Genomic DNA, 912,783 nt, shown 5'->3' with positions numbered 1-912,783 from the left:
GCTTACGCCTGTAATCCTAGCACTTTGGGAGGCCGAGGCGGCGGATCGCGAGGTCATGAGATCGAGACCATCTCGGCTAACACGGGGAATCCCCGACTCTGCTAAAATTGCAAAAAATTAACCGGGTGTGGTGGCAGGCTCCTGTAGTCCCAGCTACTCGGGAGGGTGAGGTAGGAGAATGGCGTGAACCCGGGAGGCGGAGCTTGCAGTGAGCCGAGGAAGCGCCACTGCAGTCCAGCTGGGGTGACAGAGCGAGATTCCAAAATAAATAAATAAATAAATAAATAAATAAATAAATAAATAAAATCTTAGCTAATCTTTCTTCATTAGTACTTCACAGAGTATGGGAAGAATACCTTAACAACTCTAAGCAAGGGGTGGGAGTTCTAAGATGGAGAGTAAAGTGTTGACAGTAGACATCACACAGTATACAACCAAGCATTTTTTGCCCCCTTCCTGCTTTAGGGTAAAGAAGGCATCATTTTTTCCCATTTCACAATTGAGAATGTTGAGACCCAGAAATGTTAGATAACTTACAAAGGTTATACAGCAAGAAGGAAATGAAAATAGTAGAGCCTGATTGTCTTACTTTCTATGTAGCACTCTTTCCCCGATGCCATGTTGATGGCACTGCCTAAAGTTTGTCTGTTTTGTGCTTTTGTCATTGTTTTGATATAAGGTGCAGTGGGTCAAGAGAACCACCATATTCAATTCGTGATATTCAATCTCTTTCTATTTTGTTTTTATGTGTGACTGCATGTGTATGTTCTTTTTTCTCCATACTGCATTTCATTTCCACTCTCTTCCCCAGTACAAACATTGTGTTTTAGGTATGTTTTTTATTTGAATCGTGTCCTTTCAAAGTATGAATTGCTTTCTGTTTATGAATTATAATTTATGTAAAATACATTCTGTTAGACATTTCATTTTTCATCCTGTTTTCTCACTAAGGCTTATTATTTGTTAGGGTACTTCCATATTGCTATACAGCTACTGTATGACTTCTCACTTCATGGTGTGTATATATTGAATCTCCATGAAAATTGGGAAAGGCAAATTCCAAACTATTTATTTCCTTGCCTGGCAGCCCCTTGGCTAGGTGCGCTTGTACAGGCACAAGCTATGCATCTGTACATATCTGCAATGAAGTCCATGGTTGTGTGTCCAGCAAATTTTGCCTCTTTCCCATTAATGGAAACTCAGGTTACTTCTAGCTCTCACCATTACCAATAGCACTGTAGTGAATAGCCTTGTATATGTGTCTTATGGACCTGTGTTAAAATTTCCCTGGGATAAATGCCAGTTGTAGAATTGCTATGTCAAAGGGTATGTATATACTTAATTTGACTAAGTAGTAACAGATGGATAGGCAGATTGCTGTTGCTGTCTACCCTACCACCAGTGGAGCACCAAGGCTCCTATGTCACCATGTCTACGTGGTTGGTTCCTTTTGTATTTCATATATTCTTGCCTTGTTTCTCTAGCTGTAGTGAAGGAAGGGACAGTTTTAAATGGCTCAGATTATAAATCCTAGGAATTATTAAACTATCAGTGAATATACTTGGCAGGTGAAAGTCAACCAACTTTCAAAGTGGTTCAAATTAATCATGTGTTTTGTGAGGTATAACTGTTGTTTAATTTGTGTTTTTAGAGTTAAACAATGTTCTCAATCAAACTCAAATTAGAGTTGTTTTGCTTTTATCTCTGGTTTGTTTCTTTCTTTCACCCAATCAAATATGATTTAATTTTACCATTATTTGCTTTTTAAACTAAGATAGAATTTAAATGTCAAAAATAACATGATGCTTCTAAACCTGTCAAATATGAATGTCATGGATCACGAGGATTTACTGGTATATTTTGGGAAGTTGGCATAATATAAATCGTGACACTCTTCTGATAGAATGTGTCATCACTTTAAACCCAGATGTCTGAATTTTACAGTAAAGGACTCTGAATAAGGAAAGTCTTCCCATTCATCTGATAATGTTCACATATATCTTAAGGAAGGGATAGTCAAATGTACATCATTTAATTGTGATCTTAGATATTTTAATATATTTATTTAATTTATTCTTTACTCATTTGCTTCTCAAATAGGACAAATGACAATAATCTAACTTCAGCCAGCTTCAGAAATTTCTGCAGTCATATTATCATGAAATATGTAATGCTCGTGAGTGACACTGCGTGGCCCACTCACTGTGTCATTGGGATTGCCCTTTCTCTAAGCTTGCATGATAAAATGTCATTCCAGGTGCAACTTAAGAGTCGTGCTCCTCTTGTCCTTTACAATAATGCTGGGTAAATAGCAGGAACTCAGTAAATCTGCACCAACTAACTGATAAGCAACTTTTCAAATATGAAATCTTCTATTCTTTGACTCTGTACAGAAACTGTTTTTCTTCACTTCTATATGGATACCAGATATTTATTGAATGTTTTGCCATATCTCAGTCTTGCATTTGCACGTCCACACACTACTTTTATGCCATCTGTTGTCTTGCTTTCCTCATTCAGCTGCTTATATAGGTGAAGAATAAAAACTGAGAATGATATATTAGCTGTATTCTCTCTTGTAACAGTTTATTATAACAGTCTATTTAGCTTTTATCCCTTCTGACACACACACAGAGACACACACACACAGAGTGAGAGAGAGAGAGGGAGAGAGAAAGGTAGACAAGGAGAAATAGAGAAAGAGAATCTAAATAAAGTATTCTCCCACTTTCTTCTCTTTTATAATTTTAGTAACCATTGTAGGATAGAGTTGGGGCCGGTCTGAGATGAAAACACAAATTGAGCAAAACAGCCATAAATTGTTTGTATAGAGTGAGCATCTCATTCCCAATTATTTGTTCAATGCTATGACATAAACTTTCCTGTGTTCTAAAGAATCAATGGCATTACATCCTCTTGACTGTGCTGTTGCTTACTTGACCATGGGTGTCCTGAAGTAGGTGACCATAAAATGTATTGTTGAAACTGGGGCAGGCTTTTGGCTTTGTTAATAATTTTCTTGACAAGAGTGGTGAGACAAGACATATGCTTATCTTGCCCTCAAGAAACATCAGAATGAGTAGCTTTTAAATTCACTGCCACCATGATGGCTTGAAGGATCAGAAAACCTCTTATACTTGATGCAGAAACATTGTTGAACACCTGTAAGGTGGCCAAGGTAGTGGAAAAAAACATACAACTAGGAGTAGTTAAACCTATATGATAGTCAACTAAGGAACAAAATGATGAGTCTAAGGCTAGGAGAAGTCAGTTGTATAATTCCTAATCCATATGAGACTGTACCTCGTCAAGCAAAACTTAGGAGTTTTAAAATGAAATTTTGGAAGAAATGAATCATTACAATAGCAATAACCATTTTTGTTACCATCCTGGTTTTCCTGATCTCTACATATTGGCATGCCCTGGATTCTGTCCTTCGTGTCTTAGATCTTCCCTTTCTATACTTACAGTCTTACAGTCTTAGAAAATCACTTTATCTATTGATGCTCTCAAATTTACATCTGTGCCTCAAAGCCTTCTACTCATATCCAAACTTGGATATACAACTTGCTACTCAACATCTCTAACAGGAAGTCAGTGGACATCTTCACATGTCCTAACCTGAACTCCTTCTGTCTACCGCAAAGCCTGTGACTTTCTATTTTTAATTGATAGCAACTTCATCTATGTTTGCTCAGGGTAAATGGTTTTGGTGTTGCCCTGGCTTCTCTCCTCTTTTCACACCTCATCCCTAATAAATCAGCTTTAACACCAAAATGCAGCTGGTCCTCGAACACCATGGAGGTTGAGGGGTCTGACAGCTCCCCACCACCATGCAGTTGAAAATTCATGTAAAGCTTTGGGGTCCCCCTCATTTTTTTTTTTTTTTGGTCAAGATGGAGTCTCACTCTGTCACCCAAGCTGGAGTGCAGTGGTGCGATCTCAGCTCACTGAAACCTCTGCCTCCCAGTTCAAGCGATTCTCGTGCCTCAGCCTCCTGAGTAGCCAGGGTTACAGGCACCCGCCACCATGCCCGGCTAATTTTTGTGTTTTTAGTAGAGACAGGGTTTTGCCATGTTGGCCAGGCTGGTCTCAAACTCCTGACCTCGGGTGATCCACCCACCTCGCTCTCCCAAAATGCTGGGATTACAGGCGTGAGCCACTGCGCCCAGGCTGAGTCCCCCAGAATTTAACTACTAATAGCCTACTCTTCACCAGAAGCCTTACCGATAACATTAACAATCTGTTAACATATTTTGTATATTATATGTATCACATACTGTAATTTTGAAATAAAGTATGTTAGAGAAAATAATGTTAAGAAAATCATAAGGAAGTACAAATATATGAAAGAGGATCATGATGGAAATCTTCATTATCTTCATTGTCATCTTCAAGTTGAGTAGGCTGAGGAGAAGGAACAGGGGAGTTGGCCTTCCTGTTTCACAGATGGCAGAGGCAGAAGAAAATTCATGTGTAAATGGACCCACACAGTTCAAACCTGTGTTGTTCAAGAGTCAGCTGTGTATCCGGAATTAGGCAATTTCTTTTTTTTTTTCTTTTTTTGACATGGAGTTTTGCTCTTGTTGCCCAGGCTGGAGTGCAATGGCACAATCTCGGCTCACCACAACCTCTGCCTCCTGGGTTCAAATGATTCTCCTGCCTCAGCCTCCCAAGTAGCTGGGATTACAGACATGCGCCACCACACCCGGCTCATTTTGTATTTTTAGTAGAGATGGGGTTTCTCTATGTTGGTCAGGCTGGTCTCAAACTTCCGACCTCAGGTGATCCGCCTGCCTCGGCCTCGCAAATTGTTGAGATTACAGGCGTGAGCCACTGCACCTGGCCAGAATTAGACAACTTCTAATCTCTGTTCCCTGTCTTCTTCATTGTTATGATCTCTTGGCTCAACTGCTGCTAGAGTTTCTCAAGCGGCCTGAAAATCAGCACTTTCTACCCATACTTCAAACTGCCTAGTCTTTGTATAGTAACCAGAATGTTCCTCTTTAAGCAAAGACCAGAATGTGTAATTGCTCTGTGCCTACTCTTACTCTTGCAATTGCTTGCATTACATTCCAAAGAAAAACTAGAATTTTTACAAGAGCTAGTAAGGCTTTTTATAACGTGGTCTCCTGTGTCCTCTCTAACCTTATTCATTATTCTCATCTGCAGTCAATTCACTTAAGCCACAAATGCTTCCCACATACATGTCTGTGCATGCCATGGGGCATGGACACTGCTTGTTCTTTCTCCTTTCCTCTGGAGGCTCTCCTTCCAAATATGACAGAATTAACTTTTTCGTCTTAGTCTTTACTTCGATATATTCTTCTCAGTGAGGCCAATTTAAAATTCAAGCCTAACTTCCCCCACCCCCAGCAGCTACCTAGTTCCACTATAATTTTCTTTGATCCATAACATTTATTATCCCCCAATATACTCTGTACTTGATTTATTTTTAATGTTTATATTACATTCCTCCAACAGGAATAGAAGCTCCATAAGGCCAGAGATCTTTGTCAGTTTTGCTCATAGATAATTCCCAAGTACCTAGGACAGTATCTACTAGATGCTTATAAATATTTGCAGAATGAATAGATAAAGTAGGAAGCCCAGTGTTGTCAAGAAAATGAATTACCCTCTGTGCATCTCAAGTTGTGCAAACTAATAGGATTAAATAAAATGGTTTCCATATGTCAACCAAGTGCACAAGTGTACATTTTGTGTCTTGTGGGGATCCTGATTCAGAAATCAAAATGAAAAAAAAAAAAAAGGAACAGAAAAGAGAGTGAGATGCTAAGAGGTATTTGACCTTGGCTTGTTATTTCATTGTTTTAAAAAATTATTTTTATGTCAATATATATGATAATCATAAGCCCTTCGGTTAAGGTCTTATGTGTTTGGGATGTAAAATGAATTATTTAGAAATAAACTGATAAGAAATTGAGGATGTGATTTTAAATATTCCAGGAAAAAAAATAAGTGAAAGGAATAAATCAAACAAAATTGGCAAATATTGCTAATTGTTGATGAGGGTGATAGGTGCATAGGAGTATATTGTAGTATTCTCATTATTTTTGTGCATGTTTGAAACATCCCATAATAAAAGAATTAAAATTGGTGACCTCTGAAGTCCCTCACTACTCAAAAAATCTAGAGCCATAATTTTATATCATTTGTATCAGATATTAAGAGGATCATTGGGATCCTCAAGATAATTCCACAGTTAACTAAAACATAAAGGAAGATGAAGAGAGAAAATCCAATATAATGTCGTTTATAAACTAAACCTTTAACTGTAAATGATATTAGTTGTTCTAAACTGTGGGTCTGTCTGAAGAATTTTACCCAAATTTCCATTCATTGTGAATAACTAAGGTAAGTAAATGGGTAAATTATGTCTGTACATTTAATCATTGCACAAATTATATTCCATAATACCATTAGCAGAATGGAGTACAAACTTTTTTCTAAATAAGTCCTTACTAAATAGATTTAACAGGAATAACTATGCAATTTGACTAAGCAACAAACTGCCATTTAAACTATATATTATTTTTAATATGTCATTAAAAATATAAATACTAAAGGCTGTCAAGATTTTGTTTTTTAAAGAAGGATTGGGCCAGCTGCGGTGGCTCGCGCCTGTAATCCCAGCACTTTGGGAGTCCGAGTCAGGTGAATCACCTGAGGTCAGGAGTTCGAGACCAGCCTGGCTAACATGGCGAAACCCCGTCTCTACTAAAAATACAAAAATATTAGCTGGGTGTGATGGTATAATCCCAGTTACTTGGGAGGCTAAGGCAGGAGAATTGCTTGAACCTGGGAGGTGGAGGTTGCAGTGAGCCGAGATGGCACCATTGCGTTCCAGCCTGGGCCACAGAGCGAGACTCTGTCTTAAAAAAATAAATAAATAATAAAAGGATTGTTATTTATTATTTATCTTTTATGTGTATGCATATTCATAGATTGGTGTAGATATAAATTGTGTAATATGGATATACAAGTAATGAGACACCATTACATGAATAAGTTCTGAGTCATGAGTCATTTGATGATAAAACATAGAGGAGAAACAGATGAGATCATGGATATAACTTGTTTGAAAATGGTCTCATCCCATAAAGTATAGAGAGGCAGAACATTATAAATAGGATAGTTAAGAAAAAATACATACGGGTTTTGACACAGGGCAAAATAGTCTTATTCATTATTGAAAATCTAGGAAAATGGTAATGAAAAACCATAATAATTGAGTAATTTAACCATGATTTCTTGAGGCTATGTCTTTTTTTATGACAAAACATTCTGATATAGATGATCAAAATTAGATCGTAGAAATCATAGAGACAGCAAACAGCATTTTTGTGTTCTGTGCTGTCATTTTGATATCTTGGCTTCAGACTTTTTTTAAATCATTATTTTGTTTATTACTTGCGTGTTATAAACTGACTCCCCTGGCCCCCAATCTCCTTTAAGTTTTAGAAGTTTGATTTTGTCCATTCTCCACTTAAACCACAGTAAAAACTATCTCCTGGCCCCTCCTTCCATCCTCAAAGATGGATTAAATCCTACATTCTCAAATGAACTCAAATGAGAATGATCACTTCCTTAAACATTAAGTCTTTCAACAAATAGCTTCAGATTTATGATCTTAATGAGCCTTTCAAGCATGTTTTGTTAGTCAACGAAATTGGACTTTATGCTTGTTTCTTTTTTTCTTTTTTTGTTTTGTTTTGGTTTGGTTTGGTTTGGTTTTTTGTTTGTTTGTTTGTTTGTTTTTTGAGACAGGATCTCACTCTGTCTCCCAGGTTGGAGTGCAGTGGAGCGATCACAGTTCACTGTAGCCTCAACCTACTGGGCTCAACTGATCCTCCCACCTCAACTTCCTGAGTATTTGGGATTACAGGCACGTGCCACCACGCCTGGCTAATTCTTTAAATTTTTGTTTTATAGACATGGAGTTTTGCCATGTTGCCTAGGCTGGTCTTGAATTCCTGGACTCGAGTGGTCCATTTACCTTGGCCTCCCAAAGTGCTGGGATTACAGGCATGAGACACCGTGTCTGGCCTGTTTCTTTGTATTTTCTACAGCAATAATTTTCAAACTTTTTTGATATATTGACACATATACAATACTGTAACACATGTGATACCTCCTGGAGTTTTGCAGCACTTTGCCTACAAACACCTGCAACTCAAAGAAAAATTCACTGAGCTAGCACTTACCCTTACCATATTCTCAGGTAAGAATCCAGCCTCATGGAGGATGGCAAGGGTTAAGAAGATTTCAAGGGAGATGGCTAAGGAAGCACAGTGTTGGCCTCTCACAACTTCATAGGTGCTCAAAGTAGACAATGAGATTCAACGAGTTAGAGCATGAGTTTTTAATATTCACAATATAGCAAATAGCAGGAACATTAGAATGATAGTACCATTTCCTCTGCCTCAGGTATTATCAGGTGACACGAGAGGCCAAAACGGTGACTACGCACACAGTGGGTTGTGCTACAACTGGGGAATACAAGGCCAAGGTCTCACCATGTAGTAAACGACTAACAAGACAGTCTCTTTTTCCTGGAGAGAAAAGCCTTATGGTAGTCACGCTGTGGTCACTTTTACCTAATTAATTGCCTACATGACTAGCTACAGAAACTGCTCAGTACCATGTTATCAAGGGATGATTAAGCCTTAGAATTTGTCACACTTAAAAAGGACAGGCAGGGTTGTTTATTGCCCATGATGGACTGCCCTTTTCAACAAACCTGTGATACATGATTGAATTGTTTATTTTACTCCACTTTGAGAAAATGCTAGTCTAGACCAAATCAATTGATTTCATGACCCAATGATAGATACAACTCACAGTTTGAAAATCACTGCCTTATGTTCCTGGTAAATGCCTTGCAGATTCGGATTCAAAAAGCCATTATGAAACACCAAATATTTGTCAGTTAGTGTGTTCAGTGCTCAGAAGACAGTGTTATAGCTGGTATAACAGAAAAATCATGGGCTTTGTAACAACTGGAGTTTAACTTCCCATTTTGCTATTTATTTAGTCACTATTTAGTATTTTGTTCTTTATCATCTTATTTTGTTCTTGTGAAGCCAAAATATGATACTCTTGGTAAGGCACCTTGTGCATTTCCAGGTAGATGCCAGATATTTATCTTAAGTAATCTGCTTTTCATGGATTCTTTGCAGTAAAATATACACATAAGTTTAAGAAAAAAATATTGAAGTGGCACTTTAAGAAATTGCATGAAAGTTGAAATTACTGACTGAACTCTTGAACTTAGAAAACACAAATCATCTACACTAAAATGTATGCATTTTTTATCTCTTTCCCTCTCTCTCTCTCTCTCTCTCTCTCTCACACACACACACACACACACACACACACACACACACTTACTTGTATTATACAGAAGCCAGTTAATGGGATGTAAAATAAACTTGAAGCCCAATGAAGCAAAGCCCAAAGGAAACGAAAGAAACAACAATCTGGATTCAAAAAATAAATTTGTGTTTCCTTATATCCTATAGGTAGCTTTGGAACTTTGTGTAATTGATATTACTTACTATTCATTAATTTTCTGGTTAAAATTCTTTAAAGACAAAGTCAATCAAAATGTTATGTTTGCTGTTTTTTCTACAGGAAAAAAATCTCATTTGTTTCCTCTACCTATAAAACACCATGACAATGTAGAATAAATATATAATTTACTTCATAGTTCAGGATTATACTGAAGTGTACATGAAACTATTTTCCAATGAAACTGCTTTGGTATGTCAAGTTTTTATATAAATATCAACCTGGACACATCTGGTATAATTTTTATTTTGTAGTGTTTGGCTTAACCAGTGCACTCTCTTTGTTACCATTTACAAATGACTATGCTAGCTATTTCTTCAGTCTATCGAGAAATATGGAAGCCTAAAATATTTTTTAAATAGCCATTTCCTCATATCTCCTAGGTAAGACATATCCAAAGCATGAGAAAAAAATAAAAGTTACCCTGTCTTTATGTTAAATCTTGTTGAGGAATATTTATAGCATCCCAGAGTTATAGCTATTTTGGGGTGACATTGCACCTGATGTTAAGCAATTATGTTCTGCTGCTATATCCTGTGTTTGTGGTCTTAATTATTAAAAACCAAGAAATATAAACCTAAAATTGTTGACTACTGCCTAAAGATAAAGATCATTATTAAAATACTGAGGGCAAGAACTTTCATTATTGAAACAATACTGTACAACTGTGGATTCACTTTTAAAAACTTGGTTTATTCATCTGTATTCAAGAACCAGAGTTAATATCAAACAAGGCAAAGAATATTGAAGCATATTAAGGAATGCTATGATTTAGCATTTGTAGTCATGTTAATGGCATCAGACTATAAAATTATAATATTCCCTCAGTTTAGCCACGTAAAAATAAATCACTTAATGAACAAAAGTACACATTTTAGCAATCTGGGATTTCATGTGGAAGAAATATTGATTTGCCACTGCATCTACATGTCAACTCACATACTTCTTGAGTAAAAGCTAGTATTTCTGAGAAGACATGAAATCACTTTGAACCTATTAAAATGGACAAGCGTGACAATCAGTTTGATGATATGAAATGCGGTCTTTTGGGCCAACCTTTTACAATTTATAATTTTCTGTTGTGTGATACATTTCAAATGGAAACAGTCCCATAACTCATTAGAGTCAGAACATACATTATAAATAATTTAATCCATACCCTTTGATTAATCCATAATTGGGAAGTAAGTGAAATGTCAGAAGTCTCCCAAGTAGTTATGGGTGAGCCAAGACTCAAATCTAGATATTTATTCTACTATACAAGTTAATGTCATTAAAATTATTGCTTTATTTATGTATTCACCCGAATATCCTCTAAGTGTTTTAAAGCACTTAAAATGTACCAGGCCCTGTGCTAGGACCTGGGGATAAAAATGGAAAGATATGGGTCTGTCATCTAGAGATATTGTTGTTTCACAAGGGATTGAACTAATAATATGAATAAGGAAAAGGATAAAGTATTATAATACAGTATGATAATCGTGCTAAAAGTCATCACAGAGTTCTGGGATTGTGCCCAGTACCCTTTGACTATTAGACAGGGGAGAGGTCTCACTTGAATTACATCCCTTCTTATCTTGACTGTTGCATCTTGAGAGATCTCGCCACTTCCAGTTTGACCTTCCTCCAATTGTTTCCTCCAAATTGCTACTGGGGTTGTCTTTCTAATATCTGAAATTTAATCAGAGCGTTCATCTGTATACGAACCATCAGAGTTTCTCCATCTCTTCAAAATGAAGTTCAAATTCATTATCTTATCACGAGACCTTTCATGATCTGGCTTTAGTCAATCACTCCAGCCTTACTTCCTGCTACTCTTTCAGAAGCCATCCTCCTATTCAAAAGCATAGATCTACTTATAGTCACCTCTAGGTCTGGGTCAAAGAGCTTGCGAGCATTGTTGCTCGAAGGCCACCATTACCTCAATGAAATCATCAGTATTCTAAGAAAAAAAAAAAAAAAGAAAAGAAAAGAAAAGAAAAGAAAAGAAAAGAAAAATTGGCAATATAGGAGTCCTGTGGGAGAAGTTAAAGTTTGTAGTAGTGAGTAAGATGATAGGGAGAGAGGAATTCTGGGCCGTTAGTAAATCAATGATAAGGTACACTTAGGGCTAAGAGTGCTTTTGTTTCCTAATAATTTTTGTGTAATTTAACAATTAAATTAATTGAAAAGCATGTTTGAATCTCACCTTACCAACTGCCCACCTGGTTGAAAATTAAATACCATTGAATCTTAAAGACAGGTTTTTCTTAGACCAATTTATATATTTTGTTGTTCATGTTATACATTTCAATTTGACATAATTAACCACAGTTAAAAACGTTCTCAAAGTAAAAGATATTTACATGTCTAACATATGTAAATAGCTTCAGAAATTATATGAAACATTAATACATTTTTGGAGACTCTTATCTTCCCCTTATTTTCCAAAGGATATGTTCTTGAAATAGAATACATGACAGAAATAGCATAGCTAGTTTATAGTTTTGAATAATGTTGAATACATTCTGTTCTGGAACATGTAATACGTGGCTGTAGTGAGGTAGCTCCTCTTGGTTGCAAAAGGGAATTGGGAACTGATTGTGGTTACGTGAAAATTGTAAATGTCAGATCTCAGTTTAATTGTGGTAGAAATATGTGGTAGATCATGCTAAATATTAAACAGCTGTGTAAATTTGGAAGAGCAGAAAATCTAACATGCTACAACAAATACATAGATCTTCTGATGTTCTTCTTTTTAAAAAGCTGTAAATTAAAATCCTGTATAGGAAAAATAAAGGTAAGATGCAGTGTACAAATCAGGGTTTCTCAACTCTGACTACACATTGCAATCACTCAGTGAGATTTCAAAATAAACTCATATCTGAGTCTCACTGCCAGTCATTCTGCATCAATTGGTCTGAGGTAATGGCTAGGCATTAGTATTGTTTTGTCTTTTCTTTTCTTTTTTTTAAGATGAAGTCTCACTCTGTCACACAGGCTGGAGTGCAGTGGTGCAATCTTGGCTCACTGACTCACTGCAACCTGCGCCTCCCGAGTTCAAGTGATTCTCCTGCCTCAGCCTACTGAGTAGCTGGTACTACAGGCACCGACCACCATGCCCAGCTAATTTTTGTATTTTTAGTAGAAACAGGGTTTCACCATGTTGGCCAGGCAGGTCTCCAACTCCTGGCCTTGTGATCTGCCCACCTTGGTCTCCCGAAGTACTGGGATTACAGGCATGAGCCACCACGCCCGGCCTGAGTATTAACGTTAAATAACGTGTATATCTGATTCTGCTGTGCAACCCGAGTTGAGAACTACTGGTTAACATAGATGAAAATAAGGTTCGTATATTTCAGTTATAAAAAATAAGGCAGAAAACTTATCCAATGTTATTTGAAGTTTTCCTTACATAGCTATCATGCAATGATGTAGTTAACAAAAATTATATTGCTTACCTGCAATTTTATGGTGAAACTGACCAAACACACCTTCTAAAGATAAATGAAATGAGGGTAAATCAGACAGAAGTGTATTTCACTGTCTTTTGTGATTGCACATCTACTTGACTAAAACTACTAATGCTCAGGAGAATGTATCAACCTTACAGTGCATTTTTATATGCCCCGTGAAGGTTTCATAAATAAGACATGACCGAAAGTAGGTAGGCGGAACATTTGTCTTGAAAATCCAAAATCCCTCAAGTAAGGGATCATATACTTACATATGTTACCGTCATTATGCCAAAGGAGCAATACACACACACACACACACACACACACACACACACACGACAGACTTCTCAACCTCTCTGAACTACAAAAGATGCTTTATAAAACCTTCACATCGGCCAGGCGCAGTGGATCATGCCTGTAATCCCAGCACTTTGGGAGGCCGAGGCGGGTGGATCACAAGGTCAGGAGTTCAAGACCAACCTGACCAACATGGTGAAATGTCATCTGTCCTAAAAATACAAAAATCAGCCGGGCCTGTAATCCCAGCTACTCAGGAGGCTGAGGCTGGAGAATCGCTTGAACCCAGGAGGCAGAGATTGCAGTGAGCCGAGATCTCGCCACTGCACTCCAGCCTGTGTGACAGAGTGAGAGAGCAAGGCTCCGTCCAAAAAACAAAAAACCTGCACATGGATATATTTCACCAACAAATATGAGCACAAACAAAGGAATGCAGCTGTCTTAAATAGCCTCCATCTATTTGGTGTAGATGTATTAACCACTATTTTTCCCTGGGGCAAGAAGACTAGACATGTTTCCAATAGAATATTCACCTCAAAGCATTCAGCTTTGCCACCATCAGGAATATTTGAAAGAATGTGCCACACAGCCACAAAAATTAGCACTCATTGTGAGGCCACAACCTTAGTTTAAGTCTCATTTTTGCCTAACTTCTATTAATATTGGCAATTTCATTGATAAAATTTTGATGCTTTTCCATCTTCCTAGCATTCTTGTGAGGATTCAAAATTAAGCTACCTGAAGGGAGAGGGTTTTGATTATTTTATTACCTGCTCCCAAGCCTCTGGAACAATATTTAGTACTTCATGTTAGGTCAGTATTTGTTCAATGAATAATTGGAACATAAGGACATCCGACTGACTACCTTGCACTTAGGAGTTGTTCTGAAAATTTTAGTTAGTATTATTGCTCCTTTATTTTATTCATTTCAAGAGATGCTTGCGTAATTTGAGTTGCCAGAAAAATGAGATGGGATACTAAGGCAGTTGAAATTGGTCCTTCAAAAAGATTGTCTGTTTCTATATTGCAATGATATCTGAAATCTGATGCTGAGATAAGAACCAAAAACGTATCAGGGGTGGAAGGATTTTGCCCTGAATGAGAGGAGGCCCCGTTGAAGATGGTTTCTTATAATATTTGGTCATCATATGCAGGGCTGGCATCTTCTAAAGTGTAGCAGTTTTAGACCTAGACTGAAAATCCATTATATGTGTCATGTTCCAGCGTCTTTCTAAACAAGACTTGGGTTGTCTCCTTTGGTTCCTGGTCACAAAACAGATAAAATAAAACCATTCCTCCTGTTACCCTGTTCAGAAACTCTGATAGCATTCTTGATATCTCCCATTCTCAATATATACCACTTTCCACCAAAATTGTTTATTCTCCTTGTCTCTACTCAGACACCTGCCCAACCCTACTCTATAATATTTTCTTTATGTTATAGCCAGAATGATATTTCATAAAGGTAAAGTTGATGAGTATCCTGAAGTTTAAAAAAAAAAAAAAAAGGTACATTCTCTTTGCCCTTGAGGTAATGTTAGCATACTTTAAAAGACTTATAAGGTTTTTCATCATTTGGTCCCTTTGGGCTCTATTGGAAAAATATGTATGCACACACATATACATATGTGTATCTATTTTCACTTATGTCTAGCTGAAATTTAGTATTTGCTTCAATTAAAAATGCTAGCCACAATAATTAGTGGCTATTGAAAGAAACTGTTACTTTATCACTTGACGTTACAAATATTTTCTTATTATATTACGGTTTTTGTAGATTTCTCCAATATTATTTGCGTTCATTGTCACTCCAAAATTAGGCCTGACACTACCTCCTGTCATGTAAGTGTCAATAAAGAACTACATATTACTATATTGCAAATTCATTTTTTTACCCCCCCCCCTTTTTTTTGTTTTGTTTTTTTTTTTTTGAGATGGAGTCTCAGTCTGTCGCCCAGTCTGGCGTGCAATGGCGCGATCTTGGCTGTCTTCAGTCTCCGCCTCCTAGGTTCAAGTGATTCTCCTGCCTTAGCCTCCTGAGTAGGTGGGGTGACAGGTGTGCACCACCATGCCCGGCTAATTTTTGTATTTTTAGTAGAGATGGGGTTTCATCATGTTGGTCAGGCTGGTTTCAAACTCCTGACCTCGTGATCCACCCTCTTTGTCCTCCCAAAGTGCTGGTATTACAGGTGTGAGCCACTGCACCCAACCTATTACGTTTTGATTGCCTTTCAGTATAACTGGTTTTCATCATAATTCAATGAAGTTTTATTTTGTGTGTATATAGACATTCCAAAAAGGGATCTATAATCACCAAATGCCAAAGGAGTCCATTGCTCTCTCCTGCACGCACACACAATGTTAAGATCCCCGGGATTATATTGTAATACCTTGCATATTATTGTTCACTTGTTTTCCGTGTACAATGTTTACACCATTAGAACAGGTTTTGTTTCAGAATGGTAACCTCCCAGATTGATTCAATAGGGACTAAATTAATATGCATTTAATTATATTGAAATGAAACAATGCGCTGAGATATGGACAGAATTTCAGATGGTGATTTTAAGAACACCTTTAGCATTTAGTGATGTGGTACTCTTTAAACTCATGCTATATTGTCAGGATTAACATTTCCAAAGTCACTAGGTTTTGATTTTAGACATTTACTTTCTGATTACCGACTCCAGGCATTTATTTTCGCCTATGTGTGCAAACATTCAGACCGGCTATGTGATGGAAAAGTGAAAAAAAGATGACTATTTTGTCCTGGCCTTCAAAATCTTATAGCTTTAGATCTTATTCTCCAAAAGTAGACAAAAGTTGCTTGAGTATTGGGTTGCACTTGTTTGTATAGTTTTTATTCAGATAAGAATAAAGAAGTGTCTTGTTCTCTCTTACTTTCTATCTATGCCTTTATAATGATAGTAATTATCATCGTCTCAGGCAACAGCTTCCCCAATGCCGTAATTTTGCCCATCATATAAAAAAATACATTTGTATATATCGTTGTATCATGTTTACTTTCCCTTTTTCATAACATTTCAAAAAGTATTATTCTGCTATGACATTTTTTGGGCTTAGTCATAGAACAAATGTGTGCTGTTAGGGAACTTTTAACTAAATGTCTTCGTTTTACTGTTTATTTATAACTAAGGAGCATTTTTAGTCTACTGTAAAGGCAAGTTGTTATCATATGCTAAACAACCTTAAAATGACTGAATATTAAAGTTAAAACTTTTTATGAGAAGATGAGAGACCCCTTTGTGATTTATTTTAAAATAATCATTGCATATGCCCTCATACAGTAAATCAGAATGGTTTGATTGTTGCCTGCATGACCAAAATCTATTCTCCCTCCTTTGTGGTTTGCCAACACAGTGACTTCAGCACCTAGTAGACACAGGTTGTGTAGTTGTAGTGATGCATCCTTAGTGTTATGCTCTCCATTACTGGCAGGACACATTGTTTCATGCTTGTCTTCTTTAAAGATCTGACTTAATTTTTCAATTGAAAACAGTAAGTGACAAATAGAGCATAGACTATTTTAGAACATACTCCGAGCACTTAAAGACAAAAAATACTCAGATAATTGGAATAAGAATATTTTTATTATGCCATTGAACTACGTGGTGCTTATCTAACATTTCCATGTTAGTCATCCATGCTTACTTATCTAACATCTTATGTTACACGTTCCAAGTCTGTTTTAACTTGACCTGTGCACTATTAAGTACCAGCAGAGAGTGATCAATGTTATTGTCCAAAGCAGTGCATCACAACCTTTATTGGGCACTGGAAACAGCTGAGTATCTTGTTAAACTGCAAATTCGGATTCAGACGTGAGACTGAGAGTCTTGTAAAAGAACAATTGAACAGATCGGTTAAACAGTTAAAGTAGACTTTATTGAGGACTATTGCAATAGGAGAAAGAATTTCATCTCAACTCTTCCACTGAAGCAAAAGGTGAAAGGATTTTTAAATGCTGGGGTGAGCTAATGGAAAAGTACTGGAGGACATAGGCAGGATAGAGAATGTGACTGGGCTGGTTATTATGATTAGGCCACCTGTGTTTGCTAATGGTCCCTTATCAAAGTTAGGCTCCTACCCTCCTATAGAGACTGGCAAGTAGGGCCCTGTCTTGCTTGATGATTACATTTCAAAGGGTTGTTGCCCAGGTCCTTGAAAAAGAATTTCCTGGGTTGTAGATTTACATCTGAAAGGGGCAGACAAGGAATTTACAACTGCAAATTTTCCAGAGTAATTGCTCTACAAAAAAGGAGATCATAGTCAGAAAGAAGCTTGTCTAAAGTTGGTGGGAACATTAAGGCCATTGGGGTCAGTCAGTAGTTCTACAAAGCTCCAGGTGGTGTCAGTGCCACTGGTCTGCAAACCACAGGTCTGCACTGTTACAGTGATAGGAAAGATTCCATACTGATGAGTCATGTTAACTTTTTTTCTAGCTTATATAGTGTATATAGAAGTGTGTATTTGAAGTGGTCAATACCATTGTCTGTCTAGATGGATAATAAAAGTTGTTGTGTAGAATATTTATAGCAATGATATCTATTCATACTTCAAGAGGCCTACTCACAACATCTGAGTCTCTCCTGATGAGATGAAATTTGGAATACGTTATGTCTCAGGGTTCAGAACACATTTGCTGTTTAACTTATTTCACTATGAGAAAAGTAGTGTTATAATGATGTTCCACTGTTGTATTTTGTTTTAATTATTCTTGTTAAGCCCCTAGCAAACAGGTTGCTTCATCATTTTTTTTTTCTTTTTCTTTCTTTTTTTTTTGAGATGGTGTTTTGCTCTTGGAGTGCAGTGGTGCAATCTCATCTCACTGCAACTTCCGCTTCCCGAGTTCAAGGAATTCTCCTGCCTCAGCCTCCCTAGTAGCTGGGATTACAGGTGCCCGCCACAGCATCTGGCTAATTTTTTGTATTTTTAGTAGAGACGGAGTTTCATCACTTTGGCCAGGCTTGTCTTGAACTCCTGACCTCAGGTGATGAGCCTCAGGCATGAGCCACTGCGCCTGGCCGAGTCACCCATTTTTACAGATGGAAAAAAAAAAAAAAAAAACTTAACAATTTTGATCAGTGACAGTGCAAAAAATGCAATTTAATACTACAAATACTTATTACCTGATAAAGTTAAGTTCTCAAATAATGAGATAAAATACAATGAATATGCCAGAACTGTAGAAAATCATTAAAGGCAGAATAATCACATTCCAGGGGCTTTTTTAAAAAATTGAATTCTCCAAAGGACATTATTGTAAACTAATATTCCTAATTGTATAGAAATGGAAGATTTCTTTTTTAAAGTTAGTCATAGGAGTTTCAAGACATTTGAATCACCTTCTTGGACACTGGCTTTTATCCTATTAAATTTAATATGGTAATTTAGAGTGTTTTTATTAGAATAATCAACATTCTAAAATGCAATCATTAACATATTTGGCATAGAAAATAGGTCTGATATGAACTAAAAAAACAAGCTTTAAAATTGCTAAAACTAACAGCGTATAATGGTAACGCAATCCAAAGGTCACAAAACCCAATGATTAATTAAAACTAAAGAATAACAAATCAATTAATTAGTAGTATTAAGAAAGCTTTGCCTCCTTTTCAAAAACAAAAAGCTAAAAAGACTGGTTGTAGAATGTTACTGTTTTTAAAGACCAGCTTTTCATGAACGCAGTTTTTAATCCTTTCAAAGCCTAATCTAAATTTAAGAATTCTAACAAAAAATTCCTAATATTTTAATTTGCAATCAGGAGAGGTTCAATCAGACTGACTTTTAATTTGACAGTCTCCTTTGTAACACATAGAGCTACTTCTTTGTTCTGCCTTGGTTAATAAAAGGGATGAGTTCCAATGAATTTTGATGCAAAGTAATAATCAACTGAATTCCATTTCCCATTGATTTTCATTGTAAACTTGTATCACTTTTTTGACATAAAATAAACATTACTCTCTGGAATGAATAATTTAATTTGAAATATTAATAAGAAATAAATGATGATGCAGAATATTGCTTAGTCCTTCATACATTTGCAGCTCTTTGCATCTACTGCTGCTTACTTCCTAGACAGAGAACCATTTCCTGTAATAATAACTAACACCCATGAAGGATTTCCTATCTTGAAATAGTTTCTATAACCTTTACATCTATTCGTCTTCATGATTACAGTGTTAAATGGGTACAATAGAGATTGTCAGCATCCCTATTTTACATAAATTGTAAGTGCCAGACTTTTGGTTTAAACCAGGTTGTCTGACTTCAAACTCTTCACTTAAAAAATATATTTTATTTTTATAGGTAATAATACATATACTGAAAATGTTTATAAAATAAATTTACAGTTAATGAACACTTTTATTACTAATGAAGCCAAATGCCTTTATTGCTATCCCTGATGTCAGAAGCTAGAACCTTGCAAGCCATTCCAGTAACTATCCATGTGCCTTCTTTTTTTTTTTTTTTTTTTTTTTTTTTGAGGCGGAGTCTCGCTTTGTCGCCCGGACTGGAGTGCAGTGGCCGGATCTCAGCTCACTGCAAGCTCCGCCTCCCGGGTTTACGCCATTCTCCTGCCTCAGCCTCCCAAGTAGCTGGGACTACAGGCGCCCGCCACCTCGCCCGGCTAGTTTTTGTATTTTAGTAGAGACGGGGTTTCACTGTGTTAGCCAGGATGGTCTCGATCTCCTGACCTCGTGATCCGCCCGTCTCGGCCTCCCAAAGTGCTGGGATTACAGGCTTGAGCCACCGCGCCCGGCCATCCATGTGCCTTCTTATAACCATCTCCGGACACACACGTACCCACACACACAACTATGACCATTATGATGATTTTATTTTTTGGAATGGCATCCTTACTTTTCTTCATAGTTTTGTCACTCAAATATGCATCCCTAAACACTGTAGTTTAGTATTGCCCAAGTGTGTGTGTGTGTGTGTGTGTGTGTGTGTGCATGTGTGTATGACGGAGTCTCACCCTGTCACCCAGGCTGGAGTGCAATGATGTGATCTCGGCTCACTGCAACCTCCACCTTCTGGATTCAAATGATTCTCCTATCTTAGCCTTCCGAGTGGCTGCGATTACAGGTGCCCGGCACCACGCCTTGATAAGTTTTGTATCTTTAGTAGAGACAAGGTTTCACCATGTTGGCCAGGCTGGTCTTGAACTCCTGACCTCATGATCCGCCTGCCTTGTCCTCCCAAAGTGCTAGCATTACAGGCGTGAGCCACCATGCCTGGCCAGTTTTGCCTAATTTTTAAAAATCTATTAAGCTTCTTTTAATGTATAGGTTTCTTCCTTTATCTTTTTCTTTTCTTTAAACTGTATATGTGTTGAGGAAGCTAGATAGTTTGTTCTGTAGTTTTCCATGGTCTGGCTTTTGCTGCCTGTGTTTTTGTGATGTAGTTTGATTTGCTTCACTATCATCCGCATTCCCTGTCTGCCTTATTGCCTTGCTGAGATCACCAAATTTCAAGGACTTCTTCCCTGCTCTGCTCCATGGCACGTCTCAGCCCACTCTGGATGTGCATGGTTGGCGGCCAATAGAGATGGGCTGCAATGACTGGCTTCTTTAGTAAGAGCTGTGAGGTTACATATATTCAGCTCTGGGTTTCTAAATGCCCATCCAAGAACAAGTTCCAGGGAAGACAGGGCATGCATGAGTTCGAGGCAGAATGAGAAAAATAAGCAACATATAATACATTTTTTCATAAAATTAAATTTCTCCTTTTCAAGAAGTGTTCTTTATTATATTTCAGTTAGCTACTGTTTCATTGGCATCATTTCCCTTTCATTGTTTGTATGTTTGTTTGATGAAACAAAAAATTAGAAACCCAATGTCAGTCTTTATTCTCTTTTTATTATGCTAATTTCCAAAATTGAAAAGTGTTGGAAACACTGCTTAGCCTTAAATTTTCTGCAGAAAATTACATTTTGAATTTTCATAAAAGAAATTATTGTTCTTAACCCATTCTGTATGGTAATTTTTAAAAACCTCTGTAAAGTGTACCTTGAGAAATAGTACCTGTGATTTGTCTAAGGTTTTGAATAACTATTCATTCTATCTCAAATGTATTTCCACCACTAAAATTGCTATACCACTTTATGGAAAGAAGAAAAGCAACTTTCCTTTTTTGTACAGGAAACTGGAAAGTTCATCTCATGGAAGGTGTGGAGAGAAAGGTGGCTATGTAATTCTCCTTTGGATATTTCTGGATCTGTTTCTCAATCAGATTGGTTCCGTTCACACTGCCTGCTGTCATGAAAGTTTATGCCTTGCATGCAATGCCAGCATAAATTTCTCAGCACAGAACAGCTCTGCTTGTTAAGGAAGCTGTTCTGAATTATCAAATATGTATTTTTTAATTAGCCACCCTTGCTTATGCTTTCAGAATATATATTAAAGTGATCTGGGGTATTTCATGTAAGTGTAAGAAAGACAATCCAAACTCCCTTTGTTTCCTGACTTAGCTTATTATATCTTCAGTACTTGCAAACCATGTGATACATGATCAGTCACAATACACTGCTATTTACTGAGCATCCATGGCCACTGGCTGACGTGGCATTGAATATAACATTGTATTGTTGCTCTAAGCCTTTTAGCCTTCGTGCTAAATGACTCAACCCATCACAAGAAATTTATAATGGACATATAACTCACCTAGTTATTCTGCATGAGATTGATTTGTTTTGAAGTTATTGGCTCTAATGTCTTTGAGAGGGTAGGTCTTCAGTTCAAATAAAGACAGCCTCATTTATGGATTTCAAAGCATGTCTATACACTGTAAGTCTGTATTAAAGAAATGGGATGAAGCCAGGTGTTAAAAATGAGAAAATATGTACAAAAGGATTTGAAGTTGACTGTATTATATAGAAGTATTAAATTCGGAGCTTTAGGGCATACTGAAGCTTCATATTGTTTGAAAGCTTATTTTGAGTTCTGTAGGAAAATGAGTACTGTTAATTAGGTGACGTGGTTGCAGCATTCTCAGGCGTCTGCTCCCCACAGTGTCAAAACCTTTGCCCAAGCCACTCACTTTATGTGACCCCTGTAGATGCTCTATCATTATGGTCCCTTTACCACCCCCCCCCAAAAAAAAAAATCGTTGTTGTCTCTCAGGCAACGAGGGCTTTTTGTCAGCATTTTTCATCTGCCCATCCCTTCCTACAATCTTTTATACTACTGAAAACTTGAAAGCCCACATCGCATATTCTCTCCTGGATCTCTAGGCCTACCAAAGTTTCTTTCTAAAACCATGAAATGACCACAAGCTAATCTGATGAATTGATTCATAATAAATTCTTAATAAGAAGTGACCTACAACTAGGTCATGTCATTCTTCAACCACCTATTTTATTTGATTACTGATCCCCCACAGGCAATCCACGTGACTGAAGCTGGAATTTAAATTTTCTGTGATGATGTCCCTAGAGCGTATATGTGAGACCTTTGGTAGCAGGAGTCTCTGAGATCTCGCCTCTAACTCATGGCATTCTGAAATAGACATAGGCAAAGCCCCAGGGACATTTTTAAGAGAGCTGTTGTAAATTATCTAGTATTATAAGTTAAGTCTGTCCCGAATTCATCAGAAAAAAATAGAATCTGCTGCTACAAGATATTAGGATTTCTGGTCTTAAGCAACAGTCTTGAATTTCACTACCTGGATTCTTCTCTTTGACTTCATCTTTGCAAATAGGATGGTTGAAGAGGATGGAGCCATTGAGAGGGTGGCTGCTCTGTGAAGTTGCTTTTGTTTATATTCGTACTGACCTGGCACAGTGTAGGTGGAGGCGATGCATGTTTTCTGACATTGGGCCAGTGATGTATGGCCTGACCTTCAAAATGAGGAACATCATCTCTGTGGGTGAGACTATAGCCGTGCAAATGCTTTTATCCCATATTGCTCAGCAGTTTGCAACTGGTTCTGATAAAAAGCACCCATCCCGCTGACTTCGCTGAAGCTTGTATATTCGTTTTAGTTTGAACATTTTGGCAAATTAAGGACTGAGTGAAACCGTAAAATTGATTTTATTTACAACAAAGCGTTGTGGTGTCTGTTGGTTGTTCTTACATCTCTTTCCTTTAGTCTTTGAGGTGTTTCTGTAGTTGGCTTATCTAACTTTACATTGAATTTGCATGCATTTCAGGATAGTACTTCCCCTGGGTTTCTTCTTAATTGATATTGGACATGGTCTGCATTCTCACACTTTGTGCATAAAGTTGGTAACTATACAGAGTCGTAGTTTACACCTACCCCAGGTGATTCTGATTCAGGAGATAGGCGATGGAAACCAAAACTACTACACGTTGTTAGTCAGTAGGTGACTCCTCCAATGTGAATCTACTGATCTCTGCTGTATACCATTCAAAGCCGTCATTTTCTAACTCTGCTAAATACTAAAGGTTCACAAGCCATACTTCTCATTTACCAGAAGGTTGTTCGAGTTTTTCTCCATTTGGTTCGATAGTGTTGCTATGGATGGCATTCATAGCAAATGATAAGATGGGCATAGTATACTTTGAATGAATTCTTAGTTTTCCTTGAAACAACAAGATAAAAAGTTAGAATTATAAGAGAGCCACCTAGTGGATAAGGATATAGGCCTGTTGCATCTTGTCTTAATGTCGGCTTTAAGGTTTTCTCAGGTTACAGATTTAAATATAAATGAAAGTAAGTGTAGATATATACTTTGAATATATTCCTGGAAATTTGATTTTATATTTACAATAAATATATGTTAAATGTTAGTGAATTTTGTTTTCGTTCTTTCTGGTTTAAAAAATATTTCTTATCATTTTATAAATAAGTCTATACTTTAAGTAGTTCTACTCCTTTTATGAAACATGGAGACAGGATGATAAGACATGATCTTGCCATAAAATAAAACACACATTATATTTGTAGGAACATAAAGATATGCTAGTAACTAAAACATATTTTTTAATGCCTACTATATGTTCCTGGGATTTGAATGTAAGAGAGATTTTAGGACTTAAATAGTAGTTTATGCAATTAGAGAATGCAGAAATAGTGTGAAAGAATTATAGTCTAGATACATTACTATTTTTTATATACTCTGCAAGTTTTTAACAGTTTGTAACAAATGCCTTGGGCAGATTAGGACATTGCCAAAAATCAACATCATGCTACTTACATTTAACAATCATCTGATAGTCATCTCTGAAATGAGCATCCTCCTGATTGCCTAACATGTTTCTTTTGTAATGTAATAAAGGTGAGTTACACATTTTAACAACAGTATTTGTGTGATATACCTAGAGAGAAGAAAAAAGATTGTAGGAGAGCAAGATACCCAAGATACTAATTTTTCCTGGCCCACGTTTTAATTTAAGTGTATTGTCAAAAGAGGCATTTTATTTTATTTTACTTTTTTTAGACAAGAGTCTTGCTCTGTTGCCCAAGCTGGAGTGCAGTGGCCCAATCTTGGCTCACTGCAACCTCCACCTCCTGGGTTCAAGTGATTCTCCTGCCTTGGCCTCCATTGTAGCCGGGATTACAGGCACCCGTCACCACCCTCAGCTAATTTTTCTATTTTTAACAGAGACAGGGTTTCACCATGTTGGCCAGGCTGGTCTTGAACTCCTGACCTCAAGTGATCCACCCGCCTCAGCCTCCCAAAGTGCTGAATTTACAGTTGTGAGCCACCATGCCTGGCCGAAAGTAGCATTTTAAAAGATCGATATTTTAAATTAAATTGAAGATACTCTATCACAACTTTACGTTCTTATGCCGGGTCATCCCTCCTTCCCCTGTACTCAAGCTCCTAGAAATCTCATCTATTTAAACCTGACTCTGCTATTCAAGTAACTTCCAGGTTTTCTTCCCATAGTGCTATATCTTTTCCTCTCTTCTCCAGGATCCTGCTGGACATCACTTCCTTATATTCTTCTGGCACCTCAATATGGCCCACATCAAATTAGTTATCTTTGCGCTGTTTTTGTATTGTGTATTTCAGTCAAAGGGGTTTACTTTTAATTTCTTAGGAGTAAAAGATTATAGTCTTATTTAATCTTTCTTTTTTATTTTCTCCTTCCCCCAATTTCCTGTTGATTCTACCTCTAAAACCTATCTGGCATCATTCATGAGGATACTTTGCAAAACAAGGATTATGAGATCAGGTCCTGTGGTAAGCAGGGAGCCAAAATAAGAACCCCAGAGTTTCTTGCCTCCCTGGTGTACACACCCAGTAAAATCCCCTTCCCTTGAGTGTGTATGAGACTATGAATATAATGGATACCACATCCCCGAGTAGGTTACTTTATACAGCAAAATGGAAGAGAAGTTTGTGTATATAATTTAGGCTGCAAATCAGTTGATTTTGAGCCAATCAAAGGAAGATTACTCTGGGTGGGCCTGACTTTATCAGGTGAAAGCCCCTAAACTAGGAACTGGGCCCTTCTCCTGCTGGAAATGAAGTCCTCCTTGACAGTGTAAGCAGCCATGTTGTAAGTGGGCCCATGAGAGGGCCATGTGGCCATGAATTTCAAGTGACCTCTAGGAGCAAAGAGTGGCTCTTGTCTGACAACTAGCAAGAACAGAGATCTATAACCACAAGGAAATGAATGCTGCCAACAACCACATGAGCTTGGAAGAGGACCCAAGCTCCATAAATAAATGCAGCCTGGCTGGCACCTCAATACTGCTTTGTGTGACTCAGCAGGGGACCCAGTTAAACCGCACTTGGACTCCTGACCCACAAAAACTGTGAAATAATAAACTCAGGTTGTTTTAAGCACTATTTTTTAATTTGTAATTTTCATGGATATGTAATAGTTGCACATATTTATAAAGTAAGCCACTAAATTTGTGTTTATTTGTTATGCAGCAATAAATAACAATATAGGTCCTCATTATCTTTTGCTTTGGATCAGTGCAGTAACCTTCAAACTAAGCTCTCTTAACTCATCCATCTCCATGAAATCCTACGTAACAGAGCCAAAGTCATCTTCCTTATCCTACATAAGACAGCCAAAGTAATCTTCCTTATAAACAGACTATGATGTAAACTCCATGAGATAGGGGATTTGTCTTGTTCAAAACTGTATCTCTAGAAGAACACTAACATTTATGCATGCTATAAATATTGACTGATGGACTGATGGAATAAATATCATCTGTCCTCCTACACATACATCAAAACCTTTGCTGGTCCCTTGCCTACAGAGACATCCTTCAGATACAAGAAGAGGAAAGATATATAATTAAATGCTTCAGCATATAGGTTCTAGAGTAAAACCTTGTGTTTAGATTTCAGCTCTAATATTTCCTAGCTTTGTGATTTCTTGGAATATGTATGACTTCACTAAGCTTCAGTTTTCCAATTTATAAAACATGAATAATTTTTACCACTCAAGACTGTATTGAATATTAATAAGACAATGCTTTTAACATATTTTCACAGTGCCTGGCCTATGCAATAGATCAACAAGTATTATTTATGATTATAACATTTAAGGCCCTTTACTATCTACCTTTCCCTCCTGTCCTCCAGCCTTATGAAGCTGCCACCCTTGTGTTTCCTGCCTTTGAAGCATGATGGAGAGTGAGATGCATGGATAATTTTAAAGTGTCCAGTTCTACCCATCCCCTGCTAAATGACCTTGAGCAAGTTTCTTCGCAGCCTCAGTATGGTTATCTGAGGAATGGGGCTAATTTTAATACATAGTTCTCAAGTTTGTATTGAGTCGATCTCTGCATTAGTCAGTCACATTGAACGATAACCAAATATTGGTCACTGACGTCACTTACTGCAGGGACAATATAATTGACGTCTTTCATAACACTATGAAAACCCATGGAAAACTTTTTATTTTCTTAGTATTAGAAATAGTTGTGTTGGTACTGAACAGTCAATGGTTGTTACCGTTTTTATCTGACCAGGCTTTTCTCTTTGAATTAACTTCTAATTGAGATAATCTGTGCTAGCTCTAGTTCAGACCTTGTTCACTGTCTCTGTGTATTTCCTTTTTTCTCCTTACAAATTTCTAATTTATGTTTTCCTGCTATATTTTGGTAAGTTACCTTAAATTCATTCTTAAAAAAATACAGGTATAATTAAGTATGTAAAAACTTTCCATGGTTGTTACATATGTAACTAGCAGTAATTCTGTGTCATTTGTGTGAGGGTATGTGTGTGTTTTAATGGTGAGAGTTAACAAATTATGTAAGAAACGCTGACATTGGAAAACTGATTTTTAAAAACAACTTGCAAAATTTCATCAAATGAGTCTCGTTTCTTGCATTGAATCGATTATAGAAGCAATTCATAAAAAAGGCAAATATAGTGATTCTTACATCACCCATTTAAAGTATCCCAAATGCTATAGCATAAGGAAGTACATGTGCTAGGCAGCCTTGAAGTTAATGAACTGATGTTGATGTTAAAACTGGTGCACTCTTTTCTCCTGGAGGTATGGCTGAATCTATGCCACAGCCAGGCACTCTTTCATCAGATTCCATTTGAAAGTCAATTGATGAATCAGCCCTGATGCCTCATTGAACATAATGTCGAGCAGCAAAGATTTCTGTACTCTATTGATGTGTTTAAGCAGTATCAAACAAGCACACACATCAGTGGAAATATCGGTGAAATCATTTGTCAACAATTTTATAAAGAACACAGTTGACTTCCTAATTTCTCCACTGTTTGGGTTGCTATAGTCTAATAAAACATGCTTCTGCATGGAGACATACTGATACTTCATGGAAAAGTAATCAGAAGTCTTAACTGAAATAAAATTATATTTGTCCCTGTTTAAAGATATTCAAACACTACTTCAGTTCACAGACTTAGAAGTGAATAACTTCTTTTTGACCTTATTGAATGAGGATGTGATTTATGTAACTAAAGTCACACTTACGTTGGATGGGGGACTGACCATGCTGTGAGATCTTTAGCAAGAAAATTAAGATCTCTTCTGGTTAGCTTCGAATGGCTATACTTTGTGCTAGCCATCACTGACTTGCACCTAAAAAGATAAACTGTAGGTGTAAGCAGCAAATATCAAGCCCTCTTAGGGCATATTCTTCCATTCCTTTTTTTTTTTTTGAGTCGGAGTCTTGCTCTGTTGCCCAGGCTGGAGTGCAGTGGTGCGATCTGGGCTCACTGCAAGCTCTGCCCCCAGGTTCACGCCATTCTCCTGCCTCAGCCTCCCGAGTAGCTGGGACTACAGGCTCCCGCCACCACGCCCGACTAATTTTTTCTATTTTTAGTAGAGACAGGGTTTCACTGTGTCAGCCAGGATGGTCTCGATCTCCTGACCTTATGATCTGCCCACCTCGGCCTCCCAAAGTGCTGGGATTACAGGTGTGGGCCACCGTGCCCGTCCCCATTCCTTCTTTTTCTTAATATTTTTCCATTTCAAGGTCACAACTGCAATACCTTATATATCCAATATTAGTAATGAGAACATCTGTTTTGCACTGATATTGTTAAACTGGCATTCGGTAAAATCAAACCATTCCTTGCATTAATGGGTGAGAACTTGCCTTTCACCTAGAGCCAAGTTCATTACAAATTCATGCTCACAGCCCAGAGAAAAACAAGTTTTTATGAGGTTTCAACAAGTAATATATCTGCATGATGGGTTGTTCCAAGAAACTAAGCAAATGAAAATGTCAGTTTGCAGAAACTGTCAAAACGAACATAACCTAATTTAGAATTGCTGCTTATTTAATAAACCACCAGTGGCCCTTCCAGATAGAGTCCTGCCAATCTTGCAAAGTACTCATTCATCTTGCATTTAAGTTTGTAGATACCCTAGGCTCTGCCAATGGGAAAAGGACATTAATTAGATACCGCAGTCAATCATTAAACAGCTGCAAGCATAGTTAGTGCCATTAGCTATGAAATGCTGTAAGCCTTCATATGAATATACATTGATAGGTCAGCATGGGACCCCAGTGTGTACGCAGTTATAAAACAGTGTGCATCGCTGTATGCTTTGCACATGGCACATCCTCACAACGTACATATCGATAAGTAGTTTTAATGTATATTCTGTGTGTTTGAATTGCATGTTACCCACTTAAGGTAGGTTCTTATTTGAGGCCCTTAGTGTTTGCATAGTAAGGGCCCTGAATGCTACTACTTTGCACAGTAACGTGTCTTTACAGACATTACCTCTGACTTCATGTTTTATGGTTGTTAGTTATTGTGAAACAAATAGGTCTGACTGCCACTGGGCAATGCTGCTTCAATAGAGTACACACATGAAGTGTATGACATTTGAAACTAGCAGAGGAGGAACTCTGAAGGAGGTAGGGCAGGGGATGACAAGAGTGTGGGAGGAGGAGAGGTGTAAGGATAGGTATTATGAATGAAAAAAATAATCATGCATTTTTAATTGTATAGAATAATTTGATTGCAAGTTTCAAAGACAAACTAAAAAAGAATGTAATCCATTCCCTGCATGTTGGCACAACAGAAATTTATGGGGAGACTGTGGAGGAAACGAAATGAGAACAGCTGAATGAAGTCAATCGCTGTGATGTGGAGCCTTCCTTATTGTTGAGAATGGAAAAGAGTGCAAACGCACAGTGCAATGGATTTGGCAGCAAGCTGTGTTTTCTCAGTATGCTAGATCTGTATTGCTCATGAGTATTGAGAAAGACCTACACACCTGCTTCTGTTATTCTCAAGCTGAATAATGATGACAGAGTTTATAAATGGCCTTTCTTTCCTCTCTGTTAATGTTTCCTCATATGTGGGAGAAGGTAGATTATCCGGCTATCTACATATCACCTGGAATTGTTACACCACGCAGTGAATGTTTAAGAAATGAGAGTGGATGGTTTTGGTTGATGGTTTTAGTTAGCTACAATGTTTTCAACATCTTTAATCATGTTATCCAGACTTCTTGTTGGTTCTTCCTTTATTACCTATTGATTATTGCAATTTTGGCTCCATATGCCTGTTACCTGGAGTCACATTGATACATTTTTGTCATCATGTGACATTGCTTTCCCTCAATCTCATATACCATTTCTAAATCTCATTCTTGCTTTACTGTTTACTCGATCACGTCCGAATCTGGGAATCACTCTCTCATCCAGCGTAATAGCAGCCCCTCACGTGGATCCTTTGCTTCTAACCTGCCTCGATTTATTTCTAGCCATTAGAGATCACCAAGACCCAATTTGGTCATCCATTATGTTTGGGAGGGCAGAAATATTATTTTAGTTATATATTCAGTGACTTACAATTGTTTATCACAAACTTAAAGTTCCCTGTAGTAAGCACTGGACCTGTTTCAGGTACATTGTCAATTGTAGAAGGTAGTTGTGGGCATGAACAAAATGTTAGAGATGTCAGAGGCTGATGTGGCTGTCTTTAGAGGTAGAGTCTTATTGGAATATGACCTAGAACTTTATTTTCAAAGCACAACAAAGAAATGGATAATCACTTCTTTTCCTTATCAATAATCTGTTATTATCTACTGAATTAGTATTGCAAATTGTCATTGAAAGAGGGTTTCAAGAAATGTGGTTTTAAACTATCTTTTTCATTTTTCTCTAGCTTTTAAAAAGCTTTCTTTAAAAAGATGACAACCTTTAAAAATAACTTTTAGATACCATATATGCCTTCCAATCTAAAAAAATGAAAATATTGATATTAAAACATTTTTCTCCATGGTCTGTGTTAAAATTTCCAGTCTGACTCATTCAATACTAATCTATGTGGAATTTACTTTGGGTAGTCTAATCGTTGTTGCAAAAAGTGCAATATATGTCTTCCTTGCCATAAGCACTGCTTTCTTATGTGATAGAAAACTGTTACAACTAAATTACATTACTTTAGAAAATATTTTTTAAATGGAGGTCTTTTTGAATACCATACCACATTCAATTTCCAGTTAATCAAATGGCAATTTGAAAATAAGTAGTGTGCATTAGATTTGTATTGCTGCAGTCACAAATTACCAAAGGCTTAGTTGCTTAAAACAAGATAATTTTATTATCATACTGACACAGGTCTTACTGATCAAGGTCTCAGCAGGACTGTGTTTTGTTCTGGAGGCTCTAGGAGAGAATCAATTTCCTTGCCTTTTTGCATCTTCTAGAGTAAGTTTGTGCAAACTGCGGCCTGTGGGCTGCGTGCAGCCCAGGATGGCTTTGAATATGGCTCAACACAAATTTGTAAACTTTCTTTAAAACATTGTGAGATTTAGCCGGGCGACGAGGCGGGCGCCTGTAGTCCCAGCTACTTGGGAGGCGGAGGCAGGAGAATGGCGTGAACCCGGGAGGCGGAGCTTGCAGTGAGCTGAGATCCGGCCACTGCACTCCAGCCTGGGCGAGAGAGCCAGACTCCGTCTCAAAAAAAACAAAACAAAACAAAAAAAAAACATTGTGAGATTTTTTTGTTTTGCAATTTTTTTATGTGTGGCCCAAGACAATTCTTCTTCCATTGTGACCAAGGGAAACCAAAAGATTGGACACCTGTGTTCTAGAGGCTTACCACATTCTCATGACTTATGGCACCTTTCTTCAATCATTAAGTCAGTAACATTACATCTTTCTGATCCTTCTTCAGTAGCCATATTTGCCTCTCTGATTCTTCTACTTCCTTCTTCCACTTAAGGATCGTTATTATTAAATTGGATCCACCTGGATAATCTATGCTTCTCTTCCTTTAAGGTCAGTTGATTAACAACATTAATTCCGTCTGAAACCTTATTGCCCCTTTACTGTGTAGCCTAAAATATTCACAGGTTTTGGGGATTAGGACATGGATCTCTTTGTGGGGGGGGCATTACTCTGCATACTACATAGTAGTATATAGGCACGTATTTTTTTTTTTTTTTTTTTTTTGAGACAAAATCTCACTCTATCGTCCAGGCTGGGGTGCAGTGGCATGATCTCCGCTCACTGCAACCTCCGTCTCTCAAGTTCAAGCGATTTTCCTGGTTCAGCCTCCCTAGTAGCTGTGATTATAGGCACACGCCACCATGCCTGGCTAATTTTTGTATTTTTAGTAGAGACGAGGGTTCATCATGTTGACCAGGCTGGTCTTGAACTCCTGACCTCAGGTGATCTGCCCTTCTCGGCCTCCCAAAGTGCTGGGATTACAGGCGTGAGCCACCTCACCTGGCCTTATAAATATACTTTTACCTAGGTTTGCACATGAAAACAAGCACCACTATTTTAGTTTATGGACGTTTTAATTTTCAACTTTGGCACTAAGTTTTTACTTATAAAATGAAAGGAAATCAACCTGATTACATGCTGTGTACTTTGAATCCATTTGAGGCCTACAAATTGTTTGTAAAAACAATTGCTTTTTTCCAACTGCTTTTTTTTTTTTTCCAACTGCATATATGATTTATGGAATTTGATTATAAGATCATGGAATTTTTCTCAACCAAAAGTAATGCTTTCTGACATTAATACATGAAGCACATTCCAGAATGATACTCCTGATTTTAAAAAGAGTAAAGGCAATTAATTGCTAACGTCTCCACACATTTTCCTGTGAGCCACTAACTATTGCTAATGTTTCCTTGACAAGTGAAGAAAGCAATTATTTTCTTAAATAGTCTGTCAAGTGGTACTATTTTCTTCAGGGCGAATTCTAAATTCCGAAATTCAGGGATTAAGAGCAAGCTCTCAATAACTCTCATTCAGAACTTATAGTGTCCATGAAACTTTATGTGCAGTACAGGAACATTTTACATTTCGGGGTTAAGAGTTGCAAGAGTTTGGATGATTCCTCTGCAAATTGAAACTAATAGAGTCATACAATACAGGACCATATTCTTAAGGCAAATATACCATATAATAAATGAAAGAAATGGATTTTGGTAACTCCCTTTCAGGCTGAACTAAAGTAAGCAGTTCTTCACACAAAGGCACCATGATATAGTGATAAAAATGGTGAGTTAGGATACAAGAAACTTGGTTTCTAGTCCTGGCTCTATCTCTAATTATTGCATCCTTTTAAACAAGTTAAAGGCTACCTTTTTGCCTCATTTCTCTCATTTAAAAAATGAGTTTAAGAGGAATTATCGCTGAAGTCCCGGATCATTCACAGCTTCTGTGATGTTATAATCCCAGTTTTACATGGCCACCACATGCCTCACATTATCTGTGGTGGCTCCTGGAAAAAAAGAGGGGGTGTGAGCAAAAAAAGGAAATACAGCAGGGAGATGTGATATGACAAAGATCTTGCTACCACAATTGTTGGAAACAGAAAGCTTACTCAATCGCTGAGAGCGAAAAAGGGCTCTTTTGCACATCTCCTTGCTACCTTACTGTTTTCTGAGTTCAGTTCCAATGGAAATGGTAAATGTGAAGGGGCCTTACAAAGAAATAGCATCAGGATGTTTTACTATAGTTCTGCCTTATTGTATATGGAATAGACTTGATACTAGAAAGTTGACAGCAAAGTGAAATTCTCTATGTAACATTTTTTTTCCCAACTGCTTTTTTAAAACGGAAACTGCACTCCCAGGGGAATACAAATGATCCCACAAGGTGCAGTAAAAGTCAGAGAATGCTATTGCAGTAGGGACAAGATGGCCCAGAGGCACTATCTACCCCAAACCCACATTTAACTGATGCAGACCTGCAAACAGAGAGGCTTCATGATTCACTCAAGGTCAAGAAGCCAGTTAGTTACAGAGTCAGAGTTGAGGCTGTGTTTACAGTTTCCCACCGGCAAGGTTCAACTTTTCCTACTTGAATTGCATATGATTACATACAGTGTTAAAAAGGATTTTTTCTGTTAACTGTTGACTATATTAACATCAGTCACTAATTTTAATAATAGTACTTAATTGATGCTTTGTATGTGCTAAACACTCTTATAGGTGTTTTACTCAATATAGTTTTATTAACTCATCTAATCATTCCAAGAATTCTGTGAGATAATTCTACACATACTCCTACTTTACAGGAGGGACACCCATGCCCCATTTAAAGATGACATTTGAACTTAGACACTTTGGCTCCAAATCCAGTGTTCCCAATTGTGCTATAATGCCTCTGAACTTAAATGGTATAAGAAAAATCAAACTACCAGGTTAGACCTCAATTATTTTATGATTACAGTCATATGAGATGAGCCACTTATTGTATGCATCTTTAGATACATAACATTTTATAACTTGAGGCTCATTCATTCAACATGTAGTGATTAAGCATCTGTTATATGTACAGGGATTTACCAGGTATTATAAGGGCTACCAAGGATAATGTAATTGAGAATGCTAGTATGCATGAAAAAAATGGTATAATTCAAAGTATAATGAATAGCATTAATAACAGTTCTTAGATATTACATATTTAATATGGGCCAGGCTTTGTGCTAGACACCTTGCATATATTATCTCATAATTTTCACTTCAGTCATTAAGCCAAGTCATATTTTTCCATTTTATAAATGATGAAACAAATGTGAATAGATAAGCGACTTACCCATACTTACAAAGGAAGTGACAGAATTGGTATTGAAATCTAGGTCTGTGTGAATAACAACCTCATGTTATTTCTACTACTCTGCTTTAAATTGAAAACTCCAGTCCTATCAAAAGAACACGCAAGGCTCCTCTCCAGGACCAGCTGGGAGGCTTACTGCTGAATGCATGGCCAGAATCCACTGTGGCTTCTTTTGGCACGGATCTTACATCTTCCTGGGCGGGGGGAGGGGAGGGGATCATCTCCCCATATATGGTAATGAGGAGAAATCCTGGAGTTCATCTCCAGTCTTTCTGTTTAGACTTTGCCCACCAGTGGAATTTAAGAGCAGAGTATTGCAAAGTATTTTAGGAATATGTTAAGAACCCTTCATTTTGAGTTCATGGTTGGATGCTTCAACATCCTTCTCACTGACCTAATTTTGAGTCCACATTCAAAACCGGCTGAAACCCCTTGAAAATAAATCCAACAGCTAGTATCTGGCTCCACAACCACTCACCTTGCTTGGCTTGCTTTCAAATTGCCCGGTAAAATTCACTGGCGCCAATCGCAAGTCCTCATGCTCTCTCTGTTCGTCACCTATTTGTTCAAGCACTCACGGGTCCTGCCGTGGTGTGGCCCTGCGTGGCATACTGTCACCCTCTCTCTGGGACCTGTGAGAATGAGAAATTTCATCCTCTCAAATCACTGTCTCTTTTTCTCGTGTGACTGGACCAACTTTCCCATACCTTAACCAACACCTACATTCTTAGAACAGATGGAATGAATGGAAGCGAAGATATGCAGCTTCCTGAACTTGTGATTCTAACTTCAAAAGTAATGATTACTTTTTTCTCTTTCCTGCTGCTTTTCTATTTTCTCTCTCATTTTTCTTACATCTTCTCTCTCATCTACCTCTGAGGATCCACTCTACGTAGGATCTGGAGCCTTACCTAATTCAGTCACTCATTTAGGGACTGTACTGAGTTTCTCCCCTTTCACCAAATAATGATGTAATTTCAGCTCTATGCCTTTTGAGTGACACTCACAGAAAGAGAAGGATTGTATCTCTACCTCTAAAGTGTCTTGAATTGTGAGTTTCCCTCCTCTCTTCTCTTCTGCTCTCCTCCCTTCCCTTTCCTCCCCTCCCGTTCCCTCTCCCGCAACATGTAAACATTTTGTAATTCCATGCGTGTCCCTGTTATCTGTTTGTTTCTAGTGTTAAGGTGACTTACAGCTTAGGGGTATAACTGTATATGTATTATATTCAGATGGAGACTTGTCAAGACAAATACAGTCTTCCTGACACTGATGCATGCAGTCAACACTGGAACAGAAAGTTGATAGCTGCATTAAAATTTTTGCAAATGGCTGCCATAGAAACCCATGCAAGAGTGACTTTGCGCTGAAATATGACATCTCAGGGATCTGTCTGGTGAATCTTTGACACAGAAAGAGAAATAAATTAGAAAGCAATTTTCCACAGAGCCTTTTAGATCCTTAAAACTTGAGTCTCAAAGAACTTGAACAAAGTAACTATTTAGAAAAAGAAAAGGCATTGGTTCTTGGCATTTTTAAATTCATTGAATAGATTCTCCTTAAATGTTAATAGCATTTTGATAGGAGAATTACTCTAATCAGAGCATTCAGCTCACCTCAGAAATGATTTAAAAATTTTATGTTATGCCTGTTAAACATTAAGCCTCTCATTTTCCATTCCCATATCAAAACTGGCATCACATTTCAGAAGTCAAGGTTTAACAGTCAGCAAATAAACATATTTGCAACACTGTTAAATGATAATTATTTTTGCATTTGATATGCAATTTTGTCGACAATTTATGTATTGAGGAATATGTATTTTATTGACTGAATATATGCAAGCAATAAAATTTCACTAACCAGACTCCATGGCCAATGAGTTGTCTGAGTGTTCCAATTTCAGAGGTTCCTCTAACCACTAGAACTTTCATCTTTTTTTTTTCAGTCTCTTTTTTTTATTATTATACTTTAAGTCTGGAATACATGTACAGAACATGCAGGTTTGTTACATAGGTATGCACGTGTCATGGTGGTTTCCTGCACCCATCCATCCGTCATCTATGTTAGGTATTCAGGCCCTGGTGTGTGATGTTCCCCTCCCTGTGTCCATGTATTCTCATACTTCACCTCCCACTTATAAGTGAGAACATGCGTGTTTGGTTTTCTGTTCCTGTGTTAGTTTGCTGTAAATGATCGTTTCCAGTTTCTTCCATGTCCCTGTAAAGAACATGATCTCATCCTTTTTTATGGCTGCATAGTATTTCATGGTGTATATGTGCCACATTTTCTTCATCAGGTCTATCATTGATGGGCATTTGGGCTGGTTCCAAGTCTTTGCTATTGTGTACAGTGTTGCAGTAAACATACATGTGCATGTGTCTTTATAGTAGAATGATTTATAATTCTTTGGGTATATACCCAGTAGTGGGATTGCTGCGTCAAATGATATTTCTGGTTGTAGATCCTTGAGGAATCACCACACTATCCTCCACAATGGTTGAACTAATTTGCACTCCCACCAACAATGTAAAGGCCTTCCTATTTCTCCACATCCTCTCCAGCATCTGTTGTTTCCTGACTTTTTAATGATCGCCATTCTAACTGGCGTGAGATAGTATCTCATTGTGGTTTTGATTTGCATTTCTCTAATGACCAGTGATGATAAGCTTTTTTTTCATATGTTTGTTGGCTGCATAAATGTCTTCTTTTGAGAAGTGTCTGTTCATATTCTTCACCCACTTTTTGATGAGATTGTTTGTTTTTCTCTTGTAAATTTTTTTAAGTTCTTCATAGATTCTGGATATTAGCCCTTTGTCAGATGGATACATTGCAAAATTTTTCTCCCATCCTGTATGTTGCCTTTCACTTTGATGATAGTTTCTTTTGCTGTGCAGAAGCTCTTTAGTTTAATTAGATCCCATTTGTCAATTTTGGCTTTTGTTGCCATTGCTTTTGGTGTTTTAATCATGAAGTCTTTGCCCGTGCCTATGTCCTGAATGGTATTGCCTAGGTTAGGGAACTTTCGTCTTTACTAGATGAATCAAACCTAGTTATCCTCAGATACCAAAATAAAAACACCTTCATATTCATTTTAGCCCTCATAGAATTCTTCAAATCATACTTTCTGTCTTAAAGTATAAAATAATTCAAATATAATTTTCTTTTCTCCTGATGATTCTGCACTGTAGTACTTTTGGGTGTTATTGTAATCTACTGGTGCTTTTGTGTAGATACAAGATACAAGTCGAGAATCAGACTTATTGTCATCTCTTTCTTTTTTTTTTCCAAAGGTAACCTTGTGCCAGATGACTTTATCAATCAATGCCTCAAGAAAAAAAGAGATGATTGCCAAGTGTCTAATTAGCCTTTTGCCAGGTCTCCCCCACCTCAGCAACCTATTTACCAACACGCAAACTTGATGCCCACTAACAGTGGAAAAGTCTTAGGCCTTTAGGGGTCACAGTGATGAGGTACAGGTGACTTTTACCCACCCCAGCCCTGATAGCTGATCTACCTCTCATCACCCTTCTAGTCGTGACTTTGAATTACCACCATGCTGCCTGGACAGCTGATGAGGGCATTTTCATAACAGCCAGTATGGCTACTCTGAAGGATTTCCATGGAATTTTTTCCCTCTTCTTTCAGTTTCCCTCCCTTTTACTTACTTCTATCTCCTGTTGCTACTACAAATTTTCTGTAAAAAGCTAGTTTATGTATAGATTACCAACCCGTCAGAGAATACTTTTGCTTTCAAGCGGGAAACCAAATCATCATAGTGTACTGGGTACTATTTTTTATGGGTTCTCTCTTCTATGTTATTAGTTTATTACTTGGATTCATGGGGATGCTTCATTCTCCCCAATAAGGTAAGGTTTCCAGCCCTCCTTTTGTAACCACAATTGTTTTGAAGTCTAGAGCTGTTCCCAAAGATTGAGAGTTCTGAAAGTTTGGCCTTGGGAAGTGGGTGTGGTGGGGGAGAGTAGTAGCTAAACTGGTGTGTATATATTTGTACTTATTGTTTGCTCAGCAGTAAACATATACTTAATTAATCTGACAAACTGTTTAATTTTAATGTAAGGTGAAACACAGGAAAAGACTCCTATCCCAAAGATGTGAAACAATAATTTGTTAGGGGAAACAGGAAAGAGTAACTCTACAACCAATGGTATATTCATATCTAATTTAAAGTCATATATTCTGTTTTATGTGGAGCACACAAATTAGCTTTGCAAGTTGGTCAGCTATGCCTAGATATTTACTGTGACATATATTTTTTAAAAAGCATATATGGCTGCCTTAAAATTAAAATCTGTATCACCAGGAACATTGGATATTAGAAATTATGAAACAATAGGTCTTATACAAAAGAGTTACATTTATTCATTTACTTACTGTTTTTTATTGGCTACATATGATTAAAAGAAAAATGTTAATATAATCCTATTATCTCAAAGACAAATGATTCTGTGCTCATCTGGGCATGGGACATGTAACACAGACATTAAAGACACTACAGAGCCATACTGAAATCACACGGACAGACAAATTAAAAAAAATTAAAAATAGGGTCAGTAGTGGCAAAAAGTAAGCTTGTTAAAAAACAGAATTGGCCGGGTGTGGTGGCTCATGCTTGTAATCCCAGCACTTTGGGAGGCTGAAGCGGACGGATCATGAGATCAGGAGTTCGAGACCAGCCTGGCCAGCAGTGAAACCCCGTCTCTAATAAAATTACAAAAATTAGCTGGGTGTGGTGGCGGACACCTATAATCCCAGCTACTCAGGAGGCTGAGGCAGGAGAATTGCTTGAACCCAGAAGGAAGAGGTTGCAGTGAGCCAAGATGGTGCCACTCCACTCCAGCCTGGGTGACAGAGCTAGACTCTGTCTCAAAAATAAATAAATTAATTAATTAATTAAAGTGAAGGCATGGAAAATACCCTCTTTGGAGTCTAATTTAGACATCATGGAAGGATAATTATTTGGTGATGGGGATGGCATGGAGATTAAAAACAGGAGAAGGAAAGCCCTATGCGGTTTGGCATTTTAGACATTTAGTGGAACATACTAGTTTCTTGACACTTTCTCTCCAACTTGGGGAGGATACTTTATATTGTAGATAATGTTGTGGAGAGGTAGAAGAACTATTGTGGAGTCTGAAGAAGTAACAAAGTTCTAGATGTTTCCAATTTGCTCTAAGTTAGCAAAAGAAAAAGACAAACACAAATAGGAAGTATTGGCCGTGCGTGGTGGCTCTCACTAGTAATCCCAGCACTTTGGGAGGCTGAAGCAGGCAGGTCGCTTGAGGTCCGTAGTTTAAGACCAGCCTGGCCAACATAGCAAAACCCCCTCCCTACTAAAAATACAAAAAATTTGCTGAGTGTGGTGGCGCACGCCTGTAGTCCCAGCTACTTGGAAGGCTGAGGCACGAGAATCACTTGAACCTGGGAGGCAGAGGCAGAGGCTGCAGTGAACCGAGATCATGCCACTGCACTACATCCTGGGCAACAGAGCGAGACACCATTTCAAAAACAAGAAAATAGAAAGTGTTAATGCAAGTTATATCACAAACAAGATAATATAAAAAGCTATTGCATGTCAGTAAGAAAAGTTCGGGAACTTTCCAGAATGCTCGGTGAGAGGTGGAGGAGCGGTAACTGCCTGAGCTGCGCACAGCTCCGTGCTCCTTTCCACTCCCTCAGACAGCGGCCTCAGCCAGCACCGGCAGTAGAAGATGGTGAAAGAAATAACTTACTATGATTTACTACGATGTTTTGGGGGTCAAACCCAATGCTACTCAGAAAGAATTGAAAAAGGCTTATAGGAAACTGGCCTTGAAGTACCATCCTGATAAGAATCCAAATGAAGGAGAGAAGTTCAAACAGATTTCTCAAGCTTATGAAGTTCTCTCTGATGCAAAGAAAAGGGAATTATATGACAAAGCAGGAGAACTGGCAATTAAAGAGGGTGGAGCAGGTGGCGGTTTTGGCTCCCCCATGGACATCTTTGATATGTTTTTTGGAGGAGGAGGAAGGATGCAGAGAGAAAGGAGAGGCAAAAATGTTGTACATCACCTCTCGGTAACCCTAGAAGACTTATATAATGGTGCAACAAGAAAACTGGCTCTGCAAAAGAATGTGATTTGTGACAAATGTGAAGGTAGAGAAGGTAAGAAAGGAGCAGTAGAGGGCTGTCCCAATTGCCGAGGTACTGGAATGCAAGTAAGAATTCATAAGATAGGACTTGGAATGGTTCAGCAAATTCAGTCTGTGTGCATGGAGTGCCAGGACCATGGGGAGTGGAGCAGTGCTAAAGATAGATGTAAAAGCTGCAACGGAAGGAAATAGTTCGAGAGAAGAAGATTCTAGAGGTTCATATTGACAAAGGCATGAAAGATGGCCAGAAGATAACTTTCCATGGTGAAGGAGACCAAGAACCAGGACTGGAGCCAGGCGGTATTATCATTATGTTAGATCAGAAGGACCATGCTGTTTTTACTGGACAAAGAGAAGACCTTTTCATGTGTATGGACATACAGCTGGTTGAAGCATTGTGTGACTTCCAGAAGCCAATATCCACTCTTGACAACCGAACCATAGTCATCACCTCTCATCCAGCTCAGATTGTCAAGCATGGAGATATCAAGTGTGCACTAAATGAAGGCATGTCAATTTATCGTAGACCACATGAAAAGGGTCGCCTAATCATTGAATTTAAGGAGAACTTCCTGAGAATGGCTTTCTGTCTCCCGATAAACTGTCTTTTTCTGGAAAAACTCCTACCCGAGAGGAAGGAAGTGGAAGAGACTGATGAGATGGATGAAGTAGAACTGGTGGACTTTGATCCAAATCAGGAAAGATGGCGCCGTTACAATGGAGAAGTATATGAGGATGATGAACATCATCGCAGAGGTGGTGTTCAGTGTCAGACCTCTTCGTGGGCCAGTGAATAACACTCACTGCTGGCATTTATTGTGCTATAGTGAATAAGTGAAGGACTGTAATCATAATATGCTCACTACTTGCTCTTGTTTTTAATATTCAACTGTAGTAGTGTTTTTAAAAGTTCAATGAAGAATAAACGCAAATATAAAAGCTCTGACTTTGCCCTGTATGTACGATGACTTCAGTGTGCAAGATCAAGTTTATTACCTGTAAAAACTACAAAGAAGTTCCCCTAGCATTTCTAGGCCAAACCTTGTAATTGACTTCAGCTATGTACGTGGACAAGCTTAGACTGAAATGCTAGGTATATGTATTGGCTTCAGTGTAGGACCCTTCATTGTTAATCTATGAAAGTAAAACTCTGTATTTAACTGGCAATGAGGAAAAAAAAATAGTAGAGAAGTATTGGACTGTATAGTTCTTTGTATTAAGTGGGATTCATTGTAATGCCTTTTGCATTCATTCTATTGCCTCAACTGTTACTTGAAGATGGCGTAATATATAATTTATCCTGTGGTATCAGTGATAAAAATGATACCTTTCTGTGGGAGGGTTTTATCATAATATACTGCTTCTTGAAGGCTTGCACTTCCAGAATTGTGTTTCCTTCTGCTGTGCCATTCATATATATATGTATATATCCATATATATCTTGACGAGTCCTGGTCATTTGCCCCCCTCCTTGTCTGTGTATCATGATAAGCCTGAGTAGTGACTTCAGAACTGGGTAATGTAGAAAGTAAAGTGAAAAGACCTTTACGTGTAGAAGTAATTTGCATGAATAATATAGGAAGATGTTCTTTAGGTATGTTACAGGATTACTTTAAACCATTTGACTTACGCTCCAAAGTAATGTTGGTAGTATAGCAAATTATGATGAATAGCTTTAATTGTATGTTTAAAAGTCTCATATGTTCACATGCTTAAATCGGTATCAGAATTTAAGCAATTCTTGAAAAAAAAATAAAAAATAAGAAAAGTTCAACTCAATGCAAAAACGCATATATGATATGAATAGACAGCTCATAGGAAAGGAAATTCAATTGACTTTGAAATATATGAAAATATATTCAACTTCATTTGTAATAAAATAAACATAAATTAACATTAAATATTTTACTCATCGGATTAGCAAAGTTAAAAATGGTGTAGAGAATTAGGTGTTCGTACACTGCTGATGGGAGTTTAATTGTTAGAGTCTAAATTCAGGTAAGTCAGCAAAACCTATCAAGAACAAAATGATGTATACTCTTTAGGCAATTCTCAAATTTATCTTGCAAACGTACTCATTCATGCCATCTCATACTCATTCATACACATTCATGTCATTGTGTATCTGTGTGTATGCAGCCATTGTGTTCTGAATTGCATAAGATTGGAAATATACATCAATGGAGGACTAGTCAAGAAAGTTATAGGTCATTCACACAAGAAAGAGACTATTCTATATCTATTAGTATGGAAAGAACTTAAAAAGGTATCATTAAATGAAATAGTAGAGGATTCGAAACAACGGGTATAGTATGTTATTTCTTGGGGGAAAGAATACACATATTTAGATAATGGAATATCCCTGGCCTGTTTATACTTGGGTTAGGCTAAGGGATTGTCTCTAGGCAGGGGAACTCCCTAGAGTCTGCTGGGGAAATTGCAGTGGGACAAAAATTTTAGTTTTCAATTACACAGTTTTATAGCTTTTACATTTTATATCTTATTTTATGGCCAACTCACAAGAATACTTAAAACTAAAGGGATTCGAGGAAATTATGAATTCTAATAATTTATTTTGTCTGTGACTATAACTGTGTATTGAGCTAGAATTATTTTTGTTGTATTAAGAATCTGGTAATAGTGAACATGAAACAGGAGAAAAAAATTTTCACAGATATTTTGACATCTAACTGAGATCATTTGATAGTTTTTCCCTGATTAGTATTCTTAAATGATTATGGAGAGGGTGTTGTGACGGAGAAATACAATAACCCATTACAGTATCTCGTTTACACCCCATTAACACTGACAGCACTCTATGTTACTTTATTTTCAATTTTTTTTCCTTCAGAGTCTCAGTTATTTAACCATTTTCCAATTACTAAGCAATATATGAATCTGACTCACATTCTGTATTCAGAACAATGAAGATCGAAATATGTATTTCTTATAGCAAGTATAGATTACAGTAGTGAAAAATGGGCTTCAGAGTATGAAAAAGTGGAGAGCAAGTCAAAATCTTATATGAATATGAGAGAACATTTTAGTTATAATTAGAAAGCCCCAGTGGCCTAATTTTCCTCATTAGTGCTGAGGTATATTTTTGAAAAGTATGTAGAAGTTAAGGTACCAATTGCCGAAACAGTGAAATAAAGAAACAGCGTAAGAAAGAAAGATAAATGAAATTCCCATGTATTACACAATTTCCATCAAAGTGTTTTTCTTTTTTTTTTTTTTTTTTTTTTTTTTTGAGACGGAGTCTCGCAGTCGCCCAGGCTGGAGTGCAGTGGCCGGATCTCAGCTCACTGCAAGCTCCGCTCCCGGGTTTACGCCATTCTCCTGCCTCAGCCTCCCGAGTAGCTGGGACTACAGGCGCCCGCCAACTCGCCCGGCTAGTTTTTTTCTATTTTTTAGTAGAGACGGGGTTTCGCCGTGTTAGCCAGGATGGTCTCGATCTCCTGACCTCGCGATCCACCCGTCTCGGCCTCCCAAAGTGCTGGGATTACAGGCTTGAGCCACCGCGCCCGGCCCAAAGTGTTTTTCTAATTGGTATTGTAAAATGTTATATAGGAAATTTTACACATCATCTATATATCTCTTTACTTGAAGTGTTAAAGTGATTTCCCATATAATAATTCAGAAAATTACGTATAACCTGACAAAACTTACTCTAGTTGTATGTAGAAACTGCCAATAACTGCTAATTATTCTCTTCAATGTACCCCAATCTATATCTTGTTTACTGGGAATAGCACATTCTTCTCTTTCTTTGGACTTTATTTCACTGGAAAAATGAAGTCCTAAAGGGAATAACAAAGAAAACTACAATTCAGAAATAGAAACAACAACAACAAAAAGTTTAGCTAAATAATTAAAGATATTTGATGAGCATCCTGGGGATATCAAAGTTAATGAATTTGAGTGAGTAAGATGGGCATTCATCTCTGATTCCCACCTTTCAGAAGAATGAAGAAAGCGTTAAACCATGAAACTATGGCTTGTGAAGAGTTCCGAGGGCCAGTTTACTGAATGCTGAGAATGTCAGTTTTTTAAGGCTTCTCATTACCTTTTAGCATTTGGAACCCAAAGTAGAGAATGATTGCTTCTGAAATAACAAGAGGTAATTTCCTCTTCCTTCAGATCTCTTCGCAAGTGTTCTCTCATTCCTTATGCTGCATGATATGTAAGATAAGATTTATTTTTCTTCATTGTATCATTAAAAATAAGAAGCTTTCTGCAAGGAAAAAGAAGGGTATTCAGATAAAAACAGGAGTTTACTTTGATACTTCCATGTAAACTCTGTTTGTATCAGCAATGGTGTCTTGGCTGTTGTCCAGCGGTTTAATTGGCTCTTGTTTGCCTAATCTCCTATAACAGATAATGTTATTACAGAATCATAGGACTCCAAAATTTCCCATCAGACAAAACAATCCTTTTAATGAGAATCACTTTGTTTTACCTGGCATTTGGCTTGGTTTGAGCCACCTCAATCCCATCCCACTTGTGAGCAATGCATTATTTTTCCTAACAACCATGCTAATTCTAAGCCAGGAAACATTTTTTTGGATCATTTCTTTTCTGGAATGATTCAAAATTCAGGAAAGTAAAATTGGGAAGGAATTTAAATTAACCTGAGATGGGAAGGAGACATAATTAAATTGGACTTTATTACCTCTGTTTTGCAACTAGGTTGATGTTAATTGGTATCTCGAAAGACAGAGCACTATAACATTTGCTGTTTTTGAATTTACATTAATTTATTCTGCAATAATACGTCAGTGTATGTAATTTGTCTAAATTCTGTATCTTTTATTTATCCATTTAGTAGTTCTTACATTCAACCAATATTTGGTGAGTGTATTTTGTGTTTAAGGCACTGTTCTAGGCACTGCTAATAGAGTAAATCAAAACAAACCAACAAACTCAAAATAAAGTCCTAACTGTAATGGAGCTTGTCGTTCAGGTAGTGAAAGCTGTTTTAAGAAAAATAATATATGGGGATAGCAGTAGACAGTGTATGCAGGGGTAGGTCAGTTATATTTATACATCTATACACACAAATACATATATGTATTCACATCCATATATATCTACATAGATATAGATTATAATGTTATAGGATGTCAAAAAAGAATCTCTTTTTGATAGGCTGACTTTTGAGAGAATTAAAAGGAAGAGAAGGGGCAAGACATGTAGCCATATGGACAAAAGGAAATGACAGGCAGCACACAGAAAGTTGCAAAAGCCTGAAGTAAAAGCATGTTTTGTGTTTAAGGGGCAACAAAGAGTGATGTGAGCTGAGGGAATATGCTAGAAGAGGAGGTGAGAGAGACAAAGTGGGAGTGGAAAAAGTTCAGTAGGACTTCAGTGACAAATATTTAGGAATGGATTTTGTTAAACAACATGTATACATTATCGTGGTTAAAGATGGAAGCAAATATAGTGTAGAGAAAGCTAACATGTTTCTGTGGTTGATCAATAGATTTCTCTATCAGTTTCCTACTAGCCAGGGCATAAAGGGTGATAAAGATGTTGTATGTCTGGTTAAATACACTTTTTAAAGCAAACAAGTATACCAATTATTTAGGGAAATTGAAACAGAATTACAAAACTATTGTTGCTCTTGCGTGTCTTCTTTGTTAGCCACACAAATGCCTCCTCTTTATTTTTATTTGTTGTTGTTTTGGTTCTTCAGTTTTTATTAAATAAATTTCCACACTTGAGACATTGTGTAATTTCATCTAGTTTTATACAAGGTTGTAGATGATACAATCTTACGTCATTTTAAAATTTTCCACTACGATACTGAAGTTTTTATCACTTGCCTTCATATATGAGTATGTTTTTATTTCAATCCCAAGATTCAAGTATACAAATCCAGTGCTTTCTCTTATAACCACTCTTTTATAAGTAATTTTATAAACTCTTACATTGGGAATAATGTAGTTTCTTATTGATTGAGTAAATGTTTTCTCATGTCTATAACAATTCAAGGTAAAATACACTACAATCCCCAGAAATAAACTATATTTTCTAGTATGAAAATCATTATTCTAGTAATTTTTAAAAATAATGTTTATTATTGTCTATTATCTGAGAGATACCTCTCATTACCTCTCTCAAAAATGACAAGAAAATGAAATAACATGTCTAAGATTATTATTACCTAATGTTTATAAAAATAGATAAACCCAAGAAACATATTGGAAAGTGTTAATTTTTTCAAAAGATGGATAAGAGAAAAATATCCCTTATAATGAAAATCAGTGATGCTAGATGATAAAGTGGTGAGATTTAAACAATTTTCTTGGCATTGTATTCTCAAATGGATAGTGAGTTAAGCAAATAGATTAAAAATAGTATAAAGTAATGGAATAGTAATATAAGCATGCTGAGTAGGAATAGTTAAGTTTTAGATAACAAAAGGCAGAAGACAAATTAAATCAAAATAATGTAGAGGCATGACAATGAAAGCTAAGTAGTCTATGGAAAATTGTTAAGAGGCCTGAATTAATTAATGATAATAATAGTAATAACTAACGTATATATGTTGTGACAGGAATCGATCAAAGTCTTTTACACAAGCTCCTCATTTAATTGGCACCACAACTCCTTTAGGTTGGTATTATTATCATTTCCATTTTACACATGATGAAACTGAGAGCACCTAGAGGATTAACGGGTTCCTACTACTCAAAGGCTTTGGGATATAAAGTGTTCAGTGATTAATGTGTTTGATAAAGTTGAGGATTTGGGGTACATCATTTTATATCAACTGTAGTAGTTGGACCCTGTCAGGAGACCAGGGAAGAGATTATTAGAAAACCCTTGAAAGAAACTAGGACCTTTATCAGGAACTAAAGGTGGAACTATAGATTTAGGTGGTGTAGATGCCTTAGGGGACCTGAAAAATGGCAAGCATTTAGGTGAAAGAGAAATAGGTGAGTAGCCCCAGTTGAATGTATAGTATCAATGAAAGTCACATTTAAAGATGTTTAGAGATAAAGCAAATGGACTTGTTATTTAGTGAGATTTAAAAGGTAAATCAGTAAGTTGAGAAAATCTCATCTAAAATGGGAAAATATAATTGAGCTTAGATTGGATATAAAAGGGCAGAAGTGGAGAGCTAGATCTATGTGTATTTATCCAGGGTTTGTTATGAGCACAGAGAAAATGTAGGAAATGAAATTCAACAACTGAAAAAGCAAAAATTTAAATGAATCTAAACAAAGAAAGGTGCTTATATTAGATATATTTTCTGGAGAAAGATATAGGTGTCCTCTCTTAGTAAAATAGCAACTAGAACAAATGCCACCATCTTTCAAATTTTAATATTTTCTTGCTACAATTTATGTTTATGATTTATACTTATGGATATGATAGTCTATTAAGAGGCATCTTTTTTTTTTTTTTTTTTTTTTTTTTTGAGACGGAGTCTCGCTCTGTCGCCCAGGCTGGAGTGCAGTGGCCGGATCTCAGCTCACTGCAAGCTCCGCCTCCCGGGTTTAAGCCATTCTCCTGCCTCAGCCTCCCGAGTAGCTGGGGCTACAGGCGCCCGCCACCTCGCCCGGCTAGTTTTTTTGTATTTTTTTTTAGTAGAGACGGGGTTTCACCGTGTTAGCCAGGAGGGTCTCGATCTCCTGACCTCGTGATCCGCCCGTCTCGGCCTCCCAAAGTGCTGGGATTACAGGCTTGAGCCACCGCGCCCGGCCTTAAGAGGCATCTTGTATGAAACAATTATATACATTGCAAAACAGAATACATATAAATGTTTCTGTGCATATGTTTAGATGGGTGTGTGTGTATGTGAGAGAGAGCAAAGAGGGGGAGGGAGAGAGAGGTAGGAGAGGAGAAGGGAGAGAGAGAGGCAGCAATTTCTAAGTATTTTTAAACATGGGGGATTATAAGATTATATTCATGGAGAAAAAGTCATGTTGCAGTTCAAGCTGTATGCATTCATACGGTGGACTACTACTATGATGAAACTGGCGAACAAGTCAAAACACTTGAGTGGAAGCAGAATAATCACACACAAGACAGATGAAATATTCCAAAGTTACCTTGAAATAAATATAAAATTGATGTTGGCAGTTTGACAGTGACAGGAGTCAGGAAATGATGCTGCTGTGAAACCACAAAAGAGGCAATTGATATTTTAATCTCAAATACCATGTCTGAGGAGAAAGCCTGAAACTAGGAATTGTTTGTAAAAGTGCATCTGTTGATAGATTTCTGATTTTGCTAGTGCTTTTCATTTTTATCCTCTTATGGAGAATAATAATAAAAGTAGTCATATTTTTAGTTTATATTGCTCTTTAATTTTTTCTTAAAATGAATTTGAATTTTTTAAAGACAAGAACATAATACGCTCTGAAATTGTGTCATTAGATTAAAAAAAATTATTGCAGATGTTTTTCTTGTTAGACCACTGCTTTTCTTAAGATGTGAAGTTGACCTTTTGAGCTTTTAGTAACTAAGGTGTGTGTGTGTGTGTGTGTGTGTGTGTGTGTGTGTGTGTGAGAGAGAGAGAGATAAATAACATTCATTATATTTGTTCTTCTAAAACTATTTTCTTCAGTTCTAGGTTTCCTAGTTTGGAGCAGAATTCTATCTTTTTCTTGTTTTATAACCTAGGAAGGGCATAACATTATTTTGAATATTTTTTCCCTCTTCTCCCTGACCCATGTAATCACCTAGCTGAATCAGGCCTCCCCAGAAACTGATTCCTGGTCGTTGAAGTATCTCATATGACCCCCATCCCACCTATTCCAATATTAACCCTATCAGATTTCTCAAATAAACTCTTACTTATTTTCATGGCCTCTAATCTCCTTAATTTTTTAATTTGAGATTCAGAGTGTGCATGTACAACTTTGTTTCATGGGTATATCGCATGATACTGAAGTTTGGCCTTCTAGTGATCCTGCTGCCCAAGTACTGAACATAGTACACAAACAGGTAGCTTTCTAACTTTTCCTTCCCTCCTATCTTTCCCCCTTTTGGAATCCTCAGTGTTTATTGTTCCTCTCTTTGTGTTCATGTGTACCCAATGCTTAGCTCCCACTTATAAGTGAGAACATGTGGTAATTGGTTTTCTATTCCTGCATTAATTCACTAGGATGATGGCCCCCAGCTGCATCCAGGTTGTTGCAAAGGACATGATTTTGTTATTTTTTGTGTGTGTGGCGATGTAGTATTCCATGGTGTATATGTACCACATTTTCTTTATCCAGTCCACTGTTGATGGGCACCTGGGCTGATTCCATGTCTGCTATCATGAACAGTGCTGCAATAAACATATGAGTGTAGGTGTATTTTTACTAGAATAATTTATTTTCCTTTGGGTATATACCCAGTAATGGGATTGCTGGGTTGAATAGTAGTTTTGTTTTTGGTTAATTGAGGTATCTCCAAACGGTTTTCACATCAGCTAAACTAATTTCCATTCCCAACACCAGTGTATAAGCATTCCCTTTTCTCTGCAACCTCGCCAACATTTGTCATTTTTTGACTTTTTAAAAATAGACATTCTGACTGACGTGAGATGGTATCTCGTTGTAGTTTTGATTTGCATCCCTCTGATGATCTAATCTCCTTTAAAAACTTCCTGCATCTTCCTGAAAATATCTATTGCTTGATTAATTAATTAGTTTATTTTTCCCTTCCTCTTTTCACAAAGGATTGCTGGCTGCTTATACTAAAACCACATATGATTACATAACGACAATATCAAGGACACAAATGATGCAAATTAATCATATAAAAGGGACAACAATGTTACTGTGACTATTTTTCTTACCATCATTTGAGCTTCCTAGCAGGGAATATAAAAGGCAAGACACAGTCTCCAATGAAGGACTCAACGTAAGATAGAAAGATATGTCAATTGCTGAATTTGTTAAATTTTATCCAGTCGGTTTATTCTAATGCCTCTGTTTTTTCAACTGTACAGTGAGGATCATGCCTACCTTGTAGAGCTAGTATAAGTAGTCTGATAGTTCAGTCACACATATTTCAGTGTGCTCTTCACATTTATCCACGGGTAGCTTCCTAGATCATGGTCAGTTTCACAGGACCTTATCTATATAAATGATGATGATGATGGTGATGATAATTGCGGTGATTACAGTTAACACTTATTGGTAACTTGTCAATGGGAAGTATGGGAAGTATTTTCTTGGTTTACCTCATTTAATCCTGAAAACAGCTCTATACAGTGGGTACTTTTAAAATTCTCATTTTGCATTGAGGAAACCTTAGGCTGAGTGACATGATGTCCACACATGTAATATGAATCTGCTATATGTTTATATATGATATGTTTGAATTCATAATGATAAATATGGGAGAATTACCCTGTTTTCTTACCTCTTCTCACTACTGCAACTTATTAATTGAATAAAATATGAAAGTAATAATTCAGAAGAGACAGAGAGTTACAGTTTTCAATGCTCATTATTTCAGTAAAATGTAAACAGCTCACAGAAATATTTGAAAAATAGTGAGCCAAACACATTCATTTCATTTTTCTTTGTTCTTCTTTTACAATAACAAGCTTAGTATGTCTCTGAAACTTTTTGCAATCTATCTGGTTATAATGTTAGCACCAATGTAGCCGTAAGTAATTTTTTTTTGCAATGTTTGCTCTGATGCACTACATCATTTGAGTGCATGGGAAGATATTAGCACCAATAAAAATATTAGTGCAACTGCTTTCAGTTCAAGAACCTGTACGTTGGAGTTGTTGCATTTATCTGTTTACATCTCTCTGTTCTGTACAAAAGCAGCATCTTAAACGATGTAGATAAATAATAGTGACATGTTATCTCCCTTTCTAAAGTCAAATTCCAGAAGGTAGGAAACATCCTTTCATGCTTACATTACCATGACAAACTGAAAGAGAGAAATCCCCAATGGATGGGACGAGCTGTGGGAGTTAGGAGATTAATGCTTGGATGCTTCCTCCAATTGATTTCTCCTATTGTATGTGTTAAAAATATATACCATATGTCTTGCAGCATGTTTTAATCCCATCAAAATGTCTCACACAATTCCTTACGGGATATGCTTTTTGCTGCCAAGTTTTCACTGCTAGAATGCTGACTTACTCTTCCTTTGCAGAGAGCTTCATGGTTTATTTTATGATAACATGTTGTTATAACTTCTCTGGTTGTAATTTTTATTAGGAGAATTAGTCCTGGGAGAATTGATTTTGAGAGTCATATACTTAATGGTGACAGAAAATGAGAGAAATATTTCCAAAAAGCAATGTAGCCTTCAGTTGTTTTAATAGAACAGAAATTCCTTTGACAACATTTGTGAAAGCCTTTATTATACCCAGCATTTAAATTCAGTCCTTGAACTGGGGTTTTCCCAGATCATTTGAAGGTCAATTTTGGAATAGTTCTTGTGTCCTATGACACTTTTCAATGATAGCACTTTACAGAGAGAAACAAATTTAAGGCAAAAAGTCTCTTTTAGTAATACTAAGTATACATGACTTATAGCAGGTGACAAAAAAAGCTGCATGTAATTGCCCTAGGGAGAATTTTCTTTGTGCCACATTGTTGCTTTCAAAAAAAAAAAAAAAATGCAAGAAACAAAATTTCACGTGTACCCCATAAATATACACAGATATAACGTATCAAACAATTTAAAAAATAGTGAATAACAAGGTGAACGATTGGGCAAAGAGGACAACTTGAACTAGTTTTCACTTCACATAAAAACAAGGTTAAAACTTTACACCAGGAATGAAGAACATGTTACGTTCAGGTTCCTCTGTGTGATGTTTTAGTTTGAAATCTCAATATCCATAAAGTTACCATTTGTTTTATACAACATTGTTCAGCTAAGTCACATAGAGTAGTACCCACTGTGGCCCCCAGGTATTTGATTTTCACCAATCAGGGATTACGACAAGATTTACTTAAGTACTGAAATATAATAAAACCAAAGTTGTTTTTTTTTTTAAGAAATTAAGTTGCTCCTAAATGTATTCACCCTGTTTCCAATCAAGCCTTCTAATTGTAATAACATTCCTCCACAGAGACTCTATTAGCATTTATGGGCTATATTAAGAAGAAATAATACACACACATGAGCGCAATTCCAGAGATGCCCTTTCGGTTTTGCTTTACTTATTGGAAGATATAACCTAAATAGATGTCAGGTGTGCAAATAGAATGTATTTTTTTGTTCCATAAAATCTGCTGGGCATGGTACAAATGCTGTCTTTTAAGCCCTTAATGGGACTTAATAAATGCAAGGATGCAAACTGAGGAGTTACTTGACATCGTAACACCATTGGCAGTATATTGATGGTAAATACGAAATAATTTGTTTCTCCCCTCCGCAACTCTAACCTCATAAGTTTCACACATATCAGACCTTAGCTTGTCTTTGTCAGACTCAAATTGGATTTCCTTTTCTATCATCTCTAGACTCAGACTTCTATGACCCTAATTTGGCAGCTCTTCAAGGGGTTTATCGTGTAAGCCTTTTCTATTTCTAACGAAAAACACAGCTCAAATCCTCTTCACATTAGTCAATACTGTTTGACGTTTCATGTTCCAAAAGATACCATACTTTCTTAACTCAATTTTTAGAATTATTTTTACTTTTCTATACAGAATAGCTAGTAAGTTTTAATTTTGAGTGAAAATAATTTGGTTTGAATAAAAAGTATGCATTAAAATTCTCCATAACTGGACTTCATAGTCAAATATAGGACAAAAATAATATAAACTATTTTATATACTATTAAATAAATTGGGCGTATCTTTAAGCCACTGTTATTTATAATTTAGGTGCTACTTCTACATTTAGGTATTTAGTATATACTCTTGTTGGACAGATTTTAACGGAGTTCAAATTTCTTCGGTGGTATTCTGTTTAGCTTAAAGAACTGTGTGTCACAAAAATCTGAAAAAAATATATAAGATTAATCATGATTTTTAAATTTAATTGATGCTGGATAAATACAATTAGAAACAATTTCAAAATTGTATTACTACTAGAAATTCTCATCTGATCTATATATGAAAATATAGTCAAATATTTAAGGTTGCCTATATTACAGAAGGAAATGGTAAACTGAGGTTGCAGCTTATGACATATAACCTACACATGGTATCATGGGTCATTTTGCTTGTTTCATTTCCCATTAGAGGAATTTTAATGAAGGAGGCCAGTAAAATATAAGTGTTGACGTGAAATACACTTACTGGGCCGTATAAAGGTGACAAGCTTACGTAGACTACCCCCCACCATTATTATATTTTTTAATTCTGTGAGTATGGAACTCCAGAAGACTGGAAACCATGGCCTTTATCTTTTTCCCATGACAGTTACTTATCCAGCATTTTCTTCAATAATTCTACAAGATGTAACTCTTGAGACATAAATCCTATTAGTTTGGTAGACAGTTATTATAGCAGTGGTTTTCCTTATTTTTCACCTCTTTGTCCCAATTCATTCTTATTAAGATTTCAATGTTGGGGATCATTTATTTTACCAAATGTTATAGAACACAGAGAAATTAAAAGCAAATGGCTAAAGCTGACATAAGGTGTCAAGAGCTAACTGAGGATAAAACTCTAGTTGTGCAGACTTTAGTCGCTGTATTAGTCTGTTCTCGTGGTGCAAAGACATACCCAAGACAGGGTAATTTATAAAGGAAAGAAGTTTAACGGACTCACAGTTCCACATGGCTGGGGAGGCCTCACAATCATAGCACAAGGCGAATGTGGAGCAAAGTCATGTCTTACATGGTGGCACACAAAACAGCTTGTGCTGGGGAACACCCATTTATAAAACCATCAGATCTCCCGAGACTTATTCACTACCATGAAAACAGTATGGGGGAAACCACCCCCATGATTCAGTTATTTCCACCTGGTCCCGCCCTTGATATGTGGGGATTGTTACAATTCAAGGTGAGATTTGAGTGGGGACACAGCCAAACCACACCAATCGCTTAGGTAAGCGTAAGTCAAATGGCTGGTGTTCCCTCAAAAGTGAGTGTGCTGCAAGAAGATATGTGTGATACATGTATGTGTGCATAAGCATAATCACAAGATTAATGGATTTTAATAAAAGATGAAAAAATAGTACCCAGAATACTCTATCACCCCAGTTTGCTTGATTGATCAACTGGCTTCCGGTGTCATAACTTTCATTCTCATCCCACTTATATAGTTAATTTTTATATTTGTAATAAAATGTATAGACAGTAAAAATAATATAGTAAATATATTATAATAAATATAGTATAACTAACTGAATAAATAAAATAATATTTTTATTTCCTTGCTTTTATAGATATTATCTCTAAGAAAATCATAGGGGAAAACTTTAAACTATTGTTGTTAGTCAGTCCCTTAATCATTAAAGTACCCTAAACTTTTTTTCCAATTTGAAGTCGACTTTCCTAGGTGTGATTTAATGGCTGCAACACATGTCACTGCATGATTCTCCACTGTTGCCTTTCAGATTGCTGTGATTTTTTTTTTTACAAAACTATAACCATGTACATGCAGATAACATCTTCAATGTTATCTGATAAATGAGATAAATTGTAGGCAAAAAAGTAAATAACCCTTGAAGGGTTATAAAGAGCTTGAAGCTCTTTTTAAATGTTTTTAATCTAAGTTTCCAAGAGACTTGGAATCAATTCCATGCCCTCGGCTAACTAAATTCTTAATCTTCCTTGGAGGCATGTTCTTCCTCCAGACCTCCTCAATTTAGTGAGTGGTACCAAAACCCACCCTCTTGCTCAACTCAAAAACCTGGCTGCCTCTTTCTCCCTCTCCCTTACCCCTGGTTTTTGCCATTCTACGCTATCATTATGTTTCGTTCCTTCTACTTCCTTGCAGTGGTTTCTATCACATTTAGAATAAAATCTACATTTTAAAAAAATATATAATCTGCATGCTGCCCACCCATCTAACAGATCACTAACTCTCAGGCACACAGAGCAGACAAACTCTCCTTGACATGCTGTTCATCTGTTTGGAATGTTCTTCTCGCACTTTCCGTGTCTGGTTTCTTTTTGTTCTTCAGGGGTCAATTTTAATGTTCCATTTGCGAGGCCTTCCTGGATGGCCTCAGTCTGAAGTGGCTATCCTTCACTTGCATAATAACTTTCCTTTCTTTGGTGCCTTTTTTTGCAATGTATAATATTATTTAATATGTTTGTTGGCTTACTTGTTTAAATATCTCTCTTTACAACTAGATACACCCATGAAGGTTGCTACTATGTCTGTTTTGTTTACCAGCATATATGCCATGCTAGTCATGTTGCCTGACACATTGGGTTATAGTGGATTGGATTGCTTGGGCTTTTGTCCTGGCTCTGAAATGTATTAACTGCTATCCTTGGGCACAAATGTAAGATGAGCATAATGATAATACCTACCATATAGGGTTTTTTAAAGAATAAATCAAATTATTCATATACAGTTATTAGCCTAGTGCCTGGCACAATATATGTTCTCAATACTTTGTAGTTACTGTTATTTTGTTCTAGTAGGCATTCTTGAAATATTTTTTGAATGAGTGAAATAATGAGTTTATTTTGTGATATAAATAAGGTAATTATTTTGTGTATGAGTAATTATCTTTGGTGTATGAGTATGCCATTTTTACCCCAATCTTTATTGCTTTGAGTATCATCCTTTAAGTTACTAATAGGCGGCTGGGCATGGTGGCTCACACCTGTAATCCCAGCACTTTGGGAGGCCGAGGTTGGCAGATGACCTGAGACTGGGAGTTTGAGACCAGCCTGACCAACATGGAGAACCCAAGTCTCTACTAAAAATACAAAATTAGCCGGGCATGGTGGTGCATGCCTGTAATCCCAGCTACTTGGGAGGCTGAAGCAGGAGAATCTCTTGAACCCGGGAGACGGAGGTTGTAGTGAGCTGAGATCGCGCCACTGAACTCCAGCCTGGACAACAAGAGCAAAACTCCGTCTCAAAAAAAAAAAAAAGAAAAAAGAAAGGAAAAGTTACTAATCGGCTAAAAATAAGAATAATGCTCATGTTTTTACTTCCATTCTGTTCGTTGTCAGAGGTGAAACCTTTTCCCATCTGCACAAATTTCTGGAAGACTAGAAATGTTTCTTCTTTCACTAATATTTTAACTGTGGAGGTATCTATTTCAAAATGTAAAATCCAATAGATAATCAGTGAGGAATATAACCTAGATTAACTTTTTTTTTTTTTTCAAAATAACCAAAGCACACTCAGTTTAAGTTTTATGTTAAAGTGAGCCATATGCTAGTTACCAAAATATTGGATGGCTATGCATATAATCCTTTGCTGATGAGTAATTTAGCATCAATTTAGAAATGTTATTTTTTTCTTCCAGAGGCTCGAAAGCATTACGGCAAGATTAGAGGTCGTTGTCCCTTCTTCTGTTATCAGTGGTCCCAAAATATGTGTTTATGTCACCATTAGAAACAAATTGTACCGTCTTTTAGTTATTGATTTGTTTGTACCTCCTATTAGAGAATGAGTTCACTAAGGGCAGACATTATGTTTTATACTTTATTGATTTGGAAAGCAGGCAATAAAGAAAGAATGAAGGACTGATTATTGGGCATTTGTTATTAATGATCTTAACTTATTATTTTCCTCCAAATGAAAATGTTTTAGTGAACATAAACTGGGAAAACAGCAAGAGCAATTCAGTTAATACTCAGTTAGGTTGAAGAGGTTGAAACAGAAAGTGTTTGTGTCAGTTGTTTTAACATAATTTCTAGTAAAGATACTGAAAGTATCCCTCATGATAATGAGAAAAATCCAGAACAAAAAGCTTGATTACTTCTACAATATTTGCCTGCTTTGTCTCTGACTGTGCTTAAGTATATCCAGGCATGCTGTGCAAAGTACAGAACTGTAATAAAATAATCCCTAGTCCAATCATGGGCTTATGTTACTAGGATAAGTCTAGTTTGTGGTTTCACCTGAAGTAAGAAAGCATTAAGGATTCTTATCACACCCAATCATCCATAGTAGGCTTGGGATAGAAAAGGCACTAGAGAAGGAAAGGATAAGATTTAGTCAAGGGAGTAAGTACTTGGTTTTATTAAAACTATGCTAGAATTGGCTCACCAGTATTAATTAAGGGCTTTTTTATTTGTAATCTCATTCATCATTCTCTCTCTTTCTCTCTCCCTCTCTTTCTCTCTCATAGAGCAATGTTAAACAATGTATTCTTCTTTTTTTATCGTTCTAGATTTCTAAATTTAAAATGTTCTGATATAGTGTAGCTCTCCAATTAGGGAGAAGTAGAAACATATGCTGCTCAGCTTTTCTAAAATCTTTTAAAGTAATCAATTAGCATATGGGTTAAGTTTACTTTAGATGGATACACACATGCACTATATATATTTTTTCTTTAGACATATTCAGGCAGTGGATAAAATTTCCTTTTTCTATCATTTGCTTATGGTATATTAATGCTGATAGTATTTTATGCTATTTTGTGTTGATGCTCTCAGCACAAATTGGCCCCAAAATAGTCTGTATTCAAGAGCATGTATTTTTTTCCTAAGCATACTGTGATTTGAATAGAAGCAGAAATGAGTGTTGCCTTCTTTTGTGAATTTCTGGGAGGGCATGCTTCCCTGCAGTCTCTGGAATGTGTGTTGACATTTTTTGTTCCATGATTTCCCATACATAACACACCCTTTTGATAGTGAAGCAGTGAGGGAAAGTTGCTAAGTTCCATCTGCAAAAAAGCATTATCAGAAGTGGAAGAAGGGAAGTGAAAAGAAAAGATTCAAAGTGTTTTGTTTTAGCTTCAGTAGATATTTTATAACAAGACTCCTAAAGAGTGTGAATGTAATATAGTTAACATAAAATTTATTTTATATAACTATATTAATTTATAATTTTCAAATATAAATTTGTTTTTCCTATATAAGCAATATAACATTGACCTAAAAATTGAAAAAATATAAACTCTCTTCTCAGAAACTGGGTTCTCAATTACTCTACATGTACCTATTTATAAAATACAAACCATCTAGATAATCACTGCACCACTATTTGTATCAAACTCTGTTTCTTAGCCATCCTAGAGTGCAATCAATATCATTGATCTTTTCGAAAAACCAGCTTTTAGTTTCATTAATTTTCTTTATTGTTTATTTCTTTTTCTTTGATTTTTTTGGTATTATTTTTGAGACCGAGTTTCGCTCTTGTTGCCCAGGCTGGAGTGCAGTGGTGCTATGTGGGCTCACCGCAACCTCCACCTCCCAGATTCAAGTGATTCTCATGCCCCAACTTCCTGAGTAGCTGGGATTACAGGCATGTCCCACCACATCCAGCTAATTTTTTGTATTTTAGAAAATACAGGATTTCACCATGTTGGTCAGGCTCGTCTCAACTCCTGGCCTCTGGTGATCCAGCTTCCTGGGCCTCCCAAAGTGCTGGGATTACAGTCATGAGTCATCACGCCTCGCCCTGTTTCTTTAATTTTTAGATAAAGATCTACCTTTAACTTATGAATATAATATATATGAATTTATCAATATTATGAATATAATGTGAATGTCATTGTTGTAGTGTGATAACTATTTTAATTCACCTTCTTGAAATAGATAACATTTGACTTTTGGTTAGATTTTAGATTTATCTGTTATTTTGAAATGTTCAGAAAAAGATAAAAGAGAAATCATGGAATCTTTTTTAAAATTGTTTTATTCCTGTGTTAATGTGTAGTTTTAAATATTTGGTTAACAGTGTGTACTAATGAAACATAATAGATACCAAAATGTTTTCATTAGGGACAAATGTTAATTATGCTGGAAGGAATCACCAATTATGACCTGAGAGGTTGAGATAATCCAGGCTGAGTAAGACAATACATGAGTAAGCTAGTCCCCCTCCCAACAGTAATCATCATTAATAGGAACTCACTGCATTTAGGGATATGAAATATGTGATGGGTTTGAAAATTACCAGAGTGGAGCCCAAATGGATATATAGATTTCAGTATCATTATATACTTGGAAATTGAGGAAATAGTGTAGAAAAATACAAACTGGAAAAAAATCTTATCAGGGCCACGGGTTTTGCATTTTGTTGTTGTTGTTTGTCAACTTATAAGCAGGTATGGAAAGAGTAGAATGAGCAGTGAATGGAGGAGAATGTAGTAATGTAGAAATGTAATTCATATAGCTTGTTTGGTGTGAAGTGGATACTCTCATGCACTGCCTAAAGATACATATGTTGGCATAAACTCTATAGAAGCAATGGGCAAAACATGATACCCTTTGACTGAGTAATCTCCCTTTTGGTATTCAAGCTGAAAACAATATCAGAAATTCAAACAAAATGTATATAAAATGAGATTAATCATGATGCTATATATTATAATGAAAGTTAGATAATATTAGGATGCATTTATGAAGTGAATATATATACAATTAACTTTTCCAAATAATATATAAAGAATAATATGCATTATGTCATATTAATGGAAAATGAAGAAAATGAAATCCTGCTTCTTATAATTATGAAAATATTTAATGAGGCTATTTTTCTTAGGTTCAAAGTTCAGAGCCAATTCAATTACTTTAAAAAGTGTTTTATTATAAGGATGCACAAGGTTCTAGTTCAAAACTTAAAAAGCAGTCAAGAATTAAGTTCTAGGGACTTGCTTTGACCTCTTGTTCTTTCCTTTATGGTCTCCTAATTTCTCTACTTTTTCTAAGCTTCTCTCTGCATACATCCTCACTCCTATCTCCCTAAGACTAGCTTTCTCTGCTTATTCATAGGTTCCCCCTTATCACTTTAGATTACATGCAGTCATCACAACTTCTTTGGCTCTAAGTCTACCTTAAGCCTTTTGTTTATACTCAGAAAGGAGGACTCTTATTGGGCTTGCTCATCTTTTCTTATGAAGCCAAGACATAGGTTACTTGCCTGCCTAGGAGTTAGCTGCCCTCGGTTAAGGGGCCATCATAGCACCAATCAGTCATGTCTGGTCTGACCATGGGGATGCATAAACAAACAAATGGTCTTACCTTTCCAACCTCTTCCTCTCTTCACTACCTACCCTAGGACCACAAACTCTTTGTTCTATCCAAGCCACTCTTTTCCAAATATGCCTAATCATTTCACCATTCACAGTGTTAACCTGCCTTTTCTCACTTCTTGAAATTTCCATCACAGAATGCATGATTAATCTCAAAGCCTCATCCCTTGCATGACCCTATGAAGGACTCTTTTACTTTCCTAGGAAAAGTTAACACTCTCATAGTGCTTTGTTTCTGATGGAATAAGTTCACTTCTGGCATTGTGTCTCCACTGTGAGAGTGATGTACATGAACTACTGAATGTAAAAAGCATGCCTTGATACCATTTTGTTGTACAGTTTATAAAAGAAAGCTATGATGCCATAGGGTTATTAACATTATATTGCTGAAGGTAATGGTAAAAACAATACACATATGTACACACAAAGACACACACATACACAGCACAGCCAAACTTGGCATTCTATCTTCCCCACACATGAGAACCATCAAAGTATCATTTCTGAGCTGTGTTGTTTTTCTCCTACTTGTGCCCTAATTCTAATAGTGGAAGAATTTTTTTTTTTAAAGTAAAGCTGTTATCTTTTAAACACTGGAATTAAAAGAAAAATTCCATTTTCTTCATGAGTCAGTTTTTTTCAGGGAATATTTTCAGCAAATGAACAAGCTCTGCATTCAATCCATGCTTTGTTTTAGTAGTTTCCTTGGGTGGACTAGTTTCACCAAATGCCATGTATAAATCGGTCACATAGAACAAGAATTTATATTTCCACAATTTTATTTGGAACTTTGAAGCTTCCATTATCTCACAGAACCCAGAAACTGAATTGAGGCTTTGTTACTAAGCCAGGTTGTAGCAACAGACTTCGGAGTCAGTAGCTCAATTTTCTACTTCTTTGCATCAAATTTTCTCTTGAAAATGATGCATGCAATACAGAGGAATGGCAGGGAGGAGCCTCTGTGAAGTGTTAAATATTTGGTTCACTGGGTCCTATCAGCAGGTGGGGCCTGTGGGGAGCTTGTTTATCCAGCAGAACAATCTCATTATGAGGACAGTGATGTAGAATAGTTTGCTTCATACCCCAAAACCACTCAAGGAAACAACTGAGTGAATGATATTTTTCCAGGCCCTGTATGATGCTATTATGACTTGCAATAACTGGCAGCATATTAAAACAGAAATCAGGGTCTACAGTTACTCTGTTGAATGAAGTTATGAAATTTCAAAGGTGTTGATTATTCAGTATTTTCCAATTTACAGAATAAAAGAATATGTGATTGACTATTTCATGGCATAGTAATGAAATGAAAGAGAATGAACAGGCTTGATTAATTTCAGAGTAAATGCTTATTTTTCATAATTGCATAATTCTCAAGTGGGTCTCTGTGTACGCCAGGGTGGCCTTTTCTGTCAAATACAAAGATAAGAACTTGGCATTGAAAATTAAGGAACAATAAAAAATAAATATGTGTGCATGTGTGTATATGTGTGCGTGCACATAGCCTTGTCATCACTAAGAACAACCCACCGCACAGCCTTGGTTAGCTTTGAAAATATCTATGAATACTATATTGAAAAAATAAATTAAGGTTTGGGACAAACGTCCCATCTTCCTCGTGACAATACGCTGGGAACAGCTGTAAGCTTAGAATAAAGTGGGGAACGCTGCTTAATGCGCTGTGCAGTAAGCTTATCCAATGTCTTAGCCCAGCTAGAGCAGTGCCTAGGATACAACAGGCACCTTGTAAATATCTGTTGAAATAGAAGATGAATCAGTGAACGAATCAATGAATGCTTCTGTCCAAAAGTAACACCATCTAAATGCTGTAAAATCATTCATCCTCCAAAATTTGAAATATTGTTGGTTGTATGAAAAATATTAAAGGAAAGGGACATGGTATGATCACTAAGTGTCCGAAGTCTTTTTTTTTTTTTTTTTTTTTTTTTTTTTTTTTTTTTTTTTTTTTTTTTTGAGGCAGAGTCTCGCTCTGTCGCCCGGACTGGAGTGCAGTGGCCGGATCTCAGCTCACTGCAAGCTCCGTCTCCCAGGTTTACGCCATTCTCCTGCCTCAGCCTCCCGAGTAGCTGGGACTACAGGCGCCTGCCACCTCGCCCGGCTAGTTTTTGTATTTTTAGTAGAGACGGGGTTTCACCGTGTTTGCCAGGATGGTCTCGATCTCCTGACCTCGTGATCCGCCCGTCTCGGCCTCCCAAAGTGCTGGGATTACAGGCTTGAGCCACCGCGCCCGGCCAGTGTCCGAAGTCTTAACCTTCAAAGGATGTATCAAGAAACCCAACTACAGCTTTTTGGTAGAAAGTAGCTAAAGAAAGGATTCTGAATTGGATGAACCATGAAAAGCAGTAATTTCCTCTTTAAAGGTATTTATAACTGTACAAAAAACATACTTTCACTCACTGAGAATTTAAACTTTTATTAAATATTAGTGATTTACTGCATTAAGTGTTATCCTGAGATAGCATCTGCTAGGCCAGAAAATTCCCCTAGTTTTGAGTTTAATCGCTGTTAATATGCAGACTATAAAGATAATCTCACTGGTAAACCAGTGATAAACCAGCACTTGATAATCTTTTAATTGCTAAGTAACACCGAGGCAGCTTACGTTTGGCTTTGGATTTACTAGATATTTATATTAACAACTGGCCTGTACAGCTTTTCACATAAGTACTTCACCTCAAATTTATCAGTCCTTTAAAATGTACATGAATTTATCCCACTCCCATAAGCTGCACTCTCAAAGATAGGGGAAAATAAAACCAAAAGCAACAAAGATTTAATCAATGTAATTATCTGCTGTTAAGCATAGGTTTCTACTTACCTTGATTATTTAAAGAATGCCTGAAATCATGCCAAAAATAAAAACTCTGGAAAGTAGAGTTTAAGTCAAGACAACCTTCTTTTTTTTTTTTTTTTCTGTGCTGCCATCATCTCTCACCGGAACTATTGCAGTGATCTTCTAATAGGTCTTCTTTTTCATGTGTTTCACCTACAATTTGTTGTCAACCAAGCAGACAGAGCCTATTCTTAACAGCTTTATTGAGGTATAATTGATATACAATTAATCACATATATTTAAAGTGAGCGATTTGTTATGTTTTGACATATATATAAACTCATGAAACTATCACCACAGTTAAGACTGTGAACACACCCATCGCACTAAGAGTTTCCTCATGGCCTTTTGTAATGCTCTCTCCCTTTCCTCGCTATCCCAGGCAACCACTGACTCGCTTTCTGCTACTGTAGCTTGCATTTTCTAGAGTTTTATATAATTGGAATCAAACAGTATGTACTCTGTTTTGTCTTTTTTCACTCAGTGTAATTATTTTGAGATTCATCCATGTTACATGCAAAAATAATTCATTCATTTTTGTTTTTGACTAGTATTTCATTATATGACTGCATTCACCATTTGTTTATTCACCTGCTGGTAAAATTTAGATTGTTTCCAATTTGGAGCTACTTTGAATAAGGCTGCTATGAACACTTGTGTGCAAGTGTGTAGACGTAGTGTTTTCTTTTCGTAGTCAAATACCTAGGAATGGAACAGCTAGATGAAGTTAGTCCATTTGTTCTTTTATGAATTTTGGTGTCTTATCCACGAAATCTTTGTCTAATCCAAAGTCACAAAGATTCTCTCCTGTCTTTTCTAAAAGATTTTATAGTTGTATGCTTTACATTTGGATCCATGATCCTTTTTAGGAAAATGTTTGTATATGGTAGAATGTGTGAATCAAAGTTTAGATTTTTTGAATATGGGTACCCAAATACTCCAGCACCATTTGTCTAAAAGAGTATCCTGTCTGCACTGAATTGCCTTTTTGCTTTGTTGAAAATCAGTGGCAAATACATGTGTGGATCTATTTCTGGACTCTCTAATTTTGTTACATTTATCTATTTGTCTATATCTTGATGACAAGACTTACTAGTTTGATTATGGTAACTTTATGATAAACCTTGAAATCAGGTAGCATAAAACTTCAAGCTTTGTTCTTTTAAAAAGTTATTTTGAATATAGCAGGTATTTAACATTTTTATGTGAATTTTAGAATTAGTGTGTTCATTTGATTGTCATTGTATTAAATCTGTATAACATTTTGGAGTGAATTGACTAATTTTTTTTTAAAAAAACTTCTGTTTTACATTCAGGGTTACATGTGCAGCTTTGTTACGTAGGTAAATTGTGTGTCATCCGGGTTTGCCATACAGGTTATTTCCTCACCAATGTAATAAACATAGTAGCTGATAGGTAGTTTTCAATGTTCACACTCCTCCCACCCTCCACCCTTAAGTAGGCCCTATTATCTGTTGTTTTGTTCTTTGTATCCATGTTTGCTTCATGTTTAGCTCCCATTTTATAAGTGAGATCAGGCAGTATTTGGTTTTCTGTTCCTGCAGTAGCTTGCTTAGGGTGATGACCTCCAGCTACATTGATGTTGCTGCAAAGGACATGATCTCACCCTTCTTTATAGCTGTGTAGTATTCCATGACATATATGTATCACATTTTCTTTATCCAGTCTACATTGGTGGTCATGTAGGTTGATTCCATGTCTTTGCTATTGTGAATTGTGCTGCGATGAACATATGCATACATGTGTCTTTATGATAGAATGATTTATATTCCTTTGGATATATACCCGATAATGGGATTGCTGGATCAAATGATAGTTCTACTTTAAATTCTTTGAGAAATCACCACACTACTTTCCACAGTACCTGAACTAATTTATCTTCCCACCAACTGTGTATAAGCATTCCCTTTTCTTTAAAACTTCGCCAGCATCTTTTATTTTTTAACTTTTAAATAATAACCATTCTGACTGGTGTGAAATAATATCTCACTGTGGTTTTGATTTGTATTTCTCTAAGGAATAGTAAAGTTGAGCATTTTTTCATGTGCTTGTTGACTGTGTGTATGTCTTCTTTTGAAAAGTGTCTGTTCACGTCCCTTGCCCAGTTTTGAATGGTGTGGTTTGTTTTTTGCTTTTTAATTTGTTTAAGTTCTTTATAGATTCTGGATATTAGACCTTTGTTGGATGCATAGTTTGCAAATATTTTCTCCCATTCTGTGCGTTGTCTGTTTACTCTGTTGATAGCTTAATTCTTGTTTTTTGTTTTTTATTTTATTTATTTATTTATTTATTTTTGTGGTTAAGAAGCTCTTTAGTTTAATTAGGTCCCATTTGTTTACTTTTGCTTTTGTTGCAATTGCTTTTGGTGTCCTTATTATGTAATCTTTGCTACGGTCTATTTCCAGAATGGAATGTCCCAGATTGTCTTCCAGTGTTTTTATACTTTTAGGCTTTACATTTAAGTCTTTAATTCATCTTGAGTTAATTTTTGTACATGGTGTAAGGAAGGGGTCCAGTCAGTATTCTGCATATTCAAACCTGTTATTTGAGTACCATTTATTGAATCGGGGGTCTTTTCCCCATTGCTTGTTTTTGTCAACTTTCTCAAAATCAGATGGTTGTAGGTATGTGGCATTATTTCTAGACTCTGTATTCAGTTCCATTGGTCTGTGTGTCTGTTTTTGTACTAGTGCCATGCTGTTTTGTTTCCTGTAGCCTTGTAGTCATGCTTTATTACTGATTCAACTTCAGAACTCACTAGTGTTCTGTTCTGTTATTGTTCTGTTCAAAAATATGATTTCTCCCTGGTTCAATCACTTATAAAGGCTTGGTTTGTCTGGATATGAAATTCTTGGTTAGAATTTTTTTTTTTTTAACAGTTCTGAATATAGGCCCCCAATCTCTTCTGGCTTGCAGGATTTTTGCTGAAACGATTGTTAGCCTCCTGGGATTCCTTTGTAGGTAACCTGCCCCTTCTCTCTAGCTGCCTTTAACATTTTTTCATTTATTTCAACCTTGGAGAATCTGATAACTATGTGTTTTGGGGATGGTCATCTTGTACAGTTTGTTGCAGAGGTTCTCTGCATTTCCTGAGCTTGAATGTTGGCCTCTCTAGCAAGGTTAGGGAAACTTTCATGGATGATGTCCTCAAATATGATTTTTCTTTCTGTCTTTCAGGGATGCCAGTGAGTCATAGATTTGGTCTCTTTACATAATTTCATATTTCTTGGACGTTTTGTTCATTCTTCTTTATTCTTTTTTCTTTATTTTTGTCTGATTGACTTAATTCAGATAACCAGTCTTCAGGCTCTTTGCTCAGCTTGGTCTATTGTGCTATTAATACTTATGATTGTATTATGAAATTCTTGAAGTGAGTTTTTTCAGCTCTATCTGATCAGTTTGGTTCTTTCTTAACACGTCCATTTTGCCTTCCAGCTCCTGTATCTTTTCATTGTATTCCTTAGATCCCTTGGTTTGGGTTTCAAGTTTCTCCTGAATCTCCATAATTTTAATTCCTATTTATATTCTGAATTATATGTCTCTCATTTCAGCCTAGTTGAAAACCATTGTTGGGGAACTAGTACAGTTGTTTGGAAGTAAGAAAACAGTTTGGCTTTTTGAGTTGCCAGAGATCTTGCACTGGTTCTTTCTCATCTGTGTGGGTTGATGTTCCTTCAGTCTTTGAAGTTGCGTCCTTTGGTTGGCGCTTTTCGCTTTTATCTTCTGTGATGCCAGTGGAGTTTGTTTGTGGTATAAGGTGGGTTCAGTCAACTGGCTTCTTTTCTGGAAGATTTTAGGGGGCCACGGCTCAACACAGCACTCCTGGACTGTGTGTTCTAAGTCTGAGGGACTTTTACAGGACCCCTGCCTTTGCTCTGTAGCCCCTTGAAGTTAAGAACTTGCTGTACTGGAGGGACCTAAGTGTTCCTTGGTCCACTGACCACAACACACTGATGGAGAGTGCCAGCCAAAGCGCTTTGTTGGGTGGTAGCAGTGGAATCTGCTCACTTGGGTGTGCCAGCAGCCACAGCAGGTGTAGTGGGGTGCACATTTTTCAACTGAGGAGGGGCACCAGTGGGGGCAGGGTTGCTGTCTTTTGTACTAGCATTTGCACTTGCAGTGGTGGGGGTGTGGCACTGGCAGAGGCAGGATTTCCTGTGCCCATGCACACATTCACACCAGTGTTAGCAGAAGCAGGATTGGTGGCATCCATGCATGCGTTCCCACTGGCAGTGGTGGCGGCTGGTAGAGGTGGGGTTGCCAGTGCCCATCAAGGGAATCGTGTATACTTGAATTTGTTAATCATTTCAGAATACATATATATCTTAAAACATCACACTGTATGCCTTTAATATATACAATTTTTATTTGTAAATTATACCTCAATAAATCTGGAAAAAGAAACACATGCAAAGTTACATAAATATCCCCATGATTTTTTCCTCAAGTTATCACCCCTTTTTTCTTACTTCAGTCTGAGAGTATTTATGAAAATGCTATGAAAATGAAGAAGTAGACCGGGCGCAGTGGCTCAGGCCTGTAATCCCAGCAGTTTGGGAGTCCGAGGCGGGCGGATCACAAGGTAAAGAGATCGAGATAATCCTGGCTAACACGGTAAAACCCCGACTCTACTAAAAAAATAGAAAAATTAGCCGGGCATGATGGCGGGCGCCTGTAGTCTCCCAGCTACTCGGGAGGCTGAGGCAGGAGAATGGCGTGAACCCGGGAGGCGGAGCTTGCAGTGAGCCAAGATCGCGCCACTGCACTCCAGCCTGGGCGACAGAACCAGACACCGTCTCAAAAAAAAAAAAAAAAAAAAAAGAAAATGAAGAAGTACTAAACAGATAACATGGATGGATATTATTATATGTATGACAAAAATGAGAAGGAAAGGTCCTGAAGAAGGTACACAGATACATTTTTGTAGTACCCAGAACACAATGCAGTATGTCAACAGATACCAATCATAATAGATATGTGATTACACATATGAATGTAGATTAATACCGAAAACAGTTGTATGTGAAGCTAATCTGTTTACAATATATATATATTTCATGAGACTTCTTCTGTGATAAAAATAGACTTGGCATCACTTAAAAAAATGGTTCTAACCTTTTAAAAGTTCTCAGATATTCACTTGGCGGAGCAGTACACAAACTGTGTGTTTCTAGTTTTCCTCTACAATCTCTGTAAGAAATTAATCAAACAGGCAATGAATCTGTATGATATTATTCATATGAAAGCATATGCATATTAAAATACACAACAGACTTCATTCTCATTTTCCTTAAACTTTTCTCTAATACCAGGGGCTTGAATGTCCAGCAGAGCTCACAATATGAAAAGGATACACGGCAGTGCTTTTGTTGCACATACCAGAAAGTACAAGCAATAACGTTCTGCTGTATAAACACCTGTAACGAAGGCAGAAAATGTGTAGTAAGCTAAGAAACAAGACTTTGACCCCAACAACACTAATCTCTCGCCTTGAATCTGTTTCTGCTCCTCATTTCCATTAATAGTGCCACAATCTTCTCTGTAATCCTGATTTGAAATCTCATAGTCGTCTTAGACTCCTCCTTCTCCTTCATCTCGCCCTTCTGTTCAATTTCAGCTTCCTGTTGATCAATATCAGCATCTTGTTGATTCTGACTCTACAGTTCTTCCACATTTCCTTGTCATATCTTTTGCCACTTTTTTTACTTCTATTTTAAGAATTTTCAGAGTTGTCTCCTTACTCCTAGCTATCCCCTTCCAATCCATCCTTGATATTGTCTTGAAAGTGATATTTCTAAAATGTAGATCAGATACTAACCCTTCCTTTGCAGACATTTACCACTGTCTACATTGGTTTTAGCAGTGGTTTTCAAAGTGTCATCCCTGGACCAGCAGCATCACCTGCTTTGTAGTAACTACTTCGCAGTAACGCAGATTCTTAGGGGCCCATTCCAGACCTTCTGAATCTGAAACTCTGACAGGCGAGCACAAAAGTCTGTGTTTTAAAAAGTCCTCCGGGTGATTCTGATACACACTAAAACTTGAAAACTACGGGGCTACAGAATTAAGTTCAAGTTTCTTAGCATGGTGTCACCAAACCTGTCTTTTCTGCACTTATTTTCACCTCCTTAAACTCTTCTGTACTCCTCACTGCTCCACTATTTCAGAATCTTACCATATACTGTCCTATTAACTGAGATATCCCATTCGCTTGCAATTTTCTCTTCCAAATTATCGGGTTTTGAACTAAGGCACATTTTGAATTTCATCTCTTTCTTAATTCCTTTTTGATCTTCCTAGTCATATTTCCTGCTCCATTAGTTCATCTGTGAAGTGGAAAATAGTTCTGGGTTTAGAGGTAAAACAAACTTCTTGCTTTGTGTTTCCTCAATAATGTTATCTTTGCTTTCAGAATGTCTTCGTTCTTTCTTGTGCTATACATGGTTTTTGACAAGTCTGTTCCCACTTATAGATGGTGTCTTCAAGGGTGGTGCTAGTCTCAGTAATCTTTGTCATAGAAGAGTGAGTTGCACATCATATGTGCTCTATAACGTGGACTCACACCAATATATGACTTGAACTTTATTGCATGATTATTTTATGTGTTCATTGCTGAAAACAATCCATTAGTCCATTTGGGATGTTATAAAATTAAAGACCTTTTGTAACTTACTATCTTGAAAAGGGTAATTGTGTTCTTCTGTCTGCTCTAAAACAAAAACAAAATAAAAACAAATCTGTGCCTTGAACCCTGTTACTTTCTCTTTAAAGGATCAACTTGCCAGCTGGGTGTCTTGCCATCTAACAAGCCTTCCCTGTGAGGCTCCTCTAAATTGGAAAAAGGATTAAATTTGATCAGTGTTTGTTTGGTCTGCTACTCATCATGTTGATATTTAATCCAGTGTCCAACAAGTGTCCCAAAGGAACAAAATGCCTGAAGCTGGCAATATTTTCTGACCTATCTGTCTGCACATATTCTTATCAGTTTTTACCCAAATGGAGGGTTTTCCGGGAGACATACATGAGCCATATAAATATTATAATAGTATGCTTAATTTATGTAAAACAGCAAACTCTGTTTAATGTATCAACAAGGATTTGAGTCCTGGCGTACACTCAGTTTTGTGAAATCAAATTATTCTGAGTTACAAAATTGTATCACATTGCAATATTATAAAGGAAAAATGCATACTGCTATATTTTAATTATTAGGGTTAAACATACCTACAAACAATAGTTGTAAGTGATTGTGTTAACACCAAAGGTGTACATTTTCAATACTCCTTTAAGTGAACAGTTATTTACTTAATCACTAATTTATTCAAGACACATTTATTGATTGCCTCTTATGCCCCAAATAGATACAGATATGGAAATAGCTCTAGATTTATAATTAGAGCTAAATGAGTTTTTTTTTCTTTTTTAGAGATGGAGTCTTGCTATGTTGCCCAGACTAGACTAGAACTCCTGGGCTCAAGCAATCCTCCCATATCAGCCTTTTGATTAGCTGGGACTACAGGCGCATGCTGCTGGGTCCTGTTTGAGATTTAGATACATAAATGATAGATACATAGATAGATAAACAGATAGCTAGGCAGAGATAGAAATAGAGATAAAGATAGAGAAAGATAGAGATAGACATAGAGATAGTGATAGAGATATGGTAAAGTCCCACTTTTCAGAGTCCCCACACTTCAGTGATCAATGAAATACATGTAAGCAAATAATGATTTAATATGATACATGCTAATGAAAGTATGTATTAACTAAAGAACATAGGGTAACTACATAATCAAAAGAGTGAAAAAAATATTTAAAGTCAAAGATGGACCATATGTACCAAGATGTTACCTATCTGAATCAATTTCTTATGCCAAGACTAATAAAAGAAAATAAGAATCCAGATTTTCTTGTAGCATGACGTGGATCTGTTTGTGTTTGCTCAAATAGCAGGGCTTTTTCTGCTTCTGTTCAGTGTGTGAATGGAAAGCAGAATATCCCCTGTGTTCCATGTACTATATGAGGTCCTTTCTCATGTCACTTCTAAACACTAAGAAAATTAAAAAACGAAGATCCAAACACAAGTCTGAAATTAAATTTACTTAATGCAAGGCAGGAATAACATGATCCCACACAGATGCATGGGACCTTCAGATTAATGGTTAAAGAATTGTTCAGGGCCGGGCGCGGTGGCTCAAGCCTGTAATTCCAGCACTTTGGGAGGCCGAGACGGGCGGATCACGAGGTCAGGAGATCGAGACCATCCTGGCTAACACAGTGAAACCCCGTCTCTACTGAAAAATACAAAAAACTAGCCGGGCGAGGTACTCAGGAGGCTGAGGCAGGAGAATGGCGTAAACCCGGGAGGCGGAGCTTGCAGTGAGCTGAGATCCGGCCACTGCACTCCAGCCTGGGCGACAGAGCGAGACTCCGTCTCAAACAAAAAAAAGAATTGTTCAGAGAAAATTAACCTAAAACATTCAGGATTTGTTCACATATAGACACATACAAGGAAGAGAAACCCTTATGAAGACTCTTTCTCAGGCCAAAGTCAAGTGTAGAGCTTTAAAAAGGCAAACTTAGAAGTTTGGGTTGGTTTGTTTGTCTCTCCAACAACAAGAGTTGCTGCTGAAAAGTGAGAGTCGTTCTCCCTAGTTTTTAATGATTATTCCAAGATACCTACCCAAGTAGACACAGGTGAGTATCCTTTTTTTTCTGAAATGCTTGGGACCAGAAGTGTTTTACATATCAGATCTTTTTCAAATTTTAGAATACTTGCATATACAGTATATAATGAGATATCTTGGGAATGGAACCCAAGTCTGAACATCAAATTGATTTATGTTTCATATATGCACATAGCCTGAAGGTAATTTTATATTTTCCTTGGTGATGCTAAATAAATTGTGTTCTGTGAACCTACATTTTGACTGTAACCCATCAAGTGAGGTCAGGTGTAGAGTTTTCCATTTGTGGCATCATGTTTGTCGGCACTCAAAAAGTTTTGAATTTTGGAGCATTTGGGCTTTCAGATTTTCTGATTAGGGATGTCCAACTTTACTTTAAAGTAACATAATTTATCCTTCTATAAATATAGTATTTCACTTTCATATTAGTATGCAACATGTTTATATTATTAGACTTTTTTTAAAGAATTCAAACTTCAAGTTTGTGACGATGAAAGTATTTTTAGCTCTTACATAGGTAGTAATAGTGACTTAATTTAAAATACTTTCTCTACTCTTTATTTTAATATATGACAATAGCCAATGTAGGTAGCTTTTCTTCATAGTATGTCGGTAGTGAAGGAATTACTTCTGAATCTTAATTCATTACTGTCTTCATATAAGCTCCCAGAACTTTTATGGCGGTAACAAAAATGATGAACATGGTACTTCTTACTACCCACTGCCCAATGTAACTTCATGGCTTCCTTCATAAACTCCCACTGGCTGTGAAAGAACGTGTACTGCAGAGATATGTTGAACTGGAGTATTTCCATAGAATCCTCCCATCAGGGAAGGAGAGTACCAATAGCAAACTTTCTGAGAGAGACTTATGGAAGGGTATTTTATTCCAAAAGGGAGAAAAACAGATTAAATACTACCAGTGTCTATAATTACCTGATGATAATTTTAAAAAACAGTAATAATAAAAGTTAGATAAATTACATACAATTAATGTGCAATGAAATCAACAGTGTCTAGAAATATGGTTTTGGAATGATTGTTTCCAAGCCAACAAAGCTTGTGTGGTGAAGTAAGAAAAAACTGAATGGATCAACAGCAATTCTGTTCATCAAGAGTTAGATTGTAAGTTATCACATACCCTTCTAAGATTTGAAATGTCTCACTACACAAGGTTAACAAATATACTTTGTGGGTGTATTTTTAAAGTCTTTATTCAGAAGGAGATACATACTGAAGTATTTGGGGATGAAATATCATTAGGTCTCTAATTTATTTTCACCTGGTTTAGAAACAATAATATAACATACAAGGTGTGAGAGAGAACACATGTGGAAATAAGGCAAAACGTTAACAAAGGAAAAAAGTGTATCTCCTTCATCACTTCTTTCATTTAGTGAAATGTTTTATTGTAATTGTTGAAGAGAGACATATTTCCGTCGTTCGTTTAAATGATTTTATGCAGACTAGGCACGGTGGCTCACACCTGTAATCCCAGCACTTCGGGAGGCCAAGGTGGACAGATCACGAGGTCAGGAGTTTGAGACCAGTCTGACCAACATGGTGAAAACGCGTATCTACTAAAAATACAAATATTAGCTGGGCGTGGTGACATGCAGTGTAGTCCCAGCTATTCAGGAGGCTGAGGCAGGAGAATCGCGTGAACCTGGGAGGCAGAGGTTGCAGTGAGCTGAGATCTTGCCATTGCACTCCAGCCTGGGTAATAGAGCAAGACTCCATCTGTGGAAAAAAAAAAAAAAAAACAGTGAGCCGAGATCCTGCTATTGCACTCCAGCCTGGGCGACAGAGCAAGACTCCGTCTCTGGGGGGGGAAAAAATTATTCAAATAATTTGAGTATGCCTTGAATTGTTCTTTATACTGTTTGCCATCTTTTCCCAGGAATTATTGAACCATTTTAACTTAAGTTTATTTTTGAACAGCATGCATTTAGTTTAATGGTAGTAAAACCTCCTAAGCCATAGATCCTCCATCTGTTTCCATATTGAAATGAACACCAAGTAATGTCATTTCTTCATTTTGCCTCTAACTTTTCTTTGGCACATGACATTGAACCGTATGAAACTTTTTTCCTGACTAATATTTAAGTATGGAATAAGAGTAATTTTCAGTAATATTTGTGATTTTCTTCCAGCGTTTTCTCAGAAAGCATATTCTGAAAGTATGTATTAATATCTGTATGCATTCTCAGCACAACTCTCTCTCTAGTCTCTTGATCTAATTTGTTACTAACTTTTTAAAACTTTCTAGACTAAATCTTTTTGCTTACCTTCAAGCATTTTGCTTTATACTACAAATCTTCTGAGACTCGAATAATTTTATCATACGGTTTATAGACTCCAACCTTGAAGGTATTTCAACCTTTTTCAATAGCAGTGATACCCTCCATGGCAGATAGTCAGTTATATTAACTTGATTCTATTGTAATTTACATAGTGGTGAAACAAAATAATTTTAAACTTACAATCAAAATTATAACTGTTTAAAAAATTACCACCTAGGATTCATTTTATGTAATGGGAAAATATACAAAACTGTTTCGATAAATATCATATGCAATTATATAACTTGGACATCTCTATGTAGTTTTTTCATCCTGTTTAACATGGTATGTCAGCTCTACAGTAGTCATTGACAGGTGTTATGACAATGACTCAGACATTGATGATGCCCACCAAGCTTGCAGCATATTTACTCTAGATAGTACCTCCATACAGCCCTTTTGTAAAAATTTTAAACCCAAATTTGGTAATTGAAATTAACTAAATCAAAGAAGGCTATGAAATTGACACATTTATTAATAAACAATATGTGACAGTAGGGAGAATTAATTCTAGGTTCAGATAAATCTGGGTGAGAACCCAGCACTCACCCTTATTAGCTGACATGGAGTTTCTTCAGCTGTATGACTTGGTAATTCAAGTGTTTATTTTGCTTATTTATTCAAGCATTCATTCATTTATTCATTTAGTAAATGTATCCTAAGCCGGTTAGCGGGCACAATTCTAGGCACTGTGGCTAAAAAGGGAAGTGAAAAGGACAACATCCCTGCTCTCAAGGGATTTACATTCAACTGGGGAGACAGAAAGCAAGGTAGATATATAATATAACATCAAATAGCAGTAGGTCTTGCGAAAAAAATATCAAGGCATACTGTGGATCAAGTGACCAGGATGGAAAGGCAAAAGGCCTCTCTGAGGAGGTGTTATTTGGCAAGAAAGAAAGAGAAAGCCATGCTGTTGGTTGGCGAAAAATGTTCCAGGCCGAGGGAAGAGCAAGTTCAAACGCCTCAGTTTATATTTCTGTGAATAGTAAATGAAAGTTTATAAACTCCTGACACATCGTTAAGTGCTTATTAGATGTTAGATATAATTTAAAGATAATAAATGTGGATAATTAATTCCACATGTTATTGTGTGTCTTCCTTGCTGTAATATACATCCTCCTTTTCATCTAGATCATTTTTCTTCTCTTGAATACTGTATTGTTTATCCTGTTCCCAGAGCTGTTAGATTGCCCTCTTTTTAATTTGTAGTGAGTTTAACCCTTCTTGCAATACTCAAATGTTATTGCTGTCAGAGGTCCTGTTTTCTCAGTCTTTGCCCTTTTGCTCAACATTTGTATACTCTGAGTAATGCCAAATTGATTTTCTTGCTAAGTGTTGGGCAACTGCCCTCTCTAAACAGTAAATTCACAACTTCTCCGTGATGATGATAATGTTGATGCCCTGTGGGAACCTGTTGTTTTGTATGTGTGTGCAGGGAGAGGGGTGATCTAAAAATGGTGTCAAGATGTCATTTGGAAGATAGTACCTACAGAAAACACAGAAAACCCAATCACACCTCACCCCCATCCTCCCCATTTCCCAACATGGTTTCTTGTGTACACTTCTCCGATTCTCCCAGAAGTCAGAGCAAAGTGACTGTTTACCTCTGTCTCTGGCTGTGAAAAAAACACTACCAGAGCTCAACTCACTTTTATTGATTTCTATATTGTTTGGCTGTAAAATGTTTATTCTCAATTGTATGAGTTTGGGTCCAGTCAGAGAAAAAACACAGTCATTTGAACAGTGAAAGTTTATAAAAATAATTATTAAATGTAACAGGGGATCATAGTAATGAAGGGATTGGCTATCGTAAAAGAAACATGTATTAGTTTGCTCAGGCTGCCATAACAAAATACTATAAGCTGAGTAGCTTAAACAAAAGATTTTTATTTCTCATGGTTCTGGTGACTGGGAAGTCCATGATCAAGGTACAGCCAATTTGGTTTCTGGCTTTCAAATGGCTACCTTCTTGCAGTGCGCTCACATGATCTCTTTTTTGTAATCACGATGGAGTGAAAGAGAAAGCTCTCTGGTGTCTCTTCTTATAAGGGCACTAATCCCATCAAGAGTCTCCTTCTCATGACGTTCCCCATCTAACCCTAATTACCTCCCAAAGAAAGGCCTCATCTCCACTTACTGTCATATTGAGGGTTAAGGCTTCAGCATATGGATTTTCAGGGGAGGGCACAAACATTCAGTCTATAGCAAAAAAAGAACCCTAAAGAATAGAGGAATGGATGCATTTAGCCCTGGGGCTGAGATAGCACACCTAAGAAAAAGTCCCTATGTTTTCATCCCCAGAGCAGAGATCCGCACTTTATTGGGAAGGTACAACCATCGCTTACCAAATGGCAGAAATCGCTAAGTTGCTATACTAGCAGAACTTGTCAGAAATCTGTCTTCTGCAAGTTAACAGAGACCCTTCCTCTAAGGTACCTGGGAAACATCGCCAAGCTGCTGGTTGCCAAGCACTGTTGGAGCCAGGTGCTGAAGAAGCCTTGCACACTGCAAGAGCCTGCCAAGTGAGCACACTGAAAATAGGAAGCAAATCCCTTTCTTCCTGAAATGTCTCGCCAGTGCCCTCTCTCCACCAAGCTTCAGTGCCAGCTAGTAAAGAAAAACATATCTCCAAGGCCCAGATCTATTTTTACCGAGCAGGCAGAAAGGTACATTTAGAACTAAGAGGCAATAGATCAATAACCAGCACATTGGTATAAACTAATAGTAAATAACAGCAGAAGCAGACTAAGTGAAGAATACATTGTTTTTTTAGCAGAGTCTACTACTTTGCAGGGCCATTCTCAGTTTGATTCATTGCTATGTGCTCTGTGCCTAGAATTAAACCTGACGCAATATGGATGCTCAGTAATATTTGTTGGATGAATGAATCATCTGATTGCTTATTTTTTTCCCTCTAATGTTTTTCCTCTCTTTCTCTCTCTCTTTTTTTTTACTATAGCTGATGGATGCACTGATTGGTCTATCGATATCAAGAAATATCAAGTTTTGGTGGGAGAGCCTGTTCGAATCAAATGTGCACTCTTTTATGGTTATATCAGAGCAAATTACTCCCTTGCCCAAAGTGCTGGACTCAGTTTGATGTGGTACAAAAGTTCTGGTCCTGGAGACTTTGAAGAGCCAATAGCCTTTGATGGAAGTAGAATGAGCAAAGAAGAAGACTCCATTTGGTTCCGGCCAACATTGCTACAGGACAGCGGTCTCTATGCCTGTGTCATCAGGTAGCCCTTTAATTATATTACTGCTGAATCAATGAAATCACAGGCTGCTTTCTCATACTTAAATTTTGCTGCTATCTCTTTTGCCTAAAGCCGTTGTCTCAATATTTGCATGTGTTGCTGCTTTCTAAAATTTAGAATCAAAATCATAAAAAGATGGGATTGGAATTTATATTAGACATTATTTCTAGCTTATGGAGAAAAGAGATACCATCTGGGTAGCTACTTATGTTACCAGGAATTACTAAAAACTATGAAATAAAATTTATAGAGGAAGTAAAATGGTGCAAATAAAATGTAAGCAAAGACTTGCAGAATGGATGCATAGTTTCTTGCTAAATGAGTTGTAACATTTTGTTATTGCCCTTCACAGACAGATAGAGCATGGATACTTCTGGTTCACACACATTTGCAAAGATGATTTAGGTAACGTGTGTATGTGCACAGGGAGAGGAAGAAAGCATTACCATGTTAGAGAATATGAAGATTGTGTTCCAGATTGTTTTGCTAACCAAAACTTCTAGATCAATACAAAAACGTTCCCAAGACTTTCAGGGCCTATACCAAAGTTAATAACATTCAGTTCCAAGGATACTCACCATACGTCTACACATCTTTGTCAGCTTCTAGAAGAGGCATATGCACTTTGTTTAATGATAATGCATTGAAGCAGTGTCCATGTAACACATTAGCAGTTAAAAACCTCAGTTTAAGCATTTAGCCCCCCATGGATTGTGTATCACACCCTTTGTGAATGGTCGTGTATGTCATTGGATGGTCGTGTATGTCATTGGACTATTAGAACATTAGCAAAGCTGGGTATGGTCATATAGAAGGTGTGTTTAAATCTATTTATTTGGCTTTCTGTATTTGGGCTTATTCAGAGAAATGAAGAAGAATCTAAAGTAGCTGATTCCCAAAGTCAGAGAAAGTCTCAGAATCACCTAGTATCTTTTTCAAATAAAAATTTACCACTTCTGAAATCCTGATCAGCAGCTGACACTCCTCTGTCATGAATATCATGCCTCCCTCTCACTGTCATCTGTAAGAATTACCTGTAAGCTGAGTCATGGCTACAGGTGTGCTAGGACATTGAAATAGGTCAAGTTGCATAAAAGTTAAACAGAAATGTATCTTTCTAACACTGACAACGTATTTTATGTTAATGTTGGAAAATATAAATGAGTATCAGTAAAGAGTTGTGTTTCGGGAAAATGCCTAATGGATTTTAAATGAACAAATACATCTGGCCAGGCGCGGTGGCTCATGCCTGTAATTCCAGAACTTTGGGAGACAGAGTAGGGCAGATCACTTGAGACCAGGAGTTAGAGACCAGCCTGGCCAACATAGCAAAACCCCATCTCTACTAAAAATCCAAAAAATTAGTGAGCCAAGATCACACCACTGTGCTCTAGCCTGGGCTACATTGTGAGACTCCATCTCAAAAATAAATAAACAAACAAATGCATCATTCCTTTGGCAACTCTTCTTCTTTCTCTTAGGGTTTACTAATCCTTTTATGATTAAACATAACTCTTAATAAAAGTAGAGGTTTTGTAGGGGTACAGATCAATAACTGTCATACTAGTACAGTTAAAGAATCCTGTTTGGACTAGCTGTTCCCATTTGACCAATAGTTATTAGATTGTAATTTCATATCTGCTATGTTTCTTTTAAATAATCATTATTTCTGATTGTTCATGCATGTGGTAAGGTGATTCTTCAAGATAAGCAAATGCGTGTCCTCATTTATCTGACATTAGAATTGAGTTGGATGTCCATAGTACAACACTACATTTCGTCACTCATTATTGATGGAAAAATAATGATGTTTTCACATAGTAGTCTGAATTTTGCAAACACTGAGGTTGCAATTGTCTGATGTATTTAAATATACACTGTGATCCAGTACTCTGAGAAATTACATTAACATGCCTCTGGAAGGGCTGGGTATGGTGGGTCGTGCCTGTAATTGCAGCACTTTGGGAGGCCGAGGTGGGTGGATCACCTGAGGTCAGGAGTTTGAGACCAGCCTGACCAACACGGAGACACCCCGTCTCTCCTAAAAATACAAAATTAGCCGGGTGTGGTGGCGCATGCCTGTAATCCCACCTACGCGGGAGGCTGAGGTAGGAGAATCGCTTGAACCTGCGAGGCAGAAGTTGCAGTAAGCCGAGATTGCGCCATTGCACTGGTAACAAGAGCAAAACTCTGTCTAAAAAAAAAAGAAATCCTCTGAATTTCCAGTTGCAATAATGAATGAAAGATTGAAAAGTTTCCAAAATGTTGACACTTGCCATATGTTCATATGTCTACGTTTTAATAAAAGGTGAAACTAAAAGACAAATACTTTAAACTTTATGTGTGTCAAGTGGCAATCTAGAGAGGGATAAACTGCAGGAAGAGACACTTCTGTCAGTGAAATTCAAATATGCCAATCGATTTGAAGCGAGTGTTGTTGCATCTTCCTTGTCCAATTTGGAAAGGGGTACTCAAAAGTCTTTATAAACAGCATTTGAAATAGCGTGGCTTGGTGTTGATGTGAGAGGAGCTCAGGGGCTGTCAGTTGAGTCACTGACATTTTGGCATATTGCTAGCTATCAGGCCACTAAACTGTCACCATTAGTTTTTAAATAATTCACTTGCAAAGAATTTTAGAGCCTTGAAAATGTTAGCATCCATTCTAAGTTCTAGTGTTTCTGATCAATATTCTGTGTATTAACTTGTCAATGAAATTTTTTATCAAGCTTTTCATATAAAACTAATTTCCATTTACACTTGAATATATGCAATGAAATGGCATACATAATGGAAACACATAAGTATACTATCATTATAATGAACAAGAACTTTATTATTTCCTTCTCTTAATATCTATTTTGGACAGAATAATACCACACAGTTCTTTACTCTATACTTCTTGACTCTTTACTCAGTTTACTCAAATTTATATTTTTCCTTTTTACATGAAAAAGTGAATGAAGGAAAGCTGTGTAACAATTTCTTTTGTCTTCTTTTATGGCCATATATAAAAACAAGCTTACTTTTAAAATAATAAAAATTTGGTGGCCAGATGTGGTGGCTCATACCTGTAACCCCAGCGCTTGGGGAGGCCGAGGCAGGTGAATTGTTTGAGGCCAGGAGTTCGAGACCAGCCTGCGTAACATAGACCTCGTGTCTACAAAAATAAAACTTTTTAAAAATTAGCCTGGTGTGGTGGTGTGCACCTGTAGTCCTAGCTACTCAGGAGGATAAGGTGGGAGGATTTCTTGAGCCCAGGAATTTGAGGCTGCAGTGAGCTATGATCACACCACTGCACTTCTGCCTGGGCAACAGAGCAAGGCCTTGTCTCTTAAAAATAAAATAAAATAAAATAATAGTTCCATATTCTTGACCTCCAACTTTTTAATTCTAATTCCCCTTTTCATAGTTATGCACTATTAGCAGTTTCATATGCAAAGCTAGCTGGTACATGTGGAAGCATTCCAGTGCCCCCCAAATGGTAGCATGCTAAGTTATTTAGCACCCTATTTTTAATTAAAATTTTATTTTTGAGATAATTGCAGGTTCATATTCAGTTGCAAGACATAACATAGATAGATCCCATACCCAGATTTACTCGGTGGTAGCATTTTGTGAAACTGTGGTACAGTATCATCATCGGGATATTGACATTGATACAGTCAAGACACAGCAATGCCATCACCTCAAGGGTCCCTCCTATTGTTCTTTTATAGCTACATCCATCTCTACCCAACTCCAGTCCCAAACCCCTGTCACCCACTAATCTATCCTTTATATTTATAGTTTTGTTCATTTATTAATGCAATATTAATGAAATCATACAGTATAGAACCTTATGGAATTGGATTTTTCACTCAGCATAATTCCTTTGAAATCCATCCAAGTGTTGTACATATCCATAGTTCATGCCTTTTTTTTTTTTTTTTTTTTTTTTGCTGTGTGGTATTCCATGGTATGAACTACCACAATATTTATTCAATTTTTGGTGAATATAAGTTTATGTTTCTGGAATACATGTACAAGAGTGAATATGGATTGAGTGGTAGTTTTATGCTTAGTTTTATAAGAACGTATCAAACTATTTTTCAAAGTAGCTGTACCATCTGATGCTCCCACCAGCAGTGTATGATTTCTCCACATCCTTGCAGCGTTTGCAGTTGTCACTACTTTTAATTGTAGCCATTCTGGTAGGCATATTGTGATAACTCACTGTGATCTTAATTTGCATTTTCCTAATGGCTAATCATGTGTTGATTTGCCATCTCTCTTCTCATCAGTAAAATGTCCATATTTTTGTACATTTTATAATGTAATTATTTATGTTCTCTTCATTGAAGTTTGAGAATTATTTGTATGTTCTAAATATTAATTCTTTTTGGAGATGTAGTTTGCCAATATTTTCTGATGGCCTGCAGGTTATCTTTTCATCCTTCTAACAGGGTCTTTTGCAAAGCAGAAGTTTTTAATTATGATAAGGTTCAATTTGTGAATTTTTCCAGTTATGGACCATGCTTTTGGTGTGAAGTCGAAAAATTCTGCCAAGTGCTAAGTCCTGAAGATTTTTCCTTGTTTTATTTTTTATTTTAAGATTTAAAAATTGTTAAAAATTCAGTTGCTTTACATTTTACATTAAGTCTGTAATTAATTTTGAATTAATTTTTTTTTTGAAAAAATGCTTATTTTCTTTTTATTTGTATGTATGCATTTATTTATTTTAAGTCTCGGGGTACCTGTGCAGGATGTGTAGATTTGTTACATAGGTAAACGTGTGCCATGGTGGTTTGCTGCCCCTAGCAACCCACCAACTAGGTATTAAGTCCAGCACGCATCGGCTATTTTTCCTGATGCTATCCCTCCCCCAGCCCACCTGCCCAGTGCCAGCAGGCCCCAGTATGTGTTCTTCCCCTCCCTGTGTTGATGTGTTCTCATCGTTCAGTTCCTACTTATAAGTGAGAATATGTGGAATTTGGTTTTCGGTTCCTGCGTTACTTTACTGAGGATACTGGCTTCCAGCTCCATCCATGTCCATGCAAAGGACATGAGCTCATTCTTCTTTATGGCAGCGTAGTATTCCATGGTGTATATGTACCACATTTTCTTTATCCAGTCTATCATTGATGGGCATTTGGGTTGATTCCATGTTTTTGCTATTGTGACTAGTGCTGCAATGAACATATTCATGCATTTATGTTTATAATAGAATGGTTTATATTCATTTGGGAATATGCCCAGTAATGGGATTGCTGCATCGAATGATGTTTCTGTTTCTTTATCTTTGAGGAATGGCCACACTGTCTGCCACAATGGTTGAGCTAATTTACATTCCTACCCACAGTGTAAAAGCATTCCTTTTTTTCTGCAACCTCGCCAGCATCTGTTGTTTCTTGACTTTTTAATAATCGCCATTCTGACTGGTGTGAGATGGTATCTCATTGTGGTTTTGATTTGCATTTCTCTAACGATCAGTAATGTTGAACCTTTTCTCCTATGTTTCTTGGGCACTTAAATGTCTTCTTTTGAGAAGTGTCTATTCATATCTTTTGACCACTTTTTAATGGAGTTTTTTTTCCTCATACGTTTGTTTAAGTTCCTTGTAGACTCGATATTAGACCTTTGTCAAATGGATAGATTGCAAAAATTTTCTCCCATTCCTTAGGTTGTCTGTTTGCTCTGATGATAGTTTCTTTTACTGTGCAAAATCTCTTTAGATCCCATTTGTCAATTTTTGCTTTTGTTGCAATTGCTTTTGGCATTTTCATCATGAAGTCTTAATTTTGAATTAATATTATTTCAGGACTGATGTTTACTTAGGTTAAGGCTTAGTTTTATGGGGATGGATATCCAATTGGCCCAGCACTGTTTATTGAAAAGGCTATGCTTCCTCCATTGAATACTTTTGCATCTTTATTCAAAATCCATTGAGCATATTTTTGTGGGTTAATTTCTATGTTATTTATTCCATACCTTTTTCTATCCCTCTGCCAATACCAATCTGTATTGATTAGTATAGCTATCTGGTGGCAAAAATATCAACTAGAGTGAGTTCTCCTACTTTATATGTCTTTTTAAAGATTGTGTTTAGCTATTGTAGGGCCTATTATTTTCTTTTTTTTTTTTTTGAGACGGAGTCTCGCTCTGCCGCCCAGGCTGGAGTGCTGTGGCCGGATCTCAGCTCACTGCAAGCTCCGCCTCCCGGGTTCACGCCATTCTCCTGCCTCAGCCTCCCGAGTAGCTGGGACTACAGGCGCCCACCACCTCGCCCGGCTAATTTTTTTTTTTTGTATTTTTTAGTAGAGACGGGGTTTCACCGTGTTAGCCAGGATGGTCTTGATCTCCTGACCTCGTGATCCGCCCGTCTCGGCCTCCCAAAGTGCTGGGATTACAGGCTTGAGCCACCGCGCCCGGCCGGGCCTATTATTTTCCATGTAAATTTTAGCATAACTTTGTCTATGTCCACAAAAATCCTTACTAGAATTTTTGATGGCAATTTCATTAAGCCTATGGATCAATTTGGGGAGAATTGATATCTTGACCATTTTGGGTCTCACTATCTGTGAAGACAATATGTGCCTCCATTTATTTAGGACTTCCTCCTTTGGTTTCTTTCATCAGCATACAAATCCTGCCAACATTTTGTTAAAATTTTAGCTAAGTATTTTATTTTCTTTGGAATGTTTGTAAATGATATCTTCTGTTTAATTTTGGTTTCAACGTGTACATTGTTACTATGTGAAAATGTGATTGATTTTTGTGTGTTAACATTTTAAAAACATATTTTTTTAAATGACATATTTGTAATGTGTTATATCTAGTATGTAGTTCATTTGCCCAAGTCTTGATTTTTCCTTTCAGGACTATGTAACTCTTTTTTCTCATTGAAAGAACATACTAAGTAAGCATCTATCAAAAAGTACTTAAAGAAAATCCATTTATTCACTCATTCTATACTAATGCTGGGTTTAATAAGATTTAAAGAAAAGCTTTTACTTTCAAGTAGTTTACCTAAGAGAAAATAAATGTGTAATAAATTGCTATAGATACTATGAAAATAGTTTAGAATTCAGTGGAATTCTGCCAAGATAGAGTAGCCCCGTTACTCTTAAGTCTTCCTTCTGACAACTAAAAAGTCTGTATGTGACGGCAAACAAGCACAAGAAGTCTCTGAAAGATGGAAGAAATACCTCTGAGAAAGACCTCAGAACTTGAAGAATGGCATGGCAACATGTCATGTTCTCACTATCCCGTCTGCTCTTCACAGATTAAGGCATGAATTCTTATCATTTTTTCACTTTGTTCCTTCATTTGAAATTCAATATTTTCGTTGCCTACCTGAATAATACATATTTATTTCTTGAAGAAAATCCAGTTTATGTTTACTTTCTTTCTATCTTTCCTATAATTGCTTCAAAAACAATTGTTTCTTCTACCTATTCTGGAGGGAAAGCATTCTAAAACTCAGTGCCTTGAAACAATAACCGTTTTATTTGCACATGATTCTGCAATGTGGGCTGGACTCAGCTAGGTGGTTCTTCCTGTGATCTTGCCTGTGGTCACTTGTGGCTGGAGTCCACTGCAATACAGGGTTTGCTGAGCCTGTTTCTCTATTATTTCTGAGGGCCTTTCTCTCCATGTACTTTTTCCATTTATCTTTCTATCAAGTGATTTTTTACAGGCAACTCAGAACGTATAACTACTTATCAAGCATCTCCTTGAGTCATGCTTACTGAGCCAAGTTTTGAGATAATACAGGAGAAGACTTCACAAGGACTTTGAGTTGCGGTTCATTGGTAGGGCCACCAAAGTAACAGTCTAAGAGTCAGCCTTTTGCCCCTTAATACTGTAATTCATGTCCTTATAAATGCAAAATATTTTGACCCCATTCCTAAAACATCCAAAGTCATATCTTTCTGTGGCATCAGGATTAGGTTAGAAGTCAATGATCTTATTATCCAAGTCAGCTCTGAGTGTGAATGAGGTTCTTCATGCTTAGTTCCCTGAATACAACTGCTCAGGTGTGGCTGCTCTTCACCCAAAACTCTGTGAACTAAAAAGTTATATAATTTGGCCCTCGCATAGCCAACATAAATCGTGAGACAGGGATAGCATAACTATACTAAATATCCCCATTTGAAATGGGGGCTGGGGATAGGAGATACAGAGCAGTCACTGGCCCATGACAATTCTAAAATTCAGCTGGATATATGGCACCAGTTTCTTTTTTATTTCCCCAAGGCGAGTAAATATACTTTATTTTTTATTTTTTTATTATACTTTAAGTTCTGGGATACATGAGTAGAATATTCAGGTTTGTTGCATAGGTATACATGTGCCACGGTGGTTTGCTGCACCCATCAACTTGTCATCTACATTAGGTATTTCTCCTAATGCTATCCCTCCCCTAGCCCCCTACCCCCCAACAGACCCCGGTGTGTGATGTTCCGCTCCATGTGTCCAGGTGTTCTTATTGTTCAACTCCCACTTCTTAATTAGGGCTCAGTTCTGCTTACTGGAAATGGTTCTCTGAGATTCTTGGGTCTGTGCTCTTCCTTTCCATATAAAATTAATGGCCCTAGCCTCTTTGCAATTTGAACTTTATCCCTTTTAGTGTAAGGTAGTATGGTTTATACTTCATACTTTATACTTCATAACATTAAAATGTTATGAAGCTTCCATGTGTAAAGTCGTAATCTACTTCATGAAGCAGAAGCCATACCCATAAATATCTTCAGGAAAGATGCCCCTCTACTTTGCTGTTCAAGTCAGGATGCTGGAGGACAATGCACCAAAGATTCTTAAATGAGTTTTGCCCTCCCAGCTAAGAATCTTAAAGTCTGCCTCATAGACTTTCTTAGCTTCTTTCTCTGGATGATGGAGTATGCATTGTATTCCAAACATATTACCACAGACGTTTTTTCCCCTAAGGATCAATATGAGCTGTTTGTCAACGAGAAAGCACTCAATACATATTTATTGAAAAAAATATTGAGTGACTGAGGTTAGTGTTCCTTAGAATACCTTGTGGAAAACACTGCTATAGACAAAATTACACAATTTTCTGATTCCTATCATTTTCCATGAGAAAATAAAATAATCATTTTTCTTATGACATCTCTTGTCTGAAACTAACACAAATTATGAATGGCTTGTCCTAAATCATAATTTCTGGTATTTCAGATGACAATTATCTGTCTTTGGACAGAATATACCTTTACTGTCACCTGGTGGAAATAAAAACTAATAAAATGTTAGATCTGATAGACCCACACAAGTAACTGCTACAACTGTAGTATAAACAATTTAAGTAATTTTTAAAAATCTGTATAATATAGTATACTTTTAATATTTATGATTTTTATGTAATTATTATCTAAAAATCAAGTCATTCTTGAATCAAAGGATATATAATGTCAGCATTATTTTAGAAAGCCTTAAACATTTATGCCCTAAGGAGTCTTCATAATTTGTTCAGAGCAATCAAAGTCCATATAAATGTTTTATATCCTACCCAGTAATTTTAATGATCATGTGCATATGTGTTCCAAGGATCTAGTGTAGTTTCACAATCTCGGTTTCCTAATTTTTAAACTCTCTCTCTTAATTGAAACCATAGTATACCCTTGAGAATATCAGCTATAATTTATAGATTATAAAAAATGCAATTAAACCTACATAATCCAGTCCTAAAAATAAATAAATAAATAAATAAAAGTCATATACAAGTGAAAGTCTTTAAAATAAGATTTCAAGTCCGGATGCAGAGTCTCTTATGGATAATATATTTAAATCGTAAAACTGCACATCAGGTACTTTCTGTAGTTCTTTTGGTAGAGACAAGTTTCTTGCCATAATAGGTTTCAATGAGATTTTTCAGTTGAATAACTCTGATGATTCTTGGAGATGGCATTGAAGTTTAAGCCATATTTCCATGTCTGAGACATGAAGGCATTTTCTAATGGATCAAACTATTTTTAACAGAGCAATAATTAGCCAAATTGCTATATTTCTGGGCTGTACTCTTTTCAAAAACAACACATTCAATTGATGGAAGTAAAAGCCAAGAACTGTGTGAATTGTCTATTTGATTTACCGATTTTTTTAACCATCTAGGAGATACATGTCTTCAACAAAACAGCCTTTTTTTTTTTTTTTTTACTAAGAAGGTGAAATAAATTCTGCTGGAGTGATGATAGGGTAGTTTCTTAGATCACTGGATTATGAAAAACTTTGTCTAATCTTACCAAGTCCTATAGGAGAGACAGGTTTGAGAACACTTTGAAATCAAGTGTGTCATGTTCAAGGCAGACAGAGACTTATGAATTTTCCTCAAAAAGTATCAAATTAATATGGAGTAGATAGGCTACTGAAAAAGATACATTTGTAAAACAATTAGGTACATAACGTCCAATTTGAGATTTTATGTAGTCTTTTTATTTTTTCCATTTTAGGTCAAATGATTCACTATAGGCCCTTTTCAACCATGAATATAACATGTATATTTATCATATTTCACGAACATTACTAAAAATCTAGGACATGACATAGTTGGTAATTATAATAAGGGAATTTTAAAAATTACAAACAACATATGCCAGGCAAACAAGTCACTTATAACCCAATAGGACTTTATTGGTGGCTACATGGGTTTATTACTGTAATTATTACTATTTGTTCTTTATTTGTAAAAAAAAAAAAAAAAAACTATTCTCCAAAAAAATAAAATGTTAACTGCTAATATTGATGCATTTAGTGAAGAGAAATTGAATAGGCTTCATAAAGTAGTAGCTGCTGATCAGCAAAATATGGGATAAGTGATAAAGTAATCACTTATTTGAGATCAGTGAAACAGAATAGGAAGTTAAGATTATTCAAGGGTCTTTCTAAATCTAATTTTGTGTATGGTCATAAAGTAAAAAAATGAATAAAAATTTCATTGAATGTAGAGAAGACAAAAAGGGGCTGGTTAAAGAGCCTGTGAAGGACTTGTGATTTGAGCAGTAGTTTGAAGACTAAACTCATGGGTAGGAAAGTGTAATTGGAAAGATTTCTGTTAGAAAGCTTTCAGGGGGACTACAACAAGAAAAATTAAATAATGAATGAAAACAGGAATTGGCAGACTTTTTCTATAAAGAGTAAAATTGTACACTTTGGGAGGCCGAGGTGGGCGGATCACGAGGTCAGGAGATCGAGACCATCCTGGCGAACACGGTAAAACCCCGTCTCTACTAAAAATATAAAAAATTAACTGGGCATGGTGGCAGGTGCCTGTTGTCCCAGCTACTCAGGAGGCTGAGGCTTAGGAGAATGGCGTGAACCCGGGAGTCAGAGCTTGCAGTGAGCGAGATCGCACCACTGCACTCCAGCCTGGGCAACAGAGTGAGACTCCGTCTCAAAAAAATAAATAAATAAAATAAAGTAAAATTGTAAAAAATTTTAGATTTTTCAAGCCATGTAGTCTCTATTACAACTACTCAACTATGTTGTGATAGGCAGGCAATATCCATACACCAGATATAAATGAGTGGACATGGCTGTGTTTCAATAAAACTTTATTTACAAAAACAGGTGGTGGGACAGATTTGGGCTGTGGGTCATAGTTTGCTGACCCCTGAACTAGAAAATGCCTTGCAAATGGCAAACAGGAATGCCAACAGTAGCAAGTGTTGTTATTAACAAAGAAAAAGCCATGATATATTCCTGATAAAGCAAGTAGATCAGTGTTGTTAGACAATTGGCTTTCTGTAGTTGATAGAAGGATGACTGTAAATAATGGTAAAAAATGCTAACCGCCAAGAAATATCTAGCAGGGAATGGAAAACTGAAAGCAGTTTTCCTGGAAGTACCTTACAGCAATTCTATGAAACTAGAGAAATTGGAAAATGGAAAACAGACAAGTAGTTTTTACAATAAATGAGGCATAAGGCAACGGGGGCCCTAACGTTTAGAGTATTAATGGTAGAAATGGCAAAGAAAATAAAACAGATTCAAGGTCATTTTTGGAAAAAAAAATCCATGAGAGATGACACTTGATTGGATATATTTTGAGCTTCATTGGATGTTGCTATGGGAAATAAGTAAAAGAGACAGCAAGAAGCCTATCTTAATGCTTTTCAATACAAACCTAAACATTTTTACCAAAACAACTCAAGCTCTGAGAAATAAAATTGCCTACACTTTAAGCTATTAGATGGGGAAACATGTAAATAAAGTTACCCCATCACTGGTCTCCCATAGAGCATTTCAATAAATAAAGGAAGGAGTTTGGGGATACTTTCTAGGTTATCTGATGGTCTGCTTATTAGTCTTTCCCTTAGATCATCTTAAGGGCAAAGGTGTAACTTTGCATCTTTGCATCCCTTGTTATATATATATGATCACTGAGATCTGAACAGAGTAAAATCTTTTGATTAGTTGTCACAGTTTGGGAGTGGCTTTGTGCATAACAAGAATCTTAGAAATAACAGTGGCTTAAACAGGAGAGAACTTTGTCAAGAAAAAGTCCAAATGCAAGCATTTCAGAGCGGATATATTGGCCGCCTAATTATCTAGGCCTCAGGATTCTGCCCTCTATAGGGTATAGTCTTCATCCTTATTTTCCCAAGATGAAACTCCGTCCATCATATCTATCCTATTATAAGCTCACAAAGCACATGATCCTTCCCACCTTTAACAACAAGTCCCAGAGATTACTTATGTCACTTCTACTTACATTCATAGGCCAGAACTTGTTCACTTAATTACACCAAGCTGCAGTGATGGCTTGGGTTTGTAGTTTTTGTTAGTAAAACCCATGTGCCTGATAAAAATACCACTATTTTTAAGGATTTTAAATTGATTTCCCCGAGAGAAAAGCCTAAGACAGGGATTCTTGTGCAAGTGAGCTATGAAGAGAGTGTTCTCAGAAAAAACCTGCAGGGAAGAAGCCATGCAGAGATGTGTTTTCAAGTCTAGCTTCAGCCTGTTCCCACAGGGAGCTGTGGTGCATAAATTGCATCAGAGTTTAATCCCACATTGAAGCAAGCCTGGAAGTCACAGGTATCTCTATCCAAGTGGTTCTTATCATACCAAGGTGATTATCAAGAAAAGGGTGCAGGTATGAGCCTTGACCAGCTAGTACCCACAGCAGCTAGAGGATGAGTACAACTGGTGAAGAAATTCTGGGTGGGATGCCAAAAGCATTTGCTACACTGAAGAAGGAGGACAGATATTGAGGGTAAATTAGTAGCCAGTTTTGTAAGAGCCAAAAGTATCCCTTCACACATACTGAGATGACTCAATATCCTATTTTTGTTTTGTACATGGTAAGTATTGTATCAGTATTTGTAGAATGAGTAATGTATATTTTTGGACAACTTTGTATTTTTTTTTTAATTTCCATAGCCATCCTTTACCATTTTTGAAAGTATTAAGACGTGTTAATACTCTAAATACCACCATACCTACCCCCAATACATACACAAGCATCCTGCCCTCAACAGCTATTTCCTCTACTCAGATTCTAAGTCACACTCACAACCAATTGTAGGATTACCTCACTGGCATTCTGAAGAATTAGTTGGCAAATTTCCTGCATTTTCAAATATTTTAAGTTGTGGTTTCCAGAAAAATTCTCATTGCCCTGGAAATAATAGCCAGCCAGCTATGATTAGAATACATATAACCTGCTTATATTCACCTTCTTTAAATCTTTGGTGAATAGTTATGGCTTTTCTCATCAGTTGACTCTGGCCTCTATTTATGTTGATTTTACAGTGACATTTCTGACTTTCAGGCAAGTATCCATTGAGTAACTGTTTTATTATACGGAATCTGAGGTTATAAAATAAAGACTTAAATGAGCATTTCACTGATTTCATTGTATCTCACAATGATAGATCTGGATCTATCAATTTTCTCTCATGAAGGTCATAAAAGACTGTTCTGTAAGAGCCATGACTATGGAGTGAACAAGTCACATTTGAAGTGTGGTCCAGTGGTTTCCGGAAAATGTTTTATATTGTTCCAAACCCAAAAAAGAAAGAAAGAAAGAATCAAGCATGATTTCAAAGCAATATCACATCAGGTTGGATTAGACTTCATATTACAGAAAAGTAGCTTAAGATAGTTTATTCTCTCACGTAAAGTAGTTATAAGGTAGGCATTCCTGGACTTTTATGATAATTTCAACGTTTTGCATGACTTAGGCTCCAAAGCGTTATGCTCTGCTATTCTCAGCATGTGGCTTCCATTCCCGGTGTCACTACGTGCTCCTAATACAACTGAAGAACTGAATTTTTAATGTTATTTAATTTTAAATAGCCACATGTGGATCTTAGTCTTTGTTTTGAGATAGTCATTACAAGCTGTTTGTGGCTACTGTTTTAGAATAGAAACTATTCTGGATAGCTCTTATTTAGCCTGGAATCATGTAACGTAAACATGGAAAAGATTTTAGATTTCACTGTAGGGGTTGCTTAGTTTTACAGGTAAACAACGGAGGAGGTCCAAAGAAGTTAAGTATTGACTTTCTAGAAATTCAAAGCGAATGTTTAGAAATACTGAAAATCAAGCTGGATCTTTTGATTCCTTAATCAGTGCACTCATAAAAAATATTAAGTATTTTGTAATTGAATTTGTTAATACTTCAGGTAGATCTTCCTTTATTGACTTCAAAAAAGTAAGATTTTAACACAATTATTTTTTCGATCCATTCATTTCCAATCTGTAATTCATTTGAAGAATGATTGCAGCAATCTGACTACAAATTTTTACCCCATCTACTCTAGATATTGAGGCTTAGGCTGTGTTTCTGTTCTTGACTCTATAAACCCATCTATTAAATGATAAGCTAACAATTAATTTACATTAAAACAAGACTACTATTTCTGTTACTGTAGAAGTTTCAGAATTAGTTGCATGTAAGTTAATGTAATTAAATTGGCTAGGAATATTTGATGTTGTATCTATTTACTTTATTCTATTAGATTATTAAGTACCTATTCTATAGCAGCCATTAGGCTAGCTGTTGGGAGCACAGCAGTGAATTAAACCACAGTAGAATTAAGCTAGAATAGAACACGTCTCTTCTGGAAGTTTATTCTAGAAAAGAGCCTTTCAAACAGTAATTACTTTTATCCTAACTTTTATGAAGTTCTGTCCCTCTAGAGAACCCTGACTAATACATTTGTTTTCTTTCATATTTGATGTGCATTGTCCAAAAAAACACATGTAAAGCCTATTTCATTAAATCATGTTATGTACTATGTATTCCACTTCGTTAATTCTCATCATATTCCATTTATACAATGTATAATTTTCTCTCTCCTATTAACAAATAACTAAAATTATTTAAATACACAAAAATAGATGTCACCTTTAAATAATAGGTTTTTATAAGTCATATAAGGTAAATGTGACACAAAAAGCTGGGAAACCCCTTTTCAGGGTTTCTCAAATTATAATCATATGTCTAATTAGATTTAAAAAGGTCACTAAGGTGCTAGTGAATAAAACAAACAGATTCCTATATCCTATCACTTACTATTGAATCAGAAATCTGCTGCATCAGCATGCATACCGATGATTCTTATCCACATTAAGTTTGTGAATTTATATCCAAGTGATAACGGTTACTATGATTTGGATGTTTGTTTACCCAAACCTCATCTTGAAATTTGATCCCAGAGTTGGAGGTCAGTTGTTAGTAATGTGAGTTTGAGTAATTCCTGTGTATCCTTCATGAAAAGATTAATAGCCTACGTCAGCAGTGAATGAGTTCTTGCTCTCTTAGTTTCCAGGAGAGCTGGTGCTTTGAAAGAGCCCTGCACATCCACCTTTTTTCTCTTACTTCTGCTCTCATCATGTGATCTCTGCTCTCATTTGCCTTCCAGTATAAGTGGAAGCAGCCTGAGTTCCTCAACAAAAGCAGATACTGGTGCCATGCTTTTTGTATAGCCTTGAAAACTGTAAAGTAAATAAACATCATTTCTTTACAAACTAGCTAGCCTCAAGTAGTTCTTTATAGCAACATGAAAAAATGGACTAAGACAATGATCCTTTTAAGAGAGTTATATCCCATACTAATTCAAAGTCAACATGGTGTTTTATATAATCTTGTTGTAATAGTCTCTTGATGGTGGACATCCAGCACCTAACACAGTGTCTAGCACATGTTGGAGTGTCAAGAGTTAATGATTGAAAGTGAATGGAAAAAAAGGTATATATCTCTTCCCAAAACATCAGGAGATTGAATATAAAGGACACATCTTCCTTCTAAAAATGTGACAGATGCACTCTACAGTTAAAGTTTGAGGGTTTTTTAAATGCAAACTATTTACCTCTTAGGTTAAATTGAATTTACAAATGGAATTATTGGTAGTGAAGATATAGCAGGGTGCCTTCCAGATTCCTCTGCTGTGATCTTCAAATGAATAAGCACTGCAGATTAGCCAACCTTCTGAAAAGTTCTTAATTACGGAAACCAATATTGTGCAGAATAACAGCCTGTGTGTTAACCTTGTTGACACAGTGTATAAATCTCATGTAGATAGCTTGTGCAAAAGAATAAAAGTGTTGCTCTAGTTTCTAAACTGGTGTTTCCAAGAAGTTATACTTCTAATGAAAATTGCTGCCATTGGATGTCTGTTCAAAGGCTTTGGCTTACAAAGTAGAGATTTGAAAATATCAAACTTGCTTGATCTCTGAATGTTGTTTTCATTAATTAGGTGAATATGACAGTTCTCTCTTTACCCTAATCGGCCCCCTGGAGGAAATAACATTTTTGTTTGTCTAAACAGTACTTAATGACTACTCTAAAATTAGAGTTTCAGACCTTTAACTCTAGAGTGCAAAGCTCTGAGTCCTTGACTCTGACGTTTATCATGAATATTAATTTCTGATCTTAAAGTCAAGCCATGAAATTTTTATATGTTATCATACATTTCCCTTGACAATTTTTGTAATTGCCACAATTTCCTCATCAGTAAGAGTTGTTTGTGGCTCCCGTGGTCTAAGGAGGCTATACATTTGGCAGCTTTGAATTCTCTCTTTTGTTTCAATGTGGAGCCATCTACTTGTTTACTCTGAGCAGTAACTAGATCTCAGATCTTAAAAGAACTATTGTTTTTGTTGGTGCCTTTACACAACAGAAGACTCAATATATTTTTTGTCATTACATGTTTTCATTGTTACCTTTGGGTTGACTTTCCTGTTAGGGGAGATTTATGTCCATCTTCAGATACTTTTCCTGCTAGTCACATAAAAATGTTATTTTCTGCCACATAGCTACCGTTTTCTTAAAATTGATTTATTAGTAGTGTTTGATTATCAAATATCAGACTGTAAATATTCACATTGTGTGTAAGTATCCAGCATTAACATTATTTAGACAATATTCATGGAGATTATATATATATATATAAACACACATACTTTTTAATAAATGTAATTCAACTGAAATGTTGTCTTCCATTTGTACTTTCAACAAAGATTTATTGAACATCGACTACACATCAGGCCTGGATGTTTTTCTGCACACAGGAATAAAAATAGACAAGACACAAATTGGCCTGAAGATGCCACAGTCAACCAGGAAAACAGACAGATTCATAAAAAATTATCTGTATGGCAAATGCTATTAGAAATATGGTGACAAAGAGCTATTGCAACCAGAGAGACTCAGGGATGGATACACAGAAGCTAGATCTCTGAGGCTACACGAGATAGATCTTTCTTCACAGAGAAATGGAAAGGGCATTTTATTTTATACAATAGGAGTGGCCAGCCATGGTGATTTAGGAAAAGAGCTTCAGAAGGGAAAAGCAGCAGATACATGTGGCTGGAGTGAAAAGTACAAAGTGGTGCATGGGAAGAAACAGAAGCTAGAAAGGAAACTTTTGGATAGATTTGGGAAGTACCCAAGAATAGAATCTCAGTTTCAGGTGTTTGATTTTTTTTTTTTTCTTAGGACCTGAAGACAGTGATCCAGGACGGCGTAAATGTCATAAAGAAAATTATTCTAGATATTCAGTCATTCAGACAATTATCTAATGATTCCTTTATGAGAGTTCTTTTTGGCCAGGTGATGACCAAGAGTCAAAGTCTCTGTTCTTAGGAATCTTACAGTCTTTCAAGAGAGAAAGCTAAGTCACTCAACATTTAATGTCTGATATGACAGAGGTTACAATAGAGAAAAGAACAGAGTGTAATGGACACATAGATGTGATGTGTAAATCAGAATAAAAATCAGTTAAGGCTTTTTGGAGATTTAAATATTGAGTTCTGATACAGAAGTAAAACTTAGTTCGATGAAACAAGGAGATGAAAAAGGAGATTTGGAGGAGATCCTAGGTGGTAAGATTTTATATGACTACAATCATTATATATCCTTCTAATTGTCCATGACTAGAGTACAGTTTCCATGACTTGGGTCATTTTCGGAGAAGTTGGAAAGGATCAGTTCATGGTCTTGTGTACAAAACAAAAGAGCTGAAACTTTACCCAAAAAGGTTCAGGGAGACAATGAAGAACTTTAATCAGATGGATGACAAAAATTGGATTTGAGTTTTGGGGAGGTCATTTAGCAGCAGTGTGTGGGGTTGTTGAATGGAGGGCTTGGAGAGCAGCATGTAACTACAGAGTTGTCTTAGATTGGACTCCTCTAGAATCAAACGCCAAGGAAACATCACCAGAGGAATGGGGAAGTAAGATGTAGCAGAGAAGGGAAGCCAATAAAGTATGTATTATAAAGCTGTTTTATCCCTTTCGGCAACTGGAAATTAGGTTCACTGGAAAACTCTGTGAGACAATGTAGACATACTCTCAGAGTTATACCCAAAGTGAGAGGAAACTGGGTTGTTTTTCTACCAGCTCCCTATCTGTTCCTGATGAGGGTTTCTTCTACTAGGAATCTTAGTTCTCTAGCATTTCTGGCTTGCCTTTCATGCAGACCAAGGTTGGTCTCAGGGCCAGACAAAAGCCATCAGGCTGAGGGTGTCAAGTATTTGTAAGAAGCAGCCTTCATACAGTAGGCGTTTAGGTGGGGCACTGACATAATCAGCTGACGAACTAACAAGGTGGGAGGTGTTGAGGGTCTGGACTTAGGTCATGATAGTGGTAATCCAGGGAATTTCAGGAGTGCTACTAGGCCATTGTTTTAATAAGATTTGACCATGTATTAAATGTTAGGGGTACATTATGATTGATGACTTTCCAGAGAGTAGACAGATGTAAAATGTGTGTGTTTAACAATGTAAAAGTTTTAGTATAAATGTGAAACCTATATTAAAGTCTCTTTATAATTGTATCTATTATAGAAAAGCATTATAATACAGCAGTATAAAAACTCTCTAACCAGAAGACCTAGAGTACTTCCTAGATCTAGATTTCTAACTGCATGAATCTTGGATGATACTCTTAATCTCTCAGAGCATCTCGAAAAAAATGGGAGTAAACATGAAAGAAGCTTTGCATATGTTACACAAACCAAAGTGTCAGTAAGCCTTGTACAAAATTTTAACTTTTAAATAGAAATTACATAAAGTATTTGGACCCTAAGACCTACCAAGTTGATTATTATTAATGAATGAGTAAATCTAGTCAATCAAAGACCTTTCATTTTCCCCACACCTATATTTGAACAGATGCCAGTTAGTGAGCAACTTTGTTTCTTATTATCCGTACTTCATACTGAATGCACTAATTTTTTCTCTATCAAAAAAACTGTCTTTGTTAAAACATTACAATTAACTAAATTACTTAACTCTAATGCCTATTTTGAGGGAATAATGTACTTGGAGGGAGAATGAAATGTGTAATTTTATTTCTGCCTCATTAAACCTCCTCTGTGTCTAGGCCAACAAGAGTTTCCTCCTCCTCCACAGGCAAACACCTATTGGACAGTTCATTGTGAGAAAATCCTCAGGTCATTGGAACTTGGTAGTGAGTTACATACCTGCCCGTCCCCTCCAGTATATGTACTAATTATCTTATGGAAAATAACAATTTTCTTGTTTTTTTTTCCCCTCAAGAAAGCCTTGAGTCTCATCTGGAAGTCAGATGAGTGTCAGATTTCTTACTTCTCTTTGCTTCAATGGCAACTCTTTTTTTTCTGATTCTAAATAAATAGATTGTGATACCTACATGAATATCCACAGGGCCAACACTGCCCCTTTATTACTCAGGAAGTGTTTATTTTTCAGCTTTCTCTTTCCTTTCTGGCCCTTTGAAATTCAAGCTTATTTAAGAATGAATTTTAATGAAATTGTTTTAAATACCTTTTAATCACGTTAGCAAACTTCTAGCAGAGCATTGAGTTTCTTCCTCAGATAATTCAAGTGTCTTTTCTAAAATATGTACTTAAAATGACTTTGAAAAAAGAGATGTATGATGTCCGGAATTTGTTGCAAAAGAATCAGGGTGTGGTTAGTGTGATGGGTAGGGATACAGATCAAATTAAATAAGCACTATGTTGATAAATGCTGAAGTTGGATGATGGTATATGGGAGTTGTGTAGTGTTTTCTACTTTTGCATATGTTTGAAATTTTCCCTGCACTTGAAAAGATTAGAGAAATTTCAAAATTAAAATGGTTCCCACTATTTTTGTAGCTTTTTTTTTTTTTTTTTTTTGACGAAGTTTCGCTCTTCTTGCCCAGGCTGGAGTGCAGTGGCACAGTCTCGGCCCACTGAAACCTCTGCCTCCTGGGTTCAGGTGATTCTCCTGCCTTAGCCTCCCGAGTAGCTGGGATTACAGGTGCCTGCCACTATGTCTGGCTAATTTTTGTATTTTTAATAGAGACAGAGTTTCACCATGTTGGCCAGGCTGGTCTTCAACTCCTAACCTTAGGTGATCTGCCCCTCTCGGTCTCCCAAAGTGCTGGGATTACAGGCGTGAGCCACCGTGTCCAGCTCTCGTAGCATTTTATCCCTTACATGATATAGGTTAGCTTTTGCTTTATAATAAACTATTCCAAAAGCCAGTAGGTTAAAACAATAAGCAAATTTTGATCATGAGTTTATAAATCAGCTGGACTTCCTTATGCATCTACTGTTAACTATGGGTGAATAGAAAGTACTATTTATTTTGCCTGGAATCTCTCACATGTTTTGTGGCTATTTATATATAGGCTAGTCTAGTATGGCCTCACTTGGTAAAACTGGATTCTCCTCTACATGGTCTGATCTTTCACAGAGTAGCTCATGTTTTTATTTTATTTTTGTCTAGAGAGGCCATGTTCCAAGAAGAATAATATAACAAATATAAGGATATGAAGCTTCCTGATGTTTAGGCTCAGAACTGGCATACCATGTAAAATTCAGATGTATTCTGTTGACCAAAAAAGTCACAAACGACCCCAGCTTCAAGGGTAGGAAAACAGACTACTTACTCTTGGGAGGAGTTACAAAATCACATTGCGCTGGGAGCATGGATACAAGGGATCATGATTGTGGCCCTCGATGCAGCCAGTCTATCATATAAGCATTTACTGCTTTTAAATCAATGACTACTCATATTCTGATAATTTAAAAATTTGTATTTCTAAGCCACAACTCACTCTCCAGCTTTAGCCTGCCTACTGTTCACCTACTCTTAGATTTTCCACAGACATCTCACATTCAAAGGCTTGAGTGTATTACTTCTTCCCTAAAACCTTCCATTCTTCAGGGCCTGTATGTGTACAACCAATGTCCTTACCATTTATCCATTCAACTATTCGTCCCCCTACCCATTATTTAATACAAGGAGTACTTATTGAATGTCTATGCTGCTCACTGTGCTAATCGTTGAAGAACCTAGGGTGAGCAAAAACACACACGACCATTGCCTTCATAGAACTCATAGAGAAATGGGCAAGAAAGCCAATGAGAAATCACACAAATAAATGTAAAATTGCAAAAATAACATCTGTTAAAGAGGAAAGATACATGATTGTATGTGAGATTATAACCAGGTGGTATTTACTTGATGATTTGAGAAATCAGGGGAGGCTTATCTGAGTTTGTGGTGATTTAATTGAGATCAAACTTTGATCTTGGTGTGTGGAGACATAAAACATAAACCTCAGTTAACCCGTGGTAGACATGTAGCTTGAGTGAGAAAATGAAACTTTATTATTTAAAAAGTCATGACAGTTTTGTAATCTATCCTGATGAACATTCATAGGGTTATGATGGGTTATTGTTATATATCTTGAGAACACCAAGGACAATGGCAGAGCTTGGAGTGAGAAGGAAATCCATAGACCTGACGGCAATCCTTCCTGGAATCAGAATAGACATGAAAATGCACGAGAGGGCAAAAGAGTTATAGAACCAACTGGTATGCATTTCAAAACAGCAGGATTGTGGAGAAGAGAGTGGATGAATTATTATTTAGGAGGTATAATAGGAAGGAAGAATATCAACCCCAGTCTCTAGCTCTGAAATGCAAAAAGTATGAGGAAGTAAATAAGCACCACCTGAGATAGCTGTAGAAGAAGCGATAATCACAGAGGAGAGCTAGGTTTTATTGGGTGAATACCAACAAGAGAAGGGGATGCTGAGGATTTAGAGCGGTTATATAAGTATGGAAATATTGTATCAAAGGGTACAGTGAAAGAATTTGAGCTATGAGATGTGTGTGTGGGCACAGAATATGAATAAATAAATGAATGAATGAATATCAGAGCATTATGGAAATGTTAATGCAGTAAAAGTGTATGTATATGAGTGTGTTGGAGAGGGGATACTTACAGTTTTGGCACTGATTTGTTAAACTAAGGATGACAGACATCTGAATTCAACCTTAATATCTCTTTGACGAAGATGACTCACTTGGTTGGGGGTGATGGGAAACCTAGAGGCAATAGAATCATATACTTTTGATGGTGGGTTGATAGTAAACCAGATCATCAGATCCTCAGTGTCCATTACGACTTATGAATCTCTCATTAATTCTCACATGTTTAATTCCCTCCAATCCAGCTGTGAGACAGTTTTATTCCTTTCTGCTTAGAAATTGATGTTTATGGGAAGCCGGGCATGATGGCTCACACCCATAATCCCAGCACTTTGGGAGGCCGAGGCAGGCAGATCACGAGGTCAGGAGATCGAGATCATCCTGGCCAACATGGTGAAACCCCATCTCTACTAAAAATACAAACATTAGCTGGGCGTGGTGGTGGGCGCCTGTAATCCCAGCTATTCGGGAGGCTGAGGCAGGAGAATGACTTGAACCCAGGAGTCAGAGGTTGCCCTGAGCCAAGATCACGCCACTGTGCTCCAGCCTGGTGAGAGAGCAAGACTCTGTCTCAAGAAAAAAAAAAAAAAAGAAATCGATATTTTTGGCCAGGTGCAGTGGCTCACGCCTATAATCCCAGCGCTTTGGGAGGCCGAGGTGGGTGGATCACAAGGTCAGGATTTCGAGTCCAGCCTATCCAATATGGTAAAACCCTGTCTCTACTAAAAATACAATAATTAGCTGGACGTTGTGGCGCATGCCTGTAGTCCCAGCTGCTTGGGAGGCTGAGGCAGAAGAATCGCTTAAACCCATGAGGCAGATATTGCAGTGAGCCGAGATCACGCCACTGCACTCCAGCCTGGGTGACAGAGTGAGACTCCGTCTCAAAAAAAAAAAAAAGAAATTAATATTTATAAAATATAAATGTGAACTTGTTATCCCCTGTTTAAAAATCTTTCAATGATTTTTCTAGCTTTCCAGATAATATGTAAATTTTGTTATAGCACAAAAGTGCTTTACCGTCTCTCCTGTAGCTGCTACTTTAGTGTCCCTTCAAGGTACTTTCCCCTCCTCATCTTTCATGTCAGCAACAGAACTATTTGAATTTTTTAAAGCTTTCTTGTTTCATGCTGTTGTACTGGTGTGTGTGCTATTCAATCTATCTGGAACCTCCATCCTAACCTCTTTATCTGGTTAACGCCTCTCCAAAGGAATTAATGACTGAATTAATGATGCCGCATATGTTTTTCTAATGTTCTTTTGAAGTAACTCAATTGAGTTTGAAGGTTTCAGAAACCCCTTGTCAAGTACTGATCAAGCAGCTTATTTCACTGCATATTTTTAAATTATTTTTCTGAAGTTTTGGAAGTCATAACTTTATTTCCTTTGAAAGTATTCAGTATTTATGAATAAAATTATGAAGATAATCATGTAAAAACAGCTTAATAAATTTAAATACATTTTAATAAAATGAGATGATGAAAAAAAGACAGGAGTTATGAAAAGCCATAACAGCAGAGAAAAAAAGAAACTACAGGAAGTGTGAATTGGAACTAAGATAGAACTATATATAGCATAAATGGGATATGTAAGAATGTAAAATATGTGTACTTGAAGAAACTGAACACAATTGCAAAAGTTTATTTTGATAAGTGGAAAACATTGTCATCATTTGTACATTTTTTCCCTTAATAGAAAACTTCTTAAATTATATCTAGGCACTCATTGCACTGAATATAAGATCCCCAATATTGTAAGAGACACAGTAATATCTGTACTAATAAACTATGACACAATGCTTTCTTATAGCAATCGTAAAAGATATACCCAATTTTGGAGATGGTAAAATACAAGCAAAATGCACATCTTAGAATTGATGAAATCTAGAATTCATGAAAAAAGTCAAGTAACTTAGTTATTGCATACGTGGTATTAGAAAACTGCCCAAGGAAATTTTTTAAATCTTTAGAAAGAAAATTATCAATACTGCTTGATCATATTGGATTTGTCTTTTTAGGAGGACACAAATATTCAGCCCTTAACACTCTCTGAGCCTGTTTTCATCAAGATTCTTTCAGTTGCAAGTGACAGAAAACCGAGATCAAGGAGTGATTAAGCATAGAAAGGGATTTTTTTGATTCACAAACTGAAAAGTCCAAGGATAGCCTGGCTTTTTAGGCATGTCTGGATTTAGATTAGAGGTTCACATGATGACAACTGAAACATTCTCTTTTTTTCCCACGTCTTTCCTTGGTGTTGGCTTTATTCTTAGGTAGGCAAAGATGACCCCTGTCTTCTCTAGTCTTCGATTCTACTGTCTTAGCCACTAGAGTCAGAAAAAGACATCATGCATTCCTAAATCTCCAACAAAAATCCCAAGTGTGGCTCTCATTGGCCTTATATGTCCATCCCTGAACCAATCACGGTGGCCAGTGTGATAGAATATTCAGATTGAACAGTTATCTGCATAAGAACCAGAGAGAATCAGTTCCACTTGAACTACATGGTAATAACAAAAGAAGGGGGAAAATGTTGGACAAGGAAACACAGTAGAGGAGCCCAATACTCACTAAATAGGATTAATTTCTTAAATCTGCAAAGTGGGAGAAGATACCAAACTTTTAGGACTGCTGTGAAATAGAGTTAATCAATATGTGTTAATATACTGAATTGCACTCATGTGACTCAATTATTTATTACATACCACATACCCCTATATTGCAAACTTCTAATTTCATAAGGATCTGCCCTTGACTTCACTGCTCCCTACTGTGGCCATTATACACCCGCCCTTTGTAGCCCACAATAGAAATGATCAGTAGAAAGCGTTGTCCAAGCGTCCTGGCTTTCCTCATGCAAGATATAAATTAATGAGACCTCAACAAGGATTAGTAACTCTTCCGAAGGGACATCTTCAGGGTCTCCCCAAAGGAGAAATCAATGCCCCCTCACTGATTTGAATGCAGAAGCCACTAGGGTCTCAGGAATTCCCCCCACTGAAATGCAAATTGACCTAGCAAGGGTTTTATCTTAAACACCAGCAAATGCTCAGTTATTACTTAGCACCTCGGCAGGGATTATCAAAAGTTGCAGTTTCATTGCCCCGTAGGACTTTAGTTAATATTGTATCTAACTTTGCAATCTTATTCTGTCTCTTTTGGTCAAAGCGATATTGCACCAGGCAGTTGTTTAAAATGGCAGGGAAAACTTTATTTAAAGCTATTGTAATATCAGTTAAGACTATTGCAAAAGGGGCAAGAGAGTATACTCCACTTTATTGAAACAAAAGACAGGAGAGGTTTTAAGCCTTAGGGTGAGCTAGAGGAAAAGCACTGGAAGATAGTTGGGGGAAGGTGGGTCAAGGTGATTGGGCTTATCAAAATTAGACTCCAACCCTCCCACAGAGACTGAGAGTTGAGGATGTTATCTTTCTTGATGATTGGATTTCAAAGAATGGCTTCCAGGTGCTTGAGAAAGACATTCCAGGGATGTAGAAGATTTACATCTCAAAGGGACAGAGAATACATTTAAAATGGAAAGTTTTCTAAAATAACTGCTCAGAAAAAAGGGTGGGGCTGGGCTCAGTGGCTCACACCTGTAATCCCAGCACTTTGGGAGGCCAAGGCTAGTGGATCACCTGAGGTCAGGAGTTTGAGACCAGCTTGGCCAATATGGCGAAAACCCATCTCCATTGAAAATACAAAAATTAGCCAGACATGGTGACGATCGCTTGTAACCCCAGCTACTCGGGAGGCTGAGGCAGGAGAATCACTTGAACACAGGAGGCGGAGGTTGCAATGAGCTGAGATCACGCCATTGCTCTCCAGCCTGGGCAACAGAGGGAGACTCTGTCAAAAAACGAAAAGGAAAGTCGGGGCTTATTAGGAAAGAATCCCAGTCTTTGGCTTTCTGTTTGGGCCAACTCTGTCATCCTTGTAATCCCTCTAAAGCTTTGGCATGTTCTCACACTATAATCATATGAAGTTCATGGCTTTACATTTATAAAAATTATATTTTGACTTCTTTTCTCTTATACTAGTTGGTAGAACAAGCAGAATCAAAGAAGCTGAAACCAGAAAACACAACATAGCAAAAGAGCAAAAAAAAGACATTAAGACACAAATTTTGAAAGGGCAAAAGAATCATTTTTGGAATCTGACTAATGAGACAGTATGGGGATGGCTAATGGGGTAGGAGAAGAATAATGGAAATAATGGTCTTTGGAATGTGAACATTAACATAATGGAGAGCAATGAATAATAGTGTGACAATGTTAAGTATTTTATGTCATTGTCCCAAGAGGTGCTCAGTTGAGAAATCACACACACACAAAATTTAATTATAAGAAAAATATGTGGTTACAAAATACTGGGAAAACTCAGAAGAGTCAGAGAATAAACCGTTTATTACCACCTCCTAAGTAGCTTTTAATCCTCTTTCTGAATTTTCTTTGTAAATTCAAAAGTTAAATTGAATTTTGCTTCAGACATAATGAAACTTGGAGCACTTGTTTCTGTATTGCCGGGAGAAATATTTACCTTGATCTATTTACATTCTTCTAGCCATTCTTATTTATTCAATTTTATAAACATCCTCTTCTTTGATGTTACTCTAAGTTTATTGTTTCATTGTCTGAGAAAATGAACTAAAAATCTTATCTCCATTTCCTAAATTGGTATTTTTTTTCCCCGTGAAATTTCTAGAACCATCCAGATGACTGGATTAAAATAAAGTATGGCAAATTACCTTTTAGAATGACTCTTCCCAATTAGAAATTGCCAAAAGTAGAGATCAAAGCAGTATACAATGGTTTTAAACTAGCTCATATAACATCTTCCATGAGGTAGTTATGTAAAGATTTTTGTTTTGATTACTTTTATCTTATAATTATTCTTACCAATTCCAACCATAAAAGATATTTTGTACATAATAGGTACTCAATAAATGAACATTACATTTGAAAAGCAATGACCTGCTTTATTTTCAGTCTAAATGGAATCATTATGAATTAAGCAGTAAAGAATATGGCAGAGTTGCATTACAATTTGCAGTCCAAAAATTACTGAGTAATCTCAGGAACAATGTACTCTACTAGGGCTTTCCAAAGATCGTTTTCAGGAATACTAGCCTGTCTATATGCTGCCGAAGCGAGCCGAAGCATATAGACAGGCTAGACAGCATATAGTCTATGCCGAAGCGAGCATAGACTAGCCTGTCTAGATCAGTGCAGTTAACATAACCCAATAGATCTTTGTGCTTGATGATGAAAATATTCTATATCTCTGCTGTTCAATACAATAGGCAATAGCTATATGTGGCTATCAAGCACCTGAGATGTGACTAGTGCAACTGTATAACAATTTTTTTCATAGAAATTAATGTAAATAGCCATAAGTTGCTAGTGGCTACAGTACTGGAGATCATAGCTGCACTTTGTTCCTCAAGAACAAATAAAACATTTTATTTTTCTTTAAAGAGCAAAATTTTGTCTAACCTAGCTTTTCCCAAATGTAGTTCATTGAGAAATTCCTCCTTCTGCTTTGAGAAGAACATTAGGGTACACTTTTCAAAAATTTTACGTCATTAATAAAAAGGAATTAGATGTTTAAGGCCATTTACACATGATTCCTTATTTTATTTGCTGATTCATTTATGTATCCACTCAAGTAACATCTAATGAGCTAGTGGCTTGGCATTGTTGAGATATAGTTTTGTTCATTGTTGAGTTATGTTCAATGGGATAGGCAGATTAATCAAGAGAGAAGTGCACACAATTCGGTAAGTTCTAAGAAACACAGAGGACTGTGGGAAAAAAGAGGTGGGCACAGAATCAAATTTGTCATGGGGAAACTTCCCAGAGGGAGAATGGAGGACGAGTAGGACATTGTCTGGTTAAAAGGAGGGCCCCAGCCAGGCGCGGTGGCTCATGCCTGTAATCCCTACACTTTGGGAGGCCGAGGAGGGTGGGTCAGCTGAGGTCAGGAGTTCGAGACCAGCCTGGCTAACATGATGAAACCCTGTCAGTACTTTAAAAATAATAATAATAAATACTTGCGTAGTGGTGTGTGCCTGTAATCCCAGCTACTCAGGGGGCTGAGGCAGGAGAATCACTTGAACCTGGGAGGCGGAGGTTGCAGTCAGCCGAGATCGCACCACTGCACTCCAGCCTGGGCAACAATTGCAAAACTCCGTCTTAAAAAAACGGGGGGGGCGGGGCACCTTTGTAGCTTTATTTCTCTTATTCCCCTTCCCAAGGTTTGACACTTAGTCTGTCTTATTCAAGCTAAGTCCTTCCATCACAACTATGCCTAGATCCTTGTGGGTTGCTTATTTATACCTTTAAACAAAAAGAAATTCGTCTGATTTTTACAGATTGATTTGAGAATTAGATGCTGTTAATAGTCTCTGTTTCCTTTTTGCCACCCCAACCACTTTTTCATCATTCTAACTTCTTCATACTCCAATATGCACCACAGAACAGAGGCTGATATGGTTTGGCTCTGTGTTCCCACCTAGATCTCATCTTGAATTGTACTCCCATAATACCCACATGTCGTGAGAGGGACCGGTGGAAGACAATGGAATCATGGGGGTGGTTTCTCCCATACTGTTCTGGTGGTAGTGATTAAGTCTGATGAGATCTGATGGTTCATAGGGGTTTCTGCTTTTGCTTCTTTCTTATTCTCTCTTGCCACCATGTAAGAACTGCCTTTCACCTTCTGCCATAATTGTGAGGCCTCCCCAGCCAGGTGGAACTGTGAGTCCATTAATCCTATTTTTCTTCCCGGTCTCAGGTATGTATTTATCAGCAGCATGAAGAAGGACTAATACAGAGGCCAATTCATGCTTTAAAGGTATGAAGGCTAATTATAGTCAAGAGATTAGAAGTCATAATATAATATGTTAACCACAGAGAGGTTTAAATTTTTCTGTATAATCTACAGTCTTCTCAAAATAGCCTTCAAAATTTTGACCTGAGAGCAGAAACAGGCCTTTCATGTTTTAATCCTCAAAAAAGCGCATACAAGACTGTGTGTGTGTGCGTGCACACACGCATTCTCACACTCATAGTCTGTCTTTTCTCAAGTTCACAACTGTCCAACTGATCTCTCTGTACGTTCCTTTCTATTTTAATCAAATCTCCGTAAAATAAATAAGGGATATTCTAAAATGTAAATCTCATTAAGCCCTCCCCAGATAATACTCTTCAAGAGTTTCCTCAATTTCCTTCAAAATACATTCTGTGGCCATTAGAGTATTTTAAAATTCCCTGTATAATCTAGTCCACGTTTATTCCTCCAACCTAAGAGCCAACAATTCTAGAACAGTGTCTAGCATGTATAAACACCAAGTAAGTGTTGGCTATTGTTTTAGGAAATCGTTCTCTGTCCAGGAAGGCTAAAAAGGTATCAAATCATAATATTAAGGAAGCAGTGCATAGTGCAGCAAATGCACAAAAGAGAAACAAGTCCCACAAATGTTACTGAAAGCTCACCATTCATGACAACACTAATCTCCTCCCCCAACTCTGCCCTCACCCTTCAGTCTTTGAGGCTTCAAAGGGTAAAGTTTATCCATTCATATCAAAACCTTCCTTTTTCACATATCAATGCACATTTAAAATAATCTTGTAGACACTGTTTTCTCCTTAAGAGTCTGAGAGTTAGGAAACAATTCTGTAAATATTAAAAACACAGGTATTGTAAGACCTATTGGAATCTTACAAACTAATTTTGTTTTACTAACCAAGACAGTGTAGGATAGTTACATGAACCCAGGTCTAGAAAGGAATTCATTCGTGATTGTGGGATTGAGTGCCAATAATTAGTGTAAATTGTTACTTTCTCAAAACAACCGCCATAATAGCCTGTTGACTAAGCAAAGGTGAGTTTCTTACATAGTGCAGTAATAAAAATCAACACTTGACTGGGTCTTAGGTCTCTTTGGTCTCTGAAGACAGAGGTTGAAGGTAGATTTTTTTTTTTTTTAATAGAGTTTTGGGGGAGTCTAGGTTCAAGTGGTTTAAAGAAGGTCTTTGAATGCAGAGATTTGATTGAAACTGGGCAAAATCCAAGATATAATAGACAAGAGTTGGTGGACCTAGTGAGTCCAGATTCTTAGAATAAGTCTTGATGAATAAATAGCTGTTGAATAAGGGAGTTCATCATATTAACAATCCATTGCCCCATGAAAGGGAGCTTTTTCTCCAAATAAACAACTTATTGTCTTAAGATGGAGCTACTTGATCACTGTGTAGTTCAGGTAAATGCAGTTTCAGGAATTTCCCGATGCTGTATATTAGTTTACAACATTATTTCCTGGGAAAATGTTTTGTGGTACAAAATGCAAAGTTATATTGTTGTAGGGGCCTTGATAATTAAGTTGAGTGACAACCTCTCTGAGTTTCCTCAGTTGTAAAATGGGGATACTAGTGGCACCTTTTACTTTTGGTTGTTTTGAGGATTTAGTGAAATAATGTGCATAAAGTCCTCAGCAGAATACCTGGCACTTAGTAAAAGTACAATGACTGTTAAATATCTTTTTCAACTACTTTTAAAGTAGTTACTCTTAAAGTATCGACTCATTTTTTCATCCACTCATTCTAAAACATCCACCAAAATATTATATGCCATGTTCTTTGCTGTGTGTTAGGAGCACAGGGAGGAAAGAACCATGTACTCAGTAACTTGTACTTACAGACGTGTTACCCTATTACTGGAGACTGTTTTGGTAAAAATAGGAATGACATGCCAAGGCAGCTCAGGGGATGCAGGAAAGTCTAAAAACCTGTCCTAATGAAGCGGATGCTTGACCTGGGCCTTAAAGGATGAATAATAATCCATTAGTCAGCCAAGGGGCCGATCATTCCAAGCTAAGGAAAAACTATGTACAAAGGCCAGGAACTATTAATTTCCATGCTGGGTTCCAGCTATAAAGGAGAAATCTGTGTGATTTCACATAAAAGTCAGATGGATCAGCAGAAGATGAGTTTGGATAACAAAAATAATAATTAATAGAATTCAATATATAATAAGAATATTCGGTGTTTATAACAAACGGGATAATTCCAACCAGAGGATTAAAGGTTTTTTTTCTATCAAGGTGTGGAGCTGGGGTCCTATCTTACACAGTTTAGTCATTCTCAAATATTTTTATACACCAGAAAAACATGGAAAGACTTAAAATTGTCTCCATCTTGTTCAAACCTTGCAAAGATTCCAATTTAATTGATCTGGGATGGAGCCTGGGAATCTATATTTTTGATTTTTGTGTGTGTTTTATTTGTTTAATGCTCTCCTAGTAATACTAATATATAAGTGGGACAGAAAGCTGCCTGCAGTAAGCAGTCACAACTCAATACCAGTAGTTAGAAGCCCAAAATGAATCATTTAAGCAATATTCTTTTTTTTTTTTTGAGACGGAGTCTCACTCTGCCCCCAGGCTGGAGTGCAGTGGCCGGATCTCAGCTCACTGCAAGCTCCGCCTTCCGGGTTCACGCCATTCTCCTGCCTCAGCCTCCCAAGTAGCTGGGACTACAGGCGCCCCGCTACGCCCGGCTAATTTTGTTGTATTTTTAGTAGAGATAGGGTTTCACTGTGTTAGCCAGGATGGTCTCGATCTCCTGACCTCGTGATCCGCCCACCTCGGCCTCCCAAAGTGCTGGGATTACAGGCGTGAGCCACCGCTCCCGGCTTAAGCAATATTCTTAAGGTCCACGTGCAAAATTCTGGAAACAAGGAGTCAATAGAAGTTATAGAAGGTAATTTTAGCATCAGTGAGAGGTTGAATTAGGACAGTGAGTTTTCAGTCATTTCTGCTTATCTGGGACTTGCTTTCTATGAAAGAAAAGGAAAGAGCATATTCAGATATTCCCAATGATAATGGAGTCATAGTCAGGCTAAGATAGTGGCCATGAGATGAGATGGACTCAAAAGACAGAAGTAGATCTTGGGATTAATTAGAGTATGGGATAGAGAAGAAGGAGAGAGCTCAAAGAACAATCCAAAGGTTGTTAGCTATAGGGGCAGGAGCAGTAGGTCTAGGATGTAGGTAAAGAACTAATTTGAAAGTGTTGACTATAGGCAGCTTTCCAATAAACCTTGGAATACTTGAGCCATTACTTCTTTCACAGCCCCAGGCACAACTGTGCGATTCCCTCACTTTCTGAAACATTTTAACAGTCTCTTCCTTTGTGTATGACCCCAGTGCCCTCAGGCCACTCCCTGACTGCTTTCTTGGTTTCAAAATATTTCCTCTGCTTTTCTAAGTATTGGTTTTAGAGTAGACTGAATTGAGAAATGTGCTATAGCGAGCATCCCAGAATCACAGAAAATGACCGTGGTTATGAACTATCACTGATGAACATTTTAGGCAAAAGTGGTCCGTTTTGAAGATGACCTCAAGGTCAGCCAAACTTCCCTTTTGCCTCATTGCCAAAGGTCCCGAGGAACATTATGAAAAATAAAGAATAAAGGCAGGTGGAAAGCCCAAGCATACGTATTTTTGTTTGTGATATTGAATTATAAAGTGAGAATTACTAGGCTGTGTTGATGGCGAAACGAGACTCTGTAAAATATTGTAAAGATCTTTATTCTGAGCCAGTATGAATGATCGACGCCTGGGGAACACTGTTTCAAGAGGTCCTGAGAAAGTATGCCTGTGGCAGTCAGATTACAGTTTGGTTTTACACATTTTACGAAGGCAGGAGTTTTAGGCAAAGACATAAATCAATATATGGAAGGTACACGTTGGTGAGGCCCAATAAGGTGAGTTATCTGGAAGCAGAGGCTCACAGGTCATAGGTGGATTCAGAGATTCTTTAATTTGTGATTGGTTAAAGAAGTAAAGGTTTGTCTAAAAATTTGGAGTCGGCAGGAAGGAATGTTTTAAGTTAAGGAAGGCTGTTAATCAATACACTGGGTCAGAGTAACCTGTAGGGGTGTGCGATTTACCCTTTGTCTGACATGGCCTTAGGTCCTGTTTATAATTTGGTATCTTAATGTCACAGAGTCAATTTTGTTAGTCTTTGCTCTCTATTTTACAATAACATTAATGCTGGTCAGTTGTGCCTAAACTCCAAAAGGGAGGGGGTATAAAAAAGTGTGTCTGGCCGGGCGCGGTGGCTCAAGCCTGTAATCCCAGCACTTTGGGAGGCCGAGGCGGGCGGATCACGAGGTCAGGAGATCGAGACCCTCCTGGCTAACACGGTGAAACCCCGTCTCTACTAAAAATACAAAAAACTAGCCGGGCGCGGTGGCGGGCGCCTGTAGTCCCAGCTACTCGGAGGCTGAGGCGGGAGAATGGCGGGAACCCGGAAGGCGGAGCTTGCAGTGAGCCGAGATTGCGCCACTGCATTCCAGCCTGGGCGACACAGCGAGACTCCGTCTCAAAAAAAAAAAAAAAAAAAAAAGGGGTGTCTGACCTCCCTTCTTGTCATTGCCAGGAATTGAGTTTTTAAGGTTTTTCTGGGGTCTCAGTGACTAAGAGAGGGTCTGTTCCATTTGTGATGGGCTAAGGATTTTATTTTTAGTTTACAGCAGGATCAATGATTGTGTTCCTAAGGAACCTAATTCTAGAAGTCCTTCAATTCTCCCCAAATATTTTGGGCCCTTGTGTCACAATTGCTGAAACCCTGACTCCAAATTTGGGAGAAGGATAACATCGCTGCCAGCTTTTTACTGGTATCAAGAAAAATGCCAGAAAATATGCAACATATGTTGCCATTTTGTCAAAAGCAGCAATGTTAACATGACAATGAAAGCAAGTTCGTTTTGGATTTCTTTTTAATCCCTGGAAGGTCAGAGGGCCAAAGTTTTCTAGTAATTCAGCTAGGAAATTAACCATCTTTGGCTTTTCTTACTATTTTAATTTATAATTATGATTTATAGATAAACGTTGGTTGGAAAGTATTTTTACACATAATGGCTTTTTTAGAATAGCATCTACAGATACATGACAGAAGGATAAAAATTGTAACTGTGACAGCAATTTCAATCAGAAATAAAAACCTTAAGGAGCTTCATAAAATTTACCAAAATTTATGCTTCTGATTTCATGGTATGCATTTGTTGATTTGTTTCTTCCCTGAGGGATTAGTAGTGAATATGTAAGTAAAAAAGGACATGATTACACATTAAATACAATATGTCTTCTGAGAAGGTGGAGAAATCTTTCAGCCTTAGTGGCATTCACGTTTGTGTGGCTCTGTATGTGGATGTGTGAATTTATTCGACAAAAATGATACCACTTCTATTTGCATGATATTGTAAAGATTTTTTCTTTCCCATATATTCTTTTTGGTCTCCTGATAATCCTGTGAGGTAACATTAATATATGTGATACACTTAATGAAACTCTTTGACGGGCAGCAACATATTTGAGAAAACAAGCTTGGGAAGTCAGCAATATTATCTTCATCTAAATAATGAGAAAAATGAATCTCAAATAGGGTAAGTGATCTACCAACCAGCACCCAGCTCTCCGAGATAGAACTGATCCCCAAAACTAAGTCTTGTTAACCCAGTACTGTGCTTGATTCATAGAAAATGTTCAAATATCTGAAATTTACTTCATAGTTTGTATAGGTACAGCATGCAACTCCCACAAGGAATTTTGGCTTTCTCTTTAAAATGTGGACTTTTATATGCCAAGAGAAATTTTCTTTGTGGCTGAATGTTTTTCAGGAAGAGATTACTCAACTAATTTGAACCATATTGACATATCTGTAATTTATGGAAAAGTGCAACATAATACAGGATTATAGAGGCTAGAGTCACGCTTGCTGAATACATATGCTGTGCATTATTTTGAAAGAAAGAAAACAGTTTAATACAAACTACGTGAATTTGACGAGGCACTTTCCCTTTATTTGCATTAGCATAAATCTGCCTATATCTGATAATTGTTGGTGGGCATGAAGTAAAAGGAAATTATCCCCTTTCTGTAGGTTGTGTGTAAAGAAATAAAGCAAAAGGGAATTAGTACAAAATAATAACAGTAATCTAAGCAGACATAGAGTTCAGTGTTTGTTTTATTTCACAGAAAGATGCCTGTGCAACTTGTACAGCAAATTGGTAGGCTAAAAGAATAACCTCATGTAAATGAAGAATGTAATTACCATTTTCACAGTTTTGGTACATGTTGGAAATGTCATTTCAATCAGGGCTAATCATAATATGACAGGAATAACTGTGATACCATAAGTGATAATGTTATGCTGCTCACTTTTTCTAAATTTGGTGGCAAAATATGCAAAGATAAAACTTTCAAAGAGCCAGTAAAACATGTTCAAGAATTTTCCCACTTTAAAAAATATTTTCAGGGAAATACTCATCATTATAGATCAACAATTATTTTGATAACTCAATTGTTTTTAAATTAACCCCGTTTTAGTATTTTGGTCATCTTTTATGGTCAATTATAAAAGAAAAGTATCCATTTTTAAGTGACAATAAATATTGATATTTTACTTTTTCCACATATACATTCCTATGTTCCATATGGCATATATGTATATTTACATATATTCCACATTTAATCTATATATATATTAGACACACAGATACACACATACATATTCTATCTATCTATCTATCTATCTATCTATCTATCTATCTATCTATCTTTCTATTATCTATAGTTGAGACAAGGTCTTACTCTGACAGCCAGGCTGGAGTGCAGTGGCAGGATCACAGCTCACAGCAGACTCCGTCTCCCAGGCTCAAATGATCCTCTCACCTCAGTCTCCCAAGTAGCTAGAACTACAGGTGTACCCCACTGCACCTAGATAATTTTTAAATTATTTTTATAGAGACAGGCTCTCACTGTGTTGCCCAAACTGTCCCCTAACTCCTGGGCTTAAGCAGTCCTCCTACCTCAGCCTCCCAAAGTGCTGGGATTACAGACATAAGTCACCATGCCTGGCCACATGTGATATTTTGTATGCATCTATCTGTCTATCTATCTATCTATCTATCTATCCATCCATCTATCCCTCAATCCCTCTATCGATCTAAAAATTTATAGTTTTCTAAATGTTGTCTCTCATTTTTTCCCCCCGTACATGGGCTTCTTATTAATAATAAATAAAGTAGTTAAAGACAACAAACTAAGAACTTCAGCATAAAGCTCAATGGCTGTTCCCATTCATTGTATTGTGAAGTTGATATAAATGCCATTTTGATGCTACCTCATTATCTGGGTCCTGATGAAGAAATAGATTAATGACAAATTCCTTTCATTATTAATTTTTGTGGTTCTCATAAAGTTCATGGCATTTTAAGTTAATTTTATTTTGTGTTACTTTTCTAATGCACTTCTTTATGGACAAGTCAACAAATGGTTTCTTAAAAGTACCTTTCTACTGGGAAGTTGCAATAAATACAAATAACTGTTGCTGTGTGGATACAGCCCCCAAAGGGAGACAGCTGGGGAGTCAGGAGAGTGCAGAAGAAAGGAAGACGTATGATTTGTATTTGTTCTTGTTCATAATTTTTGGTGTGAGTACAAAGTTTGACACAAGACATAATAAATGCATTGATTTTGAAAACTTTAAATAAAGGTTTCTTATTCTGTGGTTCAAGAACCACTGGAAATGTAGAGGTCATCCAAATGTCCTGATATTTGATGCAAATTTTTATTTCTATGTGCATATGTAGATTTGTATGGGGAGAGGATATACAGCATTATTCAGATTTTCCTCAACATATAAGACCAGCAAAGAGGTTCAGGAGCACTGCCTTATCTATTAATTATATTCAGGTCCAAATGGGAAAAAGACATTTCTAAGAAACAAGAATAAAATGCCTTAATCCATGAATTTACTTTTATTTATACAAGATATTACATAAAAGAATCTTAACCAAAGCATCTTTCAAAATAGTGTTATAAGAATGAATATTAGGCAGGGCACGGTTACTCATGCCTGTAATCCCAGCAATTTGGGAGGTTGAGGCAGGTGAATCACCTGAGGTCAGGAGTTTGAGACCAGCCTGGCCAACATGGCAAAACCCCGTTTTACTGAAAATACAAAAAAACTACCTGGGCGTGGTGTCATATGCCTCTAATCCCAGCTACTTGGGAGGCAGAGGCAGGAGAGTAGCTTAAAGCCGGGAGGCTGAGGTTTCAGTGAGCCAAGATCGTGCTGCTGCACTCCAGCCTGGGCGACAGAGTGAGACTCCATGTCAAAACCAAACCAAACAAAAAAGGAATGAATATTATAATATTATGTTATTTACTTAATTATAAGAATTAAAAATATATTTGGGCATATTTAGGGCCTCATAATATGCATAGAGGAAATTGATATGATCCATTTTATGTTGAGTAACTCATGATCATTATTATTATTAATATTACTGCTTATTACAAAAATTAGGAAAATTCCTATTCTTATAAAAATTAAGAGTTGAATATGTTGTTATGCCTAAACTACATAATGTCTGCAAAGGTTATGGTCTTATGGATGATGATTTTTCTCAAATATTAGTGTGAAAATAACAAGTTTCAAAGTTTTCCAAATAACTTAATGTAAAGGCAGAGGATTTTTAAGAGGTTTTGATTATACTCAGAGAGTGGAGAACTAAGTGATGGAAGGCCAAGATGAGTGGTGATCTGCATTTCTTTAACTATTATGTGCAGTTGCTGCCACAAAATAGTTTTATTCTTTCTAAAAGGTAGAGAGAGATTTCACCCACAGACGGAAAGCAAATGTCTTTCAAGAAGTGGTTTCAGAGGCTGTAGAGAAGCAGATTGGTTACTTGATTACTGAGAGGGCCATTAATAGGAGCTCATTTCTAGCTAAAGTGCTGACATCACTTTGAAGCCATTTACAATTGTTAAAAGGAAGCAACCCTTTAGTATAAATAACGAGCCTGCTACAGTGAAGTGCATTGGCAGATATTCATAACAGCAGATACAGGAGGAGCTGTAATTCATTATAATTACTGTTTTTCATATGTTTGAAAAATGCAAATATATGTATGTATGTGTGTGTATGTGTGTGTAGTCACACAGTGATATTTCCTTTTAGTACGTATAATTTAGAATTTTCAAAAGGAGATTTGCTCCATTTATGTAGTTAGATTACATCACGTGTCTACTTTTGGAGGGAGTGATAAATTGAGGTTGAGGCAAATATTCCCTAAGTTTGGATTTAACAACCCAGAATCCTCTAGGATGTCACTCTATACTTTATTTGGCAACTTTTCTATGTGCGTATTTTAGGGACACTTGCAGAAAAGGTATGTATGGACAAGACAAGATCCTTGCTTAGAAACAGAAAGAACAAATACGAGCAGAGACATAAATCAAGACATAAGCAATACAAATCAGTGCTAATTTTTTTTTTCATTAAATAAGGCTTTCTGATTCATGATCTAACCTTTAAAAGTAGTTTCTGAAGTATATTCTCTGTTGTGAAACTTCATTCTTATAATAAAAAATCATATTTTATGAAAAGAACCCTAATTTTCATTTATGCTATGAAAAAATAAACTAAATATGAGTTTTCACTATTAAAAAAGTAGCAGAAGCCAAGTTCATGGAGTTGCTTTTTCTACATATGTTTATTGCTTGTAGTCTTTCACAAGGATACATATATTCCAAGTTCAACATCTTTCTTTCTTTCTTTCTTCCTTTCTTTCCTTTCTTTTCTGTCTTTCTCTCTCTCTCTCTCTCTCTCTTTTTTTTTTTTTGATGGAGTTTCGCTCCTGTTGCCCAGGCCGGAGTGCAATGGCACCAACTCGGCTCACTGCAACCTCTGCATCCTGGGTTCAAGTGGTTCTCCTGTCTTAGCCTCCTATGTAGCTGGGATTACATGCATGCACCACCACGCCGGCTAATTTTGTATTTTTAGTAGAGACGGGGGTTTCTCCATGTTGGTCAGGCTGGTCTTGAACTCCCGACCTCAGGTGATCTGTCCGCCTCAGCCTCCCAAAGTGCTGGGATTACAGGCATGAGCCACCATACCCGGCTAAGTTCAACATATTTCATATTCAAAATATCTGTGTCACTTAGCTTTTGCTACGTAATAAAATACTCAAACCAAATGGCTTAAGACAATTAAGTTCACTGTACTGGTAGGTGTTTCTTCTGCTCTAGGATTGGCTCTCTCATGCATCTGTGGCTCAAGTATCGCTTTCCACAGTGTTTTAACCCTTCAAAGACTCAAGTTTTACATCCAAAACCAGAGTTCAAGAACAGGAACCTCATAACTGACTAAAAAATAAAAGTTATTCCTCAATGTTATTTGAACTCATCTCTCTTACTAACCTCCCAAAGGAGAATTCAAAACTGGCCTACTTTCCTCAAGCTCCCTATTCAATCCTTCTCAACCTTCCCCTCTCCTTAGCCAATATCCTACCTGATATGTTTTTAAACATTTTAGACCCTCAGATATGAGTGTTCTTGCCTTCCCTATACGCTAATGATAAATGTATTCATGAACCTCACGTTCTTCTCCCGGCTTTCTCAGAGAAGAGTCTCACCAGCCACTTAAGAGATACCTATTTCGGCCGGGCGCGGTGGCTCAAGCCTGTAATCCCAGCACTTTGGGAGGCCAAGATGGGCGGATCACGAGGTCAGGAGATCAAGTCCCTCCTGGCTAACCCGGTGAAACCCCATCTCTACTAAAATACAAAAAACTAGCCAGGCGAGGTGGCAGGCGCCTGTAGTCCCAGCTACTGGGAGGCTGAGCCAGGAGAATGGCGTGAACCCGGAGGCAGAGCTTGCAGTGAGCTGAGATCCGGCCACTGCACTCCAGCCTGGGCGACAGGGCAAGACTCCGTCTCAAAAAAAAAAAAAAAAAGAGATACCTATTTCACTTGCACCCTTGATTTTATCAATTCCTATTCTCTTTCAACTCTATGGTCATTTTCATCTTTTCTTCCCTACTGTAGAACTGCCATTTTATTTCTCTTCTTTTCTGAGCCGATCTTCTCGAGGGAGTAATCTAAATTCTCTATCTCCATGGCTGAATTTCCTACTTCATGCTAATCCACTATAATTCAGTCTTTATTTGTCATGGTGCAAAAGGTATTATTTTTATAGTCAATGGTGACTTTTATATTGGTAAATCTAGTGAACGTGTGCTAGTTCTTTTGTTTTTTTAACTATGTCTCTCTTCTGCACTTGACACTGTTCATTACTCTGTCTTACAAAGTCTCTACACACTTGCCTCATTATAGTATTCTCTGTTCTCTTTCCTTTGTGAGCACTGTCAACATCCTCCACAAGTTTCTCTTCCTGCAGTCACCTTTTAGATAGAGGTGCCACCATGCCTCTGTCCCAGTTCCTTTACTCTTCTCATCCTGCACATCCTCTTGCTGTCTTCATTCCATCCCCAACCCTTGCATCTCCATCAGATACTTCTCTGGAGTGGTTCCATAGGGATGCCAGATGCACTAGTTACCAACACATACTGAATATTATATTTATATAATATGTAATATCTATTATACATATGTGTGTGAATATATATATATATATATATATGTATGTATGTCCCCTTCTTCTTCAGCACAATATCCTGAAGAATCACATAGATTAGAAACAAAGGGGTCACTCTTGTTCCCCTACTTCCTCACTTTCCCATTCAATTAGTCATCAACACTTGCACATTTTGACAACTAAGAATTTTCTTTTGTTCCATCCCCTTTCACCCCATCACAGTCCCCTATGACCACCTCTTAGTTCAGCTATTTTGTACCTCTTGTTTACTGCCATAGCACACAACAGTTTCACATAACTTCACATTACACATACACTGTCATTCAAAAAAGGATAGCATTTTTGGATTTTGAAGCACGGCATACCTTTTAACGTGTCTATAAGATTTGTTTTCTCATGAGTTCTTATACAATCACATGTACTATTCTGCATTGCTGCTTCATACACTTGTGACTTATCTCATGTAGGAGTGGAAAGAGGGTGATCCCTTTCCTTCCCATCCTAAGGGTCACAGTTGACACTTCTATATAATAAGAGAGAAGCCATACCAATTTATTGTATCATAGTTTCATGTGACTTGGGAAGGAGCCTTCAGAATGATGACCCCAAGATACAGGAAAGACTACCTTTTTATGCTTACGTTCCATGAAGGATGGACAGCTGTGTAGAAAAAGAGTATGATCTAATACTAGTAAACCGAGTGGGAAAAGTCAGCTAAGGCCTGTCTGTCCAGATTCTTCTTGACCTCTCTGTGCAGCATTCCTTCCTCCTGGGTATGGTGCAGGAACTCTCTCTGGTATGGGGGGGTCTTTGACGTATTGTCAACAGGTACGTGAGAGAATTTCTTTATGGCCAGTTCTGACGCATAAAGGTAGGGGGTAAGTTATGATAATATTTTTAGGGTTTTTGGCTGGCCTTGAGGAAAAACATTTCTGATTTCTATGACCAGTTTTAGGGAAGAGGGCTTTTAATTTCGGTGACTATCCTCAGGGAAGAGTAAGGAGTGAAAGACAACAGGGCAGGAGGGCAGAATTTTGCTTCTGAAATTGCCTCTGAGACTTCACTTTGGGGTATTGCTTCCTGTGCCTCAATACAATCAATGCGATCAATGTTACGTTGTTGGTATCATTCGATGATATTTTAGATTTGTGAAACTCACTAGTTAGAACCAAGCTATTTACTCTACATTAAAACATTTTAATAGATAGAATATCTTACCATAGCTATTGTCAAAAAATTGTTATTATTGGGTTTAACATTTTTATATTTAGCTCTGTGTGGAATATCTTAATTATTTCTTGACTTTCTTCTCTCTCGGGTCACATCAGAAGTTATTCACTTGACAGATTTTAGATTAATATATTGATATTATGATCACCATGCATGTCCATTAAATATTTTGATATTGACACTTAAAAAGAATAAAGCATACATATATGTCTCAGTCATCCAGCTGATCCTTTCTAAGAAAGGGATGTGCATTTATTAATCATGTTTTTACCCACAGCACTTACTGTGACATTTGTCACATAGTAGGCACTATATATGTTTTTAAATTAATGAAGCTATCAAAGATCACCAAGCAATATAATTTCAGAGGACAGATGAAGGCTTTCACATCTTCATTTGTTCACACTCTATATGCTTCCTTATGCAGGTATTTCAAATTAATTGGCAAGAATTACTGCTCTCCTTTTCTCATACCTGTTTTGGATTCTAAACTTTGTTATTTTATTTTGCCATCTCTGTTCTTTCTACTTACTTGAAAATTTTAAAATCACACATTATCTAAAATCAGGCAGTGTTTTAGTTGGTTGATATATTTCACAAGAAACGATTCCACCATTATGTTCTTGGTGATTTAAATGCCTATTTGTCTACTTACTTGCACATTATTTGCAAGAATACCAATATCTCTTTGAAATCCTTATTTGTGAGTGTGTTAGTTCATTTGTGTTGCTCTAAAGGAATACCTGAGGCTGGATAATTTATAAGAAAAAAAGTTTATTTTGGCTCACAGTTCTGCAGGCTGTACAAGAAGCATGGTGCTGGCATCTCCTCCAAGTGAGGGCCTCAGGAAGCTTATGATAATGACAGAAGGTAAAGGGGGAGCCAGTGCATCACGTGGTAAGAGAGGAAGAAAGAGGGAGAAAGAGTGGGGAGGTGCCACACTTTTAAACTACCAGATCTCACATGAACTGAGAGTGAGGCCTCATTCATTATCCTGAGTACAGCACTTAGCTGTTCATGAGGGATCTGCTTCCATGACACAAACACCAATCACTAGGCCCCATCTCCAACATTAAAGATTATATTTCAGCATAAGATTTGGAGGGGACAAACATCCAAACGATCAGCAAGTATGTAATTACATAGAAACACCAAAGCTGTTCTTTCTGTTTTATTTGGTAGAGGTTAAGATAAGAGAATATGACAGTTTATTTCACTCAAGGCATTGTATTAATTCATTGACATTTTTCTTTGAACAAAGAGGGTCATGTGTATTCCTGCCTTATTCATGGTGAATTAGTTTGGATGTAATGGCACTTGTACAACCTGAGGTCTTACCAAGGATACTATCTCTCCAGTTCATTTGTATGTCTTTCCAAGGACTCTGAAACATTTTGTGCAAGGAGAAAGTTTCTTACTGAATTTGAACTTACATCAAATAGAGGCAAAGTACTTAGCAGCCACTCCACTTTCAGCATAGGAAAATTATATAATTTATCTTGTGCAGTGTATGCATTGTTCTATTTAGAATCTATGTTTACCTTGTAAATGTACTTTTAATAATACCTGAAAAAGTAATATTGAGAATGCATTGTTCTATGTCATAGCCCTCATTATTTCAGTAAATGAAAGAGCTGAAAAAGAGATAATCATTTATGTTTTAAATATCTGTACTGACTTATTTGAAGAATAATATAGCCACCATTTATTATACCTTGGAGGTAGTGATTTTGCAAACACTTTTTTCTTATTCGCACAATGACTGTGCAAACAAGTGGCCTGTTATTTTCATTGCCCAGTTGATGATTCAATGGTTATAGAATTTATGTGACTTCCTGTTGTCATATTGGAGCTGAAATCTATACCAGTTTTGCAGAACTTGAGAATTTATGTCCTTTCCTGTATAACAGTGGTTTTTGGTGTTTCCTTCTGCTTCCATATTTCCACATGGGCAACACATTCCCACTATTTTACACAATATTTCTTCAGAAAAAAGCAAGAACAGGTTGTATATAATCTGAACTGGCTGTCTTTTACATTCCCCTCTCAACCCTAGAGGTTGCAATACCCATGATCCTCTTGAGAGTTGCCACCCTATATAGCAGTAGTTGAATGCGGGCTCCAAATTAGAATCTCTAATACGCTGATTTAATTATTCTGGGTACTAAGATGCTGGTATTTTAAGAGCTCTCTAGGTGATTTAATATGCAGCCAGAGTTGAAAACCAAGGTTTCCCTTCTGTTGTATTTCATGAAATGAAAAAGACAAAATAAAAAAATGAAATTCAATTTATATTGTTTACTGTCAATGAAACATATCACATAACCTCCCAATTCTGAAATTACACCAGTCCTTCATATTTGAAATATATATTTTTAATAAATCTTTTAACTTTCAGGGCTCTTTCCTCCTAATTCTTTTCAGTTACTTTATTAGTTCTTTGACCTTGGGCAGCTTTCTCTTAGAGCTGATTTTCTTTTCTTCATTCTAATTTATAAATTAAACTCTTAGCTAGGCAATATTATTTATTACTTTTTTCAATAGGTGACCCTTATAAAATTTCATCTATTTTATTTCTGATATTTACATATTGGCCTAGTGGCCATACTAGATACTTAATATGCTATATATATTGTATACACATAAATAAAAATGTAAATACACACTATATATATTTATTTTTAGGGTAAATAAACTTTTTAAACTTCAGATTATGTAGCACTAACATACTCTCTGACGGTCCCAATATTAACATGGGTTTTAGGAGAAGGCAAACCTTTTTCTGCAAGGGACCAGAGAGTAATATTTTAGGCTTTGTAAAGCATATGGTCTCTTTTGCAACAATTCAGTATTTGTCACAACTATTTGACTCCACCACTGCAGTGCTAAAGCATCCATGGACAATATGTAAACAAATAGGTATGATTATGTTGCAATAAAACTGTATTTATGAATGCCAGCTGTAGGCTAGATTTGACCTGCAGTCTGTAGTTTGTTGAACCCTGCTTTTTATGATGATTGTGATCTTGATTTTGTTTTCCTTTTACATAGCAGGTGCTTCATAAGTCTTGATTTGTATTAGTATGTTTCCTACTTTTTTCATGCCACAACACAGCAGTTGTTCATAGGAATTTTGTTGCTTCTCCTAGGCTTTTCCATAATTGTTTTGTATTAACCAAAGTAATCTACTATATATGGAGAAATTTGCTATGTTATTCCTTTTGTGTAGGTTATGTGATCAGCTGCTCTAGGTTGATTATTTTAGCTCTATTGAAATCAGTTTGGTAGATCTAGGCTGCAGCAACAAGGTGAAATAAAGTTAGAACAATGGAAAGAGTGGTAAATGAAAGGATCAAGACCAATGAAAAGGCTTATATAAGAAGATATCCTAAAATATTAGAGTTATTAATGGCTCTCCCTATTATACACACTGTACCAATTAAAATAAGTTTAAGAGGCTTTAAAAGAGTAACACAGTTTTAAGATGGGTGGATATGGACATATTCTCCAATCCTCAGGTGACTACAAGTAAGAAATCCACTACTTGGAAAGAAAAGAAAGTAGACTGTAATGTAACAGGTAACAACTTCATGATATGAGTCATCTCAATGAGTAGTTTAGACTAAAAATACAAATAAATTAAAACAGAATATATATATATATATATATATAGAGAGAGAGAGAGAGAGGAGAGAGAGAGTTCATGAATGAATAATTGTCGAAAGTTGGTTTGAGATTTCAGTAATAACATCATGGAGGGCAGCTCTGTTCATTTTTCAAAATGCTCTATTCAAAGTAGTTATGTCTGTGATTCTATTTATACTGTGATGTTTTCTTAAATGTTTTGATTTCTCTTAAAGTTGTATGCTTTTCCTCTCATTCAAATTCAGATCACTGTAGTATGATTTACTATGAAAAGGTTAATAAAATGGGCTGATATTTCTCATATATGAGATAGCTTCAAATTATGATATAGAAAAGCTGTTACATTGATATAAAGCATTTTGTATTTTATCTGACATAGAAATTTCCAACTTAATCTGCTTAATATTTAGAGATCTTATATTATCAATGATTACTGTTTCAGCTTATTTTTACTTTATTCATGTTGTGAATATAGTACATGCTCATGATACAAGATTCTAAACACACACACATACACACACACACACACACACACACAAATGATACAGAGAAAAAGTAATCTCTTTTTTCTTCTGTCCCCATATATCCTGAATTCAACTAGTACTATGAGTCTCATCTAGAAACAGTTCATATATTACAAACATATTTAAATTCTTATGTAATCCCATTTGACCCAGCAATTCCACTCTTAGGTGTATACCCAAGAGAAATGAAAATACATGTTCACATAAAATCTTATGTATAAATGTTCATATCATTATTCATAATAGTCAAAACCGGAAACCATCCAAATATTCATCAGCTGATGAATGGATAAAACAAAACATGGCCTATCTTTACAATGGAGTACAATTAGGCAATATAAAATGAACGACTGGCTGGGGGCAGTGGCTCACCCCTGTAATCCCAGCACTTTGGGAGACTGAGGCGGGCAGGTTATCTGAGGTCAGGAGTTTGAGACCAGCCTGGCCAACAGGGAGAAACCCCGTCTCTACTAAAAATACAAAAATTAGCCGGGCGTGGTGGCACATGCCTGTAGACCCAGCTACTTGGGAGGCTGAGGCAGGAGAATCGCTTGAACCCAGGAGGCGAAGGTTGCAGTGAGCCAAGATCGCACCACTGCACTCCAGCCTGGGCAACAAGTGTGAAACTCCGTCTTAAAAAAAAAAAAAGAAAAGAACTCCTGATACATGTTACAATATAGTTGACCCTTGAAAATATTATGCTGAGCTAAAGATGACAGTTATTATTAAGAGACCACATATTATTTCATTTATGTGAAATGTTCAGAACAAGCAACTCTATAGAGAGAAAAATTAGTGTTGCAGGGTCCTGCCACTGCTGCTGCTGCTGCTGGTGGAGGGTGATGCAGGAAAGAGGAAAAGGGGAGTGACAGGTAATAGGTAAGGGGTTTCTTTTGGGGAGGGTGAAATGCTCTACAATTACGTGGTAGTGGTGGTTGGGCAACCCTGTAAATACACTAAAAACACTGAATTATACACTTTAAATGGATGAATGATATGGTTTATGAATTATATCTCATTAAAACTGTTTTAAAACATGTGTATGTGTTCAAGATGTTGAACCAGCAACATCTGTAACATACTCAAATGCAACTTCATTTTAGCTTCCAAGCATGGTCACTCTACCTCAAAGGTGTTAATTGAGTATTAGAATGACTAGTCCAAGGTAGTATCTAAAACTTTGAACTTAATTTAGTGTTAAATTGTGCCTCTCCTCCTCTTGAGGGCTGCTGCAGACAGGTGTATTACAACAGAAAAGACAGGCATGGCAGGCGGTATCTTTACATCCCTTCCTTGGACTTCTCTCCTACTTACACCTTGCCAGCCCATTCTGACTGTTCCAAGGTCAGAGCAGAATAAAAACAGAACGAGTTGATATAAAGTGTTTTCTGGGCCTCATGGCTGGTTCAGTTCTTTCTCTTTGTCTCACCCCTCCCAGCTCCACCTACCTCCCCTACAGTTTCCTTGACCCAGACAGGCCCAGTCTTTATCTGTGTGGAGCCTTCTTACTCTTTCCTTCTCTTCTGAAGATCTAGGCTTCACCTCCAGGTTCTTGTTGCTGAGGTTCTTCTACTCCCATAGGTGGCTACTGGTCAGAACCCAAGTCAATCCACTGTTGACTCTATTTTCTGTGTACTTTGCCGTTCGGGTGACCATATAAGTTATCATCCAAACTGAAATACATTTGTGAGTGAAAGGGGGTATTACTAATAATTTTGATGATTCCGGGAGTGGTGGCTCACGCCTGTAATCCCAGCACTTTGGGAGGCCGAGGTGGGCAGATCACCTGAGCTCAGGAGGTCAAGACCAGCCTGGCCAATATGGTGAAACCCCGTCTCTACTAAACATACAGAAATTAGTTGGTGACACACACCTGTAATCCCAGCTACTCGGAAGACTAAGGCAGGAGAATCACTTCAACCCAGAAGGTGGAGGTTGCAGTGAGCTGAGATTGCACCATTGCACTCCAGCCTGGGTGTGACAGAGCAAAACTCCGTCTCAAAAATTAAAAAAAAAAAAAATTTTTTTGATGAGACAGGCATAAAATGGGAGTGTTCTGAGCAAATGGGTCTTATAGATACCCACTGAATAGAAAATACTCACATATCCTTTGCCCCCAAAGGTTTGGAACACCACCTCAACTATTCTACTGTGGTTGTTGCTTTGCCTGTCTCAGGTGTGAGGTGAGCTCCATCCCTCCAGGTCACCCAACTGCAAAGAACACGTTCAATAGATTTCAAAGGAGTCTCATAGAAGACCCCTTCACTTGGCTGGAGATAACAGATGAGAATTCTCAGCTCTTTCCCAAGGAGATAGACAAAATATCTTGTCAAAGAAATATCTGCACAAAATCCTTCCTCTGCACTTTCCTAAACCATTTAAAATCTGAAAGTCACCAAGGAGTTCAAGAGTAAGGAACAGATGCTTACCCATTTCCTTTAAAAATCTCTATTTAGTGATTTGTAACTCACACTAGTATTTCGCATCTGTTGTAACATGGTGCCTAGTTCCAACTTCAATTTTACATCTTATTCTGTATATATTCTTTTTTTGTCCACACAAATGTGAGAGTTATTTTTGAAATATAATGTCAAAAGAGATGATTTGTCTTAGTGGTTCAGTGTGGCACAGGCTTTGAAATCAGAAAACCAGTGTTATTAGATTTTTCACTTCAGGAAAGTAACTTGACTTCTTGAAGCCTTAACTTCAACCCCAGTCAAATGAGGCTAATAACAGTACCTACCTCATGGAACTATTATCATAATGATAAGAAATCATATATGTAAAGAAATGAACACAATACTCAACTTGTGGTTTGGTGTGCAATAAGTTAACTATTATTACTATGATTGTTATTTTTAATATCTATATGAAACTAAATAATATGAAATGTCACAAATTAGTTTTCAAAATACACTTCTAAGGTCTTTAGAAGCAAACAATGGCATGGAGAATTCCCCAAAGCACTAAATCACAAAAATATTCACATAGATTTAAAGGGTAAACGTGGCTTATAGCAGGTACTCAACTAATATTGAGTGAATTAAATGAAACAACTCTTTATCTCTCAGGTACCGTTACAAAGAATACACTACCATTATTTATAATGTATTAGTCTCCTGAGTCTGTTGTAAAAAAATTACCACAAACTTGGTGACTTGAAACAACAGAAATGTATTCTGTCACGGATCTGGAGGCCACAATTCCAATATATGTTAGAACCACAGCTTATTAGAAGAAATAAGCAAGTCAGAATGCTTGACTGTATGTATCATTCTAAACTGATAGACTTGACCTGAGGCCTTTGGCCTCTTACGGAACAAAGGACAAGGACTTTGTGACAGCTATTGTTATGTTTTATTCTTTGCCTATATTTGAAAGCACATTTAAATGATTGATGTTGAATTTGTTAGAAGAGTGTCAGTCTTTAGCTTTTGGAAAAATGCCAGTTAATAAAAAGGATATATAGGTATCAAGTATCCTTGATTCTGTTGTATTTAAAAACAATTGTGTATGCAAATAGTTCCCAAAATATGTGATAACTACAGACTTTTTGGCTATTTATGGAAATATACCTCAAGTATAGCTGTTTTTTATAAGCCTGGCCATCATAGCCAATCACTGGGATTAAAATAATATATATCATACATATATATTTTATATACATAAATATACATATATAATACATATATACATATATATCTATACCTTATATACCTATATTATTCTACTTTTTGGTAGAAAAGGTGGTGTGCATGTGTGTGTGTATATATACACACACACAACTTTAATATATGTATATATACATATTTTGTATATATACATGTATATATACATATATTTTGTATATATACATGTATATATACATATATTTTGTATATATACATGTATATATACATATATTTTTATATATACATGTATATATACATATATTTTGTATATATACATGTATATATACATATATTTTGTATATATACATGTATATATACATATATTTTGTATATATACATGTATATATACATATATTTTGTATATATACATGTATATATACATATATTTTGTATATATACATGTATATATACATATATTGTATATATACATGTATATATACAATATTTTGTATATATACATGTATATATACATACTTTAATATATGTATACATATCTTTAATATATGTATATATACCTTTAATATATTACATATATATGCTACATATATATGCCGTTTTAGGGGTGTGTGTGTGCGCACGTGTGTGTGTATATATATATATATATATATATATACCTATACCTGATATACGTGTATCATTCTGCTTTTTGACCTTATCTTTGAATAACTCTGTCTTCTTTTGTTTTTAAAGATATTCTCAAGAATGTAAATAGTTCGAAAGGTAAAATACAAACTGTTTTAGGGTAGAAAAAAGTGTAATGCCTTTTCCTCAGGCATTGCAGGTGTTGTAGCCAGCACTCCTATGCCAAAATACATGAATAAGTTAAAAACATAACAAAATTAATCAAGGTTTCGTGTGACATGGAAGGCTTCGGAAACGAAGACCCGAAGACCCGGGGAAAACTCTGTATTGCTGTGCTTAAGTTCGATGAAGCATAGACAGGTGTGGAGAAATGTGATTAGGACAAAAGGGTATCTTCTAGTGTTGGCAGATTGAGGGGGGAAATCCAGCGAGGCATGTTTGTTCAGATTCTTCTGGCCTCTTTGTGTAGCATTCTTTCCTCCAGGTACAGGGCCAGACACCTGTCACATGTGGGGTTTCAGGGGAGAACAGAGAAGTTCAGAGAGTGGCATTACTTGGTTTTATGGCTTGCTTTGGGGAAGAGGAGTTCTAGTTTCTATGACTTACCTGAGAGGATGGGTGGGGAGGAATTCTGCTTTCTATGACACACTTTGGAGGAGAAAGGGAGCTGGAGACTGGAGGATGGGAGAAGGTCAGATAGACCTTGCTTCTAAGGTCCCCCCAGTCTCCTCCAAGTCCAAGTACTCAGCATACAAAGGCGCCATACTTTGGGGTATCGTGTTCTGAGTTCCAACATGGCAAACATGCCCTTTTATTATAAAATGGCTTTGGACATTTTACTGCATTACCTTAATAAATAACCAAGGAAATTTGCCAATGTTTATAAAATATATGTGTAAATAATTATATGCATTTTAATGTTTCTATCAAAATATAGACTAGTATAGATAGGTTTTGAGTTCATCAGTTCAACACTGTCAATCTTAAATTTTAAGCTGACTGTGGACTATTTATCTTAAAGCGTTGTCTAAGAGATAAAAGAGTATACATTTACAAGATTACTTTTTTTTTTTTTTTTTTTCCGAGACGGAGTCTCGCTCTGTAGCCCAGGCTGGAGTGCAGTGGCCGGATCTCAGCTCACTGCAAGCTCCGCCTCCCGGTTTACGCCATTCTCCTGCCTCAGCCTCCCCAGTAGCTGGGACTACAGGCGTCCGCCACCTCGCCCGGCTAGATTTTGTATTTTTTAGTAGAGACGGGGTTTCACTGTGTTAGCCAGGATGGTCTCGATCTCCTGACCTCGTGATCCGCCCGTCTCGGCCTCCCAAAGTGCTGGGATTACAGGCTTGAGTCACCGCGCCCGGCCTGTCTATTTCTTAACTGTTGATTTCCCTGAGTTTCTGTGGTAACCTTATTATCTGCAAGGCCCTATCTTTCTGGTGACTAAAATGGCACCTGGATACCTCAGACTTACATGATTCTTGGTGCCCTCCATTTTAGAAAGCTCCACATTTTTGTTTGGTCTGATTTTGATGATATGCTTTGATCACGTGCCCATGTTGGAATCAACCCTAGTGACCAAGGAGATATGTTACCCTGACTGGCCAGTCTTGAGTCATATGCCCACCACTAAGATAAAGAATATGTTCAGCCCACCTGAGCCACAAGTACTGAGAACTGTGATCTGTTCTCCAAGCTTATGCTGGGTAAATACACACACACACACACACACACACACACACACACTCAAATATCATACATTACTATGTTGATGACACTGTGATAAAAATTGCACAAGTCTTTTATAAGAAAGGCAACTTGACATACTGGAAAAATGTAGGAGCCAGATCATTTTCACTCCTGTATATTTGGCTATTTACTGTCATCAGCCAAGTTTTATAACCTTTCTAAGCATCAATTACTTCACTGTAAACTTGGGACAATATACAAGATAGTGATGAAAATTAATGATACATTATGTAAAGAACCTAACCTAGTACTTAGCACATAGTAGATAATCAATGTATATTACATGTACAATCACTCTTTGATAAAAGTACTTTAGGATTCAGAAAACGGGAATTGAAAAGTGGGGAAGGGGTATGAAATTTAAAGAAATACCATCTGTTCCCTTTATAAAAATTAAGAATTTTAAAGAACTATTCTAGATATGCAGTATTATTACAGTTAGTACAGAGAGTTTCTGTATACCCTACACTTAGTTTTCCCTGTTATTAAGAACTTGCAAATGTATGGTACATTTGTCATAATTAATGAGCCAATATATGTTATTAACTAAAGTCAATATTTTATTCAGCTTCCCTCAGTTTTTCCTTAGTATTCTTCTTCTGTTCTAGGATCTCATCCAGATAACCACATTACAGTTAATCATCATATACCAATAGGCTAACCTTGGCTGTCACAGTTTTTCAGATTTTCGTTATTTTTGAGGACCCTGACAGTTTTGAGGAGTACTCACCAGGTATTTTGTAGGATGTCCCTCAACTGGAATTTGTCTTTATATATATAGTTTTTCATCAGATGTTTCTGGGCAAAATATAAGGTCAGAGACTTGTCAATCACCTTCATCCCTGTAGCTTAGCTCATTATCTGTTGTGTAGTAGGTGCTGAATACATGTTTTTCCACCAACTGAAAGAATAGATATGATGGCAGAGATTACTGTTTATCTAGTCAATATTGTTTCTTCCCGTCTGCCTTACTGACAAAAATATACTTTAAAAATATATACTCAATTATTTGTTTATTGAGGTGAAATTTGTATAATATAAAATCAGTCATTTTAAAGTGAAACATTCAGTGACATTTAGAACATTCACAGTGCTATTCAACTACCATCTCTATCTAGTTCCAAAATATTTTCATCTACCCAGGAGAAAAAGCTCTACCTATTAAGCAGGTGTTCCCCATCTCTCCCACTTTCCCTGCCCCCAGCTCTTGGCAATTACCAATCTGCATTCTGTTTCTATAGATTTACCTAGTCTTTGTATTTAATATAAATGAATTCACACAAAAATGTGACTTTTTGTGTCTGGCTTATTTCACTTAGCATAATCGTTTTGTTGTTCATCCACATTCTGACGTGTATCAACACTTCTCACTTCTTCTGGTTTTTTTTTGTTTGTTTGTTTTGAGACAATCTTGCTCTGTCACCCAGGCTGGAGTGCAGTCCAGGTTCACACCATTCTCCTGCCTCAGCCTCCCGAGTAGCTGGGACTACAGGCGCCAACCACCACGCCCGGCTAATTTTTTTTGTATTTTTAGTAGAGACGGGGTTTCACTATGTTAGCCAGGATGGTCTCTATCTCCTGACCTCATGATCCACCCGCCTCGGCCTCCCAAAGTACTGGGATTATAGGCGTGAGCCACCGTGTCCGGCCCCCTCATTTCTTTTTTATAATAAAAGCGTAATTTTATTTGGAATAGCAATGACCCAATTTAAAACTACATTCCCTTTCCTTTGGTCATGTGGCGCTGATGCCACCAAGGATGTCTAGGAATCCCATAAGGTCTGTAGGCAATTTTCTTATAGAGAGCTGGTTTATCCTGTAGTACCCTGTTTGCTCTTTTCCCTTTTTCTTCTTCCTTTCTGAGATATAGGTATGATGAGAGCTGTAGATCTAAGCAACATAACACAAGGATGATGGAGTGAAAAGGTGAAGGAGCTGGAGTCTCCGAGGACAGCATGCAGCTGCCATACCAGCCCTGTAATCACTACTTTAGCCTTCATTCATGTGAAAGAGAAATGAACATCTAGTGCCCTTAAAAATATTAGTATAGCAATTCAGATTTTACTATGCATTAGAAATCCAGTGAACGGCCGGGCGCGGTGGCTCACGCCTGTAATCTCAGCACTTTGGGAGGCCGAGGCGGGCGGATCACGAGGTCAGGAGATGGAGACCATCCTGGCTAACATGGTGAAACCCCGTCTCTACTAAAAAATATAAAAAACTAGCCGGGCGACGTGGCGGGCGCCTGTAGTCCCAGCTACTCGGGAGGCTGAGGCAGGAGAATGGCGTAAACCCAGGAGGCGGAGCTTGCAGTGAGCTGAGATCTGGCCACTGCACTCCAGCCTGGGTGGCAGAGCGAGACTCCGTCTCAAAAAAAAAAAAAAAAAAAAATCCAGTGAACGCTAGATACATTTCCCGGCCAATGGGTTTATCATAATTCTGAATTAAACATATATGTAAGAGAATATTCAAATGTCTACTGAAATAAATGTTCTAATTATTATTGCCCTTGTCATCCTTAGCTTGCTATTCCTGTGTTCCTAGTATGGCAGAATGAAAAAGGCTAAAACGTTAGGTCTGAAATCGGAGGTTGCTGACCTATAAAATGAGTTGGACAACAATATACCATTATAAATCCATGTTAACACATGTCACCACCCCCTTCTGGAAAATAAATCCAAGATGTCTGTAGCACCTTTGGATCCCTGACGGAAAAGTCAGGCCCTTTGTGTTGCCTGCACATTCACTTAGGAGAGAATGAAGTGTGATATTTTGTGGAGTATATAATCTATTATTTTATTTTATTTATTTTTTATTTTATTTATTTATTTATTTATTTTTTGAGGCGGAGTCTCACTCTGTCGCCCGGGCTGGAGTGCAGTGGCCGGATCTCAGCTCACTGCAAGCTCCGCCTCCCGGGTTTACGCCATTCTCCTGCCTCAGCCTCCCGAGTAGCTGGGACTACAGGCGCCTGCCACCTCGCCTGGCTAGTTTTTTTGTATTTTTAGTAGAGAGGAGGTTTCACCGTGTTAGCCAGGATGGTCTCGATCTCCTGACCTCGTGATCCGCCCGTCTCGGCCTCCCAAAGTGCTGGGATTGCAGGCTTGAGCCACCGCGCCCGACCTATTATTTTATTAAAAGTATATGACAAATGGATACAGAGCTACCTACGTAGCATACTCATTTGCATATTAAAAATATAATCTTTATAGAAGACAGAATATGTACTTGAGCAAAACAGAGGGAACAATTTAATATTGGAATGGCTAATAGGTTGGAATAATGATGGCTAAACTTGAAAGTGAAGATCAAAAAGTTGAATGTGAAGAGCAATGAAAAGCCAGTGAGGATTTTAAAAATAATAGTGTAATTGGAGCAAAGGAGGAAAAACTTATTTTGGTAAAAGGAACATTTTCTATTATGTGAAGAAGGTAAACAAATGAGGAGACTGGAGCATGGAGTATGCTAATATGTGAATGAAAAAAGTGACTACATTGGGAACAATCTTAGGATTGAAAATAAGCTTAAAAATGAATAAATAACTGATGTACCATGATTGCTTTGCTTTGATTTTTTTTTTTTTTTTTTTTTCTTTTTGAGACAGAGTCTCCCTCTGTCGCCCAGGCTGGAGTGCAGTGGGACGATCTCGGCTTACTGTAACCTCTGTCCCCCGGGGTTCAAGAGATTCTCCTACCTCAGCCTCCTGAGTAGCTGAGACTCCAGGTGTGCCTGATACCACGTACGGCTAATTTTTGTATTTTTAGTAGAGACAGGGTTTCCACCATATTGGCCAGGCTGGTCTTGAACTCCTGACCTCGTGATCCACCCACCTCAGCCTCCCAAAGTGCTGGGGTTAAAGGAGTGAACCACTGCGCCCGGTCTTGTTTTGATTTTTTTTTTTTTTTTATTTTAGCTTCAGGAAAAACTTTCTGAGGCAAAAAAGTTAATTGAGACTTAAAACCAAGGACCAGAATAAGTCATTCATTTGAATATATTTATTGAGAATTTACTATATTCCAGGACTCTGCTAGGAATTGGAGATTAAATTGTGATTAAAAAATAAGGCTTTTACCCCCATTGATCTTAGGTTTTACTGAAGGAAAGACAGTAAACAGATAACAAGTAACTATTTAAAGGGACAGTTAATAGTGTCACATTTTTTCCAATTTTAGTTCCATTTAGCAGTAAAAACAGAATAAAATGAAGCTACATGTAATTGGGAGAGAGAGGTCAAGAATGTAACTTTTCTTGAAGATGAATCATTCAACAAGCACATTTATATCTGGTCATTAGGGATGTATTTGGGCAGCTTTGCCCTCACTGTCCTCAGTCACAAGAAAGGATGGACATGAGCAGGGGACCCTGTAGGAAAAGGCAGGCATACATGACAATATGAAGCATCACTTGGTTGATTTTCTAATTATTTATCAGTTTTTAAATTGTAAACGTGATTTAGACTTCAGGCTAGTATCACCTGAATTGTCTGATTCTGCTAACACGCAACTAAAAATGATGATGGTGATAATGTGTTTCTCTTTAAGTTCAAGTAAACATCATTAAAAGAAGCACAAAGCAAGTGAAATATGCATGGCAGAGAAGCACTATAATAAGGGACCATTGCTAGGTCACAGGTTCCAATGTTAACAGAGAATGAAGCTGTTTTCTTTTTTTCCGGAATAGAATTTCAAGTAGATGAAGACTGAAAAATCGTTCTTGGACAGTTCAGCCTCATTACTTCTGGAGATCTCTCTCATCAGTGCCTAGTGGAGATAATAATTCTCAAACTATCTGCAACAAGTATTAATTACTTGGGTAATAAAAACAGTATAATTGTTTATTTCTTCCCTGTATTTATTATATAAAATGAAAACAACTTTAACATTTTTTTTGGCTGTTAAAATACAAGCTCCTTGGAAAAACCTGGTAAATGAATAGTCAAATTATTAATAATGGTTTTCTCCCATGGTGAGATTGTAGGTACTTTTACTTTCTTCTATTTATTTTCCATATTTTTTTTTCCAATGAGTCTCACAGGGAGAAGCTGAGATGCTATAAGGGAAAAATTGGGGCTCATGAGCAAATAGGGCAAGGACCCAGAAGTGGTACAGGCCTGATGGTTCCCTGCTTTTTGTTTTAGCCCAGGTATCCCCCTTTCCTTGGGCTAATGTAGATGAGTCTTTTCCTTGCCCCCAAAGACCCTGCTAAAACTGGTGGGGCTACATTCTACAATTGTATTTATTGGTCACCTTTCCACAGAACCAAGCACATAGTAAAAACCAAAGAAATAAAATGCTTGATTTTTATTAAGTGTCTTATTTCCTGAAAGTACGAAATAACATTATGTGGTGGAGATATGGTTAAAAACAGTATGATCAATTTCAGGAGAAGGAAACACTCCATAAAGTACTAGTCAACTTGATGATATTCTATGAGAAATGATTGATTTGTATTTTTTTTACATTAGAAAGCTCATATATGTGTCTTTGTGTGTAATATTTATTTAAATAAAGGCTAAAGATTCCCAAAAACATTAGTTAGAAACTCTTCTTAATTAGGTTTTCACTTCTTGGCCCATATTAGTCTTTCTCTCTCTCACTTTCTCACACACGTACACACACACCACACACAATCTAGGTAGGAGAGCAAGGGAGGAATTCTGCATTAGGACATATAGAAAGTAGGTTAATACAAATGAATAAGATGCCAAGTACAGTTTGAAAATTGGCATTTATTAGCACACTCTGTATGAAGATATTTTCAAAGTTTTGCCATACATATGAAAATATTCCATTTTTATGCTCATGTTTTCATTATTCAATAGCATGCATTGCTTTCTGTTGTTTCCAAATGCAAGTTGTAAATCTCAGAAAATTTCACCGATGTGAGATTTCACTTAGTCTTTTATGGTTGGGTGGATCATTTTCCTTTCAACCAGAACAGTAATTCCATGTAAAAGAGTAAGAATAAATTGAAATAGAAAGCCATGTTGCTTGAAATTTAAAAAAAATAAATAAATTATTAATTAATAGTGGCTTTTTGGCCATACTCAAGTTCCTATTTTCATCTGTGAATTACATTTTAACATCATAAACATGAAATATGTTTTATGTTCACAGAAAAGGGAAATTTTCATCTAGGTATTCATTTTACATAGATATTTGCCTTGATTCACTTTCCTTTTATAAAGTATTTATAAATTCATATATTTTTAATTAGACAAGTAATACACAAATCCATTCCTATTATTTAAGAAAAGTAAAAAAATAAAACACACACAGGGAACATGTTAATCTCCCTTGGCCATTACTCACTCTAGTCTCCAACTTCTCCAGAGGTAACCATGTTTTTTTTATTTTTGTTTTTGTGTTTTTGAGATAGAGTCTTGCTCTGTCGCCCAGGCTGAAGTGCTGTGGTGCGATCTTTGCTCACTGCAACCTCCACCTCCCGGGTTCAAACGAGTCTCCTGCCTCAGTCTCCCAAGTAGCTGGGACTACAGGCACATGCCACCACGCCCAGCTAATTTTTATATTTTTAGTAGAGGCGGGGTTTCCCCATATTGGCCAGGATGGTCTCGAACTCCTGTCCTCGTGATCTGCCCACCTTGGCCTCCGAAAGTGTTGGAATTACAGGCATGAGCCACCATGCCTGGCCAACCATGTGTTAATACCGGGACACGACCAATCAGACATTTTTAATGGAAATTTGATGGATTGTTTTGTAGATCATCTTTTTAACTGACAGAGTATTTCACAGTTAAACTACACAAAAATTGCATTGAATCATTTTCTTATTGGTAGATATTCAGAATTATCCAAATGTTTCACCATTACAAATAATGCTTCAGTTATAATCCATGAATATGCCTCATTGTACACCTAAGCAAGTATTTCTCTGGGATAGCCACTAAGAAGAGAAACTGAGAGTCATAGGGTACAGTCATCATTAATTTTAATAGATAGTGCCAAATTGCCCTCCAAATGTCAGTACCAATTTATTTTCTCACCAGTGGGATATGAGAGTTCACAGCCCCTCTATCTCTTGGAAGCACTGAGAAGAGAAAATGCTATTGACATGTTGTTGTAATATGCATTTCTCTGATTTCTCGCAAGCTCCGGTTTTCATATTCTTAGTGTCTATTTTGTCTTCCTTCTCTTAGAAATGCCTGTCGATGGCCGGGCGCGGTGGCTCAAGCCTGTAATCCCAGCACTTTGGGAGGCCGAGACGGGCGGATCACGAGGTCAGGAGTTCGAGACCATCCTGGCGAACACGGTGAAACCCCCGTCTCTACTAAAAAATACAAAAAAAAAAACTAGCCGGGCGAGGTGGTGGCGCCTGTAGTCCCAGCTACTCGGGAGGCTGAGGCAGGAGAATGGCGTAAACCCGGAGGCGGAGCTTGCAGTGAGCTGAGATCGGCCACTGCACTCCAGCCTGGGCGACAGAGCGAGACTCCATTTCCAAAAAAAAAAAAAAAAAATGCCCGTCGATAACATTGTCCATTTTTTGTATTGGTTTGTTTTGTTTTTCATTGATTTATATATATATTTGTAAATTCTTCATTTTAATTTTGTTGGATTTTATATATTGCAGATATATTATAGTGTGTTATTTATCTTTGTACTCTGCTTAGGTTGTTCAAAATTCTTAAATGTTTACAGGTTAAATGTATCAATCTTTGTCTCATGTTTTTTCCCCTTGCTGTGTTATTTAAGGTCATACTCTAAACTCTGGTACATTTATAGCTTTTTAGTAAAAGCAACTTGATTTATAATCCATCTAACATTTATTTTGTGAATAGTCTATGATAGAAATTGATATATATATGAATACAAGTTTGTACAAACAGGTATAATATATGACAGTTTCTCTGAATTATTAAATCACCTTACAAATCAAACAACTATGGAATATTAACTTAATTACCTGGGTGATTAGCAAAATTTTATATTTCTTTTCCCTATACTTTTAAATATCTCCTCTAAAATAGGAAAGTTACTTTCTCTAGCTTTGAGTTATCACAAAAATATATTCCTTTTTGTTTTTTAAGGCCAGTCAGTTCTTCAATTTGAAGCCCAAAAGGCTCCAATGAGGAAAGGATTAATATCTTCTCTCTTTTGTGCTGATGTTAATATCCTCACTCAGGTGTAGTCAGTAATATAGTAATGCCTCTCTCCCTTATAAGGACCATTATGATTACATTGTGCTGATCTGGCTAAATCTGGATAATCTTCTCATCTAAGGATCCCTAATGTAATCACATCAACAATCTCCCATTTGCCATGTAAGGTAAAACATTCACAAATACTGGGGTTTAGCATATGGACATCTTTGGGAGGCCATTATTCTTCCCTCCACATTGTCAACCTCTGGTCCAACTCGCTTGTCATCAGTATAGGAGTGCCTGTGGAGACAGGTAGAGTGGTAGGAGTTGGGAGGATTCTTAATTGCCTTCAGCTGAGCTTGAACCTGTGCCCTTAGTGGAGCAGTTTCATTTAAAGGGGATGTGACTAAACAGGCACCATAAAATATACTTCTAGTATCATCCCTGAATTGAAAGAGTTTACATATAAAACTACATGATAAAATTAAATGAGTTACATTTTGTGAAGCAGGTAGAACAATGCCTGAGCAGTGTAGGCATTATATACGTATTTATGCTTGTTAAAATGAAACCCAAAAATAATTTCCACGAGGAAAGGAGTTTCAAGCAGACAATTAATTTGCGAATGTGATATATCCTCTTGATCCAGGGAGCTAATGGATTTTGTGAATTACATTCCTCAGGGTACACTAAATCCTCACTGTTGACTATCAAGAGAAAATACACCTTGACAGGTTTTTCCAGTGGTGGTGGTAATTATGTATGGATTATACACTTAATTGTCACATTTTTTAATGAGAATAACAGCTTAAAATCAAAAGTGAAAGGTATACACTGAAAAATGGCCGTTTAATTAGCCCATTCCATATTTATTGAACAACTACACTGTACCAGATTCTACAGAGCATCAATGATAAATAACAGTCCTTGTGCTCAAGCCTTTTGAAGTATAGTAGGGTGAATTTTTCTGGGTTTGCAAATATAGTCCCCCCCCGACCCCTTATTTCTAGGAGATAGGTTCTAAGACCTACCTTCCCCCGACCCTGTGGATGCCTGAAACCATGGATAGTACTGAACCTGATTGTGTCAAACGGAACATTTTTTTTATCATGCCTTCTACCCACAAATTTAATGCCTTTTCCATCTTAACTAAGAACTTATATACTGTGGCTGTAACTTTTGCAGTTTGAGGTGCAACTGCAAAACTAGCATGCATTTCTTTTTCTTCACAAGTTCTCAGATAGAAAATTTGTTCTTACTATAGATCTTAGCAAACAGTATATGGTGGTGATTTTTTTCTTTCTTTCTTTCTTTTTTTTTTTTTTTTTTAAGAGAGAGTGTCTCTCTCTATCACCCAGGCTGGAGTGCAGAAGCATGATCATGACTCTCACTCCTGGGCTCAACCAGTCCTCCCACCTTAGCTTCCCAAAGCGTTTGGGATTACAGGCGTGAGCCACCATGTCCCGCGCTTTACTTATTAAGTCGAGAATTTTCACCTTTTCACTTAAAGGAGCACTTTATGGCTTCTCTTTGGCATATCCAAATTGCCAGCATAACTATTCTTGCATTTTGGGGCCCTGATGAAGTAAAATAAAGGCTACTTGAACACCAGCACTGTAATACCAAGGCAGTTAATCTGATCACCGTGAGGGCTACTAAGTGGCTAATGGGCAGGTAGCATGTACAGTGAGAATACACTGGATAAAGGCATGATTCGTGTTTTGGGCAGGCCAGAGCTGGGCAGCATGAGATTTCATCACAATACTCAGAACAGTGTGCAATTGAAAACTTAACAATTGCTTATTTCTTGAATTGTCCGTTTAATATTGTTGGACCTCAGTTGACTGTGGGCAACTAAAACCACAGAAAGCAAAACTGCAGGTAAGGGGGACTAGTATGCTTATAATACAAAGTGAATTACATTATGGCCCAAAGAAAGAATTAAAACAAAGTGGTATAAAGTATTATAAATTAGAGTAATCACTCTTGTAAAGATGTCTTAGAGTAAGCAGGTAGTATTTGAAATGAGCTTTGACCATAAAGCTGAAAATGAGATGGGACACCCCAGGTAAGGGTTTAATGTTACCTAAGATAGAGAGAAAATCCAAACCTTTAAAATAAAACAGCTTGGCAGAATAGAGGATGTTGCACCTGTAATTGTAGTGAGAGAGAAAATGGAAGAGTTCAATGTAGCTTTTGGATCATATCCGGGTGTATGGAGGTTGTGCTTGATTCCATGGGAGGTAATGGTTTTTGAAGAGGGAAATGTGTCACCAAACTCACTTTTGAGAAAAATTGATCCATCTGTCATATATTAGATAAACAGAATGGAGGTGAGAACAGAAGGAGGGAGAACAGTTAACAACTCGTTAAAAGTGGCCTAAGTGACAAATAGTGAAGGCTTTGACTAAGATAGTAAGAATGAACTAGAAAGGAGAGTCTGGGTATGAGAGACATTGTGTTCAAGCAGAATCCACATGATTTAGCAACTGATTTAGGAAGGGAGAGAGGGGCCCATAATGACTGCTTTCCTACTTGGATGACTAGAATAATGTGGTTTCAGAATAGAAACAGGAAATTGGACAGATGATATATCCTTGTCTTTAACTGAATGGATTTAAGATGCTGGAAGAATTTTGAGGGTGACTGTTTCAAACAAGTATTTCAAAATGAGGTTGGACATTCCTGAGGGAGATAAAGGTATTTTGGAGTTTTAGTCTAAAACAATCTCAAAATGGAAGAGGGGAGACTTTGTAGCTCATTTTGTCCTATGGACTCATCTTACTTGAGTTTCACCCCTTTCCTTGTATCTGCCAAATGTTTTTCTATCTTGATTTGAACTTTGAGTCTATGGATGCCAAACCTGTGGCCCCCTGGAGGTTACCTCTAAATCACTGACATGAGGCAAATTGATTAGTAGGATAAATGGCATACAAATGTATTTAATTTGTATATATGGGAGCCTTCAGAATGAAGACCCAAAGACACAGGGGAAATTGTCCATTTTTCTGCTTAGATTCAACGAAGTATAGACAGCCATATAGAAATATGATTGGACAAAAATGGTATGATCTAGTGCTGATAGACTGAGTGGGGAAACCCAGCAAGGCCCATCTATCTAGATTCTTCTTGGTCTCTCTGTGCATGTATTTCTTCCTTGTGGGGGTATGGATCAGGACCCTCTCTGGAATGGGGTCTTAGAACCTATAGTCCAACAAGGTAAGTGAGATCATTTCTTTATGGCCAGTTTGTTCAGAGAGAGGACAGAGGGAAAGTTAGAGTAATATCTTTAAGTTTATGAGTGGCTTTGGGACAAAAGGGGTTCTGGCTTCTATGACCTGCCTTGGGGAAGAGAGATTCTAGTTTCTATGGCCAGCCTCCATGGAGAATGGGATGGAGAGATAGAAGGGCGGGAGGAGGTCAAAGAAAAACTTTTGCTTCTGAAGCTGTTTTTGAGGCTTTCATTTTGAGGCATTGTTTTCTGAGCCCCAACAAGTCTATGACATCCTGAGGCAGGCATTTCTGTTTGCACCATTCAGTTTGCAATTTCTTCTTTATTCTGAGTTCTCTAAAGTTCTTTCCCTTTGAACCTAGTTCTACATCTTGGGACCCTAGAGCATTTGCAGTTCTGTCTCACAAACGCTCTTCTGATGTTTTAAGAAAGCTATAAAGTCCCTCTGTAGCCTCCTCTTCCGATAATGCAGGGAGTGTAAATGGTGCTCAGAGGCAGTATAATATTTTCATGCCCTCTTTTGCTATGCTCCCTGCTAGAGTTTCTCCAGATATAAATAAATTCATAGAAAACTGAAAACAACTTGCAATGGTTCTAGGCTCAATTAATCTAACATTTGAAATTGAAATAAAAATCCTTCACAGACATCCATAGGGTTTCACTGTAGATAGATGCCTGAGGGCACATGTCCACCTCTGTCACCTCTCCTGCTTCCAATGCTTCTTTATTCTTTTATAGGCTAAACATCTCTACTTGGCATGATGGTCATGTGACAGTTTCCAGTCATATCACTGTCTTTGGTCTCAGTAGCATGGAGAAAAACAAGACCAGCCCTCCCTTGGTCTACATAATATGATTATATATATATAATATATATATATATATATATACTAAATCAGTTGTGTGTTTGGATACACACCCCGTCTGGCTCATAGACACACTGCCACCAATGCCTGTTAATCATCTGCAGCTGGCTGTGTAACCAAGTGGAAGTTCACCCTTCATTGCTATTATATTTCGCCTTACTATCCATCAGGTCCTCAGATAACATCGTTTTGTTCAATGTTGTTTCATTATAACACTGATGAGAAAAAAAAAATCAGTCCCCAGCCAGGACCACTGTCTATGTGGAATTTGCACTTCTCTGAATGTCTGAATGAGCTTTCTCTGGGTACTCTGGTTTCCTTCCATATCCAAGATCTGTGCATGTTCAGTTCATTGATGTGTCTGAGTGGTTCCAATCCGAGTGAGTGTGTGTGTGCGTGCGCACACCCAGCGATGGGCTGGCATCTTGGCCACAGTAGTTTTCTACATGGCACCCGGAGCTGCTGGGATAGGCTCCAACCACTTGTGACTCAGAACTGGTATAAGCAGGTAAATCATGATCTACTTATTTTATGAATCTTTCTTAAATGATGTATAGCTAGTATGTATTTCAATGTTTGATATTAGAAGTACGTTGGTCTTTAGAAGTTTTGTGATATTTTGTGACAAGAAGTATGTCACAAGAACTTAAATCTTGTTTATATCAATTAGCCTATGAGAAAATTGGTTGTGTATGAGGTTGTTGCACCTGAAGTCACAGTTTCCAAGAACCTATAGATGACATTAAGTGAGGACTTACTGTATTTGAACCTTATTCTAATCTGCACTATCATTTAGATCTCAAATTGATCATGTTTATCCGCTTGCCTTTCTCTCTTGCTAAGACCTTGTTGATGATGTAGAATGTTAAGAAACTTATATTTAGGATGGTATGCTTGACAAAACAGTATTTTTCCAGGTTGACATTAAGTTGTCAATGGTCTGATAAGGAATTTTGGGGGAACTTTATTGAAGTGATATAGATGTTAAAAGTGCTTTTTAAAATGAGATGACACTTGGTTTATTCTGAATTTATTTATATAAAATAACACCGTCTTACGTGTTGAGAACTTAGACTTTTGATTCAAAACAGCCAGCATCAAGTCCTGCTCTACCATTTAGAGTTTATTTGTCTTCCCTGAATCTGTTTCCTTAAGTGTTATATGAGGCTATTAATGCCTTCTTCCCAGGCTACTGTGAGGGTTTGAGGAGATGATGTGAATAAAACACTTAGTACCTTGTTTGGTATATAATAAGTGGCTGTTATTTATCTATGAAAGTCTGATTACACTTTAAAATATAACTTTATTCCCCCCGGGCGTGGTGGCTCAAGCCTGTAATCCCAGCACTTTGGGAGGCCGAGGTGGGCGGATCACCAGGTCAGGAGATCGAGATCATCCTGGCTAACATGGTGAAACCCTGTCTCTACTAAAAATACAAAAAAATTAGCCGGGTGTGGTGGCGGGTGCCTGTAGTCCCAGCTACTCGGGAGGCTGAGGCAGGAGAATGGCGTGAACCCAGGAGGCGGAGCTTGCAGTGAGTCGAGATCGCACCACTGCCCTCCAGCCTGGGGAACAGAGCAAGACTCCATCTCAAAACAAAAAACAAAAAACAAAAAACTTTATTTGCTTTGTGTTCATTTTCGTGTTGAAAGGTTTTCTTTCAATATGAAATTGGTATTTAATGGTATAATGAATACTTGGGAAGAAAGATCTAATGTATATGGTAAGCCTTCTGATGTTTTTTGCAAGAGTGGGTTTTGATTTGCCATACATTCTTTTCATTCATTACATAAGCAGCAATACTTATTGATTTTGAAGGTGATAAAGGACAAGGATGTAGTCTAGAAATCCATGAGCTTGGTGTTCTTAACTTTTGTGCTTTTATCCAATCTTTTATCATGACCTGTAACCTTCAGAATCCATCCCTTTTTATAAACAGTATTCCATTACCCATTTGTCCTAGCTTGCCTGGAGTCAAGAAGGATACTGGGAATATCCTGGGCACTCTTACTTCAATGACCCCTTACCCATTTGTTCTCAACAGCTGTTTTTAATGTTCCATTAAATCTCTCCCTTGAAGTTTTGATATTATTTATTATATTTTTCATTCCTGGAAGTTCAAATAATTTTGTTCAAAGCACGTAATCTTTGTAGACAGACATAGAAATATCTGCATAAGCTTTATGCTGATCTTTTATTTCTTTAACCTACTTGTTTTAAAATTGCTGGCTGATAACTCCAATATCCATAGTTTCACCACAGAGAGCAATAGCTACTCTCTGCTCTTTTATATGATTCTTGCTCTAGGTACTGTATTTCTTTTTGTGTTTAGTTGTTCTGTTTGGTTTCTATTTCAATGAGCTGATCAGTTTCCCTGGAACGTTATATGTGGGGATTCTCTGAGGCCTAGGTTGAAGGGAATTCTTGTAGAGAGGATTTCCATTAGCCTTGGCAGGTGCCTGAGGTATAACCATTCTGGGATCACTATAAATTAAATGAAATTCATAGCTTGAGGTTTTGGGGACTATCCAAGTAATAAGAATTTGTGCAGTAAATCTATCTAAGGATGTATAAGGGGTGGAGAGGGTCAAGTTTACTTATGTTTCATTATTTTTCCTGAGGATGTAGCCCTTAGCTTTACTAGGTAGAGGTTCTCTCTAATTTGAGATTTAACCAAGCCCTCTCCATCCCCATCTCTTTAGCCTCCTGCTACCATTAAACCTAGGCTCAGACTACTGGAATGGCCAGGGTCAGTAAATGTCCTCAGGAAAAATGTCTTCAGTGGGCCACTTAACCCTTTGAGCTCTGATTTTACTTAGATTTTGGGCACAGGAATTCCTATCTTGTAAACTATTTGATAACTTTGGAAAAAAAAAATAACCCAGTGTTGTTCCTTATTTTCAGTGGGAACGTTGCTCCAATTAACGTTGCTTGCCATATTAATAGAAGTAGAACTTCCTTGTTATTTCTTACTTAGGAGTTTTCTCAACCAGATTTTATATTTAACATTTCAAATTTCTTGGCATAATTCTCATTCTCTGACCCTGCTTACTTGCTACTGGCAGCTTTATTTTTAAACTCCACTTTAACTTTTCTTTTCTCCTTTGTATAATGTATCCTTCAACACCTTGAAATAGTTAACTCTCATGAGTGTAATAGGAAATTTACAAAAAACAATCTTTAAAAACCACCAGATTATTTGATTGTGTGATCCAGGAATGAATGCCTGTCTTAGAAGAAAGAGGGCAAATTGGGTGAAATAAAAGGTGTTAAGCAAGAAATTCTTGGGTGGAAAGAGAGTATTATTGAGATGATTGGCAAGACCACTTAGACTGTCAGATAATTAAATGAAGCCAAGAAGGTGTTATGGGAAATGAGCTGATTAAGACAGGTAAGACAGGAAGGAATGATGGAATAACTGGAGGAAAAGGAGCGCCTATTAATCTTGGGGAATTTTATCATGTATTCAGATTTTTAAAAAATCAATTAATGAACATTTGACTATAGACCATATAAATCAGGGCTGATTCATAGTTTTCCCTTTTCTTAAAACCAATTAGCAGATATTAGCTATAACAAAGGATCTTTTGACCTCTAAAGAATACCCTTGGTACATTTTCTCATCAAACTAATGCTTAGAACAATAGGGAAACAGGAAATTAATGAGACATCCGAAACTTTATGATTTCTTTTCTTCTGGAAATATTAGGGGGAAATCAAATAAAGCATACATTTTTTCATGTTATTTTTACATCAGACTTTTCCCCTAGTATTCTTTCTCGTTTGAAACATGTTAATGTACTACAAATGAAAGAGGATGAAACACTTGAACAGTTTTTGGATTGTAATATGTTTAAAAATAGATATAGTTCTCCATCTCTCATTTTCTATGTTTTTCCAGGTTTTTTTTTTTTTTTTTTTTTTAATTTGCTTAGCCACGATTCATTACTCATTGTTGTCCTCCTCTGTCCCTGGCATTATGGTAAGTGTTTTGCATATAGTTTCTCATGGAATCCTCAGAAAACCTATGAGGTTCGAATTATTATTGCCATTTTACTGGCAAAATTGAGACCCATAAAAATAAGCAAACAACTTTATTGTTCATAAAGGTTTACCTATATTTATTTTGATGTGAATTTTAATTGTTATCATCACATCAAGCCTATGATTTTGTCAGATATTGTTACTCATTTTTTTAATATACATGAGAACAAAGAAGCTCATAGGAGTGAAGTGAGTTGTCAAAGCTTCCAGTATAGTGATACAGATGGTGCTTTATCTCAAAGCTTCTACGTCACACTCTACTAATCTTCTACAATGCTACACTTATTTGAAAGATAAACATAGGATGGTGATGATGTTGAGGACAATGACTACTTTTAAAATGTTACAGTGCTTGAGATTTAGAAAACCATTACTATCCAACACTAGTTGTATTTGATGATCTAGATTCTCCTCTGCTCCTCATCGTTTAGTGTAGCCTACTTTAAACATGTTTAGCACACTTATGTTAGCCTACAGTTGGGCAAAATCGGTTGACACAAAACCTTTTTTATGATCTCATGTAATTTATTGAACATAGTACACTGTAGAGTACATTATCCATTTTTTATCCTTGTGATCGTGATAATGTGGCTAACTGGGAACTCTTGTCTCACTTCTGCTGTTCAGCATTCTGACAGAATATCACACCAAATATCACTAGCCCAGGAAAAGATCAAAATCCAAAGTTCCGAGTACTGTTTCTACTGAATGTGTAGTGTTTTGCCCATCCTAAAGTTGAAAAAATCACCAGTCAAACCGTCATAAGTCCAGGATTATTTGTTTATGTATCTTGTAGCGAAGGGAAAATTGAAAGGAAATAATGTTCTTTCTACCCTTCTACACTACTGGCTGGAGCCCCTGTAACAAAAGACAAATTAACAAGAGAAAAACAAACAGAAGTTACTAACATGTATATCTCATATATACACGGGGGATACCCAAGGAAATGAGTAAATCTCAAAGATAATGGCTTAGAAATTAGTCATAAATACCGTCTTCACCTAAAAACAAAGAAGAAGGGCATGGGGGAAACCACTTATGGGGGTGACCAGGAAAAGTACAGTAAACAAGAGTAAGGTTTTTTATGCAGATTTAAGCCATTTCTTTCTTCATTAATAAGACTCCAGTCTTCTTGGTACAGAGAGAAAGAGACACCCTTACAGATGAAAATTTCCATTGTAAATGTGACTTTACCTTACAAAAGGGTAACTTCTACTTTGTTTGCAGAGCTTCACATGTGCCTGCCATTTCTCAAAATAATTAGTTCAAAATAATCCTTATACTGAAGCGGCATATTTTGGGGCATCATATTCTGGTTTCCTACAATCTTAATATCAAATGCTATAGAAATAACCCAAAGGGTGGGCACGGTGTTTGAAAAGTTCTAGGAAGAACGTTACAAGTAGACTATATGACTACAAATGGCAATCTGTGTCCCAACAGTTTATTTAGCTTTATCAGATATATTTTCCTGAAGATACTTTTCTTTCTCATGTGCTCCACTGGTTACAACCCAGAAATATTTGTAGCATGAAGATATAACTTCCAAACAACAATCATTTCTTTTTTCTTGGGTGTCAGAAATATCTCCTTTGTAAATTCAGGTGTGATGATTAAAGTAAAAATGAGCGTGAGATAAACTGTTATGCTAATTGTCTAGAATTCTTTTTTAGTTTTTTATGTTAGATTAATTTAGGTGAGAAAGTATGGCATGGAGCCATAAAATCAGAAGAAAAAGGCCATATCTGTGAGTTATAAATAATTTCCATATTAAAAGGCAATGTTCATATAGTACATCTCTTCAATTTCTAAAATGTCTATAGTAATATTTTAAAATATTCACAGAAGAAGTTGAAGTATTATTGATAAGACTTTTGAAGACTATTTTGTTCATTAAGTAAACAGTAAAAAAAACCATTTTTCATTAGGTAAATTTTCAGGATTACTCAGAATAAGAATATTTACAGATATAAGGGAAAACTACCTCCAAAGGAGTTTAAAGAGATTATATTAAAATACATAGTTTGTTCCTGATGAGTAAAATTTTGTCCTGAGCTCATCTTAAATTATCTTTGAAATCATTAACTGTGTGTTCTGAAATTTTATTTTGGGTACAATTTGTTTGAGATGGTTGTTTATTTTATGTATATGTGTATTCATGCATTAATTCATTTGTTCATTCATATTTTTTAAATCTTCAGTTCCTTATCATCAATGGCCCAGGCTAGCCCTGTTTCTTCATTATATATGCATATGTATGTGTGTACACATGTGCGTATGTATATATGCCCTTATACCTACGATACTAATCCCTTTATTCTCCTACAATGTGGCAATCGTTTTAATGTACTCAACGTGTATCTTTTTATTTGGATGTGTTTTTGTAAAATTTGTGTTGTTGGTTCGTGTGTGTATCTTTTTATGTAAAATATGTTATATAATATATATTGTTTTCTACATCTCTACTAAGCACTGTTTTAAAGATCCATTTATATTATATACATACATATATGTATATATACATACATATATACACACATATATGTATATATACATGCATATATGTGCATACACATATATGTATATTTTGTGCATATATACACACATATGTGAGTATGTATGTGCGACACATACACACACACACACACACACACACTTCAATTTCTAAATGCTTCATGGTTCTCCATAGTGGGCATCTATTACATTTGACCCTATTCCCTCTCCCAATATGGATAATCATTTACCTCTACATCTACACAACCACAAATAATGCTACAATGAACATCCTCTCCTGTGTCCCCTTATAGATCCCTGTGAGAATTTCTCTGAGATATAGACGTGGGAGTGAAATGGCTGTGTTATAGGTAAACACCTATTTCTGTGCTTTCCAGAATTTTGCACCAGTCTGCACTCTCACTAGAAGTGCTTGAAGATTCCCACGATTGCTCATTTCCATCAATATTTGGCAATGAGTAGTTTTCTAGTTTTCACCTCAGAGAAATGTTTAAACTATTTTAAACACAAAGTTTTCAAGAGTATTCTAGTCACTATTACTCTGCTGATAAACCTTTATTATTATTCATCCACCAAACCAATCTCAAGAAAACCTTTACTACATGATAATTTGCTAGTTATGGTGTATGTATTGTAAAATAATAAACTTATTTTCTTAGAAAAATTCTTTCAGATATTTTATCAATACTGCTAGGATTTAGGATTGGTGGTAGTTTATCTTATATTTTATTTCTAATTTGCTCATAGCAAATTATATTCATGGTCAAAGAATATTTTGTCATAATTATTGTCCAAACAATGTTTAGGTTGCACATGGAATTTAAAAGTACTCTTCAGTGAGTAAATGACAAAATCCTGATTTTACTTAGAACACTTTTAATACCACAGTTCACTGTTCTATAAGTTATATTAGTGGGATAGCTCACATGCAGACTAAATGTAGAAATATAACTAGGCTTTGGAACTAACTCGTTTCGATTTTGCATTTATTTTAAAAACAAAAAAGAATATGATGACCACTGATATATATTTCCACTATTTTTCTTTTTCAAATCATACAATTAAGATAAAGATTCAGTACTTCCTCCAAATAAATAGCCCCATAATAGCAGAAATGTAATTACAACAGTTCTAAACCTGCTTTTGTCAACTATTGGCCTAACTTTATTAAATGTACCTAAAATGTAGGCTGCTAAGCAGCTGGAAAATAATATATTCGGTTTGTAGGGGGGAAAGACACAATACCTTTCCTCAGTGTCATAAGGGTCTTGGGTGACACTCCTATAACAAAAGACAGATTAACAAGAGAAAAGCATAACACATTTAATCAAAAATTTATGTGACACAGGGGACTTCAGAAATGAAAACCCCCAAACCCAGGGAAAATGATGTAATTGTGTGCTTATGGTTGATGAAGAGTGAATAGCTGTGAAGAAATGTGACCGAACAAAAGGGTATGATCTAGTGGTAATAGACCGTGGAGGGAAACCAAGCAAGGCCTGTCTGTTCAGATTCATTTTAACCCCTTTGTGTAGCATTCCCTCTTCTCAGGTATGGGGCAGGAACCCCCTCTGAAATGAGGGTCTTCAAGGTAAAAAGCAGGAGAGGGTGAGCTTTCTGGGTTTTATGGCTTGCTTTGGGGAAGAGGGGTTCTAGTTTCTATGACTTACCTTGGAGAAGGATTCTGTTTTTTTATAAATTGCTTCAGAGACAGAAGGAGGGATAGGAGACAAGAGGGCAGGAGGTCAGAGACAGAATTTGCTTCTTAAGCTGCTTCTGCAGCCTTCCAATCTCCTTTGGTTCAAACTAATCAGCATGCCAAAGCACTATTCTCTGGGGTATCATTTTTTGAGCCTCAGTAAGTAAAAGAAGAAGAAATCATGGGCAAGAAAATGTCATTGTCTGTATCTCTATCTCTTTCTCTATGCCCCCCCCCCTCTCTCTCTCTCTCTCACACACACACAGACACAGAGTAACAAATTCACAGAAATAATTGTAAAATTATTGTCAAGATATTTTACTTCAGTACTTAATTATTAATTGGGTACTTACCAAAAAGCATGAACATAAATACATATGTGTTATTTTATATATATTATTTATAATTGACAAATAATTGTATCTAGGTATGGTGCACAATATGATGTTTTAATGTATGTATACTTTATGACATGATTAAATCAAGCTAATTAGCATATCCATAAACTCTGCTACTTGTCATTTTTTCATGGTGAGAACATTGAAGATCTACTTTTTAAGCACGTTTGTAATATACATCAGGCTGCGCACGGTGGCTCACGCCTGTAATCCCAGCACTTCGGGAGGCCTAAGCAGGTGGATCATTTCAGGTCAGGAGTTCGAGACTAGCCTGGCCAACATATTGAAACCCCACCCCGTACTAAAAATACAAAAAATACAAAAATTAGCCAGGCACGATGGCACATGGCTGTAATCCCAGCTACTCATGCTGCTGAGACGGGAGGATCACTTCAGGCTGGGCGGCAGAGGTTGCAGTGAGCTGAGATCATGCATAACTGCACTCCAGCTTGGGCAACAGAGTGAGACTCCATCTGAAAAAAAATAAAAAAAATGTAATATACATCAAAGACCTTCAGTCTAATTAGGCAAACACACTCAAAAAGTTTATTTTAGCAAAGCGTGGTTTGTTTACTATAATAGGCTAGCATAAAGAAAATAAGTTCATTCAGATTTTTTCCTCTTAAACTTATCAATATATTTGACGTTTTTAGAACAAATTCCTTACTTTCATTATTTTAGCCACTACTGAGAAGTCAATCATGAAGTCACTCATAGTTTGTCTATTTAGGACCTTTCACCAATACTCATTCTCCTTAACTGGCTACACTAACCACCATCGCCCTTCCCAAAAATACAACAGATAATAGAATAAAACAATAGTTATAGCTCAATGACTTCAAAGTACTATCAGTCCGTCACTGTCAGTGATTTCTTACCTCTTGTGAGAGTAATTTCAAAAGCGTGCCATGTACTATTTGTCCTGTCAACTCATACTAGGATCATCTGCCAAGTATCTCAACATGAAGGCCTTGTACAATTACAGACATCTCCATTTGATTCCTCCTCTGAAATGTGTTAGTTACATATTTTTTGTGTGTATTTTGCCCATCATTCACTAATAATGGCTTACTCCAATTATATATAGCTATCCTCCCTTCTTTAACTAGTTAAATTTCTCAGAGGCTCTTCATAGGATCCCTCTCAACTATTCAAGGTCTCTTTCTGTGGTTTAAAGGCTTCTCGTAAATGCAGCCTATCTTCATTGGGTAAACTATAGGACTAGTTAGAGGATAGCAGTAAGGTGCATAATCCAGCTTTTTACCCCACAGGGATTCAGACTCATACTTGGGTACCTTCTGCCTGAATGTGATGGTGGCAGGTACTTTGTAATCACTGGGTTACTAAATTCTTCTCAATATTTCTAGGTAGCCATGTTATTATCATTCCTTTTCCACATAGATCCCTCAAGTACCAGAGCCAATATTCAAACCCAGGTCTGTGAGAACTCCAAATGCTATTCTCATCTCCATATATGGGGAGGTGGGAGGCTTACCAATTCTCTTGACATGCCAGGAGCCATCTTACCCTTTTTTTGGTCAATTTTGTTTCATTCTTGTTTTCTCTTGAGCTAATATTTATATGCCAATTATGTGCTAGGCATTGTGCTAAATAGATTAATTATTGCATTTCATTTTCATAATTTTACTGAGATGTGACTTTATAAATGAGCAAACTGGAACTTAATGAGTTTAAATAACTGACCCAAAATCAGGCAACTAATAAATGGTGGTGCTTGGATTTAAACCCAGTCTGCTTCACCTTCGCAGCCATACACTAAACCTGTAAGCACTCCCAGCAGGACACGTGGGTTTCCATGATTCAGGGTTTTGTAAATTGGTTAACTGTGTTTCTTAGGATCATGATAAACCTGCAGGTTTTGAGATTCAGTTTAATGATTTTTGACTATTAGGTCACACATGGAGTGGATTAGTTAGGAAATAATTATAGGAGTCCGAGTTAAAATAAAATTAAATCCAGATTGGTTACGACTCACACATTTCACTCTTTTATATTTTAGCTTCCTTTTTTTCCATAAATACCACACATTTAATAGTTTTAGCTTGTTATTTGGGTCAGAATACATTGTGTAACGCTGATTCTTCTGTTGTGTTTAGACAATTTGGTTGAATCAAGGATTTTAAAATTGGAGGTTACCAAGTTAAGCACTAAATTGAAGTCCAAAACCGTATCTGTTTTTTTCTCCCAGTACGTTAGACAATAACTAGCACATAGCAGTTGCTCAATAAATATTTATTTAGTGAATACATGGAATTACTATACATTTATTATTATTAATTTGTACATCAAATGATTTTTCATCTTTTCATTGAAAAGTATTTCCTCATTGAAGATATGCTCAAATTCTGATATATCTTTCTTCTTCTTTTTTTTTAATTTTTTTTGAGAGGGAGTCTCACTCTGTCACTCAGGCTGGAGTGCAGTGGTGTGATCTTGGCTCACTACAACCTTCGTCTCCTGGGTTCAAGCAATTCTCCTACCTCAGCCTCCTGAATAGCTGAGATTACAGGCACCCACCACCATGCCCAGCTAATTTTTACATTTTTAGTACAGACGAAGTTTCACCAAGTTCGCCAGGATGGTCTCAAACTCCTGACCTCAGGTGATCCACCTGCCTTGGCCTCCCAAAGTGCTGGGATTACAGGCGTGAGCCACTGCACCCAGCCATCTTTCTTCTTAAAAGAGTATCTTTCTAAAGTCCCTAAGCTCTTAAGGGTGCTATTAAATATATGTAAATAATGATTAATGAAAAATCTATTTAATTTTAAGATAGTGATACATGCCATTCCACAGAATGTGTTTTTTCTCAGCTTATAATAAAAAAAAAGTCTCTGAGTTGAAAAAGCATATTGTATCTGAAACCTAGCCAACCACAGCCGACATCCTCACTAAAGGTCAGCTGGTGTTGACTGATGCAGGATGGGTACAGATGGATTGACTGGAGAGTATAGAATCTAGCTCTGTGAGATTTTAATCTTCCTCAGACCACCTTAGATATGTTAGCATGTGAATAGGAGAGGTGCACCAAAAAATGGAAGAAATGTGTAAGTATTAATTTAAGCCTCTGCTTTACGACTTCCCATTGGCTCAAACCAGGTCACTTAGTGGGCTCATACCCAGAGTAAAGGTTACTTAGGCAAAAGGTGCAGATGCAGGCACAGATGGAGTCATTAACACAACCTATCTCGTAAGCTAAACTAATTGCATTTATTTCCATAAATTACATCTGGCATTTCTACTACAGTTTTTTGATTTTCTACTGAGAAGTTCATCCTAATAACTACCTTAAACACACACACACACACACACGACTTTAACTTTCTTCTTAGTTTCATTTCTGCTTGTATTGTACTTTGTGCTAATATAATTCATTAGCTAAAATATTCATTTTTGTAGAGACTGAGCAGAAGGATAGCATTCTTTTAAATAGAAATATCATACAGTATGGCCTTTGTGGTCAGTATAGAAGACAAATATCCACATGGCATTTATCAAATAAAATTGATGTATGTCGACATTTTATTTACACGCATATGTTGGAAGAAAGCCACATATTTTAAAAATAAAAATGAGCTGATTATTCTACAAACATTGCAGTTGCCTGTTATAATGCAATTGTGTGTTAAGTGTCACTCTTAAAGCAGTGGAGATGACATTTGCATATCAGCTTAATTGCTTTGGATTCAACATTGAAAGATGAGAGCCAAGAGAGCTTATTAAGCTGAAATGAGGGCAAGTGACAAAAAAGTGATATTATGTCAACACTACATCTGGAGGTCTGTTGTTACTTCCATTTTAAATTCTAATTGCAGTGTTTCTAAAAAATTATCATCAAATGCCATACAGTTTTGAAATAGAGTGCAAAAATTAAATTGGTTAATGTATCAATTGTGCTTGATAAATACAATTTGATTTGAAAGCCAAGCTAGGGTTTTCCCTACTTTGTTAAAAATTTATTTCTTCTTAATGTACTAGATTGTAAGGTTTTGAAAGCTTTTGAAAAACATTATGTCTCATTTACTGCTGTATCTTCAGGACTTTGACATAGTGTATCCTGTAATAGGTGCTCAGTAAATATTTGTGAATAAATGAGTCAATGCAAAGTATGGGAACACCTTCGTAGTTACTGTAAAACACTCTAAGTGAGTTCCTGGGTACTGCTGGTTTTGGTTGGTGCCTGAAAATGTATCCGCAGCTCCCTACCACTCAGAAGCACTGTGTGCTCACTGTTCTTCTTTGCTTGGGGGATATCATCAGTCATTATTAAATATAGAAATTCCTGCAATGATCTACTTTGAAGTAGGCTATGTGGGCTTTGGCATGTGTGAAGCAACTTGATTCGCAATTCTGAGGGTTTCCTGCAGGGGTGTTTGATTTGAGACTCCAGTCAGAAACCACTATTTGTTTGCTGTGACCACAGCATCAGAAAACTGATGACTCATCATTACCCAATGATAATGCAGACCTCTTTCATTTGCATTAGAGAATTTGCATCACTTCCAGGTATTCCCTATTGCTCAATGGAGTGATTTCATGTTTGCCAGATAGACTATATCGTATTAGATCATCTAAAACATAGCCTTTAAATTTGTATAAATTAACCCCTCCATTGCATTTATATTGGGAAGTTTATTTTATGGAATGTCTAAGCATCTTACAAACATTATCTTCTTAATCCTTATAACAACTGTGTGGAAAAAGTTCTATGAAATATCTTCATTTTGCAGACGAGAAAACTGAGGCATGGGAAGGTTAAGTGGCATACCAACAGTATATGGAAGAGCCAGGTTTTCAAATTAGACAGTTTGGTTCCAGAGGATGTGTTCTTAACCACCATGCTGTGAGTAAACAGGTGACTGAGATTCCCCTAAGGTCCCTGAAAATGAAGTATTTTGTATGCCACATCTATTGCATTGTTGTTGTCTTTAGCTTTTAATCATAGTACAAAAAAAAAGTAACATAAAATTTACCATCTTAACTTTTTATGTATAGAGTTTCAGTAGTGTTAAGTACATTCACATTACTTTGCAACAGATCTTTAGAACTTTATCTTGAGTTTTAAAAATTCTGTACCCATTGAACAACTTCTCATATCCCCTGTCATATCTATTTTTAAGTACTATCATCCCAAACATAGCACCTCAATCTGATGAGAAGCCATCATACTATTATCACCTCAAATAGTAATAAATAAAGGAGAATTCTTTTTATTTGCATAGATTAGTATATGCCCAGAATTCAAAATTTAGAAAAAATACAAATGCAGAAGAAATGGAATTGTATTAATCCGTTCTCACATTGCTATAAAGAAATGCCTGAGACCGAGTCACTTATAAAGAAAAGGGGTTTAATTGGCTCATGATTCTGCCGGCTGGACAGGAAGCGCATAGTAGCTTCTGCATTTTGGGAGGCCTCGGGAAACTTATAATCATGGCAGAAGGTGAAGGGAAAGCAGGCAAGTCTCATAGGCAGAGCAGAAGTGAGCAGGGGAGTGCCACACACTTTTAAACGACCAGATCTTGTGAGAACTCTGTCACTAGAACAGCACCAAGGGGATGGTGCTAACCATTCATGACGGACTAACCCCATGATCCAATCACCTCTCACCAGGCCCCACCTCCAACATTGGGGATTATAAGATGACATGAGATTTGAGTGGGGACAAATATCCAAGCCATATCAGGAGTGATTTGAAATAAAAAGAAATGTCATAGTGATTTGTCTTCCTCTTGTTTCTCAGTTTGGCTTTGCATATTTGCAGAAGAAAATTTTTCTGATATTGTTTATCTTAATGACCTGCTCCTAAATCATGACTTTAGAAATATATTTTTAGTTAAAAGCCAAGAAAACAAAAAAGTTACATTCAATTTTCTTGTTTCTTAGACACATAAGTATTATTTTATCTTCTGAATAAAAAGAAATTCTATTCAACCATTGATAAAAACAAAAAGTACAGTTGGCCCTCTGCCTTTACGAGTTTTGCATCCATGGATTCAATCAAGAACAGATTGAAAATATTTGGGACCAGGCATGGTGGCTCACGCCTGTAATCCCAGCACTTTGGAAGGCCGAGGTGAGCAGATCACTTGAGGCCAGGATTTCGAGACCAGCCTGTCCAACATGGTGAAACCCTGTCTCTACTAAAATACAAAAAAAAAAAAAAAAAAAAAATTAGCCGGGCATGATGGTGGGCACCTGTAATCCCAGCTATTCGGGAGGAGGGTGAGGCAGGAGAATTGCTTGAACCAGGAGGTGGATGTTGCAGTGAGCCAAGATTGTGCCACTGTACTCCATCCTGGGCTATAGAGCAAGACTCCATCTCAAAAAAAAAAAAAGAAAGAAAGAAAGAAAATATTTGGAAAAAAATTGTATATGTACTGAACACGTATAGATATTTTTCTTGTCTTTGTTCCCTAAACAAAACAGCATAACAACTATTTACACAGTTGGATTAGGTATTGTAAGTGCATACATTAGATTAGGTATTGTAAGTAATCTAGAAATTACTTAAAGTATACAGGAGGATGTGCATAAGTTATATGCAAATACTATGCCATTTTATATCAGGGACTGGAACATCTGTGGATTTCAGTGTCCACAGGAGGTCCTAGAACTAATTCCCCACAGATAACAGGGATGACTGTATAGACTTTTATATATGTATACATATTTAAATTCTGTCTAAACTTTAGATAGAATTTTCATCAGTCAGGTAAAAAGTACTAATTTCATATAAATGCACGCAAAATTATACAATCTATGTTGAAGAAAATAAAAAGGCCTGAGAAAGCCTTCAATTCTTAATTTTCTTTATGTTTACCATTTAATTCTCAAAAATAACCCTATAAAATTGTTTGAGATGTGATGTAATAAAGGATGCTAGGAAAAATAGACTTGTATGGGTGGTACTCAGGCAGAGAAGGTGAAAGGAGTTCTTGGGTGAGGGTCTTCATCAACACACAGAAGTGGGGGAGAGCATGACACATAGATAGCGCCAATAGTTACAAATGGTCACAGCCATAGATTTGTGAATATGGAAGTGGCAGGAGACAGGGAGGAGAGATAGGCCAAATCCGGATCAAGAAAGATTTCCTATAGGCAAATAAATTAATTTCAACTTGATTTCACATATTATAGAAGTGAAAGGAAGAGGCTAGGCACATTGGCTCATGCCTGTAATCCTTTGGGAAGCCAAGGAGGGTGGATTGCTTGAGGCCAGGTGTTTGAGACCAGCCTGGCCAACTTGGTGAAACCCCGTCTCTACTAACAACACAAAAAATTTAGCTGGGCATGGTGGTACGTGCTATTTGGGGGTTGAAGTAGGAGGATCGCTTGAGCCCGGGAGGTCAAGTCTGCAGTGAGCAAAGATCGTGCCACTGCACTCCAGTCTGGGTGACCAAGTAAGACCCTGTCTCAAAAAACAAATAAATAAATTAATTAAATAAAGGAAGAAACTAACAGGAAAAATACTTTTTTAAAAAAGAAAGAAATGGCTCGGTGCAGTGTCTCATGCCTTGTAATCCCAGCACTTTTGGAGGCCGAGGTGGGTGGATCACTCGAGGTCAGGAGTTCAAGACCAGCCTGACCAACAAGGTCATCTCTACTAAAAATACAAAAATTATCTGGGTGTGGTGATACACACCTAGAATCCCAGCTACTCGGGGGCTGAGGCAGGAGAATCGCTTAAACCCGAGAGGTGGAGGTTGCAGTGAGCCCAGACTGAGCCACTGCACTCCACACTCCAGCCTGGGTGACAGAGTAAGACTCTGTCTCAAAAAAAAAAATAAAAGAAAAAAAAGGAAATGCAAGGAAGGATATTAATTAATCAATCAAAGGATTGTGTCATAGCTAGAAATGACACAGATGAAATACTTTATCATAAATCCCTTTGCTAGTGTCAGGATGCATTCTGCTTCCAACTTCATAATATTCTTACCTTAGGTTGAGAGTTGATCAACTATTAAGAAGGAAGTCTGAGAATTTTTCTAAGGACCCCTTCTATGTCCATGAGTCAGAGTAGAAGTGGTTTGGGATAATCCCATGCTGATAGATTTTGTGTTTTTAAAAATTACTTGGTAATTATTTTGTCAATTATTCTAGCACCAATCATTAAAGGTTCTGACAGTCTCAAGGAATTGATCAATGAAATTTGCAAATGCTACAGAGAAGATGATTACCAGTCATCCACAGGCATGATTCAAATAGCAAATATCATTATGATAAAAACAAAATTCTCAACAAAAATAACTATTTAACAAGCACATTTTTTCTGATATTTTTGATAGGTCATTTTTTAAAGTCACCTTCGATTCCAGAAATTCAAGAAGATAACATTTTTGAGTAATATATATCTTTATACTTACATATAAAATATTTTTAAAGCATATATACACATGTATGAATTTATTCAATTTTTTTTAGGGGGAAAAGAGCTTGATCTAGTGATATAGTTTATTAACTCACTCTGTTATCAACATATGTTGTTTAGGAGCTGTGGAAATCATGTGTAATTAGCAAATATAATCAAAGTTATTTCATATCATAATTATTTATTCTTCCTCTGTAATTCCCTGTTGTAACTTGTTTGTTTAGTCAGTTCATCTAAACTTGTCATTTTTCATTCTTTGTCCACTATAAGCCAAGAAACTTTTACCTTTTCTCTCTCTTGATTATAATCTTGTCTGATGAGGACAAAATAATTGAGACAAGAACAGAGGAGCAAGATGAATGGCAGACAGCAGGTGCCTTCGTATATTATGAAGTGTTTGCAAAATAATAAGCACCACATGAATAATGCATTTGAAGAATATTGTCTGGCAAATAATATTAAGAGTCATATATCCAAATCATCCCACAATTACTGAGGAATGAAAAACAAAGTATCTAATGCCTCTGGTTTTGTCAGACACAGAGAGAATCACCATATAGAGCTTCTAGGTAGAGCAAAAGAGCTTCTATTTATTTATATTTATTTATTTTTATTTATTTATTTATTTATTTTTTTGAGATGAAGTTTCGCTGTCACCCATGCTGGAGTGCAGTGGTGAAATCTTGGCTCACTGCAACCTCTGCCTCCCGGGTTCAAGCAATTCTCCTGCCCCAGCCTCCCAAGTAGCTGGGACTACAGGCGCCCACCATCACGCCAGGCAAATTTTTGTATTTTTAGTAGACAGGGTTTCACCTTATTGGCCAGGCTGGTCTCGAACTCCTGACTTCGGGTGATCCGCCCACCTTGGCCACCCAAAGTGCTGGGATTACAGGCATGAACCACTATGCCCAGCACCATTTACTAATAGAGTACTAAAAATGTAAATATATATCTTTATACAAATGTATACATCTATATTTTATCCTATTGATATGTATTATTTATATATTCGTATTTACTACATATATGTGTGTATATATAATGCAGTTGGCACTCCATATCTGTGGGTTCTGCCATTGCAGATTCAACCAACTACATATGGAAAATATTAATAAAAAGGATGATTGTTTGCACTGAACATGTACAGTCTTTTTTCTTGTTATACTTCATGAAACAATACAGTGTAACAACTATTTACATAGGATTTATATTGTGTTAGGTATTGTAAGTAATCTAGAGATGATTTAAAGTACACTGGAGGATGTGTTTAGGTTATATGCAAAGACGGTGCTTTTTTTATATATATTTTATATGTTTGCATTCCTGGCAAGGTAAAATACTGACACAATTCAAAACATGAAGGAAAAACTCAGAAACGCTTTGATCTAATGCTTGTGTGTGTGTGTGTTTCTGTTTTGTTTTGTTTGGTTTTGTTTTGCTTTTTTGAGACAAGGTCCTGCTTTGCCCACCAGACTGGAGTGCAGTGGCGCAACCATGGCTCCCTGCAGCCTCCACCTCTCAGGCTCAAGCAATCTTCCCACCTAAGGCTGTTGAGTAGCTGGGACCACAGGTATCTGCCACCATGCTCAGCTAAGATGTTTTGTTTTGGGTTTTTGCTTGTTTGTTTGTTTTCCTTTTTTTTCTTTTCTTTTTTTTTTTTTTTTTTTGTAGAGACAGTGTCTCCCTAGGTTTTCCAGGCTGGTTTTGAACTCCTGGACTCAAGTGATCCTCCCACATTGGACTCCCAAAATGCTGGAATGACATGTGTGAGCCATCATACTCGGCCTCTGTGTGTGTGTGCTGAAAGAGAGAAAACGTAAAGTAAGACTCAGGATTTTAGAGTGGTTGATATTCCTCTCTTCATTTTGCCTTTTGACTGTCTTGCTATACGACCACTCCTTGGAGGTAGCTGAGCTGTTTGTGTTGCTAGTGTTGCTGCAGCCACTGGCTGCTGCAAGAATCTCAACTGTTCTATCTTCTGTTACTGCTGCTACTGCTGCTATTGAAAAGCAGAAGACAGTTGGGACCTCTGCTGAGGGAGGCTTTTTCAAATATTTTCTAGGCAAAACCAAACTGAGATATCATAGCTGCCTGAAGCTACACACAACTTCTGACTCCAGTGAGATTAATGAGAACAACTTTCTGAGTCCTTCAGGCCTGTTCTTGACTGCTTGAACCTGCAGAACCCTGTGGCCTTGGCTGTGGAGCACAAGAAGTTGTGTGTTGCTGAAAGCATTGTTGCAGAATCACCTGATAGAGTGGCAGAAACGGCGGCAGGTGCTGCTGGATGTTCAAAAACCAAGTGGAAGCTGGAGTAGAGTTAAGGGCTGAGACCTGAGGTACTTTTTAAAAAAATGCTAAACACACCTGCTTGAAAAGGTGCCTGCATTCTATTGGACTGGGTCGTGCATTTGGTAGCATACCTCCTGAGGACCGGGGGGCCACTCCCTTTGATTCTCAAAGGAAATGAGTTACTAGCAGTACAGCCCAGCATGAGGTTTGAACCTCTCCCCAAAGCCCAGGCTCCGCAGACTGGGCCCACTACATTGATGCCTATCTGGACGGTAGAGTTTGCCATTACCTGGGAGACTGGGATTGTTTTTGAGGAGTTGGAGGAGACCAGGCAATGTGGGGGAAACTGACCCCATGATTCAAGTATCTCCACCTGGCCCCACCCTTGACACGTGCAGATTATTATAATTCAAGGGGATTATTACAATTCAAGATTTGGGCGGGAACACAGCGAAATCATATCACTTACCTCAGGAGAAAGTGGACAATGAGACAGCTCCAGACCCTAATACAGAGAAGATGTAAAATATCTCTTGCAGCATTATTTCATTGAGCCTGTATTCACCTGTTGCTTTTTATAGGCTGATCATTTGAGAAATTCTCCCTACCTCAGACTCCTTGTCACGTGGTCCTTATTTATTCCCTGTCTCTCCTGAGTTTGGCTAGGCCATGTTGTACAGGTTGTTGTTTGTCCTTTTTTATGTAGAGTTTTAAAAATTTCTGATTCATGGTGTCTTTCCAACTTTGCAATGGCTTATTTAAGTATAACATCTATTTAAAAACAAAACATTAAAAGTTATGAGTGAATAAGAACCAGAAAAAATTTTTTCGTAAATTTCCTTTTAGAGTGTCAAATTACAATCTTTCCGTTTTGTGTTGTGTGTGGATGTTTATCTGTGTATTGCTTTTTGCACTGGTTTTATCTGCTTAATTAATACTCCGCTATTGGTTTTTTTTTTTGTTTTCCTCAGAACAGCAATAGAAGATAGGTTTTTCAAGTGGTAGGATAGGGAGATGACATAGCTTACTTACTTTCATAGTTCAAGACCAGCTTCTTTTGTTGCCATTAGGACATGAAGTTTTTTTTTTATTGTTACTGTTGTTATTGGTGGTGGTGGTGGTATTTTAAATAAATAGTACACTTTTCCACAAGCCTTGTCTTTCCTGATTCTTGATACTCTTGTGTCATTAGGATCCTTCAACTTTAGTCTGTTCTTTTTTTCCCTTAGCCATAAGTCTTCAAAGGATAGATTTCTTCTCAAAAGTGCTTCTCTATTCCTAAAAGGAGATGTTTACTTCTGATGCTAAATTCTTTTTATGCTCCTTTCTTCTGCTTGCCCACAACCAGTGCTCTAATCTACCTGGTTTCAATATTATCTCATTATTTCCCAATCCAGGATTGGCCTCAGTCACCTCCTACAAATTAATAAGAATAAGAAAAATACCTCAGGAGGAAAATTAGGTCAAAATAAAAATCATAAAACATATAATAATATATATATATATATATATATATATTTTTTTTTTTTTTTTTTTTTTTTGAGACGGAGTCTCGCTCTGTCGCCCGGGCTGGAGTGCAGTGGCCGGATCTCAGCTCACTGCAAGCTCCGCCTCCCGGTTTACGCCATTCTCCTGCCTCAGCCTCCCGAGTAGCTGGGACTACAGGCGCCCGCCACCTCGCCCGCTAGTTTTTTGTATTTTTTAGTAGAGACGGGGTTTCACCGTGTTAGCCAGGATGGATCTCCTGACCTCGTGATCCGCCCATCTCGGCCTCCCAAGTGCTGGGATTACAGGCTTGAGCCACCGCGCCCGGCCGTAAATAGTATTTACATATATGAAAAGATGCTCAACCTCACAATAATACATTGCAAGTTAAGACTAAAATAAAAGGCTATATTTTTGTATTTTCTTTTTCTCTTTTTCCTTGTATTATTATTTTTATTTGACACATATTAATTTCACGTATTTATCGGGTATAGTGTGATATTTCAAGACATGTATACAATGTGCAATGATCAAATCATGGTAATTAGCATATCTATCACCTCAAACATTTATCATTTCCTGTGTTGGCAACATTCAAAATCTGCTCTTCTAGCTATTTGGAAATATACAATAAATTATTTTTAGTTATACTCACTCTATAGTACAATAGATCACTAGAACTCATTTCTCATATCTAAATGTACTTTTTTTTTTGAGACAGTCTTACTCTATCGCCCAGGCTAGAGTGCAGCGGCGCAATCTTGGCTCACTGCAAACTCCACCTCCCAGGTTCAAGCGATTCTCCTGTCTCAGCCTCCCAAGTAGCTGGAATTACAGGCGCCTGACACTATGCCCAGCTAATTTTTGTATCTTTAGTAGAGACTGGGTTTCACCACAATGGCCAGGCTGGTCTCAAACTCCTGATTTCAGGCGATCCACCCGCCTCAGCCTCCCAAAGTGCTGGGATTGCAAGCATGAGCCACTGTGCCTGTCCGTAAATGTACTTTTTAAAAAACTAAACTTAGATACAGGGGGTACATGTGCATATTTATTACGTGGGTATATTGTGTGATGCTAAGATTTGAGGTATGGATCCCATCACCCAAGTAAGTGAGCATAGTACCCAATAGGTAGTTTTTCAAAGCACACCCTCTCCTTCCTTTTCCCTCGATTAATCCACAATGTCTGTTGTTCCCATGTTTATGTCCATGTGTGCTCAATATTTAGCTCCCACTTATATAAATGAGAACATTTGGTATTTGATTTTCTGTTTCTTGATTAGTTCACTTAGGATATTGGCCTCTAGCTGCATCCATGTTGCTACAAAAGACATGATTTCATTCTTTTTAATGGCTGCATAATATTCCATGGTGCATATGTACCCATTTTCTTTATCCAATCCACCACTGATGGGCACCTAGGTTGATTCCACATCTTTACTATTGTGAAGAGCATGGTGATGAACATATAAGTGCATGTCTCTTTTTGGTAGAATGATTTGTTTTCCTTTGGGTGTATACCAAATAATGAGATTGCTGGATTGAATGGTAGCTCTGTTTTATGTTCTTTGAGAAATCTCCAAGCTGCTTTCCACAGCAGCTAAACTAATTTACATTCCCACCAAAAGTGCGTAAGACTTCTCTTTTCTCCAGAGCCTCATCAACATGTTATTTTTTGACATTTTAATAACAGCCATTCTGACCGGAGTGAGGTGGTATTTCACTGTGGCTTTGATTTGCATTTCTCCAGTAATTAGTCCTGATGGGCATTTGTTCATGTTTGTTGGTTGTTTGTATGTCTTCCTTTGAGAAGTGTCTGTTCATATCCTTTGCCCATGTTTAATTGAGTTATTTGTTTTTTGCTTATTGATTTAAATTTCTTATAGATTCTGAATATTAGACTTTCATCAAATGCATAGTTGTAAATATTTTCTCATTCTCTAGGTTGTCTGTTTACTTTGTTGATAGTTTATGTTGCTGTGCAGAAGCTCTTTAATTAGGTCCCACTTGTCAATTTTTGGTTTGTTGTAATTGCTTTTCAAGACTTTGCCAAAAATTATTTGCCAATGCCCATGTTGAGAAGGCTGTTTCCTAGGTTTTCTTCTAGAATTTTCATAGTTTAAGGTCTTACATTTAAATATTTAATCCTTCTAGGTTTAATTTTTCCATATGGTGAAAGGTAAGGGTCCAGTTTCATTATTCTGCATATGACTAGCCAGTTATCCCAACACCATTTATTGAATAGGAAGTCCTTTCCCCATTGCTTTTGTTAGCCCCATCAAAGATCAGATTATTGTAGGTGTGCAGCACACATAGACCAATGGAAGAGAACAGAAAACTCAGAAATAAAATATAGTATTTTTATAGATTTCTCAAACAACTTACAGATTTCTCAAAGAACATAAAACAGAGCTACCATTCAATCCAGCAATCCCATTATTTGGTATACACCCAAAGGAAAATAAATCATTCTACCAAAAATACACAGGCACTTATATGTTCATCATCATGCTATTCACAATAGTAGAGACATAGAATGAACTTAGGTGTCCATCAATGGTGGATTGCATAAAGAAAAATGGGTACATATGCACCATGGAATACTATATTTTATTTCTGAGTTTTCTGTCCTATTCCATTGGTCTATGTGTATTTTTTTGTACTGATACATGCTGTTTTGGTTACTGTAGCCTTAGAGTATATTTCAAAGTCAGGTAGTGTGATGACTCTGTCTTTGTTCTTTTTACTTAAGATTGCTTTAGCTATTCAGTCTCTGTTTTGGCTCCACATGGATTTTAGAATAGTTTTTCTAATTCTGTGAAAAATGACACTTGTAGTTTGATAGAAATAGCATTGAGTATGTGAATTGCTTTGGGCAATATGGCTACTTTAACAATATTGATTCTTCCAGTTCATTAGCATGGAATGTTTTGCATTTATTTGTGTCATCTCTTAGTTCTTTCAGCAGTGTTTTTTAGTTCTTCTTATAGAGATCATTCACCACTTTGGTTAAATATATTCCTAGGTATTTTTTTGTTACTACTGTAAATGGGATTATGTTGTTTATCTGATTCCCATCTTGGATGTTATTGATGTATAGAAATGCTACTGAGTTTTGTTCATTGATTTTGTATCCTGAAACTTTACTGAAGTTGTTTATCAGTTCCAGGAGCCTTTTGGCTGAGTCTTTTGGATTTTCTAGGTATAGAATTATATCATTAGAAAAGAGAGAGAGTTTGAATTCTTATTTTCCTGTTTGGATGCCTTTTGCTTCTTTCTCTTGCCTGTTTACTCTGGTACTATATTGAATAGGAGTGGTCAGAATGGGTATCCTTGTCTTGTTACAGTTTTCATGGGGAATGGTACCATCTTTTGCCCATTCAGTGTGATGTTGGCTATAGGTTTGTCATAAATGGCTCTCATTACTTTGAGGTATGTTCCTTCAATGCCTAGTTCTTTATTGTTGTTGTTGTTTTAATCATGAATAGATTTTGGATTTATCAAAACCTTTTTCCAGTTCAGTGAGGTGATCATATGGTTTTTGTTTTTAATTATCTTTATGTGGTGAATTGCATTTATTGATTTTTGTATTTTGAAACACCTTGCATCCCAGGAACAAAGCAAACTTGATTATGGTGAGTTAACTTTTAAATTTTTCATTTTTTACAAAAGTTTTTAATGTTTTGTTGTGACGAGGTCTCTTTTTTTATTTTTAATTTTTTTGTTTTGACAAGGTCTCTTTGCTGCCCAGGCTGGTCTCAAACTCCTGGCCTCGGGTAGTGCTCCCTCCTCAGCCTCCCAAAGTCCTGTGATTAAAGGTTTGAGCCACAATGACTGACTGAGATAACTTTTTAATGTGCTGCTGGATACAGTTTGGTAGTATTTTGCTGAGAATTTTTGCATCTATTTTCATCAGTGATATAGGCCTGAAGTTTTCTTTTTTTGTCATGTCTCTGCCTCATTTTGGTAGCAGACTGATGCTACCTTCATAGAATGAGTTAGGGAGGAGACTTTCCTCCTTGACTTTTTGAAATAGTTCTAGTAAGATTGGTACCAGTTCTTCTTTCTATATCTGGTAAAATTTGACTATGAATCCATCTGATCCAGGACTTTTTCTGGTTGGTCGCTGTTTTTTGTTGTTTGTTTGTTTTCTGATTCAATTTCAGAAGTTGATATTTGTCTATTCAGAATTTTAATCTCTTCTTGATTCAGTCTTGGGAGATAGTGTGTTTTCAGGAATGTATCCATTTCCTCTAGATTTTCTAATTTGTTTGCATAGAGTCATTCATAGTAGTCTCTGAGGATCTTTTATATTTCTGTGGAGTTAGTTGTAATGTCATCTTTGTCATTTCTGATTGTACTTATTTGGGTCTTCTGTTTTTTTCTTTGTTAATTAAACTAGTGGGTCTATCGATCTTGTTTATTCTTTCGAAAAAGTAACTCAGTTTTATTGATCTATTGAATGTATTTTTGCATCTTAGTTTCATACAGTTTTCTCTAGTTTTGGTTATTTATTTTCTTCTGCTACTTTTAGGGTTGGTTTGTTCTTTTATTTCCTAGTTCATTTAGGTACAAAGTTAGATTGTTAATTTGAGATCTTTCTAACTTCTTGAAGGTGTTTATCACTATAAACTTTCCTCTTAACACCGCTTTAGCTGCATTCTGGAGATTTTGATAAGATATATCCCGATTTTCATTAATTTCAAAATATATTTTGGTTTCTGCCTTCATTTCAGTGTTCACCTAGGAATTATTCAGGGGTAGGTTGTTAATTTTTGTGTATTTGTATAGTTTTTTTTTTTAGAAAGTGTCTCACTCCGTTGATCAGGCTGGAGTGCAGTGGCATGATCATGGCTCACTGCAGCCTCGGTCTCCCCAGGCTCGGATGAACCTCACACACCAGCCACCCAAATAGCTGGAACTACAGGTGCACACCACCATTCCTGGCTAATTTTTTTGCATTTTTTTGTAGAGATGAGGTTTCACCATGTCACCCAGGCTGTTCTTGAACTCCTGGGCTCAACCATTCCACCCACTTTGGCCTCCGAAAGTGCTAGGATTATAGGTGTCAGCCACTGTGCCCTGCTTATTTGTGTAGTTTTGAGAGACCTTCTTCATACTGATTTCTATTTTTATTGTACTGTGGTCTGAGAGTGTGCTTGACATGATGTTGATGGTTTTGAATTTACTGAGACTTGCTTTATGACTAAGCATGTGGTTTGTCTTAGAATATGCTTCATGTATAGATGGGAAGAATGTATAGTCTATGGTTGTTGGATGGAGTGTTCTGTAGATGTCTATTAGGTTCAATTGGTTGAGTGTGAAGTATGAGCCTTGATGATCTGTTTATCAGTGTCAGTGGGTATTGACATCTCCTGCTGTCAGTGGGTATTGACATCTCCCATTATTATTGTGTAGTTATCTCAGTCTTTTTGTAGGTCAAAAAGAACATATTTTATGAATCTGGGTGCTCCAATGTTGGGTGCATGTATATTAAGGATAGTTACGGCTTCTTGTTGGAGTGTAACTGTTATCATTATGTAATGCCCTTCTTTGTTCTTCTTTATTGTTATTGGTTTAAAATCTGTTTTATCTAATATAAGAATGATGACTCCCACTCTCTTTTGTTTTCTGTTTGCATGGTAGCTCTTTCTCAATCCCTTTACTTTGAGTCTGTGGGTGTCATTATAGTAAAGATGGGTCTCCTGAAAACGGAAGATCATTGAGTCTTTTATTTGTATCCAGCTTGCCACTCCATGTCTTTTAAGTGGGACATTTAGCCTATTTACATTTGGGGTTAGTATTGATAGATGAGATTTTGATCCTGTCATCGTGTTGTTAGCTGGTTGTTATGTAGACCTGATTGCATAGTTGCTTTTTAGTGTCTGTGGGCTATGTACTTAAGTGTGTTTTTTGTGGTAGCAAGTGTTGTTCTTTCAATTTCATGTCTAGCAGTCCCTTAAGGACCTCTTATGAGGCATTGACCTTTGTGAATCTGATGACTATGTGCCTTGGGGATGGGGTCATCTTGTGTAGTATCTAGCCGGAGTTCCTTGTATTTCCTGAATTTGCATGTCAACTTCTCTAGTGAGATTAAGAAAATTTTTGTGAACGATATCCTCAAATATATTTTTAAGCTGCTTATTCTCTTTCCTTCTCTCTCAGGAATGCCATATGGGTCATAGATTTGGCCACTGCACATAATCCCCTATTTCTTTGAGGTGTTTTTTTTTCATTTTTATAATTGTTATTTTTTCTTTATTTTTGTCTGATTGGGTTGATTCAAAGAACAATTATTTGAGCTCTGAGATTCTTTTCTCAGTTTGGTCTATTCTGATAGTAATACTTCTGAGTTTATTATAAAATTCATCTAGTAATTTTTCAGCTCTAGAAGTTGAGTTTGATTTTTTCTTAAAACGGTTATTTTATCTTTCAGTTCTTGCATGATTTTACTTGATTCATTGGATTCCTTGGATTGGGTTTCAACTGTCTCCTGAATCTCAATGAGCTTCCTTGCCAGCCAGGTTCTGAATTTTATGTCTGTCATTTTAGTCATGTCAGACTGTTTAAGAAGCATTGCTGGGGAGCTGGTTGGCTCATTTGGAAGTAAGAGGATATTCTGGCTTTTTAAGTTGCCACAGTTATTGCACTGATTCTTTCTCATCTGGGAGGACTAGTGTTCTTCTGTCTGTGATGTAAGTTAGGTATAGTTGGTTGTCTTTGTTTCTAAGTGTTTTCTGAGGGTCAAGGCTCTGCATAGTGTCTTTATTTATGGCTCAATTCTTGCCTCTGGTTTGTTTCACAGGGGGATATATTCGCAAAATATTTTTGGTGCTGTAGTTTGGGCTGCAATTCTGTAGATGGTACATGGGAATAATGGTCAGTAGATAGGCTCTTACTCAGCTGTGCAGCTCCTGTGTATTTCCTTGCATTTGCAGTCACGCTCTGTGGTGTAGGGGGGAGAAGAGATAACTTCCTCACCAGGCCTGCTCCTGGGTCTTAGGAAACCCCTCTGATTACTTCCACCATGCTCACATTGATTTTGTTGGGTGTTCTGGGCCATGGGTCTCCCTTGGGCAGAGGCTATAACATGGAGATAGGCTACTGTCTTTCTAGACTGGCCATGCACAGGGAGGCATGCCTCGCTCCCATGCCCGTCCATGAACCCATGTGTTTCACCCCTTTCAGTGCTGTGAGAGTGCGCTCCTCCCCCACTAGAGTGTTGCATACAGATCTCAGCGTAGCATTCCTGAACTGTGTACCACAGCCCTGGGGCACCAGGACTGGCTCGCAGCTCCATCCTCTTGACGTTCAGGGTTGGGTTCTGGGTGCACTGGGAAATCTCAAGTGCTCCCAGGCTGCTGAGAACGTACTCAGGTGGAGCAAAGCATCCAGACTGGACAGCATAGGCTGTGCCATGTACATGTTCCTGTGTGGGGAAGGGGTGTACCCAGGCAGAGGCTCTGGGAAGGGCTTGTGGGTAGGAGAGCCTGCAAAGTAGGCATATCCTAGTCCTGCAGGAAAGCCAGCCCTCCTTTCTCCTGGCCTGGCAGTCAGTTGGGTCTAGAGATTCTCAGAGGAAAATGGGGAGCCCTGTGGGTTGGGCACCTACCTAAGGACATGCCCTGCTGGTGCTCTTCCACGCAGAAAGGCTCCTGGCTTTACACCGGCTGAAGCCTTATCTCTGCCTACTCTCTGGGTAGATTCCCCTGCCAGCTCAAATGTCTTTGGGGGACATGGAATCCCCTGTAGCTAGGATCCCAGAGGTTCACAGTGAGAGTGGGCAGTCCCACAGTTCCTTTACTCACCCCTTTCCCAGGAGCCATTTGGAGCCTAACACTAGCCGTAACGTTCAGGTACCCTGTACACAGTTCCCAGATTCCTCTCTCTTCAGCCTCAGTGCCTGCATCACATTTCCATCCACTCTTGGCATTTTTCTCTTCAAAGATATATTCAAATTACGTTGCTTTACTTAACATTTTGGTCCCTCTTGGTGGGAACAGTGCTTTCTAGCTGTGTCTAGTAAGCCATCTTGTCCCACTTCCTCACTGTATTTTTTTATCTGTTAACCATCCTTTGGCTATCCCTCTCCCTTCCCTACCCTTCCCTGCCTCTGGTCACCACTATTCTACTCTTTACTTCTATGAGATGTATTTTTTAGCTTCCAAATGTGAGTGAGACAGATACAAGTGGTATTTGTCTTTCTGTGCCTGACCTATTTCACTTAATGTACTCCAGGCTCATTCATGTTACCATGAATGACAGAATTTTGTTCTAAAAGACCATTCTTTTTTTTTTTTTTTTTCCTACTAGATTACTGAAGATCAGAACATTTCATAGCTTATCATGTTAGCTAATGGTGTGGGGAAACAGAAGCCCTGAAATGCTGTTGAGGGTTTATTTTATGTTATTTTGTTTGTTTGTTTTTGAGATGCAGTTTTGCTCTTGCTGCCCAGGCTGGAGTGCAATGACATGATCTCGGCTTACCACAACCTCTGCCTCCCGGGTTCAAGCGATTCTCCTGCCTCAGCCTCCCGAGTAGCTGGGATTACTGGCATGCGTCGCCATGCCCTGCTAATTTTGTATTTTTAGTAGAGACAGGTTTCCCCATGTTGGTGAGGCTAGTCTCGAACTCCTGACCTCAGGTGATCCACCCGCCTCAGCCTCCCAAAGTGCTGGGATTACAGGTGTGAGCCACTGCACCTAGCCATTGTTGAGGGCTTTTATTAGTCCAATTGCTATGGATAACAAAGAAACTAGGAATAGGATTTGCCTTCAGGTTTTTTAGGGTGGCTGGGCTGTGTAAATGGGAATTTCTCACCACTGGCCTATAGTCTCATTAAAAAATCTACTACTTTTTAAACCTTTTAAAAATAATTTGTACACCACCTGCACTCAGTGTTACTCATCAGTGGGGCAGCACTACTACAGTCCAAGTATCAGTTGGTAACATGAGAGCATTCAAGAGGAAATGGATAGCAAGGACAAAATCCTAGGAAAATTCTAGCATTTATAAAGAAAGAAGAGAATGAATAGAGGCACAGAACAATCAGGAATAGGCCTACTAATAAAATTTCAAGAAGAATGGGAGTAAATAGTATTAAATGCCATAGAGTGCTCAAGCCAGATAACTGTTGAGCCAGTGAAACTATTGAAACCATGTAATTGTTGAAAATTAGGTTTTTGATAGCTTTAGTAACAACATTTTCTGTGAAATAGTGGAGAAAAATCAGAACATAGTAGAAACACAGATGAGTCTGTGTTGAGAAAGTAAAGAGAGTAGCTTAGACTACCCTGAAGAGTTTTTATTAATGTTGAGAAAGAAGTAAGTTACAGGTTGAAATAGAGGACACACACATGCATACAAAAAAATGAATAGCTTTATGTAAAATCTCTCAATAACGCAATAATAGACCAGGTAAATACAGCATAAATAATGATGTCATCAATAATGTAATTTTGAAATTTTTGGAAATGACATAAGCTTTCATGGAGATTTTTATGTGATAAATGAAAAAGTAACATACCCAAAGCCACTATTCAAATTAATGAGTTGGCTGGGTGAGGTAGCACATCCCTGTAACCCCAGCACTTTGGGAGGTCAAGGTGGGAGGATCGCTGGATCCCTGGAATTAGAGACCAGCCTGAGCAACAGAGGGAGACCTCATCTCTACAAAAAATAAAATTAAAAAAAAATTAGCTGAACATGCTGGCATGCACCTGTAGTCCCAGCTACTTGGGACACTGAGGCAGGAGGATCTCTTGAGCCCAGGAGTTCAATAACAGTTTGGGTGACATGGAGAGACACCGTCTCCACAGAAAATAAAAACGCTTATCCAGATGTGGTGGCACATTCCTGCAGTCCCAACTACTCAGGAGACTGAGACAGGAGGATCACTTGAACCAGGAAGGTCGAGGCTGCAGTGACCATGATTGTGCCACTGCACTCCGGCCTGGGTGACAGAGCAAGACTGTTACAAAATATATATATATTTACTCACCTTATGTGCTTTGTACATTATAGACATAATAAATGGTAGATAATGACATCAGTAACTACAAAGTCAAATTATACAGTAATACTTAATATAATTTTGATTCCAAATAAATCCATATTAGTGAAAGAAAGCCAGAAGCATTGTAATAGCTTTTGTAAATTAGTCACCAAGGTAGTCAGTTACAGTTGTATTTAATAGACTAGTGAACAGAAGGGTTTTGAGAGTGGGCATGATTACAATGCTGTTGCATAAATTGGAGCTTTAGGAAAGCACTGAAGGAAATGATGTCTAGTTAATCATTGAGATATTCTTCACATGCATGTGATGAATAATTTCGGAAAACTTGACATTCAGATAAGACTGAATATAATTGGGTAAAACGGCAATAATACATACATGTTCTCTATTTTCTTGCTATTATCATAATGTACTTTTAAGGAAGAGGAGATATTTTAACTGAAAATTATGAACACAGTAAAGCCATTTCAATTCTTTGTTACACTTGTTTCCTATGGGAAGAACATGAGAAATAATCTTATAGTATTGACAGAAAAGGAGTTTTGACAGCTGACTGTTGCAAAACCTCCAGTGTCATTATTCCACTTCCCCTACGGCTAGGGAATCAGTGTTTTTCATATGACCCATATTTCTAAAAGTAGTGAATTTGAAAATGTCTGTTCCATGTACACAGTTGTTGACATCCACAGATATTTAGCTATCTAGTTCTAGAATCCCCTTGGTGTTTCATCCATCTGAAACTCAGAAAAAAGAGCAGAGCTAATAACAGATAAGCTCTCATTGCTGCTTTATTTATTTATTTATTCATTCATTCATTCACTCATTCATTCATGTATTTATGTATTTATCTCTGTACTGCTGCATGTAGGAATGCCTCCCACTTGATGCCTCGGTCAACTCCAGCTCTTTCAGGCAATACTATGAGACAAGATTAACTGAATTTCAAATGTATGAGACTTCACTCACAGAAAGGGTGTTCTATTCATACTGAATCTTTCTATAAAAATGAAAAAGTTGGATCTGGAGAACAGAAAAAGGAAGAGAGCTGCATTCACAGTAGGATAAGGAGATTAAATAGGAAGAGTTATGTGATTTGTCTCTTTTATGAGGTGCTGCTGAAAAGCAGATTAAGCTTTCTAAAAAGTGGTGACCTTGATATAAATTTCATATTTAGCCAGTGCTGATATATTTTGAATAATGAAGGGTATGTGCAACAACATTGAGCCTGAGAAGATTCAAGAAATGTAGTGAAGTTGACTATAATCTGAGTGGCTAATCCATTACTGCAAATAACAGTAACAGGAATAATACCTATTGTGTAGTAGTTTGTCCATTACAAAATACATTCACACCAGGATGCTATTTACTTCTCACAATAACTCTATGAGATTAAGTATCCTTAGAGTTCTATGATCTGGTGCTGAAGTTCAAGGAAGATGTTACTTGTTCATAGTCACACAACTTGCAAATAAATTCCTCTCCCTGTGAAAATATCCTCTTCTTATATTCATTGTCACATTTGGATAAAGATTGGACCCACTTGTGTTTTACTTCTAACACTTTTAATCATACCTCTAACATAACTCTATGGTATTACATTCTGACAACTGAAATGTAAAGTGTTTTATTTCTGTATTGTCTCTGTTGGCGTGAATCCTTAATATAATGTCATATTCTGAGCATGTTTATGTTTACAAAAAAATACAAGTCATTAGGCCATTTTCTTTTTCCAAAAATGACCGGTTATTGCCGAGTAAAGTTATTAGGTTGCTGGTATTCAAATCATTCGTTATTTTAATGAATAATGGGTAATTCAGATGAATGGCTTTCCATTCTAGCAAGAAATATCTGAAAATTGCATGGACTTGAACTGATATTAAAATTGTATATAAAGGAATGGAAAGGAAACCAACTGTGAAATGTGTCTAAATCATATAGAATAAAAAAGTTACCTCCCCCAAAAACCTAACTCTGCTTTTAAATTCTATTAATTCACAGTTTAATTCCGCTTTTTCCTTTTTTCCTGTTTTTGATTTTAGATGCATAAATAAGAGGCTTTAATCATAGAAAGGAAGCTGGAAAAGTACCTTAACTTATTACATTTACCATGTTTGAACAGTGTTATTTGTAATATTTGCAAATGTACAACTATATAATTTATCTTTTTCTTTTACCTCATGGGAGACCTCTAGGAATTTAGATATAATGTGGATTAAACACTTAGACTATTTGTTCCCTAAGCTACTGTATTGGCCAGGACCTAGTCAGTTAAAGCAAATTCATTCCAGATAGTTCAGTAGAAGAAATGTAACGTGGGAAACGGGATATCAGTATGCTAGAAGAGCTGAAATGACCCAGAGGTTAGCGACATTAGGAAACCACTAGCACCCCTATATATGAAGGGACAAAGAGAAGAAAGAAGTGGTTTTACCAGAACCCAGAAACTGAAAGGATAGATCCCCTCTTGTAAAAATGCATCACCAGCGCCATTTGTGAGGAGAAACTGGGAAATTGAGAAACTACGTATGGGATAAAGTGTTAAGGCAGATAAGACCCCCTCATGCAAGACTCTTACAATGTTATGGAGAAAATATATACCAATATAAAGAAAGAAGGCAAAGAAAAAACCAGTTAGTGATAACTGAGAGGATAACTATACATATAAAACTGAGTGTATAAAAAATATGAGATGTATTGTTCTTGTGGATTATTTTTCCATTAATTTAATTGTTAAATGTTGCATTGAAATATTATCTATCTTAACTATTGAGTTTATGGAACTCCCTCATTCAACTCCCGCTAGTTCCACCGGGGTAAGTCCGTGATGTTTCAAATGACGTTCAGCTATTTTGCTTCAGCAATGGGGTGGATGGTGTAGTATATGTCACAAATAAATGAAGTAACTTTTTAAGATTTCAAAAAGGCATAACAAATAGATATTTGAATATATAAATCTAGAGTTCAGAGCTGGAGATACAAATAAAGGAGACACAACATAGAAATGGAATTTAGAGTGAGAGGGTTAAATGAGATTACATAGAGGGCAATGAAATGAGATAATGCTTTAAATCTTTTTGAAATGATGGCTTAAATGAAATATAATTCATATATCGTTATATTTCACCCATTTAAAGTGTACCATTCTAATTTTTTTAAGTTGTAGTAAAATACCACACAATTGATCATTTGAATCATTTTTAATTATAAAACTAGTGGCAATGATTACATTCAGAATGTTGTGCAACCATCACCACTATCTATTTCCAAAATTACCCATCATCCAAGATAGAAATTCTTTACCCATGGGCGCGGTGGCTCACGCCTGTAATCCCAGCACTTTGGGAGGCCGAGGCGGGTGAATCACCTTAGGTCGGGAGTTCGAGACCAGCCTTACCAACATGGAGAAACCCCATCTCTACTAAAAATACAAAATTAGCCGGGCGTGGTGGCGGGCGCATGTAATCCCAGCTACTCGGAAGGCTGAGGCAGGAGAATCGCTTGAACCCGGGAGGCGGAGGTTGCAGCGAGCCAAGATCGTGCCATTTGCACTCCAGCCTGGGCGACAGAGCGAGACTCCGTCTCAAAAAAAAAAAAGAAATTCTTTACCCATGAAACACTAACTTCCCATTCCTTCCTCCCACCAGCTCCTGGTAACCTCTACTCTACTTTGTGTTTCTATGAATTTACTTATCCTAAGAACCTCAGATAAGTTTAATCATACAATCATACATATTTATCCTTTTGTGACTGACTGATTTCACTTAGCCTAATGTTCTCAGGTTTCATCCATGTTGTATCATGTATCAGAATGTCATTGCTTTTTAAGGCTGAATAACATTTCTATTATATATATATATATATATATATATATATATATACATGACACTTTTTAATCTTTTCATTTGTTGATGGACATTTGAATTGTTCCACCTTTTGGCTATTGCGAGTAATGCTGCTATGAATATTGGTGTACAAATATTTTTTTTCAGTTATTTTGTGTGTATACCTAGGAGAGGTATCGCTGGATATTCTATATTTAACATTTTGAGGAACTGCAAAACTGTTTTCTACAGTGGCTGCACGAGTTTACATTCTACCAGTAATACACAAGGTTTCTAATTTCTCCACTCCTTGCCAATACTTATTGTCTACCCCCCAACACACTTTAAAAAAAATTTTTTTTTTTTAATTATTATTTTTTGAGACAGAATCTCACTCTGTTGCCCAGGGTGGAGTGCAGTGGCATGATATTGGCTCACTGCAACTTCTGCCTCCCAGGTTCAAGTGATTCTTTGCCTCAGCCTCCTGAGTAGCTGGGATTACAGGCGCCCACCACCAGGCCTGGTTAATTTTTGTGTTTTTAGGAGAGACGGGGTTTCACTATCTTGGCCAGGCTGATCTTGAACTCCTGACCTCGTGATCCACCTGCCTTGGCCTCCCAAAGTGCTGGGGTTATAGGCGTGAGCCACCGTGCCTGGCCTACACTTTTTATTTTCTGATAATACCCATCCCAGTGTGTGTGAGGTGGTATTGAAAGGTAAAACTTTCTATACAATGTTTCCTCCTTCCCTAATTTGCCTCTTAGTAGGATATAAACTCCATAAAATCAAGTACCCTGTTTATTCACTGCTTTATCCCCGGCCAGGCCAGGATATAGCCATTGCTCAATAAATGTGTTGTGCTGATTGAGTGAAATTTTTTTTTTTTTCTTTTTTGAGACAAGATCTCAGTCTGTCACCCAGGCTGGAGTGCAGTGGTGTGATCTTGGCTCACTGCAACCTCTGCCTCCAAGGCTCAGGTGATCCTCCCACCTCAGCCTCCCAAGTATCTGGGACTACAGGCACACCACCACCACGTCTGGCTAATTTTTCTATTTTTTTGTAGAGGTGGCGTTTTGCCATGTTGCCCAGGCTGGTCTTGAACTCCTGGGCTCAAGCTATCTACCCACATGAGCCTCCCCAATTGCTGGGATTAGAGACGTGAACCACCCTGCCCAGCCGTGAATGAATTTTAAATGCTCAGTCAGTGAGAGTTGTATTCAATTCTTTAATAAATGATATCATGTATTTAGTCTTATATTACATTGCAAGGCCATTGGTGGGCTTAGTGCTTTCTTTTTGTTTTATTTTTTCTTATGAAACAACATCCTTTTTGAACTGGAAGTTCAAGGGATGACATGCTGCATATACATAGAATGAAATTATCTCAAACCATCACAGGGGAAGAGGAGGTGACAAGGGGATGAAGGAGTTGAAAAATATGAAATTAGGAAGTGGTGAAGAAAGTCAGGTAAAATCTCATGTGGCGCCTTCAAATTAGAGCATCAAGCAGGTGCTATGAACATGTAATTTGAGGGAAGTACTTGTGATTCTCTTCTTCAGGGAGCACTTCTGGCTTGCATTTTCATTTTCTCTAGACCTTTTACAGATGAAGAATATCTTTGTTTGGATAAACGGAGGCAAGATGGCGCAGTTCCGGGTTCTTCACCGTCAACTTTCCCGCGCCCGGGAGAGACATGGGTCGACTGCGCAGGCGCAACCCGACCTCCCACGGAGAAGAACCGGAACCCGCCTAGCCACGCCTACCACCCTGCCCCAACCCGCCTATGTGCCGCCCACTCCCGGGCCCGGGACATAAAAGCCGCTCCCGGCGGGCGCGCGGTGCGAACTTCCTCGGCCCCTCCTCGTATGCAGGACCCAGGAACCTCGTCCGAGAACGCCGGAGCAAACTTCCTTGGCCCCTCCTCCTACGCGGGACCCAGGAACCTCGTCCCAGAACGCCGGTGCGAACTTCCTTGGCCCCTCCTCGTGCGCGGGACCCAGGAACCTCGCCCGAGAAGGCCGGAGCGAACTTCCTCGGCCCTTCCTCGTAGGCGGGACCCGGGAACCTCGTCCGAGAACGCCGGAGCGACTTCGTTGGACTACAACGCCGGAGGCCGGTGAACCTCGCCCCTCCCTCACATTGGTTTGTAAATAAAGTTTTTTTTGCCTTGCCTACTTGCCTTTCCTCTGGCATTTGCTCTGGGGGTCGCATTAAAGCAAAGCAATCTTGTTTGTCCAGATGCAGATAGTCTGTTCTGTTCTATCTGTGTCTTCAGAATATGGACCCATTTCTAAATGTTCTGAGTTCAAAGATGTCACTTTTTATATGAAACTCTGATCATGAGTCTTGGTAAATATTATGAACACCTTAGAAAAAGCTGCCTTTGTAAAGCTTGGAGAACAAAAAGTGATATGCAACTTACCCAAATGTGACTCACACATTTATCTTCCCTATCCCTTGTCTTTCATATCAAGAATGTCTACTGTGGTTAGAAGAAGGCTTGTTGTGTGTAGGATGAAATAAGGAGAGCATCAGGTGATTGTATGTAGCTATTCAGTGCAGAGTATCTTTACAACTCTATTTTAATTTTTTGTGTTCATGGAAGACACATCTGTTTGCTGTATATGCTATCAAGTAATACGTGTTATTTATGGCTGGGCGCAGTGGCTCACGTCTGTAATCCCAGCACTCCGGGAGGCCAAGGTGGGTAGATCATTTAAGGTCAGGAGTTTGAGACCAGCCTAGCCAACGTGGTGAAACCCTGCCTCTACTAAAAATACAAAAATTAGCCAGGCATGGTGGCAGGCGCCTGTAGTCCCAGCTATTCGGGTGGCTGAGGCACGATAATTGCTTGAATGTAGGAGGTGGAGGTTACAGTGAGCCGAAATCATGCCACTGCACTCCAGCCTGGGCGAAAGAGCAAGACTGTGTCTGAAAAAAAAAAAAAAAAGAAAGAAAAAGAAGTATGTGTTATTTCAAAACTCAAGAAAATGAAAGGTGGCAAAAAACTTGTATGGTTGGGTTTAGGTGGGAGTTATTTAGAAAGGTTAAGCCAAAAAAAAAAAAAAAAAAAAGCAGTCAGAACTTTGTGGCTATTAGATAATAGTTCATTCATTTATTTATTTAATATATTATATATTGAGAGTACCTCCTAAATGCCTGGTACTGTACTAGGCACTTAAGGAGATCATTAGACCTTTGAAGTCTTTATCCTCAACAGGTCATCACTGAACAAATTCCTTTATTGAATTCCTATCCATGTGTCAACAGAAACTGAAATGTTCGGAAAAGGAGAAAGAGTTTAAGAGATTAACAAAGGAAATATTCCTGGTCCCTCAAAAAGTTAAACCATATGACCCAGCAATTCAAATTCTAGATATATACCCAAAAGAATGAAAAGCAGGGACTTAAATATCTGTACATGCATGTTCATAGCAGCATTATTCACAGTAGCTAAAATGTGAAAACAAACCCAAATGTCCAATAAGCTTATGATTGGATACATGGAATTTGGTGTATCACACAATGGGCTAATGTTCAGCCAAAAGAAAGGAATGAAGTACTGATGCATGCTATAGCATGGATGAACCTTGAAAACATGATGCTAAGTAAAAGAAGCCAGACAGAAAAGGCTACATTTATATGATGACATTTATATGAAATATCCAGAATAAGCAGATCCATAGAGACAGAAAGCAGATGGATGGTTTCCAGTTATTGTAGGGAGAGAAAAGAGAAGAGTAATTGCTAATGGGTACTAGGTTTTCTAGTTTTAGAACTAGATAGAGGTGAGCGTTTCAAAACATTATCAATGTATTAAATGCCACTTAATTATAAACTTCAAAATAGTTAATGGTTCATTTTATGTTGCATGAATTTTACCTCAGTTAAAAAAAAAAAGTGCCTCTAAGAATTCAAACAGCATACTTCCATATTTTACATATTATGAGAAGCATACATATTAATAGTAGGTGTAGCAAAATGAGGATAAATACTGTAATTAAAAATTGTGATTGTGGGCCGGGCACAGTGGCTTATGCCTGTAATCGCAGCATTTTGGGAGGCCGAGGTAGGTGGATCACGAAGTCAGGAGATGGAGACCATCTTGGCTAACATGGTGAAACCCCGTCTGTACTAAAAATACAAAAAATACAAAAAAAAAAAAAAATAGCCGGGCATAGTGGCGGGTGCCTATAGTCCTAGCTACTCAGGAGGCTGAGGCAGGAGAATGGTGTGAACCCGGGAGGCAGAGGTTGCAGTGAGCCTAGATCGCACACTGCACTCCAGCCTGGGCGACAGTTCAAAGAAGACTCCATCTTAAAAAAAATAAAAATAAAAAAAATTGTGATTGTTATGTAGAAAATAAAAATGTTAAAACGGGGGCCAGGCGCAGTGGCTCACGCCTGTAACCCCAGCACTTTGGGAGGCCGAGACGGGCGGATCACGAGGTCAGGAGATCGAGACCAGCCTGGCTAACACAGTGAAAGCCCGTCTCTACTAAAAATACAAAAAATTAGCTGGGCGTGGTGGCGGGCGCCTGTAGTCCCAGCTACTCAGGAGACTGAGGCAGGAGAATCTCCTGAACCGGGGAGGTGGAAGTAGCAGTGAGCCAAGCTTGCACCACTGCACTCCAGCCTGGGCTACAGAGCAAGACTCCGTCTCAAAAAAAAAAAAAAAAAGATTGAAACGGATACAGATCGAAGAAATCAGCCACCATAGGCCCCTGAAGAAATTGTTATGTAATGTGTGTAATCTTGAACCCATGTCCTGGGCCTCAGTTTCCCTCACTGACATGGTTTTTACTTCTTCTCCCTCTTATATTTTCCCTTACTCTTGGAATCTACAGAGGTGAAGTTTGAAAATGTTCATGCCCAAGAATTACTCAGACAAATACTGGACTAGAATTTTATATGCCTAGGCCTTCTCAAGTCTAATATTCCAGGAATAATAGGTTAGAAAAATAAAAATAGGAAAATTGTATTGATCACTTTTTACCAAAAAAGAGAAGACAATTATCTTGAATTTACAGGTAGCGAAACACTGTAGGTGGAGTTCAATTTACCAGTTCAACAAAATGTTTAAAAAAGAATTTCAAATGAGAAGGCAGTAAACTGGTGTTTTTAGGTTTTAAGCATCTGCTCGATGGTCTCATTCTAATCTTTTCACCAAGGGCTGATTTCAACCAGGGTTAAATCAATAGGTCCTCCAGAGCTCTTCTGAAAAGAAAAACTAATCCAAACAAATCTCTCATTTAGTGTCAGTAGCTACAAACATAGTGTGTTTAAGAAAGATAAGATATAAGAGAGGATCACATGCATAGCTTCAGGCATTACCATAAAGACTGACAGAACAATAAAAAAGGGGAAAAAATGGAATGCTTAAAGATTAGAGATAAACTATCAAAGTATGTTTAAGGTTTAAAAAGCTCTAAGATACTCCTTCCACAGTCTAACCTTGACACTTTTTCATTCCTAACACTTTAGGTTTACAACTAACGATTAGACACGATGGTCAAATTTCTGGTTGAGAAGCTGCCTTCAAGACAGTTCACTTCTGCTCAGGTCTGTGGTAACTGAACCTTCAGATCTGCTGCCACTCTGTGCTGCTTTTCAGTGCCAAAGGCTTATGACACTTGAAAAATATTATGTGCCTTCATTCTTACAAAAGGAAAGATCATGACTTGAAAAATGACCAACGAATGTTAGAGTAGACCATATCAAACACAGAGGCATAGAACAACTTAATCCTTTAAAAACGTTAATCACATCCCTGGCTTTGTTACACACTACTTCATGAAGTACGAAAAGATTGCCAAACATTATAAAAATGGTATTTCCTTTAGGGACTTGAGAATTAGCAGAATATACAGGTCATGTGTTTAGTGATCCTGTTAGAGGATACATTTTACAGTCATGCCACTGGTAATTCTGCTAGAGTAAGAGAGGGATACCAAACACTACACATTACCGTGCATAGGGCGTGTGATTACAGAATAATTGCAACTGTGCTATACTAAGGTTATCATATAACACGGTTTTTAATATCCTTTATCAGTAAATCAGTTATATGCAAAATTTCCCTTTCCACACATATTTTCCTTTTTTACCTTCTTCCTGTACTACCCAAATTTCTGCACTTTGATCTATAGTTATGCAATGTAGTCATCCTTTTAAAAATGAATTTTAAAATCTCTGATAACGACCAGGCACAGTGGCTCACACCTGTAATCCCAGCACTTTGGGAGGCTGAGGCAGGTAGATCAGCTGAGATCAGGAGTTTGAGACCAGCCTGACCAACATGGTGAAACCCTGTCTCTACAAAAAATACAAAAATTATCCTGGAGTGGTAGCATGTGCCTGTAATCCCAGCTACTCCGGAGGCTGAGGCTGGAAAATCGCTTGAACCCAGTAGGCGGAGGTTTCAGTGAGCTGAGATCGCACCATTGCACTCCAGCCTGGGCAACAAGAGCGAAATTCCATCTCCAAAAAAACAAAGAAAGTCTGATGGCTCCCATGCATATCAATTCTGAATTGTCTTCTATTTCAAAGTACAACAGTACTGAGAAACCTGTGGAGGAGTTCAGGGTGCTGTACTAACTTCTGGAATCTGAATGGAAGTAATTATTTTGAATTTATTTTTGTGTCTTATGTTGATTTCTTAATTGTGTTCAAAAATATTTGGGAATTCCCAATATTTTCACTGAATCAGATTTTTTTTTTTTCTTCTTTGTAAGGCGGGACTCAAGCCAGTGCTTCAGAAGTAAATATATATAGTATATATATACACACACACATACATATAGCTTTTATATAGTAGAAAAATATGAGAAACCATATTTTAAGGTCATTTGCTCCCTTATATCACTATCAGATTTGGGGGACTTTAAGGACCTAAATTTTCAAAAAAATCAAGTTAGATCATGGATTTTTTTGAAAACTTGTGTCATTAAAGTCCTGAAGAAAATTTGAAAATGTAAGCCCTTAATGTCCAGAAGACATTTATTTTAGAGTGTAAAATAAAGTAAAACCAAGGGTTAAGGGTAGGTAACTTTCTTTTATCTTAAACAATGGTATGTATATATCCATATATCTATGATCATCCTAGGTATATAGAGTCTATGTATGCTAACCCAGCACCAATTACCTCCCCTAGCATATAGAAGAGACCAGTGAATTAGAAGTTAGGAGATGTGAATTCTAACCTCATTTCTACCACTATTTAGATAATAGAATTCGAGAAATTCATTGACTTCTTTCAGCCTTGGATCCCTTTGCTGTAACGTTAAGACATTGAAATAAGTAACTTCATGTTAGTTGTTTCTACAATATGTTGTGTGTGTACCTGGTGTGGACCTCAGGGTCACCCTTGCCAGAGACAACTAGATCTTTATTTAAAAGTCTATACTAATATTCTTTCTTCACTAGAAGGGATAGTGGGGTATTGACTCTCAATTGTAAATAACTCTGTTTTCTCTGCCTGCATGCATGTCCTGTCTCTCTAGTCATTTTATAAACATTGAAACCAGCAATCATGACTTAAGTTTTTGCCTAGACTACAGCCCATCTGTTATAAACAGTAAAAGCTGAGTAAATATGCGCTAATGGTTTTACCATAAGTCCTTTAGGAGCATCCTCTTTACCCCATTTACCCCATTCCACGTTATTTCCCTGACAGCAGATAACCATAGCAGTCATGTCGCAAGTTTGATGATGGCGGAATGCACTCTTTGCTTTGAGAGTGTGTAAATTCCCCTCAGGGGTATCATATGTTTATTAATGTGTCACAAGTTGCTTGTTTCCTGTTAGCTCGTCTCAGTAAATGGACTGTAGCATTCGTTGGATACTACTTTATTTTTAGCTTTTTAAATCACCTCCTGATGAGCAGAAACAGTAAACAAGTATTAAACATCGAAAGTAATTTGAAAATAGTGCCATCCTGGAGAGTCTGGAGTTCCAGACATTACCAGACAGTTGTAAATCAGCACTCATCTCACAGAGCTGAAGAATAAAAGTTAGGAAAATAAGAATACCTAAGTGATGCTCATCTGGAGCCACTTTCTGAAGATTAGGGGACATTTGTATTTAAAGAAGAGAAAGAGGTGATGGCTGTGGTGGGGAGTCCATATTTACTTCAACTTTAGTCATTCTTATTCAACCCACTCATATATTTCAGATGAAAAGTATAAGGACTTATCTGGACTTTTAAGCTTCACACTAATTAGACACCAAAGAACTGAAGGCCTCATCATGGTACTATGTTCTGATTTGTTAAACAAACACTGTGTGACTGTACTGCAAAATGGAAATATAAAGTAACTGGGAATGAAGGAGGTGGTGCTGATAATAAGATCTAACACTTACTGAGTGTTCACTGGAAGATAGGCAATGTTCTAAGTTCTTTATGGGTTTTATTGTATTCGTTTTCCACAGCAGCCTATGGAGTCATTGGTATTACTTTCACCTTATCCTAATAAGGAAATGGAAGCCAAATGAGCCAAGTAACTTTCCCTAGTTTTCAAAAATAATGAGTGATAGAGCTTGAATGAGTGATTGAGATTGAACCCATGAGGTTGGGCTTTGGAGTCTTGCTCTTCACCTGACCCTGCCTCTCTCTCCCTCTCTCTCTGTATATGAATGTCTGGTATTCCACACAAAGAGATACAGTACAACAGGCAAACAAAAGTAATCAATAGTTTGAGGAGAAAGGAAATCTAAGACTCTTGTGTCTAAATGATTTACGTGGAAGTTTCAAAATTATAACGCACAGATTTACTTCTTTAAAAGGCTTTTCTGGTTGTTGTTTTTTTTTTTTTTTTTTTTTAATTTTGTGTTCTACAAATCTGTATTATTCCAAAAGCTAAGTATTTTCTTAAGGCACATTTGAATGTGCCCTAAAACAGTTAATAGGTTAATTTAGATAATTTTTTTTTTTTCTGAAAAAATGATCTTATAATGAGCCTGGAAGGAGCATGCTCCAGTCAGTGCTGGAGTAAAATTAATAAATAATGCATGAGCAGTATTGCTGGCAAATCCAAAGAGGGTATCTTTTTCACTTGGGTGTGAAGCTCAAGCTAAAATTTAACACACTCTTGTCTCTCAAAGCTGTTTCTTTTTCAGTGTTTTCTAGGCTGAAAGATTGATTCTACCTTTCATATACTCAACTGAGAAAAACTCTTGATCATCTTGGATGCCTCTCTCTTTCCTTTGCTTCCTCACTGTTATATTGATTCAGTGTCTTAAATATATTTTGAATGTGATCCCTCTTTTGTGTCCCAACGTGTGTTGCTTTCATTGAGGCTGCCATTTGTTTCTGAATGAATGCAGTTGCTTTCTAATTTGTCTCATTGCATTTATTCTTCCTTACAGTCAAACCCATTTTTCTCATTATAATCAGAAAATCCTTTCCAAGATCCAAAGTTCATCATTCCTCAGCATAAAGTTTAAACTCTTTTAAGTGGCTTATGTGACTTTCAGTCTTGCTTCTGTGCATCTATCCAGTCTCAAGTCCTTTATACTCCAGTCACTCCACATTATTTGCAATTACTTAAACACAGCAAGTTGTTTTATCATTCCAGGCTTTGTGCAAACCGTTACCTCAGATAACCCTTCTTAAAATTGCAAAAGTCTTATTCAGTCTCTAAGATAGTTCAAATATCATCATTTATGGAGCCTTCTTGTTTCTTTCTTTGATACCACTGTGGTAGTTCATAGCTCTTCATAGAAATTATCATATTGAATTTCAGCTGTTTATTTGCTTGTCTCTTTCCCTGGATTGTGAGGGCCTCAGGACAGGGAATATGTCTTCTTCTAGCAAAATTCCTGAAACACACACGCTCAGGACTTTTCTCAAACTTCTGACTAACTTTGTTTAATGGCTAATTATTTCACCCATTAAGTATCTTACATCTACTTGTAGACTAGGTATTATAGGAAGCTAGAGATGTCTACATTCAATAAAGAACCATCCAATTTTGTGGAAATATTCTTTGTTACCAGATATAAGCCTAATAGCCTACCTATCTTCTGGACATTCTCACTGTGTCATATTAGCATTAAACAAAAGCAATGATCTAAATAAGGGAGCTGCTTAAATGTCAAAGTGTTAGCTGAATAAGGAGGAGGACTTAGGAGATGTTGTGCATGATGCAAAGAGGAGCTAGTATCACTGAACACCTATGACAGGCCAGGCAGATTTCTATCCAGTATCCTTTTTCATGCTCAGACAGGTGCTGTCTCTCCACCCCACCTGAGACTCAAAGGAGTTAAATAAATTGCCCAGTGTTGTAGAGATGGTAAGCAGTGAGACCCACATACAGGAATTTGATGGCCAAGTACATGAATAAGCAGTTGGGCACTTATTTACCAAATGGGAAGTTCTAAAGCAAACTTTGAATTCAATATTTTATTCCTCTCTTTCTTCTCATTAGTCAACACCATGCCTGATACATTATCAGTGTTCATTGAATGCCCTGAGACTTAAACAACAAGTAGAAGTAGTGCAATTTACTGAAACAACTTCATTTGGTCCCAACCCTTCCAAAAAGTTTATAGCCTCACTTATTTCAAGTTATAAACTTGATTTATGTACCAGGAAGAAAAAAAGAGTTGCTTATTTAATGACTTGATTCTGTAGAATCTGTCTATCAGGATGGGGTTGTTCTTATGTAACACAGTAGAATGCTTTGCTCTGACAACCTGGACTCCAGGTCCCAACCCAAATAGATATGGGTCGATAAAGATAGTAACTTTGCAATACTTTTATCCAAGAATGTGTTCTGCCCAGACTCAGTAACTACTCTTCTTAGCAAGACAACTAATACTGTAAGAGTATGCAGCATTATTCCTGTACCTCGCTGTGATTAATAGGCCAGTTATAGTTTTCTACTTCTATTGAATTTGTTAATTTTAGCATAAGCCCAGGCTTGACTTTATTCTTGACCTAAATCTTCCTTTATTTTTTTTTCTAGGTACAAAATATCTATTAAACATTTTAAAACTGAACCTGAATGTAAAACAAAACTTTTTCTCTGGCAAATAAAAACAAATATACATGTAACCTTCACAAGACCAAGTATTGTTTAGTTGGGTAGCAAGAGAGAACCCTGTGGAATAAGTCAAGATACCATAAAATTAGTTAAACAATGAAGTTTTCGCTTCTCTTTTAAGTGAATTGAATACACTGCCTTGGCAGCACTTGCTTTTTGTTCACACCAGGTCACCATATTTATTCTGCTTTGTTACAGAAACTCCACTTACTGTATGAAAGTATCCATCTCGCTAACAGTTGGTGAAAATGACACTGGACTCTGCTATAATTCCAAGATGAAGTATTTTGAAAAAGCCGAACTTAGCAAAAGCAAGGAAATTTCGTGCCGTGACATAGAAGATTTTCTACTGCCAACCAGAGAACCTGAAATCCTTTGGTACAAGGTATGGACTGCGAGTGGTTCTATTTCCTATTAACAAATTAATTGTGCCTTATATACTGGGGTAAATTGGATAGAAAACTTAGATGGGCATGATATAGTTTAGCTTTGCCTTCCTAGAATAATACAGCAAGTTATACTAGTCATTAAGTGTTTTTTAACCAATGGCTTTAGTAAATTCTAGTCAATATTTGTATTGATAATCCACTGTAATAAGCTGTTTTGTTTATGTTTATATTTTATTTACATGGACAATATTTTCAAGTCTATTATGGTCTGGGTTGATAATTTCAGGAACTAAATTACCTTGAACCTTCTTTTCAGGTTTCTTCACATTAGTAATTCAAAATGTCCCCAGACAAAAGGAAAAAGGTTTGATTTTTTTTTTTCCAGGATAAAATCATATACTAGTTTTTCATGGAATATTCTGTTTAATGGACATAATTTTGTCCATATTCTAATCTTTTTCATGTAAAAACATAAACATTTTAAAGAAACAACATCTGAGGAAATTTTATGACACCAGAAATACAATATTAAAGTAACTTTCTTCTAAAACCAGATGAACTTTAAACTTCAACAGAATAATTGAACCTCTGAGTTTCCTATCACCATCATTGATGTTTACTGATATTCCAGATTTGAACATAATTTTAAGCTTATTTGTACCATAAAAGAACTTTTTGTTATTGAATGTACTCAAGAAATAAAGTATGGATGCTATGAACATTCCTGCAGAATATTTTATCCATAGTTTAAAGAATCCTTATGTAACATTTGCTTTGTCCAACTCACTGTAAGTAGGACTTTAGAAGCTGGGCCTCTTTGTAACTTGATCCACAAATGTCAGTACACAGAATGTGAGCCTTCATGACAGACTGAAGATGAATTCAAAAACTGTTAGAAATAAAACAAGAAGCAAACCTTTAACAATTTTAAAAAAGATTTTTCCAAAACAGCAATGCTCTTTCCTAAGTAAGACTTACTTTTGATTCTTGATCATGTGAAATTGTGGTTCAGAACATCAAGGGAACTGTTTTATACTTGTCCCTTGCTTGATTTTCAGTCCTAGACTATGTTAACGGAACTCAAATATTAGTCCCGCTGGTTTCTGTTACTGTGGAATGAATTTTCTTTTTCTCGTTTTTTAATTGTTGAGTATTTCTCATCCTTAACCACCCTCACATCTCAAACCACCCTGTGGTTTGCCTGATTTCCACAGGCATATTCTGAGGCAAGCCCTGATGATTGCTTCAAGGGGGAGTGGTATTAGGGGAGTTTGACCCAAGTCTCCAAATAAACCCTTTTTTTCCTTAGTAATCATATGTAACATCAGCTTCTAAATAGGCAGTTTGTTTGTTGTTCACTAATAAGTTTAAGAGTTGTGTGTCTTTTCTCACCTTTTGTAAAGAGCATCTTAAAATTTGCTGAAAGATGAGAGACTACACACACACAATTTAAAAAGTGGCTAGTCCTTTAGTCATATTGCCAATATTGCCACAGTAATTTTGACCTTAAGCTATGCAGACTAGGGAAGTGGTGGGTGGGGATGCAGTATATGTGGTATTTAAAAGTCATAAAATTTCAGATTATCTTTCCATACTCAAAGATTAGCCCCTATAGTCTAAATAGCAGAGATTTAAGGGCTACTTCTATAGTAGAATAGTATAAAACAATTAGTCTGGCTGAATATAGATGTCACACATTCAGTGGAAAATTTATGCAATCACAACGAGTCATACAACTAATATGGCATATGCAATGTATATTTTGGTCTGAAATAACTGGAAAATTGCCCCCAATTACCCAAAGGCATTGAGCCACATAAAATAATGTTCTGTAAAAATTTGATTTGGCAATACAACTTTTTAGAAATAATATTACCCCTGAAGAGTGTCAAATGTTTTAAAGCTATTTTATCCTCGTTCCATTGATTTCAAATCTGGCTAGAGGAAATTGACTTCTGTTTTGGCAAAAACAGAAATCTCCTGAGCCAACATCATTATAATTCAAAGCTTAATTCAGAGACCATAATTTGGTAAGTCTATCAACAATGAAAACAGATATTTTTGGAACTCTAAAGACCTTGCATATAAATGTTGATTGTGTCTTTCATGGGTTATAGCATGCACACACTATGAAGAGATTTAATTTTTACTAAATGCAAAACTAAAATGTTTCAAATATTGAAATAGAATTCAGGTACAATCATTGAACGGTGCCATCTTTTGTACAGCAAATTTTCTGCTTTCCAATAAAATAATATGGTTTGTATTTTATGTTATCAATTTCAATATGGTTGATTTCACAGTCATCAAATGTGAAATATTTGTTTCCAAAATGATGTCAGGGATAGTCTTAGCATACATCTCTATTCTTATGTCTAATAAATCAATACATATGTAGTTTAGATATACTAATCTCAGAAGTTAATTGACTTTTTAAAAAAATTATCTTCAGATTGAAGTATTCATTGGTTCAGAAATGTATAATGACCGGTACAACTTGCCATATTATTCTAGGAAGGCAAATTCTAGGAAGCAAATTGATTTCCCAGAGATTCTGAGAAGAAGTGAAATTCTTTAGCATTAGTTTCAAACTTTTTAGTCCCTTTAAAATGTAATTTTAGAATCTTCTGTTTTAGTCATTTAAAACTGTTCTATATTTTTCCATTACTATATGTACTACCAAAATTGTATGTTCTTCATATAGGAGTGCAGGACAAAAACATGGAGGCCAAGTATTGTATTCAAAAGAGATACGCTGCTTATAAGAGAAGTCAGAGAAGATGACATTGGAAATTATACCTGTGAATTAAAATATGGAGGTTTCGTTGTGAGAAGAACTACTGAATTAACTGTTACAGGTAATCACAGTCTTCAGTATTTCATTTGGAAGTGATAAAACTACTGTTTTAAGTTAGTTTTTATGCTATACATTGATTTTTTTTATCTATAAAGAAGTACATAATCAATTGCAAGTGGATTCCTATAGGTGAAAGTTATTCCTCCTTGCTTTTGAACCATCTTCCACTGAAGTCCATTCAAAGGCTAAAGAGAATATGTTTAGGGAGTTATAGAAATGTTAGCTTTTGGGCCAGGCGCGGTGGCTCACGCCTGTAATCCCAGCACTTTGAGAGGCCGAGGCAGGCGAATCACGAGGTCAGGGGTTCAAGACCAGCCTGGCCAACATGGTGAAACCCTGTGTCTACTAAAAATACAAAAATTAGCCAGGCATGGTGGCTGTAATCCCAGCTACTCGGGAGGCTGAGGCAGGAGAATCACTCGAACCTGGGAGGCAGAGGTTACAGCGAGCTGAGATCATGCCATTGCACTCCAGTCTAGGGGACAAGAGCAAGATGAAGTCTCAAAAAAAAAAAAAAAAAACCAAAAAAAGAGGAAATTTTAGCTTTTGAAAGTACTTGAAATAAAAATGAGTGTATGGTTTCCAAAAATTATGCTTATATTTTATAATGGTATCATTTTTGGAAACATTTTCTAGAGTAGCTAAATAGAATATATGAAATCTACCTCTGTCTTCCTGTCTTGCTCCAAATTAGAAAAGGCACTTTTCTCTTTTATTTATCACTCTATCAATCTGACATACGTGTCCTCATTTACTTGAAAATAGCATAACTTCAGGTGCAGTCACTGAATAATTATGTGAGACGTGGTGCATAGAGTCATTTTCATAGCTGGTTGCTAAGTTGGAAGGACATGAGGACAAGATTCAGAACACTACCTATAATCATGAATCTGCAACTCACTAGTCACGTAGGTTGGTGGAGTCTCCACAACCTGCAGCATATTAGTTTCCTCATGTATAAAATGGTGATGATAAAACGTGCTGTTCTTATTTCATAGGGTTTTTGCAAGGATCAAATGAAGTAAGGTAATATGAATGATATAAATTTGCAAAATGCAGAATTATATCCAAATGTGCATCATTTTTGTCACATAAAAATTGCATTCATGCATTTTTTTTCTTACAAGGTGGTTTCATGAGAAAAGTGGGGATAATAAGAACATTCAGAAGTTAAAAACATTATTCTCATATTCTTATTGAGAGATTCTTCTTGGTGACTTTTGTGTATGATCATACTTGTAAAACTTACATAGAAAAGCATAAAAAGGACATTAGCTGTTTTAAATTAAACAATTTTATTTGTTCATTGATCCACTTGAAATTAGTTTTCCCTGTATATGAAGAGTGTTTTGTGGAAGTCACCTACATCTTATAATAATTCATTTCTTTAAGGTATCTGGCTATACTTGAGTTTCTATACAATCAATTTTGAAATTTGTTTTTCATCTATTACTTAATTTTTTCCCTTTAATCGCTACTGAAGTAGATTTTTCAACCAGCAGTGTTGAGACAAAGGAACTTAAAAATATAAAGTAAAGCAGTCTACTCTGAATAGAAAATAGGATGCACTTCTAGTCTTTATTCTTCAGAGTAGAGAAGTCATCTTTAGTAAGCACTTCTTTCTCCTTTCTAGAAATGCTAGGATTCTAAACCACTACCTAGTGTGAGACAATTGGAGCACAATATCATGGATACTGAACATTGGGCTCCGAATGGTAAAACAGCTTGTATAAGACTATTTTATGGAACCCAAAATAGAACTCTTTATCTCCTAAATGTTTTCCAGGGCAACTGTACTTTCCTAAACTTCATTTGTCCAAAAATATCTTATTTTCTTTATATGAAAACAAACAATAATTAAGTGTTGATTTTCAAGAGGAAGATAGTTAAAGTTTTAATGAAAGTTTTCATTCCACTGATTATCATAAATACTTCTATCGTATGTAGCCTTACCTGAGACAATGATTTGGGCAAATAAATTATGAAACAGTTTTACTGGATGCGAAATTTTGGTTTAATGGAGAGCTACATGCCCTAGAATTAAGAACAGTATATACTAAAATGCATTTTAGGTATTAACACAACATGTCTGTTGGGAAGATATATTTGTGTATAACATTGTTTTAAATGGTGTGACACTCTAGCACATTTACTTTGGGGCCAAATTAAAGAGCATTTCTTAAAACCCAAATTATATCCCTCAGTTGAAGCAACAAACATGGGTAGTATCTGAGTAAGAAATCACTGTTTTTTATCTTAGTTTTCTGCACATCATTATCATATTCAATTTAATGAAAATATTATGGAAAAGACGATATTATTTGGATTTTGTGGAATGTATTAAATTAGTGGAATTTGAAGTTTGTTATAATGTCACTTAAAAAAAAAGGAGGAATTCTATATGTAAAAAGGAAATTTCTGGCTGAAGGAAGTGGCTAAATGTGCAGGCAATATCGTGAGCTTTTATGGGCGATCCTTCCCTTTTTGAAAATGTATATCCTTAGCTAAGTGAAGTACTGGTTCAACAAAACAGATCACAGTGAAAGGAGTTATAAACCTGTCCAGCACTTTTGGTATTTTAAACATCTTTTTGTTTTTCTTTGAGACAGAGTTTCACCCTTGTTGCCCAGGCTGGAGTGCAGTGGTGCAATCTCGGCTCACTGCAACCTCCGCCTCCCAGGTTCAAGAGATTCTCCTGCCTCAGCCTCCCGAGTAGCTGGGATTACAGGCCCATGCCACCACACCCAGCTAATTTTTGTATTTTTGGTAGAGACCAGGTTTAACCACTTTGACCAGCTGGTCTCAAAGTCCTGAAACATTTTCAATTTTTTTCTTTAAAGATGTTACAGCACCATCTCTAACCTCTATCATTTATTAGCCTTACCCACACTGAAGTTCTTACTCCAGATGTCCTCCCTCTGAACTCTTATTCATGGTTTTCTCCCTCTGGAAGGTTTTTTTTTCTTCTCCTTTGTCACATCCCTGATTCTTACCCTTTCTTCAAGGCACAGCTAAAATGTTATCCTCTTGTTGAGGCACATAGTCCATGCGTCCACAGCACTTTTAGCATCTCTGTTGGAGCACTTACCTCATTGCATCATAACTGTTTATTGACACTCCTGTATTTTCATAAGAATGTAAGCAACTTAGAGTCAAGGGCAATGTCTTTTATTTTTTAATAAGCATTTGATTTTAGAACAGTTTTAGATTTACAGAAAAAATATAGTAGACATCCCATATAGCCTGTATTCAGTTCCCCCTGTTATTCACATCTAATATTAATATGGTATATTTAGTAGAGTTAATGAACTGATTTTGGCACATTATTATTCAGTAAAGTCCATAGTTGATTTAGATTTCTATGCTTTTTACCTGATATCCTTGTTTCTGTTCCAGGATCCCATCCAGAATAGCACATAACATTTAGTTGTCATGTCTCCTTAAAATACTCTTGGTTGTGACTGTTTTACGTTTTTTTTTTTTTTTTTTTTTTTTTTGATGACCTTTACAATTTTGAGGAACATTTTATCAAATGTACTATATTTGGGATTTTTCTGAGATTTTTCATGATTAGACGAGATATGTCCTTGGAAGAAAAACCACAGAGGTAAAATCACACCATGTCATATCAGCCTGACTTATCACTGTTGATGTTGATCTTGATCACCTGAGGTAGTGTTAGGAAGGTTTTTTTCACTGTAAAGTTACTCCCTTCCTCATTTTTATACTGTAGTTTTTAGAAGGAACTTACTATATGCCATCCGTGCTAAAGGAGTGGGAGGTTATGTCCCACCTCTTTGAGAGCAGAATGTCCACATAATTTGTTTGGTATTCTGCTACATGAGATATGTGTCTCTTCTCCCACGTTTATCCACTTATTCAGTTGTTGCTCTATACCAGTTTGGACTTAGGGTTATTTTATACTTTGCTTTATAATCCAAATTACCTTATTTATTTTGTTGCTCAAATTATTACAGTTTTGGTCATTAAGAGCTCTTTTAGTTGCCTCCTTTGTCCCTGTGACATACTCATATTGGGGTGTTTGTGTGTGTGTGTGTGTGTGTGTGTGTGTGTGTGTGTATGTATGTTTGAGTACCTGCCTACTTTCTGGCCCTTTAAGATACTCTAAGCTCATCTTGTATATTTCCTGCCCCAGTCCCTAAATCAGATATATAGTTTTCAAAGATCCTATGTTGCTTTTTTTGGAGAATTATACCAGAAATGAATACCTTCATGTTGAAAGTACTCATTGCTACTGGGATATAGTTGTTTTGAAGCTCTTCTAATTGACAGAAAAAGGAAAAATACGTGTAGTAACACATACACATATACACATATCTATAGATATTTGTATGTGTAACCACCTGTGTTTATACTGAGTTAAACCGGAGTTCATACTGGTGTTTCCAACTCTAATTTATTATCATATGGATCATTTTACCCTCTTTTCCTACCTTATGTGTAACCTCCCAATCCAGTAGTTAGAAAACTGGTTCTCACCATCTGCCATTCTTTTACTTAATTGTTCACTTCCAATATAAATGTATAGTGAGATCACAATTTTTTAACCTGTGCCCATGTGGAAACAGCTTTATCAATTGGATTGTTTTGTGTTTATGTACAATTATTTTAGCATTTAGCCTTACAGACCTCACTCATTTCCAAATTTGCTAAGGTCAGCACCTTTCCCCTCACCTGCTTCAGTGAGGTTATCTCACATATTTGTAACATAGTTAGATTGTTTTATCATATTTTGTATTTCCCATGATCCTCAGACCTCCTGAATTATATTTAAAATTTGCGTACATTAAGGTTCTCTCTTTGTGCTGTGAAGTTCTGTGAGTTTAAACAAATGCATAGTGTCATGTATTCATAATTAAAAAGTAACAGAATAGTTTCACTGCCCTAAAAAAGACTCTATGCTTCATATGTTCAGCCCTTCTTTCTGCCTCCCGAATCCTTGGAAACTACTGATCTTTTCACCATAACTATAGTTTTGCTTTTTCCAGAATATCATATAATTGACATCATACAGTTTTTGGCCTTTTCAGACTGGCTTCTTTCACTTAGCAATATGCATTTCCTTCATTCTTTTCTGCCTTCCTTCCTTTTAATTGAGCATTTTATCTCTTCCATTTTTACATCAATTTTTCTTGTTTTTAGATATATATTTTAGTGATAGCCCTGGATATTCCAATTTTAAACTAATCTCAGTCCATCTTCAAAAAACACTATGTTGTACAGGTACCTTATTACAGAGTGCTCCCAGTTCCTCCCCCTATCCTTTATGACATTGCTCTCATTCATTTCACTTACCCATATTGTATAATCACCCAATATATTGTTACTGTTATTTTAAACAAAGTTATCTTTTACATCAATTTAGAATAAGAGAAATAAAATATTTTATTTTACCTTCATTTACTCCTTCTCTGGCACTCTTCTTTATGTAGATCCAAGTTTCTATCCCATACGCTTTTCTTCTGCCTGAAAAACTTCCTTTGACATTTCTTGTGATGAAGGTCCAGTGGTGATGATGTCCCTTAGTTTTTGTTTTTCAGAGAATGCCTTTATTTCTTTTTCCTCTTTGAAAAATAATTTTGCTGGATATAGAAATTATTATTATTATTATTTTTTGCTTTTGTTTTGTTTTGTTTCATTTTGTTTTGTTTTTGAGATGGAGTCTTGCTCTGTCGGCCAGGATGGAGTGCAGTGGTATGATCTCGGCTCACTGCAACCTCTGTCTCCTGAGTTCAAGCAATTATCTTGTCTCACCCTCCTGAGTAGCTGGGATTGCAGGCACGTGCTACCATGCCCAGCTAATTTTTGTATTCTTAGGAGAGACGGGGTTTCACCATGCTGTCCAGGATGTTCTTGATATCCTGACTTCGTGATCCACCCACCTCGGCCTCCCAATGTGCTGGGATTACAGGCGTAAGCCACTGCACCCAGCCTGGATATAGAATTTTTGACTGGTGCTTTTTTCCTTTTGTCACTTTCAATATTCCATTCCACTCTTTTATTACTTGCATGATTTTTGATGAGATGTTCACTCTGATACTTATCTCTGTGCCTCTATAGATATGTTATTTTCTCTGTGTTCTTTCAAGATTGTCTTTTTTTTTTCTGTAGATTGAATATGATATGCCTAGATATAGTGATTTTGTTATTTATCTTACTCAGAGTTTTTTGAGCTTCCCGGATTTCTAGTTTGATGTCTGTCAATTTTGAAAATTCCATAACCATTATTACTCAGATATTTCTTCTGCTCCATTCTTTTTTCTTCTGCTTTTGATATTCTGATTGTACATACATTACGCCATTTGAAATTATCTCACAGTTCTTGGATGTTCTTTTCTGTTTTTATCATTTATTTTTCTCTTTGCATGTCAGTTGATAAAGTTCTACTGATGTATTTTCAAGCTCACACATTTTTTCCTGAACTGGTGTCCAGTGTACTGATGAGACCATCAAAGGGCTTCTTCATTTCTGTTACAATGTTTGTTTTTTAAAAAATCTAGCATTTCCTTTTGATTCTTTTTAGCATTGCAATCTCTTTTCTTATATTACCCGTCTGTTCTATCATGTGATCTATTTTGTCCCATTAGAGCACTTACTATATTAAACATAGTCATTTTAAATTCCCTGTATGATAATTTTAACATCTGTGTCATATCTGAGTCTGGTTCTGATGATTGCTGATGCAATGTATTGCTTAATGGCTTCTGGTCCAAGTAAGTAATAGTGATCTCAGCTGTGACTCTCTGGGATTTATTTACCTGCTCTTCAAATTTTGGGGTGGTGGTTTGCCCTGAAACCTCAGTTCTCAAAATATTTTAGTTTTTAGGTTTTTTTTCCAGCTTTTTCTTGGTGTGGCAATGGAGTGACAGCTTCTGAGCTATTTACATGTAGAAGCCGAAACCAAAAATGGCAATGTCATTTTCAGTCTGGAGTTCCCGAACTCAATGAGAATCTAGCACAATGTCTCACCTATAGTTGTCACTCAGCAGATGTGCATTCTTGAGTGAATGAATTCACTGTGATTGACACAATCCAATTTAAATTAGTTGCTTTTAAAATGTGTTTATAATTGGCAAAATAATACTCTTGACACTTGAAAAGTAGAAAAAAATCGTGGAGGAATAATACCCTCCATCCAGGTCTCACACTCTGTTTTTATTAATATTTACGTTGATGCAAACATAATTGTGGTTTTAGCCATTACTTTGTGGATTTTTGCCATGGAAAGCAATGGCAAAAGCCGCCATTACATTTGCATAAATCTAATACTACCGAGTTTTACATAAACCTTTTCATTTTCTACGTTATATTGCTGATTTGTATTGAGATTTAAGTCAAATAACATCACTTTTCTTATGTTGTTAAGTCAAATGCCTACCTGTAGTTGAACGTTTAGGTATGAATACAGTGCTGACTATTCCTATAGAGATGATTATGTTCATTTTTAACACATCATCCCAGTGTATGAAGAGAGGTTTTATTCTTGATTCTGTCTTACACTAGAATAACTTCTCTTTCTTGACAAAATTCATTACAGTTTTTATTGGAAGATATGTCTGTTTTGAATGGAGACATTGTTTAAAATGTTATATGCAAAAGGCTCTGTATAAAGCTGTTTAATATGCTTTTATATTTTTTCTGGAATGTATTATTCACCTCTCTTTAGTTAGAGATTTTTCTCCTAATAAAAAATACAGAATTCAGTACATATTTTTACTTATTTCTTTTAATAATAACATATATAACCAAAAAGTGTATAAAATGTAAACACGTAGCTGCTTAGCATGCTATCAAAAGAACTCAACTAGGCAAAGAAGTAGAATACTATAGGCCCCACAGAAACCCCCATATGCCCTTCTGATTATAAACCTCTTCCTCTCCACTACTGGATAGGTACCTCATTATGTGACTTTGGGGGTATTTATTTTCTTGTGTTTTTAAAAGCTGTGTTAGCTGATAGTATATGACAAAGTGATAAGCTACATTTTGCCTGGTTTTGAAACTTATAAATTAGGACCCACATATTGTGTATTCTGTCCGGCTTCTTCAACTCCCAATCTTGTTTCAAATATGCATGTATGTTATTCCATTCATCTGCACTGTATGCATTATTTTGATGCTATGTTATTTCATTTTATGAAAATCTCAGTGTGTTGATAGACATCAGGGCTTGTTTTAATTTTTTGCTTATTTAAGTAATTTTGTTGTTAACCATCTTAGGTACGCACGTATATACACACAAACACTTACACATTTCCTTGAACATATAAGCAAGCATTTCTGTAGGATTTTTACCTAGGAAAGGATTTGCTTGTTAAACGTATGTATATTTTCAAATTGACTAACGATTGTTTAGGCTAATTTGGGTCATGGCCTGTCCTAACCGAATTGACTAAAGGGAGGAGAGGAGAAGTACTCCAAAGAAAGTTGGAGGTGCCAAAATCAGTGAAAATTATTCTAAGGAACATAAAAAGCCATTTTCCACTACTTCTACACATTATGATTTCTTAAAGATTATAAAATCTAATTTGATATGCATAAAATTTTGTTTTGGACTGTGTAACAATCTTCTGTACTTCCATACTGTTGAATAAAAATGTGAAAATATTCAAGTTTGTATTGATATACATTGCCATATCCTAGGGTTCCTTGCACTAAACTCTAATTCACATCCAGACTCTACCCTAGCCTTCTGTCAGATATATGTGGGAATGTGGGTATAGGGAAAACATCATATCCAGGAGTGGTCCATAAGCAATCTAGTGATTCCAAAATAAATTACATCAACTTGACTCATCATAAATGCTGACTATGTAGACAAAAAATACAAGTATTGGTAATGATACATATTTTTTGGCTTTGTTAGGTCTAAGAAAAAAAGAAATATACACTATATAGGTATTTTTTTAGATGTATTGATTACATTACATTATACTCACTTTTGCCCATTTAATGCTTATTTCCTCTTCAGGCCAAAATATTTTTCTATTATTTTTAAAAGAAGGATTTAAAACAAAGTAAGAACTATATTTCCATCATAAAGTTGGAAATGAGTCAGATCAGTTGAAACACCATTAATTTCTAAGGCCAGATCATAGAATTAAGTAATGGTAAGGGAATACCTTGTTAAAATGTTATGTCAGAAAAAAATTTTCCCAAGTAAATGTGAGAGTCAGCAAGCAGAGTGAGGAAGTGAAGAAAGGAAAACTGACTTGAAAAGAAGCAAAATGAAAGAGATGATTGCTACAAGGATGTGATAGTCTAGGTAGCATTTTTATACTTTATATAACTTTTTAACAGTTGATACAGCAGAATATTTAAACTACTTCCCGATCAACCACGGACTGCATTTATGCTCTCAAAAGATACATCTTCCTCCTCTTTTAATGGATGAGGAAGCTGAGGCAAAGAAAGGTTAAGTGGCTTTATCAAGGTCACAAAACATCATAGTGACAAATTTGGAAATAAAATTTAATTCCCTGAACTTCAGTCTATGATTTACTCCACTGGATAATTAATAGCAAGGCACTGTCGTGTTCATATTAGCTCTGCTGATCGCTATGAGAGATTTATATTTTAAGTTCAACGGAAACACATTAACTGAGACCTCTAATTCTTCTGCCATTGATGTAATTAAGCGGTGTATTGTGGTCTAGCCTGGGGGTGGAGTGATGGCTTCTTTTTTTTTCCTATTTCTTTCAAAAAAATGTCTATTTTTTTTCTCCTTTAAAAAAAACTGTTTTTGTTAAATTACTTCATGGATTAAAGTGTGCTTTCACTGACTACAGCTTAACAATAATTGATGAAATTGATAAAAGGGGCAGATCTTTCCAGACTTGACTTTGTACGTTTGCTAACATTCCAGGATCCATACCCGCAAAAACCATCATGTATATTATTTTTGATGAATTGATACATATTACAGTTGTAGCTGTTTTATAAGTAAATATCTACCATATTTTTGTAACTCACCTATCATTTAGATTAATTCACACTTTTGAATTAAAAGAGAAAAATGCTCATAAATATGGTGAAACTGAATTTAATCAACTTGGCTATCTAATGTTGATTTGGAGTTGAATCCCTAAAACAAAAGAGCTCTTTCATGAGTGATTACCAATAACTGTCCTGAAACAACTGACACCCATTGCCTTAATTTATTCTTTAATCTTAGTATACTAAATAGGTTGTTCAAAAATGTATGAATCAAATAAACATTTATTGTTAAGGTGCAGTAAGTTTGAATAAAAACATCTTTTTACTCTTGAGCAGAAAACGTATACATTTTAGAACATATTCATAGCAAGGTTGGAATGTGCCATTTCTGGCCATGGGGAAAACAAGACCTCATAAACATGAATGATTTCCATTAATATAAGAAAAGTTAAATATTAATAATTAGAATAGTTAACACCTACTGAGTATTTACCGTGTGCCAGTATCTGTTCTAAATTCTTATTTATAATGACTCATTTAATCCACATAACCTCAACTTACTCACCCTTAAAAATTTTTCCAGTGCTCGCCAGGCGCAGTGGCTTATGCCTGTAATCCCAGCACTTTGGGAGGCTGTGGCAGGCAGATCACAAGGTCAAGAGATCAAGACCATCCTGGTCAATGTGGTGAAACCCCGTCTCTACTAAAAATACAAAAATTAGGGGGATGTGGTAGTGTGTGCCTGTAGTCCCAGCTACTCAGGAGGATGAGGCAGGAGAATCGCTTGAAACTGGGAGGCAGAGGTTGCAGTGAGCCAAGATTGCGCCACTGCACTCTAGCCTGGGTAACAGAATGAGACTCTGTCTCAAAAAAAAAAAAAAAAAAAAATATTTTCCAGTGCTTGCCAAATACCTAATATTCTTATAGATTTCATAAATTGCACTTGAAAATAATTCATTATTTTATTCCCACTTCATATGGACTTTTGAATTAATAAAAGATGAACATCCATTTCTGGAAAATGTGGTCAACTAGACCTCCGTTTGCGGCTCTGAAGCAGCGAGAAAAACTAGATGAAATAAGGCCGGGCACGGTGGCTCAAGCCTGTAATCCCGGCACTTTGGGAGGCCTAGACGGGCGGATCACGAGGTCAGGAGATCGAGACCATCCTGGCTAATATGGTGAAACCCCGTCTCTACTAAAAAATACAAAAAAAAACTAGCCGGACGAGGTGGCGGGCGCCTGTAGTCCCAGCTACTCAGGAGGCTGAGGCGGGAGAATGGCGTAAACCCGGGAGGCGGAGCTTGCAGTGAGCTGAGATCCGGCCACTGCACTCCAGCCTGAGCAACAGAGCAAGACTTCATCTCAAAAAAAAAAAAAAAAAAACTAGATGAAATAAATAGAAATACCATTTTAAATGATTAGATGATTAGTTGAGCTTGCAAGAATGTTCTTAAAAAAATCTCTGGGTCTGATTTTTATTTAGCAATATTGAAGTACAAAAAAGTTACATAATTCAAATAATAATTTTATGAATATCAAATCACATTTTATAATCTTTAAGAAATCATTAAGTTTAGAAGTAGTAGTCATCTGCTGTTTATATTAGAGCCTAGAATATGTTTCACTTCTTTTAACACCTCCAATTTCCTTTGGAGTACCACTCCTCTCTTTCCTTCAGTCCTTTTGGTTAGTAGACCCTTGGTCAAAAAAGTCTCCAATTTGCTACTCAAGAAGAATTGACCAGTCTCCAGGAAGGGCTTCAACAGGGTCCTCCTGGTTCAAGACAGCATTTAAAAAATAAAAAGGGACCAGGCTCAGTGGTTCACACCTGTAATATGGGTGCTTTCGGAGGGTGAAGCAGGAGATTACTTGAGTTGAGACCAGCCCGTGCTAGATTCAGGTACTAGAATCCATAAATACAGGCTAGAAATTAGCTATGCCTAAAATGATGGGTGACATTTTAAAAAATCTGAAACAATACCAGTATTTGTGATGCCTGTGTGAGAGCATAAATATTAAGAAAGGCAATTGGTCAGCAGCACTTTCTGCCCCAGTTGTATATGCATTTTGATTTGATTCAATTTTCTCGCTGCCCTATTGCTGTTGTTGCCTGACATAGTTCATCAGCAAGAACTAGTCTTTAATTTTTTTGCTGATTTTCTTTGACAGCATTGAATTTCAAGTGTACTGAGAGTGTTTTCATTATAATAACCCTGCCAGTGTAATCCAACGAATTGCTTGCCTCTTAGAAATGACACAGTCATCCATTCTGTCCACCCCAGGTGTTAGAAGCTGTATTAGTTCTAGATTTTCAGTTAAACTCATTCTTATCTCATTGTTAAAGAAACAACTACTTTTTTTTTTTTTTTTTTTTTTTTACTGCTAACCATATGGCAGGTACTATACACAATTATTTATAGGCATTACTATCTGTATTTATCAAGGAGAAAATTCAAAGTACTTTTGGACACATATTTATACTTTTAAATACAAATCATTATCAATATTTCTAATGAAATTTCCTTCTTTATTTGCACTCTACTGCTTCAGATTTTCAAATTCTCTTATATTCATTCTAACGAACTCAATTTTGAGAGTGAAAAAGCTGTTCAATAAATACTCCTTAATAGAATTATTGGTTTATGGCTGGCATGGTGGCTCACATCTGTAATCCCAGAACTTTGGGAGGCTGAAGTGGGTGGATCATCTGAGGTCAGGAGTTCAGGACCAGCCTGGCCAACATGGCAAAACCCTGTCTCCACTAAAAATACAAAAGTTAGCCAGGCATGGTAGTGTGCACCGGTAGTCTTAGCTACTCGGGAGGCTGAGGCAGGAGAATTGCTTGAACCCGGGAGGCAGAAGTTGCAGTGAGCCGAGATCAAACCACTATGCTTCAGCCTGGGCAACAGAACAAGACTCCATCAAAAAAAAAAAAAAAAAAAAAAAATTCTTATTGAGTTAATTAGAGAAAAAGGTAAAACATCTACCAGGGTCTGTCCAATATAATAGCCACAAGCACCATGTTTCCACTGAGCAACTGAAATTTGGCTAGACTGGATTGAGATATTTTAAATGTAAAATATGTGCTAAGTATTTCAAATGTAAAATATGTGCTGGATTTTTAAGACTTAGTATGACAAAAATAATGCAAAATATCTCTTTAGCAATTTTTTATATTGATATGTTGAAGTGATAATATTTTGTTAAATAAGATATACTACAAAACTGATTATACCTCTTTTCACTTTTTTAAATGTAGCTGCTAGAAAATTTTTAGTTGTATATGTAGTTCGGCTTATATTTCTATTGCACAGAGCTGCTCTTGAAAGTGAAAGGTGATCTCAGCCTGGAGAAGTGTAAGGGAAACACACAAGACCAAGCATCTAAGGGTTGTCTTAGTTCCATTGGTGGAGCTGCCATGCCTGGGCTCAATGACCTTAACCAAGTTATCTGTCTTCATAAATGTTGTGTTAGTGTTGAGACTGTGAATAATCATCACTCACAGTGCTTTGGTGAGGGGTAAACGCAGATGCATCAAACCAGACTATAAAGGAATGTACAAATTGAAGTGGCTACTGCCATGATTTGGTTTGATTTTTGAATCTTTACCTTGGTGATCTGATTTGGCTATGTCCCCACCCAAATGTCATCTTAAATTGTAGCTCCCATAATTCCCACATCTTGTGGGATGGACCCTGTTAGAGGTAATGGAATCATGGGGGCCTGTCTTTCCCATGCTGTTCTCGGGATAGTGAATAAGTCTTATGAGATCTGATGGGTTTATAAAAGGGGAGTTCTGCTGCACGCGCTCTCTTGCCTGCTGCCATGTAAGACACCCCTTTGCTCTTCCTTCATCTTCTGCCATGATTTCCCAGCCATGTGGAACTGTGTGTGTATTAAACCTCTTTCCTTCATAAATTACTCAGTCTCAGGTATTTCTTTATTAGCAGCATGAGAACAGACTAATATACTTGGTTTGTTTCAGTTAATGTAATTTTAATATTTATAATCTTAATCTATTCTGTCAAATGTCACTGATTATCATCAATACAATTATTGACCAACATTCATTGACCACTAAGTAATGGTTTCTATGTGTGGAGAAAACTCAGAATATCTTATTTGTGTGCAAGCTACTAACAAATGCAGTTCAATGTCTTTAACTGGGGTAAATAATGAATATGTGCATTTACTACTTTGATAGATGATTATATATATTATATGTATATACATGCATACATACATATGTATGTGTGTGTATATATATAGTGTGTGTGTGTGCCCCTATGTTAATATATGTCTTATTGACTATTAAAATCACTTATTTGCATCCAAGAAATCAGGGGAACATTTTTCTGTAGTTTTTTTTTTTTTTTTTTTTGGCAATAATATTATTTTCTGTTTTACAAAACTGATTCCTTTTTGTGGTTAGCATTCCAAAGACCCATTTGAGCATGATTCCTCTCATATGAGGTACCTAGAATAGGCAAATTCATAGAGACAGAAAGTAAAATAGAGATTATTGGCCAGGCGCGGTGGCTCAAGCCTGTAATCCCAGCACTTTGGGAGGCCGAGACGGGCGGATCACGAGGTCAGGAGATCGAGACCATCCTGGCTAACACGGTGAAACTCCGTCTCTACTAAAAATACAAAAATTAGCCGGGTGAGGTGGCGGGCGCCTGTAGTCCCAGCTACTCGGAGGCTGAGGCAGGAGAATGGCGTAAACCGGGAGGCGGAGCTTGCAGTGAGCTGAGATCCGGCCACTGCACTCCAGTCCGGGCGACAGAGCGAGACTCCACCTCAAAAAAAAAAAAAAAAAAAAAAAAAAGATTATTAAGGGTTGGAGAACAGGGAAATGGGAAGTTATTGTTCAGTAGTTAGAGATTCAGTTTGGGATGATAAAAAAAAAAGATCAAGCAATGGATAAAGGTGATGGTAGCACAACATTGTAAATGTATTTAATGCCATTTATTGTACACTTAAAATTGGTTAAAATGGTAACTTTTTATCTTATATATCTTACCACACACTCAAAAAGGTCCATTTGAAAATAAATGGTTGTTCTTAATAGTTTGGAGAGTATTTTTAAAATTATTTGTCGAGTGCGATGGCTTGCACCTGTAAAGCCAGCACTTTGGGAGGCTGAGGTGAGAGGACCACTTGAGCCCAGGAGTTTAGGATCAGCCTGGGCAACATGGTGAAACCCTATCTCTACAAAAAAAATACAAAGAATTAGCTGGGCATGGTGGTGCACGTCTGTAGTTCCTGCTACTTGAGAGGCTGAGGTGGAAGAATTGCCTGAGCCCAAGAGGTCCAGGCTGTGGGAAAGAAACCCTCACTCAAAAAAGAAAAATATCATATCAAAGATTTTTTTCGTAAAGATCATCTTTTCTCTACTTCATGTTGGCTCTCTACTTTGACAGACATTGATTTTTCTGTAAAACTTACGAAGCTCAAACCATTATGTCGGCACTTTATATTAACTGCTTTTAGTTTTGACATCAGCAAAATTGACTGAAAACTCAATATTGCACCTATTTCAGTACAGAGTCTCTGGTGTGGAAGGATTAGCAAGATAAGCTAAAGAAACTTCTATTGCTCAACATTATCTTCTCAGTCTCATCAAATCAAAGATTGAAAATGTACTCTAGGATGATGTATTTCTGGTGAGATTAGATGACTACACATCTAAAAGTAAAAGTTTTAAGAGTAAAATATGACATAATAAGGATATAGAATCTTGAAGAAAGATTCCAACATATTTTATGACAATTAAGTCTCTAGGTAGCATTAATAAAGATGACTGTAACCTCAGGGCTAAAAGCATTTGGTTCATTATTCCATGCAAACTCGTTAAAATATAAAGACTAAACTTAGCATCTCGTGTCACCCCTAAAACCTGTTTAAAACTTACGTGATATTGAGTGAGATACATTTCTTTATGGTTTAATAAGTGAATTAGATGTCTTAGTGTGATGATGCCTATATCTACATGCACATAAATGTGTGTATACATAGATCTATATAATATGTATCTATAAATATGTATTTCTATTGGATAGACAATTATTAAACCATTTTTTTTTTTCTTTGAGACAGCGTCTTGCTCTGTCACCCAGGCTGGAGTGCAGTGGTGCAATCTTGGCTCAGTGCGACCTCCGCCTCCCGAGTTCAAGTGATTCTCCTGCCTCAGCCTCCCAGGTAGCTGGGATTACAGGCGCATGCCACCATGCCTGGCTAATTTTTTGTATTCTTAGTAGAGGCGGGATTTCACCGTTTTAGCCAGGATGGTCTCAAACTCCTGATACCGTGATCCACCTGCCTCGACCTCCCAAAGTGCTGGGATTACAGGCGTGAGCCACCACGCCCAGTCATTAAACCAATTTTATATACAGCACTTATAGTTTTAATTTTATTTTTGCCACTTAGTGTCAGAAATTTGTTACTTGGCATAAATAAAACCAAGTTGATTTCTTTAAGCAGTAGGTTCCCACTGGACTAAATAATGTTGTATCATGCCATTATTAATTTGAATAAATTTCTATTATATTATTTTTCAAAATGAACAACAATGCATAAAATCAACAATTGAGTCACTGCAATAGCAGTATAACCATGCTGTTCCTTCAACATGGGGGTTTTTGTTAACAAACTAAACTCTGACAGCTTAACGTATGCAAGATTAAGAAAGAAAATAAAACCACAAGCTAATTTCTTATTATACTTACTTTGTGTATTATACTTAATGAGGTATCAGATTTGTTTTTCTTCTTTCCTAGACACCAGATTATGAGGAACAGTGAGAGTTTAGGTAGGAATGTGGATAATGGTATGGTAATAACTAGAGATTTACAAAATAGGAAAGGTTAAAGGAACTGAGAATATTACTGTTACTTGGATTTTAAAAAACTCTGGGCGAGGCACGTTGGCTCATGCCAGTAATCCTAGCACTTTGGGAGGCCAAGGCAGGCAGATCACCTGAGGTCAGGAGTTCGAGACATGGTGAAACCTTGTTTCTACTAAAAATGCAAAAATTAGCTAGGTGTGGTGGCGCACACCTGTAGTCCCAGCTACTTGGGAAGCTGAGACACGAGAATCACTTGAACCTGGGGGGGCGGAGGTTGCAGTGAGCCAAAACTGCGCCAGTGCACTGCAGCCTGGGCGACAGAGTGAGACTCTGTCTCAAAACAAACAAACAGCAAAAAAACCTCAATGATGTGCCATAATAAGACGTTAAGTATTGGAAGTGTTCAGAGTAATGGAAGAGTAGCAAACAGTGACCACATTAAAAATACAGCAGGTAATGAGTTTCATGAGGATTTACAAGTTGTTTTTTTAAAAAATATTGATTAAATTTATAGCTCTATGATTTTAGCATTTAAGGATGGTTCCTGGAAAAAACAAACAAAAAACACTGCTCAATAATAGGAAAGACTTTTGGTGCTGTATTCTTTGGAGGTTTTAAAAATATGACAGAAACCCATTTAAGGCATGTTCAGGCATAGACAAATTGTAGGAAGGTCACTGAGACTCTGGTAATTTTTTTATTGTGTTAAAATTTTTATGACTCATTTTTCCTGATATGTTGTAGTTTACAAAATAGGGAGCAATTTAAAAAATCAAAACATTAGGTTTTGATATGACAGTTTAATAATTACATAAGGGAATTTAAAATAATGAATGTTATTTTTAAAGTGTTTGCACTATTTGAAAGAGCTTCTATTATTTTTACACTATGAAAAGGTTCACTAATTATATCCCAGGGTTAGTTTTCCCTTGTCTTTACCACAATATTGAAGGCTCTTTCTTGACGATAAAACCAAAAGGTAACTCTTAACTTGCAATTGATGTAGATATTTTGTAACATATATTTAGAAGAATTTCTAAAAACTATTTTTGAGAAAACTGCATGAAAATGGAGTTGGTGTTATTCGTGTCAAAATATATAACTTTTGCATCATAAGAGATTTAATGTTTTCATTTCTTAAAATGCTTGACCAAGGCTTTTAGTCATTATATTAGCATCTGTTGTTCCATCTGGAGGACCTAAAAATCCAGTGAATTGTAAATGGGCAGTTCAGTATGAATATGCAAATTAAAGACATTATGATTCTATGTAAGATGTAAAGAAGTAGCTTACTCTATGCCTTAATTAGAAGACCTTACTATATATTTCTTTATCGTTTGTTGCGTTGATCATCGGGTTCTACTCCAACACATCAACCAGGAATTTTGGTATATAAATGGCATCAAAGACTGTTTACAAATATCATAGACAATGTCTCAAGTGATAAGTGCAATATGTTTTTCAGGGAAGGAAAAAAATACAACTTTCGTGAATATTATTTTGAAAACAGAAATGCTGTATATAGTCACTACTGTCTTCTGATGTTAACAATTGAAATTTTGAAACTTTTAATGAGTACTTATTGTTAATGTTCCATTAGATAATTATGTTCTGTTTACATACTGTCATCATTTGAAGAACATATTTGCTTTATTCACCAAATCTTGACGCATACTCTACACATGAATTTAAATGCTACTATTTCTATTACCCGCCTCCAGAGTCTTCCAGTTTCTAATATTTACTTAAATATTTTGGCTTTCAAAATTTTAGCTATGATTACAAAGCATACACTGAGCTTTTATTTTAAAATCGTGGTTTGTGCTGTCAATTTAAGGATGAGAGAAGCACAGAGAAATGTGTTCTTTTTAAATAGTTATATATAAATACATATATACCTATATATGTACACACATATATATATATATATATATATATTTTGAGATGGAGTCTTGTCCTGTCATCCAGGCTGGAGTGCAGTGGTGCGATCTCAGCTCACTGCAACATCTGCCTCCTGGATTTCAAACGATTCTCCTGCCTCAGCCTCATGAGTAGCTGGGATTACAGGTGCACGCCACCAAGCTCCGCTAATTTTTGTATTTTTTTAGTAGAGATGGGGTTCGCCATGTTGGTCAGGCTGGACTAGAACTCCTGACCTCTTGACCTGCCCACCCTGGCCTCCCAAAGTGCTGGGATTACAGGTGTGAGCCACTGTGCCCAGCCAAAGAAGTAAAATATATTTTAAACCTTTAAAGGGAAGCTTGATTATCCATGTATCATGTTTCTGTGTATCAACTTTTATAAGTCCAGTACTCAAAATGTAACCTGAAAACACAATGTTTCCAATTAGATATTGTTGATATGGTGTAATTGAGCTAGTTAATGACGTAACTCTTTCAGAATATTAAGTCAATTATAGTTATCAGCACCAAACATGAAGGAAGTGAAGTAGAAGATATATGAAAAATAACCAGTAATATTAAAACAATATATTATGGGGGCAGCAAATAGGTAGTAAGCTATTTACTATTCATTAGTAGGTTATGACATTGCTAAAATTAAGTTAAAACAAAAGGCTGAATACAAATATAATGAAGGCCGGGCGCGGTGGCTCAAGCCTGTAATCTCAGCACTTTCGGAGGCCGAGATGGGCGGATCACGAGGTCAGGAGATCGAGACCATCCTGGCTAACACGGTGAAACCCCGTCTCTATAAAAAATACAAAAAAAACTAGCCGGGCGAGGTGGCGGGCGCCTGTAGTCCCACCTCCTCGGGAGGCTGAGGCAGGAGAATGGCGTGAACCCGGGAGGCGGAGCTTGCAGTGAGCTGAGATCCGGCCACTGCACTCCAACCTGGGAGACACAGCGAGACTCCCTCTCAAAAAAAAAGGCAAACAAACAAATATAATGAAGTAGTTTGGATGATGTTTTCTATTTGGGGTATATAATCAGATCATTTTATGTTAATCTAATTTGTCTTTGAGTTAAATAAACCCAATAGTGTTGACCTTCCTTTTCATGTGTCATTGTTTCAACACTGTCATTTGGTAAACATTTAGTAAGAAATAAAATTACACTCAGAGCAATAATTTTATACTTTTGCAAGCTATTTATAAAATCTAATTGTATAAATAAATGTGTTCTTTAGTTATAAGATCTGTATGTTGTTTATGATAAAGTTAAGAAGTTGGCCCGGCGCGTTGGCTCAAGCCTGTAATTGTGGGGAAAAGAAAGAGATCAGCCTGTTACTGTGTCTATATAGAAGGTAGTAGACATAAGAGACTCCATTTGGTTCTGTATTTGAGATGCTGTTAATCTGTGACCCTACCCCCAACCTTGTCCTTGCAAGAGACATGTGCTGTGGTGACTCAAGGCTTAATGGATATTGGGCTGTGCAGGATGTGTCTTTGTTAAACAAGTACCTGAAGGCAGCTTGCTGGTTAAAAATCCTGCCCGTCCCGGGCAATGGAACATCTCCGTGTAAAACCCATTGTGTGCTTTGTTTACTGAGCAAGGAGAAAACCGCCTTTAGGAATAAGGTGGGACTTGGTGGAGCAATACTGCTAAAAGGTTTATGGAGAGTTTGCATATGCATCTCAAGGCACAGCATTTTCCTTTAAATTCATTCATGTCACAGGGATTTTTGTTCATATGTCTTACTGCTGATTTCCTCCCTACAATGATCCTATTGCCCAGCCACTCCCTTATGTTTAAGATGGTAAAGATAATTATCAATAAATACTAAGGGAACTCAGAGACCGGTGCCCGTGTGGGTCCTCTGTAAGCTGAGCGCCGGTCCCCTGGACCCCGCTTTTCTTTCTCTATACTTTGTGTCTGTGTCTTATTTCTTTTCTCAAGTCTCGTTCCACCTAAACGAGAAACACCCACAGGTGTGGAGGGGCAGGCCACCCTTCATGTAATCCCAGCACTTTGGGAGGCCGAGGCGGGCGGATCACGAGGTCAGGAGATCGAGACCATCCTGGCTAACACGGTGAAACCCCGTCTCTACTAAAAAATACAAAAAAACTAGCCGGGCGAGGGGGCCGGCGCCTGTAGTCCCAGCTACTTGGGAGGCTGAGGCAGGAGAATGGCATGAACCCAGGAGGCGGAGCCTGCAGTGAGCTGAGATCCGGCCACTGCACTCCAGCCTGGGCAACAGAGCAAAACTCCATCTCAAAAAAAAAATAAATAAATAAGAAGTTATAGCTACTTCTGGTGCTATTCAAAATGAAGATTGGAAATAATACAGTGAAGCAGATCTTTAACCCAGATAGTTTGAAATGCACTCTTTGGATGGCAGATGAAGGACTGAAACAAAGGCAAGGCAGTTAGTTTGCAGAAAAGATATATGTAGGAGGTAAGACAAAATAATTAATTACATATACTTAATGACATATACTTCTCATTCAAATAATCTCTAGTCATTAATTCCAGGAAAATACTCAGATTTTTTTTTTTTTTTTTTTTTTGGAAGCAGAGTTTCGCTCTTGTCTCCCAGGCTGGAGTGCAATGGCATGATCTCAGCTCACTGCAACCTCCGCCTCCCAGGTTCAAGTGATTCTCCAGCCTCAGCCTCCCAAGTAGCTGGGATTACAGGTGCCCACCACCATGCCCATCTAATTTTTGTATTTTTAGTAGAGATGGGGTTTCACCATGTTGGCCAAGCTTGTCTCAAACTCCTGACCTCAGGCAATTCACCTGCCTCGGCCTCCTAAAATGCTGGGATTACAGGTGTGAGCCACCGCGCCGGGCCTACTCAGATAATTTGTAAAATGTGTGCTTTTTTTCTTTGTTTATAGCATTCAGAGTTCTAGAGCATAATACAGAGTATTTCAACAATGCTCAATTTATGGTGGTTAAATCTTCCACTCCAATGCAGTTGTTGCTCTGTGGTGTAAACATACCAAATGTACCTTCAATGGGAGTTTAAGATTTTTTTTTTTTTTTTTTTTTTTTTGAGACAGAGTCTCGCTCTGTCGCCCAGGCTGGGGTGCAGTGGCCGGATCTCAGCTCACTGCAAGCTCCGCCTCCCGGGTTTACGCCATTCTCCTGCCTCAGCCTCCCGAGTAGCTGGGACTACAGGCACCTGCCACCTCGCCTGGCTAGTTTTTTTGTATTTTTAGTAGAGACGGGTTTCACCGTGTTAGCCAGGATGGTCTCGATCTCCTGACCTCGTGATCCGCCCGTCTCGGCCTCCCAAAGTGCTGGGATTACAGCCTTGAGCCACCGCGCCCGGCCAAGATTTTTTTTTTTTTTGTATTTCTGTACTTTGGAAATAGTTTCTGGTGGGTGGGTGTGGCAGAGGAGGCTTTTATTGGTTAGTATAGAGCTGTTGCTGCAGAGCAACTGCTCAGCCAGGAATTCAGTTTCCCAGTCCCTCTTGCTTCTAGGTGGAACCATGTGACTAGTTCTTATCAATGAATGTAAAGGAAGGAACGTCATTTCTGAGCCATGTAATGAAGAAGTTGATATGCTTTTTTGCCTGTATCTCTTTCTCCATCATTACCAGATGCAGGACAATGCCAGCATTTTAAAAGATGGAAGCTGCCCAGGTCTCTAAATCACATAATGTGGGGTATTTGGTCACTGACCAGAGAGATTGTCACTGAATGACTTCAGGAGTGAAAAATGTGTCTCAGTTAGATTAAATCACTGAAATGGTGAGGTTTATTTGAATGGCAGCTAGCCTTACCCTAAATAGCAGTGTGAGGAAGTTTTACCAATGCAAAGTCATTTGAATAAAAGAGAAATTTATTGTAAAGTCACAAATGATCTAAAACTGAAACTGCTAAGCTGCACAGCTGCCACTTTCCTGTTCGAATGCTTCTTTCTACACGGTTTCTCCATCTGCTATGCACTTAACAGATCTCTGAATGTTCAGTCTATACATTTTTCTTTTTTTTTTCCTTTTTTTGAGACGGAGTCTCGCTCTGTTGCCCAGGCTGGAGTGCAGTGGTGCGATCTCGGCTCACTGCAAGCTCCGCCTCCCGAGTTCATGCCCTTCTCCTTCCTCAGCCTCCGGAATAGCTGGGACTACAGGCGCCTGCCACCAAGCCTGGCTAATTTTTTTGTATTTTTTCAGTAGAGACGGGGTTTCACCATGTTAGCCAGGATGGTCTCAATCTCCTGACCTCGTGATCCGCCTACCTCAGCCTCCCAAAGTGCTGGGATTACAGGCGTGAGCCACCGTGCCCAGCCATATACATTTTTCAATAGCCAAATCAAAAGCCCATCTCTTCTGGTCAACCTTCAGTCCTCTCTCCTAGATCTGGACAGTCCCATTTTCCTTAGTAGTCAGTTTGCTTTTTGACGCTTTTTTTTTTTTTCCCCTCCACAGTTATTTGGCCAATTGGATATATTCCTACTCTTTCACACTGGCCTCTAAGGCCCTGGAGCCACGACTTTGTCTTCAGCATTATTGAGCATATAGAGAAAAGATGATTAATAAGTACTTTTGAAATGTTTAATAAGCAAAAGCTGAGTTGTGAATATATGTTAGAAATATATGATATTGTAGATAGCTAAATGTGCTTTTAGTCTTTATCACAAACTTCTTAGTAATTATTTGAGAGTTTTCAGCATATTTATAAAAATAATTTAAAATGGAACTATTTTGTTGAATATCTTTGTATAGTCATTGTTCTTGAATTAGTAGATATTAATCCTAATGAGCTATAACAACTGTTCTCTCTTCAAAATAATTCTGATGATAGGGTTTTCTTTTTAAGTCAGCACAAAATTTATTCTTTATATAGGGTCAATTGAAGTGTTTTTAAAAGCATGCACAGCTCTGGTAATTCATTCATAAAACACAGGAAAATGTTTTAAAGTCAAAAGCTTCAAAAAGATTCACAATATCAAAAGCAGAAATTAGGATATTAAGGAAACTCGTGTTGTAGGACTTTCTCCTTAGTTCAGCTCGAAGCCAGGTTCTGTCACATGACCAGCAAAGATTAGGCTCTTAGACACAGTAGAAGGGTGGGAAAAACAGAATTTATTGGGCAAAAAGGAAAAAGGAAAAACAACACAGCAAAGTGAGATGGGGTCCTGCTAAGGGGCTCTCCACCTCACCAGCCGAATCCCAGGGTTACCACCCCGGAACAGGAGAGACCAGGCTCCTCCCCGCTGCAAAGGGCATGACCTTCCTACAGCTCCACACTCCCACAAGTACCCCCACCCCTGTTCTCCCAGTTTGCAGGTCAGTTGTAGGTTCTCCGAGAACCCCTGGCTTGGCTGTCTCACTTAGAAGACTGATGCTAACAAAATACATACACAGGAAAGATAAGAGACCAACAGAAAAAACTGGCAAAGAAGGCAGACGGGAAAGAGACTAAGCCATAAGAGAGACAGAAAAAAGAAATCTGTGGTCTGGGAAGGGCATATTTTCTAAGCATTATTGTGTAAAAGGGAGAAGCAACTCATTAAGCTGCCCTTTAACGTAGTATTATCCATAATTGTACAATACGAGAAAAAACTCAAATTCCCCAAAAATAATGCAGAGCGGGTTTATAAATCACGTGAGGCAGTGCCATAGAAAAGAGTCTGAATTCGAGTGGTGTGACTTCAGTTATGGTCCTGTTTCCACCCCGGCACAGGACTTGTGCAGATATTTTAATCCTTACTTGTATGTTTGGGAGCCAAGGTAAAGACCGCCTTCACCCTCTGAAGATACCCTTAAAAATCAACTCACAGAAAGTAGATTAATTGGAAAAAAAGACATACACATTTATTAACGGGTACATGAGGAGAACCAGGGTGATTACCCATCTTGCCAATGGAGTTCAGAAGCTTATGTGCCATCTTCAAACAAGTCATGGGATTGGAGAGAAGAGGAATTTTGGTGAGGGACAATAAAGTATTCTTGGGGAAAATAGAATCCATCTGGGAGCAGACTTAATTAAGTTGTAAATAGTTCTCTCTGGAATTTGAATGAGCCTAAGAGACAGCTTGGGTCTTATACAGAGGGGAAGAAACAACAGTTATCCTTTTTGGTGAGTTTGGACTTTAGACATATAAAAGAACTTGAGAGAAAAGCTTCGTCCTGACTTTGAGAGAGTCAGTTGTGGGCGGGGAGAGGGAGGGAATCGCAGAGGCTGTGAGACTGCTTTTTCCGTTCAGCTTGTTAAAGTACCATATTTGGGGTATCCGTTTTTGAACCCCATCATAGGCTACAGAACCCTACAGTTCCTTTCAGGGCTGAAACTTTCTAATACAGTAAAGTGTTCAAAAGTTGATGCCATTCTGATTTTAGCAAATCTCCCAAATGGTATGTCTCTTCATAATGTTAGATAAGGCAGAAAGCTATTCTTGAAAGAGCAAATCTCTGAAAGCTAATGATGCCTGGGTTGCAGTCTAAACTATCTTATTTTCTTTTTCTAAAATGCCAAGGGCAAGTTGACTTTTAGAGTTAATTTCTTTCACTTATATAAAATGGTAATGAGAGTTAAATTATATTTAGGCACCTAGTACAATACCTAGCCTGTAATAAACTCTCTGTAAATGCTTGTTTCCTCCCTCTGTTGCCTAAAACAACTACAAGATGAAAAACCTATGTCAACCAAAAACAAAATTCTAAGCCCCACAACCAACAGAATGGACCCCTCCTTTCGGCCAAGACCATTCTAAAGGAAACCTGAAATATTAGTTCAGGCCTTGATGGAAATGGGTGGTTGGATATGCCTCATTATACTTTCCTCCCTTTGATATTTAGGCTGACCAGCATTAGCCTTAAAACAGAGACCTGAAGACTGACAGAACAGACTCTTTAAGCCTGATAAGAAACATTTACAATTGATTCTCTCTAAAGCCTGCTACCTGGAGGCTTCATCTGCATAATAAGAACCTGGGTCTCTATAATCCCTTATCTTAACCCAGAAATTCTTCTATTGATTCCAAGTCTTTAAATAAATTCTTTCTGCCAATTGCTAATCACAAAATCTTTGAATCCACCTACTACCTGGAAGCACCCCCACAACACACACACAATGGCTTCAAGTTGTCCTGCCTTTCTGGACCAAACCAAAGTACATTTTCCATTTATCTATTTATGTCTTTTGTCTCCCTAAAACGTATAAAGCCAAGCTGTAGTCCAACCACCTTGGGCACATATTGTCAGGATGTCTTGAGGTTGTGTCATGGACATGTCCTCAACCTTGGCAAAAGAAACTTCCAAATTGATTGAGAAAAGTCTCAGATACTTTTTGGTTTACAACTGAAAACAATATAGGTTAGCTATACATCTGTTCTGGTGTCAATGCCAGAATAATTTGCCACAGTCGATTTTTATTACTGTGATTCAAACCATGATAAAATTATAACTTAAAAATTTTATAAGATAGATAAAAACAATTCAGTTAATATTCCCTGGTTAGTTTTAGTCATAATGATTATGTAAGTTGGGTGCTGTCAATTACATGAGCATCCCTTTAAAGCAGATGATAATTTGATGATGTTAATCATGATGATGATTACTAGCATTTATTGAATGTCTACTATATGTACCACTCTAAGCACCTTGCATATACTACCTAATTTAAACTGGCTCATAGATGACACAGTAGCTTAGAGTGTGCTATTTGTTGACTGTATTTTACCGTGTACTTCAATTTGACAGACAGTGTAGATGTACTAAATTCATTCTTCATTCACTTTACAAAAATTGACTGAGTTCTTATTGATGTGCTGTGCTGGACAGTGTGAAAAATCTAAGGGTGAATCAGGCAGAGACCTCTTCGATCAGATATTATTGAGCAGAAGAGGTAAATTATGCACACAATAGGGTGCAAGGTGAAAAGTGGCATGAGAGAAATGATCATAAAGGGTAGTGGGAATTCTGAGATGGTCATGAAAAGTTTCCTGCACAAGTGGAATTTGAATTTGTCCTCGAAAGAGTGAAATCTGGACTGGGAATGTCAATTTAAAAATAAAAATCCAGACTTTGTAAGGTGGGGAGACTATTGCAATTGTGAAGCTACTCTAACTATAAGATCTACAAGTCTTTCAAAGTTAGGCGAAAAGATTTTTCTTTCATAGGGAGAAGTAAACAAGGCTAAGAAAAAAAAAAAAAAACCAGATGTAGGGAAGTGGGATGAAAGGGAGTGGCAAGATGTGACAGCGGATCCCAGAATGTTTAACCCTAAGGCCAGTATAGTCTCTGGAAGGGGGCCATTAAGAGGGGTTGTATGCTGCTTCAGGCTAAGATGGTGCAAAGCTCGGGGATCTGGAGGAAGGACAGAATGTTAACCATCTTTCTTTAAGAAGCATTATGTTCTGATTGATCACTGGGGGCAAAACCGTTCATAATTATTTATGAGGCAAAGAATGGGAATTTTGAGTCTTTGTGTATGGCCCTGTCATAGACAAGCCAGGGGAACACCTGTGAAGCAGGGTGGTTCTGCGCAGTAAGCCATTTCCCAAAACACAAAAGGATGTGGGGATTTATTAAACTTCACCCTTTTCCAAGATCATTGGTCTTGGGTAAAGTCAACATTGTCAAGGGTATGGGAGGAAAACTCAGTGAGGACTTCTCAAAGAAAGAGATATTCATGGGAAGGTTTCATGTAGCTGGGATGTTGACATTATGAAGGAACGCAGTAATAAATGATGATGGCTACCCTTTTTGAACTGCCAAGTCCTTTTCTAAGGTTACAAACTATCAGTTCATTTAATCTTCATAGTCATCCAATGATACAGTTACAATTATTCTCCCCATTTTACAGACAAAGAATCTGAATCCCTCAGAGTTTAAGTAACTTGATGACACTCCTAGTAAGAAGTACAACAGGGACTCCAACTTATGAAGCCACTATAAGCCTGACAGAGCTGTTTCAGTCTCTCTTCATGACTTCAAACTTTCACTTTATACCAAAGGGAATGGAATAAAACTGCTTGGACAAGAGCAAGAAGACATGCGTCCATTTTTCACATTCCAAAATAATGAACTCCAACACATACATATAAGAGAAGCAGCTGGACATAGAAGAACTTAGAAAAACAGAAAGCCCAAGTTTGGATGTGGTGCACAAGAAACAAGAGCAGCCGATGGAGCTTGACAAAGCAGTGTGGCGATAACAGGAAAGGTTCTGAGGGCAGGGAACAGAGCAATGGAGCTAGTCAAGACAGAAGGGCCCACTGTGTCTGCTTTCTGTTTTTGTGAGAATGAGGATGGGGTGGAGATTCGGGTTAAATTTAACACTGTTATCTTTGTAGGCCCACGTTTCTGGGGTTCATATCTCTGTGAATGAGACTGTCACAGGTCTGTGAGGTATTTTGGGGATTTGGCAAATGCCTGCCTGATTAGCATTTTTTTTAAAAAAAACTATTATTATTTTGAGACAGGGTCTGGCTCTGTCGCCCAGGCTGGAGGCATGATCATGACTCACTGCTCCCTCCGCCTCCTGGGCTCAAGCAATCCACCCACCTCAGCATCCCAAGTAGCTGGGACTATAGTTGCATGCCACCACAACTAGCTATTTTTTTTGTAGAGACAGGGTTTTACCATGTTGCCCAGGCTAATCTCGAACTACTGGGCTCGTGTGATCCACTCGCCTCGGCCTCCCAAAGTACTGGGATTACAGGCATGAGCCACCGCGCCTGGCCTGGATTAGCTTTTAAGAGCAACCCTGAGCTACCCTGAAGACATCTCAACTAGTACAGTTTAGTCCTCCAGAGTTGAGGACAGTTGCCGAATCCAACACACATTCAACTCTCCTTCCCTTTACCAGCTACATTTGCATTTACTTCTATAAATCATAGCTATAATTGTTTTTCTTAATAATTATCTTAGATTCAATACACTCAGTCCAGTGATCCCAGGAATGCATAGTACATGATTCTAAATTTTATTGAAAATATTTATGACTTTGAAATGTAAAGAATTTAACTAAATTCATCTACTAGAAATCATATTTTGGGAAGAAACCCTGATTGCTGTAACCAACAGAGATTTTATTAGAAATGTAATGTAATAATAAAAGCAATTAACCTTTACTGAGGCCATCCTATGTCCCTGAACTGATGGTAGTTACTTTCACATCCTTTTTCATCCTCCCAGGAACCTATTAGTAGAAGATATGGTTTCTGTTTTACAAATGAACAAATTAAAGTTCTGAGAAGTTGATCTCGTTGACCAAGCAGTTGTTCTTTAGGCCTTAGAGCCAAGTTTTGAACTCAAACCTCTCTAACTTTAAAAGTCCTTTAAGCCATTCTACTTGGAATCAATTACTCACATTTTCAAGACTACTCAAGAGCAGCTATGCTACCTAATACCTGTGTAACGTTGGGAACAATATTTAACTACCCGTTGACTTAGTTTCTTCATCTGAAAAGTAAAGGCAATCAGAACTTCCTTAGAGGATTTTTGTGACGATTAAATGAATTAATACATGTAAACTATTTTAAAGTTATACAGAGCTACTATTTTATAAGTGTTAGCTATGATGATTGATGATTATGATGACAATGAAATTATACTCTCTCTTTCTCAAGTGAATAGCCATACTCAAAATGTCATTATGATTTGTATGCTAAACAAAAACTACAGAAAATTAGGAGTATTCTTTGCTCTTAATTAAATGTACATGTAAGTATCTTTAATCATAAATTTGGAAATCTCTTTTGTGCCTCCCATTATACTTCTTAGTCTCTAAAATAAAATTGGCATTTTATTTGAGACCACAGAATGGCAGTCTTGACATTGGATTTTTAAACCTTTTTTTTTAAAAAAAAAAAAAAAAAGATTTGCATATCATTTCCCTGGTATAAGGAATCTGGATCACCAAAATATTAAGAAACATTTTCTACTATTTCTCATTTGTGTGGAACATGGGGATGTTAACATTGTCTTGACTTATTTGCCTCGTATGTTGTTAGGTTCCAGGGAGCTTCAGCTGAGCTTAAGTGTTCCTGTGGGAAATATCTGGATCAAGGTATTTGAACCAGAGATCAAACAAATCAGTAAAGAAGTAACAGGCGTAAGACTGAAGTACAAAAACAAAGATGGTTCCCTATCACTAAGTATGGACAGCCCAGAGGTGTTACAAACCCCACTGGTTCTTCTTGCCTGCTGCACAGTAAAGCCAATACACTGAGACAGCAGTGTTGCAGTAGAGGATGAGTTTAATTCTCACAAAGCAGCTGAGCTGAAAGACAGTATGCATTTCTCAAATCGACCTCCACAAGAACTCAGAAACTAGGGTTTTTAATGATAATTGATGGACAGGGGCTAGGGAAGAAGTGCTGCTGATTGGCTGGGAATCGAACCATAGGGATGTTGAAACTGTCTTTGTGCACTGAATCAGTTTCTGGTTTGAGGTCGTCATAGGACTGGTCAGGTCAGTTCTTTGGTATGGGTCCCAGGTTCAGGTGGCATCAATTTGTCTGCCAGGATGCAAAATTGTCTGAAAATTATATCCAAGAACAGTCTTGGGAAGCAACTGGAGAAGTTATAAATCTTGTGACCTCTGGCCACTTGACTCCTGAGCAGTATATAATTATAGAAAACAAGCTAGGGAGCAAGGGTAGGTTATTGTTTAACTATGCTTACATCTTAGCAGAATTCATGCTCTTCCCATAAGTCTAAGCTTGTGGCCTTTCATTGGCTTTACAAAGGTGGTTTCAGTCTGAACAAGGAAGGCAAGAGACTGTTATCACCCTTGCTTTAAATTTAAACTGCAAATTAAATTCCTCCCATAGTTATCTGGGCCTACACCCAGGAATGAGCAAGGGCAGTTAGCTTGTGAGGTTAGAAGCACAATGGAGTCACCTATGTTCGATTTATTTCACTGTAATAATTTCACAAAGGCAGTTTCGGTCACAAGTATTTAAGAGCAGAGACAACCACCCAGGAATTCAAATCTAGATTGAAGTACAAGCTCTTTTAAAGTTTGCAGAGTTGGGGTGGGTCTTGGTGATGGTGGTAGTGCTCATTTATCTCAACAAAGGTTTTTAACAGCCATGGAAGTTGGTGACAAATTTATGCTCTAGTAAGTATGTGGTTTATAGATAAGGCAGGCTGAGTTTAAAGGTTTGCAGTAGGGATTGCACAGGATAGTGTGAAAATTGTATTGAAACTGATATTAAATATCTTAAATATAAAGCATTAAACTACATTAATCTAAAAGTTCCACTATGACTTTTATACGTTGTGGCTTCTGTCTGTTACTGCCTTGAAGTTGAGGAGAAAAGAGCAAGCAGTGGCCTCTTTGTGAGGTCCGTGCTGACTAGAACAATCGTCACACAAATTACTAGTTTATATTTGCTTTGTTAAACAAATAAACAAACAAAAAAACTTTCCTTTAGGAACAACAAAAATAAAATGAGTAAAAACTTTCTAAGACTATGTAAAGACAATACTGACTTTTTTTGTATTCCTGAAACAAAAAGAACTAAGATACAAATTATTCAATCCTAGACCTGAAGAAATTGTGTCCCATGGGCAAAGATTAAGGCATTTTTCTGCTGCCACCTGCTTTACACCATTCTCTGCCCTCTGAAACCAGATGCTTAAAAGCAATCAGTGACTCACTCTACATTACCCAAAGGATAAGTTCCCAAATCCTTAGTTGGTTTACCAAACCATCCATCAGTATCCCCCACTCATACCCCTTACCATCATCTATCTCTGTTTACCTTATTATACTTTAACTTCCCCAAATCGGACTTTCTTTAATGTATATTGAGGAATATTCCCTCTGCCCAGACTACGATCCAACCACACCATATACATTCACTTGATTAACTCCAACATATTCTTTGATTGTAATTTACAACTCCAAGGCGAAGTCTTCCCTTAACCCTCAAATTAAGTGGTTCCTCCTTTGTCCTTTCATAATGTCAGGGCACATTTGTTTCAAACACTTTTAGAGTGATATATTTAAAGAAGTGTTTCCAAAACTTCAACACACACAGGAATTACCTGGAGATCTTGTTAAAATGCAGATTCTGATTCAGAGTGATGCCAGTGCTGCTCCCTGTCCCCAGACTACAGAGTAAGTAGCAGTCTGTCTGTTCCACTAGACCTGAGAGTAGGATCCTCAAAGCCCCACTTATATTAGGGCCCCGAATGAACAGCTACTGGAGGAATTTAAGAAAACAATACACAATTGGCAACACAATTTAATTTTGGAATACAAGTGGTACTTACAAATAGCCATTTGAGAAGAACCTTGTTAACTTCCTTCCCTCCTTCTGTAGCTTGGTATTTTCACCTTTTCTTTCCTTCTTTTTGCCTCAGTGTTCACTCCTAAATACAACTGGTCTCTCAGTTCCCTCCTTAATCACTGATTCTTTTCGTACCCAGTAGTCAACCCTTGAGGTATTTTCAATGGTAGCACTTCAGAAAATGAAAAGCAAAGGGAGTCAGGATAGAGACATGAAGAAAAATAAACCCCTATTCTCTTCTTCAATAATCAGTGAGTTACTTTCTTCTTTCTCCAGATCTCACCTCTCTGACCCCATCAGACTATGTATTAAAGAATCACAAGTACATCTCTAGATTCCTCTTTAGTGTTGCATTGCTCAGAAATGCATTGTGTAGGTGGTCCTCAGAAATGGAAATGAACCTCGTATCAGTCATTCGTTTACACAGACTTGTCATATATAATTATAGTATATATATGTGTATGGGGTGTGTGTGTGTGTGTGTGTGTGTATATATATATATATATATATATATATTTTTAAATAGAGATGTGGTCTTGCTCTGTTGCCCAGGCTGCTCTGTTCTTGGACTTCTGGCCTCAAGCAGTCCTCCCTCCTCAGCCTCCCAAAGTGCTGGGATTACAGGCCTGAGCCACTGCACACAGTCAAGACTGGTCTTTTACCATCTAAGTAGAGACCTAATCTTGTTTTATGTCTCTATCTGTCTGTCTCTCTGTCCCCTGACATGTAGTCATTTTATTCCAAAGGTTGGTAGTTGCATGAACTGTAAAAATGGAAACATAAAAATAACAAACTTTCTGGGGTCCCTTTACTACCCATATTCCCATACCTTGTCTCACCTACTACAGGTAAACAGAATCTTGGAGAGCAAGTGCTGTGGAGTAGTCACTGCATCCAAGGTAGAGATTAGTAAAAATGGTTCATCGAAAAATAATTCTTCTATAAAGTGGACAGGCCTCTTCTCCATTAGGTTTAACTGTGTTTCTGACTGTGGATAGGAGAAAATGTGTCCTCAGATTTCCACCACAGGGTGATTCTACTATTAGTACATACAAATCTTTGTTAGACTTTCTGTTTCTTTATTGTTCAAAGGCACAATATAAAGAATAGGGGTAGTCTATATTTCAGTGTGAAATATATGGCACTTTATGTGTATATGTATGTGTGTGTGTATGTGTATGTTATGTATAGAAGATTGATATGGCCTATATCTACATAAATTACATGATAGATATATAATGTATGTGTGTATATGTCTAATGTGTACTTTTGATCTATATATTTGTATTTCGTATGTGTGTATGTATATATAAACCTATATTTTCATTCTTGTAATAAAATAATTAACATGAAAACAGATTCAGAAGAGAAACTCTTGGTAAATGTATAGGTTTGTCTATTAATAAGATGTTAGATAAGCTATAGATTTCATAGTAAAGATAACATCCCTCAAATACCAAGAGAATAGAATGATTATACTAGGGTGCAAATTCTAGCAAATTAAAAGAAATAACTGCATGATCCATGTTTCTAATTATCTGACAGAGTGTTTGCTGTTAATAACTTTTCTGGAAGCCACAAACACAGCAGTAGCACTCGATTATGATGCAGTCTACAATATAACACAATGCAGTTTTTCTGCTGCCTTCGAGATTACATAGGCAGCAGAGCCTACCATAATGAACTGTCCCGAAAACTCAAAGTGCTGTTTGCAGCAATTTTGCATTTGAGTATTCAGATTTTACAGTGTATGAAGTCTGACTTGAATGTGCTCTACCTCAGTAATTCTCATTTCAAAATATTCACGTTAAAAATATTCAAATCTTCCTTTTTTTGACTGAAGACCATGCTAATAAAAAAGCACATAGAATATTGCAAATAAATAGTCATAGTGAACTAAGAACTACATGGAACACCGAGATTCTTCAAGATATGCTAATAACTTTTTGTTGAGTAGATTTCTTGTGCTGCAATACACATGTTAATAAGTATTTCGTCCTCACACAAGGTGCTCGGTGATGAACACACTAGCCCAGAATTATCAGCATACATTTATTCGGTTATCCACTTGTAATCAAGAAAATATATTATTCATTTTCTCTTGATATTTTGGTTCATATTATCTAAGTATATGTTTATAGCGTTAATAATATTATAATTCACAAATGTGATGCATAAATAGAAGAGATTTCAAAGATTCTCAAAATCTCTGTAATTTTTTTCCCATTACCAACATCATTCCTTTTTGCTACTACATTTATCCTAATTAGAAAAAGTAGCAGACGGTTTGAAAGAAGAAAAAAGAAAAGGAAAAGTGAAGTCTTCCCAATAAGAAATATTATGTTAAATACTACCACATCAAATTATCATTAGTGGGAATTAGAAGAAGCCCCCTTAAATGTACATATAATGCTATTTTTTAAAGGCTTAAAATATTTTATTTCAAGTTTTGACAGTATCCTATGTTACTCTTTAAACATTTTAGAAACTTTTGCAACTCAGTTTGTTTCACATTAAATAAGAACTTAGCTGATCTCTTTTGCACTCACTGTGGGACATTGTATTAATTGTTAGCCATAGGACAACAATTAAAAAATAATTTCAGTAAACCCCATAACTTAGGTGACTCATTAATGAAAGCAGTTTACAGAAGTGCTTATTGACCAGTAAGCCTTAATGCTCCCCTCAGCTTGACTAACTTTAGAGAGATTCTTTCATGATTATTGGCCTCCGACCTCCCTTTGCTTAGAGCATTCACTTTAGAAAATGTGGATTGGTCAATTCTTTCTCTGCCCCTTTAAGGTGTAAATCTTCTTTCAGTCTCTTGCCAGTTTTACACCCCAGATATGTCTTTCCCAAAGATCTGGGAGCTAGCCCTTTGAAATGTAATCTTCGAGCAAGATAGTACCCCTATCTTTCAGGCTCTTTGGGACAGTAGGAGCCTAACTTAGATAGATAAGTGACAATCTGCACATATGGCTTCATCTCTTTGAGCAACTCTCCCTACACAAAGTCCTCTAGTAGTTTTCCACTAGCTCACTCCAACACTTAAAAATTATCCCACCTTTTGTACCAGTGGAATTGAGTTCTGTCTGTGTCACCTATTGCAAGTCTTGAATAAAATCTTTCTTGCCTGTTTAACTCTGTCTTGTGCAATTTTTCTATGATATATTTAGACTCCAAGTTGACTGTACAGAGTAAAGAAATGGATAAGTGGAGAGATGTTTAAAAAGGGTTTAAATGAATATTCTAAGATAGAGCAGTGCCTTATTTACCTGCCATCACTTGCTTTACCTTTTTAAACCTTAATTCTTCTCCCCCTACTTTTATCATTCATGATGGAAGTATTCCTAAAATGTAGTAGCAATCCTTCTGTTTCTTTCTCAAAATGAAGGTTTGCTTCTCAAATTGAAAATAGTTTTGTGTGTGTGATTAAACATAAATGTACATGTAGCAAATAAGACAATGCAAATCACAGATTAAAGCAGTGTTTTTCAACCTTTTAAAAATCATTACTGCCCCCTACGGAGCTTTTTCAGATACTTTTTCCTGCCTAATCTCCCCATGAGATTTGAATACCATGAATACATGACATGGTATGTCTGTTTATGTACTGCTGCCTTTTGGAGTGCCATAAACCATTACAGTATCTGAGATTTGTTTGCTCCCACCCAAGAACCAATTTTTGCACCATTAGGATAATATTGCCTCTTTGAAGATGCATGGTTTAAAGCACAAAAATCACTTAAAATCTCATACCACAGAAGTGACTACTGTTTGCCTTTAGACAAACATCCTTCCAGAGATCTTTCTAACCATATTTTATATGCTTTTTAAATTCGTTTTTGTGCTATAATAACATAATATGGAATGTTTCTATATTAATATAGACATCATCCCTTTCAAGTATATATAATTTATTTAACCAATTCCTGTGACATATATTCTTCCTTCTATTTTTATATTTTAAATAATGCTTTGATGAATATCATGTCATATCACATTTGTGCATTTGATGTGCTATCTTTAGAAATAATTTTTGAAAATGCAATTTCTGGATAGAGAGGCACATACGTTTAATTTGATTTTACAAAAATTTCCAAACTGTCTTCCCAAAAGATTTTACCAATATACATTCTCTCATATACTGCATGAGAATGCCTGTTTACAACATAGGGTATTATCAGTTTGTTTAATCTTTGCCAAACTTATAGACACAGAGTAAGTCTTCAGTATTGTTTTACGCTTTATTCTTTTATCCTTAATTTGGTGACTAGTTCATTGAGTTTTTAAGTAAGAATATTGGCTATTTGCATATTGAAAGATTTCCCCCATCTTGTAACTTTTTGTCATTTTTTCTTCTTTTTTTCTTTGCAGTCCTTATTAATGACCTGCCTAGAATACAATCATCATGTACAATAATGAATGCGTTTTACAGTTGTGCCTTTGGGAACTCTATAGGACTCTGTGCCTATTCATTTCACAAATTATTTTTGCTTTCTTCTGAACGGACTTCATATAAAAATAAAGATGATAACTATAGATACATTAATGCATGTAAGCTTTATAGAAAATATATTTTGATATAAAATATATATTATAATTTATGTGTAGGTATTTTTTTAAAATTTAAATAATTTCCAGTTTTTATTTATCATAAATAATTCTCTTTTATTTAAAAAAAAGCTCTAACATTCTAATGTATTCTTTTCATACTGAAATTTATAAACCTTCTCAGTTCCCTTCTCAATCACTTCAGCTCTATAGACTTTGAACTGACGTATTTATTTGATTTCTTTCATCTTTGTCTCTTTTGTAAAATGTCATTAGGCTGAGAAAAATATAATGAGTCCATGAAGAGATATTTTTTTAAAAAACAGATTTTATGGAAAGGTAAAAATCAAGGAGAAAACTCAGGAAAGTCTGAACACATCAGATTAATATGATCATTGCTCTCGTTCTAGTTAGACTCACTCCAAATATTTTAAAGTGCTGGTCACATAAGGTACTACTTCCTTTCATAGTCGTCACACTGTTTTTTCCCATCTACTGTGCACTTCTCCAAAACTGTTTATGAGATTTGTTATTGATACATCTTTATACTTTGCAAATGCCAACATCTTCCAAATATTTTCAATGTAATAATATATATTTGTAAAACAAATGAAGGCCAATAATTATGCTTTAGATTTGGGAACTTTTTGTTGAGAATCATTGATATAATTTGATAGTATTTCATTATACCTTACAGAGTATACTTAAAAATACTCATCAATTATTGTTTTAATTTATAGTTTAGGTTCACAAAGCATTCTTTAATCCAAATAGAATTCACATAATATAAAATACACTATTTTAGCCATTTTAAAATGTAAAGTTCAGTGGATTTTAGTATATTCAGTGTTGTGCAACCATTACCACTGTCTAATTCTAGAACATTTCTGTTACTCCAAAAATAAACCCCAAACCTTTGACTTCTGCCTCTTCTACCTCCTGCCCCATTTCCTGGCAACACCTAATCTGATTTCTGTCTGTGGAATTGCCTATTCTGAATATTTCATGTAAACAGAATTGTACAATAGATGATATTCTGTTACTAGCTTATGCAATAGCATGTTTTTAAGGTTCATACATACTGTAGCATGTATCAGCTCTCTGTCCTTTTCATGGCTAAATAATATTCCATTGTAAGGATGTTCCACATTTTGTTTAGACATTCATCACATTGATGAACACTTCCATTATTTCCACTTTTGGCTATTATGAATAATGCTCCCATGAATATTTGTGTACAAGTTGATAATGTGAACATGTTTTAAATTTACTTGGGTATATACGTAGGTGTGAAATTACTAAGTCATAAGGTAACTGTTTAACTTCTTGAGGAAGTGCCAAATTGTTTCCCCCAACAGTTGCACATTTTATATTCAAATACTGTAGTCCGTGTTTGTAGTGTCTGAAGTTTCCAGTTTCTCCACATTCTTATCAGCACTTCCTGTTTTCTGGGTTTTTCTGTTTGTTTGTTGTAGTGAATGTGCAGTGGTACCTCATTGTGGTTTTGTGCATTTGTTTTTAAATTGCTTGATTTATGAATGCATTTGTGATTTTATTAATAGAATTGCTAAGGTCAAAATTATTTAAACCATTTTCAAACATGGTATGTGTCTTGTGACATACTACAAAAAGTTGGCGATTGTTCTCTATTACATTTAAAAGAAAGAAAAAAACCTGCGGATAAAGTTCAGTCTCTGACTGTATGTATTAAACTGTAACCTAAGTCACTATTTACAGCAGAGTATTTCAACCTCTGAAGACCAAGCCTCACTAAATTTGCAAAAATAGTTTTTAAAAAATTGTACTAATACATTTCTATGTTAATGGAATGGTCACTTTTTTTTTTTTTTTTTTTTTCAGCCTACTATCTAAAGTACTCTGAAATGGGAAAAGGATCACGCTTTTATATAACTTTCTTGACCTGAACTTCCATTAGGGGAAAAACACAACTTCTGACTGAAAAATATATTTACATAATACCAATATATAAACCATTCTTTCAGCGTAAGCCAAACACATCTAAAAATTCCATTAACTCCATTGGACTGACAGTTATTGTATTAAATACATTTTCATGAACCATTTTGCTTCCCCGGAAGCAAGGCAACAAAAAAGATAAAACTAATTAAAACAATATAGGGGAAGAAGGAGAAGAAAAGTCACAGTCATGGTATATGTTTTAGATTTTTCTTACTGGTGAATAAAAATAACTCCTTTGATTTGGATTATATTATAGTAATTTTCATCACTTTTCAAAAATCTTGTTCAAAATTGTTTCGTTCGAGTAACAAAATGAGCCTCTTTCTATCATTTTCTTAGGAATTCTGCTACTGGGACATTTTGCAAAAGTTGCAAATGCAGCTTTGATTTTACTAAGTACCATGATTTTGCCTGCATTTTCAAGTACCTAGATAGAAGTTAGGGCTTAAATTGTATTTCTAAAGTTTTGAGGAGTTCTGAGAAAAAATGCAAAAGAATATAAACATCTTATAGTAATTCCCATTTTCCCCCGCCCCCTTTTTTTTTTTTTTTTCTTCCACTTATGTAGGAGACATAACCCAGGAGGTGATGGAGAGGAGCAAAAACGTTTCCTTTTCTTTAATCACTTGAGAAAGAGAGTCAATCTAGGGATAGCTAAAATGACTGGGTTCTGAGTGATGAAGACTTAAGATATTTGAGAATGAAATAAAAATTTTATGAAGTGACTGAAGGCAAAATCTCAGTTAAATAATTAACAAAGGAGAATATACAGAGTACTCTAACAGATCCTAAAGGAGATTTTAGAAAAGATATTACTTTATCATACTGTGGTATTTAAAGTTGCCTTCATGTTTGTCTATTTTTATAAAGTACATGTGTGTATGTTACAATTTTTTGGAGATTTTTGATCTCAATTCTTTATATCTTACATGACAGCAATTTGTACCATGTAATTTGGGCAGAAATTCCTCCAAGCAATAAGCAGAATTTTTTTTTCTTTGTCTTTAAATTATACTTTAAGTTCTGGGGTACATGTGCACAGCATGCAGGTTTGTTACATATGTATACATGTGCCATGTTGGTGTGCTGCACCCATTAACTCGTCCTTTACATTAGGTATATCTCCTAATGCTGTCCCCTCCCCCCTCCCCCCACCCCATGACAGGCCCCGGTGTGTGATGTTCCCTTTTCTGTGTCCACGTGTTCTCATTGTTCAGTTCCCACCTATGAGTGAGAAGATGCCGGGTTTGGTTTTCTGTTCTTGCGATAGTTTGCTCAGAATGAGGGTTTCCAGCTGCATCCATGTCCCTACAAAGGACACGAATTCATCCATTTTTATGGCTGCATAGTATTCCATGGTGTTCCACATTTTCTTAATCCAGTCTGTCATTGATGGACATTTGGGTTGGTTCCAAGTCTTTGCTATTGGGAATAGTGCCGCAGTAAACATACGTGTGCGTGCGTCTTTATAGCAGCATGATTTATAACCCTTGAGGTATATTCCCGGTAATGGGATGGCTGGATCAAATGGTATTTCTAGTTCTAGATCCTTGAGGAATCGCCACACTGTCTTCCACAATGGTTGAACTGGTTTACAGTCCCACCAACAGTGTAAAAGTTTTCCTGTTTATCCACATCCTCTCCAGCACCTGTTGTTTCCTGACTTTTTAATGATTGCCATTCTAACTGGTGTGAGATGGTATCTCATTGTGGTTTTGATTTGCATTTCTCTGATGGATAGTGATGATGAACATTTTTTCATGTGTCTGTTGGCTGCATAACTATCTTCTTTTGAGAAGTGTCTGTTCATATCCTTTGCCCACTTTTTGATGGGGTTGCTTTTTTCTTGTACATTTGTTCAAGTGCTTTGTAGGTTCTGGGTATTAGCCCTTTGTCAGATGAGTAGATTGCAAAAATGTTCTCCCATTCTGTAGATTGCCTGTTCACTCTGATGGTAGTTTCTTTTGCTGTGTACATGCTCTTTAGTTTAATTAGATCCCATGGTCAATTTTGGCTTTTGTTGCCATTGCTTTTGGTGTTCTAGACATGAAGTCCTTGCCCATGCCTATGTCCTGAATGGTATTGCTTAGGTTTTCTTCTAGGATTTTTATGGTTTTAGGTCTAGCATTTAAGTCTCTAATCCATCTTGAATTAATTTTTGTATAAGGTGTAAAGAAGGGATCCCGTTTCAGCTTTCTACTTATGGCTAGCCAATTTTCCCAGCACCATTTATTAAATAGGGAATCCTTTCCCCATTTCTTGTTTCTCTCAGGTTTGTTAAAGATCAGATGGTTGTAGATGTGTGGTATTATTTCTGAGGGCTGTGTTCTGTTTCATTGGTCTATATCTCTGTTTTGGTACCAGTACCGTGCTGTTTTGGTTACTATAGCCTTGTAGTATAGTTTGAAGTCAGGTAGCATGATGCCTCCAGCTTTGTTCTTTTGGCTTAGGATTGTCTTGGCAATGTGGGCTCTTTTTGGTTCCATATGAACTTTAAAGTAGTTTTTTCCAATTCTGTGAAAAAAGTCATTGGTAGCTTGATGGGGATGGCATTGAATCTCTAAATTACCTTGGGCTGTGTGGCCATTTTCATGATGTTGATTCTTCCTATCCGTGAGCATGGAATGTTCTTCCGTTCGTTTGTGTCCTCTTTTATTTCAGTGAGCTGTGGTTTGTAGTTCTCCTTGAGGAGTCCTTCACATCCCTTATAAGTTGAATTCCTAGGTATTGTATTCTCTTTGAAGCAATTGTGAATGGGAGTTCACTCATGATTTGGCTCTCTGTTTGTTATTGGTGTATAAGATTGCTTGTGATTTTTGCACACTGATTTTGTATCCTGAGAGTTTGCTAAAGTTGCTTATCAGCTTAAGGAGATTTTGGGCTGAGATGATGGGGTTTTCTAAGTATACAATCATGTCATCTGCAAACAGGGACAATTTGATTTCCTCTTTTCCTAATTGAATACCCTTGATTTCTTTCTCTTGCCTGATTGCCCTGGCCAGAACTTCCAGCACTGTGTTGAATAGGAGTGGTGAGAGAGGGCATCCCTGTCTTGTGCCAGTTTTCAAGGTGAATGCTTCCAGTTTTTGCCCATTCAGTATGACATTGGCTGTGGGTTTGTCATAAATAGCTCTTATTTTCAGATACGTTCCGTCAATACCGAATTTATTGAGAGTTTTTAGCATAAAGGGCTGTTGAATTTTGTCAAAAGCCTTTTCTGCATCTATTGAGATAATCATGTGGTTTTTGTCTTTGGTTCTGTTTATATGCTGGATTACATTTATTGATTTGCGTATATTGAACCAGCCTCGCATCCCAGGGATGAAGCCCACTTGATCATGGTGGATAAGCTTTTTGATGTGCTGCTGGATCCGGTTTGCCAGAATTTTATTGAGGATTTTTGCATCGATGTTCATTGGGGATATCCGTCTAAAATTCTCTTTTTTTGTTGTTGTGTCTCTGCTAGACTTTGGTATCAGGATGATGTTGGCCTCATAAAATGAGTTGAGGAGGATTCCCTCTTTTTCTATTGATTGGAATAGTTTCAGAAGGAATGATACCAGCTCCTCCTTGTACCTCTGGTAGAATTTGGCTGTGAATCTGTCTGGTCCTGGACTTTTTTTGGTTGGTAGGCTATTAATTGTTGCCTCAATTTCAGATCCTGTTATTGGTCTATTCAGGCATTCAACTTCTTCCTGGTTTAGTCCTGGGAGACTGTATGTGTCCAGAAATTTATCCATTTCTTCTAGGTTTTCTAGTTTATTTGCGTAGAAGGGTTTATAGTATTCTCTGATGGTAGTATGTATTTCTGTGAGGTCGGTGGTAATATCCCCTTTTTCTTTTTTTATTGCATCTATTTGATTCTTGTCTCTTTTCGTCTTTATTAGTCTTGCTAGCGGTCTATCGATTTTGTTGATCTTTTCAAAAAACGAGCTCCTGGATTCATTGATTTTTTGGAGGGTTTTTTGTGTCTCTATCTCCTTCAGTTCTGCTCTGATCTTAGTTATTTCTTGCCTTCAACAAGCAGAATATTTCACAGTGACATTTTAATACATGTATAAATATATTAAAATTTATCTCTACAAATGCAACATTTTAAAGTAAGATCAAATAACAAAATTATTTTATTTTTATTCTTTCTACATGAACAGAGAATGTTTTATTTCTGGGTCTTTTTATAAATGCTGAGATGCCTCTCCACCTCCAAATCAGAGTGTTTTAAATTTTACAATTCTATTATAGATTCAATCATTTGGGTAAGTTTAACAATACATAGCTATTAATAATTATTGCTGAGACTGAGGTACATTCAAATAGTGGAAAGCTAAGATAGTCCAATATATGTGAGCCTCTATTAGCACAGGACAGTCATGTTATCTGCAGATAGGGACAGTTTTATTTCTTCCTTTCCTAGCTACGTATCTTTTATTTCATTTTCTTGCCTTATTACACTGGCTAGATCTTTCAGTACTATGTTGAATAAGAGTAGTGAGAACAGACATGTTTGTCTTATTTCTGATTTTAAGGGGAAAACATTCAGACAATTTACTCTTTCACCATTAAATAGCATCTTAGGTGTAGATTTTTTATAGATGCTTATCATCACATTGAAGATGTGTCCCCCCATCCCTTTATATTTATTCTTCTAAGAAATCATGAATGGGTGCTAAATTTTATCACATTCTTTTCTGTATTAGTTGATAAGAATCATGCGATTTTTCTTCTTTAGTCTGTTAATATGGTGGATTTCGCTAATTTTCAAATATTGAACCAGCCTTCCATCCTACAAATAAACTCCACTTTGCTCTGGTGTATACTTCTTTTGTATATCACTTAATTTGACTTGTTAATCTTTTGTTAAAGATTTTTGTGTTTCTGTCAATGAGGGGTGTTTGACATCAGATTAATACTAGCTTCATAAAATTAATTGGAAGACATTCCATCTTCTCTTTTGGAGAGTAGAGGTAGTATAAGATTGATGCTAATTCTTTTTTAAATGTTTCATAGAATTTTCCACCAAAATCATCTGGACATGGATTTTTTTTTTTTTGGAGTAGTGTTTTCATCATTAATTCAGTTTCCTTGATGGTTATAGGGCCATTCAAATAATTAAATTCGTATTGAGTGAGTTGTCACAGTTCATGTTTCCTTGAAACATTTTTTGACTTATAGATTATTTACTAGTCGTTTATTGTCCAAATGTTTCGAGATTTTCCTGTTATCTTTTTATTACTGATTTCTAGCTTTACTCCATTGTGGCCAAAGAAAACACTTTGTATGATTTCAATTATTTTAAATCAATTGTGGTTTGTTTTATCCCCATCTAAGTGTATAATCCATGGGAACTTAAAAAGAATGGGTTTTCTGATGTCTTTGAGTGGATTTTTCTATAAATAATGATCAGATTCTGTTGATTTATGTTGTTGTACCCAGTCAGTAGATTTGGATGTCTAGTTCCTGAAGAATCTTGCCGTGTACACAGCTGGTACTTATGACGGGTTTGTTAAACTGTTTGGATCTGCCCTAGTATTACCATTATTCCTGTTACCTCATGTACCTCTCCTGTGTTCTGCTGAAATTTGCAGAAGAAAGGCAAGCAGCTTAGGCAGACTACAGTGATAGTGTTGCATCACTAACAACCCAAAATTAAAAAGTTTGCAATAACAGTCATTTATTTCATGGTCAAGCATCTGGAGTTTGGCTTGGTTTTAATTGATCTTGTCTGTGCTTACCTGTGCTCTACTGAATTCTCCTGGATTTTGGGTTTGGGGTTAGATTCAAATCTGTTCCATATATCTAAATTTTGGGATTCATGCTGAAGGAGCAATAGCTATCTAAATCGTGTTCTTTTCATGGGAAAGGATGTAAGCCTCAGGACAGCTGACAGAAACTTGGAATATCTCTTAAAGGCACAGTGTCACTTCTACCTGTATTCCATTGTCCAAAACCAGTCACAGTAAGTTCAAAGCTAGTGTGTTAGAGGTATATGCTCTGCCCATTCCAGTAGGAAACACTTTAAAATTGCATGGCAAAAGGCATGGATGTATAAGTCTATTACAAAGAGGGAGTGAAGAACTAGAAGCTGTCATTCAATTTTCCTTTGACTTTAAATCTTTAGGACTTTCTAGTCTACATAGGGATCAGGAAAATGAAAATTAACCCTCCACAGGAAAACTAATGTTCCACATGAAAATTCTTATTTGGATTGAAAACTATAAAGAATGTTTCCCTTGACATACAGTTATGTCTTATATATTATATTTTGGATAATTTGAAGAAATGATTTTAGTAAATCAATGACAAAATGCTTCAGAATATACTTTATAGTACATGAAAGGCAATGTATTTTCAAATCCAAGCTATATTCTCTGTTTTGTTTTGTTTTGTTTTGTTTTTGAACTATATGTAGGCATTTTGTTGACAGGACTTTTTGGGAATCCATTGCAAGCCTGCACAGCTACATTAAATATATGAATATAAAATAGGACTCAACTTCATCAATTTGACGTGTGTGTGTGAATGTGGTAAAACATTTGCATTTGTCATCAATTTTTGGGAATCTTTGAAAGACTTTTGTGAATCAAAAATCTATAAATTATTTGATATTTCAGGTAGAGATCATGGAATCCTATTAGATGATATATGTCCAGGGTTTTGCAGGTCACAACTTGAATTTTACTCAAAGAGCTATAATAGTCATTAAAAAAATAAGAGAAAAAAAGAACCTGGGGACAGAAATTTTAATTTAAATTCAGAGCAGGCATGTAGCACCTGATATTCCATGTATTCACAGAATGACAGAGAACCATCCTTACCTGCATGGAATGATGGCAGTGATTGTTTAGTGTCCATTCAAAATAGCAACGGGTTGCAGTTGAAGTAGTACTTTTAATCATATGGACACTTGTTCCCCAAGAAATTGATCTGGATCCACCAAAACATAAACACAGACTGTTGAGCACAGAAGGAGCCAGTAATGACTTTCAATCACTCCTTGTCACAATGGTTTGAATTCAAACCTATCATTCATAAGAGAGGAGCTACCTCATTAATAGTTTTCTAAGTTCAACATCAAGAAAAATGAGAAGCCATATTAAAAATTGTTTGTGTTTGCAAGCATTCATGAGAATGAGATTTGAAGCACAATTACCAAAACAAAATAAAAGCAGCTAACTTAGAATTCAATTAGAACCTTTCCAATAATTGTCAAATAAAAAAGAGCAAATTTCACTGAAGAAAATCAACAAAGGAAACCATTTAGAACATGCTTATTGCTGTTTGACTTTTGTCAGTTGAAAGAAAGGAAAATAGTTGAAATATTGGCAGTAAATAAATTTTAAAGTTACTTGTTTCTTCTAATTTTCTCTCCATTATTGACTTCTCATTTCTGGTATATGGCAATAAACAATCTGTAAAGAGCTCAGCACTGGATGCAATTAATGTATGCAGTATCTGCAGTTAAAACATTCTTCTTTACTGAAGTCTGTGTCATGATTCTCCTTTTTTCTCGTTTTCCTTCAATGTTGATTTGCCTCCTCTTACCTTTTTCCTTCTATTATTATCTACTTTTTACAACTGTAATAATGACCCTGCATATCCTTTACTGGCCTCTCTTTCAAGGAACCCATCCTGCACATATGCCCAGCTACCTACCAGACATGTTCATAGAATATGTCCATGTTGCCCTAACATCTCCACTCCTTTATTTTGTATCCTGTCTCCTATCCCCTTCCCTCTAAGTAACCAAAATCAACTCATTGTTTTTGATTTTCTGATTTGTTAATTCTGGCACTTAAGTCAAAATCACCATTGTCTTTGATTTTTGCCTGCAGACACTTCCATGTTGAATATGTTTGTGCAAACTTCTATCAGATAAATGTACCTGAAACACACTTCTCATTGTGTCATTTTACTCTTCCACATGAATGTAACCATTGTTGATGTATGCTGGGATGTGGAAATGTTTGGGAAGCACTGTTTAATGAATTAACATGATTCTTTCTTCACAAATATGTCCCTGTACTCACTGGTGCTAGTCTTGGAGATCTTGTGGGAAGAATAGCTCTTTCCTATACTGCACACTTCTTCTTTTCCTGTTGTGGTGGATATTTTCTCAACATTTTATCCTCAGGCAAATGATTCCACCTGCTTACTTATATCCATAAAATCCTCAAATTTCATAGTTAGCTGATGGCACCTTAGTTTATTTTGGTGTGAGAATGTAAAGACTCATTCTCTTATACAGTTTCTGCTATTTCAGTATGATTTCATTTGGGAAATAAAGTAAGATAAATAAATGTCCTTATTTCAGCATTTTATGTATTTTTAGCATCTTTATTTTGAAATAATTTTCAACTTAGAAGAGTTCACAAAATAAAACATAGAGTTCCTGTGTACTCTTTGTATACGTTCTCTAAATTTGAACTTACATAATGATAGTACAATTATTGAAACCAGAAAATGAACATTGATTTTATACTATAAACTAATTTACAGATTAGTTCTGGTTTGTACAGTGTAGTGTTGAACTGTTAGTATATTCACTACATTTATCCAAAGTTTTGTTTTTAGAGTCTGCATTGACAAAGCAAGGCTAAGCAAAAGGAACAAATCTGGAGGCATCACACTACCTGATTTCAAACTATACTATAAGGCCATAGTCACCAAAACAGCATGGTACTCGTACAAAAATAGGTACATAGACCAATGGAACAGAATAGAGAACCCAGAAATAAACCCAAATACTTAGAGCCAACTGATCTTTGACAAAGCAAACAGAAATACAAAGTGGAGAAAGGACACTGTTTTCAACAAATGGTGCTGGAATAATTGGGGGAAAGAGTGGGAGGGGGGTGAGGCATAGAAGGCTACAAATATGGTGCCGTGTATACTGCTCAGGTGATGGGTGCACCAAAATCTCACAAATCACCACTAAAGAATTTACTCATGTAACCAAATGCTACCTGTACCTCAGTAACTTATGGAAAAATAAAATAAAAACAAAACAAAAACACACAAAGTTTTGTTTTTACTTAATTTAAAACAAATTTTGTAGGCTGGGTGTGGCGGCTTATGCTTGTAATCCCAGCACTTTGAGAGGCTGAGGCAGGAAGATTGCTTAAGCCCAGTAGTTTGAAACCAGCTTGGGCAACACAGGGAGACTCTGTCTCTGTAGAAAATAAAAAAAACTAGCTGGGTGTGCTGGTCCATTTCTGTGGTCCCAGCCGCTCAGGAGGCTGAGGTGAGAGGATCACTTGGCCACAAGAGGTCAAGGCTGCAGTGAGCCATGATCATACCACTGTAGTCCAACCTGGGCATCACAGCAAGACCCTAACTATTTCAAAAAAAAAATAAGAAAGAAAAGAAAATAAATTTTGCACTTGAAAATAATTACTAATATTTATATTGATAAGTAAAATAATAAAATACACTAAAATATTTTTTCATTGTATTCTCATTTTCAAAAATTTTATCTTTTACTCATCTAATTATTATTCATCCTAGTTCACTATTTTCATTGTACGGAGCAATCCCCACCATTATACGATGAAACCCTAGCAAGTTTTTGTTCTTTGCAACCTAAAGACTAAGAATCCTTAGTAGAATCATGTATATGGAAACCCTTGCACAGGACCAAAGGTGTAATGTGTCTCATTCAGAGTGGAATTGGGGCCAAGAAATTTATTAGGAACTGAAGTGTGTGCTCTCACTTGCGCGTGCGCGCTCTCTCTCTCTCTCTTTTCCTCTCTCTCTCTCTCTGTGTGTGTGTCTCAATCTTAGTGCTCACAAATTATTTAATATTAACCTACTGACTACTGAACATGTTAATAATTTATTCAATACTCAGTAGTTTTCTCTTCTCTCTATATATCTCTTATTCAAAACTTTTTTCTCCCCTTACAAATGGCAACATTATTACCATCATAACCAAAGTAAGTCATCTTCCAGCTCTATTATTTGCCATAGCCTAGAAACTTCCCTTTGTGACTGTTCATAATGCAAAAGAGAAATTTCTGAACATTACTTGTTTTGGGAGGGCAGACCACTGATGCTGTGTCACTGGCTTTTATATCGATGCCTTCCATCCCTTATGTCAGGTTCTTACCTCTGACTAAACCAAACTAGCTATATCATTTAGTCTTTGCTACATAGCAACCATCTACCCCAAATATAGTAACCTACATAATAATCATTCATTTGCTTACAGTATGGTGGGGTCGTCAATTTGGGCTGGACTCAGTTAGAATGACTTATCTCCGCTCTACATCAGGTCAGCTTATGTGTCTGGAAATTCAAGTATCATGGCTGAGCTTCTCTTTTTATGTGTTCTCTTATCCTCAAGGAGCTTAGTCTAGGCTCATTCATATGTTGATGAAAGGGGTCCCAGAAACAGCAAGAGAGAGCAATCCCCAATACAGAAGTACCTTTCATGTCTCTCCTTGTGTTACTTTTGCCTGTGTCCCATTGACCAAAGCAAGCTACATGGGCAAGCTCAGATTCAAGGTATAGAGAAATAGATTTTACCTTATGTTAGAAGAAGTTGCAACAACACATTGAAAAGTGGCTCACACCTGTAATCCCAGCACTTTGGGAGGCTGAGGCGGACGGATCATTTGAGATCAGGAGTTCAAGACCAGCCTGGCCAATGTGGTGAAACCCCACCTCTACTAAAAATACAAAAATTAGCCAGGCATAGTGGTGCACGCCTGTAGTCCCAGCTACTTGGGAGTCAGAGGTGAGAGAATCACTTGAACCCAGGAGGCAGAGGTTGCAGCGAGCCTAGATCACACCATTGCACTGTAGCCTGGGCAACAGAGTGAGACTCCAGCTAAAAAAAAAAAAAAAAGAAAGAGAAGAAAAGAGACATGAATACAGAAATGGAAGAATTTGTGGCCTTTTGAAAAATCTGTCATTCTCGGCCAGGTATGGTGGCTCACACCTGCAATCCCAGCACTTTGGGAGGGTAAAGCAGGAAGATCACTTGAGCCCTAGAGTCTAAGACCATCCTGGACAACGGAAAACAGAAAAACCTGTCACACTAATATAGGGAACCTGGGTGTTACAACGTAGAACATAACTATTTAGGACGAAAGGGGATGTGGACAAGCATTTCCCCAGCCAGGCTTGTGAATTTGTAGCTCTGGAATATGGCTGATACAGTGAGATCAGCAGGGTATTCATTTGTATTGATGCAGTTTATTTTATTAATAATTATAATGATCTCAACAATAGTCATGAAACAGGTTGAGGAAAGTATATAAATAAAAGGCACACCTGCCATCCACAGTCAATCCTTTGATTGTAGTCTAATTAAGACTAGATAATGAGTGAATATCATTGTCCTGGTGTGAAAGAACCCACTTTGGAAGAAAAGACAAAAACATCACCACGATGAACATTACTTGGGGTCAGTGTTGGAAAAATGGGAATTTATTCTAGCTTTCCTTTCTTCACGTTAGCCCTGTGGGCTGAAATTGTACATTGTTTTTATTTCGCTTGAAAATTGCACAGGTATTGCCCACTTTGTGCTTTTAGAGTGGGTAAACAGAAGCAGTAAATTCCCAGTAGCTAATGCTTTGCTGTGTAAAGGTGGAAAATCCATTTAAAAGTAGTGATATAGACCTCTATTTTCTGGAATGTTTCTAAGATATTAGAATTGGACACATCCATAAAACAGATTTCTCTATGTGGTCAGCAGGATGCCATACTTCTTTCCATGCGCTAAAAGGCACACCTTGGTTCTGAAAGCCTTAATAGTCTCAAAAAGTGAACACTCCAGTCTTCACTCTGTATAGATTCACTCCCAGGGAGAGAAGGGATTCTACTAGTGAGCAGAAAATCAATTGCTGAGTTTCTGTAGCCGCTTTAAGTTTTACTTACCAGTAGGACACCATTATCTCTTTGGGAACCCCACTGGCCTAAACATTAGCTCCCTTTTCACCAGCAGGGTCAGGTCCTTGCTGTTTCTGAGTTAAGAGTTTTATACAATATATAGAAATGTCCTTATTTTTAAACATATCATTACATATAGAAATGTGTTGGTATTCCTTAGAGATAGTTGTTACAAGAGAAATCCTGCAAGGAAGTAGACCATAAGTGACCCGCTGCCTGACCCATTATATGACTGTATTTAAGTTTTAGCCTCCATAAAATAATTATGATGGCTTTGTATGTTAAAAATAGCTATTTATATTTATTTGAGTGAAAGACTTGTTATTCTCTGCCCTGATTCAGTCATAGATCCCTGAAAAGCTTATGGCCTGAAGGTTTTGAGTTCTGAGTTGAACAAGATAAACACTCCTTTGACTTAAAGGGGAAGATGACCTTTACCATGGTAAAATTCGTGTAACAAAGTTGCTGTTCATTAAGTATCATTTATGAATTCCAAAATCAATTTGAAAACCACATGATACGTTTTTAATAATTCCAGTACACTAAATACTGTAGAAAACTGCTTAAGTTGAGAGAAAATTAAACTAGAAATAGCTACCAGTTGACTGAGTACAACTTTTAGTTGAAAACAGTACAGTTGTCCAGATATATGATACAGTACCAAATGGTTCTCAAGACTTTTTGTCCTATATATATTTTTTAATTAGAAAACTCACTTAAAATGTTTGACCTATCAAAATGAAAGCATATCTTGAAAAACAATGGAGCGAGCTGGTTATACATTGAAAAATTGTGAAATGTTAAAAGCCTCCCTGATGAGTAGGAGCCTCGTTTTATTACTTCTGCGACAAAAAAACAAACAAATGAAACCAAAGATCTTTGATAGTCATTTTTTATAATTTTTTTTAGTAAGTCATGCTGTATATTGTGACTCTTAGGGTGTATCAGATGATACTTAGACTGTTCTGTTTAGAAACTTAGAAAACCATTTTTTAAGGGGGAAAAGACTAGTATGTGCTACATGAAATAATCATCTAAAAATAAAAAGCAGTTTTGGTTTTGCTATTTCCTAAGACTTAATTAAACCATGTATGGCCAATACAGTCTAGTGACTAAGGAACAATACATACCTTGATGTCAAGTAGCAGTTTTCTTTCTGTGAGATGCTCCTTGGAGGGAATATATCTTTAGGACTAACAAAGCACCTGACAATTTATTGTAGTGAACATATTAATAATCATTTAGCAACATACAAGTGGTTACACACATAGTATGCTCTGGGAGAAACCAGTTATACTGTAATTGTGTAGCCATTTCCTCAAGAAATAATGCCCAGTATAATTTAGAATGGCCTTAGAACATTTAAACCAATGGTGTGCTGAAGACAACTTGTACCAGCTCGCAAGAGACTGGTAAAGAGTGCAAATCACTGACCTACCTCCCTCTCAGAAAAAAAAAAAAAAAAAAAGTGATTAAATATTCATCAGTGTACCACTGAATTTTTAGTTATATATAGTTTAAAAACGATTGAATTCTACATGATCTTATTTTGAATGAATATCCATCTTTTTATTCTTACTGTGGACTCTCAGTATAAGTTACTGAAATCAACTAAACACATTTATAAAAATAATTTATCTTAAAAAACATGATCCATTTGTCCTTGTGCATATTTGTTATTATGTCAAATTGTACCTCCGAGTTAGAGTGCCCATTAGTATACATGCATTTTTATTATGCCAGTGTGTGTGGAAACCCTTTCGTTCCCCCCGAAAGACGTGCTTTGTCTTGCCTTTGAAAACAGAATTTCCAGTTGATTAGTTTTTATTGCAAAGCTGCCTTTCACACTTTCACATTGAGGTAATTATATGCACCTCATATTGTTTTTTAAAAAAGATGTTTCATTCATTGCTTTCCAAAGAAAAAGCAAAATAATTTATTTCCTCTGAAGAGGGACATGAATTTCAGCATTTATTCATGAAGTTTACAATTGATATATGTATTATAATTGTCCTAGAAACACTTTCTACAATAAGGTATCTTTGTAATTATGCACCTAGGATAATTTGGTATAAAAGCACTGATATTAAAGAGTGAATGGTGTTTGCAGGTCATAGAGCTTTGCTTTATTATTATTTGCTGTACTGCAGGATTCAGCATAAGGCAGGTATCTTGTCTCATGAAGTTTATTATAGAAAGGGTCCTTATACTGTATTTTCACTTATGATGTCCAAACTTAGAATAATTTTATTCAAAGAATATCCTTTGAGCTCCAATAACACAATTCAGGTTATAGGAATTATCACCCTGGGACAGAATTGTTCACATACTCATTTGTCATTATTTGAAGAATAAATGAATGAATACTAAGAGCAAAAATTAGTGGCATAAATCAGAAATCCATTCATTAATAAAAGAGAATACCTAGCATGTACTTGAACAGTTAGGGTAGACTTCATCGCATTGGTAGGACTTTCACGAACATGGAGTTTAGAAGTGGAAAGGACAAGAAATGTTTTGGGTAGAAGAAATCGCATAAGCAAGCATGCTGAGGTATAACTTCAAATGCATTTAAAGTTCAGTAAGGGGCCAGGTTGGTTGAGGCCAAGATTCCCTGAAGTTAATTCTGGAGAGTTGGAATAACATTACGTCATAGGAGAGACTGAAAGTTAATCCTGTTGGTCATGGGGAACTACTGAGATTTTACGTAAACAGTTGATTTAGAAAGATTCTTATATCGTGTCAGGAGTGAAATTAGAGTTGGAAAAGGAAGAGAAAGCCTGGACTGGTTGACTTAGTGCCATGAGATTCTCTGCTATTTAAATGTGCCCTCGGTCTCCCTTGCTGAAATCGAAAAAGTAACCTGAAGGCAAAATTATTCCCAATACTAAAATGTTCTAGACCTACTTTCTAGGAAGACAGAAGATTTCTCAATTCTATGTCCGTATTACAGAGATTGAGTATAGTAGAGACTCAATTTTATCACCTGTCAACATTAATCTGTTGATTGAAATAGTAAAAAATGTGAAGAATTTGATTCAAAATAATTTTACACATATACATATACTAATATCTACTAAGACTCTTTGACATACGTACTACAGAATCAGAGTCATGAAGGTAAATGCACAAGAGAAAGAAAATACACAATGGGTGGTTGAGGAATGCAAAGACTTTTAATATATGTTTCAGGTCTTTCAGTTCTTAGAGGGAAATGGGAATAGCTAGCATTTATCCAACAGTCCTATATAGTAGTATAGAACTTGTCATTTGCAGATGTCCTAGCTAGGGCTGCTCCACAACAATGCCTTAGACTGGGTGACATAAGCAATAGGGATTTATTTCTCAGAGTTCTGGAACCTGGAGAGTCCAAGATTGAGGTGCTGATAGATTTGGTTCCTTGTGAGGGCTGGCTTCCTGGCTTGTAGATAGCCTCCTTCTCTCTTCATTCTCACATGGCGGAGAAGGAGGACTCTGTTACCTCTTCTTCTTCTTATAATGGCACCAATCCCACCATGAAGTCCTGTCCTTATGACCTCATCTAAATCTAATTATCTCCCAAAGGCCCCACCTCCAAATACCATCACACTGGGAGTTAGTGCTTCAATATATGAATTTTGAGGGAACATATTCAGTCCATAACAACAGGTATTACTGTATTTAATATTTACAATGATCCAATGAAAGGTACTATTCTTCCCATTTATACATAAGGAAAACAAGATAGAGATAGCTTTAAAACTTACCCAAGATTAGTGGCTGCAGGGTGAGGGTGTTGAGAAGCGGCCAGGGTTTGAAGCCAAACAGATTTCTAGGAAAAATATTCTTTTTTTTTTTTTTTTGAGATGGAGTTTCGCTCCTGTTTCCCAGGCTGGAGTGCAATGGCGCGATCTCGGCTCGCTGCAACCTGCGCCTCCCAGGTTCAAATGATTCTCCTGCCTCAGCCTCCCAAGTAGCTGGGATTACAGGCGTGTGCCACCACACTTGGCTAATTTTGTATTTTTAGCAGAGACGAGGTTTCTCCATGTTGGTCAGGCTGATCTCAAACTCCCGACCTCAGGTGATCTGCCCACCCTGGTCTCCCAAAGTACTGGGATTACAAGCATGAGCCACTGCACCTGTCCAGGAAAAATATTCTTAACTTATTCTCTGGGTTTAAGTAGGGTATTAGCAGTTTAGTCATGATGGGGTAGCAGTTATATGTAAGTATGAGTGTCTGAATGTGTTTATCTGAGAGAATGAGAGAGTGAAGAGGCCGAGAGAGAGAGCATAAGCAATAATAACAGAAGGTAGGATAGTAATTTACCATTCTTACTATGAGGTGTGGGTGTACTGTTCTAGATGTGTAACTAAAAGGAATAATTTTAACCTGATTATTTTCATCATACCCACCTGGTGGTCATTTTGTAAACTCCCACAGCTCTTGTAACAGTATATCTCAATAGTAAAAAAAGTCTTCAAAATCTATATTGGGCACACTGGGTAAAGTGCATCTTTTTCTTCCAGGAATCTCTCTCTAACAGTGAAGAAACCAACTGGTAAAGACCAATAAAGAACGCTTGTTTTAAACAAGAGTAACTTATGCATACACGTGCATACACACACACACACACACACACAGAGAAAGAGAGAGAGAGAAAACATAAGGAAGAATAAAATCATCTTATTTTACAAAACACCAGCTGTGTTCCAGTGTTCTATCTATTAAAAATGAGAAAGTATTTGACTAAAATAAAAAGAGGAAGGAAATAATTTAAAAATGGACCAAAAAAAACAAAAAAAAACCCAGTCGGGAGAAGAAAGCTATATTGAGGAAATTCTCTTGACAGCCAATATTGTTTTTAGCATTCCTAATTCAACTTCCTTGATAATATCAGCACTTTTACTATTATAATCTTAATGACTTAGGAAATATAAGCTGGATAGAAAATGTCAAACTGGAAAGGAAAATTTCAAATGTTTTGCTTTGTAATTAAGGCTTGACAAATATAAGCCAATTTTAGCATAATAGATTATCAAGTAGGGAAATTTAGCTAATGTTAGAGGTAAAAAATTATAATTTATATTTGAATACATTCTGAGATGGCTTCAGTGTGCTGACATGTTTTAAAAAGTGTAATGAGTCTTAAAGAGATTCCAGGAGGGGATACAAAACATGTGGACACACACATACATTTCCAACTTCTCTGTAAAGGGCCAGAGAGTTCGTATTTTAGGATTTTATGGGCCACATGGTCTCGATCACAACTCCTTATCTCTGCTGTTGTATCATGAAAGCAGTCATAGACAATGTATACTCAAATGAGCATGACTGTGTTCCAACAAAATTTTCTTTACAAAACCAAGCAAAGAGCTAGATTTTGCCCCCAAGCCACGGTTGGCTAAGCACTGATCTAATACATATTCATATAGTTCATATAGAGGGATAGCTTCTACTAGCAAGTCGTAGTAATAGGTGTGTGCATCGTTTTAAGACCTCAAAGAGCTAAATCATATCCAATCATTCAACCTTTTAGAAAAGTTGAAAATTCATATATTTTGTATTTTATCTGATGCAACTGTTCCTATTAATATTTAATTCAAATGAAAGTTGTTAAAATGAAGTGGCATTTTCATATTCAAAACTACTTTAAATATATTCATGCTTGTCAGTGCCTCAAATAAAATCTGTGAAAAATTCTCATAAAATAGATCCTAAATTTTGTCAAATAAACTTGGAAAAGAATTGCAGAATACTTACCACTTTACGTACATGATTTAGCTTAACTAAGGTGCCAATATTTGTGTATGATAGCAAGGTAGGTAGTAGGGGGGTTGGCATTTATCTTAAGGAGTCACAGTGGCAGTAATAATTGATCAGAAATAGCCAAGTTCAAAGTAAGCACATTCAAAAAAGATAGTGAAGTTTATTTAGATACAAGATGTCTGTGCCTAATATTTAAAAAAAAAAAAAAATTCTCTGGTAATTTTCTTTTCTTCCTTTCTTTTTTTTTTTTTTCTTTTTTCTTTTTTTTTTTTGTTTTGTTTTATTTTGTTTTGTTTTGAGAAGGAGTCTTACTCTGTTGCCCAGGCTGGAGTATAGTGGTGCAATCTCAGCTCACTGCAACCTCCGCTTCCCAGGTTCAAGCGATTCTCCTGACTCAGCCACACAAGTAGCTGGGACTATAGGTGCCCGCCAACATGCCTGGCTAATTTTTTTATTTTTAATAGAGATGGGGTTTTGCCATGTTGGATAGGCTGGTCTCAAACTTCTGGCCTCAATAAATCTGGCTGACTTGACCTCCCAAAGTGCTGGGAGTACAGGCATAAGCCATCACACCAGGCCTATAGTAAATTTTTAAAAAGCATTTTAATTGGTAATTTTGCAGTGACCTGGGATGCAGAATTGAATTGTTTTATGAATCAGTCTCCAAGGAGTTATTTGAATTTGTTCTCTCTCTCTGTCTTTCTCTCTCTCTGTGTATATATGTACACATACATGTATATGCATATATATATATATGTACATTCTATGTAGCTCTATATGTTTTTCATTAGACAACGTGGAACACATAAATGTTAAAAAATTATTTGTGAAACAGTGGCCCACTTTAAAAACAGTTCTTATTTTTGTTTGTCATTCTTCAGAACAAAACAGCATTTGGTGCTTCAACAAAATGGAAAATTAATTTTAAAAATAGAGGAAAATAAATGTATATATGACTTTTCCCAGTAGTCCTATAATTTATCTTAATAAGAAAGAAGTACAGGTTTCAGTGCAGCATTGTTCTAAGACTTTTTGTGCATATCAGAATTTGGATTCATGTTTTTTTAAAAAGGAAAAGAAACGCTTGTCATGGAAAAAGTTAGTCAAAGTCAAAATAACAAAATAAGAAATGTCAAGTAAGTAAATGTAACCTGGGAGTTCTGAAATAAAGATAACAAAATGATTTCATCAAGTATCTAAAGTCTATCATTATAAAGTGGGTGAAGCTATCATAAATAAAGCAGAGTTACATTTACTTTTCTAAATATTAAATTGTATGCAGTATATGCATACAATTTGCTTTACTTAAGAAGATGCCTAACTTATCTGATTGTTTGTATGTTTTAGATTAATTTTCTAGAGTTGACTCTCACTCAGGTGTAGGCAGAAAATTATTGGTGCAGAAAATATGCCCATTCCAGTGAGGTCATCTATTACATGTGCATGTAATATATGGCAGCAGGTCATTGAGACATGTCTCTTTGAGATGGCAGTCCCCTTGAAGTCATTGCCAGGGAATATATTTCTCTTTCATTTAATTTTTTATGGGACAATTTAGGGAGGGGATTTTGTGACTTATCAGTTCCAGAAATTATACCTAGCAGTACAGAAAATGATATGTTTTTTCTTGTGGATGGTATAGCTTTGTTAATTTTTGATTTTAAGATGCTTTAGGGTAGAGACCAGGTTTTTCAGCTCAATGAGAACATGTATTTATGTATGTTTCATTCTCGGTCATATCACAAGTGCCTATAACAGTGCCTGGACAAGAGTACCTGCAATAAATACTTTTGAATGACAGGATTAACCTTTACATTGCCAGCAGAAACTTAGGACAAAGCCATGGTGGATAATCAAAAAGTACCATTAAATTAAGTGGAAAGAGCAATTATGAATAAATAACTACCTTACCACTCCCCACAGTGGGTCTGGGAATTCATCCTTGTAAAACCACGGAGATTGTTCCTCTGAGAGTGACTACAGATTTTTGGGTTTTTTTTTGAGACGGAGTCTCGCTCTTTCACCCAGGCTGGAGTACAGTGGTGCCATCTCGGCTCACTGCAATCTCTGCCTCCTGGGTTCAAGCGATTCTCCTGCCTCAGCCTCTCCAGTAGCTGGGATTACGGGCGCTCGCCACCATGCCTGGCTAATTTTTGTATTTTTAGGAGAGATGGTGTTTCACCATGTTGGCCAGAGCTCGTCTCGAACTCCTGACCTCAAGTGATCTGCCCACCTCAGCCTCCCAAAGTGCAGATTTTGTTTCTCGCACAATGAGAAGCTGAGTGCAATCTATATACTGTAAGAATATTCCATTCTTACTCAATATTGTCTTTATGACTATTACTTTAAAGAAATGAAGTGAAAGATAGTTTTACTTCACATACAATATATAAAGTAAAATGTACTTTTGGTTTACATGTATTTATGACTATATGATCATACTTCAGGAAGTCATTAATGAGGAAAACAATTCCAAGACACATAAATAATTGGATTTTTTAGTTATTGTGTTTGTAGTTTACTTTCAACATTAATAGCAGTTATAAGAGAACAACCATTACCAATTACTATAACCACAGCATTGCACATGGAGAAATATGATTGTTGACCTTGAAATGAGTAGAAGATCACAATCCAACAATTCACAACCCTGGCTGCACTTGGCATCATCTTGGGGAGCTTTTAGAAAAATTTTTTATTAGATCCAGGCCCTACCTTCAGAGATTATTCACTGTATGGACATCTGTACATTTTTAAAGCAACCCAAGTGATTCTATTGTGCAATTATGGTTGAGAAGATCTAGTGCTCTTCAAATTGTTTTTCTCAGATCAACTTATTTTTTAAAGTTTTATTTTATTTTTTGTTTTTTTTTGAGACGGAATCTCCCTCTGTCGCCCAGGCTGGAGTGCAGTGGCAGGATCGCGGCTCACTGCAAGCTCCACCTCCCAGGTTCACGCCATTCTCCTGCCTCAGCCTCCCGAGTAGCTGGGACTACAGGCGCCCGCCACTACGCCCAGCTAATTTTTTGTATTTTTAGTAGAGACAGGGTTAGCCAGGATGGTCTTGATCTCCTGACCTCGTGATCCGCCCACCTCAGCCTCCCAAAGTGCTGGGAATTACAGGCGTGAGCCACCACGCCTGGCTGTCAGATAAATTTAAAGGAATTTTGAAAAAACATGCATATCTCCCATATTTCAACATAAAACATTTCATCATGTGTTTGAACAGTTTCAAAGAATATACATTCCTCTGCATCATCTATGTGTTCTAAATATATTTTGGTTGAAACTTTGAATTGGATATTTAACTCATTGGTTTGTGGGAAAAAATAACATTAAGACAGAGACTTGCCCTAAATTTTTTTAACTTAGACAAAATAAAGATCTGTACCTTTCAATATTTTCTTTAAGATATTTTCAATGGATTATCCCAAATGCTCAGTGCATTATTTGATGGTCCTTTTGTTTGATGCCCTGGAGGGTTTAACTCCCTGGAGCAATATGCTTTGATAAGATTTGCCATAGTGAGGTATGTCTTTCTTCTTCAAAGTAAGAAAACTGAGATTAGATAAGAGAATAGGCACATTATCAGATCAATTTTAGATGTGTCTGAAAGCTGAAGATCTGGAAATAGATTCCCTTAAATATGTTCATGTCTGTGTACTTGAAAAGTCCTCATATTTTAGTGTATGTACCTCAGTTGGAAGGTAGCTGGATTAGACTTGGAGCTGGTAGTTTTGGGGAAGACAGAGACAAGGTGGGATCTCTAAACTGACCAGCAGATTGATAGGTTGGTTGGGAATAAGGTGATAACTTTTTAATTAGGGCTATGTGTGCACCACATATCATTAGCAAAATAGGAGTTCAAAACTAAGCAGACAAGCAACAATCTAAGCACAAATTTATAACAGCAAAAGAACCAGAGTTGAGAGAAACGAGGGAGGTAGCCAGGAATCAAGAGGAAAAAATTCTGAAGGGCAAGTAAAGATGGGAGAATGAAGTAGAAAAATTGTTCAAAAATCAACAAAGGTATATGGGGAATAAAAGAATACAATAAACATGACTACACCACCAATGAGAGATGCCATCACCAAAGAGGTGAGGGTCCATGAAGCTCACCTGTCTTCCATTTGATTTTTTTTTTTTTTTCCATGTCTGCCCTTTGGAGTAGGAACAACTTCTCATGCATAGTAGAGGCAAAAACCAGCATCTGATAGTTCCATGTTTTTGGTGTGGAGTAGAAAGCCCGAAAGAGTGGGTAGATCCCGAGTGCACAGGAAATGCACTTAAGTTCACTGAAAAGCCATACAGCATCCAACTATAGATGATATTGGCTAGAAACATAGGACCACAAAAATTATTCTCAGATCTTTTCTTTTGGTTTTTGCTGAAATCATTTTAAGTAAAATCTGACGGGGAGGCAGAGCATCAGCATAAATAGCTAATGCATGCAGGGCTTAATACCTAGGTGATCGGTTGATAGATGAAGGAAACCACTATGGCACACGTTTACCTATGTAACAAACCTGCACGTCCTGCACATGTATCCTGGAACTTAAAATTTTTTTTAAAAAAGACAGTATGTGGGAAAAAAGTATCTTAGAGACCAGAGACTTTTTCTTTTCAGTACATTTCTTTAGTTTTTAACGAAAACAGAGCTCCAACAGTTATCTCTTCAATAACTGAAAGCATCTCCCTAAGCCTTAAGTGGTACTTGAAATTTTAAAAGAGGATGATTTTTTTCCAACTCAGTGAGATTATAATATACACTCCAACGACTTTATAAAAGCAAGAGAAGTAGAGTGTTAATTGTTAATTATATGAAAGTATTCAAGCAAAGGAACTTTTACCTTGAATGCCTTTACTCTTTAGCATGAAAATAAGTGTGAAAGTTCTATGGTATTTAGGGAGGATATTTTAAATTTCCCCTACCCAAGAAAACTAGATAAGGATTAATGCAAAACCCCCTCCAGAATGTTAATTTAATTAAGTAGTTATCCAAAGTGTTATCACAAATACATGACGTGAGTTCACACTTAAGGCCCTTACATTTTTGTATTACATGGCATTTGTCTTTTTAATTAAAAAAAAACCACACTTCTATTGTATTGCCATGGGGTTTTTCATTTAATTTTCCATTTAAAAGTAATTTGATTTCTCCTTTTAATTTAATTAAAAATGTTAAAATTATTAGTGAAAAGAAGAAAATCCTGAGTCACCACTCTTTCCTTCCTTATTTATTCACATCATTGATGAAGTTCTAACTAGAACAAAACACTGTGAAAATTGGGGTTTGCTCACTTTGAGGATCATAGAAAACAAAGAGCTGAAATATTTTTTTCCTTATAGAAAATTTAAAAAAAAACTGATATGAAATTTCCTCTATTTAGAAGCCCATGTCTACCCAAAAAGAGACAAAAATGTTTTCTCATAAGCCTGGAATTAGAACATCTTACGACAACTTCAACCCTAAATTGAATTTAATTAAAATATTTAGTTGCACATTTTTGAGTGGCAAACATCTTGCTTTTTGTAAATCTCAGCTTTAAGAAATGAAAGAGAGGCCGGGCGCGGTGGCTCAAGTCTGTAATCCCAGCACTTTGGGAGGCCGAGACGGGCGGATCACGAGGTCAGGAGATCGAGACCATCCTGGCTAACACGGTGAAACCCCGTCTCTACTAAAAAATACAAAAAACTAGCCGGGCGAGGTGGCGGGCGCCTGTAGTCCCAGCTACTCGGGAGGCTGAGGCAGGAGAATGGCGTGAACCCGGGAGGCGGAGCTTGCAGTGAACTGAGATCCGGCCACTGCACTCCAGCCTGGGCGACAGAGCGAGACTCCGTCTCAAAAAAAAAAAAAAAAAAAAAAGAAAAGAAATGAAAGAGGTAAAGAGTATTTGAATTGTAATCATTGTCTAAGCCAGGATAGGTTTTCTGGGGTGGGAGTACAGAGAGATGGTACTCCCCATCTCTCTGGCTAGTGGTCATGGCTAACTGCTATAAAACTTCTATTGATGCCACTCATTTGGGTGACATGAGATTGGATATGGGCTAAGACTTTGGTTGAAAGGAAAGTTGTTTACTTGGAAGTGTTCCAGTAGGCATTTGCCAGTCACAGAATACAAGAAAGAAGAAGAGAGTCGTTCATTTTATTTCTTTAAAACATGTGTTGAACATCTACTAAATGCTGTAATCTGTGCTAGATGCAGAAGATATAATAATAAAACGAGACAAAACCATGATTCTCATGGTCGCCAGATTGAAGAGGGGCTTATCAGTTACAGAAGACTCAATGCTTCCAAGGCTTTAATACCACCCACGTTTTATTGACCTTTTATTAACCCATTTTGGTTAGCAAAGGCAGTGAAAGAATATTTACATGCGTATGTATATACCTGTTTACATAGGATAAGATTTTTTTCTAATAACACTTGAAATTGCATTTTTAAATTGTTTTATGGAAGATTTTTGAGTCCAAGCTGGTACGGTAGCTTACTTCTGTAATCCCAACACTTTGAGAGGCCCCAGTGAGAGGATAGCTTGAGCCTGGAAGTTCATGACCAGCCTGGGCAACATAGTGGGACCTTGTCTCTACAAAAAGATAAAAAATTTAGTCATGCATGGTGGCATGCGCCTGTGGTCCCAGCTACTCAGGAGGCTGAGGAGGAAAGCTCACTTGAGCCTGGGAAATCTACTTTGCAGTGAGTCCTGATTGTACTGCTGTACTCCATCCTGGGCAAGAGAGTGATATCCTGTCAAAACAAAACAGAACAGAACAGAACAGAACAAAACGAAACACTTATACCAGCTTTTATTTACCTCTATTTTTTTTTTTTTTTTTGTCCAAAGCATGTGTTTCCTTTAAGTTTTTTTCTTTCACTTTTGTTTTAGATACGGGGGTACATACACAGGTTTGCTACATGGGTATATGTACCCAGGTAGTGAGCATAATACCCCATAGGATGTTTTTTGACCCTTCCTCCCCGCCCTAAGTAGTCTGTAGTGCCTATTGTTATTATGTTTATGTTCATGTGTGCTCAAATCTTGGCTCCCATTTATAAGTGAGAACATGCAGTCTTTGGTTTTCTGTTCCTGCATTAATTCATTTAGGATAGTGGCCTCCAGCTGCATCCATGTTGCTACAAAGGACGTGATTTTATTCTTTTTTGTGACTGCATAGTATTCCATGGTGTACCACATTTTCTTTATTTGATCCACCACTGATGGATACCTATGTTGATTTCATGTCTTTGCTATTGTGAATAGCATGGGTGAAGAAGATAAAAGTGCATGTGTCTTTTTGGTAGAATTTGTTTTCTTTTGGATATATAATTGTAATGGGATTACTGGGTCGAATGGTAGCTCTGTTTTACATTCTTCGAGAAATCTTCAAACTGCTTTCCACGGGAGCTGAACTATTTTACATTCTCACCAACAGTGTATATAAACATTCTCTTTTCTCCACAGCCTCACCAGCATCTGCTGTTTTTTGACTTCTTAAATAGCTGTTCTGACTTGTTTGGATGATATCTTATTGTGGTTTTGATTTGCATTTATCTGGCAATTAGTGATGTTGAACATTTTTTCCTATGTTTGTTGGCTGCTTGTATATCCTTTGATCTCGAACTCCTGACCTCAAGTGATCTGCTTGTCTCCGCCTCCCAAAGTACTGGGATTACAGGCGTGAGCCACTGCGACCAGCCATGTACATCCTTTGAAAAGTGTCTGTTCATGCCCTTTGTGGTTTTTACTTGTTGATTTGATTAGAAATCTTTTTTTTTTTTTTTTTTTTTTTTTTGAGACGGAGTCTCGCTCTGTCGCCCAGGCTGGAGTGCAGTGGCCGGATCTCAGCTCATTGCAAGCTCCGCCTCCCGGGTTCACGCCATTCTCCTGCCTCAGCCTCCCGAGTAGCTGGGACTACAGGCGCCCGCCACCTCGTCAGGCTATTTTTTCGTATTTTTTAGTAGAGACGGAGTTTCACTGTGTTAGCCAGGATGGTCTCGATCTCCTGACCTCGTGATCCGCCCATCTCGGCCTCCCAAAGTGCTGGGATTACAGGTTTGAGCCACCGCGCCCAGCCTGATTAGAAATCTTAAGTTCCTTATACATTCTGGATATTAGACCTTTGTCTGAGGCATAGTTTGCAAATATTTTCTGCCATTCTCTAGATTGTCTGTTTACTCTGCTGATAGTTTCTTCTGCTGTGCAGAAGCTGTTTAATTAGGTCTCAGTTTTCAATTTTTTGCCTTCGTTGAATTTGCCTCTATTCTGAAAAATTCTGTCATGTACCATAAATATTTTGTTGTAGTAAGGTAGGTAACACATTTAAATAATTAGCTCAACATCCTAAGATATGGACTTCTGCCAAATGGATACAAGAATATATATAAAGAGAGTTATACTCCTTGGGCAGTCAGGTTGCACACACACAGTGTTCAAATGGGTCCTTGGACCATGTCAAATCACACCGAAGTAAACAATAGTTGATTAGATTAGGATGAAATAGTATTATAAAATCCGTAAAAGTAATTGCATAAAACTTTTAAATGGCAAAACTGCAATTACTTTTGCACCACGCTAATAAATAGTTTCTCTTTATTAGGACATGCAGATATAATAATTAGCCTTGCTGGTCTTGAACTCCTGGGCTCAAGTGATCCTGCTACCTCAGCCTTCTAAAGTGCTGGGTTTACAGGTGTGAACTACCATTCCCAGCCTCAGAAAACTTTTTTATGTAAAGGGCTGGATTGCAAATGTCTTCAGTTTTATGGGTCATGTGGTTTCTGTCACAACTACACACATTCTGTCACAACTATTGACAGTCATGGTTTGTAGCTTTAAAGCAGTCACAAATACTAAGTAAGTAAATGCACATGGCTGTGTTTATATAAAACATGATGGAATAGATTTGGCGTGTGGTCCATAGTTTGCCGAACTCTGTCTAGACAACATAAAGGTTCAAAGGAGGAGGATACCACATCAAATTGGGGCAATGAGAAAGTATTTCACTGAAGAGGTAACATTTGCTGTTATTCTTGAAGCCTGGGAGAATTATGGTAAGCTGACATTGTGGGGTGATTTCTGGTAGACAGAATGTGCACAGTTTAAGAAATTGAATTTTTATGAACATCGAGCATTTCGTTATGGTAGAAATATAGACTCTGTGTAGAGGAGTAACTCTAAATGAGTTAGGAATGTAGATTTGTTTATGTTTTAGAGTTTTCAGTACCAGGATGAGGAACTTGTACCTAGCTTGACAGGCAATGATAGACCATTAAATAGTTTATATCACAGAGGGATTTGGTAGAAACCACACTAAAGGTGATTTTTCTATAAAAATGAAAATTTCTATGAAATTCCATCAGAAAGATTTTATAATGTCTAAAATATAAAACTGGAACATCATAGAATTAGTACATATAAGTTAAACTTTTTTTGTAGGCATGCATATGTGAAATTGTATGGTTCTATTTATGGCAAACAAAAGGAAACTTTTTACAGTGAAACTATGTTCAAGTTTTCAAGGGAAAAACAGCTCCATGAAATAAAATATTGCTTGGGGAGTTCTTTTATACCAGTTGTCACCAGCATTATCACTGGCTTATAAGTTACAATTGCTCTGTGATAAAGGCATATGCTTTCCTTCTCTCTTATAAAAATTTTAATGAGAACTTGAAGTGAACTCTCACTGAACCTATTTTCATTCCAAAATCTTATGATTTTAATCTTATGATCCTCCTGAGACCTGGCGCTATGGTCTGTGACAGCATGAATACTTCATAATTATTCCTCCTGTTTGTAGAAAGCACCATGGGCATCCATCATTCCCTCTCTCCCCTGCTGCCTCCAGGGAGCCACAGCCTCTAGCAAGGTCAGTAATTGCAGTTTTGGTTGACAGTTCCAGGCCAGCTGAAGCAAACCCAGCTGGTGAAGACTAGCCGCAATGGATATTGACTGACTTCCCTTCCTTCTTTCACCTCATAGTTAGTTTGGCCTTAAAACTCTTCCTTAGTGATGTGATAGATGGACTTGAATCATCCCACAAGAGATTCCCCAGTACAGAGAAAATGAATGGTTTCTCTAGAGCCACGTGTATATATATCTGTCGGTATTTGGGGGACAATTGATCTAACTATCCTGGGGTCATTAAAGGTCTTTCCCTTGGGGATAAGGAAAAGACTATATTGGAGCTTGATGTTTCATATTGTTTGGCATCTCACATCTGTGTAGACAACCTGCATGAAATAAAAGACTTAGCTATGTGAATTAAGATGGTGTTTTGGAAGTGGATATGCTTCATTTGACTAACACTGAAAAGTCTAACAGATTTGCCCTGTGCATAGAAAAAAATAGATGCTTTAGATGTCAAGCAAATAATTAAGCATTAATTTTTTACTTTATTTTATGACAAATGCATAGAGAAATTCACACAAGAAATATGAAAGGAATGCCACATGCTTTATCAAAAAAAAACAAACAAAAAAACAAAAGACCCACATTATGAATCCAAAGAAAAATAAGTGAGTAGCCTTCATAGTATGTAATATTGGATGATGTAGCTTTAAGAAAAAGAAGATAAACTTTCATGTGAATTGCTGGTGAATTCCAGAAAAGAAATGGCTTTCGAAAGTGGCATAATACTTTTAACTCTCTAATTTCTCACTGTGTGGTTTACTCATAGTGTAGACCATGACTAAAGTACTGACAGAAACAAACCCAATTAGGCATGGCCTGTTGTATAGATACTGAACTAGTCTAGTGTCTTTAGGTTTGTAATAAGTCAAGGTTTATTTTTTTTCTTGCTTTTTTACCCTGGTCCCTTGTTTCTGGACTTACTTGGGGTTTAAAAAATGTATTTGCTTAAGAATAACTTAATTACCCATTCTGGATAAAAATTTAATGGAATGTGTTAGAAGGCTTAAGTGAAATATTCACATTAATTGAAATCACGACCCCCAAACTCTTTGACACACCTCCCATTATGAGGTAGATTGTGAGCGGCCTTATAGTTATTTCATTTAATAGAATAAAGTTGATGTGATGTTATGTAACTTCCAGGCTAAGTTAGAAAAGGTCATTTAACTTTTACTTGGTTCTGTCAGGAGGCATACTCTGGGAGAAACCAACACCATGTAAAAAACTATCCTGTGACCACCATGTTTTGAAGGCCCCATGTAGGAATTTCAGCCAACACTACCAGCCAACAGTCAGCATCAACTTCCAGCCCTATGAGTGAGTCATCTTGGATATCCAGCCCAGTCTAGTCTTTAAGTAACTACAAACCTACCTGGTATTTAACTCCTGTCCCCTGAGAGGTGCCAAGTGAGAACTTCTCAACCAATTCCTTCTCAAATATTTGTCTCACAAAATTTTTAGAATATCTTTAATATATTTGTAATAGTAAAACTACTGTCACTCAGTAATTTTGGTATTAACTATATATTTATTTTGGATATTCAGTTTGTTATGCTTCTATTTAAATAATTATTGAATTTCTATTAGGAACACTTGTCCAGCCTATCTACCATGAGACTTAAAAAGCCTAAATCACAGTCCTTGCCTTAGAAGAATACAATTGTTAGTGGAGTAGATACAGGGTCATCAAGTATCAAAACTCTGGAGCACACCATTCATATTATAGTCTATGTGAATAGTCTCCCTTGAGTTGTGCAATGGGATGTCACTGGAAAGAGAAGACATAAAGAGTTATTTTAGTAATAACCATTCTTACACTGGTAAGCTTCTCAGGATTGGTATATATGAGTGGTAAGGAATACTACTAAATTGTATACTTTTCCAGTCTTCTTTACAGTACTGTTGTTGACAAAAGTGAAAAAAATTTAGTTAGAATGTAAAAGTAACGGAGTTTTAAAGGAATATATAATGTTCTGTCGTAAAGACAGGCACATGTATGTTCATCATGGCACTATTCACAATAGCAAAGACATGGAATCAAACTAAATGCCTATCAACAGTAGAATGAATAAAGAAATGTGCTACATGAATATAATGGAATACTATGCAGCCATAAAAACGAATGAGATAATGTGCTTTGTAGCAGCATAGATGTAGCTGGAGGCCATTATCCTAAGCAAACTGACACGGCAACAGAAAACCAAGTACCTAATGTTCTCACTTATAAGTGGGAGCTAAACTTTGAGGACTTGTGGACAAAAATAAGGGAACAAGGGCCTACTTAAAGATGAAGAGTGGCAGGAGGGTGAGGATGGAAAAACTACCTATTGGGTTCTATGGTTATTACCTGGGTGACAAAATAATCTGTACACCAAACACCCGTGACACACAATTTGCCTGTATAACAAACCTGCACATGTACCCCTTAACCTAAAATAAAAGTTAAATTCAATTTAATTTAATAAAAAATAAAATCAAAATTTTAGGCTGGGAGTGGTGGCTTATACCTGTAATCCCAGCACTTTGGGAGGTCAAGGCAGGAGGATCCATTGAGCCCAAGAGTTTAAGACCAACATGGGCAACACAGGCAACATAGTGAGTCCCTGTCTGTACAAAAAAAAATTCAAAAATTAGCTAGGCATGGTGGCATGTGCCTATGGTCCTAGGTACTTTGGAGGCTGAGATGAGAGGATCACTTGAGCTCATGAGGTTGAGGCTGCAGTGAGCCATGATCATTCTGCTGCACTCCTGCCTCGGTAACAGGGTGAGGCCCTGTCTCAAAGAAATTATATTGCACTGTATGCAATACTTGGTAAATGCATATGCTATTCTTCTAATGCTTTTAGACACTTCAGTGTGTGTCGTGAGAATACACCAAGTTGACTAACCATAAACTGATGGCTCCCAAATTTGGCTGTACATTGAAATCACCTAGGGAGTTTTAACAACCGACTGATGTCTGGTTCCCACCCCTAAGGATTCAGATTTAATGGATCAGGGGTACAGAATGGGCATTGGGATTTTTTAAAGATCTGAAATTGTTTTAATGGACAGTCACAACCGAGAACAACTGATAAGTATTTCTTCTTTTAATTAGGTAGTTCTCAAACTCAACTGCCCTTTGGAATCATCTGTGGAACTTTGTAAACTATTAGTGACTTGGTTCCATTTCTAGAGCTTCTGATTTAATTGCTCTGGGGTAGGTCATTTTGGTACTTTAAAAAATGCTCACTAGTTAATTGTGATTTGAGATCCATCAATAGGATGCTCATACTAGGTTTACAGATTAATGTTTTTCTGCAAGTATGTGTCACTCAGCCTTAGTTACCACATCATTACTATTGAGACACAGCTCAGGTTGCCAAATTCAGCAAATAAAAATAACTTTGCCTGGATACGTTTGAATTTCAGATAAACAACAAATACTTTTTTAGTGTAAGTATGTCTCATGCAATATTTGGGACATACACTAAAAAGTAAGGTTTTTTACTTAAAATTCAAATTTAACCAGATACCTTGCATTTTATCTGGCAACTCTAATCACAGTATAATTTAGGCAAGAGACAGAACAAGGCCCAAATAATGCATTATATGAAGTGTGACCACAATGGTTTTCAATCCATATTCCAGGACAGAACTAAGATATTCTCATTGTACCCCAGCTACCACAGAGTAACCATTCTATCCCATCATACTACTTCTAGGTGGTCTCATCTGTAGCATCCCTCTTATTTATTGAGCAAAAGCAATGGACAGATGTAGGAGACAGATAGAAAAAACCTGAAACCTCCTGTCCCATCAGTGTTAAATCTATTGGCAGCAGAGAGTGTTAAATCTATTGGCAGCATAAGCTGAAATCATGGGACTGAAACCTATGACTTAAAAAAAGACAAACAAACAAAAATCCCGTGGCTTTCTATTGTTTTTACTTATGCAGTTTCTCAAATATTTTCATGTAATTATAGAATAGAAAAAAAAAAAAAAAAAACAGATACAGTGCTGAAGTTCTGATCACTGGCTGAACTTCATAGCCTTAGTAGCCACTGTTAAACTTCGAGATTGTGTCACGTTTATAGTGATAGCCAGTTCCCTCAGAGTTACACAGCACTTGCTGGCAAATATAATCTCACATTTGGCAAATGCTTGCATTTCTGAAGCTCACGTTTTCATTGGTTCTTCTCAACAATGCTGCGAAGTAGGCAGGTAAATTTTGACATCCATTGTATAACTAAGGAATGTTAGAATCACAGAAGTGTTGCCTTGACCTAGAGTAGTATTTCTTAACGTGTGGTCCTGGACAAACTGTCTCAGCATTATCTGGGAACCTGTTAGAAACAAAAATTCTGAAACCCTACCCCAAACCTACTGACTTAGAAACTGCAGAATAGGCCCAGTAATTTGTGTTTTAACAAGCCTTCTAGTGATTCTGTTGCATGGTCAAGCTTGAAAACCCCTGCCTTCAGGGTATGTGGTCCCAGCTCAAACATTACTAATACCAATGTTTATTTATTTAATTTATAGTTTATTTTTCCCCTCGGAGTTTAAACTCTACGAGGTCAGCGATGGTGTCACGCTGCCTAGGTATAAAATACATATACAGCAAATATTGCAAAATAAAATAATGAAGACTAGAATGAGTGAATGCATGAATCCCACATATGGGGACTTCCATTGCCATGCCTTGCCTTGCCTTAAAAGAAGTGTCTGTGCTTAGAAAATTCCATTGCTTCGCTCATTCTCTTTTGAAGAATCTTGGCTGATGGGAAGAAAAATGGTTGACTGCATGAATTTATCCACAGGCATATTGAGACTAGATATTTCCCTTGACCCCTTAGTGGGACTTGTGAAGGGGTGGCTCGCTTACTCACCCTGCAGCACTCAAACCCCTTGAGGGAGGGGGAGCAGCAGGTGAGCAGATGCAGGAGCCAGGGCCAAGTGCCTTTGGGCACCGGCAGGAATGAACCCTGTACTGGCCTGTGGCAGAGTACCATGTAGTACCTGGAAGGCACCTTAGTTTATCTAGTTCAGTCTTCTCATTGTACACATAAAGAAGCTAAATTTTGTAAATGCTAAAGTCTGTATCTACACAATAAGATACTTGAATAGCTGGGGCTAGAACTCTGGTGTCTTTATTCCCTTTAATATGCAAAGATTTTGAGTACAGTGTCCTGTAAGAATGCTTGAAATCTCACATGGGGAATATCACCAGTTCAATTCTGCTGTCTTTTTTTTTTTTTAGATGGAGTTTTGCTCCTGTCCCCAGGCTGGAGTGCAGTGGCATGACCTCTGCTCACTACAACCTCCGCCATTCAAGCAATTCTCCTGCCTCAGCCTCCCGAATAGCTGGGATTACAGGTGCCTGCCACCATGCCTGGCTAATTTTTGTATTTTTGTTAGAGACAGGGTTTCACTATGTTGCCCAGGCTGGTCTCGAACTCCTGACCTTAAGTGATCCACCTGCTTCGGCCTCCCAAAGTGCTGGGAGTACAGGCGAGAGCCACTATGTCCAGCCAATTCTGCTGTCTTTATTTCTGCTTAATTATTACTTTTAATTTCATTATTTTATTACGAAATTTTAACTTTTTATATTGAATGATATTATCGATATGGAACTTTGTATTTATGAAGTAAGATCCTTCAATCTTTGAAGGAAGCTTATTTACTGCTAATGGAAAGTATTGCTTACTTTTTCATTCAAAGCCGGAAAAGCAGTGTACAAACATGTAAGTGAAAGAAAAATCCGACCAAATCTCTTACCCAAGTATCTACATTAATGTTTGGTGGGTGAGATACTTTTGCAGTTCTGCAGTATTAATGTATCCTTCTTTTATTATGTCCACCAAAGGTGTAACACTGCTTACAGTATGTTTCAGGGAAAACAGTCCTCCTAGGCACAGTGGCGATAATTCTTTGACCTTTTTACTTTTCTGTCTTGGCTCATCACGGTGACCTTTCATTCATTTTCTCTTGTCTGGTCTGCTTTGCAGACACTGCGAAACCACTCTGTGGTGTCTGTTGAGCTGAAGTCAATTAATCACAGGGTGACTTTTAAAATCAAGATTAATAATAGGTTATTTCATAGCCAGAATGCTTGATTAAGATGGGCATATTTGTGGTTCCCCTCATGTCTAGAAATAATTTAGCCAAGTTACAATATCTGGGGCAAATTTTTCTCTCTTATAATTTTCCCAATGAGAACTGCTCGGTTTAAATGGACTTTCCTAAGCTTCCGTCAGGGGTTTTCAGAAGGGTTATACAAAATCACTTTCCGTAGCTACTGAGTACTCCTAAATGGAAGCATCTTTGTAAAGCCATGCAGCATTGGCACGTCTTCACAAGAAGTGGGGAGAGTCAGTGAAAAAAATAACAGGAAGTCTGTGTTTAAAGATAATAACATCTGCCTCCAACATTTTACACATCTCAGTCATGCCCTGTGGTGGGAGCAAAAGAGTTCTCTTTTCTCTTTAGTCTTGTGCCAAATTTTCTTTTCCTGTCAGCCTGAATCCACTAATGTCCTTGGTGGGTGGATCCTGGTGTATTAAAAGATTCATAGCATTTCCTATTTATATTCTGCTTAACAATATGATGGTACACCTTAGCAGTTTAGCAAAATGGCAAATCTGTTTGCTTAATAAACCATATAATGTGCTGCATCATCAATTTGACTTCGCTGGATGAACGAAGAGAACCAGTTGGCCCTGATGAAGTTGAGTTTTACAGGTCAATGCACCATCCATATTAAGGAAATCCAGGACAACTGTGTACATATATATTGTAGCTAGAGGCTGAATACATGTTGTATAATATTTCATTTGCTGTTATAAAGGAAAAAAATATAAGCTTGGGTACAGCTACCATAGAAATCAATTTTTAGGTTTTTATTTTATTACTGCCTTTCTGTTCCCCAGGTGTGCTTTTCCTAGCATCTCCATCCTAAACACAATTGCCTTTGAAGCACCAATATATCTCTGAGTGCATGACAATTTCCAAACTCTACTCAGAAAATACAGTGCAAATCCTGGTATAACATAATGAACTACCAAGAGTTGTTATGGGGCTAAATATTTTCTGTTCTCTACTCTCTTGAGATCTTAACAAAACCCCTTCTTGGTAACCTTGGTTTATTGAAAAGGGCTAATTTATTTGGCATTAATCAGAAGACATATGCCATCTCTCAACTAGACTGTCTCAACAATGTTCTTAAAAATTTTGTAATTTAGTGAAAACATGGGGTAGCTTTATTCTATAATAGTAATATGGTTCATGATATGGAGACTGCAGAAAGAAGACTATAAAGCTGAATTTCACTGCAAGAAAACTGTGACCTCTTCAGTACTTTAGGGGAAAATCTTATTGTTCAGTTTGCTGCAATTAATAGTTATCTTACCTGTCAAACTGTGGTACCATCCAAGTTTCACCAGACTGTCTAGAACAGACTAATTTGAAGAAGTGCAATTTCCCAAGTAATGTTTTATTCTGCAGTCCCTCTATTCAGGGCAATACACCCATATATGACCTCTCCCACTGCTAGTTTAGTCATGTGGAAGAGAACACTCTTGTTGTTGCAAGTTATTTAATCATCATCTTGCTAAAGAAATGTCTCACTCTCCTAAGTCTCCAAGATCTTTTATAGGTCAGATTCCATATAAGGCTTTGTGTTCTACATTTGTGATCTAGGGAATTTAAAGCTTTTCACTTGTAGCTTACCAAAGGCCCCTCTATGTGGCAAATTATACATTGATAAAAAAAAGTAAATAATAATAATCATAATAATAGTTACGGCTTATATAACCTATCTTTCTCAATAGTTATTGGACCATGATGATACCTCAATACCACATACCTCTTCACCCACAATCCAATATCTCTCATCCCCTTCATAACCAGGCATCTTTTTTGTTGTTGTTGTTTTACAGTTTTGTTAATGGAGATACAATTCACATACCATATATCTACCATTTTATTTATTTTTAAAATACTTTAAATTTAAAATTTATTTTATTTATTTTAGAGATAGGGTCTCACTCTGTCATGAAGGCTGGAGTACAGTGGCATGGTCATAGCTCATTGCAGCCTCAAACTCCTGGGCTCAAGAGATCCTCCTTCCTCTGCCTCCAGAGTAGATGGGACTACAAGTGTGCACTGTGTCTGGTTAATTTCTTTATTTCTTGGCATAGACAGGGTCTTTTCTATGTTGCCCATTCTGGTTTTGAACTCCTGGCCTCAAGCGATCCTTTTGCTTTGGTCTCCCAAAGTGCCTGGTTTATCAGCATGAGCCGCTGTGCCTGGCCTACCATTTTAAATTGTATAATTTGTTGTTTTTGATATATTTACAAAATTATGCAACTATCACTACTATCTAATTATAGAACATTTTATCATCCCCAAAACAAACCATGCACCTGTTCACCAAAAAGTGACTGAAGCAGGTATCAATCAATAGAAGTTCATTTACTCAAAGTTGAGAAAGCACCTTGGAAAATATACAAATCACAGGAGGATCTGTGATCTGTGCTTCTTCCAAAGGAGGGGGTGGGGGAACTTCAATATTTGAAGGGGAAAGAGCAAATAGGAGGGAAAAGAAAGGGAGAAAAGGTAGCCCCTGAGGTAAATAGTTAAATTCTTGTGAGGTTCTGTTTAGCCTCAGTAAATCTACATTTTACATGTGAAAAGAAGGACTAGAGGAAAAAGTCAATTAGGCATTTGTCTCAGGGTAGGCAGAGGGTTGATAAGCTGGTAATTGACGTTGTCAGGGTTAGATTTCATAGAACTGGGTTTTAGGGCTAATTTATAGGAAGGGTATGTATCCTGGAAGATTTAGGCGCTCACAAGGCAATTCCTTGTGAGCAATTTGTGAGGGAGGCCATCTGGGGAGACATGTGCCCTTCTATAGTTGTGGGAACCTGGCTTAGAGATGAGGCTATGACCCAGTGTTGCAGAATTACAGCTATCTGTGAACAAAAAGGAAGGCAGCATTGTGTGATTCAGTTCCCAAGCTTAACTTTGCCTTTGGCATATGAAGTTTGGAGTCCCAAGATTCTATTTTCTTTCACATATCCATTAGCGGTCACTCCTCTTTCCCCCTCCCCGCAGGCCCTGGCAAGCACTCATCTACTTCCTGTCTCTATGAATTTGCCCATTTTGAATATTCCATATAAATGGAATCATCCAATAAGTGACTTTTTGTGTCTAGTTTCTTTCACTTATCATCGGGTTTTCATGGCTCATCCATGAAATGTCGCAGTACTTTGTTACCTTTTATAGATGAATAATATTCCATTGGGTATACCAAATGTTGTTATGCATGCATCAGTTGATGGAAATTTACAATTGCTTTCGTTTTGAGACTACTGTGAATAATGGTGCATAGCCCGTCATCTTGATAGAGTTGTCTATACTCACTGTCATTTTCTCCTCATTTCCTATTTACTCTTCAGCCTACTCCAGTTTGATTTCTGTTCCAGTCCCTTCCCTAAAATGGCTCTCTCTGGTGTCACCAATGATGTTAATGCAACTAAATCCTACCCATTTTTCAGTATATGTTGCTACCTATATCTCACAGCTCTAATTTGACACTGTAGTGTAGACCATGTCCTATCTTCCCTTGATATGTACGAAACTACAGTCTTCTGGTTTTCCTCCTATCACCATAGCTGTTGCTTCTCTGTCTCCTTTGCAAACTCACTTTTTCTCCTTGGCTAATAAATGTGGGATTTACTCAAGACTGAGTCCTTTTCTTTTCACTCAGAAGACCTTTTCTAGGTAATTTGACCTCCACCTATGCCTTCAACAATCATGTATGTGCTTTTAACTACAAATTTATGTTTATAAGTTAGATTTTGGAACTACGTATCTGCGTATCTGTATGTTCACTGGCATGCTTGACTAATTTAAAGGCACCTTTAGTCAAGGCCAGACTAATTTATTTACCCTGAATATGTAACCATCTGACATTTTTTATTTTCCTAGAGAATGATTTGCATTACTCACTCAGCTTGACAAGGCACAAAATTTTTTTAAATGTCTTTCTGATGGATAATAATCAAATAGTTAACAGCTCTGGACACTGGCTGCCTGGGTTCAGATCCAAAGTCTACACATACTCCCTGTGTGAACTCGGAGAAGTCACTTAACCTTTCTGTGTCTGTTACCTCGTCAGTAAGATGGGTGCTTTTCAGGGTTGATGAGATGATAACGTGAAATTTGAATATGCTAAAGATTTCAGAATCATGCCTGACATGAGCTAAATACTTTAAATGTTCACCGTTTTCCTCTGCCTCATCTCCCATCTCTAATTCTTGTCTTCTGAAGTAGTTCTCAAATTCCTCAGCTCTCCTCCACTTCCACCACCCTGGAACTAACTCCTATCACAACTCATTTGAATTCCTTGGTGTCTTCCAAAATGCCTAGCACACTTTGGCGATATGTTTTCAACACGCAGATGTGACCATATTAAAAATTCTCCAACAAACAGCCAGCCAGACAGACACACAGCTTCCCAATGCTTTAGATATAAAGGCTAAAATGTGTAGCCTGGCCTGTTGTATTAGCTTCGTAGGGCTGCTATACCAAAATACCACAGACTGGTGGCTTAAACAACGTAAGTTAATTTTCTCACAGTTTTGGAGACTAGAAGTGTCAGATCAAGTGTTGGTGGGGTTGGTTCTTTTTGAGGGCCATGAGGGAAGGCTGTGTTCTAGGCTTCTGTCTTTGGCTTGTAGAAAGCCATTGTTATCTTCTTGTTGTGTCTTTTCATGTCTTCCCTCTATGTGTGTCTCTTTGTGCAGATTTTTCTTTTATAATAAGGACATGACTCATATTAGATTAGAGGCGCACTCTACTCCAGCATGACCTCATCTTAACTAATTACATCTGTACTAACATTATTTCCAAATAAGATCACATTCTGACATTCTGAGGTACTAGGGATTAAGGCTGTGATATATACATTTGAGAGGGGTGAGACACAATTCAACCTGTCACATTTGGTTAGTCTTCTGCCAGCCTCTCCAGCTACATTTTTACTCTATGCTTTCTCATCCTCTCAACTAGCCATCCACACAGTAGCCCTCTTCTAAATCGGCCACGATCTTCCAACCTTCCTAGACCTCTTTCTAAAAGATACTTCTTCAGCTAGAACATTCTTAATTCCATCTCAGTGCCCCGCCCCCCCCCCCCCGCACCCCTCACAACACTAGCCATTTTGCATGGCTTATTTCTGTTCGTCATTCAGATTTCAGGTCAAGATCACTTAGTGAGGAATTCTCTCATCTTCTAGGCTGGATCAATTGGATTATGAATCTATCAAAGAATGTAACCCCTAAAGCATTTATCTTGCTTTGTAATTGTACATTCATTACATGTCTTTTTTTTCACCCTGCCTATTTCACCCTGAATGATTTGTCTTATCCTTTGATCTACAGATCCTTTTGAGTATATAACAGGAACTCAATCAATAGTTCTTAAATCCAAACATGACTGAAGTATTGTTATTTTGACAAATCAAGATCTTTACTGTTCACTGTAAACAGCTACTTTTTTTTCCTGATTTTTAACACCTCATTTCCTCTAATAATAATGCATGTACTTTGACATCCTTTCACTTGACTGCATCCTTTCGCTTGAGGGAAGGTTTAAGAAAGGACACATTTTTCATCAGGTATTCTATTCCCAACACAGAAAAGTTGACTGAATAGTTCTTCTTTGTTAGATATTTATAATGTCGACTGATTATTATGTTCAATGTGATTTGCAAGAATAACAGACAATTAGAGTCAAGCCATATTTCTGTCCCCTGAGATCCTGAACCTAAGTGTGTTGGCCAATGTGTGTCTGTGTGTATGTACATTCTCACTTCCTCTCCAAAAATGTAATTGAATGTGAAATTTTTAACTAGAGCCAGAATTCCTTAGTAGGAATCCCAACTTCTACACTTAGTAGCTATGCAACCTGGAGTAAACTGTCTGAGGATGTAATAGTATTTGCCCTGTAGGGTGATAGTAAAAATTAAAGGAGTTAATATTTGTGTCTGGCATGGGGTATGTTGGGCCATTCTTGTGTTGCTATAAAGAAATACCTGAGGCTGGGTAATTTATAAACAAAAGAGGTTTCATTGGCTCACAGTTCTGCATGCTGTACACGCATGGCATCAACATCGAAGCTCAAAATCATGGCAAGAAGGTGAAGGAGGAAGCCTGTTTATCACATGGTCATAGAGGGAATAAGAGAGAAAGAAGGAGGAGGTCCCAGACTCTTTTAAACAACCAGATCTCATGTGAAAGTAAGTGAATGAGGATGAACTCATCACCAAGGGGATGGTGCTAAACTATTCATGAGACATCTGCCCCCATGATCCAATCATCTTTCAGCAGGCCCCACCTCCAACACTGGGAATCACATTTCAACATGAGATTTGGATGTAACACACATCCAAACCATATCATGTGGTAAGCACCAGGTAATTGTTATCTAGTAGAAAGAGGAGGAGGAGAATAAATAGAATTAATAAGACTAGAAATAATGATATATGCAAAGAAATATCTCAGCAGTTAGAATAACATGGTTTATCCTTTTATATGCCTCACAAGAAAGAAGTCTCTTTTGGTCACCTTTGCATCCTCAGGACTTGGCACCATGCCTGTTAGGTGCTCAAGAAATATTTGTTATGTGAATATTCATTAATTTATTCTTTCATTTCTTAATTCATTTACAAAGAGTTGCTTCCATTGTTTTAGATTTAGTTGTTTATGCTTGTTGTACCAGTGCCTATTCATGCTACACTGCAGGTCTGGAAAAACATTACATTTTAATTTAATTGGGTGTTGATTTGGACTCACTGAGCCTCTGAATACATGCCTACTTGAGACAAGTATGTAGGATGTTCATTAGTTCTCAAATACAGTTGATATATATTTTATAACTTGAGGTACTCCTGCTTTTTAGCATCTATGTGTGAATTAGCATATAAAGATATGAGTAATTGTTTTAATGAAAATTTCACCTCTGCACCACTCTACTGTGACTTCATTGTGAATGCAATTAGGTTTGCCATAGCGTTCTCCCTGTGAGCCTGTAGATAAGGCATGGAAAAATTATTTCTTTTACTCTAATCCTCCTGCTTAAATATGATAGGAAAGCACCAATGAATTTAATACCATTAATGTTCTCTCTGAACTGAAACTCCTTAAATCATAAAATATCACATAATGTCTTTTTATTAAAATGTTGACATTGTTTCAAAATGTGCATTTCAGAGCAAGTTTTATATGCATTCCTACAACATATGGGCATGTTCTTCATTTGGTCTTTCAATTAACATGATGATTAAGACAAAGCGCTTATTTCTGCTTCTGATGTGTTATGTCCCTACGACTAGTCACGTTTCCTATAATAATTCATCACACATTATGAAGTTTTTTTTTTTTTTTTTTTTTTACTCAGTGTCTTTTAAACTTTCCTTTAATATATACCTGATGATGGAGACCTACATATAATAGAGAAGTTTTCTTTTGGAAACTTAGCATGACTGTATTTAGTTTCATTAGAAAGAAAGATAAAGGATGGATTTTTAAGAATAATTAATTGTAGAGTTTCTATACTTAAGTATTGAAGCACTTTAGGACTCATAAGGGCATCTGTGTCTTGCATAATAAAGCAGCCAGGATGGAGTAAAACATAAAAGCAGACATCAAGGTCATTACCTAATCTGGATGGATTAGCCATCCGGATCCCTGAAGGTCAAGGACTGAACAAGACATCTCAAGGTACCCACAAATTCTATGATTTCATGTCATTAGGCTACTAAGTATAGCCCTAGACAAGATGACCATGTGGTTGGAAATCATGCAGAATTACAGGTTAGCTCATAATAAAGGCAAAAACTATATGTCGGTTAGAAATGTCAAGAGTAAGTGGAGCTAAAAGTATTTTGTGAACAGCATCACTCCATCTTTTATAAGGTAACCCTCTACATTTTTCTCTGAGTACTTCTATTGTCAATGTATGGTTCTATTAACACACTTGCCATGTTACATTATTGTCATGTATTTATGTGATGTAAATTGTTATAGGTAAGTCTTATTTATCTGTTCTCTGTAGGACCTAGCAGGGTATTTGGTACAATATGTATCAATAATCATTAAATTAATGAACTAATAAATTAAAAGTGTTATACCCCATTGATAACAAATGGCAAGCCCTAAAAGATTATTTTATTCAAAGTATTTGATGCCTTAATGTTAACTGATTCTTATAGCCCATTATACATTCCAAGAGGGCAAGGGCAGTATGAAACTGCATCCCTGAACTTAACACATTACCTGAAACATAGCAGGCACTCAAAAATACTCAAAAAAACAAACCAATCATTGCAATCATAGCTTTCATTTATATAGCACTTCCTATGTGCCACACATTGTTCTAGGCACTTTAAATACATTGACTCATTTACTTTTTACCCATATTCTTAACTAATACAAAATATGGACTCTCTACATGGTATAGATCAGCTGTACTTTCAGTAAATCTGTGACTTGATTTGAAAATGGAAAAAATAGGATTCATCTCCTAAGATATTCAGTGAATATTATATAAGGCAATGTTTGAAGCATGCTTGGCCTAGTGTCTGGCATAGCAGAAGTGTTCAAGATATTTTTACTATTCAGACTATTATTATTGCTGCTATTATTAACCATCCCCTCCAATAGTTGGCATAAGAGAGGTTGTATAATTCAGAAGACAAGAATAGAGAAAGCTAATGCTATTTGTGTCATCAGCTATTTGGTGTGTTTACATTTCTGCCCCTCATCTCTATATCCTCGTAAGCACACTCCATCTTCCAAGTATTCCTAGGTTAGATGGCATTTAATGGTATGTGTAGACCCCGCGGATTTGATTACATTGAAAACACAATAGCTAACACTTCTCTAGTGCATCTCTATGCCAATCACTCTTCTAAGTACTTTATGTATATTAACATAAAAACCCAAAGAGGTAAATGCACTATTATTATCCCCATTTTATAGAAGAGGAACTGGAGATACTGAGTAGTTATGAGAAGTTACGTGACCTGTCCAGGCTCAATAAGCTGGTAAGCAGAGCAGCTGGTAGGTGAACCCAGGGAGTTTGGCTACACAGTTCCTATGCCATGTTGCTCAGTACATGTAAAACTTCTGTACCAAAAAAGAAATCATAAACAAAATTTTAAAAACAGATGGCAGAGTAGGAAGTTGAATTTAATAGAAAAAAATCTATGCAAAATACATAAAGATTTGCAACAAACCAAAAGAACAAACCACAAGTAATTCACAGAAGAAATACAAATAGTTAAAAATAACCAAAACACCTCACTAGCCTTTAAAGATATGCAAATTAAAACAAGATAATTTTACCCTCACAAGCAAAAATAAAACAGAAAAGAGAGCAAAACAAAAAAGGAAAGCAGAAATGGGAACTTTGCTAGTATTACCTACTCAATGTCTGCTTGATATCTCCACAGGGATATGCAATAGTTATCATAAGTTTAGCACACCCAGAATTGAGCATCTGATTCCCCTTCACACCTGCTCCTTTTACAGACTCCTCTATTTCAGAAAACGTCAGCTCCATTCAACTAGTTGCTTAGACAAAAATATTTAGAGCCCTCTTTGACTCCTGTTTTCCTCACAACTCACATGAACCCATGAGCAAATCCTCTCAGCTCTATTTTCAAAATTTATCCAAAATTCTGCCATGTAGTTCAGCACCTCCACTCTTGCCTCTGTCATCCTGTGGCTGGATGGCCGTGTTCCCCTGTTACGTCTCCCCCTGCTTCCGCCCTTGCCCTCCTATAGTCTTCCATTCAACAGCGAGTCGGCCAGTGGTTCCTTTGTAGCTCAAGACAGATAATCACTAGTCCCTGATCAGAACACCCACAGAGTCTTTCCGTCTCACTAAAAGTAAATATAGAGTCCTTATTACTGTGGTCTTGGAGGCCCTGCAGACTTAACCCCATCCCCTTCTTCCAGCCCCAACTCCTGCCTCTCTTATCACATTTTCCAGTCCTCTTCTCCCAGGTCCTTCTCTCCACTGCGATGACTGCCTTAATCTTTCTTTACTATTATTATTATTATTATTACTATTATCATACTTTAAGTTCTAGGGTACATGTGCACGTCGTGGAGGTTTGTTACATATGTATACATGTGCCATGTTGGTGTGCTGCACCAATTAACTCGTCATTTACATTAGGTATATCTCCTAATGCTATCCCTCCCCCCTCCCTCCTCCCCACAATAGAACCCGGTGTGTGATGTTCCCCTTCCTGTGTCCAAGTGATCTCATTGTTCAATTCCCACCTATGAGTGAGAACATGTGGGATTTGGTTTTCTGTTCTTGTGATAGTTTGCTGAGAATGATGGTTTCCAGCTGCATCCATGTCCGTACAAGGGACACGAACTCATCCTTTTTTATCGCTGCATAGTATTCCATGGTGTGCCACATCTTCTTAATCCAGTCTGTCACTGATGGACATTTGGGTTTTTTCCAAGTCTGTGCTGTTGTGAATAGTGCCACAATAAACATACATGTGCGTGTGTCTTTATAGCAGCATGACTTATAATCTTTTGGGTATATCCCCAGTAATGATCTTTCTTATAGCTGCTTTCTCATCTGCTTTTCTCTCTGCCTGGAGTGTTCTTTCTCTTAGAGCTCCATGCAGTTCACATCACTGCCTCCCCGTCTCAGGTCACCGCATGAGTAGAGCTCCCCCTCCTGACTGCCTGAAGATAACATCCTGTCCTCACACCCTTCACTGTCCTCCATTCCCTGCATTATTTCGCTTCATCCTACTTAATATTTTATATATTAAATTGTTAATTTGTTTATTCTCTTCTTACCCCTTAAACTCCTTCATTGACTGTAATATCTGAAAGCAGAAGTTTGTTTTTCTCTCTCTCTCTCTCTCTCTCTCTCTCTCACTGATGCATTCTTAGCATTAGCCCTTAGCATGTAGTATCTTTTAAATGAACAAAAGAGTATTCAGCATTGGCTGGGCACCGTGGCTCCCGTCTGTAATCCCAGCACTTGGAGAGGCCAAGGTGGGACAATCACTTGAGCCCAGGAGTTTGAGACTAGCCTAGGCAACATAGGGAGGCCGCATCTGTACGAAATACAAATGAAACTAATTAGCAGGTGTGGTGGTACATGCCTTGTGGTCCCAGCTACTCAGGAGGCTGAAGTGGGAGGATCGCTTGAGCCTGGGAGGCCGAGGTAGCAGTCAGTCATGGTTGCATCACTGCACTCCAGCCTGGGTGACAGAAGGAGACCCTGTCTCAAAAAAAAAAGAAAAATTAATAATTAGCATTGTAAATGTTGCAAAACGTATAGGAGAGTCAATTTTCACAACTTTCTTGGAGGATTATTTGACACTACCTCTAGCAATTTATTTATTTATTTTTAAGTTTCCAATAGTCTGTGAGGTACAGGGTTTTTTGGTTACAAGGATTAGTTCTATAGTGGTGAATTCTGAAATTTTAGTGCACCCATCGCCTGAGCAGTGTGTGCTGTAATGTAGTCTTTTATCCCTCACCCCTCCTCCCAATGATCCCCCCAGTCCCCAAAGTCCATTATATCACTCTGTGTGTCTTTGCATCCTCATAGCTTAGCTCCCACCTGTAAGTGACAACATACGGTATTTGGTTTTCCATTCCTGAGTTACATCACTTAGAATAATGGCCTCCAGCTCCATCCGAGTTGCTGCAAAAGACACTATGCCATTCCTTTTTATGGCTAAGTAGTATTCCATGGTGTATATATACCGCATTTTCTTTATTCACTTGCTGGCCCATGGGCACTTAAGTTGGTTCTATATCTCTGCAGTTGCGAATTGTGCTGCTATAAACATGCACATGCATGTGTCTTTTTCATATAATGAGTTTTTTTTTTCCCCTTTTTTTCTTTACCTCTGTCTTGTTTGGCTTCAAGCCAACAACTTCACATAAATCAATCTTTCTTTGTCCTCATGTTCCCTCAATCCCTAACAAATGTTTGATGACCACTTCTTGTCCAAATTCTATTGCTTTATTGCTGTTATATATATATCTGACCATAAAACTCCATTTAGTACTGTTGAAATCAATGTTTACTTTTGGGGGGTAATAAATTAGACAGTTTACTGAATAGTTAATTGAAGCATGATGTATCTATAGACACACACATACATGTATATATTATATATATATATATATTCATGCCTTTGAATGGATCTATTTATGTACAAACTACCAATGGAATTTGGACTCACAACATCAGTTATGACCAAAAGAATGTGCCAGTGTGACCTGATCTACCCCTTCTCTTTTGATATCCCTCTATGCCTATTCTTATTAAAGAGAATAAAATTGTTTTAAAAGAAAGACAATTCCACTCATTATGTCACTTAATACAATCCTTGTGTTGGCACTTTTGCCTTTCACTGATATAATTTCAACCATAATAATATGTGTAATGAAAGTTTCAAACTTTTCAGAACTGCCTATTTTTGTCAGGGAGAGGTAATGTGTAGTAAAGGTAATCCATATTTTTATGTAGAAAAGTCAACACAAAAAAGTAAAAATCAGTTACAATCTCATCATTTCTACACATATCTTATTAGTTTGATGTTTATTATCTCCCTTTTTCCCTTTTTTCATCTAATGGAGTCTACTTTGCAAGGTGATTTTTTATATAGTACATAATAGTTAATGTTATTAACATAATAGTTTGCTATTACATATACTTTCATGCTATCATTTTATGGCTGAATGAATATGCCATTTTTAACCTGGAAAAAATTTTTTTACTTGTTGTAGCAGCTTTCTTAGTTACATTTTCTTTATTGCAAAAGTAACTGTTAATAGCATCCATCCTTAATACAAATTATACTTGGTAACTCAGTGAGTTTAATATATAATGCACTTCTAAATTTTGTTGTTGTTGAACTATTAGATGTTTAATGGTAAATAACAAACTAAAATATTCTAAAATCAGCCAATAATTTAAATTTGTCTTTACGTTCTCTACTTCATTTGGCTAAAATGAATACATCTTTAATGACTAGATAAAACGATAGTCGTTTGTCAATTAATGATAACCTTTGAGGCTTAGTATAGAAGATGTACTGACAAATGGGAGGCATGTGCCAAAGCTTTTTGCATTAATTGCATCAGTATGATAACTTTTGTCACTACGTTTCCTTCAAAATGTATTCACATAGGCCAACAAACCTTCAGTCATTTTTAAAAAGCAGTAACGTCTACTAGTCCATGGCAATAGCAATCCATGCACTTCTGTAACAGAGATGATGTTTCAAGAATTTTGGGAGAGACTCATACTTGAGGATCAAGGCACTAAAGGCATTTTAACCTCAGAGAGCCAGCAGCCATTGCCTGCTTAGCTGAAATGAGGTGCTGGTGTGGAGAATCTGCCCTAGCTTGTATAAGCCTTGCACAGCCTGCTTCAAAAGAGAGAACCGGAAGAGATCTAGAGGTGTTTTGAGGGATGTGGTGTTATAAAGAGAGTCCATTTTAACTCTGCCTCACCCCGGTGTGGACAGAGCTGTTAAATGGCCTGGTTGCTCCTGTTTCCTGCCTCGTGGAAACTAACCACCACTTAAGAAGGGCAACTACCGACCGTGCGCGGTGGCTCACGCCTGTAATCCCAGCACTTTGGGAGGCCGAGGCGGGCGGATCACGAGGTCAACAATCGAGACCATCCTGGCTAACACGGTGAAACCCCGTCTCTACTAAAAATACAAAAAAAAAAAAAAATTAGCCGGACGTGGTGGCGGCGGGCGCCTGTGGTCCCAGCTCCTCGGGAGGCTGAGGCAGGAGAATGGCGTAAACCCGGGAGGCGGAGCTTGCAGTGAACTGAGATCACACCACTGCACTCCAGTCTGGGTGACAGAGCGAGACTCCGTCTCAAAAAAAATAAAAAATTAAAATTAAAAAAAAAGAAGTGCAACTACCCTGATGTGAGAAGTCTACTTGCATGGTCATGACAGAAGATAACTAAATTGCAGCATCTTTGTGAATTATCACATCATAGCCTCTAACTATAGGTTGGTTCCGATGTAATTGAGGTTTTTGCTATTGGAAGTAATCGCAAAGTAATATTTGCAGGCAAGTTGACTCAAGAAAGGCTGAGCTTCTGTGACACAGGAACAATTGAATGAAGAGGGAGGAAAAGGAAAATATTTATATGTATACACTTCACCTTTGTAAAAAACAACCGAGAATTTGTTAACATTCATGTTATACTTTTAAAGCATTTTAATTTTTCCTATTCTATGAGTAATACCTGAAGGATATGGAATAATTACACATACACATAAACAAAATTAGTTTAAAAAAACCGTCCATGTTCTTTCTACTCATCATTAACCACTATGAACTTGGAATATAACCTTCAAGACATCTTTCTGTTCAGTTTATGTAAACATGTCTGATTATACATAGGTGATTAGCAGAGGCAGCATAACATATTAATGAAAACCAAATCTCTCAAGACCTATTGTTCAGGTTCAAGTCTCAGCATCCTCTCCCCCACCATCCCTTACCAGCTGTGTGACCTTGACTCATTTGCTTAACCTGCCTGTATCTTATACGTATGTGTATGATACTAGTGTTTACTAATCATGGGGTTGTTATGAGGATATTTAATCACTTAGACTTAAGCTTTCTAAAGAACTTAAAATGTTCCTGGTACATAGTATGCACAGAGCTGGTGTTTATTAAATAGAATAATTACGTTTCAAAAGAAAAATCAAAGAATAGGAAAATGGTATTTTAAAACATGCTTTCTTTACTTAAGAATGTGGAATAAGCATTCCTCGTCAGTAAATACACGTCTACACTATAGATTGTTAAAAGCTGCGTAGAATTTCATTTTGTGGTTAAAGCATCGTTCCTGATTTTCATACATTATGTCATTCCATTTTTTTGTTTATAATACATTTCAACTTTTCTTACGGCACTTTCCAAACATACCAAGGTAGATCATACAGTATCATGAAGCTTCATGTACCATCACCCAGGTACAATAATGAGCAACGCATGTAATGTATTTTAAATACTTATTTCATTCCATCAATTCTGATAAAACTAAGATAATGGTCTTAAAGTAAAGAGCTTCCACATCTTAAGCAACAATATTAGGGTATTTGTGTTTATGTTAGAAAGACATGCCTTACTCTGTCCTCAAGATAATAGCTTTTATCAGATGCCAAAGTTAAAAAGGTCATTTCCCTTTATTCAACTCCAGTGAACATCCTTCATTATATCTTGTTTCCTTCTGATATATCTGAGAAGAAAATGGAATAATTTAGACGATGCCAGTGGGATAAAACACTATATTCCTAAATATAGTGCAGTTTTCAGAGCTATTTTAGCCACTGTAATTGAAATCCTCTTGTTCTCCACTGACATATTTTGGAAGCCCATATGTTTAGAGTCTGAAATTTCATTCCAAAAATGATAGAAAGCCTCTTGATCTCAGAATGGAGAGTTACTGAACTGAATTAAAATGGGCAAAGGCTTCAGTGAACTTGAGGAAGTATGTATGGCCTTCTACATGGATTAATTTCCCTCTCTGTCCTGGGAAATACGGTACCCAGGTAGCCAGTGTGAAAAATATCACGTCAGTGATGTCCATGTGCTACCATAGTAGAGACAAAGTAATACATTCTGCGATGCGATGCTATTTTCTAGACAATTTGTTTCTTTGCATTACAGTAGTATATTTGGCACCACACAGAACTTAAAATTATAAGAGGGAAATAACCTTCCCTAGTGAGACTACAACCGTGAAGCTGTAACTAATAGATACTACGATAGAAATAAATTATTCTTAGGATACATAACATAAGCATGAGCATGTAATATTGTTGTGAGCTCTAGCAGAAAGTACTACAGTAGTAGTCTTTTTTTTTTTTAAGACAGGGCCTGGCTCTGTCATCCAGCAGGCTGGAGTGCAGTGGCGAGATCTCAGCTCACTGCAACCTCTACCTCCTGGACTCAAGTCACCCTTCCAACTCAGCCTCTTGAGTAGCTGCGACTACAGGCACATGTCACCATACCTGGCTAATTTTTGTACTTTTTAGTAAAGACTGTGTTTTGCCATGTTGCCCAGGCTGCTCTTGAACTCCTGGCGTCAAGCAGTCCATCCGCTTTGGCCTCCCAAAGTGATAGGACTGCAGGTGTGAGCTATTGCACCTGGCCCAGTAGTCCATTTGAAAAAAACAAACAAAACAAGCAAACAAAAAAATCCACTTATTGAGCACCTACTTTGTAACAGGTACTGTTCTAGGTGCTAGGGATGAAATATACATGTTTCTCCTACTGGATCTCTGGATCTTGCTTTTCTTGGCGAAAGAAAGATACACAATGTCTTCGTTCATTTTCTGTTACTATAACAAAATACCACAGACAGGATAATTTATTTTAAAATAAAGTTTATTCATCTCATAGTCTGGAGGATGGAAACTTGAACAGCATAGTGCCGGCATCTGATCAGAGCCATCTTGCTATGTCATAATATGTTGAAGGGCATCACATGGCGAGAGGGCAAGTGTGTGTCAGCCCGGGTCTTTCTTCTTCTTCCTGTGAAGCCAACCAGTCCCATCATGGGGGCTCACCCTTTTGACTTTATCTAATCCCGATTACCTCCCCAAATCCCCACCTCCAAATATGATCAACATATGAACTTGGGAATTAAGTTTCCAACACATAAAATTTGGAGAACACATTCAAACCATAGCACACAATAAACAAGCAAAAAATACTATATTAGATCATAATAAGTGAAATGAAGACTGATGCACCAAAATAAAGAAGGTAGAAGGTACCAGAGGGGAAGAATGGGTACTGTTATTTTAGATACAGTGTTCCAGGAAGAAACTGGTATCTGAGTAGAGAGTTAAAGGAAGTGAGAAAGTCCATGTTGAAATCGGAGGCAGGGGTAAAGACAGGTGCAAATGTCCTGAGGCAGGAACATACATCATGGGCATATTCCAGATAACGCTTTGGCTTCCTTGTGCTTCCTTTTTAGCGGGAAAGACAGAACACAAAGCAAATGCAAAATGAATAATATGCAGTCAGGTTGAGATTAGTGTTATGGAATAAAAAAAGAGAGAGTATACAATGGGGGAAGGAACAACATTAGACATCTCTGGAGAGGTGACCCTTACCCTCAGACCTGAATAATACACTACAAAATAAATGTCTGTGCAATCACTAAAGGATTAACACAAACTGAAGATAAAAACCATTGTGTAAACCTTTTCCTGAATTCAAGAATTAGATTATTATTCTGAAGCTATTTTAATATTGGTAAAATCTTGTTAGAATTTTTTTCTAACAAAGTTCAAGTAATTTCTGAAATTTAATTCTGCCTGATACTAGCTGTACTTTAGAAAAATAACTAAAATGAGCTGCAGAAGTATTTTACTTGATTATAAATATTACAGTATGCATCATGAAATGAAAGAAAAATCATCCTTTGCCTATAGTTTTATTATCTCCAAATAAGTAGAAACTGAATGATACATTTGGCAAAGCACATAAAACTTCACTTAAGAGATGTCTGTTAATACTTGTTGAGTGGAAAATAATAGCTAGTATTTGTTTGAATGCTTGATGTGTGCCAGGTGGGGCACTAGGGATTTTACAAATACTAATCCATTTAAGACTCAGACACCTCTGCAATGTATGTAGTACTATTCTTCCTCCTAAGTAGCATGTGTCAGTGTCAAAGAGGATTCTGTCTTGGGTCTATGTGATTTCAAGTACTGTACTCCTTAACCCCACTCTTAATTGTGAAAATCTTTATCACAGGACTCGGACCCTTCCTGTGATTCACTTTCTTCATGGTGTCCACAGTCCTTTCATGCAATATTTACCACCAATAGCATGAAAGGACTTCTTTTTAACCTAAAGCCTTTTTACAATTAACCCTTGCAATTTACACTTTTTGATTTTTGTGGTCAGTGTCTGTTCTTGTCAAAATTGTGAATTAGAGCAAGTTTCTCCTTGATGTTATCACACTTCTTTGAAGTCATCAAGCATTTAGTTCTCATTAGGCAGAACAGGTCCTGGCGACTCAAAGTGTGAGCAGGAGCCAGCAGCATCCCCAAGTCTGCTCAATAAGAGTATTAACAAGATCCCCCAGGGAATCTGTAGGCACATTAAAGTTTGAGAAGCACAGCATTAGGCCAGCATCAGCAACACTTGGGACCTTGCTAAAAATGCATTATTTGTACCCGAAGCTCCAGGAATGTGGCCCAAGAATCTTTCTTTTAACAAGCCCTGCAGGTGATTCTAATGCAGGCGCCTAGACAGTTACTCTCTCGGCATTGACATCAGCAATACCAACCTGTTACAATGAATCAATCATTCTCAAGTCTGTCTGCATATGAGAATGTCCTGGAAAGCTTGTAGATCCCAGTTTCCATTCCAATATAGTTGGTCTCAACTATATTCCCATCTCTGCAGGATGGGACCACAGCATTAGGATGTTTGTTTGTTTGTGTTTGTTTTCCTGTGGGCTCCTCAGTGTTAAAAATCATTGCCATAGAATTAGAAGATCAGTATTTTACCACTCTTAAGGGATTTACTTTTTAGGAGAAATTTGAATTGCCCCCAAAATAGTGTCCAAGGGACTAATCTAAAAACCTGAGTTGCTTTCATTGACTACATGACTGCCACTTCCGCCCTTCAGCATGACACTATGTCAATTTCCTCATTGAAAAATACATAAAAGGGAAAATTGCAACCTCTCTATTCCCATCGGACTGTTGTTGAGCTGAACAAATGAGTGTGAAAGTAGGCACTCGAGAATTCTCAAGTGCTATACAAAAAAAAAGCTTTTGGTCTATCTGAGGGTGGGATGCAGCTCTTTTCTGATGTGTACTTATGGATAAGTGGCCAGAAGTTCTCAGACATCACGGAGACTGCAACTTTTTATTTGTTTGTGGTGTCAGCTGAAAAAGTGCTCATGAGATACATTGGGGACAGCCTGTGGAAAATAATATCTCATAAAATGTTAGAACGGAGTATCTATGATGATAGTTCTGGAACTCCAAAGCTGTGCCCCTCAAACGTTAATGTGCACATGAACCTCTTGGGGATCTTGTTAAATGACAAAATGTGATTCAGTAAGTCTAGGGTGAGGGCTGACAGCCTGCATTTCCAACAAGCTCCTGGGTGATGGCAACAATGCTGATTCGTAGACCACCCTTTTGAGTAGGGAGGGGCTAAAACATACACAATAATTAGGCCTGTTATTCTGCAGATGCCAGTGTGATTAATGAATCCTGCCTATGTTAACATTCACAAGTCTGCCCTTAACATTTTTCTATTCTTATAACCCTGATTGCCTTTGCCCTGTAGCTCACATATGGTCTATACCTCCTCTTTCTTGCTTACATATAATAGAGCTTATTTTATATACTCATATCCAGTTATAATTCTCTAACTGTAAGCAATTGTTTTGTTGAGTTTTGTTGTCAGTGTTCATATCATAAATTGCCTCACCCAACCTTCTTTCATCTCTACAATTCCTTTCACTCTTCTTTTTGAACTGGCCTGTGAGGGTGCTGTTCTTGCCAGATTAAATGAATCAATCAGTGGGAATCTTATTCTTAAGTGTATTGTATCAGATATGTACAACTGTTGCTCATGAGGAAAGAAAAGATGGGTGTGCACGCTATTGATTAATGTAGTCACAGAAATGCACTGGTCAATACGATACAAGCTGTTTGCAACAGTAATAGTCCTGTGCTGAGGACTATTAAAAAACTGAATTGGTTACCACTATAACCACTTACTGTCTACAGTTATGCTTTTATTTGGGTAAAGATAATCTAGCATGTTGTGGTTTAGCAACAGCATGCTGAAGAACACCCCGATGTGACGTTTGAAGGAGAAAATCCAATCTATTCGGCCTAATGGTTTGCTACAGTAATTTAAAAAGGCATTAGAAATCCCATCTCCTGGGTAGATGTAGCTCATTGAGTGGGGCATGGGCTGGATTTCCATACGCATCATTCCTTGGCTAGTTCTCTTCTGCTGGATGTGGCCTTCACATCTCATACTGTGTATTGTGTAATCTGGTATCTTTCTTCTCTTATGTCCCTTAACTCATTATTCTTTGGCTTCTCTTTTTGCAATTATCTTTTTTCCCATTTTCATCTTTAGTCTTCCTAAGGGCTTCTCAGTTTTTTTCACAAGGGTGTATAGATCAGAACCAAGTCCTTCCCTAAGCCTGTGTCTTTATTTCACAATTCAACAAGGAAGGACACTACAGATCACATAGCTCACCACCACACATCGGAGTATAGGCCTTACTGACACATGCACACATAGAAACAACAGAAGCCAGTCGGGCATGGTGGCTCATGCCTGTAATCCCAGCACTTTGGGAGGCCGAGGCGGGCGGATCATGAGGTCAGGAGATGAAAACCATCCTGGCCAACATGGTGAAACCCCGTCTCTACTAAAAATACAAAAATTAGCCGAGTGTGGTGGCGTGCGCCTGTTATCCCAGCTACTTAGGAGGCTGAGGCGGGAGAATCACTTGAATCCGGGAGGCAAAGGCAAAGGTTGCAGTGAGCCAAGATCATGCCACTGCACTCCAGCCTGGTGACAGAGCAAGACTCCATCTCAAAACAAACAAACAAAAAAAACCCAGAAACCAATAAATAAATTCTGCAGATCTATTGTACAGCATGGTGACTATGTTGTGTATTTGGAAATTGACAAGACAGATCTTAAATGTTCTCACCACAAACATAACTATGAGAGGTGGTGGATATATAATTAGCTTGATTGTGGTCATTATTTCACAGTGTATACTGTTAACAAAAGACCGTGAAATTTGGAGAAGCAAAAAGGAGAGCTTTATTTTTCTAAACAAATTTGTAGGTGGGGGAGACGCAGCCTTTGGGACAGAGCAGAAGTATGCTCCAAGGAGACACTGGAGAGTTAAAGATTATAAAGGCAAAAAGGGCAAGACTGGGGAGAGGGATAAGAGTCTTGATTAGATGACATTTAAGCCTAAAACCACAAATCTCTCTTTGTTTTCTGACTTAAGGTGGTTAGTGGTTGAGCACCTGAGGATTTTCCAGCTGTAGCCTATTCTGAGATTGATAACAGGAACTGGTTTAGCTTGATTGCAGAAAGGGGAGTCTCGTGACATTTCTGCAACGTTTTCTGAGAACACAGTGTATGTCACTACCTCTTCATCTTGCTGTGGCCTCTCAGTTCTGCTTTAACTGGAGCATCTCAGCCACGGGGGGTTTATTTTATTTATATGTTGGGGCATAATTTGACAATACATACCTCAAAACATTACATTGTACACCGTACATATATACAGTTTTTGTCAATTACATTTTGGTAAAGCTGGAGATAAGCAAGAAGAAAGGTAAAGGGGAAAAAGGAGAAATGGAATACATGACAAGTATTAATGAATATTTTACTACATGTAATGTTTGGTTAATCATAAGATGCTAACCAAAACAAAAAATGATTTTAAAAAGTCATACTTGACAAAAATTATTAAAAGTTTTATTGGATTTCCATGAATTCATCTTTAATGATATTATAAAATTACAAATGTGTTGTATTCTTTATTTTAACCCAATGTACAAGTAATATATTTTTTCTTCAAAGAGTATTTCTTATAAAAATGTATAGTTTTGTTTTAATTAGTAATCCACTGAATTACATCATTATAATGCTATTTATAAGGGGATTTATTTTCTGTTATTTAAATTTCTCCTCTGATAAGTTTTTATTGTGATTATCTGCCACCAACATCTTATAGTTAAAATAGCATACAAACTAATGGTTGTGCAGATAGTTACTAGTATAAGATTAATATTATGCAATAGAAGGAGATGCTTTCATTAGGCCAATGGTTTCTTATATAAAAATTACTTCTTTAAAGGTCTGTACAACTAGCAGAATGGCATTTGAGTGGATTTAGGTCTCAGCCTAATTGTTACCTTTTTAGAGCTAACTTCTCCGACCAACACAGTTAAAGAAGTTCAAAGATCACCTTATTTAATTTTCTACATTAGAAAATTATTAATCTCTGATGCCATGTGGTGGTTTCTTCCTTGTTTAACAGTTTTTCTGACTTTCTCCATTTCAAGAGGGTAGGACACTTCTCATTTTATTATTGTATCTTTAATGTCTATAACAGTTCCAGGCATGTTACATAGGACCACCATACAAATTATTGAATAAATGCATGAATACATGGTCATATATTAAAATGAAATTAAAGCTTAAAAAAAAAAACCATAAAAAGGAATTTGAGACCGGGCACGGGGTAGTGGCTCACACCTGTAATCCCAGCACTTTGGGAGGCCAAGGTGGGCAGATGACTTGAGGCCAGGAGTTCAAGACCAGCCCGGGCAACATGGCAAAACCCCATCTCTACAAAAAAATACAAAAATTAGCCATGCATGGTGACACATGCCTGTAATCCCAGCTACACGGGTGGCTGATGCAGGAGAATCCCTTGAACTGGGGAAGTGGAGGGGTTGCAGTGAGCCGAGATTGCACCACTGCACTCCAGCCTGGGTGACAGAGGGAGACTGTCTCAAACACAAAAGCAAAAACAAAAAAAGATGATCTGACAAAAATGTAAGTAGCTCACCAAATACTTTGAATAATGTACCTACTATGATTTTCTATTTCAAGCTACAAAATAGGAAAGACATTGTTCTTTCTTATTTTTGTTTCTTTTCTAACCTTTTTCTTTATTATTCTATAATATATTGGCATTTCCTTTAGCAAAGGGAATTGTTTGATATTGCATCCTTCATACAAATAGCAAATATTTACACATACACACACGCATCGCTATGTAAGTCCCTTGAAGTTCAAGTACACAGTTACTGATTTGAGGTACATATATGTATAGATAGTCTGAATGTGTATTTTGCAGCTATAGTTTTTTATAAATGTGTTTCTCTCCACTTGTAGTCATTTGTATGCGCTTAATGAAATTGTCAGCAGTTATAAATAAATATGTGGTTGTTATGTTTTCATCATTAGGTTGTAAATTCCTTGTGGGCAACAAGCATCACATAATGAAGAAATTAAAGAAGTCAGAACCACTGCATTGAAAACATGATGCTTTCAAATACACTTTTGAATGTTCACCTCGGTGTTCTAATTAAATTCCAATTTCGGTATACGTATCTCCTTATCTGAATGCCTTTAGCAATTTGAAATGACTGAGTATTCTAATTCATCTCATATGGAATGGAAGCATATCAAAATTGTCTGCTACTTGACTGTGCTATCACAAGCTATAAATAGAACACTACCCCCTGCCAAAGGTGAATTAATTGTGATAAAGCTATTTTGATAAAACTTATTCCTCACTTAAGTGAAACATGCATTACCTGATTAATTTCTGCAACAGCTATGTTAAAAGCTCTGCACTTAATATCAAACTTCTACTTCAGTATATGTTACCATTTTTACAGAAACAGAAAGTCCCTTGCATTTGATTAGCCTCACATTATAGCTTATTGATGAATGCAAATAATCAAACAAAAAGGACAAATTGTATACAACAAGTAAATATTATACATACAGTGCTCATTTGCCTACAATTACACAGGTAATGTCTCTATTTAGTTTCCTAATTTCTCATTATGAGACAATTGCATCTCATCTAGCAGTATTTAATTGCATTGTTTCTATTGCTAGAATAATAGCACATTCCTTTTTTTAAGATGTTGAATGACAAATAAATTTAGATTGTAATTACTTATTATTCCTTCTCTAAGCAAAATCACTCAAGAGTTTCAGTTGCAATGAAAAGTTTTATTTTCTACTAATGATGGCCAGAATGGGAGCATTCTTGATAAGTCTGTATCCTGTCTGTCTTCTTCTTCAGTTGTGGCCATAAGCATTATCTTAATAAGTCTACTTGACTAATAACTGTACTATTTTCTAAAAGTGTCACTGTAAAATCTTACAGTATTTACCTCACATACCAACCCCTATAATAATCTTTGTTTCTATTTGTAACTTTACATGTCTGCGTTGGTAAATGTCAGATACATTTGGAATGACAAACGTGCAGTTACACTGAGTCTAGTTTATAGTTTCTTATCCTAATTCTCATTCTGACCTTAACATCAAATCCTCTACTATGAGACAGCAGTATTAAATAAAACCATCACCTGGCTTCTGAGTTATCTTGTAAGCATAAGTGAAATCTTATTCACAATTGTAAGTGAAGTCTTGTGACCGTAAGTGAAGTCTTATTTACATGTTTACATGTCTTTTTAATTCTTCATGTATTTTCTAAACGATTCACTTGCTTTTAGCCTTCTGCAAAGTATAATTTTTTACTGCTATAAATAAAACAAACAGTGGCTTAAACTACACAAATTTATTACCGTATAGTTCCATAGGTCAGAAACCTGGTACAGGTCTCACTTGGCTAAAATCAAGTGTCAGTAGGGACTCATTTGTTTCTGGAGGCTCTAGGAAAGAATCTATTTCTTTATCTTTTTCAGCTTCCAGAAGTTTCTCACATTCCTTGGCTCATGGTCCCTTCTGCTATCTTTAAAGGCAGCAGTTATCAGTTGAGTCCTTCTTACTTGGCATTACTCTGACTCTTCTTTCGTTGTTCCTTTTCTCCCTAACTGCAGCTAGAAAAGATTATTCATCTTTAAGAACTCATGTGATCAATTTGGGACCGTCTATATAATCCAGGATAACCTCCCCGCTTTAAAGTCTATAGCCTTAATCACATTTTCAAAGTCCCTTTGCCATGTACAAGGAAATATTCGTATATTTTAGTGATGAGGATATGGGCATCTACAGGGGGCCATTATTCTGCCTACTACATATGGTCTCTTATAATATATTTAGCATGTCTAGTGCAATTGTGTGGGGATGCTGGACTTCTTAAAATGTGACATTAGTTAGGCTTATGAAGTCAAGCATGGTAGATGTTGCCTGTTAATGTTGAAACAAGCTTGAACAGAGCCACGCGTCATTTCTAGCCTCGGTGTGCTTGTTTTTCCTTTCATTTATTATTATTTTTCAGTGAAAATGGATAATAGAGCTGCCCTCCCCTTTTATTTTTTCTTTTTGCACTGGCATTATGGCATTGCAGTACTGAAGAAATCACTAAATCTGCCGATTTTACGGAAAAAGATTGCGGGTCTAGTTAAATTTGTGTTTTTTTCTGGACAATGAGCTCTGGTTTTCTCACTTGGGAATTCTTCCTCTTGAGACAGATTTCCCAGGTACGACCAAGAGTTATGAGATCAAAGTTTTATCTGGTGAGAACAGAACCCAAATCTGTAGGTAACACTTGTTAACTCATTTGGGGGATACCACAGATACAGATTAGAGAACTTTTTAGAAATTCATATCGTTTGATTTATTTAATATTCATATTTAATATGTTACATGAATGTATAATTCAATGTAAATATGATTTATTTATTATGGAATTATTTAATACATGACATGCTTATAGTTAGACCTTTAAGGAATATCTTTATCTTATTTTGCAGCATTTTACCTTTTTCCTCTCCCAAGTGCTTTGTGAATTTCACTAAAGAAATCAGGGTAAAATGCATGTAGTTTATTTTAAAGATACTTAATAATCCACCCAGAGGGAAAATATGTTTTAATGCTTGCTGCATAACCTTAGTAAACGGAGAGTACTAATGTGCATTTATAGGTTAAAGCAATATATTGTTTTATTTTTATTTTTATTTTTATTTTTTGAGATGGAGTCTCGCTGTGTCGCCCAGGCTGGAGTGCAGTGGCAAGATCTCAGCTCACTGAAAGCTCCACCTCCCGGGTTCACGCCATTCTCCTGCCTCAGCCTCCCCAGTAGCTGGGACTACAGGCGCCCACCACTGCGACCGGCTAATTTTTTTTTTTTTTTTGTATTTTTAGTAGAGACGGGGTTTCACCGTGTTAGCCAGGATGATCTCGATCTCCTGACCTCGTGATCCGCCCGTCTCGGCCTCCCAAAGTGCTGGGATTATAGGCATGAGCCACCGCGCCCGGCCAAAGCAATATTTTTAAAAATAATTTCAGCTTTTATTTTAGAGTCAGAGGATACATGTGCAGGTTTGTTACATGGGTATATTGCATGACGCTGAGGTCTGGGGTATGAATGATCCCATCACCCAAGTAGTGAGCATAGTACCCAGTAGGTAGTTTTTCAGCCCTTGTCCCCTTCCGCCCCTTCCCCCTCTAGGAGTCCCTAGTGTCTACTTTGTCCATCTTTATGTCCTTGTGTATTCAATGCTTAGTATCTTTTTTTTTATTTTGTGAGGCGGAGTCTCGCTCTGTCTCCCAGGCTGGAGTGCAGTGGTGCAATCTCGGCTCGCTGCAACCTCTGCCTCAGCCTCCCGAGTAGCTGGGACTACAGACATGTGCCACCAAGCCCAGCTAATTTTTGTATTTTTTTCAGTAGAGATGGGGTTTCACCAAATTGGTCAGGCTCGTCTCAAATTCCTGACCTCACCATCTGCCTGCTTTCGCCTCCCAAAGTGCTGGGATTAAGCTACCGCGTCCAGCTGCTTAGTATCATTTGTAAGTGAGAACATGCAACATTTGATTTTTTTGTTCATGCATTCATTCGCCTCTAGTTGCATCTATGTTGCTGTAAAGGGTATTCTTTCATTCTTTTTTATGGATGCATAGTATTCCATGATGTATGTGTACCACATTTTCTTTATCCAGTCCACTGTTGGTGGGCACCTGCGTTGATTCTATGTCTTTGCTATTATGAATAGCCAGATGCTGGACATTTCCTAAGCTTTTAGATGACTTCTTTTGAAATGTATATTGTTAACGTTTAATCAGTCCTTTGTATATAGTTGCCTTTTGTGAGAAATACAGTACCAGGTTGCTTGATATACCATTAAAATTAAACATGTAGATTTACCTGGTGTCTCTAATGCCGTTATGTGTGACAATTCCCATATGAGGTAAATTTAATGAGTTCGTTTCTTTTAATATCTAAACTAACTAGTGCCTTCAGGAAAGTATAAGAGTGTATTGTGTCTCTTCAGTGAATTCCCTTTAGATAGGCTTAAGATAGCCATATGGCTCTAAACTTACTAAATGCAGAAAATTTAACTTAGCTTTACTTCTTTCATTCTTAGGAAAACAATCTTCATTTTGTTGATTAACTTCCATTTAAATGCTTATTTTATACTGTCTTTATTTGGACTCTGCTTCATTAAACTTCAATTTCCATTTAATTTTGCTTGTGTCTTATTGTTCGAGTTCCTGTGTCTCAGTTCACTAATGAAATGTTTTCTAACCTGTGAAAATTCAGAAGAGTGCAAAGATCCATATAAAAGTACATTTCCAGTTTCTAAAAGAAAAATTAAGGTCTACTGGGACTATGGTACACTGCAAAACATAAACACTATTCTTACTCCAAATTATAGTCATTGATGTCTTTCAATTCCCAGCTCCCATATGTTAAATCTACCTATCTGATAATGATATTAGTTGCAAATGCTTCATTACTTCTCTTTGTATCCTGTTTCAGTAGCTGTTCCTTGTAACCTTATCTTGACATTTTCAAATTCAGTTTGGAAATACAACTAGAGTTTACCATTATTTATGGAAGAGAAATGTTAACTGACATTATATTTACTTTTAGGATGAAATAGGTGAATGCTCAGGTACAAATAAAACTAAGTTTATTTATTTCTCTGCTTAATTCAAAAGGTGTATAGGTTCAGGTCACAGCGTAGTTTAGGGCAAAGAAAGTAGAAATGAGAACACAGAATGCAGGAATTTGTCAGTTTTGTGCATCTATCTCCTAATCTAATCTCAGCTAATGGGACTTTACATTTAATCGCCTTTCCAGACCAAGTCTCCAGACCCAGCTAAAGTTGCTGTTCATCCATGATGAACAAATCTCTTTTGCTGGCCTCCTAATCAAGATTCTAGTGTGTTAGAGATAAGGTGTGGCAGGCAATAACCCAGTGATCACTATTCCCCATTTCCCCCCCCCAATTGTGCCCTGTTTACACACTTGAGTTTCTCTCCTTAGTTCTGATTTAGAGCCCTTGGCCAGGTTCTCGAAATCACCAATGATCTTGAATGCAACCACATGACTTGGATTCTAGCCCTTGTGCCCAACCAGCATGATCGAATCATTTCAATTGAAATACATACTATTGCTGTTGCACTCAGTCTACATCCCTACTGTCTCTGTCTCTGTCTTTTTCTCTGCCTCTCTCTCTCTGTTTCTCCCCTTCAACAACCTGGTCCTTAATTCCAGGCCTAGTCTCTACAATAAGTTCAGGCATTTTTTTTGCAGTCGCTAAGTAGGCAAATCTGAAGACCTCCTAGAATGTACAGCAAGGTTTGCAGTTGATTATACTGCAGCTATGACCATGCATAAGCTTTATTGACTTTTATTAGAAACCATATTTTAATATACCGTATTTATTGTAGAGAAGTTTCTTATATTGAATGTTTCTAAATTTACCTTTCAACTATATATAAGGTAGCTCCCTACATATAGAATATTCAAATGTACTGAGCTAAAAATGTATTTTTTCTCTTTGAAAGCCACCATAATTTGATACAATTAAATTATACGGTGATATAGTTTGCATAGTTGTCCCCTTATACGGTGATATAGTTTGCATAGTTGTCCCCGTCCAAATCTCATGTTGAGTTGTAATCTCCAATGCTGGAGGTGGGACATAATGGGAGATGTTTGGATCATGGAGGCCGATCCCTCATGGCTTGGTGTTGTCTTTGCGTTAGTGAATGAGATCTCTCACAAGATCCAGTCATTTAAAAGTGTGTGGCATCTCCCTCCCCACTCTCTCTTACTCCTTTTTTTTTTCTTTTGCCATGTGATAAACCTGCTCCCCCTTCACCTTCTGCCATGATTGTAAACTTCCGGAAGCCTCCCTAGAAGCTGAGCAGATGCCAGCACCACACTCCCTGTAAAATCTGCAGAACCATGAACCAATTAAATCCATTTTCAGTATAAATTACTCAGTCTCAGGTATTTCTATATTAAAATGCAAAAATGGCCTAATACGTGTGGTTTCACCGAGCACTTAACTCCTTTATTATTTTACTGCAAATGTCTCATTTTTTCCCTTTGTTCATGAAACTTTTATTGGGAAAATACTAAATGAGATTTTTACTAGTATGACCGCGGAGAGTAGGATGCACTTGTGCAAAGTTTGGGACCTTCAGAAGCTTACAATTTAATCAGTAAAACAGACTGTACATAAACATCTCTGTTAACTTCTCCGTGATTGGAACTGCAAACAGTATTCTATTTAAAAATGCCATCTGGCTTTTGTAAGGCTTGGAAAATACTTATTACTTTTAAACAGCAAATACTCCAATATTTGAGGTATGCAATGCTAAGCCCATAGGGCATGAGGCAACATAACCCTGATAATGTGAGTAATTTTGATGAGTTCTCCATATGTAGAAGTAAATTGTGTATCTTGATAATAAATTTTATAATTTCATTATTGAGTTTCTTCATACATTTTGGAAAAACCCCATGGCCCTCTGACTTATTTATAGCCAATTTATCAGTTAGATGTAAAATTTCCTGCATGTTGATAATATAACTAGCTTTTCAAAACTGTTTGATTTTTTTTTTTGTCCTCTATAATTTTTTTCAGCTCCTAAGTTTGTAGATATTTTTGATTTAGCCCATATTATAATAATTCAACAATTTTCAACATCTTTAAAATATCATTTAAGTATATTTTGTTCATTAAGAATTGCTGCCTCCTAAATTTAATAAAAAGATTGAAAGAAGATTAGCTGTTGACAGTAATTAATATTCTTCCATGTAGGAGCTACATGGCAATTAATTACTTTTCAGGAAATTATTTTCACCATTTTGTTAAGAATATTTCATTATATTATTTTTCAGCACTGTCAGTTTTCTAACATTCATGTAGCTATTAATTTATTCATAACTTGAATTCATTTTCAGTGTCATTTATGCAGCTTTGGCTTTTTTTCAGCTTGCTTATATTATTTTGTATATGAAAAATGGTTAACTTGTTGACTAATTTCCTTCCACATTAAAACTGTGTAGCATTCTTTTCTGACTCTGGAGAAAATGTATTAATTTAAGAAGATACATTATGCCATTTATTTTAATATATTTAAAACCGGTTTTAGTTTCATGCTATCTAAAGCTAATTGGTTCATCTTAAATTTGGTGATCCTCTATAGTTTAATCATTGTCAGAGTAACTGTTCAAGTAATCAAGAATAGAGCTAGCAACAATTCATATTTTTATATGGTTTGTACTGATTAACACCATACCGTTCTGACATGGGCCTTCTCACAAGAATTCTTTTTTTTTTTTTTTTTTTTTTTTTTTTGGCTTATCATACAATATGCAACATTCTTTTTTTTTTTTTTTTTTTTTTTTTATTTTTTATTATACTTTAAGTTCTAGGGTACATGTGCATACGTTTATATCATGTATAACTCCCCAATGCAATCCCTCCCTCCTCCCCCTCCCCATGATAGGCCCCAGTGTGTGATGTTCCCCTTCCCCAGTCCAAGTGATCTCATTGTTCAGTTCCCACCTATGAGTGAGAACATGCGGTGTTTGGTTTCTCTTCTTGTGATAGTTTGCTAAGAATGATGGTTTCCAGCTGCATCCATGTCCCTACAAAGGACGCAAACTCATCCTTTTTGATGGCTGCATAGTATTCCATGGTGTATATGTGCCACATTTTCTTAATCCAGTCTGTCACAGATGGACATTTGGGTTGATTCCAAGTCTTTGCTATTGTGAATAGTGCCGCAATAAACATACGTGTGCATGTGTCTTTGTAGTAGAGTAATTTATAATCCTTTGGGTATATACCCAGTATGGGATGGCTGGGTCATATGGTACATCTAGTTCTAGATCCTTGAGGAATCGCCATACTGTTTTCCATAATGGTTGAACTAGTTTACAATCCCACCAACAGTGTAAAGGGTTCCTATTTCTCCACATCCTCTCCAACATCTATTGTTTCCTGACTTCTTAATGATTGCCATTCTAACTGGTGTGAGATGGTATCTCATTGTGGTTTTGATTTGCATTTCTCTGATGGCGAGTGATGACGAGCATTTTTTCATGTGTCTGTTGGCTGTATGGATGTCTTCTTTTGAGAAATGTCTGTTCATATCCTTTCCCCACTTTTTGATGGGGTTGTTTGTTTTTTCTTGTATATTTGTTTGAGTTCTTTGTAGATTCTGGATATTAGCCCTTTGTCAGATGAGTAGGTTGCAAAAATTTTCTCCCATTCTGTAGGTTGCCTGTTCACTCTGATGGTAGTTTCTTTTGCTGTGCAAAAGCTCTTTAGTTTAATGAGATCCCATTTGTCAATTTTGCTTTTGCTGCCGTTGCTTTTGGTGTTTTAGACATGAAGTCCTTGCCCATGCCTATGTCCTGAATGGTACTACCTAGATTTCTTCTAGGGTTTTTATGGTATTAGGTCTAACATTTAAGTCTCTAATCCATCTTGAATTAATTTTCGTATAAGGGGTAAGGAAAGGATCCAGTTTCAGCTTTCTACTTGTGGCTAGCCAATTTTCCCAGCACCATTTATTAAATAGGGAATCCTTTCCCATCTTCTTGTTGTCTCAGGTTTGTCAAAGATCAGATGGCTGTAGATGTGTGGTATTATTTCTGAGGACTCTGTTCTGTTCCACTTGGTCTATTTCTCTGTTGTGGTACCAGTACCATGCTGTTTTGGTTACTGTAGCCTTGTAGTATAGTTTGAAGTCAGGTAGCGTGACGCCTCCAGCTTTGTCCTTTTGACCTAGGATTGTCTTGGCAATGCGGGCTCTTTTTTGGTTCCATATGAACTTTAAAGCAGTTTTTTCCAATTCTGTGAAGAAAGTCATTGGTAGCTTGATGGGGATGGCATTGAATCTATAAATCACCTTGGGCAGTATGGCCATTTTCACGATATTGATTCTTCCTATCCATGAGCATGGTATGTTCTTCCATTTGTTTGTGTCCTCTTTGATTTCACTGAGCAGTGGTTGTAGTTCTCCTTGAAGAGGTCCTTTACATCCCTTGTAAGCTGGATTCCTAGGTATTTTATTCTCTTTGAAGCAATTGTGAATGGAAGTTCATTCCTGACTTGGCTCTCTGCTTGTCTGTTACTGGTGTATAAGAATGCTTGTGATTTTTGCATTAATTGTATCCTGAGACTTTGCTGAAGTTGCTTATCAGCTTAAGGAGATTTGGGGCTGAGACGATGGGTTTTTCTAAATATACAATCATGTCATCTGCAAACAGGGACAATTTGACTTCTTCTTTTCCTAACTGGAACCCTTGATTTCTTTCTCTTGCCTGATTGCCCTAGCCAGAACTTCCAACACTATGTTGAATAGGAGTGGTGAGAGAGGGCATCCCTGTCTTGTGCCAGTTTTCAAAGGGAATTTTTCCAGTTTTTGCCCATTCAGTATGATATTAGCTGTGGGTTTGTCATAATAGCTCTTATTATTTTGAGGTACGTTCCATCAATACGAATTATTGAGCGTTTTTAGCATAAAGGGCTGTTGAATTTTGTCAAAAGCCTTTTCTGCATCTATTGAGATAATCATGTGGTTCTTGTCTTTGTTCTGTTTATATGCTGGATTACGTTTATTGATTTGCGAATGTTGAACCAGCCTTGCATCCCAGGATGAAGCCCACTTGATCATGGTGGATAAGCTTTTTGATGTGCTGCTGAATCCGGTTTGCCAGTATTTTATTGAGAATTTTTGCATCGATGTTCATCAGGGATATTGGTCTAAAATTCTCTTTTTTTGTTGTGTCTCTGCCAGGCTTGGTATCAGGATGATGTTGGCCTCATAAAATGAGTTAGGAGGATTCCCTCTTTTTCTATTGATTGGAATAGTTTCAGAAGGAATGGTACCAGCTCCTCCTTGTACCTCTGGTAGAATTCAGCTGTGAATCCATCTGGTCCTGGACTTTTTTTCGTGGGTAGGCTATTAATGTTGCCTCAATTTCAGAGCCCGTTATTGGTCTATTCAGGGATTCAACTTCTTCCTGGTTCAGTCTTGGGAGAGTGTAAGTGTCCAGGAAATTATCCATTTCTTCTAGATTTTCTAGTCGTTTGCGTAGAGGCATTTATAGTATTCTCTGATGGTTGTTTGTATTTCTGTGGGGTCGGTGGTGATATCCCCTTTATCATTTTTTATTGCGTCTATTTGATTCCTCTCTCTTTTCTTCTTTATTAGTCTTGCTAGCGGTCTGTCAATTTTGTTGATCTTTTCAAAAAACCAACTCCTGGATTCATTGATTTTTTGGAGGGTTTTTTGTGACTCTATCTCCTTCAGTTCTGCTCTGATCTTAGTTATTTCTTGCCTTCTGCTAGCTTTTGAATGTGTTTGCTCTTGCCTCTCTAGTTCTTTTAATTGTGATGTTAAGTGTCAATTTTAGATCTTTCCTGCTTTCTCTTGTGGGCATTTAGTGCTATAAATTTCCCTCTACACACTGCTTTAAATGTCCCAGAGATTCTGGTATGTTGTATCTTTGTTCTCATTGGTTTCAAAGAACATCTTTATTTCTGCTTTCATTTCGTTATGTACCCAGTAGTCATTCAGGCAGGTTATTCAGTTTCCATGTAGTTGAGCGGTTTTGATTGAGTTCTTAGTCCTGAGTTCTAGTTTGATTGCACTGTGGTCTGAGAGACAGTTTGTTATAATTTCTGTTCTTGTACATTTGCTGAGGAGTGCTTTACTTCCAATTATGTGGTCAATTTTGGAATAAGTGCGATGTGGTGCTGAGAAGAATGTATATTCTGTTGATTTGGGGTGGAGAGTTCTATAGATGTCTATTAGGTCCGCTTGGTGCAGAGATGAGTTCAATTCCTGGATATCCTTGTTAACTTTCTGTCTCGTTGATCTGTCTAATGTGACAGTGGAGTGTTGAAATCTCCCATTATTATTGTATGGGAGTCTAAGTCTCTTTGTAGGTCTCTAAGGACTTGCTTTATGAATCTGGGTGCTCCTGTATTGGGTGCATATATATTTAGGAGAGTTAGCTCTTCCTGTTGAATTGATCCCTTTACCATTATGTAATGGCCTTCTTTGTCTCTTTTGATCTTTGATGGTTTAAAGTCTGTTTTATCAGAGACTAGGATTGCAACCCCTGCTTTTTTTGTTCTCCATTTGCTTGGTAGATCTTCCTCCATCCCTTTATTTTGAGCCTATGTATGTCTCTGCATGTGAGATGGGTCTCCTGAATACAGCAGACTGATGGGTCTTGACTCTTTATCCAGTTTGCCAGTCTGTGTCTTTTAATTGGAGCATTTAGTCCATTTACATTTAAGGTTAATATTGTTATGTGTGAACTTGATCCTGTCATTATGATATTAACTGGTTATTTTGCTCATTAGTTGATGCAGTTTCTTCCTAGCCTCTATGGTCTTTACATTTTGGCATGTTTTTGCAATGGCTGGTACCGGTTGTTCCTTTCCATGTTTAGGGCTTCCTTCAGGGTCTCTTGTAAGGCAGGCCTGGTGGTGACAAAATCTCTAAGCATTTGCTTATCTGTAAAGGATTTTATTTCTCCTTCACTGATTTTGGCTGGATATGAAATTCTGGGTTGAAAATTCTTTTCTTTAAGAACGTTGAATATTGGCCCCCACTCTCTTCTGGCTTGGAGAGTTTCTGCCGAGAGATCTGCTGTTAGTCTGATGGGCTTCCCTTTGTGGGTAACCCGACTTTTCTCTCTGGCTGCCCTTAAGATTTTTTCCTTCATTTCAACTTTGGTGAATCTGGCAATTATGTGTCTTGGAGTTGCTCTTCTGGAGGAGTATCTTTGTGGCGTTCTCTGTATTTCCTGAATTTGAATGTTGGCCTGCCCTACTAGGTTGGGGAAGTTCTCCTGGATGATATCCTGAAGAGTGTTTTCCAACTTGGTTCCATTTTCCCCCTCACTTTCAGGCACCCCAATCAGACGTAGATTTGGTCTTTTTACATAATCCCATACTTCTTGCAGGCTTTGTTCATTTCTTTTTCTTCTTTTTTCTTTTGGTTTCTCTTCTCGCTTCATTTCATTCATTTGATCCTCAATCGCTGATACTCTTTCTTCCAGTGATGATCGAGTCGGTTACTGAAGCTTGTGCATTTGTCACGTATTTCTCGTGTCATGGTTTTCATCTCTGTCATTTCGTTTATGATCTTCTCTGCATTAATTAGTCTAGCTGTCAATTCTTCCACTTTTTTTTCAAGATTTTTAGTTTCTTTGCGCTGGGTACGTAATTCCTCCTTTAGCTCTGAGAAGTTTGATGGACTGAAGCCTTCTTCTCTCATCTCGTCAAAGTCATTCTCTGACCAGCTTTGATCCGTTGCTGGCGATGGGCTGCGCTCCTTTGCAGGGGGAGATGCGCTCTTATTTTTTGAATTTCCAGCTTTTCTGCCCTGCTTTTTCCCCATCTTTGTGGTTTTATCTGTCTCTGGTCTTTGATGATGGTGACGTACTGATGGGGTTTTGGTATAGGTGTCCTTCCTGTTTGATAGTTTTCCGTCTGACAGTCAGAAGGACTGTCTGTTGGTCTGTTGGAGATTGCTTGAGGTCCACTCCAGACCCTGTTTGCCTGGGTATCAGCAGCAGAGGTTGCCAAAGATAGAATATTGCTGAGCAGCGAGTGTACCTGTCTGATTCTTCCTTTGGAAGTTTCCTCTCAGGGATGACTCCACCCTGTGAGGTGTGGGGTGTCAGACTGCCCTAGTGGGGGATGTCTCCCAGCTAGGCTACTCAGGGGTCAGGGACCCACCTGAGCAGGCAGTCTGTCCGTTCTCGGATCTCAACCTCCGCGTTGGGAGATCCACGGCTCTCCCCAAAGCTGTCAGACAGAGTCGTTCGCCTCTGCACCGCCCCGCTGCTTTCCCTATTGGACCTCAGCTGTGGGCTGTCCCCAGAGGTGGAGTCTACAGAGACAGGCAGGTTTCCTTGAGCTGCTGTGAGCTCCACCCAGTTCGAGCTTCCCAGCGGCTTTGTTTACCTACTTAAGCCTCAGCAATGGCGGGCGCCCCTCCCCAGCCTCGCTGCTGCCTTGCGGATAGATCGCCGCAGACGGCTGTGTTAGCAGTGAGGGAGGCTCCGTGGGCGTGGGACCCTCCCGCCAGGTGTGGGATATATTCTCCTGGTGTGCCTGTTTCCTTAAAGCGCAGTATTGGGGTGGGAGTTACGCGATTTTCCAGGTGTTATGTGTCTCAGTTCCCCTGGCTAGGAAAACGGATTTCCTTCCCCCTTGCGCTTCCAGGTGAGGCGATGCCTCGCCCTGCTTCAGCTCACGCTGGTCAGGCTGCAGCAGCTGACCAGCACCGATTGTCCGGCACTCCCTAGAGAGATGACCCCAGTACCTCAGTTGAAAATGCAGAAATCACCGTTCTTCTGTGTTACTCGCGCTGGGAGTTGGAGACTGGAGCTGTTCCTATTCGGCCATCTTGCTCATAACTATGAAAAAAGAGACAGAGAGAGAGGAGAGATGACCTAAAAAGTCAGTAGAATCACCAAAACATTCTTATTAGTTACTTTGCATGCAGTAAGGTTGTCCTTGCCTGACACAACCATTTAGTGAAATGCATTATTCAATCAAGAAATGGTCATTTATATCAATAAATTTCAGTTATTCTGTTATTTCTCCTTTGACAGTCATGATTTTTCTGTCAGTCTACATCACCATTGCTTCCAGATGAGCCTCCTTTAGTCCCTCTCTATGCCATGCCCAAGTTCTGTTCTTTCTCACTCTAGGTGGCTGCAAACAGTGCTTTCCCCTCTGGCCATGTGTGAAGGAGGATGGAAATGTGATTTCTGTAAAGGCTCCTGCCATTTACTTTGCATGTTACATTGTCTGGCATTTGCTTCATTTCTATTTCATTTCTTTTCATTGCCCTCTCATTGTCTCTTACTCTCCTTTCTTTTTTTACTCTTAATCTTTATTGATTTTTTCTTTATTTGATTCCTTAAGCTTAGTCCTCTTCTTTTGTCATTCTTATAAATTCATTCATGTTATTACTGATAGAATATTCCTTAGATTAGGTGCATGCAAATATTGAATATGTCATTTAATAACCCTTTATTTGTATTATTTGTACTGATTAACACCATACCATTCTGTCCCATACATTCAGAATAAACAATTTTCTATATGTTGTATGTCATATATTATAAAGCCATCTTATAAGTTTCACTCTGCATATGCCTAGGTTACATATTTTGGCATTAAGAATATCATTAAAAACCAGCTGTTGTTTGGGAGAAACTTTTTCTGTTGTGATGTAAAAATAAACCTTATTGAATTCATCATACTTAACAGATGAACAGCAGCAATAAATTCAGATCCTGAATAAGAATCAAACTGCGAAGGTTCTTTGTTGACTGAAACACAAAATATGTGTGCATTAATTTTATTCTTTTGTAAAGTGTTATTCTAAATAAAATTACTGGAGATAATATCCGGGGTCCTAAAAATATCATGCTTTGAAAAGTATTTGTCACTGCTAATTGAATTTTATGTGTGAATATAATACGTATCTATACAAATAGAACAGCCTCTAATTGAATCTGGGAGGATTTGAATATTGTTTGAGTGTTGGCCAGTCTACTGACAGATTTAATCAAGAAATGGATATTTATATCAAAGAATTGTGCTTAGGAGTAATAACCCATTTAGTCACAGATTCCCTGTTAACGGATTGAAAGGTTTGTGGTATACTCTGGCTCTATGAGTTTTAATGAGGCTTTGTTTCCTCACTTTTTTTTCCTTTTATTCAGGAAGTGTTAATGTAGCATGCATTTCAGCCTTATGATTTTGTCAAAGATAATGTTTATGTTTTATTCATTTTGGATCCCCTCCTAGAACTGTTATTCACATTTTTGCTACTACACACATATCAGATGAGATTCACTGCAGAACACACTTTAGGCTATATGTCAAATACGAATAAATAAAATACAAATGCATAGGTCAGTTCATTTGTCATTCACATTTAAAAGTGGAAGGTTTAATATAATCAATTCTATAATCCCAGTACAACTGTTCCCCCAATTTGTTGAACCCAGCCCTTTTTCTGTTTGCTTCCTCAAAGTAATGTAATGGATTTTAAAACCTATGTTAAATAAACCAGTAGAAAGTGAACTTGTCTATTGAATTATAATCTTTATTGTTTATTTCCTTCTAAACAAGTTTTTATTGATATATAATATCTGTACATATTTTGGGAGCATATGTGATAACTTAATATATTCATATAATTTGTAAAGATCAAATCAGTGTGATTGAGATACAGTCATCTTAAATATTTGATCTTTCTTTTTGCTAGAAACATTAGAATTCTTCTTTTTTCCTTTTTTATTTTTGAGATGGAGTCTCACTCTCTTGCCCAGACCTGGAGTGGAGTGGCTGATCTTGGCTAACTGCAACCTCTACCTCCTGGGTTCAAGCAATTCTCCCTGCCTCAGCCTCCTGAGTAGCTGGGATTACAGCTGCCCCCCATTATACCTGGCTAATTTTTGTGTATTTTTAGTAGAGATGGTGTTTCACCATGTTGGCCAGGCTGGTCTCAAACTCCTGATCTCAGATAATCCTTCCATCTCGGCCTCCCAAAGTGCTGGGATTACAGGCATGAGCCATCGTGCCCAGCCAGAATTATTCTTTTGTAGCCATTTTGAAATATGCAATAGATTATTGTTAACTATACTCACCCTACTGATCTATCAAACACTAAGTCTTATTTCTTTATCAAACTGTGTGTTTGTACCCATTACTCAACTTATCTTTATCCCCTCTTTTCCTTACCTCTCCTGGCCTCAGGTAACTGCCAATCTACTCTCTATCCTTATGAGATCTACTTTTTCAGCTCCCACATATGAGTGAGAATATGTGATATTTATCTTTCTGTGCCTGGGTAATTTCACTTAATCTAATGACCTCCATGTTCATCCATGTTGCTGAAAATGATTTAATTCTTTTTTTATGGCAGAATGATATTTCATTATATTATGTATATATGTACACACACACATACACACAATACATGGCTGAATAATATTTCATTATATTATATATATATGTATATATATCACATTTTACTTATCCATTCATCTATTGATAGGCACCTACACTGATTCCATATTTTGGCTATTTTGTATAGTGCTGCAATAAACATGGAAGTGTAGGTCTCTCTTTGACATATTTATTTTTTTTTTTCTTTTGGATATATACCCAGTAGTGGGATTGCTAGATCATACGGTAGCTCTACTTTTAGTTTTTTGAGAACCCTCCATACAGTTTTCTATAATGGCTATGCTAATTTACATTCCCACCTTCCTCTACATCCTTGCCAGTGTTTGTTAGTCCCAGTCATGTTTTAAAAACCATTTTAACATGGGTGAAATGATATCTCATCGTTGTTTTGGTTTGCATTTATTTGATGAATAATGATATTGAAAATTTTTCATATATCTGTTGGCCATTTGTATGTCTTCTTGTGAGTAATGTCTATTCTGATATTTTGTTCATTTCTTAATCAGATTTTTTTTTTTGCTATTGAGTTGTTTAAACTCCTCATGTGTTCTGGTTATTAATCCCTTGTCAGATGGGTAGTTTGCACATATTTTCTCCCATTCTATGTGTTGTCTCTTTACTTTGTTGATTGTTTGCTTTGCCGTGCAGAGCTTTTTAGGTGGAGATAATCCCATTTGTCTACTTTTGCTACTTTCGCTTTGGTTGCCTGGGCTTTCGAGGTCTTACACAAAAAATTCTTTGCCCAGAGCTATGTCCTGGAGCATTTCCCCAGTGATTTTTTTTTTTCTAGTAATTTTATAGTTTTAGATCTTAGATGTAAGTTTTTAGTCCATTTTGATTTCATGTTTGTATATGGTGAGAATTGGAAGTCTTTTTTCATTCTTCTGGATGTGATTGGTTATCCGGTTTTCCCAGCACTGTTTATTGAAGAGACTTTCCTCTCCCCATTGGGTGTTCTTGTTTCCTTTGTAAAAAATGAGTTGCCTTTAAATGTGTGGATTATTGCCTGTGTTCTCTATTTTGTACCATTGGTCTGTGTCTATTTTTATGTCAGCACCATGCTGATTTGGTTACTATGGCTTTGTAGTATATTTTGAAGTCAGGTAGTGTGATGCTTCCACCTTTGTTCATTTTGCTCAGGATTGCTTTGATTATTTGGGTTTTTATTTTGTAGTTCCATGTAAATTTTAAGCTTTTTTCTATTTCTGTGAAGAATGTTACTGATATTTTGATAGGCATTACACTGAATCTGTAAATAGCTTTGAGTAGCATTGTCATTTTAACAATATTAACAATATTAATTCTTCCAATCAATAAACATGAAAAATCTTTCATTTTTTGTGCTTTTTCAATGTATTTCATCAGAGTTTCATAGTTTTCTTTGTGTAGATCTTTTACTCCTTTGGTTAAATTGATTCCTAGATATTTTATATTCTTTGTAGCTATTATAAATGAGATTTCTTTCTTGATTTCTTTTTGAGATTGCTTGCTGTTGGTGTATATAAATGCTATTCATATTTATTTGGTTATTTTGTATCCTGCAATTTACTGAATTTATCAATTCTAACAGTTTTTTGGTGAACTCTAGTTTTTTTCTAAGTATAAGATCATATTGCTTGCAAGAAGGATAATTTGATATCTTCCTTTCCAATTTTGTTGCCCCTTATTTCTTTCTCTTGCCTAGTTGCTCTGTCCAGGACTTCCATTATTATGTTGAATAAGACAGTGAAAGTGGGCATGCTTATCTTGTTACAGATCTTAGAGAAAATTTCAATTTTTTCTCATTTAGTACAATATTAGCTGTGGGTTTGGCATATATGCATTTTATTATTTTGAGGAATGTTCCTTCTATACCCAGTTTGATGAGAATCTTTTTTACCATAAAGGTATGTTGGATTGTATCTAATACTTTTTCAGTATCTGTTGAAATGATCATATGGTTTTTGTTCTCGTGTCCTTGTGCCGTATTTATTGATTTGTGTATGTTGAATCATCCTGCCATCCAAGGATGAATCACACTTGGTTATGGTGAATGATCTTTTAAATGTGTTTTTGAATTTGATTTGCTAGTGTTAATGAGTTTTGCATCTGTTTTCATCAGTGATATGGCCTGTAGTTTTCTTTTTTTGTTGTGTCCTTGTCTTGTTTTTGTATTCAGGCCTTTTAGAATGAGTTTGTAAGTATTTTCTTTCTGTCATTTTTTTTTTTTTTTTTTAAGACTGTAAATAGAATTAGTATTGGTTCTTCTTCAAATGTTTGGTAGAATTCAGCAGTAAAGCCATTGGGTCCTGGGCTATTCCTTGATGGGAGACATTTGATTATGGCTTTGATCTCATTACCAGTTTCTTCACATTTTCTGTTTCTTCATAGTTCAATATTGATAAGTTTTGTGTGTCCTAGAGTTTATCCATTTCTTCTAAGTTTTCCAATTTCTTGACATATGGTTATTCATAGTAGTCTCTAATGATTCTTTGTATTTTTGTGGTCTTAATTGTTATGTTTTCTTTTTGGTTCCTGATTTTATTTATTTGGCTTTCTGTCTTTTTTCTTAGTCTACCTAAAGTTTGTCAATTTTGTTTCTTTTCAAAAAAATCAAATTTTGTTTTGTTGATCTTCTGTACTTTTTTGCCTTATGTACTACCATTACCAGATCATCTCCTGTATTGTGGGTTTTTTTTTTTAGTTTCAATTTCATCTTTTTCTGCTTAGATCTTTATTATTTCTTTCCTTCTACTAAGTTTGTTTTTGGTTTGTTATTGCCTTTCTAGTTCCTTGAGGTGTATTGTTAAGTTGTTTATTTGAAGTTTTTCTACTTTTTTGATACAGGCATTTATTACCATAAACTTTGCTTGTAGTACTGCTTTTGCTGTGGCACATAGATTTTGGTGTTGTATTTCCATTTTCAATCATTGCAAGAAAGTTTTCAGTTTCCCTTTTAATTTCTTTATTCATTCATTGATCATTCTAGGGCATGTTGCTGAATTATTTTTATTTATTTATTTTTTATTATTTGGGACAGGGTTTCACTGTGTCACCCAAGCTGGAGTGCAGTGGCACAATTACGGCTCACTGTAACCCTGATGTCCCGGGCTCAAGCAGTCCTCTCACCTCAGCCTCCTAAGTACCTGGGACCAGTGGCATGTGCCACCATGCCCAACTAATTTTTAAAAATTTTTGTAGAGACATATTCTTCCCATGTTGCCCAGGCTGCTCTTGAACTCCTGGGCTCAAGCAATCTTCCTGCCTCAGCCTCTCAAAGTGCTAGGATTATAAGCAGGAGCCACCAAGCCCAGCCTGAATTTTATTTATTTATTTATTTATTTATTTATTTGATATTGAGTCTTGCTCTGTCACCCTGGCTGGAGTGCAGTGGCGCGATCTCGACTCACTGCAACCTCCATCTCCTGGGTTCAAGTGATTCTTCTGACTCAGCCTCCTGAGTAACTGGGATTACAGGCACCCCAAGCCTGAATTTTTATGTGCTTGTGTAGTTTCCAAGGTTCTTCTTGTTTCTGATTTCTAGTTTTATTCCATTGTTGTCAAAAAATGTACTGATGTGATTTCTACTTTTCTGAATTTGTTGAGGCTTGTTTTGTGGCCTAAGATATGGTCTACCCTGGCTAATGTTTCATGTACTGATAAAAAGGAATGTGTACTTGGCAGCAGTTGGGTGAAATAATTTTTAAGTTCTAGATAACCCTATTTGGTTTAGTGTGTAGTTTAACTGTGATATTTCTTTGTCAATTTTCTGTCTGGATGATCTGTCGATTACTTATATTGAAGTGTTGAGTCCTGTACTTTTGTTTTATTGCAGTCCCTCTCTCATTTTAAATCTATTAATGTTTGTCTTATATACTTGGGAGCTCTGGTGTTGGGTAAATAGGTATTTGTCACTGTTACATCCTCTTGCTGAACAGAACCCTTTATCATGATAAAGTGATCTTCTTAGTCTCTTTTTACAGTCTTTTATTTTGTCTACTTTATTTGATGTAATTATAGCTACTGCTACTCTTCTTTGCTTTCCAGTTGCATGGAATATCTTTTCCCAAGTCTTCACTTTCAGTCTATGTGTATCTTTATAAATGAAGTGGAATTCTTGAAGGCAGCATATGGTTAGGTCTTGTTTCTTTATCCATTCAGCCACTTTATGCCTTTTAATTGGATAATTTAGTCCATTTACATTCCGTGTTATTATTGATAAGTAAGGACTTACTCCTGCCATTTGGTTGCTTGTATTCTGGTTGTTTTAGAACTCCTCTCTTTGTTCCTTTCCTGTTGTCTTCCTTTATGGTTAAGTGATTTTCCTCTGGTAGTATGTTGTAATTTGCTGCTTTTTCTTCTCAGTGAACGTATTGACTGGTTTTTACTTTGTGGTTACTATGAGGCTTATGAAACATAATTATAACATTCTTTTGAAGAGATGACAACTTAGCTAAAAAAGAAAAGAATAGAAACAAATAATGAAAATATAAAAATAAACTCTACACTTCAGCTACATCCACCCACAGTTTGACTCTGTTTTCTCAGTTTACATAGGTTTGTATTGCCTGTGTCTTAACAGCTTGCTACAGGTATTATTATTACGAAAGATTTGTCTTTTGGGTTTCATACTACAATAATGTATGGTTTACACGCCAAAATTACAGTATTAGAGTGTTCTGGATTTGTTTTTTTACTTAATTTTATCAGTGGGTTTCACACCTTCAAATGTTTTCTTTTGCATGTTAGTTTTTTTTTATTTTGTTTTGTTTTGTTTTGTTTTCAGATTGAAGAACTCTCTTTTGCATTTCTTATTAAACAGATCTGATCATGGTTAATTCTCTCAACTTTTGTTTTTTCTGGAACAACATTATTTCTCATTCATACTTGATGGACAGTTTTGCCAGATAAAGTGTTTTTGAATGGCAGTTTGTTTGTTTTTTTCTTTCAACTCTTTGAAAAATGTCATCCCACCCCTTCCTGGCCTTAGGAGAAGTCTGCTGCTGATGAACTTGAACTCCTTTATATGTTATTTGCTTCTTTTCTCTTGCTGCTTTTAGGACCTGGTATTTGTCTTTGACTTTTGAGAGTCTGTTGATTACACATCTTTGAGTAATCTTATTGGGTCGAATGTATTTTGTGTTCTCCGGCCTTCTCATATGTGGATATTTGCCTCTTCTCATATTTAGGAAGTTTTTGTTATTATTTATTTGAATAGCTTTCTATCCCTTGATTGACTCCCTCTTGAACACAAATAGTTTTTAGATTGGTCTCTTTAGGAACTTGTCTATATTTTGTGGGCGAGCTGTGCTTCTTTTTATTATGTTTTCTCCTCTGTTTATTTTCAGATACCCTGGCTTCAAGCTCACTGATTCTTTCCTCTGCTTGATTCATTCTGCTCTTGAGAGCTTCTCATGAATTTTTCAGTCCAGCAAATATATTTCTCAGTGCCAATATTTTTGTTTGATTTTTAAAATTATTTCTCTGCTCAATTTTTCTGATGTTTCTGAATTCACTCCTCCTCTTCCTCCTCCTCCTCCTCCTCCTCTTCCTCTTCCTCTTCTTCTTTCTTCTTTCTTCTTTCTTCCTTTCTTCCTTTCTTCTGGTGAGGGTGGTTGTATGCTACTTCCTTTTCAGCACTAGATGGTTTCTTAAGCACAGGTTTGCTTTGGTTCTAGCAAACCATCTGAGTGCTTCCTGTCCTGAATGAGGGAGGTATCGAGGGGATATTCCAGTACTGTGGGAAGGCTATCTTGGGTTTCATACCCAGGGACCTGTGGAACAAACTTCCTACAGTATAATACTGCTGAATGGCCACCTAATTGGTTGTCTTTTTTTGGCTGAGCTACAGAGTAGTTTCCAGAGCTGAGGATGGTAGGTCTCACCTCCCCTTTGTATCTCTGGCTGTCCTCAGGGATATTTCCATCTTCAGGTACTCCTGATGTGTCCAGTGGGCTGAGGCAGAGACAGTTCTGCCCAGAAACCAAGATGGTAGGGAAAGTCATTGTTCACCTCAATCTCACTTTTACAAGTATAGAAACCGTGAGTGTAGGGACATTTGTTTTGCATACTTATTGCCAGGCAGATTAGAGGAGAGGGAGTGTCATGAATATGAAAGATGGATTCCCTTATTCTCTGCTCAAGAGTTTTTTCACTTCTCTATGGCCCTAGGAACTGCCTCATCCTCATATTTGAGTTCTGGGATATTGCTGGTAATAATATCAGTGTTGTTCATTTGTTTTTGGTTTTCTACTGAGGGGAGGAAGTTAAGTCAGCTTAGTTCTACATCACCATTTTGAAACCAGAAGTCTGTGCTTGTTTATTATTATATTTTTTCTTTTCTTTTCTTGCTTTCTTTTTTCCTTCCTTCCTTCCTTCCTCTCTCCTTCCTTCCTTCCTTCCTTCCTCTCTCCTTCCTTCCTCTCTCCTTCCTTCCTCTCTCCTTCCTTCCTTCCTTCCTTCTTCTCTCTCCTTCCTCCTCTCTCCTTCCTTCTTCCTTCCTTCCTCTCTCCTTCCTTCCTCTCTCCTTCCTTCCTTCCTTCCTCTCTCCTTCCTTCCTTCCTCTCTCCTTCCTTCTCTCTCCTTCCTTCCTTCCTTCCTCTCTCTCTCTCTCTCCTTCCTTTTCCTTTCCTTTCCTTCTTTTCTTTCTTTCTTTTTTTTATTATTATACTTTAAGTTCTAGGGTACCTGTGCACAACGTGCAGGTTTGTTACATATGTATACATGTGCCACGTTGGTGTGCTGCACCCATCAACTCGTCATTTACATTGGGTATATCTCCTAATGCTATTCATCCCCCCTGCCCCCACCCCACGACAGGCCCCGGTGTGTGATGTTCCCCACCCTGTGTCCAAGTGTTCTCATTGTTCACTTCCCACCTATGAGTGAGAACATGCGGTGTTTGGTTTTCTGTCGTTGTGATAGTTTGCTGAGAATAATGGTTTCTACCTTCATCCATGTCCCTACAAAGGACATGAACTCATCCTTTTTCATGGTTGCATAGTATTCCATGGTGTCTATGTGCCACATTTTCTTAATCCAGTCTATCACTGATGGACATTTGGGTTAGTTCCAAGTCTTTGCTATTGTGAATAGTGCCACAATAAACATGCATGCGCATGTGTCTTTATAGCAGCATGATTTACAAACCTTTGGGTCTATACCCAGTAATGGGATGTCTGGATCAAATGGTATTTCTAGTTCTAGATCCTTGAGGAATCACCACACTGTCTTCCACAATAGTGGAACTTGTTTACAGTCCCACCAACAGTGTAAAAGTGTTCCTATTTCTCCACATCTTCTCCAGCACCTGTTGTTTCCTGACTTTTGAATGATCGCCATTCTAACTGGTATGAGATGGTATCTCATTGTGGTTTTGATTTGCATTTCTCTGATGGCCAGTGGTGGTGAGCATTTTTTCATGTGTCTGTTGGCTGCATAAATGTCTTCTTTTGAGAAATGTCTGTTCATATCCTTCGCCCACTTTTTGATGGGGTTGTTTGATTTTTTCTCGTAAATTTGTCTGAGTTCTTTGTAGGTTCTGGATATTAGCCCTTTGTCAGATGAGTAGATTGCGAAAATTTTCTCCCATTCTGTAGGTTGCCTGTCCACTCTGATGGTAGTTTCTTTTGCTGTGCAGAAGCTCTTTAGTTTAGTTAGATCCCATTTGTCAGTTTTGGCTTTTGTTGCCATTGCTTTTGGTGTTTTAGACATGAAGTCCTTGCCCATGCCTTTGTCCTGAACAGTATTGACTAGGTTTTCTTCTAGGGTTTTTGTGGTTTTAGGTCTGACATTTAAGTCTTTAATCCATCTTGAATTAATTTTTGTATAAGGTGTAAGGAAGGGATCTAGTTTCAGCTTTCTACATATGGCTAGCCAGTTTTCCCAGCACCATTTATTAAATAGGGTATCCTTTCCCCATTTCTTGTTTTTGTCAGGTTTGTCAAATATCAGATGGTTGTAGATGTGTGGTATTATTTCTGAGGGCTCTGTTCTGTTCCATTGGTCTATATCTCTGTTTTGGTACCAGTACCATACTGTTTTGGTTACTGTAGCCTTGTAGTATAGTGTGAAGTCAGGTAGTGCTGAGGCTTGAGTAGGTAAACAAAGCTCTAACTGGGTGGAGCCCACCTCAGCTCAGGGAGGCCTGCCTGCCTCTGTAGACTCCACCTCTGGGGGCAGGGCATAGGTGAACAAAAGGCAGCAGAAATTTCTATAGACCTAAAACATCCCTATCTGACAGCTTTGAAGAGAGTAGTGGTTCTCCCAGCATGGAGTTTGGGATCTGAGAACAGCCTGACTGCCTCCTCAAGTGGGTCTCTGACCCCCGAGTAGCCTAACTGGGAGGCACCTCCCAGTAGGGGCTGACTTTTCTTTCTCTTCTTTCTTCCTTCATCTTGCTCTGTTTCCCAGGCTGGAATGCCATGGCTCAATCATGGCTCACTGCAGCCTTGACCTCCTGGGCTCAGGCAGTCCTCCCATCTCAGTCTCCCAAGTATCTGGGACTAAAGTTGTCTCTACAATTAAAAAAAAAAATGTAGAGACATAATCTTGCTATGTTGCCCAGGCTAGATGTGCATCTTTGTTCTTAAAAAAACAACTTATGGAAGGATCAAAACATATGATACCCTCAAAATCTTCCATTTTAGATAGTACCTATAGTGTGTTCAAGAAGGTAGCTAACATTCTGTTGCTTTCTTTACTGACAAATTTAAGCCAAAGTTTCTAAATGTGGTATTTTACATGAGGAATAGGTAGGATTTAGCTGTGGCTATTCCAGTATTGATAATACTTATAATCTTTTAAAAATATAGAAAAGTTTATTGAAAATTATAATAGCTAGGATTTTCGTTTACCTTTTTTTTTTGGACTTAGCTTTTGTGGTAGAAACCACTTGAAAATTAGTCTTCACAAAATCAGTGTAAACCCTACGATATGTACTCAGAGAGAACTTGTTTCCTTAGAAGTGCTGTAAGATTTAGGGACTTTAAGAAACATTTTCCCACATGACAGATAACAATTTTGGTGGCAAGTCTTCATTGTGAAATCAGTCTCCTCCCTCCACTGTTTCTTTAACACTTAAAAAATTATCTGTGCCGGGCGCGGTGGCTCAAGCCTGTAATCCCAGCACTTTGGGAGGCCAAGACAGGTGGATCACGAGGTCAGGAGTTCTAGACCATCCTGGCTAACACGGTGAAACCCCGTCTCTACTAAAAATACAAAAAACTAGCCGGGCGAGGTGGCGGGCGCCTGTAGTCCCAGCTACTCAGGAGGCTGAGGCAGGAGAATGGCGTAAACCCGGGAGGCGGAGCTTGCAGTGAGCTGAGATCCGGCCACTGCACTCCAGCCTGGGCGACAGAGCGAGACTCTGTCTCAAAAAAAAAAAAAAAAAAAAAAATTATCTGGATTTATATCTCTGTCCTGTAGAAAGTATGTCAAGTGTACTTGCGCTTGTCACCCAATAATGCACATAAGAAACACATGAAATAAGTGCATTCCTGATCCCAACTCAAATACACCTAATAAGAGTATCCAACTTTAGGACCCAGGATTTTTCCAGTTTGTGGATCTGAGTCTCATATGAACTGTTAGGTAAGAATAATTGTGACGTATGCAATGTGTGGACTTACTGTTCCCAAAAAGAAGGGCATCTGTCTGAAAGGCTAGCTTAAATTCAACGGTTAGTGAATGAAAATAATTATTTTTGTAAAATATTTTCTAAAATATGATTGGTTTATATTTTAACAACTATATAAAACAGGATTTCTGAGGCTAAAATTGAATTGCATATTTGGTTCCAAGCCTGCTAATATCCAAAGAAAAAAATAAAACAAGATGAATACCATGTACTTTACATTATGTATATACATTTTTGAAGACATCCAGGATCATTTAGAATTTCTCCAAGAATATTGAGCCTTCATAAACTTGAAGGATTGAAACATTAGAGATGAGTCAGCCCTCACTAATCCCTTAAAATCAACCGATATGATATGGAATAAGTCTTTCTGTGAGAAAAAATAAAAACAAAAATAGAATTGATGGAGGACTAGAGATTTTTATGCTGTAATTCCTTGGCAGTGTCCTACAGGTTTCTAGGTACAGTCTTGCCTTTCTTTGATTGCTAAATGATATTTATGTCTTATTAGTCTTACCACTTTTTTATATGGAGAAGTTAAAAATTAGTACTCTATAAATTCTAAGAGTAACTTATAATTCTTTAAATTCTTTAACATTTTTGTTCTGTTATAATAACATTTACTAAGTACTTGCCATATCACTTTATGCCAGTCACTTGGTTCATATCCTCATAAAAATGCTATGGGGCAGAATATCAGTCAGAGTTCTACCAGGGAAACAGAACTTGTAGAAGCTATATGTTAAGAGATTTATTGCCAGGAATTGTACCACACAACGATGGTGGCTGATAAGACAAGTTCAAAATCTGTATGGCAGGCTGTCAGAAAATATAGTCTGGAATTCTCAGCTACAAACTGAAACTGCAGTCTACAGATGGAATTTCTTCTTCAGAAAAGCCTCAGCTCTGCTCGTAAGCCCTTTTACCAGACTGAATCAGGCCCACTCAGATTATCCAGGCTAATCTTCCTTACTTAAACTGATTATGGACTTTAATCTGGTCTACAAAATATTTTTCTCAGCAGCACCTAGATTAGTGTTTGGTTGAATTAATGGCATTGTAGCCTAGCCACATTGACATGTAAAACTGGCCATCACAGGTATGAACTTTTATTGTTCTAATTTTATAAATTCAGGAAACTGACTTTGAAAAAGTTAAAGTAGATTGCTACAATTGACAAATGATGGAACATTGAACCTAAGTTTGTCCAGACCCGGAACCCATATTAGAAAACCCAGATGCTAAACAGGAAAGTTGGCATTTGACTACTAAACTATTAAAGAAATGAATGCTATGTGTGCTCTGGTGCACACACACACGCGCGCGCCCACACGCACACGCACACACCACTACCACTGCCATACAGCTATTTAGGAAAAAAAATATAAAGGGATATTTAGGACATGTGAATGCATTTATTAATATTGTGCAGATTGACCAGCATTTTCATTAATTCTGCTAGGTTAATTTTTCTTTTGGAAGCCATGAAAAATCTGTTCATTATAAATTAGAGTAATCTTGGAAGTAATTTGACAGTCAATCATCATTTAATAAAATTGAAATAAAATGTCAAGAGTAAACTGTAAAGACAATGGGATCACTTATAGTAATTACTGTCAGTTTAAACTGAGGAAAACAGAATCTGATTTTTACCATTATCAGAATGAGGTAGTTAGTAATGAACCACAAATGTGAATCTGTAAAGTATTGCATTTAATTTATTAGATTTCTGCATATTGGCTTAATGGATAAGTGGCATGAATTTGTAAAAACAGTGACTCGAAAACACATTATACAATAGCAGCTAAGGAAATATTTATTATTCTATTATTACTGATTGAATTTGTGATACATTTTATTCTCCTGTGTATGTTCGGAGATAGCTCTAAAGTATGTATCTACTTTGAAAAACAAGAAAGCCTCGATGGAGGACATTGGCTCTCAACAGAGTGCTAGAATAAGGAGAAAGGAAAAGAAAGCGAAAACAGGTACAAACACTAAAAAATCCTTTGAAAGGTGGCATTTGTTCTAGAGTTTCACATTTTCCGATGACACATTATTTTAACTTGTCCATGAAGTTGAAATCATTTGTGCAAGCCTTGTTTCATAATTTCACTATTTTACTTTTCTTCAAATATCAAAATATTTCGTAATTAGACTGTACATATACTTGCATAGCCTCCCTCCTTTCATTATCTTCTTTGTAAAACCAGCCATTTATACTGAGTCTCTGCGCAGCATGTAACATTGCCTATAGACTACAAAAGCCATTCTGTCCCTTCTAGATCACAAACTACCATGCCATCCTTATGTCTTTATTACCCTCCAATACAAACACTTTCTTCTAGTCATACTGGGCCTTTCATTCCCACCATACTTATCCTACATATCCCCAGACCAACCAACACCTCTGCTCTCATTGTGGGCCAACAGTACACTCCTGACTTCTTGCCATATATGTGAATACTGTCGATCTAGAACCCCAGATCCTGTAAGATTTCTTTATTAAGCCTGGTCTCCTCCTCTACTGAACTCAGATAGGAGGTCAAATCTGAAAGAAGCTTGAAGACAACAGGCATCTGCTGCTTGAACTCCTTCTTTACAGTCGAATCAGATGATCTATACCCATGGATATTATGTTTGAAAACCTCTAGTAAAGGAGAACTCATTACTTTTCCATCAGGTTCAGTCTTTGGATAGTTTTAGAAGGTAGAAAGTTCTTATATGTAACTATTACCATTTCTTCTTTACTTTGCTGTTTCTGAATACTAGACTATAAACCTCTTTACAGCAAGAATGTGTTTTTTATTTCCCAATACTTAACACAACACTGGGCATGCAGTAGATGTTAAAAATACTTGAAAAATTAAATAAACCTGATTTTGGGTTCTTTCACTTTCTTAACCATTCATCTCTCTATAAACCCTGGTTTGCGTATGTGCCTCAGAGCAAATGTATCGGTATAGTCTGACCTTTCTAATCCACAATGGTCTGCACAGCCTACTTCTTACTCTTTTCTAGAAAGGCAGCCTGTGTTCACATTTTCTAATTTTCCATAGCTTCATAATTGCTGACAAAAATTTCTTTATACACAATTAAATCCAAACCCAACTATTACTACTTAGAATACTTATTATTATTTTTGCCCCAAGCCATATCTTTCTTACCAAGTTTTTGTAACATTGGTGCTTTAGGATCCACATGTAGAATACATTTTATTCTTATTAAATGTATTCTATTAGGCCTATGAGTCTCCCCATCGAGTCTTTTTTGGATTTTGACTCTATTCTTCCTTATTCAGTAACACAGCCAGATTCACATTACTGACAAATTGTATAATAATTCCTGATGTGACCGTATTCATTTTATTGACTTAAAATATTGAATAGAAGATGAGAATGGCTGGAGACCTAGCATTACAAGTCAGTCTCTCAATCTTTGTCTCTCTCTCTGTCTCTCCCTCTCTCTCTTAAAATTGAGCCATGAACATATTTTTTAGAGTCCCTTAGCCAGTTCCTATCCCATAAATAAAAATTGGTGGGATGAGATCCATGATAGGAATATAATGAAATGACATGCACTGTTAAAAATAAATGGATTGATACTAGAAATGTAATCATACAACATTTTGGGGGTTACATAGCACAGGCATATTCAAATTGTTAGTACTCTTTATTATATATACACTTTCTCTATTTAGCTTCTTAGTTATTGAATTACAAAATCGAGCCTTACATAAATCTGTATATCCATAACATATAATGGTGCACCATATGCATAACAGGTAACCAACTGATTGTTGTTTAATGTGAAAGGACTCAATTGCAAAGAAAAAGGAAGTTATTTAGCTACAGTTTTCAAGAGTAACTCCCAGGAAAGAAAAATATGTAGGATGTGTACTAAGAAACTCTTTCCGAAGCTGAGTGTAAGGTTTCAAGAAAAACGTTAAAAAATTTACTTTCTTTCTAAAATAAAATACACTCTGAAAAATATTAGGAGTCATATAAAATAATGTAATGATGAATCTTACTCTCAATGTAAAACAAATGATCAATGCTTTCTAATTGTAGGTGTGTTGTACTGTTGCTGAGGTTGTTTTATTATTTGTTTTGGAGAAGCCTGAAGACTGTTTAGAAGGTTAAACTGATAAATTCACAGACAATTATATAAGTTTGTGCTATTAATGCTGTTAAATGATTGCATACAACGTAACACTTGAACAAGCACAAGTGTTATTTGTTACTGAGTCGCTCCTGTGATCAGGTGATTAGCATTACATATTCCCAAGAGTAAATGGTTCCACACCTCAGGGATCAGGAAAATAACCACACTTTAACAGTCAGAATGTAGATAAGTGCTGTCTTGTAAACTGTAGTAAAGTCAAACATTTATAGTATCTTTTAAAGACAGTCTTATGATCTCTGAATGGTTTTCATCTATTAGAAATTCTGTACTGTTTGTCTGACTTAATGACTTAGGAAAATGTAACCTAAAAGTGAAAATACTGAGAACGTAAGATAAATAATGGTTTTAAATCAGTAGTGGTATAGTCAATTTGTGTTTGTGGTCTGTACTTGTAGACAAGTAATTGGACTCTCTTGTCTTAATTCTGTTTCAGTTACCAATATCACTGTCCAATTTCAGCAGAAAATGTCAGCATTAAAATATGTTATCTTATTTATTACAAAGTAATAGTTTTTATCAAGGAAAATTTGAAAAACGCAGAGAAGCTTGAAAAGTAAGAGGAAAAATATGCTGTCATTCTATCACCTTGACCACTAAGTAGAATGAAAAGAAATGGTTATTAGCAGCTATAGAGTGTCTTTTTACAGAATTTTGATTATCATCTACATAATGCTTGATAACATCACTTTTCTCCTAACAATGCATTCTGAACACTTTTATGCCATTAGAAAGTCTCCTATCGTATTATTTTTAAGTAATAAAATTCTATGCTACAGCAGAATTTATTTAACCAATCTCCAATTGATGGACATTTAAGTTAATTTTGGTCTCTTGATGAAAGTAAAAAGACTGTTTTAAAAATTCCTTTTTGAAATGATTACACACAATTCTGAGCCTGGTTTTGTATAAGAAGTATATATTTGTTACATAGGCATTCAAAAGAGCATATCTTCTGTTCTCCATTTAAAATTGTAGAATCATGTTAATGTAATGAAACAAATGGCTAGCTAGAATAAGATGGAAACTTGTAGATGCCTGCATTAAATCATAAATTTGGACTTTGAAAGAATTGCTATTGCATATGACTAATGTTTTTTAGCATGAAAGTTGCTTTTTTTTAGAATAGCTGGACCTATTTATCGGTTCATTTGTGAAGCACAGGTACCTTAAATTGGATCCAATATCTGTTCATATCCTCAATTAATGTCATATTTTTTTGACTAAATTTTATTTAAAAAGAATCAACAGAATTGATAAAAGCAATGGCTAAAGATGACCAACTTTTTTAGGTAAAAGATAGTCTTCTACAATTTCTGGAAGCTTCTTTAAAATGTTATCTATCTTGCCTGGTTTGATCTGACATATGAAATATATCTCTCTATGTATTTTATATGTTTTGGGGCATAGGTGATATTCAGAGTTACATTGTTTCATAATATCACAATTTTAAACAATTACAAGAGAAAAATGATAATGATCACATTATAATTTATTGTAAAAATATACATATATATCTGTGTGATATTTGATAGATTTGCTCTTACATAAGAAAATTATGAAAGTTAGATAGAAACAGCCTTCTGAAATATAAAATATTTGTCCTAGCTTTTCCTGAAGAGCAGAAACTAAGTATACTAAAATAAATGTCTTCAAGATTTTCTTCACACATTTCTCAGACTTTGTTTTATATCAGACACTTTCAGATAACATATGTTTAATGAAAACACAATGATGTGCTGAGTTTTCATTTTAAAATGTTTTTACTTAAAAATCGAAAAGAATTTGGACACACTCAAGTTGTTTTGTTTTGTTTTGTTTTGTTTTGAGACAGAGTCTCACTCTGTCGCCCAGGCTGGGGTGCAGTGGTGCGATCTCGGCTCACTGCAACCTCTGCCTCCTGGGTTCAAGCAATTTTCCTGCCTCAGCATCCCGAGTAGCTAGGATCACAGGCGTGCACCACCACACCTGGCTAATATTTGTATAGACAGGATTTTGCCATGTTGGCTAGGCTTGTCTTGAACTCCTGACCTCAAGTGATCTGCCTGCCTTGGCCTCCCAAAAGTGCTGGGATTACAGGCGTGAGCCACCGCAACTGGCAAGTTGAATTGTTATATGCAGGTATGTTTATTCAAGTGTACATATTTAATATAAGCACAATCTGACTTTTAAAAAAATCAAAGTTCATGTATAAAACCTAAAGAATTGTAGTGAAATCAATCAAGTTGTTGAACTTAACTGAACTTCTTTAATGCCATAACCTTGACATTCAGTATTCCTTTGAAATATAATATTCCCTTTTACATTATTTATGCAAATGCCATGCCAGTGTAGTGGAAGATGTCACCTCAGTGCAGCAATAGCCAGTAACATTTCCTTTTCCAGTCATAAAACCTTTTGTTTATTCATGTTGATTTGTTATAATTCTCAGTCAATTTTTTCTGGTTGAAGACATGAATCTGAAGAAATAGTAGCAGCAAAATTATTGTTTGGATGCATTGTTCATTAAGTTTTTAGTTAAACTTTCTACTTTGAGATAATGTAGATTTACATGCAATTGTAAAAGACATTACAGAGATCCCATATATCCTGTAATCAGTTTCCCTCAATGGAAACATCTTCCAAAAATTTCCTAGAGTGGTAACATCTTGATAGTACAATATCAAACCTGGATATTGAAACTGACATAGTCAAGATAGAAAGCATTTTCACCACCACAAGGATTCCTCCTGTTGCCAATTAGTAGCCATACTACTTACCTTCTGCTGTCGCTCCTTCCTTATCTCTGCCAACCACTGATCTGTTCTCCATTTCTATTATTGTGCCAAGTCAAGAATGTTCCATAAATGGATTGGTATACTTTGTAACCTTTTTCATTCAGCATAATTCTCTGGACATTCACCCAAGGTTGCTGAATATATCAATAGTGTGTTCCTCTTTATTGTAGGATAGTATTCTCTGATATGGATGTATCACAATTTGTTTAACCACTTACCTGATGAAGTATATCTGGATTGTTTGCAATTTTTGAGTGTTACAAATAAATTTGCTACAACAGAGCCTCACTCTGTCTCCCAAGCTGTAGAATAGTGTTGTCAGTGGTGTGATTTGGCTCACTGCAACCTCCACCCCCTGAGTTCAAGCAATCCTCCCACCTCAGCCTTCCAAGAAGCTGGGACTACAGGCATGTACCACCACGCCTGGCTGACTTTTTTATTTTTGTAGAGATAGGGTTTTGCCATGTTGCCCAGGCTGGTCTTGAATTCCTGAACTCAAACAATCTGCCCACCTCGGTCTCCCAAAGTGCTGGGATTATAGGCGTGAGCTATTGTGCCTGGTCAAATCAATTAATTTTAAATTCAAAGGTGATATGATTCTCTCTTTGCCCTTCTGATTTCCAGTGTTTTATGAATTGATTTTAGTTGTTTCAGTGGATTAATTCCTACAGTATTTGCAACAAAAAGTATAACAAAGATCTCTGACAAGGTCATGCCTATATTGGGCTGTAGGAAATAGTTACTTAGCTACTTATGTTATACAAAAGACTGGCTACTAGAAAATGTAGTGATATTAATTGGTTGTGAAAAAATTATCTTGATTTACTGTAATGCCTTTTATTTACCTATGTATTCTTAAAAATCTATGGAATGTGTTCTGGATACAAAATAGTATACATGCCATATAGAGAGAACTTACAGAATTAGAAAAATGAACTCCTATGTATCATTTATGAGTTTCAAAAATAGAGCAGTACATCACCATATTGAAACACCTTGGAGCATGGCCTTCTGGATGTTATCTCCCATTCTTCTTTTGGAGGTCACCGCTATTCTCAATTTGATATGGTTTGGTTTTGCCTTATTTTGTTATATAAGTGTTTTAATCTGATTATATTCACTCTTCTATGACTTATTTTTTTACTTGGGATTATTTCACAGATTATAGTACGGTGGTGACAGTATCATTATTTATTAATTTCCATTGCTGTATAATATTTCATTATATGAATATACTCCAATTTAATGTATCTTTTGTATTCTTGATGGACATTTGGGCTGTTTCCATTTTTTTTTGCTATTATTAACAATGCTGCTATGACTGTCCTTATACTTGTTTCCCAGTGTAGATGTGGAAAAATGTCTCCAGGTTCCATATATATATCTAGCAGTTGAACAGCTGAGTCTATATGCATATTTTAAAGTATATTGGGTAATACTAAATTATTCTCCAAAAGTGGTATACCAATTTACATAGCCACAGGCATGCGTTCTCTCACATCTGTAATCAGGCCCTCACCATTTGTTTGCTCACTTTTATATTATTGGTCTTATGCTTATTGATTCAAAAGAATATTTCACATATTTTCGATGCTAGGTGTTTGACAGTAATACATATTGCAAATGTTTTCTCCCAACTTATGGCTTATATTTTTACTCTCTTTATGGTACCTATGATCAAACAAAGCCCTTAATTTAATCAAATTTGTTATCTTTTTCCTTTCTAGCTTGTACTTTGGAAAGCTTTTTGAATTTTTCTTTTACTAGGGTTTATAGCTTAAGTTTTATATCAGCAAAATGCTTACCAGAATAATGTTCTTTATCTTGAATAGTAACTTGCATTTATCTAAAAATTATTAGGCTAGATATTTCATAATAATTTATATTTATAGGAGATATATCCTAATGGTTTTTATATAAACACCAAATGTATATATATGAAACAAAATTTCCTTTAAGGTTTTTAGTTTTAGCTATCGATCTTAACATGCATAAACTACCTTTTCTTTTCTTTTTTTTTTTTTTTTTTTATTTGAGACAGAGTCTTGCTGTGTTGCCCAGGCTGGAGTGCAGTGACATGATCTCGTCTCAGTGCAAGCTCCGCCTCCTGGGTTCAGGCCATTCTCCTGCCTCAGCCTCCAGAGTAGCTGGGACTACAGGCGCCTGCGACCACACCCGGATAATTTTTTTGTATTTTAGTAGAGAAGGGGTTTCACCGTGTTAGCCAGGGTGGTCTCGATCTCCTAACCTTGTGATCCGCCTGCCTCCACCTCCCAAAGTGCTGGGATTATAGGGGTGAGCCACCACGCCCCACCTTTTCTTTTAAACTACATTGCTGTAGTTTGCTCCTGAAAACACTTCTTTTTCACCGAAGTGGGTGATGATTTTTGTGAATTTTCAGCTATTTGTCTTTGAATTTTCTCTTTGATAGACCCTGAGACTTTATTCAGTGATATGAGAGAAACTATGGGATTGTTAATATTTTAAGACATCATCATATTCGTGATTTATTGTTCTTTGCACAATTGATGTCCCATGAAATAAAATAACACACTCAGTGTGACTTGTTTTACTAATTATTATATGTAGCAATCACTTGACTGTGCAAATCAAATTTTACTTTCTAAAAGCTCCTTCCATTAGTGCTAATGTGTTTGTCCCTTTTAAAATAAATCTAGTGATCATTGGGCATTGGTGAGGAGGAACAGATTAGAAAATGGTTCATCTATATTTTTAAAATGATGAAGTAGAAATTCTGTCTTTTATGAACTTCTGCTGTTGGTTTCTAGGAAAGTATATGCTTAATTGTTCAAATATTGAAGATCTTACTATTAACTCTAAGTTTTCCAGAGAGAAGAGGAAGAGGAACTGTCATTGGTTAAACACTCAGTATAGGTTAGGTAATATTCTGGTCATATGACCTCTAATATTTTTCATTCATGCATTAATTCATTCAACAAATATTTTTTTGAGTATATTCTATGTGCCAAGCTCTGTTCTAGGAATTGAGGTAAAGCAGTAAATGATACAAAGAGGCAAAAATCATGATTTTGGTAGAACTTAAGCAATACATATGATAGATGACTGCCTTAGAGGTATCTAGAAATTGAGAAATGCTATACAAAATAGCATATGGCCCTACTGGTGTAATTTTAATGTGCATGCGAATCACCTGGGGATCTTGTTACAATGCAGATTGTGATTCCATAGGTCTTAGGTGGAGTCCTAAGATGCTGCATTTCTAGCAAGCTTCTGAGTGATGCCAGTGTTGCTGGTTTGGGAGCACAGTTTGAGTAGCAAAGAGTATATGGTAATTGAGGTGGGAGTCAAGCGTGGAGAGTGGGAGAGAAACTGGCTGCAATTTAAAATATGATTAGGGTTTGCCTTTTTGAAAAGGTTATAAGTGAGCAAAAATATGAAGAAGGTGGGGGATTTTAGCTATATACTTATCTAGGTCAATGAAACCAGCCAGTGCAGAGGGTGTTAGATGGAAGTGTGCCTGACAAGGAGAATGGCATGGATGAGAAGAGTAGTAGTAGATCAGATTTGAGAGACAGTGGGTATAAAGCAGATCTTGCAGGGCTTTGGACACCACTGTAAGTTCTTTGGCTTTTATGCTGAGATGGAGAACCACTCCAGAATTCGGAGCAGGGAAGTGACATGCTCCAACTTACGGATTTAAAAAATCACTCTAACTGCTGTATAGAAAATAGACTATTATAAAACAGGATAAAAGCAGTGAGACCACTTAGGAATCTGCAAAACATATGGTAGCTCAGACTTAAGTTTATAGCAGGTGAGATGATGAGAAGTGCTAATATTTAGAACACATTTTGAAGATAGAGCCAAATGAACTTATTGATGTCTTAGATGTAGGCTGTGAAAGAAAGAAAGAAGTCAAGGATGACTGCAAGATTTGTTGTTTGTTTGTTTAACCTGAGTTTCTAGAAGGATGAAGTTGGCATCACCTGAAATGGGGAAGGGCTAGGTTTTCAGGAGTATGCTAGAGGTTCAGTCTCTGTATGTGTTGTATCTGGTGTAGCCATTTGATCTTCAAATAGAGATGTGGAGTAGTCAATTGTATATGAGAGCCTGGAATTCAGGGAAAGGACAGTGTGGGAGGTCTACATTTTATTTTATATCGTTTGTGTAACAATCTCTTGCTGCTCATCTTTTATCTGCATTTTATAATTGGGGAAACATGTTCAGAGGATATAACAAATATTCAGTTTGTAAGAGGTGGAGCAGAGCCCCAGGACAATCTCTAGCTCCAAAGGCCACACTGCTATTCTGCTTCAGTAGTAAAAAGAATCAACACTGGTGCCTGCAGCTAGTTATGTGTTTACTCAGAGCAAGTCAAAAATATTTTTAGGCAGAGGAATTGAGTTGGCAGTTCATCTTTTTAACTTCTCTACTTGGGTACTATAGACAGATTTTGTTAGGTCAATGCTTGGCAGCTTTCCATATGTTCTGGAGATGCGTGTTCATCTGGGTGTGACTCAGTTTTTCCTAAGTCACTTCTGTCATAGCTTGTTAAAGGTAAGAAAACCATGTCTTCAGCGAAGCAATGTGTGCTTTCTCAGTGTTGGAAGCGTAGGGAACGGTAAAATGAACATTGCTGGCCTCCGTGTCCCCCAGTGGAATTCCAAGGCATAGCCTAAATGATTTCTCAGAGGTCCCCAGCAGGATTGATTCCCAGTTGCTCACAGCAGTAACCTGTTCATTAATACCATTTATTGGCTTTTCATGCATCCATGCCTCACATTCCTCATTGTTCACTTCTTAGGATCACCTCCCAAGTGAATTGTCTGAACCTAAGTCCACGTCTCTGACTAATCTAAGAAAAGTGATAATGTGAAATGTGCTTAACTGGTCTATCCATGATAGTTCTTTCTAATTTCTACAACATTGCCTGGCAAGTAGTCTTAGTAAGTATTTGCCACACCAGTGAAGGACTGTTACTTTCCTTAATGATTATTAAGTAATAGTAGTAGTTGTTACTATTATCTCTGGCAAATATATTTTTAATAGGACACAGGTAAATTCCCCTTTGTCACCAACACTGCCAATCTTATTCCTTTCCTTACGTTCCTAGAAACAAGAATTCTTAAAATTTTGGTATATACGCTTCTGCTATTTTGACTTTTACCTAAATTACATCATTTTATACATGTGATTATGTAATTTGCTTTTTTCACTCAAATTTATGATTTTGAGTTCTATCGATGCTGCGTATTTTCTGCTTTCTATCTGATTAAAAATTTCCCATTCTGTTTTCTTCCTTTATGGGGTTTAGCATTTTAAAATTCTATTTTTTAGTGGTCTCTTGTAAGTCTTTAACACAAATATATGAATTTACGTTTTAAGAGGTACTACCAGTAATGAGCTAAGATTTTTATCATTTCTTAAATTAATTAATGAGCCTCTCTATTCTTTTTATTGTTTGTTTGTTTGTTTTTTGTTTTTCTGAGACGGAGTGTCGCTCTGTCGCCCAGGCTGGAGTGCAGTGGCGAGATCTCGGCTCACTGCAAGCTCCACCAGCCGGGTTCATGCCATTCTCCTGCCTCAGCCTTCTGAGTAGCTGGGACTACAGGCTCCCGCCACCATGCCCGGCTAAAGTTTTTTTTTTTTTCTTGTATTTTTAGTAGAGACAGGGTTTCACCATGTTAGCCAGGATGGTCTTGATCTCTTGACCTTGTGATCCACCCGCCTCGGCCTCCCAAAGTGCTGGGATTACATGCATGAGCCACCGCGCGCCCGACCGAGCCTCTCTATTCTTAGTGGCCAAATGTAGGCCATAGTTTACCTTTTCTCCTAGCTATCCCTGTTTGCTTCCGTGTTTTCTAGGATTTTAGTTTGTTCTTGCTCCCAATAAAAGGCTTATTATTATTATCTGTATTGGATCTTATAATTAAATTTATTTATTTCATTTGCTTATTGTACTCCTTTCTTTAAACATACTTTTGATGTTTTGGAAGTATTTGCTTTAGTCACTAGGCTATGGTACTTAATCTAGGTCTTGACAAGTAGGGTTTTGCCATGAAGAGTGAGAAAGAATCAGTATGCAAGGGAGTAGTGTCTGGATTTGCTTTGCATGTACTGGAATGTCTATGAGTTACCCTTTGAACACTGCTTTGTGTTGCTCTCGTGGTTTGTAATGTGATCAATGGTATGGTAAATATATACATTAAAAATAATAGGAAAAGATATAAATATGAATTTAGAAAGTAACTCAAAATGAAGTGTTATCTAAGATAATACATTTAAAATGTAAAAATACACATAGATTCATTTGAAAATATTTCTCATATTTCTTTCAAACCTCATCCAATGTCAGCATAAACAAATATAACAAACTGGTTTTCAAATTAAAGTTAAAAATCTAATTCTTCATACCTTTAGCCTCAGTGACTAGGCATTATGCCTGAAATTTTCAGTGTTGGTGGACCATAGATCTGCCTAACTACTCCTAGAGTCATTGGAGCCAAAGTGCTGGGATGAGCCATCATTCCCCCACCCCTCTTTAACACCGATGTGATTGTATGCCTTAATTAGTTCTCTAGTTATTCATTTTATACGATCTCACCACTACCAGTGCTTCTCTATTAGTACCTCAGTTTTCTTGTTAGTATTCTTACCAAAGGGTTATCAGAAAATTGAAGTTACTAAAAACGTATCTAAAACACAAAGCCTGTGAACAGCTTTGAAAGCTGGAAGCCCTTGCACTTCCAGAACCCTGCTTGCATGCCTTTCAGATCACTTACTGTAGCAGAAAAGGCAGGCACCATCATGTTCAGCTCTAACTTGCTCTCTTTTATATATGATGCTGTAATCCTGGCTCTTAGTGTTCTGAGATTTTGGTGATAGAGGTCATCGCCAGTAATTCCACAGTCCCCAAAGAGTTCAACTCTCTCAATCAAATCTTAAGCCATATTGTTGGCTCCCTGTAATACTTTAAATTCTACTGTACGTTTCTCATAGTGTAATCATGTTAAAGAGGGGGAAATAGCCTTTTTTCCTCTTCTCAATGCATAATCTTTTTAAAGTAATCTATTCTGATTTCTCTTGAGGTCTCTTTCCAATTACCTGCAAGTTTGCTTTTACTGTGGTGTTCCCTATATTGTAAGTGTCTTATTCCTTCTGCAAGAAAGAAGTGGCCAAGCTGACAGATTGCTGATATTACCATTGTCTAATTACAGCTCTGTTATGTCTGTACAACAGAATTGCATATCATTTAAGAGGCCCCTACAGCATTTATCAGTCATTGTGGATTCTAGACTAACTTGACCATTCATTTATTTTTAATTTATTTTTATTTTTGCCTTTTTTGAGACAGGATCTCACTCTCTCTCTCTCACCCAGAGTGGAATGCAGTGGTGTGATCTCGGCTCACTGCAACTTCTGCCTCCCAGGCTCAGGCAATCCTCCCATCTCAGTGTCCCGAGTAGCTTGTGCTACAGGTGCATACCACCATGCTTGGAAAATTTTTTAAGGTTTTTGTAGATAAGAGATCGCACTATATTGCCCAGGTTGATCTTGAACTCCTGGGCTCAAGTGATCCTCCCACCTCAGTCTCCCGAAGTGCTGAGATTACAGGTTTGAGCCACTGTGCCTGGCCTTGACCATTCATTTAGCCTTGCAATCTATGCCATGGGAAATCCAAAAGCACCACCATGACAAATCAACTCCCTGTTACAGACATAGCTGTTGTCTCTCCATATCTGGAGACCCTCCGAGCATTTTAAAAGCATGACATTTTAAACGTTAATTTTTATTGCCCAGCGAAGTCAATCACACCTATCTATGAAGAGTTAATTTCTAATTAAACAGTTCTCTGTTCACTATCTATAATTCCCTCAAAGGAACCAATCATACTTAAAAGGATACAGAGCCTGTTATATTTCTTATGGTCTATTTTCATGAGAGTATGTACTTACTATACCGGATTTCTGGCATTTAGTGCTATAGATATGCAAATTCCATTTTAACTCCCCCTAAGATTTCCAACACCCAAATGAACAACTAAGTTTTAACTTTTCATCTGTGTTCTCTCTCTCATCTGCGTTCTCTCTCTCGCTCTCTCTCTCTCTCAGCAGATGCTGTTAAAACTTTGTTTTATGCTATAGGTCCTTGTAGCGACAATTTTAGAAACAGCCCTTTCTTGTGTTTATACTATTATAACTTCGGGGTCTCTAAACCAATTCTAAATATGCATTATAATTATAACTTTCTATGTTATATTCTTATCCTACTTTTGTCTTAAGATAATTTATGAATGAATATTTTTTTGGCATCATAATTTAAGCTTTAATTTTACTAAAATGTGCTTTTTGGATAACAGTAAACAGTTAATATGCTATAGTCTCCTGGAAACACATGTTCACATAGCTTTTTATAAGCCAGGTTTTTGGTAAGTCAGCATAGACTTTGCTACTGAACTTTCATTCTTAATGTGAAATCTGATTAAGAAAAATATCCGGCCGGGCGCGGTGGCTCAAGCCTGTAATCCCAGCACTTTGGGAGGCCGAGACGGGCGGATCACGAGGTCAGGAGATCGAGACCATCCTGGCTAACACGATGAAACCCCGTCTCTACTAAAAATACAAAAACTAGCCGGGCGAGGTGGCGGGCGCCTGTAGTCCCAGCTACTCGGGAGGCTGAGGCAGGAGAATGGCATAAACCCGGGAGGCGGAGCTTGCAGTGAGCTGAGATCTGGCCACTGCACTCCAGTCGGGGCGGCAGAGCGAGACTCCGCCTCAAAAAAAAAAAAAAAAAGAAAAAGAAAAATATCCTCTAATATTTTTTCTGGGTTCCAAGAACACTGTCCCCTTTCCCAAGTACTACATTTTACCTGAAAAATATATGAGAAAGTATGAGAATTCTTGAACCGAAAGCATTTAAATTGATTATTTTCAAAATTTGTTAAGTCACTTCAAACTGAAATTGAAAATAAAATTAATTTCCAAATAGTAAAAGGATAAATGAAACTAAATCTGTTACTGAGAAAATAAGACAGTCTTTAATTAGGGCTTCAAAAAACATACTGAATGTAGCTTTCCTGATTATATCCACTTTTAAGGTTGCACTTTTTCTATGTGCTAGGCAGAAAATGGAGCCTGAAAAATATCAAATTGCAGCATAGTAAATCACGTTTGAATCCAAGTTTTAAATTATCTGACCAGTACTTTATTCTTCCATGAGCCCTGAATATATTTTTCTCAGCCATAAGGTAGGCATCATGCATTCCTAAAATTGGAGTTGATTTTCTCTGATGGTTTAATTTACTAGCTGCTCAGTTCTTCCAACTGTGCATGTTATACAGGAAGGTTATTTTTTTATTTCTTTGTAAAGTCATGTCAGATCTACCATGGGAGGAAAATGATTCCTCACTCTTCTCCATTTCTTTTAGTACTTATTCATATGCTGTTTCTGTCTTTTCTTTTTGCCTTTTCCCTAGTTGAAACAAGGATGAATCTATAAACTAAGAAAAACACATATTTTTCTTCATAATATTGGATAGACATATTATCAATAATACTATATAATCTATTGCAACAATCAAGTCACCATTAAAATGTGTAGTTTTCTGAGTGTTTCCAAGTATGTAATGTAGGACAATGATTTAAGTCCAGTTTATTCTCATTTCACGTGGCTTTTTTTTTGCATACTTTGAGTATATGTTCTTAAGAATATTCTTAAAATATTTTCCAAGGCACATTTATGTCAGCTAATCAAACCATGCAATAGATAAGAACTCAATATTTTAGAACTCTGTTAGAAGAAGAGATATATTTGTGTATGTGTAGATACACACATAGATTTAGTATATTTTCAGAGACATATACCTTGTGGATTTTTATTATTGATTTAAATTCTTTATAATATACAATTACACATATATCTTATATCAGCTGAAGTATTTTAATTGCAAGATGTCTGTTTAATTTGTCTGCAAAGTACTGTTTTTTCTGGTCATGGTAAATTTCATATTCTTTGACAATAGCTCTTGTTTATTATCACTAGAAACACTTCTCTCGGGCGAGGTTGTTAATTAACTGTCATTTTTGTATAGGGCGTAAAAGAGATATGGAAAAAAGAGTACATGAGCAAATGGAACTTCACACATTATTAACTGTTTTAGCGTCTTCAAACTTCAAAAATATATATTAATATTATTGTACCATATAAGTTCATCAGAAGCCTGACTTTAATCTCTGATTTATTGTATTTGAGCACTGTAAAGAAGCAGTTTAACACTGAACGAAAGTGTCATAATGTAGCTTTCAAAGTGGCCATTAAAGACAGATCTCTGCTTTTCTATTAGTACATTTTCTAAGATGACTATCATGGCCCTTGTAGTCAGCCTTGTGTACCTTTACACAGATTCCAGTATAAACCCAGAAACAGAGCACTGAGAGAAATAATACCAGAAGTATTTCACCTTTGGCTACTATTGTAAATTGACAAATGCCATTATTGCTTTTACATTTTTGAAACACGTACTACGTAGAACATATGCATCCAAATCAATAGGGTCATTTCAAATAAGTCATACTTCTTTGTTCCAGCGATTCATTAGTCCTAGTGCACTTCAAGTTCCCATTTTAGAATTGCTTTCACAGGCCAGTTTATGAAGTAGAAAATAAAGATTCATTTCTTTTTGGTTAATACCTCATTTTTGGTCAAAAGTGATATAGCCCAATATACCACGAATATCTTACTGAATCTGATTCTCAATGAATTTTAACTGTTTTCAAAGTTCAAAGCAATCTTTAAAAGAATGAAGACTTTCAGCCATTGAAACTATCTAGAAGCTGAGCTGTGATATTTGAAGGCTCAGTATTTACAAATGCCATCATTACTTTTTCTTTCTAGAGAAGGCACTAGAAAGGGGGCTTTCATCAGAAATACCTAGAGGTTTTAGAGAAGGCAGATTCTGTCTGGAAAGTCATGGGAACTAGAGGCAGGGTGCCATGCTATGATCAGGCAAGTCTCCAAACTCTACAATGTATTTCAAAGACACACCTTGAGCAGGTTGAATAAAATTTTTGTCTTGTAGAACCCAGGATATACTGCATTACCAAAGTCCAAGCCCCACAAGGAGGTTATTCACCTGCCCATTGGTCCATTAGAAGTCATCTACTGATATGACTGTATTGGTGATGTGGAGTATTAAGGCGGAACAGAAAACTCCATGGGAAGAGTTAGTGCTGGGGGAGAGATATAGGCAAAAGAGATGGAAGAAAGGGTTGCAATAAGGATTTGTTTAGACAATTCACTGGTGGTGATTTATTGGGTGTGTTTTACTGCTAACCAACACTTAAATCCCCTGACATCTTGGCTGAGACTGGTCATTTTCTTCTGACAAGGATCAGCGGAAATGAAGGTGCCATAGCGTCAAGTGCTAGATATAGTAGTAGCTAAACATTATCTTCAGCAGAGATGGGAGTTCAGAGCATCATTGTAAAACACATGGAAATACCTAATGCAAAGGAGTCTAATGAATGAGAGAAATACTAAATGAATCTTCACAGAGTGAGGTAAAAGAAAAGAAGATAAAATCAAGGTTGGTGACAAGGAATTATTAAAATAGAATACGTTATTCTGTGTATTTGCCTCCGAGTTGATAATTAGGAGTCTGTTGAACCCTCTTTCAAGATGTCTTCATCATTTCTTTAAGGATTTAAAATATACTGCATCTAGAAATAATCCAAATTAAAATTGATTTAATACACTCCACCACCACATTATGAAAATCATTCCGGCCGGGCGCGGTGGCTCAAGCCTGTAATCCCAGCACTTTGGGAGGCCGAGACGGGCAGATCATGAGGTCAGGAGATCAAGACCATCCTGGCTAACACGGTGAAACCCCGTCTCTACTAAAAAATACAAAAAACTAGCCGGGCGAGGTGGCGGGCGCCTGTAGTCCCAGCTACTCGGGAGGCTGAGGCAGGAGAATGGCGTGAACCCGGGAGGCGGAGCTTGCAGTGAGCTGAGATCCGGCCACTGCACTCCAGCCTGGGTGACAGAGCAAGACTCCGTCTAAAAAAAAAAAAAAAAGAAAGAAAGAAAGGAGGGAGGGAGGGAGGGAGGAGGGAAGGAAAGAAAGAAAGAAAATCATTTACTATGACCACCTTGGTTGATATTGGGAAATCTATTAATATCAATCACATATCAAGCGATTTCCCTGCTTAGCCTCCCAAGTAGCTGGGATTACAGGCAGACACCACCACGCCCAGCTAATTTTTTGTATTTTAGTAGAGACAGGGTTTCACTGGGTTAACCAAGATGGTCTCAATCTCCTGACCTCGTGATCTGCCAGCCTCAGCCTCCCAAAGTGCTGGGATTATAGGCGTGAGCCACTGCACCTGGCTGGGAAGGACTTTCTAAGTATGACTAAAAATTCAAATGCCACAAATAAAAAGATTAATAAATTTTACTATGTTAAAAGTTTTGTATGACAAAATCAAAAGCCAAAAGAAAGCTGGAAAAAAAATGCATATATTGTAACGTATATCACAGATAAAGGGTTAATGTCCTTAATACATGAAGAAGTTTGCAAAATTAAGTGGGAACACAAATCCTTTAGAAAGATGGACAAAAACATAAATAGACAATTTACAAAAAAATAAAAATAAATGACCCTTAAGCATATGAGAAGATGATTGCTTTTACTAACAATAAGTAAAAGCAAATTGAAGCTATATTGAGGTACTGTTCTCACCCATCAGATTGGCAATAATTTGAATGTTTGAAAATATACTCTGTTAAGAAGCTGTAGAGAAACAGGCATTCTCATACATTGTTGGGATTTTGAAATGTTCTGAAACAGATGGAGGGGAAATAGAAATATCTAATAAAATTACATATGCAATCCCACTTTGACCTAGCAATCTCATTTCTAGAAATTAGCCTGAAGATATATCTCATGCAAGGCAAATATATGTACATATAAAGTTATTCATTGCAGCATTATTTGTAATTGCAAAATATTGGAAAGTACCTAATAGTCAAACCTAAGATATCAGTTGGAGAAACTATAGTACATACACACAATAAAGCACTGGGCAACTAAAACAATAATGAGGATCTCTTAATGAACTAATATTGAATAATTTCTAACTGAAAGCAGAGTGAAAGAACGTTTTTCTACTATGCTGCCTTTGTGTGTGAAAGAAACTGAAATAAGAAACTGGACATCACTTTAGCCAAGTGCTCAAAATTAATGTGTTTGTTTTCTGTGCTGTGTAACAAATTACCACAAATTTAGCAACTTAACATAGCATTTATTTTTTCTTTCCGTTTCTGTTGGACAGAATTCTGGGTATGACATAACTGGAATCTCTTTCAGATCCTTAACACTTGACCTCCTCCATAAACTCTCTCACACTGACAATGTCTGATCTCAGGAAGGGCTTGGCCCCTTTGAAGCCAGATTAGGTAAAGTTCACCCAGGATACACTCCTTTTCTATTAACGGAAAGAAAACCAATATGGGACTTTATTTATACCCGCAAAACCTCTTCACCTTTGTTATATAACATAACTTGATCAAGGGAGTGAAATCCACTATCTATCCCTTATTCCTAGGGTAGGGATTTTACAGGGTTTATATAGGAAGGTGTGGGGATCTTGGAGCCCCTCTTTGATTTGGGCCTATTACAGTTCATATCACCAAAAAGGGGCAAACGGACATCTTGTGTGTGCCTCCAGATGCAATACTTTTGGCAGGATATAACACCACTGAGAAGGATACGACAGCACTGATACAGTATTCCCACCCAAACTGCATACAACCTGAATTTAGTCATAAGAGAACATCAGACAACACAAATTGAGGCACATTTATAATATAATTGGTCTGTAGTTTTAAAAAATGTCATGGTCATAAATGTTTTAGAAATAATGAGAAGAGATTCCAGATTAAGAGAAACTAAAGCGACATGACACCCAAATGTAGTCTGTAATACTGGATTGGATACCATACTGAAAAAAAAAAATATTGTTATGAAAGATATTATTTGATCAATTAACAAAATTAGAATATAGACTACAGTTGAAAGTATTTGGGCCAGGTGCGATGGCTCATGCCTGTAATCCCAGCACTTTGGGAGTCTGAGGTGGGCAGATCACCTGATGTCAGGAATTTGAGATCAGCCTGGCCAACATGGCAAAACCCTGTCGCTACTAAAAATACAAAAATTAGCCAGACGTGGTGATGCGTGCCTGTAATCCCAGCTACTTGGGAGGCTGAGGCAGGAAAATGGCTTGAACCCAGGAAGCGGAGGTTGCAGTGAGCCGAGATCGCGCCACTGCACTCCAGCCTGGGAGACAGAGTGCCTCCATCTCTAAAAAAAAGAAATAAAAACCAACAACAACAAAAAAGAAAATATTCTATTAGTGTTAGATTTCCTGAGTTTGATCACTGTACTGTGGTTATATAAGAGAATATCTTTTGTTCTTAGGAATACATACTGAAATATTAAGGGGTAAAGGAACATAATATGTACAACTTACTCTCATGGTTCAGAAAAAAATACTATATGTGACTGTGTGTGAGAGAGCGAGAAAGGAAAGAGAATGATAAAGCAAATGTGACAGAATTTTAAAGACTGGTGAATATTTGTGAAGCGTTATTTGGATTGTTCTTGTAACTTTTCCGTAATTTTGAAGTTATTTCAAAATAAAAATCAAATTAACAAAAAATAAACTACACCTAAACATCTTAGTACAGAGCCTACCTGGCATATAAGTTCTCAATAAATGGCAGTTAATAATAATATCACTATGATTACCTAATTCTTGCTTACAACTTGAATCCAATTGAACCTATGTATTGCCCCTACCTTGGGGGTTTTGATGTATTCAGCAGAGTGCACTATAGCGTATCAACTTTACGAGTAAACTTGGCAAACCACTATTTAGGAATACTTAGTATTTTTGGTTTAAGAATACTTAGTATTTTTGTCTAAAGTCTAAAATAATTTTAGTTATAATATAAATGTGTAGAGTAACTGGTGACCAGAATTCCTGCAAATTTAATGCCACTGCATTAATTGATTGTTTTAGTTTTGGTTTCCCAGAAGATGACCCCTAGATCCTGAGATGAGGTTTCAAGTGTACATAGTTTATGTGAGAGGAAATACCAGGAGATATTAGATGTGGGGAGATGAGAAAATGAGGAGAAGGAATTCAATAAAGGGTTCATTATTAACCAAGTTACCACTATAGGCAAAGGGGACTTACTCCTGGTGGGGAAATCTAGGAGACAGTGTAATACATGCTTCAGACTTTGCCTGCCCAAGGAGGGATGGAGGTAGGGTATTTGTACATTGACCCCCATCAGTCATTGACTGAGGGCTTCTGGAGCATGCCAATTAAATTCTAAGCACTTCCAGACTGCTACAGTATCATATCAGATTCCTCTAGGCAGTGGGTTGCAAGAGCTGACATGTCGGAGACAGGGCTGGATGCATGCAAATGATGAATTCTGAGGGTGTACTCGTAAGTGTCTCACAGAATCTGCTGCTTTGGTGAGGCAGAAATCTGCTTCAGTCTCCCTGGTATTCCAGGAAGCATGTGGAGTGATTGCAGCCATAATTATGGTGAAATCTACACTGAAACTAGGTTTCTAGGATCAGACAGATCTGAATTGAATTATTATTTTTTTCCAGTTGCTTGCTGAGCAACCTTGGATGAGTTATTTATTCAAAACTTTGGTTTCCTCATCTGTAAAATAGGGGCAGTAATAGTTTGTCTTCATAAAATTACTTTAGAATTAAAGACATTATGCATTTGAAAGGTTGGGACTAGAAAATCCTCAGTAAGTGCTAGTTTTATTACGTTTGCGTCTCTTACAGTTACTATACTTTTCATTTTTAATCAGTCTGTTAGAGATGATTGTTCTTATCTTCAACTATAAGATGCACTACAATCTGCTAGATTAATTTGTACCTTGGCTCTAAAAAAATCTGTTTTTGTTATAGCCACTGAAGACTCAGAGCAATAGGGACTCCAATTTGCTACCTGTTCTTGAAAATGACAACCAGTTACTTAGGAAAGTAACATTGAAAAATACAAAGGAAAGTCAGAGAGATTGGACCCAAATAATGAAGTTCAAGCATCGTAAAGACACAAGTTGTGAGTGACACATAAGGGAAGAAGAATAAACATCTTAAGGACTGGATTAGCCGTGTTTAGTATGCTTTTGAAATATTTATGAAATAATCACAGTTTAACTGTTTGCATGAGCTAGATTTGGTTGAGTACGAGTAGAAAACTGCCTATTCTTTCTCCCTTCCTCTTGAAATCAAGTCATGGTCTTGTCCTTTCTTTTTTTTTTTTTTTGAGGCGGAGTCTCGCTGTGTCGCCCAGGCTGGAGTGCAGTGGCACGATCTCGGCTCACTGCAAGCTCCGCCTCCAGGGTTCACGCCATTCTCCCGCCTCAGCCTCCCGAGTAGCTGGGACTACAGGCGCCCGCCACCACGCCCGGCTAGTTTTTTGTATTTTTAGTAGAGACAGGGTTTCACCTTGTTAGCCAGGATGGTCTCGATCTCCTGACCTCGTGATCCACCCGCCTCGGCCTCCCAAAGTGCTGGGATTACAGGCTTGAGCCACCGCGCCGGGCCGGTCTTGTCCTTTCCTACCCATGAATGCAACCGAAGGCAGAGCCCATAGCTTACCAGTCTCAAAGTGTTATTTGTTTCCTAGGACTGTCATAAGGAAATACCATGAACCGAGTGGTTTAAAACAACAGAAATGTATTCTCACAGTTTTGGAAGTCCAGAAGTCCAAAATCAAAGTGTTGGGCACAGCCATGCTCTCTCTTAAGGCTCTTGAGGGATGATTCTTCCTTGCTTCTTCTTAACTTCTGTGGTTACCAGCAGTCCTTCACTTTGTTAGCTTATAGCTGCTTTACTCCAACCACTGCCTTTGTCTTCACATAGCATTCTCCCTGTGTCTTTGTGTCTTCACTTGGTTATTTTCTTAAAAGGACACCAGTCATATTGAATTAGGGGCTTACCCCACTCTAGTATGACCTCAGTTTAATCTAATGGACTGTATTTGCATGACCTTATGGCTGAAGGTCACATTCTGACGTTCTTGGAATTAGGATTTCAACATATCGTGGGGGAGGGGGCGTAATTCAACCCATAACACATAGATAATTACAATCTAAGCCCATCAGTATTCAAACCCTAAATCTCCTCCAAAATAAACATCCCCCCTTTCTTAGCTGAAGACCACTTTGTGCCTGAAATGCTACACTGGAGTGAGAGCGACCTGCGTGTTTATTTCCCTGTCCCACTTTGTTCTGTCCCTCCTCCTCTCTCACTGACCAAGGATATGGCTGAGTCTTCCAAGGTTAGAGTAGCTAGAAAGCGTGAGGGTGCTGAGGTTGGGAGGAAATGAGAAGGGAAAAAAGGATGAAGAGTTATTTTGATTGATGGAATTATTTTGGCCTTGGTGTCCTCTGAGGCAGCAGATTCCGAATTCTGATTCTTATTCTCATTAGGTTGTTTTCTTGCCTCCTCAGAAACCCACTTACTCTCTACTCTAAATTTCTCTCACTTGTAACTAAATTGATGCAGGTGGAGCCTCTGACACTAATAACCAAACCTTTAGACCCTTGGTGTCTCATTCTGTTACTTAGTTGGGATCTCTGTGTCCTCCAGGCAGTCATCTTGAGTGGAACATTTCTTGAAATGAATAAAAATTCCTTCCCCAGGATTGACATTGGTCCAACAATAAATTCATGACTCTGTCCTGGGCAGCTGGGTCGATCTCATAAAGCATTTATTGGTAAAAGTTCAGCCTTAAACAGTTGTTTCTTGAATTTTCAAGAGGCAGATACCAGTGCCCATGGCCTTCAGGTTTACTTTTTAAACCCTTCAAGCATTTCTTATGGAAGTTCTCTTACTTGCAGTCAGGTGAAGCACCTCTCTTCCCTACCCCATTGACTCCCAAGAAATGATGGGCAAATAAGGAGAGGAGATTTTAGATATTGCAGGAATGCAGAGCACTAACAACTCCCTCTAAAGAAAGCCACTCTATTCAACATCTTCATCTGCCCAAAGATTTCTTAAACTCCTATGAACAGCTTAGCCTAGAGACATAACAGTCTAGTAAAAACCTGGCAGAACTTGTCAGAACTCATCTTTTAATATTTTCTAAAATGCATTGTTTTTAAAGTGCTTCGCTGAGGTATATAATTCATACACCTCACCACTCACCCATTTAAAGTACACAGTTCACTGTTTTTTAGTATATTCAGAGGGTTGTGCAAACATCACTACAACCTAATTTTAGAAGGTTTTCATCATTACAAAAAGAAACTCCATTCCCATTAGCTGTCACTCCTTATATCTCCCTCTTCCCAGCCGTGGGCAAACACTACTCTACTTTCTGTTCCTGTAGATTTATTTATTGGGGACATTTTATATAAATGGAATCATACACCATGTGGTTTTTTTGTGACTAAAATTTTAGCATAATATTTTCAGGGTCATCCATTGATTGTAGCATATATCAATATTTTATTTATTTTGATTTCCAAATAATATTCTATTATATGGATATATCACATTTTATTTATCCATACATCAGTTGATAGGCATATGGATTGTTTCTGCTTTGAGCTAGTATAAATAATACTGCTCTGAATATTTTTGCACACTTTTTATGTGGACATATGTTATTTCTCTTGGGTATATATCTAGGAGTGGAATTGTTGGGTCATATATTAACTCTGTATTTAACTTTTGAAGAACTGCTAGACTGTATTCTAAAGTGACTGTACCACTTTACATCCCCATCAGCCATATGTGAGTTTTCCTAATTTTCAACATTCTCATCAACACTTGTTTTCGTTTTTTATTTATCATATCCACTCTAGTCTGTGTCAAGTGATTGTTTCATACTATCTTACCTTATTTTTATAGATAATCAATTTGCTAGAGTTGGAATGTGTTCCCAAAAAGTTCATGTTTTGGAAACTTGGATGTCATTGTGGTGATGGTGGGAAGTGGGGAAGTGGGGCCTTTGGGAGGGGATTGGGTCTTAGAGACTCCTCCCTCATAAATAAAGTTGTTATTGCAAAAGTTGCTTTGCTATACAAGCAAACTCTCTTGCATGTACTTTCTTATTCCCCTGCCCTTCCACCAGGGGATGACCTTCACCAAAAGCTGGTCTCATGTTCTTGTACTTTCCAGCCTTCAGAGATTGAGCCAAATAAACTTATTTTCACTATAAATTACCCAGTGTATGATATTCTGTAATAGCAAGAGAAAATGGACTAAGACACCATTGCTTCTCTTTAGGATGTGCAAATAGTTTGTGCTTGCTTTATTTTTCTGACTTATGAGCCCTCTGTTAAAACTCAAAAATCATAAGAACAGTGACATTTAACATTCAGTTAAAATGACAACAATTTGACCAAAAGACATTAGTAGAACTCTATGCCTAGAGTTATCATAATACCATATGCACAATAAAATATGTATATGTCATAAAGAATAAAGAGTGGAGTAAACACGAGATAATCTGACTATATTCTGAGTGCTAGATGTCTATGAGGGCTTTCAGGCTAGTTGCTTTTTTTTTTTTAAATAATAATCACAGCAGTAATAATAACAATGATAACAATACATAGCTAGTTTTGCTCCAGCCAGGTGTGGTGACTCATGCTTATAACCCCAGCACTTTTGGAGGCCAAGGCAGGAGGATGGCTTGAGGTCAGGAGTTCAAGACCAGTCCGGGCAACATGGCAAAACCTCATCTCGACAAAAAAGAGAAATTAGCTGAGTGTGGTGGCCCTCGCCTGTAGTCCTTGCTACTTGGGAAGCTGAGGTGGGAGGATGGCTTGGGCCCAGGAGGTGGAGGTTTCAGTGAGTCAAGATTATGGCACTGAACTCCAGCCTGGGCAATGGAGCCAAAGTCTGTCTCGCAAAAAAAAAAAAAAAAAAATTAACTCCCTTTATTCCTATGAGAACCTCACTAAATAGACACTATTATTGTTACCAGTTGTCAGATGAGCAAACTTCCCCCAGATAATAAGATTAATACCACCTTTTTACAGACTAAGTAAAAGTAGGGGGAGATTGAGAGGATACTAAAAATATCTAATGCATAAAAATGTATAAGATGAAGGACAATTGTTTCGCCTATCTCTGCCCAGATCTTCTCAGATCCCTTTTGAAGATTTTTGCTGTCTACCCTCTCTGTGGTTTCTGTGCTCTCACTTTTATCAACTAGCACTAAAGGCTCTTTTTGGGGTACCATCCTAGGGCTACTGAAGTTGTACCCACTCCTCCAGGTGGAAGATCAAAAGCCTGGGAATTTCCTGTAAAATTTTGGACATTTTCCTACTGATAAACCCTTTCATGTTTTTACTGGCTTTCCCTGGAAGCATTCTTTGTTTGGAATGAGTCACTTGTACACACATCTTGATCTCAGGGTTTGCTTACAGAGAACACAAGAAACAGAGAAAGGGGGATCTTGATAAAATATTTAACTAGTACTTAGTTTGTGAAGAAAATGAGTGATAGTATCAAGGTAAAAACAGGAACAGTAGAAAATTATCTTAAACTGGGGGAACTGACATTAGAAACAAATGGATTGTCATGATTTGAAAATGTTAGAATGGGCTATTTACTCAGAAAAAGCTTCAAACTTGGTTTCTGAGAAGACTTTATAAATGTGCATAGCTATTTTCCTGGGTTAGTTTAAATGTACTGCAGTCCTTCTGGAACTAAATAACTAAACCAGTGGCTTCCCAGAGCCTCTATGGCTCTAATAATTGTATAAGAACACAACATTATCATTAACCTAAGCAGTAAAGCCTTTCTGATTATGCATTGTGCTAAGGGCCTTAGAATTATTGTTAAATGGGTTGAGTCCCTGCTTTTTAGGAACTTAAGAGAAAAATTTTCAAAAATAAATGAAATAAATCTGCTGTTTATGACGTACTACTAAGAAGCATTAAAACAGGTATGAGAATCACTTCAGAGAAACATTAATGAATTACAAATATCAGTATTTCAGAGAAGTAATATCTACTTTGATTTTACAAAGGAGATATGGACAAGAAAAATCTGTTCATGACATGTCTGCTCCAAATAGATTCATTAGTATTTTTCAGGAGAAAAGAAGTAACAGTGAAAAAGAAAACGAAACATTACACAGTATTGGGGCAAAATGTTAAGAAATAAGTTTGTCAGAAAAATGTGAAAGTTTGACGCTTCTCTGTGCTGTAATTTTAAGTAAAATGATGAAGAAAGAAAAATGTTTGTGGTCAGAATATTTTTAAAAATTTGTAGGATAAAATCCCATTATATCATTGGGGAAACAAATTAATATTTCCTGGTAAAGGGCTTGATGCTAGGATCTAGTGTCAGAAACTTTTCTTAAATACTTTTTCTTCTTGAACCTTTAAACATATTTTGAACTAAACAATTTTGAAATAAATTTTATTCAATTTCTTCAAGTAATAATAAAAGGAAATAGTTATCAAGTATACAAATAATTGATCTGTAAATATATATATATATGGATATTAGGAAAATATTTGAGTAGGTGGGTAGGAGTTAGGGGAAGTAGGAAAGATAAAATACACACCCTTGATAAAATTATATTATATAAGCAACTGCATATATTGCTTTTTATTGCTTCATACAATTTTATATAAGCAATGGTTTTATTATATAAACAACGGCTTATATAAAAAATTATATAAACAACTTTTATAATTTTAAAATTGGCATGTGGTATGCATATATAATTTCCTTAAAACTGTATTATTACTTTCCATCAATCACATGGATCATGAAGTCATTTTCAGTTCTTCTAAACATGCTAGAAATATGGTCAGAGACTAAAAAACAGGTACAAATATATTGTTTTCAAACTTTACCTGTGTGAGTACAGAATAAAAACGTATTTGGATATGCAAAAACACTGAATATTTTCTTTCATGGCACCCTTTGTTAGAATATTATTTAATGACGTTGTCTATCAGAACTAGAGGAAACCAAAAAAGAGGAGAGCAGTGAAGTTTCACGATTATAGCTATTTGTTGGACCCCAATACTGAGCAATCTGTCCCAATTAAAAAAGGAAGGAAGACTTCAGAATAGAAGTATCTGAGTGATTTTATTCTACCCTTTATTATTTGGAACAATGTAAGATAGGAATAAATGCAGAAAATAAGAGGATAATACAATAACAAGCGTACAAGATCTTAACACCCCCTTTTATTGGAGTAAAAGGACTACTTGATGATAAAATGCAAAAAATTAAGATCAAATCGAGAGAAAACAGAACAAAACAAAGAGTTGGGGAATGATGAATATTTGGTAAAAAAATAAAAAACTGGTAAAGAGCTGTGAATACAAAAAAACTACAAAATCGAAAATAAAGACTATGAGGGTTGTAGTTGTAGAACAGAATGTAAATATTATAAACTTTGAAAAAGTGAATCAATATAATAAAAATGGGAACATGTTGAAGACAGGCAAGAAGCTTATTTTCTCTCCTTTCACAGCAGGAAATAAATCAGTCTGACTTAAAATTGAAATACTCATTTTAAAGTATCATAATTGTAGTAAAACCGATCTCTTAATGCTGTTTCATATTAATTTTCCTAAACTTCTAAAACATGTAAATTGACCATTAAGAAACTAGTAATTATTTCACTTCATATTATTTCTTAATTTATTTGCAGATACAATTGCATTGACTATATTTCATTCAAAATATATGACCATGTTTACTAAAATCATATTTTATTAAATATCCGTCTTTATCTCTCTATATGGATTTTAGAGATCGCTGGGAAAATAGTTACCTGATCTTTACTGTTTCTTGTCCATACCTTAATATCACTTTAATATTGATTTTTAATATTAAAATATATTATTTTGTAAAATAAACCATTCCAGAAAAAGCCAATTACTAAATGTAACTTGAAAGTCAGTACAACTTTATATAAAGTCACTAGAAAACCACAAAGTAAATTTGATTTAGATTGTAACAAAATGTCTACTATAAAATCTTAAAATCTTAAAGGTTTTTCTTTTATTTTATTTTCTCTTTTTCTCCTCTTCTCTTTTCTTTTCTTTTTTTTTGAGACGGAATCTCGCTCTTTTGCCCCAGGCTGGAGTGAAGTGGTCATCTCGGCTCACTGCAACCTCCGCCTCCCGGGTTCAAGCGATTCTCCTGCCTCAGCCTCCCGAGTAGCTGGGATTACAGGCGCCCGCTACCACTCCCAGCTAATTTTTGTATTTTTAGTAGAGACAGGGTTTCACCATTTTGGCCAGGCTGGTTTTGAACTCCTGACCTCAGGTGATCCACCTACCTCAGCCTCCCAAAGTGCTAGGATTACAGGGATGAGCCACCGCTCCTGGCCAAGGTTTTTGTTTTTTTTTTCCAAAGCAATTGAGTAGCCTCCCAAATTGACACTATTCTTATTTTACAAATGTGTAGCCTTCACCTGTCTTTTCAGCTAGAAAACAATTTACCTTAAGTGTATGATTGCTTTGGTCATGATGTCAAAAATGTTAGTTAACTAATAGAACGTCAGCATAAAAGATTATAAATTAAAAGCACAAAATACAATTTTGGCAAGATATAGGTCATTCGGGGATGAAGTTCAATCCAAATAGCTGCCTTTCTTTTGCAACATGCTTCAGATTTTGTAAACTCCTTTTGCTCTTAAAACAATATCTTGTGGATTCACAGCCCAAAATCTACCAGACATGAAAAGAGAGGCTGGTACCAATTTCACTGAAACTATTCCAAAAAATCAAGGAGTAAGCATTCCTCTCTAACATTCTATGAAGCAAGCATCATCCTGATACCAAAACCTAGCAAGGACACAATGAAAAAAACACCCAAAAAACTACGGGCCAATATCCCTGACTAACATAGATGCAAAAATCCTCAACAAAATACTAGCAAACTGAATTCAGTAGCACTTCAAAAAGTTAATTCACCAAGAGCAGGTAGATTTCATTCCTGGGATGCAACGTTGGTTTGACATACTCAGATCAATAAATGTGACTCATTCATAAACAGAATTAAAAACAGAAACCATGTGATAATCTCAATAGATGTGAAAAAGGCTTTCAATAAAATCCAATATTGCTTTACGTTAAAAACCCTCAAGAAACTAAACATTGAAGGAACATACCTCATAGTACTATGAGGGTCAAAAATTGGATGCATTTCCCTTGAGAATCTGAACAAAACAAGGATGTCCCCTCTCGCTGATATGGTTTGTATCGAAGTCCCCACCCAAATCTGATGTTCAATTGTAATTCCCAATATTGGGAGTGGGGCCTGTTGGGAGGTGATTGGGTCATGGGGCTGGAGTTCTCATGAATGGTTTAGCACCATTCCCCCTTGGGACTGTATAGTGAGTGGGTTTTCAGGAGATATGGTTATTTTAAAATGTTTAGCACCTCCCCCTCTCTTTCTTCTTCCTACTCTGCCATGTGAAGTACCTTACTCCCTTCTTGCATTCCACCATGATCATAAGTTTCCAGAGGCCTCTCCAGAAGCAGAAGCCACCGTGCTCCCTGTACAGCCTGCAGAACCATGAGCCAATTAAATCTCTTTTACTTATAAATTACCAAGTCTCAGGTATTTCTTTATAGCAGTGCAAGAATGGACTAATATACTCACTACTCCTATTCAATGTAGTACTGGTGCTAGCCAGAGCAATTAGGCAAGTAAAATAAATAAAAGGCATCCAGATAGGAAAAGAAGGAGTCAAACTAAATCTCCTCATGGATGATATTATTCTACGTCCATGAAACCGTAAAGACTTTGCCAAAAGGCTCCCGGAACTGATTGACTTCAATAAAGTTTTAAGATACAAAACCAGTGTTTAAAAATTAGTAGCATTTATGTACACGAGTAACATTCAAGTTGAGAGCCAAATCAAAGAGTCAACCCCACTTTCAATGGTGGCAAAAAATGAAATACATAGGAACACATCTAACTAAGAAGATGAAAGATCTCTACAAGGAGAACTAGAAACACTGCTAAAAAAGAAAATCGTAGATGTCACAAACAAATGGTGAAACATCCCATGCTCATGGGTTGGAATAGTCAGTATCATTAAAATGGTCATATTGTCCAAAGCAGTCTGCAGATTCAATGCTATTCCTATCAAACTACCAACATCGTTATTCACAGAACTAGAAAAAAACTATTCTAAAATGTATATGGAAACCAAAAAACAGCCTAAATAGTCAAAGCAATACTAAGCAAAAAGGACAAAGCCAGAGGCATCACATACCCAACTTCAAATTAACTATAAGGCTACAGTAGCCAAAACAGCATGGTAGTGGTACAAAATCAGACACATAGTCCAATGGAACAGAATAGAGGACCCTGAAATAAACCGCATACCTACAGTCATCTGATCTTTGACAAAGTTGACAAAAATAAGCAATGGGGAAAGGACTCCCTATTCAATAAATGGTGCTGGGATAATTGGCTAGCCATATGCAGAATAATAATACTGGATCCTTGCCTTTCACCATGTACAAAATTTAACTCATGATGGGTAAAATATTTAAATATAGGAGCTCATACGCCAATAATCCAAAAGGAAAAGCTGGGAAACACCATTCTGGACATTGGCCTTGGCAAAGAATTTGTGACTAAGTTCTGAAAAGCAATTGCAACAAAAACAAAAATTAACAAGTGGGACCTAATTCAACTCAAGAGCTTCTGCACAGCAGAAGAAACTGTCAGCAGAGTAAACAGCGTACAGAATGAGAGAAAATATTTGCAAATATGCCTCTGACAAAGGTCTAATATTTAGAATCCATAAGGAATGTAAAAAGTTGGACAAGTAAAAACAACCCCATTTAAACTAGGCAAAAGACGTGAACAGACACTTCTCAAAAGAAGACATATAAGTGACCAATAAACACATGAAAAAATGCTCAACATCATTCATCATCAGAGAAATGCAAATCAAAACCACAATGAGACACCATGTCACACCAGTCAGAACGGCTATTATTAAAAACTCAAAAAGCCACAGATGCTAGTGCGGCTGTGGAGAAAAGGGAATGCTTATAAACTGTTAGTGGGAATGTAAATTAGTTCAACTACTGGGCAAAGTGCTTTGAATATTTCTCAAAGAACTTAAAATGGAACTACCTTGCTCCCCAGCAGTCGTATTACTGGGTATATATCCAAAAGAAAATAAGTCATTCTACCAGAAAGTCAAATGCATCCACATGTTCATCCCAGCACTATTGATAATAGCAAAGAAATGGAAACAATCTAGGTGCTCATCAATGGTGGATTGGATAAAGAAAGTATAATATATATTATCTATGCTATGGAATACTACACAGCCATAAGAAGAACGAAATGTTGTCCTTTGCAACAACATGGATGCCGCTGGAGGCCATTATCCTAAGTTGATTAATGCAGTAACAGAAAACCAAATACCACATGTTCTTACTTATAAGTAGGAGCTAACCATTGGATACTCATGGATATAAAGAAGGCAACAATAGAAACTGAGGACTACTAAAGGATGGAGGGATGGAGGGGTGCAAGTTTTGAAAAACGATTGGGTACTATGCTCTGTACCTGTGTGAGAGGATCATTAAAACCCCAGACCTGAGCCTCATGCAATATACCCAGGTAACAAACCCACACGTGTACCCCCTGAAACTAAAAGTTGAAAAAAAAATAACATGACATAAAATTTAAAAATAATTTTGATACAAAAAAGAACATCTGGGAATGGAATATATTTGCTTTTAATAGATATTTACAAAAGTAAACAATGATCTCTGGTAAAGTCATGAGGCACGGTATCCTTACTGGCTGGGATAAGAACATGCATCAGAAAACACCAACATCCAAAACATCCAAGCTCAAAACACTAGTTTATAGCCATCTAGATGCTTTTATATTCAGAATTATTATAGGAAGCAAGCCTAACTGAAATCAGGTGTTCTACGTGCTTTTCATTCACCAGTGAAATTAGTCCAAGTAGCGTGAGACTGAAACCAGGGATATCAGCTTTCATCATCCTGGGAAAGCTCGTGCTGCTTCATTTGCTTCCACTTCTTGCTTTCCAGTCAGGTCTCTGGTTAGCAGTCCATGCAGTCCATAATTATGACCAGGGGTACTAAGCATGACTTTTTCACTTTCAATAGGCCTGCACTTTACAGCAAGTACTTCTGAGATTATTATCCAAAAATATCCAATAACAACCTTATACTTGGACCAATGGGCTTGTGGAATAATTTGTGTTCAGATAAAACTACTTTTTCTATCTAACCATTTGTCAGAATACATACCCCACCAAATCTTTCTAATTCTCTAAATCCCTATGGAGAGTAACACATAGCTTAGCACTTATCATTCTCTAATTGTTTCCTACATGCTAATTTTATCTCCACAACTGAAATGTAAATTCCCTGTGTGCAGTAACATGCCCTAATCTTTATCAGGCACTACCGTAAATGGTGCTGAGCATATTTGATGCCTGTTTAATAAGTAGTTGTTTATGATTATCCGATATTAGACTTAGACTCCCGATTGGGAGCTGCTTTCGGTTAACGTAACACACCAATGAAACCTCATGTCTTTTAGGAAATATTTCTAGACTCCTCTCCAGTCTCCTCTGGATTACTTTAACGCTTCATTTGAATGACTAGAACCGGAACATATTTAGAAGGAAACTGGAGTTGTAAATCCCTAGGAATGACTTAAGGTAAATAAACAAAGACATTACTCGGGTACAGAGGCCAAAAACTCAGAGTTCACATTTTCAAATACTGGCCAGTCTGTCTTTCATACAGCTGTGTCAGCTAATTGCCCAATAGCAACCTTTTTGTTTGACCATAGCAATCTGTTCATTTCTCTCTCTCTCTCTCTCTCTCTCTCTCTCTCTCTCTCTCTCTGTCTCTGTCTATCTCTCTCAGCATTTATTGATGACTGTAAGTATCTTTAGGTATATTTTTCTTTTCTCTGAGTCTGCAGGGTCCCTTATGAGACTCAGTAACTATCCTCTCTTCTCCATTGCATTCTCATTGCTGAGCACTTAGCACTGAGTGCTAATGCCCAGCACTTAGTAGGTGTTTAATATATACGTAGGAAGAATGAATAATTGGGTGGATGAATGGATGGATGAGAGATGAAAATACTGCGTAATGAAAGAAGGTATCCCTTCTTATTAAAATAAGTAGCCCTCCTTCCTTGGATTGTCTGGTGTTCTAAAGCATTTTTTAAAAGACATATATGAGATTAAACCTAATCTAGGCCCCCTGCCTGTGCGAACACAATAATTGAAACACGTGACTTTAAAGAACAAAATGTGACTAGCTGTCTGAATCGTTTCAGGGTGGCATTTAATATCTTTTTTAAACAAAAGACATACGTATAACTCAATAGTCATTTAACTTTCTCTGTTTCTCATTTTTATTATCTCTAAAATGATGATAATATTTGCTGCTTTGTATCTATTTCGTAGTTGAATTAAAATTTCAACTCCTGCCATATGATTCTACTGCCCTTCCACATCTTTCTGCAGATACTGACATAAAGTAGAGAGGTCAGGGAAAGGATCATTGTAGTGACCTAGTGAGGTGTCAGCAATGGGACAATAAGGAGTAGACAATGTAAGAAATTCATGCCAGAATGTGGAGGTGGTAATCTATAGAACTTAATGCAGATCTCAAAGGAAACAGAAGAGTCAAAATGATTACATTGGGTTTCAAAATCCACACCAAAAAGAAAAGATTTTAAAAGTCGATTCTTTGTTCACATGTCTCATATATGCTTATACAATAGCAGCATTCAAAAGTATTTTGAGTCTTATAGTCACATAGATATTTTTTTACCTAAATTTTTCCTATAGCAAGGTTTCAGGGACTTGGTTAATTTTATACTTTTTAGCTTGCCACCCAGCCCTTTGTTTCCTCTCTCTGGATGTGCAGAAGGATTTTAAAATCTATTCCTGCCAAACAGTTCTCTTTCATGGGAATTTGGTTTAAACCAGTTCTGTTGCTATGGTACCTAGTTTTCAGTTAATGGAAAATTATAAAATAAAAATAATACTGAATTTGCAGTATATATGCCCCCACTCATTGCATTATCAACTTATTCATGTAGATTGGATTCGTAAATGATCAAAAGTTGCTGAGTGCTATAAAAAAGTATCTAACCTACTTAGAATTCACATACTAACACTTACACCTTTCAAGTGTTTGTGTGTATGTGTGTGCCTATAAATGGTAGAAGAGATGGCATGGAGCAGTAAGGGTTTTTGGAGGTGAAGAGACCTGACATTGAATCTCAGTTTAGCCAGCTAAAAGCTAATTGACTTTGGACAAGTCACTTATCACTTATTGTTCTGGACCTGTTTTCCAATCTGCAAAGTGGGTATTCATAATATAACTACTTTTCAGGAATGTTATTAAAATTAAAGCAATATGTTTTAATTACCTAGAACAATGCCCGGCACTTAGCAGATTTGCAAAAGCCTACTAGTGTTTTCAAATGTGGAGGTGGCGTGTTGTGTGTGTGTGTGTGTGGTGTGTGTGTGTGCGCGCATTTGTGTTATGGGGTGAATTGTAACCCCTCAAGACTCATATATTGAAGCCCTACCCCCAGTACCTCAGAATGTGACTGTATTTGGAGAGATTGCTTTTAAAGAGGTAGTTAAGTTAAAAATGAGGTCCTTAGGTTAGGCTCTAATTCAGTCTGACTGTCATCCTTATAAGAAGATGAAATTAGGATACTTGGAGGAAACACCAGGAGGAGGCATGCACCCAGGAGAGACCATATGAAGACATAACAGAAAGGGGACCATCTGCAAGTCAAGTAGAGAGGCCTTAGAGGAAACCAAGCTTGCTGGCACCTTAATATTAAACTCCTAGCCTCCAGAACTTTGATAAATTTCCATTGCTTAAGCCACTCAGTCTGTTGTACTTTGTTACTGCAGCCTTAGAAAACTAATCCTTCCTATCTATCTATCTATGTATCTATTGGACAAGTGATGTTCATAAAATAGAAATGAAAATAACATGCTAGTTTTCCTGAGTCTTTTTCTCTTCATTTACTGCCTCCAGTGTATAGTTTTCTATCTATCTGTCTATCTATCTAAAAGGTTAACAAATGTTCATAAAATACAAATGAAAATAACATGCTTAGTTTTTCTTAGTCTTTTCCTTTTCATTTACTGCCTCCAGTGTATAGTTTGTTAAGTTATTATTTACTTTTTACTGACTAATACCTTACATGGTATAAAGAACACACGTCTTAAATGTGTATCCCATGAATTTTTGCATATGTGCGCATCCATGCATCTACTACCCAAATCAAGACTTAGAGCGGTCCTTGTTCCCTAGAGACCTCCCTCATGCTCCTCCAGGTAAAGAGCCATTCCTCTTCCCCACAGTAAATACTTGTTACTTCTTGTGTTTTATATATTTTGAATTTCGTATAAATGAATCATACATCACTCTTGATTCTGGCTTCTTTCACATAATGTCATGTATGTGAAATCCATTCATTTTGCTCTGTGTTAAATGTTCACTTTATTATTCATTGCTGAGAGCAGTATTCTATTGTATGTACATACTCTATTTATTCATTTTGGTGTCGATGAGCATTTTGGTAGTTTCCATTATTTATAATTATGAATGAAGTCGCTCTGAACATTCTTGTAACTGTTTTTGGTGGACAAAACCACTCTTTTCTCTTGGGTAAGAAGTACATGGGAATTCTATAAAATGTTTCTATCTTAGTGTTACTTACAGGATAAAGTCTATCTTTCCACCTTCTGAGTATTGCTTTTTAATCTCCCTACTAGAAATTCCTAGTGCTTCTGAACCTGGGACAGGCATTATTGCTCCCCAGGGGATATTTGGCAACGTCTGGAGACACTTTTGGTTGTCACAACTGTGGGGAGGATGCTACCAGTAGTGGGTAAAGGCCAGGATTGCAGCAATATCCTCCATGTGCAGGACAGCCACCGTCAACAAAGAATTGTCTGGCCCCAAATGCCAATAGTGCTGCTGTTAAGAAACCCTGTATCTAGACCAATAGAATTTAATTTTGTATTTTTCCTGAGTAGGTATTCATTGCTTGACCAACCCCCATATTCTTTCTGATACATCTTTTTAGAACTCTTAAGAAGAAAGAGTAATGGTAGCAGCATTTTCCACCCTGTTCTGTTGGGGTTATTAACTCTCACAAACTATACAGCCTGAGTTTTGTGAGTTCAAGGCATCAAAGTTTGTCTTTATCAATAAATAGTTCCAGAAAAGGGAAATAGCATGTCTCCTTTTAAAGCTGGTGATATTGCATTCTGTGAAGAAATATATATATAAATATGACATAAAAATATACATACATATATATGCAAATGCCATTTCTTTGCCTCTATTTAGAACCAGCTAAGATAGCCAGGCACATGGATACTTGTTCTATTTCAAAATTTCTACAGAAGATTCTTGAAATTCCTCCTGTCATTTTTCCAAGTCTCTAAAAACTGTGATCAATCCATTCCCCTGACCCCATGTCATCCATTGTTTTCTCAGGCAACCTCTTCTCACCTTCAGAGTAACAGAAGGTATATTATATTCACTTTAGTTATCAGAAGTACCTAAAAGAAAAAAATGATCAAGTGATTTCCATTTCCATGAGCCTGAGCCTTCTCCTCTCCCATATTCCTGTCAATTCTTGCTTTTGAAAACTGAGCTTAAGGGCAATATTGTAACTTACACTTTTTGCTGATTTTATATCATTCATCTAGCTATAGGTCTGACAGAGGTGATTACTTAGCTCTCCAAATAGGCATGAAGTTTCCACCTGATGTGATTGCCTTCATTTATTCCAGTGACATTGAAATGGAGGAATGATATTTGTTGGCTTTGGGCTTTAAACACATGTGGTCTGCTATATTTTTGGCTGACAGCTAGAACTACTAGTGCCTGACACTAGAAAACCGAAAAAGTCAGCATTTGCCCTTTTCATTTTAAAAATTGAAAATCACAGATAATTAATCATACTAAATGTGAATATAACCCATTTCATTGATATAAAATCACTCTTCAATTAAAAAACTTTTATAAATAATTATATCTGTGCAGCTTTAGCATACTAACTTTTTCGTGACTTCTTTTGTAACGTACATATTAATATATTTTAACTCTATGCTTCCTTAACTACCTTATTCATTGTTATTGATATTTGATGTCTAAGGTCCGTGTTGCCCAAAGTCTTATTATGTTTCGGAGAGTCTTATAAAATGAAGGACTGTCTATATTAAGATAATAAGAACCTCATTGATAATAAGTGATATAAAGAGAGAGAATAATTTCTCAAAATGATTCTCAAAGAAAGGGGTACTTTCTATGATTATAGAATCACTGAAAAATGCTGGAAAAGCTTAGTTCTACACTTAAGCTCTTGGGAAATATTTTATTTAAGCTGATAACCAGTATTATAGAGAAATTACTACTTTGGCCTATTTAAAAAATACTTTCATCTTCGGTAGCATTATCTCAACTCTAAACCTATAATATTGTCATTGGAAAGAAAAACGTCCCCTGCTTTCTTAAAGACAATTTACATTTTAGTAAACAACACTATAGGAATCAGTTCGCTAAATGAGGTTCCAAATATGAAGAAAAGCAAGCATAATGTGAAACCATAACAGTCACTGTTTTTAATTGTGATCAATAATCTGTGTAGAGAACAAATTTTTGTTAATTCTAGAAAAAAGATATGACAGACAAGTTGTCCTTAAACATAAGAGAAACAAGATCAATTTCATATTCACTGTCACTGCGGGTGACATTCTTCTGAATAAGATTTCAAAATAAATGCTGCAAAACTTCAGGATAAAAAATAGAACATTAGCATTAATCATATTCGTGCTCACTTCTCTATTTTCCCCACCTTTGCCTTCTACAATCTTCAGCTATGCAGGTGATACGCTTGTTCCATTTCAAGTCAAACAACACCATTAGTTCATTAGTGTTGCAAGTCTGGCAAATGAGATCTGAAACGAAACACCTGTCCTTTGACCCTAACTTGTTCCTTGCTTATGCAAATGAAGAGAGCAGTTTAAGCATTTAAAATGTTTTATTTCTCGTATTATGCTGCAGGTTTTATGCTGACAAGGAACACTTAATGTGTGTGAAACTAGTTCTGATCATCTGGTTTTAGCTTTTCACTTATTGAATGGATTTTCAATGCTGTCATTTTCTTTTTACCTGAAGATCACATGAAGGTTGCACAGGTTTACATTTGCACATAAGAACCAGTTTGGTTTTAAGTTTAGCTGTTTGGGTAACTTCATGAAATAAATTAGAGATGCATCTATTGAATTTACCCATATGTTAAAATAGCTTTTTGGTTTATGCATTATGACTATTGCAATATGCCACACTAATATGTGAACATTTCTGCAACTAATATATGTTTTTAAAATAGAAAATTAGACGTGAAAGGTTTTTTATGAAATATATTTATCAGCATGAATCTTGCTCACTGAGCACCATTTAATAAGCATGCTGATTGTAATGACTGCATTTTCTCCACTAAAGTTCTCAATAACAACCCTTGGATATGAAAATAAATTCACTTTTGTTATTTTAAAGCAAGTCAACAAAATAAAATTATTTGGGATAAATTTTATAACTGAATTTTCATAATGATTTATCTCAGTAAGAATAGAAAATATTATTACTATGCGGATAAGGTGGCAATGGAAATCCAATGAGAAATAAAGACTATGAACATTGAATGCAATATTGTTATCTATTTGCCTTTATTCATCAAGGAGTTTCCAAAATGTTTTTACAAAGTTCTTATTTTCAATAAATTACATCAAAAATAAAACCTCATTAACATGAATAGAGTGTTATTGCCCTGAAAACTGTCTATTGGAATTCTTGACAGGAGAGACTAGTAGTTATTTATTTATGTATAGGTTTTTCTTTGCATATACAGTAGTCTCTCCTGATCCGTAGTTTCTCTTTCTGTGGTTTCAGTTACCTGAAGTCAACTATAATCTGAAATTTTAAGTGGAAAATTACAGAAATAATTTCTAAAACGTAAATTGCACATCATTGTGAGTAGCATGATAACATCTTGCATTGTCCCTCTTGTCCTACCCGGGACATAAATCATCTCTCTGTCTGTTCACCATATCCAAGTTGTACGGGCTACCCACCCTTTCATCATTTAGTAGCCTTCATGGTATCACAGTGCTTTTGTTCAAATGACTCTTATTTTACTTCATAATGGCCTCAAAGCACAAGCATAGTGATGCTGGCATACTGCTATACTTGTTCTATTTTATTATTGTTATCATTGTTAATCCCTTACTGTGCCTGCTTTGTAAATTTAACTTTATCCTATGTACATATGTATAGGAAAAACATAGTATATATAGGCTTCGATACTGTCTGCAGTTTCAGGCATTGACTGGGGGTCTTGGAACATATACCCTGTGGATACGGAGGGACTACTATGTTTTATGGAAAAATGGAAATTATTTTTATTAGAAAAGTTTAAACAAAAGGAGAGCAGAGCAAATTATTTTCTGTAACAATGGGAAACTTGTTTTTGTTATGCATATGTCTTTCTAGGTAGAAAGAATGCTTTTGGGGAATTTCAAATAAGTTGGGATGAAAACTTGAGTTCTTTAACTATAAAAGATGCTTTAAAGTTTTAGTTTTTAGGTTTTGTAATGCCAATCGTGTAAGACAAACAACTTTGAAACCCTATATTTCAGCTTATCAAAGATATTTAAAATGTTCAGTCCCACCATTTAAGAATTATTATATACATAAGTGTGCATTATACAGTAATTCCTACGAGAAGCTTAGAGTCTTTAGATATTTCTCTCTCTTAAAGAGTGGGAGAAATTCCAAGTTATAATTTTTTAGTATTACATATTTCAGTGTAATATATTTTAGTGTCAAAAAATTCTCATGAACAACTAAATGTACAGAATTCTCTTTGATATACCAAGATATGATTTTACAACTTCTTTTAATGTGATACATTTTAGTGTCTAAAAAGCATCACTAATTTAATGTCAGAAATTCTACTCAATCCAAGTAAAATGTATGTATTACAGACCTCTGCCCTATTAAAAAATGGAAAATCATATTCCCAATTTAAAAATTATAAGCACAAAGATTTCTTTAAAACTCTTAAATTTTTTTTCTCTTGACTTCTTCACTTCACTAAATAAATACCAATTAAAAGTTTGCTCTCATGGCATTGTACAATTGATGGGAGTGGGTCAACATGAGTGGGAGCTATTTCACCGGTCCAGGGAAAAGATGATGATCACTTAGATTTAGATGGTGGAAAAGGGAAACAAGAAAAGTGCACAGATTTTGTTTGTGGGTGATGGTTTTTACTGTGGTAAATAATCACATAACATAAAAGGTACCATTTTTGCCATTTCCAAGTTTACAGTTCAGTGGTATAAAGAATATTCACATGGTTGTACAACCGTTACTACCATCATATCTTCAAAACCGAAACTCTGTACCCATTAAACATCTTCCCACTTTCACTCCTTCTAGCCCCAGGTAACAACCATTCTATTTTCTGTCTCTATGAATTTGATTTCTGTCGGTACCTCGTACAAGTGGAATTATACACTATTTGTCTTTTTGGGGACTGGCATATTTTACTTTTCATAATGTCTTCAAGGTCCATCCATGTTGTAGCATGTATCAGAATTTGCTTCCTTTTGAAGCTGAAGAATGTTCCATTGCATATATAGCCACCATTTTGTTTACCCATTCATCCATAAATCAGCTTGTGGGCTGCTTCCATGTCTTGGCTATTGTGAATAGTGCTACTAGGACCATGGGAAAAGTGGAGGGAGTTTAAATATATTTTGTCACGTGCTGAGGAATTGAATATGAAGATTAAATAATAAATTGTCAAAAATACCTATCCAAAAGTATCACCCACAAAACCATCACCCACAAAAAAAATCTGTGCACTTTTCTTGTTTCCCTTTTCCACCATCTAAATCTAAGTGATCATCATCTTTTCCCTGGACCGGTGAAATAGCTCCCACTCATGTTTGACCCACTCCCATCAAGTGTACAATGCCATGAGAGCAAACTTTTAATTGGTATTTATTTAGTTAAGTGAAGAAGTCAAGAGAAAAAAAATTTAAGGAGTTTTAAAGAAATCTTTGTGCTTATAATTTTTTAAATTGGGAATATAATTTAAAATGTTTTTCTTCTGAATACTGTATGATGATCTTTTAGGAAAGTGGCTATCACACAATGGAAGCTCAATAAATATAATTTTATAAATTAGTCCATGAAAGGAATCTTTAAAAACTGCTTTAAATGTCTGTTAATCCCTTAGGATATCAATTTTATTGGCCTTATTTCTGCAGTTTCAAATTTGCTTTATTTAATTTTCTCATTAAAATTGTATATATTTAAGGTGTACAGCATGATATTTTGATGTTCATGTACATAATGAACTGATTACTACAATCAAACTCATTAATATATTCATCTCTTTAAAAGATGCTTTCTTGGGGCTCAAAAATCAGTACCCCACAATATGACACTTTGACATGTTAGACTAAAGAAATAGCCTCAAGGTCTCTCTTTCACCCCACCCCACCCATCCCAGCATCTCTCAACCTTCTATCTCTCTCAAAACACAGGATGAAGCTCTTGTCTGAAGTTCCCTTATCTGCCTAAAGCCTGGACCCACCAAAGAAGAAAACAGTTACCTCTGGTCCCTTCCCTGAGTTTCATTAACTTAACACATATTGCAGGAAGAAAGACATGTCTGTCAGCACACCTGGAGAGACTTTTCTCAAAAAAACCATTGTCTTCTATTTCAGTCCCATTCAGGATTTCAAAGAGAATCGTTTACTAGCCATTGCCTGCTCTGTAGGCCAATAGGCTTTGTTCAAGACCATTATATGTTTTCCAGGTTCACTCACTTTCCCTTAAAAATATTTACTATCCCTCAATTTGCTGCATTTCCTCCATCTCCCCTCCCCTTATGAAGAAGAATATATAAACATTTTTACCCCACTGTGTTGTTGGGTCATTATTCTACTCTGATTCCCCTGTGCCATGCACATTAAAATAAATTTGGTATGCCATTTCTCTTATTAATCTGCCTTTTGTCAGTTAATTTTCATCAAACCTTAACAGGTGAAGGGTCAGTATTACCCTTGGCCCCTACAGTTCTAATTGTTTTTCAGGAGACACACGTTTGTTTCTTTGTGCATGGATGTGTAGGTTTCTGTGATGATTTTACTTAATGGGACAACTGTATCATTACATACCATGGTTTCAATCATTCTTTTAAATTTATTTTTACTACTCTAGTTAAATATAAATACCACGCAATTTGTCATTTTAACCATTTTAAATGTATACTTCGGTGGCATTAGGTACATTCACATTGTTGTGCAACAGTTTCACTCATTTTACCAAATCAATGTTTTGTCTACTGGCCAGGATTTATTGATTGTTATAATGAAAATCTTTTCACTCAGACTTTAGCAATCCTTTTGTAAATACCCTAAATCTGTACTTATTGTATAATTAAATACTTTAGTCAATTCTTTTAAACTGAAAATCCTGGTGTACTAAGTTCATTCATGGTTTTCACTCTCCTTTTTTTTTTTTTTTTTTTTTTTTGCATTTCAGTTGGCAAGTTTTTATTGACTAAGTGTCAATAGACTTTTCTTGGTTGTGTCAAGTCTACTGATGAGGCATTCTTTATCTCTGTTATAATGTATTTGATCTCTAGCATTTCCTTTTGATTCTTTCTTAGAGCCTCTATCTCCTTTTAATTACTCATTTTTTCTTGAATCTTGCCTACTTTTTCCTATAGCCATCAACACATTAATCATACTTATTTTAAATTCTCTAGTAATTCCAACATTGTTGTCATACCTGAGTCTGATTCTGATGCTCGCTTTGTCTTTTCAGACTATGTTTTGGCTTTCTTTTTGGTGTGCCTTGCACTTTTTGTTGAAAGTCAGACATTTTGACTTGGTTCATAGGAACTGAGGTAAATAGGCCTTTAATGTTAGAATTTATGTTATATATGGCTAGGAGTTGGACTTTATTTAATGATTTCTGTATCTGTAGGTGCCCAAGCCTTCTGTTTCCTCTAGTGTGCTTGTTTATATCTCCCAAGTTTTCTTTTGTCTTCCCTAAGAAGTTTTTCTCAGATAGAGTCTGTAACTTTAGGTTCTTTCAGCTATAATCCACTGTCATTATAGTGGAGCCCCGTTGGTTTGGTTGTAGACTGCTGAGGAGAGGAAGCATTCTATCATCATAAATTCAATCACAGTCTTTTAGTGGGCCTGTGACCCTGGACCGTGAAACACGTTCATAAGCATTTCTTAGCTTTTTGTTTCCCATCTTAGGTGAGACAGGAAAACCAGAGGGAGCTGGAGTTGGGAAAATACTCTTCTTTCAGATGGGATAAGGCTCTGATAAAGCTTTTCCCTCCTGGAAAATAGGAGTATATTATGGAGAACACTCACACTCAGGGCATAGTTCACAATATTCTCTCATCCCGTCACCCTGCCAGAACCACCAGAGGATCAATCTTGGCTCTTCACTGTGAGAACAGGAGGGGTGGGATTCTTAGAGGTAAAGTTCAGATAACTGTAGAGGCTACCAGGAAATTTCTGATTCTCATACTAATCCGCATTCAGTCTCCAGTAATTCATAAAAATTACCATTTCAGGATTCTTATAAGTTCATGGATCCAGTGTCCTTTTTTTTTTTTTTTTTCAAGCAAACTAATCGCTGCTTTGACTCTGGATTTGCCTGTATCTCTGCATTTCAGTGTGGAAGTTTGCTTTGTGACCTCAGTTTTCTGACGGATCCCAGAAAAGTCAATGATTTTTAGTTTCTTTGGCTTTTTTTTTATTATTATTATACTTTAAGTTCTAGGGTACATGTGCATAACGTGCAGGTTTGTTACATATGTATACTTATGCCATGTTGGTGTGCTGCACCCATCAACTCGGCAGCACCCATCAATTCATCATTTATATCATGTATAACTCCCCAATGCAATCCCTCCCTCCTCCCCCCTCCCCATGATAGGCCCCAGTGTGTGATGTTCCCCTTCCCGAGTCCAAGTGATCTCATGTTCAGTTCCCACCTATGAGTGAGAACATGCGGTGTTTGGTTTTCTCTTCTTGTGATAGTTTGCTAAGAATGATGGTTTCCAGCTGCATCCATGTCCCTACAAAGGACGCAAACTCATCCTTTTTGATGGCTGCATAGTATTCCATGGTGTATATATGCCACATTTTCTTAATCCAGTCTGTCACAGATGGACATCTGGGTTGATTCCAAGTCTTTGCTATTGTGAATAGTGCCGCAATAAACATACGTGTGCATGTGTCTTTGTAGTAGAGTAATTTATAATCCTTTGGGTATATACCCAGTAGTGGGATGGCTGGGTCATATGGTACATCTAGTTCGAGATCCTTGAGGAATCGCCATACTCTTTTCCATAATGGTTGAACTAGTTTACAATCCCACCAACAGTGTAAAAGTGTTCCTATTTCTCCACATCCTCTCCAACACCTGTTGTTCCTGACTTCTTAATGATTGCCATTCTCACTGGTGTGAGATGGTATCTCATTGTGGTTTTGATTTGCATTTCTCTGATGGCGAGTGATGATGAGCATTTTTTCATGTGTCTGTTGGCTGTATGGATGTCTTCTTTTGAGAAATGTCTGTTCATATCCTTTGCCCACTTTTTGATGGGGTTGTTTGTTTTTTTCTTGTATATTTATTTGAGTTCTTTGTAGATTCTGGATATTAGCCCTTTGTCAGATGAGTAGGTTGCGAAAATTTTCTCCCATTCTGTAGGTTGCCTGTTCACTCTGATGGTACTTTCTTTTGCTGTGCAAAAGCTCTTTAGTTTAATGAGATCCCATTTGTCAATTTTGGCTTTTGCTGCCGTTGCTTTTGGTGTTTTAGACATGAAGTCCTTGCCCATGTTCTTTGGCTTTTTCTTGTAAGCATGACTTCCTAGCTCTTTACATGTTGGAGCTCTTGGGTGGCCTTTTAAACTACTAACTAGTAGAGTGGAATGCAGTAAAACTAACAAAAATGATCAAACAACAGAGCCTGGACCATTAATCTCGCCATCCAATCGAGAGTAGAAAAGACAATGTCAGTAAGGCGAGTGGCCTGTTACCAAAAGCAACGTTATCACCAGCCCCTGTAAACTTTTGGGAAAAAAAGATTCAAAATTATAATAAATAATATTCATACATATTTGAGTGAGATCAATGATCTGGCTTCTTAGCCAGATCTGGCTTCTTAGATTCTTCATAGAATATCAATTTTGACATCTCTTTGGTTCATTTCCACAGTGGTTGAATCTGTTCTCAGTCAGAGAGGAAACTCTTATTTTCTTTTTTCAAACTTTGTAAATGTTCAACTTTCTAATGAAACCTTGTAGGCCTTCATTAGGAAGATTACCTCAGACTAACTTACTGGTAGCCATGTCCTTCAACAGTGCACCTAAGAGAATATATTGAAGTATCTTCTCTCAGGCGGCAAATGTTTATTCACTCACTCTCTTAGCATTTTAAGTTCCACAGTAGGATCTATGTAAGTCTCCTAAAGCCCACAGTTTTTAGCCCCAAAGAGCATTAATGTTGTCCCTCTAATACACAGTTGATACATAATGGTGTCAAAAAAATTGCCTCAAAAAATCAATGATGTGAATCTGCACTTACTATAATACTGTGGTAGCTGGGAGCGGGCCATGTGTATACTCATGTACACAAACACACTACATATTCCTAGTTTAACTATTTGTTAACCCTGTTCATTGATTTTCACAGTATATTTTTTTCTCCTCTCAAACAATAGTTGTTAATACTTCCTAAAATACAAATTGAAATAACCTTTTGCTGCAGATATTATGGAATCCAGGTGGGCCTGAAAGTCTATGCAGAGTGTATTCTCTGGCAATGAGTCTGAGAATCCCCTTTAATAGACCCTGCCAGACCACCTGTTACATTTAAAAAATTCAGAAACAGCTTTTCCCATTAATTCATGCCAGGCCTAAGTATAATCCAAAATAAGTCATGTTATAAGGCATTTGGATTAGAAATAGTTTTTATAACCATATGCCTGCATTTCTAAATGTACTTTTAGACAACATAGTACCATTCTAAGTTTTCACCACAGGATCTGTTTGACCTACAGAGATTTTTGTGTATCTCTAGCTTAAGTAGAAAGACTGTGAGGCAACCATTTTTAAAATACTTACAGACAGTAAGTTTGAAGAACTTTGAACTTGTAGCCTTCCGATGCCTCACTGGTACATCTATTTCAAGGCAGACAATTGCCTTCCTTAAGCCCAAATTTAGAAAAAATGAACAGGACAATTTTTCAGGTTTTGTCTAAATTCCTGTTCATGCACAGTGCCATTCTTGCCACGCTATCCTCAGGTCTTGAAGAGATGGCTAGCCATTTCTTCTGTGATGTCTCAAATGTGCTTCAAAGTTCGGTGTAGCCCTTATCACACTGAAACCTACCTGTGTGCACATCTATCTCTTTCAGTGCTTTAAATGGTATGAGAACATGTTAAGATTAGCTCTATAATGAGTCATTTCTGCATCTCTCAGATCCCTGGTATTGAGCTTGACACATAATTTGTATTTGGTGTGGTCGTTCAGTGAATAATTGAAAAATTCAATGATCCATATTATGCATGTCACATTTTAGCTTCCCTTAAAGAAAAGTTTTTAGGAAAGGAAAAGAACACTGGGGACGGGGGAAACAAAATTAACTTGGCCATGCTGAGAATTGCAGGAATGTGCACTATACGAACAGGTTAAGTAAGCCCAGTGTCTTCCTTACTTCCATCAGAGACCTTGCTTGGTTAAAAAGGAAGAGTGGAGCCCACTGTCTGTATTCATTTGCATAATTTGTTCACATTCTGCCTTAGCCACAGAAGTGGAGAGCCTTTCCTTTCCTGGTAGTCCCCAGGACATGTCATCTGCCTCCCTCATGAGCTGTAACATGGGGAGGACTGGATGGCACAGCTTAGAGCCCCATTGTGTCCAGTCAGGGGAACATGGGATTAATGTGTCCATTCACTGACACTGGTGATTTTCTCCAATAGGGTTCATGGTCGAAATTTGATTAAAGCAAGTTAGGAAACTCCAGTAAGACTAATTTTCTCTTGAACTCTATATGGTGTCTGTTGGCAAGAAAACAAGAGTTACACACTTAAGTAGGTTAATTGCAACTGAGGAACTCTTAAGAATCATAGTTTAAGATCAGTCCAGGCACAGTGGCTCACGCCTGTAATCCCAATACTTTGGGAGGTCGAGGAGGGTGGATTGCTTGAGGTCAGGAGTTGAGACCAGCCTGACCAACATAGTTAAACCCCATCTCTACTAAAAATACAAAAATTAGCTGGGCGTGGTGTCTGGCGCCTGTAACACCAGCTATGTGGGAGGCCGAGGCAGGAAAATCGCTTGAATCCAGGAGGCAGAGGCCGCCGTGAGCCGAGATCGTGGCACTGTACTCCAGCCTGGGCAACAAAGCAAGACTCCACCTCAAAAAGAAAAAAATCATAGTTTAAGATCAAAGTTGAATATATATTGTGATGAGTCTACAGTGTGGGAACAACTTTTTGAGAAGTGTAATAGGTTTGAGGAAAAAATGGCTTAATTTAAAATATATATGTATTTTCTATCATATATTCATAATTTTTGTGAAGACATAGACTCAGAATTCTTTAAAGTAGTGGTTCTCATTCAGGGTATGCATCAGAATTGCTTGTGGAGCTTTCTTTTTTTTTTTTTTTTTTTTTTTGAGACGGAGTCTCACTCTGTCGCCCAGGCTGAAAGTACAGTGGCCGGATCTCAGCTCACTGCAAGCTCAGAATTGCTTGTGGAGCTTTCAATTAATACATATGGATACCTAGACCTAACCCTTGATTCTAGTTCATTTAGTCTGGAGAAAGCTTGGACATTATTTAGAAACTTTGTTCTTGATTTAGGATTATCACTGCCCCAGGATTATGAAGAAATTCATCATCATCCTAAAAATATTATATTTCAGCCCTTTATTATAGTCATTTTTTCTGTAAGTGGCAAATAATAAGAATCCAGGCTGGGCGCGGTGGCTCACGCCTGTAATCCCAGCACTTCGGGAGGCCGAGACGGGTGGATCACGAGGTCAGGAGATCGAGACCATCCTGACTAACACAGTGAAACCCCGTCTCTACTAAAGAATACAAAAAATTAGCCGGGCATAGTGGCGAGCGCCTATAGTCCCAGCTACTCGGGAGGCTGAGGCAGGAGAATGGCGTGAACCCAGGAGGCGGGGGTTGCGGTGAGCCGAGATTGTGCCACTGCACTCCAGCCTGGGTGACAGAGCGGGACTCCCGTCTCAAAAAAAAAAAAAAGAATCCAAAGAAACGTGTCGTGTATGTGTGGGGCCATCTTGATACAGTTGATGACAAATAAGTTGTTGGCTGTCTGGTTTTAAAGATATTTGGAAAGACAATTCCTTTTATAAGAAAACCAAACAAATTCCAGCCAATGAATGGCTTTAGGCTGTCAAGAATTTTATTCTGGCTTATTGACATCCTCAAGATCTCAAGACACAGATTAGACTATGAGAAGGCACAGTAAAATACTCCATCTTTATTCTTTGACGTTCTTTTCTGAATCCCACTTTTTTCAGTTTTATTGAGATGTATTGAAAAAAATTGTATGTATTTAAAGTGTACAACATGGTATTTTGATATAAACATACATTGTGAAATGATTGTCATAATCAAGCCAATTAACATTGATCATCTTACATAGCAGCCATATTTTTTGTGTGTGGTAAGAACACTTAAGATCTATGTTCTTAGCAAATTTCAGGTACATGATACAGTATTATTAACTATAATTGCTAGCTGTACATTAAATTGAGATAACTTATTCATACTGCCTCACTGAAACTTTGTACACTTTGACCAACATCTCCCCATTTTCCCTACTCTCAGCCACTGGTAACTGCCATTCTACTTTGTGCTTTTATGAGTTTTAATTTTTAGATTCCAGATATAAGTGAGATCATGCAGTGTTTGTTTTTCTATGTTTGGCTTATTTCACTTAGCATAATGTCTTCCAGGCTAATCTGTGTTGTCACAAATGGCATGATATCGTTGTTTTTTTTTAAAAAAAAACACTAAATAATATTTTAGTGTGTGTGTGTGTGCATGTGTGTGTATACATATCATTTTCTTTACCCATTAATCTGTGAATGACACGTCAATTGTTTACGTATATTTGCTGTTGTGAATAATACTGTAATGAACATGGGAGTGCTGATATCTCTCCCAAACATTGATTTCATTTTCTTTGGATATACACCCAGAAGTAAGACGCTGAGTCATATGATAAATCTATTTTTTAATTTTCTGAGGAACCTCCATTATGTTTTTTGTAATAGTTGTACAAATTTTCATTCCCACCAGCAGTGCACGGTGGGATCTCTATCCTCCACATCCTTGCCATTCTAACAGTTGTGCAGTGATATCTCATTGTGGTTTTATTTGCATTTCTCTGATGATTAGTGATATTGAGCACCTTTTCATCTACCTGTTGATCACTTGTATGTCTTCTTTTGAGAAACATATATTAAATTATTTAGCCAATTTTAAGTAGGCTTATTTGTTGTTGTTTGCTATTGAGTTGTTTGAGTTCCATATATATTTGGATATATTAACCTTTTATCGGATGCATGGTTTGGAAATAAATTTTTCCTGTTTCATAGGTTGTCTCTTCCCTTTGCTAATTGTTTCCTTTGCTGTGCAGAAACATTTTAGTTTCACACAATCCCACCTGTTTGTTTTTGCTCATGTTGCCTATATTTTTGGAGTTATATCCAAAAAGTAATTACCCAGACCAATGTCAAAAAGCATTTCCCTTATGTTTTCTTCCAATAGTTTTAAAGTTTCAGGTATTAAGTATTTAATCAATTTTGAGTTGATTGTTGTATATGGTGTAAGATAAGGGCCCAATTTTATTCTTTTGGGTGTGGATATACAATTTTCCCAGCATCACTTGTTGAACAGACTGCCTTTTTCCCCATTGTTTCTTAGCACCCTTGTTGAAGATCAGTTGACTGTAAATGTGTGGATTTATTGCTGAGATCTTTAGTGTGTTTCATTGCTCTAAATGTCTGTTTTTATGTCAGTATCGTACTGTTTTGGTTGCTATAGCCTTGCAGTGTATTTTGAAATCAGGAAATGTGATGCCTCCAAGTTTGTTCTTGCTCAAGGTTATTATGGCCATTCAGAGTCCTTTGTACTTACATATGAATCTGGGGAAATGGCATTGCAAATTTGATAGGCATTACATTAAATCTGTATGTGGCTTTAGGTAGTATTGACATTTCAACAATATTAATTCTTCCAATTTATGACCATGGAGTATCTTTCCACTTATTTGCATCTCTGGAATAAATCCAACTCAATCATGTTTTAATTTGCTGGTAAATTCATTTTGCTAGTATTTTGTTATGGAATTTTGCATCTATGTTCATTAGGGACTTTGGCCTGCACTTTTCTTTTCTTGTAGTGTATTTCTCTGGCTTTTGTATCAAGGTGAGGCTGGCCTTGTGAATGATTTTGTAAGTATTACTCTCTTTTCAAGTTTTTGGAAAAGTTAACATTAACAAAAAATGGCATTAATTCTTCTTTAAAAGTTTGGTAGAATTCAGCAGTGAAATCATTTGATCCTGGGCTTTTCTTTATTGGAAGGTTTACTTTATTACTGATTCAGTCTCCTTATTTGTTAGTGTTCTGCTCAGATTCTGTATTTCTTAATGATTCAGTCTTGGTAGGCTACATGTTTTTAGGAATTTATTCATTCCTTCTGTTAGATAGTCTGTTTGACAGTGTATTTTCAGGAGTATGCTTTGATTCCTTTCTCTTAGATTTTGTGTGTCTACTGATGTTTTTTTTTTCATTGTGGTTACCATGAGGTTTACATAAAACATCTAATAGTTATAACAGTCTATTTTAAGCTGACAACTTAATTTTGACTTTGTACAAAAGCTCTATACTTTTATTTCCACCTTTCACATTTTATGTAATTGATGTGACAATTTGTATCTTTTTATATCATATATTCATTAACAAATTATTAAGGCTCTAGTTATTTTTAAAACTTTTCTCTTTTAACTTTTGTATTGGAGTTACAAGTGATTTATGCACCACTATTACAGTATTATTCTGAATTTGGCTATGTACTTACTTTTACCAGTTTTATATTTTTATATGTTTTATTTTTATTTTTTTTTAATGAACCACAATCAAGATTTTTTTTTATTGTACTTTAAGTTCTAGGGTACATGTGCACAACATGCAGGTTTGGTACATATGTATACATGTGCCATGTTGGTTAATGTTACTAACAAGTATCCTTTTATTTATATTTGAATAAGTATTTTTCGCATTTCTTGTAAGGCAAGTGTTATGATGATGAACCCCCTCAGCTTTTGTTTATCTTACAAAGTCTATCTCCTCTTCATTTCTGAAGCATCGCTTTGCTGCCATAATATTCTTGGTTGACATTTTTTTCCTCTTGCACTTTGAATGTATAATCCCATTCTCTCATGGCCTGTAAGGTTTCTGCTGAGAAATCTGCCAATAGCCTTATAAAGCTTCCCTAGTATGTGATAAGTCATTTTTCCCTTATTGCTTTCAAAATTCTTTGACTTTTGATAATTTGGTTATAATGTCTTGATGTAATCTTGGGGTTTTTATATTGTGTACTTTTGAGCTTCATGAATCTAAATATCTATATCTATCTCAATATTTGGGAAGTTTTCAACAATTATTTCTTTAAATAAACTTTCTGCCCCTTTCTATATCTTTCTGGAACTCCCATAGTAAATATATTGGTTCTCTTCATGGGATGCTCTAAATTCTATAGGCCTTCTGTACTATTTTTTATTTCTATGTTTGTTTCTCCTCTAACTGTAACTTCAAATAACCTTTCTTTAAGTTCATATATTTTTTCTTCTGCTTTATCAATTCTGCTATTTATGCTTTTCATTTTATTCGTTATATTCTTCAGCTCCAGAATTTCTATTTGGTTCTTTTTTATGATTTCCATATTCATTGAACTTTTCTTATGAATTGTTTTTCCGATTTTGTTAATTTGTCTATCTGTGTTAGTTTGTACCTCACTGAGCTTTTTGTAAATAGTTACTTTGATTTATTTGTCGGGGGTTCCTAGATCTTTATTTATTCAGTGTCAGTTACTACCAGAATTGTGAGTTGTTCTTGTTGTGTTATGTTTCCTTGATTTTTCATGTTCCTTGGAGTTTTGCATTGCTGCCTTCACATATGAACAAGGAGTCACCTCCTCCTTCAATCCTTACTGACTGACTTCAGGATACAAAGACTTTTATTAGTCAGCCTGGCATTCTAGGGGTCTCTCAGACCTTTACTATGGATACGCCTGCCCCACTCCTCTTGTTTCCTCTTGAAGAAGAAGCTTTATGTTTAAATGTCTTCTCTTGATCCTGCAAAGCCAGGCTAGGTGCTGACAGCCTCTCTTTTGTTTTTCCTAGGGCATTGCCCTGAAGTACTCAAAGTTAATTGCCTTCTCCCAGTCCCACAGAGTTAAGCCAGATATCTGTGTGTGCTTATGCCTGATTTGCAGAGGCTATGGGTAGGGATGGACAGAAGGACATGCAGAGTGCTTGGAGACACATGTGAGATAATTAGATGGGTCCACAAGTGTTGCACCTTTTGATGTTCATGGGCAGGGTTCATGGAGTTCATGATGCAGTGAGTAGAAACAATGGCCCTTTGTTTAGTTCTTTAGTGAAGTTGCTGTGAGCTCCCACTCTTTTTCCCTGTTCTTAGCTTTCCCAAGACTATTCAACTGAGCCAGTTTCCTCTGTGTTATGGGTGAAGTGAGATAAAAGTAGGCCTCTTGGGCAACATTCTGACTAGCTATGCTTTCACTTTCCCTTTGAGAGAAATCATGGGCCAAGAATGTCTCTCTTGGCATTGAGCTGTGCTGCCTTGGGGAGGGGTGATGCAAGTAAAATGAAACTGTTTTCCTTACCCTTTTCAAAGTGTTTAATCTTGGATCATTTTTTCTCCCATGGAGCATTGGGACCTCTCCACTGGTCTCTGGGCTCTACCTAATATACTTTTGTCTGTGGGTGGTTGTCAAAATTGGTGTTGCTATGGGGATAAGAACTGAAAACTCTTATCCCACTGTCTTTCTAATGTCACTCTTTCCTGAATGGTTACATTAGAAAAGAACAAGGTGTTCACCTTCTTTAATGATGTAGTTTACAAGGAATCTACCTCTGGGAGAGATAGTTACGTTTTCATAAATCCCAAGGCACAACATTAGATGTGAATTCTTTTTCTTTTTTTCTTTTTACATTTTATGCTTCTTTTTCAATTTTATCTTTCTATCTATTTATCTATCTATCTATCTATCTATCCATCCATCCATCCATCCATCCATCCATCCATCCATCCATCTATCCATCCAGTAGAGACAGGGTCTTACCGTGTTGCCCAGGCTGGTCTCAAACTCCTGGGCTCAAGTGATCCTCCCACCTCGGCCTCACAAAGTGCTAGGATTCCACTTGCGAGCCACCATGCCCAGCCAGATATGAGTTCTTTTTCTAAAGGAAGGGTTTGTTAAAAAGGAGTCATAGACCATCACTGGATTCTAGTTTCCTAAGACATAGAGGGTACTCTGGCATTGAAAAGAGGCACTAGAAGGATGGACACTTTGGAATGTTTAACAAGTCTCTCACTTTACAGCATCAGCAGCAGAGAGTGTTAAGCTTGAAAAAATAAGGAAAAAGTATAAAATTATGATCTTAGTGAATTAATGACATATTGCCAAATTTAGGCCATCATTTATATATTAACATTAATGCAATGTGAATGTTTATAATAAAAGACAAAAAGATGAGCTTCAAGAAATTAGACCTATTACTCATACATAAATATTTACTTTTACATGTTGTCAGAGAGTATTTGTACCTGTCATATTGCTGTTTTGAAAATTAGAGAGTTAAGTTGACTCCTTCTTATGATATTCTATTTCCGTCCTAAAACTCTTCCGTCACTAACTCTCTCACTAAACTCTGTGGTGTTACATAATCCTCACTTTCTAGTAAGTGGTAATCATGAAAACAGATAAGAAGACTTTCATTATTAGGAGTGGCATGGATGCAGTTGATACTATTGGCAAGATCTTAGAACATGATAAAGAGCATGACCATTGTGACTTATTCATTAAGTGAGATGTTTTGGGCTCTTTCTGGCTATGCACCATGTGGTAAGGAAATGATATCTCTGTCAGGATAGACTGGATTGTAATGCAGTAACAAATGACCCTGCTTTAAAAAAAAGTTATTGTTATTTCAATATTTGCAAAATTTAAGGATCATGACATCAAGATGAACATCTATAGAAATACATAGCTCTCGCCGGGCGCGGTGGCTCAAGCCTGTAATCCCAGCACTTTGGGAGGCCGAGACGGGCGGATCACGAGGTCAGGAGATCGAGACCATCCTGGCTAACACAGTGAAACCCCGTCTCTACTAAAAAATACAAAAAACTAGCCAGGCGTGGTGGCGGGCGCCTGTAGTCCCAGCTACTCAGGAGGCTGAGGCAGGAGAATGGCGTGAACCCGGGAGGCGGAGCTTGCAGTGAGCTGAGATCCGGCCACTGCACTCCAGCCTGGGTGACAGAGCGAGACTCCGTCTCAAAAAAAAAAAGAAAAAAAAGAAATACATAGCTCTCTACCTAAATACAAAATAGAGATAAGGAGATGAAGTACAACTGATTCAGATAGTTAAATTATTATGCTCTTATTTAATGTTCTCATATGTAGTTTTATGTATTCCAGATAATCTTTCTAAATAACTTCTGTAGTCGTCTATATTTTGGTCAATCTATTTTTTTTATTCCCAAGTAATTTAATTTTTGTCCCATTTGAATTTTAAGAATAGAGCTAAATTAAAACTGTTACTCAGAGCTTTTTTTTTTTTCAATTTTATGTTAATAAAGGGTTCCTTAGATATACCTAGTTTTCTGTTAGTTTTTATTTTCTTAGTAATCTACAAGTCAGATTTTAGGCAACAGCTGTTGAAAAAAGGTTAAGGCACTCATTTACATGTTTTTCAAATTGTAAAGTTCTAATGCAGGTTACTGTAGTTAGAATATTCATCACACAAACTGTTTCAAATACACCTTAAATTGAGATTGAAGTTTAAATGTTGATTTATGAAAGTTCTTCTTTAATGAAATTTGTTTTTATGAGATCTCTGAATGGCAAGAAGTAGGACTTCAACTTTGGAACTGAAATAGCTCTTGGCTATTTGTTTTAATCACTTTCTACACAAACCTTACTTCTGAATGGGTCATCTTATTTAGAGTTACTATCAACTTACTTGCCTGAGTGCTGACATTGTTGATGGATTCAAAGGAGTGAAATTGGCAATCCTGTATCTAATGCTAGTGTCTTTGGAAGAATAAACGGAGTTTCAAAGGGAGACTGAAATTGAACACTTAACATTATAAATCATGATATATGTATTTTTTTGTTTTGTCTTGCCTTTTACTTTGGAGAGGGGTTTTCTTACTGCACGGACAATCGTATTCATTAAATATAGAAAGGTCATGGCTTTCCTAAAACTTTGAGCTATTCTTTAAAAATTAATCTTATTCTCATCAGGAGTTTGTCACTTCTAAACTGATCTGAGTTAATTTATTGGAACTGAGAGTAAGAGACATTACATAATTTAGGCACACAGAGAGAATCTGTGTCCTGGAACTTGCTGATGGCACCTTCAAAGGTGACCCAGTTGACCAGAAAGTGTTGATTTCCACTTTGTAATTTTAAAAATATATGACAATCAAAGGGCATTTCAAGACCCGGGAGGGAGTGGAAGTAGCAAATAAGCATGATTATTGCAAAAGCTTACTAGATTGAGTAGAAGGAATATGCACTGCTGTCAAAAAGTTGAAATGTAAAATAGCCAGAACTTTTTCTATGGCTCTGATGATAGCAATCAACAAAATGAGGAAGATGATGTGGCAGGATTCAGAATCTGACTAAGGAGTACTAACAGAGAAAATTATCATGTTCTTGGCTTTAGAGACAAATAAATGGGCCATGTGGGCCCAATCTTTTGTAACTTAAAAAAAATGGGAAAAGCTACGGGAGAGTTAACGTCACCATTTTATGCCTTAAGTGAGATGTTTTAGGCTCTTTCTGGCTACAAGGAGTGAAACCACAATTGGATTAATGGTAGTTGGCTTTAATGGTCCGTGGGAAACTAAAGGTTACAGGCAGTCATTTCACCAGCCTCCTGGCTGGCCTCAATGGAAATAAAATTGTCAGACTGTAACTTTAAGGAGGCTGAGTTAGCAAATATATTAATTTCCTATTGTTGCTGTAATAAATTATTGCAAATTTAGTGGCTTAAAACAACACAAATATATTATGTCACAGTTCTGTACGTCAGAAGTTCACCATGGGTCTCTTTGGGCTAAATCAAGGTATCAACAGGAGGCTGCAGGAAACATGTTTTTTTGCTTTTTCAAGCTTCTAGAAACTCTCTGCATTCCTTGGTTCATGGCCCCTGTTTCCATCTTCCAAGTAGCAGTATAGCACTATCACAACTACTTCACTGACTCTGCTTCTGTGGTCATCCTGCCTTCTCTCCCCTGTAACCTCTGACCCTCATGCATCCCTCTTTTCATTTACTGAAAAAGCAATGACTGTGACATTACTAAAGAAACTTTATCATATTTCTTAAAATAATTTATCAAAATAATTGTATTTATCAAAATTACAACAAATTAAAATTTAAAAAGAAAACAGATAACAAATCAATACACAGGATATTAAATTACTCCAGCTGAAATGAATGGACAAGTGATTATAAAATAATTATATTCATGGTTGCTCAAGATATAAAGATATAGCAATTACTAAAAAAAAAAAAAACATTTAGAGTCCCTAAAAATCTCAAAAGAACACAACTAGTGAGTGTATAAAAGAAATTCTATTCAATATATATAAAACAAAAGAGCACTATTCAGAATATGCAAATACCTCTTATTTATTCATAATGAACAAATGACCTAATAGAAAAATGAAGAAAATATTTAAGCAGATAATCAAAGCAGCCAATAAGCGCATGTGTTTTTCAGCTTCACTGTTAATCATGAAAATGCCAATTAAATATGTATGTACTCTTTTCTACTCACCAGATTGGGTAAATTCTAAATTATCAGAAAGTTGAAAGGTTGATGAAAAATGGCTACAATTTTGCATATTGATTAAATCTAAAAAAAAAATCACCCAGAAATTAAAAATTTTATTTACCCTTGAGAAACACATATAAAAAGATGTGCACAGAGATATTGTTTGTTTTTATGGTTGTTTGTGGTAGAGAAAAATTAACATCAAAACAAACATAAAGGCCATGAAAATGGAGTAAATAAATAAAATGTGACAAGACATGTAATGAAGAAATACTATTCTGAAATTAAGTGAAATGCACTAAATGTATATGTTTCAACATGTGGGGAAATTTTTTAAAAAAATTAGTGAGTAAGTGGTATGAAATATTTATGTAAACTAAAGCACAGCCTTTCCGTAGCCAGCAAGGTGGTTCATGCCTATAATCCCAGTTATCTGGGAGGCGGAGACCAGAATATAACTTAAGCCTAGGAGTTTGAAGCCACCTTAGGCAACATAGTGAAAATTCATCTCATAAAAAAATTAAAACACAAAATAACACCAGATAATTTGATTGGCTACATATTCATATATGCAGAAGTTTGAAAACTAATCAAGGGATTAAAAAGAGAATTTGTAATAGTGTTTACACCAGTGTAGAGGAGAAGTGGATCATCAAAGGAGGTGAGGATAGAAGAGAACCTGGCTATATGAGTGATGTCTCTAATTATTTTCTTTCAAAATGTACCTGTATTCATATTTTCAGTAGTTTGTGAAGTATGCACATGAGGGGAAATGTGTTTATGGGTAAACTAGATAAATTATAAAAAGTAGTTAGTTCTGGAAGCTGGAAATACAGATTATTAATATTATTTCTTTTTATGTGCTTTCTAAGTTTATAAATATTTTATCAGGATAATTATACCAAAAATGTAGTTTTAAAAAACAGCTCGAAGATGGCCGAATAGGAGAACAACTCCAGTCTCCAACTCCCAGCGCGAGTAACACAGAAGACCGCTGATTTCTGCATTTTCAACTGAGGTACTGGGGTCATCTCTCTAGGGAGTGCCGGACAATCGGTGCGGTCAGCTGCTGCAGCCTGACCAGCATGAGCTGAAGCAGGGCGAGGCATCGCCTCACCTGGAAGCGCAAGGGGGAAGGAAATCCGTTTTCCTAGCCAGGGAACTGAGACACATAACACCTGGAAAATCGCGTAACTCCCACCCCAATACTGTGCTTTAAGGAAACAGGCACACCAGGAGAATATATCCCACACCTGGCCGGGAGGGTCCCACGCCCAGGGAGCCTCCCTCACTGCTAACACAGCCGTCTGCGGCGATCCATACGCAAGGCAGCAGCGAGGCTGGGGGAGGGGCGCCCGCCATTGCTGAGGCTTAAGTAGGTAAACAAAGCCGCTGGGAAGCTCGAACTGGGTGGAGCTCACAGCAGCTCAAGGAAACCTGCCTGTCTCTGTAGACTCCACCTCTGGGGACAGCCCACAGCTGAGGTCCAATAGGGAAAGCAGCGGGGGCCGGTGCAGACGCGAACGACTCTGTCTGACAGCTTTGGGGAGAGCCGTGGATCTCCTAACGCGGAGGTTGAGATCCGAGAACGGACAGACTGCCTGCTCAGGTGGGTCCCTGACCCCTGAGTAACCTAGCTGGGAGACATCCCCCACTAGGAGCAGTCTGACACCCCACACCTCACAGGGTGGAGTCATCCCTGAGAGGAAACTTCAAAGGAAGAATCAGACAGGTACACTCTCTGCTCAGCAATATTCTATCTTTGGCAACCTCTGCTGCTGATACCCAGGCAAACAGGGTCTGGAGTGGACCTCAAGCAATCTCCAACAGACCAACAGACAGTCCTTCTGACTGTCAGACGGAAAACTATCAAACAGGAAGGACACCTATACCAAACCCCATCAGTACGTCACCATCATCAAAGACCAGAGACAGATAAAACCACAAAGATGGGGAAAAAGCAGGGCAGAAAAGCTGGAAATTCAAAAAATAAGAGCGCATCTCCCCCTGCAAAGGAGTGCAGCCCATCCCCAGCAACGGATCAAAGCTGGTCAGAGAATGACTTTGACGAGATGAGAGAAGAAGGCTTCAGTCCATCAAACTTCTCAGAGCTAAAGGAGGAATTACGTACCCAGCGCGAAGAAACGAAAAATCTTGAAAAAAAAGTGGAAGAATTGACAGCTAGACTAATTAATGCAGAGAAGATCATAAATGAAATGACAGAGATGAAAACCATGACACGAGAAATACGTGACAAATGCACAAGCTTCAGTAACCGACTCGATCAACTGGAAGAAAGAGTATCAGCGATTGAGGATCAAATGAATGAAATGAAGCGAGAAGAGAAACCAAAAGAAAAAGAAGAAAAAGAAATGAACAAAGCCTGCAAGAAGTATGGGATTATGTAAAAAGACCAAATCTACGTCTGATTGGGGTGCCTGAAAGTGAGGGGGAAAATGGAACCAAGTTGGAAAACACTCTTCGGGATATCATCCAGGAGAACTTCCCAACCTAGTAGGGCAGGCCAACATTCAAATTCAGGAAATACAGAGAACGCCACAAAGATACTCCTCCAGAAGAGCAACTCCAAGACACATAATTGCCAGATTCACCAAAGTTGAAATGAAGGAAAAAATCTTAAGGGCAGCCAGAGAGAAAGGTCGGGTTACCCACAAAGGAAGCCCATCAGACTAACAGCAGATCTCTCGGCAGAAACTCTCCAAGCCAGAAGAGAGTGGGGGCCAATATCAACGTTCTTAAAGAAAGAATTTTCAACCCAGAATTTCATATCCAGCCAAACTAAGTTTCATCAGTGAAGGAGAAATAAAATCCTTTACAGATAAGCAAATGCTTAGAGATTTTGTCACCACCAGGCCTGCCTTACAAGAGACCCTGAAGGAAGCCCTAAACATGGAAAGGAACAACCGGTACCAGCCATTGCAAAAACATGCCAAAATGTAAAGACCATCGAGGCTAGGAAGAAACTGCATCACCTAATGAGCAAATAACCAGTTAATGTCATAATGACAGGATCAAGTTCACACATAACAATATTAACCTTAAATGTCAATGGACTAAATGCTCCAATTAAAAGACACAGACTGGCAAACTGGATCAAGAGTCAAGACCCATCAGTCTGCTGTATTCAGAGACCCATCTCACAGGCAGAGACATACATAGGCTCAAAATAAAGGGATGGAGGAAGATCTACCAAGCAAATGGAGAACAAAAAAAAGCAGGGGTTGCAATCCTAGTCTCTGATAAAACAGACTTTCAACCATCAAAGATCAAAAGAGACAAAGAAGGCCATTACATAATGGTAAAGGGATCAATTCAACAGGAAGAGCTAACTCTCCTAAATATATATGCACCCAATACAGGAGCACCCAGATTCATAAAGCAAGTCCTTAGAGACCTACAAAGAGACTTAGACTCCCATACAATAATAATGGGAGATTTCAACACTCCACTGTCAACATTAGACAGATCAACGAGACAGAAAGTTAACAAGGATATCCAGGAATTGAACTCATCTCTGCACCAAGCGGACCTAATAGACATCTATAGAACTCTCCACCCCAAATCAACAGAATATACATTCTTCTCAGCACCACATCGCACTTATTCCAAAATTGACCACATAATTGGAAGTAAAGCACTCCTCAGCAAATGTACAAGAACAGAAATTATAACAAACTGTCTCTCAGACCACAGTGCAATCAAACTAGAACTCAGGACTAAGAACTCAATCCAAACCGCTCAACTACATGGAAACTGAATAACCTGCTCCTGAATGACTACTGGGTACATAACGAAATGAAAGCAGAAATAAAGATGTTCTTTGAAGCCAATGAGAACAAAGATACAACATACCAGAATCTCTGGGACACATTTAAAGCAGTGTGTAGAGGGAAATTTATAGCACTAAATGCCCACAAGAGAAAGCAGGAGAGATCTAAAATTGACACTTTAACATCACAATTAAAAGAACTAGAGAGGCAAGAGCAAACACATTCAAAAGCTAGCAGAAGGCAAGAAATAACTAAGATCAGAGCAGAACTGAAGGAGATAGAGTCACAAAAACCCTCCAAAAAATCAATGAATCCAGGAGTTGGTTTTTTGAAAAGATCAACAAAATTGACAGACCGCTAGCAAGACTAATAAAGAAGAAAAGAGAGAGGAATCAATAGACGCAATAAAAAATGATAAAGGGGATATCACCACCGACCCCACAGAAATACAAACAACATCAGAGAATACTATAAATGCCTCTACGCAAATCAACTAGAAAATCTAGAAGAAATGGATAATTTCCTGGACACTTACAGTCTCCCAAGACTGAACCAGGAAGAAGTTGAATCCCTGAATAGACCAATAACAGGCTCTGAAATTGAGGCAACAATTAATAGCCTACCCACGAAAAAAAGTCCAGGACCAGATGGATTCACAGCTGAATTCTACCAGAGGTACAAGGAGGAGCTGGTACCATTCCTTCTGAAACTATTCCAATCAATAGAAAAAGAGGGAATCCTCCCTAACTCATTTTATGAGGCCAACATCATCCTGATACCAAAGCCTGGCAGAGACACAACAAAAAAAGAGAATTTTAGACCAATATCCCTGATGAACATCGATGCAAAAATTCTCAATAAAATACTGGCAAACCGGATTCAGCAGCACATCAAAAAGCTTATCCACCATGATCAAGTGGGCTTCATCCCTGGGATGCAAGGCTGGTTCAACATTCGCAAATCAATAAACGTAATCCAGCATATAAACAGAACCAAAGACAAGAACCACATGATTATCTCAATAGATGCAGAAAAGGCTTTTGACAAAATTCAACAGCCCTTCATGCTAAAACGCTCAATAAATTCGGTATTGATGGAACGTACCTCAAAATATAAGAGCTATTTACGACAAACCCACAGCTAATATCATACTGAATGGGCAAAAACTGGAAAATTCCCTTTGAAAACTGGCACAAGACAGGGATGCCCTCTCTCACCACTCCTATTCAACATAGTGTTGGAAGTTCTGGCTAGGGCAATCAGGCAAGAGAAAGAAATCAAGGGTATCCAGTTAGGAAAAGAAGAAGTCAAATTGTCCCTGTTTGCAGATGACATGATTGTATATTTAGAAAACCCCATCGTCTCAGCCCAAAATCTCCTTAAGCTGATAAGCAACTTCAGCAAAGTCTCAGGATACAAAATTAATGTGCAAAAATCACAAGCATTCTTATACACCAGTAACAGACAAGCAGAGAGCCAAATCAGGAATGAACTTCCATTCACAATTGCTTCAAAGAGAATCAAATACCTAGGAATCCAGCTTACAAGGGATGTAAAGGACCTCTTCAAGGAGAACTACAAACCACTGCTCAGTGAAATCAAAGAGGACACAAACAAATGGAGAACATACCATGCTCATGGATAGGAAGAATCAATATCGTGAAAATGGCCATACTGCCCAAGGTGATTTATAGATTCAATGCCATCCCCATCAAGCTACCAATGACTTTCTTCACAGAATTGGAAAAAACGGCTTTAAAGTTCATATGGAACCAAAAAGAGCCCGCATTGCCAAGACAATCCTAGGTCAAAAGGACAAAGCTGGAGGCGTCACGCTACCTGACTTCAAACTATACTACAAGGCTACAGTAACCAAAACAGCATGGTACTGGTACCACAACAGAGAAATAGACCAGTGGAACAGAACAGAGTCCTCAGAAATAATACCACACATCTACAGCCATCTGATCTTTGACAAACCTGAGACAAACAAGAAATGGGGAAAGGATTCCCTATTTAATAAATGGTGCTGGGAAAATTGGCTAGCCATAAGTAGAAAGCTGAAACTGGATCCTTTCCTTACCCCTTATACGAAAATTAATTCAAGATGGATTAGAGACTTAAATGTTAGACCTAATACCATAAAAACCTAGAAGAAAACCTAGGTAGTACCATTCAGGACATAGGCATGGGCAAGGACTTCATGTCTAAAACACCAAAAGCAACGGCAGCAAAAGCCAAAATTGACAAATGGGATCTCATTAAACTAAAGAGCTTTTGCACAGCAAAAGAAACTACCATCAGAGTGAACAGGCAACCTACAGAATGGGAGAAATTTTCGCAACCTACTCATCTGACAAAGGGCTAATATCCAGAATCTACAAAGAACTCAAACAAATATACAAGAAAAACAAACAACCCCATCAAAAAGTGGGGAAAGGATATGAACAGACATTTCTCAAAAGAAGACATCCATACAGCCAACAGACACATGAAAAAATGCTCGTCATCACTCGCCATCAGAGAAATGCAAATCAAAACCACAATGAGATACCATCTCACACAGTTAGAATGGCAATCATTAAGAAGACAGGAAACAATAGATGTTGGAGAGGATGTGGAGAAATAGGAACACTTTTACACTGTTGGTGGGATTGTAAACTAGTTCAACCATTATGGAAAACAGTATGGCGATTCCTCAAGGATCTAGAACTAGATGTACCATATGACCCAGCCATCCCACTACTGGGTATATACCCAAAGGATTATAAATTACTCTACTACAAAGACACATGCACACGTATGTTTATTGCGGCACTATTCACAATAGCAAAGACTTGGAATCAACCCAAATGTCCATCTGTGACAGACTGGATTAAGAAAATGTGGCACATATATACCATGGAATATTATGCAGCCATAAAAAAGGATGAGTTTGCATCCTTTGTAGGGACATGGATGCAGCTGGAAACCATCATTCTTAGCAAACTATCACAAGAAGAGAAAACCAAACACCGCATGTTCTCACTCATAGGTGGGACTGAACAATGAGATCACTTGGACTCGGGAAGGGGAACATCACACACTGGGGCCTATCATGGGGAGGGGGAGGAGGGAGGGATTGCATTGGGGAGTTATACACGATATAACGTTATGCACATGTACCCTAGAACTTAAAGTATAATAAAAAATAAAAAATAAAAAATAAATAAATAAATAAATAAACAAAATATAAAAAATAATTAAATAAATAAATATTCAATAAAAAAAAATAGCTCAACAGATTAACTTCAGAAAGTACAGAACCACTGGGCAAATTCTTGAGCAGAGGAATTTATATCAAAAGCAGGATATGGAAGCAAAGAGATTTTAAAAAGACAATTAAGATATGAGTATAGCTTTTGAAGCTCTGACATAGCTCTAACTAATTATTCATAAGAAATTAATAAAGAGAATAAAAGAAGGAATATTTGAATCAATAATGTCAAATAATTTTTCAGAACTGAAACATAGGAGTGGAGTCCACTGTTTAAAAGTATGCATTGAATGCCCAGTATGATAAGTAAAAATAAATCCACATATAGAAATCAAGGTTAATGAGAACATCTTATTAGATACCTGAAAGAAAAGACAGACTACCTACAAAAAAAAGACAATTAGAATGACGCCAAGCTTCTCGTTAGCAAGGATAGATGACAGAAAACAACTGAGGATAAAATATTTAACCTTAAATTCTATGCCTACCTAAACAATTGTTAAGAAGACAAAATAAATAAATTTTCTGACACTGACTAACTAAGACAACTTCTGTCCATAAATTTAGTGGAGAGGAAGGTTTTCTAAAGCGGCAACAAAAGTGAAGCCAAAAGACAAAAATAGGATTCATGTAACAATGCGTTTTTTCTTCCTCCTCTCGAAAAGAAGTTAAAACTTCGGTTTTACGGTCAATCGAATTTCCAGTAATTTTCCTGTTGAGAACAAGTAAAGTAATGAATATCTTTACATTTTGCCTCCTGTTTCTTGATAAAATGTTAGGAAAAGTCAAAATAAGTCAAATATTTGATGAAATTGATGCAGTTCATGTCAGTATGCATTAATTGGAAGCCTTTGAACCTATGTAGGCTGACATAGAAAGCAATGTAAAAATAGCACGTAAATTTTCTTTCCTCTTTTTAAAAAGAAGAGCTAGATGTTTAGATAGGAATACAAGGGCTTCATTTGTTCATAGGTTAATCAAGATTTTCTTTCATTTGAAGTTTTGTGTGGCAGACATCTTCCTTGTGGAGGTTTCAAAGGGACTTGTGAGGAAAAAGTTTTGGACACAACCAGCAACCGGCTGGATTGAGAGACAACATTTTTATTCAAATGCACGTTGAAAGAGAATGAAATAACCCTTAATTCCGACATGATCTGTTTCAAATTGCTAAACGAAATATATTATATTGCATGGTATATAATGAGCACTCAACGATTTTATGTTGAACTAACAGCAATTATCTTGTGCTCCTGACCCACTTAACTTATTTTAAAGATCAAGAATAACAGACTATTCATTCAATTATTTATATAATAGAGAATTATTTCAGTTGAATATAAGAATAATGAAATAGATTAAAAGAGAGACATGCATGGATTAATGATATTAAAATGTCACAAACGAAGAATTATACCAATTGTGTACACAGGAGCTTTTAAGAAAAAAGTAGTGGATTTTATGTTCTGTTGAAAACTGTAAGGTTCTATATAAATGTAAGATAAATGTATTTCAACAGCATTGAAATGATGATTTTCTGAGAAAATTTTCTATACTATTTTAAACTAAATTATACATGGAGATCAATGAATTCTTAAGTGGGCCTATTTATTTTGAATCAGGAATTATATATAATATGGAGGACATTATTAAGAAAAATAGCATTTAAGACTAGGCATAAATAATATTTCAACAAGGATAATTTCATAGGACTGACGAGAGAATAGGATTTTTATGACTGAATACAGTATGATGGAGACCAAGAGTTTTCTGGTCATTCATTACCAAGAAGACTTTAATTATGTGGAAAAAAAGCAAAGAACAAAAAAGTCAAGAAGATCTGAAGCAGAGTATTTATCCAGTCCAATGCCACTTGATTAAAATAGAGATGTTGTAATCCTTGAGAATGACCATACAGACAACTGAAACTGACCTTTGAAAAGTGTTGACTGTAGGCTTTGTTGTTACTGAGCTTTGATAGCCACTTTAAATCCCTTCTGATGCAATTTATGCCCTCCCTTCTTTATCAAAATGGAAAAAAAATGTTTACTATATAATATGGAAATATGCCTCATTTCTCTACAGTCTAGCACCACTGAACTAGAAAATATAAATGCCTTATAATTTCTAGTTTGGTGATTTCGACCATTGAAGTGTTCTTCATTCCACGCTTTGGAATGGAACCTTGAAAATGATGTAGGAATATAGTATTAACATTCTGACTAGAGTATGATTGAAAAAAATGTAACTAGAGTGGTTTTCTCTTTTCTGTAGACTGTTTTTTCAATACATCTCTTGATGTGATTATGGCTTCAATGTCAGAGAGCCTGAAAAACTTGTCCAAGGCCACATGGTTAGAACATTACATGATTCATTCAGGGTATATTAACAATAAGGCTTATTTTCGGGTTAAGAATAAGAAAATGCCTTATATTTGTTGAGTGTTCATTTAAAGTGCACAATCAAAAAATATTATATGACTTCATCAAGGCCTAACGCTCTTCACTTTATCATATTGCTTCAACAATAGACTGTTAAAGCAGTGGAATAATCATAATCTGGGATGATAAATTTTCTTGTAATCATTGAGGGCCATGAATAAAATTGCAAAAAAAAAGTAACAGCTGCCATTTTTTCTGTTTATATTTTTAATTAGGAAGCAGACATTTAATGAGAAAATTCACATTTGCCTTGCAACTACTTATGGTTGTGTTAAAATGTCTATCAATGTAGGATAAATGGAAATGTTATGATTTGATTATTAAGCTTTGCTTAATTAATATATTTCCAAGAAAATGTCAGACTACTGATTTGGGCTGCAAATAACACTACCCGGTTTTTTGTAGCCAGGTAGTGTTACTTGCAGCTGAAATCGAATTTAGAACCTGTTAGCCTAATAAATCATCATGTGTTACTAGGGATATATGAAGGCATTTAACTAAAGTCTAAGTATGATCCAGCATATGGAAATATGTGAAGGCATTTCCACTCTTTAGTAAGGACGTGGCAATGTCACTATCGTATAGAACAACAGAATGGCTATTATTTGCCTCATCAGACAGATGCATTCTTAATAAAAGATAAATTAGATTGAACTCATAAGCTGATGTCAGGAACTATGAGATTTACATTTTAGAAACATTTCCTGGAGATATCATGGGAAAACTTACCAAATGGATTTTTATCATCAAAAATAGCTGAGAATTGTTTGTACATCTACATATGCTCGTTTCCTAATCCTAACTTTGCTTCAGAAACAAGTCAGTAATTTAAATGACAAATAAAACATTAGAAAAATACTTTCAGTGCTTATAAGCTAATTTTTATTTTAATACCAATAGACATTACATGCTTTCTTAGAAAAAGAAAATGTGAAAACTAAACAGCTTAATCTCTGCTCTGATATCACACATTTCACTGGTGGGTCTACTATTTTTTTTCTCATACATTACTACTTAAAAGTATGGATGCTTGATAAATTCGACGAAATACCTTTTATTGTAGCCTTAGGTGGCTTCTTTGTTTTCTCAGTTAAAAAGAGGACATTAATGAGTATGAAAACATCTAAGATTGTTGCTTTATTTACTAAATGCTGGGCTGTTAAATACTAAGTCTACCAAAGATCACAGCCTTGTACAAAAGACACAGATGAGTATCACAGAGTACCAGGAGGGGATTCCATTCCTATTCCACTTGAGCCTCCCCTGACAAATGATACTGAGCACTACATTACATTGATACTTGCCCACAAAAGGTTGTGATAAGAGCATCTAATCTTTATACTTGAATTGCTTTATTGTACTTGTAGAAATGAGAGCAGAAGAAAATATATGAAAAACAGATTGTGTATCTTATTTGTCTTCTGTCCAAAGGATACATTTAAAATAATTTGTTTAAACAGAGTTCTTTCTTCAGTGTGCTCTTCATATTTTAATGCTGATTTGAAGCCTCTAACTATTAAAATTAAAATGGAAAGATTATACTTTAAGAGTGGAATCCTGAAATGTGTATAGAAGCATAAACCTAATGCCCTTTAACAAAGTCTAGGATGCATCAAGATCAGATCAGTTCCTAGTAGTTACTCTTTATTAATTAACTCTGTGAAGAAACCTGAGAACATTTGATATTAAAGAAAATGTAGTAGTTCATTTCCAGATAGATTGAAGTGTTCCTTGCTCTTCCAATCGATGTCTTCCTAATGTAGTTTCCATAATCTCTAAATATCATACCCCGCTTTTATTCTCTTGTATATTTCCCCTCCCATATGTAAAGTATATAATGTACTGAAGAACATAGAAATAATTGCAATAACAGTATTCCTAGTTGCATTTCAGTAATTGTTTTGTGGCATACAGAGTTACATATCTTTTTTTTTTTTTTTTTCTTTTTTTTTTATTTTTTATTATACTTTAAGTTCTAGGGTACATGTGCATATCGTTTATATCATGTATAACTCCCCAATGCAATCCCTCCCTCCTCCCCCTCCCCATGATAGGCCCCAGTGTGTGATGTTCCCCTTCCCGAGTCCAAGTGATCTCATTGTTCAGTTCCCACCTATGAGTGAGAACATGCGGTGTTTGGTTTTCTCTTCTTGTGATAGTTTGCTAAGAATGATGGTTTCCAGCTGCATCCATGTCCCTACAAAGGACGCAAACTCATCCTTTTTGATGGCTGCATAGTATTCCATGGTGTATATGTGCCACATTTTCTTAATCCAGTCTGTCACAGATGGACATTTGGGTTGATTCCAAGTCTTTGCTATTGTGAATAGTGCCGCAATAAACATACGTGTGCATGTGTCTTTGTAGTAGAGTAATTTATAATCCTTTGGGTATATACCCAGTAGTGGGATGGCTGGGTCATATGGTACATCTAGTTCTAGATCCTTGAGGAATCGCCATACTGTTTTCCATAATGGTTGAACTAGTTTACAATCCCACCAACAGTGTAAAAGTGTTCCTATTTCTCCACATCCTCTCCAACATCTATTGTTTCCTGACTTCTTAATGATTGCCATTCTAACTGGTGTGAGATGGTATCTCATTGTGGTTTTGATTTGCATTTCTCTGATGGCGAGTGATGACGAGCATTTTTTCATGTGTCTGTTGGCTGTATGGATGTCTTCTTTTGAGAAATGTCTGTTCATATCCTTTCCCCACTTTTTGATGGGGTTGTTTGTTTTTTTCTTGTATATTTGTTGAGTTCTTTGTAGATTCTGGATATTAGCCCTTGTCAGATGAGTAGGTTGCAAAATTTTCTCCCATTCTGTAGGTTGCCTGTTCACTCTGATGGTAGTTTCTTTTGCTGTGCAAAAGCTCTTTAGTTTAATGAGATCCCATTTGTCAATTTTGGCTTTTGCTGCCGTTGCTTTTGGTGTTTTAGACATGAAGTCCTTGCCCATGCCTATGTCCTGAATGGTACTACCTAGATTTTCTTCTAGGATTTTTATGGTATTAGGTCTAACATTTAAGTCTCTAATCCATCTTGAATTATTTTCGTATAAGGGTAAGGAAAGGATCCAGTTTCAGCTTTCTACTTGTGGCTAGCCAATTTTCCCAGCACCATTTATTAAATAGGGAATCCTTTCCCCATTTCTTGTTTTTGTCAGGTTTGTCAAAGATCAGATGGCTGTAGATGTGTGGTATTATTTCTGAGGACTCTGTTCTGTTCCATTGGTCTATTTCTCTGTTGTGGTACCAGTACCATGCTGTTTTGGTTACTGTAGCCTTGTAGTATAGTTTGAAGTCAGGTAGCGTGACGCCTCCAGCTTTGTCCTTTTGACCTAGGATTGTCTTGGCAATGCGGCTCTTTTTTGGTTCCATATGAACTTTAAAGCAGTTTTTTCCAATTCTGTGAAGAAACTCATTGGTAGCTTGATGGGGATGGCATTGAATCTATAAATACCTTGGGCAGTATGGCCATTTTCACGATATTGATTCTTCCTATCCATGAGCATGGTATGTTCTTCCATTTGTTTGTGTCCTCTTTGATTTCACTGAGCAGTGGTTTGTAGTTCTCCTTGAAGAGGTCCTTTACATCCCTTGTAAGCTGGATTCCTAGGTATTTTATTCTCTTTGAAGCAATTGTGAATGGAAGTTCATTCCTGACTTGGCTCTCTGCTTGTCTGTTACTGGTGTATAAGAATGCTTGTGATTTTTGCACATTAATTTTGTATCCTGAGACTTTGCTGAAGTTGCTTATCAGCTTAAGGAGATTTTGGGCTGAGACAATGGGTTTTTCTAAATATACAATCATGTCATCTGCAAACAGGGACAATTTGACTTCTTCTTTTCCTAACTGGATACCCTTGATTTCTTTCTCTTGCCTGATTGCCCTAGCCAGAACTTCCAACACTATGTTGAATAGGAGTGGTGAGAGAGGGCATCCCTGTCTTGTGCCAGTTTTCAAAGGGAATTTTTCCAGTTTTTGCCCATTCAGTATGATATTAGCGGTGGGTTTGTCGTAAATAGCTCTTATTATTTTGAGGTACGTTCCATCAATACCGAATTTATTGAGCGTTTTTAGCATAAAGGGCTGTTGATTTTGTCAAAAGCCTTTTCTGCATCTATTGAGATAATCATGTGGTTCTTGTCTTTGGTTCTGTTTATATGCTGGATTACATTTATTGATTTGCGAATGTTGAACCAGCCTTGCATCCAGGGATGAAGCCCACTTGATCATGGTGGATAAGCTTTTTGATGTGCTGCTGAATCCGGTTTGCCAGTATTTTATTGAGAATTTTTGCATCGATGTTCATCAGGGATATTGGTCTAAAATTCTCTTTTTTTGTTGTGTCTCTGCCAGGCTTTGGTATCAGGATGATGTTGGCCTCATAAAATGAGTTAGGGAGGATTCCCTCTTTTTCTATTGATTGGAATAGTTTCAGAAGGAATGGTACCAGCTCCTCCTTGTACCTCTGGTAGAATTCAGCTGTGAATCCATCTGGTCCTGGACTTTTTTTGGTGGGTAGGCTATTAATTGTTGCCTCAATTTCAGAGCCTGTTATTGCTATTCAGGGATTCAACTTCTTCCTGGTTCAGTCTTGGAGAGTGTAAGTGTCCAGGAAATTATCCATTTCTTCTAGATTTTCTAGTCGATTTGCGTAGAGGCATTTATAGTATTCTCTGATGGTTGTTTGTATTTCTGTGGGGTCGGTGGTGATATCCCCTTTATCATTTTTTATTGCGTCTATTTGATTCCTCTCTCTTTTCTTCTTTATTAGTCTTGCTAGCGGTCTGTCAATTTTGTTGATCTTTTCAAAAAACCAACTCCTGGATTCATTGATTTTTTGGAGGGTTTTTTGTGACTCTATCTCCTTCAGTTCTGCTCTGATCTTAGTTATTTCTTGCCTTCTGCTAGCTTTTGAATGTGTTTGCTCTTGCCTCTCTAGTTCTTTTAATTGTGATGTTAAAGTGTCAATTTTAGATCTTTCCTGCTTTCTCTTGTGGGCATTTAGTGCTATAAATTTCCTCTACACACTGCTTTAAATGTGTCCCAGAGATTCTGGTATGTTGTATCTTTGTTCTCATTGGTTTCAAAGAACATCTTTATTTCTGCTTTCATTTCGTTATGTACCCAGTAGTCATTCAGGAGCAGGTTGTTCAGTTTCCATGTAGTTGAGTGGTTTGGATTGAGTTTCTTAGTCCTGAGTTCTAGTTTGATTGCACTGTGGTCTGAGAGACAGTTTGTTATATTTCTGTTCTTGTACATTTGCTGAGGAGTGCTTTACTTCCAATTATGTGGTCAATTTTGGAATAAGTGCGATGTGGTGCTGAGAAGAATGTATATTCTGTTGATTTGGGGTGGAGAGTTCTATAGATGTCTATTAGGTCCGCTTGGTGCAGAGATGAGTTCAATTCCTGGATATCCTTGTTAACTTTCTGTCTCGTTGATCTGTCTAATGTTGACAGTGGAGTGTTGAAATCTCCCATTATTATTGTATGGGAGTCTAAGTCTTTTGTAGGTCTCTAAGGACTTGCTTTATGAATCTGGGTGCTCCTGTATTGGGTGCATATATATTTAGGAGAGTTAGCTCTTCCTGTTGAATTGATCCCTTTACCATTATGTAATGGCCTTCTTTGTCTCTTTTGATCTTTGATGGTTTAAAGTCTGTTTTATCAGAGACTAGGATTGCAACCCCTGCTTTTTTTTGTTCTCCATTTGCTTGGTAGATCTTTCTCCATCCCTTTATTTTGAGCCTATGTATGTCTCTGCATGTGAGATGGGTCTCCTGAATACAGCAGACTGATGGGTCTTGACTCTTTATCCAGTTTGCCAGTCTGTGTCTTTTAATTGGAGCATTTAGTCCATTGACATTTAAGGTTAATATTGTTATGTGTGAACTTGATCCTGTCATTATGATATTAACTGGTTATTTTGCTCATTAGTTGATGCAGTTTCTTCCTAGCCTCGATGGTCTTTACATTTTGGCATGTTTTTGCAATGGCTGGTACCGGTTGTTCCTTTCCATGTTTAGGGCTTCCTTCAGGGTCTCTTGTAAGGCAGGCCTGGTGGTGACAAAATCTCTAAGCATTTGCTTATCTGTAAAGGATTTTCTTTCTCCTTCACTGATGAAACTTAGTTTGGCTGGATATGAAATTCTGGGTTGAAAATTCTTTTCTTTAAGAACATTGAATATTGGCCCCCACTCTCTTCTGGCTTGTAGAGTTTCTGCCGAGAGATCTGCTGTTAGTCTGATGGGCTTCCCTTTGTGGGTAACCCGACCTTTCTCTCTGGCTGCCCTTAAGATTTTTTCCTTCATTTCAGCCTTGGTGAATCTGGCAATTATGTGTCTTGGAGTTGCTCTTCTGGAGGAGTATCTTTGTGGCGTTCTCTGTATTTCCTGAATTTGAATGTTGGCCTGCCCTACTAGGTTGGGGAAGTTCTCCTGGATGATATCCTGAAGAGTGTTTTCCAACTTGGTTCCATTTTCCCCCTCACTTTCAGGCACCCCAATCAGACGTAGATTTGGTCTTTTTACATAATCCCATACTTCTTGCAGGCTTTGTTCATTTCTTTTTCTTCTTTTTTCTTTTGGTTTCTCTTCTCGCTTCATTTCATTCATTTGATCCTCAATCGCTGATACTCTTTCTTCCAGTTGATCGAGTCGGTTACTGAAGCTTGTGCATTTGTCACGTATTTCTCGTGTCATGGTTTTCATCTCTGTCATTTCGTTTATGATCTTCTCTGCATTAATTAGTCTAGCTGTCAATTCTTCCACTTTTTTTTCAAGATTTTTAGTTTCTTTGCGCTGGGTACGTAATTCCTCCTTTAGCTCTGAGAAGTTTGATGGACTGAAGCCTTCTTCTCTCATCTCGTCAAAGTCATTCTCTGACCAGCTTTGATCCGTTGCTGGCGATGGGCTGCGCTCCTTTGCAGGGGGAGATGCGCTCTTATTTTTTGAATTTCCAGCTTTTCTGCCCTGCTTTTTCCCCATCTTTGTGGTTTTATCTGTCTCTGGTCTTTGATGATGGTGACGTACTGATGGGGTTTTGGTATAGGTGTCCTTCCTGTTTGATAGTTTTCCGTCTGACAGTCAGAAGGACTGTCTGTTGGTCTGTTGGAGATTGCTTGAGGTCCACTCCAGACCCTGTTTGCCTGGGTATCAGCAGCAGAGGTTGCCAAGATAGAATATTGCTGAGCAGCGAGTGTACCTGTCTGATTCTTCCTTTGGAAGTTTCCTCTCAGGGATGACTCCACCCTGTGAGGTGTGGGGTGTCAGACTGCCCCTAGTGGGGGATGTCTCCCAGCTAGGCTACTCAGGGGTCAGGGACCCACCTGAGCAGGCAGTCTGTCCGTTCTCGGATCTCAACCTCCGCGTTGGGAGATCCACGGCTCTCCCCAAAGCTGTCAGACAGAGTCGTTCGCCTCTGCACCGCCCTGCTTTCCCTATTGGACCTCAGCTGTGGGCTGTCCCCAGAGGTGGAGTCTACAGAGACAGGCAGGTTTCCTTGAGCTGCTGTGAGCTCCACCCAGTTCGAGCTTCCCAGCGGCTTTGTTTACCTACTTAAGCCTCAGCAATGGCGGGCGCCCCTCCCCCAGCCTCGCTGCTGCCTTGCGGATAGATCGCCGCAGACGGCTGTGTTAGCAGTGAGGGAGGCTCCGTGGGCGTGGGACCCTCCCGGCCAGGTGTGGGATATATTCTCCTGGTGTGCCTGTTTCCTTAAAGCGCAGTATTGGGGTGGGAGTTACGCGATTTTCCAGGTGTTATGTGTCTCAGTTCCCCTGGCTAGGAAAACGGATTTCCTTCCCCCTTGCGCTTCCAGGTGAGGCGATGCCTCGCCCTGCTTCAGCTCACGCTGGTCAGGCTGCAGCAGCTGACCAGCACCGATTGTCCGCACTCCCTAGAGAGATGACCCCAGTACCTCAGTTGAAAATGCAGAAATCACCAGTCTTCTGTGTTACTCGCGCTGGGAGTTGGAGACTGGAGCTGTTCCTATTCGGCCATCTTGCTCCGCCCCCCGAGTTACATATTCTTTCTGGGAAAGTGTGATGAAGGATATAGATGAAAGATTGGTCATTTCAGTGCCAATCATCTTAGACTTTATGTCCCTCCCGCCCTACAATGTCACCACCCTCTGTAATGCTTTTCTCAGAATTGAGAGTCCATGGAGGTCTTAGAGTTTAATGATGCCCTTTTTGTCCATTAGTTTATTTAACAAATGATTATTGAGCAACTATATGGCAAGTACTGTTCTTGATTGTAAAATCTGGCAAGGACCTTTAAGGTCCTCCCAGGGTCTTTTATCTTATAAGTTATCAAAAAGGTTTAGTAGTAATTATTTTATTTGAGTTCACATAAGGATATTACAAGGTTAAGACTTTTATCGTGACAAAAGTTTTTCTGTTTTATTTTTCATGTCTCCAGTTATTTTTGTTTTATTTTTATTCTCAAACCAGTTTGAATCAAGGGATTATATTTTTGTCCAGCATTTCGCTTTAAGACAGTTAGAGTTTCTTACAACTCCTATGCTCATAAATGAAAATTAAAGTATATAATCATTCAACTAAAACGTGTTGCTTGTCATCTTAAAACCTATTTTAGGATGTAAAGTATTATTTATTGAAATTTTAAGTGAGCAGTGTTTGACATAGTTTGTATTAGATACGCTCCAAAGTCACTTTCTGATTAATGGAAGCCATTTAAATATATAAATAACTGATACAGAATGAATAGCACTAGCTATTACAATTTCTTTGTCTTTAAATTCACAGAAGGAGAATGGTGTTGCATAAGAATTGTTGGCAATTTTAATCAAAAAATTTTTAATACGTGTACTTAATAAAATTAAAACCCTTTTACAAAAGCACTTGACATTTAGAGGCATTGTATAAAAATATTTTCCAGCATCTTCTAGATTTTGTACCAAGTGAATGTTCTGTTTAAAAAATGGTTCTATGGTCAAACAAGTTTATGGAATGATGCCTGCTTATTCTCCCTGTAGAAATTCATAATGCCCATTTCTGTATCAGAAAAATCTTAGAAAATCTTGCTTATCTTTATGTTTCCCTTTAGAAAATGAAAACAATTTCAAACATTTTATTAGTATGTAGAAAATACTATGACAGCAAAAGTATTTCATCAGTCTTTAATTGTTACCAAATGGCAATACATTCCAATTGCATGCACCTGTAAATACCTTCTCTCAATTGCCTGAAATTAATACATTAAAATAACAGAAAAATCGTGTTTTAGTCTGTTTGGGCTGCTATAACAAAATACTTTAGACTGGCAATTTACAAACAACAGGAATTTATTTCTCACAGTTCCAGATGCTGGGAAGGCCAAGATCAAGGCACCAGCTATTTCAGTGTCTGGTGAGAGCTCTCTGCTTCATAGATGGTGGCTTGTTGCTGCGTCCTCACATCATGGAAGGACAAGCAAACTCTCTCAGGCTTCCTTTATAAGGGCATTAATCCCATTCAGGAGGGTTCCACCCTCATGATATAGTTACTTCACAAAGGCCGCATCTGTTAATACATTTGGGATTGCATTTCAACATATAAATCACTGAGGTACACAACATTCAGACCATAACAAGAATAAGCTTGGATTTGGAAAGAATTTGAAAAGGAAAGTAAGAATACAATTGACTTTTAGAAGTTCATAGTTAGTGACAAAGAATGAGCAATAATCAAGATGCCTTTGTTCTTATCTTTCCCCAACTCAAATAAGTTATATATAAAAATTCATTTCTTACTAGGTCCATTATACTTGTCTATCTCTTGAAAACTTGAGTATCCTAATGGAATGAGACTTCCATTTGGCAAGATGAGAGAAAGGTGAGGCAAATATTCTGAGGCACCTTCTCGACTGCAGAGCAACATGCATTGAATTTTTTGAAAAACTTACCTATTTTAAAAAATAAATGCTGTCTTCTTCTTCATCATCCTCCCATCACTGGCATTTCTTGGTAAAAGTGAGATGTTATCAGTGAGAGTCCTTTAGGTAGATCCTCATAAAAGTTACCATTTTGAGAATTGTATTTATGATTGTTGGTGTGTTAACAAAATCATGTTGCAAGAGAAATGGCCTTTTGGCTAACTGCCTAGCTCTATTATCCTAGAAAGTAGTTAAAGTGATATATGTCAACTATTTTATGATAAAAATGTTCCCCGTGGATGGATGAGATGTATCTAGGTTGGAAGAACCATCTTGAGGAGAAGTCACAGCTTTGGGCGTTCCTAGGTGCAGGGACTCTTGATATGGGGTATGTCCCTTGAAGGTCTTTGGAAGCTGTATTAGTCCATTCTCACATTTCTATAAAGAACTACCTGAGACTGGGTTATCTATAAGAAAAGAGATTTAATTGGCTAATGGTTCCATAGTCTGTACAGGAAACATGGCTGGGGAGGCCTCAGGAAACTTATAATCATGGTAGAAGGCGAAGGGGAAGCAAATATGTCCTACATGGCTGGAGCAGGAGGAAGAGAGTAAAGGACGAGATGCTACACACTTTTTTATTTATGTATGTATTTATTTATTTTTTATTATACTTTAAGTTCTAGGGTACATGTGCATAACGTGCAGGTTTGTTACATATGTATACTTGTGCCATGTTGGTGTGCTGCACCCATCAACTCGTCAGCACCCATCAATTCATCGTTTATATCATGTATAACTCCCAATGCAATCCCTTCCCCCTCCCCCCTCCCCATGATAGGCCCCGGTGTGTGATGTTCCCCTTCCCGAGTCCAAGTGATCTCATTGTTCAGTTCCCACCTATGAGTGAGAACATGTGTGTTTGGTTTTTCTGTTCTAAGAATGACGGTTTCCAGATGCATCCATGTCCCTACAAAGGAGCAAACTCATCCTTTTTGATGGCTGCATAGTATTCTATGGTGTATATGTGCCACATTTTCTTAATCCAATCTGTCACAGATGGACATTTGGGTTGATTCCAAGTCTTTGCTATTGTGAATAGTGCCGCAATAAACATACGTGTGCATGTGTCTTTATAGCAGCATGATTTATAATCCTTTGGGTATAACCCAGTAGTGGGATGGCTGGGTCATATGGTACCTCTAGTTCTAGATCCTTGAGGAATTGCCATACTGTTTTCCATCATGGTGAACTAGTTTACAATCCCACCAACAGTGTAAAAGTGTTCCTATTTCTCCACATCCTCTCCAGCACCTGTTGTTTCCTGACTTTTGAATGATTGCCATTCTAACTGGTGTGAGATGGTATCTCATTGTGGTTTTGATTTGCATTTCTCTGATGGCGAGTGATGATGAGCATTTTTTCATGTGTCTGTTGGCTGTATGAATCTTTTCTTTTGAGAATTCTGTTCATATCCTTTGCCCACTTTTTGATGGGGTTGTTTGTTTTTTTTCTTGTATATTTGTTTGAGTTCTTTGTAGATTCTGGATATTAGCCCTTGTCAGATGAGTAGATTGCAAAATGTTCTCCCTTCTGTAAGTTGTCTGTTCACTTTGATGGTATTTTCTTTTGCTGTGCAGAAGCTCTTTAGTTTAATGAGATCCCATTTGTCAATTTTGGCTTTTGCTGCCGTTGCTTTTGGTGTTTTAGACATGAAGTCCTTGCCCATGCCTATGTCCTGAATGGTACTACCTAGGTTTTCTTCTAGGGTTTTTATGGTATTAGTCTAACATTTAAGTCTTTAATCCATCTTGAATTTTAAACAACCAGATCTCCTGAGAACTTACTCACTATCATGAGAACAGCAAGGAGAAAATCTGCCTCCATGATCATGTCTAAATTGCATTTCAGATTGTAATTCCCAAGCCCCTCCTCCAATACTGGGAATTACAGTTTGACATACAATTTAGACAATGACACAAATCCAAACCATAACTTTATGTCCCTGGCCCCTCCCAAATCTCATGTCCTTCTCCCATGGCAAAATACAATCATCCCTTCTCAACAGTCCCCCAAGTCTTAACTTATTCCAGCATTAACTCAAAAGTCCGCAGTCCAAAGTCTTATCTGAGACAAGGCAAGTCCCTTCTACCTATGAGCCTGTAAAAAAAAAACAAGTTAATTACTTCCAACATAAAATATGTCTTGGCTATTAGCATTTGGCTCCTCTTTACTTATGCAAATCTCTCAGTCAGCTTTGAGTACTCCCCAGAAAATAGATTTTTCTTTTCTACCACATGATCAGGCTGCAACTTCTCCAAACTTTTACCCTCTGCTACCCTTTTAAATATAGGTTCCAGTTTCAGATCATCCCTTTGCTCACACTATGCTGTTAGAAGCAGCCAGGCAACATCTTGAATGTTTTGCTGCTTAGAAATTTCTTCCCAATACTCTAAATCACCTCTCTCAAGTTCAAAGTTCCACAGATCCCTAAGCAGGAGCACAGTGCTGACAGTCTCTTTGCTGAAGCATAACAAGAGTGACCTTTTGCTACAGTTCCCACTAAGTTCCTCATCTTCATCTGAGACCACCTCAGCCTGGGTTTCATGTCCATATCGCTATCAGCAATTTGGTCACAACAATTTACAAGTCTCTAAAGTTCCAGACTTTCCCTCAGCTTCCTCTCTTCTTCTGAGCCCTCCAACTGTTCCAACCTCTGTCCATTAACCAGTTCCAAAGCTGCTTCCACCTTTTCTGGTATCTTTATAGCAATGTCCCATTTCCCAGTACCAATTTTCTGTATTAGTCACGGTTCTCCAGAGGGACAGAACTAATTGGATATATGTATATATCAGAGGAAGTTTATTAGGGAGAACTGGCTCACATGAACCCAAGGCAAAGTCCCCAAAAGTCTCCAAGGTGGGAAAAAAAGGAAATAGTAGTGGCTCAGTCCGAGTCCAAAAACCTCAAAAGCAGCGAAGCCAGCAGCGCAGCCTTCATTCAGTCTGTAGCCTAAGGGCTGAGAGCCCCCAGCCAATCACTGGTGTACGTCCAAGAGCCCAAAGGCCAAAGAACCTGGAGTCTGATGTCCAAGGGTGGAAGACTCAGCAAGCCAGCTTATCCCACCTTCTTCTGCCTGCTTTGTTCTAGCTGCACTGGCAGCAAATTGGATGGTGCCCACCCACATTGAGGGTGGATCTTTCTCTCCTAGTCCACTGACTAAAATGTCAGTCTCCTCTGGCAGCACCCTCACAGACACACTCAGAAACAATACCAGCTAGCTGGGCATTCTTCAATCCAATCAAGTCGCCACATAATATTAACCGCTACAGAAGCTACGTCAGTGGTGTTGTCCTGAATGACATTGTCCTGTACCTGTTAGGGTGATAGCTCTTCTAAATCAGGACGATTTCCCCATCTCAATAATGTGGATCTGTTTCCTTGAACCTAAACTGTGTCTCTGAGGGTATAGTTTCCAGAGGGCTGTATGAGTGGTCATACACATGAAATGCAGAAAGGACTCTTATGGAGAGGACCTCTGTCACCTGGCATATAGTTTCTGAGAAGACTCATGGCAAGAATGCCTATCATAGTTTTGAGTGCCTGAATATTTAATTCAATCTACAGTGACCCCATGGAAGGTGTTTGAATGATAATTTCTCTACTCTCCAAATATGCAACTTCGTTCTTACCCTCTGCATCATCATTTGTAAAATAGAAAGACTAGAGCTGGGTTTCTCCAGGTGTGAACCTCTGATCATCCCCAGTAGAATCACTTGGGATACAGATTCTCAGGTCTCAACCAAGAAAAATTAAATCAGGATCTTTGAGGATAGGGCCCTGTAATCTTCTTTTTTAACACCTTCTCCTCCCCATGATACTTGAATACACAGTTGGACCAGATGCTCATTAGTTTATTTTCTCTTTTAGCCCTTGACCTTATAATTTGTATAATTCCGTGAATAATTCTAATGATTTATTCCTCCCATTCTACATAATGTCTTAATGCAATTCAAATCTCATTTCTTCAGAATACCATCCAGGAATAAATAACTGGGAGTTTCAGAAATGGCAACAGTTTAGGGAGGATCTTTGTAGTTAAGTCAGGTTTGAGAAACCCCTGAAACAATTTGTTGTAATTGTATGCTTTTTTTTTAAGATCCTCTTGGTCCCCTGTAATCCTTATGATTATTAAAACATACAGGTCCTTAGCACCATGTAACAATTCTATTTAAACTGTCAGCTTATCTTTTTTTCAACATGCTATCACCATTGTCTCTCTTCCTTGACTGTAGGGTAGTGACTCTTGCTAGAAGGTCAGAGATTATATTAGGTCTTAACAAACAAGTGAAAATCAATATTTTCACTCTCTTTAGGAGAATGAGTTTCATATATACTTGAGATGAAAGAAAAATTCCCTTTGTTGTTCTGCTGAAGTTGTCAAGCCGTCCATTAGTCTAGGTTAAGTTTCTGAGGTTATGAATTTAATTTTGGTTTCTAACATTGATTTGTATTTCATAAAGACTTTGTTGGTTACAAAAAACATCCTCAGTAAATTTTTCTACTTCAAGGGCACTGCTTTAGTGTAGAAAAAGATGTGTTTCTCAGTGATTTACTTTCCATTTCCGGACTTACAATAATCAGTGAAACAGGAAATTGCTGTGAATTATGAAAGGTTATTATACAGTAATTCCAGGCCACCCAAAATGATGCATTCATCTTAGGCTCTTAAATTTAACAAAACTGAATGAGATTCAATACTGTTTTCTGTTTTATCAAAATGTTATTGAAAGTTGTTTAAGATTTTATACTGCTTGAGGGCACATATCTTTTGACATCTTTGCATTTTCAGTAGTGTTTTTATACTGCAGATAATTTTGGCACATTTTATAAATGAGTGAACAGATAGATGTTATGAAAAAAGTAAAAAAAAGTACTGTTAGCAGATTCCAGGCTAAAGTAAAAAGCAATATTTAGCAATCCTCCATATACTACAATGCCCTACCCAAGCCTGTTAATTCCACTCCTCTTCCTCATCCTGCCACACACGTTTTCAGAAGTCCTCAGACTTCTCTGCTATATTCCCTAACTTGCCCCAAACTCCCGTGATCCAAAAGTAGGCTTCCCTTTCTCTAACAATTAAGCTTCCCTTTCGCTCAGTACCCCAGTCTGAGCTTGCCATCCTGCAGAGAGTCATCTGGGAAATGAAGAGATGCAGCTGTACAATATATATGAACAAGTTTACCCTCACTGGGAAGATTTGTATTGTAAAAGGTGATGATGGAAAACTACAGTGATATATACATGCTAACTTTTCCCAGTGTTCAAATTTCAGGTAGGTAGTGGGACATATGGGAAAGGTATTTTTGAATAGGAACCTAAAGTCCTATCAGGGAGGTGATCTCCTTTTCTTCCTCCAAGTATTGCTGGTTCCGCTGTAACCTGATTTGATTTTTTATTTATAGAGTGCTTTTTATAAGTTGTCTTCTTCAGGAAAAATAGAAGAGTGGGAGGGGAAATGAATAATCTCTCATGCTTTTGTATCAGTTATTATCAACTTTGGCTGAACAGTAGAATCACCTGGGGAGCTTTAAAAAATCTTTATGTCCAGGCCATCCTCCAAACCAATTAAATCAGAGTCTCCAGGGATGGAGCCCAGGTATCAGTATATATGAAGTTCCCAGGTAGTTAGATTATGAGGCCCACTAATCTAAATGAGGATGAGGAATGCAGATCTCTGATGCTTACAGAAGACAATAGTTATAGTAAAAAATCATGTGAGAAATACTGGAAATGGTTGACCCTTTGAGAACTGGAGAGCAAAGACAATGGCTACTGAGCTCCAACCAAGTGTTGCACCATGGGAGGGAAGGAGCAAGATGATGAAGAGGGTCAGCTCTAGTGGCAGATCCCCTGAGGTTAAAGTTCTTTTCTGCCCTTCACTATGTGAGTTTGAATGAGTGACTTCTTTATACTTGTTTTCTTATTAGCAAAATGAGGATGATGATTATACCTATCTCTTAAGGTTGTTGTGAGGATTAAATGAAATCATAAGCATAAATCACTTAGCATTATGTTGGGCACATAACAAACACATTCTACACATTTGATCTATTTTATTATGGTGATCACTTTGAAATACTAGAGTTCACTTGTCTTCTTTTCAGTAGGAAGTTGGCTTCCAATCTAGGGAGAGAAAAAGAAGAGAAGCGAGAGCTAGGGAGATGATAATCAAATGGTTGAGAATGATTTTAGGATTTTTAATTTTTAGAAAGGTTTTCTATCACCTTGTCCCACCCTCAGCCCTCAAGAATTTCTTACTATCTGTATTCCTGCCATTTCGTGTTCTTTTATAATCTTGTACCTCTAGTTTCATTATACATCAAACAGATGGGAAGTGATATGCTAACATAATGGGTGAATTCATAGATATATCAGTTTGGATTTTGCTGTGTAGCAAACTACCTCAGAACAAACAATAATTATTTTGTAGCTTAAAACAACTATTTTGTTTGTGCCTCATTAATGAATGGGCAATTTGGGCTGTGTTCTGCTGGCTGGTTATTTTTCTGGCCTTACTCATGTATCAATGTCAGCTGTTGGTCATCAGGGACGCTCTTTATTTCAGGATGGACTGGCTGAGGCTGGGATGAAGGGTTGACTGAGCCATGTGTCTCTCATTATCTAACTAGTTAGCCTTGGCTTATTTACATGATGGAAACAGTTTCCAGAAGTGGAAGATTGGAAGCTCTTAAGATCGAGGCTGATAACCAACACTGTATACTTCTCCCAGTTTCTTCTGGGCATAAAAAATCATAAGGCTAGCCCATATCCAAGGGAAAAGTAGGATGAGAGTTGCTTCAAAGCGTTATGGCCATTTTTTGGTAATCTTTCACAATAACCTGTTGAAATAAAGCGAATGAGAGGAAATGAGGTCACAGTGAGGCTGATAGCATTGGACATATAAAAGCCATATTATAGATAGGCTTTGGCAGATGACTGGGTATGCGTGGTGAGAGATAAAAAAACAAATTAGTGGAAGTTGCAGCCTTAGTAATTATGAGAATTGAACTGTGATTAACTGAAATAGGAAAGCCAGAAGGTGACAAAGTAGCACGGGGTCTTATCTATATATTCTCTTACAGAAAACTTTGGACTGTGTTCCTTTTCTAAAATTGCTTTTGTTTTAATAACCATGTTTTCCCAAGGGCAAGACGTATTTTAAAATTCATTAGATAAGGACTCAAATGACCAATTAGATTTTTCTATTTCTTAGTTGACTCCTTCATGAACTTTTGGAATAATAATAAAATGTATAAATACTGTATGTCCTTTATACTTTAAAAGAATATTCCTCTAATATTAACTCCAAAGCAGGTTATTCAAAGTATCAAAACCAAAATATCTAACTTGTGCTTAGACAAGATTTGTGTAGCGTCTCTAGAGAATCTGAGAGAAATTTATGAGAATAAAAGACAGTGACACTGAGACATTATCTTTACATATGTGTTTATTGAATCTATGTAGAATTTTTCTATAAAAATTATAGACTTTGTTGTTACAGATTTGCTCTCATGAATTTAATTTTATATTGTCTTACTCTTATATTGTCACTTTATATAGGCCACTAGATTGTGAAATAAAATCAGATAAAGGTAGATGTTTTCCACCACCATCCCTTCTCCCCAATCTAGTATTCACAAGTATTTTGCTATAGCAAGATGGTCTCTCCTTTTTATTGATGTTTTCCCCCAGAAAGTCCTTTTTTTTCCCACTTGATGTGAATTATGTTAGGTACTTTAAAAATAGCATATTTTCCTAAATTGAAAGTCTTAATATTCATTTATAAATACCCAGCACCACTTAACCTAGTGCTTTAAAAATTGATTATTATTTATTATTGCCATTACTTAAAATGTGTTTTTAAATAATTAAATGACTTTTTTATATTCCCCTCTCTCTCCCACTAACTTGAATACATCTTACCAGCCATGATTTATGGAGATGTCTCCACATGGATAGCTAGCTCTACTGGACAGGATAGCTTGTGTTACTGGCTCAGGCATAAAGAATTATTTACTTTTGTTCCCTTATAGTATTTTCCTGATCCATTACTTTGCTACTTCCATATTATTGCTGCATAGTAAACTAAGTACTGGGTGGCTTCTAATAACAATCCCTAATTCTCACTCCGTTATCTGTGGATCTTCTGGGAGTTGGCTATCTGTACTGGGCTTAGCTGAGTTAGACTCTTAAGATGTAGGTTGAGTCTAGGTCTGTACCATATAACTCATTCTCCTTAAACCCATCATAGGTTTGAACATGGTATGGTTTAGGAAGATGACTCTGACAGCATTTTTTCTCTTTGCCAATTTGAATGCAGATGACTAGACATCTCAATCTATAAGACGTGAAACAGGAAACAACATGCAAATATACCTTTATTGACTTATAACAGATGACAGCAATTCCACTTTCCTCTACTATTGCATTTTCTACTCTATTTGTGAATGCGAGCTTCCTCATCAATTTATGGAATCTCTATATGACTCATTCTGTCTTAATCTAAAGCTGAAATAACTTTATATTATGGAAATAAAATATCTTACATCTCAATGTAGTCTAAAATAGGTTCAATGAGATGGTTCTTCGTGAGCAAGCATAGCAGTCTGCAATACATCCTCTTTCTCCACATACATTATGTCAAGTATTCCTTTAGCATTTATATGAGTTGTATATGTCACACAGATATGGATCTATAAATGCAAACAGAGCACAGATGCTGGCACGATACATACTTAAAATTGTTTTATAGCTTTTGGATTTTACTTGTGCTGAATTAAAAGCAAATTTATAAATATTTTTTATTTAAGTAAAAGATGTGAGCTAGATGTCTAGACTGTTAACACTGAAAGTGATTTTAGAGATCATATATTCCACCTCTCACATTTGTCACATTAGGGAGTACAATTCAGATGTGTCAAGTGGTTTACCAGAGATTGGACTGTGAGTTAGTAGAAGACCTGGAAATGAAATCCAGCTCTCGTGACTACCCAGTTGGCTTTTTCCATCCTACTGCCATACCTCCTAGCCTCTGCCAGGACAGAGTGCCACAGAACTGTCAGATGTTGTTTCCTGGATTCTATTATTGTTGAGATGTTTTTAAATGTGTTTTAATTCCTAACCTAGAGCTTTGCAGGCACATCAAAGCTGAGTGCATGTCCTTCCGAAATCTTCCCTGGTATCCTGTAATGGACACTGATTTTTTTTTTTTAATCTTTGAATTCTTGTAACACTCACACATTTTGGTGTGAGGATAGTAAAATCATTAAGAATAGGAAGCATATCTTTTGCTCCTTTTGCACCCTCTCACAGAGATTAGGGCAGTTTTGGCTGTTTAATATTATTGACAACTCCCCAAAAAGATGAACAGAATAACCTGTTGATTGAGCACAGCCAAGTTTACTAGATCAACTATAGTAAGGGAGAGTACCATCTGAATGGAGTCTTGGTAATGTGTCAAAATACGATATTTTAAGAGTTTCAAGCCCAGGCTGTGTAATTTTAGGGTTGGTCTTGCAAAATGGGGAGTTAGTTGATGCTTGGGCTGAGTTTATGTCCTAAGAGGTTTGAATGGGTGAGAACAACGGTACAAGAACCCATGGTATGATTAGTGATGGGTAAGATATTCCAGTATTTTTAGCACAAGACGAGGAAAGCATGCATCTTCCCAGAATTGCTTAACGTGGGAAAACATGTTGGTATCAGTTTTTAATATTTGCTTATGGACAGATCATTATTACGTAATCCTAAAAATGAAACTGGGTAAACCCCAAGTTACATGTAGGAAGCATTTCTAAATAACACTCTGAAATTGGAAACTATGTAATTAATTGATTAATTAGTTTTGGTATACAAATATAGCTCTATTAAACTAATGATAAAGATAGTATCTTAAAAGGAGATATACTGGGCATCAGATTCAGGAACTAGTGGTAGAAATTTTATGGGAAGGATTGCAGGCACTCAAAAGTAGTCATGGCACAACAAAATGATCTCTGTGCCATGTCATTTGTCCTACAGTGCATGCTTTCTAGTTTTCTTTGCCTTGACTTCATAGTAACCTCCTAGATATAGTCTAAGATTTCTCCTCTGGCACTGGTCCCTTGCTTAGTTGTAGTGCTTGGCTTGCATGTTGCTGACTTCGTCTCAGACTTTAGCCTACAGCCCTGATCCCTGCCTTTACTCTATATCCTTGGTTGGGTAACTTATTCATGCAGTCTTCCCAGTATGTAACCACTGTCCATACTCTGTCCATATCACCGCTCCAAGGTGGCTTATGCTACTATATTTCCAAAAGCCCGCTAAAGGACATCACTACAGCAATTCTCCTTTTTCTCCCATCATCAGTTTTCTCTTCTCTACTGAATATTCCTGAAAGCATGCAAACAGTCCATTGTTTTTCCCATTCTAAAAGAAAGATAACCTTCCTCGACTCCAATTTCCATTATAGTTAACTCCTTATTACTCTTTTCCATAATTGCAATATGCCTAAAATTTCTTCAATTTCTTTAAGTAATTTATTTCCTCCCATTCTTACCTGAATCTACCCCAATCAGGCCTTCAGCTCCACCGCTTTGCTCAACGTGTACTGGTGAAGGTGAGTCTTGATTTCCATGTTGCTAAATTCAGTAGTAGTTCTCAGTCTTCATCTTACTTAAAATTTCCAGGCTGGAGTGCAGTGGCAAGATCATGGCTTACTGCAGCCTCGACCTCCCAGGTTCAAGTGATTCTCCCACCTCAGCCTCATGAGTAGCTAGGATTACATGTCTGCACCACCATGTTTGGCTGATATTTTTTATTTTTTGTTAAGATGGGGTCTCACTATGTTGCCCAGGCCGGTCACCTCCTGGACTCAAGCCATCATCCCGCCTTGGCCTCCCAAAGTGTTGGGATTACAGGCATGAGCCATCATGCCAAGCCCATCCTACTTAAAATTTCAAGAACACTTCACACACAGCTGATCAATCTGTTCTCTGTGAAACGTTTTGTTTTCTTAGCTTCCAACATAATCACATTTGCCTGTTTTTCCTTCTAGGTTTCTAAATGCTCATTCTCAGATTTACTTTTCTTACTGGTTTCTCCTAATTTCCTCGTCTTCTTTTTTAAACTGCATTTTATTGTGTTAAGAACACTTAACATGAGATCGGCCCTCTTAAAAATTTTTGAATGTACAATACAGTATTGTTGACTATAGGTACAATGTCATACAACAGATCTTTATCTTATTTAACTGAAACTTTATGCATATTGATTAGTAATTCCCATTTATCCCTACCTCTATCCCCTGGAAACCATCATTCCACTCTGATTCTATGAATTTGGCTATTTTAGATACTTCATGTAAGTGGAATAATTCATTCTTTGTCTTTCTGTGACTGGCTTATTTTAATTAGCATAATGTCCTCAAGTTTCATTCATGTTGTCATATGTTACACAATTTCCTTCTTTTTAAAGGGTGTATTCCATTGTATATATGTATCACACCTTCTTTATCAATTCATCTGTTAATGCACATTTAGGGTGTTTCCACGTCTTGCTATTGTAAATAATGCTGCAATGAGCTTGGGGTCGTTGACATACTGATTTCCTTTTCTTTGGATACATACCCAGAGTTGGATTACTGGATCATATGGTAGTTCTATTTTTAGTTTCTTGAGGAACCTTCAAACTGTTTTCCATAGCAGCTGTACCATTGTACATTCCCACGAACAGTGTGCCAGGGTCCTAATTTCTCCACAACCTTGCCAACACTTGTTTTCTTTCTCTATATTAACCATCATGACAGGTATGAGGTGATGTCATATGTCATTTTGATTTGCATTTTCCTGATGACTAGTGACATTGAACATTTTTTTCATATACCTGTTGGCCATTTGTATGTCTTCTTTAAAAATCTGTTCAAGTCTTTAGCCCATTTTAAAAATTAGATTAGATTACTAGTGTGTTTTTCTGTTTGTTTGTTTGCTATTGAGTTCTAGGAGTTCCTTATGTATTTTGGAGATTAACTCTTTATCAGATAAATGGCTTGTAAATATTTTATTCCATGCTATAAGTTGCCTCTTCATTCTTTTGATTGTTTTTTGTTGTTCTTGTCGTCGTATAGGAGCTTTTCAATTTTAAGTAGTCCCTCTTGTTTATTTTTGGTTTTGTTGCCTATGCTTTTGGTGTCATATTCATAAAGCAATTGGTAAGATTAATGCATGAAGTTTTCCCCTATGTGTTTTCCTAGTAGTTTTACAGTTTCAGGTCTTATATTTAAGTGTTTTATTCATTTTGAGTTTATTTTTCTGTATGGTGTAAAACAAGGCTCCTATTTTATTCTTTTGTATGTGGATATCTAGTTTCCCCAACATCATTTGTTCAATAGACTGTCCTTTCTCCGTTGTGTATTTTTGACACTCCTGTCAAAGATCAATTGGTTGTATATACATGGATTTATTTCTGGGCTCTCTATTCTGTTATATTGGCCTATATGGTTGTCTTTATGGCATTACTATATCTTTTGAATACCATAGATTTGTAATATGTTTTAAAATCAGGAAGTGTGAAACAGCTAACATTTTCTTTCACGATTGAATTCATTATTTGTGGTCTTTATGGTTCCATATGAATTGTAGAATTTTTTTTATCTATTTCTGTAAAAAAAAAAAGCCGTGGAGATTTTGATATGAATTGCATTGAATCTATAGATTGCTTTGGGTAGTATGAACATTTTAACAATATTAATTCTTTCAGTCCATGAACACGGATATCTATTTGTGCCTTCTTTATTTTTTTTAATAGATGTTTTGCCCTTTTCATCGTACAACTCTTTTGCCTCCTTAAGTTTATTCCTAAGTATTTTGTTGTTTTTGGTGCTAATGTAAATGGGATTATTTTATTAATTTCTCCTTCAGATATTTTGTTGTTAGTATATAGAAACACAACTAATTTTTGTATGCTGATTTTGAATCCAACAACTTTACCAAATTCGTTTTGTAGTTGGTTTTTGGTGGAATCTTTAAGATTTTCTTTATATAAAATCTTGTCATCTGCTAATAGGAACAATTTTATTTTTTTCTTTCAGATTTAGATGCTTTTTGTTTCTTTTTCTTGCCTAATTACTCTGGCCAGGACTTTAACACCATATAATTTAGTCTGCAGACATGGTTAGCCATGAAATTCACGGGTCTTATGCAAAGGTGGAACTGCTGAAAGTGCCATTTGAACTTTAGGAAACAACAGAAGAGTTTACTCAGTTATTCTTTCATGTGTTATTGCAACTCAGTTTCGAGTGCCATCTCAAAGCTAACAGAATAAAAAGAATGTGGCAAAATTCTGTATGGACTCAATCTCAACTTTCTCTCCTCCTTGAAAGTTAATATTTAGTAAAATGTAGTCCAAAAGAAGGAAGCCACTTGAAGTCATAGAAACAGAGAGTAGAATGGTGGTTACCAGGGGTTGAGGTTTCAGGCAGAGGGGTGGAGGGCATTGGAATATGTTGGTCATAGGGCACAAAATTTCAGTTATATAGGAGGAGTAAGTTTAAAAGATATATTGCATAACATGGTGACTATAGTTATTAACAATATTCTTGAAAATTGCTCAGAGTAGATTTTAAGCGTTCTCAATGCAAAAAATAAGTTTGTGAGCTAATACATCTGTTAATAACTTGATTAGCCTTTCCACAATATATGCATACTTCGAAACATCATGTTATAAATATAAATATAAACCATTTGTATTTCTCCATTTAAAAAACAATAAATAACTGTTTATAGAAAAGGAAACCACTGAGCTTCCCCTTGCTCTATTGGTCTTATCTGGGGAAACTGTTAGGAAAGGTGAAATAATATGCCAGATGTTCCAAATGAATACATGATATCAACAGGCTTCTGTCAAAAACTATCTCCTGCCTACAATCCACCAACTGCAATAGTGCATTTGCGTCCTGCATGTGTACTATTGAATGCCAAATTATAGCTCCATTTTCCCTCAGCTTTTCTCTATTCAAACTATTGCAGGAAGTTCACTTGTACATTTTGTTTTGTTTTATCCACTCAGTGCTACTATTTGGCTCCAATTCTACCATAAGCACAGATATATCCCCATGCACTGAAATCTTGTGGCAATGCTCACAGTGGTTAATATTTTTGGATTATCTTCAAAATGAAAGCAGCACAATCTTTTTAAATTGTTCTTGAGAACCCTCAAGCCTTAATTTGAAAGATACTGCCCTAGAGATCTACTAACATAAGCATGATTCTCTTTTTAATATGCAAACATTCATTCATTCAGTAAATATTTATTCAGCACCTATTCTCCGTCAGGCATTGTACTTTGCACCGGAGATTCAATGGGAAGCAACAATGGATAAGGCTGTTGCCCAAAGAATTTATGGTGTAATGGATGAGGCTTTCCTTGAATAAATCAGAATTACAATGAACCAGGCAGCTAAGGACAGGTTCACATTTGTCTGTAGTATGAACAGCTGTAGTACCTCAATTGATAGAAGCTATGAGTTATATGCAACTTAAACTTGAAGTACTTTTACCACTAAAATAGTCTAAAATCTGTTCATGAGAGATTAAGTTGTTTTGCATTATCATTACCTTGTCATCATCAGTGGTATGTGGATGTCATGGTTAAAATAGGAAATATCATTTTGTAGTTTGTGGCTTCTCAGTAGAGAACACATTTAAGGAATCATCTCTAAACTACTATACTACGATGGAAGAGAGGGTTCTAAGAAGTGGAAGAGGATAGCAAGGAGATTATTAGGAGAGCAACAAAGATAGGCTTGGCCTCTGTTGATTTTTTCTGGTGATAAGTGTGGGGGATCATCTAGGTGAAGCTCTAGGCGAATAGTCAGAAGTTGTTGATACCTGGTAAGTTATATTAATGTAAAACCAGGCACCAGCTGATTTAAAACATGCATAATTTAATAGAACACTTCTATGTGTTAATCAATAACATCAGGTCTGATTATTTAGGCTACTTGGGTTCGGTGTCATTTGGAGCAAGCCGTGCTCCAGATCCTAAGAGAAAGGTACCCTAAGGATACCTAGCAGAGTCCAGCTCTGCTGCTCTTATGGTCCTTGAATCATCCTCATGGACATAATTGGCAGACATGTTAAGAATGCCAAATCTTAGGCCACATTTATACTAAATCGGAATCTGTATTATAACAAGATCCCCAGGTATTTGGAAGAACATTAATTAAAGTTTCAGAAGCACAGATCTAGTAAACTGACTCTCTCTTGGATCTACTCATAATGCATTTTCCAAGCCATTGCTTCTCATATCAATTTTACCTTTCTTTTTAACTCAATTTATAGCATTCTCTGGGTTTGTCATTTTTCCCTCATTCAACGTCAGTTTTTAAGATCATTCATTCATACTTTCATTCATTCAATGTATTCATAGTTAGCGAGCATCTTCTGTGTGTCAGTCACTGCTCTAGGTGCTAGGGATAGAGAAGTAATCCAAACAGGCCATATCCCTGACTTTATGAAGATTTTAGATTATCATATTTTCCATGGCAGTCCTATTTTCAGATATTCTTTATGATCTCAGATCATTGGTCTTGATTTTTGGTATAAAATATTATGTAACATGACAGAATAAAGTTGATTATACCGAGATTGAAGGAACAGAATGCTTTGAGTCATCACAGACTTTTGTTACAGTCCTGGATGTGCTGTAACTTACTAGCTCTGTTGTCTTGGGAAAGTTACTTAATCTCTTCGACTCAATTTCCTAAACTGTACTATTATATATTAATTAGTAGAATAAAATAAAATAACATCTATTAAATGTCTAGTAGGATATGTGTCCTAAGAGACTTTCAATAAATTGGAGGAAGAACAACTCTGGCTGTTCTTGTATCACTATAAAGAAACAGCAGACCACGTAATTTCTAAAGAAAAGAGGTTTATAAGGCTCACAGTTCTGCAGGCTTTACAGGAAGCATGGTGCTGGCATCTCCTCGGCTTCTGGGGAAGCCTCAGGAAGTTCACAATCATGGCAGAAGGTGAAGGGGGAGCGGACACATCACATGGCTCATGATTAACATATAGAAGCTTTCTGTTGAATTATGTGTGTTTTAACTCACCTGGTGCCTGGTTTTACATTAATATAACTTACCAGGCATCAACAACTTCTGAGCAAGGAGCAGGAGCAAGAGAGAGAGAGAGGGAGGTGCACATGCTTTTAAACAGATCTCATGAGAACTAACTCACTAATTCAAGGACAGCACCAAGGGGATGGTGCTAAACCATTCATGATAAATCCACCCCCGTGAGCCAGTCACCTCCCACCAGGCCCAGTTTCCAATACCAGTGATTATACTTCAACATGAGATTTGAGTGGGGAGAAATATATAAGCTGCATCAGAGCTTATACAAGAAACAGCATGAACTTGCTGGGGCCAGTTTATTAAATCCAGTGAAGCTCTATTAGATACAGTAAAATTAGACATTTTAGAAATGTACAAAAGGCCTAAATTTGGGTAGTCTGATGCCTTCCCAAGGGCAGGTATGGTATTTTCCCTCTTCCTCCCTGCCTCCCCTGAGTGATTCCTCGCACATGTGGAAGGGAGATCTGGCCGGGCGCTGAACTAGCCTGACACTATGCCGGTCATGGTCTCCATGTTTCGTGTGAAACCCACAAGAACAGCTGAGCACAATTCTTCATGGGACGGCGGTGTCTCTTGCTGACCTGCCCATGCCCCTTGACTCTGCAGAGGGCTTGTAACAGGGAGTCATCCAAGGTCAACCTCGAAATTCCACCTCAGACATCAAATGGAGTCTGAAAGAGCCCGGGAAGCCTGGCTCCTTACAGAAGTCACAGTGATCATTAGAGTGGATGACTGCATAAACTCTAAGGTGACCACCTGATGACACAGAATCACTAACCTGACATCGTTAACTCACCTACCGCAGTTTCTCTGGCCTTGAAGGAATTTTTCTGCAGTACTGTCCTGTGAAGTATTCAGGAATTATGTTTTGTGCTGTAACGTGGCATAGCCATAAACCAAAATAAAGTTTTTAAAAATGAGATAGCTACTTAACTAAACCTGTTAAGATTTAGGATAATGATTAGTTCTCCGGCATTACACATCCTCGAGGCATGCACTGTAGGGTAAAGGACACCAGAATAGGAAATATCAGTGGTCTGGACAAACAGATACTTTTACTTCCGAGCAGTGGGAGGGGAGATGGAAGTGTTAGTACTGTCATGTGATTACATAAAGGTGATTCTTCACCTGCACTTGCTAGGGAGAGGCTTGTTTGTTACTCAAATGAACAGGAAATTAAGAGATGAGCTTAGTTAATGCTAGGAATGCTTCATGGCTCTCTATAAGTAAGCACAAACTTGTGGGGTAGGCATTGTGACAATGAGGTGCCTGTAAATATGAAGTTCAGTGCACATGATGTGGCAAAAAAGACTTCTGGGATTCAGACAAGCACTTCTTCCAAAGAGCTCTAAGCACAACCCTGATGCTATTTCCTTCATTCTCAGGACACTTCTGTGAAGTAGCCAAAGGTCAAACCCAGTCCTTCTGCTTAGACAGAGGTAGAGGGGAGAGCAAGTCACCAGTCAAGAGGAGCAGAGGGGACACCATAGTGGGGACTGCCTGGCTCGTCCCTCTGCCTTGTCTTCTTCCTCTGCCGGGCGCTCTCCTGTCTCTGCGCAGGGTTCAGCATGATGTGGTTCTCACAGCCAGTGGCCTAAGTGCCCAGCAGTCACCTGAGAACCAGGCCCCATGGCTGGGGAAAAGAACTGTTGGAGCTCCAACAGGTATGCAAAGCTGATTTGTTTTCCACTCTGCAAGAAGAGAAGTGAGGTTCCCTGTAAGCAGCGTGGATCACCTTCTGCAGGAGGAACACTATGCCCAGTGACTGTGAAAGAAGGATAGAAGGTGACATCAGCATGGGATGGCTGAATCAGCGATTCAGAGAAGACCAGCGGTTTCTAATGGTGACAGTGCAAACTGTGGTCCTGGTGGAAGAAGCTGGCTGAGGAGGCAGGGGAGAGAAGACTTTCTCACTGGCTCTGAGGAAATCAAGGCCTATGAGGCCAGGCCATTGGCTGGGGGGTCCTCTTGGCACAATAAAATCTCCGAATCATGTTGGCAGTTGGGGTGAAGCTGAAAACCACGACAAAAATGCTGAAGGCGTTATTCATATAGGTAACTTCTAAAGGTCAGAAGGTGATGGTAATGGGAAAGAGAATGTGGCACTGCAGTTCATATGAACTTAATGGAGCAAGAACTTTCATATGAAAAGAGAGGTCAAATGAGGTAAACCATGAAGAAATATGCAAAAGAATGGTCACGTTGACTTCATTTACTATTTATTGATATATACCCCACCTCATTCGAAAAAGAACTCGAGACAGGGATTATTAAATAGTCTTGTGATTCTTCCTGTGACATATATTGCTCTATCCTCCCTGTGGACACTGGTGAATTAAATATTACATATAAGCTACGATATGGTCTAAGACATGAAATTCAAGCAGTTCTTAATGGCTATCATTAATGAATGGAATAATTTATGAATATATCTTATTGTAAACACAATTATCAATCTCATTCACGGATGACACAACTAATCTAAGAATCATAATATTTAATAAAACAACAGAGTTATCAATGGCTGAATACATGTTTTGAAAGATATATGTATATCTATGTAAATTCTGTCCCATGTGATGTACCCAAGAACACACAATTCTTATTAAGACTCTCATGTTCTGTGTTAAGTTAAAACTTAGAAAAACGGTGTCACCTGTAGAAAACGAACCCATCCTGTGTGAGTTTCCCCATTTTAGGTTTTCACCCTTTCATCCGATCCTCTAGGGCCACACTCTGCTGCCTGCCAGCCTTTCATAGACAGCTGGCCAGAGGCTGCTCAGCCAGATTCAGTAGAAGGTCAGAGGATTTGGGTTGGAGATCCCTGTTCATCACTTTCTGGCCATGTGATCCTGGACCTTTATTTACTCCCTTTGAGCAGGTTGCTTCCTGTGTAAAATGGGAGTAATGAGAATACATCTATCTTGCTCTGTGTTTTCCCAAAGATTGAGTCCTCTTGGGCCTGTAATCTGCTGCTCCACACAGTGGATGCACAGGGTCAACCTTAAACAGCTGCATTTGTCTCCTTCCCTAATAGCAGAGGGCTTCCCCAAGGTGCAGTGTTTGCTAGGTTTTGTTCAGGTGGGCCCTGCTTGGTTGTCGTATTAGCCTGAGTGTCTAAGGACACCAGTGTTCATTCCTCCTTCCTCTACTTTATCCCATTCTTCAGCCCCTCATTAGTCAGGCTTCATGACTCCTAAATTTTGTGATGTCATTGGTGACACTGGGCTCTGATCATATCTTGGCATATGGTTCCTGCCAGGTTCATGGTGGAAACCTGATTACCCCAATGGCCGAATCCACTTTTAGAAGGAAGCCTTGACTTTCTACATTGTAGAAAAGTAAATTAGGGTTTCAGTGGAAAACTTTGCCTTGCATAGAGTACATCACTCCAGGTTCTCTGACACTAACCTTGCATTTGTCTTTGAGCTCGTTTCTATCATTTTGTAAGTTGTAGGTCACTGACAGACATGCTCAATGTCTTGTACGGTGGAGGTTCAGTTGTATCTCCTTTCATGTTGTAATAAAACCATTTTTTCCTCCATTTACATGTTCACTTCAATATCCTTGATCAATATTATAGTATGTATTCTTTATATTCTTTTTTGAACCAGTTACAAGTTCTACCCATTTACTCACGAGTTAAATAGAGTCTTGAAACACATGTTCATTTCGTATCTGTATGAGTATCATGATTTTACTCTGTTTGAAAAATACTTTTAAGTGTTTTGGAAGTCCCAGTGAGATGCCCAATATATTCATTTGCCAGATCCAGATTATCTTTAATGACAAGGAATTGAACCTCCTATGTGATTAAAACCCAAATGTGTCTTTTCTTGGCTCTCTTTAGGTGAATCCAAAGCAATGAGAGAACGTTGTTCACTCTCTATTTTTCTAGCTTTAATTTCCCTCTCTACTAATTTTGTGCTTCTCTTTGGTTTTGATTCATTTACAGCCAATAAGTTATTCTCCTTCGTTGGCAGCGATCGTTGTGAACTTGATTTTAGGGTCTGACAATGTGGAGATTCCTCTAAATAGATAAATGGTGTATAGAAATCTAATGACTGTTGAGTGAAAGAGAACAGAGAATCTGGATTATCTTTCTTTTTTTCTGTCTTTGTTTTTTATCTCAAATCAGTGAAGAATTCCATGTCCTCTGACAGGAAAACAGCTCTTCTATCTGGACCGGGGGTTTTTCTGTTTCTGTGTTGAATTTTGACCTGTGCCTGAACAAGAATCGAGGCCATAAGTTCTGTTTCTCTGTGCCTATATGTGTACATGTCGGTAATTTTAAAATACCCTCACCTTTGATTGTGTGAATGTATTGTGTTTCTTACTTCCATATGGTAATAATATATATTATAAAGTCTCTTAAATTAAAGGAGCCCTGTTCTGATTGGTATATCTAAATACTTGCTTATATAAATAAAAATTTCCTAAAATTCTCTGAAGTAAATGAAATTGAACTAATACTTTAAATGTGCTAGACTAAAATATATATATTATTCATGAAACCATTCAGAACCATAATACAAAATTTACACATAATTTGAATAAATATTTGGCAAAAATGACTTGTTTATCTTAGAATTTATTAAAAACAGCTATGTCTTTTTTGATGTCAGTGTTATTGCAAAAGTGTGTTTTTAATGAGTTGAGAATTTTTTATTTGTATTTATTTATTTACTTTTAATTTATTTTTTATCTCAATAGGTTTTTAAGGAACAAGTGGTGTTTGGTTACATGAATAAGTTCTTAGTGGTGATTTCTGAGATTTTGGTGCACTCATCACCTGAGCAGTGTACACTGTACCCAGTGTGTAGCCTTTTATCCCTCACCACTTCCCACCCATTCTCCCCAATCCCTAAAGTCCAATGTATCATTCTTACGCCTTTGCATCCTCATAGCTTAGCTCCAACTTAATGAGTGCGAACATGCGATGTTTGATTTTTCCATTCCCGGGTTACTTCACTTAGAATAATAGTCTCCAGTTCCACCCAGGCTGCTGCAAATGTCATTATTTCATTCCTCTTGATGGCTGAGCAGTATTCCATCGCATGTATATATACCACATTTTTCTTTTCCACTTGTTGAGTGATGGACATTTACATTTGGGCTGATTCCGTATTTTTGCAATTGCAAATTGTGCTGCTGTAAACATGGTGTGCAAGTATCTTTTTTGTATAATGACTTCTTTTCTTCTGGGTAGATACCTAGTAGTGAGATTGCTGGATCAAATGTTAGACTGACTTTTAGTTCTTTAAGGAATGTCCACACAGTTTTCCTTAGTGATTGTACTAGTTTATATTCCCATCAACAGTGTTACAGTGTTCCCTTTACACCACATCCACGCTAACATCTGTTATTTTTTGATTTTTTGATTATGGCCATTCTTGCAGGAGTGAGATGGTATCACATTGTGGTTTTGATTTGCATTTCCCTGATAATTAGTGATGTTGAGCATTTTTCCATATGCTTGCTGGCCATTTATATATCTTCTTTTGAGGGTTGTCTATTTGTGTCCTTAGCCCACTTTTTGATGGGATTGTTTGTTTTTTCTTGCTAATTTGTTTGAGTTCTTTGTAGATTGCAGATATTAGTCCTTTGTTTTATGTATAGATTGTGAAGATTTTCTCCCACTCTGTGGATATTCTGTTAATTCTGATTATTATTTCTGTTGCTGTGCAGAAGCTTTTTACTTAAATTAAGTTCTGTATATTTATCTTTGTTTTTGTGGCATTTGCTTTTGGGTTCTTGGTCATGAAGTCTTTGCCTAAGCCAACATCTGGAAGGGTTTTTTCAACATTATAGTCTAGAACCTCTGGTTTTAGGTCTTAGATTTAAGTCTTTGATCCATCTTGAGTTGATTTTTGTATAAGCTGAGAGATGAGGATCCAGTTTCATTCTCCTACATGTAGCTTGCCAATTATTCCAGCACCATTTGTTAAATAGGATGTCCTTTCCCCAGTTTATGTTTTTGTTTGCTTTGTCGAAAATCTAAGTATTTGGGTTCGTTTCTTGGTTCTGTATTCTGTTCCATTGGTCTATGTGCCTATTTTTATGCCAGCACCATGCTGTTTTGGTGACTATGGCCTTATAGTATAGGTGTGTGATGCCTTAAAATCAGGTGTGTGATGCCTCCAGATTTATTCTTTTTGCTTAGTCTTGCTTTGGCTATGCAAGTTCTTTTTTTTGGTTCCATAGGAATTTTAGGACTGTTTTTTCTAGTTCTGTGAAGAATGATGTTAGAATTTTGATGGAAATTGCATTGAGTTTGTAGTTTGCTTTTGGCAGTATGGTCATTTTCACAATATTAATTCTACTCATCCATGAGCATAGTATGTGTTTCTATTTGTTTGTATCATTTATTATTTCTTTCAGCAGCATTTTTTTATTTTCTTTTTAGAGGTCTTTCATGTCTTTGGGTAGGTATATTCCTAAGTATTTGATTATCTTTTGCAGCTTTTGTGAAAGTGGTTGAGAACTTGATTTGATTCTCAGCTTGGTCACTGTTGGTATATATAGCAGAGCTACTGATTTGTGTGTGTTAATTTGTATCCTGCAACTTTGCTGAATTCATTTACCAGTTCTAGGAGCTTTTTGGATGAGTCTTTAGGATTTTCTAGGTATACGATCATATCATCAGCAAGCAGTGACATTTTGACTTTCCTGATTAGGATGCCCTTTATTTCTTTGTCTTGTCTGATTGCACTGGCTGGGACTTCTAGTATTATGTTGAATAGAAGTGGTAAGAGTGGGCATCCTTATCGTGTTCCAGTTCTTGTTCAGAATGCTTTCAACGTTTCCCTGCTCAGTATTATGTTGGCTGTAAGTTTGCTATAGATTGCTTTTATTACCTTAAAGTATGTTCCTTCTATGCTGATTTTGCTGAGGGTTTTAATCATAAAGGGATGATGGATTTTGTTAAATGCTTTTTCTGCCTCTATTGAGATGATCATGTGATTTTTGTTTTTAATTCTGTTTATGTGTTATATCACATTTATGATTTGTGGATGTTAAACCATTCCTGCATTCTTGGTATGAAACCCACTTGATCATGGTGGATTATCTTTTTGAAATGCTGTTAGATTTGGTTAGCTACTATTCTGTTGAGGTTTTTTTTTTTTTTTTTTTTTTTTTTTGAGACTGAGTTTCGCTCTTGTTGCCCAGGCTGGAGTACAATGGCGTGATCTTGGTTCACCGTAACCTCCACTGGGATTATAGGCATGTGCCACCACACCCGGCTAATTTTGTATTTTTAGGAGACACGGGGTTTTTCCATGTTGGTCAGGGTGGTCTCGAACTCCCAAACTCAGGTGATCCACCTGCCTCGGCCTCTCAAAGTGCTAGGAATACAGGTGTGAGCCACTGCACCTGGCCTTGTTGAGGATTTTTGCATCTATGTTTATCATGGATATTGGCTTGTAGTTTTCTTTTTTTGTTATGTCCTTCCCTGGTTTTGGTATTAGAGTGATACTGGCTTCATAGAGTGATTTAGGGAGGATTCCCTCTTTCTCTATCCTGTGGAATAGTGTCAATAGGATTGGTATTCATTCTTCTTTGATGTAATTCAGCTGTGAGTCCATCTGGTCCTGGACTTTCATTGTTTGCAGTTCTTAAGTTACCATTTCAATCTCACTGCTTGTTATAGATCTTTTTGGAGTTTCTATGTCTTTCTGGTTTAATCTAGGAGGGTTTCAAAGAATGTATCTATCTCGTCTAGATTTTCTAGTCTATGCATGTAAAGGTGTTCACAGTAGCCTTGAATAATCTTCTGTATTTCTGTGGTATCATTAGTAATACCTCATGTTTTGTTTCTAATTGAGCTTATTTGCATCTTCTTTCTTCTTTTCTTGGTTAATTTTGTTAACAGTCTATCAGCTTTTTTATCTTTTCAAAGATAAGATTATCTTTTGTAATTTTGTGTTTCCATTTCATTTAGTTCTGCTCTGATCTTTATAATTTCTTTTCTTCTGCTGGGTTTGGGTTTGAATTGTTCTTGCTTCTCCAGTTCCGTGAGGTGTGACCTTAGATTGTCTATTTTTGCTCTTGCAAACTTTTTGATGCAGGCATTTAATATTATTTAATATTATGAACTTTCCTGTTAGCACCACTTTTGCTGTATCCCAGAGGTTTTGATAGGTTGTGTCACTATTACCGTTCAGTTCAAGTAATGTTTAAATTTTCATCTTGATTTCCTTGTTAACCCAATGATCATTCAGAAGTAGCTTATTTAATTTCCATGTATTTGCATGGTTTTGAGGGATCCTTTTGGAGTTGATTTCCAATTTTATTCCACTGTAGTCTGAGAGAGTACTTGATATAATTTTGGTTTTCTTAAATTTACTGAGACTTGTTTTGTGGCCTATTATATGGTCTATCTTAGAGAATGTTCTGTGTGCTGATGACTAGAAAGTATATTCTGCAGTTGCTGGGTAGAATGTTCTATAAGTATGTTTTAAGTCCATTTGTTCTAGGGTATAGTTTAAGTCCATTGTTTATTTCTTGACTTTCTATCTTGATGATCTGTCTAGTGCTGTCAGTGGATTATTAAAATCCTCCACTATTATTGTGTTGTCATGTATCTCATTTCTTAGGTCTACTAGTAATTGTTTTATAAACTTGGAGTTCCAGTCTTAGGTGCATACATATTTAAGATTATGATATTTTCCTGTTATACTAGTACTTTTATCATTATATAATGTCCCTCTTTGTGTTTTTTAACTGTTGTTGCTTCAAAGTTTGTTTTGTCTGATATAAGAATAGTTACCCCTCCTCACTTTTGCTGTCCATTTGCATGGATATCTTTTTCCTCCCCTTTACCTTAAGATTATGTGAGTCCTTATGTGTTAGGTGAGTCTCCTGAAGACAGCAAAAACTTGGTTGCTGAATTCTTTTCCATTATGCTCTTCCCTGTCTTTTAAAGTGGAGTGTTGAGGTCATTTACATTCAAAGTTAGTATTGAGGTGTGAAGTACTCTTCTATTCATTGTGCTATTTGTTGCTTGAATAGCTTGTGTTTTCTTTTCATTGTGTTATTGTTATATGGGTCATGTGAGATTTATGCTTTAAGGAGATTCTACTTTGGTGTATTTGGAGGATTGGTTTCAAGATTCAGAGCTCCTTTTAGCAGTTCTTGTGGTGCTGGCTTTGTAGTGGCAAATTCCTTCAGCATTTGTTTGTCTAGTAAACACCATATTTCCCTCATTTATAAAGCTTAGTTTCACTGGATACAAAATTCTTGGCTGATAATTGTTTTATTTAAGGAGACTAAAAATAGGACCCCAATACTTCTAGCTTGTAGGATTTCTGCTAAGAAATCTGCTGTTAATCTAATAGGTTTTCCTTTATAGGTTACCTGATGCTTTTGCCTCACAGCTCTTAAGATTCTTTCCTTTGCCTGACTTTAGATAACCTCACGATTGTGTGCCTAGGTGATGATCTTTTGCAATGAATTTCCTGGGTGTTCTTTGAGCTTCTTGTATTTGGATGTCTAAATCTCTAACAAGGCTGGGGAAGTTTTCCTTGATTATTTCCTCAAATATGTTTTCCAAACTTAGATTTCTCCTCTTCTTCAGGAACACCAATTATTCTTATTTTTGAACATTTAACATAGTCCCAAACTTCTTAGAGGCTTTGTTCTCTTTTTTTTAAATTCTTTTTTCTTTGTCTTTGATGGATTGGATTAATTCAAAAGCTCTGTCTTCAAGCTCTGGAGTTCTTTCTTCTGCTTATTCATTTCTATTGCTGAGACTTTCCAGTACCTTTTGCATTTCTGTGTGTGCCCTTGATTTCCAGAAACTGTGATTGTTTTTTATTTATGTTATCTATTTCACTGATGATTTTTCCTTTTATATCCAGTATCATGTTTTTTATTTCAGTTACACTTCGCCTTTCTTTGGTGCATCCTTGATTAACTTAACAATCGACCTGAAATCTTTTACTAGTAATTTGGAGATTTCATCTTGGTTTGCCTCCATTGCTGGTGATCTGGAGTGCTCTTTTTGGGGTATTAAAGAGCCTTGCTTGTTTTGTCATATTATCAGAATTGCTTTAATGATTCCTTCTCATTTGGGTAGACTATGTCAGAGGGAAGATCTGGGACTCAAGAGCTGCTGTTCAGATTCTTTTGTCCCACAGGGTGCTCCCTTGATGTGGTGTTCCCCCACTTCCCCTAGGAATAAAGCTTCCTGAGAGCCAAACTGCAGTGATTGTCTTTGCTCTTCCGGGTCTAGCCACCCAATGGAGCTACTGGGCTCTGGGCTGGTACTGGGGAGTGTCTGCAAAGAGTCCTGTGATGTGATCTGTCTTCAGGTTTTTCAGCCATGGATACCAGCACCTTCTCTGGTGGAGGTATCAGGGGAGTGAAGTGGACTCTGTGAGGGTCCTTACTTGTATTTTTGTTTAGTGCACTGGTTTTGTGTTAGTTGGCCTCCAGCCGGGAGGTGGTGCTTTCAAGAGTGCATCAGCTGTGGTAATATAAGGAGGATGCAAACTTTCCCTAGGGACACATGGTTAAGTATTCAGGTTTTTCAGGTGGTGGGCAGGGCCATAGACCTCCCAAGACATTATGACCTTTTTCTTAGGCTACTAGGCAGTAGAGAAAGACCAGCAGGTGGGGGCAGGGATAGGAGTGTCTGAGCTCAGACTCTCTTTGGGTAGGACTTGCTGCAGCTGCTGTGGGGGATGGTGGTGTGGTTCCCTGACCAATGGAGTTATGTTCCCAGGGGATTATGGCTGCCTTTGCTGAGTCATACAGGTGGTCAGAGAAGTCAGGAAAAGCCGACAGTCGCAGACCTCACCCCGCTCCCACACAGCTACCAGTCCTAAAGGCTGGTCTCAATCCCACTATGCCCCTCCAACAGCACTGAGTCTATTTCCAGGCAACTGGTGCCCAGGGCTGAGGATTTACCCCAGACCATGAGCCTCCCCACTGAGAAAGCAAGCAGACTCACAGTTGTTTTGGTGTCTCAGGGAGCCTGCAGCAGTGATTGAGTTCCTTCAAAGGGTCTGTGGATTCTCTCCACAGAGGTGTATTTTTTAACTTGGGTATGTTTTTCCTGAAAGTAAATAGATTTGCTAATCACCTAAACTAGCATACTTCTAGTTATTATTTAAAATTATGAGGAATATAAATTTATGTTTGACTAAATTGAACCATTGTGATGACAGTCTTTTATTTCCAGTTATAACATTCAGTCGTATGTCAACTTAAAGAAAATTTCCAAGATGTTTAGATAATCCTTAGATTGATATTATATTGAGTTAATTGGTGAACATTAACTGGATGCCTAGATCATTCCTATGTGAGATAAAATACTGAAATCTTAATTATTAAGCATAATTTGAAATTTGTATACTTTAGCTTTTTAGTAGTAAATCCCACAGAGAGGCTGTATTTTAAGAAGGTCTATCAATGTACATGTTCATTTCTGCCATGTTGAGAATCCTATAGGGAAACTGTGCTGCTGTAGAAACCTGGGCTATATATGTTCCCCACAATTACAAAATGTTCACAATTACCCACCCTTTAGTTTTCTTTATAAAATAGATGTGACTTTGTATAAAAGTTAGAATTAATATATCTGAACGAGAGTCTGCTAGGAGTCTTAAGAAAATGAGACATGCTTTGATTAAGGTAAAAGAATATAGAATGCTTCTGTCTATAAATGAAATGACTTTTGTTCACGAATAAGAAAGAGGATGGTGAAGGGCAACACAACGTATATAGAGATCTGTTTGAGGTTCACAGAAAGTGAATCTGAAAGGGAACACAAATTTGTGTTAACATTTTGCAAAACCTGGTTCAGTTTTGATGGGTGTATTCATAAGATTTCCAAATGCAAACCTAGAATTTGGTTTCTTTTCAAATATAGTCACAGTTTCCTTGGAGTATTCATTTGTTCTTTTTTTTTTTTCCTTCTTTTTTTTTTTTTTGAGATGAAGTCTCACTCTTGTTGCCCACGCTGGAGTGCAATGGCATGATCTCGGCTCACTGCAACCTCCACCTCCCAAGTTCGAGCAATTCTCCTGCCTCAGCCTCCCGAGTAGCTGGGATTACAGGCATGCACCACCACACCTGGCTAATTTTGTATTGTTAGTATAGACGGGGTTTCACCATGTTGATCAGGGTGGTCTCGAACTCGTGACCTCATATGATCCACCCGTCTCAGTCTTCCAAAGGGCTGGGATTACAGGTGCAATCCACTGCGCATGGCCTATTCTTAATAAGAGATTGTAAAAGTTTGCTCTTCACATTAGAGGCTAATTTGCCCAAATAACAGAGATGCTGTATCTCACTAGAATGACATTCCACACTGTTTTTGAGTTTGTCATGCCCTTGGTTATTCTCTTAAATATACAAAAATAAAAAATTAAAATAAAAACCCACAAATACTCCTCATTACTGAAAGTGTTGAGTTGTTGTTTATGTAAATATTGTATTGTCACTTTGATTAATAGGTAGCCAAGCCACAGCCATTCATACACTAAGACGCCCATGATCCCAATCTTAAGTGTTCAAATCTCCTGGCAAATTTTAGTTTTGCCTTTCTCAAATCAAATCCTCAATGGAAAAGGAAATCAAAAATATAAAACTTTCACAGTGTCTTTGGCACATTAAAGTTTCTTTAATATTTCCCAGGCTATCTTAAAGACTTTCCCCTGGAAATTCACAAAGATTTGTTTTATGTCTGATGGAAGGAGAAGTAATAGAAATAAATAAGTTCATTTGTTATGTTACTATTGATGAGTTTCATAATTGTCCATTTAAAAGTAGATGCTACTTAAAACCTAGGACTACCCCGAATTTGCATATATCATGTAATCATCATTTGTGAATGAATGAGAAAGATTGTTATGATTTTTGATAATTTAGTTCAGTTGGTTATAACCAAATTTTCAGATAAAGGAGTGAACAAGGCCAGGCATGGTGGCTGGAGCCTGTAATCCCGGCACTTTGGGAGGCCGAGGCGGGTGGATCACCTGAGGTCAGGAGTTCGAGACCAGCCTGGCCAAGCTGGTGAAACCCCGTCGCTATTAAAACTGCAAAAATTAGCGGGGCATGGAGGTGGGTGCCTGTAATCTCAGCTACTTGGGGGTCTGAGACAGGAGAATCACTTGAACCTGGGAGGCAGAGGTTGCAGTGATCCAAGATTGTGCAATTGCACTCCAGCCTGGGTGACAAAGTGAGACGCCATCAAAAAAAAGAAAAAAAAAGGTGAACTAAATGTTTAATAATATTTATGAAATATATCCTATGTCACTAGTATGACTTTTTAAAATTATTAAAAGAGATTTTATTTTGTCCAGAATCTTGGCAGTCAAGAATCCCAAATAAATGCTGCAACTGATAAGTGTATCATTGTTAGCTGATCTTAGGAAACCATCACAGGCATTTCAACTATGTTTTCCAACATGTGGATTTATTTGTTGAAATTTAGCTAGTCAATTTTCATTTTTCCACAAGTCAACCAGTTGATCTTGCAGCCCAATAAGTTTTTTTATTTTATTCTTTATTTTATTTTATTTTATTCTTTATTTATATTTATTCACCACCACCACCCCCCACCACCTCCACTGCTGGAATTCATTTGTAGAGAAATGTTCAAAAGTTTAGAGTTTAAGAATTCTGTTTCTAGATTGTTAATTGTGCATATGTGAGAATTATAGGAGATGACACTGATCCTTTTTGGTGACCACATCACATAATAATGGAAATGTTTCCAAACATGCCATTTTAAAAATATTTTCTCCATAATAAAGTTTATTTTTTTAAAGCTATATTTTCATTGTTAAAGTGAAACCTCCACTTTGAGTAAATAGAGTATATATCATTTATTTGTTGATGTAATATATTCTAGGAAGTAAATCACTGACAAAAAGGTGGCAACTTTGGAATATTCCACATTTTTATGAAAAGAAAACATACATAACTTTTGTTAAATTTGACAACTCTTTGAAGTACTTTACGGTGAGTGAAATAACCAGTAAGCCTCCATATGGCCTGAGGGATTTCCATAGTCCCTCTTCATTTCATTGCAGAGTTAAATTGTACAGATTTTACAGATTTTTATGGTAATGAAATCCATAAATTCCTTTACATGGACAATATTTCAAAATATGCTAAAGATATACAAATGATTGAGGCCACATCAACCTCTTTCCCCTTCCAAACTTCTACTTTCTCCTCTGAATAGCTGGTAGGATGTGAATGTCTTATAAGTGTCTGATGTAAACTGGATGAGGATCAGCATCAATCTATCTATGAAATATTAGCAAAACTTTGAAAAAATTTTTGATAAAATGGATAGAAGAAAACCGAAAGCTCTAATATTTTCTTCTAGTATTCCAATGGATTTGACTTGTGTGCCTCATTTTTGGAAGTCAATGGAATAAATTGTTACTTTACTTTTATTTTATCTATTTATTTTTTTGAGAGGGAGTCTCACTCTGTCACTTAGGCTGGAGTGCAGTGATGCGATCTCCACTCACTGTAGTCTCTGCCTCCCTGGTTCAAGCAATTCTCCTGCCTCAAGCGATTCTCCTGCCTCAGCCTTCCAAGTAGCTGGGATTACAGGCGTGAGCCACCGTGCCTGGCCCCAAATTATTACTTTTAGATGATCACTTTTCATTTCATGTTAGTGGCATATTAATAAGAGTTTCTGATACCATAGGAATGTACAGCATACAAGTCATTTTTGAATATTCCAGCGACATAAATTCTGCAGACCATGAACCCAAACAGAGAATGGAATAGAAAGTGCTTGTTTAACACTAAAGTCGGAAGACTTCCTACAGAAGGTGCTGTTGGTTGCTTATCATATTCCCCAGCTTTGCCTTTCCTAATACAACCCATATTTTTTCAGGATCCACCCTCCTCTGATAACCCATGTGCTTTCAGGGTGGGCTGACCGTTCTCCACACCCAGGCCAACATAGTCTAAACCAACTCATCCCCAGTATCAGTGATGATTTTGGAATGGATGCATAGTACAATTTGGCTAATGAAATGAGAGGCATAGACTTTTTGGGAGATGCTTCTGTGCTGAAATTTCCTGAATCTTAAACACACACACACACACACAGACAGAGAGAGAGAGAGAGTGAGAGAGAGAGAGAGAGAGAGAGAGAGAGAGAGAGGAGAGAGAGAGAGAGAGAGAAAGAGAAAGGTCTCTTTTACTCTTTTGTATATTATCAAAGGACATAATGCCTGGAGATGTAGTAGCCATTCTGCAACTGGAAGGCAAGGTAACAGGTGAATAAGGCTGAAGATCACAGAATGGAAGGAAGCCATCATGTCTTTAGACTTACCATTATGTGTTTTAATAACTTCCCCTTATTTGTTTAGTAGTAGCTGAATTGAGGTTTTCTGTTTTGTGTAATTTATAACCCGCTAACACATCATAACTTACCAATACGTGGATTATACACTGTTAAATGGTAAGGCTTCACTCATTGTCATTGAGTATATTCACTTACATATTTTTTAAATGTGCTTGTTTGGTTTTCCTACACATAGCACCTTCAAAGCAGGAATCCTTTAATCTTAATCCTTAAGATTAATGCCAGGATATTCGATATTAGAGGATATTAGAGGCAAATAAATGACTGTGGGGGATATGAAAGCTGGCAGGCTACTTTTGAAGGAAGAAGATGCTAAAAAGAAAAAGAGCTGGGAGACACAGACTTATACTGTAATACACAAAATGGATACTCGTTATTATGACTTTGAGACATCAGGGGAAATGTTGAATTATCCTTTTTATATAAAGACTGAGAAGTGTTTATTTTACAAAGACGTCCATCAAAAAATTCTAAAATGTGTTGAATGTGTAATGTTTTTTGAAGAGAGAAGTTATATAGAGCGTTGTTAGGCAGGCAGGATATTCTTTATTTCTCCCAACAACTAGTACAGAGAAAGGGATGAAGAACATACTTAAAATTTGTTAAATGAATAAAGAGATGAATTTCGAGGACAAATGATGTATAATGGAAACATTTCCAAAAACACTGCTTTCAAAATGTTTTCTCCATAGTAAGAAACCTAGCTCTATAACCTAAATCTGTTTTGCAGTTTCATAACCCATCTAACATCTGAATGATTACATCTAAATATCTTTCTCTACTTAATTTTCTACCATGTCTATTCCCCAATTTATCTTCTTTGGATGTTTAAGAAAAAATATTGCAAAGAAGTTTTCACGGTTTTCCTTTATCAGTTATGCAAAGAAATGTACCTGCCAAATTTTGAATTTCTTGTCAAATTTCATTCATATAGGAACATGAGATTTCAGGGTCACAATGAAAGTCTATGAATGAAAAAATGTTAAATATTCATACTAGTGATGCATGGGGTGGAAAGTAGTGGGGAGCAGTCCTCCTAATAGGCAGACAATAAAGGGGGAATATGTTTGTAGAATAATTTAGAAACAATAAGGAAACTAACATTTGATCTACTTTTTATCACCATATGCCAGCAATTCTAAACAATGCCTGTAATGAAGTATTTTCCTCCCCAAATATTCTATTGATCTATATTCTAAACAACTGATGTGCCTACTCTTTGTTTTAATCATCTTTATGTGAACTTCAAATTAGCACATTATTAGTCATCCATGAATAAACATTTAATTCTATGTAGCAGTTAACTTGAAGACCTCCCAGTTGCACATTCAATCTCTACCACACAGACTCAACTACATGCATTTATTTTCAGAGTAAATTCAGAATAGTTTGGAATTGCCTGAGCTAACTTTGGGAAAAGTTACTATATTCCAACCAGTGGTACTAGATTTTTTTTTTTTTTAATTTAAACAGGAGAATTGATGTAATTGATGATGGTACAGTAACTTTAAAGATAAAGACATAAAACATGAGTTACTTAAACTTTGACATTGTGTGAGACCCCTTCAGAATTTTTGTGTTCAGAATGTTAAACAGTGAAGCAGGATGTGACCTATAAGGGGTAGTATTTTTGTTTGTAAGGAGTACATTTGTGATGAATGAAATATGTTACTAAATTTGAAAAAGACATTTACAATGAAAATTATTTTTTCTATTTTATTGTTTTGAAACTAAGGAAGAAATTCAGAAAATAATGACTATTACTGAGTTTTGCATGATTTTTACTGAGACTAATTTTATCATGTAGAGGAAGAGGGTGTTAAAATATGATTCCCTTTCATAGTCAGATACCCTAGTTACTTCTGTAGGTCATCCCTCCTATGTAACATGCCCACTGTTAAGGCATGAATTAATTATTGTGGAAGCCAATTTACCAAATAAACCAGTGCTACCATTTTCTAGTCTCCATGGATCAATTTGAGAGCCATCAAAAGGATTAAAATGATCCTTAAAATATGTAGTCTTCCAATAAGTCATGACACACTGTGATTAAGTTGTAACTGTCAGCCTCTCTGCTTGTTCCTTTCCTATCTTGAAATTAATATGTTCAAGATCAAATATAAACAAGCATTTACTCAGTGGAAGATGAAATGGGTATGATATGGAGAGGTTAATGACATCAAATGTACCTTCTTTGAAGAAATTAATTCTCCAAATGATGTTAGTGCCTCCTGGAGGCACTTTTCATTCTAGTTTCAGGAATGAACTGTATCCTGTCATCTTTCTCAGCAAAATTCACAGGAATGCATGTTTCTTTTTCATGGGACACTTCTCTGGGACTCAGTGATTCCACACTCTTTCTGTGTTTCTAGTACCTTTCTGGATTTTCTTCTCTGTCGTCTTTGCTGGCTGATATTTATTTTACTAGCCTTTCCACATGAGAGTTTTTTAATACTATGTCCTAGACTTCTTCCTCATCTCATGTTGTATTCTTATCAAAGATAATCTTATGTATGCTCTTGATTTCAGCCAGCATGTATGAGTGGATAGCGTCAAAATTTATATCTGCAGTCTCTCCATAAACTCCATGTAGTCGCTAACAGTTGGAGATTGCCACCTGACTGTCTTAGGGACACCTCAAACTCAACCTTTATCTTTCAATTATCTATTGCTGTGTGAATATTATAGCAAAAAAAAATGAAGATCTATTATATTTAAAAATTCTCTTCTTTGGGTGGTTTTTATGCTTCACTTGATGTGGGCTCTAGAGTTACTCATGCATCAGATGAAGGCTGGGCTCAGTTGGAACCTCTAAGAAGTCCCCTCTTTCCACATGATGTCTCTTCCATCAGGGCCTCTTCATATGGCCTCTTTCTTTAACAAGCTAGCCTGAACTTCTTAATAGCATTACAGCTACATGTCAAGATTTCAAAAGTAGAAGCTTTCAGGCCTCTTAAGGACTTGTCCCAGAAGTGGCACAGATCAGGGAAGCCCGTTGCTTTAGCCAAATGCATATACCTATAAAAATCTTAAGTTTTAGAGATAAAAAGGTATTACCATCATAGAAGGAGGTTTCAAAAAAAAAAAAAAAATGACGGAAGGAAGAATGGGAGAAAAAAAGGAAGAGGAAAGGAAGAAAGAAAGGAGGAAAAGTAGGAAAGATGGAAAAAGAAAAGAAAAGAATCTCAAATCAGCTTCCTAAAATATGAGGAGGAGGTCAGGCATGGTAGCTCACGCCTGTAATCCCAGCACTTTGCGAGGCCGAGATGGGTGGATCACGAGGTCAGGAGATTGAGACCATACTGGCTAATATGGTGAAACCCCGTCTCTACTAAAAATACAAAAAAATTAGCCGGGCATGGTGGTGGGCACCTGTAGTCCCAACTACTAGATCTCGCCACTGCACTCCAGCCTGGGCAACAGAGTGAGACTGCATCTCAAAAAAAAAAAAAAAGAGGAGGAACAAATATCAGCAATCAGCATCACTGACGCTGACACTTGATCAGTGTCTGAAGTGAGAACTGCTGGTAGGAAATCCTACTTCTATCTATCAAGAAGGGTTTATTTAAGAAAATAGATGACATACACACTGTAATTATCAATATAGTTTCTTCCATGGGCTACCAAGTCAAAAGTAGTATTGCTTTTCCATAATTTATGCTGATAACCTTGGAATCATGGTTTGGATGGTTTAAACCTCTCTCTCCATACCAATTGAATCAGTCATCAAATCATATGGAATCTCCCTGTGTGTAATCTCCCGTCAAGTCCTCCATTTTAATTTCCATCAGCACTACTCTGCTCTATTTTCCTTTTCACCTCAAATTTGAGGTATTATAAAAATCTTATAACGGACTATCCTGGATTTAAGCTATTTTACACATTTATTACACAGATTCCCCATTGCTTATATAATACAGGCCAAACATCTTAGCCTGGCATTGAGTGTTCTCCATAAATCATTGCTTTAACTTTATTTCTAGCTCCATTGTACACAAACTTTCCTATATGGCCAACTGGGTGAGTTTCCTGTATTTCATTGGTCAAGCTCTTCTCCACCTGAATTGTTCTTCCCTCATACCAATTTTCCCAAATCCTGCCTTCTTTGTGTGTCTTGGCTCAAGTACCATTGCATATCTTTCTGGACCACCCTAGCCTTCAATGATCCTCTCAGTCATCCATGTTCCTCTTAAAATCAGAGCCAATTGACTTTTAGTGTAAACTAGCTTATTGTTTCTTAAGGTTTCATGAGTCTTAAATCAGGTAACAAAGTCTTCTGGAATGCATCAATGTAATTAGTCAAAAATAAATGTTCAGTGTATTTGTTATCTTTACTTTTGAGGAAAAAAAGAAATTAACAGTCAGTCTCGGATTATGTATCTCCTTTATACAAAGCTGCTATCTGCCACCAAACTTACTGGAAATGAAATGAACAGCATAAGAACCTGCTTTTAGAACCAGAGACAGGACAGATCTGGGGATCCAGGTGTCAAGAACCTCCCAGGATTCTCAGGTATTGACCATCAGGATGAATTAAATCTTGCCATTTTTTTTTTATTTTTCTGATACATTTTGTTCATAAATATTTCATTTGAAGAGAGAGTGATTGGCAGAGCTTCAGCCACATACACTTTCTACCTGAAGTATGATGGGGAATGGGTGTGACAAAAACTTGAATGACTTCCTATGAAGACTATCTACTGAGAGAGAGGTAATTCTCCAAAACAGACTAGTGAAGCAGTTATCAGAAAAGAAGGAAGCAAATGTTAGGCAAGCATGTAATTCTTTCTTTATATTCAATCATATGACTTACCTGTGTTTTAACATATTCGGAGCCTGACAATGAGAGAGAATAACTTAGAAAGCAAGGCAGATTAGTTCCAGTAGAAAGACTAATATTTATTTGGTTGAGATGGTGGGAAGTGGGAGTAGAGGAACAATTTAAAGGCTGTTCTTGACTCACGTTTAAACTCTTCATGGTGGTCAGAATTGCTTTCAAAATACTATATTTCCTGTAGACAGCATATTAATTTGCATTTCAACCATTTTGATAACTGTTAAATTATTTTTGTCTTGAATACACTATTTTATAGTGTTTTGTAATGCTAGGTGAGCTCTCTGGAATTTCCAAGAAAAGTTCTAGAAATTAAATCGCTTGGGTAATGTGTGAATGACAGAAAAGGATCCAATGTATTCTCACCAAAAGATAACTGTCCCTAATGTTAAAAAGCAGGGGAATATGTCATTATTTTATTGTTAACCTGATTGTGAAACAGGAGAGTTCCCTGAATCCCTTGCAGGTCTTGTGACAGGGGTGTGGCTGGTTTGTTCGTTTGAGCAATTGCTGCTGCGCACACCCCTTACAGGACAGGGAGCACACAGATGGGCAGGTGCAGAAGCTGGGGAAAGCACTTTTGGGCTCCTGTCCCACAGTGGCATCTAGGGGTGCGTTACAATTAATGCTCTTTTAGCAATTGCCATCTGCAGATGGCGACGTGTTGAGGACTAAGCTCTGATTCTTTATCTTGCCCAAATTCCTACCTAAGGGGCCTACGGAGTCATGCCCTACAAAGCATGACTTCTCATCAGATGGGTTTTATTTGACCCTATATATCGTGACTTACTTTTCTATCTGACTCTGGCATAACATTATAAGACAAGGAAAAAATATTTAACCCCAAAATATATTTCCTTGCCATACCTTGAAATTACCCTGCAAAGTCTCTAGTGGGAAAAATCCACATTCTGTAGAGAATCCCTTTCCCCCTTGGTTTTCCTTCCTTTCCTTCCTGATCCAGGAGATAATCAACTAAGAGCCAGGTACCCTTTTAGGTCCAATAAGAAACATTTTACAACCTGCTCTCTCTCTGAAGTCTTCTGTCTGAGAGCTTCCTTTGCACAGTAAAACTTGGTCTCCACAGTCTTTTATCTTAACCTGAACATTCCTTTCCATTAATCCCAGGTCTTAGGTAAACTCAACCGATTGTCATTTAAACATTTAAACCAGAAAATGTTTAAATTTACCTATAGCCTGGAAGCCCCTGCTTTGAGTTGTCCCACCTTTCTGTACCAAACCAATGTATTTCTTAAATATATTTGATTGATGTTGCATGCCTTCCTAAAATATATACAACTAAGCTGTACCCCGACCACCTTGGGCACTTGTTCTTAGGACTTCCTGAGGACTATGTCGTGTGCCATGGTCACTCTTATTTGGCTCAGAATAAATCTCCAAAAATATTTTAGAGTGTTAAATATTTTCTCAACAGTGTTAAACCAGCTCAGTGGAGAGTCATGGTGACAGCCTTTTGCACTCTGCCCTCTTGGTAGCTGGGTCCTTGTCTGGTGTCCAGGAAGAATCAGGTCACACATGGACTTGAAGGATGTTGAGTGCAGGGACTGTACTGAGTGATGGAGGTGGCTCTCAGTGGGATGGATGGGTAGCTGGAAAGGGGATGGACTGGGAAGGTGATCTTCCCCTGAAGTTCAGCTGTCCTTGCCCGATCTCCTCTTGGACCATCCCCGGCCTATCTCCTATTGACATTCAGACACTCCTTCTCTTCTCTTCTTCTCTGCTATACCACTCTGCTTCTCTCCTGCTCTTCTGCTCATCTGTCTGTGGAGTCTGAGGTTTGGGGTTTATATGTGTACAGGATAGGGGGGCATGGTGGGACAAAAGGCAACATTTGGGTGTAGAAACAGGAATGCCTGTTCCCATTTAGGGTCGCAGGTTTCCAGGCTTGACGTGAGGCCTTTGCCAAAGAACCACCCTCTTCTACCCGGTATTTCCTTGCCTCCTGTCTGCATCAAGTCTATTTAATTTTGTAATAGAACAGTCATTGGATAATATTTTTTAAGTCAATGTACCCTTTAGAGATACCAATGACAGCCCTAGTATTCTCTCCCCAAAACATACATTTGCAAAACGGCACACAATTTTGCATGCAAGTTCAGAGGATCTACATGTTTCTGAAGCCCATCTATGGATGCCACATTTAACTCGTTTTATTAAAAAAAAAATACTAGAGCTACAATGAAAGGCACAGGAGAAAGGACAACTGTCTTTCATGGGAATGTGCACTTTTCAATTTTGCTGTATTTTCCTAAATTATCTCTCAGCTAATACCTGACTTCGTCCTTGTTGTATGGCAGCAAACCTCACTAAAATGGAACCAGTACAAGGATCCTAGGCTTTATCACTCCTCCTCCCAGCCATCTCTCTTCTGTAGTATGTGTTAAATAAGAAAGTTTTTAGTATGTTTCAGAGACTTGTTCCCGATTTGATTTTGCACTTCAGCAGTAGTGATCCTTAATTATTACTTAGGAATTACTTTACGATTTGGTAATATTTAAGTACCTAAGCTACAGGTTACTTTTTTAATCCTTAGGTGACATGCTACCTAACACTTTTTCTCTGCTTATTTTATAATTCTAATTTGAGTGACTAGCTCTTAATTACTCAATGATTATTTACTGAACCCTTTGTATGTGCCAGCAACTGTACTAGGTACTGAGAATAAACAAATGAATAAAACACATAGGTTTCCTGCCCTCTGGGAATGCACATTCTTAATTTACTAACTGTTAAATTCACCATATCATTTTGTTAATTTGTCTCTTTTAAAACTCCGGCTAACTGGTTTAAAATTTATTGTCCTCATTCTTTCTGAAGGGATCTCCTACATCAGCACTATCAAATAAAAATATAATGACAGTCCAAATATGTGATTGTAAATATTCTAGTAGTCACATTAAAAATCAAGTACTAAGAAACAGGTGAAATTAGTTTAAATAATATAGTTAACCCAGTATTTACAAAATATTGTTATTTCAACATGTAATCAATGTAAAAATTTATTGATGAGATATTTTGTCTTTTTTATACTAAGTCTTTAAATTCTGGCCACATTTCAAGTGTTCAACAGCTACATATAGCTACTGATTAACTGTTGGCAAGATCAGGCCAAAATGTTCAACCCTAGCCACATGCTCTTCCTCTGAGAGCTTCAGCCTCTCAGCATTTCTTATGCAGAGCTGCTTAGCTCCTTCTCAGATCCTGTCTCTAAAATACAATAACAATTCTATCCCTCCTCAAGCTCCTTCATGTCTTAATTCATAAAATGACTCTTGCCATGAACTATTTGCCTAGCAGGGCAATCAAAGGTTATAAATTCAACATTGACAACAAAAACAGTTTGCTATAAATTATAGATAAATGGTAGGACTGAAAGGGATAATGTGCTTGGGTCAGTGAAACTTGGGTGTGGTAGGACAAATGGGAGAAGCTGGATTTTTTTTTTTTTTTTTTTTTGTGAGATGGAGTCTCTCTCTGTTGCCCAGGCTGGAGTGCAGTGGCGAGATCTCGGCTCACTGCAAGCGCTGCCTCCCTGGTTCACCATTCTCCTGCCTCAGCCTCCCAAATAGCTGGGACTACAGGCACCCGCCACCACGCCTGGCTAATTTTTTGTATTTTTAGTAGAGATGGAGTTTCATCGTGTTAGCCAGGATGGTCTTGATCTCTTGACCTCGTGATCCACCCGCCTCGGCCTCCCAAAGTGCTGGATTACAGGCGTCAGCCACCGCGCCTGGCAGAGAAGCTGGTTTTTAAAAATGCTATCTTCTTATATTACGGAACACTTACTTGTCCTCTGATACGCTCAAAATTATGACCAAGGATCTTCTGAGATATTTAACTCATCTGGAGTAATTACGTCAGCTGACAAATGCGTATACAGTGCCAATGTCATACTCGCCTTATTTTCTCAACCTTCTGATTCCTAGGCAAATTGTCAGATCCTCAAGGTAATAGCTGTCCCAGATGAGACTCTGGTATGTGCAAATCTTTATTGTGACAGTTCCTTTTGGAGCTTCTGTGACCCAGTGTATTGAAAATAAAGATGAAATATTTCAAGATTTTGAAAAGTTTTATCTTAAAAAGTTGCTCTTCTAAAATGATTTTTGTTTTATAGTATTTAGTGCTTAAAGACTGGAATAAAATGCTGCAAACTAACTCATTTAACATCCTTCTTTGAATTCGAATGAGAAATATGAATTGACTGGATTAAAAGGAAACATTGAGTAGTATTCATTCTTTAGTTAAAAAAAGTCCAACACCAACAAGACTTACCTTCTTTTATTTTACACATATAGTTAATATTAGTGTATGGTAAAGTTTCTCTACACATCTAGGAAAGAAACAGGAAAGTGCATTATTTCCTTTCAAAGCTGCCTAAACACAAATCTGTTATTCTTCTGAGAAAGAATGATCCCTGTATAGTAAAAAAGTTATTCTAAGGAAGGAAAAAATGAAATACAGTATGTCTGTTGTTTAAGTCAATAGATTTTTTAAGGAAACATTTTCTTCAGAATATTCTTTACAATAATATAATTTTCAAAGTTCTCAGAATTCTAAAATTCTTACTGGATGATACATAGATGTATAGACATGTACCCAAAGATGCTTTACTAAATTAATCACTACCGCCACAACCTAAAGATTACAGTTTATTGTTTAAATGAAGGATGCAAAATATAGGTGTATATATAAAAGCCCCTGTTTTACAGCTCTTCTAAATGTGAGTATCCACACACAGGAAAAATCAGAAAACAAATGTAAATGTAAGTCTAAATCTCCTTACAGAGAAGAAAATATAGTGTGGCCTGGTCTAATACTGTGACTTTTCCAAGGAGTTACTATATATAGTTTAACAGAAGATTATTTCCATCAAAAATATCCACTACTTGTGAATCTTAAGAACCAGGAAGTTTTTCAATCCAAATTAAGCTGAAGAAAATCAAAGGAGGTGAGGGGAGGGGACAGGAGAAAAAACTTCTCTGCTAGCTTCCTAAGCAGTTCAGCTATGAAGGTATGCTTTGCAGCAGCAACAGCACACCTGCCCAGACCACTGCAGCAAAGGCTTTCAACAATTCTTGGGAAACTCAGTGAGGGCAAAGATGCATGGTATTTCCAGGACATCCCACACTAGGCTTTGTCTCATGGAGGTAACTCAGGGAGGAAGAAATGAGCAGTTCACTCTGCATTAACAGTTTACGTATGTGAACTACTAAACTTTTTTTTAAAAGTTTTTCAATCCAAATTAAGCTGAAGAAAAACAAACCTAAATAGTATATATTCAAAGTATTATGTGGCATAACATTTTAATCATAAAAATAATATGTATTTTTGTTTCTCCTTTATAGTCAAAGCACTGTTTAGAGAGAGAAGTACAGAAAGGATTGTTCTGAGAGAGTCCTTGAAGTAGAGGTTGGGGGAGGCAGCCTTGGATTCATATCTGTAAAATGTGTGGTTCCAACATCCTATGTCTACACTTGATCTCACTGCTAGATTGTGGGCAGTGTGCTTTGAATGGATGGGAATTAAAGGGGCCCTCCAATAAGTGAGGCTTTATGGAGTTTGCAGAGATCATCAAATTCTGGAAATCACACATGCCGTTTTTGTAGGAACAGAGACAGGGTCCCAAAAGTATCACTGGATACTGGAGCAGAAAATGAGAAAACTCATCTTGTGATGCCAAGAGAAGCAAAGTCTTCAAGATTATTTCTGGTTTATTTCTATAGTATAGCTATCAATGTTAGTGGCATCATGTATTATTTCATGTTCATTCTGGGTCACTTTAGACTCATCGTAGCACTGATTTGGAGGAAAACAGTATGAATGGGCACAGCTGGATGATCCAGGAGGGATTCTTTAGGGAAGCCAGGGAAGTGGGAGTGATCATGTAGGGGGAAAGTCCATCCCAGAGTACCTGAGAGGTGTGCTCTAAACTTGCCACAGGAGACAGTGCTGACTGGGGAACTCTATTGAGGGTGGCAAAGCCCACAGTTTAGGTGGAAAAGCACTTGAAAAGGGAATGGATTCATCGCTTTTGTCACTTTTACCTAGACTGTTAAAAGGGCTTCTTTTTTCATAACTCTATTATCAGTTTTTTCTTTTGGAAGTCTGTCTTTTAAGTTTACTCATTAAATTGTATAACCGTTGATTGATCATTTATACATCAGGCACTATGCTGTATTCTCCTAATACAACATTAAGAACAAGTCCCTGTCCTCATGGAGCCTCCAGTCCAAGCAACCCCAGTGATGTCAGAGAACAGCCACAGGATATATAGGAGCATGTAGCGCTGACTCCATCTGATTATCACTCTTTTCATGATGCCAAGATTGACTAGTGGGTTCAACTGGTTACAGCCTCATCCCTGAATTGTAAAATTCCCTATTAGCCTAAAGGTGCCCAGGATTTAATTGTTCTGGATAATGATTTCTTAAGAATTCTGAAGGTTTATTCAGAGTTTCCTTTCATTCATTGATAGAGCTAGTATTTATTCAGCTTATTCTAAGTACTAGGCATTATATTGTTGCTAGATATACAAAATTAAGTGAGCCAAGATGAATATAGAGGAAACAGATAAATGAGTCACTTCAGTGCAATATGAGAAACGTGCAGGGCTAGATGCAGAGTCCTCTGGGAACAGAAAGGCGACACGGTCCTCAATGACAGCAATCTCTGGTGAGTCAATGAATCTCTGGCAGTTTATTTAGGTCAGGAGCTATTAATTGTCATGCATTAGTGAGCAGCCAACAGTGGGACTGGGCAGCTTGAGTCCTGTATTTAAAAGCCAGCAACGAAAGAAACTTTACTAGAGGCTTGATGAACCAGTTCTGAAACTAAAGCTCACGTGTCTGCAATGGACATTCTGCCTCAACCTTGTGAAAAAAAGACCAGGATTCTCTATGGTTATGCCCTAGTGGATTTGTTACTTTAGCGTTCCTAGAGTTGTTTTCACCAGTTATTTAAGTAGGAATGCCCTAGGTAGTCCACTTCACTCCCCAGATCCCTATTAATATATTTCAGTTGAAAATCTATTGTCCCTTGCCTGTTTTACTGCTTCCAACATTGAGATTTGATGGAAAGAAATCAGCTCTCAAATAAGAATGGTGTCACCTGCTGCTGGTTCAGCTGCACTGCAAACTACAGATTATGCAAATTACATAAAGATGCGATCTTTCTACCCGGAGCCTAGGAAGAGGCCTTCTTTTCCCACTGGATCTTATATTCCACAGTCAGCCATTTACTTAATTTCCCAAAGAATACTGCAAGAGAATACTGAAAGCATTATCTAAAATACAATAAAAGAATTCTGTAAATGTTATCTAAAATATAATAATAAGAAAAACCAAAAGAATTCATAACTAGGCTGAAACTATTCTCTTAGGATTTAATATTAGATACAAAATTGCTGATTAGCTTTTAAGTTTTTTTCCCTCTCCCAAGCACTCAAGAATTGATTTCCCTGCATACTGGGTAAGTGTCCTATGACACATAATACTTTTAAATATTTTACTTTTGTAAGATAATATTTTTCATGTAATCCTAGATGAATTCGTTTCCTATGACTGCTTTAAAAAATTGCCACAAACTTAGTGACTTCAAGCCACACACGTTTATTGTTTTTCATGTCTAGAAGTCAGCAGTCCAAAATCACTTTTACTGGTCTAAAATCAGGTGTCAACAGGGCTGTACTCCCTCTGGAGGTTCTAGAGGAAAATCAGTTTCCTTGCCTTTTCCAGCTTCTAGAGGCTGCATTTTTCTTAGCTTCATCTTCCATCTTGCTGCAGTTGTCCCAATGACTTTTGTCTCTGTAGTCAAGTCTCTGTTTGCCTCCGTCTTACGAGATTTGTGATTAAATTTTGCCCACCTATATAATCCAGGATAATCTGCCCATCTCAGAATCCTTAACCTAGTCATATCTAAAAAGTCCGTTTACCTCATAAGGCGACACAAATTCCAGAGATTAGGATCTGGATATCTTTGGGGACCATGAATCAGCTTATCACACTAGGTAATGAAGTCATTATCTTAATCTGAAGTATCTAGATCCTCATATAATCTAACTCCTTTAGTCTATTTGAGTTGTTTTAATTTTTTCTCAAGTACATTAGCTGCCAAATTTATAAATTATTGCAGATGCAACTGTTGTAGGTCTATAATATACAGCTTGTTGAGCCACAGTAAACAGTATCATTTTTAGCTTTCTATCAGTGTTTGACGTACAAAATAGTCAACTGCAGAATGTTTCAGTGACTTCTCTAAAACCCTATTGAATATTGAAAATGTCATACGTCATGTTGTTGAGTGGTCTTCATGGAAAAAAATCATGTTTTATGAAATCTTTTCCCCTTAGATTTAGTGCTTGGGCTTGTATATTCTGATGAACTGATATGCAACTAGAGCTATATAACTAATCCTGATTTCTAAAAATTCATCTTGGCTTCCAGGAAGTACAGACTAAATTTAGTATATAATTACAGTAACTATTCTTAGCTAGTATTTCTTGTATAATTATATGTTCTTCACCCCAACCCCAATAATCATTTCTCCTACTCCTTACTGTGATGCTTTTGATAATTTATCTTCATTTAAACAAGCTTATTGCATGGGTTTTCTTTATCATAATCTATCTCAAAATCTTTTTTGGAAGCAGAGATGAAATAAAACAAACAAACAAATAAACTTGGAAGATATATAGACCCTATGAATTACAGCCCATCTGCATCTTTTTTGAGTGCCAGAGACATAAATTCAGCTATGAATACATTCTGTTACTATAAAAGCACTTTAAAATTGTGTTTCTGTGCATTATATAGCTCCTTAGAATAGACAGATATATTTAGAGGGGAAGGATTTGCTAATCAATGCCACTATAGCCAGTAGTTTTCTTGATTTCATTCAGTACCTTCCAGTTTTAAGAATTTGCAATCGATATCAACGGCCATAATACAGTTTTAAATTAAAATATGTGAGCTGTTTTTTTTGTTAATACTTCATGCATTAAAGAGACATAAAGTTTTGATATCATAAATACATTTTCTGAAAGGCTTCTACAGGAAAAAGGCTTCATATTGAAATTATTTTGTACAATTTTTTTTGTACAATTTTCCCTCCTTCACATTCAGTTTATTAGGACTGAACATAGTATCTGACATAAGTGATTCATATATGGGCTAAATAATTCGTGTATATCAGAGGCCAAGCCTATTGGATATGGTGGAAGTTTTGAAATCCTATCTTTGTGGAACAACAAAAAAATTAAATGTAAGGGTCAAAATGTGTGGGCTCCTTTCTCATTTGTTCTGTGAATCCAGTTTCTAGTAGTTACTTATCATATCAAAAATTCTCATGACATTTTCAGAGCTATACCTCCAATAAACCTAAATGATAACTACCTTTAAGACATTAGTCTATACAGTTACATACTGCTTAACACATGGATATGTTCTGAAGAATGCGTCGTTCAGCAATTTTATTCTTGTGTGAACATCCTAGAGTGTACTTACACAAACCTATATGTTTTGGCCTACTGAATACCTAGGCTATATGGTATAGCCTATTGCTTTTAGGCTGTAAACCGGCATAGCATGTTACTGTACTGAATACTGTAGGCAGTTGTAATACAATGATATTTGTGCATTTAAACATAGAAAAGGTACAGTCATATTTAATTTTAAATGTATGAAAGTCACCCATCTCCTCTTCCCACTTGACTAGCTATTTCCTTTTTGAGAAGTAGACATTATGTTTAAAAATGTTTGAAAATACTGCAGTATTGTTGATATTATTAGTTTACTAAATAAGACAACAAAGAACTCAGATAAATAAAATGCAGCAGTTTTAAGGTGACAGGGACTGCTATTATTTGTAGAAGAAACCTTCGGTAAGAGTTGAATTAGTGGCCTAGGAAAGTTGATTTTAAGAAGACAAATAAAAATGTCTGGAGAGAAAAATTATTTTACTCATTCCATATGAGTAGAAAATATCCTTTGAAATTTTATCAGTGACTTATGTCAGTCTTTCTTAAATTGGGTTGTCTGTTAAATACTTTCATATGGCTTTCGTCATAGCTGGGTCATTGCTAAAAGTTAACAAAGGGCTGTTTCCTATATTGCCAGAACTCTCCTTGGTTAGAACCTTCTTTAAATAGAAATAAGTTTCTTGCAGTATGTGGTAATCGCCATAGATTATTGAAATGAAAAATGGCTATGATTACTCCTAACAACTTGAGATGTTCTGCTTATAGTGGATGTCAAGAACATACCTTAATAATTTAAAATTTTTCTTAATAGGCATAAGCAAGTTTTTATTCTTTAAATGTACTTCAAGTGGTTACAACTAATAAAGACTGGTATATAACAATATAGAAGAGGCTCCAAAGTAAAAATCCACAGTAAAATTAAATTTGGGTTACATTCTACAACTTAAAGTATAATAAAATAAAATTTAATTGACATGTGCAATGTAAAAAAAAATAAAAGAATTAAATTTAGGTTACATTATTGCTTAGCAGTTTAAAACAATATGTTCCATATATACATACATGTGTATATATGTATATGCATACAAATACATGCATGGACGTGTGTAAGTATATGGATGCAGATGAGTATATGTACACATATATATAGAATAAATACATAAATGTATATGAATATGACTGCGTTTGTGTAATTGGATATATATGAGACATATTTTATATCTGTATGTTATGAGTATTTTTCTTATTTTTTAATCTTTGAGTATAAGTCCAGGTCTATACTATCAATATAATATTGAAAAGTCAATTAATTGCCCAAGTGAACAAAATAAAGTTCTTAGAGTTATGCTGTTCATACTTATGAGAGAAGTGTAGATTTTTTCTGATTCGCTAATTTTTCCTTTATTTAAATATAATGTAATTTTTATTGATATGTAATAGATGTACATTTTTAAGGGTACCCATGATAATTTAATATATTCATATAATTTGTAAAGATCAAATTAGTGTAATTGGAATATCTGTCATCTTAAAGATTTATATTTTCTTTATGCTAGAAATACATGAAACGTTCTCTTCTAGCAATTTTGAAATATACAATAGATTATTGTAAACTGTAGTCACCCTACTGATCTATCAAATACTAGGTCTTCTTTTTTTCTATCAAACTCTATATTTCGACCCATTAATCAATCTCTCTTTATCTCCTTCTCCTTCCTACTCTTCCTGGGCTATGGTGACAACCAATATGCTATCTTCAGGAGATCCACTTTTTTTAGCTCCTACACATGGATGAGAATATTCAATATTTGTCTTTCTCTGCTGGCCTATTTCACTTAACATACTGACCTTCAGTTCCATCCATGTTGCTGCAAAAGACGGATTTTGTTTTTTATGTCTGAATAATACCGATGATCTGCCAGAACTGAATTTTAAATGGAGTTTTAGTCCTGGATTGACTTTAGATAAACTTGTAATTATAGCTCTCCACTTGTGGTAATCAGTAGCATAGGCCTAACTGTGTTATTGTATTAAATATTTCTCATTCATTGACATCAGAATTATGGATCAAATCTCTGTGGTTTGGATACTTGACTTCTGACAATTCACTGTTTTGTCTGACTTTAAGTTGTATTTAAGTGATTATTTTCTTGGTTTGCTCTCATTCCAAATTCCTGGGGAATTTAATTATTTGATGAATGAACCAGACATATATTTAATATACACCTGCTGTGTGCGGTATATTGTGCTGGAGGGATGAGTAGGTATAGACATGTAAGACATAATCTCTTACTTCAACCAGAATATGGTTTCGTTGGGTTCCTAGGGCCAATATGCATAACTGCAGGGACCTCATGCTACGTTGGATTTGAATCTGGGGCTCCAGATCCAGTCTCATTCCTTCATGGCCATGTCATGTTAGCATGTCACTTCCCCTGTGGCCTCTTAACAGTTAGGTAACCCAAGACCACTACTATTTCTGAAGAGTATTTTTTTTTAATTACAAGCCAAATCAGTGTCAAATATTATATTTATAATGGTTCTGTGTAATTTACTAACTCATTTACCATAAAATGACATATATTGTACTATTAGAAGAAAATTGTGGGATTTATTAAAAACATCAGTTTATTGTACCACACACTTGATATGGGCTTATAATTGAACACAAATATATAGAATATGAATATCTTTTTTTAGTCCTATATTAGCTCTTTGAGTACATAAGCATATTCATAAATGATATTATATCTATGTATATCTATGTTTTAAGAATTCTTGTGGCCAGGTGTGGTGGCTCATGCCTGTAATCCCAGCACTTTGGGAGGCTGAGGTAGGTGGATCACCTGAGGTCAGGAGTTAGAGACCATCCTGGCTAACACGGTGGAACCCCGTCTCTACTAAAAAAAAAAAAAAAAATACAAAAATTAGCCGGGCGTGGTGGCAGACGCCTTTAGTCCCAGCTACTTGGGAGGATGAGGAAGGAGAATGGCGTGAACCTGGAAGACGGAGCTTGCAGTGAGCCGAGGGGTGTGCCACTGCACTCCAGCCTGGGCGAAAGAGCAAGACTCCGTCTCAAAAAAAAAAAAAATTCTTGCATCTCAGGCATGGCCAAGAGGCATATTGTCCTTCATCCTTTCTCAAATACCATAGAATTGGCTCTGACCTCACCTCAGTTTAATTAATGTTTCTTAAGCTATAAAATGATTTGTAAGATCCCATTCATACCTAGTATCCTATGGTTGTATAAAGACATTCTCTTGAGTTATTTGACATGGTGTACACATGGGATCAGTTTCTTTGGTGAACACAGTCTCGCCATGACCTTGATGTGCCATTTGATGTTCATGGAAATACAATTCCCCTGCTGTTAACAGTAAAGTTTCAAAGAAATAGATTCCCAGATTATTTCAAACTCATTAATATAGGAATAATAATATTTTTAATTCTTCGAGATGATAAGATTTTACACATTTTGATGCCAGTAAATATTTTGTGATAAAAGCAAACACCTGGTTTGCTAGAAAATATTGGCATTCTGCAAGCATAAATTCATTAGACAGGAATTCCACGTGTTGCCTCTGAGCTGCAGCTCCTGTGAACTGAAAAAACTGCTAGTTAATGTCTCAGAAGTGACTAGGAAATGTAAAGTACATGCAATTGTCAATGCTTCAAAAATAGAGAAAACATCTTATTTTTTATGTAGCCCTAATAGTTAGCTGGAACTTGGACATATTAGGAAGTCAGTCAGAATACTGACAAACTGGCATGTAAGTCAGGTTTGCCTGCATCAGGTTTGAAAATTATTCTATTTTAGAATAATTTTATTTATTCTCTTGTTTCTCAATGAAATTGATGTGTGGTCCATAGATTTCTTACCTTTACTTTATATTCCTTTAGAGCTGTGATGCAAGCTAAATCATTTTTGGGGAAAATAACTTCTTAACCATTTTTGTTGTTGTTAATGCTTCGGATGTGCAGTTATTGTCTGAACATCATCAAGGCACAAGCAACTGACTGTAGCATCCATATTTTTTGACAGTTTTCATTGCTTATGTATTCCAAGAGCTGCCTACAGGATTTCCTTCCTTATATGAGAAATATTGTAATGATATTCAATTATGTATAAGAGCAAGATTCCTGACTTGGCTAAATACAACTACTTTAGTATTCACTATTTAAACTGCATGGCTTTTTAATAAGTAAATCAACATTAAAAAGTGAATAGGAGATTGTAATTTAGTTTTATTAGAAAAGCTTGACTATTTTTATTATCTGATATTCATGTCACATGTAATCACACATTTGATTTTAAAGTAATTTTTATTGGCTTGGCATGGTGGCTCATGCCTGTAATCCCAGCACTTTGGGAGGCCGAGGTGGGTGGATCACCTGAGCCCAGGAGTTTGAGACCAGCCTGAGCAATGTGGGGGAAACCCTGTTTCTACAAAAAATGCAAAAAAAAATTAGCTGGGCTTGGTGCTACATGCCTGTAGTCCCAGCTTCTAGGGAGGTTGAGGTAGGAGGATTGCTTGAGCCTGAGAGGTCGAGGTTGCAATGAGCCAAGATTGCCCCCACTGCACTCCAGCCTGGGCAACAGAGTGAGACCCTGTCTCAAAAAAAAGTATTATGATTGAGGTACATTCATTGACATTTATATTTATAAAATAACCATGAATAATATAAGGTGGCCACTTGAAGGTATGCCCTAAGACAGGGGTCTGCAAACTTTCTCTGAAGGGACCAGATAGTACATATTTTAGGCTTGTGGGATACACAGATTTAGTGCTACTACTATTGTCTGCCTTTGTAGCACAAAAGCAGTGATAGTCAATACTGAATGCAAAAATATGTGCATGGCTTTATTCCAATAAAAGTTTCTTTACAATAAATAAGCATGGGCCATAGTTTGTTGACCCCTGCCCTAATAAATTCATTGACTTGGTCTAATTTTAAGAATCATATAATTTTAATAAAAGTCTGTTAAGTTTCTTTATATAATAAAAATCAAAATTTTATTTTGATTATTTGAATGGAAATACTTGATGATTTTTTCTTATATTTGATTTAAATATATTGATCTAAACCCACCTGTTCTTACCATAAGCCTAGCTATTATAAAAATTACTTATACAATAACTTAATTTTTAAAAATTATTTTCCCTAGATTGTATTGGACTCTTGGACAAAATACCTCCTTATTATTGAACTTTAGGCTTAGCGACTGCAAAATAAATGTTTGGTCTTGATTTAGCTAAGTCTCTTCAAACTATACAATTCTATATTTCTGTGAGTGTCATATCATTTGCTGGTAGGACTGGTGCCCTTGTTTGTCGTGTTCTTTTAAAACTCTCTCATTGAGAATGTCACTTCTCCAAGTGATCATATTCTTTTTGAAAGTCACTTCTAGTTTCTATATAAAAAAAAGTCTTCTAAAATCAATACCAGTGAAAGTTAATCAGTGATATAATGATTACAGGGTGCCTTGTTTATCATTGGAAGGCTAAGATGGTTATCTCTGTGATGATCCTTCCATGTGATTTGAAAGGGCAGAGGGGCAGCTTTTTCTGGCCATGCCACTTCTAATTTGTGAAATGCCCCCATTATAACTCTTATGTAAGAAGGCAGCCTGCCTTTATTGCCATATCCTAAAGAGATTCGTCAGTATTATGCCCAAGTACTCAGGATTTCACCGGCCCTGCTCCCATCTTAAATTTATTGTAGATTCAACATTGTCATAAAGGGCATAATTAGAAAATCATCTCACGTCTCATCTCATTATGTAATTGTGCATAAGGAAACAATCATTTTAAAATATAAAGAAGAAAGATTTGGGTCATGCAGCTGCTTCCTAAATGTTATATTTTTATTTCCATTGCGTCTGTTTTTCCTCATTGAAATGCAGAGATTACTCATACTGAGATACAACTATTTTTCCGCAACTGAGTCTTCAATGCCTGCTATTTTATTAGTCCAAAATAAGAGATGATTGGAAGTGTATTAATGCAAGTGGCAAGTGAAAATCTGCAGGTTCATGCTTCATAATCACTAATTTAACCTTCTGTAGAGCATGCTCATGTTTCTGGTAACTGGCTTTTCTTTCTGCTCCTCCTTTTGAGTGGTTGCAGTGTAAGCAACCACATTTTTCCAAGGTGACCATACCTCTCCCATAGAGATGAAGACAGGGGTTTGCTCGTTACATAAGCTGAATTAATATAAGTCCATTCTCAGGATTTTAAAGTTGGAACTAGCAAATATTCACCCACTGAAACTCTGAGCTCTTAAATAAAAATGATGCAAACTCACAAGCTGTTGGCAGAAGCTATTTTCTGATATGTTGTTTTTAAAAGTAGAAATATTATTCTAAAAAGAGATTAAAGAAGAAAGAATGAAATACCCACAGAGAGACAGAGTTTAGATGTGAAAATCAATGTCTTGTTTCTCTACAGTGTTTGGATCAGTGGTTCCAGTTCACTCCATTACTCAGCTGGATCTCTGCCCTTGGGTTGTGTGAGATAGCTGTGTATATGTTTAATAAAATCACTTTTGCTAAACTTAGTTCAAATGGATTTCTATAACTTAGAACTGAAAAACTAATTGTGAAGTTTATTTCATAGTCTATATAACCTTAAAAACATAGAATGTAAATAGAACGCCTACATAACTGTTCTCTCACAAAGTTTGATGGTAAATTATTAAAAGGAATTCATTACTCATGAGATATTCCCCAGAGAAAAAGACCACAAAAAGTTCATGTGTGTGTATTAAATTATTTATTTTTAATAATTTTTGGGTCACTTCTATGAGCAAGGCAACAGTGGTAAGTAGGCAACAGTGAATAAATACAAAAGTGAGTGTCTAGTTTATTGGGGGAGGGATGTATTAACCAAATAATTCCCCAAATTAGTAGATGATTTTAAAATGTGGCAAATGCTGTGAAGGAGGGGTGAGGGACAGTGAGCCAGGGAGAAGAGGCAATGTATGTGAAGTCCCTGTGGCAAATGCAAACAAAGCATTTCGGCATTGATAATCAGAAGGGTTTTTGGTTTTGTTTTTGTTTTTCCAGAAAGCCATTTATTAATTAGGTAGAAAAGCATTGTTTTTCTTTTCTGATCACCATATTTAACTTTTATGTCAGAAGAGCATTCTTGTTTTTGTTTCAAATGTATGTTTCAAGTCACCTAAAACTCTTTCCTTAAACTCTCTTTTCCATTTTTCAAGAAACGTATGTAATATGCAATGTTATTCACACCATCGATTTGTTTAATGAACTCTCTCTTTGTAGTCAGTGCAGAAGAAAATTTCATCTCACATATATCCATGGTTTCCTAATGGATTGACCAATAAGTTACTGAAGTTCTACTTAGAGTGATGTGACTGTGATGGTGTTCCATCACATTCTTCTAAGCCATTCTCAGCTCCATCTAACCCTGGTGGTATTCAGCAAAGACATACGAGCCCAGAACCATGGGAATGTTCATCTCCATCCAGAATTAATAGGAAAAGACACTTTAGTAAGTGTCTTTAGTAAGATACACTTAGAGGAGCAGCGTGAAGTAACTCTCTTGGACTAGCATCCCTCTGTTCTTAAACTGCCACCAGTGCTACTGTAACATTTCAGTCATATTCTAATAAATGGTGTCAAGCATAGAAGAGAGAAAAATTCTACTTTTGTGACTTCTGATTTCTGAGTGATGTATACATGAACTATTTATCTGCATACACAAAGAGCTGTACATTTAGTTGCCATGGCAATGCTTATCTGTTATCTTTATGGGGAACAAAATGGTACTTTAACCACAGTTAACTCATCCCCTGAGGTAAAATTGATAAAGCTCCCTTTCTTAACTTTCAGCCAGAATGCTTCAGTTGGCAAAAGTTGGGTTTTTTTTTTTTGTTCTTCTTAAAGAGTCGACAAAGCCAGGTTTCACCCCCATTCTCAATAATTGATATAGCCTTGAGCAAAGATCAAAGTTTCCTGGATATCGTTGTTATAATTTACACTTAGTAAGTGGACAGGAAATATTAATAGAATGGCCATCAGAGAAATTGTGTTTTCCTGATATATGTCCTCTTGGATTACATGTAAGTGTTGGTGAATGCATGACACTGATAACTGCTGGCGTTATTGATGAGGGACTATCAATGATCTGATGCATAGGTGCCCTTGATGAGAAATCTTTATTGTTCATCAGCATGTTAATGAAAAGAGTCCAGCCAACGTTAGGTATGTGAGGCTAATAATTCCCCAGTCAGTATGCAACTTAGAAATAGAAAGGACAAGTGATTCTAGGACAAATGTGAGAATCCATGTGTATATTTACAGGCATGATACCCAGGCAGAATTATTAACATCCTCCCTTAGGCTCCCATAGCACTGTGTCCATACTTCCATCACTTAGTTCCAATTAATTTTCTTTCTATCCCATTGGGTTACTTGCTTTTTGAAGTAGATGATGCTATTATTTTTATTGATTATCAAGTCCAAAGAAGGAAGAGCTCAATATATGCTTGTTGAATAAAGTCTACCTTGGGAAAGTTATGCTCATTATGCTTTAATATTCTGCAAGAGATACAAAGAAAAGAAGAAAGGAAATCTGAGAGCCATCGGGTAACCAGATGCTCAAATTGGATTACTTCTAGGGCAATGCTCTTGGTTGTGCTTAGACTACTTGTAATAATAACTCTGATTTCACCTTATCTAGAAAAGCTTAAAAGAAAGTAATCCAAGACTGAGAAAGCTATTTTTCATTTTCTTAAATAATTGGCACCTTTGAAAGGCTCCAGAAACTACACTTTTGGAATTCCCTAGGAATAAAGATTTCTTATTTCCTGGACCTGGCATACGATTTTAGTAAAAGAAATGAATTATTCTATATCCTAACCAACTGTCTTCAGTCAAATAGCTCCCTGACAGAAATGAGGCAAAATTTTAATCACTAATTTAACCTTTGCAATAAAATTCCTAAGAAAGGATTTTGTCAAAGGCAGAGAAAAAAATCTACAGTACCAACACTGAATATACAAAGTGTACTAAATGTTTTTAAATCAGGAAGTATGCATCTTTTTATCTTCAGTAGTATTTTTTTTTTTTTAATTAACAAAACTTCACCATCAAGACTCCACTCAAATTATTGTAGGTTACCCTAGAAGTTTGAGAAATACAAATGTGATAATATAGAAAAGATTATAAAGTTTGTATTCCATGAGATTTTGCAATTTACGCTTCATTGATGGAGAGACAAGTATTGAAATCTCTAAGCTATTCAAGATAGCAATATGTAGTGTATTTGGGAAAGTGAAATTACAGCACACAAGCATTATCTCAGTTTGAAAAGTAGGTGTAGGTGGTATGTTGCATAGTTTAGTGTTTGTCTTCTAAAGAAATGCATTAAGTTCCCATTCTTTCTTGATAACCTCTATGTTATCATATCTAATTCTTTGTGATAAAATGCTCTCTGTTTTAGTTTCATGAATCACAGTCAATTTTGTTTTCCTTTGCAAACAAAGAACGAAAAGATCAAATCTCTCTCTCTGCTAGACTGTGGATCTCTTCCTAGCATGGGTGGCCATCCCAAAGTTCTTTTTGCATCTTCCTCTCCCAATGGCCTGAAAGAGTCAACTGGAACCCATTCAATGCTGTTTGTATTCATTAACACTCAATGTATCAAGACGATTTTCCACCTTCTTTCTTTTAAAATATTTTAATATACCTAAATGAGTATGGTAGTCTGTTCAGGCTGCTGTAACAAACCACCACAAAGTGGGTAACCTGTAAACAACAGAAACTTCTTTCTCACTGCTCTGGAAGCTGGAACTTCCCAGATCAGTGTGCCAGCAGTTTCAATGTCTAGTGAGGACGTGCTTCCTCATGGACTGCCATCTTCTTGCTGTAACCTCACATGGTGAAGGGACAAGAGATCTCTCTCAAGACTCTTTTATAAGGGCACTAACCGCATTTATGAGGACTTCATCCCTATGACCTAATCACCTCCCAAAGACTCCATTTCCTAAAACCAGCAACTTTGGAGTGAGGATTTCCACATACGAATTTTGGGGGGACATAAACATTTAGATCATAGCAATGACTATATAGTAAAATTCTGTGAATTCAGGTTTATTGGAAGAAAGGTGGTTTGAATTTAGTGGGAAGGAATTTGTTGCTGTAGATATCTAAATTCAAATCACCTTATTAAGAACTGTCAATACAACTATTTAACTACTAGTCTCTTATTAGAAATTAAACATTCAATACTTCAGAGAAAATAGTTTCTCCAGACTTTTTTTTTTTTTTTTTTTTTTTTTTTTTTTGAGACAGAGTCTCGCTCTGTCACCCAGACTGGAGTGCAGTGGTGCAGTCTCGGCTCACTGCAAGCTCCGCTTCCCGGGTTCACACCATTCTCCTGCCTCAGCCTCCGAGTAGCTGGGACTACAGGTGCCCGCCACCATGCCCAGCTAATTTTTTGTATTTTTAGTAGAGACGGGGTTTCACTGCGTTAGCCAGGATGGTCTTGATCTCCTGACCTCGTGATCCACCCACCTCGGCCTCTCAAAGTGCTGCGATTACAGACGTGAGCCACCGCACCTGGCCCTCTCCAGACATTATACCATGTTTAAATATTTAACTGTTTCTATCTTTTTTGACATGTTAAATTTGCATTTTGACTTCTAAAAATGTAAAATGTGCATCAAAATTATACATTTTTTGGTTTAAATAGTTGAATCATAGATGGCCAATATTGAAAATATATGTTTTTTCAATATATTGAAAATTTATTCAATATATTAAATATATTCCCATTGTAAGAATCTGTATAGTGATGGGTTAATACAAGTAAATGGAAGCATTAGATTGTGATCTTTAAACAAGCTCTTTTTGTCATTGTAATTGCCTTGGGACTAATGTATGTGACTATTACATTTGTTTCCAACATGATTTTATTTATTTATTATTTGTATTTTTTTTCCAGCTCTTGGTTGTGCTGAGACTTGTAATAATAACTCTGATTTCACCTTATCTAGAAAAGTTTCACCTTATCTATGTAGTTTCACTTGGTCACCCAGACTGGAGTGCAGTGGCACAATTAGGATTCACTGCGGCCTCAACCTCCCTGGGCTCAGGTGATCCTCCCATCTCAGCCTCCTTGGTAGCTGGGACTACATACATGTGCCACCATGCCCAGCTATTTTTTTCTATTTTGTAATTTTTTGTAGAAACAGGGTTTTGCCATATTGCCCAGGCTGGGCTCGAACTCCTGGGTTCAGGCATTCTACCTGCTTTGCCCCCTGCAAAGTTCTGGGATTACAGGCATGAGCCACCATACTTGGCCTCAATATGATTTTATACCTATTTGAAAAGACATGCTACATGTCATAGATATTCAGTTAAAATAAATTAGCTGGGCATGGTGGCACGTGCCTGTAGTCCCAGCTACTGGGGAGGCTGAGGCAGGAGAATCACCTGAACCCAGGAGGCGGAGGTTGCAGTGAGCCAAGATTGCACCAATGCACGCCAGCCTGGGTGACAGAGCGAGACTCCATCTCAAATATAATAATAATAATAATAATAATAATAAAATAGTTCAGTTGATTACAGCTAATGAAATCACACACACAACCGCAAACCTCTATTCAAGTAATATTCAGTACAAAACTAATGGATACAGAAAGGAGAAGACTTAGTATTAAGGGTCAGATAGCATTGCCTTGATCTTTCTGAGAAATTCTAATTTTTGTCAACTGAACTTCTAGGTGTTAATTAGTGTGACAGAAAAATCAAGCCCTTTCTCACCTTACTGTGACTAATTATGTAGTTATATGAGTTTTAATCTCTTCCCACTCAATCTCAAAATGGTGCCTCAAACATGTATTTCCTCAGAAGCTTAAGGATAAGGCAAATACAGTTTTGATTGTAACTTTTTTTTTTTTTTTTTTTTGAGACAGAGTCTTGCTCTGTCGCCCGGGCTGGAGTGCAGTGGTGTGATCTCCACTCACTGCAAGCTCCGCCTCCCAGGTTCATGCCATTCTCCTGCCTCAGCCTCCCGAGTAGCTGGGACTACAGGCTCCCGCCACCAGGCCCGGCCAATTTTTTGTATTTTTTAGTAGAGACGGGGTTTGACTGTGTTAGCCAGGATGGTCTCAATCTCCTGACCTCGTGATCTGCCCACCTCGGCCTCCCAAAGTGCTGGGATTACAGGCGTGAGCCACCGCGCCTGGCCTGTAACTTTCAATAAACGATTTATTTCACTGAATTCTAGGCTCCTGAAGGTGTATACTGATATGTGGGTAGTGGAAAAATACATATAAAGATTAAAATTTTTTGTGTTCATAAGATCATAAGAATGCTATTACTCTGGTGATACTCAAGTCCAATGGATCTGAAATATCGTTCTTATTCTTATGCTGATGGTGTCTTGATAACTTTGTCATCTGTGTAGGCAAGGAGGAACCTCACGGTCAGTCACTTCAGCAAATCTGAGCTTTACGTGGGTGATAGTTTCAGGAGTAGAAAGGAATCATATCATGTTTTCACTCTTTTTCAAACCTTTGTGGTGATGTAATATTGAACGAATTTACAGACATTAATGATTTTATGTCTGTCAATCCTATCTCACAAATATTTGTCTGCTACATGATACCCATTCTTAATGATAACACCAGCAAGTTACCTAAACCTTCATAAATACTCTCAAGCATTGCTACTGGGATTGTATATTAGTAATATCATTTTTAAAAACTGTCAGTATCTAATAAGGTTGAACATATACATTCATCCTTTTCTTTCCTAGGTATATTTCCAACAGAAACATATACAATGTGCACAACTATGTTCATAGTCGCACTATTGGTAAGAGGCCACAATTTAAAACTACCTAAAGGTCCATCAGCAGTAGAATAAATTGTGATACGTTCACCTAATGGAATAACTTACAGCAATAAAAATAAATGAGTTCTGATTTCACACAATAATATGAATGACTCTCACAAACATAATATTATGTGAAAGAAGCCAGAAAAGAAGAGTATATGATACATGATTTCATTTACCTAAATTTCCAGAACAGTAAAACTAATCAATATTATTAGAAACAGAATAGTAGTTACCTTTGCTGAGAAGAGGTAGAATGGAAAGAGAAGAGAAGAGCTTCTGGCATGTTGATCTAATGTTCTATTCCTTAATCTGATTGGTAGTTACGTGTGTATGTTCAGTTTGTGACAATTTATCAAGATATATATACATATGTATGATAAATTGAACTCAAATATTTAATTTGTGCTTATATGAGTTTCCTAGGGCTGCTGCAACAAATTACCACAATCTGGGTGGCTTGAAACAACAGAAATTTATTCCTTCACAGTGCTGATAGCCAGAAGTCTGAAATAAAAGTTTTATCAGGGTTGTTTAATTCTGGAGGCTTTTAGAGAGAATCTGTTCTATGCCTGTGTTCCTAGCGTCTGGTGTCTGTCAGCAATCTTTGTTATTCATTGGCTTATAGATGTATCACTCCAATCTTTGCCACCTTTTCCACATTATCTTCCTTCCTGTGTTCTCTTCTCTTCTATCTCTGATAAGGCCACTGGCCACTGGTTTTACCCAGCGCCCATCTGGGTAATTGAGATTTTTAACTTAATTACATCCACAAGGACACTTTTTCCAAATAAGGTCGCATTCACAGGTTCCTGGGTGACATGCCATTTTGGGGGCCACTAATTAATCCACCACAGTGTTCCTTCCCCAAACCCCGCAAAAATATAAAAATATTTTACAGACAGGAAGATTTAAGAAGAGTTAAATACAGATGAGATAGGTTCAAGATTTTGAAAGATCATGAGTCAATATTACTTGATTCAGCGGAATGCAGGAATTAAAGTTAGTTGTCAATGAGAAGCAACTCCAGGCAGTCTGAGGATTTGGAGATACCAGGTACTTCTGGATTCAGGGGTAAAGGCTGGGGCTTAAAATAGTAAATTTGGTTAACAATCTGTGTAAGAAAGTTAAAGCCTTAGATCAATATCCCCACACTGGGCATCAAGTGAATAACCATCCCATATTGAGGCAAAAAGAAAAGATAATTACAGCTTTATTAAAAAAAAAATAAGACAGAGAGGAATCAAAGTGGCTCTGGACTAGTGGACATGAAGAATTGCTGAGGGAGGGTGAGACACTACTGGAACAAGGAAATAAAGAAGCAGCCTATAATTGTAATGGTGCAGACTCCTTCCTACCACCCTGCTATGCTTATCTACCAGGACCCTGGCAGTTGGGCTCATAACCTAGTCAGGAGATTGGTGAATTCTTCTCAGCAGAAAACGCTCATTGGACCTGCCTTTGGTGTGGGTGTGGTGATGGTAGTGGTGGCAGGGAGTGTCTCCAAATGAAAATATCAAAACTTCCCTGATCACATACCCAGTTGTTCAATTAGCAATCATCATCCTTCCGCACACAAAGAGCTTTTCATTACCTCACTTATAAATAGCAGTGATCAATCAAGAGTTACAAGATATTTGAGGAAAGCTTGCATTGTAAAAGAGATTTTTAAAAAATGAGTGTACAGATAAAATGAACTATTAGAAAAGAAAGACTATTCAGGGAGATGAAAACTTCACAAAATTACAATGAATATTCTCAAATACATTAAAGAAGCATTTTATAACATCCAGGATGCTATAAAAAATGAGCATTGAGGAAACTAATAAGAACTCTTGAGAGATTAAAATATTATAGCGTGAATCCCCCAGAAGGTAGAATAAATTATCAAAGAGATGACAAGATTTTTTCAAAGGAGGATTGATACAGGAGGTCTGGTTAATAGAATTTTGAATACCTGAAAAAATGAGAAAAATAGAGAATGGGAAATTATCGAATAAGTGATGCAAGAAAATTTCCTTAATTAATAAGCCTGGTTTTCCATGTTTAAAGGGCTCAACGGGTGACCAGCAAAAGGAAACTAAGGTGACTGACATCAAGGCATAGCAGCCAGAAATGTTAGGACACCAAGGGTAAAGATTCTAAAAACTTTGCCAAAGGTGTTAGAGGAAGGTTATATACAATATGACACAAATCAGAGTACCATTGACTTCTCAGGACCAACACTTGAAGCAAAAATCAATAAATTAATGTCTTCAAAGTTTTGAGAGAAAATTACTAATTGTTTTTCACTTATAATTCTATATCTGAAAGATCAGATATATAGAAAATTTCAGGACAACAAATTCTCAAAAAACGTAACTACAGTGTATCCTTTCACAAGAAAGTTCTGGAGGTATATGTTATCAAAATGACTGAATAAGCTGGCAAAGAAGAGTTGAGAACCAGACAGCAGAGAACACACTGATTAAAAAAAATTAAAGAGTAAACCTCTTGAGAGAAATGTATGGATTATAAGCAACAGAGAAAACAGAAACTGAAATATATAGAAGAAAATTATTTTCAGTGAAATAAATCATTAGTAAATTTAGATGTTAAATATGTAAATGGATGCTTCCGGGGAAAAAAAAAAACTAAAACTAAATATCTCTAAACAACTTGCTATATGTTTCTGGCTTTTCTGTTTCTTTTGTTGATATGCCCTTTCTCCATCCTCATTGTTGGTATGCTAGTCATTCAAAGATTCATCTTAAAATGTAATCCCTTCAAAAATACAGGAAGATATCCATGTGTCCTTGGTTAAGGAGAGCTTTCTTAGCATAGACCCAATACAGCAATAAAAACAGAAATTAAAATCTGACCACATTATAATGTTAAAGTCTTATAACAAAGTCTAAAGCAAAAAAAAAGAAACATAAACATGTTTAAGAGGTAAATGACAGAGTGAAAAATTAAATTTCCAATGGATAATATGACAAAAAATGGTATGTAAAATCTGTAAAGTTTTCTGAGTCAGCAGGAAAGATATAAAGCACAATAAAATAAACTCGTGCAAAAAATGGTCAAAGTTATAGTATTATAATTCACAGAAGGTAAAATGCAATTATGAGAGGATGGTCAGCTTCCACTTTTATCAGTAAACAACAACTTAAAACAATATTGAGTTCCTGTTTTTCACCCATCAGATTGATTTTTAAAATCTGTTTATCACGTGTTAGGGAACACATAAGGAATGTTTTAATCTCAGATATTGCCAGTAAGAGTATACATTTGCACAACCATTTTTGGAGCTATTTAGAAACAGCTCATAAAATTGAAAATCTGGATGCCTCATTACAACATTAACCATCTAATTTATTATTCATTCTGGGACACCTTTGAACATGAAAGAGAGCACTATTAAAATGTATGTTAGAACAAGGTATAAACTGGCGTTATCCCAGGCTAATCTCCTATACTGTCACCCTCTCTATGATCCACTTAGTGTATAGAACCTAGTTAGCTTCTTGTCCATGTGTACTATGTGTGTGTGAAACTACTCTTTGTCACATAGTGTATAACAGCAAAAAAATTAGAAGACCAGCCTGGCCAACATGGAGAAACCCCATCTCTACTAAAAATACAAAATTAGCCGGGTGTGTTGGTGCGTGCCTGTAATCCAGCTGCTCGAGAGGCTGAGGCAGGAGAATCGTTTGAACCCAGGAGGCAGAGGTTGCAATGAGCAGAGATCAAGCCATCGCATTTCAGCCTGGGCAACAAGAGAGAAACTCCGTCTCAAAAAAAAAAAAAAAAAATGGGAGCATCTGTCAAAAGGAAGCTCAATAGATAAAATAGATAACACAGAATATTAAATAACAAGGAAGACAGATGAACTAGATTTCTCTCTATATCAGTACCAATAGACATGCAGTACACACACTTAGGTATAAATAGAAAATTCAGAATTCCAGAATATTATTCAGTAACATATATAACATTATATATCTCTTATGTTGTATATATAACATATATATACACATCAAACATTACATATGATGTTAATTGATATAAGTGCAAGTATAAAAATGGAATGGAAGAATATACCTCAAAATTATAACAGTGGTTGTCTCTGGCAATTTAGAAAATATCTGGATGTGGTTTAAGGAGAATTAAGCTATATTAATAACATTTACTTTCTTTAAAAATAATCTGAAGCAAATATGACAGATTTTAAAGTTGATATATATGATTGGAGAAGGTGTATATGTATGTTTTTAATTTTTATATATTTAGTGATCTTTTTTTCTCAAAATAAAAACAAAATAAGTCCTCTTTCACTAAGCTTTCCTTGATCTCTTTAAGCAAAACATTATCTCTGTGTGTCCTCTGTATGCCTCTAACACTATAGCTCTCATAAGAGTTATGCTTTCTGCCTATGGAGTTTATCTCTCCCATTATACTGGAAAAGCTTAATTGAAAAAGCAGTATCTCATCCCCTTTTGTATCTCTGTATAACACCTGATCAAATATCTGTTGCACAGTAAATACCCAATACGATTTTATTAAACACAATACCAAAGGAATAGAATGGTGTACATAGAAACACTTGCTCTTTTTAGGCAACTCTAGAAAAATGTTAAATTTTTCCTTTTGTCGTGCTTTTCTTCACACAGTGGACCTATGTTTCACACCTATGTTATGTTTCTATTGACATACCTTTAGAATGAATACTTGGAAAATATAGTGCTTTATAATATACATGTTCCTAGCATATTGGAGATACACCAGACTCTAATTGTCAAAGCAAATGTAGGCTAGCTTGGTAATCAACGGACTTGTTTTAATTTCTTCTGTCTCATATATATCTATTATTTGTCCTAATGCTGAGTTCTAGACTGCTGAATGAACTGTGACATTTTTCTTGCTTACTCCATTGTGCCACCTTACCTCCATTTGTCACTCTAGTAATGTTAATATCTGCTGTCAACACCAATTAACTTTTTATTTTTTTATTTTTTTTCTTTTTTGAGACAGAGTTTCACTCCGTCGCGTGGGCTGGAGTGCAGTGGCACAATTTCGGCTCACTGCAACCTCCGCCTCCCCGGTTCAAGCGATTCTCCTGCCTCAACAATTAACATTTTGTAAACGTCTACTGGGTCCATAGTAGAATGTCAGTTACTTGTTGCTCATTTAGAGACTAGTTGTTAAGCAAAACTTGACTACAATATGGCATTTGCTTTGAGCTTATTTTTTTTAATTTCAAGTTTCATGGCTTTTGTTTTTCCATTCTCATAAACAAAACATATGTTTTTATTCCCTGACAGTTATCAGAGTTTGTTCAGTTGAACAATGCCCAACTTGCAAATGAATACTTTAGCAAATACATATGGTGGATATACAAATACATATGTGAATTCATTTGGCTCTAACATGAACTTATTGAATGTGCTATGTTGAGTTATCTTTTATCAAAAGAACTGTTAGTAACTGAGGACATCAAAAAATTATGTTTGCTCATACATACATAAATGCTATACTTAGGTTTTAATGCTAGCTTTTAATTTTTTTTTTTTTTTTTTTGACAGAGTCTGGCTCTGTGGCGCAGGCTGGAGTGCAGTGGCCGGATCTCAGCTCACTGCAAGCTCCGCCTCCCGGGTTGACGCCATTCTCCTACCTCAGCCTCCCGAGTAGCTGGGACTACAGGCGCCCGCCACCTCGCCCGGCTAGTTTTTTGTATTTTTTAGTAGAGACGGGGTTTCACTGTGTTAGCCAGGATGGTCTCGATCTCCTGACCTCGTGATCCGCCCGTCTCGGCCTCCCAAAGTGCTGGGATTACAGGCTTGAGCCACCGCGCCCGGCGCTAGCTTTTAAAATGTCTTCTTTGCCCACTACTTACACTAAAAGGATTTCCTTATTCTTGAAAGTGAAATATATTTTTAAGGACAGGTTTTTAAAAAATTTTTAGATTTTTTTGTTTGTTTATTTCCAGTTTTCTCTGCTTTTTCAGACTTAGGACTAGACATACCTGGCTCTAATTGGCCTCTCAGATTGTTATCCAGCTTTCCTTTGAGACAATATTTTTCACAAAGTATGTTCTCTTAGCTGGTTGATTCCAGAGATGGCTGGAATCCATGCACAGTGTAGTGTTTCACAGTTAGACCTGAGTAGTTATCCTGGCACTTTGAAACAGTTGGTTTCAGGTACCCTTCCACACATACATACAAAAGATGTGCTGATGATAGCACTGACTTTTCAGAGAGGTCTTTTCTTCATAATTAGAAGGGTTTTTTTGTTTGTTTGTTTGTTTTTTGGTTTTTTTTTTAAAGCCTGAATAGAAATACACAATGTGTGCATGGCTTTGATGATTCTGTAGTTAAGAAGGGCAGGAACAGCCTTGGGGAACACTTACTGACTTGGCATCATGAAGAAAGTCACAAGCACCTCCAGATGAGCAGAAAAGCAAGATTATTTCATTCATTTTACATCCACAATACCACATCGAGTGTCTGGTCAGTTACTTGCTCATGTTGTCAAAGCTGACCCTTAAAGACAGTTCAACTGGCTAAAAATCAAATACCGTATACCCAGAGTATTAGATATGCATCAGCAGGTAGCCAGGCTTTTAAGGCAGGAAGTATATTATAGGTGCCTGGTCTTTTGCAGGCTCTCCGAGCCAGAAGCATTTTTTATCAGAAAGGTTTTCAAAATCGTGCTCAGCCCCTGGCATCTTTTTGGTCCTCTCTTGATCTCTAGTCCAGCTGTTGAATGAAAAGAAATGAAGCTGAAGAGGCATCAGTGTGGCTACAGCTGGTGTTACGGAGGTTGGTGTCATGCTACGAGATAACACACATATTATTTTTACTCATGTGGAAGGCTGCCTTGCTGCGCATTTCCATGGCTGTCAGAAAGATTGATTCCTGAAATATTTTGAAAAAATGCTAAGTACTTAGCTACTTTGGGTATTTACCCAGGGGCACCACAGCTGCCTGGCATTGTAGTATGGCAGCTGAACAGTAATCACTGCAATTTCTCTGATTTGTTTGTGTCTGTGTCAGCATCTGAGAGGAGGGAGGTTCAATCCCAGAGCGGAGCCCTCACTCCCCAGTGATCTCATTCAGCCCATGGCTTTAAATACTCTCTGCAATGCTAATGACTCCCAAATTTATATCTCTGGCCCTGATGTCATCCCTGCATCCCAGACTCATTTATCCGGCTGCCTATTAAATAGCACTGCTTTGATGTCTACGAAGTATCTGAAATTTAACATAAGCAAAACCAAATTTCTGATCTGTCCTCCCATGTGTGCCCCAAGTTATTATCCCACCATCTTCCCACAGGAGTAAATGGCAACTCCTTTCTTGTGGTTGCTCCAGCCAAAGCCTTGTGATCATCCTTGACCGCTCCCTTACTTTGTATCCCACATCCCAGAGTATCCATCTTGAAAGTGGACTCAGTACATGAACGCCTCTCTACGGCTGCTGCCTTAATCCAAACCAACGACAAATCTCATCTGGATGATTATAATTGCCTCCTAACATGTCACCCTGCTTCCTCTTCCCAATAGTGTACTTTCCCATGGCAGTAAAAGGGAATCCTTAAACACAAATTACATTACATTATCTTCTGCTTAGAAATCACCAGTGGCCGGATACAGTGGCTCACACCTGTAATTCCAGCACTTTGGGAGGCCAAGGCAGGAGGATTGCTTGAGCACAGGATTCTGAGACGAGCCTGGGTCACAAAGTGAGAACCCCATCTCTTAAAAAAAAAAATTAAAAATTAGCTAGGCATGGTGGTATGCATCTGTAGTCCCAGCTAATTTGGAGGCTGAGGTGGAAGGATCAGCTGAACCCAGGAGATCAAGGCTGCAGTGAGTCACGATCACGCCACTGCACTCCTTCCAACCGGGGCAACAGAGTGAGAACCTGTCTCAAAATAAACAAACAAACAAACAAACAAAGGAAATCACCAGTGAATTTCAATCCCAAGGTTCAAACCAAACCTGCAAAACCATAAGCGATCTGACTCTCTCATATTTGTTTGCTTATCCTTCTGTTATTTCCTTAGCCGATTTCCTTAACTCATTCACCTGCATATTCAGTGGCCTTTTCATTTCTCTTCGAATATACCAGGCGTTTCTACCTAATTGCCTTTGAACTTGGTCATCTCTTTGACTGGATGCTCTTCTCCCAAGTGTTTACATGGCCTGGTTCCTCTTTTCACTCAAAGCCCATGCCCACTCAAAGGCCATATCTCCTTGTCAGTAAGATCTTTCCTCACCAGCCTTTATAAAATATAACACTGCTCCCAATGGTCTATTATCCCACTATATTTTCATAATGGCCTTTATAATCCTGATGTCTTTTCCCACTGAATGAAGGCTTTGTTTTGTTCACTGCCAGTTCTCCAGCACCAAGAACAGTGCGTGATGCACAGAGGGCTTTGATAAGCATCTATGCAAAGTGCAAACATTCACCTGATTCTTCTTTCTGTCTCTATCTCCACCAGCTATAAAACTGTGCTTAGAATACCTGAACATTTTATTTTAATGAAATTACCTCTGCAATATCTTTAGCTCTTCAGTGGAAAAATCTTTCGAACTCCAGGGTCTCATGGAGCTCATGTCTCCATCTCTGACTTAAAAAATAGTCCATGAAACACATTATTCTGGAAACTGAGATTGTGAAAAGCAGATCTTGCTATACCCTCCAGTCTTTGTGTGGTCTCTAACACTTGGTGCCATAGTGACAGTGTCTGGGTAGAACAGATGTTTTTAGTGATCTGAAAATCACTATAAAGAAAAGGCATTTCCTACATCTTGGAGAGAAACTTGAAAGTTCACAAACATGTTAAGTCTAACAATTTCTTAAACTTGCCATTTGCTTTTATCCACTTCCAGGATAACCATGATGTTTGCAACTCATCTTCTGTGTCTCCCCCAAATAATTCATGTTTCCTTTTCCTCCTTGTCTTACATTTCAATGAGTGAGAAGTGAGGCATCTTACTCTTATTTCGTATTAAAGCCCTGTGCTAATATTTCTAACATTCTCTTTCATGATTTAGTTAGATTTCAGAAGTGAAAGGCATAGTTTTGTTCTGTTTTCCATGAGTTTGCTAGTTCTTTGAGGAAGAGGGACCACATAATTCAATATCAGTGTTTGTCGTAACACTCAGCGAAAGCCTTACCTGTGGTGTACACTCAGTAATATTTGTTCTTTTGGGTTTTAACTTTCTTCAAATCTCCTCAGTGTTATAATTACCTGTCCTTTTCATTAGAAATCCAAACCTGGTTAGCAATTGTTTTCTGATAGTATTGGATTGGACATCAATAAGGCATAGCTTCCCAACGGATGTGCAGTGGCACATGATTGTACTCCAAATGGATTTCAAATGTGCTCAGACAACGATGCCCGTAAGCTCTCAGGAGCAGCTGGAGGCTCTAGACCAATCATTTCTAACCACAAGATTGTGTATTCCAGGGTGCTCTACAAAAATTATAATTTTCATTATGTGCTATGGCATGAGAAATGTTGAGAGTCACTCTAGTCCAGTACTGCCTAACTAAAGTATCTGTGCAGTCATGGAAATGTTCTGGATCTGCCTTCCAATAAGGTAACCACAGTGCAGCTGGAATTTAAACTCTAAACTATATAAACCATTAGGAACCAAAGATGAAAAATAAGCACAATTCAGCAATTTATCAGATTCAACAAGTATTAATTTGAGGTGTTAACAACCCACAGTGGTACCAGCAGGCAGAAATAAATTAATACATCACTAACTTAAGAATAAAGGCATCAAAGGAAACCTCATCTTTTAATGTGGCTAACATTGTTGGATATTAGCTGGCTGATGCTAGCTATGTGTGCTTTTTCTCTTGTTGTCTTTTTGTTTGATGATGTGGCAAATGACAGTGCTGTTGCGTGAAGATGGCTTCCAAGTCACACCTGCATGCCTTACTGTATTGGGTTTAGGTGAATTCTGGTGTCTGTGTTGTTCTTCTAATGGGGCCTGGAGCAATCTAATCATTTGCATTTGGATCCTATAGACTGTATGATGTTTATCACCCACTCTCCATCTTAGACGATCTGCCAATCATTGATGAGGTGAAAGCTGTGTTTGGCAATGCTTTCATGCTAGGTTAATCACTGTGGAATTAGCTATTGCTTGCAGCACTGTTTAATCCAAGCAAGAGTATTCTGGAGTCTGTACATCTGTAAGTCAAACTTTACAACCTAATGTCAATTTATGATGAGGAAAAGCAAGTTAGATAGCATATTGCATATTCATAAATGACTCCTAAGAGATAATTAGTACGTGGCCTCCACCTCATGATTCCTCTGTTTGTTAGTTCTTACAATGCAATGGTTGTGGAGATGCCTATTTGATTGCATTTCTCAAGGAGACTCTGATCCAGTGTGTTCCACTGCCACATTAACCTCTGCCCTCAAAATACACCAAGTCAACCTCTGTTTCTTTATTCATGCTGCTCCCTCTTTCTGGAATGGCCCATCCCACCTTTCTTCTCAGGTACATTTTAGCCTTACTTATGGAGGCATTGAAATCTTTAATATTAGTATTAATGTACACTAGCATTTATGGAGCACATTTCTTGTGTGTGTCAGGCATAACAGCCACCTGAACTAGGTATTTCACTTAAACATCACAACAGGACTTCAAGATATATTTTTTCAAAAGATATATGTTTTATACCTATCTCAAAAATGAGGAATCTGAGCTTCAAATATGTGAAGCAATTTTCATAAAATAATTTTGTAATTAAGTAGAGTTTAAGCTAGGACTCACTGATTCTAAAGTCTGTTCTTTCCATTGCAAATAAAGGAGACAAAGAAGTCTGTTAAAGGTATCTAATGAAGGAATCTGTTATCCATTAACCTTGTACTCATTTGCGACACAGTTGAAACATAGTAAAACAGCTTTGTAGATTTCGTCCTTGGCTTATTGATTTCCAAATCCTGTTTTTTTTTTGGCTACCATCTTACTTCCTGCATCATACTGGAAACCAACAAAAGAATTCTTTGTCAAGCATCTGAGGAAAAGCATGGTGGACCAAACGTCTTGGTCCTTCCTGGGCAAACAGATACATTGTCTTCTGCACCTATACATGACCCTCATTTATGAATTTTGCCCTCTGATTTATATCCTATCTCTTCTATCTTTTAACTAAGAACTGTGAAATCACCCATATCCAGGACTACATGGTTTATCTTTTTATTAAACGTTGTCTATCATGTGTTTTTGTTTTTTTGTTTTGTTTTTATTTTTGAGACACTTGCTCACTCTGTCAAACAGGTTGGAGTGCCGTGGCATGATCTCGGTTCACTGCAACCTCTGCCTCCCATGTTCAAGTGATTCTCCTGCCTCAGCCTCCTGAGCAGCTGGGACTACAGGCGTGAGCCACCTTGCCTGGCTAATTTGTGTATTTTTATTAGAGATGGGATTTCGCCATGTCGGCCAAGCTGGTCTCAAACTCCCGGCTTCAAGCAATCCTTCTGTCTTGGCCTCCAAAAGTGCGGTGATTACAGGCAAGAGCCACCACGCCCAGCCTCTATCATATGTTGTTGAATTCTTGGTCATACCTATTCAATCAGAGTGTAAATTATTTGTGTGTAGTATCTTGTTTTGTATTTGTATTTATTTGGTCTTCCCCTGTGGCACCAGCCGAAATGCAAGGATAATCACTGGCAGTTTTTACATATTGTTGATTATGTGAATGATTATCTTCACATTATAACTAGATACAGCAAGAAAAAAAAGGAAATAAAATATAAGGGAGTTTCAGTACACTTAGCAGCACATTTCTCAGCAGAAACCTTACTGGCCAGACGACAGTGGGATGATATATATATATATTTTTTTTTTAATAATGCTTTAAGTTCTAGGGTACATGTGTACAACGTGCAGGTTTGTTACATATGTATACTTGTGCCATGTTGGTGTGCTGCACCCATCAACTCGTCAGCACCCATCAACTCGTCTTTACATCACGTACAACTCCCAATGCAATCCCTCCCCACTCCCTGCTCCCCATAATAGGCCTGGAGTGTGATGTTCCCCTTCCCGAGTCCAAGTTACCTCATTGTTCAATTCCCACCTATGAGTGAGAACATGCAGTGTTTGGTTTTCTGTTCTTGTGATAGTTTGCTGAGAATGATGGTTTCCAGCTGCATCCATGTCCCTACAAAGGACACGAACTCATCTTTTTTATGGCTGCATAGTATTCCATGGTGTATATGTGCCACATTTTCTTAATCCAGTCTGTCACTGATGGACATTTGGGTTGATTCCAAGTCTTTGCTATTGTGAATAGTGCCACAATAAACATACGTGTGCATGTGTCTTTATAGCAGCATGATTTATAATCCTTTGAGTATATACCCAGTAATGGGATAGCTGGGTCATATGGTATTTCTAGTTCTAGATCTTTGAGGAATCGCCATACTGTTTTCCACAATGGTTGAACCAGTTTACAATCCCACCAACAGTGTAAAAGTGTTCCTATTTCTCCACATCCTCTCCAGCACCTGTTGTTTCCTGACTTTTTAATGATTGTCATTCTAACTGGTGTGAGATGGTATGTCATTGTGGTTTTGATTTGCATTTCTCTGATGGCCAGTGATGACGAGCATTTTTTCATGTGCCTCTTGGCTGTATGCATGTCTGCTTTTGAGAAATGTCTGTTATAACCTTTGCCCACTTTTTGATGGGGTTGTTTATTTCTTGTAAATTTGTTTGAGTTCTTTGTAGGTTCTGGATATTAGCCCTTTGTCAGATGAGTAGATTGCAAAAATGTTCTCCCATTCTGTCGGTTGCCTGTTCACTCTGATGGTAGTTTCTTTTGCTGTGCAGAAGCTGTTTAGTTTAATTAGATGCCATTTGTCAATTATGACTTTTGTTGCCGTTGCTTTTGGTGTTTTAGACATGAAGTCCTTGCCCATGCCTATGTCCTGAACGGTATTACCTAGGTTTTCTTCTAGGGTTTTTATGGTATTAGGTCTAACATTTAAGTCTCTAATCCATCTTGTATTAATTTTCGTGTAAGGAGTAAGGAAAGGATCCCGTTTCAGCTTTCTACTTATGGCTAGCCAATTTTCCCAGCACCATTTATTAAATAGGGAATCCTTTCCCCATTTCTTGTTTTTGTCAGGTTTGTCAAAGATCAGATGGCTGCAGATGTGTGGTATTATTTCTGAGGGCTCTATTCTGTTCCATTGGTCTATATCTCTGTTTTGGTACCAGTACCATGCTGTTTTGGTTACTGTAGCCTTGTAGTATAGTTTGAAGTCAGGTAGCGTGATGCCTCCAGCTTTGTTCTTTTGACTTAGCATTGTCTTGGCAATGTGGGGTCCTTTTGGGTTCCATATGAACTTTAAAGCAGTTTTTTCCAATTCTGTGAAGAAAGTCATTGGTAGCGTAATGGGGATGGCATTGAATCTACAAATTACCTCGGGCAGTATGGCCGTTTTCACGATATTGATTCTTCCTATCCATGAGCATGTAATGTTCTTTCATTTGTTTGTGTCCTCTTTGATTTCACTGAGCAGTGCTTTCTAGTTCTCCTTGAAAAGGTCCTTTACATCCCTTGTAAGTTGGATTCCTAGGTATTTTATTCTCGTTGAAGCAATTGTGAATGGAAGTTCATTCATGATTTGACTCTCTGTTTGTTTGTTACTGGTGTATAAGAATGCTTGTGATTTTTGCACATTGATTTTGTATCCTGAGACTTTGCTAAAGTTGCTTATCAGCTTAAGGAGATTTTGGGCTGAGATGATGGGGTTTTCTAAATATACAATCATGTCATCTGCAAACAGGGACAATTTGACTTCTTCTTTTCCTAACTGGATACCCTTGATTTCTTTCTCTTGCTGGATTGCCTTAGCCAGAACTTCCAACACTATGTTGAATAGGAGTGGTGAGAGAGGGCATCCCTGTCTTGCGCCAGTTTTCAAAGGGAATGCTTCCAGCTTTTGCCCATTCAGTATGATATTGGCTGTGGGTTTGTCATAAATAGCTCTTATTTTGAGATACATTCCATCAATACCAAATTTATTGAGAGTTTTTAGCATGAAGGGCTGTTGAATTTTGTCAAAGGCCTTTTCCGCAGCTATTGAGATAATCATGTTGTTTTTCTCTTTGGTTCTGTTTATATGCTGGATTACATTTATTAATTTGCGTATGTTGAACCAGCCTTGCATCCCAGGGATGAAGCCCACTTGATCATGGTGGATAAGCTTTTTGTTGTGCTGCTGGATTCGGTTTGCCAGTATTTTATTGAGGATTTTTGCATCGATGTTCATCAGGGATATCGGTCTAAAATTCTCTTTTTTGTGTGTTGTGTCTCTGCCAGGCTTTGATATCAGGATGATGTTGGCCTCATAAAATGAGTTAGGGAGGATTCCCTCTTTTTCTGTTGATTGGAATAGTTTCAGAAGGAATGGTACCAGCTCCTCCTTGTACCTCTGGTAGAATTCAACTGTGAATCCATCTGGTCCTGGAGTTTTTTTGGTAGGTAGACTATTAATTACTGCCTCAATTTCAGAGCCTGCTATTGGTCTATTCAGGGATTCAACTTCTTCCTGGTTTAGTCTTGGGAGAGTGTAAGTGTCCAGGAAATTATCCATTTCTTCTAGGTTTTCTATTTATTTGTGTAGAGATGTTTATAGTATTCTCTGATGGTAGTTTGTATTTCTGTGGGGTCGGTGGTGATATCCCCTTTATCATTTTTTATTGCATCTATTTGATTCTTCTCTCTTTTATTCTTTATTAGTCTTGCAAGTGGTCTATCAATTTTGCTGATCTTTTCAAAAAACGAGCTCCTGGATTCATTGATTTTTTGGAGGGTTTTTTGTGTCTCTATCTCCTTCAGTTCTGCTCTGATCTTAGTTATTTCTTGCCTTCTGCTAGCTTTTATATGTCTTTGCTCTTGCTTGTCTAGTTCTTTTAATAATTGTGATGTTAGGGTGTCAATTTTAGATGTTTCCAGCTTTCTCTTGTGGGCATTTAGTGCTATAAATTTCCCTCTACACACTGCTTTAAATGTGTCCCAGAGATTCTGTATGTTTGTTCTCATTAATTTCAAAGAACATCTTTATTTCTGCCTTCATTTCGTTATGTACCCAGTAGTCATTGAGGAGAAGGTTGTTCAGTTTCCATGTAGTCAAGCGGTTTTGAGTGAGTTTCTTAGTCCTGAGTCCTAGTTTGATTGCACTGCGGTCTGAGAGACAGTTTATTATAATTTCTGTTCTTTGACATTTGCTGAGGAGTGCTTTACTTCCAATTATGTGGTCAATTTTGTAGTAAGTGGGATGTGTTGCTGAGAAGAATGTATAAATTCTGTTGATTTGGGGTGGAGAGTTCTGTAGATGTCTATTAGGTCCACTTGGTGCAGAGATGAGTTCAATTCCTGGATATCCTTGTTAACTTTCTGTCTCGTTGATCTGTCTAATGTTGACAGTGGGGTGTTGAAGTCTCCCATTATTATTGTATGGGAGTCTAAGTCTCTTTGTAAGTCTCTAAGGACTTGCTTTATGAATTTGGATGCTCCTGTATTGGGTGCATATATATTTAGGAGAGTTAGCTCTTCCTGTTGAATTGATCCCTTTACCATGATGTAATGGCCTTGTCTCTTTTGATCTTTGATGGTTTAAAGTCTGTTTTATCAGAGACTAGGATTGCAACCCCTGCTTTTTTTTGTTCTCCATTTGCTTGGTAGATCTTCCTCCATCCGTTTATTTTGAGTCTATGTGTATCTCTGCATGCGAGATGGGTCTCCTGAATACAGCAAACTGATGGGTCTTGACTCTTTATCCAATTTGCCAGTCTGTGTCTTTTAATTGGACCATTTAGTCCATTTACATTTAAGGTTAATATTGTTATGTGTGAACTTGATTCTGTCATTGTGATATTAGCTGGTTATTTTGCTTATTAGTTGATGCAGTTTCTTCCTAGCATCGATGGTCTTTACATTTTGGCATGTTTTTGCAATGGCTGGTACCGGTTGTTCCTTTCCATGTTTAGTGCTTCCTTCAGGGTCTCTTGTAAGGCAGGCCTGGTGGTGACAAAATCTCTAAGCATTTGCTTGTCTGTAAAGGATTTTATTTCTCCTTCACTTATGAAACTTAGTTTGGCTGGATATGAAATCCTGGGTTGAAAATTCTTTTCTTTAAGAATGTTGAATATTGGCCCCCATTCTCTTCTGCCTTGTAGAGTTTCTGCCAAGAGATCTGCTGTTAGTCTGATGGGTTTCCCTTTGTGGGTAGCCCGACCTTTCTCTCTGGCTGCCCTTAAGATTTTTTCCTTCATTTCAACTTTGGTGAATCTGGCAATTATGTGTCTTGGAGTTGCTCTTCTGGAGGAGTATCTTTGTGGTGTTCTTTATATTTGCTGAATTTGAATGTTGGCCTGCCTTACTAGGTTGGGGAAGTTCTCCTGGATGATATCCTGAAGAGTGTTTTCCAACTTGGTTCCATTTTCCCCCTTACTTTCAGGCACACCAATCAGACACAGAGTTGGTCTTTTCACATAATCCCATATTTCTTGCAGGCTTTGTTCATTTCTTTTTCCTATTTTTTCTCTAGACTTCTCTTCTCGCTTTGTTTCATTCATTTGACATTCAATCATTGATATTGTTTCCTCTAGTTGATCAAGTTGGTTACTGAACCTTGTGCATTTGTCATGTATTTCTCGTGTCATGGTTTTTATCTCTGTCAGTTCGTTTATGGCCTTCTCTGCATTGATTATTCTAGTTATCCATTCTTCCATTCTTTTTTCAAGATTTTTAGTTTCTTTGCGCTGGATATGTAGTTATTCCTTTAGCTCTGAGAAGTTTGATCGACTGAAGCCTTGTTCTCTCAACTCGTCAAAGTCATTCTCCGTCCAGCTTTGATCCGTTGCTGGCGATGAGCTGCGTTCCTTTGGAGGGGGAGATGTGCTCTGATTTTCTTAATTTTTTTAATTTCCAGCTTTTCTGCCTGCTTTTCCCCCATCTTTGTGGTTTTATCTGCCTTTGGTCTTTGATGCTGATGGGGTTTTGGTGTGGGTGTCCTTTCTGTTTGTTAGTTTTCCTTCTAACAGTCAGGACCCTCAGCTGTAGGTCTGTTGGAGATTGCTTGAGGTCCACTCCAGACCCTGTTTGCCTGGATATCAGCAGCAGAGGCTGCAGAAGATAGAATGTTGCTGTACAGGGAGTGTACCTGTCTGATTCTTGCTCTGGAAGCTTCTTCTCAGGGGTGTACCCCACCGTGTGAGGTGTGGGGTGTCGTCCTGCACCTAGTGGGAGATGTCCCCCAGTTAGGCTACTCAGCAGTCAGGGACCCACTTGAGCAGGCAGACTGTCCGATCTCAGATCTCAACCTCCATGCTGAGAGATCCACTGCTTTCTTCAAAGCTGTCAGACAGGGTCATTAACATCTGCAGAGGTTTCTGCTGCCTTTTTTTTTTTTTTTTTTTGCTATGCCCTGTCCCCAGAGGTGGAGTCTACATAGACAGGCAGGCTTCCTTGAGCTGCAGTGGGCTCCACCCAGTTCTAGCTTCGTGGAGGCTTTGTTTACCTACTTAAGTCTCAGCAATGGTGGGCGCCCCTCCCCCAGCCTCGCTGCTGCCTTGCAGTTAGATCTCAGACTGCTGTGCTAGCAATGAGGGAGGCTCCATGGGCATGGGACCCTCCCGGTCAGGTGTGGGATATAATCTCCTGGTGTGTCGTTTGCTAAGACCCGTGGTAGAGCGCAGTATTAGGGTGGGAGTTACCCGATTTTCCAGGTGTTGTGTGTCTCAGTTTCTAAAGGGATTCCCTTCTCCCTTGAGCTTCCCAGGTGAGGCAATGCCTCGCCCTGCTTCAGCTCTGGCTGGTCGGGCTGCACCAGCTGACCAACACCAATTGTCTGGCACTCCCCAGTGAGATGAACCCAGTACCTCAGTTGAAAATGCAGAAATCGCCTGTCTTCTTTGTCACTCACGCTGGGAGCTGGAGGCTGGAGCTGTTCCTATTCGGCCATCTTGCTTGCATCCCTTGGGATGATATTTTCAAAGTGATTACGGAAAAACATGCCAACCAAAAATACCATACCAACAAAAGCTGTCCCTCAGAAATGAAGGAGAGATAAAGACTTCCCAGACAAACAAAAGTCAAGGGAATTCTTCACCACCAGACATGTCTTACAAGAAATGCTAAAGGAACTTCTTCAAGCTGAAAGAAAAGAATGCTTGTAACACAAAAGTGTTTGAAAGTATAAAACTCACTGGTAAAAGTAAGTACAAAGTCAAATTAAGAATACTTTAGGCCAAGCGTGGTGGCTCACACCTGTAATCCCACAACTCTGGGAGGTCAATGTGGGCGGATCACCTGAGGTCAGAAGTTCAAGACCAGCCTGGCCAACATGGCAAAACCCCATCTCTACTAAAAATGTGAAAAGTAGCTGGGTGTGGTGGCACACGACTGTAATCCCAGCTACTCAGGAGGCTGAGGCGGGAGAATTGCTTGAACCTGGGTGGCGGAGGTTGCAGTGAGCGAGATCGCGCCACTGCACTCCAGCCTGGTGACACAACGAGACTCCGCCTCAAAAATAAAAAAAGAAAATATTCTAATACGGTAATGGTGGTGTGTAAATTCCTTATATCTTTAGTAAGAAGGTTAAAAGATAAAACTATTAAAAATAATAACTACACTTATTATGGTTCATGTAATATAAAAAGATTTAAATTGTGACATCAAAAATTCAAAATATGAATGTGTGTGGAGTTAAAATGAACAATTTTTTTGTGTGTGGTCAGAGTTAAATTGTTATCAATTTAAAATAACTTATAAGATGTTTTTGTAAGCCTCATGGTAACCACAAAGCAAAAAACTTGTCATAGATACACTAACTGTACAAAGCAAGGAATCAAACCACAGTACTAGAGCAAATCACTTAACCACAAAGGTAGACAGTGAAAGAGAAAGAAATTTTAAAAGCGTTTACAAAACAACTCAAAAACAGTGAACATAATGGCAGTAGTAAGTCCTTAACTATCAATAACTAATGTGAATTAAATAGATTAAATTATCCAGTCAAAACATATAGAGTGGCTGAATGGATTAAAAAACAAGACTCTTCTATATGGTACCTATAAAAAATTCACTTTACTGGTAAGGACACACAGAGACTGAAAGTGAAAGTATGAAAAATATATTGTATGTAAATAGAAATAAAAACAATGGGAGTAGCTATACTTAAATCAGGTAAAATAGACTTTAAGTCAAAAGCTATGAAAAGAGACAAAGTCATTATATAATGATAAAGGGGCCAATTCAGCAAGAGGATGTAGCGATTATAGACATATATGTACATCACATTGGAGCACCTAAATATACAAAGAAAATAGTAATAGGTCTGAAAGGAGAGACAGACTGCAATACAGTAACAGTAGGGGCATTTAACAGCCCACTTTCAGCAATGGAAAGATTTTCCAGACAGAAGAAACATTGGATTGAAACTGTAGTCTAGACCAAGTGGACCTAACAGACATATACAGAATATTACATCCAACAGATGCAGAATACAGATCCTTCTCAACTGCCCGTGGAGCATGATTCAGGATAGATCACATGTGAGACCACGAAACAGGTGTTATCAAACTTTAGAAGACTGAAGTAATATCAAGTATCTTTTCAGACCATGATGGTACAAAACTAGGAATAAATAAAAGGACGAACTTCAGAAAATTCACAAATGCATGAAAATTAAACAACATGCCCCTGAACATGCAATTGATCAATAAAGAAGTTAAAAGGAAAATTTAAATTTTTTAAAACAAATAAAATTGGAAATACAACATACCAAAAAACTATGAAATATAGCAAAAGGAGTTCTAAGAGGAAAGTTTATAACAATAAATGCCTGTATCAAAAAAGAGAAAAATCTCAAATAGCCTAAGGTTGCACTGCAAGGAACTAGAAAAACAAGTAGAAACTCAACCCAAAATTAGTAGAAGGAAGGGAATAAAGGGAATAATAAAGATCAGAGCAGAAAAGGGTAAAATGGATATTAGAAAAACAATACAAGAGATGAATGAAGCAAAGATTTTTTGAAGACAGAATCAACAAACCTTTAGACTAAGAAGAGAGAATATTCAAATAAATAAAATCAGAGATGAAGAAGAGAATATTCAAATAAAATCAGAGATGAAGAAAGACATTACAACTTAGACTGAAGAAATGCAAAGGATCATAAGAGAGTATTATGAATAATTATATGCCAACAAATTAGATAATCTAGAAGAAATGCATATATTCCTGAAAAAATACAACCTACCAACATTGAATTATGAAGAAATAGAAAACCTGAACAGACCAATAACAAGAATATTGAATCAGTAATAGAAAATCTCCCATCAAACAAAAGCCCAGGCTTTGCTGCTGAATTCTACCAAATGTTTAAGGAGGTAATACCAATTCTTCTTAAGCTATTCCAAAAAATTGAAGAGGAGAGAATACTCCTAAATCATTCTATGAGGCCAGCATTACACTGATACCAAAAACAGATAAGGACACAACAACAACAGAAAACTACAGGCAAATTTCCTTCATGATTACACATGCAAAAATTCTCAACAAAATATAAGAAAACCAAATTCAACAACACATAAAAATGTTATTTACATGATCAATTAGGATTCATCCCATGGACACAAGGCTAGTTTGCATACACAAATCAATAAACATGATACATCACATTAACAGAAGGAAGGATAAAAACCACATAATCATTTCAATAGTTGCCTATGAAGCATTTAATAAAATTCAATATCCTTTCAAGATAAAAACTCTCAACAATTTAGGTATAGAAATTAAGTATAGAAACAATGCACCTCATGACCATGAAGACCATATCTGACAAACCTACAGCTAACATCATGCTGAATGGGGAAAAATTGTAAGCTTTTCCTCAAAGATCTGGAACAAGATATGGATTTTCACTTTCACTACTTCTATTCCACAAAGTACTAGAAATCCTAGCCAAAGCAACTATGCAAGGGAAAGAAATAAAGGGTATCCAAATGGAAAAGGAAGAGACTAAACTTTTCATGCTTGGAGAGACATGATCTTATATATATATAGAAAACCCTGAAGATTCCACCAAAAAACTTTAGAACTACGGCCGGGCGCGGTGGCTCAAGTCTGTAATCCCAGTACTTTGGGAGGCCGAGACGGGCGGATCACGAGGTCAGGAGATCGAGACCATCCTGGCTAACACGGTGAAACCCTGTCTCTACTAAAAAGTACAAAAAACTAGCCGGGCGAGGTGGCGGGCGCCTGTAGTCCCAGCTACTCGGAGGCTGAGGCAGGAGAATGGCGGGAACCCGGGAGGCGGAGCTTGCAGTGAGCTGAGATCCGGCCACTGCACTCCAGCCCGGGCGACAGAGCGAGACTCCGTCTCAAAAAAAAACAAAAAACTTTAGAACTAATAAACAAGTTCAGTCAAGTGGCAGGACATAAAATCAGCATACAATAATTAGTAGCATTTATATACACTGACAGCAAACTATCTGAAAAAGAAATATTATTTTAAAATCTTTATTTCTAGTAGCTACAAAAATGTAAAATACATATGAATACATTTAACCGAGAAGAAAAACCATCTCTACACTGAAAACTGTAGCCTTTTTACATTTTGCAAAATCTTGTTGAAATAAACTGAAGAAGACACAGATAAATGAAAAATTTTTGTATTCACAAACTGGAAGAATAAATGCTGTTACAATGTCCATACTACTCAAAGTGATCTACAGAGTCAATGCAATCTCTATCCAAATACCAATTCCACAGAAATAGAAAAAAGAATCCAATAGGTTTTATAAACTGCAAAAGACACAAAATAGCCAATGCAATCTTGAACTAAAAGAACAAAGCTGGAGACATTACACTACCTGACTTCAAAATGTACTATGATGCAATAGTAACCAAAATAGCATGGTCCTGGCATGAAAACATAGACCAATGAAGCGGAATGAAGAGCCCAGAAATAAATCTACACAATTACAGCTAACTCTTTTTTTTCCTGAAAACTGCCAAGAATACACAATGGGGAAAACAGTCTTTTCAATAAATGGTTTTGGGAAAACTGGATAGCCACATGCAGAAAAATGAAATTAGACTATTGTATCTCACGCTATACAAAAATCAATTCAAAATGGATTAAAAACAAAGGCAAGACCCACAAGTGTAAAGCTATTAGAAGGGAACATAGGGGGCACAACTCCATGATATTGTTTTGGGCAATGATTTTTTGGATGTGACTTCAAAAACAGAGGCAACAAGAGCAGAAAAAAGGACAAATGGGATTTTATCAAACTAAGAAGCTTCTGCACAGCAAAAGAAAACTCAATAGAATAAAAGCGACCTATAGAATGAAAGAAAATATTTGCAAACTATACATCTGCTAAGGAATTAATATACAAGATATATAAGGAATTCAAACAATTCAATAGAAAAAAGCCAAATAACCCAATTTAAAATGGGCAATAGACCTGTAAAGACGTTTCTCAAAAGAAGACATACAAATAGCCAACAGGTACATCAAAAAATGTTCAACATCACTAATCATCAGGGAAGTGCAAATCACAACCACAGTGAGCTCTCACCTCACTCCTATTAGAATGGCTATTGTCAAAAAACAAAACAAAACAAAAAGATAAGTTTTGGCTAGATTGTGGAAAAAAGGAAACCTTTGTGCACTATTGGAGAGAATGTGAATTAGTGCAGCCATTATGGAGACAGTATGGAGGTTCTTAAACAAATTAAAAATAGAGCTGTAACATGATCAGTAATTCCACTCCTGTGTATATATCCAAAGAAAACAAAATGAGTATGTCAGTGACATATGTACTTCTATGTATATTGCAGCATTATTTACCATAACCAAGGTGTGGAATCAACCTAAGCATCCATCAGTGGATAAATGGATTAATAAAATGTGTATAGATACACAATGGAATACTATTTAGCCATAAAAATAAGAAATCTTGTCATTTGTAACAACATAGATGAATCCAGAAGGCATAAGGTTAAAAGATCCCAGGCACAATATGACAAATACTACATGATCACACTCATGTATGGAATCTAAAAAACTCATCTCAAAAAAGTAGAATGTTGAGTGATGGATACCAGAGGCTGGGGTGGTTGGGATGGGAATGTTGGGGAAATGTTAATCAAAGGATATATAATTATAGTTAGATAGAAGGAATAATTTCAAGTGATCTATTGTGCAGCATGATGACTATCATTGATGACAGTATATTGTATTCTTGACAAATGCACAGACTGGATTTAGGTATTTTCACCACAAAAATGACAACTATGTGAGGTAATGCACTTGTTGATTAGTTAGATTTAACCATTCCACAATGCATATATACTTCAAAGTGTCATGTTGTACATGATAGATACATACAATGTCATCTGTCCATTTAATTTGAAAAAGAATGAGATAAGATACTTTTCAAAGAGTATTAGTAGTCATTTTTCTGAATTCCTGTAGTGTATTTTCAAGATGAATAAGTTTTCTAAAGTAACAGAAGCATATCTCATTAGCCATCAAAAATTATTTTTAATGGCAGTTTTTAATGTAGATCTTCAGGAAATAGCACACAATTACTGCCTTTTAAAATAGAATGCATGAAATACAATTAAATCTTTCCTTGACTAGTCATCTCAAAAATTTTTTTTGGAATATCCTCTGTTTTACCTGTTACAAAAAACACTAAAATCCAGGGATATAAAAGTTTAAAAATTTATTCTTAGTGAGTTTACAATGTCAATGGAAAGTTAAATGTGTAGAAGGAAAAGTTACAATCTGGCCTCTTAAAGGCTGGACGGAGGTAAACAGATTTTGTTTAAGAGTCCCAGAATTAGTCAGTAAAGTTTAGCCTATAAGATGACATCTGTGATAGTTATCGAAAGATGGGTTAGAATTTAAGAAGGAGAGATACAGCATTCTAGAAGAAAAGGAGGGGCATTCCAAATGATTCCAAGAAAGTGGTAAATTGGAGAAATGGTAAAATGTTCAGTGTGCTTGATCAGTAGCAGCTTGAGAATAGTTCCAGACTTTACAGGAGCATGAAAAAAATTCACTTTGGATCACATTGCTTTCTTGCTTACAAACCGTTGTTTTGCCATCAGTTACTGAATAAAAGTCTTAGCTTGTTAAAATGTAAAAAATGTGAGCAAGCCCAGCCAAAATGAGCAAAGCCACATGCTTGACCTGCAGTTAACCACAGATGCATAAGGGAGTAAAACAAAGATCATTCACGTCTGGCCCAGATCAGTTATCTGGGAGAACCATGACCAATAATAAATGACCATTATTTTAAGCTACTAATATTGGGAATATTTTATAACTCAGTAGTATTTCACTGATGAGTTGTATTAGTGCTTTTCTATTCTTCTGTCCTAAAGTAAAAATGTCTTTACTATTTATCACTTTCAGAGAAATGTGAAGATGTAATAGAAACAAATTTTGCTAGGCAAATAGAACTATGGTATTGCTTTGAGCTGGCATAGATGCAATTCCATGTAATTCCATTTCTTGTTATAAACTTGGCTCTAAATGTACAATGTATGCTTCAATATATGGACACATGTAGATGTAGAAACTGTGTATATGTATGCACTATTTATACCACGCAAAAATTTACCAAAGTCTTCATATCCATAGCATTTATATTTTTTAAAATAACTCTTTTTAGTATAGACAATTTTAGCTATAAATATTCACAGAGAGAGAATAACATAATGAAACCCTGTGTACTTATCACCAAACTTTAGTAATTTCTAACATTTTGCATGTGTTGTTGTTTGTAGCAGTCTTTTGTTTTTGTTTTATTTTTGTTTTTGTTTTCCTTTCTTTTGACAACATGAGTAGTGTTCAATGCTACTAAGAACAAATTTGCAGATTTTTCCTGCAATGCTTGAAATGATTAACTTCCATTTGTTGCCAAGTAACTGATAGCAAAAGTAATATAAGAATATTCACAGCATAATTAGATTTGAATAGCAAGTATTATTTAACGGGTGCCTGATATTATTGCTCATAGGTATGCTTTTCTTTCTTGTACTTCTTATTTTTGGTAATAATCATGTTTTTAATGACTTGTGATAGACTTCTTTTATGAAACAATAGAAAACCACCATAGGACCTCTTTAGTAAGCTTTTAGAGTGTTGGAACTACTGGAAATCTTATTTGGTGGGAGATTATTATTTCCTAAATAATTGTTTGCATAAACTGACTCCTCCAACAGTGTTAGTTAAATGAATCATAACAATTAGTATAAACAGAGAAAAGTGATGATGATCTAGGCAAGTAACTTATAGGTGTTCTATTTGTTGAACAAAAGAATGAATGGAAAATTAGGGCTCTTATTATTATTATCACTTTTGCTGTATCCATGATAGAATAAATAAAATGTTTGTTTTCAGTCTGCCTTCACATATACTTCTTGGTAAGAAAGTAAGGATGAAAGGAAATGGTGGATTGAGGGAGGGTGAGAGGAAGGAAGGAAAAAAGAAAGGAAGTGAGAGAGGCTAATTATCTGGAGGTTTTTTTTTTAAAGTAGTAATGCCACCAAATTAAAGTAACTTTTCAATTTAATGCACAATATTTATATACTATTATATTGGCATTCCAGGGTTTCAAGTGTAAACAGGTTATCTTAGATGCACAGAATATCAAAAGAACCTGTGCTATCATCTCCCGATGCAGCCTAATCGTTGACAGAGGTCAAGAAAGTTAAAGCAAGTGCTGAAGTTGAATATATTAATATACAAAAATATAGTATTTGTATTAGTTTGTTCTCATGCTGCTAATAAAAACACACCCAAGACTGGGTAATTTATAAAGAAAAAGAGGTTTAATGGACTCACAGTTCTACATGACTGAGGAGGCCTCACAATCATGGCAGAAGGCAAAGGAGAAGCAAAGTAACATCTTACATGGCAGCAGGCAAGAAAGCTTGTGTAGGGGAACTCCCATTTATAAAACCATGAGATGTCATGAGACTTATTCATTATCACAGGAATAGCATGGGAAAACCTGCCCCCATGATCCAATTGCCTCCCACTGGGTCCCTCCTCCCACGACATGTGGGAATTATGGGAGCTACAATTCAACATGAGATTTGGTGAGGGACACAGCCAAACCATATCAGTATCATTACCCCTAATGTATATTGCCTTCAGACCACCAATGAAGTTTAAGTCATCTAAAGAAATGCATTGTAGTAGTAGTAAAAATATTTGGTTAACTTTATATTCCTATATTTTATGCAAATATGAAGTTATTTTTATAAGATTTGGGCTGTTTTAAAATGTCATTCTAAAGAACATCTCTAAGATTTTATGTAATTACTACAAAAATTAAAAATTGTTTTATAGGCCGGGCGCGGTGGCTCAAGCCTGTAATCCCAGCACTTTGGGAGGCCGAGACGGGCGGATCACGAGGTCAGGAGATTGAGACCATCCTGGCTAATACGGTGAAACCCTGTCTCTACTTAAAAATACAAAAAACTAGCCGGGCAACGAGGCGGGCGCCTGTAGTCCCAGCTACTCGGGAGGTTGAGGCAGGAGAATGGCGTAAACCCGGGAGGTGGAGCTTGCAGTGAGCTGAGATCCGGCCACTGCACTCCAGCCTGGGTGGCAGAGCAAGACTCCGTCTCAAAAAAAAAAAAATTGTTTTATATTTATAAACCTTGAATTTCAATGTAGGCCATGCTTATTAAAATTCAGTATCTTTTTGGTTACAGCATTAAAGAGGCTTCTAGAATGCTTACCTTTTTTCAGTTCACTATCATAATGAGAGCCTCACTTTTATCCCTCACTCCCCTCCCATCCTTCCCCCAACTCCCCAGAGTCCATTATATCATTCTTATGTGTTTGTGTCCTCATATCTTAGCTCCCACTTATAAGTGAGAACATACAATGTTTGGTTTTCTATTACTGAGTTACTTCACTTAGAATAATGGTCTTCAACTCTATCCAAGGTGCTGCGAATGCCATTATTTCATTACTTTTTATGGCTGAGTAGATATTTCATTATATATATATTTATCCACCATATTTTCTTTATCCACTCATTGGTGGATAGATGTGTAGGCTGGTTCCATATATTTGCAGTTGTGAATTGTATCATAAGGTAAATGTTTTGAAATACATTGGAATTATTTCTGAAGTTCAGGAATGGCTTTGCTTTTCTACATTAAGTGGTTTATTGAATATTTTTAGAGAAGAAGCTCTTGATTTTCAGTTGTTTGGGTGGAGAGAAGAGATTGTGCTTGTAGTCATTGTTCATACGGGGATTTGGAAGATGAAAGAGTAGGTTACTCATTATTCATACGAATTTTCATCAGTCCTTCTCATTTTGGCCTTGCATCTTTCCCCCGTACCCTATCATACCTGATCTTTCTGGTTACTAAGCCTGTACAAGGTTCTAAACCCTTCATGGCTTCCTTTGGCTGTGGTCCACTCTATGACAGCCCAGGCTGCAGCTTCCACCACTATGTTTCAACAGTTCTGTGTTAACAATAGCTTTATATCTACCAGAAAATTTAACTTTCCTGACCATTTCTGGTTTGAAATAGAGGTAATAAAACCACTTTTACTATGTGGCTAGCATACGGCAGAATTTTTCAGCCTCGGAATTATTGAGCACTATTGACATCTAGGGCCAGATAATTCTTGTGTACATCTTTCCTGTGCATTGTAAGATCTCTAGCAGCATCCATTGTCAAGTAACACCCCCTACGAATTGTGACAATCTCAGTTGAGAACCACTGTCATAAAACCATGCCAATGAGTAATCATGCAGGACTGTGTATCAAGAACAGAATACCAAGAAATGTAAATATCTTCTTCAGAAGCACAAGTATATATAAACCAACTCAGTATAATCTGGAAGGTCATTAAATTACATTATACTATACTTAGAAATATAATGTCATTTTGTGATATCTTGAGATAAGCAGAGAATTTACAATGTTCTGACTTTCACAGTAACACTGTACCTTTTTCGTATTCCAAAATTTTATTTTGATAAGCATTTCTAAATAACCTGGGAGTTATCCTTTTTCATTTCTGAAGGCCTTTTATCTGCTAATAGAAAGAAGAAAAAAGATATGCTATGATCATTTTGCATACTTCCTCATTGCTAGAGATGCTTTCCCTCACAGGATACATAATTTCTTGGAATAGACTATTGTTCCTAGAAGATAATTAGTAACTGTTATTATTATTATTTTTTTGCCTGTCAGTAGAAGTGAAAACAGTAGTTGGCATGCTCACCTACTTGATTATAGCTTTTACATCAATCAGCATCCTTTTCCTATGCTTCATCATCATTTCTCTGGATAATTATATATTGTTTCATTTTTCTCACCATTTTTTCTTTAGCATTGACTACACACAAATTTATTTAAAATGGCTGAAATTAGTCATGCAATCAGTTGGAATTCATCCTCACATTTATGCAAAATCTACTGCAGCAATTGTTTTAAATGTGAAATTTAAAAACACTGAACCACCTTTATTTATTCTATATCTAGTGATACTCTCTTTTGTTTACCCTCCATGTTTTTCTCCACTCATTTGGTCAGAATCAGGTTTAGTGGGTGATTAAATGTGTTCTGGGATCTGTCATGAGTCTTAGTGCATCAAACAGGGCTGGATACAATGAAAGCTGTGGCATAAAGGACAAATGTAGAAGGTGAAAAATGAATAGAGACCCTGAACCTTAACATTATCTCCATGTTGACCACAGTTTCCTTTGGTATTCTTGAGTAATTCCATTATGAAAATAATGAATAGAGTATTTTCATTGTTTCTTTTACCTTGGAGGTTTATCAAGATACTGGGTAGCAACTAAATGTAAATTCTGTAACTCATATGTTAGGATAGTACTTCATAATAAATATTTTTTAATGAGAGCAAACTAAATTAATCGTGATTATATCCAATTTGCCAATTAAATATGTTCCACATATCAGTGAACTAAGGAAGTACTGGAGAATTGTTCTTAGGAACTTGGATAAGCAGGACCCTGTTGTATTAGTCAAAAAATAAATTTGGGTGTATACTTTTTATTGATGTGTCATAATTATATACATTTTGGGGTGTATGTGATATTGTGATGAATGTAGACAATGTGTAATGATCAAATCAGGGTAATGGGGATAGCCATCATCTCAAATATTTACCAGTTCTTTATGTTGGTGGGAACATTACAATTCTTCTCTTCTAGCTATTATGATATATGCAATCAAGTATTCCTAATTATAATTTTCCTGCTGTACAATAGAGTACTAGAATTTATTCCTTCTATCTAACTATATTTTTGTACATGTTAATCAATTTCTCTTCTTCACCCCCTCCCCAGCCTCTCATAACAGTCATTCTATTCTCTACTTTCATAAGATTCACTTGTTTTGCTCTCACATATGAGTGAGAAAGTATGATATTTTTCTTTCTGTGCCTGGCTTATTTTACTTAATATAATGACTTTCCATCTATCTTGCTGCAAATGACAGAATTTCATACTATTTTATTGCTGAATAATATTCCGTTGTTTACATATGCCACATTTTCTTTTTAGTATGTTGAGGAATCTCCGTAGAGTTTTCCACAATGGCTGTACTACTTTACATTTCCACCAACAGTGTACAGGCATTCACTTTTCTCTGCAGCCTCTCCAACATTTGTTATTTTTTTGTCTTTTTGATAATAAATAGCATTTCTAGCTAGGCTGAAATTTCTCTTCGTGGTTTTTGTTTTTGTTTTGAGACGGAGTTTTGCTGTTGTTGCCCAGGCTAGAGTGCAGTGGCATGATCTCAGCTCACTGCAACCCCCGCCTTGTGGGTTCAAGCGATTCTCCTGCCTCAGCCTCCCATGTAGCTGGTATTACAGCTCTTTGTGGTTTTAATTTGCATTTCTCAGATGATTAGTTGATGTTGAACATTTTTTTTCATATATCTGTTAGCCATTTGCATGTTTTCTTTTAAGAAATATCTATTTGGGTCCTTTGCTGATTTTCTTATGGGATAATTTGATTTTGGGGGGAAGATTTTTGCTATTGAGTTGTATGAGCTCTTTATGTATTCTGCTTACTAATCCCTTGTGTATTAGTTCATTCTTGCATTCATATAAGGAACTACCTGAGACTGGGTAATTTATGAAGAAAAGAGTTTTAATTGACTCACAGTTCTGCAGGCTGTACAGGAAGCATGGCTGGGGAGGCCACAGGAAATTTACAATCAGGCAGAAGGTGAAGAAGAAGCAGGCACATCTTCATATGGCAGAGCAGGAGAGAGAGAGCGAAGGGGGAAGTGCTACATACTTTTAATCAACCAGATCTCCTGAGAACTCACTCACTATCATGAGAACAGCAAGTGGGAAGTCCGCCCCCATGATCCAGTCACCTCCCACGAGGCCCCTCCTCCAACATTGAGGATTACAATTCGACATGAGATTTGGGTGGGGACGAAGAGCCAACCATATCACCTTGTCAGATGGATCATTTGCAGATAATTTCTTCCATTTTGTAGGTTGTCTCTTCACTTTGTTAACTGTTTCCTTCGCTGTGCAAAAGCTTTGTAGCCTAATGTAATCTCAGTTGTCTGTTTTTGCTTTGGTTGCCTGTGCTTTTGAGGTCTTAACCAAAAAATCTTCGCCCAGACCAATGTCCCCTAGCATTTCCCCAATGTTTTTGTCTAGCAGTTTTATAGTTTCAAATCTTATATTTAAGTCTTTAATCTATTTTGAGTTTATTTTTGTATATGGTAAAAGATGGGTATCTATTTTTCTGAATATGAATATCCAGTTTTCCCACACCATTTATTAAAGAGACTATCTTTTCCCCAATGTACGTTCCTGGTGCCTTTGTCAAAAAATGAGTTGACTGTAAGTGCGTGGGTTTGTTTCTGGGCTCTCTATTCTGTTCCATTGGTGTATGTGTTTGTTTTTGTGCCAGTACCATTCTGTATTGGTTACTACTGCTTTGTAGTACAATTTGAACTCAAGTAGTGTGATGCCTCCAACTTTGTTCTTTTTGATTAGGATTGCTTTGGCTCCTTGGGCTCTATTTTGTTCCGTATGAATTTTAGGATTGCTTTTTTCTACTTCTGTGAAAAATGGCATTAGTACTTTGATAGGATTGCAATGAATCTGTCAATTGCTTTGGGCAGTATGGTCATTTTAATGATATTAATTCTTCCAATCTATAATATGAGTGTGGGATATCTTTTCATTTGTTTGCATCCTCTTCAACTTTCTTCATCAGCGTTTTATAGTTTTCCTTGTAGAGATCTTTCATCTCCTTGGTTAAACTTATTCATAGGTATTCTATTTTTTTGTGCTATTGTAAAGGGGATTTCGTTCTGAGCTGATTATTTGTGTATAGAAATGCTGCTAATTTTTGTATGTTGATCATTATCCTGCAACTTCACTGAATTCATTTATCAAATCTAAGAGGTTTTTGGTGGAGTTTTTAGATTTTTCTAAGTATAAGATCATGTCATCAGCAAGTAAGGATAATTTGACTTCTTTCCAATTTGAATGCCATTTATTTCTTTCTATTGGCTAATTGTTCTTGCAAAGACTTCCAGTACTATGGTGAATACAAGTGGTAAAAGTGCACATCTTTGTCTTGTTCCAGACCTGAGTAGAAAGGCTTTCGATGTTTCCCTATTCAATAAGTGAAGGATTGTAGAAATTAGCCAGAATATATCTCACAATAAATGACTATGACATTTGCCTAAAATATGAAACTTTCCAAGACCACTTCCCTTTGGGGAATTACAAGGAGATGAGTCATCAGTCAATGCATTACGTTTTAGAAATATAAATCAACACTGAATAGTAAAATTAGTCCATATGGATAAAAAGAGGTGACTAAACTGATTTATAAAAACTTGTCTCTGGATAATTAATCCCCCATAATCTTGCTTCTCTTATGTTGTCTCCACATATTGTTAAATGCCACCACCATTCATGTATCTGCTCAAGCTCATAACTAGAGATCATCCCCCTTAACTCATGGACATTCATTTACTATTCACATCTAGTCAATCAGTAAATTGTGTTAGTTCTACCTACCAAATAGATACTGAAGGGAAAAGAATTCTACCACTTCCACCGCCAACACTGTGCCATCACCTTTCATTGGACTGCCCCAACGTCTTCCTTCCTGCCTTCCTGCCTCCATTCTGCCTCTCTGCCTCCACACCACTTCATTTTCCCAGACTTGAACACCAAAATGCCAGAGTGATACCTCTGGTACAAATGCTACTTGCGGCTCTCTTATTTTTAAAACTCTCCAAAGCATTCCTAGTATGCTTAGAATAAAACCCAAGTCCTTTCCACGTTCTACAAGGCCCTTCCTGCATCGACCAGTGGCTATCTTTGAATTCATTATCACTCTTTTTTTACATCATTATAGATACAGTGACATTCTTTGCCCTCTCTTAAGCATGCCAAGTATACTCCATCTCAGCACCTTTGAACTTGCTCTTCTCTCTGCCTGGCATAAACATTCTCCAGGTATTGATATGACTCACTTCCTCCCTTCTCACAGATAGGTTTCAAATGATCCTCACAGCAAGCTTTCCTGACAGTTTTCTCTAAAATAGCACTTACGTTAGTCTCTATAGCTGCTTTAATTTTCATAGTACTTGTAATCACCTGACCTTATATTATGTGTGTATCCATTTATATGATTATTTTGTTTCTTCTTCTCTGGAATGCAGGCTTCATGAAAGCAGAAATTTTGTCTGTCTTGTTCACTGTTGTAGCCCCTAGTGTGTGGTAGAGAGAAAATACTTTATAAAATATTTTTTGAATGAATAAATGAATATTTTTATAGTTTAACTACAAGCCACACGTATCAAATTAAATGAACAAAATACTAAGTATCAAAGCTAGCCAAATGAATTCCTTGGCTTTCCTAAATACATGTATTTTGATAGATATATTATGAGTTACTTCCTTGGAAGTATTTGTTCTGTCTCCTTGGCATGACTCTTAAGTCGAAGTTACCTTGTATATGTTTTTAGTTTAGTCATCAACTGATCTCCCCGCGCCTTTCTGTTCAGTTACTTAGTCACTCCTCACTCCTTGAGGCTCCTGAGGCTCCATGACTCTGTGGTTAGTCACCATAATTATTTGCAACAGAAAGGAGAAATGTTGCCAACCCCAAAGCATTAGAGATAAGTGAAAAATAGAGCACCCCTTTCTTTTTTTTTTTTTTTTTTTTTTTTTTTTTGAGACGGAGTCTCGCTCTGTCGCCCAGGCTGGAGTGCAATGGCCGGATCTCAGCTCACTGCAAGCTCCGCCTCCCGGGTTTAAGCCATTCTCCTGCCTCAGCCTCCAGAGTAGCTGGGACTACAGGCGCCCGCCACCTCGCCCGGCTAGTTTTTTGTATTTTTTTTAGTAGAGACGGGGTTTCACCGTGTTAGCCAGGATGGTCTCGATCTCCTGACCTCGTGATCCGCCCGTCTCGGCCTCCCAAAGTGCTGGGATTACAGGCTTGAAACACCGCGCCCGGCCGAGAGCACCCCTTTCACCCCAAGTGGATTCACCTAGTAAATGTTGATGTTTTCTTCTATCCATTTCCTTCTTCAGCAAGGACCATGAGATTGTGTTTACATTCTACAGCTCTCACAAGATGTATGCTCCAATATTAGAAACTAATGTTAAAGCATTCCAGGCCAAAGAAAGCAAAACTGAAATTCCACTCTTGAGTCATTCAGAGGTTGAAGCATTATGGGTGATCCAAGTTCCCCTGACTATCTGTGAACACAGGCAGTTGTTTGTGAATTCTTTTAAGTTAAAAGAAAATGCACAAACAGCCTATTGTAAAATGGAGTGAGTCAGTGCAATTGCACAAAGCATGTTTTATTGTCAGCTGTATAAATCTGTGAATATTTTTTGTGACCAGTTTTAGTTGGTGGATTTAAATGAGGTCACCAAAAAGTTATCTCTGAGTATAGCACTCGCCACAGTGCATCATAAATATGCTCTCATCTATGAACATCCTTATGAATGACTCTATGTCTTACTCATTCTTTTATCTCTAATTTAGTACTGACTATTTTAGGTCTTTCATAAATGCTTTTGAAATTGGAATATGGATGTATTTATAATTATCTAGATTATAAGCTCCTTCAGGACTAAATGCTATGTTTTGTTTACATTTGATCCCCTTATAATCCTTGTACATTTTCTTGCATATTTAAAAGTCTTTAAAATATTTTTGTTGAATTGATTTGTTGAGTATAGATCAATCCCCCTGCTATGGAAACTAATGTGGAAAGTGTTAATGATTCTTAAATCAGGGTCTAAACCCCTTTTGATCCTTTGGTTGGACGTCCAGTTCATTATTTCACAAATAGTAATATTTTTCTTGTCAGGCTATATAGGCTGCTAAATGCTATTGTCCCAAACTTTGATGGATATAATTAGAACAGATTTATTTTCCATCTACTATATGCAAGAACTTAATCTGTTTTCCTATTAAATTCTCACAACAATTCACGCAGGAAGACTATTTATGTCACATTCTCCATATAAAAAGACTGAGACTAAGAGATGTTAAATAATTTATCCAACTTGCCAAACAAATAAGGTAGAATTAGGAACTGTTAGACCGGTTTCCTTGAACACTAACTGTGTGAAATCTTTCCTACTCTACCACAATGCTTCTGAGAAACCAAGTGAAGGGAACTAGTTAAAATACATTATGAAAATTACATAAGATTTTGAAAGAAACATTTTATGGTAGGTAAGTATAGATACCCAAAATGTATCGAGTATTCTCAATAGTATTTGAGAGATTAGTATGTGAAGGATTAAAATTAAATTTTAAAGAGGTGATTGTTCAACAGAGAAAGGTGCATGTATCATAGACACCTCACATTTCTCTCCACGTTAAGATCTTTAGAAAGACTCAAGAATCTTGGCCTCTTTACCCTGGTGTTGTCATTTTTGTTTTAGGAAGATAGTGTTTTACTTTTTACCATTCCATAGCTCAAGTGTAAAAGGGATGGGGAAAAGAGGGAGATGCTATATCCCTTTATGAATACTCAGGGAAACTTAATACAGATAGGGAATCAATCCTGTACACATCTTCATGTATACTGACTTCTAGATGTTTCTCTAGCTGGTAGCTAGTAAGAAAAATTAGTGTCCTTAAAATTTTCCTTCTATTATGCAGAACAGTTTTGTCAACAGAGACCTTAATAACTCTGTAAGAGAGGTCTGCTATTATTGTAAATGACTCTAAAGCTTTACCGTTGTTAATAGGATGTTCTGAAGAATAAAATGAGGTCTTGAAAATACTTTTGATGGTGAATACAAAGCTATGTTTAATGCAAAATTAGTGAGAGAAAAATCTCTACTATAATTGCCGTGGGTTTTTGTAGACAAAATATGATTAGGATTTAAAATGACCGGCCGGTGCTTCATATCATTACTGTTACACTTTGTTTAGTTTTCAAAGTGATTTCCATTTGTGAGTGAGTGTCCATATGTGTGTATAGGTGTTTTCGAGGAAGAGAGAAATGCCTCTGTAACACAAGTTGTTTTCTTAACTATAAAAAGCCAGTTGGCTTAGTCATGGTCTAATGCTAAGAACATTTCTTTTTAAATTGTAATTTGTTTGAATTTCCTTCTAGTTTCACCTTTGCCAACGCAGAAAATAAAGAGAGTTTTTGTGGTTGTGTGTATGTTCATCTTAATTGGTCACTACCATAGCCGCATTTGTTTTCCAGTTCTGTGTTCTGTCAATTCAATCCAACTAATATTTATGAAATACCATAATGTTCCAGAAACATTCAAATAATGGAAAAATCGAGCTCATGTTCTTCCTTTGTGACAGCAAAATTGGTCACCCTCAAGTGACTGTAGAACTGAACTACATCTTAGCTTTAGCAATCACCTCCTTTTCACAGTCATTTTGACAATGTGTCAGATCAGTGGCTCAGCTGTTGTGGTCTCTGGAAGTTTCCCTTCACTTCTATCAAAGACAGACAGGAAAATCACATGAGAAATGTATCCAACTGATACCCGTCATAATACCAAAACATGACACTTATAGATGATGACAGATTGCACTGTAAGAGCTCTCTGCTCTAGGTTATGATTATTTAGTTGCATGTTTCCACTCTTCTAACAGATTGCACACACCTTGAGGGGAGACTGCACAGACCCATGCATTATTTGCTTGACAGAATTTTCCAAGGAGCACATAAAAAAGAATGGGGAGGAAAAGATCTAGGAAGGATTCTAGTTTGAATTTGCTTTGTTATCTTTGGCGAGCCTTTTGATCTTTTTGTACCTCAGATCCTTGATCTCTAAAATAAGAGAGTTGAATCAGTCCAGTTTTTTTAAAAGTTAATATTTTTTATTAAATTAAAATCTATTTTTAAATTTTTATTAATTTTTTTTAACTACAAAGCACTGTTAGGTATAAGGGCAGAAACTAAAGATATTACAGACCCTCTATCATAATATCTGGCACATTATTATGTTTAATATATATCAATTGAATTGAATTGGATTTGTTTGGTCAACATCTTAGGTGAAATACTGATGTATAAGGTAAAATAAAAGCAGAGCTACTTTTGTCAAAGAGAAGTGGGTGGCACAACAAGGCAGGGAACCGAGCCCAGTGGGCACCCCCAAACTCCACCTACTCAGAGGGACATGGTGAAAATCATACCATGTTAGAGAACACAGTTTCCAAATCAAAGAACTTAATAAGCATATAATTTTTCCTGGCTTCAACATTCTATAATTCCATGACTGAGCTTTAAGGAATTCCTTTACTAACATCTAGTTTGCCACATGAAAGTAATATGAAAGATGTTAAGGATGTTGTAACATTATGCCATCAAGTGGGTGGTGGGTTATGATGGAGAACCACAAAACCATTTTGTATTTCTGAACAAATGTACTGCATACGAGTTTTATTATCTTTCTCTATAGATCTTTATTTTTTGCCTTACTGCAAACTAATGTGGTATGCATTTGAACAGGGAACAGTTCTCCCAGCTGCTTTCTGTAAAAAACTGTCAAGTTGTCTACTTGTAACTACGTAATTACAAGATTATATAAACTGATATAATTTACTGAATACAACACTTATTTAGATACCATATTTGCTTTTGAAATTCACTGAAACCATTTGATAACCAGAGTCTAAGAAATGTAGATTTCCAATCTATTAATGGCAGACTATTTTGCCAATATTTAGTGAATAAGCTGATTATTTAGGCAGTAGAAAAATAAAATCCATTAAGATCACTTTAGGCAGGAAATAAGAGTATTAAAGATTAATCAGAGTGATGTCATATCTTTGAGAAGAATTTCAAAGCGATCGATCTCATCCTATTACCCAAACTTTCCTTTGCCCTTTATTTCTATCCTCTTGTTAAATAGTAATAAAGATGAATGGATAATTATTCCATTAGCTATGAACAAAAGCTATCAATCATATATGAAGTTGTTCTTCCAAACTAAAACTCAAAACTCATTCCTTTTATTCTCTGACTTGGGGTATGTCATTTCTTTGTACTTAATGTGTTTTCCTTTAAAGAGAAGAGGAGGCAAGCTGCTAAAGCTTGAATTCTTGAACCCTCTGGTGATAAGTATATGTGGTCAACTCCTCACAGTTCTGCCTAGATTAGCCTTCCAGTTATCAACCAAGCTGGCATGTCCACTTGGCAAAGAAGAAAGAAAGCCCTCAAAGCAAAAACATTTAGTTTAGCAATCATTAATTGATCATTTATATACTTGATACAGAGTAGAAATTTCAGTGACAGGTTTCAAGGGACCTAGGCAATTCTATTAGAGAGGGCAGTGCAGAGTGAGGAGGCTAAATGAAGGAGAACTGACTAAAGTCCAGATATGGTCTAGTTTGGCTAGGAATGAAGTATGCAATGGAAAACCTATCTTCAAGATTTCTAATGACAAACTCTTAGATTTATGGGCTGATAATTGAAATTGACAAGAGCACAGAGCAGAAATGTGTAGAAGCTTAAAATCGAAGAGAGTATATCATGCAAATTAGCAATCAACACTATAAAATGTAATGGATAATAGTAAGAAAGAGTTTAGACTAAATGGAAAATATCATTTAAAATATTCCCTTGGTGTGGGTGTGCATGCTTGTACTTGTGCTAATTTAATGCCACATCTACCTCACTTAGATTATGTATGTAGGAAATACTTAATGTAATAACTAAATGGCAGGCTTTGAAATGATGTGATCTAGGATATGGAAACTAGGAATGGAATTAAGAGTAATGAGACAACTTTATGCCAAAAAAATCATTGTAATACATGCCACATATATCATGTGTGCTTTAATTAACACAGAAAAAAAGGTAGGACATCCCATTAAAAGTAAAACAAAGAACAAATTGAAAATGCTTCCTGAAACACAGTTATACGATCACAGGGACTGACCAGTCCTGAGGGTCTAATTCATTAGTGTCATGTGACTGTCAATCTGGAAGTGTGATGTTTTACTCATGTACAATCTAATAGCTTTTCAGCTTGCCTGAAGGTGTTATCTGCAGTATGTTCATCATTACTTGGTGGAGCGCTTTAATACTACTTTGAAAATGAAAAATATTTGGGAAAATAGACTGTATTCTATCTTTTAGTTTTATGCATCATAACTATAAGTCTCTGTATTATTATTGTTGTTGTTTTTCAGCCCCTCTGACTGATAAGCCACCCAAGCTTTTGTATCCTATGGAAAGTAAACTGACAATTCAGGAGACCCAGCTGGGTGAGTAATTCCTTAATTCTAGTTAATATAATGTTCTCATTACACTGTGACAGTTAATAGCCTAGATTGTAACCCAATGTAATACTCGCAGCTAAATCCATTTGTATTCATAGGGAATAGAGTTAGAAAATGCTAGTAAACCTAGCCATTTCATTCCTTGCGGTGCGTGCCTTAGGACCCAGTTGGACATATGGATGTAAAACCTCACATGCTATTGAGATGGTTATTGGAAAATGAGATAGACTGATGATTTGAGTGATGGTATTGCAGTGCTATCTTATAAGGTTTGAATTGGTTTTCAAACAGGCACTATGCAACTATTTGATATATAATATCTATTAATAGGTTAAGATGCAATTTCTGAAATTTAGGGGAAAAGGTTCAATTTATTAAAATAAATGTCACCATTATGGTTAAAAAGCATTTTAAGTGTAATCAAATATAATATAAATTTTGCTAGTTATATTTTGGATAATATATTAATAAAATATGACCAAGTGACTTTTGGTTAAGGGACTAGCAGATTTGGGACATAAGGCTATAGACAAAATATGTTTTGAAAAAATATACAATTATATACAAATCAGAATTCTGACTTATCTTAGAGATTCATCTAGAAATTTTGAGTTTGATTTAGCTATGTTCAGTTATACCAATTATGAAAAATTTCCCTCTTAATTGTAAATATATACATAGCAATTCTGTTATATTCTCTTAGGTCTTATTTTATTTGAAATGTAGTATGCATGCATATACCATAAACTTTGGCAGAAAATATTTGTTTGTAGTGGTGCAGTATAAAAGGTTATCAAAATATAAATTTAAATGAATATACATGTTTGTTAAGGAATTTCTTCTTATAGTAATCATACGAGAGTGAAAATACATTTACTGTATATAACTAAAAAGAATCAGTATACCATCCCTTAAGTTATTGTTACTCTTATTCCTGGAGTGAGAATTTGCATCAAAACTATAATTCATTTTCCAAATGAAGATTACAGATGTGATCATCTTTACTAATAACATACCCAAAGTTATAGTACACAAAGATATGATGATGGTTTTAGCACCTATAAATTATTGTGGTCAATGGCTTTCTAGCACTTGAGATGCTAATATTTGCTAACTTTAAAGCATGAATATACAGGATTTATGCAAGTCAGGGTGTTAATATCTTTCCTTGATTCAAGCCTTTTGAATTAATGTCATATATATGCAAGTAGTATTATAATTGCTGTTATTTTGAGATGGAAGATTATAAATAGCATTAAAACAATGCCACATAGGAAGCAAATAGATATACTCAAATTTTGTCATGCACTTTATGCATGCCATGGCATCCTTAATTACATTAGAATTTATTGCTACATTTTGAATACATTTTTATATATAAATTCTCATAAGTAGCCATGCTCATATTGATTTTTCAATAATTCATAGGAAGATGTATTTTTAAGGAGTTATATAAAACTATAAACATTTTGGGCCAAGAAGTAAGGGTTTTATGGTACCAGTTACTATTATGAACACATTAAAAATAAAATTAATGGTATGCCTTTGCTTGACAATATAATTAAAGAATTTTATGGTTGATTGTTGCCCATAGGGTTTCTTTTTATCATCCTTGAATTTGTAATAAGTCGGATTGTTCTCTACCTCTTGCCACAGTGTTTAACAAAATAAAATAATTGCTAAAGCTACATTTAAAACTTTACCTTCTCTTGAACAAAGTCACTAAGAGTAACTACAGCAAATTAAAAATATGGAAATTTCTTATGCAAATTGGAAGTGACTATACATTCATTTGAAGAAATATGGGCATGTCTGTTACTAAAATGCTTCAAAAAATTCTCTTAAATCCTTTATTGTCACTCAGAAAGGAGGTCTCTTTAACCACTGACTAAACTAGTGGATTCTTTTAAGCAACTTTTATTTTGTTGTTTTATGATTTTGGTTCATAGTGTACAGGTAAATCATTTTCTAGTTAGAGAAATTCAACCTTAATCCTTGGATTTGTGAGCAACAGTTGATTTGAAGTAACTACCTTAATAGTGTTGTTGCTACTTTGCTAGCATTGCTAGTAGGTGCATCAAAAAGGATAAGTGAAAATAGGAAAGACTTGATATGAGGTGCTTAAAATATACATTTTTTCCAAAATATGTATTTTGACTTTTCATTTTCTTAAGGATTTAATTTTTGCCCTTTCCATATTTGACAAAACTACCTATTCGGCAGGTTCAAAATATGATAGAAATCCTAAGAAAGAAGAACTGAGTGAAGAGTCATGGGTTGGAGTGAAGAGGGTGGCCTGCACCCATGATGGGGAACTTATAACTTACTCTCTTATGAGAAGATGAAAACCTTCAACAGAATTGTACTGTCAGAGTATTCAGAGGTTTGCCTCCACTTGTTCCCAATTGAGAGTTGACCTCAGAGGATAACCAAAGTCCTGTAAGAGTTACATTATAAGAAAAATCATCAGGAATTACACAAAGCTAAGCTTGTACATGTCTGGTGACCTAACTTGAGCATCCTAGTTAAGTTACAGACATAGCCAATCAACCCTAGTAACTGTGTGTCCATAGATTCTCTAGTTTGCTCACAAATATATGTAATTAATTAATAATGAACTTTGATATAATCATGAAGTGCATGGATTTGCTCTTCATCTTCAAATTCATTTTCTCTGCCATTTGCTAGCCATGCCTACATTTCCCATTTTCTATATCCCTTGTGTCCTGTTCTTCTAATTCCTTCATCTTTTCAAACTGGAAAGGATTTGATAGTGGTCATTTAAATTCTTTTATTGTAGAAAGAAAGCACTAAAAGATTTTTTAGGAAAAATCATATAATGGAAACTAAATTCACATAAAATATGTAAATGTCGGATTTGAATTTCAATCAATATGTGGTCACAACCTGACATTTCCATTTTAAGTGGCACCTGTATGTTATTTCTAAATGTCCAAAAAAGAACATTGTCCATTTTACATAACTTTCAGGCATCAGCAAATATATGAGTAGCACTTTTTTGGGCAAAAGGCCCAGAAATTTTACTGTACAGTTCTGAAAGTCAATCTGGGAGGTGAGCCTGAGTATTTTTTCAGACTACTATAGTCAAGAGAATCAAAAGACAGACACAATTGTCTTGCTATACCTGAGCCCTGAGAATGTCATTCAGAGATGTGGCCTGCCTGTTATGGCCAAGAGCCCACTTTCAGAACCTTCCAGAACAGATAGCATATTCCATCGCTACCAACTTTCAAAGAGTAGAAATCCACCCTACCTTTGGCCTAGTGATACAAATTATATTTTACAACTCAGATTTCACTGAAAATTATCATTAATGGCTTATCTAGATATGGGTATCACTTTATTTAAATGTCAGTGTTGGCTTTAAAATAATTATAAAGGTTAAAGAATCTTTTTCTTACACTCTATATTATAAACACATTCTGCTCCTATTAAATATTCTCACAAAATATACTTTTAATGGCCAATATGAATGTCATATAATTTCATATATATTGCTGGAAATTTGAATTCTTCGTATTTTTGTTATTATAAATAATGTGATGGTCTTTACCGATACATTTTTCCCCTGAGTTTATAATTATCTCAACAGAACACGTTTCTAAAAGTAAAAATACTGGTAGAAATAATTTTGTTAAAGGTTCTTAGTACATATTTTCAGAATTCTTACCAGAGAAGTTGTATAAACTCTCACCAGAAGTACATAATAAGTATAAATACCACTTAATCTTTAACAAAAGTAATAAAAGGATATATCTTTATAACATAAAACTCTTAAAGATCTCTTTTCTTTGATATTAAAATCACTTCTCTCTCCTCTCTTTTACTTCTTTTTCTCTCTTCACTCATTAAGTACAAGTGGCAGCTCTTTGAGTTTATCCATATTTGAAAGATCTAGCCCATTTAGGTAAATGCCTACCCTTGAGAAAACATACAAACCTAATTGAATGTCTCTAATCTCGATCCATTTTCTTCTCTTGCTCATCCTCATGCTCAACGAGGACCTTCCTCCAGATTCTATGTTTCTTAATACAGTACCCGGTAATTTTGTGATGTACTCTGGGCACATGGAATGTCAATAAACACTAATTGGCAATAAGTTGTTCACAACACAAAGGACACACATCTCTAAATTTTCTGCAAGAGAATATAATGTGTAGACTTAACCGTGTAAGCTGCCCAACCATACTCTTATTTTTCTTTACTAATGTATTCTTGTTGTTAAGCTTATTAAAAAGCAAGCATTTTTTGTATCTGAGTGGGTAACAAGGATTCACCAGATTCTTACATCTGGAGGAAAATGGTTGAGGACATAAAGAAACTTCAAATTTTTAAACATAGACCTTAGTAAAAGGATACACGTTTTATCCAATATATGCAATTTTATCCAGTTTAACTATAGGCTAATTAAAATAAAATGTCAAACTAGAAATTAATTAGCACTCCTTGGCTTGTTCCACCATACTGTAGTTGCAGAATTTTAGATTTGGAATAGACCAAAGGAAAATGTCTATACATTTTATTATAGATCATAATTGACCACACCTTTTCTGAATGGTTACTACTCTGTATTAGTAAACTTGGGAAATCTTTTTGTTTCCTCTCTAGGGTGACAAAATACTTAATATAAATACTCTAGAAACAACATTATTTAGGTGTTGAATTTGATACCCAATTCTGAAAGTGTCAGGTAATACTGTTGATTCTAAAAATTATTGTTTTGCTGAATTGTACAAGTGATGTAAATATGACAGTTCCCAGAGATAGGGAAGTCAGTATCGGCCAGATTTTCTCATCTCCATTTACGCTACTGGTTGTCATAAGCAAATGTAAGGCCATTGATTTGATTTTACTGGATCATAGAGCATATACGAGAATATTTTCACCAACAACACAAATTAAAAAACCCTTTCTACTAGGAGAAAAACAATAATATCCCAAGTCCAAGCTTTTTATGGAAAATGTGGTTATTTTGGCCCACTTAAGAATAAAGACATACCAATCAGCATATTTCTAGTGTCTGAAAGAAACCTGTTAGACATAAATTAAGATTTTGGACAAATAGACATAATAATTTAACCATGGAAAGATAAATACAGACTGGTATTATAATTATTTAAACTATGGCATTCAATTCTACTGAATCCAAATTTATCATTCCAAGGTAAATGAAAGTGGTAGCTCTTAACAGCTCTCGTAGTCTATCTAACTTTTGAAACCAAAAAGTACCCTAAAAATTGTGACTGACCTAAAAAGGAATATTTGCCATACCAGTATTTAAGTTATTATCATATATCATTAAACATGATAAATCAATAAATGGAAACTAGTATTCGTATGTTTAGGTCATTGTGTGACCTAACTTATATGATTATCTCAGATTCTCAAATTCGGTCACTTTTTGGTGACAGAGAGGAGAAATGGGTTTGGAAGAAAATACAACTTTGCATGTTTGCTTTAAAAACTGCTATCTAAGTAGAAGTTGAAATTCCTTTTTATGTTTTAAGTGGTCAGGGCCAGTCACGGTCATTCACGCCTGGTATTCCAGCACTTTGGGAGGCTGAGGCAGGCCAACCCCTTGAGCTCAGGAGTTTGAGATCAGCCTGGTCAATATAGTGAGACCTCATATCTACAAGCATAGAAAAATTAGCTTGGTGTGTTGGCATGCACCTGTAGTCCCAGCTACTTGGGAGACTGAGGTGGGAGGATCACTTGAGCCGGGGTGATTGAAGCTGCAGTGAGCCATGATTGTGCCACTGCGCTCCAGCCTCCGTGACAGAGCGAGACCTTGTCTCCAAAAATAAAAAGTTTTAAGTAGTCAAGCCCTAGCTCTAGGACAGGTTTGCAATCCCATAAAAAAGATGGACGTGAAGGTAAGAACAGTTCCTGTGGGCCAATGATATCCAAAAGTTTGGAAGTCAGTTAAAGCACTTTTTTAAAAAAACTTTTATTTTAGGTTCAGGGTCACATTTGTAGGTTTGTTATATAAGTAAACTTGTGTCACAGGAGTTTGTTGTATAGATTATTTTGTGTCTCAGGTACTAAGCCTAGTACCCAATAATTATTTTTTCTTCTCCTCTCTCTCTTCCCACCTTCCAACCTCAGGCAGGCCGCAGTGTCAGTTGCTCCTCTCTTTGTGTCCATGTGTTCTCATGATTTAGTTCCCACTTGTAAGTGAGAACATGCAGTATTTGGTTTTCTGTTCGTGCATTAGTTTGCTAAGGATAATGGACTCCAGCTCCATCCATGTCCCTGCAAAGGACATGATCTCATTCTTTTTTTATGGCTGCATAGTATTCTGTGGTGTATATGTACCACTTTTTTAAAAATCTAATCTGCTGTTGATGAACATTTAGACTGATTCTGTGTCTTTGCTCTTGTGAATAGTGCTGCAATAAACATATGCATTCATGTGCCTTTATGATAGAAGGATTTATATTCCTTTGGGTATATATCCAGTAATGGGATTGCTGGGTCAAATGTTAGTTCTGTTTTTAGCTCTTTGTAAACAGAAAACCTGCAGAATAGGAGAAAGTATTTGCAAACTGTATATCTGACAAAGGTCTCATATCCAGCATCTATAAGGAATTTAAGCAAATTTACATTGAAGCACTTGTTTAAAGGCTTTAAAAACTGGGACAGAGACAGTGTGAGTTTTCTTGTTCACTTACTTTTCAAAAGGTCCAGAAGGGAAAGAACAACAAAGAAAAGGCCCAAGAAAGAGTGCTGTCACAGAGCAATGCAGAGAGTCCATTTAAGCTTCCAGCTCCCGGTCTAGTCCCCATGCTGGACACTGACACATATTATGCATATTACTCTTTTGCTACCGCACTAAGACTACTGTTTTATTTGTTATCAGTCAGTTAAGAAGTTATATAGGTATAAATCTTCACAGTTCTAAATGAAGAACTTTAGGAGGTGGAGGGGGTCTGGAAGTTATCAGGTCAAACCTTTTTCTTTCTTTTTTTGAGACAGAGTCTTGCTCTGTCACCCAGGCTGGAATGCAATGGCACCATCCTGGCTCACTGCAGCCTCCGCCTCCTGGGTTCAAGCGATTATCCTGCCTCGGCCTCCCAAGTAGCTGGGATTGCAGGCATCCACCACCACGCCCAGCTAATTTTTGTATTTGTAGTAGAGATGGGGTTTCACCATGTTGGCCAGGCTGGTCTTGAACTCCTGATCTCGTGATCTGCCTGCCTTGTCCTCCCAAAGTCCTGGGATTACAGGCATGAGCCACTGCACCTGGCTAAACCTTTTTCATTTATTGATGAGAAAATGGAGACCCAAAATGGCTACATGTTTTTTACATTAAAAATTTACAAAAGCTTGTTATTGCCATTATCATCATCCTCATGATCATCATGTTATCATTATTACTGTTTTTGTTGTTATCATTAAGAGGCAGTGTACAGTAGTGGCTCCAAGTTGAAGTCTCACACAGACCTATGTGACAATTTAGTGCTACCACTTATTTCTGGTGTGACCTTGAACAGCCAGCTTTCAGTTTCCTAATCAATAAAAATGGTACCAAGATAGTACTGCCTCTGTGGAGGTAATGCGAGTATTTGATCAGATAATGCATGTAAAAGTTAGTACATTACATGGCATATATTAAGTAGTCAATACATGTTTGCTGTTAGTATTTGAGACATTTGAATGCTATAAAGAGTACTGTATATAGAAGATTCCTGAAATGCATTTTGAATGTCAATGCTTTGTTTGATAATGCTTATATTCTTACTACAGTATCATACTATGGCAGCAGATACAGGCTTCATTACAGGATAAATAAGATTTTAGAAAATTATTTCTATCTCCCCTTTAAGGATGCACTGTGCATACTAAATTTTTGTACTTCAAGGAAACTTTTTAATTATAGAAATTACTGATTTTAGATTATTTAATTCATCGAGTCTAGCCAAATGCATATAGTAAGTACATAGTTATAACAGAAGAAATTTATTTATATTCTTATTTAAAGAAAATGATAATTTAAGTGACACTATGCCACATGAATTTATAAATGTCCATCAAGGCAAAATAAGAGTAAAAAATTTCTCTTTTATAAACAGAGGAAATTCAGGTATAATATTTTTTAAAACAAGAGACCTGGAAAATAATTTTACACCATTATGCCTGTCAAGTTCTTCATGAAGGTTTTGATTATAGTCATATCATTTTATACCAAAAAAAAATGCTGCTTTTCCCCTGACAAACACTGTTATCACAAAGCTTTGTAAGTCATTCTTAATGATTGAACTTTACTAGCATAGAAAAATACAGTGAGTATCCTATGTTAACAAGAACTACTCCTGAATTGCAAAATAAATGCCAATTTATCAGAAATAAACCGATCAAAGAACATTATGTTGTAGAATATTGAAAGAGGTTTCAGAATAAGAATATGCACTACATGACTGATGTCCATTAAAATAGAAACTATAAAAAGACCCACATCATTTGAAGTTTGAATATAAAGAGATATGTTCATCCATAAATTTCCTCTCAAATTTTGGCTAAATAACTAAGGATTTCTAAATTATATGCACTCTTCATGAAAAATAACCGGTGCTTGAATAAGATTATAAAAATAGGTTACCAGTATTTTATGCTTTCATGTTAAAACACTTAGCATTCCTATCAAACCTTACTTTACCAACTTAGTATGTTCCCACAGATTCGTGGGTAAATTGAATCATCATAATTTCAGAGAAGTGTTCCCTTCATTTTTGATTGATTTTCAATTAGCAGTGGCTTAACATGTCAGGTTTAAGAGGCTCTGTCCCCCCTTCTCTTTTAAGCAGCTAATGATCAATGCAAGATTTATATGCACAAAGAAAATATGCTATTTAAAGTAACTCTGTAGTGAATAATTTAAATAAGAACCCTTTTGTAATTGAATGATCACCTCCGTAACTTTTCCCTGTGGTAATGCAGATTTTAACATTTTCGTAAGATGAGGTTTATCGATATGAAACTGCAAGTGGCATCTCTAACCGACCCAGAAAAAGGATCATCCACCCATTACCATGTGTGACTTCCCCTTGTTTATTAGTGGAAACAAATGTCCCCATTGTGACTTTCTGCCTCCGCTGAGGAACTATTACATTTTACTCACCAGCTTCAGAATCAACACTATTTGGTTTTAATCTAATTCTTTGAAAATATATTTTGTAAGGTAGAATACTTAAGTAACCAGAATATCCCATGTCCAATTATGACAAAATAGTTTATTTTCATAAGGGATATACTTTGAGTGCCATCCTACTACCTTATCTGCCTTGGTTTTGTTGAAATATACCGTAACAGGGTAACTGCCCATGGTGTCACTTGTTTGACTATAACTGTGATGAGAGTTCTTATTTCCAAGTTTAAAAAGAACATCTTGTATTTTGATTCTTCTAAACTTTGTATGACTTTCATTATATCATTCTGGCAATCACTTCTTTTTATCTTAATGTATTCATATATGTTTAATAATTTTTTCTTTTAAATATAAAAGTATATACAATGCCACTTGATTTGCAGCTTTATGAATGAAGCTATTACCAAAATGTACTTAAACATGTGCTCCAAAACATGCCAGATATTTACATGAGTCCAATATACAGGGTGTCCATAAGGCTTTAAAACCTAAGCCCCATAGCAAAACTTCATGAAGAGACTTCCTTCCAATTCACCACACACAAGTTCAATACTCCTTTGTTGTTTTTTGTTTGTTTGTTTGTTTGTTTGAGACAGAGTCTTGCTTTGTCGCCCAGGCTGGAGTGCAGTGGCGTGATCTCTGCTCACTGCAAGCTCTGCCTCCCGGGTTCATGCCATTCTCCCATCTCAGCCTCCCGAGTTGCTGGAACTGCAGGCGCCTGCCACCACGCCCGGCTCATTTTTTTTTGTATTTTTAGTAGAGACGGGGTTTCCCCATGTTAGCCAGGATAGTCTCGATCTTCTGACCTCGTGATCCACCAGCCTCTGCTTCGCAAAGTCCTGGGATACAGGCGTGAGCCGCTGTGCCCGGCAACACTACTTTTTTAGAAATGCCAAGGATCTTTATTTAATTTTGTAATGAAAATGTACAAAATTTCATTATAACATATACTAATTGAATTATGAAAGGAAAACAATCTTGATACAAAAAAATTTGTTTTCCAAAATTCATCTGTTTTAAAATAAGTCTTGGCTTCATGGTCTAAGAGAAGATACCTCCCACTGCCAGATCTGGTCTACAACAAGCATGACAGAAAGCCAGGAAGTTGCTTCGGAGTCCCAGAGAGTGAATAATTTCCTCTCCCTTCCACTTCTCTCCAGTGAGGCTACAGACTTTCTCACTGTCTGAGTTTTTGTTTGTAGTTTAGTAAAAGCAGAGTACCCACCTTGGACTTGCCTGTTGAGAACATTTATAGAATGGCGGCTCTTTGAGTAGGAAAAAAGCAAAGCAGAATGCATTGCTTTTCTGGAAAAATAAAATTGAGTGCATCCTGTCACATCAAGCCATCACTAGAAGTAGGATACTTACAATACGGCAGGTCCTAGGAAAATTTGAGATTATCACCACAAATATTCAGTAAGAAGCCATTACCATTATGTGAAATCGCTTAGGGAAAGTTCAGAAAACAAAGTATTTTTATTTTCTCTTCTTAAAAGAAAAAAATTTAATGTTTCTGATGAACATGTATTTCTGATGATGATCATGTCAATTATCTTGGCAGCTTTAAGACATTTTAATTAAATGATTAAAAGTTGTTACTACTTTCTGTAAATGTACCTATTTTTGACTGAAATATTTGGGGTGCAATTAGACTAGTTTTATGCACTCTGCTTATTGCATTTATACCTATTTATAAGTAGTTTTTTATGCCTATTTATAAGTAGTATGATATTTCTTTCAGAATTACATATCATGTACAATATTGATTAAAAGACTTAAACAGATATTGTTCTTTGGCATAAATATAATTTGTTTTTTAAATCAGGTTCACCATATTCAACATAAATGTAATTTGTAATGTTTTTTTTTTAATAACCCTGTCTCTATTTACCATAAATAATGTGTTGTCACTCCAATCCTCTTTATTAGGACTTGCTGCAAATTGCAGAGTGAGAGTAAGCTTTTTATGTAATGGGAGCGAAATAAAATGAGTGAATCTTATATTAGATGAATACATGAGATTTCAGCTTCAGGAGAAGTTATGTGTCACAGAGAACACAGGTGACTATTATGAAAGACATGTTCAATCAAGAGGGAATCCTGACCAGGCTCAGTGGCTCATGCCTGTAATCCCAGCACTTTTGGAGGCCGAGGCGGGCAGATCACGAGGTCAGGACATCGAGACCATCCTGGCTAATATGGTGAAACCCCGTCTCTACTAAAAATACAAAAAATTAGCCGGGCGTGGTGGCGGGCGCCTGTAGTCCCAGCTACTCGGGAGGCTGAGGCAGGAGAACGACGTAAACCCAGGAGGCGGAGCTTACAGGGAGCTGAGATCGCGCCCACTGCACTCCAGCCTGGGCGACAGAGCGAGACTCTGTCTCAAAAAAAAAAAAAAAAAAAGAAAAAGAGGGAATCCTACTGTTGACTGTCAACAGGGCAGAAAGTACTGGATTGTATTTTCTTTCAGTCACTATGTGCATGAACTGAAATAGAGAACTGAGGCAATATATACATAATTTAGAAGGGAAATAATCCAGAAATTTTATTTTTGTCTCAAATAGAGGGCTCTTTCAAGCAAAAGTTAAATTGGGGATTTTTTTGAGGGGTCATCTTCCTGTGTCTAAGCAATTTAAACTTGAAGAATCACAGGATTTAATACTTCATAGTTAGAGCTCTGGACTAAGTGACAAATCACTTAAAAGACAGGAGTGGTGCTGGCCTTAAGAAGAACTTGAATAATGTTCGACTGTTCTCTTTCTTCCCTCCTTCTTTCTGCATGTCATCATTTTGTATAGGAGTGGAGAGTGGTGGGTCTGGGTGAGGAAAGGAAGGCATACAGGGTGAAGGAATACTTTGCTCGGTTCTTCTAACCAGGACGAAATGTGGATTTGGAACTCTAGCGAGAACTTGAAATTGCCTAAGGAGAAATCCTGATTGGCCTAGATTGAGATACAGATCTAAATTTTGGACGGATTACTATGGCATTAGAGGTGAGAGACATTAGCTCAGTGGCTGCTGTGTGTCTCTCTCCTGTGATGAAGAAGCCTGTATTTTTGTGTGAGTACGTAGATGTGGTGGTGGGTGGGTGGTGAGGCCGGTAATGGGGCTTTTAACAGACAAAGATAGGGGAAAAAAGCAATGGTTATTATGGAGTCCATCTTTTCATATTAAATATTCAATATTTGTTTAATTTAACATGCTTTGTTAATCCATCTCATTAATTTAGTTGTCATCTTTATTATGCCACTTCATTAACTTAGTGAGGGTAGAATGACCCATCCTGATGCATTTGAATGCAGTCTCTTTTGGGCTGAAAACTCTTCCATTTCTCTTCTCCCAACTAATACTGATATCCTTTCCTGTGTATCTGTAGTGCATACGTCTCACCTCTAGACCTGCATTCATCTCTCTGCTGTCTCTAAGCCTGCGTAGTATGTTGTCTTCCAGACTTGAACCTAATGTCAACCTCAAGCCAAATGGCAGATTCTCACCTGTTAAAGACATTTTTAGGAAAAAATTAATATGCTTTCTAGATCTAGAGAATGGATTATAAAATCAAGTTCACGTAATATGAGTAAGTAAAGTGAGGCCAGATACAATGCTATAAAGGAGAATGGAGACCATGATGAAGTGGAGAAAACATTTTCTACCTATAAAATTTTAAATTTATTGTTAATACCATCTTGGCCAAATAAAACATGTGTAATGGGTAGTTTTAGTCCAGTAACCTCAGTGTCTAATCTCTTGATTGGTAAATCCAGAGTTGATACTACAAAATACCGTTGCACTGTGGAGACCGTAGGCTCTGGATTCAGAATGGCTATCGCGAAATATCATGTTCCATCATGTTAAGATTGGAACATGATATAATATGATTTGTAATGTGTTTGGAATAATTAATAAAATCTCTTACCCGAGAAGCAAGGAGTTTAGAGCAACATAGTTTATTATGAAAAGACAATCTCCCCATCAGGTGATACAAAAATCATTGAGTTAGAATGAAATGGGCAAATTCGCTTTAGCAATCTGCCCCCACAAAAAAGTAGTTATGTCTGTTTTGTTATTACAGACTTGTTAAGTTAGCAAAAGTAAAAATGTCTGTTAACTCTCCCAGCAGACATTTTCATTTACTCTTCTCTGCAAATTTCCACTGCATATGTATTTGTTCCTAAGGTCCTTACTCGAGCCTAGGCATTACCTAATTTACCTGTGAGAATGTGCCAAGAGAAGCATCAGTGATTATTCTCACTTCATTATTTAAAGCCTACATATAGTGACTTTCGTGAATGTAATGCAGTCATCATTCCTATTCCTAGGTATTGTCCTCAGAGTCAAGAGTTGGGACCACAGAGAGTAGAAATCCTGTAACAGACATTAGAATTTTTAGTAGATAATACCCAAAATTGAAGCAGAGTCAGTATGTCAGACTCTCAGTTTGGCTTGGTAAGAAATTCTCTTTGTACATTAAAAAAAATCACCAGATTGCCAGCTTAAAAATATTATGTGTTTCCAAATAGATGAGAAATGTTTGAGGTGATAAATATTCCAATAACTCTTATTTGATCATTATACATTATATGCATATCAAAATATCACACATACCCCTATTAATATGTACAATTCTTGTGTATTAATAAAAAAGGAAAAACCTTTGATGCAAATATAGTTCTTGTATATGTGTGGTCTTAATTGATATTCTTTTAATCAACTTTACTGAGATATTTATATTCAGTAAACTGTATCTTTTTCAGTGTAAAAATTTCTATGTTATGTGTCTGCCTGTTATCTAGAAGATAAAGGCCTCTTTCTTCACAGTCTGACCCCATTTTGTCTTTGTAGTCTCGTGCACTCACCTCTTAAGCCCACACCACTGACCAGGCACCCTTGACCATACCATGAACCTACATAACTCTATCATTTGCACACATGCTATACCCACCACCTGAAATTTCCTCTCCTGCTTTTTTCCCTTGTGCCTATCTACTCAAATTTTAAGACCTATCTCAACGTCACCTCGATGAACTCTTCCCTGACTCTACTCCCACTAGGCAGAATTAAATACCACCTCTCAATTGCTAGCAAATCTCTTTTTCACACCTTTATTAGAACATTTCTCTCATCATTTTTGTACATATTTTTGTGTGTCTATTTCTCTTATTGCATTTGGGACTCTTAAAGCATGTACTATAATGTTTTCCTCTTTACATCCCTAATATGTAGGTCAGTACCTGATGCACAGAAATAAATAATTCATTTAGCATTCACTCAGCTTTAATACTCATAAATAAAAGCCAACATATATATGTCACTTTTTTTTGGTAGCTATATACTACAGAGTAATGGAGTAAACCACACTAAAACTGTTGGTTTTGATTTAATTGCCTGGTGTGATTGAAGATTCCCCTTCATGGATGAGAGAAAGGCCTAGGAGTCTAGCTAGGGAAGCCTATCTATAAATCAAATCCAGATTAGACAGAGGAGGAAAGATCAGATGGATATTGAAGGTCACAACAGAGCAGTAGGTTGAGTTTGGATAAATAGAGATTGAAAGAACAGATATATATCATAGCTCAGCTAGAAGACTGGTCAAGGGTAGAGACTTTTAACTGGCATCTTGAGTTTCAGGCAGATCTCTAAATTTAGTAAAGTAGACTCCACAATCTTAGGGCCCTGAATGATAAATTGGTTCACTAGTTCCATTTATGACTTTATTATTGGGTATCTACTGGGCACAAGGTCTGGTCAAATCTGCATGGGTTGCTAGGTAGGTAGGTAGGTAGATGGATAGATAGATCGATAGATAGCCTAATAAACAGATGATGTCTACAAGGACTTTATGTTATAATCTCGGTTAACCTCTGAATGTTCCTTGTTCCCCAAGAAGCCAAGACTTCCTGTCTTTCCTCATAGCTTCAGTCATGAGTGTGAGTTCTCGTTCTAATGAGCTTTTTCATCAAACAGACAGTCATGATCCAGTAGGTGCAGCTTTCCTTGATTAGTGATCTTAATTTATCTTTGCTCTGAGAGTACTTTACATTTGCAAGACATTTAAGTATGTTGTCTCATTTCATCTTTTCAACAGCCTGTGATGTCTATTGTGCCTCCATTTTACAGATAGTGATCAAAGCTTATGTATGGCACTTGTGACATTTCTATACGTTAGTGTATTGAATGTGGTTACCTTTTTTGCTCCTTTGCTGAGTTCTAATTGTGCGCAATATGCAATATTCCCTTAAATCCATAACCTTCCTGTAATATTTAAAATGGTCTATTCTTATGGACTGCTTGAGTTCTATTTTCTTCCACTGTTAAGAGAGTCTACATCTCATCAGTAGACCATCTAGTAGTAATTCAATTGAATATAAACTTGTCTTTGAAATGTTTCTGTATTAGCCAGTTCAGGTTGCTAAAACAAAATGCCTTACACTATTGCTTCCAAATCTTAACTATTGTAAACAGTGCCGCAACAAACATAGGAGTGTAGATATCTATTATAGCATAACAGGGTTATTATTGTTAATAACAACATTTTAAAATAACTTAAAGAGTATAATTGGATTGTGTGTAACTCAAAGGATAAATGCTTGAGGGGATGGATACCCCATTCTCCATAATGTGTGTATTTCACACTTCATGCCTGTATCAAAATATCTCATGTATCCTATAAATTATATGCCTACTATATACCCACAAAAATTTTCCAAAACTGAAAAAGGCCTTATACTGAATGATTTATAAAGCAGAGAAATTAATTTCTCCCAGTTCTGGAGGATGGAAGTTCCAAGATGAAGGCACCAGCAGATTTGGTGCCTGGCAAGGGTTCTCTGCTTCATGCATCATGCCTTCTAGCTGTGCCTTCCCATCATGGAGGAGGCAGAGCAGCTCTCTGATGTCTCTTTAATAAGGGCATTCATCCCATTCACAAAAGCAGAGCCCTCATCACCTCCCAAAGGCTTCTAATACCTTCATCACTTTCTAATACCATCAACTTGATGATTAGGTTTCAATATGTGAATTTTGGAGGGATGATGAAAACATTCAGATAACAGCAGTTTCTCAGGTTTTTAGTTTTGAGGTTTTGGGGGTTTTTTTCCTATTCAGTTGCATGTCTCTTGAATCTGCTGCTGTTCATCTTTGCCTCCTATTTTCTCATTCCCATTTTTTTGTACTTCTGCTCTTTCAAGTACATTTTAAGAGACACTTTTCGTCTTGCACTGATCTTCGAGCATGAAGTTCTTTTCAGGGCACTTAGGAAGATGGAAGTACTTAGGATGTTCATGAACAGAATGTCTTGAGAGCTGCAAAAGTTAACGTGAGAACAGCTGATAGAAAAGTCACCTAGTTCATGAGAGTTTTACGCTTTAAAAAGCAGCAAGTTATAATCCCTTCTTAAATAGCAAGCAAAAGCAAGTGGTCTCATTTCACTTCTTAAAATAGACAAAGTGAAACTAAGAATTGACTTGTCAATTTACTACGACTATTCCCTGCACACAAAGTTGGACTTTCTTAATTTAGGATTCACGTTTTCTTTCTGAATATAATTATCTGACTATGTATAGAAAGGTAGTTTGAAGCCAGCTAATTATTGTTTGAGCATTTAAGGTTAAAAACTATGTAGACATTAGTAAATATTATCCATTTAGAAAACCTGTAACAACTGGATCAAAATTAGTCTTAACTGAGAAGTTAAATTTGACTTATGATATTTTTATGACATTTACAGTGCATCTTGCTCATGGCTTGTAAATATATGTTAACTTTAAAGAACTTGCCAGGAGCAGTGGCTTACGCCTGTAATGCCAGCACTTTGGGAGGCCAAGGTGGGCAGATCACCTGAGGTCAGTTCGAGAGCAACCTGGCCAACATGGTGAAACCCCATCTTGACTAAAAATACAAAAATTAGTCGGGCATGGTGGCAGGCACCTGTAATCCCAGCTACTCAGGAGGCTGAGACAGGACAGTCACTTGAACCCAGGAGGCAGAGGCTGCAGTGAGCCAAGATCCTGCCACTGCACTCCAGCCTGGGTGACAGAGCAAGCCTCCATCTCAAAAAATAAATTAATAACGAACTTGGTAAGGTTTATGTAGAAATAGAAGTGCTTTTATTATGTAAGTGTATGCTGTATTACCCTAGAAACATAATTAGCAATTTTTCCTAAAGGCTGACATTTACTAGGTGTGAGGTTTCATAAACACTAGTATCAAAAGACATTTCCAATTGTGAGAATGATTATAAGAACAGAAGTATTGGCCAGGTGCGGTGGCTCACGCCTGTAATCCCAGCACTTTGGGAGGTTGAGGCGGGTGGATCATGAGGTCAGGAGTTCGAGACAGGCCTGGCCAACGTAGTGAAACCCCGTCTCTACTAAAAATACAAAAATTAGTCAGGCATGGTGGTGCACGCCTGTTATCCCAGCTACTCAGGCGGCTGAGGCAAGAGAATCACTTGAACCTGGGAGGCGGAGATTGCAGTGAGCCAACATCTCACCATTGCACTCCAGCCTGGGGAATAGAGTGAGACTCCATCTCAAAAAAAAAAAAAAAAAAAGTATCATAGTCACAAGGTATGCATGTTATTTTAAACTTCAATGACTTAAAAAATATAAGTATTGATTTTAATTGCACAATAGCATAATATTGAAAATAAGAGAGAAACTGAGTTTATTCTAGTCTATGAGAACAGGTTCTCAGTGGGGAGATAAGACTAAGATTCTCCTAGTTTATTGAAATAATTATCAATTCATTCTCAAATGCAAGAGAGCATTTTGCATTCAGTTTAATAATCCATCAGCTTTTCAAATAACATGTTTTAATTGTTTTAATATTATAGATTATTTTCACTCTTAAAGTATTTTTTTCCAAATAAAGAAGTATCATGATATAAGCCATTGGGCAGTGGTCTTTCCATTGACTAATTGAGAATCTCTGCAGTCTGAGGATTTTAATCTCCAGCTGTCTATGGCAATGATTCTTCACTAGGAATGGACATGATAAATACCTGTAAAGCTTTTACAAAACATATGCACCTGGTTTCCTTGATCCCCTGCCTCTCCCTACCCCCCTAAAGATTATTTATTGATTTATTTTTATTTATTTATTTGTTTATTTTTGAGATGGAGTCTTGCTCTGTCGCCCAGGCTGGAGTGCAGTGGCGCGATCTCAGCTCACTGCAAGCTCCGCCTCCCGGGTTCGCACCCTTCTCCTGCCTCAACATCCCAAGTAGCTGGGACTACGGGTGCCTGCCACCATGCCCAACTAATTTTTTGTGTTTTTAGTAGAGACGGGGTTTCACTGTGTTAGCCAGGATAGTCTCTATCTCCTGACCTGGTGACCCACCTGCCTCGGCCTCCCAAAGTGCTGGGATTACAGGCATGAGCCACGGCACCCAGCCTAAAGTTTAATTTATTACATCTGGAAGGGGAGCTGAGAATTGTTGTTCTCTGTTCTTCTGGGGTCCTTCAAGGTCTGCAAACAGAAAATTCAGAGAAATGCACACCAAATCCATAGTGAGATATCACCTCACTCTAATTAGAATGACTACTATAAAAAAAAAAAAAAGATAACAAATGTTGGTGAGGATATTGAGAATAAACCCTTCCATGCTGCTGGTGGCAATGTAAGTTAGTACGGTCATTAGGGAAAACAGTATGGAAGTTCCTCCAAAATAAGAAATAGAACTATGAATATGTTCCAAGAATCCTACTACTGGATAGCTATCCAAAAGAAATGGAATCAGTAATTTGAAGAGATATCTGCACCCCCATGTTTATGACAGCACTATTCACAATACCCTGGATATGGAATCGACCTAAATGTTCATCAATGGATGATTGGATAATGAAAATATGGTATATATACACAATGAAATATTATTCCATCATGAAAAGAATGAAATGCTGTCATTTGCAGCAACGTAAATGAACTCTGGAGACATTGTGTTAAGTGAAATAAGCCAGGCACAGAACAACAAATACCGCATGATCTCACTCATACGTGAAATCTAGAAGATTGTTCTCATAGAAGTAGAGAGTAGAATAGTGGTTACCAGAGGGTGGAAAGAGTAGGAATATGGGGAGGGGTGGTGAGAGATTGGTCACTGGGTACAAAGCTATAGTTAGATTGAAGGAATAAGTTCTGGTGGTCTATTGCATAGTAGAATGACTAGCATTAAAAAGAATGTATATTTCAAAATAGCTAGAAGAGAGGTTTTTGAGTGTTCTCATAACAAAGAATGATATTTAAAGTGATAGGTATGCTAATTACCCTGATTTGATTATTTCACAATTTACACATATATGGAAACATCATGTTGTATCCTATAAATATGTCTAATCATGTGTCAATCACCAAAAACAGAAGCCTCTGACCTGCTGGGTCTGATGTTTTCTTAGTCATTATCATGATCTCTGTATTTTCTAGAGCTCTTTGCTCTCCGTGTGTGGGAGCTAACAGACCTATCTGGGTGATCTCATCAGAAAGGCTGTTAGTGCCAAGAAAGGAAGACTTTATAACTCAGGCACAGAGAGTCCCAATGAGGATCTGAAGATCTTTTCAAGTGGAAGCCTGTATGACAGGACACTATACTGGGGAATGAGGATGGGAGTGAGGTGGAGAAAGAAGGCACTTCTCATAGCATAGTAAAGCTTTAGCAACGATTTGAGTCACTTACCCTACTGAAAAGTTATCTTGGTATCTGTGTTAGTTTTCTGTGGCTGGTGTAATAAATTACTTCATGGCTTAAAACAACAGAAATGTATTCTCACAGTTCTGGTGGCCAGAAGTCTGAAATTAAGGGCTGAAATCCCTCGGGAGGCTCTAGGAGAGAATCTTTGCCTCTTCCAAGGTCTGTGGCTGTCTACATTACTTGACTTGTGGCCGCACCACTCCAACCTCTGCCTATGATCAACACTGCCTCCTCATCGTCTCTGTTTTTCTTTCCCTTCCATCTGTCTCAAATCTTCCTCTTCCTTTTCTTTAAGGTCACTTGTCATTGAATTTAGAGCCCACTGGGATAATGGAAAGTGATTTCTTTATTTCAGGAAGCTTAACTTAATTATGTCTGCCAAGACCCTTTTTCCAAATAGGCTAAAAAATTTTACAGATTCTGGAGTTTAGGACATGGATATATCTTTTGTGGGGGTGAGGGAGCACCATTGAACCACTATAGTATCTGTCACATGCTCTGCTACATTCACAAAAACTGATAACTTAGTAAAAGTTCATGAGATTATGAACATTGAAGTATCAACAAGACCCTTCATTCAATAATTATCAGGGTTGCTTCTCTCTCTCTCTCTCTCTCTCTCTCTCTGTGTGTGTGGTGTGTGTGTGTGTGTGTTCTGTGTTCATGTGTGTTGTGCTTTGTCTTTTTATTTCACTTGAAGAGTATTTTTCCCATTTAGCACTTGAAGTTACCAAACGGGGAAGACATTACCAAAAACTCTCCATTAACAAGAGTTTTATGGAGCACAGTAAGTAAAGCAAAGGGAAGCATCCCTCTAACCCCTTCCCAGCAAGAAAAAACAAGATAGTCCTGGTAGTTCTGAGTAAGCAAGAAACTTAGCTCTAACTCTTTCTAGTGAATTTTACAGTGTTCAGTTGTTCTCATACATTGTCAAGAGTTGATTCACCTGTAATAGAAAAGGATGACTGTTCATAAGTGGATCAGTGATTATATCTACTAATGGAAAATGGTAGATTGTTCCCAAAGTCTTCACAAATGAAATCTTGGCGATAATGTATCTTTCTCCATCAGTAGACACATCCTTGAATCTAGCCATAGCAATTACAGGCATAACTTTTTAAAACTATGGAGACAGTCACATTGTTCAGCATTGCAGGCTTTAACCTTCATCAGCATAGTCAGATATTAAAAACTTATTTCATATTGTATGTATGTATCAAAACATTTCATATACCCTATAATAAAACACCTACTGTATACTCACAAAAATAAAAAAATAAAAGTTCTCAATATATTAATAAAAAATCATTCATTTATCAAGCACTTGTTCAATGTTTGTTTGAAAATGGTAGGTAAATTCCAAAATGAATGCACTGTATGAGTTTAGGGATGAAGAGCTTATTTCAAAAGCTGGGTCAAGCAAGCCTAATGGTGAAAATGTTATGTGAACTCTACCTTAATTAAGGAGTAAGATTTAAGCAGACATTGATGAAGTATTATAGAAAGACATTGCTGAAAGACCAGCATTAGGAGAGGCAAAGATGAGAAAATATATGTTGGCTTTTGGAGTGGACAACTGTTGTAGCCAACTGAAGAAATTCAGCCAGCTGAACTGATGAAAAATGGTGCTGGAAAAATTAGTGTGGACACATGAATTTAGATAAATTTTCAATGGAATACATTGCAATGGAATGTATGTATGTGTGTGTGTGTGTATATATATATATATATATTCAGTTGAAAGTTTCAATTTCTTATAAAATTAGGAAAGAAAGAGAGCCCGATTAGTAAGGTAGTCTCATAATACATTGTAGAATGAATAAGAGGAAGTAGGAGTCAGAGGTCAGAGAACCAACTGGGAAACTAATTGTCTAGGCAAAAAGTAATAGAGTAGGATTTGCAAAAGGTCAGAGATGAGGGAAGCTGACTTTCAGAGAAGTATAAATCTTATCGTTGTGTAGACTAATACTAAGTAAAGTTGACAGACAGGAGTCAAGAAAGTAGATTTTAATTATGGTTGTGTGGGAGGAAGGTGATATCAATAATAATAAAAAGGATGTTGAAAAGAGGAGCAACATTTGTGGGAAATATGTTGAGTCAAACTGTGGTTACACAACTGTAGTACGTTTTGACAAGGCTCTCCCACAACTGGAAATATGTACAGAGCTTGATTGAGGTATTCGGGCTGGACTTGTATTTGAGAGATCCTCTTAAAGCAGTAACAAAGGAAGTCAGATATTTATTGATGGGAAGGATAACTTATTTTCTCATTTGATCTCATTATTATTGGAATAATTAAGCATACTAATTACTGAATTTCTTATTTTACTCTTGAGGACAGGAAATGTAATCACCTGATAGATTGTCTTCAAAAAGTTCTTCTTGAATTACTAGAGTTTAGGTTGCTGTGTTTCTGAGATTATCTTACTTTTTCAAGTTTAATGGAATTTAAAAAAAATACTTACTATATTTACTATTGTATCCTGAAAACAAAAGTATTTCTAGGAGTTTTTTATTGTAATCCTATTATCATATCACTGCTTAATCTTTCAAGTTTCCAAATATTTAAAAATTTAATTATTTTTAAATGTAATGAGATGTTATTTTAAAAACTGTTGATCATTTCTGCTAATGTGTTATGTCCATTAAAAGTCACTCATTCATAAATATATATTATAAAGTTAATGTACTAGTGAGACATCATAAATTATGCTTCATCTTTCTGCTATTAACTCACATTATTCTCCTTCTATCCAGGAAAGAAGGTGCTATATACATGTTATTAAAATATTTAGAATCTTTGAAGAATTTAAACAACATTTAAAATAACACAGAATATGAAAGAAAATAGAAAAAAGTTATTGATTCAATAATTTCTTTCAACAATTTCTTTTAAATATATAGACAAACGCATATTTTTATTATTTGGAACTGTGTCTATTTGCATTTAAATGTTTGTGACCTGCTCACCAATTTTAGGGTTTGTATTGTTTTCTTCTTCCTTTATTCATCTTTCCATGCTATATTGATTCCTGAGTGTTTGAGGGACTTCCATTTTCCAGCTCATTTAAGTGCATTTCATCCTGCTGTGTTGGTCATCAGCAAGACATGAAAATGGTACTGAAATGGCCACCTAATGCAATGTGATTTGAAACAAAGGGGAATTGCACTTGTCCACTGGGCAAGGGATATTATCCTGGGTTGCTCGATGTATTTAGAAAGTCAAGAGTTATCAGGTATTTATTTATAAGAGTACAGAGAATATTGAATGCTAGTGATTCCAAGACATATAGATTTCAGGAACTAGATGAATTATTTATACAAACAAACAAACAAACAAACAAAAATAACTGGACCATAATAAAGATGCCAAATGATGTTATTAAATGATAAAGAATTGAAATCTGCTATTCATGTAATATGTAACTAAAAGGAGCAGTTTAAAATCCAAAACTTGGGAGGTTTCTCAGAGGAAATACCAGTCATTTGAATTCAATACATTCAATTTTATATTTGTCTTAAAAGCTCACTATACTGTTCTCTGCTGCGAACAAATTTTGCATCTAAGAGCATCTGAGACATAGCATGATTGTTAATGATCATGTCCTGCCTCTAAGAACACTACAATCATAATACCTTTTGTTTTCTCTCCCCTAAAATATTTGACAGTGAAAACCAATGCAAATGTGCAATATATTTTCTCCATATTTGGGAATGGAATGTCCTCACTGCTATGTGTGTGTTTTGTATTTCATTTACAATGAAAGTGACACAAAGAATTTATTCTCATTACAGTTGTATGTGTATACACTGTAGAATCATGTTGTGAAAGCCATCATATAAAATATAAGCCTTCCCTCTCTTTTTGCCCACAGCCTTACCCCGCAACCCAGAGGTAACCACCTGCAACTATAGCTGATGTTTGGTATTTAGTTCCATGCCTCTAAACCACATGCTGTACTAAGAATGCATTTTTCTATTTTTTAAAATTGATTTAATATATTGACTTCCCAGTATTGTAGATTAAGATATACTTCTCTTTCAAATTCTCACCCTTCCGACACACTTGTGCATTTCCTGCCTTCCCATTCTCCCATGTAGTAATTTTGGCTTCCATACTATCCGCCAGTTGTTGCAATTATGAAAACTCTAGCAAAAGCTGAGCCTCTTATGGCAAATTTCCACCTCTTTCTCTCTTTGATTTGCTTTTTGTGACCTTTCCTACGCTTTGTCTTCCTATCCTCTTACTGAATACTTTTTCTAATACATATTTTTAATTATAAAGAGTTTTCATTTTTCTGCATATCTCTTTTTCTATAGCAGCCTATTCTTGTCACGTGGAGTCAAGAGTATCTCTTCTCATTCTGAAAACATTGAAGTTAGTTCTTTTGTTTGATTTTGTTTTCTGGGGTTATTTTTCTCTCGACATAATCTTTATTTTTCCCAAGTTCCTATTGTCTATTTGGTTGCATGTTTGAGTCTCCCTCATGTTCAGGGCTTCCTTTGATTTTTTGATGGTGCTTGACTGTCTACTCATCATAAGTAGAGGTCACTAAAAAAAAATGCTTGATAATTCTTAGCAGAATGTTGATTGTGGATCTCTGGTTTGATTTCTGCTGAGTTGAGAAATTTCTGCTGTGGTATCTTTAGGTCTTCTGTCTTGCACTGGTCAGATTCACAGAGAATAGTCCTCCAATATCCAGCCTGTCTTCTGCGTTTGAGAGATGAGTGGGAAAAGGTTTCACATTTAGCATAAAAGTGCCTTTCAGCTGCACGTTTATGGGTCTGGTGTCCTGCAGTGCAGAGACTCTCTTTCAGCCTCTCAAGAGAATAAACACATTGTCTCTGTGATGACAAAGAAGGGAATCAATAGCTACCTTATTTGTAAACAGACATTTGACAGACCGTCTTGTTTCCTCCCAATTCTTACTCGACCTTCCATAGGCAGCTGATGTCATCATTCACTGAGCCTTTCTGGAGGTTCTGCATTGGTAATCAAGTGGATTCTTAGCTTCAGCTGCTGTTGGATTAGGATTCAGCTTTTTCAGGGCTTCGAAGTGTGTTACTACTTATTCATTAATTTTCCAGCTTCTAAAATTCTGCTGCTGTGGTGACCTTCCCTGTTTTCTTTGTCATTATGGGTTTGTGCTTAATTTAAAATCCCTTCATTTATATTCCATGTGATTTTAGGAAGGGAAAAACTATTCTGTGTTGAATTCACTATCGTTACCTGATAGCCTGCATGTGACTTTAGGAAATTGGTTCCTGACATTTATAAGACAATAGCATAAAAACTAAACTGTCAACAAGTCTTCATAGAGGATTTATGAGCTTGAGCAATAATGCAGTACTCTCTATTAGCTAATCTGACACAACTCTAAATGAAAGTGAGCCTTGTCATGTTTGCTATTGTTGATGTGCTATGGACAACGTGAATGACAGTCAGTTTCAATTAGTCCACAGATAATTGCAGTCATGTACTTAAGTCTCATTAATGGTCACTTTTTAACACCTATAACATGGAAGTAATGAAATGATTCATTTCTTTTTTTTAATATGGTAGAGAAGGTCAACTATGCTTTTGAAGTAGGAATTATTGATAGGATACTTTTAGTTGGCTTAGCATTTTCATATCTTTTTAGCTTAACTATCCATTGTGAGACTAAGCTTATTACTGTCATGTAAGTTTTGGTAAGTAGCACTATTCATATCTACAATCCACCCTGTGGAGTGATTTATCATCATTTAAGGAAAACCCATACATCAGATATAATAAGCAGCTATTCTTCTTAACCTTTTAATACACATCATGGGCAGCAAAATCAAAACAGAATCTGTTGTGTCATCTCTTTGGAACCCAGGCATTTTCTACACAATTGTAACAAGACTACTCAGGAACTAGCCATAAACAGATCCTGCTGAGATCTGCTTTTTCTCAATCATCTTATCCTGTCAAACAAGGGATTTTTCTCCTCTTCAATTTCTCCTCCATTTATAAAGATTTAATTTCAGCTTGCAAATTGATTTTATCCTTATTGTTAGAGCAAGAGATTTCCCAGTTTTGATCCAGTCTCCACATTTATGGAGGGCTCAGTGTGAATGCAGTATGCGTACAGATATCAATCAAGGATAGCAGGTCATTCCAGCCAGGAAAACTGATGTGTGTGGTGTATGTATATATGAATGATAATATAGGGTGATGGTGCCTCAGCCTATTTGTGCTGCTATAATAAAATACCATAGACTGGTTGGCTATGAACCTTGAAATTTTATTTCTCACAGTCCTGGATGCTAGGAAGTCCAAGATCAAGGCACTGGTGGATTCAGTGTCTGTTGAGAGCCTGCTTTCTGGCTCATAGACAGTGCCTTTTTGCTGTGTTCTCATAAGGTGTGAGGGATGAAGGATCTCCCTCAGGGCTTTTTTTTATAAGGGAATTAATTCCATTCATCAGAGTTCTATCCCCGTGACCTAATCACCTTCCAAAGGCTTCACCTCCTAATGCCGTTAGCTTTGGGTTAGGATTTTGATGTAAGAATTTGGGGGATTCAGACCATAACAGATGGATATGGAAAGAGATCTTTAGGGACACTATAGTTGGGATGGTTATATCTACTTAGAGGGGCTGGACAAGGCTCCTTCAGGGAGACAGTGTTGACTTTGAGATTCAAAGGATGAATATAACTTCTCCAGGTAGAGAAAAGTACAGTAGACCAAAAACAATATCTGCAAAACTCATGAGCAGTGACAAATCTAAGTGGTTACAATAACGAAATGCCTTAAAATAGAATTAATGAAATTTCACCTTTAGGTCTAACTATGACAATATCTAACATTTACTGAGTACTACTTATGTGCTAAACACAATGCTAAGAGAATTATTTCGTGTAAAACACCAACTAGATTATAAGTCACATTTTACAAATAAGGAGCTTGAGGTACAGAGAGGTTTCCCAAGGTCACAAGTTATTGGGGAAAATGAGACTTGAACCCAAGAAGTATGATGTTAGTAAGACTCATAGTATTCATTGATATGCTAACAACAACTGACACCAATAGTTCTTTCTGTGAGCTATAGTTCTACTTTGGTCTCCAATTATATAATTTGAAGATACTTGCAGTCTTAGTTAAGGCTGCTATAGCAAGTTACCATAGGCTAGGTAGCTTAAACAACAAACATCTGTTTCTCATGGTTCTGGATCTGTTTCTTGGTGAGGACCCCCATCCTGGTAATGTTCTCATTTAGACTTTCCTTAGTGCTTGCAAGGTGGAGATAGACAGAGAGAGAGAGAGGAGAGAGGAGAGAGAGAGAGAGAGAGAAGAGAGAGAGAGAGAGAGAGAGAGAGAGAGAGAGAGAGAGAGAGAAACAGAGAGAATCTTGCATCTGCTCCTCTTTTTAAAAGGAGAATAACTCTATTATGAAAGATTCATCTGTATGTCATAATTACCTCCCAAAGACCCCAACTCCAAATGCCACCACACTAAGAATTAGCGTTACAATATATAAATTCTGCTGGCACACAAATATTCACTCCTCAGCAATGGGGTACCGAGAGCAGCATCACATGTGGGACTGCTGTTGATGATGGTGATAAAGATACTGGAACTCATGCTATTCTTATTGCTAAAGCATGACCATGCTTTACATTTTAGTGGAAAACTTCAGAATAAATGGCAATGTTTATTTTCATAATAGAAATAAAATCCCTTCTGTTAAATTTAAGTACGTATTGGTCAGTTGAGTGGTTTATGAGATGTGTTTCCCTATAGATCATAGAATTTTAAAGCTGAATGAGGCCTTAGAACAGGGTTTCTCAACCTTGGCACTATTGACATTTTGTGCTTAATGATTCTTTGTTGGGAGGGGTTGTATACTGTAGGATATTTAGCAGCATCCCAGGCCTCTACCCACTAGATGCCAGTACCACCCCCAGTTGAGCCAACCAAATATTTCTCCAGACATTGCCAAATATCCCCTGTAGGGCAAAAGTCATCCCAAAACCCAAGTTGGGAAACCACAGATTTAGAGAAGTCTAATATAATGCCCTTAACTTTACCCAAAAAGAAAATTGACGTGCTGTAAGCAAGATCATACAGCTAAATTGTGGCAGAATTTTGATCAGATCTCAGGTCTCCTGAGCCCAAAATCATATTACACATATAACAAACTGCGGTGTATTCTACTTAAAGCAATACCTTCAGAACATATGGTTTTAAAAGTACACATATATCATCCATAACAGCTCAGCAGAAAGGTAGAATAAATGCCATTTTATCAGTGGAAGTGCATGGTGCAAAAAGTTATGATTTGTCCCAGGTTGCCTGCCTAGCAGGGAAGACACCTGAACACAAGACTTCAGATGACAGCTCTGATGCTCTTTCCAAAATCATTGCTTACTGCAGTTGGTCATAGCTTGATTTGAGAAAGGAGCAACAGAAAAGTTCTTGGGGAACATTCCTAAATCATTACTTTCATTTCCAGCACTCTGACCCTATATCTTTTGTAGGCAAAATAATAACAATTGCCTTTTTTTTAATTGGTAGAGAGAAGGAAGTCATGATGTTTACATAGATGTTAGCTATTTACTAACTTGTGCCTCGGTATAATTTTTCTTATACTTGAATGATTAGAGAATAACTGTCCTCAAAAACATAAATGTAAAGTTACATTACTTTATGTTGTGGATGCCTCATCTATAAAGACCTGACTACTAGTGATTCCTAAAGACTTACAGAGAGTTATAAATGAAGTCATATTCCAAAGCCTCTGCTGTTTGGGATTTTTTTTATAGGTCATTGTCATGTAGTGATATAAAATCTAAATATTTAGCTATCCGCCTCTTTCCATTCATCACTGCACTGCCAAAGTGAGGGCTTTATGGAGATAAACGATCTGGCTTTGGAGACACACCTGGCAGGTCACAATGGTAAAATGTCGACCCTTTCCGAGAAGTGAAGTGTAAGCGGTCTGGGCAGACCCCACCAGTGATGATGATGCACATTTGGTTGTTTCTCTTTTAAAAATAAACTCAGTCTGAAAGTTTAAAATATGTAGAGTTTGTATAGTGCCTTACAAACAACTATAAGAATATCAAAGGAAAAAAGGACAAGGTTTGTATATCTGCATATTGATGTTTTAATTTTAAAAATAAGTAGCCCTAAATTAACATAAGACGTTTCCACGATGTTTTTAACTAACTTACTATATTCTGTGGGCAAAATATATGTTTGTATCTGTGTGTGTGTGTGTGTGTGTGTGTGTGCGTGCAGTGTGTCCTACCTGAAATGAAGATTGGTCCAATAAAATGAAGTTAATATCCTTAAATATTTGGAATAAATTCAGAAATATTTTCTATATACTCCAGACATTTAAATAAAGTGATATTTAAAGTCCTCCTGACAGTTATCAAGTCTGCAATCAGTGGAACAGTATGCATCTGACCATTACATCTAATGAATCACCAGTTCTATTGACAGTACATCCAAAATATATTCGAAATCTGCTCACTGCTCTCCTTCACAGCCGACATGAGCGCATTAGCCACTGTCAGCATCTCATTAGGAGTACCGAAGTTGCTTCTTAACTGTTCTTTTACATCTACACTTGCTCCCTTCTAATTAATTTGGTCCAAAGCAACCAGAATGACCTTTCTAAAGCATAATATGGACCATGGCATCATGCTTTTTAAAATCCTTTCCATGTCTTTCCATTGTACATGGAATAAAATTTCAAATTCTAAACACGAAACATAAGGTCCAGTGTGACTTGCCTCTCCTCCCCTCATCTTTACTTTGACCACTTTCTCTCATCCCATCTTTTCTAAGCTCCAAGAACACCCCTCCATGCATCAAACTTTTCCCAACTAAAGCTTTCACACATGGTCTTTACTATTGCTGGAATGTTCTCTTTTTTTTTTTTTTTTTTTTGGAGATGAAGTCTCACTCTGTTGCCCAGACTGGAGTGCAGTGGCGCAGTCTCAGCTCACTGCAACCTCTACGTCCCGGGTTTAAGTGATTCTCCTGCCTCAGCCTCCCGAGTAGCTGGGATTTTCCCATACCTTCATATGGCAATTTTGTATTCAGTATGCAGTTCTAAACCTGAATATCAAATCTTCAATGAATCTTTCCATGATTGCCCCAAAGTATCCTGGTTATTCACTGTCTTAGCATTGTTTCTTTTCACTGTCACCACAGTCACTTGTAACTCTGGAATAACTTTGTGCATGGTTTTGTGCATGGTATATACCCAATGGCTAGTTCAGTGCCGAGGACAAAAGGAGGGAAGGAGTGAAGGAAAGAAGGGAGAATACATGGATAGAAGGAAGGGAGGGAGGGAGGAAGGAAGGGAGGAAGGGAGGAAGGGAGGAAGGGGGAAGGGAGGAAGGGAGGAAGGAAGGAAGGAAGGAAGGAGGAAGGAAGGAAGTTGCCAGTTCTTTTTTTCCCAAGGCAAGCAGGATTGCAATGGCATGCCAAAATTTAATTGTTTTAATGACTTCTGAACTGGTTTTGCAGTTTGTTTGTTTGTTTGTTTGTTTTGCTTTCTTATTCTAAACCTTGACTTTCATCAACATTGGAAGAAAGGAATTAAGAAAGGAAGAACAGAAGTTAGAAGTGGGAAATTCCTGCATTTAGGATTCTAATTCTAAACTTATTTCTTTAATTTTTATTAGTTCTCCATACAGAAAGTAGCCCTATATAAATAATCATTCCTAACTTGATAACTGAACATAGGCCAGTAGTTTTAAGTCTTCCATATAAAGTTAAGGCAAATATTTTGTGTATATATCAGAACCTTTAAAATAATTGAATCTATTATTTAGCATAAGATTATGTATTTGTTCATTTGATTTGACTTTTTAAAAGTTAATTCATCTTTTTTGATAGGTAATGCTCTTGCATGGAACATAATTCAAAAATTATGAAAGGATCTACAATGAAAAGTTTATGTCCCAACCCCAGCTACTCAGTTTTTCTCCACAAAAGCAACAAGGATTTACAATTGCATGACAAATTTTAATTTTGTTTTAATGATTTCTAAACTGATTTAGTAGTTTCTTTGTTTGTTTTTGTTTATTTTGCTTTGTTATTTTAATCCTTGGCTTTTGTCAACATTGGAATAGTTGCCTTAATGGTCACTACTATTACATAACTCATGTGACTGGAACATGTATGGATATAAGAATTGTCCAGCATGCTAGATTCTATTACACAGTTATTTCTTTTCCAAATATTTGCCTTTCTTGTAAAATAGTCATTATCAGATGACTTTGCTTTTACAGTCAAACAAGGAGATAGTTCTTGGATTTAAAGAACTTTGTTATAATGATTACTCAAGTACTTGGCAGAAAATTTTTCAAGCTTTTATTCCAAAGACTCTCTTTTAGAAACCCCAGCCAAAAATCCCAAATTTTCCCAGTGCATAAGTCACATCATAGCAAATTAGGTCTTAACTTTCTCTTTTCTGTAAAAAGTTACTAACTCCCTAATCAAGACTTTGTTCTGATGTTTTGATTGGTCTGGCCTTTTCAAGTAGACTAAATGTTATTGATTTTTAAGATAGTTTTCAACAGATTCTTTGTGAGTGGCCACTTCTAGACTGGCCTAAAAAGAAAGGATGACTTCACTCAAAAGTTCATAAAAGGAGAATACTAACAGTCAGCCTTTTTGTTCATAAGTTGATTTTTAAAAATAGAAATATGGTAGGACAAATTGTTGAATTATTTTTTTTACTGGAGGCTGTGGGTATAGTGATGACTCTTCAAGTTGGAAGAATCAAGAAACAAGCTTTCTGTTGTCCATACTTGGTATCTCTTTTTGTGATCTTGTGTTATTCAGTTGACCAACTGGTGCCTCTGTTTTCTCTTGTTTAAAACAAGAGGCATGAACCAGATTATCTCTTAGAAACTCCCAGGTTTAAAATCCTATTGAATGAAAAAATAAAAGAAAGAATGAACTAAAGCCAAAAATTTTTAGTAAGTTTGAGGCAAAACACTGGTTTGCTTTTCTCTTATTTGGTATAAAATGCACATCATACAAGTAATATTTTGATCTCACTAGAGTCTAATAGAAATTACAGTATCACATCTTGTGAAACACAGAATCTTGGCTTCACACTAATTCAGAGTTCATTATTTATACAAATGGAGTTCACGTTATAGATTTAATTTTCAGACCAAAAGTTTCTCACATTAAACCCACTTGCTTCATTTCATTTTGCAGATACTAAATATGTTTTCTTGGTATTATTAATCTCTTGTTTTTCCCTCTGTTTCATTATATAATCAATGGATGTGAAAAATGAAGGTGTCATGAAAGGTCAGAATCTGTAAAAAAATCTTCAAAATTATGCAACTGCCATTTAATTGAAGAAGTTTTTCATAAGTATTGTATTAAATTATATTTATTTATATCTCATCAGAGTAACAGTATTTACAGCTCTGCCAGAAGCTTATGTTGAAAGAGAAATCACATAAATTCTCATGTAGCATATTTGTAAAGAAAGAATATGTTGACAACTTTCTTTTTTGTGACACATCAGGAGTTGTGAGGGATTGAACTGCCTGCAGTTATTGTTTGACTACATGAAATTACCACTTAAAAACTGTCCACTAAAAAAATACCAAATAAATTCGTAGACTCATAGCAGACATTATACTTTAGTTTTTAAAACAGCTGAACTTTTAGCAAGATGGAAAATTCCATGATTTGCGATAAATGCATAATTTATCTATAGAGAATAATTGTACTTGGATATAGTAATAAACTGTTTATGGAGTGTGCTGGATCTACAAACTTTCAGGGACTTTGATTACAAGGAACACCAGAGAAAGGAAACTGAAATTTTATGTTACAAAATGGCTCTACCCAAATTTTCAATCAACTGTTAGAATAAGTTAAATGTTGGGTCGTAATTGTATTGTACGCTTGAAAGAAAATGACCATTCAGTGATTCATCTGGGGCAGAATATCAGAGTGGTTAAGAAGATGAGGTCTGGAGCCCTTGGTTTCAAAATGTGGCAGTGTGTTTTAAGAAAATTACTGAATACCTTGATGCTCAATGCATCCATCTTGAAAATGTTGATAACCTTCATGTTTAACTTATGGGATTGTTGAGAAGATAAAATAGGTGAATATGAATAAAGATGGAAGACCTACAACAGTATCAACATCTCAAGAAATGTTAGTTGTTGCTGTTGTTGTTTTTATTAGTATTATTCAAGAGGATGTGAAAATTGAAGTTTTGCCCAATACCATATATGATAATTGTCATATATTCAAGAGAGTATGAGACTGAATAGCTGGGAGGAAGCTTCAAAGTGGATAACTCAAAAGAGTCTTCATGACTTTGAAGACTTCACCCACTTTGAGAATATAAAAGAATCTAGAATGGAGAGGCAGAGGGGGCTGGCAAAATTTCTTGAGAAAGAGCTTTTGCAGTGTATCCCATATCCTTCAGGTGGGGTGAGGCAGACCTTTTACACTTGACCTTTAAGGGGTGGAGAAGTCAGTGAGACCACTCAGATAGGTTAATGATCAGTGTCAAAAAAATTTTTTTAAATTAAAAAAAATTAAAAAAAACCTTCCTGGCCGGGCGCGGTGGCTCAAGCCTGTAATCCCAGCACTTTGGGAGGCCGAGACGGGCGGATCACGAGGTCAGGAGATCGAGACCATCCTGGCTAACACGGTGAAACCCCGTCTCTACTAAAAATACAAAAAAAACTAGCCGGGCGAGGTGGCGGGCGCCTGTAGTCCCAGCTACTCGGGAGGCTGAGGCAGGAGAATGGCGTGAACCCGGGAGGCGGAGCTTGCAGTGAGCTGAGATCTGGCCACTGCACTCCAGTCCGGGCGACAGAGCGAGACTCCGCCTCAAAAAAAAAAAAACCTTCCTAGGAAGAGACTACGTAATGTGGGTCCTTAGAGATGCTAGTTCTGAGGAGACAGTGACTAGCCAAATGGGAGGCTCACACAATCACAGGAGTTGGATGCAAGCTGGGGACCAATGACAAACCTACAGAAGTACCCAGCAGTGAAAGATTTATTTTTAGACATTTACCAGTCACCAACCAAGTAAGAATAGTCTTGCCATTATGTCTCTTCACTCCTCCCTGCCTCTTTGTTCCTAAGTGTGGATATGACAGGGCGGGGAAACTGGTCATTAGGTCGCCCGGGTCGCCCATTATAAGGTGTATCAAGGAGGAAGGGAGGAGATTTCTGAGCTTTGACTGACAGTTGAAATGTTCATTAGTGTGATCTTCAACTGGACACTACAGTACTACTTATACCTTAAAGTCTGACTATAAAGCGTGGCATCGTGGGAATTTCTGAGTTTTCCTCAAGTGACAGGGGCGGTTTATCCCCATTGACTAAAACTGGTCCTTAAAAGGAAAGAAGCCCAAAATTCCCATAAGTTTGAAATGTTTATGCTGTTCTGCTGGTTACAACAAAAGAAAAAGCAATCATAAACTGTATATACAGAGCACATGAATAAATGGGAAGGATCCTGGCCTAATACAGCATTAGTAAACTAAATGCTCATATGATTCAGTGCCTAGGCTACCACATGAATTAAAAATGACCTTATATAATGAATTAATTTCCAACATAAATAGAGCAAAGAGAAAATCATCTTAGCATCTTCTTACCTTAAATGAATATTGGAGAGGTCAATAATAAGACATGACATTGTTTCCAAATTATCAAAATGATTCGAAAATATATTTCATAAATTTTAATTATAAGTAATAACGTGCAAACTCACTAGTGGATTTTATATATACACACTGCGTTCAACATTTTAACTATTTTTTCTCTCCTGTTTTTGAAAGTTAGATCCAAAAATGCAGTATTGATTTAGATAGAACATACTGAAAAATATTTATTGGTTGATGATAGCACTGGTTCTTGCACATGGACTATATATTTTAATACTAAGTTTTGATTTATTTTTGCTTGATTTTAAGTGAGGCAGAAATATGGAATTCATATACTCGCTTGTAGAGAAAACATATTCCACCTTAAAATCAAGAAACAAAGTTTACTGTACTTTCTTTTGTGATATTTTAAGTGTTGAACTTAGAACTCTAAATCTTGACAATCATAAATATGAGTCAGAAATATTTTCATTATAAATAATTATCTTCAGAAATATTGTAAATATCAGACATATTAAAAATGAACAATGCTGGTTTTATGGTATCAAATTTTGTATTTTTATTTTTTTTAAGGGACAGGGTCTTGCTCAGGTTAGAGTGCAGTGGCATGATCATAGCATACTGCAACTTCAAACTCGACTCAAACCATCCTCCCACCTCAGCCTTCCAAGTAGCTATTACTACAAGCACGCACTATAATGCCTGGCTAATTTTTTTTTTTTTTTTTTTTTGTAGAGAGGGAATCTTGCTATATTGCCTAGGCTAGCTCAAATTCCTGTCCTCAAGGAATCCTCCTGCCTTGGCCTCCCATTGTACTGGAATTACAGATATGACCCACAGTGCCCAGCCTGTGTTTTTAATATCAATTATAGATATCTTAAAAGTTTTCTATTAAAACCTAGCCAGGCGAGGTGGCAGGCGCCTGTAGTCCCAGCCACTTGGGAGGCTGAGGCAGGAGAATGGCGTGAACCCGGGAGGCGGAGCTTGCAGTGAGCTGAGATCCCGCCACTGCACTCCAGCCTGGGCAACAGAGCGAGACTCTGTCTCAAAAAAAAAGAAAAAAAGTTTTCTATTACATTTTTAATAAAATGCAGTATTTATTAATTAGTGCTTGAGGGATATGATATTGATATTGTCTGTTGGAAGACCGACTAACATGTTAAAAAATAGTAATAGAAAACCTATGGCAGGGTGCAGTGGCTCACGCCTGTAATCCCAGCTCTTTGGGATACTGAGTCTGGCAGATCTCTTGAGGTCAGGAGTTTGAGAGCAGCCTAGCCAACATGCCAAAACCCCGTCTTTACTAAAAATACAAAAATTAGCTGGGCATGGTGGCACGTGACTGTAATCCCAGATACACGGGAGGCTGAGGCAGGAGAATTGCTTAAACCCAGGAGGCAGAGGTTGCAGTGAGCCGAGATTGCACCACTGTACTCCAGCCTGGGTGACAGAGCGAGACTCCAACTAAAGCTAAATTTTGTATTTTTACCATGCCCAGCTAATTTTTATATTTTTAGTCAAGATGGGGTTTCACCGTGTTGGCCAGGCTGGTCTTAAACTCCTGAGCGCAAGTGTTGGTCTTGAACTCCTGGGCGCAAGCAGGTCTTGAACTCCTGGGTGCAAGCAGGCCTCCCAAAGTGTTGGGATTACAGGCAGGAGCCACCGTGCCTATTGTCTGTTACTTCATTTGACCAACTTTGGCCCTCCTCCTAGCCCCATATGGCAGACATTTTCATAATCCCATTTTACAAATGAGCAGACTAACATTCACAGTCATTAGGGTACTTTCCCAAAGCCATGTAGCTAGTGGATGGTGGAGCACACACTCAGACTCCGTTCTGCAGAAACCTGTCCATAACATCCCTTCCTTGCTAGCAATATATTTATAGTGAGAAAACATGGACTTGAGCTTCAGATTTAGTACTTGATACCTATGTGGAATTAGAGCCACGTTTTTAACATTAGGTCCTCGCCTTGTAATATGGAGATGAAATAAGAATTTCTTAGCGTTATTGTTAATGAATAAACAAGTTAATGTTTTTTTAAAGTACTTTGTATTAGTCCATTTTCATGCTGCTGACAAAGACAACATATCCAGGACTGGACAATTTACAAAAACAAAAGATTTAATGGATTTACAGTTCCACATGGCTGGTGAGGCCTCACGATCATGGCAGAAGGCGAGGAGGAGCAAGTAACATCTTACGGGGATGGCAGCAGACAAGGAGAGAGCTTGTGCAGGGAAACTCCCATTTTTAAAACCATCAGATCTCGTGAGACCCATTCACTATCACGAGAACAGCATGGAAAGACCCACCCCCATAATTCAGTCATCTCCCACTGGGTCCCTGCCACAACATGTGGAAATTATGGGAGCTACAAGATGAGATTTGGGTGGGAACATTGAGCCAAATCATATCATTCTGTCCCTGGCCCCTCCCAAATCTCATATCTTCACATTTTAATCATGCCTTCCCAACAGTCCCCCAAAGTCTTAACTCATTCCAACTTTAACTCAAAAGTCCACAGTCCAATGTCTCATCTGAGACAAGGCAAGTCCCTTCTGCCTATGAGCCTGTAAAATCAAAAGCAAGTTAGTTACTTCCTGGATACAATGGGGGTACAGGCATTGGGTAAATACAGCCATTCCAAATGGGGGAAATTGACCAAAACAAAGGGGCTGCAGGCCCCGTGCAAGTCTGAAATACAGCAGGGCAGTCAAATCTTAAAGCCCCAAAATAATCTCCTTTGACTCTATATCTCACATCCAGGCCATGCTGATGCAAAAGGTGGGCCAAATACTTAGAGCCAACTGATTTTTGACAAACCAACAAAACCATAAAGTAGGGAAAGGACACCCTATTCAACAAATGGTGCTGGGATAATTGGAAGCCACATATAGAAGAATGAAACTGGATCATCATCTCTCACCTTATACAAAAATCACCTCAAGATGGATCAAAGACTTAAGACCTGAAACCATAAAGATTCTAGAAGATAATACCAGAAAAACCCTTCTAGACATTGGCTTAGGAAAAGACTTCATGACCAAGAACCCAAAAGCAAATGTAACAAAAACAAAGATAAATAGATGGGACTTAAATAAACTAAAAAGCTTCTGCACAGCAAAAGAAAATATCACTGGAGTTAACAGACAACCCGCAGAGTGGGAGAAAATCTTCACAATCTATACATGTAACAAGGGACTAATATCCAGAATCTGCAAAGAACTCGAACAAATCAGCAAGAAAAAAGTAATCCCATCAAAAAGTGGGCTAAGGACACGAACAGACAATCTCAAAAGAAGATATACAAATGGACAACAAGCATATGGAAAAATGCCCAACATCACTAGTTCTCAGAGAAATGCAAATTGAAACCACAATGCAATACCATCTCACTCCTGTAAGAATGTTCATTTAAAAAAAAAAAATGTTGGCATGGATATGGTGAAAGGGAACACTTTTATGCTATTGGTGGGAATGTAAACTAGTACAACCACTATGGAAAACAGTATAGCGATTTCTTAAAGAACCAAAAGTAGATCTTTTGATCCAGCATTCTCACTACTAGGTATGTACCCAGAGGAAAAGAAGTAATTATATGATAAAGATACCTACACATACATGTTTATGTACATTTTTAACATAAATTTGCAATTGCAAAAATATGGAACCAGCCCAAATGCCCATCAATCAACAAGTGGATAAAAAAATGTGGTATATATATGCTATGGAATACTACTCAGCTATAAAAAGGAATGAAATAGTGGCATTTACAGCAACCTGGATGGAATTGGAGACTATTATTCTAAGTGAAGTAACTCAGAAATGGAAAACCATACATCCTATGTTCTCATTCATATGTGGGAACTAAGCTATGAGGACACAAAGGCGTAAGAATGATACATTGGACTTTGGGGACTTGGGGAAAGGGTGGGGGATGGTGAGGAATAAAATACTACACACTGGGTACAGAGTACGTTGCTTCAGTGATGGGTCCACCAAAGTGATGGGTGACTCAGAAGTCACCACTCTAGGATTCATGTAACCAAACGCTACCTGTTCCTCAAAAACCTATTGAAATAATAAAATAAAATAAATATATAACAGGAAAAAAAGAATGCTTTTTTTTCCCAATTACAAATCTACTCGCATGTATTTCAAAGTTTTTAGATTCTCCTTTTCACTCTGAGCTTTTCTATGTAAGATTTATTTTTGTGTCTAGTGTAAAGTAGAAATATACTTTTTAATTAAAGTGACAAATAATAATTGTGTATATTTATGAAGTTATAATGGGATGTTTTGATCTATATATACATTGTACGAAGATTCACTCAAGCTAATTAACGTATCCATCTTCTCATCAATTTGCCATACTATTGTGGTGAGAACATTAAAAATCTATTCCTTCTTCCAGTTTCCAGTTTGAAATATACACTACATTATTAACTGTGGTCACCGTACAGTGCAATAGATAACTAAAATTTTCCTCCAATTTAACAGAAATTTTGTACCATTTTATTACCTCCTTCCCCCCTCTTCAGCCTCTGGCAACCACCTTTCTACTCTGTTTCTATAAAATCAACTGTTTTGAATTGTGTGTGTGAGGTCGTACAGTATTTGTCTTTCTGTGAATGGCTTACTTCACTTAGCATAATGCCTTCCAGTTCGATCCATATAGTTGCAAAAATTAGATTTTTTAAAGGCTGTATAATTTTCATTGTGTATATATACCACATTTTCTTTATCCATTCATCTTTTGATGGACACTTAGTTTGGTTCCATATGTTGGCTACTGTGAGTAATGCTGAAATAAACATGGGAATGCAGATACCTCTTCAACATGCCAATTTCAATTCCTTTGGAAATATACCCAGAAGTGGGATTGTTAGATTATATGGTAATTATATTTTTAGTTTTTGATAAACCTCTATACTATTTCCAAAATTACTGGACTAGTTTACATTCCCACCAACAGTGTACAAGGGTTCTCTTTTCTCCACATGCTTGCCAATGCTTGTTATTCCTCTTTTGATAATACTCATTCTAATAGGTGTGAGGTGATATTTCATTGTGGTTTTAATTTGCATTTTCCTAGTGATTGGAGATGTTAAGAATTTTTTTGTCTGTCTGTTGGCCATTTGTATCTCTTCTTTTGATAAATATTGTTCAGATCCTTTGTTCATTTTTTAATTGGGTCATTTGTTTTCCCGCTGTTGAGTTGTTTGAGTTCCTTATATATTTGGGATATTAGCCTCTTATTAGATGTATGGTTTGTTGCAATCCTATCTGTATTTTTTTTTTTTTTTTTTTTGCATTCATTACCTGTGCTTTTATAGTCCTATCCAAGAAATCATTGCCCAAACCGATGTTGTGGAGTTTTTCCCCTATGTTTTCTGCAAGTAGCCTTAGAGTTTCACGTCTTACATTTAAGCCTTTTGTACATTTTGAGTTGACTTATGTATATGGTGTGACATATATGGTGTTCAGTTTCATTCTTCTACATGTGGATATCCAGTTTCTCCAACACTATTTTTTTGGAGAGACCACCCTTTCCCCATTGTGTTTTCTTAGCACCTTGGTTGAAAATCAATTGTTCATAAATGCATGGGTTTGTTTCTGGGCTTTCTATCCTGTTCCAGTTGTCAGTGTGTCTGTTTTTTGTTTGTTTGTTTGTTTTGTCAGGACCATACTATTTTGATTACAATAGCTCTGTAAGATATTTTGAAATCAGAGAGTGTGATTCCTGCAGTGTTGGTCTTTTTGCTCATGATTGCTTTTGCTATTTGGAGTCTTTACTAGTTCCATATGAATTTTAGGATTGCTTTTTCTATTTCTGTGAAAAATAACATTGGAATTTTGATAGGTACGTCATTGAATCTGTAGCTCACTTTGTGTAGTATGGACAGTTTAACAATATTAAATCTTCCAATCTATCAACAGGTAATATCTTTCCTTTTATTTGTGTCTTCTTCCATTTCTTTCATTCATGTTTTACAGTTTTCAGTGTACAGATCTTTCACCTCTTTGGTGAATTTACTCCTAAGTATTTTATTATTTTTATTGCTATTAAATGAAATTATTAATTTCTTTTTCAGATAGCTCATTGTTACTGCATAGTGATGCTACTGATTTTTGTATGTTGATTTTATAACCCACAACTTTACTGAATTTATGTATCTCAATTCTAATAGATTTTGCTGGAATATTATTTAATGTTTTCCATATATAAGATCATGTCATCATCAAAGAGAGACTATTTCACTTCTTCTGTTCTTATATTGATGCCTTTTATTATCTCTCTTGGCTAATTGCCCCAGCTAGGATTTTCAGCATCATGTTACATAGAAGTAGCAAGAGTTGGCATCCTTGTCTTGTTATTGATCTTTGAGAATAAGCTTTCAATTTTTTATCATTAGGATAATGTTAGCTGTGAGTATGTCATATATGGCCTTTATTGTGTTGAGATTCATTTCTTCTACATCTATTTTGTTGAGTTTTTTTTTTTTTTTTACCATGAAAGGATGTTGAATTTTCTCAAATGTTTTTCCTAGATCTATTGAGATGCTTATATGATTTTTTGTTGTTTATTTTGTTAATATGATATATCACATTTATTGATTTACATGTTTTTTAATTTACATATGTTGAACCATCCTTTCATCCCTGGGAAAATCCCACTTGATCATGGTGAAGTAGTAATACATTTTTGTATTTTATATATATACATATATACATATGTGTGTGTGTATGATATATATGTGATATATATGTGATATATGTATATATGTGATAGATATGTATAATGTGATAATATATAATGTTTTGTCCCAGAAACTTTTATTGAATAGTTTATCTTTTCTTCCCTTATTTTGTGACATTTTTAACACTTAAGCTTCTATGTATGGATCCTATCTTAGATTACCAAATTTATTTTATTGGTCTATTTGTTCCTATATGTATACCTCACTATGTTTATTAACATTTTATAAAAGAAATTTATAGAATCTTATTATCTGATAGATAATCTCTTGTTGTTATCTTAAATTTATATTCCATTCTTCACTTTGCTATTAAATGTGAATCTTAGTATCTGTGTCAAAATCTGTGAAATTCCTACTGAAATTTATTTTTTTAAATTGATTCCAATTTATAGATAAGTTTAGAGAATCATCACCTTTATAATTCTGAGTCTTTTTATCCATGAGCATGGTGTGTGTATGTGTGTATACACACACACACACGTATATGCTCACACACACACACACGTATATGCATTTTCTCATTATTTAGGCCTCTTTACATCTTTTTAATATTTTTTAGGTTTAAACTTCTCGTTCAATTAATCGGGGTTTTTTTTTGTTTTTTTTTGAGACAGAGTTTCACTCTTGTTGCCCAGGCTGGAGTGCAATGGCGTGATCTCGGCTCACCATGACTTCTGCCTCCCACATTCAAGTGATTCTCCTGCCTCAGCCTCCTGAGTAGCTGGGATTACAGCCATGCGCCACCAGGCCTGGCTAATTTTGTATTTTTAGTAGAGACGGGGTTTCTCCATGTTGGTCAGGCTGGTCTTGAACTCCTGACTTCAAGTGATCCACCTGCCTGGGCCTCCCAAAGTGCTGGGATTACAGGTGTGAGCCACCACATCTAGCCAGGTCCTCATTTCTTCATGTGTGAATTGAAAATAATTATTTTTTCTCTGTATATGTACAGATATAAATTTGAAGATAAAATTAAATGATGCTTATGAACCAATTACATAAATAATTTGGTGTTTATTATTTTTTAACCAGAGGTATGGGTGTATTATATGCTTAATAATACATCATGATTATCTAGATTCTATTTAATTATTCTCTTTCCCTCCTAGTGTAAAAGTTAGGATCTTAATTATTTAAGGTAATTGTTATTCTTCAACATTAATAAAATCATTCTTGTTTAATGATGTCTGGAATGCTCAGTAAACCATGACTTTTTATTACTTATGCAGTCTTTGATTAATGAGGAATATAAAAGATCATTTAGTCAATTATTTATTATATCACCTACTAGGTTTCTAAGCACTGAATCAGTTTTAAGATAGTTGTCTTCATTCAGGGAACAAAAAAAAAGGCAGTAGGAAGTTTTTGAGGGCCCAGTACTGATCAGTGTTCTTTTATGGTTAGCAGTCTACAGACTTTACTAAATGTGGAAGTTTTAAACATTATTTTATTATTGCTCTTTTTTTGGAGAAAAAAATGATTCCAAATTTTCTCCTTTTTGTGTGTGTGTGTGTGGTTATAAGTGACGTGAAACTATAGGATTTATTTTCCCATTGACTTCGTTTAATTAAGCATTTTAATAACATATATTATCCAAAACTTGCTATACCAACTATGTAATCACTCTTTCTTCTATTTTTATGAATATACTATCTGACAACTAAGGTGATAGCAGAAAATTTTCACTCAAGTGAATAAAAAAAAGAATGACAGTGAATTGAATATATATGTTTCAATATAGAATTTATAAAGAAAATTTAAAACTCTAGGAATGATGCTATACATAGCTGCATGTCAAATCACGAAATTTTAAAATAGGACAAGGACCTTCATACACTGAAGAATGATATAAAAATACAAAAATATTTTAATAGGTTAAAATAAGAACTTAAATCTAAAGGAGATACTTATGATGTCTAAATATGAAATTCTACACTCAGGTTGAAAAATTATATTCTATAAAGGCAGACTGAAGTATATGAATATTGTTAGCAGTTAGTTGATGGTGGCCATATATAAGTTACTGTGTTGAGTTAAATATTTTATGATATGTAGCCCATATGAATGGAAGACATTTTGAGTAAAAAGAGAGTATATTTCTTGTGGATTCTACATTGGTGCATTGTGGTAAAGTATAAGAACTACTTTATTGATTAATCAAACTTCATTCTGACATAAGTAACTAGGTTCATTAAAAAAAATCTGAAAACTGTCACATGAAAATGGATTGAAGGGCTAGAAGATATACACTGAAAAGATAAATCTGGTGCAACGGCCAAATCAGTTTAAATACTTGAATGGCTATTATATATGGGACCAAATTAAGTTTCATTTCCTCCAGAAAACTACTAAACTGTTAAAGGGCAGGTTTCATTTCAAACAAATTTTTTTAGGCAATTAAATTATCTAAATTTGGTAAAGTCTCAATTGTTAATTAGTAGAGGAGCTTCCTAATTTGAGTAGAAGACTGAAGTAGGTGACTCTCAGCTATTATTTACAAAATTTATGGAGTACATACAATGTACAAGATATTAAAAATTTATAAACAAAGATCGCTGATCCTTAATGGTATGTGATTATAGATTTTGATCTATAAAGGAAATGTTTTCTTGTAGCCATTTGATACATATAAAGTTTAGAGTAACTTGTAATAATTATTGCGTTGCATATATCAAATAGTGTTCAGTGTATACTGATTATACAGTTCTGCATCAAGTAGGGTAGGTACAGACATGAGAAGACAAGACTTGATTAAATTTTTAAAATGGGTTCAGTAATTGGATTAATTTGTTTAGAGCAAAGGATTTTCTTAGGTGGAAAATGAGAAAAGTGATCTAATGAAGTTGTGCTTAAAGAGAAGCAAAGAGTGAAAGAGAGCTGGAGTCCCAGTGTGACCCCTGAACCAGAAGCATCACCTGGGAATTGGTAAAAATGCCAATTCCTGAGTCCCACTCCAAGCCTACTGAATCAAAAACTCAGTGTTGGTGGGGTGGGGTAGCAAGGTGTGGTTTAACAAGCCCTTCAGGTGACTGTAATTCATACTAAATTTGAGAACCACTGGTGTAGACTGCTGTTGTGAAGAGGAGTTTACATATGATTTGTTGAGATATAATTTGGAAGGCAATTCACGGTCACTGCACATCAGTGGAAATAAAGGATGCAGATGCTGTGGCTTCAAGTACTAATACAATATATTGACTAACTTACGTAATGCATAACTCAAGAGAACATTTTAAATAGCCCAGTGTTGAAATATTTGTTTTGAAAGAAATTTATTGATATAGGTTTTTTTTTTTTTTTAAGTTTTACATCTACCATTTAAAATGATAGAGCTAGGTATAGCTGGAAACAATGCCTATTTATTTTCTTACACAGAGAATGAATTCTTTCTTCCCTTAAAACAGTGTTGGGTAATGTTCCAGAAAAGTAATTACAGGCCAGTTAGTAAATATACGCTGAGATAGTAGAGTGCCAGATAGCAACAGCTATATGTCTGCCACTACAGATTAATGAGCTAAAGAACAGAATGATTTTTTGACTTAATATGGCATAGGGACTCCATTAAGGACAGAATCTGCATCTTAATTACTAAACATATCCCCCCCCAACTGTTTTCATCTGTATTTACGTATGTTTTCTTTTTTTTTGTTGTCTAATAGAAGACAATCAGGGTTGTGCACGATTTACAAATTGCTTCTTCACCTCCTGTCTTCCTCTTCTATTCAATAGGCTTGTCAAGTTATAAGAGATTATGAAATTTGGGGTAGTTAGAAATCACACGCAATTCAGTCTCATTTCCACACAAACCAAAGAGTAATAAATTACTTTATTGTAGCAGCTTATTGCTTTGAACCTAAATTACAGAAAAGTAGCTTGGAAATTCCGTAACAAAGATGGGATAGTCTATTTGTGTAGGCATACTCCTTACAGTTTGCGTTAACTCTCAGCTCTAGCACATTTTATATGATATTTGAATATACTGGTTTGGAAGGAGACAGTCATGATCTGATGGACTTTCTGATTTTGTTTCTCTCTAACCTTAATTGCTGAACCTATTAAAACCCCATTTTAGGTTTAGCTGCCTCAGATTCTAGGATTATTCATGTGCTAGGTCAGAAAAATACAGCAGCTCAATGTCTAGAAATGGAAGAGTTGCCATTGAGTCAACCTTGCTGCTTCTCCTCTTCTTACCTTGTATTTCTGTTGTGGTAATTCGATTCTTGCCTTGTCACTGATGATCAGGACTTTCCCTCGTACTCAATAATTGGTCTAGAGCTCTGCTTTGATTCTCAGCCTTCTCCTCTGTTCATTGCAAAAACTATAGGGAATTATTTTCATAATCTTCAATCTTTCTGTCTCCCCAGTCACTGACCACATGTCTATCCAAACAGGTATCAGATCATCCTCTTTCCAGGTAATCTGATTTCATTCTCCTTATATTCCTTGGGGCATCCTGCTGTGGGATGTGAAGGATTGTGTAAACATCTTTTGTTGGCTTTTAGAAAATTTCTTCATTGCCAACTGTTGGTACCCTACTCAGATGTTCTTAACCTTCAAGCACACCCATTTTTCCAGCTGCTAGGACTGTTGGGTTATAACTCACAGCTACCACCGTCACAACCTCCTTCTCTGAGAATTATCTTAGGCCAGTGGTCCTAAAACATTAGCTTTCATCAGAATCACCTAGGGAGCTTATTAAAACGAAAGACTGGGACTCAGTTTTTGATTTAGTAAGTTTAGGGTGGGGCAAGAGACGTTGTATTCCTAACAACTTCCAAAGTGATGCTAATGCTGTTGCTCTAGATAACACATTTCAAGGGCCATTCCTCTAATCTAAATGGGAGCTTATTATTCCCTGAAGGCTATTTGTCCTGTCTCTCCTCAGGGTAGAGCACAGTGAGTGACTGATTGCCACAAGCTTATACAAGTTGGACCTCTTACCTCAAAGTGGGACTATCTGCATTGTTTCATTTGTGTTTGAAAGCTGCCTGGTGGGATCAGAATTAAAGGGTCACCATCAGTAATTATATTCTGGCTAAGCATTCTTTTTGCCCTATCCTGCTTCTTTCACTCTCTTCTCCTGAAAGTACTCTCCCAATAAATTACTTAAATAAAATCTCCATCTCAGATCATACTTCTAGGAGACACGATATGAGACTATATCTCTGGGATCTATGGATTCTGGTCTCTTTAACTCAATCTATTCAATAAATTTGCATTGAATGTCTTTGAATGTCCCAGAAAGTATATGGTATATGGAAGATAATTAAGATCCAGTTTCTTTACCAAGCAACCCAACGTTTAGTTCAAGGGTAGATAAGTAAATGCACAATTACAGCAGCATGACTGATGCTATGCTACCTCAGTGTGATAATTGAGGTCATGAATGCTTTCATCTGAGCTTTGGAGAGTGTCATACGCTTGATTCTCTGGGACAGAGTCTCTGAGATGGAGATTTGTGGATAGAAGGTTTATGAGGAATATTCTTAGAGATACCAGTGAGGAAGTGAGGGAAACATAATTGTGCAGATGGAGAGGCTGGGCGAGAGCTCAGGTGAAACTGTCAGGGGTTTTGGAGATGGCATGTCCCTTCAAATTTGTCCAGAATTAAAGAAAGAGATCCATCACTAGATGCAGGCCGTCCAGTAAGAGGAGCTAATATTGGAAGAAATAACTCTCTTTGGCTGAGAGATGCTTGAAGAGATACATACAATATACGCACAATAAGTTGGTCCCTGGAGACCCTTGCTTGTGATCATCTCAGTAATATATACTGGCTTCCCACCAGAAAACCATTTATCCGATTCCTCCCAACAGGAATTTTAATTCAGTGTGCTCTTAAGCACTAAATTTCTCAGGTATCACAAATGCTAAATGCAAGCCGAACCTGAGATTTCCTGAAAATATATCCTGTAGACAGATCTGAGAGTGTTTCAACCTTGTTGAAATTACTCTGAGGAGCAATGCAGCAGGTAACAAATCTGACACACAGCAATCTTTAGAATAAACATATGCAGGCCCAGAGTTCAGAGGCTGAAGTCAATTTAATGAGAAAGCTGTCACTATTCTTTTTTACATGAATTAAATGTATTCCAAGTTGCCAAAGTCACGGCCTAACAGTAAATAGTCTGGCTGCAGAGCTAAGCATTTGTTTATGTTGTTCTCAGGGTCACGTTAAAAATGAATGTAAGTAAGTTACCTGGATTGAACAGAATTCTATTAGTGTGTTCTAATATGTGGTGATAAAACTTGGGAACCTTAGTAAAGGGAACTGATCTGAATGTAAAATGTTTATTGTGAAGTACATGTATGCCAAACACTGAAATTTCTATTGATATTGAATATCTATCAATATTCAATATTTTCCGTTGATTCTGTGATTCTGTTTTCTATTGATATTGATATAACACATATAGTTTGTAAAGAGAAATATAAAATCTTAATGAATAAAGGGAAAACGATTGAAAGTCTTCATAGAATTAATTATACGCTCTTAAGACATTGACTCAAGTAACTTCATACTACTGAGAATAAATGCTGGAAAAATTTACAAGTTTTATTTCCATATTTAGTGCCAGAGAGCCAGATTTAAGCATGCATGCACGCACACATGCACACGCAGGTGCACACACACATGCACAAGAATAAATAGGTTCACATCTTTCCTTGCAGTAAAGTCTGTCCTGATGGGATGGACTCTGGCAATATTATGAATGAGTATGAAAGAATAGCAAACTTGGCCTCTAGAAACAATCTTCCCTCTGAAATGCATGTTTTAAATTACCTCCTGGCAAGGCCGGTGACATTCAAGGACTGGGATGAGGTTAGAAAAATGGAAGTGATTCTCCACTTCTGGGAAGATCTTTTGCCTGACTAACATTATGTAAACATTTTGCTGAAGAAAGAATAATACCACACTTTAGCCACCAAATCATTATAGAAAAACTATCCACTTTTATGCCTCCTGTGCTCCAGTCCAAGGGTCAGCAAACTATGGCCCTTGAGCCAAATCCTGCTTGCCACTTATTTTTGTAATACGTTTCTATTGGAACACAGCTATGCTAATTTGTTTACATATTGTCTATGGCTATTTTTGAGCTTCAATGGCATAGCTGAGAAGTGCAACAGAAACCATATGGCCACAAAACCTAAGTATTTACTATCTAGCCATTTGCAGGAAAAATTTCGCTGGTCTTGCTCTATTGTGTTTAGTTCAGTGTATCCCAGGTTTACTGATAAGTATTACCTGGAGTACCTTTCAACCAACCAGCTTCTTGATCTCCTCCTTTGGAGATTCTGATTCAGTGAATCTGAATGAGACCCAGAAATTTCAACCTTTAGCAAGTACTGGAACTTTGGGAAATATCAATCTAGTTATTTGACTCTCCAGTTTCTAGCATATCATTTTTTGTGTTCAAAAAGTCCACATTCTTTTCCTCCAAATCTTCCTTATCTCCCACATAAGTGCAAGGTATGGACCAATGTATTGTACAGGATTGTCATGGGTAAGGTTGCCTAGAAGCAGTCTGTGGTAATGATTAGGGTATATGTTATTTGTTGAGGGAGCACTCTCAGGAGTAAGGAAGTTATAGAAGCAGTATAGGAAAGGGTGATAAAGCTAAAGAATGTGCTCTTATTACATATACACCATGGAATACTATGCAGCCATAAACATAGGATGAGTTCATGTCCTTTGCAGGGACATGGATGAAGCTGGAAACATCATTCTCAGCAAACTATCATAAGAGCAGAAACCAAACGCCGCATGTTCTCACTCATAAGTGGAGAGTTGAACAATGAGAAACATGGTCACAGGAGGGGAACATCAACACGGGGCCTGTTTTGGTGGGGGGGAGTTAGGGGAGGGATAACATTAGAGAAATACTAATGTAGGTGATGGATTGATGGGTGCAGCTAGCCACCAGGGCACGTGTATACCAATGTAACAAAACTGCACATTCTGCACATGTAACCCAGAACCTAAAGTATAAAAATAAAAAAATTTTTTAAAAATGTGCTCTCAGCTGGAGACATGCTTCAGTCTGATCCCATGGGGACCTCTGCAGCACAAATTGAACCACAGAGTTGATCCTGCCTTCAGGCAAGAGGGCTGGCCTTTTGAGCACTCTTTTCCCATTGCCATCAGTTAGTTATTTGGATGCAGAGTGCCCTTGAACAGGGTCAGACATTAGCAGCAATAACTGAGGCACATGTACACTTGTGGTAAAGTCAAAGGAGGGGAGGCATATAGCATCTGGTACAGAAGATATACCCAAATGAATGAAATTTAGACTTGGAATGTGCCCTGAAGAAAGACCTATCTACAAGAGTCTTTAAAGATAATTTTGAAATGTGTTTCAAATTAGTAACCCTTCGGAAGTCACAAATATATTTGCTAGAACTGATACCTATCATCTTTGAAAAGAGGAAAATATGTGCCAGAGAGAAGTGACTTTTCCAGTTAATAATTATTGCTCGTTGAGAAATGTTTATGACTAGGTATTTAGTAAGATCTTTTGGTTATGGTTACCTCCATTAGGATGATATGACTTCCTTGTGAATTTAAATACATGTGAACATTTCAGAGTCCCACCTGGAATGTGACTACTGTCTGTCAGAGAACATATTCTCTCTAGCCCCTAACATTCATGATAGATCCTACAATTGTAGAAGAATCCTTCAATAAAAGTTATGTTATCGGGAATGTAAAACAAAGTTTAACCCTTTCATAATTATTACTTTCCGAGGAATAATAATACCTACCACTACTTGCTTATCCTCCCACCCTCAAGGTAGCATCAATTACCCAATCCTTACCCAAGGTCATTCATGTCTAGTCTAGTCAATGGTGGTGTCAAATATTCTGAAGAAAGCATTCATTGGCCTCACTAAAGAGTTGTGGATTTTTTTTTATTATATTATACTTTAAGTTCTAGGGTACATGTGCATAATGTGCAGATTGGTACATATGTATATTTGTGCCCATGTTGGTGTGCTGCACCCATCAACTCGTCAGCACCCATCAATTCGTCATTTTATCATGTATAACTCCCCAATGCAATCCTGCCCCCTCTCCCTCCCCATGATAGGCCCAGTGTGTGATGTTCCCCTTCCCGAGTCCAAGTGATCTCATGTTCAGTTCCCACGTATGAGTGAGAACATGCGGTGTTTGGTTTATTCTTGTGATAGTTTGCTAAGAATGATGGTTTCCAGCTGCATCCATGTCCCTACAAAGGATGCAAACTCATCCTTTTTGATGGCTGCATAGTATTCCATGGTGTATATGTGCCACATTTTCTTAACCCAGTCTGTCACAGATGGACATTTGGGTTGATTCCAAGTCTTTGCTATTGGAATAGTGCGCAATAAACATACGTGTGCATGTGTCTTTGTAGTAGGAAATTTATAATTCTTTGGGTATATACCCAGATTGGGATGGCGGGGTCATATGGTACATCTAGTTCTAGATCCTTGAGGAATTGCCATACTTGTTTTCCATAATGGTTGAACTAGTTTACAGTCCCACCAACAGTGTAAAAGTGTTCCTATTTCTCCACATACCTCTCCAACAACTGTTGTTTCCTGATTTTTTAATGGATTGCCATTCTAACTGGTGTGAGATGGTATCTCATTGTGGTTTTGATTTGATTTCTCTGTGGCCAGTGATGGATGAGCATTTTTTCTGTGTCTGTTGGCTGTATGAATGTCTTCTTTTGAGAATGTCTGTTCATATCTTTCCCCACTTTTGGATGGAGTGTTTGTTTTTTTCTTGTATATTTGTTGAGTTCTTTGTAGATTCTGGATATTAGCCCTTGTCAGATGAGTAGATTGCAAAATTTTCTCCCATTCTGTAGGTTGCCTGTTCACTCTGATGGTAGTTTCTTTTTTAAAAATCTTCAACCCCAGTTGTTTCAATGAACCTAGAACTAAGACTTTTTCAACCACTTCCAAATCATTGGTGCTTGGGTTTTGCAACAAATGCCCTTGTTCTCAGGATAAGTTGGGGGAGGAAAATGAAAACATAATGGGTAAGGGTTGTTCTTTACTATTCTCAGACCAGTTCTCACCTTCAAACTTCTCTCTCTCTCTGAAAGATGAGCAAAAAAAAAAAAAAAAAGGGTTATATACCTCAAAACCTGCCAAGGGTCCTCTCTGCAGCCCACTCTGAAGACAGTGGAACAACTCAGGAAAGAAGGTAGAGTATTATGCTTTTATAGACCAACTAGAATCTAGTTTAAAAGACCACCTGGAGTCTTATCTCACCCCATTCTGCTTTCTCTCTTCTTGAGGCACAGATGGCTTAACCTTTTCTTGAAGTGAAAATTACGTGAATAAGAATATTAACCCCCAAACAACTTAAAAGCACAGTCACTTCATCACTAGTCATTAGAGAAATGCAAATCAAAACCACAGTGAGATACCATCTAATGGCAGTTAGAATGGCAATCATTAAAAAGTCAGGAAACAACAGATGCTGAAGAGAATATGGAGAAATAGGAATGCTTTTATACTGTTGGTGGGAGTGTAAATTAGTCCAACCATTGTGGAAGATAGTGTTGTGATTCCTCAAGGATCTGGAACCAGAAATATACACCATGGAATACTATGCAGCCATAAAAAGACATGAACTCATCCTTTTTATGGCTGCATAGTATTCCATGATGTATATGTGACACATTTTCTTTATCCAGTCTATTATTGATGGGAATTGGGTTGGCTCCAAGTCTTTGCTATTGTGAAATATCCTTTGCAGGAACATGGATGAAGCTGGAAACCATCATTCACAGCAAACTAACACAGGAACAGAAACCCAAACACCACATATTCTCACTCGTAAGTGGGAGTTGAATAATGAGAACATATGAACACAGAGAGGGGAACATCACACACTGGGGCCTGAAGGCGGGTGGTGGGCTAGGGGAGGGATAGCATTAGGAGAAATACCTAATGTAGATGACGGGTTGATGGGTGCAGCAAACCACCACAGCACGTGTATACCTATGTAACAAACCTGAACGTTCTGCACATGTATCCTAAAACTTAAAGCATAAAAAAAAATCAAAAAAAAAAAAAAAACAACAGAAAAACAGCTGACAAAACAGAATTGCCCAACGTAACTGTATTTTTAAGTTAGCGGCAAAAATAGAATTTTGATTTTATGTCATGCATATTGGGAAAAAGGAGCAAATGGTATGATGTCAGTTAAAGGAAAACTAGCATAGTTCAAGATTTTTCCCATGATTCTCCTATGAACTTGAGATTCCAAAACAAACCCAGCTGAATCCAAAGCCAGTAGTGCTCTTAACAACTTTCCATGGCAATGTCTTACAATTCTCTTTAGGCTCAGGCCAGAGGAAGAATCCATGGAACTGACCACTTGGCAGGGCATTACCAAGGTAAGGATGGCTACAGAGATTCAGCCGAACCACCCTAGGGGGTGAAGCAAGAACACGATGACCAGGGGCAGCTTCAGGCTCACTTCTTTCATGAAGCCTTCTCTCTTCCTTCTCCCTCTAGGTAGATGAGGTGACTGACTTTTTGGGGAAACATTCATGTGGGTTAGATAATATAAGCTATTCCTATATGGCAACAAACTAGGTGAGGAAAATGAAGATACGATGCATCTATCCCATCTCTCCAGCACCCAGGACAGGGCCACTATATCCTGGCATGCTGTAGCACAGAGTAGAGAGCCCTGCAGCATTTAGGCACATTGAACATATTTGTTGATGATATTCTGAGCCCTCTTTCCTTTAAATCATTGCTGAGTATTTTCTGGGTCATCTCACAATATAAAACCCCTCTCATAAACATTCAAAAAACTTGGTAAGCTACCAGAAATGTTCAGTTAATGAATAAAAGAAAGTGAAGAGCAACAATGGACAGCTCCCCTCCTGAACTCCACCAGAGAATTGCAGTCCATTTAAAAGATGAAGCCAGTTTTAATGTATAATTTATGTCAAATTTCACTCTTAAGTCACAAGGTTAATATTTTTAGTAGAAAATGTTGATTATAACAAAAACTGCAGTATCTCATATGCATATACGCACAGTATGATTAAAGATAATCAGGTACAATTTTACTATGAGATTATACAGAGTTTGAAGAATATCAGTACAAGGTTTTAGTGAAAAGCAGATCAAAGTATGAAATTAAAAATACCTTTAGAATAGCAATACTTAAGTGAATTCAGTAATTGGAATGCTTATCCAAGGTTTTTAATCGCTCTTTGTTTTAAATCCAACTTTCAGTTGTTTCAAAATGATAGGTTATGTTGATTAAATTATATTAGCATTTATTTGTATTTAACTTGTACATTTGTATTTAATTATACATATATAAATTATTTGTATTTAATTATACATTTTGCCAACTTTTCTGTTGGTATGCACCTTCTTTTTTATTGCATTTATTTAAGGTGTGCAACATGGTGTTTTGATATACATGTACATAGTGAAATGATTACTGTAGTCAACCAAATTAACATTTACCTTCTCACATAGTTACCTTTTTTGTGGTAAAAAGGGCATGTTCATTCTTACCTTTTTGATTCATATAAATGTCTTATATGTCACTTATATCAGCACTGCATTACAAATGGTTGTTTTAAATTGATCTTCTGCCTTAAAACTTTACTTGAAAAATTAATTAAAATACTTTTTTTCAGATACATTTTGTCTTTGAATCTCTGTTTCAGAAAGGTCATATTTACCCAAGAGGAGACAAATAGCCACTTACATTTTCTCCCCGTGCTCTTAAAATTAACTTCAATATATCTGAATTTTTTGTGGCTAGATTATCTTTTTCCTTCTGTTTTTCTCAAACGAGCAGCACATTTTTAACCCACTTTTTTGAGTGAGAAATCTTTTTTGCATTGTTTGAGATGCTATTTATAGTGTGCAAGAAATTCTTATATATGCTTGATATGCTCCTAGACTTTCTCCTGTTTTGACGTCTCTGTTCTTTTGTCAACACATCAGACCATTGTTTTTGTTCTTATGACGTTGATTTACATTGTGATATCTGCTGCTTCAGGCCTGTTCAAACTTTCTTGACGATTCTTGCACATTTAATTCCTCCAGACTACTTGGCAAGAGTCTAATAATGCCATTGGGATCTTTATTGAGATTACATTAAAATGTTTTGATTAATTTAGAAACAGTTGGCAGTTTTACAATATTAACTTTCCATTCGGAACATATGCTTTCTCTCTTTTTCCAGGCTTTTAAAACATTTCTCACTGTAATTGTTATAGTTTCTTAATGTAGATCTTGCACATTTCTTATAAGTTTATTCTTATTCATTTTATAACTTTGTTACTGTTGTAAGTAGAGTTTTTTGGATCATATTTCTAATTTTATTCTTGGGTATATAAGGAAGCTATAGCTTTATGTATACGGTGTTTATTTTCAGACTTTTTATCAGACCAGATAGAATGAGGATCTTACCAATTTCAATGTGGGTATAAATAGAATATTAGCATACTTGTACATTCCCTAGGATTTTTTAAGACAATGTTTCCTTTAATAATGAGTTATTCCTGAGGACTTTACATATAACTGCATGTTTGTTTGTTTTGGTTTTTGAGAAAGGGTCTCCCTCTGTGGCCCAGGTTGGAGTGCAGTGGTGCGATCTTGACTCACTGCAACCTGAGCCTCCCGGGCTCAAGTGATTCTCATGCTTCAGCCTCCCAAGTAGCTGGGATTATAGGCACTCACCATCACGCCTGGTTCGTTTTTGTATTTTTAGTAGAGACAGGGTTTTGCCATGTTGGCCAGGCTGGTCTCGAACTCCTGGTCTCAAGTGATCTGGCCACCTTGGCCTCCCAAAGTGCTGGGATTACAGGCGTGAGCCACCGTGCCCGGCGTCTGCATGTCTTTTTGTGAATGATTTACTTTACTTCCCATCTGTGGCTGATGGGACAAAAGAAAAATTAAGAGCAATGTGATTAATGCAAAGATTGACCAACAGTTTTTAGAAAATTAAACTGCTTCCACATGATATAATTCATGTTTTCTAGATACCTTATCTACCAACAACTGATAAGTAATGAAGTAGATAAACTTCATTGTCATTATGTTGATATTTCAAGTTTTCTGAATGAGGCAAGCAGTGTCATGTGTATATATTAATTATTGTTGTTTTTATTTTTGAGAAACAGTCTCACTGTGTTGCCCAGGCTGGAGTACAGTGGCGTGATCTCAGCTCACTGCAACCTCCAGCTCCTGGGTTCAAATGATTCCCCTGCCTCAGCCTCCCAAGTAGCTGGGATTACAGGTGTGCACCACCATGCCCAGCTAAGTTTTATATTTTTAGTAGAGATGGGGTTTCACCATGTTGCCAGGCTGGTCTCAAACTCCTGACCTCAGGTGATCTGCCTGCCTCGGGCTCCCAAAGCGCTGGGATTACAGGCGTGAGCCACCGCGCCTGGCCAGTATGTATATACTATTAATTAATATGAAGATATTGTTATGCTTGGATGACACCCTGCCTGGCGTTGAGACAGGAGTTACAAATAAAACGTAGCTCTTCGGTCTGCTTGCTCCCAGATCTTCCTCACTGTACTCTTGCTCAAATTCTGTACCTGACAGATGCCTAAGGGCCACTGACCACTCCCCCAGGAAATCTCTGTAGCTGTGCAAGTCCCAGGCATAGAAAGAAATGAATTGTAAGCTATTCTTCTAGCACTCTAATTAGACTTTTCAGTCTAATTGCAGGAGATGAAATTGAGGCAGATCAAATTCTCAAGATGACTAGATTTGAGAATCATCACCAAGCAATACATTGACAATTACAAAGCTAGCATGCTCCTGAGAGTAGAACTGAACTTTCCTCTGCCTCAGAGTATCAGATGTGAATAAGAATTTCTCATCAACTTGTTTTTACATGCTTGTCCACTTGTTTTAAAGGAGAAAATGCAAATAAATACTACAAGGCAGTCTATGTAATATTTAATTATTACACTCTAGAGACAGACCTGGCTTCAAATCTTGATATGTAACACTTATTAAGAGCACATTGAAAAACATATTTCTTTAATACCTAGAGCCTCCACTTCTAGTCAGAAAAGTTAAGATAATTATAGAACCTACTGATACGGTTGTTTTGAAGATAAATGATATAGTAAGCATGACATAATACTACTACTGCTACTGATACATAATACTAATACTGCTACTATTATATTTGCTAAATCTCCAATCGTTTTGAAGTGTAAAAGATTATTATTATTTTATTAAGGATACAGAGTGTTATTCTGAGAGGAGTGGGAATCCTCAAGAACTTTTTTCCTGGAAATTAATTTTGAAAAGAAGTTTGATGAAAATCTTGCATTTAGAGTGAGGAAGACAGTCAACTCTCAATTATATAATTATATATATATAGTGGAGACACACTTCATTCCTATGATATAAGAAGGGCTGAAAAAAAGTTACTCCTTTAATCTTAAACTGATCTAGTCTTCTTCATGAGTCCTCATCTATGAGGAAATTATATATATATTTCTTATCCAACAGAGGAAAAATAAATTGTCATTCTGGCTTAATCTGATCATTTAGGGCACAATCTCTCATAAAAAAAGACAGCTTAGTCTCTCAGCCTCCTTATACTATTACTTGTTGCAAATAAGATGTTCCTCCATATATGAGGTAAAGGGGATGCTTCCCAAGCCCTCATGGTTGCAAGGAAAAATAAGTGCCCTTGGGTATCATGTCCCTTGTTTTCTGAGATAATATCCCTTGTTCTCTAGTCACTGATGAGCTTGTCAACTGGTAGAACACATGATCGGCGTCCTAACTACATCAGTGCCCAACATCATTCCCTGGTTCAGTTAGATTCTTCTGAAATTGGGATGGCTCCAGACTCCCAAGTCTCTGCTGTTTCCCATTCAGCCCTGTGGCCCGTGGTCCATCTCTGGCATCCTCTACTGGGGCAGCTAGTTTTGCCACTGCAGGTCTACCACAAGCCCCTTAGCAGCATCTAGCTAGAACTCATCATTCCTAATGACGTGTGTGTGTGTGTGTGTGTGTGCGCGCGCGCACGCGTGTATATCCATCTATACCCATATGTGTGTCTATATACTAGATTGTCAAAAAGTTTGTATGGTAACTTTTATTCTACGACAGCTAGGGTAGATTGTGAATGTTTCAAAGCAGAGATTATGTCTCATTTATTTTTAACTTTCCAGCACCTCACCTGATCTCTGATATAAGCAATCAATCTGTATTCTGTTCATGTTAAGAAATAGTCTCCATTCTCACTGATGGCAGATTTGTGACCACTAAACACATACGCAGTATTGGTGTAAATGCACAAACTATTGAAACAACAAGCACGCAACAAGCAAGCAAATTGTCACTGCGCTATAATTTGGTGATGAGATATCTGGTTACTTTCAGGCAAAAGAAAATGTCTCATAATAATAGGGTTTTGTATGATTCTTCTCTTTCTTCCAGAAAAAAAAATTTAGAAACAAACATTGAGGGGCATTTTAGGTTAATTATGCATTTTAGAAGAGTTCCCCAGATACCATTTTTTTCTTGATTTATTTTTTAAATTGGCATATAAAATTGTATGTATTTATCTTGTACAACATAATGATTTAAAGCATATATACATTTTAGAATGGTGAAATCTAGCTAATTAACAAATGCATTACACCTCACATAGTTATTTTGTGGTGATAACACCTAACACCCTGGATAACTTTTGATTCAGTTTCTGAACTTGCCATGTAAAATTAGTATTTGTACTCAATCAGTTTCTTCAGTTTGGAGAATCCTTATAGTGATCCTGGGCCAAAACTAAAAGAGCATAGGGAAACTAGCATAGTTCTTTCCATTTGCCTCTAGTCATTTTTATGTACTGATGAACATGTAAATGCTACTCTACAAAGTACAAGAAAGGGATAAAGACCCTGCTCTCAAATATTTCCAGGATAGGGAGAGGCTTTAATTATATTTTTTAAAAGATTTTCTAAACAGAAGAAAGAAAAATCCCCATTGAGAGGGGAGGCAGAGGCTCATGTCTATACTCCCAGCACTCTGGGAGGCTGAGGCAGAAGGATTGCTTGAGTCCAGGAGTTTAGGAGTTCAAAACCAGCTTGGGCAACAGAGTGAGATCTGATCTCTATAAAAAATAAAAATAAAGAGAAGGGAGTTCGTGGGAGAAAAAAAACAATAACAACAACAAGGAATTCAGAAGTGGTTTGATGTTTTGAGGTTAAACGGAAACAACGCCTTCATTGCAATGAGTGCCTTTGACGTCTGTTGAAGGTGGTACAGTCAGTGACAATTACTGCATTCTTTCTGGCTTTGGGTTCACAGTGTGTTGCAGTGCTGTGCTATTCAGAACTAAATAACTGTTGTCACTGCTCTATAATTTGGCGATGAGATATCTGGTTACTTTCCGACAAAAGAAAATGTCTTATAACAATGGGGTTTTGTATGATTTTGTTCTTTCTTCCAGAAATACAAAAAAAAAAGACGCATTTAAGAATTTATCTCTGTTCACACTGAGGAAGAAAATAAGCTTTAAAAAGTTTTACTCCTCGCTCCCTATAGCAATTCTTGCCTGACTTTCCATCAGGGGGAAATGTTACTTTCAGCATATTCTGTGTGTGAAATAGACAGTGCCAGATGCTTCAAATGGTCATAATTGTGAAGGATATGACAAAAGAGGCGTCTTCCTACTGTGTTTTATTAAATGTGGAGGGAAAAAACCCCTTTGGGTAAATTAGCACTTGGAGGATTTAGCAAAAGTGAATTAACTATGACAGGGTCCCCTAACACATCTATTTGATGATCTTGCAAGTCTTATTCCCAGTTACCTGGGATACTACTTTGCTTTGGGATGCCATGGGGTCATTAAATGTGTGACAGGTTCTCCAGAAGAGAAAAATCAGATGAATCTTGACTTACAGACAGTGTGTCTTCCTAAATAGCATTTCTTTGGACTGACCATACCTTTCCCTTGATGCTATATTTCTCCCTCATACACTCATCTGAACAAAGAACTGACTGCAGATTTCAGCTGCCAAAACCAAAGGACAGTTGGAAAGGCTTTTTACAAGCAATTAGCAAGTGTGCTCTCAAAAACTGAATATATAGGTGCTGTTTTTAACTTATAAATTAGTATTGAAATCTAGCCTCTATTACGCCACAGGAATATAAAAAGGAGAAATGAAGGCAGAAGTATGTGGTGACTACATTTTAAAAAATGAGTCCACTATTCTTATTATTATTATTGGTTATTATTCTTTTTCGAGACTGAGTCTCACCCTGTCGCCCAGGCTGGAGTGCATCAGGGCTTGCTGCAAGCTCCGCCTGTCAGGTTCACGCCATTCTCCTGCCTCAGCCTCCTTAGTAGCTGGGACTACAGGCGCCCGCCACCATGCCCAGCTAATTTTTGTATTTTTAGTAGAGATGGGGTTTCACCGTGTTAACCAGGATGGTCTCACTCTCCTGACCTCGTGATCCACCCGCCTTGGCCTCCCAAAGTGCTGGGATTACAGGTGTGAGCCACTGCACCTGGCCAAGTCCACTATTCTTTACACATAATTCCAAAATCAAAAATAGCTCTGAGAAACCAGATGTCTTTGTGGTAACTCATTCAACCCAACGTAAATGTATTTGGTGTCTGAAACTTACCTAACCTACCATGAGATTATCTTTATGTCTCAGTGTGACTGTTCATATGCTTCACTGCAAAAACATTAGTGTGTTTGATGACAGGGATATCGTAGACCCCACTGGGGGTGCTATAGAATCTGTGTAGTGTTACTTTTATAAATCTGACAAATTCTGGATTTGAACAGAACAGAAAATATTTCTTTTTTTTTTTTTTTTTTCTCAGACGGAGTCTTGCTCGTCTCCCAGGCTACAGTGCAGTGGTGCGATCTCGGCTCACTGCAAACTCCACCTCCCAGGTTCACGCCATTCTCCGGCCTCAGCCTCCCGAGTAGCTGGGACTACAGGCACCCGCCCCCACGCCCGGCTAATTTTTTGTATTTTTAGTAGAGACGGGATTTCACCATGTTAGTCAGGATGGTCTCGATCTCCTGACCTCGTGATCCGCCCTTCTCGTCCTCCCAAAGTGCTGGGATTACAGGCGTGAGCCACCGCACCCAGCCTAGAACAGAAAATATTTCTTACAAGTGAGGCACTGTGCTGCTTTACAGACTTTATCTCACTGAAGCCTCACAGCCTCTCCCAGATGGGGACATTGCTCTGATCTCTAGTTTACAGGTGAAGAATTTAAGGATCCAAAGGTGAAATACGTTGCTCAGAGTCACTCTCCTATTATAGTTATGCACTATTGCATAATAAACATCCCTGAAATGTAGTGACTTGAAACAACATGTTATTGTTAACACACACTTCTGGCCGGGCGCGGTGGCTCAAGCCTGTAATCCCAGCACTTTGGGAGGCCGAGGCGGGTGGATCACGAGGTCAGGAGATCCAGACCATCCTGGCTAACATGGTGAAACCCCGTCTCTACTAAAAATACAAAAAACTAGCCGGGCGTGGTGGCGGGCGCCTGTAGTCCCAGCTACTCGGAGGCTGAGGCGGGAGAATGGCGTGAACCGGGAGACAGAGCTTGCAGTGAGCCAAGATCGCGCCACTGCACTCCAGCCTGGGCGACACAGAAAGACTCCATCTCAAAAAACAAAAAAAAAACACACACTTCTGTGGATTGACTCAGCTCAACTGAGTGGTTCTGACATATGGCTGCTGTCAGATAGGAGCTGGGGTTGGAATCATCTGTAGGATTATTGGCTCACATGCCTATACCTCAGCTGGAATACCTTGAGGCTGGTCAAGCATGTCTCTCTGCATGTGACCTCTCTGTCTGGCTACATTACTCCTCCCAACATGGCTGCCTCAGCATAGTCAGACCTCTCACACAGTACCTGGTAGCTCCTAGACTAGAACAAGTGTTCCAAGAAGTGCAACCTGTCAGTCTATTAAATACTGGGCTCAGAAACTGGCATGGTGTCACGTCTGCATTTCTCTATGGGTGGAAATATATCATATAGTCAGTTATATCCCCTCTCATATATCACAGGAGATATAACTCCAACTATTTATGTAGGAATGGAGGCTGCTCAGCTTGTCAGTGAACATCTGGGACTTAAATTTACATCCACCTAGTGCCAACATCCATTGACAGTGAAGTAAAACCTGCCTGTCACCCATTTTTCCCTCTGCATGCCACCCCGACCTGGTGGTATTCTGTTTACTTAATATTCCTTTTTTTTTTCAGTCACTTTCCTATAATCTTCTACCTCTACCAGACTGTTCTGTAAAAAGGCTATTCTGATGATGTCAAAATGTAGACCTGTGCTTTATGTATTTGAGGGAATGAGCAGGGACTATTCTTTCCTCTCTCCTCTTCTTACCTGACTTCAGTGATCCTGATTTCATCCTCATTTTAAAAATCTTCATCTTGATAAGATATATCTACGAAATAACAAACAAGGAGAGACTCAAGGAAGAATTGATGTGAGAAAGAGAACTGGGGCGAGGATTCTGGAACATTCCAACTACAGTGAGCACCTTTACTCCTTTCTTCACCTTCCCATTACCTCCAAACTCTAACACATTCCTCCGACTAAAATATAGTACATTTAATGTTTCTTTAAAAAAAAAAAAAAAAAAAAAAAAAAACATTTGCCCCAGATCCTAACACAATGACTGTATTAGTTCCCATTTCTGTCTCAGAAATGCCTGTGTGAAACTCCATAGGCTGGCAGATATGCTCCCCAGACACGTCACCTATGACTTGTCTCTAGATCTGCTGTCTATCCAACCAGAAAGTGGAAAAAAATAGCTTGGTCATGATTGTTAACTGATAAGGTTTTAGCTTTGGCTATATTGAGACCTTGAGCTGTTTTTGCTTTTGTTAGTTAAGCTGTGGGATCTGGTCAACCTGGAGACAAATAGAGAAGGCCTTGAGAATTGAGGTTCTATACTGATTTGTGGAGGAATAATCACAGTGCTGTTCAGAAGGAGAGTTGTTGCACTTGCTGTCGTTTTAGAAAAAATGAAAGCTTCACTGGGATTTAGCTAGCTGGCAGTCATGATTTTGAACCCTATCCCCATTAGGCCAAACCTATCACATGTGTTGAAATGACATGGTTCTTTCAGGGGACTTTTGGGAGTGAGATCCACAGCAGGCAACTGTGCTAATAAAATCCAGCTCAACAGTGACATTGCATTAGTTAGCCTTCCTCAGAGACATCTGGCATTTGTCTTCCATTTCCTTTCTGTTACAACTTTACCTCCTGGATGCTGGAGATACAAGTAACACTTCTTGCTGTGTCTTCTCTTACTCTCCAAATAACTAGGCAACTTATTTCTATTTCTTTTATTTATTTATTTATTTATTTATTTATTTATTTAAGACGGAGTCTCGCTCTGTCGCCCAGGCTGGAGTGCAGTGGCTGGATCTCAGCTCACTGCAAGCTCCGCCTCCCGGGTTCACGCCATTCTCCTGCCTCAGCCTCCCGAGTAGTTGGGACTACAGGCGCCCGCCACCTCGCCCGGCTAGTTTTTTGTATTTTTTAGTAGAGACGGGGTTTCACTGTGTTAGCCAGGATGGTCTCGATCTCCTGACCTCGTGATCTGCCCGTCTCGGCCTCCCAAAGTGCTGGGATTACAGGCTTGAGCCACCGTGCCCGGCCTCTATTTCTTAAATAAATCTCATGGTTTTCTGACTTCTCCAAGGTCCCCTTGTCAAGTCAAATGAAAACTACTGATGGCCTCTTCCAACAAAAATAAATATCATGACCTGGAACATTCCTGAATTCTGGTTCATTAGCACAGGGTGAAGACACGATGTGTCACTTTTTAGGGCCTTATCCTCTTGTTTCAGTGATTATACTGTAGTAGACAGGAACATTTTCTAAAAGAGAATTATAGTCTTCAGGGCCAAAAAAGTAGTTAGGCCAGCAGTCATGAACCCTATACTACAAACACCAGATGAGAACTTGTTGCCTTCCAAGTGGTAGAATTGTTACAAATCTATGTGGGAGGGCCTTTGGGATCTTCTCATCCAATTGCCTCATTTTTCTATTAGGAGATTGGGACCCAGGTAGGTAAATCCCTCTTCCCACAGATATGAGATGACACAGTGAGACTATAACTCAGCCCTCCTGATTTCTCCTAGCCCAGTGACTGTTCTGCAATAATGTATTCAGATCAGAATTCCTTTCTTTGTCCATCAGCATATCCTGAGTGTTTTACTCTATCCCCAAATTACATACCTCTGTGATTTATACTGATGTCACATCAAAGGTATTTTTAATTTTCTAGGTCTCTTTTAAATTTGGGTACGTTAGTCAAGAGACTTTTCCTTGATCTTTCTCACCTGCTACCAACGTTTTCATTCCTGCCCTCTGTCTTTATTGAACTGTTAAGCCCATGTTTCCAGGAAAATTGGCACACCTTATTGGCCAACAGATTCAATGCAAAGGTATAAAGTGGGTTCTACTGATCATCATATAGCTTTCCATCTAGTCTCACCAGGCCTGGCTGATGGAGGAAATTTCCACCTCAACAAAGACTGTAAGTACAGCCACTAGAGGATTGTATTGTCCACTTCGTGCTAGCTGGTGAGGAGATCCAGCCAGTGTGGAAGGGTTTGTAAGTACATACATGTAATCCCCTGCAGAACCTAAGCCAGAATCCCATAGTTTGGGCATGCGTCCAAGACATCTGATGTGGAGGCCCCCTCCTCACCTGCTCAGGGTCTGAGAGACTGTGACTCTGATCTAGGTGTCTATCTGGCAGTCCTAATGAGGGATCCTCCAGGAAGCCAAAATAGTGCAGAGTAAAAGGGTGATACCCCTGCCTTTGACCTTTATTTTCAGTCTAATGAACTTGCCTTTCTCAGGGAAAGAGGTGAGAGCTGGTATTTTGGTTTCGGCAACTAGGGTCCGGGGACAAGGAGCTGGTCACATGCTGACAGAAAAACTAGGATTTTTCTGTACCCCAGCTGGGAGCTGGAGGGGAATTCTGTCTTCCTCACTTATTAGGCATGCTTGAAAAACATTAAGCTGAATATCAGAGCTTGATTGTTCTGTAACTGCCACCCATTAAGACGGCAAGGGCTGAGGAAGGAGCCTGGGCAAGTATAGAAAAGAACGTACCTAAAGGATCTTAAAGCAGAACCTGGAAACACTGGAAGTAGGACATAAATTCCTTTTGCTCAGCAAAGTGAACTTGTGTTCCTGGTCAGTAGAGGCTCCTTTACTTCCTTCAGCTAATGAACCACAAAAAGAAGATATATATATAGTATCGACTTCTGAGGCCAGGGAATTTTGTTTTCTTTACTTTTCTAAATTTGAGTAGCATATGCTTCAAAACATCAGATATTTACTATCCTCAAAATGACTGGAAAACGTAGAAGGATAAAGCGCAAGGAGTGGCTTAAATAGGCTTAAATAACAAATCCCACTAATGGAGTGATGGTATATAATGGAAAGACAGTGAGACATTAGTCTTCTTTGGAAATAGCGTATAAGAGGATTTTGTTAATTCTCATTACTTTTCCTTCACTTGGCACTACACACCACCCCCGCACTTCTAACTGTTATGATAGCTAGAACCAGGCAAAATGGGACAAAATAATTCATCTGATCGTATCTTTACTCATTTTCAGTCTTTATCTCAAAATTTGTGAGTGATATAAAAGTCACGATCCATTAGTGGTGCCATACACTTCATAATATGACCTCCATTTTCCTCACAATCATCAGCTCGTGGCACCTCCCTTTGATCTACCCTTTCTATGCCCTCACTACCAAATTAGCTAAAAAATGGTAGAGACTTTCAACACATAGCATATGCTCTTTCCTTCCACATAGTAAACATCCTTTCTCTTACCTGGTAACTCATTACTTGTCCTATAAATTCCACTTGACTTGTTTCTCCTTCTGCAAGGATTTTGTCAGTGATGTTATCATATTTTTCTGATGCATCTACTTTATGAATACTTTTTGGAGAATGTCTCTTTGGCTGGTCTCAGGCCCAGGGCAGTTTTACTTCTCTCTTAGGATTGGTTTGTACTTATCAATGCTTAGTAGTGACATCTACCAGCTTTTCCCTTTTGCAATGGTTGCTAGAACTTTCAGAGACAAATTTGTCACACATTTGTAATCAAGAGTATGAATTTCCCCAAATACATTTCTGGCTATATTTTTTAAGCCAAACTGTTCTTTTTTTCCCCTTTACTTTAAAATGTGATATCTTATATTTTATGGAACCTCTTTCTGGAGCAAGGTGGCCAAGGAAGGAAGGAAGAGAAAGGGAGGGAGGCAGAGGAAGAGGATGAGAGGGGAGGGAAAGCGAAGGGAGCAATGAGAAGGGAAAGGAAGAGAAGAAAATCCAAATTCAAAGCCTACTTTCTTCATGAGTCTGTCACCTGAAAAAATTAATCACTTTCCCTCTGAGCTCTCCCAGTACTTTGAAGAAGCCTCTGTTATGGCTGTTATAGCACTTATATCTCTGCATGTCATTCTTTGTCTTCTTGGACTTTTTTCCCTCTTATCTGACTGCAAATTCTTTAAAACAAGGACGACTTCTTCCTTTTTTTGGTATCCCCAGCTTCTGGCTCAGTTCCTAGTTCAAATAACTGCTCAATATATGTTTATTGAGTGAACAGTAGCTGAAAAGTAGCTCCAGGGATTTAAACCAATCACACAAATTGATTTACTTAATTGGAGTTCTGCTCAAGATTTAGACTCATTCTCTGAATCAGACTTCTGACCTTCAGAACTTTATATGTGACTAGCCACAGTCATGTTTCTCATTGTACATGTCTCCAACTGACTTTCAGCAAATAACCTGCAGCTTTATTTAATACAAATCAGATCATATTAAATATAATTAAAAATCTCTCCATGAAATAAGATAAGATCCCATTGGGGCATCACAAAACACAATTATACCTTCATGGCATATGCTCTTCTTAAGCAAATCCACTTGTGAATATTAAAGTCTGACAATCCTTTCTCAAAGTTAGTATTATCTTTTAAATAATACCAAATACCAAATAAGAATTAAGAAGTCATCGTATTATTTCTATCCTGGATTATTTCTCTAAGCAGAATCATCAACATTGACACAAACAGGGATTTATTTGCGTTTAATGGCAAATCAGTTACATCAGTATAACAGTTAATTATATTCATTCTCTTTAATAGATGGTGAAATTCTACAATATGAACTTAATTAAAAACATTCCAGTGAGCACAGGTATGCTCAAAGTTTCTTTCTGCGCAAGTTGAAATAGATTTGACCACTGGAAGATTTGCTCATTTAGGTCTTCCAGGTCATTGCTAGGGCAATTACCTGAAATGTCATTTGAAGCATTAAACGAAAAATAGAATCATCTGAAGAAATTATTATTGATTCCGATTTTATCTCTGTTATTTGGAGAAGTAATAGGCACAGGAAAAAAGAGGACAGTATTGTGAGTTGGAAAATAGATAATCATACAGTGCTTTTCAAGTTGGAAGAAAAGCAGCATTTAATAATTTCTTCTGACAGGAACAAATCACCATTTAAATAAAGGGACAAGCAAATGATTTAACCCTTAACACAGATATGTGTTACATACACATGCATTCACACACATAAACACAGGCACTTGTGGGTTAGAGCTCTCTCTGGTTAAATTATAATGTCACAGTAGTCACTAATCATGACCAGACGCCAGGACAGGGTGCAGTACAGAGCAATCCACACTCCAGCTCCCCAACTTGCCAGCAGGCTGCTTTGCAGTGTTTCAAGAAAGAAGAAAATGATTTGATATCTGCAAGAGATAATGCCTGGAAATTCACTTCCACATCTAGTAAATAATTGCCTTTCTTTTCAAAGACGCAGAATTTCCTTGATAAGCTATCTCATCAGTGACTTAACCATTTGGAAACATCTCCCTTCAACTTACTGTTCTGTGTTCTCAAAGTAATAGTTTCAGCAAGATCAGGGCAAGCTACCCCTCTCGTTTTTCCCCCCTTCCCTTGCTTTTAGCACCATCAAAATCTGGAGAGCTGAATAGAGATTACAATTTATGGAGGGGAAACCTAAGGTTGTATGAAAGATATGAACCCCACCCCCCGATTCCCAGGGAAAGCCCCTATCTTGAACTTTTCACAAGGATCCTCCACTGAGTTTCATCCTTATTTTCTCTTGCTCTGTATTCCTCACGGTTGAATCATTCTTCTGTAGTGAATATTTTTTCTAAGGCATCTGTATTTGTTTTCTATTGCTGTTATAATAGCTTACCACAAACTTCACAACTTAAAATTATTCCAATTTATTATTTTATAATTCTGAAGGTCAAAAGTATGGGATCAAACTCCCTAGGCTAAAATCAAGGTATTGGCAGGGCTGCATTCCTTTCTGGAGGCTCCAGGGGAGAATTGGTTTCTTTGCCTTTTCCAGCTTCTAGAGGCTGCCTACATTCCTTGGCTCATGGTCTCTTCCTCCATCTTCAAAGCCAGCAATGTCTACTTGTGTATTTCTCATGCTGCACCTCTCTGACACTGACTCTCCTGTCTGTTTTTCTTACATGGACCTCTACAACTATATTGGGCCCACCTAGATAATTCAGGATAATCTCTTTATTTTAGGGTCAACTGATAGCAATATCAATTCCATCTGGTACCTTAATTACCCCTTGCCATCTAATTTAACATATTCAGATTCTGGGGGTGTGGATATCTTTGGGGCACCATTATCCTACCTACCGTAACATCTTTCTGGAAGCCTCAGCTTCTATTCAAACAAGCTGACCCCAAGCTAGGGGCCACATCTCTTCTTTGCACTCATGACTTTTTTTTCAATTGAAGTTTTTTCAATTGGAATAAGTTCCAGACACATTCCATCTGGTGTGAGAGTAGGTAGCAGCGTTTCAAGAGGCTGAGATGCTTCTATCATCCCAAGCTTTGCAGAGAAAGGGTTGATGGGGCACAGTATGTTTGAGATTTTTTTTTCCTAGCCTAAGAAGCAAATCGGAGATCTTATTTATAGATATTCCACCAATATGTCTTTATTTTCTTCCCATATTTTTGGCTAGTAAGTGTCGAGGTCATCATCAGTTACATATTTCCCCCAATGGAATATCAGTTACTGGAAACAGAGAAAACAAACAGATGGCCATTAGGCAGATAAAAACAGAGTAGAACTAAGCTACAAAGACATGGAAGACAGAATAGAGTTGGTTCTGGCCATTAACCAGGTTAAATTGGCGTGTACGTGACAACTGTGCTGCAAAACCAATGAAACATTATCATCAGCTAGGCCACAAAGAGAAAGAAAACTATGAGAACACTGACGTTGTCCACAAAGAAGCAGATTCTGATATGAAGATTGCGCGTCTGAAAGGTTATGCAAGATAACCCATTGGGATGTGAAACAAAACTGTAAGCATGTTTATACCCGTATCTCTAGTTTAAATAAGAACTTCAACTTTACCAATATTTAAAATACAAGCCAGGCACGTTATCACATGTCTGTAGTGCCAGCTACTCAGGAAGCTGAGGCAGGAGGATTTCTTGAGCCCAGGAGTTCAAGACCAGCCTGGGCAACATAGCAAGAACCCTATCTCAAAAAAATACAGTTTGACACTGCCACACTCACTTGTACTTCAGCCATTCACATATCACACATGTGTATTAAAGAATTTGGGCTGGGCGCGGTGGCTTACGCCTGTAATCCCAGCACTTTGGGAGGTCGAAACAGGCAGATCACCTGAGGTCAGGAGTTCGAGACCAGCCTGGTCAACATGGCGAAACCCCATCTCTACTAAGAATACAAAACTTAACCGGGTGTTGTGGTGCATGCCTGTAGTCCCAGCTACTTGGGAGGCGGAGGCAGGAGAATGGCTTGAACCCGGGAAGCGGAGGTTGCAGTGAGCCAAGATCCGTGCCAGTGCATTCCAGCCTGGGCAACAGAACAAGACTCCATCTCAAAAAAAAAGAAAAAAGAAAGAATTTGTTTGTGACTGGGGTATCTTCAGTTCATATACTGTCACCTTAATGTGGCTAATTGCAGTACTCATGAAATTGCTAAGTAGACTGATTATTATATTATCTAGTTTTAACTAAATTGACCCTTACCAAATGGACAAGTGGTTAAAAAATATGCACGTGTCTGAAAGATTCTATGAGAAACTGCATATGAAGATAATACTAAGATGGGCCCGGGTAAGCATGAAGCAAATGGAAGAAACAATATTCCTCCAGCCACCAGTGTAATCTCTTCAGTCACAAAACAATGCCCAGTGTGATCAAATTGGACACATTCAATTTTGAGCACAAAAATATTTTTGTATTTTAAATGAATACAGTAAAAATAAAAACCATGTTATATTAATACTTGTTTCATCTTCTGCTCTGTTTAAATTTTTATTTAGTGCATATTTTAAGATGTTTGTAAGATATTAGTACAATAGTCCATGCTTGTCCTTTATATTCTGAGGGTGTATACACATATTTTGAGGATAGGTATTCAAATTTCTTTTATGGATAAGGGTACACCACCAAGACAGTCTGTAGACCATTGCTCTAGAGGATAGAGCTTTTGGAGGGAGGCAGCAAATTCCAAAGGAAAGGTTTGGCATGGAAAAACATTTAAAAGCTCATTGAGAGAAAGGGTGTATCAGGGAACCCTAGTGTAGGTCACAGGACTTGCTACATAAGTTGCAAATTTGTCCAAATCTGGCATTGCCAGGAAGCTAAGTCTTACACTAATCTTCCTGTAGTACTTTTATCCTATAATAGGGTCCATGACATATTAGATAAAGAAAATAAACTATGAGGGTCTCAGTGAGTTCTTTAAAATTTTACACTTCTGCTTTGTTTTTAATGCTTAGAAAAAGAACTACTTGAAAAGTTATCTTAAAAATGAGTATTTTATCTTTAACCAAGAGCCATGAAGTATCTCAGAAATATATTTCAACATTAAAATATCAAATAATCAATTTTTATAAGAAGTGCATTTAATTAGCAACTTAGCTATAGCTAGCATACAATGAGTTAATCTAATAATCAGTGACTCGCCTTTCTGGACAGAGTAATCTTAAATTCAGCTATTCTTTTATCAATTTAAACAATGTAATAATATACATTTTGTAGCAAATGGCTAGAAAATTTCAGCTACAAAATACTTCATTCTATGAAGCCTGATTATTTTATGGCTTAGAAGATGTTCATAACTTCTGTTCCAACATAATACAGAAGCATCCTTCAGAATGTTATCTTTAAGATCACAGAAGTTAAGAGATTTAAATTTCAAAGTGAATATTATCCACTTTCTGTTCTTTTTTAGCCTACTTCCAGGCAAGCCCTCTGATGCCCTCATCATTTGTTTAAAGTTTCTCTTTCTTCCAGGCTACTTTGGGAATCAATTCCAGATCACAGAGGAGAGAAAATCTCATTCCTTTTTTCCACTCCAAGCTCACCTTCCTACACAAGATTTCTATCTACATTAAATAGATTCGCTAACCCGGGATAGTAACCTACCCATAGTAGTGGCTTCTGTGGAGCTCAGCAGAGCATAGAGAAGTCCCACAATGCTTGATTAAAGCCATCAGGAAAACCTGAGGTAATTCTAAAAAATCCCACTCTGTGGTATAAAATGGCCCTGGAAGCCAATCTTCTGACTACTTGTCATTTTATTTCATTTCATTTCTTTTTTCTTTTTTTTTTCTGATTCAGGGTCTCACTCTGTTGCCCAGGCTGGAGTGTAGTGGTATGATCTTGGCTCACTGCAGCCTCGATTTCCTGGGCACAAGCAATCTTCCCACCTCAGTCTCCTGAGTAGCTGGGCTACGGCGAGTGCTAGCAGCTAATTTTTTGTATTTTTTGTAGACATGGGGTTTCACTGTGTTGCCCAGGCTGGTCTCGAACTCCTGGGCTTAAGTGATCCGCCTGCCTCGGCTTCCCAAGGTGCTGAGATTACAAGTGTGAGCCACCACCCTGCCTTGTCATTTTGTTACCATTAATACTTTCCTCTAGGTCTGGCTCCCAATGCGGAGAATCAGGGGAATTGGAACAGGGCTGTCTTGGAGAGTTGTTTCATTCTGTGTGCTGGGATAAAAACAGAAATTATTTTCCTGCCAGGAATGCACTAAAGCTCCCTCCACTGTATCCTCCAGGAGGTTCATGTTAGTATTTGCTTTAGGGATAATGTTTTGGATTGTACCACAGAGCAAAGTATTTGGTCAGATAATCTCATGGGACTAATAACAGCCAACTTGAACATTGACAGTTCCTGCACATTATCCCATTCCATCCTCACAGATCAGAGAAACCCAATTAGGTAATATTTCCCCACTTCATAGACCCGAGAAGGAAATTTCTGAGAGGTTAATTGATGTGCTGAAGGGCACATAAAGTGCCCGGCTCAGTCCCATGTCTGACTCTAGATTCCTTTTTAGTTCTTCTATATTATGCTGTCTCTTCTAAATGGATTATTAGGTTGGTAATGTTATTCTTAGTCATTCTGCCCAACTAATGAATAACAGATTATACATTTAAGATGCTAACATGTATCATAATTTTATTATAACTGAAAATGTTCAGAAATTTTTTTCAATAATAATTTTGGGGAAAAGAAAACTTTTCCTTATATATGGTTTCCTAAGTATTTTTTTCGTTAGGTGTTTTTCCCATTTGGCTGTGGCAATCCTTGAGATTGATTCTCACTGTCAAAGTCATAACCCTCTTTCTTTCACCCAGCGGTAACCATGGAAACATTTGTATAACATGTCCTCCTTCTTTTAATATGATTATTCATGAGTTGCCATAAAAATATGAAGTGTATTTATTTGCATGTGTAATTGTCAAAATAACACAAGTATTTGCTTTTACAATACCTACTTATAGCTCTGTGGTCATGCATACACAAAGTATCAACCATTCTTAAATCCTAGGATTAAGAAGTGACATGTTGCAAATTTAGAGTACCTTGCTCTTCACCGGTTGTATAGCTAAAGAGTTTTAGTCAGTTTAGAAGTACCATGGGTGGAGCCGGGTACGGTGTCTCACACCTGTAATCCCAGCACTTTGGGAGGCTGAGGTGGGTGGATTGCCTGAGGTCAGGAGTTTCAGAGCAGCCTGGCCAACATAGTGAAATCCTATCTCTACTAAAAATACAAAAAAATTAGCTGGGCATGGTGGTGGGCACCTGTAATCCCAGCTACTAGGGAGGCTGAGACAGGAGAATCGCTTGAACCTGGGAGGTGGAGGTTACAGTGAGCTGAGATCACGCCATTGCACTCCAGGTTGCAGTGAGCCAAGATTGCACCATTGCACTCCAGCCTGGGCAACAAGAGTGAAACTCTGTCTCAAAAAAACAAAACAAAACAAAAAAAAACAAAACAAGAAGAAGTACCATGGGTCAAATTAGGGTTCCTGTCCCATTTTTCTGCATACATTTAAAGTCTAATGTGATATAGTAAGTACTTTCTCCTTTGGAGATCAGCTATAATCTCAGAACTTAATATTTCACTTGTGTAGAAGTTACTCTTAAATCAGATTCTGTGACCCAGACAGCCATCCAGAATTTTAGTTCCTCATCTCTAGCTTCCTCATTAAAATATCCAACTGGATGTCCCACTACCCCTTCCAATTCAATTTGCCTAAAACTAAACTTGTTATCTTTCCTTCAGAGTTCAAGTCCTTTCAGAAATCTCTTAATTCAATCTCCAATCCCATCATTCTCTTAGTTACTCAGGCTTAAACTTTTGTTATCCTAAAGCATTTTCCTTCTCTCTTCTTACACGTCCTATATCCTATAAATTATTCTTAGCTTATACTAGCCTTTCTATTTCCACTGCCACCCTCATTACATTATGCTGAGACTACCCTACAGTGCTGTAACCAGTCTCCTTCCCCAGCTCTCGTCTCTTCCTGTCTGCCTTCCAATCTACTCCAAGGTTGAACAGTCTAACTCAACATTTTGCATATGACCCTCACCTCCTCACAACAAACATTTCTTCTAAATTGAATTGACATATAACACCATTCAAAAGTTATTTCTTTCAGCTTCAAAACCATCACTCCAGTATATACATTACTTCCCAACGTGATGTGAGGTGAACCACATTTCTTGCCTACACACTGTTCTCATTTCTGTTCTAGTTCCTTACTTACGACTTATACATTGAAAGCACCTAGATTTCTGTTGTTATTCTGGATGAGTAATGGCAGGACAACCCTAAATCCCAAGTATTTATGTGACTCTTTTAAGGAAAAGAAATATTCAAAAATAATCTAAAGGAAGAAAAATATAAATATTCTAAACATTAGTCTTGTATCTGTGTTACATTGCCATTATATCAGTTTTGCTTGAAATAAGAATGTAGAGATTAGATATTAGTTTTAATTTATGACATTCGGCAATTGTAAACAATTTGTGTTACTTTATTCTTTTAGAATCTGTATAGTTTTCCAAACTTAAAATTAAAATTAAAATTGCATTTCTAGCCACAGAGGATTCTTCTTAGTTATATTTGAGTCAACAATCGTTTTTAAAATTTTAATTTGAAAATTAAGGACAGATCCAACTAGGATTGTGAGTCCAGCAGACATACTGTGTGAGCACACAGCTGTGGCATATCTGTGGAATGGATAATGGTGGCATATTTTGACGCTTGTGGAACTTATTCCCATCACTTTAAACAATGATTGGCAGGTTTATTTCAACAGATTTATTTTCCCTTCGGCTATTACAAGAATAAAGCAGAGACCTAAGGTCTGGCATATGAATCTTACAAATGAGGGGTTTTTAACTAGGAGCAACTCTGAAAGCTTCTTACATTCTTGGGACAGTCTGCAGTCAAAGATTGAATGACAAAAGCCTCATATCTTGGCTGGGCACGGTGGCTCACACCTGTAATCCCTCACTTTGGGAGGCTGAGGTGGGCGGATCACCTGAGGTCAGGAGTTCAAGACCATCCTGGCCAACATGGCGAAATCCCATCTGTACTAAAAATACAAAAATTAGCCAGGCATGGTGGTATGTGCCTGTAATCCCAGCTACTTGAGAGGCTTAGGCAGGAGAATCACCTGAACCTGAGAGGTGAAGGTTGCAGCAGGCTGAGATCACGCCACAGCACTCTAGCCTGGGCGATAGAGACTCCGTTAAAAAAAAAAAAAAAGAAAAGAAAAGAAAGAAAAGCCTCATGTCTCTTCATTGACCAAATACAATCTCTTAACTAGCACAGCATTGATGCATTTCAGCCATCTCACAAAACTTCCCTTTTATCATTCTGAAATCGTTTTCTCTTTCCCAAGAGACTGATAGACAAAGCAGCTTTGTATATTCATGTCCAGGTTCTTGTGCATTATTAGGAAACAGGTAGGAAAGCTACCCTCATACAGAAGCTATGTACATATTATTTGTGGAAGAGGAAAACCATGTATGAGTGCTAAGAAGATAAGATAGTGCCTCTGACAGTTCTACTTGATGTTTCTTAAACCTACATTATAATGAAAACTCAGGTAAATTAATTTGTATTGACTACTGAAAATGAAACAGGAGTATACTTGAATCAGTATTGAATTTTTTTTTTCAGGTCATTTACCTCAAGACTCACAAAGAACATATTAGCTAATATAATTCATGGCCAAGCCATGATGTAAATGGAGCTAAGGTCAGAATTAGATTCTTTAGGGACCTGAAGAAAAAACATGGCTATGACCCTAAAACCAATCTGCTCTTTTCTGATACAAAGAAATAGTGGGGGGAAAAAACTGATACTAAAAACAAACACATAAACAAAAAACTCTTTAACTATCCAACTATCTATGCAACAGCTTTCTATAAAATAAAACAGAATGGGAAAAAAAGGCTCAAAATCATGAATTGAACCAATGAAACATACGGGTTGGTCCAGCATTGCAACCAGATGTCATCTTAATAAAAACGAACACTATTAGCTCTTTGATGATTACTAATAGTCAATACTGTTATCACACTTCAAATATGACTCTTTAGGCTGGGTTACTAATATATGCAATCAACCTGCATTTTTCCTCTTTTTCTGGATTTGACAGGAAAAGTGGTGTAGCATGGAGCAAGATTAAAAGTGTAAGAGAACCTCAGATTTACATTCTAGTTCCAGCCCTGCCCTTTCTTAGTTGTGTGACCTTGAGCAAATCAGCTAACCTCTCTGAATCCTATCCCTTCACTTGAAAGTGTATACAAATGGCACTTATACATAATTTTATAAATACATTTATATATGGCATGTATAATTAATACTTATGTAATGTGACAGTATTGAAGATAATATAAACTAATATATAATGTGTTTACATACTATTACATATTACATATTAATATGTGTTTCTATTAACATAAATGCATGTTTATTTGTTTAAATTATACATGAAAATCTTATAATTAAAATTTTACATATAATTAATATATCACAAAGTTCTATATTAATTATATATAATAAATTTATATATAAATCATATCTATACACACAATGCTTTGTAATGTGTTTGGGGTCATAAACGAGTACTACAATCATTATTATGTTTTTGGTCAAGTTTACAAGTAAAAGCTTCTTAATCAATATTAAACTATGGGCAAATATAATGCTGCTGCCTTCTAATGTAATTTACTTTAGGAAAAGCAATTGATGAGATGAAAGGTCTTTCTCTTTTTCATTTTTATTTTTGTGAGACAGAGCCTCGCTCTGTCACCAGGCTGGAGTGCAGTGGCGCGATCTCAGCTCACTGCAACCTCCGACTCCCTAGTTCAAGTGATTCTCCTCCTCAGCCTCCCGAGTAGCTGGGACTACAGGCACACACCACCATGCCCAGCTAATTTTTGTATTTTTAGTAGAGACGGGGTTTCACCATGTTGGCCAGAATGGTCTCTATCTCCTGACCTCGTGATCCTTCTGTCTTGGCCTCCCAAAGTGCTAGGATTACAGGCATGAGCCACTGCACCCACACAAGGTCTTTCTCTTTTTAACTTTGTTTGCAATACCTAGCTTGCCTTCATGCTATTATATGAGGTTAGCATTAATTTTCCATTGGAGCAGATTGCCTACAAGCACACACATACCAATAGCACACTGAGGAGGAAGGAACCAGTGCTTAAGTTCTTGTTTCTGAAAGGTAATAGAGCTTTTCTCATTACTGCAAATACATGAAAGAATGAACAACATTGCAAGCACAGACGTTCCATACATTCTCTCATCAAGCAGCCCTATCACTGCCTTAGTATTTTTTGTTGTTGTTCAGCATTATTGATTTTTCCAACAATTGAGTTTGTTTGCAATAAGCTGAACCGGAGCATAACCTTCACTAATTAGAAAAAATGTATGGGTATTAGCTTAAGGAAGCAATAACACTTCTTGTATGTTTTCTGTTGAAACTCAGGATGATGTTTTGGAGGAGTGCTATTGTTTCTTTTCCCCCTTGTGACAATGTTGTTAAGTATGATGCAAAAAAGTCCAAAGATCCTTTAAATAATTTGCATCCATTCTAGAAGGAAAAAGAACTACAAAGGCCAGGCGTAAATGGATGTGAAAATAGCAACTTAGAATAGAATTATTTGCCATTATTCTCTCTGCATACCTCTGAGCCTTTGTCCCTATTTACAATTGTTTTTATATTTTGGTCCACTTTCAAAGTGAACACCTTAAGGATCTTCTTTAACTATAACATTTAGAAAATATTCCTTGATTCATATTTATATTTGCTGGGTAATTATCATTTATAAAATCATAGTTGAACTAAGAAGCTAGAAAAAAGTACATGTGTGATTGATTCACTGTTTAGTTTTTCACCATTTCTGGTCAGGCTGATTGAATTGGCCAGTGCAGATTTCTTCAACTCAGCAAAGCTTAATCATGTAAGTAATTTCAATTATATAATAAATAAAAGCTGCTTTGCCTCAACATATTCAGTGATTAAAAATGACTCGTTTTTTAAAATTTTCAAATCTGACAATATTCCTTGAAAGAAATAATTTGTGATAGAAATAAATTGAAAATGGGGAATACAATGGTCATTGAGGTGCAAACCAATGCAACAGAATAAAGTTAGCATGACATTTGAAATTATTGACCAGAAATCAAAGTAACTATAAAAATATAGATGTTATTAGGGAAATCTCTAGTGGGAAAAGAAAGCCAGAAATTATCACATTAGCATTACCATGAGATGTCATTCTAACTCTTAAATAGTGCTAAAGACGAGAGCATCATGACTCTACCATTCATATGAAAGAGACTAAATAGAGAATGATATTGAATCCATTTCCTTTTAAAAACCTTAACAGCATAGGGTAAGTATTTGGTGATGGATTCTTGGCTGCAGAAAATTCCTCATGATAAATAGGGTGCTATCATTAAATATCACAAATGCTAAATGCTAGGAATACATTAATTCCTCCAAGTCCAATTCCCTGAAAGTCATCTTATTTTCTGAAAATCATTATCATAAAGGGAATTCTGTGTGTGACATCTGAGAGTAAGCATGTTTAGAAGTGTCTCAAGAGTACATGACAGTAATAAATTCAGGAAGGTAAGACAAGAATTATCCAGTCTTTGCAGGGGCAAAAATGACCCTTCTCTTTGTTCCTTAATTTTATTTATTGTGTGTGTGTGTGGTGTGTGTGTGAGTGATGGAGTTTGGCTCTTCTTGCCCAGGCTGGAGTGCAATGGGTCAGTCTTGGCTCACTGCAACCTCTGCCTCCTGGGTTCAAGCGATTCTTCTGTCTCAGCCTCCCAAGTAGCTGGGATTACAGGCATCCACCAACACGCCCGTCTAATTTTTGTATTTTTAGTAGAGACGGGGTTTCACCATGTTGGCCAGGCTGGTCTCGAACTCCTCACCTCAGGTGATCCACCCACCTCGGCCTCCCAAAGTACTGGGATTACAGGCATGAGCCAACATACCCAGCCCTATTCTTTAATTTTTAAAGAGCTTTGGCCTTCACTCCTATATATAAAAGTATACTGCTGATGAGGAATATATACCTCATTTAAAATGTGTGCTTTAAAGTCGAGTCTCTGCTGTCTACCATACCAATGTAGGTTTTGGTCACTATCAAGTTATTTTCATTCTCCGCATGTAAAACTGCCATGTTCTTCATGATTTTTTTCTATACATATGGTCACTATCAAGTTATTTTCGTTCTCTGTGCTTAAAACTGCCATGTTGTTCATGATTTTTTTCTATACATACACAGTCATTGCTAAGATAAACATTATTTTTAGACATCAAAATTCCTAGCTTATTATTTTACATCATATTAATACAATTGTCAAGAGACAATTTATGTTTCTTAATTCACGTTTTCTCTTTGTAATCTGAGTTCCCCAAATAAGAGAAATATTAATAATGGTGGCATATTTTGGCACTTGTGGAATTAACTAGCAATATGTAAATTTCTAGATAGCATACTGTTAAAATGCTTCTATTCTTCAAACTGTAATAATTTGCTGAGAAATTATAATAATAAATTTTAAGAATTTTTTGCTAAGTGCAGAGAAATCTTTTGAAATATTAATACATTAGCAAAATGTATCATTTAGGGAAATAATTTTATTATAAGGAAAGAACCTAGAATTTGATAATAAGCATAATTTAATGAATAATTTTCTGAATGAGTCATTTCTTTGCCATAAAAAGAATTTTTCTCTCTGCGCATGTGTGAAGCAAGTTTCTGTAAAGGAATTCAAAACTTGTAGGAAAAGAAGCCAAAGAATTACCAAAAAATATTCCTGGGTGTTTTGAGGTTTCATAAGATATTTGATAATATATTGGATGACTCTCTTTGTGAAACATTTAGTAGCAGACAGTCCAGGAAAAAGCTCATTTTTTTTTTTTGAGACAAATTCTCACTCCATAACCTAGACTGGAGTGCAGTGGCACGATCTCAGCTCATTGCAACCTCCGACTCCTGAGTTCAAGTGATTCTCATGCCTCCGCCTCCCAAGTAGCTGGCATTACAGGCATGTGCCACCATGCCTGGCTAATTTTTGTATTTGTAATAGAGATGGGGTTTTGCCCTGTTGGCCAGACTGGTCTTGAACTACTGGCCTCAAGTGATCTACCAGTCTTGGCCTTCCAAAATGCTGGAATTACAGGCGTGAGCTGCTGCACCCAGCTGAAAGCTCATACTTTACTAATCATGAAACCCTATATTTAAAAAAACAACAATAAACTATTAGGCTGGTCTTTTCCAGTGATATAGCCAAAGCACCAGGCCAGCAAGTGAAACATAATAGGCCCTCAATAAATAATGGTTGAAATAGCCATATGATCAGACTCCACACACAAAGGCTGAACTGAATTGAGGTAATTCAGGATAGAACTCACTGGATAATCAAGCACATAATATTGGCTTTAATTATGTAGCTGTTTCAGAATTGAGAGGTGATGAAGGGACTCGAACAGCTTGATGCTCTGGCTACTGGGCTGTTTGGATGGCTATGCGCTCTTTGCTCTTACTCCATTGTGAATTTCCGAAGCTGAGACAGCCTTAATTAGATGTGAGTCTGATATGATAAATATGTTGTTATGGTGAATATAAATGTTTTATACAACAATAATATTTCATGCCAATTAAAAGTAAATTCCAAATACTCTGCCAATAAAATTGAAAATACCATTATTTCATTGGCGTGTCCATGGTGGCATAAATAATGCATATTTATTTATTTATCAAGAGGGCTCTTATTGAACACCCTGAGCTTTCTAGCAGCTATCTCCCTTGTGCAGTGTGCCAGCTCATTAGGAAGACTACGAAGTTACAATGGAGTCATCCTGAAATGACTTCATTTCAACACAAATTCCATGTAAAAAGATTTTTGGAGAGCCATCTGTCCCTTGAGGTCTAGGTTATCTTTTGGAAATTGGAACTAAATGGATGAAAAGTATAGAAATGCTTGGTCTTCCAAATACTTTCTTAATCACTTCTAGTTGTAAAAAGAGGAAAAAGTGGCTTTAAGAAAAAATAGTAAATTAAATCAATTCATAAGCTATTTTGTATGATACAGGAGATATTTATAAGAGTAAGCTATTTTGTATGATACTTTGTATGATATTTTATAAGCTATTTTGTATGATATAGGAGACATTTATAAGAGTAATTATGACTAATTATCTTACTGCAAGCCTTCATCTCCACATTTGACTTCACTGGCAGATGTGGCAACTTACAAAACAAATTAGGCCATTTCAAACGCAAGTACTACAGAGCTTGGTTTTTTTCCCCCAATCTTAAGAGATTTCATGGATATTTTAATGTTAGATTTTACAATTTAACATATTAAGATATGATTACTAAAGACTAATTCTTGCCTCTACTACCTCCATGATTTCATTACTGTCATGTGCTGTTGGGACGCTTCTAAAGCCAGAAACAACAACTGTAACAGAATGTGTAGATTACATGCCATTAGTTTCACTGTTCATAATGCCAAGTATATTCCAGAGTATGTGGTGAATACCTCCAACCTTCATGAAGATATCCTTTTTCCTTTTTTCCATAAAAAGATAATCATCGATGGCAACTAGTATAATGGACAGATCATTCGAAAAGCACATTTGATCATCAAACATTTTCCAGGTCCCAAAAACTTTCTGGAAACACACAATAGAATTTAAACCTAGTAAGAAGGCTGGATGTGAACATGTTGAACTCTAATCCAATAAAATGTACAATAGTAGAGCTATGCAATTAGTATATGGAGACACAGTTGATGATGCCATTAATTTTTCTTTGGGAAGTAATAATTATCACAGCTAATCTTAACTGAGTAATTACTGTGGGTCACATTCTCCTTTAAGTGCTTTAAACGTACTAACAGAGTGAGAGGGAATGGATATTACTTCCATACTTTTAGACTATAAGATATAATGCATCTTATCCAAAGCCCCATGGGGCTAGTTGGCAGTGAAGCTAAGATTTTAACTTAACTTAGTGGAGCTAAGATTTTAAGATCTAGGGTTCAAAACCTAGATTTTTGGCCCCCAGGCCATACTGCCTATTTTCCTTCAGAGTCATTTAAGAAAAGTCTGGAGACAAATTGATATTTTTGTTAAAATCTAAAATATAAAGATGACTTCATCATTTAAAGAAAGAATAGAAAGAGAATTTAAACAAAGGACATATAGTGAGCAAAATTAGGAAGAAATGAAAGGGAGAATAAATTGATGGGAAATTACCGAAAGTTTGAGTTGCTAAATTGGAGGGCATGCAAGAAGCAGCATTGCAATAAAATTGTAAAGGGAGATGGAGCCCAGACCAGGAGTCGCCTTGTAGGCCATGAAATAGGATTTGGGCCTATTCTGTGGGATCCCTTAGGGGATCTTGTTAAACTTACTGTTAACATTATACTGACTCCCTAGCCAGGTCAAAGTACAACTTAAGCTGCCAGTGAAATATATTGGCTTTAAATTTTTGTCACCATTTTTAAAGTGTAGTATGGAACTGAGACATTATATAAACATTATATAGACAAAAGAAACCATTTATTCTAATATTCTTAAGCTGTTTGAATAATGATTGGCCTAAATGTATTCCTTTCACATAAATTATATAAACTCCCTTTGAAATGAAGTATGAGTTAAATAAGCAATTTTTATGTTGAAAAGTTCAGTAATTTTAAAAATTAAAATGCTCTCACTGAAGCTTCCAAATCATGCTACTATATACAATCTTTTGTGTTGTAAATGTCCATGATAAAAGAAAACAAACAAAACAAGACATCAGCACCACCACCACCAATAAAATTTCAATCAGAAGGAATCACTTGGTTTGAAACTTTATGCAGCTCTCAGATAGCCAGACTTTCTTTGTTAAAACCATTCAATACAATGTTTAGGAAGTGTTGTGGTTAACAGAAAACATCATGTGCTAATATTAATTTGGGAATTTCTATGTGGTGGCAGAGACCTTATGATGTTCCACTCTCTTGAAAGCTATTCGGGAATAGTGAGTGTACCTTCTAACTCTTTTATGTGGGGGTGTGTGGAATCTTCTAATCTCCAAAGCCACTAGGCTTCTATCCTGTCCCTTATTTCCTGATACATGGACCCTCTTCTTAACTCTGGAGTGTTGGACTTTCTCTTTTCTGCCCTTCATTGGTGGCTTGGTTTAGTTTTCTGGTAACTGCATTTCTTCCTGAGCACATCCAGAATCTTCTCAGAGGAGGCAATCATTCCATTATTTCCTTGTGACACCTCAGTTCTCCATCTCCTTACCCAAAGAGCCTCCTTGATGTGTCACTTCCCCTTTGAAGTTATCTTTTCCTTCTTAGAAAACTTTTGTTTCTATTTTAAGAAAAGCTGGGTAACATAAGAACATGAAGCATTAAGAAGCAGATGGTAAATTGATTAGACATAAGATGCTTCATATGTGTATCCTCTGTCCTATTTTCCACTTTTTCTTCAGAAAATAGTCCATGACTTTGTATTCATAGCTGTTTTTCACTTGACATATCGAGAATCAATGTTTAGGAAACAAATAATTGTGAGTAAGTACTTACATTGAGTTGCATATCAAAAGATATTTAATTTTCAGGTTAAATTTATAATATGAATAGCGATGGTATAATTTTGAGAAAAAAATCATTTTTAGTCATTACAGATATTTATTAATGGCCACACTAGGAAACAAAGATTATGAGCCTCATATAAGATACATTTTTGGAACTTTCAAAGGAATACACAGTATTTCATTAGGTCAGTAGGTCTTTCCCTCCTTAGGTATTGATACACCTACAAGTGTAATGATGAGGCATTTCTAATTTGGTAAAAATAATTAAAGTTCATTTTTGTGAACAACTTAGTTTTTAACCAATTAGAATCTACTTAGATATATTCTATTATTACATTACCCTAAGATTTTTACAATCTGATAAATGCTATTTTTCATGAGGAAGAGTGATAGAATTAGAGCCACAGTCTAGCTGGTGTAGTTATAGCCATGGAACGAAACATATGTGCCTGCCATTTATCTCAGGTATCTCATTGAAAAAAAGAAAAGCTGATCCAGAATAGGTTACTAAGCATCATCTGTAAATTGAGAATTGGTTCTCAAACAATAACTTTGAATCAGCAGAAATCCAATGTTTGCTAAAAGCTATGCATGAAGAGTTAAAGTAGTTGATCTCCTCAACTCTAGACTCTTGTTATTTTTGTATTAAAAAGTCAAATGCTTGCTTTGTTCTGAAATATACATATACACACATATATACATATATATACACATATGAAATAGAACCTGAATATGTGGATTATATCAGAGCAAGTGATAATCTAAATCTAGATCCGAGTTAATATTTCAACAAGTATGGACTAAAAGCCTACTATGTGGTCACAAAATATTGATACAGCTGTAAATAAATTAGGTATAATTCCTTCTAAAATGTTCAGTCTACAGTGGAGACAGCCATTAAATAAATTATCATATACTAGCCAAAATAAATAAATGCTTATCATTACTGAATTTCTGATGTTCCTGCAAAAACAATGTGGAAAACAACTATATGTATAAATTTACTACTGAATATGGTAGTTATCCTTTAAAAGACAATTTAATGGCTTCTTGGCCTTTTGGCTAAGATCAAGTGTAGTATCTGTTCTTATCCATTTAAAAGACAATGTACCATAATACCTGAGGAAGAACATATATTTTATAATAACATAAATACATGTTCTAAAATAAAAATTAAGCGTTCTAACAAGTGATTTTACTTTTAGGCATGTAACTTCAAAAATATGGAAAAATGGACGCTCTGTGTGGTGGCCCAAACCTGTAATCCCAGTGTTTTGGGAGACCGAGGTGGGAAGATCACTTGAGGCCAGGAGTTTGAGACTAGCCTGGGTAACATAGTGAGACCCATTTCTACCAAATTATTTTTTAATTAGCTGGGTATGGTGGTTCACACCTGTATTCCTATCTACTTGGGAGGCTGAGGCAGGTGGATCACTTAAACCCAGGAGTTTCAGGTTGTAGTGAGCTATGATCACACAGCTGTACTCCAGCCTGGACAACAGAGTGAGCGCTTGTTCTCAAAAAAACACGAAAAAATGCAACTACCTATATCTGTGTCTATCTGTCATATATATATATATATTAGGTCCCACAGATGTAAAAATTTTTAATGTACTTTTGTTGTAAATAAACACTGCTGGATTTAGATATCAAAAATAATGCAGATTAAGACTTGATAGGCCGGGCGCACGGGCTCACGCCTGTAATCCCAGCACTTTGGGAGGCCAAGGCAGGTGGATCACAAGGTCGGGAGATAGAGACCATCCTGGCCAACATGGTGAAACCCCGTCTCTACTAAAAATGCAAAAATTAGTCGAGCATGGTGGTGTGCACCTGTAGTCCCAGCTACTCAGGAGGCTGAGGCAGGAGAATCCCTTGAACCCAGGAGGTGGAGGTTGCAGTGAGCCGAGATCGCGCCACTGCACTCCAGTCGGGGGGACAAGGGGAGACTGTCTCAAAAAAAAAAAAAAAAAAAAGAATTGATAAACATTAGAAAGTTAACTGAGGGAAGTCATCAAATCCACTTCCTTAAATAGGTAAGATTCTCCTTCAATAGTGCTAATTCCTTTGAGAATACTTGAATGAAAGATGAGCATTCATGTATTATTTGAATATTAAATCAATGCTTTCCTGAGTAACCTTGGTGATATGGTCCTTTCACATCTGAGAGTATATTTTACATCCCCAGATATTCTACCTTAATTGCAATTTTTCCTCCAGTTGGTTTAGAAATGGTACAGAGGAGAGTTAATAAAATTAATCACTCTAAAATTGAGCCACTTATTCTTTTATCCTATGTAAGTAAAATAACTGAAAACCAAGCAGCTAGCTTTACCCTATGGTCTCAAACATATGAGTTAAAAGACATAATCAAAGCTATCAATGTGTTCAATATATTTTTCCTTAACATCATTAATCTATTCCCTGTAAGGTTGGAGTTTATAAAATGAGACTCTGTAAAGAGAGAGATACCTTGTCTAAATCAAAGTGTGTGTTTTGTGACATAGTAGAATAGATTGATAAGTTAACTAAAATCAGGTAATTCCAGGTAGATTGGCTTAACATGTCCAAAACATTCTGTGCAAGTTAAATGACTGGTAAGTAAAATGATGGGACTCATGAAAGTTAATTTAATTATCAGTCAAAAATACATAAAATAATTTCAATACTGTTACTACCTCACTCGAGTAGGTGTTTCTCAGAGGCACTTGCTTCATTATTTATTTGTCATCATTCCTAATAAACAGGTACTTGAGTTCATGTCATCTAAAAATAAATGGCCTACCTGACATGGAAAACTGATGTAGGCATATACTCACCCAACATTTAATTACCTGAATCCATTTCAATGACTTCCTTTTCTATTCAAATAACCAGCTTGGAATTTGATTTACTAAAATTAACTTTTGTGGTATTGTTTCAGCAAAGGACAGCCTTTTGTGTGACAACCTAGAATATTTAGCTACTAAAAGACCTACCCTATTTTACTCCCACTGAGAATTATTTGTTATCTAATATCACTTATAGACTTCATGTAAATCAAATAATTATTTCTGGCTCTGCATGGTGTAAGGATGATTAAACACTTGTCAAGCTATCAGAAGAATAAGGCCATTTCCCAGCATGGAATGACGTTATTTATTCCAGACCCAATGATTGGTACCAGAACTGACCCTTAATAATAATATTCATGACCTGGGAGTGGGAGGGGAGAAATCATTTAGAATGATTAGTCTTATCACAATCTTAAGGCATTAGAATTTTCAACAATGCTGAAATAATTGTGCAACTTTAAGGAAACGTATAAGAAGATAAGTAAATTATCACTGAACTCACTGAAGTTAGTGAATACTATGCAGTGCTAATCATGTATGGCTTCTCAAAAGCATTTAATACTGTTGACAGCTGTCCTCTTGAGATGCTGTACCTACTTCCCTCTCTGTTCTTCAACTTTTTCTCTATTCCTTTGCTGTCTCTTTGGCTGGTCGTCTGTATTTTGTTCCTCCATTACATATTTGAATCCTGTGATTTGTCATGCATTATCTTTGCTTTTCATTTTGCTTGCTGTTCTGGTAAATTCTACTCCTTCAAGTGTGTTTACTGCTTTTCATATATTCTTTAGGCAAGATCTTTTTCTTGACCTTCAAGCCCGTATCAGCACACCAGGAGAAATCTCCCACTGATAACTCAAATTCATCCTGGATAAATTGATCTCATTATCTATCATTCAAAACTGACTTTTCATAATATATGACTCCAAAATTCTTATAGTCATGTAGCAAAATTCCTGGCCATTATCCTCCCTCACAGTCCCATCCATTAAAATCTGATGAGTGAACTGAAATACTACTCAAAACTCTATCCTGCGTCTTCTTTCCCCACTACCCTGACTCATGTTCCTATTACCTGTCCATTATCACCATTCCAAAAGACTCCCTGCCTGAATTCTTGCACATCTATAATCCAGCTTCCCAAGTGTGTTTTTTAATACACAGAAATGATTAGCCACAACAGCCTTCAACAATACAAGACTACCTAAAGTCTAAACATACTAACTTGACATAAGTATCCTTTGTGGTCATATGTTGAGCCTCCTTTCCAGCCTTCTTTAGCTTGGTCACCTTTGTGCTCTAAGTTTCAGCTATACTATGCTACCAAGGCATAGCAGGATGTTTCACACCTATGTGCATGAGCATGATGTGTATGTGCATGGACACGTGTTTTACACAATTCTCACTGCTTATAAAACACACTGCATCAGCTATCTATTGTTACATAACAAATTAGCACAAATTTAATGGCTTAAAACAATACACATTTATTTCACAGTTTCTGTAGGTTAGAAACCTGGGCATGGCCATGCTGGGTCCTTTGCTTCAGAGTGTCTCACAGACTGCAATAAAGGTGTCAGTCAGGACTACAGTCTCATCTGAAGGCTCAACTGGGGAAGGATCTGCTTCTATATTCACTCAGTGGTTGTTGGCAGAATTTAATTTCTCAAGGCCTTCATTCCTAACTAGCTGTTGGCCAGAGGCCTCTTTTAGTTCCTTACTACCACGGCTTCTCTATAGGCAGCTGCCTCGTAAGTATGGCAGCTGCTTCATCAAAGCCAACAGTAGAGAGAGTCTTTTTGCAAGATGAAGTTCACAATCTTACATAACCTAATCACTAAAGTGATATACCATCATCTTTGCCATTTTCTATTGTGTAGGCCACTAGGTTTAGCCCACTCTGAACAAGTTGGAATTACACAAAGATGCAACTATTAGGAGGTTGGGATTATGAGGAGCCATTTCAGAATTGACCACACCACCAACCCCCACCTTCCTTTACCCCCATCCACCTGACAACACCTGCTCAAATTATTGAAGACTCGTGTGACTTATCAAGACCTCAGTTTTTCAACATTTCCCAACAACCCACCCTGAAGTTGGTTACTCCCTTCTTCATACTCCGAATACACCTCTAATATTATTTTTCAATTATTGTTTACATAGTTTTCTCTCCCGTCAATACTTTGAGAACAAAAAATGTAGTGTATTATTTTCTACTCTGTGGTAAGATTATCAGTCCAAAGAAGTGCTCATTAAATGTTGAATAATAAGCAAGTAAAACCACAAATATTAAATACATAAAATTATCTAGAAACAGGTAATTATCCCAGGGATAATTGACAGCCAATGATGTGTTTAACATCTGAATGTATCATTTACTTTAGGTAGAGTACAAATGGTAATCTTCTGTGAGTGACATCACAAAGTGACAGATGTGAATGTCTCTATTAAGTTCTTTCAATGAGAAACTATAAAATGAAATGCCATGTGGATAATATAGTATAGCGGTTAAGATCACAGGCTTTAGCATCAGTCAATGGGATCAAATCTCACTTCTACCACTTATTAACTGTATGGTTTTGGACAAGTTACTTTAACCTCTCTGTTCCTTTCTATACTGGTCTGTGAAATGGGGTCTGAAATTGTACCTACCTCATAGGGCTGTTATAAAGATTAAATACAATTATTTATGGAAAGCAGGTAATAAAGACCTAGTGTGTATTTGCCTCTCAGTAAATGCCAATCATTATTATCTCCTAATATACTGAAATAGAGAGATATTCATGATATGAAACTTGGAGAGATGTAAGTTGTTAATTATCTTTAATATATACATAGATATATACACTTAGTTCATCTATATGTTTGTATATGGGAAAATTGGGAAGTATACACAGATTTTAACAATGATTATTTCCAGGAATTAGGGAAGAGGTAAGGGCGGGTAACTTTATTTTGTATTTTGCAGATTATTGTATTATTTGAATTATTCTAAATGAGCATATATCACTTTTTTTTTTTTTGAGATGGAGTTTCACTCTTATCGCTCAGGCTGGAGTGCAATGGCACCATCTTGGCTCACTGGAACCTCTGCCTCCTGGGTTCAAGCGATTCTCCTGTCTCAGCCTCCCGAGTAGCTGGAATTACAGGCACCCACCAGCACGCCTGGCTAATTGTTGTAGTTTTTTTTTTTTTTTTTTTTTTTTTTTTTTTTTTTTTTGAGACGGAGTCTTGCTCTGTCACCCAGGCTGGAGTGCAGTGGCATGATCTCGGTTCACTGGAAGCTCCACCTCCCGGGTTCACGCCATTCTCCTGCCTCAGCAGGAGCTGGGACTACAGGTGCCCACCACCACCCCCGGCTAATTTTTTTGTATTTTTTGGTAGAGACAGGGTTTCACCATGTTAACCAAGATGGTCTTGATCTCCTGACCTCGTGATCCACCCGCCTCGGCCTCCCAAAGTGCTGGGATTACAGGCGTGAACCACCACGCCCGGCCTGTTGTAGTTTTAATAGAGATGGGGTTTCAGCATGTTGGTCAGGCTGGTCTCGAACTCCCAACCTCAGGTGATCCACTCGCCTCGGCCTCCCAAAGTGCTGGGATTACAGGCGTGAGCCACTGTGTCCTGCCACATATATCACTTTTATAATCTGTTATGGATTGGATATATTCTTCCAAAAAGATATGTTGAAATCCTAACCCCCAGTAAATACCTCAGAATGTTGCTTTATTTGGAAATAAGGACATTAGAGATGTAATTAGTTAAGGTGAGGTTATGCTGGTGTAGAGTGGGCCCTAATTCAATATGATTAGTGTCCTTATAAGAAGAGACACCCAGACACATAGAGAACACCATTGGGTAATGGAGCCAGTGACTGAGTGCTGTAGCCGCATCCAAGGAATGCTAAGGATTGCTGACAGAGCACCAAAAGCTAAAAAGAGGCAAGGAAGGATTCCCCTACGTGTTTCAAAGGGATCATGGTTCTACCAACACCTTGATTTTGGACTCCTAACCTCCAGAACTCTGAGACAATACATGTCTGTTGTTTTAAGCCACGTAGTTTGTGGTTCTTTGCTACCACAGGCCTAGAAAACTAACAGCCAAAATAAATTAATTAATATTTTTAAGCATATACAAAAAAGAAAAGACAGGCAGTTGCATAGCTCATAAAATTATAATCTCTTGGCCGGGCGCGGTGGCTCAAGCCTGTAATCCCAGCACTTTGGGAGGCCGAGGCGGGCGGATCACGAGGTCAGGAGATCGAGACCATCCTGGCTAACACTGTGAAACCCCGTCTCTACTAAAAAAAAAAAAAAAAAAATACAAAAAAAAACTAGCCGGGTGAGGCGGCGGGCGCCTGTAGTCCCAGCTACTCGGGAGGCTGAGGCAGGAGAATGGCGTAAACCCGGGAGGCGGAGCTTGCAGTGAGCTGAGATCCGGCCACTGCACTCCAGCCTGGGCGACAGAGTGAGACTCCGTCTCCAAAAAAAAAAAAAAAAAAAAAATTATAATCTCTTGAAGTTTAAGCTTCAGGTTCATTTTGACTCTTACCTGTCCAGCCATGCCAATAGAAGTATTATTTTTTGACATCCCAGCCAAATATTTGACAAGGAGTTCATAAACTACTGAGAAGTGCTAACAAATATAGGAGCTATATCTTTCTCTTCTGTTCCTCCACGAAATTTCTCCTATCCAATTTCCAATCATGCAAATCGTATCAAGAAGGCAAAAGATCCAAGGGTTAAGCTACATTTGATTGGCTGCTGTGACTGCATGTATCTAAAGAGAAACAGAAAGTAATTTAACTACGGTATGTGACTCAAGTGATACATGTTTTAGGTAAATAATTAGAAACAAAACAAAAAGTCAATTAGTTTCTAGCCTGTCCTTCAACTGTTTAAAATATTACAGCAATAAAACTAATGGAAAGAGAGTTGTTTTCTAACTACATCAAAGTTATTAAAATGTAGAGTCAATTAGAAAAAATATAATAATGTACATTCATAATTGTTAACAACTCACATCAAATGGACAAACTGTTTGACACCAATATATGTAGGAAAGGTTAAGGCTTCTCAAATAATGTTTCTTTAATGATGAAACTTTCCAATTTTAATTTTTTTTTTTAATTAGCATGGAGGAGGAAGAGGGTCAAAAACAAATAACTTTCTTTTCTCAATACGTATAGCCATGGAAGATGGCAGAAGGGAGTGAAAAAATTCAATCATTTTTATTAATAAAACAAATGGAGAAAGCAGTGGAACCAGTAACCCCAATAATGGATCATATATTATTATTTATTTTATTTGCCTATTTCTTTCACAAATATCTAGCTATTCATCAAGTAGACATTCCCTCCAAGGCGCAAAGAAATACTGAAGTTTTAATCTACCATTGTTTAATTTTTTCTTGTGGTGGAAATATTTGTGTTCATAAGAAACTTTCCAAATTAATTAAACATGTTTAAGGTTGATACTGGCCAGAGACTTTCCTGTCTTCCAATTTAAGAGATTTTGACGAACATATGAGAATTACAGTACAAAATATGGCAAGACAGGGACAGAAAATAGAAGAGGGGAAAAGAAAGGAGAGGGAATGAAAGGAGGAAGGAAAGAAGAAAGAAAACTGAAAACGGAAATACAGGCCAGGCACTGTGGCTCACGCCTGTAATCCCAGCACTTTGGGAGGCCGAGGCAGCTGGATCACTTGAGGTCAGGAGTTCGAGACCAGCCTGACCAACATGGTGAAACCCCATCTCTACTAAAAAATTACAAAAATTGTCCGGGTATGGTGGTATGTGCCTGTAATCCGAGCTACTTGGGAGACTAAGGCAGGAGAATTGCTTGAGCCCTGGAGGTGGAGATTGCAGTGAGCCGAGATCATGCCATTGCACTCCAGCCTTGGCAACAAGAGCAAAACTCTTCTAAAAAAAAAAAAAAATTTCCTCTCGTTCTTTTCACAAATGTCAAGTATTTGCCATTATTCCTAAGGAAATGAAAAGAAACAAAAACGTGTGTCACATTGTTCTGAAATAGTTACTGTTACTTATTATTGAGAGTGCAAACCACCCATGTTTCCTCTTGTGCTTATGCAAAGGTTAAACAGCCTGAGAATTACCTGCACCATGGAAATGTATTCTGGGGTTAATAGAAACAAAGTGTCCATCTTTGAGTTATTTTAACAACTAAACCCTAGAGACCAGAGATAAACTAAAGGAGAGTAAAGAAATATAATTACATTGGACAGTAATGTCATGAAGAGTTAATTGGGATTCAGTGAGTCATAACTTATTTTGAAGATGTGGCATTTTAGAAAACCACCTAGCTTCATTCATATTACCCTCAGACATTAAAGGTGTAATTGTTGTCATTATCGTTTTAATCGGTACTGTAATTTAATGGTTATACACATGGTTGTTGTAAGGTCTTTTAAGCTGTTGGGATTTCAATATTTGACATGTAGCTTGAAAAAATAATTATGACATTTCACAGATTTGAGGTTGGCCTTTGCAGTTAATGACAGCACTGCCTTTTCAAAATGGTTATTATTGATAGTACAAATACTCAAATACTCAAATACAGAGCTGCCTTCATCTGTACCATAGTTCTTTTTCTTACAGATCTCTGGTATTTCTTAGAAATCACTGGGATTATCTAATCAGGCCAACACTGCCACCATGTTTATGCAGTATGTAATGTATGGTAGCTATATTGCAAAATACCAAAAGAAAAGCACTTGTAATAGTTCCTACTTGGAAAATAATATTGTTACTAAAAATTATGGCGGAAATAATATTTTATTAACTGTAGGCCTTGATTGTCTTGATTGCAAATGCTAGGTACCATATTATGCACACAGCTTGAAATATATGTGGCATAATGAATAAAAGCTTACTTTCCTAAAATATAAAATGATTGAGGAATTCGATGATCACATTTAAATATTTTCAAAAAGGGTTATTTTCTACCCAGCAGTAGAATAATTGATAGATAATTACAAAAGAGGCTATGCCAAAATTATTGCTAGGCCCTTTATATTGAGACAATGGTCTTTATATAGTGTTTGATGAGAAATCTATCATTTCCCTTGGGGTAGTGGCCAGTTATTTACCACCGTAACAACTTAAATGACTCTGTTTCTAGACTTCTAGTTAGGGGCACTTCTTAAATCTTGAAAACGGGGCAAAGCATAAATTTCTAAGATGAAGATTTACTTGGTTGTCTTAGTACATGGGGTGAGTTTCAGCTTACAAACCTGGCCTCTCCTCTGAAACTCGCAAGGAAGGACCAAGTGTCACAATATAGCAGGAGCTCTTAACCCATCTGCACAATCATTGCGAGATGGGGAGTGGATAGGCTACCCAATCAGTGCCTCTGACTTGATTGATCCAGATCTGGGGTGTGTACAATTTCTTATAAAGCTCTCAAGGTGATTCTAATATGCATCCAGGGCTGAGAACCACTTCATTAGTGATTATTAGATCAGTTTTCAAAATACAGCCTATCGAACATTGATGGACTCTGTCAATGTCAGTATCCTGGTTGTGATATCATAGTATGGTTTTGCAAGAGGTTACCACCAGAAAAAAATTGGGTAAAGGGTACGTGGAATGGAGTCTCTCTGTATTATCTCCTACAACTCCATGCAATTCTATAAGTATTTCAAAATTAAAAAGTTTAACTTATTTTTTAATAGTCTACAAGTGAACTCCATTAAACTTACTTGTGACTCTTAAAGATACAGATTTGTGGGCCCCATCACAGATCTAGCAAATCAGAATGCCTGTGGGTATGTCCTGGAATCTACATTTTTAAACACGCTCACCGGATGATTTTGCTGAAGCATTGATTTAGCTACTTACATGTTTAGGTTTTGAGTAATATTGGGCACCTGGACAGTCCTAGGTAAATGAGAATTACACACACTGGCACACTAAGTTCCCTGCCCTATTCAATATTCTACTGCTATTCCTGCTGCACTTCTCTCAAAAAATAGGATTTCATATACCAAAGTATTATGATGATACTAAGGCAAACTAATGCATAAAAATAATATATAATGAATTATTCAATCATTCAACAATTTTTTTACTGAGTACCTATTATGTGCCAGATACAGTTCTAAGTATTGCTTTTAAGAATGAGTATAAGAATAACATCTGTAAGCCAATCACCTCCGGCATTCTGATAGTACACAGATTTCTTATTTAAGCTTCGTAACCACCCTGATGTAGGTTCTTTTATTCTCCCCTCTTTGCAGAAGAAAACACTGAAACAAGTTGTTTTATGTACATTGCTAAGGATCTAGAAGTAAAAATTTGAATCTGAAATCAGATTTCAGAGACTGTTTCTTTATGGTAAAATATACATAACTTAAAGTTTACCTTTTTAACTATTTGAAGTATGCAGTTCAGTGACATTAAATACCTTCAGACGCTGTGCAACCATCACCACCATCAATCTCTAAAACTTCTCCATGTTTCCACACATTCAGTACCTATTATACAATATCAGGGGCTGTTTTTATTATACAATATATGACACTCCGCCACCAAAGAAATCTTTAATTGTAGAACTTTATGCAAAAGGTAAAGAAAACAATTTGGGAGAAAAGCCTCTTGCCAGCATTTCTTCAATCATGTGATATATTATAGAAAAGCTCCTGCGCGTAAAATCAGCCTTGATCTGGCTGTATGTTTATTGAATCTAAAAAAAGTAATTTTCAGAACTATTGTATAGTGATCAAAAACCCAGCTATAGAACCAAGCAGCTCAGTCTGAAAGCCATGATGGTTACTTATTAGCTGCATAACACTGGGTAAATAGCTTAACCCATTTGTGCTGCAGTTACTTCTCATTTGTGAAATAGATACACTAATAAGGCATACTAATAGTGCCAAATGGAATCTTTAGTGTCAGTATTAAATCTCTAATATATGTGAAAGACTTAGAACATTGCCTGGCATTTCCTCAGTCCACCCACCCAATCCCACCCACACACAGTTAAAAGTTAGTTCTTATTTCCCCGATTGTCAATTTTGTGTATATCACTTGATGCACATCGTTTTCCCACATCTTTGTCACTGATGGTTAGTTTTATATAGTTCAGTAGCAAACACAATATCTGACAACCTGAATTTATTTTATTATAATCATTTCAAAAAAATTAGAGTCAAATGTCCTCAACTGTATGTCTCTAGTAATTTCACTTGGAAAGTTTTTCAGGCACTGAATTCATTCTTGACAATAGAGGAGCATTCCCCTGTCTGTAATATCTGAGCAGAAAGGACATTGGTTCCATGAAGCCTTGTTTCTGTTTTTCTTCTGTTTATTAGAAAATACACTGTTGATGGCAAATTCATGAGCAATCTAAATATATAATTAATTAGAGGAACGAATTGAAATTGACCAAATATCTCAGAGCTTTGAACAAAATGACTTTTCAAATGGTCAAAACAATTACTTAGAATTTAAGCATTCATTTAAATGCAAGACAGTGTGCAGTAGAGATACAAAAGAGAAACCAGGCTCCCATGATATTATAAAAGCTAACCCTGCTCCTTAAGCAAACGAAAGTCTCTTTCTATTGTCAGTAACTGTCTTCTAGGACTAATAGTTTGGTATTTTATAAAAGGGAGAAAAACTTATCAAAAACATTCCATGAAATGTACCTCTTTTGAAAAATTACTCCTTACATTTGAGTTAAAGAATTCTTTAGAAGCCAAACTGCTGAGATGATTTATCTGCACAAAAGAAAACTACTGTTCAAGAAGCATATTTGAAGAATATGTCATTGCAAATCAAAGATTCTTTTAAAAATAAATCTCAAAAGGAAGAGAGGTGTGGGGGGAGAGAGAGAGAGAGAAATATATAATTAAAGTAATAGGTAATTTAAGTTTGGAAATGAACGTTCATTCACTACTTTGTTGTATTGTAATATGGTGGTAAACAAAACAAAGCAATAATTTTGTCTGATTTTCTTTGCTAAGAAATGGAACCATTTATGAAGCTTAGCAACTGATATGAATTTTGCTTTGATGGTAATTATGTAACAGAGTGGCAGGGGGTTCACTTCCAGATAATGATGGACAATGAAGGTCAATTTCTATCCTGTCGTTTTGAATATTCAGTGCCAGCACAATTTAATTGGGATCAGGTAATTGCTCAGAAGGCTACACTGAGCCCACTATCATTCCTCAGTGTCACTCCTGCACACCTACGTATCCTGACGTTGTCAAAAACTGTCATGAGGAATGCGTCTCACTGAGAAAAATAACCTGTTTGTCATAGCTCAGTGCTTCAAGACCATACTCTTAAAGTGATAAGAAAAAGATTTTTTTTTTTGAGCAAAACTGTCTTGTCTCTGAACTGATTAAATTGGTCCATCATGGTAATATAAGGGAACATTTTAATGAAATAAATTATTTATAGGAGTTCAGTGATATTTGCTGTCTTAGCTCTTGTGTGATAGTATCAAATGTACCTCTTACCCTCTTTTGGCATTGAAGGATATTATATTAGTCTTTAATATCTTTTGCAAAGTATTATAAATTATGCAAGTAATAAATGTAAACATTGTTTTAAGAACTACAGTATTGTGAATAAATTGGTGAAAATTTATCTTGTGATTTTCTCATTGGCATTAGAGAGAAGCAGAAATTTAGAAACTAATTAGTGTATAATGTGTGTTTTTATAATAAAAGGAAACTATGTGCTCAGGAAAAGTCTAATGTCCTCAAAATGAAAATACTCATAGTAACAGTAATATATATAAAATGTGATTTATAATGATCACAAACATTAAATGTTGTTTGAATTGGCGCTAGTAAATTCTGATTGCCACCTATGACTTCTGACTTCTGTCTATTGATATGAGGACTAAAGGGATAGTTAATGTTATTATTAGTATTAATAAAAGTAATGTAAGTTTAGTATTAGTATAAGATTTCTAATCTATTCACCATAGACAATGAACCAAAGAGGAACTACTTTTTGCTACATTTTTATCTGTCTCAGGGCATAGGATCAATACAATTTCTAGTTTTGTAAAATGAAAGCACTGACACAGAAGACGCCTATTTCACTTCCTCAGAATAATAGTATATAATATTATACGTTATATACTTTACACAAGTGTTAAAATAAAAATGAGGAAATATTTAAAATGATAGGCTCACTACTATATTTAATAGCATTAATCCTCAAAGGACATATTTAATACATTAATTTCTTAATATGTGTGCATTGTGAATACACGAAAATTAATTCAAGATGGATTAGAGACTTAAATGTTAGACCTAATACCATAAAAACCCTAGAAGAAAATCTAGGTAGTACCATTCAGGACATAGGCATGGGCAAGGACTTCATGTCTAAAACACCAAAAGCAACGGCAGCAAAAGCAAAAATTGACACATGGGATCTAATTAAACTAAAGAGCTTCTGCACAGCTAAAGAAACTACCATCAGAGTGAACAGGCAACCTACAGAATGGGAGAAAATTTTTGCAACCTACTCATCTGACAAAGGGCTAATATCCAGAATCTACAAAGAACTCAAACAAATTTACAAGAAAAAAACAAACAACCCCATCAAAAAGTGGGGAAAGGATATGAACAGACATTTCTCAAAAGAAGACATCCATACCGCCAACAGACACATGAAAAAATGCTCATCATCACTCGCCATCAGAGAAATGCAAATCAAAACCACAATGAGATACCATCTCACACCAGTTAGAATGGCAATCATTAAGAAGTCAGGAAACAACAGTGTTGGAGAGGATGTGGAGAAATAGGAACACTTTTACACTGTTGGTCGGATTGTAAACTAGTTCAACCATTATGGAAAAGAGTATGGCGATTCCTCAAGGATCTAGAACTAGATGTACCATATGACCCAGCCATCCCACTACTGGGTATATACCCAAAGGATTATAAATTACTCTACTACAAAGACACATGCACACGTATGTTTATTGCGGCACTATTCACAATAGCAAAGACTTGGAATCAACCCAAATGTCCATCTGTGACAGACTAGATTAAGAAAATGTGGCCCATATACACCATGGAATACTATGCAGCCATAAAAAAGGATGAGTTTGCGTCCTTTGTAGGGACATGGATGCAGCTGGAATCCATCATTCTTAGCAAACTATCACAAGAGAGAAAACCAAACACCGCATGTTCTCACTCATAGGTGGGAACTGAACAATGAGATCACTTGGACTCGGGAAGGGGAACATCACACACTGGGGCCTATCATGGGGAGGAGGGAGGGATTGCATTGGGGAGTTATACATGATATAAACGTCATGCACATGTACCCTAGAACTTAAAGTATAATAAAAATAAATAAATAAATAAATAAAAAGACAAAAAAAAAAAAGAAAAAGGGAAAAAAATTCTTTGAGTTCCTGCAATTAATATCATCAAATGATGTAAATTATAGTTTTAAAACAAAAAAGCCCTTAAAGCATGCTATGAATAAAGTAGGAAACAAATTAAATTTTAATCTTTATTATTATCAAAATAATCTCTGCATTGTTCTTTTTCTACTTGAAGTTTCAGTGGTTTTCATTGATAGTCATAAACTGGAGAGAAACTTGTGCTTACCTATAATACTCCAGAGGCATAAGGCACCAAGGCTTACTGTCTTCCAGCATTGCTTCCATTTTATGTCTGGAGGAGATAAGATATGGGTGTAGCTGTGAAGGAGAATTGGATATGCAGACTATTGCTTTATCTTTATCTCTGAATGATGGACACCCAAGCAGTTTTAAGTGAGGGCCTTTACTGGCTCTCATTTGCCTTGTTTTTATTAGGAGACAGCCTCTCTGGGTTGCATTAGGTTGCAAGTTATAAGATTCAAATGACTCTGGATAAGATGCTACCTTTTGATTTGTTTTTCTAAGACCACCAGAGCGGGCACAAAAGAACCAGCGACTAGGCAAGTGTAGGAGCAAAACTGCAAGTTTATTTTGGTCACCTAAGGTGTGGGGAAGAGGTCTGTCGGCCTCCGGCAAAGAAGGCCGACAGAGTCCCCCCGTGGGGCTCTCGGATGGCGTTCCTGGAGTCCTGACATCCCGACAGGAGTGAAGGACTGAGGAAGGCCGCCCGTGGTGTCCCTCCGGAGCGGCTTTTCTAGGAGTGGGAGGGCAATAGGCGGGGCACGGGCGTGTCAGGGGGCGTTCCGCAGGTGCGACCAGGTAAATCTTGGTCTCTTCGGATTGACATCACCTGGCGCATGCCTAGTTGGTCCGCACCTTCCCGGGTCGCGGCTGCATTTTCGCGCGCGCGGGAAAAGTTGGGGGGGGAGATGAAGAACCCGGAAGTGCACCATCTTGCCTCCGCTCATCCAAACATTCCAACCTTTTATTGGTAATAGTGATAAGGGGCGCCGTGGTCTGTCTGGCTACTTCCTGCTGTTAAGGGGCGTCGTTAAGGTCGGGGCCCATGGTTGGCATTTGGACGCACGGATGAAAAATAAAATAAGGCACAGTATTAGCATAGGAATGAGGAATAGAAGCATTTGTTGGAATAGGGGAAAAACCCAGAAGGAAGGTCCCAGCAAGGTTGAGGAGTATGAGATAGTTAAGAAAATTTAGTAAGTTTGAGGCAAGTGGGGGAAAGCCAAACTGATTTCCACTGATTGCTTTCAGTAGGGGCCCTTTTTAGCTGGGAATGAGGAACGAGTGTGCAGAGTAGTTGTTGGCCAGGCAGCAATTAAGGAGTGGAGTTTTTGTGGAGTGGATGGCTTTCCGCTTACTCCTACTACAGAGATATTGGATGGAAGGCTAGGTCCAGAGAAGGATGGCAAAACAGAATAGGTAGCCTCGCTGTTGATTAAAAAATTGATTGTCTTACTCGCTACCAGGAGAGTTACCCGCGGCTCGGCGAGGGTGATGGGGGTCCCCGAGTCTCGGCACCTTCAGTGGTAGTTGTCGTCCAGATGTAGGAGCTGGAAGGAGCTCCCAGGATCCTGGGAAAGGGGGTCACGTGGAGACGCAGCACCTGTTCTCAGGGTGGGGCAATCAGACTTCCAGTGTCCTCCCTGCTAGCAAGCAGGGCAGGGGGCTGCTGGTGGACGAGGGTTAGGACATTCACTGGCCCAATGTCCTGACGCCTTGCACTTATAGCAAGGCTGCGTTGGGGCTCGGGGACCTTGCGGACACCTGTTGGCATAGTGTCCTGCCTTGCCGCACTTATAGCAGGCTCCTTTCGTAGCCTTGGAGTCTGCGGAGTGTGTACTCTCTGGCCGGGGGTTACGACTGGGCTGTAAAGCCGCTGCTAGGAGCTGTAACTTCTGTTCAAGGCGAGCCTGCCGTCTCCTCTCTGGAGTTATAGACCTTAAAGGCTAATTTAACCAGGTCTTGTATTGGTGCCTGTGGACCATCCTCTACCTTTTGAAGTTTTTTACGAATGTCAGGAGCTGATTGAGAAATGAAATAAGACGCCAAAATGGTGGCCCCTGTGGGGGAGGCCGGATCCAACCGGGTATATTGGGTTAGAACCTCAGTCAGTTTAGGGTAGAGGTTAGGATAACCTGGAGGTTATGCCAAGTAAAGTCATAGGCCTGACAAAGGTATCTAAATTCCTTTATGTATATGGTAGGATTAGCTGAGAAATCACCTAAACGCTTCTCAATTTTGGAAAGATCAGCCAATGAAAAAGGGACATGTACTCTGACTACCCCCTCCGCCCCAGCCACCTCTCGCAAAGGTGCTAACACTGTAGGAGGGTGTGGGCAGAGATAGGGGACTCAAGACAGCCAGTTGGGGGCCCCGAAGGAGGCACGGGACCGAGTGGATTACTAGTAGGTAAGGAAGAGGAAGGAGGAGTCTGGGCAGGAAGGGAGGGGGTGGAGAGAGCCTGGAGAGAAGGAGGAGTATAGGGCAGGTAGGGACGAGAGCGTAAGGCCCAAAAGCCTTGTATGTAATTAATTTCAGACCACTTGCCTAGCCGCTGGCAGAAACTGCTGAGGTCGATCACGCCACAGTGGAAAGGAACATTAACCGCTTCCTCCTAAGGTCTTGTTCGAGCTGTAAGGTTTTTAAATTGGCTAGGAGGCACCCTAAGGGGGTGCTCTTTGGAAATTTGGACTGGGGCGTTTCCCGTTTGTTTCCTCTTTACTGACACAATGGACACGGAAATGGATCCTGCCTGGCTTCAAAGCGTCCTTTGGAACCAGCAGAGACAGACTGGAGGCTCATGGAGCCAAAGTGGAGATTACCTTCAGGCGGACGTCTCCGTCCTGAACTGGTCTTCCGAGCCACTTGGTGGCTCCAAATGGACCTCGGACCTGCGCAGGATTTTGGCCGAGGGAGGTAAAGAGGAGACAAGGGCACTTACCCCAGAGAGGCCGTGAGAGTGAGGGAAGCGGGTCTCAGGTCCTGGTCCGTCTGCCGCGAAGGCCGCCGTGGCGTCCCTCCGGAGCGGCTTTTCTAGGAGTGGGAGGGCAATAGGCGGGGCACGGGCGTGTCGGGGGGGGGGGTGGGGGGGTGGGGGTGGGGCGTTCCACAGGTGCGACCAGGTAAATCTTGGTCTCTTCGGATTGACATCACCTGGCACATGCCTAGTTGGTCTGCACCTTCCCGGGTCCCGGCTGCATTTTCGCGCGCGCGGGAAAAGTTGGGGGGGGGGGAGGGGGATGAAGAACCCGGAAGTGCACCATCTTGCCTCCGCTCATCCAAACACCTTTCGTAACTTAATTTGAATGTTCATATCAGGAGTCCTTTTTAAGGATCAGTCAATAGGGGAACAATAAGGCAGTGAGTCTATGAATCTTCAGCATGGGTTACAGCTAGAGGACATAAAAAAGGAGGTTGGAAGCGCTGGACACACTTAAAAAAAAAATCTTGTCTGGGTTGAAAAAATGCATTTTCTTTGTCTAAGTCACATAGTGTATTCCATATTTAGCTGTAGTGTTGAAATAGGAAAAACACTGTGTCTTGGCAGGTAGGCCTCTGCTCTGAGCTGGACCCAATGGTCAGAGCACACTTTTGTTTAACATTCAGAGGACTGTCAAGATGAGGAAGTTCGTTTCATGTTTTTTCTACCATGAATTTGCTCTTCCTGGCCAAGTCCGCTCATGCCTGTGAAAATAACTCACCAGCATGCTGGAGAATGAGATACTAAACTAGGACAAGAGCCGCTGCTGAAAAGCTCATGGCTGATATCAACTGGAAACTAATTAAAATTACTCTTAAACAATAAACCAGTTCTCCACTCACTCAAAGTGACAGTGAAGTGAAGGAAATCATCCTTTGTGTTTCCTTTGTTTCATGCAATAGTTTGTGTGGTTAATTCATTATAGTCTTTGTTCTCAAGTGAAATACAACAGTCAGGTGAAAGAAGAGTTTTCTTCCTTGACCTTAAAGTGGATTTCCTTTTATAACAGGTCCAACTCAGCTTTCAATTGTTTTTAGTTCTGAAGTTAATAGCAGTAGTTCTGGGCTTTTTTTTTTTTTTAATCAATGGCTTGTTAATTGTCATCCCAGTTATTTACATGGGAATATGGAGACTGCAGTCTCCCAGCTGCCAGGCCCCCAGGGCTTTGCCACTGGTATAATTTATAACACGACTAATTAAAATGAATTTTCTTGCAATAAGGTTCTGTGTGCTACTTGTGGGAGAGGAGTTATTAAAATATTCAGTACAGCAACAGTAAACTTGAATGCAAAGTAATAATCATACATTTTTAATTACATGTTTAATACCCATTTGGCTAATATAAAACTATTCTGAAAATTACTTGGGATCAGCACAATGTCTTTTTGTGCTTAGTAGTATCCAAAGACATCCCTCTGAATGGGTTTAGCATATGCACTGTCATCAAGATATAGCTGTTTGATGACAGACACACAGTGTGTTCCTATGATACTTTGCACAAGATCAGCTATGACAAATACAAGTTTATTTTGCTTATTGCAGGCAAATAATGTCCTTTGCAGGAACTTGGATGGAGCTAGAGGCCATTATTCTAAGTGAAATAACTCAGGAGTGGAAAACCAAATACCATATGTTCTCACTTACAAGTGGGAGCTAAGCTATGAGTACACAAACACATATAGAGTAATGGACTCTGGAGATTCATGCTACATATTGAGTACAACGTACACTACTTGGGTGATGGGTGTACCAAAGTCTCAGCATTTGCCACTCTATCATTCATCCATGTAACCAGAAACCACCTGTACCTTAAAAGTTATCAAACTAAAAAATATATATTTTTAAAAAATGATTCCTGGTTGGGCACAGTGGCCCACGACTGTAATCCCAGCACTTTGGGAGGCCGGGGCGGGCAGATCATGAGGTCAAGAGATTTAGACCATCCTGGCCAACATGGTGAAACCCCATCTCTACTAAAATACAAAAATTAGCTGGGTGTGGTGGCACACACCTGTAATCCCAGCTACTCGGGAGGCTGAAGCAGGAGAGTTGCTTGAACCCAGGAGGCAGAGGTTGCAGTGAGCCGAGATCGTGCCATTGCACTCCAGCCTGGGAGACAGAGTGAGACTCTGTCTCAAAATATATATATATATATACACATATATATATATATGATTTTCATTTTCCACCAACTTCCTTTTGAAAAATTTCAAGCAAGACTTGTACAAAGGACATCCATATGCCCTCCACCCAAATTTATCAGTTTCTTACATTTGCTCACTATCCCTCTATCCCCTTTCTCATTATATATGTTATATAATTAATATATAAATATAAATTATATAATAGGTTATATAATTAATGTATACTATATAAATATAAATTATATAATAGATTATGTATAATTTTTATATAACTGGCTGAATCGCTTGAAAGTTACTTGCAGGTGTCACAATACTTCTAAATGCTTCCTCATATGTCTTCTAAGGGCAAAATATCCTCTTACATAGTCACAGCATAATTATCCCATCCAGGAAATGTATGGACCTACAGTCCATATTCACATTCTTTACAGTTGTTCCTCACTCTCCACTTTGCTCCAGGATTTAATCAGGAACCATGCAATACATTCAGATGCATGTCCATTTGATCTTTAATCTAAAAAAATGTTTTCGGCCTTTGTTGATATTTATATTCTTTGTATTCTTCAAGGATTGCTCCCAGTTGTAAATATTTTCTGATGTTTGTTTGTTTGCCTGTTTTCTAAGTCAACTCCTGAAGAAGCGTGTATTTATACACAACGAATCATGAATAAAGAATGGTCATTGTTAAGGACTTGATATTAGCAAACTATATTGTCAAGCTCTTTGCTGGTTTACCCATAATATTGCAAGACATTTTCTCCCACTCATTTGGAAGGTGTTTCCATTTGTATCTGGCAAGCTATTATCTTAGTTCTTAATAATACTGTTATTGAAGATCTTCTAGTATGTAGAAAAGTATAAAGTGCTATTAGTATTCCAAAGGAAAGTATAATCTAAATGGTGAAAGGAAATAGAAACATGGGGAAAATCAATACAGTTGAATAACGTTTAAAGATGCAGCATATGTTACAAGGCAGGTTAGCATTAATTGCTAACTAAGTGATATAGAAAGTAAGTCTATATTATCTGTAATTTACATAGCTGTTGATTTTCATAAGGAAAAGGCAATACCACTTGTCTACAATGGAAAAGAGTTATGTTGATGTTAGTAATAATCATTTACATAAGTATACATGTGATTTCAAGGACAATAGCTAATGATGGCTCATAAATATGCATATTTTTCATTGATCAAAACTGTGCGGTAAACTTCTGGTGTCTGATCTTGTAATCTATTACACAACATTAAGGTAATTAAGAAGAGAATTGAGGCAAATAAGACTCCTTTAAAAACATACCTTCTCATGGTTATTCATCTTGAATTCGATAATTACAAATATGACAAATCTCTGTGCTAAGTTTATTTAGTTTAACAGTTGTAAATTTAAAAAAAATTCCTCCATTATGTTTATCAAGTCTTCCAAGCTTTTGTTCACCATTTTTAAATTATGTATTTTTTATTCACCATTTCAAAAAATTATATTTTTCTACTTCATGACCCCAGCCAAATAGCATACAATGTTTAACTATAACTCTTTACAAATTATACTTATTTCCTTATAGTATATTGACAATTTTTGTGATAGATCTTCTTTTAGAATTCAATAACCTAAAAATTAAAAACTATTTTAGAGTTAGTGGTTCTAACTTCATGAATCTTCTGATTAATAAAGTTCCTCAAATGCGTTTTAAGCAGAAAGAAAATTGCTGAATATAAACTAAAACTGCTCAGAGAAATGCTTTTTATTATGCACATTCAAATGAAAGTGCATGCACAATGAACCCAGTCCTCTTTTTAGTGTTCAGTACACAGCTCAGGGCTGTGTATTAGCCCAGTACCCCCTCATTTCTAGCTATGCAATTAGTATTGATTGACTGATAGATCGCACACTTGATGTTGGTGGTCACTGAGGTACGTACACCTCTGTACAAGGCCCGCCAGGCCATTGTGCGTGCCTGGTACCTTATTGAGGAATCACAAAACAACTGGTGATTTTTTAATCAACTGTATGTAGAATACAAAATGTGGTCTGTCTTCCTGTGTCTAGCTACTTTTTACCTCGTGGTTTTATTTTCCCAGTGATGTGTACACTTTAAATTTTTTCCCAGACATAAGAGAAAATTTGTATTGTATTTCACTTTCTGTTTTAAATACATGGCCGGGCGCGGTGGCTCAAGCCTGTAATCCCAGCACTTTGGGAGGCCGAGACGGGCGGATCACGAGGTCAGGAGATCGAGACCATCCTGGCTAACATGGTGAAACCCCGTCTCTACTAAAAATACAAAAAACTAGCCGGGCGACATGGCGGGCGCCTGTAGTCCCAGCTGCTTGGGAGGCTGAGGCAGGAGAATGGCGTAAACCCAGGAGGCGGAGCTTGCAGTGAGCTGAGACCCGGCCACTGCACTCCAGCCTGGGCGGCAGAGCGAGACTCCGTCTCAAAAAAAAAAAAAAAAAAAAAAGTCTATACATTATATTTGTGTTAACATGCCCCCATATATAGCACTTAGTATGTTTAAAACACTGCATTTGATGCTTTATAAATTTAGTTAATTTGAAGGAAATCACGAGCAAAATCTCATGCACATTTCTTTTGTGTATGAATTTAGTGGAGGATGTTTTGTCTACGGACCAGCTTGCAGGCCTTCTGCTCAGGTCTCATCATCTTTTATAGAATACATGAGGTCCAATGTGGCCTCCTTCCAATCTATCTGCTGGGATAGGAAAAGGAAGCCCTGGATATCTCAGCAGTAACTCCCCATTCCCTCATTGCCCCAGCCCCTAGAAACCACTAATCTGTTTTCTGTCTAGAACTTTGCCCATTCCATATATTTCATAGAAATGCAGTCATACAATATGTGACCTTTTGTGCCTGACTTCTTTCACATTGATGTTTTCAAGATTCAGCCACATGGTAGGAATTATTTTATCTATTTTTATTACTGCATACTATTCCATTATATTCCACATTTTATTTATCCTTTTACCAATTGATAGACATGTGGGTTGTTTCTGCTTTGGTGCTATTATGAATAATGCTGCTATGAAAATTCATGTACACGTTTTTGTATGGATATGTTTTCAATGTTCTTTGTTATATACCTACAAGTGGAATTGGTGAGTCATATTTTTGAAGGACTGCCAGTTTTTCTTTTTTTCTTTTTTTTTGAGACGGAGTCTCACTCTGTCGCCCAGGCTGAAGTGTAGTGGTGCAATCTCGGCTCACTGCAACTTCTGCCTCCTGGGTTCCAGTGATTCTCCTGCCTCAGGCTCCTGAGTAGCTGGGATTACAGGCATCCGCCACCATGCCTGGCTACTTTTTTTTTTTTTTTTTTTTTTAGATGAAGTCTTGGTCTGTCGTCTAGACTGAAGTTCACTGGCGCAATCTCAACTCACTGCAACCTCCGCCTCCTGGGTTCAAGCAATTCTCCTTCTTCAGCCTCCTGAGTAACTGAGATTAGAGGCACGGGCCACCATGCCCAGCTAATTTTTGTATTTTTAGTAGAGATGGCATTTCACCATGTTGATCAGGCTGGTCCCGAACTCCTGACCTCATGATCCGCCTGCCTTGGCCTCCCAAAGTGCTGGGATTACAGACGTGAGCCACTGCACCTGGCCACCAAACAGTTTTTCAAAGTGGCTGGACGTTTTACCTTCCCAATAAGTATATTTTCATATTTCAACTGACTGATAACATTTATACATACACAGTATATAGGAATTTTTACTTCAAGTTACATCTGAAATGATTGGCTATATTTAAAAGTAGATATTCTGTTTTTAACAATAAAACATAATGTCTTGCTTTTCTATATGACTGACATTATTATGCTAGATGACAACTACATAATCATTGGCAAAGCACAATTTGTAGAATTACGGGAATAAAACTGATGGAAGCATGTAGCATTTCATTCTTCCAAAATCCAGAATGAAATCAAATAGCAGATTTGTTGCAATATTGAAGTTGAAACTCAAGTTTGGTGCATGTCTATTTCCTCCTCCTTTCTTCCATTCCCGTATCAAAATAAAAGAAAACAAACAAAATGCTTTTTTTTTTATAACTTGTTTTTCAGTGTAAGGAAAAAATGGTACAATGTGAAAGCTAAAGTACATACTAGCTAAGAATACCTGACATGAGACTCATTTTTTAAAGTATAAACCTGTATAGTAGGAAACATTTCCTGAATGCTCGCTATGTGCCAGACACAATCATAAGCTCTTTCAAGGATTAACACAAGGCTATGAGGTTGGTATTATTGTTCTCCATATTGTACAGATGAAGAAATAAAGGCACATAGAGGCTTAGTGTCAGAGCTAATAGGTGACAGAGGTGGAATTCAAACCTAGGCAGGTTGGCCTCAGAATCTGTGCTTTAGCTGCCATTCTGTCCTGCTAAAGAGCATCTGTTACCACCATTATCTTACTAGCAACTTTAAATGCATTTATGTAATCATTGGAAACTTCACATAATATAGTAATTTTTATGCAGAATTTGGGTAAAATGTCTGTAACATATAACTTCCAGATTCAAATTTGCAGATCTACCATTGTTATCTAAAGGGTGCTTTGATCCACTAACACACTATTGATTTGTATCTTATTTTGTGGGACGGCAGGATTCAGTGAGAATTTCCACAGGGTAGAATCAGTATTGAGTGCCCTATGGAAGTGTTAATTCCATTCCAATATCCTTAGTTTAAGCAAATTATCGTTTCCTGTTAATGTTCTTCAGGCTGTTACTGTAGGTTCCTGTCATGTCACTCCATGAAAAAATAATGCTGGCCTTGTGATTTCTACAGATTTTACTACTATGGGTGTCACCTCTGAGTTTGAAATATTTGAAGCAGGAGAATCTATAAGTTTTCAGAGATAAAATTGTGTCCAGAAAAATATGTCAACCTTTGATTGACGTGGGTGAGCATGACTGTGTGTCATAGATTATAGTATTCTGTTCACTCAGTTTCCTTTCAACAATGTCTCATATATTTCAAAGGAGAATGTTGCCATATCACTTTAGATTTAAAAGGTTGCAGTGAATGATGTTTTCTTAAATAAAAGGGAGGAAAAAGTAATTCTGTCATGTTTTGTATATTTAAGCCCTGTCATTGCCAAAATATCTGCACGTGAAATCAGAAGATACAATTTTTGGTAGGGCTTCTCTGTTGTCTGAATTCCCATTACTGGGAGGAAAGTATGAGAAAAATAAAGTGAATGTCTCGTTTTTCACATGTGCTTCAGTAGTTTGGGGGTCACTGTTTGGAAAATCATAAGAAACTGTGATGGCTTGAATAAATAGTAGAGAGTCAATCACTTTAACCTGTGCTATTTATCTATTTTCTTCTACCATCAATTCCCACTATATCTTTAAGAGAAAAACGCAGCACAAAATTTCTGACAAAGACCATGTTGAAGTACCATTTTTCCCCATCCTTGAAAAGAAATCTTAACTCTTCCTTTAAAAGTGTCAAGAACTAGGTGTAGTGGCTGTTAGTCTGTTCTCACTCTGCTAATAAAGACATACCAGAGACTGGGTAATTTATAATGGAAAGAAGTTTAATTGACTCACAGTTCCACGTGCCTGGGGAGGCCTCACAATCATGGCTGAAGGCAAGGAGGAGCAAGAGCACATCTTACATGGCAACAGGCAAGAGAGAGTGTGTGCAGGGGAACCTTCCCCCTTTATAAAACCATCAGATCTCATGAGACTTATTCACTATCACAAGAACAGCATGGGAGAGACCTGCCCCCATGATTCAGTTGCCTCCCACCAGGTCCCTCCACAACACAGGGGAATTATGGGAGCTACGATTCGAGATTTGGGTGGAGACACACTCAAACCATGTTAGTGGTGCACACCTGTACTCGGGAGACTGAAGCGGGAGGATCCCTTGAGTCCGGGAGCTCGAGGCTGCAGTGAGCCCTGATTGCACCACTGCACTCCAGCCTGGGTGACATAGTGAGACCCCGTTTCTTAAAACAGAAAAGTCAAATAGATTTATTCTCAATTTTATTATATAACTATTATGATGAGATATTTATAATATAATAGAATCTGACCAGAGAGTATCTGTTCAGCCATGTAGGGAGTATATTAGTGATAATAACACCATCAAAAATTATTTCTCGGTTTTCCTTTGTGTGTACATCTGTAAATGTGTATTTTTGTGTGCATGGCAAACTTTGCAGATGGCAAAGTCCTAAAAGTCCTATAAGTGTCCTTCTTCCCAATTTTTTTTTTTTTGGAGACAGAGTCTCGCTCTGTCGCCCAGGCTGGAGTGCAGTGGCCGGATCTCAGCTCACTGCAAGCTCCGCCTCCCGGGTTCACGCCATTCTCCTGTCTCAGCCTCCCAAGTAGCTGGGACTATAGGCGCCCGCCACCTCGCCTGGCTATTTTTTTTGTATTTTTTAGTAGAGACGGGGTTTCACCGTGTTAGCCAGGATGGTCTCGATCTCCTGACCTCATGATCCGCCCATCTCGGCCTCCCAACTTCCCATCTTTTTATTTGAACTTCTGAGGGTCTGTGGTGAAAGCCAGTAAAAGCCCTTAACTTCATTACTGTACTTTATACTAAATTCAAACAATATTGCTTTATTTATTTTAATTCACGTTTAGATTTGCATTGTATTTTGTACAAGATAGTGAGTAGAACCTAATTTCCAGTTTTCACTGGAGCAGAGGGTAGAAAGGAATCAGCAGTAAAAGTGAGTCCTGATTAGCTTCCCCTCCTCTTGCTTTAGCCTTTGATAAGTAAGCACCTTCTACTTTCATTTCCAATAGCATTTACCATAGAAATAATACAGTGTTCTTCTCCATTTGCTGCAGAGCTCTGTGGTTCATTGTTATTATTTCCTCAGGAATTCCTTTAAAGGTTTCCTGCAATAATAGTATAATCTCAGAGTAGCTTTACCCCTTGCCACGTATATAATGATCATTTCTAGTTAAAAAAAAATCGTGTGGAAGAGAGTTGATAATATTACAAGGAGAAAACAGTTTTCCTGCTGAAAATGTGAGAGTTTGAAATAATAGATGTGGAGGGAAATATAAGTAAATATACAATTAACTCTTAACCTACAACTTCACTGAAATTCTGAGGAAATATTCCAAGGCTGCATAAAGTGAATGAAGAGTTTCCGACCAAATATTTCTCCCTCAGTACCTAAGTAATTATTTCTTTTCTGAGTCAGTTGCATACATAGAAGTAGAGATGGCACTAAAGATAAAGATGTTTCGACCTTGTTCTCACCACTTTTTTTCCTGTTGGTTTCCAGCAGTGCCATGGGCTTTCATTACTTATTCAAGAACTGGCTGTGCTGAACTTCCATTGCTACTCTGCCTGTACCCACATATTTCTGTAGCTTGGAAATTTGTCTTTGAGTTTATATAGTGAGGATCTTTTATCTGTCACTGTACAGTAGCTTTAGCATAATTGCGTTTAGATTTAGAGATTAAGGCTTATAACTTAATTATGAATCCAACTACATAAAAAAGAGTTTAATTTAAATTTAATATTTTGATTCAGCACAGCTCAACTCATGTGTTCTTGTTAAATTGTCTCTCATTGCATTTATCCTTGTCATTACCTTGGACATCAGTGCTTTTCCAGAATTGCAGGCTATAGCAAAATAACAGTGCAGACTTGACTTCTGTCTGAGCTAATCATCAGAAAGGGCACAGGCTAATGGTGACGTAGACATCTTTACAGTTTGTCTGTAAATGTGTTGGGGGGGTGTGTGTTCATGTGCTTACACAGACATATACACATGAATGTGTCTTGCTGTGCTAAGGACTGAACAAATAAAAATAATGTCAAATAAATATATTTACAAAGCCTAACCTGAAATGATAAAGTAGATGAAATTTGAGAAGGAACATTTGTGGTCTCCCAGTTTTATACCCCATGCACATGTAACTCTATATATATAGAGAGAGGAAACGCTATTCACATGACACGCATAAATATGCATGTAACACTTATAACAATGTAGTGATATAAGTGTTCAGATATGAGAACCTACTATTTATAGGAATCCTTCAGAAGTATCTTTCTTACTTCCTCTTCCTGCTCTTCCTCCTACTTCTCTTCCTCCTTCCTCTCTGCTACCCACCCCAACCCCTGCATAAAAAGGGAATGGTTTAGTCAGGCAAATAACTAAAAACTGTTGTTTTTTAAATAGGCTTTATAAAGGTGATTTTATCCAAGAAAGAAGTGTACTTGCAGGGCTATGGGGGACTGATCTGTGCATATAAAGCTTTTCATTATCAATGGGAAATTTCCATTTGTAATTATGTCCATCACGACATCAGCAGCAAGAGCATATATAATGTTTCAAAGGTAAGTTAAGGAGTGTTTGTGCATTTTGTATATAATTAGACAAAGAAGTAATTAATAGTGAGAAACTTGAATAACTTCCTTGCATAAACAACATTAAAGCAACAATAACGAACACTTTAAAATATACATGAATATCATGCTAACATGTCAATTGCCCTGCTTCTCCCTCTCCTGAGTTAAAATCCTAATTTAAATAAGATTTCAGTGAATATAATTTTTATACGTAAAGATTCCTCAGTATACAAAGAATTGTTTGTTATAAATTTCAGTGTCAGAAACTTTAAACTAGAAATGCATTCCCGTCGAAGTAGTGTAATTAAACTTTCTCTACCAAGTACTAGTGAGGTGTTTGTGTCGGGAAGACACAGGCTGTGTTGGGGTCTGTCTGCAACCTAACGTTACACAGGGTAGCTTCATTTGGATGTATTTTTAAATTAGATCCCCGCTGATGGTTTCCTTTGACATAAAATGTTTCTTTTATTTTAAAATGTTTGAAAATCAACATTATAATTGATGGTTAAATTTCCACTTTAAGCTTACTTTTCCTTGTTGTACTACACATGAAGTACTGTGCTTTGGCAATGAAAAATAATAGAAAATGTGCCGTCAAAGTAATTGAAACCTAAACAGAATTGCTGAGTGGGATTTTTGTTTCATTCCTTGAGTATGTTGCTCAAGGAAAGCAGATCTAATTAGGGAAAGACAGGAGGCAGATAAAGACTTTGGTGGGAATTGTGAGCAGAGAATTGGGGCATTTTCAAGGGCTATGAGCTTGAGAGAGTCATTATATCCGATTTCACTTTCCATTTCCTAGTTGTTACTTTCGCTACACCTACACTTACTAATCATCATTGGGGTTGTTTGGGAGCTTATAAGTGAGTTGAAGAGCGGGTAGAGAATAGAAATTTCCTCTGGTTATTAGAGGAGCAAAGAAGGAAAGAAAAAAACGATGGGAGATGGGACAATGGTGTGCTTTTGTGTGTTAATGTGCCTGGGGTTGAAGTAGTTACTTGTGAGAAGCAAAGGGGGACAACAGATCATATGCTGTTGCTCATCCTTTTGTGGAAGAAACCCATCAGGTATCCATTCACTCACTATTTACTGAATAGAACACATTGTCAGAGCACAGTGTATTAGGCGAAGGGAGGTCACTGGTGAACAAGAGCTTCCTGGAGCTTTCAGTCTACTGGTATCAGAAGCATAGACCAAAGAAGCACATATCATAAGTGCTAAAAGAGGTAGAGCACAGAATGAGACCTCATGATAAGGGCATCTATTATAATAGTCCTGGATCTGAGGGAACACTTCTCTGAGAAAATAATGTTTGAGCTGACACCTGAATGCTGAATGGGAGTTAATTTATGTGCTGAGAGATGGAAACAGTTCCTGATAGAGGAATTAGCAAATATTAAGCTGAGGAGTCTGTGTTGTATTTTATAAATATAAATTAAGACCTACTCTTCCTTTTGTCTTTCCTTATTAGTGTGATAAAATCATCCTCCTAGTTACAAAGCCAAGGACTCTGACAATAGTTTTTGGCCCTGCTTTCTCTGCCACCTTGCACCCCCATTACCTTTACTCTAATAACATCCTTTTGCTCAATAAGTTTTTCTCTTTCTATCTCTAAATCTCCTCTCCTACACTCAACCCTCGATTTAATTCAGGTCTCAGCCACATATTGCTGAACTCACAGCTTTCTCACTTCCACTAGAATTGACTTTCAGAAGTACTTGATCATGACATTTTCAGCGTAAACCTATTCAGTGACACAGCCCTGCCTATAGAATAAGACGCAGCACCTTTACATGTTCTCTTGATATAATCTGGACCCCTCATCTCCTACCACTTTCCTTGTATTCTTGCCACATGCAACTCCTTGTTCTCTTGAATATAGCAGGCACCCAGGGCCCTGAGTCTTTAAACATGCCAGCATGCCCTTCCTTCCCTAATCACCAATCACAATTTGTCTCCTCTAGCCTGTTGCTTTCCAGTTATCATACTCAGAATGAATTTTCCCTCCTCCCCTGTAATAGTATTACTTTTACCTGCCTCTCCCCCTTTTCAGCATTTACTTTATAACTCTGTCCTATATTGTAATGTCATAAATCATTGCTCTAACTACAGTTTAAGTTCAGTGAGGTCCAAGAATTTGTCTTATTTATTTTCGTATTTTATGCTTTTATCATTTTCCACAGTTGGAAATAAAAATTTATAGTCAGACTTTTAGCAGTTTCCTGGAACTGAGGCAATGGGGGCTGGGGCAGAGAAGAAAGTTAAAGGATACTTGGAGAAACCTGAAGAAAGTAATTTAGACTATTTTATGGTTTATAGTCTCTTTTGATCAGCTGTGGGTACCCTCACAATATTGGTTGTTGAGAATGATTTGACAGAAGTTATCAAATTAAGGAGACTCAAACTTAGTCTATATGAGACCAAATACTCACATTTTAAACAACAGACATTTTTAGTAATGGCATTTAAGCTCCTAGATAGCTGGATACAGAGCCAATGTTATTGCATATAATTCACCCATTCAACAAATATCAATTGATGACTCACTGGGATCAGGTACAGTTAAAACTTGCTCTCCACTTTGGTCATGCTTGCTTTACTTCATTGCTAATTGAGTCTTAAGGCTCAAGCAGCAGGTCTTATAAATTCACTGGTCTCTATTGTTGAATCCTTCTCTAATTTAGGCAGTAATCACACATGTGAATCTTGCAATGAGGAGCAACGGGATTTTCAACCTTTACATTCAAGCTCTTGTTTCTTCCTGAACTGGCTCTTTGTACAAATAAAAACACACTGACAAAATAATAAATGAGAATCCTTTTGGACTTTTCAGCCAACAATAAAATATTTTTGTAAAAATGGAAGTGCACAAAATGGCAGCCATCTGTTGTTTAAAAGCAACAGAGCTATATTTAAGTCAATTATTGTGTAAGGTCTGTGTCTTGAAAGCAAGGGCAGAATGGTTTATGTTCATCTCAATGGGAGAAGCTTTTGTGTTCTTCTTTGTCTTTGTCTATGTTGATGTGAGATTGGATAACTATTACAACTGAACATAGTTAATCATATTTAATCATAGATGGGATTAATTGAAAAAATGCCATTTTTATTATTTATGAACTCACATGGACATGTGTAATTGGACAATTCTGATTTTCTCTCTTTATTTTGAGTAGCTTTAAATCCAGACATATTAGCCTAGCAAATCCATAAGGAATCTGTCATCATGGAAATTGCTAACAGAGCCTGAACTTTTTCTCCTCTTCCCCCAGCTCAAACTTTGAAACATATACAGTATAATAGAGATAACAATTAGAATAATGGTAAGAAGACTTTTTTAAAATGAAGTACATCCTAATGAGAGTTAGGTTTTTGCTAAAAAGTATTTCTTGATATTCAATAAAATTGATATAAATAAATTATATTGTTAATTTTAATCTTCTTTTACTTGGTAAAAATGCTTTCTATGTAAATCATCTATCTTATGCCAATTCTTGCTTCATTTTCAATGTTTATTAGAGGAATTTTATAAATTAATCTTGTAAATGGTTTTCATTTATACTATTGTATTTAATGAATGAAATATATAATATATATTCTTTGGAAGACATATCAATATCACTATTGCAACAGGTATTTTTCCAGAGGTTAACAAGCTTGGCTTGCTTACACATTCCGCTTAATCTACATTGTAGTTTGAAAACACACAAATGTGAATACATTACCAATATTTTGCCAATATAAGAATCCACATTTCTATCTTCTTTTATAAAGTATATGAGGCAAACACAACATATCTAGACTGGGATGTAGACTGTAATTTCAAAATATCTAAAATAGGGGAATTCCAGGAGGAAACTATGTCATTTTTTAAAGATGGCTGTGTTCTCTGTGTTTATAGTTGAAACTATAAACCTATTTCTACCTGGATGAGGGATTTATAAGGCAACATTACACATTTTGAGTCTCACCTCTACAATGTTAGCTCCATGAGCGCAGGTATTGGGTACAACTCTATCCTCCAATCTACTGCAGTCCCTGCCTGGCACATAAGTGATCAACAAATATTTTGTTAAATGAATAAATGAACACCCTGTCTCTTTTTCTTTCACCTAATCCTGGAATGTCTTTCCTACAATCCTCTGCCACCCAGGGCTACTATTTTATTAGTTGATGCCAGAAAACTCTCCAATGAGAATGTCTCATGTTCTTCACTGTCATACCTTTTTTAGACTTTTTGCTATCATGCCTTAACTACCAACAGCAAAGAAGCCAAAAATTCAGACACTAAAATGTGGTTCAGCCAGAAATATTTACAAAGGTAAAAGTGAGAATACTAGCCAAATACATTTCTCATAATAAAATGTAGATGGTAGGATAATATTAAAACTTCAAATTGTACAGGAGAGATAATTTGGGGGAAAGAGTGTAGTACAAAGCCAGTGCTTCTCAAAGTTAAAGGTTCACATGAATCCCTTGGGGGTCTTGTTAAAATGCAAATTTGTATTTGGTAGATCTAGAATGGATCCTGAGAATTTGCATTTATAATAAGGTCTCAGATGATGCTGATGCTGCTGATCCATGGACCACACTTTGAGTACCTCGATATTAAGCAACTGTTAAACTATTTGTTTGAAAACAGCTATGATTTGAAGCTATACGTGATAAAATTGATGGACATTTATCAACCTGCTGGAAAAACTTAGATGTCTACAAATGTCCAAATGGGAGAGATACTTGGAGTAAGAACTTTATAGTGGTAGACTTGAAGGGACCTGAGATATCTGTTGCTTCAATTTACAAACTGGGATTCTGGGCCCCAAAGATACTCAATGACTTACATAAGAACCCACAACTATGTTGATGCTGCCCCCAATGGGAACCAACGTTTATTTATTCCCAGGCCCGCGCTCTTTAAAAGAGGTCATGCACATGGACACAAAGAAGGGAACAATAAACATCAGGACCTATTTGAGAGGGGAGGGAGGAGAATGAGGATCAATCAACTGCCTATCGGCTACTATACATATTACCTGGGTGATGAGATAATCTGTACACGAAACTCCTGTGTGACACGCAATTTCACCATATAACAAACCTGCCCATGTACCCCCCGAACCTAAAATGAAAATTGGAATGAAAAAATAATAATTAAAAAAACAGATCATGCTGCCTCTTGGCTATTGAAGTTATAGTAGAATTCCTTCCATGAAACACTTAGGAAGTTGTTATACTATAAAATACACTTAATTTCAATTAATATTGAGTGCTTCAGTAAAGTCAGTCAAAATGAAAGGGAATAATGCATTCGTTCCACATGAGTTGCATTCTTGTGGGCAACATATATTAATTTTATTATAATTTATCTTCATTAGCTATTGAAAATAATGCTGAAGACATTTAGAATGCCTTTTAGCTGGCATTACTGAATATTAGATGATGAACAGCTTTGTTGGAATAGTTTATTTAGTTCCTAGGAAAAAGTTTGATTTGATGACTAAGTAAAAATGTAGGGGAAAAAAGCAACAAAAAAATACCCAAAATCAATATCACTACATTTGCTGACAAAGGGTGTATTTTTAGCTAAATTGATTTTTTAATTAAAAAAAAATCTACATGGATCCCCCTCAACTCCATGTCAAGTAAGCTCAACTGACATTATCGAAACCATCTTCCTTTTTATTATTATCAAAACCATCGTCCTTTTTACTGTGCATGTGTGTATGTAAGTGCAAGTGTTACAGATTCTTAAAAGAAGGTAAAAGAATGATTTTTCCTCATTATGGTGTAAAACAAAATTAAAAAGTGAAATTATCTAATCTGCATAAATTAGACACTTTACATTACATTGGCAGTTTTATCATATTTGAAACATTTTGTTGGTCTCAAGATTTAATCAGTTTATGTCACCAAATCAGAGACCCACAAATATCCATGGGAGCTTAATAGAACTTTTTGGAGTTTCATGGGAAAAAAACAGTATTTTCATGAGGCGCAGAATTCATCATCAGCCTCTCGCCTCCATTCTACCCTCACCCTTGTATTTCTCTGACCCACATTAGTGTTATGAGAGCAAGAAATGGAAGTTTCTCCCAACACAGGTTGTAAGAAAGTGCTGCTATCATGTGAGGAGTATAAGGGAAAATCAGGCAGCATAATAGCTGAGCTAATTAGGCTCAGACCATTAAAGATCTTATAACGGCTATATTATTATTGTTGTTAAGATCACCTGAATATTGCCTCACAGATTACAAAATTCCTCCTCATACATTATTTTATATCACAGATTATAAAATGCTAGCTTTATAAATAATAATCATATTAAAGAATGTTATGTTAATATTACATGAGACCTTGATTTTCAGTGACGCCATGTGTTTCCATAGTGACTATGATAATTAATTTCTATAAAATCACAAACAGTATTTCCTTTTGAGAGTTGACAACAGATGCTGGCATTTTAACAAAGAGTATATTAAATAATCCACAGCATGCCCAGAAAATTGAAATGATTACCATGAACTAAAAACCCACAAAACTCATAATAATGCTTGGTGATACCTAGAATATTCTGGTATCTATAAGTTTTTAAGAAGGCCAAGCAGGCCTCTGTCACTGTTCTTACCTGTTAATCATACTGATAACTTCTATGAGACATTATTTCTGTCTCTGAGCTAATCATCCTCTTTTTGATAGCATAAACATTCCAACAGGCATGGAAACTATAATGCATTAAGCCATTTTATCTGCAATTTTCATTTGTTGTGATTTAATTTAATCTGTTTTCTTGGGTTCCAAGTATAAGCCAAAATCAAGACACAGAGAAGAGGCATCTTGTTAATAAGGAAAGAGGATGAAACAGCAGAAAAGTAGTGATTCCCCAGGTGCAAATAGGGGAATATCAAGATGTGTCAAGAAATGAATAGGCAGCCCAAAAGCCCGATTTCTATGGAACCTTTTCTGCCCTTGTGCCTGAATAATAACCATAATTCCTAAATAAATCATATGACTACAGTTGAACGGTGGTAGCTTTTGTGTGTAGAATGCTGAACTTCTAAATTATTTTTATACTCCTCATCAAATGCACTTGAAAATTAAATAGTTGTTATAATACAGTATGCCAGCAAATCCCAGATTGTCTTGCAGAGTGACTCAGAACTCTTGAAAGGGCACTACTTTCGAACTTCAACATCCTTAAAATCACTTGAAAACTGCTGCTGGTGTATATGACTTGAAAATATATTTTGTTGAGGATATACAGTGTTTCCTGTTCTGTGTCAGTTGGCTACCCGCATTCAAACATTTAGAGATCTCCCATAAGCATCCATTTTTCTTTTAAAAATCTGAAGATCTAGTGGCATTGGGTCCACGTTCTGTTCCAGCTAAATATCACTACCTCCTTTGGAAGGGATTTTCCCTTTCCAGTCTCCCAGGTCTTGGTAACCTCTATCTTCCTTGAACACAATAGTTCTGGCACCTATTGGCATTCAGTGTAGAAGAAATGGCATTCCTATAATTTGATCAGTGCACGGATTGATTTGTTGATTGTTTTATGAACAATCAACAAATGAATGAAATGAATGAAACATTTCAGTTTCATTGTTGATCCGTATCTATCTATCTATCTGTCAACCTACCTACCTACCTACCTATATAGGTAGGGGGAGAGAGAGAGAGGCAAAATATAAATCGTGGTGTAAGTTACACTTTTAAAAAATGGACCAATTTGCCATTGTACAATTGTAAACACTGCATTGAAGCAATTTTAAGGATAATTCAGATCATATTTTTCCAAGCTCTGTGTCTTATGAGAGTAGAAAGAAATGAAGAAATATACATACATTTTGCATAACCTAGTGGCCCTTAATGTATCGATATTGCATGTTTAAGTGGAGAGTCATCCATCAAATCTAATCTATGCCAGAAGTATACAGTTCCTCTTTTCTATTTTGTACTAAAGATATAAATGTAACATGTTCCCTAGTTCTCTATTCATTGCAGAGTGTGGGTAAAAATTAAAAATATAACCATAATTAAAATTGAAGGGGATGAAGGCTATAAGACAGTCAGTTACATACATACTGTATAGAAAAATTGGGCAGAGGTAATTCTGCCTCAGATAGTCTGGGAAGATTGCATAGAAGTGATCGTTTAGCTGATTCTTGGAAAAATAAGTAGTAATTTATCTGGAAAAGAATATAGGAAAAAGGATCATAATGAGAGGAAATGGCATAAGCAAAGACCTTGACATGTGAAAGTTGGTTTTATATCTATAAAGATCTCTGACTGAGGCATATTGTTGGAAATGGAGGATAGTGAAGGGAGATATATGTGGAAGATAAAATGGGTTGATCGTGACATTTTAAAGAGCTTTCTTTTCAAAGAGCTTGGGCATTTTATTATAGACAGTAGGAAGTAGAAAGTGGTTTTAGGGGAGGCTATGAAATGATCCAAAAGGCAACTCTGGCTGTAGAGCAGAGTCCTAATTAGAGGAGGGAACAAGTGAAGTCAGGGAGTTTATTAGGAGGCTTTGGAAATTGGCCGGGGGAGAGGCTGTGATTAAGAACGAAAGTGATTGGCAATGGGAAGGAATCAGAAGATAAATAACTGAAAGATATTACTGATGAAGAAACTTTCCTGATTGGATGTGGGCATTCAGAGGATGAGATGAATTGGAGGTCTGTAGCCTGGGAAAAAGTGAAGCGATCATGCCAAAATCAAAATCATTATGTCTAGAAAGTGAAGTATTTTCTGCAGAATGGATAACAGTCCCTGGGTAATATATAAACTCTCTGTCATAAAATACTATCTCCTACAAATGTTAATTAAGTATTTGAACCAAAAGTTATCTGGCATTAATTGTGATCATTGCTATTATTGTTAATGTTGTTATTATTAGAAGTAGTATTTAGAAAATATGAGCAATCTCGTGCTGTATATGCACACTAGGAATAATGCTAAAATGGAAACCAAACAAAAATAAATAACAACAAAATTCTGATTTAATTCAAGAAACACAGATTCATTTTTGCTTGGTTTTTCTTTGTTATTCTAAAGAATCATGAACCAATATTTTTTTTAATTCCTAACTATTGCTATCCTGGAGAACACCTTAACTACGTAGAGTAACCATTTATAGAATACAATTGAAGTCTGCAGCTGCTCTGGAGATAAATGCCTATTTCTTTTCAATGTTGGCTGAGGCCCTCTCGAATTATTTACCTCACATGTGCTGTATTTACATCAGACCACCCCAAACACACCTTCCAAATTAGGTTAAAATCTGTGTCACCATTTTCATGTAACATAGAAACTTAATTTTATTTATAGAGATTTTATTCATTTTATCACATAGTTACTATTTGCCTTCCTGGTTTATGATTCCAGTTTCTGTGCAATTCCACTGTTATGTGAATAAGTACCCTATGTGTTTAATTCTACTAGATATCCCATCACTAAAATACAACCATAACTTGGGCTTATTCAGTTCTTTGGTACCCCGCCATACCTCCCATTAGGTAAGTTTCTCATGCAAGATATTGACCATAGTATGATGCATTCTGAACTTGCCTTGGCTATTAATACACAGGTATATGTCTTATATTTGAAATGAAATAGCATTTTGTATATTATAAGCATACTGATTTGGGGGCCTATTTATTGTACGAGTAGCAAAAAATAAGATTGTACTTTTGAAGACTATATGTGGATATGTAGTATCATGAATGGCTGCTCTACTTTATCAAATTCAGAATTAAAATAAGATTTAAATAATTAAAAATAGAGGACTTTTCAGTTTATGGATTTTCTTATTATCTTAAAAAAACATGATAGTGAGGTTTCCAGCTGAGAGGAATGGTTGGAAAAACATTTTGTTCCAGTTAGTTAATTCTTCCCTACATGTGCTATATTCATCATATCCATTTTAAAAGTAAATGAACCATCTCTATCTCCTCTTGCATTTGTGGCAAACTCTTGCTGTGCCAATTTCAGATTACATGCATCTTAGGGAGAATAAGATGTTCTAATCTTGATTATAATTTGAAGTTAAAAGAATAAAATTAGTTCAATACTAAGACATTGATACGTTGCAGTAGTCAGACTGTCATTACCTCTTTTGACAAAATAGAAAAACATGTCTATACACAGGATAATAAGTTCCTGCATTAAAATGCATAATGCTATAAATGCTACTAGATTTCAACTCAATCAAGAAATCAGTTTATGGAAGCTGAAATTTGTTAATAAATATGCTGCTACTTGAGAGTTCAACCATTTTGCAAATAATTATAGCAAACTTCCAACGAAATGATTTTCATTATGAATGGAGATACTTTCCAAGTGAGGATATAAGAATAGATAATAAACACATGAAAAGATGCTCAGCACCATTCTTCATTGGGGAAATGTAAATTAAAACCACAATGAAACACTATTATACACGTGTTAGAATGGCTAAAATCTGAAAGACTGGTCATACCAAGTGTTGTAAGGATATGGAGCAAATAGAACACATAAGCATTGCTGTTGGAAGTGAGAAATAGCATAATCATGTTAGAAAATGCTTGATAGCTTTTTAATAAAGTTTGATAGTTTTTAAAAATATAGGTCATGGGCAAATAGATGTATGCTTTATAGATGCTTTATTATATCTATTTACCCATAACCAACATTGTAATCCCAGGTATGTATCCCAGAGAAATAAAAATATATGTCAACACAAAAGACTTGTTCGTGAATATTCATGGCAGCTATATTCATAATATTCCCCAACTGGAAACGAATAAAGTGTGCATCAATAGGTGAATGGATAGTGGTCCAACCATACAACAGAACACAATTTAGCAATAAAAAGCAACAAGCTACAGATATACACAAGACTATGGATGAATTTCAAACCATTCTGTTGAACAAAAGGCCAGACGTAAAAGTACATAGACGTTACTATGAAGACCAAGCTCTGGTGATAGAAAACAGATCAGTCATCGTCTGCTCATGCGGGAATCTTCTGAGATAAGGGGAATATTTTATACCTTGTAGCTTAGAAGAAATGTTATAGAGCTCCAAACCTCAGCATGGAGAAGTTTAATTTTGAATTATGAGACAATCTAAGCATTCAGGCTTCAGAGATTTTTTTTAAAAAGATGGGGGGGAGGCCACAGTGTGGGAACATTGGAAAGTTAGGACTAGAAGTCCCTTGTGAAAATAGAAACAGGAATGAATGGAAAAGCATTCATTCATACCATCAACAACCAAATAGTTTATTAGAGTACAAATGACGAGCCAGACTGTTCCAGGCATTGAGGATACAGACGAAGTACCTGGCCTCATCGAATGTACACTTACTTCAGTGGGCTGAGACATACAGTAAACAAATGTCAAATAAACATGATGAACACAGATCAGCAATATAAAGGAAATAAGAGCATCCAGACAGGAAAGATGGCACAGATCCATTTTTAGAGAAACCCTGGGGAAGGGTGTACCAGGTAGAAGAAAGAGTGAATGCAAAAGACAGAGGGTGACAGAGAGCTCACTTTGCTTCAGATTTGTATGATGAGTGTGGAAAGCCTACAGAGGCCTGTTTCTGTTGGAGCTTGAAGGCTACCATATGGTGTTTGGATTTTAACCAAAATGAAATGGAAAGCTATTATGGAGTTTTAAGTTAGAGAGTTGCATTATTTATTTGTGCCTTAAAAAGATCTCTTGTTTAATGTGTGGATCGAGGGAGAGAGTAAGAAGAACTAGCAAATAAGCTCATAAAATCTAATAAAAAGAAAGCAGGGAGACAAGTTAAGGAGTTATTGCAATGTGCTAGATAGCGAATCAGGGTATCTTGACTCATCAAGGTGGCAGTAGGGATAAAGGGAAGTGGACAATTTCAAAATACATTTTGGAGGTGGATGTGACAAATAAGACATGGAGGAATGAGTGAAATGGACAAATCACGGTGATCCATGAACAAATCAAGGTGATCCAAATCAAGGTGATTCACTCATTGACAAATCAATGAGTGAAATGGACAAATCAAGGTGATCCATGGGTCTTGCCTGAGATTCTTGCCATTTACAGAGATGGCAAGGTCTGGGTGTATAAGGCAAGGATCAGGTGAAGAGAGACTGTTTACAAAGGTGCAGAAAGTATAAGGAGAACAGTAATGATAGTGATGTACTCCCAGGCAAGTACCAACAAGAGGTTATTACTGTCCTTAGAAAATAAGTAGCAAGGAAAATGAACCATTAGGGTACTTGTATGGAGAAGCCTTCTCATAGGAGATGAGGTCTTCACTAGAGGAACGCAACAAACCCACAGAAACCTGGGAGAGGAACCTTCGTTCTTGTAGCTGGGGAACATTCACATTGACCAAACCCAACCAGAACCTGGAGAGACAGGGTGAATGAGGGGTGGTGGGAAATGGAGGATGGGTGGTCTGGAGTACTCAGAGCAAATGAGAGTAAAACTAGAAGGCAAAGCAAGAGACCTGGCACAATGCCCATATTCTGAATTCTGTATAGTTTAAAAGTGCAATAAAATTTTCCTAACAATCTAAATTACAGCCAACAACATAGAAATTTTGCAACAACATAGAAACTTTTGTTGCCAAGAAGACTAATTTGGAAGGCTTTGCTAGTTCTATATTAGTAATGTGTTATTTTTTGAATACCTAATAGAGGAAGCCTGTCCCCTGAAAAGTGTCCTTGTAAGTAGTCATTATTTAGTTAAGAAGTAACCCATCAGGAAAAAAGTAAAGAGAAATTATGAGCTGCACAAAAGCTGAAGACAACTTTAGTGTTACAGAAAATCTTGAGAGTACTAGACAGATGGAAGTGGAGAATGCATCCGTTTCTTTACCATTAAGACCTTGCCTAGGTGTTTTTGACATTTTGAGCTGAGATAAGAAAGTCAGGTTTTATTCCATATGCTTAAAGTCTTTACTATGTTTGTCAGTATAACTTAATCTTTTTAGTTACCACAGGTAATTCTGTTACTACATTTTGCTAGAATTGTCTAACAAAAACAGTATCCTTATGTTTCATAAAACGAGCGATTCAAGGGTCACATTGGCTAGTACAAACTGTTTAGAAAGTTTATTTTGCCAGAAGACACTATTGTCAAAGCACTGATTTCAGTTTATTGTGATACCCCCATTTAAAACATATATTTAATGTTTGCTTGGTATTTGTTGCTCAGTGATACTTTATTGTCTGTTGCCATGCACTGACTGATTACTGACAGGTAAGTGCATTGGAAGAAACCATGATTTAAATTGTGTATGTGAATGTATAAATTATTCAGTGAAGCAATAGAATCTGCATTTATTCAGAAATAAAGAACATTCATTGATTCCACAAAGATTTATTGAGTGACTACTATGTACCAGGCATTCTTTTAGGGGTGTGTGCTATGTCAGTGAACAAAAGAGACCTAGATTCTTGTGCTTGTACATATGACATTCTAGCAAGGAAACACAGACAACAAAAAATACATATAATAAAAATAAATCATAGTATGTTAGAAGGTGATATATGCTAAGAAAAAAATACAACATGCACAAAATGAAGCAATATTCATCAAGGCAATGAAGCAACATTATCTGCACTCTAAACTGATCTCCCTGAATTCATAATGGAACCTTTTGCAGTTTTCATATACATCAATTTTTTTTCCCTTTTATTTTTAGTTGACATGTGATAATTGTACATATGGATGGGGTACAGAGTGATATTTTGATACACATATACAATGTGTAATGACCAAGTCAGTGTCATCCATAACCTTGAGTATTTATCACTTCTTTGTGTTATGAACATTCAAAATCTTCTCTTCTAGCTTTTTGAAAATATACATTCAATTATTTTTAATCATATTCACCCTACAGTGCTACAGAACAGTAGAATTTATTCTTACTATATAGCTATAAATTTGTATTTGTTAATCAACCTCTACCTATTCATACATCAATTCTTAAATGGCCAAACCAAAATCTTTATCAGAAATCACTGGTACTTACATGGTTGGTATGTTAAAGTTTGGATCACTAAATAAATTTAGAGTAATAGGCTGATCCTAAAATTTCATTGATAAACTTGTCATAATTAACTTTTTTTATGACAAAGAAAGCAAAACAGAATCATTGAGATAATTTCATTTTATAATAAACTAGTTCAGGATATGTTTATCCTAGCTATTTATTGGGGCATCATTTGTCTTACTACATTTGCATATGCTAAAGGCATTGAATCTGGAACACAAAGGAAATAAATGCTCATTGTTCGTTTTTTAAGAAATTCTATTCACATGGGTTTTAATCCACATAGATGCCTCTTTTTAGTCTTGAATGCAAAAAGAAATTATCTTTTGAGTGTGTGTGTTAGCTTTCAAAAAATATATTCACATGAGGTTTAATTCACCTTAAAGTTTCTTTTCTATTATTGCTGAAGGAAAGTGTCATGATGCCAAGTCACTAAGCAAAGTTCTCCAATATGACAATTGTTAGAAATGTGAACCCAGTGCAGTTGTCCCCTTAAGCTGTGGGCAGAGTTCCCAGTTTTGAACCTGAACTCGTTCAGCCAAAAAATCTGTATTATGTGAGAGTCTATTACATGTGACTTCCTTTTGACCAGCTTTTTCCATGTTTAGACTCTCACTTGTATTCCAAAGTACACTGGAAAATAGAAAAAAATAGGATAATTCTGTTCTGGGTGATCAGTAACTTTGGAAAAATTCAATGTGTCTGGTTTTTTTCTGGCAATAGTTTAGGGTAAAACAACTTTCTTTTCAACACATTGAAACAACCTGTTTTCCCCAGAGCAATAGAGTTAGCATTTGTTATCAGATAAGTGATTCTTGTAATTTGTCTAGGCTTTCAACAAACTAGTGAAAAAAAATCTGCTTTCATTTACTTTTCATCTTTCTTCATGAGTTTTTTGTTTTTTGTTTAAATCTCAAATTGTTCTTAGAGACTGGGGGATGACCATCTAGCTCATAATAAGAATCTAACAGAAAATATACCATTAAGCATTTGAGCTTCTCAGATCAAAATCAATATTTAAGACCAAAATAATATTATGCAAGGTTTTCTGATCATAAAAAGAAAGATCGTTAGTCACTTCAGACAGAATGATTGTATCTTTAGTCATTGAATTAAAATTCATAAGTGTAATCCTCCTGATGAATTTTTCTCTGTCTGGTATTTTTCTATCAGGTTTATAACTCATGAGGCTAAAGCAAATTAGTGTCAACATTTTATGACCATATACTCGTTACCTTTCTGTTTCTTTACAAAAATAAAGTTGCTTTTTAATGTTTTGATAAATTTATATAATTTCTTTGGAAACATCACCACTAGGATTTACCATGAATTATAGCAATATACTTAGTGCTGCTTAGAAAACATTTCATCCCTTTCCCTGTTTTTTGTGTAGGTTTATTTCCTTTTAATGTCTGTTTAATTCCCCTTATTTAAAGCCTGAGTCTCAAATATTCATGATTTTTATTACAAACTATAAAATATGTGCTTAATGCCATTATCCTTTTCAAAATCATCTTGAATCTTTATAGTTTAATCACACATCTTGCCTGTAACTAAATTTAAAACTCTCTGGTAAAACAAAATGCCTAAACATCTTGTATAATGATATATATGACTTTTTAGCAATGGTTACACTTCTGACTTTATAAAACTATGTTACTTAGCTTTTTAAGTTACATATGCCAATTATATGTATCTAATAAAACTAAACTGGATTTTAGATATTGAACATTTTTAAAGCCAACAACCTTGGTGCTATCCTTGGTTTTTCCTCTCCTACCGCCTCTTGTATCTAATCCATCAATTCCTCTTAGTTTTATCTCACAATTGACCCTGTATCTGTCCATAAGTCTTCTGTCATCCTCTTTATTGCAAGCTTCCCCACTGGTCTCTCATTCATTCTCCACACAGCAGCAAAAGCCACTACTTTACAGTAAATGGTGTGAATCATTCTTCTGCTTAAAACTGCTCAATTACTTCCTGGAATCAAGTCCAAACTCCTTATCATGGCTGCCTAAGGCTAGTCCATATAACTAGACCTTGCTTCTTTCTCTGATCTCATCTCCTGCCACTTCCCTTTCGGGTCACATACCAAGCTCATTTTCATCTTGGGACCTTGACTCTTGGTCATCTCTCTCTACTCCAAAACTCTTTCTCTGCCTCATGGTTTCTGCCTTCTCGTCTCTAAGGTCTCAGATGCCACCTCCCTAAAGAAGCCTTCTAACCATCTTGCCCAAGGTATCCCCAAGTTAATCTCTCTTAAATCTCTCTATGCTATTTATTTTATATCAGGGAGCGCCATCTGAATTACTTGTTTATTTGTTTGTTTGCTTCTCCACCTCCCCCAACCCCATTACAAGTTTCAAAAGAGCTCTTATCCGACTCAGTGCAATATCCAACATCCTAAGTCAGATTCTGGTGTATAATTCATGTTGCTTACAGATGTACTGAATGATAGTATATTAATATATCAAAATTCATGGCAGGTATCAAAAAATTAATTTGTTGAATCATTCAGTCTCATACATTTTCTTTTCTTTTTTTTTCTTTCCTTTTTTTTTTTTTTCTGAGATAGAGTCTCGCTCTTGTTGCCCAGGCTGGAGTGCAATGGCGTGATCTCGGCTCACTGCAAGCTCCACCTCAGTGTTCAAGCGATTCTCCTGCCTCAGCCTCCCGAGTAGCTGGGATTACAGGCATGAACCACCATGCCTGGCTAATTTTTTTGCATTTTTAGTAGAGACAGGGTTTCACCATGTTGGTCAGGCTGGTCTCAAACTCCTGACCTCAGGTGATCCACCCGCCTCGGCCTCCCAAAGTGCTGGGATTATAGGCGTGAGCCACCCTGCTGGGGCTGCTGCTTTTTTTTTGAGATGAGTCTCACTCTGTCACCCAGGCTGGAGTACAGTGTTGTGATCTGAGCTCACTGCAACCTCCACCTCCTGGGTTCAAGCGATTCTCCTGCCTCAGCCTCCCGAGTAGTTGGGACTACAGGCACGCGCCACCATGCCCAGCTAATTTTTGTATTTTTTTTTGTAGAGACAGGGTTTCACCATGTTGGCCGGGCTTGCCTGGAACTCCTGGCTCAAGTGATTCGCCCTCCTCGGCCTTCCAAAGTGCTGACATTACAGGCGTGAGCCACCACGCCCAGCCATGTCTCAAACATTTTCGTCTTGTGAAGCTATTTAAGTTTCCTGAAAATCACCTCACTCTTCTTGTACTCCTCTTCCTTAAACCAAGCCAATGGTCTCAGACTCTTCTGCTAATTCAAGTCACATTTCCTACCAGTAAACTTCATTTTCGTAAAATATTCAACAGCTCAGGAGAGATACATAAATCATGCTTGAACTGCCTTGCAAATAGCAAAGGAACTGACGGGCCATGTGCTATGATTTCAAGGGTTTTGGGAAGCATCTACCTCCAACTACTGGTCCTCACTGAGTCTTGAAATCCCACATTTAGAGTTTTATTTTCTTTTTTTAAAATTAAACAACAGAAATTTATTTTCTCACAATTAATGGTAGTTGGAAGTTCAAGATCACAGTGTTGGCAGGGTGGTTTCTTCTGACTGGTGTCCTTATTAGAAGTTTATTTCTTTAAGTTTTGACTCATGTTAAGATAGAAATACTCTTGGAATGATTAATGCGTTAAACTTGTCCAGCCACTTAGGTATAAGGTCTGAGGATCTTAAAGGGTATTTTGGGAAGGAAAAAAGAGCAAACGTCAGAATACCAGGAATCTAAAATACAGGCAGAAGAGAGCACCTAGAGGATGGGGGCCATTCAGAAATCCCAATCTGCTTGTAAGGCCGGTGTTAGTGTAACCTATAGCATTCTGGTTCTTTTCTGGCTCAGCTACTAAATGTAACTTTAAACATACCACTTAATCTTTATGCAAAAAAAAAAAAAAATTAAGAGATTTAGCTGGGTGATCGCTAAACAACTCCAGATCAGTGATTCCATACTCCATAATTTTATTCACAATCAACCTTTCTACTACTCACAGATACTAGAAAATATTAGAAAGTAGGTGTAATTAAGTGTTCTCGCCACAAAAATGAGAACTATGTGAGATAATGCATTTAACTAGTTAGACTGACTCTTGCACAATGTATATATACTTCAAAACATCATGTTATAAACAATTGAAACATAATTTTGAAAAGCCAGTATGATTTCTACAAATACAATAACATGGGACCAAACAGCAACAGGCCTCCAATTCACTATCTATCTATCTATATATATATATTTCATTTCACATATACTCACAGTGTTTCGTTCCACATCTATTCCCAAACTTGAATGCATGTGAGCATATGCACAAACAACATATACATCACCTACTTCACTGAGAAATTACAGCATTATTATTTATTCAAAGGTACTAACTCTGAGAAGAGTGAAACAGAAGGTACTTCTCTCTTACATAATGTCTATTTTCTGATTTCCTTTGTTATATTTCATTGTATTTATTAATATTAGGTTAAGCAAGAATGTACAAAGCCATAGCAGGTTGGGAAGGTTATCAAGAGACCATGTATCTTTTTCTTCAATTCAGTCTCTTTTCAGATTAATCATTCTTGGCTATTCTGTTTTTTAGGTAATTTACTTTTTCTTTTCACTTACTCACCTAATTAATCTATTAACAGAGTGTCAACAATTGCTGTTCACTAAAACTAATAAAAGACAACTACTTCGGTGATAATGTTGTATTTTCAAACAGGTCATGATTATACTTACCACATTATTACACTTACTACATTTATTACTTATATTTATTGCAATAATCATGATCACAAAAATGATCCATTGATTCTAACTCTCAGGAGGCACTCAATAAATATTTAGTCAATGAGTGAATAAATGCAATATTGGAATTAAAATACACTCTCAACATTTTAACCAAACGCTTTATTACAAAGCATGGGGGAAGGAAGCATAGGTTGGACTTTGTGCATTGAAACAGTTATATATTTTCTATAGCATGAAATGTTTTTCTCATTAAAATGCATATAATGTGTAGCTATTGCTTCAGGAGGACCTGCTGTGTCCTGTTAAAATTACCTTCACCAATCTGTGGATTAGCTAGCAGTAGGGGAGGATATGGCTGATGTTTGTCTATGTGTGTGTATTTTGATGATTGAAGAAAAGAAGTAATGGGGATTAGCATTCTGCTTTTACAAGTATAATTGTAAGTTTAACACAGGGACAACTTTATTTTTAGTGTTATACATCTGTGAATTATGATATGTTCAGGTCATGCTTTTTTGCATTCATTTTTTACTTTTATGGAGTTGGAGTAAAGCAACCCAATCTATGAATGAAATTCAAAACTGTACTTGAAGATGAAGGAAAATGGCATTATTTTTGAAATATTGAGTATAAACAAATTATCATAACTTTGTTAAAAAAAAGATACTTTACAAATATACTTAACTTAGTCTATTACTTCTCCAAATAGATGTTTTAAATGTTTTAAGCATCTGCTGTAAAAATTAACTGAGGCCGATTTGGATATTCAGCAATTATCACATTATTAGAGCAAAGTTTGGTAGAATTCTACAGTTAGAGACAGGTGGATGATTCACAGCAACCTTTTCTCCATAATCTTGCTACCAGGTGGCATGCTAAAATTAAAGCAAATCTGAGATTAAATAGACCAAGCTCTGTCAAATGCACCAACATTTAGTCACAAATAGGGCACAAAAGCAGTTATTGAACTTAAGCCTTTAAGTTCTCAGTCTCAATATATAGGAACTTCCACAAAAACCCTTACAAGAGAGGTTCATTATGAGGAGATCAGCCAGCCTCCTACGTCACATCAGGGACAGAATCTTCCATTAAATCGAATAGAGGGTAGACCAAAGGGAGTTTAGACCTAGACCTAGTGCACTTACCTAATGGTATTAGACTTCCAGCCTTGACGAGTCTTAGCTTCATTCATGATAAGGCTCATAAAATCTACATAGCAACTGAACATTTTGAACACCACTCATTTCATCAACAAATAATTATTTCAAGCATGCCTTTTGTGAATTAATGAAACCTCTGTGTAGATTTTGATAATGATACTTGAAATTCTTAGGTGGCATTTTTAGAGTATAAATTCTGGATTCGAGAACATAAAATTCTAACCACCTTAGGAGTAGGAATCAAAGTTATATACAGATACATAACTTATAGTGAAGTGTTTTAAAGTAAATTAGCACATCTACAGCACAATAGCTTTTCAGATAGGTTTGAACTATAATGTTATATCTACATTAGAGAGATATTAATTGAAATAAGTAATACTTCATAGATATCCTATATGTGTTATATAATATATCTATATCTAAGTCATCTATATCTATCTATTACATATTTATCACCTATTTACCTATCTCTATATACATATCATTGTAGGAGTAGAAATCACAGAAAATGAGATCATTTGAACCAATGGCGTGATTTGTGTCATTTAAATAATCTTAAATTTCAACCATATAAGCTCTTAGATACTCAAATAATGCAAATTCTACAGGTATCTGGAGTAATCTCTTCCAACATTTTTTGTTTTTGAGACGGGGTCTCACTCTGTCACCCAGGCTGGAATGTAGTGGCACAATCTCGGCTCTCTGTAGCCTCAACCTCCTGGGCTCAAGTGATCCTCCCACCTCAGCCTCCTGAGTAACTGAGACTACAGGCACTTGCCTCCACACGCCAGCTAATTTTTGTGTTTTTAGTGGAGGCGGGGTTGTGCTGTGTTGCCCAGGCCAGTCTCAAACTCCTGGACTCAAGCGATCCACCTGCCTCAGCCTCCCAAAGTGCTGGGATTATAGGCATGAGCCGCTTGGGCTGGCCTCTTTCAACTTTTAACTCTATTGATTGCATATAAGTTTTTTTAAATGTGTTGGTTGTTGAAGAAGACCAAGTCTGAACTCAAACTGGGTTCTTAGAAAGCTTTGAAAGGAAAACAGGGACAAATTAAATGTCTGCCTCTCTCCAAAGGGAAAGTCCCTAAAAGAGAAAAGTTTAAAGACATCAAACAAGGCCTTGGAGAATAGTTCTGGTGCTTGCCTAAAAGTTAGGTCTAGAAGTAGAGTCATAAGTAAAGTTTCTTGGCAACTTTTCAATCCAGCTAGAGAGATGCATTATGACCACTGATAATGGTGTGCTTTCTACCTCTCAGTTTACCCTTTGTAAATAACTCAAATGGTTTGCTTTGAATTGGTATATTTATTTATTTATTTTCCTTCTGGGAAACCACCTCTCCTCATATTCCCGAATAAACTGTTTTCCTATCATCAGCTATATATAAAGGCTTTAGATATCAACAGAACTTTCCATAATATCTCTTCTAAGGTGAAAGTTTCAGAATAAATCTACCTAAGATTGAATGCTCCTTAGGTGGAACCAATGAGCCTCATGCTACCTACATGCCTATGACAAACAAATTTTTATTTCATACGCATACTCTGCAGAACATTGACTTACATATCCAAATACCTACTAGAAATCTACTCCTGAAAATCCAGCAGACAATTCAGCCACAACATTCAAAGCAAAAATAGTGGTTTCTTGCCCGGCCCATTCTTCCCCATCTCAATTAATATTTTGTAACATACCCACTGTTACTCAAGCCAAATACGTAAGAGTCATTCTGTATTTCTCTCCAACCCTTATACTCAACAGCCAATCTATCATCATTTCTTGTGAGTTCTACCTCTGCAACTATTCTTCCAGTGCAAGCTTCCATCAACTCTGACCTAGAATGTTGTATTTGTTATATTTTAGGCCTCCTTTCTTCTACTTCAGCTCTGTTTCTTTGGTCAACATAGCAAATGAATGATAATTAAAAGAAAATGAAAGGATCATATCACTTCCTTGTTTAAAACTCTCTTATAGCTTCTGTTTAAACATGGAAGGATCAAAATCCCTACCAATGCCCTACAAATCCCGCATCTCCGATCTCAGTTTCTCACATCCCACTAATTTTCTGTTCACTCTGGCCACACACAGTCTTTCCTCTTGTTTCAAATGGAAAATTGACATAGCGCAGGCTTAGGAGCTTTGCACTCACTGTTGCCTCTGCCTGGAAAGCTCTGGCCTCTGATAGTCGCCGGCATGGTTCCTTGATATCCAGGTCTCAGCTCAACTTTTACACTATGGTGGAAACTTCCTTACCACCTTTTCTTAAGTAGCTCAGCAATGCCCCCAGGCAGGCACTCTCTGCATCCTTACCAACCTTCTGTTTCCAAGGGATTTTTACTAAGTAAAAGTTTCTTGTTTATTTAGTTGTTGGTTATTGTCCTTCTACTCTAATTACAATGTAAATTCCCTAAAGTCAAAGATTTTGCCTCTCTTCCATTGTACTCTCCTTGCCTTGGCACATGGCAAGAGCCCAATGTATTCATAAGGAAATTAAGATTCCTACCTGGTAAGGTTATTCTTTAAAGAAAAGGAGAATCAAAGTGACCTTTTTCCAAAGTGGTTGAGGTCCTTGATATCTTGCTGGCAGATATCAGGATATCAAGATGCTGGCAGAACTGTTCTGAGAGCCTCAGAAATTGAACCATGCTATTTAAAATCAACTCTAAATTTAGAGAGTCACCAAGGGACCACTAGGATGAATCCTAGCATCTCTCATTTCCTCAGGCCCCCTCATCCTTCTGTTTGTGAAATCAATGCTGGAGGAAGATGGGTGGCATCACATTCAATGACAAGGATGCCCTGTGATAATTTGCATCGTTTCCAAAGAGGATTAAAAGGGGCTGGGTGCAGTGGCTCACACCTGTAATCCCAGCACTTTGGGAGGCCAAGGTGGGCAGATCACTTGAGGTCAGGAGTTCGAGAGTACCCTGGCCAACATGGTGAAGCCCTGTCTGTACTAAAAATCCAAAAATTGTCCAGTCATGGTGGCACGCACCTGTAATTCCAGCTACTTGGGAGTCTGAGGCAGGAGAATCACTTGAACCTGGGAGGTGGAGGTTGTGGAGAGCTGAAATCGTGCCACTGCACTCCAGCCTGGGCAATAGAGCGAGATTCCATCTCAAAAATAAAAACAAAACAAAAACCAAAGAGGATTGAAAGGGACTTATTGAAGCTCAGAGCCCTAAGGCAGTGGTTCTCAAAGCGTGGTCCCTGGGCCAGGAGCATCAGCACAGCTAAAGAACTTTGTTAGAGATACAAATTATCGGGGCTTGGCCCTGACTTGGAGAATCAGAAACTTTAAACCTGTTTGAACAAGCTCTTGCTAAACTGTGAGAACTACTATGCTAAGACAACAGTGCCAACCTTGATTGCATTTTACGATTACCTGCCAAGCTTTTACAATTTCTCAGGCCTGAGCCCCTCTGCTACAGGTTCTTAGCTGGTCTGCCATGAATGAGATCTCTGTATTATTTAACTTCTACTAAGTGATGCTGATGGATCGCCAAAGTTTAGAATCATTGCCTCAGTGTGGGAGCAGGGTAACTTCAGGTATATCCAGGTACTTTATAGATTTTCATCCTGAAAAGAAATATAATTTGGAATTCAAACATTGCTTGCCTCTCGGTTTTACAGTAGGGGAGAAGGGAAATGACTTGGCCTAAAACACAGCATATGGTTGTAAATGCTAGTGTTGTATAGCCTCATCCAAAGCACCAATTCATAGAGAAGTACATTAAAGCAGTGTAATGTTCAAAACCAAGTTCCATAGTAAGCATCTGCTATAATAGAATGACTTATTCCAGAAGAGAAGTTTCATTTCAAGAGAGCTTATCATGATATCAAATATGTTTTGAGTTAATGAAAACACAGGAAGCACCAAGTTAATAGGGCAATTTTAAACCATAAAACCTAATTTAACTGCACTAAGAATGATAATATAATGCTCTGCACCGAAGGAGGTTTCACAACCTGATTGATCAAATGGAGAATTACTAGGATGCTGCGTCGCATCTTCCTTGAAGAAGCTAAGTTGAATGGAGAGGCAGACTTCCTTAGAATGCGGTTATTTACTTCTTAATTAAACAAAGAATGATTAAAAAGAGATTTCACTTTATAAGGCCACAGAACAGCTTGTTTGATAAAATTGTTATAAGCCTCCAGACTTTCATTTCTACTTTAATATTGATTCCTTATATTCATTTTCAGAAATATTTGAGAAGAAGTTATTCAGGTTCTTGTTTATATATTTGCTTTTTTAATTGTTAGATGTAAGATACAGTTGAAATGTCAGGAAGGAGAATGTTTATTTTCACAATAAAAAACTTACTTTGTGTAATATTGAAGCTATCCATTCTGATATAACATAATGTTTTATTTTGGCTGCTTAATTTCAAATTGAATTATTTAATGGAACAATTAAAAGTCAATACAAATGAAACAGAGCTACTTGTTTTTCTCAGTTTATGGATGTGTTATAAGGTGTAAAAACAGCTGTTTCATTATACTTTTCTTGAATTGAATAGCCGTAGGGCTTTCTTGAAATCATATTTGATCAATAGCTCTTTCTTTTATAACTTCTTCGATATAATTTACTTCTAAGTAACATTTCCTTTACATATAAAAATTGATTATTACTGTCTTGTGTTAAGAACTTTTCATAGGTCTCCTTAATTCATCAGAATGCCCATATTATGATTAGCAAAACCAATTAGGCCATTTATCACAGAGAATATTGGAAACATGCTATATGCAAAGCATTGTGTTATAAGTAGTTCGACATTCTAATTTTGAAATTAGACTAAGAGCGTCATACATTTAGAAAATGTGGATAGTTAAGTTTAAATTTAAGTTAATAAAAATTCAATAATATTACAGTTTTACTTCCTCAGTCACACTAGGCACATTTCTTAGACTCAATAGCTGTGTGTGGCTAGTGGATACCATACTGGACAGTGAAGATACAAAACATGTCTATCATCACAGAAAGTTTTGCTGGACAGGCAGTGCTGTATAGGCTAGTTAGTGAGGAAATACATTTTTAAAAAGCATTGTTCCCTGGGGCATTACAGGATAAATTTAAGAATTCTGTTTCATAAGGAAATATTATGCCACACATGGAGTATTTCTTAAAATAATTGACCCTCTAGAAGAAGAGGCCTAAGTGTACAGCCTGTTCATTTCCTATCAGAGTTGGTTGCCTGGAAATGTTGTACATCTCAGTTTCATAACAAGGTCATAAATGTTTTGAAGGCCATATCCTCTGTTCTATCTACCATCCCCACAGCACAAAGAAATAATTATGTGCATAGAGTGGACACTCAATGAATCTTTACTAAAAGCACCAAAGTAATATGAGACAAGGAGATACTACACAAATTTCAACCTTTGAACTTGAACAGTAGTTTGTAACTCCTGGCCCAATCTAGCACTAGATTGTAGGCTCCTGATGAACAACTGTAGGCCATGATCTCCCTCCGTTTCAGGTGCCTTGTGGTAAAATCACATGACCACTGAACCCCCTACCACTCCCTGAACTAGATGCTACCTACACCAACACAGAGCCCCTTTCCCCATAATTCCTTCCTTATCCCTGGTCCAGGACCAGCCAGCCTGAACATAGACTGACAAACTTCTCATGATTCAATTATCTAACTTAAGTTACCATATGACTTCCTTCAATAAAAGTTACCCATTTTGAAATCTCTGTGTTTCTTTCTGTATTATAGGAGACTCATATCCCAAATACACAAACACACACACACACGCACACACACATATATACAGAAAAGCGATGATAAAATCCCTCCTGCCAAATTAGCAATATAGTTTTGTTTCAAAATATTTATGCATAAATTTCTTAAGGTATTCTGACCTTTAATTTGAAATTTAATTCAATAAAGATTACATTATTCAGAAAAAACTCATCTTTGGCCAGGCGCGGTCGCTCACACCTGTAATCCCAGCACTTTGGGAGGTCGAGGAGGGCTGATCACCTAACGTCAGGAGTTCGAGACCAGCCTGACCAACATAGAGAAACCCCGTCTCTGCTAAAAATAAAAAAATAAAAAAATAAAAAATTAGCCAGGCATGGTGGCGCATGCCTGTGATCCCAGATACTCGGGAGGCTGAGGCAGGAGAATTGCTTGAACCTGGGTGGCGGAGGTTGCAGTGAGCCGAGATCACGCCATTGCACTCCAACACTCCAACCTGGGCACCAAGAGTGAAACTCCGTGTAAAAAAAAAAAAAAAAAAAAAGGAAAGAAAAGAAAAGAGAGAGAGAGAGAGAGAGAAAGAAAGAAAGAAAGAAGAAAACTCATCTTTGAATATTAGCTTATAATTTAAAGACACAAAAACAGCTTCGTTTCTAGATTCAAGCAAGGCACGTATTTCCAAAGTATCTCTTCATGGTTGCCCCAAATACTGGATCTCCTTTCCTGTTGGACTGTATGTATCTGAAATGTACAGAGATTATTGGAAAAGAAGTTAGGGTAGGGACTATTGATACAATTTTGTTCTGAAAATCTTCCCTTAATACATCACAAGGGTTTTGGGGGCAGATGTTTGGAGGGCATGATTTTTAGGGCTGAACCAGCACAAGTTGAAAGCGATGCCTGGACACCTGTTAAGCCCTTCTGTGCCATCTGCTTACAGGACTGTACACATGACCTTAAAATCGTTGCTGCTTTTCGAGGTCATTTTACTAGGATTGAGACTACACCCCCCACAACCCATAAGACTTAAAAAGAGATTTATCTCAGAAGGGCGTTGTCTCTAAGCGTGATCTTCATTTTTATGAGCTGAGCTTGAAGTTCCTGACATTTAGAAACGATAATGTGTTGATGTGACATTCTTTCGAATAATCCTTCTAAGTTTTATCAGCTTTGCAAAATGTTACTAAGTGCTAGCATTTAGTTTATGAAATGTTTTAACTATTGAGAAGGTGATGTTGGTCAGTCCTTAACTAAGATCAATCAAAGTTAGTTTAGTAGGTGACTATTTTACAAGTGGCATGGTGGTGGTGTTCCTCAAAGGTTTTGGAGAGATATAAAAGGGCTCTCTAGTTGTGGTTTTAAGTGACATACTCAATTTTATATCCTGTTAACGTTTTTATACCATAATATATTTTAAAATTGCTATTTGGAATTACAGGAAATGTTTAATTCACAAACCATTTTTAGTTACAGAAATACAATTCTATTATTGATATAATGAATTGAATGACTTTTAATACATCGTGATTTTAAAACCTTAAATATTCACGAGTAATATTTGAGAATTTTAAGAATAACATCCAAAAGGTCTGCGTGTTTATGTATATGTCTATGTTTGATCTGGTGGGGGCCATTGGCCAAAGTTTGATCCCAAGCATTTGAACAGCTTGCTCAGTATGTGCATCGTTGGGGAAAAAAATAGGCATGGGAGTGTTTAGTAGCTAGCCTCTAGTAGAATTGTCAGAGGAAAACTGTGATAGCAAAACCGAGAATGTGAAAAGCCAGATCGATGTTGTCCAAGCTTGATTTTTAGATGAGAAAGTAAAAGAGTATTTTGATTTAACATTTGAAATTATAATATTAGTAGCAATAAAATATACCGGCACTTCTGCAATTATATGAGGTGGCAGACCAGGTTTTTAAATATTTTGTTTTGCTTTAATTTTCAATCTCTCAAGGACCAATACTTCGGTAAAATACCATAAATATCAGTAACTGGAAACAACAATTTTACCAAAAAAAGAGTACAAAAATACAAGCCAGGGTTTTTAATATTGTTTTCATTTAACAGATATTATCACATTGCTATGAAATTTACTAAATGTTCACTGTCAATTTCTGTACTTTTATTGTAGAACAGCAAAAAGAATTTGTTAACTGGCTGTTCTCTGTAGGCTTTTTAAGTAGAATTGCTCTATGTCGCTGTGCATTAAATTTTGTGTTTGGATGTATCCTAAGGAAGCTATGAGGTCTCTGAGGAAAAACTATTTTATACACACACACACACACACACACACACGTGCATGAATTTTGTGCTTTTATTTTGATTATAACTTTTAAAAAGTCATACAAGTGTATTCTGCATCACTGGACTGACCAAAATGTACAGTTGCATAACGTAAGTGCTCAAATTTGTATTTATGTTTACAATGAAGTCAGCAACAAGTAGCATTCCTTTAAATGTCAGGGTCTGATAAATAAAGAATATGATACTTTGAACAATCATCTCTATAAATGGGAAAATTGGGCTTTAGATCTGAGTGTTTTAATTTCTACTTTAATATGCTTTATTATAGTTTTAAGATGACTGCGTACCAGAAATGAATTGATTTATGCAAATCTTTCATTTTGAAGCAGATTTTATAATTTTATAATATGTGAGAAAAGAATAAAACCAGACCCTTGATTGACACTGTTCTTTCAATCACAATTTATGTAACATTTTCCCCTGTGTCTACCACTTTTATATGCATAATTAAACATTGTAATGCTAAATCAGAAACCAAAAATGGAAAGTGCATAAAATCCCCTTGAACTATGAGTTTGGAGAACTGGCATTTTTTCTGGTTTGATCTGCTATAGGCTTACTGTTAGGGCCCGGAGAAGTGGTCAGGGAAAACATTAAATGTATTCAGGGTATGATCCATATTCTATTCTTAAATTTTATTCTGTTTATTTTGAGGGAAGAGAGACTGATATGGTTTGGCTGTGTCCCCACCCAGATCTCACCTTGAATTGTAGTAATCTTCACGTGTCAAGGGTGGGGCCAGGTGGAGATAATTGAATCATGGGGACAGTTTCCTCCATTCTGTTTTTGTGGTAGTGAATAAGTCTCTTGAAATCTGATGATTTTATAAATGGGAGTTCTCCTGCACAAGTTCTCTTGCTTGCTGCCCTGTAAGATATACCTTTGCTCTTTTTCTGCCTTCCACCATGATTGTGAGGCCTCCTCAGCCATGTGGAAGTGTGAGTCCATTAAACCTCTTTCCTTTATAAATTACCCAGTCTTGGGAATGTCTTTATTAGCAGCATGAGAACAGACTAATACAGATGCAAACGTGTGAAGTGCAGAATAAGATCCTACATGTCAATGGGCCAACTTGTGTGTTTTGTAATTAAATCTACTAGTTTAGAGAAAAGGAAGCTCAAGCTCAACACGGACTGGGTTCATCAGTGGTGGTCTCACCAAGGAACGTGATCAAACTTCAGTATAAATTGTATTTACGTCTCTTCTTAAAAAATAATTAAATAAGTGTTATTATTGTTTGAAAAGTTATTTAATACTGAGCATCTACACATTAATCATGATGGAAAAAATAATATTAAACTTTTGTATGTCCTGCTAGCTTAGGAAGAATGACTCTGACAATTAATTATTTCCCTTAACCATTGTGGTAAACCAAGTATTAGTTAATAGCAGATATTTTATTTGTAGATTTCAGTTTTTTTCACTATTTCTACTTTTCATACAATATCATTCTTCAAATGACAAAATAGTACTTAGTGAAGGATTTGGGAGCATGTTAAAGTTATTTTGCATTCATTGCAGCATTGCACTGAGACATATGTACTTCTATTTGTGTAATATATCACTCATCGTTTCACTCAGATATTGGAAATATTAAACATTTTATCAGATGGAGAATTCCTGGGGTCACATTGTAGCAGATGAGCTGGGATTGGTATACCTTCTCCAAGCTTCCTATTAAAATAGTTACACACACATACACGCACACACACACACACACACATGCACACACACACACACACACTCCAGTTTGAAATCTGTCTAGCCAAGACCGCAGTGCAAGATGTTAAAAGCACTCCACTTACTTTGGGCATATGCCAGGCCTGAATCTCTTATCATTGGAAAAACGATCTATATTTAAATTTTTCTAGATACTATCTATTACAATTATTCTATATTACCAAAGAATGGAAATATTTTCCTGAAAGTTCAGAGTAGCAATGTATTCCTTAAGCATGTTTCCACTTCAAAAGATAAAAAGTTTAGAAGACATCTCCATGTCCTCAAAAAGAAGGAAGAAAACATTATAATTATTGATTAAAAGCTGGGAGCCCTAGAAAGAAATGTTGGAGATGAATGACAATGATACAAAAGTATTTGTTAAAATGAGAAAAGAAGACAAGGAAACCCAAGTACAACTAGCGATCTAAAAGCTGCATGTAAATCTGTTATAGTTTGATATAACAGAGAAAGCTGAAGAAAATTGTATATAAGTAAGGAAGAGATGTTTATAGAGTGAAAATTATATATATATATATATATATAATCTATAGATTATAATATATACAGAAAGAGAGAGGGAGGGAGGGAGGGAGAGAAATAGAGAATGAGAGTGTGATGAAGGGCAGAGAATAGGGATCAGAAATATAACTAACTCAGTTGAAGGAACCAGAAAATGGGAGGGGGCAATATATTTGAATAACATAATTACAAATATGTAATAGGGATAAAAACATGTGTCTTTCTTTTTCTGTTGCTCTTGCTCTATGTACATGTGAGCACACATGCACACACATACACATACACACTTAACTAAGAAAGTTAAAGACTTTGTAGTTAAGTAGGGAATTTGTAGTATGTGGGGAATTTCAACCTTGATTCAGAATGACAGGCAAAGAATTCAAATGGAAGTATATGTGTATTCTTCAATGTGAGGATACATTGAAAACATAAGGAAGGCATAAAATGTATCCAAAAAATTTTAACCATACTAAATTCCAATTAAATCCAATTATGATTTTCTTCTTAAACTTGACGTTATTCTAAAGTTTATCTGAAAAATATAGCAAAGAATATGATTACAATTTTAAAGTAAGATAGGAGGACTTGCCATACTAAATAATATTATCATAGATCAATCATAGTCATTAAAACAATATAGTACTAACTTCAGGTGAGCAAGACAAGTCAAGGGACATAACAGATGGCCCTGAAATTGACTTTATCATATAAAAAGACTAATATTTAATTTTGTAAAGTATCATTAACCAATAGGGAAATAGCCATTTAAAGAATGTATATCCATTAGCCATTTACATATATAACTAATTAAATATATATTATATGGTTTGACTATGTGTCCCCACCCAAATTTCATGTGGAGTTGTAATCTCCAGTGTTGGAGGTGGGGACTGGTGGGAGGTGATTGGATCGTGGGGTGGAGTTCTCACAAGATCTGGTTGTTTACAAGTGTGTGGCACCCCCCCTGCACTTACTCCTCCTCCTGCTCTGACCACGTAAGACATGCCTGCTTCCCCTTTGCCTTCTGCCATGATAGAAAGTTTCCTGTGGTCTCCCCAGAAGCAGTCATGCATACTGTATATCCTGCAGGACCATGAGCCAATTAAACCTCTTTACTTTATAAATTACCCAGTCTCAGGTATTTCTTTATAGCAGTGCAAGAATGGCCTAATACAATATGTCACCGTTTAAATATATATAAACTCATTCAAATATGTATAAAACCATTTAAATACATGTATTAAAATAATTTTTATAATTTTTCAATTTCACATAATCTAGAGAGTTTATATTATAATTGAAACATGACAAATGAGAAAGCTATTGGTTAATAAATCTCTAGATAAAGCAAAACTTTTCAAGAATCTTTATTTAAGAATGAAAGGGAAAGGCTGGGCATGGTGGCTCACGCCTGTAATCCCAGCACTTTGGGAGGCTAAGATGGGCAAATCACCTGAGGTCAGGAGTTCAAAACCAGCCTGGTCAACGTAGTAAAACCCCGTCTCTACTAAAAAAGTAAAAATTAGCTGGGCATGGTGGCACGCACCTGTAATCCCAGCTACTTGGGAAGCTGAGGCAGGAGAGCCTCTTGAATGCAGGAGGTAGAGATTGCAGTGAGCCAAGAGCAAGACTCCATCTCTCAAGACAAAAAAAAAAAAAAAAAAAAATGAAAGGGAGGATCCTCACAAAAGGAAAGATGACTTTGATGCATTAAATAGAAAAGCATTTTTAACAACAGCAAAATAAATAAGATAAAAAGAGTATTGACTAATTAGGAAAATACCTTCAACAGGTATGATGAAATTTAATTTCTGATACACGAATTCTGCAAGTCAATTTTTATAAAGTAACAAAGCACATGATTATGCAATTAAATAAATAATAAGAACACGTAAAATAGCAAAGAAACATATGAAAACATACTCAACATCATGAGTAATTGGTAATCAAAGAAATGCTAAAGTAATAAGATACAATCTTTCTCCTGATAATTTTGTCAAAAATATTAAGGAAAATAGTCACCCTCATACACTGCTAGTCTGAATAAACTGTTTTTGCAGGACAGTTTGGTAATACCTATGGGGAATCTTAGGTCTAATAATTCATAATCTTGATCTAACAACTCAAATCTGGGAGTACATCCTTCAGAAAATAGACCCTTGCAAAGATTTATATAACAAGAGGTTTATCACATTGTTATTTATAGTAGCAAAAAATTGATTTACCAAAATAATAAATAGTAGAATAGTTATCTATGACCATTCAATGAAAACTGGCAACCCTTAAAAATATGCTTATTGGTATTTTTTTTGTTTTTGGAGACAGTCTCCCTCTATAGCCCAGGCTGGAGTGCAGTGGCGCGATCTTGGCTCCGTGCAAGCTCGGCCTCCTGGGTTCACACCGTTCTCCTGCCTCAGCCTCCCGAGTAGCTGGGACTACAGGTGCCTGCCACCTCGCCCCGCTAATTTTTTTTTTTTTTTTTTTTTTTTTTTTTTGTATTTTGTAGTAGAGATGGCTTAATGGTAATTTTTTTAGTAAGTGAACTAATCCTATTTTTTGGATTTGGATTGTCTTTTAAATAAGGTTTTACATATAATCTTAATCTAACACATCTAAGCACATTGTATTAAAGTAAATGTGTCTAATAATACCAATCTTTTAAAATTTATAGAGTCGCAATAAGGTTCGGTATGTTTCTTATTAATTTCCATCACCGCTCCATGTGTGCTTGGAAAGGTTTTGTATTCTGAAATTGTTGGGTACATAAGATCAAGTTTCTTCATTGTGGTTCCCAAATCTTATGTATGGTACTTTTTTTTTTAATTTTAATTTTTTGCCTGTTTTATCTATCAGTTGTAAGAAGAGTGTTGAAAACCTACAAGTAAGGTGGTTTATTTGTATATTTCTCTTCATATTCTGTCAAATATTAATTTATGTATTTTAACATATATATTATGTTCCTAAGTGAATAATTACATTTTCTCAGAATATATCTTCAGTATACCTTTCTGGTAAAGTGAAACTCTTACCATTATGTGGTGACTCTCTATCTCTAATACTATTCAGTGTTTAAAATCTATTTCATGTTTTATTAATATGGTTAAACCAGCTTTGTTTGTATTTTCTATATATAAATATTTTTATATGCCAGCCTGTATAGTTTTAATTGAGGTGTGCCTCTTATAAGTCCATTTTACTGGATTTGATATTTGCTTTGTTCCTGTATGACAGTCTTTGCTTTTCAACAGGAACTTTTAGTTAATTTTTAATTGTAATGACTAGTGTCTAGGATCATGTCAACCATATTCTGTTCCTGCTTTTTTTTTTCTTTTTTTTTTTTTTTTGAGGAGGGTGGGGGATGAGGGGATGGAGTTTTTCTCTTGTCGCCCAGGCTGGAGTGCAATGTTGCAATCTCAGCTCACTGTAACCTCTGCCTCCCAGGCTCAAGCGATTCTCCAGCCTTGCCTCCTGAGTAACTGGGATTACAGGCACCCACCACCACGCCCAACTAATTTTGTATTTTTAGTAGAGATGGGGTCTTGTCATGTTGGCCAGGCTGGTCTTGAACTCTTGACCTCAGGTGATCCTCCAGCCTCAGCCTCCCAAAGTGCTGAGATTACAGGTGTGAGCCACTGCGCCTGGCTCTGTTCCTTCTATTTACTTGACAATTTTATGTGTCCTTTCCTCTGATATCTTGCCTTCTTTCATAGTAATTGAGTTTGAATGTTTTTATACTTGATCTCTATTCTTTTCATGATCCTGCAGAAAATTGCACATACGCTTAACTTATGAAAATCTACTTTTAGCTATATCTGTACTCTCCTTCAGAACAATGTAAGTACTTAGAAGACTTTATTCCTGTTTCTCTGTATTTTAGTCATCTTTTATTTCTAATTCACAAACGGGACATTATCATCATTTCTTTATGCAGTCAATATTTGTTTGGAAACTCACTAGAATCTAAGCCCCATGAAGGCCAGAAGTTTTTTGTTTTTTTTTTTTTTTTGAGACGGAGTCTCGCTCTGTCGCCCAGGCTGGAGTGCAGTGGCCGGATCTCAGCTCACTGCAAGCTCTGCCTCCCGGGTTCACGCCATTCTCCTGCCTCAGCCTCCCGAGTAGCTGGGACTACAGGCGCCCGCCACCTCGCCCGGCTAGTTTTTTTGTATTTTTTTAGTAGAGACGGGGTTTCACTGTGTTAGTCAGGATGGTCTCGATCTCCTGACCTCGTGATCCGCCCGTCTCGGCCTCCCAAAGTGCTGGGATTACAGGCTTGAGCCACCGCGCCCGGCCAGGCCAGAAGTTTTTGTTGTGGTGGTTGTCAGTGTTATACTCCAAACACATAAAACAGAGCCTACACATAGTTATTGTGCCTAAATAATTATTAAATAGGTTGATTAAATATACCCAAGTAGTTAACTTTTTTTTTTAATTTTTGCTCATCGTACCTTCCTGTATTCCTCTGTGTTAGCTTTCGTTCTGCCTAAGAAGTAATTGTTTATAATCTCCTTCAGTAAGGGTGTGTTGGTACCAAATACTGTCTGTTTATTATGTTGCCTGAAATGTTCATATTTTGCTTTCATCCTTGAATAATACTTTGATAGTTATTTAGTTCTAAATTTTTTTAAGTAGAGTGTAGTATTATTCCACAGATCTTGACATTCATTGCTGCCTGTAAGAATTTGGTTGTTAGTTTTATTGTTATGCTCTTGAAGGTAGTCTGTCTTTTCTCTCTTATTTTAAAAGCTTTTCTCTTTGTGTTTAATTACATGTGATTTCACTATACATACACAGTAGCACATTTCCTTTTATTTATTATTTATGTATTTATTTTTATGGTGTCTTGCTCTGTCACCCAGGCTGGAGTGCAGTGGGTCGATCTCAGCTCACTGCAACCTCCTTTCCTCCCGGGTTCAAGCAATTCTCTTCCTCAGCCTCCCGAGTAGCTGGGATTACAGGCGTCCACCACCACACCTGGCTAATTTTTGTATTTTTAGTAGAGATGGGGTTTCACCATGTTGGCCAGGCTGGTCTCGAACTCCTGACCTCGTGATCCACCCACCTCGGCCTCCCAAACTGCTGGAATTACAGGCGTAAGCCACCGTGCCCACCCCACATTTCCTTTTATTTATCTTTTTTTGGATTCATTAATGTTCATGAATCTGGGAATGTCTTTCACTAGTTCTGGAAAATTCTCACCTATTTTTATTTCCAATATTATGTCAGCCTCATTCTCTTTCTCCCCTTCTCGTGGAATTCCACTTAGAAATAAGATATATTTTCTTATTCTATCCTCCATATCTCCAACCCTGGTCTATATTTTCCTTCTCTTTGATTTGTTCCTGCATTGTGGACAATATCTTTAGATCACTAATTGTTTCTTAGGTGTTTCTAATCAGCTGTTAAAATAGCCATTTGTTCTTATATTCAATAATTATATTTTTCTTTCTAAGACTTACAGACCTTTTTTATTTCCAAGTCTGCTTAACAATTTTACATAGTCTTTTATTTCTTAGTCATATAATGAACCCCTTCTTTTACTTTTTTTTTAAATATACTTTAAGTTCTAGGGTACATGTGCACAACGTGCAGGTTTGTTACATATGTATACATGTACCATGTTGGTGTGCTGCACCCATTAACTCGTCATTTACACTAAGTATATCTCCTACTGCTATCTCTCCCTCCTCCCTCCACCCCACGACAGGCCCCGGTGTGTGATGTTCCCCTTCCTGTGTCCAGGTGATCTCATTGTTCATTTCCCACCGATGAGTGAGAACATGCGGTGTTTGGTTTTCTGTCCTTTTGATAGTTTGCTGAGAATGATGGTTTCCAGCTGCATCCATGTCCCTACAAAGGACATGAACTCATCCTTTTTTATGGCTGCATAGTATTCCATGGTGTATATGTGCCACATTTTCTTAATCCAGTCTATCATTGATGGACATTTGGGTTGGTTCTAAGTCTTTGCTATTGTGAATAGTGCCGCAATAAACATACGTGTGCATGTGTCTTTATAGCAGCATGATTTGTAATCCTTTGGGTATATCCCCAGTAATGGGATGGCTGGGCCAAATGGTATTTCTAGTTCTAGATCCTTGAGGCCTTCTTTTAATTTTTAAAAATAAAAAGTACTTTTAAAACATGCTTACTTTATAATTAATTTTTAATGATTTCAATATCCCAGGACTTTGTTAGAATCTGCTGTCTGTATTCTCTACTTGTTCCCACTCCTGCTTGTTTGCTTCCTTCCTTCCCTCCTTTCTCCTTTCTCTCTTTCTTTGTAGTATGCTGCACAGTTAGGAAATACAGTCTAACATATAGTGACAAAAGGCGGGGGTCAGTGATTCTCCTGTTATATGAGGTATAGGGTAAGAGGAACAGAGAGAACTAGAAAGAAGGGTGGGTATATTAGCAGAGTTCTCTAGAGGGACAGAACTAATAGGATAGATGTAAATATATAAAGGGGAGCTTATTAAGTAATATTAACTCACACAATCACAGTGTCCCACAATAGGCTGTCTACAAGCTGAGGAATAAGGAAGCCAATCCAAGTCCCAAAGCTGAACAACTTGGAGTTCAATGTTCGAAGGCAGGAAGCATCCAGCACAGAAGAAGGATGTGGGCTGGGAGACTAAGCCAGTCTAGCCTTTTCACATTTTTTTTTCTGCCTGCTTTTTAGTTGCTGGCAGCTGATTAGATTGTGCCTACCCGTATTAACGGTGGGTCTGCCTTCACTAGCCCACCGACTCAAATGTTAATCTCCTTTGACAACACCCTCACAGACACACTGAGGATCAATATTGCATCCTTCCATCCAGTCAAGTTGACACTCAATATTAACAATGACAATGGGATTACCAAGGAGTACAAGAAAACTTTTGGAGGTGATGTATATGTTTCTGATCTTGATTATGATGATGGTTTAACAGCCGTATAGCTATGTGAAAGCTTACCAAATTATACACTTCATGCAGTTAATTGTATGTTAATTATACTTCAGTAAACTTATTTTTCAAACATCGAACACATAGATAACCAAAATCTTTATAATTGTTAGTCTTCTATATGGAAAATTCATTTATAATTTCAGTTTCATTTTTTCACTTTTCTGCATGTTGGAAAAAGCACAACCTTTAACACAGGAATTTTACTTTTCAGAATCTGTTCTCACCAAGTCACCAGATGAGTAATAGATCATCTACATAGTTATCAATGACAATATTGATAAGAAAAATGTGATAAGAAGAAAAGTTTAGAAGCAACTTAATGCTGTACAGTAAAAGTTTGGTAGAGAAATTGTGAAATATATATACTGGAATATAAAATAGTCATCATTATCTGGAGAGGACTTTATGATTTAAAATGTTTCAGTCAACAAAATAGCACAAAACTTTTAGTTGTTTACACTATGGTAATAATTTCATAAAGATTTGAAGAGCATGAAATAAGGTAAACCAAATGATTAATGACTGTTAATTTGGAAAAGTAGAGTTGTGGATAATTTTTATTTCCTTTTTTATGCTTTTCTTCATACTCCAAATTCTCTATCATGAATATGCATTACTTTTCTCATCAAATTTTTTTGAAAATTACTGAAAGGAACTCTCCCAAATAATTTTCCTTTTATCTTTCAACGAAATGGTTTTTAAAAGAATCCTCTCATAGAGGATTTGAAGCACGTCAAGAAAATTGTTCAGAACTGCTGAGAGTCTTATGGTGAATGTGACAAGGTTATAGTCCAACTTTTGACACGTTCATCATTAACGTTCTGCTGGTCCCTAGCCTGTCTGAGTGGATGGAGATGAATTCATTAGAGATGAGTAAATAAAAAAGTGATTTTCTCTCTAAATTAATATAATGACACACTTTTATGATGAATTTTCTAAATCATTTCAGGTTATACCTTCCTCTCTGTGAGTTCAATTATCTTTGTCATAAAAAGCTTTTTTTCCATAGACAAGCTTTACCCATTTTTCATAGCCTAATTTAACTATAAAGCTGTTAACATCCTAATTTAAGCTGATGATAAATAGTCTTTTAACCGATTTGAAATTTTTGAAATTAGGTGGTATAATATTCATAGATGTAACCTTACCAATTATGAGATGAAAAAAAATTCAAAGCATAAATATGGCTTTAACCTTGAAACCTGACAGGCGTTTGAATAGGAAAGAGATGAGCCGTTTCCTGTATTTAAATTCTCTAGACTCCCAGTGCTCTGTGTGCCACCGTTTTGATTAATCGTTCTTAAAACTTATCTTCTACTAAATGTGTGAAAAGCATATGTTTCTCATTGTTAACATCTCAATGTTTTACTCAAGAATTGGATAATCTGAGGAAGTTTCATTAATAAAGGAAAATATATGTCCAGGAAATATTGTATATGTATGTATTTCACACCTTTCTCTTTGTAGGTCATCAAAATAGTGTGAAAAATTAGAATTAGGCTTAGAACAACACTATCTTTTGCTCTAAAGCTCTCTAGAAAAGGTCCCTAAAATTAATCCAAAGTGGGCACTATGTCCTCTGTTTTAAATAAATACCTTCTGATACCTCTTTTACGATGATGCCATCTTCTTACTAGCCAAATGCCAAAATTCTGATGTAAGACAGTAAATAACTTGTGAAACAGAGTAAGAGAATCTAAAAAACATCAACTTGCTTGGGGTTTTATTTATTTGTGTCACTATTTTCGAGCATTTTACCAATTCATTTGTGTTTCAATCATCAATGATGAATGTTCTTAATGCTGGCTGCTTTCATTTTTGATTTTTTAATTTTTAAAATAATTTCAACTTTTCTTTTAGAGTTGGGGGTACATGTACAGATGTGTTACATGGGAATACTGCATGATGCTGAGGTTTAGAGCATGATTGAACCCATCACCCAGGTGTTGAGCATAGTACCATTTTAACAGTATTGATTCTTACAATCCATGAGCATGGAATGTTTTTCCATGTGTTTGTATCATTGATGATTTATTTCAGCAGTGTTTTGTAGTTGTCCTTGTACAGATCTTTCACCTCCTTGGTTAGGTGTATTCCTACATATTTTATTTTTGTATGACTATTGTAAATAGGATTGCATTCTTGATATGGCTCTCAGTTTGAATGCTCTTGGTATATAGAAGTGCTATTAATTTTTATATATTGATTTTGTACCCTGAAACGTTAATGAAATCATGTATCAGTTCTAAAAGATTTTTGATAGAGGCTCTATGGTTTTCTGGATATAGAATTGTATTATTGGTGAAGAGAAATAATATAACTTCTTCTTTTCCTATTTGGATGCCTTTTATTTCTTTCTCTTGCCTGATTGTTTTGGCTGAGAATTCCAGTATTATGTTGAATAAGGGTGGTGAGAGTGGGCATTCTTGACTTGTTCCTGTTCTTAAGAGATATGCTTCCAGCTTTTGCCTCTTAAGTATGATGTTGGCTGTGGGTTTGTCATAGATGGCTCTTATTTTTAGTTACGTTCCTTAGATTCCTAGTTTGTTGAGACTTTTTATAATTTTATAAAATCCCTTTGTATAAGGGATGTTGGGTTTCAGCGAAAGCCTTTTCTGTGTCTATTGAAATGATCATATGGTTTTTGTTTTTAATTTTGTTTATGTGGCAAATTGCATTGATTGATTTGTGTGTGTTGAACCAAGCTTGCATCCCAGAAATAAAGCCTACTAAACACCTATATCAAGAAGTTATACAAATCTCAAATTAATCATCTAACATTACACCTAGAGGGACTAGAAAACAAAAACAATCTAACCCCAAAGCTAGCAGAAGAAAAGAAATAGTTAAAACCCTAGCAGAAGTGAACAAGATAGGGAATTAAAAATTCATACAAAAGATCAACAAAATGAAAGTTGATTGTCTGAAAGAATAAACAAGATAAATAGACCACTAATTAGATTAACAAAGAAAAACAGAGAGAAGATCCAAGTAAGCCCAATCAGATATTACAAAGGTGACATTATAACAAATCCCACAGAAATACAAAAGATCCTCAGAGACTATTATGAACACCTCTATGCACACAAACTAGAAAATCTAGAGGAAATGGATAAATTCCTGGAAACACACAACCTCCCAAGACTGAATCAGGAAGAAATGAAAACCCTAAACAGACTAATATTGAGTTCTGAAATTGAAGCAGTAATAAAAAACCTACCAATGAAAAAAAGCCCTGAGCCAAATGGATTTGCAGCCAAATTCTACCAAAAGTACAAAGAAGAGCTGCTACCATTTCTACTGAAACTATTCCAAAAAAAATTGAGGAGTAGGGACTCTCCCTAACCCATTCTATGAAATCAGCGTGATTCTGACACCAGAATCTGGTGAAGATGCAACAAAAAAAAAGAAGACTACAGGCCAATGTCTCTGATGAACATAGATGCAAAAATCCAAGAAAATACAAACAAAACGAATCCAGCAGCACATCAAAAAGTTAATTCTCCATGATCACTCTTAAAAATGATATTTAGTGTGCCTCATTTTCCTTCCTCCCCCCAGTGAAATTTGCTTCTATTTCATCATTCCTGTTGCATCTAACACTGAGCAGGTATCTTAGGAAAAATACAATCTTGTAAAAGATATTCTGCAGTAGCCTGTATGTAAATATCGTTTATCCCTCTGTCTTATTACCAAGATAATATATGTGCTTTTTAGCTCTCTTTGTTATATATATCCTCTATTTTATATAATATATATATATATATATGCCATCTTCTTACTAGCCAAATGCCAGAATATTGAAAGCTCTAGCTTTCAATATTCATTCCCGATATAGCAGGCAAACTTTTACTTTGAGAAACTTAAAACTCCAGTCAGACATTTCAATTCCTACATGCCATCTCAAGCCTAATTTGGGAACTGTGGGAGCATAATAACGCATTGTCTATTTCTTCCTTTCTACTTTTGTACAATAGCTTTTGACTTGGAGGGAGTTTACTTCTAGTTGCTGCACAATTATCCTAACATCCAGCTCAATTTCAAAGGTCCCTTTAGCTGCTTTGGTGGTACACTTTGACAGCCTATTGGCCTTGTAGATTTTAATGCATTTTGCATTATTTATCTCAGTTTTCCCAGTATAGTTTTTCTGTTGAATTTCTACTTGTTAACCAATTTTCTGGAAATGTTTCCCAATTGATCTGCATTGCACCTGTAGCTTTTTTCTTTTTCTTTGGTTTTGGCAAACCTCAGCTGAAAGGTGTAGGAAGTAGAATGTGATTTCTTAGCACATTGATGGTACTAAGTCGGCTCTAAATGTGCTGATGCATATAGTACACTTCTGCAATGATGTCTCTCTGGAAACTCCATTTAACTTGAGTTACAATAAGCAAAGATAACAGCAAAGCTCTCAGTACTCTTTGAGACAAAGATCTCATACATTCATTAAAATTAAGATGATCCTGGCTGCAAATTATAGAAACCCAGATTCCAATTGATTAAAATAAGGAGGGATGAATGGTCTCACTTGACAGGAAGTTCAGATATGGGATGGGCTTCAAGGAATGCTCATTTAGCAGTGTCATCAAGGGTCCAGGTGTTTTTCTCTTCCTCTGCTCTGTAATTCTTAGTATCATTCTATGTGTGGTAGAAAGATGGCTTACAGCAGTCCCAGGCATCATATCTATATCCAGGAGACAAAGACAACCTATTTTTTCTTAAGAATATCTCATATGAGCAAGGAAATGTCCCTATAGTCCCAGAAGACATCTTATTACACTTTATAGGTCAAAGTAGTGTCACACGCTGGTTCTAGAGTAAACCATGAGCAATATTCCTCTTGAAATGATCAGTTCCTCCATAAAAGTGGGATGAGTTCTGTTTTTACTGGGACATATGGATATCTGGACTTGGGAGGATATCTGATCAAAATTGGAGTTCTAATAGTATGACAAAAGTAAAGAAATGAATGCTGGCTGGGAAACAATGTTCAGGTTGTATCATCATAATTGGACAGTGGGAAAAAATGCAGAGGGCAATGAGAGCCCCTGTGACCCACTGGCTGTAACCAGCATGTGTTTCTAAAGCATTGGTAAAGGATAAAAGAAGAAGACAATAAGAATGCCTATATTTTGGCCTGAGGCGAAAATAATGAATAGAATTCCTTAGTGAGCAGATACTGTAGTTCGGCTCACTCAACACTCCTTTCATCCCTCTTCTATTCTATAGAGATTGGAAAGTAAAGTTTTTTTTTTTTTTTTTTTTTTTTTTTTTTTTTTTTGAGACGGAGTCTCGCTCTGTCGCCCAGGCTGGAGTGCAGTGGCCCGGATCTATCTCAGCTCACTGCAAGCTCCGCCTCCCGGGTTCACGCCATTCTCCTGCCTCAGCCTCCCGAGCAGCTGGGACTACAGGCGCCCGCCACCTCACCCGCTGGTTTTTTGTATTTTTTAGTAGAGACGGGGTTTCACCGTGTTAGCCAGGATAGTCTCGATCTCCTGACCTCGTGATCCGCCCGTCTCGGCCTCCCAAAGTGCTGGGATTACAGGCTTGAGCCACCGCGCCCGGCCGGAAAGTAAAGTTTTTGATTTCACAGCCTCTCTTGCAGCTTGGCTTAATCAAAAGCAGAATGCTGGCCAATGAGATTTAGGAAAAATTTATCAGGCTGCATTTGCTGAATAAATGTCAAACTTGTATCTGGAAGCACAATATCTTTCTTGAAATAAGGAAGATAAAAAGTCACTTATTAAGGACGTTGGAGTAGGAAGTAGGCTGTGCTCTCAGTGGCATCACCGAGATGCCATTTGAGTCCTGGACTATATACTCTCAAAGGTCTGGTCATGTGAGAAGACATAAATCATAGCAGTAGCTGAAAGCAATGCTATAAAATATAGAGTGCTCAAGTTAGTTATCTAAGTTTACTCTTATGATATTCCAATTAGCTTAGCCTTTTCATTGTTTCCCAGAGGCCAAATCAGAAAAACTTCTCAAACAGTGTGTATCACAAATATCTCAACTAGTGCAAACCCAGAATCCAGCTAATCGCACTCCCAGTGCCTTAGCAGAGACAACCATGGCCAATTCTTCACGGCATCATTTATATGGATAAATGTTACATCTACAACTCATATCTGAACCAAGGCAGGTTTCATAAATCAGCAGTCTAGTTTGAGCCCCCATGTCAGCCTTATCATAACATTCAGTGTAACAAAGGACAGTGTGTTATACCTTATGTAAACTGACCTTTAAATTGGCCTGAAAATATTAACATGCATGAATAGGGCTGTATTACAGCAATGACATGAAAATTATATTAAAGATAGTTTATTTAGCAGCACATTTAATAATAAGATGACATTTGAACTGCTAAAAGTCAAATAGGAAGTAGAGAGTACTTTCTTCATTTATTTGATGAAAAAAAAAAGCACAGATTGCTTTAAAAATATAACTTTTGACTACATACAACCAGATGACCAAAGATGTTAACTAGAGGGAGATTTGTTTCATACCCATAAATAAAAACGAACTTAACTGTACCGTGGTGGGGGGAAATTCGTTTAGAATTACAAAATCCTCAACTGCTTTCATACCACAGCTTCATTCCATTTGCCTCTCAACTATTCCTGCTGGGCTTCTGCTCCAGTTTATTAACAAGTATAAGCATTTCCATTACCTTAGAAAAACAAAACCAACAATCATTTTTCAAAAGACATTCAAATTGTCAGTAGGTAATTATTGCTATTATTAAGAATTCAATATGTTACCACACGCAATGCACATAGCAACTATCTACTCGTTGAGACAAACTTACATTTCCGAAATGAATAAAAAGCCATGATAATTAAGACTTAAGAAAACGTTTCCAGTATAATATACTCTTAATTAAAGTTGAGATAAAGATATATCTGTGAGACAGTTTACCAAAATATTTATGTTAAACATCAGGCTCTACTATATTTGAGAGTAGGTTTCCATCAAAATACCTCGTAATTATCTAGTTGCCTGCATGTACAACAGAAGTACAAGCACTGAACTGGAAGAGTACAAAAGGGCTTTCAAATGTGTCCATTAATACAGTTAGAAGAATTAATATAAGCTGCTACTTGTATAAATACAATATACTTATGTATTATATAAGTATATTATATAAGCATTATTTTCATTTATATCTTCTAACAGCTTTATAATCTAAGTATTATATAAGTATGTTATATTTATATGATATATACTTATAAGTATATATAAATATATATACTTATATATATTTATATTTACTTATATATTATAAATGTAAATATACTTGTATAAATATATATAGGCTACTACATGTATAATATAATATACTACATGTATAATATAATATAGACTATATACATGGTACACGGTTTATTCTCCTAAGTAACACCAACCATTAACATTGTAGTATATCATATGAAAGAGATGATATGTTTAGGATTCAATAATATTCAGAGGTATTTGTCACTAATAGATGTAGTCAAAAATCAAAGACAAGAATGCTAAAATTTTTTATATTACTGTTTTTAGCAGTGAAATATTTTCTTTAAGCCACAGGTTACAAGGCAGTCCAATGTAGAACAAAGAGAAAAACAGCTGTTGGTTGAAGCAGAGCTGATTATTCAGCCATGGGGAACTTCTCAGCAACATTAGAATCCTTAATAGGATCTCAAAGAGACTTGGGACCTAAGTGTTTTCTCCTATGTCCTAATAATTATATCTATTTTAGCTCCCCTCTGTGGACAATTTAAGTGTCCAAGAATTATGAAGAGGAAAATGGGAAAGATTCTGAGCTCCAAACTACATTTTATGCTGGCCCTCCCATCCTCCTAGGACATCTGATTATTTATATAAAGGGGATGTATTAGAAGTCCTTGGAATTTTCTAATTAGAAGTTCTAGCTCTGATTACTTGGAGTTTGAGTAATTTTTCAAGTAAGTATTAGAGCCAAGCCTTGGACCCAGATATGACTATAAAACTCATGCTTTTAACTAATTTTTATGTAGTTTTCCACTGATACAGTAGTGGCATTCTCAGCCAACTAATTAAGTTTTCTCTGCTGAACGTTTTGAATTCTTTGCCTTGGGTAATCTCTCCCTTTAAAATGTAGGGTTGAACCTGTAGAACTCCATATTGTCACTTAATTATGACAACATACAGGAGAAAAGTACAAAGCTTTGATGTGTCTTTGGTGGAGATTATGTGACATATTGAAGCTTTGTGAGACGGCTCAGAAAGTTCAGTAACAGCTGACGTTGAAAAGAATCAACTCTTATTTATGCAGGCAAATAATAATGTGACTAATCTGGTATTGCCCCATTAGTAACTGATCGTTTTTCTGTAACTTGGGCACTATAGAAAACAGATTTTGAAGTTCCATCCTTACTGAAAACATTGGTTTATTTTCTTCAGGTCACTTGCAGGAAACCACTTACTCATAATGAATTTCAATTATGGCATGACCTATGTCATTATCCTGAGATTTAAGGGTCTAAATTTAGGCTGTTTTTATTCAGGTGGCTAGAACAGTATCTATGTAGAAAATTAATTTAACTTTTTAATGTATCAGACTATTTTATATAGCATTAATGATTTTCTACTTAAAAAAGGGAAAGCTTTAAGATCCAAAGACCTTGATTTCCAAACTGGGACAGGCATAATCCTGAACCTTAATCATTTTTATTCTTAGTGCTCCAGCTTTCTGTTGAATTTTAGTGAAAGATAACATGGCTCTGGACAAACTTTCATCTTGGAGAGAGCAAGTTGCCACAGATCTGAATTATTTTGTATATTTGTTGAATATGCCATCCAATCTTCCATAATGTGGGAGTGCAACATTTACGTATCAAAATGAAGCAAAGTTATCTTAGTGATCTTCTGACTTCTAGCTTATAAATCATTCATATGGAAGCTAGAAAATACAGTCAAAAATTTAATTTTCCAATTGATCTTATATTTAGCATCATTTAGAATAATGATCTGGATACTTAATCTAGTTTTTTTTTAATTTTCAATCAATTTGTTTGAAATCATGTGAACAAAGCCTATGCTGTGAAAAAAATACATTTATTACTGCTTCTAAATAAATATAGTTTAAAACACGTGGTGAATATTTGCAGAAAAGAATGCATTTAACAAGTATGTGGCATTGCAATATTAAAGAACTAATGGAACTAACAGTGAAGGTTTACTAGGCATAAATTGTAGAAGCAGATAATGAGGTTATTAAAATAATATATATCTGAAATTTATATAAAATAGACTTAAAACATTTTTGAACTTCTTTTTTGTGTGTTTACAGATATACTTTTTCTTTTTTTTTTTTTTTTTGCATTTCTTGCTCTGCATAGGCAGCATTTAGATACGCTGAAGCTAGTCTAGTAAAGTATTCTGCCTGAGTAGGATTTTTTTATTAATTTAAATTACAATATAATGTTTTAACTGAGAATTCCTGTTTCTGTAAGTGAGATGGGCCACTCACTTATGGAATCAACATATATTTGTTCAGTACCAACAGGATGCTGACATGGCACCAGACAGTGAGAAGGCAAGGATTAGGTTTTATTCAACTTGGCAGCCTCTGTAGCGTTTAAAACGTTGCTTTAAAAGCTGTTGGTATCCTGTAAATATTTGTTGAAATAATTTAAAAAAAAAAAAGGGTCCTCGACTTTGGAGAATTAAATATGCAGATAATAACAATGTGGTTCTACAGTGGGATGGTTCCTGTATTTATATAGCTCAGAAGAACTTATGGTGGAAGGAATGGGAAGTTTCCACAGAGGAGAAAGATTGTGACTTGTCTTAAAACGGGGTAGGAATTTGATACGATAATAGGAAATGGTGTGGCCAAAGGCACAGCTTCAGAAAAAAATTAAGTATCCATATGTGAAGAATAAAGCGTAAATCAGTTTCATTGGACATAGTCTCCATGTAAAGGAAATAAACTTGGGAAGATTGTGCGTGTTCTTGAATGCGAATTCGGAAGTTTGATCTTTATTTGGGAGGCACTGGAGGCTTTTGGGCATAAGCATGATAAGATGAAAGTGTCCTTCATGAAGATTAATCTAGCCACAGTGTGTAAGACAGGTTGTCACAATGGGAGAGAAAAATGGGGAAATCCACTACAAGACGAATTTAATTGGTCACATGGAAGGTAATAAATAATAGCCTGAGTAGCCAGATAGCGTGCCTGTATTTGAGAGTGACTTCATTTTTCCAAGATGCTTCAAGCTGTGAGAGATTTCCAGAAGTCTCAAGTGTGAAATAATCAGTGTTACTCTAAAATAACAGTATGCAAAGCTACCTCACTTTTCTGGAAATTAGGCATCCGAAAGTGTTAAAACACTGGAACATAGATACAAATCTGAACTTCTGTTTGAGAAGGACTAGACTATTCACTTTGCGGAAATTGAAAGCATGTGTATCCTGTTTTTGTTTCATTGCCAGCACCAGCGCCTTGAAGAGTGAAAACTGAAGTTAGAGAGGCAAATCATGTATAAGACTTTCTATAAAATAGTTACTTTCTAAAGGGTCGATTCTTAAAAGTACATTTTAGCTTTCTGAAAGACATATTTCCAGGGTAGAACTAATTCGTAAATAATGATGAATATTGAGGTGTCGTGATTTCGTATTTATGGAAACATTGTCTCTCCTTGTCTATAACTTAGCATGTAATTTGAGATTTAAAAATGAAGGAATTGGATTTCATTTGCTGTTACTTAAGCTCCCTATGTCTGTTTAAATTTTGCTCTAAAGAACAGCTGCTCTAAAGTACAGCCAATATTTCTTCCATTGGGATAGCTAGTTCCACTGAAAATTTTGATATCATCAAAATGTGGTGTGTGTGTGTGTGTGTGTGTGTGTGTAGCCAACCTCCCTTTCGCACATCCCCAGATACCCGTGTCCTTATGCCTGCCACTGGTTCTCAAACTTTAAAGTACATAAATATCAGCAGAAACAATTATTTAAACTATATGTTCCTAGCCCTACAGTCCCTGAATATTCAGATTCCATAGGCATGGGGAAGCCTGAGACTGTATTTTGATAAGCTCCACTAGGCAATTCTAATGCATGACTTCCAGAGATCATACCTTAAGTGGCTGTAACTTAAGCTCTCTCTCCCTTCACTTGCATTGGATGTCATGTTCCTGACTTTAAGTAGCCGTTATTAATTATTTAATTTAATTAATGAAAAAGTCAAGCAATGTGGATGTCTAGAAAATCTCCTCTACTGAAAGAGCCTGAAATACGGTGTGTGCCTTACTAGAGTCTGATCAGTAGTAGCATCATCCCACATTGAGAGCTGCAGAGTTTCATGCTCTCAATCCTGAGATGTTTTACAGCGGGGTAAATGATCTAATTTATAGTATGTGCTGAGATATTTCCAAAGAAAGCTTGCGTCCAAGGGTAGGATGTTTTATGTGTTTAATTACACTTGAGTTCCAACTCATTTCGAAGCCATGTCTACAAAGGCTGGCGTTTAGTCAGCTAAACACTTGAAAGCTTCTTTGTTCCTAAGGGGGAAAGCACAAGACTAATTTTTCTAACAAGTAATTGCAGGTGCAGGTTATGTTTGCAATCTTAAAAAAGAAAATGTCTCAGTGAAGGGGAAATTAAATGAGAGGGTTAAATGCGTGACCTAGAAAGGATGTTTGAATCAACTGTGTTTTTCCATCTTGTACAAAAATCCATCTTTCCTATGAGGTGGGGCCAGTTTACCAGTTGTGTTCCTTTTAATAGGAGGAAGTTGGGGGCTGGAGGGAAAAAAAGGTAGAAAGAAATTAGCCAAACACAATCACCAGAACATATTGTTTTTTTGTTTTTTTGGTTTTTTTTAAGCCAGCAGGGAGAAGGTGAAGATCTATACAATAAGGAATAAACAGAAACACATATAGGGGAAAAAATAATGGAGTGTTTTCTCATCCACTAAAACAGTAAAATTCCATCTTTAGGTCTTTCTTTGTTCAGTTCTCTTTGGAAGGAACTTTCTCAGCTGAAATTTTATTTGCTGTTTTTGTGTCATTTTCTTCATCAGAAAATATTTCCAAGTTAAGCAATCTTATAAAGAAGTGTCTCAGGACTATCAACATTAGTGAGCCGGGTACCCTGAGGTGAGGTACTCTTTCCTCCAGTGTGGCCACCATAGCCATTCTTGCCTTTCTTCCATTTGTGTCTATCAGTTTCCATCAGAAATACCTTGTTGGCAAAAATGTCTTCCCTGTCCATCTTATTTGGTCAATTAATGATTTCATAAACTTCAATATGAATCTTTATGAGACCTCCTACTCCAATCTGGAAGCTCTAATCCCTTTTGCCTCTCCTCATTTGGCAACCAGTTCCTCTCTTTGATGTCCCTAGTTTCCTCTCTCTAGATGTCTTCCAGTTCCATCATGCTTTCCAGATACATCTCCACCAAAACCACCTCCAAAAAGCTAACTTCTTATTGGCTGCAGCAGCTCCACAGTGGATGCTTTGGTGAAATAAGCATAACAACAATAGTTGCTTTGTATATAGCAGGGATCAGCACACTTTTCCTGTAAAGAACTGGATAATAAGTAGTTTAGACTTTGTGGACAGTGTGGTTTTGGTCACAACTATTCAGTGGTACCATTCTTGTGCAAAAGTAGTTTAAGTAGTCACAGACAATACTTAAAACAATATGTGTGTAACTTATTCAAATAAAACTGTTATTTATGGACCCTAGAATCATTTCATATAATTTTCACATATCATAAAACATTATCCTTCTTTAGATTTTAAAAATCATGTTAAACTCTAAAAATAATTTTTGTCTCACAAGCTGTACAGAAAAAAAAACAGGCCAGATTTGGACTGCTGAATGTAGTTCGCCAACTCAGGTTGAGAGTGGTTTTGTTTTCATGGTGTCCCTACCTATCATCTCATTTAATTCTCCTCACAATCTTGTGAGAAAGTTAATACCGCTGCCATTTTATAAATGTGGAAGTTGAGATTTGGAAAATGTGACTGTCCTGCCCAAAGAAAGAGAACTAATAACCTGTGTTCCTGCAACCTAATCCTACATTGTCATGTGTCCAATCCTGTGTTCTTACCTCCATACGCTTTATGCTAGTGTTATATCTGTGACTGATGGACATATTTCAAATCTCCAAACCAACCAAAATTCCATTGAGGTGGCCGTTTCCATAAAAGCTGTCCTTTGGGAAAAAATTGACCCAAAACATCAGGTCTCAAGAATGTAACAGAAGGAGGGCTTGTTAAACCATCAGCTGCTGGACAGAACCCCAAGAACTTCTAATGGACCAAAAATTTGCTTTTCATTTTTTTAAAGTTAGATAAAATTCACACACCGTGAAGTTTACTATTTAAAGTGTTCAATTCAAACATATTTATAGAGTTGAACAAGCATCATCCGTTATTATCTAATTCCAGAACATTTGTATCACCACACAAAGAAACCCTGTACCTATTTGTGGTCACTTCTTATTTTCCCCTCCCCACCTCCAGCCCCTGGCAACCACTGATTGACTTTTTATGTCTATAGATTTGACTACTCTGAACACTTCATATAAATAGTATCATACATGTGGCTTTTGTGTCTAGCTTCCTTCACTTGGCATAAGGTTTTCAAGATTATTCTCATTTTAGTATGCATCAGTACTTCATTCGTTTTTATGGATGACTAATGTTCCATTGTATGGATGTACTCCATTTTGTTTATTCATTCATTAATTGATGAATATTTGTGTTATTTCAATGGTTTGGTTTTTGTGAATAATGCCTCCATGAACATGTTTTCAATTCCTTTGGCTATCTACCTAGAAGTGAAGTTGCTGAGTCATACAGTATCTCTATGTTTAACTTCTTGAGGAACTGCCAAACTGTTTTCCAAAGCCAGCTATATTATTTTACATTTCCGTCAACACTGTATGAGTTCCAATTTTTCCACATTCTTGTCAGCACTTGTTATTGTCTGTCTTTTTGACTACTGTCATTCTAGTGGGTATGGAATAGCAACTCATTGTGGTTTTGATTCGCATGTCCTTAATGACTAGTGATGTTGAACATATTTTCATGGGTTGGTTGAAAATCTGTATTTGTAACAAGCTCCCAGGAGATGCTGATGCTGCTTGTTCATGGATCACACTTTGAGAACCACTGATCTAAAATTACCACTTACTCCTAGCAAATATAGTATGCTGTGTATAATTATTTTTTTTTGTAATCATAGTCATTATGGAGCTGTACTTTAGACACTGAAAATAAAGGAAGAGTTTATTCCACAAAATCTTATTGAGAACCTGAAAAGTGCCAGGCACTGTTATAGGCATCAGGAAATACATTCTTTAACAACAGATACAAAGTGAGAGTTGACATTCAGATGTGTGAAGATAGACAATAGATGATAAGTAAGCACCTAACCTTTAAAGTGGTGATACATGCTATGAAAAAAAACGAGAGAGGGTGTGGCTCTAGAGAGGGGACAGTGGGGAAAGGTAAGGTGACTAGAGAAGGCCTCTCTGATGAGGTGGTGTTTGATCAGGGATTTGGAGGCAGTGAGAAAGCAGGACTTGCAGATTTAATGCACAAGAAGGTAAAAGCACAGTCTTTGGAACCAGGCCAAGCTCAATACTTAGTGCTGGCCCTCCACTCATCCTTTCTCCTAAAAGAAATTACTTAACCACTCTGTGTCTCAGATTCCTAATCTATTCAATGGGAATAATAATATTTCCCTCATAGGATTGTTATGAAGATTAAATGAGGTAGTATATGTAAAGCATTTAGAGAGATGCATGGCACATAGCGTTATATAAGAGGCGGATATATATGAGGCTAAGAAAGCTAAAACTTTAGTCCCTCTCACTTACATGGGCCTCTTCTATGACCTTCTATTAAATATTGTATACAAAGTATCATATTCTTTTCTAGAAAGAGAGCCTCCAAGTTGTGTAAGCTGTAGGCCCTACATAACCTAGACCTGTACCTGATACTAATTGCTATTTATTAATCTCTGGGATAAATGATTCCAGACAAAGGGAGCAGGAGTGTAAAGGCCCAGAGGCTGGGAGAACATCAAGAAGACATTGTGACTGGACAAGAATCAGGGAGGCACAAAGGGAGAAGATAAGGTGAGATCAAAAGGGGCAGTACTTGGGTGTTGGGAATCGTAGGCATAGAGCAGCTCTTGGTAAAATACTTTGTAATTGTGAATTAGATTAGGAGACACTGGAGAGTTTTGAGAAGAGAGTCATGAACCAGTTCACATTTTGATAGGATCATTCTGGCTGGCCTTTAGAGACTAGATGATTGAGAAGGCAAAATTAGAAGCTGGAAAACTCATGGAGAAGCAATAATCTACACATAAGATGATGGTACCAAGGACTAAGGTTGAGATGGTACGATATTGATCGTTTATGAATATATTTTCATAATGGAACAGACAGAACTTGTTGATGAATCATATGTGGGATTGAGAGAACTGTTAAGGATGATTGAAAGATTTGGTGTCTGAGGAACTGACAAGTGAGGATCAGGACTGGATGTACATGTGCAGTGGAAATTAAGAGTTTGATGTTGAACATGTTAGTTTTGAGATGCCTATTTGATCTGTAAGATTCTATTCCATTTCTAGGATATATAGCCGTGATGGACATTTTTCAGAATCTCTATGGTTAGACTATTTTATAGTTATATGCCCATGATAAAATTCTATGCAGAATGTACAGTATGGACTCTTTGATGCTATAACACAGATGACTGTTATGGAAAATTAATTTTTGAATGGGATGGATGTAGCTTTCTCCTAATAAAGTCTTTATTGCATTTATCTTATCCCTTGGCTTTTCACAAGCACCCAAAGCATTTTCTGTTACGTTACCATCTAACACAGCATTCCAAGTCCACCATCTTATGAGCTTTACCCCATTCTATTTCACTTCAGTTTAGTTCTTCTACCCAGCACAGGCTTGTATGGTTTACCATGGAGATGAGACCTTTGAGGATATTCATTGTTTACTAAATCTGAAAGTGCTAAGTTTTCTTAAAAGATACCATCATGGGTCAGAGATGCAAGGGTTAGCTGTGTTCTACTCACAAATATCCATTGAGTCTCTTATTTTTTCTTTAATTAAATACATGAAATATTTCAAACTTGCAAAAGATAAAAAGAATGATTCAAAGAACATGGCTATATTTTCTCACTTTTCCTGGCTTGTGTAGGAAAAAACAAACTACTTTTCTTCTGCTTTCACAGCACAGAAATCAACACAGAAGACTTCTGTGCCCAAATGTCGGAATTTCTCCCCACCAACAGGCAAGCAACCAATTCTGCAGTGGATACCAGCTGGGCATCTTCTGATCCAATTCAGTTCCTATGCTATGTACTTGGAAATAGCTTAGAACCCACAGGTTGAGGACTCAGTCCCACAGGACTGCCTCTACTTCAGGCACTAGTTGCAAGTCTGGGCCTCCGTAACCTCTGACCATCTGTCTTCATGTTAGGGTTCCCATGACCTTCTCTTTATGATTGGTTAATTTGCTGGAATGGCTCACAAAACTCAGGAAAACACTTACTTATGTTTACTGGTTTATTATAAAGGATATTTTGAAGGATGGAAATAAACAGGCAAATGCAGAAGTGCACAGGGTGAGGTCTGGAAGTGTCCTGAGTGCAGGAGCTTCCATTCCTGTGGAGTTGGGGTGCATCACTCTCCCAGCATGTGGATGAGTTCTTGTTCCCCTTCCTGCAAGTCTTCACCAGTTAAGCTGTATAGAAGCTCTCCATACCCTATCTTCTTTTGCCTCTTATAGGGATTTTATTAAATAGGCATGATTAAAGCCTGGACGATTTGTTTGGACAAAAGGTTATGATCTAATGCTAATACATTGAGTGGGAAAACCCAGCAAGGCCTGTCTGTTCAGATTCTTCTTGGCCTCTGTGTACAGCATTTCTTCTTCCTATCAGGCAGGACCCCCTTCTGAAATGGAGGTCTTAGGATCTATAATCAGACAAGGTAGGTCAGAGAATTTCCTTATGGCCATCTCCAAGACAGAAAGGTGGGGAGAGATTAGAGTCCTGCCTTGGGGGAAAAAGAAGAGGAGGAGGTGAAAAGAAGGTATGAGAAGTCAGAGGAAGAGATTTCTTCTGAGGTCTGCTTCTGAGACCTACAGCACCCCAATATTATAACCAAAGATGGTCTTTTATCTTTATTGCTCTGAAACACTTCCAAAGTGCTTCAGGAACCAAGGACAAATAGCCAAATACTTTAAGAAAAGATATGCTTATTGTTTTAAACATTTAGGAAATGACCAGAGTTATGGGAGTTATAAGCTGGGAACCATGGACAAAAACCAATTTACACACACACACACAGACACACACACACACACACCACACACATAATGTTATTACACCCTCCATGGAATTATGATGGTTCTGTCCTTTTTATGTTATATGACGTGGAAGGTTTCCATTTCAACTGTATTATCTAACTAGTAGATAACACTAGCGATTAGTAAAATTATTGTGTTCTCTGACTCTAAGGACTTGAGGACATGTTTACTCATCTTCATAAACTACTGCCTACCCCTGTGCTTGACTACAGTAGGTGCTAAAGATGTTACATGAATGAAAGTTACAATAATCTGTACAAGAATGAGGTCTTTTGGCTATTTTATTTTTGTTTGGAAGGGATCTTATATTCATTAGGCAGTGACTATCCATAACAAGTTAATACTGGACAGTGTGGTCAAAACACATGACTACAAGTTCCAAGTCCACCAATTTGGGGCTTTATTAATTTGGCAAGTCACTAATTATCTGAGCATTATTTATAAAATGGAATTAGTGGTGTTTTTTTCTATTTTACAGTGTTGTACTTAGGATTGGATAAGATACAGGAAAACATGATCTACAAAGTACCAAAAATTATATTAATATTTTGATCTATCTAATCTAGAAGAATTTTGATTGATAGTGTCTACTGCTTAACCTGAGAATAACATACCTTGCCATAGTTTCCAAACACTTTTCATAGAGAAGGTAAAACAGATTTTCAAAAATTAAATTTCCTTCAATATAAATTACAATGGTTTGATCACTTAACTTCAACTCTCATTAAAATGTGCTCTCTTTGTAGGCTGAATTAACTCTCTTTTGAGATTCATATGTAGAAAATAATCAAGTATAAGAAGGCTTGCTGCAAAAGTCCTCTGACATTTGATTCTGAATTTGACATTTCAATTTAATTATTCTGAATTTAACGTTTCTTAAATCAATGAATACATTTTGGGGATAATATGTCCCTGTACCTTTGCATATTTTTCATAACCTCTTATACATTAGCCAAAATTAGAAAAAGAAATAATCCTCTTCCCTGCCTTAAGCTAAACTAGAATAGTTGGCACATTTAAACAACAAATGATGAGAAAGAAATGACATTGATAAAAGTTTCACTGAGTCATCATGAATCGCATTGGGTGAGCAATTCTATTGGGGGAGCAAGTGTAAATTTTCATATACTTTAACCCTTTATTCTAATGGTGCTAATATTTTAAGTAGTATTTGTTCTTTAAATATATTTTCTTATTTTTCTGTCATTTACCAAGTATAGATTCATCATTTACCAATTCTCAGACTCTTTTTTCTTTTTTTTTTTTTTTGAGACAGAGTTTCAGTCTTGTTGCCCAGGCTGGAGTGCAATGGTGCGGTCTCAGCTCAGTGCAACCTCCACCTCCTGGATTCAAGCGATTCTCCTGCCTCAGCCTCCCAAGTAGCTGGGATTACAGGCACCCGCCACCATACCTGGCTGATTTTTTTTTTTTTTTTTTGTATTTTTTAGTAGAGACAGGGTTTCACCATGTTGGCCAGGCTGGTCTCGAACTCCTGGCCTCAAGTGATCCACCCATCTCAGCCTCCCAAAGTGCTGGAATTATAGGTGTGAGCAACTGTGCCCAGCCTCTCAGACTCTTTACAAAGATAACTGAATGGGACTGAACCAACCAGTGCAGATCCCCAAGGTGAAAATTTGGGAGTACCTTGTGTCCATGTCTCTAGTTATGTGTGGCTAGAGAGACAAATTGTGTTTAAAGGAGTTTCAGGCCTCAAGACTAGAAAATTGGCTTATCCAAATGGGTTCTCAAAGCAACATGAAATGAGATTTAGGAGATGCGTTTTGGAAATGGCCCTAAGAGCTAGGAAAGAATGGAGTAAAGTAGAATGGTTCCAAATTTGAATTTAAAGGAAAATTAGAGACAATGTCTCTGGAGACCAGGGACTCTGTCTTGTTCATGGCTGTAGTCTCTGTGAATAGTGCTTAGAACATAAATATTTCTTGGCTGGCAAAACACCGTTTACCAATTGTGTTTGTTACGTGCTTCTGCTAAGGTATTGTGTGAGCAAACCAGACACAATGAAAGGGCTCAGGAAAGAAAGAACAAGATTCTGGTGTCAAAAGCAGGTGTATAAAGTGTGGTTCTTACCCTCCAATACAAGGCAATTAAGTCCCCCCATGGAACTCAGTTTAAACAAATCACTACTCATATTGTCTAGGAGAGAAGATCTCAGAGGATGCTTATAAAGTGACCTGAAGATGAGACAGGAATGGAATCCCAGGCAGAAGCAAAGCAAAAGTATGTGCAAAGTCTTTGAGCTGTACAAAAGGATGGTTTGTTTGGAAAATGTCTCACAGTTTAATATGAGTGTCATGAGAAATGACACTAGGAAAATAGACAGGAATCAGACTATAAGGGTTTTGTTGCTGTGCTAAGAAATTTGGGCTTGGTCAAGGCTAAGCTTCAAAGAGTTAATTCTAGCATCTTGATGTAAAACTATAGCCCAAATATGTTAATCATGTTACAGGAAAGTTTGGCTTGTTAGTAAAAGTATAATACTGACCTAAAAGAGCATACTTAAGTCATGAAAGTGGAGAGCCTTGTCTAAGGAGGAGAGAAGATATATATATAGTCAGAAGCAGTGATAAAATAGAAACTTTTTCCCTACCACCCCACAGCATTTAGTTAAAATATCTTTTATATAAGTCTCTAGGACCATTATGTCCCAATATGCATCCCCTCTAGTTTTATTATATAAGGTTATTAATAGCCTCTTATGTATTTATGATTATAGTTAACATACAAAGATAATCAAATTTATGGTAGTTAACAGTTTTAGGTATTGCTTATATGATTTTTTCCATAATGCTGTCAACCTGTGGGACACCTAATGATATTCTTTTTCAGGAACCAACATCACAACCAAGTTTGTATGTGATCTTAAGGTAGCAGAAGGAGCTGGTCATGAGATGAAAGGAAATGCTATTCTACTTCTATTAGATTATTTCCAAGGACTGATAAATACTTTGGATTCTAGGTATCCTTGGTGCAAATGATTTAATGAACATGTGCCATTAAGAAAAATAAGATTATAGAGAATGAAATTAAATCCGTGCTCTACCTGCCTTAAAAGCGTGCATATTATTTCTCTCTTCCAAAATACCTAGCATCCTTATATAAAGAAAGAAGTCCCTACATAATCATTCCCTTCCCAACCATCACATTCAAATTATCAAATACAAACTCTGTTTTCAGTTTGGAGAAAGAAGATATAGTTGCTGGCAAAATTTGGGTGTGTGAGTTAGGGAATTAGAGGCAGAAAAGGCAAGGGATGGAACAGAAAAGCGTTATGAATATATCTTTCTGTGCCAAAGGAAATGGAACACATCTTGCATGAAACAAAATGTGACTTGTTAGGCAGCCTAAGATCTTATCAAAGGAGTGGAAAATATAACCCACTGCTGACTGGCTAGTAAAAGGGAACTGTGCTCAAATGGGACAAGACTCACTTCTCAATGTCCGCAAGCTTTTTTTCCTCTTTATTTCCTCAGTAAATGCTGTCTTTTTTTTTTTTTTTTGTCATGCAAGAGGACATACACACTGAACATACTGACACACGCAATGTTATGCAGAGAGTTTCCTCCCAGATCTATTCATGGTTTAAAGCCCCCCATCTCCCTTTCCCTGTAATAAATATCTGTTGGTTTTCATGTTCACTGTCAGGGATAAAATAAAATCACAAATATTTGGTACATGCTGCTCAAGTATGTGACATTGAACAAGATGTTAATCATTAATAAATGGTGGGGAAAAACTCAAAGATTAATAAATGTCATTTTTGCTGATGAAGTAGAACACAAGAAGGTAAATACCCACAAGTCCCCCCCTGCTAAGGTACAAATATCTTTTTAAAATGTGTATATTTGAAGTATTTGGTCTATTACAATTCTTCGGACATAAAACAAGCACTATAAGCATTACGGTGGTGTTGATTTTAAAATTCCAACTTCACAAAATCTTCAAGAAGTCCCTTATGAATAAAATAAAAATGTAATATTCAGATGATACATATACACACGTATGCGCACATGCACATGCATATATGTAGTAGGTATCAGTAGATGATAGATAGATGTGTAGATATTTTTCTCTCTACCTTGCTGCATTCAACTGACTGTCATATAATATAAATCGTATTTAGTGTGTGTTTTTTAAAAAATTTGGGGGTTCTGGATATTTTGACCCACATTCATATTTTTAACCATGGCGTCGAAAATTCTCTAAGTGATCTTACTGTTCCACACCTTATTACATGAATCCCCTGTAAGGCACTTTCCTAAGGAGTCCCTGAATGCTTCTGGGAGAATTATAGGCAGCCCATGCTACTCTGAGCACATTTGAAACATAGAAACTTATTTACATCAGCCTAAATCTATCTCTAGAACACCTGGGTTTATTCTACCTAGGGCTCACTTCAGAAATTGTATATTTTTCAAAAATGACAAATCATGAAGGAGACTTTATATTTCAAATCCATCTCTTGAGAAAATTCTGGTTAATAGTGACCGACTAGAGTGTTAGGAACAATTCCAAGGTGTTTTCAATCTCATCAGGAAAACGAGCTGCTGTGATCCATTAGTGATGCCTGCTATGGGCAGGATGTAGGACTAGCCAAGTTTTGAGTCTATTTCTTCTTTCCTATAAAACTCCTTTAAACATGTGCAAACAGGGTCCATGTTTCATCTAAGGAATGTATTCTACCTAAATCTGAACTCTTTTCAGCCACCTCACAACACATGGGCTGGCATTGTCTCTATCTAGCCTTTGGCATGATGTAGCTTCTTCTGTGAATATCCTTGTAGCCATCACCTCCACCATAAAGCACAGACCTAATCTCTGTTTGCAATAATTCCATAGAAAAATCTTTATTTCAGGTCACAAGTGAAGCTTGAATACTTCTTAAAAGTTCCTCTGAGTTCATATGTATGCGCAATTAAGTGTGCTGAAAGCAAAACATTATCTTGTCATTTGACTACTAAGATAGCTTTCCATAAACATCAAAAATAGCTTAACAAATATCTTGTCATTTGACTACTAAGATAGCTTTCCATAAACATCAAAAATAGCTTAACAATGCATTATTGTTTTTTGTTCTGCTTTTAAAGGGCATTGCTAAAAGTCAACTCCATGGTCTGGTTCTACCTTGAAGATTTTGTATCTTTTTATGTCTCTATGGACATAGTTAAGGATATACTGATGACTCTAGTAGTGAGTGCAACAGCACAGTTGACACACACACAAAAACTGCTTACATTTTTAAAATGGAAATCCAGTCATAGAAATACCACAGCACAACCTCTCAACGCTACCCCTTGCCAAGAGCTCTGAAAGAAAAAGGATTTTTTTTTTTTTTTTTTGGGAATTTTGGGTGATGCTCTTTTAAGAGCTAGTGGGACAAAGTGGAATATGTTATCACTTTTAGTTCTACTTGAGACCAAATTCCATGTGCCCTCATATAATGTACTTCCAGAGTAGCCCTGCCTCAATACATAGAACATCAAATATTATACTTTGAATTACAAATCTATCCATGTAAAATGATTTCAATTTTGAGTATCCTCCATTCATGCTACATGACTGGTTAAGCAAAACTGTGCTGACGTCATGACAGACAATTCCACTCACATTTTAGTTTTGAATTTCTGGTATATTTATGATTCTAGCTTTTCATTTTATATGCTTGGTTATCGTGTATCAACAATGTGTATGAAACTGTTCACATTTCCTATTATGACAGCTGCACCAAGTCCATGTCTCAGAGCTGTATATCAAAGTGGCAAACATAGTAACACAATACAGATCTGTTTTGACACTAATATGGATTTCATGCTTATTTCACATCCCCTTGGCCAAACATTCAAAAACATTGTAGTTCCCAGTAAATAACAGTCCAGAAACAAAATCCAGATGCTGTATCTATTATTTCAAGCACAAATTATCAGATACGAGAATGCACAATGCTTTTCTACAATTTACATTTCATTTTGTATCCCATTTTTAGTGCTAAAGCACTTCGTTCCCCAAATTCAAAATATTACTGAAGGTGAAATAAGAGCCTTCTTTAGAGGGTTCTCTTATTTAAAAAAAAAAAAAAACTGACATAGAAAATTATATGTATTTATCATGTACAACATGATGTTTTGAAGTATATATACAATGTAGCATGGTTAAATCTTGTTGAACCATTCTCACATCCCTGGAATGAATCCCACTTGATCATGGCGAGTGATCTTTCAATCGTGCTGTTGAATTTGGTTTGCTTGTATTTTGTTGATGATTTTTGCGCTTGTGTTTTTTGAAGATATTTGCCTGTAGTTTTCTTTTAATGTGTGTTTTGTCTGGTTTTGATACCAGGGTAATGGTGACATCATAGAATGAATTTGGAAGTGTTCCATCCTCTTAAATTTTTTGGTATAGCTTGAGACAAATTAGTATTAATTATTCTCTAAATGCTTGGTAGAATTCAGCAGTGAACCCATCAAGTCCTGGGCTTTTCTCTCATGGGAAATATTTTACTACTGATTCAATTTCCTGACTTACTATTGGTCAGTTTAGGTTTTCTCTTTCTTCATAATTCACTCTTGGTTATCTGGAATTTATCCAGTTCTTCTAGGCTATCCAACGCTTTAGTGTATAATTGTTTATAATAGTCTTTTATAATATGTTGTATTTCTGTGTTATCAGTTGTAATGTCTCCTTTATTTATTTGAGTCTTCTCTCTTTTTTTTTTTTTTTTTTTTTTTTTTTAGTTAGTCTAGGTAAAGGGTTGTTGATTTTGCTTGTCCTATCAAAAGAAATAGCCAGTCTTCATTTCATGGATCTTTTGTATTGTATTCTAGTCTTTATTTATTTCTGCTCTGATCTTTATCATTCCCTGTCTTCTCTTAATTTGGGTTGAGTTTGTTCTTTTTTTCTGGTTCCTTGAAGTCTAATATTAGGTTGTTGTTATTTTTCAGTGTCAGCATTTTTTGCTAAAAACTTTTATAACTGCTTTTGCTGAAGCCCGTAGATTTTGGTATGTTGTGTTTTCTTTTTTGGTTTTTTTTTGTTTTTGTTTTTGTATTTCTGAGACAGAGTCTCACTTTTGTCTCCATGCTGGAGTGCAGTCGCACGATCTCGGCTCACCACAACCTCCACCTCCCAGGTTCAAGCCATTCTCCTGCCTCGGCCTCCCTAGTAGCTGGGATTACAGGTGCGCACCACCACACCCAGCTAATTTTTGTATTTTTAGTAGAGACTGGATTTCACCATGTTGGCCAGTATGGTCTCGATCTCCTGACCTTGTGATCTGCTCACCTCGGCCTCCCAAAGTGCTGGGATTACAGGCATGAGCCACTGTGCCCAGCCTGTGTTTCCATTTTACTTTGTCTCAAGACATTTTTATATTTTTCTTTTTATGTCTTCATTGATCCATTTGTTATTCAGGAGCATATGGTTTGATTTCCATGTATTTTTCAGGTTTCCAATGTTCCTCCTGTTACTGATTTCTAGTTTTCTACTATTGTGGTCCTAAAAGATACTTCATTCTAATACTTTCAAAGCAAAAATATAATCATTTTGCCAGCACATTGATAGATTTTTTTTTCTAGCTTTCTATGTGCCAGGCACCTATTTCTGCCCTATTGTTTAAGTTTTGCAATGATCCTGTTGGGTAGATTATATTATTACTCCCTGTCACCAGTGAGAAAAATTGAAGCTCATAGAGGTTAAATGATGTGGCCAAGATTCAAAATTTGTAAGAGTATAGTCAGAATTTGAACCCAGGAAGTCAGGCTGTAGTGCCTATATTTATCAACATATCATGCTGCCCTCTACATAAAAATTATAATGAAGGTGGGCCAGGCGCAGTTGCTCATGCCTGTAATCCCAGCACTTTGGGAGGCCCAGGCAGGCAGATCACGAGGTCAGGAGATCAAGACCATCCTGGCTAACATGGTGAAACCCCATTTGTTCTAAAAATACAAAAACAAAATTAGCCAGGCATCATGGTGGCAGGTGTCTGTAGTCCCAGCTACTCGGGAGGCTGAGGCGGGAGAATAGAGTGAACACAGGAAGGGGAGCTCGCATTGAGTCGAGATCGCGCCACTGCACTCCAGCCTCGGCAATAGAGCAAAACTCCTTCAAAAAAATAAAAATGTATATATATAGAAGTGAAGAGTTGAGTAAATTACTAAAGTTTGTTGAGCCCCTGGTATGTATCAGGAATTATGACAGGCAATTAATATCAATAATCTTACTTAATCTTCACAACAGCTTTATTTGTTAGAAACCAACATTACCCTATTTTGTAAATACAACTCATAAAGTTAAGCAAATAAGCAATAAAATTAGAAAAGTAAGAAGACATTAGTTACGCCCCTGGTAAGGGAAAAAGCTGGATGTAAACTCCCATTTGCTTGCATATGAACTAGACTAGACTTTCTTTTTTTTTTTGTTTGAGACGGAGTCTTGCTCTGCCACCCAGGCTGGAGTGCAGTGGCCAGATCTCAGCTCACTGCAAGCTCCGCCTCCCGGGTTTACGCCATTCTCCTGCCTCAGCCTCCCGAGTAGCTGGGACTACAGGCGCCCGCCTCGTCGCCCGGCTAGTTTTTTAAGTAGAGACAGGGTTTCACCGTATTAGCCAGGATGGTCTCGATCTCCTGACCTCGTGATCCGCCCGTCTCGGCCTCCCAAAGTGCTGGGATTACAGGCTTGAGCCACCGCGCCCGGCCTAGACTTTCTATATTTATATCATCTCTATTCTAAAACAGAACCTAACCTTAATAAAGTGGTTGACTAAATTGACTTACCTATTTTCTCACTTCCATGATATTTATGTATTGAAAGTACAAGAAGCTAAAGGTCTTTGGATGAAACAGATCATAGCACTGTGTTTACAACAGGTTTAAGCCACATTCAAAACACTTTAGAGTCATCTTGTGTTATTTATTTATTTATTTTTTGAAAATTGAGTGGCATTGTTAGCACTTTGAAAGGCGGCAAATATAGCTGCATATTATATCATAAGAATAGACAATTATAAAAAGAGTATAAGATGAAGTACCTTTACACGAGCTATAATTGCAGCTGGTAATTAAACTGAAGTGTTTCATTTTCTCAGTCAGCTCATCAGTGACACCAGAAAATAAACAATTTGAAAGCGAAATCCTTAGGGGCAAACAATAGTAATTAATTGCATTTCCCAAGGGAAGAAGCATTCCTATAGTCTGTTTGGGGTGACCTCTTGAGTAATATACACAGTGATTTACACTGTGAGCAGAAGTGTGGAGTTCAGAACCAAATCTGATTTTACTTGAATATTCATAAAGTCTCCAGTATGATTCATACTTCCATTTCCATTGTCAAGTTTATTGTCTCCTAGGTTAACAATGAAAGCAAATTTATATTCTGAATTATTCACATAACACAATGAGATGATCAGCATGGAAAAACTTTACCAGGGCAGTAACACATAAAGTGAGGCTGCTATTAATCCCTTCCAACTTGGAATCTCCTCAAGTATCAATAGCATTGTTTTAGAGATACTTGGGAGCTGAAATGAAAATATTTATGTGCATAAATTTGGATCCATATCTCATAAGCCTATTGGATTAAAATCATAACATTCAGGCAGTCTAGTTTGCCACCATTCATTTTCACAGAGAAGAGCTTTGTTTGAGATTTGTGCACATCTTTTTAGCTATTCCAATCACAGGGAACAGATTGCCGTGACTTACACTCTAATTTGTGTGGCTTGCTCTGAGACCTAGCCTAAAGTGGGCTTCATTCTATATCATTTTCATTGATTTAATCAAGAGCTCTATTACCAATTTATCTTCTTGTTTTTACTTACGATATGAACATGGCCCTTGGACTCAGATAGGCATAGGTACAGAATCCAGCCACACTTCTTACTAACACCTTGCATTAGTTAGTTCATATACTATGGAACAAAGGACCTTAAAACTTGCTTTAAAACAGTAACCCTTTATTTAGATTATTATTCTACAGCAAGGCAATTTGGGGTGGGCTCAGCCAGGTCGTTCTCCTGGTTTAGGCCAGGCTCATTTGGTCTCAGCTGGGGCTCAATGATACACCTGCAGATAACTGCCAGATTGGGTAGGCACGTTGATCTATGGCGGCTTCAGCTGGCATGGCTTGCCTCTGCTTCATGTGTCTTCCATTTTCCAGCATTGCAGCCTGAGCTTTTCCAAATGATGGTGTGGCAGTGATCATTAAGAGAAGGTAATCCAAATATGCAAGTCTCTGCTATTGTTCCATTGGCAAAATGGCCAAGCGCAGAGACAGAGTGAAGGGTACTGTCAAAAAATAATGATACTAAAAACCGTGAAAAAATTGGGGGCCATTACTACAACAATCAACCACATATACGTATAAGAAACTATAAGCCAGTTTCTTAATCCCTCAGGCCCAGTTACAGCTCATATCATAGAGTTGTTGTGGGGATTAAAATTAACTCATATATGTAAACCAATGGGTAAATCACCTGGCACATTGGAGACACATAATAAATGTTTCCCCCGTTTTCTCTTATAGATATTTATGCACTCCCATTTATTGGTTATACAAAGCAAGTATTCTAATATGAGAATAACCTGTTAATGATATGTCATCCCACTGACCTCTATAGTTATTCAGTTATCTGGCTAGTGAGGTTAGTGTCTCCTTCTTCCTTAACAATTTCATGTTCATCTGCTGAAGCTATGCATTAACTTGGAGGGTCAACTTCTGCATGGAAGTATACTCCTAAAATTATGTATTATGCATGTATGGTTGCATAATATACTTCCACAAAAGCTGAAACTTGGCTGGGCACAGTGGCTCACACCTATAATTCTAGCACTTTGGGAGGCTCACACCTGTAATTCCAGCACTTTGGGAGAGGATCACTTGAGGCCAGGGGTTCAAGACCAACCTGGCCAACACAGGGAGACTTTGTCTCTACAAAAATCTTTTTTTAAAAAATTAGCCAAACATGGCGGTGCTACCTGTAGTTCCAGCTACTCAGGGGGCTGAGGCAGGAGGATCGCTTGAGCCCAAAAGTTCGAGGTTGCAGTGAATTGTGATCACACCGCAACACTGCACTCTAACCTGGGTGGCAGAGTGAGGGTCTGTCTCAGAAACAAAACAACAAATGAAAACAGAACAAAAACTAAACTTTTATTGAGCCATTTATGTAGCTATTTTTAAAACTTCCTTACAATGTACAATCAGAGGCAAATCTGTGTTAATAAAGCCTATATGTTGCATTGGGGGGTTGCAGGCTAGAAGAGGTCATAAAGGTTTAAAATGTCCAAAGTGTCGATTATGGCCATTGAAGAGGCTGAGTCATCTTAAAGTCAGCTTGACATTATAATCAGATAATCAAAAAAGCCCGTAAATTGAATTCTGCTTTGGCCTGATTATCTTAAAAGCTGCCTCTGATATTAATGGACGGATGTTCACATCTTTAATTTGGATCAGGGCCACTGACACAATAGAGTAGATGAGCCTCCATAATTTTCAAGTGCACACATGCTTTTCCCCATTGATCTGTGGATAATAGATCATTCTATTGGCTCCCCTGCAGCATTTAAATACAGTCTGCTTAATTCAAAATTGGTCAGTAAATGTAACACTAAAGTGTCTTGACCTGAAGACGATAGAAATGAAAACCCATTTTTTAAAAATCCCAGGAAATCACTGTACTTGTCATATCTACTGCATGAAATACTAAATATGTTTCCCCAAAATATACTTCTACCTCTATTATTTTATAGATTATTAAAATAGTGCAGAACATACAAGGATTATTATAATGTGCAAAGAGATCTTATTGTATGACCAGGGTCTTTCATGACTGATAGAACCTCTCTGATTTTTGCTGACTTTTTAGCCAAAAAGAAAGAGAACATTTGGTTAACATGGACTCAGAGAAAGAATTATAATAATACCTCCTGACAACCCTTTGATATTTGGTAGTTTTTTGGTGCAGGGAAGGGAAAGATTTTAAAGACTTCATTGGGATCAAATGTTAATAAGGAACAAGGTGAAACATGCCTGTAAAAATAATATTGATTATATCATAATATTCTCTTTTCTATCATTCCAATGAATAATCCAATAAGGAGTGAATTCCTAATAGAAACATTAATAGGGTAATTACCGCTTTGTGAACATTTATTAAAGAAGAAGAATTTGAAAATAAAGCTATCCATGAATTCGCTCTTATGTCTTAAAATACTACATAAACACCACAAGGTTTCTGAGGTGTGCCCTATATTAATTTTATGTTTGGTAACTCCAGTCATGGTCTCTATAGCGAAAGTCATTCTTCAAATATACAGTTATTTTGAACTACTCAATTTAAGGGAAAATCTGGGGTGACAGATAACAATGCTTTACAAAATACATGCACATTTAATCATAGAAGCTCAAGTATATAGGAAAATAAAATGTTAGTTACAAAATGTGTATTTGATAATTATACATCATGACAAAGAACTTTATAGGAAGTGAATTCAAAATTTAAATATATTCATACAGCCAAAATGTGATCTTTATTTCTTATGTTGTCATGTTTTGCTTTATAATCTGTAGCCTGTTTATGTGCTAGTTTGTTTAAGTAAAAATATTATCTTCAGTTTAAAAAAGCTGAGCATGTAAAAAGGCCAAAATTCTGGGGTTTGGCTGTATTTGAATAGACTGCATTTGATTTTCTTTTTGCAAGCTATACCCTTGATGACAGTTAAACTGAATTAGCATTCATTGAGCAACTATTGTTTATAGTCACTATATGAGAATATAGTGATACCAAGATGATAAACCATGATTCCTGTCCTCTGAAAAGATGGACATATACATAGCAACTGTAATACAGTATGTAAGAACTATACAAGTGGTATGAATTGGCTTACTCAGAACAATAGCGTGAGCGATTCTTCTGGCATAGGAGGAATGGAAGAGGCTTCACATAGAAGGAGCTGAGAATGCAGAATGATGTATCAGGGTTTTCCACGGTTACCCCCAGGTTCAGTGATTCACTAAAGGGACTAAGAGGACTCAGCAGATAGTCGTACTATGGCCGTAATTTATTACAGCAAAAGGATAGGAACAAGATCAACAAAGAGAAAAGGTGTATGAGATGACTGCCAGAGGAAACCAGGCCCACGCTTTTAAGAGTCCTTTCCCAGGGGAGTCACACAGAATGCACTTAATGCCTTCAGCAGCAAGTTGTGACAACATGTGTGCAATGTTTTCTAGTAAGGAAATTCATGACAGACTCAGTGCCCAGATATTTTACTGGGGGCTGTTCATGTAAATACCCTAAACCATACTGTTTGCACAAACAGTTGAGGCATAGTGAACTCATTTGTTATCAGAAAATGCTGGGAACCTTCCAGCTGAATGCTAACCTTGCAAGCAGTCCTTTCTAAGGACAGCAGTCTCAGGCCTGTTAGGTCAACTCTTTACTGCACAGGTGAATAGATCTGTCCAGATATAGTTGGTGGAGAAATGAATTCAGGCTATGGAAATTTCAAGAAAGGGCTCAGATGTGTGGAAAACAGTTCATAACATTTCATTCAGTGAGATGTTCAGTCTCAATGCTTCTGGGACTATTTGGAATGTCAAGTTCTCCCTCCTAAGGCCTGAAATGATTTCAGGTTCCCTGAACAGGCCTCCTCTTGTAAAGAGGATTAAAATGGCAATTGTGTTCATTCAAAACATTTGGCCTGTATTATCTACTTCATTCATGTGAAGATGTGATTCTGATTTAGAATATCTAGATACTTGTTTTAGTTCAGTGTTTTGTTGTCACAGTATATACATTTTCTGACCATAACACCTTTGAAATTGTATAGTTCACAGGTCTCTGTTACAGTGCAATGGAGACTTCAGTTTCCTGGAGGAGACTATGTACTTTCAGAGACGACATTTCCAAACATAGTACATTCATACAAGTGATCAACACAAAACGTCGTTTTTGTCACTAGTACTTGTGGCATTAACTATAAGCTGTGGAATTGTGCTTTTTTTCCCCCAGCCAGATTGACATGCTTCAGTGCCTTTCAGATCCTATACTTGTACAACCCAAAACAGAACTATCCCTGTATTTCACTAGGAGAAAAATGAAAACTGTTAAGCTTATAAATATTTCACTACAGATTGCTGTGTATTAGTTGCTGACTGTTGAATTCAGCTGCTATGAAATGCTAATAATTCTCTACTGGGGGCTTGAGAACAACCTCTATTTCAATAAATACTATGGCTTGTACTGAATTATGAGTTCCGTACATTCACTGATAGACAAGATAGAATGTTAGCCTTATTAATGCAACTGGTGCAATGTACTCAAAAGAACTTGGCCTCCATTTTAGAGATTTAGCTGGCGAGGTACATGACCACTGTAACATGCATGGGCCTTAGTAGTATAAAATAGATACCTTATAAAATTTTGTACAAATAATATCTCTGGTGTGGTTTGGAAATCTATTGGAAAATATATACATTTATCTTACCTTTTTATTTGTTAATTACTCTTAGGATATTGTGAGTGAATTTTAGAACTAAAAAGTCAGTATAAAAACAGATAATTATATTTTCTGATTATCTATTTTATTGGAGATAAATTAGGACTGAAAACAATGGTAACCTGTATTAGCTTCCTGTGACTGCTATAACGAATTGCCACAAACTTAGTGGCTTAAAACAACACAAATTTGTTATCTTATAGTTGTGGACGTCAGTCCAAAATTGGTTTTACAGGGCTAAAATTAAGGCGTAGGCAGGGCTTGGTCTTTTCTGGAGCCTCTAGGAGATAATGTGTTTCCTTGTCTTTTTCAGCTTCTAGAGGCTGCCTGTATTCCTTGACATGTGACTGTTTACTCCATCTTCAAAGCCAGCAGCATAGCAGTTCAATTCTCTCTCACTTCTTTCTCTCTCTCTTCCTTTAATTCTCTCTCTTCAATTCTCTCTCTCTCTCTGCGTATCTCTCTCTCATCTCTACTTCCATCATCACATATCCTTCCCTGACTCTGACCATTCTGCCTGCCTCCATCCTATAAAGATCCTTATGATTGGACCCCCCAGATATTCCAGGCTTGTCTCTCCATTTCAAGATCCTTAATCACATCTGCAAAGTCTCTTTTGTTTTGTAAGGTAACACAGTCACAGCTTCCAGAAATTGAGATTAGGACGTGGACATCTTTTGGGGGTCGTTATTTTGGCTACTACAACCCCAGTAACTCTATTTTGTGTTATAAATACTGTGAATTATTCAGCACCAATCATTGGTACTCAATCGGATTTTGACCATGTATGTCTATCCATCCATTCAGTAAATATGTATCGAGAACCTAATATATGTCAGGCAATGTTCTAGATGCTGAGGTGCAGCAATTAACAAAGCAGTCAAAGTCTTTGTTCTCATGGTGGTTGCATTCTAGAAGGGAGCACATAAAAATTAATATTGGATATGTCCTGAATATTTGGTCTATGGAGAAAAATAATGCAGGATTAGATGGCACACTGTGTTAGTATATGTATGATGAGGGGTGCTATTTTATCACTAAGTATGATCAATGATGTCCTCTCTGAAGAAGCAACATGATACGTCAAATAGTGGCCCCCAAAATATAGGTCCAAGTCTTAACCCCTGGTACCTGTGAATGTGATCTTATATGGAAATATAGTCGACCTTCAGTAGCTACAGGTTTTGAATCCACGAATTTAACCAACTGTGAATCAAAAATATTCTAAGAAAAAAAACCAATAAAACATACAAACAAAAAACAATACAATATAACAATTATTTACATAGTATTTACATCGTACTAGGTATTATAAGTAATCTAGAGATGATTTAAAGCATACAGGAGAATGTGCATAGGTTACATGCAAACTACGTAATTTTGTATCAGGGACTCGAGCATCCTTGGATTTTGATATCCACAGGGAGTCCAAAACCAACCCTTCTTGGATACAAGGAACAACGATATTGTAAGATATTTGCAGATGTAATTCAGTTAAGAATCTTGGGTTGAGATTAATCTGGATTTGGGTGGAGCTAAATTGAATTATAAGTGTCTTTATAAGAGACAGAACAGGAGAAGCCTCAGAGACACACAGAGAGGAAAGCCATGTGGTGCATTTACATGCCAACAAATGCCAAGGATTGTGGGCAACCACCAGAAGCTAGGAGAGAGACATGGAAAGGGTTCTTTCTCTGAGCCTCCAGAAGTAACTAATCCTACAGACACCTTGATTTCAGAGTTCTGGCCTCCAGAACTGTGACAGAATACATTTCTGTTGTTTTAAGCCACCTAGTACGTGTAATTTGTTGCAGCAGCCCAAGGATGCTAATACAGGCAATGTTTGAGCAAATACCTGTTTGAAATAAGAAAACAAGCCATACAGAGACTCAAAGGAAAAGCAGTATAGGCAGAAGACACAGTAAGAGGGAGACTTTCTGTGGTATTCAAATAACAACAATGGGAGACAGTGTGACTAGAACCCAGAAAGCCAGGGGGAAGAGTGTTTGAAGATGATTTCAGAACTATAGTGCAAACCAGGTCTGGTAGGGAGGGTTTTGTGGGCCATGGTAAGGACTTTGAATTTATTCTGTTTATTATATATAGCTAGAATAATTATGATTTACTGAAATGTAGTGTTCTTGTGCATTACAGTTTTAACTGCCAGAAGCAAATAATCATGACACAACTGAATATTAACACAAAACATGAAGGTTGAAATCTGGTGAGCTCCATTGTGTTCCCAGTAATTTAACTATCACATTTTTAATAATGTTGGCCCTGGCCTGAATAACAAAATATATTGGTTCCTCCACCCCCAACACGCAACTACTGTATTAGGCCATTATCAATTTGCTATAAAAAAAATACCTGAGAGTGGGTAGTGAAAAGAGGTTTAATTGGCTCACAGTTCTGCAGGCTGTATAGGAAGCATGGTGGCATCAGGAAACTTACAATCATGCAGAAAGGCAAAAGGTGAGCAGGCATGTCACTTGGCGGAAGCAGGAGCAAGAGAGCAAAGGGGAGGTGCCACACACTTTTAAACAATCAGATCTTGTGAGAACTCACTTGCTATCATGAGGACAGCACCAAGGGCATGGTGCTAAACCTTTCATGAGAAACCCACCCCATAAACCAATCACCTCCCACCAGTCCCCACTTCCAGCATTGGGGACTACATTTCACATGCGATTTGGGCAGGGACACACATCCAAACTAATCAACTACTTCTTTCTTTTTGTGTCTGCATATATAACATCTGTTATGTTTGGTTTTCTGTGCAACACCGTTTCATATGTTATTAGTATTGCTGTTACACTCTGATACTCCCACAAGATAACCCTACCCATCAATGAGAATTGAGGCCAATACTGCAGAATGAGAATCCTACACAAAATACAGAAGCCTTACTTGTTCACCAAAGGTGTGAACCAGTAGTCAAATGAACGGATTTGTTTCCCGTCCCCTTGCTGGTCCCTGCTAACTCTGACTCATAAAAGCCGTAACAGTTTACCAAAAGAGGGCAGAAGACATATACTCAAAAATTGCTTATTAAAACTTGCAATACGTGTGCCAATAATTGCTAGAACTGTGTTAGAAATAAGAACATCGTAATGAGATAGGATGTCATTTTTCTAGCATGATGTCTCTATGTTAAGAGATAAAGGTCAAGTCCTAGGAAATGAAGGGCTACTTTTTAATGGCGTTGAAACCATATAATGGGTAAGATTGTCTCTAGAAAATCAGTAATGCACTGATACATAATCAATGGAAGTTTCTTAGGAGATACTTTATTTCTTTTAGCACTGGTTCCTCTCCCTACTATGTCAAATATAAATATTTCACATTGTATAGCCATTAATCAAAGTAAAACTAACCACAGTCTCTCTCTCTCTCTCTCTCTCTCTCTATATATATATATAATATGTGTGTGTACTTTGTATGCATATATACACAGTGAAGTTTAGCTTATGTCCCTATGGACAGGGAAAAGAACAAAAGATACATATAATATTTCATCTCTGCTCATTTTCCCATGCTCCTTCGTTTTGTGTATCATCTCACATGCAAATTAAAATGTTCTAAATGACAAAAGAAAATTTCAGTTGTGGGAAATTAAGCATAAAATGTGGACTGAATCTTGATTTTGAAATCCTAAGGGTTACTTAAAATAGAACATTTCACACCCCTTTCAAGGGAGCACCTGCTAAATTCATTCGATTCAAATGTAGAAATCTCTGTAATTCAAGTAGATAAGGATAATCTAGAAATAAGACCACGAGCAGAGGAATGGTCAATGTTTTTCGTAGCCAACAGCTTTGAAATACGCTTATAGAAAACATTGCTTAAATCAGGACTATTTTAAATCAGAATGAATGTACCCATGGCCTACTAAATTATCATCAGAGAGGTGGTCCCCACACATTGGTTTAGTGACCAAGCTTGACATCAGAAGGCCTGAATTCTGCTTCTGCTTTTATTATTAGTGAGATAACTGATCTCATGCAGGTCATTTAATTTTACTGTAATTCAAGTTCTTTATATTTACACTGAGTTGTGTAAAAATTTTAAAAAACAAAATACCTCATCGTTTTAAGCTGCATAAAAGGCAGAAAATGTATCATTTTAAAATATCACCAATGTTATCAAAATCATACATCCAAACAAGGGATCTAAGTAATTTATCTATATAGATGGCATATGTATACTACATGCACTACTTATGTTCCTCATTTTGAATGTGAACAGATTAGCCATAGCAGTAAATTCCATCGCTGAAGAAAGTTAAATACCTTGAAGAAAAATACAAGCCTGTCCTTCCAGTTATAATTTTCTTTTTCAATCTGCTTTATATTTGATTTGACATAATTAGGGGTTTTATCCTGTGCCCAGAAATACAGAAACATAAGATGTAAATATGTTTTTTTGGTTACTTCCCCATGCTTTTTCATTTTGTTTTGGTTTAATATACAAATTAAAATGTTTTAGAAAATATTGCCAAATTTGTATATTTTGAAGTTTTATTCTGGAAATATCCATTCTGCTCATTCTTTTAAAATACTACATATTTTCATTAAAAATGATCTGATGTAATAAAAAATGTTTTTGCTTGAGAATTGTGTCAGTAGATACAACTCTCAAATAGAAGAATTCAACTCTGGATGATCAGAAGTGTATTTCCTTTAAAAAAGTGAAACTTAAAAATCACAAATTTTTAGATGATGACAGTCTCTTTTGTAGGAGAATGTATATCTTTACAAGATACAAGGAGAAAGAACACTTCTTATCACAATCATAAATGCAAATTGTGAACTCAGCCTAGAAACTTAAAAGATTTGTGTAGAATAATTTTTTCTCCCCTTTTGTTTATTTCCAGTTTAATTGTTCTCTGTCATAGATTTTTATTGAAACAAATATATGCTACTGATTCTTTCCTAATATCCTGTGACTAAAGCTAATCTTACTATTTCCTTAGTAGAAAAAAGGCAAACAGCACCACATATTTTTTTTCTTTTCCAAAATATAGTAAAACAAATGTATCCTATTATTTCATTCCAAAAGCAGTAGTCCTTTTCAGACTCATGCAGAGCAGCTTATCTCACAGCGATTTCAAATAGTAACTCACCAGATGCAGGTGATAAGGACTTTCTATGAAAGGCCAAAGCAACTAAATAATTATGGTTTTTGTTTGTATTTAATACTATTTTTTGTGGATACGTTAGTCATATTTTTTCAAAGGGAAGCAAACAAGCGTGGTAGAAATGATGATGGAATGCAGACTGGACTACTGTCAAGCGAGCTGAGCTCTGGTCTGGACTCCACCACTGACTTATTATGTGCCTCTAGTTTCCATGTTTTTATTTTGAGACCGAGTCTCACTCTGTTACCCAGGTTGGAGTGCAGTGATGCAATCTTGGCTCACTGCAACCTCTGCCTTCCGAGTTTCAAGCAATTTTACTGCCTCAGCCCCCCAAGTAGCTGGGACTACAGGTGTGCACCACCACACCTGGCTAATTTTTGTATTTTTAGTAGAGATGGGGTTTCACCATGTTGAACAGGCTGGTCTCGAACTCCTGCCCTCGAGTGATCCGCCCACCTCAGACTCCCAAAGTGCTGGGATTACAGGCATGAGCCACCGCACCCTGTCTCCATGTTTTAAAAAAAGAACAGCAAAATTTGCTCTTACCAACCTCATGGGGATAACAGCAAGAAAAAAAATGAGGTAAGTGACCAAAAAATGTTTTATTTTTAAGAAGAAATGTAGTTTTCTATTTCTGCTGTATTATCAAATTCTCCCTTATGTTCTGACTTACATTAAACCATTCAATGTAAACATGTAAATAAATATTGATAGTCTGTCTTGAAGTCTGACTCTGATACCTGAAACCTGAAATATAGTCCCAATTGTATAGACTGTATAGTCTGAAATGTATTATAAGGCATAGACTCTTTTAGGTGCTGGGATACCTGGTGACCAAAACAACCCAGTTCCCCTACAAGTTTGTATTCTATGAAATAGACAGGCCCTATACAATTAAACAAGCAAATATTTTCTCATATATTGATTAGTGCTGTAAAGAAAAGTAAAGTCAGCTAATTGAATAGAAAGTATCAGAGGAGAGGGGACACTTTCATGAAGATTGGTAAGAGAAGACCTGTCTGAGATGGTGACATAAGAGCTGAAACCTGAATGTTGAGAACAACTGAGCTATCCAAAGGTTTAGAGACAAACATTCCAGGCAGAGGGAACAACAGGATATAAGGCTCTTGAAGCCTGAAGAAGCGTGACAAGATGGAGGAACTTGAGGCTTACTGGGCTGGACAGAAATGAAGGGGTCGAGAGCTTTGGATCAGGTTGAAGAGGCTGCCAGGGGCTGGATCAGACAAGATCTTGCAAACCATGAAAAGGAGTTTTATTTTATTCTCAGTAAAAAGAGAAGTCATTGGAAAAATAAGCAGATTGTTAAAATGACCTCAACATGACAGAATTGGGTTGGGGAGGGTGTCCTCAGAGTACCCAGAAAACTTGGCCCCAAATCTTTTTTTTTCTTTTTTTTTTTTTATTATACTTTAAGTTCTAGGGTACATGTGCATAACGTTTATATCATGTATAACTCCCCAATGCAATCCCTCCCTCCCCCCCCATGATAGGCCCCAGTGTGTGATGTTCCCCTTCCCGAGTCCAAGTGATCTCATTGTTCAGTTCCCACCTATGAGTGAGAACATGCGGTGTTTGGTTTTCTGTTCTTGTGATAGTTTGCTAAGAATGATGGTTTCCAGCTGCATCCATGTCCCTACAAAGGACGCACACTCATCCTTTTTTATGGCTGCATAGTATTCCATGGTGTATATGTGCCACATTTTCTTAATCCAGTCTGTCACAGATGGACATTTGGGTTGATTCCAAGTTTTTTTTTTTTTTTTGAGACGGAGTCTCGCTCTGTCGCCCAGGCTGGAGTGCGGTGGCCGGATCTCAGCTCACTGCAAGCTCCGCCTCCCAGGTTTATGCCATTCTCCTGCCTCCGCCTCCCAAGTAGCTGGGACTATAGGCGCCCGCCTCGTCGCCCGGCTAGTTTTTTGTATTCTTGAGTAGAGACGGGGTTTCACCGTATTAGCCAGGATGGTCTCGATCTCCTGACCTTGTGATCCGCCCATCTCGGCCTCCCAAAGTGCTGGGATTACAGGCTTGAGCCACCGCACCCGGCCTGGCCCCAAATCTTTTACAGATTTCTCTTCCTCTCCTCAAACTTTCCCACTCTTGAGTGGCTAAAATCTTAATCTCTTTCTCTGTCTCTCTCTCAAGAGTGAACCCGATACATCTTTTCCTTTTAACATCTTCTTTGGCATTCAGGGGCACCTGAGTGTAGGCCCTTGGGAAAGCAGATTTTCTTCTTCAAATAAGGGTCATGATATTCTTCAAAGAAGAAAATTCTGGTCAGTAAAATTCTTCCTTTCTGCCTCCCATCTACCTTCTTAAACCCTAGCAGTCATCTGTCAAGAGGATCAGTGTTTATCTGTGCATCCAGCAGCACTTTCTCTTCATAGCCCCATGACCCTGCTCCTTCAGATTTTCTCAAGGACCTCTAGAGATATTTCCAGGTTAGGCATAGCCATGTGTTTCAAAATGTGGTCCACCAGTTCCAGGACCCAGGACAGAAAGAACTGCCTGTGCCAAATCTTATTGGGGCTTCATTGGGACCTTAAGGATCCTTCAGGACTTCCACGGCCTTTCCAAAGAGCAAGACTATGTGATTCCTGCGTGAAAAGCCTCATGGTTCATGGCTGCCACAATGGAGGTGATGCAGACCACCCTCTCCCCTGCTGGAGTCTGTAAGGTTTGGTATGGGTGGCGACTGTGGAAGGCAGGGCAGGAATACATTGCCTTCCAGAAGGAATTCACCTTATTGCTGCTCGTAGGGACAGTGTTAGCGGGGATGCTTTGGCTTCAGGCAGTTGTGCCTCAGTTCACCCTTCAGCCAGTTTTTATTTTTCAGTCTTGAGCAGCTTCACAGACAGTAAGAATGCAGCCTATATTCTTCCACTAAATGAAGTCTAAGATTATTCAGTAATATTGGGCTAATAGTTGCTCCCACAATAACTTCATCTCGAACTTCGAGCCTTCCAAATTCAGTGTTTTGTTTCATCCTGGATAGACCTTCATGAGAATTCTTCCTATTCTTTACATGAATACCAGGAACTTTCTCCTTTTCCTTTGAGGAGGTCAGGTTAGGAATTTGACATCTGAATCCCAGTATCTGTCCACATTGCCATGTTTGGCTTTAAGTCAGTAAGAAAATATGCCTTCAAAACTGCATTTTGATTAGTTTCTAATGGAAATGGTGGGGAAGTTGCATAAACAAAAATCTCGAAGACTCTCATGTAGACAGTCTCAGTACTTCTAACTTTACAATCATCGTGACCCATATTTCTGTATCTCTCTGGTTGTATCTTTAAAACCACCAAGGCTCCTGTCTGATTTATCACGCCCCTTTATATCTTAAATCCTCGAGTTAAGTCAGCCATGAAGAAAATGTACAATAAGCGGCCAGGCGCGGTGGCTCACGCCTGTAATCCCAGCACTTTGGGAGGCCGAGGCAGGTGGATCACCTGAGGTCGGGAGTTCGAGACCAGCCTGACCAACATGGAGAAACCCCATCTCTACTAAAACTACAAAATTAGCTGGGCATGATGGCACATGCCTATAATCCCAGCTACGGGGGAGGCTGAGGCAGGAGAATTGCTTGAACCTGGGAGGCGGAGGTTGCAGTGGTAATGCACCCATGAAAACAAGAACAAATTGAATAACTCAATTTCCAGAAGGCCACTGAAATAATGTAGAGTCCTGAAAGACAATTTCTATACGGGATTTCAACTGGCTTATCATACTGAAATTATTTTCAAGAATCCGTCTAGACATGTATTAGTTTCTCAAAATTGTCCTGTTTAAGGCAGTAGCCAAAATATCTTGCCTTTTCTGTCATGCATACACCTTTGAGTTCACTTCCTTTGTTTCTGTGCAGTGAGGCTCTGTCTTAGCTTATCTGTACATAGGTCACTCTCAGACATGCATAGACCTAGGGGAGCTGTAGGTCCTTTTCTGTTCTGATTGCTTTTCTTGTGAGTTCTATCTCCTTTTCCCTTCCCCACTACCATGCCCATAATTCTATCAAAGAAAAAGAAAAATAATAATAAAAACAAGAAGCTGTTCTTTGTTGTGGCTCATTGGTAAGCAAAAGATTCCATTTACTTTAACAAATATGTATAGATTGCCTGCTGAATATTGTGGACTGCATTAATCAGAATAGCAAGTTATTCCTAAAACATAGTGATGCTCTTAAAGTGTTTTACCTTTGAATTGAGCTGTCTGCTTTGATTCAAAGTCACACGGAGACTGCTCTTGGAAATTTTCCCATAGGCCCAGGGGCCACTCCTCGGATTTACAGCAATGAAAACGTAAATGAATCTGCTCACTTAAGGGAGACCAAGCTGTGCAGAAGTGATGAATGTTAAGCCAACTTGCCAGAAACTGATTTATAAACCAGAATGCTGATTCATTAAATGAAATGGGAGATGAATCTGGTAAGATAACCGGCATCAATCATTTGAACAGGGTACTCCCTCTTAATGAATAAGTTCATTGAAGAAACTAAATTGCAGATCAGAAGGATTTTTGGTACAGGGAATTAGAGAGAAGAGAAAAAAAAAAGTGTTAAGGGGCATTCCCTTAAATTCAGGTTACTCAATTTTTTCCTCCCCATTCTGGAGGTCTTTCAGTCTACGAATCTGGCAGCTGACACTGGAATGATGTCACTCTTGGGCAGTTCTTGCCTTTCATCTAACTTTGATCTCTTCTTCATTCATACCACCAACCTTGTTTTGGGACCACAAAGCCCTAACATTGTTACACAAATTTAGGTCAGAGTTTATTTTGCATTCATGACAGTTAGTCTCCTGTGCCTTTAGGAGATAAACTAGAGAATCCAGTAAAGAGATTTGGGAAGTACCTTAAACTCATCAGCAACCAGCTATATAAACCATTTTTTTATAGTCAGTTTTTTCAACAGAGGAATAACGATGTCTGTTTCAGCTTAATGCTTATTAGCTTCAATTTTCAAGAGGTGACAATTTTCCTCATTCAATTTAGCAGCTACTTACTGAGCTCCTCAAGAGCAAGAAAAGTCTCCAGAGGAAAGAAAAATGAGCATAGCAATCCTCTATGAAGTTTACAGTCAGATTTGAGCAATAACAACAATAATAATGAGCACAAATAATTATGGCACAGAATTAAGAAATCATGTAAGAGAGTCTGTTCCAGAAAATGAGGCAATCACAAGACTGACTGTGAGAATCCTGTGGCTTTTGACTTGAACCTTCTAGGGCACGTAGGGTTTTACCAAGAGAGATAAGAAACTGTTTCATGCAGTTGAGGAGATCTTGGTGAGACACAGCATTTAGTGAGAAAAGCCCCAGACACATTCAGAGAAAATAATGGGATGGACCCTATTTGAAGACTGCAAGGAGTACATGTAAAAACCGATTTGCCAATTCTATTATGGCCTTAAAACAAAATCAAAAACACAGCCAGGCGCAGTGGCTCACACCTGTAATCCCAGCACTTGGGAGGCTGAGGTGGGAGGTCCCTTGAGCCTAGGAATTCATGACCGGACTGTACAACAAAGTGGAACCCAGTGTCTAAAAAAAAAGAAAAAAAAAAAATTAGCCAGGCATCACGGATCACTTGAGCTCAAGGGGAGGAGGCTACAGTAAGCCGTGACTGCACAACTGCACTGCAGCCTGAGCAAAAGAGCAAGACCCTGTCTCATAAGAAACCAAAATCTGAGACACAACAAAACAAAAAACAAAAGCCCTATATCTAATTAGAACCACAACAGATCAAGTTATCCTATGCTGTTTTTTTGTTTTTTTTTTTTTTTTTTTGCTTTTATGGGTAACACTTGTATTTGAAAAAGAATGGCAATTAAAAGTTAATTATTAAGGCAATAAGCATAACATTTAATGTTTAAATCTGTTTAGAAGCAACTTGATTATAAATCTTTTTTCAGTAGAATTCAGTCATCGACCGCTGTTCCATATATAACCATCTATTCCTGATGGTGTAAAAGAAAACATGCAAAATTAATATAAGTTCTTTAATTTCTGAATATTGGCAATCCATTTACGCTTTGGGTGACGATTATCTGTCATTTTCTATTATATGATTTCACTCAGAGGAGCTATTTTTTGTGGTGTAATAATTAGAGGAAACCAGTAATCAAAACAAGATAGTTTGAACTGAGCGACAAGATTGTTTTGATTCAATGGTTTTAACTGATTAAAAGTGACTAACATATTTTGTTTTCATCTGTGATATGTAAACAATGGAAGAGAATCTCGCTGTATCTAGCTTTTTTCCCCAAATCCCTCTCTCATTCTCCTTCCAAATTTTCGAGGTATGAAAGATGACTTTCTGACTTCACATTAAATTGCCCCTGAAACACTTCTATAGTTCGTGACAGCTGTCTTCTACTTACTTCCAGGAGAAAGACTTTATTCACACACTCTTAAGGCTCTTTTTACTGACTTGAGCAGCTCACAAAAGAGAGAAAAAGGTAACATTATCAAAGACTTTCCTGTGACTTTCACTTTATGGTGTCTTCCAATAATATATACTGGTACCTAAACACTGAGTGGCATGGAAAAGGAGTGGCCTGACCTGGGTGAATTTAACTTATGGAGACAAGGCTTTCAAAGGTGACATAGGAAAGGTATTGATGAGATAAAAGCCACTGTAGGAATAAATCATACATATGATATTTTGTTTTTATTTTTATTAATTTCTGGTTCAGCTAAAAGTAGAGAAATCTCAGAAGAATGCTATTCCACCTAGTCGTCAGAATCGACAAGCCACCCAAGGTCAGGATTGGGGGCTGGTCTGGCTCTGGAATCAGATTACTACATTTGAATCCCAACTTCCCCTTTTTACTAACTGTGACTTTGGGCAAGTGACTTAATTTTATACCCTTAATTTTTTCTCTTTTTCAATGGAAATATTAATAATATTTTCCTGGTTTAGAGTAATGATTGAAGTATATGGTATATATAAGACATCAGTACAAAGCCAGGCACAGAGTAAATCAAGCAATAAATGGCAACTATTATAAAAAATGGGGCCAGGCACAACGGTTCACACATATAATCACATTTTGGGGGGCCAAGGCGGGAAGATCACTTGAGGTCAGGAGTTCAAAACCAGCCTCACCAAATAGCAAAAAAAAAAAAAATTATTGGAAGGTATTATTTCTCTATAACACCTATTTAATTTTTCTGTGCAGGTACTTGTATACCTCTTTATGTTCTATCTGTCTTCATAAATTATAGAACACCCATGGCTGTTACTGAAAGACAACTTAAGCAGACCGTTCACCATGCCCAGTGAAGAATCAGAAAGAGAGGAATGTGGGGGATTAGTATCCAAGCCATCGAATCATTAAGGCAGAATTGGTAAAAGGACTTGTGTTTATTGCCCCAGATAGTGAATTTCTTTCAGTAGAAAGAGTGTCTTTTCATATCAGTGTAGGAGGAAATTCATGACCCATTAATTTCTTAATGAGACAAATGGTAGGCATCTACTGGAATTCATCTATGGAAACATGTCTGTGAATGTGCATGAACACAAGTACAGAAATACACGTGTACGCTCACATGCGCATGCATGCACATAGAATGAGAGAGAAATGTGTTGACTAATTCTTTTATCTTTAAATATATGCCCTTTTTACTGAGATCATACTCACTGAGTGGGAATTTGAGAGTTATTTTAGGGTTATTTTGGGTGTATGTAATTATCTCAAGATTCTGGATAAAGACTCTGGAGTTTTAAGCCCATCTACCACCATTCTGGTTTGAACAAGTTTTTTGTACCAGCATATTCGAGAGAAGATAAAATCTTAAGATGTAAGGTTTTAAGATTCCCTTTTTTCACAAGGGCAGCTAATGCTGGAACTGCAAAAGTGGCAGAGGTAGGGTAGAAGTGGACTTTTAAAAGCAATAATACCCCTTAGCCCCAGTTTTTGGTTTTTTTTTTCAACATGTTTCAATATCCATATGTTAAAATGTTGAATATTTCTACATCCACCATATTCACCTATGCCTGCTTGTGAATTTGTCGTGGAGGATTAAAGCAAGCAGGACAAGGTCAGTCTCATGTTAACTGCTCAGAAAGTGGTAGCTACTCTTACAGTCTCAGACAGTACCTGAGTCTCTCAGTTATCCACCATCAGTGTTATTTTCGTATTACCATTAGCTCCCAAATGGCAATTTTCAATCTTTTCTATGTCAGAAACCCCTTGGGGAATTTGATGAAAGCTATGTATGCTCTATTAAAGAAAAGTGCATGTACCCACGTGCATATACCACGAACAATTTCCATACACAGTTTAGGAGATTCACCTATTCCATGAATTGAGAGTTTTGGCACACCAGTTTAAGAGCTCCAGCACGAGTTGAGAAACTGCTCTTTCATCTTTTAAGGATATATTCCAAGTGACTTGTATTTGATTTTAGAAAATACTGGTGAACATACTTCAAGCTACTTCCTGACTCTTTTCTCTTGGGTCTTGAGGTAAAGCCTGGAATCCTTGATGCTCTGGAAACCCTTCAGACAAAGATTACTTAAGTCCATCAGCACCTCCTGGGAGCTGGCACAAGATGCAATACAGAATTTAAAATTATTCAGAATGTACTAAGATGAGACAGTTTATATATACACCGTGTATTACATAGCATCCAAGAGAGTTCAGTGGCAGCATCACATAACGAAACAGATTAATATGTCTTCATCAAAACAAATGAATATTCATACTAAGTATAATAAGGACTGTAGATAGCCTCACAGTAGTTTCAAGAATAGTTTTGCTACCAAATGAGTAACATTACCATAAAAACAACTTTCAGTTTTCAGAGCTTTTAGAAATTCAGAATTGCAAATAAGGATTCGTGGATCTGTAGCTGAATTCATGTATCTAAGGAATCACTATAAAACTCACATCCCTTTATATTTCTCAACTGTACCTAAGGGTTATAAATTGTATACTAGAATCAGCCTTAGATATCTTGTAGTTTGCCAAGATGGATAGTTTATAAATTTATGAATTACACACAGACTACACACATATAAAGTATATATATGCATAAGAATATATTGCATTACATGTATTATTCTGTATAATTCTTCTTTTATCTGTATTTAGCAATGCATCCAAGTAGCTCTGCTTAAACTAGTATAAATTGCTTGCCTATTCCAATAAGGATATATAAATCATTAAGAAAAGATTTGAAAATTACAGCTGGAAATCAGAAAGCTGTCTGCAATGGCATATTTTCATACAAATAGAAAATGGATTGAGTACCATACTTGAATCTGGAGTCCCTCTCAGCTTCACTTGAAATAATTTTGCCCGAAAATTGCATAACACAAGTTCACTGATAAGAAAAGCAATTAATTTTAATAAAATAAGTACGTCTAAATTTAAACTATCTTTTAGATTTCAAATCGCACAAGAGAAAAACTTCCACAGAAGTTTAAAACCCACTAAGAACATTAAATGAACTGCCAAATAATAATAAAACATAATAATAAAACATCTAAATTTAAACTATCTTCTAGATTTCAAATAGTGCAAGAGAAAAACTTCCACAGAAGTTTAAAACCTATTGAAAACATTAAAGGAACTGCCAAATAATAATAAAACAAAGTAAACCAAATTTCTATGTCTATGTCCATATTTCTGTCTATCATACTGTGTTCGAGTCATTGCTAAAATAAAGTGTTATCAATGTAAAAATGCTGAAGACTGTTTCTCCCTCCCTTTCAAAGAAAATCTGATGTTTAGATATGAAGAATGACACCTTCTTATGCCTCCTTCATCTCCCATCTATCTAGAATAAATTGCATACCTTGCAAGGGAGGCAAAACTTTATCTTTACCCTTTTAGGGTCTTCAATTGGCCTGAGAACTAAATTGATATAAGACAGATTGAGAGGGCAAAAGCACACAAATGTAATAGGAATTTTATTTGACACAGGAGCCCTCGTAAGAAAATGAAGAACCCAAGAGGTGGTAAAACCTAAATGGCTTTACACTAGCTTGGACAAAGGGAGGCAATTATGGAAAAGTGACTAAGTTATATGAAGAGGCTGAAGGGAGACAAAGAGTTATTTTCACAAGGTCTGTTTGTACAGAATCTCTAGGCTTTGACTCTCCATCTCTGGTGATGAGAATGTTTATTTTCTTGTGGTATAGGGAAGACATCTTTCACTTGGGAGTTCCATCTCTTGCTTTCAGGAAAAAAGGGGGAGATCAGAATGTGCTTCTTGTACTTGCTGTTTTCCAAGTGCCTTTAGCTCAACATAATCCTTATGCCAAAGTGGCATAGTTGAGGGTAGCAAATTGTGCCACACTTCAACCTCCTGGTGTTCCAAATTTTGCTTTGTGCCTTGAAAGAATCTAACAGAAGTACCAGAAACACCCTTCTATGAGAAGAATGTACAATCTATTTAGAAAAGATCACACTAGGGTGATATGGATCAATACAGCACACAACACACAAGACACCGTAAAGTGTTTTGCACATCGTAAAAACTCAGTACATATCTGTTGCTTGATTATAGAACATTCACTTTCACAGCTAGTACTTCTGACCTTTTATTTTTCAATTTAGTCTCTCTGCAGTTCCTAGGACCACATGTACTCTGGGGAGTGAAAAAGAGACTTTTACATTAAAATATATGGAAGTGCCGCTCTGTAAGCCTGAAAAAGCCCAATGCCAGCCATTTTTTATGGTTCATTGTAGCATAAGAGTTGTTCCAGAATATGTCACCCTAGGTCAGTTACTCTTTTATTCATCTTCTAACCTCAATCTTGGACTTTTTGTATTAGAGCAACAGTCACCTCCTACCCACACCACGAATTTGTTCCTAAAATCAGTGTATCTCAAGATCTTCCCAGTGATAACTGTTTACCCTGGAGCTTGGATATTACCTGGCTGGACATCTGGCTAATAGGCCTTATATCAGTTTTCGTTTCCCTCTAGACTTGCACATCCCTGAGAGAGAGTGTTTTTTGTTTGTTTGTTTGTTTGTTTGTTTGTTTTAATTTTGTTCCCCAGGCTCTTCATTTGCCTCATTTTAGTCCTAGTCCTGCATGGCATCACACTTGATCATCAACCCTGAGCTGTCTGAATTCAGCCATCCAAATTCAACTGAAATGTTCTCACTCCTAAGTGGGTATTTTTCACCCTAATCATATTACTTCCTCTGCAGCATTTGACACTGTGAGTCACTGTGTCCTTACCTAAGCTCTTTTCTCTGTTAGCAATCATGAAGTAGCTGCCTTGCTTCTCTGTACATCTGTACTTCTCTAACCCTACAATTACCACTTACCTTTTCAATCTACCCAAGGCCTGGTCCCCTCTCTTCTTTTCATTTTAAATTTTCTCTGGGCAATCTCATTCTGGAATGGCTTCAACTACTAACTACATGATGATGGCTTTGTAAACCCCATCTCTAGTCGAAACTTTTACTCTCAACTGCCATCTCAGCCTGGAGATACCACAAAGGTCATAGACTCAACCGTTTATCCTCTTCAGGTTTTTTCTTTTACAGCTGGTAACACCATCCAGTCACCTAAATTAAAACTTTGGAATTTACCTCTGATGGCTCTCCATAGCCAATCTACCACCAAGTATTTTCTTTCTTTTTCCCTAAAGCCTTCTTAAAACTGTGTTTTTCCTCCCCATACCTTCTGCACTTGTAATGGAGATCACCAAAGGCTACCCAAAGCCCTCCTCAGATAAAACCTCTGAATGTGATTTTTCCCTTTTCACCAGCATAAGAACCATCTAGAAACTGATGCTGTGACAGCATGAATTATTTTCATACACCTTTGTATGTAAATAATTTTCACATAAAAATTTCTATATTACTTTTTTATGAAACATGTTAAAAATTGAGATAAAATACTTCTACTTGAACCAATTTATAAACAATATTTCTAGAAGAGTTATAGATATTCGATAAAAAATGAGTCCAATTGTCATTGATTTTTACCATAAGACATTATTGATAAAATCCTAATGTTGGAATCAAATAAATACTTACACAGAAAAGGTCCTTAAAAAGACATTAAAGTGCTATTGAATGTCTTCTAAAAGTTACTTTTAAAAATAAAATACATTGCTGTGTTTTAAATTTATTTGGGCATTGAATGAAAGACCTTTCTTATACATGAGCATAAGACTATTAGTACTGGAGTGGTGAGGACTGAAAAACAATTCAAGATAGGAAATCCCGAAACTGATGTTATTTTATAAACTCTTTTTCTAACAAAGCAAATTGAAAAACTTTGAGTTTTTGAAATGTATAATTATTATAATACATTGAGAACTGTTTATCAATTATGACCAAGGATACTTCACAAAGGGCAGTAAGCATGTCATTCTATGTCAAATCACCCTCCCAGTAGGTATTGCTTAAGAACCTGCTAGGAAGAGTGATGTAAAAAATAATACAAGGAACAATACATTGTTCGTATTCCAAATTAGCTTATAATTAGTGTGTCAGTAAACCATATAAATAATACTCTAGTAGTATATGATGCGGCTTGTAAAAGCCAGTCACAGAGTTAAGTGATGTGACTTTTTTTTAAGCTAGAATTGAATTTTTTTTATTATACTTTAACTTCTGGGATACATGTGCAGAACGTGCAGGTTTGTTACATAAGTATACACGTGCCATGGTGGTTTGCTGCACCCATCTACCTGTCATCTACATTAGGTATTTCTCCTAATGCTCTCCCTCCCCTAACTCCCAACCCCCCAACAGGCCCGGTGTGTGATGTTCACCTCCCTGTGCCCATGTGTTCTCATTGTTCAACTTCCACTTATGAGTGAGAACATGCGGTGTTTGGTTTTCTGTTCCTGTGTTAGTTTGCTGAGAATGATGGTTTCCAGCTTCATCCATGTCCCTGCAAAGGACATGAACTCATCCTTTTTTATGGCTGCATGGTACTCCATGGTGTATATGTGCCACACTTTCTTTATCCAGTCTATCACTGATGGACATTTGGGTTGGTTCCAAGTCTTTGCTATTGCGAACAGTGCCACAATAAACATGTGTGTGCATGTGTCTTGCACAAAATCACTCTGTCACTTTAGCACCTCTTGCTTTTTATTTGCCTTTAGAAAATTCTGTTGAAAACTCTTTCTAAATTCCTGCCCACAAAATATTATAGAAGGAGGAGGGAGATAAAGAAGAGAGTAAGAAGAGGAGAAAGTAATGAACTGTGATTAAAGATTAAAGCTTTTTCAGAAAAGCAGTTATCAAAAGTTTCTAAAGACCTCAGGAGTTAATGCTGTACTTTTTAGGCAATAATGGATGGGAATGGCTTTTGGAAAGCAATCTTTTTTCTTTAAGAGTGCAAAAAGGTATTTCTTTGAGAGAATGAAAATCAGTGTTATGGTCAAATATAGAGAAATTGAGGAGAAAATGAGGACAAGAAACGCTGTGAAAAGAAGACTTTGTTGCCTCTTCTTCATCTTAGGAATAGTATATCAATATATGAATCATCCACGGGAGCTTTTAAAAACCTCTGTTCCTGAGCTCCACCCCCAGAGAAATGCAATCCAAATCTCAGGATAGAACTCAGGCATCAGTGTTTTAATAAACTTCCCAGGCAATTCTGATATGTAGTCACAGTTGAGAACCACTGCTGCAACAGATCTAAAAGACAGAAGCCAAGTAATGCTTTAATGAAGAATTTGAGAGGAGGAATATGCATCACCCTCAGCTAGTGTCACCTAACTAGCTGATCCTGGTAAGATGGGTAGAAATATAGCATCCAAAATAAGCAAGGGATAAAAGACTACAAATTGAGTTCAGTGTATACTGCTTAGGTGATGGGTGCACCAAAATCTCACAACTCACCACTAAAGAACTTCCTCATGTAACCAAATACCACCTGCTCCCCGCAAAACCTATGGAAATAAAAAATAAAATAAAATAATAAAATAATAAACTGTATTTCTCAGAGGTGCAAAATACCCAAACCCTAAATAAAAAAAATAATAATAATGAGAAAAAATAAAATTTTCCTAGCTGTTAAATCCCTGATGTGATATTTCTTCTTTTAATCTGAATCTAAAATGTTCAGTCTTGGTCCACTAATAAACACACTCACTGAAACACACAGTAAATAATCTAAGCAGGGTAAGGGCAGTGGCTTATGCCTGTAATCCTAGCACATTGGGAGGCCAAGATGGGAGGATTACTTGAGCCCAAAAGTTCAAGACCAACTTGAGCAATGTAGCAAGAACCTGTCTCTACAAAAAATGAAAAAATAAAATTAACTTTCTGTGGTAGAGCATGGCTGCAGTGAGCCATGATCACAGCAACTGCAGTCCAGCCTGGGCGACAGAGCAAGACCCTGTCTCAAAAAAAAAAATAATAATCTCAGCATTTGAGAAGATGATAATATGGAAAGTCAGGTGTGAGGTCAGTATGTGGGTGGATAATTTCAAAAGCTCTTATTTCTTAATATCAGTAAATGTATTCCCCTGTTACGGAATTCATGCATGGTATTTTGGGGTGCGTAAAGGTACCCCTCACTTATTCTCATTCTGAAAGTCTTTCACTTCCTTGGTGGATGAAAAGGAAAGCTGCAGTTGGTTATAAAAACGTGATGGATGATTTAGGTGGCTGTATTCAGCTGTAAGCAATAAACGCTGAGCTCAGCAGAAAGTACTATAGGCAAAAACGTGTGATTTACTAGCTATCCAAAGCACATGAGATTTGTAATGCATGAGACCCTCGGGCCCATCACTTCTCTTCAGTAATGGGAAACAATATTGTGGGGAAAAAAATGACACATTTAATTTCAACTTCGTGTTGTAAAACAAAAAGGCAGCCTAATTTTCATTTTATTATTTTTTTTTTCGTAAAGCATCTTTGCGTCTTATTGGAAATACAAATGGCTTCTTAAGAAGCAGGAACAATAGAGCATGTTCGAAACAATGTCTATTGGTCAACATTTATTACTGGCTGCATGTTTGTACGTGGTTGGTGGGATCAAAATGAGAAACCCGCTGTGCTGTGACAGACACATTGTATTCTGATAGACTCTCCCGAGAACTAATTCTAGAAGCTTAGTGTTCTTTAAGGCAGATGTTTAGTCAGGTGATTGCTGTGGTTACCTATGGATACCGAAAGTCTTGGCAAACTTAAATACAAAAAAAAGGCTAGAGAAAAAATAGTAGGGACATATTACCCACCGAACTGAGGGTTAAAAATGTAGTCACAAAAGACCATGAACTCAAATCCCAACTCTGTTAGTGATATATAATGTGAATGCTGTAAACTTTCTGTATCTCGTATCATCCTGTGAAATACTGACCTATTTTGCAATTGCAATGTGAGAGATAAATAAAACCTCTGCCAAGGTACTTTGAAAATAGATTCTGCATTTCAGAATAAATGTTAAACAATAATAATGATGATGGAATAGCTGACGCAGTGCAAATTTTAAATGGAGCAGAGTAACTTTCTAATTATGAGCTACATTTTATTCTTTGTAAGTGTAATTAGAAAACGACCATGTTCCTTTAATTAGAAAGTTAATTAGATTGTGACCTATTTTCCTGTCTTACTGTCTTGGACTACAGGCCAGGAGTAAATTGCAAGTCCCCTGACCTACATGTCTATAGCCCCCCAAAATCAGACTGTTTAAATAGAAATAACATTGTAAGGAATAATATTGGGACTTACAAGTCAGACGGGGACTTCATAGGCTATAGAAGGGTTCTCTCGTGAGAGAAAAGTTTATGTGAATAAATAATATACTTTTCTAGATCAAGCCTATAGAGTAAGTTCCCTAAATTGTGTTATTCAGGATGTTGGTTTCTTTGTTCAATGACTCTATTACTTTAGTATGCATGCAACAGAATTACCTGAAGGACTTGTTTCTGGCCCCACACATACAACTTCTCCTTTTTTTTTTTTTTTTCTTTTTGAGATGGAGTCTCGCTCTGTCACCCAGGCTAGAGTGCAGTGGCACAATCCCAGCTCACTGTAACCTCCGCCTAGCGGATTCAAGCAATTCCCTTGCCTCAGCCTCCCGAGTAGCTGGGATTACAGGTGTGAGCCACCAAGCCCAGCTAATATTTGTATTTTTAGTAGAGACGGGGTTTCACCATGTTGGTCAGGATGGTTTCAAACTCCTGACCTCGTGATCTGCCCGCCTCCACCTCCCAAAGTACTGGGATTACAGGCGTGAGCCACCGTGCCCGACCGCACATACAGCTTCGAATTCAGTGAATGTGGGGCTCAACAATTTACATTTCTAACAAGTTTCCAGATGATCTTGATGACATTGGTTGAGAGACCACACTTTGAGAACTACTGCCTTAGAATATTAATAGTGTTAGACTGAAGTATTGTTTTGTGATCAAATAAGTTTGGAACTTTCAATGCTGAACAAAGTTAAGCAAGTTTGTTTTTTGTGTGATACTTCAAAACCTTTGAATGCTAATATGCTTTGGGAATCTCCAAGAAGGACAGCCTGCATTGCTCCTGAAGGGGATGGCCCTTACAAATGTTTTGGCTCTCCTCATCTCAGAGCTACAACAGAGGTTTTGCTATTTCACATAGTGTTCTTAGAATGGGTTGTTAGACTGCTTTGTTATTTAGCATTAACAGAAGAATGTTAGAAATGAGTTTCCATTGGTGTAATTTGTGGTTTTCTCATGTGTGTACTGGCCAAAATATTGTAGAGACATTCCCTACTCTCGTATGAAGAAGATGTACAAATCTAGCAAGGCTTCACCCTTGAATGTGAGAAACAGTACTGTAAATTTGATTACCATTTCTGGAAGTTTCTTGATTGCCTGGCTCCTGATAGCCTAATTAGCTGAATTATTTCTCTAATCTTATCATGTTTACCTCAAATGGAATTTTCATGTAAAATGACATTTGGACCACTTTAAAGAAATGTGTGACTTCATAGAGTCAACTGTTTTGAGCTTGCTTGTTCGTAAATGTCTAAAGAAAAATTTGCTGTGAAATTTGCTCACATTACAATCTAGAAGCAAAATTCCTAGAGGGAGCGGTTAACCCTCTGCCACTTCTAACCAATGGCAATTATAGATACTTATCAGAAAAGAGCATAATAGTTGTGCAAGATGAGATTGCCTGAAGTCAGTTAAAACACTGCCCCTGCTCCCCACTCCAATACTTGTCTGAGTCCTTGTTTTCAAAGGATTTCATGCATCCAGCATTATTCAAAAACACTTGAAAAATGCTGTGTGATTATTTTTAACTTCTCAGAACAAAAAAGACCTATGTCACAGGAAACCAAGCAGCATTAGTAAACTGGTCTGTGGCATCTCTACTGCACTCTGTGAAAATTCCATGAAAAGCAAAATAGGAATACAAGAATCAAAGAGAAACAAAGAAGTGGAGAAGAGGCAATGATTTCATGTTTATGTTGCTGGTAGCAGTTTCCTAGGGAAATAATAACTTCAGAGAAATAGTCAATTTGCCTTACCTGGTGATATGCGTTGTATATTGTCTAAAAGATAAGTGCTCTAGATAGAATAGGCAAAAACACTTTGCCTAAAAAGTTGTGCACATGAATGGTACCAGAAAATTCAATGATAGCCTTTTTGTGTGTTCTCATTTTGTGTAATTGAGAGCAAGTACATATTAATACTGAGTGAAATTATAAACTCTCGTCCTCAGTATAATGTTGCTTACAAAATAGATGCTCAATAAATGCCTATAGTTGCATGGAGCTCATTTCTGTTCATGTGCTGTTTTTTTGTTTTCTTCTTCCTCTTCTTTTTTTTTTTTTTTTTGAGACAGAGTTTTCCTCTCTCACCCAGACTAGAGTGCAATGGCGTGATCTTGACTCACTGCAACCTGCACCTCCCCCATTCAAGCAATTCTCCTGTCTCAGCCTCTTGAGTAGCTGGGATTACAGGTACCTGCCACCATACCTGGCTAATTTTTTTTTTTTTTTTTTTTTTTTTTTTTTTTTGTATTTGTAGTAGACAAGAGGTTTCACAGTGTTGGTCAGACTGATCTGAAACTCCTAACCTCAAGTAATTCACCTACCTCGGCCTCCCAAAATGCTGGGATTATAGGTGTGAGCCACTGTGCCCAGCCACATGTACTATTTTAATTTCAGCTTATTATATGGGCTTAGAATATATTTTTAAAAGATACTTTGATGGCACAATGACCCTGATCCATAGGAATGCCATTTTTAGCCAGAATTAATATAGAGCACTCTTCTTTGGCATTAGATCTGGGTTCAGTTTTTGGCCATATCATTTACCAGCTCAGTCATGGGAAGGATACCCTGGAACATTTAATAATTTTTTGGAGTTTCAGCTTGATTCGCCCAAAATGTGACTGATTAAATCTTACCTCATACATCATTCATTCATTCAACAAACATTTAATGAATGTCTAGATGTGACAGGACTGGGGACTAGGAGTAATTAATGCATTAGCTGCTTTCATGGAGCCGCATCTGGTTGCACAAGACAGGAAAGACAACCAGAAAGTACGCAGTAGAATATCTTGGGGTAATGAGCACCATGATGAGAAATAAATCAGAGTGAGGGAACAGGGAGAAGTATAAAGATGCTCTTTAATGAAGAATCAGGCACAGCCTTTCTGATAAATGGACGTTTGCAAAGATGAAGTGATCTTCTGTGCACGGGACAAAATGAGATAAATCATACATAAATATATTGTAAAATATTTGACATGGCGTTAGGTGTGAAGCAAAAAAATAAATTCTATTTCGTTATTATTACCATTGCCAAATTATCACTGATGTTGATGTATTTTCAGAAACACCTATCTCATGGGCATATTTGGTAGACAAACCTAAGGAAAGAATTCTTAACTAATAAAAAGCCTCATAAATGAAATGCCACTTAACAAAGGGACCAGACTTGTTAACATTGCTGCAACAGAACTGGAGCTCTCACCACTGCTGTAGTGAGATCATTCATATGATCATTGCAATAGTTTGTCCTCCTAGGATTATTGATAGAGAAAATGCGTATGATAATAACTATTAAAAATGATGTCACCCATCACCATGAATTACTGATTCCTCTTTATGCATCGTACAATGTGCTAAGTGCTTTATATTTTCTATTGCTGTTAATTCTCCCAGCAATCCTCTGAGGTAGATATTGTAAAATAACTTGTTCAGGATCACCCGGACACTTTGTATCAGACCTAGGATTGCAGCCTGGAGCAGAGTGAAAGCAATGCCCATGACCTATTGACCACATTCATAATAAAAAATTTATTGGTAAAAAAATAAAATTATAAAACTCAACTTTTATATGTTTCAGTTAACATTATGAAATAGATAACTAAGCTTTTGCTCCTGATTTGGAACCCAGACTTCTGTGTATTCCTTGTTTTTTAATGAGAAAGGTGTTTTAAATACTTCTATGGTCTGAAAGTGTCCCCTGGAATTCCTATGATGAAACTTAATCCCTAGTGTGATCGTATTAAGGAATGGGGCCTTTTGGAGGTGATTAAGTCATAAGGGGAGAACCTTCATGAATGGGATTATCAACTTTAAAAAAGAGATTGCCGGGCGCGGTGGCTCAAGCCTGTAATCCCAGCACTTTGGGAGGCCGAGACGGGCGGATCACGAGGTCAGGAGATCGAGACCAGCCTGGCTAACACGGTGAAACCCCGTCTCTACTAAAAATACAGAAAACTAGCCGGGCGAGGTGGCGGCGCCTGTAGTCCCAGCTACTCGGGAGGCTGAGGCAGGAGAATGGCGTGAACCTGGGAGGCGGAGCTTGCAGTGAGCTGAGATCCGGCCACTGCACTCCAGCCTGGGTGACAGAGCGAGACTCCGTCTCAAAAAAAAAAATAAAAAATAAATAAATAAATAAAAAAGAGATTGAAGAGAGTGGCCTAGGCCCTTTTTGCCATTCCACCACTGGAGGACACAGCATTCAAGGCACCATCTTGGCAGAGGCCAGTCCCTTCCCAGATACTGTACTTGCTGATACGTTGATCTTGCACTTCCCAGCCTTCAGAACTTTGAGAAATAAATTTATCTTGTTTATAAATTTCCCAGCCCCTATAGCAACACAGACTAAGAAAAATACCAACTAAACATACAAATAAACTCTTGGAGAACATATTTGTACACCCAACACTTCCTGAAGATAGCACTTCCTAGAATTCGAAGCACTGAGAGAGTAAACAGTTTACTTTGACTTTTGAAACCATGCAGCCTCCCCTCAATTCCATGTTTATCCCTCATCTGTCGATAGTGCACAGTGCTGTAGGTCATGATCAAACTTCCAAACAGAATCATGGAATCATTCATACAATTCTAAATCATCATTAAGGCCAATTCAAAATGTGGAGATTTTATAATTTAGTTGCTGTTTGAGAAACTGAATACCTAAGACAGCTTATTTGGTTACTGAACTTTATTTAGTGGAATGACCTCTGGTGGCACAAATCACAGAAACTGCTTTTGAATTATTATTCAGGTAGCTTGTAGTTGGCCATGAATAGAGAGACAATGAAGCAGCAATTTTATTACAAAGCAAAATCCCCAGTGACCTACTGTTTTTCTTTTCTAGTGAGGTTCCTCAACGCATAATCCTATTACTTTTGGCTTGAATGAGCTAGTCACTGTCTTCCTAGCTGAACTATGATGTTACATGGAAGTTTAATTTTCATTTTATTTAATTTGACCTTGAGTGAGCTGGATCATGAAAAGGCAACATAATCTCCAATTCTCGACGTTAAGCATCTTTTAACTACTCTACCCAGTAATCATTTCCAGGAGACATTGTGAAATTGTTTAAAAATTGGTCACATTTGCTGATGATAATTTTATGCCCCTAGATATTTTGGCGTCTCTTTCTTCTTATTGTACCTTTTACACTGTGGGGCACCCAGTGGACATTCCTATGGGTGGGTGGACTTAAAATAATAAATTCCAACCACCATTCTCTCTGGCTAGGCCCCCTGCTCTAATGCTTAACACAATGCCTGGCACATGGTTAGCACTCATTTGGTGTTAGTTGTCTGACCCACTAACTCAACAAATTAATGAATATACAGATCAGCTAACAAACAGACAGCAGAATGTTGACCTTCTACTTTCTCTCATTTGTTTGAAGTCGAATTCAAGACCAGAGAACCAACTGGACAAAATACTGCACATAGATACAGTAGCAAATGCTTAATGACTTAAATTTCGTGGAAAGATTTTTATATCTTACTCTGACTTTTCGCAAACATTCAACCAAAGGAATGCTTAACTGGAAATTTTAGGTTCTCACTGGGCAAACTCATGGGATAGGCAGTATGGAGAGGTGGTTGCGTATGTTTTTTGCATCATTTCAACACCCCACATCTGAGAGTGTACAATTTGGGTTAGATTTCCACTCAACCTGTTGGATTTTCAGGTTTTGGACTATATCCTCTCTATTTCCTCTTTTTACTTTCATATTTGGAAAGCATGATATGAGTAGTGCCTTAGGGAGAGGATAGACAGGAAAGGGAAGCTACTGAAAGCCTTCTTTTGAAATAATAATTTCTTAATCTATGCACTAACACACAAGAGTTTATATCTCCTGGAATTTTAAGTGATAATTGTAGTGTGACAAAAGTGATAAGACACATTTCAGCATTTTAAAACACACTCAGAATGCATCAGTACCCATTATGTGATAACTGTGAGATTAATCTGCAACCAATAATATCCTTGGTATTTTAGTGTTGTGGATTGTCAAAGGCTTGCTTATTGCAGGTTAAGATATTCAAGTGCCTACATTCCCACTTCTTATTAAAGGAAGACTTTACGAAAGGTAGGCACTGTCTCTACACTTCTGGGAAGAAAGCCTGGTGATACCTAATGCTCCTCACGAGCAGAAAATAGTGGTGACCAGATGCATCTCTCCATAAGATAGGGTGAGACAAGTAGCGCTGGGCCAAACCTTGTGAACTAGGGGCTTCAACAAAAGCTAAGAGTCTCAACATGTAACTCTCACCTAGACTCCGACTATTTCAAGCAAGAATTAAGGTAGTGACAGGAACTTCTTGCCACAGTTATCTCTTTATTATAAAATGTCCTTCACTACAAGGAGGTGTAAATAATAACTGCCATTCCATAGATATTCCGGGTGAGCGCTATACATTGTCTGCCAGTTACCATGATCTACTTGAAAATTGTTAATTTAGTTGAACTTGAAAAAATAAGCAAGTGGCCATCTTTGGCACAGTCTAGAAGAGACTGCATAGGAAAAATGGGAAATTAAGATGGAGGATGATGGATGGGGTTCTCTGAGTACAGCAGAGAGGGCAAGCAGAAGAGTGGGAGCATCATGAATGGGGTCACAGTACATTAGTACGGCTTCTTTGGCTTGATTGTGGAAATGTGAGAGACAACTATTGTGAGACTGAAAGACAGTGGTAACATATATAAAAAGTGACTGACAAGATAACAGCCACTCAGGAAAACTGCCTCAGAAGGCAGCCAGAAAGGATCAATTCTGGAAAATGACTAGCGGAAGCTATTAGGCATATTGAATGGGTGTGACTTAGTGGTTGATTTGACAATGAGAGCAAAAGATAGATGTTATAAAACATCAGAGTCAATGAATTTGGCTATTGCCAAAGACAGATAAATGAATGAATAAAAGGGAAGGTATGGGAAAGAACAAAAGAAAAAAGTTAAACGATTATCTTTAGTTTCTGCATGAGTTCTTCTGCTTTGGAATCTCCTAGCTTCCCCACAGCCAGGGGCAAAGATAGTTTCACCTGGAGGGTCCTGATGGAGGCTGAGGATACGTAGGCTCGATCACGGCAGTGGCACTTCCCATTCTGAGGAGGGCTTCACGTTAATTATGAGACATGAGATCCAGGTGCTGAACTGACAAATCCGTTCTCTCTCCCAAGGCTTCCCAAATCACAGCTCCAATAGGCAGTTACCCTAGCTTGTATTAGTCATAATTCCCTGTAGCCAGAGCTTCTGCTTTTCCTTGTGTTCTGATTTTGATGCTATCTTATGGATTACCCTCCTAATTACAAGTCGCTGCTTACCTGACTTTCCAGGAATCAGAGCATAGTTTTTTGAGTACTCTGTCTCGCTTACCTGGTGAGGACACACTACCTCACTTTCAATTCTAACCATTGCTCAATGCTGAGGACTCATATGTCAGACTCAAGACAGTTATATTGTTTTGTTTATTTTTAAAGTCACTAAGATATACCCATATCTTGGTATTCCATAAGCAAGAAGAAAGTGATGTGAGAAAGTGGTTGCAACCACAATGTTAAAAATATGAACTGGAAACTTGTCTCTTTGCAGATGGTATTAGATTTCTATTGCTGCTGTAATAAATTACCACAAGTTTAGTGGCCTAAAACAACACAAATTTCTCATCTTACAGTTCAGTAGGTTAGAAGTCTGACATGGGTCTTACTGGGACAAACTCAAGGTGGGGCTGAACTCAACAGAGCTGAATTCCTTTCTGAAGCTCTAGGGAGAGTCCGTTTCCTGGCCTTTTCTAAATTTTAGAGGCTGCCCACATTCCTCAGCGTGTGGCCCCCTTTTCCGTCTTCAAAACCGGCGATGTCTAATCTCTCTGGCCCTTTTTCCCATGCTGAATCTCTTTCTGATCACAGCAGGGCAGATTTTCTGTTTTAAAGGACCAATGTGATTAGATTGGACCCACCAGGAAAATCTCCCATCTCAAATTCCATAACATTAATCATATCTGCAAAGTCTCTTTTCTTATGGAAAGTAACATGGGTATAATTTCTGAGGTTCAGATGTAGACATCCTTGGGGGACCATTATTCGGCCTTCCACAAAGATATTTTCTAAACCATTGAGAACAGGTGAGAGTCTCATATCCACTAACAAGAGCCATTTTGATATGCAACACAGCAACCCAATTGACAAGGAAGTCCTCAGAGGTAGTGTAGACTGTGATACTCTTCATCTTTAATTCTATAGGTTTTACCTGTGTAGTGTCTGACCCGAAAGCGACAAAGTTTCCCACACCTTGCTAGATATTCCCACACTTCCCTATTTAGCCCATCTAGACATTAAAAGGGAAGCTTTCCTATTTAATTGGAGTGAATGGATTTCTGTCATTTTCTGTTGTTCCTTCCATAGCCTTATGATTGTGTGGTAATTTGAAATCTAGACCTTTTTCTTTTTCTTTCTTTCTTTCTTATTTTATTTTATTTTATTATTTTTTTTGAGATGGAATCTTGCTCTGTCACCCAGGCTGGAGTGTAGTGGCGCTATCTCTGTTCACTGCAACATCCGCCTCCCGGGTTCAAGCAATTCTCCTGCCTCAGCCTCCCAAGTAGCTGGGATTAGAGGCACATGCCACCATGCCGGGATAATTTTTGTATTTTTAGTAGAGACGTGGTTTCACTATGTTGGCCAGGCTGACTTGAACTCCTGACCTTGTGATCCACCTGCCTTGGCCTCCCGAAGTGCTGGGATTACAGGTGTGAGCCACTGTGGCCAGCCAAATCTAGACCTTTTTCTAAGTTGTAAAATTGTACATTTTTCCCTCCTAGCAAATTTCTTCCCATTTGAAGAACCATCTGCAAGAGGAAGAATACATACCATGCACCAAACCTTCTATCCGTTGGGTCTATCAGATAATTAGTACTGGTGGTGTCTTCTAGTCCTCTTGCAGATTAACAGGTTATCCACTTGACCTGATTATCCATGACATCAATTTGGTGTATCGTAAACTTCATCAGAGCAGAGTATTCCTCGGAAGGAATATCATGTCAGGTAGCTTTTCAGCACTAAGCCTATAAATATCCTGCCTGTGTAGGCACATGGGAGTCAATCCAGAGAAAGCAGCTCATTGAGGCCAAAAGGAGAGATTTTTAGCTGAATCAATTGGTTAGTAAGTCTGCTGTATGGATGTTTGTGTCCCCCCCAAATTCATAGGTTGAAAGCTAATTCCTAATGCAATAATATTAAGAGGTAAGACATTTAGGAGGTGATGAGACTACCCTCATGAATGGGATTGATGGATGTATAAAAGAGGCCCAAGGGAGTTTCCAACAAGTGCTGGGTTATCTGTTGTTAGCTAGCACTTAGAATGTCTTACCTGCAAATTGTCTTTCACTATAATTAGTCTTTGTGACTAATTGTCAGATTCAGCTAACAATCTCTTCTGTTTGCCTCAATGAGCTGCTGTCTCCCATTTGCATACACAGAACATAATTATTTCATACACTCAAATTAGATCAGAGTAGATTCAGGCTCTTCATTACAAATGCTCATCTCTGCTGGATGTTGATATCAAAATCAGAATTCAAGTTCTATCACATATTGACTGATATAAGAAAAAGTTTAAAATAAAAGGTGAGAAAAGGAATGGAAAAGTAATAATATGGAACATGAGCAGCGTCTCTACTTGCTTCTGCTTCCTTTCTTTTTCTTACTAATTAAAACAGATAACAACAAAGCCCTTTGGTCACAACCCACACAATCACAAGTGGTTCCCTTTGTTGATGTGATGTCGCTGGAGGAGATATGAGCAGTGACAGGCTGTGCAACCAGGAAGGCAAAATGAGCTCAACCATTTGAATAAAACCTAGCGGGTCTCCCACTCCATGTCATTGACTGACATAACCACCAGAGAGTACCCTTTAAATAGGCTGTCTCTCTTTTATGTAGCAAATTTTTAAAAATGTAACATGTAAATATTAGGTGATTGTTCTTCAGCATATGTGGTTGCCAGTAGGAATTTACTGCCTTTTCACTGGTGTGGTTCAACTTGGTGTTCAGGTGGTGTGCCCAAAAATCCACCGTTGGTGGGATCCAATGGTGCTGTGGATGTTTGTGCCCCCCCCATTCATATGTTGAAAGCTAATCCCTAATGCAATAATATTAAAAAGTGAGACCTCTAGGAGGTGATTAGGCTCTGCCCTCATGAATGGGATTGATGCCTGTGTAAAAGAGGCCCAAGGGAGTTTGTTAGAACCCTTCCGCCCTGTGATGACACAGCAAAAAGTGCTATCCATGAAGCAGAGAGCTCACGCCAGACAGTGAATCTGATGTCACATTAATCTTGGACTTCCTAGCCTCCAGAACTAAGAGATAGAAATTTTTGTTGTTTATAAGTCACCGAGTTTGTGGTATTTTTTGTTATAACAGCTTAAATGGACTAAGACAAGTGGTGATGTTTCTAGAGTCTGTGTGTGTGCATGTGCCTGGGTATTTTGTCAAGTTAGCATTAATGAGAACGGCAATGCCAACAATGGATCCATTCTTTGCCTCTCGTATGACCACAGGTCTTCTTTTCACAAATCATATAGATATAGGTAGTAGAGATAAGTATTACGAGTTTATCTGTTAGTGCCTGTTCAATCCACTCTTGATTTTAGGGTAGTCTTCCTGTATACCATGACCCAGACATCTTATAAAAGCAAAACACAAATTCCAGTTTTAAAATGCTATAGTTCTAAACCATTATTTTCCTCTTCCCAGTAATTTGCTTGCAATTCAATGTGTTTTCTAGCATCTCTCATGTCTCAGGTTCTTGGCCCTCATATTTCCCTTTGGATTTCTTCGTTTTGGTGGATTTTTGGAATTCCCCCTTGGTTAAGAAAACCTTGGTTATTCCTTTCTATTCTACTGCCTAGATGACTATTCCCCATTTCAAACTTTAACCCTGTGGAACCCCACCCCCACACAGGCCGTCTATAGACCTTTGTTCTCCCTAACATTTTCAACAGGGCACTGAAGTCTTTCATAAATATTTGGGGTTTTATGGAAAAAAGTGCTCTAAGGCAGCTTAAAGCTATTCTTCAAAATAAGAAAATTGTTCTATATTTTAAACATGTATATAGTCATCTTCTTTACTGGGGAATAATGGAGTACTCTAAGATATTGCCCCTCCCACTCTCTTCTCTTCAGCTACCCAAAGTGATGATGTGGAACTTCCAGATTTTCTCCTGCAAGTTCGTGCTTTATTTATTTCATTATCAGGTACACATCAATTATATTACCATTCCTTGGATTCTTGAGTTCAGATCTTTGGGAAATCACAGTGTCAACAGAAATTATAAAATAAAGGCGCTTATATATAAGGAATGCTCCCTTGTCCTACATTGACAGATTTGGATCAAAAACCAATGCTCACATATTTTATCTCTAGCTTTTAGTAAACAGTAGAGTCCATGACTTCATTCACAGTAGGTGATTGATACATTTCAACAAAACTATTTTGCAAGGATGCTTCCTGCAACATCAACAGTAAAAGAGATCCTGAGGTAGGTGCTATGTGTATCTTCTGGATACAAATTTCCACCAAAAAATTTCATCTTAGCACATATCTTTGACTTATGGTGTTCAATTTTAAATATAACTGGCAGTTTTGATAAAATGCATTCCTTTCCATTGTTTCTCTTACAAGAATGCAATTTTAAGGTTTTCTGTGTTTGTAAATTGGAGCAGTGGATACAGCAGTTACCACCCCCACACATACACTTCTCTAATACATACATATATACACACAGTTTCAGAATTCCCAATTCTTTAAAAATTTATCTTTGATCAAATTCTTGTTTATATGATATAAATGCCTTGGACACTACTGCCTGTCAGTGATGTGAGTCAGTTCTAGTTTTCCTTTTATTGGCTCCTCAGAGATTTCTGGAAGTCCATCTATAATGGAATCATTATTTCATAGTGGTAAAGTATTCAAAAAACTAGTGGTTTCAGAAACGAGCAAATTGCCCTATAAAAGCATACGTTGCGGGAGTTTTGCAGACTTTAAAACACCACAGCTTCTCACTGTACATTGGACATGGTTGAGTATTGCAAATACAGGCATATTTATCCATGCTATCTAGCATTAGACAGTCCTTATCACCACGTGATCTGATGGCCTCCTTCATCAGCTTCCCTTGGAATGCTTGCTATCAAGGTACTTTCCTGAGCCCGCTACAGATTTAACAAACCAGAGTCTCTGTGTACCCAGAAAAGGGCGTTTGCTCCAGTGATTTTCATGCACACTAAGGTTGGAGAACCATTGTCCCTCAGAGCCATTAGAAATTCAGTTTTCATCAGTCTAGAGTTCTGCAAGAGGCAATCACAACAACATGCTATCTACAAAATTCCTATATGTCCATCCCTGACTCAGAATCTATAAATTTCAGTTTAATTTCCACTAAATGTATTATCCCAGGAAAAAGGACTGGATGTAATTATGGAAAAACCATTGAAACAAAAGCATGGTGATCAGATAGTATGAATATGAGTATAATCTGACGCTTTTAATATCTCAGGGAACAGAGGAACAATAGGGAAAGCAGGTACTGACCAACCCCAGTTCACGTTTGGTTCTGCCCTCTTGGGCTGTGCAACTGTGTGACTTGGGCAAGTTACATGACCTTGATAGTCAGAATCTGAATGATAGTATGTGTATATTAGTGATGTTGTGAGAATTAAATGACTGATAGAACATGTCATCCAAAATAGTAGATAGATAGTAGGGCCCCACGTATTAGTTACCTTTCTTGTTTTCTATCACTACTACCCAAGGGGGAAGCTTCTAAACTTTGAAGATCTGTTGATAGAGTCTGACGTGTCATCGGCTTCATCTGTAGGTCATATAGAGATACAGTTTGTATGCCAAAAAAATGTAGTCTTCCATACAGTTCAGAAAATTACGACCAATATGCTTTATTTATCAAACAACAGCTACAGTGTAGTATTTGCCAACCTCAGAATGGGTCTCCTCTTAAAGGTTTCCAAGTATCCAATCATGTAATGGAAGACTGCACCTAAGGAGTTAGCTGTAAAGAGAAGAGTCTCTGAGAAGGAGAAATAAGGTTATAGTCTCCTATAGTCCTTACTTTTGCTTTCAGGAAGGAGAAAATAGCGAAGAGTGAAGAGGCCTGGAAAATTGCAGTAAAACAGAGCAAATAGGATAAGAGACTAATAAAATAAATGGAGCACAGAGAAACTAAATTGAATGACAACACATGAGAAATGTACTCAAGTTTTGACTCCTGATTTGTGAACCAGAATCTGCCAGTAACAACTACAAAATAGATCAGCCCGAATATCTATTAGTACCCCCTAAGAACAGTGCGATGTAGTAGAGTGACCCAGAAATAAACAAGGCCCCATCTCTGCTTTCTAGTGTTTTACAGACTAGGAGGAAGCCTCCACAAATTGGCACAGTTAATGGGTAGCTAATCAGAAAAAAATAAGCTTATATCAATGTACTTAAGCTGTGAAGAAAAAGCCTCATACTTCTTGTTAAACATAAATATAGTTTGATTACTCAAAGAGATCCCAGTCCACAGATTACCACAGTAAATAATTGCATGCCCATCTCTTTTGCAAAGCACAAAACAACCTGCTCCACACACCTCAGATGCCTTTCCGAATCACCACAGAGGGAGACTTTTAATCATTTCAACAACCAGAGCACCAGCTTTGTTCTCAAACAATGCTGGAGGGTTTCTCATACCTCAATTATCCATAGTATTATAATCTTTCATTTTTCATAGGCAGGGGTTTTGTTTTATTTGGTTGGTGTTGTCATATCACAGAAACAAAACAGGCCTGCAATCAAAGAAATGCAAATCAAAACCACAATGAGATACCATCTCACACCAGTTAGAATGGCAATCATTAAAAAGTCAGGAAACAACAGGTGCTGGAGAGGATGTGGAGAAATAGGAACACTTTTACACTGTTGGTGGGATTGTAAACTAGTTCAACCATTGTGGAAAACAGTGTGGCGATTCCTCAAGGATCTAGAACTAGAAATACCATTTGACCCAGCCATCCCATTACTGGGGATATACCCAAAGGATTATAAATCATGCTGCTATAAAGACACATGCACACATATGTTTATTGCAGCACTATTCACAATAGCAAAGACTTGGAATCAACCCAAATGTCCATCAGTGACAGACTGGATTAAGAAAATGTGGCACATATACACCATGGAATACTATGCAGCCATAAAAAAGGATGAGTTCGCGTCCTTTGTAGGGACATGGATGCAGCTGGAAACCATCATTCTCAGCAAACTATCACAAGAAGAGAAAACCAAACACTGCATGTTCTCACTCATAGATGGGAATTGAACAATGAGATCACTTGGACACAGGAAGGGGAACATCACACACCGGGGTCTATTGTGCGGAGTGGGGAGGGGGTAGGGGGGAGGGATAGCATTAGGAGATATACCTAATGTAAATGACGAGTTAATGGGTACAGCACACCAACATGGCACATGTGTACATATGTAACAAACCTGCAGGTTGTGCACCTGTACCCTAGAACTTAAAGTATAGTAATAATTTTTTTTAAAAAACAGGCTTGCAAATCAATGCCACAGGTACAACTATGTATATATTCTCCCCTTTAAATCTCCATTAGCTTGATTGGGACTCCATAGTGCCTGGAGGTATTGCCTGCATCTGCCTTTCATTCTTAAGTTTGGGCAAAGTGAGTGGAGAATGACTCTTATACCTGCCTTTTAAAATTGAGGATATCAAATGAGCCCTGACTATACCACTAATTGCATGGAGCTGCTTGGTAAGTAGCATCACTGAGGTATCAGCATCCCATGTTATTTATTTCTAGGAAAGATGACAAATTATGGCCAAATTAGCATCAATATGAACAAGTCTGTAGAAGGGTCAAAATATAAATACAATATACAAATAACTACAGCAATAATGTTCTTAATCACTACATTTTCAAAAATATTCTACCGAAAAGGGTGATTAACAAACTATTATGTTAACCGAGAAAAAGAACATAATCACCATATAATCACTAAGAAGACATTAGGCACATTTAAATAAGTAGGTGTTTGCATGTTAACACACACATACTCTTAGCTCAGGAATATGATCCATTAACCAACAGAATGAGTAAGATGTTAGCTAATTGGTGAGTTCTTGCAGTGAGAAATGCCTAATGTGAGTCCCTGGTACCTCTGATTTTCAAAATTATTTAAACAGCAATCAAAACTATTTTAATATTAATAATTTTTGAAAGCATTCCCATGCTTTAGAATTTTGGTTTAAGGCTTAGACCAAAATCATCATGGAAAAAACATGTGTCTAGTGCTGAATCACTTTGACTTGCATTAGAATGTCAGCTCCAAGAAGACAGACATTTTTGTCCATTTTTAATCATCAATGTACCCACAGTGTTTAGAAAAATATCTGGTACACTGTAGATTTATTAGCAAATATTCACAAAATAAACAAATAAGTTATTCTTACCTGTTTCATTACAATTTCTCTGCCAGAATTGTAATCACTGGTCAAGTTTGATAGTGGACACGGGCCTCTTTCTCGGGAAGTAATAACAAAAGGAAGATACGGTACTGAATGCTAGCTTATGGGAGGTGTGGGATAAGAGGTCTCAGGGATGACCTGTCTTATAAAGAGCTCTGCACAACCTTAAGCTTAAACTAACTGGAAACTTAGGACGGTCATCTCTGTCATTTCTCTAGCATCTTCTACACTCTTATTGCTTTCCAGATGCAATTCAGGGAACTCTCCTTCCCATTTTCCTGGCCCTTTGCTTTCTTTATTGGGAACTAGTTACCCTTCAATTCTCCCCTTTTGTGTTTATGTACATTTTAAATTATTATGGTTATTTTTCTGATAACCTCATTTTCGTGGTAGATGCAAAACAGAATTTGAGATATTGCCATGAACAAAAATGGAGCCAATTTTTTGTATTAACATACTTTTTTGAAGTCTATTCTTTAGGTTTTCTGATTCTTAGTGAGTACTTAGGAGAATTCAGATGTTGTCAGGGAAAAGCTATGAAGTAATCATCTGAGGTTTTGTATTATCTACAGATATAATTCTTCATATTTGCTAAATAACAAAGGGAAATATTTTTCTCTTGTTCTCTCTGAATGAAGGGTAATTGTGTTGTTTTCCTGTCACTGTCTATAATTTTACTTCTAAGAAATGGCATGAAGGTATATCAATTACATAAGAGGGCTTTTATTTGTCCTTTTTAGTATTTTTTAGTGTTTGGTTTAATGATTAAAATATGTTGTATCTCTCAGAGAGTTAACTATACAGTTACCATATGACCCAGCATCCTTACTTCCGGGCATTTACCAAAGAGAAATGAAAATCTATGCTCACACAAAAACCTGCACATGAATGTGTATAGCAGCCTTATTCATGATTGCCAGATAACTTAAAAAAGCAGCCTACATAGAGCTCATTGGGCGAATGGATAAAAACCAACTGTGATACAGACATACAATGGAATAGTACACAGCAGTAAATACCAAAGCAGACTCTTGATGTGCACCTAACATGGATAGATCTCAAAGACATTAAGATGAGTGAAACAGTCTGGTCTGAAAAGGTTTCATACTGTATAATTCCATTTATATGACATTCAGGAAAAGATAAAACTATAGTAATAGAGAACAGAACAGTGGTTGCCTAGGATTAGGAGTAGGGAGAGAATGCCACTTCAAAGGAATAATAGGAGTACGATTTTGGGGGTGATGAAACTGTTCTGTAACCTGATTGGAGTGGTAGTTTTATATATATATATATTTGTATACATGTGTATCTGCATGTATTTGAACATGTATACAACTGTATATCAAGAGAAAAAAATGCAATTTCCCAATATGAAAATTTTAAAAGTAAAATTTAAAATATATCAAAACTATAATATTGTTCCTTATAAATCTATAAGCATAGAGAAAAGCCTGGAAGGATACTCAAGAAAACGTTATCATCTGTGTGGAGGGACTTCAAAATAAGAATCTATTTCTTTTGTTTTTGGGGAAAAAAAGCTATTTCCCTTTTAAAAATATTGTGAAGTCTGTTTTTGTTTAGAATTGGTAAAGGTGCTTTTTTAAAAACACTAATTTTCTTGTAGCTTTTGGTTAAAAATACTCAAATTATTAATGATTATTTTTAGACAGTATTTTTTCTGGCAGTATTATAGTATTTGTATATGTTGAGTGTTATATTACTTCTGCCAAGCTTGAAAACAGAGATGACAAGTTCCATAAGTGTTAAAAAATAAATGAAATTAATAGTTTCGTGCCTAAGAGCCTCTCTTGCATATGAGATTAATACACTGTTCTCATTCTTATTTTGTATTATAATTCACCTCTTCAGAAAGCTCACTTTATTCCATTCAATTGCAAAGCTGGGATGGTTGGTATGCCTATAATAAATTTAGAAAATTAAGTTATTACTGCAGTGAAGTTTTCAAAACTCCATCCACTCACAGGTATTTCAGTAATAATTTTGATAATGGAGAAGATGGAAAGATAGATACTATCAATATTTTTTCCTTTGCTGTATTTATTCCTTATGCCTTAAAAACGAGGTCATGATATGATATTCCATATGCTAATTGGTGTATATGTAAAAGAAAGAGAAAAAGGAACTTGCTCTATACTTTAATTTCAGAATGTGGTTGCCTTTGCTTATGTGAGAATGTCAGCAAAAGAAAATTAAATAACCCATATAATTAATGCTTATCTTTTATTCCAGAGTAAGTTTCTTTCCGTGTTTTGCACATAATGTAAGACAAGTTTGTTGCTGTTGCTTTTTTCATTGAGAAATATTTAAAATGATCATGAAGTTTGCAAGTCAAAGTAAAAACAATAAAACAAGGTATTCAAGTAGATACTGAGACGTAAATGAATTATGTTCATTTTATGACAACATCCAAATATTTTGTGTTTCCATTTTATGTCAAAAGTTAAGCTTTAGCTGGAATAAAAAATTTCCTCTCTTGGTAAAATCAGTTGACTTCACAGTTTTATGCAAGAACTGAAGTATTCAATCAACATTTTTTTCTGTCAAACTTCCCTGTTAATAGGAAATTCTGTGTCTGATTTTTTCTTTAAACTGCATTAAAAAGAATAATAAAAGAGCACCACATGTCTTTTTTGTTGAAATAGTTTTTAAAGATATACCACAATAATTATTTTTTTGCTTGGAAGTTACCTTTCTTTTTAAGAGACTAATTTCATACTGGAATCTACTATGAAAATTATGTGACTAATGTTTCATTATGAATCATGATCACAAACAGAGTCATTATGTATGGGAGACCTGAGAGATGTTTGTCAACCAACATTCAAAAATAGATATTTGTGTGTGTTCCAGTTTAATTTTATTTGAAAGATCACTTTCCTTTTTTTCTTCAAAATAATCCCCTGCCCCCTCCCTTGTGGTCCTCTTCACATCTGAGCTCCTTTCCTTTCACAGATGGTGATACTCTATGAGGTCAGGTACCTGTGGCCTGGAGTATTTCTTGAAGCACTTCCAACATTCAGTTCTACTTGTTCAATACTCATGACAGCACACAGTCTAAGGCAAAACAAAAGTGAGGGTTGATTGATCATAAATATGGCTGAGACCACCAAGCTGTCAGAGAGCAGGCCACTGAGTGATCGTATTTTAAAAGTGGAGGATGTGTGGAGCCAAAAGGAGGTCGCCTTATTTTGGAGTCATCAACTGAGGGCTAAGAAAAGAAAATTCTGGAATTCTGCTCTGTCAGGACATGGGATGGGCTTTTAGAAGAAAATAAGGAAACTGATTTCATTGCAACATGACTATTGGCAGTTGTTTTGCCTTTTGCTAAAATTTCATCCCCATACCCCCCTCTTGACCCTTTACTATTCTCATTCTCTTTATCTTTAATTTTAAAATTTTAATTTTTGTGATTACATAGTAGGTGTATATATTGAGGGGTACATGAGATGTTTTGATACAAGCATGCAATGTGAAATAATCACATCATGAAGAATGGGGTATCTATCATTCAAGTATTTATCCTTTGAGTTACAAACAATTCAATTACCCTCTTAAAAGTATTTTAAGTTACTTTTAACCTCAGAAATCTCTGGTTCATATTATCAGAGACTTAATAATATTTATTGATCAGAATTTAACATTTGAATAATTTATTCTTTTCTTATATGTACAGTAGTGACTGGGTGGGAAGAGGGCTGAGTTCAAATATTTACTCTCCCACAAGCTACTTGGCAACTTAGGTAATTGGAGCCTCATGATCCAAGCTCTGAAATCTTTGGAAACTACATTGTAAGAGACAATTGATTCTATAGAGGAAAACCCTTGCAAAAGTTATATGTGCTCTATTAATACATCAAATACATGTGTGTATGTGTGTGTGTAGTAGAACTGATGGTAGATTATTTCAATTATATAGGATTGATGACAGGTGGACTCAATTTATTTTCTGTAAGCAGTTGAAAATTCTTACCAAGAAACAGCCTTCCTATATTCACCACCTTTATTTGAAGTTGAGAAATAAAATGTTGCTAAGTATGTCCAGGGTCATCCCATTTTTCTAAACACAAGTTTTCTCTGCACTATGACACTCACATTACTTCTACTAACATGATGAGCTTTAGATATTATCAGGAGGCATTTTATATAGTAGTTAATAGTTTAAGTTCGGGGACCAGTCCTGGATTCAAATTTTGGGTTGGCTACTATCCAGCTTATAATCCTGGATAAATTATTTAATTGCTCTCAGTTTCAATTCCTCATCTTCCATAAACTGGAATAATACTAGTACTGACATCCAGGGTTGTGAAGAGAATAATCTACATCAAATGTCAACAGTCATTTTCTGTAACAGACCAGACAGCAAATATTCTAGGTTTTACAGACCATGTCATATAGTGTCTTTCACAACTACTCAACTGTGACTTTATAGTATAAAGGCGGACCTATTCAATACACAAACAAACGGGCATGGCTGTGTTTCAATAAAACTTTATTTACCGGCCGGGCGCGGTGGCTCAAGCCTGTAATCCCAGCACTTTGGGAGGCCGAGACGGGCGGATCACGAGGTCAGGAGATCGAGACCATCCTGGCTAACATGGTGAAACCCCGTCTCTACTAAAAAAATACAAAAAACTAGCCGGGCGACATGGCGGGCGCCTGTAGTCCCAGCTGCTTGGGAGGCTGAGGCAGGAGAATGGCGTAAACCCAGGAGGCGGAGCTTGCAGTGAGCTGAGACCCGGCCACTGCACTCCAGCCTGGGCGGCAGAGCGAGACTCCGTCTCAAAAAAAAAAAAAAAAAAAAAAAAAACTTTATTTACCAAAACAGGCAGGCAGACTGATTTAGCCCACTGGCCCTAGTTTGCAAACCTCTGGTCTATGTTAATGCTTAGCACAGTTCTAAACATTAATTTTAATTAATGTAAATTAAATGTTATTAGTTCTGTTACATACATTTCAACTTATACCATTATTCAAGAGTATGTCACAGTCATACAGGCTATACTGTATTTCTCCAGAAACTAAAATTACTATATGCTAAAGGAAACTACCATGGTTTGAAGATTTGTTTGTGAGAAATTCTGCAGTAGCATCTGGTGATCTGGTGAGAGGGATGTAACAATCAGTAAATAGTTTGCAGTACTTTCTTAACTAAATAGATGAACAATGCTATACAAATGAAACAAAAGTAACTTAATGAAATCTTCAGTAACATAGGATCACACATTTATTCATTCTTCAAAGTAGTGACCCTTTCACTATAATTTCCTTCCTAGATTTTGCTAAACATATGCAACTAGTAGAAGCCCAATGTGCTGTTCCCGTAACATGATATTCCTGTTTCTTGACTTCCTGATAAAATGAAGCTGATTATATTCCGTGTTTGATAATGTTCATCCTATTAGGATTGGGAAATTCATTGACCACCAAGCACAGCCTTATGTTCATGTTCTTATCATTAGCACCACTCCAGCTATGGAGCTGTCAGCATTTTCAGCCTAAATGCTGCTTTCAGGGGTCTGCAATTCAGTCATAAAAATTAGCTGCAGGCAGAAGCTTGATATGTGAAGTCCAGATCCAAGAGAGAATTTTATTACATTTTTAACACAGAGAGAGAAGTACATTAGGCCATTATATAAAACATACAAATTATTGTAGTAAATTTGCTCTGCATCCTTTTCTGTCCTGGAGTAATGTAAGATTGCATTCATATCTGCCCCTTTCATTTTCCATGTATCCATGAAGGAATCTTACAGATTTCCAGTGCCAGGTGACTTTACGACAAGTTCCCTTAAGGTTACATTTAAGATTGGAGCAAAGCAGCTTGAGTCTCTATTTGTCAGTGGGAAAAGGAAATTCCAGGCTTTTATGAATTCAAAATTAGAATAAATTTTCTGTCATAATGCAGCAACACAGGGTACGACCTGCATCAGGCTTCATGTTTTATGATTGAGTTTTAAGAACTGGCTTTTGCGCAAAGAATTTTCTTTGATGTGAGATTGAATTAAGGAAACTTAATTAACATTTTCTAATGAAATACTGCATTGTGAACTCAATCACATTGTACTCTGCAACTAGGATGAGATTGTTCTGTCTTTATTTAAATAAACAAGATGGCTCACAGGGTTGAGAGCTTGGTTGATAACCATCCCTTTCTTTCCTCAGTTGTCACCTCTGCTTTTCAGAAATATTATTAGCAACTCCTCTAACTGCAGGAATTTGGCAGACACACATTTCTCAAAAATACTCCAGGATACTAAAAATGATACCTGATCTCATGATTGACAGGAGTAGTAGTCTACCCATTTAATACCTAATTCAAGTTTATTCTATTCATTCGAGACAAAGCCTGTTTTTATTCCCTTTCACCTTATTTTCTCCATGGAATATATGATATATAGCATGTATCATGTAATACACAATAGGTAGTGTATAATATGTGATTTCCAGGGACCGCCATGGTGTTCAATTTAATAGTTAATGTGCCATCCTCATCTTACTTGCCCTGGGAGCTGAACTGGACAAAGTACACACCATTTCTCCATGATACTCATCTTCCCATGGCTCCCAGGACACCACATTCTCTTAGTTTCCCTCCCACCATTCTGGTCACTCCCTCTCACTCTTTTTTGCTGGTTAGTCCTCTTCCCCTTAGTCTCCTAATATTGCAATGCCCCAGGGCTTAATCCTTGGTCATCTTCTCTACTCTCCCTACTCTCATTCCACTGGAGATCTCATCCTATCTATATGCCAGTGCCTCCTTAATGTATGTACTCTGCCCTGACATTTCTCTAATCTTGCATACCTAACTGTCTATCCATCTCTACTGGAATAGACACTCCAAACTCCATATGTTCAAAATCGAGTTCCTGATTTTTTCCTGCAGACCTGCACCACCCACAGCCTTCTCTATCTCAGGGACAGTAACTCCAGTTGTCAGCTGCTAAGGCCAAAATCTTAGAAATAATCCTTGACTTTTTATTCTCTCACTCTTTACATTCAATCTGTCAGGAAATTTTCATGCCTCTCACTTGAAATTTATCCAGCATCTGACCACTTATCACTTCTCCAACTCTTATCAACCTTGTGTAAGGCACTTACCACAATTTGTTGCTCAAAAGCTCTCTGTTTTACACTGCAAACAACAGTCCTTACAATGATCTACAAGGCCCAATCTGGGTGAATTCTTCATCCCCCGTCTTAGCATGTCTCCTCCTCTCTGACTTTCTTATGCCACAACAGCCCCACTGGCCTTCTTGCTGTTCTTCTAACATGCCAAGCATGCTTCTTTCTTAGACCTTTGTACTCACTGCCTGCAATGAATGCCTACAATAACATATCCGCCTGACTGACTCCCTCACCTCCATTTTTTTCTCAAATGTCACCATTTCGATGAGTCCTATTCTGATTTCTATTTAAAATTGCAAACCTATTCCACTGCCAGCATTTCTGAGGTCTACCTTTTCTCCTTTCCCCATATAACTCATCACCTTTGAACATATTATATAACTTTTGTCTATTCCTTATCATTTGCCCACCACATTAGGATGCAAGTCCCATGGGGGCCGAAAGTTTTGCTTTGTTCTTTCATACATCCCAAGCACTGAGAGTAGTGCCTGCCACATAGTAGTAACTCAGTGAATATCAGAACTATTAAAAGCACATACAATCAGATGGGCATGGTGGCTCATGCCTGTAATCCCAGAACTTTATGAGCCTGAGGTAGGAGAATCTCTTGAGGCCAGGACTTCAAGACCAGCATGGACAACATAGTGAGACCCTGTCTCTACAAAAAATGAAAAAATAAAAAATTAGCTGAGTGTGGTGGCGTGCACATGTAGTCCAAGCTATTCAGGAAGCTGAGGTGGGAGGTTCACTTGAGCCCAGGTGTTCAAGGATGCAGAGAACTATGAGTTCACCACTGTACTCCAGCCTAGGTGACAGAGCAAGACCCTGTCTCAAAAAACGCATATGTAATCATTGAAGAAAATTAAATTATAAGTATCAAAATTCAAGCAGTCACAATATAGTGCAAAACTGAGTGGTTTATTAAAGTTGTTTAATTTGAAGGAGATTTTTTACAAGTAACATTTGTTTTAAATTATTCACATTTTAAAGGATTGATTTTGCATGATAAAAGAAGGATGGCGGCTTCCTATATTAGAGAAGTAATATGTTAGAGAAGTAATAGTTCCATTGATTGCCACAGAGTTCTAAATAAAATTTGCACATGGAAAATTAAGCATGTAAAGCGATTGCATCCTCATGATTTAGTTAAGAAAATGTCCAAAACAGTTAAGGTCAGTCGTAGATTTAACTCAGTGTTTCAAAACCATTTGATACATTGGTACCAAAAGCAAGCATTTTACATTTTTCTCCAAATCTTTGGATGTTGTTATTTCTTCTTTAGGCACCGTAAATTTTTAGTTATGCATGCTTACTAGAAGTAAGCAATAAGCAATAATTTATTCCTTTTAATCTGTGGCTTATAGAACCTCTTGCTTTGTGCATATGTTTTGCCGTTGTATTTCACTCCAGAGGTTTTGATCATATCAAGTTTCACTTAATAAAGGTGATTAGAGGGCAAAAATCAGTAGTAACTTTGGGGAAGAAGTAGAAGTTCCCCTTAGGCATTGAATTATAATCAAGTTAGGAAAAGCTAGTATTAATACTCATTCAGAATTTCACATTAGATCATTGAAAATCTTTAGGAATAATGATTGTGGAGTCACTACTAATCACTTAATGACAATCAAATATGTGAAGGCCTTTAAAAAAGATAAAATAGATGTAGATGACTACTCCTGACTCAGAGGACTATTTTTCGTAATTACCATTCACAGAATACAATTTAGATAGAAATAAGAACAAGAGTTAAATGCAATACGGAGTAGCTCTAATAGGACCTAGACATCAGAGTTAATTTGAAAATTATAGTTCCTAAAGTAATTGTGTTGCAGAAGCCTATCATAAAAAATATAAACCATGAAATAAAATTTCTATGAAATTCTTACTAAAACCATTTTTATACCCTTGTTTTCATGATTGACATTTCTAATTTCACAACTTTAGCCCTTAGATGAGCCCTAAGCAAATTTATGAAAACATATTTCTTATTAGAGTACTTGAAATCCCCTGTATATTACTAATCCCAACCAGTGAATAAGAATTTCAGCTCTGTAATAAATATCATCACTATCCCATAATCCATGTTTTACTTGTACAAGAAAACAGCACAAAGAAGGAATTATTAATTCTTAAACCATTAAGAAAATAGCCTAATAAAATATCTTAAATTCCACTTGTAAAAGCAGAAAAAATATTAGAGTAAAATCGCCACAGATTTTCTCCTCAAATTATAGGAACATGAAAATTGGAAACTTTCAGCAAAATTTATTTTTAACATCGTTCAACTGTTTTGTATAGAACATTTAATGTTAAGAAGCAATTTTGTGGTTTGAACTATTTGCATAATAATTTATGCTGTTGAAGATGCTTTATAGCTGTGTTGCTTTAACTTTTCACATCTGCCCACTAACAGTGGAGCCAATTTGGTCTCTTTATGTTTATTTCAACATTAAAGTTATTTTTAGACAAATCTACCATTGGAAGATTATTGTTGTATTGGTGGTGGTGAGTGAGATTCCGCTATGTCAAATCTCTCCATTTAAAAAAAATGGGGCTGTCACATATTTCAGGACCTCTCTGATGAAGTGTCACAATATTTTGATGTAACACACTTTGTATAACTATGTGGATACAATAGCAAAAGTTTATTTTCATTTTTTTGTAAATTGTTTTGAGCTAGGTCAGAATGATTTCTAAGCATACATACACAAAACAATGCCAAGACATAGAAAAGAGCAAATTTTTCAGGCTATTGGTAGATAGTTTAATAAGTTCATCCTCTTTTGAGAGATCTAGTCACCTGTGTCTAATGTTGGATGGAAAGGGTCTTGGATCCACTGGTTAGTCTTCCTTATTGTCTCAGAGAAGGAGAAAAGGGCTTTATCATGAACAAAAATGACTGATGGAGCTCTATATAAATAATAGTACAATTTGAATTTAATAATCAACTAATAATATCAAACAATTTATAATCCCTATAAACTCCTTACTAACACCCGATCTTCATTTTCACTGTAGTAATTCTGTCATGAGTAATAAAAAGTATTCACAGTTTTTTCTTGTATTTGTCAATAAGAGGGCTCAATTTTGGATGAAAATTTCAACCACTGTTGTTTATAGAAGTTATGATTCTTTTACCACCATGTTGAGCTCCTTGAAAAAATCAAAGGTAAGCTTTTTGAGATGAGGTAGCCTTTGTGAATAACATTGCAACTGAGGCTTTTTTTCTTTTTTTTGAGACAGAGTCTTGCTCTGTCACCCAGGCTGGAGTGCAGTGGCACGATCTCGGTTCACTACAACCTCTGCCTCCCAGGTTCAAGCAATTCTCCTGCCTCAGCTTCCCGAGTAGCTAGGATTACAGGTGCCCACCACCACGCTTGGCTAATATTTGTATTTTTAGTAGAGATGTGGTTTCACTATGTTGGTCAGGCTGGTCTCAAACTCCTGACCTCAGATGATCCTCCCACTTTGGCCTCCCAAAGTGCTGGGGTTACAGGTGTGAGCCACCACGCCTGGCCACAGCTGAAGAATTTTAGGTCAAAATAGTCCTAATGAAGGTTATTCTTCAGCTCTGCCTTTCCTGACCCTTTCAGTGTACATATTCATCTGGTTATATTTTCAGTCAGTTTCTTGCTCACCCAAGAAAAAAATGTGTATCTTGTTGAGAAATCCCTCGCCAACTATTTTCCATCAAACAATTTTTCATAGGTCTTCACAGGGAGCGTTATTTTAAATATTGAGACTCCAAGGCAAATGAAACAACCAAATCATTATGCTATAATAAAAACATAAGATAAACAATAGAGGTAATCTGAATCAAGTGACTGGTTGTTCCATAGTGTTCTTAAAAGATGCTTCTTGTTAGTGTTACTAAATAAAGGTGTATATGTTTTTCAGCTTAGCTACCTCTTTTTGGCTCAAATCAGATTCTACTATCCAATTTTAATCAAATTTTCTCTTATCTGTAATTTAACCCTTCAAAACTAAACTTTGAAGTTCAACTTGTTTGCTTTTTATGAGTAGCCAAAAGTTTTTTAATTGTAAAAGAAAATTGCTTATAATTTTTTCTATATGCATATGATTGATTTTAAAATGTCATTGCAAAAATCATGGCCTCGTGGTATATAGGCTCATGTTTTTTTGTGTGCCAGACACTGAAATTTAGGCTCCTTTACATTATTAAATTGAAACTCATGTTTGAAATCAACTAAATACAGCCTATAAAGTTTAGATTCACTGCAGTTTACTACTGATTGGAATAGTTCTGGTATCAAGTTTAATGTCCGACACAAACTTTCATCATTTCTGATTTTCCCTTCTAATTTATGTTGCATATTTTCACCAGTTTGAAATTTGCACTTCAAACTTCCTATTTTTATTCATGACCCATGTCAAAATATGATATATTAATTATCCTTTACTATAAATATATGTTATCAAAGGGATTGGGTAAAACCCTCTTTGTAATAAGTATGAAAAGAAATGTCCAGGAATATGAATTGATGAAATAAATATAATCCATATATTATAATACTCGGTAGCTATGGGAATGAAAAAAATAGAGTTACTTGTACTGATAGAATCTTACTTGTGCTTTTTAGAAGATATATGTGTGTGTGCGCCCATACATACGTGTGTGTATACTATATATGTGCATATTTCTATATATTCATGTACATATGCATATGTTTGTCTATGTTGTTCTATTACACATACGTATTGTTTGTATATATAGTGTTAGCCAAGAAACATACAGAAAAAAACTGTTTCCATGGTTACTTCTGGGCTCTGGGGAGTGAAACCAAAGCACAGAATGTAGATAGAAGCTCTTTACTCTTCATCATATATCCTTTTTAACTGTTTCAATTTTTTTACTACCACCATTTGATTTAGTATGTAATTTGTTATATATACACACATACATATGAAATACATTCATACATGTTGTATACAATTATATCATGTATATATTACATGCTATATGTTTCTATATACAATGTACTAGCTATCTTCAAAGAAGATTTTTTATAACTGAAGATAAGAATGTGAAAAGTGAAGGAAAACTTCAAGGCCCAAATAGTTTTGTAACATTTAAATTCTGCTTTTTCTTTCTATTCTCCCACTGTCTATTCCCTTCATTCCTTAAATTCATCCCCACTAAAAATGACTCACAGACATAGTTTGGAACTAGTTGCCACATCACCTCAAAGTTAAGGGCAGCAGCTTCTCTAACTACAGCTGGGAAAACTTGTAACTAAGAGGGAGGCCATAGCTTTAGATGAGTCCGCGTCCAAGGAAACAAAATACCAGAAATTAACAATGGTTACAAAATGGAGTCCTAGCCTAATCCCTCTCCTTTCTAATTTCTCCCTAATTGCTTCTTAACCATGTGTGGCCAGGCTGCAGTGGTTGGGGTATGGAGAGTGAAGAAGTTTTTGAATAAGGCAATTCTTACTGAGGACTAACCAAGAACCTGATTGTAACTAAAATGAGGGAACAGTTCCTACTATTTCCATCAAATTCATTCTGCCCAAGGAAAAAGATGATGATTTGATGTTAATTATGCTAACAGCATTTCGATAGCCTCCAGAGAAAATGCCTGCTTTCCAAAATGCAGATCACTAAATTATACTGTGCCTCCTAGCAACTCCTACGACTGAGAATTCAAAGCTTATCTCAACTTTACTTTGTTTGAACCATCCTAAGATTTCAATCCATAGCTTTCCCATAGACTCTACCTGCCTTTTAGTGTCTAGAACACACTCTCAAGGCATCTGGGTCTTCCAACTTACACAGTTCCTCTGAGCTATTCAAGATAGGTCAGGTTCCAGCTGAGGTCAGGCATTGTGATCACTCCAAATTAACCCTCCTCTAAACCCTACCTCTAGTGTCCTAAATTTGCTTTTTTCTGTCTCAGCAGGTAAAACCCAGAGGTTCCCAAACCTGCTGTGCATCTGAGTCATGAGGAAAGTTTATTAAATAGATTCTTGGTTTCTCAGCTACACTAATACACAGCAAGGCTTGCTATCCCTCCTTCCAGTTCACTGCTTCTGGGTCCTGCATGGTGGAGCACCACCAGTGCTGCCTCACCTCTGACCTCCTCCTGACAAAGGGATCTCTACACTCTACACTCTGCACTCTGTCATGTGTAACCAGCCTTCTTAGGCACAGCTGCCTTCTATTTTTTAACTCCCAGTTTCCCTTTTAAGAACGATTCAAATCGAATCATTAAGAATAACATCAGTGATGCCAGCACCAGTAGAATAAGGCAGACCTTTGCTTTAAGTCAGATTTCCTTGTTCCTCTGTTTCCTGATGAAGGCCTATGCTTCTGGACTTTCCCTGGATTCAAGATGAGTGTTCTGCTTTTACAAGTGGTCATCAGCAGGGACTAATGGTGGTCACTATTAGTCTTCACTGACAGGCTTTTTAGTCCAAACTTGGAGACATGGCTATTGAGCCCAGAGTTCTCCTCACAGGCACTGAGGCTCAGGATTCTATGAGCCTCCTCTAATAGGTTTCATTCACAGGGATATGTCAGTAATGACATGGATGGATATGGTTATATTCATGTAGGTTTTAGCAAGAAAGATGTTGTCCACTGAGAGCCACCGGAAAGATTATGATACACGCTCTTAGAAAAGAATAGGAGGAGCAGATTAAAATAAAATCTTTGCTTAACAGTTTGAGTTGGATGGCTTGATGAATTGCAACACCTCGGAAAAGAAATCTTCCTAGGTTATCTTACAGTTATGATTTGTCTTAAGTATAAAGGAGATGAGAACAATACCAGTGTAATTCATCTTAAAGACTTTAACCTGGACTAAAGGAAGATTTGTGGAGTTCTTCATTAATTATGATTGACTCTTAATACCATCTCAAAGATTTTGCTAGACCTAGAAAGGCTTTGTTAAATAATTTTCCATGTATCCCATACTCTCACATATTTAAAACCTAATGTTGGGAGATAGTCTATCAGGCAAAATTATGAACTTATATATTGATGGAGGCATAGTTGCTCATAGGTTCCAAAAGTTAATATATACATTTCCAAAAGTTAAATATCATATTGCGGTTATGATTACATATCATGTTTTCCTCTACCACTCAAATGAAGTTTTAACATGATTGCCTAGATTTGGTTTCAAATTTAGCTGCCTTAGAAACTCTCACTCAAGTGTGCAATTACTTTTTCAATGTTGAGAAGAATATGTTATGATAAGAGATTCCTAAATAAAGCATTTCATAGTTTTCTGGCATTGAATTTTTTATTTATTTTTTACCTTGTTTATTTGTGTGTGAAGGAGCATAAAGTGAACCCTCAGAGGACAAGAAAAAAATATCAGGTATTTCTTTACAGATTTAATCTCTGAACATTTTACATCATCACTAATGATGTCCCAGGAGTCTTGAAGCTAAAATAACAAGATATACAATTTATAAATTTTTATTTAGATGCACTCATGTTTGCAAATAACTTTACAATCTGATAAAGAGGCAAAAAGATAAAATATAGGTATAATAAACTTGAATAAATGGATAAATTTTGGAATATATCTGGGGGATATATCAAGGGTCTTTTTGGCAACTTGGAAGATGATTGGAGAAAATGACAGAAATACTTGAGGAAGGCTTTCTGCATGGGCTGGATCAAGTCTAAATTCCAAAATACTGTCCAGCCATGGAATGGTAGGTTAGATGACAGCTTAGAGTGAGGGTTGGAAATGGGAAACAATGTGAAGATGGCAAAAGAGGGTATGTCTCGAGATGAAATTCACCAGAGCAGAGCAGGGCAGTGAAGAGCCTTCACCTCATTGGACAGCACTTGCTCTTTCTCCCTTTAAATAGATTAACCTTGAGTGTAGCGATGCTCATGGGGACTGCTAGAGAGTCAAGGGAAACAAGACACAATCTATTAAGTAAAGACGCCTAGAAACATTGGGTATGTGGAAATATAACATGATGGTGCTAACAGTAATTATGGTGACTCTCATTTGTAGAAGACTAGTTCTGTTTCATTAAGAGATAGGTTTCAGCTTGTCACCTAGTAGATCTTATATGAATCATGACTGTATGTTGACTCACATGTCATTTTTACTAGTATGCATGTCCACCGTTTACTGAGCTGTTGCTCTGTGCTAACTTACAGTGTGCTAAGAGCTTTACATACTGTATTCATACATTTAATCCTTATACTGAACCTAAGAGTTAAATTTTTTACACCCAGTTTTGCAAATGAGAAAATTAAAATATCAGAATAAGTTAAGTGACATAACTTTCTTAAGGTCAAGGAGATAATAAAAAGTAGGCTTCTATGTAGACATAGATTTAGCTGTCCCAGGGGCCTAAATTCGAGCCACTGTATTTTGTTTTAGAATGGCGATTACAAATTGGTGACTGGAGCACCAAAATCAGCCTGGGGACCCGCTTTACTGATTCTGCATACTATGTTTTCAGAAAATCTGAATGTGCATTTTTATGGAGGGAAGTGTTAACTGGAGTCATCATGCATCATTATCTTAAATCACCTTGACATCCTTGACATGTAAGATGTCAGTTTCTCATGTAAGGTTACAGGTTGAATAATATTGCCCCCTACTTTATCAAAATATGTATCAGATATACGTATAAAATAAACTAGCACAATACTGATTTAAAGAGAGTTCAATTGTTTATGCTGAGATACACAAACAGAAACACTTGGGAGAAATATTATAATATTCGTAAAGAAGCCAGGGACATTGGTTTGACAATATTGAGGTGACAAGTTTCCAAAAATTAAGTCTTTCTATACTGATTTCAGATTCTGTTTTCCATGAATAGATACAGCCAGAGGGATTCCCTTCTGTAATCCACATCCATATGCCTCTACCAGCCAATTAATTGCTCATTACTGCATCAACATAAGTGTGAATTTGTTGACAGACAGATATTTAAGAAAGAGGGTGTTAATATGTCCCAATGGTCCTACCTACTCTGGAATGTGGAGGAAACCATAATCACAGTGAATTCAATGTCAAATTTCTTCTTCAAATATGTATTTCCAGTTACAGTGATAATTTTTCATTCATGCTCAATTACGATGATTTTTGCTTTTATTTTATGTTATTCTCCATTATGGGACTCCATTTTGTTTTACACAAGATAGTTAATATAATACTTCACAGTAAGGGCATTTTGAAAGAACAGTGGCTTTAAAAACAAAATTTATCTTTGTGTTTCCTACTAGGTGGTAAGCCAGTTAGTAGTATTCAACAAGTGTTTGTAAAATTATTTCCTTTTCTTAAAACCCTATAATAAAAATATTAACTGGAGAAAGAACGTTGAAAATTCAGATGAGATGACCAGTGGTTTTAATACAGAAGAGACAGTTTTCATATGTTTAGCACATAGAAAAAAATTGTAAAATGTGTTTGCTAAATTCCATCTGAACATTATCATAAGAAAATCTCACAAATATTTTAATTTCTTCAATAAAATAGCTTATTTCATTTATGCCCTTTACTACTTTATTTTCACTAGATAAATCATCAACGTTTTAGTTACTTTTTCAAAAATCCCAGTAGAACAATCAGGTTTGTTTTGACAAACAACTCTAGAAGGTTTTTATTTCTATTAATTTAAATAGACAAAAAGAAGATACTTGAAAGCAGCACGAAATCCCCAGCACCTTTTTGTGAGATTATAACTTGTGTATGAAAGTAATTAACATTTTCTAGTATTATATTTTAACCAGATCACAGATTCTTAACCCAGGATTCTTAGATCGACAAATTAATTTTAAATGGCCTTAAAACTGTACACACAAAAAATATTTTCATGGGGTGGGGAAGGGGGACAAGGGCTCTATCATTCATCTGTTTTTTCTTTCTTTTTTTTTTTTTTGAGACAGAGTCTTACTCTGTCACCCAGGCTGAAGTGCAGTGGCGCAATCTCGGCTCACTGCAACCTCCGCCTCCTGGGTTCAAGCAATTCTCCTGCCTCAGCCTCCTGAGTAGCTGGGACTACAGGCGCCCATAATGTCTGGCTAATTTTTGTGTTTTTAGTAGAGATGGGGTTTCGCCATATTGATCAGGCTGATCTCGAACTCCTGACCTCAGGTGATCCACCCATCTCGGCCTCCCAAAGTGCTGGGATTACAGGAGTGAGCCACTGCGCCCAGCCCCATTCATCTGTTCTTTAGGAGCGTTTGTAACTGAAAAATTTTTTTTTTTTTTTTTTTTTTTTTTTTTTTTTTTTTTTTTTGAGACGGAGTCTCACTCTGTCGCCCAGGCTGGAGTGCAGTGGCCGGATCTCAGCTCACTGCAAGCTCCGCCTCCGGGTTTACGCCATTCTCCTGCCTCAGCCTCCCGAGTAGCTGGGACTACAGGCGCCCGCCACCTTGCCCGGCTAGTTTTTTTTTATTTTTTAGTAGAGACGAGGTTTCACCGTGTTCGCCAGGATGGTCTCGATCTCCTGACCTAAGTCAGATTTGGAGGAAGAAAATTAGAGGTTTTGGGGAGGATAAGTCTTGTTCACTGAAGAGTCCGTTTCACATAATTTAAATAAGAGCTATTGTGTATGAAGCTGGGCACAGTGGCTCACACCTGTAATCCCAACACTTTGGGAGGCTGAGGCGGATGGATCACTTGAGGTCAGGAGTTCGAGACCAGCCTTGCCAACATGGTGAAACCTCATCTATACTAAAAATACAAAAATTAGCCGGGGTGTGGTGGCACATGCCTGTAATCCCAGCTACTCGGGAGGCTGAGGCAGGAGAATTGCTTGGAGGTGGAGGTTGCAGTGAGCAAGATTGCACCACTGCACTGCAGCCTGAGCTACAGAGTGAGACTTGGTCTCCAAAAAAAAAAAAAAAAAAAACCAAAAAAATCTATTGTATATGAATTGGGCTGCTATTATTTACTCCCAGTATTTAATAGTGAAGAAATGTGTTTTCTAATCATGCTTATATTTATCCTTTCACTTTCTGATAAACATTTATTGAGTGCATAATGAATGCTAGATATTGTTCACCAAGATAGGAAATCAGAAGGTTGAGCAATCTGGGGAGAAATATGACTAATCAAATTGCTGACACATTGAGTGTGAGATGCTTGTGGGATATCCAAATGGAGATGTCCATGCAGGGCACAGGTCCAAGCCAAAGACTTAGATTTGAAGGTCAGTAAATATGGGTAGTAAAGTCATTAAAGTGTTTGATATAGATAAGCCCATTCTTGCATGAATAGTGTGAGTAGAGGATTAATGAGCGAAACAGCCAACATTCCCTGGGTGCATGGAGGGAGTACCTTCCAAAGAGGCTGGAAAGTGGTTGTAAGAAAGCCAGCAGACAAAGACTTCCAAAATGAGGGAGGAGTAAGCCATACCAAGAATGTAGAAAGATCTAGTAAAATAAAGACATAACCATTGAAACTGGGAATCAATTTTAGTGGAATGCTATCACTGGACATCAGATTGCAGTTAGTTAGATGGGAAATGACTTTCAGTGTGCTGTATGTTTAGGGAAATGATTGGGAGATAAAGTCAGAAGGGACCTCACTATTTAGCACCTGGTATATGATATTTTATAAATAACAAGTTAATGGCTTTAACTGGGAAATAACAAAAGCATCTTCCTCCTAATCCCAGAAGACAATCCACTGAGAGAATGGGACACGTAACCAGGGGAGAAGACAGTGATGACTTTGGCATAACATGTGTATCAGTCAGGGTTCAACCAGAGAAGTAGAGCAGTAGGATATTATATATGTATCCTATTAGGTGTATGCACGTGTGGAGTTTGTGTGTATACACATACAGATAGATAGATAAACATATTTTACAGAGAATCAGTTTACACAATGATAGATCTAGCTAAGCAGTCTCCACAAAGCTGTCTCTGCATCTAATATCAGAGCCTGAAGTTCGCAGGCAGGCAGGCAGGTGGGAAGATCACAAGCAGGCTTGAATTTCAGTAGGATAGACTGAAACCTGTGTTGTTTCTTGTTGCCTCTGACCTCGGCAGTAAGAATGAGCACACATACCTCTGACCCAGAAATCAGAGACACTGCAGGAAGATGCAGGGGGAAAGAGAGCAATCACAGGTCCAACTGATGCTTTGTGTCAATGAGGCAAGTCAGCATACGAGCAGCAGTGTGCATGTGTGCACACACATATGCATGTACATACACACACATTGCAAACTGGCAACCACCTTCCTAACATCCTCCAACTAAAGTGAAAGAATTTATCATTTAGCCTACCCTAGCTGGACACATGCAAGAAAATGGAATTCTGGTAAATGTAGTTTGAACTAGCAAGTTGGCACATTACAGAGCCAACACAATGTGTACTCTCAGAGATGGCAAGCCTTGGGGGCTACTAGAGTAAGGGTTCTGGGTAATCATTGTACTTCGTGAAGGTCCTGTCACTTGGTAGATAAGTGAAGGAAGTTATGTAGAAATCAGGGTGGGACCATGAAATCAGCTTGTTTATCCTCTCCGTTGTTCTAAGGGCATTGCTGCCATCCCTGTGAACAAGGGGATTAGGAAATAATTGATTTAATTTACCTCTCTACTACTTCCACCATTCTTAATAATAAAAGGAAATGACCAATTTCTGCTATTTTTTTCAGGCAATATTTTTCTAAGATGAATGATCTTGATTATTACAGTGAGAATAAAATGATCTGTCAGAATGTTCTGAGAACAGTTGTACAAATGGAAGTTACAGTGTTGGCTTAAAGAAGAGTACATAAATACTATTCTTTAGCTGTACTAAATGAGCTATAGAATGTAACCTTATTTATTGTTGTGTAAACTTGTAAAACTTATCCACCCAGTGACAGGACCTTCATCCTGTACCAAATCCCTGTTTTTGGAGTAAGATGCCAATGGAAATGGTGGCGCTAGTTTAAAATCAAACACCAGTTCAACCAAACAGATTTAAAATTTTCGTGTTGGGGAAGCTCACAGTCTTTAAATATGGATGAGAAAGGTGTCTCTTCTAATACTTGCTTATGTCTTGTTAATGCTGTACTCCCAGAGATGATCACTAATCTATAATCTATACAACTGCACTTTTCTAAGGATATTTAGAGTCACAGACCTGAACCTGATTGAGGGAGAGGTGTTTCTCCAAGAGCTTTTCTGTGACTACAGATTGTTAGAGAAAACAGGTAGGTAGTGAAGGAAGATGGTGCACCATCTGCTGTGCTACCATGAAATAGAATATATATGGTGATATTTTAAGGCTGTATGTTTATTTTTGCCTAAATTATAAAAGCAATATTTTTAAATTGTAAAAATTTAAATGTTGGAAAATAAAGACTCATATAAAAAAGATAACAAAGAAGTCACTGAGATATGTCACAAGTGCGTTGAAGCTTCATCCATGGAATCTTTTTTTTTTCTTTTTTTTTTTTCTTTTTTATTATACTTTAAGTTCTAGGGTACATGTGCATAACGTGCAGGTTGTTACATATGTATACTTGTGCCATGTTGGTGTGCTGCACCCATCAACTCGTCAGCACCCATCAACTCGTCATTTACATCAGGTATAATTCCCAATGCAATCCCTCCCCTCTCCCCCCTCCCCCCTCCCCATGATAGGCCCCAGTGTGTGATGTTTCCCTTCCCGAGTCCAAGTGATCTCATTGTTCAGTTCCCACCTATGAGTGAGAACATGCAGTGTTTGGTTTTCTGTTCTTGTGACAGTTTGCTAAGAATGATGGTTTCCAGCTGCATCCATGTCCCTTTTACAAAGGACACAAACTCATCCTTTTTTATGGCTGCATAGTATTCCATGGTGTATATGTGCCACATTTTCTTAATCCAGTCTGTCACTGATGGACATTTGGGGGAATCTTAAGAGGCTCTCTCCTACTTCAGATGAGAAAGTCAAGAAGCATTATCTTTTGACTAAATAGTGGTATAAAAAATACTAATTAAGTGACATTTCACAGTTGCAATTTTGAAATGATTTGCTGTTCTGCTCACAAGAATCGTAGTTATGTTTACTAACTTTATTCATTTTGTCTTAGTATTTGCTGTAACTATATTTTTACTATGTGTTGGGCATGGTCACGGCAAATGTAAGCTATCAGATTGACCAGGTTGACCACATCAATGAGGAATATTTTCGTTAATCCGAGATGGTGTTTGATTCAGAATGCACATCCTATCAGCAACACCTGCCATCGACCTTTCAATGTGAGGAATTCCAACAGTTAGCACCAAGGAGTTAACAATAGGAAACATCATCCAGAACTGAACAAATGGCTTTACTCCTTCCTCTATGTTGGACTGTGTGAAAGTTTCCTGGAAAAGAGTTAGATATACTTATATAGATTAAATCTACTAAAGGGCATTCCCCATAACAGTCAAGTGTTAGGGAAAAGGCAAGTTTATTCATATACTATAGATAGAATATCAATAATGTGAATGATTCCATAAGTATTTTAGGGAAAGTATTCATCTTTATGCAATGAAATATACAAAGTGGTCATTTTCCTAAAGACAAGAAGACAGTTATTTTAATTGACTTCCACAACTTCCCACTTAGAGAGTTGTAGTATTAAAAAACAAATTAAATATCACTGCCATAAAGAATAAGAGTGATAGTCAGAAAATGGACTTCAGAAAATGATACACTTTCTTTAGGTAAGAAAGCAGTAAAGATGTTCTCAAGTGATAACCTTTGTTAGATGCTGACAAGTCTGAAATGCTCCTTGACAATCTCTTTTATTGAAGAATCTTGAGGACTATAAACCTAGATCAGTGCCTTATAGCCTTGCATGAGGCAATTGTGATTAAAAACCAAGTGAAAAACTTCCTAATAGCTCACAGAAGAGTAATCAGTCTGTCTTAGTATTAGGGTGTGTGTGTGTGTGTGTGTGTGTGTGTATTTTAATGAGATACTGCTTAGGTATACAGGCCAGGAATAAAGGTAACACCATGAGGAAGGATAAAGGCATAGAAAGTCAGATTGGGAACTCCAAAAGAAAAGAAATAATTTTGAGGGTTGTCAGAGCTTCTCAAGAGATCACACGTTTAGAGACAATACAAATGCTTTTAAGCAATAATAAGAATAATAAAAATCTACTGAGATTTTAGTTTCATGATCAGAATGGGGGATCAAAGTCAGAATACCGGGATTAGTTTCGAGTGATTTTAAAGACATCAATATTAGAATGGACTGAGACAGGAGATACAGGTTGCAAAGAGAAATAACAAGTCTTCCTCAAGAATGAAAAGAACTCTGAGAGACATAGCTTTGGTCACAGAAATGAGAATAACAGTGAATTTTCTTTTTCTTTTTTTCTTTTTCTTTTTTTCTTTTTTTTGTTTTTGAGTCGGAGTCTCACTCTGTCGCCCAGGCTGGAGTGCAGTGGCATGATCTCGGCTCACTGTAACCCCTGCCTTCTAGGTTCAAACGATTTTTCCGCCTCAGCCTCCCAAGTAGCTGGGATTACATGCGCCCGCCACCACGTCTGGCTAATTTTAGTATTTTTAGTAGAGACGGGGTTTCACCATGTTGGCCAGGTTAGTCTCAAACTCCTGACCTCAAGTGATCCGCCTACCTCAGCCTCCCAAAGCACTGGGATTACAGGCGTGAGCCACCACACCCGGCCAACAGTGAATTTTTTAAGCACTGAAAGTATCTACGAATGCGACCAACTTCTGAAACTTTTCCTGATTAACTCAGCACAGAAAATTCCCTCTCATTTTGAGCTTCAATTGTTCAAACTGCTTCCATGGCATTTGAAACTGCTTTGTCTCCCTCTATCAAATGTGGACAGAAAAGCCAGGCTTCGTGGTATATTTTAGGCTCAAAAGCTGTCAGAAGCATTTTACTGAGCCACTATGGAGAAGAGACAAGTAGAACAAACTTCTGCCTGAAAAACAAGCAGTTACACTGAGTACTTCTAATATAATGGTGACCAACAGAAATCCTTCTAGGAGAAGAAGGATTTTTCTTAGCAGAAAAGGAGAAAACACAAAACAGTGAGTTCACTGAATGTTCATTTACATCTTAAATAATAGACAACATGCATTAGCTCTCATGATTTCCTGCACTTGTCATGTTATAAGCTTATAAAACTTCCTAAAATATTTCATTAGCTTTGAAAACTAATAAATCTAATGATTGTCATTTATATTTTTAAAAACATAAGAAAAGCAGGCTTTGTGCATAAGACCTCGAGTGTCAAGAAAGTTTAGAGAGGATAACTCATTAAAATGTACAGCGAATCACAAAATTCAATTTGAATTGAACCTTTCATTTTGGCCCAACCTATCCACGTGAAAACCAGCAAAACAAATCATTCTAAGTCACAAGCTGCTATATGTGTTTTAGAACAGATACTATTTACTATATTACCCCTAAATGAACCAAGATCTACGTAAATGGTTTCTAGCTTTTCTCTAATTAAGCTAAGTTCTTTCTTAAAAGGAAACTCATTGTAATTCATATTTTTCTTCTCGAAGAGGGAGCTTATATTTTTCTGTTTCTGCACTTTGAACATGAGTATTATGGGAAAGTATTAGGGGATTAGCAGGAGATAAATGTGGTTTTTGTCTTCATCACTAAGTGGATCAAATTAGTGGGTATATGGCCATGATTTTATTCTACCACACTATGACCTGTGAGACTAGGTGGAAAAAGTAGATTCTAGAGGCACTGATGGATACAGGCTAAGCTGGGTAACAAGGACATCCCAGAATGTAATGTCTTTGATCAAATGGAAGTATATTTCTCTCGATAAATAAACCAATAGCTAGCAGCCCCAGACCAGTCAGGTGATTCCGTTCAATAAGTCGTTCAGGGACTCAAGTCCCTTGTATGTTGTTGCTCCCCATTTTTTCCTCGTATTTCTGGTAAAAGCCAGTTCCGTGATACATCTGCTTTCCAGTCTGCAGGAAAGGGAAAAATAAACTCCAGGGCATGCGACTGTATCATAAAGGCAATGACCAGGAAATTGCACACGTCACTTCTTCATACATCTCGTTGACCCGCTCTCAGGCACATCGCCACATTTAGCTGCAAGAGACCCTAAGAAATGTGGTCTATAACTGGGTAGCCACGTGCTCAACTAAAATTCTAGGGACTATACTACTAAAAGGAAGAAAGGACTCATAGACACTGGGACACATTTAGCGGTCTCTACCTCAATAGGTATCAGCCAGGGTTTGGAGATGACATATTAAGCACAAAAAAGATAAGGCAGTATATGGACAGGGTCTGTTCAAGAGAATCAGAACTTATATGTAACAGTGGCGGTCACTTACATTTGAATAAACTGCTAAGGGTATTTCACTTCACCACTACTAATATTCTTTACTTTCCTCCTTCTTTCATTTTTCTTTCTGTCTTGCTCCTCCTTTTCATATTCCAATTTTCCCCCCATATTTTTCCTTTCTTTTTTGTTTCAACTGCTTATGATACTCAGGTCTAAAGAATTTACTGAGTAATGACCACAGATACATGCTTCCTTTATGCATTTTTAATGGCTGATTTAAATATACTTGGAGGCTAAAAGTGCAATAATTTGCTTTAAATGTGTGGGGCTCTGGAAAGATGAGAAAGCACTGTAAGAGTTAAAGAAATCAAGAAAGGATTTGGAACAGTGACTATGTAATTAAAATAGCAGAAATAAAGGATGTGCCTTATCAAGATATAATCACAAATATTTTAGGATGAAAAGACCTCTGTATTAAAACCCAAAAATATTACAAAAAATGCATTACAAAAAATGTTCACTTTGTGGATGACTTGAAAAACTTTCAAAATGAGTAAAATTATAAGCAGATCTGATGTTTTTGTGAGAGAGCAAATCACGAGGTACTTCTTCCATCCACTTAACTCAAGGGTAACAATGGCTGTACTTTCTGCCCTTCATCATCACCAGGAGTTTCTGAGTAGCCTTTTAGAACAAATCAGTTTCCTGGCAGGTGAATAATTTCTACTGTATAGTCATCATTTTCACGCATCATTTATCTAAGACCCATCTTCTCAATACTCAGGTGCAACCTCACACCTTTCCGGGGGTGAGGTCATCAAGTGCAACTGGGTGTTAACAGATGTTTGATGTTAAGAGGGACACCCCCTCTTCTGGCTGGTGTCCACCGATTGTTCTAGACACCATGAACTTTTGTTTCATGCAGGTAGAAAACAGCCATCAAGAGCTAAAATTTGAGCCCTTACAAGAATCTTTTTACTACCCAGCACAATGTGGTCATAATATTCCCATTTTTCAGGCCCTTTTCCTTCAAGTGCATAAGGTTTCCTCTCTATTCTAGAGAAGCCTTGCTACTGCCTCTCTTCATTTTATTACTATGGGAAATTCCCCAGCAGCTTATTCCAAGTTCACTGTGCAGCCCTCTGATTCCTGAAAGGCATATTTTGGCCTAACTTGATATATATATATACTATATATCATCACTTACAGTAAAGTTTGTCCCATAATAGTAATATACTAGTACTAATAATAATAATTGCTAACAATGAGTGTGCACTCACCATGGGTACTATAAATGTATATTAACTTAATTAACTCCAAGTTATTTGTTGTTACTTAAATTCTCTTATAATCTATTGATCAAACAATTGAGTTGCTTTGTTCCTAAAAGCTACAAAAATCTATAGTAATGTAGTATAAAATCTATTTTCATAAAGAAATCTGACACTACAGCTGAATTATGGTTAGCAAATTTAAAATTCAGACCTTGTTTTCCTCTTGTGATTTTGTCTCCTTGAAATTTGAGCAGATGTTGTTATATCTTGCAGCAATCACATCGTCAATGATGAGCTTAATATAACATACCCCTTTCATTACTTTTCCTTTTTTTTAGAATTCTTAAATAAATCTCTGATTTCCAAAGAAGTATCTGTGCTTTGATATTGGCAACTATTATCTGCCGTAGGTCCTAGTACTTATTTAGGTAAAACATCTTAATGAAGTTCCAAGGAACTTCATTTGTCTCCGTGTGTGTGTGTGTGAGAGAGAGAGAGAGAGAGACAGAGAGAGAAATTTTTCTCTTTTTTTCATTTCTGAATAAAGCTTTCTAGAAGAAGGGCCATTCAGTGTAACTAATGACAAAAGAGAAATATGTTTTGTAAACCACTTTTCTTTTAGCTTAAATGGTGAGTCTTTGGCAAAACATTTATCTTTACCATGACCGTAGAGTAATTTAATATACATGATTAATGGTGCAAATGAAATTAAAATCCCCCTACTATTCAACATCTTACTTAAGAACAAAATGCTCACTATTTCCTAATTGCAAAGAGTGAAATGTTTGGATGTTGATGCTTTTTAATTAGAGGAGAATTTTCTTTTTAATTAAAAAAAGAGAGATTTTTAATTTTTCAATAAGCTAGAGAGTGTCCTCTAGTGGAGAGAGACTCTGATCTCGTAGTTTTAGAAATGGCTGTATGATACCCAGTTAGAAGTGTGCTCTACTTAGCTGATTGAAATCTCCTGGTTGAAGGGAAAAAGTATTGTTTTTCCTCTAAGACCCCTCAAATCGTGGCCTAGTTGAAAGGCCGCAGTGTGACAAGCGTTGTTCTCATTTTAGATGTCAAATGATTTTTTATGATCAATTTTAGAGTGCTTCCTTCTGAACCTGGTGAGATTGAGCTGACTGTGCACCTTTCTGCCAAAAAGGAGGCAGAAGCATTTAGTGCAATTTACTGTGGCTTTTACAGATATCAACTTGAGGCAGCAAGAATACCATTATCTTCAGGACTACAGCCCTGGCGGACTGATACATTTGATGTGTGCAGATCCCTAGGCCATAGCTTAAATTTGTTTCTTTTATTATTTGAAGGAAAGCAAAGAAACAAAATTGAGAGACAAATAAATAAAAGTTTCTCTTCTCCGTAACTTGTCGAATTCTAATGCTAATTTCCTGTATTTCTGGTTAAATGTGGTAAACAGTGTAGGCTCTATCACTTGTGTATCAGAGATGAGAGGTGGAGGAGTTTTGTCGATATCTAAATGGAAGAGGGTACAGAAGAGCTGTGGTGGTTGGCTCTCTGAATCACACACTAGAACTGCCTTAGCAGAAATTGCTTGTTACAGCAAATCAGAGACTGAGAGAAAAGGACGCTAGTTGCTCTTGATAACAAGATAAATAGCTTGGACCTAAATAAAGATAAAAATTTTATTGCTGATTCTTTTTTCTTTTTTTAATTTTAATTTTAAGTTTTTATTTTACTTTACGTTCTGGGATACATGTGTAGAATGTGCAGGTTTGTTACATAGGTATACATGTGCCATGGTGGTTTGCTGCACCTATCAACCCATCATCTAGGTTTTAAGCCCCACATGAATTAGGTATTTGTCCTAATGCTCTCCAGCCCTTTGTCCCCCACCCCCCTACAGGCCCCCGTGTGTGGTGTTCCCCTCCCTGTGTCCATGTGTTCTCATTGTTCAACTCCCAGTTATCAGTGAGAACATGCAGTGTTTGGTTTTCTGTTCCTGTGTTAGTTTGCTGAGGATGATGGCTTCCAACTTCATCCATGTCCCTGCAAAGAAAAGATATGATCTCATTCTTTTTTATGGCTGCATAGTATTCCATGGTGTATATGTGACACATTTTCTTTATCCAGTCTATCATTGATGGCCATTTGGGTTGGTTCCAAGTCTTAGCTGTTGTAAATAGTGGTGCAGTAAACATACATGTGCATGTGTCTTTATGGTAGAATGATTTATAATCCTTTGGGTATATACCCAGTAATGGGATTGCTGGGTTAAATGGTATTTCTGGTTCTAGATCCTTGAGGAATTGCCACACTGTCTTCCACAATGGTTGAACTAATTTACATTCCCACCAACAGCGTGAAAGCGTTCCTATTTCTCCAAAGCCTCACCAGCATCTACTGTTTCCTAACTTTTTAATAATCGCCATTCTGACTGGCATGAGATGATATCTCATTGTGGTTTTGATTTGCATTTCTCTAATGATCAGTGATAATGAGCTTTTTTTCATATGTTTGTTGACTGCATAAATGTCTTCTTTTGAGAAGTGTCTGTTCATATCCTTTGCCCACTTTTTCATAGGGTTTTTTTTTTTTTTCTTGTAAATTTGTTTAAGTTCTTTGTAGATTCTGGATATTAGCACTTTGTCAGATGGGTAGATTGAACTTTCTCCCATTCTGTAGGTTGCCTGTTCACTCTAATGCTAGTTTCTTTGGCTGTGCAGAAGCTCTTTAGTTTTATTAGATCCCATTTGTCAATTTTGGCTTTTTTTGCAATTGCTTTGGTGTTTTAGTCATGAAGTCTTTGCCCATGCCTATGTCCTGAATGGTATTGCCTAGGTTTTCTTCTAGGGTTTTTATGGTTTTGGGTTTTATATTTAAGTCTTTAATCTATCTTGAGTTGAGTTTTGTATAAGGTGTAAGGAAGTTCCAGTTTCAGTTTTCTGCATATAGCTAGCCAGTTTTCCTAGCACCATTTATTAAATAGGGAATTCTTTCCCCATTGCTTGTTGCTGATTCTTATATTTGAAAAAAAGGGTGATAAGGAGAGTGTTCATAAAATCCTTCAGTAATCCAACAAATGTCAGAGCCATATGAGTGTGTATAAACATTGCTTATTTTAATGGTAGTGAAAAGCAAAAAGGCAAATATATTCCTTTTTATAGATAACTTTCAGAAACATGTATAGTCGTGACTCTCACACAGATGGAAGAATGAATACATGTTAAAAAACTTTTTGCTCATGTGATATGAGGGGACCAAGCAGATGTTATGACCAGTTCAAAGAAAATATCAAAGCAGCAGATTCACACAGATTAAAGAAATGTTGAGATGAATTGTAAAGGGAGACAAAATTGTTTTTTCCCCTGCTTATAGGGAGGGTAGGAGAGGTGAGTCAATTAAATCACTATCAGACAGGAGAAAATTGATACTCCTATCAGTGTCCTACATTTTACAGAGTCAACATATAGTTCAGAGACAGTAAAAAAGCCAGAATCCAATAATCTGGAAGGGTGTGCCATAGAGCAATGAGTAGTTTTCCAATGAAAGATAATTTTTTTCTACATAACTTTGTAATATATATATATATAATATATATATTTCTGTAGCTTGGTTGGGTTGTCAGTGACCCAGTTGTATATCCTACTTTCTTGTCTACACCAGCTACTTCTCTACCCACAACTGCCATTATTGTGAACCCTCTTTCTCTTTCCTCTTCTCCAGCCTCCCTGTCCTTGCTTCCTGCTTACAGGACCTGCCCTAATATTTTTCAATTTTGTTGCTTTTCTGAGCCCCAGTTGCACTTTAAACAAATTCCAAGGTAAAAACGAATTGTTCTGCACAGTTAACTGTTACCAGTTGCATGAAAAATCACCTGAGGGTGCTTGTTAAAAATTCAAATCCCTGGAAGACTCCAGACTTGACTTGCTGAATCTAAATCTGGTGGGGGTTGGAGGTAAATTTTTTGACAATAAATTTGGGACTCACTGACTTGAGTAAAACAAGAAAAAAATGTAACATCTAAGCCGTATGACTCTAAGCTAAATGACATCGTGAATATATGGAAGTATAAAATAAAAACTGATATGAAAGTTAGTGGAAATATGCAAGAAAAAGCAAGGTTAATGGTAGCATTAGTAATGCTAGTAATAACTTTCCCTAAAGTTCCTATCACAATCTAGCACTAATTATTTTCAACTTGAATATCTGGAATGTCAATCTATTAATTTATTAATGTCCATTCTAGATACTATGCTAAGTGAATTTTAAAATTATTTTTCCTTTTTATTGAAAGCATACCCAGACACATATGAAATAATCACAAAAAATAAACATCTATAATCATTCTGTTGTGTTTTCCTTGTATCACTTTTCATTCTACTGAATTTTACTAATTATAAATTTAAATCTTTCAATCTTGAACTTTTTTGTTATTTCTAGACTTCAATTTTAAGAAATTATTTTTCCTCCACATATTTATAAAATATATGCTTTCTCCTATATAGTATATTTGTTTCATAGTAATATTTAACTCTAATAAATCCCACATTTATTTTGCTATATTATATCAAACTGATTTTTGTTTTCAGACCATAATGCAATTCTGATAACTCATTGCCTGGAGTTAAATCTGGTACCATTTCTGAGCACTACAATTGATTTCAAAGAGCTGTATCACTGCCTGCAGGACAAACATGATGTTTTTTTTTATATAATTGTTTTAAAATATATTTAGCTCTTTGTTTAGACCAACAACATAATGTCCATATCTATCATCATTACACTTCTTTTGGATAGTTGTTGACAATATTCACCTACTTAAATTCTAAATAAATATAGAATTTTTTGTTGACTTCTACATCTTATTGGACTTTTGTTAGCATTAGCATTACATCTAAAATGTAACTTGGGAATGGATTTGTTTAATTGTTTGTTTATTGCTAGTATAAATAGGATCTCTTCCGTTTTCTAATTAGTAAGTGTAGAAACCATGGATGATAATTATTTCTAAATATCATAGACCATAACTAACTACAGAGTTTTCTTCTTAAGGCTGGCAAAAACTATGATAAAAATCAGTGTCTCTTAAAGAATAAGATTAAAAAATTTTAAATCACATTAACTATAGCTAAACTATAAGTACATTAAATTGCTACAAATCATGTAGTTTTAAAAACAACCCTCAAATTTGCTAGATGTACAAACTTACCCCACTAAGGAAAACTGGCTTTCTTCTGAATTGCCTTCATCAATTATTTATTGCTGCAGGGTCGCAATAGGCTGAGGTAGACGCTCTTACCATTTCATATTAGGCAGATAGTGTTTCATTTTAAAATGTCAAGCCTTGTGCCTGTAATCACAGCTACTCAGGAGAGGGGAAGATAGCTTGAGCCTAGGAGTTTAAGACTAGGCTGGGTAATATAGGAAGACCCCATTTCAAAAATATATATATAAGCAAGCTTCTAATAATTTTAGAATCTATGCTCTTGGCCGGGCGCGGTGGCTCAAGCCTGTAATCCCAGCACTTTGGGAGGCCGAGACGGGCGGATCACGAGGTCAGGAGATCGAGACCATCCTGGCTAATACGGTGAAACCCTGTCTCTACTTAAAAATACAAAAAACTAGCCGGGCGACGAGGCAGGCGCCTGTAGTCCCAGCTACTCGGGAGGCTGAGGCAGGAGAATGGCGTAAACCCGGGAGGCGGAGCTTGCAGTGAGCTGAGATCTGGCCACTGCACTCCAGCCTGGGTGGCAGAGCAAGACTCCGTCTCAAAAGAAAAAAAAAAAAAAAAGAATCTATGCTCTTAAGACCCACATTCTCTCTTGGTTTTATTTTGCGTATTCTCTTTTGAGTTTCTTAAGGGTATTTTTGTCTGGACCTAAAGTTCTATCCAAGTATATTGAAAAAAATGGGTAGCCCCTCCTTTGAGAATTACCACATAGACTCCATTTGATCTATAGGATAGCGAGTCTTATTTTTACATGATTATATTTTGTTTAAAATAACTCAAACTATACAGAATTTAATATTTTGGAATACCAATACAAAAGAATGTTATATCAAAAGGGCAAATTTTAAAATTTTGCTAGTAAGTGATTACAATATATGTCTTAGATTTGAATATTTGAAATAACTTTAAAAAGTCGAAATATAGGGCTTTTTAATTGGGTAAGTATGCAATCAGGTTATCTTCACACAATGCTTTTATTAAAAGTGGTTCAAAATATGAAGCCTTTATTTGGCAATTTTCATCTTTATGCACTTTCCAAATGTTAGCTAATTAAACTGCTTAACAATATTCCATTAAACAGTTGTATACATTTTGTGTTCATACACTCATATAAACTTTAATAATAATAATAATTCTTTTAATCGTTTTTTGTTTTTTTTGTTTGTTTGTTTGTTTTTTGTTTGTTTTTTTTGTGAGACACAGTCTCGCTTTATCGCCCAGGCTGGAGTGCAGGGGCCAGATCTCAGCTCACTGCAAGCTCCGCCTCCCGGGTTTACGCCATTCTCCTGCCTCAGCCTCCGAGTAGCTGGGACTACAGGCGCCCGCCACCACGCCCGGCTAGTTTTTTGTTTTATTTTTTAGTAGAGACGGGGTTTCACCGTGTTAGCCAGGATGGTCTCGATCTCCTGACCTCGTGATCCGCCCGTCTCAGCCTCCCAAAGTGCTGGGATTACAGGCTTGAGCCACCGCACCCGGCCTCTTTTATCAGTTTTTTAAAACATCTCATTGCTTTGTTATGTCCTATTGCATTAGTAAAACTTCAAAAACATTATCATATGAAAATAATGCTAGCCAGGTGCAGTGGCTCATGCCTATAATCCCAGCACTTTGGGAGGCCAAGGTGGGAGGATTGCTTGAGCCCAGAAGTTTGAGACTAGCCTGGACATCATAGGGACACCGTCTCTATTTTAAAATAAAATAAAAAGTTAGCTAGGCACACCAGCCTGGGTGACAAAGCTAGACCCTGTCTCAAAAAATTAGCTAGGCATGGTTACACATGCCTGTAGTTCCAGCTACCCAGGTGAGAGGATTGCTTGAGCTCGGGAGATTGAGGCTACAGTGAACCGTGATTGTTTCACTGCACTCCAGCCTAAGCAACACAGTGAGACTCTGTCTGTCTCCAAACAAACAAACAAACAAACTAACTAACAAACTGAAAAGAATGCTAGTAGGCACATTTCTATATACCAACCACATCCAAGCTGAGTGCCAAATCAAGAACGCAATCCCATTCACAATAGCCACAAAAAATTTTTAAAAATGCCTAGAATACAGCTGGCCAGGAGGGTGAAAGATCTCTACAACAACAATTACAAAACACTGCTGAAAGAAATCAGTGATGACACAAACAAATGGAAGAACATTCTACACTCATAGATAAAAATAATCAATATTGTTAAAATGGCCATACTGCCCAAAACAATTTAAAGATTCAGTGCTATTATTAAAAAGTCAAAACATAAGAGATGCTGGCAAGGTTGTGAAGAAAAGGGAACACTTATATACTACTGGTGAGAATGTAAATTAGTTCAGCCACTGTGGAAAGCAGTTTGATGATTTCTCAGAGAACTTAGAGCTACCATTGGACCCAGCATCCCATTATTGGGTATATACCGAAAGGAATATATATTTTTTTTACCATAAAGACACATGCATGCATATGTTATTGCAGCACTATTCACAATAGCAGACGTGGAATCAACCTAGATGCACATCAGTGGTAGACTAGATAAAGAAAATGTGGTCTATATACACCATGGAATACTATGCAGTCATCAAAAAGAATGATATCAGCAACATGGATGGAGCTAGAGACCATTATTGTAAATGAACTAATGAAGGGAAAGAAAAACCAAATACCACATGTTCTCACTTATAAGTGGAAGCTAAACATTGGGGATATAATACAGGTGTACTTGAGGGTGGAGGGTAGAGGGTGAGAGGAGGGTGAGGATGGAAAAACTACCAACCAGATACCATGCTTATAACCTGGGTGATGAAATAATCTGTGCACCAAACCCCTGTGACATGTAATTTCTCTATATAACAAACCGGCACATGTACCCCTGAAATGAAAGTAAAAATGTGAAAAAAAAATAATGCTTGTAGGCATAGTTCTATTGAATTTAAATGAGATGATACTGTGAGTCCCATTGTATATTCTTGTTCAACATATGTTTGCGATGAAATATTTGGAATTAAATATTCTCAGTATTTCCTAATAAAGTAAGCCTCCAATAATTTATTTAGTTCCTGAAAATTGCCAAATAAAAATATAGTCTGATTTTATAATCATTATACATTTTATAAATTCATTATAATGTTTATAACACAAAAGTAGGTAAATAAAAAGCATTTTAGGTATGATGTTGACAATTACATGCTACGATCCAATAAGAAGCCATTTTATCTTGATAATGTTCTCATAATTTTGAACAGTACTGGTGATTAGCAAAATAGCTATATTTAATAATAAAATTGTGGTTTAATATGAATGTAAGGGACCACAAAGAGATCCTACTTCACTCCCACTAGGATGGCTATAATCAAAGCAACAGATACTAGCAAGTGTTGACAAGCCTGTAGAGAAACTGGAACCCTCATACATTGCTGGCGGGAATGTAAAATGGCACAGCCACTTTGAAAACAAGTTTGCTATTTCTTCAAATATTTAAATGTAAGATTGTCTTATGGCCTAGCAGCATCACTCCTAGGTATATACCCAAGAAAAATGAAAATGTATATCCACACAAAAACTTAGCAGCAGCATTCACAATAGCCAAAAAGTGGAAACAACCCAAATGTTCATCACCTGATGAATGGATAAAGAAAATCAGTGTATGGGATATAATCACACAATGGGGTATTATTGATACATGCTGTAACATGAATAAACCTGGAAAACATTAAAGTAAGCAAAAGAAACCAGACATAAAAGGCAACATATTGTATGACTCCATTTATACCAGATGTCCATAGAGACAGAAAGTAGAAGTAGATTCGTGGTTGCTAAGGGCTAAAATGGGGAGTGGCTGCCAATTGGTACAGGGTTCCTTTTGGGGTGATCCTAAAATTGTCCTAAAATTGACTGTGGTTCTGATTGTACAATTCTGTGCATATAGAGAAAACCATGGAATTGTACATATTCATGGTATGTGAATTGTATCTCAATAAAGCTATTAAAATATGCATACTATGTATAAAAAAACAATTTTATAGACAGTAGCATCTGGTGAATTTTAACAGTTGGCTCTCTAAATGTAGTTCTGTCATGCATACAGTTGATATTTTTTGTTTACCTGAGCTAATAAAACAATGGAGTTGCATGTCAGAACTTTACTCACTCATCAATGATGTAAATGATGTCTTTGCTGAATCACATTTTAATGGGAGAATATTTTCTTGATGTTTGTGCTATTCCCAATATGGCAGCTATAGACATGACACACTTTTAATTTAACCTGCATTATTAACATTTTCCCTATCATGTTTTAAGTGCAGTCAACAGAACAATAAATCATAGCCTGATTTGTAGCATTTGACAATGTATGGCGTAAATACTCCCCCCCATGGTCTTTTTCAAGCTGCCAACATAATGTCATTAACATATAGTTGAGAAGAGAGGTGCAGTAGTACACTATTGTGTAGTATTTCCACCATACAGATACCATAGTTGTAAACAATCTCAAAAGGTGAATGAATGAATAAATGGTAAAATGTAGCAAAATAATTAGGAATTCTTGAGTATCTATTGGTTTTGTTTTTAATATTGTTTATTTGTATTTCTATAATTTAATTTTCAATGACTGTGCTTAACAACCTGCTCACAGAATTTCTGAAAATGTGGTAACTGACCTTGCAAGCTGGTATGGAATAATACCACTGAAATAATACCTGAATGAGGAGGCTCTGTACTTGCAATGTGAAGCCTAGTTTACACGATAAATTTGGCCCGTGGAGACATGTAGACATGCAGCCTTTAATTAATGAAGCTTTAAAAAAGGGAAACAAGGTAAAATGAAAGTTCAGAAGATATTAAGCAGGTTATTCATTAATTTGAGATTATGTATTGAGTTCTTAATATATTCAAGATGCTGTAATGGGTCCTGGTAAGACGAAGGTAAATAAAGGTATAATTTCTGCCTTTGGGGAAAGCATAGTCAAGTTGCTGGGCTAGATATGTGAGCAAAGCAGATATTGAAAGGACTATATTATGATAAACATAGATATGTTCCGAAGTCTATGGAGAAAGGAGAAGAGAAGGAGGAGAAAAATTAAATGACAATTTCTTTTTTTTTTTTTTTTTTTGAGATGGAGTCTCGCTCTGTCTCCAGGCTGGAGTGCAGTGCAGTGGTGTGTTCTCAGCTCACTGCAACCTCTGCCTCCCAGGTTCAAGCTATTCTCCTGCCTCAGTCTCCTTAGTAGCTGGGATTACAGGCGCCTGCCACCACGCCCAGCTAATTTTTGTACTTTTTAGTAGAGATGGAGTTTCACCATATCGGCCAGATTGGTCTCGAACTCCTGACCTTGTGATCCACCCAGCTTGGCCTCTCAAAGTGCTGGGATTACAGGCGTGAGCCACCGCGCCCGGCCTAAATGAGTATTTTTTGCAAGTGCAGGCCTGCATTTTAGCAGAAGTGCCATTTGAATTGGATTTAATGGATGAAGTGTGTATTAGGTGAAAATGAGAATTTAAAGCAAAGAATATAGTCGTAAATAAAAGCATGAGACTATAAAATGGAATATGAATGGGTGACTCCCAAAATTCAGATGATAAAAACCTGTTGTGTAATTGGCATGTCCTAGTTCATTGGCCCAAGGTGCAAACACAGTCCCATCATTTATTACTTTCATAACTACTATTTGTCCTTTTTAATGCTTATTTGCCCTTATTCTGGACATACATCATTTATTCCTATGCTCCACCCTGCCCCATGAATTTCTATCAACTCTTGGTTCTTACTCAGACTCAGAGGAAGGGATAATAGTCCTTCATTCCCACTTTCAAACACAAGGTAATACGCAGTTGGATTCCAACGTGAACGCTCTCTGAAACAGGTGTGATCAATCACTTTTTCCAAATAAATAGTACCTAGTGAATCCAGCTTTTCTCCACAACAGTTAGGCCCCTGGTTAGAGACTCAGGCATGAGCTTGACCTCACCTGGTCTGTTCTCAGGATTGACTCCATTGAACTCCTAGTGTCTAGGCTGTGAGCAGAGCAATGCATAAGAAGGGAAGTGGTAACTTTGCTTAGACACACAGAAACCACTGAAAAGCCTCTTCACAGAACAAAGCACTGCTCAAATTGACTTTTTCTTCTGCCTGTATTGAGAAGCAACTGGCAGTTCCCAGATCTCTCTCTCTTTCTGTGTGGGTGACTCAGTGATTGATATATATACATTTATATATATAGAGAGAGAGAATGTATCTATATAAATAATTATATTACCTATATATTATATATTTTCTGCCTTAACAGGCTTCCTACTTAATGTCTGCTTTAAGAGGTTCCCTATTATCACATTGATAAAAAGCAGAGTGTTCTATAGTTACTGCTACCACCTATGCTTTATCACTTTAAGAAATTATGTGGAAATAATCTGATCTTTGCAGTGCTTATTCCTTATGTGATCCCAGAATATAGTAGCATTCTCAATCCTTGATTCTGTCTGATCCAATCTCAAGTTTGAAAATACAGTAAGATTGATCTCTTTAGAATAGAGATGCGATTGCGTCAGTCTCCTATTTGAAACCTTTCCTCAACTTTCCATTGCCCTGAAATGGAAGTCTCAGATTTTCCACATGCCATACGTAGAACAGCGCTGCTCCTGCGCTTGCGTCATCAGGGCTCTATTCTTCCCCTAATCTTCCCTCTACTTGCCCCTCGTCTACACTTTAGCTTCAGCCCCTTCAAAATTATTTTATTTTCCCCGAAGTCACCAGGCTTTTTCTCACTCATGCTCTTTCCTCTCTGTCCAGTGTGTTTTTCTATTCTTCTCTCCACCCTCTTCTATTCCTTCCTTGAATTTCACTGTCTGACCCACAGCAAGCCCATCTCAAGACTAGTTATAGTTCTCCTCGGTGTCCCCGTGGCACTGTAGACGCACTCAGTACTGGAGCCCCAGCCACTGGGTGTAGTGAAAGAACAGGTGAACCAAGATGGCTGAGAAAACATCGCTTCTTACATGGGTACAGGAGCCATTTTTAGGTGTGGCAGCACAAAACCTGCAGGTAAAAGAAATGAAAATTATAAAATTATGAAAATAAATGGGAATAAAATGAATTTCACAGTTGATGTGGGAAAGAAAGGAGGGTGATGGGAAACAGTAATTCAGGTCCCAATGAGGAGGTCAATTGGCCTCTCTGCTAAGGATTGTCAGATTCCTTATTCGTTATTTATGAGGTCTCAGATTTACTAAAATTGTAATGGAAAATTAGGCAATACCTGGAGAGTTCTATTTATGAGTTCCAGGCATTAAGTCCCACCTAAAAACTTAAACTTGGTCTTCTGAAAGACAGATGGTGGAAATTATGGATACATACATTTTTAAACTGTAACACATCTTGATTCCGTTAGCATATAATGTTAATCAGCATACTAGGTAGTTTTTAAGACTTATTGTTGAATTCGTGACTACCTTGGCACTGTAACAGATAGTCCTGGTGCGAAAGAAAAAAAAAAAAAACAGCGCTCTTATAAAAATGTAAAGACAAAGAATATTTGATTTGAAGTTGTTTTGTAATGTTGGTTGACACTTGCCGTAGAAATATGCAATTGATTTCCACTCAATGGAATTGGCATTTATTCATTTTGTAATGTAAATATTCTCTAAGGAGAGGGAATTTTATACTGAAATATTTCTGTACAAAGATTAATAATAAAGAAACCTCCTTGGAGCCTCAGTTTGCCTCTTAAAAGTTTGTAGGTATTTTCTGGACTTGCGTTATCTGGTCATCAGTGATGACTATTACATAACAAATCCGGCCGGGCATGGTGGCTCACGCCTGTAATCCTAGCTCTTTGGGAGGCCAAGGTGGGCAGATTACAAGATCAGTAGTTCGAAACCAGCCTGGCCAACAAGGCGAAACCCCGTCTCTACTAAAAATACAAAAATAAATTAGTCGGGCATGGTGGCGTGCGCCTGTAATCCCAGCTACTCCAGAGGCTGAGCAGGAGAATTGCTTAAACCCGGGAGGCAGAGGTTGCAGTGAGCTAAGATCGCACCACTGCATTCCAACCTGGGTGACAGAGGAAGACTCCGTCTCTGGGGGGACTGGAGCAGGGGAATCCAGTCTGTGAGGAATGTCTTAGAGAAATGCAGACATAAGCTAAAATAGAGAAGGCTATATAGTCATGCCATATTAGAAAAATTAGAAGAGCAATAATTTTCATGAAGTATTCTTAAACAATGAACATAATTAAGAGAATATGATTAATTGTATCCTATAAAAATGTTGTCATTGTATAACTTGTAGAATTAAGTTGCAGATACTCATGCCCTAGTTTAGAAGAGTACATGTAAGTGCATTCTGCTTTTCTCTGTGTTTGTACTGTAGAGTCTTTCATAAGCAAAATTTCAAGAAATATATACTATCAACTCATAGCTTAGCTCTGAGGCTTCCAGTACTCTTTTAAGAAACCTCCTTCCTTGGTCCTTAGGATCACAGAGTTCTCAGGGCCCTCTGGTAATATTCTTAAGTATCTGTGACTACCACAAATTGAGAGTTTGCTTACTTCAAATGCCAGCAAAGGTGTTGCTTTTTCATTTTCAGCCCCTCACGTGGTGCCAATCCCTGAGAGTTCCTTTGCCCCAATCCAGACTTATAAGACCCCATCTTATCCCTCAATGTCTGGTTCCATTTAGTGGTAGCAAGATCTTAAAACTACTATCTACTGGAAATTTCAGTTCTCTAATGCTGACTGAAGCTTGAGTAAGCCAGGTGCTTGTAAAGTGGCATAAAATATCCAGAAATAAACTTTACTTTCTATGGCATTAAATTTACTTCCACCTTTTAGACAGAGACTTCAATTTACCTTATTAAAGAATTGACCAATCTGTATTCACCATTAAAACATTCTAAGTAGCATATTGAAATAAACTAATCTTCATAGTAGTATAATTGATGTTACCTGTAATGAAAATCCCAAACATTTATTATCATGATTTTTATTTGTTTTTTTGTTTTTCTACTTGAGTATGTGTTAGCTTCTTTAATTCAAATGTTTTCTTTATGAATTAAAAATATTTTAATAGCATTCTCTTAGCATCTCGGATTTATGGTTCCTTTTCCTTTGCAGCCAAAGATTTTCTATTTCCCACATTCAAGACTGAGAAACACCTTATATCTGCCCTATAAAATCTTATAATTAGCAACATTATGTACCCTTTGATATCATGCTTCAAGAAAGGCATATCACCTCTGTGGTATCCTTCGCCATCATTCATGACCTCAAGCTAATCTTGAGAAAACATCAGGCCAACCAAATTGGAAACATGTTCTATACAATAGCTGACTAGTCCTCTTGGAAATTTTATAAGAAACTCACATTCCATTAAACAAGCCATGTTGTCGAAAACACACATTCTATCAATTTGACAAAGATTGAAAATCCCGGAAAATTTTTTCTTTTAGAAAGATATTTTATTAAATCAATGAAAAGTGATCAAAATGTTACCTGTTTGCCTAAGATGAGCGTGAACAAATAGTTTTTTAACACTTTTCCATCACTTCTCTCTGCAGGTGACTCTGCTAATCTAACTTGCAGAGCTTTCTTTGGGTACAGCGGAGATGTTAGTCCTTTAATTTACTGGATGAAAGGAGAAAAGTTTATTGAAGATCTGGATGAAAATCGAGTTTGGGAAAGTGACATTAGGTAATTTTTTCTTTTCTTTTAACTCCTACAGTCAAGATTAACATTTACTCCGTTAGTGAATAGACAGTAAGCCGAAAGGGTTTTTTCTTGTTGTTTGACTATTATCATAATAAAAATATTTAATGATAAAGAAACAAAACACTGTAAGAGACTTACTATAGAATTGCAAAACATGAATGTCATTTGCAAAGAATTTAAGAAAATAACGACGATTGTTTCGTTAAGCCATATACTGAGTGTGGCTGGGCGTGGTGGCTCTTGCCTGTAATCCCAGCACTTTGGGAGGTCAAATTGGGTGGATTGCTTGAGGCCAAGAGTTTGAGAGTAGCCTGGCCAACACGGAGAAACGTTGTCTCTACTAAAAATACAAAAATTAGCCAGGCATGGTGGTGCATGCCTATCATCCCGGCTACTTGGGAGGCTGAGGCATGAGAATCACTTGAACCTGGGAGGCAGAGGCTGCAGTGAGCCAAGATTCTGCCACTGCACTCCAGCCTGAACAACAGAGTGAGACTCTGTATAAAAAAAAATATATATATATATATATATATACACACACACATATATATATATTTACTGAGTGTGAGATCAAAATACCATAAAATATAGAAAATGTGTTAGTGTACTTTTTGTATATGAGACCTTTTAAAAAAAAAAAATATTCTTTGGGAGGCCGAGGTGGGCGGATCACCTGAGGTCAGGAGTTCCAGACCAGCCTGGCCAACATGGTGAACCCCGTCTCTACTAAAAATACAAAATTAGCCGGGCATGGTGACGGGCCACCTGTAGTCCCAGCTACTTGGGAGGCTGAGGCAGGAGAATCGCCTGAATCTGGGAGGTGGAGGTTGCAGTGATCGGAGATCGTACCATTTCACTGCAGCCTGGGTGACAAGAGCGAACTATCTCCAAAAAAAAAAAAAAACCAAAACACCCCCACAGGAAACATTAACAAGGTACAAGGACTCAAGCAAACACAATCTCTATCATTTCCTTTTATGTATTTTTACATATTTGAGCCACCAAGTGGAATAGAAGCTGTTGATGGTAGTGATAAGATACACAAAATATTTTTATCACCTTTCTTAGTCTGACTTTAAGGTCGAAATATTTGTATAGTGGGAATGATAACATGAAAATATTTGAAGGCATAATGCCTAAGTCCCTTTTTTGTTAAATGTGTTTAGTTATTTATTCATTTAAGTGTAAATATATTCAATGCTGACTCTATAATTATGCTTGGGCATGGATACTTATTTTTAATCATAATATAAATATGCAAGAACAATAATAATAAGTAAGTTACAACTACATCAAAATGATGATTACTTCTAAACATCCTCCCATCTAAAGATTGCATCTACTGGTATATACAAACATTTAAATCATGGTCCCCCATTCTAAATGTCAAGGCTTTTAAAACTTTATCAAAGGTAAAAGAGAAAATGTTTTTCAATAGAAAAAAAAACATATGAAACTGTCACATAAGGTTATTTCTGTTGGGACCTTCTTTCTGGCAACAAATACATAAGAATATTGTACTCTGGAATGCCCCAGTGGGATTCCAGAAGGCTAAATGGACAATGGTCTAATATGTACTGAAACATTTCTCTGCTGTTTTTCGTATTTAAAACTTCACTCTTATCTTTTACCCATGGTCTATGAAATGCTAAAATAAATGAAGGGCAATTAACCTCCTAACTTTTGCCCCCTCTGGCTTTGTGTGTGTTCAGGGAAGTTTCTAGAAAGGTAGTTTACTTTAATTCTGCATTTAAAAATGTTGAACAGAGATGACAACGAGGTTAGTGAGCATTTACCATTAATTTTAAATGTCAGAGTTAAGTACTTTACAAGAACTTTTAGTCTACAGGTTTATAATTTCGCATTTCTTCAAAAACAGGCAATTTGTTAATATCATTAACAGAAGTCAGACTGAAAATTTCAACTGAAATGTCAAAATAGCTCAGAAATTTTTTTTTCTTTCTTTTTTAAAAAATTAGCCTGACATGTAATTAGGCCTTCAGCCTGAGACATTAGAATTTTTATCTCAACTTACATAATATTTCTTCTTAAGGGAAAGCAAATTGTAAACTTTCTCTTCAAGGTCTTTCTCACCTCTTTATTATGACAGTGTGATTGTCCTGCTAAGGGAGATAATTAACTGCAACTTCATTAACATCTACAAAGACAAGCTTCCTCATTAGAAGTGAAGAAGAAAAGGGCAGGATATAATTTAATTAACATAGCATCCATTCATAGCCAAATTTGAAGCACAGATTTCATAGGTATTTTTACATCAGATTTGGATTCATCTACCTTTCTTTCTTGTTTATGTGTCTGTTTGTGTGGATTTTGTTTTGTTTTGTCGCTTTATATTTTAGAATTCTTAAGGAGCATCTCGGGGAACAGAAGTTTCCATCTCATTAATTGTGGACTCTGTGGAAGAAGGTGACTTGGGAAATTACTCCTGTTAGTTTTGAAAATGGAAATGGACGTCGACACGCCAGTGTTCTCCTTTATCAACGAGGGAGTGTAACCTTCTAAGCTTGAGTGGTCAACTGAATGAAGATGGGAGAAAAAATCATTGGGAACCAAGAAACAAATTCAATTTCGTTTTTCTCCACAAAGTTCTCCTAAATAAAATAATCATATTTGCATTAGAGCCACCAAGGCAAACAGCACAGTAGATGGGTGAGTAACTCAGTCTCTAAAATCAAATTTGGATTCCTTGCTCCTCTTTAATACCAACTGTATAACTTTGGGCAAAACATTTAACTTCCCTAAGCTTTAGTTTTCTGATATATAGAATGGGGAAAATAATAGTATCAACTCTTCAGTGTGTTGTAAGAATAAAATAAGACAAAAAATGTGAAGGGCTTGACAGAGCCTATACAAGGAAAGTCATTAAATGCTATTTATTATTATTAGAAATAGATATTAGGGGCCGGGTGCAGTAGCTCACACCTGTAATCCCAGCACTGTGGGAGGGCAAGGCAGGTGGATCACTTGAGGTCAGGAGTTCAAGAGCAGCCTGGCCAACATTGTGAAACCCTGTCTCTGCTAAAAATATAAAACTAGCTGGCAGTAGTAGTGCGAACCTGTAATCCCAGCTACTTGGGAGGCTGAGGCAGGAGAACCACTTGAGCCTGGGAGGTGGAGGTTGCAGTTAGCAGAGATCGGGAGATGGCGCCATTGCACTCCAGACTGGGTGACAAAGTGAGACCCTGTCTCAAAAAAAAAAAAACAAAAGAAAAAGAAAAGAAATAGATACTAGTTTCTTTAAAAAACAACAACAACAACAAGTAAATGGTTTTAAGTCAAAGATTGTGTTTCTTATGGGAAGGTTGCTCCTTTAGTGTAAGAACTGTCTGGTGAGTTCCCCACTGCAGTATTTTTTGACATGTTGTTTCTGCCTTGGATAACTTTGATATGTACGATATTCTCCCATGATGAATAGTAATGCATTTTTAAGTAAGATAGGCTGTGGTTGAGTGCAATGTCTGTTGTGCTAACTCTGCCTCTACAGCACCCCATCATCTTTTGCGTAAGGTGAAATGCATTTAAATTTATATTGAATAGTTTGAAATAAGAGATAACTGTAAAATGTGAGTCATTCCTGTTAGTAAAATTGTTTATGTATATTACAAGAGAAAAATACATTTTTCTACATTATGCTAAGTTAAAACTTTCTACTCTTTGGAACAAGGACTCTTGATGTTCTCTTACTCAGCAAATTTACAATGATTTTAATTTCAAAGCCTGTGTTTAATCCTAGACTCTTTGAGGTTTGAAAAGAAAGAGAACATTGAAGGCTGTTCCCCCTACTTTATTGGGCAATAGATAGATTCCCTTTGAATAATATTACTGAATGCTATTAAAATAGACACCTCTGTTGTCAAGGTGACTATGATATTAAAATAGTCTACTTTTTAGGGATGTGAGTCAAGGGGAAAGGTATGCAGCAGCTAGCAATATGATTGTATCTTTCTATAGTATATAGCCAATCAAGGAAGGGATTTTAGTAGAAATATCATACATATACAAGTACAGAAATAGCTTCTCATAGTTAAAAGCAACTTAAGTGTTGTGTAATTGAACTTCTTCTCCTGCCATAACATCTTCTGAAGTGATCTATCCTTATACTGGATCACATTCCCTCTCAAGGAAGTCCATTTTATCTTTGGAACAAATCTGTTAGAAAGCATTTCAGTTTCCTTGTCTGTCTATCCATTGGCCCTAGTTCTGTACTTTTAATCACTCTTCCCCAAGACAGCCCTTCAGATGTTTGATGACAGTCACCATGAGTGTCCGAACCTTTACTTCACCAGATTCAGCCTCTTTAGCTTCTTTTACTCATTCTTCGTTTTTATTAGTGAAATACTTTCACCCTTCTGGTCACTGTCTTGAACGTGCTTTAATGAGTTTGAATTATTCCTCAGAAATGGAGTCAGGAGAGAGAAGATACAGAGCACATAAAAATGGGTTGACTTGGACAACATAGTTTTTGGGAGGGCAAGGGAAGGGTGACAGTTAAGTAGGAATCAAAGGAGAAGGGAAGAAAAAGGAATTGTATCTAAGGATAAAGCTACTAAAGCTCTGTTTTTGCAGAGAGGCACACAGGCAAGAAGGGGTCCAAAACCTCCAGGCTATGTTTAGCATACATAGCTTAAGGATAAGTTGCCCAAAGCCATGAAACTTCCATTTCTAGAAAAATAAATGAAGAATCAAGAAAATTACTTGAAATTTTTTTCAAGTAATATTTGATTTCTTAAACGTGAAAAAAATGTGGTCAATGTTAGAGTATTCTTCAATATTTAAGTCTTTTAGTATGTTTTTCAAATATGCATTTATACAAACAGCAATTTATTCTTAAGAAATAAAAGCATTAACAAGCCAAAAAAAAAGGTCCTTCCAAGACATGTACTCCAAAAGTCCCTCTTCAAGTGAATGTATGCCTTCCTTTTAAGGGAGCTGCAGCAAACGAGTCATCAATTCACAAAGACACCAATGGATGCAATTTCCTGCTCTTGAGGGACTCATGATTATGTGGAATGATCTATCCCACTAATCTTGGGGGGAAAAAAAGGACTTTGGTACACATATGACATGACCTGAACTTCATCAGCCCTGCCAGGTTGAGGAGAACAGCACACAGCATATATGAAATGATAGGTTTGGATCTTTGATCATGGAGTCTCTAAAAAGTCAAATGTCTGTCATGCTAGCAATGGTGTAATTATCAGGTGGGTTGCTATATTACTCAGAATACTAAGGCTTTGATAAGGAACTGGGAGCTTTCACTATTAATTGTATTTTTCTGCCATTTACTCATAAATTCCTTAACTTATAAGCCTTCACAGTCTTCCCTTTTAAAACCTCCCTAGAGAGACATGTTCAAACATTTGTTGAATACTGATCTTGTACACCACAAGCTGTCATTGCTTCTGACAGGTAAACCTTCCAGGACATTCCTTTGCCAAAGTCATCTAAGCAATTTTTCCTTCACTGTTACCTTTTGTTCAGTATCATTGACATAATAAAATGATTTCAGAGCCCTCCAATGGGTGGTATGGATTCTTTGAAACATCGCTTCCTGGTATCAAATGTGTCTTCCTTAATGCCAAGGGGATACTATAATAAATAATTCAGCTACATTTGAGCTAGGCTATGTTCTGGGTCAGCCTTTTATCTGCATAAAAGAATCATAAGTCCATGAAAGCCTGCTGAAAATCTACCAAGAAATTTGACCATAGAAAAATCTTGCTCGAGAATATCCAAAGTTGCCAATTCCTGCAGCCAGAAAAGGTACTAGGTTCATCAGAATCTCATCGGACATGCAATATAGATATATTTCACTTACTATACAGAGTACTAGAATATGCAGTGAGAGAAAGACAGAGAATGAAAGGGCAAGGCCCATGGCCATATTGGTTTATGACTGCCCTGCTCCTTACTCTTCACTCCTGCCAGAAGCTTCTATTCAGTCCTCTTTGCCAGACCCTGGCCTGGCAAGCTTGAGCATTAGATCCTGGCTTCAAAAATAATGAAAGTAAAGCGCTGACAAATTAGACATTGCCTTATTTCTGGTTCTTGTTATTGCCTATACTTGATTGAATTCCACGTCTGAGTCTCTGAATCTTTTACCCAGATACACTTGCTACTGCCTGTCCAACACGCACTGAACATTGACCTTCGGTTTTCCTCCAAAGCTCTGATCTGTCCTATTCTCTCCATTTTTTACTTTTGCATTTCTCTGACACAAACAATACTCCAGGTAGATACCTAGCAGTATTGTGCTCTGACCTCAGGCCTAGACACTCTTGTACCCATCAGGCTGTCTCAGATTCCTTCTTCACTCTCTGTGCCTTCTGTGTATACTCTCATTTTTAATGACCTCACAGTGCAGACATGTTTATTATCTTAATGGTCAAGGGCATGGACTTAGGAGTAAGGCTGGCTGTGTTCAAAACCCAAGTCTGTTCTTACTAGCTGTGCTATCTGGGGCAAATCTTTAATCACTTTGAGCCTCAAATTTCTCTTCTATAAAATGGGAATAATAATAAGACTTCTCACATAGAGCAGCTGTGAGGATTCAATGAACTCATATGTGTAAATACTTATCACAGTGTCTGGCACGTACTTAGCACCCAAAAAATGTTAACAAGCTATTACAAGATTTCTTTGCTCTAACTATGTGATACTCTGGGTAATGAAGGATGCAGCAATTCCGTGTTCCATTAAAAAGTCCCTGAATTCTAATTCATCTTTCATCAAAATCGTCAGCTTTAGCTCCAGCAATTTTGTTCCGTCAATTCTGAATTTGACTTTATAATAGATTTACTTTGGTTTGAATGTACTGTCCTAAAGGATAATTTTGTTTATGTATTCATGCATTTAATGGTGACTAAGAACCTACTATGTGCCTGGCATTTGTGCTAACCAAAGTTACAGGCATGAAAAATAAAATTAAATGAACAGGAAATAAGGACCAATATAATTTGGAATGCCATCCACTGCTTTTTAAATTACAGTGATATTAAACATTCCTAATATACGACTGAGCTTCCTAGTGAGTGTTTCACTTTGAAACTGTCACTTTGGGGATGTTCATTAGCAATCCTGCTCTGAAGGGTTATATTTATTTATATGGATTACAATAATATGGCAATTCATTAATCAAAAATTAGTTTGGGAACTGGCAAAGTATCTATCTGAGAGACTCAACACAAGTTAATAATAATAAACATCTAGGTTTTCTTTATTTCCCATCTAACCCATTTTACTTCTTGTGTGCACTCTCTTTATCCCTTCAAAGAATGTAATCAATAGAAATTAGACCTGCTCAATAAACTCCCTAGACCTAAAAATATCTTTAGTAATGTAATTAAGTGCACATCATTTAGGATGCATTGTTTTAAAGCCAGATGAATTTAAACCCAGTGGACTCCTTTAACCCTTCTTGTAATGAATCATCCTTGTAATATGTGCCCCATCCTTGTTAGTATTTGCCTAGTGAATTTATTTACTGAGAGATACAGTAAGGTCATACAACGGTGCAAACTTCTTTTGGGACTGGCCATTTGACATCTTTGACCATAGATTTCAGAATATGTTAAAGCCAAACCTTGTTCAGAAATCAAAATCTCCTACCTCCCTGTATGGCAGCATTTCCCTAGAAAGACAATGACCCATTAAAAGCTGAGCTGATGTCGATGGAATGGATACTTTTACTGAGTCCTAGCTTATGCAGTGCCAAAATATGAAGGAATTTTAGTAATGTTGCTGCAGCATCTCCAAATAAAAGCCAACGAGTTTAACAAGTTCTCTCCTTGGATAAGATTTGACATTTTGTAGTCAAAATTTTCTTTTGTCCTGTAACTGTTTTTTTGGTTGTCGTTGATGGGGGGGGCCTCGCCACTCCTCATGTATGTAAGACATCTAAATAGCAGACTCCAATGTCATATTTTTTTCTTGGTAACTAATGCCAAAACAAATAACCAAACATATTTGCAGGCTATTATGAATGCCAGTAGCACAAATTGTCCAATACTAATGATTTTGTACCTCTGCACTTCTTTTTTTATTATTTATGTTTATTTTTACAGGCAAGGTCTCACTCTGTTGCCCAGGCTAGAGTGCAGTGGTGTAATCATGACTCACTGCAACCTTGAATTCCTGGGTTCAAGCAATCCTCTGGCTTCAGCCTCCCTTGTAGCTAGGACTGCAGGTGCACGGCACTACACCTGGCTATTTAAAAAAAAAAAAAAAATGTAGAGACAGGGTCTCCCTACGTTTCCCAGGCTGGTCTTGAACTCCTGTGCTTAAGCGATCCTCCTGTCTCAGTCTCCCAAAGTGGTGGGATTACAGGCGTGAGCCACTGTGCCCAACTCCCTGTGTGCTTCTTGATATGGATATTCCAACAAGGCTACTGATTGCCACCAAAGTTGCAGACGTGACTATTAACCACTTTAGCTGACTATTTCCTTAGACTTAGAATATATTATTTAAATGAGATTAATCTCAAGTTTTTTTTTTTGCCTCAACTGTGAAATGTTTTGAAGGCTTTTTTTTTTTTTTTTTTTTTTTTTTTTGAGACGGAGTCTCGCTCTGTCGCACAGTCTGGAGTGTAGTGGCATGATCTCGGCTCACTGCAAGCTCCGCCTCCCGGGTTCAAGCAATTCTGTTGAAGGCCTTTTGATCCTACTTTTTGCTAATCAGTTATAATATGGAGGTATGTTATGTAACATTGTTTGGCCTCTTAGCCATTTGGGTCACACAGTTTTCTTCTCTGTGAATGAGAATAACCAAGTAACATCTTTGTTTGAAAAGAAAAGGACCACTGTCTGCTGATGATTAACTTTTTTCTCAATTAATAAATGACAAGAGGGTGATCCTGGACAAAACCAATGTGGAGGGCCAAGAATAATAAACTCTTTAGTCTTTAATCATTCCTGTTGATCATTCATGTGGGCCAAAGCTCTAAACATTTAATTATACATGGTTATAGTCACTGCAAGTCCTTTTTGCTTTATTGAGTTTTACACTTGTTTCCTTAACTAAATGTTCAATTCTTGATACAGATCTTTAACTTGTATTTCTCTCTTATATGCTTCAAAGTACCAAACCCACTTAGTAAATGTGATGAATGGGCTGATTAAATGTATTCTGAGTGATCTAAACTTTGTCTATAGCAGGATTTCTCAATCTTGTCACTACTGACATTTTGGGCTTGGTAATTCTTTGTTGCTGTAGGGGCTGTCCTGTGCATTGTAGATCATTTAGCAGTATTCCTAGCTTCTGCCCACTACATGTCAATACAACCTTCCTCAGTTATGACAACCAAGAATGTCTCCAGACATTGCCAGATGTCCCCAGGGGTCAAAACTGCTCCTGGTGACAACCACTGCTCTACAGTATAGATATCCAAAACTCAATCTCTTCCTGGAAATGATGTCAACACTTAAGCTGCTCAATGTAGGGAAATTCAAAATAGAAGGACAAGTATTTTAATCTTGAAAACCTTCCAAGATTATACCAAATGTGGCTGGAAGGTCAACGGAATGGCTGTTCTTACACCATAGGAATTGACAAAATTTAGGTTCCTTGTATTTCCATGCTTAGAGAGTCAGCTAAAAGCCCCTAGACCAATGCTTCACAAACTTTACAGTATGCACAAATCACCTGGGAACTTTGTTAAAAAGCAGTTCATTAGCCTGGGGTAGGACTCAAGATTAGAATTTCAATCAAGTTCCTTAGTCTGTGGACCGCAGCTGGCATACCAAAGCCCTTGCCTAGACAATAGATCTTTCTAATTAGCTTGGTAGCCTCTAATAGGTAAAGAGAAACTAGTTCTGTTGAGCTCACTATTTCCATGAGAAAGGAATGAAAGCTAAGTGGAGCCAGTCAGTGCGACTGTTTTTAATTAATTGCCTCATTCTTTTTACATGGTCAACACCTTTGAACCTATTTGAACAGTGGTTCATTGGACTCACACTCTACTCTTAATGAGGTTACTTGCTTCACCTGTTCAATGAATTGTGCTATATAACATATTTGCTACTCAGATGTCTAAGAGGGCATTTTCTTCAAGTATTCAAATAATTAACCTCTTAAATGAAGAGGGCCCTCACTGTTGGACCCATTTCCTCTGTACCTCATTTTTTTAAAAGGAAATACACTTAGGAATGTCTCAACAACATATATATGGATATACATATATGCTTTAGCCTATGCAAATAGCCTATGCAAGTAATCTAGCCTACGCAAATAACATAAGGAGGAACACGATTGTATGGTGAACAGTAAATACTGCTGATTTTCTGTTTTGAACACTTGTATTCAGCAAACTGTCAATTAAGTGTGGCAAGAAAGGATGGAGATTGTATGGAATTGAACTGCCAGATATTATTGGTCAAAGGTATGCCTCAAAAACGAAAGAGAGAGAGAGAGAGAGAGAGAGAAAGAAAGAGGAAGGGAGAAAGAAAGGAAGGAAGAAAGAGAGAGAGAGAAAGAGAAAGAGGAAGAAGAGAGAGGAAGGAAGGAAGGGAGGGAGGGAGGAAGGAAGGGAGGGAGGGAGGGAGGAGGGAGGGGAGGGAAGGAAGGACCACAGCAACACAGACTGGTTAAAACCGTCTCTACGAGTTCAAACGTTTAATTCATTTTAACAGGCATCTGTCTAGCATCTAACAGAGGCTATAACACACAAGTATTTTTACAGATGAAGCAACTAGAGTAGTGTGCGAGTAGTCAAAAGCACACAATGTATTTGAATACTGCCCATTTCTGTGTGGCCACGGAGCTGCCAGTGGCAGCAGTCTACTCAAGTGAGGGGAGAAGGAATCCACCGGAATTCGTGTCTGTGTATTGGAAAATGATAAACAGGCAGTTTAGAAAAAATAATTAAGTTTAAAACATTAGCCGGAAGCCCACAGAAATTATCTAGCACACAGCAAAATTCCACTTGTGTGATCAGAGATTCCAAACAAGATAGTATATTCCTAGCCACCACCTACCAACAACCACTCACTCCTCCTTCTCAGAACCACCTTCGTATTTTCATTATTTTTGGGTCTGAGCAACCTGTTGATTGACAATGCTTCATATCCCACTCCAAATCTCACTTCACTGCAGGCTGCTTAAAAGAGATAATTCATATAATGCTGTTGTATGAAAAGTGACAAATCATTCTAATTCAACAAAGATGTATTGAGTGCCAGCAATGGGCAAAGCACTGGGTTAGGCATCCTTACTAGTTGACTCACTGCTACCAGAAGGATGTCTACCACCATGCTGGAGCATTTAAACAGCATTTTTGGGAAAAGGGAGATAGCTGTGCATTTTAATAGCTGCAAATTCCTGCATTTTGTAGAGAAATGTCACAACTGGGTCATAAAATGCAAGGTGTAACTTTTAATAAGCAGTTCCTGTATGTTGAACTTTGACAACCAGGTCAGTAAAGTGAGAAATTAGACACGACGCATAAAAAAAGGCCAACTTGGCCGGGCGCGGTGGCTCAAGCCTGTAATCCCAGCACTTTGGGAGGCCGAGACGGGCGGATCACGAGGTCAGGAGATCGAGACCATCCTGGCTAACACGGTGAAACCCCGTCTCTACTAAAAATACAAAAACTAGCCGGGCGAGGTGGCGGGCACCTGTAATCCCAGCTACTCGGGAGGCTGAGGCAGGAGAATGGTGTAAACCCGGGAGGCGAAGCTTGCATTGAGCTGAGATCTGGCCACTGCACTCCAGTCCGGGCGACAGAGCGAGACTCCGCCTCAAAAAAAAAAAAAAAAAAAGGCCAACTAGTATCTCAGGTCATATAGTAGGAAAAAAATGTGTTGATTTCCAATAAATTACCATGGTAACTTGTATTAGATTTTAGTGTTGAGAATTACATTTGCCATCTGTGGGAAATATAGTATCTTTTTGTATCTAATTTTGGGGCACGTGTTCTATTTTTAGCATGTGTTCTATGAAAAATAATAAATTGGGAGGTCAATTTGGTTAAATTAAAAGTGCATATTTAAATTCTATAAAAATAGAATTTATTTTTAATTCGAAAAGAAAATCCAGTAGTACATTTAGGAAAGCACACAAAGGTCATTTTTAAAACCACCCCCAAATTGTTACCATTAAGTGAAATTTGATATGAATGAGAATTGACTAAAAAGTGAGAAATTCTCAACTATGATGAAAAAATGGACAGTTACTTGAGAGTACTTTGCTTTTGACTCTTTAGCTTTGTGTGACCTAGAACCAATCTCTTTGTGTCATTGTTCTTCAGGTTTATCATTTGTAAACTACTTGCCCCTAGCCCCACTGTGGGAATCTTGAAAGAGCATATATGATACTGGGTGACTAATAATATATATTAGACCATTTGTCATATTTTACAGATTCTCAGAGTTTTTAGACATTGTGCCTCCTTTTGCCAATTTTGAAAGTGAGATACGGTGGTTGCTCTTCCTAGGGATTTTCTTATGCCTTAAGTGTTTGAAAAGTTGACTCAGATCTTTAGATGTCAAGTTTCTGTAACTGCGAAGTAGAAAATACAATTCCTTATGACATGCAACTGCAGTTCAAAGTACCGACTTACAATGGTTGCCAAATTCATGCAAACTAAAGTGGAAGAGGCCATTTTCAAAGCCTGAAAGTATTAAATATAACTTACCTGACTTACATCAGTTTAGAATTATAATTCTACTCTGTATGTAATGTAAAATCAATTTGACTTAAAAATTTATTTATACCACCCCACAGTTTCAAGGTAATGACTCACAACTGCTTGGGTACATTTCTAATTCTCCCCAAACAAATATGTCTATAACATTTAAATGCCTTAATGTTGAAAGCAACTGAAAGAAATATATTAAAGATACAGCAATAAAATTCTATCTAGTTAGACTTCTTCAGTAGACTGCTGCCACTGGCAATTCAGTAGTCACATAAAAGTTGGCAGTATTAAAATACATTTTCTTCTGTGGCTGTCCACATACTAGTTTAGTTTCTTCATCTGAAAAACAATGCAATTAGTCAAAATGAAATTTGAAATTTTTACCTCCTCTAAAATCAGATTATTGACTCCACGTTTTATGTGAATATTCATAAACTGTTGCCAAAACTGATTATTATTTATGAAGAGAAAAACTCCACAGTGGTGTTTAAAAAATTCCTGTTAGACTTGCCTTGCTGAACCGGGCATCTTTCAATGATAGCTGCATAAACAGATAGACAAATAAATAAATAATTAGGCTAAAGTGGTTACCAAGAGAACTCTTAGCAGAACACAGCTTGCAAACCACATTGGACAAATTCCATTCCAAACTGTCTATAATAAAAGGCAAAATATAAGCTATTTTGTAGTATTAGTATTTAAAGCCATAGATCAATTGCCTATGTTAAGGCTACATGAAAACCTAATACATTAGAAAGAGATGCATTAAATAATTTAGTGAAGTATTAACAGTGGTTATCTCAAGGTGCTATAATTCCATGTGATCTTTAATTTCTTATCATTGTTATGCATTTTTCAAATTGTTTACTAAAAGCATGTTTTATAGAGTCAGAAGAAAAGTGAGAAAAAATAAATCTATTTCGGTATAGCTAGTGAATATATTTTTTCTTTTTTTTTTTTTTGAGACGGAGTCTCACTCTGTCGCCCAGGCTGGAGTGCAGTGACCGGATCTCAGCTCACTGCAAGCTCCGCCTCCCGGGTTTACACCATTCTCCCGCCTCAGCCTCCCGAGTAGCTGGGACTACAGGTGCCCACCACCTCGCCCGGCTAGTTTTTTGTATTTTGTAGTAGAGACGGGGTTTCACTGTATTAGCCAGGATGGTCTCGATCTCCTGACCTCGTGATCCGCCCGTGTCGGCCTCCCAAAATGCTGGGATTACAGGCTTGAGCCACTGCGCCTGGCCCGCTACTGAATATTTTTGAAAATGCTTGTAGAAAACCTATCATTACTCTCTGCTATAAAATCAAGTTATTTACACATTTTTCAAGTATACTGAAATCTATTTGCTTGAGTATGTACTGTTGCTCACACTTTGTCTGTTTTACAAAACAACATTTTAGGGGACACCTTACTTCTACATTATTTTCTCAAGCCACTGATAATTTTAATATATGCTGAAAATCAATACATATGGTGAGATGATAAGATAATGCCCTATTCTTTGTGAAGCAGAGCTATGTTATTGCTATTTTGGTAAAAGATAAGTCATTATTGAGGACAAGCCCTTTATGTATACCAGCACAGAGGCCACTAAAGTATGTGAGCCGCAGACTTCTCAAGTCTGTCATGGTTTAAGGAACCACTTACTGCTCCCTTTGGATGAGGGAAGTAATGGTAGGGTCTCCTATTGGTAACTCCCAAAACATGATCATTTTTTCATAGATTGTTAATGGGTGGGGGTTTTTTTTTAAAAGGTTAATAGAGTCTTGAAAGCATCTCTTTACAAAATGAAAAAGAAAGGCAAATTTACCACTATTTTCTTAAGCATGTTTATGAATTCAGAAGTGATCATAAACATTCAACATAGAGAAGAAATATATTTTTCTGTTTTTCCCACTGGGGGAAATGAACCAGCATATGGTTTTTGCTTTAATACTTTGTAACTCTGGAGTCACCAAGATTTTGAATGAGACTTGTCCCAAGAGATAAACTATTACCAACAAATTTTGCCACACACATTTTCTTCTAATGTTTCAATAAGTCAGAAATACATGAAACCCCTAAATAAAGAATATTAAAATAATAACATAAAATTCTGAAGCTTATTAATATATCCCATTTGTATATTGCAATACAATCAGTTTATATGTGTGTACAATACTGGTAAATGTATTTTCATCAATTAAATATCTATAAATCATCATACTATATTTGTTTAGAAGAGTTCGATATTTCTGTAGAAAACATGGCTTCTTCTATTGGTTATCTAGGCAGTCCAGATGTTCTGGGTTCGTTGGCCAATCCAAAGCATTCCCAATGGAAGACCAAATTGTTCTAACTATGACAATATACCCTCTTGAGGAAAATTGCTTTCAGGATAAACATTGCATCCCTTAACAAGGAGGAAAATGGCAATGCCACCTTCACTCTGACAATTTTCTCTCCAGAGATGTTTTGTAACATTCCATCTGTGCCTGTCTATTTGTATGACATGTTAAGAAGGAAATTCCTAGTAGAGGGAAAGCAATACTTTTCTAAGGTATTTTCTTTTAGGCATCAGTGAAGTTTGACACCTTGATATACATTAGCCCTGTCTTCCAAGCTGGTCACCTGAGGCCCTTTTTGTTCCTTATTATAACACTGTCTTCCTTCTTTGTCTGTCTTCTCCCCATCATACTTAATCTTATGAGATCAGAGATAAAGGAAGCCCCATCTGAATACTTTGTACCTGTATGTGTGCAAACACACATAACGGTCTGTGTACATCTCACATTATAGTCTTGAGATAGAAATATTATAGTCTTGAGATAGAAATATTTCAAACACCGCCTTTGTAATCTAAAGGGGAAAGGTTTTCTGCAATAAAGCTCTCTCTGTGTTAGTAACTTCACAGTATACATTTTGAAAATATAGGGCAATTTTTCCCAAGGGAGAATCATTGTCCTATTGCAGTGACCTATCTTTGCGAAACCTGGTTTAATGGGTTCCATGAATCCTCAAACAAATATTTATTGAAAAGGTACATGCTGTTTGCTTTAAAAATAAAAAAAAAAGATCAACAACATATTCTAGCTGAGAAATCAAAGCATGAGTTTGCCTACCTTCACCTATCACATCGTACATTCATTTTCCCAGTGCTCCATACCAAACTACTTGCCAAAATCCTTTACAGCTACCTCTGCATTGTGTCACTCTGTGTCTGACCCGCGTCTCTAAAATACTGGAAACACACACACATACAAATACCCCAAGTGAATTTCTCATCTGGCTTGTAATTGTGATACTTATAATGTAGCATTTCTTACACTTATATAAAAGAGGTCTAGCACAGTGACATTTAAGTTCTCAAATAGCTCTTATTATTTATTATTTATTAGTTGCTTACATGCCTGACTCTGAAACTAGACATGAGCACCTTTAATGCAAAAACATATTTCATCCATCATTTTATCACTGGAACTCAAAAGCACTATACCTGGTACAGAGAAGGCACTTATAAAACAAATAGAAAATGTATGTATTAGTGAGTGAGAAAAGTTGAATAGCAGTATGAAAGATGTGAAGCAGTACATGATTGATTTCCAAATGCCAAGTGAATACAAACTTTCTTAGTTCTGTAAGTCTATACAAGACTGTATTGCCATTAGATTTGTGAATGAAAAAAAGAACAGAAAACCAAACACCGCATGTTCTCACTCATAAGTGGGAGCAGAACAATGAGAACACATGGGCACAGGGAGGGGAACATCACACACCAGGGCCTGTTGGGGGGTAGGGGGCTAGGGGAGGGAGAGCATTAGGAGAAATATCTGATGTAGATGGCAGGTTGATGGGTGCAACAAACCACCATGGCACGTGTATACCTATGTAACAAACCTGCACATTCTGCACACGTACCCCAGAACTTAAAGTATAATTAAAAAAAAGAAAATGTAAAAATAATTTTTAAATCTATACTATGAAGTTGATCATTTTTCTATATACTAAAAGTGTATTCCCAACTTAATGGACTGAATAATAATGCTATAATTATACCTTATCAGTTGCTTGAACCTTATGATACATTGACTAGAAAAATGGCTCACAGATATATTCTTGGAATTTTAGAATAGAAACACATAAAACCTAACTTTTTATTCAAAATTGGGTTTGTTCTTAATCATCTAATCAGTCATTCATTTTCATTGAATATCTTTAATGTGTCAAATAGTTTGCAAGGTATTTGGGATAAGTAGTGAAAGATATAGACAAAAGAGACCAAAAAAAAAAAAGAGAGAAGACAGCAAAAAACTTCTCCTGATGGAGTTTAAATCCCAGTGGAAGACAAATAATACACAATAATACATTTATTGATAAGCAAATTAAATATTATGTTATATAGTGATGAATACCGTAAAAAATAAAGACAAATGGATGCAAAATGCAGCCACAGGTTTGTGACTTTGAATGCGTGGTCAGTGTATCCAATTGAGAAGGTGCTGTATGAGCAAAGACTTGAAGAAGCAAAGAGAGAGGCACGTAGAAATCTAGGGGAGATACTCTCCAGTCAGAGGGAAGCCAGAGCAAAGGTCCTAAGATAAAGTCATTGCTTACAATGTAAAACAATAAGCAAAACTAACTCTGATATAATTCAATATGGTAAGTGAAAAAAAAAAGGACAGGACATACATGTTCTAAAGAGGAAAAAAATCACTTTTAGTTGGAAAAGTTATATTGGAAGTGCAGATCCCATCCTTTCCTTGCAGGATTGGTTGGGTTTTGGTAAATGAAGAATTGCTGATTTGGAACAAAAAACTCACATCAAATTTAATTTACATTGGAAGGATGATTAAAGCTAAAGGTTAGTTAGCTGCTCCAATTAAAGGAATGAAGAAACTTAAATGCCCACATAAGGGGTTTAGACTTTGTTCCATGGGCAATGTAAATCAACTAACAGATACTGCACAAAATTCCAGGGTGAAGACGTGTTCTGGGAAGATGAAATTGAAGGCTTTGTGCAGATTAGTGTACAATAGCTGTAAATAACAGAATTTTAATACCAAGGTAATCAACCTGAAATACACTCTAATTACAATAACACTTGCAATTATTATCTTACAATTCGACCTTTTATTTTTTAACTTTTTATTTTGGATAACTAAAACTGCAGATATTGTAGAAAATTACAAGAACAGTATAATACATTTTAATATATCTTCTCCACCTAGATTCACCAATTAATAACATTTGCCACATTTACTTTATCTCTCTTCCTACATATAGGTAGGTAAAAAGAGCTGCACTACATATACACATACACCACGTATCATTGCTAAACCACATGAGAGCACATTGCAGACATTGAAACTAAATTATTCAATGTGAATCTCCTAAAAACAAGAATTTTTTATGTAACAAGAATACATTTATCAAATTCAGGAAAATTCATAATTATAAAATGCCATTGCCTATGATGTAGTCTATATTCAAATTTCAAAAATTGTCCCAGTACATACCCTTTACACCATATTTACCATCCAGGATTATGTACTGCATTTAACTGCCAATTCTCTTTAGTCACCTTTAATCTGGTATGGTTCCTCAGCTTTTCTTTGTCTTTCATAACATTGACATTTTGAAGAGTAGAAGCTAGATGGTTTTATTTGTTATAGTTGTCCCTCAGTTTGAGTTGGCCTGACATTTCCTTATTTTTTTTTCACATGTTTATTTGTTTCTGGCTGTAACACTACTTAAATGATATTGTGCCCTCTTATTGCAGTACACCGGGAGTTGGGGGGGGGATGATGTCAATTTGTCCCATTATTGGTGATGTTAAATTTGGTCACTTCCTTAAAATGATGTCCATTTTTCCCCAGTGAGGAGATACTGTGAGACAGTGTGAATATCCTGCCTCACCAGTCTTTCAACCAATAATTTTAATGTCTGCTGATAATTTTTGCCTGAATCCATTGTTATTGTGGTGGGTGAAAAACGGTCATTTCTAACTATATCATTCCCTTCATATTTACTGGTTGACATTCTGCTCTTAGGAAGAGCTTTACCTTCTTGTTGGTTTATTTGTAACTAATATGAGCACATGGATTCATGCTTTATTCAGTTACTGCCATTATTCATTTTAACTCATCTTTTAAAACATACCACCGATAAATATTTCTTAATTCACAGAGAGAAAAACCAGCTTAACACCCTTCTTGCCTAGTTGAAAGAGAAAAAAAGCACATTCCAAGGGTAGGCTCTAGCATGCTGTGAAGAGAATGTTACACTTTTTCTTGTAGCCTTTCATTTTATTTTGCACTTTGAATACTTTATTAACACAGAACAATGAAGTTCCAAGGACCTGTGAGACCTTAGTCTAACTGGGCTCTAATGATGGGTCCTAGCCAACAACCATATTTGCATTTTGCTTGGCAGTAACTAGAAGTTAATTTGATGCTTTGCCTAAAAACCTCTTTCCAAATGGCAAAATATGCTACTTTGGAGGTAATCTTTTGCCCAAATGTTTGGTCATACAGATTTAGCTGCTCCATTCACGGACCATTTTTATTTTTATTATTACAATTTTGGGGGTTTATACCCTGACTTCCTAAAAAGGACTTTTGCAAGATCAAAACTGTTATTCTTACATACTAGTTTATACTTTCCCAAAACATTCTCTTCCTTTATGTGAATAGCAACTTGATTTGTAAATGTGTTGCCCCCGCTCCCCCCCAAAAAGTATAACTGCGTTTAAATTGCACTGATGTATTGTAGAATTGAGTTGAGTATCTTTGTAGACTGAGCATAATTATCCTCCTGCCAGGAACAAATAAGTTATACTGTTCCAGAGAAATAAATATGCATATGAATTTATGTGGATGGATAGATTCTTACAAACTTTAGCTCTTTATAACACAATGAGAGAAAAAGAAATGTACTTGGTGAGGCTAATGAATAAACTGGAATCATTATAGTGTCTGTCATGCATTTTCCCCCACAAACTTGCATTTTACTGCATATAAATGAGGGAAAAACACTTCGAAAGACTTTTTATAATGAATGAACCAACTGTAGGATAAACTACACCAAAGTTAGCCATCTAAAATCTTCAGTTATACTTCTGGCAAAATTATATATATAGGCACACACACAGAGAGAGAGAGAGAGAGAGAGATCAAATGGAGATACTGACCAAAAACTGCAAGTCAAGAGTTCAAATATACATATGAACTTTTACTTACTTTGTTAAAATCTTTACCTTTTCGAAGATTTCCCGCAGAAAAGGTTTGCAAACAATAACACCAGGTATAGGCCAAGAAAAGAACATAGTTTCCCATAGTATACTAGGTAATTGCAGCAAGATCAGTGGAAACCAAATGCATTTATTATTTGCAATGTAATTCAATATACTGAGAGATGGCACACACTTTATTTTAATTAGCTGTTTCTTTTAAGGGGTTGCTTGCTCCCACTGTCTTGATAAGAAAAAATTGTAGTCATTGCTCAAAATGCTTGTAGCAAATCTAGTTTTAAATTGAAACAATTTATTCCAAAGCAGTGTACTACTGCAGCAATAATCAATGTGTTTTCCCTTAGCCTGTACTGGAGCTTTCCAAGGACTATTGTTAATTGCCTGTAACGAAATGATTGCTGGGGCCCTTAAATGCAACTCTTTGGCACTTGTTCATTTGTTGTTTTTAACCAAATGCCAGTTTTCCTTAGGTTTTGCCTAGCAATTTTGCTTTTACAATTTTCAATATTCAGTCTCAGTCCCTTAAAGGGGGCAGAGTCTATCATTTTAACAAAATAACACAAAGGCTAAACAGATTTTAAAAGGTCTGCACTTTCTCCTTCGGTCCTCAGATGTTGAATTGTGCTGAAATGGAATCTTTTTATTTTTTAAATGCTGCCACTCCAGGCAACTTGGACTAGAGCTGAAAGGCAGATCCCATTTCAAAGGGAAAATGACATTTGCTGGGCCAACACCATTTACATTGTAAAGATAAAATACAGCAGTGGGCCCAAATGATTTCTCTTAACTGTGACAGAATTTAATCCTTAGTAATTTTGTATAACCCAAAGGATAAGCAAGAATATGGTAGCGCATGTATTAATGAATCTGTCTGGCTTGGAGCAAAAGAATACAAAGGCTAAATCTAATGCACCATTTTCTTTGAGAGAGTTTACATATGCTATATAAACCAGTGTGACTTACTTAAATGGAAAAAAATTTAACTTGCATACATGTATAATGTGTAGGCATGTATATTACACTCCTGCATAGAAATAATGTAGTAACTGAGGAGCAGGCACTGTACACCATGGGGAAAGACACATTTCCATCTTGTTCCTGACCTCTTTATAAGGACATTATAAGAACACTATGCTTCTGCAATGTAATACTACAGAAGTCTCTGGGGGAAAGTCTGCCACGCTCCCAGGATCTCAGGATAAATTAGCTCCTTGTAAATTGTGTTTCTTTAGACTCGTTTTTGGTATTTCTATTATTAGTAAACGTCTATCTATGGCCCAGAAGAATTATTCTTGCTTATTGCTCATTCTCTAAGCATATATAACTTTTCATATGTTTGTACTCTAAAGGAGTTTTTCATGTGACACAAGACTGTTTCTATAACTGCCAAGCTACATCAACCTGCTCTCTTTTTCTTATTATATTTTAAACAACACTATTGATTGTCTATGTAGAGTATTCTAAGAAATGTATAACATTTTTCAAATGGATTGTGACATCTAGCAATGAGAGTAACTCCTATTTGGGTCATTGCTTTGCTAAAAATAAGAAGGACTTATTTTCATACAATTTTTCTCTAATTTGCATATATTCAATGTCTCAAAATTAAAAAAGTATACAGAGGCCAGTATTATAAATACCATCTGGAGAAAATGAGAGTTCTGTTTATTGGATTGATCAGATTATGTTTCAGGCAAAGGTTTTTTGTTATTTCCAAAGCTCTTTGGCTATATATGGGCACTTAAGACATGCCACAGGCCCAGCCCCTGGGTAGTGCCTCCAGATGCAAAGAATGTGCTTGGGGACACCATAAAAGAATCATTCTCTGCCTGGGCGCTTATCTAGCGCAGAGCAGCTTTCCCGACTCCCAGCTTTCTTCCCACACTTCTCCCCACATAGGCCTTTGGTTAGAACTTAAGTTTTTCTTAAAAAAAATCAACATGTTAAAGAATTGAAATATGATTAACATAATATAAAACATGGAGCTCTAAGTGTTTGGCTAAATGAGTTCCGACAAATATAAACACTTGTGTATCCACACCAAAACCTATTTCCTTTACCCCAGACAGTTTCCTCTTGCTCCATTCCAATAAGTTTCCCTTCACTCATCACTAATGAATCCATTTCCTGATTTATGTTACTATGGATTATGTTGGTCTGTTCTTCAGCGTAATTTAAATAGAATCATACAGTAGGTATTATTTTGTGTCTGATTTCCTTTTTCTAACATAATTTTGTAAGAGTCATGCATGTTTTGTGTATCAGTAGTTTATTACTGTTATCACAGAGTATATCCTGTCATATGAACATACAATTGTTTGTTCATCATTTCCTGTTAATGGACATTTAAGTTGTCTCCATTTGTGGCTGCTGTGAATAAATAAGACTATTCTGAGCATTCTCATCCAACTCTTCTTGCAGATATCCGCTTATATTTCTCTTGGACAAATACCTAGGAGTGGAATTGCTATTGATATGGTAGATTTATATTTAATTTTATTAGAAATTACCCCAAAGTTTACAATGTGGTGATATCATTGGCTACTGTCACTAGCATTGTTTGGGAGTGGAAGCTAAGTGTTCTTGATTATTTTTCCGTTTTTTTTTTGTACAAGAAATTTTTGAGTGGTAAATTCCTACTGTCTAATATACTAAATTAGAAAATCTTAAAAGAAGCCATAGTTGAAATGCTTATTTCTCACATTATATCCAGCGTATTTTAAACCACGTCTTCCTGATTTATAGATCACTCTGTCGGCATAAGTTAGAATTTTACACAGACTTCTCTGTATGGTGGAGTTTATTATCTTGAGTGAACAAGACCCAATGTATCCCCACAGGATTAGCCGCTCACCCTTTCTGTTCATATAGTAGGGGGAAAACATTATACTGAAGAGCTGTTTGTATTTTGTTCCTGGTATTTTTGTAGTACTGTCTTGTGTGGTTCCTCACAATGTTAATCAGGTAAGCTGCTGGAGGTATTTTGTAGTGTTTCACACTTCATATTAATTTACTTAGATTCTAAAAGATTTGATCTCACTTTATTTTTCATTTCTTAAATGCATACGGTTCAATCATTTTAAATAATATTTTCTTCAATTTCCCATTTAATTTTAAAAATTACAGAAGAATACACTGGATTAAACAGTAGTTAATGTGTTATTTATTAAACTGTAGAATTAGAAATCAAGGGCTAGGTAATAGGAAATATGAATGAGGATTTTGTTTTGTTTTCTTTTTTGTTTTTTGAGACAGAGTCTCGCTCTGTTGCCCAGGCTGGAGTGCAGTGGTGCGATCTCAGCTCACTGCAACCTCCACCTCCCGAGTTCAAGTGATTTTCCTGTCTCAGCCTCCCGAGTAGCTGGGATTACAGGCACCCGCCATCATGCCCCGCTAATTTTTGTATTTTTAGTAGAGACAGAGTTTTGCCATGTTGGCCAGGCTTGTTTCAAACTCCTGACTTCAGGTGATCTGCCCGCCTTGGCCTCCCAAAGTGCTGGGATTACATGTGTGCCCAGCCTGAGGATTTTTTTTCTGTAATTATTATAGGAAAAGTGACATCACATGCAAACACACACATATACAATGTTCTTGTGAGAAAATGATGGCCATGCTTTTCAGATTGTTTGTCACTCAAACTACACTAGTCCCATCATGATTTCACCCCATCTGTGAGAACTCAGGACCGATCTTATAACCTGAGGGTACTTGTTACCGGCAAAACCATGGATTATTTTAAAGTTGTCAGTCTAAGCTTACTTACACTGACTGTGTTATGAAATTAGATAACTTACTGGTGGATTCTGAGTTACAGAATCAAGCACAACATTATTTTACAGCTTTAATTTCAGAAATGTTTGTATTTAATTGTAATTAAGGAAATTAGTACTTTTCAAGGTAGTTGTCAACTGCAGGGAACAATGGCTACCCATCAGTGACAACATTTGGGCTATGATGATTAGGACAACACTTAAAGTGAGTTTCAAAAATCTGTGCATGATGGCTTACTATTTAAATACCGGTATCCTTATTTTTGTTACAACGTCCATAGTTCTAAAGAAGGAAAAAATAACAAAATATTTTATCTCCAAGTTTTCCTGATAAGTCTTGATCTAAGGTAGATATTCAACAGAAAAAGGAGGATTTGTATACAGTGAGTGTCAAGAAAATTCCTTTTTTGGATAGAACGTTGTAACATGCCTGGTAAAAGGGGAAGCAAAAATTTTAAAAAGTAAATGGTTGAATGAAAATAGAACACCGCCAACATATTCATATACTATCCCATCCACTAGGAGGCCTACTTCTTACACCCAAAAAACATTCAGCCTCCAAGATTATGGTAGACCACCTTGGTATCACTCTATTCAGGAAGATACAACACAGGAGCCATTGCTCCTGGCAGGAGTCAGCAGACAGCATTCATTAGATAGTCTTCCCAACATTCTATGCAACAATCCACAGTGCTCTCCCGGAACTGTGTTGTTTGACCTCTCACCTTTCTTTGGCCCCCAACCCACAGGTGACAGCTCAAGTGAGAGGGATCAAGATTCTCATTGGGAAAAGCCAAAAGTCATGCTAGCTTAAAAGCTTCATATCCACAGGAATCAGTATTTATTTTATCAACCCCATAAGCATAGCTTCCGGGATCTCCACAAGGGATACATGTATATAACAGAGTTATGGCACTCTGGTGAACCCATTATTATAGTTTGCAATCGGATATTTACAATTCTCTTAGTCCAAATGCAAGCTACCAACCAAGGTTCATTTTTACCACAAGCAGTGTTGCTTAGCAACATAGTTATCACATACCACCTTATCTAGTTACCAAGGAAACAGAGCTAGAAAGTTATCGAAAGGTCAAATTCTCATGCAAAAAGGAAAGGGGTTGTTGTTAACCCATTACCCACATCTCATCTCGTGCAGGAAAATGTGAAATCAAATTGAATTTAATTTGTGATTTTGGATGTGAATACTATATAATTCCCCATTGTGGTTTTTTTCTTTCTAGAGCTAATGTACACAGTGGAACTTGCTGGAGGGCTTGGTGCTATTCTCTTGCTGCTTGTATGTTTGGTGACCATCTACAAGTGTTACAAGATAGAAATCATGCTCTTCTACAGGAATCATTTTGGAGCTGAAGAGCTGGATGGAGGTAGGATATTACCTCTTTTATTGTTCTTTCTGAATATTGTAGTTTCTTTCTTGTCTTTGTTTTATTAAGGGGAAAAAGTCACCTGCATAATCAATAGCAGCAGCTCTTATATTCTTTCAATGCTCAGTTCGTTAATTTCTCTTTTGTAAGGAAATGTATGTGTGATGCCTTAGAGCCAATACTGTAGGTATTTTCCTCTGAAAGTTGTAAAGCAACACCTACCCATTTTAGAATTGTATTCCAAACATCACTTACAAATTACAAACACTGATTGCAATGCCATCAGAGCGTTCATTTTCTCTCACCTTGTAATCAGGACTGAAAGGCCAGTTTTACTTTTTTTTAGGTAAGGGGTGTCTCTTTTAATTGTGTTTTCTAGCCCAGTAGTTTGAAGTGAATCTCAATTTGTTCCTGTTTAGACTGATCCATTATAATAAACTGTACTGAGTATTTTAAATTCATCCAGCAGTCTTTTCAATCTTGTTTATTTAGCTATATTTAGATAGGTTAATTTTTATTCCGAGTGTGGACCAACAGAAAAATGTGCAGGCACATTGATTTCATAGTAATGCATCTCATATTTTTACTGTAAGTAGACAAATAAATATTGTTTTGTGGAAATCATAATTAATGTTTGCTTCTGGTCACCAATGAATACGTGTGCAATCTAAGAGGAAAGTGGAGTCCTTAAAATTCAGCTCCCTAAACTGCACATTAGACTTAGTTTATTTTCCTTTTTGGTCATTTTTTAAAAACATAAGATAAACCAGCAATGTGGGAAGCATATGCAAACTGACAATGAACAGTACAGATGACAAAAGTTTCTTCATCTTTTTTTTTTTTTTTTGAGGTGGAGTTTCACTCTTGTTGCCCAAGCCGGAGTGCAATGGCACGATCTGAGCTCACTGCAACCTCTACCTCCTGGGTTCAGGAGATTCTCCTGCCTCAACCTCCCAAGTAGCTGGGATTACAGGCGCCCACCATCACGCCCAGCTAATTTTTTGTAGTTTTAGTACAGACAAGGTTTCACCAAGTTGGTCAGGCTGGTCTTGAACCCCTGACCTCAGGTGATCCACCCGTCTCGGCCTCCCAAAGTGCCGAGATTACAGGCATGAGCCACCGCACCCGGTCTCATCATATTTATATACGTTTTTTTTTCAGTGCTTTTCAGTTTTGCAGTAAATGGTAGCAAGGAAAATGAGGCAATTGCCTATGTTGCCACATTTCCAGGGTCCTCTGGAATAATAAATCCACAAGCAAAACTGTAGTTTTGCAGGTTTGTAAAGAGTAGTGGTTTATTCAGAATGCCTAACACATCTCTTGGTTTACCCTTCTCTCCTTCCCATTAGGGTGAAGGCTGAGCTGCAGCAAAACCATTTTTTTTCTTAAGTTTTAAATTACCGGTTTGCCTATTTGTTTCTAACTTTCTTGCCTATTGATACAAATTATTCTTATTATTTTTATTGCTGCTGCTGCTTTGAAGAAATATAAGGACTTTGCCATTGTCGGAACTACTGTTGAATGAGTACCAAGCATAGTGCTAGGCATTCTTAAAGTCATTCTTGCTAAGCCTCACAAACATCCTGAGGTCAATATTATGATCTCCATTGTACTGATGAGGCAACTGAGACTTTCAGAGGTTAAATAACTTACTCAAGAAGATAACACAAATACTGTAAGTGGCCGAGATGGGATTTGAAAATAAGTCTATTCCCAAAGCCTTTATCTTATCGGACACTCTCTATTATTTTTTTTTTTTTTAATTTAGTATGTTCGGTATAATCTAAAGATCTGCTGTTGTTTGCACGACGAGCACAGCGCATGGTATTTCAAAAAGCATATTACCAAAACAATCTCCCCTTTTCTATTAACCCTGTGTTGAATATGTTTATTTTGTGTTCTGAATGATATGAATGATGTTACCAAACCATCAGTTTCTAGGGTAGTAATCTGTCATTTTCTGAATGTAGAAAATTCTGGAATAGAATGAAAACGAATTAATCATATGCAGTTGAACTTTCAATGATTTGAAGTTTCTTTTAGTGGGTCCTGCTAGTTGTAAACACTTAAGTGACTGACTTGGGTAGCCTTACCAGATTTCATTGCTATTCTGAAGCTGCTGGGTTCTCAGTTTTTTTAAAAATGTCTTAAGTAAGAAAACAAAGCAGACAAACACTAACAAACAATATTCTAACAGATGAGAAGGTTCTCTCGGAAAGCCAATGAAGTTAATAAACGCTTTAGCAATTCTTAGAACTCTGTCTCTGGGGCCATCTTAAGCACAATCGAGGGTCTATTAGGATTTTTCTTGAAATGCCACTGAAAATGCATTAGGCCCAAAGAAAACCAAGATAACAAAGTTAATTGTCATCTGGAAAATGTTAATGTACAAGTTATTCCCCTAAAAAGGGGGCGGGGAGGGGAAAAGCAAAGACTGTCAAGGCAGTGATTGTTCAAATGGTTTTATGGGAAGACATTATCACTAGAACCGCAATCACATGTTCAGCCTCCCTATATTAAAGCAGACCCGTTCCTGCTGAAATGGTGGTCAGGGGCCCACTCTTAACGCCTATCTCCTGCTGCATCATAGCTAACCTCTAGAACTTCCAGAAACACTGTTTTATCAGAACCATACAGCAGTACTAATAATTATATAGCAAGTTTAAAATCTATGTCTTAACAAAAGTTAAATGTGCATAAATGCAACTTTCTTTCATTCTGTAGTGCTCTAAAAGCATTCAACTTGGCTCTCAAGTTCCCATTTCTACTGAGAAAAAACTCATAACCTTGCTTCTCCAAGATTACTCAGTCACTTCTGGTTTGGAATTCAGCTTCTTGTGGGTTAACACTCAGTTGAAAATTGGAATATTCCATTTCCCTTCTTCTCTTTTACTCTTGTTTAAACCTGTTTCTAGGAAACTCATATATAGCTTTCCGGTAGAGGAGAAAGTCACCTGGTGCATATGCCATCCCTTCCTCACTTGAGATACTACCACCTGGTCTTTGGACATGTTAAGCACTGACTCCTGAAGGCTTAGATCCTTGTCATGGCCTCCAGTCACAAGTTTCACACACTTGCCCAGATCTTTCTCCCTTGGGAATTTCAGACAGTCTTACCTGTGTTTCTAGTCCCATAAGCTCTGCTACACACATACCCACCTTCCCATTAAAAAACAAAAAAGAGTAATCATCTTCTTTATCCTTTGCATCTTTAATATACGGTTTTCACATTGAGTGCAAGGTTGCTCTCTGAAGTTTACAGTTTCCCAAGATTTTCCCTGGGAAACTTGACACAAATCCTCGCCCTTCTCAGATTCTGCTCAAACCATAGGAAGTTCTGTTATCCTCTTCTCCTCTCTGGGGCCCTGAGAGCCCCTTCTCAGAAACCCATGCAGGCTCTAAACCTTACGCACGGCCCCTTAGAGCCTCCTATACATGCTTTTATGGTCAAAGAATTATCCACTCTTCCAATACTGAAAAACTTCTCTGACATCGTCAAATCCCCATGCTTCCTAGCTCTGCAAGCTTTTTCCTCTTCCAAATAAGACATGGCTATTCAACAAAACCCAAGGCTTTGTAAATTCTTGTCTTGGCTTTTAAAAAGTGTAATTTAGAGTCAAACCAGAGCAATGCCTTCTTTCTTCATGGCTATCATATTTACCTTCCCTGAGAGGGTAATTCATAAAATACTTTTGGAAGTAAGGTAAGGCAAAAAGTGTGAAAAATAACCAGGGGAAAATGTTTAGTAATATCCTACTATAGCAATAGGATAATAATAGATTCAATGGCCACTTATTGAATAACAAGTGATGTGTTGACTACTTTATCAGTAATCAGAGAATCACACAATTAGAAAGACAGAATTTAAGCTCCGGTCTAAATGACTCTAAATTCCAAGATTTACAGCCATTTATCAGACTTGCAGATGGAGCTTCTGGCCTCAGGGACACATGCACTCCATTCCTTTGGAGTCATTACAAAAGGCATTATCTGGGTTTATCAGTTCTTCATCAGAAGAATTATGATATAGAATGATTCTAATATTTTCTCAAGATAGAACATATTGATGCTTTTCTCTCTCAGTTCGTTTGCATCACTCCTTGTTCCCCTCTACATAACCTTACATTTTACTGTCTCTCCTGGTCAGTCCTTAGCATTTCTAATTCCACAACACTCCCCGCCTATACTCATTCTTTGTCATCCTCCATTTTACACCTCAGTTCCTTGTATCACCCTCTACCTCATTGGCCCACACTTTCTCCTCATGTGCCATTTCTAATTACTCATCAATATCAGTCAATTACATCTCTCAAAAACAGATATTTTCCTGACCCTTAATTGCAACCGCTCTGTCCAAGCCTCCTACACCACCCTCTTGCTTTCATTCTCTACAGCTCTATCTTATCCTTCACATTCTAACAGAATTATCTAAGTACAAATTTACTGTTCTATTTTTTAAAATGCCTCCATTTTGCCTGCCAGAACAAGTCTAGACTTAGCTCAGAAAGCAACTGCCATCAAATGGTGAGCCACCTTACTTTTGTGGCATTGCCACCCCCATGGGATCTCAACGTGCAGAGTTCTAGTTAGAATAAGATGTTAGTCTTTGGAATAACACAACTGTTGAGAATGAACGTAAGGCAATGTAATCATGCATAATTCTTTGAGTTTTTTGGGGAAAATGAAGTAACCAAAATAGCTAAGGGGAGGAGAAGATTAGCTATCCCCCTACCACTTTGATTCCACAATAAAAGGAAAGAAAGTTTGGACAACTTCTGCCACAAAAATATTTATCAGCAGACAGCCTTATCACTCAACTTATAAATCAGAAGTTCCAATTCTGTGGTATATGTGTGTGTTTGTGTGCATATATGAATCTGCATGTGTGCATACTTTTCAGAAACCTTGCAAGAAATTTTCTCCCAAGGCAAATATGGCAATACTTCAGTGGTAGGATTGAACTCACCTTCTGTTGACATCCAAGAATAGTCTTCATCAAGACCATTTTGGAATTAAGCCTAGAAGACCTTCTCCAAGGGGGCAGACCACTGGCCCTGCTAGATTTTTGTGGGGGTAGGGATGTGTTTCTAAATTGTGTTAAGTAATTCATATGTCTTGATTAACACTGATTTTACCATGGAGATACCATTTCCAAGACCCATTGTACATAGTAAAAAGCCACTGTCTTTAGCAATGAAACCCGATTTCTAGTATCCATTGTGTTAATTGATGAAGCATCTACTTTTGATCAGAAATATAGTTTAAGTGGCCGGGCGCGGTGGCTCAAGCCTGTAATCCCAGCACTTTGGGAGGCCGAGACGGGCGGATCACGAGGTCAGGAGATCGAGACCATCCTGGCTAACACGGTGAAACCTCGTCTCTACTAAAAATACAAAAAACTAGCCGGGCGAGGTGGCGGGCGCCTGTAGTCCCAGCTACTCAGGAGGCAGAGGCAGGAGAATGGCGTGAACCCGGCGGGGCAGAGCTTGCAGTGAGCTGAGATCCGGCCACTGCACTCCAGCCTGGGCGACAGAGCAAGACTCCGCCTCAAAAAAAAAAAAGAAATATAGTTTAAGTGCTTGTAGTGACTGCCTCTGGAGTGTTGCCTTATTTTAGTTAAATGCTTGCTGACCATCCTAAGAAAGGCAAGCTACTGTCTTTAGAGTAGAACTCATACTAACAAAGTACTACCACCATTTGTGCTGGAAAGATTTTTAAAAACAATACAGTCATCACAACAGTGTCAGACTCCTTTGCTCCTCCATGTCTCTGAATGGAATGTCCCTTCAAGTTTTGTTTAAAGTTTATAATCCTACTTTATAATTTTTTTTTAAGAGTGCAAAATGGTTTTTGTTGTTGTTTTTGTTTTTTTTTTTCATTCTCTGACTATGAAGTATGTGGGGCATGCTTACTCATAATGACGGCAGGGCAAGCTTATAAGAGCACTGTGATCACTAACACGAATCCTATTTTAAAGATGAAGAAAGAGATTTCCTAGTCCTACGTTGGGAGTTATTACAGGCATTGAACAAAATTAGTTAGAGCAATTTTTTATAATCTCCACCTCCATCTCAGAAAATGTGAACATCTGTTCCATTTCAGGCGTATTAAGCACATTGGCATCTATGAAATCTTAGGCCATAGAATTTCTTTTTCTCTCTCTTTCAATTACAAGGTCACTCACTGTTCATAGATTCAGGATTTATTGTCCTCATGTCCATCAGTGAAACATATTACCTCTGTAAATCATTTAAAACCTTATAGGGATTTTTTGGTATTTTTTTTTGTCCACGGGGGGGTGTGGTGGTAGTTAGACCATTTATATACACAGGAATAATCTTTAGAAGCTAGAACAAGTTTTTGGATCCCAGAAGCAGAGATGTAGAGTTGTTCTGGGTGCATGATTTGCCTGAAATCATTAACTGTTAAATGGTAGGAACCAAGGCTTCTTATCCCAAATCTGTGCTCCCTTTCCTATTCTGCTACTGCTTATCCCCTTAAGACTTCTGAATCTATGTTGCCTGCTGCCCTCTTAGGGATACAAGATAAGGAAATAAATATCTACAGAATGACTCCTTTGGACCAGGCATTTTGCTATATGATGGGGTCTCATTTAATTTTAGACATCTTCAGGGAGGTGCCGTTTTATAGATCAGGAAATATAGTCCCAAATGAGTTATATAAAAAGTTATGGCAATTAAGATTTGAGCTAAGCTCCTGGGTTTTTTTTTCACTACATTATACCACAGATATGTTAACTAGTATCAAATTTAAGTGTTTCAGAACTTATAGATTCAGATAATCCAGAAAAGTACCAAATGGCACAACATGTGAATTAGAACAGTACTGTAAATATTTCAAAGTGTACCAGTCAAGCAAATTTATTTTACAACAATTGCCAGAGGTTGTCATAGCAGAATTGAAATGAAAAGCAAAATGTATTAAGACAATGACATTCAATAATCATAAAATCAAAACATTATGATTTTATATATCTCATGTTTATTCATTCAAAGATATATGATCTATCTCTGAAGAGAATTTTATTTGAAAAATCGTATCTTGAAAAATTGAGAAAGCATATGATGACAAATCTGAGACATAAGAAATGTGGCTTACTTTTTGAAAACTATAATTTATTCAATTTTTATCAATGCGAATTTTTAATTATCACAGTTTCCTGTGATAATATGCCACACTTAAACATACAAAATCAACTTCTACGATTAAAAAAAGATGAAATATACAATTTATCTTTGAACCCTCCTCCAGTTTCATTTTAGGAATCCGTTTACTGAATGATGGCCTCTGCCACTAGTCAATTTCACTTATGTGATTCATATATACTTGAGAACAAAAAATTAAAAAAGGAATGGCCAGCTGCCAAAAACATTTGACAACTGTTCAGTAAGTGTTTAGATGTTAAAAACTCCCCTAAACTGGATGTCATACTTAAAACATTTCTATTGTCAGTAAATCTTTTTTCTAGCCAAATCCAATACAGCCACTACCTTCATCTTGAAAAAGGAGTCTTCAACCTACATTTTCTTAAAAGCTGTGTTATTCTAAAATAATCCTGCAGATTCCTTGCTTCCTCGATCCTTTTAAAGAACATTGAGAGTATTATCCTCTCATATGTTAAAGAGAAATGTGCATTTATCTATCACCTTTCCAAACCCGCTTTTCATTCCTGAACATAATTCCATTTTTTCCTTCCTCATCAAGATTTCGTAACATTTTAAATTTATGTTTTTATTTGTTAACGCCACAGAGTCCAAACTTCCTTCTTTCCTCTCGAAAATGTTTTTATAAAACATCAAAGGTTTTAGTTAATTAAATTTAAGAAGAAATATCTGCTGGACCTGTTGATTGACTTCAAGTAACCAAACAACTAGTTGAATGATTGGATCTTTGGGTTTTTTGGTTTGTTATTTGTTTTAGTTTTCCGGTGGAGCATATCTGCCAGCATCTTTTGAAAGTCATAAAAAAGAGTAACTTAATGACTATATTTGAGATTATAAAGAATTACTACAAAGCGTGTGTATACCAGCTGTTTTTCATCTCTGCTGTGAACAGAATTATAGTTGATGGCTTAAATTACAGAGGATTTTGAGAATAAAGCTCAGAATAAGAAATAGATTCTTGTAGCAACCTATAAGTACTTTTAAGCTGTTTATAAATGAAAGTTGAATTTAAATTATCCTAGCCCTGTCCTTTAAAAATATTAGCATAATTTTGTTTTTCATGGTTATAAAATGTCAGCTTTTCACAGTTTCACTAGTCACGTGAAGTTCATACACATTAAAATATGTCAATTTATGTTCTTACTTATATCAAAACAATGTAAGACATACTATCCAAGATGCATATACAGTTGGCAATTGAAAAAGGGAAGACACCTTAGAGTCCATATGATTTTGAGTCAAAAAACATTGCTGAATTTAGTATGGCATCTGGCACTCTGTTTCCAGTCTGACGACTTTCAAATCATGGGTTTGCTTCTGGTGGTAAATAAATGCCTAACCCATGACTGCACTGATGCAGACTCTGGAGAAAGAGAGAATTAGATATCACTCAAGTGTCCCATTGGTTTAAGGATGGTGCTGCAGATGCTTGAAAGAGGCTTTCTACGAACAGTATAATCTACTTGGAAACAACTCCATTATAACTGGGAGATATTAACTTAAGTGCTATAAATACATCCAGATGACATAAAGAGATAGAAAACTAACTGACGTCATAGCACCAATTCCTAAATTTCATTTAGGATTAATATGGTTACTTCATATATTAGTCTAGGCAAAAATTTATCCCCTTTTTGATAAAAGCATGAATTCTCAGCTATTTATTGGGAATGTATCTCCTCTAAGTATTAGGACCATCTATCATGGAGCTGAGGGGGCAAGGTTTAGTTTTTATGATGGTGTGGTCAAATACCTGGCAGATAACTGCAGTTGTTTGGTGTCATTGAGACCTCTGCATGCCTATATCCTGTTCTATAACAGTTTATTGAAGTGTGGTCCCTCAATCAGCAGCAGCATCTCTTGAGAGTTTGCTATAAATATAAATTCTAGGAACTTACTCTTCATCTACTGAACGAGAAATCTAGAGGTGGGGCCCAGCCCTCCAAATGATTGTCATTCATGCTCAAGTCTGAAAACTACTTTCCTAGAGGCATTTACACAGACCCTAAGGTCTTCTCATGAATCAAGGTGAGAAGCCACAGTTCAAGACTATTCCAAAGGAGCCTTGCTAAACTCTGAACCACAGCTCCCAGTAATTCCTTCAGAAGTCAGAGCAGCATGGAGTCTACATCTCCAAAGCAGTCTCTGCTGAGAAATGATCAGGGTCTTGAGAAAAATCTCAAAAGTAGCTACAGGGTGTGAGTCATGTGATGCCAAAATGAAAGGCCATTCGTTCATTTCATCAACTGATAAACTTGGGCATCTACTAAGCCCTAGTCACATACCTGAGCTAAGAATCTCATAGTCTAAGAGAGAAGATAAGATATAAGTACAATCATATAATACATGGGAAAAATATCGCTTCCAACTGAGGGAAATCAGACTACATTTCAAAGAAAACAAGCTAAATTGCAGCTGCTGATTATTTAGACAATGAGTAGCCACAGATATCTTTATATATATACACACACATACATATATATATATATATATTTTTTTTTTTTTTTTTTTTTTTTTTTTTTTGAGACGGAGTCTCCCTCTGTCGCCCAGGCTGGAGTGCAGTGGCCAGATCTCAGCTCGCTGCAAGCTCCGCCTCCCGGCTGGGACTACAGGCGGCCGCCACCTCGCCTGGCTAGTTTTTTGTATTTTTTAGTAGAGACGGGGTTTCACCATGTTAGCCAGGAGGGTCTCGATCTCCTGACCTCTTGATCCGCCCGCCTCGGCCTCCCAAAGTGCTGGGATTACAGGCTTGAGCCACCGCGCCCGGCCAACACAGATATATTTTTAAGCCACCATAACACATGATCAGTGGTAAGGTCTGGGAAGGTAAATTTGGTGACTCTATTCTCCAGAAGGAGAAAGAAGTGGAAAGGAAAGACCACTCTAATTATAACAGCTGAGATATGAGTAGAGCCTAACCTAGGATGGAAATAGAATCCAATAGATTTGTACCAATGAATGGCAATGAGATTATTAGTAAAGATAAGGGATAGGTGGAACGTGCATCTGAAGTTTTGACATTAAAGAAATGAGATTTTTATGTTACTAAAATTAAAATGTAATAAAAGATGAAGAACAGAGCTTGAGATGGGAAGCTTGTTGTGTTGTGAGCATGTGAAGTGTGAGGTGCACGATAAAAATGCAAATTAAGGTGTTCAGGTTACAGGTAGGATTGGGGGACTGTCATAATTCAGGAGAAATAGAACAGGATCGTACATCTAAATTGAGGAGGCATCTACACAGAAGTGATGTTATGGAAGTTGATGTTATGGAAGGAAAGGATATTTTTAAGGGAAAGTGGGCTGAAAGAAAAATGAAGTGGACCGCAGAAAACATCTTGCAGAAAGACGGTATTTATGGATTGGAAGAGACGTTTCCATGAAAGAAGCAGGGTAATCAAAAACATAATGTTTGTAAGCAAAGGTGGTATTTATCTGAAATTTATCACTATGGGTGGACCAGTTGTTTACATCTCTTCTGATTTCTGAATGCTCTGTTCTTACTGGTGTTCATGTTGATATGGCTTTAAAATAATCTTAAGCCTAGGGAAAACATGAGGCAATGAATGAAGATCTAATTATTACACAACCCCAATTTAGGGGAGTTTCAACACTTTGCACTACTTTGTGGCAAACTGGAAAAGAACAGATTAACAGAAAGAAAATAGCACATGCCCAAAATAATACTACAATCCACAATCTGGCCTGAGGAGTCCTCCCATTAGCCTGTGACTCCTGAACTACACTTAGTAACACATTTATCTCTTAGGAATGAACTATTGATTTGTCTGCATCTCCTACTAGGCTAAAAACTAATGACCAATATTGTAAAGAAAGTTTAATATCTCACAGGTAATGCATGTGAATAGTTAATGAATGAGTATTTTAATTAAATATTAACTGATATTATATACTGGCTTTATTGTGTGCTTTTTTTTAAATGATTCCTTACTCAACTAAAGTGTTTACATCAATGAGTGGTACAATTATAGATTGTACTGGCCTATGGGCATATAGCCTTGCTATAGCAAATATAATAATTATTTTTGGAGAAAACTGGATTTTGTTTTTTAAAATGTACAACTATATCCTGCCTAAAGAATATAAGAAATGCCAAAATATGACACATTTGGTATGACTGTTTCTCTAAAACTTTTTTCCCCTAAAAGCTGCTTTTTAAAAAACTCTTCTATAGCTGAAGTTTTTATTCCACGTATCCTATAGTGGAGTTGTTAGTGCCTTATATACCTGTGTTAACTTTACATGTAGCAAACACTTTTCTGAGTTTGTCCTGAAAATTTATAATCATAGAATGATTTCTAGATGACTCAAAATTATCAGACTACTGGAATTAACACACATGTATAAATCTCAGGAAGTGAGTTTTAGTGTCTTTGAAGTCAAAAGGATTGTCCCAAAGCCACCCAGAGCAACAGTCAAGAATGTCCCTCTTGGGGAGGGGGGAGGAGGGAGGGATTGCATTGGGGAGTTATACATGATATAAATGATGAATTGATGGGTGCTGACGAGTTGATGGGTGCAGCACACCAACATGGCATAAGTATACATATGTAACAAACCTGCACGTTATGCACATGTACCGTAGAACTTAAAGTATAATAAAAAATAAAAATAAAAAAAATAAAACCCCACTTGAAAATAAAAAAAAAAGAATGTCCCTCTATCGTTGATGTTCTATAGTCCAAATATTTTAAGTTCTATGCTTAATGCAGAGTTCATTTTATTCTGAAATTTATGAGTGTTTCCATTTAACTTGATCTAATCATCAGGTAATACACTGCCTATCATCAGGGAAGCACAGTAGAGAGCTAAAGACATTGATATTGGTAGACTCAGCATATCGACAGTATTTAAAATTTAAGTGAACTATGAATCTTGATATCTTAGTCTAAAAAAGAAATTGACGAAAGAAAGACTATCCAGAGGATAAATGATTTCTTATTCTTAGAAACAACAAATGAGAAATCTGAGATGGTATATTAGAAAAATTAAGATAAAGATAACAAATGATAGTAGTCCTCAAACATTTAAAATTTTCTCATGTAAAAGGGGGAAGAGTAAGGAGAGAAATTAGATTTTAGAACTAAGTTTCTTTTATTTACATTCTACTTTTTGATTCTTATGAATAAACTGATTAGCATGATGAAAAATAACTTGGCAATATTTTATGTGTAAGATGAGTGGAGACCAGAAAAATCATGTCTTTTTATAATCATTCGTTTTAATAATATTCTCAGTCGCAGTATGCAAGAACTGACTCCCAGTAAAAAATTATCCCAAGTTTGGTTTTATTTTCTCCCCAACAGAAAATCAACACAGCACACATATTCTAAAAAAATCATTCCTCCACAGTTAAGTCAGTTGCCGTTTTCTCTCTCTTTTTTCAACTGGGTAAAATGGCCAAGGGTAGGATCAATTGAACATAATAACATTTAAAGTAAGAGCTTACTGATATCCAAACATACGGCTTTTACAAGCAATCAAGATTCTCTGTGATCTGTGGATCAAAAATGGTGAAATTCAGCTGGGTGCAGTGGCTCACGTCTGTGATCCCAGCACTTTGGGAGGCTGAGGCAGGTGGATTGACTGAGGTCAGGAGTTCAAGACCAGCCTGGCCAACATGGCGAAACCCCATCTCTACTAAAAATATAAAAATTAGCCAGGTGTGGTGGTGGGCACCTGTAATCCCAGCTACTCAGGAGTTTAAGGCAGGAGAATGGCTTGAGCCTGGGAGGCGGAGGTTGCAGTGAGCCGAGATCGCGCCACTGTACTCGAGCCTGGGCAACTGAGCAAGAGTGTGTCTCAAAAAAAAAAAAAAGGAAGTCTGCATTTCATTGCTCTTTTCATTGATTTTTCTCCTACTTTTTTCACAACAACAACGTCATCAACAAATCAAAATATAACCCTTTGTACCTCCAAACTAGTTTTAGAATATTTGGCATCATTGAACTCAATGAAAATTAATGAAGGCTTCCTTTTTTGGTCTTTCAGAAATGGGACATTTGGAGATGTTTATGAAAAAAGCGTGCATGTTTTCATGTCCTATTGTTATCTTTGTAGAGTAGTGACTTTGACTTTTCTTTGGAATTTTTTAACAGACAATAAAGATTATGATGCATACTTATCATACACCAAAGTAGATCCTGACCAGTGGAATCAAGAGACTGGGGAAGAAGAACGTTTTGCCCTTGAAATCCTACCTGATATGCTTGAAAAGCATTATGGATACAAGTTGTTTATACCAGATAGAGATTTAATCCCAACTGGAAGTAAGTTAATGTTTTCATTTGAGAGTGTGCATATTCATGTGAGTGTCTGTGTAGTCATCACTTTTTCATGGAATTTTAATGTTTGGTTCTTTACTTCAAAATTGTATCTGTTAGTTTCCCTAGAAAGAAATGTCTTTGTGTGTTCACATGAAATTTAATTTTTGCTAGCTCAGAGAATATACTCCATTACTGTATAAAGCATCTCATTTTGTGAGCCTTGACATTGAAAGAAACCAAATGAGAGATTTGTACCAGGAAAAAATATTGCTGACATTAGGAGAAGCAAGTCCCAAACTCCATTCAGTGAACTATTTTCATTTAATTTCTGAAAGAGAATCTACTAGGACTTTCTGGACCAAATTTTCCATTCACTCATTCTGATGTACTCTTTTATCTTTTGTAGCCTACATTGAGGATGTGGCAAGATGTGTAGATCAAAGCAAGCGGCTGATTATTGTCATGACCCCAAATTACGTAGTTAGAAGGGGCTGGAGCATCTTTGAGCTGGAAACCAGACTTCGAAATATGCTTGTGACTGGAGAAATTAAAGTGATTCTAATTGAATGCAGTGAACTGAGAGGAATTATGAACTACCAGGAGGTGGAGGCCCTCAAGCACACCATCAAGCTTCTGACGGTCATTAAATGGCATGGACCAAAATGCAACAAGTTGAACTCTAAGTTCTGGAAACGTTTACAGTACGAAATGCCTTTTAAGAGGATAGAACCCATTACACATGAGCAGGCTTTAGATGTCAGTGAGCAAGGGCCTTTTGGGGAGCTGCAGACTGTCTCGGCCATTTCCATGGCTGCGGCCACCTCCACCGCTCTCGCCACTGCCCATCCAGATCTCCGTTCTACCTTTCACAACACGTACCATTCACAAATGCGTCAGAAACACTACTACCGAAGCTATGAGTATGACGTACCTCCTACCGGCACCCTGCCTCTTACCTCCATAGGCAATCAGCATACCTACTGTAACATCCCTATGACACTCATCAACGGGCAGCGGCCACAGACAAAATCGAGCAGGGAGCAGAATCCAGATGAGGCCCACACAAACAGTGCCATCCTGCCGCTGTTGCCAAGGGAGACCAGTATATCCAGTGTGATTTGGTGACAGAAAAGCAAGGGACATCCCGTCCCTGGGAGCTTGAGTGGAATCTGCAGTCCAGTGCCTGGAACTAAATCCTCGACTGCTGCTGTTAAAAAAACATGCATTACAATCTCTAGAACACGAGGAAAAACAGGGTCTTGTACATATGTTTTTTGGAATTTCTTTGTAGCATCAGTGTCCTCCTGTTTTACCATGTCTTTTACCATTACATTTTTTGACTTTGTTTTATATGTCGTTGGAATTTGTAAATTTACATTTTTTTTAAAGAAGAGACTGATGTGTAGATAGAAAACCCTTTTTTGGCTTCATTAGTTTAGTTTTAGAATGGGTTTTTATTTTATTTCCTTTTTTAAAGTTTTACTTTGCTTTTAACATTTCCTTGGGGTGCTTGGACAAATCTATCCAATGGGACAAGGAGCACCGGATTCTTTCTCGGGTTCTGCCTAGGATCAACTGGGCCACATCGGCCTTCAGAGAACAATGCAACAAATGCCAGCATTGCCATTTGGGGAAAAAAAAAAAAAAAAGATGAGAAGAACACTTGTTCATAAGAGGGCCCCACCAGTCAGAGCCCTGAATGTCTTCCTTGTCCCACCTCATTCCCCACCTCTACCTTTCTAACGGCAGCATGATGTGTAAACTCTGTGGAGGGGTGGGGGCGGATCTAACTGTCTTAACATTTAAGTCACTGCTCTTCAGAATACACTCTAGACCCAAAGGTGTGCTAATCACTTCACAGTGACCACTGCAGAGTGCTAAGAAGAGAAGATCAAGGGCATGAAATTGGGGAAGAGTGTTATTTCCATTTTTTAAATGAGTTGATGTACCCTTATATATATATACATATATATATAAATATAGATATATATAAAAACAACAAAACAAAACAAAAAAAAGAAAAAAAAGAAAAAAAAACAAACAAACAAAAAAAATTCAAGCCCTATATTTGATCACTTCCTGGAAAGGCATGAATGTGTTTGTGGCTGTTTTTGTTTAATATTCTACTTCCTCTTTTCCCTCTATAATTTCTCTGCAAATGAGATTATGTGCAAATGCCAGGCAAGTTAATTCAAAAGAGTGAATCAACGCAAGTCAAAATGAAATTTACACTGAAGGCTTCCAAACCAAAGGGAAGGACAGGATGTGTCATCAAATGTTTTGTCACCTTGTATTATACAAAATGTTATTTTCTAAAGAGTCAGAGAAAATCTGTGAAACTTCTTGTGCGACCCCCTTGTAATTAAATGTTAACTCGCTTGTATTTAATTTTCAACACTACATTAAGAATTCAGTGGGTTCAGTTTGTGGACATAAGCAAAACTTATTAATATCAAGGTGTTTAAGAACTCAGGAGGTCAAACATATGAATACCAACAGAGATCAGTATTTTCAAAATAAACATTATTTATACAAAATAGTTTTTAAATTAGATCAGAAAGTATTTAACATAATTAATTTTACTGTATAAAGAATTTGCTTTATTTTAGCTATGTAATTCTATCTTTCAGAAAACAGAAAGCTGATGCTCCCAAGAAATTCATCCCTTACCATTTAGCTTTATGTTTGAAATCAATGACATAAGCAGCTAATCATATTCATGTGAAGGTTGATGCAAAATCAATCACAAAGGAATCTGCAGAGGGCAGAGTTGTTAAAAGGAACTATTACCTATGTAGCTTTTAGTTTTTAAAAAAGTCAATGTGATAAAAACACTGATAATAGAACTTATACATTAATTTAGTGATTCATTGTAGGAACTCTCATCCGAGTCATCATCTGTGGGCCTGTGTAGTGACTATTGTGTGTTTGCTTTATTCCTAACACCATGTAATGAGAAAACAATTCTACACTTTGGTCACAATAGTAAGGTGGCCACACACACACACACACACACACACACACACAAGTGTAAACTGCAATGGGATTCATTGGGGAAGGTGAGATTAATTTGCAAATATATGAGGAAGAAGTATAAGCATTTGGAACAATGAAAAGGTCTCAGTATCTGTGTGACAAGGTAAAGGAGCCTTGGGATGTGCATTGATTATTATTTGCTTAAAAAATGTTAATTTCCCTGACAACTCGCCTGGGTCCTTCTCTACAATCTGTTCTTTATTCCCGTGCTCTCCCCTTGGATCTGTGTCACATTTTCACAAACCAGAACTGAAGCTGCAAGGACACATACAACTTTAAGGTCAGCTTTGCACATTGGGTTATTTTCAGAATCTGAGAAGGCCATTGTTTACTTTGTACTATGGACAGCTGTCAGGGACTGGTGGCAGTGTACCTCATTGGACTGGATTCCAAACTCCCCCAGTGCTCAGAAAACTGTAAACATGGCAATGGCCTGATTTATCTCTTTGTTTTTTAATTTTTCTTTTCAGTGCACGATGGAAGTGTGGAATAAATGTAGAGGAAGTAATCAGACCACAGTCATATTTTAGGCATCCATAGGCGTTAATTTAGCTGCATTGGGAGTACATTTTTTGTTCTCTTTTTAGTGTAGATTTAAGCACTTTGAATAGCATGATTCAGGGATTGATGGGTAATATTTGATATTCTCACAACTTATGAAACTTCTTTTTCCTCTAATGCTTTGTCATATTTAAAAAATGAAATAAATGCAAAAGAGGCTATCTATGGCTTTAGAAACATTCCTCCCAAGTATTCCTCTATCAGCTCCATGTGAGAACAAATGAAGGAAACTGTCATGTATTCACGTGCTCTGTGTTTAACAAAAGTTCTGTTAGAACTCACAATAAAAAGAGAAAAAAATCGATGTCCCCTAGTGCTTAGGTTTCATCCTTCGCTTTTTTCAGTGGGGGCTGTGGGGGATGAGAATATTCTAGTTGTAAAAACACAGTTGAAAGTGTGAATATGTTAGCCAAGCTGGAGGAGAGAATGGACTTCCAGACTTGGACATATGTGATGTTTGGTATTGCCTGTTTTTCATCAATTGCCGCTCGAGCTCTGAACGACATGTTGTGGATTCTAAAGATCATCTGGTTCTTTAGTGTAACCTCTACTTGCTGCTTATGAGCATCCTACCCCTTATTCTGATGCTCAAACTTTTGCTTATTTAATTTGTACTCCATTCCTTAGGTCTCCTGTGGGCAGAGAAGACATTTGTATCTCATGTAGATAGCTGATTTAAGTTTAGATCAATTCTATGAAACTAATCTGAGACATAATGAGTTCAGAGACCTGAATCTACTATATTTCTATAGCTAAACACTCGATTGCTCAAACAGTAAACCACTTTGTGATTACTTTCTTCATAGTATATATATATTTGGAACCTATCAGCTTAATCTTAAAATATAGATGCTGGTTTCTTCCATATTTCATTACTATCTAGCATTTTATAACAAGAACAAATATTAACTGAGAGCCAACCCCTAAACTGTAATCTTGTTTATCCTAGAATAGTCATTAACTTTTCAGATATCATTTATATAAATTCAGATCACCATTTCTAGGAAAACATTGATTCATACATTTGTGAATTATTTTGGATTCTGGAATGATGCCCTAGTTCTCTTTTTTCTAAGGAGTATTTTTTTTTAACTTGTGATTAATTTCTTTATTTAGGTTAAGTTTTGTATCATTAGTCCCAGAAGAAAGCATATTGAAATTCAAAGGATAGCATCAGCATTATACAAATGAAATGACTAACTGGAAGTAAGAGAATACACAGACATAGAAGAGGACAATCCCTTTCTGTCTCTGATCTGAACTTGCTTGGTCATTAATCTTATTTTTGACATAGCTGATTAATAGAGATGAAATATTATTAAATAGGTTAGAAATCCCATCTACAGACAGACACACATTCCCTGTTGCTGAGGAACTTTTCTAACAGTTTATACAGTTATTACCAAAAGATGGTGATGCAACTAGAATCCCTAAAAGGAGAAGCTTGTCAATGGAAGCAGAGGCTATTCCTTGCTTTATCATGAATCCTTTACACTTTATTGTTCTGAACAAAGAAGGTAACCAATAATCAAAGTTTGATTATCCTTAATAGCAGATCTTAATCTTGGGTTCAAGGATACCTTGAGTCTATAAAAAGGAATAAAATAACAAAGCCCTTGAAATTCCAGATAAAATTGTTAATGTGTGTAAAACGGTGTTCGTCTGGGTGTGAGTCTCCAGATATCTATCACCTAAAAAGCTACTGATGTTTGGATTTAGAAGGTATTCTCAGAAACTGATATTCAGATAAACCCACATATCTTGCAGGCATTGTTTTGCCTACCACTCTCTACCTTCATTCATAAAAACTCGGGAGATAATTATTGTTCTACTAGACACATGTCTCCTTCCAAAATGGCCTGACTTTGTGGGAGACCTAGCATACTATAAACAAAAATTTTGTATGATGACAAATAATTCATGCTCAGATAAAAACTAATTGGCTATCATTGTTGTGATAATCTTACTCATGTCTTCACCCATTCTAAAAATAGTTTGGGGTGAATGTGAAATTATGTAATTTGACAATGATACTTTATTTCAGTAAATTTATTTGGGATTTATGTTTAATTATTTTTCCTACAGCATAACTAACAATTCACCCAGTACAGGAAAAGAAGAAATAAACATTTGACATGTTTTTCTAGAAAAAAGAAAATCCCACCAAGTTTTTTTATGCAAAGATTTAGAAGTGGCTATATATTTGATTTTCAGCAATTATGGTTTTGCCAGTTTCATAACTTATGATATGACTTTGGAGGAATGTGAAGAATTTTGAGAATACAGTTAGGTAGTGGTTATTAAGTTTTACCTTTTACTTGTGATTGGTAGCAAGGTGAAAGGTTATTCTCTGTTAATAAATTGAGATACTGTCACAAGGAGCTGTAAGATCTAACTAAATTTGAATAAAGCAAGAGAAGGATGATATGATGATGATGAGTTAATCCTAATCCTAAACAAATATGCCTTATCATCATCAAATTTCCATCACATTCATAGAAAATGGATGTAATTTTGGATGTAAAAAAATTGGAGCTCAATTCCAATCCTCTATCGAGTATCATTTCTTCCTTCCAGGCTCAGAACGTAAAACCTGTCTTCGTGTGTGTGTGTGTGTGTGTGTGTGTGTGTGTGTATTTCTCCTGCTCATTGGAAAATTTTTCTCTAAATAGCCTCTGGGTCCACTGACAAACTCATGTTTCTGAATTCTTCATTAAAGTAAGTAAAGTACTATTGTTTTTTCTACCATTCACTATCTTCATTGATGCATTCCCCCATGGTCCGTAAGTCTGAAGTGCATTCTTTTTTTAACAAAGGCAATCACTCTTAAAAAATCATTACACTATGTTCTCTCCACTAGTAAATGAATAGAATCGGAAAAACTGCACATGAACTTGAGAGTATTACATGTAATATTGACGTGTAAATTTTAACCTTCATAATCCAGATAACATTAAGTTTCAAAGGGCATGCTGTGTCATTAAAGATTTAATGTGAAATGACATTATTACATAGTGCATGAAAATGTGGCAAAGTAATTTGGATCTATCTTTACTAGTCAATGAGAGATTAAATTTGGGGAGATCAGATGTGACCATTTAGGTTAATTCTCAACTGGGATGAAGACATCTTATTTTAGGATACATGGGTGGTTGTCCATAGTCCTTGCAGTATATGCTCCTCTTAACTAGAATCCTTAGTGTATTCTTTCCACCAAAGTAGTGGAGGTATGTTCACATAATCTGCTATTGAACTGCAAAAACTTTTACAGTTTCAGAGTTTGAGGGAACCCAAATAGGAAAATTGATGGAGTCATTTTCCTCTGCTGGTGTTCAAGTCATATATGAAACTTAGACACTCTCAGATCTGTTCAGCAGTCAGTAAAAAGTGCATTTTTATATAGTGTTTCCCTTTAGTTTTGCGTACCCTCTTGATTTTGTACAATCTAGAATGTATGTAACTCATGCGTAGGTGATGGAGGCGCTCCTTTTTTTCTTAGAATACTTACAATTATATATTGGTTTTGCTTTGACTAGCAATAGGAAAATAGACAAATACAAGTGTAAAAATGAGAAATTTTAAACTCAAATTATAATTTGTGTTTTATAGTCGTTTCATAAGTCTGTTGCTCTCTATGAGTATGCTCTCTATATATCCTGTAAAAATAAATTTATATGTTACATAGAAATTCAAGAAATTAAATTATTTATTAAGCTACAAATGTTTCTTCTGGTTTCTACCTGATCATAGATGAAAATAAATTAAATAATGTGTTGTTGGAACATATGTAAGTACGTTTGTTAATTTGATAACTTGTTAAACTTTTCCTTCCCTCTCTGTTTATGTCTGTATAAACTTAAAATTCTTAGGCCTAATTCCTATTGTGATGGTGACGAAAGAGATTTAAGAATGCCCAGTTGGCTGGAAAAAAAGAAAAGAAAAATCTTCTTTAAAAATCAAGCCCATTTACAATTTCTCTTTTTTCTTCACTACTGGATTAAGGAGAGGTTTGAATCAGTAACTCAGTAACTTAAAAGTCATTATCACATTAATGGTTTTCTTCACTACTGGATTAATGGTTTTCTTCACTACTGGATTAAGGAGAGGTTTGAATCAGTAACTCAGTAACTTAAAAGTCATTATCACATTAATGGTTTTCTCAAGGTTAAATTCTACATTTGTCCCTTTATCTATTTTATAAAATTATTTGAGAAACAAATGAAAGAAGGACATGTGAGTCCTTCTTTGCTGTTTCTTTTCCTTACTTCTTGCTCCCCAGGTATTTTGTCCCTTTCTTTTTAAGGTACCCTCACATAATAACCTTAAATAACCTTAAAATAAAGTCCCCTCAGGTAACCTTTTAAAGTGACCAAGATCTTTAATCATCTGTTTTTCTACTCTGTTTGCATCTACTTGAAGTACACAGTCAATCCTAAAGGGAAATGTTTTGGCCTTTTTATTTTAAGTTTAAGATAAATAACCTTATTATTTATTTTATTTGGGAGGAGGAGAATGGTGGTAAATCTTTCCATCATAAGCATAACAAGTGAACAAACACAAGCCTCTTAGAATGAATGAGCTGTTTAAGCAGAATGCATATCTTAAAGAAACAGCCTTTTAAGAAACACTTATCAAAGATGAAGCAGACAGAAATCATTAAGAAAATTTAAATAGTTCCAAAAGGCCCCATAAGGTTATTTTAGATTGGATTTCAAAGTAATTAACATATTTAAACTTTCTTAAAGCTATTTCTACCTCAGTAGGATTATTAAATGTGAGAAAATAAACTCTCTTGAAAAAATAAAATGTACAAGGATCATGAATCAGTGTATAATTTGCATAGTATATTTTAAACTGCGAATCATATTATAGCATATGACCCATTATTCAAAATATCAGGAGAAACCTCTATAGTTGAAGAAAGTTTGGGATTGTTTGTGCACTTCAGACACACATAAATTCTCAGGAATTTTAATTACATTCGTAATATTGACAAGTGGTTAAAAAAACTGATATGGGGCCGGGCACGGTGGCTCACGCCTATAATCCCAACACTTTGGAAGGCTGAGGCTGGCTGAGGCCAGGAATGTGGCCTCAAAGACCTTGAGACAAGAATGAGGTGGATGTATTTGAGGAAGAAAAGGAAGGCCATTGGCTGGGTGCGGTGGCTCACGCCTGTAATCCCAGCACTTAGGGAGGCCGAGGTGGGTGGATCACGAGGTCAGGAGTTCAAGGTCAGCCTGGCCAACATGGCAAAACCCCATCTCTACTAAAAATACAAAAATTAGCCAGGTGTGGTGGTGCATGCCTGTAATCCCAGCTATTCAGGAGGCTGAGGCAGGAGAATCGCTTGAACTATTACAGAGGTGGAGGTTTCAGTGAGCTGGTATCATGCCACTGCCCTCCAGCCTGGGAGACAGAGAAAGACTCCTTCTCAAAAAAAAAAAAGAAAAGGAAAGGAAAACTGATATTAATAAGACATCTTATCTCCAGAAGATTCCTAATTAATATCAGCTCTATATTTATGGGCAAAATAGAAACAGAATGAGAAAAAAAATAAGAAAATCATAATAGTGGTGACCCAATCACTTATTGCTGTGGGATTTTCAGCGTTTATATATGGCCTGTAAGAGTAATTAAAACAAATTCCTTAAGATTGCATTTTCTATTGAGGCTTAATGCCTGGTGTCACCGTTCTAAGGCAATGTAGGTACTGCAGAACCCAGATGTGTATGTGGGGAAGGGTTTAGTAAGATTCTGAAGGATAGAGAACATCTCAATTGGACCAATAATTTAGCTAACTGTTTGACTAAATTAGATATTTTTATCCTCAGTGATATGTCAGTTGGGTTTTGATGGTATACAGAGGGAGATTATTATTTGAGTAGCTCTCTATTTGATTTAAAAATCGCCAGTATTTTTTAAAACTTAAGTGCATTAAACTCAAGACCTTATGGATACTATTAATAGTTTTACTTACATAGTAGAATAATATATACATCATTATTTAAACTAAAACATAGGTAAATAATATTCTAGGAAAGGTCACATATGGCAAAAGTCACCAGGACTGTGAATGACTGGTTTATGGAAAAATTTAGGCCAATTTTCTAACCTCTTGAATAAATAAATAAATATACAAACAAACAATTACTAATAAAAGGTGAAATGTCTCAAAAAACAGAAAAGAAAAACACAAAAGCCAGCATAAATGATAGTACTATAAGTTTATGAAAATCAATAACTGGTTTAAATTAAGCAAAGAAATATCCTACTTCTATAGTTCTTGGCAATAAAGAACAATATTGTTCTTTATAAATTTAGTTAAGAAAGTTGAATCCGGCCGGGCGCGGTGGCTCAAGCCTGTAATCCCAGCACTTTGGGAGGCCGAGACGGGCAGATCACGAGGTCAGCAGATCGAGACCATCCTGGCGAACACAGTGAAACCCCGTCTCTACTAAAAAATACAAAAAAACTAGCCGGGCGAGATGGCGGGCGCCTGTAGTCCCAGCTACTCAGGAGGCTGAGGCAGGAGAATGGCGTGAACCCGGGAGGCGGAGCTTGCAGTGAGCTGAGATCCGGCCACTGCACTCCAGCCCGGGCAACAGAGCGAGACTCCACCTCAAAAAAAAAAAAAAAAAAAAAAAGTTGAATCCAGCTTTGTCATGGAATATGTGACTTCTAAAAAGTAATTGTACTGCCATTTAGCAAAAAATAAACATAAAAAATAAAAAGGAACAATATTGTTCTTGGCAATAAAGAACAATTATGAACTTGAAAAGAAAACTGGGCTCAGAATGCAAATCATTTCTTAGGTGGTCTCAGACTGAACTAAGATCCATTTCTCAGTATACTTTTCCTAAATGAAATAGAAATTGTATTACTAAATATTAAAATGTATGAATAGAAATAATAACTTTGGCATGCTTGATACTGTGACATAAAGATTTGGTGAGGGGTGAAATAATTCATAGCATCCTTCTAAGGGATCTATTAACAATAATTTGAAGTCCTAAATTCACTTAGAATCACCTGGGAAGGTTTAAAAAGTCCCAGAGTCCCAATATTCAGAGAGAACCAAGCAGTCTTGTTTTGTACCTAATGTTAGCATTTTTTACGTAAGCTCTTCACGTGATTCCACCGAACAACCAGAGCTGAAATCTCCAGTGATGGGGGTCTCAAATTTTAGGCACCAGAAGAAGTGCCTGGAAAGCTTGTTAAAAGTGGGAATTCAGATTGAGCCTCAGTGGGACTGAAATGGAGCACAAAATATATTTACTTAACAAGCTTTCTAGGTGATTCTAATGTGAAGGCCCACAGACCACTCTGAAAAACACAGGTGCGGGATTCGTTGTTTCTGTAATTACAAATGCTGTCACTCTGTGGAATACGAAATTGAAGATTCCAGCACATAAATATCACCATAAACTAGGTCTTCCTTTTTAAATAATTCCTCCCAAATTGTTAATCAGAACTCATGATGAAGTCTTCTTTTTTTTTTTTTTTTTTTTTTTGAGACGGAGCCTTGCTCTGTCGCCCGGGCTGGAGTGCAGTGGCCGGATCTCAGCTCACTGCAAGCTCAAGCTCCGCCTCCCGGGTTCACGCCATTCTCCTGCCTCAGCTTCTGACTACAGGTGCCCGCAGCCTCGCCCGGCTAGGTTTTGGTATTTTTTAGTAGAGACGGGGTTTCACCGTGTTAGCCAGGATGGTCTTGATCTCCTGACCTCGTGATCCGCCCGTCTCGGCCTCCCAAAGTGCTGGGATTACAGGCTTGAGCCACCACGCCGGCCCATGAGGAAGTCTTCTTGATTTAAAAAACCTGAACTATAGAAAATTACACTTTGAGAATTCCTCATGAAGAGGAAAATAAAAAGAATTAGTTAAGAAAGCTGAGTTCAGCTTTGCCATGGAATATGTGGCTTCAAAAAAAGTAATTGTATCATTTAGCAAAAAAAAAAAAAAAAAAGAAGGTAATTAACAGTTAAGTGTTAAATAACAATACATCTCCCTCTGAGAAAATACAAGTCTACTATAGCGTCTATTTTTATTTTTTAAAAATAGCAAAATTTGACAGGAATGCCAAAGACATTTGTTGTGAAAATAAATATACAAATATCAAATTAGTTAAATTAGTTGGACTTAATTAACAATTATTTTTACTCGAGTTAACAATCAATTCATCAAAAGATTAAGGCTCATGAAGAGTTTTCGAATGTTGCTTAGCATAAGAATCGCTTATAGCATTTGTTAAAAGCATGAATGAGTTCCTGGCTCACATTCCAAAACAATTGAACTCCAGGAAATTTTTACAATCATGTAATTTGGGGAGCATTATTCTAGTAAATGTCATAAAATACAAGGCTGTATTCTTTCAGTGCCAATAAATTTAGTTAATTCTACGTGAGATGATCATTTAAATGCATTATCTTGCATTTTTTCAGCAAAATGACAACCTACACAATGATGACAAACAAGTTGGTTCTTTATTTTATCCTTCAATCGCTTACTCTGACAGTACAGCTCCAGCCACATATGTTTATTTTACTGGGCTAATTTTGATCTCTAGACTCCTTGTTTTGCCTGAAATGACTACCAGAGTTGAGGTTGTTACCTTGTGTTTCTTAAGGAGAATGTATTATTTGATGTAATATTCTCATGAACCAATCATGTCACTGTTTCTAAGTATTAATACATATTTCAAGGACATGATTGTTGTTAGTTGAGCGAAAAATATTCTTATACATCCTTCACAGAGTAGCCACATCAAAGAGTTTCTGGAGAGTTGGCTTTAAGTTTCTAAAACTCCCACTCATAAACTAGTGACTTCCACAGTCACTGTAGGCCTTCTACCATCTGGGGCTTTATAACACTAGAACATTCAAAAAATAATATTCGACAGTAGATTTTATTGGGTGACACATAGCCTTTGATATTTCTACACTACACTGGAAAAGACAATATACCAATTTAGCTTGATTTATTTTCAGAATGTATTCTGGACAACAACAGTTCAGAATCATCAACTGTGACAACGAGAAGCATTTAGTGTGCTAAATTGGTGTACATGTGTGCATCCATATGTAATGTGTATGCACTGTGAAATGAAAAATGCACATTATCAATACATTTAAATAAGCGTAATCAGTGTATGTGCTACATTAAATAAACAGCTATGAGTTCCCAAGGCAATGCACTCCATCAGGAAATTACCCAATGAATCCTTTTTGCACAGGCTAAAAATAAATACCAGGTTTCTGTTGAACTAACTTTTCTTTAAGGACATGCATTTTATCTTAAAGAAAAGAGTCAGCTCATTCTTACTTCTCCCATAAAAATTCTGTGATTGTCTCTATTTTCTACTTTTTCCATTACATGGTAGCCCTGAATAATTTATTTATAAAGAATTGAGGAGGTATTGCACTCAGCAACTATCATAAGCAAAGCCTGTGAAAGCACCAAAGCTATTACCATGGATTTCCTATCTTTAGACAATTTTATTTTTCCAGGGCTGTGAAATGACATTTTTTTTTTCAGATTCCATTTAAATTACGTCCTCAGCAAATAACATGTCCTCAGCAAAGCCTAACTTTAGAAATACAGCTACTGATAAGATTTATTTTTAGAGTCCTCTTTACAGAATCTGTGCCATCACTGATGTGAAATAGAAACACAATAGAATTAAGTAAATGTACAACTGGTGATCTTAAGAGTACTGCACCTTAAGTATTCTGCACCATGAGGTGACCTTGTATTCGTAGTCATCTTCAAAATGGGCATCTGAATGACTGTCATCTTTATGAGAAAACTGGACATGGTTGAGAAATCAGAGGAAGGAGATAGCAGAGATTTCTGCTGGTATAGTGCTGGAGAAGTGTAATTTTGTGTTGATAGCTCTAAAGATTTTAACTTCGGCTTGTAGATAAGACTATATAGCTGACTGTAGCAAGTATAACACACTTAGCATTTGTACTTTCATGTTTAAGAGGGAAGGAGATCAGTCACTAAATATGAATGCTGCACATGTTAGCAATAGAGATAGTGATTTTGTAACTTTAATTGCACTTGCCTTAAATCTTTTTCCAAAAAGAAATTATATATATAAACAAATAAGATGAGGATGGTTAAAGAACATTGTTTAGAAATAGGCAAGTTCTGCGCTGATTATCCTTTTTTACAGAATTTAATGCATAACGGCAGAGTATATTTACCAGATCCATGTCAAGAGTATATGAGCACATGATAACAGCAGTTTGTATAAGCACAGGTGTTCTATGTTTAGATTAAAAATTAACCATGATAACTTTTGGTGTGACTGCTTTCAATTTCAAGAAGTTGGATGTTTAAAGATAAATTTATTACTTGCATAAGAATATTTTTGTATAATATTGGGAAAGATTTAAAAAATGGACTTGCTTTATGGAGTGCAACTTTCAGAGAAAATAAACAGGGTATGTGTCCAGTTTGTAAAATGTTTTCTTTCAAGATTACTCTTTCTCTGGTTAAATGCAAGGATGTGATGACTTGAAATACATTTTTGTGTGAATTGAACAATACCACCAACAATAACAAAAAAATAAAGCAATGTGAATAAGTTGCGTATGCAAACTTCTTTTAATCAATGTTAGTAGATCCTGAGAACAAAAAAGGAGATCCATTTTTGTGAAAATAATGCTAGTAATAATTATCAACAAGGTTGACCATTTGATGCATAAACATATATCCATATCCATTATAAAAAATATTTAAAAGTTTTCTCTTTGGATACATTTTTATTCATTCTTCAGTCTAAAATTATATTGATTTTCTAACATGAAAAACAATAAGACAAGTTAATAGCACCCCATAATTCTTATTAAATATTTATGACATCAAAATTAAAATATGAAGATAGTTCTTGAATTCTATGTGTACCTGTTTGCGAATATAGGTCTTGGGGTAAAAATATTAGAAAAGTTACGAGAACAAACATATTTAGGAAAATAGGATGCTGGTCAATATTTGTTATGTATATCTCTAACTCTGATATAAATATATATGTGTGTGTATATATATATCTACTGTATATATACATACATATTCCTTATAATGTAGTTGTGTTTAGTTTAGATACCCAGCATTGAAATCTATAAATGTAATTGTGAGTTGGTTTGGGGAATCAAGTAGTAGCTACAAAGATGAAAATGTCCCTTAAAGATTAACATGAGGCTAGATCATTTAAGAAGATAATCATTCCCGATAAGATGAGGGGATTCTTTTATACATGTTTTTCTATGTATTATGCAATAAGTGGTTTTAAGGAAGTTCTGTAAACTCCTACTTAAGAAAAAATAGAGAAACTGAAAAATAGCATTCTTAAATGGGGACAAGACTTGTGACAAGAAAACCAGAAAAAGAATCACATGTTTTAGACATGATGCATTGTACCTGCAGCACAATGAGCTGTGAAAAAGTAATAAACTAATTATATAGACTTTGTTTTTAAGTTTGGAAAACATTTCTTCCAAGAGACCAAAGGCATTAAAATGAAAACCTAATTTCTGTTATATCACAGATGTTTCTATACCCATGGTAAGTATTACTGCTTCTTAATGATGCACAGTTATTCTACATTTTGAACATCTGTGTAAAAGTTCGCATTTATAACTGTATTAGGTCGTGCCCCGAGGAAACGCCAAAATCAAGAGTGGGTGGATGCAGTTGCTCAAAGTAGTATTGCAGACATTTATTTGGAAAAGTAAAAGAGCATTTAGATCAGTAAAAATAACAATGGAACATTAACCCATATAAATTGACCCTTGTGTGTTACTTTTTCACCCACTCCCAATTGTCTTAGTAGAGTATGACTGAATCAAAAATATTGGTATACGATAATCGTTTTTCTCATAATTCATCTAAGAATTTGACCAGACTAACAATGTAGAGTCCTTCTTTTTGGTCCATCTCTCTAATCTCTGTCTTAAAACAGAAAAAGGAAGACATCCCCACAAACACACACCCACAGAGTGGATTTTCTGTTACTCTTTTCTCCAATGTTCTGAGCTTCCTTGCTCCAGGTCTGTATTGTGATTATAGAATACAATCTTTCTGTGATGGTGTCAACAGAAGCAAGAAGTCAGGTGAAGAACAGATCAGCAAGGTAGCACTTGGGTGGGCCGCCAAGGTTGAAGGTACAAAAGTCTAATCTTGAGTTGTCAAAGTCTACACCTGTTAACAGAGATAGGGATGATCATTCTCCTTTGGACAGACTCATGCTAACCAGGCATTTAAGATTTTTTCTTCAAAAAAATGAGAATTATTAATTGTGGTCAAAAAGACCAGAATGTTCTTTCTGCCTTGTTAGAAAGCCAAGTCATAATCAGAAACTTGAGAAATGTGGAATGATAAAGAAGAAAGTGAACAGAAAGTACTTAATGTCAATTGTCTTGATGGATTTGTCTCCACCACTGAGAAGTAATTGCTATTCTGTCTCTTTTCTGGTCATTTTCTTCCTTACACAGAGCTAGAAAGATAGAGACAAATTCTGACTACTCATGTTTCCTTAGTCTGGACTCACAGATGCCCCAACCCTCTTATTAAATAGCACAGCTTTAGATATAACAATATAGCCATGCCTGATTCTCTCTGCCTGGAATATGGGTGTTAACTTCTCAGGCATTCATTTGAAAATCTCTGCTTTGAATAGCTAATCTTCTTGAGCACTTTGTCTAAGATAACCTAAATCTTCAACTTTGGGGTCGAATGTTGTTTTTGGTTAAATGAGCTCAATACACCATTAAGTAAGACCTATTGATTTGAGCTGATGATGTTTAATAATTGAAGTACACATTGTAGACCTCATTATTCTTTTAAAATGTAGGGAGAAAGAGCACCAGATAAATATTCCCAGGGCTTGTTTTAAGGGTCTGGCAGAAGAGAGCAGCTGTTTACTCAGTTTATCTGTTTTGATCTTTAGTAGACCTCCCTTTAAGATTACGTTTGCCAGAAGTTTTCATCAGCTAACCTAACCACATGGAAGCCATAGCAGGGAGAGCAGGATAGCATAAAGAGCAGACAAGTCACTTACATTAAGTTGAGAGACCTTGAGCATGTTATGTTACCTCTTTTATCCTCAAATGCCACATTTATAAAAAAACATAAAAGTAGACATTAAAACATTTCATGAAGGTAAACTGTAAAAGTTCCTTCCTTCCTTACTTCATTGATTCATTAATGCCAGGCCTTGTTCCAGGTGCTGAGAACATATTGGAGAATCACATAGACAATATTCCTGATCCATGGGATCTTAGTTTTGGGTAGAGTGTGAGAAAAAAGGCAAGTCCCTTAATCAGTGAGAAAATTTCAGACAGTGATACATGCAATGACAGTATAAACTAGGAAGATGTGATAGGAAATAACTACCTGGGGAGGTTAATTTTGCATAGTTATTACTGAAAGCTACTTATAAGAGGTGAAATTATGGCTGGACCTAGAATCAAGAGAAGCAGACAACCAGGGAAAGATCTGGCATTAATTGCCATTCCATCCAAAGAACTAATCTTGAGGCCAGGAATGTGGCCTCAAAGACTTTGAGACAAGAATGAGGTGGATGTATTTGAGGAAGAAAAGGAAGGTCATTGGCTGGGTGCTCACGCCTGTAATCCCAGCACATTGGGAGACCGATGTGGGTGGATCACAAGGTCAGGAGTTCGAGACCAGCCTGACCAACATGGTGAAACCCCCGTCTCTACTAAAAATATAAAAATTAGCCAGGCATGGTGGTGCACGCCTGTAATTCCAGCTATTCAGGAGGCTGAGGCAGGAGAATCGCTTGAACCTGGGAGGCGGAGGTTGCAGTGAGCTGAGATCATGCCATTGCACTCCAGTCTGGTTGACAGAGCGAGACTCCATCTCAAAAAAAAAAAAAAGAAAAGAAAAGAAAGGCCATTATTGCTGGGACATTGTGAATACAGGTTTAAAAGTTATATATATATAGCTTTTATGTGTTATGACATATACGTGTGTCTGTGTGTGTGTATATATATATATAACATAGCACATAGTAAGTACTAATTGCTGAAAGAGTAGGTAACATTACTGAAAGCAAGTTGGGGATCAAATTAAACATTTTGCTTGTTTTAATGTTAAATGAAAATATGTGTAGTATCTTTTGGTTCCACCTTTTTTTTTTCAAAACATTTGATTTGGAGTATATTACTGATGTCCAGGAAGGTCTTTAATAGGTTGCAATCAAGAGCATTTATCTTTACTTCTCTAAATATTTCATCAAATCAGCTGTAAGAAAAGCTAAACCAAACCAAAATCCACACTCAGTTTAAGGATTTGATATGCTGTATCAGAGCCATGAGCTACTCAAGGTCTATATGGTTTTGGGGAGTAGGGGTAGCAAGTTAAAGATGGACAGGAAATGCCTATCTTTGAACCAATGCAATAGTCTATTACCTGTCACATCTCCAAGATTTGCAAAAAAAAGAGTTGGGAAGGAAATCATGTGCAAAGATGCCTGGGAGAAATGTATTGATTTAGTTCTCTATTGCTCTATAAAGTTAAGCGAATGGCTTAAAATAAGCATTTTATTATCCCTCATGAGATTTGACTGGTATCAGCTGGAATCAGCTGGGTGGTTCTTTCACTGGTCTCATTTAAGGCCTCTCCTGCAGTTGCGGTCATGTTGGAGATGGGGATGGAGTCGTGTGGAGGCTAAACTGGGATGCTAGGATGACTGCACCTCACTTCCTCTCCATATAGTTCAGGGCCTCTGTTTTCCACTTGGCCCCTCTCTACCTGGTCCCTCCAGGAGGCTACTAGACTTCTTACATGGAAGTTCAAGTTTTTCAGAAGTGCAAAAGTGGAGGCAGCTAGGCCTGCGTAAGGTTTACCGTGACTTTCACCACGTTACATTGGTTTCAATGAGTCAAGTCAGAAGGCTACCCTAGATTCATTGTGGGAGAGGGCCACATTAGGGCATACATTCAGAAATATGTGGTTCATACAAGTCATCTTTCAAGACTTGCTACCACAGAATCAGTGAGAAAAAAACGATGTGTGGGGCTGATGCTTCCGTGTAGAGCCCAGTGTATGGTCTCACCTCACGAAACCATGGTATGGTTGGTCTTTGAGAGGCAGAAGATCCACAGCTGCCATCAGCATGTAGGAAAAACTGTCTAATCTCAAATGCTCATTTTTTTTTTTTTTTTTTTTTTTTTTTTTATTGAGACGGAGTCTCGCTCTGTCGCCCAGGCTGGAGTGCAGTGGCCGGATCTCAGCTCACTGCAAGCTCCGCCTCCCGGGTTTACGCCATTCTCCTGCCTCAGCCTCCCGAGTAGCTGGGACTACAGGCGCCTGCCACCTCGCCCGGCTAGTTTTTTGTATTTTTAGTAGAGACGGGGTTTCACCATATTAGCCAGGATGGTCTCGATCTCCTGACCTCGTGGTCCGCCCGTCTCGGCCTCCCAAAGTGCTGGGATTACAGGCTTGAGCCACCGCGCCCGGCCCTCAAATGCTCATTATTAACACCAAAATTTTCTTAAAGTACACAAGCAGGAAAATTCTCTCTTCTTTCCTCTTCCCCTTTTTATTTATAAGGGTTCTTTCTTGTTTTAGTCAAAACTTTATCGCTCTGCTTACAGAAGAACAGAGAGCCAGGTATTTCGGGGAGATTTTATATTGAGGTTCAGTTTTGCTGGTATTGAACTAATGCTAAACCTCCATAAGCAAAGACCCGAGGAATCACTCCTTACATAAATAAAAATTCAGAGGCACATAAATTACTTTTTTATCTTAAGTCCTCAAAACTGGGTACAAAACACAGATACAGTTTTCTAGCCGAGGTCATAATAACCTTTTGAACAAGAATGAAGAAGTTGAGGCTATATTAAATTCTCATTAGCATTTCTTTGATCAAATGTATATTTTCCTCCTTTTCACAACTTTTTTTTTCAAATGCAAATATGTGCTTAAACATTAGCCACTGAGCTGCAACTGGGAGAGCATCCACAGAATGTTTAAATATGCAAATCAGCACCACAGAGAGGAAAAGATGAACCTTCTCTACTTGGCTCTTTTGTACACAGCAGCAAGCAGAGGAAAGTACAATTAAATAGAGTCTCTCTGAACTCCTCAATCAAGAAGTATATGTTATCAACTGAACTATAAGCAGCTATGCTGCCAGAAGTCTTAGCAAAATGCCACATGTGCCCAAGAGAGATTCCAAATGGAATACAATTACAGTTAAATTGAGATACCTATTAAGGAAAGTGGCCCAAATCTGTGTTCATATAGATCGAATGCAAAGTTTTATTTGAAATTTGGCTCAGTCCTTTCATTCTGTGGATGATTTTTAAAGTAAATATGGATGACCAATATGAACTGATGAAAGTAGAGGCTTGTAGGAGTAAACCTTCCAGGGTACCTTACCTAGAGGAAACTGCCCAATTCAAGAAAGAGTGACATTTACTAAAATGTTGACTTTTTTTTTCAAAAATATAAACAGATGCAAATAAGTCTACACATGCCAATTAGGTGATGCACCAAGTGTTGGTGAAGTCATGAGGAGATGAGGAAATCAGCATGCTTATTAATTACAGGCTAAAGGGTAAATTGGCACAATGCTCTTTTTAGAGTGAAAAGATGGTATCAATTTCCACCTACCTGAAGCTTTTCTTCTCTTTAAAGTCTGTTCACTAACCTACTACTGTCTACTGAACATTCCATTGAGAGCCTTATCCACAGTGCCTAGAACACCATAAGACTGGAAGTATGCATTTTAATTTGGCATCTTCACACGCAAAACCAAACTCCTTCATTCTAATTCTGCCGCCTCCTAATTACATTTCTCTCTCCTCCTCTTTTTGTTAAATCTATTTTTTATTATTTATTTTAAAATTTTGTGGGTACATAGTAGGTGTATACATTTATGGAGTACATGAGATATTTTGATACAGGCGTAAAAATCATATCCAGGTAAAGGGGTATCCATCACCTCAAGCATTTATCCTTTGTATTATAAACAATTCAATGATACTCTTACTTAAAAATGTACAATTAAATTATTATTGACTATAGTCACCTTGTTGTGTTATAAAATACTAGATCTTATTAACTCTATCTAATTGTTTTTTGTACCCATTAACTCTCCACACTTCACACTCCCCCACTAACCTTCCCAGCCTCTGGAAACCATCCTTCTACTCTCTATTGCCATGAGTTCAGTTGTTTTAATTTTGAGCTCCCACAAGTAACTGAAAAGATGTGATGTTTGTCCTTCTGTGCCTAGCTTATTTCACTTAACATAAGGACCTCCAATTCCATCCATATTGTTCAAATGATAGGATCTCATTCTTTTTTTATGGCTGAATAGTACTCCATTGTGTATATTTACCACATTTTCTTTATCCATCATCTTTTGATAGACACTTAGATTGCTTCCAAATCTTGGCTATTGTGAACAGTGCTGCAACAGACATGAGAGTGCAGACATCTCTTCAATAAATTGATTTCCTTGCTTTGGGAATATACCTAGGAGTGGGATTGCTGGATCATATGGTAGCTCTATTTTTAGGTTTTGAGGAATCTCCAAACTGTTCTCCATAATGGTTGTACTAATTCACATTTCCAATGAGAGTGTATAGGGGTTCCCTTTACTCCACATCCTCAGTAGCAATTGTTATTTCCTCTCTTTTGAATAAAAACTATTTTAGCCAGAGTGAGGTGATGTCTCATCACAGTTTGGATTTGCATTTCTCTGATGATCAATGCTATTCAGCACCTTTTCATATACCTCTTTGACATTTGTGTGTATTTTTTTGAGAAATGTCTATTCAGATCTTTGGCCCATTTTTAAATAGATTATTGATTTTTTTCCTATAGAGTTGTTTGAGCTCCTTATATATTCTGGTTATTATTCCATTGTCAGACGTATACAGCAAATATTTTCTTCCATTCTGCGGGTTGTTGTTTCACTTGTTCATTGTATCCTTCGCTGTGCAAAAAGCTTTTTAACTAGATATAATTCCATTTGTCCATTTTTGCTTTGGTTGCCTCTACTGTGGAGTATTACTCAAGAAATGTTTGCCCAATCCAATGTTCTGGAGAGTTTCCCCAACGTTTTATTTCACAGTGTCATAGTTTGAGGTCTTATATTTAAGTTATCAAAATCAATTTTGACTTGATTTTTGTATATGCTGACAGACAGAAGTCTAGTTTCATTCTTCTGCATGTGGATATCGAGTTTTCCGAGCACCATTTATTTATTGAAGACACTGTCCTTTCCCTAGTGCATGTGCTTGGTGCCTTTGTCAAAAATGAGTTCACTGTAAATGTATGGAATTGTTTCTGGGTTCTCTATTGAGTTCCACTGGTCTACTTATCTGTTTCTATGCTAGCACCATGCTGTTTTGGTTGCTACACCTCTGTAGTATCATTTGAATGCAGGTAATGTGATTCCTCCAGTTTTGTCATTGTTGCTCACCATAGTTATGGCTATTCTGGTTCTTTTGTGGCTCCGTATAAATTTTAGAATTTGTTTATTCTATTTCTATGAAGAATGTTTTTGGTGTTTTTATAGGGATTGCAATGAATCTGAAGATTGCTTTGGGCAATATGGACATTTTAACCATATTGATTTTTCCAATCCAAGAACGTGGAATATATTTCCATTTTTTGTGTCCTCTTCAACTTCTTGCATCAATGTTTCACAGTTTTCATTGTAGAGATCTTTCACTTATTTGCTAAAGTTAATTCCTAGATATTTAATTTTATTTGCAGATATTGTAAACAGGACTACATTTTGATTTCTGTTTCAGATTGTTCGCTGTTGACATGTAAAACTGCTACCCATTATGTATGTTGATTCACATCCTGCAACTTTACTGAATTTGTTTATCAGTTCTAATCGATTTTTTGGTGGAGTCTTTGGGTTTTTTTCCAAATGTAAAATAATATCATCTGCAAGCAAGAATAATTTCACTTCTTCCTTTGCAATTTATATGCCTTTAATTTATTTCTCTTGTCTGATTGCTCTAGCTAGGACTTCCAGCACTATTTGAATAACAGTGGTGAAAGTGGTCTTCCTTATCATGTTCCAGATCTTGAAGGAAATGCTTTCAGCTTTTCCCCATTCAGTATGATACTACCTTTGGGTCTGCCATATATGGCTTTTACTGTCTTTTGGTATGTTTTTCCATCCCCAGTTTTTTGAGGGTTTTTATCATGAAGAGATGTTGTGTTTTATCAAATGTTTTTTCAACTTCCATTGAAATGTTCATATGTTTTTTTTTTTTTTTTGTGTTGACAAAGTCTCGCTCTGTCACCCAGGCTGGAGTGCAATGGCCTGATCTTGGCTCACTGCAACCTCTGCCTCTTGGGTTCAAGTGATTCTCCTGTCTCAGCCTCCCAAGTAGCTGGGATTACAGGCATGTGCTACCACATCTGACTAATATTTTTGTATTTTTAATAGAGATGGGGTTTTACCATGTTAGCCAGGCTGGTCTCAACTCCTGACCTCAAATGATCCACCTGCCTTGACCTCCCCAAGTGCTCGGGAAATGTTCATATGGCTTTTTGTTTTGTTTTGTTTTTGAGACAGAGTTTTGCTCTTGTTACCCAGGCTGGAGTGCAATGGCACTATCTTGGCTCACTGCAACCTCCGCCTCCCGGTTCAAGCGATTCTCCTGCCTCAGCCTCCCAAGTAGCTGGAATTACAGGTGCCTGCCACCATGCCCAGCTAATGTTTGTATTTTCAGTAGAAACAGGGTTTCACCATGTTAGCCAGGCTGGTCTCAAACCCCTGACCTCAGGTGATCCTCCCACCTCGGCCTCCCAAATTGCTGGGATTACAGGCATGAACCACTGTGCCTGGCCCATATGGTTTTAATCTCTCATTCTGTTAATATGATGTTTCACACTGATTGATTTGCATGTGTTGAACCATCCTGGCATTCCTGGAATAAATCGCACTTGGCCATGATGAATGATCTTTTCATTGTGTTACTGAATTCAGTTACTAGTATTTGGTGAAGGATTTTTTGCATCAGTGTTCATCAGGGATATTAGCCTATGGTTGACTTTTTTTGAGGTATCTTTGTTTGGTTTTGGTATCACAGTCATACTGGCCTTGTATGATGAGTTTAAAAGTATCACCTTGTCCTCTATTGTTTGGAATTCTTTGAGTAGTATCAATATTGGATCAATATTCGTTCTTCTTTAAATGTTTTGTAGAACTCAGCAGTGAAGCCACTGGGTCCCAAGAGTTTTCTTGCTAGAAAACTTTTTATTACAGCTTCAGTCTCATTATTTGTTATTGGTCTGTTCAGGTTTTGGATTTCATTATGGTTCAATCTTGGTAGGCTATATATGTCTAGGAATGTATTCATTTCTTCTAGATTTTTTAATTTATTGGCATACAGTTGCTCATAGTAGCCACTAATGATCCTTTGAATTTCTGCAAGGTCAGTTGTAATGTCTCCTTTTTTACTTCTGATTTTATTTGTTTGGGTCATTTTTTTTTTTTTTCTTGATTAGTTTGGCTAACGGTTGCAGAATTTTGTTTGTCTTTTTTTTTTAATTACTTTTCATTTCATTTGTCTTTTGTATTGTTTTCTTGGTTTCAATTTTGTTTATTTCTGCTATGATATTTATTATTTCTTTTCTTCTACTAATTTTGGATTTGGTTTGCTCTCCCGTTTCTAGTTGTTTAAGATGCATCATTAGGTTGTTTATTTTTCTATTTTTCTGCATTTCTTATGTAGACACTTATAGCAATAAACTTTTCTCTTTGTACTGCTTTCACTTTATCCCATATGTTGTGAAATGTTGTGTTTCCATTATCATTTCTTTCAATAATTTTTAAATTTCCTCCTTAATTTCTTCATTGACTCACTGGTTGTTCAGAAGCATATTGTTTAATTTCCATATGTTTGTATAGTTTCCAAAATTCCTCTTGTTATTCATTTCTAGTTTCATTTCTATTTCAATCTCTTTGTTAATTTTATCTGGTGGGATTCTGAACTCCTTCTCTATGTTATCTTGCATTTCTTCGCATTTCCTCAAAACAGCTATTTTGAATTCTCTGTTTGAAAGGTCACATATCTCTGTCTCTCCATGATTGGTCACTGGTGTCTTATTTAGTCCATTTGGTGAGGTCATGTTTTCATGGATGGTCTTGATGCTTATGGGTGTTCATTAGTGTCTGGGCACTGAAGAGCTAGGTATTTATTATAATCTTTGTAGTCTGGGCTTGTTTGTACCCATCCTTCTTGGGAAGTCTTTCCAGGTATTTGAAAGGACTTGGTTATTGTGATAACTTAATGGTCACTGCAGCTGTATCTGCATTAGGGGACACTCCAAGCCCAATAATGCTGTGGTTCTTACAGACTCATAGAAGTTTCACCTTGGTGGTCTTGGATAGATCCAGAAGAATTTTCTCAATTACCAGGCAGAGAATCTTGTTCTCTTCCCTTACTTTCTCCCAAACCAACAGAGTCTGTCTCTGTGCTAAACTGCCTGGAGCTTGGGGAAGGGTGACACAAGCACCCTTGTTGCCACCACCACTGATAGGGCACTGGGTCAGACCCAAAGCCAGTGCAGCACTGGGTCTCACCCAAGGCACACTATAACCACTCCCTGGCTACCACCTATATTCACTTATGGCCCTAGGGCTCTATAATCAGCAAGTGGCATATTCAGACAGGCTTGTGTTCTTCTCCTTAGGGTGGGCTCTGGGAGGTTCCAGAAATGCCATCTGGGAGCCAGGTCCTGGAGTTGGAAACCTTAGAAATCTACCTGTTGCTCTATTCTCTTAAGGCTTAGTTGGCATCCAAACCACAAGAAAGGTACCTTTAACTCTTCCCTCCCTTTTGCACAGGCCAAGAGTCTCTCCAGTAGCCACCACGACCTCAGGCTTGTGGGAAGTACTTCCAGGTGTTCACTTTAGGCCCACAGTCTCTTCAGTCAGCTTCTCGTTAATGCTGCCAGGCTTGGAACTCTCCCTTCAGGGCTGTGGGCTCCCTGTGGTCCAGGGCAGGTCCAGAAATGCCATCCAAGAGGTAAGGCCTGGAATTGCGGACCCCAGGAATCCACTTGTTGATCTACCCCACTCTGGCCAGGCTGGTACCTAAGCTGCAAGTCAAAGTCCCATCTACTCTTCCTTCTGCTTTTGTCAAGTAGAAGGAGTTTTGCCTCATAGCCTCCACAGCTGGGAATGTGTTGAGTCACATTTGAAGCCACCACATCTCAGAGTCTCACCCAAAGCCCATGGCGTATACTACCTGGCGACCACTGTTGATTATTCAGGGCCCAGGGGCTCCTGATTCAGCAGGTGTTTAGTCCTGCCAGGACTGAGTCCCTCCCTTCAAGGCAGCAGGTTTCCAGAAGGCCCAGAGTGTGTCTAGAAATGTTGTCTGGGATCTAGGGCCTGGAAAGGGGCCTGACAACTCTGCCTATCCTACTGTGGCTTAGAAGGTATCCAAGTTGCAAGACAAAGTCCTCTCTACTCTTCCCTCTCTTCTCCCAAGTAGGAAGAAGTCTCTTCAGAGTTGCAAGCGGCACTGTCTGGGATTAGAGGAGGTGTGGCACAAGCACTTTCTTGACCAGGTGGTGTCTCACTAGATCACATGCCCCCTCACCAAGTCTACTGGCTCTGAGCCCAGCACAGCACCAGGACTTGCCTAGAAGTTGCAGTCCTTGTGGTACAGACTACCTTTCAAGTTGATTTAGAACCTCAGAGCATTTTGGCCTGCAGTGGCAAGGCTTGCTGGATCTCAAGTTCCAACTACTGGGATGGCCAATTCCCCTCTGCCTAGAGCTGGTCTACATGCTCCCTTTGTGAACAGTGGCTGAGTTCTGTTCAGTGTTGCTTTCCGCTACGGCAGGGCAACACTGAGTTCCAATGTAAAGTCCCACAATTACTATGCCCTCCCTCCCCCAAGTGCACAGATTCTCTCTCCATGCCGTGAGGCCGCTGCCAGGGGATGTGGAAAAGATGGTGCCAGCAGATCAAGATTGTCTTTTCTACCCTCTTTAGAGTTTCTTTCAGTGATATTAAGTTAAAACCTGGCACTGTGATCACTCACCTGATTTTTGGTTCGTATGAAGTTTCTTTTTTGTGTAGATGGCTGTTAAATGTGTTCTTCCTATGGGGAGGATAATCAGTGGAGGCTTCTATTCAGCCACATCGCTCCACCTCCAATTTCTACATTTTCAATAAAAACTGGCATGATATAAAGAAAATAATACAAGCTTTGAAACTGGGAAAACAATTTTTAATCCTGGCTTCTCAACTTGTTATGGACCTTTGCCGAGTTAATACATTTGAACCTCAGATTTTTCATCTAGAAGAGAGAGATAATAGTACTGACCCCATAGCATGTTGTGAATATTCCATTTCTATATATTGATATGACACACAGATGGCATCTAAGTGGGTTATGTAATGCTAGCTGCTTCAACAATTTAGAAAATATTCAATGGCCTAACTTACTCAAATTTTATGGCTACAGGTGAGGTATTCTAATCAGCCAACACATAATCCTTGGGATTTTTCTATTTGCAGTTTTACCATTCTCTGGGCCTCAGGGTATGACTTTTCAGAAGCCCACCCTCACTTGATTGCTAAAGAATCCGTATGGAAATGCCATATCACTTCCATTCATTCTCCAGTACGTCAGAATTAGTCGTTTGGTAACACCTAAACTGAGTGTGCCAGAAAGTTTAGAAAGGTACAGACTGGCACTGGACAGCCTCCAGCAACAACTTAGCGTTATAGAAGTCCCAATTTATGATGAACAGCCATCCATCCATCATAGTCAGCCTCTGATCTCCACATATCCCTGTATACCCATCTTTCACGTGTAGAAAGTGCTTACCTGCCTACATAGGTGGCAACTCAAATTCCCATCCAGTCTCTGCATTTAGCTGAGTCTTAGATGGAAGACTAAAGATTTATCCTTTCCGTCGAGTATAGGTGTAGCTTCCCATTGTCTAGATACCTATGAAATAAAATACGAACTTTATGCCTCACCCTCACCTCCAGAACTCAATGGTAGAGCAAGGACAGGAAAACATCATTTTTTTAAAATTACATTTGGAAAAGAGAAGAATGGGAAATACAGAAAGTTCACTGATTTATAGAAATTTGGAAATCTTGGCAGGCAAGCTTTATAACGATTCCAGGCTTCCACTCTAGAAGTGAGTAGAATTCTTGATTAGACTTTGATTCTCTTTTTGTATAGAACTCCATTATCCATTGCTTTATATGTCCAGTGGGTCCACTCTTTGTGGGGGTCTTTGTTATTCATTTTCCTCAATGGACTTATGTAACATAGGCACTAAGTAGGCCATCCTTGGGGGTTGAACACATTTCATTACTGTTTTATGCTTATGCAATTTTGGGGGTCTGTGTGTAGTTTTCATTTTTGATTAGTCAAAGGCTTTGACCCTTGCATTCATTGATAGTCTTTTTGGCAATACAATTCCTTCAACTACTTTATTGGCTTTTGGTTGATTAGCTGTTAATCTGTCTAATTTGCTTGTAACTGCATTCAAGGTTCTTTTCCAGACAGAATTCTCATACTTAATCTATCTCTTTATTTCCTTATCCTCTTGTCAGTGTCTCAATTTAATTATGACTACCTTGAGATCATCTGAAATAAAAGGCTTGAGTAGAAGGATACATTCATAATCTGGCCTTGGCTGCAGGATAGATTCCTTCTGTTATAAGAAGAAGTCCAAACAGGCATTTGTTGCGCAAACCTTCATGAGTTTTATCTTCTGCTTTTTAGCTCCATAAGCAATTTGCTTTTCTAGCCATGTAGGGATCTAAATTTCTGGAGTCTTTCTATTCCCTTTTATTTCTGCTCCCAAGGCAGTTCTTGTATGAGTTCAATTTTGTGTGTGTAATAACTGTTAAACACAGCAAGTTATAGCCAGCATACGCTAATATTATGTTTTCCCACCACCTCCCTTAGGGCTACTGGCTCAGTAGGAACCTAATCTCCCTTCTCAGGTATCACAGGCAACACTTTCACCTAGTGTTTTACCACTGTATTATATGTGTGACTCCAGCTTTCTAACCTTTGATATCAGTTTCCACATCACCGTCCAACTGCCTGCTAAGTCAGGGATATAATTAGACTGCCAGTTCCTTACTTCAAAGAACCAATTTCTGTATTTTTAAAGTAATATAAACCATGCTAAATGATGTAACAAATAAATCCCCAAATGTCAGTGGTTTAACCCAATAGAGGTTTATTTCCTCTCTCTCTCTCTTAAAAATCTAATGCTATGTCCCTGATCATCCCAAACTACCTTGCACTAACGAAGGGCTCTTTCTATCTTGTGGTTCCACTACCTTCTAAGGCCTCCGAGTTTTCTTGGCATCGAGTTAACAAACATAGGGAAAGAGTTTGTAGAATACCCTCCTGCTTCTTAAAGGTATGGACCCAGGAGTGCCATTCATCCCTTCTGCTCATGTTCTGTTAGATAATATATATGGTAGTTTAGGTTCTGAAGGATGTAGATGGAGATTAACATGAAGCAATACTATTAGGGAGTGCTTTTGGAATCAACATTTCTGGAAGGGAAGGGAAGAAAGTAGGATTGGGCAAAGGAAGAAATTGGCCTGTGATGCAGTTCCAAAAAAGATCTCAGCCAACATTCATGGGCAGTTGTGAAGGTAAAATGGTCCTTTACAGCTGTCTCATGTTGCAACGAGGGTGCTAGTCATTTGTACGTCTGTACAGACAAATTACTGGACGCAGGCTGCCTTTGGAGAGGAGGTGTGAAATTGAGCAAGACAGCTTGCTCCAGCTCAGGGCATTTTCTGAGAGTGATACAGCTGAGAACTTTCATTTGGCAGTCCTTCTAGAAGCTGGGGAAGCAAATACTTTAGATCTGAAAAGAGATCTGAGCAGTACATCACAACTTATATCATAACTGATTCTAATGTGACACGGGTTACTGAAGGGCATGGGAAATGTTTTCTCTCTCAGGCAGCTCCCTCTCATTGATACCTTTACACCATGGAAAAGAGAATATTAATGTTTGGTGGCAATCTCCAACAGAGATAAAAACGTATTTTTCTGATGTCAGTCAGACATGATTTCTAAAGAGTGACCACATTTTTATAATAAGCTATATGCTGTGCCTTATAAAAATATTAATGTTATTTCTTTTTTCTTTCTTTCTTTTTTTTTTTTTTTGAGATGGAGTCTCACTGTGTCACCAGGCTGGAGTGCAGTGGCGTGATCTCGGCTCACTGCAACCTCTGCCTTCGGTGTTCAAACAGTTCTCCTGCCTCAGCCTCCCAAGTAGCTGGGATTATAGGCATGTGCCACCACACTCGGCTAATTTTTTGTATTTTAGTAGAGACAGGGTTTCACCATGTTGACCGGGCTGGTCTCCAGCTCCTGAGTACAAGCAATCTGCCCTCCTTGTCCTCCAAAAGTGCTGGGATTACACACCTGAGCCACTGCGCCCAGCCCAATGTTATTTCTTAGAATCAGATTTACTCATTATGTTCATTATTCTCACCATGTGTAGAATTACATGTATTTCCCAATTCATGAGTTTTTAAGGTTTATTAAATATATTCATATTTTAAAAATATACCCAAATATTCACGGACTCAGTAAAATGTATATTTGGCTTTGAGTCATTACAATGTCCCTTTTAGGTAAGTAATATATATGCAAATTTTAAATTCTTTAACATACTTTTTTGATATATGTAAAATATAATATAAAGTCAATATTAGAGGCTTGTTACTATAATACAAGAAAATACAAAATAGATTTGAATTAATTTTTATCTTCTAACATAAATTATGGGTGAACTACAACATTTTACATTTTTCTTTAAGGGGCAATACTCTTTGAAACCAATCATATAATATTGCAATTGCTCCTAATAAAAATACATGACTTGGATTCAAGCCTACGGATGCATGTATAGCATGAACTGAGAGGTATCTATTATAGAAGCCTTCAAAATTGGTTTGACAAAAGAGATATGATCTTTCACTGAGATTTGTACTTTGACATCATTAGGGGATTTCAAAGACATCCCTAAGGGTTTCCAAGGATCGTATGTTTCTTCCATAAATGCTCACTTCAATTTTGACACATAAATCATTCTCTGACCTTCAGCCTACATTTGACTCATAGTCTTCAGTGTTTCCAGTGTAACCAGTCCAGGTTATCCCAAACATAGAGACTGAGAGGGAGTTCCATGACATTCTCTATGGTATTAGAACAATTAGCCCTTTATCCTTTAGAAGAAACAAACCACTTTGAGGCCCTATCTATCCCACTACAAGTCAACCCTCAGACAGGAAAGGATAAAAACCCATTGCCCTGTTGGCTTTTGTAATGCCTAAAATTCCAACCCTGGAGATTCAATTTCTTCATCGAAAAGCCCATGTACAAGTAAAATAAAAATAACTTGAATGAAGTAAGGGTGGTTTCTATCATTTATTAACACCTTGATTTAAATGAATTATCAATTGTTTTATGAAATAGCTTATTGGGAGAAGGAGATGAACCTGAATGCCAACAGTGTTGAATAGAGAAATAAGAGTATCACCAAGTTTGTGCATGAGGAGTGTGTATTGCTGCATAACAAGTTATCCCAAGACTTAGAGGCTTAAAAAAACATACGTTTATTATTTCACAGTCTCTGAAGCATTTAGGCAGAGCTCAGCATGGTCCTGTGTTTCAGGGTCTATCACAGAATTACATCAAGGTGTTGGCTGGGGCTACAGTCTTACCTGAAGGTTCAGCTGGGAAAGAATATGTTTCTGAGCTTACTCACATGGTTGCTAGCCAGTTTCAGTTCCTTGAGTTCCTTGTGGGATTATATTTGGTGCCTCATTTCCTCAATGGCTGTTGAATAGAGGTTTCTTGCCACATGGGCCTTTCCAACATCACAGTTTGTTTACTCAAAGCAAGGTAGCTGGGATGGTGTGAGAGAGAGAGAGACAGAGATTGCCAGAAATGAGGAAGGCATTGCCTTCTGAAACCTAATCATAGAAGTGATAATCCATTGTCTTTGCTACATTTTATTCATTAGAAGCAGGTCATTGTGTCCTGCCTACACACAAGAGTGTGAATACCAGAAGTTGGGGATAATTGAGGGATATCTTGGAAAGCTGCATGCCACAAAGTGGTTGAATACAGAGTTAGGAGAGTGGAGGACCTGATAGCAAACTTCACTAAAATCATGTATCTGGTCTTTGTTGGTACTTGGCTCAAATGATTTATCAAGTATTACGATTCTATACCACAATCTTGAATTTATTAGAACATAAACTCAATGAAATCTAGAGCTTCTAGAAATCTCAATTTCAACATTGACAAAATAACAGAGTGATTATAGTCAATAATAACTTAATTGTACATTTTAAAGTCACTTAAAGCATGTAATTGGATTGTTTGTAACTCAAAGAATAAATGCTTGAGGGCATGGATATTCCATCCCCTGTAATGTGATTAGTTCACATTGCATACCTGTATCAAAATATCTCATGTACCCCATAAATATATACACCTATTATGTACCCACAAAATTAAAAATAAACTTAAAAAAATTGATGAAATAAGGATGTTAATGCCTACTACAAAGACTTGTCAATGAAGATTAACTGAGAATAGTTTTATAGGTGGGATTATGGGTAATTTTTCTTCTCCTCATATTTCTCAATGCCTTAACATTTTTCCAAAATCAAATGCGTGATTAATTTTAAAAATGCAAAACACTCAGCATATCATTTAGAATATATTAGATATTTAAGTAAATATTAGAATCCATTAGATCTAAACCTGCACTATTGAGTAGAAAGTATATTGAGCCATGGATTTGATGGAGCATTATTTCTCCTTTATTCAGAAGTTAATTGCTGTAAAATTGTTCTAAAAAGAAGAAATGAGGACAGGGCAAATTCACTCCGTAATGCTGAATGCACATTGGGAATCAGCTCCATCAATGTTCAGTATACAAGAAGTTGGTAATTATATTTACATGGACGAGACCTGCCTTATCATGTACAAGATTCTTGCTAACATTTAAGAGGAGAGAGCCACATACCCTAAATGCAGGCAATCTGTCATTGTCTTGGCTCACTGCAACCTAGGAATACTTCTTTTTTTTTTTTTTTTTTTTTTGAGACGGAGTCTCGCTCTGTCTCCCGGGCTGGAGTGCAGTGGCCGGATCTCAGCTCACTGCAAGCTCCGCCTCCCGGGTTTACGCCATTCTCCTGCCTCAGCCTCCCGAGTAGCTGGGACTACAGGCGCCCGCCACCTCGCCCGGCTAGTTTTTTGTATTTTTAGTAGAGACGGGATTTCACCGTGTTAGCCAGGATGGTCTCAATCTCCTGACCTCGTGATCCGCCCATCTCAGCCTCCCAAAGTGCTGGGATTACAGGCTTGAGCCACCGCGCCCGGCGGAACACTTCTTTATCTCATTTTCTGCTGGTGCCAAACACTTAAAATGCTCTGTATTGTTGTCCTGTACTATCTTCTCTACCCTTTCCCTTCTAACATAAAGAATGATGTTTTGATGTGTGTTTTTTTTTTTGTTTGATTTGTTGTCATTCTTTTTCCTTCAACCTCTTTTTAAAATCCATGTTGAGCTCATTTATTTAAGAAACATTGTCGAATTTTTACAATGACCAAGGCGTTTTGAGAATCCAGTCTTATAAAAATATACTAACTTGACTTTAAAGACATTAGGGCCTATGAGAGAAATTATATGACCACTATCAAGATATAGTCTGTGAAAGTGATCAATTGAAGCTAGTGTGATCAACACAGGCAGCACTGTCATTTGACACAGTACTTGGAGGCCAAGATTTGAGATATTCACAGGTAATTACAAACAGTGTGTTAAAGGATAGTTTTGAAAATGGTTAAAACATGATGCCCTACAAATATAAAATGAGCATGTGTTAAAGATGTTAATGTTGATTAATGAGTTAATTAATGTTAATGTTAATTAATGAGTTAATGTTAACTCATTAATGAGAAACTTATCAGGATGGTAAAAATGCTTCAAAGGAGAGTTTAAAAAATAGATTTATACAGTCAGTCAGTAAGTCAAATGAAATGCTGAAATGAACTTGCTAACACATAAAAAGTTAATATACTTCGGGGCCATAAAACTGTGTCCTTCAGACTAGTCTTTCCTCCTAAATAGAAATTTACAAGTTAACATGTAACTTTAGAACCTGGACCCTGATCAGCAGTAAACAGTAAATCAAACAAAGGCACAATCCTCCAGGGAATTATATAATCCTTGAGTGGGCCTGTCAGGCAATGCTTTACTATGACATCTAAATGACGGGTGGTCATTCTTTTGTCTAATCTCTAAATTTTGGATACTTTTTCTTAACAAGGATAAATGACATGAACAAGGGCACAGAGGTACATTTTCAGAGAATGGCACATAGAGAAAGAGTTGGCAAATTTTTTTTTTCTGTAAAGGGCCAGTTAGTAAATATTTTGGACTTTGGGGGCTATGTGATCTCTGTTGTAGCTACTTATCTCTGGCATTGAAGTGCAGAAGCAGCCATAGACAACAGGTAAACAAATGAGTACAATTGTGTTCCTATAAAAGTTTTTTATAGACACTGAAATTTGAATTTCCTATGATTTTTTTCATGTCAAAAATACTATTTTTCCTTTGATATAGGTTCAATCATTTAGTCATATAAAAACCACTCTGTAGATGATACAAAAACAATTGGCTTGGCAGATTGAATTTGACCCGAGAGTCATAGCCTGCTGAAGCCTAGCACAGAACAACTGAAGCAACAAATTGTTGCTTTGAATCAGTGGTAAATAAGATAAAAAAGAGTTTGGGACCAGGACATGTATAACATTAATTAACTCCTCTACTCAGACAGAGAGAGAAAGGTAAGATCACAATTGTGTGTCAGTGAAGGCTTAGTGACATTGTAATGCTTCAGTAAGATTAATGGGAAAGAAATGTATTAGACAAGGTGCAGGAAGGAGAGATCAGAGATAGCAAAACTAGGTAAGAATTTTTCATCAGTTGGGTTTGAGGAAGTGACCATATGGTCCGGGGTGGGCCTGAAGAAGAATTTCTCAACAGATCCAATCTATGGGGTGAGAGACAGCAACTATTGAAACTTACAGGTAAGATTTAAACCAGAGACACCAGGAAATGAAGATTCCTTTGTCAAAAAAAACAGCATAGTGACTATGTTGATTGTAAATCTGCTGAACTGGAAGTATCCACAGAATTCCAGCTGTCAGTGTTTCGCAGATTGTTAGAAATGCATGAATGAATTTTGGGAGATAGTACTAACCCAGGGGAAAGGGGTGGGGATAGCTGTGAAAATTTCCTTAGGTAAAGGAGGGTTGGGGAGCATAGAAATTCATGGGCTGTTCAAAGAAAAATGCATAGCTGAATAATCGAACTTAGGGCAGAGGCTGGTGTGTGTGGTGGTGGTGGTGGGGATAGATAGGAGTAGAAGGTGGCTTATCGGAATGCAGGAAGAAAAACTAACATATTCAAAGAAAAGAACCAGAAAATATGGAAAATTAGGATGTTTTTAGAGTTATAAAAGTCAGATCTTTTGTTCATTCCAAAGGGAAATGATGGCTAAGAATCTAAAGTGATATATCGTTTATGGACAAAATGATTTTTTGTTTGTTTTCACATTTTCAGTTACTGGAGGTTAGAATTCAGTAAACAAATCTCAGAAGTGGCAGGATACCAGCTAACAGCTAACAGAGGTTTTTTAGAAAGAGCCTCGAGACCCCTCTCTAGGTATCTTGGAAGGTTGCATAAAATAGTGTAAAGAAGTAGAGGGCCAGCATTATAATTCTTACTGGTTCTCTCGCTATTTTTATAAACTTTCCAATGTCATGCAATAACTTAGGGACTTAGCACTTTATGTGCATAGAGAGGGTTCTCTAAAATTCTCTGTGGGTCTAAAATTCAATGATTCTATTTGACTTTTCTTATATATAAGAACAGTCCTGTGTAATCTCAAAAATGGACAGTGAAAATTGCATTTACAGCTTTGGATTCAAATTCTGAACACCCAAAGAATTATGTGTATGTAGTAATGAAGATCCTATATTTATATTTTTTTTAAAAAATATTTCAATATATTTCACTATTTTAAAATCTAAGTAAAATGGCACCTCTATTCAAAAGAGTGCATGAAAGAGTAATATTTTTTGTTTGGTGCTGAAATCTTATTAATTCAGAGATAGAATATTCTCATGCAGACCAGAAGCTCTGACTGGCATTGGTCATTCTTTGACGTCCAAAGATAATAAAAGGGGACCTTTATGAAACAAAGTTTGGGAACTACTGGTCAAAATTGATCCAGATGGAATTACTGCAACAATACCAAAGACTAGTGAGCAGATCATTATTCAAAGCCTGACATTGGCAACAATTCCAACATATGGTAAAACATCACTGACTCTCAGAAGATGGGAATACTCCACAGCTGTGGTTTGCTTCTGCTGAAAGAGTATACTTACACCCATAATTTGCCACCTGTCAGATAAGAGAAAGGGAAATGTCCTGTTTTTATATAAAGTATTAAGAGAAGCTTTAGATCAACTCTGGATATAATGGGAGATAGGGCTACATGGCCACTTCTATATAATAAAATAAAAGATAATAAATTAAATTTGAAGTATATTTTAACTTTTTGAAATTAATTTCCACAGATAGTATGTTCTCTAATTTAATCTACACAGCAATAATTTGATGAGGCAAAAAGGGAAGGTAAAAAGGCTTGCTCAATATATCACAATGCTGAAGTTGGAATATATTAGGAATCTATTGCCATACTAATACTTTGTAACAACCAACCACCATATTTCAGTAGCATACAAAAACAAATATTTTTTGGCCATATATCTGGGGCGGTCCCAGATATATGATGACCATCTATCAGCAGCTCTCTGGATCTCAGCTAAGTCCACTCATATGTCTAAAGTTTGACTGACTCATGGCTGATGTAGGATGACCTTGGCTAGAGTGGCTGGAGAGACTTAGGACTATAGTATCAGTGTCTTTTATCTTCCAATTCATGAGCTTGGGTATCTTCTCTGGGCAATGGCAGAAGAACAAGACAATGAGCAGAAACACACAAGTGTTTTGCCAAGCCTCTGATAACATCCCATTGGCCAAAGCATATTATATGTTCAAACTCCAGAATTCAGAATCTAGAGGAAGGAAGGGGTTTAGACATGGGCCGACTAGTATCTACTACTTGGGACATCGACCCACGTTTTCTGGTTTGAATCCAATCTCTCTCTCTCTTTTATTTTAGCCTTTCTAACCTGTTTAGCTTCCAAACTGAAATAGCTGGTCCTTAAAGAATAAATGCAATTTCTACTGAGGTGTACTGCATGACAATTAACATGGTTATCTTTTATTCCCTTTCACTCAAAAATACTTATTGCCTACTGTATGCTAGGTACTATGGTGACAGGATTGCTATTTATAAATGAATAGAACAGTCATTTCATCTTTTTAAAAATCACATATCAAACTTTCATGTTTAATCATGTTAGTATAAAAGTTCATTTATTTAGACAACCAAAATTCGATATCCCAATATCAGCACCTGAAAAATAAAGGGAAAAATAGGTTGTAGTTCAGTTGAACGATTCTACTCAATTATCTCACACAGCTCCTGCAGCAGCTGCCACATTCTTCACGGTCTCACACACCAAGTGCACCTTCAATTCTTTTCTCTCTCCTCCCAGACCTGACTTCACTCATAAAGAAAGCCAGCAGCTCCTTACCTGCTATAATATGGGGCTTAGGCCCCATGACTTGCATCATGGTCTCTTCATGCTCCATGTTATTTCCTCTCCCTTCATTTTATAGGTCGCAGAACTGAAATGCACTCTGAGAACTTTCCCTGCTCATTCTCCCCTTCCTCCCCCTTCATCTTTCACTAACATTATCCCCCTCTCTCCTCCACAAACCCTTGTATTTCTAACTCTATTTCAAAGTCTGCTTCTTCATGAACCCAAACAACACATCAACACATGCTATAAGGTCTGTTGCAGAGCAATCATCTTTTAACAAATGAGATTATGTTGGAGTGGTTCTGCTTTCTTTTACCTTCATGCTTCTTTTACCTTCATACCTACCTGCAACTCCCTCAGATTACACAATTAGTTTCTCATATTGAATGAGTCAGGTGGAGAAAGCAGGAGCATTTCTCCCCAGGTTCGTAGGTAGAATGACACATGTACTGGCGTGTTAAGAGTCAGAAAAGATATAGGATCTTCTAATTCAGCCATTTTCAAAATTTCTATTGAGTTCATTGTAAAAGAGTAAAACTCCCTTTAAAATTTTCTTTTTTTTTTTTTTTTTTTTTTTTGAGGCGGAGTCTCACTCTGTCGCCCAGACTGGAGTGCAGTGGCCAGATCTCAGCTCACTGCAAGCTCCGCCTCCCGGGTTTACGCCATTCTCCTGCCTCAGCCTCCCGAGTAGCTGGGACTACAGGTGCCCGCCACCTCGCCCGGCTAGTTTTTGTATTTTTAGTAGAGACGGGGTTTCACCGTGTTAGCCAGGATGGTCTCGATCTCCTGACCTCGTGATCCTCCCGTCTTGGCCTCCCAAAGTGCTGGGATTACAGGCTTGAGCCACCGTAAAATTTTCAAATGAAACCGTTTGCAGGGCCAATGACTTAAAATAGATAAAAGTAGGCTTTTCTGCTTAAATTGGGGCTAGGGGGTTCAGAACTCTACCTAGCTTGGACCAAGCTAAAACTAATGGAAATATTCTGAAAGAATCCAAATTTTCCTTAAATGATCTTTGTTAATTTTGATGATCGTGTACACCCTCCTCCCTGCCCCTACCACCATAAGACTCAGAGCAATGCTAATATGTGACATATATGTTGCCAGCCCACCTTCTGTCCTCCTGCAAACATGACTAATCAAATTCAGCACTGTTTCCTACTAACCCTGAATTCGGTATCAGAGTTCTCAATATAAAACTCAAGAAATTCACTATCAATATAAATTGAAGTTTGCACTCAAAATGCAGTCTATTTACAATCTCTATGGGAATCATTCTGTTCACACGCACAATCACACACACATGATTGTACGTCTTTCTCTCACACACATTACTTGTCCTATGTTAAATACTGATGTTCTCTGACTACCCACACAGGTGAACAAGCTGTGAGTTCTGTAGAAGTTAAAGTAGGGAATTACAGAGTCAGCTCTTAGAATCTCAACTGCTCCTCTCACACAGGCAGAATTCGTTTAGATAGAACATCCTCTACTCACAGTCTAGCAACTCTGAAAAAACAAATACTGGTGGATGTGGAGGTGTTGGAGAGTCGCCAGAAACCAGATTCTCAAGAGACCTTCACTAGTTTATAATACTCAGAGGCTGACTAAGGGGACACAACCCCCTCTTTCAGGGTGTAAGTCATTTTATATTAAAAATGGCATTTATATCAGAAGTTTGTAATTCTACTTTCTTACAACCCAAAACGTATTTTCACCACTCCTTCCCTAAAGTAGTCTGAACTGAGAGAGTAAGAAGAGGTGAGTGGCACCTTACTGGATTTAAGGTCTCAATATTGTCTTTGAAAGGCTTTATTTTCTCAAATAAGTTCCTCTCTCTATCTCCTTTTCCTGCTTAGTGGTAAAATTATTGGCTTTAGAGTTAGTTAGACCAAGGTCCACCTCTAAGCTCTGTCTTTTGCTTGCTATATTGTTTTACTATTTTGAGGTCTCAGAAAGTCCTGTGATCTCAAAGTTTCAAAGTATCAGTATGATGGTGCAGTAGCTCTGAAGTCAAGAGACTGAAGTTGTAGTACCTGATGTGTGCCTTAAAGATCCCTGTGAACTTCAGTGTCTTCATTTATCAAAGAAGATTGGTTTTGATATGCTGTGAGGCAGCCACTGGAAGTGCACCACTCAGATTATCCATCAAGACAAAACTCGCCATTCAGCTACAAAGAGTGCAGTTCTTCCCATCTCCCTCAGCTTTTGATCTGAGGCCAGCAAATCTCCAGCAGCCCCAGCCAGTGACTGAGCATGGCAGGGGTACTAGAGCCTGCCATTTCTGTTCAACACAGTTCTCCTTTAATAGGCAATCTTTGCTCCAGAGCTCCCAGTTAGATTGGCTAAGACTGTCAGAGCCGCGTCATGGTCTCTTCATGCCCAATGTTATTTCCTCTCCCTTCCTTTTATAGGTCGTTAGAACTGAAATGCACTGTAAGAGCTTTCCCTGCTCATTCTCCCCTTCTTCCCCCTTCATCTTTCACTAACATTATCCCCCTCTCTCCTCCACAAACCCCTTGTACTCCTAACTCTATTTCAAAGTCTGCTTCTTCATGAATCCAAACAACACATCAACACATGCTATAAGGTCTGTTTGCAGATCAACAATCTTTTAACAAATGAGATTATGTTAGAGTGATTCTGCTTTCTTTTACCTTCACGCTTGGCATTTTAGCAATGGATTTAAAGAGGGTGAGCAAGATACTTAGGAAGACTATACATCTCGGTTTGCCTGAAGCAGGGCCAGTTGACACCTGTTTTGACTTAATATTTGCCACCAAAACAGTAGTTTTGGAGACCACATATTACATAGTCTTCCTGGTGATACTGGATAAAATCTATCATTCTTTCTTTTTCTAAAGTTTGAAATACTCTAACATATTCACAGAACAGTTTCACATATTAACTTGAAGATGCTCTCATTCATTTATGTATTCATATAATTCTGGAAATGTTTATGAAGTTCAATTCAACACAGTGTTATATGCTCAAGGACTTGGATAAAAGACAGTAAATACTTGGGTGACATTTTAGGTCAAGTTGCGTTTTAGTGACTAAAAGACTAATTTGAAGAATCAATTTTTACTTGATTTTCTAGTTCACAAAGAGCATTTATAATGGCTAGTCTACCATAACAGATACTTCCTTCAGTGGGGATGACATGCTTCCCTTGGGAACATCTCTCTGGGCAGCTGCAACCGCAGTGCAGGTTGCTGACTTCAGCTAGATTATATTCGACAGATTGAAAGCTCACAGGTGCCTGCAGTATACCAGAAAACGTTTGTCTTTCTTAGTAGGAGAATTGGAAGGATTTTAGTTGACTGTGCTGGTTTTTTCACTTATACATGTTTTAATAGAACATTTCTGTACTAAAAAGTTAATGTCACCGGGATATGTCCTGGTATGTATTAAACACTATAGGTTTTTCACATCATTCTTAATTTTTAATGCAAATACAGTAAACAGAATAGTTGTTTCTTTTAACAAGTTGAGACACTGGCTTTGTATGTTTCTCATGGTTGAAAAAAATATGTTTGTGTCCATTTCTCCACACTTTCCCATTTGCCCTTGCCATGACAAAGTGTAATAAGCAAAGTTAAAATGGGTTATGACGGAGAATACTCATTTTAAACACAGTGGCACAATTGTTTCTGAAGTCATTATCTATTTCGTGTTCTAAGAGTTAAGCTGGATTCTATTTCAGCTGGAAAAAGGTGAAAAAAATACATGTCAAAAGATGAATAATGTGAAGATTGATCACTTCAAAGACTACATCTCTGGTTATTCCTTACATTTAAATGCTCTCTTTAAATCATGAGGTGGTTGCAACTAAGATGGTGGCATACACAATTTTACTTCACTGTTGTTTCTGCTGTTTACTGGCCTCAGACAGCTCGGAATTTCCACTTAGGGCACAAGCCCCAAAGTTATGAATATTTATTGTGTAATGGGAAGGCATTTTAAGAGATTTTTAACATTGGGGGGCACCATGGTGGGTTATCACATATTTCAAACAGTTGAGTTGCTTTAATACATTTCCTTTGGATATCATTTTGATTATGTAGCAATTAGGAATTGCTCCACAGCAATATGAGATCAAATAATGTCACATTTAATTATTTTCTCGAGTTGACTAAAATCAGTTTTCATCTTCAATTTGTAAGGTCAACAATTTCCATTTTGGGGGCTATCCCTTCACATCCCCTATAAAATCATGGTTAAACCAGGAAAATGAAAATCATTCTAGACCATTCTAGCCAGAAAACCTTTAATACAGGAAAAAAGAAAAAGAGGCTTCCACAACATTTGTGGGGCTACTGGCATCAGAGAAACAAAAAAGGCAGGGATCAGAAGGGACAACAACTGACGACCTCAGCTGTCTTGTGGGATCAATATGGGAGACTCCTAGAGGATGCTTAGAAGTTGTTATAACCCTGCCTGCTTCAGCCCAGCCCTTGCCTGCAACTTATGGAGAATGATAGTTTTTCCTTTCATTGCATTTTCCAAATGTCACACAAGTCCCTTTCTGTAGCTTCATCTAAGCTGGAGAACTTCTGGCGAGGGAATCCTGAAAATATATTTCTATCCTTTCTTCTCCTGGGCACACTTGGAAGGGTAGAAATGACACAGAATCAGGATAGACCACATCTGACACAGTGTTACAACACTGAGGGGCAAAAATGGCCCCAAGAAGACAGTCACCCATATTTTTGGTTCTCATGATGGTAGGATATGGGTTCTTAGTCTATGACTGTTTTACGACTATTATGTATTGTTATGGCTACCATTTCTAGCTGCAGAAGGCCTCCTCCATTTACATGCCCATTTTTCTCCAGGCTTGGAAAGCTTGGCCCAGCTCCCTTCCCAGGTGAGCAAGATCATTTCAATTAGGACACTAATTCTGAACTCACTCCATGCTAAGCTTGGAAATTGGCCCATCTTGCAAGACCCCAGGCTGTGGAGTTATACTCCGCCTTTATTAATATAGTTTCCATCATTGCCTACCACACCAGAAGGCACTCAGATAGCACTCCATGCCTACCCTCCAGTGCTGGAAACGCTCCATTGTTTCCTTTATATCCAAATCTTGGAGTTACATTTAATATAATTTTTTTTGTTAAATTTTAGAGCACGAAGACTTATTCTGACTGCCTTTTAGATGATAAAGCTTAATTGGGCCTCTAAACCTTCTCAACACAAAAGTCTGTCTGAAGGTAGGCTTCTGTTGCCACTCACATGAAAAAATATCTCCTTCAGAACGTTGAAACTCAAAAGCTGATTAGTTTCCAGTAGAGGAAACAGGACCCCAAACCTTAGGAAGATAAAAACCTGGCTGGCCTCCTGGTGGGGTAAAAGGCAGTTTGCATTCCTTCACGATGGATCTCCTGCAGCAGCAGGAACACGATGCTGTTTCTCTGTAGGTCACCCTTTCACATTAAATTTGCTATAAGTCAACCTTCCACACTTGCTAGAGCATTGTCTTTTCCTATAGATGCTAAAGTGAAAAACACTCTTCTAGGAAAGTCATTGTGAATCAAGGGCTGTGTCTGTCCTCATGGAACTAACTGGCCATTAAATGAGGATGAATTCTTGCTCTATACTCACCTTATCGAGAATAAATGAAAGCCCGGTAATCCCTATGCGTAACTATGAGAGAAGATATAGTGATGCATTTTGGTGGAGATGAGGGGTTAAACATTCTGGGCTACCTAACTGACTGGTCACTGTAGGTTTGGGGAATGGACTCTGAGAGTTCCTGCAGAAGACATGTAGTTGTGGGTCATGATGGCGGCTGGAGAGAAAGGGAGGGAGGAGAGAGTGAGACAGCAAGAGAGCAAGCAAGGAGTTGATGGGTATGGAAAACAATATGCTTAGAGGAAGTGAGTAAAATGCTAAAAAGCATCTGCATATGAAGAATTAAAATCCTGAAAGCCACATATTAGTCCTTAGCAAACCTATCATACTACCTCCAGCAGGATGAGACAAATGAAAAATGAAAAGAATTCTGGATCTAAAACTGGATTACTTTATAGAATTGGCTACATGCAAGCTCTGAAACCAAGCCCAGACTTGAAGCTGGACAGTGGGCCTCCAGAAGGTAGAATTCAAACCTCTGAGGGTGTCCTGATAGATGAAGCAAAAAATATAGTGGAGACTCACAGAAGAGCCATATGTAGAAATCCACAGAAGTATGTAGCTGACCCTGCCAAAGTAATCTGCTAGTAGAAAATAGCACTCCAAGCTTTTTGCTGGGGTTCAGATTAAGATTATAATCTCTAGGAAGATGAGGCAGGCATAACCAGGCAGAAAGTCATGCCTATAGGGTTATGGCACAGGGAAGGTTATTGGTTCAGAAACTCATAATGTAATTTAATTACTACTGGAAGGATACAAGATAGCCTGAAAATAAAGAAAACTTTGAGTTATCATAATCAGGAATAAAGCCAAGATTGAATTACATGGGGGCGGTTCCCCCATGTTGTTCTGGTGATAGTGAGTTCTCGTGAGAGCTGATGGTTTTAAAGTGTGTGGCCATACCCCCTTTTCTCTCTCCTGCCACCATGTAAGACATGCCTTGTTTTCCTTTTGCCTTCAGCCATGAAAGTTTCCTGAGGCCTCCCCAGCCATGTGGAACTGTGAATCAATTAAGCCTCTTTTCTTTATAAATTACTTAGTCTCAGGTAGTTCTTTATAGCAGTGTGAAAACAGACTAAGGTACTATCACTTATAGACATCTTACCAGGTGTCTAGCCCTCTGCTTTGTCTTTTAAATATTTTTTTCCTTTAATGCTTACAATCACTAGTGAGGTAGGTGTTATTGTCTACTTTAAGAGATGAAGAGATTGGGCCCCAGGAGTTAAATTACTATAATCACATAGCTAATAAAGAATAACACCATGAATTGAACTCAAGGATCTTTGATTTCAATTGCAATTCATTGGTAAGCATGGAATTGCCCGTGGTTTCCTTCAATCCTTGCAGGGACCAAGGGTATTTTTAAAGATGGCTGCAACATTATCTCCTATTCCATATAGTCTGTTGCAACGTGACTTTGCCACTCCTCCACAGTGAGGTGGAGTCTATTTCTTCACTCCTTCAAAACTGATGTAGATTACAGCAAATGTGATATGGTCCCAGTTACAAATTCATCCCTTAGTTGATGTTCTTGGGATGCTGCATCTCAGAACACATCCATCATGTTATAAGAAATCTAAGAGAGATGGGTAAGGTTACATGTAGCTGCTCCAATTTACTCTTCCAGCTGAGTTACCTACCTATAGCCAGCGTCAGCTGCAACTGAGTGGGTTGCCTTGGACGTCTGAATCGTTACAGTTCCCTGCTGACAGCCAGAGTCAACTGCAATTGAGAGGGTTGTCTTGGACATCTAAGTTGAACCTTTAGATGACTCTAGCTTCAGCCGACATATAACTGAAACCACATGAAAATTGCCTAGATGAGTCTAGAAATGAAAACCAATAACATACTGCTCTTTCAAACTACTAACGTATATGGTTTGTTGTGCAGTAAAATACAACTGGAATAGTACCAAAGGTAAAATGTGTTGTAGGTATAGAGCTGAAGCTGAGCCTGCACATGAGGGTAAAGTAAGTCTAGGTGTAGAGAAAGAGGGAAGACAGAAAACTAACTATGCGATACATAAGTTGCTCTTAAGTTTGAAGTAGACAATGAGTAAGATGATTCAGTAACTTGAGGTTTTATATCTGCTACTTAGCTCAGATGTGTTAGCTGTGTGTTTATTTTCTATACATCGTAAAAGATCACTATGAACTTAATGGCTGAAAATAACACACATTTATTATCTCACAATTGCCATGAGTCAGGAGTCTGGTCACAACTGGGTTATCTGCTCAGAGTCTCGTAAAGCTGGAATCAAGGTGTCAACAGGCTTAGAGTCCTCTTCCTTCCTGACATGGTTGTTCAAAGAATGTAGTTCCTTGTCATGGTACCGTGACCCTCTGCTCCTAGAGGTCACCTGCAGTTCCCTATCACATGACTCTCTTCACAAACAGTTTATATCACAGTAGCTTGCTTCTCCAAGGCCAGGAGGAGAGTCCTCCTAGAACATGCTAGTAAGATAGAGCTATGTATATGACACAATCACGGGAGGCACATCCCATCACCTCCGCCATGCCTTATTTGTTAGAAACAAGTAATAGGTTCTGCCAACACTCAAGGGGAAAAGATTATGCAAGGTGTGAACATTGGGGTCACCTTGGGGTTTGTCCCCCAGTCTCTATTCCTTATTTACTCAGTATTGAATATCCAATCATCCATCCATCTACCCACCCATTCATTCTCTAAGCATGCTCCCTCCTCAAGACCTTGACATTTACTTTTTTCTCTACCTGAGACACTTTTGCCCAGAAATTTGCAAAGCTCAATCTCTGCCTTCCTTTAGGTTGGCAGATGTCACCTCATCAGCAAGGGAACCCCTAGATCATTCTATCTAAAATAGCCAATCTTGGACCCCGGCATTCACTATCCCCCTTATCCCGTTTTATTTTTAATAGCTCTTATAAACATTTGATACATATATTTCACACTTCCTTATTGACTGTCTCTCCCACCACAGTGTAAGCTCTATAAAAGCAGGAACTGGCTGGGCACGGTGGCTCATGCCTATAAGCCCAGCACTTTGGAAGGCCGAGGTGGGCGGATCATGAGGTCAAGAGATCAAGACCATCCTGCCCAACATGATAAAATCCCGTCTCTACTAAAAATACAAAAATTAGGTGGGTTTGGTGGTGGGCACCTGTAATCCCAGCTACTCGGGAGGCTGAAGCAGGAGAATCACTTGAACCCGGGAGGCGGAGTTTGTAGTGAGGCGAGATCGTGCCACTACACTCCAGCCTGGTGAGAGAGCAAGACTCCGAAAAAAAAAAACCAATAAAACAGGAACTTTGTTTTATTCACTGTTGAAATCCTAAAACCTAAAACAGTGCCTCAACATAGCTGGAACTCAACAAAAATTTGTCAAATGAATGAACAAACAAGCATTTGTTGAACACCTACCATGTGTCAAAGATGATGCCACTTGCTTGGGGGACAACAGAAATTCTACCCTGAAGAGTCTCAGCTGTGAAAGAAAGAGTTTGCTAGGAAAGTACAAAAGCTAAAGCCTGAGAATGAAGATTTTGGAGCAAAAAATAAGACATTTTGGAATAAAACACAATCTGTAGCAACTTAAAGAAGATATCAGAAATTTCTCCAAATTCTGTAGAAAGCACAAATTAAAACAGAGGCATTTGGAGTTAGTGGTTGAGCCAAGGCAAGGACTTTGAAAATTAAAATTATGTCAAGGCAAAGATAAAAAACAAATCATTTCAAGGGTGGTTGTTTAAAGGTTAACCTTTCCCAGAGGCTGAGAGTTGTAAAGAGACCACTAATTTGGGCAGTATTAAGAAGTGCTTTACCTGAGGGCTGTTGTGGCATGCTAGTTTTATTTGCTCCAATACGTAAGGGACCTTCTTGCTGATAAAGTCTGAAAGGTTTTGGATCATCTCCAGATGTTTTCTAGAGCCATGTATGAGGTTGCAGATGTGGATATTGTTCCAGTGAGAGCAAACTGAAAAAACTCATTTCTAGATGCTGAGTTTTGTCAAAAGAATGTATTGAAGGTGCAACGTACAAGGAAATATTGGAGCCAAAGCAACAGTAGCTAAGTGGAAAGACTTTTCTGCAAAATAGGAGGGTGTGCAAACACAGAAACAATTTGGCCCTTAAAGCTGATTTTGGCTAGGTGAAGTAAAAATGCAAGTGCCACTGACAATAGAGTTCAATCATAAATAAAAGGAAAAACCATTTACAACATGAGGAGAAATGAGTTGGTTTCCTTTTGCCTCCAGTCTTATTTTGTGGTGTCAGGGATCATGTCCAAGCTGTCAGAATACCCATGAAGAAAATATCCAGAGCAGCAACAACAGGACTGAGGTACCACAGCAGTTCACTGCTTGTCTAAACAGAAGCATGAAGCCAATTTCAAAGTGTGAATTCAACCTGGTCTTTGGTTTTCAGCTAACTGCCTAACTTCTACCACCCCTTGCTATTGGCGAGAAAGAGCTGAGGACAGCTGATTCAATGAGCAGCATAAGAACTCTGAGTTGCTGATGGTGGGAGTGGGTGAAAAGAGTTTTACAAAAAACATCATATACATTTCCAAAGCACAGTGGACACTATTTGTGAACTTTGCACTACCAACCAAATGAAGCTTCCATCTGGCAGAAAAATGCAGTAACTGGAAAAGTTTTGAAGCCAAGGGGACACACTCAGTTGCATGACATCTAAATGCCAAAAACTTGTGCATTCCACTTAACTGTTAAGTGATTGGGAGTAACTGATAACTCTGAAAAGTGTAATATGTTTGTAATTGTGAAATGCTAAATACTAAAGTAATGGTGCCAGTAAAAGTGACATTTGGTAACTTTGGAATCCCCGCAAAGAAAAAGAAAGGATCCTTGAAGGTGTTTTTGTCGCATAGACACTAGAACAGTGGTTCCTTTACTTGCCTGTACATGAAATTTGCCAAAGAAACGTTTAACTTACAGATTTTTTGGCTCTACCTCTTGGAGATTCTGCATTGATGTCTGAGATCCAGAATCTATTTTTTTTACTCCAAGGGACTCTGATGGCCAGTCAGTTTTGTGAACCCTCAAATTAGATGACTTGAAGGAGGCCTACAGTTTGTATAAATAAATGACTGAAAGAAGGATATTCAGGAACAAAAAGTTAATTACTGTTTAGAATAATATAGTACTTTGGCCCCAGATGACAGAGTGCAGCTGAATTGAATGAAGGTCTTGGAAGACAGATTCTGGCTCAGCACAAAGAGGAAACCTCTCACAATTAGATTTGAGAAGACCAGTGAAAAACTGAAAATCCAAGTACAGTCATCAACGGGATGATAAATGTGGGGACCAGATTGTTGTTACATGTATAAACATATCCAGTTGAATTGTGGCTTCTGGCGGCAATGAGTGTCTTCTTGTCACTGAACGTGTTCGAACGCTATGAGAACAGTTTTATCAATAGAGCAATCACCCTTTAATTCGCTCCGACCTGCATTCTGCCTCCATTGCTCTGCTATCCTTGCTTTTACTATGTCTCTGTCTCCATACTGAAAAATTTTTTAAAAAACACACCTTTTGTGATGTTAATAGCTAATGTTATTGATTGTATGGTGTTTACCAGGCATTATTCTATACAATTTAGGTGTTGCATTTTTTTTCCTGTTATTGATACTTAAACAAGAAAGTACAATTCTTAAGGGGTTTCATAGTTGAAAAAGCTACAATTATATCATGTTGCAAATACATTTTTAAGTTTTTTTTTCAATTATAACATTAAAAAAACAATGCTGTAAATGGAACTGTTAGGCTTTGATTATATATATTTCTTCATAGTCTTTACATGGTATCTGCACAAAGAATTATCTTCTACCTTTGTTCCAATTAATTGTTATATGTAAGTTGCCTTTTATTCCGGTGTATCCAGAGTGGTGAAATAACAAGGCCAGCCGTGTTGCCAAAGTTTGCTCCAAGCATATAGGAGGAGATGGGCCATATGTACCAGCTCACTGACCTTGAGGGTGTTACATATCCTGTACGTGTTAGTTTCCTTATCTGCCATGGTCTTTTCCAATCCGGTGGTATAGAAAGTACTCCAAGACATGTTGCCACAAAACTAGAAATTGTAGTGATCTGGACACTATTCTCCCAAGTGAATATAACTCCCTTTCTAGTGGAAACTCTTATCCATGCTTTGAGATTTGGTTCTAACAAAAATAAACTTGGTAGAGTAGTAAAAGCAGACAAAATAACCACAAATAAAAATGTTTCCATCTTCAACTCTAATGGTGGCACTCCATATAGAACAAAAATTACATGAATTACATGCAAGAAACAAGACATAAGAAATTAATACAACATTTCAAAAATCTAGTCACCTTGTGTGATGATAAACTTCTTTTAGAGGATGCATTTGGTTTTGCTACTAAATATAATACTGGATTGACAGCAGTTAGAAAAACACAACAGATGTACAACCATATTAAGTGTGCTTCCAATATTGAGAAGTTCTCCAAAAAGAATGATGGAATGAAGATGATCAGGCTAATTGAAAATATGCATAAAAGATGATTATACAATAGTCTCTTGATATCCGTGTCCTTCATTGTGTTTTCTTGGGTGGCTATCTGACTCTCCCACCTGCAAAAGGAAAAGGACACTGAGGCCTTCTGACATCAGGTATGACTCCCTGCCCTGACCTTTCTATGTGTTGTATTTAATGCATCCAAGAAACCTATAAAGTAAGTCATATATCATTTAATTTTATATGATTTGTAAGTATATTTGAAATTCCTACATCAGAGCCTCATAGGCAGCTCACAATTATGCTGTTAAAACAGAACTCTTGATTTCCAACCTCTCTTTCAGGAACTGAGATAGGAATAACTTCAGTTACATCCCTTTCTTTCTTGGTGATCTATCTATCTATCTATCTATCCATCATCTACCTATCTATTTATCTATCTATCTATCATTTATCTATAGATAGACTGATACATTTCTATCAAATCTAATTTATCACCAACTCTGGTCCATTCTACCTTCACAATATTCGGATCTGTTCAGTTATTTCCAATTCACTGACACTAACCTGGCACAAGTTCACCTCTAATTGGACAATGGCAAGAATCACTTGATTAGTTCTTTACTTAGACTATTTTCTCTTTTGAATGAGTAGATCTCCTTACAGAGAAGTTAGCTGTGGATGCTGTCCCATTCTTCTTCCTGAATGCGTTCCTTCAGGTTAGGCTGGAGATGATTTTTTTTTTTTTTTTTTTACCATAAACATCATTTTGGTATTATTGCATAATATTCCATCTTGTAGCTATATATCATTTAACTATTTCTCTGCTTCAGATCATTTAAATAATTCCTAATTTAAAAAATTTTAGATTTCATTTATTAGAGCAGATTTAGATTGACAGAAAAACTTAGCAAAATATGGAAGGTTCCCATATACAGCCTCTTCCCTCCTTCCGGTTTTTTCTACTATTAATATCTTGTATTAATGTGGTATATTTGTTACACTTGATGAACCAGTGTTGATACATTATGATAAACTTTGTCCATAGGTTATATTAGAGTTCACTGTGTGATACATACATTTGTATGGGTTTTGAAAAATGCATAATATAATATATCAGACATTAGAGTATCATAAAAAACAGTTTCACTGACCTAAAAGTTCCCTGTATTCCAGCCTTCCAACCTCCCTCCTTGCCTCCAAACCCCTGGAAATCTCTATTTTGACTTTGTTTTTGCCTTCTCCCCATCTCTACCTGCCCACTGCCCCACCTCCACAAGCACAGTCAATTTCCAAGCACCATCACAAGAACTAATATCTCCAAACACAGATTTTAGAGAAAGACAAGTGTAGCTTTATATTTTCTATCTCCCTCATAGAATTCTAGGTCTTTGAGGAATCTTAGAGATTATCTAATCCAATGATTTTTATTCTTCAATATTTTTGTGTACAATTCGTTATTCTATTTTTTTTATTGCAAGTGGATGAAGGTAGGGGTCTGAACCAACATGGAATTTTATTTTGTAAGCAGAACAAGTGAACAGAATTACAAATTGCAGAGCCAGAGGCATCAGACCAGCTTAGTATAGTCTTGCAAATCAAATATCTTATGGGTCTGCTTAGATCAACTGCATGTCGGTCTGTGATTTCAGCATGCCAGGAGTGTGCACATACTTACAGGGGAGAAGAGTCAGAGGTCAAAGACACAATAAATATTATGTGGTGTGATGGTTAATTTTATGTATCAGTTTTGCTAGGTAGGCCACAGTGACCAGATAGCTGGTCAAACATTATTCTGGATATTTTGGAGAAGATGTTTTTTGGATGAGATTAACATGAAAATTGGTGGACTTTGAGTAAAGCAGATTGCCCTTCATAAGGTGAGTGGGCTTCATCCAATCAGCTGAAGGCTGGAATAGAACAAAAGGTAGAGAATTCTGTCAGCAGGCAGCCTTTGAACTCGAACTGCAACATCGACTTTTCTCCAGGTCTTTATTTTTGTGGCTTTCCCTGCGGATTTTGGACTTGCCAGCATCCATAATCGTGTGAGCCAATTTCTTAAAATAATTTTTTCTCTCTTTATGCATTCGATTGGTTCTATTTCTCTTGAGAACGCAAATATACTGAACTCAAAGTTGATGGGAAACAGTGAGTCATATTTTTGGGGTAGATATCATTAAGAGGATGTTAATTTTTGCTAGCTGTTTTTAAAAGCCTACTTTCCACTGGACTACTTCTGGTTTCCACTGTGGAGTCAAAAGGTAGAGTGAAGAGAGTGGGAGATATGTGGGAAGATGGGGGTGGGTGAGTATTACCGCCTTAGCTTCCTAACTTCCAATTGAATGTAACTCCCTTGGTAATATATTTTCTCATAGCAGGCAGTGGCTTTCAAGATAATTGCTTAGACTTCATGGCTTCTCAGAGTAATATGATTAATACTCCTGTGATGTGAGTAACGATGATGCATCTTCCTCAGAAAGTGGTTTTAAAACATCAGGTCTCATACAGTTTCTCTCTCGCATTTTTTTATAGCTCCTCTGCTTATAGAAAGCTACAGTATGAGACTAAAGAAGTAGGAAACTATAGTTAAATCAGCCCTTCTCTATTTTCAATGTTCCAGAAAAGTGACATCTTTTCTTGTCGTCTTTTTTCTTTACAGGAAAAATATTAGCAAGGACTTTTCAAAGAAAACTTCAAAAGAATCACAGAATTTCTAAGATGGGTAGGAAGGAATGGGGCTTTTTTCCCATCTTAAGGGAGATGGGAGAATTCATTAAAAAGGCAGCAAGAATCGTGTATGGATTTTATTAGGAACTATCCATTTATTTAACAAATGTTTGGGAAAGCTTCATTGTGTCAAAGGTTCTGTGATTCAGGATCTGTTTACAGTGATGAGTAAGACATTGTCCCTAACGTCAGTAAGTTCATTATTTAGAAGAAAACTAGCCAGTCAAACAATTACTTATAATATAGTATGAAAAGTACCATATTATTCCAGGGGTGCAGAAATAAATCTGTGAAGAAATAACATTCTAGAGTACTTTCAGGCAGGGTAAAAATATGAATGAATGGCATGAGACAAAAGTGTATTTGTCAGGCACTGCACTGGTAAATGCAGTTAAAAAAAAATCACTCTTTTTTTTTTTTTTGAGACGGAGTCTAGCTCTGTTGCCAGGCTGGGGTGCAGTGGCGCGATCTCGGCTTCCTGCAACCTCCGCCTCTCCGGTTCAAGCGATTCTCCTGTCTCAGTCTCCTGAGTAGCTGGGATTATAGGCACTACGTGTAGCCAACTTTTGTATTTTTAGTAGAGACGGGATTTCACCATGTTGGCCAGGATGGTCTCGATCGCCTGATCTCGTGATCCACTCACCTCAGTCTCCCAAAGTGCACATTGTTTTTAAAAGTGGTTTTTTGGGAAAGATTATTACTGCTAAGCTGACATTGTTTGTGTTGGGCATGGTGGCTCGCACATGCAATTCCAGTGCTTTGGGAGGCTGAGGCAGGAGGATCACTCAAGGCCAGGAGTTCAAGACCGGCTTAGGCAGCATAGTGAGACCCCCATCTCTGCAAAAAATAATTTTTGAAAAAATTAACCAGGCATGGTGGTGTGTGCCTGTAGTACCAGCACTTGGGATGCTGAGGTGGGAGAATCCTTGAGCCCAAAAATTCAAGGCAGCAGTGAGCCATGATTGCACTACTGCACTCCAGCCTGGGCAACAGAGTGAGACCCTGTCTGATGTGGTGTGACTGTGTCCTCACCCAAATCCCATCTTGAATTGTAGCTCCCACAATTCCCACGTGTTGTGGGAGGGACCTGGTGGTAGGTAATTGAATCATGAGGGGCGGGTCTTTCCCACACTGTTCTCATGATAGTGAATAAGTCTCATGAGATCTGATGGTTTTATGAAGGGCAGTTCCCCTGCACACACTCTCTTGCCTACTGCCATGTAAGATGTGACTTTGCTCCTCAGTTGCCTTCTGCCACGACTGTGAGGCCTCCCCAGCCATGTGGAACTGTGAGTCAATTAAACCTCTTTCCTTTATAAATTTTTTCCTCGGAGTCTCAGGTATGTCTTTATTAGCAGCATGAGAACAGACTAATACACTGTTTCTAAAAAAAAAATTAAAAATTTCAAATTTGCCATCCCATTACTGGGTATATACCCAAAGGATTATAAGTCTTACTACTATAAAGACACATGCACACGTATGTTTATTGCGGCACTATTCACAATAGCTAAGACTTGGAATCAACCCAAATGTCCATCAGTGACAGACTGGATTAAGAAAATGTGGCACATATACACCATGGAATACTATGCAGCCATAAAAAAGGATGAATTCGTGTCCTTTGTAGGGACATGGATGCAGCTGGAAAGCATCATTCTCAGCAAACTATCGCAAGAACAGAAAACCAAATACCACATGTTCTCACTCATAGGTGGGAATTGAACAATGAGATCACTTGGACACAGGAAGGGGAACATCACACACCAGGTCCTATTGTGGGGAGGGGTTGGGAAGAGGGACAGCATTAGGAGATATACCTAATGTAAATGATGAGTTAATGGGTGCAGCACACCAACATGGCACATGTATACATATGTAACAAACCTGTACATTGTGCACATGTACCCTAGAGCTTAAAGTATAATAATAATAAAAAAAGAGAGCACCTAAAAAAAAATCAAATTAGAGATTTCAAGTTAGTGTTGTGTTTTAGTTTTTAAAATCTTTTCAGAAGATTACAGAAAACAGAGAGAACAGAAAATAAAATAGTAAAGATGTATATGAGAGGCCTGATGGATGAAGTAAATTATTTTCTTTAAAAAATATTAAATTGTTAAATTGTAAACAATGCTAAATAAATTTATAAAAATAAAGGGTGGTTGTTCAAATGTTCATAAGAAAATTTCAAATAGACCTATAATCTTCAAAATCTTGTAAGAAATAGAAAATCATGTTTGTCTGGATGAGGTATGCCTTTGTGGTTGTTGAAAAGGGTTTATGAACAGCTTTAAACAGTTACGTTTTCTTATTTAATCTAGTGAAATATCACCTTTTAGGATTATTCCAGCAAAACAGAAAAGAAATAATTTCCCTTGGTCCAAGGCATCTGTACAGATTGTAGAAAGAAATAAAAAAAAAAAAAGCGAAAGCATTAGGTGTATTATTTGACTTTGAATTTATTTCCTTTCTCTCCTTTATATGTCTGTAAACTACACTTTAAAAGTCTCTGACAATTTCCAAGGATAAAAAGGACAGGACTGCTGTCTCTTGTCTGAACTGCCCTGCAGGAAGCCACTGTCTGTGCTCACGAGACTGCAGTGAAGGCATAGGTATCCCTGTGAAATCAAAGTGATTGGACATTGTCCTAACAATGATTAAAATGTTGTTTTTAAAAAGCATGTGGATATTTTAGATATGTGCAGACATTCTTTTATCTTAAAGTGTAACAAATTACCTAAATTAACTTCATGCTGAGAAGTAGAGATATTACTCAATTGTAAGAAACCTCATTCTGAGTGAGAATTATTGTACAATTGCCTCTGTGTTTTGAATGAGGCACTTCAATATGAATAAAAAGATACACATATTGCATTCTAGAAAGGAAAATAACGATTTCACATAAAACTTCTCATGCTGTCGTTTTTCTGTTATTTTATGCAATTCAAAAGTGGCTTGAGTGCAGATTGGAGAACTTTGCGAAAATCATAATTTTCGTTTTCAAAACAATATACTTAACAATTGCATTAGCAGTAAAGAGTTTTCTTCTGAGCTATTGTTCATGATGACTGTGTTTCGATGTGGAATTTGAAGGAATTCTAATATCAGCAGTCTGTGAACAATGTGAAAATCACCACCTAAGTCTATTGCAGGCACAATTCCTTTCCTTTTCATAGACTGGTAGAACTGATTCAAGACCTACAAAATTATACGAGAAATGAGCTTTTGAGGCATATTTGTCAAGCGCTGGACTATATGCAGCAATGTGAAGAGAATAAACCAGTTCTAAAGATGTAGGCACCTTGACATTGTGAATATAAAACATGGACTCTATCACCCATGCTTTCTTATCTAAGCCTGCAAAATGTCCATACATAGGAGCTGCATTCTTGGTCACACAGGTAAATTAAGGTGGGTGACTAAAATTGTGTAGGATTTTTAAAAAATCAATCTTACTGTTCAAAATTATAGGAAGGCTTGAATAAGTATTATCCACCTTGATAAAAACAATAGCTTTAATTTAATAATTATAGTATAAGAAATACAAGGAAATGAATGAAAGACATAAATAACATGAAATTCCAAGGTGGAAAATGTCATATAGTGGTGCATACTTATTCATAGGCTTGAAGAAAGTAAAGAGAAGAAAAAGGAGAGACAAATAAGTGGAATTTAAAAAAAAAATACCTTTATGCACCTTCTGTATATCTCAGTGCTGGGAGGACAAGACATGAGCATAAGGGGCAGACAAGCAAATTTGTCAGATTAGAATGTAAAAATCTCTGCAAGGGTGGCCTGAGGATAGAACAAACTGCTCCTTCTGAGGTCCTATCCCCAAACACAAAATTGTTCTTTTGAGAACCATGCAAAAAATCTATGTGTAAAATATTTGAACGTTGTATATATTGCCAAAGTGTTCTACTAAATTAGTAGTGATGGGCTTCTGTCCCTGACACAGTTACTGGGAATAAATTGACTTTCTACTGGACAAAATACATGAAATGACAGCTTTCAGACATTGGACAATAGGCAGTGTATTAGGGAGATCCCCAAGAACAGGAAAACAAATGAAGTGAGCCCTGGGATGACCTCACCTTTCTGTCCTGAGGCACTTTCTGGAATTTGGTGCTTAGAGGGAGAACAAAAGCAGAGCATGGTAGTTTCTCCAAGTTGAACAGAAATTTGGGGAGGCTAGGATTTTGAAACAGAGTAGCAGAAAGAAGGGCGCTACACAGAGAAAGAGTTCTGGAAAACCACCTTAGGGGTTCCCCTGAGCCTGCAGCTGAGTACTGTACCTGTGTATAGAGTGAAGTTCTGCAACGCTGGGCACAGAGTGATCAGGGAATTCACCAGGAGCAATTCCTAGCAGATCAAGTCTTTTTATCCATTTATGTTACCCTTGAGCAAGTTGAGATTTTGATCCCTGTTTTAGTGAAAAGGTGATGATTTTTAGTTTGAAATGTTATTGGAACATCTAAGTAGGCATATGAAACTGACAAAAGAAGACACACTTTAAAAATAGCTTTGTTGCAGTATAATCAACATACAATAAACTGTACCTATTTAATATATGTAATTTAATGAGTTTGGACATATACATACACGTGTGTTGAAAGTGGGTGATAGATTCTGAGACACAGATCTGAGAGTCATCCCCAGAGGGAGTAATTGAAGTCAATTTCCTCAATATTCTCTTAGTGAAGGTATGTAAAGAGGTGTGAAAATGAACAATTACTAAGCATGCTTTGTGCCAGGACTGAAGTGGGTGCATTCATATGCTGTGCTACCTTAAAACATCATAACAGTCCTATTAGCTAGGCAACTGAATACCAACTGTAAGGATCAGATAATTGGAACTCAAAAGCAAAGTAATTTTCTAAATGTCTATAATTGGAACAATAATTTACTCAAGATCTCAACAACAGTTACTCAGACATGTGTACTCTAAAACCCAATCTCATCCCACTAAAATAGACTGGCAGTGTTTCTGTACTGAGAATCAGAGAGGGAAAGAAAATTGCCTTGATGCTCCCAAAGGCCTAATCTTGCCTGTGGGTACTTTAACCTGGTCTCCCAATACTCACCTCTCATTCACTCTGGTCAGACAAAATGGCTCATGGGTATTGCATGAAGACACAGAGTATGTTCCTATCTTAGGTAATTACCTTCATCATCCCTTCTAGAAATGCACATTCCCAGAATATCTTTGTGGCTTACTTTCTCATTTCATTAAGGCTTCTGTTTAAATACTCATCGCCATGAAATACTGCCTTACTGCCCATCTAAAATATGGATTTCTTCCGTTCTCCATCTTTTCTACTTTGCTTTATTTTGCTCCATAGCACCTTTTTTTTTTTTTTTTTTTTGAGACGGGGTGTCCCTCTGTCGCCTGTCACGCGTGCCCGCGTGAAGAGACCACTGAACAGGCTTTGTGTGAGCAATAAAGCTTTTAATCACCTGGGTGCAGGCGGGCTGAGCCCGAAAAGAGAGTCAGCGAAGGGAGATAGTAGTGAAGTAGTTTTATAGGATTTGGGTAGGTAATGGAAAATTACAGTCAGACAAGGTGCTCAGTGGGGGAGCTTCTGAGGCAGGAGAAGGAATTTAACAAGGTAATGTCATCAGTTAAGGCAGGAACCAGTCATTTTCACTTCTTTTGTTATTCTTCAGTTGCTTCAGGCCATCTGGAAGTATACCTGCTGGTCACAGGGGATGTGATGGCTTAGCTTGGGCTTAGAGGCCTGACATCGCCCAGGCTGGAGTTCAGTGGCGCAATCTCAGCTCACTGAAACCTCCGCTTCCCAGGTTCAGGTGGTTCTCCTGCCTCACCCTCCCAAGTAGCTGGGACTACAGGCACTCACCACCATGCCTTGCTAATTTTTGTATTTTTAGTAGAGACGGGGTTTCACGATATTGGCCAGGCTAGTCTTGGATTCCTGACCTCATGATCCACCCACCTCAGCCTCCCAAGTGCTGGGATTACAGGTATGAGCCACCGTACCCAGACCATAGCACTTTTTTCTATCAGATAATATGGCATATACTTGCTCATGTTATTATTTTCTACCTCCTCATTTACAGCCAATCTCCATGAGGTCAAAGATGTTAACTGTTTTGATCATTGCTCACTCCCAGTGCCTAGAACAAGGCCTGGCACACAGAACATTCTTGGTAAATGTAAATGAATGAATGCATGAACCTATCTTAGGTTATAGACCCTTTAAGAATTTGATTAAAATATAGACCCCTCTAAATGCACATTTGCCTCCAACCAGTATAACCAATCTATAAATCTGGCTTACATGAGCTCGATTTGTAAACTAAAAATTTTGAGAAGTAAGGACTGTATTTTTTTAAAAGTGAAAGAGATAATTAAATATAAAGGAATTACCAATTATGTTCAAATAAGCCAGAGAATTCAGAATAAATGAGCTTAATATTGCTACTAGATTTTGCAAAGAAGACAATGGTGACCTTCAAGAATTCAGGTTCTACATAGATGAGGACAGACACTGATGGGCAAGGCATTAAACAACATGTAAATAGCTAGTGATTCGTGGCAGATTAAAGACTATTTTGTAATAGAGTAAAGGGAAGCTATTTAGGCCCCTAAAGATTAAAAAAGGTGGAACTGCCTTCTCCTCATTGATGCAGAAGTTCCTGGCAGAATTAAGAAAGACTAAATCTGAAGGTTTTTTGATATCTGTCCTGAAAATACAATGTAATGGTTCAGAGCAGTCTCTGAAGAAAGAGCTAAGTCCACCACTTACTGTGACTTTAAGAAATTCTATTAAAATGTTCTACGTCTCAATTTCCTTATCTGTAAAATGGGTCAATAAGGTTGTTGTGATGAACTAATATATATTGTAAGATTTATGGCCGGGCGCGGTGGCTCAAGCCTGTAATCCCAGCACTTTGGGAGGCCGAGACGGGCGGATCACAAGGTCGGGAGATCGAGACCATCCTGGCAAACACAGTGAAACCCCGTCTCTACTAAAAATACAAAAACTAGCCGGGCGAGGTGGCAGGCGCCTGTAGTCCCAGCTACTTGGGAGGCTGAGGCAGGAGAATGGCGGAACCCGGGAGGCGGAGCTTGCAGTGAGCTGAGATCCGGCCACTGCACTCCAGCCTGGGCGACAGAGCAAGACTCCGCCTCAAAAAAAAAAAAAAAAAAAAAAGATTTATATGGTAGATGGTACATATAAAGCACCCAATGCATTTTACTTACTATTATGTTCTATATTCCATAAAGGTAGTCCCCATGTCTGTTATTGCTTATTAAGATTTGTATAATTGTTCAACATAGTCCCTATCACATAGCCAGCTTATATCATTATGAATTGTTATATGATAAGTGAATATTTGTTAGGAAATAGAATACTTGACAATAATGGAAGAAAATAATTAGAACATAACTAGAATCATGGTACAGTAAGGTAAGAGTTTCTGTTATCTAACAAATCACCATACACGTTAATTATTCTGTGAATTCCGCTGGATGGAACAGCTGTGTGTCATGTAGTGTTTTCTGGTTCACTAACGAATCTGTGGTAATCTGATGATCCATGGACTCACTCACATATCTAATGGTTAGTTATTTGTCAGCAAGGCAAAGTGGGTATCTGGGCCGTGTGTCTTTCACCCTTCAGCAGGATAGCCTGGGCTTAGATAGCATGGTGGTGGTCACAGCATTCCTCAAGATCATCAAGATGAGGCAAAGCCCAATATCGAAGCCCTTTTCAAGTGTCTGCTTGCATCATATTTTCTATTATTCCACTGAGCAGAACAAGAACTACAACGAGGTCTAGAGCCAGGGAAGTGGACTACCCAAGGCCCAAGCCAATAACAGAGAAGGCAATCATTGTGGCCATTTACACACGTATTTAAAACATGCGTAAGATAGATCTTGTAATTGAGCATATTTAATGCAGTAGGAAAGTTGTTGAAAAAGAAGGCAAGACAGACTTTAGGAAGGAAAGGAGAGTGAACAAGACCACAAAATCTTTGAAGCCAGAGGGGACACATCTTCCTCTGAGACTAAAAGGAGAGATGAAACAGTGGGTATGAAGAGGCAAATGTTGCTTTGAAAAGAATAGGGAGTTCACAGCAGATTTCCCTTATTCAGGAAAGTCTGATATCTTGGTCCTCTGACTTTTTCCCCTTCAGCTTTTCTGTATTATCTTTGGTGCTCCCTGAGGCACCTATCCTATATCCTATTCCATTTGAGTTGCAAACTTCTCTCATGTTGCATCAAATTAGAAGACTCAAAACCTGGAAAGTATTTAAAATAGATTAACGATAATATGTAATATTTCTTCTGTAACTAGAAGAAATATCTTGAGAAGCCTTCTTGCTGGCTCTGCACACATTCCAGATCATCTTAATTTGGCACTGCAGGCTACAGAAATCTCTAAAGAGTAAATTTTTATGTGCATAATCTCCCTCCTAGTTAATATACTGGTCACTGGGCTCAAGTACAATGATAGATCCATTCCAATTTACCATCTCATAGAGATAGCCTTAAATTCAATCGCTTTTTCCCAGTACCCGTGAAGGCTTCATTTTTAAAAGAATAGTAAGATATTACTTTCAAACACACACACACACACACACACACACACACACACCCCTTAGTCTCTATTGTGCTGCTATATAACAGAGTATTACAGACCGGGTAATTTTTAATAAACAAAGGTATTGGCTCATGTTTTTGGAGGCTGGGAAGTCTGAGATTGAGGGATTGCATCTGGTGAGGGCCTTCTAGCTATGTTATTCCATAGTGGAAGAACAAAAAGAGGGTGAGAGAGATCAAGAGGAGACAGAACTCCTCAGTTTGTTAGGAATGCACTCCCACAAGAAAGGCATTAATCTATTCATGAGGGCAGAGCCTTTGTGGTCTAATCACCTCTTAAAGGTTCCACCACTTTATACTATCGCATTGGGGTTAAGTTTCCAACACATGAAATTGATGAACACATTTAGGCCATACTCCCCCTATATGTGCATTTTTTAACAAGAGCAACTGGCGATAGCCTTGGGTTACCATAAATTCAGTGAAGATTTTTGGCTGAGAGCACTTTACAGGACCGAATTATATTTACTGGAAATCAGAGTGCTTCATTTTCCTTCCTTCCATTACCAGGGACATTATCTGGGACTACATCCAAATAAGTCTCTTACTAGACACTCAGTTTAATTGGGGTTTCTCAATAATTTTGTTCGTTTTTAAATGATGGCAAAGTAACCTAGAGGGAGCTTACTATGTAAATATAGTAATAGAATGGAAATTGTGTGGTCAGGATCATGCTTTCCATCAAAAACATTTATTTTTATTCAAGCGACATTAAATTATTATCAAGTAGCTAGAAGTGTGGCACTCAACAGTAATCAGTTCATTGACTGGTTGTTCTGGTCATTTCACGAGCTACATTTGTGGAACAAAATTCAGAGGCAAGGGTATTGGAAAGGTAATTGGTGTATTGATTTCATGGTTGTCGTTAAGAATAAATAAATAAATAATAAACTTACTATAGGAAAGAAATTTAAGCAATTACTTTATTTATGGGGCTGATCGAATTCTTCATGCTGTTTAATAAAACACATTGGTGCTCTTTTTAAAGGAATGGCAAGTCCCTGATTTAGGAAAATTCAGAACAGCAAAACATGTACTTAAAAACAGTAATAGCTGGGCATGGTGGCTCACACCTGTAATCCCAGCACTTTGGGAGGCCAAGGCAGGCAGATCACCAGGTCAGGCGATCAAGACCATCCTGGCTAACATGGTGAAACCCTGTCTCTACTAAAAATACAAAATATTAGCTGGGCGTGGTGGCGGGTGCCTGTAGTCCCAGCTACTTAGGAGGCTGAGGCAGGAGAATGGCATGAACCCCAGAGCAGAGCTTTCAGTGAGCCGAGATCGTGCCACTGCACTCCAGCCTGGGCGACAGAGCAAGACTCTGTCTCAAAAACAAAACAAAACAAAACAAAAAACCAATAATAAAAATAGGAAGTGGTTATTCACATTTTAGAAGACCCTTTATGTTATCAATGGATGATCACCAAATTCTTCTGTGCTAGCTAATGAGTATGGTTCTAATTTCCAAAAGTCAAACCTCATATTACCTCAACAATTTTGGAATAAATTTGTTGTCTTTCAACAAAGTACAAAGAATATGCTGAGAGGTCATGAGATCTCATGGTCTTGAAATAATTATGGGAATATGGCGATTAAGTATAATCCCTCCACCAGGAAAAGATGATAATATACCAAGATGAAAGAGGTTTAATATATTCAGTTTCAATCACCTTTGTTAGTGCATAGAAGTAAATACAAAGATTATCCCAAATAGTTAATAATAAAAGCATATGTTTTCAATTTAAGAATAATGTATATGATCTTTTGCATCAACTATACATGTTTGATTTGACTTGTATAAATATTTCAGTATTTTAAAATTTCATATGTTTTAGCAAATGAACAAGAAAAAGACTTTAAAATGTTCTTTTCCACATTTTCTTCCAAATGTAGAAATTCATAATAAGCTATGTTAACAATTAAAGACACCAGCCTGGATTTGTCATTTAATATTTTGATTATAATTATTATAAAATATCTTGAGCTATTCCAATCTTCCATTGTTTTGTGGTCTCAATTTACAGAATTTATAAAAAATAAAAGTTGGAAAGGAGAAGGTAACAGACTGAATTTCACATATAGACAGGTAGTGGCATCCTACAGATAAATATGGTATCATTTTACCTGCAAAAGTATTATTTAATGTCATAGTACTATTACCTTAAAATGATCAGTCAAAGCCAAGATATCAGTGCCTTATCTCTATGTTATTATACAGGCACACTTCATTTTATCGCATTTCACTTTATTGCGTTTTGCAGATACTGTGAGCTTTTTCTTTAATTTTGGTTGGTACATAATAGTTGTATATATTCATGGGGTATATGAGATATTTTAATACAAGGATACGAAGTGTAATAATTACATCAGGATAAATGGGGTAGCCACCACCTCAAACATTTATCCTTTCTTTATGTTATGAACAATCCAATTATAATATTTTAGTTATTTTTAAATGTACAATAAAATATTGTTGATTGTAGTCACCCTGTTGCACTATCAAATACTAGATCTTATTCTATCTAATTATATTTTTGTACACATTAACCATCCCCATTTCTCCCCCACACTCCCACTACCATCCCCAGGCTCTGCTAACAATGTTTCTACTCTCTATTTCAATGAGTTCAATTGTTTTAATGTTTAGCTCCAACAAATAAGTGAGAACATGTGATCTTTGACTTTCTGTGCCTGTCTTATTTCACAACAAAATAATTTCCAATTCCATCCATATTGTGGCAAATGACAGGATCTCATTCTTTTTTATGGCTAAATAGTACTCCATTGTGTATATGTAACACATTGTCTTTATCCATTCCTCAGTTGACAGACACTTAGGTTGCTTCCAGATCTGACCTAATGTGAATAGTGCTGCAACAAACATGGGAATGCAGATATCTTCTCAATATACTGACTTCCTTTCTTTTGGGTATATACCTAGCAGCAGGATTGCTGAATTATATGGTAGCTTTATTTTGGGGCTTTGAGGAACCTCCAAACTGTCCTTCATAGTGGTTGTACTAATTTACATTCCCAACAAGGGCATGCAAGGGTTCACTTTACTCCACATCTTTGCCAGCATTTTTTTTTTTTTTGCCTGTTTTTTGGATAGAAGCCATTTTAACTGGGGTGAGATAATGTCTCATTGCAGTTTGGATTTGCAGTTCTCTGATAATTAATAATATACAGTACCTTTTCCTATACCTGTTTTCCATTTGTATATCTTTTGAAAAATGTCTATTCAGATCTTTTGCCCATTTTAAATTGGATTATTAGATTTTTTCCTATAGAGTTGTTTGAGTTCCGTATATCTTTTGGTTATTAATCCCTTCTCAGAGAGGTAGTTTGCAAATATTTTCTCCCATTCCATGGGTTGTCTCTTCAACCCATGTTGACTGTTTTCCTTGCTGTGCAGAAGCTTTTTAACTTGATGTGATCCCGTTTGTCCACTTTTGCTTTGGTTGCCTGTGCTTGTGGGCTATTGCTCAAGTCCAGTGTCCTGGGGAGTTTTTTCCGATGTTTTAGTAGTTTCCTAGGTTGAGGCTTTAGATGTAAGTGTTTTGTTTGTTTGTTTGTTTTTTGTTTGTTTGTTTGTCTTTTTGAGATGGAGTTTCACTCTTGTTGCCCAGGCTGGAGTGCAACGGTGCGATCTTGGCTCACTACAACCTCTGCCTCCCAGGTTCAAGCAATTCTCCTGCTTCACCTTCTCAAGTAGCTGGGATTACAGGCATGAGCCACCACGCCCAGCTAATTTTTTTGAATTTTTAGTAGAGACGGGGTTTCTCCATGTTGGCCAGGCAGATCTCAAGCTCCCGACCTCAGGTGATCCACCCGCCTTCAGCTCCCAAAGTGTTGGGATTACAGTCATGAGCCACCATGCCCAGTCTTAAGTTTTTTTTTAATCAATTTTGACTTGATTTTTGTACATGGAGAGAGACAAAAGACTAGTTTCATTCTTCTGCATATGGACTAGTTTTCCCAGCACCATTTATTGAGGAGACCATCTTTTCAGCAGTGTATGTTCTTGGCACTGCTGTCAAAAATGAATTCATTGTAGATGTATGGATTTATTTCTTAGTTCTCTATTGGTTCCCTTGGTCTATTATTGGGGGAACTAGCTCCCAATATTTCAATGTAGATTCTTTCTATTTTCCCTAAGTGTTGGCTGGTCTGAGAAATAAAGAGAAAGAGTACAAACAGAGAAATTTTACAGCTGGTCCTCCGAGGGTGTCATCACATATTGGTAGGACCGTGATGGCAACTCTGAGCTGCAACACCAGCAAGTTTTTATTAGGGATTTTAAAAGGGGAGGGGGTGTACGAACAGGGAGTAGGTCACAAGGATCACATACTTCAAAGCGGTATAAAGATCACAGGGCAAAGGCAAAGTTAGAATTACTGATGAGGGTATATGCCCCGCTGTGCATGCATTGTCTTGATAAACATCTTAACAGGAAACAGGGTTCAGAGCAGACAACCGGTCTGACTAGAATTTACCAGGCTGGAATTTCCCAATCCTGGTAAGCCTGAGGGTACTGCAGGAGACCAGGGTGTCTTTCAGTTCTTATCTCAACCGCATAAGACAGACACTCCCAGAGCAGCCATCTATAGCCCTACTCCCTTGGCTGGGCATGGTGGCTCAAGCCTGTAATCCCAGCACTTTGGGAGGCCGAGGCGGGCGGATCACGAGGTCAGGAGATTGAGACCATCCTGGCTAACATGGTGAAACCCCGTCTCTACTAAAAAAATACAAAAAACTAGTGGGGTGAGGTGGCGGGCGCCTTTAGTCCCAGCTACTCGGGAGGCTGAGGCAGGAGAATGGCGTAAACGCGGGAGGCGGAGCTTGCAGTGAGCTGAGATCCGGCCACTGCACTCCAGCCTGGGCAACAGAGCGAGACTCTGTCTCAAAAAAAAAAAAAAAAAAAAAATAGACCTACTCCCAGTAATGCATTCCTTCTCCAGGGTTGTTCCTTGCTGGGAAAAGAATTCAGTAATATTTCTCCTACTCGCACATCTGTCTATAGGCTTTCTGTGAGAAGAAAAATATGGCTCTATTCTGCCCAACCCCGCAGGCAGTCAGACCTTATGGTTATCTTCCCTTGTTCCCTGAAAATCTCTGTTATTCTGTTCTTTTCAGGGTGTACTGATTTCATATTGTTCAAACACACGTATTTTACAATCAATTTGTACAATAGCAATAGTGGTCCTGAGGTGATGTACATTCTCAGCTTACGAAGATAATGTGATTAAGAGATTAAAGTAAAGACAGACATAAGAAATTATAAGAGTATTATTAGGAAAGTGATAAATGTCCATAAAATCTTCACATTTTATATTCTTCTGCCTCGGCTCCAGCTGGTCTCTCCGTTTGGGGTCCCTGGCTTCCTGCGACAGTCTATGTGTCTGCTTTTATGCCAGTATCATGCTATTTTGGTTACTACAGCTCTGTAATATTCTTTGAATGCAAGTAATGTGGTTTCTCCAGTTTTGTTCTTTTTGCCCAGGGCAGCTATGGCTATTCTGGGTCTTTTGTAGTTCCACATATATTTTAGGATTTTTTTTTTCTAGTTCTGTGAAGAATGTCATTGATATTTTTATAAGGATAGCATTGAATCTGAAGATTGCTTTGGGTAGTATGGACATTTAACAATGTTGATTCTTAAAATCCAAGAACATAGAGTATCATTCCTTTTTGTGTGTCCTCTTCAATTTCTTACATTGATATTTTACACTTTTCATTGTAGAAATCTTTCACTTCTTTGGTTAAGTTACCAGAACTCTGCCTATTACCCCGTCTTACTATAGCTGAGCTAGTATCCAAGTTGCAAGACAAAGTCCTCTTTACTCTTTCCTCTTTTCTCCTTCTGCAGAGGGAAAGCGTCTCTCCTAGAGCTGTGAGCTGCGCTGCCTGGGGTTGGGAAGGGGTGACACAAGCACTCTCTTGGCCTCTCTAGTACGTGTCTCACTAGGTCATGTGCACCCCAAATTCACTGGCTTTGAGCCCAGCATAGTACCAGGGCTTACCTAGGAAATGCAGTCACTGTGACCTAGACTGTTGGTATGGAGGATTCACCTCTGCCTAGGGCTGATCTAAATGCCTTCTCTGTGGATGCTGGCTGAATTCTGCCCCATGCTGCTTTCCTCTGTGACAGGACAGCACTGAGTTCCAATGCGAAGCCTCGCAATCACTGAGCTCTCCCTCCTCCAAGCACACAGATTATTTTTCTGCACCACACAGTCACTGCCAGGGATGAGGGAGGGATGGTGTAAGTGCTGCAAGATTGTCTTTCCTATGCTCTTCAGTGCATCTTTCTTTAATATGATGTTAAGACCTGGTACTGTGATTGCTCACCTGAATTTTGCTTCTTATGGAGGTGCCTTTATGTGTGTGGATAGTTGTTCAATTTGGTGTTGCTGTGGGGGCAGGGGAGGATGATTACTGAACTGCAGATATTGCATTTTTTTACAAACTGAAGATTTGTGGCAAGCCTGTGTTGAACAAGTCTATTGGTACCCTTTCTCCAACAGCATGTACTCTCTTCATATCTTAGTGTCACATTATGGTACTTATCACATTTTAAACCTTTTCATCATCATTATATCTGTTATGATGATCTGTGATCAGTTATCTTTAATTTTACTACTGTAATTGTTTTGGGGTATCATGAACCACACCCGTATATGTTAGTGAACTTTATTGATGAATGATGAATATTGTGTGTGTTCTGACTGTGCCACTGATCAGCTATTGCCCTGTCTCTCTTCCTTTTCTTGGGCCTTCATATCCTTCAACAATATTGAAATTAGGCCAATTAATAACCCTCCAATAGCTTCTGAGTGTTTGAGTGGAAGGAAGAGTCACATGTGTCTCACTTTAAATCAAAAGCTAGACATCATTAAGCTTAGTGGTGAAGGCATGCCAAAAGCTGAAATAGGCTGAAGTCTAGGTTTCTTATACGAAACATTTGGCCAAGTTGTAAATGCAAATAAAATTCCTTGAAGGAAATTAAAAGTGCCTCTCTAGTGAAAATATGAATGATAAGAAAGTAAAACAGCCTTATTGATAATATGGAGAAAGTTTTAGTGGTCTCGATAGAAGATCAAACCAGCCACAACATTCCCTGAGGCCAAAGACTAATTTATAGCAAAATTCCAACTCTCTTTAACCCCATGCAGGCTGAGAGGTAAGGAAGCTACAGAAGAAACGTTTAAGACTAGCAGAAGTTGGTTCATGAGTTTAAAGAAAAAAAGTCATCTCTGTAGCATAAAGGTACAAAGTAAAACAGCAAGTACTGATGGAGAAGCTGCAGCAAATTATCTAGAAGATCTAGCTAAGACAATTGATGAAGGTGGCTATATTAAACAATAGGTTTTGAATGTAGAGTTGACCCTTGATCAACACAGGCTTGAACTATGCAGATATATTTATATGTGGATTTTCTTCCTCCTTTGCCATCCCTGAGATAGCAAGAGCAACTCCTCTTCAGCCTCCTCAATGTGAAGATGATAAGGATGAAGACCTTTATGATGATCCACTCCCACTTAATAAATAGTGAATATGTTTTATCTTTCTTATAATTTTAACATTTTCTTTTCTTTAGCTTACTTTATTGTAAGAATGCAGTATACAGTGCATATTGTAAGAATGCAGTATACAATGCACCATACAAAATATGTGTTGATTAACTGCTAATGACACCAGTAAGGCTTCCAGCCAGCACTAGGCAGTTAGAGTTAAGCTTGCAGGAAATCAAAAGTTATATGTGAACTTTTGACTGCATGGGGTGTTAGTGCCCCAACCACCACATTGTTTAGAGGTCAACTATATTAACTACCCTTCTACTAGAAGAAGATGCCTTCTAAGACTTTCATAACTAGAGAGAAGGAGTCAGTGCCTGGCTTCAAAGTTTCAAAGGAGAGGCTTTCTCTATTGTTAGGAGTGAATGCAACTGGTGACTTTAAGTTGAAGCCAATGCTCATTTGCCATCTGGAAAATGCAAGGACCTTTAAGAAATATGCAAATTCTACTCTGCATATGCTCTATAAATAGAACAACAAAGCCTGAATGACAGCATATCTGTTCACAGCATGATTTATGGAATATTTTAAGCCCACCGTTGAGAACTACTGCTCAGAAAAAAAAAATTCCTTTCAAAATATTGCTGCTTGTTGGCAATGTACCTGGTCACCCAAGAGCATGGATAAAAACATACAAAGAAATTCATGCTGTTTTCATGTCTGCCAACACAACATCCATTCTGCAATCCATGGATCAAGGAGTAATTGTGACTTTCAAATCTTATTATTTAAGAAACACATTTTAAAGAGCTATAACTGCCATATATAGTGATTTTGCTGATGGATCTAGGCAAAGGAAATTGAAAACCTTCTGGAAAGGATTCATCATTCTAGATGCCATTAAGAATATCTGTGATTTATGAGAAGAGCTCAAAATATCCACATTAACAGGAATTTGGAAAAAAGTTGATTCCAACTCTCATGAATGAATTTGAGGAGTTCAATACTTTTTTGAGATAAAATCTACTTCTGGTGAAGATGCTGTGAACATTGTTCAAATGAAAGCAAAGGATGTAGAATATTCTATAAACTTAGTGGATAAAGCAGTAAGAGCAGAAGATTGACTCCAATTTTGAGACAAGTTCTACTGCGTGTAAAATGTTATTGAGCAGCATCACTGCCTACAGATAACTCTTTCATGAAAGGAGGAGCCAATCTGTGTGGCAAACTTCACTGTGGTCTTATATTCAGAAATTGCCACAGCCACCCCAGCTTTCAGCAACCACCACCCTGATCAGTTGGCAGCTATTGACATTGAGGCAAGAAACTCCATGAGCAAAACGATTATGACTCATTGAAAACTCAGATGATTGTTATCATTTTTAAGCAATAAAGTATTTTAAATTAAGGTATGTACATTATTTTTTAATTTAATGCTATCACACACTTAATAGAAGAAAGTGTATTATAAACATAACTTTAACATGCATCGGGAAACTGAAAAATTCATGTGACTCACTTTATTGCGATACTTGCTTTATTGCAGTTGTCAAGAACTGAACCTTAAATATCTCTGAGGTATGCTTGTAATTCCTGTTGAAAGTCACCAGACATTTGAAATAGTTGAAAGATAGTGATGCTAGACTGGAATGCCTGTGGTAACACTTAAGAAGAATGACAGAATTGCATATGTGATTGTATTGTCAGAGATTTTAAATCTGTAATTAGGGTTGTAGAATCTTTTCAGTATTTCCACTCAAGCATTTTTTCTTCTACTCTAGCACCTAAAAATCTAAGAGAACGAGTAAGATACAAACAAAAACACATGAGATAGTCTATTACAGTCTATACGTCTATGGCAATTATTTTCTTGTAAAACTTACAAACTCTGTGAGGATATCCATAAATAGGTAAACATTGGCATCATGGAAATCTAGCAACATTTGAGAATAGATGTTAATAGCTATGGAAACTTACTCAACACATAATATGGGAGAAAGTAAGAGTTTTATACTCAGACAATTCTGGTTCCATCATTTATAAATAGTAGGGCTATAATAAATAGCATTAATCGAGTACTTATGGTGTTTTAGAACAATTATGTGAAAGCTGTGAGTCTTAGATTCCTCATCTGCAAAAGACAGGAAATACTCTTATCTTTGTTGTGAACATGCTTACATTAAGTACCTGACACATGATAGAGCTCACTAAAGTTCCTTTTCTTCTCCTTTTGGCTAGAAAATAATTAACAGCTTACCAATACATGTTCATTTATTCTAGCCACAGATTTTATGTAAAATGATATTCTCATAATTCAGAATAAGTACATTTAATTTTGGCATAGAAGGCTAGACCTCTTATTTCCTTCCTTCCTTCCTTCCTTCCTTCCTTCCTTCCTTCCTTCCTTTTTTCTCTCTTTCTTTATATTTGTTATTCCCATGATATATCTAGATCTCCTTAAATCATGCAAAAAAAAGTATAGCAAACATTCCTATACATAGCTGTAGATTCTCTTAAGCAATGTGATTTCCCTTCACATTAGTTCAATTAAGTACCTACCATGTAACAAGTACTATGCCAGCTCATGAGGATGGAAAACTGAACTAAGATTTATGCCTTCAAGAAGTTTAGGGCTGAGTGACAGAGTCAAGAAATCATCTACCACAACATACTGTGATAAGAGGCTTAGGATTATGCACAACATGTAAAGGAAGCAGGGTATGAGGAGGAGTATGGGGTGACAATGAATGTCTAATGACATGAGGAAGAGTGTTCAAATAAGTCTTTTTAAAGGAAGAGACTTGAGATAAGTTTTACCAAATGAGTATCAGTAAGTTAAATCAAGAAGAGGAAAAGAGACAGTTGAGGAAGTTTGAACAGCATTTGTGAAAGTATGGGAGTGTGAAGCAACAAGATGCTTCTTCCAGAAAGACTACTGTGGAAGATGGTATTTTTAAAAATCCCTGCCACAGTGTTTCCAGACCCACATGCTTTTCAGAACTTTACCAGTCCTTCATTCATGAGAGATGCAGTCTGTGTTCTTTCCTGTTGAATCCAAGCAGGCTTTAACAACTGTCTCATTAATAAAGAAGGGCAGACCTGACACTATGTGACTTCTGAGACTAGATCATGAAAAGTGACACAGCTTACTCCATTTCCCCTTTGAAACATGTTTTCAGAGTCCTGAGCCTCCATATAAGAAATTCAGCCTACTTAAAGCTTCTATGGTAAAGCAAACACATACAAATGGGACAATGGAATGCGGAGCCCCAGTTGTTCCAGCTCCCAGCTGCTCAGGACTTCCAAGCCCCAACATGTGAGTGACATCTCACCATAGGCACTGAAGTAACTGAAACTTCTTGCAAAATCCTGAGTGAGAACTACCTAGCTGAGGCAGCCCATACTCAGAGTCATGAGAGGTAATAATATTAAATGCTTGCAATTGCTTTAAATTCCTGTTTTGGGATGGTTTATTGTTTAGCAGTAGGTAACTAACACAACTTCCTTGACTATCTTCTCCTCTTGTATATGGATTGGGAATGTTTTCTATCCATCTATTTATTTGACAAGATCCCTTACTAGTCTGTAACTTCTAGGATAGCAGATCCCGGGCCTATCGTGATCACTGTTGCCTAGCCCAGTGCCTGGAACATGGCATGTATTCAATATATCACTATTTAATTAAGGCATAAATAAATGGAGTAGCTTTGCATGTTTAGAGAGTAAAAGGTGTGGGAACAATGGGAGATGAGCCTATTTAAGAGACAGATCATGAGCATCATTATGTACTAAGCTAAAGCATTCTACTTTTTTGAAAATTATAGGAACTCATGAAAGGAGAATTTAAAGAGGAGAGTGACATAATCACACTTACACCTAGAAAGATCACAGCAATGATGATATGGGGGATAGAATAAGATCAGAAAAAAGAATACAAATAGGCTATATGGAGAAGGTCTGGTATAAAGGATATTTTGAGATATCAAAAATAAAAGGTAGATACTAGAATATCAAGAATATAAAATTTATATATTTCATGGCATCTTTCTGCCACATAGATTTTCATTTATAGTTAAAAAGTTAATTATGTCTCTTACATATGCCCCTTTAGGGCAATTTTTTAAAGTTTCTTTATTTGATTTTGCATTGTCTTCACAATTACTGATAATTTCTAACAGGCAGAAATCAGTCCCAATAGTACCATATCCCAGAGATAAGTAAGTGTGTCTCATGTATTAATTTCTTGTGATCTCAAGCAGTTAATAGATTTGAGCAAGCCACCATGCTAATCATTTGGGAAATGAATTTCTTAGCTACTCATACGTCCTCTAAACGTCAACATCCTCTTTGGAAAATATGTTTTCCAATCAAGTTAGTTATTATTATTATTAGCAACCTTGAATCTTAAATATTAAACGAGTACCTGTTTTCTACTAGACCCATCAACCATGAAATACTAGCTGCTGTGCCATATTTCCAATTGCTTTGAAAGGTCAGTTCCACGAATGAGTATGTGTGGGGTTAGATGAGATGTGGGGAGTGGAAAGGAAGATGAGATCATGGTAATCTTTGGAAAAGAATAATCCTTGAGCAGAGAAAGACCAAAAGTCCCTGAAAGGAAGAAGGAGTAAGATTCCAGTACTAAAATTAAGATCAATGGACCTAAGAACAAGAGTAGATTCAAGGATCAATCCACAGAACTAGAGGGATGTGGCAAACATGGCTGGTAACTTGTCTTAGTCCATTTCTGCTACTATAATAGAATACCACAGACTGAGTGCCTTATAAACAACAGAAATTTCTCTCAGTTCTGGAGGCTGACAAGTCCAAGATCAAAGTGCTGGCAAATTTGATGTCTGAGCACATTCCTCATAGACAATGCCTTCTCACTGTGTCCTTGCATGGTGGAAGGGGAAAAGGTCTCTCTCTGGTTTTTTTTTTTTTTTTTTTAGATGGAGTACAGTGGCACAATCTCAGCTCACTATAACCTCAGCCTCCCAGGTTCAAGAGATTCTCCCGCCTCAGCCTCCCAAGTAGTTAGGATTACAGGCACACACCACCATGCCCGGTTAATTTTTGTATTTTTAGTAGAGACGGGGTTTCACCATGTTGGCCAGGCTAGTCCCGAACTCCCGACCTCAGGTGATCTGCCCCACCTTAGCCTCCCAAAGTGCTAGGATTACAGGTGTGAGCCACCACACCCAGCCCTCTAACCATTTTTTTATGAAGTCACTGTGGGGAAAAGAGAGATCAGACTGCAAGAGACATGTGCTGTGGTGACTCAAAGTTTAAAGGAAAAGTGCTGTGCTTTGATAAGCATATATAAACATCTCCATAAACCTTTTTAGTGCATAAAGAACAGCATTGCGCTAGCAAGTCCCACCTTTTGCCCTAAGGCGGTTTTCTCCTTTCTCAGTAAACAGAACATACAATTGGGTTTTACACCGAGATGTTCCATTGCCCATGGACGGGCAGGAGGCAGATGCTTTTCTCAATCTCAAATGCCAACAACCGCCAAGAGGCCTTCTTTCCTCTTTTACTAGTCCTCCTCAGCACAGACCCTTCACGGGTGTCAGGTTGGGGGATGGTTAGGTCTTTCCCTTCCAATACCTAGCTTTCCTAGGCAGAGGTCCCTGTGACCTTTGGCAGTGTACGTGTCCCTGGTTACTTGAGATGAAGAGAATGGTGATGACTTTTAACCAGCATACTGCCTTCAGGCACTTGTTTAACAAAGCACACCCTGCACAGCCCAAAGTCCTTTAAACCTTGTCCTTGCAAGAGACAGCACATGTCTCTTGCAAGGACAAGGTTGGGGGTAGGGTCACAGATTAACACCATCTCAAATACAGAACAAAATGGAGTCTCTTATGTCTACTTCTTTCTATATAGACACAGTAACAGTCTGATCTCTCTTTCCCCACATTTCCCCCTTTCTTTTCAACAAAACCACCATTGTCATCATGGTTTGTTCTCGATGGTCACTGTCTCTTTGGAACTGTTGGGTATACCTGCAGACTAACAGCAGACAGAATAGGCACACAAGGATTAATATGAAATTTACAATAGTAGTACTTTAGGTGGTCTTAACCGAAGTGACAGGGTTAATATTTGCGAGGCCATCAGCAACTCCTGCAATTACCTCAGTTTCTGCTACCAACACAGAGATCACATACTCCACTAGGTAGTAAAATATCACAAAGCAAGTGCAGGATGAGATCACAGGATGGCGTTAAAATTAAAATTAAAATTAAAATTGCTAATGAAATTTTGGGCATGCATTGTCGTTGATAACATCTTATCAGGAAACAGGGTTTGAGAGCAGACAACCTGTCTGACCAAAATTTATTAGGCTGATATTTCCTCATCCTAATAAGCCTGGGAGTGCTACAGGAGACCGGGGCTTATTTCATCCCTTTGGCTTCAACCGTAAAAGGTGGCACACTTCCAAGGGGGTCGTTTATAGGCCTACCCTCAGAGCGCATTCTCTTTCTCAGGGATGTTCCTTGCTGAGAAAAAGAATTCAGCGCTATTTCCCCTATTTGCTTTTTTTTTTGAGGCGGAGTCTCACTCTGTCGCCCGACCTGGAGTGCAGTGGCCGGATCTCAGCTCACTGCAAGCTCCACCTCCCGGGTTTACCGCCATTCTCCTGCCTCAGCCTCCCCAGTAGCTGGGACTACAGGCGCCCGCCACCTCGCCCGGCTATTTTTTTCTATTTTTTAGTAGAGACGGGGTTTCACAGTGTTAGCCAGGATGGTCTCAATCTCCTGACCTCGTGATCTGCCCGTCTCGGCCTCCCAAAGTGCTGGGATTACAGGCTTGAGCCACCGCGCCCGGCCCCTATTTGCTTTTAAAAAGAGAAGAAATATGGCTCTGTTCCGGCCGGCTCACCGGCGGCCAGTTCAAGGTTACCTCCCTTGCTCCCTGAACATTGCTGTTATCCTGTTCTTTTTTCAAGATGCCCAGATTTCATATTGTTCAAACACACATGCTCTACAAACGATTTGTGCAGTTAGCGCACTGTCATTTGGATGGAAGATAGACTCATGTGTTTTCCCAATCACTGAAAATATTTTTTGTCTTTTTTTTTTCCATCTTTTTTTTCTGATGGAGTTTCGCTCTTGTTGCCCAGGCTAGAGTGCAATGGTGCTATCTCAGGTCACTGCAACCTCTGCCTCCCAGGTTCAAGTGATTCTTCTGCCTCAGCCTCCAGAGTAACTGGGATTACAGGCATGTGCCACCATGCCCAGTTAATTTTTTGTCTTTTTAGTTGAGATGGGGTTTCACTATGTTGGCCAGGCTGGTCTTGAACTCCTGACCTCAGGCAATCCACCTGCCTTTGCCTCCCAAAGTGCTGGGATTACAGGCATGAGCCACTGTGCCCAGCCCAGATTTTTTTGTCTTTTTTATATACTCAATGGCAAGACAATTTTCCCAAGTAGAACTCGATAACTCCCTCTTTTTTAGGGTGTATGCCAATTCAATATACAGATAACTTACTCTGAAATATGTTTAATTATACTTAGTTGGTCAAATCCCAATAACATTAAAATGTTTTATTTGGAAATAAGGCATCTGTACTTTTCCAGATTCACTCTAAATCTTCTAAAATCAATAATACAAAAGGTACTTACAAACCTAACACATAAAAGAAATAGTTTAGATTCAACACAGGGTTTAGTAAGTGAAACAAATGCCTCAAGTATCATTGGTTGAATTAAAAATGGGTACACTAAATACCCTGACTTGATCACTACATGTTATAAACATGTAACAAAATTTTTCACTTACCCCGTTTGTACAAATGAAATTTAAAAATCAATTACTTTAAGAAAAGTCTCTTTTATATGTGTAAGGCATTGAAATTTTAGTGCTTGCGATGTACTATCAAATCCTGGCACCCCAAATATTACCAGTACAGCCTCTTGAAAGCCACATCAAAATCTCTTGTTCAACATAATAGGAAAGATCATCACCTTGACAGAGTTTCGGTCTTGTCTCACAGGGGGAAGAATGAGGTTGGATTTTTGTTGAGAATTATAAATTTGGTTTAAGATGTTTTCTGAATGCGGAGCTTGATTAAGTAAGGATCATGATACATTAATTAAAATTGGAAGTACAGCAAGGTGAGGACATCAGCTGACTGTTAATGTTTTTCACTGAAGAGTTGGTGAGGCTTTAGGGAAGTTCCTATAATGAATAATACAATTAGTTGCCTGGGCAAGAGTCTCCTAGAATAATAAAGTGATGCTAATGTAGACAACTGAATGTTAAAGTCATGTCAGTGGTTCTCAACTGTGACTGTTTTGCCTCCCAGAGGACATTTGGCAAAGTTGGGAGACATTTTCCATTGTCACAACCTGGAGAGTGGGGTGCTACTGGCATCTTGTAGATAGAGGCCAGCCAGGGATGTGACTAAACCATGCAATGTAGAGGACAACCTCCACAACAAAAAATTATCAGCAGAGGACATCCTGCACAATTATCCAGCCCAATGTCCATAGTGCCAAAGCTAAGAAATCCTGATATAGACAAGAAGTCTATACAGGGCCAGATAGTAAAAATGTTTAGTCTTTTAGGCTATTGGATCTCTGTTGCAACTATTCAGCTCTGCTATTGTAGTGCAAAAAGAGCCATAGATCATACAAAAACAAATGGGCATGGCTGGATTTCAAGCTTCATTTACGAAAAGCAGGCAGTGAGCAAGATTTGGCTGTAGTTTGTCAACTCCTAATGGAAACAGTAAGCTGTGTGGGGAGAGGTGGTTTCAGTTCTCAGCACAGAAGTGTATGGACAGATGGTTCTAGCTTTCAGCACTGTGCTTTGAATCTTTAAGAGAAGCAAAAAATATTTTTTAAAAATATAGGTAAAAAATGAAATAAATATGGAATCCATATAAAAATCCCAGATCTTCCTAAAAACACTATAAATATTTCTATAAAATTGATTTTCTGTGCTATCTGAACTATACCAAAAAAGGAAAAACAACCCAATGATCTTATTGCCAGATCAGTAATATTCCAGGATGACCTAATGAAGAAATTAAAACTACTCTTTAGCTGGGTTTTATCAATACTTTCAAACTCATCTAATTGTAAAAAGTAATGACATGCAACAAAAATGTATTGTTTCTTTGAAAACAAAATATGACGTTGTTGACTACAGCTTCAAAATTATCCCTTTAAATCTTTGTGTTCCTTTTTCTTTTTTCTTTACCTTTTCACTTTTAATTATTTTCTTTCTCTGCATTTATTACTTCCTTAAATTATATGTATTTATTTGTTTATTGTTATACCCTCTCTGTGAAGTCAAGGTCCTTGTCTGCTTCAGTCACATCTGTGTCCCTACCACCTAGATGGCTGGAAAGAATAATTGCACTGCTCAGAGAACAATTACTATCATCATAGCAAACATTCACATAGCACTTATTATGTGTAAGGTACTGTTTAAAGCAATTTTCATGGATTAGTTTGTCTAATCGCTTTACAACCCTGGGAGGAGGGCACTATTAATATTTACACTTTAAAAGATAAGAATCATGCGGCACAAACAGGCTAAGTGACTTGCTTAGGTTCCCAGAGCTAGCAAGTAACAGAGCTAAGATTTGATTCCAAGCAATCTGGCTCCAGAATCCATTCTTTGAGTTAATATGCTGTGCCTACCTCTCACGCTGATATGTTGCAAACACACGCACATAACTCTTAAGCTGATATCTTGCATATACACACATGCACGATAGTGAAATGTAGTTTAAATATTCCAAAATTTCTACAACGTAAAGCAGGTTGTATATTGAGCCTAGGTCTGTTGGCTTTGCCATTCTGGAGTGGCATATGCAATATTAAAGTATATCCTTAGAGGAAAATCCTTAAGATGTATCTCTATGAATACCTGAGATGTTTCATGGAAAACAGAAGATCCTATGTAAAGAGAGAGCTGGGGACACAGGCTTGCTTTGCCATAGATATTCCCACTATTAGAGAGAAAGGTGCTTGGGTCGGATCACAATGCCTATTGCTCGCCTTAAATAGATATCTGAACCCTAGCAAAGAGAGGTGATATGGTTTGGATTTGTGTCCCCACTCAAATCTTATGTCTAATTGTAATCCTCAGTGTTGGAGGAGGGGCCTGGTGGGAGGTGATTGGATTATCGGGGTAGATTTCCCTCTTGCTCTTCTTGTGATAGTAAGTGAGTTATCATGAGATCTGGTTGTTTGAAAGTGTGTGGCACCTCCCCCTCTCTCTCTTCCTCTTCCTCCTGCCATGTAAGACATGCCTTCTTCTCCTTCCACCATGATGAAGGTTTCCTGAGGCCTCCCAGCCATGCTCCTATACAGCCTGTGGATCCAAGAGTCAGTTGAACCTCTTTTTATAAATTTCCCAATTCCAGGTATTTCTGTATAGCAGTGCGAGAATGGGCTAATACAAGAGATTTCAACTGATAAAACCTGAAAGTGAAGTTTTCTCACAAAAATCTCAGTGAGGCATCAGGAGCAGCACAGGAAGCACTACTTGGTAATGAAACATGATACGAAGCTACAGGTTGAGATGATTCCCTGCTGTGCCAGCAGAGGGGCTACACTTCAGCATTACCTGGAATCCACAGTCACCAGTGTTTCTTCAGGGTTAGGGGAGCATTAGCACATGCCACAGCCAGGCAACGCATAGCAAGGGCTGTAAGGCATGGCCATCAGAGTTGGCAGCAGGAAGGTAGTAGTAACGGTCACACAGTGGCAACAGTTGAGGGAGAGGACATTCTGGGAGGTTTCAGCAGCTGGCATCACAGCAGGGAAGAGATGTATTTCTATGTTGCCACACTGATGCTGGAGCGTTCAGGAGACATCCCCAAGGAAGCCCCAAATAATTAAGTCAGGAAAAGGACTTTTTAGAGAGCTAAAGTTCAAGTGGCTTTTTATGGTAGGAGGTTAGAGTGATCCCATTTTTCTCTTAATGACAGTTGAGCCTCAAAAGATTGGCTTATAGCCATTCTAGAGTTAATCCCAATGTTGAGAGAGAGAGATTTTAAGTCTGTGTATTTATATCTAAATTATCTTTGGTCTTATAAATTGAGTAAATTAACAAAAAGCACAATGATCTTGGCTGTACTCTGAATTGCAAATGCCCTGAAAATGTCTGAAAGTCATTTGGATATGCTTGCTGATAATACTTTTGATGAGAATAAAACTTATTTTTTGCTTGAGAGCTAATTAAGGTAATCTTTAAAATATACAAATCCTGTGGTGAGCCCAAATAATGATAATTGAAATGTAGACCTTGCCAAAACTGAGAAAATCAAAATGCACGTTAAGATCTGTTAATATATTTAAATTAAAAAAAAAAAACAAAAAAGAAAGAAAAATCAATTAACTTCTGGAAACAGGGTTTGGTATTTAGAATGAGAAGATTAAATTACGTAGATAGCACATTAACACTTGGAATGTAGGTAGTGTTGCCCAGCTGCCTTCAAAGTTTTGCCATGCTCATGGTAAGTTGCTAGAGAGCAGTGGAGCGAGATGTTTAAAAGGCCACAGCAGTATTCTCTAAATGGTCCACACAGGAATCATAAAAATCCCTGATGGAATCTTTAGCAGCCTGGAGGCAATTGGAAGGAAGGCATGGGGCTAGTAATTAAATCATAACTCGATTTGGGGAGAGATTATATATAGATATACATATATAGAGACATATATAAATATAGAGAACTAGAGATTGATATATACAAATATACATATATTCATTTACACAACACCTAGTCAGTCGTTTTGGTTATTTCAGTAAACAGCTGAGCAACTCCGTTAAAAAAAGAAATCAGAGGCATAGGGCTTGGAATACAATTGAAAACCTTTAGAATATACATTTTAATATGACACCTAAACATCTGGTGCATTGAGGCAATTTAGTAGGAAAAGCAAAACAGTCACGTTGGTTTTGGGTTTGTTTTTTTTATGCCTGAACTGACCAACCAACTCAATCCAGTTCCTCTGGTAATGCCATGTTTTTACTAGATTCAGGAAATCAGACAAATGCAATCTTTGGTTCTTCAGGATGTTGCTATGTGTTTCTTGCCTTTCTAATGGTTGTTTTTTGCATTGTATAAGAGCTGGCACAGCCTCTTCCACTGCATTATTATAGGGAGATCACTCTAGGAGCAATTTCTGTAGACACACTACCATAAAGATGTTACAGTATATCGGGTTGGATGAATCTGTTCTTAGCTCATTAGCTAGCCAGACAGGAGTAATTCTGAATATCAGATCTGGACCCTCAGGGAACTCTTGTCCCTTTCTAAGGCAAGCCATAGAGTTTGTACTCTGCCCTACAACCTTGAGATGACCATTAAAATTCAAAACTCCTTCATGGGTGCCATCACTAAATGACCATATTAATAAGACACCTGAGGGAGCCATAAGATATGGGGCTGCTTCCAGAGACTTATAACTGGCATTGACGGGGACACAAGACATTTGTCTTATTCTGATTATATTGACTTCTTAGCTTAGAGGTAGAATATAAGTCAGGAAAACAAAAAGTTTGTGTAGTTAGTTTGGTATCATTAGATAAAATAGTGCAGAACAGGGGAAGAAGAGGAGGTAGAAGAATTTCTTTCCAAGTACTATATTTCACAAGCAAACTGGTAAGACGAACAGTTGAGGCACGCACTAATTCTTCTAGCAAATATTTGCTATGCTAGGGTTGGAGCTGCTAGGGTGAGAAAAAGTAGACAAGGTCCGTCCTCTGATGGAATTATAGCCTAGTGTGGGGTGCAGACTCTTATTAAATAATTACTCTGATGAGAAGAAGCACAGATTTATTGGACATGTATTATGAAGACAGCTAACCCAGAATGGGGGACAGTGAGGTAATTTAACGAATGGATTATGGCTACACTAAACCCTACTCCAAACTGGAATGAAGGCCTACCTAAATCAGTCTTTCAGTTAATCATATCTGCTAAAAACTTTTGTAATAACCCCATTATTTGATGTTGTAACTGCAAAGCTCTTTCCACACTAGCTACTGCGAAAGTTCTCTGCTTTGTGAAAATTTGAATCTGTGAGTGGGAAACAAGAGATATAGTGCATCTGTATTATACGCTATGAAATAATTTTACAGATGGAGACTGTAAATTAATTATGTATACTTAGGCACTATTAATACACAGACATAACTAGAAAATTCTTACCCTTCAAAACTGTGGCTAAAGAATTATTCCTTAAAGTTTCCTTAGTTTGATGCCAATCTGAAGACCCTGTTTTCTGCTTTAGAAATAAGGACATGGATGTACGTGAAGCTGATTATTATTATTTTGCAACTTTGCAGTCTTCTTGTGTTAAACTAATCTGTTTAGTGATGAAGCATATGTAGCTGGTAAAACTCCCAGTCCATGTATTCATGTTTGCTGGAAAGGAAACATGAATAACTCTTGATTATTTATTTATTTAATTTCTATGTGATATTAGAAATTTACCTTAACCCAATCACTTTCTCTCTCATTTCTGACTTTCCTTCAGGGTTCAGTTTCATTGCAGGGAGATTATAGACTGTCAAGGAACAGGAAAGGGATGCAGTCTTGAGTAATCCATGCACACTGTGATCTTCCAACATACCCTTGTTCTCATTTGTTCATCTATTCCACGTGTCATAGCCAAGTCCTATTCCCAACTATAAGCCACTTTTAGTTTAGTTCTTTCTATGCCACTTACGGATGCATGGACTTTATCTTTTTTCTTTTCCACTCTTTGGTGCAAATTTACTCTGTGATTTTCTCAGTCCAATTTGCCTAGGTACTCAGTTCATCCATTTCTGAATCTGTATAGTCTTGCACCCTTTCTAGAGTCACTTGGAAAAGGAAATCCAGGTTTTCTATGTTCTTTGATACCCATAACTATCTGAGTTTCTCTTCAATCTCTACCTTTAATATAAGATTGAGCTTAGTGGAAGTGCAAGGCTCCAATTTAGCTTTTCTGAAGAATCCCATGCCATTTAGTCAGTGCTTTCTGTAGACGTTTCCCTCAATCCATGTAATCTGGGGTAACTTTTCTAGTCATCAGGTGGAAAGTCATGCTCTGAGACATATAATCATTCTGCCATGAATCCCCTTATCAAAACCCCTTCTCATGTGTTGTGGCATCCATTTTTGACACACAGATGCTCCATTTTGTAGTTTCTTGAATGGGACAGATTCACAAAGGATCACAGACGATCCAATAGGCTATAGAGTAATAGTATAAAACCTTACGTCAACATATTTTTAGTTTTAAAAAGTATTGTAAAAGTACTTTAAGATGTATGTTTCTGTATCACCCAGGCAACACAGAGCAAGAGTGACCAAGCGTAGCCATCAGAATACGTGGCGTGAAGGTAGTGGCAACAGTCACACTGCAGCAGCAGTTGAAGGAGGGAAGGGCATTCTGGGAGGTTTCAGAAGCTGGCATGAGAAACACAAAGGACTTTCTAGTACATCTGAAGATTACTCAGGAGAGGATTCAAAACTTCAAACAAAACAAAACAAAAATACAGTTTCGTGTGGGTTTTTAAAGAATCTCACTGTTCTGGAAAGAGAGGTCCCACTCAGATAATGGGTAGTTTATGCTTTCTTGGAGGACTATGGGACTATATGCTTACCGATGTCTCTATTACCTGTGGATTTCGTCTTCATCTTTTTTAAAAATTTTATTTATTTATTTATTTATTTTAGACGGAGTTTCACTCTTGTTGCCCAGGCTGGAGTGCAATGGCGTGATCTGGGCTCACCGCAACCACCGCCTCCTGGGTTCAAGCGATTCTCCTGCCTCAGCCTCCCAAGTAGCTGGGATTACAGGCATGCACCACCACAACTGGCTAATTTTGTATTTTTAGTAGAGATTGGGTTTCTCTATGTTGGTCAGGCTGGTCTCGAACTCCTGACCTCAGGTGATCCGCCCACCTCAGCCTCCCAAAGTGCTGGGATTACAGGCGTGAGCCACCGTGCCCAGCCGAGGGTTTCATCTTTTGATAGAGGAAGACAATATTATGGGTTAAATATTGTCTTAATATTTAAAACCTTAAATATTAAGGTTTATTGAAGTTTAGATTTTTAGAATGTTCCAAAAGTGAGCAGCAACAAATTTAATTAGAAGTTACTTTTGTACTCAGCATTGTCTTCCCCAAATAAAATATTCTATGATTTTTTTCTGTTCTCAGATTGAATAGAAAAATGATACCAATCCGTACGTGTGTGTACAAATCATTCATTATCACCCTCCAGTGTTTTTGACTTTTGGGTCTATTCATGACCTTTATACCCTGTCAGACTCTCAAGAACAAACTTATGTGAATGCAATGATTTCTTTTTCACAAAAGCAGGGCTAAATTTATGTTTTTTTTGGGGGGGTATTGATCCTTGGAAATTCAAACAAGACATTTATCTTTATTTTGTTGTGAGACAGCTATATGAGCACTATTGCTAGGTTATACTGTCATTACTTAAAACATCACACGTTTCCTTCATTTTTAATTTTAATTTTTGTGGGTATATAGTAGGTGTATATATTCATGGTGTACATAAGATATTTTAATGCAGGCATGCAATGCATAATAATCACACCAGAGTAAATGGGGTATCCATCTCCTCACGCATTTATCTTTGTGTTGCAAACAATCCAATTATATTCTTTTAGTTATTTTAAAATGTACAAGTAAATTATTTTTGACTACAGTCACTCTGTTGTGCTAGCAAATAATTGGTCTTATTCATATTTTCTAACTATTTTTTTATACCCATTAGCCCTCTCTACTTCCCCAATCCACTACCCTTCCCAGCTTCTGGTAACCATCCTTCTACTTTCTATGTCCATGAGTTCAATTATTTTATTTTTATCTCCCACAAATAAGTGAGAACATGCAAAGTTTGTCTTTCTGTGTCTAGCTTATTTCACTTCACTTAACATAATGACCTCCAGTTCTATCTATGCTGTGGCAAATGACAGGAGCTCATTATTTTCTATGGCTGAGTAGTACTCCATTGTGTCTACATACTACATTTTCTTTATCCGTTCATCTGTTGATGGACACAGGTTGCTTCCAAATTTTGGCTATTGTGAACAGCGCTGCAGCAAACATAGGTGTACAGATATCTCTTTGATATACTGATTTCCATTCTTTTGGAAATATACTTAGAAATGGGATTGCTGGATTGTATAGTATCTCTATTTTTAGTTTTTGAGTAAACTCCAAATTGTTATCCATATGATTATACTAATTTACATTCCCACCAACAGTTACAAGGGTTCCCTTGACTCCACATCTTTGCCAGCATTTGTTATTGCCTGACTCTTTGATAAAACCCATTTTAACTGGGGTGAGATGATATCTCGTTGCAATTTTCATTTGCATTCATCTGGTGATCAATGATGTCAAGCAAATTGTCATATACCAGTTTGCCATTTGTATATCTTCTTTTCAGAAATGTCTATTCAGATCTTTTGCCTACTTTTAATCCTATTATTAGACTTTTTCATAGAGAGTTGTTTAAGCTCCCTTACATATTCTGGTTATTAATTCCTTATCGGATGTGTAGTTTACAAATATTCACTCCCATTCTGTGGGCTGTGTCTTCACTTTGTGGATTGTTTCCTTTGCTGTGCAGTAGCTTTTACATTCAATGTGATCCCATTTGTCCATTTTTGCTTTGGTTGCCTGTGCTTGTGAGGGTGAGGTATTTCTCAAGAAATCGTTGCCTAGTCCAATGTCCTGGAGAGTTTTCCCAATACTTTGTTGAGGTAGTTTCATTGTTTGAGGTCTTAGATTTAACACTTTTATCAATTTTGATTTGAATTTTGTGTATGGTGAGAGACAAAAGTCTAGTTTCATTCTTCTACATATAGATATTCAGTTTCCCAGCAGCGTCAAGAGACGGTCCTTCCCCAGTGTGTGTTCCTGGCACCTTTGTCAAAAATGAGTTCACTGTAGATGTATGGTTTCATTTCTGGGTTCTCTATTTAATGTTCCATAGGTCTATGTGTCAGTTTTTATGCCCATATCATGCTATTTTGTTTATTATAGCTTTGCAGTGTAATTTGAAAGCCTATAATGTGATTCTTCCAGTTTTGTTGTTTTGCTTAGGATAGCTTTGACTATTCTGGGTGTTTTGTAATTCAAAAAAAAAAAAATTAGGATTGTTTTTTTCTGTCATCGGTATTTTGATAGGGATTGCATGGAATCCGTATATTGCTTTGGGTTGTATGACATTTTAACAATATTGATTCTTCCAATCCAAAAACATTGAATATCTTTCCATTTTGTAATGTGTGTCCTCTTCAATTTCTTGCATCAATATTTTACAGTTTTCATTGTAGAGACTTTCTCTTCTTTGGTTAATTCCTAGGTATTTTATTTTATTTGTAGCTATTGTAAATGGTATTGCTGTCTTGATTTCTTTTTCTGATTTTTCACTATTGGTATCTAGCAATGCTTCTTATGTTTGTATGTTGACTTTGTATCCTGCAACTTTACTGAATTTATGTATCAGTTCTAATAGCTTTCGGTGGACTTTTAAGGTTTTTCCAAATATAAGACCATATCATCTGCCAATAAAAATAATCTGACTTCTTCCTTTTCAAATTGGATATCTTTAATTTTTTTTTCTCTTGTCTCATTGTTCTGGCTAGGACTTCCAGGAGGATGTTGAATAACAGTGATGAAAGTGGACATCCTTGATGTGTTCCCTATCTTAGATGAAAAGCTTTCGACTTTTCTCCCTTCAGCATGACATTAGCTATGGATCTGTCATTTATGGTTTCATTATGTCGAGGCATGTTCCTTCAATATCTAGTTTTTTTTGAGAGTTTTTATCATGAAGGGATGTTGAATTTTAGCAAGTGTGTTGTCAGCATCCATTGAAATGATCATATAGCTTTTGTCCTTAATTCTATTTAATGTGATGTATCACGTTGATTGATTTGTGTATATCGACCCACCCTTACATCCCTGAAATAAATCTGACTTTGTCATGATGAATAATAGCTTTATTGTGTCATTGAATTCAGTTTGCTATTATTTTGTGGAGGATTTTTACATCAGTGCTCATCAGAACATTGGCCTATAGTTTTCTCTTTTTTTGATGTGTTTTTGTCTGGTTTTGGTATCAGGGTAATATTGGTCTTATAAAATGAGATAGGAAGTATTCCCTCGTCCCCTGTTTTGTAAAATAGTTTGATTAGTATTTATATTAGTTCTTTAAACATTTAATGGAGTTCAACAGTGAAGCCACCAAGTCCCAAGTTTTTTCTTGCCAGAAGAATTTTTATTACAGTTAAAACTCATTACTTGTTAATGGCCTGTTCCGGTTTTGGATTTCTTCATGGTTCAATCTTGATAGTTTGTAAGTGTCTGAGAATTTATCCATGTCTCCACATTTTCCAATTTATTAGCATATAGGTGCTTATAGTAGTCACTATGATCCTTTGAATTTTTGCAGGATTGGTTGTAATGTCTCCTTTCTCATCCTTGATTTTGTTTATTTGGGATGGGTTGTCTCTCTTTTTCCCTAGTCTGGCTAAAGGTTTGTGAATTTTGTTTATCGTTCCCGAAAACCAACTTTTTGTTTTGTTGGCCTTTTGAATATTTTCTTCATTTAAACTCATTTATTTCTGCTTTGATCCTTATCATTTCTTTTCCTCTACCAATTGTGGGTTTGGTTTGCTCTTGTTTTTCTAATTGTTTAAAATGCATCATTAGGTGTTTTTATTTGAAGTTTTTCTTTCTTCTTCTTTTTTTTTTTTTTTTGATCTAGGCACTTGTAACTACAAACTTCCCTTTTAGTACTGCTTTCACTGTATCCCATATGTCTTGATATGTTTTCTGTTCCATTATCACTTGTTTCTGAAATTTTTCAATTTCCTTCTTAATTTCTTTATTGACCCACTACTCATTAAGAACATATTCTTTAATTTCATGTGTTATATTTTCTAAAATTCCTCCTGTTATTCATTTCTAGTTTTATTCCACTGTGGTTAGAGAAGAGGATTGATATTATTTCATTTTTTTGAAAGTTTTCAGACTTGCTTTGTGACCTAACATATTGTCTATGCTTGAGGATGATCCATGTACTTAGGAAAATAATGTGTATTTTGCAGCTGTGGATGAAATGTTCTGTAAATGTGTATCAGGTCCATTTGTTCTATAATGCAGATTAAGTTTGATGTTTCTTTCTTGATTTTTGGTCTGGAAGATCTGACCAATGCTGAAACTGGTTTCCATTACTACTATATCAGAGTCTATGTTTCTTTTTAGCTGTAATAATATTTGCTTCGTATATCTGGGTGCTCTAGTGTTGAGTGCATGTATATTTACAACTGGTGTATCATCTTGCTGAATTGACACCTTTACTATTATATAGTGACCTCTTTTGTCTCTTCTTACAGCTTTTGTCTTGAAATATATTTTGTCTGACATAAGTATAGCTACTTCTGCTCTTCTTTGTTTCCATGGGCATGGACTATCTTTTCCCAAACGTTTACTTTCAGGCTATGTGTGTCTTTATAGGTGAAGTGTGTTTCATATAGGCAACAGATCATTGAGTTTTGTTTTTTAACCCATTCAACTACTCTGTGTCTTTGGGTTGGAGAGTTTATTCCATTTACATTCAATGTTATTATTGATAAGTGAGGACTTACTCCCGCCATTTTGTTATTTGTTTTCTGGTTGTTTTGTGTCTTCTCTTCCTTCTTTCCTTCCTTTGTGTCTTCCTTTAAGTGAAGATGATTTTCTCTTGTGGTATGATTTAATTTCTTGCTTTTTATTTTCTTGTTTATCTGCTGTATGAGTTTCGAATTTAGGTTATCATGGGGCTTGCAAATATCTTATAACTTTTTATTTTAAGCTGATAAAAACTTAACACTGTTTGCATAAAAAAACACACAATCAAGAAGAAAACTAATAAAACTCTATACTTTATCTCCCTCTACTTTTCAACTTTTTGTTGTTTTTATTTATCTTATGGTACTTTGTCTTGAAAACTTGTGTGCAGTTATTATTTTGATAAGTTCATCATTTAGTCTTTCCACTTAAGACAAGAGTAGTTTACATACCACACTTACAATGTTTAATATTCTATTTTTCTGGGTACTTACTGTAACCAGTGAGAGTTTTGTACATTCAGATGGTTTTGTGTGTGTGTGTGTGTGTGTGTGTGAGACAAAGTTTCATTCTGTTGCCCAGGCTGGAGTGCAGTAGTGTGATCTCGGCTCACTGCAACCTCTGGCTCCTGGGTTCAAATGATTCTCGTGCCTCAAGCCTCCCGAGTAGCTGGGACTACAGGCATGTGCCATGACACCTGGCTAATTTTTGTATCTTTAGTAGAGACGAGGTTTCACCATGTTGGCCAGGCTGGTCTCGAACTCCTGGCCTCAAGCAATATGCCCACTTTGGCCTCCCAAAGTGCTGGGATTACAGGTGTGAGCCACCATGCCCAGCCCCCTCAGATGGTTTCTTTTTTTTTTTTTTTTTTGGAGACGGAGTCTCGCTCTGTCACCCAGGCTGGAGTGCAGTGGTGCGATCTCAGCTCACTGCAAGCTCCGCCTCCCGGGTTTACGCCATTCTCCTGCCTCAGCCTCCCGAGTAGCTGGGACTACAGGCGCCCACCACCTCACCCAGCTAGTAGTTCTTGTATTTTTTAGTAGAGACGGGTTTCACCGTGTTAGCCAGGATGGTCTCGATCTCCTGACCTCGTGATCCGCCCGTCTCGACCTCCCAAAGTGCTGGAATTACAGGCTTGAGCCACTGCACCCAGCCCAGATGATTTCTTATTGCTCATTAATGTCATTGTCTTTCAGAGTGAAGAACTCCCTTTAGCATTTCTTATAGGATAGTTCTGGTGTTAATGAAATTCATCAGCTTTTGTTTGTCGGGGAATGCCTCTATTTCTCCTTAATATTTGAAGGGTATTTTCACTGGATCTAGTGTTCAGGGATTTTTTTTTCTTTCTTTTTTTTTTTTTTTTTTGCCTTCAGCACTTTAATGAGTCATGCCATGCTCTCCTGGCCTGTAAGGTTTCTGCTGAAAAGTCTGCTGCCAGACCTATTGGAGCTCATTGCATATTGTTTCTTTTCTCTTCCTGCTTTTAGGATCCTTTCTTTATCCTTGACTTTTGGGAGTTTGATTATTAAATGCCTTGAGGTAGTCTTTCTTGGGGGAAATAGCACTAGCTAGTTGCCAGAATTTTGTCCCCAGTTACACCACCTACTCACTATCTATGTGATTCTGTTCATATTCACAACATTCATAACTTCAGTTTTCTCACTCTTAAAATGGAAATCATATCTTCCACCCAGTCTCACAAGGCTTTTGCACAGATTTCATTATTGCTAAATCTTGACATTAGATAGTTCCTTTTCTAAAGTAGAAATACTGTTTTCTCATTGTTGATTTAGAAGTTTCCTTAGACCATATTATGGCAAAGGCTCTCTAATTTCATCTAATTTCTCTAAAGCTCCTGTTAACCTAGACATTCCCACAGGAAAGATTTTCCTTTGTGGGTATGGAGGAAAGTCAGCATCATATTCTCCGGGCTTAGCAAAAGGGCCAGGGAAATATCTGTGACTGAATTCCTGAGCAGGTGAAATAGCCAAATCCATGCAATCATCCTTCCGTAGATTTACTTGAATGTAAAGGAGACTGTATTTATTGATGAATGCACTGACATTCAACCTCATCAGCTAGTTTGGCGAGCCAAATCCATGAGGATAATGGCATTACATAATAGTGATTAGATCTCAGGGCAATCAGAGCAATTATATGATTAGAGGGATTACATCCTTTATGTAAAGTAGTGTGAACTCCCAGGTCTGCTAGACTTTTGTATCACTTCATATTTTCATAGTGTTTTAGAAAGATATATCTCCAAGACATAAAATATTAGAATATATATTCCATAGCTTAAGGGCAGTATATATGGTCCTTGTGAAATTTAAAGATGAAAATATATTCCAGCTGAATCACTGATGGTCAGTTCCATTGCAGTAGTAGTATTGATTGTGGAGATAGCTAAATTATAAGCATGACTGCTACAAGCTTGCTTTCTCTCAGTTAGGGGGACTACCCTGTGTAAGAAGGTACATTTAGGAGTATGTTGCTATCCATTTGCTAGGTTAGTTATTATTTTTCCCCTTTAGTCTGTACTGCATGTGTTGTGTGGTGAGCCTGGGATACCTTTTATTTATTTTATTTATTTTATTTTTGAGACAGAGTCTCGCTCTGTCACCCAGGCTGGAGTGCAGTGGCCGGATCTCAGCTCACTGCAAGCTCCGCCTCCCAGGTTTACGCCATTCTCCTGCCTCAGCCTCCCGAGTAGCTGGGACTACAGGCGCCCGCCACCTCGCCCGCTAGTTTTTTGTATTTTTTTTTTTTTTTTTTAGTAGAGACGGGGTTTCACCGTGTTAGCCAGGATGGTCTTGATCTCCTGACCTCGTGATCCGCCCGTCTCGGCCTCCCAAAGTGCTGGATACAGGCTTGAGCCACCGCGCCCGGCCCTGGGATACCTTTTAAAACAAGAACAAGTTTAGGAGAAGAGGAGAAAGAATAAAGAAGTTAAAGTTTATGTTATGTTTTGGGAGCACAGTGATTCAATATTAGTCATTTTGTTTAATTTGAATTTTTGCAAATTATGCTTCAGTGAATTAAGATGGAAATAGTTTAGACCTAATTTTGAAAATAAAATGATGTTTTGTTTATTACATGCTCATCCCTTGTGTAGTCTATTTTCTTGATACCCAATTTAATATCTCCTGGTGATGAAGGTGATATCTAATTTAAAAGAAAAATAAACATCACCAGCAGTATATAGTGTGAATTTACTCCAACTTACTACTCATATGCAATTAAACATGGCTTCCCCCTTGGATTCTTTATAGCCAATGCACTAAAAATAGGGTTTTTTTTGGCACAGCCTCACAGTTTGATACCATTCAATCTTCTTACTGAGATGTTGAGAGAATTTTTCTCCATCTTGAAGGAAAACCAAATGTAAGGTAGAAGGTTGAAATACAAGCTGATATTAAAGAGTCATTAAACTCCTGCCTCTAAACCACAGGTGATATGCTCCCCAGGAGACATTTGACAATGTGTGGAGACTCTTTTGGTCGTCACAACTGGGAGATGCTATTGCCATCTAGTGGGTAGAGGCCAAGGGTGCTGCTAAACATCCTACAAAGCATAGGGCTGCACCCTTCCCACCCCTGTCCCTTCTATCCATCACTATCCGGAACAAACAAAGCATTATCTGGGCCAGTGTCAATGGTGCCAAAATAGAGAAACTCAGAGAAACTCTGACCTAGGAAAAGAGCATTTGATGGGATTTTAGGATTTTTGTGACATATCTTTTACTAGCCTCATCAGTCCATTAACACTAATATATATTTCAGAAATAAAATCAACTGTTTTTGAGGGCACTCCTGCTTTGAGTTCAAATACACAGATTTCTCATCTGGATTCGAGGAGTTAGAACCTCACGCATATCCTCAGGAAATACTGTCTGCGTATAGAATATTCCGTTAAGAGAAGGCCCTATTTCCAGATTAAGAAAAAATGGCATACTTTCCACTAAAAAAAAAAATCCATTCAAATGAAAAGATTATCATAGCCTTAGGTTAAACCATAAGGCATCACTGTTTCTGTAGGCCAAAATTGTCACACATCAGCAATGTCATATGGTTAAACCCTCTACTATGTCATCCCTTGTCAGATGATCATGATCTGAAACAAACTCCCATTTGCAATGTCAGGATGCTGCCTCAGTGTGCCTCATTTGTATTTCTACCTACTGTAATAACTACGGCTGGAATCTTAATACATTTGTAGTAACTTAATCATCAGTGAAGCACTGTTCAAAATGTTTTTTACAAGAACTTCTGTCAAAATTCCTTAGGTTGGCATACACTTTTCTTGAGAAGTATAAAAATCTAAGAGCTGAGAATGTCTATATTGGTCTGGTTTTGAAATAAAAGAAAGCCACTATAAGAATTATGGAAATAAGTCACTTGAGGTCAGAAGTTCAAGACTATCCTGGCCAATATGGTGAAATCCTTGTCTCTACCAAAAATACAAAAAATTAGGCGGGCGTGGTGGTGCATGCCTGTAGTCTCAGCTACTTGGGAGACTGAGGCAGGAGAATCACTTGAACCCAGGAGGAAGAGGTTGCAGTGAGCTGAGATCGTGCCACTGCACTCCAGCCTGAGTGACAGAGTGAGACTCCATTTCAAAAAAATAATAAAAAAAGAAGAATTAAGGAAATAAGGAATAAGGGGTTTAATATAGCAATTAGTGATTAATATGAAAGTTAGGGGAGTAAAAGTCTGAAAAATCAGAAAAAGAGTAATATGACATCAATCTGAAGACTTGGAGTAGGTGATGAAGCCCCCAATCCTGAGGAAGTCCAAGAAACTTCTCGGCTACAAAGTGGGAGTTGGCAGAGTGTTCTGGAACTAGATGCCTGCTCCATCTGATGAGTCATGATGTACTGAGCAGTAATGTTCACCAAGGATTTCTCCCATTGGTAAACTCAAACCTGTGACTACAGAGTAAAGGTGGTTTTGAGAAACATAGTCCCCAACCTTAAGAGGGACTGGGAGTGGTGATGCCAAGCTGACTACCACCAAACCAGCACAAAGCAAATCACAATGTTATAACTACCTCATCACAAGTGAATATGAGGATGGGCAGCTTAAAATCTCATGAGATTTCACAGTCTTGTAACTGCTTATAAAAGAACTTATCAACAGGAAGATAAACAGAGGAAGGTCATTGTCATCCTTCTTGCAGTGAGACAAAAAGAAGTGCCTTTTAGGAAAAAAGGGGAAAGGGAGGTTGACTAACCTCATCAAGAAATGAATTTTCAGGAAATTCATATCTGACTGTCTCTACTAGTGTTCCTGTCTCAAAGCTGAGTGGTAAGATGAGACATGGGCATCTCAAAGATAATGCACCTATATTAGGTATAAGATGGTCAAGCTGTAATCCTCAGTTCTGCAAAATATGTCATTTTATTGACTTTCTCTAACAACTTATTTTCTAATTTTTAGTACTTGATTGTAAAGCAGAAAATATATTCTTAGACAATTCTGGGTACATAATTATTTCAGGATTTAAAATAGTCCATTTGTGCAGTTTTCTTCCTCCCTCTCCATAGGAAACATCTGACGTTCAAGGGGCCTATGTCGCTTTCTTCCTTCAGAGAAAAATATCTGGTGTCTAGTCCATGTCAATTTATTTTGGCATTCATCTAAGATATTCCTGATTTTGCTTTGGTATATTAGTCAGGGTAGAATAGCCAGTGTTTATCAAACTCTCAGTGGTAAAGAAACAGTTTTTATTATCTTCAATCTGTCACAGACCAATACTTTTGTAAAATACAATAATGATAAATTACTAGAAGCATGAAATTAAAAAATAAAGCCAACAGAAACAAAATGCAAGCCTGGATTTTAAAAACGAAATTCCATAGACATAAAATTTCTTTCAAATTGCCATAAACTTTTCCAAAAGCTTTATTTGAATTTCAGTACTTGATTTCTTCATAGGTCGGCATCAAAGAGTTTGCAGAACAGAACCAGTCTGTGGACCATGTTTTGATTAATACTATGCTAAGCTATGCTGAAACAACAAATAAGACATGAAATCTCAGTGGCTTATAGGAATAAAAGTTTATTTTTTGTTCATGTAAAGTCTAATATGATCATTCCTAGTCTGTACTCTCCTGGGAAGTTCTCTTCCAAACAGCAATGGAAGGATCCATTTCCCTTCCTTCTTTGTGCTACTGCCTTTAAAAGATAGTCTCTAATGTCACCCCAGAAGGCAAATGTGGGTAGACAAACCTATTAGGTTGGTGGAAAAGTTATTGCGGTTTCTGCCATGAAAAGTATTGGCAGAAACCGCAATAACTTTTGCACTGCCCTCATGTTTAGAAGCCTAGTTGGGAAGTGATACACATCACTATGCTGATATCTTCTTGCCAGAGCTAATCATATGGCCGAATTAACTGCAAAGGAGTCTGGCATAGGTAAAGGAGCACATGAGTATTGTTAAACTCTAGTAGTCTTTTAGACAAATGATCTCATTTATTTTGTGATATCTTTGTCTCAATTTCCACACCCCTCTCAGAGTATCCACAATTTTCAAATGTTCTCTTGAGTTTTTAAAATGCAATTCATGGGGGCCAGGTCAACTGTGACTCACACTGTAATCCCAGCACTTTGGGAGGCCAAGGTGGGCGGATCACTTGAGGTTGGGAGTCCAAGACGCACCTGGCTAGCAAGGCAAAACCCCATCTCTATTAAAAATACAAAAATTAGTCAGGCGAGGTGGTGGGTGCCTGTGGTCCCAGCTTCTTGGGAGGCTGAGGCAGGAGAACCACTTGAACCCGGGAGGTGGAGGTTTCAGGGAGATGAGATCATGACACCATTGCACTCCAGACTGGGTGACAGTGAGACTCTGTCTCAGAATAAATAAACGAAATGAAATGAAATGAAATGAAATGAAATGAAACTCATGGCGTCTGTTGGGGAGAGACTCATGTGGCATGTCTTAGGTCCTGGCTATCTAGATATGGCTTGCTGCCACTTACTCTTTATGGACACTACACCATTAATGGCCTTTGAAAAATCTCTGTGAAATTTCACATGAGAACTATGCATTTAGATTCCCATATATTTAGATTCCCATATATTCCAGGGAGTCTATTATTTCACCTGGGATTCTGTTGAGAGTTGTGCTGGAGCTGACTTAAACTTCTTTCAAGGACATGCTCAGAATTTAACTTGATCGCTTCCTTTCTGACTCTTCTCTCTCTCATCAGTCTCTAGAATCTTTATAAAATCGAAGGCAGGAAAAGTGGTTCTTTAATCACCATAATGCATTCTCATTAAATTTACTGTTTACAGGACATATTTTCACTTTGGTACTCAAAAGCACTTTATTTTCAGATTTTGAGACCCTCCCCCACAACCACTTTTACTCAACCTACTGTCTGTTCTAGAAGTTCAAACATCATTCATCAATTTTTTGACATTCTATTCATCGTGAGGATGTAGAAAAATGTGAAACACTAAATGGGAACAACAATTACACACTGGATACAAGAAAATAATCATACATACATAGATTTATGAAGCTATTGAATAACAGTAGATGCTGAGAAGTCTTAATTAACTGAATTCCAGAGAGGGATGCACTCTTCATTGGTGAGCAAAGAACCACAGACACTTACATAATTGGAAGCAAGTGCCCCTGAAGGGTGTGAGTTTTAAGAGGAATAGGCCTGACAGAGATTAAGAGACTTCGTAGGACTAGGAAAATATATCTGAGCTTTTAGTGACATGGTTGCCTGGCAGGATGGATTGGAATTTGGCGGAACCCCAAATGTAAAAACAAACCACTTGGTCACATCTAAGAATTTCTATTTCATACCTTAATATTTTTCAGAGTAAGCAGCAGAGAGTTGTAGAGTTTGCAGTGGAGGTAAGGCTGGAAAGCAGAGAGAGTTTGTATAGCTCTGTTGTTTAGATTTTCAGGCCCTATTGACATTGAATTCAAAGATAAATTAAAAAAAAAAAAACTCAAGTTACAAGCCAATACCTTCCTAGCTCAAATCCTAACAAGATCAAAGAGATTAACCCCTCAAGTTAGACTGAAAAGAAAAGGGAAATCTCTATTTCCATTTGAAACTATAGGTAAAACCAAATTAATTAAAGCTACATCTTATCCTTAGCTCACATCAATTCTTGGTCTAAACCGTAACACAAGCCTTTTGCCTTAGCTGCCTTTTAGAGAAAACAAATTCTCCTTTTTAGAATCAAAAAGAAATTGAACAAAAATAATACACTTCAGACTTCTGTATTTTTAATATATAAAATTTGGCGTCCGGGCGCGGTGGCTCAAGCCTGTAATCCCAGCACTTTGGAGGCCGAGACGGGCGGATCACGAGGTCAGGAGATGGAGACCATCCTGGCTAACATGGTGAAACCCCGTCTCTACTAAAAAAATACAAAAACTAGCCGGGCGAGGTGGCGGGCGCCTGTAGTCCCAGCTACTTGGAGGCTGAGGCAGGAGAATGGCGGGAACCCGGAGGTGGAGCTTGCAGTGAGCTGAGATCCGGCCACTGCACTCCAGCCTGGGCGACAGAGCGAGACTCCGTCTCAAAAAAAAAAAAAAAAAAAAAAAAAAAATTCGGCATGCTATAAAAAATTTAAGCAGGAAAATGTAATCTACAATAAGGAGATATAAAACAACAGTCAATAGAAGCCGAAACACTGATGTCACAGATCTTGAAATTAGTACATAAGTACTTTAGAGCAACTATAATAAACATGTTAAGTAATTTCTAAGAAAAGATGGAAAGAATGGGTGAAGAGATGGTGGAATGCAAGAGGGATATTAAAACTCCAGAAACAACAAAGTGGAAAGTTCTAGGACTAGAAAAACAAAATATTTGAAGTGAAATAATCGAACATGGTAGAAGAAAAGAACAGAAAACTTCAAACAAATTATCAAAAATGAACCTCTCAGAGAAAAGAGAGCATCAATGATTAGGAACAATATCTAAATACTAATATACATGTAATGGAATTTTCAGAAGAAGAGGAAAGAGGCCGGGCGCGGTGGCTCAAGCCTGTAATCCCAGCACTTTGGGAGGCCGAGACGGGCGGATCACGAGGTCAGGAGATCGAGACCATCCTGGCTAACACGGTGAAACCCCATCTCTACTTAAAAATACAAAAAACTAGCGGGCGATGAGGCGGGCGCCTGTAGTCCCAGCTACTGGGGAGGCTGAGGCAGGAGAATGGCGTAAACCGGGAGGCGGAGCTTGCAGTGAGCTGAGATCCGGCCACTGCACTCCAGCCTGGGTGGCAGAGCGAGACTCCGTCTCAAAAAAAAAAAAAAAAAGAAGAGGAAAGAATGAGTGGGTTAGAAAAAATATTTGAAAATTAGTGCCTCCAAATTTTCCAAATGTGAAGAAAAACATCAACGCACAAATTCAGGAAACTCAGTAAATTCCAAATAAGATAAATGCAAATAAAACCACAGTTAGACATACTGCAAGAAACAAAGAGAAAACCCTTAAGAGCAGCTGAAAGAAAAAAGACAAAGTACACATGGGGGGAAAATGATCAGAATGATAACTTACTTGTCATCAGGAACAATGGAAGCCAGAAGATATTATAACAAACTGTCTCTCAGACCACAGTGCAATCAAACTAGAACTCAATCAAAACCGCTCAACTACATGGAAACTGAACAACCTGCTCCTGAATGACTACTGGGTACATAACGAAATGAAGGCAGAAATAAAGATGTTCTTTGAAACCAATGAGAACAACGATACAACATACCAGAATCTCTGGGACACATTTAAAGCAGTGTGTAGAGGGAAATTTATAGCACTAAATGCCCACAAGAGAAAGCTGGAAAGATCTAAAATTGACACTCTAACATCACAATTAAAAGAACTAGAGACGCAAGAGCAAACACATTCAAAAGCTAGCAGAAGGCAAGAAATAACTAAGATCAGAGCAGAACTGATGGAGATTGAGACACAAAAAACCCTCCAAAAAATCAATGAATCCAGGAGCTGGTTTTTTGAAAAGATCAACAAAATTGACAGACCGCTAGCAAGACTAATAAAGAAGAAAAGAGAGAGGAATCAAATAGACGCAATAAAAATGATAAAGGGGATATCACCACGGACCCCACAGAAATACAAACTACCATCAGAGAATACTATAAACACCTCTACTCAAATCAACTAGAAAATCTAGAAGAAATGGATAATTTCCTGGACACTTACACTCTTCCAAGACTAAACCAGGAAGAAGTTGAATCCTGAATAGACCAATAGCAGGCTCTGAAATTGAGGCAATAATTAATAGCCTACCAACCAAAAAAAGTCCAGGACCAGATGGATTCACAGCTGAATTCTACCAGAGGTACAAGGAGGAGCTGGTACCATTCCTTCTGAAACTATTCCAATCAATTGAAAAAGAGAGACTCCTCCCTAACTCATTTTATGAGGCCAACATCATCCTGATACCAAAGCCTGGCAGAGACACAACAAAAAAAGAAAATTTTAGACCAATATCCCTGATGAACATCGATGCAAAAATCCTCAATAAAATACTGGCAAACCGGATTCAGCAGCACATCAAAAAGCTTATCCACCATGATCAAGTGGGCTTCATCCCTGGGATGCAAGGCTGGTTCAACATTCGCAAATCAATAAACGTAATCCAGCATATAAACAGAACCAAAGACAAGAACCACATGATTATCTCAATAGATGCAGAAAAGGCTTTTGACAAAATTCAACAGCCCTTCATGCTAAAAATGCTCAATAAATTCGGTATTGATGGAATGTACCTCAAAATAATAAGAGCTATTTATGACAAACCCACAGCCAATATCATACTGAATGGGCAAAAACTGGAAAAATTCCCTTTGAAAACTGGCACAAGACAGGGATGCCCTCTCTCACCACTCCTATTCAACATAGTGTTGGAAGTTCTGGCTAGGGCAATCAGGCAAGAGAAAGAAATAAAGGGTATCCACTTAGGAAAAGAAGAAGTCAAATTGTCCCTGTTTGCAGATGACATGATTGTATATTTAGAAAACCCCATTGTCTCAGCCCAAAATCTCCTTAAGCTGATACGCAACTTCAGCAAAGTCTCAGGATACAAAATCAATGTGCAAAAATCACAAGCATTCTTATACACCAGTAACAGACAAACAGAGAGCCAAATCATGAATGAACTTCCATTCACAATTGCTTCAAAGAGAATAAAATACCTAGGAATCCAACTTACAAGGGATGTAAAGGACCTCTTCAAGGAGAACTACAAACCACTGCTCAGTGAAATCAAAGAGGACACTAACAAATGGAAGAACATACCATGCTCATGGATAGGAGGAATCAATATCATGAAAATGGCCATATTGCCCAAGGTTATTTATAGATTCAATGCCATCTCCATCAAGCTGCCAATGAGTTTCTTCACAGAACTGGAAAAAACGGCTTTAAAGTTCATATGGAACCAAAAAAGAGCCCGCATTGCCAAGACAATCCTAAGTCAAAAGAACAAAGCTGGAGGCATCATGCTACCTGACTTCAAACTCTACTACAAGGCTACAGTAACCAAAACAGCATGGTACTGGTACCAAAACAGAGATATAGACCAATGGAACAGAACAGAGTCCTCAGAAATAATACCACACATCTACAGCCATCTGATCTTTGACAAACCTGAGAGGAACAAGAAATGGGGAAAGGATTCCCTATTAAATAAATGGTGCTGGGAAAATTGGCTAGCCATAAGTAGAAAGCTGAAACTGGATCCTTTCCTTACTCCTTATAGGATGATTAATCCAAGATGGGTTAGAGACTTAAATGTTAGACCTAATACCATAAAAACCCTAGAAGAAAATCTAGGTAGTACCATTCAGGACATAGGCATGGGCAAGGACTTCATGTCTAAAACACCAAAAGCAACGGCAGCAAAAGCCAAATTGACAAATGGGATATGATTAAACTAAAGAGCTTCTGCACAGCAAAAGAAACTACCATCAGAGTGAACAGGCAACCTACAGAATGGGAGAACATTTTTGCAATCTACTCATCTGACAAAGGGCTAATATCCAGAATCTACAAAGAACTCAAACAAATTTACAAGAAAAAAACAAAACAACCCCATCAAAAAGTGGGCAAAGGATATGAACAGACATTTCTCAAAAGAAGACATTCATACAGCCAACAGACACATGAAAAAATGCTCATCATCACTCGCCATCAGAGAGATGCAAATCAAAACCACAATGAGATACCATCTCACACCAGTTAGAATGGCAATCATTAAAAAGTCAGGCAACAACAGGTGCTGGAGAGGATGTGGAGAAATAGGAACACTTTTACACTGTTGGTGGGATTGTAAACTAGTTCAACCATTATGGAAAACAGTATGGCAATTCCTCAAGGATCTAGAACTAGATGTACCATATGACCCAGCCATCCCACTACTGGGTATATACCCAAAGGATTATAAATCATGCTGCTATAAAGACACATGCACACGTATGTTTATTGCGGCACTATTCACAATAGCAAAGACTTGGAATCAACCCAAATGTCCATCTGTGACAGACTGGATTAAGAAAATGTGGCACATATACACCATGGAATATTATGCAGCCATAAAAAAGGATGAGTTGCATCCTTTGTAGGGACATGGATGCAGCTGGAAACCATCATTCTTAGCAAACTATCACAAGAACAGAAAACCAAACACCGCATGTTCTCACTCATAGATGGGAACTGAACAATGAGATCACTTGGACTCGGGAAGGGGAACATCACACATCGGGGCCTATCATGGGGAGGGGGGAGGGGGGAGGGATTGCATTGGGAGTTATACCTGATATAAATGACGAATTGATGGGTGCTGACGAGTTGATGGGTGCAGCACACCAACATGGCACAAGTATACATATGTAACAAACCTGCACGTTATGCACATGTACCCTAGAACTTAAAGTATTAAAAAAAAAAAAAATTTAAGAAAGGTCTTAGATTCTTCTTGAAATTGGAGAAAGGCTCACAGGACAAAAAGAATCACTAGGAAATATATGTCTCACATATAAACAACAATTACATTGGGAGGCCAAGGCAGGAGGATCACTTGAGGCCAGGAGTTCAAGACCAGCCTGAGAAATACAGCAAGATCATTTCTCTCCAATAAATTAAAATTAAAAATTAGTCAGGAGTAGTGGTGTGCCTCTGTGCCTATAGTCCCAGCTACTCGGGAGGCTGAGACAGGAAGATTTCTTGAGCACAGAAGTTCGAGGCTGTAATATGCCAAGATCACACCACTGCACTCTAGCCTGGGTGACATGGCAAGACCCTGTTTCTAAAATATGAATACAAATAAATGAAAAATATACAACAATTATATTCACTAGTTGCTGTGAATCAAGCACTTACTGGATTTATTGAATGAAAGAACCTCATAAAATTAAAAGGATTAGTCTGATTGAGATAGGTGCTTTTCCCAAATCATTTATTCTTTTTTTTTTTTTTTTTGAGACGGAGTCTCGCTCTGTCACCCAGGCTGGAGTGCAGTGGCCGGATCTCAGCTCACTGCAAGCTCTGCCTCCCGGGTTCACGCCATTCTCCTGCCTCAGCCTCCCGAGTAGCTGGGACTACAGGCGCCCGCCACCTCGCCCAGCTAGTTTTTTGTATTTTTTAGTAGAGACGAGGTTTCACCGTATTAGCCAGGATGGTCTCGATCTCCTGACCTCGTGATCCGCCCGTCTCGGCCTCCCAAAGTGCTGGGATTACAGGCTTGAGCCACCGCGCCCGGCCTCCAAATCATTTATTCTTATTTCGCCTTCACGACAACACTGAGGTCAACATTATTTGCCAACACTGAGGCTGAATTTGGAGGACTGCTGGAGCCCAGGAAGTCGAGGCTGCAGTGAGCTGAGATCACGCCACTGCACTCAAGCCTGGGCGACAGAGCAAGACCTTGTGTCAAAAAATATATATTACATAAATAAAATATTTTCTACATATATATAATATATATATATAAAACATTGTTATATATATGTGTGTGTGTGTGTATATATACACATCACATTGGTTTAACACTGCTCAGGCCACACATTAACCCCCTCCGGGCCACTGATTGGAGGGGCTGCCATGAAGGTCTCTGACATGGCCTGGAGATATTTTCCCCATAGTCTTGAGGATTAATATTAGGCTCCTTGTTACTTATGCAAATTTCTGCAGCTGGCTCTAATTTCTCCTCAAAAAATGGGTTTTTCTTTTCTACTGCATCAACAGGCTGCAAATTTTCTGAACTTTTTTTCTGTTTCCCTTTTAAAACATAATGCTTTTAACAGCACTCAAGTCACCTTTAAATGCTTTGCTGCTTAGAAATTTCTTCCACCAGCTATTCTAAATCATTTCTCTCAAGTTCAAAGTTCCATACATCTCTAGGGCAAGGGCAAATGCCACCAGCGTCTTTGCTAAAACAACAAAAATCACTTTTGCTCCAGTTCCCAACAAGTTCCTTATCTTCATCTGAGACCACTTCAGCCTGGACCTTATTGCTCACATCATTATCGGCAATTTTGTCAAAGCCATTCAACAAGTCTCTAGGAAGTTCCAAACTTTTCCACATTTTTCTCTCTTCTTCTGAGCCCTCCAAACTCTTCCAACCTCTCCCTGTTACCCAGTTCCAAAGTCACTTTTACACATTTTTGGGTATCTTTTCAGCAAGGTCCCACTCTACTAGTACCAATTTACTGTATTAGTTTGTTTTCACACTGCTGAAAAAGACATACCCAAAACTGGGAACAAAAAGAGGTTTAATTGGACTTATAGTTCTACATGGCTGGGGAGGCCTGAGAATCATGGTGGGAGGTGAAAGGCACTTCTTACATGGTGGCAGCAAGAGAAAAATGAGGAAGAAGAAAAAGCAGAAACTCCTGATAAACCCATCAGATCTTGTGAGACTTATTCACTATCACAATAATAGCACAGGAAAGGCCGGCCTCCATGATTCCATTACCTCCCCGCCGATCTCTGCCACAACACGTGGGAATTCTGGGTAATACAATTCAAGCTGAGATTTGGGTGGGGTCACAGCCAAACCATATCAATGTTGGTAATATGATGTCAGGATAACCTACAAAAGAAAAGAGTTGTAAATGTCAGGAAATGCAGAGATAGAAGCAGGATGTGGTTAGGCTATTTCTCTTTTTTTTTTAATATTCATGGCAAAAATATGGAACACAGTTTTCCTTCGCTTCTTATGTGAGCACAAATCAAAATAGAACAAATGCAGTAGCTTGGAGCTGGTGTCAGAGTTATTGCTCTGGAATTCACAGTGAGGTATTTGAGAGGTTATCAGTCTGCAACAAGTCATTATGCATCAGTTTTATCGGTCTAACATTTCTTTTGCTCTCAGATTAAGCATAGCTTCAAAATCTAAAGTCATTGAGGCAAGAGGAAAGGTTTCATAAATAGTAGAATCTTAGAATTTTATTGCCTGAACTTACAAATCTTGGAGATCATCTGGTGCAACCCATGCATTTTACACATGAAAAAACATTTAGCCGCAAAGATGGTAAGTGACCTGACTAATATTCATATGGCTTGTTAGTGGCACAGTCTGGTCTCCAGTCTCCATCTGGTACGTTTTTGAGCAAATTGTCCCAAATTTACTGTCCTAAAAATATACTGGGAAATGTACCGATTGTATTTGTTTTATTCTCTTCCACTGACAAAACATTGCCGTTCTGTGAAAGGGCCATTCAATTAACATGGTTGTGAAAGTAGATCTGTCCCAGCAATATTCTTCTTCAGTAGTATGCTTCTGTCTCTTTTTTGCCCTCACCTTTCACGTTTTCCTTCCTCTTTTCTTCTTCCTCATTCTCCCGCTCTGTTCCTTATTTCCATTCTCACTCATCTGTCTCCCTTCTTTTTCTCTCTTTCCCATGTTTATAATTGGGCTACCTACAAAATAAGCACCATAGTCAATGATCAAGTCAATCTTCTATGCACCAACCCTCTTCACAAAGGTAAGTTAAGTATTTCTTTAGCGAACGAGTTTAACTTTCAGATTTATTATAAATAATAGTAAATTAAATGGAATTTTACATGGGTAATTAAAGTTCAAAGTTTTATACTTCACGTGAAGAAACCAAGCTCTATTCAACACCTTCACGTGAAAAAGCTTCTAATGACGGTGTAAACCATATCTTCCATGAACAATCGCTCATGATGCAGAAGAATAATCAGAATTAATACATTGAAAATTGTTTTTTGGTGCCAGTAACAATGACCAATACATATCTAAAACAATCATAGTATTTCAGTGTGATAGGCTCTGACTAGGACATTCAAATGTTAGCTAAGGCAGAAATGAGAAAGTGAGAATCATATTGGGTGAGTTATTGGCTGATGTTTTTCTCAAATCGTATTCAGGTTTCTACTGCTGCGTAACAATCTACCACAACACTTAGCAGCTTAAAAAATGACAATGTTTACTTGGCCCATTGATCTGCAATTTGGACAAATCTCAATGGGGACAGCTTGTCTCTGCTCCATATAGCATCAGCAGGGGTAGCTCAAAGGCTGAGGTCTGGAATTCTCTTAAGGCTCACCCCCTCCCTTGTCTAGCCCTTGATGTCAGCTGTCAGCTAGAACACTAGCTGAGACTGTGACCAGAATACGTACATGGGCCCTTCCCGATCTCTGCTTGGCTGTTGCTAATATCTGGGCTACCTCACTGCCCTCTATTTGACTTTTCAGGTAAATTAAAAGCTATTATTTGCAATTATTTCCCTATAGTAAATTCCCTGTTAGATTACAACCCAAAGAACTTGGGTTGCAAGGATGAACTTTCAGAAAGAGAGAGAGACAGAGAGGAAAAATAATAACAAGGTAGAAGCTATGTCCTCTTTTATGAATTCATGCAGCCATGTTTTGCTGTATTCTATTCCTTAGGAGAACGACACTAAGGTCAGTCATATTCAGAGCAAAGAAGAGTTAGAGTCCACTTTTCATAACAGGAGCATGAAAGAATTTGTGAATGTGTTTCAATACCACTATAATTTTCTTCCTGTAGTCATTTGCTTATTTGCTCAGATCCAACCTCTGCTCCTCCCTTGCTTGTCTATACTTCAGGGCATTTATTTCTACACACTACATTTCCGAGGACTCCTTGCCTAATGGCTTCTGGTTAGAGGCAGCCAGTAGGAGACATTGACAGGAAATTGAAGGGCAAAGGAATTGGGGGTGGGGTAGCCAGGGTAGTTCTTTCCTTCTCTTTCTGCTTGGAGCAAAGTCTTTGGCAGTGCATGCACCTCCTCTTTGGTTTCAGTTGCAACTGAGAGTCCCCAGTTCCTGCGCCTTGATACCACCACCTCTTCTATCAGTCCCTCCACCAGCAGTGGTGGTAGCTGACTTACATTGTTAATCCATAGATTCCCTCCCCCATCTTCTGTTTAGATTTTTCAAGTCTTTTGCAAGCTATACTTCATAATTAGTTCCAAGTATAAGCTTTTCTTTAATGAATTATCCCATTATCCTTAAGGATTTTACATTTATTTATTTATTTATTTATTATTGAAATGGAGTCTTGCTCTTTCGCCCAGGCTGGAGTGAAGTGGTGTGATCTCAGTTCACTGCAACCTCTGCCCCCTGGGTTCAAGCGATTCTCCTGCCTCAGTCTCCCAAGTAGCTGGGATTACAGGTGCCTGCCACCATGCCTGGCTAATTTTTGTATTTTTAGTAGAGACAAGGCTTCGCCATGTTGGCCAGGCTGGTCTTGAACTACCGACCTCAGGCGATCCACCCTCCTCGGCCTCCCACAGTGCTGGAATTACAGGCGTGAGTTACCGCGCCCAGCTAGGATTTTACTTTTCTGACTGGATACAAACTGACACATATGTGAAGAAAAGCCAAAGAATGTTAATTTTAAAATGATGATAATTTCATTGAGAGCTAGAAAGCATATTGGGGCCCCTGGTCCAATTATACAGTTTTGCAGAACAATAGCTATGAAATGTTACAGTAACTACACATTTCACATTTCACCTGTATTTATGCAAAACAGGTAAATAATAAGTGTCATGGAAAATTTAAGTGACTGAGTCCTAAGTGCAGAATAGGTTCAGGTCAATGCTGCAGGTCAGCCACATCACGATATAAAAGAGTCAAGTGGTAATATCGATAAAGGCAAGGACATGCATAGTGCATTTTTTACATGGTCATCAAAAAATTTCACTGTGACCACTGCATTGTCTATAGAGCCTGTGCTTTAGTTCTCCCAACTCTTATTTCAACCACATCAGGTTGCTAATTTTTTTCTTTCATAAACTGAAATCTTATGTGTTCTTTTCATGTATTATAGGATTATAAGGGACTTTATGTTCAAATAAAGAGTCTTCCTTGAACTCTCAAAAATAAAAATGGCTGTTAAAAACTTATGATCTGACGACAACAACAATAAAACCTGCATGAGTTTTTGGAGGAAAGTAGAAGGACAATTTGGAGGAATTTGGGTTCTCACTGGGGTGGCATTGTAGGAGCTATGAAATTACCACTGCCTCCTATCCTTACTTTATGGATGCAGTTTATTTGTAATTTTTTCATTTTAAAATTGAAGTCACTAATCTTGTGATTCCTGTGCTGCCTTGACTTTGTTAATAATGAATTTCTTTTGCTTGGCATATCTTTAATTTGAACCATAGTCTTTGAGAGTTTCCAATCTGTGGATGTGTGCAAATGCATTATTGAACATTCTTCCAACTGCTCTTCTCTTTTCATTTTGCTCTTCCAGCATTCTCATTACTCAGTCTCTAAAACATATCAAGCTTGTGGCTTTTCATAGAGAGTGCATGGCTGATAGCTTATTCTTTTTGTATGTGACACTTCTGTTTCTTTTTGTAGGGGAGTCTTAGGTTTTATTGACGCCACTGTCAGCTAGGACAAGTAAGTTCATATCAGGTGGAGAAGTGTTAGCCTCGTTCCTTTAGCAGCAAAATCTATGCCTCAAAATACATCTTTCTCATGAAGAAAAAGCAAAGTCACCTAATATAACACAGTGTGTGCACACACTAGTGTTTCTTGGGAGGAAGCTCACCAATATCAAAGGATATCTGATATATTCTTCAAATATGCAGCAGACTCTCTGACAAGGACTGTGCAGCCCAGGCACAGTTTCTAAGGGAATCTTGCAATGTCTCCTTTTGTTGGTTTCGAGCAGAGTAGAGAGAACTCGGTAGTCGGAGAGTAAGCTCTGACAGAATCCATAAAACACTCATTGGTTAATATGAAGGGGATGGTTGAACATAAGCTATGCCAGGGATCGGAACCTTATTTGGTACCTCCTGATTCCAACTGGTTAGATTTAAGAGGAAGATGTGAGATTCACACCTCAAAAACTGCCACTTAAAATGATATTTTTTCACTATAAGCTGCTGTCTTTATCACAATTTCTATAATCAGATTTCTGATCCAGTGGAAAGGCCCAAGTGTGAGATATTAAGAACAGAGGATGTGTTCTTTCCAGTACTTCCACAACAGAGCAAAGTATGGATGACCATTTGCCTTTTATGCACAAGAGAGAGTTTCCTCTCTACAACTAAGAGGTCAATTAGTAGAAAACATGAAAGATACAGTTGAGAATTTAACACTTTATTTAAACATGAAAAATATTTCTATCTACTACTAGTTAGTCTATCATTACAAAAAATATAAACGACCATAAGTTATTCTTTCTGATTCTCTCTCAAATTCCTCAAGTCATAAGGTTATCTTTGGAAATTGTATCTCAAACATCGGACCATTCTCTGACATGAAGGAATATTTCAGCCCATAATTCACTTTTCCTTAAAGTATTTTACTGAAAATCAGGCACAATATACATTATCTTTTTATGCCTTACTAAAGAAATCAAGGTAAACATCAAATATGATCTATCAGGCTATTTAATTTTTGTTTGGTACCAGGAGACAAGAAAAAGAAAAACCACAAAGGTTTATTTTTTTGCAGAACATTAAAATAGGTATTTACAGTATCATGATAGACTGTCCCTTGTCAAGAAATGTCAGTGGTGTTGTCACACCTACCTCATTAATACACAAAATGAAAACATAGCAATAAAAATCTGTCATCATTTTGACTTGTAGATAAAGTTGTTCAACTGGATTGTTTATAACATTTTTCATATTAGTTTTTGTGGCTCAAGTATGTCAACCTTTTAAAGATAATAAACTTTATTTTTAGAAAAGTTTTAGGTTCACAACAAAATTGAATAGAAAGCTCAGAGACTTTCCATGTTCCCCTGTCCCCACGTACATACAATACAACTTCTTCTACAGTGGACATCCCACATCATAGTGGACATTGGTTACAATTGATGAAACTACATTAACACATCATTATCATTCAAAGTCCATTGTTAACATTAGGGTTTACTCTTGGTGTTGTATATTCTATGGGTTGTGACAAATATATAATGACATGTATTCACCATTATATTATCATACAGAGCAGTTTCCCTGTCCTAAAAACCCTCTGTGTTCTGCCTACTCATCCCTTCCTCTCCACTAACCTTTGGCAACCAACAATCTTTTGACTGGCTCCACAGTTTTTTTTTTTTCGGAATGTCATATAGTTGGTATCATGCAGTATGCAGCTTTTCAGATTGGCTTTTTAATTTACTAATATCCACCTGTGTTTTCTCTATGTCTTTTTGTGGCTTGATAGCTCATTTCTTTTTAGCACTGAATAATATTCTATTGTCTGGATATACCACAGTTTATCTATTCACCTACTGAGGGACATCTTGGTTGCGTTCAAGTTTTGGCAATTGTGAATAAAGCTGCCATAAACATTTGTGTACAGGGTTTTTTGGGACATAAATTTTCAGTTCATTTTAGCAAATGCCAAGGAGCATGATTGAATAGCCAGATCATGTGGAAAGAAAAATTATAGATTTTTAAGGGACTTCAGAACTGTCTTCCAAAATGGCTATATCATTTTGCATTCCCACCAGAAATTAATGAGTGCTTCCGTTCCTTTACATCTTCAGCATTTGGTGTTGTCAGTGAATTTTGACCATACAAATAGATGTGTAGTGATATCATATTGTTCTTTTAACTTGTAATTGTTCTTTTAACTTGTAATTCCCTAAGGACATAAAAGGTTGAGCATATTTTAGTATACCTACTTAACATTTGTGTATTTTCTTGATGAGATATATAGTCAGATCTTTTGCCCATTTTTAATTGGATTGTTCCTTTTCTTATTTTTGAGCTTTAGGAGTTGTTTGTGTATTTTGGATAACAGTCCTTTATTAAATGTATCTTTACAAATATTTTTCCCAGTCTGTGGCTTTTTTCTCATTCTCTTGACAGTATTTTTCACAGAGCATATGCTTTTAATTTTAATGAAGTCCAGTTTATCAATTATTTCTTTTATGGCTCAGGTCTTTAGTGTTGTCTCTAAAAAGTCATCACTATACCCAAGATCATTGAGATTTTCTCCTATGTCAACTTTTAGGAGTTTTATAGTTTTTCATTTTATATTTAGGTCTATGATCTATTTTGGATTCATTTATAGGAAGAATGTACAGTCTGTGTATAGATTCGTTTCTCACTTTTTTTGCATGTGAATGTTTAGTTATTCCTGCAACATTTGTTGAAAATGCTATCTTTTCTCCATCATATTTCTTTGGCTCTTTTGTCAAATATCAGTAAAATATATTTATGTGTGGTTATTTCTGGACTCTCTATTCTGTCCCACCTATCTATTTGTCTACTCTTTTAACAGTGCCATACTCTACTGATTACTCTATCTTTATTACAAGTCTTGAAATCAGGTATGGTCAATCCTCCAGCTGTTCTTCTCCTTCAATATTGTCTTTGTCATTCTGGGTCTTTTGCCATTTCCTATACATTATTTGTGTCCGTTTGTCAATATCCACAAAAATAGCTTGCTGTATTTTGATAGGGGTTCTTTTGAATGTGTAGATCATATCGGGAAGAACTGACATTTTGAAAGTATCGGGTCTTTTTAACCATGAGCATACAGTAGCTCTCAATTTATTTAGTTCTTCCTTGAATTTTTTCATTCAGTTTTGCAGTTTTTCCTCATGTAAATCTTGTATTTACATATTTTGCTAGATTTGTACCTAAATACTTCATATTGGGTGGTACTAATGTAAATTGTATTTTGTTTGTAATTTTAAATTCTACTTGTTTATTGTTAATGTATAGGAAAGTGTTGACTTTTGTGTATTAACCCTTTATTCTTCAACCTTGCTATAATAATTTAGTAATTTCAAGATAAGATTTATTTGGCCAATCCTTTTTTACTTTCTACATAAATAATCGTGTCATCTGTGAAAAAGACTTTTATGTCTTTCTTCCCATTCTGTAAACCTTTTATTTCCTTTTCTTGTCTTGTTACATTAGCTAGGATGTCAAGTATGGGTCATGCCCCTGGTGTATCCATAAAGTCATTGCCATACCCAAAGTCATTGAGATTTTCTCTTATATCATCTTCCAGGAGTTTTATAGTTTTTCATTTTAAATTTAGGTCTATGACCATTTGAGTTCATTTTTACAACTGATGTATGGTCTGTGCATAGATTCATGTTTTCGCATGTGGATACAACAGCAAAGGCATAATCACTTTTTTAAAAAGTGGTAAGAGGAAACATTATTGTCTTGTTTCTGATTTTAACAGGAAAGCTTATAGGTTCTCACCAGTAAGTATGATGTTAGCTGTAAGGTTTTTTTTTTTAATTTCTCATTTTTATTTTTGTGGGTACACAGTAGATGTAGGTATTTATGGGGTGCATGAAATGTTTTCATACAGGCATGCAATATGTAATAATCACATCATGTAAAATGGGGTACCCAACACCTCAAGCATTTATCCTTTGTGATACAATCAAATTATACTCTTCTTGTTATTTTTAAATGTACAATTAAGTTATTATTGACTATAGTCACCCTATTGTGCTACCAAATACTAGGTCTTATTCATTCTTTCTATTTTTCTTTTGGGTACATATGAACGATCTCCACATCCCCTCCCAATCTGCTGCCCCTATCCTTCTGAGCCTCTGGTAACCATCCTTCTACTCTCTATATCCATGAGTTCAATTATTTTGATTTTTAGAGCCCATAAATAAGTAAGAACATGTGATGTTTGTCTTTCTGTACTTGGCTTATTTCACTTAGCATAATGATCTCCAGTTCCATCCACGTTGTCGCAAATGACAGGAGTTCATTCTTCTTATGACTGAATAGTACTCTATTGTGTATATATAGCACTTTTTGTAATGTTTGAAAATGTCTTTATTATGTCTTGTCTACTGAATGATAACTAAACTAAGTGTAGACATTTTGTTGTTGATATTTTTCAGTTTTATTTGTATATCATTGGAGGGAAAATATTTTATTTCAATAGCTTTTGGGGTACAAGTTTTTTTCTGCTACATAGATGAATTATACAGTGGTACATTCTGAAATTTTAGTGCACCCGTCACCTGAGTAGTGTACATTGTACCTAACGTGTAGTCTCTTTATCCCTATCCTCCCTCGCAGTGTCCCCCTTCTGAGTCTCTAAAGTCCATAATGTCACTCTGTATGCCTTCGCATACTCGTAGCTTACCTCCCACTTATAAGTGAGGACATATGGGTTTTGGTTTTCCACTCCTGTGTTACTTCACTTAGAATAATGGCCTTCAGCTCCATCCAAATTGCTGCAAAAGACATTATTTTGTTCCCATTAATGGCTGAGTAGTATTCCATGGTGTATACACCACATTTTCTTTATTCACTCATTAGTCAATGGACACTTACGTTGGTTCCACATCTTCACAATTGAAGTACCACATTTTCATTATCCATTAATCTGTTGGTGGACACTTAGTTTGCTTCCAAATTTTGTCTATTGTGAACAGTGCTACAACAATCATGGGAGTGCAGGCATCTCTTTGATATACTGATTTCCTTTCTTTTGGGTATATAACCAGCAGTGGGATTACTGGATCATATGGTAGCTCTCTTTTTAGTTTTTTGAGGAACCTCCAAATGATTCTCTACAGTGGCTATACTAATTTACATTCCCACCAATGCCGTGGGAGGATTCCTTTTTCTCTACATCCTTGCTAGCATTTGTTATCGCCTGGCTTTTGGATATGAACCATTTTAACTAGGGTGAGATGATATCTCATTGTAGTTTTGATTTGCGTTTCTCTGATGATCAATGATATTGAGCACCTTTTCATATGCCTGCTTTCCATTTGTATGTCTTTTTTAAATAAAAGTCTAGTCAAAACGTTTGTCCATTTTTAATTGGATTATTAGATGTTTTCCTATGGAGTTGTTTGAGCTTTTTATATATTCTGGTGATTGATCCCCTATGAAATGGATAGTTTGTAAACATTTTCTCTCATTCTGTAGGTTGCCTCTTCATTTTGTTGGTTGTCTTCTTTGCTGTGCAGAAGCTTTTTAACTTGGTGTGATTCTGTTTGTCCATTTCTTGCTTTGGTTGCCTGTGCTTGTGGAGTATTACTCAAGACATTTCTTTTTTTTTTTTTTTTTTTTGCCCAGACCAATGTCCTGCAGAGATTCTCCAATATTTTCTTATAACAGTTTCTTTCTTTCTTTCTTTTTTTTAGACAGGGTCTCGCTCTGTCACCCAGGCTAGAGTGCAGTGGCGCAATCTTGGCTCACTGCAAGCTCTGCCTCCCGGGTTCACACCATTCTCCTGCCTCAGCCTTCCAAGTAGCTGGGACTACAGGCACCTGCCACCATGTCCGGCTAATTTTTTTTTTTTTTTTGGTATTTTTAGTAGAGACCGGGTTTCACCGTGTTAGCCAGGATGGTCTCGATCTCTCGACCTCATGATCTGCCTGTCTTGGACTCCCAAAGTGCTGGGATTATAGGCGTGAGCCATTGCGCCCAGCCCTTACAATAGTTTCGTACATCGAGGTCTTAGATTTAAGTCTTTAATCCATTTTAATTTTATTTTTGTAGGTGATGAGAGATAGGGGTATTTTCATTCTTCTACATATGGATATCTCATTTTCCCCACACCATTTACTGAAGAAACTGTCTGTTCCCCAGTTTATGTTCTTTGCACCTTTGTCAAAAGTGAGTTAGCTGTAGGTGTATGGATTTGTTTCTGGGTTCTCTCTTCAGTTCCATTGATCTATGTGTCTATTTTTATGCCAGTACCATGCTGTCTGGGTTCCTATAGCTCTGTGGTATAATTTGAAATCAAGTGATTCTTCCAGTTTTGTTCTTTTTGCTCAGGATAGCTATATTAGCCCGTTCTTACACTGCCAGAAAGAAATATCTGAGACTGGGTAATTTATAAAGAAAAGAGGTTTAATTGGCTCATGGTTCCACACACTGTACAAGAAGCATAATGCTGACATCTGCTCAGCTTCTAGGGAGGCTTCTGGAAACTTACAATTATGTTGGAATGCAAAGAGGATGCCAGATGTCTTACATGGCCAGAGCAGGAGCAAGAGTGAAAGGGGAGGCACCACATGCTTTTAAACAACCACATCTCAGAAGGACTTTCTCACTATCATGAGAACAGTACCAAGGGGGAAATCTGCCCCCATGACATAATCACCTCCCACCAGGTCCCAGCTCCAACATTGGAGATTACAATTCGACATGAGATTTGGACTGGGGGCACAGACCCAAACCATAACAATAGCTTTGGCTGTTCTGGGTCTTTTGTTGTTCCACATAAAATTTAGGATTATTTTATATTTTTGTGAATAATGTATTTAATATTTTGATAGGGATTGCATTGAATCTGTTGAGTGCTTTGGGTAGTATGGACATTTTAATAATATTGATGCTTCTAATCTATGAACATGAAATATATTTCCAGTTTTTGGTGTGCTGTTCAATTTCTTTTATCAGTGTTTTATAGTCTTCATTATAGAGATTTTCCACTTCTTTGATTAATTCCAAGGTATTGAATTTTATCTGTGGCTATTCTGAATAGGACTACCTTTTAAATTTCTTTTTCTGATTGTACACTGTTTTCGTAAAGAAATACTACTGATTTTTGTATGTTGATTTTGTATCCTGCAACTTTACTGAATTTATCAGTTCTAATAGTTTGTTTTTTGTGGAGTCTTTAGATTTTTCCAAGTATAAGATTATATCACCTGCAAACAGGGATAATTTGACTTCTTCATTTCCAATTTGGATATGCTTTATTTCTTTCTCTTGCCTGATTATTCTAGCTAGGACTTCCTATACTATGTTGAATAACAGTGGTGAAGGTGGGTATCCTTGTCATGTTTCAGATCTTAGAGGAAAGGCTTTTAGTTTTTGCCCATTTAGTATGATCCCAACTGTGGTTCTGTCATGTATGGCTTTCATTATGTTGAGATACATTTCTTCTACAACTTATGTCTTTTGATTGAGAGTTTAATCCATTTACGTTCAATGTTATTATTGATAAGTAAGAACATACTCCTGCCATTTTGTCCTTTGTTTTCTGGGTTTTGCTTTTTTTTTTTTTTTGGTCTTCTTTTCCTTCATTCTTTCTTTTATGTCTTCCTTTTAGTGGAAATAATTTTCTCTGGTGATATGATTTAGCTTCTTGCTTTTTATTTTTCTGTATCTGTTGTATGTTTTTTGATTACTATCTTATAACCCATGATTTTAAGCTGATAACAACTTAACACTGTTTATGTAAACAAACAGGCAAAAAAACAAAAACAAAAACAAAACTAGTAAAGACTCTACATCTTAACTTTGTCCCCTTACTTTCTAACTTTTTAGAAAAGTTTCCATCTTATTGTACTATCTATGCCTTGAAAAGTTATTGTAGTTATTATTTTTAACAAGCAATAACAAACAACAAATAGGCAAAGATATGAGCAGACACTTCTCAAAATAAGGCATACAGGGAGCCAATAAACAAACATGAACAAATACTCCACAGCCCTCATCATCAGAGAAATGCAAGTCAAAACCACAATGAGATACCATCTCACACACCAGTCAGAATGCCTATTAGTAAAAAGTCAAAAAATAACAGATGCCAATGAGACTGCAGAAAGAAGGGAATGCTTATACACTGTTAGCTGGGATGTAAATTAGTTCAGACACTGTGAAAAGCAGTTTAGAGATTTCTCAATGAACTTAAAACAGAACTACCATTCAATTCAGCAATCCCATTCCTGGGTGTATACTCAAAGAGAAATAAATAATTCTACCAAAAAGATACATGCAATTGTATGTTCATCACAGCACTACTGACAATAGCAAAGGCATGGAATCAACTGAGATGCCCATCAATACCTAGGAACACATTGTGGATTGGACAAAGAAAATGTGCTATACACACCATGGAATACTACACAGCCATAAAAAAATAAAATCATCCTTCATTTCTTTGACAGTGTTTTTTATTGTTAACTTTAATAGTCATGACCTTTGCAGCAACATGGATGCAGCTGAAGGCCATTATCCTAAGAGAATTAATGCAGGAATAGAAAACCAAGTACCATGTGTTCTCACTTATAAGTGAGAACTAAATGTGGGTACACATGGAGATAAAGATGGGAGCAATACACACTGGGGACTACTAGAGGGTGGTGAAAGGGAGAGGGGCAAGAGCTAAAAACCTACCTATTGGGTACTATGTTCATTACCTGGGTGACAGGATCATTTGTACCTTAAACCTCAGTATCATGCAACATGACCATGTAAGAAACCTGCACATGTACCCTCTCAATCTAAAATAAAAGTAGTAATTATAAAAAATGAATAGACTGGGTGCAATGTCTCACACCTGTAATCCTAGCACTTTGGGAGGCCAAGGCAGGCAGACCTTTTGAGGTCAGGAGTTCGAGACCAGCCCGGACAGCATGGTGAAACCTTGTCTCTACTAAAAATACAAAAGAAATAGCTGGGCATGATGGCGGGTGCCTGTAATCCCAGCTACTGGAGAGGCTGAGGCAGGAGAATCGCTTGAACCCAGGAGATGGAGGTTGCAATGAGCTGAGATCACTGTACTCTAGCCTGGGCAACAGTGAGACTCCATCTCATAAATAAATAAGTAAAAGGACACAATGCCAAAAAAAATTAAATGGGCTTCTCATAAGCAACCTACAGTGAAGTCTTATTTTTAATATACTGTGACAATATCTGTCTTTTAATTGGTGTATTTAGAACACGGACATTTAAGTAATTCTTAATACAGTCTGATTATATATATGGTATTGTTACTGTGTTCTATTTGTTGCCCTTGTTCTTTGCTCTTATATTTTTCTTCCACACTTTTCTGCCTTTGATGGTTTCATTGTGCAGTTTACACAATTCCATTTTCACTCTTTTGTTATATTAATTATATATTTTAAGAGGTTGTAATAAAGTTTGCAATATTCTCTTACAACTAACACATGTCCGCTTTCAAATAACACTATACTGCTTCACAGATAGGGTAAGTACCTTATAATAGCAAATATTCTAATTCATCTTTCCCATCCCTTGTGTCATTAATGTATTATTTCACTTGTATATAACCATATTATGCAAATGTATGTGTGTATAAGCATGCATAATAGAACCATTGTTGATATTATTGTTTGAAACACTTTATCTGTTAGATTTTTTACATTTTTTATTTTACCTTTACTTATATATTCTCTGAGACTTGTCTTTTCTTTGTGCACATCTAAGTTTCTGACGTGTATTATTTTCATTGTCACTGAAGCACTTTTTCTTTTCTTTATTTTTAACAGCTTTATTGGATATGTTCGACATAAAAGGAACTGCAAATACTTAATGTACAATTAAATGAGTTTGGACATATGCAAATGTCCCATGACATCACCAAAAGTAAGGTAATAGACATATCCAACCCTTCCCAGAATTTTCTATTGTTCTTTATTTCTTTTTTCCTTGTGTTTCATTGTGTATGGCTAGAATACTTAACACGAGATGTACCCTCCTAACAAATTTTAATGTGCACAATACTGTGTTGTTAACTATAGGCACCATGTTCTACAGAATTTCCTCAATTATTGTTTGTCTGGGAAAGTCTTTATTTCTCCTTCAAGATAATTTTACAAGGTATGGAATTTTGAAGGATCATTTTGCATAACACAGAGGTCCAGGCTGGTGAGATTTTTCTGCAACACTTTAAATATTTCACTTCACTCTCCTCTTACTTGCATAGTTTCTGAAGAGATGTCACAGTTAGTTCTTATCTTTGTTCCTCTATAGGTAAGGTGTTCCCACACCTCAACTTCCTTCAAGACTTTTTCTTTTTCTTTGATTTTCTAAAGTTTGAATATATATGCCTAGGTGGTGTAGGTTTTGTTTTGATTTTCAGACTTTGTTTGTTTTGTTTTGGTAAGTATCCTGTTTGGTGTTCTCTGAATTTCCTGGATCTGTGGTTTGCTGTCTGACATTAATCAAACACTGCTTCTGTTCCTTTCTCTCTATCTTCTTCTTTTTCTATTCCTATTACATATAATTATACCTTTTGCAATTGTACAACAGTTCTTGACTACTCTGCTTGACTTTTTCAGTCTTTTTTCTCTTTGTTTTTCAGTTTGGGAAGTTTCTATTCCTATACTATCAGACTCAGAAATTCTTCTCTCTGTCATGTCCAATCTTGTAACGAGCTCATTAAAATGTTAAATCTTTTACCGTGTTTCGGACTGTTAGCATTTCTTTTAATTCTTTCTTAGAATTTGCATCTTTCTGCTTGCAATTCCTATTTATTTTTGCATGTTGTCTACTATTTCTGTTAAAGCCTTTAGCGTATTAATCATATGTCTTAAAATTTCTAATCAGATAATTCCAACAGTACTGCCACATCTGACTCTGACTCTGGTGCTTGTTCAGTATCTTCAAACTGTGTTTTTTTCTTATTTTTGTATGCCTGATAATTTTTCACTGAAAGTAGGACATGATGTACTGGGTGAAAGAGACTGTGGTAAATAACACCTTTAGTGACATACTGGTAATGTGTGAGGAGAAAGAAGTGTTCTATAATTTTGTAAGTCTCAGGACTGGCCTTGGTGGCTCATGTCTGTAATCCCAGGACTTTGGTAGGCCAAGGTGGGCAGATCACTTGAGGTCAGGAGTTCCAGACAGGCCTGGGCAATGTGCTGAAATCCTGTCTCTACTAAAAAATACAAAAATTAGCTGAAAGTGGTGGTGCACACCTGTGATCCCAGCTACTCAGGAGGCTGAGGCAGGAGGATCTCTTGAGCCCGGGAGGGAGAGGTTGTAGTGAGCCAAGATCACGCCACTGCAGTCAAGCCTGGGTGACAGAGCGAGACCCTGTCTCAAAAAAAATAAAATAAAATAAAAATAAGTCTCAGACTTTTGGTAAGGCTGTGAGACTGTGAGCTTCACAAGTGTTTATCAGCTTCACCTACCCTCTTAGGAGAGATAGGAGAGCCACAGGGAGACATACTTAGGAAATACCTAAGCTTGAATTGGGGATTTCCCTTTTCCCAGGTGGTTTGGGCTCTGATAAAACCCCAGAAATTTAGGCTCCAGTAAAATAGTTCCTCCTGAGAGCAGGTCTTGTTAAGAAGAACATAATGCTTTATCATATTTTAAAATAATTATTTTTCCCCTTCCCCTGTGAAAGGCACAAGATAATTTTTCTACAATATTTGCTGTGAGAACCTGGTAGGGCCCCTGGAGGTAAAACTCGCAAAACTGTAAGGAGACTCCTTCTGCATGGGCTTCCCTAGAGTTTTTAACTTTGAGACTCGTTCACACTGAGGCTCTAGCAATTTTTAAATTACCATTTAGTTTTTCATACATTGGCACTCACTGGTTCCTGTGGATGTTTCTGCTCTGGTAAGTAGTGATTCTCTGTATCCACCTGTCTTTCTCTCCAATGGTTTGCCCTGTGACCTCACTTCTTCCTCATATCTAAGAACAGTTAATTTTTCAGCTTGTTTAGCTTTTTACTTGTTGTTAGGTTGGAGTGGTAACTTCCCTATCATCATATTTTTAATGGTGTCAACATGATGCCATAAAGAGTGAATGGTGAAAAATGAAAGATGTATAGTTTAAATACCTCTCATTGCATTGGTTACCTGTTAATACATGCAAATTGTATGTGACAAATTTCAATGTATAAAATGTCTAGTATTAGAAAATTGCTCTGGTTACCTCATATGAATAGAATCATGCAGTTTGCCTTTTTGTGACTAGCTTTTCCACTTAGCGTGATGTTCTCAGAGTTTACTCATGTTGTGGCATGTGTCAGAATTTTCTTCCTTGTTGAGGCTGCATAGTATTCCATTCCACATGTGTACCACGTTTTCTTTGCTCATTCATCCATTGGTGGACATTTGGATTGTTTCAACTATTTGGTTATTGTGAATGATGCTACTATGAACATGGAGGTACAAGTGCCTCTTTGGTACCCTGCTTTCAATGATTTTTGATAAGCCCAGGATTGGATTTGCTGGATCATGTGGTGGTCCTATTTTTGACTTTTTGAGGAGCCACTGTATTGTTTCCATGGCAGCCATACCAATTTACTTTCCCATCAGCATTGTAGGGGGGCTCCAGTTTCTCCACATCCTTGCCAACACTTTTTAATTTTCTTTTTCTTTTCTGGTAGTCATTCTAATAGGTGTGAAGTGATATCTCATTGTGGTTTCCCTTTACGTTATCTTCTTACTTTGTTTGAGTATATTTTCTTACAAACAAAGTATTTTTAGAATTTACACGCTATTTAGACATTAAAATGCAGCAGCATTCTAATTTTTACAATCTTTCTCATTAAAAAAAAAAAAAAGTGGTCTACCTTCTCCAAACCAGAGATATAACTTAATTGTCAACATAATTATCACTGAGATTCTATCTGCTGAATCAAAAGAGGTGAATCCAAGTCAGGCCTTGTTGCTTATTATCTGTGTATCTGTGTGACTTCAAACAACCTCTCAGTCTCCATTTTGTCATCTGAATAAAAAAAGGAATATAATAATATTCGCCTACTCAATTTGGGAGGCTGTTGAATTAAAAGTACTATTATGGGCTGGGCGCGGTGGCTCAAGCCTGTAATCCCAGCACTTTGGGAGGCTGAGACGGGCGGATCACGAGGTCAGGAGATAGAGACCATCCTGGCTAACATGGTGGAACCCCGTCTCTACTAAAAAAAAAGACAAAAAACTAGCCGGGCGAGGTGGCGGGCGCCTGTAGTCCCAGCTACTCGGGAGGCTGAGGCAGGAGAATGGCGTAAACCCAGGAGGCGGAGCTTGCAGTGAGCTGAGATCCGGCCACTGCACTCCAGCCTGGGTGACAGAGCAAGACTCCATCTCAAAAAAAAAAATAAATAAATAAATAAAAGTACTAATATGTGAATACACTGTAAATTATAAAGTCCTGCTAATGAAAGCCATTGCTTGCATTAGTTAGCATCAATAGTAAATGCCTTATATTATGGGCGCAGTGATTATAATGGGCAAAAGCTTAAGTTCTAGATTCAGTCTACCTTGTTACCCAAGTCGTGTTACCTAGGGTGGTTATGTGATCTCTCAGTCTCAGTCTAGACAGTAAGGGTGGTTATAGAGTATGCCAATTGCCATATGCATGGCATGTAGTAAGCACTTTAATGTTAGCTATAATTATTCACTTATTTTTGTTTTGTGGCTTCTGCAAATCTTGACTGTTTACTACCTGGAAAAGAACATGTCTGGTATGATCATCATGTACTCCAGAAGAACAGCTCCAATACGGCTAATGCCTTTTGATTATCAATCTTTTGAGTTTCAATTAGAAAAATGAAGAAACAGCCATGGACCCCTCTTGCCTAAGTCAATGAGAAAATTCAGGAGTGAAAGGTCTTTCCTCCTAGCATTGATGAATGTCAGACATTGAAATGGAAAAACAACAACAACATAGCTTTGGTGTTCTAATAGGAGACTAAGATTACAGCTACTCAGTGACCAAGCTGAGAAATGGGAACAAGTTTAGTTTTGTGTATGTCTGTACCTTGTGGAAGATCAGGAGAAGGGCAGGGCATATATATTTGTTGGGCAACTGTAGCCTTGTAGATGATGTTCTGGGCTTTTTGCATGTATTATCTCCTTGTTTCTAATTGGGAGAGGGTGCATATTATCAGAGCTACCTGGCTGCTTTCCTTTCAACATACATAAATACTAATTCATTTTTTAATTACAAAATAGTATGTGATCTTATTCTCATTGTAAAAATGGAAATAATGTAGCAAGAAACATATAGAAAAATAAAGAAAGTTTCTTTCACCCATTTCTCCCTGGCTGCCCACAGTCTCCCATTTTTCCTAACAGGTTACCACAGGAACTGTGCATCTTTTCTGAATATATCTTTGAATTTATTCAAATAAATATAGTTTTTAATACATAAAATGGCCATATTATATATATATGTCATTCTGCAACTAACTTCTTTTCACTTAATAATTTTTTGGATAAATCTTTTCATCTCTGTACCTAAAGATATTAATAACAACTGACGCATATGTACCAGGAACATGTAAAGTGTTTTCCATAATCTAATTTATTTAATGCTCAAAATAACTATGAAGTACGGTGATAAATGACAGAAACAGATCCCGTGAAGTTTAGCAACTTGCGGAAGATCAAAAGCTAAGTGGTAGCAGTTGCAATTGAGCCCACCTAGGAAATCTTCAGAACTCACACTCAACTACTCTGCTGGACCACCTCTCTAATTACCTTGTTCTTTCAATGATTATGTAATATATTTAAATATTATAACAATGCTACTTTAAAGTATTTAAAATATAAAAAGAAGAAAGTTCTTTTTTTTTGTTCCCCTCACTACAGACAAACTACCAAGCTATTCTTATGCAGCTTGAAATGTGTTGGGTCTGAACTGAGACCCAAGAATGTGTATTTTTAACAACAAACACCCAGATTATTATCATCTAGGAAGTTTGAGGAAAACTGAGAAATACTGTCATAGGAGTTATTAAATTATTTTAGGCAGCTAGAGAGGAAAAGGGATCTTTGGGAAGTTTTCGTTTTTCTCTTTCTTTTTTCAATTGTGGATTTTTTTTTTTATACTTTAAGTTCTAGGGTACGTGTGCACAACGTGCAGGTTTGTTACATATGTATACATGTGTCATGTTGGTGTGCTGCACCCATCAACTCGTCATTTACATTAGGTATATCTCCTAATGCTATCCCTCCCCCCTACCCCCTCCCCACACGTTTTTTAAGAACTTTCTTGTCTAGTTGGAAAGCCCCGGCTCTCAGAGCAGCTGGCAACCTTTGATATGCAAATACGGGCCATTAGAAACTGGGTCCACCCAAACATGACGATTCCTGAGGCCTTCTTGCCCTTGCCCCACATGTGCCTGGCAACATGGCTGCCCCCACATATTCCCACGTGTGTAACATCATGGTGCCTTGCATTTGCCTATTAAAACCTAGGGTGGGAGGGCTAGCTTTTTGGTAGGCTACGTGAATGATATGCCTAGTCAAACCAATCCCCTGAGCCCTATGTGTCATGCTCATCCGTGTGAAGAGACCACCAAACAGGCTTTGTGTGAGCAACAGGGCTGTTTATTTCACCTGGGTGCAGGTGGGCTGAGTCCGAAGAGAGTCAGCGAACGGAGATGGGGTGGGGCAGTTTTACAGGATTTGGGTGGGTAGTGGAAAATTACAGTCAAAGGGGATTGTTCTCTTGCAAGCAGGGGCGGGAGTCACAAGGTGCTCAGTGGGGGAGTTTCTGAGCCAGGAGAAGGAATTTCACAAGGTTAATCGCTCAGTTAAGGTGGGGCAGGAATAGATCACAGTGGTGGAATGTCATCAGTTAAGGCAGAAACCGGCCATTTTCACTTCTTTTGTGATTCTTCACTTGCTTCAGGCCATCTGGATGTATCCGTGCAGGTCACGGGGCATATGATGGCTTAGCTTGGGGCTCAGAGGCCTGACACTATGCAAATCAGACACCGCCTCCTCCAGCCTCTACATATACCTGGCTGGTATCCACTGCACTTGGGGTCTCTTCTCTGGGCTTTGGAGCCCCCTTCCCTCAGTCCCTGTAAGGGGGAGCTTCTTCCTTCTTCTCTCCTTCTTTCTTGCCTATTAACTCTCTGCTCCTTAAAAACACTCCATGTGTGTCTGTGTCGTTTTTTTCCAATTTGATCCAAGACGAAGAACCTGGTGTTCCTCCACTCATCAGAGCCGTATCAATACCAAAATAAGAGTTACAGTCTTGTGCCACATAGCAACGCTTCAGTCAATGACACACTTCATGTACAACAATGGTCCCGTAGATTACAATACTGTATTTTTGCTGTACCTTTTGTATGTTTAGATACAGGTGTACTTACAGTTGTATTACAATGGCCTACGGTATTCAGTACAGTAGCATGCTGTACAGGTTTGTAGCTTAGGAGCAATTGGCTATACCATATAGCCTAGGTGTGCACTAAGTTATAGCATCTAGGTTTGCCTAGGATTTTCACAGAACAACACAATTGCCCATCGATGCATTTCTTAACATATTCATGGTTAAACCATACATGACTGTAGTTGTGTAGAATCATTGAGGTAGAGAATTCAGTAACTGTACATGAGGTTTCTACTAAATTTGGCTCTCAATACCATGAGCATTGCCTTACTTCCCCATTCTCACCCATGGTGTGTGACTTCTTTGGGCTGCCTTGCTCAAGAGTAGCTCCTAACAACAGTAGTTTGCCTCCCGAGGGCAAGTCTTGAGCTGTCTATGCAAAGGAATCAAGGGGAATAAGGGCTCCTGATGTGGAAAGGGGGGTGGGCATGAAGTAAGTAAGCTTTTAGGCATTATAATGCAAAAAGAAAAAGAAAAAAAGGAAAAAAAAATTAGAGAAAAATATGATTGTTAATATTAAGTCTAATAGTATTATGCTTCAGAAGACTGGAGATTATTTTTAAATGTTTTATAGTCCAATTCAAAACAAATCTAAATGAAGAAGGTTACTAAAATAATAGAGCTCAGACCACATAAAAGAAATAGAAGTAAAATTCTTTTTTTCCATTAAAAATAGCTTCTAGCATGGAGATCTTATCATTATGCTTTTTCTAATTATTCAGTAGTTGCCATTTAGAAGGGAATTGAAGGAAAACACTAAATATGCTCTACCTCTGAGTATGTCTAACTCCACTGGATAAATTTGTTATTTATCCTCTCTCTCTCAACAACTAATATCCAAGAAAAATATAGCTCCAGTGTTCATTTGACCATGTTACTTGTCTAACACGAGCATTGTATCAACTATACTAACAATTTCTTACTTTGCATTGCATTTTAATGTTCACAGAAAGCTGCATTTTAACCCCGTGTGAGATAGCATCCTACTAAGGGAGGAGACCACCCCTCATATCATCTTATGCCCAATTTCTGCCTCCAAAGAAAGAAGAAGTAAAAACTAAAAGGCAGAAATGAAATCCACAGGCAGACAGCCCAGCGACGCACCCTGGGCCTGTTAGTTAAAGATCGACCCCTGCCCTAATTGGTTCTGTTATCTGTAGATTACAGACATTGTATACAAATGCACTGTGAAAATCCCTATCTTGTTTTGTAATGATCTAATTACCGGTGCACACAGCCCCCAGTCACCTACCCCCTGCTTGCTCAACCAATCATGCCCCTCTCACATGCACCCCCTTAGAGTTGTGAGCCCTAAAAGGGACAGGAATTGCTCACTTGAGGAGCTCGGCTCTTGAGACAGAAGTCTTGCCGATGCCCCCGGCCGAATAAACCCCTTCCTTCTGTAACTCGTTGTCTGAGGAGTTTGTCTGTGGCTTGTCCTGCTACACTATAAGCTCCAAAACATGATATAATAGGTATTTCAGTGACTTCACCGTAGAAATAGAGAGTAATAAGGGTACATAGAGCAGACCACTTCATTTAACCGTTGATTTTTGAAGGTCAAATGACAGTACCCTGTTTCACAGGAAAATGCCTGTTCTAGCTTGGGCCCCTAAGTCATTTGCCCACTTTCTGGAATTTCTACATTGCCAAGAAAAATCTTATGAAAAACTAGTTTTGCCCTTCCTTCTTTTTTTTCCTCTCCCTTCCTCCCTCACTCCTTTCTTTCTTTCCATTGGTGACTTCCTATTCTCACTTACTTTATTCCCTTCCTTTCTTTCCTTTGTTTTTCTTTTTTGTTTGGGAAAATTAGAAATCCTGCCAACACTAATAATCTCAACAAAATGTAGAAAAGAAAGAATCAGATTTCTAATTGAATAGGCATTAAACCAGATTACAATGTGCATCATAGGAAATCAGATAAGAGAATAGAAAGATAGAAAGAAAATCCATCCATTTTATACAGCCAGTTACAATCCATTATATACATAGTGTCTAGATTAACGGTAACTCATCTCTTATAATAAGACTCGACAGTACCCTTTGCTCTGTACTCTTTAGTAGTCCCTCTAAAGTTCCTCTGGTAATTGAGGTAACTATTTTTTAGCTAGAGCTTTTATCCAAAGTAATAACAAATCTTCCCCTATCTCCATGAGAAGCACATGGTTTTCAGAGCAGAGAAAGGAGCCTAAGTTAGACTCCCAAGGTGACAGGAAAAGAGGGGCCCTATCTTCCTTGATATTTACATTTCAAAAAGATGGTTCTCACACTCTTAAGAAAAACATTTTTGAGTTGTAAAGCAGGCAAGGGGCTTACCTAACCTTTACAAAGATTTAGAGGAAAGCTTCAAACACTAGGTTTCTCATGGAAATGCTCTAAGAAGGTGTGGGTCGGGGGGAGGCGTGGGAAGTCTCTTTCCCTTCTGGCAACAGAGAAAATCCAATTTTTAAAATGTACCCTGACATTTTCAAAAAATATTTATTTAGCCCCCATTATTTGCTAGGCACTTAGCGTGTATAGATATATGGTGGTGACGTTACTGTAATATAGTGTAGAAACAATTTGAGATATTTGTTGGAAAAGCATGATTTACCATGAGGATGGTGATGGAAGTGGGTGAATGATCATGGTGGTCTTTGGCCTTTTTAGCACTAGTTAGCTGCTTTATCTTGCACAAAAACAAACTTGCTATTTTAACCTTTTTCTAATTTTTAAATTAATAAATAAAGATTATATATATTTATCATGTACATTATATTTTGACATACGTGTGCATTGTAGGATAGCTACATTGGGCTAATTAACATATGCATTACTTCACTTATCATCTTTTTGTGATGAGAACACTTAAAATGTACTCTCTTAGCAATTTTCAAGAATACATTATGATTAACTATTGTCACAGTAGATCTCCTAAACTTATTTCTGTCTAATTGAAATTTTGTATCCTTTCACCAACATCTCTTCAACACCCACCCCCAGCCCCTGTTGCTCCATTCTATTCTCTGTTTCTATGATTTTTTCTTTTTCTCTTTTCTTTTTTTTAGATTCCAGATGTAATGAGATCATGTGCTATTGTCTTCCTGTGCCTGGCTTATTTCCTTTTTTTTTTTTTTTTTTTTTTTTTTTTTTTTTTTTTTTTTTTTGAGACGGAGTCTTGCTCTGTCGCCCAGGCTGGAGTGCTGTGGTGCCGGATCTCGGCTCACTGCAAGCTCCGCCTCCCGGGTTACACGCCATTCTCCTGCCTCATCCTCCCGAGCAGCTGGGACTACAGGCGCCCACCACCTCGCCCGGCTAGTTTTTTGTATTTTTTAGTAGAGACGGGGTTTCACCGTGTTAGCCAGGATGGTCTCGATCTCCTGACCTCGTGATCCCCCGACTCGGCCTCCCAAAGTGCTGGGATTACAGGCTTGAGCCACCGCGCCCGGCCGCTTATTTCTCTTAACATAAAAAATGTAAATTAATGTAATCATTATGGAAAACAGTATGGAGGTTCCTCAAAATAGTAAAAATAGAGCTACATATGACCCAGTAATCCTACTACTTGGTATATATTAAAAAGAAATGAAATTAGTATGTTGAAGAAATATCTGGGCTCCCATGCTCATGGCAGCATTATTCACAAGAGTCAAGATAGGGAATCAACCAAAGTGTCCATCAAAAAAATGAATGGATAAAGAAAATGTGGTACATATACAAAACGTAATATTATTCAGTCATCAAAAGAAGGAAATCCTATCATTTACAGCAACATGGTTGAAGCTTGCTGCTTTCTTTGGAGATTTTGGATGTAACAAAACTGCTACTTTTATTGAGATATATATTCTATGGTTGAACTAAAAACCTTACATCTGAATGAGGTATGCTTTTATTTAATTAACTGTATCTACAAAAATTTTCAAAGAAGCCTGGGAGAAAATAATGTGATATATTAAGTAGGACCTGGATTAACCACCCCTGAGAGACTTGACTTTTAAACCCTATAAATCTGTTTGTTCAATTCGTAATGGAGAAAATTGCACCAAATGATCACCAAGGCTCCTAGTTTACTGCCTAGCTGCTCAAAATTGTCATCCAAGGCCCAGAAGCATCACCTGGGCATTGTTAGAAATGCAGAATCTCAAGTTCACCCCAGCTCCACTGAATCAGAATCTGCATATTAACAAGATCCTCAAGGTATTTCATCCACATTAAAGCTCCAGAAGCACTGGTTTCTAGTACTGGAAAACAAACAAATAAGAAAGAATGGCAAAAGAGCTCCGAAATGTGGAGGATTTTTTGGAATATAGAAACAGAGACAATGGTGAAGAGGACAAGAAGAGGAAATTGCAATCCTGAAGAGTTTGAGGAGAGGGATACTGAGTTTTGGTTGGAGAAAGAACGGCGAACCTGGCATCCTTCTTGACCTCAAAAGAAACTAACGGAAAATGTGGAAAGAAAAGAAAGGAAGAAAAGAAAGAAAGAAAGACAAAGAAAGATGGAAGGAAGGAAGGAAGAAGGAAGGAAGGAAGGAGGAGGAGGGAGGCGGGAGGGAGGGAGGAAGGAAGGAAGGAAGGAAAGGAGGGAAAGAAGAAAAGGGGCCCAGTGCAGTGGTTCATGCCTGTAATCCCAGCGCTTTGGGAGGCTGAGGTCGGCAGGTCACCTGAGGTCAGGAGTTCCAGATCAGCCTGGCCAACATAGTGAAACCCTGTCTCTGCTAAAAATACAAAAAATAACTGG

At 37.1% G+C, this 912,783-nt stretch overlaps 1 protein-coding gene, 1 long non-coding RNA gene and 3 pseudogenes across 2 annotated transcripts; 3 read left to right on the top strand and 2 right to left on the bottom strand.

Annotated features, from left to right (window-relative positions):
• Window positions 1-40,573: 40,573 nt before the first annotated feature.
• LOC117077613 lies at window positions 40,574-41,795 on the top strand (annotated as a pseudogene).
• Window positions 41,796-77,800: 36,005 nt separating this feature from the next.
• On the top strand, window positions 77,801-786,393 carry IL1RAPL1 (interleukin 1 receptor accessory protein like 1). Its single transcript, XM_033201300.1, is given in 11 exon segments — window positions 77,801-78,156; window positions 188,810-188,996; window positions 191,705-191,858; window positions 488,718-488,792; window positions 746,106-746,238; window positions 748,617-748,639; window positions 748,642-748,706; window positions 748,708-748,765; window positions 771,149-771,292; window positions 784,595-784,765; window positions 785,169-786,393. Coding segments are annotated over 11 exon segments (2,085 nt in total). The 3' UTR covers window positions 785,888-786,393.
• On the bottom strand, window positions 329,417-431,967 carry LOC117077612. The gene is made up of 4 exons (XR_004434811.1): window positions 431,910-431,967; window positions 423,676-423,747; window positions 418,394-418,498; window positions 329,417-331,262 (listed from the first exon to the last, which is right to left on the bottom strand). It is a non-coding gene; the product is annotated as an uncharacterized LOC117077612 (long non-coding RNA).
• Window positions 572,656-572,771, top strand: LOC117078705 (annotated as a pseudogene).
• Window positions 786,394-833,624: 47,231 nt separating the features above from the next.
• Window positions 833,625-834,346, bottom strand: LOC117077817 (annotated as a pseudogene).
• Between the last annotated feature and the right edge of the window lie 78,437 nt (window positions 834,347-912,783).

Source organism: Trachypithecus francoisi, unplaced genomic scaffold (assembly GCF_009764315.1).
Source record: "Trachypithecus francoisi isolate TF-2019V2 unplaced genomic scaffold, Tfra_2.0 Lachesis_group6, whole genome shotgun sequence".
NCBI lineage: Eukaryota > Metazoa > Chordata > Mammalia > Primates > Cercopithecidae > Trachypithecus > Trachypithecus francoisi.
This window is presented reverse-complemented; position numbering and strand designations above follow the sequence as displayed.